This window comes from Triturus cristatus, chromosome 12 (genome assembly GCF_964204655.1).
Source record: "Triturus cristatus chromosome 12, aTriCri1.1, whole genome shotgun sequence".
Taxonomy (NCBI): Eukaryota; Metazoa; Chordata; class Amphibia; order Caudata; family Salamandridae; genus Triturus; species Triturus cristatus.
Genome location: NC_140595.1, coordinates 99,604,483 through 100,569,527, shown reverse-complemented (window position 1 = coordinate 100,569,527; position 965,045 = coordinate 99,604,483). Strand labels below are relative to the sequence as shown.

At 45.5% G+C, this 965,045-nt stretch overlaps 3 protein-coding genes and 1 long non-coding RNA gene across 6 annotated transcripts; 3 read left to right on the top strand and 1 right to left on the bottom strand.

The window, feature by feature from the left end:
* Positions 1-117,741: 117,741 nt before the first annotated feature.
* On the top strand, positions 117,742-289,062 carry TARS2 (threonyl-tRNA synthetase 2, mitochondrial). The gene is made up of 19 exons (XM_085638536.1): positions 117,742-118,031; positions 124,274-124,357; positions 138,153-138,340; positions 140,087-140,210; positions 162,877-162,998; positions 186,197-186,314; positions 187,361-187,425; positions 211,859-211,937; positions 220,144-220,290; positions 227,102-227,200; positions 235,037-235,203; positions 236,237-236,399; positions 238,635-238,772; positions 240,962-241,039; positions 251,320-251,420; positions 255,732-255,836; positions 265,811-265,883; positions 266,145-266,259; positions 288,321-289,062. The coding sequence occupies exons 1-19, from the start codon at positions 117,960-117,962 to the stop codon at positions 288,467-288,469; spliced, it is 2,187 nt and encodes a 728-aa protein (XP_085494662.1). The 5' UTR covers positions 117,742-117,959; the 3' UTR covers positions 288,470-289,062.
* LOC146772730 (uncharacterized) lies at positions 227,973-691,013 on the bottom strand. 2 transcript variants are annotated; one of them, XR_014972210.1, is made up of 8 exons: positions 690,623-691,013; positions 589,489-589,706; positions 303,319-303,500; positions 290,010-290,148; positions 242,031-242,131; positions 241,375-241,522; positions 239,978-240,142; positions 227,973-230,945 (listed from the first exon to the last, which is right to left on the bottom strand). It is a non-coding gene; the product is annotated as an uncharacterized LOC146772730 (long non-coding RNA). The 2 variants fall into 2 exon arrangements; XR_014972209.1 differs by having other exon boundaries at positions 239,978-240,139.
* ECM1 (extracellular matrix protein 1) lies at positions 361,428-405,991 on the top strand. The gene is made up of 7 exons (XM_085638964.1): positions 361,428-361,879; positions 382,205-382,396; positions 384,509-384,846; positions 386,987-387,487; positions 389,529-389,749; positions 395,770-395,857; positions 404,741-405,991. Exons 1-7 carry the CDS (start codon positions 361,810-361,812, stop codon positions 404,894-404,896), a joined length of 1,566 nt encoding a protein of 521 aa, XP_085495090.1. The 5' UTR covers positions 361,428-361,809; the 3' UTR covers positions 404,897-405,991.
* A 3,364-nt stretch (positions 691,014-694,377) lies between the features above and the next one.
* On the top strand, positions 694,378-959,130 carry ADAMTSL4 (ADAMTS like 4). 2 transcript variants are annotated; one of them, XM_085639416.1, is made up of 19 exons: positions 694,378-695,587; positions 725,706-726,148; positions 741,520-741,589; positions 759,765-760,561; positions 770,699-772,364; positions 785,667-785,769; positions 878,735-878,871; positions 908,406-908,610; positions 910,783-910,958; positions 911,412-911,658; positions 916,118-916,366; positions 929,678-929,807; positions 932,552-932,756; positions 933,690-933,863; positions 936,601-936,774; positions 940,767-940,946; positions 952,278-952,422; positions 954,676-954,792; positions 956,305-959,130. In XM_085639416.1, exons 2-18 carry the CDS (start codon positions 725,874-725,876, stop codon positions 954,756-954,758), a joined length of 5,016 nt encoding a protein of 1,671 aa, XP_085495542.1. In that variant the 5' UTR covers positions 694,378-695,587; positions 725,706-725,873; the 3' UTR covers positions 954,759-954,792; positions 956,305-959,130. The 2 variants fall into 2 exon arrangements, with proteins under 2 accessions (XP_085495542.1, XP_085495541.1); XM_085639415.1 differs by lacking the exon at positions 954,676-954,792.
* Positions 959,131-965,045: the final 5,915 nt, after the last annotated feature.

The following is a 965,045-nucleotide window of genomic DNA, read 5'->3' as shown; positions in this document are numbered from 1 at the left end:
CTGTATGAATGTTATCAGAAGCTAGACGCCATACCACTAGAGCCTGCTACGCTGCCAAGTGGAAAAGATTTGTTGTTTATTGCCATAACACAATCAACCCTCTAGACGCATCCATACAGCACATCATATGCTACTTACTACATCTACAAAAATGTAACCTAGCATATACATCCATTCGGCTACACCTCGCAGCAATTGCCGCTTACCTACAAAACAGACAGCACCTATCACTTTTCAGAGTGCCTGCCATTCAAGCCTTCATGGAAGGCCTAAAACGAATAATTCCCCCCAGAGTGCCACCCTCACCTGTGTGGAACTTAAATATAGTGCTCACAAGGCTAATGGGACCGCCTTTTGAACCTTTGCATAAATGCGAACTGCAATTCCTCACATGGAAAACAGCTTTCCTTGTAGCCATCACCTCCCTTAGAAGGGTCAGTGAAATACAAGCACTTACTATACAAGAACCTTTTCTCCAAATGCACCCGAACAAGGTTGTCCTACGTACCAACCCAAAATTCCTACCATCTCAACCTTTCATCTAAACCAATCGGTAGAATTACTGTTTTTTTTTCTCGCAACCTCAAACTGTTGCAGAAAGGGCTCTACACACACTGGATATTAAAAGGGCCTTGCTTTACTATATCCAGAGAACACAACCTTTCAGAAAGACAAAGCAACTGTTTGTCTCTTTCTCTCCACCTCATAAAGGCAACCCCATCTCTAAATCAGGGATAGCTAGGTGGATTGTAAAATGCATACAAATTTGCTACCACAAAGCAAAACACACGCTATCTGTTCCCCCTAAAGCCCACTCTACAAGAAAGATAGGGGCTTCTATGGCTTTTCTAGGGAACATGCCATTAGATGATATCTGCAAGGCAGCTACATGGTCAACACCGCACACTTTCACTAAACATTACTGTGTAGATGTGCAAACCAAGTAACAAGCTAGTGTGGGCCAGGCTGTACTAAACACTATTTCAAACCACTGCAACAGATACCGGTGGTCGCCGCTAAGGTTGGGAACTGCTATATAGTCTATGCAAAAGTGTGTAATCTGCAGCTCATAAGCCTCGATCGGAATATGCTACTTACCAGTATGCATCTGTTCTTGGCATGTAGAGCTGCAGATCTACACACGCCCACCCGCCTCCCCGGCTACCTGTATCTGTTCCAGTCTATCTTATTTAGATACAACACACATGGGTTTATTCACTGTTATTACTACGCTCCATCTTTCCCTGTTGGCGAAAAACAATCTGAGGATGGATCCGAAGCCCATGCGCAATACGAACCAAGGGAGGAGTCACCGACCTCGTGACTTCCAAAGACTTTCCAAGGGGAAAAACAAACTGCAAACATCCGGGCCCAACACCAGATGGCGATCTATGCAAAAGTGTGTAGATCTGCAGCTCTACATGCCAAGAACAGATGCATACTGGTAAGTAGCATATTCCTTTTACGTAAACAAATAATGGGTCAGATTAATAGGTGGATTTTAGGTACATTAAAAACCTGTATTTCTTGCTTGGAGTTTTTCACAGTGTTTTCTGAGCTAGGACAGAGATTTGTTAGAAATATCCCTTGCGAAGTGAAGAAGAAACTCCTACTGTAGATGAATGTTGACATTGACAAGCTTGGGCATTTTCCTCTTAAGCGAAGGAGGCGGCGTCTAGAACAAGGTGGGATCTATGGCCGCAAAATGTTGCTGTACATGAGGGACATTTTTCTTTATCAGTGGTCACAAATGATTGACGGCAATATGATTTTAACCGAATGCATGGTTTCTAATCTGGTTTTCTCAATTTTCCTTTTGCGGATTCTTAAACACAGCAAACATAAAATCACAGGACAAAGATGGTCTTCAGGATAGATTGGTTCTGCTGTTCATGGAAAAGCCAGTAGTTTTTGTACCTCGTTTAAAGATTCTCTTGCAAAATCAGCCACCGATTTAGCATCTGTACAGGATCGGGAATTTAAAGCTACAGAGTTTGTCACTGTTCTTCCAAGAAAGCATGTTTCTCTGGTCCTTCTTTCTGTTTGATCATCAGGCCCTCTTGTTTTCCTCATTCTCAAGGTAATGATAACTAGTGGTTTAATACCGGCAGTTTTCTGAACCCACTTACAAAGAAACTGTATAACTTCAGTTATTCCATGGTATCTGGATCCCACCAATTATTTGGTGTTTGTAACAGGTATCTTGTTACCTGACTGACAAAAGGTATTGCAGAACCCTGATGGGTTCATTTGGAAGGAAGCATTCATACCTTTGTAAGTAATCGGGATTGGGCATCAAACAGCACAAGAATGAGACTTCAACTATTAATGTTGGGTAGTTGTGCATACCCTCACAGTTAGGATAGCCTGCTCCAAACTGTTAGTGATTCCTGGGTGGATGTTTTGCCAGACAGTGTTTTTTTTTTGTTTAACTTTGAGTAATTAAGACTGACTGGTGTAGTAGTTTCCAAAATTAAACAAACCTGTAAAAAAAATAATTAAACCCACTCTCAGAATTCATTGATCACATTTTTTTAGACATGGTGGCATCAGTCATAGCCAGAACATTGGATACTAAAGTACAAGACTACAAAAAGTGTTTATTTGAAACTCCCCGTCAAGATATCCAGTGTTGATCCCTAGGCTAACCAGTCTGGCCTCCCAATATTTCCCAACCCCTAATCCAATGTCTGATCATCTATGGGCATAGTCTTCATAAAAATATCCTCTTGTCTCTCAGACAGGTTATTGCTACCATTGCTAATATTCTACAGTCTTAAAAACTCATTAAACATGGCCCAGTTAACATAACCGCCTTCCTGGCATAAAGGGTTACCTTACGGCATTCTAAATCTACCTTCATCACCCGGTGCTTACCAAATCACCAGAGCTCATTTAAGTGATTAAAATGTTATTCTCTTGGATGTGCTAAAGCAATTCCAGAAAATGTGGAAGATCAAAAGTTTTACTTCAGATACTTGGTTGTTCTCTACAAGATTGTGCATAACAGTGCAATTTAGGATTTTCTTTTCATTCGTCATTTTTTTTTTTTCATTTGCATGCATTTCCCAGTTACATGCCTCCTGCAGAAATAGGTGTCTAGAATTTTCCGTTGGCCCACAGTTATCCATCTGTGGTCAGACAATGGCCAATATATTGAGTAGTTGTTTGTTTGGTTTTCCCTGGGGTTGCATCTCAGAGGAGGTGGAGGGGCATTACAACCTTCCTGGCAACCAGAGTAAAAGTGAGGTTTTTAGGGTTTTAGCTTTGAAAGTGTATGGCATCCGGAATGTGGGTGATTTGACCCTCTGCCTAAACCGGTCAGCTGTGTCAGTATGTTTGCTTGTGCCTTGATAAAGTGCCATATATGGTGCAACTGCACCTCCCTAGGTTTAGTGCAATGTATGGGGAAATTGCTTTGTGGAGAGGTTTTAAATTGGTTTTAATGTCTGCTTCTAGGATGGTGATTTGTATAGTTACAGCTTTTGTTAACCAAGTTGGTGAAAGTAGGCAACTTGTGATTTGCTCAGGACAGGCGCTATCCTGGTAATGTAACTTTTCCTGTGTTCCCTAATCTCTATAACTAAGTCCCCTTCTTACCACTAGTCTCTGTGTCATGTGCGTTTTCTAAATTGCTCAGATGAGCAATGTCAAAGGGGAAGGTGTTTCGCATAAATCACAGGTAGCTCAGAGCACTTTTCTATGGCTCCCGGCATCCCCTCCTGTTCCAGCGAAAATTGTGCAAATCCTCAGATTGTGTAGAGCTCCTGACAAGTAGGAAATCCAGAACAAAATGATTCAGACAATTTAAAACCTCCTGCTGAATCCTTGCTACAGAAAAGCAGTGTACACGTATTTAAGAAAGTGGTTTGCTATCCCTAGGCATAGAAGTCTGTGAATGATTTTTACACTCTTTCATGCGATATAAAAGACCCTTGAGGAATGCAAGAAAAATGGCAACTAGACTTTCAGGTGATACCTCAGATCTGAAGTGCCTCGTCTAATGAGAAAAGCAGATTCCTTTCCTTGTACCGTCCATGGCAGAGATCGATTGCAGGGTTCCTGAAATTTCTGTTTTACTATGGTGCTCGAAATATCCTCTACCTCTTTCACCTACCCCAACACCTTTACTGTCAGTCCATCATATTCTGGAAAGACTTTCATTTTCTAAACCCACTTTTCTTTCTGAGCATGGCAGATTGTGATATGACAGCCACTGTCTAACACTTCCTTGTATAGTTAATGCGGTTCACTGTTAAAAACCCCCTCTTGTTTCATTTATCCATCATGAAAAAATTCCGCTAGCAGAAATTGAAACACTGCCAAGAGGTGTACGTCTTACAGGTTACAAGGTATTGCTCTTTATTTATTGTTTTGCTTATCTTGGTGAGACTGCAGCAATGTCTACCTGTTGCAAGAGTGAATTGTTCTCTGTTTCATTGTTACAGACTTGACCTTAGGTTAAATCATTTAGTGATGGAGGATGGAGATCACCTAAGCCTACTTTACAGGCCTCATTAACAACACTTATCACTCGAAGATCTCCATAGTATGTAATTCCACTTTAACAGATGCAGCCAATATTTTCTCTCCTTGCTTAACAGTGTATTATTATGCTCAAGGCATATGGGCTGTAGATCGTCTACTTGTGCATAGATCGCCATCTGGTGTTGGGCTCGGATGTTTACACTTTGTTTTTGTCTTGGTAGAAGACTTTCTAGTCACGAGGTAGGTGACTCCTCCTTAGGACGATGGTGCGCATGGGCATCGACTCCATCTCCAGATTGTTTTTTCTGCCATCGGGTTCGGATGTGTATTGCGACTCTCCGGTTTGGTATCACGTTTGAACCAGTTCGACACGCAATCTTTACCACTCAATAGTATTGTTTTCGATCGCGTTTTTTCTTCCGGCGTGTATCGTAAAAATCCCAGTACTTTGATCGACGCTTCGACGAGGGGCGTGAGGCCTACCCGCGCCGATCATGCAAGCTATCCATGGAACTGATTCCATTTAAAAATTGCCCCGAGTGTGGTACGAAGTTCCCACACATGGACTTGCGCGAGGTCTGTAACCTCTGCCTCTCCCCGGAGCACGAAGAAACCAGCTGCGAGGCCTTTCGATCGAAGAAAAAATGTATGACAGTCTGGCTCGACTGCACGAGATGAGACGCGGCACTAGTCCGGTGCCGGATATCTTCGGAGAAGAATCGGAATTCCAACCCAATACCGAAGAAGGGCACTTTTCCGTGTCTGAAGCAGAAGACGCCGACATTGAAGAGGACTCCAACATCAGTCGGCTCAATGAACCGTAAGTAACGAGCCCCAACTGCCCACAAACACCAAAGACTCCGGTTACACCTTCGCCCTCGGGCTCAGGTCGACACCGTGATACTGTTTCAGACGCCCCGCCTTCGAGCCCGGCTATGAAACATAAAGACACACATTCTGGCTCGGGATGAGCCAACCCCGTCCAGGTGTCGAACCCACATCTTCCGCACTGAAACACAAGGCCAAGTCTGACGCTCCGCTGTCGGCACCGAAAACATCTTCGGCACAGAAAGACTCACAAAAACCAAAGACTTCAGAACCAATACCACCGAGACCGAAAGCTTCAGAACCGGCACTAGTTAAACCAAAAGCATCAGAGCTGAAACCAATTAAAGAAAACATTTCGGAACTAAAGAAAAACCTTCGGATCCGAAACCGAAAAACGAAGCCTTCGGAATCTAAGCAGACCGCACCGAAGGGCACCAACCCTAAAAACACGGAAGCCCTCGCAAACAGTCTCCATCTAAAGAACTTCCTCCACGAGTCTTTAGATCCGAAGCAAAAAAATTGCATATTGACCCAGACACTGCGAAACTTCGAGCAACACTTCCCAAAAAACGGAAGTTGGACCTCCCTGAAGATTACCACATGCCTTTTAAAAAAAAAAAAGACATGGGTACTAGCCCCTCTCCCACTTACATACCTCCCTCTCCACCTTTTCACCCACATCTAATAATTTCACCAGAAAATTCACCACCGCCCCATTTTTCACCTGGGCATCAGGATGATAATGATGAGGATGGAGATGATCAGGATAACATTCCACAGGACCCAGACCCCTGGGATGATTATAATAAAGACCCGGATCATACAAATGACCCCGGTCTATATCCTTCCAGACCATCACCTCCCGATGATATCGGTTTTGCACAACTCATTAATAGAGCTGCTCAATACCATGGGGTGGAATTACACACTGACCCCTTGGAAGATTTTTTTAGTGGAAACGTTCGCTCCATCACAAAAAAACACAAACATACTACCCATGCTTAAGGGGAATTATAACGCACGCCAATGAGGTATTCAAAGACCCTGTTAGGGCTAGAATACTTACGCCAAAAAATATAAAGCCGCTCCTACAGACCCAATTTACATCTGGGGGGCAGGTACCTTTAGATTCGCTTGTTTCAAATGCACGGAAAAGGGCAAATTCTCAGACAACAGGTGACGCCCCTCCACCTGACAAAGAATCAAAACTTATAGATGCATCAGGCAAAAGAATTGCATCTCAAGCGCCAATGCACAAGCTCTCCTGGCGCGGTATGATAGAGTTCACTATGACGAGCTAGAAAACCTGATGCAACACTTACCAGACCAATACAAAGCTAAAGCTCAAGACCTCATTCAAGAGGGTAAACTTAAAACAAACGCTTCCATCACATGTGCCCTGAATGCAGCTGATACAGCCTCGCATGCCATTAACACCAGGATTTTGCTAAAACGACATGCTTTGCTCCGCATCTCCGGCTTCAAACAAGAGGTACAATCAGCACTTCTTAATCAGTCATTTGATCAAGAACACCTTTTTGGCCCCACAATTGATTCTTCATTGGAAAAAAATGAAGAAAGACACAGACTGCTAAAGCCATGGGGGCATTACAACTACCCTCTAACAGAGGTTCTTTTCGTCGCTCCTTTTATAGGAGTGGCTCAAAGACGGTTGCATCAGAAAACACTGCCTCGTCTTATAAAAGCCCCAATCAATCCTCCTCTTCCAGGGGATATTTTCGGGGAGGATACAGAGGCAATAATAGAGGAAGAGGCAGAGGAAACTTCACCCGCACTTCCCCTACCAACAGTGACTTCCTTCCACTACCCCCGATCATTCCACTCCTGTCGGGGATGGCTAATACCGTTCCTACCTGTCTGGAATTCAATCGCAACAGACAAGTGGGTAAGACAAATTATCCAGTATGGTTACTGCCTGTAACTCACCTCTACCCCTCCAAACATTCCTCCCAGACAACGTCCAATATCTTCGGAACATCAAACACTTCTCAAGTTCTCTCTCTATTACAAAAACTTGCAATAGAATCAGTCCCCCTACTTTAACAAGGCTCCGGGGTTTACTCTCTCTATTTTCTAATCCCAAAAAAGGATGGCTCTCTCTCAGGCCAATATTGGACCTCAGACCACTAAACCTCTACATTCAGTCAGACCACTTCCACATGGTCACTCTTCAACAGGTGCTTCCACAACTTCAACAGGGCGACTTTCTCTCCACCCTAGATTTAAAGGATGCCTACTTCCATATTACCATTCACCCTGCTCACAGGAAATATCTCAGGTTTGTGGTAGATGGTCAACACTACCAGTTCAAGGTCCTCCCATTCGGGGTGACTACAGCACCCAGAGTCTTCACCAAGTGTCTCACAGTAGTTGCAGCCCACTTAAGACCGCAAATTCTTGTTTTCCCTTATCTCATAATAATATCTTATAAAAGCCAAGTCACACAGCAGTTGGGTGCACCACACACACAAAACAATCCAACTGCTTCACCACTTGGGATTCACGGGAAACCTCACGAAATCCCACCTCCAACATACAACAATATCTAGGGGCTACAATAGACACTTCAAAAGCTCTAGCATGCCCCAATCCAGTCAGGATAAGTGCCATACAAGCTCTAATACAAAAATTTCAACCTCAACATACTACCAGCGCGAGTGTTCATGCAGTTAATAGGAATGATGGCCTCATGCATTTTCAATGTCAATTATGCAAGACTCCAAATGCGTCCCTTACAGGAGTGTTTGGTACGTCTGTGGAACCAGGCTCAAGGTCAAGTCAAGTCAAAGATAGCTTTATTCGATTTCAATGTAAAAAATCATAAAAGCACAATAAAAGTACATACAATAAACACATTAATAGAAATCGACAGACAATTCGAATTAAATACATCGTAAAGGGACAGTCTAAATCAAAACAGAATTAAAAGTTAATCCATAGAAGATCTGCACCTAATTGCATATTTTAAGAACTTAGATACAGCATAAATAGTCATTTCATCTTCTAACAAAAGCAGTTTTAAATAGGCAGGTCTACACTGCCTCAGACCCCAGATCTTTAATAAGGGAATCGAATGTCTCTTCCTCCCCCACGCATAAAATTTACAGAACAAGACACTATGTATTATTGATTGCGTGGAAAGTTCATCACAAGGACATTTAATTAAGTTTAGCGACCAATTATTAGTATCTGGGAAAGTTAGCAACCTATAATAGCTATCAGTTCTCAAACGGGTTAATAACATTCTATTATAGCTAGATTGCTCAGGTGATAAATAAAGCTGTAGACCAAAGCCCTGCAAAAGTAAATGGTGTTGCATTACAGATACCTTGCTCCTCTCCTCAAGCCACCGTTGATTCTCCAGGAAAACAAGACAGCAATCCTTAAATGCCTTTCTGGATATCATGGATAACGAGGAGGGAGTACTAAAATATCCTGGGTATCCCATGTTGGTCATAAAATCCTTTATGTATGCGAACCACTGAATATTTTTTGCTCTCTCAAGTTTGATGCAGTCTAACAGAATAGCTCTATTTAAGGCAGTAGCTGTCGAGGTCCATATCTTATGCCATAATAATAATGGACTAATTTTAATCAGATCGGATATATATACCAAATCTAATTCCTTATGGCAAACGTATGTGGAGGTGGACTTGGGGACAGCTAACAGATACCGCAGGAAAAGGTTTTCTTTTACTTGAATTTCTCGGCAGTCTGCAATGCCCCAAATACCAGCCCCATATGTAGCAGTTGACACACATTTAGCCTTGTAAACATCCAATAGGATACGGACAGGTCTACCTCCCAGTTTATTAGCGAACTGTTTTACTACGCCTATTGTGCGAGCAAAAGCGAGGTTCCTGGTATTAGCTGCTGATGTCCATGTACCTCCTTTTATTAAAAACAATCCCTAAATAAGAAAAGGTATTTGTTAGTCCTATCTTAGACTGGTCTAAAAGAATGTTACAAGAAATCTTATTCTTTGATGTGCAGCACATGGTAAAAGTCTTCCCAATATTAATTTTTAGGCCCCTAGATGCCATGAAAGCTGAAAAACTAGTTATCGCCTTTTGAAGGCCTAATTGGGTTCTGGCCATGATAACCGCATCATCTGCATATAATAAGATGGGAACCGCCTCGCCATTAATTTGGGGATAATCTACTTCAAGCTTTATTAAAAATTCCGCCACACCATTTATATATAAGTTAAAAAGGAAAGGTGCCAGAATACATCCCTGCCGAACGCCTTTCATTATTGGGAATTTATTTGTACATTCTCCTCTTTTTCCAAAACGTACCTTTGCCCCTGCCCCTCTGTGTAACTCTTTAATAAAATTAAGAATATTAAAATCAATGCCAAGTACTATTAGGGTATCCCACAAAACCTCATGACTCCAGCAATCGAAAGCTGAGCTGAGATCGACAAAAGTCATGAAAAGATTGCCCTTTTTTGCCACCATGTATTTTGCAGTTATTATGGCTAAGTTAAGTCCTTGTTCAACTGTGCCTAATCCTTCCTTAAAACCATACTGAAATTTGGAAAGAATATTACTGTCCTTAGCCCATATTTGTAATCTATTTAAGATGATTCTACCTGCTACTTTCATCAAAGAATCAAGTAGCGAGATGGGCCTATTAACATTTAGGATCATTGCGATCTCCCTTTTTAAAAATAGGGACAACTATCGCATCCTGCCAAGTCAAAGGAAATCCCTTTTTGTTGTAACTATTTAGCACATTGGTCAGGAGCGGGGCCCATAAGGAGGTATTTTCCTTAAATAAATCTATAGGGATCCCATCAGGACCTGGGGCTTTATTTTTTGAGCTTTCAGATAAAGCTAACTCCACCTCGGAGACAGAGAAGAAAATCTCCAAAGGAAACCCGACAGGGGGATAAACTCGCTAATAGACTGACTTTGACAAGTATTTTCTAGGCTAAGCAAGTCATCTTTCTTGTAAAGTTCAGTGAAATGATCTACCCAGACTGATTCTTCTATAGCCAATTCTACCAGATCAGATTTCCTGTCAACGAAAAAGGGAGCATTTACTGCTTTCCAGAAAGCAGTATTATCTCTCAAGGAGGATGCCTTTACTAAAGTGGCCCATGCATTCTCCTTTATCTCTAATTTCCGTTTATGTAATGTAAGTTTGTACACTGTTCTGGCGGCTCTAATATCTTGTTGAATTTTAGGTGTTTTTTTTAGTCTGCTTCAGATTAGCATGTGCTTTACTGCACTCTGAGTTAAACCATCCCTCTACTTTATATCTCTCCCCTTCCCTCAATGTTCCTGTCAATTTGTTGCCAATTTGTATTGCGATCTTTTGAAAAGCATTAATGACCGCACTTGGATCAGGGGATTCTTCTAGGCAAGTCATAATATTACTATATTGATCTATAATTAGGCTTTGCAGAAAGTTGGAGTCAACCTTATTCCATTTTATTGCATATCCGTTTATTTTCGCCAGCGAAATTGCATGGCGATATAAGTTTTCAACTGTATTTGGTATTGTTCTAATGCTCGTTCCGATATCAAAAATTGTACTAATCGGAAAGTGGTCGCTCATTGCAATGTCCTCTGTATTAAACGAGTGGACATTATGACAATGGCTAGTAGTAATTAGTGTAAAATCTATTACAGATCGCAATCCACGTCCGTTAAAGGTGGGTTGAAAACTGACCTGTGGGTTACACAATTCATTCACAAAACCCAGATTCCAATCATGAGTTAAGCCGTTAAGGAGATTTCCCAACGTGGAATGCTCAAAGTGAGTGCAAGGGTCTCCAATTAAATTGACCATTCCACATGTACCCAAGTTACTATGGGGGCATAAATGGCAGTTAAAATCACCTGTCAATATAATGCACATATCTTTATGCTCCGAACCTATCCCGAAACGTAACGAGTTATTTAAATCTTCCAGGACTCTTTTCTGATCTTCCTTTGGGATGTTGTTATACAGATTTACTAGAATAATGTCGTTTTCCTCCCATTAGGAGAGAGAGAATCTGATAAAAATGATGTCCCTCAGTGGTCTGGAGCTTTATGGTTGCATTTACAATATTGGAAATATATGTACAAAGCCCACCAGAACATCTACCCCTCCTTGACTGGGATGCAGTTGTAAAGTATGTGCGATACCCTTCAAGATGAATCTCCTCTTGTTCCCAGCACTCTTGTAAACAGATGACATCAAATTTATCAATGAAATCTCGGAAGATGGGGTCCTTTATCTTGTTTGATAGACCCGCTATATTCCATGATAGCAGAGCCAGCTTACCCCATTGGGCGTTTCCTGTCAACTCCGAAGCAGAAAAATTATCATTACGAATACCTGTTTCTATCGGTAGGGGATTTACTGCGACGTCCCTCCCTGGGGTGATTTGAGGTTGTTGACAGACTAGTACGCGTTCAGCGTCAATATTTTTAAATTCTGTGTGTTCTTGTCTATCTAGACCTTCTACTGGGCATCGTAAGGCGATTGGGGTCGCTTCTGTCTCAATTTCCCGTCCCTCATATATAGCCCCTGAGTTGTCATTTGCCAGATAAATTGCTCTTTTATTTAGCTCACTAGGGCCTCCACGGGGACCATGCTTAACGTCAGTAGTCAAAGGGAGTCAATCGACCATCTCCAAACAACTAAACCTATTGACAGTCGGTATTCCTCTCCAGGTATCCATAAAACTTACTTCCCTACTTTTTTGCCATCCCCCCTCCCTCCTATCTACTCCTCTATCTTGAGGGCCTACTCTTCCCCAGCTTCGGTCAGGGACTGGTTCGTAGCGAATCCTGGGAGGATAAAAAAAGGAAAGTCGCTTGGTTGCAATACCTTCGTTGTTATACTGGTTGACCCATGAGCAGATATAATCGACCGTACCCGGGTCCTCAAAATTTACCAATACGCAGTCTCCCTGGATGGTTTTTCTTCCATGCCCTACCCAGGGCACCCTGCGCACCATTAGGATCTTGCTCATCCTATTAGGGGGCAATGGTCGTTTTAAATTGAGCCAATGCTGAACCTTATTTTTTAGTGACCCAATAGGCTCCTCTACATCCTCCTTCAGCTCTGGTACCCCAGTCAGGATCACCAAGTAAGGGGTTACTTCCGGTGGCAAATTGATAGGTAGTTTCCCCAGTGGAGATCCCCAGGTGCGATTCCCCATAGAATCCAAGACAGTATTCCTAGATATGTTGGTCTCCTGTCTAATATTCTCAGTGGGGGTATTAGCATTGTCCAGTGACTTTTTCTCTAAAACAGTGGGATCGATTGTTTTTGTAGACTCTGCTAAGGCAGAACGTTTATTTAACAACAAACCCCCTGATGTATTATTTTTATGAGTTAACTTCCTGTCTCTGCCCTTTAATACCCCAGGATTACTCGGAGGCTTAGAAAGAACAATCAGTTCAGTTAACTGCTTTTCAATGCACCTCAATCTATTTTCTAATGGGGAAAGGTGTATTTTAAAGAGTTCACTCATATAATCAAAAAGTTTGTTCTCAGCCTCAACATCCTTAGTACTTATGGGCATACTGGGGGAGACATCTACACTCCCTAGACCCAAAATAACATTATTCATGTCTAGCCGGGTAATAGTACTATCATCCTTTGTTTGTTGATGGGTCCCCTCCTGCGAGCTTGGGGGTTGCTCGCAAGTCACCTTTTCCACGGGCGCTATAGATTTCTGAATTTTCTTAGTTTTCTTTACTCTCTTTTCTTTTCTTTAAATTTTTTAATGATTTTGGTATAGCACCCTCTCTTGTTCCCCTCGACTGTCTAGTGATTAAATCTTCTAGCAATGGATCTGGTTCTGAGATCGAAGACCTCTCTAGTTGTGAAACTGATATGTATTCGGAAGCTGACACTGACAAGTCCACCACATTTGGCAGGCTGTGTAGGTCCGCCTGAATTAAAATAGGGACTATTTCTTTATTTTGTTGGTCTGGAGTTTTAGCTGTTGCAAAATGACCCATAGAGGAACGTGTTGCTGATACTAAGTCCTGTGATACTCTTTGTTCCATAAGTGCAATCCCTTGATCAATGACAGAGTTAGCTCTTACGATAAAATTGTCCAATGGGCCAATTATATGGCCGTTTTGCTCCTGCTACCTCTTGTGGTCGCCATTAGTAGATTAAAAAGCGGCCAATTGCTAATATCATACAGGAGGGATACAATATTATACTTCCTGGTCTAGCAAATGTTAGGGGGGTGCCCGGTCCGGTCTTACTCGGTCTTTAACAGGCATAAACAGGCCTCGCCCTGCGCGCTACCCGCGCGCGTCCCGCGTTGCGTTGCTGAATATTTATAGGTAGAAAACACCAAGAAGGGGAGTGTCCGGAAAGAGGCCGCAGCTGATTTAGATATTGCCGCTGTAAGGCCTCGCAGTCCCTCACACCCAGGAGCAAGCACTGAAAATGTTCAATTTCGCTGGCAGAGCAGTTCCCAGACACGAGCGGCTCCCGCGAAGCGGGGGGCGCGATTTGTTTTTAAAACAGGCAGGCAAGAAAGGGAGTGTCCGGGAAGAGGCCGCAGCTGATGTAGATATTGCCGCTGTAAGGCCTCGCAGTCCCTCACACCCAGGAGCAAGCACTGAAAATGTTCAATTTCGCTGGCAGAGCAGTTCCCAAACACGAGCGGCCATTTCCTATTATAAAATGTATCCACATTCATATCCGTTTGTGTCAGTCTTTCAGCCTATCCTACGTGTCTTTGAGTGAATGAACTTCAAACTACAATCACACCAGGAAGCAGCTGTGCGGAAAATGCAGCACATTGGAATGATTTTATTCACGAGGCTGCGGTACCGTAGTACCCTGTGGTGGCCTTCACTAACAGATCTGGTGTTGGTAGACGACCGCACCCATCGCTCTCTGCAGTGGTGGAACACACAAAACCTTTCCAAAAGGCGGCCGTTTCTAGACCCAGTTCCACAGATAGTGCTAACAGAAGACTCATTGCTCACCAGCTAGGGAGCTCGTCTTCAAACCCATACCATTGAAGGCAAAGGTACCCCTCAACAAAAACAATTCCACAAACTACATGGAATTGCTGGCAATCTTCTTAGCGTTAAAATCTTTTCAACTCCACCTCCTAAGCAAAGCTGTCCTGGTACTTACAGACAACATGACAGCAATGTACTACATACAGAAACAGGGAGGGACACACTCTTTCCAGCTTTCACACCTAGCTCAAAGCATATGGAGATGGGCCATTCCTCTAAAAAATATATCTCCTGGCAGAACACCTCCCAGGAGTAAGCAATCGGATTGTGGATCTACTCAGTCGCCAACAGCAGCAGATCCACAAATGGGACTGCCACCCTCAAGTTCTGCTTCCATTCTTTCAAATGTGGGGCCACCCAGAAATAGACCTGTTTGCAACACACCAAAACGCAAAATACCCAAGCTTCGCATCCAGGTATCCACACCCATTGTCCAAAGGCAATGCGCTATGGATGAACTGGTCAGGCAAATTTGCTTACGCTTTTCCGCCTCAACCACTCATTCCACTAGTGGTTCGGAAACTCAAATAGCATTCCCTCACAATGATCCTGGTTGCTCCAACATGGGCCCGACAACCATAGTTCACAACCCTCTTGGAACTATCAGTAGTTCCTCATCAAAAGCTACGCCTCTCACCCAAGCTTCTCACTCCGAACCATAGAGAGATGAGACATCCAGATCCCAATCAACCACCTTGCGATCGGGCACCTGAAATTCTAGAGTTTGGCTACCTTAATTTACCGCCAGACTTCTTGAACATCATTAAAGAGGCTAGACGTCCTACCACTAGCGCTTGCTATGCCGCAAAGTGGAAAAGATTTGTAATTTACTGTACAAATAATCAACCCACTAGATGCGTCCATTCAAGACATCATCTGTTACCTTTTGCATCTACAACACTGTAACCTAGCGTATACATCCATTAGACTACATCTTGCAGCAATAGCAGCCTATCTCCAGAACAGACATTTGTCTTCGTTTAGGGTACCAGCTATCAAGGCATTTATGGAAGGACTTAAAAGGATAATTCCACCTAGAGTTCCACCCTCTCCAGTATGGAACCTAAATGTGGTACTTGCCAGACTCATGGGTCCCCCATTTGAACCTATGCATAAATGCAAATTGCAATTTCTATCATGGAAAGTAGCTTTCCTAGTTGCCTCTCTCAGAAGAGTCAGTGAACTCCAAGCATTAACCATTTCTCCACATCCATCATAACAAAGTGATTCTTAGGACTAACCCAAAATTTCTACCTAAAGTCGTCTCTGCTTTCCACCTTAACCAGTCTGTAGAACTCCCAGTGTTTTTCCCTCTACCAGACTCAGTAGCAGAACGAGCTCTTCACACCTTAGATGTAAAAAGAGCGATACTTTACTTCATTGAAAGAACAAAATCCTTTAGAAAGACTAAACAACTTTTTGTAGCTTTCTCCCCACCTCATAAAGGCAATCCTATCTCAAAAACAGGGATTGCAAGGTGGATTCTTAAATGCATCCAAATATGCTATGCTAAAGCTAAACGCACCTTAACCATTCCCCCAGGACTCACTCCACACATAAACTAGGGGCATCTATGGCATTCTTAGGGAACATTCCCCTAGATGACATCTGCAAAGCAGCAACTTGGTCTACACAACACACGTTCACAAAACACTATTGTGTAGACGTGCAAGCAAAACAAGCTAGTGTGGGCCAAGCTGTATTAAGAACACTTATCTGAAAGAAACTCAGTGATAGATTCCTTACCTTAGAATTACCCCCAGGCGTCGGACTGGATCCGGAAAGTTTTCGTCAGCACTACCCCTGTGCGTCGGAAGGTGGCGTTTTGCGGCTCCGCATCCGTTGTTGGCATCGTGGTCGCCGAGATGATGTCGCGGCAGCTACTTAGACGCCACCCTCGCGTGCTGAAATCAGTTCTGTTTTCTTTTTCCGTGCCAGCAAGCGCAGATCCAGAGAGAGCAGTACCCCTAGTAATTTTTTGACTCAGTTTTTCGAGTCGTTCGACTCCTGGTGCCGTAGGGATGCCCATCTTCAAGTCTTGCGGGGACTGCCATCGCATGATGTCGGTAACGGACCCGCACCGAGTGAGTGTCTACTGCCTGGGGCGCAACCATGCCCCCAAGTTGTGCCCCGACTGCTGGGCCATGGCGCGGAAGACTTTGCGGGAGTGGTCCTGAAAGTTGCTAGAAGTCCGGCAGTCGGCTCCGTGCCACTCAAGGTCCCAGGCCCGTCGGAGGTCGAGGGACCGGTCGCGGAACCATCTCCATCGTTTGTCGGGATCGAAGTCTTCGTACTCGGGGGTCAGGTAAGGCGAAGCATCACGAAGTCGAAGAAGCATCATTGTTCCCCGACTTCCTGTCGCGTGAGAGTGGTGCCTCCCCCCGTGGCTCCTGCGGAGCCTACGCAGTCGCCGTCTGCCTACCTGCCCTTCCCGGGTCCGTCAGCGACTCCGGCCCTACTGCAGGAATTTCTGCAGCCATGGCCTGGCCTGGATCCCGGTCGACGCCGTTTGACCTTGTGACACCTCCACCAACGTCGAACCCACTGGCACCACCTCCGACGTCGCTCGTGCCACTGGACAATGTCGTCCCCGGTCCCAGCCCCGATGTGGACACGGCGCCGGATTGGCGTCGCTTGACACCTATTCCGACGCCGATGGGGCCTTTCTACCCCTATGTCCAACCTCCTTATTTTCGACCTGTACATCAGCCTTCGGAGGAAGGGGAGGACTGGGAGGGGTCTGAAGACCCTCTCATCTCAATGTGAGTATGACCCAGACTGGACAGAGGAGCTGGGGGATGCCAGTGGTCTTGATACCTCTCCTGACCTTGGCATGCTAACGCCTCCAACCGTGGCTACGGAGGAGGGTGCAAGTTACGCAGTGGTGTTGTGTAGGGCGGCGGAGGCTCTCCACCTCCAACTCCCTACAGTGGCCGTCAGGACTAACCTCCTGACAGAAGTGCTTCAGCCTGCGGCTACCTCTGCGGAGCCACTGCTGCCTTTTAATGATGCACTTTCTGACGTTCTTTTGGGCACCTGGTCCAGGCCCAACACAGGGGCTCCTGTGGATAGGAACGTGGCTCGACGCCATCGCACGGCCCTGGGCGACCCCCTTTTCCTCTCCCAATACCCCACCCCTCAGAGCTTGGTTGTCCAAGCCTTCACGTCCCAGAGCGCATTCCCTACCGCACCCCCGGACAGGGAATCCAAGAGACTGGAACAGTTTAGGAAGATCTTTTCTTCCGCCAGTTCAGGGCTGCGGTCTGTGAACACCGCATGGCTCTTGAGCTGTTATTTCCACTCTGTGTGGGATACGGTGGCACCAGTGCTGCCTCAGAGTCCGGAGGAGGTGCGGACAGTGATCTCTCAGGCTATTGCTGAGGGACAAGATGCAGCGAAGTTCACAATTCGATGTGTCCTTGACACCGCCGACTCGCTGGGCAGGGCGATTTCCAAGACAGTGGCGCTCCACTGCCACGCCTGGCTGAGGACTACTGGCTTTTCGGGGGATGTCCAGAACACCCTGATGGACATGCCCTTTGATGGAATTCGCCTTTTTGGCAACAAGGCAGATAGTGCGTTGGAGCGCTTTAAGGACTCTCAGGCTATGGAGATGTCCTTGGGCCTTTCGGCTACTCGCCCTCCTCACCTTCTGCTTTTCACTCCTTTCGTGGCAATGGAAGGGGTGTCCCAACACGTTCGCTTCAGAGCCACAGGCCTGCGCAGCAAGAGTCCCAGCGCAGACGTGGGACCCGCAAGGTGGGTCAGGGGGCCATCGGGCGGGTCAGTCCACCTCCACCCCGTCCACCACTGCCTCCAAACCTTCCTAGTCCAGTTTTTTAGGCCCATCAAACGCCAGTGGGCAGCAGGATTCGTCATCACCTCCCCCACTGGTGCACCATCACTACGGACAAGTGGGTTTTACAATTAGTCCAAAGGGGCTACTCCCTCCTCTTTGAGACTACCTCTCCAGCCATGCCACCGCATGTCGGGGGGATCACTTGGCACTTCTTCGACAGATGTGCCCCTCTTGGCCAAGGGGGCCATCGAGCGCGTTCCTGCGCCAGAAGTAGGATGTGGTTGCTACTCACTACTTTCTGGTCCCCGAGAAGGACAAGGGCCTGCATCCTATCTTGGACATTCAGAAAGTCAATCGCTTTCCTCCGGAAGGAGAAGTTCAAGATATTAACTCTGGCTCAGGTCTTGTTTGCCCTCGACCCTGGAGACTGGATGGTAGCGTTGTATCTGCAGGATGCCTATTTCCATATTCGTGTCCTGCCGGCCCATCGGCGTTACCTACAGTTTACGGTAGGCCACGAGCACTTTCAGACTACCGTGCTCCCCTTTGGCCTTACCAGCGCCCCTGGCGGTGGTCGCAGCTCATCTGCGCAGATCAGGGGTTCCAGTCTTCCCCTATCTCGATGACTGGCTGTTGAAGGCAGGCTCTCCCCAGGCAGTCGTCTCCCACCTCCTGACTACGGCCGACCTCCTGCATAAACTGGGGTTCTCCATCAATGTGCCGAAGTCGCACCTGATTCCCTCTCAGAAGCTCCTCTTCATCGGAGCGGTTCTGGATACAATGCACTTTTTGGTCTATCCTCCCGAACGGCGAGTCCAGGATATTCAGGCTCTGATCCCGATCTTTCGGCCACTATCCTGGGTTTTGGTCAGGATGACCCTGAGGCTGCTGGGCCTCATGGCCTCCTGCATCCTGCTGTTCGATCATGCCTGATGACATATGCGGGCTCTGCAGTGAGACCTGAAGTTCCAATGGGCGCAGCATCAGGGGAACCTGTCCGAGTCCGTCCAGATCTCGGAGGGCCCTGCACAACAAGTGCAGTGGTGGCTCACAAACCGGCATTGGGTCAATGGCTGATCCCTTTCCCTTCCCCAACCGGAGCACACAGTGGTGACGCATGCGTCCCTCCTGGGATGGGGCGGCCACATGGGAGAGGTGGAGATCAGAGACCCCTGGTCTCCGGGGGAGTCCCTGCTCCATATCAACCTTCAGGAGCTCCGGGAGATCCGACGTGCGCTGAAGGCATTCCTTCCCTCTATCAAGGGGAGAGTAGTGCAGGTGTTCAGACCATACCTCAATGGCCAATGAAAGAGTAAACAAACAAAATAGACAAGAATTACTCAAGAAAAAGAACTTGGAAGTTCAACAGGACCGAAATGTGTTCGTCTCCAAATATTCAACCAGAAGTCAAAAAATCAAACACACGATAAAAAAAATATTGGCCAATGCTTCAAGCAGAGACAGAATTCAATGGCATTTTCAATCAACTACCCATATTTGCGTATCAACGCACAAAAAATCTACAACAGATGTTGAAACACACAAAACAAAACAGAGAAGACACACACAAGGGAACTATTCCATGTTTGAATTGTGGCAGCTGCATTAACATTATTAAAGGTACCACATTAACTCATCCAACGCAAGGAACTCCTATTAAATTGCATGTTACAGCGACTTGCGATTCTAATTTTGTTGTGTATCTACTAAAGTGCCCATGTGGGCTGTCCTATGTGGGCAAAACGGAACGAAAAATGAAAACCCGTTTGACAGAGCACAAAAGTAACATAAGAACCACCAATCCGAAATCGGTCATTGCCACACACTTCAACAGATTATCGCACAATATCAGTCAACTTCGATTCCTTATTTTGAAACAAGTCGCATTACAAACAGGCAGAGACAACAAAAAATTTCTTTTACAAAGAACTATATTGGATTTTCAAATTGGATTCACTACACCCGAAGGGTCTGAATGACCGGTCTGATTGTGGCAAACTCCCCACGAATTTTCCTGAGTGACCCTGAATTTAGACGAAGCTGGTCCTTGATCGCATGGAAATGCAGCAGGGACTGGCTTGTCTTAATTATTAAGACTGCTAAAAGACTCTCAGATGCCCTTCTTATTGAAATAAAAACATTGGAAAATGGTTTGAAAACTCAAATCACAATTGCACAATTCAAAAAGAAATTGGATGAGAATAATAAAGTAATTAATGAGTATAAAGAATATCTTACTCAAGCTAAAATTACAAAATTTCAGAAAGATTTGAAAAAATTTAAATTTGAGAGTGTTTTTCCATACTCGAGAGAGGATTATACCCCAACAGACAAAGACAACTCAGACTTCTCAGACGCAGGAAGCACAGGCTCTGGCAATTATTCCAGCGATACATCATCTGAAGGCCGGAAAGGCACCTATAGGCGTAGAGGCAACCATCCAAGAAGGAATAGAGGTCCATACATGCAAGGAGGAATGCAACAACAACCACCGTTTGGATGGAACCCCTTCATGCAAGCACCCTTCCAACCACCACAGTTTGGATACCCATGGCAACCCTATCAACAACCTTTTTTAGGGAGAGGCCGGAGACGAGGAGGAGGCAACCGGAGAGGGCAACGGGTTCAATGGGACACAGAGAAGACCTGACAGCACAGGACCCGGGACCCAGCACGAGCAAGAACGCACGGGAATACTGAACCTGAGCAAGAGAATCCTCTCCCAACAACAAGAAAATGTCCTAAAAAAAGGACTAGGCTTCGTCCCGACGAATCAGTCAAATTTCTTTGATTTAAGAATTGAACTAGCCGAATTTTTTCGCAGACTCCGCCTGTCGGTGTTCTTTGCAGAAACAGAGGGACCGGAGGACCTGAGTGAATTGACAGACAAAAACACAGGCCTGCGTAAAAAATCCAAATTCATTCCCCCGAACCACACTATGCCACCGGCATTACTAGCCTTTGAGAAGGCAGTAACATTGGATATCGATGAACTAAAAGATAACAACAACCAAAGATTTAACAACTTCACATTGATCGAACGGCAGACACTGGCAGAGTTTGACAAAATGCAGGATGTCATAATTAAACCAGCAGACAAGGGAGGAGCAACGGTGATACTACCCATCGAGATGTACAGAGATGAATGTATGAAATTACTCAATGACCGACGGAATTATTTACGATTACAGAGAGATCCAACTGGGAGCCTGAAACTGGAAATACAAGAGATGGTTTCGGAAGCAGTACAAGAGGGATGGATTACCAAGGCGGAAGAAAATTTTCTACAAGAACTTGACCCAAAAACTCCATACTTTTACATCCTCCCGAAAGTACACAAAAACATACATCCACCGCCAGGTAGACCGATTGTGTCAGGCATTGGTTCGGCCCTTGAACCACTGTCAAGATTTGCCGACCATTTCTTACGACCAATGGTACAGAGAATGCCCTCATACCTTAAAGACACACAAGACATCTTATTGAAACTTCAAACGCTGAGCTTCAATCCTACCACCGATTACCTAATGACATTAGACGTGGAAGCATTATATACCAGTATTCCACAAGAGGCCTCACTTACGGTGATCGAAAATCTGCTGGGTCTGGAAAACTGGTCATCAATAACACCGATAAAGTTTGTGGTTCAATGTGTACGATTAGCCCTAACAAGGAATTACTTTGAATTTGAAGGGGAGTATTTCCTACAAACCCATGGCACTTCAATGGGGATGACCTGCGCCCCCAGTGTAGCGTGCCTGTATGTGCACAACTTCGAAACACGCTTCATCTATAGTGATACCAACCCGTACCAATCCAACTTGGGAGTATGGAGAAGATTCATAGATGATATTTTCATAGTCTGGAAAGGAGATGCCGACAAAGCAAAAGAATTTCTGATATGGCTAAACAACAGGGATGAATTTCTGAAGTTCACAATGACTCTAACAAAAGATTCCATCACGTTTTTGGATTTAAAGATCTGGCCAGCGGAGGGGACCCTAAAAACTGAAGTGTTCTATAAGCCCACAGATGCTAACAACCTCCTCAGATATGACAGCTTCCACCCCAAAGCGTTGCGAGACAACTTGCCAGTAGGCCAATTCCTACGATTAAGGAGAAATTGTACTGAAAAAGCAAATTATGAAACTCGCGCCAAAAAATTAACACAGAAATTGAAGACAAAGTGCTATCCTACAAAACTGATTAAACAAGCATATAAAAGGGCAAAAAACTGCAACAGAGAAGGGCTATTGGAACCAAAAAAGAAACCGGATGATAAAAAACTAGTATGCGTGACCACCTACGGAACAGATTCCAACAATGTAAAGAACATAGTTCTACGACATTGGAGAACACTGAATTCTGGGGGACTAAAACTAGAGAAACCATTGTTTGCATTTAAGAGAGGGAAATCAATCAAAGACTCTGTTGTGCATACCCGACCAAAAAAGAAACCATGCAGAACAGGCCAACAGAGCACACTCTGGAATCTACCAGAGGTAATTGGACACTACCCGTGCGGATCATGTAGTGTATGCAAACTAACAACACCGAGCAAAACAATCGACGTTGGCCTTAAAACACCGTGGGAACAAAGATCCTTCAGCAATTGCAACAGCCACAATGTGGTTTACCTAATGACGTGTATCTGCAATAAAATATACATTGGGATGACCACACGTAAAGTCAAGATCAGAATCAATGAGCACCGCAGTACATTCAGATGCGGAAAAACAATCACAAAAATGATGAGACACTTTCAAACACAGAGACACAGTGAAAATGACTTTACTTGGACTGTAATTGAGAGACTACCAGACAGCTGCAACGAAAAACAATTGCTGAAACTAGAGCAAAGGTGGATCTATCGCCTGTCAAGTACAACATTAGGCCTTAACGAGGAAATTCCGTGGGGTTCTATGACTTAACTCTGCTACAGAACATATATCCCTTGAACATGGCAAACAAATAAATCTCGCTGCAACCATTTGTAGGAATAACTAGAAAAAAGAGTTGTACCTCCACTATGTAAATACGATTAAAACAAGGGTTCAGGAGTAGAAGACAGGAGTTAAAGTACTGTAAAGAAAATAAAGCCTCCTGTATATAAAACAGAAGACTGGGGTGTAATATCAGACCTCGATATATAGAATTTAGGAACACACGGAAAAACACCAATGAGGTCGGGCAATAGACAACAACGTTCAGATAACCTAAATAACAGATTAATCGACTGATTAGAATTACCCGCCGTGAATAGATATACAAAAGTTCCAGTGGGGGTGCCTACATCCTACCCCCTATCACGGGTCATTAGGTGAGACATGCAAGATCCCCCAAAACGGCGAAACGGTAGCCTTACACCATATAAGCAATTTTCCCCAAAACGGCTACACGAGGGATTAACAAAATATGCCTTCAAATTGTAAAAAACAAATCCCCCGCTTTGAGGGGGATCGAACACCGCGTATCGGACATAAAAGAACTACATTTCCCATAATTCTTGTAGTTCAGCCGCATACACGTTCGAACAGCTGTGACTACGTTACCTAACGATAGAGAATTGGAATTGGGATAGAACAGCCCTCCAATTAGGCTCGTGTAACGTCTTTTAAAAGCCGACACTACCGTACTCACATCCCCGACGGCAGACGGTGTGGTTGACTAGGTGCAACGGCGGTGCGGTGTCCTTGATGAAGTAAGTGGGCGCGAGGGTACACTACTTAAATTTTGACGCTTGTTGTCCCGAACTATCTGTTATGAAGACAGGGACGCTCTTAGAGTTTCTGAACGGTTTCGCTTTGCTTTAATTAATTAAAAAAGACTGGCTGCAGTAAAAATAAAAGGGGCCTCCAAACATAATACATATAAGAGGGGGTGAGTTCACCCTATAACGCACGATATGAAGGCTTAAGCAGAAACGAGTGCGTTTAAGCGAAATAAGAATGAACATCTCTGCTTCTATACTTAACGCAAACAAAGAAATAACATGGTAATGATGGTCCAAAAACAACGATCTGGTAGAGAACTAGGTTTACATCAATAGATCGGCTTATAACGTGATGGCCATACAATATTTGCCTTTATTTACCTTTTACGCAGTGTTTGACTACAGGACAGCACCTGAACACACGAGATCCGCATGATGCCAGTAGGCATAGGGCAGTAGGTGAGCGCCTGTAGGTTCTAAAATACTGGATGAAAGGGATACACGCGATCCCAACGCATGGTGGTGTATATATAAGAACGAATAAATAACACGACAAGGAAATGGGTGCTAAAATAGAGACCAATAGGATCGGTGACTAAGAGAAACAACCTAGCCACAATCCTTTTCACTCATAGTCAAACACAAGTAGTATGATGATCACGTTGTGTGGTGAATAGATGTGGGTGTGATGTGGCGGTGAGTAGACTGAAATGATTAATGTATTACACTAAGCCCTAAAATAGAGAGCACATAGACAGGTGGTACACCATCACTACAACTAGAAATCAATGACTACGAGCACAAGACTGGCTGTAGACAGATTCTGTTGTTGTGTCGTCGAAGAAATACATGTTAATTTTTTGTTCCATGTCCAATAGAAAAATTCTACTGAAGTCGGATGGTACATACGGACAGGTGAGTGCATTAGGCCTCACGTACGAATGGGTTGCATGTAATCGCATGTACGGCTAAACCGCAGGGACCTTATAGCATAAGGAACAGAAAGATATTGCCCTGACGAAGGCCCCCAGACCCGATAGGGCTACAAGACGGGCCGAAACATGTTGGCACACGGTTGAGGGTACAATTGAACAAATTGAGTTCAAAAGAACCCCGATAATAAGTTTTTATTGATATCATGAGTGCCCAGGAATAAAGGATTCGAAATAGGGTACACTCATAGGTATTTTTAATTTGATCTGGTTCCCTGCCTAACCAGTTGTTCATTTATCTAAGAACTCCCAGTATATCTTTGGTTGAGTCCGCCCAGAGAGTACCACCTTCTCTGGGTGTGGAGTAACTGCCTATGATGAAGCATGTCACTATTATGTGAGTGAGGCGTTTACTTCAATATCTTTGATATTCCACCTGTAAAGTAGATAGTTGAACAACATTCTAACACTACTCTGAATTTGGTATTTTACCAATTCAATAGTGGTTGCTTTTTGTGATAAAAAGTTATTCTGGGAGAACGCAACCACGTTGTTTATTCTCTCACTCTCGGTTTGTGATAAAGGAATATAATTGTTACCTGTAAATGGTCACATCATCAATGTGCAGGCTTGCAAACGTGTACAACATGTTGAATTGATTCAGTTTTATAATATATTTTTTGGCAGTAGTACTTTCGATTTTACTGTTTTCGATCTAGTTTACCACTTTGTTGAGCCATTACATCCACACCTTTATTTATTTTTGTAGATAACCATCCGTATCACTAGGTTTTGGTTCTAGTCTTTCTCCTATATCTACCATGAGCTTTTCTTGCACGCGCACATTCACTTCCGGGGCACACGAGTATTACTGCCGATTCCAACGGTCTCGGAACGCGGAATTACTAGGAATGAGAGACTGGTTTTAATCAGGTATGCACTGCAGCGGCATGTATTAGATACTACACCATAGGATTTCTTAACATCACACAGTTTCACCGACGTAAGAGTTACTTGCACAGGCATGACTAGTTAGCTTGTACGTTTTAAACTGTAACACACGGTTAGAACCAATTACCGGCACTTTTTAGAATTTCACCGCACACGCTTTTTTTGATTCAAACTTTGATACACGGTTAGAACTAATTACCGGCACTTTGTAGAGTTTCACTGAATATGCCTTTTTTTGATTTGTTTGATTTTTCACATTTTTTCGGCCACCGACGGGACTTTACCAATTCACGTTCACCTAATTGGATACCAGTGAAGCATGCATTTCACTTGATTTGTGGTAATCGGTCACTGCTTTCGTTAAAATCTTGGCTCTGATGTCATGAACTAGCTGCCGTTTTCGTTACATCCTGGCTCTGATATTATTAACATACGGTTAATTTTGTTTATAGGGAGTATCCCCTGACGAAGGGAAAACCCCGAAATGCATTGGGATTTAACCCTGTAACCCAAATATTTACATTGACAATATGGAATTTCATGTATATGAAGAGGTTCTAAACAAACCTGAAATGTGAAAATGATGAACATTCGTAAAAGCAACAAAAACAATTGAAGACTGTGAGAATAAACAGTTTATTGATTACAGACAGTTGTGGGAAACTCATTACAGTTTGAAGCTTAACAGAGTGCATACTGGGATATACCTTCCACTGGTGAAGGAATTATAATTCAGTCTTACATCACATCCCTCTTGATCTGGGGAGAAGATCCCACAGCACCGAAAACACAGTGAAAGGAATACACAGTAACTGAAAGTTAAACGAAGGAGTGCGACCGACACACAACTTTATCTATTTCTATGATCAAAACGCGTCAGCACCCAGCCAAAACATGTCATACGAAGATATTGCTAATATTACCGGCAACAAAGACGATACATTTGGTTTCAATAATGAAGACACAAATCGAATATACTCTCTCATACAGGAGCCAGAATGCATCGCAACGAGCACAGGATCAATACAATCAAACATCAAGCAACTACTATTCGCCGCCAAAAGAGAAATCAACCAACGACTGCACGCCAGCACATTGATACGCTACCATAAAGTCCAAAGGATACCAAGAGGTTTAAGAATACCTTTGAAATCTACACTATGCAAGAACAACGCACGATTTACTGAGCGATGGTATGGCATTTTAAACAAATGTTCATTAGACTTGATATTATTAATTATTGAAGAGCTTTCGAAAGTATTAGAAGATCTTGAAAAAGAAGTTGGTCAATTGAAACAGGAGCTAAGTGATAAAATGTCTACGGAAGATTGGAAAAAAACCCTAGAAGATATCAACATCCAACTTGACAAACACACAGCAGAAATAAATGAGAGGAAATTAAGAACATTTAAGAGAGACACTGTGGATTATAAGTTGGGGGAAGTTTACAGTTGGGCAGAGGAGTATGCCACACGCAGACAACGAAGACAATTTGATAATCGATCCGCGGATGACACTTCATCAGAGGATTCACAACAGAGACGACAACCTAACTTTCAACCAAAAGAACACTTTTCCAGGAATATGAACGCAAATCAAGATAAACGATCTACCACAACAAGTGACGGAAGTACAACACCTTCAACTTCCAGTTCTTCTTTTTTAGGAAGAGGCCAGGTCCCACTCGGAGATCCAGGCGGACAAAACACGACACCAATTGCCAAATCAACGAGGAGTCAAAAAACTTAGTGATTAACATCTCTTCCACTGAATTATCGAAATTTCAAACTAAGACATTACAAAAGGGTTTATCATACGTACCCACGTACCAAAGTAACGAACTTGAAGCGCAAGTGAGTTTGTTCAGATTTATGAGGAATCTCCGTTTGAAACATTTTTTTACAAACATCAGTACATTTTCAGAACCAATCAATCAAGGTACTTTAATGGATCTTAAGCCAGACAGTACGTTTCAAGCACCTGTCAGCCACAAAATACTGGACACTTTTGAGACAGTAGTTCGTAAAGATTTCCATGACATATTCCGATCCAAAACATCAAAAGGCACCAACTTAACTACCAACGAGAAAGCAGCCATTTCTAACCTCGCTAACAATCAGACAATCACATGTTGCAAAGCTGATAAAGGAGGAGCACTAGTCATTTTGGACACATCATTCTACATAAACAGCGTGGAGCTACATGTTTCAGACACCAATGTATACATGCAATTACTTTCGGATCCTACTTCATCCTTCAAACAAGTCCTGGCATCTATCATCGACAAGGCTTTAACATCAGGAACTATCAACGAAAGAGATAAAAAATTTCTTATCAAGCAAAACCCAAGCATACCGTATCTATACATGATACCAAAAATTCATAAAAATCTACACCATCCTCCATTCAGACCAATAGTGAGTACACGAAATTCCATTCATGAACCAATTGGCAAATACATAGATCGACACCTTCAACCAATGGTCACACAAATGACTACATACGTTCAGGATACCACTGATTTCCTTATAAAACTTGATAAAATGGAGTTGACAGAAAATATCGAGTACATTTTATGTACCATGGATGTACAATCATTGTATACCTCAATCCCCCACAATTTGGGACTTGAAGCACTGGAATATTTTCTAGTAAGAAGCAACAAGGAGAGTAACCTCAACGTTTTCCTAATGGAGTTGATGCACTTTACGCTGTACCACAGTTATTTCACTTGGAAAGACCAATTTTTTTCACAGTTGAACGGAACATCGATGGGAAATTGCGCCGCTCCGGCGTATGCAAATTTGTTTATGCATCATTTTGAACTCACTAGTATCCTTTCACACAAAAAATGGACAGACAATGCAATTGTATTTATCAGATACATTGATGACATCTTTCTCATTTGGAAGGGCGAAGAAACCACATTACTGAATGCCATTCAAGAATTGAATACGGTGGATGACCGCATCCAATTTACACATTCTTTGAACAAACAAAAAAAATATCTTTCCTAGATGTGGAAGTAAAGATAATTGATCAAAAACTAATAACCACAGTGTATACAAAAACTACAGACAGAAATAACTTCCTACACTTTTCAAGTTTTCACCAAATGAGTCTTAAACAACATTTACCTTACTCACAGCTATTGAGGATAAAAAGAATATCATCGACTGAAGACTTGTATCAGGAAAACAAAGATATGATGATGACAAAATTTAAACAAAGAGCATATCCAGATTCTGTATTACATCATGCCAATGAAAGAGTAAACAAACAAAATAGACAAGAATTACTCAAGAAAAAGAACTTGGAAGTTCAACAGGACCGAAATGTGTTCGTCTCCAAATATTCAACCAGAAGTCAAAAAATCAAACACACGATAAAAAAATATTGGCCAATGCTTCAAGCAGAGACAGAATTCAATGGCATTTTCAATCAACTACCCATATTTGCGTATCAACGCACAAAAAATCTACAACAGATGTTGAAACACACAAAACAAAACAGAGAAGACACACACAAGGGAACTATTCCATGTTTGAATTGTGGCAGCTGCAATAACATTATTAAAGGTACCACATTAACTCATCCAACGCAAGGAACTCCTATTAAATTGCATGTTACAGCGACTTGCGATTCTAATTTTGTTGTGTATCTACTAAAGTGCCCATGTGGGCTGTCCTATGTGGGCAAAATGGAACGAAAAATGAAAACCCGTTTGACAGAGCACAAAAGTAACATAAGAACCAACAATCCGAAATCGGTCATTGCCACACACTTCAACAGATTATCGCACAATATCAGTCAACTTCGATTCCTTATTTTGGAACAAGTCGCATTACAAACAGGCAGAGACAACAAAAAATTTCTTTTACAAAGAGAACTATATTGGATTTTCAAATTGGATTCACTACACCCGAAGGGTCTGAATGACCGGGTGGAATATAATTGTTACCTGTAAATGGTCACATCATCAATGTGCAGGCTTGCAAACGTGTACAACATGTTGAATTGATTCAGTTTTATAATGTATTTTTTGGCAGTAGTACTTTCGATTTTACTGTTTTCGATCTAGTTTACCACTTTGTTGAGCCATTACATCCACACCTTTATTTATTTTTGTAGATAACCATCCGTATCACTAGGTTTTGGTTCTAGTCTTTCTCCTATATCTACCATGAGCTTTTCTTGCACGCGCACATTCACTTCCGGGGCACACGAGTATTACTGCCGATTCCAACGGTCTCGGAACGCGGAATTACTAGGAATGAGAGACGGGTTTTAATCAGGTATGCACTGCAGCGGCATGTATTAGATACTACACCATAGGATTTCTTAACATCACACAGTTTCACCGACGTAAGAGTTACTTGCACAGGCATGACTAGTTAGCTTGTACGTTTTAAACTGTAACACACGGTTAGAACCAATTACCGGCACTTTTTAGAATTTCACCGCACACGCTTTTTTTGATTCAAACTTTGATACACGGTTAGAACTAATTACCGGCACTTTGTAGAGTTTCACTGAATATGCCTTTTTTTGATTTGTTTGATTTTTCACATTATTTCGGCCACCGACGGGACTTTACCAATTCACGTTCACCTAATTGGATACCAGTGAAGCATGCATTTCACTTGATTTGTGGTAATCGGTCACTGCTTTCGTTAAAATCTTGGCTCTGATGTCATGAACTAGCTGCCGTTTTCGTTACATCCTGGCTCTGATATTATTAACATACGGTTAATTTTGTTTATAGGGAGTATCCCCTGACGAAGGGAAAACCCCGAAATGCATTGGGATTTAACCCTGTAACCCAAATATTTACATTGACAATATGGAATTTCATGTATATGAAGAGGTTCTAAACAAACCTGAAATGTGAAAATGATGAACATTCGTAAAAGCAACAAAAACAATTGAAGACTGTGAGAATAAACAGTTTATTGATTACAGGCAGTTGTGGGAAACTCATTACAGTTTGAAGCTTAACAGAGTGCATACTGGGATATACCTTTCACTGGTGAAGGAATTATAATTCAGACCATACCTCTGCCATGTGGTACTGCAACAAACAGGGTGGGGTGGGGTGGGGTGGGGTCGTGGACCTAATGTCAGGATGCTCTGCGCCTCTGGACATGGCTGGAACAGGGCATTTCTCTGGTGGTTCTAGACCTGGCAGGTTCACTGAACGCCAGGGCAGACAAACTCAGCCGCAGGTGCATGATGGATCACGAATGGTGTCTTCACTCAGACGTGGCGCAAGGTCTCTTTCAACAGTGGGGGGAGCCTTGGTTAAATCTATTCGCCACCGAAGAGAACGCTCAATGTCAGCAGTTCTGCGTGTTGGAATTTCCAAGGCGGCACTCGCTAGGCGACTCTTTTCGTCGCAAGTGGAGTTGTGATCTGTTGTACGCCTTTCCGCCTATACCACTTCTGCCCAGAGTACTGAAGAAGATCAGGCACGACCGGGCCCAAGTCATTCCTGTGGCTCCGGACTGGGCTTGAAGAGTTTGGTATCCCGAGCTACTCAGTATGAGCATCGATTCCCCCGATCCGACTGCCTCTTCGGTAGGATCTTCTGTCGAAGCAGCAGGGGACGGTCCTCCACCCAAACCTGTCCGGTCTCCACCTCCTTGCGTGGAGTTTGAGCGGCGGCAGTTGATTTGTTTCGACTTGCCTCCTGAAGTTTGTGATGTCATTCTGCAGCCAGGCGTTCCTCCACTAAGTTGGTATACGTCTGCAGGTGGAACAAATTTGTGGCATGGTGCACAGCAAAGGCTGTGGATCCTCTTTCTGCCCCTCTTTCAGAAGTCCTTCTGTTTCTTTCTTTGGCCCAGCAGGGCTCTGCTCTGGGCACTATCAAGGGCTACCTTTCTGCTATTTCAGCCTTCCTCAGGCTCCTTGATCAGCCTCTTTTCAAGTCCCCTGTTATAAATCGATTTTTCAAAGGCATTACTCACCTTTTCCCTCCTATTCCTTCTGTGATGCCACAGTGAGACTTTAACCTGGTTCTCACATACTTGATGTGCGCTCCCTTTGAGCCTCTTCACAACTGTCCTCTACGTCTCTTAACTTTGAAGACTGCTTTCCCGGTTGCCATCACCCCGCTAGCAGAGTGAGTGAGCTCCAGGCTCTTTCTTGTAAACCTCCTTTTCTGTCTATCCTTCCGGACAAGGTTGTGCTCAGAACACGTCCATCCTTTTTGCCTAAAGTGGTCACTGCTTTTCACATCGGGCAAACCATCACTGTGCCCACCTTCTTTCTGCCTCCGCATCCTTCCAGAGAGGAAGAGGCTCCACCGTCTGGACCCAAAACGTGTGCTCTCATTTTACCTGAACAGCCCACATTTCCGGGTGGATGACCAGCTCTTTGTTGGCTACGTTGGCGCCAAGAAAGGTCGGGCCGTACATAAGCAGACTATCTCTAGATGGGTTGTCTTGTGTATTAAAGCCTGTAATTCTCGGTCTAAAAATGAGCCTCCGGTGGGGCTGCGCGCCCGTTCCACCAGGGCGACGCCTGCCACTACTGCGTTGGGACGTGGTGTCCCCTTACAAGACAGCTATCGGGCAGCTACGTGGGCCTTGCTGCACACTTTTATTAAAAGACACAATTGATGGACGGAATGCAGAACAAATCAAAACGTTCACCCCTGTCAAGAGATCTGGGTTAAATCCATCATTCTTTTGCTCACCATGCCAACCCGAGTTTAGACCTGGCCATATGCAAACCAGTCTTGACCCTGTGCCTCATGGGAACAGTCCAGCCCGAACTGCCAAGCCAGGTCCTCCCTGGACCGGAAACAAGCATCCTAGGACGGTTTTCGGGGTTTCACCCCTCTTCAGCCAGGATAGCTTGATTTTAGTGGCACAGTGAGCCCAGGACCCACGTCTGGGCATACCTGGCGCACTTAGGGCGAGAAAGCAAAAGACACACAAGTATGCCCAGATGTGGGTCTCGTGCTCTCCAGCTATCCTGGCTGAAGAGGGGTGGAACCCCAAAACCGGTCCTAGGATGTTTGTTTCCAGTCCACAGAGGACCTGGCTTAGCAGTTCGGGCTGGACTGTTCCCATGAGGCACAGGGTCAAGACTGATTTGCATATGGCTGGGTTCAAAAATGAATGGCATGGTGAGCAAAAAAACGATGGATTTAGGCCTACATCTCTGTACTGGGGTGAATGTACGACATTGTTCTGCATTCTGTCCATAAACTGTTGTTTTTGCATACTTTTATTAAGCACTATTGCCTGGACAGCCAAGTCCGGAGAGACAGCTTTTTTGGCTGTTCGGTTCTCTGGGACTTCCTGGTGTGATCTTGGTTCGCAGCCCCACCACCGGGGTTGATATTGCTGGGGTATCTATTCTAAGGTAAGGAATATCTCACTGTGTTTCTTTCAGATGAGCAAGTTACTTACCATCGGTAACGATATATCTGTAGGAAACATTAGTAGTGATAGATTCCTTACCACCCCACCCATCCTCCCTGTTCTACGAACTGATTTCTAGGGTTAAGGTCCTCCCTTTCCGGGCTCTAGTTCAAGGCACCAGTGGTCAGTATCTTGCATGGCTCTGCGTTCCGGGCACGGAAAGTCGTGTACAGAACTGACGTCGGCACGTGAGGGCAGCGTTTAAGTAGCTGCCGCGACGTCATCTCGGCGACAACGACACAGACGAAGGACGCGGAGCCTCACGATGCCACCTTCCGACGCGCATGGGTAGTGCTGACGAAAACTTTTTGGATCCAGTCTGACGCCTGGGGCTAATTCTAAGGTAAGGAATCAATCACTACTAATGTTTCTTACAGATATATTGTTACTAAAGGTAAGTAACTTGTTCTTTCAAACCACTGCAACAGGTACAGGTAGCTACTGCTAAGGAGGTACTGCTGTATAGTCTATGCACAACTATACGATCTACAGCTCGTATGCCTCGAACGGAAAATGATAATTTCCAGTATACATCTGTTCTTGGCATGTAGAGCTGTAGATTCGTAAACTCCCACCTGCCTCCCCGGATACCTCTATCTGTTCCAGTACTATCTTACTTAGATACATTACACATGGACATCCTTTTCTTTTTCTTACTAACTCCATCATAACCCTCCATGGCAAAACAATCTGAAGATGGAGTTGATGCCCATGCGCACTATCGTCCTATGGAGGATTAACCTACCTCGTGACTACAAAGACTTCTACCAAGGCAAGAACAAAGTGCAAACATCCAAGCCCAACACCAGAAGGCGATCTTTGCACAAGTATACGAATCTACAGCTCTACATGCCAAGAACAGATGCATACTGGTAAGTAGCATTTTCCTTTTCAACCTTTGCTCCTAAGGCCACTACTAAGTAACATTAACAAGGCCACTTTTACTAAAGGTCGGGTTCCCACAGTCCTGCCACAGACATTTTCTCACTCAGATCCATGGTTTTCCTCTACCTCCAAAGGGAGTGTGCTGTTCTCACAATTCATTGGCTCTTCCGCTACAGGCACATTCAGCTTTGGAATCCTGACCCACAGTCCCTTTCTCTCAGGATCAGGACAGGAAGAAGAAACACTTTGCTTTCTGCAGCTCCTCTGCCTCTCTAGTTATGCCATGCCCAGAAGCTGAAAGCTGGAGCATTCTGCCTTCTACTTAGTAGGCCTCATTTCTCTGCACACTGCTTTGGGTGTTAAACAGTTGTTTTGGGAGATGGCACGTGTGGCTGCATTCACATCTATCTGGCGAATTGGGAGTTTTAGACTTTGTCCTTGGAGCTTGATGTTCCCTTCCACAAAGTCAGGGATGTCACGTACATGGTACCTCCAAATGTTCTAAGGGATTTTCAGTGAAAGTTGGAATTAATTTTGCTTTTTTTCTAGACAAGAACCTTTTATTTGATGAACTGAAGAGACATTTCCTGAGCTAAAATGCATATACAGATGGACATTCTTTCATTGTTTGATAGTTCATTTAATTCTGTTCATTTATTACCATTGGTGTGGGCAGTATTAATTTTATTCTTATCTCCCAGGACCAGTTTTTCCCCTCTATAGAACAGTCTGTAAAACATAACTTTGGATTCCTGCATATACATATTCCCACTAGGACTGCGCTCTCAGTGTGGGTTGAAGTTAGTACTGACTCAGTTAATGCAAACACGAGTTGAAGCAATGGCTTCCTGTAACCTTAGCCATGTTACTTTGAAGGATACCTGCATAGCATTACATAAGGACTATGCTATACTTTGAATACTCCATTGTCCATCTAAGGTTTTGACAGTTTTTTATTTTTTATTTAAAAGATTGGTTTGCCTGTGACGGGGTCAGAGAACAGTTTAAACCTTCAATATGTAGACATGACATTGCACCAAGTTTGAAAAGATTTTCTTAAGCCCCCCTATGCTTGTCCAAGCATCACGTACCATTTAATTTGAAGACCCTTGTCATTTAAAGACTGTCTCAACTCCACCTGCATTCCATTTGACTGTTCATTGCTAGTGGCATTCAATCTATTTTACTCCTCTTCAAACAGTGGTTCCTATAGCCTTGAGACCGCGCAAGATCTTTGCTTTCTTACCATGTGCCTTGCAAAGTTGAAATCCTAAATCTGTCATAAGATAAAATTATCACTTCAGTTATCTGGACATTTAAGTAGCCTATATTTATTTAGCAGTGGCTACAAGAGGGAGACCCCTCTTTATAGGAGACATGTTATTTAAGTGCTTTCTTTCTAGTGGGCATTTATATGGCTTCTGAAGTTTTTTTGGTGTCTATTTGCCATTTCTACAGCTGTGCTGTGTAATAAATTATCCAGTAACTTGTGCGGTTGAGAAACTGTTTAGTGGCCTACAACCTGCTTTTGGTTCTCTTCATTGTTGGCTGAGTTTTGGAGTGAAGATCATGTCCATGCAGGTTAAAAATCTGCCCAGAAAGTGTACTTTAGTACTTGCAGTATAAGCGTCGTCTTTAAAAGATCTTGTACATTTGTATGGAGCTTCCCTCGTCTGATTTGCATTTTTTTTTGTTCATTTTGTTTCGCCTTCACCATTGGATCTTGTGTTTTGCTTTCTGAGTTGTTGCTATACATCAAAACTCCTTAACTGTTTGTTCAACCAAATTATATTTTCCTGATGGCTGTAATTCACCTAAAACTACTAGTGGAGCTAATTTCAGCAGACCGAATTCAAGCATGTTGTGCCTTGCCTCATTCAGGTTTTCCACTGTAATGGTATGTTACATAAATTTATATAGCACTGCGTATACCCGAGGGTGTCTTGGCGCTAATAGTAGGCAAAGTAACTGAACATGCTGTGAGGGTAAGATTGCAGATTGAAAAGCCAGGATTTGAGTAGTTTTCTAAAAACCAGCAGAGAGGGCGAAAATCTAATGTGGAGTGGAAGGGCCTTCAAGAGCTTAATTGCTCCTACATGCAAGCTACTACCTCCTCATCTGGCTTTCTTAACCCTGGACGGAGTAACATTATTTGAACCCAAAGATCTAAGGTTCCAATTATCAACGAACTGGCTTATAAAAGTGCAATCTGTTCTAGAATAAAGACTACCAGGATTGTTTAATGCAACTGGAGATGATTACATAGCAAAGCAATTAATGAGAATAAGCACAAACCTAAAAATACAAGTCGGGATATCCATTTAACTCTATTATTCTCACAATTTAATTCACTTTGGAATTCGTCCATTGTAGCCCAATTAAATTTGAGTGTTCAGTCTCTTGAATGGCCATATTAAAAAACATATATACCCATGTCTGTGAGCACAAACTGCAGTTTATCGATTGAAAGGATTTAGCTGCCATTTGTTCTTTCAGTGATCATGCCATTCTACAACTTGGAGATTTTTAAATTGTCATCAGTTTCTCTGAAGAAGGATTCGCTGCCCTCAACTAAGTCCCAGTAAGCGCCAGATGCTCCGTCACTTAGTCCTGATGAAGACCCTGGTATTCATCGTATGTGGTTGAAAGGTCAGCATAAAACAAGTGAACTATTGAGTTCCCAGCCATTAATTGGTTTAAAAAAAATATTTGGGGTCCTCTGTATAGCCCCTTATCACCACTTTTCTGTTTTTATATTTTTTGTTTCTACAGTACAAAACTTTGAGTCACTACACCTGACGTGATTTGGATTGAAGACCATGTTACAGTTACTTGACCATGCAGTCTATCTTGCATTTGTTTTTCACCAAATGTAATGTATGGGTGTGTTTGTACCTCTGGCAGTCATTCTATTGTGAGCATATTACATTCATTGTATGCTGGATGCACAAAATTTACTAAGAAGCATAACTCCTATCTTTCATTTTTATTTTCTTTGCGCTCTTTCTCCTGAAAGCTTGTTTTAGTTATGACAACATTTCGGTACCTTATGAGAGAGGTTATCGTGAGGCCAGGTGTCTTGGAATTATTTACAATTAGAATAGTAAGTAAGTTAGCCTCAAAAACCCTTAGTAACACTAATGGAAATGCATATTAAACCTCTACATACTCCCCCAGTTGTCTGAGTCTACTAACTGCAAATTATTGCATCCAACATCTATTCACTTGTGCCAGGCTGATAGCAGTTTGAAAATATGTTAACTTTTGAATGGATGAGTGAGTATACCAGCCATTCCAGGAAGTCAGTCAGAGCAATTGATGACCAGAAGAACTTTGTCTCTGTGGAGACAGATCACAGTTCCAACTGCGATAAGAGGCCGAGCTGGGTACAACAATTCCAAGAAACATATTCCCATTCGGCACAGTGAAAGTGGAATATAAGAAGTATTGAACTACAGACACTGTATTCCCATTGATGGATTTAGACTGTTAGCTGGAGTGACCCTCTTCTTTGGAACCATGTCCTGATGAAGATGTCAACAGAGCTATTCATCACTGCAAAGTTGAAACATAACATGGCAACAATTTGGAATGCTTGGCAGTTGTTTCTTTTCACTTTACTTTCAAGAACATAATATCTAACGAGTGTAGATACAAACGAGGAAAAATAAACATTTTTGTAAGATTTGTAACTCCTTTACCATCAGCAGGTTTGATGTATTCGGATTCCAGTGGAGTGTAGTTCGAACGATCTTTTCATTTATCAGGCCCTGATTAGGTGAATGGATATAGGTTTGTCTTTTTCATATTTCTCTGAATGTATTTTACTGAGAACAAGTTATTTTTATTTGATTCTCTGAATGTCAAGCAACACATTCTATTCAAAAGTTAACATATATATGTTTTTCAATAGATATTAGTCTAGTACAAGTAAATAGGTGTTAGATTCAGTAATTTGAACTTATAATGGAATCATGGGGGAAATAAGTATATGTATTGAATGCCTGTCCTCCAGTGACGCTTTACAAGCTGCATAGTTTATCTAATTTCAGCTAAAAGAAATCTAGTGGAGAGCCATGCTGTAAAACGTATGGACTATGTGAGAAGGCAGTCTCAAGACACCACATGTGTTGAAGTATAAAAATGGTTCTTGCAAGCACATCTCGGGACATTTATTATTGGCCATTCATGTTTCTCCGAATGTCAAAACAATTAAGTCTGTCTGGTATTAGAACACACATTTTGTCTTCAGAAAACAATTTTGAATTGTATTTTATCTCCAGGTTTCAAGCCACTTCTACATAGCTCTTGGGAGTCATCATAAACTGAATATTTGGTAGTGAACTATCTCATTTGTCTAAGATCTATACCAGATGATTACCACAGACAGTATAAAAAGGCTATCAACTCTGATGCTGCCGTTGGTAAAGAGGATGATAACCGCCCAAATATTCAAACTCTGTACCATCCCTGCTATGGTGTTTGACTACCATTGATGGAGATGATCAAAGTTCTTTAAGTACATGGCACCATTTCATGAGTTTAGAAAATGTGCTCTGGACATAGGTTTTTTTTTTTATAATGTCATGTACCTGTCATGTTGTGCATTATCATGGCTTTCCTTGGCTCAGAAATGAGATTCAAATGGGTTTGCGTGTAGTCTAAAAAGCGAAGGTGGCGATGCTAAACCCATATTAATTTTATATACGATCACTTAGCATCACCCTTAACTAAAAGCTCCAGGATTCCTGTATCTGGTGTTTGACTTCAAACGCTGATAATGAAGATGGCCTTGACTTTGCGATAGAGAAGTGCACAACATTCAGATATGTGAATGTCTGCGCAGGCTGATGCCTACATGGGAACAACAAAATATTGATTTTGATCAAATGTCATAAAGCACTCCAGCAATCTGACATGTACTTCCTCATCGGTTGTGCATTAACCATGGACTTTATAGTAAGGACTAAGAGTGATTGAGCTGAATTTTTCTCATGAATGTCAAGCCATTCTTGGTGCAATGTTCGTGGGTACAATTGTGTTCAATCACATATTCTGATTATTTCTATACATCTGGACTTGCCATTACAAATTTCTCAGGGTGATGGCCACTAATAAGTCTTCGAAAGTCATCTTGGTTAGGCAGAAACAGCATTCAGAAATTGATTTAAAGACTGAGCAGTTCAGTTTGCAGTCACTTGTATCTACTTTCTCGAGTTGCCACACTTCTGGAACACAGGACTATTCGGCATTCATGCAGCAAGAAATGGGATCTCAAAGAAAGTATCCGGTCTGTGCAGACCCAAGTATAGGATGATAAACTCCTGTTTTAGAAGGGCTTATGATTGAAGATGGTGATCTTCAAGATTTATACCATAATAAACAGAATGTAGACGTTACAAGCATAAACGGTCTCCATTCTGATTAGAAGGAGGACTTAGTTCTGTTTCACATTTGTAGCAATTCTTGGGTGCTGAAGGAGTCTTTGGAGCTGAAATGAAGCATCTAGGTGCTCTGGGTGTTAACTCGAGGGTGTCATGCAGGTAGTTGGTTTGTCCAGAACATCTGGCAGGTCACTAAAAAGAAAAGAATCCCAACATGTATCAATGCTGGTAATCTAGACTAGTCTAAGGCACTTCCTATGTTAACCTCAAAGATGACCAAATGTGCTGATGTTTGTGTGAACTTTATTAGTGTGTGTCGCAGATGAAATGTGGAAATCCTTTTTTGAGTTGCACTATTTTCTTAGAGACCATGGCAAGAAAAAAATCACTTTTTCACATTTTGTAATTAAACAAAGTATTTGGAAACAACCTTCTTTCTTAAATTCTTTGCAGTTAGGTGAATGGAAAATAGTATAGCCTTCCATTACCAAAAGCAAGACGAATGACCAGCCTTGAAAATAGTGGTGTAGTTATTTTGGCCAGTAGATCCGTAAAGGCAAGACTATAACCGTACTGAGCACAGAAAAATTGTGTAGGACTTCTGACCTAAAGATTCACAGGTAATCTTTCTACATTTGGAAGCAGTGTTCCAAGTTAATGACCCGCAACCTCTGCACCCCGTTTCTTTTGGAAATGCGATTATTTAATATGGGGTCAGATGATTTTGTGGCTTTTTGTTGGGGGGGGGGGGGGGTACTGAATGTACAATTTATATATACTACTTGATTTCAAGCTAGGTTGTACCGTTAACTCGATGCCTGTATATATCCTGTGTGTCACTGTGGAGTAATTGAGAACCTTGGATATTAATTTTCAAAGCCGCAATATGTTAGTCATTCCTCCTATGGATACACTTGTCCATGCTAAATTGTGTGGACTAACGCATTCTCATGCAGATGTTTTAGTCCGACTAGATAAAGGAACAAAGTTAAATAGGAAATAGAGCATCATACCACTCCTGAGTAGTCAGTGTGGTATAGAGGAATCTGATGTTGGGATGGCTAATATACCAAGTGTTGCCAAGTCTTTTTTAGCGCCCTTTATAAACCACTTGAACCCTGATGAAGAAATGTCATGAACAAAATAGAATTCTTGAAAATCCAATTGGACAATAACTACTACATGAGGCATACAGTTAATGGCCAAATATTTATTCTATTCCTGGATGTTTCTCCAGATCTTCAGCACAGCGGTGGGGATTCCACACCTGGTTCTTTGCAGAGAGTGATGTGAAGAAATACAGGTGGACTTGAGATTCACCTTACTGTATTTGAGAAACGTATGTGCAGGTCAGATCCTGGCTGCGTGTCGGAAGCTATGTGATTGATGTATTTCAAGGCTTTCATGGTCTACACTGATGTCTTATTGTAAACTGCATTACAGCGAAGTTGGCAAAATCCATTTCAATTCCTTCAGGTATTTGGAGACCTTCTGCAATGGTTTTTTTCTTTCACCGCGCATACCACTTTTTTTTTTTAATCTGGTTTTATTTTTATTTAACTTTCAAGAATTACATTTACTTGAAAGACATCATTGCTTGCTCATTTTCCATACATGTTGACTAGACACATTAAACACACGCTCTCGCCACTTGCATGGTGGACCCTGCGCTCGACCTAGGCACAGCCGCAGCGCCTGATTGAACATAGAAATAGCTTTCAGTTCTGGTTGCGTCTAGAATATGTTCCTGTCCAGGAACTGCTTAGCGCTGAAAGTTCAGTGGTGTAGTCCTTCAATTGGTGCCATATGGACTGTCAAACAGACTTAATAAAAGAAGACAGTTAATCCCCAACAATCCCAACTCAGCCCGGCGCTAGTGGTGGCGTCCCCCTCCCCCCTCATTTTGCCTTTTCCATTGACCTAGTCTAGCATAATGGATAGCTTGTTGTCCCTGTTCACCGCGCATACCACTTATACAGAGTTGACATCTTAATTGATTTTTAGACTTTGACCCTGCAATTGCATACAGGTTACTACAGGTAGTCTTTTGTGGTACATGTTCAGGAAGCCCTAAGGCCATGTATTGAAAAAATGTTTACATAACAAGGATGTTTAGTTCATGGCTATTCTATGTACAGTCCAGATTTAAAAAATCTAGTGTGTAGAAAAATTCTGATGTTCGATTGCAGCCACAATGTCGGGTTTATCTGTATTGTTGTCGAACAGCACAGAACTGTTCCTTTTTTCCATTGTTTTATTTACCTGTAGTAAACTGAATCTGTTTATCCCTTCGTAAGCCTGTATAGTGAAGTTGAAATTTATTGAGGTTGACATAAGACACTCCTGCCAGAGACTGTTATTTCTCAAATCTGTTTTTATTGTAGGCAAAGTAATTCTGAAGTCCTCTGGCTTAGCTACCTTTGCCTAGATGAACCAGGAGGGAAATGGGAACCTATCTGAATTTCACAAATAGGCTCCCAGTTGTACACCTTTTTTTTACTTCCCTTTCCAGTCATCAGTGGAAGTGGTTGGAAGCATTACTTTAGGAACCCAGGAGGCAGTAGCTTGAATGGACTTATCTAATACAGATTCTAGAAAATGGCAGGCTGACATTTTAAGGATTTGATCACTAATGCTAACTAGTCCTTTTTTAAGCACTTCAGGTTTCCATAGACAAAGGAGCTAGGCAAATATGGACAGTTAGTAATAGATCAGCTCTGATTGCGATGGCCATGCTCTCGGAGATTGGGGCCCTGCCTTTCATGCCCAGGCACTCTGGATGTATCCTTCTTGCTCTTGACAGTGTTGTATCCCAACAACCTTTACTGTGATTACATACAGGTAACACATTCTCAGACTGAGTTGACCCCTTTTCAATTTACTGCACATTATGATCTTCGAGATGTTCGTCCATCACTTACTGAGATCTTTTGCACATTCAAGATGAATATATGGATTATATAGGCTTCAGAGAACTGCTGAATGAGTCTAAATTTGCAAGTCATTGCAATCAACTAGAAATGTCTCTGGGTGTCTTCAATCCCAAGCAGACAGATGGTGGTTGGGACTCCGCTCTGTCTTTCTTAATATCCCGTTATGTGGTTAACTATTCTGCGGAGAGCATGGTGTCGCAGCATGCTCGTTTTAGTCAATAATTCAGAATAGCCAATAACAGATTCTAAATCACTGAGATATGGTTCTGTCCTGCATCACTATACCTGAAACCAGGAGTGCTTTTGAACTTTGTTGAACTGCTGGCTGATGCAAAGGGTATTGTCGCCTAGCACTACTCTAAGCATGAAAATGAAACGAAATACCAGCATTTGTAAAGTGCACAGCTACCTCCGGAGAAGTGTCCTTGCGCTGGGGGCCATCGTGGATAATTAAGCGAGCTACTGCCCAGAGTCACATGGTGCTGGGCTAACCTGCCGCTGGCACCGGGGATCGAACCGTGAACCCTGTGGTCCGGAGTCAGGCACCCTGGCTGCTGCGCCACACCCCTTCCACCGCAAAAACTGACCGCAATATCCGAAGTATACAAGTTGTATGTGTGTTACTGTGCTAGGAAGTGGTGCTCTATGGGATAATCAGCACTTGCTTTTGGGAACGTGGCCCAGTGGCTGCCCATTATTGTATTTGGTGGACTTACCCCTTCACCAGTAGGTCTGAAGGTAGCTTAAGTAGCCCAAATCAATATTGCAAGTGATTTCCATTTGGTGATGTGGAAACCACTGTAAAGGGTTGTAATTTCCTGCTTTGGTCATAGTGCCAGTGTATTTGAGAAGTGGTCTGAGAAACCGTCATGTTTCCTTATATGAAATGGAAAAGATGCAACAATTGGAATACTAGGTCTGGTGGCTAAGTGAACTGATTCTTTCAATGAGAAAACCATGCATGACTTCTGTGCTTCAGATCGAAGTAGGTCCATCTTTTGAGGTTAATATAATGAATCATTTGAGTTGGGTATCAATCAACGTCTGTTATACAGGAGAAGATGCCCATCATGGTGAATGTACAAAATCACGTTCTGTTCACTTCGCACATACGTTTGAATCCAATCCATAGAGCACATATCAAGAGGTCACTCCTCTCGTTGATAGACTGAACTTTATGGAATAAAATGGAATGTTATGCAAAGTTTGGTTGAATTCTAGCTGGATGTCTGAATAATCTACAGATGAAATACGCTAATGGCCAAATATACTTTCTGCTATATTAGACAAATTCAGCTTTTTGTCCCCCTATGTTCACACAGTGTTGATTGAACATAACGGATTACTGGATTGCAACCTGCAGACAAATAGTACAAACTGTTCAGATGGAGAAAGTTGAAGCATTTGTATCTCTGAGCCCAGTGATTAACCTTCAGCCAGCTGGACAGAAACAATTAGACGATGATTGGCACTGTTGAGATCCAGCATTAAGCTAGTGTTCAAAATACTTCTAATGTGTGATATAAGTATCTTGAAAGACACTTTTGGCACTTCTAAAGCATGATGAGTGTAGCGCAAAGACTGAACTTATGAGCTGCAAAAGGGCTTTTGCATCTCGGACAAAGATACTGACTCAGTCTGAGCTCTCCAGCTTTAAATCTTAGCAGCCTAGATGGACAGATAAATGTTAGTGTGAAGCCCAAATATGACTAATGATTCACAGAATTAAGAATGGTGTCATTTTACCTTTTTGGATTTGACATGACTGGAACTTCTCCGATAGGTGGTATCCTGGCCTTTGTGAATAATGCTTTATGGCATGTTAGTTTAAATGTGTGTGTAATAAATATATATATATATATATATATTCACTGAAAAAACCATAGGTTTCACACACGTTATAGTTAGGAATTAGCATTTAAAAAACCTTGCAAATTCACTGAAAAAACCATAGGTTTCACACATGTTATAGTTAGCGGAAATTTTACTGATAAAAAACCAATGAAATTCCCCCGTTATAGTTAGTGCAGGCAACTATAACTCACGCGACCGCAATCCTCTGCTGATGCTAATACTGTATTTAGACACTTATTTGCCCATGTCTTCTTCCATACATTTTTAGCTATACATATATTACAAATTTTTTTTTCATAAAGACACATATGTCATCAGCAGAAGATTGCGGTCGCGTGAGTTATAGTTGCCTGCACTAACTATAACGGGGGAATTTCATTGGTTTTTTATCAGTAAAATTTCCGCTAACTATAACATGTGTGAAACCTATGGTTTTTTCAGTGAATTTGCAAGGTTTTTTAAATGCTAATTCCTAACTATAACGTGTGTGAAACCTATGGTTTTTTCAGTGAATTTGTACGGTTTTTTAAATGCTAAGTTACTTTACGCCATTCGTGGCGTGCGCGCCCACTTAACGCAGTTCGTTCCGTGCGTGCCCACGTTACGCTAGATGGGCCATGTACGCACGATGCGCTTCGCGCACATGGAGGACATATGATGCACTTCATTTTGAAAGGTAATATTTTAATTTTTCGTATATGTTATAAGCCATGCACAAATGGTGCCGTTAGGGCACCATTTGCACACGGGGTGGAGAGAGTGTGGATAATTATTTTTTTTATTATTTTTTTTTTAAATATTTTAGTTTAACTCATCTTTAATAAGCCATGCACAATTGGTGCCCTTCGGGCACCAATTGCACACGGGGTGGGGAGAGTGTGGATAATTTTTTTTTTTTATATAATTTTTTACCGTACGCGTACGGTAAGCGTAATCGGCGAAATTAGCGTAAAATTAAAAATTCCGTTTTTGGCCTTGGGGGATCTTTGGGGACTCCCTCAACATTGCTATGTGTGTGGGAGCTGTCTAAACAGCCCCTTTACATGTTTTTGTGCTTTATATTTTAAACATCACTCTCAGTGAATGAGAGAGAAAATGGCGGCCGCCACTTCCTGGTTTCGGCCGATTCGAATGTTTACTAAGATCTAAGAGCCAATCAGAATCGCGCTCGCGCACGCCACGAGCGTACCGTAAGCGCACCGTAAGCTGGCTCAGATATATATATTGATTTAAAGGCTATTTTCTCAGAATCTACTGAACAGATTTACACCAAACCTACAAAAGGCACTTCCTTGACCTGAGGACTACCTCTCTGCCAAATTTCTAGTAATTCTGTTCAGCCGTTCGGGCTGTAGCCCTGTCTAAAGGTCCTATGGAAAAATGCATGGGAAAAACGCGTTTTGGGACCCCCCTTTTATCTCAGCCCCCGCTTGACGAATCCCCCCGAGACTTTCTGGGAAGGAGCGGAGCGTAGCGCCCCACCTATTTTGAAAAACTCGCGAGGATTCGTCGACCGGCGCCAAAGTTATTCAAAATAGAATGTTGCGGATTTCCTATGGAAACGTGGTCCTAACTATAACTACCTACTGGCGACTGCCATTAGGTAATATATATATATATATGTATGTATGTATGTATATATATATATATATATATATATATATATATAATATATATATATGGTTTTTTTTTTTCCAGACTCTGCTAAACGTTAAATTTCCTGGTATCAAAAGTGAGTTCCTAGCTTTGTATTAGAGGTTGGACACCTGGTATTTAATGACAAGTGAGTTCTTCATGGATAAGAAAATATATTGGTTGAAGAATCGTTTAAAAAAAATAAAGCAATTTGCAAATCATTTAATTCTGTAGGTTTTCCAGCAGGGGTAGTTTTTACACTAGTGTTCGCATTGGAGTACTCTGAGGAAGTTGTGATACTCCCAGGACCACCAGTAGAATTAATTGTCAATTCCTTAGATCTGCCTTTTGCTCTAAATGTCAGCATAGTCCTACTAGTGCACTTTTTTTACCTGTTCACCCTTCTGTTTATGAATTGAGTTCGATAATCTCTAGATTCACTTCGGTTTCATTTAAATTCAAGTTTTTTGTCAGTATTGATCAAAATACAAGTGCCTTGCTGTACGGATTCTGGATGCCAGTAGCACACTAACTCATTTTGGTTGGCCGTTTGGTGGCCAGGAGCTTCCTACCACCCAAGCTTATCTCTGTACTGCACCCTCCCACACTTGTGTCTCCTATTCCAAGCTGGCCATACAGTAGTAGTAGGACTACCTTAAGAGGCCACTTTTAATGCACCACACTAACTGCTCGTGGGTCTCCTAGAAATGTTTTTTCCATAGACTTGCTGTGATGCAGCGCTAACAAAGATTAGTGTATTACAGAACATTTATAGATTGGTACACTAATAATTGACTTTTCCACTTCTATCGTTTAAAATGGTTCATGGTGCTTTGGTTGATGGCGCCTTAAGAATTTGGAGGTATCAGTTCTATTTCTACAAATGATCTTTGGAGTATGGAGATTTGGTGTAAATCAAGAAAAAGATCTCCCTCACAGATCAGCAACTGTGACTTGTTCACAAAATAACGTCATTTAGGTATGAGTACATTTTGTGGCAAATAGTAAAAGTTATCTTTGATTTTGAAATCGTTATTGCCTTTCACTTGTTCTGGGCAAATCTTGCTGCATGCTTCTAGGAGCTTTCACTTGAGTAGGCATTCATCAGTTTGGGAATTGTGACTTCAGTATTTCAAAACTATGATCAAATATTTTGCGTCGCCGTTTGTGCTACAGTGAGTCTCTTGTGAGCATTTGCGGCAAAACATTAAAGAAGTGAATCTACCCAAGAGGCTAGGCTAGGGTGACCAACTGGCATGATGAGAAATTCAGGACGGTGAGTGTAAAAGGACAAAGGGTCAAAATTCAGGACAAAAATTCAGGACAGAAGGTCAAAATTCAGGACATTTGCAACAAAAGGTACATTTTACAGACACAGAGGAGATCGCGCAATGGTATAGAAGTAAATAGACAACCAACATAAGTACAAGTCAAACTAAGTTTATATTAGTTTGAGACAATCATGCACTTCACGTTTTTTCGGTATGCGTGTAGTTTTGAGCAACTCTACAGGTCTTTTTGTGTTATTTTATATGATCATAATCTATATGGTTACTGCACTGGGTTGTTCAGTCTAATATATTTTGTTTACAGTTCATGGTCCTGAGCAAGCATTTGTGGTGAGAGAAGTGGTCGGGAAGATTTGTTCGGATGGACTTTATTACTAGCATCTCATATCTGAGTGCCACTGTGCGATATAAAGCAGCACGCATGGGAAGTAGCTAAATGGGTCTTGCACTGCTGGACTAGAGCGCAGTCCTCCGAGTGACCAACTTTGTGTCAGATGTCACTGGATTCAAGCTACCCTGGCTGATGAGGGGTTTTACCCCGAAACCAGTACCAGGATGCTTGTTTCTGGTCCAGTGAGGACCTGGCTTGGCAGTTCAGGCTGGACTGTTCCCATGAGGCAGAGGGTTAAGACTGATTTGCATATAGCTGGATCTGAACTGGGGTGGCGAAGTGAGCTAAAGAATGATGATGGATTCAACCCAGGTCTGTGACTGGGGGTGAGTGTCAAAGTTTCAGCTCTCCATCGATCATCTCCTTGTGTTTGCTTTGTTCTCCCTAAGTTGGCAGGGTATGCCCAGACGTGGGTCCCTTGCTTACTTTGCCACTGGATTCACGCTAGCCTGGCTAATGAGGGGTGTTACCCCGAAACCGGTCCCAGGATGCTTGTTTCCGGTTCAGGGAAGACCTGGCTTGGCAGTTCGGGCTGGACTGTTCCCATGAGGCACAGGGTCACGACTGATTTTCATATGGCTGGGTCTGAACTGGGGTGGCGAAGTGAGCTAAAAAATGATGATGGATTCAACCCACTGTGACTGGGGGTGAGTGTCTGAAAAGTCCATCATCTCCTTGTGTTTGCACTGTGAAATGTAAAGCAGCACACATAGGATGTAGCTTAATGGGTCCTGCACTGCTGGATTAGAGTGCAATCCTCCGAGTAGACAGCTTTGTGTCATATTATACATATAATTTTAGCAAAACCAAAAGGTCTTGGCTAATGTGAGACCTAATAAATTGAGCCAACGTCCATGGGCAAGTACATTTGCCGTTAATTATGAAATATGAAAATTGCACCAAGTCACTGAACTTCTGTTGTTCGCATATACAGGAGAAGAGAGCACAAGGATAGTACCACATCTCTCCTTCCCCGTGCGTTCCTATTTCCAGAGCACTGGAAGTATGCTTTGTCTTAAATCCATACATTGTGCATGAGAAAATGAAAGCAGACTCAGGGAAAAATAAAACAGGCACAGTCTCTTCGTAAAATATCTAGCCTAGCAGTTTATTTTTTTTTCTTCAGTTGTGCAGACTCCACTCAAACCGGCTTGAGGGATCTGTAAAAGGAATATGGAAGGGTATGGGGAGCACATGATGAAACTATTACAGCGCACTACACAATAGATTTCACAATAGCAGGAGTGCAGAGAAAAACAATTTGCGGAGCGCCATATAACGTGTTGTCATAACAGGAGTAAACATTTAGAAGAATCACATTAGCATAGAAACAATAATCATTGTAGCATGTCCACATAGATGTGCAGAAGGTGTATGACATGAAAGCATGAAAAGGGAATTGCCGATCAATGCTAACCTTGAGATATTGAAATGTCGACAGTATAAAAAAATCCAGCCCAAAAAGATGCCTGCAAGATATACACTAGTAAATCTGAACGTAAGCAAGAAGAGTGGACGAAAGCAGGGTAAAGGTAGAAGAGCAGTATAGTTATACCAAGAAGTTGAGGATCACAGGTGGGGCAGTATAACCTTAAATGTCAGGCCCCCTTCTTTGTAGCTTGTTTTATGTGTCAGAAGCTGTACTGAGGTGATATCATGCAAACCCCTAAGGTTTACGTCTCCACCGCCTCTAGCTTGCAGGACACAAATGACCTCAAATGGTGCATGATATGTTTCTTCTGACTGCTTTAGTAAAATGATGAAGAGCTACAGGACAGCCATATGTATCTAGTACAGGGCTTTAAGTGGGGTGAAAAAACTGGGGGGTCTGTCAAAGGGGCTTGGCCGATGTAACTAAGGGTGTGGCTTAAAAACACGTAAGCTAAGAAATCTGTGCTTAGCATATTTTGCAATGGACTGGTAAATTTGCTGCTTCTGTCAGTGCATCCAGATAAATAACACCATAATTAACAATCCACCTAGAACAAGCCAGGACTTTTGGCTTTGTCAATGGTTGTTAGTTGCATAAGACAAATAAGCAACAACTTTGGCTTCATTGTAAATAATATTGAAAATGCTTCAGTTCTAAAATTATGAGACTGTGAAAGAACTGTAACCAGTCTCTTTAGAGTTGCATCAAAGGCAGTGAAGGGTGGAAGTGCAGCAGAGTTAAGATTTTGTTTCCACCCTGAGGATTAGGGCAAAAATGCAGCGCCTAATAGCGACCCATCTCAGCACCTGCTTTTTAGAACTGCACCCGGCACTGAGCACAGGCAGGACCCGGCCCACTTAAAGCCCTGACCAATATCACATCCCATCTGTGATTATTTTGATGTTAGTTGCAAAGGTGACATTGATATATCTATTTTACTGCAGCTAATACACTATCACTATCCAGAGCCTGCATTTCCACAGTTAAAAGCGCAAGAAGGAAAAAATCATGTTTAATGCAAGGACAATACGACAGGTCAATCCCCCAGGTGCCGCATGTCATAAAGATTTTTTTTTTTAGTAGCAAAGTCTTTGAATCACGCTTCCATAGCGAAACAAAAAAACTGTTTTAAGAGTGGGGAAAGAGGTTCTGAATTCTGAAAGGGATTTTGCGACACCTTCCGAATTGTAAACATGAGACGGTATGAAATCGCAATGTAATGTAATAGTGGTTTGTGACCTCAGTTGTAGTTGCAAAGTACACACTTCACAGTTCAGCTTGGAACACCTGAACAATACCATGGAGAAAGAAGAAATCTTTCACCTCAGGCAGTTTAGGTCAATTAACACCTATTTATTTCTCATTTAAGCATCCTTTACATCCCCAGATTAACCAGTCCCCACATTTACATTCTATGAAGCAGCCCGGCACCCTGGCTGCCCCTCCCTCTGAATCACTGCACCGGAGATCCCCCTTCTGCGTGAGCTGAGCCATCTCAACAGCTGAACATTTGTCTTTTGGCCCCAAGGCTAAAATTACGGACAAATGCCGTCCGTGGAAACTTCCTTCACGGACAACGGACACAACGGTAAATTCACGGACTGTCCGTGAAATTTACGGACGGTTGGTCACCCTAGGCTAGGCACTGTGTCCAAAATAAAGCATTTGCCTTTCAAGTCCGATTTCCAGTTGCTTGTGATAGAGATCAGGGTGTATATAATATCCCTACTTCCACGGATAGAGTAATCTCACAGTTACACGCACATACATTCTTCATACACTAGGGCCCATTTCACTAACATACGCTCAAATACTCTACCAGCAATAACCTGTGGAAAGAAAAACTCCTAAACACCCTGCATCTATATCGAGGTCGATAAGATCTAGTTATTGTGACTGCCCTTAAACATAGTCTAAACAATCTATACAATAATAATCAAAATATAGTACTCAATAATTAACAAGAAATAATAACCAACACCATATTCAAAATTATATTGCTTTATCTAAAATTAGTCAAAGAAAATCAATCAGAATAAATCATTTTTCTCATAGTTACCTATTCTAGCTAAATGTCAGAACGGGTCAGGACAAGTCTCTCGGTAAAGTCTCTCAAGACGAAGTCCTCTCAGCAACGATCCTCACCAACGCAGATTCAGAACGCGGCAAATGGCAAGTGGCAAAAACCCTCTCTAGGCTAACAATTCTTATAGTGAATTAAACAAAGGAAAGACACATTTTGTATTGACTTCTTCCGTCGAACCTCTGAGCAAAGCGAGAAGGAAAGGATGTAGTATCGCTACATTTGAAAATCTCCGCTCAGGAAAAATCACAAAATAAACATAACGGAACAGGAACCAAAAAATACAACTGTATCTTGTAGTTTCCACATTTCCTCGGCAATGAGATCATAGTTCAGAGTCTTTCTTTAAAGCTCCTTTGTTTCCCAAAGCTGCCAAGGACGTTTCATTTCATTTGGAGATCGCCCAAAACTGCTGCTGTCCTCACGGAAAGTTTTAACCAGGCAAAGCAAGGACTGTGGTCAGCTGACTTCAGGACCATATTCAGCAAGGCACTCTCTCGTCTCAGTTTTCTACTCGAGGCCAGGCTCTACATGTCGGCCATCTTTACTTAGGCCACAATAGGCCACAATAGACCATCTTAATTAAAAGAGACAAAAACAACGTTACCACAGCATAGTGATTGAACAGTGTTAACCCCACTAATACCCTTATGTGTATGTAATTATCTAGCTCTTGCAACATAGAAAAGCATTAATTCAAAAAGCGTTTTGTGCTTAAAAATAAACAGCACACAGCAATCTTTAAACATGTAAACACGCACATTATTATTAAACAGCACACTTATGCGTTCCCACGTGTAATTCTTTCTTGTTAAAACAAACGAGTTGATTAGTATAAACACTTACACAAGACAAATAATTAATAATTAATAAATTAATATAACAAATAGACATGCCAGAGCTTCAAAACCCAGTTAATTTTCAAACTGAAAACTCTGCTCTAGCAATCCCCCCTTTGGTGATTTTATCACCAAATAAACCCCCCAAAAAAAATTAGTGAAAATGTAGTCCCATTTTAGGAGAAATCGGAAATGTCTTTTTTCTCCTTACACAACACTACACACCAGTCACTCTTTCATCATCCCTCTTTGTTTCTAAATAAACACTCTCCCTCAATTCTTCTAATTCAATTTCTTGTGGTTCTCTTTTCAACCTTTTGTTTTTCTTCTCTTTATTTAATTTCTTTTCCCCTCCCCTGTTTTTACAACACACACACACACTAATCTCAGTATCAATAAAGCAACAATTATACAAGTTAAAGGAAACAATATTCTACCTATAATAGTACTACCTATTTTTGCAATAAAATCTTTAACAGCTATCACCTTATTAGCTATTTTAGTCCATAAACTCTCAGCTTCAAGTGGTACTAATTCTTCATGCAAATCAGTAATATTTTTGATATAGACCTTCAGGTCTTTGCTTTCGTCTGGAATGTAAGTGCAACAATGTTGAACTTTCAGCATTCCACAAACTCCACCCTCCTTGGCCAATAGAATATCAAGGGCAAGTCGATTTTGCATTGACATGGCACGTACGGCACTTAATTCCGTATTCACTAAAAGAAACCCTCCAGCGGTATTTGTCGATAAGCGATCCACCACTGTTGACAGTTTCCGAATTCCATAAGCATTTAAAGAAATTCCCACTGCTGGAATTAAAACCCCAAAAATATCACCCACTATTTCAGACCAGGTTTCTCTCTTGAAACGCATTAGTAAATTAATATGTTCTACATCTCTTATTTTATCTATATGGAAAATCTTTGGAAAGACCAGGCCCACATAACACGTGCCATACCAATGGTCAGGCAACTTGTAATAAGCCTTGTTCCCACAAACCTAATACACTCCTGGGAAAACTGTATCTTCTCCACCTCTGAAACCCCAACCTGTTGCAATGAAGTATGTATCATGGCACTCACTAGTCCCAACAAAATATGTATCATATTGGGATTTCCTCCTTGTAATGCATAGCTTACCCTTCTGTGGTGCATCTAGAGCTAAAGTTGGACTAGCCCCATTTCTCAATTCTTTTCCCATCTCAATGTCCCAAATTGTCTCACTTACTTTGTTTCCCTGCTTTCTCATGCATGTTCAATCTCCTTTCCTCTACCATATCCAGGAAAGCTTTCTCCTCTTCTTTCAGACTGCAAGTTAAATTATTCTTAAAAATGTAATCTAATGTTAATCCTTTCTCTTCAATAAAAATTTCACCAAAAGTGTTAGCTTCTTTAGCTGGATTCAGCTCTTTGTTCATTGGCAAATGCCCAAAAATACTATCTGTTAGACATCTTATAATCTATTTTCCCTAACAAATAAAAAACACTACTTAATATACTACATGAAATACCATATGTAGCTGGCAAATGATGATAAGTAACACCCTCTGAAACGGATGCAGGTAATTGCATACAAACGTAGCAATCCCGAACTTCCATTGTTTTCACATATTCGTATAACAACTTCGAAAAAACATTACTAGAAAAATTATTAATTGACCTATCTTTGTGTATGTAAGTATTACTAATTCTAGTCGGAACTACTTTTTGCGAATTCTTCTCTATATCTGTCATATTTTCTGTATGCATCTCAAATGTAACTTTAAAAGTAACTAATAAAACTAAAACTCCCCATAGTAGCATTAATAATCCAGTACAGCAGCAGCACATTCTACACCATCTTTTAAAGAAGGCACATCTACTTTGATTATCCTCTATGTTAGCCATTTTACTACTTTGACCTTGTCTTTTGACTTAGCCTCTACTACTCCACTACTGTAATTTCCCAACTTTGGATTACTTCAGACAACTGAATTTCAGACTTTCTCCTTTCACTTTTTCTCCAAGTGATTTCTCAGTTCACTCAATTTGGATATTCATCAGTTTTCACTCCTTCTTCTTCAGTAACATCAAATTGTATCAGATCATCAACAACATCTTGTACATCATCTGACTCTTCTCCAATGTCAGTCAGGATAACTTTTAAGATTCCAACAGTTCCTTCTTTTTCCTCAACCACTTTTCTCAAGATCCCCTCCGGATTATCTCGAGTCACTGTTTCTTCTTCTCCTTCTTCAGACAGTGCCACATAAGACCATTCCGGTGATCTGTACTTTTGGTTGGGTCTTCTTATTCTTTTTATTTCCTCAGGTTCTCTTGATTCTTCTTGCTCCTTTCTTTTTACTTCATTTTGACTCAATACTTCATTCACTTGTTCAGCTTTTGATGTATTTGCTCTTATTACTCTGTATCTCAATCTCTTTACTCTGTTGTTAGACCAACGATCTCCTTTTTTCACCTTTTTCGGCCTAATCTCTTTATTATTTCTTTCTCCAATCCAAGTTCTCTTTCTCAGAACTCGACCCTCTGTTTGTTCATTCTCACACTCATCCAATTCTGTTTCAAGTGCCTTCTGTTTTCGTTTTCTAGCAGTTTTCTTTTTCTCCACAGTTTCTTTCACCACTGTTTGAGACTTCCCTACTCCTGTCCCTCCTCGGGTCTCCGACACGCAATCTTCTTGCTGTCTACTTGTCCCTTCACCTAGCTTGTCAAGAATGTTCCCTACACCTCCTCGGGGGTCTTCCGCAATCTGTCCCTCTCCTTCTTCTGACCCTGCTTCTTCAGGTATAATCTCAAGTGGTTCTTCAGTCTCCTCCTCTTCTGATTCAGGAGTAATCTCTGTGGAATTGCTCTTTTCTTTTCTTTTTTCTTCACTGCTTTTTGAATTTTCAGGCTCTCTTACAGAATCTGATCTCCTTTCTGAGACTCCCAATGGTTCTCTTGAAGCCTTTTCTGCTTCTTTTCTCACTTGTTCTGTATCTTCATCATCACGAATCCGATTCTTCAAAGTACTCTTTACCAGTTCCCTCTTTTGGGTTTGGAACTCTCAGAGTATGACTTGCATGTATCCAGTTTTTCACACCAGCACACTTTACTGCAGTTGTTGTAGTCAGAATGACTTGTCTCGGCCTTCCCCACCTTGGAACCAAGCAATTTCTTCTTCTGTGCACCTTAATCCTCACCCAGTCTCCTGGACTCAGATCATGGGCTTGCTTCTTCTCAAGTGTGGTAGCTTCTTCTCCAACCTGGTGAAACACAGAATGAACTGCGTCAGCCAGGCCTTTACAGTAATCCAAAATCATCTCATCAGTTATTGTCATCAACTTATTAACAGGTACAAATGCATGGCGCATTGCACGTCCCATGATTATTTCGTGCGGAATTAAACCAGTAGTTCTATCTGGAGTAGATCTAATAGTCATTAGCACTAGAGGCAAGACGTCGGGCCATTTCATTCCAGTGGCTAAGCACATTTTACCAATCCTGTTCTTGATTGTGCCGTTTATCTGCTCAACCACACCAGAAGCCTCTGGTCTGTATGCACAATGTAGCTTCTGCTGTATGCTTAATGCTTCACAAATCAAACTCATGAGTTCATTATAGAAATGTCCACTTCTATCAGACTCAATCGTTACTGGAAACCCGTACCTAGGAATCAACTCCCTTAACAGTAACTTTGCCACTGTTATTCCATCATTTCTCCTAGTCGGATAAGCTTCCACCCATCTTGAAAACAAACAAACTACCACTAGAACATACCTCAGTCTGTTCACTTGGGGCATTTCAATGAAATCAATCTGCATTCTTGTAAAAGGACCTCCTTCTCTGCCTATTGTTCCCAGACTCACCACTGTCTTTTTCCCAGTGTTAAATTGCTGACAAATCAAACACCTTTGACAGATGCTCTCTGCAATTGTCCTAAACTTTGCATTGTACCAGGTTTGCTTGAACGACCTGATCATCGCATCCCTCCCCAAATGTCCCTGGCCATGATACATTCTTGCCATTGACGACAAAATGGAGTTTGGCATTACTGGTCTGCCATCCCTATAGACCCAAACATGGTCTGTTTCTCTTGGAGCACATCCTGCCTTAATCCAATCTTTTTTCTCTTCCTCTCCTGCCTCATCTTGCAACTGCTTCACTTCATCCCATGTCTCTAAGACATTAGTAAACATCACAGAGCAAAAAGACATTTCACCCTCTCGTTCCCGATTAATAGACTGATTGTACTTCGCACAGTATTGAGCAATGTCATTGGCATAACGGTTTCCAACCGTTACAAAATCCTCTCCTTGTCCATGGGCAGCACACTTTACAACTGCTAACTCCTTAGGCAGCTGTATCGCCTCAAGTAATTTCCCAATCACTTCAGCATTCTTTATTGGAGTTCCACTCGATGTCAAGAAACCTCTTTATAGCCAAAGCTGGCCAAAATCATGCACAACTCCAAATCCATACTGACTGTCAGTCATCACAGTCGTGCTCAAATCTTTCCCAATTTCACAAGCTCTTGTCAATGCCATCAATTCAGCAACTTGTGCAGATTTCACTCCTTTCAATGGTGATGCTTCCATAACCTCTGAAACTTTGCACACCGCATATGCTGCACATAGCACACCATCGTCATTTCTCAGGCATGAACCATCCACAAACAACACATGATCACTCTCATGCAAGGGAAGATCCCTTATGTCTGGTCTCGGTTTTGTACAGTAATCAAGCACATCCAAACAATCGTGATCATCTTCTGTTTTCACACCCATATTTTCAATATCCGGCAAAAGTGTCGCTGGATTCACATTTACACATCTCTCAAGAGTCACATTCGATGCTCCTAGAATCACTTTCTCATATTTAGTCAGCCGACTATGTGACATGTACTGAGTTCTGCTTCTTGTCAAAAGAATTGCCACATTGTGAGGTACAAATACCCTTACAGGATATCCCATTATGATTCCCTCACTCTGTTCCAGACTCCTGCATGTTGCAGCCACAGATTTCAGACAACCTGGTAAACCCACAGCTACAGGGTCAAGTGTCGATGAGAAGTACGCAATAGGCCTTCTTAGTAATCCATGCTTCTGAATTAACACTGAAAGTGCACATCCATTTCTCTCACTGCAGTACAATTCAAACTCCTTCTCGTAGTCAGGCATACCCAAAGCTGGAGCCTCACACATTCTATTTTTGAGCTCTTCAAATGCTGCCATTTGTTCTCCATCTAGTTCCAATGGGTCTGTCATCTCACTGTATGTCAGTTTAATCAGTGGCTTTGCTATCAGCGAAAAATTAATTATCCACTGACGACGACAACCCACCATACCCAGGAACATTCTCACTTCCCTCTGGGTCTTTGGGGCTTTCATTTCCCTGATGATTCTGATTCTGTCATCAGTCACTTTTCTCAGACCTTTTTCAATATTGTGTCCAAGATAATGCACCTCTTCCTTGCAAAATTGCAATTTGGCTGGAGATACCTTTAACCCTCCATCTGCCAGATGATTCAGTAAAGATATGGTATCTACTTCACATGCTTCACGTTTCTTTGATGCCACAAGTAGGTCATCAATATATTGTACTAGTACTGAGTTGCAGGCATGATCAAACTCTCCAACGATTTTTTCAACAACTGATTGAATATCGAAGGACTCTCTGTATACCCCTGTGGGATACGACACCATGCTAAAATACGCTGGCCAAACCTAAATGCAAAAATCGGCTGGCTGTCATGATGCAATGGAATTGAAAAGAACGCATGACACAAATCAATCACTGTATACCACTCAGCATCCTGTGGAATCTGATACAGGATCACTGATGGATTTGGCACGATAGGACAACATGCCACCACAATTTGATTAACTTTTCTCAGATCCTGTACGATCCTAAATTTCCCATTAGGCTTCTTTAGCCCCATTATCGGTGAATTACACGGACTACTCAGTAGTTCTCTCAGGACTCCCTGCTGAATCATTTTCTCAATTATAGGAGTTATTCCTTCAATTATTTCTGGTGTCATTTTGTACTGAGGAATGTTAGGATATGTAATTCCCTCTTTCACTGCAATTTTCACTGGATCTACATTATTCATCAATCCCACATCCTCTCCAGTAAAATCCCAAACTGTCCTTTTCACTGTGTCCCTCAGCTCTCGAGGCAAATCCTCTGGATCAAACACAGCAAATGCACCAATTAACTCACTTTCCCTATTTTCTAGAGTCACTCGGTACAAAACATCCTCATCTGGTGTTTCAAAAGCTATTCCATCCGGTGTACAGAAAATTGTGCAGTTCATCTTGCACAACAGGTCCCTACCTAACAGGTTCACTGGACTCGTGTCACAGACAATAAATCTGTGCATGTCTGAAAATGTCCCTATCTGTACTCTTACTGGTTCCGTAAGACGTGTCCTGATTTGTGTATTGGCTACACCAACTACTTGGATTGCTTCATCCGAGAGAGGAAGATTTCTAACATCTGTTGACCTGACAGTTGATCTCGTCGCACCTGTGTCTACCAAAAAAGTAACACTCTCTTCATTTATTTTCCCATCTACAAATGGTCCTGCCTGGTCTATTTCTAGAGTTGCACCAAGTATGCACTCTTCCTCCTCTCTTCGGCACCGTCAATAATCACCCTCAGATTCACTCCCTTCATTCTTTAACAAGTACTGTTGTACCTGATTAGAACGCCTTGGTTTGTTTACCTGTTCATCATTGTAGAATCCTGAATCCTGATTATACTTTTGTGACCCTCTATTCTGCGGCAAGGGCGGTTTTGGCTCTTGACTCTGCTGTCTCACAACTTTCTGTTGTTGCTGCTGTTGATTACTTCCTTCACTCTGCACCTGTTGATTTAAGGGTTTATTCTCATTACTCGCTAATGGTGGATTGGTACATTCTGATCTCCAATGCCCCAATTGGCCACAGTTGTGACAAGGAAACTTCTTCTTTGCTTCCTCAAGATTCCCCTTTCCTTTCCCTGCATATCTAGGTCTATTCCCTGCATTATTTCCTGGATTATTTGCCTGTTCCATCAACTGTGCTTCCTGTCTTTCTGCAACTTTCACTTGTGCCCACATTGCTTTCTCTTTCAGCTTTCTTTGTTTTGCTTCAATTTCATCACTGAAGTATTTCGCATGTCTCAAAATCTCATCTATTTTCTTACTCTGCCAATCCACTGTGTGCTCACGAATTCTCTCACCAATTTCAGGTCTCAGGCCATATACAAATCTGTATACAAAATGACTCAAATCTTTGTCACCCAGGTGTTCATCTCCACTGAATTGTTTAAACGCCAGTATCAGCCTCTCGTAAAAAGCATGAACTGATTCTTTTGCTTCCTGTTGTGTTCTATCTATTTTACCCAGTCTGTCTCTTTTGCAGGTACTTTACTCTTCAGGTATACCATCACCTGATCATACTTTCTCATTACCTCTGGATCTGGTGCTCCTGTTCTTGGATCTCTTGGATATTCCTCAGTAGGCCAACTCACAACTATTTTACACTCAGTCCACAAGTCTGCTGGAACAATTATATCAAACAGACTATTCAGGTCAATCCACAGCACTTTTGACAATTTCACAAACCTATCTACCTGCCTATACCACTCGACGGGCTTTTCTCTCAATCGAGGGAAATCATTCGTAAATGATAAAATATCCTGTCTGGTCCATGGAACATGTACATATCCTCCTCCAGGTATTTCTCTCATAGGATAATTATCCACTGGTTTCTCTTTTTCTCTCACTGGAAATGCTGAATAAGTTGTTCTATCTTCAGATTCCTCTCTTTTCTTATACCACCTATCCTTCCATTTTTCTACATCTCCCCATCTTCGCAATAACGCAACCATTTCTTTAATCTGTCCTGTTCTACCAGTTGCATTCAAATTTTCAATATCCTTTTCTGTAAAATCCATCCTGTAGGTTTTTTGCAAAGCTTTCACTTTATCAATGTCAACTCCCTGCTCATTCGCTATTGCTCTTAACCTGTCATGTGTATTTCTCGCTCTCCAGGTAATATTTTTGCACATGAACATTAACTCACCATCATGATGACTCTTAAGAATTTCTGTTGGAACTGTCCCTGTAACAAGCTCTTCTAATTCTACACGTAACCTAGCCACATCAATTGCTTGTGAATCTTTATCCTTTTTCTGAAGAACTTTCATCCAATCATTCAAATCTTCAGCTGTTATTCCAGTAGTTTTTCTCACTGGAACCACTCTCTTTTGCGGTTCTAAAATTGGCATCCCTGAACAACTAGCTTCACTAGCATCCAATATTTCACTACATGTGTCATGTCTGGATTGTCTCAGGTCACTACTTTCTGTCCTTTTTCCTGAATCTCCTGAAGGACCAACTGAACTTATCAAATTATTCCCAACATATGGAATCACCAAACCATTTTCACCTATTCTCTGCTTGTCAAACACAGGCATAACTGGACCTATGGTTACAGGCACCGTAACAGCTTCCAGATTCTTCGTTAACTCCCTAATCTTTTCGGTCAGCTCTGTTGTAGTTCTGGCTAGTTCTCTTGCATTTTCGTCACCACTTCGATTCCCTCTCTCCCTGAAAGAATTACCACTTCTTGATTCAGATGTCACATTTTCTGTCTCAATGATACAAACTGTATCTCTTATCGGAGAAACAACTGGTGTACTCTCATCTGGTTCTGGTCTATATGGAGGTGGTCTTTTGGAAATCAAGTCATTCAAGACCTCATCCTCATATTCATTAACTCCATATCTTCTCATTTCTGACTCAGGAACCCTCTCTGCTCCCCCTTCAACTGTTCTCATCGGATATAATCCCTCTGACATACTAGCATCTCGCCACCTTTTCATTCCATCATGATGAGTCTCACGATCATGTCTCCTCCCAAACATGTACCTGTACTGTCCCCCAGATCTCTGTTTTTCTCGCTCATGTACTTCCTCTTCCCATTCCACTAAAGCCTCAAACTGTGTAGGTCTTGGTTTCGGGTCTAGACATAACATCTTTTCCCGTAAATTTCTCAACACGGCCAGATTAAATGAACCATGTTCTGGAAATGCTAGAACACCATCCTCTTTGGTATACCTAACCCAATTCTCCAACCATATACAGGTATGATACCCATATTTTGCAGCCATGTGGGATGCAGGTGTTTTCGTTGGAGGTAACAATTCACCCTCTCTCGTCTTAACATCTTTATCCTTGTTAAACCACTTTTTAATTTTTCCAAAGAATGTTTTCTTCTTTTTCTCTTCTTGGTAATACATTTTAGCTTTTACCAAAACTTCTACTCTTTTCCCGTATTACAAATATACCATACGAATTTTCAACCAATAACAGCGCGACTCACACTAACGCACCAATCCTGGAGCGTCTACGTCACTAGAATAGCTCTTCCAATCCTTGCGCGGCTCACACCAACGCATCAATCCCAGCGCGAACACTATTCTGATCTATTATCCAATCAGAGCGCGGTCTTCCTGACGTCAGCAGTCGCTGCAGTCGCTTGTCTCCTGTCTCCTGTCACTCGTCTACCCCTCCTTTACAAAATCTTTTCAGTAGACTTCGTGTCAAAATTTCTACAAAATCTATTAGTTACAACATATAAACATCTCCATTGTCTGCTTCGCTAACCACAGAATAGTAAAGGAAATCTATTTCACAAGAACCATCAAACTTTCATACATCTCTTAACTGTTTCCTCCAGGACTTATCCAAAGAGTCTTACAATCAATTAAATGTATATGCATTCACGCACATTCATACAAGAAAATATAGTACATACACACAGAATCCTGCTTCCCGAGAACAGCGAACAATCTGTCCCACTACAGAATTATAACACACGTTAACCAAGGAGCTTACCCCTGCCCAGTTCCTCAAACAAGCTCAGAGAATACCTATTACTCCTCCCGCGATAAGCTTTAACGGTGAACCTTACGGATCCCTGGGACTTAAGACCAGAGTTTCACAGATAACCTTCACTACCATACACACTCCTTATATACCAGAAATATATTCTAATAGTAACATACAATAATGTCACTGATTCCGAACTCCGACAATGTGACGCGCAACTTCAATTGTCACACGTTTTTCCTTACAATTCCGTATTTCCCGAGAGCAGCATATACTTCCCTCTGCCCTACTACGGAACTGCTACCAGCTTCCAAGTTCCAGAAGCACTACATATAACTCAACATGACAACTCCAACATATAATATTAGTGCATATACCAACATCAATAATCAATATGTAATCTAATCAGATCAAGACAATCATCAATAACCATCCTACTCTGCTACCAGGAAATTGATAGAGATCAGGGTGTATATAATATCCCTACTTCCACGGATAGAGTAATCTCACAGTTACACGCACATACATTCTTCATACACTAGGGCCCATTTCACTAACATGCGCTCAAATACTCTACCAGCAATAACCTGTGGAAAGAAAAACTCCTAAACACCCTGCATCTATATCGAGGTCGATAAGATCTAGTTATTGTGACTGCCCTTAAACATAGTCTAAACAATCTATACAATAATAATCAAAATATAGTATCAATAATTAACAAGAAATAATAACCAACACCATATTCAAAATTATATTGCTTTATCTAAAATTAGTCAAAGAAAATCAATCAGAATAAATCATTTTTCTCATAGTTACCTATTCTAGCTAAATGTCAGAACGGGTCAGGACAAGTCTCTCGGTAAAGTCTCTCAAGACGAAGTCCTCTCAGCAACGATCCTCACCAACGCAGATTCAGAACGCGGCAAATGGCAAGTGGCAAAAACCCTCTCTAGGCTAACAATTCTTATAGTGAATTAAACAAAGGAAAGACACATTTTGTATTGACTTCTTCCGTCGAACCTCTGAGCAAAGCGAGAAGGAAAGGATGTAGTATCGCTACATTTGAAAATCTCCGCTCAGGAAAAATCACAAAATAAACATAACGGAACAGGAACCAAAAAATACAACTGTATCTTGTAGTTTCCACATTTCCTCGGCAATGAGATCATAGTTCAGAGTCTTTCTTTAAAGCTCCTTTGTTTCCCAAAGCTGCCAAGGACGTTTCATTTCATTTGGAGATCGCCCAAAACTGCTGCTGTCCTCACGGAAAGTTTTAACCAGGCAAAGCAAGGACTGTGGTCAGCTGACTTCAGGACCATATTCAGCAAGGCTCTCTCTCGTCACAGTTTTCTACTCGAGGCCAGGCTCTACATGTCGGCCATCTTTACTTAGGCCACAATAGACCATCTTAATTAAAAGAGACAAAAACAACGTTACCACAGCATAGTGATTGAACAGTGTTAACCCCACTAATACCCTTATGTGTATGTAATTATCTAGCTCTTGCAACATAGAAAAGCATTAATTCAAAAAGCGTTTTGTGCTTAAAAATAAACAGCACACAGCAATCTTTAAACATGTAAACACGCACATTATTATTAAACAGCACACTTATGCGTTCCCACGTGTAATTCTTTCTTGTTAAAACAAACGAGTTGATTAGTATAAACACTTACACAAGACTAATAATTAATAATTAATAATTAATACATTAATATAACAAATAGACATGCCAGAGCTTCAAAACCCAGTTAATTTTCAAACTGAAAACTCTGCTCTAGCACTTGCACCACACCAAATAGGTTTCTAGCATTAGGCCTCTTAATACACTTGTGAGTTTCAAATGAGCCGTTTCTAAAATTCGACAACATGCATTACAAACATGATTTTCTTTGAAGAGTGCAAAGCTGTCAATGACTAATAAAGTAAACACATGACTTGTTGTTCATTCTTCGTTTGATCTTGTCAGTGCGAATAACTCAAAGTGGACTAGTATGCTCACAATGTCTTACCACGGTGTGAGGTGCAGCATTTTAAATCAATGTACCTACATATCCTTGAATAGAATAAGTCTGTTGCTAATACGTCAGCTGCTTGGTTCTGAACTATTAGACTCTGGCAGCAGTACATGTCGATTTGCAACAGACCCCAGCTACCTTGTAGACGTAATGAAGTTTATAAATGTTACTTGTTTCAAATATAGATCTTCTTTAAATTGGTCGATGTTACTCTAAAGGTGATAAATGTATGCGTTGTCTGTAATAGATTCACAATAGTTCAGCTTCATATCTTAATTGATGTGCCACTTCTGGCCCTTCTTAATGCAGGGAGAGGGCGCTTTCAAGCTGTTGGGATTGTTAGACCAGTATGAAAGAAGGTGCTTCATTTTGGGTGAGATTGGCACTTGGTGGCAAGGCATTTCCAATGTGATACCTCCGGCAGTTAAAAGGAACAATCAAATGAAGAAAGTATCCGATCTGAAACAATGAGAGATGCTGTAATATCAAACTGATTGCGAAAGAAAAAAGTTGCGCTACAAAAGAACCCGGATATTTCCTTCAGGTTCTGAGAATTCATTATTTTAGGTCTGTTGTGCGTTTTTCTGTATGCCATTTTTGCATGACACATGGTCGGCAGCAAACTAAAAAGCATGTGAGATAATGCTACGGAAAGGTGTGACTGTCTGCTCGTGATTCTGAAGCTTTGAAGAGAAAATTTTAAACTAAATAACAGCATTGCTCTGGATACCGCACTTAAATGCAAAGGGTTTTCCTTCCTTAAATTTTATTGGTTTCAGAGAAAATACCGGCAGTCGATTTGCAAATCCACAAATAAGACTGCTTCTGTCAAAAACTGAAAAAAAATTTAATAAAATTTATACACTAACATTCAGCGTTCCGCAGTGCTTTTTCTCAGAAATGATAGCCTCCATTTACAGATGGACACCAGTCAGAGACCACCTTTTAAAATCTGGAGGTCACACTGGTGAACCAAAACTAGTCAAACAAGTTTATTATCGGTAAATATTTCCACATACTAAGACTAATAACCAATCAGAACTTTTAGAAGAGGTAGATGATACCTAGGTCTGTCAGGCATTTGCAGGCTCGGCAGAGAACTTTGAAATGTTTCCTTGCTGTGCGACTCGATGGAACATGTCGAGTATAAGGCTACATGTTCTAGTGGGTTATTTTAATTGCAGATGAGGCTTGCCACTATATTATGTACTTGAGTTGGATGCCCTTGATGCCTTCCTATTTTACATTGCCTTAGTCAATTTTACATATGCCCGATAGCCAACAAGTACTACCATGTAACGCTCCGGAAGGCTTCAGGTCAGGATTTACCTGCGTTCCCTGAAGTTGGAAGAGAACCTCTTCCTGTAGCATTGTCTTGGCAGCGCACATGGTTGGGCAAGTTAACACTGCAAATTTCTTTGATTTGGCAAACCTATATGGTTGTACGGGGTGGTGGGAAGTGCTCAAAGGGACTCTCCTTTGTTGGAAAAGTAGTAGACCTCCCCCACAAAGAAGGAAGAAGCAATCAAGAGAAAAAACTGAAAAGTGAGAGAGAAGATAAAGCAGACAGGCTAGAGTAGTTGAAACGGCAAGCAGCAAAAGAGAAAATAAAAGGAAAAGATTAAAAGAAACATGCGGAAATACTGAACTATTACAAGGGAGTGATAAAAGAAAAGTGCCAAAAATGAAAAAAGCTGACTACACAAAGATTGAGAGATGCTACGGGTTGGAGAATGCAGAACTACATTTTTAGGACCATAAAAGCGGAATTGAAAGTAGTTGAATGAACAGACCTAAACAACACAAATGAGAGATTGAAGGAGAGACTGCTGAGGAAAAGAAACTAGAACTTGACTAGAGCAGCTGAGATGGGTAAAATAGTGAAAAAGATTAAAAAATATGAAAACTAGCAGCAAAATATAAAGCCTAAGTAGCCAGTTAAAATGCCATGTACCATATTTATTGGGCGTGTTACAGAGTTGTAAATGTATTCTCCAGGTTACGCTCACCATATTCCTGAGAAAGGAGGTTAATGCTGGATTTCAGCCAATTACATGCAGAATAGAAACTTCTGGTTCTAATCCCATTGAAAATGCTCAGTCGCATATGTCCATTGCTGGGATAAAGCACCTCCTGCAGTTACCTGTATTTGTGCTGTATGTATCTCTTTCCCAATTGGTCACTGACAGAGATAGATTTAAACAATGGAGAATATAGTTCCCAGGAAAAATGTGGTCACTAATATGGTACAGGAAATTAGTTAAACAAAACCAGTAATAAAAAATTCATAATTTTTAATTAAGAAAACATATACATTGACATATTATTAAAAATACATTATCTAATGTCATCAAGAAATCTATTTAAAATACAAGGGTGGCAGAGATACTCTTCTAATGACACCAATGAATCTATTTAAAATACAAAGGTGGCAGAAATAGATTCTTCGTGCATTTCGGCACATAAGTGCCTTCGTCAGGAGTAGCCACAATACACCTAAAATTTTATTAAAACACTATTTAGAACTCATTTCTGTAATTAAGACAAATCTTCTTACATTTGAATCACGAAAAGCTGTGTTACTGTCTGCTGGAAATTGATAAACATCTAAATAGATATTTCTAGATTTAACATTTGCATGATAACCTTTACATACAATCAAACATTTTAGAGAAAGTGCATAGATAGTGATATAGATGAATAGAAGTGTACAGGGATAGACCAAGTTCCTTAGTTTAGTCTATCTATCTATATATATATATATATATATATATATATATATATATATATTTTTTTTTTTTTTCTTTTTTTGGGTAAATGAAACGTCAGGTATGAGCACCAATGAAGTTTGAAGAAGGTGCAGGTTAAACCTAATGTTGCCGTTAATTGTATAAATATTATATAATAGAGTAAATACTATCTGTGTATATATGGTAATTACATAGTCCCCTATTAACCCCCCCCCCATAGAACGAGATTGATTTATTGCATCCAAAAGTTCCTCACTAGAAGATCAAGTCCGTACATATAGCAAGAGACAAGTAAGCGTTATTGGTCTCACTCTTAAAAAAAAGTTCTCTTTATAAATGCGCAGGTGATTTAGGAGAAAATACTTCTTTAAAAAAAAAAAATATATATATATATAGAGACTAAACTAGGGAACTTGGTTTATCCCTGCACAGTTCAATGTTTTGTTGATACAAATGTGTTGGAATTGAGTATAAACAAGAGTGTCAATAGTTGAAAACTTGGTTTGAAATTGAAAGTACAGAGAGAATGCCTGTTCGCAAAAGCACGTCAGATATAGTGCGCAGGGGTCGAGTAGCAGTACTTGAACACAATTCAGTAGAACTAAGACATAACAGGACAGTATGTCTACCACTGCAGCACGCTAAGTTAAAATAGAGAATTGAGAATAAAAAATGGTTTTATCAGATTACAAGGGAGTGTTCCTCTTCAATAAAAAATAAGGCATTAGTAAGTCTCAACAACTTAAGTGCTCATATTTTTCTGTTTTCTTTTCTTCCATTTCAACCAACTGGTTTAGAATCATGGTGCTGGCGTTTTTCCACATTTGTTAAAAATCTCCTTTTGTGTTCGCACAACACAGATCAGGGACTAGTTAACTTTGCTAGGTTCACTTTTAATCTCCTGCATGGGCTGGTCTCATATGCTGTTGGCACTAGGCTCGTTTAAAAAGTGTTACTCGAATACCAACGTATACAAGTTTGTGACACTCTTCTTGATTTTCACTGCTGTAGACATGGTATTTGGGTATAGATACCAATGTCTTGGGTATCTTTCGGTTTGATTTGTATTTCTCTGAGAGTCTAAACACAGTGTTAACTCTTGATTGGTGTACCCATGTAGAGGGGTTCTAAGCATTCACAGCGTTGGATAATAGCAACAGCAATATATTACTACAATTTAAGTTAATTAGTAGTAATAAACTTATCTTCTAATTTTCTGTACATTTAAAACATTTTCTCTATTTCCACAGCCAGATCTAGATGGTCTGAGATAGCTTTTATAGTGCCACACATATCCGGTTATTATCTGTGCAATATTTTCAGTAGTTCATAAGTGGTAGTGCCTTCCTTGAAAATGCTTTCAAATTGAAAATGTATATGGTTCACTTTCTTATTGGGGAGTTACTTGTTGATCTTGTGTGACTATCCGTTATTTTCTGCCAAATGTTGCATTAACATGGTTGTTATTCGTGTGCAGCAAGAAATTGATGAAAATAGTAAGTTCTTGCTACATGGTAAAATAGTCAATAGACTAACGCTCCAAAATCATATTTTTTATATTCAATCTAAGAAAATAATTAAATTAATATGGATACGGCAACTAACAACCTTTTTTTTTTTTTTCTTCCACAACAGGTATAATTAAAGTGTCTTACCAGTTCGCCACATTTGTCTTGGCACACCCTGTGCTACTTTGCATGCACATCTGAGCGTTATCCCTTTCTTGCTATCATTGTGTTGTGCTGCAGCTCCTTGGATAACAGGAAGTTCTACTCTCGATTATTGAGCAGCTGAACAGTAGCCATATATTTTCAATCTTTTCAAGCAGGATTTGTACTTGCCAAGTCGCAGTCCAGCAAGTTCTGCAGGATATCTACACATGTTGAAGCCTCTTGTGGCCTATTTTGAAATACAACTGAGGCATTGTTACACCAATCAGGCTGGTATCATGGCGTGTGGATTAGTAAGCTGCCTGGTTGGTGGATTTCTAGGGCTCAACACTTCTCCACAGACATCTAGTCACCCACATCTCGGAACAATAAAGATTTCAGTTTGTGGATTAACTGGACACTCAGCTCGGTGGGTCGCTTAAAGTGATCATTAGGACTGGATGTGGATTTATGAATTATGATGGCCATGTCCGATTTATTTTGAGCTTGTTTTGGACGTTTTGGCATTGCTGTGGGGTAATGCCAGTGAGAAGAGAAACTACATGGTTCTCAACAAGAGAATATTTACTGTTCACAAAGTTGCCTTCGCCTCATTAAATGTATGCTAGACTATGGTTCCCTGCTGCTCACTCATCAAATTGTACGAAGACACAAGAAGGGCTATTACTTGTCTGCAAACACATAAGGAAGGGGACTAAAGCTTGCTGGTATATATATGAGCACTTGCTAAATCTTTAGATCTGTTAAATAAGGTTGGAGTATGATCATTAAGATTATTCAGTTTTTAACTGTAAATATAGTTTTTTTTTGTTTTTTTTTTTTAGTAGAGTAATATATATGAGACATAAAGATTCAGAACTGTTTTTCTAAATATTTTCATGTTCTAATCCTGTTATGGATTTAGAAAATTACTTTGGCCCATCACTTGACCCTTTTCATGGCCCTATTGTGGACAGTGTACACTATAGGGGGTGATTGAGCACCCTCTGTGGTCGCAATTGGTTGATTGCTGGTGTGTTATATCCATAATTTGTGATGAAAATCTGACAACACTGTAAAGAAGTATGTTTTCATTAAATAAGCAGTTTCATAAGTTAACTTTTCCATTTTTGGACTGAGGTGGTGATCTTAATATTTGATTTTGGTTCTTAATTCGTGTCAACACCCTGGACATTGAGTGGCAGAGCGCATTTGGAAAAATACAGTGATAAAAAGACCCTTTGGAGCTACAGTCAACATGAATTACAATTTAAAAATATAGATGAGAGAGACAAGAGACATTCAGCTTGCACTTACCAATGGTTAAATGTATGGCCTGGATGCAGTCCATGTAAAGTATTTAAGGAAGTGCTGTTTAAGTCCTGACTTTAAGGGGGAGATTCTTGGTTCTCGTTTGTGTACCATGACAGCATTCCATGTCTGTTGTGTTTCCAAAGGAGGATTGTTTAAGGGCACAAGTTTGTGAATGTGGAAAGTTCAAGCTTGATCAGATGTTGACTTCTTAAGATGATGTTTCAACTGGAGATCCAGAGTTTTTTTGTAATTTCTGATTTGGGCAGGAGACGCTCAAATTGAGCAGCTTTCTGGAATTCTGCGACCCAAATTAGTCGGTATGCTTGACGAGGCCTTTATCTTAAGCAGGTTGCAATAATCTAAAATAACTCTAGTAAAAATCTTTTCATGACGTTTGCAGTCCATGTTCTGTCACTAGCCGAGGCAAAGCTCATTAGGGCTCTCCAGACATGGGTGTTTAGTCTTCACCCGCAGAGTGCGACCACTAAGGGTTGTGGGGCCTTGTTCAGACAGCAATCAATCAACAATCAATAAGGGGATTTATAAAGCACGCTACTCACCTGTGAGGGTCTCAAGGTGCTGGTGGGGGTTGCAGCTCCAGTTCAGTTGGAGAGCCAGGTCTGGAGGTTCTTCCTGAAGGTGTGGAGGGTGGGGGGGTGTCTGATGTTCATTGGGAGCTCATTCCTGGCTTTGGCTGCGACGTAGGAGAAAGCTCTTCTCCTGCTCTGGTTCTGTGCATGTGGGGGATCTCTGCAAGGGCGAGGTCCGCGGAGCGAAGGTTCCTCTTGGGTAGGTGGAATGAGACCCCTCTCGCCTCCTTTGCACATTGAGCAGATGGAATCTACAGCGGTATAGGTTTAGACGCTCCTACTGGACAGGTCCAGAACTCCTAACTGATTTATTGCTTTCTCCTATCTGGGGTATTTGGTCGTAGTCCTTGGGGTGCATCAAAAGGGAAGTCTGCACAGGCCCTCTGATCATCCTCTGTGGTGGTTGGTTGCTGAAGGCATGGAATATTTTTGTTGTTTTGGTCAGAAAAAGAGGTAGGAGACACTCTGGCACACTCCCACACTAATGTGCTTCTCTTTGGCCGCCTCTCTCTCTGGACTTAGATGCTGGTCTCCTGCAGTGAAAGATGGCTCCGGATAGAAGTCTCTCCTCCCTTCCCAACTGGCAAAGAGTACAGGCTTACAAACACAAAAAGGAATGGGATGAAAGAAAAGCGTCCATGAATAAATGCAGCGTAAACAAAACAGCAAAATTGGTTAAAAGTGCCGTCACCCACTGGTAGTGGCATGCTTTCTAACAACATCCCTGTGTAGACCAGCGCCTGGGAAGGAGCATAAGGGAGGGAAAGACAATACAAACATAAAAGTCTGAGGGATCTGAATGTGCAGAAACTCAAGTGGGTTTAAAACTGGCTCAGGAATATCCCCAACAACTTTTATTTATGGATTTCCTGGTCAGTATTAAAAATACTGTACAGGACGGTGATGATCGGAAACTTTATTATCCCTGCATCCCTCCTATCGGCAAAGTTGTCAACATATTTCAGACGTTATCTGTTACCCATAAGGGTCAATGCCTTTTTCTGATGGATACATCTGCCTTTGGATTCCTCACCTTTTGAATTACCCCTTGCACAGCATTCCACAGAAACTTTTTCATAGCTCTCCCATGTCGAAGAGGATGTCACAATGGTAGGGCTCCGCTCGTGACTCCGCATGACATCATCGGAGCCATAAGAAGTCCTTGTCGGCCTGCTGACAGTTCACTTTTTTCCATGCCGTCTATGTGTAACGGTTTTTCTAGAGCTCTCCATTTCTTTATGGTTGACATTGCTACAGTAGTCTGTAATTGTAGCCGATCCACACGAGGATTGCCTTTGGTGCTGGTCATCTGACCACGTCGTCGAGGGATGCTCTTCGTTTTCACGGTATGAACCCAAAGGCCCTCAAGGAGAGGGAAGCGGAACTGTTCATGGGCCAGCCGAAGAAGCAGAAGAGGGGTCGGAAGAGGACAAAGTCTAGGTCAAAGTCGCCGACTCCGCATGCTTCGAAGTCGTCGAGGAAACCATAAAAAGTGGCATCATGGTTCTAAGCGTCGCTCTTCTAAAGATATGTTGCCGAAATTGGGGTCCCCAGCCCTATGGCTTCACAGGAAGGATGACCTCTCACCTTCTCCTTCACCACAGGTGACTCGGGTGCATTCTTCGGATCTGAGTGACTCTGGCGCCCAGGGAAGCGACTCCTTTGCCTCTGACCACTCCACCCCATGCTCCGGTGTCTCTGGCGCCGCAACTTTTAACCAGCCTCACGACCTCAGGCAGTTCCGAATCCGTACCCACCTTTTCCAGCTCCAGGTATGGATCCTTCACATTTTTTAAATGCAATATATGGCATATTTACCAGGGCTGTTAACTCTTCCGGTGCGCCTGGTGGCCCCGTGGGACCGCTTTCCTTCAACATGGGGCTCTGACTTTGCCTCTCCCGACGGCGATCCCTTCCCAGGAGGGAAGGATGGACTATTCTCAGGCATCGTCTGGCTACAGTCCAGTGCCGTCTCGACTCCGTGCGACACCTCCAGCCGTCCTTGAAGGGCCTACATCGACGCCTGCTCCAAAGATACCTGTGCCACGTCTGGCGCCACCGATGCAGATACCGAAGATACGATCAAGAAAGGAGGCACAGAGGCTTCTGGAAGAGGAGGAATTTCAGGAGCAACAGTAAGAAGAGGATGAAGGGGAGATACTGGATCCCATGCATGATTTAGAAGGTCTTCAGAAAGCTAGTGGGCTGGATACATCACCAGAGTGGGAACTCTTTTCCAAAAGCTCTTCCTTCTCAGGAGGTTTCTTCCCACAATTCTGTTATAAGGAAGGCTGCTGACCTTCTGGATTTACAGTTGCCCACTGAGCAGGTCCTATCAAACATTCTGACGGAGGGTCTTCATTCCCCTTCTTCAGTGATGGAACCTTTGCTTCTGTTCAATGAAGCTTTGACGGAACCCATTCTGGAAGTATGGCAAAAGCTTATATATGCCCCAGCTGTTTCCAGAACGGTAGCAAGGCGATACAAAGTGTGCCTGGGGATCCAGCGTTTTTATCAACACACCCTTCACCTGAGAACTTGGTGGTTCAAGCTTCATGTTCAGCGAAACAGTCTTCAGGTTCCTTTCCGTCCACTCTGGGAGATGGGAACTAAAACAAAAACCTGGAACAGTCGGCTAAAAAGATATTCTCATCAGCCAGTATGGCTTCAAAGTCGACTAATGCTAGGTGCCTGCTAGGGCGCTACATCCGTGCATTAATGGACTCGGCTAAGGATGGTACTCCACAACTGCCAGAGGATGTCCAGGGCCACTTCGCGGAGGTGTTGTTTAACACTCAAGCTGCGGCCTGTCAGGTTATTCAGTACGGACTTGACACTGCTGATTCCATTGCTAAGGTGATGGGCTCATCGGTGGCTACTAGGAGGTACGCTTGGCTGAGAGGATCAGATTTCTCTCCAGATGTTCAGTCCACACTGCTGGATCTTCCATTTGATGGCTCTAGACGCTTTGGGACCAAGGCAGACTCAGTGCTACAGTGTTTTAAAGATAGTAAGCTACCCCTAGATCTCTAGGTTCGCAATCTCAGCCTAGGAGTTTTGGATACCAAAGATTTTGGGGCTTTGTGAAGGCTGCGCCATTTCAGCCAAACAGCAGCAGTAACAGAACCCACTGTATAGAACATGCAGAGGGAAGGGAAGAGGTCTGCGAGGATCTGCTCGCCAACAAGTCTCCTCCTCCTGTCATGTTCCCCCGACTGGCTCTGCAGGGAAGCAGCTCTAGATTCCCCCATCTTAGAGCATGTTGGAACCGTGGGAGGTTGGGTGTCCCATTTTCTACAAAATTGGGAATCTGTTACATCAGATCTTTGGGTTTGAATCTTGTAGAAAATGGGTACGCCCTTCCTTTCCAGGAGTTTCTTCCTCCTTTCTCCCTTGCCAGGGCTAGTGTTCGGAGGACCATCTGTTGCTGTGCAACAAGAGATTCTGTCCTTGCTACAGAAGGGTGCGTTAGAGGTTGTTCCGGAGCATGAAAGGGGTCAGGGATGCTATTTCCGGATCCCCAAAAAGGACGGGCGATTGAGATCAATCCTAGACCTCAGGATCTTGAATTTTTACCTCAAACAGTAGAAATTCAAGATGTTGACCCTAGCTCAGGTTCTACTGCAGCTACAGCAGGAAGACTGGATGGTGTTGATCGATTTACAGGATGCGTACTTTCACATTCCCATCCTGGAGTCGCATCGGAAGTATCTCCGTTTTACGGTAGGGTCTCAACACTACCAGTTTGCGGTACTTCCGTTCGGTCTTACATCCACACCACGGGTCTTCATAAAGGTGATGGCGGTGGTGGCAGCACATCTCAGAATGTTGGGAATTCCTGTTTTCCCCTATCTGGATGACTAGCTGCTCAAAGCAAAGTCGCCAGAGATGGTGCTTCATCATCTGCAAGTAACAACACGGCTGTTGTTCAATTTGGGTTTTTCGATAAATGTACCCAAATCTCACCTGGTGCCCTCTCAGGGCAACCTGTTCATAGGAGCAGTACAGGACACTACTGTGAGTCGTGCTTTGCCACCCCTCAGAGGATTCTAGACGCCCAAGCTTTGATTCTATTGTTTCAAGCTGGAGCGGTTGTTCCAGTCCTGAAGGTTCTGCGCCTGCTCAGTCTGTTCGCTTCCTGTTGGTCAACCATGCACGCTGGCACATGAGTCACTGCTGTGGAGCCTCCACAGGCAGGGGTTTCAACACAACAGGAATCTCCGGAAACACTGCAGTGGAGCTGTTATGGTGGAGTGTTCCAGGCAACCTGTCTCAAGGGAAGCAGTTTCAACCTCCTTCTCCAGTGCCCACAGTGACAACAGATGCCTCCACTCTGGGGTGGGGTGCCCCTCTGGGGGCCTGATGATCAAGGGTTTTTGGTCTCCAGAGGAGAAATTGATGTGAAGCAATCTTCTAGAATTGCGGGCGATATGTTTGGCTCTCAAGGCCTTTCTTCCCTCCCTTCACGGTCAGTCAGTTCAGGTCCTAACGGACAACACTACTGTGGTGTGGTACATAAATTAACAGGGAGGAGTAGGGTCGTTTTGTCTCTGCAGAGAAGCTCTGCGACTTTGGTCCTGGGCTCAGGGCCATCAGATTTGTGTAAATCAAATCATCTGGCGGGGGTGCTGAATGCACGTGCGGACAGTCTGTCAGAAATACTCGGCCCATCACGAGTGGCGTCTTCATCGGGAGGTGGTCCATCACATTTTCAGGATTTGGGGGTTTCCTCTATTGGACCGGTTTGTCACTCACAAGAATGCACACTGCCCGTCGTTAAGCAGTCTCTAGTATCCGATGCGGAGAGCGTTGGGGGACGCGTTTCAGTTAGATTGGGGCTCACAGCTTCTTTATTCGTTCCCTCCCGTTCCCTTGATTCCTCTGGTTCTGAGGAAGATTCGCCAAGACTGGGCCCAAGTCATATTGATCGCCCCGGATTGGCCAAGAAGGGTGTGGTACACAGACCACCTTCTCCTCTCATCACACCCTTCGCTCCATCTCCCTCTCAGGGCAGACCTCCTTTCACAGTCGCTGGGGCAGGCTCTACACCCCCACCCCTCGGGTCTGCACCTTCATGCCTAGAAATTGAACGGTGCTTAGAAATTGAACGGGGCAACCTGAGTTCTTTCTCTCTCCCACTGGATGTGGTAGATGATATATTATCGGCCAGAAGACACTCCACCAAATCTGTCTATTCTAGTAGGTGGGCCAAGTTTGTTAAATGGTGCGAAGAGAGATCAATTGATCCTTTGCAGGCCCATTTGTCGGTATTCTGGGTTTTGCCCTTTCCTTGGCTCAACAGGGTTGTGCTGTAGCAACTGTTAAAGGCTTCTTGTTGGACTTTCTTTGTTTACCAGACCAACCCTTTTTAAGTCTCCAATAGTAATCAGATTCATTAAAGGTCTCACTAACAGGTTTCCTCCCACTCTATTTATTATGCCTCAGTGGGATTTAAATGTAGTGCTTACTTTCCTGATGGGGTCCCCCCCCCCTTTAATCCTCTACATAGTTGTCCGTTGAGGCTTCTGTCATGATTGCGATCACCTCGGCTCAGAAGGTTAGTGAGTTACAGGCTCTTAGTTCTAAGCCTCCTTTCACCTCTATACATGCAGATAAGATGGTTCTTAGGACCAGAGCTGCTTTGCTGCCTAAGGTGGTCACTCCTTTCCACTTAGGGTAATGTATCACTCTACCCACTTTCTATCCTCCTCCTCACCCCTCTAAGGAGGAAGAGAGACTTCACCGCCTGGACACTAAGAGGGCGGTCAGCTTCTACCTGGACAGGTCTAGGGACTTCAGGTTGGACGACCAACTCTTATTGGCTACGTGGGTAAAATGAAGGGCAAGGCTGTCCACAAACGAACGCTGTCCAGGTCGATCATCCTCTGCATCAAGATTTGCTACGCCTTGGCCAAGAACGAGCCCCCTGAAGGTATTCTAGCGCATTCCACTACAGCCAAGTCTTCTTCGGCTTTGGCTAGAGATTTTCCTGTTGTAGACATCTGCAAGTTGGCAACTTGGACCTCCCGCCACACTATTGTGAAGCATTACTACTTAGATTCAGAGGTGAGGAGGGATGGCCACTTTGCACGTTCTGCGTTGCAGACTTTTTGTGGTATAGGTAGGTGGACACCCTCCTCCAGGAGTGGGACTGCTTGGGTATTCAATTCAAAAGGGGCCTCATGTAGGAAGCCAAATACCGGTCGGTAACGGCCGATTTTCGGTAATTATACCGTTACCGACCGGTATTTTGGCTTTTGGTATGTAGGGGGACAATTTCTGGATTCGGAATTTACCGAATCGGTAAAATTACCGATTCGGTAAAATTACCGAATCGGTAATTTTACCGATTCGGTAAATTCCGAATCCAGAAATGAGATGTAGGGGGAGTGTGTGGGTGTTGTTATGAGTCGGTATTTACCACCAACTAATAGTTGGTGGTAAATAATGTATGGATGAGGAAAAGCATTTAAAAGCGCTTAGAAGTGTGCACATGTGGCAGACATACATGCCCTTAGGTCATGTATGTGTGCCACATGTGCACACATGGCCGATACAGGGGTGCAACAGGGTGTCAATGTGACACCCTGCCACCCTTGCATGTTCTCCCCCATTACCGAATCGGTATTTACCGATTTGGTAATGAGGCATACCTTCCCCTCAATGGGAAGGTATGCCTCATTACCGAATCGGTAAATACCGATTCGGTAATTACCGAATTTTAACGATTCGGTAAAAATTACCGACACATTACCTACATACGAGTTACCACTTCTTAAATACCGATTCGGTAACGTTCGGTATTTAAGAAGTGGTAACTGGTATGCTACCTACATGAGGCCCAAGGTGAGGAATTCACAGACAGATGTATCCATCAAAAGAACAAGTTACTTCCCTTCGGTAATGCTTTCTGGATACAGTATCTGCCTGTGGATTCCTCACTGACCCACCCACCTCCTTGTTGTCTGCCTACTTATACTGAAAAGAATTTTGGATATGACATTTTTGTATTTCATTTGGACTGTTATGATGCTTGCCGCAAGGAAATATCTATTTTAGAATTTCCAGTTTCTTTTCTTTGACTCGTATACTGTGTATATTTGTGCATATGTTGTATACTGTATATACTTGTGAAATATTGTTGGTTCACCTGTTCGCCTCGAAGGCACAGAAAAATGGGTGAAACTGACGTCAGCACGCCGACGAGGTCTTTTTATGGCTCCGATGATGTCACGGGGAGTCGCACAATTGTGAAGTCCTAGTCGCTGTGGGAGTGCTATGAAAAAAAAATTCCATGGAAAAAATCTAAATCCAGTATTTGTAAAGCGCAAACTACTCACCCTTACTGATCTCAAGGCGCTGGGGGCTGTTGTGAAAATTAAGTGAGCTATTGCCCAGAGTCAGGTGGTGCTGAGCTGAGCTGCCACCGGACCCGGGGATCAAACCGTGAGTCCTGTGCTCCGTAGTCTGCTGCCCTGACCGCTGCGCAAGGGGTCATTCAAAAGGTGAACAATCCACAGGCAGTTACTGTATCCACCAGAAAAAAAGTGTTACTGAAGGTAAGTAACTTGTTCGGCAGGACTATAGATCCCATAAAGCCTCTATTCTCCTACCTGTATTTGTCAGTAGACTGGGGTCTGACCCAATCTGGTCTGTTACTATAAAGAGACCGTGCGGAAGTTACTGCAATGAAACGTACCATAAATAAACAGACACCTCTCACATAAGTAACACTTAAAGACAAACCGTGCAAATCACAAATACACATATATAGTGTGCCCAAAACATCCTCTCGATACTTCATGTAGAAAACCCTTCAATGTTGTTTTTTTAAGCAATTGCCCTCTCTCAGTGGTATAGGAAACATGACACACCTTCTCGTAAAATGCTCAGGTGTATACTAATGTGTTTATGCCTTCAATCTATAGAAACCTCACCCAGGAGTAGCTATGCGACAATCAACTTTAATTGGACATTTCCAAGAAAGAATAATTTAAACATGTTTACTAAGTTTCATCTAATGATCCTCTAGAATTGGTGTGCAAGCAGGAGTGTCTCCCTATAGTCACACACTGTGATAACAAAGGTAAAATATTTATTAAAGTGGCGACAAAAGTCTGCGCTGTTATTAATGATTAGTACCGTCACCCGACATTGGAAACTATCTGATGCGGGACCTGGTATCTGCCTCTTGCCCGGGGTTTGATGTGCCTGCAAATGTCGGCCACCAGCCCTCTCTCCCTTTAAGTATTTACATATGTTGTCAAGGTTGTAACACTGCCCCAGTCACCCTCTTAATACACCACGTAGGTTTCGGCTCTGCCCAGAGCCTCGTAATGTATGCGTGTCCTTCCCGTCACGTGACCAGGGCCCTGGTCACATGTTCCCCGCTGGGAGACTTTCTGGAACTACAATCGTCCCTAGAACACGATCCTTCCTCCATGTTGGTTGGGGGAACAATTCATTCAAAAAGGGCTGCAGTAAAAGGGGATTACTCCAACTTGCCTGCTGCTATTGCAACTACTGTCGCTGATGTAATTAGTAAGCCTACATAATTTACTTAAATTGGTTCCCCAGGCAGGATATAATACTAAGACCCCGTCCATGCATTGTTATACGTGTGTGCTACGAGTTGCACCATATTGCATACTAAGGTGTATACATCTAAGGTGTCTATAACTCGTACATGGCCCGCATTGTGGAGACCCCATCATGGTATCAAAAAAGGGTTTGTATTCCAGTTCACTTATTTTAAGTCAGAGAAACTCCCAACACAGCTGCCACCGAGTATATATTTCTATGTTGCAAAATTAGGTTGCTTCCTAAGTGAGGTATTTAAGCCCCTAATACTGAGTATGTAATGGTTCAAGTCTACTCAGTAGGTGCCACGTTATATCATTCAGGCCCCTCGCATGGCTGTGGACCTGATGGGCCCAGTTTTGATCCCTTAGCAGTAGATATGTTTTGATCTCCCTTACTGTATTGGGATGTTGGGCTTGTCCAGTAGATGTCATCTACTGTATGTTTCTTCTCCAGAAAATGTCCTGAATATTGTCATAGTTCTTTGGCATCTTATATTACTCCTGTGTTCCATGATTCTGATCTTTATCTTTCGAGTCGTCATCCCTATGTAAAAAGGTTACACGGACATTGGGCTCCCAGCTCTTTAGCAGACCCTCAGCTCTACAGTAACACGTGGAAACTTCAGGTGATGTCCCTTCATCAATGATATCTGAACAGGATCACAGGACCTCTCCATGTGCTGTAGCCATCTTTGATTGTGAAAAAGCTTGGGAATGAAACAATGTGGGAAGGTTTATGTCCAACTTTTATACACAAGTTCCAGACTGGCAATGTGGATCCACTATCGAAAATCCAGGAGCATTGGCTGGCACAAAACAGAGGGGAGTTGCTTTACTATTTCACAACTCTACAAAATTCCAGCCAGAAGCCATAAAATCAGATAGGGAGGGCAGGATCATTATGGTGAAGGGAAAACTGAGGGGTCGATTATGCACGTTCATTTTGGCGTATGCCCCCAACACAGGGCAACCAGCATTCCTGTCCTCCCTGCTCAATATAAAAGGCGGATTTGCAGACGGCTCGACAGTCTTAATGGGGGACTTCAATCTCACATGGCACACGGACATAGATGGCACCCACCCCCACAGAACCGCCACAGGCAGGTTCCTGAAAGGGATTAAGCAATCGCTAAACACTCTTGGGCTTATAGACGCATGGCGACTTCTCTACCCTAATACCAAAGACTACACATTCTTCTCTCATGTACACCAAACATATTCACGCCTTGATTATATCTTTATAAGCCAAAGTCTACTGGGGTCCCTTCAAGCTGCGAAAGTCCTTCCGATTACTATATCTGATCCCAGCCTCGTCCTGATCTGCTTAGTCTGGGGTAGCGCTGCACCCAAGGTGCCAAGATGGTATTTCCCTATCTCTCTGATGAGAGATACAATGTTGAGACAAATTATGGGGGGCCATCAAAGAATTCTTTCAACTAAATCATCCTCAGGATATCTCCCCCCCCCCCCCCCCTGAATAACTGGGACGCATTTAAAGTGGTTCCTCGGGGTGAATACTTGGGGCTTAATGCTACATTGAATAAACGGAGAGCTAAAGAGAGGGAAGGCCTGGAGGCAGAAATGGAGATAATTGAAAAGGAACATAAAAAGACCCCCTTGCGGGCATTGCAATGTAAACTGAGCACCTTAAAAGGAAAACTCACAGCGATCTATTCCAATAGGGCTGTATACATCCTCTTGCGGCTCCGTCAAATCTCATACGCGCAGGGGATCAAGGTGGGAACTCACCTAGCCAGACAGTTGCGGGAGAAAAGGGAGAAAGAACACATCGGAGGTGTATGCGATAGAGAGGGCAATATAACACATCCAGATACAGACAAGTCTGACTTGTATGGGGACGTTTTACAAGGAGCTTTATACCAGTGAACCCACTGACACAGCAGCACAACACCAATATCTATAGTCACTGCAGCTGCCGCAGGTCTCCCAGGCCTGGAATGATATACTGAACGCCCCTCACCGACGAGGAGGTAGGAAAAGTGATCGCGACACTTAATTCCAACAAGTCCCCTGGTCCTGATGGCCCACTTTTATAAAACATATGCACCACACATCATTCCACACCTCACCCATCTGTTTACCGCTATGGCAGAGGGACCACGATATCGCGGTCAATGGCGGAAGCCGCGATAACTGTCATCCACAAGCCTGGGGAAAACCTGCAGTACTGCTCCTCCTATAGGCCAATAGCACTTCTAAACCTGGACGCCAAACTATATTCCGCAATATTATCAGCAATACTGGAGGACTTGATGCCAATTCTAATCCACTCTGATCAGTCGGGTTTGATAAAGGGGAGGCAGACCCACAAAAATATCTGCAGGACTTTACATCTGGTAGAAAAAGTAACTAAACACAAGATCCCCGCAATCCCTGTGGGTCTGGATGTCGAAAAAACCTTCGACAAGGTTGATTGGTCGTTTCTTTTCCTCACGCTCGAACACTTTGGCTTCGGGAAGGCGTTTATTGACATGATCAATGCTAATTATGCGCAACCGCGCCCTAGAGTCCAGGTCAACGGGACCAGCTCAGCCCCGTTCCCATTGGAAAGAGGGACGAGACTGGGTTGCCCCCTCTCACCTCTGCTTTACGCCTTAAGCATAGAACTGGTGGCGATATGGGTTCAGGCGACCCCAGGGATTCGGGGCATTCACTTTGGGGAGAGGAACATAAATTATCATAATTCGCAGATGACGTCCTGATGACGCTCTCCGCTCCTGATCACTCGCTGCAGGCCCTACAGGCAGAACTACCGGAATTTGAAGAAGTGGTGGACTTAGAGTTAATCTGGCTAAATCGTCCATCCTAAATCTCACGGTGGCAGAAGAGGAGGCCAACCAGCTCCATGGGCATACCTCCTTTCAGTGGGCCAAGCACAGTACCTGGGCATTTAACTAACAACAAGGCTAATTACCCCCCACTTCTACTTTAAATCCAGTAGGACCTCAAATGCTGGAAACCTCTCTTTACCTCTTGGCTGGGGTGCATACATGCGCTAAAAATGAATGTGCTACCCAAATTTCTATATTTGTTTCAGGCAATGCCGATTGAGTTAGGTAGGGACGTCCTACCCAGGCTACGCTCCCTTATTACCCGATACATCTGTCAAAACGGCAGGGCCCGTCTTCCCTTTCACACCTTAAGCCACGCAAAGAATGAGTGAGGTTGGCTCTACCTGATTTTAATCTATATAGTATAAAGCCGCCTAACTGCGGATTCTGGCAGGAAGGTCCAAGAGGAAATCAGATAAGCACCGATTGCACATGGACACGGCACTAGTGGGGAGAACATTTTGGGATGTGGCTTGGAAGCCTAAGAAAGACAACCCGTAAATGCCTACATTATCACGCCTACAGCGACCAACCTTAGGGTATGGGAAGAGGTGTCTGGGGGGTTGGGGTGGACTATATTCCCATCACCCTACACTCCGATTGACTACAATCCGGACTTTTCCTCAGTGCTAAGCGAAGGCCCGTTTGACGCTTGGAAGGAGGGCGGCTGTCTGATGCTCTCCGACCTATTTCATAACCACGGCACACTCACCTTTGAAAGTTGCCAAAGGGACTTTAATGTATCCCCTAGGGAGCACCTCCACTACATTCAACTTAAACATTGGGCCCTACAGCCACCGGTTTCGGAGGCAGCAACACAGGAACGAACCCCAATAGAACACTTTGTGCGGCGGGTAGGCTCGATGAGGGGAGTGATCTCCTTTCTATACAGCTTATTGCTTTCCACTTCACACTCACCGAGGCCCCGATAAATGAACACCTGGCAACATATGGTAGGAAGGGAAATTTCAGACGAGGAGTGGAAGCACTTATGGATGGATATCGCCTAGGACAACCACTCCCTAGATCTGAGGGAAGCCCACTTTAAGACTCTTTTTGATTTGTATCTGTACCCAACGAAACTCAAAAAGATATTCCCAGAGCCTCCGATCAGTGCTGGAGGGGATGTCGTCTTCTAGGGGACTTTCGTCATATCTGGTGGGATTGCCCTACGATTAAAACGTTCTGGGAGGAAATCTTGGCTCACATAAGGGATATCCTTGGGTACCCCATTCTGACCTCCATGGAGGGAGCCCTCCTGGGGATAAGAGACCCGGAGCTAGAACATCAAACAAAAGCGGATAAGGCTATAATATGGGCATGTCTAGAGGACCAAAAATTGCTATTGCAGCGGCATGGAAAAAGAAGGCGGCACCAGTGCTGTCCCAATGGCACCCACGCCTCTGGAAGCTTCTCCAAATGGAAAGAATGGCAGATAGTTTCAGGGACAATTACAAAAAATGTGATTACAAATGGGGCCCTCTGGTCTTATATCTTACGTGGGGTATCCCCTTGGCAGTCTACCCACCCTCATTACGGGCTATGCACTTATTCCAGTTTTAGGCCAGGGGATCCCCTTCTATGGGCATTTGACCCGACCCCGGGGTTCCACAATGCACTTTCAGATTTACATACCAGACTCCGGGACCAGTGTATGCACCATCCAGCTACCACCACCCTTGCTCTTTTGTTGTTTGTGGGGGAGGGATAGTTGGGTGGGGGTTATAAAGTTCTATGACCTACGATGCTCAAAGTACAAGAATAATGGGGTTGGCTTGTTAACAGTAATCGGCAAACGATAACGGCTCCCTCAGGTGAAGTATCTGTACCCTCATTAGCTTGTTTAATAATTGTGGGGAGTGATTTTCATTTTTTCTCTTTAATGTAATGTCACCCTGCATACTGCTTATGTGTAATAGAAAGAATTTTGACGGAAATCAAGGAGCTTGTTATGGTGGTTCTTTTGCACATTTCATTTTCTGGCTGCAGCGCAAACACAGTCCTTGTGCAAGGTGATTGCTGTTTCATGCTTACTGTGCTACTGTAACTTGACTGCACCAGGCTGAAGAGGCAGAAATAGACAGAGACTGGTCTTGAGTTGCTTTCTTTCTGGTTCAGTTGAGGCTGAACTGTTCGCATTGGAGCAGGACCAAAACTGATTTGCATATGGCTGGGTCTAATATGAGGTGGCATGCCGTCATCAACCTTCATGAAGTTCCACTCAAGGAAAAAACAGAGGTCCACTGAAGTCTATCACAGCCTCCATTTTGTACAAGTCAAACCAGACCATCTAAAATTGATTCACTGCCTTCAACACTCACACACTTGCAAACAAAACTGAGTCCTCCCACCATTTGCCATCCATATAGAAACGTGCAACACTTGCAAGCTTTCAATACAGCGTCTGGGCGTGAAATGCAAGCAGATCTAAACACAAGGTGACCTGAAGTAGTGTTCTCTGAACAGGTAAAAATGGCCTGACCAATGCTATATGCTCAAAAAGGATAGATTGCCACCACTGCTTACAATACATGCTCTCATTGACACAGATGGTAGCCTCTTGTCCACTGGAGAGAAAGCTTTTGGTGTTCATCTTCACTTTGGAGGCAGGCCCTGGGACTTGTGGTCAATTTCGGTCCTAGCTCTCAGCACCCACGCAGGAGTTTGTGCGTACTGGGGTCAATAGGAAATCGGGGTACCAGTTTCACATGCAGTCAGGTTACGCCGGGCAGAGATGCACCTCAGTTTACTATGCGGTTAGTGTTCCTGTCCCACCATCCGCTTGCTCCTTCAGAGTGGTGATCCTGTGAAAGGGCCGCTGCTACTGTGGTCAGACTTCTGTGGTATTTGAAGGAGCTTTAGAATGCCCAAAAAGGTTTTAGAACAAATTCTTGGTTAGGCTGATACCCTAAAGAGGACATTTTTAATTGATGATGTTTGGAATCTAATGATAATTGTTAATTATCACAGTTTAACCTCTTCAGTGCCCATGACAAGATAGTCTCGTCATGGAGCACGGTTGCGCTGTGCCCATGACGAGACTATCTCGTCATGAACCCCGCCCGCTAATGTAACGCCCGGCACAGGGCGGGGAAAGGGCGTGGCACTGAAGGGGTTAAAGACCCTTTCAGATTAGGATTTTTGTTAAAGATATTATCAGGTGTGATTGGACAGTGTCCTCTTGAATAATGACTCAATCCTTCCCTTAGGGAGTTTCTCATTGCTGCCTCTTTTGATCATTCCTGCTAATACCGTCTAACGGGGTTAGCCTCAATAGTGCTTAGTTTAGTTGTTATTGTAGAAAACTAATGGCTTTCTTGTTAAGTATGAAATATTCCACATGTGACGGGCTGTATAAATATATTTTCCAATTTATTTGAAGCTGCTATATAGCTTCTCCCATAGTAGAAAATCGACCTATACGGTCTCACTATACAGGTTTGGATTACAACAGAATAAATTAAGGACTTTGCTTATGCTCATAGTATATGGTCTGCACAGAAAAGATTAAAATTCAAGGGTTTGGTGGAAGCTCAGTTTGACCATCTCTTCGGCATGGTGCTGATATGCTGGCCACCATTTATTATTGTGTAACCCTTCACTGGAAACCATAACCGCTCCAACGTGATAATGGAATGACTACTGAAGTATAATACATAGTATAGGATATTATTAATTCCCCCGTTAATATGTTCACTGTGAGAAAATAATGCTGATGGCCCAACCACGTATGCTGGAGGGAAAGGCGGTCTTAGACTTTCTGGCAGGGATTTGTTCGAAAAGGAGATTGGGGCAAATACACAGTCACTCATTTCATCGGAATAAAAATAGGTGTATGCTCTCATGACTTCCTGGAAAGAGCTAAACTTTTGAAAATGTGATGTTCTTTAAACTTTGATACTCCAGACCCAAATAAGTTATCCAGCCTGTGCTGACGTGACATAAAATATGGTAGAGGTGCCCGTTAGATGATTCTATGACCTAGTATTTTTTTTTAATACGGCACATTGCGGATAATGTGGAGCTTGACACATGAAATTACGATGTAAAACATTTGACTATGGTACTAAGTGCAACAACTGTTTAACCTTGCCTGGTGGAGGAAAGTTATACAATTATGACACAATTGGCAAAAAGCAGTTTATCTGGCCCTTATTTTAGTAATGGAAAGTCGGAATTGCAAACACAATATTGCTATCATTAGTGCATTTGTATAAGGCCCATGGACGTGAGGACCCTGCTGCACCAAAGCCATGCAGATCCAGCTTACATGGATTAGTAAATCTGGAGTAACGCAGGGCAGTTCAGACCTGTGTTACTCTTTGCTGGGAAGGCATACCAAGGAGAAATATCTTTATCTTTTATTTCTGCAGCACACGTACAAAGAGGAAAATGCCTCTGAGGATTGATTTTGTGCAGGTCGGTGTACCTTCCTGCAAAAAAACTCCAAAAAACCCCAATCCTTCCTGTTATGCAGGCGCCTTTGCACCGTGGTGTGAGGGTGCCTGCATTAGTTCTAGACAGCACTCAGTGCACAAGTGCAGGGAAAGAGCAGGAATGACACTACAACCTGACACCTAAGACACTAACGCTAGAGCTTTGGTTACCGTTTTTAGAGAGCAGTTAATAAAATTCCATGCTAAGCTAACAGTGTGGATTTCAAGACGTCTGGCCATTGGTAACCATTCCTTGCACACAGCACAGCAGGCTGTCAATGTGCTGTAGTGGCCCATTACCCACTGTACCTTCCTGCTGTAGGGAAGCTGATGGGATAGTGAAGAAAACAAAAGTTGACATTCATATAGGCAAAATACACTTTTGAACGAGTGGGTAATGTTAGTGACCAAAGTTCTGGTGTAAATTGTGTTTCATTTCTCAATCAATCAATCATAGCATTTGTAAAGCGCACTACATACCCGTGAGGGTCTCAAGGCGCTACGGGGGGGATGCTGCTACTGTTCGAAGAGCCAGGTCTTGAGGAGTCTCCTGAAGGATAGAAGGTCTTCGGTCTGCTGTAGGCGGATGGGGAGGGTGTTCCATGTCTTGGCGGCAAGGTGGGAGAATGATCTGCCGCCGGTGGTCACTCTTCGGATGCGGGGGGTTGTGGCGAGGGCATGGTCTGCTGAGCGGAGCTGGCGGGCGTTGCATCATGAATATGTGTGACCCTTTGGGTAATGCTTTATGAGAAGCAGTCGATAAAAGAAACTCATCTAGAGCGGAGATCCTCTGAACGTCTTTTTCTTCACCATTGAAATACATTTTTTTTATGTTTAAAAGTACAAAACAGCAAGTACCAAATGAAAAGCCCGAAGCACTCACACCTATGGTGCCTGGTAGTGTCATGTCACCAGGATACCTTGCTACCTGCAGATTGTAGTCTTTGTTTGCCTACTTAAACCAAGTGCTCTAATATGTTGATTTTTAAAAGCAAAACGAAGGACTGGAAACAGCATGGAACTAGTTAAACCAGAAACGGGCAAATGAAGACCTATAAAATCATAGCCGGTTGTCTTTGTTGCTGAGATAGTTTTATCACTTGAAAGTAGCAGGGAGAACTTATTGCCTCGAGCAAAAGTACATTCTGAAAGCAGAACTATAAGAATGCAGAGTAAGGAGACAAACTTTCCTGAGCTACAGCTGAAATGGGACCATTTTAAAACTGTGTACTTAGGAAAAGCCTGTGAAATCCCTAGTCTTTGGTTATTGTGATACATTCCAAGATAATCAATCTCATGACATTTTCTATTTGAATAAATTTGCTGTGTCCTCGAAATTATCTGCTGAGTGCTTAAAGAGCAACAGTTGTGATGCCGTTGGAAATGTACCAGCAAGAATGCAGAAAATTACTGGATGATCATCGCAATTACAAACGATTGCAGAGAGACCCCACAGGAGGCCTTCAACAGAACATATCAACCATGGTAAAGACAGCAGCTGAAGAGGGGTGGATCACGACAGCAGAAGCAGCCTTTTTGGTAGAACCCAACCCAAAAATTCCCTACTTTTACATTCTACCAAAAGTGCATAAGAATGTTAATCCACCACCAGGAAGACCAATTGTCTCTGGAATCGGTTCAATTCTGGAACCATTGTCAAAATTCATAGACTACTTTTTAAGGCCCATTGTCCATAGGTATTTGGTATTTGGTATTTTATTTATTATGCATGATTAATCAAAACCTTTGCATATACAAAAATAAAATTCTGTTCATTCCATGATAAAATCACTATATACAATAACTTATATGTCACAGACAATAAATTTATTAACACAATTAACAAAAGATAGCTGCTGTTGTTATTGTAGCTATGGCCAAAGATATTGGAGTCTAGATTTAGTATTAGACTTGGGCTTTGAGCGACTCAGGCCAGGTTTTTTAGTCTCTTTGTGGTAATGTCGAGGAATTTGATCAACCTACAGTTTAACTGTACCCGGTCTGGGTTGAAGCACAGCATTATTGCTTGTCTGCATGTTCTGACTCCATATTGTTTAAAGACAGGTTTTAATAAGGTGTACCTGATGTCTTTTAACTTATTGCAAATACACATTATATGGATTGCATCTTCTGAACCACTACTACATAGCCGACATTGGGCATTTTCGTTCTTTCTCTCCCAAGGAGGCAAGAATTGATTGAAAGGGCCTGCCCCCAGTCTTAGTCTGAGAAATTTTTCCTTTATAGTAATTTTTAAGCCCATTTTCAGGTAGGGTTGAGGTGTTAGTTTGTTGTAGGTGTGTAAAACCATCCAGCCATGTGATCTTTTAGCTAGGGTTTTTTTATCTTCTAAAACGGCTAGGGTATGGGTACAAATTTAAAAATTTGATGATTGCCCTGGACTTCCCACAGATCTGTTAACCCCAGCTGTTTGATCGCTTCCTGAAGGTATGCATTTGCAGATGAGTTTCTTAGGGGGGAAAGTTCTGTCCAGAGTAACTCGTTCAGGGTACCCTTGTCATCCTGTTTAATTTTATGCCAGCATTTCACGTAGGTTCCCATGCGTTCTAAGAATTGTTTTTGAAGTCCAAATTCTAATCGAATTTGGGCGGGGAGACCGATCTGGGGAGATGGAAGATTGCGCGGTATGCCTTGGATATAATGTTATCAAGAGGTACTGCATCTTTTCCCTTTAGCGCTTCACTCCCATAGAATATGGCTGGCTGAAACTTTGCTTGTATGATCCTAAGCAAGGGATCGACTGACAAGTCCGGTAGAAGTTTCTTTAGGGGTTTGATTGTTAGATATATTGTAACCCCCTTTCTCCGCATAGCTTCTAGCTGTGGTTTTGGTGAGTTATGTTGGTCCAATATGACCCCTAGGTATTTATAACTTGCACCTTGGTCCAGGCGATGGCCTTCTAGAAACCAGCTAAGATGTTTTCTTTTGTGGTAATTAACCGCCATAGTTTTTGTTTTGTTGTAATTTATTATTAAAGCGTTTTCTTGCGAGAACTGCAAAGTGGCGTTTAGTAGGCGTTGGAGGCCAACGGGGGTCCTGCTTATCAAAACCAAGTCGTCCGCATATAGCAGGCAGGGTAGGGGCACGTTTCCTAATTTAGGAGCGTGGCCTATGGTTTTGCTCAGTGTCTCTGGTAAGTCTGCAAGAAATAAGTTGAATAACATGGGGGCTAAGACGCATCCTTGTTTAAGGCCTTTTGAGGTGGGAATTTTTCTTGATATTTTACCACCATTTGCCAGTTTTATCCTTACCCATGTGTTGGTATGCAGGTTCCTCAGTTGCGAAAGAAGATTGGAAGGAATACCCCAGTTGTCGAGCTTTTGCCATAGCTTAGTGCGGTCGACATGGTCGAAAGCTGCTTTAAAGTCTATGAAACATAGAAAGAGTGGGTATTTTCCCTGCTTAGCAGCGTCCATGAGTAGGGTCAGAGCTATTATGTTTGTTATAGTGCCTTGTCTTTTCCGGAAGCCAGTTTGGGTCAAGGGTATTACCTTGTTTTCCTCGGTCCAGGTAGATATTTCTTTTAGGAGGAGCCCTGCAAAGTATTTGGCCTCTGTATCTATCAAAGTTATTAAACGATAGTTTTTTGGTTCAGCCCTAGCCCCTTGTTTGTAAATTGGGCTTACAATTGAGCCTCTCCAAGAGTCTGGAATTGTGCAATTTATGTTTGCGTATTGAAAAATGGGCTCCAGTGCCTTGCTCCAGAAGACCGGGTCGTTTTTAAACAATATAGATGGTATCCCATTTGGGCCCGGGGCACCTGAAGGACGGCCCTTTGCTATTTGGTTCATTATCAGTTTGTTAGTTTGGGCCGTTCTTTCTCCGTTTGTGGGCGGTTCCGCTGTGTGTTCTGAGGTATCCTCAATATTATAGGTTGGAACTATTCTTGTTTGGTTTCCGGGTGAATGCTGGCTAAGGGGCTCTGATTGATTTTTGGCCTTAATGTTAGTCCCCAGAGTGTGATGTTTGGAATAAGTTGTTAATTCATCATTATTGTTGAAATGGTTGAAAAGAAAATTTGCCCAAACCTCTTCGGAGATGTTGGAATTAATTCCGTGATGCTGCGGCTGTTGCAATTTATTTATTGATTGCCAAAATTTAGCGCTGTTTTTTTGCTTGGCATCATAAATCAGTTTGGCCCAGAAATCATTATTCTTTGTTGTTTTTCTTAGCCAACTTCTCTTTTTTAAGAGGGCTTTAGTTTTACGTAGCGACTGTCGAAGGTTTTGGTTTCCAGGTTGTGTCCGTAGCTGTCTTAATGTATGGTTTCTTGTTGTTTTCAGCTTCTTCGAGACTGGGCTGGTGATTTTCAAATTTGAAGGGACGTTTGTATACTTTTTGGAGCTTTTATTTACAGGAAATCTTTTTCCAAGATTAGCTATGAAAGTCTCCCAAATTTCCAGTGGGTGAGCGAGGTTGTCTTGTGCTTCCTTCAGCGCTTCTTTAGCCTGGGCTGCTACGTTTTCCATGTCTGTTGAGTTACACCTAATGCGGTGGAGGTTTATTGATCCCACTGGGGCAATGGATGTTTCTGCCTCCTGATGTAATATAGCTGTAGAATGAAGTACCATCTCTTGCGGCATATGGTCACTAAGGGTACTGTTGCCTATTCGAAATGATACAACTTTGTTGAACATAGCTAATGTTGTGAAGGTATAATCTATCGTGGTCGATGCTTTGGATGAATGGTACGTTGGAGCTGGAGGGTTATCGTCTTTGAAACGGCCGTTGGTTGCCCTCAGGTTTAGGTGTTCAAGTTCTGATAGAAAGAGTATTGAGCTCTTTGTAGATTTGTTTACCATCGGGAGGCCTTGGTTTGGGACTCCCCAAATGCCAGTCAAGTCAGTGCAGAGATCGTCTTCCTGTGCTGTTCCTAGGAGGTGCATGTTGAAGTCTCCTGCCACGATGACTTTATCCGTATTTTCCTCTTCCATTATTCTTGATATCTCTTTAACCACTTCCTTTGATGATTGTCTTTTGTTTTTCGGGTGGAGGTAAACATTTATCAATATTACCTTTTGGATTTTCTGGTCAAGAGACATTTTGATTGCTAAAGCTTGAATAGAGCTTGGGGAAGTAATGCGACTTGTTAACGGGTATGTCTCCCCGAATTTCAGTATTGAAGAAAAAAGGAGCAGACCGCCCGAACGGCGTCCAAAGCTGGTGTTTTTTATTGCGGGTGTGAAGCATGAAATGTATCCCGGGAGGTCGAAAGATGTATCCGCCCAGGTTTCCTGAAGTAAGATAATGTCAAACATTTTGAGGTAGTTCAGGAATTCCGGGTCGCTTTGTTTGGAGTTTAGGCCATTAATAATCCAGATAGTTATTTTAATTTCATTGGAGCCCTTAGAAAAGGGCAATGTAGGTAGTGACTTTTGTCAGTTTGAGTTTGTTAGCCAAATAGTCCGTTGTAAGCCTTGCCTTCCATTCTTGGCCGAGGGGTCCATTAAGGGGGACTGGTTGACTGTTGGAGAACTGCTTCTTGCGCCCCTTAGGATTGATACCGATGTACGGCACAGACTGTCTGAGATTAGAAATGGAGTTGGATATTGTGGTTTGGGGACTGTTGTTAGTGCTATCCCCCAGTTTTGTAATGTTGTAATTTCGTTGCTGATTCTAGACGCTATCTCCGATGTTCTCCAAGATGTTTTGAAGGCGTCTGAGTTTGTTGAGTTGTAATTTGGTAAGAATTCAACAAACAAAAGGTCGGAGCTATGAATCGTTGTTAGTGATGGAATAGCTTGTAAGAGGCGTAATATATTCCCCCTATTTAGGATGTCTATCCGGCCTCGGGACTTATATCTGGGGGCAAAGATAATCCTATCGGAGACCTCTTCGTCGGTGGAATCGTCTGTTTCATGTCTGCTAGGATGAGCCGCGCGTCTGGCCATAGAAGCACTGAGGCTGTCTCGTGCAAGGTTGCCCGGTCCACTTCTTGCGTTTTCTTTTGAGGGTATAGTTTGGGGGTGCCGACCTTTATCTTCTAGGTCTCCAGACTGAGGCAAATTTGGGTTTTTTGTAGATTCATGACTTTGTTGTCCTACCGTCGACTCTTGAGTTTGTAAACTTTTGTTTATCTTATTCGATATTTGGGCCTTTATTTGTACAGTTAAAGGTTCTTTATTAACGTGAGACTCCTGAGTTTTAGGCATTGGAGGAGTTTCTAATTTAAGGTAATCGTTGGTCTTGACTCTGTCTGGTATGCTTACCCCTGAGTGATTTATGTTGGGGCAAGTTTGCGAATCCGTTTGAGATGTTTTTCCAATTAAAATAAGATTTCTTGTGGTTATGTCATCTGAGTACGACGTGGATAAATTTTGATTGTTTTTTGTTTTTGATTTTGTTTCTACATGATCATAGGATGCCGTCATATTTGAAAGATACCCGAGATATCCTCAACAATCTCCAGCTGATATCATACAATGTATCCACAGACCTACTGATTACTTTAGACGTGGAGGCGCTGTATACCAGCATCCCACAGGAAGTCTCCCTACGAGTAATCGAAACCCTGTTAAGGAATGAAGAATGGACTTCCATCACTCCCATACAGTTCATCATTGATTGCGCAAGACTGGCACTCACCAATAACTACTTCGAGTACGATGGTGATTTTTTCTTACAGACTCATGGTACTTCCATGGGCATGACCTGTGCACCCAGTATAGCATGTCTATATGTCCATGATTTTGAAACCAAATTTATCTACACCAACACGAACCTGTATGTTGACAACATGCCGGTCTGGAAGCGATACATTGATGACATCTTCCTTATATGGAAAGGGAATGAAGCAACTGCAGAAGACTTTCTGAACTGGTTAAATACAAGAGACCAATATCTCAAGTTCACCATGACTGTAAAAAAAGACTGGATTACCTTCCTCGATCTAAAAATCTGGCCCGAGATGGGCAAATTGAAAACAGAAGTTTTTTTTAAACCTACAGATGTGAACAACCTACTGAGATACGACAGCTTTCATCCGAAAACCTTGAAAGATAATCTACCAATAGGACAATTCCTGAGACTAAGCAGGAATTGCACAGAGAAGGAAACATACAGGGTACATGCAAAGAAATTATCACAGAAATTACACTCGAAAATGTACCCACCACGGTTAATTAAACAAGCTAACAAGAGGGCAATTAACAACCCAAGGGAAGCATTACTGGAATCACATTCCAAACCCGAGAACAAACGTATAGTGTGCGTCACCACCTTTGGCACCGAATCCAACAAACTAAAGGGGATTATATCTAGACACTGGAAAACCCTAAACTCAGGAACTCTCAATTTACCCAAACCCCTTTTTGCATTCAAACGCGGGAAATCCCTACGGGACTCAATAGTACACACCCGCCCCAAGAAGAAGACAGGAATTAGAGATAACACAAATACACTATGGAATCTACCTGTAGTTGTAGGACATTTTCCATGCGGAGGTTGTAATGTGTGTACTCTAACAAAAGTAAGCAAAACCATCGACTTGGGGCTACAAACACCATGGGAACAAAGGTCGTTTTCTAATTGCAACAGCCAGAACGTGGTGTACATCATGACCTGTAAATGCAATCTTAGATACATTGGTATGACTTCACGGAAAGTCAAAATACGATTGAATGAACATCGCAGTACCTTCCGATGCGGTAAAACTGTCACAAAGATGATTCGCCATTTCCAAACACTGAGACATAGTGAGAATGATTTCACTTGGTCAATCATTGAAAAACTGCCCAACCAATGCAATGATAAACAACTATTGAAAGCAGAACAACGTTGGCTATACCGGTTGTCAAGTGTCAACAATGGGTTAAATGAGGAAATTCCGTGGTCTATGTTTACATGAGCAGGGCCACACACACTGTTGTAACACCTCTGACAGTGAGTAGCACTGACTAGTGTCCACTATGAATCATATAAGTTCCAACACGCTACACACTTCTGTAACACCTCTGATAGTGAATAGCACTGACTAGTGTCCAGGATGAATCAAAAAGTTCCAATACCCTGAACACAGAAACTACCAATTACGTGAGAGGGAATCTCACAACGTAAAACTATTTCACACTATTGGACACGAACCAAGGGTTTAGATGTGGCAATGTCACTTGTGTCTTGAACTATGACCGACTGCCCGACACGGGGACTACATCGACGTAACCAATGAACAGTCCCTGACCAAGGACAACCCCGAAGTAGCTCCAGGGACCTCTCTTCCCCATGTTGTTATCAAGGTTCATTGCTTTAACGACAGGAAGGATGGCCAGTCTTCCCTTACACACGCGCAAGAGACCATACTTGCGACACATACATATGGGACGTGGTTACCTACTGGTACCCTATATTGGAAGCTCCGCACTGTGCCTCGGTCTGAAAAGGAGTATGAAACTGACTCCAACTAACGGAAGAAAAGTTCCCTTCGTTGCCTAGGTGAAAACACACTACTGCCAGCCCTGCAGCCTACATCTCCCGAGATTCCACTACGGACACGTCACACAGGAAACACCTGAACACCCTTTACGTATACACGTCACACCGTCCACCCACGTGAGAGCTCGTATCCAATTACAGAATACGCCGCTCACACTACACGGAAGACGGACGGAAGCTCATCGATCATTTAAATAAACTCCTACACACTCACTAGATTCACACGGCGGCGGGCAGTGAGCACTACAGGTGTAGATACGGTGACCGATCTTTGACGAAGTAAGTCGCAATTGTACAGATCGTATGTCTGTTTAAAATCTTGCATGTGTCGGCTTTTCTAAGTACTACCACAATACAGTGTATGTTTGGTATGAGAAAGCGTCACGCCGAAACTTTCTTCTCTAAACGTTCTTCTTCACGCTACCATCAGCGTCCTGTTAAACTGTATTATAACGGTGACCTGGTTAAGCGATTAGGGTATCATTGGCAACCGGTCCGAGCACTAACATCCGGTGCTCGCACCATGTTTCAAGCGAAAAGAGTAGAGGTCTGCCCGCGAGTACGTGTAAATATACTACCCCAATAACCAAAGGGCTCCTGACTACATTTCATAATACAAGTGATGCAGTAAGATTACGTGGATCTGCCTTTAAATAAACGTGGAGATATACGTGTTACTCTGCAGTTGTAACCACACGACCACTGTCTGTATCCTTCATGATCTCTCTTATACCCTTAGTGTGTGACTACAAGACGGCACCAATTATCACGTGACCCGCATGGTGCAACATTGCACCGACCAGTAGGTGAGAAGGGTTATCTGATTACAATAGCCTCACCTTTTGATATGAATGTGCAATTTTGGGAAAGGATATCGGTTTTACACACCACGCACTGATATAAAATTTTCCCTTCTTGTGCCCCCTCCTTTTTGATGAAAAACACGGGGCGCACAGATAAATTGTAATTTTATTACCTTGGAGGTGACTTAGAGAACGACTGTGAGAGTTGTTGGCCGGTTGGTTAAGGGTGCAGAGTTGTTTATTGAGTCTCTCTCAAGTTAGAGATGCAAAATTGTCACGAAAGAATATAATGAAGTAGACGTTATCGCACCAACCACGGGTGGATTGAGATAGCCACACAGAGTAGAGTTCATAGATGTCACCTTGGGTGTGAGTTCCTAATAGAGTTCTACCACGTTTTGACATTATTTTCTCCTTCTAGAAAATCTACTGGATTCTAAGTTTAGGTGAGTGCAATAGGCCTCATTTTTTACCTGGGTTTGCATGTAGCACATGACCAAACTTTAGTCAGGGAAACCAACCACTATATAAGACTGCCCTGAAGAAGGCCCCAGACCCTTACGGGCTCTGTGCGAGGGCCGAAACATGTTGGCATAACAAGTGGGTATATTTGAAACAACAATTTCAAAATAACCCCATTACAGCTTACGCTTTTTATTTGGCACCCCAGGTACCCCAAGAATAAAATTTCGAAACAGGGGTATACCTGTAGGTATTTTTAGTATCTATTATCGAACTGGTTCCCTGCATAACCAGAGAAAATTTATATAAGAACTCCCATTACATCTTTTGGTTGAGTCCGCCCAGGTAGTACCATCTTACCTGGGTGTGGAAAGACGCCAATGATGAAGCATGTCACTACTAGTGAGTGAGACGTCTTTTCCAATATCTGTGGATATTCCATCACTTCCCAGGGTTATGCCTAATTGACAACACCTGTTAATAGGATCATTTGGGTCAATTCACATTTGACTCCAAACACCTATTGAACCAGAATCAGGAACATAGGCACCAGCAGTTGCTTCTGTGATTATCATGCTTAAAGAGGAGAACATTGAAAAAATACCATAATTTCAAGCTTGAATAATTATTTTGGCTTAAGTCTGCCCAAAGATGAAGTGGAGGCAATATCTGGTACTTTTGTTTGTCATATATAGGATGACCAGATTGCTCCATGTCACCGGGACACCACTTTTGCATACCCGGACTTTGCTTTTATGTATCATTGTTATAAGGTGTGTTGGTCCAATTGGCTCAGTTAAAATGAATCAAGACAACAACTCTCAAAACCCAGGGAGGTGTTGAATCAAAACCCAGACTGGGGAATGTGTGTCCCACTCACATGGACTCATCTGATCACCCTAGTCCTAAATCTAAACTACATGGCAGTAAATGTGTGCTGCTACTATGGCTTTTACCTTCATGACAGCACCACTGTTAGGGTTGTGTAAGTGTCATGTGGTGCATGGGAAAAATCACATCCCCCAACTGTTTCTAATTATCGCTGTTAAGTTGCTTCCAACCTTAGCGGGTACATAGCTGTCAAGTTTTCATATTGCATATGTTTGACATTTCCACACTGTCACTGTACTTAAGAGTGACATTCTACCAGTAAATGTGGGACACTTCGAGTAACACTTTCTCACGAGTAAAACCAAGCACTTAGGAAGCTAAGTTGAAATAAAACCTGTAATGGTAAAAACATTTTTTTTTAACTGATCGTCTGATTCGTTCTAAAGCACACATTTAACAAAAGCCCCACTCATATGTTTGTTTAAAGTAAAATGCTCCCTAAGTTTGCTAGTTCTATTACTTTTTTGCTGCAAAACCACAGTCTGATTTTTCTCTTAGCTTGGTGATTAGTTCAGGTCAGACTTGCTGTAATTTCAACATAAAATAAGCACCACTAGCTTGCCTCTTTATCTTTGCTTTACTTTCCTAACACATTGCAAGGGCGTAACGGTGTATACTTTTTCGTATAAGAAATGCTGCAGGTAGAGTATTTAAAAAGAAATCTGCCCCAGTGCTGGTCTGACCGGTGTAAGGAAATTAGTTGCACATCTGTCTAGCCCGAGCCAGCCTCACTTTCTATGTACTACCAATGCTGCTCTCTCATCTATACCAGCTCAGGGACTGCCTTTGCTGTCAGACTGGTCCCTGTGGCAAGCTGAGGCAGGGACTTAAGACTGCGGATGCCAGGTCACAGTACGCAGACTCGCTGCTCTCTGTACTCTTGACACTGGCTGCAGCACTGAGGCCGGAGCACGAACAGCGCTGGATGACGTAGCAATTGAAACAATGTTATAGTTGCAATTTCCATAAAGTTAACAACTGCCGGACCCAGAATTACATCTCCATAGCAATGCACCTCTCCTCAAACTGGGCCCGGGTCACACTGCACAGGCTGGTAAGAAGTGAACCACCATCCCTGTGATTAAATCGGATGAAGCGCCTTGTCACACATAGGAGCTAGCTTGCTGACCTAGCATTTTAGTGCAGTGATGCGGACACCAGCACGAACGCGTTATTCTAACCGACAATGCGTGGCATTTGGCAGGGCTGATTGTGTATGCTTGTACATAATGCAAACTTAGAAATGCCAGGCAAATGAATACTAAGAACTCGATAGCTATCCCCAAATCGCTTCCCTCTTTCCTGCTTAGAAAATTCTCTTATTAGGACGAGCTTTCGCGAGGTTTTGTATATACATTAGTATATTATTCTGTGTGGGCTTAAAGCCCGTCCCTGTGCTTTTCATTTGTTTGTTTCAGTGTCCTTTAAGAATCCTTTCTTACTAGAGAGCAGTCCTGCCTCTTTCTCCCTTCTTTTTGTTTTTCGTTTCCTCCCACGGAACAGGGAGCAAGTACTGTATCTCTATGCTTTGGTTGTTTATCTGTTGGTTTGGGGAACTATTCTTTCCTTGGTTCCCTGCTCATGATTTGGTGGGTGCTTGTCCAGCTTAGGCGCCCATAGCTGCTTGAATTTTATTGCACCATTCGTCCCTTCCACCTGCTCCCATGTCACTAACATTCTTTTGCATTCATCCTTCTGTTGCCTTCGTCTCCCTGTGGCTCCTCGAACATCTGCTCCCCCATCAAACTCTAACAAACGTTAGCTCCCAGGATCTGCTTGTTTTCTTTCAGGCCAGCCCAGCGCATTGTTGGAAGCGAGCACTGTCTTTTCAGTCTTCTAAGCTTTTGTGTAAACAGGGCTGTAAATCTTAGCTCGTAGCATTTGCTGTTCATGCAAAGACTGAGATTTTCCCTGACGGTGCCTGTTGCTCGGTATGTTTGTTTGATAGCCAGCGTGCAATTTCTTTCTTTATCCAGACACAAGCATGCGGTTAGAAATAGTAATAGCCACTATCACAAAACATTGTTTTGAAAAACTTGTATGAACTCCAGGGCACTTTTAAGAGAGCCGGATGGACACACATTAACTGTTCATTGGTAGCGCAAAAGCCACTGCTTATAATCTTTAAATAGCACTTTTTTTTTTTACATCATAATGTAACAATAAATTGCTGTTTTGATCCCTATTTTCATCAAGTTACATGCACACTAAAAACTGACACTTTTTCAAAGTGCATACACTTCAGTGAATCTAATTTTTATTTGGTTATTAAATATGCATGAAGAGCAGTTAATGTGAACCGACATTTAACATTCCTTACCTGCTACTAGACTGCCGAATTGCTGTGAGCTGGATTCTTCAACCCACAAGACTGTGCCAACCCCTCCCCAATCCACTTCAGGTAATCACGTTTAAAAAATGGCTCTACGAAACATAGCGCAACAATGGGGAGTGGGGACTGTCCCGACGCTGCGGAACTGGTGTAATGACATGGACATGATCATGGTAACGGAGAAGGCCATATTTACCAATTGGAAATGTCCAAAAAAATGGGAAAGAGTGTGGGGTAAATGGAACATATATCGGGGAAACATCTGCACCCCTCCAGTGGAGGACAGCGACTCGGACGAAGACGTGTGATACTAGTGGAGGCTTGTGTGCGCAAAAGTGAAAACTTGTATTAATTGACTGTAATGCTGTAACATCAAGCAGTGAAAATGTAAGTACAGATCAATGTTATTCAACAAAATGTTTAATAAAAATAAAAAAAAATAAAAAATGGTTCTGTGTTATCTTCAGTCCATGCATGTTGTCTGCACCCCTTACCCATTTCATGGTCGTTGGTAAAAACAATACAAGGTCCAACATGATGGTATTCTAAGCATTTCATACCTCAAGGTACTTTCTCTGTCCAACTTGTGTATGTCCTTTAAATGAACAAAGTAGAACATCGCCTCACCTTTTGGTTTGTACTTATAAGATGAATTTCTGTACAACACTTGATGTCGTCGTCCTGGTGCTACAAATAACGAGAAGCCAGTATAGTTTCTACCCTTACTCATTTTGTTAAAAGGTGGAGCTGTTCTGCCTCCTGCTCCCAGGATTTAAAGCTGTAAGAGGCATTGGTATTTGGCAGCAGGCCCTAATTCCGCTGGGCTGTTCCGGAGGCTTTCTGCCAGCTGTAGTTTTGAAGAGCTGGACACTCTGTTTTTTTGGCTTAAGTGGGCACATTTATCTGGCAGGGCAGTGTCGCAATACGTTGTAATTACTATTCAGCCAGACACTTTTTGGATCTGTGCTTTTTCAGCTGAAAACAAATCTCTGAGAGCTGCTTTTTTTCTGCTGCAGACATTTGTGTGTCATCTGACGATCACAGGTGCATGTCCTGAACTTGGCCTTTCATCCTTCTAAATTGGATGAAATTGGATGAAATAACCAAGTTGAGCTGGTGTATAGTAGTGCTGCTGTGTACATGTTAGGTGTGCTGAACAACCTCACAGCTCTACATATTCTAAACTTTGCAAAACAGTAATCATTTGAAGGGAGGGTGACTTTCCAATGCTGTGATCCTCCAATGCCTTTGCAAGGTTACAGAAGATGGGTGGAAACGTATCTGTTTAGGTTGAGCCTAGGCAGCTATTGAGATTGCTTTTAGGGCCAAGACGCCCAACCAGAGTGCTTTAAAAGAATGGTAAAACCTTCAGGGGCTTCTCGAAGGTATCATTTGTTAATACTTATAAGAGCACCAGTTACATTTACACATGGTCACATTCATGTTTTTTCAATACCACATAAATACACCACACATAAAACCATTCTATGTCACATAACAATCTACATAAATACACTCCACATAATTCTAATCACAAGCAAACACACACACATAACAATTATTACCTACCCCTTTTTTTCCAATCTGTTTTCCAGACAAATTACATTAATGCAGATATGTGAACTTGGATGGATCTGGATTGGTAACGCCGTCGGTTCCTTTCATGGAAAGTTTTTTGCTTCCGTACGCCGAGTTTTCTCATACATTATATACATATACATCTATGTCTTTATTGAATACATTCCTTAAGAAATACCGGTTGGAAAATAGTTCATAATTAATGGGGTGCTTATATTCTTTACGCGGAAGCGTTTCACTAACATACATGTGAACGACGGTCTAAACCCTGTTCCACCCAGGCCCCCCTCCACGTTTTGATATAGTACTCTGATTTTCTAGCTGGAGACTACACATTTAGTAAGACTCCCATTCCAGGGCCTCAAAGAGTCCGCTTCCACGTTTTCTGAATAAAATCTGCTTCAACTTTGGCCCCCGCTCCATGTCGTGTTTTCAATTTGACTGACACGCCTTTTCGCGCGCGTTTACTTAAGCAGCTGACTGCACCTCCAGGGTCTGCTCATTGTTTGTCGGGACTGTGTGAGATTGGAAGCTGATTCATTCGGCTCGAAGTAAGTCTGGGAGCATTTACATTTAGATCAGAGGCGCACGCTTTTCAGCGGCGGTCGTTACTCACTCTGTGCTGTTTGCCCTTGTTATAGTCAATTTCACGGGTTTCTGTAGGGCGTTAATGCAAGTTTCTAAACCGGATTTTTTCGGTTTGTTCGTTTTTCATAGCTTGAATACGTTTGTTGTGTATTGGTATTTTGAGTATGCCTTTACGTTCAGGGGTCACTGTAGACGAATTTTGACATCGCTCTGGGAGTTACCATTCAGTGTGGATACCAGTCTAAGGACGGTATCATAGATTCAGTCTCAGACCGGGCTATGTACATTTTAGTCTATAAAGACGTGGCTGTTTAAATTAATTTCGTTATTCACTACGCTACTAACGAAATCCAATATGCGTTTATTTGTAGACATTGTTGATCGCCTTGATGGTAATTGTCTGCCCTACGCAGGAGCTTCGTAAGGTATGTGCTGGCGATAAGTCACCTTACGGACTATGAGTATATATTTTACCATACTTGAGAGTTAATTTGCGTTATTTGTTGTAGGTTTTTGCCATGTCGCAGGGATAATTTGGATTGCTTTCACCGTATGCGACACAAGGATATATATACAAATCGATTCTTAGTCCTCAGGTGAGCAGCAGCCACATAATCGCTGTAGAATAATTACGTAAACACACACATAACTTTGAGATTTTGATTATATGTTCTGTAATTACAGACTGACTGGTTGTCGTTGTCCTGATGAAGACCCGACTTTAATGCGTATAAATTCACACGTATTCCTAGGGTCGAAACGTCGACGTTATCTATTTGATTGATCCATGCAACTCCACCATTGGAATATTGAATAATACATATTGTGGTGTTTTATGCTACGAACCACGGATCATCAATCTTTTAATGTTTTTGTCTAAATATATGTCCATGATGTCAAGTCTATGTTGATTGTTAATGTGATTGTACACTATTGTTCACTAAATGTGTTTATGTATTGTCTTTTGGGTCAGTCTTATGTTGCAATAATAATTGTGTACATTTAAAAATACATTTAAAAATACATTGAGAACGAAAATCACTTTGCGTTAGTTAGAGTAATAATTGTTATGTGTGTGTGTTTGCTTGTGATTAGGCACACTTTTTTGTAATAACCTTTTGTACACATTCAGTGTTCCTTAAATCAAGTTCACCCCCAACAGAACCAATTTTTTCCTTTTCATATACGTACCCAGGTTCTGAGGGTTACTGGGTTACCCCATTAAATCTAATGGACATAATTCTAATCAGCATAATTCCACTCAACGCCACACAGTTCCACACCACACAATTCTATGTCGGGACCAGAGGCTCCGATTATGCTTCTCTATTTTCTTTACTGAAAATTCTCAGCAGCCAATCATGTAAAGTAAAAACAAATAAATACACTACAATACCCATAAACACCAGTGGGTATCGCGTGACAACCATAGAGAGGACCCCTATATAAGGCATACAAGAGAATACCATATCCTCTTTCTTTGCTGCTCCGCAGCCAGTTAAGTGCCTTTCTTCCTTATTTTACGATACTTGCGCTATGTTACTCTGAGATTGTATGCACTTGCTCTTATAGTTACTAGTGTTTCGTTTTCATTGCCATTTCATACGCGCCACGCGCGCTCCTTAATTTTCAGGTTGTTTGCAATTTTAAACGCTTCTTGTGCATTTGCTCCTGATGCGCTCTTACCGCTTATTTCTTTGGCTTATTGACCCATTGGGAGCGTGTTTCGCCTCCCGGACCGGGCGCCGTGCGCCCAAGTTCAAATTGTGGAGCGGGAGACGGAGGTGGGGACGTGCGTCCTTCAGACGCGTAGTCCTCTTTCTGGTGCAATTCTCGGCCCGTTCCGTGCATGCGCGGCGGTCATTTTGGATCCGATTACGGTGATTTTTGCAGTTTTTCTCACACGATTTTCGGATTCACACAGAGCGCAGGGGCAGCGCTGTCAGTGCCCTTCACCCACCAATTGCTTCCAGACCTCCTAATGACGCTCAGGCTTTTAGTGTTGTGCCTTGGGCTGTATACTTACGCATAGGCTCTGCCTAGAGTGGGTTAATAGGCAAGCACCTCCCTCCACATTCAATCAGTTAATGTACACAGTGTTTTTCCAACATATTTGTACTGCTGTGGCTTGCTTGGGGTTCACCACTCCCCCTTATTAATTCACTGTCTGCGCCTCGTTCCTTGAGGCTCCTCTTTTTGCGCAGACAGTGGTTATTTGCTCCATACTTATCCTCTGGTGGGTATATCTGTCGCTTCTCCAGTGACATAATGTCTGAATATTATTATGAAGAGGAATATTATGAGGACGACCTTTGGGGTCATTGGAGCATGAGCTCGTAGAGGCTCTTGATGCGGGAGTCCAGCACTCTGTCAATAAGGCCATGGTCAAGGCTATTGAGCCTTTAGAGCGCCATTTATGTAATTATGCCCTAAAACAAGGATGGCTTCCTGGGTCTACGTCACATTCTTCTGCAAGCAAAAGTTCAAAGAATCCACATTCTTCAGATTTTGCCAAATTGGCTAAAAACCTTTCCACTGACCACTCTTATGGTTGTTCTTCCAAGGACGCTTCTTCTAGTTCGCCCCTCAGAGATGATGGCAATTCCTCCTCTGATATACCCTCTGAGCCGGAGGCTTCTCCTCCCCCAGCTAAGAAGAAACGCAAAGAGCGTTTTGTGGATGCTCCCACCCATCCGCATTTACTTACCTTTGAGCCCACTGCAATTGTCCATCCAAACTCCTCGTCTTGGCTTCCCTCTACGGAGGTTGCGGAGTATGTGCAGTCCCACCTGCGTCAAGCTTTTCCACAGGATGTCCGTGCACGCTTGCGTTCCGAATGCCCCAGACCTGATTTGGCAGACAAGGTCGCGGACACTCCGGAAGTGGACCCCTCTATGCTCACCTATTTGAAGAAATATACCAAGGATCCCAAAAAGGGAATCGACCGGGCATGGCGTTCCTGCCAAGACAAATTACTCTATTTAACTGGTCCCCTTACCAAAATTTTGGATTTAGGATTCAAGTCTAAAGCATCTGGACAAATTATTGATCCTGACGACCTGATAGGCTGGGCTCAACGAGCCATCTGTCAGTTGGGCAATGCCAATTGTGCCATGTCCTGTGAGCACCGCCGCTCTATTCTATTGAAACTTGACCCAAAGTTGGCGGAATTGTCTACCTCTGAGGCTGGTCCTTTAGCACAAGGTCTCCTTTTTGGACAACCATTTTTGAAAGAACTAACTAAGTTTGTCGCTACTTTTAGCGGCCTTGATAAGGCACAGGGTTCACTAAAGCGGGCTTTTCGCCCGGTTTTTGGCCGGGCCGGACGACATCGGGAGCGGATGTTCGGCCGCGGTTATCAACAAGGCGCCCAGCGGGGGTATAATACCGCCCGTGGCAAATTTCAAGACTCCTCCTCCTTCTATCCAACGCGTGGTTCCCGCAACAACAACCGCAAAGGTCGTTATGGAGGCAACCAGGGAGGTCAACGTGATGCCCCCACCTCAGGTGAGCCTACTTCCTTTTTCCGATGTTCAATTGGGGGCAGGATTCAATTTTTTCTCCACAATTGGCAAAAAATCTCGCAGGATGCGTGGATCCTGGAATCAGTGCAGGGTTACAAGATAGTTCTTTCATTTCCCCTTCTCAATCCCTCCCTCCCCCCCACTGACTTTTTCCCTTCAAGATCAAGATTTCATTTCCAGCGAAATCGAGTCTCTTCTTCAAAAAGGAGCCATAGAGCAGACGGCCCGCCATCCTCAGGGTTTCGTCAGCAACGTCTTCCTCGTTCAGAAGAAGGGGGGTGGATCCAGGCTTGTTTTAAATCTCAAGGATTTCAATGGAGGGGTTGTATATCGTCACTTCAAGATGGAGGGAATCCATCTTCTCCGCGATCTTCTTCAGGAAGGGGACTGGATGGTCCGCTTGGATCTAAAAGATGCCTATCTGTCAGTGCCCATTTACAGACCTCATCGTCTATTTCTTCAATTCCAATGGCAGGGAATTTGGTACGAGTACAAAGTCCTTCCTTTCGGCCTCTCGTCAGCACCCTGGTGCTTCACGAAACTTCTGAGGCCTGTAGTAGAGTTTCTTCGAGCCCGGGGGGTTCGCCTCATCATTTATTTGGACGATATTCTCATCATGGGTCGGAGTCCTCCTCTAGTCATGGAACATCTTGCTTGGACGATAGATCTATTACAGAACCTGGGCTTCTTGGTCAACCCTCAGAAATCGGTGTTGATTCCGTCTCAGTCTGTCGAGTTCCTGGGGTTTCTTGTAGACTCCCTTACTTGTCAACTCCTCTTGCCCAATCAGAAGATCAGATCAATCAAGAGAGAGTTGAGGTTGATTTTGCACAAGCAGATTGTGTCCTTGAGATCGTTAGCCCGGATTGTCGGCTTGTTAGCTTCCTCTATCCAACGATCTTCCCGGGCCCCCTTCATTACCGAGCGCTTTAACGACTCAAGATCCGTCATCTCCAGAAAGGCCTCAAGTATTCCGATCAGATTCCTCTCACAGAGGAGGCGAGGTGGGAGATGTTATGGTGGCTAGAGCACATGGAGTCTTGGAACGGTCGAGCCCTATTCGGAACAACTCCGGAAGTGGTGATTGAATCCGATGCCAGTCGGTGGGGTTGGGGAGCCTGTTGCGGTCCGGTGTCCACGGGCGGTCGGTGGTCTCCGGAAGAATTAAATCTCCACATAAATTGTCTGGAACTCCCTGGCGGGTTCCTTTGCAATTCGCTGCCTTTCTCCTCGTCAGACGAATTGTTGCATTCTTCTCCGCATGGACAATGTGTCAGCGGTTCGTTATGTGAACAAGTTGGGCGGGACTCGGTCCCGACTTCTGGCGGAGATTGCCAAGGACTTTTGGCACTTTTGCCTTCAAAACAAACTGTTTGTGGTGGCGAAGTATCTTCCCGGGTGCAGCAACCAAGTTGCCGATTGGAATTCCCGACATCTGAGGGATTTCAGCGATTGGAGGCTTCATCCTCGAGTGTTCCGGTTGTTGATACGCACATGGGGTCCTTGTCAGATCGATCTTTTTGCCTCCCGACTCAACACGCAACTTCCAGCATTCTTCAGCTGGCGTCCCGACCCGGAGGCTCTTGCAAAAGATGCTTTTCTTCAGGTGTGGCCTCAGTCTCTATGTTATGCGTTTCCTCCGTTTGTAATGATTCCCAGGGTTTTGGCCCGAACCAAGTGTTATCAGTCGGAGTTGATTCTAGTCACTCCCCTTTGGCGGGCTCAGCCGTGGTTCCCAGTACTTCTGGAAATGTTATGTGCGGTCCCCCTTCTTCTTCCCCTTCGGTGGAATCTGTTGTTAGACCCACTCAAGTCCCCTCACCCTCTGATAACATCCGGCCAACTCTTGCTGGTCGCGTGGCGAATTTCGGGGATCGCTGGAAAGTCCCAGGCCTTTCACGAGACGCTGCCCGATTTATCAATGAAGCTTGGTCACCCAACACACACAAGCGTTATGCCACAGCCTGGAAACGATGGTGTGATTGGTGCTCTCAACGGGAGGTGGATCCCGCTTTGGCGGATGTCTCCCTCGTAGTGAATTTTCTTGCATCCCTTGCTGCTTCCGGCCTCGCCTATCGCACTGTCAATAATTTCCGGTCAGCCATTTCTGCGGGTCATGTACCAATTGATGGCAAACCGATTGGTGAACACTCTTTATTGGGCAAACTACTCAGGGGTATTCGGTGGGTGAAACCACCTTCCTCTAAGTATTCGGAGCTTTGGGATGTTTCCAATGTCTTACGTTTTTTGGACGCCTGGCCGGATAATCAGTTTCTGTCTCGTAAACAACTTTCTGCTAAGTTAACTATGTTATTTTGTCTAGTGTCCTGCAAGCGAGTGTCCGATATCCGCGCTCTTGACCTCGCGGGTCGTAGTTTTTCTCCGGAGGGGGTCACTTTCTCGATCACCAGATGCACTAAATGTAACACCTCCTCTGTCACCTATCCCAGGTTTCCTGATAATCCTAAGCTTTGTGTGGTACAATGTATCCGGGATTATGAAGTAAGTACTGTTTATGTTTATGCAATTTTTAAAGCGCGCAAATACCCGGGGGTGTCTCGGCGCTCGGAGTACAGAACCATACTACAGCAGGCAAATTATGATGAGAAGAGCCATGTTTTTAGTTTCTTCCGAAAGCTGAACAGGGTCGGGGCGGTTTTGATGTGGAGAGGCAATGTGTTCCAAAGTTTGGCTGTGGAAATTGTAAAACATCTGTCACCCCAGTTGGCCTTCTTTGTTCGAGGGACCATGAGTAAATGAGCAGAAGAGGAGCGAAGTGTTCTAGAATGTTCAAGCGGACAAAGAGCTCTTCTGAGGAACAGAGGGCCAGAGTTGTTAACTGCCTTGTAGGCAATACAAAGTGCCTTAAATTTTGTCCGGCTCCTGACTGGGAGCCAGTGCAGCTGCCGGATATATGGGGAAATGGATGTAAACTTGGGAATTTTCAGAAGAATTCTAGCCGAGGCGTTTTGGACTAGCTGTAGTCTGTTCAAGACCTTTTCTTGGGCATTCAGAAGAAGGGCGTTACAGTAGTCTGTTTTGGAAAAGACGAGGGTGCTGATTAGAGTTTTGCCGGCTGACGAGGGGAGGTATGGCAGCAATTTTTTGATCTTTTTCAGGACAAGAAAAGATGAGGAGACCACGGAGTTGATATGATGACAAAAAGTCATCCTGTCATCAAATACAACTCCAAGGTTACGAACCTTAGTGACTGGTAGAGGTGGAATTCCCATCTCGGGTGGCCACCATTGAGGGGACCAAGCAGGTTCCAGTTTCCCGAATGTCATCACCTCTGTTTTGTCAGAGTTTAGTTTGAGACAGTTTGATGACATCCAGGAACTGATAGTCCGCATTCCCTGTTAAAAATTTGCAGCAACTGATGTGCCATCACTATGTAAGATAGCACCAGTTGTGTATCATCCGCGTATGTTGTAAGGGCAATTCCGTAGGATTTTATTACCCTCGCTAGGTCCGAAACATAAATGTTAAATAGTGTCGGACTCAGCGAGGAGCCCTGTGGAACACCGCAGGGAAGGGTGAAGGTGTGGGAGGTGAAGTGGCCCATTTTTACTGTTTGTGAACGGTCCGCAAGGAAGGCTGTGAGAAGATCTTTCGCTTTATTTTGAATTCCTATGGCTGAGACACGGTCGATCAGCGTTACATGATCGACCGTGTCGAAGGCTGCGGAGAGATCTAATAGTATTAATACAGCTGCTCCTCCCTTATCCAGTGTTATCCTTATTTCATCTGCAGCTTTTAATAGTGCAGTCTCTGTACCGTGTCCCTGTCTAAACCCAAATTGGGTGTCATCCAGTAAGTTGTTGTTGTCTATATATTTTGATAGTCGTATGTTCATTATTTTTTCAAAGATTTTAGCTGGAAAAGGGAGACAAGCAATGGGTCGGTAACTGGCAGGAAGGAGTGGGTCAAGAGTAGGTTTTTTGAGAAGTGGCTTAATGATAGCCTCCTTCCAGACTGAAGGGTAAGTGCCCGTCGTAAACATAGCGTTACAGATAGTTGTCAAAGCGAAGGAAATAACTTCAGGAATAAGATTGAGGATAGCAGGAGGGCAAGGGTCCAGAGGTGATCCTGATTTAGTACCCGAAACAAGTCGATGGACCTGTTCCTCCGTAACCGCTTCGAAGACCAGGAAGCTAGGTGTATTACTATGTGAAGATAGATTCGTCGTGACTGCTGTAGGGACGTGAGTGAAGGCTGAGTAAATGGCAGTAACTTTGTCTTTAAAAAAATTGGCGAGAGAGTCGCAAAGGGATTGAGTTCCATCAAAGTGTGGGGCAGGAGGGTTAGAGAGGTGAGTGACCACCTGAAACAGTTCTTTAGATGAGTTTTTTGCCTGGTTGATTAGGGAGGTATAATAGGATGTCTTTTCAACGGTAATCAGAACTTTATATTTGGAGAGGGCGCTTTTGTACACTGTTTTATCGGTAAGATTGTAGTAGCGGCGCCACTGTCTTTCTAAATTTCTGCAGTGTTGTTTCTGCAGTCGAAGGGATTCCGTGAACCAGGGGGCCGAAGGGATTTTTCTGCTACGATGGGATATTTTAATGGGAGCTAGGTTGTGACAAGCCATATTTAGGCTATTGAGATAGTTAATGGAGGCTAGTGAGGGATCCTGTTCGGTAGTGATAATGTTGTCAAACAGCAAAGCAGCAAGTTGAGAAGGATTAATATTTTTCCAGTCTCTGAAAGTAATAGGAGAGGAAGATGTAGAGGAGGGTGAAAGGGAAATCAATTTTATGGAGAAACAGACTGCTGCGTGATCGGTCCAAATAAGAGGGATCACTTTAGAAACAATAATGTGTGGGTTGCTGGTAAATAACCCATCTAGGGTGTGTCCGGCTTTGAGTGGGCTGATTGACAATTTGTTGTAGGCCGGCCGCTGCTAGATCGTTAATTAGCGCCGCGGTATCAGGGTCACAAATGGCTTCAAGATGGAAATTGAAATCTCCCAGTATGGTAAAGTGTGGCGCTCCTGCTGAGACCTCGATTAGGTGGTTAAGATTGTTGAGAAATTTCAATCTGGACCCTGGGGGGCGGTAAAGCAGAACGCCTGTGAGCGATTGGTTACCAGATAGGCTGATGGTAAAAGAAAAAGCCTCGGATTCAGTGTGTTTAGCGTCAGTAACTTTGACTTTAAGATAGTTCTTGTAGATAATGGCTATTCCCCCACCCTTTCTGTTAGTTCTATCTAGCCTGCATACACAGTAATTTTCAGGGGTGGCTGCTTTGAAGTCTGGGCCTGAAGAGTCATCACCCAAAGTTTCGGTAATTAATAAAAGGTCTAAGTTGTGTGACTCAATGAAATTAAAGATTTCGGTTTTGTGCCTGGGGACAGAGCGTACATTAATAAGTGCTGCTAAAACCTGGGGGGTGGGGATCATGGGGAGGGTGGAAGCAATGCATGAGGAACATTTGTGCGGACCTATAATGGGATTGGTGTATAGCAGATGTGGCAAAGGATGAGGCAAGTCTGCTGAAGTGTTCAATTCGCGAAGCTGTTCCGCGGTGTATTTGAATGTGCTTGATTTATGGGCGGTGAATGTCATATCAGAGGCAGGGGGGGTAGCCCCTGGCCCGACCTCGGCACGGACGAGCGCAGACGAGCTTGCCTTCGGCGCGCAATCGTCGCGCCCGCTGCGCTCGTCCGCTGCGCTTCCGATGATCAAGCATGTTAAGTAGAGAAAAGGGAGTGGAGAGGGGGCGTGTCCAGCGCGAGTGGGCGTGTCCGCTGGGCCCGGGGTGGCGGCAAGAGGTAACCAACAGTCGCCCGCGGCAGCGAGGAATCGACTGGGCGGGGGGACAGTGCCTACAATGGCAACGCCGAGGGTGAGTGAACTAAAAACACGCTATCGCGCTATCAGTCACACCAAGAATTAAAATGCTATAGTGGCTCCCGGCTTTTCGCCTGCAGGTTTTCGTCCTGATGTGGGGGGTCAATTGTTGATAGCTTTACAGAAACCTTTTCACCCAGTGACCCCAGCTACCCTAGCAAGATGGGTGCGTTGGCTCATGGGTGAAGCTGGTATTGATGTTTCCAGATTTGGTGCTCATTCGGCTCGTGGTGCTATGGCATCTAAAGCTTTTTCTGTAGGTGTCAGTTTGTTAGACATTATGAAGGCAGCAGATTGGTCATCTGATTCTACATTTAAGACTTTTTATTATAAACCAATTGTAAATATTGCATCTGTTGTGGTGGCGCAGCTTTGAACAAGCATAATCGGAGCCTCCGCTCCTGACATAGAATTAAAGATTTGCGAACATTTGTGACAAGAATTTTCAATTCTATTAAGGACACGGAGGCGAGGATTATCCCACCCTTGATTCTGTACTATATAATATTATATTTCTGCCTTTTTGCTGTATATATTGCATTCTATGCTCCTATTGTTTTTTGCTACCCTTCCCATTGTTATTATATGTCCCTCTTACTGGGAGTGTGATATTACGGCTTGTCTTTTCCTTTCAGGTTCTGATCTCAAATAAGTTGCTATTCTTCCTCGCTACTGGATTTGTTTTGCGTCTCTTCATGAGAAGCTGTTCCATTGAAGCTGCCTTCAAGTCTCATTCCTGCCCGTTGGCTGATGGATTTCCTTCCATATTTGGTTCTGCCTTTCAACTGTTTCCGGACGTCACCATGTGTTTTGATTATTCTTGGACTTAACTGTTTATTTTTTCCTACAAAGAAAGAGGATATGGTATTCTCTTGTATGCCTTATATAGGGGTCCTCTCTATGGTTGTCACGTGATACCCACTGGTGTTTATGGGTATTGTAGTGTATTTATTTGTTTTTACTTTACATGATTGGCTGCTTAGAATTTTCAGTAAAGAAAATTGAGAAGCATAATCCTCGCCTCCGTGTCCTTAATAGAATTGAAAATTGTTGTCACGTATGTTCGCAAATTTTGAATTCAACTCCACACATTTTCATTCCACACACATATAATCTACACCATTCCACAAAATTCAGCTCGCCACATAATTAAACTCCACTACATACCACAAAATACCATTCCACATAATTACACTCAATGACACACAACCCCACTCCACATAATTCCAGTACACTCAAAACCACATAATTACTATCCACCTGTTTCCACTGCACACCATATTACATAATTTCACTACACAAATTCACTCTACACAATTCCACAACTCCAATACCACCCACGTAGTTCCACTCCACCCACATCTACCCCAAAACACATGGGTAAACGACAGTGTCATTTACAACGCCAATAGCGCTAAACTCTCGCAAAAAGAGAGACCTATTTGATTTGCCAATACTTGTTTAGGTCGAGGACTACCGGTCTGCCGAAGGCAGAACCGGAAGTCGGAAGATTTAATGTTTCCTAGAGTGGCTATTTAGCCCGCCTCTCTTTTTGCTTCTCCTCCATTGGCTGGCTTCCTAAACGGAGGCCCGCCATTGGAGGAGAGAGCCGTCCCTCCAAATAGGCTCCGTCTTTTTCAGATTCGGGGGTGTGTTCTTGCTGTTCTTTCTACTTTTTAGCAACGCCCTTTTTTAGGCGTGTTTTTCTCTCCTCCAGCCAATGGCAAGAGGAGAGAAAAAGAAACACGCCCCCGAATCTGAAAACGCCACTGCGTTTCTCCGAGGCATTTATGCTTCGCCTCGGAGAAAGGCAGTGGTTTTAATGGCGTCCTCTCCCCCTGCTCTCGGCTCCCGTGTTCGGCACATATCTTGTTAAACTTTGACACTTCAGAAAGCTTTCAAAGTTTTAAAAGTAGCTTTGCAGATTTTATGGAAGCAAAGCCCTGAAATTATGTGGGAGTAATAGGATAACTTGGGTGTGCGAGAAACAATACATGGCGTTATTTCCAAAGGGGTTGCATATACACACACCTTTGCCCAAAATCCAAATGTGGGCACCGTCACCCGCGAAAGATGGCAACCCCTAGTCGTGTGTAACCCTTGCGGCATGTCACACCGCGCAACAAAATGAGCAAAAGAAATAAGGAAATGGTTCTGTGAGATGTGACGCGGTTGTTATGTTCAGCTCGCGCCAGAGCGGCGGGTAAGCACCAGGCGGTGCAGGGAAGCTGCTCAGGCTCAGCCCTCGAGCACTGCGGCAATAACACAGGCTCCCGTGATTAACAGCTCTGTAAGCGGGGAGCCCTCTGAAGTGCTTATTTGTTTAGATGAACAGCCTCGTTCATCACGAGGGAGAGCTGCGAGTGGAAGCCCTCTGACACGGCAGCCGGAGCCTCCCTGGATGTATGGCGGTCTCTGCGCACCGAGGAGAGCGTGAGATAAAGCCTGGCTATCTCACATGAGAAGGGCATTAAAATGAAATACATGTACATGTGTTCAGCATGTTAGGCCTTGGCGCGCTCTGATCTATCCAGTCCACTTAACAGTGCAGCGCGAAATCTGAAGCTTTTTGCGCCACATTCTGGGTGACTTGTCCCGGAGCAGATGACGTTGTTGCGCTTTTTACTAAAAACTGAGACAAGACCCAGCATGACTTAGTACAATTGGAACTTGGAAAATGACCATATTATCTAATTTCCTAACATTGGGAGATCATCCTGCACTACAGTTCAAATCCTAGATTTGCGCATTTGAGAAATTCTGGTGTGAAATGAAGGGGGTATGAACCCCAATGAAAGAGCATCTCTGATTTATTTATGTATCCATTAATACAGAGGCGCAACTAGAGCCAAATTTCGGGGGGGGCTGAGCAAAAATTTCGGGGAGGGGGGGCTAAACTTTAAGCAATTGGCAGAGAGGAGCTGCAGGGGCTCTTAGAAGGGGTGAAACAACAGCAAGGCCTCATTAACATGCAAATGGTCTTTCAAAGACCTGTGAAGTGCTCGGGTGCGGCTGCTTTTTTGCCCGGGAAGGTGTCTCATCCCGGGCTGCCGCACACGACGGGGGGGGGGGGGGGGGGGCTGAAACCCTTTGAGTCCAATGGGTGTTGCGCGCCTGCATTAATATATTTATCTAATGTATTTATTTTAGAGCTTAGAAATGTGTTATATGTGTAACCTTTCGGTTAATTCGGAGAGTAAGGGAAAATGGAGCCATGTTCAGTTTGAAAAAGCCTGCTAGTGTGGAAGAACGTCTAATAAGTAAGGTAGGTTGCTGTAGCAGATGTTCTGCAGTCTCAGACGCTCTTAATCTGACAGGCCAGTATAGAAAGCGGCCGAAATGGTCAGTTTTTTAACGCGTTTCTGAAAGGCCAAGGGATGGGGTTCAGAGCTCAGGGAGGGGCTGATCATCTTCTACAGCCCCATGCCTTGTACTCACAGTGATCTGCTTCTGTATTTCATGGCTTGAATGACCGATGTTCCATCGGGTTGGAATTCGTTGAATTAAGGTTTCGCCTGGGGTATATTGTGCTGTTAATCTGTATAGCTATTTCCAGCCCTTCTCCAATAGGCTTTGTGGATAGTGCAGAGGTATCACATATGCAAAAAAAAAAACTAATGCCAATAGAAATGACAATGCCATTTATTTAGGGATACAAAAATGATTAAAAAAATAATGAGCAATACCAATAGCTCTACCTATAATATTGCCGAGACCATTGCATTGTAAATGCTTGTTTTTTTCCTTGCAACTAGTTCTAGAGGGTAAGCTAAAGAGTCAGTAGCAGAACTCAGAGGAAGTAAACAACTAAATGGTGTCCTTTTTAGGTCTCGGGACCATCCGGTCGGCAGACCGGAAGTCCGGAGATTTAATGTCATTGAGAAGAGGGGCTTGCACCCGCCCCTCTTCTCTCCTGTTCTCCATTGGCTGGCCTCTTAAATGCTGGCCAGCCACTGGAGAAGAGGTCCAGTCACTCCGTTGAAGCCCCGTCTTTTTCGGATCGGGGGGCGTGTTTTTTGCGAGAAGTCTCAGGGAGGAGACAACAGCAAAACACGCCCCCAAATCCGAAAATGAGGCTCCCTTTCTCCGAGGCATTTTCGCTGTGCCTCGGAGAAAGGCGGTGGTGTCTTCCGGTGCCCTCGGCTTGTTTTTGGAGGGGGGGTTAGAGACCTAAAAACCATGTTTTTTACCTTCCCTGTGAATTGCAGACGCTTTTCCAACACCCGAAGTAGCAGTAGTAGAGTTGCGAGGAACCGCTTACACGTAGTATTTTCCAACACCCGAAGTAGCAGTAGTAGAGTTGCGAGGAACCGCTTACACGTAGTATCTCTATTCCAGAACCCAACACAGGACAAGAATATGAGCACACGTTTCAATGTACGTTTTGAATTACTAAAGGGTCCCAGACCCGAAGAGACCCAGCCAACTTCAAGCCCTGCGTATACCAGCTCCCTCCCCACAACTGTCTTTGAACGCTGGCTGTCGACTGTGCCTTTTCAGCCAATTCATTTGAAAACCGATGTAAAGTCCACCCGTCACTCATATTTAACCAAACTGTTTTTTCTGGGTGAGTTAAGGGTGGGTAGTAAATCACTTCTCTCCTTGACGTCCGTAATCAGATCACACGCGTCTCCTCCCTGGCCCACGATCGGCAGCGCGGACCCTTTAAACTGCGGTCCTAAGGAAATGCTGACTGCAGTGGGCGGGGCTTGGTGGTAATGGGGAAAGTCATGTGAACAAAGCAGAAGACACCAAAACAAAGTCCGACTTTCCGTTCGTTCTCCTGATACCGGCAGGTAGGGCTTGCTGCTCCGCGGGCAGGTGTGCAATTACAGGTAAGGAGTAGGCGAGGGGGTGGGGGGGCGGGGGCGAGGGGGCGGGGGGGGGCTTTAACAGGGATATTTGTTTAATGCCTAGGTCTTCTGCCTAAATGTAAATTAAAAATACAAAAGGACAGAACTGCGCCCACAGCAGCCATGCTCGCAGAGGGTTCCGATATTTCATAAAGTTAAGGCCCACGGGTGTCTGGAGTGAAAGTGTTAAAATACGTGTTTTGTTCCCACGCTTGGGACATGCATTTATTTGTGAGGTAGCCAGCCCCCTGGCAAAATATAATCATGACAACTGTTTAAATCCTGACTTTCGCATGACTTGTTCATGCACTGTGTGTGTAACGGGCTGCACAGAGGTCGCATTGAATATTGCATAATATATCGCCTAGCCAATCGCAGTTAACTTCCTTGTGCATTCACTCCTATGAGTCGCACTGCATGTCGTAGTGTATAAAGTACTCCCCTCACGAAGCTATGTTTCAAACTACACTGTGCTGAAAGTCAACTTGCATAAATCAGTGTATCTATCCTTGTATGTCGCACTGTAGAGACAACCCTGTACCCCCCCCCCCTCCCCCCACCCCAAAAGAAAATATGTATTCTACACGGTAGTGTATGCTGAATGTTTGCGGCTGCTTGCTTCACTTCGTCTTGTTGTGGGGGGAGGGGGGTGGCCCAACTATCCGCACCGCTTTACTGCTCGTGCCCCCCTGGGTGGGCGGCAGCCAAGTCTTCAATCCACATTACCTGTCATAGCTTCCTGTCGCTCTCCATTTCATCTCCGTGTACTGCACAAGCGCCTAGATAACCCCCATCCCGGCGCAATACCCACATCTGAAACATTACTTGCTGCTCCTTGTTCTGTGTATGGGGAAACGTTCCTGCTTCCACCCCAAACAGCGCCCAAAGCCATAAGTAACTACTTCTAATGTCCTCCCCTTTCGAGAATTTAGCGCCTAGGGTCCTGAGAGTTGTGCGATTAAACTATAAGTCACCACGCTCGGTGTCAGCACTGCATAAGGCTCTGCCCCCTCTGTTAATTGACTAACACACAAAATGTTCCTCCACCCACATTTTAAACGCTGGGACTCACGCGCATCTGTCCCTCGTGTGAATCACCCTTTACAGGAAATCAGTTGTATTGTCAATGGATGAGTGGCAAAAACCTGAGACTGTTTTACTCTGCATTTGCCTCGCGTCTCTGTGACTCACTTCAGCTGCAGCAGCTTTGTGTGAAGTTTGCTTTGCTCGGCCTGCCCCCAGCAAGCAGGAGGGGGTGGAGGCTTTTGTTCGTTGTCACGTCGGTGCCCTTTCATGTCGGGCTGTAAAAGCTTATCGTTGTACTGCATGGCAAAGCATTCCCCCACACAGAGGACAGCAACGCCACTGCCAGGGAGACAAGCACCCAGCTCTCACCGAGGCGCTCGGTCAGTTATACCCTGACATTTAGGAGCAAGCGTCTATTTTATTATTACACAGTTGCGGCCAGCATGGCTTTTACACACAAAACCATGAAAACATTCCAACTGCCTGGCAGTGAATTCCAGGACTTATAGTTTCCTACCTACTAGAGTTTTATAGTTTTTTTTGATAAAATGGCTAAAATTACTTCCAGGCATTTTTAAGCAAAAACTTTTTATTTCTAGAAACTCAAGTGAAACACGTCCCCAGTCCTACATATGGGCCTATGTAGGAGTTTTTGTAGTTTAGGCCAGGGCACCCTAACAAAAAGTGGCCCACATTTGCGGATTGCTCCTTTTCACAAACACTGCTTAAATGTTTTTAGTATTATAACAAGCATTTACAATGCAACGGTCTCGGCATTGTTAAAGTTAGAGCTATTGGCATTGCTCATGACAATGCCGTTTCTTTAAATGTTTTAAAAACAAAAACATTAACAAAAATAATGTCATGAGCAATGCCAATAGCTCTAACTTTACCAATGCCGAGACCGTTGCATTGTAAATGCTTGTTTTATGATGCTTCGTGCAGCGCGTCAAACGTCAGGCTCCGAGTGATTCGTTGACAGGTATTAATAAGCTAATTGGGTGGATGCGGGTAATCCATTCGCACAGCTGCGACGTGCCAGTCATTCGTGCCGCCATTTTGGAAGAGGGTACTGATTTTGTGAGAGTGGCAAGAAAGCACGCAAAGTATTATACATGCCTTCCTAATGCTGCGTCCAACCCTCTGTAGAGCGTGCTTTGATTGTTATCTGTATCAAACACTTGGTTGAAATGTTTCTACAGATAAGGCTACCGTGTTTCTTGGCACCCTTCACAATAGCAAGGCCGCCAGAGACACGACGAGATATTGTCTTTCGGTTGTTTTGCCCATGCTACCACCAGTGGCATATACTGTCCTTTAAAAGTTGTTTCACGTGATACTTTTAATCGACTAATGTAGTCCCATTTTGGTTTTAATTACAAAGTGAGTGGTCCTTCTTCTCTGCCCACTGCGGCTCATAGTCCCTCGTCTATCGTCACTAAATTGGTAGTCCTTCCTTGATGGCTCTGAGCAGGCGCGCAACACCCATTGAACTCAAAGGGCTTCAGCCCCCCCCCCCCGTCGTGTGCGGCAGCCCGGGATGAGACACCTTCCCGGGCAAAAAAGCAGCCCGTCTATCGTCACTAAATTGGTAGTCCTTCCTTGATGGCTCTGACTCGGAGTCCCGGCATGTAGTGTACCGAAGAGAGCGGAGAATGCACTTTTCAGCCCTGGTCCGGAGAGCTCTCTGGGTTCAGGAGCCGATCTGTAGGTGCATCACCAGCAGGGTGCGTGTGCTTAAATTTTCTATGCTTCTGGCTGTCTGGTTTTCAATTGCCTACACTGTATGCCATTTCCACCTTTGCAATTTTTCAGAGTCTGACATTTAAGTACTTTAGAGGTGATACTTGGTGAGTTACATCGCAGTTATGTCGCATGAACAAATTACAGAAAGTAATGTTTTTGTGTAATTAAATGTCCCAGAAATTCAACAGCAGTAACTACTCATCGAGATAGATGTTTTGTATAAGGAAACCTCAACTACATTTTTAGGTCGAGGCTAGGCAGCTATGAACATTGTCCATTTATTGATCCTCTGCGGAGGCCCTGTAGTGCATGGTTGCCCTGTGAATGACATGCCTGCACTGTAGGTATTAACTTCCTGGCAATGATAAGTGAAGCAGTGTATGATGTCAGGTTGTTCAATGCTTGAAAACATTTAGGCAGGTGTCACATGGGGTGCTACGTAGGAGACTGGCTGAGCTGATGTTGCTGGTGGGTTGTGTGTTGTTAAGAAATCCACCAATGGGATATTTGTCCCTGTATTTCGTTAATAAATTAAGTCAATGCATTTGACAATGTGTGAACAGTGATCTTTACAGTCGGGTTGCGTTGCCTATGCCTGATGCCTTCATTTTCATCCCATGCATACTGAGTCTTTCGAATACGCTGATGAGCTGTTGAATTTGGCTGTCTTATACTACTTATATAGAAGGGCAATTCACATGACCACTCCAGAAAAGTATGACTGCCTTGATTATCACTAGGGCTACTCACTTTTATCTGTTCATACATTGATGAACTATCCTACTTTATGACCTGGTGCTCAACTCACTCAACGTACACACTGCCATTAGGCATGCTCTGAGGCTTTTTCATTGGTTCCTACTTTTATTCCAGTACCACTACTCTTGGCTTTTCTTACACACTCATGGCAGTAAAACCAAATATGTGTCTCCTTACTGCCTCTTAAACTTGCTCCAAGCCCATATAAGGGACTATAGGTGGCGTTCCTGTACTGCATGCCTTCGGCTAACTGTTCATCCACTTAATGATTGAAATCATTTGGTTCCTGTCTCCATTAAAAAAACAGGGCTTCAACCCTTGCGGCTCATTTCTGGTTTCCTTCATCTCAATGCCATCCTTCGCTGGATACCACTTAATCAATATCAGTTTTCTTATTTAAGTTTTGAACATCGTCGCCAGCATACTCGTAAGCCCTCGCCACTCCCAGGCCACTACATCCCTCCAGACAACAGGAAGATAAGCGCAGGATATACACCACAAATCTGTGCTAGTTGCTTGTTTTTAAATGAGTTCATAGCTTTCCAACCTCCTCCCTGCAAAAACATTTCTAGTTCTATCCCTAGCCATGGCCTTGAGTCTAGAGCCCTAGATGATCTCACCATCTCTAAACCTCAATGTACTCACTAGAGATGCAGATGATCTTCCAATTAGCAACCTACTATTTCAACAGCCGCCTTATTTAATTAACTGCAGCGTGTCCACGTAACAAGCCCTCATCACCCAGGACCTCTTCCAAGTCATCAGTGTACTCATCTTAACCTTTGTTCATTGCAGAACCACTGTTTTCTTTTCACTTACTGACTTAACGATGGACTAGAAATAATTTTTGTTCCCTAGTAGTTACCTTGCCTAATCTCCTTTTTCACAGACGCTGAATATGCTGTGGTCAGTGGCAATGGTACTGTTCTGGTATGCTTTCCTCCCAGCCACAGGATTGCATTAAAACTCACAATACTTATTTATTCCTCTTTGGGACTGGGGTAGAGCTGGCAACTACAACCTCTACTTGGAACATGGTGCTACTAGAAAGTGCAGCACAGGGATGACAAAGGAGCTAATTTATGCAAGGAATAATGGCCTGGGAGTCTGTTCAATTCACACGTCCTGGTGGCTGCTTGATCTCATTTGTCTGTCTATTTCTAGGTTAGCTGCTGGCCGCAATGCGCACTGCAGGCAGAGGTGAGGAGACTCTCCGTCTGCACAACTCTGTGGATAGAACATTTTCTAGCATTTGCCGCAAGAATTTTAGATTCCATTAAGGACACGGAGGCGAGATTCTTCTTCTCAATCTTTATTACTGAAAACGCAGCAGTCAATGAAAAAACAATAAAACTTACTACATATCCCATGAGGCTTTGAACCACGCCTCTTCATCAGCCCACCACTATGAGGGATCATCTTCTTTGCCTTTTTCTTTGTGAAAAAACACTGCCCAACAAATAAGAGATCCTTGTCCATAAAAAGGAATGGAAGAACAGCTCAAACTGGGATTCAACGGAGAGTCACCAAAGCCCAGAACATTGCCTTCCAATGTGAAAAGGAGCTCTCCAGTACTCCAAACAGAGCCTTGGACGAAGTCCGCAGAGAACAGCAACCCTCAGCTGCTTCCGTTTTGCCTGCATACGGGGCATCAAAACCAAAGTAAGAAATTAATCCAATCTCACCCTTACTGGATCATAACCACAAACAAATTTGCATGGTGGGGAAAAGCTGGATAGTCAATGGACTGGGACATAGTCTTTGTCCTTTTTGAAATAAGACACGAAAAACCTTCTGGAAAAATTAATAAACCTGCAATTCCAATCCAACACCCGGTTATCCTTGCCCGAAAGGAATTCCTCCAGAACTGTTGTCTTCTGGGAAATGCAAAAGTGCCGATTTCCTGGGCTATGTTCGCCAGACGGCGGGATCCGGTCCCCCCAATCGATTGATATAGCGAACGGTTGAAACATTGTCTATCCGTAGGAGGATGCAGCAATTGCTCTTGACTCAGAGACCTTATGGTGAGGGAGCCTGCTAAGAGCTCCAAGGAGTTTATGTGAAGTCGCATTTCTTTGGACGACTATCAGCTGCCGGTAGAAAAATCTCTGCATCTTGTCTATCTGTTGCAAAAGTATCATCATAGATTTTTTGAAGTTGATGACAAACCCCAGCTCCTGGAGTAGAGACACTGCCCATGTCAGTTGCGTCAGCAGTTGATTTTTGTCCTGTGCTAAAAGAATCATGTTGTCTAGATAGACGATCATGCAAACCCACATCTCCATAAGGTGAATCACCACCGGATTAAGGAGTTTGAACACCCAGGGAGCTGACAAGAGGCTGAAGGGAAGGGACCGGTACTCGTACCACTGACCTCTTCAGCGGCATTGTGGATGTCGTCTGTGAGAGGGAAAAATCAGAACCAACAGATAGGCATCTTTGAGATCAAGACGTACCATCCAATCTCTGCCCAGAAGCAGATCTCTCAGCAGAAGAATACCCTCCATCTTGAAGTGGCTATAAACTACAAGAGAGTTGAATTCTCTTAGGTTGAGAACCAGTCTCTGACCTCCACCCTTCTTCTGAATAGAAAACATATTGCTGCAGAAACCTTGTGGATGTGGTGGATGTGGATGGGGATGTTAGGGCAATGGCATGTTTTTTCAAAAGTTCTAGAATTTCGGAATCTATAAAAGACATGTCTTGCTGGGAAAAATGAGAGGAGGGATAAGAGAGGGCTGGACTCTGGACAGGACTGTGAGACAGTTCTATGGGATAGCCCTGAACTGTAGCTAGCACTCAACAATCCAATGATATCTTGTCCCAGTTGTGAAGAAAATGGCGTAACCTCACCCCAGAGGAAGAGTCGGGAGAGAAGGACTCATTACCTGTCGACTGGTTGTCGGAGGTGCGATCACACCTGTTGACGGCTCTGTTAAAACAACCTCGGTATCCCCTGGACCTGGTGGGATAGAAGCCTGCTTGGGCTGGGTCTTGACCATAGCCTCTGCATCTTGGCTTAAAATCTTTTGGAGGACCTTGTTGGTTGAAGCGACTAGTCGAGCGTCCTCTGCCGCAACGGCCCGGCCAAAAAGAGGATTGAACACACTTTTCAAGGAGGATTGTGATTTATCAAGAGATGTTAAGGTATTCACAAATTTGGCAATGTCTTTTACAAATTGATCCCCAAACAACTGCCCCCCAGCCAGGGAGCATGGCCCAGCAGATGCCAGCTCGACCGTTTAATGGTCAATCCGCAGCAGTGCTGATCTGCGGTGCTCTGAAGCCATAGCACAGTTGGCGTTACCCAGGAGATAAATCGCTTTTTGTGTCCACCGAGCCAGAACTTCGGTGTGACTGGGGGCACCAGAATCCTGCGCATGGAGGGACAGTTCCAGGATCTTAGCCAAGGAGCTGTAGACATCAAGAAGTTAGTCCTGACAAGCCAGAAGGGCAATAGCGAGATCTTTCTTTGGATCTTTGTTGGACATTTTGTGGAAAGTCAACATTGTGGAGTCTGTCAGGAGTGAGGGCAGCTTTGCGAGGGAGATCCGGCCTAGGGCATTTGGACTTGAGCCAGGATTGTCCTTCTTTCTCTAAGCTTCTGCGGAGAAATTGTTGCATATAGTCAGCAACCGCAGGAGCAGGGGTCCAATCGGAGGACCTGGGGTTGAAATATCTGAAGGGTCAAACATGAACGGAGTGGAGTGAAGGCATGGGGTGTCGGAACGCTTGCGTTTCTTAGAGCTTTTATGTTCGTGGGACTTGTGAGAAGAAGAGGAGTCGGTATCTGTGTCAGCAGTGGGGGAGTGCACAGGGGGTTGGGGGGTCTGGACGAATCCTTGCACTGTAAGCGTGATCCTTCAACGCCCGTTTGGGCATTTTAGTAAGGTTATCAGAATGAGGTCAAGAGGGTTCTGAAAGAGGGGGGTAGAAAGGGGGAGGGAAGGACCAATCGAGGGAGAGGGGACGGAAGGGAGGCCTGCAAGCTCATCAAGACGTTGTGAAATAGGCTGTATCGCTGAGCTAAAGGCTTTATTTACCAAGAGACTTCTGGACTGATTTATCTATAACTTCTTCTAGGCCCTCGTAATATAATAATCCTCATCTTCATTTATTTTTGAGCCATAGGATCAAGGCCCTAATCAAATGCCTCATAATCAAACATGGTCACTGGAGGGGAAATCCCCACAATCAAAATCCCCAGTGGGGAGCAAGGGTCTTCCAGAGGTACACAAGAGGGAAGGGGTTAAGAGAACCTGAAATCTGAATTATTACAGCCCAGCTCAGTGGGTCAGGACGTCAATTGGAGCATCCCCTATTATTGCAGCCCAGGCAGAGGTGGCACCAGCGTATACTTCGGAAAGCTGCAGAGGTCAAGAGAAAGAAGCCCCGGCAAGCTTTCCCAGAGATGCGCGTGTGTAGCCCAATTGGGCTAAACACGTGATCTCACTCCCGATCTGTGGCTGCGCGAAAGCGCCGGACAATGAAAGGAAAATAAAAGCAAGGAATGGGGAAAAACAAGGGAAAACCAAGGCGCAACACATACCCGAAAGGGAAAGAGAAACGGACAAGTGATCGCGCTACGGAACAGGCATGCAGTACCAAGACCTGAAGTGAAAACGTAATAAGCAACCAGAAATACAGCGCTCAAAGCGCAATCAGAGTAACATCCCAAGAAAAATCAATATAGATAGAATAATAAAAGTACAAAGAAAGAGACCGAAAAGATGGTGCCTCTCTATTTTGTATGTTATTCCTAGACACTATTGGTGGGTTGATGAAGAGGCTTGGGTCAAAGCCACGTGCTATATGTAGTAGGTTTTACTGTTTTTTCATTGGCTAATGGGTTGGTCTATGTAGCTTCAGCAGTCTGAAGAGGTTTCCAGTTGGTTCTCTGCTTGTGTTTAGTGAACAACATCCATGCTAGGAGCTCTGGAGAATCAATTTAATCTGGTCTTTGCTCTTTTTGCCTCATAGAATTTCCACTGCTCCCTCCCTACTACCGAACTAACAAAATTCAATAATTGATCAAAATGTTTTCCATTTTTCCCATATTCGTCTCAAGGACTGTTGTTGCTTTATTTTACGCAATCTGGTATTCCTACCTTCTTCCTTTAATACTGTATTCATTCTCAGATTTAAAATGCATCGGTCAGTTTCCGGTAACTATTAAATATAGCTATGATTTTTGGCCCCCAGGGAATTTGCTATGTATTTATTGATTGGGGTTTGTAATATTGTGCAAGCTTGTCTCTTTACAGCCACTTCAGGTAGAACTCAACTCCCAACTCCTGATAACCGTAATCTCGAATCAGGGATCCTGGTATTACTCTAGCATTTCACTCCCCAATTCCAAAGTCTTTGCACGATTAGGCCAGGATAGAATGTTCTGCAAGAGCTAACACAAACTCATCAATATGTTTATTGTAACTAACAGCATTCTTTCTGCCAATTTTTGCAGAGTCCTAAAGTGATACATTTTCACACTGAACATGCGAAAAAGGATCAGAAGAGCCATCAACAGAGAGCCTTTCCAGACTTACAAGTGAGTACTGAACATTTTTCCCATTTGTATTCTTGTTATATAAAGTATTTACTGACATTGATGAACAATTTATGCAATATGCAAAGTGTTGTAAAAACCACTTCAGTTTGGATAAGGAAGAACGAAATGTGGCCAGGGGACAAGTATCTCGTTCAGACTTGCATAGTAAGCCAAGGAACATTTTGCTCTAGGCTTATGGACTTGCTTTAGCAGATTAGCTGGCTTTTGGGGGTGCCTTGGTAAATGCTATCACCATAATCTAATGGAGTTTGGAAGATGGTGCTAGTTTCTTCAGTGCCAAATGGCAGAAAAAGGAAAAATACACCTTAGGAGTTTGGAGAAGCATAAACAGATTTTGGCCCAACATTTTCAGTTTTTCCATGGTGAGGTTGTGGTCCAGCACAGTACCTAGGTTTTTCATTACCTCGACCTAAGTGAGACAGGTTCCCACTGCAGAAAGCTAGAGGTTCATGTCTCAGTGAGGTGAGTAAAAAGTGGTAATCAACACCATCAGTCTTTGCGGGTGTCAGCTTGAGGTGGCCTTTAAGCCCCTGAGATTTAACTGAGGGAAGACGTTCATCTAGGGGTGAGTCATGAGATTCACATTACAAGCAGGTTATCATCCACACACATGAAGAACCAATTTTGGTAATTGTCTGTATTAGAATATTTGCCGGGGGGCTCGTGTATATATATTGGAAATTGACAGTGACTGGGCTGACTCCTGGTGTAAATCAAATTCAGTCAACCTAGCGTAGGGTGACCAGACGTCCCCGTTTTCCCAGGACGGTCCCCGTTTTTGGGGAAGTGTCCCCGTGTCCCGACACTTTTCTCCAAGTGACTCAAATGTCCCTGTTTTCAAACAGTGTCCCCGTTAAACACAGAAATGTCCCTGTTTTTCATTGTTCCGGTTGAGCATGCGCGCGCATGCTCTCTTTGCACTGTTTACGGCATGTGTCGGCACTGAGGTGAGCGCTGTAGCAAGAAGGGAAATCCTTTGAAGAGAGACATTTTACACGCAGCGCCACCTACGTCATCGTGCCAGCCAAAGTTTCTTCTTTGGATAAAACAATATTTCTTCATCCTGTAGCTTGTATTCATAGTCATACAAACTTTTCAGTAGCTCTTATGTATACCGTGCAAGGATTAATGCATTGCTCATTGCATGTTTTATTCATAACCAATTGATGCATGCTTTGTGTTTTCCATATCAAAGCTATGACTTGACCTTTTGACTGACCTTTCAGATCACGGCAAACTGTTTAGCTGGAAAGGACTTAAAGGAGCAGGGTTAACGCCTGTGGGAGAGGCGAGCAGCGCTGCTCGAGCTTTTTGCTCAGGTCTTCACACTATTGCACTATGAGATGATACCAGTGGCTAGAGTGCACTATACATATCCCAGTAAGGTAACATGACATCTCAGCAGTAACTACGCAAATGTGGGAGGACAGTGTGGTCGGCCAAACTTTGCCACCCTTAAGACCCTAAGGCAGTAATACCTGGAGAGAAGTTTTTTTTTGTACATTGGTCCATGGCTGCCATTTGGCAATTTAGCATTCCGCAGTTTACCTCCCATGCTTTTCTGTCATGAGCAACTAAGCAACATTGGTGAGTTGTACTTTATGTGGTGCTGACGTGCAGCTATAGAAACGAGCATTGATAAAGCTATTAAATCTGGCGTTTGCTAGCCTGTGATGTTTTATTGATTTTTGGCAAATATATGCTATAGTCCTTAAAAGTGTAAATGTAATAAAAAGTACTAATGCTGCTGTGTGAAGGAGAGGGTTGCCAATAAAAGACCGCGGATTTGTTGTCTGTAATGCTTCATCTCGGTCTGTGGAGGGAGCTGTAATTGTAGTCCTTTTTCTATGTCTATGACAGCTGTCAAATAGTCCTACTTTTATGTCGATGGTTACTGCAAACCATAGTCCTACTTCTATGTCTATGACCTGTCCCCGTTTTTTGTTTTGAGAATCTGGTCACCCTAACCTAGCGGAAGGAGGGTTCAGCAGTGAATAAAAGCAGTCAGATAAAAGAGGCCATTCATTTCATGACATGTAAGGGAGTAACAAAAGATAATTTAATCACTATTCAAAATAAAAAAGATATAATGCCCATGCAGATAAATTCAAAAGTAAGACTAATCTTTTTCAATCAAGTTTTTTTGGCATTCCCAGTCAATAAAAAATATATACGATGAAAAAATCACAGCAAATCCCATTTATTTCACAGAACAAAAATAAGGTTGATAAAAAGAGTTGTTAAGGAGAAGTGCCAACAAAGCAGCATTTAATGATGCTACAAGAGTTAATAAATAGAAAAAATATATATACAGTGAGCCTATTGGGTTGGTACATAGTAACAGCCATGCCTCAAAGTGGCCACTAGTTCCCTCTTCCTCCACCCGCACGGCTCAGGCTGCAGGGCTCTTTCATCCTTGCAAGCAGCTGGGGTGTCTACACTGGAAGCCTCTGGTAGCAGTTCTCTTTACCGGAAAAGAAGCTAGGCGAATAAACCGAAATATGACTTATTTATATTATTAAATGCACGGTGTGCTGCTTGTAAGCGCGGGGGAGACGTGGCTTTACGTTTAGAGCTGTCCAGAATGGAACTGTGGAACAGGGTCCTATACCCGGCATCAGCTCAACATCCTGTGAATCTGGGCAAATCACGTACCAAAGCAAGCATTTGCAATACAATAGGTCTCGCATTATGTGGGGGCGCACAGCATTTTTTCCCCATTTATTTTCTTTTGTAGCAATCGTGCCACGCCACGCTTTAGCTTTAAACATTTGAGGTTAAAGCGCGGCATGACGTGATTGCTGCAAAAGTAAATAAATAGAAAAAAATGCGGCAGCTGCACTCTTCTTTTTTTTTTTTTCTCTCTATTTATTTACTTTTGTTACAATTACAGCATGCCACTCTTTTGCTTTAAACGAAATAAAATGAAAACACATTTATGAAAATAATACACACTGTGTTTAAAACATGGACTAAAATGCTCTATACCAAAATACGACAGAACAAGAATATGCTTGGAGCGTATGTGAAAACACCACTATGTGCAACTGAAATCGAAAATGTGAACTTTTAAATCTTTATCCAAAGTGCACCATATTCAAATAATTCCTAATGTTTTAACAACTTCATGCATTTATTTATGTTTATTTTCGTTAGTATTTACGCACCATTTGTGTTTGTGCATGTTTTGGGTCACAATATCACAGTTTTAGTTGGTCACATGCACGTTTCACTTTTATTCAGGTTTGTTTGTATCATTGTGTTACAGTAGTTGCACGATACCATTGTAGTATTTTGTCGCTTTTCATGCTACTGGGGATGTTGGGTTACCTGGTATGGTTATCACATGATATAATTTAGGAGTACCCGATGCACTTGTGCTTGTTAAACAGGACATTCACTAACGGATTGGAAAGCTGTGGCACTTGCTGCAGGTAAAGTTTAGATTAATTTAGTCTTTTTCGTTTTTCTGTCACTGGTGCACTTCGGATAAAGATTTAAATGTTCACGTTTTCGTTTTTACCTGCACGTAGTGGTGTTTTCACGTACAATCCGAGCATATTCTTGTTGCAGCGTGTTTTGGTATAGAACATGTTTAGTCCATGGTTTAAACCCAGTGTGTATTGTTTTCATGTTTGTTTTTATTTACTGAATGCACTTACTGAAGGGTCGTTTTCATTGAACCTCGCATATTTTCATGTTACATATGTATTTTTTTTTTTTAATTGTCCCAGTATGTTGATTTGATTAGGGGGTAGTTACTGCTGGTTTTGATTTGTTCTTTTTATTTTTAGTTACCCCTGACTGTGGGCAATTTGCCCAAAACGCACCGGGTCGATTTTATTCACGTTGAGTCATAAGAAACAAGGACACCTAGTAGCAGCCTGTGGTACTGCACCCTTTCCTTGCTTCGTGCATTTGCTTTTCTTACTTCTGCTACTGCTGGGATTTTTTAAAGAAAAATAAAATAAAAAAGATTATCATTTGCAACCCCAATAGCTCCACATTTCACTAATGCGAGACCTATTTTATTGCAAACGCTTGTTTTTGATATAGGAAACAAGCCATTTTCTCCCGAAAGCTTATTTAAAAGAAATTGGGGATACCTCGTCCAGCCACTCAATGTAAAGAACTACTGAATTTCCAAATGTAAGGCAAAAGCTCCTCAATATTTGTTGCTAAGTAGTTGTCTTGTGTGGCTCAGTAAGTAATAAGCACAATCTTGTACAATCTACTTTGCTGAGAAAAAAACCTCTTTGAGGATTCTAAGATATTGAACAAATGCCCTCTGGATTGACCCAAATATTTGATTCAATTAATGTGAGCCACGGGATCGTTTTAGCATCAGCCACTAAAACTAAGACGCTTCTCTAAAACTATTACCTGAGGATTAATCCACAAGCATATCTAAAAAGAGGATGAGATTCAATTGTACAACCTCTTCTATCGATAGAGTGTAGCTTCATCGCTGGGAAATTTATAGTGGTGCCTGTATACAAAACAGCATACGTAAGAAATTCCCAGGTACGTTTAGTAGTTTACATCCTGCGTGGACCCATACATTGTGCTCCATGTATGGCTTCTGATACTAATTTTGCCTATTAGACTAGAAAGGGTGATGAGATACAGATATATTCACCGAACTATTGGAAAATGTAATGAACTACAACTGTATGCAGCAATATCCCACTCACCTCTTATAGCTACCTGTGTGCACGAGAACAGCTTTTCACAAATGAAGCCAGAAACATATAGAATTTTTGTTTAATGAACACTTCCTCCACCAAATTGCGGGGGTAAGAGCTGCAAAGGACTCTGTCCTCTACTGAAGCTGAATTCCACTGGATGCTATGTTCAAAGATTCAATAGAGGTGTACATCTTGTTTAACCATTTAACTACACTAATAACAGCATCAGGAGTTGCAGCATTTCTCTTTGTGCCTAGAACCAACAGCAAATAAAAACTCTTCTGCTCTGAGACACAGCAGCAATGTTGTGATCCTGTTGGCCTTTTGTGAGCAGCATGTATTTCCAGTAAGAAATTAAAAACTTGCAGGATTACCTTGTTTGGCAGATTTACCTGCAACATGGGGAGAGGATCGAGTGAGGTATTTGATAGGCCTTTAGAGCTCTGTTTGCCATAAGCATATTTCTCCTTAAACCAAGGATAACTTGTTGATTACCGAACAGTTAAATGGAGGGCCAGTAAGCAGTGAATTAAGATTTATGCCTCAAAGACACTGTAGTGAAAAGTCCAAAACCTAAAATTCTTTCAATCATTGGTTGCACAGCTTACACAATTACTGGATAATCAAGGGCCGGTTTATGTACTCACGATTTCAAGGTTGTAAAATCAGACCCACCTTATGCACTGCTCACACAAGGGCCCTCTTCAGGTACTACCTAGATTGTTATGTGTATTTGTATAGTGCTCAACTCAACCAAAAGCATATCCTAGCGCTGCAGCGGGAGCTGGATGGGACGAGCTAGGGTCGAGCCTAGATGAAGAGCCAAGTCTTTGATTTCTTGTAGAATTTACGAACTGAGGAGGAAGATCTGGTGTGCAGTGGCAGTTTGTTCCATGCTTTAGGAGCGAGGTAGGACAAGGCACGACCACCGGATCTGGTTTTGAGTATGTGGGTAGGAGTCGTGCTGAGCGGAGATGTCTGGTAGGTATGTGTAGGTTTACGCAGTTGTTGAGGTACATGGGGCTAATGTTGTGTGAGGCTTTGTATATGTGCGTGAGGAGATCAATCCCCAAAACTTTGTTTTGCATGTCAAAGACACCCATAAAAAGTACAGACAAATATGGTTGGAGAGTGCTCGTTTGTGAGCCAGTGGAACTTTTTGAGTAGCAGGGTCTATGAGTGTGGGGGTGGGAGGTTGATGGTGAGCCTTGCCACTGAGTTTTATTTGTTTTGGAGTCCGTTGGTCAGTTGATCATTGATTCCAGCATATTGTGTTGTTGTTTTCTAACTTGCTGGAAATGAGGGCTTGGGTGACAGTTTGATTTTGAGATTTGTAAAGCGCAACCATCACCCTAAGGCATCAAGGCGCTGGAGACCAGCCATCCAGAAAGCAGGTTGAGAACGAAGAAGAAGATCCAGATAGATACTAGCGTGAGAAAAGCCAGGTCTTAAGAGCCTTTCTAAAAAGGAGCAGAAGTGGTATAGACCTGAGAGCGAGGGGAAGGGAGTTCCAAAGCCTGCTCGCTGCCACCGAGAATTCTCTGTCCCCCCCCATATTCTTTTTGGTTCTTGGTACGACCAATTGCATTTGGAGCGAAAAATGCAAGGGTCTGGTAGGGGAGTGCCAATTGAACATAGTCTTTAATCTTGATGGGTAGTGAGAATGCAGTGATTTGTGAACCATGCAAAGTGCCTTGAAACTAATACGCTTTTCAATCGGGAGCGAGTGAAGGGATTCTAGTCCCTTCCTGGCGGATTGTTTCCTGGGAATGTCCAGAATGAGTCTTGCCAGTGCGTTCTGTAGTACTTGGAGTTTATACTGCAAAGTCTTACTGGCAGCCAGATATAGTGCATATGATTATCAAGCCTGGACATTACCAAGGCCAGTGCCACCTGTATTTGTGCTGATCGTGGGATGAGAGGAAAACGTTTTTTTAACATCCTTATGATCGAGGTGCATGTCTAGATAGTACGGTTAATTTGGATGTCAAAATTGAGTTGCAAATCCATCAGGATTCCAAGTTTCTTACCCTTCTTGCTTGGGACAGGACAGCCACCTAAGAATTGAGGCCAGCAGTTACTATTCCACTTGAATGAGTCTGATCCAAATATTATCACTTCAGTGTTCTCCCCATTGAGCTTCAAAAAGTTAGCAGACATCCATTCTGCCACTTGAGTCATACATCCAAGGATATTATCTAATGTTGAACAAGGACCTTTGGGGAAAGTGACCATGATTTGTGTATCATCTGCATATGACACCACCTCCAGTCCAAATGAATGGATCACAGTTGCCACGGGTGCCACATACAGATTAAAGAGAGTAGGGCTCAAAGATGATCCCTGCTGAACTGCACAATGCAGAGTATAGGATTCTGAATAGAAAGATTGTAGTTTCACCCTTTGGGATCTCCCTGTTAGAAATGAGGACAGGAGGGCTAGTGCTTGTTGCGAGATACCTAGACTCCGGAGTCTGTCCTGCAGCAGAGTAGGTGAAATGGTATCAAATGCTGCTGACAAGTTCAGGAGAATCAGAACCACCCCCTGTCCTTCATCCACTGAGCGCCTGATATAATCAGTGGCCGATATTAGAGCTGTTTCCATCACATGATGTTCCCTGAATCCAAACTGGGAATCATTTTCTGGGAGTTTTGGTGCGAACCATGTGAGCATCTTGAGTGCACAGAAGCAGGAAACATGGACTATGTTCACTTGTCATCGTGAGTTGGTTGTTGATTCTTTTCCCACTGTTCTTTGCGTGGGTTGCCAGGAGGGTTGTGTGTCCGAGTTTGGCAGGCCACTTGGTGGAGCGCCAGAGCGAGGTGTCTTTGCCGAGACTACTACTTATGTCTTGTCTGTGTTGAGCTTGACGCAGTTGGTTTTCATCCATCTAGCGACTTTGTTCATGTGGGTTGAGAAATTGGTCCTGCTGTTTGGTATCTCGCCGGAGTAGAGTATGATCTGGGTGTCTTCTGCATAGGATATGATGTTGATTCCAACAGTCCAGATGATGCTGACAAGTGGGGTCATGTTGTCATTAAACGTAGTGGGGCGGAGGATCTCTATGGCACTTCGCAGATGAGGTTGATGGAGTCGGAGGTGAATGTGGCCAGGCTAACCAACTGGGTGCGGCTTGTCAGGAAGAAGCAAATCCAGTGAAGTGTGGGACCTTTGATGCCAGCCTTGTACAGTCCTTTAAATAGAGGTGGGAGACTGTTTCAAAAACTGTGGAAAGATCCAGTATCATGAGGGCATCAGTGACACCTCTGTCTATGATCATCCTAAATGTCGTCCGCACAGGGGCGAGGACGGTCTTTGTACTGTGGATGAACCGGATTTCCAATTGAGTGGTGTTGAGGAGGTGGTTGTCAGTGAGGTGGGTGGCTAGGCATCTGTTTATCATCTTTTCTATGTCTTTTGCTGAGTAGGGTAGCAGGGAAATAGGCTGGTAGTTTGCTAGCGTCTTCCCGTTTGGTCGTTTTTTGAGAATAGGGTGCAGAGTGCCGTGTTTCCAGGCATCCGGGAAGTTGGCTGTGATGATTGAGTCTTTCAGTAACAGGATGAGGGTTGCGCTGATGGGGCCAGCTCCTTTGATGAATGCGTGGTTAGCGCAGGGGTCCAAGGATGCTCCAGAGTGTATGGACTGCATGGCTGTTGCAGTTTTTAGGTCGAGCCTAGTGCAGCACGCATGCGCTTCTGTATGGGAGACTTCATGTAATCACTCAAAACTTTTCTGTGTGGGTCTGACTCCCCCCACGCATTTGGTTGGCTGTTGGCTGTGTCAATTTGAAATAGGCGGCTGCAAATGGCTAAAGGCGGGCGCATGTCCCACCTCTTTTGCAAATGTTCACTCCCATGGCGTTTTGCTCTCTGGAGCGAGCAGCGGCTCGCAGGGTGGCAGCTGTATCCCTCCTGGGTCACGTGCTTTCACTTTTGCTTGTTATCTGAGCAGTGACCGCTGCGTAACTCTTGTCCTTAATTGGCCAAGAAAACGTGAGCAGGGCACCTCGAGGCGTTTCCTTTCACAGCTCGCACTACACAAAGAAACTGTTACATTTTAAGCGCTTCCGTACATTTACTGTAAGTGTTTATTTGTTTTGAACTATATCTTATATTTATCTTTTAGTTATAGCGCTATTGAATTAATTTGAGCATGTTTAATGAAAATATTTAATACAATTCCTGGTATTTAATTCACTGAACATTTTATATAGTACAAATACTTTTTTGTTTCCTGTTTGGTGTTCCTCACGTAAACGCGAATCTGCTTGTGTTACAGGTGCACCGGTATCAACCAGCGAGTTTGAAGAACATCTTTTGTTTGGGTGATTTTGTTCCCACAAACGTATTTCCTCCTCCTGCTAGTTCTTATCGCAGGTCGTGGATCTGCTCACCTGCGAAACTAAATTTCCTTGTGAGAGGAGCCGGTGTGTATTTTTCGTGGGGGTCGAGGGGCCTGTGAAGGGAGGGAGCATACGCTGCTGCCATCAGGTCTTCTTTAATTTAGTTCCTATAGTCTGGTGACCCACGAGCCCCAGTGTCCCGTTACACGTGTCTTTTCTCAAGGTGCCAACTGTTCTCTAAGGCGCACTTCAGATGAATGATGTGTAGTGTTGTGTTTGTTAGCTTTTCGAAGCAGACTCGCACAGCTGATGTTTGCAACTACACGCGGTATTTTTAGTTTATAAACACACTGTTTACTTTGTGTTTGTTGGCTTTTTGAAGCAGAGTCGCGCAGCTGATATTTGCAACCACACGCAGTATTTTTAGTTTATAAACACACTTTTTACTTTGTTTGCCTAAGCTCGGGTTTTTAGAATGTTGTTTCTTTTGTCTTTCGGAAGCAAACCTGCTCAGATGACGGCATTATTATTTGGAACTAACCACTTATAAGGTCCAAAAGGCGAGACCTATTGGCTATGCCAATGCTTGTTTGATTGGTGGTCGAGAATGGTCCTCTGAGTGTTGGTAGAGATGGGTTGAAGGGCTGCGAGTGTTGAAGAGTCTGGTTGGGGCATCGTAGATGCTTGTGATCTTTTTGCTGAAGAATAGGGACAGCTGGGCGCATAGGTCCTGAGAGGTGTATCTGCTGGTGTAGCTTGCTGCCGAGACGTGAAGTTTTCCACTGTGGCAAACATTTCCTTGGCACTATTGGTGCTGTTTTCGATGTGATCAGTCAGCGCAGAGCGTTTGGTGGCTCTGATTTGCTGATATTAGCATCTGAGGGCAGATTTGTAGCTGCTGTTGTTGCTGCTGTTCTGGTTGAGTCAGAAAATGCACCTCACCATGACATACATGTCACTGCTTCCTATAGTAAGCCTGGGAGATGAAAATACTCTGATTTGTTTGAAGTGCAATAAATTAAGAATCTCTTCAGCTGGTTAGTAGTTAATATTGACCCTCCCAATTACCTCACAGTTTCAGTTTTTAAAAGTCCATTGCTGACTTCCATTCCTCCATCCTATCTAGCTCCCACTTTCAGTTTGTACGCCCTTCCCCCAGACCAATAACCTTCTACTCTCTCTTCCCCTATAGCCATTCATGTATGTGATCGACTGACTGTTCTTACAGATCTTTATTTAAAATTGTTACTCCGAGTGATCCTCTTGCTTGCATGTAGTGAGCGATCGCCTCATTTCATAGATGGTCAGTTGTGTCACTCTCCTAGGTGCAAATATCAAATATCTCTTCATTCAGCATTCTGTAGCATTACTAGGAGCTACTCTTCCCTTCAGTATCTTTGTTGCCCATGATGGTATGCATCATCTTTCACCTGTTTATCACTGTGTTTGCTGCTCCATGGAGCAGAGACTCAGATGAAGCCTTATTTGCACCTCATTCTTCCTGTTTGATTCAGATCCTCATCAACATGGTCCTCCCTAACTCCAACCGTGGCATCTTTACAGGAGATCTGTTGAACGCACAGCCTACATCCTTGAAAACTGGCCCGTGAGCCGTTGAGAGGCATCTCTTCCTCGCCAGCTTCACTGTAGCTTTTCCCATGTGTGTTTCATGAGTGCATGCAAGTCCTCCGACCCTCCACAGGGCTCTATCTTGAATGCTTGCTTGCATGTAGAAGTGGGAGAGTGGAGCAGAGGAGAGATTCTATTACTTTCCCCTAAGTGCCAAGGATGTAAAAGCACCCTCCAGCGGGCCGGTTGTATCTTCCCCGAAGGTCTGCTCATTTCACTCATATATACCAGCTGTACAAGGGTATCAGAAACAGAATTAGAGGTGGAAAGTGCCTTCAGAAAGGCGCTTGCAGCCTCATCACCCAGGTCCTTTGAAGCCACCAGACCATTGACCATGCAATGATTGAGAGATACATTTGTAGTGCTAACTTGAGATCTTTGGTCATGTTAATAAATCCCCTCTGCATCTTATAAAGAGTGTAGTCCGCACACTTACAGTGAGTCCTGGAGAAAGGAAGGATTAGTCTTCAGATAGGATGAAAATGCAAGCACAGCATCCATTTTGAGACCTGTACTCAGAAAAAGGAAAAAGATAGTGCTGCAAGTATATCTGGGTAGACTGAATGATGGTAGTGTATTTAGACTTGAGGATTATATTTTCAACCGCTGTAGATTTCCCCCTGTTACAAACTACAAATTAATTTAGTAGGTGGGAAATGTTACTCAAGGTATCTGCGAGTAGAGTTAACTTGATAAAGTGCATATCATTCGATGAAGACATCCTGTTCTGTTCCTGGTGATATCTTAGCCACAATGCATCTGATAAGGAAGTTTGTACCATTATTACTAGATGAAAAGGAAGAGGCATGTCTCTGGAACCATCTTTTTTCAATAAACAAAAGAAATCATTTGCACTGATGACTTTGAATGGAGGAAGAATGAGTGCCGTTAGGCAAATATACATGGTGGTGTTACGATTCACTTTAAATAGATTGGATGTAGTTACTCGTGGGACACCTCTTAATTGTATACAATCAGCTCTTAATATTTTGTACTCCATTTTCTATCCGGGTTACTGTGATTGACTTACTAGTGAGGAATCACGATTAGACTCAAGCCTCTGTGAGATCCTGTATTGTTGGGAGCAGGAGTGGACTTGTGTGCAACCATCCATACTGGATAGAGGAATTAGAACTGATATACCCAAGGACACGGGGGCAATTGCTGCATGTCTTTCGCTTGATCATGTCTGGACTAATCTGATTGTTCCAGCAAAAAGATCCTGAGGAGGTTGCACTTACTCCCACTTAATTTATGGAAACGAAAACTGTCCAAATGAGACCGCTGCTGGAAATGCAGTGACCTTCACTTATCTGTCACCAGCCTGGCAATGTGCTCTTTTTGGCATAAAGTCTTTATGCCAATGCAGTTATTTACCCTTAATCCAAAATGTCTTCTCTGCAAGTAAGAGCATTATTTTTAGGTCAAGCCTGGGCAGCTCATGCGCTGCTCTGCGAGGCATGCTGTATTCAGGTATGGACTTGAAGCTCTGCCCACTCTCCGCCCATATTTTTCATTGGCTTGTGTCATTGTCCACTGTAAACTGTGGCTGTTCATTGGTTAATAGGCTTAGTAGTCCCTCCTTAGTACCACCTTTTCTCATTTTGTAACCTTTCATGGCGGCACCCCCTGTTATGTGTGTTGTTACTCATAGGCTTTAATTGCAGCCTCTTAGCTTCTCTCTCCTAACGGTTTAAAAAAAAAAATATATAGCATGGGCACTGGTATTTGCAATGCAATAGGTCTCACATTTGTGAGTTTAAGCTATTTGCATTGTAAATGACAATGCCTTTTATTTATCGGTTTTAAAAACAACACATAAATAAAAGGCATTGTCATTTACAATGCCAATAGCTCAAACTCTCGTAAATGTGAGACCTATTGCATTGCAAAGGCTTTTTTTTTTTTTTACGACGAAGAACCATTGAATAGACTCTAGTTGGGAATGTATGACGTTACAACGCAAACATTTACAACGCATGCCTTTACGATGCAGTTTTTACATCGCAACATCCATTACTACGCATGATTTTACATTGCATGCCATCACAACGCATTTTTAGAAACTACATTTACAGCGCATTCCATTACATCGTATTATACCATTACAACGCATACCATAACAACGCATACCATTACATTGCATTTAAGGTAAGTGTTGGACAGTGTAGGTGTAAACATTACTATTCCCACTCCAGTTAGTGCAACAGTAGAGTAAGTGTTGGATAGTGTAGGGGTAAAAATTACTATTCCCACTCCAGTGAGTGCAACAGTAGGGTAAGTGTTGGATAGTGTAAGTGTAAAAACTATGCGTTGTAATGACATGCGTTGTAATGGTATGCGTTGTAGTGACATGCTATGTAATGGCTGCGTTATAATGACTGCGTTGTAAAGGTAGTGCGATGTAATGACTGCGTTGTAAATGTTGTTTCCCCTAGTTGGCAGTACCTCTGTTCCATGAGGCCATCTGAGGAATAAACTCTGCTACCATGGCAGACTACAGCCAGCCATTTTCAGAGAACGTCGGCAGCATGTCGGCGATCTCTTTGCTTTCAAAGGAACGCCATCTCTATGGTAGCTCTACTCAAGTCACTGTAGATTTGGTATGCTGGCGCCATATTCAGTATGCTTGTACAGCAAGTTTTTTTGTTTTTCATACACAAACTCCCAAAGAGCGTGTTTGTGTGTTTTTTTAAGCATAGAAATAATTTTTCCATGACATTCTGGGAATTTCCACTCCCCACATTGTGGAGGTAAATTCTGCATTTTCCTTGTCAGAACCTCTTTGATTTCCTTGACAGTAATGAAATATATGTCAGAACATCTGAACTAAAAAAGACAGCAAGTCTGAGGTAATTCGAGCAGACAACCCAGTATATGTGGGGCCGTTGGTATAAGTTTTTAGCAGGCGGAGCCAGTAGAGCCTCCCCGCCAGCCGTATTATGTGGTAAGTGTGGTAAATACATAATCAGGAAAGGCTGCAGCCACAGAATCACGCAATTTCGGTGGCCCTGCTCTCTTTATAGGTTCCTTTTTTTATTAAAATGTTTTGCATTAATATTCTACACTCCATACCCTCTGTGATGCTAAGTACTTTTTGTGGTTGTTTTGCAGACCAAGCCTCTTTCTACGCATATTGAACACAGACTGAATGTCTTTGAGAGACTGAAAGAGAAGCACCAGACTCTACTCCTGGAAAGACTGCAAGAGAGTCAGGCAATTAGAATTTCATTGCCAGACAGGACGGAGGTGGACGGGCGTTCTTGGCAAACTACGCCATATCAGGTTGCCCTACAGACCAGGTCAGTAAAAAACAGATGCTCGTTTTATATAGCACAAAATTGTGGGCAGTAAAAGGTAAGCCATGGATGATGTGTCTTCAAGAAGTGATTCCTTCCCATACTTAAAGATCAGCCAATCTAGACACGTAAGCCTGAAGAGTATTCCTTTTCAAGGGCCTACACCAGATAAAAAGTGACCATCTTAGATATTTTTGAAGAATTCTGAGTTAACATGGGTGACGGCTGAGTCTGCCTTGGATCAGCAGAATGTTCCATGAATGATGAGTATGCTTGCAAAGAACAGGTCTTCATGTTTTTAGACCCCTTGTAAAATGCACATTCCCAGGTTTCACCCAGAAATGCTCACCCTTAGCCATGTATCTTCTGTGAATCCTAATAGCTGATCTAATTGATCCTTGCTACCAGCCTCAAAGGTATACTTCGTGTTAAAGCAAAACATATTTGAAAACTGCCTTTGATTTTTACTTGGGTGATTTTGTGTAAGACAACATGCGAGCTGTGTCCCTGATATATTCCTTTTGATTTTAGAGCTTTTCAACCCTTCAATTTGGAAATTATAAAGCACTAGGTACCATTTTGTGAGTCTAAATAAGGATTTGACATAGGAGTATTTTACTACCTAAACTGTGATTTTGGGCTTAAAAAAAGTACTTCTAATCATGTGTGTGCTATGAACATTACAGTTGCCTTGAAATGTAATTATAGATCTTAACCAGATAGAAGTCTGTTGAGAGGTTAAAAATGTTGGCCATGAGTATTTATTTTCTGTCATGTATTATTTAGACGGATGTCACATAAATGAGAAGGATTTCTTCAGAGCTCATTATTTCACTGATCCAGAGTTAATTCGAGAGTGATGAAGGTTGGAATATTGGATGGAGTTTTGTGTCTTTGTTTGCCCATCTTTTTTTCTGCCGCCTGCTTTTGCGGATTTTTGTTATATATATATATATATATATATATATATATATATATATATATATATATATATATATACACACACTCACTCATATACACACATCTAAACTGCGCAGCTGCATGCATATTAAATTCTACTTCTATCGACAGCACTTTTGCCACTTTCTCCTGCAAATGTGAAGAGCATGCAAATCACTATGGCATTCAGCGCAGGTTTGCACTTATGTGCTTACCTATATTTTAAATCTTTGCTTGTCTGATCTTCTGCTGACAGTTGTAAGCAAGTGAGAAGCCACCCCAGATAAGCTCGTTTGGAAATAGGAGCTTACGTTGCGGTTCGATGCGACCGTAGCCGAATAGATGGTGGTAAGCCCTCCTCTCTAGAGCCTCGGTCGCCGTCAACACAGACTTGTACAGTAATCACAAAAATCATCCCACCCAGCCATTTCCAAGGCTATTAACACATCCAATTAGAGGTACATGATTTTCTGGTTAACCTCTCCATGTATGTATCACTTCATTAGCGTTATGTGCAGGTGTGGGAATGTTTTGATTCTCTTTGAATTTGGTGGAGGGCTTAAAGTACTGGGATATTTGATGCCTACCAGCTACAGTTAGTAGTTCTGCACCCTTCTTCAGAGTGTTTCCTCTAAAGAAATTGCGAACCTGGTGAAAACAATTTTTTATGAATATGTGTCCCACAGAGCTCAAGTCTTCAATGGCTGTGAATCCGATTTTTCCTATTGCATTTTCATTGGAAGCCTATGTGTAAGTATTGGTTAAGCAATCTGTGGTTTGCTGATGCTACTTGTTGGTCTTTCCACGCAGCCGTTACCTGGCTGAGAGTGCAGTAGCAGCACGCGTCAATGGGACATTGTATGATCTTGACCGCCCATTGGAGGAGGACTCGGAAGTGGAGTTCCTGACTTTTGATTCTCCAGATGGACAGGCAGTAAGTTGCTTGCTTTCACTACTATTCGACAGAACCTTTGCTGTGTGTCAGGCCTCTGTTGTTGCCAGCAGTTTTATATTTGTGAATTTCAGTATTTTATATATTTGCAAAATTGAGATTTGCTAGTGGGGGTAGTTTTCTTATCTGTTTGTCCCCCTCTCCACAAGCCAATGCTTTGTGTGCAGAAATGGTTTATATCACAGTGAGATCTATTCTCAATCCTCTTGTTGCACCCCTCAAATCAGTTTTTAATTCCTTCTGCAGGCATGCTGTTTTACATTCCGTAACCAAACGTGAAATAATGGGCAACATAAAGAGTCAGTAGTGGGAGCTCATGCGAGTATAATGTATCTCTGTAACCCTTGCACCAACAACTTCCTGTACTGCATGAGTCTCTGACCCCCGGTCTCCATCACCACACCGAGTAAATGTGTCAACTACACAGTTTTGGTGTGCGTACATGCCTGACTAGGCACTTTCATGTAGCACCAGTTATCAGTAGCAACTCCAACAAATCAGCGGTGCCACCCCCTTCGAGCAGTTTGTAAAAAAATAATAATAATAATAAACTAGGAGTTTTTATTGTTTTATTATGTTTCCTTGAGTCTTGGGCCAGGGAGATAACCGGGACACACGGGGAGTGGTATGCATTGTTATCAGCGCGCCTCACTGTTTGACAGGCCTGTGACATCCGGCCAAACCGTCATGCGCATTGAAGCTGTCCTCAACCCAGCTGTGTCGCTGGGTTGGAGACAGCAAGCACAGGCTCCCAGTCTCCCTGGGAGCGCAAATCATCGACGCTCGGGCCAATACCGAAGCTGCCTTCGAGTATGAAAGCAGCTTCAGGACTGACCGCAGAGGCGTCTGAGAGCCTGTGCCTGTAGTGGAGCCACGAGTGGAGCAGAAGACCGGTGGACTCCTCAGACCCCCTCCGGCACCCCCCCATTCCCCTCCTCCGGCCACCCTCCTCTGACACTGGCCACTACTGCAACAAATGCATTCCAAATCTTTTTTCCGCCCTTCGCAACCACACGCACAAAGCACACCTCAGTCTGTATGCAATGCTTTTGTTCTGGTCCCATCAAGAGCATGACTGCTTTCCTGCCTACAGTGAACAAGGGTACAGTGAGTTTTTCACTGAGTAGTGTTACCTGCAGGCACACATGCTGCAAATTCAGTCGTGCAGCAGGTAGCTCACATTGCAGTCTCTCTTCATTTTGGTTCAGTGAAGGGTTGGGCCTGTGCGAAACGCACTTGTAAGAAGGCGCTGCGCTGCAAATGTCTGAACTGCAACAGCCTGACAGGGTATTTGTATGGAGCAGCCCCCACCAATCATACACCGCTCCCTCTTGCAGTGCGGTATGTGCAACTGTGGTGGATATTGCACTACAACCCAGTGACTCCACTTCTCTCTGGGCAACAAAGGGGACACAAGCTGTTGAGGGGAGGGCGGATGAACTATGGAATATGTTTATTAGCAGGGTGGATAGGAACATTGTGAATGGCCGTCATAATCCGTTATCGGTCACAGAAATAGAAAAAGAAACGCAGTGGGAGAATTGCTTTACTGCTTTTGCATGGAACCTAGTGGCTCCTGTTCCAACATGGCCGACAGGCCATGAATCTTTAAATGTCGGGTTAATCACCCCAAGTCATCCTAGGCTCAAAAGCACATAATTCTTTCTTTTCCAGTGCTCTATATGGGCAGTGCTGCCATACTTGTTGCAAGGCGAGTTATGAATACTAGTTGCAGAGAAGCTGAATTTATGATGTCTGGTCACTTCCTGTGCTAATGATCAAAGTCAAGTCAAAGAAACTTTATTTCGGCACTGTTAGAATAGACCATAAAAGTACATAAAACAAATAAAATATCATACATTTAAAAACAGCCCGTGAATACCCTTTAAAACATTCCTACCATCAAGACTTTATATCCATGTCATAGGGAAACCAGCATTGGCATAGCCAATAGGTCTCGCCTTTGGGACCTTATAAGTGTTTAGTTATCCAGCACAATATCCTTGTTGCAACATTAACTGTTGCATGGCTAAACACTTATAAAATCCCAAAGGCGAGACCTATTGGCTATGCCAATGCTTGTTTGTGCTTGCAGCCTACAATACTCCCAACGGCTGTCGCCAAAGCTGACTTGATAAGGGGGTTTCTGTTTTCGTCGGGTTTGTTGTTTTAGCTCAGAGTAGTTTCCTTTCTCTCAGGCCCTCACGGGCTCATCATGAATTGGTGGATGCCGACCTCTGCTGTGTCTCATTCTTCCTCAATTACTTCGCAACATATGCACGTATTCTTGTTGGAATAGGATGGACAGAATATTTGGTAGCATTCAATAAACTTTAATGAGTTTATCAAAATTAATTATATGTATTAACAGTAAATGTGAGGTGGTGGGGTTTGAACAGGCCATCATGCAGAGGTGTCCTGGGATCCCATAAGGCGTTACAAAGGTAATCTGCAGAATGTACAGCCGGGTGCACGTGCACGTTGTTGTCACAGTGGTCCGACAGGAAATCCTTTCCCGCTGGGCCTTCGTAGGTGAAACGGAGAGGACAGGGGAAGCCGCCGCAGTCACTGCCTGGCTTCCATGTTAACTTGCCTTACTCGGGGCCGGACATCATACCCTGGAACAATGTGGTTTTGTTTTCCCTGCCTTGGAAACAATTGAGCTTTGATCTCCATGTTTTGGCTCATGCGAAACCCTGCCTTTGTTCATATTGGATCTACCCCAGTAGAGGATATTTTAACATTTCCCCATTTAGGGGTTTTAATTGATAGTACAGGCCTATGGAACAATACAATTAAGACTAGGAAATAGTTGTACTGTAAATCTATTATGGCATTGAAAAATTTTAGTCATAAAATAGGGAGGAAGCCAATTAAAGATATGTTGACTGTATATAAAGCGACTTGCGTAGCTATTGTTACTTATGGGGCGGGCCTGTGGGGGCATGCAAATGTTAGTACCCTACAAGTGGTCGAAAATAATTTTATGAAATATCTCCTAGCGGTCCCACAGAGTGTCTCGACATATGTTTGCCATGTAGAACTTGGGGAGCCATACTTGGAAGATACAATAAAAACTGCACCAGTTCTACTATGGCATAGAATATGGACTGCGGATGAGTCTGGTCTGAATCGAATGATTATGGAAAATGCGAAGGGTTTAGAGAAGTGTGGAAAAATTAGATGGTTGAACTACATTAAGCATTTTTTCACGCTATTAGGCATGGGGAATTACTATACAGAACCATCTACTCTATGCAATATATCTAGGAAATGTCTAAAAGAAAGATGTATGACCTACTTGCATGAGACTAGAATTAGAAATGAGATTAAGAAACCCACGGTGGCAGCTCACGAGCAAATCGTTTTTTGTAAGTATTTACAGCCGTATCTTAAGTTATTGATGAGTGACTATGAAAGATTTTTGTTAATACGGTTCAGATTTAACTTATTATTTAGATCACTCAGCTTTCCAGCTATGAATGATTGGTCAAAAATTTTGATCAAATGTCCCTGTGATGATTTATCAGTCCAATCTGATATGCATATACTTTTCTTTTGTAAGTTTTATATAAGACCCAGACGAATGTATGTTGTTCCTTTGCTAAAGATCATGGAAATTAATCGCTGTCGCCCTGCCTTTTTAGCTGTACAGAAATTGGATAGTATTTTAACACTTGTATTTATTTCCTCATTTCTTAAAAATGTTTTTAAATTACGAAAATCAATTGTGATCTGAACTTATGTGGATTTTTCTTTATGTGGTGTCAATGACAGTAATTTTTATATTTGTAATTTTATTTTTGTACTTTTATGGTTATTTTGTTATAATAACCGAATAAAGTTTACTTGAATCTCCATGTTTTGGCTCATGCGAAACCCTGCCTTTGTTATTTTTTTTGTTTTTTTTTTTTAACCCCGCAGTTTGATGCAAAAACTCTTGCTGCTTTTTGTTTACTAAGATATTAAGCACGAGCAAGAACTGGTGGCAGAAAGCTATGGCTATAAAAACAAGCATTGAAAATGCAATAGGCAGCGCCCTCGTTTAAGTTAAAGCAATTCTGTTTGTAATTAGGTGGCTTTTTTAGCTTTGCTTGTATTAGTATTTTTCAAACTTTCATGTACATAACATGCATATGTATGCATATATGTATATGTATGCATGCATTTATATTTATATAGATATGCAGATTATATATATGTTGATATATGTATGTATGTATATATATACACACATATATATAAATGCATATGCATATATATGCATATATATATATATGTGCATATGTGTGCGTGTAGAGAGAGGTGTAGAGGTAGAGAAGTAGAAGTAGAGGTAGAAGTAGAAGTAGAGGTAGAGAGGTAGAGGTAGAGAGTAGTAGAGAGAGAGGTAGAGAGTAGAGGATGAGTAATAGAGAGTAGTAGAGTGAGTAGTGGAGAGTAGGAGAGAGTGAGTAGTGGAGATTGAGTAGTAGAGAGTGAGTAGTAGAGAGTAGTAGCGAGTGAGTAGTAGAGAGTGGGTAGTTTAACTTAAAATGAACACAATGAGGGGGTTCATTTTGCCATAGAAATTATGATTAGTGCTGAAAAAAGAAAAATTTGGGCACATTTTGAGTGACTTCTCAAATCCTCTTCTATTTCAATAAAAATATCTGACATGCAGACTGAAACATCACTTTCAATACCAGCAGCAGACTTCCCTGGTGAGCAGTAGCTTTACTACAGTGATCTAATAAGCAACTAGAGTGCTAACATTCTGAATTTATGGCAAATGTGTGACATATCTGAATGCCTTCTTGATGGAATCAAAGTAAAAAACTGAAAGTATTTCCTACTGTGGAGACTGTAGTAAATGAGGAAATTAGGAAACGTCCTAACAAATAAGTCTACAAAGATGGCCACCAGAGACAAAAGAGCCCAAATGTAGCACAAATATCACCCAGATGTTGCCCAAGTATAGCCCAATTTTCAATGCTGGTCTTTCCTGCCTCCCTTCTTTGCTATTATCCTTTATTCCTTCCTTTTACCAATCTGTTGTCTTTCTTCCCTCCCCACCTGCCTTCTTTGCTTCCACTTTTTTGTCCTACCTGCCTTAATTTCGTTTTGCTTAGTTTATCCGTGTGGCTTCTTCCGTACATTCTTTCCAACTTGCGTTGCTAGTAGTGTTCCTGCCAGCTTTCCCTACTTCCTTTCTCTCTGTCCTTTCTTCAAGCCCTCCAGTCTGGCTTGTTTGCCGTCCCTCCTCCCTTACTGCTGCCTATCTGGCCTACTGCCTGGCTGCCTCACGTCCTGTGGGGTTGCGTGAGGACTGCCTACGACTACGTTATAGTCTGACCTGGGTACAGATGGGCACATGCCTCCCTGGCTTGGTATGATCATGGGACTTTCTGCAACCTATACTGGCACAGAAACCAAAACCTCATGTGATCACGACCGGACGAAGACTGTATTTTTTCCCGAACCTGTTGCGGAGATCAACTGTGCGACTTCCGGATCACAAGTCTACCTGCGAGATAGCTGAGTGGGTTAAGCGCGTGCTGTACAGAGGTGTGTGTGTACGCTGCAGGTAGCTTGTTCTAGTCCTGTGGATGCAACTATCTGATAGGTTGGATTTCTGTATAACCTGCAGACGATGGGAGGTAATTCCCGCAGGGCCGCCTGCGCCTTTCATCCTTTCAAGGTCTATAAAACGAGTATAATTTCGTTTGCTAGTATGTATTAGTTAAGGAGCCAAGAAGAAATGTGGTGTGTCCTGAACATGATCAAAATGATTATTATTTTGCTATTTGTCATCCTTCCAAGGTCGATAAAACGAGTATAATTGCATTTGCAAGTATGTATTAGTTAAGGAGCCAAGAAGAAATTGCTATTTCACGTACTCACTCAAACATTATTCGGAAGGGGGGCTTTATTCATTCTGCTATTCCACGGCGGGGACTGGAGGTACACACGCTGGTAAATGTCTGGCAAGCAGACTCGCTTCCAGCCATCTGCTCCTTGATGTGAGGCGGAGACTTCCAATCAGGAAAGGAATCGGGGCGAGAAGGGGCGGGCAGAGGGAGCAGGGAGGTGCAGCGGAGGCACCTGGGTGGGGCCGACCCCATTTTTACGTCCCTCCCTCCTTGAGAAACTCTCCTGTTGGAAGGTGGCCTCTCAACTGGGGGGAGTGAATGGGAGGGGAGGGGGTGTGACAGAAGCAAATACTCCTGAGTGAGGCCCACCCCCCAAATGAAGATACCCCTTTTATGAAGGTGCCTACTCACCTGGGAGATTGGTGGATACGTAGGGGGGTGGTGTGCGGGTGGCAGGAGACATGGGCACAGAGAACTTGCCGTTTCAAAGTAACCTTTTCATAAAGGTGGCCTCTCACCTGGGATGGACAGCAGCTAATGGATGTTTGGGAGAGTAGCACGGAGACGCAGAGGCTCAAGTAGCTAACCCTCGCTTCGAATATACCCCTTTATGAAGGTGGCCTCACCTGTGGGATGTGTGGAGGGCATACGGATATATGTAGAATCGTGGGGGTAAGGGGGGCGGTAATACCCCTTCATAAGGGTGGCCTCTCACCTGAGATTGTGGAGGGGGGTGCAGATATATTTAGACTCTTGGGGTGCAAGGTGGAGGTAACGGTCGTGAAATGCCCACAGCATGCGAGCAGAAAGAAAGGGAGCCACTTGTGCCCGCTCCCATTTAAATTAAACAAGCATTGGCATAGCCAATAGGTCTCGCCTTTGGGACCTTATAAGTGTTTAGCTATGCAACAGTTGCATAACTAAATACTTATAAGGTCCCAAAAGCAAGACCTATTGGCTATGCAAAGCGGCCGTGCGGCCGCCAAAGTGAAAGTGAGCGCAATCACGATCAAACATCAAAGCGGCCGTGAAAGTAATTGCGGTAAAGCACGGTGCGCGCGCACGCGCACATGCACTGTAGCTCTATGCTGGCCTGGTAGCACTTTTTGGAGCCCTCTCAATAAGTCTCGCCAGACCAGCGGATGCGCTGGGTCAGGCGAGACCTAAAAATGCGGTTGTGATTGTCCCGGCACCTTAGCAAGTGAAAGCAGTAGGGGGGTGGTGTGTGTGCATGTGGATGGGGGGGTGGCAGGAGACATGGGCACAGAGAACTTGCTGTTTCAAGTTAACCCTTTCATAAAGGTGGCCTCTTACCTGGGATGGACGGCAGCCAATGGACATGTTTAACGTTTGGGAGAGTGGCACGGAGACGGCGAGGCTCAAGTTTATTTTAGTTAGCAGCTAGACCACTTGAACTGGAAAAGTGTTAAATAGTATATTTTTGGTCACAGTAGGAAGAGTTTGGTCACCAAGCAGGCCTCGGCGCGGTTGTTTTATGCAGTGCTGTGAAGGATGGACCTCCGCCACACATGGCGCCACGGCCTGCGTCATCTCTGCCTCCCTCTCAAGAGATGCTCGGTTTTGGGATGATCTAATCGCAAACTACTTACTTTTCCTGGACTGTCACGTCCCCCTGGCCCGTTGCTGGTATAAAGCACGCCCCTTCCCCCTGCCTACAGCCTCTCAGTGTATATATAGTGCCAGATAAAATATCCCACCCGTGCTGAGTGCTTGAAGAGCCTCGGTGACCTGTTGACATGCTTAAAGCTCTCCACTCCGCGCCAGACCTTGAGAATTCCAATACAAGCCCATGTTCACACCAGAACATGGGCTTCTATGGAAATTCTCTACGGCATATTATCAAGCCCATTATCGCCGCTTTAGCGGCAGTTTTCTGCCGATAATGAGGCGATAATTTTAACGCCGGATGTGAGAAGTTGGCCTGGTATATGCTGTTCACTAGTTAAAGTGACCACCTTGTACCATGCCAAGCAACCCTTATGGTGTGGTTGTAAGTCAACCTTTTCGGACTAGCTGCCCTAGTGGTAGCGTAGGTTAAGCAGTCTTTGAGGCTAAACTCGTTCAAGCGTGTTAAGCAAGCTGTTTTACCATATGTAACCCCCCTTTATACCAATGAAAGGGCACCACACAGATATATATTCAAAATATATATGTATTTATTTCTCAAAGTATCCCCTAGACTCTTTATGAGCACAGGAGCACAAATCGTTAAACAAGACAACGTTATAATATACAGAAGTTGCACTTTATATGGATGGGCCCTGGTGGCCACTCAAACCATATACTAAAATAGTGGTATAAGTACCACGAACAGGAAAGGGAAAAGGCCTAGGGCCTCTAGAATCGCTGGGCCTACAAGGAGCTAACTTCAGTTAGTGACCAGGAGGTCCACGGGTCGCGTGTGCAGTGAGGAAAGCTACACACGTGCTCCCATAGGTTTTCAATGGGTGCGTAAAAGTTTAAAAGTAACTGCAGAAAGGGTCTTCTGGATGGACTACGATCTTAAGATTCAAAACACAGACACTAGAGATGTTTCTCTACACTTGGGCACCGGAGTGCCAGCTTTACCTCACCCACAGGAAGCGGGTGCATAGGTCTCGAAGTGCGTCGGGTTTCTTCTATCGATTCAATGGAGCCTGATGACAAAGATGCTGCAGGCGGTCGGTCCAGAAGAGATGCGGTGGATCCAAGAGTGGATCGGAGTTGTAGAAGACCTGAAAGCAGAGGGGACAGTGTTCACAGTCACTAGCCAGTGACCGGCGTGGCACCAGGTAGGTACCAGGCGATGTCGGGTGCAAACAGGTGATGATGGGTAGCTTGTCTCCGCAGCCACGTGGTCCCTGAAGGTCGACGACGTCCATGAGTTCGTTCACGAGCTGTCACACGCAGGCTCTCGCTGTCGGCAGTGTCGGCGACTCGAAAGAAGCAAACAAGCCTTGGCAAAGGCAGGAGTCGTGGAAAGAGAGGAAAGCTGATTGTTCTGACCAGCAAGGTCTGAGGGGCTGCTCTTTTGGAGAGCAGCTAGGGCCAGTCTGGAGCAACCAGACCAGCGTCGTTGATTACAAAGTTCGTCGCCAAAATGGCCACTAGCCAACGGGCCAGGGACCGGGCAGGCGCGTCGAGATGCAAAGTGCAGAGGGGCCCCACGCAGATCGTGGAGATGCTGGAGGGCTCACCTTTGGTGCAGATGCTGCTCGGTGGTTGGGCTTCTCAGGACCCAAAGCACAACTTGGAGGGAGCCTCTGTTATCGCGCTTGCAGCTTGTCGTCGGTCTTCCAAGATGGCTGGCTCCACGTGTCTCGGTGCCTCCACGGGTTCCTTCTTTGCAGGGACTGTGGATCGGGCGGTGAGAGGTCTGGAGGTCCAGGTCTTGTCGGGCTCTGGGCTCGGGCTCCGGCGGGAGGCGGCGGCAAAGCAGACGTTGGATAGCTGGTTGGTGCTTGCATTAGCAAGATGGTCACTCCCTGACCATAGGGGAGATTTCCTTCAGTCCTCTGTGCAGCAGAGCGTCGAAGTTCCCGTCTTCTTCTTTGTAGTAAGTTGATTCCAGGATGTCTGAAGTCTTAGGACACAGCTCCTACCTTTAAGGGGATTCTAGGGGCCGGACTACCTGCTAGGTCCCTCCCTAAGGGTGGGACCAGGAAGGGGGGTGGTTACACCCCCAATCCTTTGTCCAGCTCGCCCCAGGTCCGGGGCTGGTGTGCCCCAGGACCGGTTTGAACTGGCATATGCACCGAGGCTCCTTGTGAGCCTCAGGCATGTCTGATTCCTTTTAAGCCCTACCTGACCAATACACAAAATCCTGTCTGGGGTGGTGCTCGCACCTCCCCTGGCAGGAAACCCTTTGGCCACGTCTCCCAAGCTGGAAGGATTCCCAGCAGCAGGAGGGCAGACTTGTGTCTGTGGTGGCAGCATCCATTTTGTGGAGCTGAGGCTATGTCTGATTTTACCCGGGTTTCAGGTACTGTACATGTCGTGTCCCTCTAGAAGGGTGGAATGCTAACCCCGTCACCAGAATTGGCGAGGGGTTAGTATTCCAATTCGTATGACACCTTACTCGACATGTTTTGATAAAGCCAAACCAAAGATAGCATTTAACCGCGAGGTTCATAATGCACTTAAGAGTATATGGTATGACGATATCTGGAAACGGTAGAAGGAAGTTGTTCCGACCACTGCAGACAGGCTCAGCTCATGCCAGAGCACCATCTCACATGGAACCAAGCACTCTGCCTTCAGGATTGTCAAGGCCTGCCATAGGAGTGACTTATAGGTTACCAGGTGTCCCATTTAAAGTTAGGTATAGGTATACTACACCTAAGTAAGAGGTGGTTACACCAACTTACCCCAGCTGAGTGATCAGCCAGTTGTGTCGACTTTGTTAGGCCAGTCCAGGGGGGGCACAATACATGCTTCAGCCCCTGGTGGCCTTAGATACACCAATGCCCTGGGTACCTAGTGTACACTGGTACAGGGGCTCACAGGGTGATCTAGTTCCAATGGGTTATGCACCTAGGGTACATGGAGTCCATTTTAAAGAGAGAGCAGATAGGCTGAGATCCTGAATGGCAGGATCTCAGGCCTACTAAGTTGAAAAACCAGCTAGACACTAGGCAAAAAATGTGGGGGTAACCATAGTCAGATATCCACCTTCCTACACCGGACCTTGATAATATGCCCCTTAGTTCTTCCGATGCCCTTCAAGAGCAATTTACGAATTTGCATTGAGCTAGAGGACGTCATTGTACAAAAAGGCTTTTAATAATAGTGAACATGCCTACCTGTTACAAGATGGAACATGGCCTGAAAGCCCCAGCTGGCACGATCACCACATAAAGATCTCACAGATTAACCGGAGAGACGTGAATAGTACCGCCAGCAGAGCAGGCTCCTGCAACCTTGTTGTAAAACCCCGAAACAACATGAAGATGTTTAAGCAGGCCTACTGGGTAAGACTACATGACACCCGGCAAAGCCAATGAGGCTTCCACTGCATTACCTGCCCACCTCCAGAGCTCTCCAGTTCCCTAGATGAAATTTACTTTTGCATAATTACATAAAACTTGTGTAAACTATACAAAATACAAATGTCATTTAGCGCTATATTTTAGCACAAAATGCATACTTGCATCAACTTTTTGACAGATGCATTTCCGGCTATAAAAAAAAAGTGCATTACAAGTGGAGCGCAAAATTTATGAAATTACTTTGGAAGAAATTAAATTCCCTCTGGGCCTATCCATAATAGGTTTCTTCTTTGTTTTCTGGTAGTGTCATGAAGTATATCTGACTACAAGTAACACCATGTACCCATGATCTATGTCAGATATGCACACAGAGCACTACAGATCGACAGGCGTGCACTAGCAAACACATTACACCTAGGGTTCCTGGTTTTATGGTTTTAACATTTTTGGCCACTTTATTTATTGGTTCATTTGCACCATATGGTCGATGGTATATGGTCGATGGTACATCCGGCAATGGAACATTTCTGTGGTGCCCCAATCCCTTGATGCCCCAAGCACGTGCTTATTCTGCTTAAAGGTTCATCCAGTTTTGACTTAAGACAGCGTCAGAAGAAAGTTGCCCACAAGAAGCACAATTTTACGCTTTTAAAAATAAACACAGACAGGAAACATTGTTTTCTGTCTGCATTTAATTGTAAAAATTTGTAAAAACGGGAAACTGAGAGCCTTAATTACAACTAAAATCCCACCAGGCAGGCCACTCTTGCTTACACATCAGCACCCATGCATTTACTTCATGAACACCGACTCACAAACATGCAGTTAACCTGGCACAAAGACACATTTACTAAACTGGTTGATTTAGTCACTGTGGAGGGGAAAAAAATCTAGATGTAAAAAACAGTTGTGTTAATGACCGAACAACCACCCCCCACCACCACCCTCCACGCCTGGGCCCCGATCAGCACCGAAGACACCATCCGCACGATGAACTCCATCCACTCCGGATCACCGACCGACCCCTGCCCTCACCACGTCTTCAACAAGGCCGACGCTGTCATCGCACCCCACCTGCGAGACATCATCAACACTTCCTTCGACACCACCATCTTCCCTGAGAGCTGGAAGCACGCCGAACTCAGCGCCCTACTAAAGAAACCTACAGCGGACCCCACCGACCTCAAGAATTACCGCCCCATCTCGCTCCTCCCGTTTCCAGCCAAAGTCATCGAGAAGACCGTCAACAAGCAGATGGCCGCCTTCCTCGAGACAAACGGATCCCTCGACCCCTCACAGTCCGGCTTCCGAGCCAATCACAGCACCGAGACCGCCCTCATCGCCGCCACCGATGACATCCGAGCCCTGATGGACAATGGAGAAACAGCGGCCCTCATCCTCCTAGACCTCTCTGCGGCATTCGACACGGTCTGCCACCGCACCCTAGTACGGCGCCTCAGCAACATCGGAATCCAGGACAAGGCGCTGGACTGGATCATCTCCTTCCTCGACGGAAGAACACAGAGAGTCCGCCTACCACCGTACAAGTCAGAGGCCTCCGAAGTCACCTGCGGCGTCCCTCAAGGATCATCTCTGAGCCCCACCCTCTTCAACGTCTACATGAGCCCCCTCGCGGCCATCGTACGCAAACACAACCTCAGCATAATCTCCTACGCCGACGACACCCAACTGATCCTCTCCCTGACCAACGACCCCGCCGCCGCCAGATCCAACCTGCACGAAGGGATGAAAGAGGTAGCCGAGTGGATGACGACCAGCCGCCTGAAACTGAACTCGGACAAGACGGAGGTCCTCATCCTGGGCTCCTCACCCTCCGCCTGGGACGACTCCTGGTGGCCTCCCGCCCTGGGCACCGCACCCAAACCGACAGACCATGCACGCAACCTGGGCTTCCTCCTGGACTCCTCCCTCTCCATGACCAGGCAAGTCAACAACGTCTCCTCGGCGTGCTTCAACATCCTACGCATGCTACGGAAGATCTTCTGGTGGATCCCCACCGAGACCAGGAAGACCGTCACCCAGGCCCTCGTCACCAGCCGACTGGACTACGGCAACGTCCTCTACGCCGGTACCACCGCCAAGCTCCAGAAGAGACTCCAGCGGATCCAGAACGCCTCAGCCAGACTCATCCTCGACATCCCACGAACCAGCCACATCTCCGGACATCTGAGAGACCTTCACTGGCTCCCCGTCAACAAAAGAATCACCTTCCGCCTCCTCACCCACGCACACAAAGCCCTACACGACCAAGGCCCGAGCTACCTCAACAGCCGAGTCAACTTCCACGCTCCCAAACGCCACCTCCGATCAGCCAACCACGCCCTCGCCGCCGTCCCCCGCATCCGAAGAGCGACTACAGGAGGAAGGTCCTTCTCCTACCTGGCCGCCAAGACCTGGAACTCCCTCCCGACCGACCTGCGCCTGACCCAAGACCACCTCTCCTTCAGGAAGAAGCTGAAGACCTGGCTGTTCGAGCAGTAGCGGCACCCCCCCCCCCTCCCCCCCAGCGCCTTGAGACCCTACGGGTATGTTGCGCGCTTTACAAGTGTCACTGATTGATTGATTGGATTAATGCCCATTCAGTCCTTGGCCTCTTGGTTTCCGAAAGAATTCTCTTTTAGCCCATCTAGTGGCTGACGTGTAAATCAGAAGTGAGAACTGTAGTGTGACCGAGTACACATTCCTGCATGTGCTGATAATTATTATAGGGGGGGTCAGAAGAATGCTGTGGTTTAGGTTTTTACTAGAAGGCGAAAAATAGACGATCCTATATTGGAGGGAAACAGTAACGTTAATTACATAGTACTGAGAAAGCAAGCCCAAGTTTGAGCTGTGTGTCATGATGATGAAGAAGGGAATAGGCAACCTACATGGGACCAGTACTTCACCCGCTCTCGCATTTTAGATTTCTATGACTTAGCATAACTCCTGCAAGTCCAGGGCCCTTGCAAAAAATCGTTACAAATAATTTCTACTGTATGCAGTTACTGGGGAGTATCGTGTTTTTTAACAAGTTATATAAGGAGGCTCTTTTGGGCACTGCACTGAATCTTGATTTTACTCTGCAACCGAATTTCACGAACAACCAGGGCTTTAAGTGGGCTGGGTCCTGCTGTTGCTGAGCACCGGCACTTCTTAAACAAGCATCGCAGCACCGATGCTTTACTTTTAATGTTAAAAGTAAAGCGCGGGTGCCACGACTATATCAAAAGTAAAGAAATAGATGTTTTTTTCTATTTCTTTACTTTTGGTATAATCGCGGCACCCGTGCTTTACTTATAACATTAAAAGTAAAGCGCGGGTGCCCCGATTATACCAAAAGTAAAGTAAACACGCTACAAGACATACTTTAGTAGGTGAGTTTTCAAAGTGCTGCTGAAGGCAGGTGGTTCGCGCGTGCAGGCTCGCGTGAACGCAAGCTTGTCGCCAGCCAGCAGCACTTTGAAAACTCACCTACTAAAGTCTCTCCGAGCAGCGCATGCACGCTGACTCAGCGAGACCTAAAAATTACATTAAAAGAAAGTTTAAGAGTATACCACATTTTCATTAAAACAGTTCAATCTGACACAGCATCTTCCTGATATGGATTGCCTTTCAGATAAATGACTCAACACTAAAACAAATGACTGGAGATTCCATTGCACCCAAAAAACGCATAACTGCTTTGTAGTCCATTATGGTATGTGCAATAAATAGGGGTTTTAAAAATGTCTTTCTTAAATCACCATAAAACTCACAAAGTATGAAACGTAAAGTGCATTGTTTGGAATTGCCATCACACGGTTATGGGGTAGCTGTTAAGTCCCACTGATTTAATTTAGGGGAAGAAACAAGGTGGTGTACAATACTCACTCGAAATCTGGCCGGGGCATAGCGATGTTGATGACTTGTCACCCAAGGTAGATAGGGTTGAAATCCTTCTGTGAAGGTATAAACCATATATGTTCTAACCGTGTTTTTCCCCTGTCGGCAGTAGCTCTGTTGTTAGCCCTCACATCTAAAAGTGCAGCCTTCATTACTGACTTCTCAGTAGTTAGTATCATGGTCGGGTCTTCGAGACCGGAGAAGCCGAACTTCATTCTGAGGGTGTTGTTAATAAAATACAACCCAGGTATTTTAAAAATGTGATCCAGATTTAGGCTATCATGAATAATAGACATTTTGAGTACAGTTTCAGGTTTGGCCCATAAAGAGCGCCATAGGGAAATGGGTTTTTATTGAGAAAATATCATCCAGATGGTTCAACCCTATGATCCTTTGCATAATGATGGAGGAAGCCAAAGGGAGGGTGCAGAGCAAGCTCCTTAAGAAGTTGTTTTCCTCAACCTGCAAAGGGTTGCTTAGAGCATAACCCCACACACTTCCACCACCGGTTGCTGCCAATAGGACTTTAACTTTATAGATGGTAACCATCTCTTTGATGGGATGGCTTCCAAGCTTGCTGGAAAATCTGAGCACCACCTCGCATACTCTATTCATCTTGAGCCATGTGTTGTGATATGGTCATCCCAGGTTTTAATTGCAGTAAACAAGATGCCTAAATAACAAATTGGCTTGACCTTTGCTGTCTGAACACCCTCATGAAAAAAGGTCTAACCTTCTTGGAAGAAGATACTATCAGCGAATGTGTTACTGAAAAACATGTAAGGTTGACTGAACCACTTTGTAACAATTGATCAAATAGTGATACAGACCAATCTAGCAAGGGATCTTTACCCTGAAGAATGCCAGTGACCCAGACGAGGCAATTATATTTGGCTGAAACATGTTGCTACATGCAGTGGGGGGTAAGGAGTGGTAACCCCTCCTATATACCCCACCTTTTGACTTTTCAATCCTGCCCAGGTGGACCAATAATAAAGGAATTTAGGTGGTGTCTCCTTGGGTAGTTTTAGCTCACTTTTCTCTGCACCAGTGATCCCTCATGAGGGAATCTTTTCCTCCTTCTATTCTTTCTTTTCTCTTTACCTCACAAAAACAAAATCAGAGCTCTGTCCAGCGTGTTGGTCTTCAACTGGGCGTCGTAAGTGGCCCTACGATGATGCATGTGACTATATAGTGGGCGAGGGCAGTATTTAAAAATCTGTTGATTTTCCTCTCTAGCCCTCTCTCACAACCCCTTTCGTTATGTTTTTTCTAGGACAGAGACACAGACAACATTGCTTACAGTAGGGCCTTCTCTAATATGTTTTTTAGTTCTTCTCTTTTTGTGGGTTGTGGTGTAGTTGTGAGGGGAGTTGGAGAAGGCTCACTCCCTTGTCTCTCTGTTTGTTGTTTTGGATTAATTGCAGTAAACAAAATGCCTAAATAACAAAATGGCTTGACCTTTGCTATCTGAACACCCTCATGAAAAAATGGTCTAACCTTCTTAGAAAGTTTCCCAAATGTCTTTGACTTATTGAGTTTCAGCTTTCTAGAATCCTTAGAATCTGCAAAAGAGTCCATTAATCTCTACAGCCCGAACGTGATCCTTGATAGGAAGACCACGCCATCTGCGTAGAGAAGGATGGGTAGCGGGCGGCCAGCGACAATCGGGGCATCGTGCTGCAGAGACTGCAGTGTGTCGTCAACCCCGTTTATATACAGAGAAACTAATTCGGGGTCCATTATGCACCCCTGTCGGACACCCCTCCTAATTTTAAAAGAAGGCGATAGTTCCCCATTAGGGTTGAACATTACTTTGGCAGGGAGGTTCTTGTATAGCTGCACGAGGAGACTGGAGATTTCCCTGGGGGCCCCATAACAGAGCAGGGTGTTCCACAATAACCCGTGATCTCATAGATCAAATGCGCTTGTAAGGTCTGCAAAACATTTGTGGAGTTATCCTGTCTTCGCTCTAGTATATTTCCCAATCAAAAGTTCTAGGTTCAAACACTGCTCCACCTTCCCAAGTCATTCCTGAATCCATATGGGCCCCGGTCAAGATCGACTTTTCCCTTGCCCATTCCTCAAGTCTACTCAGAACAACCCTGCCCAGGAGTTTAGCAGGGGAATCCAGGAGGGAAATGGAATGGTAGCATTTTGGATCAGCTTGGTCACCTTTCATATATATGGGCACTATGGCCGATTTAGTCCAGGAAGGGAGAAAATACTCTGTGCTGCAGCATTAAAAATGTGGGCAAGTATTGGTACCCAAAGTTCCCCTGTTCCTAAAAAGGTAACAATAGGGACCCCATCTGGTCCAGGCGCTTTTCATTTTGCACACTTGCTAGGAGCACCCACAATTTTGTCAAGCTTGAATATTGGGGCTGTGACATTAGTAGCAATAAAACACTACATTTGATTGTTTGGGGGTGGTGATGGAAAGCTCAGTTCATTGGTTGGAGCAGGATCGAAAATCTTCTCAAAATGGGCAACCCAGGCCTGTGAGGGAACCAAGAATGTGAGCGCAGGGCGTGAATCACCATGCAAAAAAAGGAGAGTTTACGGCACTCCAGAACAATGAAACGTTTTTTGTTTCAGCGGTTTGGACCAAATTAGACCATGCTTTATCCCACAATTCCTCCATCCTAGCGTGTATTGACTCATTATACTGCTTCCATAACTGCTTAATTAGGAGACGATCTCTCATGGAACCTGTTGTAACGCAGATCTCAACAGTTTAGAAACCTGAGTGCATTCTTGGTTGAACCACCCCTGTCTACACGGTGGACCTGTTTTTGCAGGATGGACCAATGAGGAGTTAAGGGCCAGAGTTATCTGTTCAAATGTTAGAACCAAATTATCGTTGTCCACATCATCAAAGCAAATGGCAAATTCTTTGGATTTTTGAGACACCAGCATCTCTCGTGTATACTCGTGTTGAATTCCTATCCATTTGATGCATACTCCATTTTGTCGAACCGGGGCAATACATGCAATCTTAGTATGTTCTTCAATGTGATTGGCTTGTAGGGAAATAAATTGAACCTGACAAGAATATGGTCAATTATGGAGTTATGTCCTCCTCCCTCAAATGTAAATGTGTGATATCGGGACGCTTGGTTTCTTCCAATAATAACAGATCATGCTTATACAGCATGGTATTCAAACCTTCCCCATACTCGGAGTGTTGGAAATACCGGGTTCCTTCCCACTCGTAAGACCACACACCCGCTTTGCTGAGAAGCCCCGTCTTTTTCGGATTCGGGGGCGTGTTTTTTACTTTCTTTCTCTCCTCTGGAATGTAAACATTCCAGCCAATGGCAAGAGGAGAGAAAGATAAACACGCCCCCGAATCCCAAAATGCCGCTGCGTTTCTCCGAGGCCTTTCTGCTTGACCTCGGAGAAAGGCGGTGGTGTTCATGGCGTCATATGGCGGTATAATGAGGCTTGTTATGTTGTGGATACTGTCTTTTGCTTTCACCAGAGTCCTTCGTTTATACATGTCCTTCATTTTTGCTTTGCCCATGTCCCTCGGTGTTGCTGTGCCTGAACATGTTTTTTGCTGTTCTTCGAGTCTGTGTCTATTTACCGTTCCTATGCGTTTATATTTTCCATGCCTGGGTTAATTTGTGTCGTTTTCGTGTGCGTTTGCGCGTTGGACCCTTCGTCTTTGCCGTGCTTGAGTTTAACTGTGCTTCGTGTGCTTGAGTCTATGTGTTTGCTTTACCTGGGTAATGGTGTTTGCTCGCAGACCGGTTTTCTTGTGTGTTTGCAGTGCCTGTCTTCCTGTCTTCAGAGACCCATTTCTGTTTGTTGTGTCGCGATCATGTGTTTCCTGTTCCCCACTCCTTATGCGTTTACCGTTTCTGAGTTGTTGCCCCCACCCAAACACACACACACAGTAGACCACACAACTTATATCTGATTAACCAATTTACCCTTGAACATGTGTTGAGAAGGGCGTGTTCAGGCACAAAGTAAACGTCACAAAGTATAGAGAAATGAAGGGGAAGGCTGGGAAGTAATTTTTGTAACTTTATTTTCTGCCTCGGTAAAGCATTTTGAATTAAAATCAAGGCAAAAGGACCCGTAAAAGGTAAATAATTAAATGGTTTCAAAAATTCCGACTGGATTGGCACCTGTTGTGGCGAGTGTTAATATATATTTTAGTCCAAGTCAGAAAATGTGCTGGCCAACTCGAGCGTGGCTGTGTTTTTTTTGTGAATCGCGCTCCCGCCTCTTGTTTTGTCTGGGAAGGGTTGACTCATTCCTGTCAGGCTGGCGCCGACAGATCCGCGATGAATCCCTCTTTATTCTATTTTCTCGCTGAAGTTTTACCATGAAACATAGGGGTGCTCACGGTGGAATCCTGGGCCTGTCTTCGGACTGACCTGTTTATTAGTTTGTGTTAAGCTGCCACGAAACAGCACATGCCACAATTAATAAAATCTTCATTCTAAATCTGCAAGTGGAGACTTCTTAATAAAAGGACATTAACGTTGTGAACTTGGTATTCAGTGGGTAGATGAAGTTCGGGGGCCAGTTAAAATTTGAAGGCGCATTTACATTTTACTGCACGGGCCTTCATCTACGGCGGGGGCACGGAGCTCAGTGGGCGAATGCATCCACCGGGAATTGAAATCCTTTCGGGGCCCCTCAGCCGCTCATCCTTCCGGGCTCTGGGTAGCAATTGTGAGAAGTTGGCCTGGTATATGATGTTCACTAGTTAAAGTGACCACCTTGTACCATGCCAAGCAACCCTTATGGTGTGGTTGTAAGTCAACCTTTTCGGACTAGCTGCCCTAGTGGTAGCGTAGGCTAAGCAGTCTTTGAGGCTAAACTCGTGAAGCGTGTTAAGCCAGCTGTTTTACCAAATGCAACCCCCCCTTTATACCAATGAAAGGACACCACACAGATATATATTCAAAATATATATGTATTTATTTCTCAAAGTAACCCCTAGTCTCTTTATGAGCACAGGAGCACAAATCGTCAAACAAGATTACAGTAGAATACACAGAAGTTGCACTTTATATGGATAGGCCCTGGTGGCCGCTCAAACCATATACTAAAATAGTGGTATAAGTACCACGAACAGAAAAGGGAAAAGGCCTAGGGCCTCTAGAATCGCTGGGCCTACAAGGAGCTAACTTCAGTTAGTGACCAGGAGGTCCACGGGTGGCGTGTGCAGAGCAAATAGTCACACGCGTGCTCCCATAGGTTTCAATGGGTGCGTAAAAAGTACAAAGTTACTGCAAAGAGGATCTTCCGGATGGACTAGGAACTCAAGATTTGGAACACAGGCACTAGAGATGTAATACTACACTTGGGCACAGGAGTGCCAGCTTTACCTCACCCACAGGAAGCGGGTGCATAGGCCTCGAAGTGCGTCGGGTTTCTTCTATCTGTTCCGTGGAGCCTGAAGACAAAGATGCTGCAGGCGGTCGGTCCGGGAGAGATGCGGTGGATCCAAGAGTGGATCGGAGATGTTGAAGACCTGTAAGCAGAGGGGACAGTGTTCACAGTCACTAGCCAGTGACCAGCGTGGCACCAGGTGGGTACCAGGCAATGTCGGGTGCAAACAGGAAGAAAGGTGTAGCTTGTCTCTGCAGCCACGTGGTCCCTGGAGGTCGACGACGTCCAGGAGTCGGTTCACGAGCTGTCCCACGCAGGCTCTCGCTGTCGGCGGTGTCGGCGACTTGATCGAAGCAAACAAGCCTTGGCAAAAGCAATTGTTGTGGAGAACAAGATAAGCTGATTGTTCTGACTAGCAAGGTCAGAGGGACTGCTCCTTTGGAGGGGAGCAAGGGCCAGTCTGGAGCAACCAGACCAGCGGTGTATTTCTTGAAGTTCGTCGCCAAGATGGCCACTAGCCAGCGGGCCAGCAACCGGTTAGGCGCGTCGAGTGGCAAAATGCAGAAGGGCCCCACGCAGATCGTGGAGATGCTGGAGGGCTCACCTTTGGTGCAGATGCTGCTCGGGTGTTGGGCTTCTCAGATCCCAAAGCACAACTTGGAGGGAGCCTCGGTTGTTGCACTTGCAGCTTGTCGTCGTCGTTCCAAGATGGCTGGCTCCACGTGTCTCGGTGCCTCCACGGGTCTCCTCTTTTCAGGGACTGTGGATCGGGCGGTGAGAGGTCTGGAGGTCCAGGTCTTGTCAGTCTCTGGGCTCGGGCTCCGGCGGGAGGCGGCGGCAAAGCAGACGTTGATTCGCTGGATGGTGCTTGCGTTAGCAAGGTGGTCACTCCCTGACCACAGGGGAGATTTCCTTCAGTCTTCTGTGCAGCAGAATGTCGAAGTTCCCGTCTTCTTCTTAGTTTCAAGTTGATTCCAGGATGTCTGAAGTCTTAGGACACAGCTCCTACCTTTAAGCGGATTCTAGGGGCCGGACTACCTGCTAGGTCCCTCCCTATGGGTGGGACCAGGAAGGGGGGTGGTTACACCCCCAATCCTTTGTCCAGCTCGCCCCAGGCCCGGGACTGGTGTGCCCCAGGACCGGTTTGAACTGGCATATGCACCGAGGCTCCTTGTGAGCCACAGGCATGTCTGGTTTCTTTCAAGCCCTACCTGACCAATACACAAAATCCTGTCTGGGGTGGTGCATGCACCTCCCCTGGCAGGAAACCCTTTGTCCACACCTCCCAAGCTGGAAGGTCTCCCAGCAGCAGGAGGGCAGACTTGTGTCTGTGGTGGCAGCATCCATTTTGTGGAGCTGAGGCTATGTCTGATTTTACCCGGGTTTCAGGTACTGTACATGTCGTGTCCCTCTAGAAGGGTGGAATGCTAACCCCGTCGCCAGAATTGGCGAGGGGTTAGTATTCCAATTCGTATGACACCTTACTCGACATGTTTTGATAAAGCCAAACCAAAGATAGCATTTAACCGCGAGGTTCATAATGCACTTAAGAGTATATGGTATGACGATATCTGGAAACAGTAGAAGGAAGTTGTTCCGACCACTGCAGACAGGCTCAGCTCATGCCAGAGCACCATCTCACATGGAACCAAGCACTCTGCCTTCAGGATTGTTAAGGCCTGCCATAGGAGTGACTTATAGGTTATCATGTGTCCCATTTAAGGTTAGGTATAGGTATACTACACCTAAGTAAGAGGTGGTTACACCAACTTACCCCAGCTGAGTGATCAGCCAGTTGTGTCAAATTGTTAGGCCAAGCCTGGGGTGGCATAATACATGCTTCAGCCCCTGGCAGGCCTTGGGTACACCAATGCCCTGGGTACCTAGTGTACACTGGTACAGGGGCTGACAGGGTGATCCACTTCCAATTGGTTATGCACCTAGGGTGCATAGTGTTAATTTAGTAGAGAGAACAGCAGGCTGGGGGTCTGATTGGCAGGCCCACAGCCTCAATATGTCAAAAACCAGTGAAGCAAAAAGCAAAAATTTGGGGTGACCATAGGATAGCAGACCCTACTCTCCTACAGCAATGAAGTTCTATAGCGCCGTGAGGTCCCAGCGCTCTTTATATGGTTTACACCTACACCAATTGGGTAGTAAGTAGCGGCATGGAACATTTTTATTACGTGTATGTGAAGTTGCATTTCGGAATAGTTGATTGTGGCCCTTTTTAGGTCTCGGCTAGCGTAGGTGGCTCTGTGTGGGTGGATCTGTGTGTGTGGGTGGCTTTGTGTGTGGCTCTGTGTGTGGGTGCAAATGCAATAGGTCTCGCATTTGAGAGAGATTAAGCTATTGACATTGTAAATATCAATGCCGTTTCTTTAAATGTTTTAAAAACAAAAACAAAAATAATGTCATGAGCAATGCCAATAGCTCTAACTTTAACAATGCCGAGACCGTTGCATTGTAAATGCTTGTTGGTAATCTATGTGCAGTAGTTTGCACAAGAGGCACTATGCATCACACAACAAAATTAAAAATAAACTCTTAAGTTGGTTAATTTTTTTGCAGATCTTTTGGCATTCTAGTGCTCATATACTGGGAGCTGCTCTGGAGCGCATGTACGACGGATTGCTGTGTCACGGACCGGTCACAGAAAATGGGTTTTTCTACGACATGTTCCTGAATCATGGGTAAGAGTTACTGGCCATAGGAAACAGTAAAATATCTCACCTTCCAAATCCTGTATCTTTACATGTTGTCTTCCTATCGAAGTTAGCAGGCTCTGCACTAGCCACTAAAAAATTGTCTACGATTCTCCAGTTATAAGTTAATTAGACTAAAGAACAGGAACAGACATTTTGGAAAAGGTCTGTGATGTCTTATGTAAGACAAGTGAATTTGGAGATTACAGGATATACAATAGTTTGCCCCACACCCTCAGTTTTTTCTTCCTTGTTAAGAACTAACCCAACTTTAATAGAGTTTAATTTGGGAACAATTTGTTAGATTGCCAGAAGGCTGTCCTGCAAATTTGTATTAGGTGTGTATTGGTTCAGCTACGCAATCAGCTATGTCTCAACAGTGTGAGAGAAAGCCAAAAGCCCAACTCAACAAGACAAACACCATTATGTAAATGTTGAACAGAATTGGGGATAAGGTCAATCCGTGGAACCAAAGACTGAACGTCTAAATCATTGACATGAAAAGATGAGAGAACATTTTTGCATGCAGCTCTCCAGAAAAGAGCTGAACCACATCATGCCATTTCAAGAGATACCAACATCAGCTGAAAATCTATTTGATCAGGTGATCGATTGTGACTAACATAGCAGAGATCAATCAGCACCATGTCCCCTTTATCCTTGATATTTCTTGTTTTAGAGTTAAGTGCTAGGGCATATTCCATACTTCTGCTGGGATGTAAGTCTATCTACTATGAGTCCAAGGCTTGATCCTCAAAGGTAGCTCGAAAGCTGTTTCGTAACAAGGGTTTGAGTGAGCCTACCTAATGCGTTGAGGCAAGTATTTGCACAATATCCTTTAAAATAATTTGCTTCATATTCCCCTGGTTGAGCAGAGGATTGCCTCTCCAGTTCTCAATCATGTGTGACCTTACTAACCGGATGTCTTACTCATTGCCTACTGAGCTGTTGTTTTGCATTAAGGACCTCTCCCTCTCCTGTATCCTTGCAATTAGTGAGCACTACCATGGGCAAGAAGAAAACAAATTGATCAAAACAATGCATAATGAGTTGTGTAGTGACGATCCACTAGTTCTTAAAAGTAGGGATAGGATTACTGAAAAACACTGAAGGGAGTAGCGCTTCCCCAAAGCTTTCTAGCAATCAGCATTTCATTCAAGAACCGTGACGGCTGGTGAGCTTCTGAACAGGTGGGGAAAAGTCCTCTGTCAATAGTGCTCGACCTACCAAAGTAATGTATTTTATAGTGCAAATTCCTAAAGGAATTGGCTTAAAAACTGTAGGTTTTTTAAGACGTTTAGTAATCAGATGTTTGCAACGTCACATCATTGCTTTTATCTTCTACTTTCCTTCATTTTCCCATTCTTTCAATTTGAAATAGATTATCTCACGTCTAATACAGATAAGAATCTGCTTAGCAGGGTGTTAGAAGGTGGTTCTGACACTATGGGCCGCCCGGATTTTTCGCTTTTTGAGCACCTGATTGTTGAGCTTTTACTGTGGGGGAGCCTCATAAGTTGGGACTCACCCACAGTGAACTCAGGATGTAAGAGACTGCATGGGGATTTTACTGGTGTTCCCCTGGCTTGACCAGGCCACTGCGCAGCAGCTGGAGTAAGAGTCACCGGGCTGGTTACATGCAGACACGTGTACATGCGTGTGCACACGTGTACGGGCTGCGCAGGGGAGATTCATAGCGAGCGCAGTCCAGGAGCAGCTACAAAGTGAATGGTGTGGCAGGACTTATGCAGTATTGGGTGGCGACATGGAATAGGCTTTATACACTGGAAAGAAACATGCCAGGGAAAGTCAGTGTGTTTTACTGTGTTTTCACTTCATTATTCCCCTATGGGGATGTGGGGCCCATGGCTAGATTAACTTCCATTAGGCCTACAGATTCCAGACACGCACTTAAGTCCAATGTAGCGAATGTGAAAAGAAGTATTCTGCAGAGTCCAAAGTCATATTTGTACTGCTTTTGGGTCATCCAGAACGGTCATATTTCTCTGAGCCAGCCATGACCAGACCCAGTCTGAGGGCTGACCTCAGCTGGATGGATTGATAACCTTTCTTCCACAAGCTAGGGTCTCCTCTCCACGAAGAGAAGATGGGTAGGGCTGCAGGACAATCCATCAACCGCTGTCGCTGGGTGCCAGGCACCAGGCTGCACCAAGGAGGGAAGGCAGCGTGGGCGGAAGGGGCTTCAGAGACATGTGGCCAGAGACCCTGGACGATGCCATTTTGAACAAGCCCAGAGGCTGGACAAGAAAGAGGGAGCAGGGACAGGGACGTGATGTGTCGCTGTTTGATAGGATCAACAGAGACTTCCTGCCAGCCCCCTACTCAACTTTTAAAAAGTGCTTGCACAGGAAGAGAAGCTCTCTGGGGTGTGGTCTGCTGAGGCTGAAGGTGCTGGAGCCTGGCGCAATGAAGAGTTGGAAGGAGAGACCCCCTGACTGCCCCCAGGACCCTATAAGCACCAGAAGCAGAGTCCAGGACCGGTGCGCAGAAGCAGGGGCCTCTCCGCAGGGAGAAGAGAGGCCCAGAAGGAGAGCCAGGAGAAAGGCTGGCGCAGGGAGCCAGTGAAGACCGTTCCCTGCAGAAGGCACCCTCGTGGCTCCTTCCGTCCGTACTGCGCATGGGCTTCAGCTCCATCCTCAGATTGTTTTTTTCCGCCATCGGGTTCGGATGTTATACTTCGTGCTCCGGCTTCGAACCTTTCCAGTTCGACCTTCGACGAAAAATCCTCGTCCATCGAAACTCTTCAGAAGAAAATCGGCTTCTTCATCTCTCTTTTCGGTACTTCCTCGATTCCAGGCATCAGCAGCGGCCTTCGGGCCTACCTCGACTCCGGTCTCGGCCGATGGAAAGGACTCCCTTCAAGAAGTGCCCAAAATGTGGGTCTAAATGTCCCCACACCGATCTCCATCTGGTGTGCAACCTCTGCCTCTCTCCCGAACACGAGGCCCGAGACTGCCCCGCCTGCAAGTCTTTTCGATAGAAAAAGACCATTCGGGATCGACGAGCTCGACGCACCATGGCGCACTCATCGACCTCGGCTCCACCTGACATCTTCGGAGAAGACACAGGGGCTTCGGGACAGCAGCACACCGAACAGGAGGGCGACGTTGTCAGCGCTTCCGAAGCGGACGACTCCGACGTGGAGGAGATCATACCGGCGCAGAGGGTCGTGAGTACTCTACCCCCTCCCGCTCCCGCGCCCATACCGAAAGAGACTCCGGTTACCCCTTCGCCCCCGTGCCTAGGGAAAACCAAGCATACCGCTTCCATCACCCCACCTTCGGGCCCGGTGAAAAAGCATCACAAGTCGCCTGGCGGCTCGGGCTCGAGCCAGCCTCCTAGGGGCGCCGAAAAACACCCTTCGGCGCCGAAGAAAACCAGCGCCGTTCCGAAGCCATCGGTGTCGAAACCTGGCCTCTCGGTGCCGACTAAACATAAGTCTCTCGGCACCGACGCTTCCGTGTCGAAGCCTGCCTCGGCGCCGAACAAAAAATCGGAGGCCCCGAGAAAGCATGGCGCGGATAAACCAACGAAGCCCTCTGCTCCGAAAACATCGGCACCGGTAGAGGAATCGGTGCCGGAGGAGCTTTTCACGCCAGATCCTCTTCAAAAGACTTTAACCAAGGATCCAAAGACTGGACATTTGACTTTGTCTTCCAAGAAAAGACATTTAGACAAGCCAGCTCCTCCTCCACCACCAAAACGGAAGGACTCTGCCACATCCCCATTCAGAGTACCCTCCCCACCACCTCCACCTCCTCCACCTCCTCCACTCCCTCCATCTCCGCCCCCACCTTCTCCGCCCTTGCCTCATCGCTCTCCAACCCCGTCTCCAGACCCTGATGACCAAGGGGATCCATTCTATTATCCAACAGATGCCCCGCAGGACCCCACTCCTCCGGGAACACCTGACCCATGGGAGGATTATCACAATCCAGATGTCCCAGATGTGCCTCAGGATGATCTTTATCCATCCAGGCCATCTCCACCAGAGGACTCCCTGCGGTTCCACCACCTCTTACAACGGGCGGCACATTATCATGGGGTGGAGTTACACAGTGATCCAGTTGAGGAAGACTTCCTACTTGACACGTTTGACATAGCAGATAAATCTACCGCTATATTACCCATGCTTAAGGGGGTGACCAAACATGCGACAGAGGTTTTCAAAGACCCCGTCAGAGCTAGGGTCTTAAACCCCAGAATAGAGAAGAAATACAAGGCAGCCCCCACAGATCCTGCCTATATTAAAGGACCTGCGCCCCTAGACTCAGTGGTATCCATAGCTAGGAAGCGCTCTAATTCTCAGTCATCAGGTGAAGCTCCGCCACCCGATAAGGAGTCCAAGGTCCTCGACGCGTCAGGCAAACGCACTGCCTCGCAAGCTGCCAATATGTGGCGCATCGCCAACACGCAAGCGTTGCTGGCGCATTACGACAGAGCACACTATGATGAGCTGGAGACTCTTATGCAACACCTCCCAGAGAAATATAAAAATAAGGCTAATGAACTAATACAAGAGGGAAAGATTATTACCAACACCTCTATTAAATGTGCCCTTGACGCAGCAGACACAGCTTCCAGGGCTATAAACACCAGTGTTCTGCTTCGCCGCCACGCCTGGCTCAGGATCTCAGTCTTTAAACCAGAGGTCCAAGCGTCTATACTAAACCACCCTTTTGACCAACAGCACTTATTTGGCCCAAAAGTAGACGAAGCCTTGGAAAAAATGAAGAAGGATACAGATACGGCGAAGTAATCACACACCCCTAGACGCTCCTTTCGCCGTTCCTCCTTTCGAGGCTCTGGCAGAGGCTATTCTTCTGATAACGCCTCCACATCCTATAAGTCCCCTCCTCAAAATACCTTCACAAAGGGCTATCAAAGAGGTGGATATCGAGGAAACAATAATAAAGGCAGGGGCAAAACCAACACCGCCCGTTTTGCCACACCTCCCACACAATGACTTTCCCCCGCTCCCCCCAGACCATTCCACTCCGGTCGGGGGCAGACTACAAGATTTCCTTCAAACCTGGGAGACCATAACATCAGACAAATGGGTGACCCAAATTATTCGGTCAGGGTACTGTCTCAAACTAACTTCTACCCCCCCAAACATTCCACCCAGACACCGTGCGATGTCACAGGAACATACCACACTTCTGAAACAAGAGGTACTCTCCCTCCTACAAAAACAAGCTATAGAGCAAGTCCCCGTTAATCAGCAAAATTTAGGGGTCTACTCTCTGTACTTTCTAATACCAAAGAAGGACGAGACCCTACGGCCCATTCTAGACCTCCGGCCTCTAAATGCATGTATCCATTCAGACCATTTCCACATGGTAACTCTCCAACAAGTTCTCCCACTCCTCTGTCAGGGCGACTTTCTCACTACACTGGACTTGAAAGACGCATACTTTCATATTCCAATACACCCTGCTCACAGAAAGTACCTCCGATTTGTGGTGGACGGCCAACTTTATCAGTTCAAGGTTCTCTCCTTCGGGGTCACAACCGCACCACGGGTGTTTACCAAATGCCTGGCAGTAGTGGCGGCACACCTCAGAAGACAGAACATTCACGTCTTCTCCTATCTGGACTGGCTCATAAAAGCCGCGTCCTACCACCAGTGTGTGCAGCATACAAACACTACCATTCAACTACTCCACCAGCTAGGCTTCACGGTGAACCACCAAAAGTCCCACTTGATACCGTCTCACACAAAACAATACCTCCGTGCCACTATAGACACCTCAAGAGCCATAGCCTATCCCAACTCAGCCAGAATCACAAGCATACAAGTCTTGCGCCAAAGATTCCTTCTTCAGCACTCTCTCCCAGCAAGAGTGTTCATGAAACTAATAGGGATGATGGCATCTTGCATCTTCATAGTGCCTCATGCAAGACTGCACATGCGTCCACTCCAAGAGTGCCTAGCACGCCAGTGGAACCAGGCCCAGGGACAGCTGACGGATCTGGTGTTGGTGGACGGTCGCACCCATCGCTCTTTGCAGTGGTGGAACACCACAAACCTTTCCAAAGGGCGACCGTTCCTGGACCCGGTTCCTCAGGTGATTCTAACAACGGACGGATCGCTCTCCGGCTGGGGAGCGCACCTATTACATCTCACAGTGCAAGGTGTATGGACGCCACAACAGAGGTTACTCCACATCAATCATCTGGAGTTATTGGCGATCTTTCGATCCCTGAAATTGTTTCAGAAACAAATCTCAGCCAAGGCAGTCCTCATTCGCACAGACAATATGACTGCAATGTATTATATTCAAAAACAGGGGGGGGACACTCTCCCCAGCTCTCTCGCTTAGCACAGAGCATATGGAGATGGGCAATCCCACAAAAAATCTTTCTCCTGGCACAGCACGTCCCAGGTATACAAAACACCATGGCAGATCTGCTCAGCAGACAAACGCAGCAAATGCACGAATGGGAACTGCATCCACAAGTTCTTCACCCATTCTTTCACAAGTGGGGGCATCCTCAGATAGACCTCTTCGCCACCCACGAAAACAATAAATGCCCAAGCTTCGCCGCCAGATACCCACACCCATTGTCCAAAGGCAATGCGATATGGATGAACTGGTCAGGCAAATTTGCATATGCCTTTCCACCTCTCCCGCTAATTCCATTAGTGGTAAGGAAGCTACAACAGCACTCCCTCACACTCATTCTGGTAGCCCCAACATGGGCCAGGCAGCCGTGGTACACCACACTACTACAGCTCTCGGTGGTGCCACATCAAAAACTGCACCTGTCCCCATGCCTCCTAACCCAGAACCATGCAGAAATCAGGCACCCGACCCAGCTCAGCTCAACCTTGCGATCTGGCTCCTGAAATCTTAGAATTTGGATATCTTAATCTTCCCCCTGACTGCATGAACATTATCAGGGAAGCCAGACGTCCTACCACTCGAGCATGCTATGCCGCAAAGTGGAAGAGATTTGTTGTTTACTGCCGTAACAATACAATCAACCCTTTAGATGTATCCATACAGCACATCATATGCTATCTGCTCCATCTTCAAAGGTGTAAGCTGGCGTACTCATCCATCCGTCTACACCTAGCAGCAATTGCTGCTTACCTGCAAAACAGACAGCATTTATCACTTTTCAGAGTACCTGCTATTAAAGCCTTCATGGGAGGCCTTAAAAGAGTAATTCCACCCAGGGCACCACCCTCACCTGTGTGGAATCTAAACGTAGTTCTTACAAGGCTAATGGGTCCGCCTTTCGAACCAATGCATAAATGTGAGCTACAGTTCCTTACTTGGAAAACAGCTTTCCTCGTAGCTATCACTTCCCTTAGAAGGGTTAGTGAGATACAAGCGTTCACTATACAAGAACCCTTTTTACAGATACATCACAGTAAGGTGATACTTCGCACAAATCCAAAATTTCTGCCCAAGGTCATTCCCCCTTCCATCTTAATCAATCGGTGGAATTACCGTTTTTTTTCTCGCAACCCCAATCTGTTGCGGAAAGGGCTCTACATACACTTGATGTTAAAAGGGCTTTACTGTACTACATACAAAGAACGCAACCTTTCAGAAAGACTAAACAGTTGTTTGTCTCCTTCTCTCCACCGCATAAAGGCAACCCCATCTCAAAATCAGGGATAGCTAGGTGGATTGTAAAGTGTATACAAATTTGCTATCACAAAGCAAAAAGAACATTATCTGTTCCACCTAAAGCCCACTCTTCAAGAAAGATAGGGGCTTCTATGGCTTTTCTAGGGAACATACCCTTAGATGGCCACATGGTCAACACCGCACACCTTCACAAAACATTACTGTGTAGACGTGCACTCCAAACAACAAGCTAGTGTGGGCCAGGCTGTACTAAAGACACTGTTTCAAACCACCGCAACGGATACCGGTGGTCGCCGCTAGGGTTGGGTACTGCTATATAATCTATGCACAGTGTATAATCTGCAGCTCATATGCCTCGAACGGAATATGCTACTTACCAGTATGCATCTGTTCTTGGCATGTAGAGCTGCAGATCTATACACGCCCACCCGCTTCCCCGGCTACCTGTATCCGTTCCAGTCTATCTTATTTAGATACAACACACATGGGTTTCTTACTATTATCACTACGCTCCATCTTTTCCCTGCTGGCGAAAAACAATCTGAGGATGGAGCCGAAGCCCATGCGCAGTACGGACCGAAGGAGGAGTCACCGAACTCGTGACTTCCAAAGACTGTCCAAGAAGAAAAACAAACTGCAAACATCCGGGCCCAACACCAGATGGCGATCTATGCACAGTGTATAGATCTGCAGCTCTACATGCCAAGAACAGATGCATACTGGTAAGTAGCATATTCCTTTTGGTGCCTGGTGGCCCCCAGAGGAGGGGGTCACCCTCATGTATGAAAAGAGGTGCAGGGGGGCTGCAGGAGCACCGCAGCCTTCCCCAGCATAAAGGAGAACAGTCCAACCATAAGTTTCATGGGGCATCTGAAGGAATAACCCCTCAAGGGCTCAGCCAGCACTTAACACCTTCTGGGCTGGAACTTATGTTATACAGCTGAGGGTGTACTACGAAGTGTATCATGGAGGGAAGGGCTGAGTTGGGGATGTCTGGAGAAGGGCATCCCCTGGAGGTGAAGTGGTGTAATTGCACCGAAATGCATTTACTTATGGTTATTTCTTTTAGAGGGACGGAAGGTCATGTGTTTAATGTGATGTGCTGGTGTAAAGTGATGTCATAAGCCAAGTGGGGTTATGTTGCCAGACAGTCCTGCTAGGGTGTCTGGCTGTATAGGCGTAATCCTGTGATTTCATCTGTGATGCCTTTAGGGGCTGTAATTGCAATGCATTCAAATCATCAACTAAGGTGATGAGTACTGTCATTCTAACCTGTGTGCGTAAACATGGATTCTTGCTGCTGCGCTTGGGTGAAGACCCCAGACTGCTAGCCCTTAAGATATAGAGGTGCATACTTTATGGTCAGTAGGAGATGTTCAGTCATGGTCATGTGTCACCAAGGCAGGTTTACCCCTTTTTAATGCTTGTTGAGGTAATGGGAGGGTGCCAGTGCGCAGGGCCCTCGCTCCAGGTTATGTTCAACTATCTGCATTGGGGGCAAGTTGATGTGCATACATGGGAGTGGTGGTACTAGACCCCCCCCCCCCCGTGGGAGGAGTGGAGATGTAATGCAATATCACAAAGTAATTCCAACAGCTTATGTATATTTGTAAATTGGTGCATAGTATTGAGTAGTGTGTGTGTTTAATAAATGTACTCTTACATTTATAAAGCAAAGTACAGACTGGACAATCAATTATTGAGTGTTATTTTTGTGCACCTGCAACTGGCGATTACTAGCCCACACCACCTCCCTTGAGTAAGCCTCAGACTGCTCTGCAACGCTACCCTCTGAGAGTCAAGCGCTACAATTGGGTGTTTGGTTCCCAGTGAAGGACAAATGTAGTCATGCTATTTGTGCAGGCCTCACAGATGCTGCCTCGTTTTCCAACACAGGGGTTTTATGGAAAATTAACATTTGCTCATATCTCATCTTAGACTGTAGAACTAATCTTCAGTATGCAGATCTTGCAGGCCAAATAGGTTGAACTGGATCTCACTGGTCAGACATTTTCAGGCCACAGACAGGGGTCAAATGTAATATTAGAGAGATGGAATTTACTCTTCTCTATAACTAGTTGACACAAAACTTTTCAAAAAATACCTACTTTTGCATCTTTGATAGCTTTGCCCTCCCATATCCAGTTTACCCTGAGTTTTGGGAAAAGTCACAGCCCAAGAGTCAAACATCAATCTTGCGAGATTTGGAGCAAAATAGTAAAAGTATTAAAAAGTTATAAAGGCGGGTCCCAAGGGAGGAGTGTCCAAGATGGTGGCCACAATGGAAGCATAGAAGAAAGCTCCACGCCTGGCTTGTTAAAAATCCTGCATTTTCCCTTTCAATCTCACCACACTTGCACAAGCAAAGCCATCCGGGTGCATTGTACAACTTGGGGGCACCATCCACTGCATCGCTTCACCAATGAGATGTGATTTCCTGGTGCCGCTGCAGACAGAGATGTGGGGCCTACAGCGATGGTTCCTGCTGGAAGCCTTTGGCGTTGGGAATTGCACACTCGCCGGGCTATGTGTGCCCCCTGCGAGCCCTCTGTTAGAATAGGACGACCGGCACCCAAAGGTAAAAAAACGGCTGCCGTGGCCCACTGCAGGGCCCCTGGGACGCGGCGGCTACTGGGCTTGCCCACCCCCGAGACAGAGGCGACTTGCAGACTGAGGATCAAAGGGGGTGTGCTACTACTAGGGCCGCCGAGAGTGATCACACATGCCTCTATGGTGAGCCTGATGTTGGCGATCGGGCAGCGGGCCCCCAAATTGCGGGCTGAGGCTCACCCGCACACACCTGTCATCGTCCCTCCCCTCACCCTCCCATTATTGAGGATTATCATTAGCACTGAGGCACTTTGCATAAATAGACTGCATGGATTCCTCCCCCCAGTGGGCATAATGTTTTTCATCATCTGAGACGGCGGCGGCAGTGACGCTACCTGCAGCCCAGGTTGGACACGCCCTGCTGCTGTGGCGGTAACCAAGCTGCAGACTGGACTGAGGTCCCTGGCAGCATCTGCCCTATATTTATGTGCCCCTCAACACTGAACGGGCTGGCCCTTGGGTGCGAGAGGACTACTAGAACCCCACATTTAGCACTGCATTAAGGAGCTCAGGCCACGTGGGGCTTTAAACACTGGAATCGCCCCTTAAACACATGGAGTTTGTGTAGTTCAGTGACTCAGACGTCCTTTCCTTGGGAACTGAGTGACGCATTACTGGTGTAGTGGGCGTCTCTTGGGAAATTTTGAGGTGACTTACCGCGGTGCCCCACATTCTCTTGAAAACGTGCATATATACTTACCATCTGCATCGAGGACACTCCATTTCCGGTGTGAATCTGCCTCGCCCATCGGGTGGTAGAGGCAGAGAACTCACCCCTGGGCCACCTACAAGGACTCCCTCCCCCCTTCCTTTAATAAAAGTAGCTGCTTTTGACACTATTACTGTGCAGATCCCGACACAACCTGGAATTCTGTTATAATTTACACGCTCTACTGCACTGAGGGGTTCAAAACTCTGACCACACACCACAAACACAATGGTGTGTCTGAAAGCTGATAAAATCCAGGCGGATGTGATGGGCACCTGCGGGGGTGAGGAGAATATGAATACAACTGATGCAGCGGGTTCGTCTATAGCGACCACACTATCTGATCATTCTCGCTGATTTGCTGAACTGATGGCAGCTGTGGTAGACATTAAATCCACCTTTGAGCCTATACTAGACACATTTTGCATAGATATTGGCCTCCTTATTGAAGACCATAAGAAATTGAAAGACAGAGTAGAAAATGCAGATTCGTCACTGGCTGCCCTGATTCCTACGGTGGCGGACTGACAAGCGCCTCAGGCATGCAGGAGGAAATAAACTGTCTGAGGGATGGTGGATGATCAGGAGGGCAGATCAAAACTGAATAATGTGAGGAGCGTGGGCCTTCCGGAACAGGCAGAGGGCCCATATATGGAACTGTATCTGGAGGACTGTTTTTTGAGTATGATCTCGCAAGGTAAAAGTCTTCCTCTTCTCTGTTGAACAAGCCCACAGGGTACCTGGGAGGCCTTTCCACACGGGGCCCCACTATGGCCAGTGGTTGCTCGCCTCTTCAATTACAGAGACCGAAATCCCATTCTGCAGGTGACGAGGGCCAGCGGCCCCTGGTCTGTTGAGAACGCACAAGTGCATATTTACCCTGATTAAACTTTGGAAGTTCACGCCATAGGCCATCCTTTACGACACTCAAGTAATGCCACCGTGACGGCATCAAATATGCTTTGCAGTTCCCTGCCATGCTTCAGATTTTACACAAGGGCAACACTTCCTTTTGCTCGTCACCATACAACACCTGATCTTGGCTGGAACAAAGAGGCATCATAACCCCTTCTTGGTTTAAAAAAGGATTCTCCTCCTGAAGGGAAAACACAAAGGCAGTGTAAGCCCCGTAGCAAGCGTTGCACACATGGCCCAACCAAAGAAACCGTGGCCAAAGAATAAGCACAAGCAGTGGTGGACATGGGCAGGTGCATAGCAGCCCCCTCCCCCACGGGATCAGAGGCAGAGATCCGACTTGATGACTCCCCAGAATTGACTAGCTCACAAGTTGCTAAAATTACTAGGTGGTGGCCCACTTGTTAGACCGCCGATGGCTGAGGAACTGTTATAGGCCTCGGCCCCCAGCTGTGGTAGAACTGTAGTTACTTATGTATTACACATGTGATGACCAATGTCTGGATGTGTGGCATTACTGTTGATGCGATGGTTAAGGGATGCGATCAGGTCTACACAGACGGCCTGCTTTTGTCGAATGACCACCCCCACTTACGAAATACCGCTGGTATATACTGTTAATGAAAGTGCCTATGGCCGGTCACCCGTTGGTAAACTGGCTTGAGAATGGGAGTTGGAGGGTTCTCATATTTACTATCTATTTTTTCCTGTATGGATATTTCTTTCCTTTTTGTAGACCATGTGATATGCTGTGTGCAATAGGGGACGGGGGAGGGGGATATGGAGTGGAACTAGGACCTTGAGGTGGATTCCACACTCCAGTTGCAATGGCTATTGACGTAGCAGCTACTAAGTCCTCGCTATTGCTACTGACATGGAATGTGAGGGGACCAACAGGTTACACAAAGTGATGTCATGTCTCTCAATACCTTTGCAGGCGGAAGGTACAGATAGCAGTTCTTCAAGGGACGCACCTGCTCGCTTCAGACCTGGAGGCCATGCACAAGCGTAGTTTGGGCACACTCATAGAGACCACATACTCCCGATATGCTAGGAGGGTCTTAATTTGGGTGGCACTAGCAGTACCCCTAGAGGTGTAACACACTAAAGTTGACTCGGATGGGTGGTATGTCGTACTGGAGGATTTATTGGATGGTCTCCCTGTATCGCTCATATCACTGTATACACCCAGCACTAATCCGGCTCCCTTCCTACACTCCTTGACTCCAGCACTACTGTGTAATACATTAGTGCCTAGTTAGTGGGGAGAAGACTTCAAGTGTACCTGGACCTGATTTATGACCGCTCCAGTCCCGTTGAGTGGGGCACAATTGATTACCCTCACACACCACCTACAAAGATGGGCTACCAACACTCCTGTATCTTAGCACACTGGAAGTGGACACACGTCGTTATGAATTATAAACTCCCACAGACCAATCCACCACAGGCCAGATTAGCACATAGAAATACTCTGTAGAAGCAGGGTGCCCTAGGCTGCAGGGAACATTTAGCCTAGAAGCATATAGAAGGTGATCAAGCTGGTAGACTCCTTGCGTTGCTTCTCTGTTCTGACTCTCATAGGAATCCGATTACAGTTATCAGGGATGGAACCATCTATGATGCTGGAGTGGTTAGTGGGGTCAGAGAGAATGATCCCTAAAGGGTCTGGGAATATAGTGTGTGAAATACATATATAGTGATAAGGAAACCCCACCCCCCATATTGCCCTGAATTATCACTATGGGCAATGCCAGATTGCATTTCCTTGGGCTCCAGATCAGAGGCCATAGCCTGGATCCATTCTGGCCTTATGACATGGCGGGAACCTCTTCTCAGACAAAATCCTTTGCACGTTCGAGAATTTGGTTGACGACTATGGTGTCCCACCGGGGTCTTTTCTCCTCTATGCTGCGCAAACCCTCCATTTACACAAGGTATGGCATAGAACGCATGACAAACCAGATACATCTAGACCCCTCCAGGTCATGCTCACACATGAGACTGGTTGTCGCTCTTTTACGTTACTGCATACTGCCCTACGGGCAGATGGGGGCCGGTCTATAGTTGACCTTCGGGTCTATTCGGATGAGGCATTATCCACTCAACTTACCGACAAGCAATAGACACAATGCTTAGGGATCCGGGAATGTGTATCCATGAATGCCAGACTTAAGTACACCCAATTCAATTACCTTCATCATGCGTATCTCACACCCAATAGATTGGCGTGCATATATCAGGGAGCCTTGGACTCCTGCCTACGCTGTCAGTCTGATGCGGCTGACTTTATCCACATGGTATGGTCATGCCACCAGCTGGCCCATTACTGGGCCATGGTTCCACAAGTACTCTCTGAAGCTGTAGGCTCTACACTACACATAGATGGTCTCCATTACCTCTTGGGGATAACTTTGCACTCAGCAGTGCATAAGGGTCCCAACATATTCCTTGACTTGGCTCTGATCTTGGCTAAGGGCAATTATCAATGTGCTGGAAATCTGTTGCCCCCACCCATTAAATTATGGCTTTCTGACCTGTTTGCTGGCATTACGGCGAAACAAACGTCAATGCATGTTGCAGAAGCAGGTCGTCCGCCTTCGAGAGATAAGTGATGGAGGCTTGGCAAAAGCGAGCCTCCTCCTGAATGCTCGCGCAGCGCTAGCCGCATTGTAGCTCCAGGGGGGCACTAATCCTAAACCTGCCTCATCTACACCATGGATTGCGCTCCCCCGTCCGATCTTCTACCCAACACGCGAGTGGTGATAGTGGGATAGATTAATTGCCCTGATCGATTGGCCACACCCTTTCCGTTTCACAGTTGTTGCACTGCATTACGGCTTGTATCAGTCGCACAATAATTGTTGTAAAGGCATGCATGCACACATGTTGCGATGCAGTGTGTGAACTATGTACACTGTATGTAACACACTTCCTTCAGCGGACAAGTGATACGCATCTCACCTGTAATACTTCACCTAACGAATGTATTCAGTGCCGCCATATATAATGTTTCTTAAAATGCCAATAAGGAAATATTTCTTTTTTTAAACGGCGGGTCCCAAACCAAGGTATTGCTTTTTGTTTTAGCCAGTGTCTGCTTCTAGCTGTTTCAGGCTTGCAAGCGTCTCTTTGCCTTTACCAAGATTGTTTCTGCCCATATACCACACAACAGAGATTGTGGAATTGGTATGTCCTTTATATATTTCACTCCTCAGCCCTTGGCCAAAGTCTGGTAGGGTTGGTGTTGCTTCCTTCAACACCCTGTTTAGCCCAAAGGACATTTCTGCATTAAAAATAAGTTTAAAAAATGTGTTTGCAAACGTTCTACCCCTGAAACTAATTTTAAACTTTTACTGCCATTTCTGTGAGGGTGAAAGTCCGAGAGAAAAGTTTAGTCTTTTTTTCATTATTTTTCTGTTTTCCATTCTTTTAGGGTGGTGTCAAGGCCTTGTAGACAAATGGCTTGCACGTTCCCCTGTCTTTCACAAAGGCATGCAAGATGTTTTGCCCTCTGTGTCCCCATATTGTTCAAAGGACTGATACAGGTACCAGCTACCTCTGTGTTTCATATTTACTGCACGCATGGCAAAAGGCTGCTACCACGGTGCCCTGTTCACAACTGAAAACAGGCTACTTGGACAGCTTTTGTCTGCCCGACCCTCCTTGGCCCCAAAAAAGCACTAGGGTAAAGAGGACAGGAGCTGCTAACAACACCCCCTGTATCCTGTTCGAAATTACAAAATGTGTATAATCACAAATAAAAAGATTTTCCATAATTTAGCCACGATCTTATACCAGCCGAATTCGCTCAACCTACACTCTGAGATAAAAGACAAAATGATGGGCATAAATTGTTTCATATTTAAAAAAAACAAAAACAAACAGCAACAACATCATTGATCTCTTCCCGTAAGCTGAGGTCTGAATTCAATTTTATGCCTGGAGTAAAATATGAAGGTAATTTCGCAACTGCATTTTTGTTCCGGGTACATAGTGTTATCCTTTCCACGTGTGTCATGTCAACAAGATGGCTTGTTGGTGACATGTCATTTTAGGTTATGTAACATTTTACAATTGTTTTTTTTGGGTATTGTATGCTGCTATCTCACCTTTACACACACCTGATTCTGTCCATTGTTAAGTGGCCAAGGGGGTGAGTGGTTGAAACGTTTCAGCACCCCGTCCCTCACCTTGTTGTGTTTGCATTGTTCAAGATTAGTCGCATCATTGTACTGTCATTGTACATGACGTAACGTGGAATTCTATGTGCTTGTAGATTATGGGATGCGAAAGGTTGAAGTTAAGGTTAACTTGCTGTCTTGACTTCCATATTTCCAGTCTTTTGAGATTTTCTGCTGAGATCCATGTTCATCTGCCATCACCCATAATTGATGTATTTTTCATTGATATGCATTAAACTGGTATCTGTAGAGATACAGGGTCAGAGTACGACCATTTTATTTTGCGCCTCGTAATTTGCCACTAATTGCAAGTCGCAAATTGCGAGGTGCAAAATAAAATGTACAACAGTGTGTTTAACACTGTTTGCGATTCCCAAAAGGGTCGCAAATTGCGAGGCTCATTAATAATAAAGAGCCTCTCGCAATTTGCGATCCCATTGGGAATGACAGGCTCTCCCTGAGATGGTGGCCTGCTAGGCTCACCAGACCACCATGTCTGGGACTGCTTTGAAATAAAGCAGTTTAAAAAAAAAAATGCATCCCGTTTTCCTTAAAGGAAAATGGGATGCATTAAAAAAAAAAAAAAAAAAAAAAAAAAAAAAAAAAAGCTTTTCGTTTCATTTTTTAAGGGCAGGCAGTGGTCCCTGGGACCACAGCCTGCCCTTAAAATATATTTTTGCATGCATTTGCAAAGGGGAAGGGGTCCCCTGGGGACCCCTTCCCATTTGCGAATGCATTACCACCTACTTGAAGTAGGTGGTAATTGCGATTGTTTTGCGACCGCCATTGGGGTCGCAAAATATTAGTACATGGTTTTGAGACTCGCTATTTCGAAGGGATCGCCCCTTCCAAATAGCGAGTCACAAAACCTATTTAGCGAGTCGCAAAAAAATTGCGACTTGCTAAATAGGCTTGTACATGGCCCGTGATGTTTTTACATGCGCAAACGGGTTCACAAACCCGTTTACATATGCTAAAACGGATCGTACATCTGGCCCATAGACTTGAATTGCCTTAAAAGTTATCAGTTAAAAGTGCCTTAATGTTGTGACCCAGTGATGTTTGGTGTGTGTGGCTTTGATCCAAAAGCCGCATATTGCACCCCGTACCCAGGCTCGTGGTCCATGGCTTGTCCGCTTGGCCTCATTTTGTTCCTAACGCTCCTCTTTTTTTTTTCGGTGTACTGATTATGATAATTATCATTTTAGCTAATAATTACCTTTATGTTTTTTGTGTAACTCTCCGTGCTTTATAATTGTATCGGCCTTAATCTGCTGTGTGGTGTTCAAATATTGCAGTCCACAAAGAGAAGGTAATTTCTTTTAATTTTAAAGAGGATATGCTACCTCTCCAAGGTGATATCACATGGCATCTGGGTCAAGGTGATAGCACATGGCATCTGGGTCTGCCCCACCTTCAGTCTTGCCCCCCTCATGTGCTTGTTCTGCAACATGGGGTTAATTAACTGTAATATCAGCTGGACTCGTTGTATCAATCTGCACAGTCACTCCTATTTTAGATTTTAATGTTCACGATCATCGAAACTCTCAACGAAACCGGTCATATTCTTTCTAAATTTGAAATATAGTTGCCCTCCAAAAGTTGGTGAAGTTTGCAAACTTCACGATCAGTATAGCTGTAAATTTAAACCCAGCTGATAAGTTTTTGTTATACAATTTCCTCAAAAACTACTTCGTTTATTCCATTCTTCTGTGTTCTTGGTTTGGCGTGTGGCTGTTCAGCAGTTTCTGTTGGTGGGTAGTACAAGATATTTATATGGCACCTCAATTGTTAAATGATTACCACCCTGGTACATTTTCAACGACCTCCGAAAGGATGACCCATCAGGAGATTTCTCAAAATCAAATGCTATTATTATGTATCGGTATTAATTTGTCTAATTCCAATATCAGCATGACATCTTCTATAAAACATCTTGTACTCAAATAGTGTATTCTCAATGTCACTGAAAGCAAAATCCTTCATCGCCTTTCATTTTTATTAAACAAGTATATGCCATTCATTGTCTGCATAATTCCCCAGCATCGCTACTAAAACCAGTCACTGCCATCAAAGGCCCAATAAACCACCTTTTCCCAGTTTCTCCAAAGCCAGACGTGACTCCTGTTTTTCGTGGACCACTAAGGTCCTGCGGCACTCGTCACGCCAAGCAGCTCTGGCCAGTCCAGTCAAAAGGGAAATGTGTGGGAAGGCAGGCCAGCTGCAGGAGGGTCTGGGGTTAAGGGATAGGACAGAAAAAACTCTGGAATTGACAAAGGAAAGGGAGGCAGAATGGGAAGGCAAATAAGAGAGTCAACAAGGGATAATTGATATGGAAGGGGTAAATGTCAGGGAGATGAAGGGAAAGAGAAAAGAAAATGAAGCAGAAAGTAGCGGTAGCAAAATGTTAATTTAAATATAGGTGTAAGGGAAGGAGACAGTTACCTGTGAAGTATCCAGGTGATAGGTGGCTGTTGAGGTTTAGTGGGACAGAGGGGGACAGGACAATGTATTCCCTGTGAAGAGATAAAAAGAGAGCAGCAATAGAAAGAAAAGCCAAGGAAAGTAAAGAAGACTATAAAGTCAGAGGATGTATGGAAGGTGGAGAGATGACCACAACATCCAGATAAAAAAACTCAAGACCAAGGACAACAGAAGAGAGAAAACTCTGAACAAGGAAAGAAGAGACATGGAGGTTGACGGAGATATCACCGATGTATCTGGGTTCCAAAGAGCTCCCGTTACCTTGATGATGCAGGGAAACGGCAAAAAACTAGCCTGAGCTGTTAAAATGGATTTAACGCTCAACTTAAGTCGAAGGAGGCGCAGAACGCCCTATGACATTGCAGTTATTACCTTCTTATGCGTAGGTATCTGTCGTTCGCCAGTCAAAGACATCCAGTACCTCTATATCTGTCATATATCGGCCAATGCCACACTGTGCCTTTGCAGGCCCTGTGCCTACTGTCACAGGGCCTGGCTATAGGCTGAGCTATCTTAGAGCTCCTTATATCTCCTAAGCCTCAAGGCTTTTATTTTTTTTTACAAAGGTCCCAGGATCTGCAGACACCTGAAAGGAACATATGCAACAAACACTTAATGATCCACAGCCCTAGGCCCTGAAGGAATAATTATAATGCTCTGATAACTGTAGAAGAGCCGCTCGCAAGGCGGATCTCTGCGCACAAAATCACTACAAGGTGCTTTCTGAGGCAGAGAAGGCGCTTGTCACAGATGTTACCTGCATGATCCATGGAGGTATCTCAGGTGGGTAAGGCACGGTAATTCCGGTGTAGTTCTAGGCCACCAGGTGCTTCCTGAAAGGGGACACTGCCCCAGAGCCCTTACTCATCAGCAAAGTGGCTTTGTGAAGCTACAGCTAATGAAACACAAGGCTTCTCTTGAGCTGCACTATTCGTGAAGGACTGCAGGATTTTTTAGGTGGCAACATATCCGATTGAATGAAGGTTTACAGGTTCTCCTCTTTTTGAAGGGTAGGACAGGGCAATAGCTTAGCAGAATTCTGTGAAGAAAGAGTTTGATCAGTTAAGCGTGAGCTTCTCTAGAATGATGTCTTGGCCACTGACATCCTAGCATCTGCTCGGTTTCCTTGCTCTTTAGGTGCACCTGAGTATGGTATAGGAAGCGAGTGAATGAGGAGACAGACTGATGCTAAGACGATCAGTACCAGGAAGGATTGAAGTGGAGGATGCATTGGCTGCGGTGGTCGCCCTGTCCACTGGTGGGCCCAGAGAAGAGACCATGCTGCCCAACTCCGCCAGAATGGGTGATCATCAGATGGCTTAACCAGGCCTTGGCAGGAGTTAGTACCGCTTGTGCCAGGGTTAACCACAAACCATTGTCGTCATCAAACTATGCTAGATGCTCTTTGCTGCTGTTTTCCTTCTCCTGTGCGAGTGTAGGTGGTTCACATTGATGCTTGCAAAATCAGATTGTATTTACATGAGTGTTCCCAGACGAGATTTGTGAGGATGACCTCATCAGCTAAAGTTCTTATCAGACTTCCTAGAACCTGAATGCAACATTCTTACATATTTATTTACTCATTTAGGTATTTTCTGCAGCGACTGATATTTTGCCTTGAAGCTATTTCAGAACGTTTATGACGCATACAATTTGGGCCATGGATGAAGTTAGTACAGAAAGCGGGGTGCAGCCGCATACAAAGAGGGGTTGAGGCCGCTGTTGAAGAGGTGGATAGATCTCCCAGGAATGCGTTTGCAGCAGACTAGAGCACATTTTTGCTTACTGTCAGTGACGACTTGATGTGAAAAAGGTCACTGGAATTATGCGGCAGAAGAGGGCCAAATTATGCGGGAGGGTTGAGTAAATTATGCAGCAAGAAATGGCCGATTATGCGGCATAATGCAGCACATTTTGTAATTGTATTACTTCATCATTTTGCCATTTTTAAGCTTGGTAAGACTATCTGGGCATTGGTTGTACCTCATTAGTACCTGTTTAACAACCAAATATAGCAATAAGCAACAGAAAGTGATCAGTTCAGCTTTGCAAAGGGCCCTCCACTATGCTGCAACATGTGGCGCTGCATTTTTAGTACCTTTTGAACCGTTTGAGCTAGAAACAAAATGTTTTTTTGTTAGAATCTGCAGATTACGCAGCTGATGATTAATTATGTGGCAAATGTGGTAAATCTATAATTGCGTGAAAATCTCCGCTGCCGCACAATTCCATAATTCCAGTGGCCCTGGTTATTGTAAGTGTGTTCTGAAGAGCAGGTTGTTAGGCCACTTCCTATGTTTGTCCCAGAGGACTTTAGTTTCACAGATTCGTGTCTACCCAGAAGGGAGACGCTGACAGAGCATAGTGTAACTTCTTCAGTAGCCTAACCCATTAGCCAAGGGTCATTGCTCTTGGTGCAGAATATTGGGACACATACAGGCGAGAATGGTAAACCCTTCAATGGGCGCTTGCGTGTTCATGTTGGGGCGCATTTTAGCCACCTGTGCCGGCACTCATCAAAGGCTTTCGAGGACCTTTTCTTTAAGGCAGGTTTACTTTAAAAGCACTATGGAACTTTCCTATCGTAATTTACATGATGTCACTTTCCACTCTAATGCTTACTCTGACTGTCACATTTTTACTTTCACTCTGTAGCCTTCAGTAGTCCTGTGCCTTTCCACATACATGTCGACTCTGTACCTTTTGTGTAAATGTCACCCTATAAATTATGCATATCACAATAGCTCTTGTGTGATTTTTAACCCCTCTCTTTACAGCATGCATTTTGTTCTTTCTGACTAGCATCTTGTAAACTCCCCTCTATATTTTAGGCCTTGTAACTTTAGTCTGAAATGTACACATAGTAACTTAAGCTCTCATCTAGGCTGTGTAACTTTCACATTGAAATTGACTCTGTCTCTTGGAATACTGAGAATAAAGAGCATCCTTTAATACTTGTTACCGCTTAATGCACAACCCTTAAGACGTGATCTTTTAGACTGTACTTAACTATCCTGAAACCTTCCCCACACTTATGTTTAGCGTGCAGGGCACCAAACTCCTTATTTATCCATTTGATAGCTTATGGTATGTCTCTTCTGGCTCCTCATGCTTCTTGCTCTGCTGTGCCTGGCAAAAGAAGTCTCAGATGTAGTATTCTGCCAAATTATTTTCTTCTATTGTTGTAGTGGCATTAGGAAAATGCCTTTCGGTATTAATGTATGGTACTTGTGTTGCGTCGTTAGCACCTGGAGGCCACTTTCAGAGGTGGACGAGGAGGATGCAGATAGCTTAGTTATGTGGATGGTACTGACGAGTCTTTCATGGAATTGAGAGTATGGCATTTCGTGGTATTGAGTATGGATGCCCCAATGCAGATTCCTTAGATGGAGTTGCCTTAGATGAAGAAAGTGGGGATTACGAGCTGTAGGGGAATCTCAATGTAAGTTTGCTACAAAGACGTCTTGCACAGGTAGGTGAAGTTAAGTTGCTCCTTCATTACGGCCTCCACTCTGGAACCTCTAACACGTCGCTGTCAAGCACAGCTCACGAACTCTGCCAGTCAGGCTGCCTTGTCAACATTCCAAGGCAGCCTCTGGCTCAACTGTAGGAACATTCCAAAGGGTAGAAAGAGTAAGGGGGCAGAGAGATCGAGGGAGAGACCAAATAAGGTACATGGAAATACAATAGTGCAACTGGTGAAAGAGGGTGAATTAAAGTGGGTGAATTATAACAAAGTTCTTTTGTCCTCTCCTGACCATGATGTGTCGTGCTTTTGCAAGTAGAGTGAGAAACTTCTATTAGCTGAAGCTTTGTGAGTGCTGGTGTAATCTTTGTACCTCAATTGGTGAAGGACCACTTGTTTTCGGAAGTTAAGTTCTGTGTATCTGGCCTATATTCAGAAGAAGAGTTTGGTCCATTTTTCCCTGGTGCGCGACCGCACAGCGCCATCTGGGTGATGGTTGAGGGTTGATATGGAGCTTGCATGTCCAGGTGAAGAGATCCGCCCGTTGAAAGCTGAGGACGGTGCAAGTTCTTTCTTCTGCTGTTTGTGATTTTACTGAGATCTTGCAGTTGTCAAGTTCAGGATTGACTGCAGTAATTGTGAGCACCATCCTATCATGGAGGAGAAGATGCAGGGAATGACTGTGACAAGAGCTTGTGCCAACGAGTGTGGCAGAGAAACTGAACAGGACTTCTCTATGACACGTAGAACAGTGAGCCATTCCGCCGAAGATGTTGTTCGACTAGGACAACAACTTAGATCTGTCTGGTTGGGCAGGCCACCAACTAACAAGTCATCTAAGTATGTAATACACCATAAAATGTTTAACTGTTTCTAGCACCCTGACCTACTGAAACATTCTCCTTCACCCATCCACTAACGTCACCATGACACGGAGTAGACACACGCGTCACAAATTGGAAGAATTTAACAGCATCGCTGAAAAGTAGGTTATACGTCCCTGAGATCCAAGGAAAACTGTGAAGAAAGCCTTTCACTGAGCTGGGCTTCGGAATATATTTGTGGAGTCTCATCGGTCCTTAAAGGAATGAGTGCAAGCTGGGTTCTGAACACACATGATGCATGCGCAGTTACAGCTTATTTGATGACTTATTAGTGATACTGACCAACCCTTCTCTATGCCTTTATAGCACCGTGCTGGGGACTGACCTCCCTGATCTGGAAGTGCAGTGCAAGTCCCTGGTGAAGGAGAAGTGGCCCTTCGAGAGGATTTCTGTGATGCGGGATGATCTGAAGGAACTATTTCAGGTGAGATGATTTTGAAAGAATTGCAGCTTCGCTTTGTCTACTGCTTGCACAAGCTATATGCTCATGGGTTGCAAGCCTAATCCTGAGTTATGCAGTATCCTGGTCTACACATCATCCCCGGCCCCTCTCTAGCCGCATAGTTTCATCTTTGTCCCCATCTGTTCAACTGAGATGCAGTTAATGCATAGGCCATGCTCATCTATAAAGAGAAACACCTTTGTGCCCCACTTGTGTTTCATTTGAACACCATCTTTTCTTAGTCTTTATTAAAAAAAAAGGGGGTGGTTATCTGCATTCATGTTGGCGTCTAGATTTCTGCAGTCAGAATTATATTTTGTGAAAAGGCAATGCAGACCTAAATATTGTAGACCTGAGGGAGTAGAAATAAATGCACTTAGGTCCTTGTTTTGCTTTCTACTTTTTTATAAACTTTTTTTATTGCAACACTGCTCAGATATTGCATTGTATGTTAACCTTACAGTTTGCCATGCATCAGTGGTAGGCTAATTATTAACGTGTTATATCGCAGCAGTCTACTTGGGTGCCTGTATGCTCCGATCAGTAGTTTCAATGATGGGCGCATGATAACTATATGGTATACAAAGCCTTCCCCACCCAGGAGAAATGTGTGCAGCAATATGTATTATAACTTATAGTAAGAAAATAAAAATAACAAAAAAACCTTGGTTTTGCTTTCTCCGTATTTAGAAAATGTCAAGAACCAGAATGCACCCGAGCTGCATAGGAAAGATGATCCCAGATTGAAATGAATGAATACAAACATGTATGCCAACTGATTCCATATTTAGGGTTACCAGACGCTTATCGATAAAAGAGAGAAATAGTACCTAGAAACGGTGAGACATTTCAGTAAGTCAATGTCCACCAGGGCCTTGGGATGGGTAGCGGTGGTGCCTTTGTTTGAGAGTATTTGCTCTTAGTCCTAACACTAACAAAGGGCCTGAATTTGAGAACCTGCTGGCACCGCTCACGGAAGCTTCAGTGTCGCCTCCCCAAGTGACATTTGCTTTTTCTCTTATTTTCAGTACAACAAGTTTAAAATGCGAATTATTGAAGAGAAAGTGAAGACTGCCAGCACCACAGTCTACAGGTACGGTACATGGACGCTGGTTACCAAACCCGAAGTCCCGTCAGTAGATGCTGATGTGTAGAGTGTATTTGGGTGAATGTGGTAATTTTTCTGTTCTTTCTTACCCAGAATGCTCTCTTACGGCCATAGCAGTGTTCGCCTCCAGTTACGTCACGTGCACCTAGCGGCATCTTTACACCCTAAGTTGTCTCTCTTTCATACATACACCTCCTGAGTCCCTTTAAGGATTACAGTGACTCTAGTAGCTGCAATGAAAAATACAAATCAATTGTGTGCACTAAATTAAATGCAACAATGGCGCTTAAGCAAAAGCACACAAAAGAGAAGTAAAACGCCTGTGACTTTGTAAAAATACCTTATCATGTGTTTCCCTTTAGTGTGCACATCCACTTTACATCTGTTCTTTCGTGTTGAAATGCATGTGATCCGCATTTTGTGATCGGAATGGCTTTTTGCATCAGTGACGCTTTTTGCCTATGAAAAGCGCACACATCTCCAAACTTAACACCTGCTCGGCTGGTGCAATGACCGCTTTTCCATAGTTGCGTCACACAACAAGATGTGGCCTAAAGGCTTGAGCGGTCGACATCGAAGCTGGAGAGCCGGGTTCGAGTCTGGTGAGAGGCCCAAACATCCTGTGATTCTGGGCAAATCACCTAATCTCCCCGTGTCCACACAAAATGAATGTGTCCGTCTGTAACGTAACTGGTGCTAATGTAAAGCGCTCTGATACCTGAGACTTTGCGGTGGCAATTAAAGCAAACCTCTTCTTCCTGCACTATGTCCAGTCTCCATCGGGGATAAAACCCTCATTGGCTGCTCTCACTGCTGCTTTTCTATAGGAAACAGAATAACCCAAGGGCAGATGGATTTATAAATCATAGCACCAGCAAAAGGAATATGCTACTTACCAGTATGCATCTGTTGGCATGTAGAGCTGCAGAGTCACAATCTTAGGATAGTAGATCGCCATCTGGTGTTGGGCTCGGATGCTTGCAGGTTGTTGTTGTCTTCGGAAGAAGTCTTTGGTCACGAGATAGGTGACTCCTCGCCTTGGACGACAGTGCGCATGGGCATCAACTCCATCGTTTGATTGTTTTTCGCCATATGGGAAATTATGGAGTTTGTAGAAAAGAGAGAGATGTTCATGTGTAATGTCTAAGTAAGACGCTGCTGGAACAGATACAGGTCCCGGGGAGGTGAGTGGGTGTGTGTGGCTCTGCAGCTCTACATGCCAAGAACAGATGCATACTGGTAAGTAGCATATTCCGTTCGAGGCATATGAGCTGCAGATCACACACTTAGGATAGACTATATAGCAGTATCTCCCCTAGCGGTGGTCACCTGTATCGGTTGCAGCAGTTTGAAATAAAGTTTTAAGGACAGCCTGACCCACAGAAGCTTGCTGCTTTGCTTGCTCGTCAACACAATAGTGTTTAGTGAAGGTGTTTGTTGTAGACCATGTGGCTGCCTTACAAATATCTTCTAGGGGAATGTTTCCTAAGAATGCCATGGAAGCCCCTATTTTGCGTGTGGAATGCGCTCTAGGGGGAACCGTTAGTGTGCGTTTAGCCTTGTGGTAGCATATTTGGATACATTTAACTATCCACCTAGCTATCCCAGATTTGGAAATGGGGTTGCCTTTATGTGGTGGAGAGAAAGCAACGAACAATTGTTTTGTTTTGCGGAATGATTTGGTTCTGTCAATGTAGTAAAGAAGGGCTCTTTTAACGTCTAAGGTATGAAGAGCTCTTTCAGCTACCGAGTCGGGATTTGGGAAAAACACTGGTAGCTCTACTGATTGGTTAAGATGGAACGGAGATATGACTTTTGGAAGGTATTTCGGATTTGTTCTAAGAACCACCTTGTTACGGTGTAATTGTAAGAATGGTTCTTGTATGGTTAAAGCCTGGCTTTCACTTACCCTTCTGAGGGATGTGATAGCGATAAGGAAAGCCACTTTCCATGTGAGGAAATGTAGTTCGTTTGTATGCAGAGGTTCAAATGGGGGTCCCATGAGCCTTGTAAGAACAATGTTTAGATTCCACACTGGAGAGGGTGGTAATCTGGGAGGAATAATTCTTTTTAGTCCTTCCATGAAGGCTTTGATCGCAGGTACTCTAAAGAGTGACAAGTGTTGTCTATTTTGTAAGTAGGCTGCTAATGCTGCTAGGTGGAGACGTATGGATGAGTATGCCAAATTACATCTTTGCAAGTGCAGTAAGTAGCTAATGATGTCCTGGATGGATGCATCCAGTGGGTTTATATGATTGTTAGTGCAGTAAATGGCAAATCTTTTCCATTTTGCAGCGTATCAGGCTCTAGTGGTAGGTCGTCTGGCCTCTTTTATAATATTCATGCAGTCTGGTGGTAGGTTGAGATAACCGAACTCTAGGACTTCAGGAGCCAGATTGCCAGGTTCAGTTGAGCTGGATCTGGGTGTCTGATTTCTCCATGGTTCTGGGTTAATAAGGACGGGGAGAGATGCAGTCTTTGGTGGGGCACTAGCGAGAGTTCCAGTAGTGTTGGGAACCACGGTTGGCGTGCCCATGTGGGAGCTACAAACATCAGTTTGAGAGACTGTTGCCTGAGCTTGCGTATCACTAATGGAATGAGTGGGAGAGGCGGAAAAGCGTACGCAAATCTGCCTGACCAGTTCATCCATATTGCATTGCCCTTTGACTCCAGGTGGGGAAACCTGGCGGCGAAGGTTGGGCATTTTGCGTTTTCGTGTGTGGCGAACAGATCTATGTCTGGTTGGCCCCATTGTTGGAAAAAGGGCATTAAAACTTGGGGATGTAGTTCCCATTCGTGGATCTGTTGAGTCTGTCGGCTTAACAGATCGGCAATCTGATTGTGAACCCCTGGAAGGTGTTCTGCAAGTAGGTATATTTTCTGGGGAATGGCCCATCTCCAAATGTTCTGTGCGAGCTGGGACAGCTGGAGAGAATGTGTGCCTCCTTGTTTTTGTATGTAATACATGGCTGTCATGTTGTTTGTCCGAATGAGGACAGTTTTGTTTTGGAGATGTAGTTGAAATGATTTTAGTGCTAGGAACACTGCTAGCAGTTCCAGGTAATTGATATGGAGCATTTTTTGTTGAGTGGTCCATTTGCCCTGAGTGGTGTGGCCGAGGAGGTGGGCTCCCCATCTTGTGAGCGATGCGTCCGTTGTCAGCACTTTTTGTGGAAGAGGCTCTAGAAACGGCCGCCCTTTGGAGAGGTTTGTTATGTTCCACCATTTGAGAGAGCGATGTGTGCGGCTGTCCACCAACACCAGATCCGTAAGTTGCCCGTGAGCCTGGTTCCACTGACGTGCTAGACATTCTTGCAAGGGGCGCATTTGAAGTCTGGCATAAAGCACAATGAAGATGCATGACGTCATCATGCCTATGAGTTGCATGAACACTCTTGCTGGAAGAGAGTGTTGGATTTGGAATTTTGCGATAAGAGCTTGCATATTGGCTATCCTGGCTGGATTGGGATATGCTAGGGCTGTGGAGGGGTTTATGGTGGCTCCTAGATACTGATGTATGTGAGCAGGTTGGAGGTGAGATTTGGGATAGTTTATTGTGAATCCCAAGTTGAGTAAAATTTGGATAGTTTGGTGAGTGTGTAGGACACACTTGTTGAATGACTTGGCTTTTATTAGCCAGTCGTCTAGATACGGGAAGACATGAATTTGTTGCCGTCTGAGATGTGCTGCTATTACTGCTAGACATTTTGTGAATACTCTGGGTGCGGTTGTTACCCCGAATGGGAGGACTGTAAACTGGTAGTGTTGTCCGTCCACCACAAACCTTAAATACCTCTTGTGGGCAGGATGTGTGGGAATGTGGAAGTAGGCGTCCTTGAGATCTAGTGTGGTAAGGAAATCGCCTTGTTGCAGTAGTGGGAGCACTTGTTGAAGAGTGATCATATGGAAATGATCTGAGTTGATATACAGATTTAGGGGTCTGAGGTAGAGTATTGGTCTTAGAGTCCCGTCCTTTTTGGGGATTAGGAAGTAGAGTGAATATACTCCTGTACCCTGATGTTCTAAGGGAACTGGTTCTATTGCGTGCTTTTGAAGCAATGAGAGAACCTCTTGTTTGAGGACTGTAAGATGGTCTTGTGACATGGAACCCTGTTTTTTCGGTGGTATGTGGGGGGGGGGGGTCATTGTGAGTTCCAGGCAGTAATCCTACTGGATAATTTGTTTGACCCACTTTTCTGTTGTGATGAAGTTCCAGACAGGTAGGAACTGTGTTAGTCTTCCCCCGACCGGAGTGGAATGGCCTGAGGGAAGTGGAGGAAAGTCACTGTTTTGTGGCAGGGGAGGTGCGAGTTTTGTTATTACCTCGACCTCGCCCCTTGTTGTTGTTTCCTCTGTATCCGCCTCTAAAATATCCTCTACTGGATGTGTGTTTGGCGGTTTTGAATGTAGAGGAGGTGTCCGTTCCAATATTTTTTGAGGCTCCTCTATAGAAGGGTTGGGGAGATTGTAATGCTCCCATGGACTTAGCCGTCTCTGTGTCCTTTTTCATTTTTTCAAGGGCAGCGTTTACTGCTGGCCCAAAGAGCTGTTCCTGATTGGATGTCTGACTAAGTATGGTAGTTTGTACCTCTGGCTTAAAGCCTGAGATGCGTAGCCATGCATGTCGTCGAAGGAGCACACTTATGTTAATTGCTCTAGAGGCGATGTCTGCGGCGTCAAGTGCACATTTAATTGCTGCATTTGAAATGAGCTTTCCATCCTGAATGAGGTCATTTGCCTGGGTTTTGTATTGTTCTGGCAGATGTTGTAAGAGAGTCTCTAATTGATCGTAGTGGGCCCTGTCATAGCGTGCTAGTAGGGCTTTGGTGTTGGCAATACGCCAGTGATTAGGGGCTTGTGCTGCTACTCTTTGCCAGAGGCTTCTAATAGTTTGGATTCTTTGTCTGGGGGTGGTGTATCTCCTGTGGTTTGGGAGTTGGTGCGTTTCCGAGAATTGGAAACGACCAAAGAATCCAAAGGGAATTTGTCCTTGATGTAGTTAGGATCTTCAGGAGCAGGTCTATATTTCTTTTCGATCCGTGGGTTGAGAACCCTGGCACGAACGGGGTCTTTAAAGACTTCGGGGGCATGTTTTATGACTCCTTTAATCATGGGCAGAATTTGTACAGACTTTTGAGACTGTTCGAATGTGTCTAATAGGAAGTCTTCCTCTGGTGCGTCTGAGTGCATTGTGACGCCGTGGTATATTGCTGCTCTATTGAATAACTGTCCAAACCCCAGGTGATCGTCAGGAGGCGATGGTTTTGAGGGATATGGCTGAGGGTCAGTCATGTCTGGTAGGGGGAATGCCCAATCATCCAGTGGTGAAGTGTCTGGATCCGTGAACGGATCATTAGGATCACCCCCACCCCCTAGGTCATCATAATCATCCTGTGGTGGTGGTGTATGAGATGGAGAGGGTATAGGTAATGGTGATGTAGGCAGAGGGGGTGGGATAGGAGGCAGTATAGGAGAGGAAGGAGGGATAGGGGATGTTGAAGAGTCCTTCCTATTTACAGGAACTGGGGCAGGTGGTGTGTCCAGTTTCCGTTTTTTACATGGCACCGCGGTGACATGTCCAGTCTTGGGGTTGATATAGATCTTTTTCTGCCTTGGATCTGGATGAAAAAGTTCTTGTTCTTCAGGAACAGTCTTTGGTACCGATTTTTTCGGTTCCGATCGAGGTTTTGGTTGATCGGTAGCTTGTTTGGCTTTAGGAGGCGTATGAGAGTCCTTAGCCAGTGGTTTCGGTACCGATGATGGTTTTGGTGCCGATGAGGTTTTCGGAACCGAAGGTGTATCTGTGGGTTTGGCAACCTTCGGTGTCGGTGTCTGTATTGGCCTTGGTGTTCTCGGGGCCGAGGGCTTTGGAGCCAATTTCGGTGCCGAGTGGTCTTTTGTCTTCGGTGCCGATGGTGCCGGTTGGACAATGACATGCGGTTTGCTCGGTCCCGAGCTACCGGAAGGCTTATGTTTCTTCGGAGCCGAGCCCGGAGGCGGGGCTTCTGAAGGATGTTTTGGGTCTCAACTGGGGCCAGCAGGCGAAGTCTTGACCAATGCCTTTGGTTTTGGTGGGGTTGGGGCAGGGGCAGTAGTACTCACACGTTGCCCAGGAGTGATGGGGTTGTCTGAGTCGTCTGCTTCGGAAATTATTTGCAGATCTTCGGAATCTTCTTCCGGGACATCGGGCCTTCATCAAAGATGTCCTCTGGTTCCGGAGCTGGTCTTTGTGCCATGATGTGGCATCGAGCCCTTCGATCCCGAATGGTCTTTTTGGATCAAAAGGATGCGCAGGCTGGACAGCTGGACTCGTTGTGTTCCAGTGATAGGAACAGGTTGCAGACTTTGTGGTGGTCACTGTGCGGAAATTGTGCTCCACACTGGGGGCTTTTTTTGAACGGCGTCCTTTCCATGAGCCGTAGGCCTCACGGCGTGGATAGGCCCAGCGGCCCGCGTCAACGTCTGGAATCGTGCCGATGTAATCGATGTCGAGGATGAAAGTGTTCGATGTTTTGTTATGAAGTTTTTCGCTTCGAAAGCTTGGAATTGATATTTCCTACCGGAGCGGAAAAGTTGCATCTGAACCCAATGGCGGTAAAAAACAATCTAACGATGGAGTTGATGCCCATGCGCACTGTCGTCCAAGGGAGGAGTCACCTATCTCGTGACCAAAGACTTCTTCCGAAGACAACAACAACCTGCAAGCATCCGAGTGCAACACCAGATGGCGATCTACTTTCCTAAGTACGTGATCTGCAGCTCATATGCCTCGAACCTAGGGTTACGAGTACTTTCAGGTTCAATATAGAATGTGTTCGTCTGGCAAAATAAAACTCCTGTTACATGCTGCGCTCAGGGCTTTCAGAAATCCCAAAACAAGCACAGCCAAATCATTTTTCAAGACTTAAAGAGATTTCAGCTTTTTAATTAGGGATAAAAGTGTGAGTGAGGAGTGGGAACTGATGATCAATTCTACCACATCGAGGATTATGACGAGTTCTGGTTACTTGTAAGAAAAATCTGTACCTTGTCAGCAGCTAGTCTTGACTGAGAATCGTGGACAACCCTGGTCAGCTGATGTTAAATTTCAGGGCTGGGACTGTGAGTGTTAAAGTGTATTAAGCAGCAGCGCTGATGGAACCGTAGTAATGTATAGTTTTAGTGTAGCACTGACCATCTCGTATTCCAATCAAAACCAACATGTGCGCCTACCTGTGGCTGTATTCATGGTTCATTTTTACTTTTGGAGAAAGAATTTGCGTCTGTGTTTTTTGAGTCGCGTAGTCAGTTAAATCATGAGTCTAGAAAGGGCAGTCACCTGGTGCCAGTTAACAAGAAGGATTTTAGGGCTAGCTTCACAAACCATTGGTGGTTTCACTGTAATGAATTGGACCTCTTTGCTTGTGGTATTAGGCTTAAACGAACGATTCGCCTCCTGCTGGGTGGCTGCTGTACCATGGATAAAATCACAACCTTAGGCATTTTTGCTAGAAAAGCCCCTCAAGATGGTCAGAATGATTTTTGTAAAAATCAACAGATTTAGATATTGTTGTAGATAAGATCAATGATGGCCCCACACATACAGCAGGACATACATTAGATTTGATCCTCACCAATTCTCCCAATCTCCTTTGCGAACCCCCTTGCCCACTTACTTGGACAGACCATGCACTAATTGACCTCCATATTTTAGACCCTAGGGTGCAAGATGCCCTCCTGCAGGCTTCTCAACATCTTCGCAGACAATGGCACAAAATCACCCCAAACCTATTCCAGGACATTATTCCAACCTCTTGGAACTTGGAGTCTGATAATGTAAAGGAATACCTGGCTCAATACAATTCCACTATAAAAAAAAAGCCATTGATCATTTAGCCCCTTTGAAATATTACACTAGCTTACCTAGGCGGCCCCAGACTGCCTGGTTCTCGCCCGATCTACGGACGGAAAAATGGGGGTGTAAGACTCTGGGGAAGACGCTGGCGCCGCTCTCACGATGGCCAGGACAAAGAGAGATACAAGACTGCCCTGACCCGATACCACAAACATTTTAAAATAGATCGTAGAGCTCATATCATGCTACAGCTCAATCAGGCAGGGAATGCCCCTAAAGTCTTATTCCAAATCCTTAAATCTCTTACTAATCCAAAAGCCTGCGATAATGAGGAAGCTCCCTCTCAAGCACTCTGTGACAGAATTGCAACACACTGTACTCATAAAATTGAGCTGATCTGTGATAAGATCATCGCAGCCGGGAACCCGGAGCAGGCTCTGGCCCCCTGTTGTCCTTCCACCACAATTAAGGCACAGCTGTTGGGAAACATCCCTCCTCTCACCAACGATGAGGTGGAATCACTGTTATTTACAGTAAAATCAGGTTCCCCGCTGGATATTATTCCAGCCGAAATTTCCACTATGCTTTCCAAACACTTATCACCGCACATTTGCTCAATTCTCAATCTCTCATTGAGAGAGGGACATCTCCCCGTGGAATGGACGGCGACACAAGTTATTCCTGTCCGCAAGAACATCAAGGCCCCAATGGATGATTTATCCAATTTTCGTCCTCTCTCTCTTGTTCCTCTCCTGAGTAAGATACTGTAAAAACACATCAATAAACACCTATCTGACCATGTCGAATCCACAGAATGCCTCGATTCATCGCAATCTGGATTTAGGCCTAGGCACAGCACTGAGTCGGCCTTGATTGCTGTTACCAACAACATCAGGCAGTCCCTAGACAGCAGACAAGCAGTACTTCTCGTGTTGCTGGATCTATCAGCTGCTTTAGACACGGTCTCCCATCCGATCCTACTCGGGAGACTCAAAGAAATCGGACTACGAGGACAGGCGTTCAGGTGGATGGCGAGTTTTCTCTCCCTCTGCACTCAGACTATCAACCTGGGTCCCTTCCGCTCAAAGATTATGGGACTGACTAAGGGAGTACCTCAGGGCTCCTGTCTAAGTCCCACTTTGTTCAACAATTATGTGGCCCCTCTAGGGGATGTACTCAGAACATTAGGCTTAATACCAATCTCAAACGCTGACGACACTCAGCTTTTATTCTCATTCAACACATCCACCCCTAATGCTCAGTCTTTCTTCTCGGAAGGTATGATGGCCATAGCTAGCTGGATAAGAAACAATTTCCTCCAGCTAAACGCAGAGAAGACTGAGATTATGCTGTTTGGAGATGAAACACTGCTGTGGTCTCCAGATTGGTGGCTAACGGATATAGGCAACCCTCCAGACCCCAAAACTGTTGTCAAGAACCTCGGCATACACCTAGACCAGGATTTTACCATGAAAGAGCGCACTGCAACTACCGCTGGCTCCTGCTTTCATGTACTTGGCTTACTACGGCCAGTCTTCCCCTTCCTCTCCATGGCCTTATGGAAAACTCTCATCCAGGCATTAGTACTAAGCCGCTTGGACTACTGCAACGCTCTTCTGGTCTCAGCTAATGAGGCCTCGTTGAGCAGACTCCAGGTGTTCCAAAATACTGTGGAATGCCTTGTCACAAACGCCCCCTCTAGAACTGCCTCCCTTCCCCTTCTTCAACAACTTCACTGGCTCCCGGTACGCAAGCGAGTCAAATTTAAAATCTGTTGTATTGTACACAAGACCTTGAATGGCAAAGGCCCCAGTTATCTTGCAAAAAAATTCTACCACTACATACCTTCCAGGTCACACCGCTCGGGTACAAAATCTCTGCTTATCATTCTGCAGTTTAGGAAATCGCGACTGGGTGGGAAAGCTTTCTTTCACCTAGCCCCTCTTCTCTGGAACCAGCTTCCTATACATGTGCAGCAATGCTCTGATCACCTCCAATTCAAAAGGTTCCTTAAAACTGTATTATTTGAACATGTCCCTCCTCTGCCTACTGTAGCACCTCAACAGCGCGGAGATACCCCTTCCTGGGGTGATTCCGGCGCTTTACAAATAAGTAAATAAATAAATCAATCATTTATGATTACTATTGATTTCTGTTCCCAGCGAGCTTCTCCTCTTAATACAAGTTTGCCAACCCAATCCCTGGGTAAAAGTCTGCGATAGAAGAGGTGCAGCCTGTACGAATGCAAGTGTACACCTCTAACTAAGATTAAGAACAACAACTCATGACACTCTTGGCAGCAGGACTTAAATGGCAGTACAGAAAGACAGGAAACCTTTTCAGGGAGTAGAGGAATCGACAGAGCAACATATTTAAGTTACAGTGTGAAGTTGTAACTAAATAGTGTCTCCTCCATAAGACTGAGGCACAATTCTTCGATAGAACTGAGGGTGCGAGACTCTCCTTCACATTTTTTAGTTGACAGTGGTCAGACCGGATCTGCTTGTGGCCTGCTGTACTCCCCTGATCACAATAAAGACCCTCTGTCACCTCAATACACCAGTTCCTCTCCCACTGACAAACTCCTCGAACCCTTTCTGTTTAGGTCTCGGGACCATCCGGTCGGCAGACCGGAAGTCCGGAGATTTAATGACTTTGGAGAAGAGGGGCTTGAACCCGCCCCTCTTCTGCCCTGTTCTCCATTGGCTGGCCTCGTAAATGCTGGCCAGCCATTGGAGAAGAGGTCCCGTCACTCCAATCATGCCCCGTCCTTTTCGGATCGGGGGGCGTGTTTTTTGCGAAAAGTCTCAGGGAGGAGACAACAGCAAAACACGCCCCCGAATCCGAAAAGGACCCTGCGTTTCTCCGAGGCATTTTTGCTGTGCCTCGGAGAAAGGCGGCGGTGTTCCTGGCGTCCTCTCCCCCTGCTGTTGGGTCTCCAACCCTTTTTTCTTGCCCTTTTCATTCCCTCGATGCCTCACTCTTCTCGTGGGTTTTCCATCCCGTTAGTCACTCACCCTGCTGTCTCGAGCCTTCTATACCATCAACATCTCACTCTTTTATCCATGCTCCCTTCCAAATCACGGGGCCCGGACTTGGTGCCGCAGCTTGATAACGGCTATCTCCCCTCCGGCCTGAGCTTGTATCCGGGTCCGTCTTCTCTGGCGGGTGCCACCTTCCCATCGACACACCGCACATGCTCGCTTATTTCAAATAACCCGTCCTGAATCCGACATGCTGGAGTGAAAGAATCATTCTCACTCTTCGCGGTGAAAAATAGCCTGTTTCGTTCGTTTTCATTTCAGTCAGTAAGGGCGCGAAATTATTATGACTGCAGTCCAGAGCCCGCCTGACCTCCTGTGCTACAGAGGAACTGGGGGAGGGGTGATAGACTCGGGCCCCTGGCGTCGTCTTTCCAACACTGCCGACGGGGGGGGGGGGGGGGGTCCCTGCGCTTAACTCGGCGACACTCACTGCCTGCACCGCGAGGATGCTCAGTTGACATTTAGACTCGAGAGGGGAAGCTGTTTTGTTTTTAATTTACTGGCAAAATATTGTGGTATTCTATATTTTCTTCCACAGGGGTCTAGTTTATTTTTGGCATTATTTCAATAGTATTTATTATTTGTACCTGGACTTGTGACCTGTATTTTATTTTTTATTGTTCGCTGTTGGATTTTTAGGCATTCTCCTTTTTGCAAGGATGGGTCTTCGTGGGATATTTATATATCGGCCATAATTTGGGTGCAATGAGACCCTGATACCCCTTAGCTCCGGTGCCGCTGTACCTGCTGCACTGACGTCTGCAGACCGCGGCTACGTGAAGTCGTGCAGCGCAGAACGCACAAGGTGACCCTCCCGGCACCAGGCTAACTGTGAACTGGAAGTGAAAGCAGAGGTCGGGTCATTATTTTAATGAGGTACAGTATAAACCCAGGGGGCGTGTCCGGGGACAATGCACAGAGGTCAGACCTTCCTGAAAAGACCTGTTACCATGGTAACCGGTCTTGACGCCTCTGGAAGCATCAGAAGGATGGCATTTTTTATTCAATTTCCTAATCTAAAGGTTTGAAGGGATGGAAGGCCTGTGGCAACGATCGCGCCCCCTATGGGGCTCGGTGCCCCCCCTCTAACGGTGCTCATTGAATGGTGTTACAATCGGAGCTTTGGGTCTTAACCCAGGGATGGCCTGTTGGACAGCTCTGTGGGTTAACGCGCTAACTGCATAAAAGTGTGTGCACAAGCGGTGGGTTACAGAGCGCCGATGTTTCTATCAGAGTTTTGGCGCTTAATCCAGTAATTGTTTAAAATGTCTAACTCTGGAGACAGTGTAAGGGTCTGTAATTACTACTATTGTAGGCAGAGCTCTACCTCACAACATCCCTCTCCCTCACTACATCACTGTTTCACTACCTCACTCTCTCTCACTACATAACTCTCTCTACCTCACTACTGCACTGTATCTCACAATCTCACAACTTTTCTCTCTCAAAACATCACTACCTCACTCTCTAGCTCACAACCTCACAACTTCACTCTCTCTCACTCACTACCTCAATCACTATCTCACTACCTCACTCTTTCTAACTCACTCTCACTCTCTCTTTCACTACCTCTCTCTATCTCACTACATCACAACATCACTCTATGCTTATATATCTACTACGCTCTCCTTTCCGCAACTGAAGCAAACTCCGGCTAGCTGATTTCGATGTTCATTTAGACTGAGTATCGTTTTTTGGGAAATCCTCATTGAGAAAGACGAGTTTCCTTAATATTGTCTGCATACTGGCCGCGTCCTCTGTTGCTCATGCCATGTTTAAAATGGCAAGCACCACAGTGTTATTAGACTCTGCTGTGCACAGTGGAAACTGAGCTTTGATTTCTGATCGTTCACAAGCCGGTGATAGTGTGGTTTGGACAGCACACGCCTGAAAAGACTAGTGTGGGCATTACCTTCAGCAAACACAATCTTGTGACACTAGGAGTTTATATACGTCAATTCACAACCATGTGCCATTTCCATATCTGTGCACGCTATAACATTCCAAAAAGTGACCGTGCCCCTTATACCAATAATTTTCCTAGCATTGTTTTATCACGGAAAGTGCATACCACCCGGTGGAAGAAAATCCGAAAGCCCCGGATTGAACACCACTGTTCAAAAGCTCTAGCTTAACATGAACATGTAGGGATTACATCAGGAGTTCAGTGAGGCTCATGTGCGGACCAGCATCAACTGCACTGACTGCAGCCGGTTCAGCTCTCCCCGTTCTGAGTCTGCCTTTCTTTCTCTTCCTTCTCTTTTCTCGCACTCCTCTTGCTGTCCCTTTTCCTCCTTTCATTCCCTTTTCTGCCCTCCTCGTTCTTCCATCCTCTAGCCTTTCTCTCACTTGCCGCTCTATCCACTTTTCCTGCTTCCTTTTTCTTCTCTCCCCTTCATTCTGTCTTTTTCCCATGTGATGCACTCTCATCCTTACCAGCTTTTCCTTCTCTCTGTCGCCTCTCTCTTGCATTCCTTCCAACCGAGCCATCATGCCACATAACTCCTATCAGCATGATTTCATTCAGCGCCACAGTTCCACGCAACACCATTCCATTCCGCACACTACCATTCTACACTACACAATTCGACAACACACCTCATAATTCAACTCAACAACACATATACACAACACACCACATGCATCCAATCCCCGCCACAGAATACCACATAATCCTATCGAATTCAACAACACACCACGTAGTTAAACTCCACCATACCACTACACAACACAAAATACCATTCCACATAATTCCACTCCATAACACAGAATCCCAGGCAAGGTTTTAAAAACAAAAACATAAACAAAAAAAAGCATTTACAATGCAATGGTCTCGGCATTGTTAACCTCTTCAGTGCCCATGACGAGCTGGACTCGTCATGGGCCGCGGTTGCGCTGTGCCCTTGACGAGTCCAGCTCGTCATAAACCCCGCCCGCTAATGCAACGGCCGGCACAGATGGGGGGAAAGGGGCGGGCACTGAAGGGGTTAAAGTTAGAGCTATTGGCATTGCTCATGACATTATTTTTGTTTATGTTTTTAAAACATGTAAAGAAACGGCATTGTTATTTACAATGTCAATAGCTTAATCTGTGTGTGGATGCAAATGCAATAGGTCTCGCATTTGAGAGTGATTAAGCTATTGACATTGTAAATAACAATGCCGTTTCTTTCAATGTTTTAAAAACAAAAACAAACAAAAATAATGTCATGAGCAATGCCAATAACTCTAACTTTACCAATGCCGAGACCATTGCATTGTAAATGCTTGTTTTGTATGTTCCTGTGAAATTGTTTAGGGTTATTAGGATGTTTCAGTAAATATCCACCAGAGGGCGCAGTTGTTCCTTAAGGATTCACCTAAGCTGAGTCGTCGATAGTAAACTCTTCCCTATGGCTTGCGCCTTCCATCTGGGGCCTGGTTTGTGCTCCCTTAGCGCACAGCTGCTCTTAGTGTCCCATGAGGTGACCTCTACCGCGCTTTACTGTCTTGTTGACAGACTTTTCTTACCAGCAATGGATTGCTTTACATTCACCATCAAATAACAATTGAGGAGGAGACAAGATTTCTATTGGTGTAAAAGGAAAAGTATATGCCCCCTCCTTGAGCAAAACAATATCCGACTAATAAAACCTTCCAATTAGTGTATTTGTTGGATTGTGATTTTATATCTCTTTAAAAAAAAAGTGAAAGCGTATGATTTGTCACAGAGCCACTGGTCAGTGGTGCTTGAAAACCACACCTACATTATAAGCATACGATTCTATACCTGTCGTCTAGCTGTGCAGCCAAGACCCATTTCAGTTTGGGGGCTCACACTCACTCCTCTTTCCCTGACATTCTCTGGACCACTGGAAGGAAGTACGTGTTTAACTTTTGCAGAGAGAAGGGTGCATTGTAATGTCAGTAGGTTGGATGTCCTTTTAGGACTCCATGACTGAAGCAAAATGTAGAGACCCTGTCTGTGCCCCGGCTTGACTCTTCGAGACCCTGTATCCCCCCCCGGATTGCTCTTCTTGGTTTGGACTTATAATGCACTTGGACAGGGCACAAGTCGTAAAAAACAGAAGTGGGGGGACTGACCTAGTTTGGCAGTATGCAAGTGACATCATGGCGCGCGACATCATGGCGTGCGACATCACGGCGCACGACATCACGGCGCACGACATACGGCACATGACATCACACAAGGCATCACACATGGCATCACTGGAAATTGACATCATAGAAAGTGGCGTCACAAGCCACGACTTTACAGGAAGTGGCATCACAAGAAGTGGCATCAGATCTAAAGCCCTCAGCTATATGTTTAGCAGGTCGGTTATGTGTACGTTTGAGCGCATTGCGAGGGCAATAGCACAGTGAGCTATAGAAGATGATATGTGACTTCTACACCTTGCAATCCCCCAGTTTTATGTAACACATCCTGTACATTCATTTACAAACTTATATAATTTATTGAACATATAATTCTGTAGTAGGGGATCTCTGTGTATAGTCATAATCTAGTGAATAGTCCCGCCCATGTGCGTGGACCCCGGAGCAATAAAAAATAATCTCTAAAGGTGACAAATCATGCAGACCTGCATACACCTTTAAGAGAGAATTTAATTTAAAGACAGATAATGCAGCCTATACCCACAGGCTACACTGTCCAGTACTTCAACTAGAATTCCACCAACATCCACAAACAGCACTGCTTGTCTAGTTTTTCTCCACATAGGAAAAAACCCTGCCTCTACCAGCAAAAGCCTCTGGAATGATAGAGAGGAAGGAGTGGACAGACAAGCCCCATAGGCTGCCATTATGTGGCTTAGAACAGGATACTGTGCCTTTAAGAAAACTTTCCAGATTTCCAGAACTTTCCCCAGTATCCCAGAATGCCCAGCAGGTCCCATCCACTTTCAGTTCTTTTTTACGGCTCCTGCTAGCAGGACCCTGGAGCATTGAGCTCTCCCCTTTTCAAGGGTTTATTGTAGTTTTTGTCAATTTTTGTCACTTTTTCAAGTGCTTAGTAGCTGGTACTGTCAACATGCCTGGCTTGTTCGACAAGTGCCCGGAATGTGGTAGAAAGAAGGCTAAAACTGATCCACACGAGGTGTGTATAGGTTGCCTTCCCCAGTCCCACGTGCCTGAAGACTGTGATATCTGCCACTCGTTCTCAGCCAGGACCCTGAGGGACAGAATGAAAATCAGGCTTCAAGTCCTGGAGGAGAGAAGGCTGAAGGCACCAGGTGGGTCTGGAGGGGCTGATTTGGCCCATACTGAGGCCTCTGGGGGGCTCCCGAGGGGCAGGAAGACCAGTAAGCGCTCCCACTCCCCGTCGACGTCGAGGGCGTCGACGGCGACGTCGAGGAGGATGACCACCATCTGTTCGCCGTTTTCCCAGGGCTCTGGGGAGAAGCGGCGTCGACGGTCGACGTCGAGGGACCTGAATAGGCCGCCGTCGACTACATCGGCATCTTCGGCGACGACGCAGTCTACGGCGCCGTCCAGCAGTCGGCGTCGAGATCGGACCCGGCGTCGGCGCTCGCCGTCGAGGGGAGATCGCCGTTCGCCGTCGGTGAAGAGGAGATGGTCGCCGTCGAAGAGGAGATCGACGTCGAGACGCTCGAGGTCAAGAAGATCGCCGTCGAGGCGCAGATCGCCGTCGAGGCGCAGATCGCCGTCGAGGCGAAGGTCGCCGTCGAGGCGAAGGACGCCGTCGAGGAAGAGAGAGTCATCGGGATCGGTGTACTCTGTGGTGTATACGCCTCCTCGGATGCCTACGTCACCGCCTCCTCTCCCACCACCTCCGACTCCGCCTCCACCACCACCGCCAACACCACCACCGCCGCCACCACCACCACCTCCACCGCCACCACCGCCTCCACAGCCGCGGACACTGCCTCCGCTGCCCCCACCTCGGTCGTTGCCACGCACTCCATTGGGGCTGCCGGCGGTTCCCCCGCGGTCGGTTTCCCTTCCGAGGTACCCGACTCCGCCGCAGGGGACTCCGAAGCCACGACGCCCGCGGTCGCCGGGACCGGCTAGACCGGCGGGCAGACCGAAGCTGAAGAGGTCGCGCTCCCGCTCTCTCAGGAGGAGAAGATCACGGAGCCATCGACGGTCATCGTCGGACTCAGGACGACGCCGTAGGAGGCACAGGTCCAGGTCGCACACGCGATCCTCGACCAGAGACTTTTCCCCGACGCTGTCGGACTCGCCGGGGACTAGGGTGTCTCCGGTGGACGATTTGGTCTCTTTCCAAGAGGTGCTGTTGAGAGGGGCAGCAAAGTTGGGTATCACGGTGACTGTTCCAACACCCACGACGTCCGTGATATTCGAGACACTTCATAAGAAACATCTGTCTCGCCCCCTACTGCCTCTTGTACCAGGACTGGTGGAACCCGCGTTGGAGCTGTTCCTCACTCCCGCGGTGACGAAGGCCGCCCCCTCCAGGCTCATGAAAAAGTATAGGGCCCCGGAGTCGGACCCTAACTTTTTGAGGGTGGACCCGAAGCCGGATTCGGTCATCGTGACGGCGGCGAGGAAACAACATGCGACCGCCCCTTCATCGACGGTCCCGCCTGACAAAGAAAGCCGCTGGCTGGATTCTGCGGGCAGGAAGGTGTGTGGGACCGCCGCCACCACCATGAAGGCGGCGAGTGCAGGGGCTCTGTTGGGCCGTTACGACCGGGCCCTGTGGGAGTCCCTGCAGCAGTATGCGGACCTGCTGCCCCGGGACAAGAAGGAGGACTTCTTGGAAACAGTGCGAGAAGGCATGCTGGTTTCTAATCAGGTGATCGGCGCGGCGGCGGATGTATCCTTGTTGGCCGCCCACGCCTACTGTCATGGCGTCCACCAGAGGCGGCATTCGTGGCTGCGCCTGACTTCCCTCAAGCCAGAGGCGCAGCAAAGAGTGGCCAACCTGCCCTTCTCGGGGGAAACCCTTTTCGGGAAACATGCGGATGATGAGATGGCCCGCATGAAGGCGGAGGCGGAAACCCTGACGGCCGTCGGGTTGGAGAAGGCCGAGAAGAAGAAGCGCCCGTTCCAGAGGCGGTTCGGGTCTTCGGGCAGAGGGCGTGGGCAGGGTTCGGGACAGCAGCAGCAACAACAGCAGCAGTTCCGCAAGCCCTTCCAGAAGCGCCAGAGGGGTAGAGGAGGCCAGCAGGCTACTACCACTACCAAGGGCCCGGCCGGGTCTCGGCCCTGAGCGGCTACTTCCCCCTCAACCGTTACCCACTCCAGTGGGGGGAAGCATTCAATCTTTTCCGGCAGAGTGGAGAAAAATTACTCAGGACAAGTGGGTGCTGAATATTGTTTGCAATGGATACAGTCTTCGGTTTATCAGCCCGCCTCCAGCGATTCCGCCGGTCAGCTCTCGATTCCAGCTGAGAGAGCTCCAGGCGGAGACAGACATCTTGTTGAGAAAAAAGGCGGTAGAAGAGGTACCTCTGTCTCAAAGGGGAAGAGGTCTGTACTCTCGGTTCTTCCTCGTTCGCAAGAAGGACAAGAACGAGTTCAGGCCCATTCTGGATTTGCGACAGGCAAACAAATGGATTCGCAGAGAGAAGTTTCGCATGCTATCGTTGCACCAGATTTACCCTCAGCTGCAACGGGGAGACTGGCTCTGTGCCATAGATCTACAGGATGGGTACTTCCATGTGCCCATAGCACGGAAGCACAGGAAGTTCCTGCGATTCCAAGTCGGCGCCAATCACTATCAATACACAGTGCTGCCATTCGGGCTAAAGTCTGCGCCCAGGACCTTCTCGAAGTGCATGGCGGTGGTGGCGGCACACCTGCGGAGGAACAAGGTGTTTGTCTACCCGTATCTGGACGATTGGCTGATCAAGGCTTCATCCTTCTCGGAAGCGCAAGATCACTTCCGATGGACATGCGCTCTCTTGCACAAGCTGGGGTTACACGTCAACATGTCCAAATCGGTCACGACTCCGGTCTAGTGCATACAGTACCTGGGAGCCTCCATCGATACGCGGTCAGCAAGCGTGTCTCCTTCGGAGGAGAGACGGTTATCACTCCTTCGGAAGGCTCAGGACCTCAGGACTGCTCCATCGACGACAGTGAGGAAGGTGTCTTCTCTACTGGGATCGATGGCCTCCTGTATCTTCCTCACGCCTCACGCACGGCTACACATGAGACCACTGCAGGAGTGCTTGGAGGATCAGTGGGATCAGAGGACAGGCTCTTGGGACGACAAGATACGGCTGTCGCTGCATGCTCTTCAGTCTCTGAAGTGGTGGTGTTCGGCGGAAAACCTCCTCAAGGGGGTTCCCTTCCACAAGGATATTCCCACGACAAGTGTCGTGACGGATGCGTCTCTCCAGGGCTGGGGAGCACATTCCGGGGACTTGCAGATTCAAGGAAAGTGGTCTCCTTTGGAATCGACGTACCACATCAATTTCCTGGAACTCAGATCTGTCTTCCTGGCACTGAAGGCCTTCCTTCCGTCCTTCCAGACCAACTCGCTGCTGATACAGACGGACAATACAACCACGATGTATTACCTCAACAAGCAGGGGGGGTCGAGATCGCGCACTCTGTCGCAGGAGGCGCAGGCGATCTGGCACTGGCTGCTGGTCCGAGGACTGACGATTACGGCCACGCATCTGCCAGGGGTGCAGAATGCTCAGGCGGACGCCTTGAGCAGGCTGATTCAGGAAAACCACGAATGGGTCATAAACGACGAAGTACTAGGAGAAGTCTTCGCAAGGTGGGGGACTCCAGACGTAGATCTGTTCGCCACCGCCGAAAACAGCAAATGCCGAGACTTCGCATCCAGGTACTACCAGCGGGGGACGCTGGGGAATGCGCTATGGATCGATTGGTCGAACAGCTTTCTGTACGCTTTTCCACCCATTCCCCTGATTCCGGCAGTGCTCATCAAGCTGTCCCAGTCCAGGGCGCGGATGATCCTGATCGCCCCGGAGTGGCCCAGGCAGTGGTGGTTCACGGACCTACTTCACCGGTCTCTCCTTCCTCACATGCGGTTGCCGTGCAGGCCGGACCTTCTCACGAAGTTCGGGGGGCGGATGGTGCACCCCAACCTCTCGTCTTTGAGTTTGGCGGCATGGCTCCTGAAATAGTGCAATATGGCCATCTGAATCTACCAGACGATTGTATGGACATACTGAAGGAGTCTAAACGACCTTCCACTAGGACTTCCTATGCTTACAAGTGGAAGAGGTTCTGTATCTGGTGTAAGTCCAAGAACTTTGATCCGACGACATGTAAGGAAGATGTCATCCTTCCGTACCTTTTACATCTGGCGCAGTCTGGCCTTAATTTCCATTCCATTAAGGTTCATCTGGCTGCTTTGACTGCTTACAGGAAATGCCCTTCACAGACTTCCTTCTTTCAGATCCCTGTGGTCAAGGATTTTTTGGAAGGCTTGAAGAAAGTGTTTCCTCCCGTCAGACTTCCCTCGCCTTCCTGGGACTTGAATGTGGTGCTGTCCAGGCTGATGAAGGAGCCTTTTGAACCCATTCACAAGGCTTCATTGCAGCACCTATCCTGGAAGGCGGCGTTCCTAGTGGCCATTACATCGACCCGCAGGGTGAGTGAACTTCAGGCATTATGTTGTCAAGAACCTTCTACTGTATTTCATGCTGCTAAGGTTGTGATGCGTACTCACCCTAAATTTCTTCCTAAGGTTATCTCTGACTTTCATGTCAACCAGACCATAACTTTACCTACGTTCTTTCAGAATCCCTCTTCGCCAGCGGAAAGGTCTCTCCATTCCCTGGATGTTTGGAGGGTGTTGAAATTTTATCTGGATAAGACCAAGGATATTCGTAGGTCTGACCAATTGTTTGTTAATTATGGATCAGTCAGGACTGGTCTTGCGACCTCTAAGCAGTCCATTTCTCGGTGGATTGTGTCCTGCATACAATTGTGTTATCAGAAGGCTAATAAGACCTTAGGGGGTAAACCTAAGGCTCATTCCACCAGGGGCAAAGCTGCCACGACGGCTTTGCTGCGTAATGTTCCGATTGCGGAAATCTGCAAGGCGGCCTCTTGGAAGTCGGTCCATACCTTTGCTGCGCATTACTGTCTGGACTCGGATGCCAGGGCAGATGCTCAGGTTGGGCAGGCTTCGCTGCGAAATTTGTTCGCACAGTAGTGGTTTTGTCTTGTTTGTTCTCCACCGCTGTTGTTGTGTGGGGATGGGCTTGCCATTCTATTCACTAGATTATGACTATACACAGAGATCCCCTACTACAGAAGGAGTAGTTTCTTTTCTGTAACTCCAGTTCTGTAGTAGGGGTATCTCTGTTATAGTCATAAGCGCCCGCCCTCCTCCCCGGTGGAGAGATATTTATTCATATGAAGAATGCTACAGGTCTGGCGTGCTACGCCTTCAAAAAGAACTGAAAGTGGATGGGACCTGCTGGGCATTCTGGGATACTGGGGAAAGTTCTGGAAATCTGGAAAGTTTTCTTAAAGGCACAGTATCCTTTTCTAAGCCACATAATGGCAGCCTATGGGGCTTGTCTGTCCACTCCTTCCTCTCTATCATTCCAGATGCTTTTGCTGGTAGAGGCAGGGTTTTTTCCTATGTGGAGAAAAACTAGACAAGCAGTGCTGTTTGTGGATGTTGGTGGAATTCTAGTTGAAGTACTGGACAGTGTAGCCTGTGGGTATAGGCTGCATTATCTGTCTTTAAATTAAATTCTCTCTTAAAGGTGTATGCAGGTCTGCATGATTTGTCACCTTTAGAGATTATTTTTTATTGCTCCGGGGTCCACGCACATGGGCGGGACTATTCACTAGATTATGACTATAACAGAGATACCCCTACTACAGAACTGGAGTTACAGAAAAGAAACTACTCCTTACACCTGGACGAGTTCAGCACATTTAGTGGGGCCAACTTCTTGGCAGGGTGGACGGCGTTCATCCTGTGAAAATAGTGGGTGGACGCCGTCCACCCACATGTACCCCCGACTCGTGCCCTGCACTTGGCCCAAAGTCTGAACATCAGAAGGTCGACTGAATCCCTGTGTGGAGCCGCGCCTCCCATCCCTGTGTGCGGCTAATCCCATCACCACCCCCACCCCACGGGGCCGGCACCCCCTATGGATGGGTTGCAGCTCTTCGTGGTCCTGTGTCTCCAGAACATGGGCTTAAGCCTATGGCTGCAGAGCTCCCTAATTTGCTCTGGGATGGCTCCCCGTGAGGAAGGGGAGCGCCCAGAATAAACATGCACCTGAGTTCGAATAGTGAAACTTAAGTGCATCTTTCCAAGAGATCGGCCTAGATGACCTCTCGGAAGAGGAAAGGCTTGTCAGAGGGTCATCAGGCCTGCTTCCTAGGGTGACACCAACCAGGACCATACACATACAGGACAGAAGCCGGTAAGGGGCCCAGGAGAGTGCAGCCTGTTTTTAGGTCTCGCCTGACCCAGCGCATGCGCTGGTCTGGCGAGACATTTTGTGAGGGCTCCAAAAAGTGCTATCAGGCCAGCCTAGAGCTACAGTGCATGTGCGCGGGCACGCGCGCCGCGCTTGACCGAGGTTACTTTCACTTTTGCGGCCGCTTTGATGTTTGATCGCGATCACTTTCGCGGCCGCACGTCCGCTTGGCATAGCCAATAGGTCTCGCTTTTGGGACCTTATAAGTATTTAGTTATGCAACTGTTGCATGGCTAAACACTTATAAGGTCCCAAAGGCGAGACCTGTTGGCTATGCCAATGCTTGTTTTTACTGGCTCCTTTGCTGGAGCCTTTTGTCGTCTAGTATTTGACAAACCAAAGCCATGCAAGAATAAAAAGGACTGTAGACTTCAGTCAATCAGTGCATCTCCTGATCATCTGCTCCAGAGGAACAGTAGGGTGACCCTGTTTGTGCATGAGCCTTTCAGTGTACTGTCCGTTTCATGGGACCTTTGTGTTCATTTCAAGGCAGGTGGTGCTCACCGACTGTGGGTTGACCCTTGTGGACCCTGGACTTGGAAATCCTGGCCTGTGCATGCTCTAAAATATCTGCACGTTGACCTGAAGTGCCATGCTGAGCCTGCTTTCTTACCCATCAAGATGGCTCTGAGAGTTAAGGGCTTTCTGTGTGCATCCGTGAGTACCAGCAGGGCACAGGTTTGCATCTCTGCAAGATCAGCACTACATCACAGTGACAAAACATTGAGCGCCTTAACACTGGGGAATTGTTATTTACAACGCTTAGCAGTGGCAGGAGAGCAGAATGAAGCACAATATAAAATCGTTATTATTTGTAACTACTGCCAAATGTAATTCTGAACTGCTTAGCCTCTCTAACCCAAACATTTCTATGCCCACATTGGCCCTTTTGAGCATCACAGTCGTACGCAGGGCTTTAGACATCCCGTGACAAATAACCCTTACTAACCAGAGAACTGTTCAATAACCACCAGCTACCATGACAGCCTGTCAGTGAAAATGTTCTTTGAGGGTGAACAGATTGTCATGAGGTATGGGTCTAGCTTTCAGAATAACAAACGGCCCTGCTGTGAATCTTCTCTGTAGGAGTAAGTCACAACCCAGCACCTGTTTTTTTGGTTTCATATACAATGGGGTTGTTTTGTCCTGGTCTGTGCATCTTCCGTCTTCTCCCAGAAAAATTGGAAAGTTCCCAAAGGATATAATGTTTTTGCTGTATCTCCATTGTGAGACAGGCGTGCTAAGGCTCCTCTTGCGCCTTTAATACAGTGCTTTGTAGTTATATTGTATCCCGCCAGGTGAGAAGTCTGTTAAGTAAAGTGATTCAAGTGCTGTTGCTTTACTGTGAACACACCAGTTATATCTAATAATAGGTTCTACGTTTCACGCTCTAAATGTGTCGTAAGGACAGCACTCCACTCTGTGTGCGTGGGGGACTTCAAATGTCTACTGTCTAATAGTAGACGGGGTGGATTGTCTCTTGGAAACAGGAGGGTGCTCATGGTTGAGTCCCATGGTCCTCTCACACCTTGATAATGCAGTTCTCTCAGAATGGCTTTTATTTCCCCTTTGGTTTTCAGCTTTAATAGAAATTGGGCTATAACATCTGGCTTTCTACACAGTGGTATTCCACGTGGAGTCGATTCGAAATTTAGTAACTGCTCCTGAGCCAATTTGCCTTTTGATTTATTGAGGCCTTAGGTTATCACAAAAGAGACAAGTTCAGCGTGGCCTGGTCCGGCGTATTGAGGGAGTGTTCTAGATGCATGTGGGGTGTGGACCTTAAAAATATTACTGTAAACTGTGAGAGTTGTGCCGCTAACCAGATGCAATCCAGCCTCTATATCGGTGGCTATGATGGGAATAAACAGGAAGTAACTGGGAATAAACCGGAAAGATGTCGGGATATGTTGTCTCCTAAACATGGTGCTCATAACAGTATGGCCCTCATTACGATGCCAGTTGAGCATCGTTTCGGGATCAGGACCACCCGACAAGTAGGCGGCGTTCCCGACCTCCAAATTACGATCCAACCGTTGTCTGCTGTAGTTGCTATAGGCTGAGCATTAGCAACCAGTACGGAATTACAGTTAATAATGTTTGTTGTCTCCCTTCCTCAGGTGTGGATCGCTTGTTGACCTCTGCCAAGGCCCTCATGTACGCCACACAGGACAAATAAAAGCCTTGAAACTGATGAAGGTCTGTTCACTTCTTGTGTTAGTAACCTATTGCCTTGCATGGAATAACCCCAAACAATATTCAAGTTCTTTTTTTCTGGGTATTGTTTTCATTATTGATCCGTTTCAAATGGCAGAGGAACCCGTAAGAATGCTGGATCACAGGGATGCCTGCCTCCTGGTGGTTTTGCTGTCTTTCTCAACTACTTTTGAGGGCTTGTGAGTAGTCCGTCTTCGGGCCCGAATGCTAGCACCTAAATTAAACCGCTAAGGATTTGGGTTCTGTTGACAATTATTGCAATCTCAGGGTGTCCTATCTTTAGTATCTGTGTCCTGTACATTGAAGTGTCTGTATCCTACTCACTGATTATGTTTAATTCCACCCAAACTTTAATACTTTGATTTCTCTTTTCTATTCTTTGGGAACTCAAAGTGTCAAAACTTAAAGACGTAAGTTTTTACTTTATGCTTCTTCATCATCGTCAGCCAGTTCTCTGCCTTGGCGTGGTTGATTTATTGTTAATGAGATTTCCCCAGTTCCTATGGCTTAATCACTTGAAGATATTCTTTTGCCTTTACCTCAGATATAAAAAAAACTTGTTTTTCCTTTATATACTATTTTAAGTTTGTCTGGACTTAAAAGAAATGCTTGTGCGCCCTTGTCCTGAAAAGAGTTAATTAACTGTCGTAACTGCCATCTTTTTCCCACCATAGCAGGGCAGAAATCAGGACGAACAAAGACTCTATGCCAGCTGCTTTTTTCTGTCTATCTGGACTGGCTAAATCGTACAGAGCCTGTCTAGATAAAAAATTAGATAGACATATCAATATTGCTCTGGGCCTTGCATTATATTGGTTCTGTTTCACTTGGAAGGGAAATCGGTGGGCACGCTGTATTACGGTATCCCATGCCCATTGAACCAATTCTGGGAAGGCCTCTGTGAAAAGTTTCACGACAAACTTCTGAGGATCTGATCCTTCAACTCCCTCTGGTACACTGAGAATTCTTAGATTATTCCACCGGATGCGGTTTTCCATGTCCTCAATCTTCCAGGATACATCCTCCCTCTGTGTTGTCAGCGCCTCAGTGACTGTTTTTTGCGCAGCCATCTCATCTTCAAGAGTAGAAATTCGGTTCTCGGCCTCAGATATCCTTTCCGCAATCTCTGAGCAGGATTTGGCCACCCACCGGATTGAGTTCTGCAATTTCCTGCATGCGCCTTGGGCTTTTTGACTTTCTGCTTGACTTTCTTCTCTGTGCGTCATCATTGTTTCATATATAACTGCAAGCGAAATGTCCCCAGACCGTTCTGGTGAATTATCTTGATCTTGACCCCCTACCAACTGCTTATTATTGGGTCCATTTCCCGATTTCTCCCTTGAGGATTGTCCAGGAGCAGCATGAATATCCACCCGCTGTGATTTAAAAGGTGCAGCAGTTATTGTTTTTTTCCGCACAGTCCCAGTGGTGGAACATCCTATTGTCTTTCCCTGGATATATAAGTTTGGAAATTATAGTCAAAACTCGTACAGAGTTAGGCTGACCAGCAAGCTAGAGATTTCTTAAGGATATTCCCCTACAGTTATCTTTTTTTTGTGTGTTTGGGGTGTGTACAAGGCTCTCCATCACTGTAGACGGTTGGGTCTACCAGCCTCCTTGTTGGGAAAGGTAGTGGGGGGACCTTCTTTGGTACAGGAGGTAGTAGCAGGGAGGAGGGGGGGACTGCTGGTGTGGGGAGGAGGGAGGCTACCAAGGGTGGCGGGATTAAGAGGGGTAAAACCATAAAAAAAGCCAGTAGCTATTACAAGATTTATGAAAGGGAGAGAGATGAATTTAAGAGAGAGAGGAAGTGATGCCTGCTCTTTTAAACCAGGGGAAAATGCATTATTAGCTATATGTACATTTAATGTGCGAGGATTTAACGAAAGGGGGAAACGCCAAAGAGTGGCTCGAGAAATGAGGAATATATCCCCTGATGTAGTCTGTCTCCAAGAGACGCATGTTCCATGGAATAAACATAATATACTAAAGGAGCTAGGGTATGAACTTCTAGTGTGTACCTCCCAAGGCACTACTACTAGAGGTGTTGCCATTCTTGCGAAAAGTAACTTATTAAAAGTAATGAGAAGCTCAGCAGATAAGTGTGGGCGCTGGGCCAATGAGCAATGTACAATATGCTCGGTATATGGTTCTAACTTTGATGATACCCAGGTTATTGATCACTTGAATGTAGAATTAGCCACTTGGGCAACCCCATTGATACTTACGGGGGACTTTAATATTCAATTGGGGGAAGTGACTCGGACAGGGTGGAGAAAAATATTTTGGCAGGAAACCCAAGGTACACAAAGCTCTTCAGCAACTTCTTTATGAACATGGCTTAGTCGATGTATGGCCCAGGTTAAAACATTCAGAGCCAGGGTACACGCATTATTCCTATCCCCATCAAAAGCTAGCCAGACTAGATTATTTCTTTGTAACCAAAACTCACTTAAGAAATGCATACATACAGATTTCCCCCCGAATAACCTCGGATCATAACCCAGTTCTACTGAAACTTACAATGCACGGCTTGGCACGGCCCAGAAGTGCATTCTCCTTTGACAGGAAGTTATTATTAAATGAAGAATTTATCAACCATATACGGAAGTGGCTGACACAATTCCTGACCATAAATCGTAACTCCACTAAATATGTTATAGTCTGGGATGCTATGAAAGCAGGGCTCAGGGGAGAGATACTCCGCTTTGGATTGCACGTGCAGAAACAACTTAGACAGCATCAAATGGCGCTATATGAAGATCTGCGCCACGCTGAATATAATTTGATGGAAGCAGTTCAGGGGAAGTCCGATACTACACAGGCACAAACACAGGTGGCATGCTGCAAAATCAGGATAATTGAGGAATGGGCCAAAGATATTGCAAAGAACTATCATCTTTTTAGGAGAGAGTGCTACGAATTTGGGGAGACAACAGGAAGATGTTTGGCCAAGAAGATCAGATGTAAGGAAGTTAAAAATACTATTTCGGAAATTGAAGACTCAATGGGGAACATAATTGAAACACCAGAAGGAATTTTAGAGGTCTTCAGGGCTTTTTATGAGGTGTTGTATTCAGAGGATAGTGACAGTCACGGGGGGAGGGGAAGATTTGTATAAAGATCCTTATAGGAAAATGTTGAAGGAGGAAGACCAGAAAGCACTAGAGGAACCAATTTCAATGGAAGAGCTTGTAGATGCCGTAGGCTCATTAGCTACAGGGAAAGCCGCTGGTCCGGATAGGCTCCCGCTAGAACTGTACATACTCTTTTTACCAGAAATATAATCAGATATGTTAGCTGTTCTCCGGGAGGCACAAAAGGGTGTTTCCCCTGCTTCATGGGAAGCAGCCAGTATTGTCATTTTTCTCAAAAAAGACAAGCCACCCACACTTCCAGGCTCATTCAGACCGATATCACTCATAAATTGCAACGGGAAAATCTACGCTAAAATACTAGCAACGCGACTCTCTCAAGTGATTACACCTTTAGTTTCGGTCCACCAGCATGGATTCATACCAGGGAGAGGCACGCCTAACCATATAAGCAGAGTTACAACAATGCTGGATATCGCCAATATATGTAAACTGCCATGCGGGGTGATACTATTGGATGCAGAAAAAGCGCTTGACTGTGTCTCCTGGCAATTTTTATGGGCAACAATGAGGTGGCAAGGGTTTGGAACTGGTTTTATCCAGGCAATTAAAGCTATGTATAGATCTCCAAAAGCTCGAGTCAGTGCGCTGGGGCTAGAGTCGAACCCCGTGTCCATGTCAAGGGGTACCCGACAGGGCTGCCCCTGCTCCCCTTTGCTATTTGCGTTATATATCAACCCATTCCTAAACCTATTGGAGCAAAGGCTGAATGCCCATCCATCAGGCTCTAGGCAGGAACGGGTTGAAATATTAGCCTACGCAGACGATATAGCGATAGTCTCGCCGGATCCCGCCACCACATTGGTAGAGACGGAACAACTGGCATCAATATATGGGAGGAGCTCAGGTTATAAACTAAATCTGGCAAAGACACAGGTTATATGCACAGATCAAATACATCTTAACGACTCTAGAGTCATGGAGGAGGCGATATATTTGGGGGTGCGATTGAATTCATGTCTTGACTCAATGGTGGTATCTAACTGGGATCCTCTGTTACGTAAGATTAAAACGGAATTAGATAGGATGGAAGGTCTTCATTTGTCAATGTTGGGAAGATGCAATGTCCTAAAAATGAACATTTTACCTAAGGTTCTTTACTTTTTTTAGGGCAGTCCCACTAGAAATTACAAGGAAACCGATTCAGAAACTACAATCTATCTGTAGCAGCTTTCTCTGGGTCAGCCTTGGGCTGGATTAGGTCTTTTCTCAATGGCCGATTGCAGTAGGTCTGGCTGCCAACTTGTGCCTCTACTCCCCAGCCTATCGCTACGGGGGTCCCGCAGGGGTCATCCCTTAGTCCCCTTTTGTTTAACATCTATGTCATCCCGCTGGTTGTCTTAGCGGAGTCACTAGGGGCTAAGGTGATGGCCTATGCGGATGACACCCAGCTTTTGATGATGATTCGGTCTCCTCTGCCCAACACTATCTTTCTTCTGTTTTTCATTGGCTGGCTAATGCACAGCTTAAATGTAACGAGGAGAAATCCGAGATACTCTTGTACGGTAAATTCCCGCCTAGGATAAGGAATAGTATGATTTACTATTCCAACACTTTCCCTAGTGTTGCACACACTGGAGTTGGAATAGTAAATCATACTATTCCTAAGTCCAGCGTGCCATCTAGCGCAAGTCATTGTAACGACTTGCGTTGTAAAGGTAGTGCGTTGTGACAACGCGGTTTCTTGTAACAACCGCGTTGTGTTTGCATCGTGGAGTAAAATCCGCGATGTAAAGACATATATTTGCAGGAGACACTTGCAGTTGAGTGGGCCTGCACAAAGAGGCTGTAGGTGGTGACTGGAAGTCCATTCTAGGCAAACCCAAGGGTGAGCTCAGCCTTTAAGGGTCTCAGGACCCCTTTGGCACTGTCATCTCTATCGGAGTCAGGCTGTGGGGCGCGGGTGCAAAGATACTTTGTGGTGTCGGGTGGCGGCAGTCAGAGGCTCACTCTTTGTTTTGGTTCTGCAGAAAAGGGGTAAACCGGACAGCGTGGCCACTCTTGATGTGGGTATCGCTGTCCCTGAAGGGCCTCGCTGTACAGATCTTCCTTGGTGTTGGTGTCCGGCCCGGACAAAGCGAGCCTTAGTTGCTGCAACGAGTCCGATACCCCAGGTATTGGTACTGTGCTTCTCCGCTCGGTCCTGGCGTCCCTACACTTGGAAAGAGGATAGATCTGACCTGTGAGAGCACAGCAACCTCTTCTTGGACAGCTGCAGTGTTAGTAGTCCCAGAAAGCATCAGTACTGTGAACCGGACCTTGCTTCTTTGGTGCCTGTGGCTGCCGGAGAGTTGCTCCTGTACTCCAAGGGAATTCCCTGGTAATTTATGAGGCTCTGGCATCCCTCCAGGTTTTTTAGAGTCTTCACAGCGTCATGACAAGTTGGTTTCTCCACGAGTGTCAGGAGCAGCTGGCAGGGTTGGCGCAAAGTCTGTAGTTGCTCCTCTGCTTTCGTGTTAGCAATCTTCTTTGTCCTCTCCTTCTTTGTGTCTGTCAAATCGGAGGTCCTGGCAATAGGGGTGCCACCCAAGTACTGTATTTAGGGAGGCATTACAGTGAGTGTCCAGTAGTAGCAAATTGGCTACCTACCTTTAGGGTGACTCAACTCTCTATATGGCCACTTCCTGTGGGAAGTGGGCATACCCCAGAGGACCTAATTCCACCAAAAACCAAGATTGTGGAATTTCCCTAGTCGTGTGCACCTCAGTAGAGGTACTGATTGTTAGGTAAATTCATTCAACAGCAGTTAACCGCACCCCACCCCAGCCCACCACACCACCTCGAAATTGGACATTTTAATTTTGTACACATATTCAGCATATTTTTCACCTTGGACAATGGACGTACCATGCTGTTGGTACGTATTCTGCATGTTTGAAAAATTCATGCCTCCCTCTCGTGTTTTTTTCCACCCTGCCCTACGTTTTTGCTTCCATGAACTCGACGATTCAGGAGTATACTGGAAGTGATCCTTGCTTTTGCTGTTCACAAGAAGAATCCAGCTGTGCTGGCAGAGTCACACTAAGTTAAGCTCCAGTCTAAATGTCGGAAGAGAATAGTGATTCTCCTCCTCTGAAGATTGGTCCACATTACTCTTAACTGTTTTTTTTTGCCCGCTTCCATGTGTGGCTTTCGTTTGTTTGTGTGTATGTGATGTTTGTTTTTCATTGAGTAAGAGTGGGAAATTCAGGACACTGTAGCAGCTTCACAAGGTGGCCGGTATCCATGTATGTTTGTTTTTGCCAGCTTTTTGACAAGACAGAAGGCATCTGCTTTACTCAGGCACCCTCTTTGACACCAATAACTGTGGGTGGGGAATGCTTCTCTTTTGTTTAAAGTCTGTTCCCCCTCCTCAGGTGTAACGCGCCCTCCTCTTTTCGTGTTATTGGCTCACTATAGTAACCTTGCCAGCGCTGAGCTCTTTCTGGTTGTGGAGCAACAAGATTATCTTGATCATTTAGATTGTCTGCTGTGGATGCCCAGGGACACCAAAGAATAAAGATGGAAGTGCTCTTCTGCGGGACTGCCTTAAATTCTTGGATTTCTAACAAGATGGCATTTTGGTTGGTTGCCTCTTACCTCTGCCCACTTAGAGGTATAATTACTGGAGCTCGCAAATTCTTCATCTGAACAGCAGTGTTGGGCAGCTGTTATCCTAGAGTCTGAACCTCTGCTTTTTGTGGCTGTCCATCAGGGTTATGACAAACCTGGATCTAAGCAGCCTCTTGTTGTATGACTTGTCCAAGGAAGAGTTGGCCTGCCCTGCAAGAGAGGCCCGACGACAGAAATAGAACTACACACCCAGCTGACTTAGGATCTACCTGGAGGACCTCTCAAGAGGTCCATGATATTTGCATTCCTCTATAATGCATACCTCTTATAAACTGTGCGCTAACAATGGAAAGATCACAAATAGAGTTGCTACGAAACTGAAGAGTTGAAAGTAAACTTCTATAGCTCCCAGTCCCACCTCTTAACGGTTGCTCGTTGCAAGATATGACAACTTACAGCGTTGATCTGTGTGAGGACTTTTTGTGTGAATTTGAGGTTGTCAGTGGTTACTGGATGCTATTGTGTATGTGTTGGTGTAATGTCATTTGCCATGCTGTCCAAGTTTCACAACACTGGTGCACTCCACATTGGATCTCCAGGAAACTCCACTTAGACACTTGACTGTATCTGGGTAGCAAGTCTGAGTTAACTCTAGGAGGCGGAGACACTTGACAGGTTCATGAGCTGAAGTTTTCAAATCCTGATTCTTTCCCAACATCACCCGTAATATGGTTGGTTCTGTTCATCGAAACACGCACCTCATCCATCTAGAACAGCTTTTTATCAAATTTGTCAGGGCTTCTCGGAAGGTACAAGCTGTGGGTGATTCTTCATGCTGCCCAGTGTCACAAGAGTCTGAGACGAGAGCTGGCACATTCGGCATTATGGTCGAGGTGCAAATAAGCCTCCGTTAACCACTGACTGCATGTCCTTTCGCCTCTGTAGGTACCAAGACTGTTGAGTAATTGTTGCTCTATTACAACCTTCATAAATGCGAACCTTTTTCCCTCTTCTATCCCTCCACTATCCTTCTCAATCTAAAACACTGACTAACATATCCACAGCTCAAATTACTTTCATATTTTACCTATACTGATTCACCACTAGTCCTTTACGGGTTCTGGAGTCACGTGCTCCTCGCCAAAAAGCGCTTTAACGCCTCTTCAGGGGTAGTAAGCTCTATATCAATGCAATTACAATACAATATAGAATGTAGGCCATGGGAGTCCATTGTATTTCCTGGTGGGCCGGATCGGTGCCAGTGTTATTTGGATAGTCATATAAGATATAATCACATACCATAAATCTAAAGGATTACATTTACATAGTCAATGGTTATTCTAAGTGTGCGGCATGGATCCGGCACAACTGCATACTGTGTCGGGCAACCCTGGCCTAGGCACTCTGATGGAACTACTGCGTGTTGTAAATTACAGTTATCGTTGTTCTCAGTAAAGCAATTTTCTTTCCCTTTGATGCAGAATTCGGCTTCCTTTTGGAATGGAGACTCCAGCCAGGAAACTCTCCATAGAGTCTATGGCATTTCCTTCCCAGACGGCAAACAGCTAAAGGAATGGGAGAGGATACAGGAGGAGGCCAGCAAGCGGGACCATCGCAAAATAGGAAGGGTAAGGGCCCACTCATCAGTACAGGCATCGGTAGCCTCAAGCGTATGTGCATTAGTATGAGTCCAATGTTCGAGGCATGTGGGCTGCTGAATTCATATCTGTGCATAGATCGCCGCCTAGTGTTGGGTCCGGATGTTTGCACGTTGTTGTCCTGGAAGAGTCTTCGAAGTATCCTTGGATAGGTGACTCCTCCCCTGGACTACAGTGCGCATGGGCATCCTCTCCATCCTCAGATTGTTTTTTTCCGCCATTGGGTTCGGATGTGCTATCTTAGCTCAAGTTAGGAAAAAATTTTGTCGAGGCCACAAGGCCTTTAGTTCGCGTCGGTACTGTTTATCGATCGGGTTTCGATAGCATTTTGTTAGTTTACTAACTTTCAGCACCGACTTCTTTCGCATTTACCTGTCCATCGACTACTTCGACGATGGAATCCAGGACGCCATTCAAAAGGTGTCCGGTATGCAATGCGAAGTACCCACACATCGACGTCCATCCGGTGTGCAACAAATGCCTTTCGCCGGACCACGACGAATCGACATGCATGGCCTGTGCCCGGTTCCGTTCCAAGAAGACTCTAAGGAACCGAAGAGCGGCGAGACTCGAGGCGCGGCACGCGGCACCGGCCCCAACAGACATCTTCGACGAGGCCGACGTCGAAGAATTAGAAGTCATACCCTCCAGTCCCGTTTCCGAACACGACCCCGGATCGGACGAGGGCGACGAGTCACTCTTCCACAGAGGTGAAGACGACACCGAGGTAGGAGACGACGAGGAGGCCTTAGGGGCCGAAGAGAGTAGCTCCAATGATGAACAAGGCCTACCTGTTCAAACCGAAGAAACACCAGCGCCACAGCCTTTGGCTCCGGTCGAGGGATCGCCTTCGGGCCTTACCCGAGACCCATCCCGTAGTTCTTCGGCCCCGCCCTCGGGCCCGGCCTCGGACGTTCAGCGGCAGCCATTGCTGCATAAGCCAGCTGGTTTCCCTACCACAAAACCGAAACCGAAAGCTGCTCCGGTTCATACGAAACCGAAACTGAAAGTGGCGCTGGTCGGATCGAGGCCTTCCACGCCTTCGACGCCAGCGCAACGCGTCGGCACCGACCGCACCAAGAGGGACTTCGGTGCCGAACTGGAATCGGGCGACATCGGAGTCGACAAACGGAAAAAGGCCATCGGCACCGAGAAACCTACTCGACTACCGACGCCAACGACACCGAGGGCAATACCGCCTGCTTCGCCTCGCGTCGCTCCCTCGACGACGCCGATGCCTCACGTATCGAGGACGTCGACGGTGATCTCCACACCTCGACTCGAGGACCCGCCGGCACCGAAAAAATCCACGCCCGGCTCTACGAACCTGCCCGGTGCCAAAGCCTCAAAGACGCCCCAAGTGCGGCCTGCGGCGACGCAAAGCAACAAAACCACGGCGGCCCTCAAAGACCCGTCGGGTTCCGGCCCGATCGGAGCTCCAGCAACCTCTACGGGGCCAGCCAACATTACCTTCGGCTTGCCTCCGTCAACAATCCCGAAGATGTTCCAACTCAGGACACGGGTTACCCAGACTCCGGTTCCACCGGACGAGACGTCTCCGTCACGTGTCATCGACGCCGACACTGGCAGGATGATTCTCCACGACCGAAGAATAACTTCGGAACCGCCATTGGGCCCTTTCAGGATCCCACTAAAAAGGAAGCTGCCTGTGGAATCAGAACCTCTCCTTTATGAACCGTTCCATTCCTCCTACCAGGATCCACACCGGTTCTCCCCCACACGCTCCGACACGGATGCATTGGAGGACTACATGGATGACCAAGCACCCTACCATGTAGACACAGACCCTGATGACCAGCAGGACCCTGATCAAACTTGGGGCGACCCTGCAGACCCCAGTGCACCTCTCGATACACAGGACCCACAACTCTATGGGGCAAAAACATCTCCCACGGAGGATACTGCGGCGTTCAACGCTCTTATTGAACGTGCTGCACATAACCATGGGGTACAGCTTCACTCAGATACCATCGAGGATGACTTTCTAATGGACACTTTTGCATCCTCAGAAAGACATGTAAAAACTCTGCCAATGCTGAAGGGGGTCCTCAAACCAGCTAAGGACATTTTCAAGGAACCCACCAGGGCACGAGTGATAAACCCCAGGATTGATAAAAAATACAGATCAGCACCTGGGGATCCTACTTACATCAAAGGACAATTACCACTCGACTCCATCGTCGTAGCGAATGCTCGCAAGAGGGCACACTCGCAAACGACAGGTGACGCTCCTCCCCCGGACAAAGAGTCCAAGGTGCTAGAGACCTCCGGCAAGCGAGTTGCCGCCCAGGCTGCCAACATATGGCGCATAGCCAACACTCAAGCGCTCCTCGCTCGCTACGATAGAGCGCACTATGACACATTGGAGCAACTACTCCAACATCTCCCTGACCAGTTCAAAGAAGGTGCAGAAATTCTTATCAGAGAGGGACAGCTACTCACAAATGCTTCCATCAAATGTGCACTAGATGCTGCAGACACGGCTGCCAGGGCCATAAACACAAGCGTCATGCTGCGACGACATGCCTGGCTACGAATCTCAGGATTCAAGCCTGAGGTACAAAACAACATACTGAACCAGCCCGTCAACCCCGACTATTTATTCGGCCCAGAGGTTGACACCACCCTCGAAAAGATAAAAAAGGACACGGACACTGCAAAGTCCATGGGCGCCCTCCAAACTCAGTCCTTTCGGAGCGGCTCCTTTCGCCGCCCCGGAAACAAGGGGGCAGGTAGAGGACAGGGGTCACAACAAACGTATAACAAAGGCAATACACAGACCACCTACGATAAAAACACCCGAGGTGGATATCGTGGCTCCAGTACAAAGGGCAGAGGACGTGGCTACGGCAACACCAGGTCCTCCCCCAAGAACAAGCAGTGACGCCCTCTCCCTTCCTCCCGACCACATAACACCTGTCGGGGGAAGACTACAAAGGTTCCTGTCCACGTGGAACTCCATCACCACGGACAGGTGGGTCAAAGATATTGTAAAATACGGTTACTGTCTGGAGTTAACCTCCACTCCACCCACAATACCACCAAGAAACCGTCCTATGTCCTCAGAGCACTTAACGCTCTTACAGCAAGAGGTGCAAAGTATGATTCTAAAAGGCGCTATAGAGGTCGTCCCCATCCACGAGCAGGGTACGGGGGTTTACTCCCTCTACTTTTTAATTCCAAAGAAGGACGGGTCGCTCAGGCCTATATTAGACCTGAGACCCCTGAACCAGTACATTCTTTCAGAACACTTTCACATGCTCACCCTACAGCAAGTCCTTCCGCTTCTCAAGCAGGGAGACTTCCTAGCCTCACTGGACCTCAAGGATGCGTACTTTCACATACCCATCCACCCCTCACACAAAAAATACCTCAGGTTCACTGTTCAGGGGCAGCACTATCAGTTCAAAGTCCTTCCCTTCGGCGTGACAACAGCGCCCAGGGTTTTCACGAAGTGCCTAGCTACGGTGGCAGCACATTTACGGAGGCAGCATATACACGTCTACCCCTACCTAGACGACTGGCTCGTTCAAGCGAAGTCAGCCCAGCAATGTGCAAGCCACATGTCCCGCACCATTCACCTTCTTCACAGTCTGGGATTCTCACTAAATTACCCAAAGTCCCATCTCCAGCCCGCACACGTACAACAGTACCTAGGTGCGACTATAGACACTCTGGCGGCCACAGCTCAGCCAAATTTAGTGAGGATCAACAGCATACAACTGCTGATCTCCAAGTTCAAACCCAATCACTCGCTTCCAGCGCGAGTGTTTATGCAGTTGATAGGCATGATGGCCTCCTGCATCTTCATAGTCCCGCACGCGAGGTTACATATGCGCCCACTTCAGGAGTGCCTAGCACGTCAGTGGAATCAGGCTCAAGGACAGTTGAAAGACCTAGTGTTGGTGAGCGGTCGGGCATACAACTCTCTGCATTGGTGGAATCCACAAAACCTTTGCAAGGGCCGACCGTTCCAAGAGCCTGTTCCGCAAATAGTACTGACAGCGGACGCGTCTCTCCAGGGATGGGGAGCTCATGTACTCCACTACACAGTGCAGGGACTATGGACGACACAACAGAAGAAGATGCACATCAACCTTCTGGAACTGATGGCAATCTTCCTGGCCATGAAGGCATTCAAAGTACATCTGTGCAACAAAGTCGTGTTGATCCGGACGGACAACATGACTGCCATGTACTACATACAGAAGCAGGGAGGAACACACTCTCCACAGTTGTCTCATCTGGCTCAGAGCATGTGGAAGTGGGCCATTCAGAGCAACATGTTCCTCATGGCGGAACACCTCCCTGGCAAGGACAACCAGATGGCGGATCTGCTCAGCAGACACAGCCACCAGATGCACGAGTGGGAGTTACACCCATCAGTACTCCAACCGTACTTCCAGCAGTGGGGTCATCCAGAGATAGACCTATTCGCGACAAGCGAAAACGCAAAATGCCAAAGCTTCGCCGCCAGATTCCCACATCCGCAGTCTCAGGGCAATGCGATATGGATGAACTGGTCCGGCAGATTTGCGTACGCTTTTCCCCCAGCGCCGCTGATACCGCTGGTGGCTCGCAAACTACGACAACACTCCCTGACACTCGTCCTAGTTGCTCCCACGTGGGCACGCCAGCCGTGGTACACCACCTTCCTCGAACTTTCCGTGGTGCCGCATCAAAGGCTGCGGATCAAACCCGCGCATTTGACGCAGAACCATGGAGAGGTTCAGCACCCAGATCCGCAACAGCTGAACCTGGCGATCTGGCTCCTGAAGTCCTAGAGTTTGGCTATCTCAACCTGCCACCTGACTGTATGGACATCATCAAGGAGGCCAGGAGACCCACTACCAGGGCTTGCTATGCAGCCAAATGGAAAAGGTTCGTCATTTATTGCGGTAATAATGACATCAACCCGCTGGACGCATCCATCCACAACATCATCTGTTACCTCTTACACCTATACCGATGCAATCTGGCGTACACCTCTATACGTGTCCATTTGACCGCAATATCAGCCTATCTGCAAACCAGGCAGCACCTCTCTCTATTCAGAGTGCCTGCCATCAAAGCATTCTTGGAAGGGCTCAAACGAGTCATTCCACCTAGTCACCCACCGGCTCCAATGTGGAACCTCAACTTGGTCCTCACACGCCTGATGGGTCCACCCTTTGAACCTCTACACTCCTGCGAGATTCAATTCCTTACCTGGAAAGTGGCCTTCCTAGTAGCGATCACTTCCCTAAGAAGAGTTAGTGAACTCCAGGCACTAACCGTTCAAGAGCCATTTATTCAGGTTCACGCCAACAGGGTCGTACTACGTACCAACCCCAAATTCATGCCCAAGGTAATATCGCAGTTCCACATGAATCAGACTATTGAACTGCCCGTTTTCTTCCAAAACCCACAAACTGTTGCAGAAAGGGCACTACATACACTAGATGTACGGAGGGCCCTCATGTACTACATCGACAGGACTAAACCATTCAGGAAGACAAAACAACTGTTCGTTGCCTTTGCCCCACACCACAAAGGTAACGCCATCTCCAAAGCAGGGATAGCCAGATGGATAGTTAAGTGTATTCAAATCTGTTATCAAAAGGCAAAACGCACATTAACTATTCCACCACGAGCCCACTCAACACGTAAGTTGGGGGCTTCCATGGCCTTCCTAGGAAATATTCCCCTGCATGATATATGCAGAGCAGCCACATGGTCCACTACACACACATTTACAAAACACTATTGTGTAGATGTGCAGTCAAAACAGCAGGCAGCTGTAGGACAGGCTGTTCTCAAGACACTTTTTCAGACCGCTGCAGCTGGCACGGGTAGCCGCCGCTAATAGAGGGCACTGCTATGTATTCTATGCACAGATATGAATTCAGCAGCCCACATGCCTCGAACTGAATATGCTACTTACCAGTATGCATCTGTTCTTGGCATGTAGGGCTGCTGACATTCATATCGCCCTCCCTCCTCCCCGGCGCCTGTCGCAGCTGCAGCTCTCAGAATTACTGCAAGCATGGTCATCACTTTCTGTATCTACTCCATCACTGCCACAATGGCGAAAAACAATCTGAGGATGGAGAGGATGCCCATGCGCACTGTAGTCCAGGGGAGGAGTCACCTATCCAAGGATACTTCGAAGACTCTTCCAGGACAACAACGTGCAAACATCCGGACCCAACACTAGGCGGCGATCTATGCACAGATATGAATGTCAGCAGCCCTACATGCCAAGAACAGATGCATACTGGGAAGTAGCATATTCAATTTCAAGTGGATGAATTAAAGCTTTAGAGCATTCACTCCTGTATAATTTATAATATGTGCCCATAAGAGTACGATGCAGTACATTCAGCCGACTCGTCTCACCGTTTCACTTCAGGGACATCATCTTGCTTCATTTGTTATATTGGTTCACTTTTGTTATAGGGTAGTAATCCTCTTGTCCATAGTTATGGAGGTAAACAGCTCCTATTTTTTGAGAATTTAAGGTTTCCCATAGGAGAGGTTTTCTCCGAAAGTTTTAACAGTGTACTTCTCGTAATAATCCACTTATGCAAAGGCAAACTATTTTTATCAGTCATTGTTCTGCTGTGAATAAGCTTGGAAACGAGTCTGCAGGATGTTGGGCCATTTGAGATATTTTTGCGTTTGGAAAATGAGTACCTGGGGACAAATATCTATTAAGTGGGAACTCTTCAGGAGTAGTTCCTTTTTGTGCACTCAGGAATTGTTGATGTTTTTTTCCTAGGATCAAGAATTGTTTTTCTTCCACGCAATGAGTCCGGGCAGCTGTTTTTTCTTGCCACGAGGTGCTCAGATCTACAACACCTTGATGGAGTTCATTAAGGTATGTCCTCATCCTTCTCAAACTGCACACTCCTGGGCAATATCTTTTCTCCTAGCCAACCCCCACAAGTACCAATACTATGGGCACTGGTAGCACCCAGGGAGGGGAAGGCAGAATTCCAACACATTAGTAGTTTTTGGGAACAACAGTCAGGAACATGCATTTCCACACAATGGTGGCATGTTTTTGCCGGGTATTTCACCCGGATGCTTATTTGTCTTTCATCAGGTTAAAGTGTCTAAGTGAAAACCACCAGAGCCGTGGTGTTCCAGCATCCTTTGCCAGCCTCAACAGGCTTACTGGTCCTTCTTGTACAGAGCACATGTGTGGAAAGTGCAGCAGACATCAGTGGTTTCTTTGTCCGAAAGTACATTTTAACCAATCGCTAAGATTTTGAAGGGTCTAAAATTGGATTGAAATTAAATCCAGAAAATAGGCCACCGTTTTATTTTTTGTTCTAATAAAATCCTCAGTTTTCCTGGACAGGTTGGTGTGTAGGAAGGATATTTTATGTGATGTTACCCCGTGCAGGGATTGGTGTTGTAGAATTTTTCTCTTTTTCTTTATCCATATGGGCCTATCTAGCTATCAGAAGCCTTATATGGAATGTGGCATTGCATTATGGCACTGTGGAAACTGAGGGTTCTACGTGTTGGCAGTCGGTGAGGCACCCCCTAGCTCCTGAATATTGATGGTATAATGACTGAAGCGTTCTGGATTACACTGTCATTCCCACATCTGTACTTGCGACTCATGATTGGTAGGACAACACTGGTGGCAAGGCTAGGTTGCAGTAAAGGCAGTTCAATCCAAATATCTTCAGTTTCAGGTCGTGTTGGCGTACAAGGGATGCCCAAGTAGCTGGTTAAAAATAATGATGTCCAATTTGTATCTCTGGGGGTGCAGGACTTAGTGAAGAGTTTGCCCATCGCCCAACAGAAGATAGCCTTGTACACAACACAAGCTCACAGTCTGAACAGAGCGGTGAGGTCACGTGTCCAGAGCACCACAGATCTTAGGGTACCTCGAAAAGGGGTTTTGCGTGAAACCTTGTGGGCTCATCGCACTACCTCCTACAGTGTGATGATGCAAACACCATTTGTATGTCTGAAAGCTAGCGTGGCCTTTCTAAGCTCAAGCCTGCCTGTTTAGGAGCCATGGGAGTTGTCCGCTGCAATAAGGCTTTTGGAGACGAAGAGGAATGTTATATCATGGGTAGGTAAGGCAGGGTATGTATGACAGGAAGAATTCTACTCCGAGAAAAGCATGGAATGTTCACTGTGTAGTCTGTGTTGAGAAACCTAGATGGAGGAAGAAGGGCACGTCCTGATGTAAGGGCCGGATTACTATTGTGGAAGTGAAATGAAATTTTGTGTTGTGGACACAAGATACTTGGAGTATGTCTAAATTAGTGAAGTGTGAGATTGATTGTCTTGAGTCAATTCGATTCAATAGATCTTTATTCGATCTTAAAAAGATCACAAAAGCACAGAGTAAAAACAAAACATAAAACATATGAAATAAACGCAGTATCATAAATAACATTCTTAATTCAGTCATGATTAGCTAAAAACGTTAAAATCACATCAATCTATCACATACAGCAAATTGAATTAAAAGAGAGTATACTAGTCTCTCTAGACGCCGCACCTATCCCACTAGCTGGCCTTCATGGATTTTCTGCTGCGGATAGCCACCTTAAGAAAACAACACACACTATAACAGATATCAGGGCTGCTTAACATTTGAAGGAAGGATAAGGCCACCCTACATTTCAGAAAGGCTAACTTTTTCAATGTGAGTTTAAGACAAAGCTGAACAAACTTATGATAGAAGTCACAGAAAAACATGAAATGTATGAAAGATTGTTTTGCCTTACCATTACAGGGACAGGGGGGCATTGCGCTACCCCACGCATTAGCCCCATCATAAAAAATGCTAAAAACATGATTGTCTGGAGTCATCTGTGCGCTGAGATGCAAGTTTCCTTTTTTGTCTTTGGATTTCAAGTCTTACTCTAGGGTCTGGAAATGGAACTAGGAGCGCGAGAAGCTTCCCCACGAGATCCTGCGGATACCTGCTCTCATTAAACATTTACACATACCGACTCTGTTGAGGACACTTACTTGGTGAAGAACTTTGTGGAACCTTGAGTTCATCTAAATTCTGTATTTGCCTGGGGAGCTATCTTTTACTGTTTTTGGTATTTTGCTATTTATTCTTTCCCTTTCTCTTGGTCACGTTTCTTACTTGTTATTCTTTCCTCTTCCTTTTATTCTATTGCTTGGGAGTGGAATGTGTTTTGGGCTATTTCCTTTTACCTCATATATTTAAGTATCTTCCCACTATCCATGGAACACCTTTGATATATTATGGAACTGCTGTAGGTCAGTGTGGAAACTGAATATTCTAGGTGTTGGTAGTTGGTGAGACATCCTGGCTGCTGTTTGTTGCTGGTGTTATGACTGAAGCTTTTTTGGATTAAACTATCTATCTTGTATTCTGGACTCACAACTTGGTATTGACTAAATCCAACATTTGGAGCAGGTTTTTAAACTTCTTTACCTCCCATCCCAATTTGGGTTGTCATTTGCCTCATTGGCTCTTTCGATGTGTAAAATTCCTCTATTTTATCTCAGTCTTGGTGCGGTCTGTGATGCTTTCGTTGCTCCACAACCATACAGTGCTTTGGATATGCCAAAGATGGTAAATCCAAACAACTGCCTTTCCTAAATGTGTATGAGGACTCACAAAATAGTTGGGCATTGCTGAAATGAGGAATTTGGTTGTTCCAAAACGGAAGCAGTCTGAGAACTACTTTAGGGTTTACACTAATTATGTTCAAGATTTTCTGTTCAGATTCTTGTTTTTATATAATATTTGATATTCTTCAGTTAAATGTTAACACAACTAGGTGTCACTGCCTCCTACCTTTTAGTCTACGTGCGCAACTCAAACTTCTAGCTCACTGCTGCCTGAAGGAGTTTTGGCTTTACAAGCAAAAGGTAATGTCATTGGGGTTTCTTGGTCTTTCTGCACTAACAATACCTGTTCCTCCTGTTGGGTTTTCTCGTTGGGTTATTCGACTTTATTTTGCGCCACTGCTGTCTTCTGCTAATTTAAAAAAACAAATGTACCCATGAATATTGGTGGCAGGCACAGATATATGTGATACAGTAGTTTCTGACATAAGTGCAGAGCTTTTCATGCTGAAGAAACGCACATTGTCAACGAAGCCCATCCTGTGTCTACGAAGGAAATGAAGGTACAATGAAGAAATCCAGACATGGTTTCCTGGTGGGTCTTCGTAGTATTCCTAGATAATGTCATTACCACTCACACTAGACAGTCCATTCCATCTGTAGAAAACTCATTCCTACTCTCCGTTGACTGCTCACTGTTGCTGAGGAGACCATATTCGTTGTCACTCCGGGATGCCCATAGTAAGTGTAGAGAAAGAATTCCTGGTCACCCTGGGATACACATTGTTCCTGAGGAGCTTTTATTCCTGGTCATCCTTGATTGTCTGTTGCTCTTGTGAGATACCGGTAGTGTAGGATTTTAACATCGGATGGAGTAAACTTTTTACCTTGACTTACTTGGAGGATTAACTTTGTTCTTGGGCTTTCTTGGACTATTTTATGATCTTTGACATCTGTAGTAGTCTTCTCGCAAGTTTAACTGGGGCATCCTAGAAAATCTACTGAGAGCCGTCAGGAGCCTTTACACCAGGACTTGGGTGAGCCTGAAAAGATTGGCAAACAGAGTCACAACACGCAAGATCTGGATCAAAACTGGTTTAAAACAGTGATTCATCTTAACACCACTTTTGTTTAATCTTTACTTGGCTGAAATAAATGATGCACTAGTTGTAGGCCGTGCCTCCCCCCCCTAATTCATGGGCTCCCATATACATTGCCTCCAGTATGCGGATGACATGTTTTCATTTGACCATATTGCAGTGCGGCTGCAACGATACTTGGACACACTTGCACTGTATTGCAAGGAAAATAAATTCAATCATTCCGAAACTAAAATCATGGACTGTGGAGCCAGAATCACCAAGACTTCTAATAAATTCAAATTTGTCATGAATGATGTGCGTTTGGAACAAGTATCACGCTTAAAGTACTTGGGCATTTATTTCAGCCAGTGTGGCTCGCACTTAACACATCTAGCCAGCCGAAAAGAAATCTCTCTGTCATTGATCATGAGCTTCAAAAAAGTGGCAAAAAGGATGCCTGGTCCAGACCTCACAGCAGTGCTTAATTTGTAAAACAATAAGTGCCAGGGCCCTCCTCAGGAGGCTGCCACAGCTCTCACTACCCATTGCCCCTGCCATGCTGCCAGTGATAGTAACAACACAACTACTAACCCTCACATCCTACAAGTATGACATGTCGGACTATTCCAGGACCCCAGAGCTCTAAGAATGGTTTGGGCAGCAGGTGTTAGTCATTTTTTTATGTATTTTGAATTAATAAACAACTGTTGTTGTGCTCATCTCTTACTCAGACAAACAGTGCCACCATGTGGCAGGCTGCCATAAGTCCTGGTATTGACAATTAAGTGCCGGTGCTAAGCACCGAAACAACTGGCACAAATTAAGCTCTGCCTCACAGCCATTGTTAAGTAATTGTTACCAACTTTAACTGATGCCTCACTGATACTTAAAGACCATATCGCCACATGGCTGGATAAAGCACACACCCGATGCTACAGACGCCTGTTTCATCTCCCGGAAGCCACTCTGTCATCTCAAATACGACTGGAATTTGGACTAGGAAACAATCAGTCATGTTGAAAGCTTGGTTTTTGGGAGACTATGCCAAACTCAGCGTGACCCCCAAAGAATCCCCCAAATAACTGATTAGGCTAGGCATTCAGGACCAAAATCTCCAATGGGAATCCTACGTGAGGAATTCAATTGAACTTTTGGTCTCACTGAGCATCTTTGAACAAAACCTTCCTCCAAAGTTAACTTCCAAAATTCTAGCTAAAATGCAAAAATAAAATTGGGAGAAGAGGACAGGCAAGAGCTAGCACGAATGGCCCATGCAGGACTCTGTGCGCTTCTCTATCAAGACCAGTTAAAAGCCTCATGCCCATCCAGCCCTATGAAACTGATCTTCAAAAAAGAACTTATGAGGCTCAGAGATGGACTAATACCTTTAAAAGCATATACCTTTTGGGTGCCTAAAAGGCTCTTCTTATCCTAACTGTCAAATATGCAACTTTAAGCAGGAATTATGGATGCACGTTATTTGTTTTTGCCCTTTGTTTAAATAGTCTAAGGTGTTACTGGTTAAAGCCAATATTCCAACATTTGGGCATAAATCAGTGTAACAAGGATATTGCTGCATGTTTGAGTGGAGTAGATGCACAACTGTCAGCTAGGAGTGTGAAATTCCTCACGGAAGCTCTTAAGTTATTGAATTACTGCCAAAGAGCCAGCACAGCACTCTTTACCATTGGACGCTTTAAGCCCCTCAAGATTGCACTGTGCACTTTAATCTCTGGCATACAGCCTTGTTTCTACATTCTGGTTATGCCTAGTGGAGAGTAGGCATGGTTGACCTTTTGTTAGCACCAAAGCACTTTACGAATTGGATGGGAATCTTCCTGGCCCTTGAAACCTAATCGCAATTAATTTGTGTACCAGTCGATACACGAATATGCTCTTTTAGCCTACCCAGGACCAGTGTGAATTAGATTCGCTAGACTTCGTGATGCTGCAAAATGCATTCTATGAATCTGATTTGCTTCTTGCGTCCAATTAAAGTGCACAGTGGGCTTTATTCACTCAGTTGTTACTATCGGACTCTTTAAGCCCGATGTGATTGCATTATGCACCTTATTCACCAGCCCGTAGTCTTGTTGCCAGATCTTGGCTAGGATCTGTGGGGACTAGGTGTGTCTGGCCTGGCTACTGTGAAAGCTCTTCATACATATGCTGGGAATCCTTCTGTCTTCTGAAATTCAGGCACCAATTGGTTTAGGAATTGGTTCTTTAGGTCTGCCAGGACTAGGGTGGGACAGACCGGATAGGCCATTCAATACTGTAAAATGCACTTTTTTGGAACTTGCCTTGCTTTTAATACCAATGAAACTGCACTGTGCACTTTATAGTTGTTTCACACAGGTCAGGACCAGTGCTCGCCAGAGGAAGAATGCCCTTTGTCCTTGCAAAATATATTGTTCGATTCTGATGAGAATCCCTCTGACTTTTGTAGTCTGATCAGACCGCCAGAGCATTTTATTATACACAGTGACCCCCCTCATCCCAGCAGGCTGGGACCTGTGCGAGATTGGCCTCATGGCCCACTGAAAGTGTAAAATGCACTGCATGGAGCCTACCTGGCTGTTTGATATTGCGGAACGCATTTCAATAGTTGGCCTATTCTTTTCTTCCCAGGCCGGTGGGCACTATCTACATATCCTAAAACCTCTGTAGGATCCTGTACAATCTATACTGCGCTTTATGGCCTTGATTCGATACAGAATGTACGTCTTTCACTGTATAGCTTTCTGGGACGTCGGGATCGGCTCTCTAGTGATCACTTTCCTTAGATTAAAGTTTTGTTAAAGGTATATTCGCATTAACAGCACCATGGTGACATTTGTCAAATTTTCTTAATTCTCAATTCTGCAATCTTGCCATAACTTGCTTTTATTTAAAAACACACTGCATTTTATTCTTCGGACTGCATGTTGTCAAGGGGTTGCGTGGGCAGAACGGTGCTTATTTTCTGAAAGTTTACCTATTACACCGTGATTTTATTACCAATTGGAAAAGCTGTAATGACCAAGCACATTTATGACTAAGGCTTCTGGTTTTCCGTTTTTACAGATTTTTACAGATAAATACAGACATAAAACAATGTATTTCCTGTCTGTATTTATTTTTAAAAGTGGAAAAATACTGAAAATGGTGCTTCTTGTGAGCAACTCTCCATGCTGTCTCATGAATTCTAGGCAACATCTGAGCAGGCAGACAGCCTGAAGGGTTAAAATGCAGGATGAGATATCCTTAAATACAGGCATATGTTAGCATATATTTGTATTATGATGCTAATATGTACATGTGAGTGTAGTCTTTTGTTATACGTGGCTGCTAAGTTTGCTAAATGTAACAAGCATCCATGTTTGAGTGCACGTCGCAGAGTTCTATAAACGCAGAAATATACAATTTTTCAGCTACATTTATTCTTGAAACACAAAATAAATATGGGTAAATATCAATAAGAATGGTCAAATGGTCAAAAAATAAAAATGGATAAAAACAGACAGAAATGTTAAAAAAAGAAATACCACAAAACCGGAAGCCCTATTTATGACATATTGAATTGATAGATGGATGCTTTGAGTTGATCTATAGTGGCCTCATTGACTCTGTTCTGTTTTAATCCATTTTTAATTGTTTTGCTCAAACCAATCATACTCCACTATGTCATCAGTCAGAAGCTACTCACTCTCAGTTCTAAAAGGACCCAAAAGGCAATCAAATAAAATCTGTTTAATGAAGCATACAGTTTAAAAAAAAAACCAATTGTACAATAAATAAAATTCATAAGATTAAAAACACTCCAAGTAATGTCATAGAAAACATATTGTTTACTGATTGTAAAACATCACAAATAAGAGAGACAGCATTCCAGACATTTACATTTGTCTTATAAAAATAATAAATAACTAGAAACAATAAAACTTATATTACTTCGCAAGTTTAACATGTATTGTTTCCCCTTGAATAGATCCTCTCCTGAACATTGATAGGATCTGAAGAGTACCTAATCCTCCTTGTACTCTATTCTGATGTCTCTTCTACCTTTCTAGAGTGAGTACAGGCAGCGTGGCTTTCAGGAGGTGATCACTCCCAATATATTTAACAGCAAACTATGGGAGACATCTGGTCACTGGGAGCATTACAGCAAGAACATGTTCTCGTTTCCGGTGGAGGATGAGATGTTCGCCATAAAGCCCATGAATTGCCCCGGTCACTGGTGAGTGAAAATAAGCAGCAGTGTGGTGCAAAGTTATTATATGTTGGTTGCAAGTGATACACATACTCAATATGACGACTCGCTTAGCGGATCCTGAGAGCAGAGAGTGAGGTCATGAGAAATGATGGTATTGGTGCTGATGAGAGGTATGAATTTGAGCAGTGACAATGAGGTGAATCCCAGTCAGACAGTGAGTTAGAAACATCAGGCTCACCTAAAACTCCCCCCACCCACCCCTGGCTATGCTATGAGATGTACTCATTTCTGGGAGCACAAATACCTTGTATCTAGGCATTGAATCTTAAGTCCATCTCCTTCTCTTGTCCAAGAATCTTTGAAGTAAGTAATATGTGCTAGACTGTCAAATAGGCTGCAATTGGGAGTAATGAGCAGGGGTATTAAACTATCTTCTGTTGAGTCTTACATTATTAGGGACATTTTACAGCTAAGAAAAAGTTATTTCTCTGTAAGGTTGATTTTGAAGCTTGATGACTCAGTCACATGGTTTAACCAATCCTGCCATCTGATTGGCCAAGGCACTGATTTTTTTTAAACACACAAGCCAGGTAAAGTAATCTTAAGTGTCTCTACATTATCAGATTTTCCCCATGCCAATAAGCAGAACTCCACAGTACACGTCTAATTACTTCCTTTTTACATTTTATTTGTTTTTGTCCAGCAAACATATGATTTCAAGTATTCACCACTTTCTTGTATACAGAAATTATTTATGGACCATATTTTGATCACTGGTCCATTTTACTTGGCGTGTCAGACTTTTCTTTAATACTCTGTACAGGAGAAGTGAAACCGAGCACATGGAGAGAGAATTTTTCTGTAGAGCTAGTCTCATGGCAACTGGAAGGAAGCTAGTGGAAAGTAAAGCTCACTGCGAATGCTGGTGGGATGCTTGGTGATCATTAAGTTTTAAAGGCTGATTTCTTGCCATGATATGCTTAATCGATTGTAAAGGTGTAAAATATATGTGTCATTTTCTGGGATGATTATCAATTCCCTGCTTCTCTTTCCTCAGTTTGATGTTTGACCATCGGCCTCGGTCATGGAGAGAGTTGCCCCTCCGACTGGCTGATTTTGGGGTTTTGCACCGGAACGAGGTCTCTGGCGCCCTGTCCGGCCTCACTCGTGTGCGCCGCTTTCAGCAGGATGATGCTCACATCTTCTGTGCAATGGAGCAGGTAAGGAGCGTGAGGTTCTGGAGAGCCAAGGTATTAATAACAGACAGTGATGTAAAGTACACCTATCTCTATGCCATCTTCTAAGGGAATGATATGAAAGATGTAAACAGGATAAAGGAATGCATAAACACGGATTTGGAAGTGGCTGCTTAAAGTACTTATCTTTGCAAACAAAACCCAGCAGGTCTGGCAACTTCCATTTAAGTTCAACCAAGCAACTTAGGAGCACCATGGTGTTTCTGTTTAGACATCTTTAGATCCATGGTTAGCCTTGCACTGCCCTATGTCACACTTTTTGTCACCAACCTCAAGTATTACTTCCGGTTTCGCCAACTCCTGGCTTTTTGTAGCAAATGTCCCGCTCTACAGTCCATGTCACTTTAAGATTTTAATTTTCTTCCTCAATTTCCTTCTTTTGTTCCTTTGTAGACACATTATTTATTTTATATATTTCTGTTGTGCTCGTTGTAGAGAGAAGGGAATGGTGAGAATGGAATTCAGAATGTGTGGATGTAGGTGAGAATGAGGTAGAGACTGAAAATTGGACAGTGAACGGTTGGTGCTGGTTGGAGAAAGATAATTTACGTTGCTCTGTCCTATGTACTTACTGTTTAAGAAGGTGATTGGTGTATATCCAGTCAGATTCCTGCTTTATTCTTCGGAGGCGGTCCTCCCAAACTCTTTATATGTTTCTCCAACTCTCTGTGCTGCGAGCTCCAAATTTCACTTGGGTCTCTTGCCCCCTATTTCACTCTGCACCTGGTCAGCTCTCACTCTACTCACCTCATTGCTTCTCTGCTCCTGATGTTCCCTACCACTGTGTGCCACTCTGTAATCCTTCCAGTGCCGGGCATTCTCAGACGTTAAGGGCACCATTGCAGCAGCCAGTATGTTTGGTTCAATGTGTCTGTCTTTGTCGAACCAGTTAAATCCACTTTGGGGCTTTCTACACGCTGGTAAGAGAGATGGGCGAAGTGACGATGGTATGAGGGAGATCAGAGGCTGAAAAACAAGCAGGTCAGAAGATGCGGGCAAGAAGGACGGAAAATGGCTTTAGGGTGTTCAGAAAAGAAGCTTTATATTGACCTGCTTGATCACAATCGTCCCAGCTCGAAAACCACCTAGCGAAATCGAGGTTTAAACTACCATCCATTGAAGCGGATAGCTGTTCGCTTCATGCCCCATCAAGCGCAAGTCACTGAAGATAATTTCCAATCTAGGAGCCTTTTACTAAGACACTAAAAACATCTAGATAACAGTGTAGTGTATTATGACCACTAATACGTTCGGACCAGTACGAAGTACAGGACCTAGGGTTCTTACGGTGCAAAGGGAGTTTGTCATTCATTCAGGTAGAGAGAGAGCGGTGGAAAGGTCAGCAAAAAAAGAGACGCGAGGAGGTAAGCCATGTGAAGGGCAACCGGTAAACGAGGAGGCTCCTCGAACCTAAAATGTATTATGGATGAAAATCTTATTTACAGATATATCCATTTATTAAAACACATCACTATATCATTTAATCCTTAGCATGCTCATGGTCTATGCTCTCACACATCTTTACTCAGTATACCTGCTGTAAAGTTCATTAAGTCTCTTGAGAGTGTCTTCTGACTTCACAAAACAGATTTTCAAAGCATGTTTGCTGCTTTTATTAAGGCATTTCAATGGGTACATTAAGCACGTCACAGCTTGCAGTCATTTGTACAAATCTGGTTTAAATATTCATAGAAGCATATTACCAATAAGACAATATTTATTTGTTAAAGTCAACACATTTGCTTTCTTCATGATGTTTTGTGTTGTTTATTCGTATTAATTGGAAGTTCCATTCAGCATATATTGGGAAATTGACTGGCTCTCATCACAAAATCCCAGAATCCTCATTCATTTCATGTTTCCATTGTTACGTCTGTCGCTTCTTTCCAAATTTGTCAGCTTAAAGTTTACATTTAGCAGGCATCATCTTTCATCCAGGTATCTTTTCCTGTTCTCTGACACATTTCAAGGTGTGGCAAGGCAAAGGCTGCTTTGATACTTTTAAGTGGCTGCAGAGGTATGAGCATTAAGTGTTCACTCGTAACAAGGGTAATAGTGTGTTAAAATAAGTGCAAGTTTATATTTTAAAAAGTCTCCCAATAAAACCAGTAAATAATTTTAGTTAATGATCATGTTTGCAATGTTGAAACCATGTTGTTGTTGTTTCCATGGTAATACAGATGTCTTCATCTTTAACAGTTAGAAGGGGAGATTGCTGGCTGCTTGGAGTTCCTGCGGGCAGTGTACTCTGTGTTCGGGTTCACGTTTAAGCTCTTCCTGTCCACACGTCCAGATGAGTTTCTTGGGCAAGTGGAGATGTGGGACCACGCAGAGAAGGTGAGGTTCTGACACTGACAGGGAATACAGCCGCACTTCCTAAATATTTTAGAACGACAACCTACTTTTTAGAACGACAAACGTTCGCAACCCACCTAGCTTTAATGGACATGAGGTGCCAATTTTTCTTTTGTAAATAAAACATTGTGTGGTCATGCATTATGATTTACAGACCGCACCTATTCCAACGGATTGGTCACTACATTTGCACAGACATACAGTATCCCTGTTAAAACTATATTGCACACAAATGATAATGTGTGGAAATCTGATTTCAGCGAATATTTATTATTGTTGCATCACCAAGTAAAGTGTCTTGATTTGTTCTGATCCAATTCAAACCTTTGTTTGCATCACACTTCAGAATTACAAAATAATTTGCACTTCATTTTTGCTTTCCTAACTGCTGGATGCGTACAGTTCATATGCAGGAATTTACATTTTGTTGTGTGTTACGGAAAATTGACATCCTACAGTTCCTGTCACACTTCATGTATCCCAACAAGATTGCCACATAATTCACTTGGTTTTTCTTTCTCTCTCCGCAAAGCGAGGGGAGTTTGTAGACACTAGTCCTCATGTTAAAACAAAAAAATAAACATCAGAAGACTTAGCCTGACATTTGACCTCTGTCGCTGAAGCACAACAAATGTGACGAGATAAATGCAGAATTTAAAGGCATCTTTATTTATTGCTTGGACTTTCGTAGCCCACCAAAAATCGGCTCGCAACCCACAGTAGTTTGGGAAACACTGGTTTACAGTAACAGTCAGTCATCAAATGTTTGCAGCTTACTGAGGATCTGTGATTTCCCCAAGCTTCGATCGACTAGGGTTGAATGACAGATGTACCTTGATGACTTTGTGCAGAAACATGCTTATTGTTTAATACCCTGATTCTTTGGTGAAAGCATGCCATAATGTATGTAAAGCTGCAACGTGCAGGAATGTAAACTATGTATTTCTCTTGTAAGCACTGTTAGAAGTTTGAAATCTACCTTTAAACATACTAGCTAGGCAGAGTGTTGTAGAATACATCATGGTTACACCCTGATATCAAAACATTTCACCAACACGGTGCTTTTTTACTACTGTGATGCAGCGCCTAGGTTGGAGAGCCGTATCAGTATGCTGTCTAAGCTAGGCAAACTTTGTGAATTCCAAACATTTTGTATCCTAGCAGTTCACACAGGGTGTTGAACTTACCAGTGAGACAGGGATTTCCATGCACTTGAAGCGGCTGATACCTTAGCACATTGCTGGAATTTTCAATACACACCACTATTTTAGTCGATCAGGTGATGAAATTGCTTAAGTCTAGACCAGTGGCTCTTAACCTGTTGTCCGGTGACTCCTGGGGGTCCGTGACTGCTTAGAAAATGAAATAATATTAAATGATTAATAAAGAGTATGTAAATAAAGAAGCAAAATGTACAAATTAGCATTGTAAAACGTTCTGTAAATGTGTAGGAATTTGAAATGGGAGGCTAAAAAATAATTTAGTATTCTCAGATTAATTTGTGGAAGTAGTGCAAGTGCATCAAACTGAATGTAGTAGGGACGATGAGTGGCCGCAACTGAATTTCGAAGCAATACAACCTTTCTACTACAATTAAACTTTTGATTCATGGTTGTAAATTAAGTGGGAGACATTCTTCGATTGATTTCCCCTGTTCTAGTTTCATCCGCCAGGTCTTTGGATTTTAATGCTATTCAATAGGACTAAGTCAAATGCAATAAAACACACATTGCTCACATGCAGAATAGCCCTGGGTTCCAGAGCCTAAATGTTGGTTGAATACAGTTTTTTTGCACACTCCCATATTGTTGTACCATTGTCATTCCAGTTTGCCTCAATGGAGTCCCTTCACATCGAATACATTTCAGCCATTTATGTTTTTTACAGCGTGTCAATGTTTCCTGAATCCAGAACAATCTTGACGACTGACCTATTTCGGATGTATCGATAGATCGTGCTTTGCGCATGCTCAATTGTATACAAAATGGAAATGATTCCGTACAATTTTGTATAAACAGGTTTCCTTAATATATTGTATATTTCGATATACGTTTTATTTTATATTGTTAAGCACTGCTTTTGTATCATTTGAGCTGTAAAAAAAAGAATAAATAAATAAAACAGTAGTTCTGGGAATTGTTTTTAACTCCTATCTTACATTTCTTTTCTAGCAACTGGAGAAGAGCCTTAAAGAGTTTGGGCATGTATGGGAGCTGAACCCAGGGGATGGTGCCTTCTACGGGCCAAAGGTGCGTAAACTTAGTTGCATGGGTGCCAGTGTGTGAAACTTTAATTTCAGTTTTATCAGTTGACCCGGACTTCAAGCTTTCTCATTTGAAATAAAAGTAATTGTTTGAAATATAGACATTTCACCGCCTTATAGCATCGTTGATGAGTTTTGAACAGCCTAATGAAGGCCCAAAATTGAATTGTAACCTGGCTCAAAAACGGGTTTGACTGCTTGGCTTACTATCAAAGCCCTTGTTTCAGTTGTACACCAAAACAGACAGACAGGCAACGATCAGTGGAAAATGAGGCGGTCTGACGCCTCCTTCTCACTTGCAGCACACCAGTCATGCCTCACCTGCATTGATTTCCCTTTGCTGATCTCTGTTCACAGAGCGCGTTGCCCTCAAGGTGAACGCCTAGAGCACTGACTTGAACACCCCGCATCGAAGGTCACACCAAGAAAGAGTTCCTCAGCCGCAAGGGGAACTTGCTTATCGCACCACCTTTGGGGAAAAAAGAAATCGGACAAGTGTCTCTCACTGTTTTCTATGACGAGTCAGGCTCTTCTAGACTCTTATCTGCAGTGCTTATTTGTAGATGCGTGGACCGTTAACCAAACCCATGAAAGAAGGAGAGACTCAAAAAGCAGCACTTGATGTTTTATAATGAAATATTTATTATGTACTATAAAACTTGTGTATCAGAGTGATGGAAATTATTATTGCAATCTCAGCAGCCCTAATATAATATAAGATGAAGATTAGAGGAACCCAAAGGATTTTATATCGCATATCCCTGCTAGTCATTACAATTGGTCTAAAAACTACCTAACACCTGTTTCTGTATTATCAGCCTAATTTTTAAGATATTGATCAGCGATTAGTATTTTCTTTCACTACCTTATGCCATACCATGCGTTATCCTCTATACCCTGAGAATGATTCCAGAACTGCAGCATTTCCCACAAAGAACCAGTCTTCACTTTTCAAAAAAGCTTTGGTTTCTTTATACCTTATTCCCCAATGATTCTCTATGCAGAGAGGAGGGTGGAGTTGCTGTGCAGTCTCTTGCATCTGCGCAATGCATGATCAATACTTCTGTTAGAGACATATCTGAAAAGCAAGCAATTGTATCAAAAACATGATTTTTACCACATCAACCCTCCGCAGGGCTGGAAGAGCTTATAATGTTACTCACTGCTCATAGCTTTCTGGGCAGCAGAAATGAACTTGTCATTTTATTTCTGTTATTTTTGTCAATACGACTAATGGCAACCTACTGATAAAATAATATGGCGATCTCATAAACTCTATTAGCTAGTATCAGCATTTAAAGTATTAGTCTTTTATATAACCTACATGCACGCTCTAAAGAGTTAATGCGCCTACATTCATCATACATCTCGGCCTGAATTGTATTTATGTGAAAGAAACACGTTAGTTATAGATTCCTTACCTTAGATTTACCCCCAGGCGTCAGACTGGATCCGGAAAGTTTTTCCATCAGCAGTACCTCTGCGCATTGGAAGGTGGCGTCTGTTGGCTCCGCGTCCATCGTTGGCATCGTGGTCGCCGGGATGACGTCGCGGTAGCTACTTAGATGCTGCCCTTGCGCGCTGACATCAGTTCTTTATTTTTCCGTGCCAGCTAGTGCAGATCCGGAGCGAGCTCCAACTGCGGGTCCATGGCTCCGAAGGCTTTGCGGGTGCGGTCCCGAAAGCTGCTTGAGCACCGGCATTGGCCTCCATCTACTTAAACAGCTGGCAGGCTACCCACCAAGGTCTAAATGGTCTTGTTGGACTGTTACTGAAACAGCTAATGACATGAACTCTTTCCCATCTGCCTTACTTTTATCACAGACCCTCGAAAGTGACAGCATCAGTCACACGCAAAAGGAGTCACAAAAAAATATGCATCTCAGTATTGACAAGGATGAGTAATGTGATGCAAGTGAGCTTTTTGTACAAAACTTAAGTACGCTGCCTACAAACAGGTCGCGCCTTCCTCAGTCAGTTTGACTCACCTCTCATTTCATAGTACCCTGCTTGGTGATTGGATGCGGTTTTGATCACAAATTATCACTAACGAATACGCCTAACTTCGTTGAATTGGGCTTGACATATGCTTTATCCCTCCCCCGAAGGACATACCAATTCCTGTTTCTTAACTAAAGTAGTGCACCTTTTCTCCGTTTATTCCTAAGAAAGATCAACAAATATTTCCTATTTTGAGCCTTTCTTTGCTAAACAGATTTTTTTCCATGTAAAAATTTGGTATACTCGAATTTCACTTGAAGAATTCTTCACTACTGGAAGAAGGCTTTTGATAACTATGGAACTTAAAGCTGGTGGTAATTTCTTGACTGTTCATGTCACAGAAGGCATCTCGTATTTGTGGTAAGTGAAGTCCTTCCCATGTCATTACTATGCATTTTGGAGGTTATAGTCAACCAGCTTGAGGTCAAGTTGTATTATATCCCGAGATGTAAGTCCATTCAGGAAGTCTGCGGCCTCCTTCAAAGAACCATTTGGACCTGAGATGTAGCAAAAAGCCCCAGAAACCGTTCCAGTCTATAAGCACCTTTGAGTCCTTGATGAGTGAACATTAAGCATGTGCCCTCCATGGGCTCGTGGTGCTGTGTGTACCAGTACCCTCCTGTGTGCATGGATCTGATCTGAATGTTCAGGAAACTCAGTAGGTTTTAGGGAAGAATAAATGAGTTGCTGCGAGTCCTGTTCCCTCCAAAGATTTCTTCTCCCCACCCACTGTTGACTCATTGTGATGAACTTCAGGTGCCTGCACTAAAGTACAATTACCCCCAACAATTTGTCCCTTACTGCTGGATGCAAAAAGTTGCTAGCTCTTAGATCTTGAGTGGAAAGTCATGCTCTACATGTGGGTTGCCAGCAGGAAGTTGATTTTTTTATCAAATTACAATGACCACCATAGCCCAACTCAGCTGTGTTTGACTAATCCTTTTCAGTACTTGGATCCTCTATGGGCTCTCTCTTTTCAGGCTTAACCGTGTTTGAGCGACCTTTCACTGCTCATTTCACTTGTGTGGTTTTCTGCTCTCTGATGTGTCATCTTCCATGGAAAAGAGGCCTCTTTCAAACTCTGAGATGGAAACTTGCCAAGCTTCATTACTACTCTGAGATGGAAACTTGCCAAGCTTCATTTCTAGGACAAAAATTGTAAAAGGAAATTCATTCCTGGATTTGAAGTTGTGATCTCTCGCTTCTCAGGCTTTAGTCTGTTTCAGCGGCTTTTCACTACTCATTTCACTTGTGTGGTTTTCTGCTCTCTGATGTGTCATCTTCAATGGAAAAGAGGCCTTTTTCAAACTCTTAGATGGAAACTTGCCAAGCTTCATTTCTAGGCCAAAAATTGTAAAAGGAAATTAATTCCCGGATTTGAAGCTGTGCAATTTTCTTCTAACTCGACACCCACACATAGCAGACAAGCTTTAACAAGGCTGATAGTTCGGATTTTTTCATTGTGGAAAGTTTGTATTGGGCTTCATAAACATACACTGATGATGTATAGCATAGATAGCTTCATCGCAAACCTCCCTTGCCCAAAAACAATAACTGCACAGAGACCAACACCGCGAAGGAAGATTTGCTCTCTTACTCCCTCTTTTTCTCTCTCAGCTCATTTTGAGCAATCTTTTGCATAAAACTGGATCAGTGTCTTATGCTTTCAGTGCATGATCACAGTAAATTGACGCACTTTTCATGAATATGCAATAAATATGACGCTTCACGTAACTTCCAGCCCTAAGCCACTCTTGTGATATAACAGTGCAGCATTTCTCCCTAGTAGCACTAAATTACCAAAGTGCCACTTAGTCAAAGCAGAAAAATTAGTGCCCAGTAAACATATGCGATGTAAAAGTGACTTGGGCAGAGATGATTTAATGTTCAAACAACTCTAAATAACAGAGAATCTTGTACCTCTTATAAATCAATACCACTGTCAAGCCTTGCTAAGGACTTGATAAACTATTCCTTATAATGTTGGATAATGGTGAACCTTGCACATGGCTCGGTGATTGTGAGTTCGCACTTGACACAAAGGTTTATAGTTGAGATCCTTGTGCTACATATTCAGCTCAACACTAGTGATGGTTGTACTGTGCATGGTGTTACAGCAAACAAATGATGGACGGAATGCTGACAATGCAAACATTCTCCCCCAGTCAAAAGATCTGGGTTAAATCCATTGTTCTTTTGCCCACTACGCCACCCCAGTTTGGACCCAGCCATATGCAAATCAGTCTTGACCCTGTGCCCCATGGGAACAGTCCAGACCGAACTGCCAGGCCAGGTCCTCCCTGGACCGGAAACAAGCATCCCGGGACCAGTTTCAGGGTGTGTCACCCTTCTTCAGCCAAGCTAGCTTGAATACAGTGGCACAGTGAGCAAGGGACCCACGTCTGTGCATACCCATTCCACTGTTCCCATGAGGCACAGGGTCAAGACTGATTTGCATATGGCCAGGTCTAAACTGGGGTGGCATGGTGAGCAAAAGAATGATGGATTTAACCCAGATCTCTTGACTGGGGGTGAATGTTTTGATTTGTTCTGCATTCCATCCATCAATTGTGTGTCTTTTGCTTTCTCGCCCTAAGTGCGCCAGGTATGCCCAGACGTGGGTCCTGTGCTCACTGTGCCACTTGAATCAAGCTATCCTGGCTGAAGAGGGGTGAAACCCCGAAACCGGTCCTAGGATGCTTGTTTCCGGTCCAAGGAGGACCTGGCTTGGCAGTTCGGGCTGGACTGTTCCCATGAGGCACAGGGTCAAGACTGATTTGCATATGGCCAGATCTAAACTGGGGTGGCATGGTGAGCAAAAGAATGATGGATTTAACCCAGATCTCTTGACTGGGGGTGAATGTTTTCATTTGTTCTGCATTCCGTCTATCAATTGTGTGTCGTTTGATTTCTTGCACTGTGCATGGGGCACAACAAGTGTGACCTTGTTACTCTGATAAAAAAATCATGATAATGGAACTTGTACCGCACACAAGGTTTGGAGTGTACCTTACCTTCCATGTGAGCTGAATAGAGCATGAAGCCACTGGTCCTTGTACCTTAAAGAACAAGTCTCTATGACTTTGAACCTTTTGCCATACACAAGGCACAATGCATTTGGTCCTTTTTATTTTTTTTACATATTTTATTGATTTTTCACAACAAACTCCAGGGAACAATAGCTATTATCGTATGTCTGACATTACATGAATTCACATAGAGGAGTGAACTACATAGTGCATGGAAATAAAACATACACCTCAGCAACCATGTCTACAATAATCCACATTACCATTGTATAACGGCTGCATCCCGGTGCCCAGTATCCACTATTGCTTGGTATGTTCTCTTCTCATTTTAACATGCAGCAATAATTATCCGACCTTAGCAGTAATCCCTGTTCGCTGTTCCATTTGCATGGTAAACACTGAATTGCTAACAACTGTCCCCTCCCCCCCATGTTAATGCATTCCTTCGCACAAGAAACAACAGCTGTGATGGGCCTGCGAACGATCGATCCCCCAGGGACCTCCACGAGCCAGGAGCCCACCCAGGGAGACACACGAGGAGACCAGGCATCCGGCGGGTCGCAGAGGTAGATAACACCTGTTCCATTATCATGCCTCCATATAGGCGGTCAACGGCGCCCCCGACCCCCTCCTCCTCCAACTCTCCTCCCCCCCTCCCCGCACCTGCGCAACCCCCGACATCATCCCACGTGACGGTCCAGCTCCCAGGCACAAGACTACTGTTACCATCCGCGACATAGTGCACCCCCCCCAGTTTATATATCCCCAGTTTGTTGAAGGTTAGTTCATGGCTGCACCCCATAACTTGATGATACACCTCACAGGGGAACAGACGCACTACAGGGCCCTCATGCGGCGCAGTGACCACCACGCGCACTGGTAGGGTATGCCCAGACGCAGACCCCGGACACCTGTCTGCAGCTTAGCAAGAGTAAAGGCATTAGCCCCCACTGGTCCCCGAGATCAGGAGCCCGCTTGGGGGGACGAATGGGCGTTCCTGCCTTGTACATTTACATACCAGTAGTATTACCAAATGTGCCTATGTATGTAAAGTTAATACAAATGCCAATAAAAAGAACTTTAAAAAAAAATGTCCCCTCCCCCCACCCCTTACAGACTCAGCCAGAACTCCCATGTGCGATATCCCAACAGCAGCACAATATAGTCATTTCCTTACAACGACACATTTTATGATCAATAGTTATCCCGATTGTTTATATACATACATCCGCTCTTGCGCGGCCCAGCTTTTTGGTGATAGGCTCGGGGAAGCGCGGGACAGTCCCATCAATATGCTTGTACATCCACAGCTATAAATTCTTCTAGCATCGTATTCCACTCTAGCGAAATAGGTGTTTTCCTCAGCCCCCTTTGTTCCTCCCTTTTTAATTCAGCGCCCTCTGCTCGTATTTGGTCCTCATACCTATCACTACAAGTCTGTGACTGAAGCTTGTGCCCAGCATGAGACATGAAGCCTGTGATCCCCATACCTTATACGAGACTCGGTAACTGTGAAACGTATGTGGTGCACAAGGCCGGTTGTTCTTGTACCTTACACAACAAGTCTTTTTGACTGTGAAAATTATGCGGTGCACAAGGCATGATGCCCGTGGACCTTGTACCTTACACAACACGTCTCTGACTGAAACTTGTTGCTGGCAAAAAGCATGATTCCTGTGAGCCTTGTACCTTACATGAGTCTTGATGTGTGTGAATGTGAAACTGGTGTCGAGCCAAGGCAGGATGTCTGTGGTCCTTGTACTTTACACAAGTCTTGATGATTATGTAACTTGTGCTGTGCATAAGGCATTATACCTGTGGCCTTCGTACCGTACAGGAGTCTTGATGAGTTTGAAACTTGCACCGTGCAATGGCATGATACCTGTGGTTCTAGTACTTTGTACAAGTCTTGAAGACTGCCTAGATGACTGTGAAGCATGTGCTGTGAACTCGGCATGATCCAGGTGGTCCTCATGCTTTAACCCCAGTGGGAGGACCTGGCCTGGCAGTTCAGGCTGGACTGTTCCGATTGGAGCAGGGTCAATACTGATTTGCATACAGCTGGGTCCAAACTGAGGTGACATGGTGCGCAAAATAACAATAGATTGGGATGTGGCCCGAGTAATCACCAGAGATTAATTCAAGCATTCCATCCACCACTTTTTTGTATACTTCAGCCACACAAGTATGGCAGCGTTTTTATCAGGACAAATGGGGGGAAACGCTGGGTAGTAGAATTTTGTGGCTTCCTCCTGATTACGGAAGGTTCCGTCAAAGAAATGAAAGGAAAATGCATGATTTAAGCCAAAGTTTGACGTTTGCAGGAGATTGTGGGTAAGAAAGCCTTGTGCGATTCACGCGAGGCACACCACCGTGGAATCACCTGGGTGTCTAGTTTTCATAAGTGCCGTGGTTGGTAGCTTTCTATGGGTGACGACTCAGCAAGGCCCCAAATACAGCAGCTATCCCTATCACTGATGTCTCCACGTAGAACTTTACATGGTTTTGTGCGGTTGTCTCTTGGCCCACCCACAAAAGTGGGGTACCTTTTTCATCTGGAGACTTAGAGGAATGCTGAAGGGAAGAAAGTGTGTGGGTTCGCCCAGATTACAGAACTTTCAATCACAGAAATGTGCAGAAAATGTGTTTTTAGTCAAAGTTTGAGGTTTGCAAGGTTTTCTGGGTAAAAACAAAGTTCTGAGAGCCATGCAAGTCACTCCACCCTGGATTTCCATAGGTGTTTAATTATCAAAAATGTGTGGGTTTGATACATTTCCCTAGGTGCCGCCTGAACTATGGCTCAAATTCCACAGCTACCCACTTAAAAAAAAAACAAGCATTGGCATAGCCAATAGGTCTCGCCTTTGGGACCTTATAAGTGTTTAGCCATGCAACAGTTGCATAACTAAATACTTATAAGGTCCCAAAAGCAAGACCTATTGGCTATGCTAAGCGGCCGTGCGACTGCGAAAGTGATCGTGATCCCGATCAAACATCAAAAGTGAAAGTAAATGCGATCAAGCGCGGCGCGCTCGCGCACATGCACTGTAGCTCTAGACTGGCCATGGTAGCACTTTTTGGAGCCCTCACAAAAAGTTTCGCCAGACCAGCGCATGCGCTGGGTCAGGCGAGACCTAAAAAAGGGTCCGTTTTGACTGGAAAAATGTGATGTATCCATGTTACGTTTTCAGCCCTTTCCTGTTGTGGGCACTAGACCTACTCACAATAGTGAGGTACCATTTTTATTGGGAGACATGTTGGAACATAGAATAGTAGAACATTTATTATTACCAATTGTATTTTGCTACAATTGTGCCTTAAAAATGTAAAACAGTGTGGAAGCAAGAATACATTTTGAAACATTTCCTTGAATCACATGCTAGTGTGCATACCCACAAATCCTAAGGTGTATAAATAACCACTGTTCCTAAATGCCATCTCTTGTACCCATTTCAGAAATACATAGGTTTCCTTGATACTAATGTTTCACTCTACATATTTCACAATATGAATTGTTCTATATTTGGCACACAATAAAAAAACATTGTACCTTGCAGCTCAGTTGTTGTCTCTGTGTACCTCGGATTCTTGGAGATCCTACAAACCCTCTATTTCCCCCACAACCAGAAGGGTGTATTGCTTTTGTAAATCGCCCATCGTGACAAAAAGTTAGATTAAAACATTGTCACAAATGGCCGTTTTCAATATTTCTTTATTTCAACACTTCGTTTCCTTAGGAGAACCTTGCCGGATCTGAACATAAAGGGCTAGATGCATCAAAAGAGCATTTTGCAATTCTCAAATAGCGATTTTTGCTGAATCGCTATTTGGGAATCGCAAAATACTATGTATGTAGGAATCGCAAAATACTTTGCGATTCCTTAATATTAATGGTTTTGCATTAGCTAATTTGGGATTACCTAATTGGTAATTGCTAATTAGGAAATGCAAAGTCAAAGGTGCCGGGGGCCTTAGCCCCCCCCCCCCCCCCCCGAAGCACCCCCAAAATTTAAATTGTGCACATGTAAAGCGCACACATGTCCTAGGGGCACGTGTGCACAACATGGCACTTTGAATAAAGCATTTTTGTGCATTTTTCACATTTTTTACATGATTACCATCAACTTGAAGTTTATGGTAATTAGCGTTTCCTAAATGCACAATTCACATTTAGGAAAGGCAGTGTGTATTCGGGATTTGCAAATTTCGATTTCCTATTTGCATTCGCAATTAGGTAATTGCAAAAAATTGCGATTACATAAATTGGAAATGCAAAAGCCTTTGATACATAAGGAAAGGGCATTTTCCATTCGCAAACAGACGAATTATGCAATTTGCACTGTTTTCGAATGCAAAATTCTTTCATACATCTGGCCCATTATCTCTCGCTGAATTCAGAAGTGTTTCTACTTTTCAGGACCCTATACCTTTCCTAGAACACCCATTGGTTTCACACTGGTTTCCACCACAAACTGTAGGTAGGTTGAGAGCACAAAACAATAGAAAAAACAGCTACCCCTTTGAAAAATGCCAAATGGTAAAAAAAAAAAAATTCTGCTCTGCATGTTACTCAAAGCTGGGAAGATGGGGATTTTAAACCTTTTGTTGATGCCATTTTAGGAGACAAAAGGACACGTTTTTGTGCAGGGTACTTTTTTCCTATTTTCCCACAAAAGCTCAAAATGTAGCTATATTTTGGTAATTTTCTCTGTTCCCTCCAGTAAAATCCAAACCCTGGGTACCTTTAGAATCCTCAGGAAGTTGGGGAAAAAGGATGCAGATATGGCGTGGATACCTTATGTGAAAAAAACTTTATGGAGCCCTAAAAGCGAACTACCCCAAAAAGCCAAAAAAGGGCTCGGCACTGGTGGGTTGAGAAGAGTGAGGAAGCCACATCCGTTAAAGGGTTAAACGTCCCTTAATTACTAGTAGCATAGCAAGGATGTCCTGGGCCCTGATACAAGTATAGAAAGCAGACCCTTTGACTGCTGTTGGGGTAGTAAAATACAGCAATTAAGAGGGTTCAGTGGGTCCCTATGTCTCTGGGCCCTGGTGCTGCTGCACCAATGGTAGCCACACCCCTCTTCATGTCTGTGAAGCTTGTGCCGTTTACAAGGATTGGTGCCTGTGCTTCTCGTACCGTGTACAAGTGTTGAAGACTGTGAAACGCCATTTTAGGCATTTTCACACTTTGACTTTTAGAACTATGTTGACATTTTTCTGTGTTTCTTGCCAGATCGATATCCAGATTAAAGACGCCATTGGCCGATATCACCAGTGTGCAACAATCCAGCTCGACTTCCAGCTACCAATCAGATTTAATCTCAGCTACGTAAGGTATGTGTTGTGTTCATCCGACAACCAGTTCACCCCTTATCATGAGGTTTCATTGTTCTTCCAAACAGGTTAAGCAGTTTTTAAACTAGCTGATTACAGTCCTATGTGCAAAACATCAAAACACTGCATTACACAAATATTTTGTACAATTTAAAACCATGTGCCCAAAATTAAGAAACACTCTATACCAATACTGGTACCACCAGACAACAGCTGGCTGCAAACATTCCCCGCTGACAGATTTGATGTTCTAGAGAACGAGTTTGCATCCATACCTTGGGTAACGGTGACATCTAGCATTACAGTGCATGAAGTGCAGTATTTGGCGGTGTATAAATAAGTAAGCATTATTATAATCACAAGAAGACCCCCTTCTGTAAAGCAAGATGTAAATGCATCTAATTCTCTAATAAATGAGTCACTATTACTCTGAAAGGACATAGCCTATAAAAGTGACATTAGACGCCACTCTGTGGTGCTGCTTGCCCTCAGACCTTTCGGTTACTTATTGATCATGGAAGCATGCCCTGACATTGCCTGTCCTCACACCTGACTTTTGTATACTCTGCATTCGAGCACGACCGCTACCATCTGTGGCGAGCGTAAAGTGAGGGCACTCGCTCCGGTATTGCCTGTCCTCACACTTGAGCCAAGTGTACAATCAGGGCACACGCTCCGGTAATTTCCCTCACACATGATTCGAGCATACAGTGAGGGCATACGCTCCGGTATTGCCTGTCCTCCCACATGATCCGAGCGTACAGTGAGGGCACACGCTCCGGTAATTTCCCTCACACATGATTCGAGCATACAGTGAGGGTACATGCTCCGGTATTGCCTGTCCTCACACTTGAGCAGAGAGTACACTGAGGGCACACCCTTCAGTATTGCCCTCACACATGATCCGAGCATACTGTGAGGGCACACGCTCCGGTATTGGCCTCACACATGATCCGAGCATACAGTGAGGGCACTTGCTCCGGTATTGCCTGTCCTCACACTTGAGCCAAGTGTACAGTGAGGGCACTTGCTCCGGTATTGCCTGTCCTCACACTTGAGCCAAGTGTACAGTGAGGGCACTTGCTCCGGTATGGCCTGTCCTCACACTTGAGCCAAGTGTACAGTGAAGTCACTTGCTCCGGTATTGCCTGTCCTCACACTTGAGCCAAGTGTACAGTGAGTGCACTTGCTCCGGTATTGCCTGTCCTCACACTTGAGCCAAGTGTACAGTGAGGTCACGCGCTCCGGTATTGCCTGTCCTCACACTTGAGCCAAGTGTACAGTGAGGTCACTTGCTCCGGTATTGCCTGTCCTCACACTTGAGCCAAGTGTACAGTGAGGTCACTTGCTCCGGTAATTTCCCTCACACATGATTCGAGCATACAGTGAGGCATACGCGCCGGTATTGCCTGTCCTCCCACATGATCCGAGCGTACAGTGAGGGCACACGCTCCGGTATTGCCTGTCCTCCCACATGATCCGAGCATACAGTGAGGGCACACACTCCGGTATTGCCTGTCCTCCCACATGATCCGAGCGTACAGTGAGGGCACACGCTCCGGTATTGCCTGGCCTCCCACATGATCCGAGCGTACAGTGAGGGCACACGCTCCGGTATTGCCTGGCCTCCCACATGATCTGAGCGTACAGTGAGGGCACAAGCTCCGGTATTGCTTGTCCTCCCACATGATCCGAGCGTACAGTGAGGGCACACGCTCCGGTATTGCCTGGCCTCCCACATGATCCGAGCGTACAGTGAGGGCACACGCTCCGGTATTGCCTGTCCTCCCACATGATCCGAGCATACAGTGAGGGCACAAGCTCCGGTATTGCTTGTCCTCCCACATGATCCGAGCGTACAGTGAGGGCACACGCTCCGGTATTGCCTGTCCTCCCACATGATCCGAGCATACAGTGAGGGCACATGCTCCGGTATTGCCTGTCCTCCCACATGATCCGAGCATACAGTGAGGGCACATGCTCCGGTATTGCCTGTCCTCCCACATGATCCGAGCACACAGTGAGGTCACACGCTCTGGTATTGCCTGTCCTCCCACATGATCCGAGCATACAGTGAGGACACACGCTCCGGTATTGCCTGTCCTCACACTTGAGCCAAGTGTACAGTGAGGGCACTCGCTCCGGTATTGCCTGTCCTCACACTTGAGCCAAGTGTACAGTCAGGGCACACGCTCTGGTAATTTCCCTCACACATGATCCGAGCATACAGTGAGGTCACACGCTCCGGTATTGCCTGTCCTCCCACATGATCCGAGCGTACAGTGAGGGCACACGCTCCGGTATTGCCTGTCCTCCCACATGATCCGAGCATACAGTGAGGGCACACGCTCCGGTATTGCCTGTCCTCCCACATGATCCGAGCATACAGTGAGGTCACACGCTCTGGTATTGCCTGTCCTCCCACATGATCCGAGCGTACAGTGAGGGCACACGCTCCGGTATTGCCTGTCCTCCCACATGATCCGAGCGTACAGTGAGGGCACACGCTCCGGTATTGCCTGTCCTCCCACATGATCCGAGCATACAGTGAGGGCACACGCTACGGTATTGCCTGTCCTCCCACATGATCCGAGCGTACAGTGAGGGCACACGCTCCGGTATTGCCTGGCCTCCCACATGATCCGAGCGTACAGTGAGGGCACACGCTCCGGTAATTTCCCTCACACATGATTCGAGCATACAGTGAGGGTACACGCTCCGGTATTGCCTGTCCTCACACTTGAGCAGAGAGTACGCTGAGGGCACACCCTTCAGTATTGCTCTCACACATGATCTGAGCATACTGTGAGGCCACACGCTCCGGTATTGGCCTCACACATGATCCGAGCATGCAGTGAGGGCACTTGCTCCGGTATTGCCTGTCCTCACACTTGAGCCAAGTGTACAGTGAGGGCACTTGCTTCGGTATTGCCTGTCCTCACACTTGAGCCAAGTGTACAGTGAGGGCACTTGCTCCGGTATTGCCTGTCCTCACACTTGAGCCAAGTGTACAGTGAGGTCACACGCTCCGGTATTGCCTGTCCTCACACTTGAGCCAAGTGTACAGTGAGGTCACACGCTCCGGTATTGCCTGTCCTCACACTTGAGCCAAGTGTACAGTGAGGGCACTTGCTCCGGTATTTTCACTGTCCTCACACTTGAGCCAAGTGTACAGTGAGGTCACACGCTCCAGTATTGCCTGTCCTCACACTTGAGCCAAGTGTACAGTGAGGGCACTTGCTCCGGTATTGCCTGTCCTCACACTTGAGCCGAGTGCACAGTGAGGGCACACGCTCCGGTATTGCCTGTCCTCACACTTGAGCCAAGTGTACAGTGAGGGCACTTGCTCCGGTATTGCCTGTCCTCACACTTGAGCCAAGTGTACAGTGAGGGCACTTGCTCCGGTATTGCCTGTCCTCACACTTGAGCCAAGTGTACAGTGAGGTCACTTGCTCCGGTATTGCCTGTCCTCACACTTGAGCCAAGCGTACAGTGAGGGCATTCGCTCCGGTATTGCCTGTCCTCACATTTGTACACTGCAGACAATATGGTGTCACGCATTCTGGTAGTTCCTGCTCTCGTCTATGCTGCAGTCAGTATGGGGTGGCTCACCCTAACACTCTCTGTACCCCATACGATCTTTGCATGAAGGAGGAGGGGCACAGCCTGCCACTGCCTGTCCTGAACACTCTAAGGAGAGAACCTACTGCGAGGTGCAGACAGCGTGAGGATCGCACTCTGTCTCTGACGGTCCACTGACAAGTACTGTGCACCAGTGCTGTGCACAATATGGAGAATACACCTTGTGCAACAATTGTGTCATGCCACTGCCAGCACTCACATCTGTATTGTGCATATAGTACAAGGAGCACACCCTGTCACTTAGCGTCTGCACATCTGTACAATGTGTGCAGATCTTTGGCTGTTACAGCTTGTCCTCACACCTCTACTGTGCATAAGGTTTGGCATGTCTTGTTGTTGCCTGTTCTCTCTCCTGTACTGTGCATACAGCGCATGACCCTCTGCTGCTTGTCCTCATACCTGTTCCATGTACACAATGCTGAGAGTACACGCTAAACAATGTACACGGTACAGGAATCATGGCCTGCTACTTCCTGTCCACACCATGCCCTGCATAAACACTTGCGGTTTACTGTGCCATCTTTCTGGCGCTTGCCATGGGTACTGTGTATTGACAGCTGTGCTCCCCTCTAAGGATTGAGAGACATCTCCCTGAAATGACATGTCCCACTCACTCAGTCACAGATTTTCAGCCCACGTGATCAGTTACCCTCCCCTTCTCTTCCACAGGAAGAACGGCAGCACCACGGAGAGACCGGTGATGATCCACCGGGCGATACTGGGATCTGTGGAGAGAATGGTCGCCATTTTAGCTGAAAACTATGGTGGCAAATGGTAGGTGTTGCCTTGTTTAAACTGTTCCAACTGTTGAAAGCTAATGGCAATTCACTAATGTGTGTGTGCAGAAATTGTTTCTTTTACGTACTCTGTGCTTTTTTAGATCTCATCTGCAGATATCTTTAACAGTCTGTATTCAGAATAACCTATTGATAAGAAAGCCACCCAATGATATTCAGTGGGATGACCCTAAACCCACTGCAAGTATTGCATATCATTGGGTAGCTTTCTTGTCAATCATGCTTGCTTTCGTCTTATTCAGTGAATTACACTTCCTCTTGCTTTTGTCCATCACCTGGAACATACTTGCTTTTCCGTACATCTGATTGGATGACATTCCTTCAACTACTTACATTTAGGGAACAATTTTTTCCTTTTTTGTTGTTAGCCTTCCACGGAAGTGGATATCTTTTCTGGCTCTGTCCACTTCTCGCAAGTGTTGTGCGTTCTTCTTCGCATCATCGTGCACTCCCACACCAAGGTCGTCCATTCCTTCCACGTTGTGCAGATTCTTTTTTTATAAATAATCCTCTCATCCTTTGCTCCCTCCTCCCTAGTCAGCAGCATTTACTTGCACCCATCATTCCTCCTTTGGTCTTCGCCCCTCTTCATCCTATTCTTTAAATTAATTAAAAAAATTAAAACACTTTTAACAGGATCCAGAATTATATAATTTGTTTCCAACACACTCCTTTCTGTGAATACACATCTGCAAGCCTTTTAGTTTTTTTCTAATTTAATGCTCCAAGATGGGCATTTGCCATCATGCAATGGTAAGTTGCAAAATTGCCAATGTTCTGTCTGTTATAACATGCCTGGAGACTCATGCACACATAAACATCATCGCGCTTGGACTTATTTAGTTTTTTTTTAATGATACTCTTTAGAATTTCCATTGCCCATTTATTTTCTTTTTGGCAATGATGTAATGCATCAGTGCGCATTGGAGAAGCCAAAAGTCCAGATCTATTGGTTTTGCCAATACTTGTTCAATATAGTTCACAACCTTTCACATTCTCTCTTCTTTTTGCCTGTCTCCTCTGTGACCTGTTGTACAGTTGCCCCTTCTTGAATAATGGCTGCACCCACATTTAAGTGGCTATTTAGTGATCCCTTTGTTCTACGAATCCCTGATAGGTTGGTAATCTAAAAGAGACTGTTAGTTATAGATTCCTTACCTTAGAATTACCCCCAGACGTCGGACTGGATCCGGAGAATTTTTTCTCAGCAGTACCCCTACGCATCGGTAGGTGGCGCGGGCGACTCCGCGTCCGCCGGAATGTCATTGCGGTGTCTACAAAGACGCCGCCCCTGCGTGAGGACATCAGTTCTTTCTTTTTCCACGCCAGCCTGGCGCGGTACCGGAGATAGCTTGCCCCTTAGTCATTTTTTGACTAACCTTTTTTCGACTTTTGTTTTCGAGTCTTCGACTCCTGGTGCGCGAGGAATGTCCCATCGGCAAACTGGCTTCAAGCCTTGTGACTCCTGTCACAAGCTGATGTCCGTGACGGACCCGCACCTCGTGTGCCTCTGGTGCCTAGAGCGTGAACACGACCCGAAGTCATGCTCCGACTGTCGGGCCATGACGAGAGTCTTTGAGGGAGTGGTCCCGAAAGCTTTGGAGGCCCGGCAGTCGGCTCCGCATCGCTCCTGGTCTCGCTCGAGGGGAAGGTCCTGAGACCAGTCACGGAGCCACCGCACCTTATCCAAGTCTTAGCACTACTCAGGTAAGTGGAAGCACAAGAAGAAGGCGCGAAGAAGCACTGTCCTCCTTCGCCTTCTCCCCATCGGTCGGCTGACGCGACTCGGGATCCGGAGCATCGTCGCTCTAAGGCTCCGTCTTTGGTGCCTGATTCCGGGACGACTCCGCACCTCCCTCCTTTTCCGGGAGCCAGAGCATCCCCTGCCCAACTTCGTACGTTCCGCGAAGCCCTCCACTGTATCTTTTGGCAGTCCGACTCTGCTCGTGCGCCTTCGGGCCCTGCGGAGCCGGTTGGGGGCCCTGGGCCTTCAATGCTGTTAGCTTCAGCGCCAGAGGGTCGCCGTGGATCCAGGCCTGGATCCGGATCGACACCGGTCGACCTTACTCGACCTTCCCCGGCGCCGATCCCGGACGACAAGGCAGACTCTGCACTGGAGCGCTTTAAGGATTCTCAGGCTACGGCCAGATCCTGGGGCCTCACTGCATCCTGTGGTCCACCAGTGTCTGCCTTTCGCCCCTTTCGTGGCTACTGAAGGGGCACCCCACCACATCCGGCCCAGTCTAGCCACCAGCTCACGCCACCGACTCACGCAAGCTGCCCAGCCTCTGCGTGGCCGAACTCGCGGGACCCAGCGACGCAGGTCTGGGAACTAGCGGGCGGGCCAGTCCACCCTTTTCCCCCCTGCAGCAGCCTCCAAACCCTCCTAGTCTGGCGTTTCAGGCCCATCAACGGCCAGTGGGTGGAAGGATTTGCCATCACCTCCCCCACTGGCAATCCATCATGTCAGACAGGTGGGTTTTGCAGTTAGTCCGAAGGGTCTACTCCCTCCCCTTCGAGACCACCCCTCCTTCCATGCCACCATCTTTCGATCTCATGTCGGTGGATCATTTGGTGTTTCTCCACCAGGAAGTCTCTGCTCTTTTGGCCAAAGGAGCAACAGAGGGTACCAACACCAGAAGTAGATTGTGGTTGCTATTCCCACTACTTTCTGGTGCCCATGAAGGACAAAGGCCTGCGTCCTATCTTTGACCTCAGGGCCCTCAACCGTTTTCTCCCGAAGGAGAAGTTCAAAATGCTCACGTTGGCTCAGGTCCTGTCTGCCCTCGACCCTGGAGGCTGGATGGTGGCGCTGGACTTTGCGGGACGCCTATTTCCATATTCCTGTCCTGCCAGCCCACAGGCGTTACCTGCGGTTCACGGTAGGCCATGAGCATTTTCGGTTCACCATGCTCCCCTCGGGTGTTCACGAAAGTGATGGCGGTGGTTTCAGCTCATCTGCGCAGATCAGGGGTTCCAGTTTTCCCCTATCTCGATGACTGGCTGTTGAAGGCTGACTCACCCCAAGCTGTCGTCTCCCACCTCCAGACTACGGCGGACCTCTTGCACTCGCTGGGGTTCACTATCAACGTGCCGAAGTCACATCTGACTCCCTCTCAGACGCTCACTTTCATTGGATCTTCTCTAGACACGGTGCAGTTTTGGGCCTATCCTTCCGAGCAACAAGTCTGGGATATTCGGGCTATGATACCAAATGTTTCAGCCTCTATCCCGGATTTCGTTGAGAATAACCCTGCGGCTGCTGGACCTAATCGCCTCCTGCATCCTGCTGGTGAATCATGCCAGAGGGCATATGCGGGCTCTGCAGTGGGACCTGAACTTCCAGTGGGTGCAGCATCAGGGGAATCTTTCCGACTACCTCCAAATCTCATAGGGAACTGCACAACAACTGCAGTGGTGGCTAACGAACCAGGATTGGTTAGATCTGTTCGCCACTGAAGAGAACGCGCAATGTCAGCAGTTCTGCGCGTTAGACTTTCCAAGGCGGTGCTCGCTCTGCGACGCATTTCGTTGTGAGTGGAGATGCGGCCTCCTGTACACCTTTCCGCCTGTACCACTTCTGCCCCGAGTGCTGAAGAAGATCAAGCGCGACCGGGCCCAAGTCATTCTTGTGGCACCAGACTGGGCACGAAGAGTCTGGTACCTCGAGCTCCTGAGCATGGCTATCGATCCTCCGATTAAGCTGCCTCTGCGGGAGGATCTTCTGTCGCAACAGCAGGGATCGGTCCTCCACCCCAACCTGTCCAGCCTCTACCTCCTTGCATGGAGATTGAGCGGCGACAGTTGACAGCGTTGGACCTTCCTCCCGCAGTCTGTAATGTTATCTTGGCAGCCAGGCGTCCCTCCACGAAAACGGTATACGCCTGTCGATGGAACAAGTTTGTGGCATGGTGCACAGCTTAAGCTGTGGATCGCCTTTCTGCCCCTCTTTCATAGGTCCAGTTGTATATACTTTCTTTGAGCCAGCAGGGCTCTGCCCTGGGCACTCTTAAGGGCTATCTTTCGGCCATCTCTGTCTTCCTTCGGCTTTGAGATCAGCCATCTTCGTTCAAGCACCCTATTGTAGAGAGATTCTTCAAGGGCATTACTCATCTCTTCCCTCCTTCTCCCTTCGTAATGCCCTAGTGGGACTTGAACCTGGTCTTTACCTATCTTATGTGTACTCCCTTCGAGCCTCTTCACAACTGTCCTTTCAGGCTCCTCACTCTAAAGCCAGCTTTCCATGTTACCATCACCTCTGCTTGCAGAGTGGGTGAGCTCCAAGCTCTTTCATCTAAGCCCTCTTTCTTCTCTGTGCATCCAGACAAAGTGGTGCTTAGGACAAGATCTTCGTTCCTTCCCAAAGTAGTAACACCCTTTCACATTGGACAAACTTGCCCACTTTTTACCACTTTCACACCCTTCCAAGGAGGAGGAGAAACTCCACCGTCTAGACCCCAAGCGTGCGTTGTCTTTCTACCTTGACCGCACAAAAAATTCCGGGTGGATGATCAACTCTTCGTTGGCTATGTAAGTGCCAAGAAAGGTCAGGCTTCTTCAGAAGCTTACCATTTCTAGATGGGTTGTCCTTTGTATCAAAATCTGTTACGCTTTGGTGAAAAAGGAACCTCCAGTGGGGCTATTTGCTCATTCTACTAGAGCTACGGTGACCACCACTGCTCTTGCTCACAGTGTTCCCCACCTTGACATCTGTCAGGCGGCCACGTGGGCATCCTTGCACACGTTCACCAGACATTACTGCCTGGACAGCAAAGTCCTCCAGGACGGCTGTTTTGCCCGTTCTGTCCTCCAGGACTTTCTGGTGTGAACTTAGTTTGCAGACCATCCTTTCGGATCAACAAGTTACTTATCTTCGGTAACGATGTATCTGTACGAGACATATGTTAGTTATAGATTCCTTACCGCCCCACCTATCCTCCCCGCTCTGCGAACTGACTTCTAGGGACAGGGACTTCCTTGCAGGGCCCTAGTTTAGCGCACCAAGGAACCTCAGTCTGCATGCAACACTTATTGGGTACTTATTAATTCATCACTTCATTGAAAGCAGCAGAGCGTTGTACATTACATGGCCCTTAAGAGACGATCTACAATATTGTGTGCATGAAGTGGGGATTACACAAATACATTTCCTACACTTTTTTTATGCACAAGGACATAAGGAGATTTGCCCAGAATCGCACAATGTTGAGCCAAGGTCGGGATTCGGCCCTGTGCAACCAAATTTCAAAGTCGGCAACTCTAGCCACTAAGCCACATCTCCTTCATCCACTGGCATGTGATAGGAGTTTATACTAGTGTATTCATGCTTTTTTTTTTTTTTTTTTTTTTTTAGCTCTCTACATTATACATATCCATATTATAGTGACTAAAGCTAATGTGAACACACATCTGCTAAAATCTCAAAATCAAGAGGAGGGCAGTGTTTTGGGAGTTCAAGATTCCGTTAGAAAATTATTTTATTTTTATTTTTTGTAGCTTCCGAGACCTCAAGAGAACAATCAGAATGGAGTCCTATTCAGAAGGGCTTTTTACTTCATGGTGGTATCAGCAAGAGTTCTGCACACTGCCATTTGTTGAATACTCGTTGCAAGAAAGCAAATATGTTTTATTTTCTCTTTGCTGGGATAATGCAATGAAGGTAGAATGCACAACATCCACTCTTCATATTAATTGATCCCTTTGTCGTGTTCCCTCTCAAAGCGCTGATATTGTATGTTAGGCAGTGTCTGGGCCTTATATACATCTCAATGTAATCTATTAACCTGATAGAAACTTCTAGCCGCAGATTCCTTACCCTAGAATTATTCCCAGGTGTCAGACTTGATCCGTAAACTTTTTCGCGAGCAGCACCCCTGCGTGCCGGTAGGGTGCGTTGTTTGGCTCCGCGTGGCGTCATCTACGGCAGAAGTTATGTGCATGGTGCCTATATAGGTGCTACCCCTGCGGGTTGACATCAGTTTTTTTCTTTCCGTGTCAGTCAGTGCAGATCCAGGAAGAGCTACCCCTTAGTCAATTTTTGACTAACTTTTTTCAATGTTTTGTCGAGATATTTTTGAGGCTTTACCTCCTGGTGTGTCATTGAAGAAGATTGTGGTGCCTGTCACTGCTCAATGTCGGTTGTAGGCCTTTGGTGCCTCAAGCACAACCATGATCCGAAGTCCTGCCCGATTTCCGTGCCATGAACCCAAAGGCCTTGAGGGAGCGATCCCTTCAAGCTCCTTGTGGCTTGACGCCAAGATGATCTAGATCCCGGGTGAGAGGAAGGGAGTGGTTGCAGAGTCCGAGAACCTCATCGCACTCGTTGTCGGGCCATTCGGGAAGTCCCACTACAAGAAGAAGAAGTCAAAGCGTTATTCGACATCACCTTGTCCGTCGGCCGATGAGATGAGAGAGCATCGACACTCAAGTCCTGACTGCGTAGTGGAGCCAGCATCTGGGGAATCTCCACACCTCCCCGAGTTTCCAGGAGCCGGAACAACCCTTGCCCAACTACAAGATGTATATGAGGACATGCACCTCATATTTGGGTGGCCCGTTCCCTCCGATGCGCCGACGGGCTCCGCGGGGTCAGGAGTGGTCCTACTGGAGCCACGCATGCATCCACAGATGGATCTGAGGCCGACACTCCCGTTTCTGTCCCCGACTCCCACACAGAGCCAGTGGGATGTCGCCTGACGCCAACAGTAGCCATTCCTTCCAGTCCGGAGCCTGGACCCTATTCTTATAGGCTAGGACTCTGGGAGGAATGGTAGGGGCCACTGGACTCTGAAGAATACCAGCCCTATGATACCAACATGGACTGGTGTGAGGATTTGGCCGACGCCAGCGGACTGGATACTTCTCCAGATACTGGCATGCTTTCTCCCCCTACCGTGGCTATGAAGGAGGGAGCTTCATTCGCAATGGTGGTGAGGAGGGCGGTTGAGGTCCTGGCCTTAGATTGCCCTCGATGGCAGTCATGACTAACTCCTTGACAGGAGAGCTTCAACCTGGAGTGTCCTTTTCAGAACCGCTTCTCCCATTTAATGAAGCTCTTACGGTTGTCCTGCTTGGGACCTGGTCCTAGCCCAACACAGGGGCTCCTGTGAATAGGACAATTGCTCCTTCCACTCCCTCGCCCCAAGGGACCACACATCCCTCACAGACCACCCTACCCCAGAGGGCTTAGTGGTCCAAATCTCCACTTTCCATGTAAATCCTGGCGCATTTCAAACCGCACCACCGGATCAGGAATCGAAGAGGCTGGACAACTTGGGAAATAAAATGTTTTCTTCCACCAGCCTGGCATTGCAGTCCATGAACACCGCATTCCTTTTGGGCTGCTATTCCCACGTTCTGTGGGAATATGGTTGCAAAGGTGCTGCCAACTGTTTCGGAGGAGGCCCTCCTGTGCTCTTCCAGGCTGTTGTTGCTGACTGGAGGGATGCAGCTAAGTTCACCGTTAGATGTGGACTGGACACCACTGACTCACTAGGCAGCGCGGTTTTGTCAATGGTGGCCTTACGGCGCCACGCCACGCCTAGTTGAGGACTGTTGGCTTCTCTGGGGATGTCCAAACATCACTTTGTTAGCTCCTGTCTCTTCGGAGACAAGGCGTATTCAGCGCTGGAGCACGTTAAGGACAACAGGACTACAGCCTTTCCATGGCCCCTCGTCACCCCAACCCACCTTTTGCTCCTTTTGTGGCCACGGAAGGAGCTTCCAGCCACATCTACACCCAGCCAGCCACAGCGGCATGCAAGCTTCCCAGCCTCTGCGTTGCTGAGGACACAATAACCACAGATCATGTGGGTCAGGCAGACAGGGGTCGGGCTATTGCAACACTCCTTCTGCTGCCTCCAAACCCTTCTTTTCTGCCCTCTTACCACCATGGGCACCCAGTAGCGAGCAGGATCCGCCATCACCTGCCCCACTGGCAGACTAGAACATTAGACTGATGGGTTTTACGGAGCATCCAAAGGGGCCAGTCCTTCCCCTTCAAGACTACCCTCCCCTCCCATGCCACCTTCTTGTGACAGGATGACTGAGGACCACCTATCCCTCCTTCGCAAGGAAGTGACAGCTCTCTAGGCCAAGATAGCCATAGTGAGGATGCCGACACCAGAAGTAGGTTGTGGTTCCTACTCCTGCTACTTTCTGGTGCCCAAGGATGGAGGCCTTTAACCTATCCTCGACCTGCACTCTCTCACTTTATTCCTCAAAAAGGAGCAATACAAAATGCTCACTCTTGCTCAGGTCCTGTCTGTTCTGAACCTGGGAGACTAGATGGTAGTCCCCGTTCTGCCTGCCCACAGACATCACCTGTGGTTTGCCGTGCCCCCTTTCGGTCTTACCAGCACCCCTCGGGTGTTCACCAAGGTGATGTCGGTGGTTACAGCCTATCTGCGAAGATCTGGGGTGACAGTCTTCCCCTATCTGGACGACTGACTAGTGAAGATGAGCTCACCCCAGACTGTCGTCTCCTGCCTCCAGACTATTGCGGACCGCCTGCATTTGCTGGGATTCGCTATCAATGTGCCGAAGTCACACCTGGCTCCCTTTCAGACGCTCCCTTTCATCAGAGCTGCAATATCTGGCCTATCCTCCCGAACGGCGAGTCCAGGATATTCAGGCTATGATACAGAAGTTTAAACCTCTTGGGGAGAGGATGTAGCCTTACGGCTAGAGCAGTCGACCGCGAAGCTGGGGAACAGGGTTAGAGTCTCGGCAACGACCCTCAACTTCCTGTGATTCTGAGCAAATCACATAATCTCCCCGTGCCTAACAAAAATGAATGTGTCAATCTGTAATGAAACTGGGGCTCATGTAAAGCACTCTGATACCTGATATCTTCGGGTCTAGTTCGCGCTATATAAAACATTAAAAATAAAATAAATTAAAAAACCTCTGTCTTGGGTTTTGGTGAGACTGACTGTGAGGCTTCTGGGCCTCGTGGCCTCCTGCATTCTTCTAGTGACACATGCCAGCTGGTATATGTGGGCTCTGCAGTGGGTCCTTAAGATCCAGTGGCCGCAGCATCGCGGGAGTCCCTCCAACATTGTCGAGATCTCGGAAGGAACTGCAAAGGACCTGCAATGGTGGCTAACGAACCTCCATAGCTGCAGCCACTGAGTTAGCAAGGAGAGTTCTGGTTCTGGACATCTGCCAGGCAGCAACATGGGCTTCTCTGCACATGCTTACCAAGCACTACTGCTGAATAGTTGGGTCCGTAGGGAAGGGCACTTTGCCCGTTCTGTCCTGCAGGACTTCCTGATGTGAAATTGGTCAGCAGACCCACCTCCGAGGAGGTATTGCTTTGATATCTATTCTTAGGTAAAGAATCTGCTTTACAGAAGTCTTTATCAGATGAAAAAGTTACTTACCTTCGGTAACGCTTTATCTGGTAGAGACTATCTAGCCGCAGATTCCTTACTGACCCACCCATCCTCTCCCCTCTGCAAACCGATTTGTAGGGACAGAGCTGTTTCCCCTTTAGTGCACTAGTTTTCCACACCAGTGATCAGTGTTCTTCATGATTCTGTGCTTCTGGCATGGAAAGTCACGAAAAGTAACTGAAGTCAGCACGCTGGGGTGGCATATATATAGGCACTGCCCACGTCACTTCCGGTGCAGCTGACGCTGCTCGGATCCAAACAACGTTACCTACCGCCGTGCACGGGTACTGCTCAAGAAAGTTTCCCGATCCAGTCAGACATTTGGGAATAATCCTAAAGTAAGGAATCTGCGGCTGGATAGAGTCTCTACCAGATATGGTGTTATGAAAGGTAAGTAACTTGTTCTTCTGTGCCTGGTGCCCTGTTTTTTCCTCGTCTGGGCGTGTATCTACGACAGTACAGAGAAGGTGTGATGGTCTCAAGTTTATATGCCTGCGGGCAACATTACAATGATAATTCAGCCCCACAGACCCTGAGATTGTTCCTTTATTTCCAGGCCACTCTGGCTGTCCCCCTTCCAAGTGATGGTGATTCCGGTTGGGCCCAGCATTGAGGACTATGCAAAAGAGGTAAGACGGGCCTGTCCTCACCCCAAAAGTTTCAGCATTCTGTGCAACTGGAAGGGTCTGTGCAATTTCTAAGCTGCATTCTGTGTCTGAGCGGGCTTGTCATTTTTTGTTTGCTTTCAAAACACATACATATCTATGCATTGGGAAAAAAGGGGTCAGTGTGTCCTTCATGCAGAATCTCTAGCACTCTGCATTCACGCTGGTGCAGTTTCTCTCCCAGCTCCCTGTCATGTCTAACTGCTGTTATGCTGCATTTCCCAGGTGCACAGGAGCGTCCATGAGAGCGGATTCGCAGTGGATATCGACACAGACTCCGGGACAACCCTGAATCGCAAAATCCGCAAAGCGCAGCTGGCGCAGTACAACTTTGTGCTAGGTAGGCTATAAGAAATAGAAAGACCACTCTTCATGCACTTGGTATCACTTTATTTGCTTTACGTCCCTCCTGCTACGCTTTTTTTACATTGTAAATTGTTAGTTCCCTGTAAGTGTTTGTGTTCATAAATTGCCACCAGTTATTAATGCTTTTGGTAAAAGAAATACACAATTGGAAGATATTTACAGCGCGTCCACCACCCTATTGTCTGATTCTGGCAACAGCTGTGGAAATCTGACAGGAAAAGATAAGGCTGTGTCTTTGTCTGATCCACTCACCGCCCTGGGCTACATGCGTTCTTGTTGTGGGAGCTGATTCCCAGACACCTCCCTTGTGTGTGTTTATCATGGCAGCAGAAAACCAGCAAGTATTGTGTGCAGAACTATCCGCTCAGGCGTGGCAGTGGAGGAGGCAACCAGACGCAGAGGAGGAGAGTCAAAGCAGAGGCAGCCAAGCACACGCAGAGGAGCAGAGCTAAAGCATAGGCAACCAAGCTCACACACAGTGGCAGAAGAGCAGAGCTAAAGCAGAGGAAACCAGGCGAGCGGCAGAGGAGCAGAGGTAAAGCAGCGGCAAACAAGCACACCATTAGTGGCTGAGCTAAAGCAGAGGCAACCAAGCACATGCAGAGGAGCAGAGCTAAAGCATAGGTAACCAAACACACGCACAGTGACAGAGGAGCAGAACTAAAGCATAGGCAACCAAGCACACGCACATGGCAGAGGAGCAGAGCTAAAGCAGAGGCAACCAAGCACACACAGTTGCACAGGAGCAGAGCTAAAGCAGAGGCAACCAGGCGAGCGGCAGAGGAGCAGAGATAAAGCAGAGGTAACCAAGCACACCATTAGTGGCAGAGAAGCAGAGCTAAAGCAGAGGCAACCAAGCATACGCATAGTGACAGAGGAGCAGAGCTAAAGCAGAGGCAACCAAACACACGCACAGTGACGGTGGAGCAGAACTAAAGCAGAGGCAACCAAGCACACACACAGTGGCAGAGGAGCGGAACTGAAGCAGAGGCAACCAATCACACACATAGTGGCAGAGGAGCGGAACTGAAGCAGAGGCAACCAAGCACACACATCATGGCAGAGGAGCAGAGTTAAAGTAGAGGCAACCAAGCACATGCAGAGGAGCAGAGCTAAAGCATAGGCAACCAAACACACGCACAGTGACAGAGAATCAGAACGAAAGCAGATGCAACCAAGCACACACACAGTGGCAGAGGAGCAGAACTAAAGCAGAGGCAACCAAGCACACGCACAGAAGCAGAGCTAAAGCAGAGGCAACCAAGCACATGCATAGGAGCAGAGCTAAAGAAGCAGCAACCAAGCACACACATAGTGGCAGAGGAGCAGAACTAAAGCAGAGGTAACCATGCACAGGAGCAGAGCTAAAGCAGAGGCAACCAAGCACATGCATAGAAGCAGAGCCAAAGAAGCAACAACCAAGCACACACATAGTGGCAGAGGAGCAGAGCTAAAGCAGAGGCAACCAAGCACATGCACAGGAGCAGAGCTAAAGCATCGGCAACCAAGCACACACATAGTGGCAGAAGAGCAGAACGAAAGTAGAGGCAACCAAGCACATGCACAGGAGCAGAGCTAAAGCAGAGGCAATCAAGAACATGCATAGAAGCAGAGCTAAAGCATAGGCAACCAAGCACACACATAGTGGTAGAGGAGCAGAGCTAAAGCATAGGCAACCATGCACACACATAGTGGCAGAAGAGCAGAATTAAAGCATAGGCAACCAAGCCCACACATAGTGGCAGATGAGCATAACTAAAGCAGAGGCAACCAAAGTACATACACAGTGACAGATGAACAGAGATAAAGCATAGGTAACCAAGCACAAACATAGTAGCAAAAGAGCAGAACTAAAGCTGAGGAGACCAAGCACATGCACAGGAGCAGAGCTAAAGCATCGGCAACCAAGCACACACATAGTGGCAGAAGAGCAGAACGAAAGTAGAGGCAACCAAGCACATGCACAGGAGCAGAGCTAAAGCAGAGGCAATCAAGAACATGCATAGAAGCAGAGCTAAAGCATAGGCAACCAAAGCACATGCACGGTGGCAGAGGAGCAGAGCTAAAGCATAGGCAACCATGCACACACATAGTGGCAGAAGAGCAGAACTAAAGCATAGGCAACCAAGCCCACACATAGTGGCAGATGAGCATAACTAAAGCAGAGGCAACCAAAGTACATACACAGTGACAGATGAACAGAGATAAAGCATAGGTAACCAAGCACAAACATAGTAGCAAAAGAGCAGAACTAAAGCTGAGGAGACCAAGCACATGCAGAGGAGCAGAACTAAAGCATAGGCAACCAAGCACACATGCAGTGGCAGGGGAGCAGAACTAAAGCAGAGGTAACCAAAGCATATACACAATGGCAGAGGCGCAGAGCTAAAGCAGAGGCAACCAAGCACAGACATAGTGACAGAGGAGCAGAACTAAAGCATAGGCAACTAAACACATGCACAGCAGCAAAGATGCAGTACTAAAGCATAGGCAGCCAAGCACAGGCCCAGCGTCAGAGGTGCAAAGCTGAATCATAGGCAACCAAGCATAAGCATAATGGTAGAGGAGCAGAACTAAAGCATGGTCAGCCAAACACAGGCACAGTAGAAGAGAAGCAGAACAAAAGCATCGGAAGGCAAGCTCAGGCGCAACAGTAGAGGAGTAGAACTAAAACATTGGCAACTAAGCACACACAAATGTGGTGAATAGCAGTATTAAAGCGTAGGCAACAAAGCAGATCCATAATAGAAGTAAAGCATAGGTAACCAAGCATAAGCACATAAGCAGAGGAATATCATAGACAATCAATCACATACACAGCAGCGGAGGAGCCCAACTAAAGCATGGACACCCAACCAGACACACAGCAGCAAAGGAGCAGGACCAAAGCTTAGGCAGTCTAGCACAGGCGTAGATGAGCAGAAACAAAGCATACAGAATGAAGGACAGGCATAACAGCAGAGGAGTAGAACTGTGAACATGTGTTACAGATCAGAACACATCAGTAGTAGGGGAACATTTAGCAACACCGTAGGGCAGTTCTGTATCCACACAATGTAGCACAGGAACCCCCTTATATCCGAGCACAAACAGAGGATCTGCAGGCACTGAACACATGCTCATTCAGATCAAAGCACAGGCGCATCGAGATGCAGCAACAAAGGAGCAGTACTGTTGAATGTCTGTGAGCACGGGCATATTAGGACCCTAGCACAGGTATGTCAGTATGCACAAACACCGAGGACAGAACTATCCTGAGTGAAGCACAAGTTTGAAAACAGGGACATAGCACTCTGCACAAACCGTAAATACAGGCATATCAGACTGAAGCACAGGTACTGTAGCCGAGGCAGAGCACTATGCACAAACCCTGAGTACAGGCCTATCCAGACCCAAGAACAGGTATGGCAGCAGAGGCACAGCACCGCTCACTGAACCACTGTACAAGAATGTCCTGACACAAGTACGTGTGCAGCACCTCGTAGCACTACTAGACGGCCTACTGAGCACAGGTATAACCAGTGCCAGGCACAGGCAGATCAGCAGGCGCTCAGCACAGAACACCCACCCTGAGCACAGGTTTGCCATGATATTGGAGCGCGTGGGTAGTACTGGGCACAAATATAGTAGCAACTAAGTTGTGCTGTGCTCATACTCTGGTCACTTTGAAGGCAGTGGGGAAGCAGCACTTTATTTCACACCTCCAGCACAGCATAGATGGCCTTTCATGGGATATTACGTCTTACAACAGTCGTCACCTTAGACACATATACGTCTGCCTGGTAGCGGGCATGTGTACCACGTGAAACAACATGAATATTCACCTGCAAATCTCTGAAGTTGGCACCTTTGAACCTTATATTCACTATACGAAAGTCCATAAAATATAGGAAATTACTTATTCACACACTGATAGCACACATTCACTAGGTTCTGCAATCTTTGATGTAAACCTGAGAACCATTCAAAAAGTTACCTCCAGATTATTGAACGCATCACAACAGCATACCTGTGGCAGATTGTGTGCTATGCAAATGCCAGAACAACATCATTTATATGCTGAAGCACATGCACTCACAGACCATCTGAGCATTGGCAGGCCACTAGAGAAACTATACTGTCCGAGATCCGCAGAAGAGGTACAGTCAGACCCTTAAGTACAGGCAGCTCTGGAGGTGTTTGCTCTGATCCCTCAGCCCCTACATATTTGTTGCATAGCAGTACTCTTGCCTAAGCAGTAATCTAAGCAGACACCTGGATATAGTTGCATGGGAGACCTACAGTGCACAGATACCCACTCCTGAAACTGCTGCTTTCCTGGTGGTCTGCAGTCATCTGTGCATATCTCAGAACAATGGCAGCCTGGATCACTACACTTCTGTAGTAGGGGATCTCTGTGTATAGTCATAATCTAGTGAATAGTCCCGCCCATGTGCGTGGACCCCGGAGCAATAAAAAATAATCTCTAAAGGTGACAAATCATGCAGACCTGCATACACCTTTAAGAGAGAATTTAATTTAAAGACAGATAATGCAGCCTATACCCACAGGCTACACTGTCCAGTACTTCAACTAGAATTCCACCAACATCCACAAACAGCACTGCCTGTCCAGCTTTTCTCCACATAGGAAAAAACCCTGCCTCTACCAGCAAAAGCCTCTGGAATGATAGAGAAGAAGGAGTGGACAGACAAGCCCCATAGGCTGCCATTATGTGGCTTAGAACAGGATACTGTGCCTTTAAGAAAACTTTCCAGATTTCCAGAACTTTCCCCAGTATCCCAGAATGCCCAGCAGGTCCCATTTACTTTCAGTTCTTTTTTCCGGCTCCTGCTAGCAGGACCCTGGAGCATTGAGCTCTCCCCTTTTCAAGGGTTTATTGTAGTTTTTTGTCAATTTTTGTCACTTTTTCAAGTGCTTAGTGGCTGGTACTGTCAACATGCCTGGCTTGTTCGACAAGTGCCCGGAATGTGGTAGAAAAAAGGCTAAAACAGATCCACACGAGGTGTGTATAGGTTGCCTTCCCCAGTCCCACGTGCCTGAAGACTGTGATATCTGCCACTCGTTCTCAGCCAGGACCCTGAGGGACAGAATGAAGATCAGGCTTCAAGTCCTGGAGGAGAGAAGGCTGAAGGCACCAGGTGGGTCTGGAGGGGCTGATTTGGCCCATACTGAGGCCTCTGGGGGGCTCCCCAGGGGCAGGAAGACCAGTAAGCGTCCCCACTCCCCGTCGACGTCGACGGCGGCGTCGAGGAGGATGACTACCATCTGTTCGCCGTCTCCCCAGGGCTCTGGGGAGAAGCGGCGTTGACGGTCGACGTCGAGGGACCTGAACAGGCCGCCGTCGACTACATCGGCCTCTTTGGCGACTACGACGTCGACGTAGCCGTCCAGCAGTCGGCGTCGAGATCGGACCCGGTCGACGTCGCCGTCTAAGAGACGATCGACGTCGAGACGCTCGACGTCAAGAAGATCGCCGTCGAGGCGCAGATCGCCGTTGAAGCGAAGGTCGGAGGCGAAGGTCGCCGTCGAGGAAGAGAGTCATCGGGATCGGTGTACTCGGTGGTGTATACGCCTCCTCGGATGCCTACGTCACCGCCTCCTCCCCCACCACCTCCGACTCCGCCTCCACCACCTCCAACACCTCCACCGCCACCACCGCCTCCATCCGCAGCCACTGCCTCCGCCGCCCCCACCTCGTTCGTTACCACGCACGCCATTGGGGCTGCCGGCGGTTCCCCCGCGGTCGGTTTCCCTTCCGAGGTACCCGACTCCGCCGCAGGGGACTCCGAAGCCGCGACGCCCGCGGTCGCCGGGACCGGCTAGACCGGTGGGCAGACCGAAGCCGAAGAGGTCGCGCTCCTGCTCTCTCAGGAGGAGAAGATCACGGAGCCATGGACGGTCATCGTCGGACTCAGGACGACGCCGTAGGAGGCACAGGTCCAGGTCGCACACGCGATCCTCGACCAGAGACTTTTCCCCGACGCTGTCAGACTCGCCGGGGACTAGGGTGTCTCCGGTGGACGATTTGGTCTCTTTCCAAGAGGTGCTGTTGAGAGGGGCAGCAAAGTTGGGTATCACGGTGACGGTTCCAACACCCACGACGTCCGTGATATTCGAGACACTTCATAAGAAACATCTGTCTCGCCCTCTACTGCCCCTTGTACCAGGACTGGTGGAACCCACATTGGAGCTGTTCCTCACTCCCGCGGTGACGAAGGCCGCCCCCTCCAGGCTCATGAAAAAGTATAGGGCCCCGCAGTCGGACCCTACCTTTTTGAGGGTGGACCCAAAGCCGGATTCGGTCATCGTGACGGCGGCGAGGAAACAACATGCGACCGCCCCTTCATCGACGGTCCCGCCTGACAAAGAAAGCCGCTGGCTGGATTCTGCGGGCAGGAAGGTGTGTGGGACCGCCGCCACCACCATGAAGGCGGCGAGTGCAGGGGCTTTGTTGGGCCGTTACGACCGGGCCCTGTGGGAGTCCCTGCAGCAGTATGCGGACCTGCTGGCCCGGGACAGGAAGGAGGACTTCTTGGAAACAGTGCGCGAAGGCATGCTGGTTTCTAATCAGGTGATCGGCGCGGCGGCGGATGTCTCCTTGTTGGCCGCCCACGCCTACTGTCATGGCGTCCACCAGGGGCGGCATTCGTGGCTGCGCCTGACGTCCCTCAAACCAGAGGCGCAGCACAGAGTGGCCAACCTGCCCTTCTCGGGGGAAACCCTGTTCGGAAAACATGCGGATGATGAGATGGCCCGCATGAAGGCGGAGGCGGAGACCCTGACGGCCGTTGGGTTGGAGAAGGCCGAGAAGAAGAAGCGCCCGTTCCAGAGGCGGTTCGGGTCTTCGGGCAGAGGGCGTGGGCAGGGTTCGGGACAGCAGCAGTTCCGGAAGCCCTTCCAGAAACGCCAGAGGGGTAGAGGAGGCCAGCAGGCCACTACCAAGGGCCCGGCCGGGTCTCGGCCCTGAGCGGCTACTTCCCCCTCAACCGTTACCCACTCCAGTGGGGGGAAGCATTCAACTTTTTCCGGCAGAGTGGAGAAAAATTACTCAGGACAAGTGGGTGCTGAATATTGTTTGCAATGGATACAGTCTTCGGTTTATCAGCCCGCCTCCAGCGATTCCGCCGGTCAGCTCTCAGTTCCAGCTGAGAGAGCTCCAGGCGGAGGCAGACATCTTGTTGAGAAAAAAGGCGGTAGAAGAGGTACCTCTGTCTCAAAGGGGAAGAGGTCTGTACTCTCGGTTCTTCCTCGTTCGCAAGAAGGACAAGAACGAGTTCAGGCCCATTCTGGATTTGCGACAGGCAAACAAATGGATTCGCAGAGAGAAGTTTCGCATGCTATCGTTGCACCAGATTTACCCTCAGCTGCAACGGGGAGACTGGCTCTGTGCCATAGACCTACAGGATGCGTACTTCCATGTGCCCATAGCACGGAAGCACAGGAAGTTCCTGCGATTCCAAGTCGGCGCCAATCACTATCAATACACAGTACTGCCATTCGGGCTAAAGTCTGGGCCCAGGACCTTCTCGAAGTGCATGGCGGTGGTGGCGGCACATCTGCGAAGGAACAAGGTGTTTGTCTACCCGTATCTGGACGATTGGCTGATCAAGGCTTCATCCTTCTCGGAAGCGCAAGATCACTTCCGATGAACGTGCGCTCTCTTGCACAAGCTGGGGTTACACGTCAACATGTCCAAATCGGTCCCGACTCCGGTCCAGTGCATACAGTACCTGGGAGCCTCCATCGATACGCGGTCAGCAAGCGTGTCTCCTTCGGAAGGCTCAGGCCCTCAGGACTGCTCCATCGACGACAGTGAGGAAGGTGTCTTCTCTACTGGGATCGATGGCCTCCTGTATCTTCCTCACGCACGGCTACACATGAGACCACTGCAGGAGTGCTTGGAGGATCAGTGGGATCAGAGGACAGGCTCTTGGGACGACAAGATACGACTGTCGCTGCATGCTCTTCAGTCTCTAAAGTGGTGGTGTTCGGCGGAAAACCTCCTCAAGGGGGTTCCCTTCCACAAGGACATTCCCACGACGAGTGTCGTGACGGATGCGTCTCTCCAGGGCTGGGGAGCGCATTCCGGGGACTTGCAGATTCAAGGAAAGTGGTCTCCTTTGGAATCGACGTACCACATCAATTTCCTGGAACTCAGATCTGTCTTCCTGGCACTGAAGGCCTTCCTTCCGTCCTTCCAGACCAACTCGCTGCTGATACAGACGGACAATACAACCACGATGTATTACCTCAACAAGCAGGGGGGGTCGAGATCGCGCACTCTGTCGCAGGAGGCGCAGGCGATCTGGCACTGGCTGCTGGCCCGAGGACTGACGATTACGGCCACGCATCTGCCAGATGTGCAGAATGCTCAGGCGGACGCCTTGAGCAGGCTGATTCAGGAAAACCACGAATGGGTCATAAACAACGAAGTACTAGGAGAAGTCTTCGCAAGGTGGGGGACTCCAGACGTAGGACATCCTATGCTTACAAGTGGAAGAGGTTCTGTATCTGGTGTAAGTCCAAGAACTTTGATCCGACGACATGTAAGGAAGATGTCATCCTTCCGTACCTTTTACATCTGGCGCAGTCTGGCCTTAATTTCCATTCCATTAAGGTTCATCTGGCTGCTTTGACTGCTTACAGGAAATGCCCTTCACAGACTTCCTTCTTTCAGATCCCTGTGGTCAAGGATTTTTTGGAAGGCTTGAAGAAAGTGTTTCCTCCCGTCAGACTTCCCTCGCCTTCCTGGGACTTGAATGTGGTGCTGTCCAGACTGATGAAGGAGCCTTTTGAACCCATTCACAAGGCTTCATTGCAGCACCTATCCTGGAAGGCGGCGTTCCTAGTGGCCATTACATCGGCCCGCAGGGTGAGTGAACTTCAGGCATTATGTTGTCAAGAACCTTATACTGTATTTCATGCTGCTAAGGTTGTGATGCGTACTCACCCTAAATTTCTTCCTAAGGTTATCTCTGACTTTCATGTCAACCAGACCATAACTTTACCTACGTTCTTTCAGAATCCCTCTTCGCCAGCGGAAAGGTCTCTCCATTCCCTGGATGTTCGGAGGGTGTTGAAATTTTATCTGGATAAGACCAAGGATATTCGTAGGTCTGACCAATTGTTTGTTAATTATGGATCAGTCAGGACTGGTCTTGCGACCTCTAAGCAGTCCATTTCTCGGTGGATTGTGTCCTGCATACAATTGTGTTATCAAAAGGCTAATAAGACCTTAGGGGGTAAACCTAAGGCTCATTCCACCAGGGGCAAAGCTGCCACGACGGCTTTGCTGCGTAATGTTCCTATTGCGGAAATCTGCAAGGCGGCCACTTGGAAGTCGGTCCATACCTTTGCTGCGCATTACTGTCTGGACTCGGATGCCAGGGCAGATGCTCAGGTTGGGCAGGCTTCGCTGCGAAATTTGTTCGCACAGTAGTGGTTTTGTCTTGTTGTTCTCCACCGCTGTTGTTGTGTGGGGATGGGCTTGCCATTCTATTCACTAGATTATGACTATACACAGAGATCCCCTACTACAGAAGGAGTAGTTTCTTTTCTGTAACTCCAGTTCTGTAGTAGGGGTATCTCTGTTATAGTCATAAGCGCCCGCCCTCCTCCCCGGTGGAGAGATAATTATTCATATGTAGAATGCTACAGGTCTGGCGTGCTACGCCTTCAAAAAGAACTGAAAGTAAATGGGACCTGCTGGGCATTCTGGGATACTGGGGAAAGTTCTGGAAATCTGGAAAGTTTTCTTAAAGGCACAGTATCCTGTTCTAAGCCACATAATGGCAGCCTATGGGGCTTGTCTGTCCACTCCTTCTTCTCTATCATTCCAGAGGCTTTTGCTGGTAGAGGCAGGGTTTTTTCCTATGTGGAGAAAAGCTGGACAGGCAGTGCTGTTTGTGGATGTTGGTGGAATTCTAGTTGAAGTTCTGGACAGTGTAGCCTGTGGGTATAGGCTGCATTATCTGTCTTTAAATTAAATTCTCTCTTAAAGGTGTATGCAGGTCTGCATGATTTGTCACCTTTAGAGATTATTTTTTATTGCTCCGGGGTCCACGCACATGGGCGGGACTATTCACTAGATTATGACTATAACAGAGATACCCCTACTACAGAACTGGAGTTACAGAAAATAAACTACTCCTTCATTTACAGCAAGAAGTGCAACATGGTGTGCTCCGCTCTAGAAAAGGCAGGTCCTCGCCCATGAGCGCACAAGTGAACAGCAGGCGAACACTGCCCTGCATGCATCACTGACATGATAGCAGCAGAGCAATGCTGTGCTCTGACACAAATATACAGGCATATCCATGCCACAGAGAACAAGCACAGGTCTAGACCTCCATTATTCTGCAGACAACCCAGAGCACAGGCATAGTTGCAGGAAATCTACACCCTGCCTGATCAACAAACCCATCATGACAGGGCTCAGTTCCAGAAAAAAGCATGGGCTGTTTTTATGTGTGTGGAGCAACAGTGTAGCCAATGAACTAAGACCAGGCCAGATCTCAGGAACACCAGCATGAGAGTAGTATTCTGCTCACAGCCTCCTGCATGGGAACTGCAGAGGCCTGACCCCAGGCACACAGCAGGAAAATAACTCTTTGAGCTAACCTCCGAGGTCAGACAGAGCAGCCAAGGAACAATCCTCTGTCTAGTCGCCTGAGGTGTGGCATGCCCATACATTTTGGCATGTTTACAGCTGAAATGGAGCAGTTTGCTGCCTAGTCTGCCTTACACAAGAGCAGCCAGACAGCAGAGTACAGGCCTACACAAGCCCCTGAACATAACTACATTGTCAGTGAAGGAGCTGTCTGGTCTGCTGCACATCATAGATTTCGTGAGGAAGAAAAAATGAACAGTCTAATACTATCTTCACGTTGGCATAGGATTGGTAGCAACAGGCAAGATCAAGCGATCGCAAATCACCAGAGATAAGTCTCATCCTAAGTTGTCTGTTTGGCTATGGTCGAAGAGACCATGCACCAGGAAATGTTTCTAGACAAAAGAATGTGTCTAAGACATGCTATCGGAAAGCATTTGTAAAAAAGCACTTGCTTGCAAAGGTTAGTAGAACAGTTAAGGCTTCTAGACGCCATATCTTTGCTCTTTGTGTAGTCTTGCCTCTCGATTTGGTAGCGGGGATGAGCTCAAGACTGAACTCAACCAGACAAGTGTGGTGTGCAAACCAATTAATGGATGATAAATGTAATGCCCAGATGCAGAGAACTACATGACCTGTATACATTTTAAATTAAAAAAGCTCTAGACAAAAATATTTGCAGAAGATATAAATATGCCAATACTGGAAGAGTAAAGAACGAACTACCCAGGAGGATTTCTAATTAAAGGTCTATTAGTTTAGAAATATGTCCAGGACTGAGGCTCTCTATCAGAAGTCTTAGTCAACCAGGAGTAGAAGACACACCGTCCAATGTTCTGTCCCCATTCAAGAATTTGACATTTGCACACCTGCTGGCTGGAGAATGGAAATGCAATTTTGTTGTGGCCTATACGCTAATAGACTAAATTGCAAACTGTACATTTGAATAGAGTCACAAAACCCTTTTTTCAAAAAGGCTCCTGTTTTTTACTTTATTGGGTGGAGAGCAAACGTGGTCCTCTCGTCCAGTCTGCAGGCCTCAGATACAATTCCCAAAGTGGGAGCTGTTACACACACAGACCTTTTCCTGTTGTGAGTCGGTTACCACTGCCACTCGTTGAGCAATGTGCGGGTAGAAAAATCACAGTTCATCTCACCCTTCCTCATCTCCACAGTTTTGAGAGGTGTAGCTAAGGCCCTAATTCAATGCCTTAAACAAGATTAGCCCCGTGCCAAAATGACTTAAATCAACTGCTACTCACCGAAAAAAGTGCTTTGATGCCTCGTCAGGGGTAGTAAGCTCTACACAAATGCAATTACAATTAGAATTTAAACTGTTTATATCAACTACTACCGTGAGCAACTACACCCAAGGCTTTGGGTAGTTTTCCAAAATGTCTTCAAAAGAAGGTCACAACTTGGAGTTGCTGAAATTTTAAAACCTTTCGGCTAGAACTTCTGGAATTTCAGTGTCCTTAACAACACAGGAGCCACTCTGCTCCTTTGACTTCCCAAGCTTGTACAGCACTGACATTGCAGTGGTTTCTCTGCTACTAGGACTGTAGGAGCCTCTCTGCTCCTCTCCTCCGTGGCTTTTATGACTCTGACATCTTGGTACACTGTAAGAGACTCCGTGCCCCTGCACCGCATGGTTTCTGTGTCACTGTTACTGTAGATGCTTTTGTGCCTCTGATACTGCAGGTCTTCTGTGCTCTTTAGAGGCCTTTCTGCTTCTACTACTGTAGCAGTCGTGTTACCCTTGCACTGCAAGTCTTCTTGTCCCTGGGTACTGATGGCTCCCCTCTACCCACACACTGCAGGTCTCCTGTGCTCCTTTAACTGCAATATCAGCTCAGTGTCTGCTACTGCAATTCTTAATAATAATAATCATCCAATTTTGTAAAGCGCAAACATATCACCCCTTAAGGTTTCAAGGCGCTGGGGGCCGTCGGGGAGATTAATGTGAGCTATTGCCCAGACTCACATGATGTTGAGCTGCAGCCGGTGATCGAACCGTAAACCCGGTGCTCCGGAGTCACCGCTCTGGCTGCTGCGCCACACCTCTCCCACTTCAGTACCCCTGCCACTGTAGAAGCCTCTCGGCTGCAGCCTCCCAGAAGCTCTCAGCCACTACAACACTGGAGTTGTCTGTGCAAAGAGCCTGGTCTGATTTACCTGTTTTGCGACATTCCCAGGAACATGCCTGGAACGTTATCCTTCCGCAGGTGAGTCACAAAGATACGGAGCAGTGTTTACAGAAGTCCTGATGTAGAGATGTTCTTAAGCCCTCATCCAGACATGTTTATTCACCGATCATGTGCCTTGACTTCACACCCTATAATTAAGAGCGCAATGACGCTTGTACAATCAAAGTCTTGTTCCCTTCTGATGACTCTTAGCAGTCTTCTGATGTACTGTTTGTTTCCTACAGGGTTACTGCCAGTTTTCTGCTATTGTTTATTTCCCTGTCTGTAGCACCAAGTATACTACGTTGGAGCCAGTTGTGAGTAATAGTATTGTGTCTTAGTTGGCTTATGTGTCTGCGTCAGTTCCAGTGGTGGGGGATTTTTCCACTATTCTAATCAAGGGTTGAACCAGATTAAAGGGCATGTGTCTGCCATTGAGGCAGGTCTCTTTCCTGTAGTTGCCATGATCCAAGATAACATGGTTGGATTAGTTGCATGGTATACCCTCCTCTTGAAGTGCCTCTTCGGCTAAAGACCAAAAAGTGTCTTCTGCATATGCTACTGGGTAGGCTGTAGCTCTGCCCTTTTTACCAAGCAGCCTTAAGAGCGGAGCTCTCTTAAGGAAATCCAACATCTCATAGATGGTGGAAGCTACAACTATCTTCACGTACTTCTACATGAAGGGAAGACCCCATGATGCAGCGCCGGCGCCCTTCTGATGCGCGTTTTGTGAGGGGCATGGTGGGTCAGTGCAGTGGTGCCCTGAACAGCAGCATTGCTGCCAAGGTTTCAGATTGCTATGTGTGACATTTTCATAATTTCAGTGTAGTTATGAGTGACATTTGAACGACTATGAGTGATGCTTTATCGCAATCAAAATCAACACACTATATTTGCAGATTTACAGCCGTCGCGGCAAACAGCAAAGTATGTTGCGCACCTCGTGAAAAATAGCGACCAGAGACTGTGCGGTGTCGCTGCAGAACTTCAACTAACAGGGCAGGCAGCTTATTGACCACGCGCTAAGCACTATTGTACTTTTGAGTCAGATTATTAACACTCTCCAGAGGCGCACTGCCTGAGACTGACACTAGTAACTTACTTAAATTGTGAGACGAGCTGCAGCACTTCGGTTTACGGCCTGCTGTAAAGCGAGCTGGAGGTCAAGTGAGGAGGGTTTGTGAATAAAGGGCTTGCAATAATACTGCCATAGCACGTTCAAGAAGGGTCCATTTACCTTTGGGACTTGCCATCTAGTCCAACAAAGTAACTGCAAAAATGTGCTTACCCAATGATTAAATGCCAAACAGATTTTGTTCTGCAAAATGAGGAGCTGTGTGCCTTGAAGGTAAATAAGGGTCAAAGCGAAAGGACCAGTTACATGCAAATGAAGAACTTTACTTAAGTAAAAACTGAAAGGGTGTCCTCAGTGAATGTAATAGCTTTTCTGCCAACCTGTCAAGGAAGTGGTAGTTGAGATTCAGTATGGCAGAAATTGAGGCTTACACAGCGTGACATGAGATCTACACGACCTGACTCCTTTGACAGTTTTCTAGGTCGAGCCTGGGCAGCGCTTGCGCTGCTCCGTGACGCATGGGGAATTCAGGTATGGACTAGAAGCTCCGCCCACTCTCTGCCTATATTTTTGTTGGTTTGTGTCATTGTCCACTGTAAACTGTAGCTTTTCATTGGTCAATAGGCTTTGTAGTCCCTCCTTACTACTGCCTTGTCTCTTCTTGTAACCCTCCATAAGGACTGGTCCTCTTACATGTGTTGTTACTCGGTAGGCTTTAATTACAGTCTCTGAGCACTATTTTGTTCAAATGGTTTTTACCTGCCTGTTATTGCAGTCTAGACACGCTCTCTCCTAACTGTTTATTTTTCATAGGTCGGCACGCCACAGTGGCAGCCACGCCTTTGGTTTATTTGCACACCGAATGCAGCCACATGTTTTAAAAAAAAATATTTATTCACTTTTTGTTGTTTACAAGTGCCCCATTCTGCGTTTTCACCTTAATAGAGGCCGCGCCCCGTCTAAAAAAAGGTCTGCGGACACTATTAAAGTGAAACTGCGGCATGACGCGCTTTTGCAAAAAAAAGCATTTGTTTGTCAAGTTGACAAACTTTTTTTGTAAAAGCACCCCATACCGCGTATAACTTTAATGGCAACCGGTCCCCTTTCTTTAGACGCGACACATCTAAAGAAGGGGGGGTGCGGCCTCTATTAACATGAAAGCGCTGCATGGGACACTTGTACATAAAATATATTTGCAATGCAATAGGTCTCGCATTTGCGCGAATTTAAGCTAACGTCATTCACAATGTCAATAGCTCAAACTCCCGTAAATGCGAGACCTATTGCATTGCAAATGCTGTTTTAAAGCAGGTTAATATTAATGCGACAGATGTAAATGACATAAGGGACAGTGGATAATGGGGGCATAAACCTTACTAAACTGTTGTTTAACATGAATCAATTTAAAAACAGATTTGGAAATTTGAAAGACAATACTCGACGCCCGTCCAGAAATAACATTGAATACCGTTAAATGTTGTCACCGCTTCAGGTTTCGGAGTGTTACTGCTAAGGGTTAAAGGGCACCCTCGCATGTTAAAGTGCATTTGTCTTCGCTCTCCGTGGGAGGGAGCACAGAGTCAGTGACTGACGGCGACCGGCCCGTCCTTTGCATGCTCCGCAGGCGTACGACTGGGGTACCGGTTGTCCCACTGAAGAGCTAGCTTGCACTTAAGAATACAAATCATACAAGCAATCAGGCAATTCGAGAGAGATCCCTCGATTAAGCTGAGGTCGACCGGGAAGGTTTTCATGTCTGAGACACGTTTTTTCTCTACCACGATCTGAAGTACGCATATTAAAAGCACACACCTTAAAAGCACGCACTACTTATCATCGACGTGCGCCACTTAGTCCAGCTAGTTTCAGCATAACAGCGATATGGCTTGACACAGATACGATGCCTATTATGTGTGACTTTGCATTTCAGTGCGGTGGTGTGGACCACCACACTGAAATGCGTTAGTCTTACGCCTGATGCATGCTACTTGGCAGGGCTGCAGCTGCTGGTATCTTTCTTCTGTTTAGTGCAATATGTAGGTGGTGCCTTCATGTTTGACTTTTTGTTGTTGTTTTTCTTAATCTTTCCATTTAATACTTTTTCTTTTATTTTCCTTTTTCATCCCGCCTATTTAGACTATTTTTGCCAGGTATACAAAACTTGGCTCCACAAAGAGTATATATAAAATGCCTCTCAGCGGCTAACCTTCTTTATAAAGAAGTCTTTGCTTGAATTGTTGGTTTATATTGAGGTTTAACTTCTAATTTAATTCTAAACTGAAAACACCATTCTTTTGAACTTAGTGCTGCTGTAAGAAATGGCCTTAGGAGACCGTATCATTCTTGACTGTAGGGCACACATACATCAGCCCAAGGCAAGATGGCGGTGTAAAAGTCATGACACTATCTCAGTGGTTTTGGAAATGGAGGTCAGTGGACAAGTGATTCACTGCAGGAAGTTTCCAGAGCTACGAGTGTTAGGGGTTGGTAGATCCCCACAAAGCTGGAAGGCAGTTGCCCTAGAGGGTATGACGCAGCAAGTCACCTTGATGAGGAAATGCCAGAAAAGTTGGAGTGTCCTCTGTAGTCGTATATTTAAGAGGCATGAGGTTTAATTGCAAGACCTGAGAGACAGTTGAGGTCCCTACATAGAAAATAAAATTCAATATAAAAGAAGGTTCCGGACAGGATTAAACAGTTAACAATTAGATGTATTAGATAGGTAAGATTTATAAAAACAAGTAACTGATTCTCGGAGACCTTTTAGATATTGTAATAAATTTGGCCATTAGTTGAGGGGGGTGGAAGCCCTACTCAAATAATAAACACAATCCCTGTCAGAGTGAACCATAGTAATTCACTAAATTAACCTGTGCTTAACCCTCTGGTAACTTGGCACAGAAGCAGTGAGGCGAAACCTAAGGGCAATGTGTAAGGTATGTATGGAGCACTCAAACAGTTTTAAAATGAAAACACAAAACAATTAAAAATCCCAAACCAATTTAGAAAAATTGAGAAAATGTTAACGAATAAAATGACACAAAACTAATTGAATTCAATCAGTATCAACGTTTTTTGTGAAAAATAGTACCAAAAAGAACAAATGCCAACTGTGGGTATCTGGTCTTGCGAGACACAGACAAAGTCACAAGTTAAGGCCAACCGTGATGGAGCCCAGGTTGGGTCAGTTGCCAGGTTTTCCCATGTCGGGATTTACCTTCGGTCTTAGTAGAAATTTTGAAGATTTCCTGCAGAAGGTAGTGTCCTCAGCAGGGCCATGAAGCAGGCTGTACCAGGGAGGAGGTCCTTGATAACTGAAAAGCGCTGGACGTAGGCTCGGTAGCACCGTCAACGATGGCAGGAAAAGCTCAGAGTTGGAAAAGCTGGATTTTCAAGCCGAGGACATCATGGTGGTCAGTGGGGTGCTGGTTGCCATCGAGCCCGAAGATTTCTCTCTTCAGATTTAGAGTTTTTTCTGGAACCAGCAGGACAAGGATGCAGGCTTTAGTCAAAGAGGGCTCCACAAGACCAGATACAGTAATTGAGATGTCCCACTGAAAGGGATTTGCTGCTGCAGAGAAGAACGAAGCGAGAGCTGCAGTGAATTCAGTCACACCAGCGATGCAACTTGGCTGTTCGGCTTGCAAGGAGGTCCTGGCTCCAAGGACCTGGGGGTGCACCGCTTGGGGCTAGGACCCTAACAGGGACCAGCAGCAGCAGGCAGGTAGGTTGCAGGGTCTCTGTAGCTAGTTGTCTCTCTGTAACTCACACAGGAGACCAGCCATATCGCCCTTGGAGTCTCTCTGGTGCTCCTGGGTTCAAGAAACAGTTCCAGTCTTCTTTCCTCAGGTAGCAGGGCAGTCCTTCCAGCAATAGGGCAGTCCCAATTTCCCATTTGCTGGCACTGAGCATGTAGTTCCTTCCTCTTTCGCTGCAAATAATGCAATTCCAGGGCATGCTAATGAGTGCTACACCAGGGAATACCTAAGAGCCTTCTTGAAAATTCCTGTATATGTGTGTGCAGGATGAGCATTTTAAAGCAAAGAGCTGAACATCTGCAAAGCTTGGTCCTATAATCGCTGTCTATATTATAAGATAATTGAACAGTGTTTTCAAAACTGTTATAATTCAGAAACAACTTCAGGATCTGTGACCACTGTTCATTTGAAATTTGTTCACCATGACACAGACTTTCAAGGCAACATTGCACTATTCTACTGTGGTTCAGATGTATGTATTCTGTGTAGTGCTTAATTTAAGCCGGTAGTTGCAAGTGAGGCCCATCAGCGCTTTTTTTGGGTATAGGCACATATCTTTCCTCATCAAACTTTGTTCAAGTGAGTGCAAGAGAGAAAAACCCCAAAGTAACAAAGGAGGGAGAGAAAGACAGGCAAACTGTGGCAGAGATGAAAAGGAACCTGCAAGGGCGATGAAACAAAGCAGGGCGTGTCTGGTGATAGAATAAAGAGGTATAACGTGGAATCAAGACTATACAGCCTTGGTATTTATCACCCAAGCCCTCACTAGTGCCGGCCGAGGACTTCTGAGCAAAACTTTGGGCCCTGGCACTTTTTATTTTTTTTAACAAATTCTGCACTTATTCCATGCAGTTTTCTGAGAAGACACACATTCCCACATTTAAGTTCATGTGAATATGGGAAAGTATCTAAGGGGTAAGGCAGGTGATCGCTGTTGACAGTTCAAGGCATGGTAAGATGAGAGAATTTGTTGACGTTTTTGAGGAAAAAATGGCACATCATAAAGACAGAACACTATCAGTGTACCAAACTAAAGGGGAGACGTTTTCTGATGCTGTTTGTAATACAGAGGTAGGTTTAGCGGGGAGTGCGAAGGTAGGATGGCATCAGCTTTGTAGATGGTTGATGGTACCCAGGACATCATCTCCACAGCTAGGGAGAGAAGAATGTACTATTGTCCACACAGTTCCTCATTGTTGATTACAGAGCCAGTCCATGCCTCACAAACTAAACAAAGAGCTCGAGCCCCCTGGCACACACCGAGATGAAGTCATCTCATTAACAATCAATGTAAAGAAAGCCTGGGATTACTGGATAAAGAACTAAACCCTGTGTCACAAGAGTGGAATCTGGAAACAATCGTGTTAACCAGTGCCTTCCTGGTAGAGTTCATACGCACTTCTGGAAGGTTTAACACTCAGTGACCTAGGGGCAGTCAATGAACAGTCGACACCGGCAACGATTTTTTTGCAGTGTGATTGGTCAGATTAGCACACGCCTTATTTCCTCTCTCCATTGATGGGCAAGATATGAGGATCCTAACAGTTCTCAATAGATCAGTACATAAATATCAGAAAATGTAAATGTTCTGAGAGGCAAAAGAACTTTTGATGGCAATGTCAAACATGGCAGCAGCTGAGCATATCTAAGAAACTGACAACACAAAAACATATCCCTTCCCCTGCCCAAGTATGGAATTTGATAGTACCCCAAGAGAAATATGGATTTGGTTCAAGAAGGTAAAGTATTTCCATGTCAAGGCACACCTTATTGGACATTTTTCATTATTAGAGAAAATATGTACTGCCTGGACATTGTGACCAGGTACCAGGAGCTAGGTAGGACACAGCTATTATTAGTGCTGGGGTCGTTGAACAGTTTTAATGTGCAGTGTCTCATCTAACTCTCGTTCCACTAATTGTTAGCAAATGGAAGGATCCTAGTTGCAATATCACATGATTTTCTAAACATACAAGATCCATCTGGCATCATTTGAAATGGCATGTCCGCCAAAGAATTAGCTTCAAGCTTTGTTGCCTCGCCCATAAAGCACTATATGGTGCGAGCCCTAGCTACCTGGCAGACAAGTTTAAAGTCTATTGTCCGAATCGTCATCTTAGATCGGAAGGTAAAGGGCTGTTAGTGGTCCCTCGCTTTAAGAAAATACGAACAGGAGGCAAAACTGTTGCCTGGCTGGCCTCGAAATACTGGAACACCCTGCCGGAGGACTTGCGCAAAATGCCCCAGTCTTTTCCGCTTCAGGAAACTCCTGAAGACGGAATTATTCAGGGTCTGATCCGTGTCTGACTGACTTCCTCTCTATTATAGCGCGGAGATACCCCTATGGGGGTGATTCCTGCGCTTTACAAATCCCTTACATACATGTCCCCATGGAGCATTTCTGAAAGAGTAAGGTAAATTATCACAAGCGTGGATCACCGCGTTCAGAAACATAGCTCCTCAAGCCCTAGAATTTAAACTTTATTATTTACTGGACAACTGCATGGATCGTGTTAGATTAACTAAAGCTCCCCCGAGGTACCTGCAAAAAGTGGGAAACTATTTGCCCTGTGATGTTTGCAGAAGTCCTTCCACGTTTTGTATTATTTGTTACCTGAGCAAGAGTTGAGACTTTCTTCTTATTTGTTATATCTTTCTGATTAAACCAGATTCACCTTCTTCAGTGAAGGAAGCTCATGCTTAAGGACCTTCTCAAGCGGCTATTAAGGATTTTCTGCAGGTTGGACCGTCAGCCCGTTTCGCTAGAACTGAATATGATCCTTGCAAACTTTACAAATTTACATTAGAACATAGACACAGCTAAAATTTGGAATATTATTTTCAGAGTATTCCATTTAATGTAGGTGAGAATTTGACTTCTAAAGTGTGGAAATTGCAATTTCTTTCATTATCTTTGACTGACATGGTTTTCTGTTTGAGCCACAAAGTGTTATTCAAAAGTTCTCTTAAACATCAAAGTATACCACCCGTGTTACACCCAGTTTCTTTTAATTCAATCCAGTAACTCATCCGGAAGGTGGTTCTGGTTGGAATGTCAAGAAGGCTCTTTGCTATTATATCGATTGAACAAAAGCTTGTCAGGCTGCGGATCCGCCCTTCGTGCTGCAAAGGGATGCGCACAGAGTTCACACACTTTCCAAGGAAGTAGTATTAAGACATGTAAAGGCCTGCGCCAGCTTCTTTTACCAAAACAAACTAAGCTGGTCCCCATAATGGGTAAACACATTCTGGAAACGATAAATCATAGCTTCCAGCAAACTCTTGTCTATATGGTAACTGTGAGTGGGCAACATGGAAAGGCATTGCTGTTCATATGGGTTGAGACATATGTGGTGCTTTAAAGCTGTACACCTTGTTATCAGAATCACCATTTCAGAAGAGCCTGATTGGTGCTCCTGTCTGTAAAGCATGCAAATTCATGCAAACTATTTAGTGCTGGAAGAAGAAAATATTACTTGTATGTAACTGTGATCTTCCTATGTTCGTATCTTCCATAAAGTAACATGCACCCTATCATATTGTACCACTCCCATGTTCCTGAGGAAAAGCTTACGTTCAGAATTATCGCAAGCGGTCTTTGGTGAGGAGGGTCTGGCGCCCATCCAGCCATTGATTAAGTTAAAAAACCTCAAGCCTTTTTAAGGCCCCTACAGTGGAACTTCTTTCTGTACATTACTAAACCATTCAATTCCAATGATAGGGAATAATGACCTAAAGAATTCTAGTCTGAAGGCTAGCGGCGCTTGATAAACACTGTTTCAGTTAAGAAACTTGATATTTTTGTGTAAAAAAAAGAAACATTGTTGATGTATTTCTCTTATTTTGGAAAGACCAAGGATGCATGTCTTCAGGTTGGTGTACTCCTGCACGTAAATAGGTTGGTATACCCCTGCATGTACATAGGTTGGTGTACTCCTGCATGTACACAGGATGGTATACTCCTGCACGTACACAGGATGACGTTGACCTCTATTTTAACATTGGCCATGGCAGAATGACTTTCTAAACTGCAAGCATCAGAAGCCACAGTAGCTATCACTTTCTCCGGCCCTTGCATGCCTTCGCTGTGCTGGAGACTTTTAAATTTCTTTGGATGCATCTTCTACAGGGCGTGCAAGGACTTGGCTAACACCAGGGTTTACATTAGTCTAATAAACTCAGCAATGATGGTATTGAGGTTGGAAGGTTCCAGTCTTTTGCCACACCTTTATATCAGCCAGTGGGACACACCCTCTAATGGATAAGATTGCTGTCCTTGTCTATGTGCAGCTTTTGTTCTCATTATTTGTTTTGCTTGGCTGGAGACTCTTACCTACTTAGTGAAACTTTCTCTAAATGTCTATCTTTAACTCTGCATTGATTTCTGTATGCGCTTTGTTCCAGTGGTCGGCGAGAAAGAGCAGGCAAACAGCTCCGTGAATGTGCGGACCAGGGATCAAGTGCAGCACGGTGAGCATCGCCTCCAGAATGTCTTGACTCGCCTGAGGGAGCTACGAGACTTGCGCGTCAGGAACGCTGAGGAGCTCTTCTGAAGACATTGTTTGGGAGCTGGAAACAAATATTGTTCCCAGAGACACAGCCCTTTGGCACTGTGCCTGCGTTGTTTAGTCTGTGAAAGCAAACATGGGACTTCTCGGTCAAGCTCTTCTTGAGCGTGCTTGGCCAGCTCCACTTGCAGCACAACACCCACACTATAGCCGGATCTTGTGTGGGTCGTTCGTCTCAAAGGAAGCTCCAGACAGTACGATTGTTTCCAGTTGTGAAAGGTGTGTTGCTCTGTGCTCTTGGTGCGCATCTCATATCTCACCACGCCTATTGCTAATGCACAGGACCTCTACTCCCCTACAAGGCCTAAGTGGCTTACGTCAGATGACCTCTTCGCCATGAATGAAGTACATGGATCTCTGTGCTTGGTAGATGACTTCAAGGGACGCTTCGGCCTCTACTGGTGTGTTCTAAGTTTAAAGTCACCAAATGCACTTGGCCTCCCTATAGAACCATTCAAAGCCATTGAGTCTTTTTGGCGATCATCGAATTATTGTTGTGCACTGCACACACCTGTGACCCACTATTCACATTGAGCGGGAGCTGAAAAACAAATGGTATTAAAATGTATTTTCAGGAAGTGTCCTCTGTTTTTGCTGATAACTTCTTGAAGTGAAGAGGAGCTTGTTAGGGGGGAGGAGAATAGCAGACTTGCTGGTTCCTGCAGTACTGGATCAAGGAAAAAATGGGTTTCGATAAGACTGTCAAAATTATGGTGTAACAGGAACTTCTTCTGGTTCATAGGCAGTGGGTGGGGTCATAAAAGGGATGGTTTAATGTATAGAGGGAGAGCATATATCCTGGAAGAATATTTGGTTCAACCAGGTAACCTTTTTATTGAGTGGATTTAAGAATAGTTTTGAAAATGAGTTTTTTCAGAAGATGAATGGCAGAGCCCTGAGCCACAATGAGTTACAGTCATATTACACCTCACATTTATGGCCTGCCAGGATATGCGTCTTGGCCAACCCACTGATAACACATAGGCAGTATCTGCAGAGGAAGAATAGCACAGAAAGGTTAACCGTGGGCCAAACAAGTGCAGTAACCCCCATCTATCTTTGACCGTCATATCACTCGAAGTAATAAACAGTTTGTGATCAGGTATGAGAATACATCCCATTGATAAGTTAAATCAATTTCTGTTCCCCAACTGAATCTGTAGTGGGGCGTCATATCACAGGGAATCAACCGTGGTAGTTGCCATCTGTAGGAGCACATCACATTCATAAGATGAAACAACAACTCCTGCCACCACTTGTAATTGTACATCACACAAAACAAACAAATCAAGCACTCTACTGCGAACCATGGGGGTGCTCATAGCTTTGATAATATGAGATAATCACTCCAACCCTTCCTAAAAGAAAAACATCACATTGTTTAAAGGTAACAGCTCCTCTAGCTTTCACCTTTAGTTGAAGTTAATCTCGCTCAAAGGCATCAGCCCCCCAGCTGTCATCTGTGAGCTCTCATGTCAATGGTAGCAAAAGGAAGGCAGGCAGGCACTCCTTCCCACATCGGTACCTGAATATCATGTTTCTTGGACCGGGTAAACTCTTCTGCCACGGTCTGTAGTCGAAGATCCTCTCAAGCAACAACTACACCAGCAGCCTGTAGGTTCATATATTCACTTAACCATATATTGTCGCGGGCCATCACAGTGCTGAGAAGAAAAACAATAATTCTTCAATTGTCTGTTATAGGTTGTTTCTTGCATAGTACTACGATTTCACTTGCGATGACTTTATGCCCTGTTTAGATCTGAGAAGAATGTCACTTTTTTTATTTTTCTCCAGGAAACAGCAACTCACTTGAAAAAGACAACTATGCTAATTTTTGCGAATCATAAATACCACATCTGTATGATATCGTCAAGATGTGGGAGTCTATAGATGCTGTGCTGCTTAATGGAACCTGTTTTAAAGTCCTGGTTATTAAAATTGTCTCAATCTAATCCCAGATATTTATTTATTCAAGCCCTTGCTTGGGAGTTGTCAATCCTTAGACCCAGAAGTAATGCTGGTCAACCACAGAGCACCCCAAAACTTCAAAGAAAACAATTTTAAAAAGTCATATGTGATGTGTCCTAATATTATATTCATTTGGTAGCTTTTAATTGTATGTAGGATTAACCTCCGATTAATTGTAGACAGTACTTTAATAAAGGCTGTGATAGTTGCTTGATAACCTTGTATCGAAGACCCATTAATTGGTAAGACCCCCAAGCTCAGCCAGTGTATCTATAAAATTTAATAACCAAGTGCTTTGAACCACCACATAAGCCCACTCCTCCATGGTGTGACAAATATCTGTAAAGTTTGTGGTCACCATGTTTTCATACTCAGTCGACGATTACAGTTTCACCACGCAATATAGCATACACCAAAAACAAGTATTATCATGCGTTTGCCAAGTTATGCAAGTTTTCCTATGTGAAATTTGCGATTAATATAAACTACCTGTGCCAGCCACACCATGAAAGATGCACTTCCAAAATGTCAACTACAGGGCATTCTTGTCAGGAGCATATCATCAAAGGAGTGGCACGCCCCAAAAATAGATATCAAAGTCTGGTTATGGCCTGGGAATGATGGATGGGCTTGGTCGCCAACAACTGTTGTAGTTTATGATGCCACTGTCACAAAGCGCCCCTTGCCTGTGGTCTTGCACAGAGGTGCCCAGCAACATTTGTTCTCAAGAAGCCTAAGCTATTGGCTTTCACTCCCCTAGGCAACCAGTATGGTAGCGCCGCCACTGACAAATTGCAAAGGAGCCGTGCCACAATAATAGGAGACCCTCTATGGTTGAAACCAATTTTCCAACAGTTCGGACATCAATTTCTGCCTGCAAGACTTGCTGAGGCCAGAAGGCGACTTGTAATTCTCACCAGAACACCAAAATTAAATAAATAAATAATGTACCTTACTTTAAGAAGAAACTTTTCTAAGTAAAGTAAAATGTGAAATCTTCTATCTCCTTTCCAGGTGATAGTCGCTTGGCAAATATCCCTTTGTAGCCAATGGCATCAACATTTTACAAAGCTGACCCTTGGATTACCTTTGAAAATGTGATTCAGAGTGTGATTGAATTTCAGACAACGAATGATCCAACTTAATAATTCATCATTTGACTAGTCCGCGCATTTCCTGGGGGAGGCTAATAACACTCCATTGTTCAGTTCTTAGAAGTGCTGGAGCAAAGCCAACATTTTCACCTTGGCACGTGCAGGTCTCTATCTGATCAGCTTGTACTGAGGGTTGGAATGTTTCCTATTCTGACATGTACGATGGAATGGCTCACTGGCTCAGCCAGTTTAAGGTAAGATGAATGCGCACTACAACTATTAGCTTATACAGCGTTTTGGCTGGTTTGCATATACAGGAATTGGCCTGATATCCAGATGACTCCAAACCTTAGATAAGGAAAACACCAAATGTTCTCGGGATGGTTTACATTCAGCTATGGGAGGCACATTAAATAGAGCAAAGGCGTAGTCTAGCTCTGGTTTCGGCCGGGGGCCATCTCAGAAAAGAGGCATGGCCACTTCTCAGGGGAGCAAGCCCTCGCGACAATATCCCTATGCCTTTTTAGACCCTTTCTGCTGACGGAACCATTTTCATCTACAGGTACACACAAGCACCAATATAGCTGTCCCTAGGAGAAAGAAGAAGTGAATGAGACGCATGTTCAATGGTAAAAGTGACCCTGCCCACACTGAGTATTGTATTTGAGACCATCAGGAAATAAATAAGTCTATAAAAGTCACTAAAGAATGGAGTAGGATCATGCAGTAGTGAGTAGGCTTGAGTCTTTGCTCATTACTTTTTTGTTTACTGAAGCACAGCATTAAGGAACATGTGAGCAGTATATTTGAAGCAAAATGTAGCCAGGCTGTATTCTCTGTTTGGCTAGCACAGGGCTGTTACATTTGGAGAACTTTTGGAGAAAGTGTATTCACTGTATCACTACAATAACCGAGCTCAGCGACAGAAGGGTGCTCTATCTACTATCTCCTACTGTGTCTGGTCTGATCACTATGTTAATAATACAATGTCTTTACTGAGGAATCACTCCCAGGATATTAACAATGCCAGTGTGCAGGCAGTAGACACTCAAAATGTATGCTTTTATGTACTGGGCATCGTTAGAGTAAAGCTCAACACAGTTAGAGAATAGCAGTTTACGGTGGTCTCCACACAAGTTATATTTGCAGTTTTTATGAGCAGAAGGTAAGAGGTTGTTTGTCTCTCCAACAAACATTCCTCTAATGTTGCTGCTGCGCCCTGTCGTTATAAATCTCTTATGTGTCAGTGTTAAAGACACCTGATGATTACACCTCTGGATGATTCAGCATAGTCACACTCCCTTCCTAGTACCTTAAAAAGTGCGGTCAACAATGCAAAATATGCAGCAACATCTTCATCCATCATTCTGTCCCAGCCCAGAAGTTGATTCAACAATGCTCCTGCACCTTATGTAGTCAATCTCCTTTCCCCGAATTATGACATTGCGTTGAAGATCAGATATCTGGAAAGAGGCGGTGTGATGGCTCTGGTTCATCTTTATTATCTCTCAAGGAGAAGCACGTCCCATCCTACGACCCATTCAGGTTTTTTTGTACCAAGTTTGTCATTAATCCAGCCTGCTCCCTTTTCTGTGCTGTCATTTACTGTCCACCTACGAACTGCCCTGGCTGCAAACTTTTAATCGGATCTTCTTGTAGCTGATATGGGGTGATACCCCAAAAACGGTCCTAGGATGCTTGTATCTGGTCCAGGGAGGACCTGGCCTGGCAGTTCGGGCTGGACTGTTCCCATGAGGAGCAGGGTCAAGACTAATTTGCATATGGCTGGGTCCTTGAGCAAAAGAAGGATGGATTTAACCCAGATCTCTTGACTGGGGGTCAGTGGTTGAGAAGTTTCAGCACTCCACCCATCATCTTGTTGCGTTCGCTATGTTTGCCCTAAGTGGCCAAAGGTATGGCCAGACATGGGTCCCTTGCTCGCTGTGCCACTGGATTCAAGCTAGCCTGGCTGATGAGTGGTGATACCCCGAAACTGGTCCTAGGATGCTGGTATCCGGTCCAGGAGTTCCGGCTGGGCTTTTCCCATGGGGCTCAGAATGGAGACTGATTTCCATATGGCTGGGTGCAAACTGGGCTGGCATAGTGAGCAAAATAATGATGGATTAAACCCAGATCTCTTGACTGAGGGTGAGTGGTCATTTCAGCACTCCGTCCATCATCTTGTTGCATTTCCGATAATCTAATTAAAGACCGGGATTCCTGTGATTTATCCATTTAGTTATGGATTCAAGTCATGCAGCTGGCCACAGTCCATCTACTGTTCTCACAAGCTCTAGCTTTGAGATCCATAAGCCATTGTGGACCGAGCACGTTCCAAGCAAATTTGACACCAACAACTAGATTGACAGAAGACCAAAGAATTTGCCTGTCATTGTTCAACTTAGCATCACGAGGAAACCCGAAGACAATAAATCCTGATACAGTCATCTAAATGCTCCTGGAATCTGCAGCATCTCCTGTTGATATAACTTATAATAAAATAGCATTTGTGTTACTAAAAATTAACAAGACCATGGATACTATGGCATCTATGACTACTTTGAAATGTTGCTTCTTGAATACTAAGAAATACTCATGGCTGAGAGCTAGAAAGACGCTGGATCAAAAAAACAATCCTGCTCACTACAGAGGATGTAAGTTGGCCTGGAGGAAGATTAATAAATCATATTTCCAGGCTCCTTTTGTTGAATTTTCGAACCCTAGCAAACTGTTCTGCGCCTATAAGGAGATGCAATCTCCCAGCACTTCTTTAGATATACAGTATCCTCGTCAGACCTCTTTGAGGATCTTGTTTCTGTCTTCGACAATAAAATTGACACTGTGGGGGATAGCATTGCCTTCAACACCTCACGGACAATAGAGCCTTACTCCCCCTCTCTGCGATAGCCCACTCTGCAAGACTGTGCCTATCTTCAAATCTAGCATAAGCTTTATCTTGGTCTCTTTCAAAAAATCCTTTCTTCCTTAGGAAAGTGATGACATTAAAGTCATAAACCTCCCGGCAAATTTCAGATGATCACCACTCTAATCAACGGACCCTTATGCTGTGTAATCATCCCCGAAGTCTATAAATATGCTATCACTCCCATCCTAAGAAACGCACCGCAGACCCCCATAAATCGACCAGTTACAGTACCATCTCAGCCTTCACTGTGTTGTAGGTTGTTTGAAGATGTTATCATCTGCCAGATTTCCTCCCACCTGAATGGTGTCCAACAGTCTCCTAAGTGAATCTCTGTGAGGTTTCAGACTCTGCAGGGGTATTACGTCTGCTTTACTAAATATGAGGAAAGAATGATGTTTCCAGTCCTGACATAGGGGCCAACATTGCACGATCTATCAGCTGCCTGTGGCTCCATACACCAGGAAGGGCTTATTGGAAGACAGTCTACTTGGGTTAGCATCAAAGATGGAGTGTTGTAATGGTTCACTTCCTTTAGGGTAAGATGTATACTCAAAGTGAAATTGGGTGTGTTCCACTTCTAAATAGTCCCTGTGGTTCTGCCTTACCACCAGCATTATTCAAGGCTTGCAAGTCCTCTCCCGCCCCCTTGTGGACATCTTAGGTTCGAGGCATGTGGGCTGCTGAATTCATATCTGTGCATAGATCGCCGCCTAGTGTTGGGTCCGGATGATTGCACATTGTTGTCCTGGAAGAGTCTTCGAAGTATCACGAGATAGGTGGCTCCTCCCCTGGACTACAGTGCGCATGGGCATCCCCTCCATCCTTAGATTGTTTTTTTCCGCCATTGGGTTCGGATGTCCTAATCTTAGCTCTTTGAGTATTTAGGCCTTTACATTCGTCGGTATTGTTTTCGTTCGGCGCCAAGTATATTTGTCGAGGGCGTTCTCGAGTAGATCATCAATGATGGAACCAATGACATCGAATAGCCCTTTTAAGCGTTGCCCTCTCTGCAACGCTAAGTATGCTCGCTTCGACGTGCACCCGGTGTGCAACAAGTGCCTCTCTCCAAACCACGACGAAGCCACCTGTATGGCGTGTTCCAGGTTTCGATCGAAGAAGACCCTTTGCATTCGTCGAGCAGCTCGGCTCGAGGCGCAGAAAGCGACGCCGAACCCGGACAACATCTTCGGGACAGAAGATGAGGAGGTCGTGGACCTTGAAGTTCGGGGGGAGCTATCGGATCCGGCTTCGGAGCGAGAATCCGACTATGATGCCGAAGACGAGCGTATAGTAGATGAACAGGAAGATGGTGTCGTCGAAGAGGTAGGAGACGACGAGGAGGCCCTTGGGGCCGAGGAGGATGGCTCAGAAGATGGGCTAGGCCCACATGTCGGTACAGGGCCCAGAGAGGCACTCGATAAGGCTCAGGTCGAGGGATCACCACAAGGCCTTACCCAAGATCATTCCTCTCGTCCTACAGCCCCGCATAAAGGCCCGGCTTCGAACTACCCTAAAGAGCCATCGGTATCGAAAGCGCCATCATTTGATCAAACGAAATCGAAACTGAAGGCACACGCACCTAACTCGAAACCGAAAGTGAAAGAGTCTCTCATCGGCAACAAGGTCTCGAAGCCCTCGGAGCCGAACACACAAAAGAAGGCCGTCGACGCCCAGAGATTTCATGGGGACGTCGAGCCGAAGACGGCGCCGACGACCAAGGTCAAGGTTGTCGACCCGAAAAAATCGGCGCCGAGGATCGTCGACACAAAAAAACAGCGACTCGCGACGGCCGACCCATCCCAGTCCTCGTGTCGAGAACACGGCGTCTGGTTCGGGGTTAGATGCCACGTCCAAAAGGGTATCGAAGGAACGTGTCGAATCAACAACCCCGTCTCCCTTCCTAAAGAAGAAGGTGTCGGAGTCGTTACTCCGCATCCACGACACGGCTTCCATGCTCGGCGCAAAAGCACCCCCGCAGCCGAAGACGGTCAGCACAGTTCACATCGCGTCGACGCACATAAAATTCGGACTACCACCGGCGGTACGACCGAGGATGTTCGACGCAAAGAAGGGTCCCGAGCCGCAAAAAGGGGTCGACCCGAAGAAACCTGTCGAAGCACCAACAGGAATGCCAATGGGACAGAGAGCTGTCGAAGTACCTCAGGAAGATGAGGAGCCAAGGCAGTTTATCGACGCGGAGACTGGTAGACTTTCAATATATAAAAGAAAGATACTGCCAGAGAAATCAATGGAGCCATACAAAATTCCATTGAAAAAGAAGAGGACCACATCACCAGTTCTGGTAGAACATGTTCAATATTATGACCAGGAGCCTCAGTCGTTCTCACCCACACAATTTGATGTGGATGCAGGGGATGCTGGTGATGTTGAGCACACTTATCCTGTGGACACTGACCCTGAAGATCAAAACCAACCTTGGGTGGACGATATTGGTACAGGGGACCCACATACTGCTCCAGACACACATGCATAAGTGGTAAAATCATCTCCTACTGAGGATACTGCTGCTTTCAATGCCTTGATTGAGAGAGCAGCTAAAAATCATGATGTACAGCTCCACACTGATCCTATTGAGGATGATTTTCTGATGGATACCTTCTCTACCTCAGAAAGATCTGTTAAGACACTGCCCATGCTCAAGGGGGTCCTAAAACCAGCTAATGACATTTTTAAGGAGACCACAAGGGCGAGAGTACTAAACCCTAGGATTGACAAAAAATATAGGCCAGCTCCTGTGGACCCTACCTACATAAGAGTCCAGTTGCCTTTGGACTCGTTGGTGGTGTCCAATGCTCGGAAGAGAGCCAATTCACAGACAACGGGTGATGCTCCTCCCCCTGACAAGGAGTCTAAGGTCTTGGAAACTTCAGGAAAAAGAGTTGCTGCACAGGCAGCTAACATCTGGAGAATTGCCAACACTCAGGCACTTCTGGCTCGATACGACAGGGCGCATTATGATACCCTAGAGACACTGCTACAGCACCTCCCAGATCAGTTTAAGGAAGGAGCAGAGTCGCTTATTACAGAAGGGAAGCTCATAAGCAACGCTTCCATTAAGTGCGCTCTTGACGTAGCGGACACTGCAGCTAGGGCTATTAACACCAGCGTCATGTTAAGAAGGCATGCTTGGTTGAGAATCTCAGGATTCAAACCAGAGATACAGACAACGATAATCAACCTGTCAACTCTGACTCCCTTTTTGGCCCCGAAGTTGACACCACCCTAGAAAAGATCAAAAAAGATACAGAGACTGCAAAGTCAATGGGGGCTCTGCAATCACAGCAGTTTCGGAGTGGGTCCTTTTGTCGCTCTAGCAACAGAGGACCATCTAGAAACCAGAACTCCCAACAGTCGCAGTACACTAAAGGAGGTTCACAGACCACCTATAATAAGAATACTAGAGGTGGATACAGTGGAAACAACGTCAAAGGCAGAGGCCGAGGGAACAACAGCTCCAGGTCCTCCGCCACCAACAAACAGTGACGCCTTGTCACTGCCCCCCGACCACGTAACACCTGTCGGGGGGAGACTCCTGGAGTTCCTGCCGGTCTGGAAGTCCATCACTACAGACAGGTGGGTGAGAGACATTGTCCAGTACGGTTATTGTCTGGAGCTCACATCCACTCCACCAAACATACCACCAAGACACCGTCCTATGTCCGCAGAGCACTTGCACTTATTCCACCAGGAAGTTCTCAGTATGCTCCAAAAAGGAGCCATAGAACTCGTGCCGGCAGAAGAACAGGGATCAGGAGTGTAATCACTGTATTTTCTGATCCCCAAAAAGGACGGGTCTCTCAGACCCATACTGGATTTAAGACCTCTAAACCATTACATTCTGTCAGAGCATTTTCACATGCTCACCTTGCAACAGGTGCTGCCGTTGCTCAAACAGGGAGACTTTCTCGCAACACTAGATCTCAAAGATGCGTATTTCCATATACCCATACATCAATCACACAGAAAATATCTCAGGTTCACTGTTCTCAATCAACATTACCAGTTCAAAGTCCTCCCTTTCGGAGTAACAACGGCACCCAGAGTGTTCACCATGTGCCTGGCAACAGTGGCGGCGCACTTAAGGAGACAGCACATACATGTCTATCCTTATCTGGACGACTGGCTTATCCAGGGAAAGTCGGCCCAGCAGTGTGCCAACCACGTAACCCACACCATTCACCTTCTTCACAGCCTTGGCTTCTCCCTGAATTATCCAAAGTCCCACCTTCAACCCACCCACTTACAGCAGTACCTAAGCGCGACCATAGACACTCTGGCAGCCAAGGCACAGCCCAATTCAGTGAGGATCAACAGCATGCAGTTGCTCATAAAAAAGTTCAAACCTCAACACTCACTACCGGCACGAGTGTTTATGCAGTTGATAGGCATGATGGCCTCCTGCATCTTCATAGTCCCGCACGCGAGGTTACATATGCGCCCGCTTCAGGAGTGCTTGGCACGTCAGTGGAATCAGGCTCACGGACAATTGTAGGACCTAGTGTTGGTGAGCGGTCGGGCATACAACTCTCTGCATTGGTGGAATCCACAAAACCTTTGCAAGGGCCGACCGTTCCAAGAGCCTGTCCCACAAATCATACTGACGGCGGACGCGTCTCTCCAGGGATGGGGAGCTCATGTACACAATTACACAGTGCAGGGACTATGGACGACACAGCAAAGGAGGATGCACATCAACCTTCTGGAACTCGTGGCAATCTTCCTTGCAATGAAGGCATTCAAAGTACACTTATGCAACAAAGTCGTGTTGATCCGGACGGACAACATGACCGCCATGTACTACATACAAAAGCAGGGAGGGACACACTCCCCACAGTTGTCTCATCTGGCTCAGAGCATGTGGAAGTGGGCCATTCAGAGGAACATCTTCCTCATGGCGGAACACCTCCCGGGCAAGGACAACCAGATGGCGGATCTGCTCAGCAGACACAGCCACCAAATACACGAGTGGGAGATACATCCATCAGTACTCCAACAGTACTTCCAACGGTGGGGTCATCCAGAGATAGACCTATTCGCCACAAGGGAAAACGCAAAATGCCAAAATTTTGCCGCCAGGTTCCCACATCCACAGTCGCAGGACAATGCCATATGGATCAACTGGTCAGGCAGATTTGCGTACGCTTTTCCCCCAGCACCATTAATACCGCTGGTGGCACGCAAACTGAGGCAACACTCAATGACGCTCATCCTGGTTGCTCCAACGTGGGCACGCCAACCATGGTACACCACGTTTCTGGAACTCTCTGTGGTACCGCATCAAAGACTACGGCTAACACCCAGGCTTTTAACGCAGAGCCATGGCGGGATTCAGCACCCAGATCCGCAACTGCTGAACCTGGCGATCTGGCTCCTGAGATCTTAGAATTTGGCTACCTAAACTTGCCTCCATAATGTATGAATATCATCAAGGAGGCACGGAGACCCACTACGAGAGCCTGCTACGCGGCTAAGTGGAAAAGATTTGTCATTTATTGTAAAAATAATGACATCAATCCACTGGATGCATCAACGCAAAACATTATCTGTTATCTATTACACTTATACCGATGCAATCTAGCATACAATTCCATCCGTATACATTTAACCGCACTGGCAGCTTACCTTCAGAACAGGCAGCACCTCTCACTGTTCAAAGTGCCTGCCATCAGAGCTTTCTTGGAGGGCCTCAAACGTGTGATTCCTCCAAGACACCCTCCTTCACCAGTCTGGAACCTAAATGTGGTCTTCACCAGACTGATGGGACCACCTTGTGAACCTCTACACTCCTGTGAGATTCAATTTCTAACGTGGAAAGTAGCTTTCCTAGTTGCCATTACTTCACTAAGAAGAGTTAGTGAACTTCAGGCACTAACCATTCAAGAGCCATTTATACAGGTTCATGCCAACAGGGTCGTACTACGCACCAACCCTACTTTCATGCCCAAGGTAATTTCGCAGTTCCATATGAACTAATCCATAGAACTGCCAGTGTTTTATCCTAATCCTGAAAATGTAGCAGAGAGAATGCTCAACACACTTGATATCAAAAGAGCTCTCATGTACTATATTGACAGAACACAAAATTTCAGGAAAACAAATCAACTGTTTGTTGCCTTTTCTCCACAGCACAAAGGCAACCCCATTTCCAAAGCAGGAATAGCTAGGTGGATCGTTAAGTGTATACAGATTTTCTATGAAAAAGCTAAGCGCACACTAACAATTCCTCCAAGAGCCCACTCCACACGAAAGTTAGGGGCCTCCATGGCTTTCCTGGGAAATATTCCTTTAGAGGAGATATGTAGAGCAGCCACATGGTCCACTATACATACACTTACCAAGCACTACTGTGTAAATGTACACTCAAGACAGCAGGTAGCTGTAGGACAGGCTGTTCTCAAAACTCTTTTTCAGACTTCTGCAGCTGGCACGGGAAGCCGCCGCTAAATGGAGGGACTGCTATATAATCTATGCACAGATATGAATTCAGCAGCCCACATGCCTCGAACCGAATATGCTACTTACCAGTATGCATCTGTTCTTGGCATGTAGGGCTGCTGACATTCATATCAGGCTCAAAGATTATCTGGGGACCTTACGAAGCTTTCCCACTGCCTTTCCGTGGTTCACCCTTGGATCCAAAGCAGTTGGCTCTGTCGAAACAGAGACAAAAAACTGAAATCCTAGTCCTAGACCCTGTATATCCAGCTCTATTCTCTCTACCTTGGTCCGATGAACTTTTTCCGCTACCAATTCTAGTTGATAAATCATGCAAATTGCGATTGCACTGTTTCTACCCTTCAGATGAATACAGTCTCCAAAACTTAATTCTACCATCTCGATCTCCTTAAAGAAGTTCTGCCGTTGCACCACTGCTCTCAGGAGCACACCCTAATTCTCGCCCTACGCATATTGCACCTGAAGTAATGCAACAGTCTGTCTGCTTGCCCCTACATATCTCTCAAAACTGCCAAGAGCAGAAAGCTGCACAGCCCACCTATTATTTGCAAACTGACCTACTTCACAAAATAGTGTGTCCCTTACTGACCAACCAGAAACCTCAGGTCCCCCCAAGAGTGGGAAGCCATCAAGACGGCCACGCGGGCATGGATATTTTGATGTATAATTTATCCTCACCCAGAGCAAATTTTAAATTGCCTAACACTTTAATTGAGACAGTGAAATGACTACGTCAAATTCAGAAGATCTTTAAAAGAAATCAACCTTCCATTGGCGCTTCAATAACCAAACCCTCTTCACATTGGCCATATTTCAATCTGACTATGTCCTGATCAGACAAAAAAGGCTGGCTTAGTCTTCGTACAAAGGAACCCAAGAGTCTGGACCCTGGCTCCACAGGTGCTTTGCAACTTAATGGGATCATATTTGATGGTGGATCGTCTCCATCATCTCTGTAAAGTCAACTTTGCCCTGAGCTGCTCTACAATCTGCAGCAAATTGATATTTGTCGAGCTCTCCTGTAAGTTCCTGCTGCCTCAAATCACACTGAAGACATCACTAGGTGGTTAGCACTGCTTTAGTTCAAATAAAATAGAGCTGGCAAACATCTGTAATTGGTGCAGAATTGTTATCTGTACTGATTACTATTAGCACCCATTACTTCTGCCTTTGGGCCATGGTTCATTTCATTTGGGAACATTTCATAACCCAGGCGATAGCCAGGAATGAGGCGTCGACTAGGACTTTGGTGGAGGTCTAGGCAGGGCATGTTTGTTTTACCCAGCTAGAAGCTTGCTGATGTGCCCCTTAGTCACACAGCCAGTGTCTGGGTTTTATTACACTGATAAGACAATGGTGGGCTTGACGCTCCTTCCACACCCAAGTGTCCTCCCCGATGTCTGAACCATCACACCACTAGAGGAGATTACCATGGATTTAACAGGGAGGATGTTTTTAGGGCGTCAACAACGTTCATTGTATGTCTGAACTTTACGCTTTCTTACCTGTGCTTGATACAACTTGCTTTACTGGTGCGTGTCTGAACAAATCCTTTATTTCCATTTTTATTATAAAATGTTTTAGACTCTGAGTTGAGAAATTCAACAAATAGACCTGAAGTCAGATTGTCATGAAGGCCTGTCAGTGTGGAATATCCACCCAGACTTGTATGAATGGGATGGGGAGGGCGGCTCTACCTGGTCCCCGCTAATCTATGTCAAGAGTTGAATTTGGGATTTGAAAAGTTGGCAGCTCACAAGTCATATCTTAGCGTATGTGCAAAAAAGATTAATTATAAAAATTGCAGCATGTAATTACAATTTATTATTGTTGCATTAATCCCTAAATCCTTTTAGCAAACTGCTCTGCCCAAGGCAGCCTTCCAGCTCATGTGCCTTGAAGCTGTTTGGAGCATCAATAACAGCGCTGTGTCCTTAGTCTCTTCTCGTGCTGTCTGAGATTCATTTGTGAAGTTTGACAGGATCTCATTTGCAAAACTAATTGGTGCTGGGCTACCGGCAGCACTTTTGCCAGGGATAAACGAGGTTCCTCGGATGTGTTTTCTTGGCAACCTACTACGTTAGAGATAATTTTGCTTTGTCAGGCGCCTTTATGTCCAAAATCAAAAGTCAAGCATCAATAAAAGTAATAGGTGACATGAGGTGGTCTTAAACCTATACAGAAAGATTCTTGACAGATGACTAGCATCTTTTCCCCAGGGTACAATCACTATTACTCAGCCAGTTGTAGGAAGACAATTTTGCTTGTTAAGCAATATTAAAAAGAGTTTCTGTATGGTGCTTTGAGCTGGTGCAGTTTCTGGATTGTAGTGGTCACTTCATTGAATACTTACAGAGCTTTCTTACCATATACATAAGGGTTGAAAAGGTTGGCGTCCAGAAGCATCCCAGTTGTCACGTCATAGTTGGCAGCATTGAGCCCAAGTCCTTCTCTCACCCAACCTTAATGGAGCATAGTAGACATACGTCAGTGCTTGTTGTGTTGTGTTGTGAATTTCTAGTCACTGAAGACTTTTCCATTGTTGTTTCTATTGAGGCAATGAAAGTAAAATGAGGACCTCGCTAAGAGTTGCAAATAAAGATGTAAAGACCGGCTGTGTCAAGTTTAAAGTTTGATAAATAGTTAAAATTGAAGACTAGCCTAGTTTAGGCAACAGAGCACCATGCAAAAAATAAATTCAATAAGTACAAAAATTGCAGTTGGTTTTTTCACAGGATTTAAGAAGCAAATCTTTAAGTACCATTAACAACAGCGGGAAAGGATAAACATGTTAGTGAGGCTTGAGGACTTAGGTGGCTGCCCTAGAGAAGAGTGGAGTTGTGGTGCTCTTGTGAGAGTCTCAGCATGCAAACAAAAGTAACAATACAACCTGAGAAACCGATGGTTAGAAACCAATTTAAAAAGTAGACCTGGAACCAACAGACTGGGGCAGGACAGGAATAGCTGGTTAAAGGCAGAACTAAGATTCCAAGACAAAGCTCCTGCAGGATCATTTATCAAGGTGGAATTGACACATTGTCGGAGCTGCATATTTGACTTGTGACTCCTCTGTGAAACTGATGCGTTGTTGAGTATGTGCATTACTCATTAGAAGCGTGTAGTCTCTTTTCTTTTGTTCATTATTCTGAGCAGTCTTCTTGGTGTGAGATCATCTCTTTAATCATGTCAGCCTCCAGGGCTGCAGCCATCTCCATCCCAGGGATCGTCTTCAAGAGAGTGTCTATGGGTCTGTGCAGTCTTCGCAGACACATACAGTCTCCTTTCATTTCTCATTGGTGGGCCTATTGTGAAGTATTTTCTCAGCCACATACAGCATCCTTGGGTTCTTATGGTCTACTTTGCAAAAAGGGCGGTCTCTATACATGTTTTCTGTCTCCTGCGGTGAATGCATTTTGCTTATACCTCTACTGGTCGATATATTAACCTTGGCTTACGCTCTTCGCATAGCGTGATATGGAAAACTAAGATCAGCTACAGTTCTATGGTAGTTTGACTTGTGGTATAGCCATAATCTCACCTTTCTTTGTAAAGGCCTGAATGCAAACTTAGAAGCACACAACGTAGAGTTCTTATGATCCAGTTTGCAGGCTAGATACTGGAATTATTTTCGAACTGGATCCTAACTCAACAAGTGCCAATTAAACTTCAAGGATTGTCGGTCATCAATTAAGAAGTTATCTGTATGAAAAAGAATCCTTAAAGCTGATTTTTGAAAGACTGTGCTGCATTGCCTAGTGTGCCTTCAAGTCCTCAAAGGCCTTATGAAACTCTAGATCACTTTCTTAGGCTGTTTTATGAATGTCGGTGCTGGCAGAGACACAACTTTGGTCCTGTAGTTTACCACAATTTCCTATAGTAACGTATGAGTTCTGAAAGGCTCTCTCCTCGGTCAGGGTCGTAGGGGATCTCCCTTTCCAACATAGACTATATCTTGGAATTTAACCTATGGATATTCCTGTCACTAACTTAATGCCCAAAGTAGACCACAGAGGACTGCCTCACCTGGCACTTGATAGTGTTGCCCCCTGCATCCTGACCAGTATCGCTTGCGGTGTTCAAGTGGTCCTTCCACAAACTACTAAAAACAGAAATGTTACTTAGGTTGGCCTGCTTGAACTATAAACTTGTACAGTCCCTCTGGTATTGAAAATGCACTCTTTTTCAAGTCATTTGGGCTTTTGGCCCTGGCACTAAGCCAGGTGCGTTCACGTCATTGCCCAAAACACTTGCAGCACCCTGTTTCTATCTGACCCCTTAATAAACACTGTTTTCTTGTGCCCAGTCAACAACATCTCCTAACATTTTTAGACATAACACAGTAGCACAGCTGCAGTTTTCGAACACAGTAGTTCTTATCATATAAATCGTGTCTCATTGCCTCGGGGGGCAGAGAGGAGAATTCCAGCAGAGAAACTGGTCCTGGAACAGGGTTTGTGGAAATCGAGTTTACACCTATGATGCAGACCACCTAACTACATACACCAGATATGGGGTCCGTTGTTAACCACAGAGATCACTGGCATATCTCTGTGCTGACACAGTGAGGGTAGGCTTAGAGAGATACATCAGTTGCCATGGTTGGGTTGTTCATTGTATACAGCCTGCTAGTAATGTTGATTATGTCGCTCAGTTGTATTTGTTAACTTATCGCAGCACACTCGCTTCAAAATAGACTACGATAGTTTCAATTAATACATAGTAAACAAAAAGACACAAAGAAGTGTACAATGGATATGCATGAGTGAGAAACGAAAGGTGGTGATCTGTTCCACAGTTCTCTTGGGCACTAGATGTTCATGTTCTAGGTTTGCCAAAATCACAAAAGATAGTTCAGGTGAGGCACTGTGAGCTAGTCAGGTTTGCGCCTACGTTACTGACGTGGTAGAATGACTGGGGCATATTATCAAGAAACGGCGTTAAAATTATCGCCGCTTTAGCGGCAGAAAACTGCAGCTAAAGCGGCAATAATGGGCTTGATAATATGCCGTAGAGAATTCCACCCATGTTGGTGTCAACATGGGCTTCTATTAGAATTCTCACCGGCATATTATCAAGGCCATTATCGCCGTTTTAGCGGCTGTTTTCTGCCGCTAAAACTGCGATAATTTTAACGCCGTGCTTGATAATATGCCCCTCAGTCCCTACATTCTCACGTCCTGTTATCCCAAAGCACAGTTCTGCTTTCCAGTAGAACCCCTGCAGCAAATCCATTTCAAAATATTCTTCCCCTCCACATATATGTCCTCAAATTCTTTTGAAACCTGTACATGTATCACTGCAGAGTTGGAGGTAGACCTGTCTTTACCAGAAGTATCTTTCTCTGCCTCAATCATAAGTTTCTCCTTTTAGAAGGCTATCCTTTCTACAGTTCTTTCACCTCTTTTTTCTTTCTTTCTATATATTGTTTTCCTGCCTTTCTATTTCTTTTCTTAATATTCACCCTCTCTTTCCTTTCCTCCTGAGCCTGTTCTTCTTGTCTCTTCTACCACCTTTTCTCTTGATCCTGATGAGCCAACATCAGATTTTACCCCTCACACTCCCTGACCTCACCATCTTCAGCCTTCGCTTTCTGAAGGCCCACCAGCAAGTTCAGGGTTTCTGCTGACCTTAACTAACCTAGGGCAATACTTCTTATAGTTGGTGACAGTGGTGCCCGGAAAAATGGAGTTAGAGAACATATTGGAGAAACTGCAGAATAGGAGACACACTTTGATGTGTTTGGGGAAAGCTAAGGGGGTGAGCAAGTCTCACACCACAGTACTCCCTCTCTGGGTTCCTAACATGGTACCTTCTTCCCTACCATCCATATTCTTTAATTGTTCTCTAACGGAACTCACAAGAATTACCCTAACCTTGTTTCTGGCAGCACTGTATACTCTCTCCGAACTCAGATGCCTTAACTGGTCTACCCCCAACCAACCGTGAATCTACCATGTTGTTGTGAAGGTTTTTAGGTGTACAAGTTGCACTTGTTGCTCTATTATTCAAAGTTGGAGCTGGCTTTTGTAGGATCTCACACCACTTGCCATCAATTGTCAGAATTTGTTCACGGGCAACAGGGCATGCGCCGGGAGGGTTAAACGGCCTCAGTCTTGATGGTTTGATTGATTACCACTGATGTCTTGGGGCCCGCCTTACTATGACACTACAAGCTAGGCCAAGCACACCGCTACCACGCTTAACTCACAGGGGGATGAGGGCGAGCAGTCTAAGCCATCCCAGGAAGGTAGTGTGGGAAGTGAAGACTCAGAGCTCAAGCAATCAAAAGTTGAGTTGATGAAAGCAAATGTCCAGCCCAGTGCTTTTATTTTAGAGGAAATGAAGTAGTTAAGTAACATCACAATGTAATTTGGAAGACACCATGGAAGTAGCAGTACTGGGGTGCACACTGCAGGGGTCTACAGGTTCACAACACAGAGGAACATAAAGTCTCAGACCTAAGGCAAGCGTGGGCTCAGTACAAGAAAGTGGAAGAGCTGTAATCTGTGTCTCTTGGCTCTGCCTATAATCCTTGACCAAGCAGTTCTTGTATATAGGGGTTGCAGTTACCTTTCAAAGTCCAACCAAAATCTGTTTTTTTTACCTTAAGCCGGAGAGTGCAGCTGTTGTCTGCACAGGGCGAGCAGAAACCCTTGTGGGCACCCAACCAAACCACTACCCATTTACAGCACTCGACTAGCACCGCGCCATAATAGTAATCCGATAAAGTTCGCTTTTCGCACCCACATTTCTTTTATCGTATGTATTTACCGAGCGAATGATGAGGTCTAGAAAACTAAGTACATAGGCTGATATATGGACAGGTTACCCCCTAGCTAAGTGTAAAAACAGCAGAGTCCTTAGGCACACCCATACATATACATATTACACTTCAAAGACATGTAGCTTGATCAAAATCAACTGAATTTGTTAAACTCAAACAATTAGCAACAAGACGTTTAACAAACATTTAGTAATCATATACAACCAAACGACCACACAAAAGCACTTTAGTGCCATACTAATGGTAGAAGGCATGCCACATATTTGTAGACTAGAGCAAAAGTTATGCTGGTAGAGTAGAAACCAGTGGGTGGACTTCTAGTTTGGGTTTTTGCTTTAAAGTGGATAGTCTGCATCGAGTACCCGAGGTGAGGTTGTGGTATCTTCATGGAAGAGGAATACTTTGAGGTTCATGAATGTTTCTAGGTTCTCCTACAAGCACTTGGGGTTTGTCGTTTGTACCCTTGATGCAGAAAAAGGGGGCTTTGCAGGCCTGAGGTCTGTTGTTCTCAGTAAAGTGTAATCCCTCTGAAGTGGTGAAAGGCTGGCGCACAGCATTGTACAAGGGCAGGAGTTCAATGATTTCTTTGTCAGTCCTGTCACAACAGCTTCACCAGCAAATAGATTAACAGGGATTGCCTTTGTGTTTGTTTATTTTTCAGATTACTGCTTTGTTGAGGCTTGAACTCCTCTTTACTTACAATCGTAGAGCGGCTGGAGTTGGAAGGAACCCTGTGTATCAAAGATCATAGGCTGTTCTCCGCCCGCGCCACTCCTTGCGCCCCAGCCTACTCAAATACAAAGAGTACCAGAGAAAACAAGCCATCAACAAACTCAAAATGGGCTTGTTAACTGAAGTGAACCCACTTCCACTCCAGAGTGCATTTGGTTATCACCATCTCCCCTAACATGGTACATATATCCCTTAGTAAAGGTCATTTCTGGAAGCCCCTATTAATGTCCTGACAGCGACATTATCTGAGTCACCATCCTGTTCTCATTGCTTGGGTGATGTTTCAAGCAGCAGACTAACGCAAATGACTATTTGGAGGAATTGCGGTGTGGAAATATGGATTTTTCTGATCAGTTATGTCCCCTATCTTGGACCCCAACGGTTCCATGTATAAATCACAAGTACATGTATGTTCCCTCCAGTTCCAGTTATGAAGACGCAAATACATGTGCGTCCACCGTTAACATGTCCTCTTTCAGATCCGCCATGAATGGGCCGGATATTCCATCCCTAAGTACGAAAGGCCACCGGCTTTATATGGTTCACTTATGCCATTTTACAGTTCAGGCGAGTAGGCCCTGATTCTGCCATCAAGCTTTCCCTGCCTTCTGCCTCTGAGAGCTCCAGTCTGAGCCTGCATCTGTATCCATGAACTTTGTCCTCATTCTCTGCGCGGCTCACGGTGCCTGACGTCAGCTTGCTGCCTGCCAAAAACTGTATTTCACCTTCGAAATTATCTGCTCCGCTCCCTGCCCAATGCATTCCTGTCTAGTAGTTTAAGTAAACAGTCTTCCAGCTACCGAGCAAAGGCCCGGCTTCTCTGTCTTTATGCAAGTAATTCATAGCCTTATTATTATGGAAGACTTCTGCCCTCGCATCTAGTGTAGACACTTAGACGCTTGTACACGCACTAACAGTCAGTATAGTCAGTATAGAATAAGATTCTACTCTAAGAGACCTCTCTTTTGGATAACATAGTTCTTTAAACATAGGATGTTAGATATGATTTGGGATAAGGTTGACTTGACCCACCAGACATCTGTCGCCACATGTAGAGTTAAATGTCAAGTCCCCTTCACCCCCTAGTCGCACGTCGATCATACGTCATGCTGCTGCGCACATTTCTGCCAAGTATTTCTGCTGACATTGCGAAATTCCTTCATGGAACTACCCTATTATGACATCACACCTGATGACGTTCTTTAGTCACACCCAGTTACGCCCACTTTTGCTACGCATGTATGTTTTATCTACACTATCAATTGTTACGCCTCTTGCATTTGCTTCAATGTAATGCCTATTGTATAAAAGTACTTACTTATCAATAAAGTATGTACTTCACTTCCTGAACCTCCGTGGTGATGGAACTTGGAGTCAACGATTCGAATCGTCCATTGGAATAAAGCCCATTCCGAACCTCTAATACCACGGATTCTGCCTCTTATTTACTGAGCTATATTTATTATGTTTCTGTATCAAATTAAGTCCCGGTAATTAAATTATTTACCACATGAATGGCGCCCGAACAGGGACACTTTCTCATCTCACGCGCCGGCGGTGCGTTGCAGGCCCGGTCTCCTGCCACAGCTGGACGGACAACAACGCGTACCAGCAGGATTTCCTGTATCTCCCTCCGGTCAAGCGGGGGCGACTGAGGCTGCGATCAACACCCAGACGAGGCGGTGAGAAGTGCGAAGTATCCCGACCAGAGCCTAGCTGAGAGAGCAAGATCCGAGGTATACAGAGGCCCACCAAGTTTCCGATGTCCCGAAGTGTCCGAAGTTTTCGAGTCCAGTCCGGTCCAGTCCAGTTCAGTTCCGTTCCGAGGCCTTCCGTTCCGAGCTACCCGGTGAGTACCATTACTGGGGAGGCGTTCTGGCGTGCACATAAGTTGTGCCGGTCCAGACGGGTTTGGGTACACAAATCCGGTCTGCACTGTTTTAGCAGTGTATCTGTACTGTTTAGCTGTATATCTAGTATATCAAGTATATAAATTCAGAATAATTCAGTTAAAATGCCGAGGATTATGTCTTGTGATAAAGTTTTCTTAGATCGTCATCATCATTGTTGCTCATTTAAACGTTAAATGTTAAATGTGTTAATACGTCCTGCATATTGTGGTGTGAATGACTGTTCATCATTGTGTTTATTGTATTAAGTTTGTTCAAGATCAAGTATCAGATCAGTTCTCAGTATGCCGCTCTTTTCGAAACTAAGACAGATCACAACTAGAAAAGGGGTACTCGAAGAAGCTGTTCCCATTCCTCCTAGGGACACTCCAGGGTACTTCATGTATCATAAACATGGCCTAGACGCCATATTATTTCTTGATCTATGGGTAGACTACACTAAGGAATTACCAGAAAGTCAGAGGTGGCCCGCAGCTGGGACCTGGGATGCAGATTGCATCGTGAAAGTAGAGGAAGAATTATGGAAAAGGAAAGCCAGACAGTCACAGAAAGACGCCATTGAATTATGGCGTAAAGAATCGTATAGACGTACAGAAAAAGCACGTAGACAGGAAGAGAAGAGTAAGGAAAATTCAGATAAAGTCCGAGAAAATCTATTAATTGAAGAAGGTACACGAGTGAAATCCGAACAAGTAGACAGACAAAGAAATGCCCTTATGAAGGGTATGTATCCCCTTCTGGCCGAGGGATTACCTAAGGCTACTCCGGGGATACCAAAAGACTTGCCACCCCCCATTGTTCCCAATAAAAATGCATCCTAAGGGGCATCCTAGAACAGCAGAAGATGTTTTTCTTTCCTCATATTTAGATGAAGCAGCTCCCGAGTATGCTAACCCCGCCCCACATAGACCGTCTGCCGGGGAGGTTCAACGCCAAGACCCTGTATCTGTATCCCTACAGCATCAAATCCTGACACCAGTTCCGGCAAGCACATCTGTTTCCACGTCTGTTCCTACAGCTGCTTCTACAGCTGTGCCCACACCTATAGTTGCTGTATCGCGTTCAACGAATCCTTTCACGCCCGATACCCCAGACGGGGCTACCGGAGGTGCTACCAACATTTTTTCTACGCCACCCAGAATAAATAAACTTACTTTTCAAGAAACAGCACATCCACGTACCCCCAAACTCATAAATGCCCGCACGCTTAAGGAACTTCTTGTAGATTGTAGATATGACCCTGTGCCCGGCAAAGAGGACGAAATGATCATGGCATCATTACGTATCAGACGAGCCGCGGTGTATTTGGGGAAGTTACCAGGAATGACTGTGCATCTAGATAATATATATCATTTTGTCCAAACAGGGCGAGATTCTGAATGTATTAACAGAGCTATGGAATACCAGAAAGTGGAGATACAGGGGGAACTGTTACGTTTCCTCATAAATTGTGTGATCAGAAATCAAGACCGACCGGGGGTAGACCCGGAAGCAATGCAAATTCTTACCAGATGGAGCCAGAATATATCAGAAGGGAGACATGATAAGCAAAAATGTATAATAGCCATGTGTCGAAAGATCCGTAAAGAAATAGAACGCCTACATGAAGAGAGATTAACGGTAGATCAGTTCGAACAAAGCGAGGAGGAAGGATCAGGACTGCCCACAGGACAGTCAGAAACCATAGCCTATGTAGGTAGAGGAAGATCTTGTAATAGTACTAGATGTTTCACTGACCCGATACGTCCGATATGTTCAGATAATAACAGGAATTTCCAAACACCTATAATGAATATAAGGTCCCCCGAGCATTCGTTCCAAGCCGCTGACAAATTACTCCGAGAACGAAGGGGTTATCATTTGCTCGATTCTATGGATGAACAAGAATTAGCCAGGTCAGCCGTTCATTGGGTTGACAGTCCCGGAAAATATGGTGATGATACAGTAGCACACACATTTTTGAACCTCACCCCAGATGAACAGCGTTTAGCTGAGATTTATATGATTCAACAACTTCTTATACTTTATCAAAGTCAACATTCAGACCCTGGTCCGTTACCTGATATATTGACTGAATTACTCACGAATAGATGGAGAGGTTCAGGTACTAAGTTAATTAGAGAAATACTAGAATCAAGAAAGCAGTACATTCTTTTTGTATGCCCAGAACATGTCTCACTGCCCATCAAGGAAAGAACGACGTATTACATGGACAGACAGAATCCCTTACGAGAAGTACACCCAATAAAGGGCGAGGACAATCAGTTTAAACGTGTATATGTATATACGCCCATATCGAAAATAGAATTGTTAGAAATGAAGAAAGTGGTACCCAGTCATGATAAAGACCCAGCGGGTTTTCACCGAGAAATTAAAGACATGTTACTCATGGGAGAGTATACCTATCCCGACATTATGACAATATTAAAGGTATTAATGCCTGCTGGCATTTATGAAAAACTCAAGGAAAAAGAGTGGGAGGTAGGAGACCAAAAGATAGACTGGACAGCATTAGAAAATGAAGAAAGGGCCCGAGGTCCAGGTTCGGGGCTTGGGGATAAAACTAAAGCACTACCAGGTTTACTAGTACAGGTACTGCCACGTTTATTAACCACGAAAAAGGAAGACTGGGGTGCAATCTCAGCCTGTAAACAAAAGCAAGATGAAGACACTAGTGATTTCTATGCCCGATTCGAAAAATGTTTTGGTATAAATAGTGGTATAAAAGCAAGTAGCGAGTCATACCCACATCTGTTTGTGACAAAATTAGTTGAAAATTCCTTGCCCCAGGTGAAGAATAGAGTATTAAAATTCGAGAGTACCTGGCAAGGTAATACCCCATCACAAATGTTACAGTACCATTACAATAGAATTAGAGAGGAACAAGAACATGAACAGAAACGCATGAAAGACACAAAAATGAAAATGCTAGTCTCCCAGACAGTTCCAGCTGAAGGTCATAAAAGGGGTACGACACAGTCCGGTGATTCAGCAGGACCTGTAAAAGGGACATGCAACTATTGTAAACAACCAGGTCATTACATACACGATTGCCCAGTCTTGAAGCGTAATATCGCCACAGGTAAAACACAAGAAAGACCACGGCCACCTAGACAGGATCAGAATGAACAAGGAGCACCACAGCATGCACAGTCCATGCCAGCTCCACAACAGTCTATACAGTTTGTGCCAGCTGCACCAGCGCTGCCTGTTGCTGCCACACAAACCACGACACGACAGCTGTACCAGACCGCGCAGTACGACTATCCTGATTATCAACGATACGCATGAACCAGCCTAGAGAGGGAAGTTGACTTATCCCTTATCGAGGTCCCTGTAGACCAAGAAGGACCTTATGTACATAGTGAACTATTAGGCCAAGATAGAAAATTTTTACTTGATACAGGGGCAAGTCGAACAACTATAAAACGTAGTGAAGTTCCAGGGGCACCCCTCTCAGGCTCACAGAATATTTCCCTTGGTTTTTCAGGAAAACCTATTGTTAATGAAGTATCACAGCCTCTTCCACTTACGATAGGACCCTTAACCCGAACTACAGATTTATTGCTTACTAAATCATGTCCAGAAAACCTGTTAGGTATAAAAACACTGAAAGCTCTAGGAGCTATCATATGTTGTTCTCCGGAAGGAGTAAGATTGTTTTTACGTGATTTCAAAGGTCACTATGTGTCTCGAGACATGGATCCCCGACTACAGACTTTACCTACACATTTATGGGCACAAGGCCCTACTGATGTGGGTTACATGAATATTACACCATATCGGGTTACATTAAAGGCAGGAGTGGTACTACCACGAATGCGACAATACAAGTTACCACCAGATGCTGTAGTGGCTTTACTGCAAATTATTGACGAGCTCATTGTCCAAGGAGTAGTTGTGGAAACAGACTCCAATGTATGTAATTCCCCGATAATTCCGATTCTTAAACGAACAGATCCAAAGGCTCCGCCAGTATATCGATTGGTTATTGATCTGCGCGAATTGAACAAATGCATTGTGCCACAATTCCCTGTGGTCCCAGATATCTCGTCATTACTGACAGCTATTGATTCCGAAGCAACATTCTTTACTGTAATTGACCTCAAGAATGCCTTTTTCAGCGTCCCAATAGATCCGGAAAGCCAATACTTGTTCGGATTTAGTTTAAATGGACGTAGCTTTAAATTCACACGCGCACCTCAAGGATTTACAGAAAGCCCCAGCATCTATAGCCAAGCACTGAAACGAGAACTCGACAGTATCCACATGCCAGTCAACACTGCCCTGCTTCAATATGTCGATGATCTGCTGATCACCGCTAGAAACGAACATGAATGTGAGAAAGCATCACTGACAGTTTTACAATTTCTAGCCGAAAAGGGGCACAAGGTGTCCCCTTCTAAGCTGCAATTCTGTGTCCAGCGAGTTGTTTACCTTGGTCACTCGCTGTCCAAGGAGGGAAGGCAGCTTACACCAGATCGCATCCAGCTAATTGCAAATATGCCGATACCCAAGACACAAAAGGAGGTGCGGGCTTTCATAGGCCTCACTTCATATTGTAGGCAGTGGATCCCTCAGTATGCATTTCTAGCAAAACCACTCATTCAATTGACAACACAGGAGGCAGCCACATTGACTGTCCTCCCTTGGACTCAGGAACATACACACGTTTTTGAAAGTTTAAAGAAAGCTTTATGTCAAGCACCTGTCCTAGCAACACCATGTTACAATAAACAGTTTACACTCTTTGTTACAGAACGCGAAGGTACTGCCTTGTCAGTACTCACACAGGAACAAGCAGGATCACACAAACCATGTGCTTATTTTTCTAGTACATTAGATCCCGTAGCTCAGGCTTTGCCTGCATGCCTAAAATCAGTGGCAGCAACAGCCTTAGCAATCAGACAAAGCGATGCCATAGTATTAGGACATCCATTGACAGTACAAGTACCACATGCAGTAGAGGTTCTTTTGAACCGCACACAAACACAACACTTGACTATAGCACGACTCACCGGTTACGAATTAACATTGTTTCAGCCACATATAGAAATCAGACGTTGTAGTACATTGAATCCTGCCACACTGTTACCTGTAAATGGAACAGATCCACTTGCACATGATTGTATTGAAGTTATCACTATCACGACGAAACCCAGACAAGATTTAACAGACGTTCCATTATCAGACCCAGACCTGACGTTGTATGTAGATGGTTCATGTATGAGAACAGGTACAGGAGAGTTAGTGGCCGCTTATGCAGTCACAACAGACGCTGAAATCATTGAAACAAATTGTATAAATACCTTGTCCGCTCAAGCAGCAGAGCTCATCGCTCTGACACAAGCCTGTATTCAAGCCACAAATAAAAAAGTCAACATATACACTGATTCACGTTATGCATTCGGAGTTGTACATGACTTCGGCGTGCTGTGGCGAGAGAGAGGTTATTTAACTTCTCACGGTGCCCACATTCAGCACGGACCCCTCATTCATGCCTTATTAGATGCAATACATCTACCCACTGCAATATCAATTATGAAATGTAAAGCTCATACGAAAGTTACTGATATCATTTCTCAAGGCAATGATCTAGCTGACAGAACAGCTAAACAGACTGCTCAAACTCAAACATACGACATGACAAAGACAATAGTCCCGACGCCAACACATTGCATGATGGTTAAGGATCCCGCTCTTGACGTAATTGACATACAGACACATGCTACACCAGACGAAATAAAGAAATGGACTGAATTAGGAGGGATCCAAACGGATCAAGGATGGATGACAAAGGAAAAATCTGTGTGGTTCCTTCCTGATTCAATGGTCCAAGTCATTATTAACACTGTACATAGTCCAGCGCATCTAGGGGAAAAAGCTATGCTAGACAGCATTCAACACATTTGGTTCAACAAACATTTACGAGCAGCAGCTAAACAAAGTCCGTACCTGTATGATCTGTTGTCAGTTTAACCCGGGAAAAAGCATTCCCGTAGAACAGGGTGGATTTCAGCCTCCTGATCACCCTTTTGAAATCCTCCAGATGGATTATATCCAGATGGAACGATGTCGAGGATTCAAATATGTTCTCGTAGTTGTCTGTGCTCTTTCCCGTTGGACAGAGGCATACCCGGTTTCAGATTACACTGCCCCGACTACTGCCAAACAGTTAGTTCGAGAATTCTTCCCACGGTACGGTTTACCACGTGTTGTCTACTCAGATAACGGCCAGCCGTTCTCATCCGAACTAATGAAATACGTTTCACTTTTGTTAGGTTATCAGTGGAAGTTCCACTGTGTCCGACACCCCGAGGCAGCAGGTCTCGTGGAACGACATAATCAAACTTTGAAAATCAGATTGTCCAAAATATGTAGAGAGAAAGGTGTTGACTGGGTAGTAGCTTTACCAGTTGCACTCTTTTACATGAGAATGGTAGCACACTCCCGAACAGGGCTATCCCCTTATGAGGTGATCTTTGGAAGACCACCGAATATGTGGGGGACGCCTATACCCCGTAAAATAACTGATGTTGACTGTAATATGCTGACAGATTACTTGGCTTCCTTGATGTCTGCACTACAATCTTGTCGTTCACAGGTAGCTGCAGCTTTTCCCGACAACACTGAGGTGAAACCCCATGACGTAATTCCAGGAGACCTGGTCTTAGTGAGGAACTTTGATCGGAAGTCTCAGCTGGACCCTAGGTGGAGGTCGCCTCAGCTCGTGTTATTAACGACGAGGACAGCCGTGAAGATCGAGGGTCGAAAAGGCTGGATACATTCAAGTCATATCAAGAAATTTCATGGACTACCATCGGATGTAAATACCACACCTCGTGTGTCTTCACCCATTGACTCAAAACTTCCTTTGGTTGAATCAAGTAATCACGAACAATATAAACTGAAACTCAGGTCTAACCAGTCAGGCAATTTGATTGTTTAAGTCCTCTCCAAGGTGAAGCGGTTGAATTTGTCTCTGACATGTATCCCTTAGACCTGAATAGAGAAAAAACCCGAAAAATGTTGAAACGACATGCATACTGTAAATCACTGCGTAGTCATTGCACAGTGACGTTATTAATTTTGTTTTTCTTAAATCTTTTAATAATTACTGCAAGTATATTGTTGCACATATATTATCCTATTTCTAGATATGTTTATAATGTTACTGCTGAACATTCTTTTAGTGAATTACCTCCGCATGAATTGTCATATAGATTTGCGCTGCGCAATAACACTTTTATTAGTATGTTACATCATTCCCATCAGGTTAGCAATGCTACAAATTGTTGGATATGTGGCCGACTCCCTCCCTATCAGAATTATAAAGGAATTCTACCTCTCTTTCCATACCCGTTCACACACAACGGCTCCTGTGGAGCATGGTTTAGTTTAATTAATTCCCAAGATTCGAATTCTGCAGTTTATCAAGACAACTGGGTATGGGGAAATTTGAACTTAGTTTTACTTAAAGTCTGCCACCCCAACAAGGAGGGACTTCCCAAAAGAACAGGAACTGATCTAGAAAATGAAGTATATGGATTAGGTAATTTTACGCTTAATCTTATGATCCTAAATGTCGAATCCGAAGCTACTCCAATTTTATCCGCTATGTCAATATTCCCAGTAAAAGGTGAATTATGTGTAAGAAAGAATGGTTCCATACATATGGGCCATAGTAGGTGCACCACTGTAATAGAATTTAGTGATCAAGGCAAGTCGACATTTAGAGCTTACCGCCATTCCTATTTTATATGTGGTCAGACCGCATATATACGCCTACCTCTAGATTGGGATGGTACCTGTTATATAGCATTCCTTTTGCCACCTGTTTTCCTAGCTCCTCCTGATTATCACAGAAATACTCAGTTAGTACACAATAGAGAAAGGAGAGATCTCCCAATAGTCGATTACACTGAAACAGCATGGGAAAAATACACAGATTTCAATAAAGGTCTCTTTCCCTATATAGGTACCGTTACTAATAGTAAGCTGATACGTAGATTAACTAGAACCCTTGAAGCAGTAGTGAATGAAACTATTTCCGCCTTAGGCAATTTAACAGAAGAGCAGTCTGCTATGCGGATTGTTGTGCTTCAAAATCGTCTTGTCCTTGACGTCATCCTGGCCGATAGGGGCGGAGCTTGTAGGGTCATCGGATCAAGTTGTTGCATTTTCATACCAGAAAATTCGCCATCTGTATATAAAGCCATAACCCGCCTTCATAAGATTGTAAGCCAGATACATCAGAGCCCAGGCACCTGGACTTGGTCCGGTTGGTTTTGGAGTGTATTATCTACCTTTGGATGGAAGGTCCTATCCTTCCTAGGTATTGGCTTTCTCATACTATTCAGTTGCTGTCTATGTCTACAATGTGGACCAGCGATCTGTGGTCTGTGTGCCACATCGTGTATTCCACCACCAAGATTTCGTTCGTCCCAGAAGAAAAAAGAAGAACAAATGATGCTATATGAACAGATCAATGGATTGATGAAGATTGTTATCTCTTGACGGGCAAGTAGGGGACAAGGAGGGAATGTGGAAATATGGATTTTTCTGATCAGTTATGTCCCCTATCTTGGACCCCAACGGTTCCATGTATAAATCACAAGTACATGTATGTTCCCTCCAGTTCCAGTTATGAAGACGCAAATACATGTGCGTCCACCGTTAACATGTCCTCTTTCAGATCCGCCATGAATGGGCCGGATATTCCATCCCTAAGTACGAAAGGCCACCGGCTTTATATGGTTCACTTATGCCATTTTACAGTTCAGGCCCTGATTCTGCCATCAAGCTTTCCCTGCCTTCTGCCTCTGAGAGCTCCAGTCTGAGCCTGCATCTGTATCCATGAACTTTGTCCTCATTCTCTGCGCGGCTCACGGTGCCTGACGTCAGCTTGCTGCCTGCCAAAAACTGTATTTCACCTTCGAAATTATCTGCTCCGCTCCCTGCCCAATGCATTCCTGTCTAGTAGTTTAAGTAAACAGTCTTCCAGCTACCGAGCAAAGGCCCGGCTTCTCTGTCTTTATGCAAGTAATTCATAGCCTTATTATTATGGAAGACTTCTGCCCTCGCATCTAGTGTAGACACTTAGACGCTTGTACACGCACTAACAGTCAGTATAGTCAGTATAGAATAAGATTCTACTCTAAGAGACCTCTCTTTTGGATAACATAGTTCTTTAAACATAGGATGTTAGATATGATTTGGGATAAGGTTGACTTGACCCACCAGACATCTGTCGCCACATGTAGAGTTAAATGTCAAGTCCCCTTCACCCCCTAGTCGCACGTCGATCATACGTCATGCTGCTGCGCACATTTCTGCCAAGTATTTCTGCTGACATTGCGAAATTCCTTCATGGAACTACCCTATTATGACATCACACCTGATGACGTTCTTTAGTCACACCCAGTTACGCCCACTTTTGCTACGCATGTATGTTTTATCTACACTATCAATTGTTACGCCTCTTGCATTTGCTTCAATGTAATGCCTATTGTATAAAAGTACTTACTTATCAATAAAGTATGTACTTCACTTCCTGAACCTCCGTGGTGATGGAACTTGGAGTCAACGATTCGAATCGTCCATTGGAATAAAGCCCATTCCGAACCTCTAATACCACGGATTCTGCCTCTTATTTACTGAGCTATATTTATTATGTTTCTGTATCAAATTAAGTCCCGGTAATTAAATTATTTACCACAGCGGCAGTAATGTTGTAAGGTCGGCAGGTTGGATAACTCTTCGCCGAGCAACCTGTGGTCACTGCACGTGATCTGCGGAATCATTTAGCAATAGGGTCCAGGCTTCTCCAACGAGTAGCTCGTGAGTTACTAGTAGCTCTCCTTCTACCTGTAAGTAACTCTCCTGTGTGCATTCCAGCTTCCTAAATTAGAACATTTTGCTTTTTTGAATAATTATATATGTGCCAAAATTGTGTATTCAAGACAAACTCATAAGCTGATGTTCGGAGATAAAAATTACTGAATTTTCAAAATCTATTTAAAGCTGATTTTTGAGTGATACGTCATGTGGTGAGACTTATTACTAATATTGTTACTTTCATGCCAGAGCACTGCACCTGTGGCTGGCATGTATTACCTATGTAGAGGTATTACAAGTTGACAAAGCCGTTCCTTACATTATTGCTGGCAACACTGCCTGATGCACTGAGCTGATCACTGCTGGTAATCTTGCATCTGGTGGCCACTAAAGTAATCTGGTCTGATTTGGTCAATATAACAACACTAACAATATTAGTAGCGTGCAATGCTTTTCATTTAACGTAAGTAGCTCTTAGTACACAAAAGGTTGGAGACTCCTACCAGTAATCGAGCATACCAACTGCATGACCAAGTATAGTTTCAAACACCGCTGGTGCAATAGCCATGAACCAGTTGACACCATATGTTTTCCATTTTCTGGTGACAAGTGTCAAGGAGCACCAGCAGGTGAAATAAGTTACTTTTTGTGTGCTCACCAGCAGAGTTGAAGACCCCGCTGGAGTGTAATAGTCCATCAAAAATGGTACTCCTTTTCATATGGATGACAGTAGCTAACTGGTTGCGGTCGCGGCTACCTACATCTCCAGGTGGGACGATTACCTACTGCCTGTCTTGGATAGAATTGGGGCTGAGTGCATTACAGTTAGTATACTGATTATTGTGGTCCAAAATTTTAGGGTTTTCCATAGGCCTAGTGGTCACCAGAAAGCAGATTCCCACATTGCCTGTTATAGGTAGTTAGTTGCACAGTGTTTGGTTCTGAAATCAAATCAGTGGAATAAGAGACTTTCTTTGTGGTTTTTTTCCCCCCATCTATCAAACGAGTTTCAAGGTGAACCTTTGGCCTATGAGAAAAGATAAATAAATGGAACACTGCGCACTAGGATGTACACTTTCAAAAGGAGGGGGTTCCGTCCATCCTTCCAGTATGTGTTCGCTTCTGACTAGGGAGATCGAAGCCCGGCAATAGCAACCGACTGGCTGGAGGAAGTGTTTGAGCGTAAAGTTAAAGGTAAGTGTGTGGAAAAAAGTTGGTTCTGTTGGGTACAGAATTGATTTTGCCGCCTTCGACACGGCCTGCCACCGCACACTACGAACACGCCTACACGACGCCAGGATCCAAGAGAAGGCTCTGGACTGGACCACCTCCTTCCTCTCCGGCACAACACAGAGCATCCGCCTCCCCCCTTCCGCTCCGAAGCCACCGAGATCATCTGCGGCGTACCCCAGGGCTCATAGCTCAGCCCAACGCTGTTTAACATCTACATGGCACCTCTCGCCCACGTCGCCCGACTACACAACCTCAACATCATCCCCTATGCCGATGACACCCAGCTGATCCTTTCCCTCACCAAAGTCCCCCACACCACCAAAACCAACGTCCACGAAGGAATGAATGCCGTCACCGAATGGATGAGAAACAGCCGACTGAAGCTGAACTCAGACAAGACGGAGGTCCTCATCCTCGGATCCACCCCTTCGGCCTGGGACGACTCCTGGTGGCTGACCGCACTGGGAACAGCTCCAACACCCACCGACCACACAGGCAACCTAGGGGTCATCCTCGACTCCACCCTCTCCATGACTAAGCAAGTCAACGCCGTCTCTTCCTCCTGCTTCAACACCCTCCGCAGGATCTACAAGTGGATCCCCACCGAAACGAGAAGAACGGTCACCCAGGCCCTTGTCAGCAGCAGGTTGGACTACGGAAACGCCCTCTACATAAGAAGGCTGTCAGAGTACATGAACATACAATTTGTTTCAACGGCGTAGGTGATATAGTGGAAAAGGTGCAAAAAAAGTGCTGAATGTGAACAAAATATATACATTGCTGTACGAATTGCTGAAACTGGTCATTCAAAGGACATCCCTCCCTTGGTACATAAAGCTCCGCACCGCTTGGATTTTAAATTTCCAGTTCACGTGGGGCGGAGAGAGTAGGGTCAGGATTATCACAAGCACGTCGACTTTTCAACTCAATGTGGTGCGTGATTGACTAAAAGGCACGGCGGGTCTTCCTCAGGACAAGGCGATACTGGGGACAGCCAGCATTAATGAAAGAAAGGTCATCAAGGATGGTCCACTGGGAGGGATTATTTGTCGGGAGTTCCAACCACGGGAATTACCGAAGCACAGGCAATATGTTTAAGGGCCCCAATAACGTGGGAGGAAGTTGAAAGAGCTATACTAGCATTCGCTCCGGGCAAAGCAATGGGTCCGGATCAGATCCCTTTGGAGTTTTATCGTACCTTTAGGAATATGTTAAAAAATGAATTATTGCAAGTGAGTCAACAATCTTTTTTGGGCAACTCCCCTGCTTCATGGTCAATGGCCACTATAGTAATTTTTTTGAAGAAAGGGAAGCTAGATATGGATATGGGATCTTATAGACCCATATCCCTCCTTAACGCGGATAGTAAAATTTACTCCAAAATTATTGCAAACAGATTAAATAATCTCATGCCTTTGCTGGTATCTAAGAGACAACATGGATTTATTTCACGGCGTGATACGACAGATCATATTAAGAGGATTATTTCTCTATTAGATTGGGCACAGGCTACGAGCTCCTCTGTTGCAGTGGCTTTATTGGACGCTGAAAAAGCGTTTGACCGGGTATGTTGGAAATTTTTGTGGTCAACGTTAGCTTGGAAGGGCTTTCCGGTGGAATTTATTAATGCTATTCAGGCTTTATATAAAAATCCAAAAGCAGCGCTTCGTATAGCAGGTCGACTTTCCGGCAATATCATAATTACTAGGGGGACAAGGCAGGGTTGTCCTACCTCGCCTCTGCTATTTGCCTTGTATATCGAGCCATTTTTAAGTAGTTTGGATGATAATGCTGGAATTAAACCAGTCTGTATACATGATATAGCCTATAAGGTTTTTGCATATGCAGACGATATAGCTATTGTTACTTCAGATATTAAGTCTGCCCTCCCTAAGTTAATACAAGCTTCGGAAGATTTTGGTAGGCATTCTGGATATAAGCTTAATGTTGCTAAGACCCAACTGCTTCACTCAGAGTCTGGGCGTCCACAAGATATGCATTTTGAGGCGGAATCTATATATCTTGGAATAAAAATATCTGCTGATATCGACAAAATCGTTCGATTAAACACTGATACTGTAATTGCCTCTGCTAACAAAACCTTAGAGAAATTGGATAATCTTCATCTATCACTATATGGCCGCAGTAACGTTCTGAAAATGCTTATTTTTCCAAAATTTTTGTATTTATTTAGAACTATCCCTCTTTTATTTTCTATTTCTATATTCAATCGGATTGAGAGAATGTGTTCCAGGTTTCTCTGGAGTTATCATAGATCTAGAAGAGCTCTAAAAAAATGTACTTTACCTAGAGATAGAGGGGGTTGGGCAATTCCTAATTTCCAATTATATTATTGGTCTATTTTTTTTACAGAATATGGGTGTTTTATTGATTAATGAAATTTGTCTGGATGAGGCAGTAAGACCCTCAATTTATGAGATGTTACTAGGACAGGAAGCACGTCAATGTTTAGTTCGCATTATTGAACCGAGTTATTATAAAAAAAACAAATTTAAAATTGTTATAACTGTTTTTTGAGATTTGGAAGAAAATTAAAAAAAGAATTGGATTTACCTCTAATTTAAACTATTATACACCTTTAATTAATTGCCCTTTGTTACCAGATATCTTTAAAGACCCAAATATGCATAGATGGTATCTGGCTGGTATAAGTCAACTGGGTGATTTAACGGATGGTCAACATATAGTGCCTTTTTTGTTTTTACAACAAAAATATGGTCTTTCTCGGATAGAATTTTTTAAGTTTTTACAGGTTCGGAGTTTTTTAGATAGAAATTGCTCTGAAAATCAAAATGTGTTTCAAAAGGTTAAAATTATTGAAGCACTTCGGAAACGACCGAGAATTGGCCATATTTATCAATTGATGATGGCTAATTACCAAGATGACATATTGATGCTGGAAGACAAATGGCAAAAGAAGTTTAACGTGCAAGGACTTGACATGCATAGAGTTATAGAAATATCTTTCAAAACGTTATATAATGGATCATTGATTAGTCAACACTTTATGTCCATGTATGACTTATATTATACACCTGCTAAACTAGCGAGATGGGCACCAGGTAAAGTGAACAAATGTAACCGATGTGATTTAATCGCTGCAGACACTATACATATGTTTTTTTTGTGTCCAAAATTAAGTCAATTTATTAGAGACATAGAGAATTTCTTGTCAAATTATTTAGGTGTTCAAACACAAATATCTGCAGAACTTGTTATTTTGGGTGTACAAACTAGTAGCAGTTGTCTAAAAACGGATTTGGAGGATAGATTTTTATTTATATGCATGTCAATCTTTCGTTGTTGTATTACTACGCACTGGCTGGATGTTGAACCACCCGCTTTTAGTTACTGGCAAGCTAAATTATTGTCTGTTTATCATTTGGAAACTGCCGTTTATAAAACAAAGGGCAAGAATAGAAGGGCACTCGGGCTAAAATTATGGTCCCCACTTCTTAATTGGCTATGAATAGAATTTTCTGTATTGGGTTATGTATTTATCTATCTGATGATATAATTAACTGGCTTATATTCAATATAATGTTTGTGTCCTGGCTTTCTGATGATATAAAAATCAATAAAGAAATTTAAAAAAAAAAAAAAAAAAAGGATGGTCCACTGTAGGCTGGACTCACAAGGCAATGACAACTACGGTCCTAGATGGTGATAATTCACATCAGTAGAGCAGCCTGGTTCTCTCCGGCGTGGCTCGGGAAATGAAGGAACTGGAAATTTAAAACCCAAGCGGTGCGGAGCTTTATGTACCAAAGGAGGGATGTCCTTTGAATGACCAGTTTCAGCAATTGGTACAGCACTGTACAATTTTGTTCACATTCAGCACTTTTCCTGCACTTTTTTCACTATATCACCTGCGCCGTTGGAACAAATTGTATGTTCATGTACTTTGAAAGCCTTCTTATGTCATCTCGACACCATAAAATGTAAAAGAACATATGGATTCATACTTAAATACAGACTTTAATTTTGGTGTGTTTTTGTTTTTGATTCATGGTGTTTGCCTTTCTTCGCTTTTCATTGATTATTACTGAAAAGTTGGGAGCATTGTCGTTCATTGTTGTTTGTTTCTATTGGTTATTATTCAGTAAACCAAAATCAATTCTGTACCCAACAGAACCAACTTTTTTCCACATTCTTGTACACCCAGGTTCTGAGGGTCATTGGGTCCCCCCATTATACTAGATGATTAAAGCTAAGTGGCCAGTTGGCTTGAAGCCAAAGACCACTGCCTCTGAATAGAAGGTAGCTTAGTCAGCCAGGTATTCAAGTTCACCGTCTTACTGTAGGAGATCCAATGAAAAGGACTGGATAGGAAGCTTGGTGGATCCAACTGAAGAAGTAGGAGCATACTCTTAGACTGTGGAAAAAAGGCCTAATACGCATGGTGAAGGTTGGTGTATCATCGTTCCTCCCTTTGTGATGGGACTGTGTGCCGTAGAGTGTTAGGCCTGCCCAACTGCCCATAGCAAAATGGCTTCCTGAGTTTTTACCATGCGCCCCTTACACACCTGACACACGGAACACCTCCTCCATGCTGCTTCCGCTGTCTGTCCTAACTGTGGCATTCCAACCAGGATTGACCTGGACCAACTCAGAGACACTCAGCCACCCACAAAACATCAGAGTACTTCATGAAAAGGACAAACCAGAGAAAAGATTCCAAACCTATGCAGAGAATTCTGAACATCACCGCATAACCGACATGACATGGAAGAGCTGCCAGAGAAGCCCAACTGTACTAGCGCACATAAAGATTTAAAAGTTCTGCTGTTATTTACAATACGCTATTTTAAATTAAATGGAAGAAAAGTAGTACACAAAAATTAATGGAATGTCCATGTATTTTGTGTGATTTGAGTGAGGACAGAAGCAATTATGTAAAATAGAATAATGTACCCTTTTCATGCTATAGTTTGCAATTGAAGACTTGGAGCATTTTGTTTATTGCCCCAAAACGGAATATCTTCGAACGATGATGGATCTACATTTGGGAAAGCATTGGTTGATCACGCAGGCTCCAGCAGTGATCTGTAACCAGACTAATATGCCAATGTGCTATACATTTTAAAACTTTTTTGCGGTTTTTATGGCTGTATGGTAATATTGAAGATGGATTTTTAATTGTCTTATCTTTTTAACTTTTTCGTGATGATATCAAAAGGAGAATTTGTAATTGTATTGTGGTCCTTTTTTGAAGGAATGTATCAATTGATCAAAATCTGAATTCTTTGTCAGCAGACCTGGGTGTGTGGAGAAAAACCCAGTAGTTTTGAGTGACAAAGATTCTGTAAATCGTCTAGAACCCTAAAAATCCAACACCAAAAAAGTGTAGGATTCCCAACTCAATAAGATGCTGGCGATAAGGTACCAAAGAACTGGCTGCAAAGCCAAGGCATCACTGTCCAAATGATGGGGCCACCGGGGTCCAATAGTCTGTGACGAGGAATGGATGCAGGGAATAATCCTAACACACACATTACATATCGGAGAGTAACACATCTTATGAAATGCCTTTCTTAAATTGCTGGCAGTACCTGAAATTTTAGGAGTGCTAGAGGCATCCATTGGACCCAAAATCCCTACTGTGCCCCCACCTCAATTAAACAGCAAGTATTTAGTGTTAAGATCCACTAACACATTTAAACTGCCACATTATTTAAACAGCGAAGTGTAGAGATTGGTTCAACTGTTAGTGGACTCCAAGGAACCAGTCACGGCAAGTGGGCTGAAAACAATGGGATCACGGGTCGTCTACTAGCAGTTCATGTTTCTCACCTGGTACAGTCATTTGATGGTCCACACACATCCTTATTTTTCAGAAGATGCTAAATTCTTATCAGTGACCTAAAGGGTATGCCTTCTCACAATCCCCATGGGCGATATAAAATATCTAGGCTTTCTGATTCATAATAACTTCTCTTTGGTTCTACTTGCTAACAAATTGGTTCAATCTGCTAATTTCCATCTACGTCGCTAAAGAATATGATCTGTTGTCCAGGGAGGAGATTTATTCAGCAGACAATATGCTACACATTTCCAGAATCATGCTAGCAGTGCCATTTTGACTAGTTCCCGGTGAATGCTGTGATACCCCACTAAGTGGTTTATCATTATACCACTCATCTTTGCTCACTTATGACCATCTGGCTGAAGACTCAAATGTTTGTGGAGCAGGCTTATGTTATGTTATGTTATATACACTTGTACCGCGCACGGATACTCCGAGGAGTGTCCCAGCGCGAGCCTGGCAAGGGTCCAACTCAACAACAGATAAAAGGACCAAAACAGAAAAGTTTTCAGCTTTTTTTAAAAAATCAAAGGGTTCTTAATGCCCCTCAAAGTCAATGGCAAAGCATTCCACGCCTGCGCCGCCAGCCTGGAAAAGGAACTTCCACCAAGTCTTAGGCGCTTGAATCGAGGAATCTCTGCCAAAAGTTGAGAAGACGAACGCAGCTGGCCTCCTTAAATGTTTGATAAACTGAGTACAGTTAGTCTAGGTGGCGGAGGGCATCATCTCTGCCACCCAGACGGACTCCTGTCTGCCAGAGATTTGCCCAGTGGTTATCTTTGCACACTGAATGGAAACACAGTCATGGTGGTTGGTTTCAATGTACTAAAAGTTTGGTGGACAGCTGCTGTCTGTTTTGACGACAGGTCATCAAACTTGTAACTTTTTGTTATTTCCCCCAAAATTCTCAAAGCAAGAGTTTGTTTTTGAAAAACAAAAAACGAATGCATCCACTCCCGGATAGTTTCTCTAGAGGATGTGGGTGTCATTACAGATTGTCTTGTTTGTCCCTCACTACTAGTTTTTTCCTTGGGGGTGCCAGACAGGAAACAAAAGACATTACAACCTGTTCTCCTTAAATAGGGCGGGCGGTGTAATGTACTTCCTCCGACAGACTCTACTCCATCTAGCCAGCTGTCGACAGAGCTAACAGGGGTAGGATACTGACCCCCTTCCCGTCTCTAAATGAGGCGGACGGGCAGAGGTTTGGTAGGGAGGGTTCTCCGTCGCGTTGCAATGAACTATCCCCGTCCACTGAACTCTAAATGGGACCCCTATTTTTGTCCTTGTCCATACGGATCAGAGGGTCCTTGCGCTTTGTCCTTCAGTGTTAAGCAATTCCTCTCCTTTACAAGGTGGTACCTAGGTACTGTGTTTTGTCATAAGTGTTATATTAGCAAGGCAAGGTGAACATGAGGTGCTATCAATTCCACCAATGGAAACACGACAACAATAGTACAAGTACATGGAAAAGAAAACTGTTGTAGCAGATTGCTTGGATAAAATGGGAGACAGAATCTCAGGCAGGAATGAAAGGAGTACTTGAGAAGGGCAAATATAGATAAAAGTATGCTTCCGGAAAGTAGGGGGTATTTGCCATATGTTAAGCACTGCAGCAAACTCAACAGGTTTCCCATATCCGTGCATGGGTAACTCATCTACTACAGATTTTGTACTCCACATTCTGGCACTTTTAGACTTGAATTTAAAATGTCAAGACCCAAAACACAAAGTAAAAATAGGACTGGATGAGCGACTTCCATATGGACCTGGGAAGCACGAGCATTCTGCTGTGGGCACTATAACATTATCTATTTTCATTGCACATGGCCTGGTCTCATGACCTCTACACATGGTGTCTGTTGACTTGCTCATGTTCCAGAACCTTCTGTGACTTGACAGTTGAACATCCTGGTTACAGATTTGCTTATGTGTGAAATGACACTAAATATTTTTTGGTAAACTCAGTATAGTTTGGTTAGCACAGCAGCTCTAACACTGAGGGTAGGACTAAGGGCTGTACGAGGGAAATCTGTGGCCTGTCACCTGAGAACTGCATGAACGCCCTCCTCGATGGGGGTTCTGGGACTCCTGTACAAAGCCCTTTATTTGGTGGTTGTCAACCCTGTAATAAAACGGATTTTTCTAATGGTCGAAAGCCCTTTTACGAATCATAAGTCTTTCTAACCTGTGGGAAGGCTTTTCACAGAATTGGAAAAAGGAGAGAGCGCTGAAGAGGGGTCCCGCTAGATCCAGTGGCAGCTACTCCGCTATGGCAAAGAAGCGTCGCCCCCTCCCCCTGCCAGCGGCCTCAAAATTTGAAAAATAATGCAATAATAAGACGTGTTTATTATCGTTTTAATTTGCCTTTCCTGCCGTGTCTATTGGGTGGGGGCATTGGGTTGCAGTCACAGGAGAAGTGGTGGCACTGCACTTAGCGCGCATGAGCGTTTGGCCGGCTGTCTCAAGATGTCTAAACCGTCATGTGCACATCTCCCCAACCCGAGCTGCATTGCCAGGTGGAGAGAATAGTAGGTGTAGGCTCCCATTAACCTTTGGAGCAGAGAACAAATCCGCTCAGGCCAATGCCAGCACTTCTCTCATGTATCAGAGACGCGCTGGGATTGGCTGCAGGAGAGTCTGGGAGCCTCAGCAGAAAGGGGAAAAGCGACGATCGGCGAGGAGAAGGTACATTTTTTTGTTTGTTTGGTTTTTGACGATCTTTGTCCTCCCCACCTCACACCCTTCCCCGCCACTCTGCCATGAGAGCAGCCGCTACTGCCTCAATCTAAGAGTCGAAAAGGTATTTATACTGGTATTGGACTGCAACTTTTGTTGCAAACTATTGCTCATTTAACATCCCCAGTTGGTGGGTGGTAACTGATTCGCACAACAGAAGGTATCCTCGGCACATTCGCAGATGGCACATCCAAATTTGCAAGTAAGACTTCGTACATTGAACCATCGGGCCAGTTCTAATAGGTCAGTACAGTGTTATCTCTGTGTTGCGAGGGGCAACTATATTTCTGTCCTTACCTTTTACTTTATAAATTGGGGCATTGTTGGAATTGTAGTTTTGTTGCAGTTTTAATTAACAGTTGCTCTAACATACATGAAATGAATCATTTGTAAATTGAAAGCTCAGGGCTAGCAATGTTATGTACCAGTTTTGGGGAGTAATTAGGTAACACCCAGGCGTATAGTATGTAATACGATTTGTCTTAATATCACGAAAGTGTGGGGTCAAAAATGTACATTGGGAATTACTTTATAACTGCAGAGATGGTTAATTTATTCATCTTCACAGAGCACTAAAGCCATTTATAGGATCTGAAAGGGAACATGAAAGGACTGCAGGACCATGAGAGGAGGGGAAAGAGGTTACAGAGGAAATGAGAAGACAGGGGATAGTGGAATGTTATGTTGGTTACCTTTATGGCACTTTTGGAACACTTAAAGTGCTTCAAGGCACTATGTGGAATACCAGAAGAAAGATTAAACAGAAATGTAAGCTGTAGAAAAGGGGGAAACAGATCACCATTGAGTGTAATTTCCTTTCGTAGCACAAAGTACCTTACATTGGGTCGGATGGGACATGGGAATGACCAAAACAGTAGTGGCGAGGGAAGGTGGGTGTATGGCGTCCACTCCGTTGGTTGCCGGCCTGCATCGTGCTCAGCTGGGGGGGTAGGCATTAAATTATAAAAGAGGACAAGAGCCAGGAAAGGAGGGAATATAGTGCTATCAGGTTTTTCCTTTGTATAATGCCTAGGCAGCCCTAAGACCACATCATAGCACTAGACGTCATAGGAGGCACTGCAAGTGACCCTAAAGTGAGAGTGAGGATGAAAAAGCATTCTGAGGCGACAAAGGTAAAGCTGCCTTCAGAATGTGCAAATGAGGGATTATGTAGAAGAATGAAGTTGAAAATAGCAGTACAGCAGCAACCATGGGTTAGACTGAGTTACTTCCCTTCGGTAACTATATTTCTGGTGGATGCTCTATCTACCTGCAGATTCATCACCTTTTGAATCTCCTCCTGTGGCCAGGCTGGATCTGGAAACTACTCTCCTGCTCCAATAGGTGGCGCTTCGGCTCCAGGTCAGATCTGGGGCCCACCTTGGATATGATATCACAGAGCGATATAAGGTGCCGCCTCTTCACACTGACGTCAGCTCCTATTCATTTTTTAACATTCTCCGGGTTGGAGACAAGGCCATGAGATTGGCAGAAATTGCAATGCACCAACATTAACTTTGGACCTAATTAAAAGAGGACATTCCTCCCCTTAAATAAGAGTTTGTTTTTGAAGAGTTAAAAACAACAAAAATGACCCCACACTGCAATCTTTCTCGTGGTTATAATAGTTTTTCCCAGTCCCTCACTGCAAGGTTTTTCCACTTCCAGCCAGTTACAAATAGGAAATAAAAAGGCATTATACCCCATCCACCATAAGTAAAGTGGACAGTGTAACGTTCTTCCGCAGACGGTCGACAGAGTAGTCAACGGGGGCTCCGTCAAGCAATACTTAAGGTCTGCCCATCTCTAAATTAGGCGGACAGACCCAGGGTTTGGCGTGCAGCGTACTCCATTGCGTTTGCGAGGGAGTACCCTGTCCGCTGGACTCCAAATCTGGCCCTTAGTTCCTTGAGTCATCGTCCATGACTTTGGACCTAGTTAAAAAAAAAAAAAGCTCATGGCAACTCCTTAGAACGGGGAGTCAGCCTGGATCGGTGAGGAATCTGCAGGTTAAAGATACACTAGAAAGACTGTTACTGAAAGTAAGTAACTTGTTCTTCTTATGACTTCTGACTTCTACCTGAAGATTATTCACCTTTGATTCAATATCTAAGTAGTACAGACCAGGTGGAGGGTCGTAGGAGAGGGTCAAACCAGGAAGTTCTGCAGCACAGATCCTGCAAAATGGCCATCTCTTTGGTCTTCCAAGTCAAGGTTCCATTCAATTCAAATAAGCTTTATTCGATTTAAAAGAAAATAAATCATAAAAGCACAGTATATCACAATGTTATTTGTAAAACAGCATTATAAAAGATCTTTAAAATACAAATGATTACGTAAGTTTAAAAGGGCCAAATTCATATACCCATAGTTTTCCTACTTCTGATTATACTTTTTAAATACAGGGCTACAGGTTTTGTAAACACTTCATACTCTAAGAATTGTAGTATTAAAAACGCTGGACGACATTGCCTAAGACCTATATGCCTTAACATGGGTAGAATCCACCTCTTTCTCTGTGCAGAATCAAATTTGGAGAATAAAAGAACATGCATTGTTGATAGCAAAGACTTGTCATCACAAGGGCACATACTCAAAGTTCTACACCAATCTTTCATGACTGGGAAACTGATTAACCTGTGAAAGTTCCCCAATCGGAAACGGGTCAACAATATCCTATCATAAGCTCCAGTAACAGTTTTAAGATAAGGTTGTATACTATAAATAATTAACAACTTCTGATTCTCCTGAACCGTTGGCTTTAAAATTTCTGTTGAAATCTATTTGTCTCCAGGAGCATCAAACAGTTGGTTTTCAACGTTTTTCTGGAAATGGAGGTTATGCTGCCTGGGTCATCGAAATATTCAGGATGTCGAAGATCTTTCATAACATTTTTGACTTATTTTAACCAAGGGATGCTAGTTGCCTGTTCTAGTTTTAAGCTATCATTTAAAATGTCCCGGTTAAAACTGGTATTTGTTGTAGACCAAATCATGCGTCATAGTAAAATCGTTTTTTATAAGATCTGATATATACGGCATCCCTAATTCAGAGTGACATACATAGGTGTCTGTGCTAGTCGGGACTGCCAGCAGATATCTCAAAAAGGTGTTCTCAACTGGCTGCAAGGGCTGAGTATCAGCATAGCCCTATATACCGACAACGTACATGGCAGTTGAGACACATTTAGCTTTATAGGTCTGTAACAATTCGACGACCCGTCGTCTGCCCTGCTTACTGGCGAAATTGGCTAGTGCGGTAGTAGCTTTCAAAAATAGTAATTTTCTTGCTTGAACAGCCTGTGTCCAAGTCCTCCTATGGTTAAAAAGGATGCCCAAGTATGAGAATATTTTTGTGAATTCAACCTTATTGTTATCAATAAAAATATCTCTGCATTTTGCACTATCTTTTCCACATTTCATGATAAAAGTTTTAGAAGTGTTCACTCGAAGGCCCAGATTAAACATGAATGTTGAAAAACTGGATACTGCTCTTTGAAGCCCGAGTTGTGTTTGTGACATTAAGACAGCATCGTCCACATACAAAAAGGCAGGTATTGGGCACTTGTCAATCTGTGGCAGATCCTGGCACTGATTCGCTAGGGCTTGGCCTAAGTCGTTGGTATACAGTGTAAGTATAAAAGGGGCAAGAACACATCCTTGTCTTACCCCTTTCCGTATTGCAAACATGGCCGTGCACTCTCCCTTGATGCCATAGCGTACCCTAGCTTTGGCATCACAATATAGCTGCCTCATTAAGGTAATGAGCGGGATTTCCACGTTCAGACCTTATAGGATCATCCATAGTTTGTTGTCTATGACACAATCGAATGCGGCACGAAGGTCTACAAAGGGCAGGTAAAACCTACCCTGCTTGGCATGCATATATAAATAATGTTTAAGTTTAGACCCTGCTCAATCGTTCCCAAGCCCTGTTGGAAACCATATTGTAATTTTGTCATAATACCAGAGTCTTCGGCCCAGACCTGTAGTCTGTTGAGTACAATATGACCCACCACCTTAACTAAAGAATCTAGAAGCGATATTGGTCGATAACATCTGGGGTTATGGCGGTCTCCCTTCTTGAAAATTGGAACCAGGATAGATTCTGGCCATGATGGAATAAATCCGAAAGAGCAACACACTGCTAGTACTTGAGTCAGTAGAGGGCCCCAAAGAAGCGGGTTTGACTTATAAAGTTCTACAGGCACTCCGGCGGGTCAGGTGCTTTACCACCCATACTTGCCTTAATGGCACAGTTGACTTCTTCCAAGGTAAAAAGTAGATCCATTGGATGGTTGCTGGAGGATGTTGGCTCTAATGGTTGTTCAGGCACGACCCTTGAAATCACATGTTATGTTATGTTATATACATTTATTACACGCACAGTTATTCAAGAGTATCCCAGCGCGAGTCTACGGGGGTGCTATATTCGACTTCAGATAAAAAGATAACTTTTCAGTTTTTTTTCTAAAAGTCACTGGGTCCTGGATGGTACGCATGGTCAACGGAAGAGAGTTCCAAGCAGTGGTTGCCTTCACTGTGAAAGAGCCACCCCCAGTCCTCTGCCGCTTAAAGCGTGGAACTTGAGCAAGATACAAAGTTGCGGAGCGCAATGCCCGCCCAGGTGCATAGAAGGAGATCCGCCTTTGTAAATAGAGGGGCCCACTTCCATGAAGAGCCCGATGGGCCAAAATCAATAACTGAAATCTCACTCTAGCGGCTACTGGTAACCAATGGTATAGACAAAGCTGGTTCTGTACACTGTCCCTAGATGACAGCCCCGACAAGAGTCTGGCAGCAGTGTTCTGGACCACCTGCAATTTCTTTAGCAGATAGCCCGGAATGCCAGAAAAGAGGGCATTAGCATAATCCAACCGGGACATAATCAATGCACATGTGATTGTTTGTCTCGCTGCTGTTGGCAAAAGAGGGAAGACGCTTCTAAAAGATTTAAGCAGACCGAAGCAACCACCAACCAACTTCTTAATGTGTACCTCAAAGGAAAGACGTTCATCGAACCAGACCCCAAGGTTCTTTGAAGATTTCCCGGAATAAAACGTTTTATTCTTTGTTGTTTTTTAAATTTAGTGCTTCCGTGAAAAACGAGACAATTTAAAGAGAGTGAGATCTTTATTGAAGGAGTAAGTGTTTATAAGTCTTTTAAATATGAGTGTTTTTTGCACTATAGGGTGTTTCTTGAAAGTATAAGTGTGGCACTATTAGTTGTGTTTGGCTTACGCTAACATTGTGGTTTGCGTTTTGTACACTGGTGGCTATATAGTTCTTGGGACTGAGTACTTCTACACCCATTCGGGTGGTGTAAATGAGACACACCTGCTGACCTGTCTTCCTTCAGTGTATTGACAATACTTTAAGTAGAACTCAGATGTGGTTAAAAATTATGTGTTATTTATTATACGTATGTATTTCTATATTAGATACATGGTGCAACTTTGGTCCTGATGATGGTCTTGGTGGATAATCTTACAGATAAGGAGACCGAAACGTCGACGCTGTGACACTGTTTTGACGCAAATAATTTCCATTTGATGTTAATATACATTACAATTGTTGAAACCAATGGTTTGTGTCATATGACCAACTGTGGATGGTACATATTGGAGAGAAAAAGTGTCAATAACTACTGCTGAGGTTTCATATTGAGACAGTAGTTTGTGTTGCCAATGTTCAAATTTGATTTGTATATTCCGTACGTTTGTGCATGAAATCAATGAAAATACTCGATAAAAGATTAATTTCAGATAAAAGCAATACAAAAGAATGAATTGTGGCTTTTTTGTATTTCTCTTTCTGTATCTGAGTTTTTTTGCAAATTAAGTTCACTACGGTGACTATTGAATTGATTAACAGAAGTTGAATAAATCCTCAAGGTTTATTTTTGTGTCGATATAAAATTGTGAACGCCCTTAGATTTTTTCCGTTGGTGTGATTAGCTGTGTTTATGTTTGGTAGAGTTAAGACCGTTAATATATTTGTGGAGTAAGAGATGGGCTTAGGCCCAAGCGTTATGTGGGGATCCTTACAGCGTACCCCCACTAGATGTCGGTCTGCCTGTGGGTATGTTTTCTCGGTACCTGGGGGTTTTGCTAAATTGGCCTTAGTGGGGGACTGTTGATTTACTGGATGTTTGTTTAAGATTTCTTCAATTGAGGCTACTCTCCTAGATAAGTAACTTAAGGCGTCTCTAATAAATTTATTTAGGTCTTCGATTTTATCGGTTAGCTTGCTTAGGTTGCCCCTCAAACTGTCAGTTTGACTGTTTATGAGAGATTGTCCCCCCCTCCCTGTCTCCATTTAACTCCGTTTGGTCATTTTCTTGAGGTTTTTTAAAGCTTCTGACCTAGTTTCTGATTGAGTATTCTCTGTATTTTACCAGGTACCTCGGGATTTCTGGGGCTCTTCAAGGGCGGTTGAGGGTCACTTTCCTGATCGCTAGCATACATGTGGTTCGACACGTTTTGGACACAACCATTCGATGGAAGTTGGCCAGTTGTAGCCTCAACCTCACATTCTTGGGCAGACATTCCTGCTGGGATCCCTGTGCTCAGTACCGCCCCTCCCCCTGTTTCTCTAGGTTCAATGTCTCCTCCACAGAACTGATCTGTTTTTGATGGCCCTTATCGCCCCTGTTGAGTAATTCATTAGGGACTGGGGCGACCCCCCTGCTTGTTTTGATAGCGTTGCAGCTTTTCTTTTACCCATTTCTTAAACTTGATATGGCTAACTCTCAACAGATGCTATTTGTTTAGCCTATAGATGACACGGCATAAGACATATGTTGTACAAATGCATTCGAATAGGAGTGTCACTATTGGTTCCTTGCTAAATAAAGATAAGAGGTTACTTATGTATCACGTCACAGTGATTCTCACTCTAGTAATTTGGTTTTAGACGGCCTTACCCACATTTTTTCTTTAGAACTCAGCATGGCTGATTAACCACAATTTGGTTTTTCTGTTTGAACTTACAGAGCGGGGCTCCCCTTCCTGAGTTTGTGACCAGGTAGAGGTGGGCTTACTTGTCCTACTATATGGGTGAGTAAATATATGTTTGCGTACCTGAATGGATTTGCATTTGAGGATTGATGAGTGTGTCATCCTCTTGAAGTAAAAGAAAAGTTTCTAAGTACTCGTTGATTGAAGAGTAATTGTCCTTTCTGTGTCTCTTTTTGTCTAGATAAGTACCAGTGATACCGATTCTGGACTTGGATCACTGTTTCTGTACTAAGTATACATATTATATTGTTTTTTCACTTTTTGCAGCAGCGTTGTTATTGGTCCTGAAGAAAGCCAACACTTACTTGTTAGATGTTAAGTGGCTGAAACATGTCGACCCTCTTTTCTATCCTAGCAGTTTAAATATACACTGCTGAACACTGCGTTTTAAATCTGCCAGCACAGATGAGCAAATAAAGTTTTCTTTTCATCTGCACTAGGCAGTTTTAGATTCACACTTTTTCTATTTTTGATTTGTTGCGCTGCACCCACACATCACCATCTTTCGCTCACATTTGGGATTTTAGCATCCATTTTTGAGGCTTGAACATTAAAACATCCCAGAGCTCCCTCCTCTCAGAGAGGAGGTTGTAGCCCTCAGTGGGACTAGGATATCCCACTGGGAGGAGAAAGCCCAAATGATGAAGCATGTCACCTTTAGTGAGTGAGGGCATTCGTCCTAAAAGGGATTTCTTCCCCTATTAGATTTCTATTCAAGGGACACTTCTATTGCTCTTCTTTTTCCTCTTTTATCTTTTCTTTTGCTGCTTTATTGCATTACTTCTAAGATGTATCAGACCTAAGAAATTCATTGTGTTGATAATATATTGCTTTAGGGGTATTATTTCTTGTAGGTCTCTAAAAATATACATACCCTTGGACCCCCTTCTTTTTAAGTATTTGGTGTGTTCTTAGTTTAATGTACACCTTTTGTGGAGCATGCTGACCTTCAAAAGTGTTTCCTGGGTCAGAGTTAAGAAGGAAAAGCAGCAAGCAGTGGCCAACCTGATAGCTAAACAGTAACGTTTTCGATATTATTTTAAAAGTCCTAATATTGGGTACTAAGTCATGATAAAAAGGGTTGAAATTCCAGAGTACAGGGACCATGTAAGAAACAGATCTGGCCAATTTCTTAAGCCTTTCATTCTTACCACATAAGAAGTGTGTAATTCTCGGAGCCAAGGGAAGCAGTATCTCTGTATTTCCCTTTTCAGAAAGGTAAAGCCAAAGCCATTGTATTGTAATTGTATTTATAAAACCCTTACTACCCCTGACGAGGCATCGAAGCGCTTTTTGGCGAGTAGCACGCTACTCTGGAACCTAACAAGGATTTGTTGTGGATTAGTATAGGGAAATATGAGTTAATTTGAGCGGGACACCACATGGGGATGATAGTTGGATTGAGAAGGATATTAGGGGGATAGAAGAGGGTAAAGTCTAGGAAGTGTTTATTGTGAGATCATAGTAGTGGGAGGAGGTTTCAGATGAGTAAAGGGGGAGGTGGAGGGGGAAGAGTCTCTAGAGATGGATTAGGGAGATCAGAGTAGTAAAATGAGTTTTGGGATGAGGCAAAGGAGGGATGGGTGAGAGAAGAATTTAGAAGGGTTGTTTGGGACCATATATGGTGTGAAACAACAAGGAAGTATATTTATTCCATTAATTACTCTAATAAAGGGGAAGTGTCACATTACTATTACTTCGGTGTGCAGGAACAGTTGAGAATGAAACACAGAAAAGTAGTTAAAGTCCAATTGTGTGTGAGGTAAGCCCTCTCTCCAATATTTTGTATCATTCTCTTGGGTAAGCCATTGTAGTTTGGCCAGTTCTTTCGAGATACGGCCAGTACACATACATCCAATAAAAAAACAAAAATGCCACTTCCTGAATATTCTGAAGTCTTTGGAAAATTCACAAGGAACATGTATGGAATTTTTGCGGTCAGGCCTTTAGGACATAATGGTCTCCCTGTCATACACCAGTCATTGCCGCCATGTGCTGATGTACCCCATCCAATGCTGTCATATACTTGGGTATCCATCTTCGTATGCCAGTCAATGCCAATGTTATTCAAAGGCATCGCTCAAGTGCAAGTCAGTGTCATCATGTGCCCACCATTGACTGTACGCCATTCAGTGATGCATCAGCAGTGGGTGCTGCCAATCCGACTTGGGGGGGCAGCGCGGTGAAAAAAAGAACTAACAAAAAAGTTTAAACACTTACCTTTTGCTGCCGGCCTGCGTTCTCCTGCTCCCTTGCCAGCCCGCGCTCTTCTGCTCCCTCGTTCTGCCTCTCTGCTCCTGGCACTACAATCCCCAGGAGCACAGGCTCCCAGACCCCACCCAATCCCAGCGCTTTTCCCAGCATGAGAGAAAAACTGTGATTGGGCGAAGTGGGCTAATTTAACGCTCCGTGCAGACTGGGAGCCTGGGCCCTGAGTACTTATGTCATCTCCCAGGAACAGCCTGGAGATATCAAAGTGCGCATGTAGGGTTGGCCACCCGTGGACGGCTGGCCGAATCTACACGCTCACTTTCAGTGCCGACTACTACCACTCCCCCCCCTGCTGACGCGGAGACATGACCCCGCCCTGCCCTAGACTCGCAGACTAAAAGTGAAAAATAAATTGACAATTAAACAGTTTTATTGTAATTTTATTTTTCTTCTTTGTGCTGGCATTTCGTGGGGCGGCGCTCCTCCGCCATAGCGGAGGAGCCGTCCCTGTGATGCACCCACCACCAACCCTATGCCGCTTAATGCCTTGAATACCACAATTCCTTTGTAACATAATATATGTTGGTTATCACATGTGTGTGTTTCTGGGTGGGTGGCTGTCGGACCTCACCCGTCCCGCCATGGCCTCGTCCCGGGGCCCCCTTGACTCTTCCACTCTCTCTCTCTCTTTCAGTCTGCAGACGCTGGGGACCATGTCGAAGTGCAGCAGGAGGAATGCGGCGGCTGGCCCTTTAACCCCAGTTCCTACTTCGATGATCCAACCCCTTGGGAGGCGGAGCTACAGTATGATGAGCCGGATAAGGACAGGTGGCTCCAAGAAGAAGGAGGAACCCGGAAGGAGGAAGCAGAGAGGTGGAAGCCGTGTGACCAGACGCCGAGGATCCCGGAGCAGCCAAGGAGAGACACCGAACCTTTGCTTGAAGTGCCGAGAGGCCAACCGGAGGACGCTGCGCCCAGCCACGGCCCAGGAGGGTTGTGGCTTGAACAGGAGCGTGCTCAGGTACGGGGGCTTGGGAGCGGGGTGGGAGCTCGTAAACCGGCCGGGCAGACGGGGAAGGCTCACCAAATACCGCCGTAGGCACTTGTAAAAACAGTCGGCATAGGGCTGCCTGCCTGATTCCCGCCTTCTCCGGTGACGGTGTTTTCCTTCTGCTCCCACATAAACCACATACGCCGCCCTGTGATTCCCAGCACGGGTCTTTCACCCCCCCCCCCCCCCCCCCCCCGAATTGCTTTTGGCTCCAGTGCCTTTTGTGTTTGTTTTGTTTTCCCTCCCTTGCCTCAACCCTGACGGCGAGAGAAGCCCAGCCCGACATCGTTAAGGAGAGGAGGTTTCCTTCCCTGAGGAAAACGTCGCCGGGAATGTTAGTGGACTGAATATTTCTACCCTGTTCTACGCTCACCTTTGTTGGAGTACGTTAATAAAAGCGGGAACCTCTCCCTTGGCAAGAATTGTCTTGTGGTCTGCCTACATCCCTGTCGCACTCCCACACGTGGCAAGCCAGATAGGAGTCAGGACCCTCCATTGTGACGGAAAATGGAGGCATTAATCCAACACCTGGCGGATGGACAAAAGAAACTGGAGTGGGCGGTTGAGAGGCAAATGAACGCCGCCCAAGCCAACAGGGACCTCTTTAAGGACCTGATAAAGGGACAAATGGAGGCCCTCATGCGTGTCAAGGAAGAAGCGGTACAGGGTGGTGGAGGTCCTAAAGGGGGCAGAGTCCTTTCCTCCGCACCAACCGTATCCCTTCAGAAGTATGTCTCCGGGGAAGACCCTGACGCATTCCTCTTGAACTTTGAGCGGTTTAGGGGAGCGTTTCAAAGGGACCCTAAAACTAACCCTTAGAAAAATTTCGGAACTCGAGGGAAGACAGTGGAACCGCCTCCTCCTGCTTGCCCTGTTTATCATACGAGGACACGTCCAGGGGAGTCTTGGCTGCTCATCGTTTGAGATGTTGTATGGAAGACAACCCCGGACCCTATGGGAAATGACCAGGGAGGCCTGGGAGAAGGAACCCGACGAGGCGGTAGAACTACTCGAGTACACCCAACAACTAAAGTCCCGTTTAGGCAAACTACGAGACCTGGCCCACACCAACCTTGAAAAGAACCAGGAGAAACAGAAAGCTCAGTACGACAAGGGGAAGAGATGGCGTTCTCTTCAGTAGGCGATATGGCCTTGGTCTGTTTACCTAACTCCTTAGCCACGGTAAAGAATGAGTGGAAGGGACCCTACAAAGTGATAGAAACCTTGGGCAAAACAACATATAGACTACAAACCGGACCCAATCGAACTCAAACGTACCATGTTAACCTCTTAAAAAAATGGATAGGTCCTCCTCCCTCTACCCATAACAACCAGCTCATACAGGTCCCTGGTCATGCGGACAGCACTTTAGAACAACTGACCGTAAACGACCTGCTCAGTCATCAACAACGGGAGTCCTTACTAGACGTATTGATGTAACATAAAACCCTGCTTTCAGACCAACCCGGCTGAACCATCCTAGTTGAACACTGCATTCACATTACACCTGATAAAGTGGTTTGTCTCCGTCCCTATAGAATACCCGCTAACCGTAGAGAAGCCGTCTCCCGAGATATCCAGAATATGTTAAAAATGGGGGTCATTAGACCCTCCCACAGTGATTGGTCCTCCCCTATCATTCTGGTTCCTAAACCTGATGGGAGTATACGGTTCTGCATCGACTTTAGACGGGTAAACGCTATCTCCACCCTCGATGCTTATCCATTACTCCGGGTGGACGAGCTCATAGAACGCCTAGGGGACGCCAAATACATAACCACTTTAGACCTAACAAAAGGATGTTGTTAGCAGATCCCCATGCGCGCCTCTGACCAAAAGAAAACAGCCTTCACTACCCCGGAGGGCCTGTTTGAGTTCACTGTCCTACCCTTCGAGTTACACGGCGCCACAGCCACTTTTCAATGCCTCATGAACCAGGTTTTGCAACCCCACCAGGAATACTTGTCAGCCTATCTAGATGACATCGTCATTTACAGTACTACCTGGGAGGAACACCTAGAACATTGCTATCTGATACTGAAAGCCCTGGGGCAGGCGGGACTACACATAAACTCAAAGAAGTCAAAAATAGGGTACAACAAAGTGAAATACCTAGGTTACGTCCTGGGGAATGGGTGTATAGAGCCACAAAGCGAAAAAATGAAAGCCATCACGGAGGCACCTCTTCCTACCACAAAGAAAGGGGTACGTGCTTTTTTAGGCCTCCTTGGCTGTTACCGACGCTTTATACCACAGTATTCCATCCTCTCAGCTCTGCTCACAGATCTCCTTAAGAAAGGGGCGGAACCACGCGAGCTGCTCTCTCTCGCTCTCCATCTGTCCAGCTCGCCTTTCGGTACTTGCAAACAGCTATCACCCAGGGTCCCGTGCTTATCTCCCCTGATTTCTCCCGACCCTTTATCCTGCAGACGGATGCTTCCGAGGTAGGGGTTGGAGATGTCCTATCTCAGAACACAAAGGAAGGGGTGGAGCGCCCAGTCCTGTTCATCAGCCGCAAGCTATTCCCCAGGGAGACTCACTATCCGGTCCTGGAAAAGGAGTGCCTAGCCGTCAAATGGGCCACAGATAAACTGCATTACTCCCTAGAGGGAAACAAGTTCACCTTGTATACCGACCATGCACCCCTGGTATGGATGGCTCGAAACAAGGGGAACAACCCTAGGGTCATGCAATGGTTTCTCTCCTTGTAGCCCTTTGTATTTGAGGTCCGACATCGAAAGGGTGCCTTGAACTCTATCGCTGATTTCTTTTCGCGGTTCCGTCCTCCCCGATCGGGACGACTCTAGGGGAGGGGTATGTCGGACCTCACCCCGTCCCGCCATGGCCTCGTTCCGGGGCCCCCTGGACTCTTCCACTCTCTCTACCTTTCAGTTCACAGACGCTGGTGGACACGTCGAAGTGCAGCAGGAGGAATGCGGCGTCTGGCCCTTTAACCCCAGGTCCTACTTAGATGATCCAACCTCTTGGGAGACGGAGCTACAGTATGATGAGCCGAATAAAGACAGGTGGCTCCGAGAAGAAGGCGGAACCCGGAAGGAGGAAGCAGAGAGGTGGAAGCCGTGTGAGCAGACGCCGAGGATCCCGGAGCAGCAAAGGAGAGACACCGAACCTTCGCTTGAAGAGCCGAGAGTCCAACCGGAGGACGCTGCGCCCAGCCACAGCCCAGGAGGGTCGTGGCTTGAACAGGTGCGTACGGGGGTTCGGGAGTGGGGTGGGAGCTCATAAACCGGCCGGGCAGACGGGGAAGGCTCACCAAATCCCGCCGTACGCACTTATAAAAACAAGCATTGGCATAGCCAATAGGTCTCGCCTTTGGGACCTTATAAGTGTTTAGCCATGCAACAGTTGCATAACTAAATACCTATAAGGTCCCAAAAGCAAGACCTATTGGCTATGCAAAGCGGCCGCGAAAATTAAAGTGATCGCGATCACGATCAAACATCAAAACGGCCGCGAAAGGGAAAGTAATCGCGGTAAAGCGCGGTAAAGCGCGGCGCGCGCGCACATGCACTGTAGCTCTAGGCTGGCCTGGTAGCACTTTTTGGAGCCCTCTCACTAAGTCTCGCCAGACCAGCGCATGCGCTGGGTCAGGCGAGACCTAACCAAGTCGGCATAGAGCTGCCTGCCTGATTTCTGCCTTCTCCGGTGACGGTGTTTTCCTTCCGCTCCCGCATAAACCACACACGCCGCCCTGTGATTCCCAGCATGGGTCTTTCACCCCCCCCCCCCTCCCCGAATTGCTTTTGGCTCCAGATTCCGTGAGCACTAACCAGTGCCTTTTGTGTTGTTTGTTTTGTTTTCCCTCCCTTGCCTCAACCCTGACGGCGAGAGAAGCCCAGCCCGACATCGTTAAGAAGAGGAGGTTTCCTTCCCTGAGGAAAACGTCGCCGGGACTGTTGTTATGGGACTGAATATTTCTACCCTGTTCTACTCTCACCTTTGTTGGAGTACTTTAATAAAAGCGGGAACCTCTCCCTCGGCAAGAATTGTCTTGTGGTCTGCCTACATCCCTGTCGCACTCCCACACGTGGCTTAGGCATCTCTCGAGAAGTTTTACTACGAGTGGGGGGCCTGTGATGAGGAAATAATTATTTTATATTTCAGGGTGGGCAGCATGGTTTTTAAGGAGCGGGCAGACACTGTCCTCTTTGTTGGAGCCTAGTCAGGGGTTCTGCGATTGCTTACAAAATAAACTAATATAAACAGATAATAAAGTTTATATAATAATGAAGAAAAGCTGTTTTTTTTTTTTACCGTTCTGTAAATGTGAAGGCATTTGAAATTGGAAGCTAAAAATTAAGTTTGTATCCTCAGATTGGTTTGTGGGAGCAGCGCAAATGCATTAACCAGAATATAGTAGGGACAATGGGCAGCCTCAACTGAATTTAGAAAAGCTCAAACCTTCCCATTGAAATTAACTTTGATTTTTTTTTTCTATCTTGTGAATTAAATAAAATATTTAATTACTTGTTTGATGAATGCTTGTTTATGAATTTTTCTGTACTGTTTTGCGGTTCTTTATTTTACTAGGGTCTACAGATTCTAATAATGACTTAGGGGGTCCCCAGATTCCAGTAATTATTTATAGGTGGTCCACGGATTTAAGTAGTTATTCAGTGGGGGTCCCCGGATTCCAGTCGTGATTAAATGGAGGGTGCACAGCAAATAGATTAGGATACTATGTTTTGTGGCTCCTTAAAACTGAGAGCCCTGGTCTGTCACTGAAAACTAGCATGGACGCCCCTCAATGGTTTATTCCTGTGCTGCCCCGGAATGCTCCGACACTGGAATAAGGCTTGCATGCTTTCGAAAGACTATTGTCAGAGGTTTCTGGCTGTCTCTCAACCCTGCAGACGGTTCTGCGCCCAGAGGCAGTTTATTTTGTGTGGACACACCCAGGGCTGCCACCACGAACCCACGCCTGGCATCCACCCATGGCATCTCAGCCCTGGCAGGCCCGGACAAGAACATCTCCTGCTTCCACCACCCTTCATTTACTAATCCGGCTAATATATTGTGACCAGGGCTCTGTGGGTTCAACATACCGTCTGGTGGCTCAGTGGACTAATACGTCCACTGTAGGGGCCTATTATCGGCCTCTTGGTGACAGGTTCAAATCCCGGTGGGTCCACTCTCAGCCTTTCATCCTTCTGAGGTCGATAAAATGAGTACCGTCGGGTAACAATAAACATCTGTTATTCAGCACCAAGATAGCCTTGGGTGAACGTGCGCTTTACAAGTACTTATGTCATGGAAGTGCATTCACTGCCATATAGGTGCAGCGCGAGAGCAAGTTACACGTCTGCTGCATTTTAGTTTCAGTTAAAAGAGTGTACAACTTCATGAAAAGTTCGGCCTTCTGGTGATCTTTTCTCAGGATGCCCACATTTTACAACTGGAAAGTGGGAGATTTGGGGGATAAAATCAGGAGAATGTGTTTTCCCCAATGACAAATATTGAAGCAGAGACAATTTCAGGCTGGAGACAGGTAAATTAAAACCCTTTTTTAGGTCTCGCCTGACCCAGCGCATGCGCTGGTCTGGCGAGACTTATTGAGAGGGCTCCAAAAAGTGCTCCCAGGGAAGCCTAGCGCTACAGTGCATGTGCGCGGGCGCCGCGCTTTACCGCGATTTACTTTACAACGCTTGATGTTTGATGTGCTCGCGATCACTTTCACTTTGCATAGCCAATAGGTCTCGCTTTTGGGACCTTATAAGTATTTAGTTATGCAACTGTTGCATGGCTAAACACTTATAAGGTCCCAAAGGCGAGACCTATTGGCTATGCCAGTGCTTGTTTGCTTTAGATGTCGGAATCTCCCGCCTGAATCGGGTCTATTGGCAGGAACGCGCGAGAGAGAGTCAGGCGTTTGGTCACGTTTTAATTTGAGGACAAAGATTTTGCAGCTTCTTGAAAAACGTTGGCCTTGAGGGAAGCATTTCCTAAAGCTCTGCCCTTCTACTGCCATCTTAATGGGACCGCTGCTGGCCAGGCAAACTAAAGCTGATTGAATCACTGGTGCAGCCTACATACACAGCTCATCAGGCTGGTACGCGTGCACTCGCTCACAGACTCCTGCTACCACTCGAGCTCTAAACGCCACTTTGCATTGGGATGGGATTTACTATCCAACGCGAATCAGTATTTGCTCTGTTTTGTGTTTCTTTGCACCCAGCAGGCACTCCATTAGCAGGGCAAGGACGTTCCTATGCAAGCACCCTTGGGTTTTGACACCCAGCAGCAGGCACTCCATTAGCAGGGCATGGACGTTCCTATGCAAGCACCCTTGGGTTTTGACACCCAGCAGGCACTCCATTAGCAGGGCAAGGACGTTCCTATGCAAGCACCCTTGGGTTTAGACACCCAGCAGCAGGCACTCCATTAACAGGGCAAGGACGTTCCTATGCAAGCACCCTTGGGTTTTGACACCCAGCAGCAGGCACTCCATTAGCAGGGCATGGACGTTCCTATGCAAGCACCCTTGGGTTTTGACACCCAGCAGCAGGCACTCCATTAGCAGGGCAAGGACGTTCCTATGCAAGCACCCTTGGGTTTTGACACCCAGCAGCAGGCACTCCATTAGCAGGGCAAGGACGTTCCTATGCAAGCACCCTTGGGTTTTGACACCCAGCAGCAGGCACTCCATTAGCAGGGCATGGACGTTCCTATGCAAGCACCCTTGGGTTTTGACACCCAGCAGGCACTCCATTAGCAGGGCAAGGACGTTCCTATGCAAGCACCCTTGGGTTTAGACACCCAGCAGCAGGCACTCCATTAACAGGGCAAGGACGTTCCTATGCAAGCACCCTTGGGTTTTGACACCCAGCAGCAGGCACTCCATTAGCAGGGCATGGACGTTCCTATGCAAGCACCCTTGGGTTTTGACACCCAGCAGCAGGCACTCCATTAGCAGGGCATGGACGTTCCTATGCAAGCACCCTTGGGTTTTGACACCCAGCAGGCACTCCATTAGCAGTGCAAGGACGTTCCTATGCAAGCACCCTTGGGTTTTGACACCCAGCAGGCACTCCATTAGCAGTGCAAGGACGTTCCTATTCAAGCACCCTTGGGTTTTGACACCCAGCAGGCACTCCATTAGCAGTGCAAGGACGTTCCTATGCAAGCACCCTTGGGTTTTGACACCCAGCAGGCACTCCATTAGGAGTGCAAGGACGTTCCTATGCAAGCACCCTTGGGTTTTGACACCCAGCAGGCACTCCATTAGCAGTGCAAGGACGTTCCTATGCAAGCACCCTTGGGTTTGATGCAAACCTATATCTACAAACATTGGTAGACAGCAGGGTCAGATTGGCCTATAGGGCAATCATGCAGTGCCTGCTGCGCTAGTCTGATAGACCAGTGTACAGAACAATTTTTTAAAAGCAGATTTTGGCCTGTTTTATCACCAGGTGAACTGGTTTTTACTGTTGATTTCCCTGATATCACCACGGACATTGCCTGCAGCAAACACAAATGCATGCAGTCTCCCATACCTTACAAAATACTCATATAGCTTGTCTTTACAAGTTCAAAACTGGCCTGATTTGCAAATGTGGTCCCCTTTTTTTTAAGCTGTCTGGTTCGATAATGAGACCACTTTTATTTTGGAACCCGGGCTTATGTTTTTTTTGTCTCAGTCCGACCCTAGTAGACAGGGATTTGTGCCAAAATCTTTTGCTTCCTTAACTCGTTCCGTGCTCATGACGGAACCACGCCGTCATGAGCCACGGTTGCCGTGTTCATTATGACGGAGTGGTTCCGTCATGCTGCGGCCGTTGGCGGCCGCGCCGCCCACGCGGCGCTAATTCCCCGCCTGTGCGGGCGATTAGCGCTGTGGGCGGAGTCATGACGGAACCACTCCGTCATGAGCACCGCGCCACCGCGCTGCCCCCCCGCGCCCCCCAGCGCTGCGGCGGAATTTCTGCCGCAGCGAAGGGGTTAAGACAGGCAAAACAAGGAGAAATGTTTTCATTTCTCATTGTTTTTCAAACTCTACAACAGTGCTGCATTGTAACATGCACGCAAAGTAGAAAAGCATCTTTAAAGCCTTGTTTTTGTATTGGAAGGAACCCCTTCCAGTACAAAACCCTTGATTCAGAGAACACACACACCCTTGCACTGTGGCACAAGAATGTGTGTGTTGGTGCCTGGCTGCCAGCGCTGGTGGAGAGGAAAACATTGACCATATACTAATAGATATTGGACATTTTGTCTCTTTCCCTTTTTCGCAAGACAAAGCAACAACTTTGGTGTAGCCTTGCTTTGCAAAGACAAGTAAATCTAAGCTGTGGTGTCTAACAGTGTGTCGATGGTCATCAGATGGGGTGCCATGGAAAGAGGGTGTGGCATCGTGCCGAGACTCCCTATTCTCCCAAAACAATAGTTGCGTAGATAAGTTACAAAGGAGATGGAAATCCTCTCTCTGCAGGGGTTTCCAGCTCATATTGTCTTGCCCCACGTGAGATGTCAACTCGTCATCGGGTGCCCAAATGAAAGACTCTGATTTTGTGTGACACACGACGGTGCCGTGTGAGTTGGAAGATCTGCATCAGGTCACATGTGCCCAACAAGACACACATGAAACTTCTCTTTTCACCTCATATGGACCACATAGTTCGGGGTAATCACGAACTCAGACCTGCATATCAACAGACTCACTAAGAATCCCTTCTTCACTATGAAAACACTGAGACAAAGCTTTACTTACCTTGGCTACCAACCGAAGCTTCAAGTTGCCCTCACCCATGTGACCTCCAAGGTTGACTACGGCAGCAGCTTCCAACCTTGGGATCAATTTCTTCCTGATGACCAGACGCCTAAGATTCCAGAATGCCTCAACAAGACTTCCTCTGCGCCTACAACCCCACTAACACATGATACAAGTCTTACAAGCTCTTCAATGGCTACCAATAGTAGGCAATAAACGTTCAAGTCCCTTGCATCCTTTACTGAGCCTCCCGTGACAAATGACACTTTACCTACAGTGGAAGTTCAAACAATACTCACAAACAGGACTCTATGCTCCAGAATAGCACCTCTGATCCAACAACTCGCCGAGCAAAATATAAAATATTCAGAAGCACCTAAAATTCAGATGAGGGGTGAAAACCTGGCTGCTTCGAAAATATAACCTTATAGCCTGCCGTAGTGGGCTATACCGGCCATTAAAGGCCCGCTCTAGCTCTTAAAGCCCTGAGCCGAAGGCCTCAACCAAGGAAGCCGGCCTTTAATGGCCGGTATAGCCCGGCTAGGAGGGCTATAAGTCTATTAGAACATTCCAGCACTAGAGGTCAGAATGTTCTAACAAATAAAATAATGGCCTCACAGTGTCCAAGGGGATTGAAATCCTCTGGCTCTCTGAGGCCTTTGTTTACAGCAACAGCTGTGAAGGACATCATTGGAATGTTGGAGCTCCGGACTTCTACCGGCCATTGGAAGTCTGGCGCACCTCATTGTTCTCAATGGAGCTCCCAACATTCCAATGTTCTAATAACTTCTAGACTACTTTTCGTGTTAACTAGTCGAACTTGTATGTCTCGCTAATCTAGGCATGGCTAATGACAACTAACACTAGTCGGGGACTTGACAGATACATGTAATATAGTCCCTACCAGCTATTGAGTTGCTACAACAAGTCACAACTTCTAACAATGCAATCTTGATATCGCCCGTGTGATTGGTTATAATCAGCCGGTCCACAGCGGCTATCCACTCGATACGAACATGACAGGCATAGTGCACTTAAAGAGATCCGGCAGACACTGCTGGCCATGGGAGGACTCTTCTGCAAGTCCTAACTACCTATATATTCTGAAGATTAGTTGTCTTCCTATATCCGCAAAGCTATAATATCAATCATAAAAGTTATGAATGTGACCCAGTCCATCCTGGCTCTGTCTCACATCCCTCACTTTCCTGCTGCTTCCCACAGATTTCACCTTGTGCAATTTCTTGCCTCATTCACCACATAATTTTGTTATTCATAAATTTTAACTCCGAAAGTCAACTAATCATAAACATAAAAATGGGACCGGTAGAGTAAGTCACAATGCCGGAACCCAAGAAACTGTACACTGCAGCCTAGCTCCCACATTCCTCATTCATCACACATCTATGCGCTGCGTCCCACAATAAGATAAAAGCCCCACTCAGGTCTCTCACGCATGGCACGAAAACACTTTCCATATTGGCTCGAAACAGAGAAAACACTCTTGCAACCACACAACACTCTACAGTGTAGCACACTACCTGTGTGGGGAAGTGTGTATGCAACTGCTGCCCCCCCCCACACACACACTGTCGCCTATTCACACACAGCTCATTAAGGCAGTTTATTTGAAAGCAGCTGTCCTTTAAAAACATTCCTCTGCAGACAGCTGAGCTGTTGCCCCCTCATACAAACATTTAATCAGACCTCTGCTGTCACTTCACAGACACATACCAACACACACACACTCTCTCTTGTTTAGGTGCCTGCTCCATGTCTCACAAAACACACACTCCCAGATAAACCCATACTTCAATTCAATTCAATTCCTGCCCCTGCACAAGCAGTTGTTAGGGCCACTCCTAAGCGTAAGGTGTTCCCCGTTTCACACTGTCCTGTGAGTGCATTTGAAGTATTAACTATTTTGTTCTCAGCCCTTCCTCTTACATTTGGAATTCTGGCTACAGGTGTTTAACTCCTAAGCAGCGTCTCTTTTCACTTCTGCACACCACTGCAGTTCTTTAATACCAGAGAGCCCCAGAAAGTGCTCACTGCGTTGGAAGATAAGGCAACTAAGGTGCTGCCAAGTGAATAATTTGCTCAGGATCACACTATGAGGTCAGTGCGTCAACCGAGATTAGATCCCAGGCCAGGAGATCACCGACCTGGTCATTAGACCACATCTCCTCTATAGCTAAGGTTTGCTTGCATGGGAAATTAGGACTTCTCAGCAGGCTGAGGCCTCAAACTGTAAGGTAGGGGAGAGTTAACAGTAAGTACTTATTGTCTGTTATGTTGCGGAATAAGCCAGACCTACCAGCCTTATTCCCATTTAATGTGCCAGCCATCCTGTTAGGATGAGACAGCCAAGAAACAGCTTTACTTGGGTTTTTACGTTACATATCTTTACTTAGTGCCAGCGTGAACACAACCAAAATGGAGCACAATGAAACTTATCTGTCTTGGCTATACACACCCCAAACTCAACAACACACAAAGGACCCGATTCACAAAAACATTTCTGCGTTCTACAGGAGTACTTTTTATGTACTCTTAGAAACTTTGTGAATCAACTCCAAACACATAAAACTCCCTATTGGTAAAGAGTGCAGAGCCCTTTCCAGTTGTACTAGTAAAGCAAGAATGTTCTGCCATAGAACCATTTTAGATGCTTCGGGTCCTATTCACAAAAGCATTTATGAAGACAGGAAGCACTACTACCGGAGTACTCTTACATACTCCGGCACGCCTTTGTAAAAAGTCCAAACCCCCATTATTAAGAGTGCAAAGCAGGCACAGTCCTTTGCATCTGTACTAACAGTATATGAAATATTCCCTGAATGGTCACATTTTATTCCCATTTTGGATGTGTTGGGGCCAACTCACAAAGGCACGTAAGAGTATGTGCAAGAGTGCTACAGGAGTACTCTTGTATCTACTCCGACATGCCCTGGTGAATAGTCCCCACAGAGTAACAAAGGAGCGTATGCCTTTCCATCTTGAAATGTATCGTAGGATAACGCGGGATGAGCAAAGATGGCAGCTGGGCTGCAAGTTTTAACTTTCAGATGTCAAAATCAGATGTTTCTATGATTTTGAGGGGTGGGCAATTTCGAGCCCCAAATCCTGTTACGTGCATGTCCATTTTAATGCTGGCGGGCATGGGGCAGTTATTATGGTCTGGTTTGACAGCACAGCTGTCCCCAGGCAATTATGTGAGAATCATAGAGAGGGGCATTGGCTCCACTCACATGTGAGACAGGAGCACATGTTTTGATTGGGCAGATGTTGTGCGTTTCCACAAAAAAGTGCTTGCCCTCCAATCAGCTGTGATCATTTTGTTTATTTATCCACAGCTGCCTCAGCTTGAAGTTTCAGGGGCACACACATGGCTATGTAATGCTGTAAAAGTGTCTTACATAACTCGTTTTTTAGGTCTCGCCTGGCGAAGGCAGCGCGATGCGCTGCTGTCCGCCAGCGAGATCTATTGTTGCTGACTTGCCTCAGAAGTGGGACAGGAGATGGGCACACGCAGGCTTTTGGCGGATTAGAGTTGGTGTACGCGCACGTGAACACGCACGTTCACACACGCGATGTGCACATCTCCTGTCCCCTTTCCGAGGCAAGTTGGAGCGGGCCGCTGCAAGATGGGGCCGCTCAGAATGCCAAAAGGACACTGTGCCTCTATCAGGCACCAACAATTGCCCACACGGAGCCCCCCAGCCCTTCTTCACTCACCCGGCTGCTCTTCTGGGGGGGGCTCCTCCTCGCGGCTGCAGCACTTCTCTTGCGGGGCTTCCCTGCACTCCTGGGAGCCCCGCGCTGCCGTGGGCAGCCTCGGCCGCTGCACTCTTCACCCGGGCCCCCTCCTGGGACCCGGGGCTTCTCTCCAGTCTGTCCGCCACTGCGGGGCTCTCCCTTCAGCATGGGAGCCCCGCGTTAGCACGGCACGCCGGTTTCTGTTTTTGCCGGAGCAGGCCCCGCCCACGTCCCGGCCAAGGGCGCCTGACTTCCGGCTTGTTTATGTCAGATCCTCTAAGGGTGGCGGCGTGCACATCTATCTGGATCCGTTTTTGTGTCAGAGGGCATGTCACCCACCGAAGAACCCAGCGTGTTGACGAGATTTGCACAGACATTTATAGTGAAGGTTAGTATTCATTGTGGTATTGTCAAGAAAGTGGTGAGACCCGTGTATGGTGCTTAACATAAGTTATGCCGGACTGAGAAGACCGAGCGGGGGAGTTTTTGACTGAATTTGAGGTGAAATTGGAACTTTGTCTCGCTGTTTGGCCGCAGTTTGCTGTTGGCGCACACGCTGCTGTTAAGCGCATGAGCAACGCATTTAAAGGAAAGCTTTCCGTGAGGCTGATTCCAGCGAGCAGGCACAGTTAGACGTGTGAAGTTGAGGGCGAGTAGTTGCCGAGTCTACACAGAGACGCGCTCACGATGCGTGCGCACAAGTGAATGGAAGGGAATGAAGCATGCATGTTTAACATGCCGACGAAAGAGAATAGACTGGGAATCACAGTCTAACACCAACGCACAGGACGTACGAAAGAATGAGGAACTTCACGCTGTGTTTCCAGCTTTGAGGCATCGCAGTGTCACTCGAGTCCTCTGTGTGTGTAACTCGAGACATACCATAGTGCTGTTATCAGTGTGCTACATCGGCACAATAAAAAACAAGCATTTGCAATGCAATAGATCTTGCATTTACGCGAGTTTGAGCTATTGACATTGCAAATGAAAATGCCTTTTATTTTTGTTTTCGTTTTTAAAACATAAATAAAAGGCATTGCCATTTGCAATGTTAATAGCTCAAACTTGCATAAATGCGAGACCTATTGCATTGCAAATGCTTGTTTATAGTCTTTTTCCACCCGTGGCAGCAGCACAGATGGGAGGAGGGCAATCATGAATGTGCATGGATTTTTAGGTCTGGCTTGATAGTGCAACTGTCACTTGACCTTTTAACCTACACCAAACATTTTCCACTAAATCTGGTTTTATGCAAATGCATATCCATGTTCAAGTGTTGTAATATCAGCTGTTGTAGTAGATCTGCTCTTAGGGAAGATTCCTTCTCATTTCTAATGGTTTTACAGGGAGGCCCAGCTGAGATTCGAACACTTGACCTGCAGCATACACAATTTCAGCTTGCAGTAGTGAGGACATTAACCACTTCAGCAAACTTGGTAGGAATGCAAGCTGTGCCCTACAACTTGTACACAGAACTCTGCAGTAGGTGTCTTAGTCCACTGCGCTACCTTCCCAGCTAATGAATTCCATAGAGCGCCTTCGGTGTTCCTGGATAGTGTTCAATTTTAAATATTTACATTTAAATGATAATTATTGGCAGCAGGTGTGATTGGATTAGCTACTGTCGCTCGTGTTGTCATGAGATACATTCCTGAGGGACCTACCCTAGGCCACACTCTGTGTCCAGATCCTCTTCTGGTGCATTTTGCTGGTTTCTCTCTTCCCGCGCGGTCTGAGCTCGTGGGTAGGCAAGGTGCCATGGGTGCTGCTGTAAGTAAGCAAGAAAACAGGCAAGCATATTTTGGTTTGGCACTGGTTTCACTGCACCTACTGCACGTTTGATAGCTCTGTTCCTAGTCTCACCCCCAGTCTCAGGCCTGGTATGTTTACTCGTGTCAAGAAAAATGATTTATTCCAGTCTCAGTAATAAAAAATTAAGATATTTTGAATAATTCATACACTTTCTGAAAAGAACAGACGTCTGAAGAGGGTGCATTAAGTCCCCTCCTGTCGATGTGTGATCTGGGACCGTCTGCTGGACATGAGCCAACTGGTTTTGGCAAAGTCATCATGCAGTCTATTGGGCAGAAGTTACACAAATATGCTCCACCTTGGGCGACCTTGTGTTAATGTCTTTGCACTCTACTAAGAGGGGGCGTGTTTCTGCTCCCCCCCCCCCCCCAAAACCTTGACTATATTAGTCATTCTTCACATGTGTTTTGTTTATTTAAACCTTTTAAAGTATTTTGGGCTTTTAGAAAACCAGAGTTCCTTTTATTTCATGTATTTGTTTTAAAGTGCTGATTTTGATAAGAGGTCACATTAAAGTAATTGACGAGTGTGATGAGAGAGTTACACAGTGTTCAGGCTGGAGTCCAGAAGTCCTTTCAAATCATGTTCTCAGTCCATCCTTGTGCCCAAATCAGTGACTATTCAGCTTTTTACAAAGACAAGGGTGGAAGACCTCCAAACACCAAAAGTCCTCCAACCAGAGACCCAAGTCTGAACATTACTTTTGTAACGCAAACCCAGTGCAAAGTGCTATGTTGGGATTTACTATCCAGTGGAAATTAGAATTTGCGTTAGATAGTTCACAAAGTAACGCAAAGTTGTGCAAGGGGCTACTTTGTGTTACACTGCGTCAAGGGGGCATTCCCATGCAACCACCAATAGGTATTTACACAAATCCCTTTCTACAACAATCGTAGATCGGGATTTGCACCAACTTCACATGAAATTGAAAAATAGTTCCCTGATGTCAGCAGTGGGTGGATATTATTCATCAAATTAAAACTGTGGTAGGGAAAGTATGCTCGAGGGATGGAGCAAAAACAAGTATAAAGGAGAAAGCTATTGAGTTAGGAGTATGAAAATGTGATAGACAAAGAAAGCCGACCATTCATGAATAAGGGGCTGACCCAATGTCCACTGGAGGCATTAGCTTATAGATAGTAGATCTTGGACAACAGACAGGCAAGACCTAAAAAGCACTTCTGCATCAGTTATGCACTGTACAGCACACATACAAAGTGGGGAAAAGTAGGAAATATAGTCCTCTTCCAGTACAAAAACTATTCCTTACAGAACGCACACACTTTTGCACAATGGCCCAAGGGAGTTTACTTTGGTGCATGGCAACCTAAAGTGCGTTACCTCCGGGAGAGAGGAACCCACAGCCACATCGTAGCAGATATGGCGCTGTTCTGCTCTCCCTTTCGTGCAACGCAGCGTTGTCCAAGTTGTCCTTTTAGGGGTGTGTGGTTGGAAGGCTGTTGGATGTAGCATCAATTATATGAGAGAATAGTCAAAACTTTCACGCTTTAATGCTATCCGATTTGGGGAGGTGTTGTCTATACTTGTTTTTCGAGTAGGCATTGAATTCCAGAGTTTGAACATCTGTACAGAGAAGGTTGTTTTGCTACTTTGAGACTTTCTTCAAGTAAATAAGTCGATAATGGACGAAGGGACCGTGTTTGACCATAAGAGTGGAGTTTTGTTGAAGGAAGTGGGGGCATTCCAATGAGGAACTATACACATTTCTTTCCCATTGATTCCTTGTCCACTCTTCGGTCATGGGAAGGAGATTCTACCCCAGTTTGAGCCGCTTACCACCCACAGCATACCACACAAGCCGGACTGGTCCTTTATCTGGGGTTCTTCATGGCTGAGTGTTGCTATGTGATGAGCATGTTCTGCCCCAATCTTGAGTACAGAGGTGCCTACACCTAAAAGCCAGAGGAATCTGATTTCTCTTTTTTTTTAGTAAAAGAACTTCTCTTTTGCCTAATAATGCCTATGTATGTGCTTTCTAGCCTGCATGCACATTACTTCAGCATTCCAGTGTAAAATTAAAAAGCATTGGCAAAGCCAGCAGGCCTTAAATATGGATGCAGGTAACTGCCTTTAACAATGCTTGTTTGTATCATCATCGTTTATAGCCAAATTCATTTCAAGTTGCCCGTCCTTGCATACCCATCGAGGACATTTTGGAATTTTAGCAAAAATCATTTCAGTACAACCGCCCATGTGTGCGTATTTGTGTTCACACACATGACCATCTTTGGAAGATTGTCTATGCTTTACTTCCAAGATGGCGTGCACAATATAGGAAAGGTATATCAAGAAAATAAAATATATAGAAATATGCAACTGAAAAAGACAGAAGCAAGACACTCACAAGCAATTTTCAACTGCCAAGGCAAAACCTGAAAGAATGTGCTTCGGCATCAGTAACGCATCAGTACAAGTTAAACATGTTGAAGAGTTGCACTGTTGCACAACCTAGCAGCTAATCAGAAATAAATGTATTAGATCATCACTCACAAAGAATTGATTTGCATTACTAGGAACAAGATACTATAATTTATGACAAACAATAGAAGACATGTGCTGATACTGGCTGTCAGGAAATGCGCCCTACAGCCACGTGCAACTGTCGGTATGTAGTTTTCAAAATAAATCAAAATATAGATGCTTAAATAAAATAAACGGATGCAGGTACATTTTAAAAACAAGTCGTCTTGCCCACTACCCTAGGTGAGGACGCTTTGATCCTGAAGGTCGTCAGAAGACGACAAGGTAACCTTTTTAAGACCGCTGTATCAGTAAAATGTGCTTATTTGACTTTTATTGCTATTTTCTATTCCTACACTCTCATGCCTACGGGGTCAGGCAGTAGACAGCAGCAACTGCCTCCAGGCGTACGAGGACACGTGACGTCATCGCGTATTGCGTCACCATTGCTCCTAAGCAACGGCGCTTTGTTTCCTTCGACCGCATGGCTTGGCGAATGCTCACCAAACAATGCGTCTGTTGCGGGGTGACGTAGGTTTCGCCGTACTGTGACCACGGGACACAACAATCTCGGAATATTATACCAGGAAAACAAATACAGTGGCGTTAAAAAAACGGGAGTAGATAAGAACGTTAAACTGTTAAGGCACAGTGTTAAATTGACGAATGAGAATTAAGTGGAGGGTAACGATAACAAATTAGAGGAAAGAATGAGGGCAAGGGAAGTATGGATGGCGAAGCTCACCCCAGGTGTAATTAAAAAGTTATTATCCAAAAATAACTTGATTCATAAAAAATTATAACATTAATAAAAATTGAACGAGGAGATTGTATAGGGCCTCATCTGGTAAATAAAACAGTACTACTGAATACTAATGGAATGTAAATGACAGTGTGATTTGAACGTTTTGTGACTTTCTTGATGGTGTCAGTCACTGTTGGAGTACATGCCTAGTTTTGCGGATTGTCCAGAAACAGTTCTGTGGTTGGTGGAGCAGGGTCAGACAATTTCAGACCTTATGTGCATTATTCAGCCTTTACAGTTTTTAGGTCTCGCCTGACCCAGCGCATGCGCTGGTCTGGCGAGACATTTTGTTAGGGCTCTAAAAAGTGCTACCAGGCCAGCCTAGAGCTACAGTGCATATGCGCGGGCACGCGCGCCGCACTTGACCGAGGTTACTTTCACTTTCGCGGCCGCCCGGCCGTTTGATGTTTGATCGCGATCACTTTCGCGGCCGCACGGCCGCTTTGCATAGCCAATAGGTCTCGCTTTTGGGACCTTATAAGTATTTAGTTATGCAACTGTTGCATGGCTAAACACTTATAAGGTCCCAAAGGCGAGACCTATTGGCTATGCCAATGCTTGTTTAGGTTGAGCCTGGGCAGCGCATGCGCTGCTCTAGGAGCCATGCGGTATTTGAGCATGTACTTGAAGACCCACCCACTCTCTGCCCATATTTGTGATTGGCTTGTGTCATTGTCCTTCCTAAATGTTGGCTTCTGATTCATTATTAGGCTTGTTAGTCCCTCCTTAGTACCGTCTTGTGTTCATTCGTAACCTCCCATGAGGACTGGTCCTTTTACTTCTACTGTTACACGGTATGTCTTCTTTAGTCTGTAAGCACTATTTTCTTTAATGAGTTTCTCTTACTGCAGGAGGGTCTCTCGAGCACAGTTGTGACCACCGGCTTGTTTATTTAACTCGTAGCAAATGGGGAGCTCTTCAGGGGTCATGGGAGACAGAAGGGGGAACTCCGAAATGCCTTCAAGCATTTGGAATGCAATAGGTCTCGCATTTGCGAGAGTTTAAGCTATTGGCATTGTAAATGACAATGCCTTTTATTATGTTTTAAAAACCAAAACATAAATAAAAGGCATTGTCATTTACAATGCCAATAGCTCAAACTCGCGTAAATGCGAGACCTATTGCATTGCAGATGCTTGTTAGCCTTATAAATAGTTTTGTCGCACTTGCCCATCATTCTTGCTGAAGCTGCCTCTGCATTTCATGTGGCTCAGTCTATTACTGCGTTTCCTCAACTATTCCCTACCAAGTAGGAGGAAACGCTTCATGGGCTGGACCCCAGTCATGTGGTGTCTTTCCAAATAGACCATTTGTTCAGGACAGTATGGATGGGCAGCTGTTTGTGTACTTTGCTAAAGCTCAGAAGGCCAATGCGGCAACCAAACGCACCATTTCTGGCTGGGTCAACCTCTGGTCTGCTCTGTCTTGCCTTTGTCCTAAAAAGACCCTCCAGAGAGCATTTGTGATAATTCAGTAGGGCCACCAAAGTCTGCACCAGGGGCTTCTCCTGAGGCACCCCAGTTACCAACATCTGCCAGGTCATCTTTGCAAAGCATTACTGAGCACTAGAACCTCAGTGCTCACGCATGCAGCAAAGGGTACTTTGCCATAGCTGTCTGTGTTGCAAGAATTCCTTGGTTAACAGGCACTACTCTATTCTAAAGGGGTGTCAGGGCAAATCTTAGTTATTTATTATCTCTTTTGCAGAAAAAATTCCAGAAGGCAGTTTCATCTTTTTGTAAAAGTGTTTTATACAGTTTTTATGAGACTTTCTCTTGGGTGAGCAACACAAAGTTACAGCCAACACGTGTTTCGCCCCTTTTACATGGCCATCCGGCCAGGGGCTTCCTCAGGGTGTTAAATAGTATCGAAGGACATGAATATAATCCCGTAGTATCGGTTGGAAAGTCCTTTGTTTTCTGAAAAATAGCAGTGAAGGGCACAAATGCCCGTGATCGGTCTGTCCTTGCGGTCGGCAATTTCTCATCTGAGACTACTCTATTCTGAGTCCTAGGAAAATGTTGCTTCTTCTCACTGCCCTTGAACCTACTCATCTACCGTTCCTACCCCCGCTTTTGTTTTTTTGCGAAGGATCCGCAGTTTCACATTGCTGCCAGATCACTTCTCTCCACTTGCAAGACACCCCTCAATTTAATCTAAATTTATAGTTTGAAAATGGCTATCTTCCATTTTTGAACAGGAATTTAACAGCAAAATATAACTAACAAAACTTCCAAGATGACCTCCGTGCATGAGCACATATGTGCACAAATGCCGACACATTGGCAACCATCTTGCAATGAGTTTTGTAATAGTTTGACCCAAACCATTCCAAGATCCATGCAAGAGAGTTCAAACACATGTGCATGCACAAGGACATGGTGGTCATCTTGGGCCTGTTTTTTTATTATCAAACTCTAAGAAATGTATTTTCTAAATGTTATCTGATTTATGTGCATGCATGCCTGTAACCTGCATATTGCTAGTCTTTGAAAGAATTCCAGGATGCCCACCCATACGTCCACACGTATACACGCTCGGACTCCATCTTGGAATACATCTAGCCATGTATTATGCCAAACCAAACAATTGTTTACAAAACCAATAGGTCTGCTCTAACATCTTAAAGTAGAGCCTTTGGGCTTTGCCAGTGGTTGTGTCCATTAAAACAGTGTGCTTTCCCAAAAGGCAAAAGATTGTGTTGTTGGATAATAAAAACTGGAGTGGCTTTAGGCAGCGTACTTGGCATGTGCAACACACAGCCATGTTTTGTGTACTTGCTCAAATTAATTTCATATTTTCCTAGACTAATTCACCACTAATCCTTTTTTGGTTCCGGAGTAGCATGCTACTCACCAAAAAGCGTTTCAACACCTCATCAGGGGTAGCAAGTGCTATAAAATGCAAACCTTTCCCTCTTCTATCCCTCCACTATCCTTGTCAATCCAAATAACAGACTAACATATCCACCACCCAAATGTATTTCATATTTCAATATACTAATTCACCTCTAATCCTTTTGGGTTCCGGAGTAGCGTGCTATTTGCCAAAAAAGCACTTACCTCATCAGGGGTAGCAAGCACTATATAAATGCAAACCTTCCCTCTTCCATCCCTCAACTATCCTTCTCAATCCAAATAACTGACTAACATATCCACCACTCAAATTAATTTCATATTACACTATACTAATTCACTACTAATCCTTTTGGGTTCCGGGGTAGTGTGCTATTCACCGAAAAAGCACCTCGACGCCTCATCAGGAGTAGTAAACGCTATATAAATGCAATTGCAATACAATACTTTGCCATGCTGAACTGTGGAATGGAGACATGTGGATTTCAGGGAAGTGAGCAAGAAACCTGAAACGTATTGTCTAAAACCACTACTCGGACGTAAGCAGAAGGGAGAGGTTCTTCTGAGAGCTGTTTTGTGCCCTGGCTTAACGTTGTGTAATTCAGCAGTGAATTAAAGTGTCAATACAGCTGTGTGGTTTTCCTGATCCAGGCTGTGGGGAAGCCTTGAGGAGTTTCAGGTAACTTTCCTGTCATTGTCTGCCAGGATTACTGCGGCTGTTGGACGACAGACCGACGTGGTAATGAAAAGCGTCGATTGTAATACAGGCATGGAGTAATCGCCACTACTCGCTGTTGTGGAAGAGAATTACTGAGTAGTTGCATGGGCTGCGCGCTGAGTGGTGAGCTCAGCCGTGAGTCACCGAGGGGCGTGTCCAGCTGCTGGCAGGGGCAGCCCTGGGCTGCTGGTATTAAAGCACCCTCAGGAGGGGGAAGCCAGACAAACTGACTGACAGAGGCGCGCTGAGGGCAGAGGAGGGAGCCGCACAGCAGGAGCGCCAGAGGAAGAGAAGCGGCCCGTAACACAGCGGCGAGAGGAGGGAAGAAAAGAGAGGTGTCGGCACTTGAACTTCGCCATGAAGTGTATCCTGGGGCGCGTCCTGGCCTTCCACCTGGCCCTGTGCCTGTGCCTGGCTCAACAACAACGTGAGTTTATCTACTGTGTGCTCTCACTCCGGGGGACTCATTCAGTGACGCACCTAGGGTGTCAGGGGCCCTAAAGCAAGTAAGGGGAATGGGGTCCCATCCTCTGGTTCGGTAGTTGAAAAAAACACTTTAATGGGGATAAAGTGGGGCAGTCACGCCCATGGACCTCGGTGTCACTGCACCTGCTGCTCCCAGTGATAGCAACGCCGCTGCAGTGATTCTACTCCCTCAGTATCGGCTCTGCTCTCCGGATGCCCAGCGGAAGGAAAAGGAGACCCTCTGTCTGCTGTTTGGGTAGTACAATATGAAATAATCAGGGTTCCGTGGCCCCTCGGGACTCTGGCCCTGGTGTCACTGCACCTGCTGCACCCCATCGATATTTACGCCTCTGTCTGTTCAGCCCCCGGGGCTGTCGCTCCTCTGCTCAGTCACTGTAGGCGCCGCTGTCATTAGGGTGTTCACCTCATTCCATGCCATCACAGTCACTGTTTACATTCCTCTGCTTTCATGACACCCTAATGCATTCTGGGAGTTACAGAACGGATTTATTTTAATTGACGAAATGAGATGTGCACAACTGATGGCTGTGATTTGGGGGTGAAAAGTTCATGACTAGGGACAGTGTCCGTGATGACGTAGAGTGGGGTTGTCTCCCTGACTGTCATATCCCAGGGGTCGTCACAACTGTCATTCAGAGACGTCACTGCTTGGGCTGCCACCAGTCTCTGCTCTCTCTCACTAGAGCTTGTGTTTTTGCTCTATGCTGAATCTTGGTGCTTTACGTGCACACCCGAAGACTGTCGCTGCTGTCTGTCCACCCGCAAGTGCCGTCACTAGTTGGTGCGCTCTCAGTTCTTTCAGGGGTGTCTGCTCTTACTCGACTCAAACCACAGTCACTGTTCTGCCCACAAAATGGAAATTGCCCTCTTTCTACTGGCACTCGTGGGCTCTTTGTACCGCCTTCCCACCCCAGGGCTGTCACCGGCTGCCTCTACGGTCTCCTCACACTCTCAGGGTTGTCAGTGCTGTTCGTTTACACCCAAAGCTGCGTGCGTCTTCCGCTGATACTCACTGTTAAGTTTAGTCACTGCATTCTGCTCACTGCGGGGTTCTGCCGGTATTGTACGTGTCGTTGACTCTATGCTTTTCTTACCTCGGAGTTGTCACTACTGTCAGTTCACACGTGGGCAGTGGCTGCTGCCTTTCACACTCAGGTGGTAGAGTCGTGTTGTATAGCAGCATTTATATAGCGCTTACTACCCTTCTATAGGTCACTGAAACGCTTCCCTACATGGGTTGCATGCTACGCAGTGCAGGTTGTGTGCTTGGAAGGATTTTGTCTATGTCGTAACTTTTCCCCCTTTACCCCTGCTTCTTTTCTGCTTTTCCTTCCTTAATTGCCCCCCTCCCCTTATTACCCGTCCCATGGTTCGGCCCTCCTGACTAGAGTAGAATGTTCCAGAATGTCCTCAGTTGGGACATGAAATAAAGAGGATTGCTTTTCTTTTTTTAAGATTCCAGTGGCTGCTTTACAACAGTTTTGATCCTATGTGGTTAGTGTTTCCATGTTGTGCGTGGAGACCACGGAGATGCAGTTAATGTGGGAGCGGATGTGGACTAACGGCCAGAGATGCTGACTTTGGAGCCAGGGAGCCAGGTTTAAGTCTCAACGTTGGCTCAACATCCCGTGATTCTGGGCAAATCACTTAATCTCCCTGTGCCTACTTAAAATGAATGTGTCCTTGTGTAACATAACTGGTGCTCATGTAAAGCGCTCCAATACCCTCGGGTGGAGTTCGTGCTAAATAAAACTGCCCCCCCCCCCCCCCAGCTCCCCCAAACACGTGTTATGGAATACAGCGCCTTGCAGTGTGCTGGATGATGAGGGTGAGAAACCACGAGGCAGTTCTATGGTTAGTGCCAGGGCTTTAAGTGGGCCGGGTCTCACCGGTGCTGAGCACCGGCTGTTTTTAAAGGGAGGCTCGAAACGGGTCTCTATCGGGCTCCGTTTTGTGCCCTGACACAGGCGGTCAGTTTTTCTCTGGACTGCAGTGACAGCAGGCACATCCATGTGCGCGTGCTCACACTGCTCACTTCTCAATAGTGGAGAAGTTACGGCATGACGTCATGCCAGGTGAGCGTTGTAGGGAAGGGAAATCCTCTAAAGAATCATTTTCTCTCTGGATTTCCCTTCTCTTTTTGAAACTCAGGCGCAGCAACATTGTTGTGGTGTCACCAGGGCTTTAAGTGGGAGCTTTTTCAATATCATATACAAACCATGGTAGATGCTGATTTATCACTTTCAACTAACAACCACTGACAAAGCCAAAAGTCCTGCCTTGTTGAAGAGATTATGTTTCTTGTTGTATCGTTTATCTGGATGCAATGACAGAAACAGCAATATACAAGTCGGGCAGCACACTATGCTAAGGAAAGATTTTTAGCTTATGTGTTTTTAAGCCACATCCTTAATTACATTGGCCACGCCCCTTTGAGAGACACCCCCCCCCTCCCCCCAGTTTTTTTCATCCCACTTAAAGCCCTGGTTAGCGCTATCTGCTCACATCGAAGGCGCGGGCATTGCTGTCTTCTCACTCTTGGAGTGAAGCCTGCTGTCTACTCTCACTCAATGTTTATACTCATGCCTGTTTGTTTGACTCACTTAGGTTAAACAAGGTAGTGGAATGAAATGGTTACATTAATTTCGGACTCTGTTAATTACTCTGGGCTGCATTCCAGTCCATCACATTTTTGCTCACGTTCCCACTTCAGACTATGACGACTGACATCCAAATGAGACTCGGCCCCACCCTGATGCGACAGTCAAAGGTCAAGCAGTGCGGCCACGCCCTCTCTGAATGGAAACATCAGAAATAGCAGTCATGCTTCAGCCTAGCTTGGCCTTGTCACGGAGGCGCTGACTGGGTTCTGTTGCACTGGCCAATCACTGCGATTTATTGCAATTAAGGGCCTGTCACTACTATCTGTCCTCAGGTGTCACTTCTGTTAGTCCACAGATGTCACAGCCACCTGCAGACAGAGGCAGCCACTGCTGTCTGTCCACAGGTGTCTCTTCTGTCAGTCCACAGATGTCACAGCCACCTGCAGACAGAGGCAGTCATTGCTGACTCTCCACAAGTGTCTCTTCTATCAGTCCACAGATGTCACAGCCACCTGCAGACAGAGGCAGTCACTGCTGTCTCTCCACAGGTGTCTCTTCCGTCAGTCCACAGATGTCACAGCCACCTGCAGACAGAGGCAGTCACTGCTGACTCTCCACAGGTGTCTCTTCCGTCAGTCCACAGATGTCACAGCCACCTGCAGACAGAGGCAGTCACTGCTGTCTGTCCACAGGTGTCTCTTCTGTCAGTCCACAGATGTCACAGCCACCTGCAGACAGAGGCAGTCATTGCTGACTCTCCACAAGTGTCTCTTCTATCAGTCCACAGATGTCACAGCCACCTGCAGACAGAGGCAGTCACTGCTGTCTGTCCACAGGTGTCTCTTCTGTCAGTCCACAGATGTCACAGCCACCTGCAGAAAGAGGCAGTCACTGCTGACTCTCCACAGGTGTCTCTTCCGTCAGTCCACAGATGTCACAGCCACCTGCAGACAGAGGCAGTCACTGCTGTCTGTCCACAGGTGTCTCTTCTGTCAGTCCACAGATGTCACAGCCACCTGCAGTCAGAGGCAGTCACTGCTGACTCTCCACAGGTGTCTCTTCCGTCAGTCCACAGATGTCACAGCCACCTGCAGACAGAGGCAGTCACTGCTGTCTGTCCACAGGTGTCTCTGCTGTCTGTCCACAGATGTCACAGCCACCTGCAGACAGAGGCAGTCATTGCTGACTCTCCACAAGTGTCTCTTCTGTCAGTCCACAGATGTCACAGCCACCTGCAGACAGAGGCTGTCGCTGCGGTCTATCCACAGGCTGTCACTGCTGTCTGTCCACAGGTGTCTCTTCTGTCAGTCCACAGATGTCACAGTCATCTGCAGACAGAGACAGTCACTACTGTCTGTCCACAGGCCATCACTGCTGCCTGTCCACAGGTGTCTCTGCTGTCTGTCCACAAATGTCACAACCACCTGCAGACAGGGGCAGTCACTGCTCTCTGTCCACAGGTGTCTCTTCTGTCATCACACAGATGTAATGACTCATCTGTAGACAGAGGCAGTCACTGCTGTCTGCTCACACCTGGCGTTATCCGCGCTTAAACTGTTGGTGGTCTCTCGCTCCCTCTCTGTCCCCGTTTCACTGTCTACCACCCTCTCTTCCCTCTCCTCCTCTGTCTCTTCCCCTCCATCTTCTTCCTCACCTCTCCTTAGTCTGATTTACATTCCCCTCTGCCTTATCACATCCCGGGGTGTGTCTCTGTCACAGAACCAATGTACCATCTGCTCCGAATGTTCTCATTCTGGCCAACTCTATAAGTTCCGTAACAAGCATTGAAAATACAATCGATCTCGCCTTTGATTAAGTTAAAGCCATTTGCTTTGCTAATGATATTGTATAGCAAAGCAAATGGCTTTAACTTAATAAAAGGCGAGACCTATTGCATTTTTAATGCTTGTACTAAAGACGGGAACAATAAACACTGGCAGGTGCCGAACAACAGAACACCTCACCAGCCCTCCCAATGCCCCCATCCCACCCCGCCACCGCTCACTCACAACCGACCTCAATCCTGGCCACAGCCAGCCCTTTATTTTCCATCACTGGGGCAATCACACGGTCTTGCCAATGCACCTCAACCCTGCCCTCACTCCTCCTACCCACAACCAACCTCATTGCCCCCCGCCCCCAAAACTCTACCACCCGACCTAACAAACGTAACTGCAGTTGTACTGGCCTCCAGCAGACCCTCCTATTTCAGCCCTGCCTAGTCAGAATTGTCTTTTACCAGGATAGCGCCCTGGGTGGAAAGAAATTTGGTGCCCTCTCTGTTTGTAAATATAATGAGTCCCTGACTGTCTACCCCAGAATTGTGACTGGCCTCTGAACCTAAACATCTCGGCACCTCGCCCAGCTCACCTGAATCACTCAGATTAGTTCCTCGCGCTGGTGCCAAGTTTTTTGTTGAAGGGGCGGGGTTAAAAGTCTGTGGAAGCAAGGGGTGAAAGGGGTGGGAGGACAAGAAAGGTGGTGGGGGGTGGGTGCTAAAAACAGAACTTTCACCACTGGGGCCAGGTGACAGCGTCTCTGCTGTCTGCATGACCTGCATGGAGACCGTTACTTACGCCACGCCCCCTCTGAAGATTGGCGCCCTGGGCCCAGCTCACCCATGACAACAGCCCGTCCTAGGGACCCTGCACCGCAATGCTGCCCAAAGCAACCCCCCCCCCCTCCCCTGCCGGCCACTACTCATAAACACAACCGTAATCCAGGCCTCCAGCAGACCCTTCTATTCTAGGACTGGGACACGCACACTTGCCTGCTATTCACCCCCCAACCCTGTCCAGCCGCTATCTTTGCTATTTCAGAGCTAGGGCCAAAGCCGCACAATGCCACCCTGCAGTGCGCGCTGCTGTTCCAGTACTGTATGGGGACTCGCAGGGCTCAGTCGGTGCGCCTCGAGCCCCGCCGGCAGCACCTGGGCAATCATTGCCAGCTCTCTGCAAACAAAACACCAGTCTGATGCCAAGCCGATGACGTCATTGATTGTGTCACCGAGGAGGCATGTCTGTGAGAGATGACACACAGGAGATCTCGCCCCCACTGTTGCTTTCCTGAACTGCTGCATGATTCCAGTAACCCTGAACGTATCATATTTGGGTGTAAGATTTACTGATGACATTGGATCCATGGTAAATTGACGTGTACAGGGTGAGAAAGCCGGGGATGATAACTCGACAGCGTCAAATGTATTTTATGCAGAGGAAGGCTGGTGCACAATAGCGCCCCCGTTCTGTTGATCTGGTTTCCTTCCTCTCTCCTCAGCTATCTTTCTCTTCTCCTCGTCTTCTCAGTATGAACCCTGCTTGCGCCTTTCTTGATATATCTTATTTCTTATACCTTTTTAGGTCTCGCCTGGCGAAAGCAGCGCATACGCTGCTCTAGCCAGGAGAGCACCTTTTGTAATCAATTCTGCGAGGGCTCTCATGCACGTGTCTGCAATGGACAAAGATGGCTGCTCTCACCATTTGTCCATTGCAAACTGCATGTGCATGTCCGTGGGACTGTGTGGACAGTCCCATGCCATTTTGTTGCCATAGCAACAAAATGCTGCTTCGTGTGTTTTTTTTTTTTTATGTCAGTTCCCCCGGGGCACAAGCAGGCATCCACTTATGTCTTTTTGCTCAGATCAGCCGTCCTCACAGAAGTGGATGCCTGCTTGTGCCCCGGGGGAACTGCAGGACAGCTGTTAGCATTTGCAGTGCAATAGGTCTCGCATTTAGGCGAGTTAGAGCTATTGACATTGCAAATGACAATGCCTTTTCTTTATGTATCAAAAACAAGACTAAAAGGTATTGCCATTTGCAATGTCAATAGCTCAAACTTGTGCAAATGCGAGACCTATTGCATTGCAAATGCTTGTTCCTTCCTCCCTCTTTTTCATCTCCTCCCCCCCCCTATCTGTGGGACTTTCCTTGAGCCCTTGCATATTTTCTGTCTTCTCTTCTTCCCTCGAACAGAAGTTTCCTCCCTTTCTTTATCCCTTTTATTGTTCACGTGGCCCTGCTTCACCCATCTTCTTCCCTATCACCCTCTTCTATTTCCCTCTCACCCTCTTCTATTTCCCTCTCACCCTCTTCTACTTCCCTCTCTCCTTCCTCCTCCCTGACTCCCTCGCATCCTGTAACTTCTTTCCACCACCCCCTCCCCCCCGTCCTCCCACCACTCCAGCTAGGTGGAGGCCTTCATTCGAATATCTGGTATTGTGATATCCGCTCCCTTGGGGGCTGTAATGCGCCCTCTGTTCTAATGCATGCACCGGTGTCTTCCGTTTCAGTTTAGCTGCGGTGTGGGCTGATTGTGGGATCTATTCAGTGCCTGAGGCTGTTTATTTCACTCTGTATGCACAGCTGTCATTTTTTTTATTTTATTTATTTATTTATTTGCAGTTTTATGTCGCAGCGAACTTGACCCGAAGGTATTGGAGCGATTTATATGAGCACCAGTTACGTTACACAATGACACATTCATCTGCCGTAGGCACGGGGAGATGAAGAGATTTGCCCAGAATCACAGGGTGTTGAGCCGATGCCGGGACTCAAACCTGGTTCCACACCTCCAAAGTCGGCAGCTCCGGCCATTAGGACGAAAATGACGGGAAGGGGGGGGGGGGGGGGACAACTACATAAAAATCTACTTTCAGATCTTATGAATTAGTGTTAAGAAAAGACACATTTAAAGGGGGCGGTGAGGCAACACCGACGGGGAACAGCGGTGACAAACACCGGGTACTTGAGTGAGTGCCGGGGTCCGTGGTGCCCTCCAGTGTGCAGTGGCTGTAGGGGTGGTGACAATAGGCACTCAGTGTTTAAGAGGGTGGTGAATCACAGAATAGTTCTGGGTGATTTTTATTTTTTTATTGGGGTATTTGACATGCACTTAACTTCAATAACCTACACGGAAAGTGATTTCTGCATGAGCGCATCCTATGTGCATGGGCGCGAGAACAGAAGCGTGTGGGGTCCAGTTGACACCAGGTAGTGCGGTAAATGCACGCGTGCTGTAATGAAAACTGTGCAGCAGGGAGGTCGTTGAATGGGCATTCGCTGTTAAAAACAAGCTCTCGGCTTTGGCAAAGGCAGCCGCTTCTTTATAATTGCATCACGCTTTCCCGAAAGTGAAAAAGGATCTCTTGTCTTTATGGGGCCATGTGTTTAAACACATGGCCCCATAAAGGTAAGAAACCTTTTACGCCAGAAGGAAAGCAGGAGAGCCCGTCCAAGTGGGTCGTCCAAAAAAGCCAAAGGGAGGCAACATACAAAGCTCTTTCCCAATGGCTGGCCACCATTTAGCATAAACGGCGACGCCAGCCAATGGGAAAGAGGGGCGGGGCTTAAAGCTCTTTGGTAAAAGTAAACTTGTTGACTATAAGTCTCGAGGCGAGGAGCGCATGCGCGCTCCAACGCCAGCCGAGATCTAAAAACCTCTCTTATTTTGATTCGTCTAACGTGTGCGGTAGGTGTTTTGCAGGCTACCCACCAACAGAGTGCTACCCTCTGGGAGAAAGTGTTAGCCAAATGGTAAGGCTCTAGGGTTTCTTAGAGGGTTTAATGGTAGCTAGAGATCGGCCCACCCACCCAACCAGCATATTCAGCCTCTAAGGTTCATTGGCTCTCCATATGGTAGAGCAGTAGCCAGAAAGGTGACTCTTGCCGGAATGCCTCCTGCTCAGCTGCCCTCCCCCTGTAGAAACCACTGTAAAGTCCTGTTCATGGGGCTGATTCACAAAGGGACGTGAGAGAATCCTTGTGAAGTGCCCAAAACATATACAATGAGAATACTGGGCTAATATTCATATTAGTACAAATAGAGAGGATTGTGCCCTCTTTTGCACTAATTTATTTATTCGGCTGATTCACAAACTCACGTCGGCGTATGTAAGCGTACTTCTGTAGTACTACTATACGTACTCTTAAATTCTTTTGTGAATTGACCTCTATGTGTCTGGGTTCTGGATTCATTGAAAGAAGACATGGTGATTTTGTGTTCAACTTTCCTGCATGAATATGGTTGCAGCAGTTCAGCCGGAGAGGGCCAACACCCGAACAATACACTGTGATCAAGATCTGGCCACTGCTGTACGTCTTCACAAAGGATATGGCCTGCCCGCCCATCACCCACTTCCTGTGCACTGATCTGCTGGCGACAAGAGCGGCAACAGACCTGATTGGCCAGTGGTTGTTTGGCATCAGTCTCTGCCCCCCGGAATTGCATACCCTTTATTGTTAGGATTTATCTTGGAGCACGTATGCTGGACCTACAAGCGCTCCTGTTCCCCCACACTTTTTGTGGTAGATTGTGGGATGCCGAACATAGCCAAGGCAATCAGAGTGACCATGCACTTTCTGGAGCCTGGTGCCACGAAATTAACTGTATAAGGAAGATGTATTTTGCAAGTATTGGTTCCTTCTAAAAGATTGGAAACATCTTTAATCTGAGTGGTCAGTTGACTTGGGCCCCCAAGCTCTGTTTCTTAATGTAAGCTCGCCTTTTTGGCCAAATCAGTAGTCATCCTATGACTTAAAGAGGTTCTGCACACTGGTGCAAAGATAGGAAGGACCACAGATAGCAGACCAACGCTGCCTCCCAGGAACGAGTAGGGAATGTACTCCTAGACTCAGAAAAAAGACTTATCGTTGCTGCAAACTGAAAGCAAAGAGGAGGTAATGCCCAGTGTGTAGAGACCTTGCAACAGGTCCAGCTGCTACAAGTGCTGCCATGAGGAGTCTGGTTTGACAAGTCCCGCCATTATAAGACCCAATACCGCTGCCCGACCAACGCAAGACTGGTTATGAGGTCTGCGGAGAGTGACGAGAGGCTGTTGGAACAAACTGCTGATTACCTTTAGCTTTGCCATGGTCTGTTTGATTGTCTCCTTTAGGATGAAGATCCATGTGTGGTTTGCAGCGTGTGCCCGCTGGCAGTAAGGGCTCGGGAGGCTTGTGATTGCTTTTCCCAACCTTCCATGCATCGACTTTTAGAGATCTCAACCGCTTTGAATTCTGACACCCTGTGACGCCCAGTGCCTTTTCTCCAGCACCTCATCATCCTGAGTTAAGGATGTTTGAGGGCCACAATCAAGGTGAGGCCCCCGAGCCTTGCAGCCAGCATGTTAGCATCTCCAAAGTCTGCGGATGTTTGACCACTAGGGCTGCCCAAGAACCTGTAGACCGCCCAAGTGAAGATGTGTCCGTGTAGATCAGGGACTAAGCACCCTCCGATATGAGTACCTGATGACCGTGGTCCTCTGGCTATGTGTCTCTATTCCATCTACGATAGGATGCCCTTCCAGTCTGGGTACTGGATCTAGCCTTTGTGGTTTCCACTTCCTATCCCTTCCAGACGATGCTTTTGGGGTAGGATAATCTGGATCAGCTCTTCTTTCCCCATCAGACAAGATGCCGCCTGTCCTGGGTACAGGATCCTGTAGTCACAACCATCTACTGCTGTAGGTGCAGACACCAAATTGCAGTACTCTGGTCTCCAACCTCTTGCCTTTGGAACAAATTGGATCACATACATTGCTTCATAGTAGAAAAAGCATGTAGCTTTTAGTAAACCTGCCTGGGCACTGCTCGTGGTAAATTTAAAACCTTCAAATACTAAAGCCATTCTGTACTTATACAAAAAAATTATTTATTCAATTTAATTTGAAATATTCCATTTGGTTTGTCTAGAGTTTTCTTGTTTACATTTTTTATACATGCAAGTGGTAAATCAAACTTTTATTCGCGTACGTTCATGTGAAAGTAAATAAATCCTTAACTATGAGCAAATAGGAGCTCTAATAATTTGAATGTTTGGAAATTATCAAGAATAGTCCTCAGCTAGATTGTTTGCTAAAAGCAATGTGCTTATTTTTCATTGGTAGCGTGCCGTGGACCAAGGGGTACAGGCAGGAGACACGCAACAAAGTCACTCTTCTCCTCAAACACAAGTTGAATTACTTCAATAAATTTAATTCACTTACTATATTGTTCCTTTCTCGTCACTGCTTTGCCCTGGAGACGGGGTTATTTGCCCCAAAACTCCCTTCTATGTGAGTCCGGGTTGATCAATCCCGATTTCCTAGGTTCCAGACATAGGTGGCCATGATGCTGCCTTCTCAGGAGAGTCCAGATGGAATCCCGGCGGCCCAGAGTAGAGAATCCTGTGATTGTAAACTCTTACTACCCCTGGTACTGCCTCCAGTGATCACAATGCTCACACCCCATTTGAGATCTCATTGGACCCTCCTTATATCTCCTTATACCAAGTTCTGGTGATTTGATTGTCCGCAACCATCAAACCCATGGTAGGGTCTCTGACCTTGAGTATAGGCTTCAGTGACCTTTGTGCCCATAAGAACCAGAGAATGGCCCTCCGGTTCTAGGAGCAGGCTCCTCCTCTTGGGTATCTCATAGAAATTAAAACCTAACTCCATAATGCACGGATATATTCTGTATGTTCTTAAATATTCCATTCTGCAAGCCAATGACAACCTATATTTCTTAAAATGTACACTCAATGGAACATTCATGGTTTCCAGCTAACTCACCAAAAAGAAGACAACAACACACCCTCTCTCCTTGGCAACACTAATACAAAAGTATCAACTCGCCAAGAGGCCAACAGCGACCTGCAGCCACCAACCTCGAACAAAAAGGAAAATACTCCTCGCCTTGCAGGTTAGACATTGGGAGAGTGAGGGATTCCACACAATGCATCTCCCTCCAGATAATCTTTCACAGTCCTCCTACACGCACCACCTTGATACGCAGACCATGGCGGATCGCCCGTCAAATCACAGAAACGGAGAATTTCGTGTTTATGGTTGTTTTGCCTGACTGCGTGAAGTATCATTTTGGTCAAGAAATACTTTTTACTCTCTAGCTCTGAACCAGATACCTTGGCCAAAGACTGGAGGAAGAGTTAATAAGGACAGATCAACTTCAGGAACGGCTTATCTTGAACTTCACAGGAGGTTGTTCTCGAGATCTGGAGAGGCTTCTTTGGACAGGAAAAGTCGAGAAATCACAAGGAAGACATTTAGAACAATCTAAGGCCCCTCGAGTGAAGGGTTACATTTGTATAAACATTATGTGCCAAAGAATTTTCATGGTGTGCAAAGGTAATGCATAGTGCTATGCAAACATACCTAGTTTTGCAAGGGTTTTGCCTTCTGTGTAAAACTATTTCTTGATAGGTCGAGAAATTGCCCCATTACAATCACCATATAGTAAAATATCTCAGCACGCCATTTAATTAATGGCTTGCCTCACATACGCAGCGTGATCTTGGGTAACCACATACCTCCTCCTGATTCAAGCATCTCACAGGAAGCCTCGGGCATAGAAGATGTTAGGGATATAGTACAATTTGGATTTTAAAGAGGCCATGCTAAGAAAATAGTTTCTCCTAATCTCACAAGCAAGTCTGTTATGGTGACAAGGAAGTGAAACTGTGAGGTTTGAAAAGGATGACATTGGCTGACCACAGGGTTATAAATACAGTTTTAGGGCAAGCTGCTCTTGAAGTTACGGATCATCACAGAGGACATTAGTGTCTCTGGATGAAACTGATAAGCATCACAAAGCTCTTTGGAGTCATGCAACAAAGCAGAATTTGGCATGTGTACAGACCATAGGAAAAGTGTTGTTTGTATGTTTGTGTGTCATACAGGTACCACTAACAAAATGGAGGAGCTTATACTAAGCAAAATGGCCGCAGCGTTCCTTTAACAGGTTTGAGTAAGAAACTTTCAGCAAGACTAGTGCATGGGTATTCGGCACCTGGGCAAATTGAAAATTTACTATGAATTTCATTGACAATATATGTGATACTTTTCGATGGCATTACCATTACATCAACCAAACCATCTGTAAACGTACACTCCATGGGAGGTTCATGTTTTCCAGCTAACTTACTTGATAGACCACAGTACACCATATCTCCGCGCCAACACAAATACATGACGACCAACTTGCTAAATGGCCAAAAGCTACATGGAGACATCAACATCCAACAAAAGGAAATAATCCTCGAGATTCATCTAGGATAATGAAAGGATACAAAAGAATGATCTCCCTGTAGATAATCCTTCATCGTCCTTCTCAACTCACGGCCTTGATGCGTAGAACCTGGAGGATCACACGGCAAATTGCTGAACAACAGTTTTATGTTAGTGGTTGGCTTGCTTCATTGTGATAGGAATCATGGCCACGTAATACTATTTACTCTCTGACCTGAAACAGGCACCTTGGCCAGTGAGTGGATGAAATGTTTACTAACACAGATCAACTTTTGGAACAGCTTATTTTAACCTTCACCGGTGGATGCTCTTAAGAGTTGGCGAGGCATCGTTGGGCTGGAAAAGTGGAGAAATCACCAGGAAGACCTTTAGTCCAATCTAAGTCCCTTCGAGCGAAGGGTTTATATCACCTTACCAATTTTGGAGGGTCTGTCTCTCCTACCCTAGTTTATATATTTGTATAAACACTGTATGCTAAAGATCTTCCATGGTGAGCAGAGGTAACGCATTACCCTTTGTGAATGTATCTAATTTTCCAAGTGTTTAGCCGGGGTGTGTGCTAGCTCCTTGATAGGTGAAGAAATTGACCCATTACATACTTTGAACCTGCATCTGTGGGCTGGATAGTCAGTTTTCATTGTCCTGGTTCATTCTGTTACAAATCACAGTTGCATAGTCCAACTACATCAACAGAACCACATGAAGCATGCAACTCTAAGAACACACTAGTTTGTCAAGTGAAAACCCAGGACTAGAAACGCGGGTCCCTATTAGAATCTGGAGTTCAAATTCCTATCCCTTTGCAAACTCAGGTTTGCACAGGTATTCAGAGCTATGCTGCACTTATTGCATTCACTGTTCCTCCCGGAAAGTGTACAGCAAGTCAACCCCGGTAGCAGCTCAAAAAAGGCAAAATATGGAAAAATCTGTGGGTCAAAAAACACTAAACGACCCTGCATGGTATAATCAATTTGCAAGAGAAAAACACGGAATAGAAAGTATTTACCGTATCCGGTAAGGACCGCTCCCCGTGGTAATGGTATTTACAGTGTTTTGAAATTACTTCGTCACCATTCGGCCCACGTCAAACTAGGCCCGTTGTGTCATGAGGACATTGAGTGTGGTGGCAGCCATAGTAGAGTTTGTCCTCAGGTCTGGTTGCTTTCCAGCTTGCATCTAGGGTTGCCACTTTTCTCAGAAAAAATAAGAGCTGTTTATACTCCGCTATACTGGAAGACCCTAGTGCTCATAGGTGAAAAATAGAGTGAAATCCATAATTATTTTGTATCATACGGTTTGCTCGCCTATTTGTTTTAATACTCATTTAGATATTATTTAGATGGCTCTCAAATATTTAAGTGATTTCTTCACGTGTCTGCTATTTTAGGTTTACGTTTAAAAAGGTTTTCACAGCTTTTCCATTTATTTAGATAAAAATACATGCCAGGCTGGGGCAAAAAAAAAGCCATGTTGAGACCGTGCCTGCATCTAAATGAGCTGTTCCATCTCAACTAGCACTGCTCACTGTGTATTTAAATTCCCTCTCCCACTACAGTTGTCTTCTTTTCAATTACATGACTGTCAGTGGCTACATATATTTTATGAACTCAACATGCAGTGGAGTTTTGGGCCTCATTTAGAGTATAGTGGCAATTATTCTGTCTGTAAGGGTGGCAGGGACATTATGCCCGTCATTTTGAGAGACGGAGGATCACCATATTTAGAGATCACTGCTAGGCCAGCAGCCAGCTCTGTACCTTCAGAGGAATCGCTGTCACTGCGGTTCATTTGAAGGTTCCAAAAGTTTGGTGGATGGCGGTCATCGATTTTGATGGCTATCCACCAACTTTTTAGTTTTTCAAAAAGAAACACTCAAAGTAGGAGTTTCTAAAAAATAAATATATATATGTGTGTGTGTGTGTGTGTGTATATATATATATATATATATATATATATATATATATATATATACATATATATATATTATTATATTACCTATTAGCCACCAGTAGGTAGTTATAGTTAAGATCAACTTTTCCCATAGACAAAGAGTTTTTTGTTTTGCTAATAACTTGCAAATTTCCCCCAAAAAGTGGCCTACTTTGCCTAGTTTTGCATAGAAAGTTTCGGGGTGATTTGCCAAGCGGGAACTGAGAAAAATGGGGGTGCCAAAACGATTTTTCCCCCTTCAATGTATATTGGGATTTTCCAAGTTTTAGTTGCGGCTACAGGCTGAACAGATTTACACCAAATTTGGCAGAAAGCTAGATCTTGGTCCAGAAAGAACCCTTATTGTAATTTAGTGTAAATCTGTTAAGTAGTTTTGGAGTTATTAAAGAAGTAAACCTTAATATATCTAGGGACACCGATCCCCTGCGGACCCGTGGGTACAAACAAATCCAATTATATATTACTGTACAGTAAAAGAAAATCACTGAAAAAAACAAAAGTTACGGGGACGTTTCAGTTAGGTTCACATTTTAACCACAAAAAACCCATAGAAATTTAACAGTCATAGTTATACTTATCTGAAGAAACTATAACTTGTGCTGTTAAGTAACTCTAGGCCATGAGTTTGAGTTTCTTAACATAACTAGAAGTATAACAAAAACAGCTGAATTCCTATGGTTGTGTGTGGGTACAATGTAAACCTAACTATAACGCCCCTGTAACCCTTGTTTTTTTTCAGTGAATATGTATGTATTTATTAATGGCCCTTACACTCAGCATTTTTTTCCCCCACTGGGTGTGGTGGTCATTATACTAATTTTTGCATTCATCTCTGAAAGGTTTTCCCCGACTGTGATGGACACATAAAAAATTCACATCATATTGTCACCCTAAATAGGGTGGGTGGTGAGATGCCTTTACACTGACGGCTAGGACTTCTACAGGCTGTCAGGGTAGTCAGATTTCCATCCATAAAGCCAGTGGGGCACTGCCGGTTGAAAGCTGATGGTTTGCGCTACTTACATTACGATGGTGGGCCAGTAGTTTTGGTAGACAGGGTAGTCTGTTTTGTTTGCATATGTTCTGCGAATAGATTAAGTGACCCGTATCACACTAGGACTAATTCCAAGAAATGAGCTTATGTACCAAAGACATGTAGCCACCTCTCCTTCGGCCTATGGGTAAAGCTGGATCACTGACAGTACAGACTCTCACAGAAAGGAGAGATTCTTTTGTACATCAACCTTGGACAACACGGAGAAGAAATGGATTCCCTTCTCCGTGCCAAATTTACACCATTGCGTGCCAACTTTACACACTTGCCAGTGAAACACAACTGCAAATCCATGTACGGCGGTGACTATGTTGTGTCACTGTCTAAAACACAGCAGTTATATCAGGCTCCTTTCCTTTTCTAGTTTAGTTCACAAGCTTTTTTCACCCGCTAAGGACACTCTATAGTATCTCAGCACACCATTTACTTTGCGGCTTGCCTTACATGCTCCGGATGACCTGTGGCTACCGCCAATCTCCACCCGACGCAAGCATTTCCCCGGCAGCATTGGGCATAGAAGGTGTTTAAGATACACCTCAAACTGGATCGCAAGGAGACCACGCTTAGAAGAGTTCCTTGTAATCTTTCAAGGAGGTCTGTTATGGTGACACGGTGGTGAAGCTGTGCGGTGTAAACAGGATGACACTGGCAGACCACAGGGGGTTGCAAATACAGTTCTAGGCAAGTTGCTATTAAAGTCACTTAATACTAAAGAGGAAGTCCCTGTCTCTGGAAGCAGCTGATAAGTATATACACTGCGCTCCACCCCTGGACTCAACTGAATATCGCGTGTTTTCAAGACCTAAAAAAAGAGTGTTGTTCAAAACATGGTTTTCTTACACTTACCACTAACAAAATGGACGTGCCTATGCTGAGCAAAATGGCCGCTATGTTCATCCTACACTTTTAAGTATGAAAGCTTTCAGCAGGACTAGAGCATGGATATTTGATACCCAGTTAAATGGAAAATGTAATATCACGTCCACTCATTGGCAGTGAGGATATAGCTAATGCATTTGGGGCGATATGGTACTCCCTGATGGTGGCATCAAAGATGTCTACCTAGCATTTCGGTGCACGGGCACTGACCCTAACATTTCAGCAACCAAACCTTCTGATCATTCCATTATCTGGTTTAATTCTTCCAAGCAGGCAGTCACACTCCCAAAATGGGAGCAAAAAGAAGCCCCGGCAAAATTGCTCAAACCAGGCCGCGTCCTTAGTCTCCTCGTGCTATCTCTCTCTTTCCATCCATTCTCTGTCTGCTTCTCTCCTCCCTCTCTGAAAGCTTTCTCTCTACTCTCCTCTTCCCTCCCTCTCTTTCTCCCTCGAAGTGTCCCCATGGCTGCTGCAATTAACCTCGGAATTCTGGGGAAAGTGACAGAGGCACCTGGAGCGGCCCAGGATTTTCAAAGCGGTCTCCAAGGTCACCAGCCCACCGGGGAAATGCCTGGTGCACCAAAAGGCCTGTCCGGCCGCGTGAGAGAGAATGCTCCTCTGGGTGGGGGCCATGAAGGCCACTCTGTGTATATTTTATAGCATTGGTAACACAGGTCAAGAGACAGCAGCTGTGTCAAACAGACCTAAAATCTGGGTGTGTGAGATCTCCACAGTCCCTCCTGGAAAGAGTCAAAACTGCTCTCTGCAGGTCTGATCTGGTGTAATGATTCCCAATGTTTGGTTCAGCTCCAAGAAATGCCTGTCTCCCACTGTTTTCAGCCCTGCCCACAGGCAGGGGCATATTAACAGCATTATAGGCCCCTGGGAAAAGCAGTGCACTGGTTCCTGCCTGCACAACCACTCACAGGAATAACAATGTTTAACGGAAAATTTGTGTTAAATTCTGGTCTGCATGGGGCCCCTATCCTCGTGGGGCCCATGCGCAACTGCCCAGCATGCCCATGCGTTAAGACAGCACTGCCCACGGGTCATATTTGCCGGGTACCGTGTGGCCGGGCTGTGGAGCGCACTTTGAAGTTTGCCTTGTGAGGTAGTGATATAAAGTTTGATGTGCCATCCGAGATGCTTGTTTACACAGAGGCGTGTATACTTTGAAATAACATACAATATATTTTGATATGTTCATGACTTAAACATTGTGAAGCGTACGCCTGACAGCTAGACACACACTGCTGTGTTCACCGTTAGGTACACACCGCCTCTTCATCTGAGCCCTGTTTGTTTTGTTAAAAGCTTGTCTTGCGGCGGTGACTCACCCCGCCTGGGTGCGTTTGAACTTGTCCATGGGAAATAAAAAATGCAGGGCTCAGTCCCATGTGTGCACAAGGAAGAACATCTGCACACGAGAAGGGGGGGATAGCAACCCATCGGAGCTCTGCACTGCATGCGTTGCACCGTAGGTTTCCACTATGTTTTTGACTGTGATGCACGGTGCAGTGTTTTGTGGGAGAATTCACAGCACTGCAGGCTTCGTGCTTGGCTTTCCACACACTACACTCTTCAACTTGCATCTATATGCACTACAAACTGCACGACAGTGTTCAAATGCACCCCCAAATTCCCTGCACTGCTTTGTTTTTCAGCTTTTCTGCGGATCAGTCCTTTGCACTGCAGGCTCTGCGGTTTGGGCAGTGTATGGTGGCATGGTCCGGTGTACCACCAACTCGTACCAGGGACGTACAGGGAGCCCAAAGCAGCCCTGGCAATGTTGACGGACCAGCCCCCCTGCTGCTTTTGTTACCTGGACCCGATATAGCAGCAACGCTGCAAAACTGGCCCCCAGTAACAAAAACAGCCCTCACCGCTGCAAAAATTGTCCCCCACCCTTCCAGCCTCCCGGGGAAACCACCCGATGCCCGCTACGGCCAGTCCGGCCCTTCTCTTGCCGCAGTCTTCCGCTGCACAGCCACTGTCAGCAGGATGGACCGCTGTAGTTTGATTGCGTAACCCAGTGAGGTGGGCACTGCGCAGCAGTCTTCAGTTCGATGGTCCACGGCTGCCTTTGTCGGTTGCATTGGCTACTGCAGTGAACTGCCACTGCCCCATTCTACACTGCACCAGTGAACACTGCACGAGGGGCCAGATGTACGAAGGGATTTTGCTGTTGCAAGGGCCCCGATTCTCAAAAATGACTATAACATGACCTATTGGAGTGTACAAAACCCAAATCTCGATTAGATATGTTTTCAAATGTCAATTTGGGGGGGCGAGTACATACGTAATCGCTGTTATTAAGGGGCGTGTTTGTGGCATCCCTTCCAAATAGTTCATCTTAATGGGATTTATAAATGTTTTGTGACTGAAATCCGGTCGCTATACATAAATATTTCACAAACAACTCAAAGGAGGTGGTAACCCATTTTGAAAATATTAGGGGAGGGGTTGTCCCAAGACACACCTTCCCCATAGTGAACATTGACAAAAACATTTGTTTCTAGAGTTGGTTTTTGTTGAGTGTTGTGGTCAGAAGTCAGAACTCTTCTGTTTGATCACCTGTCAGATCTAGAAACTGATAAAAGGGGCATGCATGTCCTCTAGGTGGGCCCTAGCGTCTCATTTACACATTGCTGGTCTTGCATAAGGGATCACTTCTTTGGTTGTAAAGTTCTTATTTTTTTACCCGGAATGTAGCGTCATTCTACCCCCAACCAAGGGTACCCAACTGACCTATGAGGGCTCTCTGCTGGGACATCCATAGTATTATCTCTTGACCAGTGCAAGTGTCCACCCTGTTTTGCACTGGGCACACTTCAGCTATGAGATCACCGCCAACTTCGGTATTATGTTAACACTACTTCTTTTTCACTTTGAAATATAGCACTTCAAATGCTGCAGTTTACAAATTTATTTTTTAAAAAAATTACAAATCTAAAAGTCTCATTACTTTAACCTTTTGAAAATAACAACACTCTGTTAGGTGCAGACTGTACAGAAGAGGACAAATGCAAGAGAGGATGGGTGAGAAAGCAAAGGTATGAGGACATCCACCTCTCTGTTAAGGACATACATAAGAAAATAAACAAAGGGAAAACATAAAAAAGCAACAAAAAAAATGCCAGCGAACAGTTAGAGAAATTTAAAAAAAAAGTGTCCGGAAACCAAAAAAGGAAAAAGTGGTAAGAGGAAACGATGGATACGGGGAATCGAAAAAACATAACACGGGGAAGAGAAAAATGTTTAGGATAAAGAGAAATTGAAGTAATACAATGAAAAATAACACCAAGGGAAAAAAGACAATTTTGAAATTAAAAAAATCTGATTAATGACACAGAACAACTTGACATTCAACTTTATAAATAATTTGGAGTCATTGTGCTTTCACTTACTCAATATTAATTGGGACTACATATTCCAACCTGGATTTTACTTTCATTTCTTTTGGGCTTGTCCGTTCAGTTGTGATGAACCAAGACCACAGCTTCCAGGACGCACTAAGGTAAGTGACATCGCTGGAAAGGAATGTGTGTTCCTTGTGACATGGGGACAAGTGGCTAGAAGCCCTACCTGCACAACGATGGCTTCTTCACCCGTTGCTGGGATGCCACCTAACCCATTCTTGGGGGGCACCATAATTACAGTCCTGCACTTTTCTGTTTGAAATAATTAACCACCAATACTTTCAAATTTTTGCCAAATCTAGTTCTCTATGTCAACTCCAATCTAATTTCGTCTTTCCAGGTATCCGGTACCCTGACCTCGATGTAACTGAGTTTAGAAGGGGTTCTGTGCCGCAGCAGGAGATCACATACCAGCAGGAGCTAGTGCACCACGAGGATACGGCGCACGAGCAGACGTTGGTGGCTCAGGAGGAGATCATGCACCAGCAGGAGGAGGTTCCAGAACTTCCGTACGACATTCTTCAGAAAGAACGTATGTATCGTTTCTCCTTGGTTCTTGGGACCAGTGAATATTGAGCTGCTGATCACTTCTTCGTTTCCTGATCTACTCGCTAGGGGCATGGGCGTAAAGGGTAGTCGGGAGTAGCTTCTACCACTCCCCCAAAACGTTGGTACTTTCGGCACGTTTTCTACCCATGTTCTACCGACCATGACGAGAATGGCAGCTATAGAAAAATGCAGGGCCCTAAATTCCCGACGAACAGCTTGGCTGTCCTTCATCCAGCATCATAGCGCCAATAGAAGTCAGCTAGGATGCTGCGGGTGGCGCATGAGGTCAACCCTGTGATGTCACTGGTGGCCAGAAGATGCTTGATGAGACTTCTGCTACCTCTTGGCCTTTAGGTAAATTGAAGTCTATGCCTGACGGTCTTGTTATTGGTGGATCCTCTCTGCTCATCCAACTCACAGACCGGTTCTGCGGATGGGACAGGGTTAGGAAGAGGCCCTGTTGGGTACCTTCCGGGTCATGTTTTAGAATTAAGAACTGAGTTTACTAGCTGTTCTCAGAGAAAAGTTTACTTTGGGTTGCACGTCACAATATTGATAACAAAATCATCATCTGACATCACTATTGCCACTTAAATATTGTTTACAAAAGTATTTCTCCATTGAGTATAGAGTTTCTATTAAATCAAAGGGGAAATATTTTTGTAAATTATATTAAAGACACATTTTCTTGGGCAATATTTAGGCCTCTATTCTGCTGCCATACCTTGAGGTGAAATGACCGCTGCCAGCTATCTTAGGGTTAGAGAGTTATGGTTTAAAATAAAAGTCATTTATCTGTGTTGTAATGTGGGGGCTTGTGACAAACAGCCTCATCTTGGTGCAGGTGTCTCTGTTTATGACTAAAGCAATCTCTTCCTGAGGCGTGGGAACCGAAGCCTCGTGGACTCATGGATCCCGAGCAAGGTTTTACCAGTTGTGTTGGAATTGCGTTCAAAGGGTCACAGTGTATATTTTAAGGGGTTGAGTTTGCTATCCCAAAGGTTTAGAGATGAGCTGTGAAAGCCTCTCGAAGGGATTCACTTTCAGCTTTTCATGAAATAGTTGCCATGCTGGATTTATTTCTCATATCTGAGCAATAGCTCTTCCAGAGCTGGCTCCCCAGTACCCGGATGATCCTGGGACTTGTGGTTCAATCTAGCCTGGTTAATCAAGTTTTTGTGTCCAACCCTTGAGGTCTGTTTCAGAGTATCTTCGAAACTTGGATGATGTTACTAATTCGCTCCTGGGAAAACGGTTAGTGTTAGTTTTAGGATTAAGAAGGACTGTCACTTGGTCTTAGGCTAAATGTTGACACTAAGCATTACTACCCAACCATGAGCTATTATTGCTAGTAATACCAAGTTAATGGATTAAGGATAGAATTCAGAAATAATTTTACACTGTGTAATGGTATAGGAGTATTCTAGAGTTAGGCACAATTTTCCCCACAATTGTGGCTTCTTGACTCTGATAACTAGAACTGATCATTAACGATGAGCTAACCTGGTCAAAGATCATTACTTTAAAAAGGAGAATATTTGTATGCCTTCAAGGAAATACGTCTTTATTTTAAATTTTAATGCGATAGAAGTGTCCAGGCCAGACAACAATAAAAGGGGAGATTCATGGCCTTTTGGGTGTGTCACCGATTAAAATTAGATCTATAATTTAGATTCAGTCAGAGCAGTAGAGTTCAACTTGTGGTAATAACCAGGACTACCGTAAAGGATATAGCTACACTTATGATTAGTATTGTGCATTTAGGTATGGTTTGTGTTATGTTTCGGATTTAAGCTATGTGTGGAGTTGGCTGAATCTATATTGCTTGCTGACCACTGCCCGTTGACTTTTCTGCCTTAGGGTAGCGAGAGAGTCATTACCACACCTCTCGTACATGATGGTTCACATGCTGTTTAAGCAGGCAAGGTTTTACATTACAACATTATTTCACTGTACGGCTTTGCTGATTCCGTTGTTGATTTGAGTGGTTAGCCTTTTATACACAAATTGCCTGACTGTACTATTTATTGTTATCTGCGCATATAGTAGTTCATTTACTAATCTACATTATTACCTGTGCTTTTTTCCTATTTAGTTGAGATGCCTCAGCTCCTTGTGCTGGGCGAGCCTGTGTTTTCTCCAAGAGGCCATAAACCCACCCCGAAATGTGAGGATCAAGACTCTTGCCCGACGGCCGACATATCTCCCCCGATGATAGGCAACCTGCCAGATTTCCCTCCGGGCAAGCCCAGCAGGGACAACATTGAGAACATCTGCCAGGAAGGAAGGGTGCCGCCCAACTACGGTCCTCACAACCTGCCACAGACGGGGTTCAGCCATCTTAGCCGCCAGGGTGATGCTATCACCAATATCGAGGAGGGCTTCAGCCAATGCTGCTACCAGGAGGATAGGCTCAGCTGTGCTCAGAAAGTGGTGAGTGGATGTCAGCTACGTTTGGGAAGTGGGCAGAGATTGTTAGCTTCATCCATGAAGTTGTGAGTGTTTGTCCTCAGGTTCTGTTGTAGGAAGGAAGTGATGAGTAGACATGTCCTACTCTGGCAATGAGCTCCATCAGCAGAGTAGTGAGTGCTTGTCCGCTGTGTACGCAGTGAATATTTATGCAGCAAGACTCTGATGTGGATAGTTGGTTATTGGTGATTCCCCACCATGGGCCAAATTATAAAAAATGCCCTCAACAATGGGTATTTGTGCTCACTTTGTGTGCCCCTGGGACACTTTGGTATAATTGAAGGGGCAGCAGATACATGTGCACAATTTGCACCAGGCGATCACAAGAGAGCCCTGCCTCCATGGAAGGGGGTATAGCCCCTTGCAGATGAAGAAACACTTTGCCTCTACACAATGCTGAATTACAGACGTGGGCACAGAGTCAAAGTGGCTGTCAGGGGGTGAACGGATTCTCTGCGATCTCTGTGGTTCTCAATCGGTGCGTATACCAGGTGACCCAAAGGATGCCCTTTGTGAAGGGAAATAGAATGTCCCAGGGACCCCCAAGGCATCACACTGAAGGTGGGTGTAAGCACTTACTGCAGCCGCCTTCAGGGGGATTTCTACTACAGCTTTAGCAATGGCGACCAGTTGCGTCCGCCGGCTTCAGACAGCGAATCTGCCTTTTAATAATGCATTGTCCCCAGTTAAGGCACAGAATTTGCCTGCACTTGGAACCGCACACTTGCTGTGATAGAACACGCTGTCCACTCTTCACACAGACTTGTGTGTGTCATGGTGCAGAGTAGTACAGTGTGTCATAGTCTTACCGTTGTGGTTGTGGCGAAAGATCAGAGGCTTTGCGCAGGAAGTAGTATTGAGCCATTTTCTGTGTTCCATGGCAGTCAGGACTTCCTAAACAACAGTCCTTTGTGAGTACTATTATTTAGCTAGGAGGTAACTCTGGATAACTAATACAATTGTAAATTAGGTGATCAAGTTACTACTTTGGGGAACTTGACTCTCCCGGTGCGGCGAAGTCAAGGAGGGGAGGCGTACCCGCGAAGATATGTCTCCGATCATGCAGCCTGCAACACCAGACACGAGGAGTGGTTCATGTGTCATTGTGAGCTGCCAAGGCAACTCTGGTGACGTTGTGAAAAAATCCAGAGCCCCCACCGATTTTATTGTGGTGTCTTTGTTTGTGAATTATCCTGGCCTTGAAGTGACTGCTTCTTCGGATATGCATATTTAAATTAAATCCACATTGGAGCCACTTTTATTTTTATTTTGCCAGGATACACAACAGATTACCTGCCAAAGACGGTTGAGAGCTGTGAATGTTATGTTATGTTAAACGTTTTTATAAAGCGCTCGTACGCCCCCAAGGGAATCTGTTCCATTACGAATACTCACCAGACGATTGTTAGGAAATGAGCAAAATCTGAAAGATATAGACACAGCTTTACCATAGCTATAGAATACTGATCTGTGGTGATTGGACTTTATTTAATTGCTCTACCCTTTCATAGCAGGATTTAGGGGATGGTGGGTTTGTTGGGGTTTTCTTTTTTGGGGGTTGGCCAATGATTATTGAAAGTCTACAGAACATGGGCTCTTCCCATCTGTCTCCTGAAGCTGGTGAGAACTCATCTGCTTTGTACAGCAAGTGGCGGATGCTCATGGGCTCCTTGTGAGAATAGAGGAATCGTCATCAATTATGATTGAGTGGGAATTCTGAGGCTTCGTCAACCATGCACCAGTGCACAATTATTTCATGGACTCGATTCATCCTCTCTGTTGTGCCAGACCACCCTCTGGAACTAAAGAAGGTCTGGGGTGTTGCATGGCACTTGCATGGGAACCAATAAGTAGGACTGGGGCCTGGTTGATCACATGGCCGGTGTACATGTCATGTGACAGACTCTACCTCAGGCCTATTGACCTTTCAGAGGTGTGCCTAACTTGTGACTGGCTCCCAGCAGGTCCCAGCTGCCTTTTAGTGGCACTTACCTGTCGATTCTGGTCTCTCCTACAACCTCTCCTTCTCTTGCCGCTGTTCCCTGTTTGGCTTGCATTATTAATAGATTTTTGTATCTCTGTCTCTCCCTTATATGATGGTTAGTGGAAGAATGGCCTGGACCAGTACTGTGAAGATGAGTTCTCTGTGAAGACCAGGCACAACCAGTGCTGTAAACGGAGAGGGTCCGAAAGACAGGACTGCTTCGCGAAAGAGGCTCCTGACTCTGGCTATGACTCTACGATTGACATTCCCATTGGGCATTTGGAAGTGGAGAGCGGCAATGTCCCAGAACTAGCCAACCCCCGACCTCTAAGCCCTTGCTCTGAAGACCAGGCCTCTCCATCCGGCGGGTGCCGTAAAGCAAAACCTGGAAGCAGCCGTAGAGTGAAGGTGCCCAAGCTGTCCTTCCCCCCAGGAAAGCCCATGGATAGCTGCATCCAGAACATCTGCCGGCTCAGGAAGTTCCGACCCCAGTACACCACCAAGGACTACCCCCAGACTGGGTACGGATGGCTGCAGCGGCAAATCAAAGCGATCAACCGCATGGAGAACGAGTTCAAGAATTGCTGCAAAAATGAGAACATCACCTGTGCCCATGCAGTGGTAAGTGTAGGTGTGGTGGTTGGAGTGCTTACTATAACATTATCCTGAGCAATTGACACCAGTCAAAATTAAGACACAAGCAGGAAGGAATTTACCATCCATAAAATGACAGCATTTAAAATAACCCACAAATATATACTTCAATGGTACTGAACGTGGATGTATAATTTCAGTTTTTCTATTTGCCTTCTCTCTCTTGCTCTTTTCAGAAAACTTTGCTCAAGCATTAGTTAAGTTTGACATGGGAACTATAGTGTGTACAAATAAAACCTAAAGAGACCAAATATTAACACGTTACGAGAGAGCCTTAACCGTAGCTCCCACCACCGCCATGCATGATTCATAATTTCATAAGTTATTTCACACACACCTTACCATTGCACTACATGTATGATATCACTAATGTTGCCATATTGATGGAATCATGCTTTTTTAAAATGGAAAAGAAGTGGCACACCACTACACAATACGACCATAATAAGTAACGTAAAGGAGCATTTAAAGATGTACGATGATGTGTTCATCATACATAAAGACCTGAACTTCCAGACAAGGCCCCCTCTGGAAGTGGACAGAGGGACTGGTTTTGGTGGTGTTGGGCCTCGGCAACAAGGTATAGCTTGGATTATGTGGCACAGGAAGCAATTGACCGACGTCCGGGCACACCCCTGGTCACCTATAGCATAACATCAAACTAGTGCTTACAGTTCTAAAACAATAAGTGCCAGGGCTAAAGGTATTGCCTAGGATGCAACTGCAGCATGTACTATCCACTGCCCCTGCCACTGCCAAAGCTGCAAAAGTCCAGTGCCTCTGCTATTATAGTATTATTATGTTTTAGTGCATATTGAATTACTAAACTAATGTGCTCTGCTGAAAATAAACAGACAGTGACACCATGTGGTGGACAGCCATAAAAAAAGTTATGGTTTGAAGAATTAAGTGATAGTGCTGAGCTCCTGCAAACACTAGCACAAAGTAAGCACTGCATTAACCACAAAAAGTGATTGGAGGAATTCTTGGAAATGGTGAATAACCCTGGCCATCGATTTAGATAACATTAAAACCCATAAGGGAGTAATGCCAGCTATGCCACCTAATATTTGCAGGGGCTGCAAAGCATGCCAGCCAACATTCCCGTTTAGGCTGAATTGTTAGTTCCCACTTTGAAAGATAACTTTAACATTGAGTAGAATTTATTAATGTATGGTCCGTCTCTATTAAGCACCCAGGCCTCTTTGAAGAGCACATAATGTAATGGGGCAGAGAGGATGAACAGCAATACCCTCTCAAAAGCCCACCAAAAAGTGCATGCCTTCCCTGTAATGTGCCAACCTGTCCACAATTAGGAATTGCACATAGAATGGAGTTAAACATCTGAAATAGTTTTTATACTTAGTACAATTATTATTTTTACTTTTTTAGGAAAGGATATTAGATACCAATCAGATATTAATCTGAATTTGTATGCATTTCACTGATTGGGGAGAGATCTTTAACAGACTTAAGGGGGGATTACTGTTTGAGAAAGCTGATATAACAATCACTCCCTAAAGGAAGAGAGTGTTGTCAGCCTTCAATTAAGGCTACTTAAAGACCCATTCCTTGTAGTAGTTAGGCTGTCCAAGTATGAATGGCAGCCATCACTCCTCCCCTGATGAATAATAGTCATAAGCCTTAATTTAAGGGTGGACATAGATAACTACCACCCTATAAATATGCATTGGGGCCCCTAGGTAACAAGCTGGTATCACTTAACTTTCCTAGTTCTTACAAAACACTTCCTCCGAGCTGGATGCTGTTCTAGGGGATGAGAATGTGTTTAATAAGCTGTAGATAATTCCAGAATAAGACTGGCTACCAGGTGCATATGTACTGCATGGGAATGACATCATAGAGCATACAACATAGGTGACTTCTGTATCCTGCTGCTGCAGTTGTCATCTTGAAATGACAACCTGGCGGTCAACCGCGACAGCTAAGTCCAAGCACCAGCTCCTTTCCATAGCTTACATATGTTCTTCCTTTCTCTCCTCTCTAGTGGGAAGATGTGCTTCTAGACTTCTGCAAAGAAGAATTGCAAGTGAAAACGAGGCACTACGAATGCTGCGAAGAGAAGGAGCCCTCTGCCCAGTTGGCCTGCTTCGCCAGTAGAGCCCCTCATCCTGGCTACGACAAGGAACTCGAGACTATTGACCTGGGGTTTATCAACGCTACAGCCCTGGCCCTGATCTGTGGAAGCACAAAACTCCAGACTAAACAGTGAGTTACTGGGCCCTGTTTCTAGGAACGAGAATGGTGGTTGTGATTAAGAATGCAATTAGAAGAAAGCTTGTCTACAAATGAGGAGTAGACCCTGTGTTTAAGGAAGGGGTGAAAAGGAAGCTTGGGAGGAATGACAGCTCTTAGAAGATGGTGTAAGGGAAGGGGTGAAAAGGAAGCTTGTGTAGGAATGAAAGCAGTAGGGAGATGGTTTAAGGAAGGGGTGAAAAGGAAGCTTGTGGAGGAATGACAGCAGTAGGAAGATGGTTTAAGGGAAGGGGTGAAAAGGAAGCTTGTGTAGGAATGAAAGCAGTATGGGATGGTTTAAGGAAGGGGTGAAAAGGAAGCTTGTGGAGGAATGACAGCAGTAGAAAGATGGTTTAAGGGAAGGGGTGAAAAGGAAGCTTGTGTAGGAATGAAAGCAGTAGGGGATGGTTTAAGGAAGGGGTGAAAAGGAAGCTCCTGTAGGAATAGCAGCTGTAGGAAGATGGGTTAAGGAAGGGATGAGAAGGAAGCTTGTGGAGGAATGAAAGCAGTAGGGAGATGGTGTAAGGGAAGGGGTGAAAAGGAAGCTTGTGGAGGAATGACCGCAGTAGAGAGATGGTTTAAGGAAGGGGTGAAAAGGAAGCTTGTGGAGGAATGAAAGCAGTAGGGAGATGCTTTAAGGAAGGGGTGAAAAGGAAGCTTGTGGAGGAATGAAAGCAGTAGGGAGATGGTTTAAGGAAGGGGTGAAAAGGAAGCTTGTGGAGGAATGACAGCAGTAGGAAGATGGTTTAAGGGAAGGGGTGAAAAGGAAGCTTGTGTAGGAATGAAAGCAGTATCGGATGGTTTAAGGAAGGGGTGAAAAGGAAGCTTGTGGAGGAATGACAGCAGTAGGAAGATGGTTTAAGGGAAGGGGTGAAAAGGAAGCTTGTGTAGGAATGAAAGCAGTAGGGGATGGTTTAAGGAAGGGGTGAAAAGGAAGCTCATGTAGGAATAGCAGCTGTAGGAAGATGGGTTAAGGAAGGGATGAGAAGGAAGCTTGTGGAGGAATGAAAGCAGTAGGGAGATGGTGTAAGGGAAGGGGTGAAAAGGAAGCTTGTGGAGGAATGACCGCAGTAGGGAGATGGTTTAAGGAAGGGGTGAAAAGGAAGCTTGTGGAGGAATGAAAGCAGTAGGGAGATGGTTTAAGGAAGGGGTGAAAAGGAAGCTTGTGGAGGAATGACCGCAGTAGGGAGATGGTTTAAGGAAGGGGTGAAAAGGAAGCTTGTGGAGGAATGAAAGCAGTAGGGAGATGCTTTAAGGAAGGGGTGAAAAGGAAGCTTGTGGAGGAATGAAAGCAGTAGGGGATGGTTTAAGGAAGGGATGAAAAGGAAGCTTGTGTAGGAATGAAAGCAGTAGGGGATGGTTTAAGGAAGGGGTGAAAAGTAAGCTTGTGTAGGAATGAAAGCAGTAGGGAGATGGTTTAAGGGAGGGGTGAAAAGGAAGCTTGTGGAGGAATGACCGCAGTAGGGAGATGGTTTAAGGAAGGGGTGAAAAGGAAGCTTGTGGAGGAATGACCGCAGTAGGGAGATGGTTTAAGGAAGGGGTGAAAAGGAAGCTTGTGTAGGAATGAAAGCAGTAGGGGATGGTTTAAGGAAATTGATTAAAAGGAAGCTCATGTAGGAATAGCAGCTGTAGGAAGATGGGTTAAGGAAGGGATGAGAAGGAAGCTTGTGTAGGAATGAAAGGAGTAAAGGGTGTATTTAAGTATGTGAGTAGAAGAATGCCGTCATATATATATATATATATATAAGCGCAGTATGTTTAGGGTTGAAGTGAGAAACAAGCTTGCAGAGAATTCAGTGGCATAACGAAATTTGAGGGGGCCTACTGCAAAGTGAATGGTGTGTCCCCCTCCCCCCCACTCTCCGGACCCAGTCAGGAGCTCTCAGGCCGCCCGTCTACAGTGCAAGAGGGGGCTCCCTGAAGCTCCCTTGCACTGCGGAGGCTACTGTTACGCTTCTGCGAGAATGAGAGGAGAAGAGAACATATTTAAGGATGAGATTATAAGAAAGGTTGTCTATACATGATAGAAGTAGGGAGTATGTCCAAGGATGGGACCAGAAGCAAACTTGCTTCGAATGAGAGGAGATGGGGGGAGTGTGCAAGGAAGAGATGCGAGGAAGTGTGTTTAGGGATGGGGTGAGAAGAAAGCTTATCTAGGAATGAGCAAGGAGTGAGTATGTTTAAGGAGTGGTTGAGAAGGAAGTTTGTCTAAAAATGAAAGGAATAAGGAGTGAGTTTAGCCATGGGGATGATAAGGAAGCTAGTCTAGGAGTGGGAGGAAGGATCATGGGTTTAAGAATGGGACGAGAGAACTGTGTGTGGGAATGAACAGAGGAGGGAGCATGTATTAGGATAGGGTGACTAGGAAGCATGACTTGGAAAGGGGAAAAAGGTGCACTCTAAGCTGGGTTAAGAGGGGATCTTGCCTGGGAACTGAAGAGTATGGAGAAGGGAAGGAAGCTTGTCCATGAACGGGTAGAGATGTGCCTTGTCCCAGAGGAGAGTGAGTAGAAGTGTGTTCAGCAACAGGAGCCTGTCTTGGAATGGTCAGAGTGAGGCTGGGTGAATTAATAATAAAAGTAAGGAGCCAGTGTAGGGACGGGTTAAGGGAGCGTCTCGAGGAATGGGGAGAAGGGAGCTTGCTCTAAAAGAAAGCAAAGATAGTTACTAGGTAGGAATGGGAGGAGAAGAGAGAACAACATGTCTAGGAATGGTGGCATAGTGAGGGTTTGCCTGGGAGTGGGAGGACAATGGATTTGTCTATGAAAAATAATTAAAAAATTAAAAAAATGAAATACACAATGGTCTTCGAAAAAGATGTAAAGAAATCTCATCAAGTATCGGACTAAAAGGGTCTGTTTTAGTAAGGGTGAAAGAATAGAAAGTGTAGGGGATTGTTCAGAAATCAGAATAAAATATACTGCTCGCAGAACAGGAAGAAATGGAAGATCATGAAGGAAGCGGGAGAGAAGCACGCCCAGGAATGATGAGAGCGGAAGGGAGCGTTTCAGGGAACAGGAAGAGGCGGTACCTTGTGACGGAACCTTGTGACGTAACAGGCGCAGGCTAGAGCCAGTCTATGAAGAAGAAGGAAAGTGGCACGTCTTTAACCAGGCAGAGTTCTTTTGTCTCTGGACTGGAAGAGACGCCATCTTGTGGAGTCCAGCATGGGTAGAATGTTCGGATGGAGCGGCATCTAGGGGGGGATATGTGCATTTGAGATTCATCCCAAAATGCTAGACGTTAGCAGACGTTTACGCCTATCCCTAAAACACAGTGAACGTGTTATCAGAGCAATGGTTTCTGCTGCACTACTGGGGTGGGACACTACAGTCAAGAGGCTCAAGAACATTAGTGTACATTCCCTACACTACAGCACATATTGGTTACAATGATACAGGAACCCTAATACTGTAGTGTAGAAATAATCCCTACACTACAGCACTCTGTCAAACTCTATGATACCTTAAATTGACGATCATCTGGCACTCGTTTATTGATGGTGTAGGCTCTCGCGTCCCCCTTCAATTTCATTTTTTTGAGAGTGAAAGAGGGTCAAGGCACTCTCTCAATTGGGGAAACGCTGCCAACAATGGAAGTGGTCCCCAACGAACCCCAAATCCTCGGGCCCTTTGGGGAAATGCTGGCAGCTTGGTCCATGGGCCAAGAAATCCCTGAAGATGTTCATAAAAGTCGTCTACATGAAGTCACAGTTCTTCACTGAGCGTTAGTAAATTACAAAAGAAAGGCAAAAACAAAGCTCTGTATTTTAATCTCTCCCTGTGTTATCCGGTAACTTGAGAAATGAGAAAAAATGCCTTGTGGCAAACTCTGAACTTCACCAATTTTGTAATTGTAGCGTCGTTCAGCATTTGTTTTCCCCCTGGTGCTAAATGGCAACAAAGAGATATAAAGACATATTTCTGCTTATGTTATCAATTACTAATGCTCTGTGCGGAGCCCGCATAGCAATGGTTTAATGCGGACTGTGCTCTTAAAAACTTCTATGGGGGATGTCATGCCCTAGTAAAACAATGTTATGGGGGCCATTAATGTTTATTAATGCATAGTGCCATCAAGTCTCATTTAAGTCTTTGCCCAGTGATGACTCTTACTGTCTAGAGAGTTTTAGTTCAGTAATTATTGGGCAGTGAAGTCTCAATCCTAACATAGGACACAGATCCACATTCAGGTCTGGGTGCGCTCTCACTACACATTGGTGTTTGAATCGCACAAAAAAATCACATTTAAAAGGAAACACTTTCGTTGAAGTGGGTTTGGGTGAATACTGATTAGAAAGTGAAGCACAAAACAATTGGAAATAAACCAGAAAAGGTAATAATTTGCCCTTAATGTTCACAACCCATCTTGTGTTACAGTTGGTAAGTGGATAGTCGTGGAGTATGTCCGACTTAAAATGTGTAGGATAGAAAGTTGGTGGAGTGGAAAGGAACAAACTTACTGGGCAATTTTGTTTTTTGATCTTGGTAGATACTGGTGTTTATTTAAAGGCTGTGACAAGGTGATGCATAATTGTTTGGTACCCTGATGATGTGTCATCCTTTGTTATTAATTTCTCCTTCTATAACACCATACATTTGCAGTTTGTGTTTTGTGTGCCTGAGTTCCTTTTTTTATCCGTTTCTAGTTGTCATTCTGTGCATAACTCAAAGTTAGTCATACCTTCTTACTGATATTATACATTACAAGTATTCTAGATGTGAGATCATTTGTGGGACTATGAAGAAAGCATTGTGGGGTGGGAGTTAAGGTTAAGTTTCTACATGAACTGGTCCATTTCCTGCCTTTTGAGATCTTATTTTGTAACCATCATTAATCGCTCACCACCCTAAGCTAAACTTTACCCAAGTTTTTTTTCTTGATTAAAAAAAAAAAAAAAAAAAATATATATATATATATATATATATATATTTATTTATATTAATAACATATATTTATTTATCCCCTACCGGTGTGAGCATAAAATATTAGACTAAAAGGTGCTGCTAGCTTGTGGGGTGAGAGGGTAGATCATGCTGCTACTTGGAGATTCAATACAGAATATGGCGCCCTTGTATAAAAACATTGTTTTGTGATGCTGTGTCCGTCTTTTTATGGATCACACTTTCCTTTTCCTAAAACAATGAAATGTGTGAAGTAGCTGTCTACAGAGGTAGTCACCTTCTGGGTAAATTATGTTGTGGAGAAAACATGGATTGTAACAATGACAGAGCATTTCACCCAAAGGCCAGAAGAGGGCAGTAGTTGACTTAGTCCTTTCTGTTTTGGACACAAGTGAGCCAGATCTTTGAGATCCCGGGTATTTTTCGCATTCTGATTTTAGAGAGCCTTATTGTTTTATTCTCCACCCAACCCCATTTCCAGTGGTTGCATGCGATTAATGTTCAGATCCGTTAATTACTTTGAAATTAATCTTGGAAGATTGGTGTCGCAATTATTAATTTCCGGATCCTATTTTCTTTAGTCTTTTCCATTTTTTTCAGAATAAAAATTGATTAAACTAAAATGTATTTAGAATTTCAGCATATGGCAGTAAAGCTAAAGCACCATCTACTGAACTGTTGTTTTTTTGTATAGACTTCTTATATTTGAGGAAGAAATGCTGTTTCCCCTCTTTTTTAAAGTTTCCCTTCCTAATAAGTATGTTTATTTTAACTGTATTCCTTCATTACTTACTTGTTCTTGTCTGATGTTTTTGCCTATTTAGCTTTTTTTCCCCACAAATATTTTGGGGGCGGAAAAAATCATTTCACCCTTCCAGCACATTTAATCGGTGGCATAACAAAACTTGAGGGGGGCCCCAGTTCAGAACTCTCAGGCCAGGGACCTGCCAGTGCCAAAGGGGGCTCCAGAGCTCGGGGGCTTTTGTCACGCCACTGGCTGCACGTAGTGAATGATTTTGGGCATATGAAGGATAGTAAAACAGCACAATTTTTTAAGAGTGAAAGAGTTTGTTTTTTTGTCTTTGTTAGGAAACAAATTCCTTTACTAGTCAAAAGCCTGACGGACGACTGCTGCCAGCAGACGATGGAGGAAGGAGTGCAATGTGCGGAACAAAAGGTATGTGGCGGCCATCGCTGGGTACCGGGTTGGGGCAGATTTATGCGATTATTCTAACAAAAGAATGATTATGGGAGGGAATATCAAAGCAGAATATCGAAGGCTCACAATATGTTGACCAGATAATTGAGAGACAAAATACCGAAGAGGCAAGGGCACAGTGGGAGGCATGGATTTACGATTTTTAAGTCCACATCTACCCACCTAGAATATATATAGATTGGTCGCCAAGGTACGTATATTCAGAGTTTGGTATAGAAAATCTATTCAAATGTACCTTTCAAAAATTTGGTTCAACGATATTCTGGGCACGCTTTTGTGACCCTTCAGTATTCTGTCTTCAATATTCCAGACCCACGCCAACAAACGGTAACCCTGGGGCATCCGCTTGCTGTGTGCCGCAAGTGTCGACTGTGAGAAAAACACTGAATTGAAAGAATGACGGTGTTGTACTAGTGTATCTATGTACTCACTGCATGAGATCAAATGCATCCAGTGGCATGGGGATAGGGCGTCGTGAGGCGGGAAATGCAGGAATCGGCAGCACCCCGCGCTCTTCTCTGCGGCCGTCGCAGGGCAGCAACCGCAGGGACCGCCACGGGCGGCAAAAGGCCTAGCTACGCCACTGAATGCACCAAAGCACCTGCACACTTTACATGCTCACTGCCCATAGCTCTGAGGCACACTGGTTTTCAGGGTCCTGCCTTTCACTGCATACAGTTTGTCACTGGATTAGGTCTCCGTTCTCAATGCAGAGGTAACAAGCATTTACAATGCAATGGTCTCGGCATTGGTAAAGTTAGAGCTATTGGCATTGCTCATGACATTATTTTTGTTTTTGTTTTTAAAACATTTAAAGAAACGGCATTGTCATGAGCACTGCCAATAGCTCTAACTTTAACAATGCCGAGACCGTTGCATTGTAAATGCTTGTTTAGGCATAGGGAGATTTAAGTGATTTGCCCAGAATCACTGAATGTTGAGCTGACGCGGAGACTCAAACCTGGTTCTCCAGTTCCAAACTCTGAAGATTTGGCCGTAATACCACATCCAGCCACACAGACTTTCACTGCAGGTCCGCTGAAATACCAGGAGGGGAATAAAAACTGATGCAGCAGTTTGCCCCGAGCCCCACACAGTTTTACCACCCTGTCTACAGTTCTGCAAAACGTCAGACGGGATAATGCTTGGGAGTTGTTGTACTGCATTGAAACGCTACGCGATTTCTCGGCTCCCCACTGCGAGTTTCTCCCTCGCCCCACTGTTGGTCTCCCCCGCCCCGCTGTTAGTCTCCCCCAGACCCAATGCCCGTCTCTTTCTAAAGCAGGCTTCTCCAATGAGCAGCTCTCCACCTGCCTCTACGTAGCTCTCCTGTGTTCAGCCCGGCATAGTAAATTAGAGGCTTTTGCTTGGCTGAATTAAGATATGTATATCAAAACCGAAACATGAATTTGAGACACAAATGTGTGCATTTGCATGACTCATAAGTTCAGAGCCTAATGTTTAGAGAAAAATATTTTAAATGCTGATAAATCATGCGGAGTGGTAAAGGCGTATTGCTAATATGATCACCTGGGTGCCAGGGAAGTATGTATTACCCATGCAGGGGCATTCCAAATTCATAAGGCCTTTTTACATTACAGCCGGCAGTCTTGTCTGATAATCTGGGGTGACCACTGCTGTTAATAATGCATGGGGGGGCCACTAATGTAATCGTGCCTCATGAGGTCACTATTACTACACTAATAATCTTCAATAGTGGCTCGGGATTTGGAAACTTTTTACACAAAATGCAGTGGTGTAAAAAGCCAATATGTCAAATGAAATATGAAAACTTGTTCACAAGCCGCAGTGATGTATTTAAAATGTTACACAGTGCCCTGTGAAATATGCTTTTATGTTTTGCAATGGGCCATTGCTTAATAAAGTTCTAATCACGAAAGAAACAAAGCCTGAATATTCTCAATCCGATAAGCGCTGTTTGTTGGCTGCATACTGCAGAGAAGACCTTTATTAATGGCTCCCTTCTGAATACAGAATTAGTTTTCAGTAAAGCATTGGTTTCTTTTCTGAAATGATTAACTATATATCCAGTAATTAGCTCTTGTTTTACACAACACACAAAATAAAAAAATCAAATGGCTCACTATTTTGCTCACATTTTCAATGAACATTTCGCCTTTTTTTAAAAATAAACCTGCTTAACTGTCCTCAATTAAACTTATAAGACATACAAAGCACTTGGCCGCCTGCCTTGTGGTTTCACCCAGCTTTAGGCCAGGAGCTTTCTGTCATCACACCATAAACACGCATAAAAGATGTTAATGCCTTCCACTGATCCTCATTTCAGTGACCACCATTCCCCACTAAAGAAAGTGTTAGCAGGGATTTATAAATTAAGCGAGGGACCAGAAAACGAAAAAGGCCAAAACATTTCTACAGCACGCTCAAAACGAGCTAAGTAATCTTTCCGACCTTCTGAACATGTTAAATCATTTGGAGAAAAAAAAAATCATACCCCGAGGCATCCAGATGACTTGCTCACTTAGTTCAGAAGACAAAAATAACTTTCTGTGACTAATGCAAGCACCAACAGAGCTTACACACATTCACTGTTGCAAAACCCAGTAATTGGGAGGTTTTTTCCTTAGTCAAGATTGGAATACATGAAAACAGTTTATGTAGCAATTTTATGGAACCTTTGCACAACACACATAAATAAAACGGGGGAGAGCAAGGGACTGGGACAAAGATTCATTCAAGAACACACGAGCAGGCCATATAAATCACTCTGCAACTTCCCTAACCCACAAGTCCCACATTTTTCAGCGGCTGGGGCCACCGCAAAACTGCATCTAAAGGCAAAACTCCACCTAAAGGAGCCAGGGGCTCACGAAGTATGCATATATTCCAAAGAGAAACTGCGATTTCGTCACTCGCCCTTATAGCTAGATATGTTTTGAACAAGGCGACGACACACAACTCCGTCCTTCGAAATGAAGGTTAATTATCGTCATCAGTGCTGCACTTTGGAAGAGATGGGTCTCCCTGCAGAGGGTGAACTGGCGGGTGGGCGCAGATGTCACACCGTGAGGATGCAAGCAAATGCAAACATTGTGAACATCCGGAAAAGGGAGGAGGGGCTAAAGGGGGTCATGTCAGAGGGTGGCAGTGGTGTAGCGAATAGGGCGGTCGAGTGATGAAAATTGGTACATGGGGTGGGTGTAAGGTCACAAAGGGAATGACAGCTGGTTGGGTAGAATGAAAGGTTGCAGGGTGGAGCAGACAAGGAAGAGCAAGGTTATATGGCCAAGAATTCTGGCACACGAAACAGACAGGCATATAGTGCGAATGAAGGGTGGCACAAGTAAGAGACAGGGTTTTCCAGTAGGAATGAAGGCTGGCATAAGCACTATGAGGTGGAGGTACAGCGAGGAGGGTGGTAAAGAAAGAGAATATAAATGGCACAGACTGGAAGGAGGGTGGTGGTGCTGGAAGGAGGGTGGTGGTGCTGGAGTGTGGCTGGCAGTGCGAGCAGAGTGCAATGGGCACGGAAGGTGGTATAGACCGTCAGGAGGGTACTACAGGAAGCTGAGGGTCGTAGTATAGGCAGGAAGGTGAACAGTACAGAGATGATGGATGCAGAGGGACACAGAAGCAGGGTGATATGGAAAGGAGGGCTGTATAGACAAGAGTGAGGGTGGTACAAGGAGCAGCACCGTAGGGGTGTTAGACAGGAGGACACAAAGCAATGCGGGTTGTGGGGATCGGACAGGCAGGAGGGGACAGCAGAAAAACGATGGGTAAGGTGGTGCAAATCAGAGAGTCAGGAAGCAGAAAAGTGGGACAGGCCAAATAGTGAGTAAGGGACAAAGCAGGGTAGTGCGAGGTGGTGGGTAGGAAGGTCCTAAAGGCAGGTAGGAGAGTGCTATACTTGTAACAGAGGTGTAAGGGGATGGTGCAAAGGCCAGGGCGGCATTAACAGCACAGCCCTCCCCCCAGCAACGGGGCTATAGAGATGTTTACAGTATTTAAAGGGAAGGGGTGGCACAGGCAGTAGAAGAAGTGCAACCAGGGCAAATGGGGGCCCTTGCAAATAAATTGCAACCGGGTAAAGGAGAGGCATTGTGTGGGTACCGGGGGGTGGAGGATAAGGGTACACTCAGCGGGGAAGAGAGGGAGACTGTCTCTGATGAGGGTACAGACAGGAGGATGCTAATGTACCGGCATGATGGGGGACGGAGTAAGAAGAGGCCTGACAGGCACAGACAGCGGGACAGCCAGAGATGGGTCGGGTGAGAAGGGCACAGTGAGGACGGGAACAGAGTAAAGAAGAGGGGTGAGAGGCACAGGGCACCCTCAGGGACCCAATCACTCACCACGTAGGAGGACCCGCCCTCCCCGCTGCGGGTCTTGGTCTCTGGGATGGAGAAGTGCATGTCCCCCGTCTCGCGCGCCCCGCTCCTCTCCAGGCACGGCACGCGCCGTCTCGCGCCTGCCCCTCCCACACCTTCCCCTCTCCTGGAACGCGCCGGGCACCCTGGTGCAAACAACTTCTCGCCACTAACTTCCGGTCGCCATCATGGATTGGGAAAGGAGCCCTCAAGGCAGAGGTGGCGCGATCCCACTCAAGGCAGAGGTGGCGCAATCCCAGTGGTAGCGGTATATGAACGTTAACTGCGCAAGAGATAGTGTTCGCAGCTAAGAATCGGTTCTTGAACATACGGATGTGTTATCTTGCAGGCACATTTTGCCTTTCGGATACAGTTTGTAGTGTTGTATCATAACATTGGGAGGCTATACAATATAAATAACAAATACAGCACCCCTGTACGTCAGTGTTTGGCTCGGGAAAACATTATAAATGTGCGTTGCATGCTAGCCATTGTCGAATCATGCACAATCTCAAGGCCGTATGACTTATCACCGCTTGTACGTTATGCCGCTATGGCCGTGTCCTGACTTTAACATGGCGTCGAGAGAATTTACCCAACCCTAAAGAGCCGATTGAAGTAGATAAACTACTCCTACGCCGCAAATAAGCTAAAGCATGTATAAATAAATATCAAAAGATGGCGCATTTTGGACAAACAAGCGCAAACAATTGCTCTGGAACCTGGCAGAAAACCCCAGCAACAGCACCGGAAGACACCACCGCCTTTCTCCGAGGCAGAGAAGAAATGCCTCGGAGAAACGCAGCGTCGTTTTCGGATTCGGGGGCGTGTTTTGCTGTTGTCTCCTCCCTGAGACTTTTCGCAAAAAACACGCCCCCCGATCCGAAAAGGACGGGGCATGATTGGAGTGACGGGACCTCTTCTCCAATGGCTGGCCAGCATTCACGAGGCCAGCCAATGGAGAACAGGGGAGAAGAGGGGCGGGTTCAAGCCCCTCTTCTCCAAGTCATTATCTCTCGCGAGCGAGACTGCGCAAGCGCAGCCTTCGCTAGCCGAGACCTAAAAATGGAGATTGTTTTTCTTCGGAGATCTCTTTGAGCCGGTGTTTGCTGCTAAATCCATCAGGCCTTATTGCGTACTGCAATTATTTTTATAATTTCTACTACGACAAAAATCGCAAATCTCCTTCTCACTTTTGACATCAGAGCACATTTTCGCACACAAGGAGATGGCTTCAGCCCTCCTGCTGTTCTGTAGAAGTTCAACCTTCTCTTTGTCTGTTCAATAACTCTTCTTGCTTTCTCCATTACATCTGGATATCCACAAGGCCCGTGACCTGCCTATGCGTGACTACAGCTCCTGCTCTTATCTTGTCTCTTTGTTGGGTCCAAAAAAGGGGGCATGTTTGTTTTATTTGTTGAAAAACACCTTCAGCAGGCAGATCCAAAATTTCTCAACACTTTCTGGCTTCTCTCTTTGTTACTCTTTCCCTCTAAAGTTCTTGAAGAAGTCATCTGACAGATCTCCTTTTATTGAAAGCAGTGCGCTCCTGGACTAGGCTCAGGCTGGTTTCTGGTGTCTGTGGAATGGAAGTGGCTCTTCTATCTCCTTCTGAAGATCTGTGTCCGATTCTTGATTATGGGGCCAGAGCAGGCCTGATGTAGTTTATTATCATCACTGCATTTGACACTTTTGGTTATTACTGACCGCTTGAGTAACTCTGGATTCAAGGGTCCATCCCCGGCATGGTTTACCTTAATACTAGGTGACCAGACTCAGTGAGTCCACAATCGCCCAAGCCAGTCTCATCCTTCCAATCTCTCACCTGTGCAGTTCGTATGAGCGTTTGTCGGAGCCCAACATTGTTCAATGTTTATTCACCCTGTTAGCATCACTTACACGTCCTTTAGTTTCTCAAAGATGCCCTACTTTTTGGAATGCTAGGGGTCTTTCACAAAACAAACATTGTTCGCGCCCGCTCATTAACTTTCTCCTGGATGAAGGCAAACTGTTTAAAACAAAATGGTGGCAAAACAGGGCTCCTTGGAGCCACCATTGTCCCCCCCCCCCTCCCACTGTATGGTTTTTTAATGGCTGGGGGATATGTGCCTTTGACCATCCTGGTGGACTCGAAAAGGAATCTAGGGGTCGCTAAAAATTATTTTAGAAACCTTACCTGCAGCCGTACTCGTCGCGCTCCTCTTCACCTCTTCAGGAAGGCACAAGGTTTCAGAATGCCCTGTGACCAATCCTGAAGCTGCTCTTACGCATGAGAGCATCTTCAGAATTGGCCTGAGCGCCCTCGATTTGCTCTCCAGGACAGACTGAGTCTGAGGCACAGGCCTGCTCTCTCCAACCCAACTGCGTTGCTGGGTGGAGAGAACTTTGTAAATGTAAATGTCAAGGTACTTATAGAGCGCACTGTCACCAGACGGCCACCTTGCGGTGTCGCCTTTTGCGGTTTCCTGGCGCTGATACTCATACCGCTGTGGAACCCCTCCTGGCTTTCCCTGTGAAGTGTCCACTCCTGGGCACCCCCAGGGTGAAGCCAGGCATCCTTAGCGCTGTTGGGGCCGGTGTGGAGGCTAAGCAAGCTATTGCTCAGAGTTGCAGCGTGGGGCCCATTGATTAGAATAGGCACCGAGGCGAGAATAGACAGGTCCGAGGAAATTGAGCCCGAGCCCCGCCGAGGCGGGAATCGAACCCTGGTCCCTGGCCAGAACTCTGCTTCAGGGTCTGCCGCTCTAACCATTGAGCCACACTCCTCCACCTTTCACTGCACATGGTGGTTTGGCCGGCCTGGGATGGCCAACCAAACAATCATGCGCAGTGATGGGAGTGCACTACCCCTCCCCTCAGTGCCGGTCACTACCAGGCCCACCCCCAAGTCTCTGCAGAAAAGGAAAAATAAAACGAGTGTTGTCTTATTTTTCCTTCCGTGCCGTTTTGGGGGGTACGACGTTGCTGCCACCACCTTTCCTTCTCCCAACAGATCAGTCATCTGCGTGTTTATAATACATCTGTGGACTCTGCAAAATCATCCCTGTGCCTCCTCATTGCAGTATAAGACTGTTCCCTAAATTAGCCTTTCCCACGAGACAACTATAATACTATAACAGATCATACCCCACCTTCAACTCATGTTGAACACTACTGTGTATCTTAACCTAGGGTGCCTCATTGCTCTGTTATCCCTGAACACCTCTCTGTTCTCTATAGTCTCCCAGTCGCCAAGTAAACTGCCTTCAAGGTAATGTGCGTCTGTGACAGTGCGCTCCACAAAACAGGTCTTCTCTTTCTTCAGCATCTGATCACGTCTTGTGTTCCCTCTGGAACCTGTGCTCTATGACCACCAATCTCCTGTGCATCGCTAAATCTATGAGGACATATATGGGAGATGCCGGCTGCCTTATTTGGTTGCAAAACCTTGGAACACCTCCCTTCCCGCACCCCAGAGGTCTAGGACAATTCTAATCTCATGTCGTTTAGTTTTTCCTTTGTTTGCACGTGTTGCCCCTCCTCTGGTTTTCCCTCATCACCAGGATGCCCTATTATGATAGCAGTGCGCTCAACAAATATTTTTATTCAGTCTGGACTGACGAGCTTGAAAGCGCAGAAATGTAAAGCAAAGGGATCTCTGACAGATACCGCAGTGTAAAACTATAGTTACAGGTAAATAACCTTTTTCATTATTTTTGCCATTCTTTGCTTTGAACCTATAAGATGATTTAAGGAAATCCATTGCATGGAGAGCTTGACCCAAGGATGAATCCAATATGGTAAGAAATCTTGGTCTCTAAAATATCTGCAACAGCATCATGTAGGCTAGTGAATGGTCCTTGTCGTTGCTGGCTGTGATATCTTCTGATTCGATAACGGGTGTCGCGGAGTATTCTGAGCAGTGATAGTCCTAACAGGTGACTTGATAGCCATTAATGTGATCAACGTGAGAGCAACTGTAGCCAATGTGCTTTGTTACATTTGTGCATAATGTCTTCTACCGGTTCCCGGAACAAGAAGTCCCGCTAGACTGTCTTAGTATTTACAGAAGGAGCCAATTTACAGTCTATCATTTTACAAAAATTATACTTTTTTATTTTAGTTTTAAACAATTTTTATAAAGCTTATATTTTAAGAATACTGTTTTCATATTATGAGATAAAACATAGACATTACGATGACTGACACAAATCACCCATTTATCAAACATTTTCATCTATCGAAAAACGTCATTGATTATTCTTGAAAATCGTACCCCATTAGTCTCTGTTTTGCATGTTGCGCCCCCCCCCCCCCCCCGCCTGCAAAATGATTTTCTCTGGGGGGTCCGCTGCCCTATTTAGTTTATACCGCTTCCATACTGATCTCCAGCTTGCAATAGACAATCCGGTGATTCACAATGAACTGCTCATTTCTCAACAAAGAGCTTTGCCCTGGCTTGTTCCAGTGACTCTGACCTATCCGCTCTTTCTTTCTTTGTTTCCTGCAGAAGGCCGCTTTCATTGAGATGCTCTGCTCCACCAAGAAAGACTCCTGGAAAGACACTGAGAAATGTTGCAGTAAGTCGGAGTCTGAAAGAGCCAAGTGCTTCAATCTCAACTACCTGCGGAACATCGTGGTCGCCACTTCAGGGAGCGAGTATTAAGGGCCGGATCGCCATCGTTTCTCCTCTCCATAGACTTTCAAGCTTTATAGTCAAGCATTTGTTGTAAAGACGGCTCTGCCGGGTGGCTGTAATCCAGGTAGATCCATACCCTGACCTAGGAATATCTCCTAAATATTCTTACCGAAGGTCTCCTCTCAAAACCACTGGAATCAGAGGAAAAGTGGGAAACCGCTGCGGATGGTCAGGCGGCGGGTCTTCCCCATAGACAGTATTTTGTTTCTCCGGTTAACCTGGGTTGTTAGAAAAGATTGTTTCCGCACTAGGGCCTTTTGTGTTGGGAAATTGGCAGAGTGGTGGACCTAGGCTACTTACTTAACATCAGAATATCTTTGTATAGACCCTCTGCCATGGCCAGGGTCTCCTTATGCCCCCTTAGTTTTCTGCACCCCAGACAAGCACTTGTAGCACACCAGAGGGAGCCCACAAGAAGTTTTAGAAGTGTAACGAATAGTGTTATGCATAGCTTTGGACTTGATGCGTCCACTCGCAAGCTCCACATGGGCCATAAGGCACAGACCACACTGTATTCTTTTTACACACCCAAGGCACACTATAGTGTATATATATGGCACAGTTACATTATGTATATAAGGGACAAGCATGCTCTGGTGCTTCTACAGGAAAGTTGTTTTACAATGATGTAGTGAATTTCACAATATATTGTATCAACCATCAAGGCATTCCTCAGTGTATATATGGTTCATATATCCTGTGGTTTATATAGGGACAACGTGTCCTGCCACTGTTTGTGTGTGTGTGTACCGGCATGGCATACAAGGGTGTCTATAAACAGCTAATAGCACCATGCACCTAGGGACCACATGAGCATTATCTGTGTGTGTACGGAGTCGTGCACCACTCACGAAGGGGTAATATCCTCAACGCTTAGTGTAGTCTCGCTCACCACGTACAGTTTTTCGTATAGCCGGCTGCACCCCACGCCCTGATGAATATTGCCGATGTGCATTTCAAATGCTGTTTGCACCTCTTTCACTATTTGGAGCATAGTGTGTTATTGTGTACAAACTGCATAAGCGTTGAATAAAATCTTCCTAATAAAATGACTAAAAAGACCATGTTGAAATAGAGTGTGGTTCTTGGAGTGCTTTCCTGACCCTCGCTTCGGCCTGAATGAGTGATATAGCTGCACTTTGTGAAAATGTTGGCTAAAGCTGAACAGATAAAAGGGGTGGAATAGAACGCGATTAACACTGTTCCAAAAACATGGACAAAAACATTTAGTGTAGTGAAAAAAGTAAATGAAAGATCTTGGCTTTATGCACGACATTACCATGCACACTACGAGACCTGACGGTTTCCTGCACTGATAAAACGTAACCCATGACGAGTGTTCCCATCATTATATAGGTTTACTCTATATTTTATGCTACCAATGTCTCACAGATCATATCATGCTTCAAGACTCCTGCCTTCTGCAATATGGTCTACTGGGCATCTGACATCACGGGGAACTATATTCATGTGCTATAAGCCTGTATCACACTTTCTCCCTTTATTTCACTTTTCCTGCTCCTTATAGCTCCCTATGTCAGTGACTCATAGGACCAGGTCAAACATTCATATGGATCCTTTCTAAATTGGAGTGGGCCTCCATGCACCTGGGTAGCAATGTTTTACTTGGTATTGAACCATGCACTACAATTCAGGGCATAGGTCTCCATGGCAGTCTAGCTTGGATTAGTTGAGTTGTCACATGTCCTTTTCTGGGAGTTCCTATGTGGGAGGTCCATGAGGGATTGAACTCATGCACTCAAGTTCCATCAAGAAAGGTCTGCCTGGAGGAGTACTGGGTACTTTCCAGAGCCTCATAAGAAAGGGGTTCCTTTTCTTGACAACATAATTCATCGGAATGGAAATACCTAGGTCAGACTCGTGCAGAACGTCACCCTCGTTCATGACTGACAGGCTGTGGAGTTGACGTTCACAGGACTTAAAGAAATTTGAAGGGTACAGTGTTTCTGATCAAATCTGGCATGTCTCCGCCTTGGCCTCAGAAATCATAGGTAGCTGTCCTCTACTCCTAAGTAAATGTATCCCAGGCATTCTGTTATTTTCCAGACCTCCCTGAGATCTTCCACTCTTGGAGTGTCTCTGCATACATTTAAAATGGGCCATGCATTGAGCAGTCACATGGGTGAATGTCTGCCTGAAAACCTTAAAATGCAGCAGTGATAGCAAAGAACCCTGGCGAACCCAGACTTACTTTTTATTCAGGGCTTAGTGGCACCGATCTTCTTCTGTTGACTCTGGTTGTCAAGAAATGAACAGACCCATTCCTGGGTAGTGCCTGATGTCTGCCAGCGTTAATAACCGCCTTGAACAAACCACCTGAAGAGGAAACGGAGGAGCCAGTGGAAGTATCTCACTGGAGAGCGCTCTGCTTTAGGCTGACCGATACAGATGTCCTAGGAGTGAATTTGTGTCTCTTCAGTGCTTGTCATTCTCCACTAGCCATATGGGTAAAGGTTTCCTTCCACTATCGCACCTCTTCGGTGTACTGTCACCTGCACAGTCATCTTGTAAGCTTCAAATGCCACCCCTGCCACAAGATGAATGCTGTTGCCCATGATGGCAGAATAATGATGATAGAATCCTCACAATTTGGTCTCACTCATGGCTGGGCTCTCGTGAGGTACTTTAATGCATGGATTTATTATATGCATTTGTAAATCACACATGCAGGGGTATTCTGGCACTGAGCAGGTGTGTATTCGTGCCTAGACCTGTCTATGGTAGTTAAGTGAAAAGCCAGATCTTCCGCTTCTTATGGAATTCAAGGAGAGAATGAGGCTCTGATACCGACTAAAAGGTCGTTCTACGCATTAGGAGCGTTGTAAGAGAATGCCCATCCTCCTGATCTGGGTCTGAGTGTGTGTGGGATGTGTGCGAGTAAGAGTCCTGTGGAGCGGAGGTGTCTGGGCGGTTTGTGGATGGAAAGGCAACCGTTCAGGTAGGTGGGACCTAAGATGTGTAGTGCCTTGAATGTGTGTATAAGCACATGAGTGGACACACAACACACATTTTAGCTTGCCTCCCAGTTGCCACCACTCCAACCAGGTAGAAGGGTCACAATATCTCCTCCTTCACACACAGTGGTTTACTCCACTTTTTAGGTCGAGCCTAGGCAACGCGCATGCACTGTCTGCAGGACAGGCTGCATCTCCTCTTTTGGCTTCAAGCACGCCCATCGATTTCCATTTGTTCTTTGTTGTGCCATTGTCAAATGTTGGCTTTTGATTTGTGCATTTGTTGTAAAAGTCCCTCTTTTGGGTGCTTGTTCCCTCCCATCGGATTTCACTCCTTGTTTCTAGTTGACCATCCAACACGTTCACGGTTCCTCCTGGTCGGCGATCACAATGCATAGTGTGCATGCAGCTTGCCATTCCTTCTATTGTGTCTCGAGTTCAGGACAAGAGCGTTTCAAAGTCTTCGCCAAGGTTAAGTTCCCTGAGTAATAGTATGAATTTCGATCAATTCAATTGCAAAATGCTAAAATAAATCACAGGGGCGTCTTTATAGTTACCTCCATTGCTAGGCCTATGTTCTGCCGAGTGGTTACAAATATGTTCCCACTTTTATGGCACTGCTTCAATGGAGACTGCCATTCTCTCACGAATAAGGTGAGGTATAACTGCAGTAGTAGTGATAGAGTCTTCGTTGTGCTTCTACATTCCAGAAGCTTAATGTTATTGGGTAAAACAAGTATTCAATTTCTGGTCCACATAGAATACAAATGTAGTCAAAAAGGACCCTGCACTGTCTAGTCTTAATTGGCATCTACTCAATTATTTTATTAAAAAACCTTTAGTTGATTATTACACTTGAAGGGATACTAGTACATCGTTTATTCAGTTAAAACTTAAAAAAATGCTTTAAAAAACAAAAAAAAAGCTTCCGTAGTTAATGCCATTCTTAATTAGGTGTCAAACACTGACATTCGATGGAACAGGCTGCTTCTAAAGATGACCACCACGGTGACGACCATTAGCCTGGGATTTTATTCAGCCCCGTTTCTTTTTACCATGCAGCAGCTCTGATGCCTTCCACCTTCGGAGCATGCACACTCTACACTAAGCCAAGCCTGTGCCCGCTGGCCGTGAGGGCATTAAGGAGCCTGCCCCGAAGATCTCTTAAAGGGACAGGCACAGCGAACTGGAACCAGATGGGTTGCAAAGTACTGTGCTCTTCCTCCTCCCACCCGCGAGTCCAGTGCTTGAGGTGAGAGAGAGCTTCACTCAGCCTCTTCCCTCAGTCACTCCTGACCCTTCTATAGCCCCAATGAGTCCATCCCACACCTCTCTCATTCACTTCTTCCCCACATGATACCCAGATCACTGCTGTTCTTCCAGGCACTCCTTCCCCATCCAAGAGACAATTCAAGTGACAATTCACAACTACTTGACAGCCACTCCACCCTACCCTCCCATTGCCCCCAGTCAGTCCCATCTCCCAGGCACTTCTTCACTCCCATATCCCTCAGCTGTCCCAACTCCCATCTGCGTTACCCCTTATTATGGCCCTACCCAGAAAAGTGGATCTGCAGCCACTCTTGTTCTTCGCCTAACTTACCTACGTACACAACCCTATCCAAACCCCAAAACAGTGAGGCAGCTAGGGGTCACTTTTTACCTTCCTATAATTCTAAATCAGTCCCATTCACCACCGTGCCAGTTCTTTCCCTCCCATCATGGCCCTAGTCAGTCCAACATCACATCACAGCACATACTCTACCCACACATAACCGCACCTCACAAAAACACACACACTTTCCAGCACCCACATACTATTCCTGCCATGCGTGCCCCAGCCACTCCTTCACTGCCTAGCACCGAGGTACGGTAAACCTTCCTCCAGTATACTTCGCCCACACACTATAGCAGGGTTCTTCAAACTGGGGGGGCCTTAACTGATCCCAGGGGGGGCGCCAGGCTCTGGTTAAAAGAAGCATCATGCTGATAGCAATGCTTTGTTTTAAGCTGAAAACAAATGATTAGCTGTAAGCCACGTTGCAATGGACCATTACGAACATCTTTTGTCATTTATATCTGGCTGGGAGTATGTGTCAAAAGGGAAGGGACTCCAAATATTCTTCAAACCTCTGTCCGATTTCGGATAATCACACTTTACACGTTAGTAAGGCCTAGCTAACCAGAATAGTATGTTTGGCAATCATATTTATTTTCATTTTTAAAAGGTTTAAAATAACTGTAATGCTTAAATAAGTCTAGACATATTAAAACATTGGAAATTGAATAGAATAATTTGGAAAAATTCTGGGAGGGCCCTAATTTATTAGTTGTTTTTTTTTTACTGGGGGGTGTGACATAAAAAAGTTTGAAGATCACTGCACTATAGGCAGGTCTTTTCGTGTCCCTGTCACCCATTCCTTACCCAGGAATCCCCCTCGCTCCCCATTTCCAACCACTTTTTTCATCCCCAAGGCTTCTCCGTTCAATTACCTTTGCTTAGTTTCTCTCGCATATTCCATGTTCCCACCATAGCCGCACCATTTCCATTTACCCTGCCACACCTCTTCTATTTCTCTGCCACTCCCCTTTCCCTAGCTTCCAGCACGCCTTCCCCACTAGGACCTTCTCACACACATACATCTGATTTACTAGGATTACCTTCAACTACATATTTATCAGACATTGTACTTTAATTCATATTTCTCTTTTCCATTCTCCACCTATTTCACCTGATCATCACCTCTGCACCAGCACACCACCACCTCAGCATCACTCAGCACCACCGGAGTATCATTCAGTGTCACCTGAGCATGTCCCCCCACACCAGCACACCACCACCTCAGCATCACTCAGCACCACCGGAGTATCATTCAGTGTCACCTGAGCATCACCTCTGCACTAGCACACCACCACCTCAGCATCACTCAGCACCACCGGAGTATCATTCAGTGTCACCTGAGCATGTCCCCCACACCAGCACACCACCACCTCAGCATCACTCAGCACCACCGGAGTATCATTCAGTGTCACCTGAGCATGTCCCCCACACCAGCACACCACCACCTCAGCATCACTCAGCACCACCGGAGTATCATTCAGTGTCACCTGAGCATGTCCCCCCACACCAGCACACCACCACCTCAGCATCACTCAGCACCACCGGAGTATCATTCAGTGTCACCTGAGCATGTCCCCCACACCAGCACACCACCACCTCAGCATCACTCAGCACCACCGGAGTATCATTCAGTGTCACCTGAGCATGTCCCCCACACCAGCACACCACCACCTCAGCATCACTCAGCACCACCGGAGTATCATTCAGTGTCACCTGAGCATGTCCCCCCACACCAGCACACCACCACCTCAGCATCACTCAGCACCACCGGAGTATCATTCAGTGTCACCTCAGCATCACCTCTGCACCAGCACACCACCACCTCAGCATCACTCAGCACCACCGGAGTATCATTCAGTGTCACCTGAGCATGTCCCCCACACCAGCACACCACCACCTCAGCATCTCTCAGCACCACCGGAGTATCATTCAGTGTCACCTGAGCATGTCCCCCACACCAGCACACCACCACCTCAGCATCACTCAGCACCACCGGAGTATCATTCAGTGTCACCTGAGCATGTCCCCCACACCAGCACACCACCATCTCAGCATCACTCAGCACCACCGGAGTATCATTCAGTGTCACCTGAGCATCACCTCTGCACCAGCACACCACCACCTCAGCATCACTCAGCACCATTTCAGTCTGCTCTCAGAATCCGGCATCTGTTGATTGTCCCCTAGTTTCCGTCCGCTCGACGTATTCTAAATCAGATACTATTTGCGAACTTCCACTCTTCTGTTGTCATCTTGGTTATATATAAGGCAACAAAAATGCTTAACACTTTTTTATTATTACTTGTCAACATGCTGCACAGCAGCCACAATGCCCAACAACATAGCTTAACAAAATTGACAAAGCCAATCGTTCTGGCTAAACATTTATAAGGTCCCAAAGGTGAGACCTATGCCAATGCTTGTTTGATGGATGGGAGCACAAAAGTGCACTAACCATCCCATCTCGCTCAAAGCACAGGTATCTGTGCAGGCATTAATGAGCAGGTATCTAACAGACAGCATCCTTGTGCTCTGAGCCATTTGCTATAGCTCAAGTGGACGTGGCTTAACAGCTAGAGCGGCCGACTTTGAAGCTGGGGAGCCAGGTTCGAGTCTGGCAGGACGCTCAACATCCTGCGAGTCTGGGCAAATCACTTAATCTCCCCCTGCCTAAAAATGAATGTGTCCGTCTGTAACGCAACTGGTGCTCATCTAAAGCGCTCTGATATCTTCGGGTCGAGTTCACGCTATATAAAACTGAAAAAAGAAATACGACAGCCACTCTTAGCCCTTGTTACATGAGCCTTTCGGAAAAACATACTTGAGTTTGTTGCAGAGACAATGCTCGCCATTCACCACCTCACCTTCCAGTATTGGGGATGACGTGCGACGATGTGGGAATTGCTGAGGTTTTGTTGGTAAGCACTGGGAAGCTGCTCAGCCTAAGACAAACCGATTAGGAAGAAAACCATGTCAAAATAAATAAATATTTTTGTTTAAAAAAATCATGATCTGTCTTAGTTACGCAAAGCTTGCCCCCAGGTTGGGTGTGGTTTTTTTTTCCCCTGTGATCCTGATACAACCCAACCCAAAATGCACAAATACCCATTCATCACTCCCTGCAGGGGAATTATGCAAGAAATCCGTGCCCTGCATCTGATGAACCCTGTAGGCAATGGAAAATCCCTGGGCATGGCCAAATGATTCATGCATGGAAAAATGCATTAATTGACCGCGTTCTGCAAACAAACTAATTCAGCGGCAGACTTGTCGTTGATCCTCCCTGTATGCTGTTGCCATGACACCTCACCATTCTTTACTGTCATTATACTTTGTTGCCATGTAGTACTGGGATAGCTTAGAATACACGCGCAAACAATACCTTCTGCCTGTTCTTTTATGATTTTTGTTTGTTTCACATCAAATGTTTGAAAGCGGAAACCTGTGGTTGAGCGATGAACTCAAATGAATCTCTTAATGAGAAAATTTGTTTGGAAGTCTCGATGATCGTGACGCTGTTAGGAAGCGTACACAATCATTTTTGGACAGGCAATGGATTGTCATGGAAATTGACAAATTCCATTATCTGTTGAGCATCAAATTGGACTCTATGTTTTATACTTTTTTTTTTTTTAACATTCCTTAAGCTTAAGAGTTTCATCTGAAGTTACATTGCTGGTGGCCCCACAAGACGCATTTAATACAGAGGCTCTAATAAATTCATCGGGACCACGCCACTTAACTCTCCTGCTTCCTGCTTCATCCATTGTTAAGTTACTTTTAGATGACTAAGTCGACTACCCATGGTGCACTGGAATCTTGGGGTAAAATGCTTCACCCACAAACATTTCCCCACTTTGTCTCTCTGGCACCCTACTTTTCGGTCTTCTGGTACTTTTTTTTCCATGTCCCCTTTCGCACACTGAGGCGACCCTTATAGGGCATATACGCGCGTGGTGTCAAGACTCTTCAATTTGTTTGTGGTTAATAATTCTTCAACTGTGTGTACTACACCAGGTTTATTAAAAGTGCATTCAACTTGCTTCAATCCAAAATTGTTCTACTATCTGGACGGCTCATTACTTGTAATCAGGTGCACTGACGGCGCAAACAGCGACAGCGCACTCATTACGTAATACGGTCTCAGATACTAAAGCCGAAGGAGGATCCATCAGTGGATTTGCCTCCCGTATACTAGCCTTTGGGTGGGCGTAAACCACTATATTTTGTGCTAGCTTCAGAAACTGGACGTTTATCGGTTACCACCAATCTAAATCAGTCCCTCGCCTGCTATCTAAAAGTAATACTGAAGTATTTATTTACATTAAGGAGCTTAACAGTCTGCTCTATTTTGCATACAATTTTTAGGCATCTAAGCCACACAAAGATAAAGCGGAGGGATTGTTGAGCCTGACTACACACTTCTAACTCCAGCCATAAATTAGCATTTCATGAACAAGGTAAAAGATAAAGTCTTCATGACCGCCTCTTTCATAAAGCAGGTGGGATTACATTCCTTAAACTCATCCATTTAAAGCAAATCTGGTCCTTTATAAAGATGCCTGACATGCAAAAAAATGTAATTTAAAGTCGTATTTATAAAGCGCTAACTACTCACCCTTATGGGTCTCAAGGCGCTGGGGCCCGTCGTGGAAATTAAGTGAGCTATTGCCCAGAGTCACATGGTGCAAAGCTGAGCTGCCGCTGGAGCGGGGATCGAACTGTGATCCGAAGTCAGCTGCCCTGGCCGCTGCACCACACCTCTCCGCAGGCGCGCAACACCCATTGGGCTCACCGGGCTTCAGCCCCCCCCGTCATGTGTGTCAGCCCGGCTGAGACAGTCTCGCGGGCTGGCGTCCGTCTAATTACAGCCGCACCTGTGTACTTCACGAAGTTCACGGGTCTTTAAAAGACCATTTACACGTTAATGAGGCTTTTGTTGCGTTTTCGCCCCTTCTTACAGCCACTCTGCATATGGCTGGAAGACTTAGCCCCCCCCCCGAAATATTTTTCAGCCCCCCCCGAAATTTGGCTCTAGTTGCCCGCCTGCCTCTCCGCAATACAAAAGTATGCGAGGGCGTTGTTAAACTCTCTTTCTGAAGGACACCGAAGACCTGCTGATCTACTGCCACCAAGAAAAAGACTCCAAGGACCAAGTTAGCATCACCAGCTTCCTGGTCCACATCCAACACTGAAAGCTTTTTCTGGCTAATCAGTAGAAAAAGTGGCAATCTTACTGCTAGGTGTGTCTGATGCCCCCTCGCCTCCTTTGGCTGGAGTCTAGGGATATTATATTCGACTCAAATACATCTTTTACCTCTCAAATCAATACTGCGGCCAGGGGTGAAAACAGGTAACTAACTGTGCTTGGAAAAAGTGTTCCTCCCTTACAAATGGAGCTAAGAGCAGCTGAGTGGATCTTCCAAGACACCATATTATTGGGTGCTTGTGTGGAAATGTGGATTTTCCTGATCAGTTATGTCCCCTATCTTGGACCCCAACGGTTCTATATGCATGTTACAAATACATGTATGTTCCCTCCAGTTCCAGTTTCTAAGAACGCAAATATATGTGTGTCTACCGTCGACATGTTCTCTGTCAGATCCGCCATCAATGGGCTGGATATTCGATTCCTAAGTATGAAAGGCCACCGACTTTATATGGCTAAGTTACTCCATTTTTACAGTTCAGGCAAGTAGGCCCGATTCTGTCCTCAAAGCCTTTCCCTGCTCTCTGTCTCTGACAGCTTCAGCTTGAGCTCGCATCTGTATCCATGAACTTTGTCCTACTCCCTGTGCAGCTAACGGTGCCTGCCTCGGCCAGTTTTCGCCTGCCTGCCAAGAAGCTGTATTTCACCTTCGAATTATCTATTTTGCTCTTCAGCCGATGCATTCCTGTCTAGTGATTTAGGTAAACATTTCCTTTAGCTCACAAGCAAAGGACTCAGCCTTTCCGTCCTCCTGCAAGTGATTCATAGCCCTGCTGCCATGGAAAGTTTTCTGCCTCTCGCATCTCATATAGACACTTAGGCGTTTGTGCACGCACACAGTCAGTATAGACTAGATTCTGTCCGAGAGTCCTTCCTTGTGGATAACATAGTTCTTTAAACATAGGATGTTAGATATGATTTGGGATTAGGTTGACTTGACCCCCCAGACTTCTCGTCTCCACATGTAGAGCTAAATGTCAAGTCCCTTCACCACCTAGTTGCACGTCACTCACACGTCATGCTGCTGCGCGCGCATCTATGCCAAGTATTATCTTATAGATCCACCTATGTCTGATAATCCTAACCAATCATGTTTCTTTTATTCCTTATTACGCCTAGTTTCGATTACGTACCTGTTATGTCACTTTTCTTATCAAATGTTACGCCTTCTACATTCGTTTCATTGTAATGTACTTATTATAAAAATGCATGTCTGTCAATAAAGTATTGTACTTCACTTCCTGAACCCTCGTGGTGACGGAACCTGAAGGCCGCGACTCGAGTCGGCCATTTTGAATGGAATAAAGCCCATTTAGAAAACCTCTTATACCACGGATTCTGCCTCTTGTTATTTTGAGCTATTTTACTTTATTTTAAGATTCCGTATGAAATTCAGTCCGGTAAAGAAGATTTTATTTACCACATAATGGCGCCCGAACAGGGACACTTTCTCATCTCACGCGCCGGCGGTGCGTTGCAGGCCCGGTCTCCTGCCACAGCTGGACGGACCATAAACGCGTACCAGCAGGATTTCCTGTAAGCTCCCTCCGGTCAAGCGGGGGCGACTGAGGCTGCGATCAACCCAGACGAGGCGGTGAGAAGTGCGAAGTATCCCGACCAGAGCCTAGCTGAGAGAGCAAGATCCGAGGTATACAGAGGCCCACCAGGTTTCTCGAAATCCCGATGTCCAGAGGGTCCGCTGTCCGCAGTCATCGAGTCCTGTCCATTCTCTGAGGCCTTCCGTTTCAAGGAGCTACTCGGTGAGTACCATCGCCGGGGAGGCGTGTTGACGCGCACATAGGTTGTGCCGGTCAAGACGGATTTGGGTACACAAATCCGGTCTGCACTGTTTAGCAGTGTATATGTACTGTTTAGCAGTATATCAAGTATTCCGAAGTATGCAGTTATTGTCAAGAATTCAGCGTGGTGATTAGTTAGGCAGACTGTCATCATTGTCGGTCATTGTTAAATGTTTAATGTTTAATGTTTTCAGAAATGTCTTGCATATTGTGGTATGAATGATTGTTCATTGTACACTGTTCATTATTGGGGTTTTTTCGTATTAAGTAAGTTCAAGAGTAAGTATCAGATCAGTTGTCAATATGCCGCTCTTCTCGAAGTGAAGACAGATTACTACCAGAAAAGGGGTGCTTGAAGAAGCAGTTCCTATTCCTCCTAGGGACACTCCAGGGCATTTTATGTACCATAAGCATGGCTTAGATGCCATATTGTTTCTTGATCTATGGGTAGATTATACCAAGGGATTGCCGGAAAGTCAAAGGTGGCCCGTAGCGGGAACCTGGGATGCAGAATGCATCATGAAAGTGGAGGAAGAGTTATGGAAAAGAAAGGTCAGACAATCACAGAAAGACGCTGTTGAGTTATGGCGTAAAGAATCTCATAGACGAACAGAAAAAGCACGTAGACAAGAAGAGAGGAGTAAAGAAAGTTCAAATAAAGTTCAAGAAAATCTATTAATTAAGGAAGGTATCCGAGTGAAATCAGAACAAGTAAATAGACAAAGAAATGCTCTTATGAATGGTATGTATCCCCTTCTAGCCGAAGGACTACCTAAGGCTGCTCCAGAGATGCCAAAAGACTTGCCACCCCCATTATTTCCAATTAAGGTACATCCAAAAGGGCATCCCAGAACCGCAGAAGATGTTTTTCTTTCCTCATATCTAGACGACGCAGCTCCCGAGTATGCTAACGCCGCACCACATAGACCGTCTGGTGTAGGGGTTCAACGTCAGGATCAGGTATCTGTCCCCGTGCAACAGCAAGTCCCGACACAAGCTTCGGCAAGCACATCTGTTTCCGCATCTGTCTCCGCAGTCGACTCTACAGAGGTATCGACACCCATAGTTGCTGTGTCACGTTCAACGAACCCATTCACACCCGACGCCCCAGATGGGGCCACGGGAGGTGCTAGCATTACCTTTACACCACCTAGAATAAATAAACTTGTCTTCCAAGAGTCAGCACATTCACGTACACCTAAATTCGTAAGTGAACGTACGCTTAAGGAACTCCTTGTAAATTGTAGATATGACCCGGTGGTTGGTAAAGAGGACGAAATGGTCCTGGCATCATTACGTATCAGGCGAGCCGCAGAGTATTTAGCAAGGTTACCAGGAATGACTACGCATCTAGATAACATATATCATTTTGTTCAAACAGGACGAGATCCAGGATGTATTAACAGAGCTATGGAATTCCAGAAAGTAGAAATACAGGGGGAACTGTTACGTTTCCTCATAAACTGTGTGATCAGAAATCAAGACCGTCCGGGGGTAGACCCGAATGCAATGCTTATTCTTACAAGATGGAGTCAGAATATATCAGAAGGGAGACACGATAAGCAAAATTGTATAATAGCCATGTGCCGAAAAATCCGTAAAGAAATAGAGCGTATTCATGAAGAAAGATTGGGAACAGACGAGTTTGAGCAAGATGAAGTGTCCGAATCAGGGAATTCCGCAAGACAGTCAGAGACCATAGCCTATGTAGGCAGAGGAGGATCCTGTGATAATGCTAGATGTTTTTCTGATCCCATACACTCAGTATGCCCAAATAATAGCAGAACGTATCCGACGCCTATAATAAATCTGAAGTCTCCTGAACATTCGTTTCAAGCCGCAGATAAAATACTACGAGAACGAAGGGGTTACCACCTCCTCGATTCCATGGATGAGCAAGAATTAGCCAGATCAGCCGTTCACTGGATTGACAGTCCTGAAAAATACGGTGATGAGACCGTAGCACACACGTTTTTTAATCTCAGTACAGATGAACAACGTTTAGCTGGAATCTATATGATTCAGCAACTCCTCATATTATATAAGAGCCAACATGCTGACCCTGGTCCTTTACCTGATATATTAACGGAACTACTCACGAACAGATGGAGAGGTTCTAGTAACAAGCTAATTAAAGAGATATTAGTGTCACGTAAGCAGTATGTCCTTTTTGTAAGTCCGGATTCTCTCTCGCTGCCCCGCAGAGAAAGAGCGCCGTACTATATGGATAGACAAAATCCCCTACGAGAAGTGCACCCAATAAAAGGCGAAGACAATGAGTTTCACCGTGTATTTGTTTACACACCCATATCAAAAATGGAATTATTAGAAATGAAAAAAGTAGTACCTAGTCATGACAAAGACCCAGCGGGTTTCCACCGAGAAATTAAAGACATGTTACTGATGGGAGAGTACACCTTTCCTGATATTATGACGATATTAAAGGTGCTTTTGCCTGCTGGCATTTATGAAAAATTGAAAGAAAAAGAGTGGGAAGTGGGAGACCAAAAGATAGACTGGACAGCATTAGCAGAGGAAGAAAGGGGCCGAACTGCAGGTTCAGGGCTCGGGGATAAAGTTAAACTGTTACCAGGTTTACTAGTACAGGTACTGCCACGTTTATTAACTACAAAAAAGGAAGATTGGGGTGCAATCACAGCCTGCAAACAAAAGCAAGATGAAGACACAAGCGATTATTATGCTCGATTTGAAAAATGTTTTGGTATAAATAGTGGTATAAAAGCAAGTAGTGACTCATATCCACATTTATTTGTGACAAAATTAGTGGAAAATGCATTGCCTCCAGTAAAGAATAGAATATTGAAATTCGAGAGTACCTGGCAAAGTAACACTCCGTCGCAAATGCTACAAATGTTACAGTATCATCACAATAGAATTAGGGATGAACAAGAACACGAGCATAGACGCATGAAGGATACAAAAATGAAAATGCTAGTTTCTCAGACAGTACCAGCAGATGGTCACAAAAAGGGTGTGACACATTCTGGTGATTCTGCAGTTCCTGTAAAGGGAACCTGCAATTACTGTAAACAACTGGGCCATTATGTACACGATTGTCCAGTCCTGAAACGTAATATAGCTACAGGTATTGCAAAGGAGAGACCACGATTAGTTAGACAAGATCAGAATGAACAAGGAGCTATGCAGCATGGACAGTCCATGCCAGTTCAACAACAGTCCATGCCAGCCTCACAGCAACCCATACAGTTTGTGCCAGCTGCACCACCGTTGCCTGCTACTGCCACACAAACCACAACACGACAAATGTATCAGACTGCACAGTATGAATACCCTGAGTATCAGCGTTACGCATGAACCAGCCTAGAGAGGGAAGTTGACTTACCGCTTATCGAGATTCCTGTAGATCAAGAAGGACCTTATGTACATAGTGAATTATTAGGTCAAGATAGAAAATTCTTACTCGATACAGGGGCAAGTCGAACAACCATAAAACGTAGTGAAGTTCCAGGGGCACCCCTCTCAGGCTCTCAAAATGTTTCCCTTGGTTTTTCAGGAAAACCTATTGTTAATGAAGTATCACAGCCTCTACCACTTACGATAGGACCTTTGACACGAACTACAGATTTATTGCTTACTAAATCATGCCCAGAAAATCTGTTAGGAATTAAAACTCTGAAAGCACTAGGAGCCATAATATGTTGTTCTCCGGAAGGAGTAAGGTTGTTTTTACGTGATTTTAAAGGTCACTATGTGTCTAGAGACATGGATCCCCGACTACAGACTTTACCAGTACATCTATGGGCACAAGGCCCTACGGATGTTGGCTGCATGAACATTACACCCTATCGAGTCACACTGAAAGCAGGAGTGGTACTACCACGAATGCGACAATACAAGTTACCGCATGATGCTGTAGTGGCTTTGCTGAAAATCATTGATGAGCTGATTGCCCAGGGAGTAGTTGTAGAAACAGACTCCAATGTATGTAATTCACCGATAATTCCGATTCTTAAACGAACTGATCCTACTGCCCCACCAGTGTACCGATTGGTTATTGATTTGCGTGAACTAAACAAGTGCATTGTACCACAATTCCCTGTGGTCCCTGATATATCATCATTGTTGACAGCAATTGATTCCGAAGCAACATTCTTTACTGTAATCGATCTCAAGAATGCCTTTTTCAGCGTCCCAATAGATCCGGAAAGCCAATACTTGTTCGGATTCAGTTTAAATGGGCGCAGCTTTAAATTCTCACGCGCTCCCCAAGGATTCACAGAAAGCCCCAGCATCTACAGCCAAGCACTGAAACGAGAACTTGACAGTATCCACATGCCAGTCAATACTGCACTGCTTCAATATGTCGATGATCTGCTGATCACAGCGAGAAGCGAGCCAGAATGTGAAAAAGCTTCTCTGACAGTTTTACATTTCCTAGCCGACAAGGGGCACAAGGTGTCTCCTTCTAAGCTGCAATTCTGTGTCCAGCGAGTTATTTATCTTGGTCACTCGCTGTCCAAGGAGGGAAGGCAGCTTACACCAGATCGCATCCAGTTAATTGCTAACATGTCAATACCCCAGACACAAAAGGAGGTGCGGGCTTTCATAGGCCTCACTTCATATTGTAGGCAGTGGATCCCTCAGTACGCATTTCTAGCAAAACCACTCATCCAGTTAACCACACAGGAGGCAGCCACATCGACTGTTCTCCCTTGGACTCAGGAACATACACAAGCTTTTGAAAGCCTAAAGGAAGCTTTATGTCAAGCACCTGTTTTAGCAACACCATGTTATAGCAAACATTTTACACTCTTTGTTACAGAACGCGAAGGTACTGCCTTGTCAGTACTCACTCAGGATCAAGCAGGATCACGCAAGCCATGTGCTTATTTTTCCAGTACATTAGATCCCGTAGCTCAGGCTTTGCCTGCATGCCTGAAATCAGTGGCAGCGACAGCTTTAGCAATCAGACAAAGCGATGCCATAGTATTAGGACACCCATTGACAGTACAAGTACCACATGCAGTAGAGGTTCTTGTGAACCGAACACAAACACAACACTTGACCATAGCAAGACTTACCGGTTATGAACTGACATTGTTTCAACCACACATAGAGATCCGACGGTGTAATACATTGAATCCTGCTACACTATTACCTGTAATTGGAACAGACCCACTAGCTCATGATTGTGTTGAAATCATTGAAATAAAGACGAAACCTAGACAAGACTTGACAGACGTTCCATTGTTAGATCCAGACCTGACGTTGTATGTAGACGGATCGTGCATGAGAACAAATACAGGAGATTTAGTGACCGCGTATGCAGTCACAACAGACACTGAAGTTATTGAGACAAATTGTATAGATACTTTGTCAGCCCAAGCAGCAGAACTTATTGCTCTAACACAAGCCTGTATTCAAGCCACAAATAAGAAAGTTAATGTATACACTGACTCACGTTATGCATTCGGAGTTGTACACGACTTCGGCGTGCTGTGGCGAGAGAGAGGTTATTTAACCTCCCATGGTGCCCACATTCAGCACGGACCCCTCATTCATGCTTTGTTAGACGCAATACATCTACCCACTGCTATATCGATTATGAAATGTAAAGCACACACGAAGGTTACTGATACCATTTCTCAAGGCAATGATTTAGCTGACAGAACAGCTAAACAGACTGCTCAGAATCGCACATTAGACATGACAAAGCCAATAGTTCAGACACCAACACAGTGTATGACAATTAAGGATCCCGCACTTGACGTAATTGACATACAGACACATGCCACAGCAGAAGAAATAAAGAAGTGGACTGAACTAGGAGGGATCCAGACAGATCAAGGATGGATGACGAAGGAGAAATCTGTATGGTTTCTCCCTGATTCCATGGTTCAAGCCATTATAGCTACAGTTCACAGTCCAGCACATTTAGGAGAGAAGGCTATGCTAGACAGCATTCAGCACATTTGGTTCAACAAACATTTACGAGCAGCAGCTAAACAAAAAGTTCGTACCTGTATGATATGTTGTCAGTTTAATCCAGGAAAGAGTGTTCCCGTAGAGCAGGGTGGATTTCAGCCTCCTGACCATCCTTTTGAAGTCCTCCAGATGGATTATATTCAGATGGAACGTTGTCGAGGATTCAAATATGTTCTCGTAGTTGTCTGCGCTCTCTCCCGTTGGACAGAGGCGTATCCCGTATCAGATTACACTGCCCCGACTACTGCCAAGCAGCTAGTTCGAGAATTCTTCCCACGGTACGGTTTACCACGTGTTGTATATTCAGATAACGGCCAGCCTTTCTCATCCGAATTAATGAAACATGTCTCACTTTTGTTGGGATATCAGTGGAAATTCCACTGTGTCCGACACCCCGAGGCAGCAGGTCTCGTGGAACGACATAATCAACTTTTAAAAATCAGACTGTCTAAAATATGTCAGGAAAAAGGTGTGGACTGGATAGTAGCTTTACCAGTTGCGCTATTTTACATGAGGATGGTAGCACACTCTCGAACAGGGCTATCACCTTATGAGGTGATCTTTGGTAGACCACCGAATATGTGGGGGACGCCTATACCCCGTAAAATAACTGATGTTGACTGTAATATGCTGACAGATTACCTGGCTTCCTTGATGTCTGCACTACAATCTTGTCGTTCACAGGTAGTCGCAGCTTTTCCCGACAACACCGAGGTGAAACCTCATGATGTAATTCCCGGCGATTATGTTCTCGTCAGGAATTTCGATCGGAAAACCCAACTGGAGCCAAGGTGGAGGCTTCCTAAGTTGGTCCTGCTGACGACCAGAACAGCTGTGAAGATCGAAGGGAGAAAAGGCTGGGTGCATTCCAGCCATATAAAGAAATTTCATGGACTTCCTCCTGACACAAACAGTACTCCCCGTGTGTCTTCCCCCATTGACTCAAAGCTACCTTTGGCTGAAGCCAGTAGCAGCGAACTCTATAAGCAGAAACTCAGGTCCAGATCCAAACTGTCGGACGATTTGATTGTTTAAGTCCTCTCCAAGGTGAAGCGGTTGAATCTGTCCCGACATGTATCCCTTAGGTCTGAATGATGTAGAGTCCAGAATCATAATGAAACGACATGCTTATTGTAAATTACTGCGTAGCCACTGTATTGTGACTTTATTAATTTTGTTTTTCTTGAGTTTTTTAATAGTTACTGCAAGTATATTGTTGCATATGTATTATCCTGTTTCTAAACGTGCTTTCAATATAACTGATGAACATTCTTTTAGTGAATTACCCCCACATGAGTTGTCCTATAGACTTGCGCTGCGCAACAACACCTTCATTAGTATGTTACATCATTCCCATCAGACTAGTAATGCCACCAATTGTTGGGTGTGTGGCCGACTCCCTCCCTATCAGAATAACAAAGGAGTTCTGCCTTTCTTTCCACATCCATTCACACACAATGGCTCCTGTGGAGCATGGTTTAGTTTATTAAATTCCATAGACCCAGACACAGCAGTTTATCAACAACATTGGATATGGGGAAATCTGAATCTAGTTTTATTCAAAGTCTGTCACCCTAATAAGGAGGGTCACCCCAGTAGAACAGGAACTGATTTAGAAAATGAATTGTATAAATTAGGTAATTTTACGCCTAATCTTATGATTTTGAATGTCAAAACCGAAGTTGAACTAATTCTGCCCACTATGTCAGTATTTCCAGTTAAGGGTGAATTATGTGTAAGAAAGGTTGGTTCCATACACATGGGCCATAGCCAATGCGTTACTACAGTAGAATATAGTGATCAAGGTAAATCTTCATTTAGAGCTTCTCGCCATTCTTACTTTATATGTGGTCAGACTGCATATATGCGTCTGCCTCTAGATTGGGATGGTACCTGTTACATAGCATTCCTTTTGCCACCTGTTTTTCTAGCTCCCCCTGATTATTATCGAAATGTTCATTTAGTACACAATAGAGAGCGAAGAGATCTCCCAGTTGTCGATTATACTGAGACGGCATGGGACAAGTATGTAGATTTCAATAAAGGTATCTTTCCCTATATAGGTACAATATCAAATAGTAAGCTGATACGCAGACTAACCAAGACTCTTGAAGCTGTAGTAAACGAGACTATAGCCGCCCTAGGCAATCTGACAGAAGAACAATCAGTGATGAGAATTGTTGTTCTCCAGAATCGTCTTGTCCTTGACGTCATCCTGGCCGATAGGGGCGGAGCTTGCAAGGTCATCGGATCCAGCTGCTGCATATTTATACCAGAAAATTCGCCATCTGTATATAAAGCTATAACACGCCTTCATAAGATTGTGAGCCAGATACACGAGAATCCAGGCACTTGGACGTGGTCCGGGTGGTTTTGGAGTGTGATATCAGCCTGGGGATGGAGAGTTCTATCCTTCCTAGGTATTGGCCTTCTTATGCTTTTCAGTTGTTGTTTATGCCTGCAATGTGGACCAGCGATTTGTGGTCTGTGTGCCACATCATGCATTCCATATCACAGTTCTCGTTCAAAACACCGGAAGAAGAAGGAAGAAGAAATGATGCTCCATGAGCAAATCGATGGAATGATGAAGATTGATATCTCTTAAAGGGCAAGTAGGGGACAAGGAGGGAATGTGGAAATGTGGATTTTCCTGATCAGTTATGTCCCCTATCTTGGACCCCAACGGTTCTATATGCATGTTACAAATACATGTATGTTCCCTCCAGTTCCAGTTTCTAAGAACGCAAATATATGTGTGTCTACCGTCGACATGTTCTCTGTCAGATCCGCCATCAATGGGCTGGATATTCGATTCCTAAGTATGAAAGGCCACCGACTTTATATGGCTAAGTTACTCCATTTTTACAGTTCAGGCAAGTAGGCCCGATTCTGTCCTCAAAGCCTTTCCCTGCTCTCTGTCTCTGACAGCTTCAGCTTGAGCTCGCATCTGTATCCATGAACTTTGTCCTACTCCCTGTGCAGCTAACGGTGCCTGCCTCGGCCAGTTTTCGCCTGCCTGCCAAGAAGCTGTATTTCACCTTCGAATTATCTATTTTGCTCTTCAGCCGATGCATTCCTGTCTAGTGATTTAGGTAAACATTTCCTTTAGCTCACAAGCAAAGGACTCAGCCTTTCCGTCCTCCTGCAAGTGATTCATAGCCCTGCTGCCATGGAAAGTTTTCTGCCTCTCGCATCTCATATAGACACTTAGGCGTTTGTGCACGCACACAGTCAGTATAGACTAGATTCTGTCCGAGAGTCCTTCCTTGTGGATAACATAGTTCTTTAAACATAGGATGTTAGATATGATTTGGGATTAGGTTGACTTGACCCCCCAGACTTCTCGTCTCCACATGTAGAGCTAAATGTCAAGTCCCTTCACCACCTAGTTGCACGTCACTCACACGTCATGCTGCTGCGCGCGCATCTATGCCAAGTATTATCTTATAGATCCACCTATGTCTGATAATCCTAACCAATCATGTTTCTTTTATTCCTTATTACGCCTAGTTTCGATTACGTACCTGTTATGTCACTTTTCTTATCAAATGTTACGCCTTCTACATTCGTTTCATTGTAATGTACTTATTATAAAAATGCATGTCTGTCAATAAAGTATTGTACTTCACTTCCTGAACCCTCGTGGTGACGGAACCTGAAGGCCGCGACTCGAGTCGGCCATTTTGAATGGAATAAAGCCCATTTAGAAAACCTCTTATACCACGGATTCTGCCTCTTGTTATTTTGAGCTATTTTACTTTATTTTAAGATTCCGTATGAAATTCAGTCCGGTAAAGAAGATTTTATTTACCACACTTGGGTAATTGCAATTTGTGTACATCAAGCCCTCCCTCTGTCGAAGGGTATGGCTGAAGCTATGGTATTGCAAAGTTTCCTTTTTTTCCCCCTGAGTTTAATATAGCGCAAACTTGACCCGAAGGTATCGGAGCACTTTACAAGAGCACCAGTTGCGTTACACACCGACACATTCATTTTGTTAGGCACGGGGAGATTAAGTGATTTGCCCAGACTTGAAAGATGTTGAGCTTTCCTTGCCGAGATTTGACCTCGGTTCCCCAGTTTCGATGTCAACCACTCTAGCCGTTGGGCTACATCCTCTCCTACCCTTGTACTAAAAGCATTCCCACTGGCTCCCAATTTTTAACTGTTCCATGTCTCTTGAATCAAAGACTCTAAAGTTGCCCTCCTGGACACCCCCCAAGGAATCTTTGGACCTAATCCCTTCACGTGCATTCAGCTGTCCGAAACATGGCGACCACTTGGTAGGGAGCGGCAAAAAGACTCTGATCTAAGTCTGAACGATTTGGGCCCTCTCTTTAGAGCAAAGTGTTTATTTTTTGGGAAACTCCTTAAAATCAACTATTTGTGAGTTATTTCACATAAAGATTGAGGGGCATATTTATAAGGGGGTTATGTCATGTTTGCACCATGCAATGTGGCACATGCGCAATGCAAACCTCCAAATCAGATTTTTTAAGCCACGTAAAGCCACTTTGCGTGGCTCCAAAAATCTGGAATAACACAACGCAGCGCAAATCGCTATGTTGTGTTACTCTGCGCCGGGGGGGGGGGGACATTCCATGGGCATTGCATGGGTGGTCCCACACAACTCCCATGGTTTTTTTATGCATTACCAGATTTACAAGACTTTGTAATCCTGTGAATGCGCCAAAAAGATATGTCTCCCCAGGTGAAGCGTACAAGGAGAAATATCTTCATTTCTCCTCGTTTGTTTTCCTCTTTCATACACATAGAAAGAGGAGAAAGCCTTATTTCTCCTTGTTTTTCTCTTTCATACACATAGTAAGAGGAAAAAGCCTCTCAGGATTGCTTTTGTGCAGGAAGGTACACCTTCCTGCACAAAAACAATCCTGCATGCAATGCAGGCACCCTTGCACCGTGGTTCAAAGGTACCTGCATTTGCCTTAGGATGTCCATTAGGCACCAGCGCAGGAGGGAAAGTCAGGAATGAGCTGTATGCCTTAATCACGGCACATTCCTGCCCTTTCCCAGTGATGCAGTACAACGCAGCAAGGTGACATGCTGCGCTGGCCACTTTTTCATAAATATGCCCCTGACTTCTTAGCCTTTGATTGATGAGACCTAGGTCCAGATTTACCAGTTTGTCATGGAAAGCAGCGGATCGGGCACAAATGCTGTGCTGCGCTGCATGAGAAGCAGAGTAGGAATGGGCCCTATTTTCAGAAATATGGCATTCTCCTCCTCTCTCCCTAGTGCCGACGCAGAAACGTGCAGCTGTGCACCACAGACACACCTTTGCTCCATAGTGCAAGGGTGTCTCCATGAGTCTAGCATAAGTTTTGCACTGGAAGGTTACCCTTCCAATACAAAATACTATGCATGGACTGACTTTAAACATTTTCCCACTTTGCATGTGTGTTGCACTGTACAGCGCACAAAGTCAGGAAATAAAGGAGAAAAAAAGCACTTCTCCTTCATAGCACCTATCTGAAATGAGCGCTGTTTTCTGACGCTAAATCTTGTCTACTTTTTTAAGTAAAAAGGGCTTATCGACAGAAACCTCGGGTAGTTGCATGGGAACGCCCATGCACCACCCATGGTACGCCTCCCTTGGCGCTAAGTAATGCAAAGTTGCGCTATGCGCTGCTTTGCGTTACTTTCAAGTGATGTTCCAGCGTAAAACTGTTTTTATGCTGGAAAGTAAACCAGTGAAAAAGATTTCGCCTCATTTTGCGTCACTTTTGTGACGCAAACACGGCGTTCTAGTTTGGGGTTTTCTGTACTCCAGCTGGACTGTAACAGTTGTTACATATTAATATGTGAGTACTTGTTATGTTCTCATCAGTACTCTATATTACAAGGTCTTCGCCCTTCCCACAAAATGATATACAGCACTAAACACTTAAATTGTAAGATAAATTAATTAATCAATACTTTCACATTATCGGCAAACCAGTCACACTACTCATGACATCACATATGAAGCATGATACTTGTCAATTATCTCTGCTCTTCACCTTAAATATGTTAAGACCGGAGTTAGAATTGAAACTGTACATTATTGTGTTATGGAAATCTTCTAGCCCATCAGTTATTATTCTAATATTGGAGTAAGGACATTGAATCTGTAACTGATCACAGACGGTTTTTGTGCTTTTGCTGCCATCTAGTGACTTTACTTGGTATTACTTATCACGTCTATATCTGGCAGTAGATGGAAACAAGCATTTGCAATACAATAGGCCTCGCATTTATGAGAGTTTGAGGTATTGGCATTGTAAATGACAATGCCTTTTATTTATGTGTTGTTTTTAAAACAGATAAATAAAAGGCATTGTCAATTACAATGCCAATAGCTTAAACTCTCGCAAATGCGAGACCTATTGCATTTCGAAACGTGCTATACATTTTTTTTAAAGCTTTAGGAGTGAGTGTGTCCTGCCTGCAGGCAGGACAAAGCTATTTGAGAAAATAGTGCTCGGAGGCTGTATTTCAAGCCTACCGTGAAACAACACGTGTAACAGGGGGTGTCGGGACGTTACAAAATGAGACAAGGTGGTACTAAGGTGGGACTAGTAAGCCTTTTGACCAATGAACAGCCACAGTTTACAGTGAACAATGATACAAGCCAATCAAAAATGTGAGCGGAGAGTGGGCGGAGCTTCAAGTCCCTACCTCAATACAGCATGCCTCGCAATGCAGCTCATGCGCTGCCCAGGCTCGACCTAAAAATACAAACCCACATTGCATAGGGATATGGGTAGACATGGTTTTAATGATGTGGCTTGATTCAAATACTTGACTGTTGCACTTTAGGATAAAATAAACTCATTGCGACCAATTCACAAGGCATTTACGTGCATGTGTAGTGGCACTTCTATAGTACTCTGCACTTACTCTTGAATCCACAAAGTGTTGGGCATTACAATATACCTATGCTTTTCCTATCAGCTCCTAGAGTTAATGAAACTCGTTTAATGAAATCCTTAATTTTTAGTGTAAACGGGGGAGGTTGGAAAATCGGAATATCTGCTAAACAAGTGGGGGGAGCAGAGTGAAAATAAAGGTGGGGTATACATAAAGCAAAATAAATAACACCTACAAATATGTAGGTCATGTTCTATTCACACATGTACACCCTCTACTCGAGTAGCACTTCGGTCCAAACTACTCATAGGCACTGTAAATATTCACATATAAATAAATGGAGGTTGGGAATAACACTATCGACATAAAATAAAATGAAACAAACGTCAAATAACCGTAGATAATGCACAAAACATTTAAAATCATCTTGTAAAAATATTTAAAACATATTAATAATTAAATTAATTTAAAAATGGTCATATAAATGTAATTGCTGCATACATCAATTGACTTAACTTTGTCTAAACGTAAAGGAAATAATGGAGACTATCATACAAACCACTTAAACATGTTAACATAATAATTGCACAAACATATAAAGTTTTAAATATATAAACTGTTAATAAACTATAAAGAAAACATGGCCCAACTTACATCTTATACTTCTTTACACTCACACCCGTAGACACTCCACACCTTGTATGTCCCAAAAACATACCATGACACAAAACATGACGGTAGCTGATGTCTGCCACCACAATATGTTCTAGAAGAAGTGGCAAGAAAGCAGAACCATGGGTGTGGGCTATATTTATGTGTTCCCAGTAATAATGTTTGTCCGCTGCGTATTTTTACCTTGGGTGATCCCCGTTTCCCTATTCTTTGCAATTTGTATTTCTGCGTAGTTTGGACAGATACGTCCTCCTACCTATGGGGAACTGCATTGTGAATTTACTCCTGAATTACGCATGTAAATTAACTTTTAGTACTTTACAGGCGTATTTTAAGTTGTACTTGATGATGTCCCCCACCTGCTAATGTAAGTTTATGCTCCTACATCTAGAACTGAAACTCCACCGGAATTGCTACGTTGAATTTAGATGGACATTTACACCAGGTCCATGTGTACATTTTTGTATCTTTAAAGTTTTACTCATAAATGTACTTTTGTGAATTGGGCCCATTGGTTTTAAAGTTAAGAAATATATCCCATTACTTTGATGGTTCTGTTTTAATATGTAATAGAGATCAAGAAAATGGAGGGAGGAAGAAGCGGATGTTCATTCAGCCTCCAAGAGGTACTGATTATCTAGCGGAAATGGGGGAAATGAACAACATAAGTCCAGACAGTCTCCCTCCTGGTGGAGGTTTTGATATCACTTGTAGAACCGGACACTCAACTGACAAGACCCGATGATGACTATCCACCGAACCACACTAAGCGGAGATTACATACACCGCAGTCTGTGAATGTGTGGTTGAGGGTCTCCGTGAAAAAATGTTCAGAGCCTCTGTTTTAATATGAACTGGAGTTGTGTAGTTAGATGGATCCCTTCTGTATCATGTTACAGATTGAGAAATACCTTCCGCGGCTGTCTGTAGCAAACCGATTCATTTAATTTTAGGTCGCAGAATAAGAGATTGTATCTCATGATGGAGATAACAAAGGTGTGTTTTAGGTTTACGAGAAAATGGTAAAAACTTTGTGTTTTCATTCTGGTGCTGATCTTTCTTTGAGCAGTGACAGGAAGCTACATGCACATTCTGGTCCTATCAAATTATAAGAAAGAGAACTGCAGTGCTCTTTTACTTCTAGTGGTCACCAGTGAAGATGGAAACGTTGGGTTTATCTGCCTCGAGAATTGCAGGAAATGGAATTCAGCTCCAAGCCCTTTAATGCATATGTTGTTGGAATGTTGGAAGATTGTTGCACTTGGGTCTGATGCACTGAAATAGTTGTAAACACAGAGTTAGATCTGTGCCTACGACTATAATAGATAGCTAGATCACTCTTACTACTAGTATTACACTACTGTTAATTTAAAAGCAAATTTAAGCACTGTCCGACGTGGCTAGTTATTAGTTTTGAAAGAAATGGAGTCAGATGGAGCAAATGTGATTGATAATTTGGTATTGGCAATATCTTTGCATTAAAGGCGAGAGAAAATTATATTTTCAAGAAATTCGACATGATAAGCAGTTACAATTACATTTTGTATCAATTTCATGAATTTTGTGATTCATGCGCATGTTTATTTTTTTCTTTCCTCTTTTATCTTCCACTATTAGCACAGCTGCCTGGTCTGTTAAAGCCATTTTGGGGACATTCAGAAAGCTGACCTAGGAATGCATTCTGCCTATTGCTTACCATTGGCTTTGTGGTTTGCAATTCATCTTTTCTGTCTTTCTATTTGCTGGCTTTATCAGCTTGAGTTTGTCCCTGCCTTTGCCCAAACCCTGTTTACTGTATTCTTCCACAAACTCGCTTTTCTGTAAACAGGCCATTAAATCTTGTTCTGTCTTGTCACATTTGCTGTGCATTCACAGACATAGGTCAAATGTCAAGCAGTGTCTTAGGAGGGAGCTTGGTGTTTACTTTGCTTTTGCTGACTTCAAAGTGAGATTGTTTATAGGAAAGAGGAATGCAGATTACTCTGCCATGGAGCTGGCTCATGCCCCTGCTATGCTCCAGTTTACGAGGCTATATAACCCTGAAAAAGCACACCATGTGACATGGTGATAACAGATTTTTATTTTAGCTATATAGGTAAGTGGGTTATTCCTTTTAATACAGAGATCCTTTTGTTGCTTGCAGTTAATAAATTATAATCCTTCTAATATAGCACAGTGAGCTAAGAAGGACATCTGATGCCTACACCTTGTAACTCTCACTGTTTTATGCAACAAACATTTTACATTGATTTACATATTTACATGATTTATTGACAATTTATAGTTATATGTTATATATAGTATGCTATGTAAAGCACTCTGACACCCTGCACTGGGATAAGTAGTGCTATAAAAGAAATAAAATAGTGATATTTACATTGTTATTTGTACAAAGCTTGGGACAGACCAACACATCTGACTTTCTTACAGTGAATGTGTTTCTCTTATATATAGGAACTGGACAAAGTCATAAGCATGTCTCTCTTAAGCACCTGTGAAGTGATTAGCTGTGAGCCTTTCTTTCTCCTCTTTTCCATTTGCTTCTAAGTGTGAGCCTCCAGACCGCACCCAGTCAGGATCACATTGGAACAAATGGAGGCCTGATGGCCCCTTAACTTTGGGATTTATTTTTGGCCCAACTGGAGGTGAAAATAATTGTTTAAAAGCCCCCACCCCACCTGCATGTTGCTGCTTAGAATGAAAACAGAGCAGGCGCTGCTAAACGTGTCCCGGTGTCTGAAAATTACACCTGGACAAGTTCAGCCTAGGCAAAGCCATTCTTCACAAACAATAAAACAAACACCACTGCTCTTCTAAGCACCTTAAACCACCTCTTTCTCCGCTATCCTTTGAACAGGAGCTTACTTTATTTTCAAACAGCAAGAACAGTGACACCAGGACAATAAGTACTCATCAAAACATTAAACTTATACTAATGCTTCAGTTTACTTTTTAAACAGATAAGAAGAATACCTTCTTTTTTACTTGCACCAGGGGATACCACACACTGCCTACACCAGAATAACAGCACAACTTATCACCCTGCTTTTGGTCACACACACCAACAACACACCTCTCTCTTTATTGGTCATTCTGAGCTACACTTACCAGACCAGACATTACATTTGTGCAGCAGGTACAGTGGCACCATGCCCAACACAAAGACAATGAACTTGAACCTCAACTTAATTTCACCCATCTACATATTCCTCTTCTGTCCCTAGACTCACCTCACCCCTCCCCACTCCCTCCTGCCCCATGCTTTTACAAAGTCCTGACTTCCATTCAGGCAGAAAGTCTACTACCTGCAGGGTGGTCATTTCACTCCTTTGTGCTTTTTTTGTTGTTGATAAACAACTTTTATTCAGTTTACAGAAGGAATGCACCACCTAAATCGCACCATATTTCAATAATTGAGAAGTACAGTCACAGAATCCCACTACCCAGTGTGCAGACATTAATCAAGCAAAGATACGGTGGAAACAATCAAACCCCTCATGATTAGACCTCTCCCCCCAACCACTTCCCCCAATTTCTGCGGTATTTCTTGGGGCAACCACGTGCCGCATACATAACTTTCTCCTGTGTGGCGCACCAGTCCACCCCATTCCGCCAACGCCCAACGGTTGGGGGATCAGGACACTTCCAGGAGGCTGCAATGTTCCTTTTGGCTACCACCATGGCTGTAGTGAAGAACAGTTTTTCATTGCACGATCCATCTAACCCATCAGTGATGCCCAGAATCGTGTGCTTAGGGTCATGTGGAACCCCCCACCCCAGAACCTCAGAGAGTTCTTCCTCGATGCCCTTCCAGAATCCCGCCAGGAGGGGACAGGCCCAAACCATGTGGAGGAAGTCAGCGGGGTCTTGGCCATACCTGGTACAGGCTGAGGACGGACTAAGCCCCGTGCGATGAAGACGTACAGGGGTGAGATATGCAGCATGTAGATAGTAGAGCTGCACTAAGCGCAGCCTAGCGGAGGCGGTGACCGTTCTAGGGGCCATACGGCCATCTCGCCAGTCCTCTTCTTCCAGGGGGCCCACTAAGTCCTCCCATTGCATCCGCAGTCAGTCCAAGGAAGTCGGGGTGTTGTTAATCAGTGTGCGGGAAATGCCACCCTTCCCCATGTCCCCAAACATAATCTGTGCTTCAGGAGGGCTATGGTCTGGCAGTCGCGTGCCTGTTGCAAGGTGCGAATGGAGGTTATGCCGCAGCTCGAGGTAGCGAAAGAATTGAGAGTGATGCAGCGAGTACCTGGTTTGGAGATCTTCAAAGAAGCGCATATGATCCCCCACCCAAACATCCCCAAGCTGTGTGATGCCTATTAGGTCCCAAGCCTCGAAGCCCCGAAGCCCGGACACCTCCTTGAGCCAGGTCCCGCGCCACAGGGGAGTACAATGGGTCAGTGTGTGTGTCCAGTTGGTGTGCCGCAGTGCAGCCCACCAGGCCAGTAATACAGAGCACGTCACCTCCGGAAGACGGGATGGAACCGGGGTCCCATAGAGAAAGGATTTAATTCTGTCGAGGCACAGCTCGAGCCTGTAGGCCGGGTCGGACCACCCCCCATTGACCCAGTCGTGTATGGAGAGGAGTCGTGTGGCCAAATAGTAGAGGTAAGGGTGAGTCATCCCCAAACCCCCGTCGAACTAGGGGATCCTGCAAGTACTGAGCGCTAATCTGGACCTACCCTTCCCCCATAGGAACTTGCTGGCTAAGCCGTCAAGTTCACGGAACCAGGCCCTGGGAAAGCACATAGGGGTATTCTGAAGCATATATAGGAAGCGGGGGAGCACCACCATTTTGAAAAGGCCACCCTCACCATGGGGTTGAGGGGCAACGACTGCCACCGCTGGAGATCCGCCTTGGCTCGCTTCACCAGTGGAGTGACATTGAGGGCCCAGCTGAGCTCGGGCAGCAGGGTCACCCAGATCCCCGAATATTTGAATGATTGACGGCGTAGAGGTACTTCGAACTGCCAGTCAAAGCATTCCCGCGAGAGGTGCAAGGGAACCAAGACCGATCTGTTGGGATTCAAACGTAGGCCTGAGGCCTGCTCGAAGGACTGCAAGATACGAAGACAATGGGGGCCAGACCGGGCAGGATCTGCCAAGTAGATGAGAACGTCATCCGCATAGAGGGCGATTTTATCCGGATCAGCCCTGGGCCATTCCCATCCCCGCATCCGATCGCAAGACTGCATCAAGGATGCCAAGGGCTCCATCACTAAAGCAAAAAGCAGGGGGGAAAGGGGACAACCCTGCCTCATTCCTCTACAGACCGAGAAGGGCTCCGACAGGACCCCGTTAACTAGAACGTGAGCCCTCGTGAGGGTGTACAGAACCTTGACCATAGTCCGAAAGCGGGGACCAAGTCTCATCATGTCAAGAACATCTTGAAGGAAGCCCCAGTCCACCGAGTCGAAGGCCTTATCAAAGTCTACCAGGAGAAGCACGAGGTAAGGGCTGAGGAGGTGGCGATGGGCCAAGGCGGAGTGCAGTCTGCGGAGACAGTGTCGGGTGCCGCGGGAGGGCATAAATCCATATTGGTCGGGGTGGACCAACGTAGACAGATGGGGCTTGAGTCGCTGGGCAAGGAGGGTTTGACCTCAGTGTTGATGAGGGAGATGGGGCGGTAGTCTGCACACTGTGGCGAAGGGGGTTGGGATTTCGGAAGGACCACAAGGGTGGCTATGTCCGTTTCTTGAGGAAAGGAGCCCTTCTCCACGGCTTCGCGAAACATTGCATCTAGATGGGGGAATGAGAACATCCCGGTAGTGGGCGTAATATTGCTGAGGAAGGCCGTCAGGGCCCGGTGTCTTGCCAGATGAAACAAGAGCGATTGCGTCTCCAATTTCCTCACGGGAAATGGGACGGTCCAGATCGGCGGCATCTACCCGCGGGAGGCGGCCACCTTCCCCGTCCATCAGGTCCGTAAGGGATAGGGTCGGGGCCCGGGCCTCGTATAGCCTATGATAGTAGGCGGCAAAGGCCTGCGCCATTTCCAATGGGGCATGGCACTGTGACCCGTCTGGTGCCGCTATTTCAGGGATTATACGGTTCGCCCTTGGGTATGTAGCCAGACGATGAAGGAGTGCGCCATTCTTGTCGCCCCAGCCATATACCCTGGCCACAGAGGAGCGCCAAAGGAGTTTAGCCGTGTCCAGCAACAGCTACTTGATCTCCGACCGGAGCCGGGTCAGAAGTCTCGTGTCGGAAGCATCTGGGGACCGGGTTGCGGCACGTTCGAGGTGCAGGGCCTGCGCCTCTCGCGAGGTAATCGGTTCCAATTGGGTTTGGCACTGGAGCTTGAGTTGGCCCTTAGCGACTCCCCTAATTGTGGCCTTGCCCGCCTCCCACAGGGTGCCCGGGGAGGACACGGAGCCCTCGCTGGAGAGAAAGCACTGTTTGAGCTCCTCCCCCACCACCTTCCTAACATCCTTGTTGTGAAGAAACCATGCATTTAATCTCCATATTTGTTGGACAGAGGCGGTAGGGGGAGCCGCACGGATCAACACTGGCCAGTGGTCAGAGATACCTCGTGGAAGAAGCAAGACGTCCTGAATCAGAAGACATTCTGTTGACGGAACGAAAATGGCATCAATGCGTGCCTGTGTATGGTGTGCCGCGGAGGTGTGTGTAAATTCTTTAGAGTGGGGATGCCACAGTCGCCAGGCGTCACGCAAACCTAGTGAGGCAGACCAAGACAGCAGCTGCTTGGCTTGTGCAGGTGGGTTTCTTGTAAGAGTAAGATGTCTGCCCCTGAGCGCTGCGCGTACTTGAGGGCAGCCATGCATTTAAGGCAGTCCAGGAGGCCATTAACGTTCCAGGACATGATACGCAGGAGGGCGTTTATTAATGTCATGTCGAACATGGTACTTGGGTTGACAGTAGAACTACAAGTCTGAAGGGGGAGATCCGGTCTGTCTGTCTTCTCGGGTGTACGTCAAGGTGCTTCATGAATGCTGGTGTGGTCGAACTAACAAACCTAAAGAAACACAAAACTCGGGACAATGCTCCCACCCCCCCACCCTACACTTCAGGAACGGAAGCATCTGTTGCCCTAACAACAAACCAGAGAGTGAACAGCCAAACTAAAACGCTTGGTAATGGGAAAGCGTGGAGGACCCCTCCTCATTTCAGGATGAGCTTAAACAAAACCATCAGGTAAGAAAGGAATATGGTTGGACTAGGTATCCCCTCCGGCTGAGGAGCCAGGCCCGGCAGGCAGAGGCGAGCTCAAGCAGGATCTTTCAGAAGCATTGGGCTAAATGAGAGGTCTGTGTCCGGGAGAACCTGTAAGGATGGTCGGGGCAAAGCACCCCCATGAGCCAAATGGTCAGATGATCAGGAGCGTCTCCCAGGTGATGGTTCATCAGAGAGCAGTATTGGTTGAAGGGGGCAGCCGCGTGGAGAGTCTGAGCATGTTCGTCTCCGTCCACGGCGCCTGCGGGAGCGGTTACGTTGGGGCTGGAGAGCGGGAGGTGGGAGGCGAGCCGGAACGCCCCCGGTCCCTTCCTGATGCGGGGCTCGAACATCAGTGTGCAACGGGCATTCCTCCGTCGCCCAGGTCTCAGCTGGACTGTCGAAGAACAAGGTCTTGTTGGCGAATACCACTCGCAGGCATGCTGTGAAGAGAAGACGGTATTGGATATTGAGCGCCCTCAGCTTTTGTTTCACATCGCCGAAGGAGCGGCGCTGGCATTGAAACTCGCGGGTATAGACCAGGAAAATCATGATAGTGCGATTTTCGTGCAAGAGCCGTTGCTGTTTGCGGGCTTCCGACAGGATGGCGTCCCGGTCTTTGAAGTTAAGGACCCGCATTATGATAGGTCAGGGGGCCCCACCCGGAAGAAGCTTAGGAGCCAGGGGCCGATGGGCCTGCTCAATCACACTCCTTTGTGCTTTTAGGCACAAATGTGCAAGATGCAGCATTTTTCTTCTGGCTACTTGTAAACAAACAGACACCACAATCTTTGAGCCACTCTGAGAATGCCTCCTCCCCCCACCCACAGGTCTAAACACCCCAAGCTCCTCTCCCTCTGTCTTTCCAAGTGCAAATCTTCACAATCTGCCTTTAGGATCTATTATCACTTTGCCCCACACTGTGCCTATTTACACCTCACCACAGGCTCAAACAACGACATCTTTCATGCCCTTCCACCATGGACAACAAATACAAATATATGCTCTTTCAGGCCCAGTCTTTCTCTTACTAAATCATATAAGCAACAAACAGGCCTCTCGCTTTTTTTTTTTTACTTTTTAGTTCTAGCCTATACGACATTACTAGTGCGTTTTAATTCCATTACATGCACTACGGGCAGTAACACCTTATGCCAAAAATAAGATCAATACACAATAATAATTTGTTGTTCCGCAATAAAATACAGCTGCATATTTCATTAATACCACTACAACTCAGGACGCACTGCCTCTGCCACGGAGCACCTTTTCAGTAAAATAGATTTGACCTCTTTGCGTTGTCACCTCTATTACCCCCAGGTCCCTCCGTCCTCGACACCGTCATGGACAAGTGAGATGTAACTATCTCACTGACAGAAAAAGAACGAAGGAATGCTGGACCTACCCTTCCCCCTCCCACTGGGAGTACATAAGGAGTACCGTCCCAGCATTCCTCCTGTTCTTTTTCTGTCTTCCTGACGGTGTGAGGACGCGGCAGGAGCGGGGGCGCTCCTGCCTTCTTTCTGGATATCGCGTTGTGGCTGCTGGTTCTTACCTGGTGCCGGCGGCCCTTCGTTGTTGGCCTCTCCCTCCCTGCTGGGCTTGGGGGGAGTGGCGCGGGCCTCTCCATTTTCGTAAACCTCGCGGCGGTGTAATACCGCGTTGGTTTCTTCTTGGCCCGATGGCCGCCTCCCCTGGCCTGCCGGGCTTGCTGGGGGGCGCGGCCGAGCTGCTCCTTTGGATTGGTTGGAGCTCCTTCCCCGGCCGGAAGTCGTCATGCCTGACTTCCGGTTTTTGATCGTGTGGACGGAAGTCAGGCGCCTCGAGGTTACCGGCTTTGGGAAACTCGTTATAACGAGCGTTTGGGGTGAGTACCGCATAGCGGTTGTTAACTCTGGCGATTTTGCTGTTGTTGGTGTGTTCTTTACGATGGGAAAGCATTCCAGGAAACAACATCACCGGGAGAGGTCTTCCTCTTCTTCTAGTGCTTCCAGGTCTCCCTCTCCTGCCAGGTCCAGGCGCCGTGATGCTGGTGCTGATGCGCATTTAAGCGCTTGATCAGGGAAACCTTGACTGAGATGGGTGATGTTGGATCCCGTCGCAGGTGTCCTGCTCCTGTTTCTTCGGCCTCTAGTGGCGATGAGTCTGCTGGTTTGGGGGATGAAGAGTTGAAAGGCAAATATGTGGACAAGGATGCTATGACCATTATTGTGCAGCATGTTAAGGAAAACATGGGGTTCCCTGACGAGGACGCGCCTAGTACCTCTAGGGGTCCTTTGTTGCGACAATTTCAGAGTGCTGCCACTGTCGATGTGCCTGTCCATCCCTTCATCAAGGATGTTTTGAAGCGCGAGTGGGCTGATCCTGATCGCATCCTGATTCCGCGATTCATGGCTAAACTCTATCCTCTGCAGGATATGGCTACTGACCTGCCTGATACAATTCCTATTGACTCATTTGTGGCTAGTTTGGTGGGGCGTACTTCCCTTGCTGAAGATGCTGTGCTGAAGGATCCGGTTGACAAGAAGGCGGATGTGGCGCTCCGTAAGGTGTATTCTGGTTCCCACCTGGCCTTGAGGGCGGGCATCTATGGGACTTATGTGTCGCAGTCCCTGTTGTCTGACCTGAAGTCTCTCTATCAGTCTATGGATAATGCCACGGACTGTTCTAGTTTGCTTGAGCAGATTGAGCGTCAAGTGGAGCTGCTGTCTGATGTCTCCTTTGACGTTGTGCGTGCTTCTGCTCTGTCCGGGGGGGCTTGTGTGGCTGCCCGTCGCAGTCTTGTCCTTAAGGACTGGAAGACGGACTCTGCGCAGAAAGCATGCGCTTTGAGGTTGCCCTTTCAGGGTACAATGTTGTTTGGGGGGGAGTTGGAGGCGAAATTGCACAAATTATTTAAGGAAAAGAAGCATTCTTCTTCTTTTAAAGTCTCCACTACTGCTCCTGTCACTTCTAAACCCAAATCTTTCTTTCACCCTGCTTCTCGTAGGCAGTTTGTGAGAGGCCAGGGTAGGTTTGCTTCTGGCCGTGGTCGGGACCGTACGGCTAAGTCCCCTCCTCCTGCCAAGCCACGTTCCTGACTCTTTGGCGGTGGTTCCCGGGTTGTTGGTTGGAGGACAGCTGCGCTTCTTCCTGGATGCCTGGGTTCAGTCTTGTTCCGACGTCTGGGTGTTGGACATCATTCGCCAGGGTTATGTTCTGGAGTTTACGGCTCCTCCTCAGGACTCGGGTGTTTGGCCGACTCCTTGGCCTTCAAGTCGTGTGAAGCGGTCTCATCTTTCTCTCGGGATTCTGGACCTTCTTCGGAAGGGTGCCATTCAGGAGATTCCTCCGTTGGAGACGGGGTTAGGTTTCTATTCCCTGGTCTTTCTGGTTCCAAAGAACACGAGGGGGTTCCGCTTGATTTTGGATCTGCGGGTTATGAACAAATGGGTGGCCAAGATTCCTTTCCGCATGGAGACCTTGCAGAGGGTGATTCCATTGGTGCTGCCAGGTCACTTCATGTGTACCCTCGATCTTCAGGATGCGTATTATCATGTCTCGGTCCATCCTCGATCCCGCAGGTTTCTGCGGTTTTGTGTTCAGGGGCGTCATTACCAGTTCATGGTGTTGCCATTCGGTCTCCGGTCGGCGCCAAGGGTGTTTACGAAGGTGGTGGCGCCTTTGGTCGCGTGGCTTCATCTCCAAGGGGTGATGGTGTACCCCTATTTAGATGACTGGTTGATCCATGCTCCATCTCGGGTCCTGTTGCTGGAGGCCAGGGAGGTGGTGTGCTCGGCGTTGCGGGCCCATGGGTTTCTGATCAACTTGCCCAAATGTCAGCTGACGCCGTCACAGGACATGGTTTTCATTGGGGCCCGCTTCCGTTCGGATCTGAACCGTGTGTTCCTCCCCGAGCCTCGGGTTGTGATGTTGGTGTCCCTTGCTCGTCGTTTCCGGGTGGGGGGTGCTTTTCCGGTACGCCTTTGGTTGCGTCTTATGGGTCTGATGGCGGCGACAGTTTTTACGGTGGCCTGGGCTCGTTTTCATCTGCGCCCCCTTTGGGTGTACCTCCTGTCTCTCTGGGATCCCCTGTCCCGCGATTTGGATGTTCTTATTCCTGTGTCTCCGGTGGTCCTCCCGGTTCTTCTTTGGTGGTCTGTGAGGGATCATCTGTCTTTGGGTCTGCCCCTGCAGTCTGCTCCTTCTCTGGTCTTGACGTCGGATGCCAGCGCCATGGGTTGGGGGGCGACCTTGGGGTCTCGTTCCCTTCAGGGTCGTTGGTCCCTCCTGGAGAGCCGCCGGTCGTCCAACTGGAGAGAGCTCACGGCGGTGTCCCGAGCTGTGATGGGTTTTCGGGATCTATTGCTCGGTCAGAACGTGTTGGTGCGGTCCGACAATATGGTGACGGTGGCTTATCTGAATCATCAAGGGGGGATTCGTTCGGCTTCCTTGAATGCGATAGTGGTGCCCCTGTTTTGTTGGGCGGAGGGCCATCTGCTGTCTCTGACGGCGGTTCATCTTCGGGGAGTGGACAACTTTGTGGCGGATGCCCTGAGTCGGTGCTTTCCGGATTCTCTGGAGTTGTCTCTCACCCCGGTTGCGTTTCGGCTTGTGTGCGGGAGGTTTGGGCGTCCCTTTCTGGACCTCTTTGCCTCCCGGCACAATGCTCAGCTCCCTCGGTTTTGCTCCCGGTTCCTGCAGGAGGGTTGCTGGGGGGTGGACGCTCTGTCTCTCCTGTGGCCGTCGCGTCTCCTCTATGCCTCCCCCCCCCTGGCTCTGGTTCCCAGGTTTCTGGCCCGTTTGTGTCAGGAGGATCGGGAGGTGGTGGCGGTCCTGCCGTTTTGGCCTCGGAGGTCTTGGTTTCCAACGGTGCGTCTTTTGGCGGAGCAGGGTCCCTGTTTTCTTCCCCTGTCTCCGTCTCCGCTTCGGTCTTCCCCGTGCCTGTCGCTTCTCCGGTTGCGGTTGTCAGTGTGGAGGTTGAGCGGCAGGGTTGGAGACGGCGCGGTTTCCCGGAACATTTAGCGGTGGCTCTTCAACGTTCCCGGCGGCCTTCTACCCTTAAGGCTTATGATAGGCATTGGGGTAATTTTGATCGTTGGTGTTCGGCGTTGGGGGTCTCCCCTTTGTTCTGTTCCTTGCAGGTTGTCCTTCAATTTTTGTGGGAAGGTTTCGAGAAGGGTTTGGCTGTGTCTACTCTGCGGGCCCAGTGGGCCGCTGTTCGGGCTTTTCGTTCCCCGTGGGGGAATCTTTCAGATATCGAAGACTTGGTTTCTCGTCTTCTACGCAGTTTTACTGTTTCTCGGCCTGTTCCTCGTCCTTCTTTTCCCCTGTGGGATTTACCTTTGGTCCTGCGGGTTTTGATCGGTCCTCCTTTTGAGCCTTTGGATGTGGTGGATTTAAAATTTCTCACTCTCAAGGTGGTTTTCCTGGTGGCTGTCACCTCTGCTCGTCGTCTTGGGGAGTTGGGTGCCTTGATGGCGCGGCCTCCTTTTCTTTCCTTCACGGAGGGGGGTGTGGTGCTCCGACTGGATTCTTCTTTTGTGCCGAAGGTTTCTTCGCAATTTCACAGGTGTCAGGAGTTGGTTTTACCTGCCCTGGGCTCTGTTTTGGATTCTCCTGGTGGCCCCCATGATGTATTCGCGGCGGTTTCAGGCCGCGGAGGGCGCACCACCCTAAGAAGACAATAGGGGCTGTGTGGCTCGGAATATTCCGGACTCTGTTGGGAAAGCAGCCTTTGGATTACAGACATTGTGGCACACTTGGCGGCCCATTGGAACCGTAGTTGGTATGTTTGGGCTCAATCCGATATGGTTTTGAATGCAGGCTGTGGGACGTACTACAATCCCCAGAAGACACTGGGGTCTCATCTGAGAGCCCATTGGAGGGCAAATATTTTAAAGATGGATGTCAAACAGCAACGCGATGAACTTGAGCCTCGCCTTTGATGAAGGAACTCTCCGAAACGCGTCGGCGGACTTACCTGTTATTTCAAGTCTGCGTCCATGTCTGAGGGTGAATAAAGACATTTTCTTCTGCTTTCCGAGTGCGCCCTCAACTCGCTGAAGCGAACTGTGGCATGATGTATTCGCGGCGGTTTCAGGCCGCGGAGGGCGCACCACCCTAAGAAGACGATAGGGGCTGTGTGGCTCGGAATATTCCGGACTCTGTTGGGAAAGCAGCCTTTGGATTACAGACATTGTGGCACACTTGGCGGCCCATTGGGACCGTTGTTGGTATGTTTGGGCTCAATCCGATATGGTTTTGAATGCTGGCTGTGGGACGTACTACAATCCCCAGAAGACACTGGGGTCTCATCTGAGAGCCCATTGGAGGGCAAATATTTTAAAGATGGATGTCAAACAGCAACACGATGAACTTGAGCCTCGCCTTTGATGAAGGAACTCTCCGAAACGCGTCGGCGGACTTACCTGTTATTTCAAGTCTGCGTCCATGTCTGAGGGTGAATAAAGACATTTTCTTCTGCTTTCCGAGTGCGCCCTCAACTCGCTGAAGCGAACTGTGGCATGATATATATATATATATATTTATTTATTTATATATATATATATATATATATATATATATATATATATATATATATATATATATATATATATATATACACACATTTTCCTGGAGTTACATTTTTTTATTACAACAAGGTCAATTATCAATCAGTGGATGTCAAGATTCACCTTATCATGGACTGACACTGAACATTACTGCTGCTCCGGAAGATTTTGAGAATGCTTTCAAGGAACATGTGCCAATTACATGCCCAGTTATGTTTTGTATTGGATACGTTAGAGAATTTACAAAATTGTAAGCAAATATAACTACTACTGTAACATCTTACTTAAACATTTTTGCATTATCACATAATTGAAAACTGTGTCAAAATGCAATATAGTCATACTTTGTATGTAAGAAAATAATAAAAATGTGTTTTAAAAAAATCTCTCTTTAAATGCGTACAATTTTACAATTAAACAGCGTGGATGCTGTGCTGCATGGTTAAAAGCAAAAAAATAAAAAATAAAGTTGACAACATTAATCGCATCACAGCACTTTTTAAGAAACGTTTCATCATGCTGCACTGCAGCTGCGCTTCTCTGCAACATACCTGAAAAAAACATTAACAAACCAAATAGATCTCGCATAGGCAAGACCTATTGGCTTTGCCAATGCTTGTTATTTATATTACTCGACTGTTTCATCTTGTCTTATATGTTTGTGTGACGAATGATATTACTTCTAATTATACTTTAACATATTGATTTACTTTTAAATCGATCCAAAGAAACGTTGATTACTGTGGTAAGATATATTATTTTAGGTCTCATAATATGGTAATTCTCACTTTTTTTCTTATAGTTTCTGGAGTTGAAATGTTGAGTAATATGTTGCTTTGTCTCTTTCACAGCTACATTATTACATTTGTTTCTGTATTGAATTGAATATTTACAAATCCTAATAATTTTGTATGTAAAAGAACAAATATATAAATACAAACCACATCATATTCAACTATGAAGAAGGCCACTGAAAGCACATGAGACTAAGGGAAGCAAAGGAAATCACAGAAAGGAAAGGACAAGAGGCCAGCGAAAGGCAGGGGTATAAGAGGCCACAGAAAGAAGAGAGCCTAGGAAGCATGAGGGTTCCATAAATCGGACAAAAGTAGCAATGCTTCCAGTAACCAGCAGAGGTCACTATGGAAAGTGGAGGCCTTGGGAGGCAGGGGTGCAGAAAAAGCAGAAAAGGCCTAAAAATGGGGATACCAACTAAAAAAGGAACCAAGATGGAGAAGAACTTCAATTAATAAATAAATGTTATTTTTCAGGTTTTTTTAATCTTATTTTAACAAGTCAGACCCCTTTCAAGCACCTGGCCTGGCAGAGAGTGCCCAGGTAAGCTGTGTTGTGACCTTCAAAAGGTGGCCTGACCTTGAACGTGCAATGATCTTGCATGGGGAACTAACCTTGTTGGTAGTGGCTAGCTCATCATTCATTCAGGATTTCTAAAGCACTGCTATTCACCCGTGAGGGTGTCCAGGCGCTGAGAGCCAAGATGCTCGGGTGGAATCGGTTGAACATGGTCTTCGAGACCGCGCCTAATGTTAGAGGGCAGAGTCTCATTTTAGGCGTGGGATCTGGCCTAGATGCGGTGCTGAACCGGGACAAGAGGCTGTAGGCATGGACGAGGCTGGACCAAGGCTGGAGATGGGTTTTGACCTTGGGAAATCACTTGGGCATTTGAAGGCTTCAAATCTCTTAGTATTGATGCTTTTCTGATGTGATGGAGAGGGAGAGGAACTCCGTGCTTTGAGAGATGAGTTGGCCTTGTTGTGAGAGGGCTGGGCTTGCATTGCGTCAGCAGTGGCTCCTTCGCTAAGGCGGAGGAGCGTCACCCCACTGCTTCTGAGCAGTGCAACAAAGGAAAAATAAAATGATAATAATAGGATGTTATTATTTTATTGTTCTCTAAAGAGCCAGGTTGGGCGTGGCGGGGCTGGGCTTCTGTCACAGTGCAGGAGGAGGGGGAATGGTATATTCACCGTAAGTGCACATGACAGTTTGGCCGTCCAAAACAGTCATGCGCACTTAGCATGTTCTTCGCCAGGCTGTAATGCACAGCCTGGGTGGAGATCATGCACCGGCTTGCAGTCCCCATCTCAGCGCTGAACCAGGATGCTTAGACCAATCACGATGCTGCTGTCATGGTGACAGCAGCATCGTGATTGGCTTAGGGGAGCCTGGGTGCTTTCTGCTTCCAGAAGCAAGGAAGAGCAGAGGACAACGAGAAGTGTGCGGTGTGAACAGGGAAATTATCTTTATTTTTCATCCCCGCCTCACCAGTCCCATTCTTCAGCAGTCGCCACTGCACTGGGTATCTGGTCTTCATTGGTGGTGACTGGCCTTGCCTGGGAGACATACCATCCTTTTTTAGGTCTCGCCTAGCGAACGCACCGCATGCGCTGCTTCGCCTTGGGGAAACTATTGTTGTCTGTTTGGTGCGCGAAGGGAGACAAACCATGTGTGCGCACAGACAGGCGATGTGCACGCACATGGCATCTCCTCTCTGCCTCACACGCTTCCACCATGCGCTCACACACTCCCACCACACGCTTGATTCAGCTTTTAGTTTCACTGCGCACTGCAACTATACAAGGCAGACACGCGCTTGTTTTTAAAGAAGTGTAGAAGTTTACGTAGCACTCCGTATGTGAGAAAGGAAAACAGTCAAAAAAGCAAACGTAGGTGGTAAGGGAATTGGAAGAGTATGCCTTGTGACACTGTGGTTTGTACAGATCATTAGTGGTGAGTAGTTTCATGCACTGGGGCTGTGCCTGCTGCTGCTGCTACTCTGAGCCCTGCACATAGGGACAGGAGCTGGGACCTCAGTGGGACACTGGCAGCCCCAGTCTGCCGCTCCCACCTCCACGTGCATAGAGTGCGCACCCCCGTACTGCTGACCCCCAGCAGCCCCTGTGTGGTGCCCCCAGTGTTGACACAGCCAGACATTCACTGTGCATCAGCCTCAGAGTACACCTGCATCATACATTCACTGCATCAGCCTCGGATTATCCCTGCACAGCTCATCTGAACTCGGCAGTGCCAGCGGCCCCTGTGTCTGCATGGGGTGGCACAAAGGAGAGTGCCCAAGTTGGTATTTGGAGGCACCAGGCACCCCTCTCTCCTGCTGCTCCTTTTATGGGGTCACCTGGGGTCTCAGCCCAGAGAGTGGGTCCATGTTTGAATGATTTATAGGGTTTGGGTGAGGGCGGGAAGGGGTTCTGCCTATCCCCCTCCGATCTGCACACTTCATCCTGGCTCTCTTCTCTGCATCTTAGTGCGTACGTGATTACATGTGTGCATGCGTTCGTGTATGCACATGTGTGTGCGTGGGCCTGTCTGATTGTGTGTCTGGATCTGCATTTGTGTGTGTGTGCGCAAGTGTGGGTCTCTGTGTGTTTGTCTGATGGCGGGTCTGCATTTGTGAGTGTGTCTGCGTCTGTCTGATGGTGTGTGTCTGGATCTGTAAGTCTGTGTGTGTATGTGCGTGTGTGATTGTATGTGTGTGCCGTGTGGATCAGTGTGTTGGATGGTGTGTCTGGATCTATGAGTTTGTGTGTATGTGAGTCTGTGTGCCTGTGAGTCTGTGTGTATTTGTGCTTGTCTACGCGTCTATGCTTGTGTTTGCCCGTGGTTAAGTGTGTAAGTCTTTGAATACGAGTCTGTATGTGTACGTTTGTGTTTGTATGTTTTGACATGTGCATAAGTGCTTGTGCATCTGTGTATTTATTGGTGTATAAATGTGTACAAATAAGTACATATGGAGTTGTTTGTATATGGGATGCGTCTGTAAGTTGGTAGGTGGTGTATTTTTGCGAGTGCATGTATGTGTATGCATCATGCCAATGTAGACGTGCGAATACAAACACTGTGCCAGGACGCCGCAAGGATTTCCGACATGGGACGGTCTGTAGATGCAACAGCAAGCAGAAATCCATCTCTGTGTATCTCTCACTGACACACGCCCACTCTTGCTCGCTACTGAAACACACAAGTGCTTAAACCTGCAAAGACACAGCAACACCATCACGTTCATAGAATGCGAACATGCACAAATATATACACAGACACACACTATGCTTTGTTACCGCAGCACAGTCATTTGGGCTCAGAGCTCCAAGGTTGGGAAGGCACAGAAAGATTGATGATTAAAGACCGGATTTTTAAGACTATTTCAAATCGCGTACATTTTTGGCACTAATCTAAAAACAAAGGCAACGTTATCGTTAATTACATACCAGCCCCCAGCTAAATCAGTTTTATTTTAAAGTGGCCTCTGTTGAGGTAACTTGGCCACATCTGCGTTTTGTCTAGAATTGTTTGTCTGCACGTTATGTTTTCCCAGCTACAAAGCGCACTTCTGAATTTGGTCATAGGAGTGCGTGATAGTGGTGGTGCGCAGAAAGGAATGTAGATGCGCCTTACAACAGTAAGTGCTGTATAAAGTGAGCACGACTATTCCATTTCCGTGCAGTTATTAAATTCACGTGTGTGCTTAGGAGGTCAGACGTATTTTTAGCAACAAATAGATATCGTATGGAGATTAGTTCGCTGGTATTAACATTTTTAATTCATTAGATTAATGTGATAAAAAAACATTAATAAAAGCCAGTACCATTTATAGTACAGAACTCACACTAGTACAAATGCAATGCAATAGATTTCGCAATTACAACAAAGTGAGCTGTGGCCATTTCGCATTACACCATTTGATTAATGCTTAACGAAGGGAAAAAAAAACCCCAATAACATTTACAATGCCAATAGCTCAAAACAATATAATTGCGAGACCTATTGCATTTTAAATGCTTGTTTATGTTTATCGTTAGTGTTACGCTCGAGGCAGGCCTTGCTGAATGTCAACAAATTCTAGTTTTGTACATTGGCGCGGAAGAGGTGTGAATTTAAAGTTTGGAATAACGCAAGCTTGCTGAACTGCAGACTCCCAAAGTTAAACGTGTTTTTTTTCCTGTGGTCCTAGTAGCAACCCAGAGAAGGAATGTTCTCACTCTCTACAGTATTTAGCTCACATGGCGGTAAGAGATGTGTTTCAATAATATGAACTTGTTGGTTCTTCTGATGTAGAACCAAAGAAGATACAATAGGTTGTTAGAACCATGTGTTTCCAAAAACTAAAATGGAGGCGTTGTTTACCTATCCTGTATAGCGAGTACATCAGTTGAACACGGACCCGCTCCTTGCTTCACAGATAACCATAAACTTTAAATGTATAGTGTTTGGGTGTGTTGCGAGGCAAATGGACTAGCTGGGGTAGGGATGCTGACAAGCTATTCGATGACTCCAGGCCTAATGGCCAAAGGTATACAGCTGGGCTTTACATGACTTTGCCACATAAATGCATGCTAGTTACAGTCAGCGATTACTAACTTAGCGGAGGTTTTGGACTAACTGTACAGGGATGGGTGAGGGAATATGATTGGCGTATATTTTTAATTCGACTAAATCATTTTATACACTGACTTGTGGATACTAATTATAGTAGTTGTTGCGTGGTTCGTAGAAAAACTGTAGATCTCAGACAGGTCTGTCTGCAAAGGCATAGCTTTCATTGGTGCAGCAAGTGCAGTGGCACCGAGGCCCAGAGACCTGAGGGCCTAACTTAACCCTGATTATTGTTATATTTTACAATTGAAACAGCAGCTAGGGTGTCCATATTCTTTTTTTTTGGGAAGGGGGGGGGGTTCTATAGCGCGAACTTGACCTGAAGGTATCAGAGCGCTTTACATGAGCACCCGTTGTGTTACAAACAGACACATTCATTTTTAGGCACAGGGAGATTAAGTGAATTGCCAAGAATAACAGGATGTTGAGCATCCCTGACGAGACTCGAACCCGGTTCCCAAGCTTTGAGGACGACCGCCCTGGCTGTTAGGCCTCATCATATCCTTCTTTGTACTAGGGTAAACAACTTAATTGCTACGTCACTAAATCTGATGCCTAACACACCTATACATTGAAATGGACACGAGGCACCTGCCAGGTTTTCTTTTTGGGTGTAGGCAGGGCCAGGGGTCGCCCCACTGGTAAGAGCCAGCAGCTAAAAAATGAAACAATATTTCATTATCGTTCTATTTTTCTAAGCAGCTGGCTCAGCCAGCACTGTGGGGAGGGACGGGCCGTAAGAGGGGAGAGGAGGACTGCTATGTGCACTCTCTAAGTGCGCATATGTGTTTAGCCAGCCGTCTCAGGTCGACCAAAACAGACATGCTCACTTAGAATTTTCAAACCCAGCTGTATAGAACAGCCGGTTTCGAGAAACCCCACAGACTCCCTGACCTGAGCAGAGCGTCTTTCCAGCCCGCTCAAGCCAATTATCGCGCTGTTCTCTTGGAGAGCAGCACGGGAATTGAACAGGGATTCTGTTATGTGGTCCCAGTGTTTGCTGGGACCAGGAAGAACCAGCATGGAAGTGCAACGCGGGAGGCGGCCGGCAGCTGGTAAGTTTAACTTTTTATTAATTTTTAAACTCCCTCCCTGTGGCGGCACCTCTGCTATGGCGGAGGAGCATCGCCCCACTGCTTCACAGTAGTAAAGTAAAGGAAACATAAAATGATAATAAATTGCGTTATTATGATTTTAAGTTTCCTTCTGCTGCGGCAGCTTTTGGGGCGGGCGGGCTGCTCCAACTACAGAGAAGCAGGGGAGGAGTGGTTTGCCCACTCCTAAGTGCACATGACTGTTTGTCCGGGCCGCCCAAAACAGTCATGCACACTTTTGCATAATTATGGATTTGCCACATTTGCCAGATAATCCATAAACTGCCACATAATCTGAAGATTTTAGCAAAGAAAAACTGTTTTTAGTTCAAACGGGTCAAAAGTTACAAAACATATGGAGACTCTGGTTCTTGCACACCAAAGGCCTGGTCGTAGAGCTTGGCTGGTCATCTTTCAGTTGCTTATTGCTGTATTTGGGTGTTAAATTGGTACTAATTAAAGTGAACCCTTTTCTCAGACACTCTTCCCGTGTGTAAAAATGACAAAGTAATACTATCACAAACGGTGCCGTATTATTCCGCATAATTTGCCTTTTGTTGCTGCATAATTTAGTCAGCCCTGCTGCATAATTTGGTCTTCCTCTACTGCATAATTCCAGTGTCCCTGTGTATAGGAATGGCATTTGAGCAATTGCGTTTTTTCATCCCGTGATGCTTGTGTCGTACTGGAAATAGGACAGGCCCTGGAATGGATGTTTGCACTTGGTGGGGGTGTTCTCCCTTGCCATTGAGTAGTGGTTGGGCAGGCGTGGACCGATATTTGTTTGAGGGTGAGAGGTCAATCTCTGAATGAGCCTACTGCTCTTGAATTGGAAGTCTGACCACAGAGGACTCTTAGTTACACGGCTCACTGCTGGGAGCCTGTCCTTGTACCATATGATCCAGAGCGACCTGCACTTTGCTTATGTTTCCGCCAGGGGGCAGTGCAGACCTACTGTCCTTCCATGCACCGCATTAATCGGGGACTTTGAGCAGCGATGCGATTTGGCTTCTGCATTCACTCCTTGTTCACTGTTCACCGTGATGAGAAGCGAGTTGAAAGCGCTTACATGATATAATGTTTGATAAATGCTGGGAAAGATGCAGCAATGTGTGTGTATGCGTTTGTATATGCATGTGGGTGGGCCTAGTGGCGTTTGTGAATGTAGTCCTGTTTTTTTTTTAAATGCAGGTTTATATAGCTCGAACTCGACCCGGAGGTATTGGAGGCTTTACGTAAGCACTAGTTACGTTACACAAGGACACTGTTATGTGCATCTGTGTTCCCACGTGTAGTGTGGTCACAGACACAACTCCACAGGAATAAACGCCCAAAGACCCCCCGTAAAACCACACAGACGAATACATACAAAGCCCACACACATATATGAACACACACTGCTACTCCTCTCATGATGTTGCAACGCATACATTTACAATGCATGCCTTTACAACGTAGTTTTTACATCGCAACATCCTTTACCAGGCAATCTTTTACATAGCATGCCATTTCATCGCATTTTTAGAAACTACCTTTACAACGCATTCCATTACATCACATTATACCATTACAACGCATACCATTACATCGCATTTAAGGTAAGTGTTGGATAGTATAGGGGTAATATTTACTATTCTAACTCCAGTGAATGCAACAGTAGGGTAAGTGTTGGATAGTGTAGGGGTAAAAATTCCTATTCTAACTCCAGTGAGTGCAACAGTAGGGTAAGTGTTGGATAGTGTAAGGGTACTATGCGTTGTAATGGGATGCGTTGTAATGACTTGCGATGTAATGACTGTGTTGTAGTGACATGCGTTGTAATGACATGCATTGTAGTGACATGTGGTGTAATGGCTGCGTTGTAATGACATGCAATGTAAAGGATGTTGCGATGTAATGATTGCGTTGTAAAGGTAGCGCAATGTAATGACTACGCTGTAAAGGTTGCATCCCTCTATAGGTGTCTGGTTCATCAGAGATATGTGAGTAAGGGAGAGTGAGAGAGAGAGGGAGGGAGGGAGAGGGAGAGAGAGAGAGAGAGGGAGGGAGAGAGAGAGAGAGAGAGGGAGAGAGAGAGGGAGAGGGAGATGGAGAGGGGGAGAGAGAGAGTGTGTGTGTGTGGTAATGGTATTGCGGTGAGTTTCTGGATCGGGTGCGGTGTGTTTGTGATTTTGTAGTGTGTGTCTTTGATTTTGTGGTTTATGTTAATAATGTTGTTGTGTGTTTATGATTATGCGCTGGGACAGTTAGTGCTTCTGTGGTTTGCTTCGGGTTTTCAGTGGTGCATTTCTATGTTTGTCCCTGCTGCTTGTGACTGTGACATAGTGCTGTGCACGTGACAGTGATTCTGTGGTTTGATTCGGGTTATCACCAGTGGTGCATTCCTGTGTCCCTGCTGCTTGTGACTGTAATATAGCGTTGTGCATGTGACAGTGATCTGGTGATGCTTGTCAGTGGTCCTGTGGAGTATAGTAGGTGGTTCTGTGGTTCTTTTCTGCCATCCTGTGATTTGTGTCTGTGAATCTGTGGTGTGTGTTTTCTTTATTCTGTGGTGTGTGTGTCTGCGGTGTGATTGTGGCCCTGCTGTGCGTTTCGGTGATCAGGTGGCGTATGACTGTGATTTTGAGCAGTGCCAGAAATGAAAAAATAGAAGGGCAGGTAGTCACAGCCCCAGAGTACCTGTTTGTGTCTGAGAAGTGCTGGTGCTCTCCCCTTAAATGGATTGCAGCAGTGATGAGAAGTGCTGGTACCTCCCCTTTAAATGTATTGCAGCAGGGCTGAAAAGTGCTGATACTCTCTCATTACATGTATTGCAGCAGTGCTGAGAAGTGCGGGTACTCTCCCATTAAATGTATTGCAGCAGTGCTGAGAAGTGCTGGTACTCTCCCATTAAATCCATTGCAGCAGTGCCAGTACACTCCCATTAAATGTATTGCAACAATGCTGAGAAGTGCCAGTGCTCTCCCATTAAATGTATTGCAGCAGGGCTGAGAAGTGCCTGTACTCTCCCATTAAAAGTATTACAGCACTGCTGAAAGTGCCGGTACTCTCTCATTAAATGTATTGCAGCAGTGCTGAGAAGTGCTCGTACACTCCCATGAAATCCATTGCAGCAGTGCTGAGAAGTGCCAGTACGCTCCCATTAAATCGATTGCACCAGTGCTGAGAAGTGCCGGTGCTCTCCCATTAAACGTATTGCAGAAGGGCTGAGAAGTGCCCGTACTCTCCCATTAAATCCATTGCAGCAGTGCTGAGAAGTGCCGGTACTCTCTCATTAAATGTATTACAGCAGTGATGAGAAGTGCTGGTACTCCCTCATTAAATGTGTTCCAGCAGTGCTGAGAAGGGCGGTACTCTCTCATTAAATGTGTTGCAGCAGTGCTGAGAAGTGCCGGTACTCTCCCATTAAATGTATTGCAGCAGGGCTTAGAAGTGCCAATACTATCTCATTACATGCATTGTGGCAGTGCTGAGAAGTGCAGGTACTCTCACATTAAATGTATTGCAGCAGTGCTGAGAAGTGCCGGTACTCTCCCATTAAATCCATTGCAGCACCGTTGAGAAGTGCAGGTACTCTCTCATTAAATCCATAGCAGCAGTGCTGAGAAGTGCCAGTATGCTCCCATTAAATCCATTGCAGCAGCGTTGAGAAGTGCAGGTACTCTCCCATTAAATCCATTGCAGCAGTGCTGAGAAGTGCTGGTACTCTCTCATTAAATGTATTACAGCAGTGCTGAGAAGTGCCGGTACTCTCCCATTAAATGTATTGCAGCAGGGCTGAGAAGTGCTGATACTCTCTCATTACATGTATTGTGGCAGTGCTGAGAAGTGCGGGTACTCTCCCATTAAATGTATTGCAGTAGTGCTGAGAAGTGCTGGTACTCTCTCATTAAATGTATTGCAGCAGTGCTGAGAAGTGCTGGTACTCTCCCATTAAATCCATTGCAGCAGTGCTGAGAAGTGCCAGTACGCTCCCATTAAATCGATTGAAGCAGTGCTGAGAAGTGGCAGTACTCTCCCATTAAATGTATTGCAGCAGGGCTGAGAAGTGCCAGTACTCTCCCATTAAAAGCATTGCAGCACTGCTGAGAAGTGCCCACACTCTCTCATTAAATGTGTTCCAGCAGTGCTGAGAAGTGCCGGTACTCTCTCATTAAATGTGTAGCAGCAGTGCTGAGAAGTGCCAGTACTCTCATTAAATGTATTGCAGCAGTGCTGAGAAGTGCTGGTACTCTCCCATTAAATGTATTGCAGCAGGGCTGAGAAGTGCCAATACTATCTTATTACATGTATTGTGGCAGTGCTGAGAAGTGCAGGTACTATCACATTAAATGTACTGCAGCAGTGCTGAGAAGTGCCGGTACTCTCCCATTAAATCCATTGCAGCAGCGTTGAGAAGTGCAGGTACTCTCCCATTAAATCCATTGCAGCAGGACTGAGAAGTGCCAGAACTCTCCCATTAAAAGAATTGCAGCACTGCTTAGAAGTGCCGGTACTCTCTCATTAAATGTGTTCCAGCAGTCCTGAGAAGTGCTGGTACTCTCCCATTAAATGTATTGCAGTAGTGCTGAGAAGTGCTGGTACTCTCCCATTAAATCCATTGCAGCAGTGCTGAGAAGTGCTGGTACTCTTCCATTAAATGTATTGCAGCAGTGCGGAGAAGTGCCAGTACTCTCCCATTAAATGTATTTCAGCAGGGCTGAGAAGTGCTGATACGTTCTCATTACATGTATTGTGGTAGTGCTGAGAAGTGCGGGTACTCTTTCATTAAATGTATTGCAGTAGTGCTGAGAAGTGCCGGTACTTTCCCATTAAATCCATTGCAGCAGTGCTGAGAAGTGCCGGTATGCTCCTATTAAATCGATTGCAGCAGTGCTGAGAAGTGGCGGTACTCTCCCATTAAATCCATTGCAGCAGCGTTGAGAAGTGCAGGTACTCTCCCAATAAATCCATTGCAGTAGTGCTGAGAAGTGCCGGTACTCTTCCATTAAATGTATTGCAGCAGGGCTGAGAAGTGCCAGTACTCTCCTATTAAAAGAATTGCAGCACTGCTGAGAAGTGCCGGTACTCTTGCATTAAATGTATTGCAGCAGGGCTGAGAAGTGCCAGTACTCTCCGATTAAAAGATTTGCAGCACTGCTGAGAAGTGCCAGTACTCTCTCATTAAATGTGTTCCAGCAGTGCCGGTACTCTCCCATTAAATGTATTGCAGCAGAGCTGTTAAGTGCTGATACTCTCTCATTACATGTATTGTGGCAGTGCTGAGAAGTGCGGGTACTCTCCCATTAAATGTATTGCAGTAGTGCTGAGAAGTGCTGGTACTCTCCCATTAAATCTATTGCAGCAGTGCTGAGAAGTGCCGGTACGCTCCCATTAATTCGATTGCAGCAGTGCTGAGAATTGCCGGTGCAATCCCATTAAATGTATTGCAGCAGGGCTGAGAAGTGCCAGTGCTCTCTCATTAAAACTATTGCTGCACTGCTGAGAAGTGCTGGTACTCTCTCATTAAATGTGTTCCAGCAGGGCTGAGAAGTACCAGTACTCTCTCATTAAAAGTATTGCAGCACTGCTGAGAAGTGCCGGTACTCTCCCATTAAATGTATTGCAGCAGGGCTGAGAAGTGCCAGTACTCTCTCATTAAAACTATTGCAGCACTGCTGAGAAGTGCTGGTACTCTCCCATTAAATGTATTGCAGCAGTGCTGAGAAGTACCGGTACTCTCCCATTAAATCCATTGCATCAGCGTTGAGAAGTGCCAGTACTCTTTCTTGCAAACTGAAAAAAGTGTAGGTAATGAATACCTGACAGTACCTGCCCATTTAGAGTACTGCTTTTAAGGAAGGTGCCTGTGGCTCTGTCCGACAGGTCAATGATCCTTTGGTGTGTAAATGATTCTGTGGTATACATGTTGGCGACCCTGTGGCGTGTGTTCTGTGTTGTATTACTGTGATCCTTCTGGGTGTCTCTAATTCTGTGTTGTACATGTTGGTAATGGTGTGGTGTTTGAAAATGGCCTTCGGGTTTATTTGTGGATCTTTACTGGTGATCCTATGCTATTTATTAGTAGTCATGTGGTATATGCTAGTGATTGTGTGTGAGTGCTGGTGATTGCCGTAATTCTTGGGTATGGCAGGTAACCTGCGGTCTATGACTGTGATCATGAGGTTTGTGTCAGCTGTAGGTTTGGGTGACGAGGTGGTGTATGTATTAGCTCTTGTGGTGTGTGTCTATGATTCTTTGGAGAGGGCATGGACAGTCCTATGGTCCGTCTCAATAGTTCTGAGATCTGTGTCTCTGTGGTCTTGCAGGGAATGTTTGTAGTAGGTGACTGTGGTCTGTTATTTGTTTGTGGTCCCTTGGTGAGGTTGTTGTCTGTGGTCGTGACATGCGGTGTATGTCTGTGATCCTTTGGTGCATGTCATTGTTCCTGTGGTGTGTGTCTGTGGCATTGTGTTGGCATTTATATGGGGCTTCCCACACTGACGAGGTACCGAAGAACATTGAGCGGATGGTAGGAGAGTGGTTTCTTTTGAAGAGAGTTGTGTTTATTTGAGGGATAGGTCTCAGTGCTCAGGACTTAGCGGGCGGCGAGCAAGGGACACAAACCCTCTCTAGGGGTAGAGTGCCAAGGGATGCAGACCATCTCTAGGAGGCAGCTGCCTTAAGATACAGGACTTTTTCTGGAAGGGGTTCCCTAGATGCAGAACCTGTTTGGGGGTAGGGTGCCCTTGGCTGCAGACCCTCTCTAGGGTACGGTGCCCTTGGATGCAGACCGTCTCTAGGAGTAGGGTGCCAAGGCACACAGACCCTCTCTAGGAGTAGGGTGCCAAGGGATGTAGACCCTCTCCAGGGGTAGGGTGCTAAGGGATGCACATCCCCTCTAGGGGTAGGGTGCCAAGGGACGCAGACCCTCTCTAGGAGTATGGTGACAAGGGATGCGACCCTCCGTAGGGGTAGGGTGCCCTAGGATGCACACTTTTTTTAGGGGTAGGAGCCCCTGGATGCAGACTCTCTCTAGGGGTAGGGTGCCAAGGGATGCAGACCCTCTCTAGGGGTAGAGTGCCAAGGGATGCACATCCTCTCTAGGGGTAGGGTGCCAAGGGACACAGACCTCTTTAGGGGTAGGGTGCCCTAGGATGCACACTCTCTTTAGGGGTAGGTGCCCCTGGATGCAGACCCTCTCTAGGGTAGGGTAACCTTGGATGCAGACCCTCTCTAGGAGTAGGGTGCCCCTGGATGCAGACCCTCTCTAGGGGTAGGGTGTCAAGGGGTGCAGACCCTCTTTAGGGTAGGACGCCCTCGGATGCAGACGTTCTCTATGTCTACGCTGCCTTAAGATACAGAACCTTTTCCGTGCTAGGATTCCCTAGAAGCAGGGCCTGTATAAGGAGACCCTCTCAAGGGCTAGGCTGCCTAGGGATGCAGACCCTCTCTAGTGGTAGGGAGCCAAGGGATGCAGACCCTCTCTAGGGGTAGAGTGCCAAGGGATGCAGACCCTCTCTAGGGGTAGAGTGCTAAGGGATGCAGACCCTCTCTAGGGGTAGGGTGCCAAGGGATGCAGACCCTCTCTAGGGGTAGGGTGCCAATGGATGCACATCCTCTCTAGGGGTAGGGTGCCAAGGGACACGAACCTCTGTAGGGGTAGGGTGCCCTAGGATGCACACTCTCTTTAGGGGTAGGTGCCCCTGGATGCAGACCCTCTCTAGGAGTAGGGTGCCAATGGATGCAGACCCTCTCTGGGGTAGGGTGCCCCTGGATGCAGACCCTCCCTAGGGATAGGATGCCAAGGGACGCAGATCCTCTCTAAGGGTCGGGTGCCCTTAGATGCAGACCCTCTCTAGGGGTAGGGTGCCGAGGGATGCAGGCTTTCTCTAGAAGTAGCGTGCCAAGGGATTCACATCCTCTCTAGGGGTAGGGTGCCAAGGGGTGCAGACCCTCTTTAGGGTAGGACGCCCTCGGATGCAGACGTTCTCTATGTCTACGCTGCCTTAAGATACAGAACCTTTACCGTGCTAGGATTCCCTAGAAGCAGGGCCTGTATAAGGAGACCCTCTCAAGGGCTAGGCTGCCTAGGGATGCAGACCCTCTCTAGTGGTAGAGTGCCAAGAGATGCAGACCCTCTCTAGGGGTAGAGTGCCAAGGGATGCAGACCCTCTCTAGGGGTACGGAGCCAAGGACCGCAGATCCTCTCTAAGGGTCGGGTGCCCTTGGATGTAGTCCATCTCTAGGGGTAGGGTGCCAAGGGTTGCAGACCCTCTTTAGGGTAGGGCGCCCTTGGACGCAGACTTTCTCTATGTCTAGGCTGCCTTAAGGTGCAGAACCTTTTCCGTGCTAGAGTTCCCTAGAAGCAGGGTCTGTCTAAGGATCGATGCCTGCTTCGGGATGCAAAACCTATTTAGGGTACTGCACCCCAGGATGGTGAACCTGTCTAGGAGAGAACTACCATAGGCTTTAGGCTGCCATAAGTTGCAGAACCTCTCTAGGTCTAGGATACCAATGAATTCAGTGCTTAATCTGAGCTGGTGGTGGAAGGTGGGCCCCACCAGCACTCAATTTTGGGGACCAGCACTCAGGGCCGGACTGGAAACCGAATCCGGCCCTGGCAAACTGCTCGGCCGGCCCCTGGGGGTGGGGGGGTGTGCACACAAGCTGCTTGCCACGGCCGTTTTTGGCGATTTTATTACCGGGGGCCGATATGGCAGCCCCCTGGTATCAAAAAGGGCCCCCCGTGGTCCAAAACCGCCCCCCCCCCCCCTGGCAGCCCACTGGGAAATGCCCGGTGCCCGCTACAGCCAGTCTGGCCCTGCCGGCACTAACTTTGACCTAGAGCAAGAGAGAGAGAAAGAGTAAAACAGGAATTTTGAAGAGAAAAATGAAAAAAACAATGAAAACGGGAGAAAAAAGGGCCAGGGAGTCTATGGTGTTGGAGGAAAGAGACATGAGATGGAATCAAGACTACACAGCCTTGGTATTGGCAACCCCAGCATTCCGCTGCATTGACTGATGGCTTCTGGGAACATTTTGGGCACCAGCACTTATTATACAAATTTAAGCACCAATTAGACACTGTACCGCAGTACCTGGGAATACAGGTTGCCCCAGCGCCTTGCAGCTCCTTTACCCTATTGGATACATTTACCTGTGGGTACAGGCAAGCCTTCCTGTCCCCTCACTAATCTATACATCTATCCTGAGAGCCCAGAGTTGTTTAGAGAAGTGACGGGAGAGCCAGAGGATCGCCAGACGCGGATTCCCAGAGCGGGCGGACTATGTTGGTTTCCTGGGGTGAGGCTATGTGACAAGGGGGACCCCATCAGTGGTTCAGAGCAAGGGGTCAGTGGTCTTGTGGCCTGAAATGGTGTATGTTCATAAGCCCATGCAGGGGAGTAACACATGCCTCGAACCACCCCCCAATACTTCAGCCCCCCCTTTCAGCCCAAGGCTAATCAATATCTGTGAGATATGGGAGACTCAGGAACCCCTCATCACATTCTACACTGGGCCCCACCATTTGCAATCACTTCACTGACCCCCACGGTGTGCCTAATGCCGGTGGTTCAGTCCAGCGGTGCGTGTCTGTGGTGTGAGCCTGCCACAAAGCACCAGGCAGAGTAAAGAACCCCCCTGCTTAAGCTGTAACATGGAACCTTCCCCTTTGACCCTCTGAAGTGGCGTTTAGAGGCCGGGTTGACGGATGAATGACGTGGTGTCAGTCACTGCATAATATGTTTTTTTTTAATATCATTTACAAGGTTTGGGGAGCAGTTTGAGTGATTCAGACACACACACAGCGTGGTCTTGTCAAGAACTTGGCACCTGTGTGTACTTGCAGTGTTCTGTCACCGCGCCATCACAGTTAAACTTTTGAATCTTTACTATATTCGCAAATGATGCGTGACGTCAGCCAGTGCTCCAGATGGCAAAATAAAGACAGTTATTCACTCCTACACTACCTCGATTCTACCTAAAAAGAGTCATTGCCCTTTAAACTAAATTGCAGGCCTGCTGGAAAGACCCAGCACTTTCCATTTGAATGTACAGCAATCATGTGAGTCATAGAAACACTGGGTGATTCAATGTACAGAAGCCCTACAGAGTAAGGACTTGTACTATCACTTTTATAATATAGGAGCCCTGCCAGTACCGTGTAATGTAAAGAGTAGCCCTCTTCTCTTATAAGCACCCTTGTCAGACTATTTAAGGTACAGTACCACGTCTGAGGTATTGTCGCTTTCCATGGGCTCTTTAATGTTCCTTTGTCCTGTTCGAGACGTTGAGCAAATCCAGGTTTTTAATTCACATCAATTTGCATACTGGTACTGTAAAGCTGTCGCGGCAATATCCATGGAGGATTATAGATATCAAAATTCTAAGAGATTTCAGCTATAATTCCAGGAATGGTTGGCTATCTAATTCAAGGTGACTAAAGGCCTCCATGGGTATTGTTGTTCTGCTACAAGCACCTTGATGCCCTATTAAAAGTATGTCAGCCATCTTGAGAAGCGTTGGTACTGTCCATTAATGTACCGCATCCCTGTAAAACAAAGTCAGAAATATGCAATAAATTTATGGCGGCTCTGGTGTATCCACTGATCATCCTGGAAAATAACCTTTCATCACTTCTGGACCAAGTAGGAAGGGCCTCAGGGAGGCTGTTGGATCTGTCTGAAGCATTTTACACCAAGGACTATTGTGTACGTTTGGACAGTTGCATCATTGGCCAACATGTTGGCGAACTCTCTCCGTTCCTTCACCATTTTTGCAGATACTTTTTACATTTGAGTTTTTGAAGGTGTCTTTCGTGTGGGCGAGCCTCTAAATAGAGCGAGTACTTGAAAACTGTCTTAACCAATCAAAAACACAATGCTTGCTTTCTCCGATACCCTACTCCTTTACGGTAGGGATAGTCCGGGGCACGAACATTGGAACTTAGGTGGGCCCACTGCCTCCTCTTTCTATACACACGACTTCCACAAGCTGAAGAGGGTTAGTTCATCAGTCCCACTGAGGCCTGTCCTCTGCTACCATGTCTCAAGAATATTTATATGATAACAAATACATGCACCATAGTAACCAGAGCTTCTCTGTCCTATCTATTCATGCCGTGTGGACATGTTGATAACAACCTATAGAAGCAGTGCTGGCCTCAAGCCACGGTTTCTCCTGAGGGGACCCTGGATGCTGTGATTCTGTTCAACCTGCTGGGACTTCCGCACTTGAAACTGACCGGGGCCTGGTCTGAACACCTCTTTTGACCATCCTACCCGGTGGACCACTTCTCTACTCACCAAACTCTATGATTCTGATGTCTACTTCAGCCATTGGCAAAGTTGGCTGTGAGTGATGACCTTCTGCTCTTTCACCAAGAGCGCTTCCGCAAAGAAAGTAGTTCCTTTCAGTGGCACCGTCTGCCATGGCAATGTGCGCTTTTTTGAGACCTAAACAAAAAGTGCTTCTAGACACTGTGGGGCAGATGTACAAAAAACTGATGCATCTATAGAGATGCGCCAGTTTCCCTGCACCAGCCTGCGAATCTCTTGTGTCACCATGGATGTGCCATATTTACAATAAGGCACAGCATGGCGCAAGGATTGTTAGATACGTCAGAAATACTGAGTCATCTGTTAATACAAAAGTCATGCATTGCTGGAGTCGTGTCGCAAGCACGACGCAACTCCAGCAATGCACATTGAGACCTATTCACTAAACTGCGTCACTCCTTACGCCTGCTTCAGGCAAGCGTAAGGCTTTGACGCAGTGGCGTCCTAGAAGTGGCACAGTGAATACTTGTAGATTTCACTGCGTCACTTTTACTAGGCTTTCCTGCGTGGGAACGCCCACCCTGCCTACATTATACGTGACGCAGGGCTTTACAACGTGACGCATCTTCCTAGATGCGCCACGTTGTAAATTGGCTGCATTTTTATGCTGCATCACAAAAGTGACGCAATGGCGGCGCAAAAGTGACGCAAGGAGCTTGTAAATCTGCCCCCTATGTTTTTTTTTTTATAGTGGTGAGGCCCTGGCAGCATGTCAGCAAGAACGTTTTACAAAAACCATGACAAATTAAAACAACAAAGTGGAAAGGCTCGCAGCCAAGGCCAGAAGGTTGGCTTTGCCACTGCTTGTTTCTTTTGGCCAGCTGGCAGTCCCCCCCCTCTCCTCCTTAAGTTCCTATCTAACTGGTGCATCTTCTGCCTCTCAAGGCATGACTCCAGAGTGCCAGAAACAGATGCAGACACAGAAGAAGCTTAACACAATGCATTGTGGCATATTGTAAAGCAACATTGTCACAGCAGATGTTCAGCTCCCCAGCCAATCAACACAAAGGAAAGGCAGGAATGGACAGCTGTGCGGAGAGCACTTTCCCATGATGCCCTCCTCCCATCCCAAGGAGGACACAGCGAGACAACTGGTGCTATCTCTCTTATGCTGATGGGAACAGAATTTCTGTCCAAGAGGCCAGATCACTCAGACAATCTTTCACTCAAGGACCACCAGGGAGGAAAAACTGGGATGGAATCAGACCTATAGAGGGATTTTGACTTCAGCGTTGGGGTTGTGGCGGCAAGGCTTGGCTTACACTAGATTCTAAAACTTGGATCACACCTTCGGAATTTACTTATTTACAAAAAAAAAAAAAAGATTTTCCAGGTTGTATGGAATAGGATCTAAATCCCGCACCTTAAAACTAAATTGGGTCAAAGTAGCCTCTTACAGCAGTGCAGCATCGAGTGCTAAATAAACAGCTTCTTTTTATTAGCATCTTATAAGTGGTTTGTTTTCATCCTTCTGTTTCCTATTAGTGTAGTTTTTATAAATTTTACAAGACTCAGGGCTGTGGTGCTCTCACGATGAACAAGCATTGTCCGTCCAGTATAAAACACAAAAAAACTATTTGCAGCGAAAAACAAAAACAACTATCTTGTCATGTGCAATACATGTGCGAGTTTATCAACGTAATGCGTGGTAATTCGGTGTACGTTTGAGGCGTATCTTGAATTGCAAAACAGGCACTCTTTATGGGGTGGAAGGATACACAAACCAGCCAGTAGAATGAGGTGAAAGAGCCCATAATCTTGTAGGTGCGGCGAAACCACTGTGTGTAGATTTGAAAATAAAATGGGTACTAGGAGTTGCAGAGAAGTGCACTGTGAATCAGACCCATAAAGTAGGCGTTGAAACCCCCTCTAATAAAAGGCCAGAAGCTTGCATGCGATTCCATCAGACATTGGGTACTTGAGACGGGAAGAGGAGGACCAGACACGTTTTTAAAAGCCAATGCTGCTGTTCTTCTAAGAGGCCAGTGAATATCTTGGGGCCAGGTGTACAACCGCTTTTTGGGGTTGCAAACAGGAAACTGGCCCGTTTGCGACTGCAAAATAGGTCTGCCCTATGTGCAAAGGAATGGGCGTGCCAAGGGCGTCCCTTCCTAATAGCGATTCTCACTTCAATGTACGATTGTTTTGCTGCCGCAATTGCGGTCACAAAATACTCACAGTTCACCATCCATTTAAAAAAGGTGGTAAGCCACTCACAAACGGGTAGGGGTGCCCAAGGGACCCATGCCCCTTTGTTACTGGTAGCGAAAATATTTTTAAGTGCAGGCAGTGGTCCAAAAAATGAAACAGAAACGTTTCATTTTTCTTTTTTTAAAGCATCTGGTTTTCCTTCAGAGAAAACGGGCTGCATTAAAATCATTTTTTAAAAACTGCTTTATTTAAAAAGCAGTCACAGACATGGTGGTCTGCTGACCCCAGCAGGCCACCATCCCTGTGAATGCTGGCCATTCCCAATGGGGTCGCAAATTGCTACCTGCCTCATGAATATTAATGATGCAGGTCATTTGCGACTCCATTGCGAATCGCAAGCAGTGTCTGAGACACTATTGTATATTCCATTTTGCAAGTCGCAAATTGCGAGTCGCAAAATGACGCAATTTGCGACTCGCAAAATGGAAGGGTCGTACATCGAGCCCTTGCAGCTGTAGCAAAATAGCGCTGTAGTTGCAATTGAATACAAATGCAAAGGTTCAGTAGGGTTTGTTCATGACTAAAAGCATCAAGAGAATGCCTCTTCGGACTCTAAATAAATATAAATGTATCTTCAACATCATAAAAATAATCTAGTGGTGAACCAATTTTCTTATATGGGCTCTTGTTTTGGATTCATATCAAAATATTTCTTTCAAGGTGACCAATTATGGAAATCGTGCTGACGGCAGTGTTCCGTGATACACGCCAAAGATAAATACAAATAATACATATCCAATAAGTGACAACACTGGTCTCCAGTAATTTAGCAGCAAAACATAAACTGCATTTTCTGCTATTTCTATGTCATAGTTCAAGGCAGGCGTGTGCTATTATGTTGATGTTTCCACCCAAGCGGCAAGCGTCAAAGGGCCTTATCATAGAGTGTCCATAAGTATATGATTAAGAACAATGAGACTTGGACTTTGGAGATTTGCAGATATTTCGCTGTAGGAGAAACCCCGCCCGCCTCTGGACGGTGGTGTTTGCCCCACGGTGACTGCAGTTGTTTTGCTTTTTACGGGAGGGTGCCGCCGCCCGTACCCCTGCTGCCCTTCCCACAGTGCCCACAGGCATTTTGCCACATTCAGCTGCAGCACTGGTCAATTAAGCGCTGCAGTGCAGGCTGCAAAATGGCCGTCGGTACAATAAACTAAGGCCAAAGTCTGCATACCAACTTTGGAAGGTGCTTTGGTAGGCTTGTTGAAGTCCTTTATATGGAGCCATGGGCGCAAGTCAGAGTGAATGGAGCTATGTCAGCGTGCTTCAGGGTTGGACGGGGCAAACGACAAGGGTGCCCCTCTCCGCTCAGTTGTTTAGGCTTGTAGTCGAACCCCTTGCGACATTGATCCGTGTGGATACTCAGATAAAGGGAATCTCATGGGTGAGCGGAGGGAGGACATATATATACCCTAATATGCCAACGACATATTGCTATATGTTCAACAACCCAAAACTCCTATTCCTCGTCTCCTTTATGTCCTCCAAATATACGGCAAGCCCATTGACCTTCGGGTAAATTGGGGGAAATCTGCCCATGAGCCCATTGGTGCAAGTCGTATCTCACTACTAGCCTTGATGCCGCTTCAGATCACAGGCTCTCAGTTCAGATACTTGTGCATGGTAATTTCGTCCAACCCTCAGCAAAGTGGGGAATTAAACATTGCTCTGCTCTTAGACAAGTTTAAGAGGGAGTTGGCCTCATGGCTGCCGCTCTCAATCATGGGCCGGAGCACGTTGTTTAAAATGATCCCACTACCACGCTTTCTAGATACCCTAAAAAATTGCCCGTTCCAACTCCCACAAACCTTTCTCACTGAACTTCACTGTCAAATCAATACTCTCCTCTAGGAATGGTTAGTTCCATGGGTCTCCCTCACAAAGTGTAGACAGGCCTTCTATGATGGTTGACGGGCAGTGGCGGATGTCCGGCTCTACCACCAGCTTGTTTGCATCAATGACTCGATATTCAGGGACAGAGGAGACCATCTCAAACAGGCTGGTACTAGACCTCTTAGACAAGTTTAACCAATTCCACATAATATATGGCAAGAAAATCCCCAAAACGATTACAGCAGTAACTAGAATCCCATTGCTGTGCTGGCAGAAGACTCTTATGCAAATCCCGTGATATGCGAAACCCACCACGATAACTCCACTATGGTGAGGCACCCGCCTCGCGCAGACAGTGAACCTGATGGGCTCTCAGAAGTGGGACATGTTAGGCATTTCATTTCTGGGTGATGTGTGGAGGGCCAATTGAAAATAGTTGTTTCAAGATCATGTAGGGGATTTCCACAATCATACAACCCAATTGTTCAAGTACCTCCAACGGAGACATGCACTTGAGAGCTACAGGGACGCGCTGACGCACCTTTAGCCCCTTAGAGGCCAATTCTCTATTGAACCCTTAGGGAAAGGGTATCGCATGGCTATACCACTCCCTGGTTAACTCGCCTGACTCCAATTTGAAGCTGAGGGAAATGTGGGAACTCGATCTAAAGGAGTTGGATGACGATGACTGAATTGAGCCGAAGATGGCCCATTGGGTGCTCGCCATTTTGCCTGCCAACGCATGATCCAGTTCAAATATCTACACAGATATCACTACAATCCTTCAGGACTATGAAAAATGGGAAAGACGAGGACCCAGAGTTGTCAAAGATGTGGCTTCCCCCTCAGCACACACTTTTATATGATATGGCAACGCCTCCAAGTGGAGGGCTACTGGCGCACAGTGTGTGCTGCCCTGGGAGAGATGGTGGGGAGGTCATTGCCTCTGGATACAAAGTTTGTGATTCTGGGAATCATAGATCATCTGGGAGGTCCTAGGCATATCTGCTCTCTTGTTGCTATTGGCCTCTTGATGGCTAAAAGAGACAAGGGTCACCATTGGTGCAGGGTGGAACTTCCCTCGCTGGAGGAATGGAACAGAGGTAGGGATTTCTGTGCCACGATGGAGGGTCAGGTTAATAAGGCCTATGATGTGCGCAGCGGCGCTCCTCCGCTATCGGGGAGGAGCGCACCACCCGCCAGCAGCCGCAAAACTTAAAAAATAAAATAATAATAAAGCATGTTTGCTATTGTTTTATTTTTAGAACGAGCCTTGGGGGCAGGGTCTGATGATGACAGGCTGGAGCGTGAGTGTTTCAGCATTGCTGTCAGTGCGCATGTTGATTTGGCCGGCCATCAAAGTTTCCACCCGAGCTGCATTGCCAGGTTGGATGCATGCAGGCACAGGCTCCCAGTCTCTCTGGGAGTGGAAATCGAGGACGCTCAGGCCAATCCGGACGCTGCTCTCATGCTTGAAATCCGCATCAGGATTGGCCACATGGGTGTCTGGGAGCCTGTGCAGTGCAACAGAAAAGCACAGAGTCTGCGATGCGGCGAACGCAAAGTGAGTGGTTTTCATCTTTTTTTTCTCATCTTCCACCCCCCCCCCCGCACTACCCAGCCACTCTGCCCTGATACCAGCCGCCACTGGGGGGGCCTAAAGAACATGCCACAATATGGACTCCATGGTGGACCTATTCTGTCGGAAAGCCTCTAACATAGACACTCTCTTTTAGGTATACGTGACTTGCCCTGTTGTCACAAACACGCATGTACTCGTATTACTAAGATGCTCTGTAATGTCCAATTGACTGTAGATTCTACCATTGTGCCGGGGAGGGACACTCACTCCTGACTTGTGCTTTTTTACTGTTTCATAAAATCAATAAAAAATAAAATAAAAAAAAAAAGAACAATTAGACTGTATAGTAATGTATTGGCATTTATATAGTGCATTCTACCCCTATTGAAGTGCTAAGGCTCTGAAGCACTTTGCGGATGAGTAGCATGCTACTCGGTGGGACACTTAAGCGTTAGAAACATTTATCATGCAAACTGAGATAGGACTTGTTCCTTTAAAGCACAATGTCCCATCATGCAATAGCCCATATTGCCTCTTACAGCTGGCTGGTGTTCGTTGGCACTTTAATAATGGGTACAGGCGGCATTGGTTTTCTTCAGTACTTTAATGCGTACCGGTGACATCGGTTTTAGCTGCTTCTCCTCACCTTCCCTCCCTTTTTTCCTTCTTTAATTTGCACAAAAAGTTCAATTTCTTGTCTTTATTTCTACGGGCAATTATTTATACCCATGTTATACACACTAAATCTGAATAAAAATAGAATATAACAAAAAAGAAGCAATAAAAGGGACTGCAGTGGTCAATGTCAACGTCAAAAGCAATGAAGATAAGTTGCAGCTCGCAGAGGAGCCATCTGGCACCAGCTTGACCCAACTGACCAGGCAACCCAGAAGATGAATACTTTACCCATTTCTGGTCTGCTCTATTCTGGGGAGTTTCCAGCAAGAAGAGATGACATCAGGAATCATGCATCCTTGAAATGGAACACTAAAATCCTGGAGACCTCCCCAGATGCAGTGTGTGTGGATGCCAGGATGAGCCCTTCCTGGCCAGGGCCGGACTGGCCGTAGAGGGCACCCGGTAGGCCACCAGGGTGGGGTCCAGTTTTGGACCACTGGGGGGGGGTTATGCAGCATAGTTGCAATATCGGCCCCCTGTAACAAAAGCAGCTGCAGTGTTCTCCATGTGCACCCCCCAAACCCGCCTAACCCGCGGCCAGTCCGACTCGATTGCCAGGGCCGGTTTGCATTCCCAGTCTGGCCCTGTTCCTGGCTCTGTGCTTGTAGCCAGATCTCCAGCTCACCCCCTGCCCCTGTGTCATTCAGGATGGTGACTGCACCAAGAGTTTGGGTTCACGTTTCAGATCCATTTATAGAGGTTTAAAACATGATAATATTAAACTATAAAATGTACAGAACTTGAGATGTCTTGTAAAAGAAACAGTCATGCACAAAATATTAACTGCAAGCACAAAAGGCCTTCATACATTTTACTGAAAATGTGAACATCGGCTCAAATATCCTATTAAACCGATGCCTCTTAAAACACATTTTTGGTCTTTTTGGCATGGACTAGAAAATCCAGAGGTGAATCCTTACACCAGGGATGTCCATTATTGCGCCAAGATTTAATCAGAACCATACACTGGTCTGTTTTATATTGTAGGTTTGGGCAAAATTTTAATTACATCAGCTTAATTCAATTAATTTGGGGATTTTCTCGTTATGCTTGTTACTTGAAATTCCTGAATTTAATGCATTATGCCATGTCACTCAATTAGGCTGCCATAAGTGTCAAAATTATAGTGCAGAAACTGTGCAAACACAAAAGGAGGGTGCAGTTCCTTATATGGCGGGGATAGGGCGGTCAGACAGAACTGCTGGGCGGAGCAGAGTGATTCGAGTGATCAGACCTGAATGCCCTCACACACTCAGAAGGGTGCCATGTTTCATCATAGGGCTGTCCCTCGTTGGGCCGGCGCTGCAATGCCCGACGGGACCCTCAATCGGGGCGCTTTATCGGAAATCTTTTGATCTTAGCTGTATCAATGAATGCAAGTGAGGGGGTGGTGTGTAAGTGGTTTAAATTAGTTTTGGAGGTACTGTGGATATATTTATTAATAAAGTGGTCCCCTTGACAAAGTAAAAACAGGTGAGCTATCAGTGGAGATGATGTACCTAGATAGCTTCTGCAAAGGGGACGCAAGGTCAATATGCTTCATGCCCCAATGCCTACAGGTCAGCAGAGGAGGGTAGATACCCGACCAATAACTGCGTGGTACACTTTTCCCCACAGCTAGGCAAGGCCCTCTCTAAGGGGCATTATTACCTTTGTTATAGGGTCAGAACTCGATTGTCCTGCACCACAGCAGGTGCAGTAAACCGTTTTTTATTGGACAACTTCACTGCAATACCTCTGCTTCCAATCAGTTGTAGGGTAGGTATACTTACCTGGTTCTGAAGAAATGCCACAGACCCTCCCGGCATTGAGGCATGGAACATGTTGACCTTATGTCCCCTTTGCTGAAGCGGTCTAGGCTTCAGCAGTCATCCACATGCATTTTCTAGGGCTAGCTAGTTTCCAGCCAGAAACTTCACTTATTGAAGAACTATCCTACATGGAGTGACCACGTATAATGATACTAGCCTCCATGTAGTGACTCTACACATTAAAGGGATAGCCTCCGGACAGGAACTCCACACACATGATCAAGGGCTACCCTACACGCTGTGTAGGGTACCTATACAAGGGATAGCTCCAGTCAAGGATTCTATATATTTCAGGGCTAGCTTTTACGCCCGGACTCCACATGTTCTAGAGCTAGGCTCCAGGTAGTAGCTCCACATGTTCAAGGGCAGGCTCCAGGCAGTGGCTCCACATGTCCCAGAGCTAGGCTCCAGGCAGTGGCTCCACATGTCCCAGAGCTAGGTTCCAGGCAGTGGCTCAACATGTCCCAGGGCTAGGCTCCAGGCAGTGGCTCCACATGTCCCAGAGCTAGGCTCCAGGCAGTGGCTCCGCATGTCCCAGAGCTAAGCTCCAGGCAGTGGCTCCGCATGTCCCAGGGCTAGGCTCCAGGCAGTGGCTCCACATGTCCCAGAGCTAGGCTCCAGGCAGTGGATCCACATGTCCCAGAGCTAAGCTCCAGGCAGTGGCTCCGCATGTTCAAGGGCTAGGCTCCAGGCAGTGGCTCCACATGTCCCAGAGCTAGGCTCCAGGCAGTGGCTCCACATGTCCCAGAGCTAGGCTCCAGGCAGTGGCTCCACATGTCTCAGGGCTAGGCTCCAGGCAGTGGGCTCCAGGCAGTGGGCTCCAGGCAGTGGCTCCACATGTCCCAGAGCTAAGCTCCAGGCAGTGGCTCCGCATGTTCAATGGCTAGGCTCCAGGCAGTGGCTCCACATGTCCCAGAGCTAAGCTCCAGGCAGTGGCTCCGCATGTTCAAGGGCTAGGCTCCAGGCAGTGGCTCCACATGTCCCAGGGCTAGGCTCCAGGCAGTGGCTCCACATGTCCCAGAGCTAGGCTCCAGGCAGTGGCTCCACATGTCCCAGAGCTAGGCTCCAGGCAGTGGCTCCGCATGTTCAAGGGCTAGGCTCCAGGCAGTGGCTCCACATGTCCCAGGGCTAGGCTCCAGGCAGTGGCTCCACATGTCCCAGAGCTAGGCTCCAGGCAGTGGCTCCACATGTCCTAGGGCTAGGCTCCAGGCAGTGGCTCCACATGTCCCAGGGCTAGGCTCCAGGCAGTGGCTCCACATGTCCCAGAGCTAAGCTCCAGGCAGTGGCTCCGCATGTTCAAGGGCTAGGCTCCAGGCAGTGGCTCCACATGTTCACGGGCTAGGCTCCAGGCTGTGGCTCCACATGTTCAAGGGCTAGGCTCCAGGCAGTGGCTCCACATGTCCCAGAGCTAGGCTCCAGGCAGTGGCTCCACATGTACCAGGGCTAGGCTCCAGGCAGTGACTCTACACGTTCTGAAGCTGGGCTCCAGTAGTGACTTCACAATTTTAAGGGTTAGTCTCCAGGCAGAGCTCCACACACGTTGAAAGGCTAGACTCTAGGTCATGTGTCTACATATTGAAGGGCTATATTCCAGGCAGTAGGTCTGTGTCCGGAATGGCTAGGCTCCAGGACGTTACTCTGCAAAATTGTATGGGTAACCTCCAATCTGTGTCTGCACTCAAATGTTGGAGGCTACTAGCCTCCGGACCGTAACTCCAAGCAGTGAAACCTTCTGCCTCTACACACACATTGAAATGCACGCCTCCAGACGGTGACGCCACACACATTTTTGAGGGCTAATATTCAGTAGTCGGTGACTCCAAGTATTGAACGGCTAGGCTCCAGGCAGTGATGCTATGCAGTGCAGAGCTAGTCTCCAGGCAGAAACTCCACACACATACTGAAAGGCTATTCTTCAGACAGCGATTTAACACATATTCTATGGCTAGCCTCAAGTCAGTGACTCCATTTACAAATTCAAGGGCCAATCTGCAGGCGGTGAGTCCACACGCATATTCAAGGACCTCCAGTCAGTGACTCCACTTACATACTCAAGAACTAGCCTCTAGGCAGTCACTCCACACACACATTCAAGGGCTAACTTCTGGGCAGGGACACCACACACATCTGCAAGGGCTAGCTTCTAGGCTGTGACTCCGCACACATCTGCAAGGGCTAGCCTCTAGACAGTGACTCCGTACACATCTGTAAGGGCTAGCCTCTAGGCAGTGACTTCTCACACATATTCAAGGCTAGCCTCCAGGCGGTGACTACACACACACATTCAAGGGATAACTACTGGGCAGGGATTCCACACACATCTGCAAGGGCTAGCTCTAGGTAGTGACTCCACACACATCTGCAAGGGCTAGCCTCTAGGCAGTGACTCCGCACACATCTGCAAGGGCTAGCCTTTAGACAGTGACGCAGCACAAATCTGCAAGGACTAGCCTCTAGGCAGTGACTCTGCACACATCTGCAAGAGCTAGCCTTTAGGCAGTGACTCTGCACACATCTGCAAGGGCTAGCCTCTAGGCAGTGACTTCGCACACATAATCAAGGCTAGCCTCCAAGCGGCGACTACACACTCATATTCAAAGACTGACCTCCAGGCAATGACTCTACACAGTCATATTGGAGGACTGACCACGAGGCAGTGACTCTACACACACATATTAAAGGACTGACCTCCAGGCAGAGACACTACATACATTGAAGGACATACCTCCATGCAGTGTCTCTATAAACATATTGAAGGACTGACCTCCAGGCAGTGACTCCACACACATTGAGGGACTGATCTCCATGCAGTGACTCCACACACACATTTTGAAGAACCGAGCTCCAGACAGTAACTCTACACACACACATATTGAAGGCTTGACCTCCAGGCAGTGACTCTACACACACATATTTAAGAAAGGACCTCCAAGAATGGCACCACACACACACACCTTGGAGGACTGATCCCCATACAGTGACTCTACACACATATTGAAGAACTGACCTCTAGTTAGTGACTCCATACACACACATTGAGGGATTGACCTTCATGCATCGACTCCACACAGACATATTGAAGAACTGATCTCCAGGCAGTGACTCCACGCACACACATTGAAGGACTGATCTCCATGCAGTGGCTCCACACACACACACACACACACACATATTGAAAGACTGATCTCCGGGCAGTGACCACAAATATGGAAAGACTGGCCTCCAGGCAGTGACTCCACACACACACTGAGGGACTGATCCCCATACAGTGACTCCACACACACACATTAAAGAACTGACCTCTAGGTAGTGACTCCACACACAATGAGGGACTGATCTCCCAACACACACACACACACACACACACCCTCTGGGCAGTGACTACACATATTGAAGGACTGGCCTCCATGCAGCGACTCCACACACTCATATTGAAGGACTGACCTCCAGTCAGTGACTCCACGCACACACATTGAAGGACTGACCTCCAGACAGTGGCTCCACACACACACATTGAAGGACTGATCTCAATGCAGTGACCACAAATATGAAGGACTGGCCTCCAGGCAGTGACTCCACACACATTGAGGGACACACACACACATTGAGGGGCTGATCCCCATGCTGTGACTCCACACACACACACACACACATTGAGGGACTGATCTCCATGCAGTGGACACACACATGGACACACACACCCACACACACACACACACACACACACACACACCCCCTCCGGGCAGTGACTACACATATTGAAGGACTGACCTCCAGGCAGTGACTTCACACACACATATTGAAGGGCTGACCTCCAGGAGTGACTCCACACACACATATTGAAGGGCTGACCTTCAGGAGTGATTCCACACACACATATTGAAAGGCTGTCACTTCACACACATTTTCGTTTCCTTGGACTCATCAGACGGTGATTCCGAGCCAGACAGACTCCGAGATGTTCTCATTTCTTTTTAATCTTCTTTGTCACGTCTGATTCAGCCCTTTGAAGTTGGGCATAAGTGCCCGGTTTAGAGGCTGCAAATTCCTGGACTCTTCCCTTTATTTACGGTAAACACAGGAAGCGCCTTGAGACTGCTCACGAGAATAGCTCCCAGTGACGTCACCATCAGTCCTAACTTCCCGCCTTGAGGCTCAACTCGTGGCACAACGCACTGGGCGAGTACAGGGAGTGTAATATCACACGTTCACTTTACATGTATCATATGTACAGTGAAAGTGTGTTACATGCATTACCTTTTCCGCCACTGCCCCAGAGTAGTAGGTTTTATCCTGTATTGAGTGTGTAGCTGCAATGTGGGTGTAATACCATCCTGAGTTTCATTTAGCCTGCATTTGGACCACCACAGTTGCATCTTATATCTATGACGGATCCTGTATTCAGCCTAAGCCTGTTCATCGAGTATAGTTTCCCTCTACTTGGATAGAGTACCACTCCATGGATAGAGTACCAATCCATGGAGAGAGTACCAGTCCATGGATAGACTACCACTCCATAGAGAGAGTACCTCTCCATAGATATAGTACCACTCCATAGAGAGAGTACCACTCTATGGATATAGTACCACTCCATGGAGAGAGTATACATCTACGGACAGAGTATAGTTTATGGATATAGTACCACTCCATGGAAAGAGCATAAGTCTATGGATAGAGTACCACTCCATGGATAGAGCATAAGTCTATGGATAGAGTACCACTCCATGGATAGAATACCACTCCATGGATAGAGCATAAGTCTATGGATAGAGTACCACTCCATGGATAGAGCATAAGTCTATGGATAGAGTACCACTCCATGGATAGAGCATAAGTCTATGGATAGAGTACCACTCCATGGATAGAGTACCACTCCATGGATAGAGCATAAGTCTATGGATAGAGTACCACTCCATGGATAGAATACCACTCCATGGAGAGAGTACCAGTCCATGGATAGACTACCACTCCATAGAGAGAGTACCACTCCATGGAGAGAGTATACATCTACGGACAGAGTATAGTTTATGGATATAGTACCATTCCATGGATAGAGCATAAGTCTATGGATAGAGTACCACTCCATGGATAGAGCATAAGTCTATGGATAGAGTACCACTCCATGGATAGAGCATAAGTCTATGGATAGAGTACCACTCCATGGATAGAATACCACTCCATGGATAGAGCATAAGTCTATGGATAGAGTACCACTCCATGGATAGAGCATAAGTCTATGGATAGAGTACCACTCCATGGATAGAATACCACTCCATGGATAGAGCATAAGTCTATGGATAGAGTACCACTCCATGGATAGAGCATACGTCTATGGATAGAGTACCACTCCATGGATAGAGTACCACTGAGAGTACCACTTAATGGATATAGTACCACTCCATAGAGAGAGTACCACTCTATGTATATAGGACCACTCCATAGAGAGAGTACCACTCTATGGATATAGGATCACTCCATGGAGAGAGTATACGTCTATGGACAGAGTATAGTTTATGGATATAGTACCACTCCATGGATAGAGCATAAGTCTATGGATATAGTACCACTCCATGGATAGAGCATAAGTCTATAGATAGAGTACCACTCCATGGATAGAGCATACGTCTATGGATAGAGTACCACTCCATGGATAGAGTACCACTCCATGGATAGAGCATAAGTCTATGGATAGAGTACCACTCCATGGATAGAGCATAAGTCTATGGATAGAGGACCACTCTGCATAAGTCTATGGATATAGTACCACTCCATAGAAAGAGTACCACTCTATGGATAAAGGACCACTCCATGGAGAGAGTATACGTCTATGGACAGAGTATAGTTTATGGATATAGTACCACTCCATGGATAGAGCATAAGTCTATGGATAGAGTACCACTCCATGGATAGAGCATAAGTCTATGGATAGAGTACCACTCCATGGATAGAGCACAAGTCTATGGATAGAGTACCACTCCATGGATAGAGCATAAGTCTATGGATAGAGTACCACTCCATGGATAGAATACCACTCCATGGATAGAGCATAAGTCTATGGATAGAGTACCACTCCCTGGATAGAATACCACTCCATGGATAGAGCATAAGTCTATGGATAGAGTACCACTCCATGGATAGAGTACCACTCCATGGATAGAGTACCACTCCATGGATAGAGCATAAGTCTATGGATAGAGGACCACTCTGCATAAGTCTATGGATAGAGTACCACTCCATGGATAGAGCATAAGTCTATGGATAGAGTACCACTTCATGGATAGAGTACCACTCCATAGAGAGAGTACCACTCTATGGATATAGTACCACTCCATGGAGAGAGTATACATCTACGAACAGAGTATAGTTTATGGATATAGTACCACTCCATGGATAGAGCATAAGTCTATGGATAGAGTACCACTCCATGGATAGAGCATAAGTCTATGGATAGAGTACCACTCCATGGATAGAATACCACTCCATGGATAGAGCATAAGTCTATGGATAGAGTACCACTCCATGGATAGAGTACCACTCCATGGATAGAGCATAAGTCTATGGATAGAGTACCACTCCATGGATAGAGTACCACTCCATGGATAGAGTACCACTGAGAGTACCACTCCATGGATATAGTACCACTCCATAGAGAGAGTACCACTCTCTGGATATAGGACCACTCCATAGAGAGAGTACCACTCTATGGATATAGGACCACTCCATGGAGAGAGTATACGTCTATGGACAGAGTATAGTTTATGGATATAGTACCACTCCATGGATAGAGCATAAGTCTATGGATATAGTACCACTCCATGGACAGAGCGCAAGTCTATGGATAGAGTACCACTCCATGGATAGAGTAGCACTCCATGGATAGAGCATAAGTCTATGGATAGAATGCCACTCCATGGATAGAGTAACACTCCATGGATAGAGTACCACTAAGAGTACCACTCCATGGATATAGTACCACTCCATAGAAAGAGAACCACTCTATGGATAAAGGACCACTCCATGGAGAGAGTATACCTCTATGGACAGAGTATAGTTTATGGATATAGTACCACTCCATGGATAGAGCACAAGTCTATGGATAGAGTACCACTCCATGGATAGAGTACCACTCCATGCATAGAGCATAAGTCTATGGATAGAGTACCACTCCATAGAGAGAGTACCACTCCATAGAGAGAGTACCTCTCCATAGATATAGTACCACTCCATGGATAGAGCATAAGTCTATGGATAGAGTACCATTCCATGCATAGAGCATAAGTCTATGGATAGAGTACCACTCCATGGATAAAGTACCAATCCATGGAGAGAGTAACAGTCCATGGATAGACTACCACTCATAGAGAGAGTACCACTCCATAGAGAGAATACCTCTCCATAGATATAGTACCACTCCATAGAGAGAGTACCACTCTATGGATATAGTACCACTCCATGGAGAGAGTATACATCTACGGACAGAGTATAGTTTATGGATATAGTACCACTCCATGGATAGAGCATAAGTCTATGGATAGAGTACCACTCCATGGATAGAGCATAAGTCTATGGATAGAGTACCACTCCATGGATAGAATACCACCCCATGGATAGAGCATAAGTCTATGGATAGAGTACCACTCCATGGATAGAGCATAAATCTATGGATAGAGTACCACTCCATGGATAGAGTACCACTCCATGGATAGAACATAAGTCTATGGATATAGGACCACTCCATAGAGAGAGTACCACTCTATGGATAGAGCATAAGTCTATGGATATAGTACCACTCCATGGATAGAGCATAAGTCTATGGATAGAGTACCACTCCATGGATAGAGCATAAGTGTATGGATAGAGTACCACTCCATGGATAGAGTACCACTCCATGGATAGAGTACCACTGAGAGTACCACTCCATGGATATAGTACCACTCCATAGAAAGAGTACCACTCTATGGATAAAGGACCACTCCATGGAGAGAGTATACGTCTATGGACAGAGTACCACTCCATGGATAGAGCATACGTCTATGGATAGAGTACCACTCCATGGATAGAGTACCACTCCATGGATAGAACATAAGTCTATAGATATAGGACCACTCCATAGAGAGAGTACCACTCTATGGATATAGGACCACTCCATGGAGAGAGTATACGTGTATGGACAGAGTATAGTTTATGGATATAGTACCACTCCATGGATAGAGCATAAGTCTATGGATATAGTACCACTCCATGGATAGAATACCACTCCATGGATAGAACATAAGTCTATGGATAGAGTACCACTCCATGGATAGAGCATAAGTCTATGGATAGAGTACCACTCCATGCATAGAGTACCACTCCATGGATAGAGTATAAGTCTATGGATAGAGTACCACTCCATGGATAGAGTACCACTCCATGGATATAGTACCACTCCATAGAGAGAGTACCACTCTATGGATATAGGACCACTCCATAGAGAGTACCACTCTATGGATATAGGACCACTCCATGGAGAGAGTATACGTCTATGGACAGAGTATAGTTTATGGATATAGTACCACTCCATGGATAGAGCATAAGTCTATGGATATAGTACCACTCCATGGATAGAGCGTAAGTCTATGGATAGAGTACCACTCCATGGATAGAGCATAAGTCTATGGATAGAGTACCACTCCATGGATAGAGTACCACTCCATGGATAGAGTACCACTCCATGGATAGAGCATAAGTCTATGGATAGAGTACCACTCCATGGATAGAGCATAAGTCTATGGATAGAGTACCACTCCATGGATAGAGTACCACTCCATGAATAGAGTACCACTGAGAGTACCACTCCATGGATATAGTACCACTCCATAGAAAGAGTACCACTCTATGGATAAAGGACCACTCCATGGAGAGAGTATACGTCTATGGACAGAGTATAGTTTATGGATATAGTACCACTCCATGGATAGAGCATAAGTCTATGGATAGAGTACCACTCCATGGATAGAGCATAAGTCTATGGATAGAGTACCACTCCATGGATAGAGCACAAGTCTATGGATAGAGTACCACTCCATGGATAGAGCATAAGTCTATGGATAGAGTACCACTCCATGGATAGAATACCACTCCATGGATAGAGCATAAGTCTATGGATAGAGTACCACTCCCTGGATAGAATACCACTCCATGGATAGAGCATAAGTCTATGGATAGAGTACCACTCCATGGATAGAGCATAAGTCTATGGATAGAGTACCACTCCATGGATAGAGTACCACTCCATGGATAGAGCATAAGTCTATGGATAGAGGACCACTCTGCATACGTCTATGGATAGAGTACCACTCCATGGATAGAGCATAAGTCTATGGATAGAGTACCACTTCATGGATAGAGTACCACTCCATAGAGAGAGTACCACTCTATGGATATAGTACCACTCCATGGAGAGAGTATACATCTACGAACAGAGTATAGTTTATGGATATAGTACCACTCCATGGATAGAGCATAAGTCTATGGATAGAGTACCACTCCATGGATAGAGCATAAGTCTATGGATAGAGTACCACTCCATGGATAGAATACCACTCCATGGATAGAGCATAAGTCTATGGATAGAGTACCACTCCATGGATAGAGTACCACTCCATGGATAGAGCATAAGTCTATGGATAGAGTACCACTCCATGGATAGAGTACCACTCCATGGATAGAGTACCACTGAGAGTACCACTCCATGGATATAGTACCACTCCATAGAGAGAGTACCACTCTCTGGATATAGGACCACTCCATAGAGAGAGTACCACTCTATGGATATAGGACCACTCCATGGAGAGAGTATACGTCTATGGACAGAGTATAGTTTATGGATATAGTACCACTCCATGGATAGAGCATAAGTCTATGGATATAGTACCACTCCATGGACAGAGCGCAAGTCTATGGATAGAGTACCACTCCATGGATAGAGTAGCACTCCATGGATAGAGCATAAGTCTATGGATAGAATGCCACTCCATGGATAGAGTAACACTCCATGGATAGAGTACCACTAAGAGTACCACTCCATGGATATAGTACCACTCCATAGAAAGAGAACCACTCTATGGATAAAGGACCACTCCATGGAGAGAGTATACCTCTATGGACAGAGTATAGTTTATGGATATAGTACCACTCCATGGATAGAGCACAAGTCTATGGATAGAGTACCACTCCATGGATAGAGTACCACTCCATGCATAGAGCATAAGTCTATGGATAGAGTACCACTCCATAGAGAGAGTACCACTCCATAGAGAGAGTACCTCTCCATAGATATAGTACCACTCCATGGATAGAGCATAAGTCTATGGATAGAGTACCATTCCATGCATAGAGCATAAGTCTATGGATAGAGTACCACTCCATGGATAAAGTACCAATCCATGGAGAGAGTAACAGTCCATGGATAGACTACCACTCATAGAGAGAGTACCACTCCATAGAGAGAATACCTCTCCATAGATATAGTACCACTCCATAGAGAGAGTACCACTCTATGGATATAGTACCACTCCATGGAGAGAGTATACATCTACGGACAGAGTATAGTTTATGGATATAGTACCACTCCATGGATAGAGCATAAGTCTATGGATAGAGTACCACTCCATGGATAGAGCATAAGTCTATGGATAGAGTACCACTCCATGGATAGAATACCACCCCATGGATAGAGCATAAGTCTATGGATAGAGTACCACTCCATGGATAGAGCATAAATCTATGGATAGAGTACCACTCCATGGATAGAGTACCACTCCATGGATAGAACATAAGTCTATGGATATAGGACCACTCCATAGAGAGAGTACCACTCTATGGATAGAGCATAAGTCTATGGATATAGTACCACTCCATGGATAGAGCATAAGTCTATGGATAGAGTACCACTCCATGGATAGAGCATAAGTCTATGGATAGAGTACCACTCCATGGATAGAGTACCACTCCATGGATAGAGCATAAGTCTATGGATAGAGTACCACTCCATGGATAGAGCATAAGTCTATGGATAGAGTACCACTCCATGGATAGAGTACCACTCCATGGATAGAGCATAAGTCTATGGATAGAGTACCACTCCATGGATAGAGTACCACTCCATGGATAGAGTACCACTGAGAGTACCACTCCATGGATATAGTACCACTCCATAGAGAGAGTACCACTCTCTGGATATAGGACCACTCCATAGAGAGAGTACCACTCTATGGATATAGGACCACTCCATGGAGAGAGTATACGTCTATGGACAGAGTATAGTTTATGGATATAGTACCACTCCATGGATAGAGCATAAGTCTATGGATATAGTACCACTCCATGGACAGAGCGCAAGTCTATGGATAGAGTACCACTCGATGGATAGAGTAGCACTCCATGGATAGAGCATAAGTCTATGGATAGAATGCCACTCCATGGATAGAGTAACACTCCATGGATAGAGTACCACTAAGAGTACCACTCCATGGAGAGAGTACCACTCTATGGATAGAGCATAAGTCTATGGATATAGTACCACTCCATGGATAGAGCATAAGTCTATGGATAGAGTACCACTCCATGGATAGAGCATAAGTCTATGGATAGAGTACCACTCCATGGATAGAGCATAAGTCTATGGATAGAGTACCACTCCATGGATAGAGTACCACTCCATGGATAGAGCATAAGTCTATGGATAGAGTACCACTCCATGGATAGAGCATAAGTCTATGGATAGAGTACCACTCCATGGATAGAGTACCACTCCATGGATAGAGCATAAGTCTATGGATAGAGTACCACTCCATGGATAGAGTACCACTCCATGGATAGAGTACCACTGAGAGTACCACTCCATGGATATAGTACCACTCCATAGAGAGAGTACCACTCTCTGGATATAGGACCACTCCATAGAGAGAGTACCACTCTATGGATATAGGACCACTCCATGGAGAGAGTATACGTCTATGGACAGAGTATAGTTTATGGATATAGTACCACTCCATGGATAGAGCATAAGTCTATGGATATAGTACCACTCCATGGACAGAGCGCAAGTCTATGGATAGAGTACCACTCGATGGATAGAGTAGCACTCCATGGATAGAGCATAAGTCTATGGATAGAATGCCACTCCATGGATAGAGTAACACTCCATGGATAGAGTACCACTAAGAGTACCACTCCATGGATATAGTACCACTCCATAGAAAGAGAACCACTCTATGGATAAAGGACCACTCCATGGAGAGAGTATACCTCTATGGACAGAGTATAGTTTATGGATATAGTACCACTCCATGGATAGAGCACAAGTCTATGGATAGAGTACCACTCCATGGATAGAGTACCACTCCATGCATAGAGCATAAGTCTATGGATAGAGTACCACTCCATAGAGAGAGTACCACTCCATAGAGAGAGTACCTCTCCATAGATATAGTACCACTCCATGGATAGAGCATAAGTCTATGGATAGAGTACCATTCCATGCATAGAGCATAAGTCTATGGATAGAGTACCACTCCATGGATAAAGTACCAATCCATGGAGAGAGTAACAGTCCATGGATAGACTACCACTCATAGAGAGAGTACCACTCCATAGAGAGAATACCTCTCCATAGATATAGTACCACTCCATAGAGAGAGTACCACTCTATGGATATAGTACCACTCCATGGAGAGAGTATACATCTACGGACAGAGTATAGTTTATGGATATAGTACCACTCCATGGATAGAGCATAAGTCTATGGATAGAGTACCACTCCATGGATAGAGCATAAGTCTATGGATAGAGTACCACTCCATGGATAGAATACCACCCCATGGATAGAGCATAAGTCTATGGATAGAGTACCACTCCATGGATAGAGCATAAATCTATGGATAGAGTACCACTCCATGGATAGAGTACCACTCCATGGATAGAACATAAGTCTATGGATATAGGACCACTCCATAGAGAGAGTACCACTCTATGGATAGAGCATAAGTCTATGGATATAGTACCACTCCATGGATAGAGCATAAGTCTATGGATAGAGTACCACTCCATGGATAGAGCATAAGTCTATGGATAGAGTACCACTCCATTGATAGAGTACCACTCCATGGATAGAGTACCACTCCATGGATAGAGTACCACTGAGAGTACCACTCCATGGATATAGTACCACTCCATAGAAAGAGTACCACTCTATGGATAAAGGACCACTCCATGGAGAGAGTATACGTCTATGGACAGAGTACCACTCCATGGATAGAGCATACGTCTATGGATAGAGTACCACTCCATGGATAGAGTACCACTCCATGGATAGAACATAAGTCTATAGATATAGGACCACTCCATAGAGAGAGTACCACTCTATGGATATAGGACCACTCCATGGAGAGAGTATACGTGTATGGACAGAGTATAGTTTATGGATATAGTACCACTCCATGGATAGAGCATAAGTCTATGGATATAGTACCACTCCATGGATAGAATACCACTCCATGGATAGAGCATAAGTCTATGGATAGAGTACCACTCCATGGATAGAGCATAAGTCTATGGATAGAGTACCACTCCATGCATAGAGTACCACTCCATGGATAGAGCATAAGTCTATGGATAGAGTACCACTCCATGGATAGAGTACCACTCCATGGATATAGTACCATTCCATAGAGAGAGTACCACTCTATGGATATAGGACCACTCCATAGAGAGTACCACTCTATGGATATAGGACCACTCCATGGAGAGAGTATACGTCTATGGACAGAGTATAGTTTATGGATATAGTACCACTCCATGGATAGAGCATAAGTCTATGGATATAGTACCACTCCATGGATAGAGCGTAAGTCTATGGATAGAGTACCACTCCATGGATAGAGCATAAGTCTATGGATAGAGTACCACTCCATGGAGAGAGTATACATCTACGGACAGAGTATAGTTTATGGATATAGTACCACTCCATGGATAGAGCATAAGTCTATGGATAGAGTACCACTCCATGGATAGAGCATAAGTCTATGGATAGAGTACCACTCCATGGATAGAATACCACTCCATGGATAGAGCATAAGTCTATGGATAGAGTACCACTCCATGGATAGAGCATACGTCTATGGATAGAGTACCACTCCATGGATAGAGTACCACTCCATGGATAGAACATAAGTCTATAGATATAGGACCACTCCATAGAGAGAGTACCACTCTATGGATATAGGACCACTCCATGGAGAGAGTATACGTGTATGGACAGAGTATAGTTTATGGATATAGTACCACTCCATGGATAGAGCATAAGTCTATGGATATAGTACCACTCCATGGATAGAATACCACTCCATGGATAGAGCATAAGTCTATGGATAGAGTACCACTCCATGCATAGAGTACCACTCCATGGATAGAGCATAAGTCTATGGATAGAGTACCACTCCATGGATAGAGTACCACTCCATGGATATAGTACCACTCCATAGAGAGAGTACCACTCTATGGATAGAGCATAAGTCTATGGATATAGTACCACTCCATGGATAGAGCATAAGTCTATGGATAGAGTACCACTCCATGGATAGAGCATAAGTCTATGGATAGAGTACCACTCCATGGATAGAGTACCACTCCATGGATAGAGTACCACTGAGAGTACCACTCCATGGATATAGTACCACTCCATAGAAAGAGTACCACTCTATGGATAAAGGACCACTCCATGGAGAGAGTATACGTCTATGGACAGAGTACCACTCCATGGATAGAGCATACGTCTATGGATAGAGTACCACTCCATGGATAGAGTACCACTCCATGGATAGAACATAAGTCTATAGATATAGGACCACTCCATAGAGAGAGTACCACTCTATGGATATAGGACCACTCCATGGAGAGAGTATACGTGTATGGACAGAGTATAGTTTATGGATATAGTACCACTCCATGGATAGAGCATAAGTCTATGGATATAGTACCACTCCATGGATAGAATACCACTCCATGGATAGAGCATAAGTCTATGGATAGAGTACCACTCCATGGATAGAGCATAAGTCTATGGATAGAGTACCACTCCATGCATAGAGTACCACTCCATGGATAGAGTATAAGTCTATGGATAGAGTACCACTCCATGGATAGAGTACCACTCCATGGATATAGTACCACTCCATAGAGAGAGTACCACTCTATGGATATAGGACCACTCCATAGAGAGTACCACTCTATGGATATAGGACCACTCCATGGAGAGAGTATACGTCTATGGACAGAGTATAGTTTATGGATATAGTACCACTCCATGGATAGAGCATAAGTCTATGGATATAGTACCACTCCATGGATAGAGCGTAAGTCTATGGATAGAGTACCACTCCATGGATAGAGCATAAGTCTATGGATAGAGTACATCTCCATGGATAGAGTACCACTCCATGGATAGAGTACCACTCCATGGATAGAGCATAAGTCTATGGATAGAGTACCACTCCATGGATAGAGCATAAGTCTATGGATAGAGTACCACTCCATGGATAGAGTACCACTCCATGAATAGAGTACCACTGAGAGTACCACTCCATGGATATAGTACCACTCCATAGAAAGAGTACCACTCTATGGATAAAGGACCACTCCATGGAGAGAGTATACGTCTATGGACAGAGTATAGTTTATGGATATAGTACCACTCCATGGATAGAGCATAAGTCTATGGATAGAGTACCACTCCATGGATAGAGCATAAGTCTATGGATAGAGTACCACTCCATGGATAGAGCACAAGTCTATGGATAGAGTACCACTCCATGGATAGAGCATAAGTCTATGGATAGAGTACCACTCCATGGATAGAATACCACTCCATGGATAGAGCATAAGTCTATGGATAGAGTACCACTCCCTGGATAGAATACCACTCCATGGATAGAGCATAAGTCTATGGATAGAGTACCACTCCATGGATAGAGCATAAGTCTATGGATAGAGTACCACTCCATGGATAGAGTACCACTCCATGGATAGAGCATAAGTCTATGGATAGAGGACCACTCTGCATACGTCTATGGATAGAGTACCACTCCATGGATAGAGCATAAGTCTATGGACAGAGTACCACTTCATGGATAGAGTACCACTCCATAGAGAGAGTACCACTCTATGGATATAGTACCACTCCATGGAGAGAGTATACATCTACGAACAGAGTATAGTTTATGGATATAGTACCACTCCATGGATAGAGCATAAGTCTATGGATAGAGTACCACTCCATGGATAGAGCATAAGTCTATGGATAGAGTACCACTCCATGGATAGAATACCACTCCATGGATAGAGCATAAGTCTATGGATAGAGTACCACTCCATGGATAGAGTACCACTCCATGGATAGAGCATAAGTCTATGGATAGAGTACCACTCCATGGATAGAGTACCACTCCATGGATAGAGTACCACTGAGAGTACCACTCCATGGATATAGTACCACTCCATAGAGAGAGTACCACTCTCTGGATATAGGACCACTCCATAGAGAGAGTACCACTCTATGGATATAGGACCACTCCATGGAGAGAGTATACGTCTATGGACAGAGTATAGTTTATGGATATAGTACCACTCCATGGATAGAGCATAAGTCTATGGATATAGTACCACTCCATGGACAGAGCGCAAGTCTATGGATAGAGTACCACTCCATGGATAGAGTAGCACTCCATGGATAGAGCATAAGTCTATGGATAGAATGCCACTCCATGGATAGAGTAACACTCCATGGATAGAGTACCACTAAGAGTACCACTCCATGGATATAGTACCACTCCATAGAAAGAGAACCACTCTATGGATAAAGGACCACTCCATGGAGAGAGTATACCTCTATGGACAGAGTATAGTTTATGGATATAGTACCACTCCATGGATAGAGCACAAGTCTATGGATAGAGTACCACTCCATGGATAGAGTACCACTCCATGCATAGAGCATAAGTCTATGGATAGAGTACCACTCCATAGAGAGAGTACCACTCCATAGAGAGAGTACCTCTCCATAGATATAGTACCACTCCATGGATAGAGCATAAGTCTATGGATAGAGTACCATTCCATGCATAGAGCATAAGTCTATGGATAGAGTACCACTCCATGGATAAAGTACCAATCCATGGAGAGAGTAACAGTCCATGGATAGACTACCACTCATAGAGAGAGTACCACTCCATAGAGAGAATACCTCTCCATAGATATAGTACCACTCCATAGAGAGAGTACCACTCTATGGATATAGTACCACTCCATGGAGAGAGTATACATCTACGGACAGAGTATAGTTTATGGATATAGTACCACTCCATGGATAGAGCATAAGTCTATGGATAGAGTACCACTCCATGGATAGAGCATAAGTCTATGGATAGAGTACCACTCCATGGATAGAATACCACCCCATGGATAGAGCATAAGTCTATGGATAGAGTACCACTCCATGGATAGAGCATAAATCTATGGATAGAGTACCACTCCATGGATAGAGTACCACTCCATGGATAGAACATAAGTCTATGGATATAGGACCACTCCATAGAGAGAGTACCACTCTATGGATAGAGCATAAGTCTATGGATATAGTACCACTCCATGGATAGAGCATAAGTCTATGGATAGAGTACCACTCCACGGATAGAGCATAAGTCTATGGATAGAGTACCACTCCATGGATAGAGTACCACTCCATGGATAGAGCATAAGTCTATGGATAGAGTACCACTCCATGGATAGAGCATAAGTCTATGGATAGAGTACCACTCCATGGATAGAGTACCACTCCATGGATAGAGCATAAGTCTATGGATAGAGTACCACTCCATGGATAGAGTACCACTCCATGGATAGAGTACCACTGAGAGTACCACTCCATGGATAGAGTACCACTCCATAGAGAGAGTACCACTCCATAGAGAGAGTACCTCTCCATAGATATAGTGCCACTCCATGGATAGAGCATAAGTCTATGGATAGAGTACCATTCCATGCATAGAGCATAAGTCTATGGATAGAGTACCACTCCATGGATAAAGTACCAATCCATGGAGAGAGTAACAGTCCATGGATAGACTACCACTCATAGAGAGAGTACCACTCCATAGAGAGAATACCTCTCCATAGATATAGTACCACTCCATAGAGAGAGTACCACTCTATGGATATAGTACCACTCCATGGAGAGAGTATACATCTACGGACAGAGTATAGTTTATGGATATAGTACCACTCCATGGATAGAGCATAAGTCTATGGATAGAGTACCACTCCATGGATAGAGCATAAGTCTATGGATAGAGTACCACTCCATGGATAGAATACCACCCCATGGATAGAGCATAAGTCTATGGATAGAGTACCACTCCATGGATAGAGCATAAATCTATGGATAGAGTACCACTCCATGGATAGAGTACCACTCCATGGATAGAACATAAGTCTATGGATATAGGACCACTCCATAGAGAGAGTACCACTCTATGGATAGAGCATAAGTCTATGGATATAGTACCACTCCATGGATAGAGCATAAGTCTATGGATAGAGTACCACTCCATGGATAGAGCATAAGTCTTTGGATAGAGTACCACTCCATTGATAGAGTACCACTCCATGGATAGAGTACCACTCCATGGATAGAGTACCACTGAGAGTACCACTCCATGGATATAGTACCACTCCATAGAAAGAGTACCACTCTATGGATAAAGGACCACTCCATGGAGAGAGTATACGTCTATGGACAGAGTATAGTTTATGGATATAGTACCACTCCATGGATAGAGCATAAGTCTATGGATAGAGTACCACTCCATGGATAGAGTACCACTCCATGGATAGAGCATACGTCTATAGATAGAGTGCCACTCCATGGATAGAGTACCACTCCATGGATATAGCATAAGTCTATGGATAGAGTACCACTCCAAGGATAGAGTACCATTCCATGGATAGAGTACCACTCCATAGAGAGAGTACCTCTCCATAGATATAGTACCACTCCATGGAGAGAGTATACATCTACGGACAGAGTATAGTTTATGGATATAGTACCACTCCATGGATAGAGCATAAGTCTATGGATAGAGTACCACTCCATGGATAGAGCATAAGTCTATGGATAGAGTACCACTCCATGGATAGAATACCACTCCATGGATAGAGCATAAGTCTATGGATAGAGTACCACTCCATGGATAGAGCATACGTCTATGGATAGAGTACCACTCCATGGATAGAGTACCACTCCATGGATAGAACATAAGTCTATAGATATAGGACCACTCCATAGAGAGAGTACCACTCTATGGATATAGGACCGCTCCATGGAGAGAGTATACGTGTATGGACAGAGTATAGTTTATGGATATAGTACCACTCCATGGATAGAGCATAAGTCTATGGATATAGTACCACTCCATGGATAGAATACCACTCCATGGATAGAGCATAAGTCTATGGATAGAGTACCACTCCATGCATAGAGTACCACTCCATGGATAGAGCATAAGTCTATGGATAGAGTACCACTCCATGGATAGAGTACCACTCCATGGATATAGTACCACTCCATAGAGAGAGTACCACTCTATGGATATAGGACCACTCCATGGATAGAGCATAAGTCTATGGATAGAGTACCATTCCATGCATAGAGCATAAGTCTATGGATAGAGTACCACTCCATGGATAAAGTACCAATCCATGGAGAGAGTAACAGTCCATGGATAGACTACCACTCATAGAGAGAGTACCACTCCATAGAGAGAATACCTCTCCATAGATATAGTACCACTCCATAGAGAGAGTACCACTCTATGGATATAGTACCACTCCATGGAGAGAGTATACATCTACGGACAGAGTATAGTTTATGGATATAGTACCACTCCATGGATAGAGCATAAGTCTATGGATAGAGTACCACTCCATGGATAGAGCATAAGTCTATGGATAGAGTACCACTCCATGGATAGAATACCACCCCATGGATAGAGCATAAGTCTATGGATAGAGTACCACTCCATGGATAGAGCATAAATCTATGGATAGAGTACCACTCCATGGATAGAGTACCACTCCATGGATAGAACATAAGTCTATGGATATAGGACCACTCCATAGAGAGAGTACCACTCTATGGATAGAGCATAAGTCTATGGATATAGTACCACTCCATGGATAGAGCATAAGTCTATGGATAGAGTACCACTCCATGGATAGAGCATAAGTCTATGGATAGAGTACCACTCCATGGATAGAGTACCACTCCATGGATAGAGCATAAGTCTATGGATAGAGTACCACTCCATGGATAGAGCATAAGTCTATGGATAGAGTACCACTCCATGGATAGAGTACCACTCCATGGATAGAGCATAAGTCTATGGATAGAGTACCACTCCATGGATAGAGTACCACTCCATGGATAGAGTACCACTGAGAGTACCACTCCATGGATATAGTACCACTCCATAGAGAGAGTACCACTCTCTGGATATAGGACCACTCCATAGAGAGAGTACCACTCTATGGATATAGGACCACTCCATGGAGAGAGTATACGTCTATGGACAGAGTATAGTTTATGGATATAGTACCACTCCATGGATAGAGCATAAGTCTATGGATATAGTACCACTCCATGGACAGAGCGCAAGTCTATGGATAGAGTACCACTCCATGGATAGAGTAGCACTCCATGGATAGAGCATAAGTCTATGGATAGAATGCCACTCCATGGATAGAGTAACACTCCATGGATAGAGTACCACTAAGAGTACCACTCCATGGATATAGTACCACTCCATAGAAAGAGAACCACTCTATGGATAAAGGACCACTCCATGGAGAGAGTATACCTCTATGGACATAGTATAGTTTATGGATATAGTACCACTCCATGGATAGAGCACAAGTCTATGGATAGAGTACCACTCCATGGATAGAGTACCACTCCATGCATAGAGCATAAGTCTATGGATAGAGTACCACTCCATAGAGAGAGTACCACTCCATAGAGAGAGTACCTCTCCATAGATATAGTGCCACTCCATGGATAGAGCATAAGTCTATGGATAGAGTACCATTCCATGCATAGAGCATAAGTCTATGGATAGAGTACCACTCCATGGATAAAGTACCAATCCATGGAGAGAGTAACAGTCCATGGATAGACTACCACTCATAGAGAGAGTACCACTCCATAGAGAGAATACCTCTCCATAGATATAGTACCACTCCATAGAGAGAGTACCACTCTATGGATATAGTACCACTCCATGGAGAGAGTATACATCTACGGACAGAGTATAGTTTATGGATATAGTACCACTCCATGGATAGAGCATAAGTCTATGGATAGAGTACCACTCCATGGATAGAGCATAAGTCTATGGATAGAGTACCACTCCATGGATAGAATACCACCCCATGGATAGAGCATAAGTCTATGGATAGAGTACCACTCCATGGATAGAGCATAAATCTATGGATAGAGTACCACTCCATGGATAGAGTACCACTCCATGGATAGAACATAAGTCTATGGATATAGGACCACTCCATAGAGAGAGTACCACTCTATGGATAGAGCATAAGTCTATGGATATAGTACCACTCCATGGATAGAGCATAAGTCTATGGATAGAGTACCACTCCATGGATAGAGCATAAGTCTTTGGATAGAGTACCACTCCATTGATAGAGTACCACTCCATGGATAGAGTACCACTCCATGGATAGAGTACCACTGAGAGTACCACTCCATGGATATAGTACCACTCCATAGAAAGAGTACCACTCTATGGATAAAGGACCACTCCATGGAGAGAGTATACGTCTATGGACAGAGTATAGTTTATGGATATAGTACCACTCCATGGATAGAGCATAAGTCTATGGATAGAGTACCACTCCATGGATAGAGTACCACTCCATGGATAGAGCATACGTCTATAGATAGAGTGCCACTCCATGGATAGAGTACCACTCCATGGATATAGCATAAGTCTATGGATAGAGTACCACTCCAAGGATAGAGTACCATTCCATGGATAGAGTACCACTCCATAGAGAGAGTACCTCTCCATAGATATAGTACCACTCCATGGAGAGAGTATACATCTACGGACAGAGTATAGTTTATGGATATAGTACCACTCCATGGATAGAGCATAAGTCTATGGATAGAGTACCACTCCATGGATAGAGCATAAGTCTATGGATAGAGTACCACTCCATGGATAGAATACCACTCCATGGATAGAGCATAAGTCTATGGATAGAGTACCACTCCATGGATAGAGCATACGTCTATGGATAGAGTACCACTCCATGGATAGAGTACCACTCCATGGATAGAACATAAGTCTATAGATATAGGACCACTCCATAGAGAGAGTACCACTCTATGGATATAGGACCACTCCATGGAGAGAGTATACGTGTATGGACAGAGTATAGTTTATGGATATAGTACCACTCCATGGATAGAGCATAAGTCTATGGATATAGTACCACTCCATGGATAGAATACCACTCCATGGATAGAGCATAAGTCTATGGATAGAGTACCACTCCATGCATAGAGTACCACTCCATGGATAGAGCATAAGTCTATGGATAGAGTACCACTCCATGGATAGAGTACCACTCCATGGATATAGTACCACTCCATAGAGAGAGTACCACTCTATGGATATAGGACCACTCCATAGAGAGTACCACTCTATGGATATAGGACCACTCCATGGAGAGAGTATACGTCTATGGACAGAGTATAGTTTATGGATATAGTACCACTCCATGGATAGAGCATAAGTCTATGGATAGAGTACCACTCCATGGATAGAGCATAAGTCTATGGATAGAGTACCACTCCATGGATAGAGTACCACTCCATGGATAGAGTACCACTCCATGGATAGAGCATAAGTCTATGGATAGAGTACCACTCCATGGATAGAGCATAAGTCTATGGATAGAGTACCACTCCATGGATAGAGTACCACTCCATGAATAGAGTACCACTGAGAGTACCACTCCATGGATATAGTACCACTCCATAGAAAGAGTACCACTCTATGGATAAAGGACCACTCCATGGAGAGAGTATACGTCTATGGACAGAGTATAGTTTATGGATATAGTACCACTCCATGGATAGAGCATAAGTCTATGGATAGAGTACCACTCCATGGATAGAGCATAAGTCGATGGATAGAGTACCACTCCATGGATAGAGCACAAGTCTATGGATAGAGTACCACTCCATGGATAGAGCATAAGTCTATGGATAGAGTACCACTCCATGGATAGAATACCACTCCATGGATAGAGCATAAGTCTATGGATAGAGTACCACTCCCTGGATAGAATACCACTCCATGGATAGAGCATAAGTCTATGGATAGAGTACCACTCCATGGATAGAGCATAAGTCTATGGATAGAGTACCACTCCATGGATAGAGTACCACTCCATGGATATAGTACCACTCCATAGAGAGATTACCACTCTATGGATATAGGACCACTCCATAGAGAGTACCACTCTATGGATATAGGACCACTCCATGGAGAGAGTATACGTCTATGGACAGAGTATAGTTTATGGATATAGTACCACTCCATGGATAGAGCATAAGTCTATGGAAATAGTACCACTCCAAGGATAGAGCGTAAGTCTATGGATAGAGTACCACTCCATGCATAGAGCATAAGTCTATGGATAGAGTACCACTCCATGGATAGAGTACCACTCCATGGATAGAGCATAAGTCTATGGATAGAGTACCACTCCATGGATAGAGTACCACTCTATCGATAGAGTACCACTCCATGGATAGAGCATAAGTCTATGGATAGAGTACCACTCCATGGATAGAGCATAAGTCTATGGATAGAGTACCACTCCATGGATAGAGTACTACTCCATGGATAGAGTACCACTCAATGGATAGAGTAGCACTCCATAAAGAGAGTACCACTCTATGGATATAGCACCACTCCATGGAGAGAGCATACGTCTATGGACAGAGTATAGTTTATGGATATAGTACCACTCCATGGATAGAGCACAAGTCTATGGATAGAGTACCACTCCATGGATACAGCATAAGTCTATGGATAGAGTACCACTCCATGGATAGAGTACCACTCCATGGATAGAGTACCACTCCATAGAGAGAGTACCACTCCATAGAGAGAGTACCACTCCATAGAGAGAGTACCACTCCATAGAGAGAGTACCTCTCCATAGATATAGTACCACTCCATAGAGAGAGTACCACTCTATGGATAAAGGACCACTCCATGGAGAGAGTATACTTCTATGGACAGAGTATAGTTTATGGATATAGTACCACTCCATGGATAGAGCATAAGTCTATGGATAGAGTACCACTCCATGGATAGAGTACCATTCCATGGATAGAGCATAAGTCTATGGATAGAGTACCACTCCATGGATAGAGCATAAGTCTATGGATAGAGTACCACTCCATGGATAGAGTACCACTCCATGGATAGAGTACCACTCCATGGATAGAGCATAAGTCTATGGATAGAGTACCACTCCATGGATACAGCATAAGTCTATGGATAGAGTACCACTCCATGGATAGAGTACCACTCCATGGATAGAGTACCACTCCATGGATAGAGTACCACTCCATAGAGAGAGTACCACTCCATAGAGAGAGTACCTCTCCATAGATATAGTACCACTCCATAGAGAGAGTACCACTCTATGGATATAGTACCACTCCATGGAGAGAGTATACATCTACGGACAGAGTATAGTTTATGGATATAGTACCACTCCATGGATAGAACATACGTCTATGGATAGAGTACCACTCCATGGATAGAGCATAAGTCTATGGATAGAGTACCACTCCATGGATAGAGTACCACTCCATGGATAGAGCATAAGTCTATGGATAGAGTACCACTCCATGGATAGAGTACCACTCGATGGATAGAGTACCACTGAGAGTACCACTCCATGGATATAGTACCACTCCATAGAGAGAGCACCACTCTATGGATATAGGACCAATCCATGGAGAGATTACACATCTATGGACAGAGTATAGTTTATGGATAGAGTACCACTCCATGGATAGAATACCACTCCATGGATAGAGCATAAGTCTATGGATAGAGTACCACTCCATGGATAGAGCATAAGTCTATGGATAAAGTACCACTCCATGGATAGAGTACCACTCCATGGATAGAGCATAAGTCTATGGATATAGTACCACTCCATGGACAGAGCGCAAGTCTATGGATAGAGTACCACTCCATGGATAGAGTAGCACTCCATGGATAGAGCATAAGTCTATGGATAGAATGCCACTCCATGGATAGAGTAACACTCCATGGATAGAGTACCACTAAGAGTACCACTCCATGGATATAGTACCACTCCATAGAAAGAGAACCACTCTATGGATAAAGGACCACTCCATGGAGAGAGTATACCTCTATGGACAGAGTATAGTTTATGGATATAGTACCACTCCATGGATAGAGCACAAGTCTATGGATAGAGTACCACTCCATGGATAGAGTACCACTCCATGCATAGAGCATAAGTCTATGGATAGAGTACCACTCCATAGAGAGAGTACCACTCCATAGAGAGAGTACCTCTCCATAGATATAGTACCACTCCATGGATAGAGCATAAGTCTATGGATAGAGTACCATTCCATGCATAGAGCATAAGTCTATGGATAGAGTACCACTCCATGGATAAAGTACCAATCCATGGAGAGAGTAACAGTCCATGGATAGACTACCACTCATAGAGAGAGTACCACTCCATAGAGAGAATACCTCTCCATAGATATAGTACCACTCCATAGAGAGAGTACCACTCTATGGATATAGTACCACTCCATGGAGAGAGTATACATCTACGGACAGAGTATAGTTTATGGATATAGTACCACTCCATGGATAGAGCATAAGTCTATGGATAGAGTACCACTCCATGGATAGAGCATAAGTCTATGGATAGAGTACCACTCCATGGATAGAATACCACCCCATGGATAGAGCATAAGTCTATGGATAGAGTACCACTCCATGGATAGAGCATAAATCTATGGATAGAGTACCACTCCATGGATAGAGTACCACTCCATGGATAGAACATAAGTCTATGGATATAGGACCACTCCATAGAGAGAGTACCACTCTATGGATAGAGCTTAAGTCTATGGATATAGTACCACTCCATGGATAGAGCATAAGTCTATGGATAGAGTACCACTCCATGGATAGAGCATAAGTCTATGGATAGAGTACCACTCCATTGATAGAGTACCACTCCATGGATAGAGTACCACTCCATGGATAGAGTACCACTGAGAGTACCACTCCATGGATATAGTACCACTCCATAGAAAGAGTACCACTCTATGGATAAAGGACCACTCCATGGAGAGAGTATACGTCTATGGACAGAGTACCACTCCATGGATAGAGCATACGTCTATGGATAGAGTACCACTCCATGGATAGAGTACCACTCCATGGATAGAACATAAGTCTATAGATATAGGACCACTCCATAGAGAGAGTACCACTCTATGGATATAGGACCACTCCATGGAGAGAGTATACGTGTATGGACAGAGTATAGTTTATGGATATAGTACCACTCCATGGATAGAGCATAAGTCTATGGATATAGTACCACTCCATGGATAGAATACCACTCCATGGATAGAGCATAAGTCTATGGATAGAGTACCACTCCATGGATAGAGCATAAGTCTATGGATAGAGTACCACTCCATGCATAGAGTACCACTCCATGGATAGAGCATAAGTCTATGGATAGAGTACCACTCCATGGATAGAGTACCACTCCATGGATATAGTACCACTCCATAGAGAGAGTACCACTCTATGGATATAGGACCACTCCATAGAGAGTACCACTCTATGGATATAGGACCACTCCATGGAGAGAGTATACGTCTATGGACAGAGTATAGTTTATGGATATAGTACCACTCCATGGATAGAGCATAAGTCTATGGATATAGTACCACTCCATGGATAGAGCGTAAGTCTATGGATAGAGTACCACTCCATGGATAGAGCATAAGTCTATGGATAGAGTACCACTCCATGGATAGAGTACCACTCCATGGATAGAGTACCACTCCATGGATTGAGCATAAGTCTATGGATAGAGTACCACTCCATGGATAGAGCATAAGTCTATGGATAGAGTACCACTCCATGGATAGAGTACCACTCCATGAATAGAGTACCACTGAGAGTACCACTCCATGGATATAGTACCACTCCATAGAAAGAGTACCACTCTATGGATAAAGGACCACTCCATGGAGAGAGTATACGTCTATGGACAGAGTATAGTTTATGGATATAGTACCACTCCATGGATAGAGCATAAGTCTATGGATAGAGTACCACTCCATGGATAGAGCACAAGTCTATGGATAGAGTACCACTCCATGGATAGAGCATAAGTCTATGGATAGAGTACCACTCCATGGATAGAATACCACTCCATGGATAGAGCATAAGTCTATGGATAGAGTACCACTCCCTGGATAGAATACCACTCCATGGATAGAGCATAAGTCTATGGATAGAGTACCACTCCATGGATAGAGCATAAGTCTATGGATAGAGTACCACTCCATGGATAGAGTACCACTCCATGGATAGAGCATAAGTCTATGGATAGAGGACCACTCTGCATAAGTCTATGGATAGAGTACCACTCCATGGATAGAGCATAAGTCTATGGATAGAGTACCACTTCATGGATAGAGTACCACTCCATAGAGAGAGTACCACTCTATGGATATAGTACCACTCCATGGAGAGAGTATACATCTACGAACAGAGTATAGTTTATGGATATAGTACCACTCCATGGATAGAGCATAAGTCTATGGATAGAGTACCACTCCATGGATAGAGCATAAGTCTATGGATAGAGTACCACTCCATGGATAGAATACCACTCCATGGATAGAGCATAAGTCTATGGATAGAGTACCACTCCATGGATAGAGTACCACTCCATGGATAGAGCATAAGTCTATGGATAGAGTACCACTCCATGGATAGAGTACCACTCCATGGATAGAGTACCACTGAGAGTACCACTCCATGGATATAGTACCACTCCATAGAGAGAGTACCACTCTCTGGATATAGGACCACTCCATAGAGAGAGTACCACTCTATGGATATAGGACCACTCCATGGAGAGAGTATACGTCTATGGACAGAGTATAGTTTATGGATATAGTACCACTCCATGGATAGAGCATAAGTCTATGGATATAGTACCACTCCATGGACAGAGCGCAAGTCTATGGATAGAGTACCACTCCATGGATAGAGTAGCACTCCATGGATAGAGCATAAGTCTATGGATAGAATGCCACTCCATGGATAGAGTAACACTCCATGGATAGAGTACCACTAAGAGTACCACTCCATGGATATAGTACCACTCTATAGAAAGAGAACCACTCTATGGATAAAGGACCACTCCATGGAGAGAGTATACCTCTATGGACAGAGTATAGTTTATGGATATAGTACCACTCCATGGATAGAGCACAAGTCTATGGATAGAGTACCACTCCATGGATAGAGTACCACTCCATGCATAGAGCATAAGTCTATGGATAGTGTACCACTCCATAGAGAGAGTACCACTCCATAGAGAGAGTACCTCTCCATAGATATAGTACCACTCCATGGATAGAGCATAAGTCTATGGATAGAGTACCATTCCATGCATAGAGCATAAGTCTATGGATAGAGTACCACTCCATGGATAAAGTACCAATCCATGGAGAGAGTAACAGTCCATGGATAGACTACCACTCATAGAGAGAGTACCACTCCATAGAGAGAATACCTCTCCATAGATATAGTACCACTCCATAGAGAGAGTACCACTCTATGGATATAGTACCACTCCATGGAGAGAGTATACATCTACGGACAGAGTATAGTTTATGGATATAGTACCACTCCATGGATAGAGCATAAGTCTATGGATAGAGTACCACTCCATGGATAGAGCATAAGTCTATGGATAGAGTACCACTCCATGGATAGAATACCACCCCATGGATAGAGCATAAGTCTATGGATAGAGTACCACTCCATGGATAGAGCATAAATCTATGGATAGAGTACCACTCCATGGATAGAGTACCACTCCATGGATAGAACATAAGTCTATGGATATAGGACCACTCCATAGAGAGAGTACCACTCTATGGATAGAGCATAAGTCTATGGATATAGTACCACTCCATGGATAGAGCATAAGTCTATGGATAGAGTACCACTCCATGGATAGAGCATAAGTCTATGGATAGAGTACCACTCCATGGATAGAGTACCACTCCATGGATAGAGCATAAGTCTATGGATAGAGTACCACTCCATGGATAGAGTACCACTCCATGGATAGAGTACCACTGAGAGTACCACTCCATGGATATAGTACCACTCCATAGAGAGAGTACCACTCTCTGGATATAGGACCACTCCATAGAGAGAGTACCACTCTATGGATATAGGACCACTCCATGGAGAGAGTATACGTCTATGGACAGAGTATAGTTTATGGATATAGTACCACTCCATGGATAGAGCATAAGTCTATGGATATAGTACCACTCCATGGACAGAGCGCAAGTCTATGGATAGAGTACCACTCCATGGATAGAGTAGCACTCCATGGATAGAGCATAAGTCTATGGATAGAATGCCACTCCATGGATAGAGTAACACTCCATGGATAGAGTACCACTAAGAGTACCACTCCATGGATATAGTACCACTCCATAGAAAGAGAACCACTCTATGGATAAAGGACCACTCCATGGAGAGAGTATACCTCTATGGACAGAGTATAGTTTATGGATATAGTACCACTCCATGGATAGAGCACAAGTCTATGGATAGAGTACCACTCCATGGATAGAGTACCACTCCATGCATAGAGCATAAGTCTATGGATAGAGTACCACTCCATAGAGAGAGTACCACTCCATAGAGAGAGTACCTCTCCATAGATATAGTACCACTCCATGGATAGAGCATAAGTCTATGGATAGAGTACCATTCCATGCATAGAGCATAAGTCTATGGATAGAGTACCACTCCATGGATAAAGTACCAATCCATGGAGAGAGTAACAGTCCATGGATAGACTACCACTCATAGAGAGAGTACCACTCCATAGAGAGAATACCTCTCCATAGATATAGTACCACTCCATAGAGAGAGTACCACTCTATGGATATAGTACCACTCCATGGAGAGAGTATACATCTACGGACAGAGTATAGTTTATGGATATAGTACCACTCCATGGATAGAGCATAAGTCTATGGATAGAGTACCACTCCATGGATAGAGCATAAGTCTATGGATAGAGTACCACTCCATGGATAGAATACCACCCCATGCATAGAGCATAAGTCTATGGATAGAGTACCACTCCATGGATAAAGTACCAATCCATGGAGAGAGTAACAGTCCATGGATAGACTACCACTCATAGAGAGAGTACCACTCCATAGAGAGAATACCTCTCCATAGATATAGTACCACTCCATAGAGAGAGTACCACTCTATGGATATAGTACCACTCCATGGAGAGAGTATACATCTACGGACAGAGTATAGTTTATGGATATAGTACCACTCCATGGATAGAGCATAAGTCTATGGATAGAGTACCACTCCATGGATAGAGCATAAGTCTATGGATAGAGTACCACTCCATGGATAGAGTACCACTCCATGGATAGAACATAAGTCTATGGATATAGGACCACTCCATAGAGAGAGTACCACTCTATGGATAGAGCATAAGTCTATGGATATAGTACCACTCCATGGATAGAGCATAAGTCTATGGATAGAGTACCACTCCATGGATAGAGCATAAGTCTTTGGATAGAGTACCACTCCATTGATAGAGTACCACTCCATGGATAGAGTACCACTCCATGGATAGAGTACCACTGAGAGTACCACTCCATGGATATAGTACCACTCCATAGAAAGAGTACCACTCTATGGATAAAGGACCACTCCATGGAGAGAGTATACGTCTATGGACAGAGTATAGTTTATGGATATAGTACCACTCCATGGATAGAGCATAAGTCTATGGATAGAGTACCACTCCATGGATAGAGTACCACTCCATGGATAGAGCATACGTCTATAGATAGAGTGCCACTCCATGGATAGAGTACCACTCCATGGATATAGCATAAGTCTATGGATAGAGTACCACTCCAAGGATAGAGTACCATTCCATGGATAGAGTACCACTCCATAGAGAGAGTACCTCTCCATAGATATAGTACCACTCCATGGAGAGAGTATACATCTACGGACAGAGTATAGTTTATGGATATAGTACCACTCCATGGATAGAGCATAAGTCTATGGATAGAGTACCACTCCATGGATAGAGCATAAGTCTATGGATAGAGTACCACTCCATGGATAGAATACCACTCCATGGATAGAGCATAAGTCTATGGATAGAGTACCACTCCATGGATAGAGCATACGTCTATGGATAGAGTACCACTCCATGGATAGAGTACCACTCCATGGATAGAACATAAGTCTATAGATATAGGACCACTCCATAGAGAGAGTACCACTCTATGGATATAGGACCACTCCATGGAGAGAGTATACGTGTATGGACTGAGTATAGTTTATGGATATAGTACCACTCCATGGATAGAGCATAAGTCTATGGATATAGTACCACTCCATGGATAGAATACCACTCCATGGATAGAGCATAAGTCTATGGATAGAGTACCACTCCATGCATAGAGTACCACTCCATGGATAGAGCATAAGTCTATGGATAGAGTACCACTCCATGGATAGAGTACCACTCCATGGATATAGTACCACTCCATAGAGAGAGTACCACTCTATGGATATAGGACCACTCCATAGAGAGTACCACTCTATGGATATAGGACCACTCCATGGAGAGAGTATACGTCTATGGACAGAGTATAGTTTATGGATATAGTACCACTCCATGGATAGAGCATAAGTCTATGGATAGAGTACCACTCCATGGATAGAGCATAAGTCTATGGATAGAGTACCACTCCATGGATAGAGTACCACTCCATGGATAGAGTACCACTCCATGGATAGAGCATAAGTCTATGGATAGAGTACCACTCCATGGATAGAGCATAAGTCTATGGATAGAGTACCACTCCATGGATAGAGTACCACTCCATGAATAGAGTACCACTCAGAGTACCACTCCATGGATATAGTACCACTCCATAGAAAGAGTACCACTCTATGGATAAAGGACCACTCCATGGAGAGAGTATACGTCTATGGACAGAGTATAGTTTATGGATATAGTACCACTCCATGGATAGAGCATAAGTCTATGGATAGAGTACCACTCCATGGATAGAGCATAAGTCGATGGATAGAGTACCACTCCATGGATAGAGCACAAGTCTATGGATAGAGTACCACTCCATGGATAGAGCATAAGTCTATGGATAGAGTACCACTCCATGGATAGAATACCACTCCATGGATAGAGCATAAGTCTATGGATAGAGTACCACTCCCTGGATAGAATACCACTCCATGGATAGAGCATAAGTCTATGGATAGAGTACCACTCCATGGATAGAGCATAAGTCTATGGATAGAGTACCACTCCATGGATAGAGTACCACTCCATGGATATAGTACCACTCCATAGAGAGATTACCACTCTATGGATATAGGACCACTCCATAGAGAGTACCACTCTATGGATATAGGACCACTCCATGGAGAGAGTATACGTCTATGGACAGAGTATAGTTTATGGATATAGTACCACTCCATGGATAGAGCATAAGTCTATGGAAATAGTACCACTCCAAGGATAGAGCGTAAGTCTATGGATAGAGTACCACTCCATGCATAGAGCATAAGTCTATGGATAGAGTACCACTCCATGGATAGAGTACCACTCCATGGATAGAGCATAAGTCTATGGATAGAGTACCACTCCATGGATAGAGTACCACTCTATCGATAGAGTACCACTCCATGGATAGAGCATAAGTCTATGGATAGAGTACCACTCCATGGATAGAGCATAAGTCTATGGATAGAGTACCACTCCATGGATAGAGTACTACTCCATGGATAGAGTACCACTCAATGGATAGAGTAGCACTCCATAAAGAGAGTACCACTCTATGGATATAGCACCACTCCATGGAGAGAGCATACGTCTATGGACAGAGTATAGTTTATGGATATAGTACCACTCCATGGATAGAGCACAAGTCTATGGATAGAGTACCACTCCATGGATACAGCATAAGTCTATGGATAGAGTACCACTCCATGGATAGAGTACCACTCCATGGATAGAGTACCACTCCATAGAGAGAGTACCACTCCATAGAGAGAGTACCACTCCATAGAGAGAGTACCACTCCATAGAGAGAGTACCTCTCCATAGATATAGTACCACTCCATAGAGAGAGTACCACTCTATGGATAAAGGACCACTCCATGGAGAGAGTATACTTCTATGGACAGAGTATAGTTTATGGATATAGTACCACTCCATGGATAGAGCATAAGTCTATGGATAGAGTACCACTCCATGGATAGAGTACCATTCCATGGATAGAGCATAAGTCTATGGATAGAGTACCACTCCATGGATAGAGCATAAGTCTATGGATAGAGTACCACTCCATGGATAGAGTACCACTCCATGGATAGAGTACCACTCCATGGATAGAGCATAAGTCTATGGATAGAGTACCACTCCATGGATAGAGTACCACTCCATGGATAGAGTACCACTCCATGGATAGAGTACCACTCCATAGAGAGAGTACCTCTCCATAGATATAGTACCACTCCATAGAGAGAGTACCACTCTATGGATATAGTACCACTCCATGGAGAGAGTATACATCTACGGACAGAGTATAGTTTATGGATATAGTACCACTCCATGGATAGAACATACGTCTATGGATAGAGTACCACTCCATGGATAGAGCATAAGTCTATGGATAGAGTACCACTCCATGGATAGAGTACCACTCCATGGATAGAGCATAAGTCTATGGATAGAGTACCACTCCATGGATAGAGTACCACTCGATGGATAGAGTACCACTGAGAGTACCACTCCATGGATATAGTACCACTCCATAGAGAGAGCACCACTCTATGGATATAGGACCAATCCATGGAGAGATTACACATCTATGGACAGAGTATAGTTTATGGATAGAGTACCACTCCATGGATAGAATACCACTCCATGGATAGAGCATAAGTCTATGGATAGAGTACCACTCCATGGATAGAGCATAAGTCTATGGATAAAGTACCACTCCATGGATAGAGTACCACTCCATGGACAGAGCATAAGTCTATGGATAGAGTACCACTACAAGGATAGAGCGTAAGTCTATGGATAGAGTATCACTCCATGGATAGAGTACCACTCCATGGATAGAGCATAAGTCTATGGATAGAGTACCACTACAAGGATAGAGTACCACTCCATGGATAGAGTACCACTAAGAGTACCACTCCATGGATATAGTACCACTCCATAGAAAGAGAACCACTCTATGGATAAAGGATCACTCCATGGAGAGAGTATACTTCTATGGACAGAGTATAGTTTATGGATATAGTACCACTCCATGGATAGAGCATAAGTCTATGGCTAGAGTACCACTCCATGGATAGAGTACCACTCCATGGATAGAGCATAAGTCTATGGATAGAGTACCACTCCATGGATAGAGTACTACTCCATGGATAGATTACCACTCCATGGATAGAGTACTACTCCATGGATAGAGTACCACTCCATGGATAGAGTACCACTCCATAAAGAGAGTACCACTCTATGGATATAGTACCACTCCATGGAGAGAGTATACATCTACGGACAGAGTATAGTTTATGGATATAGTACCACTCCATGGATAGAGCATACGTCTATGGATAGAGTACCACTCCATGGATAGAGCATAAGTCTATGGATAGAGTACCACTCCATGGATAGAATACCACTCCATGGATAGAGCATAAGTCTATGGATAGAGTACCACTCCATGGATAGAGCATAAGTCTATGGATAGAGTACCACTCCATGGATAGAGTACCACTCCATAAAGAGAGTACCACTCTATGGATATAGCACCACTCAATGGAGAGAGTATACGTCTATGGACAGAGTATAGTTTATGGATATAGTACCACTCCATGGATAGAGCATAAGTCTATGGATAGAGTACCACTCCATGGATAGAGCATAAGTCTATGGATAGAGTACCACTCCATGGATAGAGTACCACTCCATGGATAGAGTACCACTCCATGGATAGAGCATAAGTCTATGGATAGAGTACCACTCCATGGATACAGCATAAGTCTATGGATAGAGTACCACTCCATGGATAGAGTACCACTCCATGGATAGAGTACCACTCCATGGATAGAGTACCACTCCATAGAGAGAGTACCTCTCCATAGATATAGTACCACTCCATAGAGAGAGTACCACTCTATGGATATAGTACCACTCCATGGAGAGAGTATACATCTACGGACAGAGTATAGTTTATGGATATAGTACCACTCCATGGATAGAACATACGTCTATGGATAGAGTACCACTCCATGGATAGAGCATAAGTCTATGGATAGAGTACCACTCCATGGATAGAGTACCACTCCATGGATAGAGCATAAGTCTATGGATAGAGTACCACTCCATGGATAGAGTACCACTCGATGGATAGAGTACCACTGAGAGTACCACTCCATGGATATAGTACCACGCCATAGAGAGAGCACCACTCTATGGATATAGGACCAATCCATGGAGAGATTACACATCTATGGACAGAGTATAGTTTATGGATAGAGTACCACTCCATGGATAGAATACCACTCCATGGATAGAGCATACGTCTATGGATAGAGTACCACTCCATGGATAGAGCATAAGTCTATGGATAAAGTACCACTCCATGGATAGAGTACCACTCCATGGACAGAGCATAAGTCTATGGATAGAGTACCACTACAAGGATAGAGCGTAAGTCTATGGATAGAGTATCACTCCATGGATAGAGTACCACTCCATGGATAGAGCATAAGTCTATGGATAGAGTACCACTACAAGGATAGAGTACCACTCCATGGATAGAGTACCACTAAGAGTACCACTCCATGGATATAGTACCACTCCATAGAAAGAGAACCACTCTATGGATAAAGGATCACTCCATGGAGAGAGTATACTTCTATGGACAGAGTATAGTTTATGGATATAGTACCACTCCATGGATAGAGCATAAGTCTATGGATAGAGTACCACTCCATGGATAGAGTACCACTCCATGGATAGAGCATAAGTCTATGGATAGAGTACCACTCCATGGATAGAGTACTACTCCATGGATAGATTACCACTCCATGGATAGAGTACTACTCCATGGATAGAGTACCACTCCATGGATAGAGTACCACTCCATAAAGAGAGTACCACTCTATGGATATAGTACCACTCCATGGAGAGAGTATACATCTACGGACAGAGTATAGTTTATGGATATAGTACCACTCCATGGATAGAGCATACGTCTATGGATAGAGTACCACTCCATGGATAGAGCATAAGTCTATGGATAGAGTACCACTCCATGGATAGAATACCACTCCATGGATAGAGCATAAGTCTATGGATAGAGTACCACTCCATGGATAGAGCATAAGTCTATGGATAGAGTACCACTCCATGGATAGAGTACCACTCCATAAAGAGAGTACCACTCTATGGATATAGCACCACTCAATGGAGAGAGTATACGTCTATGGACAGAGTATAGTTTATGGATATAGTACCACTCCATGGATAGAGCATAAGTCTATGGATAGAGTACCACTCCATGGATAGAGTACCACTCCATTGATAGAGCATAAGTCTATGGATAGAGTACGTCTTCATGGATAGAGTACCACTCCATGGATAGAGTACCACTCCATGGATAGAGTACCACTCCATAGAGAGAGTACCTCTCCATAGATATAGTACCACTCCATAGAGAGAGTACCACTCTATGGATATAGTACCACTCCATGGAGAGAGTATACATCTACGGACAGAGTATAGTTTATGGATATAGTACCACTCCATGGATAGAACATACGTCTATGGATAGAGTACCACTCCATGGATAGAGCATAAGTCTATGGATAGAGTACCACTCCATGGATAGAGTACCACTCCATGGATAGAGCATAAGTCTATGGATAGAGTACCACTCCATGGATAGAGTACCACTCGATGGATAGAGTACCACTGAGAGTACCACTCCATGGATATAGTACCACGCCATAGAGAGAGCACCACTCTATGGATATAGGACCAATCCATGGAGAGATTACACATCTATGGACAGAGTATAGTTTATGGATAGAGTACCACTCCATGGATAGAATACCACTCCATGGATAGAGCATAAGTCTATGGATAGAGTACCACTCCATGGATAGAGCATAAGTCTATGGATAAAGTACCACTCCATGGATAGAGTACCACTCCATGGACAGAGCATAAGTCTATGGATAGAGTACCACTACAAGGATAGAGCGTAAGTCTATGGATAGAGTATCACTCCATGGATAGAGTACCACTCCATGGATAGAGCATAAGTCTATGGATAGAGTACCACTACAAGGATAGAGTACCACTCCATGGATAGAGTACCACTAAGAGTACCACTCCATGGATATAGTACCACTCCATAGAAAGAGAACCACTCTATGGATAAAGGATCACTCCATGGAGAGAGTATACTTCTATGGACAGAGTATAGTTTATGGATATAGTACCACTCCATGGATAGAGCATAAGTCTATGGATAGAGTACCACTCCATGGATAGAGTACCACTCCATGGATAGAGCATAAGTCTATGGATAGAGTACCACTCCATGGATAGAGTACTACTCCATGGATAGATTACCACTCCATGGATAGAGTACTACTCCATGGATAGAGTACCACTCCATGGATAGAGTACCACTCCATAAAGAGAGTACCACTCTATGGATATAGTACCACTCCATGGAGAGAGTATACATCTACGGACAGAGTATAGTTTATGGATATAGTACCACTCCATGGATAGAGCATACGTCTATGGATAGAGTACCACTCCATGGATAGAGCATAAGTCTATGGATAGAGTACCACTCCATGGATAGAATACCACTCCATGGATAGAGCATAAGTCTATGGATAGAGTACCACTCCATGGATAGAGCATAAGTCTATGGATAGAGTACCACTCCATGGATAGAGTACCACTCCATAAAGAGAGTACCACTCTATGGATATAGCACCACTCAATGGAGAGAGTATACGTCTATGGACAGAGTATAGTTTATGGATATAGTACCACTCCATGGATAGAGCATAAGTCTATGGATAGAGTACCACTCCATGGATAGAGTACCACTCCATTGATAGAGCATAAGTCTATGGATAGAGTACGTCTTCATGGATAGAGTACCACTCCATGGATAGAGCATAAGTCTATGGATAGAGTACCACTCCATGGATAGAGTACCACTCCATGGAGAGAGTACCACTCCATGGAGAGAGTACCACTCTATGGATATAGAACCACTCCATGGAGAGAGTATATGTCTATGGACAAAGTATAGTTTATAGGTACAGTACCACTCCATGGATAGAGCATAAATCTATGGATAGAGTACCACTCCATGGATAGAGCATACGTCTATGGATAGAGTGCCACTCCATGGATAGAGCATAAGTCTATGGATAGAGTACCACTCCATGGATATAGTACCACTCCATAGAGAGAGTACCACTCTATGGATATAGGACCACTCCATGGAGAGAGCATATGTCTATGGACAGAGTATAGTTTATGGGTATAGTACCACTCCATGGATAGAGTACCACTCCATGGATAGAGCATAAGTCTATGGATAGAGTACCACTCCATGGATAGAGTACCACTCCATGGATAGAGTACCACTCCATGGATAGAGTACCACTCCATAGAGAGAGTACCTCTCCATAGAGAGAGTACCTCTCCATAGATATAGTACCACTCCATAGAGAGAGTACCACTCCATGGATAGAGTACCACTCCATGGATAGAGTACCACTCCATGGATAGAGTACCACTCCATAGAGAGAGTACCTCTCCATAGATATAGTACCACTCCATAGAGAGAGTACCACTCTATGGATATAGTACCACTCCATGGAGAGAGTATACATCTACGGACAGAGTATAGTTTATGGATATAGTACCACTCCATGGATAGAGTACCACTCCATGGATAGAGCATAAGTCTATGGATAGAGTACCACTCCATGGATAGAGTACCACTCCATGGATAGAGTACCACTCCATAGAGAGAGTACCTCTCCATAGATATAGTACCACTCCATGGAGAGAGTATACATCTACGGACAGAGTATAGTTTATGGATATAGTACCACTCCATGGATAGAGCATACGTCTATGGATAGAGTACCAGTCCATGGATAGAGCATAAGTCTATGGATAGAGTACCACTCCCTGGATAGAATACCACTCCATGGATAGAGCATAAGTCTATGGATAGAGTACCACTCCATGGATAGAGCATAAGTCTATGGATATAGCACCACTCCATGGAGAGAGTATACGTCTAAGGACAGAGTATAGTTTATGGATATAGTACCACTCCATGGATAGAGCATAAGTCTATGGATATAGTACCACTCCATGGATAGAGCGTAAGTCTATGGATAGAGTACCACTCCATGGATAGAGCATAAGTCTATGGATAGAGTACCACTCCATGGATAGAGTACCACTCCATGGATAGAGCATAAGTCTATGGATAGAGTACCACTCCATGGATAGAGCATAAGTCTATGGATAGAGTACCACTCCATGGATAGAGTACCACTCCATGAATTGAGTACCACTAAGAGTACCACTCCATGGATATAGTACCACTCCATAGAAAGAGTACCACTCTATGGATAAAGGACCACCCCATGGAGAGAGTATATGTCTATGGACAGAGTAGAGTTTATGGATATAGTACCACTCCATGGATAGAGCATAAGTCTATGGATAAAGTACCACTCCATGGATAGAGCATAAGTCTATGGATAGAGTACCACTCCATGGATAGAGCACAAGTCTATGGATAGAGTACCACTCCATGGATAGAGCATAAGTCTATGGATAGAGTACCACTCCATGGATAGAATACCACTCCATGGATAGAGCATAAGTCTATGGATAGAGTACCACTCCCTGGATAGAATACCACTCCATGGATAGAGCATAAGTCTATGGATATAGTACCACTCCATGGATAGAGCGTAAGTCTATGGATAGAGTACCACTCCATGGATAGAGTACCACTCCATGGATAGAGCATAAGTCTATGGATAGAGTACCACTCCATGGATAGAGTACCACTCCATGGATAGAGCATAAGTCTATGGATAGAGTACCACTCCATGGATAGAGTACCACTCCATGGAGAGAGTACCACTCCATGGAGAGAGTACCACTCTATGGATATAGAACCACTCCATGGAGAGAGTATATGTCTATGGACAGAGTATAGTTTATGGATATAGTACCACTCCATGGATAGAGTGCCACTCCATGGATAGAGCATAAGTCTATGGATAGAGTACCACTCCATGGATAGAGTACCACTCCATGGATAGAGTACCACTCCATGGATAGAGCATAAGTCTATGGATAGAGTACCACTCCATGGATAGAGCATAAGTCTATGGATAGAGTACCACTCTATGGATAGCGTACTACTCCATGGATAGAGTACCACTCCATGGATAGAGTACCACTCCATAAAGAGAGTACCACTCTATGGATATAGCACCACTCCATGGAGAGAGTATACGTCTATGGACAGAGTATAGTTTATGGATATAGTACCACTCCATGGATAGAGCATAAGTCTATGGATAAAGTACCACTCCATGGATAGAGCATAAGTCTATGGATAGAGTACCACTCCATGGATAGAGCACAAGTCTATGGATAGAGTACCACTCCATGGATAGAGCATAAGTCTATGGATAGAGTAGCACTCCATGGATAGAATACCACTCCATGGATAGAGCATAAGTCTATGGATAGAGTACCACTCCCTGGATAGAATACCACTCCATGGATAGAGCATAAGTCTATGGATAGAGTACCACTCCATGGATAGAGCATAAGTCTATGGATAGAGTACCACTCCATGGATAGAGTACCACTCCATGGATAGAGCCTACGTCTATGGATAGAGTACCACTCCATGGATAGAGTACCACTCCATGAATATAGTACCACTCCATAGAGAGAGTACCACTCTATGGATATAGGACCACTCCATAGAGAGTACCACTCTATGGATATAGGACCACTCCATGGAGAGAGTATACGTCTATGGACAGAGTATAGTTTATGGATATAGTACCACTCCATGGATAGAGCATAAGTCTATGGATATAGTACCACTCCATGGATAGAGCGTAAGTCTATGGATAGAGTACCACTCCATGGATAGAGTACCACTCCATGGATAGAGCATAAGTCTATGGATAGAGTACCACTCCATGGATAGAGTACCACTCCATGGATAGAGTACCACTCCATGGATAGAGCATAAGTCTATGGATAGAGTACCACTCCATGGATAGAGCATAAGTCTATGGATAGAGTACCACTCCATGGATAGAGTACTACTCCATGGATAGAGTACCACTCAAAGGATAGAGTTCCACTCCATAAAGAGAGTACCACTCTATGGATATAGCACCACTCCATGGAGAGAGTATACGTCTATGGACAGAGTATAGTTTATGGATATAGTACCACTCCATGGATAGAGCACAAGTCTATGGATAGAGTACCACTCCATGGATACAGCATAAGTCTATGGATAGAGTACCACTCCATGGATAGAGTACCACTCCATGGATAGAGTACCACTCCATAGAGAGAGTACCTCTCCATAGATATAGTACCACTCCATAGAGAGAGTACCACTCCATGGATAGAGTACCACTCCATGGATAGAGTACCACTCCATAGAGAGAGTACCACTCCATAGAGAGAGTACCTCTCCATAGATATAGTACCACTCCATAGAGAGAGTACCACTCTATGGATATAGTACCACTCCATGGAGAGAGTATACATCTACGGACAGAGTATAGTTTATGGATAGAGTACCACTCCATGGATAGAGTACCACTCCATGGATAGAGCATAAGTCTATGGATAGAGTACCACTCCATGGATAGAGTACCACTCCATGGATAGAGTACCACTCCATAAAGAGAGTACCACTCCATAGAGAGAGTACCTCTCCATAGATATAGTACCACTCCATAGAGAGAGTACCACTCCATGGATAGAGTACCACTCCATGGATAGAGTACCACTCCATAGAGAGAGTACCACTCCATAGAGAGAGTACCACTCCATAGAGAGAGTACCTCTCCATAGATATAGTACCACTCCATAGAGAGAGTACCACTCTATGGATATAGTACCACTCTATGGATATAGTACCACTCCATGGAGAGAGTATACATCTACGGACAGAGTATAGTTTATGGATATAGTACCACTCCATGGATAGAGTACCACTCCATGGATAGAGCATAAGTCTATGGATAGAGTACCACTCCATGGATAGAGTACCACTCCATGGATAGAGTACCACTCCATGGATAGAGTACCACTCCATAGAGAGAGTACCTCTCCATAGATATAGTACCACTCCATGGAGAGAGTATACATCTACGGACAGAGTATAGTTTATGGATATAGTACCACTCCATGGATAGAGCATACGTCTATGGATAGAGTACCAGTCCATGGATAGAGCACCACTCCATGGATAGAGTACTACTCCATGGATAGAGCATACGTCTATGGATAGAGTACCACTCCATGGATAGAGCATAAGTCTATGGATAGAGTACCACTCCCTGGATAGAATACCACTCCATGGATAGAGCATAAGTCTATGGATAGAGTACCACTCCATGGATATAGTACCACTCCATAGAGAGAGTACCTCTCCATAGATATAGTACCACTCCATAGAGAGAGTACCACTCTATGGATATAGTACCACTCCATGGAGAGAGTATACATCTACGGACAGAGTATAGTTTATGGATATAGTACCACTCCATGGATAGAGCATACGTCTATGGATAGAGTACCACTCCATGGATAGAGTACCACTCCATGGATAGAGCATAAGTCTATGGATAGAGTACCACTCCATGGATAGAGTACCACTCCATGGATAGAGTACCACTGAGAGTACCACTCCATGGATATAGTACCACTCCATAGAGAGAGCACCACTCTATGGATATAGGACCAATCCATGGAGAGATTATACGTCTATGGACAGAGTATAGTTTATGGATAGAGTACCACACCATGGATAGAATACCACTCCATGGATAGAGCATAAGTCTATGGATAGAGTACCACTCCATGGATAGAGCATAAGTCTATGGATAGAGTACCACTCCATGGATAGAGTACCACTCCATGGATAGAGCATAAGTCTATGGATAGAGTACCACTACAAGGATAGAGCGTAAGTCTATGGATAGAGTATCACTCCATGGATAGAGTACCACTCCATGGATAGAGCATAAGTCTATGGATAGAGTACCACTACAAGGATAGAGTACCACTCCATGGATAGAGTACCACTAAGAGTACCACTCCATGGATATAGTACCACTCCATGGAGAGAGTATACTTCTATGGACAGAGTATAGTTTATGGATATAGTACCATTCCATGGATAGAGCACAAGTCTATGGATAGAGTACCACTCCATGGATAGAGTACCACTCCATGGATAGAGCATAAGTCTATGGATAAAGTACCACTCCATGGATAGAGTACCACTCCATGGATAGAGCATAAGTCTATGGATAGAGTACCACTCCATGGATAGAGTACTACTCCATGGATAGAGTACCACTCCATGGATAGAGTACTACTCCATGGATAGAGTACCACTCCATGGATAGAGTACCACTCCATAAAGAGAGTACCACTCTATGGATATAGTACCACTCCATGGAGAGAGTATACATCTACGGACAGAGTATAGTTTATGGATATAGTACCACTCCATGGATAGAGTACCACTCCATGGATAGAGCATAAGTCTATGGATAGAGTACCACTCCATGGATAGAGTACCACTCCATGGATAGAGTACCACTCCATGGATAGAGCATAAGTCTATGGATAGAGTACCACTCCATGGATAGAGCATAAGTCTATGGATAGAGTACCACTCCATGGATAGAGTACTACTCCATGGATAGAGTACCACTCCATGGATAGAGTACCACTCCATGGATAGAGTACCACTCCATAAAGAGAGTACCACTCTATGGATATAGCACCACTCCATGGACAGAGTATACGTCTATGGACAGAGTATAGTTTATGGATATAGTACCACTCCATGGATAGAGCACAAGTCTATGGATAGAGTACCACTCCATGGATACAGCATAAGTCTATGGATAGAGTACCACTCCATGGATAGAGTACCACTCCATGGATAGAGTACCACTCCATAGAGAGAGTACCACTCCATAGAGAGAGTACCTCTCCATAGATATAGTACCACTCCATAGAGAGAGTACCACTCTATGGATATAGTACCACTCCATGGAGAGAGTATACATCTACGGACAGAGTATAGTTTATGGATATAGTACCACTCCATGGATAGAGCATACGTCTATGGATAGAGTACCACTCCATGGATAGAGCATAAGTCTATGGATAGAGTACCACTCCATGGATAGAGTACCACTCCATGGATAGAGCATAAGTCTATGGATAGAGTACCACTCCATGGATAGAGTACCACTCCATGGATAGAGCAGAAGTCTATGGATAGAGTACCACTCCATGGATATAGTACCACTCCATAGAGAGAGCACCACTCTATGGATATAGGACCAATCCATAGAGAGAGCACCACTCTATTGATATAGGACCAATCCATAGAGAGAGTACCACTCTATGGATATAGGACCACTCCATGGAGAGATTATACTTCTATGGACAGAGTATAGTTTATGGATAGAGTACCACTCCATGGATAGAGTACCACTCCATGGATAGAATACCACTCCATGGATAGAGCATAAGTCTATAGATAGAGTACCACTCCATGTATAGAGTACCACTTCATGGATAGAGCATACGTCTATGGATAGAGTACCACTCCATGGATAGAGTACCACTCCATGGATAGAGTACCACTCCATAGAGAGAGTACCACTCCATAGAGAGAGTACCTCTCCATAGATATAGTACCACTCCATGGAGAGAGTATGCATCTATGGACAGAGTATAGTTTATGGATATAGTACCACTCCATGGATAGAGCATACGTCTATGGATAGAGTACCACTCCATGGATAGAGCGTAAGTCTATGGATAGAGTACCACTCCATGGATAGAGCATAAGTCTATGGATAGAGTACCACTCCATGGATAGAGCATAAGTCTTTGGATAGAATACCACTCCATGGATAGAGTACCACTCCATGAATAGAGTACCACTGAGAGTACCACTCCATGGATATAGTACCACTCCATATAAAGAGTACCACTCTATGGATAAAGGACCACTCCATGGAGAGAGTATACGTCTATGGACAGAGTATAGTTTATGGATATAGTACCACTCCATGGATAGAGCATAAGTCTATGGATAAAGTACCACTCCATGGATAGAGCATAAGTCTATGGATAGAGTACCACTCCATGGATAGAGCACAAGTCTATGGATAGAGTACCACTCCATGGATAGAGCATAAGTCTATGGATAGAGTAGCACTCCATGGATAGAATACCACTCCATGGATAGAGCATAAGTCTATGGATAGAGTACCACTCCCTGGATAGAATACCACTCCATGGATAGAGCATAAGTCTATGGATAGAGTACCACTCCATGGATAGAGCATAAGTCTATGGATAGAGTACCACTCCATGGATAGAGTACCACTCCATGGATAGAGCCTAAGTCTATGGATAGAGTACCACTCCATGGATAGAGTACCACTCCATGGATATAGTACCACTCCATAGAGAGAGTACCACTCTATGGATATAGGACCACTCCATAGAGAGTACCACTCTATGGATATAGGACCACTCCATGGAGAGAGTATACGTCTATGGACAGAGTATAGTTTATGGATATAGTACCACTCCATGGATAGAGCATAAGTCTATGGATATAGTACCACTCCATGGATAGAGCGTAAGTCTATGGATAGAGTACCACTCCATGGATAGAGTACCACTCCATGGATAGAGCATAAGTCTATGGATAGAGTACCACTCCATGGATAGAGTACCACTCCATGGATAGAGTACCACTCCATGGATAGAGCATAAGTCTATGGATAGAGTACCACTCCATGGATAGAGCATAAGTCTATGGATAGAGTACCACTCCATGGATAGAGTACTACTCCATGGATAGAGTACCACTCAAAGGATAGAGTACCACTCAAAGGATAGAGTTCCACTCCATAAAGAGAGTACCACTCTATGGATATAGCACCACTCCATGGAGAGAGTATACGTCTATGGACAGAGTATAGTTTATGGATATAGTACCACTCCTTGGATAGAGCACAAGTCTATGGATAGAGTACCACTCCATGGATACAGCATAAGTCTATGGATAGAGTACCACTCCATGGATAGAGTACCACTCCATGGATAGAGTACCACTCCATAGAGAGAGTACCACTCCATAGAGAGAGTACCTCTCCATAGGTATAGTACCACTCCATAGAGAGAGTACCACTCTATGGATATAGTACCACTCTATGGAGAGAGTATACATCTACGGACAGAGTATAGTTTATGGATATAGTACCACTCCATGGATAGAGCATACGTCTATGGATAGAGTACCACTCCATGGATAGAGCATAAGTCTATAGATAGAGTACCACTCCATGGATAGAGTACCTCTCCATGGATAGAGCATAAGTCTATGGATAGAGTACCACTCCATGGATAGAGTACCACTCCATGGATAGAGTACCACTGAGAGTACCACTCCATGGATATAGTACCACTCCATAGAGAGAGCACCACTCTATGGATATAGGACAAATCCATAGAGAGAGTACCACTCTATGGATATAGGACCACTCCATGGAGAGATTATACGTCTATGGACAGAGTATAGTTTATGGATAGAGTACCACTCCATGGATAGAATACCACTCCATGGATAGAGCATAAGTCTATGGATAGAGTACCACTCCATGGAAAGAGTACCACTCCATAGAGAGAGTACCACTCCATAGAGAGAGTACCACTCCATAGAGAGAGTACCACTCCATAGATATAGTACCACTCCATAGATATAGTACCACTCCATGGAGAGAGTATACATCTACGGACAGAGTATAGTTTATGGATATAGTACCACTCCATGGATAGAGCATACGTCTATGGATAGAGTACCACTCCATGGATAGAGCATAAGTCTAGGGATAGAGTACCACTCCCTGGATAGAATACCAATCCATGGATAGAGCATAAGTCTATGGATAGAGTACCACTCCATGGATAGAGCATACGTCTATGGATAGAGTACCACTCCATGGATAGAGTACCACTCCATGGATAGAGCATAAGTCTATGGATAGAGTACCACTCCATGGATATAGTACCACTCCATAGAGAGAGTACCACTCTATGGATATAGGACCACTCCATAGAGAGTACCACTCTATGGATATAGGACCACTCCATGGAGAGAGTATACGTCTATGGACAGAGTATAGTTTATGGATATAGTACCACTCCATGGATAGAGTGCCACTCCATGGATAGAGCATAAGTCTATGGATAGAGTACCACTCCATGGATAGAGTACCACTCCATGGATAGAGTACCACTCCATGGATAGAGCATAAGTCTATGGATAGAGTACCACTCCATGGATAGAGCATAAGTCTATGGATAGAGTACCACTCTATGGATAGCGTACTACTCCATGGATAGAGTACCACTCCATGGATAGAGTACCACTCCATAAAGAGAGTACCACTCTATGGATATAGCACCACTCCATGGAGAGAGTATACGTCCATGGACAGAGTATAGTTTATGGATATAGTACCACTCCATGGATAGAGCATAAGTCTATGGATAAAGTACCACTCCATGGATAGAGCATAAGTCTATGGATAGAGTACCACTCCATGGATAGAGCACAAGTCTATGGATAGAGTACCACTCCATGGATAGAGCATAAGTCTATGGATAGAGTAGCACTCCATGGATAGAATACCACTCCATGGATAGAGCATAAGTCTATGGATAGAGTACCACTCCCTGGATAGAATACCACTCCATGGATAGAGCATAAGTCTATGGATAGAGTACCACTCCATGGATAGAGCATAAGTCTATGGATAGAGTACCACTCCATGGATAGAGTACCACTCCATGGATAGAGCCTAAGTCTATGGATAGAGTACCACTCCATGGATAGAGTACCACTCCATGGATATAGTACCACTCCATAGAGAGAGTACCACTCTATGGATATAGGACCACTCCATAGAGAGTACCACTCTATGGATATAGGACCACTCCATGGAGAGAGTATACGTCTATGGACAGAGTATAGTTTATGGATATAGTACCACTCCATGGATAGAGCATAAGTCTATGGATATAGTACCACTCCATGGATAGAGCGTAAGTCTATGGATAGAGTACCACTCCATGGATAGAGTACCACTCCATGGATAGAGCATAAGTCTATGGATAGAGTACCACTCCATGGATAGAGTACCACTCCATGGATAGAGTACCACTCCATGGATAGAGCATAAGTCTATGGATAGAGTACCACTCCATGGATAGAGCATAAGTCTATGGATAGAGTACCACTCCATGGATAGAGTACTACTCCATGGATAGAGTACCACTCAAAGGATAGAGTTCCACTCCATAAAGAGAGTACCACTCTATGGATATAGCACCACTCCATGGAGAGAGTATACGTCTATGGACAGAGTATAGTTTATGGATATAGTACCACTCCATGGATAGAGCACAAGTCTATGGATAGAGTACCACTCCATGGATACAGCATAAGTCTATGGATAGAGTACCACTCCATGGATAGAGTACCACTCCATGGATAGAGTACCACTCCATAGAGAGAGTACCACTCCATAGAGAGAGTACCTCTCCATAGGTATAGTACCACTCCATAGAGAGAGTACCACTCTATGGATATAGTACCACTCTATGGAGAGAGTATACATCTACGGACAGAGTATAGTTTATGGATATAGTACCACTCCATGGATAGAGCATACGTCTATGGATAGAGTACCACTCCATGGATAGAGCATAAGTCTATAGATAGAGTACCACTCCATGGATAGAGTACCTCTCCATGGATAGAGCATAAGTCTATGGATAGAGTACCACTCCATGGATAGAGTACCACTCCATGGATAGAGTACCACTGAGAGTACCACTCCATGGATATAGTACCACTCCATAGAGAGAGCACCACTCTATGGATATAGGACAAATCCATAGAGAGAGTACCACTCTATGGATATAGGACCACTCCATGGAGAGATTATACGTCTATGGACAGAGTATAGTTTATGGATAGAGTACCACTCCATGGATAGAATACCACTCCATGGATAGAGCATAAGTCTATGGATAGAGTACCACTCCATGGAAAGAGTACCACTCCATAGAGAGAGTACCACTCCATAGAGAGAGTACCACTCCATAGAGAGAGTACCACTCCATAGATATAGTACCACTCCATAGATGTATACTCTCTCCATGGAGTGGTACTATATCTACGGACAGAGTATAGTTTATGGATATAGTACCACTCCATGGATAGAGCATACGTCTATGGATAGAGTACCACTCCATGGATAGAGCATAAGTCTAGGGATAGAGTACCACTCCCTGGATAGAATACCAATCCATGGATAGAGCATAAGTCTATGGATAGAGTACCACTCCATGGATAGAGCATACGTCTATGGATAGAGTACCACTCCATGGATAGAGTACCACTCCATGGATAGAGCATAAGTCTATGGATAGAGTACCACTCCATGGATATAGTACCACTCCATAGAGAGAGTACCACTCTATGGATATAGGACCACTCCATAGAGAGTACCACTCTATGGATATAGGACCACTCCATGGAGAGAGTATACGTCTATGGACAGAGTATAGTTTATGGATATAGTACCACTCCATGGATAGAGTACCACTCCATGGATAGAGCATAAGTCTATGGATAGAGTACCACTCCATGGATAGAGTACCACTCCATGGATAGAGTACCACTCCATAAAGAGAGTACTACTCCATAGAGAGAGTACCTCTCCATAGATATAGTACCACTCCATAGAGAGAGTACCACTCCATGGATAGAGTACCACTCCATGGATAGAGTACCACTCCATGGATAGAGTACCACTCCATAGAGAGAGTACCACTCCATAGAGAGAGTACCTCTCCATAGATATAGTACCACTCCATAGAGAGAGTACCACTCTATGGATATAGTACCACTCCATGGAGAGAGTATACATCTACGGACAGAGTATAGTTTATGGATATAGTACCACTCCATGGATAGAGCATACGTCTATGGATAGAGTACCACTCCATGGATAGAGCATAAGTCTATGGATAGAGTACCACTCCATGGATAGAGTACCACTCCATGGATAGAGCATAAGTCTATGGATAGAGTACCACTCCATGGATAGAGTACCACTCCATGGATAGAGCAGAAGTCTATGGATAGAGTACCACTCCATGGATATAGTACCACTCCATAGAGAGAGCACCACTCTATGGATATAGGACCAATCCATAGAGAGAGCACCACTCTATTGATATAGGACCAATCCATAGAGAGAGTACCACTCTATGGATATAGGACCACTCCATGGAGAGATTATACTTCTATGGACAGAGTATAGTTTATGGATAGAGTACCACTCCATGGATAGAGTACCACTCCATGGATAGAATACCACTCCATGGATAGAGCATAAGTCTATAGATAGAGTACCACTCCATGTATAGAGTACCACTTCATGGATAGAGCATACGTCTATGGATAGAGTACCACTCCATGGATAGAGTACCACTCCATGGATAGAGTACCACTCCATGGAGAGAGTACCACTCCATAGAGAGAGTACCTCTCCATAGATATAGTACCACTCCATGGAGAGAGTATACATCTATGGACAGAGTATAGTTTATGGATATAGTACCACTCCATGGATAGAGCATACGTCTATGGATAGAGTACCACTCCATGGATAGAGCATAAGTCTATGGATAGAGTACCACTCCCTGGATAGAATACCACTCCATGGATAGAGCATAAGTCTATGGATAGAGTACCACTCCATGGATAGAGCATAAGTCTATGGATAGAGTACCACTCCATGGATAGAGTACCACTCCATGGATAGAGCATAAGTCTATGGATAGAGTACCACTCCATGGATAGAGTACCACTCCATGGATATAGTACCACTCCATAGAGAGAGTACCACTCTATGGATATAGGACCAATCCATAGAGAGTACCACTCTATGGATATACGACCACTCCATGGAGAGAGCATACGTCTATGGACAGAGTATAGTTTAGGGATATAGTACCACTCCATGGATAGAGCATAAGTCTATGGATATAGTACCACTCCATGGATAGAGCGTAAGTCTATGGATAGAGTACCACTCCATGGATAGAGTACCACTCCATGGATAGAGCATAAGTCTATGGATAGAGTACCACTCCATGGATAGAGTACTACTCCATGGATAGAGTACCACTCAATGGATAGAGTACCACTCCATAAAGAGAGTACCACTCTATGGATATAGCACCACTCCATGGAGAGAGTATACGTCTATGGACAGAGTATAGTTTATGGATATAGTACCACTCCATGGATAGAGCACAAGTCTATGGATAGAGTACCACTCCATGGATACAGCATAAGTCTATGGATAGAGTACCACTCCATGGATAGAGTACCACTCCATGGATAGAGCACCACTCCATAGAGAGAGTACCACTCCATAGAGAGAGTACCACTCCATAGAGAGAGTACCTCTCCATAGATATAGTACCACTCCATAGAGAGAGTACCACTCTATGGATATAGTACCACTCCATGGAGAGAGTATACATCTACGGACAGAGTATAGTTTATGGATATAGTACCACTCCATGGATAGAGCATACGTCTATGGATAGAGTACCACTCCATGGATAGAGCATAAGTCTATGGATAGAGTACCACTCCATGGATAGAATACCACTCCATGGATAGAGCATAAGTCTATGGATAGAGTACCACTCCATGGATAGAGCATAAGTCTATGGATAGAGTACCACTCCATGGATAGAGTACCACTCCATAAAGAGAGTACCACTCTATGGATATAGCACCACTCAATGGAGAGAGTATACGTCTATGGACAGAGTATAGTTTATGGATATAGTACCACTCCATGGATAGAGCATAAGTCTATGGATAGAGTACCACTCCATGGATAGAGTACCACTCCATGGATAGAGTACCACTCCATGGATAGAGCATAAGTCTATGGATAGAGTACGTCTTCATGGATAGAGTACCACTCCATGGATAGAGCATAAGTCTATGGATAGAGTACCACTCCATGGATAGAGTACCACTCCATGGAGAGAGTACCACTCCATGGAGAGAGTACCACTCTATGGATATAGAACCACTCCATGGAGAGAGTATATGTCTATGGACAAAGTATAGTTTATGGGTACAGTACCACTCCATGGATAGAGCATAAATCTATGGATAGAGTACCACTCCATGGATAGAGCATACGTCTATGGATAGAGTGCCACTCCATGGATAGAGCATAAGTCTATGGATAGAGTACCACTCCATGGATATAGTACCACTCCATAGAGAGAGTACCACTCTATGGATATAGGACCACTCCATGGAGAGAGCATATGTCTATGGACAGAGTATAGTTTATGGGTATAGTACCACTCCATGGATAGAGCATGAATCTATGGATAGAGTACCACTCCATGGATAGAGCATAAGTCTATGGATAGAGTACCACTCAATGAATAGAGTACCACTCCATGGATAGAGTACCACTGAGAGTACCACTCCATGGATATAGTACCACTCCATAGAGAGAGCACCACTCTATGGATATAGGACCAATCCATAGAGAGAGTACCACTCTATGGATATAGGACCACTCCATGGAGAGATTATACGACTATGGACAGAGTATAGTTTATGGATAGAGTACCACTCCATGGATAGAGTACCACTCCATGGATAGAGCATAAGTCTATGGATAGAGTACCACTCCATGGATAGAGTACCACTCCATGGATAGAGTACCACTCCATAAAGAGAGTACTACTCCATAGAGAGAGTACCTCTCCATAGATATAGTACCACTCCATAGAGAGAGTACCACTCCATGGATAGAGTACCACTCCATGGATAGAGTACCACTCCATGGATAGAGTACCACTCCATAGAGAGAGTACCACTCCATAGAGAGAGTACCTCTCCATAGATATAGTACCACTCCATAGAGAGAGTACCACTCTATGGATATAGTACCACTCCATGGAGAGAGTATACATCTACGGACAGAGTATAGTTTATGGATATAGAACCACTCCATGGATAGAGTACCACTCCATGGATAGAGCATAAGTCTATGGATAGAGTGCCACTCCATGGAGAGAGTACCACTCCATGGATAGAGTACCACTCCATGGATAGAGTACCACTCCATGGATAGAGTACCACTCCATAGAGAGAGTACCACTCCATAGAGAGAGTACCTCTCCATAGATATAGTACCACTCCATGGAGAGAGTATACATCTACGGACAGAGTATAGTTTATGGATATAGTACCACTCCATGGATAGAGCATACGTCTATGGATAGAGTACCACTCTATGGATAGAGTACCACTCCATGGATAGAGTACCACTGAGAGTACCACTCCATGGATATAGTACCACTCCATAGAGAGAGCACCACTCTATGGATATAGGACCAATCCATAGAGAGAGTACCACTCTATGGATATAGGACCACTCCATGGAGAGATTATACGTCTATGGACAGAGTATAGTTTATGGATAGAGTACCACTCCATGGATAGAGTACCACTCCATGGATAGAGCATAAGTCTATGGATAGAGTACCACTCCATGGATAGAGTACCACTCCATGGATAGAGTACCACTCCATAAAGAGAGTACCACTCCATAGAGAGAGTACCTCTCCATAGATATAGTACCACTCCATAGAGAGAGTACCACTCCATGGATAGAGTACCACTCCATGGATAGAGTACCACTCCATAGAGAGAGTACCTCTCCATAGATATAGTACCACTCCATAGAGAGATTACCACTCTATGGATATAGTACCACTCCATGGAGAGAGTATACATCTACGGACAGAGTATAGTTTATGGATATAGTACCACTCCATGGATAGAGTACCACTCCATGGATAGAGCATAAGTCTATGGATAGAGTACCACTCCATGGATAGAGTACCACTCCATGGATAGAGTACCACTCCATAGAGAGAGTACCTCTCCATAGATATAGTACCACTCCATGGAGAGAGTATACATCTACGGACAGAGTATAGTTTATGGATATAGTACCACTCCATGGATAGAGCATACGTCTATGGATAGAGTACCAGTCCATGGATAGAGCATAAATCTATGGATAGAGTACCACTCCCTGGATAGAATACCACTCCATGGATAGAGCATAAGTTTATGGATAGAGTACCACTCCATGGATAGAGCATAAGTCTATGGATAGAGTACCACTCCATGGATAGAGTACCACTCCATGGATATAGTACCACTCCATAGAGAGAGTACCACTCTATGGATATAGGACCACTCCATAGAGAGTACCACTCTATGGATATAGGACGACTCCATGGAGAGAGTATACGTCTATGGACAGAGTATAGTTTATGGATATAGTACCACTCCATGGATAGAGCATAAGTCTATGGATATAGTACCACTCCATGGATAGAGCGTAAGTCTATGGATAGAGTACCACTCCATGGATAGAGTACCACTCCATGGATAGAGTAACACTCCATGGATAGAGCATAAGTCTATGGATAGAGTACCACTCCATGGATAGAGCATAAGTCTATGGATAGAGTACCACTCCATGGATAGAGTACCACTCCATAAAGAGAGTACCACTCTATGGATATAGCACCACTCCATGGAGAGAGTATACGTCTATGGACAGAGTATAGTTTATGGATATAGTACCACTCCATGGATAGAGTACCACTCCATGGATAGAGTACCACTCCATGGATAGAGTACCACTCCATAGAGAGAGTACCACTCCATAGAGAGAGTACCACTCCATAGAGAGAGTACCTCTCCATAGATATAGTACCACTCCATGGAGAGAGTATACATCTACGGACAGAGTATAGTTTATGGATATAGTACCACTCCATGGATAGAGCATACGTCTATGGATAGAGTACCACTCCATGGATAGAGCATAAGTCTATGGATAGAGTACCACTCCATGGATAGAGTACCACTCCATGGATAGAGCATAAGTCTATGGATAGAGTACCACTCCATGGATAGAGTACCACTCCATGGATAGAGCAGAAGTCTATGGATAGAGTACCACTCCATGGATATAGTACCACTCCATAGAGAGAGCACCACTCTATGGATATAGGACCAATCCATAGAGAGAGCACCACTCTATGGATATAGTACCAATCCATAGAGAGAGTACCACTCTATGGATATAGGACCACTCCATGGATTGAGCATAAGTCTATGGATAGAGTACCACTCCATGGATAGAGTACCACTCCATGGATAGAGTACCACTCCATGGATTGAGCATAAGTCTATGGATAGAGTACCACTCCATGGATAGAGTACCACTCCATGGATAGAGTACCACTCCATAGAGAGAGTACCTCTCCATAGATATAGTACCACTCCATGGAGAGAGTATACATCTACGGACAGAGTATAGTTTATGGATATAGTACCACTCCATGGATAGAGCATACGTCTATGGATAGAGTACCAGTCCATGGATAGAGCATAAGTCTATGGATAGAGTACCACTCCCTGGATAGAATACCACTCCATGGATAGAGCATAAGTCTATGGATAGAGTACCACTCCATGGATAGAGCATAAGTCTATGGATATAGCACCACTCCATGGAGAGAGTATACGTCTAAGGACAGAGTATAGTTTATGGTTATAGTACCACTCCATGGATAGAGCATAAGTCTATGGATATAGTACCACTCCATGGATAGAGCGTAAGTCTATGGATAGAGTACCACTCCATGGATAGAGCATAAGTCTATGGATAGAGTACCACTCCATGGATAGAGCATAAGTCTATGGATAGAATACCACTCCATGGATAGAGTACCACTCCATGAATAGAGTACCACTGAGAGTACCACTCCATGGATATAGTACCACTCCATAGAAAGAGTACCACTCTATGGATAAAGGACCACTCCATGGAGAGAGTATACGTCTATGGACAGAGTATAGTTTATGGATATAGTACCACTCCATGGATAGAGCATAAGTCTATGGATAAAGTACCACTCCATGGATAGAGCATAAGTCTATGGATAGAGTACCACTCCATGGATAGAGCACAAGTCTATGGATAGAGTACCACTCCATGGATAGAGCATAAGTCTATGGATAGAGTACCACTCCATGGATAGAATACCACTCCATGGATAGAGCATAAGTCTATGGATAGAGTACCACTCCCTGGATAGAATACCACTCCATGGATAGAGCATAAGTCTATGGATAGAGTACCACTCCATGGATAGAGCATAAGTCTATGGATAGAGTACCACTCCATGGATAGAGTACCACTCCATGGATAGAGCATAAGTCTATGGATAGAGTACCACTCCATGGATAGAGTACCACTGTTAGAAATGAGGGGGCTCTGGTTGACGCAGGTGTGAACCCACAACAAGCAGGGACCCTTTACTTCTTGTCAGGGCGAAGGATGACTCCCCAGAATAACCCCTGCTCACCCTCTAGGTGCGTGGCGCGAGCAGTCTAGGCTAAGTCTCAGGCGTACACGGTTAAGCAAAGGCAATTACACATACAGTAAACCCCTTGCATGCACCACAAACGGACACCAATCAGGAAGTATATAAAAATAAGCTTTTATGTAGATTCAGCAGATTCAAATACAAGGCCCAGTAACGTTGAACTGATGGGGCCACAATTCTTGGAAATACGGTCAAGTTCTCTTTGTTTTACGGAAAGTTCTGTAGGCGGGCACAAGGTAACTGTAGGCCTCAGCGCACTTCGTGCTGAGGCAGCGCCCAGGGAGCACACAGCAGATGACAGGGAAATAAGAACGTTGCGGACCCTGGATCCGATGCGAGCTCGCGGTCGAGTTCGTAAGTACAGTACCTTGTTTCTTGACGCAAAGGCGGTTGCGGGATTTCAGCGGCTCTTCGACAGAAGAGCGAGGCGGCGTCCGGGGCTCCCACACTTCACGAGGGTGTCTGATCTTCAGGCTCACGACAAGAGCGGGGTGTTGTAGGTGGCGGGTGAACAAAGCGGGGCAGCCGGGTACGCAGATGCGCCCGGGCCGTCCGAGGCTTGGAGATGCTCACAAACGCCGATTCCGGCGGGAGGGTGAAGGGGCACAGCGAGCCTCCAACGAGCGAGGTGACGGGGCAGCCCAGCACAGCGTAGGGGGAGCGGCTCCGATCGAGCGAGGCTCTTCCCAAGGCGGGGGCGGCTAAGCAGTCCTGGTCACGGCTCAGGGAGGGACTGGGCACGAGGGTCACAGCTCCAGCGAGGGAAAGGACACCACAGTCCAGCAGCAGGCGAGTGAAGATCAGGTAGAGCCCAATGGTCCTGGGGCTCAGTTCAGGGGGCAAGCTCAGTTCCAAGCCCTTGGAGATCGTTTTGGAAAAGCACAAGTCTTGAAAGTAAAAGTAAAGTAAAAGTCTTCAGCAACAGTTTCTCTTCTCTCCTTTGGCAGCAAGGTCACCACTGCAGGCCAATCCCCCAGGATAGGGACAGTCTTCCTCCTACAGCTTTCCCGGTGCCTCCTCCTCAGGCAGAGATTCTTCTTGGTCAAAAGCGGATCTAGTTTCTTAGGAGCAGGGCTCCTCCATTTATACCACAAATCTTTTGTTCTCCCAGGCCAGGGGGGCCCTTGCCTAGTTCAGTCCGGTTTCTGAGCACTTTGTTTACGTGACGCAGGCTTCTTCTTTCAGAGTGCAGGGCAGAGTCATCAGACGCTCCACAGGGGGTGGAGCCGGCATCGAGGTAGCGGAGCACTGTCCTATTCAGAACCTAGGAGCACTCCTCCCACCCATCTACCTGTCGATCGTCCTATTCATACCAGGCTACCTAGCCCTGCCCATCTGGGTTCCCCCAGCCCTGTCACTCACACCAGCCAGACATCAGATACACCTCACGCAGAGGCGGCTGAGATGATTAGGCAAGCAAAGGCCGACTTTCTAAAAAGCGGCATTTGCAAATCCGGAATATTAAAATAAACCTTGCGAAAAGATGTACCTTATTATTCCGAGTTCAGGCATACTAAACTCGATCTTCTACCATGTTCCCTGGGTCGGTTAGGATCATAGGGTGTAATAATCCAGGCCGCCCATACTGGCCTATGAGAACAGGGTAGCCTTGCAGTAGTGAACAACAAGATGGCGGTAATTCACTACTAGGACATGCCACGCATCCAGGCTTGTCCTACCTTAGGCGTACAATGCACCCTGCCCGTGGGCCTACCAGAGGGGTGACTAACATGCAGCTAAGGGAAGGGTTTAGGGACTGGCAAGTGTGGGCATTGCCGGTCAGCATGGCAGTACCAGACTGCACGCAGGTTCTGCGATGGCAGACCTCAGACATATTTTACCAGCCGCTTCTGTGGGTGGCACAACCAGTGCTGCAAGCCCACCAGCGGTGTTCGCATTTACATGCCCTGGCGCCCCCGGCGCACTTTACTGGGGTCTGACAGTAAATCAAACAAGCCAATCATGGAATCCAACCAACATATACAATTTACATAGGGAGCACTCGCACCGTGACACTGGTTGGCAGTGGCACAGCGCGCTGAGCGGCCAACACCATAAAAACACATGAGGCACAGCGACAAAAAGAGGAAGGGAGACTCACGCCAAGGTGCCAGGTCTAACACGTGTCCCCTCCAGCTGAAAAGTGGGGAGAACTACCCTACCCCAGGGTGTTCCTCCTCACTAAGGCGGAAAAATCTGGACAGACCGTCAGCATTGGCGTGATCTGTACCAGGGCGATGTTCCACCGTGAAATCCATACCCTGTAGGGAAATGGACCACCTCAACAGCTTTGGATTCTCACCCCTCATATGCATCAACCATCTGAGGGGCCTGTGGTCCGTCTGAACCCGGAAGTGAGACCCAAACAAGTAGGGTCTTAGCTTCTTCAGCGCCCAGACCACAGCAAATGCCTCACGCTCAATAGCACTCCACCTTTGTTCTCGTGGAAGTAACCTCCTGCTAAGAAAGGCTACGGGTTGATCTAGGCCCTCCTCATTAATCTGTGAAAGAACAGCCCCCACACCATGCTCTGAAGCGTCTGTCTGAACGATAAACTCTTTGGAGAAGTTGGGAGCCAAGAGCACGGGCGCCGTGCACATAGCAGTTTTCAAGGCCTCAAAAGCTTTCTGACAGGTGTCAGTCCAGATCACTTTCCTGGGCTGCTTCTTCGAAGTCAGCGCTGTCAAGGGGGCAACCATGTTGCCATACCCCTTGACGAACCTCCTGTAGTACCCGGTGAGACCGAGGAAGGCTCTCACCTCCGTCTGGGTTTTGGGCGCCTCCCAATTCAGGATGGTTTCTATCTTGGGCTGAAGGGGTGCCACCTGGCCACTCCCAACTTGGTGTCCCAAGTACACCACGGAACCCTGCCCGATCTGGCACTTACTCGCCTTGATCGTGAGGCCTGCCTTGCGCAGCTCCATCAACACTTCCCAGAGGTGACGCAAGTGTTCCTCCCAAGTGGAGCTGAACACTGCGATGTCATCCAGGTAGGCTGCACTGAACGAATCCAGCCCAGCCAACACCTGGTTGACCAATCTCTGGAAGGTGGCAGGGGCATTCTTCATCCCAAATGGCATAACCCGGAACTGGTAGTGCCCATCTGGGGTGGAAAATGCTGACCTCTCTTTGGCCCCCTCGGTCAAGGCGATCTGCCAATACCCAGACGTTAAATCAAACGTGCTGAGGTAGTTGGCAGCCCCTAGCCGATCGATGAGCTCATCAGCTCTGGGGATGGGGTGGGCGTCAGTCCTAGTGACCGAATTGAGTCCTCTGTAGTCCACACAGAACCGGAGTTCGGGTGTGGCTCCCGGCGCTGCAGCCTTTGGGACCAAGACCACGGGGCTGGCCCAAGGACTGCTAGAAGACTCAATTACCCCGAGTGCAAACATCTTGGAGACCTCCTCCTTGATGCATGTCCTCACCCTGTCAGTCACCCTGTAGGCCTTGTGCCGCACAGGTGGACTATCCCCAGTGTCCACATCATGGACGCACCAATCAGTGACACCAGGGACCAGGGAAAACAGGTCAGAAAACTGTCCCAGCAACTGGCGACAATCATTCTGTTGCTCAGGGGTCAGGGTGGAAGAGAGGATGACACCATCCACTGACCCATCTTGCTCCTTGGCTGACAGGAGGTCAGGAAGAGGTTCTGTCTCCTCTTCCATTCCAGCATCTGTTGCCAAGAGCATGCCCACTTGGGACCTCTCCAAGTGGGGCTTGAGGCGGTTGACATGTAGGACCCTTAAGGGGTTCCTAGGAGACTTCAGGTCCACCACGTAGGTAACAGGACTCTTGCGCTCCACCACCTCAAAGGGACCGGTCCACTTATCCTGGAGCGCACACGGCTCCACGGGGGCCAAGACCCATACTTTCTGTCCAGGCTGAAGCTCTACCAGAGTGGCATTCTGGTCGTACCACCGCTTCATCTCCTCCTGGCTGGCTTCCAGATTTGCCTCAGCAAGTTGCCTGAATCGCCTAGTCTGATTCCTGAAGGCCAGCATGTAACTATATACATTCTGGGGAGGCTTCCTGGGAGATTGCTCCCAGCCTTCTTTGACCAGACTTAGAGGTCCTCTGACTGGGTGACCATACAGAAGCTCAAAGGGACTGAACCCCAGAGACTTCTGTGGCACCTCACGGTAAGCGAAGAGAAGGCATGGTAAGAGGACGTCCCACTTACGCCTCATGGCTCCTTCTAGGCCCATTATCATGCCTTTGAGGGTTCGGTTGAATCTCTCAACCAACCCGTTTCCTTGGGGGTGGTAAGGGGTGGTGAACTTGTAGGTTACACCACACTCTTGCCAAAGAGATTTCATGTACTTGGACATGAAATTGGTACCCCGGTCAGACACCACTTCTAGAGGGAATCCCACTCGGGAGAAAATTCCCATCAGTGCCCGTCCCACCACGGGGGCCGTCACTGTCCTTAGAGGAATGGCTTCCGGGTACCGGGTGGCATGGTCCACCAGGACCAGGATGAACCTATTGCCCATCGCTGTCCTGGGGTCCAGTGGCCCTACAATGTCAATCCCCACTCGCTGGAATGGGGTACCGACCACAGGGAATGGCTGGAGTGGAGCCTTCTGCTTCCTTCCACTCTTTCCGCTTGCCTGGCAAGTCTGGCATGTCCTGCAGTGAGTATCTGAACTCCTGCGCATTTGAGGCCAATAAAAGTGGGTGACAAGCCTTTCAAAGGTCTTGTCCTGCCCCAAATGCCCTGCCAATGGCACATCGTGAGCCAGCCCCAGTAGGAAGGCTCTGAAGTCCTGGGGTACCACCAGCGCACGGGCTGACGCAGGCTCAGCAACCTTAGGCTCTGTATATAGGAGGTCGTTCTCCCAGTAAACGAAATGTGATCCTGACTGATCACCTGTGGCCTGGTCTGCAGCCTGCTCCGCATACCCACGAGAGAAGGGCACTCCTTCTGTGCCTTGCAAAAGTCCTCCCTGGTGGGACCCCCTTCCTGCTGCCAATGGGTCAGCTCCGGCAGGTCTCCCAGTTCAGCTATCTGCTCCCCTGTAGGCTCCAGGGCATCCCCCTCAAGGTCTGCCTCCTCCTGGACCGTGGGAACTTCAGGGGCCGGCTTCCCGCGCCCCTTGCTCCTTCTCTCTGAGGCCGGTTCCTGGGCCTCCCTCTCAGGCTCCAGGACCTCTTGAGTACCTCTACTGGCTGCCATGGACCGTGTGGTGACACACGCCCAATCCGGCATACCCAACATCTCCAGGTGAGCACTCCGCTCCACCTTAGCCCAAGGTGAGCTCTCCAAATCGTTCCCTAACAAACAGTCTACAGGCATGGCGGGCCTCACAGCTACCTGAAGAGTACCAGAGACCCCCCCCACTCAAAGGGAACCTGAGCCACCTTGCAGTGTCTCTCTGTGTTGTCAGCGGCAACAACGGGATAGAATGCATTGGGGACCACCTGCTCCTGAGACACCAGGTGACACCTGACAGCTGTCACACTGGCTCCTGTATCTCTAAGAGCTTCCACTCTATGGCCATTTATGGTCACCCACTGCCTGTACTTCTTAGTGTTCTCAGGCAGCTGGGTTGGAGGGACCACTTCACGGTCTCCTAGCGAGACCAGGGACATCTCTGCGGGACCCCACCCACCTTGGACATCCCTCTCCTCCCCCAAGGCTACACTAGTCACCTGCCGGGATGGAGCACCAGTGGGTGCTGGTTTACCAAACAATGGACACTTTACATCAGAGGCAAAATGCCCCAAATTGTTACACCTGTAACATCTTACGGGCCCCTTTTGAACAGGAGGACCTGTCGGGGCCCCGGTCGGTTTCTGGGGTGGGGGAGGCTGAGAACCCTTCCCTTGGTTCCCTTGGGGACTATTTTGGGGCCCTTTTTGGAACTGCTTCTGTTTACCCCTGTCCCCCCCACTCTTCTGCTGGGGACCCTGCCCACCTTTGGCGGAATCTCCCACGGTACCCTTGTGGACCCTGGTACTGACCCAGCGGTCCGCCTCCTCAGCAAGCTTCCTAGGGTTAGTCAGCCTACTATCGATCAGGTGCTGGCGTAGCTCAGGAAAACAATTACTGGACAAGTGCTCCCATGCCATTAAATCAAGAAGCCCTTGATAATCATTTACCTTACTACCCTTTACCCAACCATCCAGCGCTCTGCAAAAGAAAGTCACATACTCCACATACGTACTATTGGGAATCTTAGTGCAACCCCTAAACCTCTGTCTGTATAACTCAGGGGTCAACCCATACCTAGCCATCAATGCTTCCTTCATATGGGCATAAGAATTATGAACGTCAGCAGGCAAATCTAACAGTGTGTCCCGCCCTTCACTCAGGAACCGTCCCCACAACCCCGCTCCCCAATCTTTCTCAGGGACCCGGTGGGAAGACATGGCTACCTCGTAGGCTCTGAACCACTGCCCGATGTCGTCATTCCTGAAGAACTCCTTCACTACATCCTTGGGAATATAAACTCTTGGTTCCGCCGGTACTGGCGGTGTGCTGCCACCAGAGGGATTAAGCTCCAAACTTTTTGCTTTCAGCTCCAGCTCCCTCAGCTTCATGTCATGCTCTAATTGTAGTTTCTTTTCTTCCATGGCTAATCTTTGTTTTTCCATATCCATCTGCCCATGAAGTTTTGCCATTTCCACCTCGTGTGCCCGGGTTGCGGCCCTGTCTGCCAACTCTTCTGGCGACAGGCATCTGCCAAACTCATGGACACTTTCTGGTGGAACCACTTCCACCTGATTCTCTGGTGCCTTTGACTCATACCAGGCCCTCAGCGCCTTCACAATTTGTTCCTTCTTTTTCAATCCAGTTTGGGCAATCCTGAACTTGGAGCAAAGACCTTTCAAGTCTTCATTGGTACGATTCTGAAGTGCGTCTTCCTCCCAATCTACGTCTTCAAATCCAGAGATTATGGAAGCCGCCCTTCCGGCGGAAAGTGAACCAGGCATGGCTCTAACAACGGAGACTCTTGGCAAAACAAAAACAAATGCTAGCCTTGTGGCTGTGTTACTGGTCTGCTCTCACTACGTGGTGATCAGTGGTTCACTATACGCAAACCGCAAATGCAAATCCGTAAATCCCACCGCTGCCACCAATGTTAGAAATGAGGGGGCTCTGGTTGACGCAGGTGTGAACCCACAACAAGCAGGGACCCTTTACTTCTTGTCAGGGTGAAGGATGACTCCCCAGAATAACCCCTGCTCACCCTCTAGGTGCGTGGCGCGAGCAGTCTAGGCTAAGTCTCAGGCGTACACGGTTAAGCAAAGGCAATTACACATACAGTAAACCCCTTGCATGCACCACAAACGGACACCAATCAGGAAGTATATAAAAATAAGCTTTTATGTAGATTCAGCAGATTCAAATACAAGGCCCAGTAACGTTGAACTGATGGGGCCACAATTCTTGGAAATACGGTCAAGTTCTCTTTGTTTTACGGAAAGTTCTGTAGGCGGGCACAAGGTAACTGTAGGCCTCAGCGCACTTCGTGCTGAGGCAGCGCCCAGGGAGCACACAGCAGATGACAGGGAAATAAGAACGTTGCGGACCCTGGATCCGATGCGAGCTCGCGGTCGAGTTCGTAAGTACAGTACCTTGTTTCTTGACGCAAAGGCGGTTGCGGGATTTCAGCGGCTCTTCGACAGAAGAGCGAGGCGGCGTCCGGGGCTCCCACACTTCACGAGGGTGTCTGATCTTCAGGCTCACGACAAGAGCGGGGTGTTGTAGGTGGCGGGTGAACAAAGCGGGGCAGCCGGGTACGCAGATGCGCCCGGGCCGTCCGAGGCTTGGAGATGCTCACAAACGCCGATTCCGGCGGGAGGGTGAAGGGGCACAGCGAGCCTCCAACGAGCGAGGTGACGGGGCAGCCCAGCACAGCGTAGGGGGAGCGGCTCCGATCGAGCGAGGCTCTTCCCAAGGCGGGGGCGGCTAAGCAGTCCTGGTCACGGCTCAGGGAGGGACTGGGCACGAGGGTCACAGCTCCAGCGAGGGAAAGGACACCACAGTCCAGCAGCAGGCGAGTGAAGATCAGGTAGAGCCCAATGGTCCTGGGGCTCAGTTCAGGGGGCAAGCTCAGTTCCAAGCCCTTGGAGATCGTTTTGGAAAAGCACAAGTCTTGAAAGTAAAAGTAAAGTAAAAGTCTTCAGCAACAGTTTCTCTTCTCTCCTTTGGCAGCAAGGTCACCACTGCAGGCCAATCCCCCAGGATAGGGACAGTCTTCCTCCTACAGCTTTCCCGGTGCCTCCTCCTCAGGCAGAGATTCTTCTTGGTCAAAAGCGGATCTAGTTTCTTAGGAGCAGGGCTCCTCCATTTATACCACAAATCTTTTGTTCTCCCAGGCCAGGGGGGCCCTTGCCTAGTTCAGTCCGGTTTCTGAGCACTTTGTTTACGTGACGCAGGCTTCTTCTTTCAGAGTGCAGGGCAGAGTCATCAGACGCTCCACAGGGGGTGGAGCCGGCATCGAGGTAGCGGAGCACTGTCCTATTCAGAACCTAGGAGCACTCCTCCCACCCATCTACCTGTCGATCGTCCTATTCATACCAGGCTACCTAGCCCTGCCCATCTGGGTTCCCCCAGCCCTGTCACTCACACCAGCCAGACATCAGATACACCTCACGCAGAGGCGGCTGAGATGTTTAGGCAAGCAAAGGCCGACTTTCTAAAAAGCGGCATTTGCAAACCCGGAATATTAAAATAAACCTTGCGAAAAGATGTACCTTATTATTCCGAGTTCAGGCATACTAAACTCGATCTTCTACCATGTTCCCTGGGTCGGTTAGGATCATAGGGTGTAATAATCCAGGCCGCCCATACTGGCCTATGAGAACAGGGTAGCCTTGCAGTAGTGAACAACAAGATGGCGGTAATTCACTACTAGGACATGCCACGCATCCAGGCTTGTCCTACCTTAGGCGTACAATGCACCCTGCCCGTGGGCCTACCAGAGGGGTGACTAACATGCAGCTAAGGGAAGGGTTTAGGGACTGGCAAGTGTGGGCACTTGCCGGTCAGCATGGCAGTACCAGACTGCACGCAGGTTCTGCGATGGCAGACCTCAGACATATTTTACCAGCCGCTTCTGTGGGTGGCACAACCAGTGCTGCAAGCCCACCAGCGGTGTTCGCATTTACATGCCCTGGCGCCCCCGGCGCACTTTACTGGGGTCCGACAGTAAATCAAACAAGCCAATCATGGAATCCAACCAACATATACAATTTACATAGGGAGCACTCGCACCGTGACACTGGTTGGCAGTGGCACAGCGCGCTGAGCGGCCAACACCATAAAAACACATGAGGCACAGCGACAAAAAGAGGAAGGGAGACTCACGCCAAGGTGCCAGGTCTAACAACCACTCCATAGAGAGAGTACCTCTCCATAGATATAGTACCACTCCATGGAGAGAGTATACATCTACGGACAGAGTATAGTTTATGGATATAGTACCACTCCATGGATAGAGCATACGTCTATGGATAGAGTACCAGTCCATGGATAGAGCATAAGTCTATGGATAGAGTACCACTCCCTGGATAGAATACCACTCCATGGATAGAGCATAAGTCTATGGATAGAGTACCACTCCATGGATAGAGCATAAGTCTATGGATATAGCACCACTCCATGGAGAGAGTATACGTCTAAGGACAGAGTATAGTTTATGGATATAGTACCACTCCATGGATAGAGCATAAGTCTATGGATATTGTACCACTCCATGGATAGAGCGTAAGTCTATGGATAGAGTACCACTCCATGGATAGAGCAGAAGTCTATGGATAGAGTACCACTCCATGGATAGAGCATAAGTCTATGGATAGAATACCACTCCATGGATAGAGTACCACTCCATGAATAGAGTACCACTGAGAGTACCACTCCATGGATATAGTACCACTCCATAGAAAGAGTACCACTCTATGGATAAAGGACCACTCCATGGAGAGAGTATACGTCTATGGACAGAGTATAGTTTATGGATATAGTACCACTCCATGGATAGAGCATAAGTCTATGGATAAAGTACCACTCCATGGATAGAGCATAAGTCTATGGATAGAGTACCACTCCATGGATAGAGCACAAGTCTATGGATAGAGTACCACTCCATGGATAGAGCATAAGTCTATGGATAGAGTACCACTCCATGGATAGAATACCACTCCATGGATAGAGCATAAGTCTATGGATAGAGTACCACTCCCTGGATAGAATACCACTCCATGGATAGAGCATAAGTCTATGGATAGAGTACCACTCCATGGATAGAGCATAAGTCTATGGATAGAGTACCACTCCATGGATAGAGTACCACTCCATGGATAGAGCATAAGTCTATGGATAGAGTACCACTCCATGGATAGAGTACCACTCCATGGATATAGTACCACTCCATAGAGAGAGTACCACTCTATGGATATAGGACCACTCCATAGAGAGTACCACTCTATGGATATAGGACCACTCCATGGAGAGAGTATACGTCTATGGACAGAGTATGGTTTATGGATATAGTACCACTCCATGGATAGAGCGTAAGTCTATGGATAGAGTACCACTCCATGGATAGAGTACCACTCCATGGATAGAGCATAAGTCTATGGATAGAGTACCACTCCATGGATAGAGTACCACTCCATGGATAGAGTACCACTCCATGGATAGAGCATAAGTCTATGGATAGAGTACCACTCCATGGATAGAGCATAAGTCTATGGATAGAGTACCACTCCATGGATAGAGTACTACTCCATGGATAGAGTACCACTCAATGGATAGAGTACCACTCCATAAAGAGAGTACCACTCTATGGATATAGCACCACTCCATGGAGAGAGTATACGTCTATGGACAGAGTATAGTTTATGGATATAGTACCACTCCATGGATAGAGCACAAGTCTATGGATAGAGTACCACTCCATGGATACAGCATAAGTCTATGGATAGAGTACCACTCCATGGATAGAGTACCACTCCATAGAGAGAGTACCACTCCATAGAGAGAGTACCTCTCCATAGGTATAGTACCACTCCATAGAGAGAGTACCACTCTATGGATATAGTACCACTCCATGGAGAGAGTATACATCTACGGACAGAGTATAGTTTATGGATATAGTACCACTCCATGGATAGAGCATACGTCTATGGATAGAGTACCACTCCATGGATAGACCATAAGTCTATGGATAGAGTACCACTCCATGGATAGAGTACCACTCCATGGAGAGTACCACTGAGAGTACCACTCCATGGATATAGTACCACTCCATAGAGAGAGCACCACTCTATGGATATAGGACAAATCCATAGAGAGAGTACCACTCTATGGATATAGGACCACTCCATGGAGAGATTATACGTCTATGGACAGAGTATAGTTTATGGATAGAGTACCACTCCATGGATAGAATACCACTCCATGGATAGAGCATAAGTCTATGGATAGAGTACCACTCCATGGAAAGAGTACCACTCCATAGAGAGAGTACCACTCCATAGAGAGAGTACCACTCCATAGATATAGTACCACTCCATGGAGAGAGTATACATCTACGGACAGAGTATAGTTTATGGATATAGTACCACTCCATGGATAGAGCATACGTCTATTGATAGAGTACCACTCCATGGATAGAGCATAAGTCTAGGGATAGAGTACCACTCCCTGGATAGAATACCACTCCATGGATAGAGCATAAGTCTATGGATAGAGTACCACTCCATGGATAGAGCATACGTCTATGGATAGAGTACCACTCCATGGATAGAGTACCACTCCATGGATAGAGCATAAGTCTATGGATAGAGTACCACTCCATGGATATAGTACCACTCCATAGAGAGAGTACCACTCTATGGATATAGGACCACTCCATAGAGAGTACCACTCTATGGATATAGGACCACTCCATGGAGAGAGTATACGTCTATGGACAGAGTATAGTTTATGGATATAGTACCACTCCATGGATAGAGTGCCACTCCATGGATAAAGCATAAGTCTATGGATAGAGTACCACTCCATGGATAGAGTACCACTCCATGGATAGAGTACCACTCCATGGATAGAGCATAAGTCTATGGATAGAGTACCACTCCATGGATAGAGCATAAGTCTATGGATAGAGTACCACTCCATGGATAGAGTACTACTCCATGGATAGAGTACCACTCCATGGATAGAGTACCACTCCATAAAGAGAGTACCACTCTATGGATATAGCACCACTCCATGGAGAGAGTATACGTCTATGGACAGAGTATAGTTTATGGATATAGTACCACTCCATGGATAGAGCACAAGTCTATGGATAGAGTACCACTCCATGGATACAGCATAAGTCTATGGATAGAGTACCACTCCATGGATAGAGTACCACTCCATGGATAGAGTACCACTCCATAGAGAGAGTACCACTCCATAGAGAGAGTACCTCTCCATAGATATAGTACCACTCCATAGAGAGAGTACCACTCTATGGATATAGTACCACTCCATGGAGAGAGTATACATCTACGGACAGAGTATAGTTTATGGATATAGTACCACTCCATGGATAGAGCATACGTCTATGGATAGAGTACCACTCCATGGATAGAGCATAAGTCTATGGATAGAGTACCACTCCATGGATAGAGTACCACTCCATGGATAGAGCATAAGTCTATGGATAGAGTACCACTCCATGGATAGAGTACCACTCCATGGATAGAGCAGAAGTCTATGGATAGAGTACCACTCCATGGATATAGTACCACTCCATAGAGAGAGCACCACTCTATGGATATAGGACCAATCCATAGAGAGAGCACCACTCTATTGATATAGGACCAATCCATAGAGAGAGTACCACTCTATGGATATAGGACCACTCCATGGAGAGATTATACTTCTATGGACAGAGTATAGTTTATGGATAGAGTACCACTCCATGGATAGAGTACCACTCCATGGATAGAATACCACTCCATGGATAGAGCATAAGTCTATAGATAGAGTACCACTCCATGTATAGAGTACCACTTCATGGATAGAGCATACGTCTATGGATAGAGTACCACTCCATGGATAGAGTACCACTCCATGGATAGAGTACCACTCCATGGAGAGAGTACCACTCCATAGAGAGAGTACCTCTCCATAGATATAGTACCACTCCATGGAGAGAGTATACATCTATGGACAGAGTATAGTTTATGGATATAGTACCACTCCATGGATAGAGCATACGTCTATGGATAGAGTACCACTCCATGGATAGAGCATAAGTCTATGGATAGAGTACCACTCCCTGGATAGAATACCACTCCATGGATAGAGCATAAGTCTATGGATAGAGTACCACTCCATGGATAGAGCATAAGTCTATGGATAGAGTACCACTCCATGGATAGAGTACCACTCCATGGATAGAGCATAAGTCTATGGATAGAGTACCACTCCATGGATAGAGTACCATTCCATGGATATAGTACCACTCCATAGAGAGAGTACCACTCTATGGATATAGGACCAATCCATAGAGAGTACCACTCTATGGATATACGACCACTCCATGGAGAGAGTATACGTCTATGGACAGAGTATAGTTTAGGGATATAGTACCACTCCACGGATAGAGCATAAGTCTATGGATATAGTACCACTCCATGGATAGAGCGTAAGTCTATGGATAGAGTACCACTCCATGGATAGAGTACCACTCCATGGATAGAGCATAAGTCTATGGATAGAGTACCACTCCATGGATAGAGTACTACTCCATGGATAGAGTACCACTCAATGGATAGAGTACCACTCCATAAAGAGAGTACCACTCTATGGATATAGCACCACTCCATGGAGAGAGTATACGTCTATGGACAGAGTATAGTTTATGGATATAGTACCACTCCATGGATAGAGCACAAGTCTATGGATAGAGTACCACTCCATGGATACAGCATAAGTCTATGGATAGAGTACCACTCCATGGATAGAGTACCACTACATGGATAGAGCACCACTCCATAGAGAGAGTACCACTCCATAGAGAGAGTACCACTCCATAGAGAGAGTACCTCTCCATAGATATAGTACCACTCCATAGAGAGAGTACCACTCTATGGATATAGTACCACTCCATGGAGAGAGTATACATCTACGGACAGAGTATAGTTTATGGATATAGTACCACTCCATGGATAGAGCATACGTCTATGGATAGAGTACCACTCCATGGATAGAGCATAAGTCTATGGATAGAGTACCACTCCATGGATAGAATACCACTCCATGGATAGAGCATAAGTCTATGGATAGAGTACCACTCCATGGATAGAGCACAAGTCTATGGATAGAGTACCACTCCATGGATAGAGTACCACTCCATAAAGAGAGTACCACTCTATGGATATAGCACCACTCAATGGAGAGAGTATACGTCTATGGACAGAGTATAGTTTATGGATATAGTACCACTCCATAGATAGAGCATATGTCTATGGATAGAGTACCACTCCATGGATAGAGTACCACTCCATGGATAGAGTACCACTCCATGGATAGAGCATAAGTCTATGGATAGAGTACGTCTTCATGGATAGAGTACCACTCCATGGATAGAGCATAAGTCTATGGATAGAGTACCACTCCATGGATAGAGTACCACTCCATGGAGAGAGTACCACTCCATGGAGAGAGTACCACTCTATGGATATAGAACCACTCCATGGAGAGAGTATACATCTACGGACAGAGTATAGTTTATGGATATAGTACCACTCCATGGATAGAGCATACGTCTATGGATAGAGTACCACTCCATGGATAGAGCATAAGTCTATGGATAGAGTACCACTCCATGGATAGAGTACCACTCCATGGATAGAGCATAAGTCTATGGATAGAGTACCACTCCATGGATAGAGTACCACTCCATGGAGAGAGTACCACTCCATGGAGAGAGTACCACTCTATGGATATAGAACCACTCCATGGAGAGAGTATATGTCTATGGACAAAGTATAGTTTATGGGTACAGTACCACTCCATGGATAGAGCATAAATCTATGGATAGAGTACCACTCCATGGATAGAGCATACGTCTATGGATAGAGTGCCACTCCATGGATAGAGCATAAGTCTATGGATAGAGTACCACTCCATGGATATAGTACCACTCCATAGAGAGAGTACCACTCTATGGATATAGGACCACTCCATGGAGAGAGCATATGTCTATGGACAGAGTATAGTTTATGGGTATAGTACCACTCCATGGATAGAGCATGAATCTATGGATAGAGTACCACTCCATAGAGAGAGTACCACTCCATAGAGAGAGTACCTCTCCATAGGTATAGTACCACTCCATAGAGAGAGTACCACTCTATGGATATAGTACCACTCCATGGAGAGAGTATACATCTACGGACAGAGTATAGTTTATGGATATAGTACCACTCCATGGATAGAGCATACGTCTATGGATAGAGTACCACTCCATGGATAGAGCATAAGTCTATGGATAGAGTACCACTCCATGGATAGAGTACCACTCCATGGATAGAGTACCACTGAGAGTACCACTCCATGGATATAGTACCACTCCATAGAGAGAGCACCACTCTATGGATATAGGACAAATCCATAGAGAGAGTACCACTCTATGGATATAGGACCACTCCATGGAGAGATTATACGTCTATGGACAGAGTATAGTTTATGGATAGAGTACCACTCCATGGATAGAATACCACTCCATGGATAGAGCATAAGTCTATGGATAGAGTACCACTCCATGGAAAGAGTACCACTCCATAGAGAGAGTACCACTCCATAGAGAGAGTACCACTCCATAGATATAGTACCACTCCATGGAGAGAGTATACATCTACGGACAGAGTATAGTTTATGGATATAGTACCACTCCATGGATAGAGCATACGTCTATTGATAGAGTACCACTCCATGGATAGAGCATAAGTCTAGGGATAGAGTACCACTCCCTGGATAGAATACCACTCCATGGATAGAGCATAAGTCTATGGATAGAGTACCACTCCATGGATAGAGCATACGTCTATGGATAGAGTACCACTCCATGGATAGAGTACCACTCCATGGATAGAGCATAAGTCTATGGATAGAGTACCACTCCATGGATATAGTACCACTCCATAGAGAGAGTACCACTCTATGGATATAGGACCACTCCATAGAGAGTACCACTCTATGGATATAGGACCACTCCATGGAGAGAGTATACGTCTATGGACAGAGTATAGTTTATGGATATAGTACCACTCCATGGATAGAGTGCCACTCCATGGATAAAGCATAAGTCTATGGATAGAGTACCACTCCATGGATAGAGTACCACTCCATGGATAGAGTACCACTCCATGGATAGAGCATAAGTCTATGGATAGAGTACCACTCCATGGATAGAGCATAAGTCTATGGATAGAGTACCACTCCATGGATAGAGTACTACTCCATGGATAGAGTACCACTCCATGGATAGAGTACCACTCCATAAAGAGAGTACCACTCTATGGATATAGCACCACTCCATGGAGAGAGTATACGTCTATGGACAGAGTATAGTTTATGGATATAGTACCACTCCATGGATAGAGCACAAGTCTATGGATAGAGTACCACTCCATGGATACAGCATAAGTCTATGGATAGAGTACCACTCCATGGATAGAGTACCACTCCATGGATAGAGTACCACTCCATAGAGAGAGTACCACTCCATAGAGAGAGTACCTCTCCATAGATATAGTACCACTCCATAGAGAGAGTACCACTCTATGGATATAGTACCACTCCATGGAGAGAGTATACATCTACGGACAGAGTATAGTTTATGGATATAGTACCCCTCCATGGATAGAGCATACGTCTATGGATAGAGTACCACTCCATGGATAGAGCATAAGTCTATGGATAGAGTACCACTCCATGGATAGAGTACCACTCCATGGATAGAGCATAAGTCTATGGATAGAGTACCACTCCATGGATAGAGTACCACTCCATGGATAGAGCAGAAGTCTATGGATAGAGTACCACTCCATGGATATAGTACCACTCCATAGAGAGAGCACCACTCTATGGATATAGGACCAATCCATAGAGAGAGCACCACTCTATTGATATAGGACCAATCCATAGAGAGAGTACCACTCTATGGATATAGGACCACTCCATGGAGAGATTATACTTCTATGGACAGAGTATAGTTTATGGATAGAGTACCACTCCATGGATAGAGTACCACTCCATGGATAGAATACCACTCCATGGATAGAGCATAAGTCTATAGATAGAGTACCACTCCATGTATAGAGTACCACTTCATGGATAGAGCATACGTCTATGGATAGAGTACCACTCCATGGATAGAGTACCACTCCATGGATAGAGTACCACTCCATGGAGAGAGTACCACTCCATAGAGAGAGTACCTCTCCATAGATATAGTACCACTCCATGGAGAGAGTATACATCTATGGACAGAGTATAGTTTATGGATATAGTACCACTCCATGGATAGAGCATACGTCTATGGATAGAGTACCACTCCATGGATAGAGCATAAGTCTATGGATAGAGTACCACTCCCTGGATAGAATACCACTCCATGGATAGAGCATAAGTCTATGGATAGAGTACCACTCCATGGATAGAGCATAAGTCTATGGATAGAGTACCACTCCATGGATAGAGTACCACTTCATGGATAGAGCATAAGTCTATGGATAGAGTACCACTCCATGGATAGAGTACCATTCCATGGATATAGTACCACTCCATAGAGAGAGTACCACTCTATGGATATAGGACCAATCCATAGAGAGTACCACTCTATGGATATACGACCACTCCATGGAGAGAGTATACGTCTATGGACAGAGTATAGTTTAGGGATATAGTACGACTCCATGGATAGAGCATAAGTCTATGGATATAGTACCACTCCATGGATAGAGCGTAAGTCTATGGATAGAGTACCACTCCATGGATAGAGTACCACTCCATGGATAGAGCATAAGTCTATGGATAGAGTACCACTCCATGGATAGAGTACTACTCCATGGATAGAGTACCACTCAATGGATAGAGTACCACTCCATAAAGAGAGTACCACTCTATGGATATAGCACCACTCCATGGAGAGAGTATACGTCTATGGACAGAGTATAGTTTATGGATATAGTACCACTCCATGGATAGAGCACAAGTCTATGGATAGAGTACCACTCCATGGATACAGCATAAGTCTATGGATAGAGTACCACTCCATGGATAGAGTACCACTACATGGATAGAGCACCACTCCATAGAGAGAGTACCACTCCATAGAGAGAGTACCACTCCATAGAGAGAGTACCTCTCCATAGATATAGTACCACTCCATAGAGAGAGTACCACTCTATGGATATAGTACCACTCCATGGAGAGAGTATACATCTACGGACAGAGTATAGTTTATGGATATAGTACCACTCCATGGATAGAGCATACGTCTATGGATAGAGTACCACTCCATGGATAGAGCATAAGTCTATGGATAGAGTACCACTCCATGGATAGAATACCACTCCATGGATAGAGCATAAGTCTATGGATAGAGTACCACTCCATGGATAGAGCACAAGTCTATGGATAGAGTACCACTCCATGGATAGAGTACCACTCCATAAAGAGAGTACCACTCTATGGATATAGCACCACTCAATGGAGAGAGTATACGTCTATGGACAGAGTATAGTTTATGGATATAGTACCACTCCATAGATAGAGCATAAGTCTATGGATAGAGTACCACTCCATGGATAGAGTACCACTCCATGGATAGAGTACCACTCCATGGATAGAGCATAAGTCTATGGATAGAGTACGTCTTCATGGATAGAGTACCACTCCATGGATAGAGCATAAGTCTATGGATAGAGTACCACTCCATGGATAGAGTACCACTCCATGGAGAGAGTACCACTCCATGGAGAGAGTACCACTCTATGGATATAGAACCACTCCATGGAGAGAGTATATGTCTATGGACAAAGTATAGTTTATGGGTACAGTACCACTCCATGGATAGAGCATAAATCTATGGATAGAGTACCACTCCATGGATAGAGCATACGTCTATGGATAGAGTGCCACTCCATGGATAGAGCATAAGTCTATGGATAGAGTACCACTCCATGGATATAGTACCACTCCATAGAGAGAGTACCACTCTATGGATATAGGACCACTCCATGGAGAGAGCATATGTCTATGGACAGAGTATAGTTTATGGGTATAGTACCACTCCATGGATAGAGCATGAATCTATGGATAGAGTACCACTCCATGGATAGAGCATAAGTCTATGGATAGAGTACCACTCTATGGATAGAGTACCACTCCATGGATAGAGTACCACTGAGAGTACCACTCCATGGATATAGTACCACTCCATAGAGAGAGCACCACTCTATGGATATAGGACCAATCCATAGAGAGAGTACCACTCTATGGATATAGGACCACTCCATGGAGAGATTATACGTCTATGGACAGAGTATAGTTTATGGATAGAGTACCACTCCATGGATAGAGTACCACTCCATGGATAGAGCATACGTCTATGGATAGAGTACCACTCCATGGATAGAGTACCACTCCATGGATAGAGTACCACTCCATAAAGAGAGTACCACTCCATAAAGAGAGTACCTCTCCATAGATATAGTACCACTCCATAGAGAGAGTACCACTCCATGGATAGAGTACCACTCCATGGATAGAGTACCACTCCATGGATAGAGTACCACTCCATAGAGAGAGTACCACTCCATAGATATAGTACCACTCCATAGAGAGAGTACCACTCTATGGATATAGTACCACTCCATGGAGAGAGTATACATCTACGGACAGAGTATAGTTTATGGATATAGAACCACTCCATGGATAGAGTACCACTCCATGGATAGAGCATAAGTCTATGGATAGAGTACCACTCCATGGAGAGAGTACCACTCCATGGATAGAGTACCACTCCATGGATAGAGTACCACTCTATGGATAGAGTACCACTCCATAGAGAGAGTACCACTCCATAGAGAGAGTACCTCTCCATAGATATAGTACCACTCCATGGAGAGAGTATACATCTACGGACAGAGTATAGTTTATGGATATAGTACCACTCCATGGATAGAGCATACGTCTATGGATAGAGTACCAGTCCATGGATAGAGCATAAGTCTATGGATAGAGTACCACTCCCTGGATAGAATACCACTCCATGGATAGAGCATAAGTCTATGGATAGAGTACCACTCCATGGATAGAGCATAAGTCTATGGATAGAGTACCACTCCATGGATATAGTACCACTCCATAGAGAGAGTACCACTCTATGGATATAGGACCACTCCATAGAGAGTACCACTCTATGGATATAGGACGACTCCATGGAGAGAGTATACGTCTATGGACAGAGTATAGTTTATGGATATAGTACCACTCCATGGATAGAGCATAAGTCTATGGATATAGTACCACTCCATGGATAGAGCGTAAGTCTATGGATAGAGTACCACTCCATGGATAGTGTACCACTCCATGGATAGAGTAACACTCCATGGATAGAGCATAAGTCTATGGATAGAGTACCGCTCCATGGATAGAGCATAAGTCTATGGATAGAGTACCACTCCATGGATAGAGTACCACTCCATAAAGAGAGTACCACTCTATGGATATAGCACCACTCCATGGAGAGAGTATACGTCTATGGACAGAGTATAGTTTATGGATATAGTACCACTCCATGGATAGAGTACCACTCCATGGATAGAGTACCACTCCATGGATAGAGTACCACTCCATAGAGAGAGTACCACTCCATAGAGAGAGTACCTCTCCATAGATATAGTACCACTCCATAGAGAGAGTACCACTCTATGGATATAGTACCACTCCATGGAGAGAGTATACATCTACGGACAGAGTATAGTTTATGGATATAGTACCACTCCATGGATAGAGCATACGTCTATGGATATAGTACCACTCCATGGATAGAGCATAAGTCTATGGATAGAGTACCACTCCATGGATAGAGTACCACTCCATGGATAGAGCATAAGTCTATGGATAGAGTACCACTCCATGGATAGAGTACCACTCCATGGATAGAGCAGAAGTCTATGGATAGAGTACCACTCCATGGATATAGTACCACTCCATAGAGAGAGCACCACTCTATGGATATAGGACCAATCCATAGAGAGAGCACCACTCTATGGATATAGGACCAATCCATAGAGAGAGTACCACTCTATGGATATAGGACCACTCCATGGAGAGATTATACTTCTATGGACAGAGTATAGTTTATGGATAGAGTACCACTCCATGGATAGAGTACCACTCCATGGATAGAGCATAAGTCTATGGATAGAGTACCAGTCCATGGATAGAGTACCACTCCATGGATAGAGTACCACTCCATGGAGAGAGTACCACTCCATAGATATAGTACCACTCCATGGAGAGAGTATACATCTACGGACAGAGTATAGTTTATGGATATAGTACCACTCCATGGATAGAGCATACGTCTATGGATAGAGTACCAGTCCATGGATAGAGCATAAGTCTATGGATAGAGTACCACTCCCTGGATAGAATACCACTCCATGGATAGAGCATAAGTCTATGGATAGAGTACCACTCCATGGATAGAGCATAAGTCTATGGATATAGCACCACTCCATGGAGAGAGTATACGTCTAAGGACAGAGTATAGTTTATGGATATAGTACCACTCCATGGATAGAGCATAAGTCTATGGATATAGTACCACTCCATGGATAGAGCGTAAGTCTATGGATAGAGTACCACTCCATGGATAGAGCATAAGTCTATGGATAGAGTACCACTCCATGGATAGAATACCACTCCATGGATAGAGCATAAGTCTATGGATAGAGTACCACTCCATGGATAGAGCATAAGTCTATGGATAGAGTACCACTCCATGGATAGAATACCACTCCATGGAGAGAGTATACGTCTATGGACAGAGTATAGTTTATGGATATAGTACCACTCCATAGATAGAGCATAAGTCTATGGATAAAGTACCACTCCATGGATAGAGCATAAGTCTATGGATAGAGTACCACTCCATGGATAGAGCACAAGTCTATGGATAGAGTACCACTCCATGGATAGAGCATAAGTCTATGGATAGAGTACCACTCCATGGATAGAATACCACTCCATGGAGAGAGTATACGTCTATGGACAGAGTATAGTTTATGGATATAGTACCACTCCATAGATAGAGCATAAGTCTATGGATAAAGTACCACTCCATGGATAGAGCATAAGTCTATGGATAGAGTACCACTCCATGGATAGAGCACAAGTCTATGGATAGAGTACCACTCCATGGATAGAGCATAAGTCTATGGATAGAGTACCACTCCATGGATAGAATACCACTCCATTGATAGAGCATAAGTCTATGGATAGAGTACCACTCCCTGGATAGAATACCACTCCATGGATAGAGCATAAGTCTATGGATAGAGTACCACTCCATGGATAGAGCATAAGTCTATGGATAGAGTACCACTCCATGGATAGAGTACCACTCCATGGATAGAGTACCACTCCATAAAGAGAGTACCACTCCATAGAGAGAGTACCTCTCCATAGATATAGTACCACTCCATAGAGAGAGTACCACTCCATGGATAGAGTACCACTCCATGGATAGAGTACCACTCCATGGATAGAGTACCACTCCATAGAGAGAGTACCACTCCATAGAGAGAGTACCTCTCCATAGATATAGTACCACTCCATGGAGAGAGTATACATCTACGGACAAAGTATAGTTTATGGATATAGTACCACTCCATGGATAGAGCATAAGTCTATGGATAGAGTACCAGTCCATGGATAGAGCATAAGTCTATGGATAGAGTACCACTCCCTGGATAGAATACCACTCCATGGATAGAGCATAAGTCTATGGATAGAGTACCACTCCATGGATAGAGCATAAGTCTATGGATAGAGTACCACTCCATGGATAGAGTACCACTCCATGGATATAGTACCACTCCATAGAGAGAGTACCACTCTATGGATATAGGACCACTCCATAGAGAGTACCACTCTATGGATATAGGACGACTCCATGGAGAGAGTATACGTCTATGGACAGAGTATAGTTTATGGATATAGTACCACTCCATGGATAGAGCATAAGTCTATGGATATAGTACCACTCCATGGATAGAGCGTAAGTCTATGGATAGAGTACCACTCCATGGATAGTGTACCACTCCATGGATAGAGTAACACTCCATGGATAGAGCATAAGTCTATGGATAGAGTACCACTCCATGGATAGAGCATACGTCTATGGATAGAGTACCACTTCATGGATAGAGTACCACTCCATAAAGAGAGTACCACTCTATGGATATAGCACCACTCCATGGAGAGAGTATACGTCTATGGACAGAGTATAGTTTATGGATATAGTACCACTCCATGGATAGAGTACCACTCCATGGATAGAGTACCACTCCATGGATAGAGTACCACTCCATAGAGAGAGTACCACTCCATAGAGAGAGTACCTCTCCATAGATATAGTACCACTCCATAGAGAGAGTACCACTCTATGGATATAGTACCACTCCATGGAGAGAGTATACATCTACGGACAGAGTATAGTTTATGGATATAGTACCACTCCATGGATAGAGCATACGTCTATGGATAGAGTACCACTCCATGGATAGAGCATAAGTCTATGGATAGAGTACCACTCCATGGATAGAGTACCACTCCATGGATAGAGCATAAGTCTATGGATAGAGTACCACTCCATGGATAGAGTACCACTCCATGGATAGAGCAGAAGTCTATGGATAGAGTACCACTCCATGGATATAGTACCACTCCATAGAGAGAGCACCACTCTATGGATATAGGACCAATCCATAGAGAGAGCACCACTCTATGGATATAGGACCAATCCATAGAGAGAGTACCACTCTATGGATATAGGACCACTCCATGGAGAGATTATACTTCTATGGACAGAGTATAGTTTATGGATAGAGTACCACTCCATGGATAGAGTACCACTCCATGGATAGAGCATAAGTCTATGGATAGAGTACCACTCCATGGATAGAGTACCACTCCATGGATAGAGTACCACTCCATGGAGAGAGTACCACTCCATAGATATAGTACCACTCCATGGAGAGAGTATACATCTACGGACAGAGTATAGTTTATGGATATAGTACCACTCTATGGATAGAGCATACGTCTATGGATAGAGTACCAGTCCATGGATAGAGCATAAGTCTATGGATAGAGTACCACTCCCAGGATAGAATACCACTCCATGGATAGAGCATAAGTCTATGGATAGAGTACCACTCCATGGATAGAGCATAAGTCTATGGATATAGCACCACTCCATGGAGAGAGTATACGTCTAAGGACAGAGTATAGTTTATGGATATAGTACCACTCCATGGATAGAGCATAAGTCTATGGATATAGTACCACTCCATGGATAGAGCGTAAGTCTATGGATAGAGTACCACTCCATGGATAGAGCATAAGTCTATGGATAGAGTACCACTCCATGGATAGAGCATAAGTCTATGGATAGAGTACCACTCCATGGATAGAGTACCACTCCATGAATAGAGTACCACTGAGAGTACCACTCCATGGATATAGTACCACTCCATAGAAAGAGTACCACTCTATGGATAAAGGACCACTCCATGGAGAGAGTATACGTCTATGGACAGAGTATAGTTTATGGATATAGTACCACTCCATAGATAGAGCATAAGTCTATGGATAAAGTACCACTCCATGGATAGAGCATAAGTCTATGGATAGAGTACCACTCCATGGATAGAGCACAAGTCTATGGATAGAGTACCACTCCATGGATAGAGCATAAGTCTATGGATAGAGTACCACTCCATGGATAGAATACCACTCCATGGATAGAGCATAAGTCTATGGATAGAGTACCACTCCCTGGATAGAATACCACTCCATGGATAGAGCATAAGTCTATGGATAGAGTACCACTCCATGGATAGAGCATAAGTCTATGGATAGAGTACCACTCCATGGATAGAGTAACACTCCATGGATAGAGCATAAGTCTATGGATAGAGTACCACTCCATGGATAGAGTACCACTCCATGGATATAGTACCACTCCATAGAGAGAGTACCACTCTATGGATATAGGACCACTCCATAGAGAGTACCACTCTATGGATATAGGACCACTCCGTGGAGAGAGTATACGTCTATGGACAGAGTATAGTTTATGGATATAGTACCCCTCCATGGATAGAGCATAAGTCTATGGATATAGTACCACTCCATGGATAGAGCGTAAGTCTATGGATAGAGTACCACTCCATGGATAGAGTACCACTCCATGGATAGAGCATAAGTCTATGGATAGAGTACCACTCCATGGATAGAGTACCACTCCATGGATAGAGTACCACTCCATGGATAGAGCATAAGTCTATGGATAGAGTACCACTCCATGGATAGAGCATGTCTATGGATAGAGTACTACTCCATGGATAGAGTACCACTCAATGGATAGAGTACCACTCCATAAAGAGAGTACCACTCTATGGATATAGCACCACTCCATGGAGAGAGTATACGTCTATGGACAGAGTATAGTTTATGGATATAGTACCACTCCATGGATAGAGCACAAGTCTATGGATAGAGTACCACTCCATGGATACAGCATAAGTCTATGGATAGAGTACCACTCCATGGATAGAGTACCACTCCATGGATAGAGTACCACTCCATAGAGAGAGTACCACTCCATAGAGAGAGTACCTCTCCATAGGTATAGTACCACTCCATAGAGAGAGTACCACTCTATGGATATAGTACCACTCCATGGAGAGAGTATACATCTACGGACAGAGTATAGTTTATGGATATAGTACCACTCCATGGATAGAGCATACGTCTATGGATAGAGTACCACTCCATGGATAGAGCATAAGTCTATAGATAGAGTACCACTCCATGGATAGAGTACCACTCCATGGATAGAGCATAAGTCTATGGATAGAGTACCACTCCATGGATAGAGTACCACTCCATGGATAGAGTACCACTGAGAGTACCACTCCATGGATATAGTACCACTCCATAGAGAGAGCACCACTCTATGGATATAGGACCAATCCATAGAGAGAGCACCACTCTATGGATAAAGGACCACTCCATGGAGAGATTATACGTCTATGGACAGAGTATAGTTTATGGATAGAGTACCACTCCATGGATAGAATACCACTCCATGGATAGAGCATAAGTCTATGGATAGAGTACCACTCCATGGATAGAGTACCACTCCATAGAGAGAGTACCACTCCATAGAGAGAGTACCACTCCATAGATATAGTACCACTCCATGGAGAGAGTATACATCTACGGACAGAGTATAGTTTATGGATATAGTACCACTCCATGGATAGAGCATACGTCTATGGATAGAGTACCACTCCATGGATAGAGCATAAGTCTAGGGATAGAGTACCACTCCCTGGATAGAATACCACTCCATGGATAGAGCATAAGTCTATGGATAGAGTACCACTCCATGGATAGAGCATACGTCTATGGATAGAGTACCACTCCATGGATAGAGTACCACTCCATGGATAGAGCATAAGTCTATGGATAGAGTACCACTCCATGGATATAGTACCACTCCATAGAGAGAGTACCACTCTATGGATATAGGACCACTCCATAGAGAGTACCACTCTATGGATATAGGACCACTCCATGGAGAGAGTAGACGTCTATGGACAGAGTATAGTTTATGGATATAGTACCACTCCATGGATAGAGTACCACTCCATGGATAGAGCATAAGTCTATGGATAGAGTACCACTCCATGGATAGAGCATAAGTCTATGGATAGAGTACCACTCCATGGATAGAGTACTACTCCATGGATAGAGTACCACTCCATGGATAGAGTACCACTCCATAAAGAGAGTACCACTCTATGTATATAGCACCACTCCATGGAGAGAGTATACGTCTATGGACAGAGTATAGTTTATGGAGATAGTACCACTCCATGGATAGAGCACAAGTCTATGGATAGAGTACCACTCCATGGATACAGCATAAGTCTATGGATAGAGTACCACTCCATGGATAGAGTACCACTCCATAGAGAGAGTACCTCTCCATAGATATAGTACCACTCCATAGAGAGAGTACCACTCTATGGATATAGTACCACTCCATGGAGAGAGTATACATCTACGGACAGAGTATAGTTTATGGATATAGTACCACTCCATGGATAGAGCATACGTCTATGGATAGAGTACCACTCCATGGATAGAGCATAAGTCTATGGATAGAGTACCACTCCATGGATAGAGTACCACTCCATGGATAGAGCATAAGTCTATGGATAGAGTACCACTCCATGGATAGAGTACCACTCCATGGATAGAGCAGAAGTCTATGGATAGAGTACCACTCCATGGATATAGTACCACTCCATAGAGAGAGCACCACTCTATGGATATAGGACCAATCCATAGAGAGAGCACCACTCTATTGATATAGGACCAATCCATAGAGAGAGTACCACTCTATGGATATAGGACCACTCCATGGAGAGATTATACTTCTATGGACAGAGTATAGTTTATGGATAGAGTACCACTCCATGGATAGAGTACCACTCCATGGATAGAATACCACTCCATGGATAGAGCATAAGTCTATGGATAGAGTACCACTCCATGGATAGAGTACCACTCCATAGAGAGAGTACCACTCCATAGATATAGTACCACTCCATGGAGAGAGTATACATCTACGGACAGAGTATAGTTTATGGATATAGTACCACTCCATGGATAGAGCATACGTCTATGGATAGAGTACCACTCCATGGATAGAGCATAAGTCTAGGGATAGAGTACCACTCCCTGGATAGAATACCACTCCATGGATAGAGCATAAGTCTATGGATAGAGTACCACTCCATGGATAGAGCATAAGTCTATGGATAGAGTACTACTCCATGGATAGAGTACCACTCCATGGATAGAGCATAAGTCTATAGATAGAGTACCACTCCATGGATAGAGTACCACTCCATGGATAGAGCATAAGTCTATGGATAGAGTACCACTGGATAGAGTACCACTCCATGGATAGAGTACCACTCCATAGAGAGAGTACCTCTCCATAGATATAGTACCACTCCATGGAGAGAGTATACATCTACGGACAGAGTATAGTTTATGGATATAGTACCACTCCATGGATACAGCATACGTCTATGGATAGAATACCACTCCATGGATAGAGCATAAGTCTATGGATAGAGTACCACTCCCTGGATAGAATACCACTCCATGGATAGAGCATAAGTCTATGGATAGAGTACCACTCCATGGATAGAGCATAAGTCTATTGATGGAGTACCACTCCATGGATAGAGTATCACTCCATGGATAGAGCATAAGTCTATGGATAGAGTACCACTCCATGGATAGAGTACCACTCCATGGATATAGTACCACTCCATAGAGAGAGTACCACTCTATGGATATAGGACCAATCCATAGAGAGTACCACTCTATGGATATACGACCACTCCATGGAGAGAGTATACGTCTATGGACAGAGTATAGTTTATGGATATAGTACCACTCCATGGATAGAGCATAAGTCTATGGATATAGTACCACTCCATGGATAGAGCGTAAGTCTATGGATAGAGTACCACTCCATGGATAGAGTACCACTCCATGGATAGAGCATAAGTCTATGGATAGAGTACCACTCCATGAATAGAGTACCACTCCATGGATAGAGCATAAGTCTATGGATAGAGTACCACTCCATGGATAGAGCATAAGTCTATGGATAGAGTACCACTCCATGGATAGAGTACTACTCCATGGATAGAGTACCACTCCATGGATAGAGTACCACTCCTTAAAGAGAGTACCACTCTATGGATATAGCACCACTCCATGGAGAGTATACGTCTATGGACAGAGTATAGTTTATGGATATAGTACCACTCCATGGATAGAGCACAAGTCTATGGATAGAGTACCACTCCATGGATACAGCATAAGTCTATGGATAGAGTACCACTCCATGGATAGAGTACCACTCCATGGATAGAGTACCACTCCATGGATAGAGTACCACTCCATGGATATAGTACCACTCCATAGAGAGAGTACCACTCTATGGATATAGGACCACTCCATGGAGAGAGCATATGTCTATGGACAGAGTATAGTTTATGGGTATAGTACCACTCCATGGATAGAGCATGAATCTATGGATAGAGTACCACTCCATGGATAGAGCATACGTCTATGGATAGAGTACCACTCCATGGATAGAGTACCACTCCATGGATAGAGTACCACTGAGAGTACCACTCCATGGATATAGTACCACTCCATAGAGAGAGCACCACTCTATGGATATAGGACCAATCCATAGAGAGAGTACCACTCTATGGATATAGGACCACTCCATGGAGAGATTATACGTCTATGGACAGAGTATAGTTTATGGATAGAGTACCACTCCATGGATAGAGCATAAGTCTATGGAAAGAGTACTACTCCATGGATAGAGTACCACTCCATGGATAGAGTACCACTCCATAAAGAGAGTACCACTCCATAGAGAGAGTACCTCTCCATAGATATAGTACCACTCCATAGAGAGAGTACCACTCCATGGATAGAGTACCACTCCATGGATAGAGTACCACTCCATGGATGGAGTACCACTCCATAGAGAGAGTACCACTCCATAGAGAGAGTACCTCTCCATAGATAAAGTACCACTCCATAGAGAGAGTACCACTCTATGGATATAGTACCACTCCATGGAGAGAGTATACATCTACGGACAGAGTATAGTTTATGGATATAGTACCACTCCATGGATAGAGTACCACTCCATGGATAGAGCATAAGTCTATGGATAGAGTACCACTACATGGATAGAGTACCACTCCATGGATAGAGTACCACTCCATGGATAGAGTACCACTCCATAGAGAGAGTACCACTCCATAGAGAGAGTACCTCTCCATAGATATAGTACCACTCCATGGAGAGAGTATACATCTACGGACAGAGTATAGTTTATGGATATAGTACCACTCCATGGATAGAGCATACGTCTATGGATAGAGTACCAGTCCATGGATAGAGCATAAGTCTATGGATAGAGTACCACTCCCTGGATAGAATACCACTCCATGGATAGAGCATAAGTCTATGGATAGAGTACCACTCCATGGATAGAGCATAAGTCTATGGATATAGTACCACTCCATAGAGAGAGTACCACTCTATGGATATAGGACCACTCCATAGAGAGTACCACTCTATGGATATAGGACGACTCCATGGAGAGAGTATACGTCTATGGACAGAGTATAGATTATGGATATAGTACCACTCCATGGATAGAGCATAAGTCTATGGATATAGTACCACTCCATGGATAGAGCGTAAGTCTATGGATAGAGTACCACTCCATGGATAGTGTACCACTCCATGGATAGAGTAACACTCCATGGATAGAGCATAAGTCTATGGATAGAGTACCACTCCATGGATAGAGCATAAGTCTATGGATAGAGTACCACTCCATGGATAGAGTACCACTCCATAAAGAGAGTACCACTCTATGGATATAGCACCACTCCATGGAGAGAGTATACGTCTATGGACAGAGTATAGTTTATGGATATAGTACCACTCCATGGATAGAGTACCACTCCATGGATAGAGTACCACTCCATGGATAGAGTACCACTCCATAGAGAGAGTACCACTCCATAGAGAGAGTACCACTCCATAGAGAGAGTACCACTCTATGGATATAGTACCACTCCATGGAGAGAGTATACATCTACGGACAGAGTATAGTTTATGGATATAGTACCACTCCATGGATAGAGCATACGTCTATGGATAGAGTACCACTCCATGGATAGAGCATAAGTCTATGGATAGAGTACCACTCCATGGATAGAGTACCACTCCATGGATAGAGCATAAGTCTATGGATAGAGTACCACTCCATGGATAGAGTACCACTCCATGGATAGAGCAGAAGTCTATGGATAGAGTACCACTCCATGGATATAGTACCACTCCATAGAGAGAGCACCACTCTATGGATATAGGACCAATCCATAGAGAGAGCACCACTCTATGGATATAGGACCAATCCATAGAGAGAGTACCACTCCATGGATATAGTACCACTCATGGATAGAGTACCACTCATGGATAGAGTACCGCTTCACGAATAGAGTACCACTCCTTGGAGAGAGTACCACTCCTTGGAGAGAGTACCAGTCCATGGATAGCGTACCACTCCATGGATAGAGTACCACTCCATGGATAGAGCAGAAGTCTATGGATAGAGTACCACTCCATGGATATAGTACCACTCCATAGAGAGAGCACCACTCTATGGATATAGGACCAATCCATAGAGAGAGCACCACTCTATGGATATAGGACCAATCCATAGAGAGAGTACCACTCCATGGATATAGTACCACTCATGGATAGAGTACCACTCATGGATAGAGTACCACTTCACGAATAGAGTACCACTCCTTGGAGAGAGTACCACTCCTTGGAGAGAGTACCAGTCCATGGATAGCGTACCACTCCATGGATAGAGTACCACTCCATGGAGCGAGTACCAGTCCATGGATAGATTACCATTCATGGGAGAGAGTACCAGTCCATGGATAGAGTACCACTCCTTGGAGAGAGTACCACTCCATGGATAGAGTACCACTCCTTGTAGACAGTACCAGTCCATGGATAGCGTACCACTCCATGGATAGAGTACCACTCCTTGGAGAGAGTACCAGTCCATGGAGAGAATACCAGCCCATGGAGAGAGTACCAGTCCAAGGAGAAAGTACCACTCCTCGGAGAGAGTACCAGTCCATGATTAGAGTACCATTCCATGGACAGAGTACCATTCCATGGACAGAGTACCACTCCATGGATAGAGTACCACTCATGGATAGAGTACCACTCCATGGATAGAGTACCACTCATGGATAGAGTACCACTCATGGATAGAGTACCACTTCACGAATAGAGTACCACTCCTTGGAGAGAGTACCACTCCTTGGAGAGAGTACCAGTCCATGGATAGCGTACCACTCCATGGATAGAGTACCACTCCATGGAGCGAGTACCAGTCCATGGATAGATTACCATTCATGGGAGAGAGTACCAGTCCATGGATAGAGTACCACTCCTTGGAGAGAGTACCACTCCATGGATAGAGTACCACTCCTTGTAGACAGTACCAGTCCATGGATAGCGTACCACTCCATGGATAGAGTACCACTCCTTGGAGAGAGTACCAGTCCATGGATAGAGTACCATTCCTTGAAGAAAGTAAGAGTCCATGGATAGAGTACCACTCCTTGGAGAGAGTACCAGTCCATGGAGAGAATACCAGCCCATGGAGAGAGTACCAGTCCATGGAGAAAGTACCACTCCTTGGAGAGAGTACCAGTCCATGGCTAGAGTACCATTCAATGGACAGAGTACCACTCATGGATAGAGTAGCACTCATGGATAGAGTAGCACTCATGGATAGAGTAGCACTCATGGATAGAGTACCACTTCATGAATAGAGTACCACTCCTTGGAGAGAGTACCATTCCTTGGAGAGAGTACTATACCTTGGAGAGGATACCAGTCATTAGCGAGAGTATCATTACTTGGAAAGAGTACCACTCCATGGATAGAGTACCACTCCTTGGAGACAGTACCAGTCCATGGATAGCGTACCACTCCATGGAAAGAGTACCACTCCATGGAGAGAGTACCAGTCCATGGATAGAGTACCATTCCTTGGAGAAAGTAAGAGTCCATGGATAGAGTACCACTCATTGGAGAGAGTATCAGTCCATGGAGAGTATACCAGCCCATGGAGAGAGTACCAGTCCAAGGAGAAAGTACCACTCCTTGGAGAGAGTACCAGTCCATGGATAGAGTACCATTCCATGGACAGAGTACCACTCCATGGATATAGTACCACTCATGGATAGAGTACCACTCATGGATAGAGTACCACTTCATGAATAGAGTACCACTCCTTGGAGAGAGTACCACTCCTTGGAGAGAGTACCAGTCCATGGATAGCGTACCACTCCATGGATAGAGTACCACTCCATGGAGCGAGTACCAGTCCATGGATAGATTACCATTCATTGGAGAGAGTACCAGTCCATGGATAGAGTACCAGTCCATGGATAGTGTACCACTCCTTGGAGAGAGTACCACTCCTTGGAGAGAGTACCACTCCATGGATAGAGTACCACTCCTTGGAGACAGTACCAGTCCATGGATAGCGTACCACTCCATGGATAGAGTACCACTCCTTGGAGAGAGTACCAGTCCATGGATAGAGTACCATTCCTTGAAGAAAGAAAGAGTCCATGGATAGAGTACCACTCCTTGGAGAGAGTACCACTCCTTGGAGAGAGTACCAGTCCATGGAGAGAATACCAGCCCATGGAGACAGTACCAGTCCATGGAGAAAGTACCACTCCTTGGAGAGAATACCAGTCCATGGAGAGAGCACCAGTCCATGGATAGAGTACCACTCCTTGGAGACAGTACCAGTCCATGGATAGCGTACCACTCCCTGGATAACGTACTACTCCATGGATAGAGTACCACTCCTTGGAGAGAGTACCAGTCCATGGATAGAGTACCATTCCTTGGAGAGAGTACGAGTCCATGGATAGAGTACCACTCCTTGGAGAGAGTACCAGTCCATGGGTAGAGTACCACTCCATGGATATAGTACCACTCCATAGAGAAAGTATAAGTCCCTGAAGACAGTATAAGTCCATGTATCGAGTACCACTCCATGGATAGAGTATAAGGCTATGGATAGAGTACTACTCTAGGGTTGAGTACAACTCCATGGGTAGAGTACTAGTCTAGGTTTGAGTACCACTCTATGGATAGAGTACCACTCTAGGGTTGAATACCATTCCATGGATAGAGTACCATCCCATGGATAGAATACCACTCTGTGGACAGAGTAGCACTGTAGGGGTAGAGAACTGCTTTATGGATAGAGTACCACACTAGGGATAGAGTACCACTCTGTTGGTAGAGTGCCACTCCATGAATAGAGTTCTCCTCTAGGGTTGAGTACACTCCATGGACAGAGTGCCACTCCATGGATAGTGTACCATTCCATGGATAGAGTACCATTCTAGGGATAGAGTACCACTCCATGGATAGAGTACCGCTCCGTTGACAGCATCCCACTCCATGGATAGAGTTCAGCTCTAGGGTTGAGTACACTCCATGGATATTGTGCCACTCCATGGATGGAGTACCGCTGTAGGGATAGAGTAGCACTCCGTCAATAGATTATCACTCGGGATAGAGGACCACTCTAGGGTTGAGTACCATTCCATGGACAGAGTACCACTCATTGGAGAGAGTACCAGTCCATGGATAGAGTACCAATCCTTGGAGAGAGTACCAGTCCATGGAGAGAGTACCACTCCTTAGGGAGAGTACCAGTCCATGTATAGAGTACCCCTCCATGGATAGAGTACCATTCCTTGGAGAGAGTACCATACCTTGGAGAGGGTACCAGTCATTAGCGAGAGTACCATTCCTTGGAAAGAGTACCACTCCATGGATAAAGTACCACTCCTTGGAGACAGTACCAGTCCATGGATAGCGTACCACTCCATGGATAGAGTACCACTCCTTGGAGAGAGTACCAGTCCATGGATAGATTACCATTCATTGGAGAGAGTACCAGCCCATGGATAGAGTACCACTCCTTGGAGAGAGTACCAGTTTATGGAGAGAATACCAGTCCATGGAGAGAGTACCAGTCCATGGATAGAGTACCACTCCTTGGAGACAGTACCAGTCCATGGATAGCGTACCACTCCATGGATAACATACCATTCCATGGATATAGTACCACTCCTTGCAGAGAGTACCACTCCTTGGAGAGAGTACCAGTCCATGGATAGAGTACCACTCCTTGGAGAGAGTACGAGTCCATGGATAGAGTACCACTCCTTTGAGAGAGTACCAGTCCATGGAGAGAATACCAGCCCATGGAGAGAGTACCAGCCCATGGAGAAAGTACCACTCCTCGGAGAGAATACCAGTCCATGGATAGAGTACCACTCCATGGATATAGTTTCACTCATGGATAGAGTACCACTTCATGAATAGAGTACCACTCCTTGGAGAGAGTACGAGTCCATGGATAGAGTACCACTCCAAGGATCTATAGTACCACTCCATGGATAGTGCATAAGTCTGTGGATAGAGTACCACTTCATAGAGAGAGTATAAGTCCAGGAAGACAGTATAAGTCCATGGATCGAGTGCCACTCCATGGATAGAGTATAAGGCTATGGATAGAGTACTACTCTAGGGTTGAGTACAACTCCATGGATAGAGTACTACTCTAGGTTTGAGTACCACTCTATGGACTGAGTACCACTCTATGGACAGAGTACCACTCTAGGGTTGAATACCATTCCATGGCTAGAGTACCATCCGATGGATAGAATACCACTCTGTAGACAGAGTAGCACTGTAGGGGTAGATAATTGCTTTATGGATAGAGTACTACACTAGGGATAGAGTACCACTCTGTTGGTAGAGTAGCACTCCATGGATAGAGTACCGCTCTAGGGTTGAATACCACTCCATGGACGAAGTACCACTTTAGGCCTGGAGTACTGCTTCATGGATGAAGTACTGCACTAGGAATAGAGTACCGCTTTGATGATAGAATACCACTCCATGGCGAGAGTACCAGTCCATGGATAGTGTACCATTCCATGGATAGGGTACTACTCATTGGAGAGAGTACCAGTCCATGGCGAGAGTACCAGTCCATGGATAGAGTACCATTCCATGGATAGAGTACCACACATTGGAGAGAGTACCAGTCCATGGAGAGAGTACCGCTCCATGGATAGAGTACCGCTCCATGGATAGAGTACCGCTCCATGGATAGTGTACCGCTCTAGGGTTGAGTACTGCTCTAGGGTTGAGTACCACTCCATGGATAGAGTACCACTCTAGGGTTGAGTACCACTCCATGGATAGAATACCACTCCATGGATGGATTGTATATTGCCTATCCTAAAGGTTGCTCCCTACTGCCTCTGGTAGGGAGCCACCCGTAGGCCCACATACACTGTACCGCTTATAGATGGACTGCTCAACACATGTACTGTAGGTGGTTGCACAGCTGTTGACAAAGTCTATTTTTATGGTTTGCTCCATGCTGCTTTTGGTATGGAGCCATCCATAGGAGCCTATATAATATACTGCTCGTAGAAGGCCTGCTGAAGTCATATTCTGTAGGTGGTTAAACCATGACCATTCCTAAGCGTGGTCCCTACTGCTTCTGGTAGGGCGCCATCAATATTAACATTATACAGCAAACAAATGATGGACGGAATGCTGACAATGCAAACATTCTCCCCCAGTCAAAAGTTCTGGGTTAAATCCATCAAAACCTCGAAACCGGTCCTAGGATGCTTGTTTCCTGTCCAGGGAGGACCTGGCTTGGCAGTTCGGGCTGGACTGTTCCCATGAGGCACAGGGTCAAGACTGATTTGCATATGGCTGGGTTCAAACTAGAATAGCATGGTGAGCAAAAAAACGAATGATTTAGGCCCAGATCTCTGTACTGGGGTGAATGTATGACATTGTTCTGCATTCTGTCAATCAACTGTTGTTTTTGCATTTGTCACCCTGAGTGGGACGGGTATGCCCAGACGTGGGTCCCGTACTCTCCATGCCACTGGAATCAAGCTATCCTGGCTGAAGTGGGTTGAAACTCCGAAACTAGTCCTAGGATGCTTCTTTCTAGCCCAGGGAGGACCTGGCTTGGCAGTTCGGGCTGGACTGTTCCCATGACGCACAGGGTCAAGACTGATTTGCATATGGTTGTGTTCAAACTGGAATGGCACACATGAATGACAATGAAACATGTCATATGTAGATCAGATTAATTAATGAGCCACTATCCATCCATTTACCTGCAAATAATGATTAGTATGCTGTCTTTCACTGCTTTTAATGTCAATAGATGCCAAGGAAGTCTTACTGTTTGGGCGGGACCCCCTTCCAGGATGGGTTGGTGTCTAGCCTGACAGTGTTCCTTCTCCGCCCTCTCCAACCGCGGTGGATAGGAATTTGGGCGAGATGTTTGATGTCCAGCTCTCGTTTGAGGCACAGGTGTCAGCTGCGGTGAAAACTTGTTTTTGTATTTTTCGCATGTTGAAGAAATGTCTTTACTTGCTACCCCATGACGCCCAAGTGACAGTGGTTAGGTCTCTGATTTTATCGAAGTTGAACTGTGCCAATGTCCTGTACCTCGGTCTACCAGAATATCGAATCCAGCGGTTGCAGGTTATGGCAATTCGTCTACTCTTTAAGATTCCACAATGTACCTCGGTGTCACCATTACAGGACAGACTTCATTGGCTACCAGTCCGGCAACGTATTTGGTACAAAGCACTGACTCTAACACACCAAGCTCTCCACGATAGAGGACCTATGTACTTGAATGAACGCATTGAGGCACACAGCCCTGGGAGCTCTCTGCGTTCCAGCTCTGCGGGTCTATTCAATTCAATTCAATTCAATTCAAGGCCATCCCACAAGTTTGTGCTGACCAGACTGAGGTTTGGTATAGCTCATTATTTAGTGGCACTGCCAGTAATTAAGAAATATCCGCAGGGGCCTTGTATTTGTGATGGCGTCTCCAAACAGAGCACTAAGCACTTTCTTCTAATTTGTCAACTGTACATGTATTTTCGTATTGCCTATTTAAAACCTATGTTTCTTAAATATGGTGTACGTACAGTTAATCAGGCTATGAGCCTTATTTTTTTTTTATCTACAATACGTCGATATCTGTTGTTTTTTACTGCTACGTTTTTAATTCATTCTATCAAGGCTAGGAAAAGTATGTGTTTCTAATCCATTTTTATCTGTATTATTTTGGTTTGGTCTGTTAATTTGTTGTATATGATTTTCAAATGTATGTTTTATTCTTTGTTGTGCTTTTATGGTCATTTTTTTATGCACTGAATAAAGCTCTGCGGGTCTTATTGTGGTTCCACGCTTTCAGAAGCAATGGAGGGGAGCCTCCTCCTGTACTGTTAAAGAGGCAGGTCTGTGGAATAGACTGCCGGAATACTTGAGCTTTGTCTCAGACGAGGCTAACTTTTTCAAAAGTATTGAAAACACTTTTATTCAGAGTCTAGTGATGATGTGTGGGGGGGGGGGGTTGAACTTCTCAGTACAATTCCCTACGGGAAGCAACCAGAAACAAAGCGCCGGGACACCTCTTGGAGTAGCTGTGCGCTATAGAGATTGTTTCATTTATTCATGGTGAAGTGCTAAAAATGTAAGAAGAGTGAAAGGGCATAAAGTGCATTGTGGCGAGTAGAATACTCTATGAAATACAGGTGTGGGTTAGGAATCTCCTGGTAGGAAGATCGACGTTGCACAATATTGTGACCATAATCGAAGATCAAAATATTGACATGTATCTATTTTATAAGCCTAACTCCACATATACATTCCCTGATGATATTTACACCTTCAAGATACGTAAAGGTTGTGTTAGGAAAGGTAAATCTATGCCTCCCTCTGTGCACTTACCTTCTCAGTGTTTTGCTCCTAAATATTCTGCCCACAATATTGTGCGATTGTGTTATTCCATTTTCGATATTCTATACTACAATAGTCGAAAACCGGTAGCTATCTCGTTTGTTATATTAAAAGTGCCATAAAATGTAATATGGCAGACGGGACACCCGCCACGCATGCCACAATTATCCCATAAGCCAGATAATAAATAAGGCCCTATATCTATTTCTTATGCTCAACACTGAAACCCCACTCACGTACACACTTTCGATTCCAACCACTCCCATGCAGTAGTATGCTACTGATCTACAAATGCCCTTTGGTGCCTTGTGAGGAGAATGAAATGCTAACTAAACACAAGTACAATACATCACTATACAGATTTGCGCTCCCCTGTGATCTAGTCAACCTATTCCTGTATAGTATATTATACTATATTCTATTCCTGCACAGCATATTCTTTGTGGGATAAAGTACCCTGTTCCGTACATGATAAGGATATTGCAAGTCACCAAAGAGTTCCACCATGTTGTGGACCGAGGTTGAAGTTAGAGTTCTTTTATAAGGATATGGAACTTCTACTTGACTTGCAATATTCGTATATGTATGGCAGGGGGTACTTTATCCCATATAATACATGGTAACACCATTCCCTTTTGTTAAAAACTACTTAAAACATTGGTGCACACTCTTTCTTATGAAAGAGAGCGCATGTTTGCAAATGTGAAGCATAAAAACAGAATTTCTAGTGGAAAATTAAACATAAAAAACCTGTTCGATATTTGTTACAAAAATATCCGAAAATCAGTTTAAGACAAGCCAGCAAGAAACAAAAGCTGCAGTGGCTGGGAATTCGTAGAAACATGTAGAAAGATTCAATCGTTTCTATATTTATCTGATGGATGCAATAAATTAAGATGTTGTCATAAATATCTCATCTGTGCTTGTCACTGTAAGGTAGAAAAACAGAGCAGAAGAAGGAAAAGCAGCATTGGTTTCTGTTCTTTAAACAGCTGCTTTCATTGTGCCCTGTGGCCTGGCCTGCGTCCCCCTCGCTGCTGGCTCTGGTAACAGGCATTGTGCTGTCAGAACTCGACTGCAATAAGTTATTACACTTGAGTTATTACGGTTGAGCTCTGACATTTCTTTATAATCGGCGACTGGGTGTATTAGAAGCCGCTCATTATAAAGACATTAGAGACTGCTTTTTAATACGGGGATTGCAGATTGTATTGCAGCATATTATAATAAAATGTATAGAATACTATAGATTTACAGTCAGCCTGGAATTCTACACTCCTGCAGTATAACTCTCACATCTTGTATTAATTTTGCTCTTTGCAAGGCTGATATTCAAAGCCCCCATAGTTGCGGGCCCCCACCCGATGACTGCAGTGGCCTAACGAAAGTTTAAGGGCCCCCTCCCTGCAATGTACACAGAGGGGCCCCACCTCCGCATTTTATCCGGAGGCCTCAGACTGTAGTTCTGTTCTGAGGGGCCCCCCTGGAGCTGGGAGCCCCCCCCCCCCGTACCGCGTGGGATGCGGGGGCCTGTGTTTCGCCCCTGGATGACTGGACCTCTGGCTGACCCTGTTCGTGCGCGCGTTGTTTACTCCATGACGTGAGGTCACGGTCGGTCCAAGCGCGGCCACTGCCTGTGATGGCAGCTGCCAAGCCTGACTAGATGTGTACGGTAAGTTCCCTTGTTGGCAGTCTGGAGTTCTCAGCATTCGCCTCTGGTCAGAGCTCCTCATTTACTGATTTTGGGATGCGAGGATGAGGAGGGAAGGGTATCAGCTTCCGGTCAGCAGAGGCGCGATGCATCCCGGGTAGTTCCAGAAATTTCTAGACTGGTCTCTCCTGTCAACTCTAGAACAAAGGACAATGGTTAGGAGAATGCGACTTCTTTCTATCGCTCTTTCTTTCTCTAACGCCTTTTCCGGTGCATGATGGCATGTCACCGAACACTACCAGTGCTTAATTTGAGCCGGTGTTTGCAGCGGTGGTTCCTCCATGGGAGCGGAGGAGCCCCCCTCCCACACACACTGCTGCAGAAAGCTGGTAAAATAAAATGGTAATAAAGGGATTATTATAATTTTATTACACCGGCTTTCTGCACAACAGAGGGCGGGGCCAGAGCGTCATTGCTGCTGATTGGCAGCAATGACGAGTGGCCCATTCAGTGTGAATTGCGTATGTCAGTTTGGCCTCCTACCTTGCTACGGCCAAACTACCATGCCCAATTCAAACTCTCCAACCCGGCTGTCTTCAACAGCTGGGTTAGAGAGCAGGCACAAGCCTTCAGTGCTCTTCTGGAGTGCTGAGGCAGCCTGCTCCAGCCAATCCAGACACTTCATTCATGCAGTTGAGAACAGTGTCTGGATTGGATAAGGAGCTGTGGGAACTCGCGCTGGAGGAGTCTAGAGAACACCGAAGACGTGCTGCAGGGTAAAAAGGTAAGTGAAACCTTTTTTTCATTTTTAAATGCAAGTGTTTATCTGAATGGTTTTTAATTTTATTTATGTCAACTCACCATTTTTGTGGGTCATCAACCGCCACTGGTTGTTTGCTGGTGGGGATCACTGGCACCAAATCTACTTCAGACATTTACCAAGGGCAATAGAGGGAAAAAAAACACAACGCGTGTAGAAAGAGGAAAAGAAAGTTGGGGAAAAAGTCACAAAGAGAGAAAGCAGGAACCTACAAGGACAATAAAGGAGGAGGGAGTGTCTGGCAGTGGATTAAGGAGGCATGAGGTGGATTGAAGACTACGCAGCCTTGGTTTGCATTTAATTGCACTAGTCTCGGACTTCTGAGCAGAGCTTTAGGCACCGGCACTCTCTCATTTACAAATAAAGCACTGACTACCATCCCCTAACTCTTTGCCTGCAGGGACTCCAGGAAACACTTGCATGGGGTGGACGTCCTCTTTCTTATGACTTGTCTACGAGTCCACACCGAAACACTCACAGATACTCTCTTCCTCTCCGCACAGTGGTATCCTGCTCATCGCCACCTCTACAGGCTTGCAGAACAGAAATTGTGACGTCAACAGGTGCCAAATGGGGGCTTGAGTAACATGTCTTCTTGACACTCCATGGTTCCAATGCTGGGGTCTGAGCAAGCATCCCCAAGGAGTAAAGGAGACCGTGTTTTTTTTATTGTAAATGCTTTTATATCATGCTTTTTATCCCTGATGAGGGCTCACATGACTGCTCATAATGCCTTGTCTTGGCATCTTGCAGGACGTCCAGCCTAGATGTGCTGGGTAAAGGCGAACCAATAAAACAGCAGAACCCATGCTTTGTCCTTTTAGGGCCTGGTAGAGTTAGGGGATTATGTGCCACATGTACGAAGCCTTTTTGCGGTCAGAAATGGCTGATGGGCCGTTTCCGAGCGCAAAAAATGCTTTTACATATGTACAAAACACAAACTGACATTCGATAACATGTTACCGAATTACAATTTGTGTTTGCGAGTCAGTATTTAGAAGTGGTATGTTTAGGGCATCCCTTCTAAATACTGAATCTGAATGGGATGTATGAATATTTTGCAACCGAATTACGGTTGGAAAACTTTCATATTTTACCGACTCCTTGAAGGAGATTTTAACCCATTTGCAAATGGGAAGGAGTCCCCAGAGGGACCCTTCCCTCTTTGAGAATGCCAAATATTTTTAAAGAGCAGGCAGGAGTTCCACAGACCACTGCCTACTCTTAAAAAATAAACCGCAAAGTTTCATTTTTTCTTTTTAAATGCATTCTGTTTTCCTTTAAGAAAAATCAGCTGCATTAAAAAGAAAAAAGATCGCTTTATTAAAAAGCAAACACAGACATGTTGGTTTGCTGACTTCAGCAGGCCATGATCCATGTGATGGCTGCGATTCCTAATGGGTCCCAAATTGTGACCTACCTCATGAATAAAGCATGAGGTAGATCTACAGAATTTCATACATTAGGAATACGGATTTCCTAATTGCGATTCAGAGAGAACTGCAATTAGGAAATCCGTATTCCTAATGTTAGTACATTTAGCCCTCTATCTCTTGCACACTTATTCCAAGCAAGATACAGTGGGGCAAATTTACACACCAAACAAATTGCTGAGCTGCATTGCGCTTTTAAGATACGGCACTGCTACTCTCTTCCCTGGCACTGGTGCACAAAAAGGCACGTAGCACCATGCACACCATTTTGCACCATACTACAAATTGGTTGTCTGCTGTACAGTGCATCACAAATGTAATATTAAAGGATTTATGCTACTTAGCGCCTGCCTCAAGGAGCTGTACATTTTTGCTGCAAAGCTCTGTATACCAATTTTAGTTGCAAGGACGTGCGTGAAAAAGCATGAGTGGTAACGTGGGAACACCCATGTACCACCCATTGGATATCACCTTGTTGTAGAGCAGCACATAGCACTGCAAACAACTACAAAGCTCTCTATGCATTCATTTAAGGGCTCATTTCCAGAGCCAAAACGTTTTGTCATGGAAAGTAAACATTTCATCAAGACTTTGCAAACATTACATAAAGTGACGCAAACAAGAGTAACGTCTCGAAGTCTTGATAAAACACCCCATGCTTGGCAAGCCCACTATCCACAGATTATGCACACTAGCACCTCAGACACATATATGCATGGACACGTTCCCACAAATGCTATGACAGTTTATGTATTTAGGTCATGTATTCACATTCACGCGTGTAGTACTTGGGCTTTGGTCACTCGGCGGAGGGCCACGCTCGCACAGACGTCATTTGTTCAATGTAGTGTTTAAGCACAGCTTTAAATGGGAAACAACCTTAACACGGGCATCACATTGCGATGCCATTACAACGCGGTCGTTAAAACAACCGCGTTGTTACCACGCAAAGCCATTACTATGCAAGTCATTACATCGTCTTGCAGTAGATGGCGTGCTACCATTAGAAATAGTATAGTTTACTATGCCAACACCTTCCCTACTGTTACGTAGGCTGGAGTTGGAATAGTAAATTATACATTTCTAATGTCAGCGTGCATCTACTGCAAGTCGATGTAATGACTTGCGTAGTAATGGCTTTGCGTGGTAATAACGCGATTGTTGTAACGACTGCGTTGTAATGGCACGCGAAGTAATGACTCGCGTTGTAACGAGTCATATTCCTTTAAATCCACCAACCAACCTGAACAATCCAGACAGTGGCGGCTGGCAGGGAATGGGGGTGGCGGGCTGGGGTGGGGAAACAATAAAAAACTAACAAACACTTACCTCCACAGTGCCACAGTCTCTCTTCTGTAGTTGCTTCTCTTCCTTGTGAGTCCCAGAAGCATACATGCTCCCCTAAGCCATTCACAACGCTGCAATGCAGTGTTGTGATTGGTCTGAGTGCCGTGGTTCGGTGCTCAGGCGTGGACTGGGACCCTGTGCATGTTCTTCACTCCGGCAGTGTAGTACAGCCTGGTGGAGCACATGCTAAGTGTGCACGACTGTTTGACGGGCCCAAGACAGCCGGCCAAACCGTCTTGCGTACTTATTATACACAAACCACTCCTCCTCCCAGGCTGTGACACCAGCCCCGCCCTGCCCTAACAAGGCTCCGTAGCTACGAGAAAAAAAATAATGATAATGTTAATAACATTTTCTTTTTCCTTTTTTCTGCTCTGAAAGCGGTGTGACGACGCTCCTCCGCCTTAGTGCAGGAGCCGCCCCTGCATCCAGAGATGACATCTGGTCACTCACTAACCTCCCTTCATGCTTCAGATGTGGAGAAGCCATGAACCCACACGTGGATGGACATGCTTGGAAAACTGTGATGAGAACTACAAAACAGTCAGAGGCCTCCAGTTAAACAACAGAGAACCTGAAGCGCCCCAGATACAAATCCTCTAAGATAACATATTAAATTTACTAGGCATGTAGAGCCCCTGTGAACAAGATAAATAAAGCTGGGGATTAAATCCACTAAGACATGGTTGACCAGAGAACTGGCTAAAGTAAAAGAGGAACACACACAGCGGCGCTAAACCAGGTCGGAGTTTAAAGAACCCCATGCAAGAGACACAGAAGGGGTTACCAGAAAGCCAGAACAAGCATTGGCAAAGTAAATAAATCTTGCCTTGTAGATCTATTAGTTTTGCTAATTCAATTTCTTTTTGATGATACACTACAGCATTTTCAAAAATCTTATTGCTGTTGCTCTGCAGCACCAGCAAAAAACAAATTGGAAAAAAGGCGCTATGACAAAGCTACTTTGGTGGACCACGTCATTCTGTAGCCGCGTGAATGCATGATGATGCATGTGTGTGCCAATACGCATGCACACACCGACTTAATCATCTTTATTTTGTGTTTTTTACCAATCTAGCGGACGCCACTGAGATTTTATTTCCGCAAAAATGTTATATATATATATATATATATATATTTCCCAAAGTTGCTCCGAAAGCTTGAGGCCGCAACCCACTGCAGGCAAAGGAACATCCTTTGTTAAACCAAAACAAGCAGCCTTCGATTCAGTATTTTCCCTTGGCCTGACGCGTTTCAGAGATTCACTCTTTTTCCTCAGAGGCCCTCCTTTCACAAACGGTAAATCTTCCAGTATATATATATATATACACACACACACACACAATATGAAGGCCTCGCCATAGTTTAGGGGTCTTCAAAGCTCTTCTGACATCCCACAGTCCAGATCACCTTTCGGGCTGGGTTTTTGAAGTCAGGGCTGTTAAGGGCACAATTATGGTCTCCTTACTTCCGTTTATGTTGTGGGGTCCTCCCACTCTTAGACTGGAACCTGGCATCCACTTTGCAAATCTTCCCATTGCAGCCCTGATGCCCAAGGTAGAGTACAGATAACTGACCCACCTTGCACATGGTTGCTTTGAGAGCCAATTTTGGCTTCATTTTCCAGCTATTGCCTTCTTCTCAGTGCATCAGGTGGCCACAAATTGCTATAGATGTCACTATTGTCCATGTATTCTACACAGAACTCTCCAGAAGGGACTGAAAAGTGTCTGGAGCATTCGTGATCCAACATAGGCTTTCTGAAGTCTAGATGTGTTCCAATGCAATGTGCCACTCAGCACTGGTCGGATCAGACAGATGTGTGTCAATTCTGGGCTGAGCAAGAGCAGAGACAACCTTTACCACATCCACAGAGGCATCCTGTTGTCCCTGGTGACCAGGTCTGAGAGTCACTGTGCTCTTCAACCTCCTCTGCGATGGTCAGAATGTTCACTATACAGGATGTACACCTTTTCAGGAGTATGGCTTCAACCTGTTCACATAGAACACACACCTGTGTTTCAGTGTGGCATGGTGGTCAAGCAAATAGTTCATCTATGACACCTTCTGCAATACTTCACATGGCCCAACCCACTTATTCCTAATGCCAATTGCACAGTCCAACTTATCTGCCTGGGGGTACCTCAGGAGCACTTTCTCCGACTAAGATGAGTGGGTCATGGAATGGGTGCTCAAGCAGGCGGCCAGAAGAACAGAATCCTACTCTCTTCTTGGAATTTTCCTGTATGTGAACAAGGGGAGGGGCATGGGAAGATCCCGCTTCCTCCTGAGGTTCACTGGTAAAGTTCCTATCATGCTCTGAAGTGTCTTGTTAAAGTGTTCCAACCATCGTTTGATCTGCGTGTGGTGCGTTGTGGAGAAGTGACAGGTCACACCAGCTTGCTCCCACATCTGTCTTATTTAGGGTGAGATTAAATTTGTTTATCCATCAGAAATCACCGTCTTGGGAATCTGAAACATAAAAAGCTCCACAAACGAGCCTTTGCTGCTAACTTAAGAGTTGTATTCCTAAGAGGTACCAACTCTCGGTACCAAGTTGATTGATCCACCACCACCAAGATGTACTTGTAGCTTGATGCTGGGATAGCAAATGGACCAACTAGGTCAATAGCCACCCACTCAACCTGCACACCTACAACAGCTAATGGCACCAGAGGCGTTGCGGTCTTACCTCGAGACTTACTACTAAACTGACAACAGAACAGGTCCTAGAAAACTGCTTTATGTCCTAGTGGCACACCTGTGGATATCTCCTCTTTCTCTTTAGGAACAGTAGCCCTCATTTTTGCTAGTGGATCCCTGGCCAGTAAAAGAAAGGGTCAAACCTGTCCAAGATCATATTTATGCCCAAGTGTCCCACTAACAGGATGTTGCACTCCAGTAAGAGAAAGGAGGTCCAGACAGACAGACACACGTGTCTAGGTCACACCTTTCGTAGGAAAAAATTGCGCTCCAATAAAAAAGAAACCTTGCTCTACGAGGAGAGTTGTAGCAGCCTGTCTGGCTACCAGTTCTGGCAATGATGTATAGAATGGCACCTCAGAGGCCTGTTTACATTAAACACGCTCAGCCAGGGCCTCAAGGGTGGGTTATTTTAACATTGGCAATGTTACAGCCATGATGCTCAGAGCACTGCTGGTACCCTATGTGCTAAGTATATGTGCTGCCAATCAAATAATGATCCCATGATGTCAGCGCTCCCCATCACTGGTCACTTCGCGTCAGAAATAGACATCTTTTGTTGTCTGTTACAGTGACTGCAATGCCTCTTTGGTACCAACTCACAAGAGATTTTGAATGTTTGTTTGCACAGAACATAGGTCTCTTTTCCTGTTAAAGTAACAGGTCGAAAATGGAGCTTGAAAAACAAAAAAATAGACACGCCCCGTAATCAATATCTTATCTAATCCCTTTACTTAAGAATTTCGTTTAAATTAATATACCCAGGTCTTTGTGTGCTGATAATAGCCTTTTAAACAAGCACTGTCAAAACCAATAGGTCTGGCCTTAAAAATATTGGACTTATTTATTGCAAATATTCGCAATTTAGGGCAAAATTGCAATTTAGGCAAAGTGTGACAGGGCTTAGAAGGATTGCCCAGCCCCCTGGTGCACATCAGAGGCGAGTGTGTGGGTGACGATAAAAGGGGGGGTGCGCTTTTGGACTTCAGTAATTGTACAGGCTGTTTTGCGGCTGTTGTATTCTATTTATTGCTGTACCATGCCGAACCCAGACTATACCTCCTCAAAAGGTTAGGTCCTCATTGTATACACACGCCTGTGTGATATGTGATGATTGTAATCAGAGCAGCCTTCTCCACACAGGGACACAAGCAACCCCAGACCAGTTTCGGCCCACTTAGGCCTCGTCAGTAGGACATAACATGACTCATGTGACACAGTGAGCACGGGACCCACATCTGGGCACACCAAACACAATCAGGGTGGTGGCTTGAAATGGACCCAAGCGATCGCCAGTGGATGAGATTTATTCAAGCATTCTTTCCATCAATTTTGTTGTTTGGTCCTGTACTCCGAGCAGCCTTGGGACCCAGGTAGAGTTATTGTAGTGAATGCAGCCTGCCTTCCAAGGTGCTCAAACCATGTTTATAACAACCGCTCGACCGAGGGACTGGTGCCTCATAACAAGATCGTATGCGCAGCCTTCATGTCCTGTTCAGGTCTTGTGCATAGACCAGATCCAGGCGCAAGCACTAGGTTCCGAGCAACGTCGGCGAGAGGATGTGGTCCGTCAGCTAGACTGCCGACTTTGGTGCTGGAAACCAAGGTTCGAGCCTCGGGGTCGCGTCCACATCCTGTGATTCTGGGCAAATCACTTAATCTCCTCGTGCCTGAATGTGTCCTTGTGTAACGTAGCCGGTGCTCATGTAAAGCGCTCCAATACCTTCGGGTCAAGTTTGCGCTATACAAATCTGCATTACAAAAAAAATGTGATATGAATTTTGCACGCCCACCCGACCGAGCCCAGGTGCTGTGATCAGAAGTGGAATTAGTGTGTCATGGGCCCTTGTGCAAGGAAGGAAAAGGGCCCCCTAGCTGCTGTTTGACTTATAAAATACAGCAATGAACAGAGTTCAGAGGTCCCCTCAGGCCTCTGGAACCCGGTGCCGCTGCACCTGCTGCACCAATGGAAGCTACGCCCCTGGCTGTGATGGCCTCCCGATCTAGTCCCATTGGCTGTTTTCTGAGCAGAGGCCATCCCCAGTCCCACCTACAAACCCAGCTCCTTCACTGGAGCGATCACGGGGCGTAAGGTAGGGGGCCCCCACCCTTCAAGGGGCCTCCAACACTTAAAGGGCTCCCCACTCAACCCAATACCAATGTATATCTGTCAGATATGGTAGACTCAGGGGTCCCTCATCCAATTCTGCAGGGGGTGGGGGCACGTCGTTTTGCGGTTGCCCACTTGGAGGTAGGTACTGTACCAGGACCACACTGTCCCCTCTCTGGTCAGGTACTGTGTTCCCAGCAGACTCCAGGTCTCCCAGAAGCCACCCTGCCCTCCCTGGCTAACTCCCTTCACCAGTTCAGGAGTGCAGGGAGTCACCGCCCAGCACAAGGCCCCCCTTGTCCAATAAAGCGCGGAAACACTGCAACAGTCATGGCGGAGGCCAGGGCACGCGCCCGTGTCCACACAGGCAGGATACTGGTGACGTACAACGCTAAATCTTTTGGAAAACACACGTGTTTTTCCATTTAATCAGACTTCCTGAAGTCTAAACGGTGAACGGAAATCAGACCCCGATGCCCAAGGTTCGAACTTGATTTTTTCGATAACTTTGAGCTCCAGAAAACTGGCTGGCATTCAAGCCCTGACAGAGGGGACGATTTAAGGAGACCCGTAAAAACTTTGAAACAAAAAATCAGAAAGTCAATTGATCCAGCTTGGATTTTTCACTAATAGTCTATTTTGGAGGATATGTTAACAAACATATGCCTAAAAAGTGGAGTGTAGGTTCCTTCATGAAGTTTGTGCTTGTATGGTTTCCAACTTGTGGGAACATACCACACCTTTTCCAGGCACAAATATATTGAGTTTTGTAGCTTGGAACAGGGAAAAACATGTTAGTACCATGTTATCCCACATTTCGAGGTGTAGAACTCAGAATGGATGTTAATACCACGCCTGGCAAATACAGAACTAGTAAATACTGAATTTACTAGGTGCAATATTACCCCCTACAACTGTAGGTCTAATAATGAGCCCATTGTGTTTCAATATTGCTGTTAATTTTTGTAACTCCTTAAAAATATTGCAAACCAAGCAGATGTTTTTATTGACATATGTGCTATAAAACATCGTCTTACTGCAACCTTTTTTCACACTCTTTTGTACCTGAGCAACTGTCTCACTAGGGAGACGTTACAAAGTGAGTTCTCTTTTAAATCCGCAAAATGAAAAGTAAACTCAATGTTAAAAAACACATTTTTGGGCAGCTGGTCAGACAAAGAGTAGTGACATTGTACAATCTGGCTTTGAAAAACATACAATTCTGCAAGACAGACAAAGTATTGGTAATTTTCAAAATTAATTCCTTCAGTGTTATCTTGGTGTGTCACAGCACTTGCCACGCCTCTTCTTCCTGCCACTACATCCTGGAAGGAAAATGCAGCCAACCTACTTGTTTCAATGTTTCTTGGTGAAGAGTCGATGGATCTGGTGGTCCTCCCCTTTGACCCGCTGTAAAAGTCCCACTCCTTTCTCACTCATGACTACTCGGTCTACGTACCAATGCCCACATTTAGGCTTATTCAGTGCCTGAAATGGAAACATAGAAGTGCAGGTACTCTGTAGCAGAGTCCTATACAAACAAGCATTTGCAATGCAATAGGTCTCGCATTTACGCGAGTTTGAGCTATTTGTGTTTTGGTTTTTAAAACATAAATAAAAGGCATTGTCATTTACAATGCCAATAGCGTAAACTCGCGTAAATGCGAGACCTATTGCATTGCAAATGCTTGTTATGTTATGCGATGCTCAGTTTGTTTATTTTTACAAAGTGAAACCAGAGACCTTGGATAAAACGCATTTTCCTGGCTTGTATTTTGTGATCTTCGGTATATTTTACAATTATTTTCAAATACGGGATTTCTGAATACCAGCTGCATAAAAATGTACTGTGTTTGATTTAATAGACCGTAATGTTGCTTGATAGTGATCTGTGACACAGACAGGGTTTACACAAAAAGTGTCCTGTCTCTTATTTTACTAATGGGACTGTCTCCAGTGTAGGGGCGGGGGAGGAATGGTTCTAAATCCATCTGTATGAAACTATCACTTTTTATAAGTACGTCTAAGTGCAGTACTATCATGTGACGTGTTAATGTCAAAGCTTCCAAATGCGAATATTAACATTTTCACGGTGCAGCTCGTGCCCCTCGGTTCGGCTGTCCGGGTTAATTTGTTGTAGAATCAATCCTTCTGGGTGACTCACAGATTTAGAGGCCCCCCCCTCCCTGTTAGTAGGATGCGCACAGCTCCGTGAGTTGTGGTGTGCGGCGGCGGAACCGCAATCTGAACTCAAGTGACCGACAGACTTCTGATCAGACCTCGCCCATGAGTGGTACTTGGGCGCATTCTGCCAGTGCCCGGGGACACCAGTGCCCGGGGACACTAGTGACGCAAAACTGAAAGCAAAGGACACATCAGGAGCTTGATCTGCCTCGCGCTCCTGTGGCAGGCAGTAAAGAGGCGTGTCTGTGCGAACAGTGCACAGACAGCATTGGCCGTAGCAGAGGAGGCTCCGCCTCCAGCCCGAGAGGTTACAACGGGTTACGTGACGACAGTGACAGGCAGGAGCGTGTATGTGACAAAGGGCGGAGTCAGAGCTCACCGCAAGCATTGAGTCAGGTTGTCCGTGTGTCTGTCACAAGTTCTGACTGACAGCTCCAGCGGCAGCGCACAGTGCACGCGCAGCGAGGCCCCGCTCACAACCCCCGTCCTCTGCCTCCAGGGCCCCGCCTCTTTGCTAACTCACCAGCAGCGCTCAGGGCCCCCTATTGCCTTCGGCGGCGGCCGATCCCGCTTGTCCCCGCCCACAAAAATAGACTATGAAGTTGGTCTGCTGCCTTGGGCTCCTGCGAGCAGAATCTCCAGTCAGGGTGGGTGGGGCCTAAAGGAGACAGGGCGGACACAAACCGCGCTTCCGAAGAACACAGACAGAAAAGCAACGACTATAGGAATCGCCAAGGTGAGCAGCGCATGCACTGCAACGCAGGCGAGACCTAAAAAGGAGCATAAGGGGGAATATTAATCAGGTTGCCCCCCACTTATAAATCCACAAAACCTGACTAATTACAAACATTACTTTAGCGCCGGATAACACGAGTAGTTAAATCATTCTCTCTGCTCGTGGGATGATCAAAATGTCATTCACCTCCCGGTCCAAATGTTTAACCCGTCAACTGTGGAGTAAATTCCACCGCAGTGCGGGTGATTTTTTGCGCGGGCGGGGCCATGTCGGCCAACGGCCGTCGCGAGCACTACCTCGGTAGTGCTGCGCACGTCCGTTGGCCGACGCGCATGTGTGGGATTAATTCTTAATATTTGTCAATACACCACGTGTCATTTCATCTTGTAAACAGCAAGAAGAAACAAGCATTTGCAATGCAATAGGTCTCGCATTTACGAGAGTTTCATAAATGCGACACCTATTGCATCTTCAATATGTAGGCTGAGATACACCCTAAAACAGCATGAAGAGGATTCTGGGAATTGACAGCGCTATTCTCTAGAGTCACTACCCACTGAGCAATGACCTAACGGGGCAATCTGTTAATAGAGAACCAATACACGTACCCTCATAAATGGAGTCCGTTTTTCAAATTGATATACAATATTTACTGGCGAGACTAAAGCATGGAGTTAAGTAGAAAGGGCTTCATATACTGGTAGAATAATTGGCAAACAAAAAAACTTTGTTTTAACATAGCTGACTAGTAGCTGTGTCAAATTACGTCAATAAAAGCAAAAAGGTAAAACCTGATACAAGCAATCTAAAAAAAATAAAAACAGACAAACTTGAAGATAAAATCGCGATGTTAAAAGGTATACAGAACACTGAAGATTAGTCTTCGCCTTCTGACCACAAAAACATGGGTACACAGGAAAACATGGCTACACACTTAAACATGTATTGTAGGAGGAAGGCAGGGCAAGGTTGTGCCTTGGCACAACAAGATAGTCCTAAGCCTGGAGTACAACTGCTTGATGGGGAGACTGCACTGGATTGAAGCAGAACAGACAGAAAACAAGCGAAAGCGAAAGCACAGCGTGTTGTGAGTAAATAGTAACCTGACCCACGAGGAATGCAGCTGCCACCCTGCGCGCCGCTCCCGAGAGCAAAACCCCATGGGAGTGGACATTACAAAAAAGGTGGGATATGCACCCGCCTTTAACCATTTGCATGCTTTCATTATTAAAAGACACACGCAAAAGCCAATCCAATGTGTGGGAGGAGTCAGACCCACACGGAGTAGACACAAGAAGCCTCACAGAGCAGCGCATGCGTGCTGCTGGGCTCGACCTAAAAAATGCGTGAAAGGTCAGAAAGTACCTCACCTAAGCATCACCAAGGGAGCTGCTGGTTGCTACTCATCAGTTTACCCACGCTATCATCATCGGTAATTTTCATAACCATAAAGGAAGAAAAAAGTGTCCAAATTTTGAGAGGTAAAGGAAAGAAAAGGAACGGAAGAAAAACAGTGATGTGTATACAGATGCACTGTAAGTGCTTATGTCATTCAATACCCACTGGGCCCGTCTTGAAAAGAAAGAGATATTAGCTTCTCCAAGCTAAAATGAGGTGTAACTCACTTGCAAAAGCGCATACTTTATTGGGTGCCGTGAGTACCCTCAGATTAAAAGAATGGCATGTGTTTGACCATTTCAAAAGCATCTTTCGTTGCCAATCTATTTCCGGCAACTTCATCAGGGCTACGGGGACCATTCTTCACCTCACTGGTACTTCAAGCTTAACCTGTGGTTATTGACAAAATAAAAGAGAGAACGTACCAACCATAAATAACGCATAAAAAGCAACTGCTTGCAAATGCGCCCAAAATTCAGTGCATGCCATCTCCTCGAAGTAGCATATTTACCCGGTGGTTGCTGTCATCTCTCATTCCCGCAACACACCATTATGATGATCCTGCACCTTTTAGTCATGCATTCCCACTGAAAACTAGGGTCGCCGCACATCAACCTGCAGGTGTATACATGTACATTTTTAATATAGAGACCACATTATCCACCTCCCGTGGCCATGCCGTTCAAGCCACATAGTAGTTAGTAGCCCTCCTCTCACTCATTCTTTCATTGCACTGAATATCATGGGTTCATCCTAATCCCCAGGGGGCCCTTACATCGACGCCACCACATATTGGATACAAGTAGGATGTGTCAGCTAGTCATATTGCACTCCAATGCGTCACCTCCAAAGCGGGGCTTCACACATTACAATGGACCTACATGCTCTCTCTCTCACAGCGAGTCCGCACCCCCCATGTATCCTAGAACCCTCTTACCACACTCGCGGACGTTGCTGCCTCATGCTCCGTCACGTTCCAGGTGGAGTTCACCAGTGCTTTCAAACAGCGCGACCCAGAAGTCTTACCCGGGACACGCCCATGCCCCATATTATGCATTGCGGAACTGCCTCTTCAAATCAAGCGGCCATTTTGAAATGGTGTTTCATAAATGGCTAGATAGTGAATATAAATTGACAACATAAGAGCTTTTTCCAAGGAACCACTTTAAAAGGCAGGGTGCACTCGGAATCAGTTTTTTAGTTTTTTATTTAGTCCCAACGGCGTATTAAGACAGAATTCTCTATACAAGCCTTGCTAAGTGTGTTATGGTATGCAAGCCTATAAAATCTTGTGTGCAAACTACTCTTTAGGAGGGGCCATATTGGAACAAAATTCTCTATACAAGCCTTGCTAAGTGTGTTATGGTATACAAGCCTATAAAAACTTACATACAAACTACTTTTCCGCAGGGGCCATATTGGAACAATAGTACATGTTAGCTGATGTGATGTATACTAAAGCGTAGGAGTAGCTAAATGGATTACCAGTGGGTACCCCAGTCAATGCACCATGATGGAATTGGTATTTCTCTCCCCAACAGAGATTTATATAATCAAGGAGTGATCCATTGTGGAATGTGGGGAAACTCAATATGTGTAGCTAGATATAAATCACTACTGTTCTTTTTGCCCACTTTGTTACATTCGATGGAATCATTCAGGCTGATTTGGTCCGCCTTCTCTGTGAAAATCCACTGAGCCTCCTTCCTTGCTAGAATGTCATCTATGCTATGTGTATCACTCACTATCCTCTCAAGCAAAGTCCATCTTAGATCCCTGAAATTGTGTTTTTGTTCCTGGTAGTGCTGAACAAGGCGTGTGGTCAATTTCCCTGCCTTGAGGGTGCTTATATGTTCTGGTATTCTCACCTTCACTTTGCTTGACGTGAGATCAATATAATGCAACCCACATGCACAGGTGAGCCTGTAAATTACGTACGTTGTGTTTCAATTACTGAATTTGTTGAGATACCACATCCTCCCACCTGTGAGTTGAATGCTTTTGGTCACCTCCGTGAGATCACAGACTGAGCAGCACCCACATGGGTGATGCCCCGTTGGTATACCTGTGTTGTGAGGGTTTAGGGGTGCCAGCGGACGTTGCTAAGTTAGCATTAGTTCGTGCTTTGCATCACCGTCATCTTGCCGCTTATGCACACAACACTACATGCCTTGGTTCCTGTAAACACTCTTGCTACTTCACATGGGAACTGTCTGCCTTTCACTATTTCTGTTGTGCTCTGAGTTCTCGTCTGTACATCGTGTTCAAGGCCAGAAAACAACTTCACTGGTTAACCGGCTTTGGTCCATCCCAAACACATATAGACATAACATGGAACACAGCTACGCTACTGACTTTTCGGGGGCTTTTAATATTGCACGGGATGCAAGTTAAGAGCAGTTGGAGAAAACCTTTCCAGAGGAAGAGCTGTGCTTGTCCAGAGATGTAAATCCTATCATCTAAGACTTGAGGTAGGGGGTTCCGCTGTCCAAGCTTATAGCATGAGGAGGATGTTAAAGCGCTACAAGGCTTCAACCACTGTCATTATAATATGCTGTCCCCGTTCTTATTATATGGAATTGTAACCATGCTGATTATATTGTTTTTATGCATTTCTTTGCTAATGTTAGCACGTGTACTGCATTACAGAGCAGGTTAGTTGAAATAAACATTTTAAACTATACAGTGTCTCTGGTTACTCACATTGTGAACAGGTATGAGTATCTAAGCGAAAGAGTGTCTTGTTCCCACGAATTCTGAGAGGCCCTGAGTCACATGTTCTAGGATATCCAATCATTGGTAGCTCCGCTGTAGTATGGAGAATGAATGGGATACTATAGCTAGCCGGATAGGGGGTTCTGGGCACTGAGGTGTGTTTTTGGTACACCACAATACACCGAAGTCCTGGGTTCCTGTGCATAGTTCTGTGTATGTGCAGAATCCCTGCAACATGGCGCACCTAACGTTTGGTCTGGTACTTATTTACAAGGCACTTTAGTAGTTCTCAGTACTTGTTCACAATCCCCTCGCCTCTGTTTCCGGAAAACATTGGTGTCGGTTTACCTACCTATATTGTCGCTTTTATAGTTGATTCAAGCTTGAGATTTACAAAAAGGTATTGTTCTTATTTTGGATTACGACCCAACATTGTCTTGCTGCTTTTTTCCTTAGTGTTTTCTTTTCAAGTTTCTATATGGTTGAGGTTGACATCACAGCGCATAGCCACGTGGCAGTCCAGCATCATTTGCAAGCAAGTGGTGTGCCGAATGCTGGTGTCAATCTGATCTTTGTGGTCCAATCCGACCCAGTATACACTTATGAGATGTTTTATTCCTGGGTGAAGTTTCCGGCAGTTGAAGGGGCGGAAAATTTGTGGCATAAATACAGCCATACCGCCCTTCCTGCTGTGTATGGACCATATAGAACTCTGGAAGTTCCGTTGACGGCATGGCAGCATCGCATATGGTTTGATGGCGCCCTTCCCGTACCCCTGTCACCTGTCATGTTAGGCCCCTTATCAATTGATGGGGCCACTTGGCCTGTGTTGGCAGGCTCTACGCCGCATCCTCGATATTGGACGTGTGATGTGGCGGCTCCCCGTCTCATGCACACTACACTAATCCGTGTGTATAGAGCAATGGTTCAATATGTAAACCGCAACGTCCAGGTGGGAGCACCTGGAGTTGCACAGCAACCAGCTGGTACTGGCGGTGTTACTATTAGACCCGTAATGGTTAATTCGGTTATGAGCAAGCCTCCCCCATATAAGGAAGATTTGTCTTATTGGCTTGCTGAGAAATTTGACCAGCTGGAAGCGGTGTTTCCACATACCACACCAGTGGAGAAGCACCGAATTTTGATAATTAGTCTGCAGAAAGACTTAGTACCCGAAGTCACCGATTGTGAGAGTTGGGGTAATATATTCACGGCAGTTTATGCAAAGTGTTTTGGCACACCATCCATGACAGTACTCCCCTCAGTGATTAAGTGTGTTCAAGATGAGCACGGACCAGAGGCGGCAGTTGAATTGGGGATGAGGTTAGTTGGAGCGTACGACGTGGTTGCTGATCTAATCCTTGTTAATGTTAAGGGTGATGCAGTCAACTTTCAGGTGTCTAATGCTTTGACGCTTGTCCCAGATGTAGCCATGACTTAAAGCAATCCTTAACGGCTAGAGTCCTAGGCACTGGCAGGAACTGGCTCGCCCATTTGTATATCGTACAGCGTGCACTTAATAATCTCCCTAGAAGACCTCTGGATGGGCGGACGACTTACAAATTGCTCTTTGGCATGAAAATTTTGTGCCAGACCTTGATGGTCTAGACTTGGCGGCTGCAGCCGTCCCTTTTGACGTAGATGAACATTGTGCTGTATTACAGAACCTACAAGACACAAGAGACAGTCTTGCAAAACAACATTTACCTGCCGCTGCTGATGGTGCACTGCAGATTCCAGTGATCGGCTGGCTGCCTAAAGTTGGAGAACTGGTCCGAGAGAAGGTGGAGAACAAAAAATAATTTGGTCCATCATATCAAGCTCCGGTTGTAGTGCTGGGCTTGCAGGGAACTTGTACAGTAATTTTACCACCACTTCCAGGTCGCAAGGACCACAGTTACGTCTCAATTGACAATGTCAAGCTACAACATCTGACCGATTCTGAACAGTTTGCCACCGGCTTCATCGTATGCCTCTATTCCAGGAAATCCTGGCACTGCCATAGAGATGGACTCTGTTGCTAATCCTTTGCTGGTCCAACAGTCCACAGCTGCCAATGAAGAGCCAGATTATACTTACCCTATAAGTGAATCTTTGCCTGGATTAAATGCTACAGCCAGGAACGAGTCGCGTTTTTCATTTGACTCTCATTCAACATCGACTTTGACCCCAACAAAATGTGCAATTTCTCTCTCCTGGTTTAAACGCACTCATTTGGTTCCCCCATGGATATATACTTGGCTGGTGCTCATCCTTATTTTTCTATTTATGTCCAATGGATCGAGGATCACGCAAGTTGCCCACCGTTGGTGCTGGAAGCACTCATCATTAATGAGCATGTTTGCTCCTTTGAATTATTAAACTGGATGGCGTCTGCCTTTTCTGACGATGACAATGATTTCCTGTTGGAAGCTGTTGACACCTTTTGCGCCTACACACTGATGGATTGATAAGACCAGGCAACCCAAATTTTTTTTTTAATTACTCTTAATTTTTTTACTTACTGCCATAAGGATATTTTTAAAACAAACAAGACCTTTGCTCCTTTTGTCACCCACTTGACTTTCTTCGCATTCAGGTTTCATAAGCTCTTGTTGCTCAGACTTTTTGAACTCTGTGTTCTACTTCGATCACTGTGAGTAAGACTGCTCAAGGGGAGGGTGTCATGAGGGTTTTATAGGTGCCAGCGGACGTTGCTAAGTTAGCATTAGTTTGTGCTTTGCATCACCGCCATCTTGCCGCTTATGCACACGACACTACATGCCTTGGTTCCCGTAAACACTCTTGCTCGTGCTGCTTCACATGGGAACTGTCTGCCTTTCACTATTTCTGTTGTGCTCGGAGTTCTCGTCTGTACATCGCGTTCAAGGCCAGAAAACAACTTCACTGGTTAATCGGCTTTGGCCCGTCCCACACACATTTAGACATAACATGGAACACAGCTGCGCTACTGACTTTTCGGGGGCTTTTAATATTGCACGGGATGCAAGTTAAGAGCACTTGGAGAAAACCTTTCCAGAGGAAGAGCTGTGCTTGTCCGGAGATGTAAATCCTATCATCTAAGGCTTGAGGTAGGGGGTTCCGCTGTCCAAGCCCAGAGGTCTTCCACTGATATAATAAACATAGCTTATAGCACGAGGAGGGTGGTAAAGCGCTATAAGGCTTCATCCACTGTCATTATAATATGCTGTCCCCGTTCTTATTTTATGGAATTGTAACCATGCTGATAATATCGTTTTTATGCATTTCTTTGCTAATGTTAGCACATGTACTGCATTACAGAGCATGTTAGTTGAAATAAACATTTTAAACTATACAGTGTCTCTGGTTACTCACATTGTGAACAGGTATGAGTATCTAAGCGAAAGAGTTTCTTGTTCCCACGAATTCTGAGAGGCCCTGAGTCACATGTTCTAGGATATCCAATCGTTGGTAGCTCCGCTGTAGTACGGAGAACAAATGGGATACTATACCTAGCCGGATAGGGGGTTCTGGGCACTGAGGTGTGTTTTTGGTACACCACAATACACCGAAGTCCTGGGTTCCTGTGCATAGTTCTGTGTATGTGCAGAATCCCTGCAACACCTGACTCTTTTTTCTGCTGACTGGGGCGGGTATGAACCAACCAATCTCATAGGTTGGACGCCCTTCTAAAAGCAAACCTTGGGGGAGGCATCTTTATTTCCCTTGTGTCCCTTGTTTCTGAGAAGTGCCGGTGCTCTCAAATTAAGAGTATTACGTCACTTTTGCATGTAGTTTCCCTCTAAAAATTAAAAAGGTCCAGTACTCGGCACAAGACAGTACCGGCCCATTTAAAGCACTGGACATATTCCATCAGTAGGCTACCCGAGCCACCTTCCTAGTAGCACTTTGTGTCACTGTTGACTCAGCCCCTACCTTCAGGCCTAATCATGATTGAAGGACCGCGTTTTCCCCTTCGGCTAACGTTAACATATAAATAAGGAAAGAAAACAACCTGTTCCCCATTTGCATTTATTTGAAAAGTGGAAAACGCAAACACTAAGGGAAGGATTGCGATGTTGGTCGAGGCTTTCTGGCCGACATCGTTGTTTTCAATTACAATCTAGGCAGTCAGAAATCCGTCTGGCTTAATTCGAAGACAGGCCTGTAATCCCAATAGGACGGCGTCTCCGCTGTCGTGATTATGATGTCGAGGAATGGGAGTAGCGCGGTCGCATCGTAATCGCGTGGTCTGGACTGCCGACCGGAGGTTGGTCGGTACCGATTCTGCGACTGTGTCAGTCAGAGGCAACTCCGACCGACATCGTAATGAGGCCCTAAGTTTTAATTTGAATACTGCACCACTCTGATAACCTTGAATGCCAATAGCTGGGCATATTGAGATCATACAGTTAAAAAAATATGTAATTTCATGATAAAGCTTACATATCTGATAATGAGCGAGTACTTCAAGATTAATGTTTTCCTACATGTCCAAATAGCTACTTTAGAACACTAGTATGCTGCAGACATCAAAGCGCGTGAGTTCCATTATCAGTTCAATTAATGTGCATAGTATCACAACTTACATTTTTTAACCCACCAAAAATAAATATGGATAATTGCCAATAAAGAGAGGCAAAAATTAGTATGGATAAATACAGACAGAAATATCAAAAGATAATTAGGAAAATATGGGAGCTCAGTCATAATGTGACCCCACCCCATGCCCACCACTTTTCAATCATTGTACATCAGAGCTCTTAAGTTTTGAAAATTCCTAGGAGTGAGAATAAATTAGCTTGGTGAGACTGTCACAGGAAATGATGCTATAAACTTGTACATTGAAAACATCACAGGAATTCACATTGGTATAATGAAAGCTAAAAACAATTGTACAAATGAATAAGCTGACCTAAAATCCTCACTGAATAAAAAACAAAAATTGAAATGTGGAAAGATCAGAAGATAGGTTCACGCATCGCGATAAAATATGGAAAATGTAAAGCATGTATATGCTGCTTGCAGAGCAGCTGCTCTAGGAATACCACACAACCCTCCTCACACACATGGAATGTATCAACCAGCCTTTGACTATATGGAGCTGCTGTTCACACAGGAGAAGACTGATGAAGGGCAAATTTGGGTTATGGGCCTTGCCTGCATTTCCAGTTGTGAGAATCAGTCTGGTGTGAGGAAATGCTGAACCCGACCGCTAAATGTGTGAGTCTCACTCATCATGAGTGAGACTTGAGTTCTATGTCCATTACGAATGGATCCGCAACAAAAGCACTAAGCACATAGCCTAACATTACGATCTCAGTCTGACCGATCCCTCCAATGACAGACGGTGCTTTTGGTCAAAGCCTTTTAGTCTTCTGTAACCCATGTATAATATTTAATGTGCATGGCTATCATGTAATAAGTACATGATTATTCAAATTAACCTATGCACAATCTTAGTGAGGATGTAGTCGGCGAAGCATCAAAGTGATGTGGAGACTTCACCTTGCAAGCAAAATACTGCAATGAAGTAACCTAATTCTGCAAATTGGTCTTCCAAAACTGGAATAATAATTGAGTAGAAAACTATTTCTGTCAAGAGGATGTGCAAGTAGGGATGCATTGTAACATACGTCTCATCCCCAATCTAGAGGAGATTGTGTAGCTTGCTGAGAGACATTCTCTGCTCTAGCCTCTTCTGAGATCTCACAAGACTTTGTTATGCAACGTATGCCTTTGTTTTAAATGTTCATGCATGATGCCGGTGAAATTTCAACTAGCTGTTAAAAATCTAAAAGAAAATACTTGATTTTGCATACCCCTAGATCTTATTCATTATGTGTCACCTAGAGGAGGCCATGACAAAGACACCTTGAAATAAGAGTTTCATTTGTTGAAAGAAACCTCTAACAGCATGCATGCATCCACAGAAACAGTAAATGACAGAGTGGGTGGAGAGTGCAGCCATCATGGTTGTGGAATGCGTGATGCAAATTTGCTTTAATCATAACTCGATCCCACCATGAACCAAAACTGAGATGATGATGAGGCCAAGAACTTGATGCCCCGACGGACGCCCAGAACGTAGGCCTGCAGGAGCGAGGCTTTCTGTTCATGGAGCGGCCGGCGATCTGGGTTCAATCAGGAAGACGTGGACATATTTACGAAATCAGTTGTGTTACGCGTTGGACCAGTGGATCCTTGCAGGCTTTCAGGGGTGAGAGAAAACATCTGTATGGATGACGCCTTGTTTTGGAGCCTGTGGGATATGACATAGATGCTTACTTACCCAAGGACAACCCAAGGACTGGGTGGAGGCAGCAGAAAGGACAGGCGTGATGTTCTGCAGCTGTGGATCCTGGGAGTTGCAGCCGTGTTGGATGTGTTAACACCAGTGACACAGTAGATAATTGTAATTGATGCTGCTGAAATGCTGCCTCCTTCTTGGTGTTATAAAGGACCAGTCACTACCGTGAGCCCACATGCCCGGCAAATTACCAGTGGTATCTAAAGGAGCAAAGAGGAGAGGTTATTGGTGAATGTGAACTATACAAAATCCTTGAAACATTTTTCAAATACTATTTTTTTATGGTTTGCATCTCTATTGGTAGAATGGCCCCAATACGCTGTAGTCTAGGCTGATTAGTTGCAAGCCGAGCGAGCAGGATTGTCTGGTTGCTTGTGGGACTTGATACTGTTGACAAGGTAGGCCACCATGCTTCATTCTACAAGTGAGTGCGTAGATGATGTTCGCTTGTGAATTGGAGTGCGTGAGGTCTGGGATATGGTCATAATGTGTAGAGTGGAGGGGTTTTTAGGTGTGGCGACGCCAAGAACTGTGGGTGCAATACAATTCAACAGAATGGTCGCCCGCCTGGTGGATAAGAAGGTGGGTGGATGAAGAAAGAATTAAAGGGGTTGATTACGATGGCAGTCGGACACGCGTCTGACTGCCATCGTTGTGGGAACAGAACGGGCCGGCCAACAGGTAGTCGGCGGTCCCGCCTGCCAAATTACGATCTGACCGATGTGCCTAAAAATGGACCGCAGCACAAGCCCCAATGGCAAAAGGCACGTTGTAAAACATCCCTGCACCATGTGCCAGGCACCACACGCTGCCTAGCGCACGAGGCATGGATGTTTGGGACGGGCACCACAGGTGTCCCCCAGGCCTCATAGCGGAAGCCAAGTGAGGATGGGGGCCCTACTAGGAGCCACCAAAGTCCCGTTTCCGACAGCCTAATCAGGCCCTAAGTTTGGGCCCAAACCCGTTCATGGGAGTCCATCTTTGCAAAGAAATGTAGAGAAGGTGTCATCTGTAGTCTTACACCTTATGCAGCTGAGAAATAGCTCTTGGACTGCACGTTTCACAAAGCGGAAAACCAAGGGTACCCGGAATGACATCAGCAACCAGGATCAAGCTATACAAGATGCTAAATTCCATAGTTCATAACTGTATCTGCAAATAGCTGGCAGTGTCAGTAGTTTGCAGGTGGAAACCCACAAAACAATATATTTGACATGACCATAGACACTGCTGATGAGGGAATAGGCAATGCAATGGGTTCTGGGAAAGCAGTGTTAGGAATTTTGATGCATCTGTTTGCAAGAAAGAGTCATTTTGATGATAGTGAGAGAGGCCCAATGTTTAGAGTTCAGACATGTCACACTAAAGCAGCATTATACGAAGCTCGTATGTGCTCGTGTTTGTTTACGTTATTTTCCCAACCGCCCAATCATGGGCCGGCTCCTGCTGAACATGGCGGCGCCCCGCGAGGAGTCTCGCGGCCTGCGCTGCGTCACTCACTCTCAGGCCTCTAATGGCCGCCTGCGGCTCAGAGACCCTGGAGAGGGCGAGAAGCGGCACGTTTAATCTTTAAAAACAATGCACAGACCCGGGCTCGAGCTCCGGCCCTCGGGACGCAGAGCACACACAGAGAGTGTGGAGCACAAGCGGGTCTGTGTTCGGAGTGCCAGTGCGTGCCAAAAAGTGAAAACTGTGAACAAAAATACTGCTAAAAGCCTCTTAAGACGGGTGCTAATGACTTCCACAGGCAGAAGAAAGCCGCAGCCTGAAGCCGTCCAGCTACCTCCGGCTGCTGACTGAGACATCTCAGCACACACCATCTACCCACAGTGAACATGGCGGCAAAGTATAATAATGTTTATTAATAACAATATTGAGACGTGCCTTCCAATAAACTGTGGCATTTGGCAGTGTACATGGCTCTGTAACATAAAATTGTTTTATTATGGGTGAATCGCCACACACATTATTGCTAGCATTTTTATGTATGACTATTAATACATTAATTTAATGCGGTGAAGTCTGCTTGCCAATCACTCCTTTTGGTGCCCAATGCGATATGATACAATGATCACATCCATGGTCACTGGAATTATGCAAGTTTAGGACTACAGCGTGGCCGCATAATTATGGATTTACTGCACTTGCCACCATATCCACTATCCGCTGTGTACATGGTTTCTAGTGTAGTGAAACTTTTGCCCGGATAGTATTAAAAGGGGGTTAAAATGGCAAAAATGGTGAAATAATACTGTGTGCTACATTATGGCAGAGGATATCCCTCCTCGCCACATAATTTAGTCTACTCTGTCACCTAATTTCACCCTCCAATTCAACTTAATTCAAGTGGCCCTGGGGATAGCCCCTAGTGAAATTGGGACAGAGGAGTGCTGTACATGCAGCTGGGAACTTTGCTCTTTTTTGAGTCTGGGATATTGTCCTCTGTGTCAGTGTGTGTTGTTTGACCCCAGTGGTTTTATCCTATGGGTGAGCCTATATGGTTCAGTCCCTGTAAATTGCCTCACTGAATTTACCTACACGTCAAATTAGATGGCATGACCCGTCTTAGTCGGCGTGTTTGGTCCTGCGTGTAAATGTATATGGGTTGGCCTCTGAGTTAACCGTAGTGGTTTGTCCTGTGTCTGACCCTGTATATTGTGAACCCTGTATTTAGCCTTAGTGATCTGGCCACGGTTGCAGTGTGTTTGGCGTGGCTCCTGTTTTACCCATAGAGTTTTGTCCTCTGTATTACTGTGCACCCCTAGGCCCCTGTATGAATATTGCATTGTGTCCACTGTGTCAGTCTGTTGGTTTGGCTCCTGTGTTTACCCTAGTGTCTTGTCATCTCTGTGTGTGTGTAGCTTGGCCCCAGAGATAATCCTAGGATGTTGTCCTCTGTGTTAGTCTGTATGGTTTGGCCCCTGTGTTTACCCTACAGTCTTGTCCTCTCCATATGTGTTTGTGTGTAGTTTGGCCTCAGAGATCATGCTAGGATTTTGCCCGCTGTGCCAGTCTGTATGGTTTGGCCCCTGTGTTTGCCTTTGTAGTTTGCCTCCTGTTTGAAGCCATAGTAATCTGCACCCTGTGTGACACCCTGTTAGCTCAGGATCTTTGCTCCCATGTGTGAACCTGGGGCGAGTTGGTCACTAGGCGAGTGTGAGGCGTTTGGTCCACGCGCGGGAGGATGGAAGTGATGAGGGTCCCCGTCAGGATAGGCTGTTCCACGTTAGGGTTTGTGGTTGGTTGACCACTTGGTGGGCCAGGGAGGGGTTTGGGAGTATGGCTGCGCCGCAGGGTTAATTCTAGCGTAGCTGGTTTCATTGCTGTGTGCATCTCGCAGGTTTGCCATGGTGCGATATTTTACTGGGATTTGCTTAGTGTGTATTCGGAGAGCTTGAATCAGTATGAATAAATGAATGAAAGGGAAAGTGGAATAAGGATAGTAAGGAGGGTACTGTATTAGCCCGAAGTAATGCCCCTAAATAAGTGACGTGGGCACCGTGCTCACTGCGCCACTGGAGTCAAGCTATCCTGGCTGATGACGGCTGATAGCCAGAAACCGGTCCTAGGATGCTTGATTCCGGTCCAGGGAAGACATGGCTTGGCAGTTCGGGCTGGACTGTTCCCATTAGGCACAGGGTCAAGACTGATTTGCATATGGCCATGTCTAAACTGGGGTGGTGTAGTGGGCAAAAGAACGATGGATTTAACCCAGATCTCTTGACTGGGGGAGAATGTCTGCATTGTCAGTATTCCGTCCATCATTTGTTTGTTGTAACGCTTTTCCCCCTAAGTGGGATGGGTATTCCCAGACGTGGGACCCGTGCTCACTACGCCACTGGAGTCAAGCTATCCTGGCTGATGACGGCTGATAGCCAGAAACCGGTCCTAGGATGCTTGATTCCGGTCCAGGGAAGACATGGCTTGGCAGTTCGGGCTGGACTGTTCCCATGAGGCACAGGGTCAAGACTGATTTGCATATGGCCAGGTCTAAACTGGGGTGGCATGGTGAGCAAAAGAATGATGGAATTAACCCATATCTCTTGACTGGGGGTGAATGTTTTGATTTGTTCTGCATTCCGTTCATCAATTGTGTGTCTTTTGCTTTCTAGCCCTTAGTGCACCAGGTATGCCCAGACGTGGGTCCTGGGCTCACTGTGCCACTGGACTCAAGCTATCCTGGCTGATGACGGCTGATAGCCAGAAACCGGTCCTAGGATGCTTGATTCCGGTCCAGGGAAGACATGGCTTGGCAGTTCTGGCTGGACTGTTCCCATGAGGCACAGGGTCAAGACTGATTTGCATATGGCCAGGTCTAAACTGGGGTGGCATGGTGAGCAAAAGAATGATGGAATTAACCCATATCTCTTGACTGGGGGTGAATGTTTTGATTTGTTCTGCATTCCGTTCATCAATTGTGTGTCTTTTGCTTTCTAGCCCTTAGTGCACCAGGTATGCCCAGACGTGGGTCCTGGGCTCACTGTGCCACTGGACTCAAGCTATCCTGGCTGATGACGGCTGATAGCCAGAAACCGGTCCTAGGATGCTTGATTCCGGTCCAGGGAAGACATGGCTTGGCAGTTCTGGCTGGACTGTTCCCATGAGGCACAGGGTCAAGACTGATTTGCATATGGCCATGTCTGAACTGGGGTGGCGTAGTGGGCAAAAGAACGATGGATTTAACCCAGATCTCTTGACTGGGGGTGAATGTTCTGATTTGTTCTGCATCCTGTCCTTCAATTGTGTGTCTTTTGCTTTCTCGCCCTAAATAAGTGAGAGCAGTTTGGAGCCGTGTGCTGATTGTCTGGTAAATTAATGGACCTTTTTTTATGAAATTTCACTAAAGTTTGTCTTTGCTGTTTCATAGGGAATAATACAATTACATTTAAAAACAAACATGAACCCACCCTGGTAGGATAGCACAAACTATGTTGCAGGGGCCGCCAAGATTACTGCGTTGAAAGGACAACCGCCCCACCGAGCATAATCCATTTTAATAGAAGCAGCGTTCTGCCCTTCAGCCTTTGCTATTATGCCCTGGGAGGGGACTGCTGTTTAGGTACTGTCATGTTTATCCGTTCCCAGAATGCCTGTGCACAAGTATCATTTTCTCCATCTCCATCAGTCTGGGGCAAAGAGATTCGAGGAGTAGGAACTGGACCTTTTAGGCAGATAAAAACTGAGAAAGCAGAAGTTAGATCTTGTTGGCCACATTCCCACTTCTTTGATGACCTCATAACTCCCTCAGCACAGAGGTGGACCACAGCTCCCAGGGGTTCATGTCTGTTTAGCTCACATTCTGGCCAGGGCTCACCTGCTGCTAGAAACAGGCCTTGAAATGTTTTCATAACTGTCCTACATCAAGGAGGGAGCGAGCCCGTCTCCAGCGGAAATGTGGCTTTTCATCCTTAATAATTTTCTTTAGAAATAAACTAAACTCTTGATTTGAAAGCATGACTTCCCAACTATATTAGCAGGAAAACCTTGGAGTTTACTGGCTGTATATGATTTAAAAAAAACTTGTAATATACTAGTACATCAGGTTCCTACACAGAACCCAAGAGCAATATTTTTCCACAGCAGCAAATCAAATATCAACCTATAACGAAATCGTGGCCATTGGAATATGGGATAATTAATTACTCGCTTGGCTAAGGCTCTCTTAAGCAGGATACATGCAATATCAGTACCCTTTTCCCAAATAACTGTGGGCTAGCCCCAGGCCCACTAGAACTGTGAGGCTGTGGAGGCTCAAATAAGTGACAGAGTGGACTAAATTATGCGTCATGAAAAGGCAAGTTATGTGGCATAAACCAGGACATTGTATGATTTCACTATTTGTGACTTTAACACACATTAATACCATTTGGGCAAAAGTTTCATTTAATCGGTTCCATCAATGTAACAAGTGCTGGACTTTGCGGTTAATGCACTACATGTACAATTATGCGGAAAACGATAAAATGGGGGATAATGCCAACGGCTTTTGGCTGTTATGACCAGGGCCTGTGGTTTTGAATGACAATTAAGCAGGCACTCGGGGTGCCACAAACTTGTTTGGGGGGTGGGGGTGTCAGATTTCTCCTAGAAAAAAAACATATTTTATTTTCTCAGTGCCACTGTGGGGACAGAAACCGCGCAGGGCTCCAAAAACCTTAATCCCCGGCTCGGGTCCGAGTTTGTGACAGGAGTGTGGCGTTATTTGCGGGTTTCTTCGACAGCAGCTCTTTTTAATCCCTTGCTAATCCCGGGTGTTCTCCGATGTCACAGGGCTCGCCTTGTTCTCTTGTGCGAAGGAGATTTTTCCCACCCTTGGCCCCCCTCCCAAATGTTTCTTCATTGTATCAGTTGCTGTTTTGGAGTTTCCTCTTCTATCCCCATAGTTTTCGCCTGACATAAACACTTTTCACAGCTGCGCGCTGCTGCTGCATCGGGGCAGCAAAGCTGTGGAATTAGTCTCGGCTTCGGGCTCCGTTCCAGGTCCTTCACACACGGAGGTTTCTGACTCTCTCGAGTGGCCGAATGCTGCGTTCCCTCACTCCCTGTCACGGGGAAGGCGGGAACAGCTGGCCGGGGCTGGAACGCAAAATGACAGCCGCCCCCCCAAGCCCGCGTGCAGATGTGGCGAGTGGGCCCCTCAAATGTCAGGCAACCCGCCGGAAAAATATACAATGCTTTGCGCGGAGCTGCGCTCCCCCGAGAGCTGGGGGGCTACACGCACGTGAGGGCTTTCAACACGCTTTGCTGGGCGGCAAAGCGTGGCTCAGTAGTGCGCACACATTTACCTTACTTTTTGAGTTTTATATAGCGCGCACTCGACCCGAGGGTATCAGAGCGCTTTCCATGAGCACCGGTTGCATTACAGATGGACACATTAATTTTGTGAAGTGATTTGCCCAGAATCACAGGATGTTGAGGGTCCCTCTCGGGGCTCGAACCAGTTCCCGAGCTTCGGGTGGACGGCTCTAGCCATTAGGCCACATCCTGTGCCTGGAGCACTATGGCCTTGAATACGAGTTACAAAAGCATACAAAAAGTGGTAGATGGAATGAATGCCTGGATTCACCTCAGCCACTGGTAATTACTCGGGGTGAATCTCAAGTCATGATGAGCCCAGAACTAGGGTAAAACCTGGTCTGGGTTGCTTGTGCTCCGGTTCAGGAAGGACCAGGCTTGGCAGTTCGGGATGAACTGTTCTGATTGGAGCAGGGTCAAGACTGATTTGCATATGTCTGGGTTCAAACTGAGGTGACATAGTGTACAAAATAACCATGCATTGGAATGCGGCCCGAGTAATTACCAGTGTCTGAGATTAATGCAAGCATTCCATCCATCACTTTTTTGGATACTTTAGGGTGTCGCGCTAAGTGGGACGGGTATGCTCTAACGTGCGTCCCGTGCACACTGGGTCACTGAAACCAAGCTGTGCCAGGCTGATGAGTCCATAACTAGGGTGAAACCAGTCCTGGTTTGCTTGTGCTCTGGTTCAGGGAGGACCTGGCTTGGCAGTTCCAGCTCTCTTCACCCAGACAATTGAAATGCTTTATACAAATGTAAGTAGTTGTGTAAATATTAATGGCTATTTCACTAATACATTTCAACTCCAAACAGGAGTTCCACAAGGGTGTCCTCTCTCTCCAGCCCTTTTATTTGTGTCATTGAACCACCACTAATTCAAATCAGAAAAGACAAAATCAAAAGAGGGGCTTTTATACCAGGAGCCCAACCTTTGGAAGTTGTGTGTCACATACATAGACGACCACACCATCATCTGCAAATCCCCACAAGCAGTTAGAAGAGGTATTCGACCCGTGCAGATCAGGCTCAACCCTAAATGAAAAGGAAGAGCACAGTCCGCACAGTAGGTCAGTGGGATCATACGGTGAAATCCTAATACAGACCATTTCTGACCCTAGAAAGGTATTAGGGGGTCTCCTTCTCCCAAGGCACAAAAGGAGACAACAACTGGGAAGATGTAACAAAAGAGGTGAAGAATAAATTGGACCTTTGGAGAAAAAGGAAATTCTCCTTGGAAGGAAAAATGTTGGTCATCAAGGCTGTGATACTGCCCAATTTACTGTATAGAGCAGTGATATACCCTCCCAACAAAAATACACTCAGATCATCAGGCTGCTTCTCATGTCCTCTGGAACTCTACAGCTGAAAAGCTGAAGTAAGAACTCTTATGCACACCCCGTGATAAAGAGGGAAGAAAATGCAAAATATAGAAGACTTCTTGATTGCAAAATATTTCATGTTGTGTTACAAAAGATTACCAGAAAATAACTCAAAAAGTGCATCCTTTATAACATTCTATGCTGGTTTTCTTTTTCATAGATTGAAATTGTATTCTGGAACAACGTTTTTAAACTAATTATTCTACCTATATTGAACCATTCCTTTTGAAACATAAAATGCTACTGAAAGTCACTGACTCCATAAAAACATCAAGACAACTGCCTAAAACCATTGAAGACCAGCCGACAAGGAACACCATTGCCAACTGAACTGAAAAGAAAACAGCCGAAGTATGGAAACAAGTGAGCAGGAAACATCTCACCAATGAACAAAAAGACATCTCCTGGATGGTCGTGCACATCTGCTTTCCAACCAGACAATTCTAGAATCCTAACAGAGGTTAAATTTTGACACCTACATACACAAAACATACATCAAAAAATATTTATACTATTGAAAGAAAAGAAATCATGAAAAGAGAAAGACATACAAATGTAGAATATCCATGCATAAGTGAATTTAATTCGTAGAAAATGTATTAACAATTGATAAATAATTAAATCCAAAGACATACAAAAAACGTTGGCGCTCAACAAAGTACACAAACAAGATAAACAATACAAAGTGTAATCAAAAAGTGAGTGAGAGAATAATTATACACAATAGGGAGTTCGAGACAAGACAAAAAACAACACCAGGCAAAAAATACATCCTCTTCAGTTTGAGCTACATATATGAGTCGACGGCGTTTCGACCATAATATAATTAAATGGTCATCATCAGGACAGGACAACATCTAGTCTCATAGTAGATCCAACGGAAAGTATAACAAACATATGGAATCCACACTATGGAAGACTCAGGAATCCAATTATCCCAGATAGAATGTAATGTATCCAAATGGCATAATATGCAAAGATAGGGGAGCTCAACAGATGAAAAAATTGACCAGTCTGCTTCTTCAAAGGATAGAGACAAAGCCAACCTAATGGCAAAGAACTGGTATGTAGATTTATACACACACACACACACGAAATTCAGTCCCCAAGGACCTGGTAGCTTTCATTAACCGTGCAAAGGGTTACAAAATTAAAATCATTTTGTAATAAGCACAACACTTTGTTGCCAGAGAATAAATCAGGCTAAGACTGATGTGGGCTGTGCACAGTGGCCAAATCCCACACAACGGGCACTCTGTAATTAAAAAAAACAATTTAATTCCCAGTGATTCTGGTCTGCAAGGAGACCAACTCTTGCAGTGGAAGAAACAAAGAAAGGGAAGGAGGTAGAGATAAGAGAAATGGAGAGAAAATAGAGGAATGGAGAGAAGATGGAGGAATGGAGCGGAGGGTGGAGGCTTCGACAAAGAGAAAGATGGATGGATAGATGTAGAGATAGATGATGAGAGGAGGTTAAAGAAATGGGTGAAGCGAAAGATGGGTGGGGAGAAATAGGATTGGAAAAAAGGATGAATGGATGGGGAGAAAAATAAGTGATGGATGGAAAGAAGAGAGTTTGGTAGTAGGATAGAGAAGCGAAGGATGGGTGGAAGATAAGGAAGCATGGATGATGGATGAAAACAAAAGGAAAGGAAATGAAAGGAAAGAAAGTTGAAGAGAAGAAAGGCAGGATAAAAGAAAAAGAACGTTTGGAGGGAAGGAAGACTGGAAGGATGGAAAAGGCAGAAAGATGAATGGATTGAAAAAGTTCAAAATTGGTGATAAAAGCGAATGAGGGAAGACTGAAAGGAGGATGGAGTAAAGGAAGGAAGACAATTTAAGACTTCCAGAATTCTCTCAGTGGGAGTAATCTCTGGAAAAACTGCGCCATTCACTCACCTCATGCACTCACTCACTCACTTACTCACAGATCCTACGGACATAGATCAAAGTTGATGGTGATTTATTTTCCACGCTACTCCCTTGACTCCGCCTAACTCTCTGTCAGGTCCTTCTAAAACAAAAGAGCGAAGCCGATGCAAGGTCTTAAGTCTTTGACAACATGGCCAGATTAACTATTCTTATCGCAGGCTCTAGCGTGACGCTAAACAGCGTCAGAAGCACAAAGATGCACAAACCGGAGAAATCAATCAATTTTCTGGTGCTAACAGTGCATTAGAGGTGAAATTTGATGAAGTGTTGGGCCAAAAGGCTTTTCTGCTGCTGACTGCCAACACCCTGTTAATGTATGCAGAGGGGGTGTAAAAGGCGGCGGCATGGACAAATCCAAAAGATTTGCTGCAAAGCCCTATCTACCATATGGTATTCACTGGTTTGCATAAAATTACTACGTTTTGTAAACTGGTTTGCATCAAACTGCTACATAAAATTAAACCAGGAGCAAGTGGCAAGCAAAATATCGCATTTTTTTATTTTTGGGAGTTTTATATAGAGCAAACTCGACCCTAAGGTATCAGAGTGCTTTACATGAGCACCAGTTGCATTGCAGACAGACACATTCGTTTTGTTAGGCGGGGGGGGGGGGGAATAAGTGATTTACCTAGAATCACAGGATGTGCAGCACCCCTGCTGAGCGTCGCACCCGGTTCCCAAGCTTCGAAGTCGACCGCTCTAACCGTTATATTCCAATTTGAAACGCCTTCTGCAAAAATACCATTTTATGCATCTTACCCTATGCTCAGTGTGATCAATTTGAAATTTGTACAGGAGTCTGTACTTCCAGTACAAATCTCAAGACAGACACCACTAGCATGCCCTAATAATTTAACATAGCGCTTAGCACTGTGCAACAGACATTTATTGCGCGTGCCCCACGGACGAAATCATTAGTGAATGATTCTCTATCAGTCTAATATGGCGTCATTTCTTTTTAAACATTTGCGCAATGTAGCACTCAAATGTTCACACAGCGCTGTGTTGGGTGAATGTTAGTAAACCTATGCCCAGGTCTATAAATAATTCTAGAGAAAGCGGGACCGATTAATGCTCTAGATGGATTTAGGTGGATATGTCATAAAGATGACAACACAAAACATATTCCTTGAACTCAATTATATTCCAGTCGCAAAATCTGGCTCATTCGCCAGTCTTGATCAGTAGGGGGGAAACTCATTGCAGACTGACCCAATCTAGTTCCAAAAAGAAATACACACATTACTTTCTGTCCACAAATATCACAATTGTAGACTAATCGCTCACCATTCCTTGTTGGTCTTTCGGATAGCAATTTTATGACCACCAATGGCACACCTCCCCATGAACCCAAATAGTTTGACCATGAAATGATGAAGAACAGATTAAATACTGCGGAAAGTTCAAATACTATCCCTGAAGTTAGCCCATTTATTCCCCAGCCTACACATATGCACCGTAACAACAGTTAATCGTCTTTGTCGCTACTTCAGTGCATGGTTGAGCCTCTCCCGTTCTCCTCTTTCTGAATCATCTTCAAAGACAACTCCTGATGTGATCAATTACTTCTTCAGAAGATCCAAATCCTGGTTTTCTAAAGAAATCAACCCAGGCAGGTTTTACTCTTCGAGTCCTCTATTCATGCAAGTCATCGGTGGCCCATCTCTGGTCGATGATGTTGCAGCCGTGCCAGATTCTCAGGATAACTATTGACTATGTAAATTTGGACCATCTTATGTGTAGTAAAGTTATCTCACTGGGACAGGATCCATTACAGATTACCAGTATGTCCATGTGACATAAGCCTACATTCAGATCATTGTAATGTAAATTTAGGACTACACTGGAAACCAGGAATGGATCCCGTGCTGGTCAACCATCTTCAAACACCAGGGAGCAGGTCCAATGACCCTGACACTTACTGAAGGGCCAGTGGCGACAGCCACAATGGACTTACTGGAGTCACTAGGAACTTATTCATGTTCAACAGGTTCAGACTTGAGCAACCATCAGATAATGCAGAAGAAAATCTTCACTATGACAGCAGAGAGGACAACCTGCAATGTCTTACACTCCACCTGTCTTATGCAAATACAAAACCGTAAGATTATCCGGACTCAGACACCAGGAAGAAAATGTACACGATGTAAAGAAAAACGAGAAAGCTCCTGGTTGCAAGACCATCTGTAAGCTCATAGTTGCCAATCGTTGAGTCTGAAATACTATGCAATTGATTAATAGGTCGGTGGATGGCATACTTCGTTCTACAATGATGGGTATGACGTCCACCATATTGTAAGTGCATTATATTCTAAGGCACTTGTAAAATTGCCAGGGCTGGACTGGGAACCCGAAGCAGCCGTGGCAATTTTGTTGAACCAACCCCGGGGGGCAGGGGGTAGGGGGGAATTTAGGGGGGTTGCAAGTGTGGAGCACTGCTGGCTACTTTTGTTATTGGGGGCCGATATAGCACCACTGCAAAACCGGCCTCCAGTAACAAAACTGTTCCCACCCTTCCAGCCTCTCGGGAAAATGCCCATTGCCTGCCACAGCCAGTCCAGCCCTGAAAATGGCGGCCAGGATATCAGTCTCATTCGTGACGGAGTTCCCCACCCGCACAGCTCTAACTCCAGCCCGCAGTCTGCTATGTTCCCCGCCCTCAGTTCCTGGTCTTGGTCCAACACAGCCCAGTGGCTTCTGCCTCAGGAAGCTTTCTTGTAGTAAAAGCATACTACAGAACAAATTCCTCCCAAGGCCTTTTTTAATCCCTCAATCCTCTCTGGGATCCGTCAATATTTCAGGGAAACAGGTTTCATAACAACATTCCAGAGCCGAGCCGCTCTTTTCAGCAACATTTATACATCAGTGGGCGCCCTTGTGCATGCTCCTGGTGTGCACTAAACGCATTTTAGAATTAATCTCAGGGTCCATGCTGCGTGTGTTAAACTTTGAAGCAAAGACTATCCGGTCACAACGCGCAATGAAGCAGTTTGCCAGAAACATCATGGGAAGCAGTGCTTTAAATGGGCAGGTGTTGTCAGGAACTCAGTACCTGCACTTCTTTAATTTGAAGGGGACAGGACTGGCACTTCTCAGCACTGCTACAATACTTTTAATTTGAGTGCTTGCACTTCTCAGTAGGAAACAGATGCTCAGCCACAGAGAGTACCTGCACTTCTATATTTCCATTTCAAGCACTGCTGGAAAGTCTCACTGGGATTCAAAAAGAAGGAGAAAACAAACATAGCAAGCACTTGGCAAAGCAGACAAATGTCAGAACTTAGTAGTAGATCTGTTGGCTCTCCAGACTAGTCTTTCTTCTGTTTCAATGGCTTAAGCCAGAGCAAGCTGCACTAATCTATTTCTTAGAGCTGCTGCTTCCGATACACATCTTTTGTACCGTATTGTACTATAGCATTTCTATAGCGCCCAATAATCCAATGTGGGGCACTGAGCACCTATCGAGATTGGTAGCATGCCACACTGTGAAGCTACGATATTGGAAGTGCGCTATCTTTGCTTGTCTTATGTGAGAAGTGTTTCCATGCTGTGTAGGATGACCGCTCTAGTACGGTTATTGCGTCATCGGACGCAGTGTTTAGCGGTGTGATAGAAGCGTTAAACACATAAGTGCATTTTTCATAGTTTGTGCTAATCTGGCATCTCTGTGTAACTCTGCAAGACCCCTGTAGTTTTCTTTGCATATTCCCTATCCTATCTCCTATGCTGGCTGCCGCAGGAGATTGCCCACTCTGGGATCTTATGGATCCGGGAGAGGTAACCAGTGTGGATAAAGAGTGAAGGTGAATCATGGGTCTCCCAGGATAGACTGTCTTATGGTCCTCCTTAAATACCAGCTAGTAGGAGAAACCAGGTGGTGGGAAGTGCCAACATGTACAACATCTTCTTCATCCTCATTGCCATTATATGACATCCGCGCTCAGAGTACGTGACTATTTGGGACCTGCAACGTGGCATGTGTCGGAGTGATCTGGTGACCAGCAATTTGTGGCAGATCTCTCTTCTTGGCAGGCCCAGCTTGCTAGGAGTGAGCGGTTATTGAAATAGGCTGGTGCAGCTTGCATGTGGTCCAGTTGCCAGCAAGGTTAAAGAGGAAATTTAATAAATTATAAACTTTTCCAGCTGACAAGAAATAGTCAAGTTGTCAATTGGTGCATGGACTTTTGTGGTGCCGTGGATTATATACATTTAAGAATAGAAGGGCCGTCATAAAGACTGGGGATCAAGACTCCATCTTGTTATTAGAGCTAAGAGGTAGTTTTGACAATGTTTACTATATCTGCCATGTGCGGGGGGGGAGGCTAAGGTTGAAGCCCTTAGTCATTAGGTAGGTGGTGGGTCTTAGGGTGCTCAGTGGCAGTAAGTACTTTTAATTTTGCATGGAGAGACATATCTTATGTTTGGGATGGCTTACTTATAGTCCATCCATGTTTTTAGATCAATGCAAAGTTGTATCTGTCTTATTGGCATGGTGTGCTAGTCGCAGGGGCGGCTCTTCCATTTGAGCCGAGGAGCATCGCCCCACACACCCCAGAGCTGAAAAATAAAACGGTACTACATTTATTTATTACAGCTTTATTTTTGAGCAACCCGTCCTGAACTAAGTATCAGGACGGGGCCCGCAATGCCGAGTGGCAGCAGGGAGCTGTGTGCTTTAAAAATGCACACGTCTCTGTGGCTGTCTGTCTTGGGAAGGCCGACCAGACATGCGCATTTTAAAGTGCTCTAACCTAGTTGCCTTAGACAGCTGGGTTAGAGAAAGCGCAGGCCTCCAGTTCTCTTAGGAGCGCTGAGAAAGGCCACTCTTTCCAATCCTTACGCTGCTTTCATTCTGTGAATGTAGCGCCAGGATTGGGTAGTGCAGTTTCCTGCGTCAGGAGCTTCCTGGAAGACACCTGAGGGAGTAGAACGTTGCGCTATGAAGGTAAGTGAGTTTCTTTTTTTTGCATCCTCACCACCCACCACCCTTCGTACAAGCCGGCCGCCACTGGCTAGTCAGAGTGGTTCCTGTGCTCTGGACCGTGCCTATACTGGTGGGTGGGGATATTGTTCTTGGTTTTATCCCACGATCACCAGTTGATGTAATATTTTTGATTAATAACACTGTGTTCGCCTTTGATCATTAAAAGCACCTGTTAGCTTCGAATCCACATACATGGCCAATGTTTTCTCAAAGACTGTAGGCAAATTTTGCACACAATTACAGTATAGTTTGTCTCCAGATAACTAGGGCATTGCTTCAAATGAATGCACTTATACCTATGTGCATGCAATCATCATGTCAATGCTTTCCCCTCCTTGTCCTCTTCACAACATTTAACGCAACAACCGCACAAATCTACTTCTACAATTAACCTGATGGAGACTGTGGATGGAGGCAAGAGGCTTACATGGTTCCTGTCTTTTTAGATTCATCAGACCAGTTTCAAGTCAAGTATGGATTTCCATGATGGTCATACATGTGTTTTCTTACATTGACTGTTTATGTGGCCCCCCTTCTCCCTTGGGAGTGAATATCTTTGATGTCAGGCATATGCAACAGTACAACATTCAATACAGCGGGAGGTACAAATATGAATCGAGCTCCTTCCTTTTCATTGATTAACACTTCCACCTCTACAAGAGTAAAATGACTGAAGTTTGAAGACCTTCACAATGAAGTCACTTTATTTGACTCAAGGAACAGCTGGAGGAGCCATCACAGAGCAGCCACCATCAGATTGTCTTTTGGAATAATGCTGACCTCAGCGATTCCTTTTTCCACTGTCATAAAGGAGGAGAGTAGAATCTATCCGGATCAATAGCAGGATTGAATGCTGTACCAATCTCTCATAAAAGTAATTTGCATGATGCAAGGTTTACCAAACTTGAGAGTAAGACTTGTGAAAGGGCGTAGAAAATTCTAACATATTTCCAGTTCTAGATCGATCTTACTTAGCTGCCATTTGAGCCTCGAATCAAGTTTAAGATGACATTTTTTACCAAAAAGATTTATTATTAAAAGGCCAATTAAAGGACTTAAATGTCAAAGTATGGAATCGTCATCAGCAAACTTGGCAAATCAATATTTAAATAAATGATGGGTGCCATATTTGAATGGTTTTTAATCAAAACTACTAACCCTAAACGTACATCATAGTTAAAAATGCTATTGATGAGTGTCAAATTGAGATGAGGATTTTAAATGAGAAAAATAACATCCAGGTATTGTGATTATGCACATGCCTAAAGTTAAAACCTTTTATTATAAACTAATTAGGGAAACTTGCAAGATTTTGTTCAGAAGCAAGCGGACAGATTACTATATATTATGTAAGAAAAAGACCGAATATAATTTTGGGGGATGGTCACCCCTCGAACAGACAAGTTTTTTGGGAGAAGGCTAAGATATCTAAACTTCTAGAAGAGTTGACTTATTTTTAGATGACTTAATTGTCTGACCAAACAGGCAGTTACTTTTACAAAATCATGGCAGGTGATCAAGAGTTGGAAGAAGAAAGTGCCAGTAAGCATCAAAGTTTGTACATGACTCGAGGACCACGTTTACTTGAGGTGTACAAATTCTTTAAGGCTTGGAAAAGTGTTGCAGGCAGACCGGCTCAATTTGAATGCATTCAGTGTAAAATCAGAATCAAGGGAAAATTAATTGGTGTTATTAAGATTGACAATAAAATGAAATACAGATCATAGGCCTGATTCATATACTCAGTTGAGTGTAGGCATTTAACTTCTCAATGTAAATTGCTCGATTTAGGTATTTACAGAACATAAACTTGCATGGATAAATCCTTTTACTCATGTGCAATATGACCCTAAGAACTCACAATAATTTGATGGGGAGTGGCGGTCATGGCTAACTTAAGTGTTAAATATTCATCCCAGGTTATCAACTCCATCAGTAATGCGATTTAAACAAAATTAAAAAAAGGAACCCAAGTGATCCAGAGAGGTATGACCTAAATTCTATCCTGGCTATTATGAAAACATCCTTGAGAAGTAGATTGCTTTGGAATTATCAAGGTGCGCAAAAGGCCATCTCCACATTACATGTCTTAGCAGTGACACACTCCTTGTGTTCTGCTGGCCTGAATCCCCTATTTCAGGATAAACTCAAGACATTGTGACTTGGATGATAGCCAACAAAAGGCACTATGCCAGACTCTTTCAAAGATTTGAGTGGATCATCACTGTAGTTCTTTGGCGTCCATTAAAGCATTTTTCTTTCCCAATGAAATTACTTTCTTTCTTGCCAGATAAGTATGTATTTACACCCGAAGTTTAGACTATACCAGGAGAGATGACTTCTGTGTGTGGTCGTGGCCACATTCTCAGATCTAATAACCGATCGTCTGCACAAAAGTTGAATGAATAAGAAAGATTATTTAAGAATCTTCAGAAAACGAAATAGTTCTCCCAACAAAATTATAAGTGTTGACAAAGCCATTAACAGGTGGACATTATTCCCGCCTATGAGTACCTCAGTGCAACATTTGCTGTTTCAGAAGAAAGAAACATTTTTGTGGCCACTCTCTTTCGACAGGTGAAATGGACTCTTTGGCTTTTATTTTAGAGGCGTAAGTGTATTTATGTATTCATTTAGGTTCTTCATACAGCACATCAAGTTCCTGAACAAGGGTGGCAGAGCGCTTTTCAACGTGTGGGAAAAAAATATCAGCAAACAACAAGAATGAGACATACGAACAGGAGGTAAAGTCCTTAGAAACATATTAATATTCTTCTAGTGCTGGATTGATGAGATCAGATCCAATAGATGAGTAGTGACTAGGAGAGGTCATTTAGAAAGTGCTACTAAAGGTAGTTTGAAAAGTAGTGATTCCATGGCTTCTTGGATATGTGTCGGTAGAGCATTCCAAACCGAGGGGTCATTTGCAGAGAATGACTGTTTTAGGCTAGAAGACCTGCGGAATCTAGGTTTGTCCACATTGAGCAGAGCGTGACTTATGAAAGTTATGTTCCTGCCCGAAAGCTGGAGATTTGAGATAATTATTCAGGTTTGGTCATGTGACTCACCTTTTAGGTGATGCGTGTTGTCTTAAATGTAGGGCGACAGTCCACTGGAAGTCAGTCTAGTGATAAGAGAACTGGTGTGATGCACTGCCGTGTTTTAGCTTTCGAGACCATACGTGGTGCCGAATGAAGGACTCGACCAAATCTGAGTCTAGAAATATTGAATAGCAAAACAGTGGAGAGTTACACTAAGGTGTAGGAGTAGGTCTACAACTGAAATGTACTTTTGTGAATCCATTTTTCTCAGAACAGAAATCAAGAAGTGTCTAGAAAAGTGAACAATTTGAAGGTAAACTTTCTCCTGCCATGCATCTTGGATTTGTGACGTCTCCTCGCATCACAAGAGGCCCCCCCTTTACTCATGCACCTCAGAATGGACCTCTAAAATAAAATGCACCTCATCAAGGATATGCCCAGCATCCATGGATTAAGGAATATTCCTTTTCTCCCTGTTTCAAGGCCAACAACATGAGACGCCTTTCTTTTATTCCAGATGCATTTACACAATATCTTATAATGCTTTACCCAACCATATGTACTGCACTTGTTTGCTCCCAAGCAAAGTGTACTCAATATAATAACCAAAAGCAACACAAGTGGGTTTGAAACAGAGTTTAAAAAATATATCTTAGACTGATTATTTGCCCACCCACCTTCACTGATATATCACAAATGTTTGTATTAAATAATATTTAATTCATGAAACAATGCTGCTATTAAAAATTTATTTTTTCTATTTGCCCACATGATGTTTAAATGTTTTTGTTAATTATTCGTGCTTCTGGGAATGTTCTTAGTGAAATCTGAGTAACAAACAAATAGAGTCTAAAGGTTTTTGGTGCCTATCCTATTTTGAATGTCTAAGAGCTGTAGATGCCAGGACGTGTCGGCTTTCTAAATTTGAGAGAGAAAACCGACTAGGTTCACAAAAGAGATGATAGACGGAGCGCTGATATGGCTTGTGTTTGCTTTGTTCGCCCTAATACCAGCACCCTTACTTCCCCTTCTAGCTCTCACAGCACACGTACATCTCCCGGCAGGTCGACACCTCTGCCCACCCAATCTAACAATCTCCCGATATCTAATTGCAACGTTAAGCACCTTAATCCTAACAGCTTGGACCTCATTGTGAGACTTGCTACACACATACTCATAGCCGACGAGCTCCTCCCCACCACAGACTTACCTACTCAACCCATACAGGCTAACCACAAACCTAGTCCAAAAGATAAGGAACTCATACATATTAGGTATGCTCTGAGTCTCCAAGGATTAGACTCTCATCCTCCCCCGTGCATTACTGACAGTGTCGAAATCACTTTCACTCAGATCTTGTCCCGCTTGGAACAGAAAATGTACTCCCTAGCGAATGACTTAGCTCACCTAAGACATGACATCTCAACAGACCAAGCGACCGAGATATCACACCACAGAGAGTGCTAAAGTACCCCTACTCACTGGCACGCCCTCCTCAGCTGCGCAAGATATCACCTGGGCCCTCACTCCTTTAAGTCATTTGGCCCACAGACCCCTTCGTGCACAACACACCCTCTCTGATCTTGAAGCCATGGCTCTCAGTGAATCCTACTCTATGAAGCACTTGACAAAATCTCCTCAACCCCCCTCTTCTATCCCAGTAATTGTCAGCACAAATAGACTACCCTCAACTATAAATGAGCCCAGACCACCAGCTCAATTCACCACCATTCTGACTCTTCCTTCCTCGAAGGATAAGCCTTGCCCTCTCTCTTGCATGCTCCTAAGCTGTAGATCAGCAGTTAAGCACACAACCGATATCGCTGAATCTATCATCAGAGAAAAAATAGACATTGCTTTCCTCACGGAATCCTGGCTAAATGATCACTCCACACCTATACTCGACCTGCTTACCCCACCGGGTTACACCATCATCAGGCAGGACAGACCTGAAAGATCTGGCGGGGGCCTAGCCTTTATTCACAAAATTGGAATTCAACTTTCCACTTTGCTTAAGGCAGAATACTCTACCTTCGAATACCTTGGGGTGGAACTTATTAACAAAGGCTCCCATCATATCAAATTCCACACCATCTACCATCCTCCTAGTGAACATGCCCTCTTTATAGAAGAGTTCTCAGACCTAATTACACGATACACCCTAACAGACACTAACAATGTGTTCTTGGGTGATTTAAACATCCATTGGAACAACACAGAAGACACCGCAATCTGACTACTCACAAACCTCCTGGAAATTAACAACCTAAATCAACTCTGTAAGGAACCAACTCTCATCAAAGGCTCCACCCTTGACGCAATTATAACAAAAAATGACCTTATCTCCACCAGCTCTATCTCACCGATTGACTGGCCTGACCACCATCTAATTCTTTTCAACATAAATTCCCCTACCAGATCCCGCCCTGATGTTATAAAGAAACCAAATCTGTTAAACAGAAATCTCAATCAAGTCCCAATTCTTGAACATGAATCCAAAATTCGTGATCAACGGCAGCATCTTCCCTTCTTGTCCACTGCAGAAGAGCTCACTTCACACTACAACTCATCGATATCGAATGTTCTTGACCAAGTGCCCCGCATAAACTAAAATAATCAAGATCTTCAAAATCAAAAGCTTGGTTTAATTCCGATCTCAACAGCGAAAGAAGAAGACTCAGACAAGCACAAAGGACTTGGAGACAAAACCCCTCAACTTATCACCTAGCACTACTTAGAACAACAAGACTGTCCTACAAAAAACACATCTTTAAAGAAAAAGCCTCCTTCTTCTGCAACCAACTGGACCGTGCTAAAAACAGACCTAGGGAGCTCTTTAACACTGTTAAACAATAAACTACATCAGCACCCCATCCTGCTATAATCGGCGCAAACGAACAATGTGAAGAAATCGCTAGCTTTTTCGGTGACAAAGTCGAAAAAATTGAGCAAACCTTCTTGCAAGTCTCCTCTCCTCCCTCCATCCTTCCCACCTTCGCCATCCCACCTCCCCTCACAGCTGATCTAGCTCCAGAGCCAGTTTCGGACCAAACGACCACGATAATAGCCAACGACTTCACGAATCTCGCCAAACTGAAAAACAACGCTAACTGGTCGAAATTCAAACCTTTGACTGAAAAGGAAGTCTTCAATATAATCTTGAATCTAAAGCCAACGACCCACACCAATGAGCCCCTCCTATCCACGATGGTGAAAAATTTCAACCACATCATCGCTCCATTCTGGACTCTCATCATCAACACATCTCTCACCACGGGTTGTGTGCCGATCTCGCTCCAATTAGGACAAATCACACCCATCCCCAAAAATACCAGGGCTGATCTCAACAACCTCAGGCCTATCTCCAACCTCCCGTTCCTTGCCAAGACTTCGGAAATGTGTGTCTTACAGCAACTTAATCATCATATACAAAAATTCTCCCTCCTTGACACTTTCCAATCCAGTTTTAGGAAAGGCTGTAGTACTGAAACGGCCATGCTTAACATATCGGATGACATCCACAGAGCCTTAGACAAGGGTGACACCTGCCTACTTATTCTACTTGACCTATCTGCAGCTTTCAATACTGTGGTAAATTTTAATTACCTGGACTTAATTTATGCGGTAAAATTCAATAAGAATAACTCAGTAAAAATAAGAGGCAGAATCCGTGGTATTTGAGGTTTTTAAAATGGGTTTATTCCTTACAAAGGAATTGGTTCGAACCAGGCAATCGGGTTCCGTCACCACGAGGGTTCGGGAAGGGATCGAGCAATACTTTATTGACAGGTTATCATATATATAGTAAATGCATTACAGTGAAGACATATGCAGAAGGCGTGACAGCTGAGAAGAGAGATAAGAATACACATACGTAATGAATAAAGGCGTTACAATAGGCGTGCATGAGGGCATGTACTAGAAACGTCATTATGATGATGACACAGGTGGGTGGATCCATAGGAGAATCCTGCAAAGTCAGCAGAAATACATGCCAAATATGCGCGCACAGTAGCATGACGTGTGATTGACGTGTAACTGGAGGGTGAAGGGGACTTGACATTTTAGCCCTACATGAGGAGACAGAAGTCTGGGATGTCAGAACAACCTAATCCCAAATCGTATCTAATATCTGGTGTTTAAGGAACTGTATTATCTGGAAGGAAAGGTCTCTCAGGCAGAGGCTATCCTATACTGACTTCTAGTGCGTGTATAAGCGTCTACGTGTCTACATGAGATGCGAGGGGGCATGGGCCTACCATGGCAACAGAAGCCATGAATTACTTGCACGGAGACAGTAAGGCCGGGCCCTTTGCTCTGTAGCTGGAAGGATGTTTACCTAAACTACTAGACAGGAATGCATTTCTCGAGGAGCGGAGCAGATAACTTGAAGGCTGAATACAGTCTTGGCAGGCAACAGGCCGGGCCAGGCACCGTTAGCCGCGCAGGAAGTAAGACAAAGGTCATGGATACAGATGCAGGTCCAGGCTGGAGCATTCAGAGGCAGAAAGCAGGAAAAGCTCGATGGCAGAATTCAGGGCCTACCTTACCAGAGCTGAAAAACGTGAAAAGTATACCATATAAAGACGGTGGCAAGGCATACTTAGGAACGGAATATTCGACCCATTCATGGTGGATCTGAAAGAGGACATGTTAACGTTGGACGCGTATGTATTTGCGTCTTCATAGCTTGAAGTGGAGGGAACATACATGTACTTGTAGCATGTACATGGAGCCATTGGGGTCTAAGATAGGGGACACAATTGATCATAAAAATTCATATTTCCTCATTCCCTCCTTGTCCCCTACGGACCCTTCATGAGATATCGATCCTCAGGAATCCATCAATCTGTTCATGTAACATCATTTGCTCTTCTTTCTTCTTCCGGGATTTTGAATGAGAACTTGAACGTGGAATACATGATGTGGCACACAGGCCGCAAATCGCTGGTCCACATTGTAGACACAGGCAGCAACTGAATACTATGAGAAGGCCAATACCTAGGAAGGATAGGACTTTCCATCCCCAGGCTGACAACACGCTCCAGAACCAACCGGACCATGTCCAGGTGCCTGGATTCTGATGTATCTGGCTTGCAATCTTGTGAAGACGAGTTATGGCTTTATATACGGATGGCGCGTTTTCTGGAATGAAAACACAGCAACTTGATCCGATGACTGTACAGGCTCCGCCCCTATCGGCCAGGATGACGTCAAGGACAAGACGATTTTGGAGAACAACAATCCGCATCGCAGACTGCTCCTCTGTTAAGTTGCCTAGGGCAGAGGTAGTTTCATTCACTACTGCTTCAAGGGTTCTGGTTAATCTGCGTATCAGTTTACTATTAGAGACAACACCTATGTAGGGAAAGAGACCTTTATTGAAGTCTGTGTATTGTTCCCATGCTGTTTCAGTGTAGTCGACAATCGGGAGATCTCTCTGAGGTCTATTGTGTACTAGATGGGTGTTTCTATGATAATCAGGAGGGGCTAGGAAAACAGGTGGCAGAAGGAATGCAATGTAACAGATACCATCCCAATCTAGAGGTAAACGTATATATGCGGTATGACCACAAATGAAGTAGGAATGACGGGAAGCTCTAAATGTAGACTTGCCTTTATCACTGAATTCGATCACAGTGGTACATTTACTATGACCCAGGTGTACTGAACCATTCTTTCTTACACATAATTCACCTTTGACTGGTAATACGGACATAGCAGGCAAGACTGGTGCAGTTTCGGATTCAACATTCAGAATCATGAGGTTAAGTGTAAAGTTACCTAATCCATATACTTCATTTTCTAGGTCAGTTCCTGTCCTTTTGGGAAGTCCCTCCTTGTTAGGGTAGCAGGCTTTAAGCAAAACTAGGTTCAGGTTTCCCCATACCCAGTTGCTCTGGTAAACTACGGTATTTAAATCTAAAGAATTAATCAAACTAAACCATGCTCCACAGGAACCATTGTGTGTGAATGGATACGGAAAGAGAGGCAGAACTCCTTTGTATTTCTGATAGGGAGGGAGTCGGCCACATATCCAACAATTTGTAGCGTTGTTGGCCTGATGGGAGTGATGTAACATACTAATGAATGTGTTGTTGCGCAGCGCAAGTCTATAGGGCAATTCATGTGGAGGTAATTCGCTAAAAGAATGTTCGGCAGTATCATTGTAAGCAGAATGAGCGCGTTTGAAAATAGGATAGTATATGTGCAACAGTATACTTGCAGCAATAATCAGAAGATTTAGAAAAAGCATAATCAACAATGTCACTATACAGTGACTATGAAGTGATTTACAATATGCACGTTTCTTGAGCTGTTTCTGTCTATCTCTCTTTCGATTTCGGTCTAGAGGATACATGTCAGAGACTAATTTAACCGATTCACCTAGGAGAGGACTTAAACAATCAAATTGTCTGACTTGCTAGACCTTAGTTTCAGTTTGTATTCTTGGGCAGCGGTTTTCTCGACCAGGGGGAGTTTTGAATCAGTCTGTGGAGGAGGGCAGGGCTGAGAGTTCAAATCAGAAGGCAGTCCATGAAATTTCTTGATGTGGCTCGAGAGTAGCCAACCCTTGCGACCCTCAACCTTCACTGCTGTCCTCGTGGTCAGAAGTACTAATTTCGGCGTTTGCCAGCGAGGCTCCAGCGGGCTCCTCCTGTCGAAGTTTCTTATAAAAACAAAATCTCCGGGAACCACTTCATGGGGCTTCACCTCGGTGTTGTCGGGAAAGGCTGCAGCTACCTGTGAACGGCAAGATTGTAGTGCAGACATCAAGGAAGCAAGGTAATCTGTCAGCATATTACAATCAACATCAGTGATTTTACGAGGTATAGGCGTCCCCCACATATTTGGTGGCCTACCGAAGACCACCTCGTACGGGGATAGCCCTGTTCGAGAATGTGCTATCATTCTCATGTAAAATAGTGCAACTGGTAAGGCTACTATCCAGTCGACGCCTTTCTCTCTACAGATTTTAGAAAGTCGAATTTTCAGAGTTTGGTTATGACGTTCCACGAGACCTGCTGCCTCGGGATGCCGGACACAGTGAAATTTCCATTGATAGCCTAACAGGAGTGAAATGTGTTTCATTAGCTCGGATGAGAACGGTTGGCCGTTATCTGAATACACGATACGGGGCAAACCATACCGTGGGAAGAATTCACGAACTAGCTGCTTGGCAGTGGTCGGGGCAGTGTAATCTGAGACTGGATATGCTTCTGTCCAACGGGAAAGTGCGCATACAACTACGAGAACATATTTGAATCCTCGACATCGTTCCATCTGGATATAATCCATCTGGAGGACTTCAAAAGGGTGATCAGGAGGTTGAAATCCACCTCGCTCTACAGGAACGCCTTTACCTGGGTTGAACTGACAACAAATCATGCAAGTACGGACTTTCTGTTTGCCTGCAGCTCGTAAGTGTTTATTAAACCAAATGTTTTGAATACTGTCTAACATAGCTTTCTCTCCTAGATGTGCTGGACTATGTATTGTGTTAATGATAACTTGAACCATTGAGTCGGGGAGAAACCATGTAGATTTTCCCTTCGTCATCCATCCCTGATCTGTTTGGATCCCTCCTAGTTCAGTCCATTTCTTGATTTCCTCTGGTGTAGCATGTGTCTGTATGTCAATTACATCAAGGGCGGGATCCCTAACTGTCATGCAGTGTGTCGGTGTCGGAACTATTGTCTTTGTCAAGTCAGTTGCATGAGTTCGATTCTGTGCTGTTTGCTTAGCTGTTCGGTCTGCTAGGTCGTTACCCTGGGAAATGATATCGGTGACTTTTGTATGGGCCTTGCACTTCATGATAGATATCGAAGTAGGCAGATGTATCGCATCTAACAGAGCTTGAATGAGGGGACCGTGTTGAATGTTGGCACCGTGAGAAGTCAAATAACCTCTCTCTCGCCAAAGGACTCCGAAGTCGTGTACAACTCCGAATGCATAACGTGAATCTGTGTATATGTTAACTCTCTTATTTTTGGCTTGAATACAGGCTTGTGTCAGAGCGATGAGCTCTGCTGCTTGAGCTGACAATGTGTCAATACAATTCGTTTCAATAACTTCGGTGTCTGTCGTGACTGCGTAAGCGGCCACTAACTCTCCTGTACTTGTTCTCATGCATGAACCATCCACATAAAGTGTCAGGTCTGGATCTGATAATGGAACATCTGTCAAGTCTTGTCTGGGTTTCGTCGTAATAGTAATGACTTCAATGCAATCATGTGCCAATGGGTCTGTTCCACTTAATGGCAAAAGTGTGGCAGGATTTAATGTACTACAGCGTCTGATTTCTATGTGTGGCTGAAACAATGTTAATTCGTAACCTGTCAGTCGTGCTATAGTCAAGTGCTGAGTCTGAGTTCGGTTTAAAAGAACTTCCACGGAATGTGGAACTTGCACTGTCAATTGATGTCCTAATACTATGGAATCGCTTTGTCTGATCGCTAAAGCTGTCGCTGCGACTGATTTCAGGCATGTAGGCAGAGCCTGAGCTACTGGATCTAATGTGCTAGAAAAGTAAGCACACGGCTTGTGTGAACCTGCTTGTTCCTGAGTGAGTACTGACAAGGCAGTACCTTCACGTTCTGTAACGAAGAGTGTAAAAGGCTTACTGTAACATGGTGTCGCTAAAACAGGTGCTTGACATAAGGCTTTCTTTAAGTCTTCAAAAGCTTGTGTATGTGCCTGAGTCCAAGGGAGGACAGTCGAAGTCGCTGCCTCCTGGGTTGTCAACTGAATGAGTGGCTTTACTAGAAATGCATATTGGGGAATCCATTGTCTACAGTACGAAGTGAGACCTATGAAGGCCCGCACCTCCTTTTGTGTCTTGGGTGGTGGCATGTTTACAATTAACTGGATGCGATCAGGTGTGAGCTGTCTTCCCCCCTTGGACAGCAAGTGCCCAAGGTACACAACTTGCTGAACACAGAATTGCAGCTTCGAAGGGGACACCTTGTGCCCCTTGTCGGCCAGAAAATGTAAAACCGTCAGTGATGCTTTTTCACATTCGGGTTCGCTTCGGGCGGTGATCAGCAGATCATCGACATACTGAAGCAGTGCAGTGTTAACAGGCATGTGGATACTGTCAAGTTGTTTTTTCAGTGCTTGGCTATAGATGCTGGGGCTTTCTGTGAATCCTTGAGGTGCGCGTGCAAATTTGAAGCTTCGTCCATTTAAACAAAATCCGAACAAATATTGGCTTTCCGGATCGATTGGGACGCTAAAGAAGGCGTTCTTGAGGTCAATTACAGTAAAGAACGTTGCTTCTGAATCAATAGCTGTCAATAATGAAGAGATATCTGGAACCACGGGGTACTGTGGTACAATGCATTTATTCAATTCGCGCAGATCAATAATCAATCGATAAACTGGGGGTGCATTTGGATCAGTTCGTTTAAGAACCGGAATTATAGGAGAATTACATACATTGGAGTCGGTTTCCACAACCACTCCTTGTGCAATGAGCTCGTCAATGATTTGCAGCAAAGCCACTACAGCATCTGGAGGTAACTTGTATTGTCGAATTCGTGGTAATACCACTCCTGCTTTGAGTGTGACTCGATATGGTGTAATATGCATACAACCTACATCAGTGGGGCCTTGTGCCCATAAATGTGCAGGGACATTCTGTAACCGGTGATCCATGTCTCTAAATACATAGTGACCTTTGAAGTCACGCAAAAATAGTCGTACCCCCTCCGGGGAACAACATATTACAGCTCCTAGAGCTTTCAGTGTCTTTATACCTAACAAGTTTTCTGGGCATGATTTTGTAAGCAATAGATCTGTAGTCCGTGTCAATGGACCAACTGCAAGAGGAAGAGGTTGCGATACTTCATTAACAATAGGCTTTCCTGAAAATCCAAGGGAAACATTCTGTGAGCCTGAGAGGGGTGCCCCTGGAACCTCGTCGTGACTTATAGTTGTTCTGCTTGCCCCTGTATCAATTAAAAACTTTCTGTCTTTCCCTAGTACTTGACTATGTACATAAGGACCCTCTTGATCTACGGGAACCTCAATAAGGGGTAAGCCAACTTCCCTCTCTAGGCTGTTTCATGTGTATCGCTGATAGTCGGGATAGTCATTTTGTGCATACTGGTACATCTGTTGTGTCGTGTTCTGTGTTGCGGCAATAGGCTGTGGCTGTGGTACCGCTAAGGTTTGTTGTGCAGCTTGCATAGGCTGTACATTCTGAGGTACTTGTTGTTGGATCTGATCCTGTCTAGGTGGACGTGGTCTTTGAGGTTTTTAAAATGGGTTTATTCCTTACAAAGGAATTGGTTCGAACCAGGCAATCGGGTTCCGTCACCACGAGGGTTCGGGAAGGGATCGAGCAATACTTTATTGACAGGTTATCATATATATAGTAAATGCATTACAGTGAAGACATATGCAGAAGGCGTGACAGCTGAGAAGAGAGATAAGAATACACATACGTAATGAATAAAGGCGTTACAATAGGCGTGCATGAGGGCATGTACTAGAAACGTCATTATGATGATGACACAGGTGGGTGGATCCATAGGAGAATCCTGCAAAGTCAGCAGAAATACATGCCAAATATGCGCGCACAGTAGCATGACGTGTGATTGACGTGTAACTGGAGGGTGAAGGGGACTTGACATTTTATCCCTACATGAGGAGACAGAAGTCTGGGATGTCAGAACAACCTAATCCCAAATCGTATCTAATATCTGGTGTTTAAGGAACTGTATTATCTGGAAGGAAAGGTCTCTCAGGCAGAGGCTATCCTATACTGACTTCTAGTGCGTGTATAAGCATCTACGTGTCTACATGAGATGTGAGGGGGCATGGGCCTACCATGGCAACAGAAGCCATGAATTACTTGCACGGAGACAGTAAGGCCGGGCCCTTTGCTCTGTAGCTGGAAGGATGTTTACCTAAACTACTAGACAGGAATGCATTTCTCGAGGAGCGGAGCAGATAACTTGAAGGCTGAATACAGTCTTGGCAGGCAACAGGCCGGGCCAGGCACCGTTAGCCGCGCAGGAAGTAAGACAAAGGTCATGGATACAGATGCAGGTCCAGGCTGGAGCATTCAGAGGCAGAAAGCAGGAAAAGCTCGATGGCAGAATTCAGGGCCTACCTTACCAGAGCTGAAAAACGTGAAAAGTATACCATATAAAGACGGTGGCAAGGCATACTTAGGAACGGAATATTCGACCCATTCATGGTGGATCTGAAAGAGGACATGTTAACGTTGGACGCATATGTATTTGCGTCTTCATAGCTTGAAGTGGAGGGAACATACATGTACTTGTAGCATGTACATGGAGCCGTTGGGGTCTAAGATAGGGGACACAATTGATCATAAAAATTCATATTTCCTCAATACGGTCAATCACCCAGCCCTACTTGAGTCTTTGAAGTGGCATTTCGGTTTGAATGGCACTGTACTAAAATGGTTCTCTTCCTTCCTTCAACACCGCTCACAACAAATCAAAATCAACTCTTGCCTGTCTAAACCCACTCGGATCAATCTTGGCATGCCTCAGGGCTCAATTCTATCCCCCTCCCTTTTAAATATTTTTATGGAACCCTTAACAGTCAACTTGAAACAGGCAGAGATCAAAAGCCACCTATATGCTGATGACACCCTACTTTACTACGAAATAAAATCACCCAGTGACATTCGACATCTTAATGACACATTGAACAAATTACAATCCAGGTTCTATAAAAATCACATAAAGCTAAACCCCATCAAGACAGAAGTTATTCTTTTCTCCCCTAAAAGTAACCTCCTTCCAATACACGAATGGCTCATCGACCTAAATGCGTTAAAGTGCTCTCTTACTTTATCAAACTTTGCAAAATCCCTTGGCTCCGTCCTGGACAACAACATGTCAATGAAAGAGCACATCAAGAATGCAGCAAAAGGAGCACTGTACACCCTCAAAACCCTCAAGAAACTTAACCCATTTATTCCAGCAGATGATTTAAAAATGTGGTGCAATCTCTGGTACTCTGTAAACTAGACTATGGTAATGCCACTCTCACTGGGATGCCTAAAACTCACCTCGCCCCCCTGAGATCTGTTCTTAACATGGCAGCCCGGCTCATCTCAGACGTTAAACGTTTTGAGCACATCACTCCTGTACTCAAGAGCCTCAGCTGGCTTCCTATTGAAGAAAGATGTACCTACAAGACTGCATGCATCATCCAAAAGCCCTCCACTCTCCTACACCTAACTACTTAGAAAACAAGCTGACGAAAGCAGGAACCACTAGATCATTGAGAAGCTCCAATGCTCTTCCGCTCCTACCTCCCCTTCTAAAAAAGACAGCAACCAAGTCGCTCTCTTTTTCTGGAAGTACTCCAAGAATATGGAACTCCCTACCATATGACCTTCGATGCAACCCTTCCTTCCCTTGCTTCAAAAGAAACCTGAAACTCCTACTCCTCAAAAAATACTTTAACTCCTAGTCTACGGATCTTAGTAAAATATCGCTTTATCAGACCTAGACCCTCTGTCTGATGCGGCAGTTTTCTCTTTCTTTTTGTGCTTCTCTGACTTTTAGATCCTCTCGAATTGTGTCTCTATTGTTGGTCACTCATCTTGCACCTTTGATGGGAACCATTTGTCTATTGAACTATTTTATCATATGTTCATTGCATGCTTGCATTTACTGTTTCTTATCATGACCTTGTAAAGCGCTCTGACATCTACGGGTCTAGCTAGCGCTATATAAAACTTATATAAATAATTAAAGTTGGGAGGGTATGCCCAGAAGTAGCTTCCTTGCTCACTTTGCCCCTGGATTCAAGCTAGCCTGGCTGATGAGGGGTGTTACAGAAACCGGTCCCAGGATGCTTGTTTCTGGTCCAGGGAAGACTTGGCTTGGCAGTTGGGCTGGATTGTTCCCTTGAGGAACAGGGTCAAGGCTGATTTGCATATAGCTGGGTCTGAACTGAGGTGGCGAAGTGAGCTAAAGAACGATGATAGATTCAACCCAGACCTAATAGTGATTGGGGTGAGTGTCTGAAAGGTTTCAACGCTCCGTCCATCATCTCCTTGTATTTGCTTTGTTTGCCCTAAGTTTGCAGGGTATATCCAGACCTGGGCCTCTTGCTCACTTTGCCACTGGATTCAAGCTAGCCTGGCTGATGAGGGGTGAACCCCGGAAACTGGTCCCAGAATGCTTGTTTTCAGTCCAGGGAAGACCTGGCTTGGCAGTTGGGACTGGACTGTGCCCAAGAGGAACAGGATCAAGACTGATTTGCATATAGCTGGGTCTGAACTGAGGTGGCAAAGTGAGCTAAAGAACAATGAAAGATTCAACCCAGATCTGTGACTGGAGGTGAGTGTGTGAAAAGTTTCAGTGCTCCTTACATCATCTCCTTGTTTTTGCTTTGATCGCCCAGAAGAGGCCAGGCCATGCCAACTCCCTTTAGTCCATGTGGTTGGATATCAATAATACTTGTGTGAGCAACGACCATCAATAATCACCTTGGATTGACTCCAATAAGTCCAGTTGCAGTTTCTTTTGGGGCGGTCACCTGATTTTTGCCCTACAGACTATAGAGCCCAGAACAGATGCGTTGGAGTATTTACTGTGCTCTTTTAATGTTGATTGCCTCCATCTAACACCTTAACTCGCATCACAGTATAAGCCAACATTGGGGGATTCTTGCTCGCCAAGGAGAAATGGTTAAAAGGAGATTTTCAAGGGGGACCCAGTGCCATGCACTGCGGCCAAGCATACCCCCATAGATCAGATGTTGGAAAGGGCCATTGGGGCAATAAATGCAGAAATTGAACTTTCAGAAAGAAGGCGGTCATTAAATCTTGGATCTGTGCCTCCAGTTCGATCACCAGGCCAGGCACAAGAACCCGAATCCACACAACCTATTAATCTTAGTTCTCTTTCTGAGTACCCTGTGCATGACTCGCTCTCATCGTCTACCTTGCATGCTGCCACGACTACAGAAGGGACCCTCTTACAAAACGTGTTCTAGTACCCACCACAAGCTGCAAAGAAAGGATAAGGGGCCAACACAAAATAAGCTTCCCAGTCAAAGATCATATAATTCAGCCCCAAAAAATAATTCGCTTATAACCCAGGAGCCCTGCAAGGATTCACCACTAGTGCTCGACAGGAATAGAGAGCCTTTGCCCAGGGACCAGGCTACTTGGTGGTCCCTCTGTGACAATTGTTGAGCGCTTCAATAGCCCTATTAAAACATTAATTTCTCCAATACATGCACGTCTTGACGCAATTGAGACTCATTTAATGACTCTAAATGATCTGCAGCCAAGAGTCCCAGGGACACATTCAACGACTGGAAAGGACTCCTCCGAAGGTAATTGCATCCTATATAAAGAGGCGAGGATTTTTGTTTTAGCCCCACTATTATTGAAGATTCACCCTTGTACATAATTATTTGCACACATTGGCCACCCCTGTTATCTGCACTACGATATTTAATTATATCAAAGTGTCGATGGCTATTAGAAAGTGCTACGAGTTTTAGAGGCAAAGAATGCTGTAATTTTTTGTTATATAAATTTATATTGCTGGAATTTTGCCTGATTTATGTAATACCATGCCGTACTAAACGTTCTATTTCCAGTATTGAATTTTTTTTAATTGTAGAACCTCATGAATTGTCTTTCCTTCTCTTTTTTAATCTCTTCTACTGCGACTGTTTTTATAAATGTTTTAAACTGTAAAGTTTTTATCTGTCAAACTTTTATGGTTTTGTGAACTGCAATAAAGTGACTCTTGACAGTCACTCCTCCGGAGTGGTGTCAAATCAAGTGCAACAGCTAGAGGTGTTTTTATCCTAGGTAAGGCCACAAATATCAGGACCAGGGAGGGGAAACCCACCAAATGGCACTTCCTGCATCCTTTGCACCTAATATTCCCTCAGTCCAAACAGCCCCACTACATGGGGCAACAGCCGATAATCCAGAACCACAAAGTAAGATCCCTGGCAAGGCTGATCCTCCCACCCACAAGCCATCTTCTGCTAATGTCGAGTCTGGTAGCCCAGTGGACTAATGCATCCACTGCAGGGGCCTGTGTTTGACCTCATGGTCACAGGTTCAAATCCTGGCGGGTCCACTCAGCCTTTCATCCATCTGAGGTCGATAAAATGAGAACCATTGAGTTGGGTAACAATAAACATCTGTTATTCAGCGCCAAGATGCCTCCGGGTGAAAGTGCGCTTTACAAATACTTATGTTATCGTGCATGAGCCATCCTGTTACCCACAATTACCACCTACATGTACTCCGTACATTATCATTTTGACAAACGTCCCTGAGCTACCTACTGGGGTCAAAGAAGATTATATGACACTGAAAAAATAAGTCATTGCTTTGGCTGAAAATGAGCTGAGGATGGGTGGGCGATTTGCCTCAGGAGCTGGTGCACGTGAGAAGGGTGGCTTGGCATACACCCGAAGGACAGAGCATGGGGTTGTATAATTATTAACTTTAGGAGCGCCCATCTTGTGGAAATGCTGTTACATGGTCTTGCTCAGGTGACACCTTCTATGTGTAAGATTAAAACCCTCCCATTAGGGTTCTTTTATAGACCGAGAATTTCCTTTAGGCAAGCATCCTCAGAGTTTTGACCATTTAGTAAGCGAAACCATCACCCACAAGATAGACGACATGCTGTGCCCCATTTTCATGACTGTAACCATAATACTCCCCTAACTACAATGAATAGATTTGTCCTATCTATACGAGCAGGATTGACAGAAGGAGTTTACCGGGCAGGGCACTTTTAGCAAGGCCAGAGTACAACGAAATGAGATTGTCTGTTTAGAAGGAGTAAACAACACCACAGAACACATGGTAATTAAATCCTGAAATGTCATGGGGATAGAAAACAAAATGGGGAAACCAGACTCGCTGAACATCATAGGTTCTGCTCACATCATTTGTTTGCAGGAAACCTGGCACAGGGAAGATGTTATTTTAAACGGTTTTGTATCCATTCTTACCCCAGCCATTCCATCTGGGTGTGGGGGAGCAAAGGGTGGGCTGGTGACGCTCATTTCAATTGTCGCCCCCTACTGTCATCAGAAAACAACGTAATAGCTCACCTTATTATCAGTTGGTGCATTTGTCGACAGAGCAGAAACTTGAGGTTACTTTGATTAACTTCTATAATAATATTTGTAATACCACACGGGATATGGTTGTTGTAGAACTGGGTAAGGGAATCAGGTCTTTAGCGAATAAAACAAGCATTGGCATAGCCAATAGGTCTCGCCTTTGGGACCTTATAAGTGTTTAGCCATGCAACAGTTGCATAAATAAATACTTATAAGGTCCCAAAAGCGAGACCTATTGGCTATGCAAAGCGAAAGTGAAAGTGATCGCGATCAAACATCAAAGCGGCCGCGAAAGTGAAAGTAATCGCGGTAAAGCGTGACATGCACATGCACTGTAGCTCTAGGCTGGCCTGGTAGCACTTTTTGGAGCCCTCTCAATAAGTCTCGCCAGACCAGCGCATGCGCTGGGTCAGGCGAGACCTAAAAGGGAATCGATTACATGTATATCTAGGCTGTGGATTTCAATAAGAGTAGGTGTCAGTGTCCCAACAGCTTAGCATTTGGCTATTCAGACTGTTATGGGACCGAACCGCCTCCCTTTCCTCATGACCTGTAGGGGGAGTCCATAAATAAATGAGTGTATAGTTTAAACATGGAGCTGTTAAGAGCAAGAGAGGGAGCCAAACAGAGTCTTGATACACACTTTCTATGAAAATGGACATTGTTCCATTATAGATCATATAATCATCTCGTTAACCGAGCTCAATTTGGTTAGATCGCTTGAGAAAGAACCATCAGTACAAATTGAACACTCGGTGCTTCGGCTTACACTCAACATCTTTATTGGTAAGACAACGAGTAATATACAGAAAATACCCACTAGACTAGGGGGTCATAATAGGTCAGTTTATAATGGGCAGGCATTAATGGAAATAGGCTATCAGAATCCGTAGTTAAAAAGAATTCTGAAACTTTTGATATCTGTACTGAACCTTGTTTTGGAAGACCATTCCCTCCCCTTTTCTTAAAGATAATTCATTGCCGACCCTGGAGGTTTCAGTTGCTTCTGAAGTGCGGAAGAGCCACTTTGAATAGATTTAAATGTGGCAGGGTTTGGACCCCTGAAGTCAAATCAGTATTGAGAAGGCTACTCTTTCACTCAATAATAGCGCTCTTGGAAAAGCGCCAGGGCCAGACGGGGTACACGTCAACACTTAAGTCTGTTGAACCATTACGGGTACCCATACTAACCCAAGTATGCAATGCAGCAGCACACGGCCATTTCCCCAAAGCATGGAGTGATAGCACCAGCGTACCCATTTTACAAAATGGAAATAGGAGAGACCCAAGGTGTTATCGTCTGATACCCTTATTAGACTCTTCTTTAAAAATAAAGCGGAGGGTGATCTTGGCCAGATTGGAAACTTGGGCCTCGAATAATCACATATTGACCAATTGCCAATATGGATTTAGGGGAGAAATTGGCATGGTGAAGCAGGATATCAACTTTCATCTGATAATTAGTAATATACAATAGCACGCCTGGGGCACATTCAACTCGGCTTTGCAAACTTGAGTAGTGCATTTGATTTAGTGAACCATGCCAAATTGTGGCAGACTCTAGCGGTTATGAGCGCCTCAGTCGCTATCACAGGTCACCTTTCACAGCTGTACGCCTCTCTAATGTCCTGCGTGCGCTTTGGGAAAAACGGGGAATGCACAGATAAATTTAGGGTGATAAAAGGCATTAGGCACGGTTGTGTCCTGGCCCCTTTCGTATTTTCGTTATATATCAATGGGGTTGACACCATGCTCCAAAGCTTACATGTAGATGCACCTAAAATTGTATCGCGTGTTACTCTGATCTTACTATATGCAGATGATACGGTGCGGTTATCAAGGAAAGCCAATGGCCTTCAGCTTTTAATTGACAACCTTGTATCTTTCTTGGAGGGCAGAAGTTTAAAACTTAACCTGACTAAAACGTATACTGTGGTCTGCAGTAACGGGAGGAAGAAGGCCAGGGCACATTTGTAACAGTCAAAAGATAGACCAGGTAAAAACCTTTAGGTATCTGGGCATCCTATTCTCACAGGGTGGACAATGGGGACTTCATATAAAGACGGCAAACTTAAAAATATATACGAGCTTCTGATGCGGTCTTTAGATTTGCCAATAAAATAGTAACAAAATCCACCAGAGAAATGGGGAAATTGTTCAAAAGCAAATGTCTCCCAACCGTTTTATATGGGGCACCAAGTTGGGGTATAATAAACAGCAAACAGATTCAGACTCTGGAGAATGCTATTTTATGTAGACTTTTGGCAGTCCCACAATTAACCCCCGCTTATTTAACTCACAAAGAACTTAACCTCGTGTATATTGAAGATCAACTTCATCTTAGTGGCATTATTAAATGGCACAGTATCTAGCGTAAACAAGGCACAACATTTACTAAAGACATCATAGGGGATTGCAAAGAACTCGACTTGTATGAGAAAATTCTCTGGTTTCTGTTAATAAATGGCCTTTTGAAAGAAGTTAAAGAAAATTGTAGTGCCCGGGTTCCCGCTGGTATCCTGCAATTTAGAAAGAAAGAACTAAAAACTGTTTTCCTAGTAATTAGGGGGACCCACAGAGAATTAAGTGAAAGAACTAAGGTGACAGAGTAGAGTTACAACAAGGGATACAATGTTATCTGATGAGCTTGACTAATTACCAGCACAGAGTCTATTTGATTAGACTGCGCTTCCAATTAATCCATCACATTGTTGCATTTCCTAATCAAAGGCAGGGTCATCAAATTTACCTAAGTGCCCATGTGATGGAAAAGCTAGTCAATCTACAATGCATTTTATGCTATTTTGCAAATTTGATAAAGATATCAGATGAAGAGTACTCTGTCCATTATTTTTATCCCAGGGTCTCATTTATCACCAGGTGGCCTTTGATTTTCTTAGGAAATTTCCAGATATTTATACATGTCACGTTATTGTAACCTGTATTAAGAATTGAATCAGGAGGCGTAAACCACTGGGTTACCTAGAAAGGCTGTATTATGTGGCAGATTAAGAAAGGGCCTTGGTCGTTGCGTCCAAATATAAGTATTTCCTTTAGATTAATTAACATGCGCGGTCCTGTGTGCAGTTAAACTGATTATTGATTTTATACAAAGCTCTTTTATTGGTTGGATCGTTTTTACTATCCCATTCTGTCATGTTTCTAACGACTATTTTACTATTTAAGATATTATATTGAATGCTTAGCACCCATTACGCTTATAATTTTATACGCCGTATCTTTTAAATTGTAGGAATGAATCATGGATATTATCTTTATGTCGGCAAACTGTACTTAGAATCAAATTTTGGCTATGCGTGAGATTTTTAAAGTAATTATGTATGTATGTTTTGTATTATTTGGTGTTGGTTTTGCATACATTTATGTAGATTTTGTGTACTTGAAACATTTTACTCTGGCTATGGGTGAGAGCCTTAAATGTAAGTATTTGGTTTGTTGTGCTTTTATGGATTTCTTGCCAAAATCTGAAAAAAGTCTATTTTGTTTTGACTCGATTTGTGAGCAGGTGCTGTTTTTGGTGCTTGTGTTTTTGCACAAGTTTTTGTAGAGTGAAATGCGTCTTCAATTCCAAAATTGATTCAAGGATGCATTTTGTGATAATATGTAGCTCCAAATGCCCAGTTTCATTAAGTTTCATTTCACTTAATTTGATTTAAAAATGTTTCTTAATTACACAAAAAGAAAAGACCAGTATTTCGCACCATCCCTGCTTGAGAGTACAAAGAACAGAATCAGTAGCCCAGATAAGGGTACCACCATCTTCCCATACCTAAGTGAAATGGAGATGGATAGATAAAATCTAACTACAGCAACAAAGCAGAAAATAAGGTGGCAAGGTTAAAACGTGAGAAAGTATGCGGGAAAATATAGAGTGATCCAAAATAGTATAGGGGAATTCAGGAGGCAATGCAAAAAACACTAACATATGAAGCAAATTCCAATCGCCCCACTGACCACAAGATTATACAGAGATGTTGATGAAAGCACTTCAAGTCACACCCCTATTAATCTTTGACCCCTCAGAATGAACCCATGGTGACTGAGACATATAAATGGCTGCATAGATGAAATTTACAAATTTCCAAAAGGACCGGATGGAGATGATAGGGATTACAGTTTCCAATATTAGGGAAAATATGATCAGGTGTCAGAATAACACTAAGGTAAAAAGCACAGGTCATTGTATATAGAATTATTGAAATAAGTAGTGGCTGGAATAACAGAGGAAATGTTTCACTTATTTTGTGTAGAAAAATGTTTAACATTAGCTGGATGTCAATATATGCTCAACTCAAATGTAGCAATGATTCATCAATCCTGAGATGGTATATTGTAGCGTTTCTGATAAATAATGATGCATTAGAAGGGATAGTTTGAAAAGAAATACTCCCACAGTTGATTTATTAAAGGCCTCAATGAGTTTCTCTAGTGTACCCTATAAGGAACCCTCTTCTACTCCCCTCAGTTGGTAAGAAAGAGCTATGAGAGATGGTGAGACGGAGTAAGGAAGAACTTCATTTGCCTTTCTAACTGTCGCCCAAGAAGAGGAGCTGGTGAGGAGGCGGGTTGGAAAGTAAGAAGCCTATTACGATTTTGGTCCTAAAGTCTCCGACCTTAGGTCGGAGGCTTTATGACGGAGATCGTCTGTTTCAATTCTGACCGGCTGATTATAATACAGCTAGTTGGAATTAAAACCGGTCGGCCATTCCGTTGGCCAGTTGGAGACTGGCCGGTAATCCCATAGGAAGGAGTTTCCGCCTTCGGGATGATCATGCTCGGTTTCCAACAGCTTTTCCATGTCAGGCTTTCTGACATGGAAAGCCTGTCTGAAAGATAGTATGGGGGCCCTAGCAGGGCCCCCTTTCCCTTGCAGCCTCCGGCTGGGGGGTCGAGTGAGTACCTATGGTGCCCCCCTGTTAATCCCTGTGTCTTGTGGCAGGCGCCTTAAGGTGCCTGCCACGGGGTGCTGGGATTAACACAACCTCCTATTCCCCTATGGGAGCTTGTGCTACGGCTGGTTTACGGCCGTAACACATGCTCCCATAGGGGTCGCATAGTAATTAGGCAGAGGTCGGTGGTTCCCTTTTCTGTCATGCTGTTGGTCGGAGGAAACTCCGGCCGACTTTGTAATAAGCCCATTAGTGTGCAATACTGGGGATAATGTCCTCAGTTGGGTGCCTGTTGGGTACAAATTAGAACATCTTCATTTATGTTCTGCACTCTTCACTCAAGAAGGTTAAAGGAGGGAGGAGTGTGAGAAAGGAGGAGTAAAAAAATAAAGACAGAGCTTAAGCTTGAGGAGTAAATCATGAGGAGTGAGGCATGGGGCTGAGGAGATGGGACGAGTGCGGAAAAAAGTGATAGTGTGAGGAGTGAGAGAGGATTAAGTCAACAAGGAGAATTTAGAATATAATTTGTAATGTCTGAGAAGGACGTCTGAGAAGGACAACTGAGGAAGGAAATGAGGACCGGAGCATGAGGAATGAGTGGTTATGAGTGATACACACTGAAGGCGCACCCATCATTCGCAGACTTCACACGTCTCCTCCCTTGGTCTGCAACCATTTCATAAACAAACCGCACCGAGCACTAAAGAAGGGACACCCCTGGGTGTGACTTGCTCAGGCAGGGCCTTCCCTAACACTATTGAAACCACCTAGGTGCAGAGCTTGCTCAAAGAATATGCTGGTGCTTCCCACCATGCTTCTGGGTAAGACCTTAGTATTTGCTAACAATATTTTATACCTTAAAAAAGCCTTATTATGGGGTACAAATATCTACATAACATTTATCATTTTTACTTAACCTGGACGTTTATTATCTCCACATTTGTGAAAATTGTGTTACATTTTTCACAAAATATAAATAAATTTAAAATATGATCATTTAAGCTCGGCAGTGGAGCAACAGTGAACTGCCGTCAGTGGGTACATGGAAGCGTGGGATGGACAATTGTATGGGTTTGGAGATGGCAGTGTTCCAGGCCATGGGATGCCTGGGATACACTCCAAAATCTGGCAGCGATGGGCAACCTATCGGGGTATTTTATTAGAGCCAGTCCACCTGGCTGGTCAATTACTGGATGAGGAAATTCAACAGAAGGGTCAAAGGGTATATGATAGAGCGCAGAGATGGAGATGTATTGTTGTATTTGATGCCTGATGTCGTTCTGGGGTGGGTGGGTGGGGGTTATTTCAGGGCTTGTATGCATTTGGTTCTGGTTCATACGGCTGTGGGTTCCATCCTACAGAGTCCTATGTTTATCTGTGACCCTACTGGGTCTTTTGTTTAAAATATCAATAAAGCCTGTTATAAAAAAATAATATATATATATATATATTTTTTTTATTACCTACTGGCGGTCGCCAGTAGGTAGTTATAGTTAGGACCTATTATCCATAGGAAATCTGCAACATTCTTTTCCCAATAACTTTTGCGCCGATTGACGAATCTTCGTGAAATTTTCAAAACCTTTGGCCAGCTCCGGTCCGCTCCTATCCTGAAAGTCTCGGGATGATTCGTGCAGCGGGGGCCGAGAAAAGAAAAAATATATATATATTTGATTTAAACATTGAACACATTTGGGCTATACAAATAAAAGACCTCCATTGTTATGCAAAAAGCTGAATTTGTCAACCTGTGCCTTGGCTCGGTTGCTGTCAGCTAGTGACTGAGGTCTAGTGGGCTTCAACAATATTTTTTTTAATCTTTCCTTTGAATAATAATAAATGTTTAAACTATTCTCGGATTGTAAATAATGTTTTCCACTGTGCATTCCATTAGAGTTCCTAATGGAACAAAACAATCATATCACGCTCTACATTTTTACTAGTATGGTTTTGCAATTAAATAAAGGTCACAGAAGAACATGATGGGGTTTGTTTTAAGAAACAGGTTATGTATTTCATGAGCAAATTGTGGTTTTGAGAAAAAGAGTAGGTTTTGTCTGCTTCATTACCTACCTTTGTTGAGCTGAACTTTTTGCACCTTTGAAAATTGGTTCTAAGACTAATGAAAACTAAGTTTCATTGAGAGGTAAATATGCAAATAAAGTATTTACTGGCTTCTTCACTTCAGGGAGTATAGATATGTTGCTGCACTGCTTAATTTATTTTTACATTTAGGTGTAGGGCACCGACACTCATTTTTGGGGAGCGGGGCTTTGTATTTCATCAGCAGACTTTTACCCAGAGTGGGCAAGAAAGAAAAAACAGGAGAACGAAGGACAATAAAAGATAATATATAGTGACAAACAGAGGATCCAAAATGAAAAGAAACCAGCAAGAGTAAGGGGAAGAGACATGAACTGTAGTGTGGTTGAAGATAGAGGGAGAAGACGGAATCCAAACAGGGCATCGTTGGCATTCACCAACCCAGCATTTGTCAATACTGCCTACGGACTTTGAGACCGCCACTACCAAGGGCATTTTTTTACTTCTATTTTTTTTTTTTTTTTTGTTTTTTTACAAATTTAACATTGTGTAGCTGAACGTATTCTTAATGTTGTTCTTTAAAGTAACTATAATAATAATAGTCTTTATTCGTCATATACAAATTTGGCCATAAGAGAGACAATTTAAAATACACATACATCAAGTGTGAACATTCTCCATAAAACAGCCAGATGTACTAGATGAGACCATACGAGATCCATGATGTATTGTTTATGTTCTTTAAAGTAGAAAACAATATCAGAAATTAAGATAGCAAGTAAAGTGTTAAACACAACAATTGAACATTTACAGTATATTACAGAGATGCTGTGAGAAAGGGTTGGTGTCCCCTTCACTAAAAATTACAAACTAAGAACAGTGACCCGATTTATAAAAACAAGTGACGACTCCCTTAAGTTTTAAATAGGTCTCCTCTTTTCTACGACTATTAGGATATTCTGTAACCACTCTTCCCAAACACACACAACTTAGGACTGTCTTAAGGAGCAGTTGCAAGTGAATTAAATTCATTAAAAAAAGAGACCTGTAAATGGTTTCATATCCCTACATTTCAGTAATTTATGAATAGGCATAAAATATTCCAGATTATGATATACAGACATTTTAAAATTATTTTTAGAATATTTTTTCCTCACTTAAAAATATTTTTCACTAATATATCCTATCTTGGCCATACCCCTCATCCACTATGAAAATTGGGGCGATGGGTGTGCCTTTCAACACACTCTACAGTGGCAGCACTTGGAACTTCCTGTTGTACTTTAAGTAGGAATGCTTTTACTAATCTTTAAGAATATCAAAAAAGTAATACCCGAGTGGGATTAACGAGTGACAAACGCCTAAGGGTGCTCACAAGGGAAACATAGCGGAAACGTAAGAACATGTAAATTACCCAGACTTAGGTAAATTAACCAGTCTTAATTCACTGACTTGCACCAGTTTGTGTCTACGGTGTAACATATTCAACAGTGAATCAAGAGTAATTGCACCCAGTTATAGGTGCGAGTACTAAGGGCCTGATTACGATCTTGGCGGACAGGGTTACTCCGTCACAAACGTGAAGAATATCCAGTCCACCAAATTACAATTCCATTATATCCTATGGAACTTGCAATACGGCAGACGGGATATCCGCCAAGATTGTAATCCACCCTAAATCAGAAAATGTTCTTGGTAAATCAGGCATTGTGTTTGTAGGAGCTCTCGAATTACACTTAAATACTCCAAGTTGTGTTTACCTTTTCAGTGAACCAAGAACACAAATAATTTTTCTAGATGATCCACAATTTCTGTTGAACAAACTGCACCCACACACACCCACCCACAAACCCACCCACACAAGCACACACACACAAACCCACACACACGCACATAGACACACACCCACAAACCCACACACACGCACGCACACACACACACTCTCACTCTTCTACACAAGCACTCTCTTTATAAGCAATAGAAACTACTATTTTAATGAAATTGTATTAATCTATTACAATAGAAAGGACTGTACAGCCTGTGCACAATAATGGGTGGAGGCGAAAAAGGAAGGAACCAGAAACCAGAATGTGAGATATAAAAAGATAAAAATGGAACAGCCATTCTTTTCGGATGATCTCTTCAATTATCTGAGCACAAAGCCGGTCAGTTTAAACTTGGCATCCACACACAAACAGCTTCCAGCCCCTCTTAAATACACACACTCCAATGTATTAGACGCAAAGGACGAAAATACCCTTTTCTTGGTTCCAAAATGTTCCTTCTGTCAGATTTTAAAACCTAGGAGATATGAAGTGAGAGAGAAAACAGGCAGCCGGGGATACAGCTGTGGAAAGAGAGAGATTTTAAACATAGGAATGGAAACTTTTCATTAATTATTTTGAGACTTACTTCACAAGATGTGTCCTGCCCAACTGGATTCAATATACCGAGGACACATTTACGTAGAACTAACGCAGCGCAAGAAGTAATGTTGCTGTGCTGTGTTGCAGGAAAGGGAGAGCGCACAACAGCACCATATCTAGTAAGATGTGGCACTGTGCTGCTTTACCCTTTCACTGGTGCAAACGTGGGTGCCATTGACCAACATAGGCACTCTTGCACCATAGTGCAAGGGTGTTTCCATTGTGGGAAGCATAGGTGTTGGGCTGGAAGGTGTTCCTTCCAGTATAAAAACATAGGGGCATATCAGCAACAACCGGCGATAATTATCGCTAAGCGCACTTAGCGCTAGGATAATTATCGCCGGCTAGCGTGGATTTTTATCGCTGACATAGCGTGCTATTAGCAACGCTTATCTCAAAAGCGATAAAAATCCTAGCGCTAACTGCCAAACGTGTGATTATCTCTGGAAACCCAGCGATAATCCCACGGAGTTTGGCGATAGCTTGCTGATAGGGCCTCACATACTATCCACCTTCCATAGGATATCATGGCTAAGTCAGTTTCAAAGCAGGCGTAAGGAAAGTAGCGATAACTGAGGTTATCGCTACTTTTCTTGTCGCTATGCTGCTTTGCGTGAGGCTTGATAATAGGATAAGCAACATTTCTCTCGTTATCCTGGGGAGGAACGCCCACTCTGCATCTCATTAGAAATGCAAAGATGGGCGTTAAAGGAAATGAAGATAAGGCAAGGGTTCATGCGATAGCGTGACCTTGCAAATAAGGCGATAACATTATCGCCGCTTTTCGTCCGAAAACGGACGCAAAAGCGGTGAGAATTTTTTAACGCCTGCTTGCTGATATGCCCTTAAGTTTTGAGATGTGTTCCAAATTCTACGTGGCCTGTACAATGCAGTATACGTGCAAAGTGGGAAAAATGAAGAGAAACCATCAAAATTCTCTTCTTTATGCCTGCCTCGTGTCAGCACACGCTTTAGTACAAATCCTTGTCTACAGTTTGTGGTAGATCAGGATTTGCATCAAAATCCATGGGTGTTTGCTTGTAAACGCTCATGCACCACCAATGGAACGCCCACTTGACTCAAAGTAACGAAAGGGCAGCATATTGGCCAGCTTTGCGTTATTTTAGCTTACAATCCATTGGGATTGACGTTGCATTGTAATCACGACACAACACTTTGCGTCTGGTTAGCATTAAAACCAAGTAAAGCAAGCCATACGCAGTGTTGGTAAATCTTGTCCCATGTGTTACAAGCAAAACTAAATGGATTACACCGGAGGTGTCCTTCAGAACTTGACATAACTCTTCAGGTGAGGTCTCCACAACAGATACAATGCACCATGTGTAGCCTCTCAATATAATACTATAGCCCTATCTCAGGCGTTGAGAACAAGAACACAATTGCCCAGGTCTCACAGCCTCCTGAATGTTTTACAATTTGACAAATGAGTATTAGGAATGTACCCAGGAAAATACTGATGAAGTATAAGATAGTCCAGGTTGAACAGCAGGAAATTACCACTACTCCAAAGCAACCCACGAAACTTGATACAACTCTAAAGTTGAAGGCCTCAGATCTTGGCTTCCAGAAGGAGTACAATAGTAGAAATCAAGCCTCCAGAACAGGGCACATCACTACAGATTTCCTCCAGAAATCAACACAACATTCCAAGTAGGCCTCCATGGCTGGACACAGCACACCCAAAATTGTCTTCAGAACTGGACACAATACCCCAGTGTACGTCACAGACCCCCGCACAACTTTTCAGACGAGGCCTCTGTAACTGTACCCAACTCTCAAGATGTTGCTTTCAGAACCGAACACGAGGCCTACAGAAGTTTGCATCTGTGGAGGATCACACTGTAGGGTACAAGAGAGGTCACACACTTGATGTGTGGTGTGATAGAACTCTCAAACTATGCAAACAAAACGTCACACAGTAGTCTCAGCTAAAAAGCACGGCCTTCATCATGGAAAATGTGTGGAGGTGATGCTTAAGAAAGCAATCAAACAACAATGAAGGACTTAAATGTGTCACAAAGTTTAATTTAAAAAATAACATTATTAAAAGAAAATCATTGCCCTTTGAAGAAAACTATACAAGATAATGTTAAGTGAAAATATCACCATAGAAATATATTTAATAAAAAATAGAAAATGGAACATTTGTGAAAGAAATGTAATAAAGTGATCAACCATTAGTTATGCACCCCTTGTGACCAACCCATAGGTCCACGTGGCCGGTTAGAAGTTGTTCAGAACAAATAAACGTCAAGCAAGACAATTTGGCAGTTTTTATCTAATCAGATGTAAGGCAGTTGGATACATATTGCAGGAGTGTTCCAGTCCACACATCTAATTGAAAAAAAGGTTAGAAGCAGACCAAGTAGAAAATTTAGGCCGGTTGTGAGTGCACGTAGACAGCTTGACATCAGTGATTCTACTTAATCAAACTTTCTACCTCTCTAGTGCAGACTAAATTCTTGAAGTCATTTTGACCTATCATGTAGATATTGAGGACTTTTCTACCAAGGAGGCTTTGAAGACGGATACCATTGATTCCAAATTCTGCTGAATACACTTTCTGAATTTCAAAAAGCTCAGAGCAAGACCAGGCTGTTTTTGTATCTGATGTATTGTTCCATTGTGGTTGTGTGATGGAACCATGTATGCGTTTACCATGCATGCCGGTTCCACGCCATCTCAACAATGCAAGTCTTAACCACAAATTTGCCTTTACCATGCATGCCTTTACAACACATTATGTGTTGTTGAGGCATGTATAGTAAAGACATATCCGTTGTGAAGACTTGACAGGTAAGTCTTAATCCCTGACCCCTGCCCCCACCCTGACTCCTAAAACTACCCCCTCCCGAGTCCTAAAAATGTCCCTGCCCCCAGTCATACAAACTACCCCACCCTCCCCGGAGTCCTAAAAACTACCCTGACACCCCTGAGCCCTAAAACCTTTCCGACCCGCTTCAGCTCTAAAAACAACCTTGCCCCCTAAGCCTTAAAAAGTATTACGATACCTGCCCCCTTAGCCCTAAGACGGCCCCAAGCCCCTGCTCTGACATCTAAAACTACCCCTCACCTCTAAAAACAACCCCCTCCCCAGCCCTGAAAACTATCCCCAGCCCTGCAAACTACCCCGACCCCCTGCCCTGAAAACTACCCGAATCCCCCTCGCCCTGAAAACTACCCCAACACCCCCAGCCCTTAAAACTAACCCAAATCCCCCCCCCCCCAAAAAACCATACAAACTAACCCCCTCCAAAACCCGGTCTCAGCCCCAGCCCCATTTACCTCACTGCGTTGGGTCCTCTACCAAGTCCTTCCTGCTTTCGTCAGTCAGCAACTAGACTGCGCACTGCCTTACTATGCATATGCGTAGTTAAGGCAAGCGTGGTCGTACTTGCGAAGTTGGAACACGCTTGGCACTGCCCGCTACTTTGTAACTGTTTCCCTTCCATTGTTGAAAGGCTGATACTCGCTCACCTCTATTTAAGGGTTTTAATGGCAAAATGTGTGGTCTAGGAAATCTTCTTCTTTGATATCTTCAGAACCTCAGTTCTCCTTGATAAAATGGTCAGTGAGTTTCTGTTCATGTCAGATGAGACCTGAAATTCCTCCAAGTGAATTGGTTATCATGGACTCTTCAAACAGGCTTTCTTTGCAGGACGAGCCTAGGCAGCGTGCATGCGCTGCCTGCAAGACCTGTTGTTATCTCCTCTATCGGCTTTTGGCATGCCCATGAATTGCCATTTTTTCGTTGTTGTTCCATTTAGAAATACAGGGTTTTTATTGGCGCATTGGATCTGATTCTCCCGCCTTTCGTGCTTGGGTCACACCCAGGTGATTTCACTCATTGTTTGCTTGCGTTGGCCATCCCAATATGTCCATGGTTCCTCCTGATCTGCCTTTTTATTTTGTAGGCTATCAACATCGTTTTAGGCTTTCAGGCCGTTTCACAGAGCAATGCTCTGTTCGGCACCTGTAAAGTGGCAATTTCCGTCCGGTAGATGTTAAGCTACGCCAATAGCTCCAACTCAAAAAAATGCGAGCCCTAATGCATTTCTAATGCTTGTTTTACTTGATCTTATCAGCTTCTAGGCACTTTACAAGCGGGTTTCGCAGAAAGGCTAGCAGTTCACAGTTCACCTGGGGAGGGTAGGTCTAGCCTGGCCATAGCAGGCAATGGTGTTTCCCTGTTGGGCAGGAGGAGTGGGGGCCGGTTTTGTCACTGGCGGCCAGTTTTGCAGCAGTGCTGCAATATCTGCCTCCTGTAACAAAAGGGGCAGTGGTGCTTCTTGCTAGCACTGCCCCCCCCCTCCCCCCTCCCCCCCCCACCCACCGCTCCCAGGGCTGGTCAAGCAGCAATCTGCCAGGGCTGGTTGCTGTTCCCAGTCCCGCTCTGGGCAGGGGTCACCAACAACCTGGTACAGGTCTTCAACGTTTCCCAAATAACACACAAGTGGGAGGTTTCAATCCAGCTGGGTAGCAGCAACCTGTAGAACAGAATCACTTCTCTCCAAGCACTCACACAGCAAAAGACAAGTTTACTGATAGACAGAACCATGGCTGCCCAAGATTCCACTGTTACACAGCTATAAAGTTAATCCTTAGAACTTGGCTTCCGGCCAACACTGGAATACCTATTTTAATATGTCTTTTAGCAGGCAAAGCAGCATTTTGTCTCAGCATAACAGGCAGGAAAGTCCCTTTCTTTTCCAAGTTTGAGAGGGTCAGTTTAGCCGGAGTCCTTTTAGGGAAATAAGAGTTTAGAGAGCAGATTTTTCTCTTCACATTTCCCTAAATAGTTTCCATGTCTCCATTCCTACTCTCAATACAATTTGACATATTCATCGTTCTGAGAGGGTTTCTGTCGATGCTTAATTTGAGCCAGTGGTTTCCGGGGCTCGGCACTGGCACTTAAATGTTAACACCGGCGAGTATGACAGTCTGCCACATGGTGCAGCTGTTTGTCTAATTTAGAGATGAGCACAAGAACAGTTGCTTATTAATTCAATATACACAATAAATGCCTAATACCTGCTACTCAAGCTATTCTTATAGCTTTGGAGGCCTTAAATAGTCTAGGTTGTCACACTTGTAGAGGTGCGATGGTTAGTAGTTGTGATGGTACTGTCATTAGTAGTACTGGAAGTGGCAATGGGTGGTGCAGACTACAGGGGCCTCCTGACAAGGGCCCCAGCACTTATTGTTTTACAAATTAAGCACTAGTTCCTGAGGCAGTAACATTTCCGCTGGGGAATATGTACAATATAGCAAAAGGCTTTATGGTGTGGGCCAACTTATTTCTTCTCCTCAACTCCACCTGCTGCCAACAAGTTCCGCCCAGTCCACTGGAAGCACATTCCTCGTCAATTTAATGACAGTGGGTGGAAGTGGATGTACGTCGTTACAACGCACACTTTTACAACACATGCACTTACAACGCATTTTTTACAACGCAACATCCAGTACAACGCATGCCATTACATCGCAGGACACTACAACGCATTTTTAAAAACTACCTTTACAACGCATTCCATTACATCGCATACTACCTTTACAACGCATACCATTACAACGCATAATATTACATTGCATTTAAGGTAAGTATTGGATAGTATAGGGGTAAAAATTACTATTCTAACTCCAGGGGGTGCAACAGTAGGGCAAGTGTTGGATAGTATAGGGGTAAAAATTACTATTCTAACTCCAGGGGGTGCAACAGTAGGGTAAGTGTTGGATAGTATAGGGGTAAAAATTACTATTCTAACTCCAGGGGGTGCAACAGTAGGGTAAGTGTTGGATAGTATAGGGGTAAAAATTACTATTCTAACTCCAGGGGGTGCAACAGTAGGGTAAGTGTTGGATAGTATAGGGGTAAAAATTACTATTCTAACTCCAGGGGGTGCAACAGTAGGGTAAGTGTTGGATAGTATAGGGGTAAAAATTACTATTCTAACTCCAGGGGGTGCAACAGTAGGGTAAGTGTTGGATAGTATAGGGGTAAAAATTACTATTCTAACTCCAGGGGGTGCAACAGTAGGGTAAGTGTTGGCTAGTGTAGGGGTTTTAATATAATATTATGCGTTGTAATGGTATGCGTTGTAAAGGTAGTATGCGATGTAATGGAATGCGTTGTAAAGGTAGTTTTTGAAAATACGTTGTAGTGTCCTGCGATGTAATAGCATGCGTTGTAGTGGATGTTGCGTTGTAAAAAATGCGTTGTTAGTGTAGTGCGTTGTAAAAGTTGCGTTGTAAAGGTTGTTCCCCCATATGTATATTTATAAATCTCATTGATGGTCGCCAGTAGGGAGTTATAGTTAGGACCTAGTTTCCATAGGAATACCATTTTTTGTTTTGCTAATAACTCTGGCGCCATTTGGCAAATCTTCATGAAATTTTCAAAACTAGTTGGACACTCACTTCAGCTGTTGTCTGGAAAGTTTCAGGGTGATCCGTCGAGCAGGGGCTGAGAAAAAAGGGAGGCCCCAAATGTATGTGTCTATCTATCTATCTATCTATCTATCTATCTATCTATCTATCTATCTATCACAGGTTGCCCTCGAAAGGATTTGCTCTCCCAGGTAGGTTGTACCTTCCTTTAATGAAGATTGCAGCGACAACAGCATGAGCAGGAAATTGATTACAAGGCGGCCTGGCGCGTTTCGGGCTACCACGCCCTTGTTCACAGACCTGGTAAGAGTCAAACAACAAAAAGCGCGCAGGGTACTGTGGGATGGCACACTATCTTCCGGTTTGACACTCAGCCTCTGAGGAAGGGGAAAGAAATCCTTGAAACGCGTCAGGCCCAGAGGACACCGAAACGGGATGGAAAGCTGCCTGTTTTTCTTAAATAAAGGGAGTTACCTTATCTGCAGCAGGAGTGCGGCCTTATTTTGCTGGTGCAAATCTCGGGGATAGATATCAAACACAAAGTCGACTGCTAAGACGACGCCTCACAACAGGTAAAAAGTTCTGCCTTCCATCTTTATTGAGGGGTTTCAACGAAAGCAGCCACCGAACATCACAGTGCATATTGCCCTCCAGCCGGACGCGTTTCGTGTTGGTAACACTTCTTCAGAGGCCATGGATACAAGAAGCTTCGGCAACGTAATTTTGAAGGCACCACTTTATATTCACTAACCACGCCCATCTGGGCGCAGCCACTCCTGTGGCATCATGGTAGTCGTAGTGTCTCGTTTTCCTCAAGTGAGCTGCTTTGCCTTGTTTCCCAATATAAATGTTCCCAAGTGGGTTGTGGTGTTGGGTTTAAGCCTCGTTGAAAACTTTGTATCCCCCAGTAGGATGTATGTCGTTACAACGCACACTTTTACAACGCATGCACTTACAACGCATTTTTTACAACGCATAATCCATTACAACGCGTGACATTACAACGCATGACACTACAACGCATTTTTAAAAACTACCTTTACAACGCATTTCCATTACAACGCATACTACCTTTACAACGCATACCATTACAACGCATAATATTAAATTGCATTTAAGGTAAGTATTAGATAGTATAGGGGTAAAAGTTACTTTTCTAACTCCAGGGGGTGCAACAGTAGGGTAAGTGTTGGATAGTATAGGGGTAACAATTACTATTCTAACTCCAGGGGGTGCAACAGTAGGGTAAGTGTTGGATAGTATAGGGGTAAAAATTACTATTCTAACTCCGGTGCAACAGTAGGGTAAGTGTTGGATAGTATAGGGGTAAAAATTACTATTCTAACTCCAGGGGGTGCAACAGTAGGATAAGTGTTGGATAGTATAGGGGAAAAAATTACTATTCTAACTCCAGGGGGTACAACAGTAGGGTAAGTGTTGGATAGTATAGGGGTAAAAATTACTATTCTAACTCCAGGGGGTGCAACAGTAGGGTAAGTGTTGGATAGTATAGGGGTAAAAATTACTATTCTAACTCCAGGGGGTGCAACAGTAGGGTAAGTGTTGGATAGTATAGGGGTAAAAATTACTATTCTAACTCCAGGGGGTGCAACAGTAGGGTAAGTGTTGGATAGTGTAGTGTAATATTATGCGTTGTAATGGTATGCGTTGTAATGGTAGTATGCGTTGTAATGGAATGCGTTGTAAAGGTAGTTTTTAAAAATGCGTTGTAGTGTCATGCGTTGTAATGTCATGCGTTGTAATGGATTATGCGTTGTAAAAAATGCGTTGTAAAGGTAGTGCGTTGTAAAAGTTGCGTTGTAAAGGTTGTTCCCCCCCAGTAATCAGCACCTGTTCCTTGAGCGGCGGCGTAGATTGACGTCATCGCAGGGGTGCTGTTGCCAGCACGGGGGCATCTCCACCGCTCAGGCAAGCCGTACAACATCAAACACAAAGTCGCCTGCTAAGAAGACGCCTCACAACAGGTAAAAAGTTCTGCCTTCCATCTTTATTGAGGGGTTTCAATGAAAGCAGCCACCGAACATCACAGTGCATATTGCCCTTCAGCCCGACGCATTTTGTGTTGGTAACACTTCTTCAGAGGCCATGGATACAAGAAGCTTCGGCAACGCAATTTTGAAGGCACCACTTTATATTCACTAACCACGCCCATCTGGGCGTAGCCACTCCTGTGGCATCATGGTAGTCGTAGTGTCTCGTTTTCCTCAAGTGAGCTGCTTTGCCTTGTTTCCCAATATAAATGTTCCCAAGTGGATTGTGGTGTTGGGTTTAAGCCTCGTTGAAAACTTCGTATCCCCCAGTAATCAGCACCTGTTCCTTGAGCGGCGGCGTAGATTGACGTCGTCGCAGGGGTGCTGTTGCCAGCACCGAGGCATCTCCATGGCTCAGGCAAGCCGTACAACATCAAACACAAAGTCGCCTGCAAAGAAGACGCCTCACAACAGGTAAAAAGTTCTGCCTTCCATCTTTATTGAGGGGTTTCAACGAAGCAGCCACCGAACATCACAGTGCATATTGCCCTCCAGCCTGACGCGTTTCGTGTTGGTAACACTTCTTCAGAGGCCATGGATACAAGAAGCTTCGGCAACGCAATTTTGAAGGCACCACTTTATATTCACTAACCATGCCCATCTGGGCGTAGCCACTCCAGTGGCATCATGGTAGTCGTAGTGTCTCGTTTTCCTCAAGTGAGCTGCTTTGCCTTGTTTCCTAATATAAATGTTCCCAAGTGGGTTGTGGTGTTGGGTTTAAGCCTCGTACCTATCTCCCTATGTACAATGCTAAGTTAGCACAACCGCATTAGATGTTAGAAAGCCATCTTGCCGCTTCTGCTGCTTTTGCACGCGACACTGTTGTCACATGTTATTAATTAAGAAATGCTTACTCAACTTTGCTTCACATGAGAACTGTCTGTTTAACATCCTTAACAGTGAGCTGTGACCTTGGTCTGTACATTGTGTAAAGAACCAGTCTGGGTCACTAGACGGTGCATGTTGTTGTGTTCAGGTTGATCACCACTATTTAGCCATAACATGCACGCAGCTGCAGATACCTGAAAGACGAGTGCTTTTTAATATTGCAGTGCAGCATGTTTTAGGGTCAGTCGGCAGAAGAGTGTTCCCAGGAGAGAGCCTAGCTGATCCTGTGATGTGATTCCACTAAGCTGATCTATACGGTATGGGGTTCCCCATTCAAGCCTAGAGACCTTCTAATAGTCTAATAATAATACTATTAGTTTACTAGCGAAAGGAGGGTGGCTGATTTCCACTGTCATTTTATTATGATTGCTCCTTTCATTTTCTGTGGTATTTTAACAATGCTGATGGTTCTGATCTTAACCATTTGTCTGCTTATGTTAGCCAAAATACTGCATCTTAGGACACGAGGTTTATAAATTAAACTCTTTAAACTTTAACCGTGTCTCTGTTTATTCTGTTGTGGACTGATTTGAGAATAATAACGAAAAGGTATTTCTGATTCCCACCCTTCCTGAGAATATTCTAAGTTGCTTGTTCTGGGTTGTCTATACATTGGGACCGCCGAGCTAGATCTCGGATAACGAATGGGACACTAAGCTAGTCGGATAAGGGGTTCTGGGTTCTGAGGGGAGTTTTTGGTACACCACAATTCTCTGAGGTCCTGGGTTCCTGCTCATAGTTCTGTGCATAAGCAGAATCCCTGCAACATGGCGCACCTAACGTTTGGTCTATTTGAGACGCCTTAGTAGTGCTTCTATTAGTCCACAACACCCTCACTCTGGTTTCCGGTTGACGGGAGTGACGGTTTAACCTACCTAGGTTTCGACTAATAGGTTCCTTCAAGCTTGATCATTAAAAAGGTTATTTTTCCTGAACCCTGGTGCTACACTTGATATCGTTGTTATGCTTTAGTGTGTCCTGATGGCGGTTGATATAGCCGCGCATAGTCGTACACCTCTGCGCCGTCATTTGACGGCGTATGGGGTGCCAGATGAAGGGATGGCTGTTATTTTTGTGGTCAGTGCTGATGCGTCATACCCGTATGAGTTGTTTTACTCATGGGTGACTTTTCCGGCGGTGGATGACGATGATACGTTTCACACCTATACTGCCACTCAGCTTCCTGCGGTCTATACCCCATATAGGACACAAGAAATTCCTATCTCTGCCTGGCAGCATACTATTTGGTTTAATGGCGCCCTTCCCCATGCGGTTACACCGGCGAGAATGGGCCCGTTGTCTAATGCAGGGGCCACATGGCCGGTGCTAGCCGGATTTACGCCTCATCCCCGCTATCTCACGGTGGCGGTAGCGGAGTTGCGTGTGCTCCACACTGCCCTTATTACAGTACATAGGGCTTTAGTGCAGTACGTGTCACTCACCGTGCAGGCGGGGGCACCTGCTGTTGCGGGACAACCTACGGAGCACCACGCAGTGGTTATTAGTCCTGTTATGGTTAATTCAGTGGTCGGCAAGCGCCCCACCAGTAAGGATGAATTTCCTTATTGGCTTGCTGAGAAATTTGATCAACTAGAAGCAGTTTTTCCAAATACTACTCCTGTGGAAAAAACACAGGATACTCACCATTACTTTGCCTAAAGACCTGGTCCCGGACATTGCCGATTGTGACAACTGGGGGAAGGTCTTTGCGGCGACCTATTCGAAGTGCTATGGCACTCCGTCTATGTCTGTACTACATCAAGAAGGTTCAAGAGAACCATGGAGCGGAGGCGGCTATTGAATTGGGAATGAGGCTTGTCGACAGCTTCGATGTGGTTTGTTCCATGGTGATGGGCAACCTCAAAGGAGATGCCATGCAGTTCCAAGTTGGTAATATGCTGGAACTTGTGGATGTGAACAACAGGCCCAGGGAATTCGCAAAAATTATTGCGAAAACCTACAGAATGGTGGGTCGTAGCGCCTTGGGTGTGAAACCCACCGTGATCATTCCTGATGTAGTAGAACAAACTAAGGTGAGTTCGTCTACTAAAGACGAAAAAAAAAAAAACTTTCCAAAGCAGAGTTGGAGAGCAAAGAAACAGGGGAAACAGCAACAGAAACAGGGTTCTCGTTCTGCCTCACCCGACCGGTCGTCCAGTGACCGCACGTATGATCTGCGCGATCATTCTCATATTAAGTCACCTGATAGATTTCAGGTTTCTGAACAACGCTCTCCTCATTCTTCACAGGAAACATCGGCTTCACAATCCGGTGGCGGAGACCGTGGGAAAGGAAGGGGTGCTCAAGGTCGTGAGCAACCTCGCCAGACCGACGGTAAAGGCAAACAGGACGAGTCTGCACGTCAACGGCCCCCGTTTCAGAAAAAGAAAGTTGCTGCACTAATGGCGAGGTATGCCTCAGATGGTACGGCCACAGCTTCTGAACCTGACATGGGCGCTAACGCTGCTAGACAGCGCGGCGGAAGTTACAGTAGTGCGGCAAGCACTGCGTCCATATCTGGAGGTGACAGCAACTGATACATTTGTAAGTGTTGAAACTGCTGATACCCTCGTGGCTCCCCCTGAAAGACTGTTTGAAATTGTCATTTTAATTGAGGGTGACATACAACGCAAAATTAGAGTGTTTTTTTGGGATAATTTGACCTCCACCTATGATATTCTTTTGGCGGAGGCTGATTGGCCCCCGGCTTTCGTTTTAGATGCTCCTCGAGGGGAGGACGTGATCCTACTGTCCTTTGGGCACACAGTGCCGACGGAACATTCTATGAGGTTGGCCGGGGAGTGGGCGCAGGTGCTTGCACCTGCGTTGTATCGTAATCAGGTCGGCTGGGATAAATTTTCTCCCAACCATGAGATTCCGTTGCGGTCCACGCCCCAGCCACAACCCCAATATCCCATGCGTCGTGAGGCACGTCCTCACGTCGCTTCCATCCTTGAACAATTGGAATATCAGGGAGTAATTGAAACATGTGTGTCACCTATGAATAATCCTTTATTCACTGTGACGAAGCCTGACGGATCGTACCGCCTAGTTTTGGATTACCGGCACTTAAACTCACACTGCCGGACGTGCGCGGTGCAAAATACCCACGGTTCGGCTCTCGTCGATAGTCTCATGAGAAAACGGTTTAAAACCACACTTGACATTTCCAATGGCTTTTATAGTCATAACCTGGCCCCTCTCAGTTATGAGTGGACAGCGTTCACCTCGGGTAGCATACAAAAACAATTCAAAAGGCTCCCGATGGGCTATAAAAACAGCCCTGGGGTCTTTGCTGCTCGAGTGGTCTCTCTCTTAGAGATGGTAGACCCGGAGACGTACTCGTATGTCGACGACATATATCTAACGGACGACGAGTTGCTTCCACACCTTGCTCGCGTGGATAACATAATTACTATGTTTGCTGACTTCGGTTACAAGTTCAACTTTGCGAAGTCCCACATTGCCGAGTATACGGTGTTGTTCTTGGGGTACGAACTCAACAATGAAGGTCGAGGATTGGCTCCGCACTTCCTTGAGAAATGCGCACACCTCCGTGCTCCTACTACACTGAAAAAATTACAATCCCTGCTGGGCTTTCTGAATTTCGCACGTACATTCCTAACTTTTTCCAAATCATGCTGGCTGCCGGAGCATTCAGCTGCATTACAGTTATTGCAGGCTGACCTTCTTGCTTCGAAATACTTACAAACGCGTGATAACCACACTAACCTGGTCATTAGAATTGTGCCGGGTGCAGTGGGTTTCACATACTTAACGTTCAATGAGGGCGACACCGTCCCCATTGCATACAAATCACACCTGTACACTTCAGCTGAGCTGCGATTTTCCGCTGTCGAAAAAGTACTGACAGCAGTTCAGATGGCAATCCTGAAAGAACGTGCGCTATCACAAGGGAAACGTATGCTGGTGGTGACACCATATCCTGCCCTTGAGGCAGTGACGAAAACTAGTGTACCAAATTCTAAGGCTTTGCATCCAAGGTGGATACAATGGGCCACTTCCTTGACTTCGCCGGACGTCACATATATCTTTGACGCGGCATTACAGACACAGGAGTTCTTGCAATATGAATTCGTTCATCCACCTCCTCTGTCTTTGCGCCCGCTCGAGGATTACCATTGTGTCATTTACACTGACGGGTCTGCGCAGCCCGCAACTGGATCAAAGCACGCCTATTCAGCGGCTTGCGCAATTGTGGTTGGTACATACGTAAATGGTGAGTTCCAATCCGATGTTGTACATACACAGTCATTGGGTGATTGTACCGCGCAGTTGGCGGAGCTTCGTGCTCTGGTGCTTGCACTGGAGTTTGCTGATCCTCGAGTCACTACTCTTATAGTGAGTGACTCGTTTTATTGTGTCCAAGCCTACAACGACAATCTCCATTTTTGGTCTCAAAATGACTACCATGATTCCAAAGGTAGCACGATTAAGCATAAACTGCTTTGGGTTCGAGTGGCAGATCTTAAAGAACGTCTGCCTCTCGTGAATGTAATTCACACTCTTGGTCACCAACGTGTTGGCGTCTATGCTGTCGGTAACAGTTTGGCTGACGAGGCAGCAAAAACCGCAGTGGCGACATTCTTAGTAGCAGCAGTTACAAGATCCAAAAGTAAGATCGATGATGACATCTTGGCGGCTATTGCTGCTACAGAGACGAGGAAGGGCTTTCCAAAAGGTTTCCCTTCTCGTTACCATTATCACTTAAGTCCTGATAACGTCCCGTTAGTGAGGATTAACGACGTTGGTGACAGATTGATTCCCAACGCGGACTGCAGACCATCTTTGATATCAGCAGCCCACGAGGGCATGGCGTCCGCGCATGCCGGCGTTGCGGCTACGGTATCTTTAATACAGCAACGTTACTGGTGGTTCGGCTCATACAAACAAGCACGCGCCTATGTTCTTGGTTGTGACATTTGTCAGCAGATCAAACCTTCATCTGCGGCGCATCCACCACAAACGCAGTTGTATATTTCTAATAAACCACTTGTTTGTGTTTATTTAGATCATTGCAGTCCTTTTACCTCTGATACTGCGTACAAGTACATCTTGGTTGCAGTGGATTCGTGCACATGTTTTCTGTGGGTGTGGCCACAAAGGAGTGCTGATGCCCGTACTGTCATCAAGGATTTGCGTTTCTTTGTTGGAAGTTTTGCGTGTGGTACCTTTCATTCTGATCACGGCCCTGCGTTCGCCTCTAAGACGTACAAAGAAGCCATGAGAAATTTGGGGGTCCAAGTCAAATTTTCATCTCCATACCGGCCTGAGGGCAATAGTGTGGTGGAACGGATGAACCGTGACTTAAAGCAATCTTTGACAGCCAGGGTTTTAGGTACTGGCCGGAACTGGCTAGCCCACTTGTATGATGTCCAACGTGCACTTAATAATCTCCCTAGAAGGTCTCTGGGTGGGCGGACCCCATACATGATGCTCTTTGGCATACGAATGTTTGTCCCAGACCTTGATGGTCTAGACATGGCGGCGTTGGCCGCACCCTTTGACCTAGATGATCACTGTGCTGTATTGCAGACTCTTCAAGAAGCCAGAGACACTCTAGCGAAGGAACACATACCCTCCACATCTGATGCTGCACTGATTCCGGTAGTCGGCTGGCTACCTCGAGTTGGTGACCTGGTCTGTGAGAAGGTGGAGAACAAGAAGGAGTTCGGCCCCTCTTATCGTGCACCAGTTCCGGTGCTTGGAGTACAGGGTACACGTACAGTTATTTTACCTCCACTTCCTGGTCGCAAGGATAACAGGTACATCTCTATTGACAATGTCAAGCTACAGCGAGTGGCCGATACTTCTTAGTATGACACCAGCAGTTTCTTGCCCTTCAATGCTGAGAAATTCTGTTGTGGCCCCTGCTTCTAACACCTTGCCTGATGTTGCCGTCGAGATGCATACAGTTACTGGTCCTTTACTGCCACCGACGGCTGGTGGTCTGCCTGAAGATCCTGAGTATGCTTATCCTAGAGAAGTCCCAGTGCCTCTTTTGCAATCAACCGCGATTACCCAGTCACATTCTTCCTTTGACAATAATTCCATGACTTCCGTTGCCCCGTCGAAGGTTTCCATTTTTGTTGCCTGGTTCAAAAGAAATTTTTTGATTTCCCCTTGGACTTACATTTGGCTGGTGCTCATATGTATTTTTTTGTTTATGTCCATTGATCTACAATTCGTCTAATTGATGGAACTTTGGCCCCCCACTCCTCATCACATATCATGAAAAGAGACCAGACATTTGTGAACATTACCGCCTGGCCTGTCCGTGATGGGATTGCTTGGGATGCTGTTAAGTTTCAAATTCATGGCCCCACTGAAGTGATTAATGTGCTGAATGTATTTCGTGTTTCTATGGGTGATGTGGTTAAACATCCACTCGGATGATTGGGATGGCAAAGCCATTGAAGCACTGTTTTCTGATTTGAAATATTATGCTGCATTTGATGCTGAAGATTTGTATTTAGATACTGCAAATTATGATGAGCAATTCTGCTATCAACATTATGGCACACACTTCCTGCACAAAGCAAATACGTTTAGGAATCTTGTAAATTACACTCAATGGGAACACTGTCCCGCCCCTAGGCTGGGCAGCTCAGCCACGTTGGTGAACAAATACACTTATTTTTCTGATTTCAGTGTGTCAAACCCGGCCTCCTTTTATTTTAAGGTAGCGCTTGAGTCTGCTTCTAAAGTTAGACTGACACACACCAAATTGTTGTATTCCAAGTCCTTTATGGACGAATTGGCAATTGGAGGATATCATCTGTGGAAAGCTACTGTCGATCTTAAGTCACTTTGGGGTACTAAACCATGGCAGGTACAGGGAACGGAAGCTTTGCATCGTGCCTGTCTTATCCCGAATCACATGTTATTTTTAAATTCTTCAATTTTTCAGACCTCCTGTTTTGGATTGGGTACTACAAAAAAATTTAATTCACCCTCAATTCCGGATCTGGGGGCTTACCCTGGTTGGGGTAATCATACAGATCTTCCCCTTTCTAACTTGCAGACATACGTGTCCAACACATCCTTCAAATGTTGAATCCGGAAGGGTGGTTGGTGTGGCAGACAAGTTCAGATGTCTGTCAACATCGGTTTCTTGGTTTCAAACAGGGGTATACACAAGTTCGTGTGGACCCACGTTTTGAATCCTCTCATAGTGTAACTACCTACTCCGTAGGGAAGTTATGCCAATCATGGCTGCAACATTCTACTTTAGCATCTGTTAAACTTCATTTCTCAAAATTAAACGACAAAATAGATTTGAATGATTTTGTTAAGGGTCCTGCTACTGGCAGGTCCAAAAGATGGGTATATGCTATTTACAACGAAGTTTGGAAGCTGTCACAGATTGAGGCTGCGTCCAGGTTACGAGCTATTGACCAAGCCAATATGGAGAAAGTATTGGCTGTAATAGATAATAGCATTAACACCCTGTCTTCCAGAATTTATACCTTAGATAATATTGTGTCATCTGTGTTAGACATTGTGCAGGATGATTTGTCTGTACTGTATCATGGTCAAAACCAATTGCGTTCTATTATGCAGTTTGCATGGACATTGCAAACGTTAAAGGCAGGGAAAGTCCCTTGGGATTACATGAATGTTTCATCTTTGTTCCTCCCTTTTAATTTAACTGCAAAACAACAGTTTATGTCCATGAAAGATGCTACTAACTCACTACTGCACATTGAGAAGTTAGAACCTTTACCTTTCTCTGTTGCTGAATTAAATTCTGCTGTGTGGCTTATCCACGGGTTGATCACGTTACCTTTTCCCCTGTTTAAGTTTAGTTTGTGCATGAAACATTATGCTCTTGGCAGATATTAACAACTTGGTACTGCCTTCCTCCACAAAGTTTGGTCACTCCCATTCACGTATAGATGTGTGAGAGACGGTACAGAGGTTTACTTGAAAGAGGAGGAGTGTACTTCCACTCCAGATCACTCTGTAGTTTGTAGACATATTCAGTTACATGGTGCTTGTAATGTACAAGCCCCTAATTTAGCGTGCATCCTGAAAGGGATTCCGGTGCCAGTTATAACACCGTCTTTTACGCTGCTTGCTAACGGTAGTTATTTGATATTAAATAATGAAGCTTGCTGTGGGATGTTAGTGGGAATTCCTTACATAGTGACTGTATCACAGCGAGTAGTTTGCTACAATAACGTCCTTTTCCCACCCCCGCATGGCCGGCTCGATGTCTCCATCTGGCCTTCTATTCCAACCTTGAAAGCAGAGTTCAACAAGATGAGCAGAATAAGGGCTCTATTGTCTCAGAAAGAAGTCGCGTTGACTTCATCCCGTGAAACATTTGTCCTTCACGTAGCTAACACACGCACGGAAGTACAAGCTCTTTTGAATACTGATCTCCCACTACATTTTGGAACCCTGATTCAGACTATCTTTAATGCCTCGTCAACAAGTGGCTTGGTTCATTTTTTTAAAATTGTGGGCTCCGGCCTCGAGACCTCCTTTCAAACTATTTTTGGTGTGATCCCCGCATTTTTTCATTCTATTTTTTCCAGCGTCTTCGGAGGTCTCCCTTTGATTCTCGCCCTCGTAGCTGGGGTGCTTCTACTGATTTGCGTGCTGCGCAATGGCTGCACAACTTGCGTACCAAGGCAGCATGCCCCGGCTGCTCCATCTGCGTAACCGGATGCTTGATAACTATGGCATAACTATGGCACTTTACCGTTGGCGACCTTAAGCAGCGCCTATGGATTGTCGTTCCGGTTTCCCTTCTTTACTTGTGTGCAACCGGTTTTCCATTGCCTAGATTGTCCATTCCAGTGGGCTCTGGATTTGTGCTCGTCGTCCTCGGTGTCTCCTGCCCCGGATTATGATCAGCTGATGAGCCCCTTGGTGGTTCATGAGTTGGACTGTTCTGGCATCGGGATTGTGGCCTGTGCGGCTGCGCATGGAGTCCTTGGGAATTGGGACATCGGAAAGGCTGCTGCTGACTTCTTGAAAAGGAGTTATCTTGAAGAACCCGCCTGTTGTCCGAGTGTGGTACTTGAGGCTCCATTAGTCGAGGAACACGTGTGTTCGTTGCCCTTGCTTAACTGGATGGCAGATAATTTTGCAGACCGTTCCAATGATTTTCTCTTGGAAGCTGTTGCAACTTATTGTGCCTACACCCTGATGGATTGACTTTGTGCCCTCTTCATTTCATGGTGCGGCCATCGATGTTATGCTTTCTTCCCTTTTAAAGAGGTTTTTTCCTAACAACATCGTTTTTATTTTTATTTTTTTCTTCAAACTTTTTCACTTACCTTATATGGACTTATAGTTCATGCCCTTGGTTCCGTTCTATCGAACTTGAACTCTGCGTTCTTGAAAGTGCGCCCCTAGTGGTTAGTGGTCCGATCAAAGGGGGGTGTAGTGATGATACCCATCTCCCTATGTACAATGCTAAGTTAGCACAACCAAGTTAGATGTTAGAAAGCCACCTTGCCGCTTCTGCTTGTCACATGTTATTAATTAAGAAATGCTTACTCGACTTTGCTTCACATGAGAACTGTCTGTTGTTTAACATCCTTAACAGTGAGCTGCGACCTTGGTCTGTACATTGTGTAAAGAACCAGTCTGGGTCACTAGACGGTGCATGTTGTTGTGTTCAGGTTGATCGTACCACTATTTAGCCATAACATGCACGCAGCTGCAGATACCTGAAAGACGAGTGCTTTTTAATATTTCAGTGCAGCATGTTTTAGGGTCAGTCGGCAGAAGAGTGTTCCCAGGAGAGAGCCTAGCGGATCCTGTGATGTGATTCCACTAAGCTGATCTATACAGTATGGGGTTCCGCATTCAAGCCTAGAGACCTTCTAATAGTCTAATAATAATACTATTAGTTTACTAGCGAATGGAGGGTGGCTGATTTCCACTGTCATTTTATTATGATTGCTCCTTTCATTTTCTATGGTATTGTAACAATGCTGATGGTTCTGATCTTAACCATTTGTCTGCTTATGTTAGCCAAAATACTGCATCTTAGGACACGAGGTTTATAAATTAAACTCTTTAAACTTTAACCGTGTCTCTGTTTATTCTGTTGTGGACTGATATGAGAATAATAACGAAAAGGTATTTCTGATTCCCACCATTCCTGAGAATATTCCAAGTCGCTTGTTCTGGGTTGTCTATACATTGGGACCGCCGAGCTAGATCTCGGATAACGAATGGGACACTAAGCTAGTCGGATAAGGGGTTCTGGGTTCTAAGGGGAGTTTTTGGTACACCACAATTCTCTGAGGTCCTGGGTTCCTGCGCATAGTTCTGTGCATAAGCAGAATCCCTGCAACACCAGTAATCAGCACCTGTTCCTTGAGCGGCGGCGTAGATTGACGTCGTCGCAGGGGTGCGGTTGCCAGCACCGGGGCATCTCCACCGCTCAGGCAAGCCGTACAACATCAAACACAAAGTTGCCTGCTAAGAAGACGCCTCACAACAGGTAAAAAGTTCTGCCTTCCATCTTTATTGAGGGGTTTCAACGAAAGCAGCCACCGAACATCACAGTGCATATTGCCCTCCAGCCTGACGCGTTTCGTGTTGGTAACACTTCTTCAGAGGCCATGGATACAAGAAGCTTCGGCAACGCAATTTTGAAGGCACCACTTTATATTCACTAACCACGCCCATCTGGGCGTAGCCACTACTGTGGCATCATGGTAGTCGTAGTGTCTCGTTTTCCTCAAGTGAGCTGCTTTGCCTTGTTTCCCAATATAAATGTTCCCAAGTGGGTTGTGGTGTTGGGTTTAAGCCTCGTTGAAAACTTCGTATCCCCCAGTAATCAGCACCTGTTCCTTGAGCGGCGGCGTAGATTGACGTCGTCCTAGGTAAAGTGGGGACAGTACTCTTTTCCTGCGGGCTGTTTTTGGTTAAAGGTGTGACGCTTTGGCAGGGGTGTCCTTTTGACCTGCATGTGTTGCGTGAAATTGTGTTGGGAAGTGGGTGTTTTGATTTTAGTTTAATTGTACAGTTGACACAAGCATATCCTTTGGGCCTCGACAAGTGACATGGAGCGAGGTTTGTCTAATTAAGGCGCAGTTACTGGGCTACACCCAGGGCCAGAATGGCCATAGTGGGCATCGGGCGTTTCCCTGGGAGGCTGGAAGGGTGGGGGCCAGTTTTGCTCTTGTGGGGGCCTTTTTTTGTTACTGGAGGCCGTTTTGCAGTGGTGCTGCTATTTTGGCCCCCAGTAACAAAAACAGCAGTGCTTCACACTTGCATGCCATCCCCGCTCCCCCTCTGGTGGTGGGGTGGGGGGGAGATGGCGGGCTGGTCGTACAAAATTGTCAGGGCTGCTCTGGGTTCCCAGTCCGGCCCTGGCTATGCCCTTCTTCTGGAAGGTTTGAGAATCTTTGGGCTATTTTTAGATGGTTCCGGTGGGTGGTTACCTGTGTTTTTGGGTGTATTTTAAATTTTAAGAGAAGGACACTGGAGGTGGTTGGAAGGTCGTATGTGGACCCCCATGGGAACCTGCAGGGAAATGGCTGGGACTGTGTATGTTTGTGGTGTTTTCTCTGCAAGAACCAGGGGTCTTGTTGGAATGGTGCTTGGCCTGATGGTGGTGGCGCTAATAAATTTGATAGATTTTCCTATGGACAGGGATAATGTGATTAGATTTTCCAGGAGGTTTTGATGATATTGCTGCCATCATGTGGGTCCAGTCCCTGTGGGACTGAGATCCCTGCCTGTTGCAGTGACTGCCTTGTGCCCAGCCAACCACCTGGTGAGACATCTGTGGCCTGATTTCCTTGAAGCTGATTGTGTGTTGCATGTGCTTTATTCTGCACTTGGCTTTGAGGGTGTATGTTCTTTGGGGCTGTCCTGGCATTATCCCATTCTGATGGTGGAACATTTTTAGGTGGTACCGGTTAGCCATGTTGCCCATTCTGTGACAATAGTGGCACTCTATGAGGCCGGGTTGGACCCAGCCGCCCAGACCTCGACCATTAGAACTGGGCGGATAACCTCTGGGGCACATATGCGGATCTCCCTTTGAGAAGGGTGCCATCTGAACATTCGCGGATAGCGCGGGCCCCTCAAGGGCAGTCTTCTTCCGCTTATGTTGAACCAATTTGGGCCTGGTTTAGCTTTTCCCTGTCCTTTTCCTGTCTCTTCTGGAAAAAGTGTAGTATGTGGACTGTGTTTCCACCAAGGTTTGTTGTCTAGCCCTACTAGACTATCTAATCTGGTCTGGATCTTGGTGGGTAGCCCTCTCTTAAGGATGCTGTAGAAGAATGCGACCTGGGGACCAGTGTCTCCTGCCCCCATCGTTCTCTCATTCTATCTAGGAATTCAGTCACCGTCTCCCCAGGCTTCATGCTCTCTGCCATCAGTCCTCCTACATCTGGGCGGTCAGGGAATATCTCCCTTAGAGCCGTCCATCCCCGTCACGCTCGGTGTTGATAAGCGTGACTGTTTGGATGCGGGCTCGGAAGAAAACGGTGTTGGTCTGCTCCCCAGTGAGGCTGCTGAGTAGGCTTATGATGTCTCCTAAAGCTAAGTTTATACCTGCTGTGTTCTTTTCAAAGCATGAGATCCATTTCCCAGCCCATCAATGGGAGCAGTTTATTCCTGACCCCTTCTTTGTCCATCTGAGCACAAGGCACGTAGATGGTTCCTGTTGCACCTTTGTGCAGTAGCGAACAAATCCTGGCTCGGGCAGCTCGGTCTGTTTCTCCCGGACATAGCGCTCCCATTTGTGAAGTATCATAAAATGATTTCTGCATTCCTAAAAGGCATTACAGTCTTAAATTTAACAAGTTTGGTCATCTGATAAGGACACAGATGGCTCTCGACCTCAGGGATGGCTAGTGTAGGCCAGTGTGTATATGTCCCTATGTCCGGCATAAGGAACGCGTGATCAGTACATGTGGTGTGCATGTCGTGACCTGATTGGCTGAGTGTTTCTACCTACATGTTGCATCTAGCTTTGTGGTATTTTTGGGGAATGCAAGCCTTTGGCCAAACATGTTTTATAAGGGGCCAATTGCTGTGGACTTGATGTGGTGCAACTATCTCTCTGTGGGGTCGATCAAGGTATTCCCTGGGCGTGCGTTTATACTTGGGTTAAGAGAGACCCCACCTGTGACCGGTTATTCGATAGTCGTGGGTGCGGGTAGCAGGAGCTGTCTGACCACGTATCTCTGCCTGGAGGTTGCTGGGGAGCTCACTTTGGATAAATCCAACAGCAATGGTGCGAGTTCACTGGAACTCCTAAAAATAACATGGCAGTCACTGGTGTCATGTTTATCGACATTCTCAATAGCTTTTGTACAGTTGTCATAGCGTAAATTGCTATTGTTTTTACCTTTAGTGACATAGTTATGCATTCCTTGGTCATGATATACATTGACATCACTTTTACTGGTAACAACATTGTCGTTTGTACATGGATTATGGCATACATTGAGATTGCTACTGCAGGTATCATGGCTGTTGTGCAAGCATGGATTATAAGATACACTGACATTATATTTATGAGCACTGACATGGTCATATGGGCAAAGGTTATGGCATAACTTGGCATTGCTTTATTGGTATTTCCATTGTCGGGCTTGCAAACATCATGGTACTCACTGTCATCGTATTTACCCATTCCAACACAGGTTGTTAATCATTACAACATAAGATTGTCTACTCGCCCTTCTTCACAAGCCCCATTCAGTTCACAGACACAATAAAAAGGGAAGGTTCACATATTTTTAGGCATCTCCAGAGATATGCCCTTCAAGTTATTCAGCCATATAAAGCCATCTGGACCGCTCCCCCCTCCCCCTTGCAGCTGTGCAGACCTACTGGCTTTCATCCACGCCACTCATTAGTGCATTGCTACTCTACTCTCCTGATGAAACACACAGTTCGTTCCTGGCCCTCTCACCCCACAAAATGTTCAGCCAGTGACTAATTTACTATGGTGATTGAAAAAAGTATCATCACAGCTGTAACGCTATCTAGAGATGGATATGCAACATCTGTTCCTGGGCCTAAATCCATGCCAGATTTTCATGAGAATCACTATGTGAAGAAAATTTATTAGGGTAAATGTATTTTATTTGGGAATACTGAAAATATTTTATTCATCTGGCCCTTTGATGTCTATGTTTGATATCACGGACACAGTGCTACTAGTCCAAAGTTTTTCACTTTCAAATCTTGGCAATCAGGTGTGTCAATCCTATTAGTTCAACAGAATCAAGCCAAGACTGCAACACCCAGAATGCATTAGTTTGTCACGTGACGATATGTTTAGTTAGCTGCATTCACCGTCCTTGTCGGTGTTGATAAGCGTGACTGCGGGGATGCGGGCTAGGGAGAAAACTGTGTTGGTCTGCTCCCCGATGGAGGCTGCTGAGCAGACTTTTGATGTCTCCTAAATCTAGGTTTATACCTGCGGCATTCTTTTCAAAGCATGAGATACATTTCCCTGCCCAGTCTATCAATGGGGGCAGTTTATTCCTGAGCCCTTCTTTGTCCATCTGTGCACAAGGCACGTAGATGGTTCCTGCCGCACCTTTCTGCAGTAGCGGACAAATCCTGACTCGGGGCAGCTCTGTCTGTTTCTCCTAGACGTAGCGCTCCCATTGTCTGAAGCACTTCTGCATGCAGAGGTAGTTCCATTTCCAATCTCCCCCTCCATGCCAAATGCAGCCCTCTGCAATGGCCATGTCTTCGGGTTCAAGGATCTCACCTCTGGCCAAGGACGGTCATGACGGTGGCTCTTCCTTTCAGTCCAGCCAGATAGTAGAGGACATAAAGGTCATGCCAAGGCCTCACCCTCTTCTCTGGATACTAATACTCTAGGGGTGTGTCTTTCTGACCAGTAAATTCGGGGAGGGGTGCGGGCGTCCTCATCCTCGCTCTCCTCATGCAGGTGTAAGCATGCCATGTTACTCCTTCTATGTCTTAGTTGCGTTCCTGTCAGGCTTTCCTGACTGCCTATTTCCTGGTCAGCCCCTCTCCTACACAGACGGCGAGGTGATGAGCGCAACTCAGTGAGGGCCCTACCTCCCAGCTCATCGCTATGTGGGGCCTGAGGCCTAGCTCCTGCTCCCTCCAGGGGAGGGGGGAATTGTCTTCTCTTCCTGCTGGGCTTCCCGAGCGAGAGCTCTCTCTCTCTTCATCCTTAACTCTCATCTTTTCTCTAACTCCCACCTGGGTTGCCTCCTTCTCTCAGTGCTACGTGCTGCTCTGCTAGGCAATGTCTTGGCCTCATCCTCACTCCTTGATGCTTCCACCGTGCCATAGGCCTGCCTGGGTGGAGTGTAGCCCATGGCTCCCCCTTCGGAGTCAGACTTTGCGGGACTGGTGCTCCTTTCTTACCCCCCACTGGTCGAATGACCTTCCAGTAGGGCCATGCCCCTCCCTCTGACCTTGTGGCACCCGGTGGGGTGCTCAGGAGCATCTGACTCATTTACTATGGTGATTGAAAAAAGTGTCATCACAGCTGTAACACTATCTAGAGATGGATATGCAACGTCCGTTCCCTGGCCTAAATCCATGCCATATTTTCATGAGAATCCCTATGGAAAGAAATGTATTTAAGGGGTAAATATGCAAATGTGTTTTATTTGGGAATACAGAAAATATTATATTAATCTGTCCCTTTGAAGTCTATGCTTCATATTATGGACACAGTGCTACTAGTCCAAAGTTTTTCACTTTCAAATCTTGGCTATCAGGTGTTTCAATCCTATTAGTTCAACAGAAGCAAGCCAAGACTGCAACACCCAGAATGCATTAGTTTGTCACATGACTATAGGTTTAGTTAGCTGCATTCACCTGTTACTGTTTCTAGGTTTAAGCGCTCATCGCCCTTACGTTGTCACTCTAGCAGACTGCTTAGTATGACATAGCCCAGCACCTGAATGTGGTAGTACGGAATGTTTCCGACACTGAAATGTTTAATTTCACGGTTTAAATTGAAATGCTGGACTAAAAAGAAATTTGGCTGATCAGCCTGGAACAGTGGCCGTGTTTTGCCTTAAATGTTTGTGGGTGAGACACTCAAATTATGGTCCTTTCAAAACATTGCCAATCAGCTGTGTATTTCCAATGGTTCTGTCGACTCTTCCTCACTAGGCAAGGTGCACGGTGTGAGACTCATTTTTAACCTTGGGTTCCAGAGTAGCACGCTACTTACTCTGAACCTATTCAACATCTGGCAAGGGATAGTAAGCATTATCTAAATGCAAATATAACACAATATGCAGCGGTATGCAAAATAAATTACTGGAGCTGTTGAACACAGAAGGCCTCCGGATACCTGGTGCCGTGTTATGCAAAAGGGTGCCCTGCCCTGGTATCCTCTGCGGTGCACGTTAAATGTTTGCGCTAAGTACAGACTGTACACCTAGTCGGTGCACCTTATTACAGGTTCATGTGCCGCCACAAGGACAGCCATGAACTTGGGTCTGTATCGGAGGTAGCGCTTCAGTCAAACGAGCGGTCACCCTCAGAAAGCCCAGCCGGCAACCACCGCCAACACACTGAGGATAGGGAGGCATCTCTTATCAAAGAACGGAGGACCCAGCGGCCACCTACCACCAGCCTCCTCCCTGCACAGCACTGATATCCCCCTAAACAGCCACCCTCAGTGGCGGCTCCTCCACTATGGCAGAGGAGCGTCGCCCCACTGCTTTCAAGCAGTGCGAGAAGTAGAAACATAAAATGATAACTTTCAGTAACTATCATTTGGTGTTTGTGCTGCATTGCGGGCGGGCGGGTAGGCGGGGCTGCTCTGCTCTCGGAGCAGGGCAGCGGAGGAGTGGTTTGCCCACTCCTAAGTGCACAAGGACTGTTTGGTCAGCCCTCTCGGGCTGCCCAGAGCAGTCATGCGTACTTTCCCAGTTCATCAATCAAGCTGCATAACAGCCGGTGTAGAGAACATGTCCAGGCCTCCATTTCCTGGTTGAGCTTCAAACCAGGACGCTCAGAACCAATCACAACACTGCATTCTGATTGGTCAGTGGGGCCTGGTTGTGCTTCCTGTTCCTCGAGGAGAGCAGGAGCAGAGATGCTGAACCCGGTGACAAGGTAAGTTAAAAAACAAAAATTATTATTATGCGCAATCGAGACCCCCCCCGCGTGATCCCCGCGCCTCCCCCCACTACGAGCCATGTCGGCCGCCACTGGCCTCCCGCCATCCCCACCTACCTCGGTCAGCCGACACCTCCCTCCAAGTGGCACCGAACTCCACATCCAAGTTCTGCTAACACAGTGAAGTCAGCAGCCACCGCTTGGAACCTCATGAGGAACTTTGTGCTTCTAGGAGCAGCAACCTGAACCCACTTCAAGGTCCACCTGGCGTCTGTCACCCCTCCGCAAAGGACACTGAGGAACCTATCCCCTTCCTCACCTAAACACACCTCCCACGAGCCCCTCCAATCTCAGGGTAAAGGATCTGGCTACTACTAACCAACCCAAAAGCCCAGCTCCTCAGAGGCCAAAGGTCATCTCCCACAACAACTCAAGGGTTTAGCAGCACATCCAAATCGTGTGGCCTAACTCCTACACCACACATTGTCCACATCCTCAGGCCCCTACATAAGAGTCACACACATACCTGCTCCCACGCATACTACAGGGACCACCTCTTGACTGCCTTCAAGGGTCTCGCCCTCACACAAGGACAAGCAGTGATCTTCATAAATCCACCGCAGGAAGCAGCAACCACACTCCACCCATCCACCACTGCGGGGAAGAGGCGTGGCGTGTGCCCCTTTTCATCTTGTAGGGAACCCTAGTCTCAGATGTCAGTTTAGGGTTCTGAGCTCCCAAACGCACACTTCTGGAGCACCAGTCCCCTCCAGTCCTACCCACACCCAGTTTCTGAGGGGCCACCTGCACCAGGTCCACACGGGTCACTCCCTCCACCACCCTCCACCTGCACTGGGTTCACACGGGTCACCCCCTTAACCACCCTCCACCTGCACCGGGTCCACACGGGTCACTCCCTTAACCACCCTCCACCTGCACTGGGTCCACACGGGTCAGTCCCTCCACCACCACCAGGTCCACACGTGTCACTCTGTCCACCACCCTCCACCTGCACCGGGTCCACACGGGTCACTCCCTCCACCACCCTCCACCTGCCCTGGGTCCACACGGGTCACTCCCTCCACCACCCTCCACCTGCCCTGGGTCCACACGGGTCACTCCCTCCACCACTCTCCACCTGCACTGGGTCCACACGGGTCACTCCCTCCACCACCCTCTGTCTGGGCCGGCCACTCCTTCCTCTGCCTTTCCCAAGGGCGCCCCCCTCCATTACCCCTTGCTCCCCACCCACCCCCTTTCACTTCCCAGCTCTCATTAACCTCATCCAAAGGGACACAAGCCCTGATCAAACACCTTCTTTCTAAAGCTCCCCATTATTAGCCAATTAAGGGACGGAAAGCCGAAGAAGGGACTGAGGTTGGACAGAGGCTGGAGGACGCGGGGATAGGGAGCGAGGTCACGTGCAGAGCCAGGTCACGACCTCAAGATGACCTCTGTTGACCTGGAGCGGAAGCTGCTTCTGGGAGAAAGCGAGTGGCAGCAGGAAAGCCGGGAAAACTAGAGCAAAGTATTGGAACTCCTGGACCCTTTTTTCTCCACAGGTAAAACAATAATAGTAGGAACATGAATAATATTGAAAACAAAACAACAAAAATAACAAGAAGAACAAAAGCCACATACAAATAATCAAGACTACCAAAAAACAAATGCAAAACAACCAAAATAATAAAACAATAACAATGACAAATACAAAACAATAACAACGAGTAAATAATACTAACAATTAGAAACAAAAAACTACAAAACAGAATCCTGATCAGCGTAATCATGTTCACCATCCGATCATAGGAATACATAAGTAATAAAAACAATATTAATACCAATGCAAGCTCGTAAAATGCTAGGAAGGATAATAACAATACACTGTTATCATTAGAGGAATTAATCAGTTAGATAATGTTAATAATAAATATCATATTGCTTATAAAAATGAGTAAATGTGGTGCTCTCAACCGGGTCTGATTAGAAAAGCGTTTTGCATCAGGAATTTTACATATCAAAAGTGCCTCTTTTACAAGAAATATATTTTTTAATTCACTAAAGTGGTTTTCTCACGTTTAAAAGGTCGGACTCCCACAGAGGTGTCCACGTGAGAAAATGTCCAATCAGAGGGCAGGAGGGTTCAAGGGCTGTGCTCTTGGTGAACAGCCACAAGCCTGGTCCGTGATCACTGCTCTTACACCTCACACCGGACCGTAGAAAACCCTCACCCTACTCCTCGAGTGGGATTTGCTCTGGCCTACTGTTACCCCATTATGTGCTAATAGTGTGCTTGTGCAGACGGATTTACGAGATAACCTTTTGTGCACCTGCAGGTGTAAAGCAGATGTGAAGGTGCAACGGTTTGGAGCTTCTGAACAGACAAGGAGAGATCTTGTCGCACAGTGTGGAGCTTAGAGGACTGATGGACAATGCGAGGAACTTTTGGTGTGTGGATCCTGGACAATCTGTGTGAGAAGCTTGTGACACACAGGATGACGCTGTGAAAAGCTTTGGTGCGTGGATCATGGACAGTCTGTGTGAGAAGCTTTTGACACACAGGAAGATGCTGTGAAAAGCTTTAGTGAGTGGAGCATGGACCGTGTGTGTGAGAAGCTTGTGACACAGGAAGAAACTGTGAAAAGCTTTGGTGTGTGGATCATGGACAGTCTGTGTGAGAAGCGTCTGACACACAGGAAGATGCTGTGAAAAGCTTTAGTGAGTGGATCATGGACTGTGTGTGTGAGAAGCGTCTGACACACAGGAAGATGCTGTGAAAAGCTTTAGTGAGTGGATCATGGACCGTGTGTGTGAGAAGCTTGTGACACAGGAAGATGCTGTGAAAAGCTTTGGTGCATGAATCCAGGAGAGTTTGTGTGAGGAACTTATGACACAAAGGAAGACACTGAAAAGCTTTGGTGCATGGATCATGGACAGTCTGTGTGAGAAGTTTGTGACACAGGAAAACGCTGCATAAAGCTTTGGTGCATGGATCATAGGCAGTCTGTGTGAGGAGCTTGTGACACAGGAAGACGCTGCATAAAGCTTTGGTGCATGGATCATAGGCAGTCTGTGTGAGGAGCTTGTGACACACAGGAAGACGCTGTGAAAAGCTTTCGTGAGTGGATCATGGACCGTATTTGTGAGAAGATTGTGACACAGGAAGACGCTGCGAAAAGCTTTGGTGCATGGATCATGGGCAGTGTGTGAGAAGCTTGTGACACACAGGACGATGCTGCATAAAGCTTTGCTGCATGGATCATGGAAAGTCTGTGTGAGGAGCTTGTGACACAGGAAGAAGCTGTGAAAAGCTTTGGTGCATGGATCATGGACAGTGTGTGAGAAGCTTGTGACACACAGGAAGATGCTGCATAAAGCTTTGGTGCATGCATCATGGACAGTCCGTGTGAGGAGCTTGTGACATAGGAAGAAGCTGTGAAAAGCTTTGGTGCATGGATCATGGACAGTGTGTGAGAAGCTTGTGACACACAGGAAGACTCTGCATAAAGCCTTGGTGCATGGATCATGGTCAGTCTGTGTGAGGAGCCTGTGACACAGGAAGAAGCTGTGAAAAGCTTTTGTGCATGGATCATGGACAGTGTGTGAGAAGCTTGTGACACACAGGAAGACTCTGCATAAAGCCTTGGTGCATGGATCATGGTCAGTCTGTGTGAGGAGCCTGTGACACAGGAAGAAGCTGTGAAAAGCTTTGGTGCATGGATCATGGACAGTGTGTGAGAAGCTTGTGACACACAGGAAGACGCTGCATAAAGCCTTGGTGCATGGATCATGGTCAGTCTGTGTAAGGAGCTTGTGACAAACAGGAAGTTGGTGTGAAAAGTTTTGGTGCATGGATCATGGACAGACTGTGTGAGAAGCTTGCGACACACAGGAAGACTGTCTGAAAAGCTTTGGTTCATGGATCACGGACAGACTGTGAGGAGCTTGTGACACACAGGAAGACACTGTGAAAAGCTATGGTGTAGTTATCACGGACGGTCTGTGTGAGGAGCTTGTGACACAGGAAGATGCTGTGAAAAGCTTTGGTGCATGGACAAGGACAGTCGGTTTGAGAAGCTAATGAAACACAGAAAGATGCTCTGAAAAGCATTAGTGCATGGATAGTTGACAGTCTGTGTGAGGCGCTTGTGACACAAAGGAAGGCACTGTGAATAGCTTTGGTGCATGGATCATGGACAGTGTGTGTGAGGAGCTTGTGACACACAGGACGACACTGTGAAAAGCTTTGGTGCATGGATCATGGACAGTCTGTGAGAGGAGCTTGTGACACAGGAAGACACTGTGAAAAGCTTTGGTGGATGGATCATGGACAGTCTGTGAGAGGAGAATGTGACACACAGGAACGCTGTGAAGTGCTTTGGTGCATGAATCATGGACCATCTGTGTGAGGAGCTTGTGACACACTGGAACACTGTGAAAAGCTTTGGTGCATGGATCATGGACGGTGTGTGTGAGACGCTTGTGACACACCGGAACACTGTGAAAAGCTTTGGTGCGTGGATCCTGGACAATCTGTGTGAGAAGCTTTTGACACACAGGAAGTCATTGTGAAAAGCTTTGGTGCATGGATCATGGACAGTCAATGTGAGGAGCTTGCGACACAGGAAGATGCTGTGAAAAGCTTTGGTGCATGGATCATGGACAGTCTGTTTGAAGAGCTTGTGACACTGGAAGACTCTGTGAAAAGCTTTGGTGCATGGATCACGGAGAGTCTATATGAGGAGCTTGTGACACAGGTAAGTTCTGTGAAAAGCTTTGGTGCATGGATCATGGACAGTCTGTGAGAGGAGAATGTGACACACAGGAACGCTGTGAACAGCTTTGGTGCATGAATCATGGACCGTCTGTTTGAGGAGCTTGTGACACACAGGAAGACGCTGTGAAAGGCTTTGGTGCATGGATCATGGAGAGTGTGTGAGGTGCTTTTGACACACAGGAAGACGCTGTGAAAAGCTTTGGTGCATGGATGTGAGAAGTTGGCCTGGCATATGCTGTTCCTAGTTATAGGGACACCTTGCACCAGTCCAATTCGACTCTTATTGATGATAGGTTTAAGACAACCTTTAAAGAAAGCTATCCTAGTGGTAGCTGTGGAGAGCAGCCTTCAGGCTAAGTCTTGAAGGAGTGTTAAGCTTATTGTTTTACCATAATAACCTCTTGAATAACCAAATGAAAGAGTAGCCCACACAGGTATATATATAAAATATATGTATTTATTCTAGACAGAATCCCACAGTCGCTTTATGTGACTAATGGCAAAGTTACACTTCAAACAAGCATTTATAAACACAATAAATAGCACAGAAATCAATGGGCCCCAGTGGGGAACCAAACCATATACTAAAATAGTGGTATAAGAACCACGACAATTCTACAGGCAATGCCTAGGGCATTCAGGATCGCTTGCCCCTTCAGAATCCACCCACAGTTATGAGGAAGGGGTCCCACGGGAGACGCGTGCAGTGCAAAGAGCTGCTATCGGGATCTCAATGTTAGCCTATGGAGAATGTCGCGGTTTGAAATAAACAGTTTAAAAATACTTCTAGCAGGAATACAAAGTTAAAACTTTAGACTTAAGCTTTTGAGATGCCCACAACCCCGAGAGTACCGAGGTACCACTGTTACCTGCCCCAGGGAAGCCGGGTGCATAGGTTGTTTCTGCTGTCGGGTCGCGGGCTGATTTTCAATGGGAAAATAGTCAAAACTTCTGCTAGCCAAAAGCGTCGATGATGCCGTGAAGATCAAAGATGTGAAGAATGTAGAGAAGAACCTGAAAGCAGAGGGGACAGAGTCTGGGCCACGGCAAAGTGACCAGGAGGCTCAAAGCAAAGAGCCCTTCGATGTCGGGTGCTTCAGGTGGAAAGTGGTGTAGCTTGGATCTGCAGCCACGAGCTCCGGGAGGCTTCAAGGAAGGCCAGCTTCAGGAGGGCGACTGTCCCACATCGGATGAGGGTCGCTGCGGTGTTAGTGTCCGGAATGGATCCACTAAGCCTTGGCAACCGCAACCCACGCAGAATGCACAAATCTGCTACAGTGCAGACCCACGAGGTCTGGGAGAGGTCTCCTTCGAGGAGACTGTAGAGCAGGCCTGGAGCAACCAGAGGAACTCTTGTTTTCAAAGATAGACCTCCGCTAGGGCCCACAAGTCGAGAGACAAGGGACCGCGGGAGGTGGAAATTTGGCGTGCGTAAAAGGGCACCCACGGGCCACCGGAGGGGACTAGGGTGCTGATCTTTGGCACAATTGCTGTAGAGTGGTTGGCTCATAAACGGGCCAAAGCACAACTTCCCCACTGGTCAGGGTCGTGTGCTATGCAAGAGGTGGCCGGGGTCTCGGGGTATTGGGGATCTCGGCACCCACGCGGTCCACGGTGCCCAAACTCGTTGAGCACACTCACTGGCCTCGCTGGGATGCGCTGGAATCCCACCTCAAAGTTTCTGGAAGTCGTCGAAGTTCATGAGAGCAGCGAAGTTCCAACCGGGTCACTTGCAGTGTTTCAGGTGCCTGCCAAGCAGGGGGATAACTCCTTTATCCCAAGGGAGATTTCTTCAGTCAGCTGGGCAGCAGCTCGTCGAAGGTCGGTTCTGTAAAGTTCCAAATTAATCTGAGGCTCTGGGGCCACGTTATTCACCTTTATCCCCAAGATTAGGGGAGTGTCCAGAGTAGTGTCCACCAATGGCTGGTGAGGCGGGAAAGGGTGGCTACACCCTCTCCCCTTTGTGTGTTTCCCGCCTGGGCGAGGGGCAGGATGCCCCTGAACCGGTTCCAAGCGGTGTATGCAGAATTAGGTCTCTGCAGCTGCCTACGTGAAACTCTGAAAGGACATTTGGTGCACCCACCCTGTTCCAATCCACATTATCCTGTCTGGGGAGATGCTAGCACCTCCCTGCCACAGGAGCCCTATTGTCCAGCTGGCGATGCTGGGGTTTTCCCCAGCAACAGCCAGCCAGGGATGTGTAGGTGGCGGGTAGTAGCCATTTTGTGTTACTTGTGCACTTTTAAATTGGTGTCTAAATTCTACCGCTTTTCCCATATTGCCCCTCTAGCAAGGGGGAATCGTACCCTCATGCCCATGGCTGGACTGGGGGTATGATTCCTACATGTTTGACACCAAACACGATATGGTTCTGTGTAGCCATTCTCAAGTTATCGCGATATCGCAATAGACTTATAATGCGGTTAAGAGTATATGGTATGGCTACACTACAAACAACCCAGTAACGATTTTACGAAGGTTGCAGAGAGGCCCTACTCATGTAGGGGTCCTCCCTCACACATACCTCAGCACCCTGCCTTGTAGGATTACCAAGGCCTGCTATAGGGGTGACCTATGAGAGTATATGTGTTGTAATGGGGTGGGATATAGGGTACTTATATCCCTGCAAGGGGTGCTAGCACCACCTTACCGCGACTACAGTAGTGGTCTGGTGGTGTCAGTTTGTATGGCTGTCCCAGGGTGGCACAATCAGTGCTGCAGCCCTGGTAGGCCTACTGGGGGACCCATGCCCTGGGTACCTAGGGTACCATCAACAAGGGACTGGTAGGGCATGCCCAGCATCCAATTAGGTTCGTACCTAGAGTACTCACATCAGTTTTAGGGAGAAAGCATATAGGCTGGGGTCCTGGATAGCAGGATCCCAGCCAGACTAGTCAAAAACCACTCAAATACCAGGCAAAAAGTTGGGGGCAACCATTGGTCAGATTCCACTCTCCTACAATGGATCATGGACAGTCTGTGTGAGGAGCTTGTGACACACAGGAAGACGCTGTGAAAAGCTTTGGTGCATGGATCATGGACCGTCTGTTTGAGGAGCTTGTGACACACAGGAAGACGCTGTGAAAAGCTTTGGTGCATGGATCATGGAGAGTGTGTGAGGTGCTTTTGACACACAGGGAGACACTGTGAAAAGCTTTGGTGCGTGGATCATGGACAGTCTGTGTGAGGAGCTTGTGACAAAGGAAGACACTGAAAAGCTTTGGTGCATTGATCATGGACGGTCTGTGTGAGGAGCGTGTGACACACAGAAAGATGCTTTGAAAAGCTTTGGACAGTATCAGACTACAGGAGGTAGCCCCTATACCCTGAAGAGACTAGGGCAATCATCTATCTATATTATATATATATATATATGATCTTAAAGGGTGTTAAAGGTCAGTTATACGTAGGGCAATTAGTTGCTGAAAATAGAATCAAAAGGGGAGAAAACCAGGGAGACAAATTGCTTTCGTAACAAAAAATGTATTTTAGGGAATATACATATTTGACATTTTAAACTACATATAATCAAACGTGTAGGAGGCACTGTGTTATATTGAATGACATGTAACCTGTCGGATACTGTGCACAAGTGCTTGTGAAGGATTGTGACGGCGCAAGTGACAAGTGAGGCAGTATGTACAGCGATAGGAGGGGGCGTAACAAAGAGCAAGTGAAAATAAAATGTACATAGTTAGGACACCCAAACAATAAATGGTAATAAATACAAGATAATCAAGTGGGGTATCCTTGAAGGGAGTGCCGAGAGTTCCGCTGTAAAAGTGTATATTCCCTAAAATACAATTTTGGTTACAAAAGCAATTTGCCTCCCTGGCTTTCTCCCCTTTCGATTCTATTCTCAGCAACTAATTGTGCTACGTATAACTGACCTTTAATTAACACCTTTTGAGACATTATTTTATGATTAGGGCGCCCGGTTTTATGTTATTTATTTTTTGAACATTTCCGTCTGTATTTATACATATTTATTTTTGGGTCATTTTATTGGTATTAATCCATATTTTTTTTATGGTTTGTGAACAGATGATATGATAACTCGTATATTTCCACATTTATTTAACAGATAAAAGTGCACTCATATTGATGCCCGTTGGGTTTTAGCACATTACACAGCCAAAAATAATATTAGAATAAACCCACATTAATAAATTAGCATAACAGAACCAATACATATTGAGGAATACAGTATTTTAAGCAAATTCTATTGAGCTTTGTAACTCCCATGCTGCCAATATGTACAGCTATTGGCCCGAAAGTCCTTATTCTCTGCATGGAGAGTCACTCAATAGAAGCCAAATTATCTGTATTTTTCCGCTTTTAAAATTAAATACAGACAGAAAACAGAATGCTTTCTGTCTGTATTTATCTGTAAAAATAAGTAAAAACGGTAAACCGGGAGCCCTATTTATGATATACTGAAAAGCTTTGGTGCATGGATCATGGAGAGTGTGTGAGGTGCTTTTGACACACAGGAAGACGCTGTGAAAAGCTTTGGGACGTGGATCATGGGCAGTCTTTGTGAGAAGCTTGTGACACCAAGGAAGACACTAAAAAGCTATGGTGCATTGATCATGGACGGTCTGTGTGAGGTGCTTTTGACACACAGGAAGACGCTGTGAAAAGCTTTGGTGCATGGATCATGGACAGTCTGTGTGAGGAGCGTGTGACACAGAAAGATGCTCTGAAAAGCTTTGGACAGTATCAGACTGCATGAGGTAGCCCCTATACCCTGAAGAGTCTAGGGCAATTATATATATATATATATATATATATATATATATATATATATATATATATATATATATATATATATATATGATCTTAAAGGGTGTTAATTAAAGGTCAGTTATACGTAGGACAATGAATGGAATCGAAAGGGGAGAAAACCAGGGAAACAAATTGCTTTCGTAACAAAAATTTTATTTTAGGGAATATACATATTTGACATTTTAAACTACATATAATCAAACGTGTAGGAGGCACTGTGTTATATTGAATGACATGTAACCTGCCGGATACTGTGCACAAGTGCTTGTAAAGGATTGTGACGGTGCAAGTGTCAAGTGAGGCAGTATGTACAGCGATAGGAGGGGGCGTAACAAAGAGCAAGTGAAAATAAAATGTACATAGTTAGGACACCCAAACAAATGGTAAAGAATACAAGATAATCAAGTGGGGTATCCTTGAAGGGAGTGCCGAGAGTTCCGCTGTAAAAGTGTATATTCCCTAAAATACAATTTTTGTTACAAAAGCAATTTGTCTCCCTGGTTTTTTCCCCTTTTGATTCTATTCTCAGCAACTAATTGTGCTACGTATAACTGACCTTTAATTAACACCTTTTGAGACATTGTTTTATGATATACGGAAAAGCTTTGGTGCATGGATCATGGACGGTCTGTGTGAGGAGCTTGTGACACACAGGAAGACGCTGTGAAAAGCTTTGGTTCATGGATCATGGAGAGTCTGTGTGAGGAGCTTGTGACACAGAAATATGCTGTGAAAAGCTTTGATTCATGGATCATGGAGAGTCTGTGTGAGGAGCTTGTGACACAGGAAGATGCTGTGCAGAGCTTTGGTGCATGGATCACGGAGAGTCTGTGTGAGGAGCTTGTGACACAGAAATATGCTGTGAAAAGCTTTGATGCATGGATCATGGAGAGTCTGTGTGAGGAGCTTGTGACACACAGGAAGACGCTGTGCAGAGCTTGTGTGCATGGATCATGGAGAGTTTGTGTGAGGAGCTTGTGACACAGGAAGATGCTGTAAAAAGCTTTGGTGCATGGATCATGGAGAGTCTGTGCGAGAAGCTTGTGACACAGGAAGATGCTGTGAAAAGATTTGGTGCATGGATCATGGACGGTCTGTGTGAGGAGCTTGTGACACACAGGAAGACGCTGTGAAAAGCTTTGGTGCATGGATCACGGAGAGTCTGTGTGAGAAGCTTGTGACACAGAAATATGCTGTGAAAAGCTTTGATGCATGGATCATGGAGAGTCTGTGTGAGGAGCTTGTGACAGACAGGAAGACGCTGTGCAGAGCTTTGGTGCATGGATCATGGAGAGTCTGTGCGAGAAGCTTGTGACACAGGAAGATGTGGTGAAATGCTTTGCTTGACGGATAATCCAATCTGTAAGGAACTTTTGACGCGTATGACGCATAAGAGGGGTCCTGGATAGACAGTGTGAGAAGCTAGTGGTAGATGTACGGACACTATGAGCAACTTGGGGGGTGCGCAAAGACAATGTGAGGAGCCTGGAGCATATGCACATAATGAGAAACCTGGGGCATGTGTGCAAACAATATAAGTAAATTCCCACACACTGCGCGTACTCATACAAGAATGGAGCACTGGACAGGGGGCATTTGTCCTATCTTCTTGGATTCTAACTTCATGCCAACAATTGTCTCTGAAATCCACTGTAGCGCCTGTGCCCTGCAATATTCCGGATTTGAGATTTAACACCCTACAATGCTCCTTAGTTAATAAATATTTAGATCCCCCCCCCCCCCCCCATCTTGCTGTATTTCTGGTCTCTCATATCAACTTGGGTTGTTGCAATATCAAAGTAATAAATGTCTAAATTCATGAGTTGGCATGTCTTGAGGAGAGAAGGTCTACAGAAGTGCTCCCTGAATCTCCTAAGGCCTGAGATAAAAGCTGTTGTCCTGGGCAAGCGGCCGTGCTGACGCGCTCCTTAGACATTGCGCCACTTGAACGGCTGCCCGGCATGATAAGGACCGCCACTAGACAATAGAGCCGCTATCGCCAAGTCTAAATTTAAGCGCGGTATCAGTCGGTTGTCCTGAGAACCGGCGGCCCAACATAGTCCTTCCTCTTATCCCTTGAGTGTCAACAGGCCGGGGTCATTTTAGAAAAGGGAGCCGACATCCTCTAGGGGATGCAGATTAAAAGAAATTTAATTCATAGAAATGCCACAGAAATTAAAAAAAAATCTCATGTACAGTGCTAAAAAGGTAGCACAAAACTAATTTAAATAATTAATCTCAGCTCACAGAATGAATGCACTGGAATTTAATTTGGCAGTCACATTGTCAACAATTCCTATGAACATCTCCGATTTATCACGAAACAGGTACAAATCTGAAGATTTTGTTCTCCATATACTCTAGGTGTTGGTAAAGTAGCAATATATCTCATTTTCAGAGTGCCAAATATTTCCAAAGTGCATCTATTTGAGCCAATGAATGTATGTACATTGGTGGTCAATTGTTTCATAAAATTTCGATCATTTGAGTTTTTTCTTGCAAAACTACACACAGCGGACACGTGTGGAGCTTTTCCAGCTTTTTCAAGGTAACTGTTCGTGCTCTCCAAACTTCACGGCAAATTCATTAATCAATGTTTTCAATTTTTAACGTCAAAGCAACTGTGTCTTACTTTTATCTGAGAATGCCAAGGTCATATGAGTGACGGTGAATACCCACACTTGAGTGACATTTTTAAAAATGTTATTTTGTCTCCCCCCTCCATTTTGTAACATAAATTTTGAAAGCGCAATTCAATTTCCACTTTTGTAGCATCGGAAGGGACATTGTAAAAGTTATTCATTGATTGCAAAGTAGAAAAATTCTAAGTTGCTGCCATCTTAATTCAAGTTCTATAGGTTGAAGCATTGCTAAACAAATACGTACTCATTTACTAATGTGTTTCAGATTACTTGCGGAATACAACTCAGTTGAACACATCTTTTCTCACACTTTTCTAGCTTTCTCTTCATCCTCCTTTCTCTTTTGCTGAGTTAAAGTCTGATGATAAAAAATAAGTCAAGGTACTCAAAATAAGTGTGCATAATTGCAAACACAAGCACAAATTAAGCACTGCTATTGATGTTGACCTTTTGATCTTTGATGCATCAATTTTGCAATTTTGGATTTAAACAAGAAGCCTATTTAATCTATAGCAAAACCAGGGATCAGAGTTTTCTCATGTGCGATTAATTAAAATCATTACGTCATAACAATTCATTCAAAGCCATATGCAACACCAGAGAGATGATGTGGGTAACAGTCTAGTTGGTGGCACCAAGCCAACTTCCAATGGGCAAAGAAGATGATAAATGTGGCCTCTGGTCTAATCGTCGCTGTGCCCTCCGACCCAGGAGCCCTAATGAGCGGAAGACCGGCCTTTTGAATGCGGTGGTGACCTGGAAATGGTCACCGCAGGACCCTGAGCGGCGCACAGCACTTTCATCCTCCTAGCACAGCTCATCCTAATTGACGTCGAAAAGAATAGACCAATTAACTACTTTTTAATCTTTTGGGGCAAGTCTGAGGGGCTTCCTGCGGCGCGAGGTCTTGAAAGGCTTCCATATTCCTCTAATGTTCATTGTAAGCTAATGGGACTCCCGCTGAAAAACTTGGAACAATATCCGGCCTGTTCTAGGAAGAGTTGGCGCTCTATGCTCCAAGCGTGCACGGATAGCAGCATGACACAGAAGTCAGACACTCTCGATTGGTGGATAGTCCTCTTTCTATTTTCATTTGCAGTAGGAATGGTCTGAAGGTGGATCAAAGTACCTGGACCACCTTTGGTGAGTCCTTGGAGTTGGCTGACTCGGTTGTGAAATAAAATTTCCAGAGTAAGGTGAGCGATGGCTTTCAGTCCTGATACTGATGGCTTCAAGGGTTATGCTGCAAATTCTTCCTAATGGAAGTTATGGTCTTATTCTTTGTTGACCCCTTTTGTTGGTAACACTTTTGTCTGGTATTCCTATTTGATGCCTGTACTGCAATTGTTACCTTCCTTTCCCTCCAATTGTGAAGCGCTCGGATATCCTTCGGGATCATGTTCGCGCTATATAAAACTTTATAAATAAATAAATAAATAAATAAATAAATGAATGGATTGTGGATGCTCATAGTGGGTTTTGATCCTGGCGTGCGGCCAATAGCCTGCCTGGTCAGTGATCATGGCTACTGCTTTTCTGGCAGAGAATTTCCTGCCAAATGTTGAGATTTGTGCCAGGCAGACCAGCATCTCTGTGGTTTCAGCAGCGACGTCGGTGCAGTGGCTTTAGGGAAGGCACAGAACCTTGCCTTGCGGGAAACAGGTTTCTTCCAGGCACTCTGCTAACTGTTTTTGTTTTCAAAACATTAATTACTAAACTGGAAGTTTGTTTCTTGAAAACAAAAAGTACAATGACACTGACGTGATGGAATTTATCTCATTATTGGTGAATCTTTCGATGTGTTAAGATTTACACATGTGGAGGGGAATTTACTAGCTTTAGAACAGTTGGTGAGATCCCTTTTTCTTGTGACAGAAGTTGTGGTGCTGCCTGCTATAACTACATCCGCACTCAGATTCTTCAACTTAACATAAGTGCATTAGACACAACAGTAAAGAAAAGGTAAACCTTGCCAGCTCCTACCCACCCATGCCTAGCAAACCAACCGAGTCCAGAAGAAAATTCTTGCGCCAACACCGACAAATTTCATTAACTCATCACATCACTGCGGTGAAGTTCAACCACAGTTAAAAAGTCAAAAAGAAGCCACCTGCTACTGCAAACAACTCTGTAGATATTGCAGAACCTGGTTGAGCCGAAGGGATCAGGAAAAGTGATAGACAATTTTTCAAGCGAAAATCGTGTCATTGCTGGGCCACCATCACTGAGGAACCATGCAATGACAGCATCCAAAGTATGGAATGGATCATTGACCTTTGAACCAACAATTTCCATCATCCTTTGCGTCAGTGCCTTCATAAAGAGGGGGCACCTAGGTAGCATGACTGGTCCTGGGTCTGAAACAACCATAGCTCATCACCCACTTGTCGCACCGTATACTAGCTGCCCGCAGAACATGTCTGACCTTCAAGATGATCTGTGTCACCCACAGGGCTTACCAGTCTAAGGCTTGAAATAACTAATCAATTCATCCTATAGGCTCATTCACCCTGTAGGAAGGCCTATATAAAGAGAAACAGATAAAACAGGAGGACTTGAGCACCATGCACCTACATGGGCACCAAAGATGCTCGTACAAAATTGTGCCCTGACCTGAGGCTACAATAGGACCACTGCTGGTTCAACAGAGATCTGAAGACTCTCCTGGCACCCGGGCCTTCTTGAACTCACAACCAAAGAGCACTGTACCCAGGAAGACGGCAAACCAAAGAAGACTGCAGATCAAGGGTACACTTCAGTACTGCTCCTATCACTAACGTATGTTGCACAAACTCCAGAGGGGTTACATAATTTCCCAATGCTTAATTTGTGCTGGTGTCTGCCATGCTGGGCACAACCACTCATGCTTGGGGACCAAGACTTGCTTTCCATCATGAGACTTTGACCTGATGCAAGAAAGATAAAGTCATCAAGATCCCATGGTTCCAGGTCCCAGTTTAATGTCTCAAAGCACTATTATCAGGTGTAATAGTCTAATAAACTCAATTGAGTCGATCCAAGACTACAACTCTCACAGTGCATGGATTCATTAAAAGAAAACCCTCACATTGGAAGAGATGCATACTTGTATTTTAGGAACTTGGTCACCTTTAGTTGTATAGGTCTTTGCTGGCTGTTGGCATCTTGGGCCCTGTAAACCCATGACGGCTGCGATTCAGACACTATTACCAGAGCCCTTTATTCAGATCTCAGGGTGCTCTTTGGGCCTTCCCTGCTTGGGTTCAACCCCAATCATTTGCCTCTTTCTTCGAGACTCTGACGGCGCCTGGTTCGCTAACATGCAGTGGCATGATGAAGTTGTTGAACCCTAGAAGTGCAGTTGACCCCTGTTGAACATTCTGCCCAAAACATGCTGAGTCGTCAAACTATTGCTGGGCATAAACTACTTGAATCCTGCTGTTCAATCCCCTGCAGAGGGCTGGCCCCAGTGATGTACTGAAATATTAGCACTTCTTGGTGGTTTGTATTCCCTCCGGTCCTCCGGTGCAGGCACCTTTAGATCACGAGGAACCCCTTGGAGATTCATGTTCAATTCACGGCTCTAGCCCGGGTACCATCACTCTACTGTGGCCCAGAAACTATGACTACAGTAATGGGCTTGGACCCCCAGATCACGTGTCCAACCTCTGATGTATTGTAGGGTCCATCTCTACTTCAGTGTACTTGCACTTTCTGAAACACTTTGACTTAGGGAATATTTCTGCACAAGGTTGGGACTGGCCTATTGGGCAATCAGTCGGACCCCGATGGGCTGGTCTGACAGGTGGGTCTATTTTTTTTTTTTTGCTGTTTTTGGGCATGTTATATTGTATGGTGGGCCTGTTTTTAGTGTTGATTTCCCTCATGTTACCACAAACATTGCCTACAGGAAACACAAATGCATGCTGCCTCGTCTAACCTTGCAAAATACCTGGACAGTGTGGGGCAGATTTTCAATTTTTTCACGCAGCGCACTGCAGCAGCCTCAAATGCTGTGCTGCTCTACGTGAAAAGGAGAGAGGAGTAGTGCGCCCCATTTACTAAAATAAAGCACTCTCCTCCCCGCTCACTAGCGCCGGCACTGGAATCAGCTGCAGTGCTCCACGGAGACACCTTTGCGCCATGGTGCAAGGGTGTCTCCATGAGTCTAGCATAGGTTTTGTACTGGAAGCATTTCTCCTTCCGTGCGCCTACTTGAAAAGGGTGCAGTTTTCTCACGCTAAACCCAATCTACTTTATTTAGTAAATTTGGTTTAGCGCGAGAAATCTTGGGTGGTTGCATGGGAACTTCCATGGTCTATCCTTGGTACGCCCCCTTGGCGCAAAGTAATGCAAAGCAGCTTCACATTACTTTTCCGTTATTTCTTGTTTAGCACAGTAAGTAAATTGGGAACAGATTTTGCTCTAATTTGCTTCACATTTGTGACGCAAACTCCGCGCAAAATCTTAGTAAATCTCCCCGTGTGCAACATTGAACACATTTCCAAATAAAGGCCAGTTTTTGGCTATTGCAAATAAAGGCCAGTTTTTGGATATCTAAATCACAAATGGCGACCACTTTAATTTTGGTGCCTTGGCCTTTTTTCTGTCCGAGTCTTGCCTGTACTGCACTTACGCGTAGGACAAGGGTGTTAACACTGCAGAAACTATTATCAATGTAAAGATGTGCTAACACTCCACAGTCAGTGTTCCCTCCGCCCATTCGAGTGCAGATAAAATTGACATAGCAGGTCCACAGGTTCATGAGGCCCAGGCTTCTGTCGTGCTGTTAACCTCCCTATTCTAATGCTATGGCTGGAAGTGGAAATACACTCGTCTGCTGGGGGGCGCATTGCACTGTGGGCCGGTTTCTCATCTGCATACACTGCTCTGTCTCTGCTCTCCTGCCAGAGCTGCGGCCTCGCTTGGGCTTGTCGGCGGCTTCTGGCACAGGCCTGTTGCTGGTCTGATTGTGGTGGGGGCTGCAGATATAGCACATTAATGGATCAGCCACTGATGTGTGGGATGTGGGTCACATTTGGGGCTGTGGTTTTAGCCTAGCATGTGATTTGGGTCACACACAAGATCCGAGTCAACCCAGTACTTGCTGTGAAACCGGTGTGCCCCAGAGGGAAACCCTTAGCTAATAAATTACATGTGTGCTGTGTGCCCGCTTGGCATTCTGTTTAATAACTTAAATTAGGTGAATGTATGGGCTTTATAGCTAATCTATGTAATAACATGCGGTAAAAATTATGCATCAGATGTAAGCATTATATATGTTTTCTTAAGGGGAAGTATGTTCATTCAAATACCTCAATCGACATTTTAAAATAAACCTTACAGAATCACATTCATCAACACGTGCAGACTATTACTACATCGTTATAATATTCAGTTTATTGCAGAGGAAAAGGAAAGCAGGACATGAAATAACTGATAACATATCAGAAAGTGGTGTGTACATTTAAGACTCAAGCTCTAAAAAAACATTCCAGGGGTTCTCAGGTTTGTCTCCGGGACGTAACAGTCTAAAACAAGCATTTGCAATGCAATAGGTCTCGCATTTACGCAAGTTTAAGCTATTGGCATTGTAAATGACGATGCCTTTCATTTATGTTTGAAAAACGAAAAACACAAATAAAAGGCATTGTTATTTGCAATGTGAATAGCTCAAACTCGCGTAAATGCGAGACCTATTGCATTGTAAATGCTTGTTATGATACTTGCTGACTGTGCATTGTTGGAAGTCTCTGCTATTTGAGTGGAAAGCCCAGTAGCCTAATTTGGCCCCAATCTGGCCTCTGCATTACCCTGAGCTCATGAGAGTGACCATTCTTACAGAAAGATCCTGAATTTGTCTAGATATTTGTTATACTGCTGCTCAGCCAGTGTGACTGGGGTTGTGGAATGTTGGTGTGTGGTGATGCAGTGGAATGTTGGGTGAGTGAGAGTCAGTTGGAGAATGGGCTGAGCAGCAGGAAGGCTGCTCCTGGTGGGGCTCTTCCGGTTATCTACTTAAATAAACATCGACTTAATCTACCCTGGACTACTCGACATCCTTGTATTACAACATTTATTGGCGACGATTTTAAAGAGGAACCTGTGTGTGTCAACTGAGAGAGAGAAGAAACTATTGAAACTAAATCTATATAAAACAAACCTGAGGAAGCTACAGGAAGAAGAAGTTTAAAGGAAACTTATGCAACTTAGAACTGCAGAGAAAGACAGTATGCCCTCTAGCCCCACCAGTGTCCTCTTTCACCAGACAGCCTAGCACCCAGGGCATGCTGGAACACAATACACTTTCATCGACGCGATGTCATAACATGACAAGGTTGCAGAAGATCTTAATTGTCACTTCAGGATTATGAGTTTGTTGTTCACATCCTCATTCAAGCCCCAGTGCCAGACCAACAAAACTATCCTGCAACTCCCTGCAAGTGGATATTTTGTGAAGAGTCTTATTAATACACAGGACATATTGTAAAATCAGAGACCGTATGTGCCCTGAATATCAAAGATGGAACAGCAAGGTACAAGAATATCAAGACCAAAATATCGTAATGTAAGTATGGATTTTCTATTTCAAACTCCACATATATGCACCTTGACGATATATTTATCTTCATGGTACGTGGATGTGGAGTTGGGAAAAGCGAATCTATTCTTCCTCTACATGCATTTACCTTTCAATATTTTGGTCTTCGATATTTTGTATATAATAGTCTTGCACCACGATCTTCATATCCTCGATATTCAGTATTACAGTAATCAGAGACTGGTCACAAAAAGTTAATGTCTCATTTGTGACCCCCTTTTGTGATCCGTCTCTTAATACATCAGACCCCCATGTTAATTGTTGGAAGACTACCCTTAGACTGACCATCAGTCCCCTGTACACCCTGAGAACTTCAGGGCAAAATGACGTTCAGCATCAGTGGGGCACTCAGTGGCGGCCGCCATAAAAGAAAAGTGGGGGAGCAGGGGATGGACGGACGAGAGGGTGCAAGGGGGAGGAGGAATGGGGAAAATAATGTTTTTTTTTTTTTAAATCAACTTTCCTTTTGTTGCCGCTGCCTCCAAAATCTGCCTCTGTGCTCTCCCAGCAGTCTCTGGGGAAGCAGACTTCGTACTAAATCCAGACGCTGCTTTCATGCTGTTAGAGCTGCGTCAAGATTGGTCTGAGTACCCTGGTCTGCCGCTCAGACAGTCCCTGGGTGCCTGCGGCTTTTCTCCAACCCGGCTGTTAGAGAAATAGAAATGCGCATGTCTGTTTGGTCAGCCTAACACTGCAGCCAAACTTATATGCACACTTCTAAGTGCCCACCACTCCTCCCGGCCCCGCCCAATACTACACACATGCCCAAACCAGTCACAGAAACAAAAAATGATGTTTTATTATCATTTTATTTTTCTGTCACTCAATCTGACAAGTGAGGCAACGCTCCTCCACCATTACGGAGGAGTCGCCCCTGGGGGAACTTTGAGTCTCCCTCTCTCCCTCTTCTCCAACTTGCTGCTCCAATTTAGAGCATGACTTCCAATGTTCAAGACTTAACTGGGCTGCCACTCACATTGAACTGTGCAGCTCATTCTCCACTCCATCAATGCACCTCAGATTTCCACTCTCTCAGTTTGGCATTACATTTACATTTTCATACTTGACAGGATCACACAGCTGGTTGGGTCATTCCAGTTCTCCTGTGATTGCACTAGAGAGGCTACAGCCTCCGCAGCCACCAACAAGCCCACTCAAATATGTTCTTGCTACTCCATTTTGTCGTGAGAGTTGGTGTAAGGGCAGCTTAGAGCTCTGAAGCAAATCAGCCATTTTCCGACATGGTTAGTTAGCTATGTCTTGTTTGTGCATGCATTTTGAAAACATGCAATGTTTTCAACCACACTGCAAGCGAAGACACTCTGTAACCTCTTCCGAGGCCCGCGAATAATACCCCAAACTCATCTGACCAACCGTGGCGTGACGCAAAATGGTGGAAGGGCCTGCAGAATGTGATGAGGGGCACATATTCACCAATCTTCAGCTGAATGGGGGCCCCTCAAGGGTTTGTGGGTCTCACTGTGCCACAGGAGCTTGCGTTAATCCCAGTTTATCTAGAAACATAGATTGAGCTTATTTATTAAGATTGCCGATAGACCCATGGTTGATGTAAAACTGCTCCTGTACACACGGGACCTTGGTTCTGTTTTTTAAATAGTTTTATATAGCGCGACCTCGACCAGAGGATATCAGAGCACTTTACATGAGCACCAGTTTCGTTACGGAGGGACACATACTTTTTTGCGGGCATGAGGAGATTAAGTGATATGCCCAGAAACCCAGGATGTTGAGCGTCCCTGCCGAGACTCGAACCCGCTCACCCCGCTACGAGGTCGATCGCTTTAGCCACATAGCTACAGCCTTCAGCGTGCTCGGAATAAAGTTAGTACATGTAGAACTTTCTAGGTCGCTATGAGTGTGGTGATGGCTAGGCCCGATTGGCATTTAACTTCCCCCATCACACTGCTGAAGTAAGCTTTTAGGTGTACAGTTTGAAGGATATCCGTAGTTAATGTATGCTGGCAACCGAAGAAAAAAAACTGTCCTATCCTGGTTAAATTTTTTGAGGCAATATGTACATCGTCAAAACATGATTGTTCGAATTAAGAACCTTATCGGCCACTCGCGCATATCCACGCATCAATTAAGACTCTAATTACCAATCTTCAAATCCTGGCGAACCGCAGGCTGCTAATTGAACCGGACTCTCTCTCCGGCTCGCTCGGCTCTGATCCTTTCCAGGGAGGCCGGCGCGCAACTTCGGGTGTGCTGCTCTGAAGGCCACTAACAAATCAATAACAAGCAAAACAGAAAGCAGCTCCGGGCTGGGGAGGAGACCTGGGAGGGCTGCCCGCGCATGCGCAGTACCTGTCACTTTCGCGTGCAGCCGGTGTGGGAGCTGAAGTCCCGGGTCCCAGGAGGGGGCCCGGGTGAAGAGCGGCAGATAGCAGTGCGGGGCTCCCATGCATAAGGAGAGAGCCCCGCGTCGTGCTGGCAGTAGTGGAGCTGGAGTGCTCCGGAAGCCGCCGTTCAGAAGGATTCCCCCCGCAGACCGGGTGAGTTCTCCATATGTCGAAAGTGAAACTAAATGCTGGCTTGCGAGGGAAGCGGGACAGGAGATGTGCACGCCGCGTGGCTGTAGGCGCGTACACCAACTCAAATCCTCCAAAAGCCTGCGCGTGCACATCTCCTGTCCCACTTCCGAGGCAAGTCAGCAACAATAGATCTCGCTTGCGAGCAGCGCTTCGCGCTGCGTTCGCAGGCGAGACCTAAAAATCAGGTTTTCCATAGGAGCAAGATATATCCTCCCCTCGAGCCAGAAATTAGGGCCCCCACCACACTGAATTTCATGAAGGACATATCCAGGCCCGGGCTTTTGTGTGTCAGTGGAATGCATTCTGGGCGCTGCAGTCTTGCTTCTATCAGTAATCGAAAAAAATCGAAACTCCATATTTGTAAGGCGTGTCTTATAAACCCCAAGGGTATCCAGGTGCTGGGGTCCGTCGGGAAGATAAGTGAGCTATTGTCCAGAGTCACATGATGCTGAGCTGAGCTGCCGCTGGAGCCGGGGATCGAACTGCGAGCCCCGCGCTCTGGAGTCAGCTGGCCGCTGTGCCACACCTCTCCCACAATCAGTCTAACACACCAGATAGCCATAACTTGTAAAAGAAAGGTTCAGGACTCAACCACTGTCTGTGATGACATGGAATGAGGTGGTCACCGTGCCAGCAATTCACATTTTATCCTTATTTTTATTTCAAATTACGTAAAACGAGCTCCTTGTTTTCCTTCAAGGCTTGCACACACCGTGCTTTTTAGACCTGACCTTAGCCAAGGTATGTTGATATACATCATGCAGTTCCTTGTAGGGACTTTCAGCCAGCTCTCCTCATCCATTGGTCTGTTGTTGTGTCATGAACAGTTTTTTTTCTGCCCACTACAGCACGAGGCAGTGGGTCCGCCCACTTCAGCCATTGGCTAACATCACTGTGAGTGACAGCATTCTGCCCTTTCATAGTATTTCCTTTCAGGGACAGGGACTAACTATTATGTCAGTCGGTGCTTTTTGAGACCCAAAACATTTTTTACTTTAAGACAATGTTTATTTATAATTATATTTGTGTGGACAAGGCAGCGCCTCACAAGCAAAGTTTTACAAAAACCATAACAAAACAAGCTTTGACGAAACCAAAAGGCTGGCACCCTAGACCAGACCTATACCATTTCCATTAATCGTTTAGTTTAGTGTACAACAGCCATTTTAGGCACATCATCGAAACTCAGCATCTTAACATGGACCTGGAACTTGCATCTACACGCGAGGTTCACTCTAGCTCAGCGCTTCCCAAACTGTGGTTCGTGAGACAATTTTTTTTTTGTGGGTTGCAAAAATCCTGGTCTATATGTACGAAATATTTAAAAGGATTAGACCTGTTCGTGCAGCAGTGCATAGGTGCTGATCAATGTCCCTAAATCCAGTTTTAAACCAACTCCTGCAGGTACTCCCAAGCAAGACTCCGGGTGAACCTTCCGGTATTTGTTGCTGCTGTTTTTATACTTCACAAAGCCATTTCAAGAGAGAATGTGCTCACTATACGCGATCAGACACAACTATATCACTTGTGTATGACTTTCACACACAAATTGAGAAATATGGATGTGGCCTAGTGGCCAGAGCTGCTGACTTTTGGTCTGGTTCAGTCCAGCACTGACCCAACATCCTTCAATTCCAAGCAGATCACTTAATATAATGTGTTTATAGTAAAATGAATCCCACCTTGTGGAATGTAATCTGGTGCTCATGTAAAGTACTCCAATGCCCTTGGGCTGTGTTCATGCTTGAGTTTATCAATGAACAGAGGCTTAAAAGGTTACATAACTGTGGACGTGTGGGTACCAAACAGAGACCAGCACAATGTAGTGCAGCAGCTAGCGGCTGAAGAGATATTACCCTCAGCTTTGTTCTGTACAGTTAAGTGCACCGTGATAGGGCTCTCGTCTATCAGTTGGCAGTGGCTGAGTGTTCAAAACTGATACATTCACAGGGGTATAGTGCCGGGTGTGTGCTTTTAGGCACGTCCGGTGACGCGCACTGTGGGGGACAAAGGAAGGGGGTATGCATTTAAGATTCTTGCCTATATACCCCAATCTTTCCACATATTTTGTCATTCACAACACTGCTTTGATCTGCCTGATCCTTAAAGGAAGATGACTGAAATAAAATTTTATTTTAGAAAACAAGTCACCGTTACAATTAATTTTAATACAACAGTGTGTGTGCTAGCTAGCAAGCAGGTGCACTTAAAACATGTCTAGAAACACTTTTCATTTTCCATGTGAAAATAAATTGTATTATAGGTTTTGAATACCTGTAACCTGAAGACGTCTATTTACATAAAGAGGACTGAAAAATAAACAGGATAACAAACAGAAAAAGAAAAAGCATTGGCATTTTGGTTTTGCTCTAAAGTGAAATTCAGTTCAAGCACATGTGCCCATTTTGTAAGAAAGTGCCCTCTTTTTGCATGATTGCCCCCACTTTTTGCCAAACTGTTGATGTACTTTGACTGACTGTGCCCTGGGTTCCTGCCAACCAGGTACCCAGGACCTATGTTCTTTCCCCAAATTGTACTGTTGCAAAACCAAATTCCCTACTCTCTGGCCACAGTAAGTTCCTTGTAAAAGGTACCAGAGGTACCCAGGGCACTGTGACCAGGGAAGACCTCTAAGGCCTGCCACACTTATTGTGCTACCCTTAGAGGCCCTGTACCTTTACACACACACACTGCCTTTGCAGGCTGTGTGTTTTGGTGCAGAACAAAGTGAAGAGTCGACATGGCACGCATCGCTGTGTGCCATGCCTACAACCCACTGCCCTGGCATAGGCAAGCCACCCCTCTAGCTAGGTGCACTATACCAGTGGTGAGGGTACAGGTGCATGAGCCCTGCACCCCTACAGTGTCTAAGCCAATACTTAGACATTGTAAGTGCAGTGCTGCCATTAAGAGTATATGGTGCTGGGAGATTGTCATTACGAACTCCACAGCACCATAATGGCTTTACTGAAAACTGGGAAGTTTGGTATCAAGCTTCTCAGCACATTATACCCACACTGATGCCAGTGTAGGACTTAATGAAAAATGCACACAGAGGGCATCTTAGAGATGTCCTCTGAAAAACGACCTAACACTAGTGTTAAGGCGGAGTGGCTGCTCACCAGCTGCCACCACCAGACATGTTTCTGGACCCCTAGGTCGAGAGCCTGCTGCTCTCGGGGGTCTGAAACAATGCACATCCTGGGACGAGGTGCCAAGCCTCCTCCCCCAGGATGGGCAGCGTCCACGAAGGGGAAGTTTCAAAGGCTTGCTGCCTTTGTGAGCTACCTCAGCCATTTGCTGCTTCCAGCAACTGGCCCCCACCGGTTCTGACCCCCACTTTTGGGGGAGATTTGGCAGGAAAACCAAGTGAGAAAGGGAGGTGTGCCCACCTTTGCCAACCCCACCCCTGAGGTGGGGGAGGCGAGCTTAAGCACAACTCTCAGTCCCTGCCATCTTGCAGATGGGGCGACCCACCCAATCAGAGAGAGGCATATGCCCCCCTCCCACTGTAGGGTGGCAGGGTGGCATAATAGGGGGTATAATCACCCCAAGGAAGGGACCCATTGTTCCCAACCTGTACCTACCTGTAACGCCCCTAAATTTAGTATTTAAGGGCAACCCTAAACCTTGCCTCCTCAGACAAGAACAAGGACTTAGAAGCTGTGAAGATCTAATAAGAGGAGGATGCCCACTGACTTGGCCCCAGTCCTACCGGCCTGTCCCCACCTCGAACCTGCTCCAGCGAACTCCCAGTGTGTCCTGCACCAAGCAGCTGCACCCCTCCCCCCCAAGAACCCGGAGGACCTGCCATGTCTTCCCAAACCAAGACTTTGTCTCCTGTGAGCACCGGATTTGCTCACCTACAGGCTCCAGTCAAATCCACGAGTCTGCACCCCTCTGCACCCCACGCCCATGGCACGGGTTCGAGTGGCCCAACACCATGAGGAGGTCTCCCTGGCGATCCTGACCTGAGATCTGATGATCTTTGACCTGCCTCGAATCTCTAATCGACACCTGCAGCCCCTTTCTGGAGGATCCCCCTGACCCCGACCGGAGCCGGTAAGAAACACCAGACACCTAAAGACACCCCTGCACCCGAAGTCCCACGACCTTGGATGACCCAACCAACAGTGTTCCAGCATCCCCAGGCATCCCAACTTCCCTCTCCAACTGGTGGTCACCTCCAGAAGATCTTTGTCCCCAAGCCTGCAGTGTTTGTTGCAACCGGAGAATCCCTATTGAAATCAACAGGGTACCCGATGCCAAAACAACACCCTGCACCCAGCTGCCCCTGTGCCTCTGCGGGTGCACCTTGTGTGCTAACTCGGATCCCCCTTTGCCCTGAGCCTAACACCAAGAGTTTTGCTCCCACAACCTTGTGGCCTGCTCGTGAACAGCCACCAACCAGAGGCCCCCTATCACCCCATTGTATAACATTGGGCCTCAGCACTCTGCACCCGACCACCCTAGTGCCGCTGAGGGTGCTTTGAGAGTGCATCCTCGACCCTGGGGGAACCCTGGTTCTAACCTCAGAAACCCAACTCCCACAACTAAGTACTTACCTGTAAAACGATAAGTCAATTTCCTCCCGTAGGACTGCATTGACTGCTTTCCTCTGAAAATTGTTCTAAGTGTGGAGTTGGATTTGTATAGAACTCTAAGGACGTATAAATATCCAAAACCTGCTTTACTTACCTTTTTTCTAGGAAATGTCCCAGTGTGATATCTAGGCACATCACACTGAGTAGGAAAAGTGATCTATAAAGTAACCAGTAAAGTACTCAAAAATAATCTAACAGTAATTTCAACTGTATTCAAAGATCTTACAAACCTGTAACAAGGTCATGTTCATTCAGCTTGCTTGTGTTGTTCAACTTGCCTTGAAAAGTACCATTTACACTTACCCGTGCAAGGCTTGCTTGGTTCTAGGAAATAAATATAACTAAATAATATTTTTATACAAACAAATTGGTCTGAGTTCAGTCTTTGCGTGAGTGACATCATTTGCTGCCTGAGTGTGTACAATAAATGCTTAACACTACCCTCTGATAAAGCCTTACTGCTCGCCCACACTACCACAAATGGAGAGTAAGGTGCCATCTACTTTTACCTCTGCCTACCTTTGGGGTTCCACTGTACTCTGTGCACACTATACCTTACTTTGGTATAGTATTTACAGAGCCAGCTTCCTACACATGTAATCAGGCAAAATGCTGTCAGTCACAGGGCGAGAGAGCCAACTGCGCAATACTGTACTCTGCTGAGGGAGGAAGCAAAACGTGAATGACTTTGGAACTGACTCGCGAATTAAGATTATTTATTTATGAATTATTGCAAGTGGGTGCCGAAAACGTTAAAGCGGTCTCTAAACCAGACCTAAAAATGTTTATAGTCCAGTAAATTTGGTGCGTTCAGCTCATCAGAATGTGCAAGCAGAATCTGCGTCAGGATTGGTGGACATTTCACCCAGGGGCAAACACCGACACACTCTCAATGTCTGTTACCCTAGGGCAAACACTGACACAGTCTCAATGCCGGTTACCCCGGGGCAAACACCGGCACACTCTCAACGCCTGTTACCCCGGGGCAAACACCGGCACACTCTCAACGCCTGTTACCCCGGGGCAAACACCGGCACACTCTCAACGCCTGTTACCCCGGGGCAAACACCGGCACACTCTCAACGCCTGTTACCCCGGGGCAAACACCGGCACACTCTCAACGCCTGTTACCCCGGGGCAAACACCGGCACACTCTCAACGCCTGTTACCTCGGGGCAAACACTGGTATACTCTCAACACCAGTGTTTGCCCCGCAATGAGAGACTTTTTTTAACGGGAGTCCAACTCCCTACCTTCCACGCCGTGCCCACGGTCATTTCATCACCTCCAACTGCAGAGCTGTTTAATTAGATGCTGCAGTGCAGCAGCGAAATGTCGTTCTGCTATGTAAAAGCAGCACAAAGTCTGCATGCCTTGCTCCAATAACTCTATTTATGTATTTACTTATTCTTTTTTCCATAGTGCAAATTTAGTTGCAATAGCTAGAGAGCATTATAACCTGGTGAAACCATTATGCAATGTGCAGAAGGAGAAATGTATCCTTCTCACTGATTTGATCAGATGTTGCATTAAAAATATCAAAAGAATCATAGGTTAAAGTTTATTATAATCAAAAATGAATGTTAGAAATCAAAGAGGTGTAGACTGCATTATGCAGAGATAGTTCATAAGTGGTTGGATACAAAAGTTAGACAATAAAGGGAGACAGGTGTAGGAGAGGGTGGGTCCTAGTACAGAGGTAGGCCTCTTAGGAATTATAAGACAGAAGCCCAGAAGCACATTTAACAGAGGACAGAATCTTGTTCAAGTCATGACAACTGTAAATATGAAAAAGGAACAAATGATGGACGGAACGCTGAACAATGCAAACATTCACCCCCAGTCACAAAGATCTGGGTTTAATCCATCGTTCTTTTGCTCACCACGCCACCCCAGTTCAGACCCAGCAATATGCAAATCAGTCTTGACCCTGTGCCTCATGGGAACAGTCCAGCCCGAACTGCCAAGCCAGGTCCTCCCTGGACCGGAAACAAGCATCCTAGGACCGGTTCCGGGGCATCACCCCTCATCAGCCAGGATAGCTTGAATCCAGTGGCACAGTGAGCCCAGGACCCACGTCTGGGCATACCCTTCCCACTTATGGCGACAAATGCAAAAGTAACAAATGATATAAATATGAGGCAAAATAAGAACAAATTATATGGCAGTGTGAAATGAATTATACGGCAAGAAGGCAAAGCATGTGGCATAACGGCACAATGTGAGGGAGTATTATTAAGCTACTTGACATTACAACACACATTAAGGCTATCTGGGCAAAAGATTAACCACATTAGTGCCGGTTTAACGATCAACTATGAAAGGGGACCAGTTACCATTTGTAAAGATTCTGCTGCCGCACAATGCCACGTGTGGAGCTCTTCACTTGCACCTTGACCCATTTGAGCTACAAATTTTTTTTACTTTCATATCTGCAAATTATACATCAGATGGTGGCTCATGTGGCATGTGCAATAACCCCATAATTATGCTGAAAACTACAACCATGGGTCACACAGTTCCATGGATCCTGGTTATAGAACACTAGATCACTTGAACTGAACCGACCCATAAATACTGTTTTTAAAAATGCTGAGTCTGTTTCTGAAGTCAAAGTCAGGAATGATGAATCAAGAGTAGATACCCTGGAGATATGCATTTTCCCTATTAGTGAAAAGTCAAAAGTAAAAAAAGGTGACGTGGTTATTTTGCGCGTCTGTTGGTACAAGGGAAAGTGGGTTGGAGCAGAGGAGATTTTGGAAGCCGCGTGATATTCTGAGTTTGTATTGCAGACATTGAGGTGTGTTTATTTTAGGACCTTAAAAATAATATATGCTGATCTGAAGAGGTTTGTAGGTTTTAAAGGAAAGCAGTTGGAGCCATGACAGCGGAAGGGATACGCAGAGATATCCTAAGTGAACTGTGCCTTTTCAGAACACATACATTGGTGGATATTAACGATTTCCTCATTTGCCCTTGCAGGCCCTAGTGTCATGATTTGAATTGTGCAGCGGGTGCAGTGGCACCGAGGCCAAAAGGTCTAGGAAACCCACTGAACACAAATCACTGCTATATTTTACTACTAAACAGGCCCTCATAAATGCAGTTACCTTGCAGGCACACGGGTAATGATTTGAATGGTGCAGCGGGTGCAGTGACACCAGGGCCAAAAGGTCTAGGAAACCCACTAAACACAAATCACTTCTATGTTTTACTACTAAACAAGCAGGAGTGTTTTTTTTTTAATTCTTTTGTAACCACTGCACCCAAAGTAACACATGCAACAACAACAGTTGATGGGCAGAATGCAGAACAATGTCATATATTCACCCCAGTACAGAGATCTGGGTCTAAATCCATCGTTTTTTTGCTCACCATGCCATTCATGTTTGAACCCAGCCATATGCAAATCAGTCTTGATCCTGTGCCTCATGGGAACAGTTCAGCCCGAACTGCCAAGCCAGGTCCTCCCTGGACTGGAAACAAGCATCCTAGGACCGGTTTCGGGGTTTCACCCCTCTTCAGCCAGGATAGCTTGTTTCCAGTTAATGGAGAGCATGGGACCCACGTCTGGGCATACCCTTCCCACTCGGGGTGACAAACGCAAAAACAACAGGTGATGGACAGAATGCAGAACAATGTCATATATTCACCCCAATACAGAGATCTGGGCCTAAATCCATCGTTTTTTTGCTCACCATGCCATTCCAGTTTGGACCCAGCCATATGCAAATCAGTCTTGACCCAGTGCCTCATGGAATCAAGCTATCCTGGCTGAAGAGGGGTGAAACCCCGAAACCGGTCCTAGGATGCTTGTTTCCGGTCCAGAGAGGACCTGCCCTGGCAGATCGGGCTGGACTGTTCCCATGAGGCACAGGGTCAAGACTGATTTGCATATGGCCAGGTCTAAACTGGGGTGGCATGGTGAGCAAAAGAATAATGGATTTAACCCACATCTCTTGACTGGGGGTGAATGTTTGATTTGTTCTGCATTCCGTCCATCAATTGTGTGTCTTTTCCAAAGTAACACATAGCCTAAAACTCACTGTAATAAAAGCACATTTTGAAAGTTTTTGAATCTTGACATACTAAGCTTGGCAAAGGCATTCTCCATTCTATACATTAGCACTTCAGCTGTTGTAAGCACTACATAAATACCTGTAACTTACCATATGGAATTCCATACCAAGCTTTGGCAAAGCCAATAGGTCTTGCCTATGCGAGATCTATTGGCTTTGTCAATGATTTTAGCCATATTATACAGCAGCACTAGCTTCAGTGCAGCATTACTGAAAATATGAAAAAGCGCTATAATGCGGACAACGCTGGCTGTGTCATACAGCTACACTACTTTCAGCCATTTGCAACATTGTTAAAAAAACATTAGCAAAACGAATGAATCATACATAGGCAAGTCCTGTTGGCTTTGCCAATGCTTGTTATCACTGTCTGGGCATCGTTTACACCTCCTTAGTACTAGTTTAACACCCAAATATACCAATAAGCAACAGAAAGGTAATCAGTCAACCTTTGCAAAGGCCTTCCAACCCGCTGCAACAAGGGCTGCTGCGTTTTTAGCAACTTTTGAACCATTTGAGCTGGAAAACAGTTTTTGGGGGTTAAAATCTGCAGATTAAGCAGCAAATGATGGATTGTGTGGCAAATGCGGCATATCTATAATTATGCAAAAACTGCCGCAGCCACACAATTCTAGTCGCCCTGATTATACTGTGTGTAAATGTTAGAGGTAATTACTTCTAAGTAACTCCTTGTTTTTTTTTTTCTAAATTGGACACTGATGTCTATTTGGCCAATCTGTGCCGCTCGCCTAATACGAGTGTGGTCCTACTTCTATGTTTATGGAATGTCTTGGTTTTTGGATTCCAAATCTGGTTCCCTATTTTCTGAGGGACTCCACCGGGTTGTACAATGCCCGGCCTGTCATTTCCACATAAACCGCATGTAGGTGTGGGCGCTCGCGCAGCAGCCTGTCTCTAAAGCTCCTCTCAAACCAACTTCTGTTCAAATCCAGAGTTTGAAATACAAGTTACTTGCTTTTATAAAGAACATACATTGTTTCAACACACAACCCGTTAACACAGGGGAAATAACACAATTACTTGCCTTGGTTCCATATTGCAGCTATCCGTCTGTAATGCACCTGGTGCGCATGTAAAGCGCGTTGATACCTTCGGGTCGAGTTCGCGCTATATAAAACTGCAAAAAAATAAATATATATATCCAGAATGTATGCACGTTGTGACTTGGATCCTTTAAGATTTCATCAGGCGCCATCCGTTGATGGATTGGATACCCCTCTCAGTGATGCAAAGATGACGTCACCATGTTTTGGATTTTCGCATTTGAATAGTTGTCACATAAATCAGAAGCTTGCTAGTGAAGTACCGGGGCACAAAGAGCTATCTTTTCAAAAGGACTTTGCGGAGCCCAGTTAACCAGTGACAAACTCCTCCCCGACATTGGTTTCTGCGGGTGTTTCCACACTGAAGTCCACAGAGACGAGACAGGCGCTGGGCCTGCTGGGCCGGTGGAGGCCTCTCCCCAGCCCCCTCCAGAAGGCGCCTCCTCGGTCCTGGGCTCTCCCTCCAATGTCTTTGTCGTGAGTCCATCTGCCGCTGTTGTGCACACACTAGTAGCCAGGACGGGCGCCATGTTGCTGTGGTTCTCTGAGCCGCCTGCCTTTCTTTTAACAAACCCTGACCCCGTTGGAAATAGCATGAAACGCATAACGTTCGCCATCACATCTGCTGCACAGAAAATCCGGAACCGGGGGTTACATTTAACCTCGAGAGTGTGGCACACCACTTAAGGTGACGTCACGAGGGACGATAGCCCAGTCTAGGCCACACAAGATTTATCAAATGCTGGGGTCACGAATTAGGCACTCTGCCATCCTAAGTTATGCAACAACAGTGATGACCCGACGCCAGGACATAGCTGCCAAGTTTCCCAATTCCACTTGTGATGCTCCAGTTCAGGTTTTCCAATTTGACTTCTGGAACTTGTAGGCCTGTTAAATAAAGAAATAAACAAGACTACTGGGCCCAGAATTCAAAGAAAAAACCTAGGGGCAGATTTACAAGCCCCTTGTGCCACTTTTGCGTCATTTTTAACATGAGAAAAGTGACGCAAAAGTGGCGCAAGAGGCTTGTAAATCTGCCCCCTAGTCTGGAGCAGCAGCACATCATACATGGACCTGGCAAACGTGTCAGGGCTGCGAGGATCACACACCACCAAACACCAGCGCCGTGCATCACCACCAAAGATCACTACAAAACTCCATCAGTGTATGTCAACACCAAAGACGACCATCACTTGTCAATAATAACAACCAATGCCACCAACCAATACCATCCGAACACGCTACAAGCATTCGCCACTCACACCAGCCTTAGGCATGAAGACCATTATCACCCAAAGACCCACCAACACCCAAAAAACAACCACCACACATCAGCTCCAACATCCAACGCCAGAACACACCAGCACCAAAAGCAGGAAGTGAACAGTACCAGCCTGGATCACAACACACCGGTGCTACAGATGAACACTAACGACCCTCAGGACACACACACATGTGTAATCACCAAAGACAGCCACCACATATCAAAGCTGAAAGCAATCACCACACATCGGCACTAACATTGACCACCACCATATACCAACAAGCATTGGCATAGCCAATAGGTCTCGCCTTTGGGACCTTATATGTGTTTATCCATGCAACAGTTGCATAACTAAATACTTATAAGGTCCAAAAAGCGAGACCTATTGGCTATAAAAAGCGGCCGCGAAAGTGATCGTGATCCCGATCAAACATCAAAGCGGCCGTGAAAGTAATCGCGACGCGCGCGCCCGCGCACATGCACTGTAGCTCTAGGCTGGCCTGGTAGCACTTTTTGGAGCCCTCTCAATAAGTCTCGCCAGACCAGCGCATGCGCTGGGTCAGGCGAGACCTAAATACGCCAGAGATAAGCGGTACCTCCAAAGATCACAAAGTGCTTAATTTGTCAAAGAAAAAAATGTGCCAGGGCCCTCTTCAAGAAGCCACTGCAGCTTGCACCCCCCCCCCCCCAATGCCCCCGCCAGCTCTACCACTGACAGTACCAACACAACAACCAACCATCACACTCTTACAAGTGTGACAATTCAGACTATTCCAGGCACTTAAAACTATAAGAATGACTTAAGTGGCAGGTTTTTAGTATTTTTTTTTGTAATCAATATTGAATTAATAAACAACTGTTGCTGTGTTAAATTCGAAAAACAGCTCCACCAAGTGTCAGAAAATCATATGTGCCGGTGTTGACAATTAAGTGCCAGTGCCCAACCCCTGAAAACACCGGCACAAATTAAGCACTGAACCTAGCAGCATTATCAATGAACCCCAAAGGTTATTACCATATAGACACAACGCATCAACAACAGAGACAACCACCACACATCAAAGCCAATAACCACTAAAAGCCAGCCGCACACACCAACACCACATACACTACACAACACTGAAAGTCACAGTTATTGCAAAAATCAAAAGAACATCAAGTCGTTCGATCCAATGCGACTGATATATAAATTGTCCTCTCTCTCATCGCCACGCATCTTACATGTACATAGCTGCTAGGTTTAGCAGGTCCTTGAGTGACATGTCAGGCCAGGCCAGGTTTTCCTTGCAATTCTGTGACTTGCAGTCTCATTTAACCACGTATAAAACCAAGACTAAATGGCCAAGATTTTTTTTTTTTAGTGTTATAAAGCGCCTAGCTAGACCCGAAGGTATTGGAGCGCTTTGCAGTTCTAAACAAAATACCAGACCTGGCAGAACTAGCATGGACCTGGGAAAACTATACAGGGATTATAATTTTAGGCAAAGCTCTGAAGTTAAGCCAGTTCAGTCACGAACAGCTGGTCCAGCCCTCGTTTTATTTGATTCTCCGCATTCACGTTATTGTTGTACTGTTTTCATACTAAACTACAAGTCCCAGAGAGCTAAGCGGTTTGGTTTGCAAAGCATGCTTCTCGAGCTACTAATTATGCTCTCTAAATGTTCTAATGCTTATGAGTGTTAAAGATGTTCTTTCGGGCAGTACTTTGACCCAGTGTTGCACTTTCTGTTTTTAGATTGGTGGCCGCGGGGCGGGTCACAGGCAAAGCACACGGTAGCACAACTGCACTGCCCCTGAAAGGCAGAAGAACTATCACCAATATTGGGAACAAAACTGGAGAATATGAGGCATTACGATAGAGCTATTGATTGTGAACTGTGGAACCAGGCGGGAGTCTCGGCGCCGGCTCTACAGCCTGTGATTCTGGGCACATCATTTAATATCCCCGTTACCTTTAAAACAAACATGGCCTTGTGTAGGCACATGTATAGAGCGCTAGAATACCGTGGAGTTCGCGCTATATAAAACTGAAAAAAGACAAATAAATGGAGAACTAGTCTAGGAGGAGGGTTTTCTGGCTCCCGTGAGTGTGTACAAGTGGCACCTCGGGGGCGGGAAGGGGTCAGGAGCCAGCTGAGAGGCCCTGGAGGCTGGGGTGCAGGAGGGAGGGGCGGGGGAGTGAAGTTTGACAAGCCGCAGCTCCAGCTGAGGTGCGTACACTTCAGGGGGTGGGGGAGCCGGCGCCCCTCAGACGCCCACCGCCAGCACCGCTGCAATCCTCGGTCACTCACACTGCAGCACAGCGGTGGGAAGAGCAGCGCTGCTCAGGGTAATGTGAGCCACAGGGAAAACAATCCGGAGGCGAGGGGGAGGGGCTGCGTGTGATCTTCGGCAGCCCACAGCCTGATCTACACTCTCACGTCCACTGCAGCCTCCAAGCTCGTATTTACACACACCGAGCAGGCAGGAGCCGAAGTCCGGGGTCACACAGAGAGCAGGCAGCACCGCCGGCTGGGAGCTCTCAGCCAGCAGGCGGCAGCGGATCTAAAAGAGCACAGACAGGAACTTTCCTCGGTGACCACAAAGAGAGCAGGCAGCAACTTCATCTTGGGGCACAGAGAGAAAACAGGCAGTAACTCGAGCCTGGGGTCACGGGGAGAGAAGGCAGGCAGCTGTTCCAGCCTGGGACCACACACGCTGCAACCTGTTGCTCTGGAGCAGGCAGCTGCCGGGATCCACACATGCAAAGGAGGCAGATCCCGTAGCCTTGGGGACTCGGAAAGCAGGCAGGAATTCCAGGCTGGGGTCACACATAGTTGCACACTGGACAAGGCAGCAAACACAGCCTCGGAGGGCGCAGAGAAGAGGCAGCGACTCTACCCGGGGTCCCACAGGGAGCAGGCAGCGACTGGTGGATGCCGTGGATGACAAGCGCCGAGCAGGCAGCAGCTATAGTTAGTATGCGCACTCTGTGAGTCGCCAGCACCCTCCTCCTGCGTGAACAAGCACGTGGCAGACAGCATCTCAGTCTCAGCAGCAGGCACTGGGTGCAGGCAGAACATCTATGTGGGGTATGTTCCCTGACTGCATCCTGAGCTGCGCTCCAACTTCAGACCTAGCAGGCAGCATCCCTGAGAACAGGCACTCCACCTGCCTGTAACGAAACCCTGTCTGAAACCCGGGGCGTAGCTGGGAGCAGGCAGTACTTCCAACCTAGATATACACACAGCAGGCAGCACCCCGAAAGGAGACAGCAAAGCAAGCCCTGAGATCTGAGGACACGGAGCTTCTGCAGCTGTGCATACTTGGAGCAGGCAGCGCCTCGAACCTGTGACCTCCCGGGACCCACAGCATCGCTGGGTGCAGGCAGCACTGCAGAGAGCAGGCAGCACCGCCTCTCTTGGGGCCTGTGACGGGCTTCAGGCCATACTTCAGAGGGACGTGGATATATCCGGAAGACCCTGCCTTTCTAGGACCCTCAGCTGAGAACCGCAGATTAGTGTTCGCATGGAGGGCAGAAACAGATGTGAAAAAGAATGAACCGATTTAGTGTAACAACTTGCTACTGTCCAAGGTCACACGGAGAGTCATCTGAGAGTAGGGACATGAACCAAGAAGGACCTGAGTGAAGACATTAATTCCAACCAAATCCTTTCTCTGGAGGTCACCTGATCCGATGAAGGTACGTTATATTTCTTAATTTAATTTAGTAAGAAAACAATTCTATAATACTGTATTCCAAAGAGTCATAAAATATGGCAGTCGCGTGACAGGTCAACTTGTAAACACCACCTCACTGAGGTATAAATCAGTTATCAATAACCCCACGTGAACATTACAAAAACGTGTAAATACAAAATATATCTTCTGCTCTTTGATCATGAGTATTTGACCTGGTCTCCTAGTAGTGATAAGGGCGATATTTTTATATGGCGCCAAAACCCAGGGTATCTGTCATTATTACCTAATCCGCAACCTTGGTTTATCGACAAGGGAAAGATGAAAGGCCAGCGAGCGCGGTACAATGTGTACCTCTCCACTGCTACGTTTCGCATGTGCATTAACACGCAGTGGTACCCTGAAATTATACGTATATTTTAGTAGCGCGTCGACCCCCTCCCCCATCTGGGATCGGAATCTGTGACTTGCGTGTTACACACAGATCTCTGCCGTGCGCATTGACCCGCTATACTATAGTAACAGTATTTGATCCAGGGAATTGTAGATGAATTGAAATTTCCGTGAATTCAATGACAGAACACAGTCGGGTATAAATGATTTATTTAGTTTTTGGGTTTTTTAAGCTTAAAATAGTGCGAACTCGACCCGAAGGTATCAGAGCGCTTTGCAGGAGCTCCGGTTGCGTTACAGACGGACACATTTATTTGGGTAGGCGCTGGGAGATGAAGTGATTTGCCCAGAATCACAGGATGTTCAGCGTCGTTGCTGAGACTCGAAGTCGGTTCCCCAGCTTCGAGGTCACCGCTCTAGCCGTGGTTACACGGATCCCACCGGGAGCTCACAGTTCACCTCTCGGCATCTCAGGAGCTGCACTCATTTTCTGTCCCACGCACAAACCACCTCGACACCCCTTCATCAGGTTCTGCACCTGAGTTTGAAAGCGGCAGCATGTAGCGCCAAGAAGTACAGCCACGTACACATCCAACCTTCTTCATGGCAGTCCAATATGTTAGCAGAAGGACGAACCACTGCAACAGTTAGAACACAATTTTAAAGCCAGTTGACCCAACCCTCAAAATTATTTAGTATAATAAAAACCTCTGATCCGCACATTAGACATGGTTGTCTGCAGCGGGTGCATTGACCCACGGAGTTGCTTTATCAGCCTTGAAACTTTTATGTGCAGGTTGGGCGCAGAACCCGTGGTTGACGGACGAGTCCCACATTCCTGCAGCAGGTGCATTGATCACACGAGCTATTGTAAAGGGATTAGGACCTGTAGTTTGTAGATTAGGCTGACCTCTCTCCAGGGTTGCGCCAATCTGCTGGTATATCAGCCTGTAATTCGCAGAATAGCCCCAGACCTAAGCAACAGGCGTATTAATCCCATGAGACATCATACTGAATTTAGAACCTGTTACAAACGGGTTAGGTTCAGATCTCTGCAGCACGTGCATTAATCCCATGAGCTGCTGCGAAGAGATTAGCACCTTTGGTCTGTAGATCTGCCGTTGTTTTTACGCGTTCAGCTCTTCTACAAGGTTCCCCGTATGTAACCCTCAGGCACACACTGATGTGGGCTGCAGAAACATAAACCCACCGTGCAGTTCTAAGGTTATGACCCATGACCCGCAGGCGGCGCAGACATCCCTTTGATTGGTGCCATAACCCCCTGAACAATTCGTCGGCAATTGTTGCATGTCATGACTTGCAGATGACGCCCATTTCTGCAGCCGATACATTAACCCGCTGGTTTATGTCACAGGTTCGGATCTCTAGGTCTGCTGATGCCCGTGGCCCGCTCGCTGCAGCACGCGCAGAACCCATCCCGCTGCGCGTGGAACTGTGGCCACTGGCCAGCAGGACACACACACACCGGCGACGTATTTATTGTTCATGGAATGCTGAATAGCGCCATGAATCCATGAAACGGAAGCGGTAGCGCCAAGATACCTGAATTAAAGGAGTACATATCTAGGCTCTGAAGAGAGGTAACCGCAGTCTGAGAAAAAAGGCTACATGGGGCTAAACCCCTCACGGATCCTGCAGAGTCCGGAAGTGCTCGCAGATTGGTAGTTGCGGTTGCTGCAAACCTTTAAATATCTTCGGCATCAACGTGGAAATGTAAAGAGAAGGAAGGGACCAGCGGGCGGGGTGGAAGGCTAGTGTGTGCCCAAGAGCAGGGTGGGGATCTGGTCTGTGTCTAGAGGGTGCCGAGGGCCAGTCTGTGCACAGGAGGGTGGTGAGGGCCAGTCTCCGTATAGGAGGGTGGCGAAGGGCCAGTCTGTACCTAGGAGGGTGGTGAAGGGCCAGTCTCCGTATAGGAGGGTGGCGAAGGGCCAGTCTGTACCTAGGAGGGTGGTGAAGGGCCAGTCTGGACATCGGAGGGTGGTGAAGGGCCAGTCTGTGCATCGGAGGGTGGTGAAGGGCCAGTCTGTGCATAGGAGGGTGGTGAGGGCCAGTCTGTGCATAGGAGGTTGGTGAGGGCCAGTCTGTACCTAGGAGGGTGCTGAGGGCCAGTCTGTGCACAGGAGGGTGGTGAAGGGCCAGTCTGTGCACAGGAGGGTGGTGAAGGGCCAGTCTGTGCACAGGAGGGTGGTGAGGGCCAGTCTGTACCTCGGAGGGTGGTGAGGGCCAGTCTGTACCTCGGAGGGTGGTGAGGGCCAGTCTGTACCTCGGAGGGTGGTGAGGGCCAGTCTGTACCTAGGAGGGTGGTGAGGGCCAGTCTGTACCTAGGACGGCTGTGAAGGGCCAGTCTGTGCATAGGAGGGTGGTGAAGGGCCAGTCTGTGCATAGGAGGGTGGTGAAGGGCCAGTCTGGACATCGGAGGGTGGTGAAGGGCCAGTCTGCATAGGAGGGTGGTGAGGGCCAGTCTGTGCATAGGAGGGTGGTGAGGGCCAGTCTGTACCTAGGAGGGTGCTGAGTGCCAGTCTGTGCACAGGAGGGTGGTGAAGGGCCAGTCTGTGCACAGGAGGGTGGTGAGGGCCAGTCTGTACCTAGGAGGGTGGTGAGGGCCAGTCTGTACCTAGGAAAGTGGTGAAGGGCCAGTCCGTACCGAGGAGGGTGGTGGACGGCCAGTCTGTACCTAGGAGAGTGGTAAAGGGCCAGTCTGAACCTAGGAGGGTGGTGAGGGCTAGTCTGTACCTAGTAGGGTGGTGAAGGGCCACTCTGTGCATAGGGTGGGTGAGGGTCAGTCTGTACATCGGAGGGCGGTGAAGGTCAGTGTGTACCTAGGAGGGTGGTGAAGGGTCAGTCTGTACCTAGGAGGGTGGTGAGGGTCAGTCTGTGCATAGGAGGGTGGTGAAGGGCCAGTCTGTACCTAGGAGGGTGGTGAAGGGTCAGTCTGTACCTAGGAGGGTGGTGAGGGCCAGTCCGTACCTAGGAGGGTGGTGAAGGGCCAGCCTGTACCTAGGAGGGTGGTGAGGGTCAGTCCGTACCTAGGAGGGTGGTGAAGGGTCAGTCCGTACCTAGGAGGGTGGTGAAGGGCCAGCTTGTACCTAGGAGGGTGGTGAGGGCCAGTCTGTACCTAGGAGGGTGGTGAAGGGCCAGTCTGTACCTAGCAGGGTGGTGAAGGGCCAGTCTGTACCTAGCAGGGTGGTGAAGGGCCAGTCTGTACCTAGGAGGATGGTGAAGGGCCAGTCTGTGCATAGGAGGGTGGTGAGGGTCAGTCTGTACCTAGGAGGGTGGTGAGGGCCAGTCTGTACCTAGGAGGGTGGTGAAGGGCCAGCCTGTACCTAGGAGGGTGGTGAAGGGCCAGTCTGTACCTAGGAGGGTGGTAAAGGGTCCGTCTGTACCTAGGAGGGTGGTGAGGGCCAGTCTGTACCTAGGAGGGTGGTGAAGGGCCAGCCTGTACCTAGGAGGGTGGTGAAGGGCCAGTCTGTACCTAGGAGGGTGGTAAAGGGTCCGTCTGTACCTAGGAGGGTGGTGAGGGCCAGTCTGTGCATAGGAGGGTGGTGAGGGCCAGTCTGTACCTCGGAGGGTGGTGAGGGCCAGTCTGTACCTCGGAGGGTGGTGAGGGCCAGTCTGTACCTCGGAGGGTGGTGAGGGCCAGTCTGTACCTAGGAGGGTGGTGAGGGCCAGTCTGTACCTAGGACGGCTGTGAAGGGCCAGTCTGTGCATAGGAGGGTGGTGAAGGGCCAGTCTGTGCATAGGAGGGTGGTGAAGGGCCAGTCCGGACATCGGAGGGTGGTGAAGGGCCAGTCTGCATAGGAGGGTGGTGAGGGCCAGTCTGTGCATAGGAGGGTGGTGAGGGCCAGTCTGTACCTAGGAGGGTGCTGAGTGCCAGTCTGTGCACAGGAGGGTGGTGAAGGGCCAGTCTGTGCACAGGAGGGTGGTGAGGGCCAGTCTGTACCTAGGAGGGTGGTGAGGGCCAGTCTGTACCTAGGAAAGTGGTGAAGGGCCAGTCCGTACCGAGGAGGGTGGTGGACGGCCAGTCTGTACCTAGGAGAGTGGTAAAGGGCCAGTCTGAACCTAGGAGGGTGGTGAGGGCTAGTCTGTACCTAGTAGGGTGGTGAAGGGCCACTCTGTGCATAGGGTGGGTGAGGGTCAGTCTGTACATCGGAGGGCGGTGAAGGTCAGTGTGTACCTAGGAGGGTGGTGAAGGGTCAGTCTGTACCTAGGAGGGTGGTGAGGGTCAGTCTGTGCATAGGAGGGTGGTGAAGGGCCAGTCTGTACCTAGGAGGGTGGTGAAGGGTCAGTCTGTACCTAGGAGGGTGGTGAGGGCCAGTCCGTACCTAGGAGGGTGGTGAAGGGCCAGCCTGTACCTAGGAGGGTGGTGAGGGTCAGTCCGTACCTAGGAGGGTGGTGAAGGGTCAGTCCGTACCTAGGAGGGTGGTGAAGGGCCAGCTTGTACCTAGGAGGGTGGTGAGGGCCAGTCTGTACCTAGGAGGGTGGTGAAGGGCCAGTCTGTACCTAGCAGGGTGGTGAAGGGCCAGTCTGTACCTAGCAGGGTGGTGAAGGGCCAGTCTGTACCTAGGAGGATGGTGAAGGGCCAGTCTGTGCATAGGAGGGTGGTGAGGGTCAGTCTGTACCTAGGAGGGTGGTGAGGGCCAGTCTGTACCTAGGAGGGTGGTGAAGGGCCAGCCTGTACCTAGGAGGGTGGTGAAGGGCCAGTCTGTACCTAGGAGGGTGGTAAAGGGTCCGTCTGTACCTAGGAGGGTGGTGAGGGCCAGCCTGTACCTAGGAGGGTGGTGAAGGGCCAGTCTGTACCTCGGAGGGTGGGGAAGGATCCGTTTGCATCCAGTAGGTGATGTACCGGTGACATGGAGCCATCTGGTCCTTATACACATCATCACAGATGGTGGAGTGGTGTGGCTCACTGGTTAGAGGCAGCAGACCCGGAAGCAGAGGACGGCCCGGGACCAGGGTTAAATTCCCGACGCGGCAGGGTCTTGGACCAGGGCCAGCGGACTCGATAATTCTCGCCGCGGTGCCTACTCTAACCAGGGATCACACTCTGCAACTCTGGGCATTAGCTTGCCTCATCTCCACAACGGCCCCCCACATTCGCCGAGGATGCCTGGTTTCACCTTGGAGATACCCATGAGGGACCATCTCACAGGGATAGCCAGGACGGGTTCCCAAGAGGTCTACAGCGTCACGACGCCTCGGCAGCAGTGCGCTTTACAAAACACATACATACATACATACACAGGAGCTATGGTTAGATACCTTGCAGTGCTGACCCAACAGGGGTTTCAGACATCAAGATCTGGACCTCGGCTTTGACGGGACCAAAGACAGTCCGAGCTGCTCTGGGAGAGCTGCTGCCCATGAAACCGGGTAGCATCGGCCTTCATCACCGCCCTGACAGCCAGGGCGTTTACAAGATAGCGAGCGGTCCTCCACCACACCCAGCCCTGCGGGGGAAACAACCTTTACCACAAAGCATTTTCTACGCATTACATTTACAACGGTACACTTACCTCGTAAATGTCTTCACAACGCGTAATGCTTCAACGACCATCTTTACCACGCAAGCAACGTCATCACGGAACAACGACTTCCTAGTCCGAAAAAATGCGCCAGTCCGTTTTCAGTGTCGGCGGAGACCTGCGAAAAAGGCAACAAAAAGAAGAAAGGGGGCTTGGGGGGGTCTCCCCCCCCCCCCCCCCCCCCCAAAAGAAAAAGCGGGGTAAAGGAAAAATCGAGGTAAAGGCAAAGCGTAGAAAAAACATTCCGTTGTAACGCATGCGTGGTAAAGGCATGCGTTGCAACGGAATGCGTAGTAACGACATATATTCGCCCTGCGGGCCTGGTCGGAAGCAAGTGGAGCTGGGTGCGAGGACTGGATGGAGCACTTCCGGTCATCCTGGCCAAGGGAGCATCCCGAATATAACCTCTCCCCCTAACCCCTTGTTTGAGCTTCATGGCTTCCACGGAGTGAGCAAAGATAGGAACGCACCCTCTCTTTTCTCCTTCCCATTTTATTTTCCTTCTTTTAATTTTTCGCTTATCTTCTGCTTTCTTTTTTCTTCCATTTTTTTACTTCACACATTTTGCTCTGTCCCTCCATATACCTCTCACATATTCTTTACCACTTTCATCATTTGTCTTTCTCTTTGTACCCACGTTCGGTTATTTCCTCACCCCTTGGCGTCCACCTCACAGCCGTATCATGGTATCCCCTTCCTTGCTGTGCTTGTTATTAGTTTATGGGCCTGTCTTCTGACCTGGGTGTCACACTTCAAAGATAAGAAGATCCCTACCAAAAAGAATGTGATCTGTCCAGTGACGCCTCTTCAAGGCTGGTATGGGGGGGGGGGGAGGGGGCACTGTAACCTTGAAGAGGTGACTTTGCCTCTCCCGTCTCACCCAGATCTGCATAGTGCAGGGTACTTTATTGAGGGTATTGTGTAACCATTACATAGCTGTGAATTTGTCCCATGGCACGAGTGTGACATTCATCCAGCCCTTGCTTTGCAGGAAACAACAAGCCTTCTGGGACTCGTAGTATCACTTTTACCTTATATACATATAGGCATACGAGCCACACCCCTTGGCTGAAATATACCATTAAGACACGAAACCTGTAGAAATTCACCTCTCCGCATAAACACACCTATCTCACGGGTTCTATGGGTCCAGGAGCGAATAACTCACCCTAGTCCAGGTCATTTTGTTTCGATTTGTGGTGTAATCCTGTGTATTGTGTCATAAATTCAGAACTACAAGTCCCATAATGCAAAAAAACCTAAAGAAACAGCTGGACCGGACGAGCCTTTCGCTCGTGGATCTAGAAAAACTCGAGAACCTTGAAATGCTGCCCTGCTCTGCTATTTATGTTTCCCAGATCTCCTACAGACTTGTCTTACTCTGCCACGTTCCCGCTTTTTAAGTCTCGCTGAGCCCAGCTCATGTGCTAGCTCGGAGAGACATTTTGGAGGTGAGTTTTCAAAGTGCTGCTGGCTGGCCTAGCGCTTGCGTTCGCGTGAGCGTGCACGCGCGAGCCTTCAGCAGCACTTTGAAAACTCGTGCTTTAGCGCGTCATCGCGATCACTTTCGCTTTCAGAGCGATCGCGATGACTTTCGCTTTTACGGCCGTGCGGTGTTACTTTTACTGCCGTGCGGCCAATGCTTGTTCAGTTTCTCTCTTGACTTCGCTGCCATTCAATGCGAATGTTTTCTCAGTGTCTATTTATCAGACTGGTGTTCCCCAAAAAGGAAATTCCTTCTCAAAGGCAGGCCGGACCTCTGTCTTTCCGGAAGTGAACAATGCGTAAATCCAGTAAATGTGCCGTCGATCACCCCTCACATTGATATATATGCAGGGCTTTAAGCGAGCTGGGTCCTACTGGTGCTCAGCACCCGCAGTTCTTAAAAGCAGGAGCCGAGACGGGTCCCTGTCGGGCTCTCCATTTTTACCCTTCGGGTGAAAAAAAACAAAACAAAAAACTGCAGCTGTCACTTGTTTTTCAGTTTTATGCAGTGCGCAACCTTTGAGCGTTAACATGAGCTCCACCACACAAGGACATATTAATGTTTTGAATCACAGGATGTTGAGTCGACATTCGGCTCGAACCTGCTTTCTCTGCTCCAAAGTCGGCAGCTCTAGTCTTACAACCAAAACCGCACCCTCAAGAACTGAATAATTTCCAAACTGATATACAAAGAAGTCATAGTTGTTGCTGATTTATCTGATTCATTTTTCCAACAATTGACAAAGCCAATAGTCCTGGCTTGTTGTAAGTAGAATGTTACTTGTTGTGTTATAAAGCTAGATGAATGGATAGAATCAGCAAAATACCATTCGGGGCGGCACACTATACTAAGTGCAGATTTTTAGCTTAAGTGCTTTAAGCCACGCCCTTAATTACATCGGCCACGCCCCTGTGAGGGACCCACCCTGTTTTTTCAATCCCACTTAAAGCCATGTGTATATATATGTATGTATGTGTGTGTGTATATATATATATATATATATATATATATAGCTTCTTCCTCCTACCAAGTGCGCCCTCTCCTTTCTCACACAATTATTACTACATTTTAAAAGAGGAGCATAAATTCACCAGGGGTTGGTTTTCTGGTGGTGAGTGGGATATTCAGGGTTGTAACCTCACAAAAGGTGCACCTTCCACGCGCACCCCGACACAACTGGTGCATGTTTCTAGGACAACTTAGTAAGGTGTCAGCATGAATCACAGCTGCCCTGGTAAGAGGGAGGGGAGGCGACCCCTATATCCTGGAGTACGACCAGAAAGTCCACTTCATGGACTGGTCTTTTTTCAAGTGTCATTCACTTTTACTTTATGTGTTTGCCAAATAAACTTTATATATTATGTATGTATGTAAAAAACGCAATTGTCCCAATGCGGGAACTGTTGACTTTGCCAATGCTAATTACCCGTGCATATAGGGGTCTCAGCTGAACATTAAATATCCCCATCTCTGCGCCCCAGCTCCACCACGGAGAACAATGTAAATAACTTGAGGAATGAGGATGCCACTGCCAGGGGCTGTCTCGAGGCCTCTCGAACAGTCTAGGCCTTTTTGTGACCCCCCCCCCCATGTCCCCCTCACACCCCACCCTCCACGCGGCGGTTCACCCGCCACCTGTTTAGACTTTCAGGCCTTAAGCAGTCCAGTGAAAAGCACAAAAGCCGCCTTTCCGCTGCCACTGGAGCGCTGCGAAATACCGCGCATTCTTCCCGTTTCAAGGAGCCAGGGACGCTCGCGGCTTTGTTGGGAGAATGAAAGTTGAGGAAGGGGGCAGGAGTGGCTTAACGACTTTCAAAGGACTGGACATTCCAGCAGGGACAAAGAGAGCGAGATAGCAATACCTGGACATCTGAGAATGGCACCTGCGGACGGATGGCTTCAGTGAAGCTGGAGGCAGAGCTCAGTAGTGCGTGAAAGGTGCCCCGGGGGGGCCGACCGGAGCACAAGCCAGGGCAATGATGAGGGTTGCTAACCTATGATTTGACCCGACAGTGCAAAGAAGGTGCCCCGGGGGCCCGACCGGAGCACAGGGTTTTAACCTGAGCATTGACCCGACGGTGCGGCAGAGTGTTTGGTGCCCCGGGGGTGCCTGACGGGAGCACGAGCACAGGGCTGTGAAGGACAGACGCATTTTAAGGATTTTGCATACTTTCGAGGGCCTTGTTTGGTACTACTTGCATTTTATTGCCCTTTTTCTGCTTACTCAAACCACTTGATGCCAAATAATATTGTATTGTAATTATATAGCGCTTACTACTCCTGAAGAGGCATCGAAGTGCTTTTTGGCGAGTAGTACGCAACTCCGGAACTCAAAAAGGATTAGTGGTGGATCAGTATAGAGCAGTGGATGTGTGAGTCTGTTAGTTGGATTGTGGGATAGAAGAGGGAAGAGTATATAAAGTGTTTGTTGGGAGCTCATAGTAGTGGAATGAGTTTTTGGATGAGTTGAATGGGTTTAGCTGAGGGCAAAACTTAGAAGAGATGGAGTGAATAATACTTTAATGGGTGAGATGGAGAAATAGACAGATGGGAGATGGAAAGTTTACTTTCACAGGCGTCTCTTGGAAGGTGGGTGCCCTGGGCAGTTGCCTACATTGCCCATGCTTTAAAACTGCTCTTGAGCTATGGCTCGACAGTGCATGGACGGTGCCGCGGGTACTGCTTGGCCGGAGCACAAGCCTAACCTTAGGTTGAGAGTTGTGAACAGGAGAGTTGACGCAACCGTACACACCGGTGCCTGATTGGAGCACAGGCTTAGGGCTGTGATGAGGACTGCGGCCCTAAGATTTTACTTGGTGGTCTACAAAAGGTGCCTGGGGTGACTGAGCAGAGCTCAAGTCTACACTACGACGAAGACTGTCAAGTTGAGAACAGACCCTACAGTACATGGAGGTGACCTGGGGGTGCCTGAGCGGAGTGCAGGCTTAGGGCTGTGCTAAGCATTGAAACCTGAAAATTGACCCTAGTGTGCATGGAATATGCCCCAGGCGTGCCCTGGGTGTGATGGGGTTTCTGAATTTGAGAGCGGAGTTAACTCTGTCTTCTGTGAACTGGAGAGCAGAGCCCGAGTCTGTCTTCGGAGATGCTGGGAGAAGCGCCTCACTGACCCGGACAGCCCACAGAGCGGTAGATTGTGTTCAGAATGTTTTCAATTAGAGCACGCAATTGACTCAACATCCCTAGGGTGGACCCTGAGCTGGGAAGTGCACCAGGGGGGCAATAACTGTTTCCTGGGGGTGCCCAACTGTCTGTGACCCTAGGAGCAGAGCCTGCCGGTGCCAGAACAGACTCCACAGGCCCAAGATGGCGGAATCTGCCTCTGTTTATTCCATAATATCACAGGTGCGGGCTTTCAATAACTGCGCACTTAACCTTCACAGCGAAACGCTTCGGGGCCCCAATCTCCAGCACTTTATTAAAAAAAAACGCAATAAACCCGGGCCTGGCGTAAGAATTGTTCTTAGAATGCGCAGCGGCTTCTGTTCCAATTTTCCACATATTTCTATAACTGGCACCAGTTGTGGCTCAGATGGAATTCGTTTTCTCTCGCTCTCTCTCCCCGGGGAGGCTGGCTGCGTGCCTTCCTATCTGTGCCCACTGCCCTGCCAAGCTCTGCCCCAGACACCCCCAGCTTGAGGGGCCTTTCACCCCGCTCCTCCCTTTGAAATAGTCCACCCCCCTCCCCCTCGCACCACCTTTCACAGACTCAGAGCTCACAGATCCTGTGGATTATCAGGAGCGAGGACAAAACGTTCTTAAACACCAATTCCTACAAAACCAGTCCACAACCCATAAAAAAACAAGCACTGGCAATGCCAACTGATCTGACGTTAGCGGACAGTCTTTTTACCTATGTCAATGCTTGATTTGTTTTGCCATGGGATTTGTAAAATATTGTTGGAGAAACTGCCAGACAATTTCCCAAAATCAAATTCGCTTAAAAAAAAACAATGTTTTGAGCTAAAAGAATCATGCAATGCCCAAATATTCAAATATATACACATAGTGGGCTTTGGGTCGCCACTTTCCTCTTGGCTGGATAGCTTTCTTGTCACACTGAAGGTTGTCAATGGCTGAAATAGACTGGCCCTTTTGCATATGGTGTGTGCTGTTGAAGGCGAGGGCTTCATTGGCCAAGAAACTTTCAACCATTGGCTTCCTATATTGCCAATCACATTTTAGATTAATTATCTGCAGGAGGATTGTTGTCTCACCATTCTTTCTATTGGATGTTTAGCTGTATCCTTTCTCCTCTAATGAAATGCATTGGGGATTATATATACATTTTGTCAGCAGACATTCATTCTTTACATTTTCCATCCTTTGCCTAAAAAATACCATGTCACATTAGTTTACCTTCAGTAGACATTTGTATTCTTTTTGTCAGCATTAAAGTGCAAGTGTCAAACCGCTGGTCATTGCCAGTGCTTGTTTCTATCGGTTTTGTACAGATGTTTACATTCACGAGTCTATTCTTCTAGGACTTGAATCGCACATTTTTGGACGATCTCCATTCTGCCTCTATGCATTTGGGGATGTGGAAGGTCATAATTCTCTAGATGTGTTTTTTATCTCAATAGGTCTGCAAGTGCTATACTGCCTGCATGGCTTCAGCGTCTCGAAGCGGCTTTTGGCAGCATGCGGCGCTGTATTAAGAAAATCAAATTGGAAAGCACCCAATACTTCAGATTCTGTCTCCAAAATATGGCACTGTACCTTAAACAAGGCCACTGCAAACAATATGATGTACGCTTGAGATATGGATACGATATTCCAGAGGAGGCGTCGAGGGTTGCACAGAATATCCCAGATTAAGCCACTCAATCAGGGCACAGTGGCCATATGAGCCCTCGAGAGAGGCTTCTAATACTCCAAATGTGTACTCCTAAATTGTACGCAATACTTCCAATATGGCCTCCAGAAGTGAGGTGCGGTACTCGGGTGAGGCCAGTAGCGCAGCAAGCATACCATAGGTCCTGGTGCAAGCAAGGAAAAGGTTCCTTTGACTGCTGGTGGGTAGTTGAATACAGCAATTATCAGGTTTCAAGGAGAATCTTCAAGGCTCTGGGGACCGGTGCCACTGCACCTGCTGCACCAATGCTAGCCATGGCCCTTTGTGAGGACTCAAAGTGGCATCAAATGATCCAGGTGAAGTCGCAAAAGCTTCAGTCAACCTCCAAACGAGACCGCCAGTACTAGACACAGTTCTCTGGATGAGCCTTTCGGCACTGGACACTAAACTCCAGAAAACAGGCAAGCACTGACAAAGGCAATAGGTCTGGGCGTTCAGTATAAGCACAGTAGAGCAAGTCACGGTGAAGGAAGCCAGCAGGAGCGGGGAGAGGGCTATGCTTGTAGCAGTTTAACACATGCACTCAAATGGAGGCGGAAGGATACATTCAGACATCTAATAGCTCTGATGACAGACGATTACGCAACTGGGCTCAGCCAAAAAGTGATTGACAATGTCTCAAGCCAATAAATCCGGCTGACAGCTGTGCTGTCAAAACCCAGCCCTAAAAACGATACATTGGCAATATAATAACAAAACCTGAATGGCTTGCTTGTTGAAACCCCCTTCTGTTCCTAAAGCGTCGCCCCATTGTTTAACAACATTGAGGCCTAGGATGTGGCCTTTTTATGCTCTCTAGTTTGTTTGGTGACCTTTCAGACCTCACACCAGGCCCCCACCACCATTCAACATAGTTGTGGTTTCCTAGGAAACTTGCTTGAGTGTGTGTGAAACTGCCCTGCTGGATAACCCAGCTCCTCCCACACAATTCACTCATGTATACTGCAGTCTGAATCAAATGGGTTGCATTGCCCATAATAAACCCTGGGTCAGACAGGGATTGAAGTGTAAAGGGAAATGTAGCTCTGGAAAGAATCTTCAGCTGTTCTTCACTACACTGTATATTAAGAATACATTTTAAAAAGCCAGAAGATGTTCAATCGCTCTATTTAGAGCAGAATAGTTAAGAATGTAAAATACATCTATCAGTTAATCTAGCACTATATTTGTATAGTGCTGTATACAGACTCTTCTGTTTCTTGGCGCTGTAGCAACCATCACCCACTGCTAAAATTAGCAGAACTACAGCGCAGCTAACAATCTGTGACTTTTTATAAAAAAAATTGAGGTATACCTCTACTTCTAAAGATAGGGGTGTTCCATAGCCACCCGTCTGGACTCTAAAGGACCCGCCTCCCATCTGGAGGGTTTGAGTCGGGAGACGGCCAGAAGAATCTTTGAACCCAAGCGCAGGGGGACAGATGGCCTGAATTTAGTAGACTTCCTCCCAATGAAGGCTTGGCCTGAATCTTAAAAGATGTGACGCGAGAAGCATCCTGCCTTGAAAATTATTCTTTATTAGACTGGGAGCGAATAGAGGTGGCTCATTCTAAATTTAACCTGCTTGTGTCTTTATGAAAAACTTCTTTCACCAACTGCATAATTGCATGAATTCCAGCTGAGTCTCAACAAATATTTCCAGGATAACACCCTGCCTTGTGAACATGTAGTCTGCTTAAAGACTGCTGTCTATTATCAAAGGCCTATTTTATCTAAAACATTCATATATGTACATATAGTGGGTTTTGGGGCAACCCCTTCCACTTGGCTGGATAGCTTACTTGTCTATTTCGTTTAACTGGTTCTTAATCAATCGCTTCCCAATCTATTCCTTGTTTATCCAGCCTGTGGAGCATTTCTACTTTACTGTTTCTGTTTCGATGACTTGTGTCCTTCCACTGCTTGCATTCAGAGAACTATTTCTTTCTAGCATTTCATTGGAATGCATGTCTTTTCTTGCTCTCTCACTCACTGCTGATTACAAATCCTTCTGTGCTGTGTGTTGCTTGGCCCACCCTTCCCTTGTGTGTATGATTTCAGACTAACCCAGGGACATTATAAAATACCTGTCATTTCGCATTATTGGGTCCGAAAAGTGATTACATTTTCCAGTTTCTCTTCCCTGTGAGCATGTAAGGCTGCAGGGCACAACCTATGTTGAAGATCCTACAGCAGGAGTATCGAGTGACTCCACCAAACTGATCAATAATCGTCAATTTTTTGATTCCTGCACAATCGGATCTCACATATCCCGTAGTCCTATCGAGCACGCCCAGCTACCCATATTCCTTTTTCTACTTCTCACATTTGTCGCTTTGCACATACATGTCACAAATCTGTGCACATGCCTGTCAGAGCCTTGAAATACCCAAATACCACTATTGAGCAAAGTTCACTATCTTCCATCTGCTCCCTTCCTGTCTGGAGGAACTGGATGCTGTCGCCTTGCACAACAAAACGTCAAACCTCCTTAATTCTTCTTTTATTGTCCAAATTATGAGCACTTCCACACTTACAAGGCCTTTCCCAGGCCACTCTTTCAGAACATAACTTCAGATAAGGCGAGTGTCCATTTATTCCCCATAAAAAATGTGCAGAGTGTTTAAATCTCTTGATGCACAAATTTCGGCTCTTGTGTGCCCACGCGCTGCTCGTCCATGGAACCCATCCAAAGAACAGAAAAGCACAACCTGAACTTCTCTGTTCTATTCAGATCCCTCATCCGGTTAAGACATGTCCAATATTTTTTTCAAGGTTAGATGATGCACTCAGTGCGGTAACTATATTCCAAGTATGGACCTTTGCTGCAGAATGCACCCAACTTAGCATCATTCAATGATAATTGAAACTCACATTTTAATGGGCGCCTTAAAAATCTATTAACAGATCCCATTGTCGGATTTTGGCCAGGTAGCCTGCCTCGCTCCTATGGTAGCACACATATAAGCACATTTATTCACTCCTTCGTGTTAAATCTCCTCTCCCCTCTATTACTGACCTCCTATGTAGCCACCTCTTAGGTCATGCTGAGAACATGCCTGTTCGATCATACTTGGCACCGGTATCTTTGTGGCATCACCAGTGTGATCTTCTGTGCCAACTAAGACCGAAGTTGTAATCTGTACCCTACATTCCCTGTGCGATGGCATTGCACTCGCAGTGATCTAGTACGGCTCCGGTGTCGCCCATCTCCGCACGGAATGAAGGTATCACATCGAGATTCATCCTCTACGGCCACATTCACTCTTTAAGGAATCGCCCATTTTATCTGTATTATTATAGCCGGTGCTACTGATTTGCGTTCCATGCAGTGACCATACTGCCCAGTTTTGAAACCCCCGCTATGAGATAATGGGGCTTATTCAGAGTTTGGTGGAGATGGTACCAAAAATATGGCGGAGTACCCTGAGCGCCAGGTTCAGTGTTTTCCTTCTGTATATACCATTGGTAGAACTATTGTAGGAAGCTGGCTCTCGATAGAGTGCACTAAAAAGAGGTACACTGTGCGGAGAGTCCATTGGGTCACCACTTGGTTTACAGAGGCTAAAGTAGATGATACGAACGCTCTCTTTTGTTGTAGAGTTGGCGAGTAGTTAGGCTTATCAAAGGGGAGTGCTAAGCAGTTGTTGAACTCACAGAGGCAATAAATGAGACACACACTCGAGAATAAATCAAAGACCAATTTTGAAAAATAACACTTCTTTTTATATATATTTCAAACTCAAGAACTTCGTTTCAAGGTAAGTACAGTTTTCGATAAAAATATGCTCAGGTAAGTAAATGTTCAAACCTGTGCCCTTTTACTCACAATGCAATCCTATGGGAGGAAAAGTCAAAGATGCCTAAATGTAGGTACAGTCGGTTTCAGGGGTTCACCTTCTGGGATCAGAATAGTAGTGGCTCAAGGTTCAAAGTACTACCAGCAGTTCTTCGGGATCTGCCCTGGTTCTATCGGGAGCAGGGCGCTGGTGAGGCTTGTAGCTGGTGCGCTACGGAGAAGGGAGGCCACCTGAAAACAGTCTGTACAGGGGGGCTTGCAGGCAAGCCCAAGGACTCACAAATGGGGGCTCAGGTCGAAAGGTGTCTTGGAGCACGGGAGCACAGCTAGTTCATCGGGAAATGGGCCGGGGGTCCGGCAGAAGAGTGGTTAGTTCGGCTGGGCTGGTGTGCAAACATGCAGCTCACAGTCCGGGACAAACAGCTGGAAGAGGAGAAATAAAGGCAGCTGGGCCACTCTCACAGGGGGTCTCAGTGATGCTGATGTCCCTTGATGGATGGTTGGTCCTGGTGCAGTGAGAACCCGGACTGGACTCTCGCTGTTGCTGTTTGGCGCATGGTGTTTGGTGCCCCGCGGGTTGGTACTGCATGGCTCCGGTTGGTCCTGTTGTCTTCACACTTAGTGGGGAGACAGATCTGACCTTCCAGAGTAAGAGTACCTTCTCCTGGTCATTTGCGGTGTCAGTCGGGCCAGGGAGCTGCAAGGCAGTGGACCGGACTCTGCTTGTTGATGCCTGCGGACTGCAGGGGTGTAGCTCCTCTACTCCATGGGAGGCTTTTGGTGGTGTCGAAGTGCTAGCAGGTACCCAAGACTTTGACTCGTCCTATGAGCTGGATAACTAACAATCTGTCGCAATTGTCGAGAGTGGGCTCCAAAGTTCTGCTGCAGTTCTCGCCAGGCAGTGACTCTTCTTCATCCTTATCTGTTGATCCGTCAAATCTGAGTTCTAGGGTTCAGGGGTGCCACCTAAATACTCAATTTAGGGGCTTTATGGGGAGTGACAGGTCGTGGCAAATGGGCTACATACCTTTAGGGTGCCTACACCCATATGACTACTTCCTTTGGGAAGTGGGCATAATCCAGACCCTAGAAGGCTAATTCCGTACAAAACAACATGGAGGAATCTGAAAAGTGGGGTCCACATCAGCTAGCCCGCCCAAGGGGTGGTGCTGGCTGAATGTGGGCACACCCCCTAATCTTGCTAATTTTCCCACCTGTCTTGCTGCCAAAAAGTAGGGTCAGGACAAGGGGGTGGGCACCTTCACTATCTGTAGAGGCGTGGGGTCCCACAACAAAGGCGGCAGGGCCTTTGAAGCTTTCCACCCTGGAATGTCCAGCCTGCTTGGAGGAGGTGTGAACACCACAGCCTAGAGCACGCTTTGTTCCCAACCTCCGAGAGCGAAGGCTTTCACCATGGGAGGTCAGAAACCTGTCTATGGTGGCTTGCTGGTTGAGACCAGTCAGTCTACACACTTGTAGTTGGTTGATTTTCAGGGGGCACCTCCAAGGTGCCCTTTGTGTGCATTTATTAATAAATCCAGCACTGGCATCAGTGTGGGTTTATTAAGACAAGATGTTTGGTACCAAACACCTTGTGGTACAGTAAAGCCGTCATGTAGCTGCGGATCTTGAAATGACGGATGTTCAGCCCATGCACTTGTCATGGCTTCCCTGTGCACTCGTGATATGTAAGGGTAAATGTACATACCACAAGGACACATCCACTCAGGCAGATCTGCCCACACATGGGTATAGTGCATCCTGCCTTCGGGCTGTAAGGCCTGCCAAAGGTGTGACTTACCTATACCCCATGCAGTGTTTTGCTGGCATGGCACACAAGGATGTGTTCCATGTCGACTCATCGGTTTTCTCTGCACCAAGACACACAGGGTGCAGTAGCAGTTTGAATTATCCTAGTGAGGTATCCCTGAGGGTGGCATAATTCGTGCTGCAGCCCTTAGGGACCTTATTTAGGTCCCATACCCTAGGTACCAGGGATACTACTTACCAGGGACCCTACAAGGGAATCCTAACGGGGTGCCATTAGTGGATCCATTTTACAGTTTAGGGAAAGAACACTGGCGCTGGGGACCTGGTTAGCATGAATCCAGCACACTCTCAGTCAAAGTTGCACCAGTTACCAGACAAAACTTGGGGGGGGGGGGGGTTGGGGGGGGGGCTGTAACAAAAACTCAGTTTCCTATAACCATGCATCTATCATTCTGTGCTGCCTGGCTGAAAACCATTGGCAAAGCGGAATAGGCTACAAAGGCAAGACCTATTGGCTATGCCAGTGCTTGTTGTTTTTCTTCTTGATGACCGTAGAGTCATCTGGTACTCTTACCAGAAATATAGCACAATCCTACTCTCCACATTAGGTAAATAGTGACTGATCCCACCCCAATACTACTAGCCTTCCTCCTGGCACAGAGGGTCTCAATGTATACAATCAATTTGGATGGTTAGATTCATAAGGCTTCTTTCAGGGCTGGGGGGTGGGGGTGTGGGAGAAATCTTCCCATTTTTGGAGGAAGTGCTAAATCTGAACAAAGCAGAACCCAACTGCAGAACTGATCCCTTGTATTTTTGCTGCTGGGAAACACATTTCACAATGGAGTGTCGTATAGATTTGTACTTTTCCCTTAAGAAATTTGAATATTTTTCATTATCACCTAGTTTAAATCAGGCTCGTACTGTGTGCAGCAGTCAGTTGACACATTTCATCTAAAAAATATCAGTTTATGCTTGCATGCTTCGTGCACCAGTCCCTGGCTTGTGTCCATGTTCTCTGTATGTTTTTTATTGTATTGTAGCATTTGTATAGCGCTTACTACCCAATGTGAGGAACCGAAGCACTTGACAATGTGGGCAACAAGCTAAACCATATAGGATGTGTGGTTGGACGGAAATTGTCTTTATTTTTTTGATCCTATGTGGGAAGTGTTTCCATGTCGTGTGTGATGATCTCCGAGGTTCGGATATTTTCGCATTGCACACATCCAGTGCCGGGCGCAGGTTTCATGTCTAAGTTTGTTGAATATACTTTTGAAGTTACATGGCTCAAGGTCACATGTGGTGGAGTTTTCCCATACATGCCTTTGCAGTCCGAGAATTTGTGTTCAACTCTGAAGTCTTTGTGGGCCGAGTCACAAAAGCATTTATGGGTGTGGGAAGTACTACTAGAAGAGAAGTCTTTTACGTACTCTTCCGTGCCTTTGTAAAACAGATCCACAACTTTCAGCACCCTATTGGTAGTAGAAGTAAAAATATGGCAAAATCCTTTTTATTTGTAAGACTGTATATAAATATTCCCTGTACATTCCTATGCAATTCCAATAGTAGATGTTTTAGGGCCAATTCACAAGGCATGTAAAATACTTAACGTAATATAGGAATACTAATTTACGTCCTCCAAAATACATGTATGATACTTAAAAGAGTACTACAGGAATACTACTTTACATACAGGTTTGGCTCATGTATGTCCGTGCACGCTGTTGCAGTCCTATGGTTTGTGTTCATGGTTGAAGTGTGTGTTGTGCTCATGTCCTGTGGTCCCAGATTTGAGAATATGTATTTTTCTGTGCAGTCTGTGGTGGCCCTCTGTTTTATGCCCCGCTTTGGTGCATATTTCTGGACATGTGTAGCAGTACCAAGTTTTGTGTTCATGTTTTCATTGTGTCTTGTGTGCAGCTGCCTTGTGGGCCCAGGTTAATGTGTATGTATATCTATGATTACCATGGTGGCCCCGGGTTTTATGCATGTTTCTTTACATGCAGTCCCAGGATTTGTATTCAAGTTTGAGTTGTGATTAGAGGCACAAGACATAAGGGGTCAGATTAGTACGTTTTTTTGTGTATACTGTGTTAGCCCTAGTGCATAGATCAGTTTGTTTTAAGTAAGTAAAGTCAGGTAAGTGCATGTTTTTAGGTCTTGCCTGGCGTTGGCAGCGCGCAGTGCTGCTCTCGCCATGCGAGGGCTTTTTGTAATCGATTCACATTGAAAAGCTAGATGTGCACGCGTACGGATGGACAAAAAGATGCACGCGCACGGACTGATACATACACATGTGCACACACACTCTCCTGGACAACCGGACACCATCTTGGTTTACAAAAAAATGCACACGCACTGACAGACACATACACATACACATGTGCACACGCACTCGCCTGGACAACCCAACGCCATCTTGGTTTACGTTAAATGGACTTGCGCGTTCTCGTCCATTTTTCTGACGGCCCTGAATTCCGACTGTTACTGATTGTGGAATTCTGTGTAAGGATAACGAGTGTCTTTATAGTGCTTAAAATCACAATTTTCAGGACCTTTCCTTATAACCGGTGACAAGCACTGGAATGCAAATTAGAAAACAGACAGCTGGAGTTCGCTGCCATTCTGATGTGGAGAGGGGCACCGGTGCTGTGTGTGGTGGCATTGCGCCCATAGGACAGACTGTAGTCTGGTGATGCCTGGAGTTGGTAAGCACGGGTGGCATTGGAGTGGCTGCAGGGGATCATGCATGTGCACAGAAAGACACATGTGCACACGTGCTCGCCTGGACAACCCAACGCCATCTTGGTTTACTTTAAATGGACTTGCGCGCTCTCGTCCACTTTTCCGACGGCCCTGAATTCCAACTGTTACTGATTGTGGGGGTGAACAGAGTTGCCACATTTAAAACCCAGTCTTGCGCGCTCTCGTCCACTTTTCCGACGGCCCTGAATTCCGACTGTTACTTATTGTGGAATTCTGTGTAAGGATAACGAGTGTCCTTATAGTGCTTAAAATCACAATTTTTCAGGACCTTTCCTTATAACCGGTGACCAGCACTGGGATGCAAATTTGAAAGCAGACAGCTGGAGTTCGCTGCCATTCTGACATGGAGAGGGACACCGGGGCTGTGTGTGGTGGCATCGCGCCCATAGGACAGACTGCTTGTAGTTTGGTGATGGCTGGAGTTGATGAGCACGGGTGGCATTGGAGTGGCAGCAGGGGATCACTGTGGGCACTTGAAACACTCAGCTGTGCTGCTCTCACATCCCATGATGCCCCTCCGGCCTAGACACAAAGCATCAACATTGTAACACAGTAGTAGCTCACAAATATTACTCCAAATAATCTGTACCACCCTCCCATTTCAGACTCTCCCATTTCTCAATTGTGGTACGGCCCTGAATTCTGACTGTTACTGATGGTGGAATTCTGTGTAATATATATAAACATAGATACAACTGCATATCCATATAAATGCACATATCTATGCACACACATATATATATACTCGTATAAATATCCATAGATATATATGTACATATATATAAAAGTAACTGCTTTTCACCAGAGCAACCTTCGGTCGATTTTCCTTTTCTCGGCAAGCAGACACGGACCCGATTTTTAGTGCTTACAATAGCTGTTTAATGTCGGCCATTACGCGTTTCAGTTCAAGAAGGACCTTGATCACATGACAACGCCATCAATGGTGACAGACCATTAAAAACACTACAATTTTGCACGTGACTGCTAGTGCATAATAGACATAGAAAACAATCTTTAGAAAAAAAAGAATTAACGGCGGACTCCAAAAGCCGCACCTCCTTACTATATTCCCATAAAATGTAATTTGATAGTATAGTTGATGTTGGTGTGCACACAAACGCTCCTGCATCCGCCGCTAAAAGATGCAAACTTCCAAGCAGATCAATGAAATTTAAAGAGAAAAGTCAGAGCTGTGCACCACCAAATTGTTATTTTATATCACACCCAGTGGTCAGTTTTTTTAAATAGAAAAAGTCTTTATTTTGATTGTCTAACAATAGTATGAGAACAGTCTCAGCCAACGCGTTTCGTTCAGAAATTGAACTTCGTCAGGGCATGTATGAAGGTGAAAATTCACTCCAAAGTTCGGCAATCGTCTGTGTTAATGTATATCAGTCTCAAGGGGAGCAGTATTACTAGCGTAGCGATTCCAGAATACTCCTTATTGCAAGCTAAGTGCCTCCTTGATAAGAGCACTATACACGATTCTGACCGCGTCCGGGGTACCGAGGCAGGGCAGGCCCGCAATAAGTTTGCGGGCCTGCCCTGCCTCGGTACCCCGGACGCGGTCAGAATCGTGTATAGTGCTCTTATCAAGGAGGCACTTAGCTTGCAATAAGGAGTATTCTGGAATCGCTACGCTAGTAATACTGCTCCCCTTGAGACTGATATACATTAACACAGACGATTGCCGAACTTTGGAGTGAATTTTCACCTTCATACATGCCCTGACGAAGTTCAATTTCTGAACGAAACGCGTTGGCTGAGACTGTTCTCATACTATTGTTAGACAATCAAAATAAAGACTTTTTTTCTATTTAAAGAAACTGACCACTGGGTGTTATATAAAATAACAATTTGGTGGTGCACCGCTCTGACTTTTCTCTTTAAAAGACATAGAAAACAAGTTAAACATATTCTCATAGGTTTCCAGTGTTGCTCACTCTTTTGTTTCAATTAACAAATGTATGAATACTAATAATCACAGGATCAAATGCCTACTGACAACGAATATAAAAATTGTCACAGTTTAATGTTGAAGGTTAAAAAATATTATTAGAAAATATTATTATATAAATAAAAAAATAACCTTAAATATAATAAGACACTAAAATATTTAAAATGTCCTGATAGATCATCTAAAAACGTTTTTAAATGTTATAAAAACATTAGTAAATATTGTGATCTAATTTTTTTTGTATAATCATATATATATGTGTATATATATATATATATATATATATATATATATATATATATATATATCCGTTCATATATACATATACATGATTTATATATCTATATGTAAATACATGTGTATATATAAACATATATACATCTGCATATCTATATAAATGCAGAAATAAATACATACATACATATATGTAAGCATACATATGCATGTGTACATACAAGTTTGAAAAAACAATAATAAAAGCAACCCCATTCACAAACAAAATTGCTTTAACTCAAGCAAAGGCGAGACCTGTTGCATTTTCAATGCTTGTTCTGTGCATATTATGGCTGTAACATTTTTTTCGGTGAAATGTGAAATATGCTTTAGGTATTTGCGGCGTGATCCCAAGTTATTGGGCGTGTTTTCCATGCATGTTATAGTTCCCTTGTTTTTGGCGGCCGGGTTTGGTGTTTGTTTTCCCCTTCATGCTGTTGCCGTCCCAGGGCTCTTGTTCAGGTTTGACAGTTACTGCGCTCCCAGTTGGCTGTTTGTTTTTTACTTGCGCGCTGCGGTGGTCCATAGTCTGGTGTATTTTTTCCCTGTGCATGCTGCTGTTGTCCCCGTTTTCCGTGCATGCCGCTGTGGCTCCCCTGCGAGCTGCCCGGCCCTCGCCAAGAAAGCCGATCTGCCCCGGGTCGATGACAGACTTCCGTCCACAATGTTGGCATTGTCAGCGCCGAAGTCCCGCGAGATGTCCCTCCGCCCAGATTCCTTCCGCCTCAACCAGCCACGTGCAGCGGGCTGCCCTGGCGCGGGCCCATGTGATACATAACTAAAGACGGGTTTGTTTTTCAGCACTCCAGTGAATCTATCTTTAATCTGGATCGAGTACACAGGAGGGTCACGAGACCATACCCTGGAGCACTGCAGAACACAACAGACATGGCACCATGACCACAGAGGCAGAATAAGGGCACAGGAGGGCTTTAAGTGGGCCGGGTCTTGCCAATGCAATACCAGTGGTGCGGCACACTATGCGAAGCATAGATTTTCAGTTTACTTGCTTTTAAGCCACGCCCTCAATTACATCAGCCACGCCCCTTTGAGAGACCCTCCAGTTCCTTAATCCAACTTAAAGCCCTGGGGCACAGTGCATACTTGCACAGGGAAGGGCAGGCCATTCAGCCATCCTGGCATGTTCCATGTAAGCTGTAGTCTATTGGGCTGCTTTGAGAGTTGGCAGGGGCTGCCATGTCGCACAAAAGCCCCCGTTGCCCAGTTCTAGTCCCTGCCGCTTGTAGAGTGGTGCTATCTTGACCATTTTTTGCCAGCGCGGGATTTGGATTCAAGTCTGGCCCTGCACATGAATATTGATCTATTTCTGAAGAGGTCCCTTACACCTCTGCTGCAGTGCTTAAGTTGAGCTGGTGGTTTCCGGAGCTCGGTACCAGAACTTCATTGTCAACACCGGCACTTATGACAGTTTACCACATGGTGGCGCAGTCAATCTAAATTAGAGATGAGGACAATAACAGTTGTTTATTACTCCAATATACATTAAACATGGCTAATACTTGCAGCCCAAACTATTTTTATAGCTTTGGGGCCTGGAACAGTCTGAATTGTCACACTTTTAGGAGTGTGATGGTTTGTGGTTGGGATGGTACTGTCATTGGCAGCGCTGACAGGTGAAATGGGTGGTGCGAGCTGCAGTGATCCCCTGACGAGGGCCCTGGCGCATATTATATATATATATATATATATATATACTGCCAGTGCTGCTCTTTCTGACAGCTGGCCAGTGCCCCCCAAAGTCTCTTGCTGTGCTCCATAACCTCTACCATTCCAGCTGTGTTCAGTACTCTAGAACTCCTGTAGCGCCCTCTCTGCTACTCTAGAACGGACCCCCTTTGACCCTCCTAATCCCCACTCAAACCTCACCCTGTGTTCCCAGCTCTTCCTTTCTCAGTATATTTTAACGTTCAGGGCTTTGTTTTGGTTTATTCGGTGAAAGCTATAAGTGGAAAAGTACTGGTTGTACTTGGCAGCTTTTCGTGTGGTGAGAACAGCTAAAAATGTTTCCCTTAAGAAATGCCCTGTTCTTTCCCTTCCCCAATGTTTGTTTAATCTGCCCACTTTTACACCACTTATGTTGAAAACAGTGATTTGGAATTGAAATTCTAGCCACTGCTCCAGGACAACTGTGGAAGGGAGGAATGCGGAGATGTTCTGAGGTGAGCATGGGCAACAGGGGGTGGGCGATCTTCACCGTCTGCTGAAAAACACCCACATTATTGGATGGAGTCCTACTCAAGATGGTGGGAACGGCGCCTGTCTCCCAAACACCCACCTGTAGAGAGTGGGGTAATAACTCCCTGTACAAGAAGTGCCAAGTTCTAATAGTGGTGGTTTTCCACCGCTTAAATCAAAATATATGGTCTGAGAGTTTTTATACAACATCTTGTGCAGTCGGTTGTTATTGGGCTGTATCCGTGGTCAGTAGCGTCACTTACCACTAATGTTGCTGGTCAATAACACCAATGTACTCCAACGGATGAGCAAGTTACTCCATTAGGGCGCTTTACTCTCCCGGAGCAGTAAGTTGAGTAGTCAAAGCCTACTCTTGTAGGAAATATAAGGGGGTAAACCATGAATGACTGTGCATAAGGTACAATAAAACAGTTCGATTGGCGCTACCACTTCTGATATCACCATAACTTCATTTACCTGCAGATAAGAGTCCACTTCACCTTATGTGAATGCAAAGAAAAGATAGGTGGTGCGAGCTCCCTTTGGGCATTGGTAGGACCTCTGTGCTGTTGGACATCTTGAATTAAATTGTGGCGCAAGGACAGTGGACTTGCGTTCTGTCGAGGGTCCTAGAGGAAAATCATAAGGAAGACCAGAATAAGCCAGCGGCCGGGCGATGGAGCGTTTCCAAGCCTCAACAGGTCTTCTGTTTGGAAGTGAGTCTCATCTAATGGAGGCTCGAGGACAAGGAGGGCATGTGGAGGAGAAATGACTAATGTTGTGGAGCTATGAGACTCCTACAATCCCTCCCTAGACGAAGCTGTGTCCAATACTCGTCCGGTTGGTGCTTGGTTTGTTGAAATCTCCACAAATCATTTTTAAAATAGAACGATATTTGCACTTTTTGCACTTACCGTGTTTGCTGAATTTGCACTGCTGCATCGCTGTTTCCATTTTACTCTCTGTACCATTTGCGGGGCCAGAAGGAGGAACTAGCTATAACTTACCGCCATTTTAAGTAGGGAGCGGTTAGCGCTCTAGTGTACTGGAAGTCTTAGGCATAAAAGTTACGCTGTCACGTCTGCGCAGCGCTACCTCTCTAGACGAAGCTGTGTCCAATGCTCGTCAGGTTGATGCTTGGTTTGCTGAAATCTCCACAAATAATTTTTAAAATACCCTCGTATTTTAGAGTACTTGCTATTTATTGTTTTTATCTATAGAACGATATTTGCACTTTTTGCACTTACCGTGTTTGCTGAATTTGCACTGCTGCATCGCTGTTTCCATTTTACTCTCTGTACCATTTGCGGGGCCAGAAGGGGCCTCCCCCCCCTGGTTCTGCTACACGTATCATTAGAAGATATTCTAGGGATGAACTGTTGAGTTTGGACCCAAAGGGTGGCAGGGTATGTTGCACAAGGGTTAGCCCTGACTACATCAGGGGCTTGCGGGTTGAGCAATGCGAGAATTGCCACAACATTTGGACGGCGGAGACTGATGGTAGCACAGAGGGAAAAAACCCTAGAATTAGGTTTTGTCCAACTGAGCATGAGCCTCTTAAATGCCTTCTTTTAAATGCTAATCCTTAATTAAGCATAGTGCAGAATGCGCTATACTCATGGAAGACTATTATATTAAGTTAGCCCTTATAACGGAATCATGGACTAATGAAACGTCGGGCCCTGATCTTGTTAATGCCATTCCTCCGGGCTTTTTATGCTTTACGCTTGATAGACCTACCAAAAAGGGAGGTGGTTTGGCAGTAATATATCACGAAACCCTAAAATCCTCCTTTAGCAAGGCCTCCACTCTGGACTGTGAGGCAGTGTCTATTAACATGCAAATATCTGATCATGACACATTTAATGCCATTCCTGCAGGGCCTAAGGGCAGGTTAATAGATTCGATTGGCACACTATTAGAGGAAGGGCTGTGTAATAAGTCTTTCACTGTAATGGGAGATTTTAACTTCTATCTTGAAGATCTCACCAATACTGATAACATCAAACTGCAGCAGATATTCAGTGGAGGGGTTCTCAAACAATTAGTGACAGATCCTACTCACTCTGCAGGACATATTTTGGATGGGATCTTCTCGAATAATCCCTGCCTGACCTATACTAAAACAGTCCCTCTTACACGGACGGATCATGCGGCGATTCTTTTTGATCTCAAACAAACTGGTTGTCATCTTCCTAAATCCTTCACTAAGGTAGCCACAACTACTAGGGATTGGAAAAACATTGATAGCTCAGAATTGTTTAATCTGTTGAGAGTCTCGCAACTGGTTCCATCATCAAATGTAGATCTGGATACAACTTCCTACACGGTATGGATAGATGCTGCCTACCGGAACTTAGCGCCAGGTAAACAACGTATTCTCAAACGGATAGTGCCATCTGCTCCTTGGTATTCCGAAGAATTAAAAAAACAGAAACTTGATTGTAAAAAACTAGAACGCAAGTGGAGGGAGAGGTATGAAATGAATGATAAAGAGATCTATAAATTATCTCTTGCCAAATACAAAAAATTGCTCTTTGAAACTAAGAAAACATATTTCGGAGAACAGATTAGGAGGGCAGGACCCTCATCTAAGGTCCTGTTTAGCACAATTTCTAGACTCACTACTCCTGCTAGTCCTAGAACTGAAAGTAAACCAGAACTCTGTGAGACTCTGGCTGCTTTTTTCTTACAAAAGGTAGAAAAGATTTTTCTGTCTTTCTCCCTCACTTCCACTGTTGCCAGGAAGACTCTTTCTAAACAACATTGCGATGGTAACAAGCATATCCCAACTCTAGATCACTTTGTATTTTTGAATTAATCTGATGTTTTTAAACTTTTATCCGCTGTTCGTTCAGGCTCTCCTATGGACCCCTGTCCAGTCTCTACTTTGAAACAGGTTCCGGAAGCGATTGTGGAGGTCCTTACCCCATTGTTTGCATCGATTTTTGATAAAGGTCACTTTCCAAGTGCCTGGAAAATTGCTTCCATTCTTCCCCTTTTAAAGAAGCCCAATTTAGATCCATTAGATCCTTGTAATTACAGGCCCATCTCTCGGCTCCCTTTTCCTGGGAAAATGATTGAGAAGGCCATTAATGGTCAACTCAGTGCCTTCCTTCAAACCAACTCATTGCTAGATAACACACAGTTCGGCTTTCGTGCTGAACACAGCACTGAGTTGGCATTGATTAAATCCACCGAGGAGATCCGAAAGACCTTGGACCAAGGCGGTGCCGCTATACTCATCTTATTGGATCTTTCCGCCGCTTTCAATACGGTCCATCATGTTCTCTTGATGGACCGTTTATCGGCAATCGGGATCACAGGTAAAGCGTGGGAACTTCTCAAGTCATTTTTGACTAACAGAACCCAGACAGTAGATCTTGGCAGAGATAGATCCAAACCCTTTTCTCTTCCCTGTGGTGTTCCGCAGGGATCCTCACTCAGCCCTACATTGTTTAATGTGTATGTGGCACCGTTGGCCGTTTTGATTAGATCATTTGGATTCCAGCTAACGACTTATGCAGACGACACACACATTGTGTTGTCTATTAAAAAAGGATCGGAGGCTGAGATTGGGTCTAGATGTAACAACTGTATGCAGGAGATCTCAGCCTGGATGGCTTCAAACTGTTTGAAACTTAATGCAGATAAAACAGAGGTAATTATCTTTGGAAATACTGCTAACCTCTGGACCCCAAATTGGTGGCCAGCAACAATGGGCTTGCCCCCTGCACCGGTGGTGCGGGCTAAGAATTTGGGAGTAATCATTGACTCAGAACTCTCTTTCAGTGACCATATTAGCAGGGTTGTGTCCTCTTGCTTCTTCATCCTTCGAACCCTTAGGAAAATTAAACCTCTTCTCCCTGAAGACAGCCTGAAGACAGTAGTCATAGCGCTCATTCTGTCGCGACTGGACTACTGTAATAGTCTCTTTATCAACATCCAGGAGAGACATTTGGCTAGACTCCAGATCGTGCAGAATGCGGCAGCCAGGCTGATTACAGGGACACCTATATCTGTCTCTGTAAGGACGGGCCTCAGGACGCTTCACTGGCTGCCTGTTAAACAACTAATTCAGTTCAAGGCACTGTGTATTGTCTTTAAGGCACTCAGTCAAGCTGGTCCTGTTTTTCTGAAACATGCCTTTCAGTGGTATGTGCCTGGAAGAGTTCTTCGTTCGGCTCAGGCCAAGTTAGTTACTCCTTCTCGTTTTAACAAAGTCAATTGGGGAGGTAGGAGCTTTGGCCACTGTGCTGCTAAGGCATGGAATGGTCTGCCTCCCCAGCATAGAAGCATCACCGAGCTCCTTCCTTTTAGGAAACAATTGAAAACCTGGCTTTTTACATAACTTTCTCTTTAGTATAATGGCTGGCTGATTCTAGGAGGATAATTGCTCAGCGCCAGGACACCTCCGCGTAACAGAGCGCTTTAGAAATCATTTTAACATAACATAACATACAATGAGGTATGATCCTCACATACAGATGAATGAGGTCGATGTGATTAGACATGTGCTTTTTATGAAGAGGGTGTTTGACTTAAGTTTTGAAAGTGTGAGCTTAATAGAAAAGACATATGTGATGGACGTATGTACTTGATGTGAATGAGGTATGAATTTCACATGATGGAGGTAGGTGCTCCACATGACGGAGGCATTTGCTTCATATATTGAAAGCACAAGCTTTGTATGACGCTGATATGCGGGTCATAAATGCAGTGTCGGCTTCACATGTCCTAGAGGTTCGAAGCTCCACATGTCCTAAAGGTACGAAGGCATCAGGATGGTGGTATAATCTTCAAGAAACGATGGTATAATCTTCAAGTAACGATGAGGTTTGAGACTTCAGTGATGAACAATGAGGTAAGTGATGAAAGTACAAGGCTCTTTAGTAACAAAGTAAGTAAGGTTACGATGGCGGTCCAATGCTGTCTTGTCAAAGAGGTGTGAGATGTTTCTGACGAATGTGATGTGAGGGAGGTCCAACGCTGTTATATTATTTAAGTGCGACCTTCATGTCCTTAGGGACGAGGTATGCAGCTGTTGGATGGACACTCAACTTTGGTTCATTCTTCTTTGGCAGGTTTAATCCCTTTGGCTGTCTCTGGTGGTTTGAGGACTGTCTTGCAAGTCTTTGCCAGTTCTTGGTGCAAGACATCCTCTGAAGACAGGATCACCAGGTAACATGATCGAGAGATTCTTCGACAAGGCGGCTCCAGCAAGTGACTGAAGTAAGGGTACCAATGTCAAGATGGTGGTCTCTGGGGACTGGAGGAAGGACTGCAGTGACGAGATGATGGTAGCAAGAGACGGGAGTCAGTGCACTGGTGACAAGGTGGCTGCTGCACCAGACAATAGCAGGGAGGACAACATGGGGGCCATGAAAGATTGGAGTGAAGATGGCATCAACAAGATGGCGTTTGTAAGAGACTGGAGGACACCTGGCAGTATCAAGATGGCGGTCAAGAAACATGGGAACAAAGGCTGCAGGGGCAAGAATACAACCATACAACACTGGAGTAAAAGGTGAGATGTGTTCTTTCTTTCTTTCTTTCTTTCTTTCTTTCTTTCTTTCTTTCTTTCTTTCTTTCTTTCTTTCTTTCTTTCTTTCTTTCTTTCTTTCTTTCTTTCTTTCTTTCTTTCTTTCTTTCTTTCTTTCTTTCTTTCTTTCTTTCTTTCTTTCTTTCTCCATGCCACAAAGTCCTACGTTCATCTCTGTGAACCCCAGTGAAAGAAACATTTTCATTGGTTACCCTACAGGACCTGTTCTTGAGGCAAGTTAGTATCTGTGCAACAGTACACTGCCATTTACCACAGGTATCCTAGTAGCACGAGTGCTGGTGCAACGCAGTTGGGTAATTAAGTTAATTGTTTTGTGCACTTGACTCTCCAGCGGTAGTGAGTTCAAGCAGTCAAGGTTAACCCCGGGATAGGCCTTGGTTGTAAATTCATCAACAAACAAGTTATTAACTTGAATACCATGCTCACAAACGCCGGAGAGGGATTTATCCCGAGATATAAAAAACACTTATTGAACAGAAACTATTAACAATTGATGACTCAAATGGATTTAGTAGCCTTTGAACCTAAGCCTTGAGAAAGCCCCAGGTATAACAGCCATAAGTGGTGAAACACGTGTTTCATTATTGAAAGGGAAGACACTCCCAAAATTATTTTCGATCTATACAAATACTGGGGTATCAAGGGTCCAAACCCCATTGGAGTGCCATGCCCACAGATAGAACTGGGTACTTGCAATGATGGGAAGAAGACGCTGGTCCCTCCGCAAACTCAATGAAGGTGTTAACCTAGACCTCCTCATTCCTTACTTATTAACCCCCCATTTAAAATATCTCAGTCCTCATGACTCCTCGGTCGTGAATCCGCGATGCTCTTCTGCATGCTGTGAACTCCCTTCATGGCTCATCACAGAGCACTCTTTCATCAGCCTCATCTTCTCAACATTAACTCCGCCTTCCTCACTCTTCCTCCCTCACTACTTATCCCTCAACTCTCTTTTCTCCCTCCTCTTTCCTGAAGCCTTACCCCTCATTTATCACCCGCACTTCTTCTCTTTAATTATCTCCCATCCTTTGAACGACTTTACTCCTAATTCCTCACCCGTCCCTCGTCCTTATCCCATACTCCTCACCAATGTACACCACGGCACCATCCTTTCTAATACCTTGTTTTTCATCTTACTCCTCCTCATTATTGTCACGAGTCATCCTCGCGTTTCTCCCTCACTTGTCATGAGTATCGGTTTAGAGGTCTCCATAGGTACTCAAAGAAAATATAGCTCCTCTTTACAATCACAGGAATACGTGCAGCACCATGACTCATTCAGCAGCCTCTTCCCACAGCCACTAAAAACGAAATAGACACCAACTTCTCCATCAGAAGTAACAAATATTAGAACACTGGAATGTTGAGCGCTCCATTGACGACCATAGAGTGCCCCGGGAATCTAATGGCCGGTAGAAGCCCGGAGCATCAACATTGCAATGTTCAACAAAGGCATCACGGAGCCCAAGGGGATTTCAACCCCCTTGGGCCCCGTGAGGCCTTTGTTTGACAAAGTAGAACATTCTGCCCTCTAGGGGTAAAATGTTCTAATAGCCTTAGAGCCCTCCATAGTGAGCTCTACCGGCCATTAAAGGGCCTCTCTCTTGTTAAAGAACGCTGGAGCGGGCCTTTAATGGCCGGTCGAGCACGCTACGTCAGGCTCTAAAGTTATAGTAGACTCTGAGAAAGCCTTAGCTATAATGTGCGGAAACCAAGGTAGTAGTATTAGTAATTCATCTCCCCAACGCCCCATGACTTATCAATAAAATATCAGCTTTCAATACATTTTGGAAATTCAGGCATTTGTTTTCCAAACACCATCTTTTGAATTCCAAAAAATACAAGCTTTTCAATTTCGGTACACATATAATAATTCAGCCAAGCAAAGCTTTTAATTTAGTAGACGGGGCTGTGCACAGGAGAGCTACTCACGGCTAGCTGGAGAGACACCAGTAGCTCATGAGCTACTCGTTGGAGAAGTCTGGTCTAAGGAATACGCAGTCTCCTGCCAAAGTGCCTAACAACCTCCATAAAATATGTAATCTACGTTAGACTCCACAAAAATAGCTCAGAGCCAACTAGCATAGCTCGGAATCCTTAAAAATAGTTTGGAGACTATTTTCGGATCTAGAAAGAGCAGAATATAAAATCCCTTTGCCAGGGAGGAGTGTAAAGCAACACGAGGTGGAAAGATGGAAGCGTAAATTGCACATGGTGTAAGCCAAAAAAGTGAAAGATGTTGTTTATTCGGGTTGTCGATTAAAGGCATTTTGCACCCGATCATGCAAATAGAGAGAAAAAAACTGAGTTTCATTTGAAATTTTGCAACTTTTTTTCCCAACTAAATACTTTAAACCAATTTTAATCTCTGAATTGGTGTAGGGAGATCTTATCTTTTACATCTTTTCTCTACCTTTAGATTTTCATGCTGTATTTTGTAATGATTTGGGGTTGATCTTAAATTATTTACAGTAAATGAAATTGATTTGGAAAAACGAGTCACTACAACACTAGATAAACAATAGGACGTGGTATTAAACTATCTGGAGAGAGGGCACATTGTGGGAGTGAATCCAGGTTTGCTGGTTGGATTTGTTTATTAAGGAAAAACACTATAATAATGAAAATCCAACATTGGATCTAAGAAACAAACTTCTGTTTCTAGTCCTTGCTGGTGGTGGAAACTCCAGAGTAAAGATATAGAGCAACTGAAGGGTAAACGTTGGAGTGTTGGAGCTCAAAGTAAGCAGCAGACCGGTGTAATCTCCAGACTAAAATAAATCTCCCCCGTCTTGCAAAGAAATGAAAAAACTCACTACTTTGCCTCATGCATCATAAATTCAAAATGCCTGGCAACTAAAACAAATGTACCTCTACCTAAATAACACTTCTCTGAACAAGCATTTGCAATGCAATAGGTCTCGCAGTTGTTAAGAGTTTGAGCTATTGGCACTGAAAATGGCAATGCCTTTTATTTATGTGTGGGTTTTTCAAACATAAATAAAAGGCATTGTCATTTACAATGCCAATAGCTCAAACTCGTATAAATGCGAGACCTATTGCATTGCAAATGCTTGTTATAAGAAGTCGTAACAAACTGCAAGTATTTGCTTTTATGACAGAACAATATTAAAAGGAAAGCACAGCAAGCAGACTGTAAATGTACGCAGCCAGGCCTGCTTTGTCTGTGGGGGGTGGTGCGTGGCTAAACCGGGGTGACAAATACAAGCATTAGCGAATACTGATCTGCGTGCTGGTGGTACGAAAACATGTTTTAAAATGTAATGTAATGTAATTACTGAAAAGGCATCAGAGGTTGAAATGTTTATAATTTGAAGAGCACCTAAACCTGTCAAGCGTTTATAAAATGCATGCTACTGCTACCGAATTTGCTATGACACTAGTTTTGAAAGTATATGGTAAAAACTGAAGTTAATAATTTACTAAGTATTGGAGCTAACATTTTTCTAAAAAAAAATATATATATATACAGGAAACAAACAGTTTTTGCAATGTGTGCAGACGAAGAAATGCGTGCAGACAGGAGCAGATAAACAACCCAAAAAAGTACATTTGAAATGCATGGAGACAGGAGGAGCCGAAGAACTTACAACAAATGGTGGTTAACAAGGAGGCCCTAAATGCAGAGCGATAGCGATCAGGGAAATGAGGCTACAACCAGATCAGGCTTCCCCAGGGACGAGACTCTTAGCCAGGCGTCCTGTCCCCAATCAAAGATTAGGGACAAGATAAGAGAAATGGTGGAGGGACGAATATGGTGGAGAGATCTTCTGCAAAACTCCAGTATCTCCCTGGAGCATTGGTAGGTATTGGATTGCTCACCTAAAGTGTCTGAACAGCAAGTAGTGGGAGGGATCGGGAATAGTACCAGAGGAAGCGGTATTTGGTAGACGTGAAAGAAGAGATAGAAAGTAGACATCGGGGTAGGGTGCTTAGGAGTGACAGCGCAAGGAAAACTGTGTTGTATTTTAGAGGGCGTAGCATAGGCATGTTTGTTGTCTCCTGTTGAGGCTCTGTGGTTGACGGTGTCGGGGCGACAGTTGTTTTCTATTTGTACTGTAGTTATATGCTGAATGGGACATTCATGAGAGGGGGTGGTGGGGAATAGGGAGAATGTATCGCATATTGGGTTGAAAAGGGTTGTGTGTAACATTTATGGATGAGTGTGTTACGTAGGGCTGTGCGGTACGGGCTGTTATTTGTGGTTGGAGGACGTTGTCTAGGGACGGGTAGTGGAACACCTGTATTAAGTGGTGATAGGTCGGTTTTTAGCAGGGGTTATTATGTTTGGTATTTCCTGGGTTGGATGTTGTGTGTATACCCTGGGCTGGTGGTATGTAGGGTAGAGTTATGAGCACAGCCTGCGGTGACGAAAGATAGGGGGTTGGCGGGGTCACCTGAGTGTAATGCAGTCCTTAGCTGGGCAGCTGCGCTGACATCTGTGACAGATCAGAGTCCGTTACATTCAGACAACCTTCTGTTGCCCCCTCCGTGGAGCTGCTGAATAATGAATACCTTCTCCTCGGGAGGGGGCGCGGGCGACGCGCTTCTAGGTGAAGAGAAAGGAATGGGCCAAACCCTCGGGGGACATTCCCGGACATCTGCCCCTCGCTACAGCAGGAACATGGAGCGGGGGAGGGGAGAGCCGAGGCGGGGCGGGTGCTGTTGCTGCAGTCACTAGAGGAAATGAGCAGGAAGACTGGGGCAGGACAGTGACAGGAGAAGTGGGTGAGGAGGCGGGGAAGAGAAAGGGACATGAAGGGAGCAGGAAGTAAAATAAACTGAAGAAGAGGGGCGGAAGAGGCAACTGAGTAGAAGAGAGAAGGGGGAATGAAGGGGTAGAGAAAAGGGCAGCAGAGGGAATGCAGCGAGGGAGACGGGGCAGAAAAGTGGGCACGAGAAGATGAGTGCGGGAAGGGGAGGGACGTCGAAGAGACCAGTGAAGTGGGGCAGAGGCAGGAGAGAGTGGGAAAGGGTGTGAGGAGAAGGGACAGTATAGGAAGCAAGGCTACGGAAAGAGCGGGGCAGCACAGCGAGCGAGCTAATGGGGTAACAACAGGACTCAGGAGGGTGGCGGAAGAGTGTCAGGTGAGGGAAAGAGTGGCAAAGTAGAGCGGCAGATGAGGGAGTGCGAAACTGAGCGATCGGATCGGGGGATGGGAAGGTTGGAGAGAGGATAGAGAAAGCGAGACGGTGAAGGAGGGAGAAAAGTTAGGAGAGGCAGTGAGAAAGGGGAAATAAATAATAAGGAGCAGCGAGGTAGTGACTGTAAGGGGGAGGACAGCGCACAGAAAGTGAAGGATGAAGGCGCGGAGAGAAGAGATGGAAAGGAGCTAACTGTAAACTGAAACTAACAAAAGGAAGTCTCTGACTGGATAAACAAGCACAAGCCCGGCGGAGCGTGGCGCGCACGCTTGGCGGGGGAGCGCATTCCAGGCGGGGGAGCGGACCCTTTGAAGTGCTCCCAAAAGCGGAGTGCATGGCGGCACGATGCGCGCGATTGTGCGCGTGCTAGCCATGCAATCCGCTTTTGGGAGCACTTTGAAAAGCCCTTTTACAATAGTCTCGCTTTGCGATCGCTTACGCGATAGCAAGGCGAGACCTAAAAAGGGAAAAATACAAAGTGCTTTGATACAAAGAATCATGACTTTGCATAAACCCCTTAGACAAATGCACTCTATGGCTCGGTAGGATTAAGACTTTGTCATGACTGCCGTGGGAAGTCACCGTCCACGTAATTCGTTCAATTAAGATCACTTTTCTTCTTATTTTTTTCACATCTTCAGAATTCTGGATTTCCTTGTTCATTAGTTGAATCACTCCAAAGAATTGCTTCCCCTTTTGAAATATAATGTGTGGGATATCTGCACATGAAGCGAGGGCACATTGTTGCTGACGATGAGCAGGAAGCAGGAAATGACACGGCAGGGCGTGGGCATGTTCTTCTATTTTTCTGTAAAAATAGTACATCTCGTGCTTCTTGCCCAGGTCAGAAGGAAATGACTGAAGTGCTGCCATTTTTAGGATCTAATCAGCAGGAAATAGCAAAAAGGCCAAACCACTCTCACGTGACATGTTTTAGGGCTCGCCATCCGACCGCTTTAGTTCTCTATTATCAGAGAACTGTTTTCTCCAGTACATTAAGCTACATACACAGCCTGGGCTTTGGGCGAGTCCCTTTTTCTGATGAGGATGGCCAGCATGTCTATCCCATTTCCCTTCTTCTTATTTGATGGCTTTCCTACCTATTTTTGTATGTCCTATCTTTGAAGCATTTTATTCTTTACCAGGTTTGGATAGGATGACTTGTGTCCTTCCATTGCTCACGTTCATGGACCTGCTTATTTCTTTTCTTTCTGCACCTGTAGCAGTGCATGCATTTTCCTGATCGCCCCCATTGCTTCTTCCCCCTTCACATCACCTTCCCACCCTCTTTATGTTGCCCTCCCACGCTCATTTAAGAAACACTTAAATACGTCTATTCTGTAGCCTCCAAGCCCATCTCTAATTTCTGCCACCAAAGTAGCTTTAAAAAACTTTTTATGAGGGGCCAGCAGCGATGAGTTGCCGCTAGGCAGCTCTTTTTTCAAAATATATTTGTGTGCACCTTTAAGTAATTTATTTTTTAATTTACCACTCCTAGTGCATCCACCATCTTGAAAAAGGTTAATTAGAAATGAACGAATAAAATGGGAATTTGTTATAAGATATGCATGCATATGTATGTTGATCTATGCAAGTTACATCATCATGCACTGGCCTAGACTGTCATCATGGCGCATAAGTGCACATGCTTGATGTCTGTTGTGCATATATATATCATAGCCGCTTTTTTCTCTCTGTTCAGTATTAGCAATAACCATGTTTCTCTCTTTAGCAAAAACTAATGGCAAAGCCAATAAGTCTGCATTGGCAAATCAAGAGGTGAGACCAATTAGCTTTGCCAATGCTTGTTCATGGTGTATTAACAAGGTCTGGAGGGGGGTTATCCAGAGACAATCTGTGCAGATGAAGAAACTTATGGAGAGTTTGTTTGAAACCTTGCATTGCTTAAACAGCCTTTTTTTGTTTAATCATCAGAATGTCCTAAAAATATTAATTCCATAAGAATATCTCACAACGACACCCAGAGACGTGATTATAATAACAATGCCCCTCCCAACAGATCTCTCCTCTTCTCTACCACTCCAGCCATGTCCGCCCACGACCGCAACTATTCACAAAATCTCACATTGGACAACCCAGTGCATTAACCGGATATGCAGACTATAATGATAAGAAATCCCTTAAAGGGGCCTGCAGAGCTGATCAAAGCTGCCCGCATGCTGAAAAACCATAAAACGGTGCGCCTGTCTCTCACACTTCATCACCCACCACACTGCTATGCGCTGCATCCCATAACTCGATAACCGCACCTCAGCGGTCATTACGCACTACACGGAAAGACTTCCCACATAGGATCAAAACCAAGCCAAAATCCTTTCAACCACACATCCTACATGGTGCAGGGCTGGACTGGCCATAGCGGGCACCGGGTGTTTCCCTGGTGGGCTGCCAAGGTGGGGGCCGTTTTTGGGCCCCTGGGGGCTGTTTTTGTTGCAGGGCCGTTTTTGCAGCATAGCTGCAATATCACCCCTGTAACAAATTCGGCCGAAACTGGCCGTGGCAAACCGCTCCGCCGCACCCCCAATCCCCCGGGGGGCTGGCCGAGCACTTTGCCCGGGCCGGTTTTGGTTCCCAGTCCAGCCCTGACATGGTGTAGCTTGCTACCCATGCAGGCAAGTGCTTCAGCACTCCACATAGGATTAGTAAGTGCTATAAAATGCTGCAATACAATACAGCTAGACATTCAAACAGTCTATAATGATGGATTTAAGGAAGAAAAAGTGTGGGTGTTCGTATGCTATAATTTATAAGGCATAGTGGCATTCTTGGGTGAGATCAGGGAACCTTTTGAGTGGGACTATGTCTAGTGGGTGGCTGTTTTAGAGCTTTTATGAGGAGAGTTTCCCTGCAGAAACTGTTTTAAAACACTTTGTGGCAGTCTCTCGGGTGTTGCTGTTCTGAAGGATTATTTCCTCACCTCAAACCGCCCCATCAATGAACAATTAGCTTAAAGCCCACAGTTTTTAGTAAATTCACTCCACACAAGCAAGCCAAGACTGATTTTGACATCACTCCAACCAAAGTGCTGACTTTTATCAAACAAATGCCTTTTTTTCTTTGGGGCACCTCAGGACAAGTTCTTCACGCTGATAATTGACACTGACCGAAGTGTTTTTTGCCACGCCCCTCATGCTGAGAGTCGCGTTGGGGCGTGAAGGCGGCTCTATGCAAACTCTCATCCATCCACAAGATCCAGTCATGCGTTTGTGGTGAACAAGTGATGTTCTGATGAGCAGGATGTTTGTCCTGGACTGGCGTTGGCTCAGGAATTAAAGGATACGGAAAAGGATGAGAATTGTTTAACTGGAAATTTAGGACAGATTAAATGTAAATAAGAATTAGGCCAGGATGGGCAAGAATAGGGTAAACAAAGCAAACACAAGGAGATGATGGATGGAGCTCTGAAACTTTTCAGACACTCACCTGCAGTCACAGATCTGGGTTGAAACCATCATTGTTCTTTAGCTCACTTCGCCACCTCCGTTCAGACTGGTGACCTGTGCCGGAGATTATGTCCAGCCGTAACAGAAAATAAGGGTGTTGTGCCAGAGGTTAAGTCCCCATGCCAGAGAATAAAACCCAATGTGCATGAAATTAAGAGCAGTTTTGCCAGAGACTGAGTTCGGCTGTGCGTGGATTAAGAATAAATGTGCAGACAATCATGCAGCATGAGTTGGACGAGTTAGGTCAGCTATGTGGGGGAATAACACCAGCTTTGTAGGTGAAGACCCGTGGTGTTGTGGAAAACTATCTGTACCAAACTAGAGGGACACATATGCTGCAGAACAAGGACAATTCTATCACAGGATGAGGCCAACTGGAACATAAAGCTTCTGTGCTTGACAACAAGAATATGGTGGTGGTATGGAACAATTATCTCCCATTCCCCAAAACATGAATTGTGCAACAAAGACATTTTAGGATGAATAAAAAGGGCTGAGCGTGAGAGCAGTTCCTGTGTCCTACAGGGCAAGGGGAACGTTAAGTAAGGGGCCTATGGTTGAATCTGGAAAAAAAGTGTTTTGCAGGTTTTAATATAAGGAGAGATACTGGGAAGTGGTGGTGATTTCCAAATGGTCTCTTGGGAAGGTATATGAAGTCCAAGGATATCACCAAGTTGGACTTTGTGTGGAAGGTAGAGGTGAGTTGTTGGATTGTTATAATTAGCGACGGCCTTGTAGGCTACTGTTACTTCTTTTTGGGTAGTCGGCTCCATTTCATGGAACTGCATCAAAAATGAACATGCCAGCTGATTCGGAAGTCTGTCTTGTGTTGACGGACTTAGGTTGCCTACAGCCAGTATAAGTGTTTTAATTCCCAATTCTATTCTATCTTAACAGGTGTCTGAAGAAGAGGCGGTGCCTATCTTAAAACACAAGAATAGTATATTTCCTATTATTTTCATATTTGTCCCCTGACAAACAAGCATTGGCAAAAGCCAATAGCTCTCACCCTTGGGACCTATTGGCTCTGCATGTGCCTTTTGTTCATGCAGTAGAGCGTCATGATGCATGTGTGTGATGCTGGTGCCAATTATTTTTGGAGGGGATTGGTAAAAAATTAAATACGAAAAAGAAAATGTGCCAGATCACTTATATTTCTCAGGTCGAAGTCCCAACTGCAATTTGCTGCAAGGCCTTCCCCAAAAACAATTGAGAGGAAAATAGGATTGGGGAGAGAGTGAAACAGAGGAGCAAATCGGCTAGCAAGTGGGGGTTAAGGGAAAATAAGTTTACAAGGAACAGAGCAACAAGGGGGAAGAGTGGAGACACACCCTAGGGAAAGAATAACACAGGGGTAAAGAGAAGCATTCAGGCAAGAGAGAGAAATATAGAGAGTTGGTGGGGAGATAAGCACATGGATAAGAGAGATTAACAATAGAGAGTAGAAGGAAGTGAAGCACAGGAGGGACACAGATTGAAAACGCATACACTCTTATGGTGTGCTTAAGCAAAAACGAAAAAAGTAGTTCCGTCAGAATGAGCAATGGAAGGACACAAGTAAATTGGTTTTATGCTCCAGGGAAGAGACAAACACAAGACGGGCAAGGCAATTCATTGAATAGGAAGCAATCAAATACATGACCATAAACCCAGTCAAAACTAAGGAATCTGCGGGCTTTAAGCCAACTGTAAGCTCTTGGTAAACTGACAATACGGCTTTTGCAAGGGAAGCTGTCCGTCTGGCTTGATCCAATTATATAACTCCATTTTCGGACCAAACTATCTGTATTTTGCTCTAGGTGATAGTTACACTGTACTGCAGAGAGACACAGTTGTATCTCTCGGAGTACTGAACATTGAGTCTAAGATTCCAGGTATCACCGGCTCATGGTATATTTTGTAATGCCTATGTAGATCCTTTTTCACATGTACCGATGGAAATAACTCTGAGGTTTCCTAAACCCCCTGAAATTTAGCCTTATCATAGTAAATGAATCCTGCCTTAGATTTAACAACACTGGAAACTTCTTAAGAAAATCTGTGGGAATATTGCCTACCAAAGGACTTCTTCGTACCTCTCGTACATGCATTCTTTCACCGTAACCATTCTGCCATCGGCCTGCAAATTTGCATCCTTGGAGAAAATCTGATATCTTCTACTAAAAGAAGTCTCCTTCTGGGCTTGAAGTACATCACACTCTTCAGGGGTGCCCTGGGTCTACACTGCTGTTGCCCTGAGCTCAGATTATTAAAGAGAAGTAACACACATTTCAAGAGTCAAGGCCACTGTAAATGATATCTTTACTAAGAAACCAATCCAGAAAATAAGTAGTTACAAATAAATAGCTTCTCAGATAAACTAAGACCGAGAAAGATACTTAGAGGGAAGCATATTTTCAAAGCCGCCACTACACAGAAACTAGTTATAGAGAAATACTTTTACAGAGAAACCTCAACATAGAGAAGTGGTTACAGAGGATTGCATTATAGAGGAACTACTGCAGTGGCATGTGGTTTCAGAGAAACATAATTATAGAAAAGTATAAACGGAGTGAAATCGCAAGAATATGTAACAGTAAAAAAGCACTTCTGCAAAAAATTCCATTTACGACGACTATGAATTTCAATAACCATTTCCTAAATTTACTTGAGTCCTATTCTGGCTTCTTTCTCTCTAATCTAGACATATAAACTTTGTAATTAGTTTTAATTTCTGTTGTCGTCACATGCAATTATTTTCTCTAATAGTTTGTCTGTTACTTATCTGTATCATGGTTTCTTTTCATGGCATTTATGGCTGGACTGTTATCATGGGGAGCAGGGTCAAGACTGATTTGCATATGGTTGGGTCGAAACTGGAATGGCATGGTGTGCAAAAAAAGATGGATTTCAGCCCAGATCTCTGTATTGAGGTGAATGTTTGACATTGTTTCAGCATTCTATCCATCAATTGTCTTTTTGCATTTGTCGCCCTAAGTGGGAAGGGTATGCCCAGACGTGGGTCCCGCACCACCATGCCACTGGAGTCAAGCAAGCCTGGCTGATGAGGTGTGATACCCTGAAACCGGCTCCAGGATGCTTGTTTTCGGTCCAGGGACGACCTGGCCTAGCTGTTCGGGCTGGACTGTTCCCATGGGGAGCAGGGTCAAGACTGATTTGCATATGGCAAGGTGTGGAAAAAACGATGGATTTAGGCCCAGATCTCTTTTGTATTACTTGCTCTAAGTGAGATTTGTATGCCCAGACATAGGTCTCTTGCTCGCTGTGCCACTAGATTCAAGCTAGTTTGTCTGATGAGGGGTAATAACCTGAAACCAGTGACCTGGCCTGGCAGCTTGGGCTGGACTGTTCCCATGGGTAGCAGGGTGAAGACTGATTTTCATATGACTGGGTCTAAATTGGATGACATAGTGTGCAAAAAAACAATGGATTTAGGCCCAAGTCTCAGTACTGGGGGTGAATGTTTGACATTGTTTCAGCTTTCTGTCCATCGGCTGTTCTTTTTGCATGATTTATTTTCTTGTCAGATATATTTGTAGTGATATAATCAAACATTTACATTTTTCATCATCTTTTTTGTTTCCTGCACTTCCATTGCTGCACATAGTGTTGGTCTCTAATTGTGATTAGTGGAATGTACTGGTTCGCCGCTGGTCCTGTTTGGGTTCCAGAGTGCCATGCTGCCCACCGGGGGGTGCTTTGAAGCCTTATTGGGGTGGCGAGTGCTATATAAATACAAACCCTACCCTCTTCTATCCCACTATCCTTTTGCAATCCAAATAACAAACTCGCATATCCACCACCCAAATACATTTCATTTTTCTCTATACTAATTCACCAGTAATCCTCTTTGGATTGGATTCCAGAGTAGCGTGCTACTCACCAAAAAAGAGCTTCGACACCTCTTCTGGGGTAGTTAGCTCTATAAAAATGCAATTATAATTAACCAAGGAATGATCTTAATCAGAATGTAGATTTAAATATATTTATATAGAACTGTTATTTCATTAAGGGTTGGTGCCTTTTTTGACCATGCCTGGGTGCATTAGCCTCAAGTTACCTACATTTGAAGATTTCATTTGTAGCAAGAATCATGTTTACTAATGACTCAAGGCTGAACTTATTTATTTGCCCAAAATGGTTATCCATTGTGCTACCCTGTTCATTATCTAGTATGGCCGCCATCATCTGGTGCCTGCCATAATCTTGATCACGGCTACAAATTGTGAAGCAATGTTCGTAGGCAGCCATGTTTACTGCTGGAAGTGGACAGAACCACACAGTTGCTTAAAAGAGAACCAGGGGGTTCCCAAAAGGGTCAATTTTCATTTTGTTTTCATTCTGTTTTGTATAGCGCTAGAGCAGCCAGTCTGTTACTTCACAATACACATGGAGTAAGGAGGTAGGAAAGGGAACTCATGGTACATGGTAAGACTAGCTTGCTGAACCTCAATGAGCGTCGAAGGTAAGAAGTTCTAAAGGGTTGTACCTTCTCAATACAAACATCCACCCCTGACAAGGCTATTTCTTATTAGGCACAAGGAGAATTCAATCTTAGGTATATGCTATGGTGATATAGGACTAGCAACTAAGGCAGGTGTTTGGGTGTGACATTGCACGACTCCTGTTTGGCATCAGCTGTTGAATTCAATTCTTCTGTTGGCCGAGGGTGATGGTGCTCAGCAAACGTCTCCGCTCTTTGGAGCGCGGCCATCGCTTTGTCTGAGATTCTCCCGTAAATTCCATTTCATCGATCAGTCCTCCTCTCGTTGCAGGGCATATAACTCCTGACAATGTGTTTACATGAGTTTCAATGTTTGTATTTGAGTACGAACGTGTCTATGGGGGAACAAGAGGTGGATATATCCAGCAGCAATAAGATGCGCCATTCTCTATGGTCATTTCACCACACGTCTACTGGTGTCCAGTTTGCATCATGCAGTGCTCACTGCACCTGACCGCTTGCTTGCAACATGGACCCTTGTAGGCACAAACTTTATAATGGTGATGTTTTATATAGAGGGAAGGGTACGGAGTGCTGCAGGTGTGGGTTCTCATCAAAACCTCTGATGGACCCATTGCCAAATCCACCAATGAGATTCCATAAAGTATTGCCCGTCATGAACGGACCTCCGATCTAGCTCTAACAACCCCACTAACTACTGCACTATCCCTCCCAGTAGCTGCCTTGTACCCACTGAAAGGGAGCGTCAGACATCACATAAACCTGTATCTTGGCGGAAAATGTGGTTTGTGGAGACATCATTGCAATCCTGCAATAGTAGTTTTGCAGAAACGTTGACGACATGCAATCGATTGTACATCCCCATCTGTGGTGAAACTACAGACCGTCTTTGATCTGTAGGAATGCCGCATTTCTTTCTCATGTCAGTTGTCCACCTCCACTCACCTCAGGCCTTTTAGAATGAATCACCGTCTGACCATCACAATGTCAGGACTTTGAATATTGATGCTGTGGGTCAGAGGCCTGTGCTTGTGGTATGGCTCTGTATGCCTAAGGCTCTAAATATTGTGGATAAATATTGGTCAATGTAACAATGTCTTGAGCCAATAATGGGATATTTTGGAGGTTTTATAGATCCAGGACATCATAGACTTTGACTAGGGCAACTGGGCCACAATGGGTGGTATCAGTGGCCACGGATTTCAGGGTCTGTGGCTAGTGGCTTTGGACATTGTGGTCCATTTCTTGGGCTCCGAGATATTCTGGTCCGGATCTGGGGCTGTAGCCTATGGGGACTGGGATTCAATGGTATGATACTAGTGGTCTGGTGTACCAGGGGTTTGCGTTAGTGTTTGAAATATCACAGTCCACGAGAACTCCAGATATTGTGGTCCAAGTGTGGGACTATAGAATGCTGTGGTTCATCTTTTGTGCCATACATAAGATATTGCTTTCTGTGTGTAGTGTCCAGGGATATCATGGTCTATGACTATGGGCCTGAGGTACCTTCACGTATGACCTCAGTATTGTGATCCATGTTTAGGGCCCTAGACAAAGGGGTCCAGGTCTGGAACCGTAGGATATTGTGGTTCATGTCTGGTGTGTTACTCGCACTCTAGGATATCATGGTCTTGTGTGCATGAGCGTAGAATATTACAGTCTTTTTCTGATGCTCTGGCCTTGGGCAACAAGAGCTGTAGATAGATGGGTGTGTGGTGTCACTGGGCAATAAATACTACCAGCTTTAAATATGGGGATACAAATAGCCTGGGACATAGTGGACGGTGCTGTAGATATCAATGGACTTAAAAACTGGGACAACAGTAAGAACCTACAATAAAAGGGAGGATGCATTCTAGATCTCAGGAGCCGAGTGATGCATTTTAGGGAGTGCTGTGGATGCAAGGGGTTGAAGTCCTCCTAAGTGCAGAGACCATAGTGTGGTTGGAGATCTCTGAGAGGCAGAGATGAGAAGCCTAAAGAAGTTGAGTTAGAGATGTTAGGTGATGTCGAGACATTGCATCCTGAAAGTTTGGAGGCCCGAGTGATGCTGAGGTTTAGAGGTATTGTATGTTTAGTGCCTGTGGATGCGACGTAAAGTGTGCCTATCAATTGGATCATCGTGAAGGCTTCGTGGTGACCTCAAATTTTCTAAGCCATTTATGTGATTTTATAAATTCTGTAGAAGATATATGTTCACAACCATGATCTCACAGAGCTGTGTTTTGTGGTTTCAGATTTCTGTTTGTTGGACTCTTCCTTGCGTTGTCAATGTTGCTGGTCCATGTCTGTGATGCTGAGAAAGAGGTAAGTCAATGTATGAAGAATGGCTCTGTTCCATGGATACATTTTCGGATCCTGTATTTTCTCACATTGTACAAACCGCAAAGCTAGTTACTTCTGCACGCTGAGGAATTAAGTAGGAGCACATCTTGAACCAGAGGACGACCAATATAGGACGCAAGTGCGGACGCAAAGTCGCGTATGACCACAGTGGATTCGTAGTTCAAGGAATGGTGCTGATGTTGGCTGTTTCTCCTTACAGTGACTGAGTCCAGAGTGCATTTGTGAGACAGATGCACATCAAACAGATGAGGAATAATTAAACATAAAAATCAGACACTAAAAGATATGCACTGGACAAAATACTTTAATCGTGTTTTTTTATTTTGAATTTTTGTCTTTATTTTAGAAATATTGTCTAAATAGGCCGGTCTTTCATCACTATCCGAACTGCACCAGTGATTAAAAGTGATGAATTTCTTATTTTGGTAGTTGATATTCCGGTTACAATATTTTTGTCGCGCAATTTTGCTCTCGATATTCCGTCATACAACCATCCACAAATCTTGTAAACATCTCCATAAGAGCCATATCCCCGTACCCCGTATGCATTTCCTCCGACTGTGAGCATCTGCACAGTTTGCTTATATCTCTGCACTGTGTACAGACCCCAGAGTCCAAAGCTCTTTCACAAGCAATTGAGAACAAATAAGTCCAGCTTGAAGCAATCAGTGTGGTCCTGCAGCAGAAGTGTCCAGCTGCTCCGGCCAGGAAGGTAGCACCACATGGACCGAGCCAAAACTTACTAAACAGCCACTATTACAGATGTACATTCAACCCAACTCTCAATGTGTTCACTGAACTAGCATAATCTCCCTAAAGTAAAAAATTGTTGGCAAAATCAATAGGTCTGGTGTTGGCGGGCGACCTTTTGGCATTGCCAATGTTTAGTTTGTTTGCGAATATTTTTTCTATGAAGCCACTCATTTTAGGAAAACATTCTCTAGAAGTTAATATATTTATAGATGTAAAAACACACTTTGCATCCTTAATTCCTGACATTAAGAGGCACTACTTATTGTGTGGATGTGCACATTGTGCAAGAGCAATATGCTGTCACTCACCGTCAGGTAAACCAATGGCCGAAGTGAGCCTATGATGTATGCTATGGTGGGCAGAAGCAAAATATGAATGATACTACAACAGCTCAATGGACGGAGACAATAGGTCTTGGCTAGTGCCAGATTTAAAACACATGGGGAGATGGAGGAAGGCACCATAGGACATTGAAAGAACCCATCAGAAGATGTGTATCTTGCCCTGTAATTTCTAACTTCCCCGGATTTGGGGAGAGGCAATGCACGATGGGAGGCGGGTGGCATGGGACTCAAGATGGCCATGCCAAGTATGGGCTACAAATGTTTATCAGTGGATTCTAGGCTGTAATAGATGACAAACTTCAAGCCGCACTTTCCAACCGAGAAACAGCAGACTCCAAAGTCCAAGACATTAAATAGAAACCATTTAGTCCTAGAGTCACTAAGAACACACATTTTAAAGAAGGCTATGCAAAGGGCACTATGCAGGCATCCAGCGCGGCTTAAAGAGGCCCGAAGCCACCACAACCACAATTACATTGTCTCTACCAGCTGGGTTTTGGACAGATGATCAACCTCCGATACATATAAGTAACCTTTGAAGTTCCTGCGACTCCGCTCGATCAACCAAACCTTGCACTCAGTTCTTTAAATTAATTATTGTTGCTCAAACCAGGGACAACTAAGTATGCCATCAAAAGACATCTCAATCTAACCCTATCTTCTTGAAACTTTTGCAAAGGTGACCAACAGTGCCACATGGCTATGTAAATTGACAGGCTGTGCACTATACAACTGCCCCGCACATGATGTGATGTAACATAAGCAGTGCTTAATTTGAGATGGTGGTTTCCGGTGCTCAGCACCAGCACTTTTTCATTAACACCTGCCCTTTTCATGAGCACCAGTTAAGGACACATTAATTTATGGGGAGATTAAGTGATTTGCGCAGAATCACAGGATGTTGAGCCAACGCCGAGACTCGAACCTGGTTACCCAGCTCTAAAGGCGGCAGCTCTGGCCATTGAGCCACATCCTCTCCCCACTTTCATAGTTAGTAGTTGGTTCTGTTTTAGGTGGCACTAACAGGAGAAATGGACTGTTTGTAAGCTGCCTTCTGACGAGAGTCCCGGCACTTATTTTTATATTTTTTTTACAAATTAACCACTGAACATAAATGAGTCTGGCACATAACAGGCTTTGGTGAGATATCCTTCAGATCTTTCTCTGAAAGAAGGAACAATTAGCCAAGGCAAACTCTGACAAGGTAACCTGTCCTTCATTTCAAAATGTTCTACATAACCTGCAAATCCCTGGATTAAAGGAACCTTCTAAGGCCGCACATCATTTGTGCATGAAATATCTGGCTCTCGTCTATCTAGCCTTCGGCTAGTCATGGACCGGGAACCAAGAGGGATAGGGAACGGTAGGTTGTGACTAGCTTTTGTGTCTAGCCAACAGTACGGCTATTAGCTGTTGGTAGGGAAATCCTCTTCTGGACCACACCAAAAGCTTACAGTAGGCTTGGAGCACACTTATTACTGACTATTTGCTAGCTTTATTATCAATTTGAGTTGCTTGCTTCATATTTGATGTCTTGCCTTTCTCTTCAAGTCTTGCCTTCCTCTTCATCTGTTGTCCCTATCATGGACCTATCCTCTTATTTTGAGTGGATAACTCGTATTTTTCCACTACTCTCATTCACAAGGTTACTTTTTAGGTCTCGCCTGCGATGCAGCGCATGCGCTGCATCGCCTTGGCGAGATCTATTGTCGTTGCTTTTGTGTCCGGCTTCTGTGGAAGCGGGGTTGGTGTCCGCCCTATCGGCATTAGGCCCTGCCCACCAGGACTGGAGATTTCGCAAGCCTTGCTCAGGCTTTTTAGGAAGCATTCTCGGCGTTTAGATGCTTCGGCATCTCCGTGTTTTTGTAGTTATTATATCACAGCACAACCATCGGTCGGGCGCTGCTATCTAACGGGGAGTGGGCTGCAGTCACTGGGCCCGAAGCTCGGCTTCACCAGCTCATGTCTAGGGAGACAAGAAAAGGGCCCAACATAGGTCAAATGTCCATCCCCCTCTGTGGTCGGCCAATGCTGGCGGGCCAGCGAGAAGCTTTCATGGGGGCCGGGGCAAAAACGTATTAGGAGGCCCTGCCCCAAAGAATCTGGTTTCAGTCCCAGCATGACCAAACTGTGTGACTCTGGGCAGTTGTTTTCTTCACCTTGCCTCCTTTTCAATGCTTATCACATCTGAGAGCACATGAAAGTAATTAAGTTAAGAATGTGTTGTGTGCAGAAATCTCTCACATATATGGTTTAGTAGACCATAATGTTGCTCCTTCAATAACAACATTGAAGGCTGGTACAGGAAGCACACAACTACCGACCTGCTTCTTTAGTCACCAATTTAAAACAAATTCCCTCACCCCACAAAGGTGGTGGTTCACTATCAGTTGTATTAAAGGGCGTTAAGTGAGATGATACAATCTAATATGCTGAAGTGAAACAATCCACATTTGTACAGAATACACCTTTGTAATTTGAAAATGGATACATCGGCTTAGTGGCCATCAGTGACACTTGAAGGCCTGGAGGTCGCGACTGGGGTAAGAACAGGTTGTCTTGGTTCCTCAGTCTCTGCTCCGTTCCTGCCGACAGGAATCTTGTCACGGGATGGAACAAAGTTGGTCCCGCTGCAGAGAATTATAGGACCCACCGATTCATCACTATCACTCACACCTGAGGCTGAGAGAGAGGCAGGAGAATCTTGGGTGCTGAGCGCACAGCATGCGTGCGCAGGGCCTATGAGCGCGCGCACATCCAGTCAGCAGTGAGCACAGCTTGCCTGACTCTCGCAGCTTAGTTGCAGCATGTGCGGGTGAGAATTACCAATGACCCGTGCTGGGGAAACACACTGTGCCTGCGACTTGCTGCCTGTTTGCCCACAGTGTTGGGCCCCTGTGAGAGTAAGGCCTAGGGAACAATGTGACGTTTGCCCCCTTCTGATGCCAGTAAATGCTGGTGACGGTGAGAATGCTTCCTGGTCTTTAGACCGGGAGACGCGCCACTTGTGGTGGCAACAAGAACATTCACAGAGCTTTATCCCTTGTATCAACCTGGCCAATGCCAATGGAAAGCAACTCACACCCAGGGTCGTCATCCCCTGTGCCATCGAAAGCCAGGGGCAATAAATTACTCCCTGGCCTTTGCCTCAAGCATATGGAGCCTCATGGACATTTACATAACCATCGGTAGACATCAAAAAAGATAAAAAATAACAAGCATTGGCAAAGCTAATAAGTTTCGTCTATGCATTTTTTTGGGCTTTGTCAATGTTTTTTTACATGTTGCACAGAAGTGCGACATGCTGTGCAACATGGCTTAAAAAAGAAAAAAAGCCCTTTGACGCAGCTAACACGAACCGCATCATATCGCTCCCCCCCCTTAAAGCATGTTGCACAGCCGCCAGTACTCGTGTGCAACATTTGAAACAAGCATTGAAAATGCAATAGGTCTCACCTTTGATTAAGTTAAAGCCATTTGCTTTGCTAATGGTATTGTATAGCAAAGCAAATGGCTTTAACTTAATGAAAGGGGAGACCTATTGCATTTTTAATGCTTGTTTCTTTTAGCACTCCATGAGAATACATGTTTTCTATCACTCTCCGTTGTGTGCTGATTCTCCTCCTAAACAGGCTTCACCGCGTAAACCAGCTCTTACGCCAACTCGAAATAGAGTATAGGCATTTCAAGTTTGGCGGGCTGGAGTTCCACCCATTTAGGGTGGTGCACCCAGGCAGCTACCATCTAAGTGACCTCCTGAGTCCTTAAAAGCAATCGGCTTTGGACTTGTGCCGGTAAATGGGCCCGTGCCACCTTCAATGTAACAAGTGATTGAAAAGTAAAACGTAGCAGGAAGCCGGGCAAACGTCTCTACAGTGTAACAATGAATCAAACAAAGTTACTGTAAAATTTAGGAGGAAGCAGGGCAGACTTATCCACAATGTAACATGAAAGAAAACAAGTTACTGAAAAATGTAGCAGGAAGCAGGGCAGACGTCTCTACAGTGTAACATGAATGAAACAAAGTTACTGTAAAATGTAGGAGGAAGCAAGGCAGACGTAGCTACAATGTAACAATAAATAAAACAGTTACTGTAAAATGTAGGAGGAAGCAGGGCAGACTTATCTACAATGTAACAATAAATAAAACAGTTACTGTAAAATGTAGGAGGAAGCAGGGCAGACTTATCTACAATGTAACAATGAATGAAACAAAGTTACGGTAAAATGTAGGAGGAAGCAGGGCAGACTTATCTACAATGTAACATGAATGAAACAAAGTTACTGCAAAATGTAGCAGGAAGAAAGGCAGACTTATCTACAATGTAACAATGAATAAAACAGTTACTTTAAAATATTGCAGGAAGCAGGGCAGACTTATCTACAATGTAACAATGAATGAAACAAAGTTACTATAAAGTGTGGGAGGAAGCAGGGCAGACTTATCTACACTGTAACAATGAATGAAACAAAGTTACGGTAAAATAAAGCAGGAAGCACGGCAGACATCTCAACAGTGTAACATGAATGAAACAAAGTTACTGTGAAAGGTAGCAGGAAGCAGGACAGACTTATCTACAATGTAACAATGCATGAAAACAAGTTACTGCAAAATGTAACAGGGAGCAAGGCAGACTTCTCTGCACTGTAACATGGATGAAACAAAGTTACTGTAAAACGTAGCAGGAAGCAGGGCAGACATCTCTGCAGTGTAACAATGATTGTAACAAAGTACATCAAAATGTAGCTTTAGTTGAAACAGAGTTCTCCTGAAAATGTCACTGGGAAAAAAATCTCTTTGGTGCTGGAGCCTTTACACCCTTGAGGTGTGCATGCCTCCCATTACTGGGAAACCTTTTTAGGTCTGCCCTAGAGGCGGCTTCAGAAACATATAAAATGTCATAAATGAACATGCATTCATATAAACATACTTTAAGGTGTTTTGCTCATTCAAGTTGTCACTCACATTTTTCCTCTGCCTGTCACACATACAGAATGTGGGTCTGGGTAAGCCCACTTAAGCCATGAGCTTTCATGCACTGTGAGTGACAATACGTTTTCCCTCATCATGTGTGTGCTGCATCTGCCTAAAAATCGGTGCACTATACTGCCAGGGCTGGTGGAACAATATGTCCATAATTATTTACTTTTAAAGGTTTTTTTTAATTTCTAATGCATATACATGCAAAGATAAAATGTAAAAAAAACAACCCAAAAACACATATACAAAGGCCAGGCCTATTGGCTATGCCAAAACTTTTTTAAACCTGCCTTGCGCCTCTCCTCCCTCACAGACCTTATCGGGCAGATAATGTAATGTTGTTAATATTTACATTCCACATATATGGCATTTGGAAGGTTTCTCTGCACTCCCGGGATCTTGACAACTTTTCACAAGCATCTAGGTTTTTTCTTCGACCAAAGTCATGGTGATGTGGAATCAATGCCTTTGTCACTGATTGAGTATTGTGTCGGTAACCTCTTCTTTTTGTTTAAGAATTGCATCTAAAAGCCCTGAGGTAACTAAGCCCAGTATATTTTTGTGTGTCCAAATGGCCATAGGGCAATGAAAGGGTTAAACTCCCTACAAGGGTGTCAATGGCTTCCCGGATCTCTAAGTGCTGGAAGGGTGGAAGATGAACACAAACTCTTCCGCCTATTGTGTGATTTATGATTTGTGTAAAGGCCTGATACTACTTGTGTGTGACACTAGCCAGACCCAGACAGGCCTTTCAGTAATACCACCCTGTTGAATAACCTCCTTATTTTCTTGTATAACTCTTTTCTTCCAGTCACTCTCCAAAGAGAAACCAGAAACATTTATTAAAACTGTATAGGCTTAAAACCTGCCCCGATAGGGTACCTTCAAGAAAATAAATACCTTTGCTCTCTTTTCTGTTCGACGCATGTTTATGTCTTGCCTAGCAGAAAGCGCAAGCTGTCTGGTTGCAAAAAAAACTATTTCTGGCTTGCCTGGACCTTACAGTAGGCTTGAAGCTCACCCATTGCTTACTACAGGTTGGCTTTACTGTCACTGCAATAATTTGGTTTCTTCTTATTTGTTGGATTTCCTTGGCTTGCTTTCCTCTTCTTCTGTTTGCCTATGTAGCCTCTTTATCATATTTTGACTGGCTAGTTTGTATCCTTCCACTGTTCACTATTGGAGAATTCCTTTTTTCTTTTTAGTTAAATATTCCATGAGTTTGCATGTGTTTTCCAGCTCTCTCCCTGGTTTGCTTGTCCCCTTCATTCTATGTTGCTCTCTCAATCAAGTGCTGCTCTCTCTTACTCTCATGTTTCTCCCCTGCCAAACTACACCCAACCCCATGGTCTGAGTTTCTCTCTCCCTGGTGTGCTTCTGAAATTGCCAACATGTTTTGCTCCTTCCCTCGAATGCTCCTCCCATGCCCCATATTGCTCTCTCCCTCATGTGCCGCTTTTCCACTTCTACCCACACTGGACTATATTTTCATTTGAACGGTCACCCACCCACTCCTCTGCGGGCCTCCACCCCCTGAGTGTCACTTTTAGGTCTCATGTAGACAGCATATGAGCTGTTTTTTTCAAGACCTTTTGCTTTCTGACTTAGAGGTTATATGCCACAGATTACTTACAACTGGTTGATTTGCTTGCCATTCTCATTTACTTGCTTCATAGTGGTCCCCTGCCATAGGCTTCCTTTCGCTTTGTGTGTTTGTCCCACCCCTGGAGCCTGGCTGCATTACTTGCGCCATCCCCCTGCTCATTTATTTAGGCACTACTTTTTTCTTTGTCTTCGAGCACTCTACGAGTGTGCATCTTTTTTTGGAGCTGTCTCATCCTCATACTGGTACCCACCATGTACCTTCCACACCTACCATCTGCTGTCCATCTGCTAGCCTCCGCCAGGGCCGGACTGGCCGTAGCGGGTACCGGGCATTTCCCCGGTGGGCCGCCAGGGTGCGGGCTTGTTTTGGACCCCTGGGGGGCGTCTTTGTTACCCGGGCCGGCAATATCACCCCCCCTGTAACTAAATCGTCCGAAACCGGCCCTAGAAAACAGCTTGGCCACACTCCCCCCTGTCCCCCCATGGGGGGCCGGCCGATCAGTTTGGCAGGGCCGGTTTTGGTTCTCAGTCCGACCCTGGCCTCAGCCACTCCCACCCTCTGTTGTCATCAGCTCCATCCCTCTCATTCTCGGTTGTCTGTGTGCTTGATCTCAACCCCTCCCTCGCACCCTCAGTAGTTCATGTAGCCCTGACTCGCTGTATTTCCTCCTGCCCACACCCTGTCTGTTGCCTACAACCGGGCAATAAAAACAACAATCATTTTCAATGCAATAGGTCTTGCATTTGCGAGAGTTTAAGCTATTGGCATTGTAAATGACAACGCCTTTTATTTATCTGTTGTGCTAATTAACACATAAGTAAAAACATTGTGATTTAAATGCGAGACCTATTCAAAGAAGAGGCCGTCATTGTACCGGGCTGCTCAGAATGTGAAAGCACGCATGGCACGCTGAATGTTGCAGGAAAGCATGTCGTGCCTGCAGTAGGAGAAACTCATAAAGAAAATAGTGCATACAGAATAAAAAAGACGTACCATGTAACAACCAAAGTAAAAGAGCCAGTCCACATGGGAGGTTACAAATGGAGACAAGGGGGTATTAAGGGGGGACTAACCAGAGCCTATTAACGAATTAGTAGTCAGCATTTACGAAGGGCAATGACAAATGTGGACAGGGCTTCTATTCCATACTCCAGTACAGCATGCCACAGAGCAGCGCATGCGCTGCCCAGGCTCGACCTAAAAATGTGCTATGACGTGGCCAGCTGGCCACGTCATATTGCTTTTTTCTTTTTTCTACATCCACCCATGTCATTGTTGCTCTCTGCCAGAACGCCCTCCCTTCCTCCGTGTAGCCACGTCCCCCCATCAGCAAAAAAAAAAAAATGCTATGATGCGGCATGCATTAGCAGTTTCATGTGGCTATAAAAAAAAATTCAGCCATGCTGCACAGCAGACCTGTTACTAGACGGCATGGCTCAAAAAACACTGACGAATCCAATAGCTCTCTTTTTTAGTTATTTATTTATTTAGGTGGGCCAGACAGCATATTTCGCAGCAATTATTTTTTTTTTGTAAATGTACCAATCTATCTTCAATAAGTAGCGATGCACATGCAGGATGACGTTTGAGCACACATACGTCATTGTATATGCACTCCTAAGAGGTGACGTGCATCAAAATGTAGCTTCAGGTGAAAGAGTTCTCCTGAAAATTTAATTCAGAGAAAATCTCCTTGGTTGTGAAGGCTTTGAACCCTCGAGGTGTGCATGCCTCCCGTTTCTATCTCCAATCAGTAGCGACGCACCTGCAGGATGACGCTTGAGCACGCATACGTCATTACATATGCATTCCTAAGAGGCGACGCAGTCGCCATTAGCCTCTGTGTCACTATTTCTTCCTTTCTTTTGACCAATGCTGCACCTCACTTGCAGAAAATGCCTTTTGTCAGCGCGGTACAATATCCCCAAAGGGCAGTGGCAAACGCCACAGGTTCCAGAGGCGGGACGTCTCGTACTGCTTGTTTTATAGAGTGCTCTATATTTCTTTGGTTGAAGCTCCTGCGGTGGAGAGAGCTGTAGGACTATTACATGAGTCCCGCCAACACCCCTTCCCGACTTTTCTTACTTTGCCTTCCTGGACCACACAGTCCCCACTCCGGGGTCCTGCAACATGTGTCATGAACATCTGTTATGGCATATGTAGCGGTCTAGTTATTCACCGCTAGCTGTCCCTGAGACCCTGCCCAGAAACCGATACACACTTCTCGTTTCTATAAAATCTGGTTCACCCAAAGACCCTTGTCCCCCTGAGATTATGCATCTGGCTGCTAGGAGAATTGGAGATGAATTGACTCCTCTAGTCAATCAAGTGTTGGAATCAGGTAGCTACCCAGTTTGTTGGAAAAAAGCAATAATTAGGCCAATCCTGAAAAAATCCACCCTAGATACCTCGGAGCCCAAGAACTATCGCCCGATTGCTGGATTACCCATAGCAGCTAAAATCTTGGAGAAGTCGGTGAATAAGGTGCTGACTGAGTACCTGGACACCAACAACCTGCTGGATTCTACTCAGCATGGCTTTCGGTTATACCACTCTACTGAACCTGCTCTGATTGTAGCAACTGAGGAGATCCGCAGAATAGTTGATCGAGGGGGCAGAGCAGTCCTCGTACTATTAGATTTGTCAGCAGCTTTTGACACCGTGAATCACACGGTGTTAGTGCAACGGCTGCAGGAAGTGGGGATCGAGGGCTCGGCTCTGACCCTCCTCTCATTGTTTTTGGAGGGGAGGGAGCAGAGCTTGTACTGGGATGGCATGCAGTCAGACAGTTTCCATCTTCCCTGTGGAGTTCCACAGGGATCAGCCCTATCACTGACGATGTTTAACATCTATTTCATTCCCCTGGCCAGACTCATCAGGAAGCATGGTTTCGCCCTGGTATCTTATGCAGATGACTCTCAGCTTATAATCTCGATAGCCAAACAACCTGAAGATACAGCTGTTAGGTTTCATGCGTGCCTTACTGAGATCATGACCTGGATGAATCATAGCTTCCTGAAAATTAACACCGACAAGATGGAGGTTAGTGAGTTTGGTCAGGGGCGATCTCTGTGGAGTGACTCCTGGTGGCCGGTGAGAGCGGGGGAATGCCCCAGCCCCGTGCCCAAGGTCAGAAATCTCGGAGTCACCATTGATAGCCAGCTAAACTTCTCCGCTCAGGTAAATAGTCTTACTTCTTCCGGCTTCTTTCTAATAAAAACTTTGAGAAAGATATTCCCTTTCATTGCGCAGGAATTACAAAAGACAGTGGTGGTGGCTCTCTTATGATCTAAACTTGATTATTGCAATGCTCTGCTGTTGGGGATTGATAAAACCCAGATGAGTAAGCTGCAGTCATTACAGAATGCTGCTGCAAGGCTGCTCTTAAATATACCTAGAGGTCAATCAACCTCGGCAGGAATCGGAGAACTGCATTGGCTCCCTGTGCAACAGTGTGTGGAATTCAAGGCTTTATGCCTGGTTCATAAAGCATTGTACGGGGGAGGGGCTAAGGATATCCAAAAAATGTTTATGCCCTATACCACCGCTCGCGCTCTAAGATCCAGTAATCTGGGCCTTCTCCAAATTGATAGGATTAGGCGAATGAGATGGGGTGGAAGAACCTTTTCAAACTGTGCAGCAAAGTTATGGAACAAAATGCCAACAGCCATGAGATTTCAGTCAAATCGGCAATCCTTTAGGAAAGATCTGAAAACTTGGCTGTTTACCTCAATCTAGCTCCTGTAACATAGGCTGTACCACTTCCACACACACCAGCGCCAAGATGCTCCAGCATTCGAGCGCTATACAAACATATATCCTATCTATCCTATCACCTTCTGGCGAGGCGTGGCCAGATGGCTTAAATAAACGGGCCGGGGTCGCTCGGGACTTCCGTCCCACACTCGCCTGTGTGTGTCCCTCTATTGCAGCGCGCCAACTGTATTAACGCACCACCGACACTGGCGACGAGGGTGGGATACAAAGACCCCGCCGTTCATCTCAGCTGGCATGAACTGTCCGATCCGGCCTGTCGGAATAATCAACAGAAACGGTCCTGTCTGGTGGGCACATCAGCGCGGAGGCTCTGGAGCCACAAGCCAGGAGAAGCGTCCCAGCGCTGACCAAAGACGCGCTGGTGCTCCCGGTAGAACCCCGGTAGAGCCCGCACGGTATATCCAAGCGCGCGCATGCGCAGCAGCGCCCCAGCCAGCACACCAGCCAGCACACGGAACCCTCCACGACCCGAATAGACAGAGTGTGTGTGGCGGCGCCGGGCCAATTCATAGTGCACACACGTAAAACAACAAGCAGTGGCAAAGTACAACAGTTTTGAGAACACAACCAATGGCAAAGTCTGCGTGAATGAAGCTCAGCAAATAAGGGCCAGACAACTAGCTCAACTCACCACTCCAGGAAAAAACAAGCACTGACAAAATCCACTGCGGTGAAGCACACAAAGGGACAAAGACACAGACATCCCTAAAGCAAGAAGGCCGTCGTGCCACGCTCCGCCATGACTGATCAAGCCGCAGCAGCAGCAGATCCACAGCCAGCGGCCCCTGCAGCTCCAACGGCGCATGTGCACTCCCAAGTTAGTGCACTTCCACCTTTCAGTGAACTAATCGATCCTGCCACCGCATCCCCGAGGTGGACCGTGTGGGTCGGCTGCCTAGACAACTATTTTGTTGCCACCAGAGAAACAGATGGGGCAGTCAAGAGGTCACTGCTGTTACACTTCGCAGGGGATGAGATCTACAAACTATTTGTGCACCTGCCGAACACGGAGGCCCCCACAGACTATGAAGCGGCAGTAAGAGCGCTCAACGGCCACTTCAACCCCCAACTCAACACAGACTACGAGTGTTTTAAATTGCGTCAGGCCCGTCAGAGGGAGGGCGAATCCATGGATGCTTTCCATGCACGTCTGAGAGAGCTAGCCAGCACGTGCACTGAAGAAGATCAAGCCAAAGAAGTACGGTCGCAGCTCATCCAGGGGTGCCGAAATAAAACCCTGAGGACACTCATCCTCAGACAACCCCGGATCACCTTAGAAGACATGCTTGTCCTGGCGCGATCCAACGACCTGTCCGAAGTCAGAGCTACAGCCATGGAAGCAGCGCTTAACACCACAACTGATCAAGCCGTGACAATTAAGACAGAGTGGGTGGACGCAGCCCGCACACCAACTCGTGGCAACCGGGGACAGTGGCCCAACAGAAGACTGCAACATCCACAGTGCGGGTACTGTGGAAGGGAAGAACACGCTCCTAATGCCTGCCCAGCGAAAGGCAAGACCTGTTCGAAGTGTGGAATCCACAATCACTTCTCAAGCTTATGCCGAGGAGGAATGCGGAGCAGAGGGATCCCAGGACGAATGCCTCCAGCCAGAGCGGTGAGACACATCACGAATGCCAAAGACACCTACCCAGTATAGATCATGCCTCGAAGACTCTTCCACCAAGGAAGAAGAAGAGTGCTATCTCATATCATTCGCGAGTGACCTCAAACAGAGGCGGCGTCCTCAGCCGACATGTGCCATCGAAATCGCAGGGTCCCCCGTCACAGCCCTCATCAACACTGGCGCCTCGGTAAATGTCATGGGAAGCCAGCACTACAAAAAACTGAACCCACGGCCGGTGCTCACGCCGTCCAAAATAAGGATCCTCACATATGGCAGCCAAACACCACTGCCCCTCAAAGGGAAGATGACTGTCCAAGTAAAGTCGGAAAGCCATGAAGTTACGACATTTCATGTAGTCGACAGGTAAGCAGATATTCTCTTGGGAAGCCACACCGCTGAGGACCTAAGCCTGGTGACGTTCGCAAACGCTGTTAAGACGCTACAAACAGAGGACATTCTAGAATTATTCCCGCAACTATACAGTATGAAGCGACCACCGGTACGGCTACACATCGACACGTCAGTAAAGCCCGTTGCCCTGCGGCACCGGCGAATCCCGTTTCACTTGCGACCGCTAGTAGAACAATAACTACAACAACTGGAGCAACAAAGGGTAATAGAGAAAGTAACTGGACCAACCCCCTGGGTGTCCCCCATGGTCATAGCGGAGAAACCGAAACAACCCGGACAGATCAGACTCTGCATAGACATGCTAATGTCCAACCAGGCGATATGAAGAGAAAGACACCTGACGCCAACGGTGGACAACATCCTGGCTGACCTCAATGGGTCCAGGTGGTTCTTCAAGCTGGACCTCAATGCAGGATACCACAAATTGAGGTTAGCTGAAGAAAGCAGATACATCACCACTTTCTCGACAAACCTGGGGCTCAGGCAGTACAAAAGGCTAAACTTTGGAATATCGTCAGCTGCCGAGATATTCCAGAATGCAGTGAGAGAGATTTTGTCCGGACTTCAAGGAGTGCTGAATGTCAGCGATGTCTTCCTGATACATTCAGCAACACTCGAGGACCATCACCTCCAGCTCCGCGCCACTCTCCAGCGCCTCACAGAACACGGAGTGACCCTCCACAAAGAGAAGTGCCAGTGCTTCAAGAATTCCATCCAATTTTTTGGATACGTCTTCAGCAAGGAAGGTGTGAAGGTGGACCCCTGAAAATCACAAGCCATCCCGCTTGCCCCGGCTCCCACAACAGCGTCAGAAGTTCGGAGTTTCTTAGGCATGGCAACGTACTGTGGGAGATTTATACCCAACCTCACGACCATCGTGGAGCCGTTGCGAAACCTGACGAAGAAAGACGCCGGTTGGAGATGGGGCCAGGAAGAAGAAGAAGCCTTCCGCAAGGTGAAGTCGGCCTTGTTGGAGAAAACGACCATGGCATACTTCGACACCTCACGGCGAACAGAACTGATGGTGGACGCCAGTCCCGTGGGGCTGGGAGCCCTACTGACGCAGGAAACAGAACCAGGGACGTGGGTCCCATTAGCTTTCGCAAGCAAGTCACTAACTGCAACGGAGACACAATATTCACAAATTGAACGCGAAGCACTTGCCATCAAGTGGACCTGCAACCATTTTCATCTCTATATCAGTGGGCACCCATTCCGCGTCATAACTGACCATCAACCGCTCCTCCTGTTATTCACGGGGACCGCACCTCATCCGCCACCTAGAATCGAGAGATGGGCAATCCAACTCCAGCACTACCAATTGGAGTTAGTCTACCGGCCAAGTGCCAAGAACCCAGCTGACTTTTTGTCAGCCATCCAGCCGCTCTCGCAGAAGAAACCTCCAATCAAGAGAAGTGGACTGAAGACTTCGTCAACATGGTCGCTCAGTGGGCCTGTCCAAAAGCCCTCACCATTTCGGAAATTGAAGCTCACACACTAACAGACACGGTTCTAGGAAAGGTGTTGGAAGCGCTACAGAAAGGCTTGTGGACTGGGTTCCTCCACGACGTCAATGGATGGAACGAATCTGACCGGTCCCGCCTAGGGAAAGTATGGAGAATCCATGAAGAGCTGAGCGCTGCAGCAAGTGGCATAGTGTGAGGCTCACGCATCGTCATACCCCTGAGCCTTCAAGAATGAGCAACTGCTCTGGCACATGAAGGTCACCAAGGCACGAGAAGAATGAAAGCCCGGATGAGGGAAAAAGTGAGGTTCCCTGGTCTGGAAGAGGCCGTGGATGACTTTGTGCGTGGGTGCCGAGCATGTCAACTCACTGGTGGCCTGGAATCACCAGCTCCTGTGATAACCAAAGACCCTGCCCCGTCGCCATAGTCGTGGGTAAGCCTTGATTTCTGGAGTTTTCCAGACGGACGAGTAACTGCCGTTCTTGTGGATGGCTACACGAAATACCCAGTCTTGGAAGTGCTGCCCTCAACCGCATTCGAACACATCCTACCAATGCTGGAGAAGACCTTTGCATTATTTGGGCTGCCACACGTACTTACAACAGACAATGGACCCCCATTCCAAGGGAATAAGTTCAAGTAATTCCTATTCCGCCTGGGAGTAAGGCATCACCCCACAATGGCCACAAGCCAACGGCGAGCCTGAACGATTCATGCGGACCCTGAACAGAATCTTACTCGTAGCAGTGGCCGAACAGTCATACCCAGAGGTTGCCCTCCAGAAATTCCTGCAGGAGTTTCGAAGTACTGCACAACCCAGAGATCCCCGTGGTCGCTGATGCTATCCGGGCACAGGCAGGATACTATCCCTGTAGCTGAAAACTGGAAGCCAGAACCATACGACCCCGCAAACGCACAAGCTCGGAGGTCAGCAACCAACAGGAAAGCAAGTCGGCGGCGAAGAGCACGTATCCGGCAGATGGTGCCAGGGTGTGTCATCCTGGTAAGGAGCTGTCGCAGCGGAGGAAAATTCTGCACACCTTACGAACCGGGACTATGGCTCATCAAGACAGTCAGAGAGACTACTGTCACCGCTGAGAAGAACGGAGAAGTTATTACCCAAAACGTCTCATGGTTTAAGAGGGTCCCCTCTCCGGAGGGTGAAAGACCAAGGCCCGGGGCATCCTGTAGTGGAGAAGGCATGTGTAAAGACATGATCACGGGCACCACTAATGACCTGGCTCCAAACCCAGCAGTGCCAGCGATACCTCTTGACCCAAGACCAAGAGACTTGCCCAGCGCAGCAGAGATGGCCAGTCCGAGGGGAGGTACCCGTCAACATCGGTATGACTTGAGACCCAATCCAAAGCCGAATCAAAGACTTGCTGATTTTGTGTGTTAATCATTATTTTATTTTGTTTTGTCTTGAACTGATTTGGGGTGGGATGTAGCGGTCTAGTTATTCACCGCTAGCTGTCCCTGAACCCCTACCCGGACACAGATACACACATTGTATCACCTTCTGGCCAGGCGTGGCCAGAAGGCTTAAATAAACAGGCCGGGGTCGCTCGAGACTTCTGGCCCACACTAGCCATCAACCCGTGTGTGTGTGTCCCTCTATTGCAGCGCACCAACTGTATTAATGCACCATCGACAGCATACATGCCAATAGACCCGATTCAGGCGGGAGACTAGCGATGTTTCAAGCCAAAAATATCTTTCTTTTAGCTGTCTCCTGCCTGAAATTGCATTTTCTACAATAGTCAATGGGGAATTTTAATTCTCCCGATTTTTATTTATTTATTTAAATATCCTACGTCCCTGTCCTTAAATGTTGGCATGTATGGTTATGGGGTCGCGTCAAAGCCAGGCACCGGGCGCAAGCCCTGCGTGCCCCCTCGCAGCATGCACCAGTCACTGATTGGAGGCGGGCATCTAGGCAGTACTAGTTTCATACATCGTGCTCCAAACAATCCCACAGACATGAACAGTCCGTACCCCACTGATCAAAGACCCACCCAGCAGTAGATCGAATGCGGCGCCTCGAAGATGGAGGGTGTGTGCGCCTCGAATGGCGCGTCTTGTGCACACTGCGCAGACTTTGTTTTTGGCAGAGTCAGTGGAACGTCCATCTAATGACGTAACCGTTCTCATGTCTAGATGTAAACATTCTGTGCGCGTGATCTGTTGTGGTACAAGGACCAAGACCCCGGCAAAAAGCCAACACTGGACAGACTTCACGAACAGGGTCTCCTTACAGAGGGCCAGACTGGAAATCAAAACAGCCCTGGTAAAAACTTTAAAACCTGTCCCACTGTTTCCCTTTTTTTTTTCTTCTCTATCTCTCCTTTCCCCCTGTAGCGGAGTGAAGCAGGATGTAGGAAATATGGAACATATCCAACATGGCGGTGCTTCAAAATGGACAGTAGGGCCGTGACAGAGTCTGTCCTTTGTGAGCAGTTAAATTATGAAAAAAAACATAACGGCAAGGGGCTGACACTTACTCTTATCAGTCTGCTGCTGAATGCCAGGGTTGCTTGACACAACACTGCCCAGTCTTGATTCCACCACAAGCCTGTTATTTTTCGTCTACCCTTCATTTCCTGTCCTTTTATATCACTCTTCTAGCTTCTTTTTCATTACAGGTTTATTTATCTCTTTGCCATTGTTTTCTTATCTTTCTCTTCATTGTTCTTTCTTCTCGTTCTGTCCATCTATTTTGCCCTAGGTCAACGTCCAACATTAAAATAATTTCCAGTCCGAAATTAAAATTACCAGTATAAATAAAACACTGCCTGTCTGTCTCTGAAGGACTGGTAGGCAGAGAGCAGAGTCAGCCCAAAGTCATGCCAGTAATGGCACAGTGTGCAATAAAATGATAGAATAGAATGCTACCCAGAACAATGCCACTCCTTATTATCAATTTAGGAATTCTATGTAGCAACTGTTGTTGTTCCATTGGCTTTCTCAGCCCCTCTAGCCTTTCAGAAACCCTTGTCTGAAGGTAAATCATTGTATTTCATTACAGTCCATTATTTCACTGTAGGCCGCTGCAAGTATCGGGCAGAGGCCCTACCCCCTGTGTTTTTGAGCACCTCTTAGTAAGGTGTAGCACTTGCATTGACAATCTGATGGATATGTAAAGACTTCTAATGCTATTTTATTTTTCAGCCCACTCGGAGGAAATCTCGGCAGGCCTTGGAGATCGAAGGAGGCGGAAGTAAGGTCCCAGGGGTGTGGAGCGTCTGGGGCCCTTGGTCGCCATGCTCCCAGACCTGTGGCCTTGGAATCATGGAGCGGAGCAGGGCTTGTCTAGCATCCACGGCGGAGAGCAGCTGGGGAGCTGGTGTGGAACCTCATCCTCAAAGCGTGCGCACCAATCCTCCATTTCATGAACAACATCCGGGCCAGTTCCCCTACGCAGCTCGGCGGCCATCTTACCCTCTTCACACCAATGGGAATGCGGAGGTGGCACCTTTGCTCCCTTCTGTACCGCTTCACCGACACCCTGAGGCCTACAGGCCACCTCCACTGGACAGGTTTGAGTCTTACCCCCGGCATTCACGCCACCAGAAATTTGGAAGGACTGACCAAGGGCAGCCATTACTAAAACCCGAGGAACAGTTCAACCAGAGGACTTCCACCCTCCGCGAGACGGAGCACAGGACAGAATGGGGACAGCATGCCAACAGAGATTCTTACAGACAGGAGGGATCATCCAGTCAAGGAACGTCTTACACACGCAGGGCAACCCATCGAGAGTCGCCTTCAACCTCCGCGAGGAGGAACGTGTCCAGCACAATGCGTCTGCCTCTGCTTCGGACTCCCACCAAAGACTCCGTGCCACTGTTCCGGCCGGAGCATGGGGAACTGAGGGAAATCAGTCCTGGTACCTTTGAGAATCCAGTTAACCCCCACAGGCATGCGGTTCCAGCAGCCCCGACTAAGGCGCCCCGTCACTCCCACAGGTAGGACCTTGTGATGTGCAAACATGGATGTGAGATTAAATTGCATCTAAGATTTCAAGAATGTATTTTCCTTGTGGGTTCTCATCTGAGGCTGTGATGAACCAGTATGAGAAACAAGTTACCTTCAACAATACTAACAGGTCATATTTTTTTTCATATTTGTGGCAGCCAAATATTAAAAGCAATTAACTGGATGGCAGTGGCAATAAATGTGGCCCAATAACTCAGTCATGTGGCTTTTCAATATGGTTTTGCCTTACTGCACAATTTTAACACTTTGCATCCGGGTTTCTATAAATACCTTTTGCTAAAACATAATATTAAATGAAAATGGCATGGCATAAACCATATATGCAGATGCACAGAGTATAATATGCTATTTATTTCCATTGTTGAGGGAGGGGCTACATAACTCAGTCGAAGCTTTGCCTCTCATGAGTCATCACACACACACACACACTCACACTCACACTCACACTCACACTCACACACTAACCTAACCTAACCTAACCGCACTTTTAGTTTTTTGATACACTCACTCGAGAGTACCTAAACACACTACGGGGACTGGTCCTCATAACGCACCGGTCCTCACAAAGATAGTGTTTGTCAGGTTTTTTCATGGTTTACCCACGCTATGAGGACCAGACTGGTCCCCATAGTGTGGTTTATACATGCCCCCCCCCCCTTCTTCAGAGAGCATCTCTCTTGTATGGTATGATGATCATTGACTGCCCGTGCATTCGTTTTGCCAGTGTTTGTCTCTTCATTAGTACACTTGCGTACCACTCCAACATACAGCTGATTGTTAATATGGCTTTGCTGTAGTAAAACAAAGGGTGTTTACTCCAAATGATTGGATGAGATTTGGCATTCCTGGTACCCAAGGCTGGGTGCTTGTAGGCTAGGCGCTGCATGTTCCTGAAGCTACGCAACCCTAGTGTCCAAGCCTTGTTACTTCTGGTGCTGGCACTTTGGTGAATCTTGTATGGCTTAACATTTCTGCTACCTGAAACTTGGGCTTTTAGTGTCAGAACTTCACGCACCTGGTAATTGAGATTTGGTACATAAGGCTCAGAACTCATAGTAGTACACAATCCTTGGAGCTACCAAGGTTTAGTGTATAAGATTCAGCATTTTGCCATTTGAAGCATATGGTTCATTTTTTGTGATGCTCAATGCTTTTGGTACTTGATGCTTCTGTGCTCTGGTTATCAAGACTCTGAACTCAAGGTACCAAAAGATGACTCGTATTGGGCCTGTGGTTCAGTATCTCTTGTATTTAAGGTCCGCGGCTTATACCAGAATATTTGTGCTGCTAGACCTGAACTTTGAAGCACCTGACTCTCAGAACTCTTGATTCCGGAGACAAGGTGGTCCTGGCATCGGAAACTTGGTGATGTTCATAATACCTAAAGCTCAGTATTCCTGGTACTCGAGGCTCCATACTCCTGACACTCTAGGCATGGAGCTCTAACGACCCACCGCTTGCTGCATATCCTACCCAAAGCTTGGTGCTCCTTCTACCGGAGGCTCAATCCCCCTGATGCCACAGGCACAGATGTCCCAGCATCTAGAGCTTGATGTTCATGATACTCAAGACTCAGTACTCCTGGTACTGGAAGCTCAGTACTCCAGATACTTGAGGCATAGAGATCCTGGTATCCAAAGATGGTGTTCATGACACCCAAGGCTCAGTCTTGCATGTCCCTGAGGCTCAGTAACTCTGATACCTGAGACTCTGAGGACCTGGTAAACTAGGCCGAATCCTCTTAATCCCTGAGGCATAGTAGCCTTGTATCCACAGTCTGGTTCTCGTGGTATCCAAGGATCGATGCTGCTTGTACCAAAGGCTCCGTACTCCATATACCGGAGACACTAAAGTCTTGGTATCTGAAGTAAGGTGATGTTTGTGGTACCCAAGGTCCAGTATTACTTGTATCCGAGGATTAGTTACGGTTCTCCTGATATTCAAACCTTGGCGTTCATGATACCCAAGCCTCAGTACTTCTAGATCCGAAGCTCAGCACTCATCCCACATGAGAACCGGAAGTCCTGGTATCCAAGGCTTATTCTTCGTGATACCCAAAGCTTCGCTCTCTGTGTACCTGAGGCTCGGTACACATGAGATCTGAAACTCAAAGATCCTGGTAGTCAAAGCTTGATGTTCTGGATACCCAGTGCACAGTACTCCTGCTACCTGACTATCGGGACTCCCTGTATCCACTCCAGCATTCAAGAATCAGTACTATAAGGTAAAGCTCAGATTTCCTATTTTTCGATGCTCGCGTCTTGTGGTACTGGAAGCTCTGCTTTCCAGGTGCCCGAAGTTTGGCATCCCTTGTGCAAAAGATTTGTCATTCCCGGTTATCGAGACTTGTCGCCCCTTTATTACTGAAGGTCATTGTCCTTGGTACCTGAGGGTCAAACTGAACCTGGATATTTGATGCCAGAACCAGACCAGCTAAGACCATGGCTTCCATTAAGGGCCCCAGGAAATATGATAGCACACCTACTTTGGATTTCTTTCCACTAATAAGCCAACAAACACACACAAAGGGTGAGATATATATATATATATATACATATATATATCTATATATATCTATATCTATATTATCTACTGGCGGTCGCCAGTAGATAGTTATAGTTAGGATCGTGTTTCCATAGGAAATCTCAAAATTCTATTTTGAATAACTTTGGCGCCGGTTGACGAAGCCTCGCGAAATTTTCAAAACTAATGGCGCGCTCCGTTCAGCTCCTACCCTGAAAGTCTCGGGGTGATTCGTCAAGCGGGGGCCGAGAAAAAAGGGGGGTCCCAAAACGCGTTTTCCCCATGCATTTTCCCATAGGACCTTTAGTCGAAGGTACAGCCCGAACGGCTGAACAGAAATATTTGAAATTTGGCAGAGAGGTAGTCCTCAGGTCAGGGAAGTGCCTTTTGCAGGTCTGGTGTAAATCTGTTCAGTATTTCCTGAGAAAATAGCATTTAAAAGCATATAAATATCTATACGCGCGCACCGTGCGCGAGCGAAATTCTGATTGGTTGTTAGATGTCAGTCAACATTCGAATCGGTCAAAATCAGGAAGTGTCGGCCGCCATTTTGTCTGTCGGACTGAAAAGGAAAGGTGGAAAAAAGGTGGAAAACGTGAAAAGGGGGCAGGGAAGAGAGTTCCTGACCCCCTAGCCTTTGTCAGGGGGTCACAGAAGGACCCCCAAGGGTGATAAAAACGTTTAAATATTTTCGAAAAAAATCGCGGGGTGCGCGCACAGTGCGCGCACGGTACGCACTGCGCCCACCGCGCGCCCACGGTGCGCGAAGCGCACGGTGCGCGCACGGTGAAAAACCTTAAAAAAAAACAATATTAATAAATACATAACTTAGCATTTATAAAACCGTACAAATTCACTTAAAAAACCATAGGTTTCACACACGTTATAGTTAGGAATTAGCATTTAAAAAACCTTGTAAATTCACTTAAAAAACCATAGGTTTCACACAGGTTATAGTTAGGTGGACATTTCCCTCGTAAAAAACCAATGAAATTTCCCCGTTATAGTTAGTTCAGATAACTATAACTCGCGCGACCGCCACTCTATCACAAGGATGATGTCATGAGTGATGTCATGAGTGATGCCACTGACCATGTCATGAGTGATGTAATATGTGACGTCATGAGCAGTGGATTGCGGGCGTGCGAGTTATAGTTATCTGAACTAACTATAACGGGGGAATTTCCTTGGTTTTTACGAGTGAAATGTCCAGCTAACTATAACCTGTGTGAAACCTATGGTTTTTTAAGTGAATATATATATATGTGAATATATATATATATATATATATATATATATATATATATATATATATATATATATATATATGAAAATCATGGCAGGTAACTCCGTCCTACATGGATGTAGCAGTCACTCAATAAACCTCAGAGCATCCCTTATGGGGAACTTCTCCGTATAAAGAGGAATAGCTCATTACAATCAGACTATGAGGAAGCAGCTGAGGATAGTGTGAAACGCTTCAGAACTAGAGGCTACTCACTAAAAACACTTAGAACAGCTCAACACAAAGTCATGGAGAAAGAGAGACACACACTACTGCAGGATACATGCATATCTAGAACAGACAAAGAGTCAGGTAGCCTGAGAATGATAACAAATTACTCGAGTGCAGCAGGAAAAATAAGAACTATCATGCACAGGAACTGGAAAACACTACAATCAGACTGTGGGGATAGAGAACTCCCAGATTATCCAAAAATTTCATTTAGGAAATCTAGATCTATAAGAGATTATTTAGTGGAAAGTCTTTTACCCCCAGTAAAATCAGGCTCCAGTCTACAGGACCTACATGGTTCGTATCAATGTGGGAAGTGCAAAGCACGCACGAGTAGCAAAAGAGTTGTTTCGTATCTAATCCCAGGTTGCTATGAAGAAAGAAAAATACATAAATTCATGACCTGTACCGCAACCCATGTAGTTTACTGCCTGGTATGCCCATGCCACATGCGCTACGTGGGTATTACCATACATCCGGTAAAAATGAGAATCCTAGAAACATCAACGCGCAATGGCAAATAATGATGCCAACTACCCCATGGCACACAACTTTACAAGCCATCACAGGAACAATAGGACACTCCTACAGTTATTCTGTCTAGATGACATCCCTAATGATATCAGGGGAGGAGACAGGGAGAGAAAATTACGACGCCTGGAGTCGAGGTATATTATCGATCTTCAGACGAAGTTTCCAGGTGGCTTGAATGGAGGGGAGGAGCTGGTAACTCATTTGTGAAGTAAGCGTTGAGCACATGACTAATATTGATGTGATTATGTAGGACATATGACCAATTAAATTTACAGTGCTGGTCTTAGGAGTGAAAGTAGGAATACTGAGTTTTGTGGTCTGTAACACTTACTTAAGCCCATCCAGGGCGACAAAAATGATGTATATGCATCAAGGAGGGCCTGAGTATCAATGCCCATACAGGGTGAAATAGTCGTAATGCAATTAATCAGGCTAAAGTAAAGTGTATAGAAACGGGCACGCAATATGCTGAATAAAGTGAGTTAATTAATTTTCCACTGAATGAAATTGTCGGTGGAATGAATTTGAGACTAGATGCAATTCTCTCATACTGGGTATAAAACTAAAAAATCATGTTGATTTGCTATTTAAACGCAATTAATTAAATTGCAACTGATTATAATGTCAAATCAATGAAATTACTAAGAAATACATGAATTATGTACCATTTGCACATTCCAATATGGCGCTTATTATCTGTCAACGAAATGTCCTACTTCAGTTTTTATGATTTGTACTATATGTATGAATGTTTTCATGTAGCCCGTCATATATATATATATATATATATATATATATATATATATTTTCTAACCCTGAGGGCTCACGGTGTTCGATAGTTGTCATCCTAGCAGCCCTGGCATCATGCTCCAGGCACTGAAAGCGCCCAACTTTTTTTTTTTTAAAAGCACTGTTGGTTATTCCCAGGGTATCAGTCGTTCATTTGAAGTCATTCTCGACCTTGTGCAAAGGAAAAATTCATGACGTCAGGAAACATAAGAATAGCTGATTACTGGATGTTTTGGAATGTCTGACTGGATTCGCAGGACAACAAAAACTAATGCTGCAAATCTGCACTTTGAACTAGTTACATTCTTTGGAAAGTGGTGGGAGGGGATGTACTGGGGCTGGAACAATCAAAGAATGTCATCTAAAAATAAGGCGCTTTGCAGTGTAGGGAGACTAGTGACCGCATCCCAGCAGGATTCATAGCCGCACAGCTATGAACAAACCGTGCGATAGATTCTCTGCGAGAAGTCCAGGGGTACCAGCTAGGAGGTCTTTTGTGGGCTTCAGCTCCTGTCTGGGGTTAATGGCAGTGTCTAATTTGTGCCTGTAGTTGCTGGTGATCAACACTGACAGACTGTTACCTACTACCAATCATGGGTTTTTAAACCACGGTAAGATAGGGAAAGGCATAAAAAGAAGAAAGAAGGGGAGAATAAAGATTTGAAATCAGTAACAAATGGAGAAAGAGAGTATGAAAAAGAAACTGTAAGATAAAGAGACAAGACCATGAGGTAGAATCAAGGTAATCCTGCCTTGGTATTCGTCATTCCCAGTATTTGGTATCACGGGTGGCGAGACGATAAAGAAACTTAAGACCCATGCAATTCTTTTTTTATTTCACTTTATTTTATTTTTGCAAGTTAAATCCTGGTTCCTTGAAAGTATCTTTGGAAGGAAGTGTCATTTACCAATAGTGAATCAGAATCACAAGCACTGAGGCACTTACGTTGCAAACTCCGTTACTCACTTTCGACACTTTACTCTTTAGAGACAACTCAGTTGAGTAGTCAAGTTTGACTCTAGGCGGTGGGTGGGATAGACTCTGGCAGAGCATGACACAACTAGGTACATGACACTCAGTAAACTGAATGTCCATCCAGAACAAGTCTGTATACGCCAATTTACAGAAACAGGAGGTCTGACCATTTGGGACTGTGATAAAACCTCAAATGTATTTCTGTTTTTTTTATTGCTTGGCCATAAAAGCGAATACCACGAGATATGGCCTATGTAAACCAAAAAGGTGACCCGTTGGAGCAGTCAACTGTCTCTCAAGACGTACTATAGTGTTTACAGAGTCTCAGTGATGCAGACGAAAAGTCTCCATTTGAGTATGAAAATATCAACCCGCTGTCCCAATACTCCTAGGGCTGTGGTGTAAAGCTGGACTAATCTATGGGTTTGTGACCCTATAGCTGAGTTTCCATCAATACAGTCAAAACCTTGCAAATTTCCTCTTCCACCAAATGGAATTGGAGTTCCCCTTAACCAAATGGAATTAGAGTTCCCCTTAAGTCCAAATATGTCACCAGGTCACTAGTGCAATTATGCAGGGTCATGTTTGGGTTGCATGCTGCCGTGTCCCTGGCCCATAAATTCTGAATATCATGGATTTATCAAGCCCTTCTTCAGGTCTTTGATGACATGAGTCAAAAACATGCATGTGTATTTAATAAAACTTGCCTGAAAGATGAGATCTGTTCATTGGTGCCAAAGCCTTCCCTGTACACTGCCTTGCTCATCACCCCCACAATCTCAGAGTTTCTTGGTTGGGATGTCATTGTATCAAAGGCGTGATGCTGAAGGCATTGGCTGTCATTGTGTTACGCATTGGAGATGACTAGGTTGCACATTTTAAAATAGATGCCAAGAAGTTGATGTTGGGGCGGTGGCTTCATGATAAAGAATGTGAGTTTGATGACTCCTGAGTGGGATGTTATCAAGTTTGCAGGTGTAGTATTTCTGGATTTTAAGCAGAAGACAAGTGATTGCACGTCCATATGTTGAATAAGTGATGAGGCATAGCTTGGCTCCGGGCTGGGTATTGATGGTTATTGCTTATGTATTGCCTAGTTAATACCATGTTGTCACAAGTTGATTGTTGGAATGTTGCCTTTACATATTTGGGGCAATGTGGAGGAACATTTAGGTGGGAGTGGCATTGCATTTTTGGCATTATCATTGGGGATATTGCTTGTTGGGGGGTGGGGCATGCTTAGAGAGCATTGCTGGATGAAGGGTGAAATGTCTCACTTTTAATGTTGGTTGTTGTATGGTTTTATGTTGGAAGTCACCGGGTCATAGTTTGCAGTTAACTGTATTGCAGATTGGACATGGCTGCTTTGCAAGTAGGACACTGCTGGGTTACAGATGAGACATCTCTGGGATGCAGGTGGACATGTCTAGGTAGAGGATGGGACGGGTCATGCTTGAGGATGGTACGTCTGGATCAAGGGTGGAAACAGGGCCAAGGGTTTGCTCTCTCTGTTATGCTGGTGGACATGTCTAGGTAGAGGATGGGATGGGCCATGGTTGAGGATGGTACATCTGGATCGAGGGTGGGTTGTCTCCGGGCCAATGGTTTGCTCTCTCTGTGATGCTGGCGGACATGTCTAGGTAGAGGATGGGACGGGTAATGGTTGAGGATGGTACACCTGGATCGAGGGTGGGTTGTCTCCGGGCCAAGGGTTTGCTTTCTCTGGGATGCTGGTGGACATGTCTAGGTAGAGGATGGGACGGGTCATGGTTGAGGATGGTACATCTGGATCGAGGGTGGGTTGTCTCCGGGCCAATGGTTTGATTTCTCTGGGATGCAGGTGGACATGTCTAGGTAGAGGATGGGACGGGTCATGGTTGAGGATGGTACATCTGGATCGAGGGTGGGTTGTCTCTGGGCCAAGGGTTTGCTCTCTCTGTGATGCTGGTGGACATGTCTAGGTAGAGGATGGGATGGGTCATGGTTGAGGATGGTACATCTGGATCGAGAGTGGGTTGTCTCCGGGCCAATGGTTTGCTTTCTCTGGGATGCAGGTGGACATGTCTAGGTAGAGGATGGGATGTGTCATGGTTGAGGATGGTACATCTGGATCGAGGGTGGGTTGTCTCCGGGCCAATAGTTTGCTTTCTCTGGGATGCAGGTGGACATGTCTAGGTAGAGGATGGGATGGGTCATGGTTGAGGATGGTACATCTGGATCGAAGGTGGGTTGTCTCCGGGCTAAGGGTTTGCTTTCTCTGGGATGCTGGTGGACATGCATAGGTAGAGGATGGAATGGGTCATGGTTGAGGATGGTACATCTGGATCGAGGGTGGATTGTCTCTGGGTCAAGGGTTTGCTGACTCTGGGTTTTGCAGGGGAACATATTGTCAAGCTTGGAGCATATCTTGTTTACGAGTTAACTTGCTGGATTGTGTATGGGCTGTCACTGTGTCTTGGTGGGATGTAACTATTTCCTGATTGGCACAATGGTAGGCCGAAGATGTGATGGCTCCGCCAAGGTTGGCCTAGAGCAGATTTCATCGGTCTAACTTTGCTAAGCTGTGTGTGTGACATTCTGGGAGATGCACTGCTTTGGTCAAAGGTTGGATATGGCTCTCGTCAGCGGTGAGGCTAATAGAATGATGATAGAAAGTTCCAGTATTATTGTTGGCTTGAGGCACTATAGTTGGGTTTTATTTTGGTGATACGTACGATATATTGTGTGATGATTTTCCTCAGAAACTACCTATCTAATTATGCTATCCAGGGGACAGAAAACCCCCTTTACTCAATCCATGACCCAGTCAAGTCCCTGTGTTCAATGAAGCATTGATCAAATTCTCTCTGTGGTTTGTGCCATTTTCACTTCCTTACCCAGCAGCTCTGTGCTTGGAAGTACGCTGTCTTTTAATTTAACGAGGTGTGGAAATCCAGAGGCTTCTGGGTTTAGTCTCTGGGTCTGTGCATCTTCACTTAATTACTTACTGTCTCTTTTCATTGTGGATTCTGTGAACACTGAGGGCCAGATGTACGATGCTTTTTAGCGTGCGCAAACGGGTTATTAGACCCGTTTGTGCACGCTAAAAAGCATAAGCCCATGTACAAACAGTATTTGTGACTCGCAAATAAATTGCAACTCGCAAAATACTGTTTTGCGCCTCGCTATTAGGAAGGGGCATTCCCTTCCTAATAGTGACTGCAAAGCTATGTACCAATGTTTTGCGACTGCAATTGCCACCTACGTGCAATATTATTTTTTAAGGGCAGTCAATTATTAAACAAAAACCTTTCATTTTTTCTTTTTTGAATGCATCCCCTTTTCCTTTAAGGAAAACGGGCTGCATAAAAAAAAAAAAAGCTGCTTTATTTAAAAGCAGTCCCAGACATGGTGGTCTGCCGAGCCCAGCAGACCACCATCCCTGGGAGGCCCTGTCATTCCCAATGGGCTCGCAAATTGCGAGAGGCTCATTAATATTCATGAGCCTCGCAATTTGAGACCCCATTGGGAACCGCAAACCGTTAAACACACTGTTGTACATGCCAAATAGAGCCTCGCAAATTGCGAGTCGCAAATGCGATGCAATTTGCAAGGCGCTATTTGGCAGGTCATACATCTGGCCCTAGTTCCATAATAACATGTCTTTAAAATGTAAACCTTGTTCTTTTTCTGAATGTTATGAAGTATGGAGTTCAGGCCGCATTTTGAAATCCAGTGCTGTAACAAGTTAAACCTACAATGCAAACTCTGTCTCTCTCTTCTTTTCAGGTCCTGGGCTCAAAGCATCATTAAGCCTGGAAAGTATGGCTATGGAAAATTGCCATTTGCTTTATCACTACATAGGCAGGTTGGAGAGGTACCGCGTCTCCGGGGACAGCAGGAGAACCCTCTGTCTAGAAAGCAGAAGAGGAAAGCACCGAACAGCAGCCCAACATTCTCTGCAGAGGACAGCAAGGAAAAGTCTCCACAGAGTGGACGGCTGCTCAGTGTGTCCAGAATTGGTGAGGAAGAGGGGAAGAATGATGAAGTAAAGGGTCTTATAGCTAAGGATGAAGTTGGTTCCACCTCTAAAGCTATGCGACTAGACGATCCCACTACCCACCAGGAGAAAAGCCTTACATCTGACATCCTTAGGAGGCCTAGTGTCCACAGTACACTGGATCATAGAGGAATAAATTCGAGCACAGAAGAAATTGCTGTCCGTAAGGCCGACCGTACAAAACGACAGTCAAAGGAGAAGGAGGATAAGGCTGCAGAACCCACAAATAGGGTTTTCTCAGAAGACTCTTCTGAGGAGGTCGATGAAGACCATATGGTTGAGAATGAGAAAAGCAGAATTCAGCCAGACCAGTCTGAGGAATTCCTAGAAGAGCCACCGGGAAAACAGCTTGTGTCCCTGAGGAGCCCTTTGACGGTGCCCATTGTGGGTCCTGGACACTCTTTGACCATTGAAACAATAGCCCTTACTACAACTCCAGCTGAGGCAGCAGAGAAAGAGATGAGTCCAACGCCATTCAGCGATGGCACATGGACATCTGACAAAGCACTGGTGAAGTTTTCACCCACAGACAGAAGTGAGGAGAAAGGAGAAACGGAGGCTGCACCACACCAGGTCGACATTGTGTCTTCCAGGGAAGCAAGTGTCATTAACTTTGATTCACTAGAAGCAAAGGCTCTAAATAAATCCATCCTAGCTGTGGCATTGAGCGATGTGAACTCTGAACAGAACACAACCTCATTGGATGGTGAAAGGCATCATCAGGAAGGGTCAATCGAACCTGAAATTACCAAGAAGACCACCAGTGCCTCAAAGTTAAGTCAACACGCGTCCTTCTCTAATGAACAACAAGGAGGGCATAAGAAACAAAGTGGACCTTTGGATAAAGAACAAAACCCAAGAGGGCAAGTCAGAACTACAGTTAAACCAAGATCTACACAACAACCAAAAACACACAAACCTTCCCCTTTGAGGCAGAACTCACATCAGCAGGGTTCAAAACAGATACAGAATATTGCGAAATTCTCTCCTCGGACCAGCAGTGACCTTCCTTTAGAAGAAGAGACTAGACCTCGTCACCGTCCCCCTCTGACTCAAAGGTATTCCTGGCCTGTGGCCCATCCCGACACATTGAGCCAAACTGGGCAAGTGCCTCGTTCACGTCATCAAAGGCAACAAGGCTATCACCCTGGTGGATTTGGTTCCAGGCATCCTCACAGCATTTTCAGAGACCCTCCATCCATCCAGAGACAAGTGGAACCAGACACCTGGCTTCCACAGGGAGAAAACTCTGCTCTGCCGCATGCTAGAGCACAAGGCCCAAGCCGTGATCTCCTGACGAGTAACGAGCAGCAGCACTGGAACCTGTACCACCCGGGAACAGAGAGTTTCCACTGTGAAGGGGCGCAGAAGCAGTACAAGGCATGTAGTCAAGAGGTAGGAACCCGTTCTACATATTTAACTTTAATGAAATGTCACTGATGTCTTACGGTAATATGTTAGCTAGTAGGGGCAAAGGGTTTTTTAATATCTACAATATGTTGCAAGGGTATCTCCAAGAGGACGTAAAACTTTACACAAACCTGATCCATACTCCAAATTGGACGTGAACATTCAAACAAATGATTTAAGTCCTTCAAAAAGGAAACAGGTAACATCGTTTGGCCTGAAGACAATTGCACAACAAGAAGAACCAAGATTAAAGAGAATAAAATTAAGACCAATAAATATGAAATCTGGTAATGGGAAAGAGCAATGTCAGTTTGAAGTCAGGGATATATCTGGGGTAATGTTCCTAGAAGGAAAAAGAGGTTAAATTCATTAAAAGGATCTTTAGAGTTGGGGATTACATTCTGTTTGTAAGAGAACAACCATAAAGGAAAATAAAGTAAGTGAAAGGTAGATAAATAGGACATGCAGTGGGGGCAGAGGCGAGTATGGTGGCTGGAGTTGTGGGATAGGTTATGAGTATGGATGGCTTAAGGCTTATGTTTGGTTGAAAATTTTAGGATTTGGTTAGGAGGCCAAGTTAGGATTGTGCTAGCTGTCCTTGATGAATGTGGGTTTTGGCGTAGTATTCAAGTTGGAGTTTGAGGTTGGTGGTTGGATGTTTCTAGGAATTATTAGCGTTAGGTCAGGTTAGGGAATAGACTGACATCAACCACCTTGGGCCTACAACAACACAGTACAAACACATGAGACAAAGACTGACATGAAGGTCAAGAGAAGATGATGGAGTAAACAGAATAATGGAAGCATTCACAAAGGGACGGCTTGTGGTGATGCCTGACATTCAACTTGCGAAGCTTGCACGCAGAGGATTTGGAGTGTCCGACCAACCCATAAAGGTAGGTTAATAAAAGGCAGATATTGCAACCATCTGAGCACCATCTGCCTCTTACATGTAACCGGACGATTTCCTGGATGCAAAGAATATGGGTTTATATGTGCTACGGCAGCTCCCCACGCCGCCATTTTCATGGCTTGCAGGAGCGGCGCTGCATCTTTCAACTGAAGGTGCACATGAGCTCTCCTTCTATTGGCTATCCCATTCGATGCTAGCAGACATTTTCAATTTTATTGTAAAGAAGCTAAATATAGTCCCTAGCTTGTGCCAGCAGAAATGTTTTCCAGGTTCAAAGACAAATTCCAGTCAGATCAAACGTGGATGTATGTTTGTGCAAATATGCTCAAATCAGTCAAACAATCCAATGGGTTGTTTGTGCTGCCAAGAGCGGGTTGCTTGTAGTCAATATCTGCTTTCCATGTGAGGCTTGGGGAACTCTGCCAACCTGCAAGGGATAACATTGCCCTGGCACTGCCAAGCCAATAACACAGAGCTCCCCCTGCTCTCCATCTTACTACACACCCATGGGAAGGGGGATCCAGAGGGTGATGATGGCTCTATGCAGGACCGGCTATGCTCTGCCCCAAAGTACACTTCCCCGCCAGGTAGTATTTTGCCTCATGTGGTATTTGAGAACCATGAAAGTGCTGCTGGGTCCTGTTTTTCAAGCACTTTCTGAATTAAGAAGATCTTCCAGAAACCCTATAAACGTTTTACGCCGTTTCTGTTTACATGCAGTCCCAGCAGCATTTCTCGTGGTGCGAGGTGTTACTGTCATTGCTGTTTTTTTAATCGATGAGCGCCATCTTGGGCCTTGTCCAAGTGGTCATTGTTGTTCCACAAGATCCTTTACAGGTCCATGTTGGAGGGGAATTGTGCTTCTAGTTTCAGGCTGTATGAGAGGGTGTCAGGAGGCAATGTGACAATGTACGGTAAGGGCGGATGACGTAGTCAGGAAGTCGGCTTGGTACGTCCCCTCCACATATGATACATCTATGAGGCAATGCTTAGTGTTGAATTTGATTTGACCTCATATGTTTTCAGAATTAAGAACGCCGGTCCCATCACTTCTAATGTACACATACTTTCCATATTCTTTCCATCATTTGAGTAATAGAGTTTGTTAATCTGCTCGAACAGGGAAGGATGGAAATATGAAATCTTCCACACATATCTCAATAAGAGTCCGTAGAGAAGAGATATTCCTCAGATGGGGCAGAAAAGAAAGCAGTGTTAGTTTACATCAGCCTGGAGCAATGCATATAATGTGATCGTAAGGTATCACTATAGATCAAAAAACCCTTGAGCATAAGTTGGGAGATAACTCTAAAAGCAGTAAGCAAGTGCCCGCTGTGACTGAAGAAATAATGCCATACTGTCAGCAATGTGTGCACAAAGGAGCATTAGCCACCACTGATGGTCTGTGTGGATTATTTTGTACATGCATTCATTTCCCTCATAAATATTAACTTATTTGAGTAAATATTCATTTTGTCCCAGTTCACAATGAACTTGTTAATTTTGGATAATTCATTAACTGCCCCCTAAATATTTTTGTGAATAAAATAACTTCATCCATAAAGATCCACTTTTAGCAGCAACGGCTCATCCGCTATGGCGGAGGAGCACCGCCCCTCCTGCCAGTAGCCGAATGAATGAAACAGAAAACGATAATAAACCTTCTTTATTGTCCTTTCATGTTTTCGCTTGGCACTGAGGGTTGGGGGCGGGGCCAGGGTGATGACAGGCTGGTGGAGGAGTGTTTGCACTGCTATTCAGTGCACATGATGGTCTGGCTGTCTGTCTGGGGCTGGCCAAACCATCAGGCGCAGTGAACCTCTCGCCAACCCCAGCTGCGTTGCAGGGTTGGAGAGAGCAGGCACGAGCCCGCAGTCTAACTGGGAGCGCAAATCATCAGCAGCATGAAAGCAGCGTCAGGATTGGCCGCAGTGCAGTCTGGGAGCCTGTGCCTGCAGAAGAGAAAGCCGCGATGCAGCTGGTAAGTATTTTTTTATTTGTCTCATCCGTCACCTACCGCCCGCCTCGCCACTCTGTCAACACCCCAGCCGCTACTGGTTTTTAGTTAACAGAAGATTACCTTGTCCCCCAAAAAACACAACTCTTCATTGTCAGCAAGCCATGTCATATGCTCCCACGCCATTGTGATTTTATGCACATTCACTACTTTTTGTGCCAGGTAAAAAAATGTTTTACTAAATACATACTAACCATTCACTGCCACAATATTCCCAGTTATACCACAGTAGTAATGGTTCCTATGTTCTCTTCATAACCACCATATTTGCCAGTCATTGTCAACATGTCCCCAAGATATCCCATACAATGGCAGTCAATACCGGTATCCATCCAAGTATCTAATATATCCTACCCAACGCCATGACATGCCCCATGTATTTTACATCATTTGGCATCTAATACCACTGTAAGCCCTGTTATTCCCATTATGCACCCATGCTAGTCTGTGCCTACACCCGCATGTGAGTACTCGTCAATATGCCAGTCAATGCCAAGATGTGCCCTCCTGCCTCCTGTTGGTGATGGAAACCCAAGACGGGCCAAGAAGCTAAACTAACAGCAATGTCTGAGCTATACAAATTGCAGTAACAGTATAACATGTGTCCATGCACCAGTCATATGCCATTCAGTGACACTCTGTGCCCAGGTACAGAACAAATGCTTGTCAATGCCATATTGTGCCGCGAGTGTCCACCATTTACATGGCACCACCAGTGATGTGCCTCGGGTATACATCATATGAAAATAAGTGCCATAGTTTGCTACAGTTTCCCATGCCAGTCATGACGTGTCGCGAACATCCACCATATGCCATTAAATGCCCATGTAACATGCCCCAGAAACATACCTTATGTAAGTAAATGTGTGATGTGCCCCATGTCTTCCACATTAGTCAGACTATGCTTTAGGAGCTAAATATGTTTCTGATAAGCCAGTGGAAGTTATGTAGTGTCTCACGGTTGTACACGAGCAAGAGAAGTTATCGTGTGCACCAGTCGTCCACCATATGCAAGTCAATGGCACAACTTGCACGTGCTCGCTCCCTCCCTCACTTCTTTCTTCATTTCTATTCTCTGTCTCTCCCGCTTTCTTTATCTTTTTTATTCTCTCCCTCCTTCTTTATTTCTACACCACTCTCTTTCGCTTTTTCCCTCCACTTTCCCACTATCCCCTCCCGCGCTCCATCTCTGCCCACCCATTGAATACGTTAGTCACTATTCTCTCCTTCTCTTTATCTGTCTTTGTCTCGTTTTCTCCCTGTTCTCTTTTACTTTCTTTCTTCCACACTCTCTTCATCTCTCTCTCTCTCACTCTCCGCACTGAAGACCCTCTGTTGCCTCATTCTCTTGAAGTTCTATTGTGTCACTCCCCTGCCTGAAGTTACACCACCTTTCAAAGGTGGTTCTTGTTACAGCTCCATGTGCAGTTTATTATCCTCACACATCTGACCCATGCCTCATCTTTGAGGAAGGCTGCTAAAGATGGGATTTGTTATTACTCCGCCATAGGCAGAGTGAAGTGGGGTATTTAATGTTGGTTTTCTTTTGTTTAAAATTGGGAAACTGCTACCCTCTGTACCAGTATGTTCTCTTGATACAACAAGCGAAGATGGCAATCAGAATAGTAAGCTATGCTGAAGCAGCTCATCAGGGAAAAATGTGACTCCAGTAGCAAGGGGTGGAAACCATATTCACCAGAGCCTGAAGAAGACCACTGTGAACCAATAGTATCAATGAAGGGAAGGTCTAAGGCAATGATCCTGCGGCAAATGTGAAGACTAGACGGCAAAGCAAAGACCGGAGCTTCAAGATGCCGTGGTGGAGCAAAAAAGAAATAATATAAATGGTAAATCGAACCTGGCATGATGGCTTTATACCACTTTACTAAAGATCACACAATATTATACGTTTCTTCCATTTAAGGCACAGGAAGAGTACGCGATGTGCCCAGACTAACAGGATGTTCAGCCAAGGCCAGGACTCAAACCTACTTCCACGTGTTCTAAACTGCAACTCTAGCTACTGCCCACATCTGCACCCAATTTTCAATTTAGCATTAAACTCAGAACTAAGACTGCTGTATAGCAGATTTGCCTAGCGAGTCTCAAAGTACTGTTGTCAACCATTTAGGATAAAAGCCAATGCTATCCACAAACAGTATGTATATATATATATTGGTGTGCAAGCTTCCATACTCTTGCATCTGGTTGGTGGTAATGCCCTGCTTCATGGCTTCCATTGACGCTTCATTTACAAAGCCATCACAATCCGCACCCCGTTTATCTTAGCCATCACTGATGGATGTCGACACCCCCGCAACCAGGACACCATCAGACTGCAGACTAAGAAGTGTAAGAAAGAAAAAAAAACTAGGCTGCGGGCCTTTTCCTTTCTATGCACCCTGAAACATCATCCCTTTGTCTTCAGGACTGGTCAACGCAGCTCCAATTTAGGAGAGGTGAAAACTTCCCTCTAAAGAACATTACATCACAATGCATTAATCATTCACGACCCATCTACCAATCCTATCACTCGTTGGCTTTATGCTTGTCTGTGCCCTATGCAGCACTCTGCAGTCTTTATGCTAGACTTGCCCTGTAGAAATACCTTATATATACATATATACATACATACATACATACATACATAAAATAATTTCAAGCTAGTGAGAATGAGAATGGAGAGAAGGTGACTTCATATGGGGACCTCCCTAGACACAGCTGTAAGTAGATAAGGTGAGTACACCAAGAGATGCCTTGATGAAGGTATACACGTTATGGTTCCATGCCAGCATCGCACATCTCTGTAGGACGGAAACTACAGTTCAACTCTCCTTTAGTGAGACTCCTCTCTGAGAAGTTCATCCAACATCAACAACTTTCCAGAATGTTCATCTCTTAGACCAGCCCCTTCCTGTCAAGCAGTTCCCTTTCAGTTTCCAGACCCTTCCTGTCAGGTGGTTTCTGTCCTAATAGTATATAAACAGCTCACAATCAGAGTACCAGTGTGTCGCAACTCCTCCAGCGAGCTCCTGCTTTTGGATTCTTCACTTCTCCTATGTTTCAGCCCTGCCAGCTCTTGCTCCACTCTAACACTACTCTAGATCAGCTCCAGGCCTGCCAGCTCTATTCCACTCCTGTTCTTACAACTACTGTGCTTCAGGCATGTCAGCTGTACTGTAGACCTTGCCTTACTCCTCCCGGCTCTGCTCTCGGCCTGTCCGCTCTACTCTATTCCTGGCCTTAATCCCCCCCACCTCTGCTCTGGGCCTGTCAGCTCAACTCTAGACCTGCCCTTACTCCCTCCGGCTCTGCTCTGGGCCTGTCTGCTGTACTCTAGCCCTGGCCTTACTCCCTCCAGCTCTGCTCTGGGCCTGTCTGCTGTACGCTAGACCAGGCTTTACTCCCTCCAGCTCTGCTCTGGGTCTGTCTGTTGTACTCTAGACCTGGCCTTACTCCCCCCCGGCTCTGCTATGGACCTGTCTGCTGTACGCTAGACCGGGCTTTACTCCCTCCAGCTCTGCTGTGGGCCTGTCTGTTGTACTCTAGACCTGGCCTTACTCCCCCCCGGCTCTGCTCCCGGCCTGTCAGCTCTAATATAGACCTGGCCTTACTCCCTCCGGCTCTGCTCTGGACCTGTCTGCTGTACTGTAGACCTGGCCTTACTCCCTTCAGCTCTGCTTCCGGCATGTCTGCTGTACTCTAGACCTGGCCTTACTCCCTCCAGCTCTGCTCTGGGCCTGTCTGCTGTACTCTAGACCTTGCCTTACTCCCTCCGGATCTGCTCCGGGCCTTGTCAACTCTACTCTAGACCTGTCCTTACTCCCTCCGGCTCTGCTCCGGGCCTGTCAACTCTACTCTAGAACTGGACGTAGTCCCTCCAGCTCTGCTCTGGGCCTGTCTGCTGTACTCTAGACCTGGCCTTACTTCCTCCAGCTCTGCTCCGGGTCTGTCAGCCCTACTCAGACCTGGCCTTACTCCCTCCGGCTCTGCTCCGGGCTTGTCTGCTGTACTCTAGACCTGGCCTTACTCCCTCCGGCTCTGCTCTGGGCCTGTCTGCTATACTCTAGACCTGGCCTTACTTCCTCCGGTTCTGGTCCGGGTCTGTCAGCTCTACTCTAGACCTGGCCTTACTCCCTCCGGCTCTGTTCCGGGCCTGTCTGCTGTACTCTAGACCTGGCCTTACTCCCTCCAGCTCTGCTCCGGGCCTGTCTGCTGTACTCTAGACCTGGCCTTACTCCCTTTTCTCTGGGGTCTTGCTGCATCTCAAAGATTAAATGAAATGAAGACTGATTTATACCGCGTGTGGCTACTCTGAGGACTGGTCTTATTACAGCTGAAGGTGGAATTAGGTGTTCCTTTCCCTGGAGCATTGCCACGTCTTTAAAGACTGCCTTGTTCTTGTTGAAAGCGGGATTCTTAATTCTCTTCTCTTAAATCTCACATTCTTTATTCTCTTCTCTAGAATCTAACCACACCTTAAGGAAGGTTTTAACCACACTGAAGTCTCTGTTTGTTACTCTTTTACTGGAGTATTTCAACATCTTTGAAAAAGCTCTTGTTCTTGTTGAAAGAGGGATTTTTTCCTCTCTTCTCTCAAAACTCACATTCTTTATTCTCTTTTCTAGAATCTAACCGCACCTTAAGGACGGTTTTAAACGCCCTGAAGTCCATGTGTTATTCTTTTACTGGAGTTTTGCCACATCTTTGAAGAAGGTTTTGTTCTTGTTGAAAGTGAGATTATTTATTCTCTCCTCTCTAATCTCACATTTTTTATTCTTTTCTCTCGTATCTCACAATCTTTATTCTCTTTTATAGAATCTCACCACACCTTAAGGACCGTTTTAACCGCACTCAAGTCCCAGTTTGTTATTCCTTTAGTGGAGACTTGCCACATCTTTGAAGGAGGTCTTGTTGAAATCGTGACTCTATATTCTCCCTCTCTGGACTCTAGCCATGTCTCGAGGAAGCTCTTCTTGTCCTTGTCCAGTTCTACAGTGTTTGGATTCCCATGTCTCTTCTGCAGACAGGGCCAGGATTTAATGTGGTTTTTGTTACCACTTACTGAAGATGGTTTATAGAAGCATTAAGAGCGTCACAAGAAAGAAACTTGCAGAACGAGGGTGAGGAAGGAAGGCGAAGGAGAGAGGGCAGTGTGTTTGAAAGGATTACCGGCAAAGAAATAAAAGGCATGGAATAGCAAACTAGTTTATAGGAAAAAAGGACAGTGATTACTTTTCTAAAAGTAACAGTTTGATTAATATTGTGTAGAGTGGAGTGAGGCTGAGGTAGAAAGGGAAACAAATGGAAAAGGAACAAAGGAAGGTATACAAGAATCAAAAGAGTAACTGCATGGACAGCTAAGACTGGAACGCCAACAAATAGATCATCAGTGGGGAACAGAGTGATCAGGTGAGCAGGAAAAACAAACAGGCAGAGTAATAATCGGAGAAGACAATAAGTCAAACAAGAAGGTCCCTTTGGGTTCCTTATATAGCATACGGTGCACACCAATTCAAACCAACTGCATTCAATCAATAACCACTTATCCGCACCAAATAGAAACCAAGAGCATAATATAAAAGAATATATCCTATATATTTAGTAAACAAATATCATAAAATATATAAAAAATGTGTAATACATTTATCTCATTTATGCACATATATTAAAAACATTACATTAATAGTACAGCGGGAGAACCTTATAATGTTCAAAAAGGTCAAACTAACATCATCTTGCTCTATATCAGAGAGCACTGCAAATACATGGAATTGAATATTATTGTTGTTTCCAATTTAATGTATTAAATCCATTCCGTGTCTTCTCCTCAGACCCAATGTTTATAAGGCCTGTTATGTTAGGACCAGGTGTTATCAGAATATTTCCTAAAAAAGCGACTTGTTTCGGTGGTATCGTAATAATTCACCACCTTCTTCAGGCTAACAATTGATTCTAACACATCTCCCAGATCATTATAGCCGATGTTCGAAGTGATGGAGGACAATGTATCCCTCGTTTTACGTAAAACGGTTTCTTTCAAGGGTAAAACCCAAATCTTTGCTGCTCAGTGTGGGGGCACAAAGTATCCTCCCTTGGCAACTCCTTTTGTGGCTTCGTTTGATACTTAAACCAATTTAAGTGAAGCGTTAACCAGGGACCACAGCCTCATTGGTTAGAGCTGTATACTTGATCCAAAATGTCCGGACCACTGGAGCTATGGTCATAGATCGAAATATTTCAAGAAGTGGAGGTAGGGGTTTCTTAAATACGATAATACTCCATCAAGAATATTTTTTCTAAAAGCCTCCACAAATCCACCGGGACTAATCAGTCTCCGTGCCTGCTCCTATTTTCTTCCCGTAAAAAGGTGAATAATGAGAGAAGGACAGGAGAGACAACAGCAAATTGGAAGGAGATGGAAATAGAGAGAATGCAGGGAGCAACGGGAAAGGATTGGCAGTATTGCATTGCGATCCCACGCATCTTATAATTGCCTGCATGTAACCGATATTCCTGGAACTGCAAATTGGTTAAATATGTGGTCTAAAGTACTTTGTTCACAACAGACACTGTGAGTGCTCCGATGCAGAATCTTCCGCTGTTGGCGTATCTGGTCCTCCATCATCGAGTGTTCATTGAGACGTGATAAACATAACGAGATATCTCTTCCTATCGCTTCTGCTAGGCATAAATTAGCATTAGGAACTACTGTAGGACCGAACTGTCAGACAAATGATGGTATCTAATGTTAAGATTCTGCTGATTATGGTCCTGATGTTGTGATTCTGGAAGTTGTCGATCCTGGGGCTGCAGCTGGTGTGACCATGGGATGGGTTGGTTGGCCTAGGGATGCTATGAGTTGTGAGGTGGCATGGATATGTTATCACATGTCAACAATCATAGCAGAATGGGGCAGCTCCCATCTTACAGGTAATGTTTGGAGCCTTAAATATGTGATGAAAATGTTTAGGCATGGTTGCCATCATGCTACAATAAATGCTGATTATTTTAGGGGTGGGTACTCTCAGGCCACAGTCGACACTTCCCACATATCCTTATAAGGGAGTCAACAGCATGAGGTGGTCCCGGCATCATCCAAGTACTTGTCAACGAATGTGATCAACCGTAAGCTGTGTTTGGTTGAAGTCATCCTAATGTTACAGCATACATTGAACAGGGTAGGATTTGGTCTTCCTGGGGTAGAGTAAACCCTGAATTTAGTAGTCCACGGCCTCAATAGACTGGCGCTTTGTGATGACCATCTGGAGCTTATTATACCAAGGTCTACTTTCATTTGTGACCTTTGTGGAGGTCATTGGCCTTTGGCCGCCATCCTTGGGGTAGCTATGTTTCAGCCAGCTGAGTCTCCCTGGGCTTTAGGTCTTCATCCTAAGGTAGGGAGCTTGTAAGCCTGTCTTGGGGTGGACTCTTTGATATTGTCATTAGTGCACAGTGACATCCCAGAGGAAAGATGAGATGTGCTCTGTGTGATCCCTAGTACCGGATCTACTGAATAACATCTTCCGTACCTCGAGTCACTCCCATCCTTGCAGCTGCTTCAGCTCACCAAGGACCGATAAACAAGCTTTTCACATAAAAATCATTTCAAAACCCCATAATACTAAAATAGAGAGTGCGTTGGGCGTAGGTTTATTATTTCCACCCACAGGTTGCTCTCCGACCTTCTCTTGGCTCAAGTTAGAGGCAGATTGGCAGCAAACTGCCATTTTTAATTCCCTCTGCCAACACAGAGGAATGGGCCAGTTGATTCCATTTTTGGGAAATCCCTCAGTGGATAAAACAGTGTCAGACAGGCCGTCAAGCTTCACAGTAGAACATTCAGAGGACTTGCAGCAACCAGCGACTGCCCAGGAAGAAGAAAGACAGTAGATATTGTAGTCTATGGTCCCTGTGCGGAAGTGATGCCCAATACAGAACTTCGGGACCGTCTGTTGTAAATGTTTGCACCTCGAAATGCAGAATAATATTGTCAAAATGTTGTAATTCAGCTTGATTCTTTTTCTATCATGCCTCTTCAGGTGATGGCGCCAGCAAGGTATTGTCTGGCCCGGCAGTCCCTGTACTTCTACCTACCCTCCCTGTTAGGTATTATTGAAATCATTAAAAATAGGATCAAGAAGCCGCACTTTGCTGGGCTGTCCATTACCTCACATCACTTGAATGATGTGATTCTGCGGTTGGGTGTTTTCGCATAATTATGGATTTGCCACTTTTGCCACATAATCAATCATCTATTTAATAAGCTGCCGATTTGAACAAAAAAAAAATTCTAGCTCAAACAGACCAAATGTTACTAAAAATGCTGCGATACGTATTGCTGCACATTGTAAGCCCTATGCAAAGGCTGCTATAGCTGACTTTGGGTGTTAAACTGGTACTAATGAGTTGAAACCTTTGTCCAACCAGTGTCAACATGTAGTAACAAAGAAGTAATACTATATCAAAATTTGCTGCATTATGCCCCATAACTCACCTATTCTTGCCCATAATTTAGTAAACCTTACTGCATAATTTGGTCCTCCCCTGCTGCATAATTTCAGTGGCCCAACTCCAGTTATCTGAAAGGGAGCGCTGACCCGCAATGATGACTATATGGCGCCACTACAGTTAGAATGTGTCTGGTGAAAGGAATTTTGAACGTTTAATATTTTTTAATAGCACATGTTGAGCAACCTGTGGCTCTTGCCAACGTAAGATCCACAGTCTGGCAGCAACCATTTTTAAAACTTTTTTTTTATTGTTTTATATCACTTAACAAGCTCACAATACCAGTACATTGGCCACCTATTCCTACTTACATTCAACAGTCTGGCAGTTTTCATTTTCCACTCTCTAAGGCTCATGCAAGTTTTCCAACAATGGCAAAATGTCTGACCAGCATATACATTCCCCTCATATCCCTGTTTCAGATTGTGCTTGACATATTTATCATGGAAGTGTCTTAATAGCATTTATACAAACTTATGCTCTCACATCTGACTTTGACTTTTGCTATCCTTCTTATGAGAGGCCCTGATGGGGATCTCTGGTGGCATATAACATTCATAGCATTGTGAGCTCCCGGAGCAAAATCGACCATAGAGAGTAGAGTCCTATTGTGATATTTGCCCTAGGAGGGTATTGGACCCGGTGAGTTATCACATCCTTTAGCTTCTGGGGTGTATGACCTTCTAAGAATGGAGGAATTAGACCAGGGGATATGGATCCCTGATGGTGCCTTGACTTGGGAGCATGGTTGAACCCTGCCCGTATGATAGGCCTTTAGAACTTGGGTATTTGGGATATTAGACATCTGACTCAGGGGTTGATCAGGCACCAGTAGGCAGTCAGTCGTCCGCATCTATGCCACTGAAACCGAGAGGCACTGAACCATGAGAGGCACCGGATGCTCAGGGACTCCAATATTGGGTGCATCGGATGCTGGCTTCATCCGCCCAGAGGGCAGAGACTTCTGTTGGAATTCGGCACAAGCGGAAAAATGTTTAGCCAGCCTAATCTCCCATAAATCCTGTTAATGTGTTTTGCTTACTTAGCGTAATTTTTGTTTTTTATCTTGTTACGGATTGTCATGTAATTTTGGCATTGTAGGAGACTGGTTTGAGCAGAAAATGTCTCGTGGAGCTGTATGAGCACCATGGCCATCTGCGCCGGGCTTACAACATTCACTGCTTGACTTCAGAAACTGAGTGGAAAGTGTATTGAACATTAATCATGCATAAAGTTTGCACACAAAGGCATGCCAGGTGTACAGTTTTTATGCAATCGAGTGCCCAGGTGTATGCGGTTTAATTTTCACAAAAATGACATGTATTATTGTAGAAACACCTATTTCACCCACTGATAGTTGTCATCTGATCCAGCATTCCATGAATTTAGACACCAGAACACCTGTTGTAGTGAGAGGTAGTAGAAGCCTATGATCAAACATTTCCCCCAATGTTTTATCAATCATACTTTATTAAAAAGGAAAAAGTTTCTTCCAAGCATGCTTTGACTGAAGCATGTGTGAAAGAATCTGAAATGGAGAGAGCTTGATAGCGCTTTCCACTTGTAGCGCTGTTTCTAGAAATCTAATGAGCCAAGATAATGGTTTCTGTGCGTGGCAAATATATTACGCATATTTGTATATTTGTAAACACCAGGTGATAAAGGGATCAAAAGAGCCTCAAGAGAAGACAGAAATAGAATAGATTATGAAAACATAGACAGTGCTTGAGAGTTAACTAGCACTCAGGGTTGATCCACAAAGGTTTTCTAAGCCTTGCCTTAAGAGCTATACACATACCTAAAATTATTGTGCAACCCCTTGATATTCCTTCTATCGTTGTTGCAGCCCTGTGCCGCTGGCAGTGTTGACTCCCGGGCCGTCCAGTGTGCCACCTTTGACAGCCAGGAGTTCATGGGCCGCCTGTACCAGTGGGAGCCATTCACAGAAGGTAAGACTGACCCACACGTTTCTGCATTTCTTGGTCTTCATTCAACCTTTTGGGAGCTGTTTCTCTAACTGTGCAATCCACTCCAGGATGGGCCGAAGCATCGAGCAACTCTTTAACTTGTCCTACTTATTTACACTTCTTTTTATAACTCGGATAAACTCATTGAATCAAAGCATGCATTGTATATGAAAGGCTCTTGTACTCAGATCTTAGAAAACTTTCACATCATTACACAGACAATCCATACTAAGACACTTATGGTATTTTGACAGGATGGCCAGTGTTTATCATTTACTACTGGCATTTAGCCCATTCTTAAACACTCTAAGCTTTGGCAACCCATGCGAACGCAGACACAGCGAGATAAAGTGATTTACTCCGGATCAGGTGGACTCTTCAGGTAGCTTAGTGGTTGAAAGATTAACCATTAGACCACATCTCTGGCGAAAGACCCCATTCCTTACCACTTGGCCATTCCTCTAACACAAGAACACACTTATGAAGGATATTTTTGCTGAAAATACTTGTCACTTTTCAAACTGTAGCACTTTTAAGTTGATAAAAGAAATGTAGGACTTGGAGGCCTGGGTACTCTAGCCAAGTAACTAATTTGTGGCATTTGAAATGAACTACTGAGATAAAAAAAAACAGCGTTTTCCTGTGTTAATGTGAATATTAACTGTGAGAAATAAAACATTGAGTGAATTAGAAGGGTGAGATGAGATGCAGAGCCAAATCTCAGTGTCTACACCTGTTAGCAGAATGCACCTCTTGGTAAAATGGCGTAGTGCCAGATTATCGTGGTAAGAATATTGTTTGACAAAAATATGTTCTCCTAAATAATGATTACAAAAATATCCCGGCATTGGAGTAAATAAAAAGCGACATCGAGGAGCATTATTTTTGTAAACCATATTTGGTCCACAATATTGATGACAGACAATATTTTTGTTATTAATATTGTGACATAAAACCAATAAGAGAAGCCAATCACAAACATAAAATTGGGGGTAGCTGTTACCCCATGAGCTTTCTGTGGTACCTCTGCTATGCTCTCTGCTACCCCTCTTCTCTAGGGGCCATACAGGCAATTGTAAAAACAGAAAGTAAACAGAGCTCTAAGAGTCCCTTTTTAGGTCTGGCTTGACAACACAGCTGTAAGCAGACCTTATGTGATCAACAAACAAGAGCTTTCAAAGTACTACTGAGAGAAGGGCTTAGGCTCCACCCATTTATTGGTGCTCCTGAGTACAGCATTGGACTGGACCAAAGTTATGTGCTTCCACTGAAAAGAGTGCTTGTATTGCACATTTTGGCTTGTGGAAAATCCTATTCTAAAGGCAGCAGAGGAGAGTTGGTTATAGTTGCAAGCAAAGGATCAGGCTGTAGGTCTGGTTTATTTTTTTTAAATTAAATCTTACGATAAAGGCAATAGGCCTGACATATTTATTTTGGAGAGCATGGGTTAACTTCAGTCTATCTGACTCACGGATTGTTATTACTTTTATCAGTAGGTCTTTATTAGCAGGTTATGATCACACTATGCTATAGAATATGGGCAGGTACTCCGTGCTGAAGCCTGTAGCCAGGGGTTTGGTTACACAGAATCTCACGGATTACTGTTGTAGACAAGAGTTTGGTGTTGGTTACCCACTCTGACCCCCTATAGGTATAGAAGATTTTTACAGTGCGAATCCTTGTTAGACCCTCTTATGAGAGATAGTATTTTGCTTTGCCTATTGCCATTTTGTATACTTTGTAATTGTTCCACTGGATGCATTTGGTTGCCTTGTGAGAAAGCTAAAGCTAAATGCAGTAGACCTGAATTATGTATGGCGACAAGCTAAAGATAATAGCTGTCCCGATTGGTTCACTAGGAAAAGGTATTTCTGATCCCATAGGTCTGACCTGTTTATTATGAAAAGTTACGACAAAGGCAGTAGGTTTGATTCATTTACTTTGTAACACGCTGTAACACATTAAAGGCAATAGACCTTAAAGGGTGAATTCTTTTTCAAGCAGGTAAAAGCCTACAGTCACGTATTGTGTTACATGACATTTCACAGATTTACACTAATAATTCTTGCTAGAAGCCAGTCTGAAGTCCTGACTGTCCGCCAAGATCTTGTAATGAAAAAAAAAATCATGAAATAATACATACATCCATGTATATGAATATGCATCCCTATAGGGACATAAAGGGCCTTTAGTCAGCCCTCCTCTGCTGAAGGTCTGTCTGAGTGTCATTTACACTCTGCTTTCATCTGTGATAGCATACAGAATTATGTCGGGCTCCCTTTAAGCGTTGACTGTCTTGCCCCGTGAGTCATGACATTTTGTGATCATATCTGCACATTCTCAGGAAACTTAATGCTTTTTACTGTCGGACTGGTTTGTCAGAGCTTTAGTTTTCAATTTCTTTGATTTATAGTTCCACATTCATTTCTTTGTGTCTCCTCTTTTTATTTTAATATTTCTTAAGATATTACTGCAGCTCCCCAGGTAGTGCTCACAGGCTGCTTGCTTTCTGGTCATTGGGCGGCACACTGCGTGGCAACTTCTTCTAAGCCAGGTGGCTATATGGAATGCTTTTGTCAATAGTGTATCATTCTGTTACCATTTCAAGATGGCAGACATGTTGGTTCTAAATGTGCCGGCCATGTTTGAACTTTAAAACAACAATTGGCTATATACAGTACGTCTGAAAAACGGACATCTGCTGCTTTGTTTATTTTCGTTATTCCAAGCACATTGCTGCCGTGTTTAGACAACAGCATGTTTTTTTTTTCTACTCATATTCTTTTAATTTAGCTTGCTTATGTTGTTGAGTTTGTGTGTGTTTTATTGTGGTTTTGCAGGAGGGTAAATGCACGAATGAGTCAGTGGGTTGGTGAAAGGATGTCCAAGTGCAACGATGAGTCACCTAATGCATATACGATTGAGTGGCTAATCCTGTAGATAACACATAAGCACTTTTATTCATAGGCCAGACCTATCGGCACTGCCAAAGCTTGGTACCTGCTGTAATGTCCACCTCATGCCCTCATTGTAACCTCAGAGCAGCAAACGCGAGGCTGATGAGAGGCTAAGGGTGAACCTAAAGGTCATCTTCAACTCTGTGATGTCATCAAAGGTCAAAGGGTGCATGATTTCACTTCCCCCCATCATTGGCCTTTGGTGAAATAATACCCAGTGTTTTCTCTGGGATCACTTTCTGCAAGAAAGCGTATTTCTCTTACCACTTTGAAAGAACGCCAAATGAATGACGGATCTTGACGATGGACAAATTAAGGTGGTTACAGATTAGGATTCTGTTGGACTCTGGGAGGTGTCGAGGACATTAGCCATTTTCATTTAGGCCCCAAACAGGCCAATGTATGAAAGATAATTCAAAAGTGTGTTATTGTGTGAGTTAAAGCAATCAATCCCCCATTTTAGGTGCTCCAAAGAGCATTGAGGACCAGTGGCCTTGGAATGGCAACTTGTGCCCCAGTGCAAGGAAGGAAAATTATTCCTTTGACTCCTGAATGAGTAGTACAAACACCTACAATCAGGATTCGGAGGGCACCTTTGGTTTTTGGGTCCCGGTGCCACTGCACCTGCTGCATCGGTTAGGGCTACACCCCTGTTGAGGACTGTTCCACCCTTGAAGAGTTTTTGGCATAATTCCCCCCCAAAAAAGCTAGAGATAAAGAAAGTAAATGTTTGCTTGGAATGTCTCATAAGTATTTTTCTGTCCAGTGACAAGGACTGGTGTTTTATTGTCTGTTGAATTTAATGCACCTCTCAGATTATACCTTCGCACATGGTTCAGTTAAAATGTTGTGTTATTGCTCAACGCTGTCATAATATGAAGAAGAAGGATTTAGACACTGTAGATAAAATATTTATATATTAAAGGAATGTGTGCAATGTACTTTGTGCATTTTCTAAATTTGTTGTATTTTAATATTTTGCCATCACAATACACTATTTACCCTCATTCTAAAACACCTCTCTTCCTGTAGCCTACACCCGTATCGACTAGACCACATCTCCTATACGTTCCACATAGCCGTTGCTAGACCAAATCTCTGACGCTAGACTTCCTACCATATGGTAACCGTACCTCTGGTGCTAAACTATACCTCAACTATTATGTAGCATCCCTGCCGCTAGACCATATCTGCATCACTAGAACACATCCTCATCACGGTCCATACTTCTGGTATTAGAACAGAGCTTGAACAATAGACAACATCCCCACCAGTAGACCATATCCACACCAGGAAACCTCTCCATCGCTATAACATATCTCCATTGTTAGACCACATCACCATCACTAGAACACTCCTTCATCAGCAGTCATTATCTCTGGCATTAGATCATAGCTCTGCCATTGGACACCATCATGGCCACCGGACCATATCTCCATCATTAGGTCACATCCCCTCTCTGCATCACATGCCCATTAACATGCCAATCTCCATTCCTACAACAGATCGCCATCAATAGACCAGATATCCATCACTAGAACACATGTATCTCGCTAGAACACCTCTTCCGCAGTAGTCTATATCTCTGGCATTAGATCATAGCTCTACCATTGGACACCATCATGGCCACCGGACCATATCTCCATCACTAGGTCACATCTCTCTGAGTCCTATTCTCACCTTCATGCCAGATCTACATTCCTAGAACACATCTACATTGCTAGGCCATGTCTCCATCACTAGAACACATCACCGTCACTGGAACACGTCTCCATCATCAGGACATCATAGACCACAGCTCCGCCTCTTTAACCCAACCCCACGGTTAGACCATCCATCCATCGGTAGAACATATAACCATCACTGGCACACATCTACATCACTAGAACACATCCCCCTTCTAGAGTAGGTCTCCATCACTAAGTCATATCTTCCATACTAGATCACATTTCTGCCACCAGACCACATCGCCACCACTAGTAAATTACACAACATGCCTTTTTGATCACTAGACGCCTTCTCCACTCTTAACATTACATACTGCTTACATCCTGCTTACATCTTCATAACATCCTGCTTACATCCTCCACACACCAACATGTCTCCCGCGTAGAATTACACAGTAGGGAGGCAGGTGAGGTTCAAAACATGGAGCGCGGAAATACTCTGAGAGCCCGTATGTTACTTAATTTTAATTCATGGAAGGAGTCAGTGCACAATCTTCCTAGGGTTTAGGGTTTTAAGGGAAATCCCCCACAAGAACATGCGCATCATTTCCATCCTCCAGGGTGGCAAGAGCACAGCCCAATCAAAAACTCTTAAAACAGGCACCAAAGATGTGCAGGACATGTGTGATTGTGAATCCAGTTACATTTGGCACGGAGGCACGTTTTATAGGTATATAGTAAAGTAGCTCATGCACTTATGCGCCTGTTGTAGACGTCTGTAAATAGCCTGTAGGTCGCAGATTTTAATTGTGATGGGGTGCCCTAGTCTCGCATCTTTCCGAGATTACTAGATCTGAGAGCCGCAAAATATAAAAAACGAGAAGCCCTGTATGATCAGGCTTTTTCTGCAGTTCCTGCAGAGTGCAGGGAGAACCGGGCCTGCTCTCCATTCTGGCCCAGAATCCTCGATGCCATTGATTTCAATATGTTATGTAGCCTGCTGGCTCTGTCCAATAAAATATCTATCTATCTATCTATCTATCTATCTATCTATCTATCTATCTATCTATCTATCTATCTATCTATCTATCTATCTATCTATCTATCTATCTCTCCTTTGAACTTTTCTACTTTCGTATCTCTGCACAGCTTTATAGCAGAGCTGTGAGACAAGAAGTGCGTACATGAGCTAGCCAGGATCACACAGGAAGTCAGCAGGGAGCCGGGTCTAGAGCACTATTTATACTGAATCATCCACCGTCGCCGCCCGCATGCAGGGAAATAAAGCAGAACACGACTGCTAATCGGAACCACAAGCCTCGAACTGTCAGGTCCAATGTACGGCTCACAGCTCTGCTACCACCGTTCCCTGCTGGACCCCAGATGATGCCCCACGGCCACATCTGCACTCCATGAATATGTGTCTGCGCTCTGCGTAGTGGGGTGTGAGGCGGGAGACGCAGAGAGATTGATTCAGGGACAGATGGACAGATGGATAGATGGATGGATGGATGGATTGATTTTATTTGGCACAATTAATGAAAATCATTGCCATAATCGAGTTAAAACATTATCATGCATAAACATACTTATTAAAAAAATGATAACATAATAAAAAATTCAGCGGTTATCAGTGCAAAACAGCGAGTACAGGGAGCCCGAAACTGTGGTTCAAAGCCTCAAATAATAGACATAAAATTCGCATTCTTATTGTGGTTTATTTCTCCTACAGTAAAACTGAAAGCAGAGTGAAACATTTAAAAACACATTACAGAATAAAGTATAAAACATGGTAAGATTAAAAATGTTTGCTTCCGCTGTGCCAGTAACTTTGGAATTTGTAATGATAAAATTAAGGCTAAATCCACCGGTAATTAATGGAAAGGGGTGTCTCAGGTTCTGAAAATCAACGTTTTAGAAACAATACTGTTGTAATTTAATGTTTACGGCAAAATTCATGTGGTTAATTGTTATCCCCAAGGCCCAATGTACTTGTTACCGTCATTAAAAATCTTGATGTTAATTGCATGGATTCTCCCTATAAGCTGGTTTCCAACGCCTCCTTACACAAAAGGATTGTTGAGGACATTAAACACTGGTCGTATCCAAAATGTTCTATGCAAAGAGAGCTTTCCACAAATACACACAATATGGGTAAGTGATTCTGTGGGATAATTCCATAAGCGACATGCCGAGTCCGCGAACCCCTTCGGTCGGTCATATCTGTAACCTTTTAACGAATCGGGCCATATCGTAGTCGCATCCGCTGTGTTTCTGCTGCTTCGAGAGGTGATATTGGGTATGTAGGCAGTTGCAACGGGTCGTAGGGTTTGTGCGCCCAGCTACCATTAGAGCACTTTTCTAGATCATCTAAGTCAGCCAGGGCAGAAATAATTTTCGCCTGCTTGGTTAGTGCCCTCGCAAATAGTTTTGGGACAGGGGGGCTTCCCACAGATCCAGCTCATCCAGATGGTCCCGTGTCTGCTTGAGGCGAGTGTGCAAGCTGACCCTTCATGCGTTATCTCTTGCCATATAAGGCTCTTAAGGGATCCATCACTGGCCATCTTCGCTTTGCTACAGTAAAATAAAAATTTAGCCATAAGCATAAGATTTTGTCTCAAGAGATTGAATTCTAATCGAATTTAAGCTAACCCGGTGCATGAAGGGAGATGGAAATCTTGCTGGTAACAGATGCAGTGGTCCCTGCCCAATGAAGAAGCAAGTTTTGTGGCAGTGCAATGGCACCATATGATAGTGTGGACGTTAATTCACTGATGATCAAACGCCTTACTGCAGTTAAATTGGGGCAGGCCAAGTTCTTGTATAATTTTTGGGATAACTCCAGTTAGTTCTCGAGAGGTGTTTAAGGGCATTCAGGTGGGTGAGCTTGCACCCTCTTTTATCCACCCATATCCCCAAGTACTTGTAGTGCTTAATTTGAGCCCGTGGTTTCCAGTGGGGTGCATAATCACTTATTTTTGGGGGCCGGCACTTATTTTTCTGCATCAGGCATTTACTGCGAGCAAAAGACACATATGGGAACGACAGAGGAAGAGAAAGACAGAAAAGCGTCACAAAGGAAGAACGCAGAAAGCTGCAAGAGTGAGCTGAAGGGGCAGGGAGTAGCTGTTAATGGAATAAAGAGGTACGGGATGGCGTCAGGATTACACTGCCCCAGTATTCTGTGCTCACACACCTAATTGCAGCGGCCGCGTGTTTCAGATGAGAGCTTTGGGCACCGGCACGTTTTTATTTACAAATTAAGCACTGACTACTTCTATACTAATGATGTCTCGGTTCAGTCGGTTCAAAAATCTTTATTCGATTCATACAATGAATCATAAAAGCACAAAGTTAAAAAACATAATACACAAATAAGGTGATCCATCCATAAAATAAAAATTACAATTCAAAAAAATCCATCATACAGCATAAATACAAATCCAATGGCAAAGCACAGTTCTACAGCTAATTTATCCATAGCGTTTCCTAATCTGAAGTGAAACTCTTATAAAATTTAACATGGCACAGCAAGTATCAACAGAAGATAATGACAGCAAATAATCATAGCCTTCTTTATAAGTGCATGGTTGCCGCCCCTTCAGGACAGGTTTAATAAATCTAATCCTAGGATCTTGATATAAGGAGCAAAACAGGACAACATGTATAGTACTTTGGCTAACTCTGTCATTACAGGGACAAGGGGGTAGCTGCTCACACCAACCCCCTTGTTTAGGAAAGGCGAAAAAAAAATGGAGGGTATTTAGCCTAAACCTCGTGAGATAAAACCGCCATTGGACATTAGTTGTAAAAGTTAAATAAAATTGATGCTGTAACTTAGGTACATAGCCAATAAGGCCTCCCAGACACCGTGAGCCTAAAAACTTCCAGTAATTTGACTTAATTTGGGTTTTTATGTTTCCCTGGATGTTTGCAGGATTTTCATAAACATGACCCAAACCTATCTTATTCAACATGTCCCTGACGTATGACAACCAGGGGATCTTGTTTGCATTATCCAGGCTCAAGCAGTCTGAGAGAATTTCTCTCGAGAGCTGCAAATCGTCAGATAACCATATTTTGCCCCATAATAATAGGGGTGACAGACGAATGATGTCAGTCACTTTGGTCATTCCCATTTCATTATGACAGAAGCTATTCGATGAACCCGATGGAATCAGTAATACCCGTTTTAGGAATTTATTTTCCATCACTTGTACCACTGAGGGGTTTTCGGTCCCCCATACTCCTGCCCCGTAGGTAGCCACAGATAAACATTTAGATATATAAAGAGTTTTAAGGTGCGCAACAGGTTTTTGACCCAACTTACCACAGAAGCGAAAAAGACCTTGTATGGAGCGGGTAGCACTCTGGGCTCGAGCCTTCATTAAAGGAGCCCAACTTAGTTTGCTATTGAAAAGATTTCCAAGGTAATTAAAATTCTCCACCCTTTCAATAGTAGAGTGATTCACCACAAATTTTCTAGGTTTTGTTCCTTTAGGACCACAGACCATTGCAAAAGATTTTCCAAAATTTACCTTCAGGTCAAGATCCAGCATGAAGGTGTTAAAGGCATCTAGGCACAACTGCAAACTGTTTCCAGTGAGGGTCATTAAAACAGTATCGTCTGCATATGAGAGTATAGGAATACTCCTACCGTTTACCTTAGGAAAATCACAACAGTGGTCCAACAAGTACTTTTCTAGTCCATTTGTGTATACTAGGAACAAGAAAGGCGCCAAAATGCAACCTTGACGCACCCCCTCAGTTGAGGGAATAGGTTTAGTTGTTTCCCCCCCAGGTCCAAATCTTATAGCCACGGACGTTGCTGCGTGTAGTCTGCGGAGAAGTGTCACCAGGGGTTCTTCGAAGCCCATATCGTCCATCATCTGCCACAGCCTGCTTCTACAAACAGTGTCAAAGGCGCTTGACAAGTCCATGAAGGCAAGGTAAATTGCAGAACTCCTTGCCTTCATGTACTTGCCAATAATTAGCGCCAAATTCAGGCACTGCTCAACTGTCCCCTTCCCACTTCTGAATCCATACTGGGAGTTCACAATTAGACCAACAGAGTCAGCCCATGTTTCTAATCTGGCCAAAATAACCCTCCCCAATAGTTTACATGATGCATCGATCAAGGATATAGGGCGATAGCATCGGGGATCACACCTATCGCCCTTCTTGAAAATCGGCACCACCACTGCCACCTTCCACGATACAGGGATGCGACCAAGAACAACAGCCCTAAAAACATTCAGTAATAAAGGTGCCCAAGCTTCAATATTATGTTTAAAAAAGTCTAAAGGGACGGCATCAGGGCCCGGGGCTTTTAATGATATGCCCTTCCTCAAAGCTACTTCAACCTCTTCCAGTGTAAGTGAAGAGCTAAGAAGCAAAGCTGAAGATGGTACCACCAAATCCCCTACATCATCCAACAAATCCGAAAGTAATAATGCTTTGGGATTAAAGATTTTACCAAAGTGAACTTCCCAAGATTCACCAGTAATCTGCGTCAGTATACTTTCTTTGGTGTCATTTTTAAACAAGGGACGATTTACTACTTCCCAGAAGAGCCTACTATCTTTTAGCTCAGAGGCCTTCTCTAGATCGTCCCAGGCTCGATTTTTCAATTCCTGCTTCCTCTTTGTGATGGCCTCTTTATAAGCCCTTCTGGTCGATCTTATCAGTTCCTTATTTCTTGGTTTTTGTGTAAGGGCAGCTTTTAAGGATTTATGTGAGGCAGAGCATGCGGAGTCAAACCATTTAAAACACCTTAAATTCTTTTTCCCCACTGGTTTTCTAAGGTGCTCAGCCACGTGCCCACATAATTTTTCAAAACTCCCAATGACCTTGTCTGGATCAGACGTCAGAGACAGGCATGATTCGATCTCAGTTTTACAAACATTCAGAATCTCTACCTCAAGGCCTTCAGCATTTATTTTCCCCCACTTCATGGTAACTCCCTGATTTTTATTATATGTTATGGGTTGCTCCCAAACCAAATGTTTTCTACTAGCAGGGGCACTCAAGGATAGCATTAAAGGATTATGATCGCTTACGGCACTTGCGATTACCTCAAGCCTATTAACATAATGAAGAAAGTTACTAGACACAAATACAAAATCAATAGTACTCATTGCACCTCTTGTTCCCTGAAAGGTTGGTATTGGCGATATATTTGGGGCAGCCCAGGGCTCTACCATACATAAGTCATTTAGAATAATGATATTATTTAAAGCGTCCCCCTGGGGCGTGTGTTTAAAATGCATCAAGGGCTGTTCATTTAGATCATTGATACCACAGACATTGCAGCCACCAAATTTGCACAGTGTACAATTAAAATCACCAACCCAAATAACTACTAATAAAGCTCGATCACTACGAGCCTTACATATTGCTTCCTCCAAACTCTGGATTGTAGATACATCATTTCTATCAAAGACATTATGGTACCAATTAATTAACAACACGGGCTCTGGGAACAAATTTTCCAACAAGAGCAACTGGTACCAAGGAGTATCCACTATTTTTGAGGTTATCAGGTTCTTTAGTTTGATGGATAGAGCTATCATTAACCCACCCCTTGCCCTCCCAGCTAGTGATGGGACCGCCAAAACATTAAAAGATTGAAAACCATCAATTTCCCCACCCACTCTGCTCCATGTCTCCTGAAAGCACAGGATATCCTGACCACCCACATGCTCCAGCCAAGCTTCATCCTCCATTCTACCCGCAAGACCTGCAATATTCCATGAGATTAGACACAGCCCAGGTTCCCCTAGGCTATTGTCCACAAACTTTATTGGAGTTTCCAGGTCAGGCCCAGTAATTGGTGGGTTTAGCTCACAGGCTAAGTTGCTAACAGTTTGACTATCCGAACGCATATTAGGTTGAGCATTGTGGTCGAAAGCGTCCACCACCTGGTTATCCTCCTGCCTTATCCCCCCGTTTTCCCCCATGACCAAATCTGTGGTAGATAAAATGCTTTCCTTTTTCTTGTCTAATGGTCAATCTAAACCCTCCATTCCCACCAGTGGGTCAAATCGGTTTCTTAATGGAATATTGTTATTTGGCATCCACCCTAGGTATTCCTCCCCCTGGAATCTCCTTCTTGATTGGTCATAGGGGGTTTGCCCAAAATTTTTGAAACTTGTTGGCCCCATGAAAGATCCATCACCCTGGAACCACAAACCAGGATGATTTTGAGGGGGTCGAGATATAGTATTAATCTGAGTCCATCCAGAGTAATTATTACCCTGCACTCTCGACCCAGGAAAGCGAGGGTTAGGGGGAAGATGATGCAAGTTGGGATAAAAATATTCAAGACCTATACATTGAATATCCCCCATTCTAGCAAACCTTGCTTTGTTACAGATTAAGTCCTTGACCCACCTGTCCCTAAAATTAATTAGGATACAATCCCCCTCTAAATCCTTCTTGCTTGGGCCAACCCAAGGGACCCTTCGTACGTTTAATATTTTTGTACTAGAGGCTGGGGGGAGTGGTCTATTGTTGTTGAGCCAGAATATGACTTTATTTGATAGGTCCTGATTTGATTCATGTTTATTTGGTGCGACCACCGGGACACCTGTCAGGATGGCCATAAAAGGTGCAGATTCGGGGGGTATATTCACACATATTGGTTTACTTGGAGGTGCCATTTCATCCAGAACTAATGGGCCGCTCAGTGGAGTTTGTTTAACTTGAGATGAGGCTACTGGCTTAGATGTAATTGAGCTCGGTGCTGCTGCTATAGCCATAATCGGTATTGACTGAGAGTCCCCATCAGCCACCAGTGCAGGTCTAGTTGGGACTGATCGTACAGGGGTTCGCTGGGAATCAACAGATGCAATAGGCTGGGGCGGATTACTTGGTTTTTGAATAGAGGTTTTATGAGCCCCCTTCTTTATTTCAATACAATTCCCCTGGGCCTGTGGAAATTTGCTGTTGTTAGCCAAAATTTCCAGCGAATGTGTGTTAACTGATATTAAGTGCTCTAATTGGTCCAATTTTAGGTTAACTATTTGTGTTCTCTCAATAAGGGGTAACAAGAGATTTTTCACCAGCTTCTCAATATGTGTTAACAAAGCTTTGTTGTTGTTTTGGCAGCAATGAGTCAGATCACCAGGGTCTCCCATACGTATGACCCTTCCCTTCAAGTGACCTCCCCCTCTTTTACGTTTACTAGTTTTTGTGACTTCTGGAACAGAGGCCGAAGCTTTGGATTGTAGGGAAATGGGGCCCGACAGGGTCAAATTAGGGTGTTGGATCCCATCCTCAATATTGCTCAATACAGAACAATCTTCTATTGGACCGTTCACTACATCGCCCATAGATATTTCTTGATTATCTGAAGTAACGGCTAAGTCTGGGCTGGCTTCCAAGTCGTTTATTATGCTCTTTTCAGGAGTGACCACAGATGCAAACCGACCCAAAGATGAACGCTTCCCCGTAACTAAGTCCAGAGACAAACGCTTTTCAGTAAGAGCAATTTCCTTATCTAATATCCCCGTGGCACGGGTGATAAAATCATCTAAGGTTCCAGTGGCTTTAACACTACTTGACTTTACTGTAACCCGCCTACCCTTTCTTAGTGATGAGGACATCATAAGACTAAAAATAAGGAATAATGTGTACAATTTAAAATATAAATTAGATAAAAGTTTAAAACTTCAATTACACATTATAACTACATTCAACATCTTATCACATTGATAACTAAAACATACTTTGAGTCCTCGAATCCCGAGAGTAAGAGAAAGGGCCCGGCCCGTCCCTGTACGTCCTTGGACGGCCTTAGACGGCCCGCCCTTTGCCCGGGCTTAGCCCCGGGCGCTCCCGCGCGCTCCCGCGCTGCGGATGAGTGGCTGCTTAAGTTTGGAAATTAGGTAGGTGAGGGGGGCGTGTCGTGCAGGGAGAGCAGCCCAGGTGTAGGCAATGGGGCTCGCAGGGACTCCTGGGCAATGGAGTCCCCTGCTGCTCGCAGCCCTGTACAGATGCGCTCACCCCGGTGAAGGCAACCCCGTCCAGGCGCTCTTACGGTGTTCACTGGACGCTGCGGGACCCGCGCAGCGGGTCCGGCGAGTTGTTGGGCCGGGAAAGGCAAGAAAGTCAACTGGTTAGTCCCACGTCGTTCCTGAAAGCAAAGATGAATCCCAGGGATGGGAGCTTGGTGTTCTGCTTTTAATCACAGCTATGCAGGGGGGCGTGTCGTGCAGGGAGAGCAGCCCAGGTGTAGGCAATGGGGCTCGCAGGGACTCCTGGGCAATGGAGTCCCCTGCTGCTCGCAGCCCTGTACAGATGCGCTCACCCCGGTGAAGGCAACCCCGTCCAGGCGCTCTTACGGTGTTCACTGGACGCTGCGGGACCCGCGCAGCGGGTCCGGCGAGTTGTTGGGCCGGGAAAGGCAAGAAAGTCAACTGGTTAGTCCCACGTCGTTCCTGAAAGCAAAGATGATGTCTCAAACTTCACAGGGTCACAGAGTCCGTTTCGATTAGCTTTCGACCAAAGATCACTGTTTGAAAGAAATGGCCCTTTCTGCACAGTCACCCCCAAACATTTTGCCTTCCTCCTCCCCTTTTTGTTGGATTTGTTTTTGTGGCTTTAGGACTCTGGGCAATTTACCACTGCTAACCAGTGCTAAAGTGCATGTGTTCTCTGCTTTAAACATGGTAACACTTGCTTAGCCACAATTGGCATATTTAATTTACTTATAAGTCCCTAGTAAAGTGCACTACATGTGCCCTGGGACATAGTAAATTAAATGCTACTAGTGGCCTGCAGCACTGTTTGTGCCACGCTGCTGCAAGACCCAAAGACATCGCATTGCAGACTGTGCAGCGTGTCGCCTCTAGTTCCTGAAGCATCCTTGACTTGAGTGGTTCGACAACGACACATCGTCTACATCTTGTGGTTCGACAACGAGCATCTCTGATGTACGCAGGCTCTGAACCAACGCATTGCCTACATCCGAAGGGATCGACAATACATCGCCTCCTCTGCTCCACGCATCTGGCTCTTGCTGACGACGCACCAAGGTACTTTGCACTGGGAGAAGGTTGGTCCCTGTATCCGACCAATGCTCCATCACATTGGCCTGAACTTTTGGATTTGACCGGGTCTAGCACGACCAGATAGCCCCAGTTGGGGCCTTATGTTTTTAAGCACTACATTTCAAATTAACTCTAAAAATTCATAACTCCGCTAATGCTCATTGGATTTTTGTTGTTTTGCTCTTGTTTTGTTAATTAAATTAAGCCCTGTTTTTGTAACCAGGTGTGTTTTTTTGTGTGGTGTTTTTACTGTTTGAAGTGTTGCACAAATACTTTACACCTTGCCTCTTCGGTTAAGCCTGACTGCTCCGTGCCAAACTACCAGAAGGTGAGCACAGGTTAATTTAGGGTGTGTATCTGACTTGACCCGACTAGGATTGTGGTTCCTGCTTAGACAGGGTGCATACCTCTGCCAACCAGAAACCCAGTTTCAAACAATCACAAACTTGTTTTTGGTAATGTTTATTTCAAATCTACTTTGTTGGCAAAATTGCCCAAGTACATCCAATGATCATTGCAGCCCCACTCGCGTTTGGTCCAAAAGCACGGTGTCATCCGCAGGGAGTGCACCACTGAGCCATGGATCCCTCGAGACTCGGTACAGAGCCCCCCACCTCTGACCCTTGGGCTCCCTGTCCACCCAAGACCAGTCTTGAGTTATCCAGCCGGGTTCCTGGTCACTCTGCTGTGTTCAGGTCTCAGGCCCCCCATTTCCTCCATCTGACTCCTTCACCTCCTGGTCACTCTACTGTGCCCCCTTTCCATAGCCAATTTTCTCCATTAGGTTCATGGACGCCTCTGGCCCACTATTCCCTGGTTCCCCCCTGGTGTATGCTACTTGTCTCTGACCCCGGTCCTTGTCCACCTGCTCAGCCCTCATCTCTTGGCTCTCGAGCCGGTCCTATGTACCCCGGTTCGACTGACAGGAGCCCCTGCTCTCTCTGCTTTGTCCCTGGCCCTATGTCCCCTGGCCCCCTGATCTCCTAACTCAGCTCTCTTCTCTGTGCCCTGCACCCGGTCCCATATTCCCAGGTTCCTCCTGATGTGTGACCCTGCCCTGTGTCCTGATCTCATATTGCCGGTCCCCCTGCTGTGTGCCCCTGGTCTCTCTGCTATGTCCAGCTCCCACACCACCCTCCACCCCCCCACCCCCTGCTATGCACCACTGGGCCTCCTCACCCTCTCCAGATCCCATTCCCCCTCGGCCTCCTGCTGTGCGCCACTGGCCCTTCCCACTCTAGCCAGATCCCATGCCCCCTGCTGTGCACCACTGGACTGTCCCTCTCTATCCAGATCCCATGCCCCCCTCTGGCCCTACCCACTCTATCCAGATCCCATGCCCCCTCCAGCCCCCTGCTATGCACCACTGGCTCTCCCCACTCTGTCCAAATCCCATGCCAGCCCTCCTGCTGTGCTCCCCACGTCTCACCGCCCTATTTCCGGTACTAGTTCTTCCGGTTCCGCTGCTCATCCCTCCTCGTGCTCGCCATAACCTCATGTCCACTCTGCCCTTGCTCCGCGCCCTAGCCCTCCTCCCCCCTGGGGCTGCTATGAGAGCGCGGATTAGCGGAGCTTGTCCTGAGCCGGGCCCTTTGTGGCGACCCTGGTTCTCATGGCCCGGGGGTCTGTGAAGAACGCTTGTCTGAGCTCTTTGTCACACTGCCGCCCACTGTGTGATTCCAGACACTGTTACTGTCTCCTCTTCAGACTGATCTGGCCCGCTGTGGGAACAACCCGGAGACCACACTGTCTGCCTCGACCCCCCGCCCCCCCTCTCTACTCTCACTTGCTATGCAACTCTGACTGTAAGCACAGCCTATGTAATGGTGGAGAAATGAGGCTACATTTGGGTCTTAAAATGAGGAATTCAATACCACAAAAAGAGCCGTGCACGCTAATTTATTTTACTTTCCTGAGTTCGCATAACTTTCAGCTGCTTCATAAATTATGAATCATAACGCTGCTGAGTGGCTCGTGGAAAGGCAAGATGTGACAACCACTCAAAATAAACACAGCTTATAGCATGCCTTTTTAGGTCTGGCTTTGGTCAAGACTTATTGATTTTACTAAAATTCTATATTTAAAGTACTTGCATATAAGGAAGGGGCTTTCAGTCAGCACTTTTCATCCGCAGGTTCACGTTAGTGCCAAGGAAAGATATGGCAAGGAGTGCTTTAAGACCAAAAAACTATTTTTGCTTTTAGCCAATCTCTGTTTTCTACAGACTGATGAGGGTCCTTCAGAATTCCCAACAGTAAAATTGTGCAAAAACCATGACAAACGCAAACAAGCATTGCAAAACAGAAGACAGACAGTCCACTACAAACCTATTGGCCCTGCCAATGCTTGTTACTTGGGCCTCTTCAGTAAGGTGCAGCAAAAACACAGTGGGTTTGAAATGCTACCCGGAGCGATTTCCAGTGGTTCGACTATTTCCTAGTATTCGTTCCACAACTTTTTGAGGGTTTGCACGCTGCTTTGTGAGATAGAGAACGTGTCCTGCTTCAGGGAGAGCCCAAAATATTGTAGGCGTGCCTTGTTTTCAGTATCTTGGGTAGCCTGCAGCTTTTCCTCAGCCCTACTGTGAAACACAGCTGGGTTTGACAAACCTAACTGCGCGTGTGTGTTTGGCCGGCGTAAGACTTCTGACCAAACCGACATGCGCACTTATAAGTGCCTACCACTCCTCCCTACTGCTGACATGACACTCACCAGCATGGCTCGGCCCCCGCCCTAACCTCGGCTCAGCTGGCAATAAGGTAAGAAAATTAATATGATAATGAAAGGTTTTATTATCATTTTATTTTTCAGTGGGGCGACGCTCCGGCGCCATAGCGGAGGAGCTGCCCCTGATATTCAGTACGCTCTCTCAAGGTTCCTTCGTCTTCCTGAAAGGTATTAATGCCCCATCTCTTGCAAAGCACCGGCACCCAGTCTCACAGTGTCCCGAACCACATGATAAGTACTGGTGTCCAGGCACACAGTACCTGCAAAGTCCTGAGAAGCACTGATATCCACTCTCACAGTACCTCCATCCTCTCGAGAAGTATTAATACTCTGCCTGTGGGAGCCTACTAGTTACTGACAGGAGCTGCTGCGCGTCTCATGGTACCCATGCCATAGTAAGAAGTACAGCATAAAATCACACAGTACCTCCATCCTCTCGAGAAGTATTAATACTCTGCCTGTGGGAGCCTACTAGTTACTGACAGGAGCTGCTGCGCGTCTCCTGGTACCCATGCCATAGTAAGAAGTACAGCATAAAATCACACAGTACCTCCATCCTCTCGAGAAGTATTAATACTCTGCCTGTGGGAGCCTACTAGTTACTGATAGGAGCTGCTGCGTGTTACACAGTACCCATGCCACACTGAGAAGGACTTGTATTCACTCTCACAGTACCTCTATCCTCTCGAGTAGTATTAATACTCTGCCTGTAGAAGCCTATTAGTTACTGATAGGAGCTGCTGCTCGTCTCATGGTACCCATGCCATACTAAGAAGCACAGTTAAAAATCTCCCAGTACCCATCGTCCATAGCATCGGAAAACTTACAATACATCCTCCTGAGAAGCATCAGTAATCTGTCGATTACTACCTGATATTTTCTGACCAGTACTAGTCCAGGTACTACCGTCCCTCAGTCCTACTGAGAGGTGTCAGTACTTTCTCTCCAAGTACCTACATCCTCCTGAGAATTATTAATGCCCTGTTGCCCAGGAAACACTGGTAGTTATTGAACAGGATTAATAAGCACACACGATATTAGGACGTCCTGAGAGGTAACATGCTCTGTCTTACAGTATCTCCTTCCACAGGACGAGTACTGGTATTCTGGGTCTCAGTGCCCAAGAAGCACTGGTATATGTATATGTATCACAGTACCTCTATTCTTCCAAGAAGTATAAATACCTTGCCTCACAGAGCCTGTTGCTTCCGAGAGGCTCCGGATCTGTCTTACTGTATCTGCATTCACAAGACAAGTACCAGTTTTATGTGTAATAGTACCTGCTCATCCCTAGAAGCAATGGTACCTACCTTCCGGGGGAGGCGGGGGTATTTCTCTTGTTGGATTGGCTTGGCCATAAGAAGCAATTGTACCTTCTTTGATACCATCTGTACCTTACAAAGAAGAATCATTACTCCAATTTAATTGTACCTCCTAGTCCCAGGGAGGCGCTTGTACCCTCTTTCAGATCATCTGTACCTTGCAAAGCAGTATCATTACTTCAGTATCACTGTACCTGCTCGTCACAGAGAGGCGCTTGTACCCTCTTTCATATCATCTGTACCTTTCAAAGAAGGGTCATTACTCCAGTATCACTGTACCTGCTCGTCACAGGGAGGCGCTTGTACCCTCTTTCATATCATCTGTACCTTGCAAAGCAGTATCATTACTCCAGTATCACTGCACCTGCTCGTCACATGGAGGCACTTGTACCCTCTTTCATATCATCTGTACCTTTCAAAGAAGGGTCATTACTCCAGAATCAATGTACCTGCTCATCACAGGGAGGCACCTGTACCCTCTTTCATATCATCTGTACCTTGCAAAGCAGTATCATTACTCCAGCATCACTGTACCTGCTCATCACAGGGAGGCACTTGTACCCTCTTTCATATCATCTGTACCTTTCAAAGAAGGGTCATTACTCCAGTATCACTGTACGTGCTCATCACAGGGAGGCGCTTGTACCCTCTTTCATATAATCTGTACCTTTCAAATAAGGGTCATTACTCCAGTATCACTGCACCTGCTCATCACAGGGAGGCACCTGTACCCTCTTTCATATCATCTGTACCTTTCAAAGAAGGGTCATTACTCCAGTATCACTGTACTTGCTCGTCATAGGGAGGCGCTTGTACCCTCTTTCATATCATCTGTACCTTTCAAAGAAGGGTCATTACTCCAGTATCACTGTACCTGCTCATCACAGGGAGGCGCTTGTACCCTCTTTCATATCATCTGTACCTTGCAAAGCAGTATCATTACTCCAGTATCACTGCACCTGCTCGTCACAGGGAGGCACTTGTACCCTCTTTCATATCATCTGTACCTTTCAAAGAAGGGTCATTACTCCAGTATCACTGTACTTGCTCGTCACAGGGAGGCGCTTGTACCCTCTTTCATATCATCTGTACCTTGCAAAGCAGTATCATTACTCCAGTATCACTGTACCTGCTCGTAACAGAGAGGCGCTTGTACCCTCTTTCATATCATCTGTACCTTGCAAAGCAGTATCATTACTCCAGTATCACTGTACCTGCTCATCACAGGGAGGCACTTGTACCCTCTTTCATATCATCTGTACCTTGCAAAGCAGTATCATTACTCCAGTATCACTGCACCTGCTCGTCACAGGGAGGCACTTGTACCCTCTTTCATATCATCTGTACCTTTCAAAGAAGGGTCATTACTCCAGTATCACTGTACTTGCTCGTCACAGGGAGGCGCTTGTACCCTCTTTCATATCATCTGTACCTTTCAAAGAAGGGTCATTACTCCAGTGTCACTGTACCTGCTCATCACAGGTAGGCACTTGTACCCTCTTTCATATCATCTGTACCTTGCAAAGCAGTATCATTACTCCAGTATCACTGTACCTGCTCATCACAGGGAGGCACTTGTACCCTCTTTCATATCATCTGTACCTTTCAAAGAAGGGTCATTACTCCAGTATCACTGTACGTGCTCATCACAGGGAGGCGCTTGTACCCTCTTTCATATCATCTGTACCTTTCAAATAAGGGTCATTACTCCAGTATCACTGCACCTGCTCATCACAGGGAGGCGCTTGTACCCTCTTTCATATCATCTGTACCTTGCAAAGCAGTATCATTACTCCAGTATCACTGTACCTGCTCATCACAGGGAGGCACTTGTACCCTCTTTCATATCATCTGTACCTTTCAAAGAAGGGTCATTACTCCAGAATCACTGTACCTGCTCATCACAGGGAGGCACTTGTACCCTCTCTCATATCATCTGTACCTTTCAAAGAAGGGTCATTACTCCAGTATCACTGTACTTGCTCGTCACAGGGAGGCGCTTGTACCCTCTTTCATATCATCTGTACCTTTCAAAGAAAGGTCATTACTCCAGTGTCACTGTACCTGCTCATCACAGGTAGGCACTTGTACCCTCTTTCATATCATCTGTACCTTGCAAAGCAGTATCATTACTCCAGTATCACTGTACCTGCTCATCACAGGGAGGCACTTGTACCCTCTTTCGTATCATCTGTACCTTTCAAAGAAGGGTCATTACTCCAGTATCACTGTACCTGCTCGTTCCAGGGAGGCGCTTGTACCCTCTTTCATATCATCTGTACCTTGCAAAGCAGTATCATTACTCCAGTATCACTGTACCTGCTCGTAACAGAGAGGCGCTTGTACCCTCTTTCATATCATCTGTACCTTGCAAAGCAGTATCATTACTCCAGTATCACTGTACCTGCTCGTCACAGAGAGGCGCTTGTACCCTCTTTCATATCATCTGTACCTTACAAAGCAGTATTATTACTCCAGCATCACTGTACCTGCTCATCACAGGGAGGCACTTGTACCCTCTTTCATATCATCTGTACCTTTCAAAGAAGGGTCATTACTCCAGTATCACTGTACCTGCTCGTTCCAGGGAGGCGCTTGTACCCTCTTTCATATCATCTGTACCTTGCAAAGAAGTGTCATTACTCTAGTCTCGCTGTACCTGCTAGACTCTGCTTAGCGCTTGTGCCCTCTTTCACAGCGCCTGTACCTTACATGGACAAAGGGGCGGCTCCTCTATGTGGGCGGAGGAGCGTCGCCCACTGCTTTCTTGCAGTGCGAGAAGCAAAAACATTAAATGGTATTAAAATTACCATTTTATGTGACTGCTTCTCAAAATGCAAGAAAGCAGAAGGGTTTGGCTGGTGGTGGGCGGGTCTGCTCGAGGGCAGGGGAAGAGTGGCTAGCCCAATGTGGCGGGCCCTGTCTGTTTGTTCGGCCCACTGGGACCGACCAAACCAGTCATGCGCACTCTCCCTTTTCTCCATGTAGGCTGCAGCGACTTTAGCATAATTATAGCTTTGCCTCCTAATCCATCACCTGATACATAATCTGCAAATTTTGACAACAAAAAAAATTGTTTCTAGCTCAAAGGGTTCAAAAGTTACATAAATCTTAGCGAGACGTGTTGCTGCGCAGTGAAGGGCCCTTTTAAAGGTTGACTGATCACCTTTTTGTAGCTTACTGCTGTGTGTGGTTGTTGAACTGGTATTGAGGAGTTGTATTGAATGCCCAGACAGTGTTAAAAAGTTTAAAAATGACAAAATAATGAAGTAATACTTTACCAAAATTTGCTGCATAATTTGCCCCTGCTGGTCACATAATTTACCCAACCCTGCTGCGTAATTTGGGCCTCCATTGCTGCGTAATTCCAGTGCCCTGGTTGTAGGCAGTGCTTAATTTGTAAAAAAAAATAAAAAATAAGTGCCAGCGCACCCTTCAGGAGACCACTGCAGCTTGCACCGCCCATGGCCCCTTCCAGCTCTACCAATGACAGTACTAACACAACTGCTTCCATCACCCACCTACACGTGTGACAATCTCTTTCCTGTGTTTGAAGTGTTCCTAGTAGAAAAAAAGGCAGGTCTCTTCACCCAATCTCTCATGGCTATCAGTAACCAACAATAAGTATCCTATAGCATTTCTTTGTTTAATGATGTCAGATGGGGTCTCGAGATCTTATGTGACATCATTCACTGAATTGCCTCCTTAAGAGGGTGCATTTTCTGAGTTTCAAGCTTCCTGTTTGTTTGAAGCAGGCCTGCCACATTCCGACCCCTTGTGCCACGAACCACAGCCCCCCTTTGATAGTCCTGCAGTGAGGGCCCCGGGCCCTGCCCCTCCAGAGCTCGCACAGCAGTGTGGGTAGAAAAGTCTCGGAAGTCACAAAGGGAATATTGATTCCAATTAAAAGGGGGTTTAAGAGAACAAACAGGACGGAAGACCAACCTCTCTGCCCCTCTGCTGCATGTTCTGCTGTTTGATTAGTTGGGGGGGGGGGGGGGGGGGGTCAGACCCAGTAAAGTGAATGAGCAAGTAAGGAAGGTCTCTCTATTCAGTTAGACACTGCAGAACTTCTGAACGCTGCTAAAACTTTCTACTGAAAGGTGTTCTGCTCTCCATGAATGATCAGATGTCGTTTTTTGGTCACTAAAATAATTTACTGCTTTGACCCTCCGCGAGTATATTTATCCAGACCAATGGATTTGGTTAGGAGGTTCAATTTGGACCCGCATTTTATGTCAAAAGGGGGTCACCCTTATAACAACACTAGCAGCTTGAAAGCTGAAAGATGGACAGCGCCATAGTGCCAATATCGGCAACAGTAGTCCGTTATCATGCAGCAAAATACATCAATAAACCACACGACACCTTGTTAGTGGAGAAAATTGCTGCAGGTTTATTTGCATAACAAATATGCCAACATGGTGGGTTATCTTACGGGCGATCCCAGGGCAGGCCAACCCTTATGCCGCCTGCCCGCCTGATGAGCCAAATTACACCGTGGCCGTCGCCAATCGGTGTTTACCAATTATTGGGAGGGGCCACCCCTCCCATCAGTGGACCACCAGTCCACTCCCTTACTCACAACCCCCAAAAGGAGGGCGGAGCATTCCAGGCAGCCCCCGGTTGCTCAGACCCACAACCGCCCGTAGGACTAACGGGGCGCCGTAGTTCTTCCAGGGGACAACGCTAAGACATCCCTGGGTATCCTTGGCTTAGCACCCTTGTTGTGCTGCTGCATATAGTACCCATCTGTACCTTGCAGACTCTGGATCGCCCTTTAACTCCTCCACAGTTCTGGGGGTGGCCACCGTCGCAACCAGGGCCCCCCACCAAGGTAGGCATCTTACCTATAGCCGGCTGATTCCTTTCAAAAGGGGGTCACCCTTATAACAACACTAGCAGCTTGAAAGATGGACAGCGCCAGAGTAACAGTCTGAACGCGACCACAAGCCACCCGGAAGTGTTTCAAACACCTGGGGCTCTTCCGTTCTACTGGTGTCCATCTTCCCGCACGATCCTGTCAGTGTTCACCCAGCTCATCCTCTCTAGTTCTGTGCTTGGTCTCCAACTCTATGTATATCCCTGTCTATCTCCTGGTTCAGGCCCTTCACTCTCCCTCGCCATCTTTGACTTTCCCCGCTTATTCCCATCTTCGCGCATCGCTCCGCCCACTCTCCATCTCTGTACTTCACAATCCGCCCACACTTTGTCTTCTATGTCTGTTTCTCCCTCTTCCATCTGGATCTGAGACCTTCCTGATTCCTTCCTTCTCTAGGCACAGAGCCAGCCCCACACCCAAGCGCCAGCGCCTACTCTCAGTGCCCCGCCCGACGTCCTCTGGTATCTGATTGTATTGAATTGTAATTGCAATTATATAGCGCTTACTACCCCTGATGAGGCGTCAAAGCGCTTTTTCGGCGAGTAGCACGCTACTTCTGAACCCATAAAGGATTACTGTCTGATGGCGTATTTCGGTGACGTAAGGGGTCATTGGTGGTGTATGGACAGCCTAGACGACCCTTAAGCAACCCAGATACGGTCCTACCGTTTAGTGACCTTTAACTTCTCACCTTCCACCCCTCACCTTTATTTGGCATTTTTCTACCACAACCTTGCTTCTCAGCTGCAACCTCCTAGAACAGTCTGACACATTTTTATAAACCCCCGCTTCATTTTTCTGCTTCCTCTGGGAACGAACCATATACCAGCTCCTCATGTCTTTGCCGATGATGACCCAATTACCTACCTGTAATCTTCATCACACTTACTCCTGTCTGTCATCGTCCCAGACATCAAAGATCACTCGCCCCAGTCGCTCTTTTTTTTTCTTTTTAGTGTTTTTTTTTTAATTGTTTTTATTATTATTATTAAAGTTAGGGCAGAACACAATCACATAAATGTCTATACAATTGCAGTTTGTTGGTACATTGGCTTACGTCAACGCTCATATCACTGTTACATCATAATACTGGCCAGATCCCACCTACGGGCCCATAGATATCGCCTCACCCCCTCCCCGTTTCAGATGGAGATATCCTCATTCGGCAGCTCCGGTGGTTCACAGATAAAGCCCCTGTATTTGTTCCAGGCACCCCATACCTTTCCCCATTTCTGTGGACAACCTCGGTTAACATATGTAGTCTTCTCTGCTACCATGGCTTCATCCATGTCCTTACACCATGCCTTGACCATCGGCGGGCGTCCGTAGCCCCACAACTTGGCTATATTCCGTTTGGCGACCATCATTCCCAATGTTGCCCAGTCCTGTGCCGGATGGTTTAGATCATTTGGCTCCCATATATTTAGCAAATATCTTTTAGGTTCTGGTGTTACCGATACCCCCTCCACTTGCGATATGGTCCGCATCACTGCCACCCAGTATGTCATAATCCTTGGACATTGCCATATAGTATGGTAAAAAGTTCCCTCTTCTCCGCATTCCCGCAGACAAGGGTGTGTGGCATTCCCTATTTTTAGTGTTTTTTTAAATCTCAATTCTTTATTAACATTTTTCAAAAGAACATAAAAATTGAATAACCTTCACAAATCAGTCCAAAAACATTATGTTCATGAATAAGATATGCAATAAAATAAAATATGGAAAAGAGGGTGAAAGGAAAAAAAAAAGACATGCAGGAGCAAAAACCAAAATTTACTACAGTAATTCCTGTTTCAACTACTGATAAAGTGAATAATACAAAAAGAACAGAAAATGTATATTCACAAAAAATAAAGAAACATATAGATTCAAAACTAAAATCCATAGTGTAAACCCATGGACATAAACAATTATAAAACCTAATTAAAATCAGCGTGAATCTATCGGCCAGTGAGAGTGTTTGGATATTTCAGGGGGATGATGGGAATTCCAGTTGAATGATGGCAACCAGCTGCGGTGGGGCGGAGCTTCCGTTTCCTTTCTCTGAATTGCTTCCCATCTCAAGAGGTGGGATTCACCTCGCAGGTAATGACTGCGACCAGTGCGAGGGGCTTAAGATTCAGTCATGTGCATCGTTCAGGTATCCGTGTATGATGATATTGGGGTTGCCAGTGTAAATTTCTTTCTTTATTTATTTATTTTAGAGTTTTATAGAGCACGAACCAGACCCGTGAAGGTATGAGAGCGCTTTACAGGAATACATCCTTCTGCAAGGTGGTTGGTGATGGTTTGCACATTGGGTCACAGGTCACAACTGCTGTTGTCATTAATACACAGAGCATTGCCCTATTGGGCAGTATGTGGTGCTCGCGCAGAACCCACGGCAGCCTGTCCCACATTAGAGTGGCAAAAACACACACTTACTCACACACTATCACTCACCCCCCCCCCCCCCTCGCCTCCATTTCTACGTAACACACTCCAGCCAACTGGAAAAAGGACCACAAACACAACAAGGCAGCCAGAAGCACATGAAAAGCCTTGTGTTATCACATATGCAGTGCATTAAACAGGCAGGTACTCGCGGGTACTCACTACCTATGCTTCTTTAATTTGATAGAAAGAGTACCCGCCCTACTCAGTAGCATACAGGTATTCTGGGACAGTGACCTACACTCGGATATTTCCATCTCAAGCACCGCCTACAAGCCCCCATTTATTCATGCAGCCCACGATACACAGACGCACACCGGCAACACCGCGATTAAAAGTATACCAACCGACTCGCAAAACCTGACACAGAAACCGGACACAAAGCAGGACTGACACAACATGACCAGTGCTTTAAACGGGACAAGACAGTCCGGTACGCAGTACCAGCACTTTTTCATTTTGAGAGGGAGAGTACCGGCAGTTCTGTAAAGAAACGTAATACTTTTAATTGGAGAGTACCGGCACTTCTCGGAAACAAGCACTTCTATTTTTCCAATTCAAGCACTGAACATGACCCAAGTTGCGTAACACAAAATGATGGAGGCCTCCTGCGGAATGTAAAGAGGGGCCCCTGAGTCTCCTATATCCTTCAGTTATTCACTGGCCAGTGGGTAAATGGGGGCCCCCCTGAAGGGTTGAGGGTGCCCGTTTGGGCTGGTGGACCTTGTGTTATGGACCTGCATGACAAGCTTTTAGTTTGCACCACTGACTGATATAGTCACCAGTCTCGCACCATGCATGGACCCAAGAGACAAGGGGGTGCTCCTTCACTAATGAGTCCTAAGGCACGCCTAACGGGTGGTGCTCCACATTGGCCTAAGACACGCCAAACAGGGTGGTGCTGCTTCACTAATGCAGTCTAAGACACCCAAGGCAAGGGGGTACTCCTCCTTCATTAATGCGCCTAAGACTCACCAGACAGGGGAGTGCTCTTTCACTAATGCCGCCTAAGATACGCCAAACAGGGGGTAGTCCTTGACTAATGAGGCCTAAGACTCTCCAGAGAGGGGGGTACTCCTTCACTAATGCACCTAAGACTCTACAGAGAGGGGGGTGCTCCTTCATTAATGCGCCTAAAACTCACCGGACTGGGGAGGGCTCTTTCACTAATGCCGCCTAAGATAGGCCAGACAGGGGGTGCTCCTTGATTAATGCAGCCTAAGACTCTCCAGAGAGGGGGGTGCTCCTTCAATAATGCGCCTAAGACTCACCAGACAGGGAGTGCTCTTTCACTAATGCCGACTAAGATAGGCCAAACAGGGGGTAGTCCTTGACTAATGCAGCCTAAGACTCTCCAGAGAGGGGGGTGCTCCTTCACTAATGCAGCCTAAAACACTCCAGACAGGGTGGTGCTCCTTCACTAATGCGCCTAAGACACGCCAAACAGGGGGTAGTCCTTCACTAATGCGGCCTAAGACTCTCCAGAGAGGGGGGTGCTCCTTCACTAATGCACCTAAGACTCTCCAGAGAGGGGGTGCTCCCTCAGTAATGCAGCCTGGCTAAAACACGCCAGACAGGGTGGTGCTCTTTCACTAATGCCGCCTAAGATACGCCAGACAGGGGGTGCTCCTTGACTAATGCAGCCTAAGACTCTCCAGAGAGGGGGGTGCTCCTTCATTAATGCGCCTAAGACTCACCAGACAGGGAGTGCTCTTTCACTAATGCCGCCTAAGATACGCCAAACAGGGGGTAGTCCTTGACTAATGCAGCCTAAGACTCTCCAGAGAGGGGGGTGCTCCTTCACTAATGCAGCCTAAAACACGCCAGACAGGGTGGTGCTCCTTCACTAATGCGGCCTAAGACTCTCCAGACAGGGTGGTGCTCCTTCATTGATGCGCCTAAGACTCCCCAGAGAGGGGGTGCTCCTTCACTAATGCGCATAAGACACTCCAGACAGAGTGGTGTGAGCCTAAGACTCCCCAGAGAGGGGGGAGCTCCTTCTCTAATGCGTCTAAGACACGCCAAACAGGGGGGGTGCTTCTTCATTAATGCACCTAAGACTCGCCAGACGGGGGTGCTCCTTCACTAATGGGCCTAAGACTCTCCAGAGGGGGAGTGCTCCTTCACTAATGTGGCCTGAGAAAAGCCAGATGGGGTGGTGCTCCTTCAGTAATGCGTCTAAGACTCTCCAGACAGGGTGGTGCTCCGCTAATGCAGCCTAAGATACTCAAAACAGGGGGTGCGCCTTCATTAATGCAGCCTAAGACTCTCTAGACAGGGGAGTGCTCTTTCACTAATGCCGCCTAAGATACGCCAAACAGGGGGTAGTCCTTCACTAATGCGGCCTAAGACTCTCCAGAGAGGGGGGTGCTCCTTCACTAATGCAGCCTAAAACACACCAGACAGGCTGGTGCTCCTTCACTAATGCAGCCTAAAACACGCCAGACAGGGCGGTGCTCCTTCACTAATGCAGCCTAAGACACACCAGACGGGGGGGTACTCCTTCACTATGCGCATAAGACACTCCAGACAGGGTGGTACTCCTTCATTAATGCGCCTAAGACTCCCCAGAGAGGGGGGTGCTCCTTCACTAATGCGCCTAAGACACGCCAAACAGGGGGTAGTCCTTCACTAATGCGGCCTAAGACTCTCCAGAGAGGGGGGTGCTCCTTCACTAATGCACCTAAGACTCTGCAGAGAGGGGGTGCTCCCTCAGTAATGCAGCCTGGCTAAAACACGCCAGACAGGGTGGTGCTCTTTCACTAATGCCGCCTAAGATACGCCAGACAGGGGGTGCTCCTTGACTAATGCAGCCTAAGACTCTCCTGAGAGGGGGGTGCTCCTTCATTAATGCGCCTAAGACTCACCAGACAGGGAGTGCTCTTTCACTAATGCCGCCTAAGATACGCCAAACAGGGGGTAGTCCTTGACTAATGCAGCCTAAGACTCTCCAGAGAGGGGGGTGCTCCTTCACTAATGCAGCCTAAAACACGCCAGACAGGGTGGTGCTCCTTCACTAATACAGCCTAAAATACGCCAGACAGGGTGGTGCTCCTTCACTAATGCGGCCTAAGACTCTCCAGAGAGGGAGGTGCTCCTTCATTAATGCGCCTAAGACTCCCCAGAGAGGGGGTGCTCCTTCACTAATGCGCATAAGACACTCCAGACAGAGTGGTGTGAGTCTAAGACTCCCCAGAGAGGGGGGAGCTCCTTCTCTAATACGTCTAAGACACGCCAAACAGGGGGGTGCTTCTTCATTAATGCGCCTAAGACTCGCCAGACGGGGGTGCTCCTTCACTAATGGGCCTAAGACTCTCCAGAGGGGGAGTGCTCCTTCACTAATGTGGCCTGAGAAAAGCCAGATGGGGCGGTGCTCCTTCAGTAATGTGTCTAAGACTCTCCAGACAGGGTGGTGCTCCGCTAATGCAGCCTAAGATACTCAAAACAGGGGGTGCTCCTTCATTAATGCAGCCTAAGACTCTCCAGACATTGGGAGTGCTCTTTCACTAATGCCGCCTAAGATACGCCATACTGGGGATAGTCCTTCACTAATGCGGCCTAAGACTCTCCAGAGAGGGGGGTGCTCCTTCACTAATGCAGCCTAAAACACACCAGACAGGCTGGTGCTCCTTCACTAATGCAGCCTAAAACACACCAGACAGGGTGGTGCTCCTTCACAAATGCAGCCTAAGACACACCAGACGGGGGGGGGGGGGGTTACTCCTTCACTAATGTGCATAAGACACTCCAGACAGGGTGGTGCTCCTTCATTAATGCGCCTAAGACTCCCCAGAGAGGGGGGTGCTCCTTCACTAATGCGCCTAAGACACGCCAAACAGGGGGTAGTCCTTCACTAATGCGGCCTAAGACTCTCCAGAGAGGGGGGTGCTCCTTCACTAATGCACCTAAGACTCTCCAGAGAGGGGGTGCTCCCTCAGTAATGCAGCCTGGCTAAAACACGCCAGACAGGGTGGTGCTCTTTCACTAATGCCGCCTAAGATACGCCAGACAGGGGGTGCTCCTTGACTAATGCAGCCTAAGACTCTCCAGAGAGGGGGGTGCTCCTTCATTAATGCGCCTAAGACTCACCAGACAGGGAGTGCTCTTTCACTAATGCAGCCTAAGACACACCAGACGGGGGGGGGGGTACTCCTTCACTAATGTGCATAAGACACTCCAGACAGGGTGGTGCTCCTTCATTAATGCGCTTAAGACTCCCCAGAGAGGGGGGTGCTCCTTCACTAATGCGCCTAAGACACGCCAAACAGGGGGTAGTCCTTCACTAATGCGGCCTAAGACTCTCCAGAGAGGGGGGTGCTCCTTCACTAATGCACCTAAGACTTTCCAGAGAGGGGGTGCTCCCTCACTAATGCAGCCTGGCTAAAACACGCCAGACAGGGTGGTGCTCCTTCACTAATGCAGCCTAAGACACACCAGACGGGGGGGGGGGGTACTCCTTCACTAATGCGCATAAGACACTCCAGACAGAGTGGTGCTCCTTCACTAATGGGCCTAAGACTCTCCAGAGGGGGAGTGCTCCTTCACTAATGCAGCCTGAGAAAAGCCAGATGGGGCGGTGCTCCTTCAGTAATGCAGCCTAAGATTCTCAAAACAGGGGGTACTCCTTCAGTAATGCGGCCTAAGACTCTCCAGACATGGAGGGTGCTCCTTCACTAATGTGGCCTAAGATACTCAAAACAGGCGGTGCCCCTCTACTAATGTGGCCTAAGACACGCCAGACGGGGGTGCTCCTTCACGAATGCTGCCTAAGATTCTCAAAACAGGGGGTGCTCCTTCACTAATGCGGCCTAAGACACGCCAAACAGGGGGTGCTCCTTCACTAATGCAGCCTAAGACTCTCCAGACAGGAAGGAGCTCCTTCACTAATGCGGCCTAAGACTCTTCAGACAGGGGGGTGCTCCTTCACTAATGCAGCCTAAGACTCTCCACACAGTGGGGTGCTCCTTCACTATTGCGGCCTAAGACTCTCCAGACAGGGGGGTGCTCCTTCACTAATGCACCTAAGACTCTCCAGAGAGGGGGTGCTCCCTCACTAATGCAGCCTGGCTAAAACACGCCAGACAGGGTGGTGCTCCTTCACTGATGCAGCCTAAGACACACCAGACAGGGGGGGTACTCCTTCACTAATGCGCATAAGACACTCCAGACAGAGTGGTGCTCCTTCATTAATGCGCCTAAGACTCCCCAGAGAGGGGGGTGCTCCTTCTCTAATGTGCCTAAGACATGCCAAACAGGGGGGTGCTTCTTCATTAATGCGCCTAAGACTTGCGAGACGGGGGTGCTCCTTCACTAATGGGCCTAGGACTCCCAAGAGGGGGAGTGCTCCTTCACTAATGCGGCCTGAGAAAAGCCAGATGGGGCGGTGCTCCTTCAGTAATGCAGCCTAAGATTCTCAAAACAGGGGGTACTCCTTCAGTAATGCGGCCTAAGACTCGCCAGACGGGGGTGCTCCTTCACTAATGCGGCCTAAGACTCTCCAGACAGGGGGGTGCTCCTTTGCTAATGTGGCCTAAGACTCTCCAGACGGGGGGGTGCTACTTCACTAATGCGCCTAAGACACGCCAAACAAGGGGGTGCTCCTTCATTAATGCGCATAAGACACACCAGACAGGGGGTGCCCCTTCGCTAATGCACCTAAGACACTCCAAACAGGGGGTGCTCCTTCACTAATGCGGCCTAAGACTCTCCAAAGGGTGGGGTCGGGGGTGGTGCGGGGGTGCTCCTTCACTAATGCGGCCTAAGACTTTCAAGACGGGGGGTGCTCCTTCACTAATGTGCCGAAGACTCTCCAGACAGGGGGTGCTCTTTCACTAATGAGGTCTAAGATACTCAAAACAGGGGGTGCTCCTCTACTAATGCGGCATAAGACACGCCAGACGGGGGTGCGCCTTCACTAATGCAGCCTTTGACTCTCCAGACAGGGGGGTGCTCCTTCACTAATGCGGCCTAAGACTCGCCAGACGGGTGGGGTGCTCCTTCAGTAATGCGACTTAAGACTCTCCGGACAGGGGGGTGCTCCTCTACTAATACGGCCTAAGACACTCAAAGTGGGGTGGGGGCGGAGGATGGGGGTGGTGCTCCTTCATTAATGCGCCTAAGACTCTCCAAAGGGTGGGGTCGTGGGGGGGGGGGGGGGGGTTGCAGGGGTGCTCCTTCACTAATGCGGCCTAAGACTTTACAGAGTGGGGGGGGTGCTCCTCTACCAATGCGGCCTAAGACAGTCAAGGGGGGTGGGGGCGGAGAATGGGGGGGGGGTTGTTCCTTCATTAAAGCGCCTAAGACTCTCCAAAGGGTGGGGTCGGGGGGGGGGGGTTTGCGGGGGTGCTCCTTCACTAATGGGGCCTAAGACTTTCCAGACGGGGGATGCTCCTTAATTAATGCGCCTAAGACTCCAGACAGGGGGGTGCTCCTCTTACTAATGCGGCCTAAGACCCTCTAAGGGGGGTGGGGCGGAGGATGGGGGGGGGGGTGCGGGGCTGCTCTTCCATTAATGCGGCATAAACCACGTCTGACACCTGCAAGTCTGCGCCTCCGTTTGCACCACCACAACTCACAACAGCTTCGCTGAGCCGTCTTCAAGGCGCTGGCACGGGGCCCGGGTCCGAGAGCACGCCTCGTGCCAGGGGCCCCGGAATGCTGACGCGGTGCATGCTGGAGACGCCGGGGGCTCTGAGGAGCGCTGCGGGAATTATTTATTGTCTTTCAGGGGGTCAGACGATAACATCTCACGATCCAGGGATGGGTTCCTTACCTTATTGGGGCATAAAGTGAACCGCCCAGGGCAAGGGCGGACCGGCCTACGGGGAGGAGGACGGGACACGCTGGGGCTTGTGCGTGGCCGGCAGGGCTGGAGACTCGTCCTTCACAGAGGAGGCCGACGAGTGCAGCAGGCGCAGCAGCACCGAGGTCCACTGATATAAAGGGCGCACTGCTACACCATAACGTTTTTTTTCCTTCGCTTTTTTTTCGTTTTTCCCAAAACGAAGGGATGACTTGGACGGCATGTTTCTTTCGTGCACTCAGGGCTCTTGCACATTAGTTACGCCACTGAGGGTTGAAGCAAATTGGCGGGAGATTACTTGACGGAATGGAGCGTCTGGGAGTCTAGAAGGGCTGCGGCAGAGTCAGTCATGTGACCGGTTCGGGTTAGGGTTCTATTCATATAGATTAGATAGATCAGAGCCGAGTGTGAGATATATATATATATATATATATATATATATATATATATATATATATATATATATATATATATATATATATATACACAAACATATATGTATGTATGGATATGTATATATATATTTTTTATTTATTTATTAAATCAGTGTGTTAAACTAGCTACTGTGAGGATTCATAATTGTCACATAAATTGGGAATCTGGTTCAAATACAACGGGACTCAGTTTACATTTCAACCCATAGAAATTAATTAGCTGCTGAAAACCCAATATGCGACCAGGTGGATACACAGAACCACTAGGGACTGGTCCTCTGGAATTTTCACGAGGCTGTTGTCTTTGGAGCGACCAGTGCCTTTAATGCAACAGCTGCCTGAAACGTGGCTAGCTGGCGTAGGAGTGCTGTAAAGCGGTGTTTGCTCACAGTGGGCGAGAGAATGTAGTGTTTGCATGTTACACTAACACATGCCTGCCTTAAATGCTCCCCCGTTATGGCAACGGAAGGATGTTTGCGTCACTGCTTATTTCGTGGGTTTGGTTTAGTCTCCAGTGGATGCTAAGAACGAACTCCATTCTTTAGACCGAAGGTTCTAAGAGTCTGGAACATCCTGCATCTGAAATAGACCACCCCCCTGTTTTTAATGGGTTTTGGCAGCACAGCAGTCAGGCATACTTGTAAAAATATAAAGAGTGGGCTTTAGGTCCGCCCCTTTTAACCATTGGCTTTCTTTGATTAACTTATTTCAGCCATTGGCTGGAGACTATGTCAGCCGTGTTTTGGCTCTACCCATTGGAGTTGCTATTGTTCTTTTGCTGAATCCTTCCACCACCAATTTACTTCATGCGTTGAACTGCATGGGGGACTATTTTCAGGTATACCCCTCCTTGTCCACAGCTGCTGGCTCCCACTCTGGTGCCTTGCGCTGTTGCACGTCTTGGCATACTAACCACAGACCTTTTTGCTTTACCAGTGCTTCTTTATTCTTCATTTTGCCACTCCCAGTTACAAGTTATGCCACTTCAGTGACTTGATTATTATTTTTTTCTTCTGCTGCTGTGCTGAACCATCAGGTTTATAGGCAGGATCAACACATTGGCGCAAGCATGATTAATAGTAGTTCAGGTTTGTTGATAACGCCTGTGATTGGTGGTACTTTTCATGATGGATATGGTTCAACTGGGGTCTCCAGCTGGCGGGGTTTAGGAAAACCTCATTTAAATCAAAATAAATACATGAAGGAACTTAGGTTTGAATTGACTCTTGGAGTTGTTACTCATTCAGTATCTCTCTTTGTGGTGATAATGTGCTCTTGCCTCACATGCCTACTGGTGTGTGGTGTCATTCCAGCTGTTGGTGAAAGGGATAGATCGCGATCTCCCATTTACGTCATCGTGGGATAGCACACGGACCCTTCATCTTTCGGCTATAGCCTGTCCATTTCTTGGTGGGTGGATCAACAAAGAGGCCTTCCATTCGGACCTGGAGGTTATAGCTAGCAACAATTTGTTTTATGTTAATGTTGTTAACTTTTCGTTTTGTATTACTGCACACCTAATTAACAGAATGATCAAATAATTAAACAAGCATTGGCATAGCCAATAGGTCAAGCTTTTGTGACCTTATAAGTGTTTAGCCATGCAACAGTTGCATAACTAAATAGTTATAAGGTCACAAAAGCGAGACCTATTGGCTATGCAAAGCGGCCGCGAAAGTGATCGCGATCACGATCAAACATCAAAGCGGCCTTGCGGCCGTGAAAGTAATTGCGGTAAAGCATGGCGCGCGCGCCTGCACACATGCACTGTAGTTCTAGGCTGGCCTGGTAGCACTTTTTGGAGCCCTCTCAATAAGCCTCGCCAGACCAGCGCATGCATTTGTTGGTGGTTGTCATGGTCCAGAGACCTTCCGGTTCTTCGAGGCAGGAATAGCTCAAAATCCAGCTGGGTAGGTAACCTTTCTATTTTGGAGTTGTATTGGTGATGCATCTTTCCAAGGATTTATTTAATTTGGGATCAAAATACATAGCTTTTGAGCCTGGAGAGAAGCATAGCTTAATTTCAAATGGTGGTTGGTAGTGCAAACAGCTATCATTTTTGGAAACGGGGACTTATTTGTTGTCCTCAGACTCTGAGCAAGAGGGAGAGAGAGGCAAGTAAGAATTAAAAAAGCCTTTTCAGTGCAATCGGTCTCGCCTTTGGGACCTTATATGTATTTAGCTATGGAGCACATTAGCCTGGGTGCTGAAACATCTACTGTTCTTTAACACGGAGGGAAAGTAAGCACCAAACTGCGTGACACACCAGGTATGGGAACACATAGAGAGAAATATTGCCTTTCAGCAGGAAATGGTATAGTCCAAAGCTCTGTATTTAATATAAAATCAGGGCCTTCGGTGGTCATATCACTGAAAATACAAGATTTGAATAAAAGATTTTTGTCTACGGATGCTTGTGGAAGACAATTTCTATGGGATGGAATCTAGAGAATGCTAAAGTGATTCTGGTATTTTACTGAACTCTGCTGGTAGGTTTTCACTCAAGACAGTTAAATAGAGGCAGTTGAACAGGAAAAAAGTCAGTAAGCGGAAGCAGACAAGTCCTAGGGCTGCTTTCCAGAGCCCACATAGTACATATACATATAAGTATATACTAAAGTATATACAAGAGGTCTCGAATACACGACCTAAAAAAACCTGCAAGAGTGAAATAGAGGAAACAGTTGTAGGTTAGTAAAGGAAAAATATGAGGTGGATTCTAGACCAGGTATCCTTAGCGTTGTCAACCCTGGCTTTGGGCATGACGAGTGGCCGGGCTTCTGAGAGAAACTTTGCTTGTCCAGACGTATGGGTCAGACTGGCCAAAAATAGGCGGGAAAGCAAAATAAAAATGGCCCATATTTATGAACTGGGTGGTAAAAAAAAAAAAAGTGTCCCACATTTCTAAATTGAGTCACTCTAGACTTTTTAAGGCATACTGTCGCGGAGGGGTGGGAAACTGCAAGGATTTGCACTTGCTGCGTCCAATGTATGTTGTAATTTTTTTTTAAAATAAAGCAGTAAATTTCAATATGCTCCTTCCCTCTGAAAAAGAAAAAAAGTTGTCATATTCCTGCTCTTCTACACACAATGTGCTATTGTTCCATCCCTGCACATGTGATTGGTCCATCCCTGCGATTGGTCCATCCCTGCTGCATGTAATAACAGATTCACAGCCTGCACAGAGATGCTTGCTGGTGCTGCTGCCTTGTATTTATTTTAAGATGTTTACAGAAGCAGCCTACAAACAGTCAGAAACCCGGCCCACACACAGACACAAAAGAGGCCCACACACTGCCTGATCAGACTAGCTGATCTGTCACAGCCAGATGGGCCATAGGTCAGTCTGACCCTGACTGACGTCGCTGTTCACTACCACCTCATAGTTAATGTTACAGTCTAAATTCGTGTCTCACCTTAGTTGAATAAAAGGCAGTTTAAGACCTTGACATGTCTGTTTACTTATGGAGCGTGGGTGATGATGATGTTTAATTTCACAACATTCTTTTGAGGCGCCTTTAATGCACACATTCTTGGATTGCTCGGCTGGCAGCTGCCCAGTTCTGTATTTCAACACTTCCGCCATTGTGTGTCAGTGGCAGGATTCGTCATCAGCGGCTCAGCGAGTAAACAATCGGAGCAGCAGTTCCCGTCATGCCTCACCCACCCCTGGCACCTTCCATTGCTCACCCGGGGGAGGTATCGCTTTCAGCTCCCCCTTTCTGTCGCTCCTCTCTCCCGTGTCCGCTTGTCATTACTCATCATCACTCTGCTTTTGTCACACGACCCCTGACCCCGGCAGCCATTTTCTTTTTGAGTTGTACAGACAGCTTACACATGACTTCAATGTAGAGTCCCCCCAAAATTGGTTGTTCCATTTGTCAATAATGGCGGGAATAGCCTCAATTTAGTGTCCAGATGTTGCAGACCAGCCCATAGTCGAAAAGGGGATACCAAAGCAGGGAATTAACTCAATGCAGATGTGGACAGAAACAGGAAGTCTAAAAGGGAAAGCATCATGGGGGACACATACAAGCTGTGAGTAAACAGGGAATGGACAGGAAATTTCCGTCAGGTTCCACATATTTATAGAAGGGTTTCCACTTAACCCCATGTCTTCTGGCACCATGTTTCCAGTCCTGGTATTTAGGTTGACGTCCTAATTTTTTTAAGTCTTTGGTTGGTCCCTTAACGGCCAATTCAATAGAGCCCTGGACAACAAGGTTTGGTTTTAACGGGAAAGACAGGACTGGAAACATGGGGCCACTTTAGGTGTTACATGTTATTTGGTGCTTGGATATGAAGGGGGGGTTCTCATTCTGACATGCATCTCTCCCCCCAAATATTGGGCTCTTTTACAAACACATGTACTATTGCACAAGTTACTACTTGTGTAACGATATATCTGTAAGAGACATTAGTTAGTGATAGATTCCTTAAGAATATCCCCAGGCGTCAGACTGGATCCGGAAAGTTTCGCTTAGCAGTACCCCTGTGCGTCAGTAGGTGGCATCGTGTGGCTCCGCATCTGTCACTGGTGTCGTAAGCGCCGAGATGACGCCACGGAGAGTACTTAGGGGCCACCCATGCGCGCTGACGTCAGTTCTGTACACAAATTTCCGTGCCAGGAATGCAGAGCCATGCAAGATACTGACCATTGGTGCAGAAAACTAAGGCCCTCAGAGGGATGACCTTAACCCTAGTAACTAGTTCGCAGAACGGGGAGGATGGGTGGGTTGGTAAGGAATCTATCACTAACTAATGTCTCTTACAGATATGTCGTTACACAAGTAGTAACTTGTGCATCTGAAAGAGACACGTTAGTGATAGATTCCTTACCTTAGAATAGATACCCCAGCAATACCAACCCCGGTGGTGGGTCTGCGAACAAGATTACACCAGAAAGTCACAGAGCACGGAACAGCCAAAGAAGCCGTCCCTCCGGACTTGACTGTCAAGGCAATAGTGCTTGGTAAACGTGTGCAGCGAGGCCCACGTATCTGCCTGACAAATGTCCTGTAAGGGGACACCACATCCCAAGGCAGTAGTGGCTGCAGTTGCCCTGGTAGAATGGGCACGCAGCCCCACAGGAGCCTCCTTCTTAGCCAAGGAGTGACATGCTTTGATGCACAGAATGACCCACCGAGAGATGGTTCGTTTGTGCACTGCCCGATCTTTTTTGGCACCTACGTAGCCACAAAAAGCTGGTCATCCACCCTGAACTGCTGCGTACGCTTTAGATAGAATGTAAGCGCACGTTTGGGGTCCAGATGGTGGAGCCTCTCTTCCACCCTAGAAGGATGCAGAGGCGGAAAGAAGGTAGGCAAAGTGATGGTCTGCCCGATGTGGAAGGGCGTGACCACCTTTGGCTAAAAAGGAGGGTCCGTAACACCACTTTGTCCGGATGAATGGAAAGGAAAGGAGGCTTGGAAGAAAGAGCCTGGAGCTCACTCACTCTTCTAGCAGAGATGATAGCGACCAGGAAAGCCGTCTTAAGAGAAAGAAGACGCAGAGGACAGGTATGAAGGGGCTCGAAAGGCGCGCACATCAGATAGGTCAAAACAAGATTAATTTCCCATTGAGGCATGATGAACGGCACTGGAGGAAACGTGTGCGTAATGCCATTAAGAAAACAGTTAACAACCGGGGACTTAAAAAGAGAAGGCTGATTTGGAAGCCTGAAAAAGGCAGAGATGGCCAAAAGATAACCTTTGATAGCGCCCAGAGCAGAGCCCTGCTGGGCCAAAGAAAGAAGGAACAGAAGAACTTCCGAAAGAGGGGCAGAAAGGGGATCCACAGCCTTCGCTGTGCACCATGCCACACATTTGTTCCACCGACAGGCGTATACCGTTTTAGTGGAGGGACGCCTGGCTGCCAAGATGACATCACAGACTTCGGGAGGAAGATCGAAAGCTGTCAACTGTCGCCGCTCAATCTCCACGCATGGAGGAGGAGGCTGGACAGGTTCGGGTGGAGGACCGTCCCCTGCTGCTGCGACAGAAGATCCTCCCGAAGAGGCAGACAGATCGGGGGATCGATCGCCATGCTGAGTAGCTCGGGATACCAGTATCTTCGTGCCCAATCCGGAGCCACAAGGATGACTTGGGCCCGGTCGCGCCGGATCTTCTTCAGCACTCTGGGCAGAAGTGTTATAGGCGGAAAGGCGTTCAACAGACCGCAACTCCACTCGCGACGAAAAGCGTCACCGAGCGAGTGCCGCCTTGGATATTTCAACGCGCCGAACTGATGACATTGTGCGTTCTCTTCGGTGGCGAATAGATCTAACCAAGGCTCTCCCCACTGCTGAAAGCGACCTTGCGCCACGTCCGAGTGCAGACGCCATTTGTGATCCAACAAGCACCGGCGGCTGAGTTCGTCCACCCAGGCGTTCAGAGAACCTGCCAGGTGTTGAACCACCAAGGTAATGCCTTGATGTTCCAGCCATGTCCAGAGGCGCAGAGCCTCCGGACATAGGGTCCAGGACCCCACCCCACCCTGTTTGTTGCAATACCACATGGCGGTGGTGTTGTCAGTGAACACCTGCACCACACTTCCCCAGACGGAGAGAAGGAATGCCTTCAGTGCCAGTCGGATCGCCCGAAGCTCCAACAGATTGATATGGAACCGGGACTCCGCCGGAGACCAGAGTCCTCTGATCTCTGCCTCTCCCAAGTGGTCTCCCCATCCCAGGAGGGACGCATCCGTCACCACTGTGTGCTCCGGTTGGGGAAGGGAGAGGGACCTGCCATTGACCCAATCGCGATTCGTGAGCCACCACTGCAATTGTTGTGCAGTGCCCTCCGAGATCTGGACATGATCGGACAGGTTGCCTTGATGCTGCGCCCACTGGAACTTCAGGTCCCACCGCAGAGCCCGCATATGCCATCTGGCATGTGGCACTGGCAGGATGCAGGAGGCCATCGGGCCCAGAAACCGGAGGATCACCCTGACTGAAACCCGGGACAAAGGCTGAAAGGTCGGAATTATAGCCTGAATATCCTGTACTCGCTGCTCGGGAGGATAAACCCGAAACACCATCGAATCCAGAACCGCTCCGATGAAGGGGAGCTTCTGAGAGGGACTCAGGTGCGACTTCGGCACGTTGATGGAGAACCCCAGCAAATGCAGGAGGTCGGCCGTAGTCTGAAGGTGGGTGACGACTGCCTGGGGTGAGCCTGCCTTCAACAACCAGTCATCAAGGTAGGGGAGGACTGACACCCCGACCTGCGCAGGTAAGCTGCAACCACCGCCATCACTTTCGTGAAAACCCGGGGGGCGCTGGTAAGGCCGAAGGGGAGCACGCCAAACTGAAAATGCTCCTGGCCTACCGTGAACCGCAGGTAACGCCGGTGGGCCGGCAGGACGGGAATGTGAAAATATGCGTCCTGCAAGTCCAACGCTACCATCCAGTCTCCAGGGTCGAGAGCAGCTAAGACCTGAGCCAGAGTAAGCATCTTGAACTTCTCTTTCCGGAGGAAGCGATTGACGTCCTGGAGGTCCAAGATAGGACGCAGACCCGCTTTGTCCTTCTTTTGGGGACCAGAAAGTAGTGGGAATAACAACCACTTCCTACCTCCAGTTCAGGAACACCCTCGATGGCCCCCTTGGCCAAGAGGGCTGTGACTTCCTGTCAGAGAAGAGCCAAGTGATTCCCCCGAAATGCGGTGGTACCGAGGTGGCATGGCAGGAGGAGAGGACTGAAAGGGAAGGGAGTAACCGTCGCAGATGATCTGCAGCACCCATATGTCTGATGTAATCTCACGCCAGTGAGGGAGGTGGTGGCAGATCCTGCCACCCACCGGCGTGGGGTGCTCCCCGAACCTGAGATTAGGAAGGTTTGGAGGCGGAAGCAGCAGAGGTGGAGGTGGACCCGCACCCTGGTTCCCCGACCCGCCCCTGCGGAAACCGCGACTCCGGCAGCGCTGGGGCTGGTTCTGCCCAGGCTTAGGGGACGGGCATGCCTGACTGCCTCTACCTTGGCCACAAAAGGAACGAAAACCAAGAGAGGCCGAGCTCTTAGTAGAAAGGCCCAAGGACTTGGCCATAGCCCGCGAATCCTTAAAGCACTCCAGGGCACTGTCAGCCTTGTCGCCAAACAGGCGGGTGCCATCGAAGGGCATGTCCATGAGCGAGCTTTAGACATCGGGCGAAAACCCAGTCGAATGCAACCAGGCGTGACGTCGCAACGCCACAGTTGTAGAAATCGCCCTGCCCAATGAGTCAGCGGTGTCAAACCCACACCGAATGGCGAACTTAGCCGCGTCCTTACCCTCAGCAATCGCCTGGGAAAGGACAGCCTGCACCTCCTCAGGACACTGAGGCAACACCTGAGCAACGGCATCGCATACTGCGTTGGAGTAGCGGCCCAACAAGCTCCCAATGCCGATCCCAGGCTGGAACAAAATGGTCCTGGAACCGGGGCAAGGGAGGAATAAACGGCCCCCAGTGTGGCGCCGAGGGTGGAGCTGCGGGCGGAGCAGGCAACGCCACACCTCGTGGTGCCGGGGACAGAGCCGCTGGCGCAGGCGCAGGATCCTGTGGCGCCGGGGCAGGCACTGGTGGTGGAGCTGCCGGGCCAACAGGATCTGGACACGGGACCGCGGGGCCCGAAGGCGCGCCAGCGGGAGCCCGAGGCCTAAAAAGGCGGTCCATGGTAGCAAGGAATTCTTGCACCTGTTCGGGAGTCACCGACAGACCCGGGTATGGCGGGTAGGCTGCGGGACTCCCAGGCTCCAGGGAAGCCACTGGGGCGAAGCCCCTGTCCCCCTCGTCCGCCTCCGGGGAGTGACGGGGGGACGTCAGAGAGCGAACACGCTTCTTCGACTTCTTATGGCGTCGCTTACCAGAATCCGAAATACTTCTGTGCCATACTTCCAATGAGATTACTTGTGTCTTAAGCACAATGAGAAATATTGCAAATCTAGTTCACAAAGCAGATGTACGGTCAAAATTTGATACGGTTTGTTTCGTCAGAGGCTAGAATTAGGCGCTCTTACTAAATCCGGAGGTGGGTGAGATTAGCAAAGCAACTGATAAAATCCCAGAGTTCGGAATTCAACTGGTGTGATAATTACCTCCAAATTAGAAGCTTTGATCGTCAAAATGAGGCATAACAAGTGGATTTTGGTAGCTTGTGCACAAAAATCCTGCCTCAGTATTACATGGCATGTTCCCACAATATATTTCGGCAGGGTTGACCATCCAATATGCACCTTCGTAAAATTGGTGTGGGTGCAGACTTTATTGTAACTTGTAAATCGCCGGGTGCCACAAACTTCACACAATGTATAATCCAGATCCCTACGCAAACGGGAGTTGACTTAAGGGTCATAATTATCGTGCCCCCTTGGAATCAAGGCTTAGACCTGGAAGTGTTAACGAGTACCTCTGTCTAATGGAAGTATTTTATTGTGCAGTTTGCTTTGAATATACCACCTGTACCCAGAAGGCACTGCTCTGTTATTCTGGTCAGAGGCCAGTAGACCTATGGGATATTACAAGACTACCATTCGACAGACACCACAGAATGGCCTGCCGTGTAGTAGCAGGGTAGCTGCCATGTCGGGCATGTGTCTGACCCAGCCCTACTGACCTCATGATTTCTCGGTTTCCCAACTGGCCTGTTAGAGAGGGCGCTGGCAGAACAATCTAGCACATCCTCGTTGACCTTCGAAATTTTCAATCGGTACTAATCGTGTGGGTGGTATGTAGCGACCTGGACATTCAGTATGGAGGAACTTGTCTTTGCGTTAGAGAAGTTCTTTTGTAAAAAAATGTTTTCATGTCTCGCTTGCAGACAGCGTATGCACTGTCTGCTGAGAGAGGTATTGTTTTTCATAAAGGGCTTGGAGCCCACCTATTGCTTTCCTCTTGTTGACATCATTGTCACTCTTCTTTGCTGCCTCCTTATTTGCCAGCTTGTGCTGTTGTCACTTCCTTTTCTTTCTGTGGAGTATGGATCAAGCACAGGTTGATTCACCTTAGTGTCCGTCCGTTGCTTGCACTGTGCTTGAGGTACTATCTCTTCTTTCCCTTCGATCCCGCCCAACATCTGGCTCCACAACAATGCCGCCACCTGGCTGCATCGCCTTTATCCCGAACCGGTGCCATATATGTCGCTCCCTCTCTCACTAGCCCCTCCGGTGTAAAACACATTTATTTCTAAACAAACAAGTTCTCGCAGACTCCTGCATGGATCAAAGGCATCAGGTGTTTACATAGATTATAAGTTGGGATAATTGGTAACATATTTTCTTATAAATTGCATTTATATAGCACAAGTCTTGGAAACGATATAGGGCAATTCAGTGGTAGCTCGGACAGCTTTCCATGCCACTCTACTCAGTGCCAGTTCACTCCACTCAGTGCCAATTCACTCCGCTCCACTGAATGCCACTGCACTCAGTGCCACTCCACTCAGTGCTGCTCTGCTCCATGCCACTTCACTCAGTGCCACTTCATTCCAAACCACTCAGTGCCACTTCACTCCACACACTCGGTGCCACTCCACTCATGCCAGTCCATTCTATACCACTTCATGTCACTCCAAGCAATGCCACTCCTCTCAGTGCCACTCCACTCCACTCAATGCCCCTCCACTCAGTTGCACTTCACTCAGTGCCACTTAGTGCCACACCACTCAATGCCACTCTCCTCCATGCCACTCCACCGCAATCAATGTCACTCTAGTCAATGCAGTTCCACACTACTCAGTGCCACTCCACTCTATGCCAGTCCTTTCTATACCATTGCACTCAATGTCACTCTGCTAAATGTCACTCCATTCCACTCCAGTCAATGCCACTCCACTCAGTGTCATTTCACTCTACTCAGTTCCACTCCACTACACTCAGTGCCACTACACTCCACTCAGTTCCACTACACTACACTCAGTGCCACTTCACTCCACTCCGTTCCATGCCACTCCACTCCATCCTAATCAATGTCACTCTACTCAATGCCACTCCAGTCAATGACACTCCACCCCATTCCACTCAGTGCCACTCTGCTCACCTCAGTGCCACTTTCCCCTCATGCTGCTCCACTCCACTCAATGCCACAGTGATCCACTGGGAGGTTTATGTGGAAGGAGTTGTACTTTATCTGCAAACTCAAATACTTTGGAACCTGAATTTATTAATAGCGTTCCCCATTGTATTGCATTGTGTGATCCTGGGCAAATACAGTATATTATTTTACTACATTCCCTGTTCCACCGAAAATGTGGGTGTGTTTCAGGTTCAGCTGGTACCTCGTTTCAGGTTCAGCTGGTCTCTCCAAATTTGGGTTAGAGGGTCGTGTGGACCATGACACCAATGTTTTTCCCCCATTCTACTTGTTGTATAAAACAATAAGTCTGGATTTTAGGTTTGGCGCTGTTAAGGGACCAGCAGTCTATGTATTTCGGAAATATGACGAGAGTAAGAAACCGCAGCGCCTTATGTTAATCTGCCGGCTGTGCCATTGATTAAACAGGCCCTGGAGTTTGATCTCTATAACATTGTAATTTTCCATCTGCTTTTTAATTGTTATTTCCATGGCAGCTTCTGTAACCTAGTGGTAATTATGTCTTCAAGGAGAGGCCATGTACTGAATGAACATTGACACTGAACTCCTTTCTCCAACTCAAATGTGATTTCCTCTTCCAATTAGTTTCATTAAGCTGGAAATGTTGCCTAAATCTCCACATTACCAATTGCCATCTGTCTGTCTGCCCTTCCATGGCTCTCTTTTCTAGTCAGTCATTTATATTTTTAAAAAAAACGATTCCAAGAGCTTGCACGGCATTACTTGTAGAAAGTGACCGCGGTTTGCAGATTTTCTGAATGCTCATCGTACACTGACAGTAAGCGGTCTCCAACTTAAACCTTTGATTTCTCAGGACGGTTGTTGCAAAGTCTCTTTGTACAGGCGCGCTTGTAATAATGTATTGCTCTTCTTCTTTTGCTTCACTCCTGCTAGAAAGTGTTAATGTTCTTTCCGCACCCCTTCCATCCTCTGTACATGCCCAAATGTGTCCCCATCAGTTAGCAGCACCAGCTTCATACAATGGACAAACCTTTTTGAACATGATTTTCGTAGTCCTGTTCTCCATGGCTGAATTTTGTTTTTGCTTCTCTTTTTATGGGGTAGCCTCAGTTTACATTCTGATCTTCAGCCCATCACTTAATAGTTAAAACTGAGATTTGCCAGTAATCCTCAAGTGTGCTCAGATTTTCCACCCATAGCATAGTAATGCTCAGTATGTGCTAAGATTTGCCTCTCATCACACAGTAAAAGTCAGTGTAGGCTAAACAATGCCATCCATCTGTAATTCTTGGTAAATATTTGCCACGTATCACACACTAATCCTCCGAATATACTAATATATGGCCACCCATCATAAACTAACCCAAAATCGCCGCTGTATGCTAAATTGTGCCTCCTTTAATACAGTACTCATCAGGAGATCTAAGACTTACCACCCATTACAGTGTAATCCACTGTGTATGCTAAGACTTGCCACTAAATAGAAAGTAATCTTCAGGGTGTGCTAAGATGCGTCTCTCTTAAAATAGTAACCTTGTGGCATGCCTAGAAGAGTAAAGTTTCTTGTGAGTAAGAACTGCCTAGAGCTAGGCGCCAGACTCCTCTGCACTTCCTGGGATACTTTTTAAAGCTCACACTTCCTGCAAGATTCATTTCCTGTCTTATGGGATCTTGGAGTCAAATGAGATGTTCTGTAAAAAGAAATCCAGTTAATTGCGGTTACATATTTGAACTGGTTATTTTTCTTCTTCAAAACAGCACTCCAATGTTAAGTGTTCCTGTGTCGCTCTGACCTGTACTCAGATGACTGTTTTTGCACAATAATGAGTTGACATTAATCATATCCAATTTACAAATGATTACTTTGCAATTTTTTTATTTACATACACACGAGTAACTAAACACTTTGGAGCCTATTCACAAAAGTAAATGTACACATGCACATTTATGCATGTATAAATCTGTTGCTGCAGCTAGGTGTAATTCCACGCTTTTGTGCTATTCACCATTTACCAGTGCAGACGTATGTGTTTCCACCTCTTCACTTCAAGGTGTGTAGACATCCAAGACTGAATTGATGAATGTAAAGTTACTATTAGTAACTTTTCACATGTAGGGGGAGATCACAGCCCCGTGGCAGAGGTCACCAATGAAAAATGATGGCGAAAGTTAATAACATTTATTAATTACAAAAATGAGAATATTAATTGAAGGTACAAATGTACAATATTTGAATATAATTATTTTTACCCACGACAAATAAAATAAAATGTTACAGAAGAACAACTCTTCAAAATAAATGTTCATTAAATAATGTAAATATACTAAGTGACTTTATAAATATTCATTTTTAAACAAACTTTTCAAAAACCCCGCCCTCGCTGGTATTTTTTTATTATTAATTACTATGTATTACATTTAATTAAAAGTTATTTGTTGAATATAAACTTTTTTTTAAATTGCCGATACATTTTTTTAAAGTGAACTACTAATAGTTATTATAATATATTTAAGTATTACTTTTTAATAAGTTTTGTAACACTAAATAAAATTATAGATCCATATAACTTAAAAGTGAAAATAATTACATTCAATATTTTCTATTGGTTGTTATTTTCAGTCCCTGCTTCTGTTATTTTCTATTGGAGTGATTTGCACTATGTGTTTGTGTGGGCATGCATGGTGTTAAATTTACTCAGTGACTAGCCTGTAGTGCATTACACCATGTTCGTGACCTTTGGGACTGTAATAACTTTCGTTGTGTAGTTTATGAATAGCAGCTGTTGGCCTTTTGTGGGAGTGTGTTTGCATTAGCAACTACATCCTTAATGGACAACCCTATTTTCGAGTAATTTTCCTACCATGTCCCCTGGTCCCTCCCCCATTTACGCTTAAATCAAATACTGGGGCGGAGATCTGTGCCTGAAAAAGATAGGCAACGCAGTGATCCCTGCATGTAGGTTTGTGGACAGCTCACTACGCCACTGGAGTCGAGCTATCCTGGCTGAAGAGGGGTGAAACCCCGAAACCGGTCCTAGGATGCTTGGTTCCGGTCCAGGGAAGACATGGCTTGGCAGTTCGGGCTGGACTGTTCCCATGAGGCACAGGGTCAAGACTGATTTGCATATGGCCATGTCTGAACTGGGGTGGCGTGATAAGCAAAATAACGATGGATTAAACCCAGATCTGTGACTGGGGGTGAATGTTTTGCCAATGTGCAACATTCCGTCCATCATCTTGTGTGTTTAGCATTATGTAGTACCTGAGTAATACTACCATAGTACTTAATTTTTTACAAAATGGAGTTTGTGAATAGGCCACTTTGTGTCCATAACAAATTATGAATACCTTTAACCATCTGCATATACCTCTAAAATTCTCTCATAACGTATTAATTGTAAGAGTATGACTGTTTTCGTTGTCGTTTGATAGTATTATAGTGCTCCGTCACGCTGTTAGGACTTGGCTGCGCTACATAAACACACAGAATAAATACATTTGTATTTTCAGATGGAAGTTTTGTTTTACTATGGATTGTGCTTTCTTCTACATGCATCAAGTAAAAGTTGTTCATGCATGACCAGGAACAAGGCCTAACCAACCTCAGAGAATAGCTTTCTCTTAACATGCCAATCTTACGTCTACCTAAGGGAGCAATGGAATGTGGTGGACTCGGGCGATAAAATGCCCCACTGCCCCCCGCATGGAGCCTGGGTTGGCCACACACTGCTCTAAGTGCCTGACGTCACGCCATCGACAGCTTCCTGTAGTCCATTTCAGGTGCGCGCGACAGATGGGCAGCTGGTAGCTCCCCAGTCCCGCCCACGGCACGTGCCTGATGTACAGTGACTGCTCGGCGCCTTCTCCCCAGAGACACCCGGGCATCTGCTTCTGTTTTGGAGCTCCCTGACCTCCTCGGCGGTCTCGCGCCGGCCTCGGATTGCATTAGCTGCCGGATGTGGACGGGCGCAGAGGTCCGATTACCGCCCCATCTGGTCCGCTGGCGGGTTGTGGGGAGCTGGTGTTCAGCAAAGAGCAAACATACCATATAGAAAGCGTAGCAATTATATCTCCGTACCACCTTATGCCCTGTCTGAGACACCGTTCAGCTACAGATCTCATGTTATATCCAGGGCCACTAGAATTATGCGGAACTGCGGCTGTGGCATTTTCTAAATGATTTGCCGCATTTGCTACACAATGCATCGTGTGCTGTAGAATTTGCAGATTTTACCAAAAACAAAAAAATGGTTTTGGCTCAAATGGATCAAAAGTTACAAAAAATGCGTTGACATTGGTTACTGCACATAGGAAGGCCCTTCAATTTTGAATTTCCTATTGCTTCATTCAGTGTTAAACTGTTACTAGTGAGGTGGAACCCTTCTACATACAATTCTAAAACTGTGTAAAAAAATAAAGACAAAATAATGCAGTAATACTGTCACAAAATGTGCAGCATTTCGTCGCATAAGCTGTCTACTTGCCACATAATTTGGTCAACGCTGCTGCATAATTCTGTCCTCCCATATCAGCTAATTTCAGTGGCCCTCGTTATGTTATAAGTTTGTCTAAGAGCAACATTCACCCAAGAAGAGGACATATGTGCACTGCGAGATAAAACAGCGCATAGACCTTGTGACTCGAAAGATCTGGGAGAGACAGCCATGTTTTCCGTTTACAACACAAACTGAGATTTCCTTATCTATCTTATAGAATCTGGTAAATAGCCAAAATAAAGTATTTTTAAAAGAATGTTTTATATAGGGTAATATAGCGCCAACTATATTACCCTCAGGCTAACCATGGCGGTCACATGCACAGTCATAAATAGAAGGTGACTGTGGGAGAAAAGGTCGGGTGGTAAAGGGTGGTAGAGGGTTGGAGGAAGCTAGAATGGTAGGATCCTTTCCAGTCTCCAAATCAGCCGCGGTCCGTGCAGGTAACAGCGGTGGGGCCAGGTAAGGGGGGATTTCAAGGGACGATGCAGAGGGAAAATTTAGATAAATATTCCCTCGAAATCCACGCTTACCTGGCTCTACCGCCCCACCGCTGTTACCTGCACGGACTGCAGCCGCTCCAAATGTGCATGGTGGATGGAGTAACAAGAGTACCCTAAGCACTGGGGGCAAAAGTAGTGATGGGATTTTGGGCGAGCTAGTGGTCAGTTGACACCTACGTGTTAATGTGGCCAGATATGCAGATTTTTGTCAACCTCAGCACAATGTCCAAAGTTTAATGAAATGCCGCTGTAAAGATTTCTGTTTGTCTATGCACATGAATAGAATAATTATTTTATCTCTAATGTGATGATTTAATGTAGTCGATCAAGTTGCTGCCAGCTTCCTACTCCAGGTGATCAAACCACAACCTAAACGCAGCCATATTGAAGGTCTTGGCAGAGGACAACTGCAAAGAGCCATGCAGGAGGCTGAGATCCTTCCAACGTTTGGGTCTTAAGCAATGGAGCCCACTTATGTAATGCCACATCATCTCCACCGTAGACAACTGGTTGAAGCAAGATAAGACTTGAAAAAGGTGGCGCTCTACATCCACACAGTCACATCTCTATGGTCCCCAAGAGATAATGGATTCTTCTTAGGCACACACGTTAATATCTTGAACGGGTCTTTCTGCGAAACAAAGCCTCATCGGGTTGGTGATTCTTGCTCTTGACCCATCGATTAGTAGGTGGCTTACATAAATTGATAATCCAAGCCCTACCCTGGCCTACCTCCTTCTCATTGTCATATGAGTGGCACAAGTGGCTTTGAAAGAACATGATTCACAGGATAAGCCAATGCAGGGAGTGCAAAAAGGGCAAATATGTTCAGGAAAAGCGGTACTGCAATATTCTGTACTTTGTGGAGGCTCAAAGGAGCTCAATTATGGAGAACCTAACTGACTCTCTTACAGCCGTTCCCTCCAAGGCTATCAAAAGTATGTTTTATCCTATGAGAAAAGGACAGATAGGGAAAGCGGCCCGAAGAGTGCGAAGACGGTAAACGCAATACTTTATCCATGAGCTCATGCGAGTGAGCCAGGAGGACTGGAAATCGAAGTCCAGAATCACGCAGATGGCCAATATAGGTAGGGGCTTCTACAGCAGGTCAGAAAGTTGAAAAATACCTTTTATCCTCTAATTATTGTCACCCGACCAGAAAGCTGAAAGCCAGTTGTCAGAAGAAGGCCTTACCAACAAATTCTCAGGTTTTGATGAATACGTTAAAGGTTTCAGCATGCTGATCCTCATCCGTTTGCTGGCCTCTATACATCAAGTGTTGAATCTTACTGATGTGCTCTGCTGGCCTCCTTTCAAGTGGATGTGATGCGTGTATCATCGAATACATGTAACGGCGGAACCTGAATCTCCTGATTACATGTGTCATATAGTTATTGAAAAATAGTAAGGATAATGACGAACCCAAGGGGGACTCCGCAGCGTAAGTAAAAAGACAAGTGGAGTGACCGTCTGGCTGCAATTACGCAGAGAAGAGTTAATCTTGTCCAGAGCTGTATGTATGAGATCCATTGATTCCAGGTGGGTTAAAAAAGGTACAGTGATCAACCGTGTCAAAGGCCGCAGAAGTATCCAATAATACCACTGCCCCGGAAATGCCAGTATCTGTTGTTCTCTTTCAAAAACTATCGAAAATTTAAAAAAAAGATGGCTTGGTATTGATTCCTTTCCGATTAAGGGAGCTAAGAGGTTTAACATGCTTGGTGCAGAAATCTTTGCATAATCCACTGAGTATGAGTTGAAACAGCTACTCGCAGAGCTACAAGACATGAAGACTGAAACTGTCAGTGGTACATAAACGATTGAATATATAATTGGGGACAATAAGGTTCAACTGCAGGCTTGAAAGGTGTCCTACTACACAAGTGTGCATTGATGCATGCATAATTACTGACATAAAATATTATTATCCAGACTACGAGGACTCAAACCACAACAACACAAATCCCAAGGCCACGGATGAAAAGGACCAAGGCCACGAGGACTCACACCACAACAAAGTAGAACATGGCCACCTAGACCACGATATGCAGACCACAAGGACCATATAACATGGTCGGGACTATGATGACTTTGACCACGAGGACCCTGTCCACAAGGATCCTTACCACAAAGACGAAAATAACGAGTATTCAGATCACAAAACCCTGTTCGCAAGGACTCCAACCACGAGGACATATACCAAAAGGTCCCTGACTATGAATGCCCGAACCTCAAGGTTCGACCACGAGGTCCTTGACTGCGATTAAACAGACCACATGGATCTGGACCATGAGGACTCAAACTACAAAAAAACAGATCACAAGGGCCACGACCATGAGGACCCAGAGCACAAGGCCTTACTAGCACATCTTTACTCTATACGGCTGCATACACCGAAGACCGAAAGTACAGAACTTCAGTGGGGAACCACGCCTTCTATCTGCAGCGATATCTCTTGGGCCAGCAGGAGACTCATCGATTACACCAAGCTCAAATAGTCGATTGAGATTAACTTCTTTCTCCAAACTTTAAGTTCCAGAGGTCTTGGTTTAGTGTATTTCACTACTTACACTTGTTAAGAGTGTTGGATATTCCTTTAGATTGCTTTTCGCATTTTGTTTTTTACTTTTTAGATTTAGTTCAACTTGTGGACATCCAGCTAAAAAAGACACATTTATTATATTTATTTTAAAGGTCCCAGAACATTCTGGTTATATTTGTATTCAACCGCGGTACAGGATTTATAAAACTTTTACAACTTGGCAAGCCTGGGGCTTGACAATTGTTTCTTTACAGAGCTCGTGTGTGCTTCTTTTCTAAATTCGCACAGCTTGATTAGGAACAAAAATCAGCCCTGGCTAAAAACCTCAAACCAGCCCCACAGTGCACCATAAGAATGAGCAACCACTGCAAGCGATCCTGACCCTCTCCGGACAAATCTGGGGTGACGGGGACTCACCCAATGGAAAAGTTGACCAGATCATGGCCCAGTGCGTGGGCCTATCCGCCTCTCTGTCCTACTCTGTCCCAGTGATGCGACATTTTGCCCTTCTGTTCTTTCGCCCATCTTAGCCGCTGTCCTACTCTGTCCCAGTGCTGCGGCATATCTTCACCTCTGTTATACTCTGTTACACACATGTGCCATGTTTATCCCAATGTTCTACAATGTCTAAGGTCTGTGGCCTTCCTTTGTCTCTGTCCCAGTGCTGCGGCCTGTCTTAACCCTGTTCCACTGCTGCGGCCTGTCTTCTCCTCTGTTTCAGTATTACCTTCTTTCTCTTTGTCCCTGTGCTGCAGCCTATCCTTACTCTTTCCCATTGCTGCAGGCTGCCTTTCACTCTGTCTCAGTGCTGTGGCCTGTCTTTCACTCTGTCTCAGTGCTGCAGGCTGCCTTTCACTCTGTCTCAGTGCTGTGGCCCGTCTTTCACTCTGTCTTCTAGGGGGTAGTGTGGTTGAGCAGCCTTAGGCTTATCAGAGAGTAGTGTTAGACATCTGCAAATGCACATAATAGTCAATAAATGATGCACACGACTCAACAAGGAGATCCACGCCAATTAAAAAAAACAAAACACCTCTTTATATATATTTAGGCACCAGAATCAATATGATCAGGTAAGTTTTTCAAGAGAAATACTTTTGTGTTTAAAAAGTCGACACAGTGCATTTTTCAGAGGCTTCAAAACAAATACAGCATATGAGGTCTTTGCAGTGACTTGCAAGACCAACCTCCTGGACTCGAGGTGAGTATGGGGCAAGGTCCAAGGCAGCACCAGCAGGTCACCTCCAGCGGCACGAGGGCGGCTGGGTGCAGTGCTGCAAAACAGCGTCAGGTGCTCAATGAATGTCAATGGGGATCGGCCTTCGTGATCAGGGTCAGACTGGGGCGCTCAGGCCACACAATGCTCGGGGACGTCGGGACACCTTTGGTCCTCTTCTCCACGGGCCAGGGGCGACAGGTGCAGAGGTGTCCTTAGGAGTAAGGTTTTCGTCACATGGTTCGGGTGCGGTAGAAGGGGCCAGTAAACAGTGGCTGCAGGTGGCATTGAGAAGTCTATACGGGGAAACCCAAGGTGGGCTTCGAGTCTGGAGGGTCTGGGGACCACGTTGACACCATTGGCCCACTTCAGCTCGGGCTAGGTAGCTCAGGTGCAGTGGTGCTTTCTGGCGTCTGGTTTTCACAGTCTTGGAGCCTCACAGCTCAGTCGTTGGTACCTGCAAGATGCAGGGGAACAGCTCCACTGCTCCACTGCTCCACTGCTCCATGGTAGTTCCTGAGTCTTTGGAGAAGTGCTGGCAGTCCTCCCAGGCTTTATAGGATCAGACGCTTGCAGGGCAAGATGACTTTCACGCTATTGTCGGGAGTAGGCGATCAGGCTGGCAGGGCTGGTGCCAAGTCAGTTGCTTATTCTGCAGTTCTTGCTTTCCTGGCTCTTCAGCACTTCTTTTGGTAAGCAGATTCTGATTCTCTGATGCAAGGGGCTCCCCTAAATACTGAATTTAGGGGCGTTCGGGCAGTGTATGGTAGTAGCCAATGGGCTAACTACCCTTGGGGTCACTATGGGCCCTATATGACCACTTCCTGGGGGAGGTGGGCAAAACCCTGTCTCAGAATTCCTAAATTTTGCCATCACCAAGATGACTAACTTTGAAAAGTCGCCTCCACTTCAGGTAGCCCACCGTAGTGGTGGTACTAGCCTGAGGGTGAACACGCATATCTGACTAGCTAATTTTCTGGGCTCTGGACAAAGGGGGTCATCTTCCTCTCCTGTGGGGGAAGCCAGATTTGCATACCAAAGGCAGTGGGCTCTTTGAAGCTCCCCTTCCCTGAAATTATATTCTGCAGGTCATCCTGTGGGAGGGAGTCAAAACATCCCCTGCCCAAGCAAGCTTTGTTTCTGGCCTCCTGAGAGCAAAGGCTCTCACCCTTGGGGGTTAGAAACTTGTTTCTGGTGGCAGGCTGTTGAAAACCAGTCAGTCAGCACACCAGTACCTGGTAGGTTTTCAGGGGGCACCTCCAAGGTAACTTCTGTGTGCATGTATTAATAAGTCCAACACTGGCATCAGTGTGGGTTTATTAATTCAAGAGGTTTGATTTCAAACATCCCTATTTTCAGTGAAGCCATCCTGTACCCGGGGAACTCATTTTCCCCAGTGTCCAGCATGCTTTTAAAATGGCTTCCCTGATCACTGGTGCTGGTAGTAATGGAACTGACCAGCACGGGGCTCATCTGCTCATGCAGTTAGGCCCTCACATGTAGTATAGTGTACCCTGCTTAGGGCTGTAAGGCTTGCTGTAGGGGTGACTTACCTATACTGCATGCAGTGTCTGCAGACATGGCACACAGACTGTGTGCCATGTCATGTTTTCACTTTTGTCTACACCAAGACACGCAGTCTGCAGTGGAAGTTTGCCTGAGCTTAGGGTGGCACAATTCATACTGCAGCCCTTGGGGACCCTCTTTAGTACCTAATGCTCCAGGTACCAGGAGTACCATCTACTAGGGACTTACAGAGGGTACTAAAGGCATTGGCAATTGGGGAAGCAATAGCACACTTTTTGGGAAAGAGTTCTGGCACTGGGGATCTGCTTAGCAGGAACCCAGTGCGCTCCCAGTCGAAATCATATCAAATACCAGGCAAAAAGTGGGGGTGACCGTGTCAAAAACGGCGATTTCCTACATGCAGCCTGCCTTTTTCCATCTGTTCAAGTTCTGAGACCTATTTTTAACTCTGCCCCAGTACTGCGGTCTGTCTTTCCTCTGTCCCAGTTGCACTGCAGTGTGTCTTCCTCTCTGGCCCAGTTTTCTAGGCGCTTTTTTCACCTGACCTAGTGTTGCAGCCTAACGTAGTCCTTTAGTACTGTCCTATCCTCTGTACCAATCTGGGTCATGTTCTAATGGCCCAGGCTTACTCTGCTTCATTAAAAACTGTCTTTCCTTCTGTCCCAGTGTTGGGGTCACTTTTCCTACCTATCCCAGTGTTGCAGCTTTCAAGCAAGGGAAGGTACATTTTTGCCGCCGCCCCTCACCCTTTTTGAGCACCCATTTGGCTTCATCCATGTTAAATAGGTTAAAAGTAGCACTCCCTAGTATAGGGCCAAGAGGTAACCATCTACGTGACTTCTCGATTGGTGTTTTAGCTTCTCTCTGAAAACCATATGTTAAGCGTGCATCGACACACTGTATCCAGGTACATAATTCCCATCCACTGTAATTTATCCATGATAGGGTCTTCTCTGGCAACTAGGATTGCTCATACATGTGTTTTTCAGTGAGTCAACTTTTTATTTATACTTTTCTGTCCTGATGATGTTTCTAAGCATTGTATGAATTGAGAGCCAAAACGTCGACAAGTTTGACTGGGACAGTCTCATAATATTAAAAAAGATTGTTATTTAGTAACACATGTAACTGAGTAATCAACTAGAAGGATAGTTAGGCGGCAAGTTGTTAAATGTGCCTTGAGTTTGAAAATGTGTGTCTGTACACTAAGCACTGGTTTTGGGTCTTGCTTAAGGCAGCACATGCACGGTTTCTTGCAAGACCCTTTGTTAACTTTCAGGGAGCTTAAAGTTGCCCATTGCTTACCATTGGTTGGTTTTATTGTCACTCTCATTTGCTTGTTTCTTATTTGCCAGCTTCTATAGGCTTCTTTCCTCTTTGTTTTAACCCTCCCTGGACCTTGAACGGACTCCCGCTCATCCTCTGTTGTCTGTCTAATTGCTCCCAACGCCTTCTAGCCACGCTTTGTTGTCTGTGTGCTCTCTCCTTTCCTCTTACCTGTCCTCTCAACCCATCACGGTTCTTCTCTACCTCCATCTCACACCCCAAAAAGGCACATGGCTAAATTGTATTTAAATAACACTATGACGTTCCAGCGCTACTGCGCTTAAATAAAAGGTATTAGCGCTGGTCGCTGGCTTTATTAGCTTAAAGCACGCTGCAAGGCAGCCCCATCAGCGTTAAATTCACTCTGCTCATACCACTTTTAGAGCTTCATGCACCAGCTGAGCACAATCCATTAGGTACACCAGCTGTATGTGTGCATGGAAGCAGGCCGCATGCACTGTTGGCACAGACCACACATGCGCAGCCCTCTCTCCTGAAGAACAAGACTGTACCAGCTGCACCAGTGCTGGGTGTTTGATTGAGGGCATCGCATCAGTTGCACCACATTTACAAGTGCATGCACCCACTGCACTGGTTAGAAACACCGGGAGCCTGACTGCATACACTTAATGCTAGACTGCATTTGTACAGCCCCCTTTACTGAATGCCAAGAGTGTACCAGATGCATGCACCAGCGCAGGCAGATGGATTGACTGCATCAGCTGCCTTGCTTTCACAAGTGCATGCACCCATTACACTAGCTGCAAGCAGGAAGCCTGATTGGATGCTAGAGTGTACAAGTGCAGCCTTGTTCACTGAATGCTAAGAGTGCACCAGAGCAGGGAGTTAGACTGAGTGCATCAGCTGCACCACATTCACAAGTGCATGCACTCACTGCACTGGCTGCAAGCACAGGGAGACTGATTGCATGTATTGTTACGTTGATTTGTATAGCACACTAATCACCCAAGAGAGTATCCAGGTGCTTGGGCAAGGTGTGTAGGTGTGTGGTCCCAAGGTGCGTATTTGAAGAGCCAGGTCTTCAGCGTCTTGCGGAACTCAAGATGTGAGGAGGAGGCTCTGATGTGTGGAGGGAGGTCGTTCCTTGTCTTGGGTGCGATGTAGGAGAATGAGCGACCTCCAGTCTTGCTTTTGAGGACGCAGGGAGTGTGTGCAAGTGAGAGTGAGGCAAAGCATAGGTGTCTGGTGGGTTGGTGAAAGTGTATGCGGCTGTTCAGGTATGCTGGTCCTGTGTTGTGTAGGGCTTTGTATGTGTGCGTGAGAAGTTTGAATTGGCTGCGCTTGTGAATGGGGTGCCAGTGAAGCTTTCTGAGGTGCGGTGTGATGTGGGTGCGGCGTGGGAGATCGAGTATGAGTCATTCGGCTGAGTTGTAGATGGTCTGAGTAAGAGTTGTTTGGATATTCCGACGTAGGGATCGTTGCCGTAGTCCAGCCTGCTGGTGATGAGTGCTTGCTTGATGATCTGTCTGGTGTTCTGTGGCAACTATTTGAAGATTCTAATCTGCACATGTGCAGCCCCCTGCACTGACTGCCAGGAGTGCACCAGTGAAGGGCTTTGGATTGAATGCATCAGTTGCACCACATTCACGAGTGCATGCACCCACTGCACTCGCTGCAGCCTCGGAGAGCCTGACCGCATGCTTTGGATGCTAAACTGTACATGTGCCGCCCGCTCCACTGAATGCCAAGAGTGCACCAGTAGAGGGCCTTCGACTGAATATGCATCAGTTGCACCACATTCATGGGTGCATGCACCCACGGCATTGGCTGCTGCCGCAGAGAGCCTGACAGCATGCTTTGGATGCTAATCTGCACATGTATAGCCCACTCAACTGAATGTCAAGAGTGCACCCGTGGAGGGAGTTGGAGTAAATGCATCAGTTGCACCACATTCACGAGTGCATGCACCCACGGCACTGGCTGCTGCCGCAGAGAGCCTGACAGCATGCATTGGATGCTTATCTGTACATGTGCAGCCCGCTCCACTGAATGCCAAGAGTGCACCATTGGAAGGAGTTGGACCGAATGCGTCAGTTGTACCACATTCACGAGTGCATGCACCCACTGCACCGACTGCAGCCACAAGGAGCCTGATTGCATGCATTGGATGCTAAACTGCACATGTGCAGCCGGCTCCACTAACTGCCAAGAGTGCACCAGTGGAGGGCGTTGGAGTGAATGCATCAGTTGCACCAAATTCACAAGGGCATGCACCCACTGCACTGACTTCAGCCGCAGAGAGCCTGAAGGTATGCATCGGATGCTAAACTGCAGATGTGCAGCCCGCTCAACTGACTGCCAGGAGTTCACCAGTGGAAGGTGTAGGACTGAATGCAAAAGTTGCACTACATTCACGAGTGCATGCACCCACTGCACTCGCTGCAGCCTCGGAGAGCCTGACCGCATGCTTTGGATGCTAAACTGTACATGTGCCGCCCGCTCCACTGAATGCCAAGAGTGCACCAGTAGAGGGCCTTCGACTGAATATGCATCAGTTGCACCACATTCACGAGTGCATGCACCCACGGCACTGGCTGCTGTAGCAGAGAGCCTGACAGCATGCATTGGATGCTAATCTGCACATGTGCAGCCCCTTCCACTGACTGCCAAGAGTGCACCCATGGAGGGAGTTGGTCTGAGTGCATATGTGATGCAGTGAATATGCATCAGTTACAGCACATTCACAAGTGCATGCACCCACTGCACTGACTGCAGCCACAAGGAGCCTGATTGCATGCAGTGGATGCTAATCTGCACTTGTGCAGCCCACTCCACTGAATGCCAAGAGTGCACCAGTGGAGGGAGTTGGATTGAATGCATCAGTTGCACCAAATTCACGAGGGCATGCACCCACTGCACTGACTTCAGCCGCAGAGAGCCTGATTGCATACAATTGCTGGCTGCACCACCTTTCCGACTGCAAGCACCTTCCTTTTTTTTTTTTTTAATACTTTATTGTTCAGTACATAGCATGTAGGATTTATACATCAATCCACTTAATTAATAAAGTAAAAAAAAGGGGAACACAAATAAACGAAAAACAATAAATTTCACATCGACACCTCCATATGTTGAAGCATTGGCAAATTTGGATCCCTAATTGTTTTTTCCTCATCGATTTTACACGGTACAAACTGAATTCCAAATTAAATATATTATAAAACTTTGCATGCAACATTTCAAATGATGGCGCCTCTGATTGGAGCCACATAGAAGCAACACATAATCGGGGAACAGCGGAAGCCATAAATAAAAGATAACGAAAAGGATAACAACTCTGAGTGGGTTCAGAACCCTTACCCACACCTACTAACATTATCTCTCTAGATATACACACATTAACCCCTGTAATTTGTGATAAGAATTCCGAAATGCTCCTTATGAGCTGTTTTAAGACTATACAATCGAAAAATATATGTACAATATCAGCATTCTCCGCCGATCACCTAAAACATTTCCCATCATGGAGCCCACCCCACTTCATCATTTTCACAGGGGTATGATATAAATTAAACAAAGTTTTAAAATGTTGTGTACGTAAATTTGCAGTCAGCATGACTTTGGTGGCCATATCTATTGATTGTTGCACATAGGAACCAGTGTTCCCAAATCGCTCACGCCACTTTGCCTCATGCATCTCAATATCATCCCGTTGAGACTCCAACAATATGTCGTACAGTACCCCGATCTTAGCTCGTTTAATCAGGGCCTCTATTAAATCGTTGGGTGTCATAGGCGTGTATCTACAATGTTTGACAATAAAATCGCGAATTTGCAAAAATTTGAAAAAATCTTTCTTAGGTAACTCATATTGTTCAACCAAATCTGAGAAAGAAACAATTATCCCTGCCCTATAGATGTCCCCTAGACGTCGTATCCCCTTAACCCGCCAAATATCCATCTTTAGATCCCAAAAGAACGAGGGGAATATTTCCGTAGAGTTGAAAGGCGTATAATAACCTATACGACTTATAGATATAATTCTACATATCGCCTTCCAAGCCTTGCGTGCAGCCCAGAATATTTTCAATCGTGTTTTTTTGAAGTAGCTTGGTTCATAAAACTTGAATAAACCCTCACTCGCCTGAGTCCCCATTAGCATTTGATATATATTGGGAGCTTCAAATGGTCGCACTTCCATCTCGGTCACCAAGTACTGCATATTCTGTAATAGACAAACGAAATAATAAAATGGAAAATTCGGGACACCCCATCCCCCACGACCCAGTGGTAACGACATATATTTTGAAGCACGCCGTGTTTTCTTCTGGCCCCATATAAACCTGCTCGGGGTCAGATGTAATTACCGCTATATCATCAGCGTAAGCAAGGACACGCACTTGGTGCCCCCCCACTGCCATTGACTGTATATCATTTGTTGCTTCCAGTATTTGAAGCAATGGGTTTATATAAATAGCAAAAAGTAACGGCGAACAGGGGCATCCCTGCCGGGTTCCCCTAGTTATATATACAAAAGCTGACTCCGTCCCCATTGTACAGATTTTAGCCCGTGGACGTTTATACATGATTTGAAGCGCTTGCAAAAAACGAGATCCAAACCCCATCTTTTGCATTGTATCCCAAAGAAATGACCACGATACGCGGTCAAACACTTTCTCAGCGTCTAAGAAAATTAAGCCTATCTGCTTTTGCTGTAAAGTAGCATAATCTAATAGCGCTATCACCCTATGTAAATGATTAACAGCACTCCTACCGGGCAATAAGCCATGCTGATATCTAGATACCAATGGGGGTATAACCTGCACCAGCTGAGTTGCAAAAATTTTAGAATAGGAAAATATACAAGGTGTAGATTGTATTAATGTACTAATGTGGCATTGAACATTTCTCTTATTTGCCTTTTTTTTTTTTCTTTCTCTCTCTGTTGCATATCTTAAAAAAGGATATGGGAAGGGTCAGCACTAAGTGGGCTATTCACCGAGCATCACAGGGCGATCGGCCATAAAGCCTCTATGATGGGGGAGGGTTTTGGGGGGTGGGGGGGCTCATTTGGGTGGTGGTGGGGGGGGTGTAGAGGGTCACATGGGGGTAAGGGGTCAGGTGGGTACTTCTTAAAGGGGAAAAACTCAGTACATTGTATGTGTTGTAGGAACGATAGGAATGATGGGACATATTTTTATATATTGATGGCCATAAGATTTTCACATAGTAATGAAAGATAGGAGGCTGCGTATATGTACATTTAATGTTTGCAGGTTGAATAATATCCTTAAAAGGAAACGTGTCATAGCAGATCTTCGGCTCATAAATCCAGATATTCTTTGCTTGCAAGAGACGCATGTCCCCTGGTCCAACCGTAGGATAGTATCCGAGTTGGGCTTCAATCTGTTAGCAACTTCCAGACAGTCTACTATGAATAGGGGGGTAGCGATTCTGGCCCGTGGGATGGCAGGCACGGGTAGAGAGAAGGTGGATAATCTGGGGAGGTGGGCCATTACCGAGTGTATCCTAGGGGGCACCAAGATCGTGCTCTGTACAGTATATGGTTCAAATCTGGATGAGGTTGAGACTCTGGAGTTTTTTAATCTTGAGCTAGCACTTTGGGGGACCCCATTGATATTATCCGGAGACTTCAATATACATGGTGATGGACAGACTTGGGATCCTTATTTTGTAAAGTATACTGGGCGTAAGCCCAAGGTATTTAGGGCGCTACAACAGCTCTTGCAGAATCATGGTCTTGTTGATGGATGGACTGCTGTGAACCATGGCAATCCAGGGTACACATATTATTCATCCCCACACAATAAATTTGTTCTGCTAGACTATATCTTTTTACCTCGGTCGATGACCGCTGGTGCAAAGATGCAGGTATGGCCTCGTGTTACATCGGATCATGGACCTGTGATTTTGGATCTCGCTAGCTTTAGTCTTTCAAGGGAGCAGCGATCCTTTACATTTAATAAAAAACTTCTACGAGATGAGGAATTTACTCAACACATTCGAACTTGGGTTACACTGTTTATGGAGAGCAACAGAGGGTCCGCTACCCTACCAATAGTCTGGGACACATTGAAAGCTGGTTTAAGGGGGGGGAAACACTCAGCTATGGATGGGCTAAGCAGAGACGACAGAAGGTTAGAATGCTTGGTTTGCTTGAGGACCTAAAGAAAGCTGAGCAGGAACTCATACAAGCGGTCAGTGCTAAAGTTGATAGCCAAGAAGCACAAATTAAGACTGCACGCTGTAAGGCCAAGATCAATGGGGTGTGGAGTCAGGAAATTGCCATTCAATTTAAAACATATAAGGCAGAAAGATATGAATATGGGGAAGCAACTGGTCGATGTTTAGCCCAGTGAATGCGTGGTAGACAAGCCGCCCAGCGGATAGCAATTCTTGAAGATGGTAAAGGTGGCACAGTTGAGACTACGGCAGGAATACTGGATGTATTCCATTCTTATTATAAGGAGTTATATACTCAAGATCCAGTCGAGTATGATAATATAGTGAGGTTTTTACAGAATCTCGACTTAACTGAGCTCGGGCTAGTAGAACGAGAAGCATTAGAAGCCCCCATTACTATGTTGGAACTTTAGACAGCATTGTATGGTTTAGCGCCAGGGAAAGCGACTGGGCCTGATAAACTTCCATTGGAGATATAGTGGATCGTTTTTTCTATTATAAAGGAAGATATGTTGGCTACTTTCATAGCGGCCCAGCACGGGAACGCTCCACCGTCTTGGGACGCCGCCAATATTGTGATCTTCAAAAAGAAGGACAAGCCTCCTAGACTCCCGGGGCCCTATAGACCCATATCACTCATAAACTGCAAGCACCTTCCACTGAATGCACAGACCAGAAACAGCTGGAGACCTCTTATCTAGGTGCTAGGCTGCAACATCTATCTCCCACCCCCTCCTTTCCCACCAGCCCTCCCCATCTCTCTCCCTCCTCTCTATGCTTCCTTCTCTCTCGCCTTCTGTGTGTTTGTTTTACTCCCTTGCACCCCACCTCCAAACTTTCCCTTCCACTGACTCACACACATCTCCCCTCGCACCCAATAAATCGTAGCGGACTTGTAGCCCGCCCTGGGATGGGACCCCCCTCTCCCAGGCCCACATGTTCCAGCCTCAATAAAAATAATATTTATTCAGAAATAATCAGCTGTGGCTGCGCTCTGGTGTTCCTCCAGATATGGATTCCAGCCGCCACATGTGCTCGTTTATCCACAGGGCCCAGGTCTGTCATCTCGTCCGGCAGGGAGGGGGCTGGGAGGTGGGGTGGGGGGCGCAACTCTGGTCGGTGGCCGAGGGCCAGCCCGTCCTTACTTGGAACAGATCGAGACGTCCCAGGAGACTGGCCTAAGATCTGAAGAACCAGACCTGGGAACTGCCATCTAAGGACCAAGGCTGGCGCAGGTATCCACCCTGTCTCCACACAGACCAGAGCAGGAGGATGCAGGTTGCGAATAAGGGTGTGCGTAATTTACGCGATTTTATTACGCATAATAGCGCATGCTGCAAGCGTTAGAATTTTAGCGCAATCACATATATCCATTTTTGGACACGAGGCCCCATTTCATGATTTAAAAAAAAAAAAAAATATATCAAAGGCGCTGCGAACAGCTGTCACTCAAAACTCTGCTTGCGTTTTTCCTTCGCACTCAATCTAATGTTTTCCTCAACTGGCCTCTAGGTATGCAACACAGATTAATGGCATAATCTGAGGAATTTCTCTTTACAAGCATACACATTTTTCCGGAATTACATGAGAATAAACCCGCAAAATGGACATTTTGCCTGGGACTAGCTGCCAAGGCGTAATTATGTGAGAACATACACCTGGGGGAAATAACTGGGCGTGAGGTAAGGTAAAAGCTGGCATCAGGATGGCAGATTTAACAGGGAAAGTACATTAAACTGGTGTGAGTGTAGTCTACAGTGACCTCTAGTTAGCACATAGATTAGAGATTAGCTACCAGCAATCACTAGACAAAAACTATCCAAGGGCAAAGCGAACAGAAAAAACCATGGAGCTGCAATTGCACAAGCTAGGGATTTTCTGCTGACTGTAATTGAGGAGAGCAGTGTTAACATTGGCAAATTCCGTGCAGCAGGGGTCCATGTGAAAACAGACAGAAAAAACACGTGCCTGTAAAAACATGGACTCAGAAACATCGAATGCCAAACTATTTAACGTACATAAATATCTCCCAAAGAAAATGTTGACCTGCTTTAAATACCTAAATCCAGCCAAAAACACTTTCTGCTTTTTCTAGAATTTGATCAACTTCAATTCCTATTTTTGTGGGGGTAAGTGCTTCATAGCAGTCTTAGAAACAACTCAACATATTTGTAAGGCAATATTATGTATAGAAGATCGATCAATCAGTAATCTTATAAAGTGCAACTACTCATCTGTGAGGGTCTCAAGGCGCTAAGTGGGTGGAGGGAATCTGAGATTTATTGATATTGATTGCTTTTTGAGTCTCTTTTTCCAGCTTATGTAGTCACAAGCTATTCAGTTAGTAAGTTATTTCGGGTGGAGTTAAGTAGAATGGACTGTATTGTACGTGCATATGCTAGTGCCTTCTACACCATGACCAGGGTTTCAAGGTTCTTCTGGGTGGGCGAGAAAGTGGCATCTTAGATTGCCATGCATGGATGGTGGAGCACTGGTTTGTGTTGGACCCAATCAGTAGTATGTTTGGTGTCCTGCGTGAGGCTCAAAGGTATGCACCAGTAGTGTTGCAGTGGGCCTGCGGCATCATTTATGTGAGAAGGTGAGTGAGAGATAGGCTGGAAGTTTGTGTATAGGTACCATTACTCTTACAACCTGCTTCAGGGCCTCACGTTTTAGGGAATAGCCAAGTTGAGGTAGTAACTGGGTGAGAGCAGACAGCGGCTAATATATGTGAAGGGGTGGGGGCTAGTTAAAATGAGTACTTGTAAAGTGCGGCTTATCACCTGTGAGGGTATCCAGGTGCTGGGCACGACTGATCACCTGTGAGGGTATCCTGGTGCTGGGCACGACATATCACCCGTGAGGGTATCCAGGTGCTGGGCATAACTTATCACCTGTGAGGGTATCCAGGTGCTGGGTGTGGCTTATCACCCGTGAGGGTATCCAGGTGCTGGGTTGATGGGCGCAGCTTATCACCCATGAGGGTATCCATGTGCTGGATTGTTGGGCGCGTTGCTTATCACCCGTGAGGGTATCCAGTGCTGGGTTGATGGGCGCAGCTTAGGACCCGTGAGGGTATCCATGTGCTGGATTGCTGGGCGCGTTGCTTATCACCTGTGAGGGTATCCAGGTGCTGGATTGTTGGGCGCGTTGCTTATTGCCTGTGAGGGTATCCAGGTGAATGGATTGTTGGGCGTGTTGCTTATAACCCGTGAGTCTCTTAGTTGTGCATCAGAGAACACACACTTCCTGAGAACATTTAGCGACCATTTCTGGTAGATTCAGATGTAAAACTTCACCCCCTTGTCAAGATGGCTCCACAGTCGGCCTGACCTTTTAAATGGTAGAAGACGAAAGCTTGGCTGTGGGTGGATTCGGACCTCATTTCCCTGTGGCATTGGTTACTTCTGAAGTAAGTACCTCGGAAGTGACTGACTTGTGAGTAAAGCTCTCTTTCAGTCAAAGAAGTTGGATCTGGCCTGGAGAACAGCAACTCTTTCTTAACGTGCCTCAAGCCACAAACCGCCCGATGAGCCAAGGCCATGGAGAGTGAAAGCACACATAGAATTTACATTCATGTTAATTGTGAACACAAGCGCTGGACAAGCTTCAGTAAAGTAAGTATTCAAAATGGCAAACATTCTAAGAACACTGGTCCATTCATCATGGGGAAGTCTTGGGTGACCGCCATGGGTTATCTTGGGCTGCAAAGTCGAAAACAGTGTGGTATAAGGGCAGACAGTAACAACGCTTCATTGAATACAACAACAATATTTGTATATGTCAAGCACTGAAGTGTTTGAGAACCTCCTTCCTTTAAGCAACAGCGACAGGATATGGTGTGCATTGTCTCCATGCTGCAGCCTATCCAGACATAAAACTTATAAAGACCGAGACAGAAGACCTGAAAAAGAGCGGCCTTCGATTTACGCATGGAAGGACAGGACCCTGCACTGCAGCTTGTACTACGCCATATTGTGATAAGATTGGTTTACTAACCCTTCGAGGATATGTCGACCAACCGAAACATGTCATCATCACTGGTCAAGACCAGACCCTACAGAGCCGCTGGGGCTAAAAAAGAACATACCATTAGGTAGTCACTATCCATGCAGAGCAGCGTAGAACCTGCCAGGACAGGTCCACAACTCTGTGAAGATGGTACCGATTCAATAGATGTCAGGTCTGTTGCACAAATCCAGCAGAACTGGTGGCATCATGCAGGAGCATGCTACAACAAAGTGTCACAAACCCTTAAGAACAGCTGATACATAGCCACACCAGGACTGGACCACATCCGCTCTATGGCAGTCAATGCCTTGACTGGGCCACAGAGCTGCTGCTGGGTGTATGGGAGACATCTTGGTAATGATTGGGAGTGTATGCTTTAACAATGTGTATGTTTTTTTCCATCGACTTATAAATGATGGTTGGTCCAGCAGGTAGAGACTCAGTTTGCTGCGCATGTTTGGGAGTGTTGATTTGTGTTGTTGCAAATAAGCAGTAGGTTTAGTGTCATTCGCGAGGCTTGAAGATGTGCTCCAATCGGGTCTCAGCGGGCTTGTAGTTGCATTCAAGAGCGAATCTGGGCAATAGATAGGTCACTGTTTGCCTATACGTACAATCACCTGTAATAACCTGCTTCTGAGAGTAATGTTTCAGGGAACTGCCACGCTGAGGCAGAAACTGGATGAGGGCAGAGTAAGCAACAGAAAATGCTTGAGGGCTAACTTAAAAACTCCCATAAAGAAGTATCAGAGAATGTCCACTCCTTGGAACATTTAGTGTTGCAGACAGCGCCAGCTTCTGGAGAGTCAAAGGTACTGCACTAGATATAAAACTTCACCACACCCCTTCCTTCGAACACTATGGCTCCATCCTCTGCCTGACTTCCAATGGTGGAAAAGGAAGGCTTGGCAATGGTGGGCAGATTTTCCCTTGGTTCCTTTTGATATTTGCGTTGAGTCAAACTTTCTTTGACTCGAACAAGGGGGGTCTGGAGAGCAGGGACTCCTTCAAGTGCCAACGGCCACAAAGCGCCTCATGAACTCTAGCCCAGAGGAGAGCAGAGCGCACATAGAACTTACACTCAGGTTAATGATCAACGCAAACACTGGACCAGCTTAAAAAAAGAAGGCTTTAAAATAGCAATCATTTGAAGAACACCGGTCCGCTCATCAGAGTAAACAATTGTGTCAATATCAAGGTTATATTGGGAGTCAAAAACACAGATACTGGTATACGATGGAAATTGTATATATCTTTGCATATGTCAAGCACAGAAGCCTATGAGGACCTCTTTCCTTTAATAGATGGCTATACTGGTTCCGGAGCGTATTGTCTCTACTGTGCAGCCTATCCTGACCCGAAACATGTAAGGTCCAAGACTAAACATGTGCAGAGAAACTGGCTTAGATCTGAACATGGCAGGACAGGGCTCAGAACCCTGCACTACAGCTTGGACCACACTATACAGAGACATTGATCCAGGCTATACTCTAGAGAGATCCTGGGCCTTGAAAAGAACACACTTTTACATAGTCACATTCCCTGAAAAGCAGCGAACGCTCTGCCACGGCAGGTCCAAAACTCAGTCAAGATGGCACAGATTCAGAACATGTCAGGTTTGGTGTACAAACCCACCAGAACCAAGGGCATCAAGTCAGAGCATACCATGACAGAGTGCCACAAACTGAAGAACAGCTGGGACCTATCCACACCATGCCTGGACTGGGCACAGCCTCCGCGGATCGACTGGCCTAGAAGAGGCATGCCTGGGCAACAAATTCCTCAGAGGGCTTCTACCAAGCCAGAGAATTCCAGCTCTGGGGTACACCCCTGGAGAGGAGTTGGTACCATGCCACCGCATACCTGGACTGGGCTACTCCCAATGTGGAGGAGCTATACAAAGACACATCATGCCTGGACTGGGTCACTCCCGACGTGAAGGAGCCACACAAAAACACATCACGCCTGGACTGGTCCCTCCCAACGTGGAGGAGCTATACAAAGATACATCACGCCTGGACTGGGTCACTCCCGACGTGAAGGAGCTATACAAAAACACATCACGCCTGGACTGGTTCCTCCCAACGTGGAGGAGCTATACAAAGACACATCACGCCTGGACTGGTCCCTTCCAACATGGAGGAGCTATACAAAGACACATCACGCCTGGACTGGGTCACTCCCGACGTGAAGGAGCTATACAAAGACACATCACGCCTGGACTGGTCCCTCCCAACGTGGAGGAGCTATACAAAGACACATCATGCCTGGACTGGTCCCTCCCAACATGGAGGAGCTATACAAAGACACATCACGCCTGGACTGGTCCCTCCCAGCGTGGAGGAGCTATACAAAGACACATCACGCCTCGACTGGTCCCTCCCAACGTGGAGGAGCTATACAAAGACACATCACGTCTGGACTGGTCCCTCCCAACGTGGAGGAGCTATACAAAGACACATCACGCCTGGACTTGAAATAAGAAACTCACGAAGGATTTACCCTAATACAAGGAAAAGGGACAGGGTATGTATCAAGGAAACAAACAAAAAAGGACCCTTTTCACTAAATTCAGAGAAAAAGTATGTTTTGCAAAATGACAAAAACTACGGTCAGATAGTAATGATACAAGAATGGTGTTTCTAAGCTGAAAGGCAATAAATAAGCAATTAAAACCACATCATGGTTGCACCATTATGTGATATAAGGAATCATAAACGAGAAAACACATATAGATACAATTTGAATATTTCAAAATATTTAATGTTTTCTCCTAAAAAACATAAGATTAATTTAAAACATTAAATGACAATTGAGGATCCGGTCCGATAGGATTCTAATACACACAATATAGACCTCTTAAAAAACGTTTCATAGACATGTTTCAATGCAATCAATGTAAACCACTACACGTAAATATTAGAAATGTTATATATAGTGTGTTTATTTCTTAAGAAAAGAGAAACACAAGTATGTTGAAACAATTTAAGAATTGATACAAGAAATTATGGAAAAGAACTGTGGACGCGGCGTTTCGGTGAAAGATAAAATGTTCATCACCTTCTTCAGGACGAGCAATCAATCATATAAAAGCAACACTTATTAAAATGTGGGGTACGATAATTATGGTCCAACTCCTTGTACAGAGAATCTCTTTTTCTCAATGGTCAGAGAATATATAAAACTTCTCCAAAGGATAAGCAACCGTGGATTTAAATTTTTTTTTTTTTTTTGTTTTTTTTTTTAAAAACCTTTATTCTGTAAAATCATTGACACAGCTATTCAGCCGACAACCCGGAGGTACGGCAGCTTTAAAAACACAACATATGCTAGCGTCAACATTCCAATGACAGAAGAATCGAAGGTTCTGTTTTAAATAAACACAAATCCAAACCTAAACACAAGCAAGGCGATGAGTACCGTAAGCACCAGAAGGGGTTCTCATCAGGGGAGGCGAGCCCCATTTCGTCTAACAGGCACAGGTCTGTAGTAAGGGAAGGGAGGGGAAGTCAGAGACTCAAGAAAACATACACATATCAGCAAGAAGTTCAAAGCCGGAAAGAAAGCTAAGGGGAAAGCTGCTCCTCGGGCGGATCCGGGTCCGGGGGCAGGCATATGCCCCCTCTGTACTGGTTCCAGCGCCCCCATACAGAATGCCATTTCCGAGGGCGCCCTCGAGCACAATACACTGTCTTCTCCCTAAACATGCTCCAATCCATGTTTTCCATCCATGCTGTCAATGTAGGAGGCCCAGTAGCGCCCCACAGACGAGCAATGTCGCGCTTGGCAATCATGTTACCCAGGGTCACCCACTGAGTCTGTGACGCGTCGTGGTCAGTAGGACCCCAAACATTCAGAAGACAACACCGCGCCTCAGGCTGCATGACGATGCCCGTCACCTCCCCCATCACCTCGTGAATGCGCCTCCAAAACTCCATAATCGCACCGCATTCCCAAATAATATGTAGGAAGGTGCCCACCATACCACAGCCTCTCTTACATAAGCCCTCCTCAGAGAAACCCATATGGACCAGCCTGGGCCCCGTCACGTAGACCCTATGGAGTATTTTAAGCTGCACCAACCGCAGGCGCGCGGGGATCGCGACCTCTTTGGGAGAGGAAACTGCGTACTGCCAGTCCTCGTCATCTAGTTCAAGTCCATCCCTGGTCCATTGAGCACGTAACCCTAGGAGAAGATCTGCCCGAACATTAATAAGTTTCTTATAAATGAGCGAGATCGTACTCTCTGGCATATGGCCATCCAGGATCCGGTCCTCCAACGGGGAGGACTCGGGCACCTTCTCCCCGTCTACAAGAACTGACCGCAAGGCGTGGAACACTTGAGCGTATCGGAAGAACTCCTTGCTCCCCAGCTCATACTCCTGCTGCAGCTCCTCGAATGATTTTATCCTACCCTTAACCAAGAGATCTCCAACCCTGGATATGCCGATCAGGTCCCATTTCTCAAACCCTTTTGTGTGCCAAAGCTTACCCAGAATATCGGAGTCAAATAGAGGGGTGGCGAGGGTAAGCTTACCCTTCCAACCCAGCGAATCCGTCGCAACCTTCCATACATGCACAGCAACCCTAGTGGGCCCCGTTAGGGTTAAGTCTGACGACTTCGAATACAGCGCTCTGGAGTAGTTACCCCCACGTAGCAACCATCGGTCCATGGCGAAACCAGGGCTCAGCGCCGGACCATATACACCATGGTTAATCGCACTCAACTGGGTGGCCCAATAATAACGTCGGATGTCCGGAAGCGCAATACCCCCGTCGTACCACGGAAGCGTCAACTTAGCAATCGCTATACGCGGACGCCCTTCCCACAATAGCGCGCGCTGGTGGCTTTCAACCTCGCGGAAGTAACTGGCCGGGACCCAGTCAAGAGTATTCTGCAGGGCATAGAGGAAACGGGGAAGAGACATCATCTTGAACAGAGCGGCACGGCCAAGGAGGGAAAGCGGCAACCGCCGCCAGCCCGCCACGTCCCGCCGCAGACGCGTCAAGGGAGGGAGCAAGTTCTTCTCGTACCGCAAGATGGGATCGATGGAAATATAGATCCCCAAATACAAAAAGCCCTGCTGGGCTATCTGGAGCGGGCAGTTGCGCGGGACAGGCGGGACATCACCACACAGGACATACAAGTAGGACTTCCCCCAATTAATGACAAGACCAGAGTTTCTACCAAAAGAAGTCAAGACGTCACAAACCACAATCAGAGATTTCTTAGGCGAGGCGAGGTATAGCAGAATGTCGTCGGCGTAAAGTGAAATACGGTCTTCGTGGTCAGGCGACCAGCGAATCCCACGTATGTCCGGGTGCCATCGTATCCACGCCGCCAGCGGCTCAAGAGCAAGAGCGAACAATAACGGCGACAGGGGACAACCCTGCCGGGTGCCTCTCCCGAGCTCAAACGGTGCCGACGCCCGCCCGTTCACCACGACGCTGGCGAGAGGTCCCTCATAGAGCAACCTCACCCAGCCCACAAATCCAGGCCCAAAGCCGAACTTGGCTAGCACAGCCCACAGGTACGCCCACTCCACCGTATCAAAGGCCATCGTGGCATCGAGGGACGCCACCACAGCCGGCTCCCGCATCGTGCCCGTCCTGGCAATCACACCATGAAGGCGTCGAAGATTCAGTGCAGTGTTACGGTGCGGGATAAAGCCCGACTGATCCGGGTGGATCAAGTCGCCAAGCACCCGGACCAGGCGGTTAGCAAGGAGCTTAGCAAGGATTTTCGGCTCGGCATTGAGAAGTGATATCGGCCGATAGGAGCCACACTTGTCACGGGGCTTACCATCTTTATGGATTACCACGATCGTCGCCAGCCACTGGTCGAGCGGAAGAAACCCATTCACCCGCGCCTCCACGAACATGGCGCGCAGGTGAGGAGCCAACTTATCCGGATGAAGCTTATACAGCTCAACCGGCAAACCATTTGGGCCCGAGGCCTTACCGGAGCGCAACGCGCGGATGGCACCAGCCACTTCGTCGACAGTTATATCACCATCGAGGTCATCCCTATCAATGGCAGAAAGGCAGGGCAAAGCGATATCCCGCAACAGGTCACACGAATCCTCAGTCGGCCTGTCCGAGACCGAGGTGTATACCGTGCGAAAATGGTCCGAGAAACACTGAACTATACCGTCAGGGTCAGTAACAACCTCTCCCCCATCCGTAGACAACTCCGGCACCACTCGATTGACACGCTCTTTTTTGTCCAGCCACGCCAGCAATTTCCCGGCCTTATCGCCGACATCATACAGTCGACCCTGCTGTTCCCTATGAAGGGTCTGAGCAGCGTTCGTCACCAGATCCCTATATTCCCGTTGCTTCAGACTCAAATTATGCAGTGTGGCCGGTGTAACATCCTCTTCCAAGGCCACTTCCAAGGCCGCTATCTCGTCCTCTACTTGCGTCACCTCTGCATCTCTCCGCCGCTTGGCAGCCACTACCAGGGAAAGGGCCTCCCCTCTCAACACAGTCTTAAAAGCTTCCCACAAGGACACCGCCGATTCGACTGAACCCTGATTCTCTTGAAAATAACGGTCAACTGACTTCAGCAACGCACTGCGCAGCTTGGGGTCACGAAAATACCAGGGGTTTATGGGAGCCACCCTGCCCCCCGCCCAATATTCAAGCGGACCCACACCGGTGAATGATCAGAAATGCCCCGGGCCAGGTGCCTAGCCTCAGATACCAAGGAGGCGTGCGCAGCCAGAGTGAGCAAGTAATCAATCCGGGAGAGACTCCCGTGGGCCCCGGAATGGAAGGTATATTGTCTCTGAGTGGAGTGCCGTAGCCTCCAACAGTCTACCAGACCAAAAGGGTCTATAAAATCAGGAAGCCACTTCTGAGCACCCCGGTGTCCCTGGGCGGACACCTATCAAGCATTCCAGAACCAACCGCATTGAAGTCTCCTCCCACCACCAGCGTATCTTCGGGGAGTTCCAACAAGACCTTGCCCAGATCAGCAAACGTGGAGGCCTGCAGGGCAGGAGGGACATAAACAGAAACCAATACCAACGTTCTGCCCTCCCACCTCCCCGCCACAGCCACAAAGCGCCCCCTATCATCAGCAATGGTGGAATCAACCTCGAATGGTAGGGAAGCTCTAACAAGTATGCCCGCACCCCTGGAGCCCGAGGAGAACCCCGAGTGAGCAATGAATTTATAGCCCTTTCTGTTGAGTGCATAACACGTACTCCCTATAAGATGGGTCTCCTGCAGGAGGACCACATCTGGCGAGGTCCGTTTCAAGAATTGCAGGACTATCCCCCGTTTAATACGGTCCCCTAAGCCATTAACATTCCAGCTGATTATGCTTAAGCCCCTATCCCCGAACACAAAGAGACCTCCACCCCCCCCCGGAGAACCATGATCGGACAATGCTGACAACAATTGCTACGCCTTGCAAGAAAAGAAACACACCCCCCAACAACAACCCCAACATCCCAAATCCCCCCCCCCCTCCCTGCACCCCTGCGTCAGCTGACAAAGCCCCCCCAACTTGCAGTGTGCCTGTCGCCCTATCAAAAACAAATCTACAAAAAGTACCCCAAGGGAGGAAAGAGCTCCTATCTTCCCCCCGCCGCCCTCTCATTACTGCAGGAAGGTGCGAGTCACTGTCCGGGGCTGAGTCAGTACGTGCCAACACCGGAGATATCACTTCTGTCCATCACGATCGCCTTCCGCTCCGTCCACGCTGTCCCGGCCGGGCCGCCTCCGAGGGAGCGCATCCAACCAGTCCCCTGCCATGTCCGGTGATTCGAAGAAGAAAGTCCGGTCCTCATACACCACACGTAACCTGGCGGGGAAAAGCATGGCATACTTCAGGTCCATATCCCTGAGCCGCCGCTTCACCCCCAGGAAACTCTGCCTCTGTTTCTGCACCATCTGGGTGAAGTCAGGATAAAAACTCACAGAGGCGTTCTGAAAAGGGACCGGGCCTGTCACCCTCGATGCTTGCAGGATAGCGTCTCGATCCCGAAAATTAAAGATCCGGGCTACAATCGGTCTCGGGGGGGCTCCCACCTTAGGCCGTCCTCCAGGCACTCGGTGAGCCCGCTCCACCGCAAAGAACTTGCTGAGGCCTTTAGGCGCGAGATGATTCACCACCAAATCCTCGACGAGTAAGTCCACAGAGACATCCTCTGAGGTTTCCGGGACCCCAATAAGGCGCACATTATTGCGCCGGGCCCGACCTTCGAAGTCCTCGAGCCAGCGGGCGGAGAGGGCACTCGCGGTTCGCAACTTACGAACCTCAGCCTGAAGTTCCGAGACATCGTCCGCTAGACCAGTGGTCTTGAGGTCCAGGGACTTGACCCGCTCGTTGGTTTTGCCCAGGTCTGCACGAATCAAGTTGACATCGATCAGAATCATGTCCACCTTGTGCGCCAGGGTCTCAAACTGTCGCCCAATCGAAGATTGCATCCCATCTATCGCCCCTTTGATATCCTGCAGCGATAGCTCCGAGGCAGGGGGTGAATCGGCCTTCTGCGCTTCCAGCGACTGTCCTGATCCACCGGGCGACCCCTTCTGCTGGGCATAACAATCCATATTGTTGGATTGGGTATAGCCTCCCCGCCAAGTAGTCTTAGACTTCGACCTGTCCGCCTCCGATTTGGTCGACATCCCGAACAGCAGGACAATCAAGTGCCAAAGGCCGTCCCTCATGCAGCTAGAGGCAACAGGGTCAAATAGGACTACCACAGTCAATCAGGACCGAATGGAGGTCCTCCAGTCAGAGGAGGATATGCGTGAAGCGCTCCCAAGCCAGAGCAAACAAAGGGCGAGAAAGCGAAAGCGAAAGTGCAGCGGCATCCGTCCGTCAGTTCACACCTCCTAGGGCCGCTGTTGTTCAATTAGTGGCCGGGCATCCTGCCAACGCAAGCCCCTGGCATCCTTCGGAGGTAGGCCGCAGTCTTCCGCCACGCACAACTTCGGTCCCCGGTGGGCGATCCTCGCCCGGACAGCGTCAGTCGCCCCAGTTGTGACTCATCCGCAAGATTCCGTGCATGAAATTCAGGATTTAGGACAGGATAAGTGCCGGAGGGCGCGAGGGTAGCGGGAGCTCCGGGCTCACGCGGCCATCTTGGTCAAGCGCTAGGCTCCTCCTCGTGGATTTAAATTTTGATGTAGAATATTCACACGTTTATTACTGGACCCGAAGCTGTTGAATCTCTTGTTTCTAGGTGTCCTTTATAGAAGGGTATCAATTACTTCTTTTGAAGGGTGAATTATAGTAAAATCAATTTTAAATTCCCAAATTGTCAAGAATCCCCACAATAAGTGACGTTCCCCAGACAAATGCAGCTGATTCTCCCAAACGACCGTAGTATGCTGCAAAGACTGTTATTGTCTGCATTGCCGGTTAACAACAATGGACTCCGGCTCACATACTACCGTTTCAATAGGTATGATTAAAGCAACCGTCCGTATGGCAGCACCGCTGTTTGGCGTCAATTCATGTACAAATTGACGCCAAACAGCGGTGCTGCCATACGGACAAATTTACGTGTATTGGTTTACATTGATTGCATTGAAATGTGTCTATGAAATGTTTTTAAGAGGTCGATATTGTGTGTATTAGAATCCTATCAGTCCGGATCCTCAATTGTCTTTTAATGTTTTAAATTAATCCTATGTTTTTTATGAAAGATATAAATATTTCGAAATATTTAAATTGTATCTATATGTGTTTTCTCGCTTATGATTCCTTATATCACATAATGGTGCAACCATGATGTGGTTTTAATTGCTTATGTATTGCCTTTCAGCTTAGAAACGCCATTCTTGTATCATTACGATCTGACCGTAGTTTTAGCCGGTTTGCAAAACATACTTTTTCTCTGAATTTAATTAAAAGGGTCCTTTTTTGTTTGTTTCTATGCCTGGACTGGGCCACTCTGGACGTGGAGGAGCTATACAAAGACACGTCATGCCTGGACTGGGCCAGATCCACCTCATAGCAGTTCACATCCAGCAACATCAAGCCTTGGCTGGGTCACCGTCCACACAGAGCCATCGGTACCAGGCCACATTACACCTGTCCTGGGCCACATCCCCCGCGTAGTTAATACCCAACCACGGTATGCATGGACATGGCCACAGCCTCTGCGGTTTCTTACCAAGAGCAGGCATGCCCGGGCTAGGCAACGAAGCCTGTAGAGAGCGGCTATCAAATCCCTGCATGCCTTTGGCAGCTGATACCAAGCCACAGAATACCTGTACTGTGTCACCCACATGCAGTGGAGCTGATACCAAGCAACAGCACACCTGTACTGCATCGCCCACCTACAGGGGAGCTGATATCAAGCCACAGCATACCTGTACTGCATCACCCACCCACAGGGGAGCTGATATCAAGCCACAGCATACCTGTATGCATCACCCACCTACAGGGGAGTTGATATCAAGCCACAGCATACCTGTACTGCATCACCCACCTACAGGGGAGCTGATATCAAGCCACAGCATACCTGTACTGCATCACCCACCTACAGGCGAGCTGATATCAAGCCACAGCATACCTGTACTGCATCACCCACCTACAGGCGAGCTGATATCAAGCCACAGCATACCTGCACTGCGTCACCCACCTACAGGCGAGCTGATATCAAGCCACAGCATACCTGTACTGCATCACCCACCCACAGGGGAGCTGATATCAAGCCACAGCATACCTGTATGCATCACCCACCTACAGGGAAGCTGATATCAAGCCACAGCATACCTGTACTGCATCACCCACCTACAGGCGAGCTGATATCAAGCCACAGCATACCTGTACTGCATCACCCACCTACAGGCGAGCTGATATCAAGCCACAGCATACCTGCACTGCGTCACCCACCTACAGGCGAGCTGATATCAAGCCACAGCATACCTGTACTGCATCACCCACCTACAGGCGAGCTGATATCAAGCCACAGCATACCTGCACTGCATCACCCACCTACAGGCGAGCTGATATCAAGCCACAGCATACCTGCACTGCGTCACCCACCTACAGGCGAGCTGATATCAAGCCACAGCATACCTGCACTGCGTCACCCACCTACAGGCGAGCTGATATCAAGCCACAGCATACCTGTACTGCATCACCCACCTACAGGCGAGCTGATATCAAGCCACAGCATACCTGCACTGCGTACTGAGTAAAACTACAAAGTGACAACATGCCTGGACTGAGCCACCACCCTGCGGAAGGGCTGGTACCAACCAACAGCATGCTTGGGCTGACACAGGGTCTACCGAGCAGCTGCAACCCAGCCACGACAATCCTGGGCTGGCAACAAAATCTGTAGAGTAACTTGCGCCAAGCCACAGCATGTCTGAACTGGGCATCAAAGCCTGGAGAGGCACCGGTATCAAGCAAGCCACAGCATGCTGGACAGAGCATGGCCTCTACAGATTGTACCAAGACACAAAAAGCCTTGGCTTAGCAACAAACCCGGCAAAGCCCCTGGTACCAAACCACACCATGCCTGGACAGGGCACAGCCTCTTCAGATCAGCTGGTATCAAGCCACAGCATGCTGGACAGAGCACAGCCACTACAGATCAAATAGTACCAAGCCACAACAAGCCTTGGCTTAGCAACAAACCTTGCAGAGCCCCTGGTACCCAACTCCACTCGCAACATGCCTGGACAAGGCACATCTTCTACAGATCAGCTGGTATCAAGCCACAACAAGCATGTAGAGAAGCTGGTACGAGCCCGCCACATGCCTGGACAGGGCACGGCCCAAGCCACAACAAGCCTTGGCTTAGAAACAAACCCTGCAGAGCCCATGGTACCTAACCACAACATGTCTGGACAGGGCACATCCTCACAGATCAGCTGGTACCAAGCCACATGGCTGCAGAGAAGCTGCTACCAACCCGCAACATACCTGGACAGGGCACAGTCTCTACAGATCAGCTGGACCAAGCCACAACAAGCCTGGACAGAGCACAGCCTGTTCAGATCAGCTGGTACCAAGCCACGACAAGCCTGCCGAGAAGCTGGTACCAGCCTGCAACATGCCTGGACAGGGCACAGTCTCTACAGATCAGCTGGTACCAAGCCACAACAAACCTTGGCTTAGCAACAAACCCTGCAGGACATCTTGTGCCAAAACACAGCATTCCTGGGCTAGGCAACAATCAGTAACTAGTGCAACAACCCAGAACTCAAGAGGGCTAGTTCAGGCCGGCGCCCTGAAGAGCAGCCCCTACTGCTAAAGAACATATTTACTAGCCAAGTTCCTTGCAGAGCAGCTGGGTGGATTCAAACAAAAACATGTCAAGGCTGGGTCCAACACTCTACACACAACAGCTGGTACAGATGTGGAACATGTCGGATAGGGTCACAAACCTGCAGAACGGCTGGCCCCACCCTAAACACAACAGGACTCTTTAGGAAACCAGAAGAGCTGTTTGTGCTGGAATAAATAATTCTCTGGCCACCTAAAAACCCTGCAAAGGAGTAGATGAAAAACCGGGTCATTCCATAACATCCTCTGCTCAAAACCCTACAACTATATTTATGAAAGGGCACCACCGACAATCCCCTTAATCGCAGCAGTTCCTACAGTGAACTGAGATTGTATGTTCTATGCAAGTCAGGGGGCTTCATTTAGAGCATGGCCGCGTCATTCGTCAGAGTGGCTGAGGAAATCACCACTGCACCCAAAGGCTGGGCCACCGCTACCTTATGTAGATCCTGTCCTGCCCGCTGGTCCTGAGGAGATCTGCGTCTACAGTGGAGACACTGCCATGGTGGCGCCTCTGAACGCACAGAAATTATGCCTAGTTGTCGCATTGTTTCAGGCGCCCAATCAACAAACGTTTTTGTTTTTCCCAAAACCAGCTGCCAAAGCGGAAGATTGTTTTTGAAAAACAAAAACCTAATGACATTGAAATGTTTCATCAGGGTATGTGAGTAATTTGTCATTTTTTTCTATTCGGATATACCAGCGTTTCCTTAGCAGTCTAAAATTGAAAAAAATAACTCAGACCGTCCGATCTAAGTAAGGGTGGATGGCCTGATGCGCCAACATCGATGTCCGCAACTCTGTTGAGCCTTCGCTGTAGAGTTCCCATCGGTGGCGCCATCGGCGCACTGCAGTCGGAACCATGGTGGTCCACCCTACTCGAAACAGAGCAGACAGATTGTCAGTTTGACGGACAGGGTCTATGTTTTCCCAATAGCCCGGGTCAGCCCCTAATGGCTCCTAAAGGTTGAATAAATATTGTGGGTGCTGCTCAGTGGGAGACAAGCTGTCATCTCTTACCCCTCTCTGAGGGTGCTCACTGTCTCCTAAGATCAACACTGACAGGCCTTAGAGAGAACGGCAGGCGGGACACAACTGCAGTGGAGCGGGTGAAGGACTTCGGAAAAGTGGAAAACACGGATTCTGATCCTGACTTCAGGACTTGTGTATAGAATAATGTATGATTTAGACAAATTGCATTGTCTCCCTGTGTCACACTTTAATATATGTGACATAAATTCGGGAAACATCGGTTACATCGCGGTCTTCACACTGCAATACCTTTACAACGCGGGCATTACAACGCAAGTCATTACAATGACTTGCACTGGATGGCGCTCTAAGTTAAGCAATAGTATGATTTACTATTCCAACACCTTCCCTACTGTAACGTAGGCTGGAGGTGGACTAGTAAATCATACTATTCCTACGTCCAGCGCCCTCCAGCGCAAGTCGTTGTAATGACTTGCGTTGTAATGCCTGCGTTGTGAAGGTATCGCGGTGTGAAGACCACGATGTAACATTGTATATTCCATAAATACATATCTAGAAGTGCAGCAGGGTGCCTTGTCCAGACGCAATGGCATGGCACCCATCACACACTCATTTCTGAACCCCCTTAAACAATAAAGTTCTGTGTTAACTTTATTCAAGATTATCTTGCTACAATATAAGTGTTCTTCGTAAAGCACTTTGCTAATTCTTGGAGCTGTGTCCACATCTTCAACATGTGCCTTTCCCAAGAACATGATTGGCTCACCTCTAAACAAGTCCTTGCCAATCAGGACGAAAGCACTTTAAAGAGCTGAACAGAGGCTTCCGGCCTGTGTTTGAGAGGAACAGATGGTTTCCTGTGCTCCCCAGGTGTGTTTCCCAGAGAGTGGAGGGAGTGGGGAGGGGTGGGTTGCAGGAGTGCTTTTCCAGTCTGTCTCTCCCAGGTGTGTGTCTGTGCCCCAGGTGTGTTTTGGTGTCCCGTTCCCATGTGTATTTAACAGGTGAGTTTGTGGTTCAAAAAGTACACGTGTGTTTCAGGGCCTGTTTTTTTTTTATTTCCACGCGTTTTTGAGAAGCGGATGTCCCAGAACTATGTATGTTTCTCTAGGGGCGATGGAGATTTTAGCTGTGCTCTTTTTCCAGAAGTGTATTTCTCTTCAGTCTGTGTGTGTATTTACATTGTGTCTGTTCCTTTTATGTGTGTGTGTTTTAATATCTCCGGAATTCCAGTTGGATCTGAATTACCTACACCCACAGAGGATTTCCCAGGTGTCTTTGTGTTTACACTGTGTGCGTTTCTGTTTTAGATTAACGGAATTCGTCTGGAACGCTTCAAATGAATTGCTTCACTCAAAGGTCCCTTCTGGCCAATTATTTTTACAATGTATATGCTCCCACTTCAGACAATTTCAAATCCTGGCCTCTGTTTTGGTCTCCGTTCTCGGACTTTAAATGCAAGAACTTTTTCCCGGAATTAACCTTTTTTTTGTTCTGTATTTAATATTTAAGGGCTCGCCTGATTTGTACATATATTTCTAGAATAAAAGTGTGTCTTTGCGTTTGTTATTGGAAAAGCTATAAATTCGGTTACTTGTATGGATGGATTGTATATTGATTCATGCACAATCTTTCAAGATGCACTGTGGATTATTCACGGTTTTGGTTTATTTTAAGCAATTTCATGGTATTGAATTGTGAATGTGCATACTGATATTTGCCTAAGCAGTTTTTTTTTTTTTTTTTTTTTATTCCTCATATACCAAGGTGGGCATTCTAGATGGAGAAACCCGCCCCCTCTCCTCTTCCCGCGTTATTCCAATCTCGATGTTTAGGGGTCTGAGGAGAGATGGGAAGGAAGTACCCCTCTAGTAGCAACTGTTTTCTTATTCCACTCCATTTCATTCAGGCCATTGGACCCAATGTTTTGAAGGCAAAGAACCAACAGTGCCCAGGTGAAATCATTGGAATATGCTCATCTGTTCCGCCATGCCACAAGGGCCGCCCAGATCTTATCTTGGCTGGTACTATCACAGGCCATATCAAATTCACTTATATATATAAGGTATTTCAGACAGTCTGCAAAGTTTGGGGCATTTTCACTCTTCCAGGCTTTACATATTTCTCGTCGTGCTAGGATGATGACATAAAAGATAAATTTAGAAGCCAGATCATTCTGTTCAGCGTGCGATGTTACTCCAAACACGATCATCCTAGTATTTACTACTAATTGTCTGCCTAGAACCTCAGCCAGGAAGCCTTGTACTTTAAGCCAATAATTTGTTAACATTGGGCACTCTACAAACATGTGCAAATCGTCTGCGGCTAACAATTTGCATCTCGGGCAATAGTAATCTAAACTAGTTATTTTGACTAATTTTTTAGGTGAGATGTATACTCTATACAATGTAAAAAGGTGATTTCTTTTTAAGGGGGCAGACTTAACCACCGTATAAAGCATTGCAAAAGAGTCCACCCACAGATCTCGCAGATTAACGCCTGTACCCATAACATTGCCCCACAGCTTTTGGAGTTCAGGCTCGGTTACATCCTCCACCTCTATCAAGGCCCAATACCAGTAGGAAAGTTCTTTTGGCCATCTGCCCTTTTTATTGACCAGATCAAACTTTGGGTTTGGGATGTTAATATTCCATGGGACGGTGGCCCACCACCCCGAGAGCTGATAATATTTAAATCTGGTAAGTGTTCCTCCGGTCAAACTCGACAGAGAATTCCAATCCAGGAGCTCCGAATCTCTCTGTAAATCCCTCCAGAGTACTAATCCTGCTGTTTTAAGTGGGGATGAAAGGGTGTCTTTAAGACAGTCCGGCGTCCCTGGTGAATCCCATATCGGGGCATTAGGGGCATAATAGGGGATACTCAATCTTTTCCTAATGAACATCCAGTTTTTTAAAGCCGTGTTTAGAATTTTTAGTCTCACCCTCTTGTAGTATTTTGGATCTCCAAATTTGAACAGAAAATATTCCTGTCCTTGTGGGATACCATGGAGAAGTGCCCGAAACAGAAGACCCAAAGAGGAGGCATCTGTTTCATCAGCCAGGAGTCTGAAGTTTTTAAAATGAAAGGAGTGGCAATATATGAGTAAATCTGGTAAAGCTAACCCACCCATTTTTAGGGTTCTCCTCATTTTCTTCCAAGAAATTCTTGAAGTCTTCGTATTCCAAATGAAGGAGCCTATTTTCCCCTGAAGTTTGGCTAAATCTGATGAGTTAAACATTAGTGGGATGGAATTGAATAAGAAAGTGATTTTGGGTAGTATAATCATTTTAATTAAATTTACTCTCCCAAATATGTTCAGCTGAAGGCCTGACCACCGTGATAGTAGAGTCCATAAGGAGGTGTGTAACCTTCTAAGATTTACTTTCGATATCTCCATAATATCTTGAGCTAAATGAATGCCAAGATATCTCATGCGGAGTTTTACATCAGGAGCTGCCACCTCCTGATTCCATTGCATGATCTCGGTCTTTTCCCTATTGATCTTATATCCCGAGATCTTCCCAAAAGTCTCTGCCTGAGCGAATAACCTAGTAATGGCTTCTGCCGGATTAGATGTAGACAATAATAGATCATCAGCATATAAGGCCAATTTTAACGTTAAGTCCGCTATATTGAAGGGTTTAATTGCCTGGTCGCCTCTCAGCTGACAAGCAAAAGGCTCGATATAGAGATTGAACAACAGGGGAGAGAGGGGGCACCCCTGTCTTGTTCCACGAAAAATATAAACCCAATCCGTAAGTGACCCGTTTATCAGAATTTTTGCCCTGGGAGAGAGATACAGTGATCTAACTGCTGTTACATAGTTTTTCGGGATTCCAAACCTGGACAGAGCCAACCATAAGTATGACCAGTTCACTTGGTCAAAGGCCTTGGCAGCATCGATTGCCACAATAGTCAGGGGAGATTTTTTATCTGTAGCTACATCTATAGCGGCGATGGCCTGGAATGTTAGTTCGTTTAGCTGTCTTCCGGGGATAAAACCTCTCTGGTCTCCATGTACTATAGATTTTATAACTTTAGCCATTCTAGCTGCCAGGACCCCTGCAAAAATCTTATAGTCCACGTTCAATAATGAGATTGGCCTATATGACTCAACCCTTACAGGGTCCTTATCGGGTTTTAAGATCATCGTGACTGTTGCCTCTGACCAGGTTTGTGGGATTGCCTCGCCCGATATCAGTATCTTATTAAACAGTGTAGTAAGAATCGAGGCAACCTTATCCAACCCCAGGTGGTAGATCTCTACAGGGAGTCCATCCGGCCCCGCTGCTTTCCCTTTTTTCATTTTTTTAATCTGAGTACAGACTTCGCCCTCTTGTATTTCAGAGCTCAGATATCTTCTGTCAGCCTCTGATAGTTGTGGCAGTTCGAGCTGATTTAACCATTGCTCGGCATCGTGTATTGGGGTGCCACTCTCTTCCGTATACAGGTCCTGCATAAACCGTTTTGCCTCCCCGGAGATTATATCATTGTCATGGGAGATGGCCCCAGTGTCACCTATGGTTAACCCCTTAATTACATTCCTAGCCCGGTCTGATCTAGCCTTCCAGGCGAGTAATCGGCCACATTTCTCCCCATACGAAAAGTTTTGTAAGTTGCTAGCGTCCCATCTGTCTTTGACTATTTTGTCCATCCTTGCCTGATATTCAGCTCTCAGAGCATCGAATTCATTCTGTATAGTGGCTAGATTAGGCTGGAGGTCTAGTGAAGCCTTCTGCAGCTGTTGTTCTTTTAGTTTAATTTTTGTGAGGTGATCTTCTTCCTCTCTTCTTCGTGACTTATTTCTCCTAATCATAAAGGAGGTTAAATACCCTCTCAACCACGCCTTAAAGGTTTCCCAGACCAATTGATCTGTTGCAGTACCACTATTTGCCTTGAAGAACTCAGCGACTTCGGCCACCAACTCCATTCTCATTTCCTCTTTTAAAAGTATTGACCTGTCTAAGGTCCACCTCCTCACTTGGTCTTCTTGCCCAAGCTTAACCTTTAGCTCAACCATGGAATGGTCTGAAAGTATGGCAGGAATATAGGATACGGTGACGACCCCCGATATTAATGTTTGATCTAACAAAAAGAAATCTATTCTAGAGTAATGTCTATACCTATGACTATAGAACGAGTACTCTCTACTGCTGCCATTTCTGACCCTCCAAATATCATGTAAATTCAAATCCTTCATAATATTTTTAAGCTCTGTTTGTGTTTTACGTGGGGGGGTGAATTTAACTCTTGAGGTACGATCCAGATCTTCATTGAGGATCAGGTTAAAATCCCCTCCTAAGATAACAGGTGTTTCGTAATTTAAAAGACTCGTTTTTAAGCTAGATAGAGCCCCTGGAGAATCAGAATTGGGACCATAATATACTGCGCAAGTGAATCGTGACCTATCTACCACAAAGGATGCGGTCAGCCATCTACCTGAGCAATCAGTTTCAGACTTCTCCACCCTAATCCCACTATTTACTCGTACTAAAATTGCCACTCCCCTAGTATTTCCGCTCTGGTTGGAACAAAGAAGTTCCTGTATCCATCCTTGTCCCCTAAAAGCTATCCTACATTCCTGTTGCTCCAGGTGGGTTTCTTCTAGAAGGCATATGTCTGCCTTTGATTTATTTAAAAATTCGCAGATCCTGAATAGTTTCCTCCTTTCCCTTAATCCATTTACATTCAGATTTACTACTTTTAATATTTTCCTAGCCAGATCCATCATGTCGGATAAGATTCTTGGGTAAGAGGGTCATATACGGCCCATAACTTTTTACTACCGAGGAGTTGTTCCATAAGCCGAGGTTATATGAGGAATGTCTTTTATTTCCCCCCCCCCCCCCCCCCCCCCTTTGCCCTCTCCCCCCACCCTTGAGGAACCCTCCCTTGTAGACCTTGGCGATCATATCGCCGTTTAGGAGCCCAAGTCCCATACGCGTGCTCTACCTCTAAACATTCAAAATGAGAGTGGGAGATAAATAGCTAAACGATAATTAAACTTTCCGTCAGCTTTCTGTAACCCCCATGTGTATATGTGCTCTTTTTTATTTATTATTTATTTTTTTTTTTTTATTATTATTTTTTTTTTTTTTCCCTTTCCCTTCCCTTCTCCTCCCTCCTACCTTTCTCTTCCCAAATAGTCACACTATTCATCACAACATTCACCCAAAAAGAGGCTATCACTGGGACTTCTTCACGGGGGAAACATGGCGGCAGCTAGGTAGCTGTCGCAGCACTCCATTCTGAGCTTCCTGTTCGTGCGCTAACAGCAGAATATGCGAAGTCACTTACGCGGTGTGGCGGACCTGTAGATACGCCGCTCAGCGATAATACCTGGATATCAGATGTGTGGAGACGGCATTGCCGTAGTTGGAGACATCAGTCCGCGAGTTGCTGCCGCTCTGTTTGCTGGATTTGCTCCTCCCTCCAGGCTTGGCTCGGCTACGGCGGACGAGAGGGCAGGGAGCTTGGTTGATTGCCGAGTTCCGAGGCAGGCCGTTCTCGGCTTGCAACTGTGGCATCTGGCTGCACTGGAGCTCCGTCGAGGAAGGAAGGCTCGTAGCCTTCTCCAGGGGTCTCGCAGAGAGGAATTCCACATTTCATCTGAGTTCGGTAAGGGGGGTAGGGGGAGAGGGGAGCGGGCTCGGGCTCAGGCTCAGGCGGAGTTCTCTGAGGTAGTAGAACCATTACAAAGGTGTTCTGGCAGGATAAGAGACCCAGGGGGACCTGCGCCTGTGCCTGTTTTGTTGGACGTTTCTCTCAACTGCCCTGTTTCCGGGCTGCCCCCCGTGCACGATACTGTTGAAACTAAAATAACTGTTGAATCAACTGTTGAATCACCTGAGGGAGATCAGATACTGTCATCTTCTGAAGGGTTATCGAAGCCATATCAGACTGCCCAGGCCACTCAAGGATCTGTCTTAAAGACAAGAGTCTCCTCTTATCTTTCGGGTGAGGTTAAGGCGAAACGCGCTTTTACTAATAAAGCAGCAAAAAACCCTAAGGCTGCCAGAAACATCAAGGCAGTTAAGAATACAGCCAAGAATATAGAGTCTAGGATAACGCCGTCCTTGCGGTCTTATTTTAAGGCTATCCCGCAGGTTCTGCGCCTTCCCGATCAGCAACTATTTGAAAGTACCTCTTCCACGATGGCGTCTCAGAGCTATTTTGAGTCTTCTTTAGCTACAGGTACAGACCCGGTTATTTCTTCGGGGTCAGTACCGGGGCCAGCTCCGGCTAAAACAAACGCGTCGTTGCTCCAGGTTGAGAGTATTGATACAAATGCAGATGAAGATGTTGAGACTACGGATAACATCGCTAGCCTCTCAGTCCTTCCTACCCAAGGTTCCATCCCCCCTGTTAAGAATACTAGTGCTCCGGGTCAATCGGATTCTCTATTACAAAGCCAAATGGATCATCCATGCTCCATAGAGTCTCCGACCCTCTTGTTATCCCCAAAACATCAGGCTATAAAGCCCTTATCAACAGTTTCTAATTTCGGGTTTCCATTAACAGGGTCTTCTCATAGTAGCAACTTACCACAAGAGGATGGTCAAAGGGATATAACCTCTGCCCCAGATACATGCTCAGCTGGTGGGGTTGATCCATCTTTGGCCTCTTATCTTCAGTCGATGCTTTCATCCCTATCAGCAGACATCAAAAAAGGCTTCGAGGCCTCGTCAGCTATCCAGTCTGAAATTCGGAACTACTGCGAATCTCTAGATAGTAAACTAGTTGACCTCGCGACAAGAACAGAAAGATTGGAGGATAACATGACTGTTATGTCTTTGCATTTGGATGAAACCAAACTGGATATCAATAAGCTCAAAAGGGAAGATCTGATGTTGGCTGAGAGGATGGAGTCTTTGGAGAATAATGCACGCCGCAATAACCTTCGTATTCTTAATATTCCGGAAGGTAGCGAGGGGTCAGATATTAAGCAATATATCACTCAGTTGCTAAAAGACTCTTTGAGATTAGATCAGTCGGTTGAGGATTTATCTGTTGACATCCAGCGCATCCACAGAGACCCCTTTAGGAGGAACCCTCAAAGGGAAAAACCAAGAAAAATATTAGTGAACTTCCGTACTTATACTTTGAAGGAATCTATCTTGGGTTTGGCCCTAAAGCAGAAGTCATTGAGCGGGAAGGGGTTTAACTTCCAGGTTAGATCAGACCTCTCAAGGGCCACATTGGATAAGCAGTGGGAGTTCGGGAGGAGGTTGGAGGCATTTAGGAGTCTTGGTGCGGTGGCTCAGCTAGCATTTCCAGCCACCCTGAAGGTTATGCATAATAATACTATGCACAACATTCGATCAGTGCAGGCGGCTGATGAACTCCTAGCTTCTCTGGGGAAGAGTAGAGAGAAGAATAAGGATAACGGGGGCTCTAATTAGGTGCAGTTGAGAGTGATGTAGAGTACTGTTGTTTTTTTTTTTTTTTTTAAAGTAGAGAAGGAAGGGAAAAAAAAAAAAAAAAAAAAAAGGGGGTTTTGGGGGCACGGAAGGATCTATAATACACTGCTTTTCCTACTTTTCTTTTTACCATTTCTTTCTCTCCTCTCTCATATCTTGTGGGCGTATTTGCAAATGTAAATGTAACAGTAAAGATAGTAAAGATAGTAAAGATAGATTAAAACAGGACAGGACCTCAGTAGGAGTGCTATCTACTGGAATTTCCAGATAGATAAAGTAAGGGTTTCCCATGGGGAGGGGGGAGGCCTGGGTGGGCACGGGGGGGGTGCAAGTAAAAATTTTTAAAAAGTCCTCTTTTTTTGCCCGTTGTTACATTATTTGGGTATGGAGAATCATGATTCTGCAAGAGAAAGTTAGTATGATGGGACTTCTTCATACCAGTCAAAAACGTATCTACCTCCTGAGGTGAAGTGAAGTTATACGTTTTATTTCTCCAGACCACCCTCAGTGCCGCTGGAAATTTCATTGCTACCTGCCCTCCTAAACTTCTTATATCGGCCATTCGTGATCCCAGTTCCCACTGTCTCTGTGATGTGACTCTGCCTACATCAGAGCGTATAAGGTACTTGGTGGACTCTATCTGCAAGGATGTATCTGTAAGTGCCCTACTCAATATCAGCTCCTTCACTGCGTAAGTCTGGAAGTTCACCAGTATCCTTCTAGGCGCTTTCCTGTCTGGGTGCTGTCTAAACGGGTCTCTATGAGCTCGCTGTATTTCTCTCTCAATATCTAACTCAGGATTATCTTTCAATACTCCCTCTCTCAATAATCTACATATTAGAGACTTTACATCACCGTTTTCCGCCCCCTCAGGAATTTTTAAGAATCTTAAGTTGTTCCGCCTGGCATGAATCTCCAATCTTTCCATATCCATCTGTAGAGACCTGTTCTGCGCTCTCAACTCCGATATGTCCCTTTTTTGATCCTGGGAAGCTTGGGTGAGAACAGCAACTTCCCCCTCCAAGGCCTCAGTACGAGAGCAGATATCATCTAATTTACTCTCCAAGTTAGAACATTTCTCATTGATCTCTCTCTGGTTAGCCTCCGAGATTTCAAATCTGGGCAATAGTTTTGAAAGAAGATCTTCCCGTAAGGACAGAAGGAGCAGCTCGAGCTGGGATTGGGATTGACTGATTCCTTCTTCCGCACCTTGAGTCTCTCGGAGAGATGATGATGGGACATCCGGGGCTAGGCTGGCCCCTAGCATTATACTTGAACCCTCTGCTACTGCGGACGGAGACTCTATTTCTGTTGCACCAAGGTCTGTCTCTGGGTCTGAGAGCAGTGGGGAAAATCTATTTAGCTTGGTGTCCTGAATACCCGGGGGGTGAGATAGGGGCTGAGGGGAGGAACATGGCGGCGGGCTGACGCCGGCTGCAGGAGCGCTGTCCCGGACCGCGTGAAGCGTAACGGGGTGGAGGGGAGGAACATGGCGGCGGGCTGACGCCGGCTGCAGGAGCGCTGTCCCGGACCGCGTGAAGCGTAACGATGCGGTGAGAGTACGGAGCTTTTTACATTAAAAATTTAAGCAGAACTATGTGCTTACTTTGGTATCTTTTTTCTTCCTCCGGAGAACCTCCGCGACGCTTTTAGCTTTTCCCTGGTGGTTTCGCCGCTGAGCTTGGAGCCTGGAGCCTGGAGACCAGAGATCGGAGATCAGAGGGTCTAGGAGGAGTTTTCGATGGGCGTTGTGATCCGGCCGTTGCCAGCGAAAGAGGACTGGTTTGAAGCAAGCCCAGGAGCCGGTGTCTGTAGTAGGCGAGGGGCAAGGCTCTGGGGTAGAGCTCGCGCAGCTGTGAGGAGGTTCGATTTCCGATTTCGGTGCGGCGCGGTAAGCCGTCTCGAACCTGGAGCTGGATTGGAGCCAGGAATACAGACAACAGAATCAAGGTCGGTGCGGAGGGGGGAGGGGATAGCTGTCCTCAGAGAGGGGAGAGGGGACTGCCGAGGAGGTAACATTTTTGCTTCTGATGTGTCTGATGTGTCGAATAGGTCCAGGAGGAGGTCTGGAGGGGTGAGAGAGAGAAAGCAGGGAGGTAGAGGAATGGACTTGCTGACAGATCAGTCCCAATTGATCTCCCCAAAAGAGCATTTCGTGGAGCATACACCGTGCTTGGGAGAGACAGTGGATGAGTTTGGGGAAGGAGGCTGCACAGGCAATATACAGAAACAGCCACCCCCCCCCCCCCCCCCCGAGTAGCCCCATTAGAAGCAAGAAATAGATACTCACTTCGTTCTCAACCTGAGAAGGAATTGTTAAATCCTCACTCGGGGAGACCTATCCCTATCCCTATTATTCCTCGTCAGAAAAAGAGCCAAAAGAGTGAAAAGAGCAAGACAGGCGAGGTAAAGAGATCGAAAGTCTGTCCGAGTACAGTTAAGCCCACACCGTCGCTTAAATCGTATTTCAGAATAATGGAAAAAATGACGGCTTTGAAGACCCCTGTAAACACCAATCCCAACACCAATCCCAACACTGCTGCTTGTAGAAGTAAGATCGCTAAGACAGGCAACCAGACTCTCCCTCCCGTAACTCAGCCCTATCTCACCCCCCGGGTATTCAGGACACCAAGCTAAATAGATTTTGCCTAAGCAGTTTTTAATTATTTTCATAAAATGCTAAATAAATCTGAACTTAACTGTTTCCCAGGGTTTCTCACCCCATCTTATCTTTCCATGATGAGGTGTTCTTGTGTTTCCCAGGTGTGCTTGTATTTCCCAGGTGTGCTCGTGTTTCCCAGGTGTGCTTGCGTTTTTCAGGTGTACTTGTGTTTCCCTGGTGTGTTTTTATGTTCCAAAGGTTTGTTTGTGTTTCCCATGCATGTTTTTGTTTTGCAGGCGTTTTTTGACGTATGAGTGTGTCTCTCCAGTATATTCATGTTTTTAGCTATATTTTTGTTTTCAGAAATCCCTAAAGTTTCTAGATGTCTTTTTTTTTCAGGTGTGTTTCTGTTTCCCGAGGTGGGCGCAGTGTGATGGTGGGATTGCGGGTGGTTATGTCAATAGTACGTTTGTTACGCAGGGTGTGTTGTCTTTCCCCCTGATGTCTGTCTTATGCATGTGTTACTTCCAGGTTTGTGTTCCATAGGTATGTTTGCGAGGGGAGTGGGTCGATTTTTACTGCATGTTCCATCCTACATGAAGACCCATCTATAGGTTTGAGTCTCGGCGTAACATCCTGTGATTCTGGGCAAATCACTTAATCTCCCCGTGCCCATGGACAGCGCCTGGATACCCTCACGGGTGATAAGCTGTGCTATATAAATCTACAAACAAATAGTACATTGAAGTATACATATCTGCAACTCACAGGGGTAACGTGCTTGACAGTCATGGTAAACGAGATTCTATGGCCATCATTACCGACTTATGTGTCATTGTGATGCGCCTACTTAGAAATTACATGTTGTGTGCTTAAAAAGCACTGGCGTTTTTCTTACCACATATCTAAGCTTTGAAAAGGGTTAAACCCAGTTGGTATGTTCCAGGGGAGTACTAAATCAGCATAATTTGCTTTCACATAATTATGTAAAATGATAGCAAAATTAGGAAAAATCATACAAAATGCAAATCTATCATCAAGCTAGAGTCACCTTCAAGATGCTAACCCACGCTCACACGGCCCTCCACGACACCGGACCAGCATACCTGAATAGCTGACTCAAATTCCACGCACCCCAAAGGACCCTACGATCAGCCCAGCTCTCCTATGCCGTGGTCCCCCGCACCAGAAATACCATATCGGGAGGAAGCTCCTTCTCCTTCCGCGCGGCCAGAGCCTGGAACGATCTTCCGCTCCACCTCAGACAGATAACATCGCTCCCCATCTTCGTAAGAAACATCAAAACCTGGCTCTTCGACAGACCTCCTCCTTGATGGACTGGAACCTGCGAACCCCCCCCCACAGCACTTTGAGACCCTTACGGGTGAGTAGTCGCGCTTAACAAACACCTGATTTGATTTGATCATTTCACGCTGTATTTTAGCACGAAATTTCCCCTTGCATACATTTTTGGCACATTAACAACACCGCAAATCACAACCGCTCGTTATGTTCCTGTGCGTTCATGGTAGATTTTACAGCAAATGGCAGAAATTATGCAAAATGGCATTTTATTTTAAACAAGAGCAATATAAAATTCTTGGAATTACATGAATTACACTGGTGTAATTTAAATTTCGCTCAGGCCTACTTTATTTGAGGAGTTTATTCAGTTCTCAGTGGATTACTGGTAATCCTCCTGTAATCCTGTACCTCATAAATACTGATTCCAGTGGAATTATTGCGTCCGGGAGGTGGAATATCAATATAGTTCTCCTGAACCTCATAGCTTCTCTTGGTGCTATAATAGCTGGATGATGGGTGATCGACAGGCTTGGGCTATTTATTTAAGTAAATGTATGTAATAGCGAGAGCATATATGGTGACGCGTGCTATCAGATCGCCAGAATGCTTTCAAACATCTTTTGGTGCCAAAGGAATTTTGTAAATGCCTGTATGTCAAAATATCGAAGTCCGTAACATTTACTTTAACATATCGCTGCTTCTGAAAATCGACCCCCAATTTATCATCAAGGTTTTACAACTTTTAAAACTGATTTTAAAACCTTCTTGGCTCAAAGACACTTTGAGACTCAAAACTGTTCGCACTCTTTTACCAAAGATTTAGATTGTTTCTGTTTAACTGAATCTTTTATCTAGTTCCTTGTTTTTGCTCATTTGTATAGCGCTCTATTGCCCCGGGTCATTACAGTGCTATAAAAAAACCTGCCTAAATAAATAAATAATAAGCATATAGAGAGAGGTGTAGGTTTACTATTCGTAACCCCCCACATCTACTTGCCTTGATTATATTCGCGTAGTCCATGTAAGTTTAGTCGATGTTGAAAACTGGATACTTTGGCATAACACATAAATGGTGCGCTCTCTCAAAAGAGTAACACAACGTAACCCAATGATACACAATGCTCTCTGTTTCCGCTCTACATCATGAATTTTGATATTGGTTTTTATTATTTTATAATGTCTCATAGAACTCTGATGTACCTGAAAAGTAGCACGGCCGTGCTACATGAACTACAAAATGTATTTTAAAAATAACATTTTTTTCTCTTCTCTGTGTTTCAGTGCAGGGATATCAGCGGTGTGAACTGAATTGTCGTCCCGTTGGCTACCGCTTCTACGTACGCCACACCGAGAAGGTGCAGGATGGCACTCCGTGCGAGGCTTCCTCCACAGATATCTGCGTGGGTGGGCAGTGCTTGGTGAGTGCCACCTGCAACCACACACAGTTCACTAGTATATGATGTTGTCTTCATTTTTACTTATAGACGCCACCGCATTAGCCATTTGAATTCATCATACCCTCCGATATATTAATTTTGCCCTTCTAACAAACAAAAAAACTAAGATTTTTATGTTCATATCTGCAACAAAATGTTAGAACTGCAGCTAAATGTTCTACATGTTATGCATAAGTCATGCTTATTGATCTGTTTCAATGGCAAATTATTGTTAATGTTCAATATGCAACAGCGGAATAACCAGGTTGATGATGGCACTCCTGATTTCAAGGAAGCGCCGTGTTCTGAGCAGCCTTTTGATAAGCGCAGTGAAAGGAAAACTGTAGGAAGCTGGCTTTTTATGTGATATATCAAAAATCTGATATACGGTGTAAAGAGTCCGGGGGTCCCCTATGAGTGGGCAGGGGCTTGCTGTGCAACCCCAAAGTGCTCTGTTAGGGGGTGGGGTGGTCGAGCAGCCTTAGACTAAACACAGAGGAGTGCAAGACATTTGCAAATACACACAGTGGTCAATAAATGACATAACTCAAGAAGGAGATCAACACCAATTTATACAAATAGAAAGTATCTTTATACATGTTTATACATCAGAGAAAAATCGTTCAGGTAAGTATGTTTTTAAATATAAATTATTTTCACTTGAAAAAGTGAACACAGTGCAATTTCTTAGTTCAGCAATGTTATCCTATGGAAGAAAGAACAAGTTCTGAAAACAGGTACAGTACAGGGACATACAGGACCAATCTCCAGGAGTTAAGGTGAGTGGTGGGCAAGGCTCAAGGCAGCACCAGTAGTACACCACCAGCAGCATGAGAGCGGCAGGGTGCAAAACAGCGTCGGGAGCCCAATAGGTTTCTATGGAGATCCGTCACCGCGAAAAGAGGCTGCAGGCTCTGGCTGGAAGGTCACTGGGGTTCAACCAACAGGGGGGTTCAAGGTTTGCAATGCTCAGGGACGTTAGGATATCTGGGGTCCTCTATTTCATGACCCGGAGGCGACAGATGCAGAGGTGTCTTTAGGCGTCGGGTTTCCTTACTGGGAGCAGTCACGGTCTAGGGGGGCCTGCATACAGAGGCTTCAGGCTACATCGAGGAGTCCACGAAGGATGAAGCCACAATGGATGCGAGCTCTGGAAGGCTTGGAGACATCGTTGACACCAGTGGCCCACTTCAACTCGAGTCGAAGGTGTCTGGTGCAGTAGTGGCTTCAGGTGTCTGGTTTTGGTGGTTCCAGAGGCCTCAGAGTCTTTCTTTTGGAGTTCCTGCAGGATGCAGGGAACAGTTCCGCTGTTCTTCAGGAGGTCTTGGGTCTTTATTAAAGGCAGGCAGTCCTCCCAAGGTTCTGGAGTCAACAGCTGCAGGACAAGTCAATTTTGTTGCAGTTTTTGACGAGAGATGCAGACAGGCCGGCAGGGTTCGTACCAGGACAGCTGCTTCTTCTCTCCTCTCTGCTTTTATGGCTCTTTGCTGTCTTCTCTCTTCTTTGGTCATCAGGATCTGTTCGCCTAGTGCCAAGGACTCCCCCTAAATACTGATTTTAGGGGCATTAAGGGAGTGTAAGGTAGAAGCCAATGGGCTACTGACTCTTGGGCGTCACTATGCCCCCGACAGGACCGCTTCCTGTGGGAAGTGGGCATAACCCTGTCCCAGAATTCCTAAGTATGACATCACAAAGATGGCTACTTCTGAAAAATCGTGTCCACCTCACAGTAGCCCACCTTAAGGGTGGTACTAGACCGGAGGTGGTACGTCTACCTGACTAGCTAATTTTTCCGCCTGTCCAGGTGCCAAGGGTTCCCGGACAAAGGGTTGGGCTTCCTCTCCTGTGAGGGGAGCCAGATTTGCATTCCAAAGGCGGCAGCTCTTTGAAGTGTGCCTGCCCTAGGAGGCTAATCAGCAGGTTATCCTGTGGAAGGGGGTACTACACCCTCTTCCCAGACAGGCTTTTGTTCGGGGTCTCCTGAGATCAAAAAGCTCTCCCCCTATGGGGTCAGAACAGCATCTCAGGTGGCGGGCTGGAAAAAATCAGTCAACAAGAACACCTGAGGCTGGTAGGTTTTCAGGGGGCACCTCTAAGGTACCCCCCTGGGTGCATGTATTGGTAAACCAATACTGGCAACAGTGTGGGTTTATCAATACAAGATGTTTGGTACCAAACATCCCGATCTTCAGTGAAGTCATCATGTAGCTGGGGAACTCGTTATTACCAGTGTCCAGCACATGTTTTAAAATGGCTTCCCTGATTGATCACTTGTACTGGCAGTAATAGGACTGACCAGCACAGGGTTTATTTGCTCATGCAGGTAGGCCCTCACATGTAATATTCAGCACTCTGCCTTAGGGCTGTCAGACCCGCTGTAGGGGTGACTTATAAATATTACGTGCAGTATTAGGAGACATAGCACACAGTGATGTGTGACATGTGTTTTCACTTTTATCTGCACCAAGACACGCAGCCTGCAATGTCAGTCTTGTATGTGCTTGGTAAGCAGTCCCTTAGGGTGGCAAAATTCGTGTTGTTGCCCTTGGGGCCAGACCTAAGGTTACTAAGGACTTAGTGCTAGATGCATGAAAGGGTTTCATTCATTCTGTGTCGATGGGAAAATGTGTTCATGCATATGGCCCTTACAGAGGCTACTAAAGGTTTTGCCAATTGGGGGAAACAATTGTACAGTTTTGAGAGAAATAACACTGGTACTGGCGACCTGGTTAGCAGGAACCCAGTATACTTCAGTCAAAGTTGCAACAAACACCAGGCAAAAAGTGTGTGTGGGGGGGGGTGGTACTGCAGTTAAACCCAGTTTCCTACAGTTACTTACCTGCAACAGTAGTTTTGCAGCTTGAGACTATTATAGCTTCTTGTGCTGTGCATCCTTGTAGGATCTAATTAATGCGCTTGGAAAAGGATCTTATTTTTATAGCAATAACTTTTCAGGTGTTGACAAATGTAGATCAGTGTGACTTGAGCTTGTTGACACAAAGCTAAGTTTACCACAACATGTGTGTCACCCTCAGATTAGGAACAATGTGAAATGAATTAGATGGTCACAGAAGTGCATGGATTCCATCTTTTCTGAACGCGAAGAGCCAATGCTGGTACAGTATAGCCCATCCTGCTGTCATTCATCAGGGCATTTTCCTGATCTTCGCTTTGCCAGTGCGCACTGAAAAAGTCACTGGCGGCACTGCACGGGTGGGTGCCAGCCAGGCCTGCTGTCCTCACTGCTTGCAGACTCTCTGCCAAACGTTGGAGAAGTGTCTTTAACTTTAGATGCTGAAATAAAATGAGTTTTGGACAGAATCCTCCTGATCATTCGACTGGCTCCCAAATCTGCTGTCGCTTTGGTCTTATTAGCACCTCGGGAACTCCCCAAGGACTCGAGGCCCTTGCCCGGCACTGAGGAAAATATGGTTCTCTTTCTTGGTACACATCTACAGTCTCCTAGAGAATAAATGTAGTTCTGTGGGATAAAACACATGCTGTAGAGATCTGCACGTAACATACAAGTCATAGTTTCAAGTAGTGCCAGAATCATGTAAAGCAATACTAACAGAAATCTTTGTATTTAAGTTGAAAAAAGGCAAATACTATGCATGTCTGAACTTACAATGTATCGTACTCCGATGTTGTCATTGTGAACACGCACACTGACTATATCAAGTTTGCGTGATGCTAAACACAATTTTGTATTGTCTCATGGCGTAAATTCAAGCGAGGAGTACCTTGCATGAATTTTCCATTCGAGGCACACCCATGAGTATAAATCTCCATGCTCTCATGTCTGACAACTGTCCAAGGATAATATGTGCAGGTTTTGCAGAAATTGCATATAGTGTGTTTGGAAATATCACACAGTTTCCTTTTGCCCATTGTTTGTGCCTGTTTTCTTTTGGCCTTAGTCTTCATATGACTTTAGCTGATCTGGATTTGTGTAAAATCCTAGTGTGTATGCTCTTTCCCTCCCCATTACTTCCCCTTGCATGACCTAGCAGTGCAAAGAAACATTGTGCCCTTGGTCAGGAGGACACCCCACCTTGCACCATCAGTTACCCCTGCCAGCGCTGCCAATGACAGTGACAACACAACAACTAGCCATCCAATCCTTACAAGTGTGACAATTTAGACTATTCCATGCCCTCAAAGCTAAAAGAATGGCTTGGAAGGCAGTTATTAGTCATTGTACATGTAAACTGAATTAATAAACAGCTGTTGTTGTGCTCATACCTAGAGTAGGCAGACAGCACCACCATGTGTCAGACTGTGATAAGCACCAGTACTGGTAAATAAGTGCAGAGCACCGAAAACCACCAGCTCAAATTAAGCACTGAAGTTATCAGCGTTTTAGTGCGATGCAGTGGCATTTAACGCTGGCCAGTTTTCAACAAAAAATATCATTTGCACAAGTAAGGTGTTTGTGTCACTTTGCGTTGCCAGAGCTCCTCTGCACTAAACCATGCTATAACTGGGCTAAGTATTTTGGGTGATATTTTAGATGCAAACTCTTTGCCTTTGTCATTTGTTTTGCTTCTCCTTAATGATCCTAGCTGTTCAAAATGTTGATGAATAATAGAGCTTGACTCACGCACTCCTTTTATGTGCAGTCTGTGATTGAAGTATGCTTCCGTTATCACATTGCTGTCTGTTAGTGGCATGCAGAAAGGTAGAGCTTTCAGATCAGAAGCGTGTCTAAATAATTGAGAACAGTGCTTCCCCAAGGGATGGCTTACCTTTCGTGCACTGCCGGGTTCCAAATGGAGGACAGTATTTGTGTTATTCTTCATTTGTAATAACCAATAGTTCTGAGCGTAGTTTGTGGAGTTTTGCTACACGGAACTCTGCGAAGTTCCGTGAGTGGCAGAGTGCAGTACAAACTGCAATTTGTGCTGGTATTCCTGCCGCTTGGGTAGAAATTCTACCCAAGCGGCAGCTCGCTTGCAAACTTACGGTTCGCGATTGCGTGCGGGGAAAAAACTCCGCTGCACATCGCGAAGCGGAGTTTTCTGCACTCCGCCAGCTTCGCAGAGTGCAGAAAACTCCGCGAACGGAGCGAAGTTCACCGCCCAGACCTAATAACCAACTGTATTCAATTTGTGAATGACTTTTGTAAATACATGCATGAAGTGTATCAGTAACATCATTGTTCATCACACATTGGCATTGAATGCATATTTGAATGAGGAAATTCAAGATGGAATAAAATATTAAAATTGAATACAGTTGGTCATTACAAATTAAGAATAACACGAATACCGTCCTCTATTTGGAACCCGGCAGTGCACGAAAGGGATGCCACCCCTTCGGTAAGCAGCATTCTCAAAATGGTGGTGCAGAAGAAGTTGTATGTGTGAATGTCGTGCGCAGAAATATCGTCCGACGTTAATATCATTTGCGAAAAGTTCAGCCCATTGGAAGTTAACAATAGAAACCCTTCACCAACCAAGATGATATTTAGGGCAATACTCGTATCGGACAAAATTCTGGCCATGATATGCCAGTGTTATACCATGCATGATAAGTTTTAAGATGTTTTGAAAGATAATCTCGCGCCCCCTCCTTTCCCAAAACATAAGCAGGTTTATTGTGAGTCAGGAGATGGAAAGTAGAGAAGCAGAGCAGCTGTAATGCAAGCACATAAAATGGGCCCTCACTCCCCAAGGAATAACATTATGGGGATAAAGCGCGCCCCTTAAACCTCTGTGCCCCGGTGCCACAGCACCTGCTGCACTAATGATATCTTGGCCTCTGGGAGTGAAATATTACTACACATGAAAACACAGAATAGGACCAGAATTCCGCTTTAATGTTTTTCCCCGCAGTTTCCAGGCCTTTGTTACCACTGGGATCCCTGTGGGCTACCACACACAAGTCGTTGGCTGGCCCAGCGGGCTCTTGCAGGTTTCCAGCAGTCCGGGAGCATGGCTGTACATCAGTCTCTGTGGCTGAGACAATGTTCATGTGTTTTAAATGGTTCAGTTTGTGTCAGTATTCATTCAAAACTCTGTTTATTTAGGTTCCGTTCCCATTCCATCTTAATGCAGACCAAAAATCTGTGGCTTGGGTCCAGTCCACAGCAAGTTTCTGTGTGTTTTTCCTGAATTCATCAAGAGTCTCGGTTTTATTTCCACTTCACTTCAAGCCTCTGTGTATTATTTCTAGTACACATCAAGATGTTCTGTGTTGCTTCCAGAACACATCAAGAAACTGCATGTTATTTCCCATACATATCAAGACTCTGTGTTATTTCCTGTACACATTAAGACTGTGTGTTATTTCCCGTACACATCAAGACTGTGTGTTATTTCCCATACACATAAAGACTGCGTGTTTTTTCCCGTACACATCAAGACTGTGTTATTTCCCGTACATATCAAGACTCTTTGTTATTTCCCGTACACATCCCGTACACATCAAGACTCTGTGTTATTTCCTGTACACATAAAGACTGTGTTATTTCCCGTACACATCAAGACTCTGTGTTATTTCCGGTACACATCAAGACTCTGTGTTATTTCCCGTACACATCAAGACTCTGTGTTATTTCCTGTACACATAAAGACTGTGTTATTTCCCATACACATCAAGACTGTTTGCCATACACATCAAGACTCATCATGTTATGCACTCCAAATCAAAACTGTTATTTCCAACACACATCATGACTATGTGTTACCTTCAGTACATTTCTAATACACACCAAGACTATGTGTGCTATTCCCTCTTTGTGTTATTTCCCATGCATATTTAGTACACATCAATCAATGTGTTATTTCCGGTACACATCAAGACTCGGAACACACACAAATGCTGACTCATCTTCGGCCTTCCCGGTCGAACCCACATCACACCCCACTTCCTGGAAACTCCACTGGCTCCCCGTACAGAAAAGATGCCAATTCAAGCTGCCGACCCACGCACACAAGGCCCTGTACAACCAAGGACCTGCCTATATTAACCACCGTCTGAACTTCCACCTACAGTCGAGAAGACTACGCTCTGCCTCGCTTTCACTTGCCCATATTCCCCGCATCTATCGAAGCAGAAGTGGAGGACGCTCCATCTCCCACATCGCAGCAAAGACCTGGAACAGCCTCCCCACACATCTCTGGACCGTCACTTCACTTCCGGATATCCGAATGGCTCTCAAGACTTGGCTGTTCGAATAAGCCTCCAGGGTCTGCAAGCGCCTGGATACCCTATTTGGTGATTAGTCATGCTTTATAAATCCTGTTTTATTAATTGATTGATGCTGTGAGTTATTTCCATGTCACATCAAGACTTTGTGTTGTTTCCAGAATACATCTAAACTGTGCATGTTATCACCAACACACATTCTGCATGTTGTTTCCAGTACACAACAAAGCTTTGCTTGTTGGTTCCAACACACATCAAAGCTCTTTGTGTTTGTCCCAGTACATTCCAAGGCTCTGAATAATAGTTCAACCAAATATAATGGCTCAATATTGGTTCCTGCGCTAATCAGATCTCTGTGTACCTAGAGTCCACATATGTGTTCTGGTACCCCATCAGATCTCTGTGTACCTAGAGTCCGTGTGTGTGTTCTGGTACCCCATCAGATCTGTATGTACCTAGAGTCCACGTGCGTGTTCTGGTACCCCATCAGAACTCTGTGTACCTAGTGTCCACATGTGTGTTCTGGTACCCCCATCAGATCGCTGTGTACCTAGAGTTTACGTGTGTGTTCTGGTACCTCATCATATCTCTATGTACCTAGAGTCCACATGTGTGTTCTGGTACCCCATCATATCTCTATGTACCTAGAGTCTGCATGTGTGTTCTGGTACCCCATCATATCTCTATGTACCTAGAGTCCACGCGTGTGTTCTGGTACCCCATCAGATCTCTATGTACCTAGAGTCCACGTGCATGTTCTGGTACCCCATCAGATCTGTATGTACCTAGAGTCCATGTGTGTGTTCTGGTACCCTATCATATCTTTATGTACCTAGAGTCCTCGTGCATTTTCTGGTACCCCATCAGACCTCTGTGTACCTAGAGTCAACATGTTTGTTCTGGTACCCCATCAGATCTCTGCGTACCTAGAGTCTACGTGCGTGTTCTGGTACCTCATCATATCTATATGTACCTAGAGTCCACGTATGTGTTCTGGTACCCCCATCATATCTCTATGTACCTGGAGTCCACATGTGTTTTCTGGTACCCCATCAGATCTCTATGTACCTGGAGTCCACGTGTGTGTTCTGGTACCCCATCAGATCTCTATGTAGCTAGAGTCCACATGTGTGTTCTGGTACCCCATCAGATCTCTATGTAACTAGAGTCCACATGTGTGTTCTGGTTCCCCATCAGATCTGTATGTACATAAAGTCCACGTGTTTGTTTTGGTGCCCCATCAGATGTGTATGTACCTGGAGTCCAAGTGTTTTTTCTGGTACCCCATCATATCTCTGTGTACCTAGAGTCCAAATGTGTGTTCTGGTACCCCATCAGATCTCTGTGTACCTAGAGTCAACGTATGTGTTCTGGTAACCCCATCATATCTCTATGTACCTAGAGTCCACGTGTGGGTTCTGGTACCCCATCAGTTCTCTGTGTGCCTAGAGTCTATGTGTGTGTTCTGCTACCCCATCAGTTTGCTGTGTACCTAGAGCCCACATGTGTGTTCTGCTACCCCATCAGATCTGTATGTACCTAGAGTCCATGTGTGTGTTCTGGTACCCTATCAGATCTTTATGTACCTAGAGTCCACGTGTTTGTTTTGGTACCCCATTAGATCTGTATGTACCTAGAGTCCACATGTTTTTTCTGGTACCCCATCATATCTCTGTGTACCTAGAGTCCAAATGTGTGTTCTGGTACCCCATCAGATCTCTGTGTACCTAGAGTCAACGTATGTGTTCTGGTACCCCCATCATATCTCTATGTACCTAGAGTCCACGTGTGGGTTCTGGTACCCCATCAGATCTCTGTGTACCTAGAGTCAACGTATGTGTTCTGGTACCCCCATCATATCTCTATGTACCTAGAGTCCACGTGTGGGTTCTGGTACCCCATCAGATCTCTATGTACCTGGAATCCACGTGTGTTTTGGTACCCCATCAGATCTCTATATACCTAGAGTCCACGTGTGTGTTCTGGTACCCCATCAGATGTCCATGTAGCTAAAGTCCACGTGTGTGTTCTGGTACGCCCTCAGATCCCTATGTACCTAGAGTCCACATGCATGTTCTGGTACCCCATCAGATCTGTATGTACCTAGAGTCCATGTGTGTGTTCTAGTACCCCATCAGATCTTTATGTACCTAGAGTCCATGTGATTGTTTTGGTACCCCATCAGATCTGTATGTACCTAGAGTCCACATGTTTTTTCTGGTACCCCATCATATCTCTGTGTACCTAGAGTCTAAATGTGTGTTCTGGTACCCCATCAGATCTCTGTGTACCTTGAGTCCACTTGTGTGTTCTGGTACCCATCAGACCTCTGTGTACCTAGAGTCAACATGTGTGTTCTGGTACCCCATCAGTTCGCTGTGTACCTAGAGTGAACGTCTGGCATCAGTTCTCTGTGTACCTAGAGTCTATGTGTGTGTTCTGCTACCCCATCAGTTTGCTGTGTACCTAGAGCCCACATGTGTGTTCTGGTACCCCATCAGATCTCTATGTAGCTAGAGTCCACGTGTGTTTTCTGGTACCCCATCAGATCTCGATGTACCTAGAGTCCATGTGTGTGTTCTGCTACGCCATCAGATCTCTGTGTACCTAGAGTCCACGTGCGTGTTCTGGTACCCCATCAGACCTCTGTGTACCTAGAGTCCACGTGTGTGTTCTGGTCCCCCATCAGATCTCTGTGTACCTAGAGTCCACGTGTGTGTTCTGGTACCCCATCAGATCTCCATGTAGCTAGAGTCCACCTGAGTGTTCTGGCACCCCATCAGATCTCTATGTACCTAGAGTCCATGTGCATGTTCTGGTACCCCATCAGATCTGTATGTACATAGAGTCCACGTATGTGTTCTGGTACCCCATCATATCTTTATGTACCTAGAGTCCATGTGTGTGTTCTAGTACCCCATCAGATCTTTATGTACCTAGAGTCCACATGCATGTTCTGGTCCCACATCAGATCTCTGTGTACCTAGAGTCAACGTGTGTGTTCTGGTACCCCATAGTTCTCTGTGTACCTAGAGTCCATGTGTGTGTTCTGGTACCCCATCAGTTTGCTGTGTACCTAGAGTGAACATCTGGTACTACATCAGATCTCTATGTAGCTAGAGTCCATGTGTGTGTTCTGCTACGCCATCAGATCTCTGTGTACCTAGAGTCCACGTGCGTGTTCTGGTACCCCATCAGATCTCTTTGTACCTAGAGTCCACTTGTGTATTCTGGTACCCATCAGACCTCTGTGTACCTAGAGTCAACGTGTGTGTTCTGGTACCCAATCAGATCTCTGTGTACCTAGAGTCCACTTGTGTGTTCTGGTACCCATCAGACCTATGTGTACCTAGAGTCAACGTGTGTGTTCTGGTACCCCATAGTTCTCTGTGTACCTAGAGTCCATGTGTGTGTTCTGGTACCCCATCAGTTCGCTGTGTACCTAGAGTGAACGTCTGGCATCAGTTCTCTGTGTACCTAGAGTCTATGTGTGTGTTCTGCTACCCCATCAGTTTGCTGTGTACCTAGAGCCCACATGTGTGTTCTGGTACCCCATCAGATCTGTATGTACCTAGAGTCCATGTGTGTGTTCTGGTACCCTATCAGATCTTTATGTACCTAGAGTCCACGTGTTTGTTTTGGTACCCCATTAGATCTGTATGTACCTAGAGTCCACATGTTTTTTCTGGTACCCTATCATATCTCTGTGTACCTAGAGTCTAAATGTGTGTTCTGGTACCCCATCAGATCTCTTTGTACCTAGAGTCCACTTGTGTATTCTGGTACCCATCAGACCTCTGTGTACCTAGAGTCCACGTGTGTGTTCTGGTCCCCCATCAGATCGCTGAGTACCTGGAGTCCACGTGTGTGTTCTGGTACCCCATCAGATCTCTATGTAGCTAGAGTCCACATGTGTGTTCTGGTACCCCATCAGATCTCTATGTAACTAGAGTCCACATGTGTGTTCTGGTTCCCCATCAGATCTGTATGTACATAAAGTCCACGTGTTTGTTTTGGTGCCCCATCAGATGTGTATGTACCTGGAGTCCAAGTGTTTTTTCTGGTACCCCATCATATCTCTGTGTACCTAGAGTCCAAATGTGTGTTCTGGTACCCCATCAGATCTCTGTGTACCTAGAGTCAACGTATGTGTTCTGGTACCCCCATCATATCTCTATGTACCTAGAGTCCACGTGTGGGTTCTGGTACCCCATCAGATATCTGTGTACCTAGAGTCAACGTATGTGTTCTGGTACCCCCATCATATCTCTATGTACCTAGAGTCCACGTGTGGGTTCTGGTACCCCATCAGATCTCTATGTACCTGGAATCCACGTGTGTTTTGGTACCCCATCAGATCTCTATATACCTAGAGTCCACGTGTGTGTTCTGGTACCCCATCAGATGTCCATGTAGCTAAAGTCCACGTGTGTGTTCTGGTACGCCCTCAGATCCCTATGTACCTAGAGTCCACATGCATGTTCTGGTACCCCATCAGATCTGTATGTACCTAGAGTCCATGTGTGTGTTCTAGTACCCCATCAGATCTTTATGTACCTAGAGTCCATGTGATTGTTTTGGTACCCCATCAGATCTGTATGTACCTAGAGTCCACATGTTTTTTCTGGTACCCCATCATATCTCTGTGTACCTAGAGTCTAAATGTGTGTTCTGGTACCCCATCAGATCTCTGTGTACCTTGAGTCCACTTGTGTGTTCTGGTACCCATCAGACCTCTGTGTACCTAGAGTCAACATGTGTGTTCTGGTACCCCATCAGTTCGCTGTGTACCTAGAGTGAACGTCTGGCATCAGTTCTCTGTGTACCTAGAGTCTATGTGTGTGTTCTGCTACCCCATCAGTTTGCTGTGTACCTAGAGCCCACATGTGTGTTCTGGTACCCCATCAGATCTCGATGTACCTAGAGTCCATGTGTGTGTTCTGCTACGCCATCAGATCTCTGTGTACCTAGAGTCCACGTGCGTGTTCTGGTACCCCATCAGACCTCTGTGTACCTAGAGTCCACGTGTGTGTTCTGGTCCCCCATCAGATCTCTGTGTACCTAGAGTCCACGTGTGTGTTCTGGTACCCCATCAGATCTCCATGTAGCTAGAGTCCACCTGAGTGTTCTGGCACCCCATCAGATCTCTATGTACCTAGAGTCCACGTGTGTGTTCTGGTACACCATCAGATCTCTATGTACCTAGAGTCCATGTGCATGTTCTGGTACCCCATCAGATCTGTATGTACATAGAGTCCACGTATGTGTTCTGGTACCCCATCATATCTTTATGTACCTAGAGTCCATGTGTGTGTTCTAGTACCCCATCAGATCTTTATGTACCTAGAGTCCACATGCATGTTCTGGTCCCATATCAGATCTCTGTGTACCTAGAGTCAACGTGTGTGTTCTGGTACCCCATAGTTCTCTGTGTACCTAGAGTCCATGTGTGTGTTCTGGTACCCCATCAGTTTGCTGTGTACCTAGAGTGAACATCTGGTACTACATCAGATCTCTATGTAGCTAGAGTCCATGTGTGTGTTCTGCTACGCCATCAGATCTCTGTGTACCTAGAGTCCACGTGCGTGTTCTGGTACCCCCATCAGATCTCTTTGTACCTAGAGTCCACTTGTGTATTCTGGTACCCATCAGACCTCTGTGTACCTAGAGTCAACGTGTGTGTTCTGGTACCCAATCAGATCTCTGTGTACCTAGAGTCCACTTGTGTGTTCTGGTACCCATCAGACCTCTGTGTACCTAGAGTCAACGTGTGTGTTCTGGTACCCCATAGTTCTCTGTGTACCTAGAGTCCATGTGTGTGTTCTGGTACCCCATCAGTTCGCTGTGTACCTAGAGTGAACGTCTGGCATCAGTTCTCTGTGTACCTAGAGTCTATGTGTGTGTTCTGCTACCCCATCAGTTTGCTGTGTACCTAGAGCCCACATGTGTGTTCTGGTACCCCATCAGATCTGTATGTACCTAGAGTCCATGTGTGTGTTCTGGTACCCTATCAGATCTTTATGTACCTAGAGTCTATGTGTGTGTTCTGGTACCCCATCAGTTCGCTGTGTACCTAGAGTGAACGTCTGGCATCAGTTCTCTGTGTACCTAGAGTCTATGTGTGTGTTCTGCTACCCCATCAGTTTGCTGTGTACCTAGAGCCCACATGTGTGTTCTGGTACCCCATCAGATCTCTATGTAGCTAGAGTCCACGTGTGTTTTCTGGTACCCCATCAGATCTCGATGTACCTAGAGTCCATGTGTGTGTTCTGCTACGCCATCAGATCTCTGTGTACCTAGAGTCCACGTGCGTGTTCTGGTACCCCATCAGACCTCTGTGTACCTAGAGTCCACGTGTGTGTTCTGGTCCCCCATCAGATCTCTGTGTACCTAGAGTCCACGTGTGTGTTCTGGTACCCCATCAGATCTCCATGTAGCTAGAGTCCACCTGAGTGTTCTGGCACCCCATCAGATCTCTATGTACCTAGAGTCCACGTGTGTGTTCTGGTACACCATCAGATCTCTATGTACCTAGAGTCCATGTGCATGTTCTGGTACCCCATCACATCTGTATGTACATAGAGTCCACGTATGTGTTCTGGTACCCCATCATATCTTTATGTACCTAGAGTCCATGTGTGTGTTCTAGTACCCCATCAGATCTTTATGTACCGAGAGTCCACATGCATGTTCTGGTCCCACATCAGATCTCTGTGTACCTAGAGTCAACGTGTGTGTTCTGGTACCCCATAGTTCTCTGTGTACCTAGAGTCCATGTGTGTGTTCTGGTACCCCATCAGTTTGCTGTGTACCTAGAGTGAACATCTGGTACTACATCAGATCTCTATGTAGCTAGAGTCCATGTGTGTGTTCTGCTACGCCATCAGATCTCTGTGTACCTAGAGTCCACGTGCGTGTTCTGGTACCCCATCAGATCTCTTTGTACCTAGAGTCCACTTGTGTATTCTGGTACCCATCAGACCTCTGTGTACCTAGAGTCCACGTGTGTGTTCTGGTACCCAATCAGATCTCTGTGTACCTAGAGTCAACGTGTGTGTTCTGGTACCCCATAGTTCTCTGTGTACCTAGAGTCCGTGTGTGTGTTCTGGTACCCCATCAGTTCGCTGTGTACCTAGAGTGAACGTCTGGCATCAGTTCTCTGTGTACCTAGAGTCTATGTGTGTGTTCTGCTACCCCATCAGTTTGCTGTGTACCTAGAGCCCACATGTGTGTTCTGGTACCCCATCAGATCTGTATGTACCTAGAGTCCATGTGTGTGTTCTGGTACCCTATCAGATCTTTATGTACCTAGAGTCCACGTGTTTGTTTTGGTACCCCATTAGATCTGTATGTACCTAGAGTCCACATGTTTTTTCTGGTACCCCATCATATCTCTGTGTACCTAGAGTCTAAATGTGTGTTCTGGTACCCCATCAGATCTCTTTGTACCTAGAGTCCACTTGTGTATTCTGGTACCCATCAGACCTCTGTGTACCTAGAGTCCACGTGTGTGTTCTGGTCCCCCATCAGATCTCTGTGTACCTAGAGTCCACGTGTGTTTTCTGGTACCCCATCAGATCTCCATGTAGCTAGAGTCCACCTGAGTGTTCTGGCACCCCATCAGATCTCTATGTACCTAGAGTCCACGTGTGTGTTCTGGTACACCATCAGATCTCTATGTACCTAGAGTCCATGTGCATGTTCTGGTACCCCATCAGATCTGTATGTACATAGAGTCCACGTATGTGTTCTGGTACCCCATCATATCTTTATGTACCTAGAGTCCATGTGTGTGTTCTAGTACCCCATCAGATCTTTATGTACCTAGAGTCCACATGCATGTTCTGGTCCCACATCAGATCTCTGTGTACCTAGAGTCAACGTGTGTGTTCTGGTACCCCATAGTTCTCTGTGTACCTAGAGTCCATGTGTGTGTTCTGTTACCTCATCAGTTTGCTGTGTACCTAGAGTGAACATCTGGTACTACATCAGATCTCTATGTAGCTAGAGTCCATGTGTGTTTTCTGCTACGCCATCAGATCTCTGTGTACCTAGAGTCCACGTGCGTGATCTGGTACCCCATCAGATCTGTATGTGCCTGGAGTCCACTTGTATGTTCTGGTACCCATCAGACCTCTGTGTACCTAGAGTCAACGTGTGTGTTCTGGTACCCAATCAGATCTCTGTGTACCTAGAGTCCACGTGTGTGTTCTGGTAACCCATCAGATCTATGTGTACCTAGAGTCTGTGTGTGTGTGTTCTGGTACCCCATCAGTTTGCAGTGTACCTAGAGTCAACATCTGGTACTCCTTCAGTTCTCTGTGTACCTAGAGTCTGTGCGTGTTCTGGTACCCCATCAGTTCGCTGTGTACCTAGAGTCAACGTATGTGTTCTGGTCCCCCATCAGATCTCTGTGTACCTAGAGTCCACGTGTGTGTTCTGGTACCCCATCAGATCTTTGTGTACCTAGAGTCCACTTGTGTGTTCTGGTACTCCATAAGATCTCTACGTACCTAGAGTCCACATGTGTGTTCTGGTACCCCATCAGATCTCTACTTGTAGCCAGGTTCCACTTCCCATGATTATTTTTTGTAGTCTGGCACTTGTCTGTTCTCCTTGCCACGGCTTCATTACCCATGAACTAGGTATGCCTTGATTTCTGTACTTTTTAGGTCGTTGTATAGCCAGGTGCCTATACCTCACCAGGTCTCTGTGTGTACTCTTGTCCCAGCAGCGATTCTACATCTCTCTGATCTGTTCCCAGTGGCATCAGAGCTCTTGAGCGTGGTTCCAGTACCCTGGCCTCTGGTGCTGCCTGTCACATTGCACATCAGGTGTGTGTAGCTCCGATGCAGCACATGTACCTTTGCTTTGATTCACTTCACCCGTACATGTCATCTGGTTCCAATACCCCTTGTGATCTCCGTGTGCCCTGGTCCCTGTTCCCAATTTTGGTCTCATCTATCTGCAGTACGAATCTGGTGGCTTTGTCTTGATTTTATGCAGGGCACAAGTCCTAAAAAAAGAAGTGGTGGGACGCTGTCACCGGAAGTGACGTCACAACAGGAATCTCATGAAAAGAAGTGGGGGGGGACGCTGTCACCGGAAGTGACGTTACAACAGGAATCTCATGAGTATTCATATGCCTTTAGATGACGGGGCATTTCACAGCACTGCTACCCCTGGTCTGTTCCTCGATGTCCTTTGCAACCCCCCCTCCCCCCCACTCCCCCGAGGGGGTGCCCCAGTTGCACAACGAAGTGCTCAAAAGTGCACAAGATACAGAAGGACACACATTCCAAGCGTTAACCGCCAACGCCTGCTCGCTCCGCCTCCCAATCACTCCAGCCTGCACACACCACCGGTGCCTCTTAAAGTCTCCAATTACAAATATTAGCATATCTTTGGTAATTTACGGGAAACTTCCCTCACACCCGGGCTCTCTGCTCACACAATGCTGTCCAGCTTTTGGGCAGGGGGGACGGCGTCCACCCGGAAAAACCTGGTAAAATAAGTGGGGGGACGCCGTCCACCCGCGTGGTACCCCGACTCGAGCCCTGATTTTATGTATCCACACTCTGCGAGCCTTGTTTCCTATACCTGGTAAGTCTTTGAGTATCTTTTTTCAGTACGACCAAGTGAAATTGTTGTTACGCTGGCATTATGTCACATATATTTTTTCATTTATTTATTTACTGGAGTTTTATATAGTGCTAGCTAGACCCGGAGGTATCAGAGTGCTTTACAACAGTAAATGTCCACACCAAGATTACAGCATTTTGCATTACACTTGGTACGCAAAATTCCCAAAATGATGTCATAAACCCTGGTCACGTAATTAAAGATTGTTCATGCAAAAATCCTATTGGAGGAGCACAGGACGAATGCAAGCATCCAGAAAGCGCGCTGCGGTTGTTTGTGCGCCTATATTTTTGGGGATATTTTTTAGCCCTAGCATCTAAAATGGACATATGGATGCATTTCACTCTGATGTATAGATTACATTTTTGAATTGCCTCTTCACTCAGTTTTTCCTAAATAACTCTTAACTAAGCAAAAATACAATAATGCAAACCCTTCTCTATCCCTCCACTATCCTTCTCAATCCAAATAACTGACTAACGTATCCACCACTTAAATTACTTTCATGTTTCACTGTACTAATTCAGCACTAATCCTTATGGGTTCCGGAGTAGCGCGCTACTCACCGAAAAAGCGCTTCAACATCCCATCAAGGGTACGAAGCGCAATATAAATGCAAACCTTTTTCCCTATTTTATCCCTCCGCTATCCTTCTCAATCCAAATAACTGACTAACATATCCACTGCTCAAATTACTTTCATATTTTCACTATACTAATTCACCACTAATCCTTTATGGGTTCCGGAGTAGCATGCTACTTGCCGAATAGCACTTTGATGCCTCGTCAGGGTAAGTAAGCGCTATATAAATGCAATTACAAGTAGGTGAATATTGCACACTCCTAGTTTTCATTGCTACTTCTCTGCATGTGCCCTGGTCTCGGGTACCTTCATACATCTGTGTACTGTAGTTTCAGCAACCATCGTGCTCTTTGTCTTAATTGTAGTATCCATCAGGTCTCTTTTCTGGATTATAGTTTTCGTCACGTCCCTTTGTCTTACTGCCAGTACCTAGCAGGCCTTTCTTTTTTCTCTAGGTCTTAGTGTCCATCAGGAATCTTTCTCTTGGTCTAATGCCCATTAGATCTCTCTGCTTATGTGCCAGTACACATCAAGTCTCTTGTACCAGTTTCCACTAGGCCCATTTATCTTAAGTTCCAGTATCCATTATGTCATTTTGTCTGGCCCCTAGCCATCAGGTCTCTTTGTCTTAGTTCTAGTACGAAATAGGCCTCGTTGTCTTTGTTCCAGTGCCCATGAGGTCTCCCTGCCTTCTTTCTAGTACCCGTCAGGTCTCTTTGCAAGTGCTGTCAGGGCTCTTTGTCTTTGTTCCAGTACACAATAGGTCTCCTTGTCTTTGTTCCAGTGCCCACGAGGTCTCCCTGCTTTGTTTCTAGTACCCATCAGGTCTCTTTGCTACTATTGTCAGGCCTCTTTGTCTTAGTTCCAGTACACAATAGGTCTCCTTGTCTTTGTTCCAGTGCCCACGAGGTCACCCTGCCTTGTATCTAGTACCCATCAGGTCTCTTTGCTACTACTGTCAGGCCTCTTTGTCTTAGTTCCAGTACACAATAGGTCTCGTTGCTAGTACTGTCAGGCCTCTTTGTCTTAGTTCCAGTTGTCAATAGGTCTCGTTGTCTTTGTTCCAGTGCCCACAAGGTCTCCTTGTTTGTTTCTAGTACCCATCAGGTCTAATTGCTAGTACTGTCAGGCCTCTTTGTCTTAGTTCCAGTACACAATAGGTCTCTGTGTTTGAACCAGTACCCAGGAGGTCTCCCTGCCTTGTTCCTAGTAGCCATCAGATCTCTCTGTCTGTGTTCAGATCTCTTGGTTCATGCAGCCATCAGGTCTCCGTGTCTTCTGTCCTCAGACCCCAGCCCGCTCCCCGTGCACCCTGGTTCACCCCCACTGCGTTCCTCGAGCCGAGCCCTGCCCTTCCATGACTCACGCTTGGACGGGGTCCCTGGCTCACGTGAGACTCACACGTGCGGCCCTCCTCGCTGCGAGTAACAGCTCACTTGTAACCACAACAGGAAGCGCTCCGCCCCCAGGGGCTCGCGAGAGCAAGGGCTGTGCGCGCGACACGCTCCCGAGCACGCCGCGGGAGGCGTCGGGGTTACAATACTTTCTCCCGCTCCCGCGAATAACAGGGAAACCACAAATATGACCGAGACCTTCAGGGAGGGGAGGGAAGGAATGAGTTAGGGGAGACCTGCCGTTATGGAAAGGTGGAGCAGTAAGGAGCGCACAAGCGGAGGGTAAAAGAGATGTGGGAGAGTTTACGTTTTTTTTAAAAAAGGTTTTCACTTGAGAGGGGCTAATTCTAAGCACCTTTTCCCTGGGTCACGCTATTCAGGCCTCGGTGCTCCCATGTAGTAATGCGCCGTGCCACTAGGCGGCGCCAAACGCCGGAGCTACATAGTACAGTTACATTAATTACCGGTAAAATGTTTCTCCTTCCTTGCATGGAGAAACAAGCATTTACAATGCAATGGTCTCGGCATTGTTAAAGTTAGAGCTATTGGCATTGCTCATGACATTCTTTTTGTTTATGTTTTTGTTTTTAAAACATTTAAAGAAACAGCATTGTTATTTACAATGGGGCATATGCATCAACATTAGCATTTGCGATTCCTTATTAGCGAAAAATAAGGAATCGCTAATAAGGAATAGCAAAAGGCTATGCATGTAGGAATCGCTATTCAAATAGCGATTCCTTAACATTCCTTATTACCGAATCGGTAATACCGAATCGGTAATAAGGAATACCTACCCATTCATTCCTATGGGCTTGGAGGCCCATAGGAATGAATGTAAAGCCATTCTGTATTAGCGATTCGGTATTACCGAATCGCTAATAGCTGGAGCACTTTCAAGGGTGCCAGGGTGTCAAAAGGACACCCTGTTGCACCCCTGAAAATGATATGTGCACATATGTTGCACACACACATGCTCTAAGGGCATGTGTGTGCGCAACATGACACTTTGAAAAATGCACAAAAGTGCATTTTTCAAAGTTTTTGCAAATTACCATGCAGTTCATCTTCATGGTAATTTGCTCCCCTTATTAGCGAAATCGCTAATTTTTTAACTTTGATGCATTGCATTTAAGGAATCTCACTTTGGGATTCCTTAAATGCAAGAGCTATTTAAGGAATCGGTATTTAAGGAATCCCTATTTAAAGAATCGCTATTTAAGGATTCCTTAAATACCGATTTCTGCTTTTGGGTTGATGCATTGGGATTGGGTATTTTCTACTTAATACCGGGAGCTAATAAGGAATCGGTATTTTACCGACTGGATTTTGGCTTGATGCATAAGGGTGAATGTCAATAGGTTAATCACTCTCAAATGCGAGACCTATTGCATTTGCACCCACACACAGAGCCACCCACACAGAGCCACTCACATAGAGCAATCCACACACAAATAGAGCCACCCACAGAGCCACCTACACACACACACAGAGTTACCCACACACAGACAGACCCACCACGCATAGAGCCACCTACAAAAAAAGCCACCCACACACACACAGAGCCGCACACAGAGCCACCCACACACACACAGACCCTACCCCACACACACAGAGCCACCCACACACAGAGCCACACACACACACAGAGCCACCCCCACACACACAGAGCCACCCCCACACACAGCCACCCCCCACACAGAGCCACCCCCACACACACATAGAGCCACACAGTAACCTCAAAATTTAACACATCTACTTTTTGCAGGATCAACTGACAAACCCCTCAACAGGCTCTATGAAGATTAAGATTTCATGAGTAATTTTTTTTTTTTACAACTGGAAGTGAAGTATAATTTGAAGGGAGCCAGATCCTAAATCTGAGAGCAAAATATATCCTGTTTTTTATTAGAATAACTGGCAGACGCTGCTCTTAACATGGTTTGGTAAATAGAGTTAACCATATTTGAATTTAAAATTAGAAATGCTAATTGCGGCTGCTCCGGCTTTATTACTGCAGTTGCAGAGTGAAGTTCAAAGCACCAACACAATATGTTTTCGTATTGCTACAGGAGCCCTGGTAGACATTGTGACACCAGCAATGCGGATAAATCGAAAAAGATTGCTTTACATAAAGAAACGACACCAACATAGCTCCCTATGAAGGACACGGGTATAGATAAATGCACCTGGCCTATAAACACACGAGTGTCGGTGGGAGCACACGCGTGTGCACGCGCGCACGCGATCACACACACACGCACACACACAGATGAAGCTCGATGTGCAAATGGATGGCGGCAACAGGAGATGGAGACAGGAAAGTCATCACCCATTCAATCTTTGGCTCCTCACCGAATAAATCATTTTTGCTACACAATGAAATATTCATTCTCCGTGTCCAGCTCTTCACCATCTACTGCAGATTTACACAGAGTAACAGGGATGCGCTTTAAAAAGCAGAAATTCACTCGCAAAACATACACATATGTACCCCAATGTACTTATTTTGGGAACACGTGTGCTGCACGGGAGGGGGGGGGGGCGTGGCTGCTTCCATGCACTGCGCCTCTGGGTGTCAGCCCTGGTGCTGGCTGACAATTCGTACTGACAACTTCACCAGATTCTTCTATGCTAACATTAATTATACATAACTTCTCTGTATAAATCCGTATTTTTCCACATAACATATGGAACATGGCTGGGAGGAGGAATCCCTAGGGTTTCAGCCCGCTCTCTTGTGCAGAAGCGAACAGCCCATCACTTCAGAGGCCATCCTGCAGCGTTCTCTCATCTCGCACAATTCCCAGACTGCTCTTCGCCCCCGCACAGCTCACTGCCATTCATATTTCCGCTTCCCAGTCCGAGAATCTTATTAAAGAGCTGCAGTCCTAAACTTTTCAATGAAATCCTTAAAATGTGCATCACAAATGCTGCCGCGTGGCGCGCTGTGTGCAGGAGTAAGTACCGCCCTGCACAGGAGCTCTCTGGAGCAATGACAAAGGAATCACCAATCCCACAAGAACATACGGACATTTCTGATGTGGCGTAACGGCCAGACAGAGAGCTGCAGACTAGTTTGGAGCTGGGGAACCAGGTTCGAGTTTCGGCGTCGGCTCAACGCCCTATGATTCTGGGCAAATCACTTTATCTCCTGCGCCTTCCAAAAATGGATGTGCAACGTAACTGGTGCTCAAGTTAAGCGCTCCAATAGCTTCGGTCGAGTTCGAGATATATAAAATGCAGAAGGTGTACTGAAAGTGGAAGTGTAGATGCGGGGCTTCTCATGAGAGTCCTGGTGCGCAGCGATCAGGGACCCACTGGTATTCACGCCAGTCTCCGGGTTACATGCCTATGAATCTTGGCCTCGTGCTCTGAGCTTAGTGCTCCAATTTACATAGAACGTTATGACTCGAAGTTAAATCCTAAGTCTGCATCAGCTACTTACACCAAAAACATAGACTAATCGATCATTCGGTCAACGTACATTTTCTTGAATTGCCCTCCTTTCTGATCTTGTTTTTTTTTTGCAGATTCCTCAAGTTGTCTCACACTTGTGGTTTTACTCATCTGCGTGGTAATACCAGACAGTTGCGGGCAATGGTATGCCTGGTCCACTGATTCACTAGTGCATAAGCGTAACCGGTCCGTGCATGGGGCTCAGACCAGCATAGACCGCTATTGGAGCAGACTTCCGCCAGACACGCCTGACCAGAAGTTGTATCAACCTCCAATCTGCGTGGCATAGGTGACGGAGTATGTGCCTGCTTTACCACGTTTGGCACAATTATGTGTGTGCCACTCATGTCTGCTTCAAACTCAGTCTGCAGATGGCAAACCATGCTCTTCGAAAGGGGGCCACGCATATGAAATCAGAGAGAGGTGGCGAGGGCCGCCCCTCCCCGTCCTTCTGGTCCACCCCTCCGCGCGCCCTCCCCAGCAGCACTTATCACTGGTGATGTGAGGGAGAGGATTAATTGCAAAGGAAGGGCTCATTTAGCCGGATATTGTTCTTGGCGGCTTTGACTAGGCCGAACGGCAGGCAGCAAAGAATTCAATGCTCTCTGCTAGTGTAGCGGGCACGTCACACGCGCATCGATTAAGGGGTCAACCATTTGACTTCACAGCTCTGTTCTGCTGCAATTTACTCTGCGCATGAAACAGGGGCACAAACTTACCACCACGCTATCCACTCCCGAAGGTAAATAAGAAAGGAAAACAACATTCACCATCACGGCGCAGCGTCCTTTTCGGATTCGGGGGCGTGTTTTGCTGTTGTCTCCTCCTTGAGACTTCTCGCAAAAAACACGCCCCCGATCCGAAAAGGACGGGGCCTAATCGGAGTGACTGACCTCTTCTCCAGTGGCTGGCCAGCATTTACGAGGCCAGCCAATGGAGAACAGGGGAGAAGAGGGGCTGGTTCAAGCCCCTCTTCTCCAAGTCATTAAATCTCCGACTTCCGGTTCTGCCTTTTGGCAGACCGGTAGTCCTCGACCTAAAAAAAAGAGTGAGGCCCCGCATAAACTTTTTCATTCTGTTCGCACAAAACAGCCAACAGGAAGTGTTAAGGGAAATAGGATAGTGTTAAGGGAGGGGCTGGGTAAAGGAGGCGGTGGAAAGGGGGATGGGGTGAGTAAAAGTAGAATGGAAGGGAGTCGTCGGATCGGGAAGGTGTGTGGAAGGAATGGGAATCTTGAAGAGAGGGATATTCATTATAGTTGGAAAGCCAGTGAAATGTGAAGTGTGACAGAAGAAGCTATGTAGGGCTGGAGGGGCAAACCAGAAGCACCATATTGACCCCCTCCCATTTCGTCTAGAACTTGATCTTTCCATGCTATTTTCCCCATGTTTTCCTACGTTACAAATTCATATCTTGTTTTTCTTTCCCGGCTGGAGTCTCTTGGGTGTATTCGCTCTCCAGAATATACCCTGGTAGCCAACGAGAAGAGGGCGCAAAATATAAACGAGTGCCTGCCCAGTGCTTGGAAGTCGCAGAACTTTGTAGGAGAAGATTAAAATGATGCCTGACCTCTTTACCTTCGTGTTATGATCCTTTACTCCTGAGAATCCCCACTCTAGTAGTGTGACCTCTCACTCTGTAGTCTCTCGCTTCATTGCTATATCATGACCTGAGGTCGGCGAGTGTTTTCTGAAATATGCGACCTCTTCTCTTGTATTTTTATATCCTCTCTGAATCTGCAAAGCCCTTTTTACCTCCTCCAGCCCTCCTTTCCCTGATATATAAGTATTGATGCATTTTACCTTCTCTGCATATGTTTGTGGGTTGAATCAGGTTCCATCCTTCTCGGTTCGGTCTCCAGTCTCTCTCTCTCTCTCTTTGCAGATAAGTTGGAGACACTCAAGGTCTCCATTCTTCGCCTCGGCACATGGTCGAATTCTGCCTCAAGACAATTTCTATACTCTTTGCTATAATCAGGTTTTCTGGAACCTTCCAGACATAATTTGAGGTCTCGAACATGAATTGTCTCGTGCTTGGATTCGATGACCTCGGTAGGGGCCGAGGAACAGGCTAGCACATGATGACCCTCTGATCTTTGCAGGTGACACCGGCCTGACCCGCACTTCTCGTGGTGGTGTCATCTGCAGATATTTCCCAGCCCTTATGGAGAAGACCTCCTGGCATACAGCAAGGGAGCTGGCATTGGTCCAGAGCCCTTCAAGGAAGGCCAAAGCTAAGTGGAACCATGAGGATAATGAGCCGATGTGTTGGAGGGACTTGTGGGCCCGTCTCTGAGGGTCTTGTGGTTTCTGGGCCGACAGCTACAGATGTGCAGTGGACAATTCGCTTATGGCAGAGGGCCATGACTGTGGTCGGTCGCTTGCACAAGGCAAAAGACCAAACAATGGGGCGAGATGGGCCGGCTACACCACAGTGTCCCATTCATGTTTGCGGGCTCTCTACGGGCTGAGGTATTGACACAGACAGCTGCTAGACACGACTTCCGCTGCCAGACTCAGAGGGATCGTCTCTCAGACGTGAGAAGCATGGCTGCTTAGATTGTATTGCCAGATTGACACAGCTGGGAAGTTCATATGTACATATTTTAGTTAAAAGGATGCGGTCACCATCAGTGTCAATTAGATATAGCCTCTTCCAACCCTGACTTTGCTGTCAGTACTCCCTGCACAGCCGTAGCTCCAGCTAGTCTCAGTGGCTAAGAAGGCGGCAGCAGCAGGAACAGAAATCACAGATATTGACAAAGGCAAGGGGCCTGGGACTGAATGTTGAGCTATTGTCTTTGCCAACGCTTGTTTTCCTGGAGTGTTTCTGCATAAAGTAAAGGAAAACCATTCAAATATGGCTACCACCAAATCACACTACCAACGTCAATGCCAGCAGCACCACAATTAGCGCCTCAAACACCACCAGTCCCAAAACAATCAAAACCTCTAATATAAGTACTACCACACCGCATCAACACCATTATCGAGCATTGACAATGCCAACAGGTCTTGCCTGTAAAGTGCTGTTGCATGCAAACATCATGACTGTGCATACATGCGTTGTTACATTAAAATACCAACTGAATGCTTATCTTTTTTACAAGTTTCCACTACTTGCCCTTCCTTTCCTCCACATAGGGGTGCATTACTGGGTCAGCTCCGTAATGCCATTAGGTGGCAAAGGATGTGTGAAAACACTTCCACAACTACTGGCACTGTTGTGAATTGATGGTGTTGAAAGTCACATATCCGGTGTGTAACTGAAGACCATGTTGAATCCTGGCCCTGCTCCATAATGTTAGCAACTGGGTAGTGTTTCCAATTCTTGGCCCTTCTGGTACAAATCGCTGTTGGGTCTGCTCACCCACTGGTTCACTGGAAGAAAACCACTCCTACAACTCCCAAGATGCATAAGTTTGACGAATGAAAGTCCAGGACTGTGGAGTGCCCTGCTGACCGAAACAAGGAGGCCTTCTAACTACTAGGTCAGACCTTTCGTTCCATTTCTAACCCAAAAAATGATTGAAAGCTTAGTATGGGAGTTACGAATATTTAGCATGATGGCTCCTGGCTTGCATAGGTGGCGGGGCAGGTGGGTTTGAAAAGAAAAAAAAAAAATCTTTTTTCACATCCACCATCTCTCCATCGTTGCTTCTCTTCCTGGCAGTCCCGGGAGCAGGAAGCACTCAGGCTCCCCTAACCTAATCACAATACAGCAATGCAGTGGTGTGATAGGTCTACGCGTTGTGGTTCGGTGCTCAGACGGGGACAGGAAGCCTCAGCGTGTTCCCTACCACGCAGTGTAACGCAGCCTAGAGGGGAACATGCAAAGTGTGCATGACTGTTTGGCCGCGCCAAGACAGCTGGAAGACAGTCGGACAACCGGTCATGCACACTTAAAGTGTGCAAACCACTAATCCCCTTGTGACCCCTGCCCCATCCTAACCCAGCCCCGTATTAAAGAAAAATAAAATGATGATAAAGAGGCCTGTACAATTTTCTCTTTTCTACTCTGAAAGCAGTGGGGCGACGCTCCTCCGCCTTAGCGGAGGAGCCGCTCCTGCTTGTTTGCTCAGGTCAACTAGTTTCCCATAAAGCGGAGTGTCACATTTAAACCTTCTTGCCTGACCGCCACAGAGAAAACACAGCTGCCTACCTTCATGCCAAAATGTTCAGACTGACCCAGCGAGAGGTACAATCACATCACATGTGCCAGCCTGAAACTCATAACAGATGTGAACTATCCTGAAAGAGCGGTCATTCATTCTGTGCAAGCCCCAATCAGTGGAACATACTCTCTTAGGACTTTGATAGTCCACGGAATATACATTTTTAGTTTAGACTCGACAGTGCAGTTGACCTATTGTTACCAATTCTTTATAAATATATTAAACTTTAGTTCTGTTCAGAGAAACATTACTCTCCCAGCTCATGCTATTGGCAGTTTGGGGTACCATTCCTCCTCTTATGGAGTGTTAGCGGGGGCTATTTCACATCTCAAATTCTTTACCTTATAGGTACATTGTACACACAAAGCAATCATGTGTTTTGCTTTAGTTTTTGCACTGCAGCAGGCTTTCCGCTAATGGTTATGTTGGTATTCAAAATAAAAGCCAGATCTATTGCCTTTGCCAATGCCTGTTTAGGAAGGTATTGAAAACCTACCTTGTTGATAGTGCCTATCCAGGCTCTGCTGCAAAATCAATTTGAAGTCATGCACTTTAAGTCGCTTCATTCCGAAGAGTCAAATCGATAACGTACACTCTGACCCACTGTTTTATTATTTTAAAGGGCGTTACAATTGACATTAAAATACCTTGAAGGCAAGTCTACACAGATATGAAAGATTAAAATGCAAAACAGAAAAAAGCCAATCATTTATCAGATAAATGGATCAATCCTAAATCACAACAAGCATTGGCATAGCCAATAGGTCTTGCCTTTGGGACCTTATAAGTGTTTAGTTATCCAGCACAATATCCTTGGTGCAACAACATCAACTGTTGCATGGCTAAACACTTATAAGGTCCCAAATGCGAGACCTATTGGCTATGCCAATGCTTTTTTTGTTTGCACTTAACTTTCTAGGACTGTTGTTTTCGATCCTTGAAGCCGTTTTTGAACAGTTGATTGAAAAAGGGAGGGTTGATATGTGCTTATATCATAGAAGTGCACATTAAAACGGCTAATTAAGTCAAAGAAGAACCTGCGAAAGTTGACAGTTCTGTTTCTGCTCTGTGGCTGCAGACAGATACCAAGTTCAAGCAAAGTTTGTGATCCAACAGTTACACAGCGTCGTAGCACTGTTTGTGCTTGTCCAGCACAGATGGGAGCGCTGAATGAGTAACGTGTGAAAAATACAAACATTTTTACTTCAAACGACTACCAAATTCGGACCCAGTGCCACTGATGGCAAAAGGTATTCACTTCCAAAACGGATGTCAACTTTTTGTAGCATTGTCGCTTTCCACAATGACTGCAAAAAGATAATTTTAGGTGTCACACTCATTCTGTTAGAAATAGTCATCTGCGATCTCCCTCGCGTGACATTGCCACGGATTCTACGTTGTAGGTTATAACAGATAGCAAAATATGCATGAAATAATGACTGTTTCTTTTGATCCCAAGATGGCCGTCATACATAAATGTACAGCGTTCCAATACCTTCGGGTTGAGTTCACGCTATATAAAAGATGAAAACAAAAACAAGCATTGGCCGTGCGATCGTAAACGCGCGGCCGCGAAAGTGATAGCGTTCGCGATCAAGCGCGGCGAGCGATGCGCTTAATGAGCATGAGGAGGAAAGCCTCTGCTCGTAAGTGCGCGCCCGCGCACATGCACTGTAGCTTTAGGCCGGACATGGCAGCATTTTTTTAAGCCCTCACAAAAAGTCTCGCCAGACCAGCGGATTCGCTGGGTCAGGCGAGACCTAAAAACACGCTAGTGATGCGCACGCGCGCAGCAGCACGTGAAAGTGATCGCGCTGGAAGGCTGCGTGCGTGCACGCTCGCGTGAACGCAAGTGCTAGGCCACCAAAAGCCTATGGCAGCACTTTGGAAACCCGTACACAAAATGTCTTGCAGAGCTTCAGCGCATGCGCTGGCCCAGCAAGACCTAAAAAGGGGTGATGTATACCATCCTACCTCACCAACCCATCAGTTGACTCACCAGCTTTTTCATTTACTCAATTTGTGAATGAAGCTATGTTTGCTTTATTTAAGTCAGATATGTGCAATGCAAGCCTACTACGGAACTGGCCATTCCTAAAATTTAAGAAAATCAACCAAAACACAACATTCAAGGAAGCGATTGATTTTACTTTGACTCTTGGATTTCACACATCCTTCATGTGGAAGGGGCAATCGGACATAGGTCAGCAAAAATACTCACCACAATAACTCCAGTCCTCCAAGGCGCTGGCTGTCTCCCTCATAGTCCAAAAGTAATTGTTCATAACAAATGAGAAGAATTGGTGATTGGCTGGTGCTACTCTATCCACAATCATTAAAGATGTTTGTCTTGTTCTAAGGCGTGGCCGACAGAAGGGGTTTTATTGGGAAATTGCGTTCCATTGTATTACATTGTAGCATGCTTCACGCTTTACGCCACCCTTGTGTTCCCGAAGCACTCTCGAGGGCAGTGAGGTTGAAAACTATGATATTTGCTATGTATGGTTGGGAGAATGTGTTTATCGCATGTCCTATCTGGGAGGTGTTTGGTGTCATGTATGAGAGTCGAAGGCATACTCCTATCATGTCAGACATGTAGCAGCACTCTGGCGTCACGTGAAGATGAAGGGTCATTCTTGTAGACATGTGCCAGCTTCCGGCTGCCTGATGACCCAGTGATCAGCATCATTTTTTAGAACAGCATGAGTGATGGGCAAGTTGTTGGGGAACAGGCAGGACTTTACAGTTCTTTGGACCACAAGGCAGTTGTGCATATGTATTTTTCTTGCTCAGACTTAGTTGAAGAGCCTTGTCACTGTTACAGATAAGGATGTAGCAACAATTCATGGACATTCTAAATGAAGGGATGGTCGTGTGGTCAGATTGGATCTCTGGTCCTCTTTTGGCAGTAAGTGCCTAGTTTGTATTACACGAAGATCGGCCCTGTCCTAAGAATGCGCTGTGGGTGATGCTGCTTAGAGCTTTGAATGAAACGCACAGGAAGGAATGATATGACAGAAATAATGGTTAATATTGTATTCTGCCTGCCCTTCGGCTGCGGGGCAGCTCTTGTTCTAGCCAGACTCTCTCACTTTCCTCATTCCTTTGACAGAGGCCGGGCTGCGATGGGATTCTGGGATCCAATAAGACGCTGGATGACTGCGGGACGTGTGGTGGTGATGGCAAAGCCTGCAAACTTGTGGTGGGAACATTCAATGATACCAATGTACCCATTGGGTACCACAAGATACTGCAGATCCCGAAGGGTGCCACCAAAATCAACGTGACGGAGATGACCAGGAGCCCGAATTATCTTGGTATGTAGCAATCTCGCCACCAAGATCTCTGATCAAGAATAGAAAAACCCTTCATACTTTCTGTGATACAAGGGCTGGTTAGAGGAAAATAGGAGTAGCCGGAAGACACTGTCAGTCACCTGAAGATGCCTAGATAGTACAGGTGGATACTTGCTATATAAAGGAGGCAAGAGGGGGCATGTAGAGGCCAGAGAGGAGTAGCGGGAAACGACTCATGACAGCAGAGAAGTTTTGGCTAGGTGTCACAAGTTCATGCAAGGGTACATGAGTGCCACTTAGGCCAGAGGAAGGGTGAGGATGATATGGGTAGACATGTGCTGAATATCTGTAACAGAGAACCAATGACTAGCGCAGACGAGGATAGCAAGGGGTGAGACAAGCGATGACTGGAGTTGAAGAGTGGAGTCTGAGGAAACACTGCATGGCTAACTGAGCCAAGGAATGGGTCAGTGCTTAATTTGTAAAACAAATAAAATAAGTGCCAGGGCTCTCGTCAGGAGGTCACTGCAGGTTGCACCACACATTGCCCCTGCCATGCTGCCAATGACAGTAATACCAGAACTACTAACCATCATACTCCTACAAGTGTGACAATTCAGACTGCTCCAGGCCACCAAAACTATAATAATGGCTTGGGCAGCAGGTAATATTCAATTGTAAAGTATATTAAATTAATAATTGACTATTGTTGTGGTTATCTCTAAATCAGTCAGACAGCTCCACCATGTGGCAGACTGTCACAAGCGACAGTGTTGACAATTAAGTGCAGGTGTTGAGCACCGGAAACCACCGGCTCAAGTTAAGCACTGGAATGGCTATGTGAGAAGATTGCCCAGAGCTGCCAGAGATGAACATTTAAGGCTATGTATGGTAAGGGTGAACAAGTCCCAGATAACCACAGAAAGAGAAACTATTACTTAGGAAATCAGTTATAACTACACTGAAGAATTACTGGCTTGAATAGAGTTAAATCAAGGGGATGTTAGTGTGCGCTAAAGAGAGTGAGTGTTCACTTGGGGGAAGAAATACCGTTCGCTGAGGAGAACCGAGTGCTGACCTCGACTGATGCGTCACAGCTAGCAAAGTGGAATGATGGCTTACCTTGAAAAGTGTGTCTATGGGAGACAATAACTGACTTGGGGTATTGAAAGTGGTTTGCGGCTAGAAGAGACCAAAGAGTGCTAGGGGATACGGTTGCAGGGTACAGGGGATGAAGTATGGCTAGGGAATACAAGTGCTGCCTGAAGCGGTCGAGGACTGACTAGTAGGTAAGGCCATGCCAGTGAGTGGAGGTAGGGTAAGAAAGCAAGGAGATCAGGTAATTGCAGACAGGTTAGGTTCACACTGACTGGCATTGGTCGAAGTTTGTCTTCATAGGTTTGTGCTCATGTTAGGCCCAAATAGGTCTGTACTTGCCAGACTCCTGCACAGATTGCGCACATAAAGGCCTTTGTGAACCAGGATAAATGCACATATCTGCTTGCTAATGTTGTGATCACGTGCTATTGTCCAGGTTACACCCAGGCTAGCCTTTGTTTGTGGTAGGTCCACACTAAACTTCTCACAGCTTAGGGCCACACGATCCATTGCTCACTATGGGTTCATGTAGGGGTATTTTCATGTTGCCCTCTGGCTAGCGCTTCTTTCAGTTCACTTTAGGACCACACAGGTGATTGTTGATTTAGATTTGTGCTTGCTCATTTTCAGGTCTGGCCATCATAAGCCACTGCTTATCAGGTCTGTGGTCATGATAGGTTCAAAAAGTTCTTCGCGCAAGTTTTGCTCAAACTGGCCCCTGTTCAGTTTATAGCGATAGTGCAGATTGTGATGTACAGGCCATTGCATAATTCAGGCCCACTCAGGTATTCTTCATTGCCTCTGCCAACATTTGCCCAACCATATGCCATTGTTCTGATTCTCCAATATGCCAGTGCATGCGTGATGCCTACACTGGCTCCCTTTTAGGTTGCAGACATGCACAACACAATGATGGGTTTAAGCACATGCTGGACTTAGTTCAGATTAGGTCATCAGGTCTGCAAGCAATGGCCCAAATCCAATTGTTGGCCATTGCGGATCCTTGTTTACATTTAGATTAAGCCATGGCTCGCAACTGATCTGGTTGTCCAGCAACACACGATCATCTCTCAAACTTCCTTTTTTCTGTTGCAGCTTTGAGGAGCCACTCTGGGAAATCGGTTATCAATGGGAACTGGGCCGTTGATCCCCCAGGCACATACCCAGCTGGTGGCACCGAATTCATCTACACCAGGCCTGGACGCGAGGAGAACTTAGGCGGGGAGTCGTTTGTGGCACACGGACCCACTACTGAAGCCCTTGATGTTTATGTGAGCACGCTAACGAGAGATTGCCTCCTACTCATTTCAGCACACTATGTGAATTATGTCATGAGCGCAGTCACAAAAACAACAATGTAACATACATTTCCTTTCTTCTAAAGTACATTTTCTTTCCATTCATGTTATAACATATCAGGCATTGCTTTTATGTGCCTAACCAAGGCCCAGCCTTTTCAGAGCTTATTGCCTCCCTGAAAAATCTCTTTACCTAACTGAGCAGTGCACACGTATTTTAAATTAATTTTGCCAAGGTCTTGCTGACTTTTTTGGATTCTCCCTTTTGTCTCCATATAGGACCATACTCCTTCTCCACTTTTTTACTCTGCCTAGAGAATCCTAAAGTCTGCACTTGTCCTTCATTGACTGTGGAAGATTTTATGAAACTAATATACATTTTAAAATTCCTGCCAATTAATGTCCTTTCTGTTCTTTAAATCCCAGATGATATTCCAACAGGATAATCCTGGAGTCTCCTATCGCTTCTTTGTGTCTTCGGAGGTGGGCCGCTCTGATAATCGGCCTGAACAAGCTCGCCTGACCCACCTGGATAATCGACACCACGCCCGCCCCAATAGTCCGTCTCTTCCAGCCCGCCAGGCCCGTCCTGATACTCCTCATGTACAAGCCCGCCAGGCCCGTCCTGTCAACCCACCTGTACCAGTCCCCCAGCTCCCGCCACGCGAATCTGGTAAGATATTGCAATGTGCTACCTAAGACTTGCGGAGGAGAGTTTGTTCTGGAAGGGTACGTTTGGGAGCGAGGGATATCCAGGTCTTGGAAAGACGCGGGACAGTAGAATTCTGGATCTGGGTCGCAGGGCCCATCACTGTTGACTCTGGGAGAGTAACAATGTTATAGGGTTGGTCTGCATACGGATAAGGCAATCGGGGACCTGAGGCACTGAGCGGACAGTGTCTGACAGATAATGACATGGGTATCTTGGGGGATCTGGCGTTCTTGAGGATGTCCAGCTCAGCGGAGTTGATGGGCATTGTTAGCGAGGTTCTCCCTGGGACGCACCTGATATATCTCACACTTTCTGCTGTTAACCTCTGCATGACTGATTGCCTTACTTCGGCGATTCATTTTTTTAAAAATAGCCTCCAGGCCTATATCATTTGGAAACGCGTTTAATTTATTTCCTATATTTAGCATCTCTGGGGCTTTTTCCACAAAAAGAAAATATCCAGTGTGAATATCCTTCAGAGGTCTGTGAAGATGCACATTGTGAGCATGTAGATTATTATTATTTTTTTTTTTTCTTCAGTATGTGGTGTTTTACCGGTGACCATAACTCACTATTAACCTTAGGTCTAAAAATTCGGCCTTGGGTTTGCTGTATTGAAATCCAAATGAATTATTCTTTTTGTAATTATGCGAAATGAAGATATTTTATTCTAAATTATAGAGGCTGCTATCACAGGTAAAAAGCCAGAGATCTATTGTTCATTTAACTACTTTGATACAAATAGAAACTGTAAGTTTTAATGTACTGTCCTTTTTTGCATCACATTTGCAGTCAGACTTGTTCAAGTCAAAGTCTGCTTTCTGGAAGAGTACGTCACCGGGTCTTTGACATTGTTGAGGCTTTGGTCTATCGGTTGAACCTTTACCTTCTTGCAAAAAAGAACAACCACTTCCGGAAGCCAGTCCTTTGTTGCATCAGAAAAGTGGTTACAGAAGGATGCACCAAGGAGAAAAAAAAGGCACTAAGGCATTCAAAACGGTTTTTGCGCGAGTCTATTTGGCATGCCATGCCAGTTCTCACGTACAATCTTTTTCAATTTTCATAGGGTTTCATGTCTCTGAAACACTTTCTTCGATGGTCACGTAGGTGAGAATACAGCTTTTTGTGCCTAGGTGGTGGACTGTGGGTTTATTATGTAGCTTTTTGGTGCCTTTCGGTTGATTATTGGGTGTCCTGTGTAATGGTTGAGGGTTTGCTCTGTTCGTGGCACTTCTGGCAGCACCTACGCTAAGGTGCACCTTCACCCTGGCACAGGGTTGGTATAGTGTTTGGCTACAGATTCAGTGTCCGTCTTGTAAACTGAGCTTGAAGCTGCACGAGTTTTGGAAGAGCCAGGCCTTTATCGCTTCCCGGAATGCTTGATGGTTAATTATCCATATTCATCTAGAGAGATAGAGAGTTCCAGGGCTTGAATGTGGGTTGGGGAAAAGAACTCCCATCAATTCAAGATTTTCTAAATAAATAGATAATCACAAGTCTATTCTTTATTTTAGGGGGTTGGTGGTCTGAGGTATGGATGTCTTGTGGCAGTAGGTTAATAATTAGACTAACCTCCAAGAATGAGGGTCTCCCATCTTAGAGGAGATGACCGTATGGTGGTTTCCCATCCTTCGGGGACCAGCTCCTCTGTTTTAGTCATTGCCCAACAATATCACCAGATCAGAAGGGTTTTCCAGCATTAGAGTGATCTGCGTTTTGCGGGAGTAATTGTAGCAGGACGGGTTGAATGAGCTGATGAGCTCTGGGAAAAGGCTGACGTATCCATGAAAAAGTAAGAGTGGTGTCATTGGAACCTTTAGGGGCGTCTTTATTGAAGCTTGTGACAGATACACTTTAATGACAGAGGTGGAACAGTGTCTTCAGACTGGATTTAAGTGGTAGGATAAAGGGTGCATGTGTAAAGAGATGCAGCAAATTTGTAACTAGTAGTCCGGAATCGACAGATGCTGCAGCGATGAACCCAGTGGCTCAGAGGAACAGACCAGATGGTTTCCATAAAATGAGCTACATCTTCACAATGTTTTGCGTGGCCCTCAAGCAGGAAATACCTCCACCGAATGGGTGGACAGCAAAGCAGCCATGATGGATCTGTCTTGTCCTGATGGGTAGAATGAGGTAATTGCAATGAATGGATGGGAAACCTACAGTGATCTCTGTGATGATAAACCGCCACCAGCGAACACACCATATGGGTCTCATGAGTGGCAGGAAACCCGCTATCATAGCGTGGAGCTCTAACAAATGGCCCACTCAAGGAAGCTGAAAGTCAGAGCCCTGCGATAGGATCTCGCTTTGAGTGAGTGATATTTTACTACAAGTCAACATCGATGAAACATCAGGGTGCTGATATTGGAGGAAGAGCCTGCGTTAGCCACTCGAATGGTGTAATATGAGGCCTCGAACCAGTACTAGATAATGACCATTCCCAGGATTACCAAGACCACTGTCCTTGAGCCAGGCAAAACCAGAGAGAATTATGACGGATATCAATCAAATAGTTTGAGTCAGATGGACTGTTCGTATTGCTTTTTTTGCATTGATAGGCGATGATTAGAGTCGATTATCTCCAAAGACTGCCTTAAATGCTCATAAACTGAAACCAACAAATGCATCAAACAAAATATATCTCCGGGCTCGGTAGAAAGTTGTTGCAAAACCTTTTGCATATTTTAAATTTCATGTACTAGTTCTACTCTATTTATTACAATGACTCGATTGTGGATAGATCCTTTGATGAGAATGCTGCTCTGTCACTCCTCTTTAAAGTTGTAGTTTATCTAGCATCTGCTTATGTCTTTGTATGATGGTATACGCTCAAGACCTATTATCTTTCAGTGCGTGATTGATCCTACATCGGATATCGAATATGGGACTAGTGCCAATAAACAAGTGCTCGATTGGACTTAATATTGAACATGCAAAATATCAGATCATTGATTAATGAATTTGGAATTTTGTAAAAAAAAATGTTGACCAAAAAATCCCTTCACTTTTATTTAAGCCTATTATTTAGACCTTTATTAAGAGTTTCACGTTTAAAAGAAGGGGGATATTGGGACCCCAATGAACAATTCTGTCCGGTGTCTCGACATGCATTAACTGAGATTGGCCGTTGTTGCCCCTGGAATGGCGTTTAACACAAGGACCTGAAATAGCGGGTCAAATTCTGCCTGTTTTGTTCCACCTCTTCTGGCGGAAATAATTACCCCAAATCTGCTCACGTGCACCACCTGCTTGGAGATATTGGTAAATGTTGCTGTTTTTATCCCATGGCCCTAGGGGTGTGTTGGCTTGGCGGAAAGGCAGAATTTCTTTTACTTCAGGTGGGCGGAGGTTTTACTGGTCAGCCGTGGCACAGGTATAAGGGAGTGCTGGGTCTGGATGCAGCAGCTGACCTCAGATAGCGTAACTACTCATAAGTGTCCGGGCCCGGTGTCTACCAGCTTGGATAATCCAGTCCTGAGCTTGAAGGCTCAATAATTACCGGGGTTGGAGAGATCGAAAACGAGTAGTTGACCAAACCAGTATCCCCCTCCAGGAAAATGTCCCCAGGCAAGTCATAAAGAGGACCTAAATGTTTTGAGTGGCTTATCAGATACTACATAGACTTTTTTTTAACACTTTTAGTGAAGTATAATTTAGTTTGAAGGGGCAGGGAGACAGAGGTTCTCTGAGGGGTTAGACACGGACCTCAAAAGTATTAACATGACAAAACCCCCTGCCCTGTGTATAATATAGATAAACAATGACTGTTTTTGAGGTCTGAAACGGAATGAGAACAAGCTCAATGGATAGATCTTAGTTCAATGTAAATGTATTGTTTCAAGAGATATTTTTCGTAGGACAACACGTTTCACGACAACATGTGGCTTCATCAGGGCCGTAAGCCATATATAGAAAAAATGCTGCTAATACACAGCCAAACATGTTCAGATAATTTACATCAGAATGACCATAATAATGAACATGAGAAGAAAATTGTACAGAAAAAAAGACTAGACAAATCGAAAAAAGGATATGAAACGAAAACACAAAACACGTTAGAATTATTCACATGATCTAACCGACAAACATAGAAATATTCTGCTCAACATAAAGTTACATCATGCGATGCCACAGACATCACATCTCATTTAGTGACAGACATACAAATGAATAGGGTGACAAATGATAAAAAATGAAAAAGGACCACGATAATGAAAATGACAAGGTTGTGGAGGTAGCTGGTGCACCTGTGTGGCTTGGGTATTCTGTACGATTCTACATAACTTGATTCCAAAAAGTCTTCAAAAATGAATAACTTACCTCCACCAAACGCAACTGATCAAGTATAGGCTTTTGTTAAGCCTTACTTCTAACCTCAGATTGGGGTCAAATTTGTCTTCCACTTCTTTTTTAGGTGCCGTGAGTCGCGGATCATGGAGCGAACTACGAGAGCCACCTACTTTCGCCACACACCCCGCTATAGTGAACAGAAACGTGGCAGGAGCAGCACAGGGCGGCCAGTCTGGGAGACCACATGGGACCCTCCAGAGGAACGTTCGAGTACCCCCACTTCCCCCGCCACCCATCCGCAACCGGGCAGAACCCCTGGAGTTCTACTGGAAAAGAGTAGGCACCACAGAGTGCTCTGCAACCTGTGGAAAAGGTGGGTGCTGGTACGGAGAGATTTATTGAGTACTTGGTGGACTCGGGGACATGAAAGTGCTTCTGAGGGAGTGGATATGCAGTGCTTGCTTTTCTGTGGGTGTTTTCTTATTATGTGGTCATTTGCAGTGCCGGATTACCAAAGAGGCACCGGCCTATAAACCCCACTCTTTTTAGGGGCCTGCAACAACAGATCAAAATAATAATGATCTGAAAAAGAAAATTACAATCAAGCTTTCTTAAATATTGTTTCCAAAAGATTGAAAAAATTAATCATCTCAAAGAAACGAAAACTTTACATCAAAGACTCCATAGAGAAAATACTGTATTTATGTAATGTACCCATTAACAACTTAAAGAACACTGGTTTTGCGCATCCTGTGAGAACTTCCTGGGTGAGTTGAGTCTATTTTGTGGTCCATTATAAAATAGACTCAACTCACCCAGGAAGTTCTCACAGGATGCGCAAAACCAGGTCAGCCATATCCGACATCTGTCGTATTCACAACATTAAGGACGCTTGGCGATACCTACATCCGAACACACCAGGTTATACGTATTATTCGGCACCACACAGATCATGCTCTAGGCTAGATATGGCACTAATCAGCGACAATCTATTAAAACATAGCACGATGACTCTATGCCCTCGAATCTCGTCGGATCACAATGCCATAATTTTAGCAATCACTACACTACATATTAGGACTCCCCCCAGACCATTTTCCTTCCCTAGACACTTACTCTCAGATGCACAATTTGTGAAACAGCTTAAATCACACTTGACCGAATTTTTGTATACTAACGTCAATTCTGCTCCATGCCTTATGGTCTGGGACGCTTGCAAAGCGGGCATTAGGGGTTTCACCCAAGCATATGTAATCAGAAAAAATACTGAACTTAGAAAGCAGAAGGCACAGATTATCTCTAAAATTGCAATCGAAGAAGAAATTCTGGCTTCTGCACTCCGCTCAAACCTACCTGGGATCACAGAGATCGGCCTTAAACTTTGCTCACTTAAGAATGAGGCCAAAAACAAATTTATCCAAAAGAGCAGCGCAAATATTCATAAATATAAGATTTCACAATATGACAGTGGAGACAAAATTGGCAAAATCCTTTCCTATAAGGTTGCTGAAGACAGAGCCCACACACTGATAACAAGCATCCGAGGTAGCGATGGCAAAATATATAATCAGCAGAATGAAATAATAGAACAATTTGCGGATTACTACAGTACACTATATACCCCAGAAAGTATTTCCAACCCAGAAGCAATCCAAGACTACGTTGACAAGTTCTTAATTAAACCACAGTTCAACACAATACAAGAATCGATGTCAGACATCATCACAGGTGATGAACTACAACAGGCAATAGAACTACTACCGGCAGGGAAAGCTGCAGGGGAGGACACAATTCCTCTGGAGATTTATAAAATCTGCTTAGTCGAATTGGGACCCTTATTATTGGAGGTTATGCAAGCTGTCGGCTGTTATGGAAAGGCCCCAAAATCATGGAATAGGGCAAAAATAATATTCTTTTTGAAAAAGAATAAACCAAAGGAGGAGAGAGGATCATACCGACCTATCTCACTGAATAATACCGATGCTAAAATATTTGCTAAAATACTAGCTATAAGATTGTCCCCCTTCCTGCCTTTAATTGTTAACCCTCAGCAACACGGGTTCATAACAGGGAGGGACACAACAGCACACGTAAACATGGCCATTACGGCATTCGATGTAGCAGAGATAGAATCCACCCCACTCGGCATGATCCTATTAGATGCCGAGAAGGCTTTTGACCGAGTGGGCTGGGACTACCTATGGTGTGTCCTCTCTAAGTTGGGCTTTGGGGGACAATTCTTACGAGCTATACAGGCACTGTATGACAACCCAACAGCCTATACATCCTATGGGGGTCTGTCCTCTCAAGAGTTCTCAATCTTACGGGGTACCCGCCAGGGCTGCCCTCTCTCTCCTCTCTTATTCGCCCTTTCACTGGAACCATTCTTGCATGCTCTCCAACTACAAACCCAAATTGTTCCTTTCAGATCAGGCACTCAAACATTAAAAATAACTGCATATGCCGACGATATCGCGGTTTACTCACATGATGTTGTGGCGGCTCTTCAAGGCATCGTCTTTGAGGCTGAAAAATTCGGAACTGTTTCCGGCTATAAGCTCAACATACAGAAGACCCAAATCATAGCTAATTATACTCCCATCGTTACAGTTCCTGAGATATGTAAAAGCGCTACTTATTTAGGAGTCAAATTAACGGCTCAAATCCAAGAAATCAATAACATAAACTATAATCCATTAATTAAATCCACTATCTTACTTTTAAAAAAATGGCACCGACTACCATTAAATATTATCGGCAGAATCAACTTAATCAAAATGAAGGTTCTACCTAAATTCTTGTACTTATTTCGTTCCATTCCATTGGCTTTAAACAACTTGTTTTTCAAACAGCTAGACGGCGCATTTAGTAGCTTTATTTGGGGCTACAAAAAAGCGAGGAGGTCATTGAACTCTCTGAAAAATAATACAAATTTGGGAGGGCTTAATTTTCCTGATTTTAAATTATATTTTTGGTCTGCTTTTGTATTTCGTATTCGCTCTTTATTAAATCAGGGTGGGGCATTCTTTTTTCATTTTTTTATGCTAAAACATGACTCCAATAAGTTTCTACTACGAGTCAACGACCCCAACTACTTTAAAAGAGTAAAATTTAAGACAGCAAGAGATATAGTAAAGATCTGGGATAACATACTCACTTTTTGCAAAACTACTTTTTTTCACCACAAACTACCGCTGTGGGGCAATCCGGGTCTTCCGGGAATTTTTAACGAACACAACTCTCATATCTGGACAAGACGGGGTATCAGTCAGCTAGGGGACCTATATGGCACGCAAGGCTTTTTAGACTTTGATACACTTAAACTGCTTTATGACCTCCCCGAAGCTATGAGATTTAAACACCGACAGATACATGACTATCTAGTGAATAAAAAAAGACTACTCGAGATTTCTGATTGCGACATCTGGATACATTTCTACTCTTCAACAACTAAGTCTGCAATTAGTAACATTTATAGCCTTTTAATTAACTCTAAACCAAACGATTGTTCTAAACTAGCTGTTAAATGGGGCAGGCTATTAGGCACAAACGTTACATCGAAAGATATAGAATGCTCCCTATCGAATATCAATAATAGCGTTCACTCTTCCAGCCTGAGGCTACAGCAATTTAGAACGACCTGCATGCTATATTATACACCGGAAATCATATCTAGATGGTCTCTCAACAACTCTATCAACGATTACACTAAATGCCCCAAATGCTCTGTCCACGCAGCCGATTTGACACACATGCTGTTTTCTTGTCCTATTCTCAAGGATTATTGGTCTGACATTCGCAAGGTTCTAGAAACTAGGTTAACCCAGCTCCCTCCATTCACTGCCTCCTCTGTTTTGCTAGATATTCATCCCACCCTTTTTCCCCAGGCTGCTCTGGCTTCAATTCTTATGTCCTGTGCTAAACTAACTTTGGCCAGAGCCTGGACTCGCTCTGATCCGCCATCAGTCTGGGACTGGTGGACACTGGTAACTGAGACTTACTCAATGGAGGCTGCACTAGCTAATCTCAGGGGGACTCGGTCTTTGATGAAACATGATAAGAACTGGGGATCATTTATGGAATAGTGTTGTTCCCCTTTGTGTTTAACCCTGCTTACTGGGTCGGCCCCTTTTTTTTTTTTGTTTCTTCCCTCCTCTCGTTTTGTAAACAAATGCATGTATTAATGTATGTTTTACTCACCAGCCTGTTCAATAAAAATATTTAAAAAAAAAAAAAAAAAACAACTTAAAGAACATAAACCAGAGACATCAGAGTCACATAATAGTTTGACTCTTAAAAGCTCATCTTCAGGCAGCTGTCAGTTTGTAAACAAATCTGGTGCATTGGGTATTAGGAGATAATTTGCGAGGTGGGGGCGAAATTTTGACTGCCTAGGGGCCTCCACAGGGTTTAATCCGGCACTGGTCATTTGTAAGTTACCGTTCTGGGATGTGGACAGAAACGTTAGAACGGGAAATTGAAATGTGAAAAAAGTGCATTTGAAGCATAAGAAAGAATCCAAATGCCCCAGCAGCAGTTAGAAGCTGTTGGGCAACTACACAAAAAAAATACAATCACATGGCCAGTGGGGATGGGGAGCAGGGCGGGGAGCCTTAGGGCCAGGGGGAAGAGATGCTGTCAGTAAGTGGGGTAGATGAAAAGTAAAAAAGCAGAGAGAACAAGGAAACAGATGCATGTGGATTACTGAATACCGGAGAATAAAAGAGCCCCCTAGAGTATAGCATGGAAGAATACAACTCATCCAATCAGACGACCAGCATATTCCTCTTGGGTGAGTGTAACAAACACATAAATTAGGAGCAAAACCATTAAATAGAGAGCAGACAACTGAGATAGGCAACAAAGGCATCACATTGTTAGTAAGGAGCTGGCCCAAAACTGCTCTAAATACATGCTATGTATTGGAAACAATAGGTCTGCCACCAGACAGCTAAAGCGGTCTAAAGGAGAGACCTAAAAGGACAATGAGTACACTCCGAATACTTTATCACTGTAAGGAAAGATGGCACACAAAGTTTTCAATGCAAGTATTAAGTTATGTGCAGAGCTAATATTTAGGGTCTGGTCCGATGTTGGTCAGTCATTAAAGGTAAGTGAGAAACTGATCATCAGCTTAAATGATGTACGGACTGGCAGCGAAGGGCCCTGTTGTGTGCCCGTGAAATTCACCTTCGAATCCTCCCAGGAGGCATTGACTCCGATTCAAAAGCACCCTCCGAGTACACACACCAAACACATAGAAAACCAAAAATGTACATGTACCCAGCATTTTTAACCAGACCTAGACTATCCATCATCCAACGTATTTATTTTTATTTATTTATAGTCTATAAAGAGCCACATAGGGTTTCCCGGCAAGAGGGTAAGGTTAACCTAGCCACTGTTTAAAATAACCAAGCTTTCATATTTTTCTGGAATGAGGTACAGTTTCTCAGAGACTCTTGGAGAGCGTTCCACAGTCTTGGACCCAAAACAGGGAAAGATCGACCACCCATGCTCGCCTATCTGACCCTAGGCACAGTACACTGGGCCTGGTTCATTGATCTTAATATACGTGTGGCCGATAGGGCACCAACAGTTCCTGGATATATCGTGGGCCCAAACTAGCTTTAGCTTTGTACATATAGCACATGGATTTGAATTGGATGCGCTTTGTGTTCGTAAGCCAATAGAGCTCATGGAAAAGATGTGAAACCAGAGTGTGTTTTCGAAGCTGAAACAGAAGTCTGGTGTCTGAGTTCTGGACAAGCTGTAGTCGTCAAATCGAAGCCTTATCAATACCTAAATACAACACGTTGCCGTAGTCTAGCCTTGATAGAATAAGGGCTTGAATCAGAGTCCTTTAAGCTGGAAGGGGAGTATGCAGATAATCTTTTTCACCTACTTGAGCACTGCGAAGCAGGTGGAGGTGACCTTGGCTACCTGATGCTTCACAGATAGACTATCGTCCATAGTCCAACCAAAAGCCCAGATTTTTGACTTTGGTTGATGGATTGGGGAGATCGCCTAAGGATGCCGGGCAATGCTGTGGGCCCCACAGAGAAGAACTCTTACCCAGGACCATGACCTCCGTCTTATCACCATTGAGCTTGAGCAGATTGTTAATCATCCATAAGGAGATTTGGCTCAAGCCCTGGTTAAGAACGGCGGATCCCGGGTCCAGTGCAGATGACAAAGAGAAGATAACCCGTGTGTCATCTGCATTGGAAAACAATGTTAGGCCACAGCTCTCCACTACGTCGGCTAGAGGGCGGATGTAGATGTTAAGCAACATGGGGCTTAAGACCGAACCCTGAGGTATGCCCGATGTGAGAGCCCTTGACGCTGACCTCTCATTAGTTGAGAAAACGTAGAACATTCGATCTTTAAAGAATGATCGAAAGCAGTTCAGTGCTGTATTGTCAAGGTCCAGCGGCCTCAGTAATTCAACTAAAATAGAGTGGGACACAGTATCAAAGGCCGCACTGAGATCTTGTTAAATGAGTGCTGCCGTTCCCCCTCCCACACACATCTAGACGTCGTCTAAGATGTTCAGTGACGACTGGGAGGACGGATTCAATGTTGTGGCCTGCCCTAAAGACGGACTGTGAAAGGTGTAGAACATTTTGGGACTACACAACTGATGTAAGCCAGGTGTTAACATGTTTCTCCAAATCCTTTGAGAAAATGGGCAGTAAAGAATTCGGATGAAAGTTTGACCAATTGGTCGGGTCAAAATTGTTTTTTATTTTATAAGTGGGAGTACCATCACATGCTTCCAACTCTGGGGCACCCTTGCCTCTGACAGAGGAATTAGAAGGTCAAACATCAGCTGCAAAAAGTTCAGGCCTGGGAGGTCCTTGAGAGGTCGCACTCCTTTCTGATGGATTCTTTGAGACCACGATGTGAAGGAACTCAAATTCTGACGAGGCCAAGGTAATGGCAAAACAGCACTAACCGTAACATATGCAGGGTGTACCACAACATACTGGTTGGATGGGCAGAAGGACTGACTATAGAATAAGATCCTGGAAGGACTAGGATTCAGCGACACCTGGTGGGAGACAGTATGGGTTGGGGGTTGGCCTTCAGTAGGACTCTTGAGGGTGTAGAGAATGACTGTTATGATCATGTATGAACTTGTGGTGGAAGAAACGGTGCCCTGAGAACCTGTATTAACTCACGAGAACAAGGATAGTTTCCCCCTGCGATAGTGATGAAGGCTGGTTTGATTGATGAAGCATTTTTACCCCATAACTGCTTCAACGTGTTGATCGGGCCTAAAATTGATGTTGGGTTTGGGATAAATTGGATCCATCTGAGATGCTCTGCAGGCCGCCTGAATACAGGTCTTTTTCAAATTAATACATTTTATTTTTCTGCCAGCTGGAAGGGATTCTGAAGGCGTTACTAGGCCAATGCTAATAGTACTCTCACGTTAGTTTTTGGCAGGTGAAATTGTTTGGAGATGAAAATACTGTGGAGTGCAGCAAGAATCACAGCAGCCCGCAGTGAGCTTACTGTCACTCGGGCCAACTTCAAATACAGTTTTCACTAGCCTCTCTCTTGTCAGCCATCACCACTCTCACTCCACTGCCTTCACCATCCTCACTGCACAGCCTTAACCAGCCTCGCTCGACAGCCTTCACCAGTCTTCCTCGATAGCCTTCACCAGCCTCCCTCCACATCTTTTACAAGCCTTGCTCACAGCCTTCACCAGCCTCAATCTACATCCTTCACCAGCACTCACTCTTCACTTACACCAGTCTCATTCCACAGCCTTCACTAGCCTTGTTCCACTTCTTGGACCGGCCATCACTCGTTGTCCTTCACCAGTCTTTATCCACAGCCATTATCAGCCTCGCTCCACATCCTTCACTAGCCCTCACCCTTTGTCATTTACCAGATTCACTCCACAGCATTCACTAGCCCTCACTCTTTGTCCTTCACCAGCCTTGCTCAACATTCTTCACTAGCCCTCACTCTTTGTCCTTCACCAGTCTCGCTCCACAGAATTCACTAGCCCTCACTCTGTCCTTCACCAGCCTCGCTCCAGAGAATTCACTAGCCCTCACTTTGTCCTTCACCAGTCTCGCTCCACAGAATTCACTAGCCCTCACTCTTTGTCCTTCACCAGCCTCGCTCAACGGAATTCACTAGCCCTCACTTTGTCCTTCACCAGCCTCGCTCAACAGAATTCACTAGCCCTCACTCTTTGCCCTTCACCAGCCTCACTCCACAGCATTCACTAGCCCTCACTCTTTGTCCTTCACCAGCCTCGCTCAACATTCTTCACTAGCCCTCACTCTTTGTCCTTCACCAGCCTTGGTCCACAGAATTCACTAGCCATCACTCTTTGCCCTTCACCAGCCTCACTCCACTGCATTCACCAGTCACACCTCACAACCTTTAGAGTACATGCCTCACTATTTTCACCAGCCTCATTTCCCAATCTTCACCAGGTATCACTCTTCGTTCTTCAGCAGTCGTGTTCCACATACTTCACCATCCTCGCTCCACAGCCCTCACCAGCCTCACCCACAACCTCCCTCCACATCCTTCACCAGCCTCACCCACAGCCCTCACCAGCCTCACAGCCTTCATCAACCATGTGCCACAACCTTCACCAGCCCTGCTCCACATCCTTGACCAGCTCTCACTTCTCATCCTTCACCAGTCTCTTTCCAGAGCCTTCACCACCCTCCTTCCATAACCTTCACTAGCCTCACTTCACAGTTGTTGCCATCATTTCTCACCATCCTATTTCATTGCCACTGGCTTGCCCATATTTCCTTCTCACTAACGACTGGATGGACTGATGTGAATAAAGGTGCCAAGGAGCTGGGTCATGCATATTAACAGGGTGTGCGTGGGCAGATATTAACATGTGTGTGTGGGCAGATATTAAGGTGTGTGTGGTGAATATTAACAAGGTGTGTGTGGGTTGACTAAAGATCTAGCAGTCCAAGTGTCTCTATGGACAATAGTTTGTAACTTTGAGTTTGTCCTTGAAACGTCATGACCATACCTTGGCCCTAACAACCTGTGCTCGAGATCATTAAGTGGAGGTATACTTTTCTATGAATTAAACTTCAGAATGCATGACACAAGATATCAGTGTCTTAAAAAAGGTTTGCTTTCTAGGGTTAGAGACACCACGACTCATCTAATCTAGCAGAGCAGCAGAGGGCACTTGAATGCTCTACGTGGAACCATAGAGCCCAGATCTGTATTATAGAAGGTCTTCTAAAAAATCAAATAAGTGATTGGAAAAAAGTTCATCAGAAACATCACTTGATTAATGTGGAAAATGGAGACTATGTAAAAAAGGAATGGAGGAAAAGGGCTGTGTCTGCAGTATCATACAGTTCTTGTGAAAAACAGTTTAAGAGTTCTGAGTATGTATTAGTTACCATTTTGGTTAAGTATTAAAGTTTAGTTTGTGAAACTTTGGCCTCAAACAAGTTACGTGCTGAAGGTTATATGTGAACATGGCTCTCCCTATTCGATTTCCTCACAGAGATTTTGGCAGGAAAATCTTGGCAGAGTGTGTTTGGCCAAAAAAGCCCGGAATGAGGGATGCCCTGTAGGAGCCAGTGCAGAAACGCATATTCCTACAGTAATGCCTTCCTTATAAAACTGACATTTTCCTGGGAGTTCTGCCTGCCCAGGAATTGCCAGACCCAACAGTACCAGTAATTCTGGGTGCAGGATTACATTTGTAAAAAAATGCTCCATTCGTATTCGAGGCCTTTCTGTTTATTAGCTTTTAAAGGTGTTCACTCCTCGCATATCTATGCCCCAGCAACCTCTTCTCTCTGATTTTTAATACTGCTAATGTTGATCCTTTTTTAGCATCCCGTGTAAATAATGTACATATACCCGTTTCATCTTAAGAACACTCAATGCTGTGCATTTTAGATTGTATCTCAGCACAGCCTCCCACAATGCAGTCCATGATGGCCTGATGGAGCTGGTTTTATGACACCATTTTAGGGATGGGAGAAGAATCCTCTTGGAGGCTTCCTCAGGCGTGGTGAGGGATCAGAGAAGAATCTCGTGGAGGCTTCCTCGGGGAATGGTGAGGGGTGGGAGAAGAATCCTCTTGGAGGCCTCCTCGGGCGTAGTGAGGGATGGGAGGAGAATCCTCTTGGAGGCTTCCTCGGGCACGGTGAGGGATCAGAGAAGAATCTCGTGGAGGCTTCCTCGGGCGCGGTGAGAGGTGGGAGAAGAATTCTCTAGGAAGCATCCTCGGGCGCAGTGAGGGATGGGAGAAGAATCTTTTTAGAGGCTTCCTCGGGTGCCGTGAGGGGTCGGAAAAGAAACCTCTTGGAGGCTTCCTCGGGCATGGTGAGGGGTGGGAGAATAATTCTCTAGGAAGCATCCTCGGGCATGGTGAGGGGTGGGAAAAGAATCCTCTTGGAGGCTTCCCTGGGCGCGGGGAGGGGTGGGAGAAGAATTCTCTAGGAGACATCCTCGGGCTCAGTGATGGGTGGGAGAAGAATCCTCTTTGAGGCCTCCTCGGGTGTGGTGAAGGATGGAAGAAAAATCCTCTAGGAGGCCTCCTCTGGCGCGGTGAGGGATGGGAGAAGAATGCTCTTGGAGGCCTCCTCGGGTGCGGTAAGGGATGAGAAAAGAATCCTCTTGGAGGCTTCCTCCGATGTGGTGAGGGATGGGAGAAGAATCTTCTTGGAAGCCTCCTAGGGGCATGGAGAGGGATGGGAGAAGAATCCTCTTGGAGGCTTCCTCGGGCGCAGTGAGGGATGGGAGAAGAATCCTCTTGGAGGCTTCCTCAGGCACGGTGAGTGAAAAATCCTCTTGGAGGCTTCCTTGGACGCAGTGAGGGGTGGGAGAAGAATTATCTAGGAAGCATCCTCAGGTGCGGTGAGGGATGGGAGAAGAATCCTCTTGGAGGCTTCCTCGGGCGCGGTGAGGGATGGGAGAAGAATCTTCTTAGAGGCTTCCTCGGGCGCGGTGAGGGGTGGGAAAAGAATCCTCTTGGAGGCCTCCTCGGGCGCAGTGAGCGGTGGGAGAAAAATCCTCTTGGAGGCTTCCTCTGGCGCGGTGAGGGATGGTAGAAGAATCCTCTTGGAGGCTTCCTCGGGCATGGTGAGGGATGGGAGAAGAATCCTCTTGGAGGCCTCCTCGGGCGCAGTGAGGGGTAGGAGAAGAATCCTCTTGGAGGCTTCCTCTGGCACGGTGAGGGATGGGAGAAGAATCCTCTTGGAGGCTTCCTCGGGCATGGTGAGCGGTGGGAGAAGAATTCTCTAGGAAGCATCCTCGGGCGCGGTGGGGGATGGGAGAAGAATCTTCTTAGAGGCTTCCTCGGGCGCGGTGAGGGGTGGGAAAAGAATCCTCTTGGAGGCTTCCTCGGGCGCGGTGAGGGATGGGAGAAGAATCCTCTCGGAGGCTTCCTTGGGCGCGGTGAGGGGTGGGAGAAGAATTCTCTAGGAGACATCCTCGGGCTCAGTGATGGGTGGGAGAAGAATCCTCTTGGAGGCTTCCTCGGGCACGGTGAGGGATGGGAGAAGAATCCTCTAGGAGGCTTCCTCAGGCACAATGAGGGATGGGAGAAGAATCCTCTTGGAAGCCTCCTCGGGCGCGGTGAGGGATGGAAGAAGAATCTTCTTGGAGGCTTCCTTGGGCGCGGGGGAGGGGTGGGAGAAGGATTCTCTAGGAGACATCCTCGGGCTCAGTGATGGGTGGGAGAAGAATCCTCTTGGAGGCTTCCTCGGGCACGGTGAGGGATGGGAGAAGAATCCTCTTGGAAGCCTCCTCGGGCGGGGTGAGGGATAGAAGAATCTTCTTGGAGGCTTCCTCGGGCGTGGTAAACTCTACTGTGCAGGGTGAAGCATGGGCACAAGTTCTATCTACTAAATCAGTCAACTGGTGATTGCAATCCAGATTGAATGTATAAAAACAAAGTTTACATTTTGAGCATTGACCATAGATGACCAGAGTCTGTGTGAGACTGTCCCGGGTTTCCACCCAATGACAACTCTGCCTTTGCTGGGGAGGAGGGAGTGATCTTTCTGTCATTGTTTGCATTTTCCAGCATGTGATGCCCGATGTGACAAGGGTCGTGATACTATGTCATACACCTACATAGGACAGCTACCTAGGCTTATTGCTTCACATTCATGCTACACTGGAGCAGTGAATAATTTGTTAAAAAAAAAAAATTATACGTGCCAAGGCACTGCAGCTTGCACCACCCATTGCCCCTGTCAGTGCTGCCAATGACAGTATCAACACAACTACTAACCGTCACACTCCTACAAGTGTGACAGTTCAGATTATTCCAGGCCATTATAGCTATAAGGATGGATTGGACTGCAGGCACTAATCATTTTTAATGTATATTGAATTAATGAAGAACTGTTGTGCTCTTCTCTCAATCAGACAAACAGCGCCACCAGGTGGCAGACTGTCATAGGTGCTGTTTTTGACAAGTGCCGAGCACCGGAAACCACCGGTGCAAATTAAGCACTACACTTAGGCTAGATGTAGACAGTGGAACAGAGTCTTTTATTTGGTGTGAGAGGTTCATTCGATTGCTGCATGCAGGGCCTAATTTGAGATAGTGGTTACAGGTGGAGTCCAACTGCATTCACTTTTGGGGACTTGCACTTATTTTTCCTTAACAGGTTTTGATCCGGAGCAGGAGAGAGAACAACACAAAAAGGAGGAGAAAGAGAAAAAAGTTAAAACAGTCACTGAGGGAGAAAGCAGGGACCCGTAAGAGTGAGATTAAGGGGCAGGGAGTGCGTGGACTCTACAAGCATGAGGTGGAATCAAAGCTACGCAGCATTAATATATGGCACCCTGACCTTCAACACCACTGGCTATAGACTTCTGAGCAAAACTTTGCTCTCAACACTGACTCTTTTATAAATTAAGCACCAGCTACATTGTGTTTTTTTTTTTTTTTAGCTAGTGTGTATTAGAGCAAGGGCGACAAATATAGGTCTAAGGAGGTTGAATACATGCCAGACTTTCCAGATATCTCGACAAAATGTGCTTACATTCTATATATCTAAGTGGAGGGAAAGGTCATTTACCCCGCAGTCAGAACTGCGACCTGCCTCCACAACGCAGTCACTACCTCGACTGTGAAGTTACCACGCATTCCTTTACCCTGCAAGTTTTACAGTGACTTGCTTTAGAGGGAGCGTTGTTGGACTGGTGGTGAATCTTACATCCAACGTCTTTCCTACTGTTGCGTAGACTGGAGTTGGAATAGTTATTTATACTATTACAAACTCCAGCGCCACCCATAGGCAAGTCGCTGTAACGACTTAAGTGGAAAAGTAAGTGGTGAGGTCGCAGTCAGGGTAGTGACTGCATTGTAAAGGCATGCGGGGTAAAATGCATGCGGGGTTCCCGCATACATCCCCAAGATCTGGCCTGGCTAGACCAAAGTTTGACACCTGTGCATTAAAAGGTATGTGTTTCGTCACTGATGTCGTCGTGGGGGTGCCTTTTCGGTGTATCCTCACGGAAATATGCCCTGGGAAGAGGAAGGTGATGAGAAGCTAATGAATATTACTCGTAAATATTCGACTCAGTAACAAATATGGAACTTCTGTCTTGTAGTGGAGGGAATTGCCTGTAGTGCTCGCTGTATAGCTCGGTCTTCGAGGCGCTAGAATGTCCTAAGCTCTCCGTTGTTGTCATGTTGCAGGGTTTTGGCTCCCCATCATCCGATGCGTGTCCCGCAGCTCCCACGAAGAAGTGCACGAGGCCGACTGCGACCCCGCCAGCAGACCCGCGCCCTCCCAAGAAGTGTGCAGCACCCAGCCGTGCCCGGCCTTGTACGTACCACGAGGTGTTCCGCCACTTCTAATGCCTTGCTTCGTGATTTACGCGTGTGGTTGGAGAAGTTAATGGTGGGTTTCCTGTTTCTGAAGCCAGAGGAGTGCTCATGTTCTTGGCTGGAAATGTGGGCAGGTCCCTCGGCGAGGGGCTGAACCCCATTACCAGCCAAGAATAACTAGAAACTTGGTATCTCTAGGAAAAAGAAATGAAACGAATTGCAGTCAATCTCTTTTTCTTGGTCTCTATTTCTCTCTTTCTTTCTTTGTCTTTTTATCTCTCTTCCACCTGCCTTAGCCCCTTTACCGCTTCTCCCAGTTCCTCCCTCCCCATAATTTTGCAGAGTATGTGTGTAGATCACAGGTAAGAATTGTGTGTAAACTAGCTCCATGGTTAAACTGATTTGTTTGCAGAGATCCTCGTGTTACACACAGATCACCAGTGTTACAATCATGGTAAAACAGCTCCGTGCAATGTGCAACAGCTGCCTGCAACCTACAAAGCGGTACAAAAGGGGGTGGTGATGGACGGAGCATCAGAACCAATCAAACACTCACACCCAGTCAACAGATCTGGGTTTGATCCATCACCGTTCTTTAGCCCACTCTGCCACCCCAGTTCAGTGCAACCTACAAGGCATAACTTAAAACCATTTCAGGTTTGAACTCAATCTTTCTTTAGTGTAAGTTTGATAAAATTAGTTCTGGTAAGCAGAAAGAAAGGCGTGGAAAAAAAATCTTCCTTGTCCTGCAGGATTCTGCTGTACGCTCACAATGAAAGTGCACAGAAGCTGCTGCGTTTGTAGGGTGGTTGGCACACCGCACTGGGACTTACTGAGAACGATTTATTTACTACATCCTCCCTGAAACTGGATTTGCTAATGCCTGCCACACCGATTGACTTTACCAATGGTTGTTTATGACTTGATTGTTAACCTTCGTTTTACCTTTAGCAGTTATCGTAGCTCACTTGCTGCATGTTTTTATAGAAGCCTTCTTATGACCTCCATAATCAGTCCAATCCCGTTTGATCTCGATCTGCTCTTCATCCTTCCGAGGTTGATAGTGTGTGGCCATTGTATTGTTTAACAATAGCGCCAACAGTCTAACTTCAAAGAGAAATCTTTGCAGTGTGTTCTCTATAAGTGTTATGGCGGACAGACGCGCGACTTTCACTGAAACGAGTAGTGTTATTTGTTTCACGCCAGCTTTTAGTTTCCCTATTTTATGAAAACAAGACTTCACCGGAAGGGAAATAATTATGCGGGAGTGATAAGGTTTAATATGTCAGTTGCCATGGCCTTGTTTGCGCCTATCCAGTAACATTACTGGTCTTCTTGCGCCCTCTCGTGCATCCTTTGTGTACTGCAGTCACAGAGCCTTCAGAATTCATTGGCAATTATTTTAAGAAGAAAGTCCAGCCATAACAGTACCCCATTTAAGAGTTTTTTTTAGGACAGTAGGCTAGACGCCAGCCAGGAGAACCGCCAAGCAGGGATGTAGCTATCATTGGTGGCGCAGGTGCAGTGGCACCACAGTTTCACTCACTGAAGTAAGGGGTCCTGGGGGGGGGGGGGGGCATAGTAATCTGATAATTGCTTTAGTCTACTACAACAGCAGTCAAGGTGGCCATTTTCCTTTATTGCACCAAGGCCCATGGCATGCTTGTTTTGATACTGCCGTCAAGCCGGTGCAGCTGCTTTTCGGCGATCAGTGGCTACCCGGAAGGAACGTCTCTACCTCTGGGACATTCCTTTCAGGTAGCCGCTGTAAGGTGGTTTTTATATTTTTTGAGTTTGCATCCCCAAGAAGGGTAGGTGTTCTGTACATGTTATGATGGAGAGAACTTCATTTGTGAGTGGGCGCGAGTAGCAGTGCTGAGTTTGTGCCGGTGGTGGGTGCAGCACTTACTGTCGGGTCCTGGACATGCTTTTCATAGTTGGGCTTTGACTCAGAGGGGGAAAGGGGAATGGAGGAAGAGAAAGATAGGAAAACAGTGACTAAGTGAGAAAGCTGTGATGAAATGAACCTGCAAAAGTGAAATAAAGGGACAGGAAGTGCAGGGTGATGGAAGGACATGAGCCTTGGTTTTCAGCAACCCCAGCGTTCTGAAGCACCAACTACTGGCTCCCAAGACAAATTTGGGCACCTACACCTATTTTGTTATTATTTTTACAAAATAACTGAGTGTAAGGAGTTAGTAGACTGGCAGTTCACCTACAGCCGGAAAATCCTCGCAACGGATCAGATAAACAAACTTGCAATGGACTCACAGCTTAGTGTTAAGAAACACAACCTTACGTCAAAAACCGCTTTGATGAAGAGTTACAGCTCCCACGTCGTTGACTTTTGCCAATTTAAATGCTCCTTTTATTGACAAAACATACAAAGTTCAGTTACAGGCTGTTGAAAGCTGCATAACAAATTTGCATCCCAACAGACTGTATTGCAAGGGTCAGTCCTCACCAAGGTTCCAGGGTGCTGGACACTACTTTTAGGTACAGGTGCATGCGTGGAGCGAGATCCGTGTGGCGTATCTGCCCCCTCCCCCCCATCAAATGTCTTGTCAGGCCAATATAAAGTTCAAAGAGGCCCTGCAGTAGAGCACGTTGGACATCACAGTTTATGGGCAGATGTCCTGCAACCACCAAGCTCTAGGTAAAGCCAGCTGTGCTCTTCTGTAGGCACTGGATTGATTGTTGCCTTACAAAGGTAAAGTGACTGTTCTCTTTATCTTGCTGTAGCTGGGATGCAGGTGAGTGGTCTGCGTGCAGCAAGTCTTGTGGGCCTGGGATGCAGCACCGCCAGGTTATTTGTCGCCAGATGTACGCCAACCGCACAACCATGGTCCACCCACAGCGGTGCAGCCAGCTGGAGAAACCCAACGTCACCCAATCCTGCCAACTCCGCATCTGCAGCCACTGGGAGATCAGCACCAACTGGACCACGGTAAGGAAACCAGACATGGCAAGAGCCAATGTGCCACAGGCAAAGTGTCTTAGAAGTGAGTCCTGGGATGCTAATAGGAGGGAGGTGCACTAGAGGGAGGTGAGAGCGCACCAACTCTACCCAAATAAATAAATTTCTCTCTTCTGTGGCACTCAAAAGCCAGGAGAGAGTGTCACAGGAGAGAGAAAGCTCTGAAGAGATGCTTAGAGGAAAATTGTATTATTGATAGGGGATCGAGCACCTTGGTGTCCAAGGAGGATGCCGTGGAGAAACCTCTAAAGTGAGGGCACAGGGGCGCAATTAAGAGAGCGACAAAGGGAAGATCATCGGGCAGAGATGTGTGGTGAAATTAGAATTAGCAAGAGAGAGAACAAGAAAACTTCACAGAAACGGGGGATAGTAGGGGGACAGACAAATGAATGCAGGAGTGGGTGAGGGATTCAGAAGAGGGGGGCAAGAGATAATGTTGTGTAAGGAATCGTGGAAGAGGAAGATAGGATGGATTAAGACTGTGTTAGGGAATAGTGTAAAATGAGAGGAGTTTGGGTTCACTTTAAAACATCCAGTCTTTGTCCTGACTCCGAGACATGACATGGCATGGTATGGTGGCCAGGTGGGGTTGAGACACAAGAATCCATGGGACTACAGGTAGAGGAGTGGATGTGGGGGTGCCCGGGAGCAGCAGGGCATGGGTCCCTAAGGCTTCTAGGAAGGGAACTACTAGTGGAGCAGAAGAAAGGCCCAGGGCTGAAGATGAGTGCTGCAGGGAGCTGGTGGAACAGAAGAATGACAAGAGAGAAGGTGAAGATGACGATGTTGGTCTTAGGATGATGGTTACTGAAGCCAATGATGCTAAACCAAAGATGACCTTCATGATTGAGCTAGTGATGTTAAGGGAGACAATAATGACTTATCTCCTCTCCGTTTCCACAGTGCTCGGTGATGTGTGGAACAGGTCAGCGGATGCGGAATGTGCGATGCATCAGTAACCTTGGTGACGTCTTAAGTGAGGGGGATTGCAGCGTCCGCCTGCGCCCCAAGACCAGCGAGTCCTGTGATATGGGGCCCTGCGTCCGCAGCTGGTTCCATGACGACTGGAGCCGCACGGTAATGGTTTGCACCTAAAGGGAGAGCTCGCGTAGAACAGGAGAGAAGCGATTGTTGATTTATCATGTATGGACTGGGTATAAATGGTCATTGTACTATATTTTAATATATTAACGTTTACAAGTGCTTGGTGGAGGCCCCCAATGATGGCAAAGGTCTGTGGGGGAACTGGGCCACTTGGGCCACTCAGCTGACACTAGGAATCTACTTTGAATTACCATTATATTAAAAGCATTGACCTCTCTTTTAATTGTTTGCATCCCCTTCCTTAAGGTGAAGGAATTTCTTAGTGTAGACATGGTGACATTTTGGAATGAGAACTTGGTGCCTGGCACAGTTGAGGAGGCTCAAAACAGGATTTTGAAGGTGGACAAAAAGGGTGTGTGTGGCTTCAGTATCAAGAAAGGGAAGTTATAGTGGATTGTTGCAATAGTCAGGCTTACCACTTCCGAAGACGGAAGCAGGCCTAGTATTAATCTTGTAGAAAGAATCTAGAAAACACTTTCAAGCTGACCAAATCTAACTGTCTTATTTACAGCTAGCAATGTACCACTGCACAAACCGTATAAAGTACAGTTGTATTAACCTTGTAGAAACTGTTTGAAAAGAACTGTTTCCAGCTGCCTAAGGCCTGTCTAAACCTACAGATTGTAAACTATAAGCTTACTTCGGAAGCTTTTGCATGTAAGGTCCAGCTTATAATAGCCTTACTAATGAGCATATTCCAACAAATCGTTTACGATTGTCTTTTCCAAGGTAACACAGGGCATTGTGGTAGCCACAGGTTTCACAATATTGGATACACAGCGTAGACGAATCCTCAATGTGAATTCGTATACAAGGAGGTTAGAGACATATGAGCCGAAGTTCAGAATACGGTAGGATGCTCCATGCACATAGACCAAAGATCTGTGGGTAGCTGACACAATTATGCTTAAGTTGAGCTCTCTTCTGGGTGTATGAGGGACTATAGATTCACAGTAAGAATTTACCACAATTCAGAGTACTTATGTTTACCATTTAATAGGCGTGTAGGGCCCACAATATTGCAAGATGGCTGACAGGTGCATATCAGTAGAATATTGCATTTGACTATTTGTGTTTGGCCTTAGTATTTGTGTATTCCTTCAAAAGCACTTATGTGGTGAAGAGAAGAAGAGATTAGAGGTTGTCTTTGGTAGCCGAGAGGACTCTTTAGGAATTGGTTGAAATGTGACACAAGAGAGGCGGGGGTTACGAAAACTATAGTAATTCATGGACTTCTAAAGCTGCTGCTTTGAACAGCTGTGATATGTGCTACCACACTCAGAGTCGTTCTAGAAAAAATGAGTGCCCTACTCTGTGGTTTAACTGATGCAAAAACCCTTAAAAGTATCAAACACAAAAGAATGGGAAGGGCATGACCAAGAATTAATAACAATGTAATTGATCATTTGCGTTAATTGCTTTTCAACAATTTGTGATGTTTTAAATGGAAGTCTTAGCAGTCCCTTAAATCTTGTGTAGTAGAAAAATGTCATTTATTTAATTTTACAGTATGATGATGAATACAGCCATCGTGTTTCGTCCTGGAAAACAGTGGGGCTTCTTCAGGCTAAAGTAACTTTCTCAGATTCTATAAATATTCATCATTCCAGAAGTGAGAGTGACATATCTCGAATTCAGTGGTTTCCTGTTTCAATTTAGGGCAACATTTAATGTAGTTCTATCATAATGTGGTGTGCGGCTACCATTTTGTGATGCATTACATTGACATGTGATAATGATGTCAGGCCACGCAATGTTCAGTATCGGTTACAGGCATTTACAAGAATGTAATGCATCACACTGAAAGCAGTGAACACAGATGATCATTTACATTTTTGTTAATTTGTGGTTCTGCCCCGCCCTCCCACTCTTCTGTACTACAGTAATGCATAATGGGTGCACAGTGCCTCGTCGCTAGTAACACCAGGATTTGTCATAGGAGAAATGAGAGCTTCTGGAGCAAAAGTTATTTAGAGGGAAGTAAGACTGATATTTTGTGCCTAGAGGAGATCTTGGCAGAGGCTTAAGAGAGAGGCAGGTAAGCCGGAACTATCAGTGGTAGGAATAGGTAATGTTGTTGAAGGAGCAGTTAGGAATTACATGGCACGTGGTTAAAGTGATAAAGTAAGGAAGCCAGTTATACTTCCATTGCTGCCTTGTTCAACCGCAGAAAATCAGTGAGACAAGTTGGTTTTGAAGCCTGAATGGTTACCATTAAACAATAGAATAACTCTGTATAATTCATCGTGTAGCTTTGTGGTTGTGTCTGAGTGACTCTGCTCAGCCCCCTTCCCTATTAGGCTTTTGGTCTCCGAAGGTCCTGGATGAAGGTGGAACAGGTTCTAGGGCGTTGTTTCTCTAGGTACCTATACAGGATGTGCTAACCTGGAAGGGATCTTATGTCAAGGTAGATGTGTGCATCTGTTGCCCCTAGTAGGCAGATGGCAGAAAGCTCTCGCGAATGAAGCTGTGACTGATATCCTGCAGGCAAACCTGTGTTCTATAAGATGTTACGGGTAAGTAGCTTGCCCTTCATCAAGTCCTGAGGTGTGGTGATGGTGCAGGATCCTGACTCTCTCCGTATGGATTTGTGTTCTGCAGAGTTTTTGAGTATGGTTGTCGGGTGCTAGAGTTGTTCTTACTGGAGTTCTACAGTGGTGCGATTTGAATGATTTTGTGATGCGTGCTTTCTCCTCTATACCCGATACAGTGCTCGGCGGAGTGTGGCACGGGAATCCAGCGCCGATCAGTGGTGTGCTTGTCCAGTGAGGTCGGCGGGGAGTCGGGCGAAGCCTGCACGGGATACAGACCGGCGGATATGAGGGCCTGTGATGGTGGACCTTGCAGCAGGGTCATACTGTGGTACACGGGCCCTTGGAGTCAGGTGAGTTGGTGACTAGAATACCATGGCTACTCAAAATGACAATTAAATATGTTAATAGGATAACAGGCTTGCTTCATACAGCTGCCTGTACATTAAATGTGGACATTTGGAATGCCAGGAGAAGAGCCTCAACCTTTCATCTTTCTGAGACTGGAAAAATAAATGCTACATTTGTTCCGTAATATGTTACACCCTTCTCAAATTGATATAATGCTAAAAAAATACTGTGAAATTTAAAGTTACAAGTATTATTAATGTAATGAATCGCCTTTAATAATAGTAGTGGTAACAACTTTAGTAGTAATGTGCCTATGCATATTTGGCGCGGTTACGCCATAGCATTCCAAAGAGGTGGACAAACCCAGCAGAATTCTAGACAAATGTTTGGTTTGTCTTGACCCCTGTCCCATTGGGACTTGAGTCCCAAAATGGAGCAAAGCCAAGAACCCGTGCACTGCCCTGTACCATCTTTAAAAATAAGAAAAAAAATTAAAAAGACTAAATGCAGGCTAGCTGAGCACATGAAATCTAAAAGACAGTTGTTCTGCAGAGTGTAGCTGCAGTACACATGTGTCTCACTGAAGACCTGTAACACTGGAAGAAGAGCTACCTATCGGGCACCCGGCGTTTCCCCGGTGGGCCGCCAGAGTGGGGACCGGTTTTGGACCCCTAGGGGGCTGTTTTTGTTACCGGGGACTTATTTTGCAATATCGGCCTCGGCCCCCTGTAACAGAAGCGACAGCGGTGAGACGGGAGTGGTGCTTTCCACTAGCACCCCCACCCCCTTCCAGGACTGACCAAGCTGCTTTCCAGGGCCGGTTTCGGTTCCCAGTGTGGTCGTGCTACCTATGCCTTACGTCAGAGTCTTTTTTGTTGTTTTAATTGATGTAAATACCCTCATTGAAGTCTCTCTTCAGCTTTTCTTGTCTTGGTTTTTAAAAAAACCAAAACAATTTAAGGCAGTGATATTAACATAAAAATAATCCTGATCCAGCGGTTCAACAACAACAGATACTCCACTATCATATACTCACCTGGGCCCATAAACTCACAGTGCGTAAACCGCTAGGGTCAAGTTTGTAATTTCAACAATGTTTAGGATTAGTTATTTAATACTCCTAACTAACCTTTCACTGATCAAGGTAGTTCTTTCCTCTGGTCAATGGACCATTAGTTGAACTAGTTGATGGTGAGAATAACATAAAACTAACTGTTCTTTATTCAAAGTAAATAACCACAGACTCAGGAAAGTTTTAAATCTTTATCCAAATAAATCTATGAGAACCATCTCACAAATACAGTGTAGTCACCAACATTCATAGGAGAGGCAGACTCAATTCATTAACTCCAAAACATTTACCTCTGACTCATACAATAATCAATGCTCAGAAAGGGAGAGGACAGAGAGAAACGAACATCAGCAAATAACGAGAAATTATATTTACCGAGGATGGTGTGAAAGACCAACCCCCTGGCCAAAGAGCTGGTAAGGGTCCCCGGGATAGGTCAGGAGACAAAGACTTCAGGACAGGATAGTTGACCTCTCTAGAATACCGCCGATTGCGCCGCACCCCTCTCTGACACTCTCTTCCTCCTCGTGATTCTTCCGTGATCTTCTGATCTAACCCAATTAACTTAGGATAGAAAGTTCTGCTTCAAGTTCTGCATTCGGCTTTTCATCAGCATCTCTCCCAGCAACAGCATCTTTCGCAGCAGAGACAGCACCCACGACTCACAGCATCTGTGTCTCCCTAATTAACTAAAGCTAGCTTAATTATACCTTTCGTTCTTCATGTTACTCTCACTAATGTTTCAATATCGTAAAAATACGAAATATGATTGGTTAGACAAGGGGGGAAGCTCTATCACACCATGCTTACATGTCATTAAAATCAGTTCAACTCTTGTTCGCAAACCCATCCCCTTAATTTTTATTCATAAATTTGATTCTCATACGCGGTCACATTTCACTTTGGAACAATATAATAACATTTTGAATAAGAGTCTTCATCGTTGAACTCTTCACCATCCGTTCCCAGGGTGTAACACTTGTCCTATGGCTCCCATTGAATCTCTCAGTCATCGTTCCGGGTTAACTTTCAGTGGACATGCGCAGACTTCAAATTACTCAGCTTAATTCAGTTTTACGAGAGATGCCCAAATACGCACTAGTGATAAAGTCAGAAAAACAAATATTAATTTCACAAATAAAGTGGTCACACTGTATGCCACCAACCTCTACTCTATTCCCCTTTACTTATTAATACTTTTCCCGCATTAGCATTAGTAAAATAGCTTGTTTTCATTTCAAGTAAGCAGATGCCATGCATGCGAGTCTTCAAGACTCCATTTTAGTATCTTTTGCTCATGCGCCAAAATTTCCCTCCAAACGTTAGTTCGTCATACTGCATAGATGCAGTTGACACATGCGCACAAAAGTTCCCCGTTTAAAGCGGTATTAGTCCGTCTTCATTGTTATCCACATTAGTACACACATATGCAAGCTTCACTAACCCGCGTGTTCATGTGGTGCGCATTAATTATTCACAACACTCATTAATAACTTTGTTAGTAAGTTAAACAAGTGGATTACATCCGAGCAAGTCTACGAAACCTTGCTCCATCAATCCCCTACTGTCCTTATGTTAAACTTTGTACTTTTTTAAAGACGCCTTAAAACATAATGTCTCCAATTGAATCGCCATATGATACTTGTATTTACCAAACATGGTGCGTTATTTAGTCATTAAATAATTAAACACCAAGCATTGCTCTCTGGTAGTAAAAGGAAGAGAGGTGGGTGATATTCAACCAGTTTCTACTGGTTACACAAGGTGCAGGCAGAAAATCTTGATTTGAAATTCCTGCTTCCCTAAAATGTGTGAGCCTATGGAAATCACTTTAGTTAACTACGCTTCTACTACTATTATGCGACTACACTAATTTAGTTCATTTTGATTGGCACATATTAGAGCACCTTGAAGGAAGACTGGTCAAGAAGTGCCAATATAAACACCTGACCTGTGAAGGGTTTAACGCACAATCATGTTTGCTGCTCAGTCGGGTACAGTTTTGTCAAAATATGCAGTGCCCATGACAAACTTATCTGGGTTCACCCATGGTAGTGCTGTCGGGGATTTGCAGTGGCGAAACGTTCACGTTTAGAAACTTTTACTTTTAACAAAAGAAATTACCCATTTTAGTTTGAACGTCTTTATCATGTGTTTACGTGGCGTTTGTGGTGGTGTTCACATGCCAACTCCCTTGATGGCTCACCTCATACTATGGCTCTTAGTGCGAAGAGAGACCACAGACTCCATTTTGGCTCAACCCTCCCAATCAGCTGCTTGTCTGCCTCTGACCCGCCACATCCAGGCAAAGCGCAACTTGTTACTGAGCAACTGGGATAGAACATGTGACTGGGGTAGCGTCACGCACCATGTGATAGAGGGGCTGGGCAGAACTTGTGGCTGAGTATTACTGATGGTCAATCTCTCTTACGCATCTCTCTGCTCTCCTTCCACACACTCTACAAATCCACCTCTTCTCTCCTTCAGCTGCTCTACTTCATCACACCTAGACTTTTGTCCTCCTCTGTCCATTTTTATTCACCTTGTTCACTCCACGATCTTCATTTCCTTTCTCTCTTTTGCTCTTCTCTCTCTCCTTATTTTCCACATTTCTATCATATTTGCTTCATTTCCTTTCACAATCCCTCATTTAATCCTCCCTTTTCTCTTTCCTCCGCATGCACTTCTGGTTTCCACATTCACGCTCCTTCCTTCACTCTTTTCTCTATCTCCGCCTTGTGCTTTTCTCTTTTCATTTATCTGTTTTTGCCTACCATTCTCTTTCTCCGATTCATGCTCTGTCCTGTGCTCTCATATCTCAGCATTTTCTGGATTCTCTTGTGTTCCCTCTTTTGCTCTCCATTACTACTTCCACCTGCTCTTCTCGTTCCCTTCTGATTTCCCGCTCTCTTCCATCCCTAGTGCTCTGCTGAGTGTGATGACGGCACCCAGAGGCGTGATGTCATCTGTGTGAGCAAGTTGCGGTCTGAGTTCAACGTGACGGATCCATCGGAGTGTGGGTCCCTGGAGAAGCCGCCTTCCCTGCAGCCGTGCAACCTGGGCCCATGTGGGGCCCGCTGGTACACCACTCCCTGGAGCGCTGTGAGTAACATGTGTACGATGGGAGACAGAGGGGTATTGGTACAGTGAGGCGAGTCCAATGAAGAGACTAAGAGCCTGATTTAGATGTTGGTGGATGGGTTACTCCATCACAACGGTGACGGATATCCCGTCCACCGACTTCTAAATCCCGTCTACCGACTTCTAAATCCCATTATATCCTATGGGATTTATATTTCGGCTGATGGAATATCCATCACGTTGTGACACAGTAACCCGTCCGCCAAGATCAAAATCAGACCCAACGTCAGCAAACTTTGAAACCCACTACAACCAAGGTCCCTGGAATTTTGCATGAATAAGGGCCCATATTATGTGTTGCAAATTATGCAGCATGTTGTGACATATTTGTTACCGTATTTGTTTTGCTGGAATTTCACTTTTATGCACATTAATGCTGTCCAGGTGAAAAAGTTGCCTTATTATTTGTTTTAGTATCTGTTGATCTGTTTCAGTTAGAGGCATTTCTTTTTTGTTCACATTATCCAGAATTTGGTGGATTGTGTGGCAAATCTATAATTATGAGGAAAACACAGTGGCCACAGAATCACATAATTCCGGTGGCTCTAATTAAAACTGGGTACATGTATGTGACCTATTAATGCATCATACCACAGAGTGGCGAGTAGTCTGGGTGAGATGGTAGAAGGGAGGAGTCGATTTAGCATCACTTACTATACATGGCAATAAACATAAGTAAACTTACCGGAACACTCCATGCCAAGGGTGCAAAGCTCACACTCTGGGTCCAATCACTGTTGTGATATCTATCCATAGATAGTCTATCAATAGACCAACAGAATGGACCCAGTGCTACAACTCCTAAAATATATGAGGTTGATAAATGAAACCCAGAACATGATTAGGCAGTGCTTTATTTGTAATACAGTAAGGGCTAGGGCCCTCGCAGTAGGCCACTGCAGCTTGCACCACCCATTGCTCCTGCCAGTGCCAGTACAAACACAAATATTAACATCACATTCGTACAAGTGTGACAGTTCTTACTATTCCAGCCTCCAAAAACGAGAATACTATCCTGGACAGCTGGTACATTTTTCAAAGTATATTGAATTATTAAACACTGTCTGTTCATGTGTTCACCTCTAAAATAGACAAACGGCGCCACCGTGTGGCTGACTGTCATAGGTTCTGGTGTTGAGAATTAAGTGCTGGTGTGGAGCACTGGCAAACAGTTGCTCAAAATAAGCACTGTGACTAGGGTTCCTGGTTTGCTACCCCCTGCTTGAGTTTCCATTTCTACAGGTGTCAGAATAAATTAAATAAATTAAAGAAGCCTAGGTACAGCCTAATTAATTTTGCTCGAAATGAGGGAGCCATAGAAGCAAATCAGTTTCACAGTGTGGCTAGCCTCTAAGAGGACCAAAGGTGGAGCTGGTTTTCTCTCTGCTTTCATTCTAAAGACTAGTCTTAGCTGGGTGGACAACTGCACATGTGGATCAGGGCCTCAGAATGAATCTGTCCTACACTCTTCTATCTGTGAGGGCGGCCCATCCCAGGAATCTCTGGCTGGAAACCTTACACCGGGAGAGAGGAGAAATGAAATGAAATGAAAAATTATATTTATATAGCGCGTAACTACCCAGAGGCCTCGCAGCGCTTTAATTGATCACTGTGGCGGGCCGCAGGGTGAGAATAACACGCTTTTGCGAACAGGTGGGTTTTCAAAGCCTTCCTAAATGCCAACCGGTTATTATTTTCTCTGAGAGCTAAGGGGAGGGAATTCCAGAGTCTCGCGGCGGTATGGGAGAAGGAACGGCCACCCCATCGGGCTTTGTTGATTTTTGTTGTAGTTGCTAGGTGCAGTGAACCAGAGCTAAGGGCTCTAGATGGAGCGTAAGGCATAACTAAGGGGAACAGAATGGCAGGGCCTGTACGATGGAAGGATTTGTGCACAATGCACATAGCCTTAAACTGAGCTCTGGCGGCCATTGGGAGCCAGTGCAGTTCTTTTAGAGCTTTCTTAGCTGACTGCCAACGGGGGATGTTAAATAGTAATCGAGCGGCACAGTTTTGTGTGATTTGAAGCCTATTGGTCACTGATGCCGGAGCACCTAGGTATAGAGCATTTCCATAGTCCAGGCGGGAGAGTATCAGGGCCTGAACCATGATTCTCCTCGCCTGGAAAGGAAGCAGAGGGAGGACTTTACGGAGCATTTTCATTAGACCGACGCACGTAGAGGCAGTTTTGGTAGCCTGGATCGAAAAGTCCAGCGGTTTATCGAGCCAGATTCCAAGGCTCTTTATCTGAGGTTTAGGAGGAGGAGGAGCACCAAGGCAAGTGGGCCAAATGGAAGCCAGCGTGGACGGGGGAGAGTTGCCCAATAACATATTCTCCGTCTTCTCCCCATTAAGTTTGAGACAGGAGGACAGCATCCACTTAGCAACGGCCTCTAGACAGAGGCCCAGGGTGTTGGAAGACTCCTCGGTGTGGTCCAGAGAGACCACCAGTTGGGTGTCGTCCGCGTAGGTGACAATACGCACACCAAAAGACTGGACTATCTCCGCTAGAGGTCGCATATAGACATTAAAAAGGGTGGGGCTCAGGGACGAGCCCTGGGGAACCCCACAGCTAAGTGGTTGCTTAGGGGAGACTACCTCACCCTCAAACACCTGGAAGAAACGCTCGTCCAGGAAGGAGGTCAGCCATTCCAGGGCCGCGCCCGCCACGCCCACGCCTTTCAAACGATGTAGTAGTGTGGCATGGTTAACAGTGTCGAACGCGGCACTGAGGTCGAGTAATATGATGGCTGCTTTTCCTCCCCGATCCAGCACCGATCTAGTTTCTTCCGTCACCGCTAGGAGAGCAGTTTCAGTTCCATGCTGAGGGCGGAAACCTGTCTGAGAGGCACATAGCAGACTACTTGATTCTAAGTAGTCTACTAAGATATTATTGATGTGCCTTTCAAGCAGTTTGCTCATCCAGGGCAGTAAGGAGATAGGGCGAAAGTTGGCCAAGCTGTTCTGGTCCAAGGTGGGCTTTTTCAAAAGGGCCCTAACCATCGCACACTTCCAGGGTACTGGGACAGATTTAGAGGAGATGGAGGCATTAAGGACATCCAAGATGACTGGGCGGATGACATCCATCACCTTATTGAGAGTCTGCGGAGGTGCTGGGTCATTAGGAGATCCCGAGGTGACATTAAGAAGCATTCTATCTAAAGTGACGGGATCTAGGAAGGGGAATTTGTCCAGTGAGCTGGGAACCAAGAGGTCAGAATCTGTAGTGGTGGTGCTCATCGTGTCACCATTGCCAGTAGAAAATGAAGAATAAATGGCCTGGATCTTCTGAGAGAAGAAGGTGGCTAAATTATTACAACGGGTTTGCGCGCCGTCGGATGACAGACGCTCAGGAGGAGGGGGGGAGATTAAAGATTTGGCTACTTTAAAGATTTCTTTAGGGGAGTTTGCAGCTAGGTTGATTTTGGCTTCATAGAAATGGGCTTGTGCAGATTTTATTTGGTTTTTGTAGAGCTTTATTGCGGCTCTGTACTCAGCTTTCTTTGATTCTGAGTATTCTTGTCTCCAGGCTCTCTCTAATTTGCGACAGGATTGTTTCATAGTCCTAAGAACCGGGGAGTACCAGGGAGAAACTTTAGCTCTGTTTATTAAGTGCAGGGGTTCCTTTGGCAGGACTAGGTCAAGGGAACTGGAAATCCAGTTATCAAAATTGACAGTGGCTGTATTGGGATTGGCCACCTTCGGGGGTAGCTGTTCTGTGAGAGCTAGTTTCCACTTGGGAAGTGGGAGAGAGGCCCATTTTCTTCCCCAATGCTTATTGTGAATTCGTAAAGTGGGGGGAGTGCATGTGGACCATGTAAAGGGTACTAAAAAGTGATCGGTCCAAGGTAGTGGTACAGGAGCCTCGACGGTTAGGCTATCTAGATTACTATAAATGTGATCTAGGAGATGCCCCTTGATGTGCGTTGATTGAAAACCTTTCTGGGACAGGTCAATGGACTGAAGGTTAGTTCGAAAACTGTTGGCTATTGAGTCAAGCGGATCGTCTAGGTGTAAATTCAGATCACCCAGCAGGGTGAAATTTGCCGAGATGAGCACTAGGCTGGCAACTATATCCATCATGTTAGTGATGAAGTTGTTAAGGGTGCCAGGTGGTCGATAGACTAAAATACCAGAGAAAGTGGTGGAAGGGGAGAACTCAAGAGTGAAATGTAAGTTCTTGCATGCTGGCGTGGAGGAGGGAGTGACCCGGCATCTAAAGTGGTCCCTATAGATAATGGCCAACCCTCCACCTCTGCCAGTCTTGCGATCCAATCGTTTAAGAGTATAACCTTGGGGGATGGCCCAAACTGTCGCAGGATCGGTTTCTAGCTGAAGTCATGTCTCTGTTAAGAAGAGGACATCAGGATTGAGCTCCTCTATCAACATGGCCAGCTCAGCATAGTGTTGCGGCAGGGATCGGCAATTGAGGAGGAACATCCTCCATTTCTGCTTGAAGGAATGTTTCCCTGTATTTTGGGTAAGAATGCCCCAATCACATGTTTTACAGTGGGCCTTCGAATTTGTAGGAAGGACTGAGTGTATGCATAATGGGTTGCAGGCAGGGCGCAGTGCGTACAGTGAGGAGGTACTATATGAAAGGAAGTTTCCTACCATGTTAACGGCTAGGACCGGAAGCTGGAAGCGTCTGGACGCTGACTGGCGCAGACTGGCTTCTCTTTGGCGCCTCTTCGGCGCGTCTAGGGCGCTGCCGCTGCGCGGTACAATGGGAGTTGATATAGATTAGGCTCAAGGAACACTAGAGCGTCACCCCACTAAGATGGCCGCCGAATAATGGCAATACCAGGAAGTAGGATCGCCCTGTTCTCCCTCCACATCAATCAGCCCGAATAGCTGCGGTGGACCGGGGAGTCAGTGCACAAATCAGGTCTCACTAGCAACAGCAAATTTGCAAGTATAAAAACGATTTTCCTTCTTTTTTTTTTTTTTTTTTAAAACACATACAACAGAACACAAATGGTGCTATCACCGAGAGCGCTAGCGCAGGAGTGATCAATTTCAGGATTAACTCGAGCGTGTCGGCGCTGGGAGCCTAAATAGTCAGGGCTCAAGGAACACTAGAGCGTCACCCCACTAAGATGGCCGCCGAATAATGGCAATACCAGGAAGTAGGATCGCCCTGTTCTCCCTCCACATCAATCAGCCCGAATAGCTGCGGTGGACCGGGGAGTCAGTGCACAAATCAGGTCTCACTAGCAACAGCAAATTTGCAAGTATAAAAACGATTTTCCTTCTTTTTTAAAAAAAACACATACAGCAGAACACAAATGGTGCTATCACCGAGAGCGCTAGCGCAGGAGTGATCAATTTCAGGATTAACTCGAGCGTGTCGGCGCTGTGAGCCTAAATAGTCAGGGCTCAAGGAACACTAGAGCGTCACCCCACTAAGATGGCCGCCGAATAATGGCAAAACCAGGAAGTAGGATCGCCCTGTTCTCCCTCCACATCAATCAGCCCGAATAGCTGCGGTGGACCGGGGAGTCAGTGCACAAATCAGGTCTCACTAGCAACAGCAAATTTGCAAGTATAAAAACGATTTTCCTTCTTTTTTTAAAACACATACAGCAGAACACAAATGGTGCTATCACCGAGAGCGCTAGCGCAGGAGTGATCAATTTCAGGATTTCAGACACACATTTTCTAATAGCAAGGAGGCTGGCCTGCCTCATGTTTTCCACATGCTGAAATTAAAAAGGACTTATATTAAATATCGTTTCAGACCACATGGTTGCTTGTTGTTGTAAACCGTCTTAACTACAGAGGACACGTTTCATTTCCTGTGCTTCCTGCCATGTCCCACTTGTATCTTACTACCACTGTCAGAAACCAGCCATGCCCTGCTCCCAGATAGGATTATCTCTGGGCTTGAAGCCATTTCCTGTTCTTATAGTACACATATTGTATCTCCTCCTGCTGCCATTTTCTGACCTCACAGTATACATAACCACTGCTGCCCCCTTGGCCTAACTCTATTATAATACTACTCTTTGTCTCCTAATATGTCCTGGTGCTATGATACATAAACTCAGTACTTGGAGCCATGCCTTGTCCATGTAGTAAAGTTGTCATATCCACTGATGCTGCCATGTCCTGATCTCAGCGGAAACATACCCCTTCCGCCGCCCTGTCCTATTTGTAATGTACAGGTACCCAGTGACTCCTACTATGTCCAGGCCCTATAGCACACAACTCTATGCTCGAGGCCAGGTCCTGTTCCTATAGTACATGTAGTGTATCCCCTCCTGCTGCCATTTTCTTTTTAAGTTCAAATATTTGATTGTATTTAGAAAGAAGATCTCAGAGTACTCCTAACCACTCCTGCTTCCATGTCCTACTTGTAATGTACAACTCTGGTTACTTTGTCCTGCCGCCAGAGTACTTAAACGCAGCCTGGATCCATGTTCTGTCCCTGTAGTCACATATCACAGCCATGTTCTGACATCAGTGTACACATATCTCCTGCTGCTGTTATGTCCTGACAACAGAGTAAATATATTCCCTCCTGTTGCCTCGTCTTATTTGTAATGTTCTTGTACCCTGTAACTCCCACTATGTCCTGCTCCCAGAATGCTCAAACTCTGCTCGCGGCCACGTCCTGTTCCCATAATAAACATATCTCCTGCTGCGGGCATGTCCTGCCTGTAATGTCCTAGTACTATGACTCAGGCCACGGCCCAGTGCTTAAGTTGTAAAAGAGTAAGTGCCAGGGCCCTTGTCAGAAGGCAACCACAGCTTGCACCATCAATTGCCCCTGCCAGGGCTGCCTATGAAGGTACCTACACAACCACTAACCATCACACTGCTACAAGTGAGACAATTCAGACTGTTCAATGCCCCCCAAAGTAATAAGAATGGCTTGGGCGACACTTATTAGTTGTTCTTAATCTATATTGAATTAATAAACAACTGTTGTTCTGCTCATCTCTAAATTATACAAACAGCACCACCATGTGGCAGCTGTCATAAGTGGCAGTGTGGACAATTAGGTGCCGGTGCCGAGCACCAGAAACCACCAGCTCAAATTAAGCACTGCCATGGGCTACACACAAACTCTTTACTATGGGACTGGAACGTGCCCGCGAGCAAACATATCATAACATATGAGGTATGAGGAGGGGGGAGAGAGACTGCTTGTTACAACACTGAGTTCGACTCCAGGCCGTCACTCATTGTTAAAATTGTACCAGCTATTTTAAACAAAGCTATTTTCACACGCTCTTAAAAATTGAAACTGAACAGCACTTTAACTGCCAGAAGTGTTTTTAATCTGTGTTTTTACTCGTGTTGCCCGTATGTAGAGCGGAATCGCTGCGATCCAGTCAGCGCTCTAGTCATCTCCCGAAGCCCTATAAAAATGTACTATGACGCGACCGCGCAGCGTATGAGGAGGGGGGAGAGAGACTGCTTGTTACAACACTGAGTTCGACTCCAGGCCGTCACTCATTGTTAAAATTGTACCAGCTATTTTAAACAAAGCTATTTGCACATGCTCTTAAAAATTGAACCTGAACAGCACTTTAACTGCCAGAAGTGTTTTTAATCTGTGTTTTTACTCGTGTTGCCCGTATGTAGAGCGGGATCGCTGCGATCCAGTCAGCGCTCTAGTCATCTCCCGAAGCCCTATAAAAACGTACTAGGACACGACCGCGCAACGGGCGCGCCGCCGGCGCGCCAAAGGCAAGCTTGTCTGCGCCCGTCCACGCCACGAACGCGGCGAGCGGCATAAACCCTGTTGATTGTCAAAGAAATTGCTTTTTGCGGAATGAATTACTGGCACTGAACAACGGTAAGTGCCATGTACCGACCCTACTGTTTGACCATAACACTAAGGGCCCTACTTGTTGTTCCGCCTATGGTTTAAAGTCTGTTTTTCTGCCACTCAAAGATACTAGTCATTCGAATAACTGTAATATCCGGCCAACTAATAATTCCGGAATTATAGTTGATAAACAACCCACTAGTCGGAGCATTGGGAAGAATGTCAATAGTATCAGTAAAATATCTAATGTAATGAATTGTATTTTATTAAACACCAGATCTATGCCAAAGCATAAATATGAACTAGAGCACTTAATATCAGATACCTGTCCTGATCTAGTATTCCTTACTGAAACTTGGGCATCTGCCTCCTCTGCACCAGACTGGAATATCGCAGTCCCTCCTGGCTATCTACTGGCGCAAGTAGAGAGGAAAGGAACAGTAGGAGGGGGAATTGCGCTAATCTATCGCTCCCATTTTAAAATTAGTTTTAGACAAGAACCTACATTGGAGGCTGAAGCCATGTCATTTATGGCTAAATATAACAATACAGAACTTCTATCTGGTCTGCTGTTATATAGACCGCCAGGAGCAAGAGTTCCATTTACGAAAGCACTACAAACTTTTCTGGAATCTTGCTTTGACACCTCAACCTTCACTGTCTTAGGTGATTTTAATTTCCACTTAGAGGACTATAACAACTCAGATTCCTCCACCCTAATTGATAATCTAGCAGGTTATGGATTGAGGCAAATTGTAACTAATTCCACCCATTTAGCTTGACACACACTGGACGGGATTTTTCCTAGCAATCATCAAATTGAATTAAAAGAAATACAGCGTGTTCCTTGGTCGGATCACGCTGCAGTCCATTTTAAAATTAACTTAAACTTACCTGTGAGTGGCCGGAGAGAACGCCCCATGTCAACAAAAGCCCGTCCTTGGAAATGTATAAAAAAATGACGAGCTAGCAAAAATCCTGACAAATAGCTCCCCCATTGTGGAGGACAGTAATGGAGGGGCAACTAATTTTGATCTGTGGATCAATCAGGCAATAGACAAACTGGCCCCAGAGAAAAAAATCCAACTTAAGAGACGACTAGTTACCTCGCCATGGTATACGGCAGAGATAAAGCTTTTTAAAATTAAATGTAGACGCCAGGAACGTATTTGGAGATCCGATTACAGTCCTGAGCACAGGAAGGAATATACCAGATTATTGGAGGAGTATAAATCTGTAATAAAACAGGCCAAGATGGTTTACTTTACAAAAAAAATTCAGGAGGCTCAGAACTCCTCCAAGGAACTATTTAAAATAGTATCCTCTCTAACAAAGAGTCCCTATGACACAATCTTTCTTCCAGATCAAAACTTTGTTGATAAATTGGCCCTTTTTTCCCAACAAAAAATGCAAGTAGTTTATAATGAACTACAAAATCTACAGGTAAATCTGGAAAAAGATATAGGAGGACCAACTGAGGTCTCTGCAATTCCGAACCATCTGTCCCAATTTTCTCCCCTAAGTGAAAAACAGGTTAGTGATTTACTAACTCAAGTCAGGATCCCCTCTGGACACCTGCCCCCCCTTCCCCCCCACATATTCCATTTGGCCCCTAAAGAGATAACTACTTCCTTGGTCCCTCTTCTAAATGAAGTAATAATCTGGAGTTTTCCCTGTTAGATGGAAAAAGGCCTGTATAAGACCTATCCTCAAGAAAACCTCATTGGACCCCCAGGATATTAAACACTACCGCCCTATACCCTGCCTCCCTTTGCCTTCAAAAATACTGGAGAAATCCATTAACCAAAAATTAATGGAATTCATAGATCTAAACAGCTCTCTGGACTCCACACAGCATGGTTTTAGATCACGACACTCAACGGAATCCGCGTTAATAATGGCAACGGAGGAAATTCGTAGGGCAATGGATGATGGTGGTAGAGCCATCTTAATCCTACTCGATTTAACAGCAGCGTTCGATAGCGTAAATCACACGGTATTACTGGAGAGACTTAAATTAGTAGGAATCAGTGATTCCGCACTAGAATTACTCCGGTCCTTTTTGGACTCGAGAGTACAACAAATCCATTGGGAAGGACTACATTCGGAAGAGTTTTGTCTCCCTTGTGGAGTCCCCCAGGGATCCGCGTTATCCCCTACTCAGTTTAACCTGTATGTGACACCACTGGCAAAATTAATAAAGGATCAAGGTTTAAAATTGGTATCTTACGCTGACGATACCCAGCTGGCGGTGTCTCTTACACAGAGTGTGGAATTCACAGCGGACAGATTCAGAACTTGTCTCTCCAGTGTCATGAGCTGGATGAACACGAAGTTCCTAAAGCTCTATACTGAAAAAACGCAGGTGATTGAATTTGGCCAAAAACCATCTATCTGGAACCACACATGGTGGCCTCCTGAGGCAGGTATATGTCCTGTTCCAGCACTGAAAGTGAAAAACTTGGGCTTTCTAGTTGACAAAGACTTAACACTTACTTCCCAAGTCAATCAGGTCATCTCGGCTTGTTTCTTTACGATTAAAATTCTTCGGAAGATACTGCCTTTTATCCCTTTTTCATTAAGGAAAACAGTAGTAGGAGCCTTAGTCCTGTCGCGCATTGACTACTGTAACGCATTATATGCCGGAATTGGAGAAAGACAGCTTTCAAAACTCCAGTCATTGCAGAATGCAGCGGTAAGAGTACTGCTAGATCTCCTGAAACACCATCCGACATCATCGGGCATAAAGCTTCTGCTCTGGCTCCCTATCCGTCGGAGGGTACAGTTCAAGGCTCTATGCCTAGTAAACAAAGCTGTTTACGGAGGAGGTGCAGATGACATGAAATCTCTCTTTCCCCGTTATGTTCCGACACGTACATTAAGATCTGGCAGTCGAGGTTTGATCTATCTACATAAGATCAAGAGGGCCCGTTGGGGCGGTAAAGCGTTCTCATTTCAAGCGATAAAATTATGGAATTCCCTACCCACAGAGCTTCGATTAGGAACAAACAAGACTCTGTTTGGAAAGCATTAAAAACCTGGCTCTATACTAAATCATAAACAGGCTGTGCTATTCTCTTTCCTCATACAGCGCCAAGACGCCTCGGCATAAGTGCGCTTAACAAATATTTCAGTCAGTAACACCTGCTGCAGCCATGCCCTGCCTGTAATGTACCAGTACTGTTTGTCTGGCACATGTCCTATACACAAACTCTCTGCTTGTGGCCACGTCTTGTTCCCGTAGTAAACAATATCATATCACCTGCTGCAGCCCTGCCAGTAAAGTACCAATACTGTTTTCCTCACACCATGATCTATACACAAACTCTCTTCTCGCGGCCACGCCCTGTTCCCGTAGTAAACATCTCATCTCTCCTGCTGCGGCCATGTCCTGCCTGTAATGTTCCAGTTGTGTTTGCTTCATACTATGCCATATATACAAACATTCTGCATGCTGCCTTGTTATGACCTGGGTACAATGATCTATTCTGACTCCTGGCATGGCTTGTCTTCAGTGCTCCAGGTCCTGCGATGGAGGGCACCAGGTGAGGGAGGTCCGGTGTCTGACAGTGGACAAGACATTCAGTCGCCTCTGTGATCTCTTCGCCAAGCCCTTGGAAAAGCGCCCCTGTAACACACAGATGTGTGCTCTGCAGCTAGGTACGTACAACAAGCAGCAGCGACGTTGAATGAATACCACGTGGACACAGGTACAGTATTCATGACTGCCTAGATCACATGAGAGAGAGAGAGAAAGAGCAGAGGTTGTCCGTAGAACAAAATATAATACAGATGTGCACAGGAAAAAGAAAACAGGGGACATCACACAAAGGATGCAAGAGGGACTTACAGGAGAGAACAGCGAATTTATATAAATCTGACTATTGCTGAATATAAAATATATCTTGTGTTTATACAAGATATCGAGACCCAAAGGTGATGGGTGGTAAGTTTGTAAAGGCCTCAGCCACAGACATTTGCTCTTGCCACATTAAAGACCACCCTTTTGCCCCACTTTACCACTCCATGACAGGGCCAACCATATGCAAATCAACCTTGGTCCTGCTCCAATAAGAACAGTCCAGTCTGCAACACCAGATCAGGTCCCATTTAAAAAAGAACAAAACAACACCCCAGACAGGTTTTAACCTCACTGGGCCCCCTCAGTGGGGTGTAGTTTGTGCCCTGTGGAAAAAGTCTCAGCGACTAGCAGTGACTGTCCGCTGCACCTCTCCAGATAGGGACCAGACACTCTTTCAACTTGTAATGAATTTGGAAGGGATTGAGAGCTGGATGTTCAGCATTAGGACAGGTTACCAGTATTGTGATCAGAAGCATGCTGTGTACTTTATATTTCATCGTCCCTTAAATTGGAGGAATGAAAAATACTGCATGGAAGCATTTTTGCAGTGGGGAAAACCAATATCTCAGACGATCGTCACATGACCTCTGTCAAAACTCATTCCCATGCAACTCTGAGGTCAAGGTACAAATTCTTAGTCATTTTTGCTTAACACTGCTAAAATTATTAGCCCAGATAGTCGATAGTGGCTTGGAAGTCAGGCATAACCAGACGTGTTCCGACAACTGCACACTCTTCTTGCAAGAAATCATTTTGCAGCTTGACCCTGTTCTAGATTAGGATTTTGTGCATTGTACTGCCATCTAGCGGTTGGGCTGTGGAAATACTCCTTGATTTTTGTATAAAACACACTCATTCACAGCCATCACAAGATCTCCTTCAGTTTGCCCTTCAAGCAGTACATTACCAGTTTTAAACCATTTCATCTCGCCTGGAAATGGACGTCTCCATTTTTTTCCAAGTTCCTAGTCACAGTGCATCTTGAGAGGCAGGGGATACGCGTGCATTTGTACTTGGAGAACCAACTTGTGAGGCAGCACTGTCAGTTGATCAGACTAGATTTGTGACCTCTCGCAAGGATCTTGGAATCTATGTAAATTGCATACATTAGTACTGATCCCATACACCTGCTGGTACTGCCGGGGAAAATGGGGGTCCTATCACATCTGACGTATAATTGTAAATTCGGCCCTTCATCTGGTCCGAAATGCTAAAGGAATTTACTTGATCATGAACATAAAACTTATGCTAACCCCACTCGGGGAGGACCCGAGAGCCTCCGACATCCCAGACCTAGGCTTCCAAACTCTGTGGATATACTCATGCTGGATGCAGTACTTCACATGACCATAATGCCTGGAACAAGTCAGTGAAAGCTCATTTACATACGTTTACCCAGAACTACAGTTTGTGTATGTCTTAAGTACGTTTCCCTCTTTTTCATATCATTTTTCTTTCATATATGGTCAGGTTACAAATTCCACTGACTTATTAACAGAGGCCGGTTCTAAATTCTGATGATGGCTTCTTAAATATTTTATCTCTGAACAATCTCTTTACCATTACAGAACTCAACAATAGGTATCATAACTGCAGAATGAATTATTATATAATATACATATAAACTTAATGGTCAGAAAAACTGTTTAAATGGAGAGCCTTTAGGGCGGATTCACAAAAGGATTTATGGTTATGGGAAGGGTAGTAGTACAGGTGTACTCTTTTTACAAACTCTTACATGCAGTTGACCCCAAAACATCCAATTTCCTATTATTAAAAGTGCAATCTATTTTTACAAAAGGCGGAGGGGAGCACCCTGCCTGGCATTCCAGCACACAAATCGCCCAGCTGCATTGTGGTAAATTCAGTGCACAATAACATTCACTTTGGTTCAAAGTCTTTAGTTTTTATCATTGTTGGTGCAGCCAGTGCTGAGTATTTCTAGACCTGTTTCAGGATATTTGTCCTTCTTCAGTAGAGAGTAACAAGTCAAATTTTGGGGTGCTGGCAATGCTGCTCACAGTCTTCTCATGTTTCTGTACCACTCCCAGAGCACAGGTACGTCCTAGAGCTCATCAGCCCAACAACTCAACAAGAAGCCAGTCACAAACGGGAGAAGAAGCACGCTGCCTGACATACCAGCACACAATCAACCCAGATGCATTGTGGTAAATGCAGTGCATGATAACTAACTTTCGTTGAAAATATTTAACAAGCACTGGCCGAATGGTGTGCTGATCTGCCATGCAGTGTGCTCCCTCCACCCTTTAACAATCTGTTTGTACTAATTGAGGATGATTGTCCCTGGTATTCCAATTTTATTCTAATTGTAGATGTTCTGGGTCAAACTCACAGGGGCATGGAAGAGTACATGAAAGAGTGCCACAGAGGTACTACTTTGCATGCTACAAAATGCCTTTTATGAGTAGGCCCCTTTATTTCTAATCCATGTCCTCTAGGTAATGGTTGTATGACTGAGGCACGCATGACTAAACCACATGTGCCTCTACAATGCAGCCCTAACAGATGCATCTGAAACATGCATTCCTTTACCACACATGCCTTTACCACACAATTTCGTGGTAAAGGCATGATTGGTAAAGAGTTGTGTGTTACAGACCACACCCCGGACTCTCCTCCCTGAGCCCTAAAACCTGGCCACCTGCCCTATAAACAACCCGACACCCCTGAGCCCTAAAAACAACCCCATCCCTAAAACTACCTGACCCCATGCCCTGAACCCTAAACCCCCCCCCAGCCCTAAAAACTACCCCCAGCCCCTCTTAACTGTCCGCATCGAGCTTTCTGTCCCGACGCTTCCTGTTCCTGCTCTTGCATATCCGGACATCTAGACTGCGCACTGCCTTAACCACACATATGAGTGGTTAAGGCATATGCGTGGTTGCACTTGCAGGGAAACAGCATGCGTGGCTCTGTTCGTATTGTAAAGACCGTTTCCCATAGGTAATTTATCTTGCTACTCCCTGCAAAGTATATGATTCTTAAATATATTAATTCTGTAAACATGCAAGTTACTTGCTTGTGACTCAGGGTTTGCGCTTGATATCAGTTATTGATACACGAGTCATGTCGTACATAAAGGAATAATCATGGAAGGAGCGAACCTTATGTATTAGCTTCACATGGCAGTATAAGGTTATTTCATTTATTGCTGAGTGAAGATGGATTCTGCGGTTTAAGCGTGCTTTCATCAATGGATGTGCACACGCTCCTTCAGTCTGAGCCACATCACTCAAAATTTTTCCACTATTCACACCCGTGACAGACATCCCGCCCGCTATATTACAAGTGCATTATTATATCCTTTGGCCCTTGAAATAGGGCGGGCAGGATACCCATCACATTTGTGACGAGCATCCCGTCCGCTATATTATAAGTACATTATTATATCCTATGGCACTTGAAATAGGGCGGGCAGGATACCCGTCGCATTTGTGACGAGCCACCCATCTGCTAAAGTCTAAATCAGACCCAAAATCACCAAGCGAATGCCAAACGTGCATGAACAACAGGTACTGAACTCACACTAGTCTTACAGGTAAATAACAATACAAGTCTAAGAAATCAGCAATCAGCTTGATTATTTGTACTTTCCAACTTCTGTTTACTGAACATCATGTTTGGGGTTTTCATCATTAATGAAGTTTCTTTTTCTGCAGATGAGAACTGCAAGGACAAGCATCAGAACTGCCCTTTGGTGGTGCAAGCTCGGCTTTGTGTGTATTCCTACTACAAGACATCGTGCTGCGCCTCTTGCACCCGTGCCTTAGAGAGGCCGCCGACCCCACCCACCCAATAGCAAACTACAGTCCTAAGAGTCACACATGCTCACCAATAGGAAACCAGCCTACATGTGGAATCGCGGTTACTTAAGGCGGCTCAAGATCCTGGGAGATGTGTGTTCACCAGTAACATTTGATCCTACTGGAAGGCGTGCACATTAACAATAGCTGAACGGTCGCTTGAAGAAAGTTTAATTCTAGCAGCACAACCACATGGGACACGCTTGATAATGAAAGCTGTGCAATGACGTTGACGCAACTGTGCAACATTCGTTGCAAAGCCTCCTGGGAGATGTGCACGTTCAACAGTAAGCACATTTTTTTACTGTGGATTGCACACTTTGAACAGCAGCCTTACTGCCTTCAGGAAGACATACATAAAATGATACCCGTGCAGCCTTCGAAGAGGTGCATAATTTTAACAATGGCCGCACACCTTCTGTATAATGCGACAGCCACACGTCTTCCTGCATAATTCACTCAGTCAACATTTATGATTTTTATTTCTGCCTTAAAACCAAAACTTGTATTTATTGAATCTACAGTGTGTAGGTGTGCCATTGTTCGCTTCACTGAATACTGGTGTGACAGGGTGGCTGAACCATGCTCCAAGACATATATATGGCTAAAGAAAAAAACGAATTCTCCAGACTCCTCGCAATTTTTTTTCCAAAAGCAGAAGTTTGCACTCAAGCTCGCCCCGCTTGTATGTCTGCTCATGCACTCTTGTTGTTCGATGTTTCAAATAATGCAGTGGTGTCTGTTGAGCTCAGTAGATGTAGGGTCTGCTTGGGCGTTCTTTTTAATCTTTCAAGTCTGCTACACTTTACACCTCACAGATCAATCGGAGGAGGAAGAAAACTTGTTTCTGTTTGAATTGCCAGAAGGCAGATCCCTGGGTTATGATTGGATAACTATCAACAAAGCCTCTTGAATTCTGATTGGTTAACCAAGAGCTGACACCATGCACTTTTATTGGAAGACCAGTAGCTCTGTATTCCAAATGGATGACTAAGGCAGAAGCTAGGATTTCTCACTGTCTGACAAGGACCTAAAGCACTGGCTTTTCAACCATCCTATGTGAATAGAGTGCTAGAAGGCTCTTTGGGGCTGTTATTCTCCCCAAGCACTGGGATTATCTTTAATTTGTTTTTAACATGTTATGCAAAGGTCGGAGTCAGAAATGGCTGTCATTTTCATTTTGCTACCAGGCGCACATACACACATGGTGCTGTACTTTCCTCCGACCAATGGCGTTCTCAAAGGGCACTATATGCACTATATCAGGCGTCAGTGTTAGTTTTTACTTGCTTGCTGTCCTCTACAAACCGCTTGCATGGTCAGGTTGTGTCTGGCACACAGCTCGCTGCATACTATCCTGAGTAAGGGTATGCGAACAGAGATGTCCTACAGCACAGAGCTGTTAACTACACTCAAGAGAAAGGACTTTAATACATGGAAAAAAAAACATCACAGGCTCTGATTACATGATATGGACTCACCGAAACTGTAGGAAGTGTCAGGGCAAGTTCCTTTTATTGCTAGTCTGTACAACACAACTTTTGGTTGAGCACCAACTTCCCTTCCTGCATTAGGCCCATGGCTTCTTATTAAGCTACTTTCAAACCTGGGGTTCATGTAAGTGTGGCCTGGCGGTCAATAAGGCACCCACTCATGTTAGTACATTGTAATCTCATGGGCCTTAGTTGCACAAATTGTTTCTAGAAAAGTCTCTCTTTGGAGACACAAAATGGAGCTGTCCTATTACAGTGGCGATTTACTACTTCTCGATGTAGCGGGACCAGTACTTGCAGTGCAATGCTGTGGAGCCCCTATACCTCATTACCACAGCCAGTATTACGTCAGTATTATTGCAGTCATTGCACTGCAATCCTTCCCCCCGTGTCGCCTGCCCCCCTATAACCCATAGACATTGCTGCTTTAACACGGCTGTGCTCACCCCATAGGTCCCACAAACACTGTGCAGCGCGTGAAGCATTGAAGAAGTCTGCAAAAGAGGGGAGGGGCTCCTTTCCGCCCTGTAGATGTGCAGATGGTGATACCACCTTTCCAGCTGTGAGGGGGGCGGTACCTGTTGGGACCATGCCAGATGTGCAATACCCACCTATCCAGTTGTGCGCAGTTCAAGACACGCAGGTCTTGTAAAAGAAGGACCGAGCAGCAGTATTGTTTAGTTTATTGACATCATAATGGCTTCTATGTTTTCTTTCTTTTTTGTAGTTTTATACAGCACAAACTAGGCCCAATGGCACTGGAGTGCTTGACATGGGAACCATAGTTCACTACACTAGGTCAGTTTATTATTATATATATGTCAATAAACCTTCAAGGGTGGCGACTGATGGACTTGCAGAATTTGTAATAAGCAAATTCAGTCCCTCTTACCCATATCCTCAACACTTCATGTTTACTCCGCTCCACAGTAGATCAGTTTAGTACTTCACCGCTTCCATTTTCAATGTTTAAAAGCAAAAGAGACATGTGAGGCATTCTTACACTCTGTAACTTTATACGGTGCCTGAAGTGCCAAGATTATATTGCAAGAAGATTGTACCTGTTTTTGTATGTAAATTTTATTTATTTTTACAAAATATGATTTGATATTTTTAACTTTCTTTAAAAAAAAAAAAATCCGTTTTATGTTGACTGTAAAGATATTAAAATATGATTTCCTTGTAAGAATGTTTTCTGTGAAATTACTGAAAAAATTGCTTAGATATTTTTTACAGTGCTTATGTCATTTGTGCCATTTCTTTTTATTGTGCCGCAGTATGCTAGAGGAATTGTTTTCGGGCCTTCTCCCAAACATACCCATATCTGAACCTTCAAACCAAGATCACACATCACATCTATTAACCATGAATGGAACACTGAAACATACACAACAGCATGAACCGTTCTTTTTAGGTCTCGCCAAGGCAGCGCGCATGCGCTGCTCTAGGAGATGACCTTTAGAAATCGGTCATCTCCTTTTCAAGCACACTCATGCTTGTGGTGGCATCCACCTCGTGGGAGCGAGCATCTGCACGCCGACCATTTGTTTTTAATTAGCATGGCCGCGCCCCACAACTCCCGCTAGGGGCAAGCTAGCACAAGCACGAGTTCATTCATTCAATAATTAAAATGGACTGTTTTAGCAATACCGTCATGTATAAACAAGTAAAAAATGGCAACAACAAAAACTATCTCCCAATGGAGAACAATATTCCTTCCTACGGTTGTTTGATACATTGCAGGCTAATGTATACGGCACATCTCTTGTCTGTGATTGATCAAACGTGCTTGAGTCATGTAGAAGGCAATCCCGGCACTATAAATGAACTGGCCCCACCCCTTCCCGCCTCATCCTGCCCCGCGTCCTTACATGGCCGCACAATTTGAATGTCACTCATCAGAGCAGCTAAGAAAAATGTACAAAGTGAGCACCTGTCAAGCCCTGTGAGATACGCGGGCCGGCGTGATACGCACATAAGCATGGGAAGTCAGAGAAGTTACCCCCAGGCTGGTGTTGGTCACGTCTGATATCAGTGGCTTCTTGAAATTTCATCAACCTTTGTTTACCAGTGACCATGGCGTATCATTATGGCACCTCGTCTGAATTCTATTGTAAGTTTGTAAATTACTATGCTGGCTTTATTGCCGCGATCGCTTGCTGATTGGCTGCCGCCCCCCACCCCCCCCATTCAGAGGTGTTTTAGGCTTCTCATCTGTTATACTGTCTGCGTTCCCTCAAGACTGAATCTTTGACCCATTGTTATTTGTAATTTGCTCAGTGTGTGTCTATTGTGCAGGCGATATCCGTTCTTGCCCTGGTCTGCAGTTCTGCTGCATGCATTACATGCAAATGTCTTCTTTTGCATCGGAAGGGTTGCCTTGGAACGCTTTCCCCTCTTGCATTCATAGAAGCGCTGACGTGAATTGGGATCATGGTTATTTATGATTTTTTTTTTTTTTACACGCCATGCATTTATATATCATTTTCTTTCGTCTCAATTGCATTTCTTTAAGTCTTCTGTGTCTCTTGGGGTGCTACTGTGTGCTTACTTCCTACTTTACGTTTTTAAGAAATCGCAGTATTAATGTTGACAGAGTTCTTCAGGAGAGTCCACTCAATAACAGATCAGCGCATATGTTTATGTTAAACACAAAGTCAGTGTTGAATATAATCACAAAATAATTTTCAGTCGCCATAATTCTGAGATGTTTTTATACAGAGGCCCTGATTATGAACCAGGCAAAGCAATATTACCATGCATAATTCTGCCCTGGCTGATCACGACTGGCCTTTCCCTCTCACTAACAAAATCTCTCATTCTAAATCACTAACGCTCTCACTCTCAATTGATAACTAACTAACTTTCAAAATATCTTTCACTAACAAATGCTCTCGCTCACTCCCTAACTAACTCTCTCTCAAAAACTAACAAACTCTCTCTAACTACCTCACTCACTCTCTCTAACTACCTCACTCACTCTCTCACTAAATAACAAACTAACTCTCTCACTCAAACACTCTCACTAACTAGATCACTCACTTACTTTCGCACTAACTAAATAACTAACTCACACAATAACTAACTAACTCTCTTACTCTCAAACAAAACAAGCATTGGCATAGCCAATAGGTCTCGCTTTCACAACCTTACAAGTATTTAATTATGCAGCACAATATCCTTGGTGCAAAAACATCAACTATTGCATGGCTAAACACTTATAAGGTCCCAAAGGCGAGACCTATTGGCTATGCCAATGCTTGTTTATGTAGTTAGTGCCCATTTCTTATGATGCAATGCTTTATTGAAATGCACCCTTGATTCTCTCACTCCACCGTCCTCCAGCTGATTATCTGTCCTTACACAAACCTGCCCCACGCCCTAAATTACTCACCGCAAAAAGTCCAACCTAAACCCCTAAATCTGGCAAACTACAGGCCTTAGATTCTCTTCAACTCTGGGTAACCACAGAACCAAGTGAGCATTGCTACCATCACAATTTTTTTTTTTTCCTTGGTAACTACACTCCACACCACTGACCAGGCACGTCAAATGTTTTTGAGGGACCCGGGTCAAAAACTTCAGAGAGGCCTCTCATAGGTCGAGCACCTGTTTGTATGTTTTGAAAAATGTCCCCTAAAGAAAGAGAAAAGAGAGTAGATACAGCATCTGGCTCCACCATGCGGTATTAGCTGTTAGCTTCCCCGTCATTAATAAACAGGGAAAGATTTCTTTAAAATCTATCTGTAGAAAGAATATGTGGCTCAGATAAGGACAGGACCTTAGATAATTTTATAGGGCAGGATTAACAGCAGAGTCAAAATCAGCATTATTACTGCAAAATAGCTATTGCTGTCGGCACAATTACTGGAACAACTATCTAATGAACCATAATTGCTGCAACAATAACTGATCAAAAATGGGGAAAATCCTACTAGGTTTTTGAAAGAACCCTCACCCACTAACACTAGTTCATCATAGGGTTCCCACACGAGATGCCAAATGGATCTGGGTGTCCTATGCCGCCTGAGTCTTTTGATTTTTCAGTGACCAGGACAGTAAAATCACCTTAAAGTGCCCCACTAATTAAGGAGATATTTAATTATGGAAACTTAGGTAAGATTAAAAACACAGATGGTTGTGAAATTAGACCATTATGGTCTCCCGCACCCCCTGTCTACATGTTTCAGCCCTCATTCTAAATGCCCAACAGGGTCATATGGCTTTCTTCAGGACCGAAGGATACCCAGTATCATGTGCTTTACCTATTTTGGTGTATACATGCGCACTCTAGCAAGTGATTCTGTACAAGATTTTACGTAACTTACAATCTCTGTTACGATTCTATGTATATATCTGAAATGAGTAAAGCAAGAGAGACATTATGCAGGATTATTATGGTAGCCTTAATCATGCTGTGAATTTCGAGCACTGGTTACAGACCGCACTCATACCATGCAGTCTATCTCACATGTGCTGGAAAAATAGGAACTGGTACAGGTTACCTCGTGAACCTTTTACGTTGGTAACCAAACGCATTACCATCATGCAACAAACAAGAAAGCTGTACTAAGCAGGCAGGAAACTGGTATAGATTCCCTTAATGTATTTATAGTTAACCCTTGGCAGTGTGATACATGCATTTCATGCACTGGGGTACATAAACAGGAATTTAAAAGGAGTCGGCGGACCCTGTAGTCACACACTCAGTGAGGAGATATGTATCACCCTTCTCATTCTCTCTGTGATATTAATTCATTTATGCAGCTTGCAGCTCTGAGAGTTAAAAGAGAAGGGTCCCCACAAAGGTAGGAGAACTAATATGCATGGTAAATTATACCCGCTAACTCCTAAAATAACTAAAACTTGGAGACAAATTGTTCCATTAGCATACACAGTTACTGTGTCGCTTTGTACGGTTTATGGAAGAGACAGGGGAAAAAGCTCTAGCATCAATTAACCAGCCATCCTTACCATTGCGGCCAAAAGTCTCTTTCAGCCCCACCTTCCAGTGAAAATCATATATCCTGGTTACCCGCCATTCAGAAGACAGACATTAGCACCACACCACTGCTGCTGCTTTTAAACCAACCGCACATTGTACAGTTGTCCCCTAACAGAGACCCAAATATTGATTTCCTTTTGTACTTTAATATTAACTATTACGTTTTTGTAATCCCTATCCCCTTTTGAATTCTTTTTTAGGCACCTTAAGCGTCAGGATCAGCAAAATTTATGGGAAGTCGTCTGTACAAAGAATGGTTAAATGACTTTACCAACTTACGGCATCTGATAATAATTTACAGATTACTGCATCAACTATTTTTGTACAAAGAATGAATCTTTTATGAAATGCTCTTCCGATCTTTAATTATGAATTATGCTGCAACTTATCTTTTAAACGGATATTGTAAAGGTTTTTTAGTAACCACACAATAAATTATTACTTACTTACTTACCATTGGCATACACTAGTTACAATGGCAGAAATTCAGGGTTTAACATTTACTGAAGAAGATGTGAACCAGATACTTTCTGGCCCTCCTCTATTACCAGATCTCAATGTGACTCAAACTATAGCACAAACACAAGGATCGGCAAGCACTAACAGAACAGAAACGCAGTCGATTTGGGACAATACTTCTTGAGATCATAATATCTGAGTATTTAGATGATCGATAGTCACGAATGGCCCTAGAATCTTTCTGGAAGATGCTTATTTCAAAAAGGACTGAGCACAAACAGCATGGCATTGTACCAGAGACTGGTTGATACTCATAAATAAAGATAGCCAAATGCTTACCAGAAGCAATGCTCCTAGAAATTCAAATCTCAGAAACCATTTTAAAACCACTGTGAGAAGCTGGCCCGGTATATGATGTCCACCAGTTTAAGTGGGCACCTTGCAGCAGTCCAGACAACCCTTATGGTGATTTAAGAGGTCTCAGACAACCTTAGAAAGCTATCCAAGTGGTAGCTGTGGAGAGCAGCCTTCAGGCTTAGTATTGAAGGAGTGTAAAGCAGCTTGATGTACCAGAATGCAATCTTATAGTATAGATTAAATGAAAAGGAACCACACAAGTATGTATAAAAATATGTATTTATTATAGAACACTCTCTGGTACGTTACAGTATCTCCTACATGGAGATAGACACAAAACACACAATACTTTAACAAAGAAATCACAGTAAATAGCATTAATACACAGTGGGCCCCAGGGGGGGACCAAATCATATACTAAGAAAGTGGTATAAGAACCACGACTTGAGTCAGGACAATGTCGAGAGGACGTAGAATTGCTGGAGACCCACAGAACCACCCAAGGTAAGTAGATAGGGACCCCACGGAGGGCGTGTGCAGTGTAAGAACACGACTGCGTGCTCCGTACAAGTCTATGTGCAAGTCGTGGTTGGAATTTTAAAGATTACGGACCCTTCCCAATGGACCCTGAAGAAACCCAGTGGAAGACAGAAGGTTGGAGAGCCACCCCACCCATGGAAACCATGGTACCCAAGTTACCTATCCCAGGGAAGCCGGGTGCATAGGTGTGAAGTGGCGTCGGAAACCGCAATGGAACCCAATGGAGGACTTCAGGAAAGTGCCGCTGCTGGAAGAGGAGAAAGAGTCCGGAGGAATCCAAACGTGGATTCTTGACTAGGTGTTCCTGAAAGCAGAGGGGACAGAGTCTATGTCACTCACGGGTGACCAGGAGACATGAAAGACGAATGCCCTCCGATGTCGGGTGCTTTAGGAAGGATGGCGGCGACCTTGACTCTGCAGCTGGGAGGACCAGGCAACGCTGAGGATGACCAGGACTCTGATGCGAGCTGTCCCACGAAGGATGTCGAGTGCTGACGGGTCAATGTCCGGCGGGAGCACGGACAAACCTCGGCAAATGCAACCCACACAGGAAGTCAAGAAGGTGCACAGTTGGGACCAGCAAGGTCCAGGAGACTCACCGCAATCAGGGAAGTCGGGGCAGGCCCGAGCACTCAGGGGAGCCCAAGGAAAACAAAGATGACCCTCAATTGGACCCATAGGCCGGAGGCACAGGGACCACGAGAGGACCTCTAGCAGCTCACCAAAAGGAGCAGGCCATGGTG

Excerpts from the sequence above, each read along its gene's own strand:
- TARS2 (XM_085638536.1), top strand. The coding sequence starts at position 117,960 with ATGCACTTTTCAGCCCTGGTCCGGAGAGCTCTCTGGGTTCAGGAGCCG. Across the intron at positions 118,032-124,273 it reads GTAGGTGCATCACCAGCAGG|AGTCCTAAAGTGATACATTT; the intron begins GTGCGTGTGCTT and ends CAATTTTTGCAG. Across the intron at positions 124,358-138,152 it reads GAGCCTTTCCAGACTTACAA|ACCAAGCCTCTTTCTACGCA; the intron begins GTGAGTACTGAA and ends GTTGTTTTGCAG.
- ECM1 (XM_085638964.1), top strand. The coding sequence starts at position 361,810 with ATGAAGTGTATCCTGGGGCGCGTCCTGGCCTTCCACCTGGCCCTGTGC. Across the intron at positions 384,847-386,986 it reads TCAGCTGTGCTCAGAAAGTG|TGGAAGAATGGCCTGGACCA; the intron begins GTGAGTGGATGT and ends TATGATGGTTAG. Across the intron at positions 389,750-395,769 it reads ACAAAACTCCAGACTAAACA|GAAACAAATTCCTTTACTAG; the intron begins GTGAGTTACTGG and ends TGTCTTTGTTAG.
- ADAMTSL4 (XM_085639415.1), top strand. The coding sequence starts at position 725,874 with ATGGTGGTCTCTGGGGACTGGAGGAAGGACTGCAGTGACGAGATGATG. Across the intron at positions 772,365-785,666 it reads ACAAGGCATGTAGTCAAGAG|CCCTGTGCCGCTGGCAGTGT; the intron begins GTAGGAACCCGT and ends TCGTTGTTGCAG. Across the intron at positions 910,959-911,411 it reads CTGAAGCCCTTGATGTTTAT|ATGATATTCCAACAGGATAA; the intron begins GTGAGCACGCTA and ends TTTAAATCCCAG.